General features: G+C 43.1%; 2 protein-coding genes and 1 pseudogene across 8 annotated transcripts; 1 reads left to right on the top strand and 2 right to left on the bottom strand.

Annotated features, from left to right (window-relative positions):
* Window positions 1-305,222: 305,222 nt before the first annotated feature.
* On the bottom strand, window positions 305,223-1,069,156 carry LOC126457087 (uncharacterized). 7 transcript variants are annotated; one of them, XM_050093111.1, is made up of 13 exons: window positions 1,069,092-1,069,156; window positions 1,055,496-1,055,577; window positions 700,465-700,647; window positions 406,086-406,224; window positions 401,456-401,661; window positions 380,248-380,363; window positions 357,676-357,997; window positions 350,686-350,883; window positions 348,809-349,114; window positions 328,920-329,293; window positions 325,402-325,563; window positions 311,101-311,262; window positions 305,223-305,988 (listed from the first exon to the last, which is right to left on the bottom strand). In XM_050093111.1, the coding sequence occupies exons 4-13, from the start codon at window positions 406,222-406,224 to the stop codon at window positions 305,919-305,921; spliced, it is 2,055 nt and encodes a 684-aa protein (XP_049949068.1). In that variant the 5' UTR covers window positions 700,465-700,647; window positions 1,055,496-1,055,577; window positions 1,069,092-1,069,156; the 3' UTR covers window positions 305,223-305,918. The 7 variants fall into 7 exon arrangements, with proteins under 7 accessions (XP_049949068.1, XP_049949067.1, XP_049949063.1 ...); XM_050093110.1 differs by lacking the exons at window positions 1,055,496-1,055,577; window positions 1,069,092-1,069,156 and adding an exon at window positions 797,181-797,259; XM_050093106.1 differs by lacking the exons at window positions 700,465-700,647; window positions 1,055,496-1,055,577; window positions 1,069,092-1,069,156 and adding exons at window positions 589,697-589,769; window positions 666,389-666,623 and having other exon boundaries at window positions 401,451-401,661.
* On the bottom strand, window positions 536,599-536,717 carry LOC126459633 (5S ribosomal RNA; annotated as a pseudogene).
* Window positions 779,646-862,474, top strand: LOC126455928 (uncharacterized). The gene is made up of 11 exons (XM_050091685.1): window positions 779,646-779,796; window positions 781,982-782,136; window positions 801,265-801,392; window positions 807,560-807,724; window positions 814,034-814,292; window positions 831,390-831,547; window positions 851,448-851,484; window positions 852,735-852,792; window positions 852,867-853,177; window positions 853,265-853,342; window positions 854,808-862,474. The coding sequence occupies exons 1-11, from the start codon at window positions 779,646-779,648 to the stop codon at window positions 854,895-854,897; spliced, it is 1,590 nt and encodes a 529-aa protein (XP_049947642.1). The 3' UTR covers window positions 854,898-862,474.
* Window positions 1,069,157-1,096,128: the final 26,972 nt, after the last annotated feature.

Raw genomic sequence — 1,096,128 nt, 5'->3', positions numbered from 1 at the left:
GACATCTTGTCACAGTTCACACAGCTCCCCCTGCCGACGGTTCGAGTCCTCCCTCAGGCATGGGTGTGTGTGTTGTCCTTAGCATAAATTAGTTGAAGTTAGATTAATTAGTGTGTAAGCCTAGGGACTGATGACCTCAGCAGTTTGGTCCCATAGTCCTTATCACAAATTTCCAAATTTCAATTCATCTGTCTCAAGGTACCCATGATCACACAAACAGCCAAAAGGGGCTTGAAATGTTGTGTGATGTGGTTGTTGTCTGTGAGGATACTTTTTTTGGTATATCTGTGCTGCCTCTCGATTGTTTCCATCAGCTTGCCCTACAGAAACACCATCTTGGCTTGGTCCCAACATGAATATTGGATCATTCAGCTACTTGCAGGATGCTGCATCAATCAGAATGCCTGCAACACACAAGGAACATATGACAATTTGTCAGAGGAACTTTCATTCGTGAGCATGATCTACTGTGGCAATGATGCATTGCTGGACACATGTTTGTAGGGCCTCTTTTCCTCCATTTCTAGTCAGGTATCCAACCCTGCAATTTGTCGATTTTATTAATGTTCACCATATATATACGTCGACATTCTGAAATGTTGTTTCACTCCAGTTTAAGAAACAAAATTAATAAAGAAATCAGTTATAAAGTTTGCTTCAGCCCACTGATGTACATTATATCTGTTGTGATGTCATGACCACCTTGTACTTCATAGATATATTTCTGATGACGATGAATATTTTCATGTGGTTATATAATGTAGAACATGAAGTGTGACTATGTTTACTTTGCTGTTTCCTATACGAGATCCTTGTGTTTAAGACTTAGATTGATTCTCACGGTCTTTCAAATAGTTTTATTAAGTATATCGTGTGAAACGGAATGCAATAGGCAGAAGTGTAGTAAGAACTGTGGAGCAAAAGAGGTATCAGTAGATGTCGGGTCGAACAGTGTGGCAGACAGTCGCAGATAGTGTGTGAGCTAGGCAGTATGAAAGCAAGTAATGTGTGTAGTAATGGTGTGCATTTGATGGGATATTAATTCCGGACTTTTGTGTGTCAGACATGGTTTGAAATTTGACTTTGTGATGGACATTCTAAACGGTCGTTGTATTACGGGAACACTGTTGGTTTTTGCAGAACGATGCTTGTGGCAGTGACAATGCACTCGTGAACAGACAGTATTGTCGTCGGTTTAGAATTGAACTGCATTACATAATCTGTGAATTTAATATTGCTCGTTTTTCTTGTTACTAAGAAATAGCTTACTCACCATTGGTTCAAGTTGATGTATTAGAGGGAACTTTAAATCTAACATCAGTCAAAGTAAGTGATCTTTGTTTACATGTCACTTAACGTCATACTTCCATTCATTCACGTTGAGATGTAAATTTCTCTGCATTTAACTTTTACTGGTAAGCAAAATTACAGCATATTGTGTGCTTTTTTGTGAAATTAAGTTCAGAGTGTTTTACGTACTGTTTTCACTATCAAAGGATTTTATTATCAGAATTTTAATCAGGTTGAGCAACTTCTCATATAGAGGTATGCTTTTGAAGTTTCCAGAAGTAAAATGGGTTCTTGGGGTTTATACAATGTTAATTTACTTGATGCAGTTTCTCTTTGAACATTTTCAGATTACAAATTCACAGTCATAGTAAATCTCCAGGTGATATGATAGGAGAAACAGAGAGAGTATGAGAGAATATTGTGAAAGATGGATTAATAGACTGAAACATATGGGCAGCACTAGGAGTGACCGGGGTACTATAGAGGTGCTAATGGCGAAGTTGCCTCTCAATCAGAGGTGTGGACTAATATGGTATAACAACAATATATAACATTTTCTGAATAGATTGAGGGATGTGGATAGATGGCAAACTAATTGTTCATTTAATGAACACAGAGATTCTGAGAGGTATCAGGAGAACTGAGAGCAAAGTAACAGAATGAATCAAGTAAATGTGAGAGGCAGAGGAGGAAGAGGTCCATCAGATATTAGAGGTAATGACATAAGTCGTGGTAGATGGGGAAGTTCTCATGTGCAAAATGGTACCCCGCAACACTAAGGGCCCATGTTTGGGTGGGTCGATTGTCTGGGTCCACTGATGTTGCAAGTTGTCATGAAGAGGAAAGATGTTTAGTGTTGTTGTTGTTGTTGTTGTGGTCTTAAGTCCTGAGACTCGTTTGATGTAGCTCTCCATGCTATTCTATCATGTGCAAGCTTCTTCATCTCCCAGTACCTACTGCAACCTACATCCTTCTGAATCTGTTTAGTGTATTCCTCTCTTGGTCTCCCCCTACGATTTTTTCCTTCCACGCTGCCCTCCAATACTAAACTGGTGATCCCTTGATGCCTCAGAACATGTCCTACCAACCGATCCCTTCTTCTGGTCAAGTTGTGCCACAAACTTCTCTTCAAATGGTTCAAATGGCTCTGAGCACTATGGGACTCAACATCTCAGGTCATCAGTCCCCTAGAACTTAGAACTACTTAAACCTAACTAACCTAAGGACATCACACACACCCATGCCCGAGGCAGGATTCGAAACTTCTCTTCTCCCCAATTCTATTCAATATCTCCTCATTAGTTATGTGATCTACCTGTCTAATCTTCAGCATTATTCTGTAGCACCACATATCGAAAGTTTCTATTCTCTTCTTGTATAAACTATTTATTGTCCACGTTTTACTTCCATACATGGCTGCACTCCCTACAAATACTTTCAGAAACGACTTCCTGACACTTAAATCTATACTCGATGTTAACAAATTTCTCTTCTTCAGAAACGATTTCCTTGTCATTGCCAGTCTATATTTTATATCCTCTCTACTTGGACCATCATCAGTTATTTTGCTCCCCAAATAGCAAAACTCCTTTACTACTTTAAGCATCTCATTTCCTAATCTAATTCCCGCAGCATCACCTAATTTAATTCGACTACATTCCATTATCCTCGTTTTGCTTCTGTTGATGTTCATATTATATCCTCCTTTCAAGACACTGTCGATTCCATTCAGCTGCTCTTCCAGGTCCTTTGCTGTCTCTGACAGAATTACAATGTCATTGGCGAACCTCAAAGTTTTTATTTCTTTTCCATGGATTTTAATACCTACTCCGAATTTTTCTTTTGTTTCCTTTACTGTTTACTCAAAATACAGATTGAATAACATTGGGGACAGGCTACAACCCTGTCTCACCCCCTTCCCAACCACTGCTTCCCTTTCATGTCCCTCGACTCTTATAACTGCCATCTGGTTTCTGTACAAATTGTAAATAGCCTTTTACTCCCTGTATTTTACCCCTGCCACCTTCAGAGTTTGAAAGAGAGTATTCCAGTCAACATTGTCAAAAGCTTTCTCTAAGTCTACAAATGCTAGAAACGTAGGTTTGCCTTTCCTTAATCTAGCTTTAAGGTAAGTCGTAGGGTCAGTATTGCCTCACGTGTTCCGATATTTCTACGGAATCCAAACTGATCTTCCCCAAGGTTGGCTTCTACCAGTTTTTCCATTCATCTGTAAATAATTCGTGTTAGTATTTTGCAGCCGTGGCTTATTAAACTGATAATTCGGTAATTTTCACATCTGTCAACACCTGCTTTCTTTGTGATTGGAATTATTATATTCTTCTGGAAGTCTGAGGGTATTCCGCCTGTCTCATACATCTTGCTCACTAGATGGTAGAGTTTTGTTAGGCCTGGCTCTCCCAAGGCTGTCAGTAGTTCTAATGGAATGTTGTGTACTCCTGGGGCCTTGTTTCGACTTAGGTCTTTCAGTGCCCTGTCAAATTCTTCACGCAGTATCATATCTTCTATTTCATCTTCATCTACATTTTGAGTAATATGAATAATGCTAACCATGGTGATAAGAGGTGTGAAAGTCAGAACTCATTGATTGGAAGAAAGTGCCCTAAGCTAATGGTAGAAATGATGTAGAATCAGATGGTTCATGCATTGACATGTTTTCTCTTAAGTATGAAGGAATTAAACAATGTGAAGGGGTACAGGGAGATGGAGATAAGGAAGGTAACATAATGCAAATTGAAAATGTTGAAAGTGAGGGAGAAGAAAGGGAGAAGAGTAGTTGTAGTGAAGAGAAAGAAGAAGGAGTACAAGGAGATGCATTTCTCTTATGTGGTAGTTTGCAGGGAGATGATATAGAAGGAGAAGGGCTGATTTCTAAAATTATTGAGGCAGAAACTTCTGTAAATTCTATGAACCATGGGATAGGCACAGAGGAAGAGGAGAGAGTAAATGTATTTATCATCAGTAAGAAGAGGAAGTGACATCTTGTAACGAGAAGAAGAGGAGTTTATGTTCGATTTGGAAGGAATCAGGAGAGGGTGTAAAATGTGTAATTATTTAGTAGAGATTGGGAACATGGCAATATTGAAAGAGATTTATTGCATGAGGAAGAGGATGTTGATGACATTGAAGCTCAGCAATCTTTTGTATAATTAAAAGCCTATGGTAGGGAAGAGAAAGCTCTGTTGGATACAGGGAGTGAAATTAGTGCAGTAGTTGAAGAATTCTTTAATTGTACAAAAGATGGTAATGCGGTAATGGATGTGTTAGGCTTAAAAATAATGGGTGCCACAGTTGAACTGAGTAAAGTTATTAAGCATCAGATTTATTTTAAAATTGGAACTAGGAGATATAGATTTGGTACACAACTTTTTTGTGGTGCCTGGTCTGAGTGTGGATATTATCTGGGGTATGAATTGGTTCATAGAGTGGAAAGCAGAAATTAAATGTGGAGATGGCTTTATTAGTTTTGATAATCGAGGGTCAGAAATGAGGATGAATTTTGAGGGTATGGTGATAGATAATAATAATTTAGTAGGACAATTGAAGATAAGAGTGAGGCCAATAGGAATGGACATTGGGAATTTAGAACTGAACCTAGACAGTGGTGGTAATAAAGATGAAAGAGTAACAATAGAAGAGTTGAAGGTCCAAATGGACTAGGTAGAAGGGTTAAGTGAGCAACAGAATTATGAGCTAAGAGAAGCTCTATGGGTGAATAGAGATGTGTTTTCAGATAAATCAGGTAAAGTTAAGAACTTTGAACGCAAATTAGATCTGAAACCACATGAACCCTTGGCAAGAATACCTTTCCCTATACCATTCACTTTGAGAGAAGCAGTACATAAGGAAATTGAGAGGATGATAAGAGTGTGGTGTTATAGAGAGAAGTAAAAGTGAATACAATAATCCAATAATAGCTATTGGCAAGAAAGATGGTAATGTGAGAGCGCTCATATAGGGACTGATTACCTTAGCAGTTAAGTCTCATAAGATTTCACACAGTTTTGAGAGTGGTCATAGATGCTAGGGTGTTGAATACCATACTGAGTAGAGAGACTGATCACCCTGAGAATATGGATGGAATATTGCAGGACTATTACAATATGAATTATATAAACAGTCTTGATCTGACAGCTGGATACTGACAAGTCCCACTTGCAAAGGAATATGGAAAATATACTGCTTTGTTGGTAAATGGAAAATGTTACCAATAGACTATGGTTGAATTGGGTTTAAATATTAGTCTGTCACGGTTCATTGGGGCCCTTGTCCAAGTATTGGGACAGGAGTTGAGTTCTAAAATAACAGTGTGACCCATTGGTTGCCACTGTTGGGAAGAGCATTGTAGATTGTTGGGTGAGGTGTTTCAAGCTTTGAGGAAAGGGGACATGACCATTAGGTTTAAAGTGTGAGTTTGTAAGAAAAGAAATAACATTCTTGGGTAGAATCTTGTCTACTGCTGGTACTGAGGTTGACCCTGAAAGGATAAAAGTCATTAAATAGTGTCCATCTCCAAAGTCTCGGGAGCAGTTGAAGTCTTTCTTAGATTTGTGTAATTTTTGTAGAAATTTTGTGCCTGGACAAGCGTTCAACAACCCATGTTTAACCAAATTGTTAAGTCCTAAAGTACCTTTTGTTTAGATGGATGAATGTGATGAAGCATTTAACTATCTTAAAGAGGCCTTGAAAGAGGATCTGGACCTTAGTCGACCTTTCAATCTGGGAACTGATTCTAATGGTTATGGTACTGGAGTTGAATTATTTCAAAATTTTGAGGATGATGAAAAGGAAGATCATAGGACAATTGCTTTTGCAAGTAGATTATTAAGGAGGTATGAAAGAAATTACAGTGTGACTGCAAAAGAAGCTCTGGCCATAATTTGAGAATTCAAAACATTCAGAGAGTGCCTATGGTGCAATAAAACTGTTATTTACACTGATCACAGAGATCTTATGTTTTTTAAGAAATTTATGTTGATGCACACACGACTGACGAGGTGGACAGTGTTAATGCAACAATTTGAATTTGAAATAAAATGAGTTTAGGGCACATAAAACAAAGTAGCAGACGCTTTGTCAAGGTTACCTTTGGGAGAAGATGGAGAAGCAAGTCAGGAAGTAGGTGAGGAACATGTTAAATTGTTCTATATAAAGGGAGTTCCTGGAGAAAAGAAAATAGAAGGCACCTGTAAGTACATGAGGAGATATCAGAATCATGATGAAATGTGGAGAATGATGAACAGGGCCTTAGGTAAGGCAGGTACTAATAATAAATGGGTGAAACATTACAAGGCGCATGGTTGGGTTTTATTTAGGCGAACTAATGAAAATCTAGGGAAGATGGCCGCCGAGTAAGTGATGCCAGAAACTATTTCCAGAAAGTTAAGTGATTTAGACAGGAATATAATTTAGTTTAACGCCGATAACAAATTAAATACGTGCATTAGTGTATCGTTTAGTCTTGCCGTTGAAGGTTTGACTTTTCTTTGCGTATTTTTTCGGAAAACACGAAAAGATCGTAACTTCGCGAAGTCGCGCTTAGGCTTAAATGTTGTAAACGTGTTTGTTTCTTGTTTCACGGTAATTTAACTAGTTTCTCGGTAACAAATAAGTAAACTACCGTAAATAGCGTATAACTTCATTGTTTTAAAACAGATTTCAGAAAAACAGCGGAATTTTAAATCAGAAACTTGCTTATATACATTTGTGAATAGGCTTAATTCTAGTAACGTCTTTTTTTGATTTTCGGTAATTTAATTGATTTATTCTAGCTAAAGTATTATTTTTGCCATGAATGAGAAGTGCCTGACTTGCCGTAGAATTGTTAGTTCCAGGGTTTGGTGTGATGGATGCAGTAGTTTTTTTCATTGGGGGGGACTGCAGTGGCGTGGGTGTCAGAGAAGTGGATCAGGCTCATCAGTGGTTATGTAGGATTTGCAGCAGAGATAGGAAGATAGTGGAACAGGAGGGGAAAATTGCTGCCCTTCAGGCTGAGCTAGATCAGGCTCGGGAAGATCTGGACAGGTTAAGGAGGGAGAAGGGCAAAGAGAGGTGGGAAGTGGCAACAGGTAACAGGAGGAACAGGCCTAGAACTAAGTCTGACAGTTTTGTGGTGAATGTCAAAAATAAGTTTGACCTGTTGCTTCAGCTAGAAACTGATGAGCCTCAAGCAGAGGTAGGTGTAGACAGGACACAACAAACTTTCAATAGGAAATTGAAAAAGAATGTAGGAAAGTCATCGAAAAGGAAGAAAGTTTTGTTGTTAGGCAGGTCTCATGCCAGAGGTGTAGGCCAACTTCTGCAGGAGGAATTAGGAACAGAATACCAGGTCACAAATTTTTTCAAACCAAGTGCTAGTCTGGATCAGGTGACAGAGGATTTAGGTTCACTCTGTAAAGGATTTACCAGGGAAGACACCGTGGTTATTGTGGGAGGGCCAGGGAACAGCATCGACAGAGATCCTGGGTACAGTATAGAGTGTGACCTGGTAAAGATTGCGTCGGCATCGAGACACACCAATGTTGAATTTGTATCTGTCCTGAGACGCCATGGCCGGCCTCATTTGAACTCTTCTGTTGGGAGAGTTAATTTAGGGTTGGAATGGCTGCTTGGGTCGGGTGTGGGGGCTCATATTGGTGTGGTTCCTGTTGATTCCCTCAGTAGGTGGGACTATACCAGGCACAGCCTACATCTCAACAGGAAAGGGAAGGAGAAACTGGCTGGGGTAATAGCAGGAAATTTAAGGTGGGGAGGCACTGCCATGAATGGTAAAATACCAGTGGTTACAGGTGTTGGAGCAGCACCTTTTTTAGGATAGGTAAGACAGAAAGATGTCAAGTTCTACGAGAGGTCAGGATTGAAACAAATCTTAAGTTTAGAAAAGAAATTAAACAGCACAATTCTAGCACATTGGATCACCAATCACAGCTGTCAATTATAAATTTTCTCCAATCACAAGAAATTTTATCTCCACCAAGTTGTATCTCAGTCCTAGGTAATTGCATTGATGAATTAAAGTCACCCAACCCAGTTGACATAATCTGCCTCTCTGAACACCATGTGACCACTGGTATAGGAACTAGGCCTAAGCACAATGAGAAACTCAGACAGGAGAGCACTGCAAATGTTAGAATAAGGAAAGGTTCTCTTAAAAGTATAATTAAAAATAATGTAAGTATATTTCATCAAAATATTGGGAGTTTAAAGAATAAAATAGATGAGCTTCTGGTTTGTTTAGAAGATTTAGAAGTTGAGGATGAAATAGATATACTATGCCTGTCTGAGTATCACATTGTTACTGATATGGATAAGGCAAATGTAAGTGGATATAAGCTCTCTGCACATGTAATGAGAGAAAATATGGAGAAAGGAGGAGTTGCCATATATGTCAAAAGTTATCATTGTGCAAAAAGTATAGAAACAAAAATGTTTTGTGTAGAGAAACATATAGAAGCATGTGCCTGTGAGCTTAAATTAAATAAAGGCACATTTATAATTGTAACTGTATATAGGTCCCCATCAGGAAATTTTCATCTATTTCTGAAAAATTTGGACTCCTTGTTGTGCTATCTGTCAGACAGGGGGAAGCAAATTATTATTTGTGGGGACTTTAATGTAGATTCTCTGAAAGAGTGTAATAGGAAAAATGAGCTTGAAGTATTACTCAGTTCTTTCAATTTGACACCCGTTATTGATTTTCCTACTCGGGTGGTAAAGGATAGTAGCTCACTGATAGATAACTTCTTTATAGACCAAGATAAGTTTAACCAGATAAATGCTCAGCCTGTTGAGAATGGTCTTTCTGATCATGGTGCACAGCTAGTTACAATATATGACATAGCTCCATTCAGCAATACTAAACAGTCCTCCAAAGTAGTACGTTCAGTCAACGATTTAACAATTGCAAATTTCAGGGAAAGCCTACAGCAGTTAGACTGGGATGAGGTGTACCGTGAACCTGATGCCAATTTAAAATATAATTTATTTCATGACATTTTTGTAAAGAAAAGTTATTAAAAAATCCAGAAGTATGTGTATCATGTCTGAAATCAGCAACTCTGATAATAAAATTAAAACAATTTGGAGTATTATTAAAAGAGAAACAAGCCAACCAAGAGCACAGGAAGACAGTATTACCATCAAATTGAACGAAAACTTTACAAACAAAAAGTCAGAAGTTGAAAATATTTTTAATAATCATTTTCTAAATGTTGTGGATATAGTAGGATCCAGGTGTTCATTAGAAGATGCTAGGCTGTTAATGGAAGAGGCCATACCTATGCAGTTTGATACAATTGAAATCTCACCCACTTCTCCCTCTGAAATTAGGAAAATAATAAACTTGGTTAAAAGCAAAAACTCTCATGGAATTGATGGCATTTCCAGCAAAATACTAAAAGCTTGTTCTCAACAGATAAGTCAGATTCTCAGCTACCTGTGTAATAGCTCTCTGGAACAGGGCATTTTCCCTGACAGACTGAAATATGCTATTGTTATACCTTTGCATAAAAAGGGGGATAGATCTGATGTCAACAATTACCGTCCAATCTCCCTTCTAACAGCTTTATCCAAAATTTTTGAGAAAGTAATGTGTTGAAGAGTAGCTTCACATATCTGTAAAAATGAAGTAATAACAAAATGTCAGTTTGGTTTCCAGAAAGGTTTTTCAACAGAAAATGCCATATATGCCTTCACCAATCAAATTTTGAATGATCTGAATAACCGAACACCACCCATTGGGATATTTTGTGATCTCTCAAAGGCTTTTGATTGTGTAAATCATGAAATTCTGCTAGACAAGCTCAAATATTGTGGCATGAGTGGGACAGTGCACAAATGGTTCAATTCGTACCTAACTGGACGAGTGCAGAAAGTTGAAATAAGCAGTTGCAAAGATCAGCACATTCCTCAAACTGGGGAGCTATCAAGAATGGGGTTCCACAAGGGTCAGTCTTGGGCCCTTTGTTGTTCTTAATACATATTAATGACTTGCCATTCTATATTCATGAAGAGGCAAAGTTAGTTCTCTTTGCTGATGAAACAAGTGGTTCCCTGTAAATGGACTCTCACTGAATTTTGATAAGACACAGTACATACAGTTCCGTACAGTGAATGGTATGACGCCATTAATAAATATAGACCTTAATCAGAAGCATATAGCTAAGGTTGAATATTCCAAATTTTTAGGTGTGTCCATTGATGAGAGAGTAAATTGGAAGAAACACATTGATGATCTGCTGAAACGTTTGAGTTCAGCTACTTATGCAATAAGGGTCATTGCAAATTTTGGTGATAAACATCTTAGTAAATTAGCTTACTACGCCTATTTTCACTCATTGTTTTCATATGGTATCATGTTTTGAGGTAATTCATCACTGAGGAATAAAGTATTTATTGCACAAAAGCATGTAATCAGAATAATAGCTGGAGTCCACCCAAGATCCTCCTGCAGACATTTATTTAAGGATCTAGGGATATTCACAGTAGCTTCTCAGTATATATACTCTCTTATGAAATTTGTTACTAACAACCAAACCCAATTCAAAAGTAACAGCAGTGTGCATAACTACAATACTAAGAGAAAGGATGATCTTCACTATTCAAGATTAAATCTAACTTTGGCACAGAAAGGGGTGAATTATACTGCCACTAAAGTCTTTGGTCACTTAACAAATAGTATCAAAAGTCTGGCAGATAACCAACAAGTATTTAAGAAGAAATTAAAAGAATTTCTGAATGACAACTCCTTCTACTCCATAGAGGAATTTTTAGATATAAATTAAGAAAAAAATATAAAAAAATTAAAAAATTAAAAAAAACGCAAAAAAATAAAAAAGTTGTTATATTAACTTAAGTATGTTGTTAAATTAACTTAATTATGTCATTATTGGAAAATTTGACTCGTTCCACATCATTACGAAATATCGTATTCATGATCCATGGAACTAGTATTAACCTAATCTAATCTAATTTAATCTAATCAGAGGACTGGAAGGTGTGTTGGCCCAGTGAGTATATAGATAATATGGTTGACTATATTCATTTGAGTTTTGGAACCACAGGAGCAACAAAGTTATACAAAATTGAAAGAGTATGTAATTTTTGACAACAGGGTGAGGAGAGTAAACAATCATATTATGATGTGTGACAAATGTCAAAGAGCAAAGGTTACTAATCAGACGTGCAAACATCCCATGCAAAATGTCAAACCAGATGACTAAATGAAATTGTCTGCAGGGGATTTTTATGGTCCTTTCTGAAACAAAAGGAGGTTTTGCTTATATCTTTGTAGTGTTTGAAGTATTCTCTAAATTTATAAAACTCTATCCTTTGTGCAAAGCAAATGGCAAAGTGCTCTTGACTAAACCAGAAAAGGACTATTTCCTAAAGTTTGGTAAACCGAAGGCCATACTTTCAGACAACGGGTCACAGTTTATGAGTAAGAAGTGGAAGGATGGAATGACAGTAATATATATGTCAACTTACAGTCCTACAGGAAATCCTGCATCATGTTGTATGAGGGAAATTGGGAGACTGTGCCGTACAAATTGTAGCAGGAACCATAGTTTGTGGGGAGATATTGTGGAAAATATTGAAGATGTAATGAATACTGTAAGTCATGATGTAACGGGATTTACTCCTTATGAGATTATGAAGGGAAAGAGATCTTTGGATTCTGTTGAGGAGAAATTATCTTTTCCCCACAGGGAGGAATTAAGTTCAGATGAGGAAAGAAAAGAATGAAAGAATTGGTAGAAAAGAAGTTGGAGGAAAGGAGGAAGGGACATGATGATAAAATAATGTTGATATTAAAGTAGGAGATCTAGTCTTAGTGAAGACATATGAAAAATCGAAAGATATAAATAATGAGCTTTCAAAATGTATATAAAGGTCCATTTGAGGTAGCAGGTATACCATACCCAAATGCATTCTGTTTAGTTTACCCAAATTCAAAGAAGAAAATTGGTCTTAAGGATATAGTAGATTTGAAGTCATATTATACTAGAGTGTCAAAAAAAAATGAATGTGACTAATGTGGGAATTGTTGTTGAGAGTAATATTTGGGATCCAGGAGGAAAGAGTTGAGGTAGAGCATATTATTTTGCTTTGAAAGACAAGAAGGTAAATTTGATCAATGGGTAGTTGAAGGTAGAACTCAGTATCAAGGTGAACAACTTGATAACAATATTGATAACTTAATGGGAAAAATGGTTAAAGAGGAGTTCCTGCATGTGGGATTTTGTAATATTGTGATTTGGAATAATGAAAAAATAAGCTGACAGATAGGGTGAGAGGTTTGGAAATATGCTGAGATATTTAATTAGTAATTTGATAATTGAGTCTGAGTTGTTAACAGCATATGATGAGACCAATAACTTCCAAGAGATACAACATATTATAAGAAAACACATACAATGACAATTTGTAAAGGAATTTAATGACTGAGAATATTCAAGTATACATTTAAAAAATGCTATAAATGGGACTTACTGATATAGGTCCATTAGTGTGAAGCAGTAGTAAAGACACTCAAAGGTGTAATGAAAAGTGTTGTGTAATATATAATGTAGGTAAAGAACTGATTGTATATGTCTTCGGTTTTAGGATGTAAATTTATGGCAATTGATTCTTTTGCTTGACTATTTGTAGCAATGTGTATATTTCATGTTAGTCTTTTTGGGGTCATAAACCCAGTGACGTGTTTAATCGTTCAACCTTTGATATTCTCAGATAAGAATTTTTTAACATACTCTTTCATTATTAGTGGATATATTTCATACTTTCTCATGAGATATTGGACTATTGAGGCTATATGTTGTGAATTGTAATTTTAAAATTTAAATTGACGTAATCAAAGACCATAACTAGTTTTAGATAGATGGGACTTGCATGTGACAAGCATATTTTATTATGAGAGGTTCTTGGGAAAATCTCATGTGATGTGATGACTAATTATGAGATATATATTTTTTCCTTTCTTTTAATACCTTGTATTTCATAGATATATTTCTGATGACGTAGAATATTCTTCATGTGGTTATATAATGTAGAACATGAAGTGTGACTATGTTTACTTTGATGTTTTCTATAAGAGTTCCTTGTGTTTAAGACTTTGATTTTTTTTCTGATCGACTGTCAAATAGTTTTATTAAATATATTGTGTGAAACGGAATGCAATAGGCAGAAGTGTAGTAAGAACTGTGGAGGAAGAGAGGTATCAATAGTTGTCGGGTCGAACAGTGTGGCAGACAGTCGCAGATGGCGCGTTAGAGTGGCAATATGAAAGCAAGTATTGTGTGTAGCAATGGCTTGCATTTGATGGGATATTAATACCGGACTTTTGTGTGTCAGACATAGTTTGAATTTTGACTTTCTGATGGACATTTTAAACAGGAACACTGTTGGTTTTGGGCAGAATGATGCTTGTGGCAGTGACAATGCAGGCAGTGACAATGCACAATATTAATTTACTTGATGCAGTTTCCCTTTAAACATTTTCTGATTACAAATTCACTTTCATAGTACATCTCCAGAAACCGTTTTCTTCACACTGTGCTTCAGCCATTAATAAATATTATCTCAGCTAGTTGCTTGATTCTGATACTATATTTTGACTTCAAGTACAATGGCTGGTAGGTCATAAGCTCAATATCAATGTGTTTACTGGGCTAAGCGAATTGAAGTCATTTTGATGTTCCAGCTAGCATGAATACTGTTTTATTTGAAAGTGACATCACCTAATGTCTCATTCCTTTGAAATTCAGTCTGAATCATCCTTTAGGAGTTCTTCCTATTCCATTTGCTACGTAATGTGGGAAGAATGACTGCTTAAAATGTGTGTCTCTGGGCAGTGAAGTGATGAGCACCCTTTTTGTACCATTTGCGGTCACTGTTACTTAAGGGGTGCACCTTGCTGATTTGGGTGCCAAGTATTTAATACCACAGAATACCAAAAATAAGTAACTACAGTAACTAGTTCAGGAATTCAACAGGTGCAAGTGAATGAACGAGTGTGACATAAATTGAAAAATTAAAAATTAAAAATGCCCTCCACTCCATCTGGTGAATTCATTTGCTTTCTAACAACTTATGGGGAGTTAGCTGTCAGCTGATTGAATGTCCACATCAAATAACTTCAGCAGCAGAAATTTGTGTATTATTTGGTACACATGCAGCATGAATGGTATTCAGCAAACAGGGAAGATCTGTCTCATGAGTCATTTTCTCTTTTGGTAAATGTTATTGCATGTCTTATATAGCATATATATATTGTAACAGGTAGATAACATATTTAAAGATAAAAAATTAGTGACAAGAATTATATTTAAAGATAACTCGGCCCTTAAAATCAGCATTTGTCTCTATATGATCTTCTGTTCATTCACTGAAATTTTTACTATCTTCTTCAAACCAAATGTAAATGGTCCTAAATGAACTGATTATGGAAGAAGATACATTATAAGATCAGTTTAAAAATCCTCCATCCCTGTGACTAGTTACTGAAACTGCTGTGTTCATACAGTGCGGGTAGTTGTAATAGCTCTCAGTGAATAAACACGACTTATGAGATTTCATCTGCGAATGTTTCCACTCTACTAGGTTACAAATAATTATGCATATTAGCAGTTTCTATTCTTAAAAATAAACAGTGAAGGAGGCATCTGTAAGAACTTTGAAGAAGTTTGATACATGCTTATTTCCTTCTAATTTGGTTCTATGCCCTCAGATCATTCTAATAGTTTCTATTATTTATTAGTGACATCCAAAGAAATATTTAACTTCCAGAGAAGCTTCAGCAGGAGAATGTAAACGTAGGCTTCTGCATCAATAAAATTCTTCTGGGTTTGAGGGCGCATTGTCAACTATAAAATTCCACATTTCGGTGTCTGTTGCAAGACACCTTCCTGAGGGTGCACTGCTAGCTGCTGAGTGAGTACTTGTTTAGTTGCTTATATACTATGGAGGAGTGCTGTCATTCGATATGAGGTTCAAATGGCTCTGAGCACTATGGGACTTAACATCTATGGTCATCAGTCCCCTAGAACTTACAACTACTTAAACCTAACTAACCTAAGGACAGCACACAACACCCAGCCATCACGAGGCAGAGAAAATCCCTGACCCCGCCGGGAATCGAACCCGGGAACCCGGGCGTGGGAAACGAGAGCGCTACCGCACGACCACGAGATGCGGACTTGGATATGAGGGTGAGGAGGAAGGGTATCAGGTGTTCTTTTATTGGTCTTTGCATTGAGTGTTGTCAATGGCGGAAATAGGTGCTTTCCATTGGAGTTTCCTTTATTGCTTGCCATTGGTGGAAATCGGAGGATGGAAAACTGAGCGGCGACTGCAGCGTAGCATTGTTCCCTAACTGCCTAGTATGCACTAGGGCGGTCAGCGCTCTGTATACCCTCCGCCGTTGTGGCCTACTGCGCGCCTGTGGCTTTGTGAGAGCTGTCCTTCCGCAAAGTTGTCTCTGCTGGCAGCCAAGACGCTGGAAGTTCGTACCCGTCTTCTCTGTTCATGTTGTTGGGTCGCTTGGCTATTTCTATAGCCTCTCTAATCTTCCTCATTCAGCCAACGGTCTTGTCAAAGTGGGCGGAGGAGCGGATAGAGGTTCAGGGCACTCTCTTGTCCTAGGGGTGGGAAATTGCCCCTAAAGGCGGAAGAATCAGCAATGATCAACGACATGAGGATGCAGAAGGCAATGGAAACCACTGCATTAAAGACACGTAACGTGTATCCACAGGACATGTGGCCTGTAATTGAAGAAGTGTCATGATGATCTCTCCATTGGCAAAAGATTCCGGAATAGTCCTCCATTCGGATCTCTGGGAGGGGAATGCCAAGGGGGAGGTTACCATGAGAAAAAGATTGAATTATCAACGAAAGGATAACGTTCTACGAGTCGGGGCGTGGAATGTCAGAAGCTTGAACGTGGTAGGGAAACTAGAAAATCTGAAAAGGGAAATGCAAAGGCTCAATCTAGATATAGTAGGGGTCAGTGAAGTGAAGTGGAAGGAAGACAAGGATTTCTGGTCAGATGAGTATCGGGTAATATCAACAGCAGCAGAAAATGGTATAACAGGTGTAGGATTCATTATGAATAGGAAGATAGGGCAGAGGGTGTGTTACTGTGAACAGTTCAGTGACCGGGTTGTTCTAATCAGAATCGACAGCAGACCAACACCGACAACGATAGTTCAGGCATACATGCCGACGTCGCGAGCTGAAGATGAACAGATAGAGAAAGTGTATGAGGATATTGAAAGGGTAATGCAGTATGTAAAGGGGACGAAAATCTAATAGTCATGGGCGACTGGAATGCAGTTGTAGGGGAAGGAGTAGAAGAAAGGGTTACAGGAGAATATGGGCTTGGGACAAGGAATGAAAGAGGAGAAAGACTAATTGAGTTCTGTAACAAGTTTCAGCTAGTAATAGCGAATACCCTGTTCAAGAACCACAAGAGGAGGAGGTATACTTGGAAAAGGCCGGGAGATACGGGAAGATTTCAATTAGATTACATCATGGTCAGACAGAGATTCCGAAATCAGATACTGGATTGTAAGGTGTACCCAGGAGCAGATATAGACTCAAATCACAATATAGTAGTGATGAAGAGTAGGCTGAAGTTCAAGACATAAGTCAGGAAGAATCAATACGCAAAGAAGTGGGATACGGAAGTACTAAGGAATGACGAGATACGTTTGAAGTTCTCTAACGCTATAGATACAGCAATAAGGAATAGCGCATTAGGCAGTACAGTTGAAGAGGAATGGACATCTCTAAAAAGGGCCATCACAGAAGTTGGGAAGGGAAACATAGGTACAAAGAAGGTAGCTGCGAAGAAACCATGGGTAACAGAAGAAATACTTCAGTTGATTGATGAAAGGAGGAAGTACAAACATGTTCCGGGAAAATCAGGGTACAGAAATAAGTGTCGCTGAGGAATGAAATAAATAGGAATTGCAGGGAAGCTAAGACGAAATGGCTGCAGGAAAAATGTGAAGACATCGAAAAAGGACAGACTCAGCATACAGGAAAGTCAAAACAACCTTTGGTGACATTAAAAGCAACGGTGGTAACATTAAGAATGCAACGAGAATTCCACTGTTAAATGCAGAGGAGAGAGCAGATAGGTGGAAAGTATACATTGAAAGCCTCTATGAGGGTGAAGATTTGTCTGATGTGATAGAAGAAGAAACAGGAGTCGATTTAGAAGAGATAGGGGATCCAGTATTAGAATCGGAATTTAAAAGAGCTTTGGAGGACTTACGGTCAAATAAGGCAGAAGGGATAGATAACATTCCATCAGAATTTCTAAAATCATTGGGGGAAGTGGCAACAAAACGACTATTCACGTTGGTGTGTAGAATATATGAGTCTGGCGACATACCATCTGACTTTCGGAAAAGCATCATCCACACAATTCCGAAGACGGCAAGAGCTGACAAGTGCGAGAATTATCGCACAATCAGCTTAACAGCTCATGCATCGAAGCTGCTTACAAGAATACAGAAGAATGGAAAAGAAAATTGAGAATGCGCTAGGTGAAGATCAGTTTGGCTTTAGGAAATGTAAAGGGACGAGATAGGCAATTCTGACAATACGGCTAATAATGGAAGCAAGGCTAAAGAAAAATCAAGACACTTTCATAGGATTTGTCGACCTGGAAAAAGCGTTCGACAATATAAAATGGTGCAAGCTGTTCGAGATTCTGAAAAAAGTAGGGGTAAGCTATAGGGAGAGACGGGTCATATACAATATGTACAACAACCAAGAGGGAATAATAAGAGTGAACGATCAAGAACGAAGTGCTCGTATTAAGAAGGGTGCAAGACAAGGCTGTAGCCTTTCGCCCCTACTCTTCAATCTGTACATCGAGGAAGCAATGATGGAAATAAATGAAAGGTTCAGGAGTGGAATTAAAATACAAGGTGAAAGGATATCAGTGATACGATTCGCTGATGACATTGCTATCCTGAGTGAAAGTGAAGAAGAGGATTGATGGTCACGAAGTCAATGAAGTTAAGGAATTCTGCTACCTAGGCAGTAAAATAACCAATGACGGACAGAGCAAGGAGGACATCAAAAGCAGACTCGCTATGGCAAAAAAAGCATTTCTGGCCAAGAGAAGTCTACTAATACCAAATACCGGCCTTAATTTGAGAAAGAAATTTCTGAGGATGTACGTCTGGAGTACAGCATTATATGGTAGTGAAACATGGACTGTGGGAAAACTGGAACAGAAGAGAATCGAAGCATTTGAGATGTGGTGCTATAGACGAATGTTGAAAATTAGGTGGACTGATAAGGTAAGGAATGAGGAGGTTCTACGCAGAATCGGAGAGGAAAGGAATATGTGGAAAACACAGATAAGGAGAAGGGACAGGATGATAGGACATCTGCTAAGACATGAGGGAATGACTTCCATGGTACTAGAGGGAGCTGTAGAGGGCAAAAACTGTAGAGGAAGACAGAGATTGGAATACGTCAAGCAAATAATTGAGGAGGTAGGTTGCAAGTGCTACTCTGAGATGAAGGGGTTAGCACAGGAAAGGAATTCGTGGCGGGCCGCATCAAACCAGTCAGTAGACTGCTGAGAAAAAAAAAAAAAAAAAAAAAAAATCTTCCTCCTCCGACTAAACGGCCGTTCTCCAGGATGCGGGCTTCTCGAAGTTCGATCTTCATCCTATACTGTTCCTAGTGTTCTGCCACCGTTTATTTGTTGTATTGTTTGAGACAGATGTACCTCTCGTGTTCAGATAACCTTGTGCTTATTTTAAACCCAATCTCACCTACATACACCAGTCCACATTCGCACCCGAATTCCTAAACTCTGGCGGCATGAAACTCGTCAATTGTATCTTCCATCGAGCCCAGAACGTCTTTTATTTTGTTGTTGCTAAGAAAGATCGGCTTAATACTTGCCCAACGGAGAATTCTGCCCAGACTTACAGTAACCCCTCGTACATACGGTAGCAGGACGGTGTTCTGTGTTTCGTTCTGCATTTCCCTATTGCCCTCTTCCTTTGGTGCCACAGTTTTATGTATCATCCTCATGTCATACCCATTGACTCCAAAAATGGACCTGAGGTTCTGTAGTTCTTTAAGATTGTGTTCATCGCTGATCCTGTAGGCTCTCTTAGTTAAAGTTTGAAGGGCCGATTTCTTTTGCGTAGGATGACGGCGGAGGGATGCATGCAGGTACCTGTCCGTGTTGATGGGCTTTCTATAACTCTGTGTCATAGCTTCCCCTCAGGCTACAGTAAACTTCCACGTCGAGAAAAGGCAATACGCCATTCAAATTACAACGGATAACAACGAATGAAGGACCGATTCTGGACGCGCGATGAACAATGGTGAACCTCTCCAGCCACACCTTGAGCGATGCAGGTACACAAATTCTGGCTAAAGGGATGAACTATGCAATCGCACTATGGTATCAGTGGAGACTTCGGTTCATCATCTACCACAACCAGAGGCAGAGAAGATCTGGCAAGGAATGGTACAAGTGTTGGCTCACGCAAAGCCCAGGAAACAGAACATCTATGTGTCAGTAGATTGTTCTCCCTGAGGTAATTCGTAATGTTCGAACACAATATATATTCTAAAATTCTGCTGCATGTTGTCGTTAATGATATGGGCCTGTTATTTAGTGGATTACTCCTACTGCTTTTCTCGAATGTTCATGTGACTTGTGCAACTTTCCAGTGTTTGGGTACAGATCTTAACCCTGGAATCACTATCTGTAGCTGTATCAGTTTTTTCAATCTGAATGACTATATCCGATTACTTCTCATTCAGTTGTAACTTTAGACAACTTTAGAGGATAGATTACAATTCGTTCCACATGTAGCGCATGGGGACACATAAATCTGCACCCATCGCATTCCCTTTGACCAGCACATTGAGTCTAACTTGTCTGTTTGGAATAACTTTTCCTGTATTTTGCGATCGGTGGGTTCATTCAAACCATTTTTCTGATCACAATCGGTATTACCATGCCCAGGGCAATAATGTCTGTTCAGTTTGTTTTCCCATTCTCCATTTTTCAAGCTTCATGAGTTCTGTTCATCAGTATTAGAATTATTTTGCACAGACTACATCTGTTTCCATACATTGTTGGTGCCTGTCACTCTCACGAAGTTTTGCACGAGTGTCGTGCATTTTGTTTATTCATACACTCAATATTGTTGTCATTTGATTCAACAAGAATTTTTATCGACACTACACCTATCTTCCTCTAGTATTTATTGTGGATAAAAGTTCGTCCCTGTCATGATCAGGAACGGTGACATTTTTCCCTAATGCTTATCGGGATTTTTCTCTTCAATATTTTTAACAGATTAGCATGTGCCCTCTCCTGATCCCAATACCATATTTTATTTAAATATGTTTTGAAGTAAGCACACAGAATATCTTGCTTACTTTTGTATGTGGCAGGACTAGACAATTCTCTACATAACCTACTCTGGTGACTTTTGACCAGTACTTGGTCAAAAATACTTTTCCAAACTAATTGCAAGCTGAGTACTTCTTGAATGCATTGGTGGCTTACATTGTGGAATTTCCCTGCATGTACCCTGTTACTAACTTAATTTCTTGTATGTCACTCCAGTTATTAGGAATGACTCCACGAAGAAATTTTATGTTCACAACAGACTGAATTTCACGTAATCTCAGTGAAAATGTTGTGAACTACCGGTGTTGTAGCACTTTTTCCTCCATGATATACACAGGAAAACATGGTATCACTCACACAGAATGTGGTAGATGAGTTGTCCCAAGTTTGCTTATTTATTTCTACTAAGGTTGCCACCAATGCTCAACATGATGGCTCAGGTTACATGTTAATTCCTTTATCTCTTGGCGCACTGATTTCATTTCTTTACTAGGATACCCAAGATGGTCATCATGATCAATATCAAAGATACTTCACTGTTTCCTCACAACTTCTGAAATACACCATTCTCTCAGATATCTCTGGAACGCTATACCAACTTTGCTGTGATTTGTTTATTCTGATCATGACAACATTTGAAAAAATGTTTGTTCATTTCTTTGTGTTAACACATGGTTCAGTTGGGCATTTCATTTCACATAATGGAAACTTGCAAAGCAAGTTTCCCACCAGTGTGCTTCTCTGCCTCATCCATAATGTTATCAGTTTGGCCAGATAGTTTTTCAGTGGTTTCATTAATTAAAATCTGCTCATTAACGAAGTGGCTTTACTCAACTGTGAGAACATAAATCACTACAAACTTAACCTTGTCATAATTTTTTCTGTTATTTGGTTTTCTTCACTCATGAGGGGTTTGCTCTTTAGCAATTGCTGTAACAAAACCTACAACTGATCCTAATTTCTCTAATGTACTTGACGTCTTCTTCTGTGTAATTTGCACAATTGTGCTTTCACACGTGATTTCAGGTTTGATAGTTAATGATTCCTTGTCTTCTGGCTTGGATGCAGTTAGACTACAGAAATTCATGGTATATCAGTATATGTTTCAGATTTAAAAAAATCCTTTTACTCACTATTATTTATTTATCTTGAATGCAATTAAGCTTGACACATATGATAACTGAATACAACATTAGCTGATCAAATTACAGAAACAACACTGTAGTGTTACGTCAAACAGTGGAACATACACTAAGGTAACAATAGTTCTGGGATACCTACTAATATCGTGTCTGACCTCCTTTTATGGATGATTTTTTCCCGAAAATCTGATGGTATACGCCAGTTTCATACCTTCTGCACACCAACGTGAATAGTCGTTTTGTTGCTACTTCCCCCATTGATCTTAGAAATTCTGATTGAATATTGTGTATTCCTTCTGCCTTATTTGATCTTAAGTCTTTCAAAGCTTTCCGAAATTCTAGTTCTAATTGGCAATAGCAAAGAAATAATTTATACAGAAGTGAAATTTGTTTGTGTCGAATATAAATTAAAGTGTTATAAATCACTTCTGAAAATATTTGTCTGGAGTGTAGTCTTGCACTGGTCAGGTAGATCGAATAACTAATGAAGAAGTCCTTCATGGAATTGGGAAGAAAGGAAATCAGTGGTAGAATTTGACAACAAGAAGGGATCGATTGGTATGACACGCCCTGAAGCATCAAGGACATGTTAGTTTGATAATGGAGGTAAAAAATGATTGTAAAAATTGTAGAGGGTTTTCAAGAGTCAACTACGCTAAACAGGTTCAAATTGATGTAGGTCGCAGCAGTTATGCAGAACTAAAGAGGCTTGCACACGCTAATGTGAAGAGATGTTTCAAATAATACTGCAGACTGAATACGAGAAGGAGATTTCTTGAATTTAAAGGCAGCAAAAACATTAAATTGTTTTGCAGAAGTTGAAGAAGTTTCCTGATAATTTTTTTTATGCAAGTCATCAATGACAGTCTTCTCAAACAAAAAATAAAAATAAAAACATATTACTGTTTCAAATTTATAAACTGTTTCAAACGAAGCTCAAGCTTTTTGTATACAGATAACTTGATAAATATAAAATTTCGATATTTTGTCTCCTAAAACCGCATCAGTATCATTCAGACAATATATCGGAAAGTTATTGAATTAGTAAGTGAAAATATGTTGGCATCTCAATTAGCGCGCGCGCGTGGATGTGTGTGTGTGTGTGTGTGCACGCGCGCGTGTGCGTGTGTGTGAGCGAATGCATTGAAGGGTTAGTTTCTTTTTGAAATCCCTCAGTAATCATAAAATTCATTTTTCTACCTAACGAGAATAATTTATATCATACACTTCCAATGTGATCTTTTGTAAACATGACCTTCTACGAGTTATTATGAAGTCGAGAACACTTACTGATTACAAGCGGAAAAAGGAAATCAGACTGAACAGGCTGTGTGACATTTTGCATTATTGGTCGGATATTAGAACCACAATGGAGGGGACAGAGAAGGTACAAAAGATAACGATTTACAAGCTTCATCAGTATTGATTTCCATTAGTAGCGGTATTTGTTAGGTTTCCAGCGGATGAAAAATACATGCCTTTGAATGTTAATATAATTGGTAACTTGAAACTGTTATTTCCTATCACAATCAGTCATTGTCGTTGATATACAGATTTGAAACAGCATACTGCTGAGTAGAACATTATATTTTAGACCTATTAACGGTAGTGTAAACAGATCCCAGAGATAATTTTTAAGAAAGAACTCTCTTTAGGCTATTACGTAATTATTATGGAAGGCAGTTGTGTACTCAATTTTTAGAAGATGCACACTTGATTATATGAGCATTGATCTCAATAAGATGCCTGTGTTCATTAGAGATTAAATTAGGTAAAATAACTCCATCCAGTCAATGTCACACCAAAACTTCCGCTGTCTATAGTGAATTCATTGTAGCCTAGATGCAAGGGAATTTATAACAACTTTCGCAAAAAGAATGGTGTCACATAACATTACAGTGCTGTTCTTGGTAGCATTCACGATGAACAACAGGTGTATTTCCAAGACATTTACTGCTGAAACAGTTGCTGGTGTAGCAGCTTCACTTAAACAAGAATTGCACTTTTCCTGTGTCTACATAACGCACTGTGACTGCAAAGCAGGTAATAACCACACTAATATTTCTGATAGTGTTCTACCTGTACATACGTTCTCAGTCGAAACACTGTAGGTCATAGCATACACATACTAAACACATCCTGCACATGCTTGCTGCTGGTGATACTAGACTCTTGCTTAAAGTGTCCCATGACCTTGCATGGTCACATGCTCAGGTTGCATGCCTTTAAGGCAGAAGCCCAAATGTTGTAAGGTAATCATAATTATACTTATTTTAACAAGTATATAGTTTTCAGAATCACAGAGTAATTTATCTTAAGAGTCAATCCCATACTAGCTCATGCCCCACTTATGCTACAACTGGAAAGTACTGCATCTCCTAAGAAGCACCTTTTGGACTAATTACTAGCTTTAATTCTGTTTCCGATTAAGTACTCGCTGAGCTAGGACACAAACTTTAACAGTCTTTTTCTTCTGTTCGATCCAGAACAAGACAGGCTAATCAGTTTTTTTTTCAAGTTGGCTATGAAATGTTCCTTTCTGGAATCAGAAGTTCAACATAAAAATGTATGATTTGGTGAACAATCACAACTGAGGACCATATTGATAAGATTAGGAGTGTGTGTGTGTGTGTGTGTGTGTGTGTGTGTGTGTGTGTTGGGGTTTACGGGCGCTCAACGTCGAGGTCATCAGCGTCCTGACACGCATTAAAAGAAACGAATGAGGACAAATTTAGTAAAATGGAAGCATACACGCAAAGAAAGGGGGAAAAGCTGAAAAATGCTGTATAAGAAAATGATACGTAAGGAAAACGAGGAAGGAGCATCAAGGATACCACAGGAAATTGTACTGACTGGCCACTTACGTAAAATGTGGGCGAGCCAGTCATCCTGTGAACAAATTAAGACTCTCTCCCTAAAATCTTGGTAAAAACATTGGACAAGTCACAGAACTTTCAAACTTTAAACACAATCGTTTGAGTATTTCGTAAAAGAGATGGCATATCTGCCGGCAAGTCAGCTGCAGCCCGCTGGTCATAAAATAAAACGCAGTCCAATAAAGCGTGGCGCACAGTGACCTGGACGCCACAAGCACCACACATTGAAGGGTCCTCTCGCCGGAGCAGGAAGCCACACGTCAGAGGACTGTGGCCTATCCGAAGACGAGTGAGGAGAACCTCGTCCCGTCTATGGGGCTAGAAAGAAGTACACTACACTCGCAGTGTGGGCTTAACTAAATGGAGCTTACTGTCAGTCATTTCCAACCACTCATTCTCCCACTGACGCATGACTCGTGAGCTCAACAGCGAGGTGAGTGCCTGCAGGAGGATGGCACACTGAAAGACGTGCGGATAGAGATAAGCCTCCTTGGCTGCGATATCTGTCCTTTCGTTCCTAGCAATGCCGACGTGACCTGGAACTCAGCAGAAAGCCACCTTCTTCCCCAGTCACTGTAGTTGGAGGAGGGCATCCTAAATGTTCTGGACTATTTTCTCTGCTGGATACAAATGTTGCAATGAGTGAAGGGCACTTAGTGAATCGGGACAGACAAGAAATTTAGGATGGGAAGAGCATCTCATCTTCTCCAGTGCCCGAAAGATCGCAGACAGTTCTGCATCAAAGACAGTAAATGCTTGAGGCAGTCGGACCTTGAGGACACGATCTGAAAAACAACAGAGCAACCAACAGAATCCTCCTGGTTCCACCCATCCGTAAAAACAGCTACATAGTCTTGGTGCTCGGATAAAATGGCAGAAAATGTTGCATTAGAAACGGTGGCAGGAGTGCAATCTCTCTTGTAATGCACCAAATCTGAAATTACTCTGGGCCTCTCCAGTAACCAAGATGGCAGGTGGGTAAAACCCTCGATTTGGGGCTGTACGGGCTCCACATCAACGAACTCCAGCGCACGTTGCACACGGATCCCTAACGGAATCGTGGCTCGTGGACGGTTGGAAAAAAGGCGCTCTAGAGGCGGACGAGCAACAATATGATGAGCGGGTGAGGTTGGAGCTGCAAGAAACTTACAAGCCTGGCTCACCAACAGGAGCTGCCGCCAGATGGTATGTGGTGGTTCTCCTGCCTCAGCACAGAGGCTGGGTATGGGACTAGTCTGATAAGCGCCTGTGGCCAGTTGAATCCCCGCATGATGGACGGCGTCAAGGATCCGCAAATAATAGGGCCTCGCTGACCCATACACTGTGCACCTGTAGTCCAGCCGCGAACGCACAAAAGCCCGATAAAACTGGAGAAGATGCGCCCTGTCCGCTCCCTAAGAGGATGTTCAGCGCCTTCATGGTTCTGGCTTTCAAGTCTCGCAGGTGTGGCAACCATGACAATCTGGAGTTAAAAATGAGGCCCAGAAACCGCATTGTGTCTCTAAAATGTACGACAGTGTCCCCTATATGCAAGGCAGGCAAATTAAAAGGACGATGAGAACGATTACAATGAACACACACACACTAATCAGCAGAAAACTGAAAACCCGTCTTTGCAGCTCACTCCTCTAACCGCCACACTGTAAGTTGCAACTGATGGATCATGGTTGCAACAGTGGAAGAGGAACAGAAAACAGTGAAGTCGTCCACAAATAAGGAGCACTGTACTGTACTCCTTACCGTAGATGTTATACTGTTGATGGCTAGGGCAAAGAGGGTAACACGTAAAACACTGCCCTGGGGGACACCATTGTCCTGCTCAAATCGACCAGACAGTGTGTGACCAACTCGGGTCCGAAAAAACCGCTGAGACAGGAAAGACCGAATGAAAATGGGGAAGTGGCCACGAGAGCCCCATTGATGCAGTTGTGCGAGAATACTGTGTCTCCAAGTAGTATCGTACGCCTTACTGATATCAAAGAATATGCCGATACAGTGATGCTGACGGAGGAAAGCCCGCTGAATAGCCGCTTCTAGGAGGGTCAGGGTGTCGACTGTGGACCGAAACTTTCGGAATCCACACTGAGAGCGGTTAAGGAGTTGCCTGGTCTCTAAAAGCCAGACCAGACGACGGTTAACCATCCATTCCCAGGTCTTTCCTACACAGCTCGTCAAGGCGATACTCCGATAACTACTGGGACATGTGTGGTCCTTTCCTGATTTGAGGAGAGGGATTAGAATTGCCTCCCTCCACGAGTTGGGGAAGACACCTATCTGCCATATTAGATTAAAACATTTGGGGAGGATTTCCTTTGACGACGCTGGCAGATATCGAAGCATGCAGTACCGGCTGTGGTCGTGTCCGGGTGCTGTGTCAGAAATCTCAGTCAGTGCCGATTCGAGCTCCCACATCGAGAAAGGGGAGTTGTAGGTCTCAGAAGTGTTCGACCTAAAGTCCAAATTTTCCCTCTCGACAGTCGCACTGTAGTGACGAAACCCTGGATCCTGACTTACATTGGCAGTAGTTTGTGCAAAATGCTTGGCCAGCGTCTGAGCAATGTTTCTAGGTGTTGTTTGGAGGCACTTCTGGTTCAACACTGCAGCTATCGGGAAACGTCTGTGTTTACCAGAAATCCTCCAGATGGCTTCCCATACTTTTGAGGAACAAGTGGAACGACTGATGGAGTTCAGGAACTCATGCCATGACCGGTTTTTGCTCTCTTTAATGACACGACGAACCTTGACTCTCGCGATTCGAAAGGTTGAGAGATTGTCCACTGTCTGGCGGGGTTTAAGCTGTCGAAGAGCCGCACAACTGTCCCAGATGGCTAAATGGCACTCTTCTGTCCACTAAGGGGCAGGTTGCCTGTGAAGACGGCCGATAGATGTTGGTATGGATAGATCACCAGCGTGATGGATCACATGCGTGATGTGATCCACCCATTCCTAGATGCTGTCACAGTGTTCAAACACAGCCAACTGGCCGAACAGCGTCCAGTTAGCCCTGCCAATCATCCACGTTGGTGGCTTCTGTTCCAGCAGCACACCATCGATTAGCTAAAGGCGGATCGAGAAGTGGTCGCTGGAATGAAGGTCGTCAATTACCTCCCAGTGAGTAGAGTTGGCGAGGGCTGGTGGGCAGAGAGATAGGTCAATGGCTGCGAATGATTCAATAGCACCACAGAAATGAGTCGGAGTACCAGCGTTTAGGAGGCACAGCTTTCGATATGTCAGGAGGCTCTCCAAAACTCGACCCTGATGGCAAGTAGACGTTGAACCCCACAAGACATGGTGGGCATTGAAGTCTCCCACGAGGAGAAATGGTGGGGGGAGTTGCATGATAAGATGTGTGAGAGCCTCAGAGTCTACTGCATCCAGTGGAGGTAAATAAAGAGAATAACCTGTAAGCCGCTGACATGCAGAAATTTCAACCGCAACTTCTTGCACGTCGGTATCCAGAGGAAGAGAGGAGGAGTGGTGCACATTATTGACAAACACAGCAATTCCTCCTTTGGCTCTTTCCCCAGTCAGGTCATCCTTGCGATATAGGGTATAGCCCCATAGTGCAGGGGCATTAGATGCTTTGAAATGTGTTTTCTGCAAACACAAGCACAGAGGGCGTTGCTGTGCTAGCAGTTTCGGTTTCTCCATGTGCGTACTGAATCCATTCATGTTCCACTGTATAATGGGAGCCATCTATCAGGGGGGTAGTACTTTCATCCTGACTTTCTGACGGGGAGGGAAGCCCACAATGGGTGGAGGCTCATGTTTGGAGCGAGATGGTTGCCGCAGTCCGACATCAAGCTCCATAGAAGAAAAATCTACTGAGAGACTGAGATGTGAGAGAGGTCCGATGTCGACATCTTCTGGCTGTTTTCTGCCCGATTCCACCGGTGTTGGACGTTTTGTCTTGGAATTTTTCCCTGGGTGGACTTTGCAGCCACAACTGCGGTTGAGGGTGTGGCAGCATTTGACAGCGTACCAGATGGAACCTTTGGAGAGGCAGGCAGCTCCACAATGTCAGCAACTACAGCTTTTTCTGAAGTTCTCGGGGGAGGGTTAGGCTTAGACACGACTGCAGCAGCACAAGTGCAGGGACACACGGAGGTGTAGTGCTGACAGCAGCAACCTCCGTTTGTGTAGCGACATCAGTTTTGAGGACCGGCTGTTTCAGAACGGAAGAAAAGAAGGCAGCAAACGTGGGTGGCTGCATGGGCTTCACCATACAGGATGCGCTTTGTGGTTTTAACTCCTGGATCTTCCGCTCCGCAAGGAAAACTTTGCAGTCCTTCCTCCACACAGGGCGATCCCCAGAGCAGTTGACACACTTGGGAGGAGAGGAGTAACAAAGTCCCTCATGGGCGGCTTTACCTCAAGTGGCTTCCCCTCGACAGCCAGAGTAGTGTGCCCAAAGTGCTGGCTTTTAAAACACCGCACTGGATTTGTGTAATAAGGCCGTACACCGAGACGTAGGAAACCTGCCTTCACATTCTCCAGTAGTTTGGTGCCGTTAAAAATAAGGATAAACGAGTCTGACTTCACGAGAGCGCCATCCACCCGTTTCATGACGTGTTGCACGTCGACAATACCTTTCCTGGTACCATTCAGCTTTCAGTTCTTCTTGGGGAATGGCAACGAGATCCCTGCAAGTAACACCTTTGCTGTAGTTCAAGGTGTTGTGAAATTCAGTATCTATGGAAAACTCCCCAAGGCATTGTGCTTTCTGAAGGTTTTTCACTTGTTGGAAGCTAGATGTTTCAACTAACAAGGTCCCATTTTGCAAGATCTTAACAGAATACAAGGTGCCAGCAATGCCTTCTAAGCCTTTCTGGATATAAAATGGTGAAACTTTGTCAAAACTCCCCTCTTTTCTTTTTACTATAAGAAACACATTCTGTGAAGCAGCATGCATTCCGAACTACTGACTGAATCAGGACTGGCTACACGAGCCCTCTTGTTGGATTGGGTGTTAGTACCTACCAGCGGCCCACCCTTTCCGCTAAGAGGAGGCAAAGAAGATTTCGAAGGATCCAACTCGGTCCCAAGAGCAGCTAGGGAACTAGAAGTCCACCTACACAGAGCCCCACGTGCCTAGGTAAGCCTAGGTGCGGCAGGTTCACCAGAGGTTGCCCGCTAACGACTGTTCCACCTGAACAGCCATGCATCACATCAGCACGCATCACATCTTGAGATTGAGGGTTGTTTTTTTTTTTTTTAATATATAGAGGTTCATTCCATCCTCCCCATTCCCTGCGACACACAATGAAATGTTCCTTTCTGGAATCAGAAGTTCAGTATAACAATAAATGATTTGGTGAACAATCTCAACTGAGGACCACATTGATAAGATTAGGAAATCTGTTTCAGTTGTGAATGATATTTTATTAGCATTACGAGTTTCTCAGAGTATTGCTCCATCTTCAGATGTTACTGATCAGACACACCAATGATTCTGCAGTAGTCCCTGGAAGTAATTGTGCTAATAAAATATTATTTAGAACCTAAGCGAACTTCTGAGTCATGTCAAGTTCAGTACAACATTTGATACACAAGGAAACTGTGAAATTTACAACTGTAAGAGCAGCTGCAGCGAAAGTTTACAGATCCTTAATCTTAAAAACAAAGAAGGAATGTGGGGTAGCGGAATATACCAGAATCGTCTCCTATTTGCTTATGGAATTTCATTATTTTCCTCTAGTGCGGATGAACTTCTGCAATCAAAGGAATAATGTAACAGAAAAGTTTAAAGGCATGGCAAAAAAAATTACGTTGTTGTTGTGGTCATCAGCCCAAACACTGTTTGATGTAGTCATCCATGCTACTCTATCCTGTGCAAACCTCTTCATCTTCGAATAATTACTGCAACCTACATCCTTACTGTAATCATCTATTGGCCTTCCTCTGTAATGTTCCCCCCCCCCCCCCTCCACTTTCCTCCAATACTAAACTGGTGATCCCTTGATGTCTCAGAGTACGTTCCACCTACCGATACCTTATTTTCGTTAAGTTGTACTACAAATTTCGTGTTTCCCCGATTCTGTACAGTACCTCCTCATTAGTTACGTGATCTACCTATCTAATCTTCAGGATTATTCTGTAGCACTACATTTCGAAAACTCCTATTCTCTTCTTGTCTAAACTGTTTATCGTCCATGTTTCACTTTCATACATGGCTACACTCCAGACAAACACCTTCAGAAAAGACTTTCTAACACTTAAATCTATACTCTATGTTAATAAATTTCTCTTCTTCAGAAACACTTTCTTTGCCATTGCCAGTCTTAGGCCATCATTAGTTATTTTACTGTCCAAATGGCAAAACTGGTCTACTATTTTAAATGTCTCGCTGCCTAATCTTATTCCCCAGCATCATCTGATTTAGTTCGACAACATTCTGTTAACCTTGTTGTGCTTTTATTGGTGTTAACCTTATATCCTCCTTCTTCTCCCTGAACTTTAATTCCTTCTCCAAATTTTCCTTTGGTTTCCTTTACTGCTTGCTCAATATACAGATTGAAGAACGTCGGGGCTAGGCTACAACCCTGTCTCATTCCGTTCTCAACCAGTGCTCCTCTTTCAAGTCCCTCGACTCTTACAACTGCCTTCTGGATTCTGTATAAGTTGCAAATAGACTTTCGATCCTTGTATTTTATCCCTGCTACCTTCAGAATTTCAAAGAGAGCGTTGTAGTCAACATTGTCAAAAGTTTTATCTAAGTCTACAAATGTTATAAACGGAGGTTTGCCTTTCCTTAACCTATCTTCAACGATATATTGTTGGGTCGATACTGCTCACTTGTCCTATATTTCTCAAAAATGGCTTCTACCAGTTTTTCCACTCTTCAGTACAGAATTCGTGCTAAAATTTTGTAACAATGGCTTATTGAACTGATAGTTCGGTAATATTCACACCTGTCAGCACCTGCCGTATTCGGAATTGGAATTATTACATTCTTCTTGAAGTCTGAGGGTATTTCGCTTGTCTTATACATCTTACACACCAATAGAAGAATTTTGTCAAGGCTGACTCTCCGAAGGCTATCCAGGGGCCTTGTTTCGACTTAGATCTTTCAGTATTCTGTCAGATTCTTCTCACAGTATCATATCTCCCATCTCATCTTCATCTATGTTCTCTTCCATTTGTATAATATTGCCTTCAAGTTCTTCTGACTTGTCAGAGTCCACATCTGTCCCTGGAAATGTTTTACAGTTTAAAATCTGCTTCTCAAATCTCTGTCTTACTGTTAGACATTGAAGAGCCAATATATCGTGTAGCCCCCCCCCCCCCCCCCCCCCCGACCCACCCGGCCCCCCCCTCACCCCGCGAAGGCGCAGAATTGCCACAACACGACATAGCAATGGACTCGACTAATGTCTGAAGTAGTGCTGGAGGGAACTGACACCATGAATCCTGCACGGCTGTCCATAAATCCGTAAGAATACGAGAAGGAGGAGATCTCTTCTGAACAGCATGTTGCAAGGCATCCCAGATATGCTCAATTATGTTCATGTCTGGGGAGTTTGGCGGCCAGCGGAAGTGTTTAAACTGATGTTCCTGGAGCCACTCTGTAGCCATTCTGGATGTGTGGAGTGTCGCATTGCCCTGCTGGAATTGCCCAAGTCCTTCGGAATGCACAATGGACATGGATGGATGTAGGTGCTCAGACAGGATGCTTACGTACGTGTCACCTGTCAGAGTCGTATCTAGACGCATCAGGGGTCCCATATCATTCCAACTGCACACACCCCACACCATTACAGATCCTCCACCAGCTTGAACAGTCCCCTGCTGACATGCAGGCTCCATGGATTCATGAGATTGTCTCCATACCTTTACCCGTCCATCTGATAGATACAATTTGAAACGAGGGCTCGTGCGACCAGGCAACATGTTTCCACTCAACAACAGTCCAATGTCGATGTTGTCGAGCCCAGGCGAGGCGTAAAGCTTTGTGTCGTGCAGCCAGCAAGGATACACGAGAGGGCCTTTTGCTCCGAAAGCCCATATCGATGATGTTTCGTTGAACGGTTCGCACACTGACACTTCTTGATGGCACAGCATTGAAATCTGCAGCATTTTACGGAAGGGTTGTACTTCTGTCACGTTGAACGATTTGCTTCAGTCGTCGTTGGTCCCGTTCTTGCGGGATCTTTTTCCGGCCGCAGCGATATCGGAGATTTGATGTTTTACCGGATTCCTGATATTCATGGTACACTCATGAAATGGTCGTACGGGAAAATCCCCACTTCATCGCTACCTCGAAGGTGCTGTGTCCCATCGCTCGTGCGACGACTATAACACTACGTTCAAACTCACTTAAACTTGATAACTTGCCACTGTAGCAGCAGTAACCGATCTAACAACTGCACCAGACACTTGTCTTATATAGGCGTTGCCGACTGCAGCGCTGTATTCTTCCTGTTTACGTATCTCTGTATATGAATACGCATGCCTATAGCCGTTTCGATGGCACTTCAGTGTATAATCAGTCTGAAACCTTCCGTTGTCTCCAAGTCTCATCCACAGATACAGCCTTCTATCATGTTTCTGCAACCAAGTGTTAGCGATGATTAAATCGTACTCTGTTGCAAAATTCTACCAGGCGGCTTCCTCTTTCATTCTTTTCCCTCAGTCCATAGTATTCCTATTTTCTTATTTATTATTTAATTCACTGGTGCATTACCCCTATGTAACTTTGTCTCTATAAACCTATATTCAACTGAGCAGAATTCCTGTTTCTCCTGCCACCGAACTTCACTGGTTCCCGATATATCTTACCTCAATCTATGCATTTCCGTTTCTATATTTTCTAAACTACCTGTCCGATTAAGGGCTCTAACATTCCATGCTCCGATTCGTAGAACGACAGTTTTGTTTCTTCTGTTCTCCTGATGACGACACCCTCAGTAGTCTCTGGCAGAGACCTGAATGAAGGACCATTTTACATGCAGAGTATTTTACCCAAGAGAACGCTATCATCATTCAACCACGCAGTAAACCGGCATGGCCAGGGAAGAAATTATGACTATAGCTTCCCCTTGCTTTCAGACATTCTCAGTACCAATACAGCAGGGCCATAATGGTTGATGTTACAAGGTCAGGTCAGTCAATCATCCAGACTGTTGCCCCTGCTGTGGTGTCACCGCCAGACACCACACTTGCTAGGTGGTAGCCTTTAAATCGGCCACGGTCCGTTAGTATACGTGGACCCGCGTGTCGCCACTGTCAGTGATAGCAGACCGAGCGCCACCACACGGCAGGTCTAAAGAGACGTATTAGCACTCGCCCCAGTTGTACAGCCGACGTTCTTAGCAATGGTACACTGACAACTACGCTCTCATCTGCCGAGACGATAGTTAGCATAGCCTTCAGCTACAATTGCTACGACCTAGCAAGGCGCCATAATCCTTTGCTATATGTATTGTGGTTATAACATGTATCATCAAGAGCGATGTTCTACAATTGTGGATTAAAGTTAAGTATTCCAGAAGCTACGTACTTTTCTTTATAGCATTCATTACGTATCCTGTTTCAGACCTCACGCCAGCCTGCGTGAGTTTAAGCGCGTGCCTTTCGGCTTCCTCTCATTGTGTCTAGGCTGTCTTGTCTAGACACAACACCTGCAACTACTGAAAAGGCTGCTGCCCCTCTTCGGGAACCACACGTTTGTCTGGCCTCCCAACAGATACCCCTCCGTTGTGGTTGCACCTGCAACCGCTGAGGCATGCAAGCCACTCCACCGATGGCAAGGTCCATGGTTCATGGGGTGAGGTGGTAGGGGAGTTGGGGGTGGTGGGATATTCCAGATATATCCGAAATGAGTAAATATGACAAGAATGGTTTCCTCCAAGCTATGGAGGACAATGTGGCGAATTTCCTGAAGTATTTTATCGTTTATAGTTGTTGAATTACTTTGTTTTCTTCTAACAGAACTGTGCACGTTTCCTATGGAATTTGCAAGAAGCTTGTAAGTGGGCTTCAACGACATAAGATGTATCGGACTTGATCAAATAGCATCGAGATAACCGCACCGCGAACCACTTTCCCCGCCATCAGGAGAACAGGTTCCACAAACATCTGCCCTATTATACGGAATGTGTGCAAGCATGTAGCTCAGGTGTAGCTCGTGTGTCATTTTTCACGACCATCATAGCAAGCGTTCAAAATGTTCTCTTTCAGCATTAATACGCTATGAAGTGATTTTGGTGAAAACATTTTGCACACTGAAATTCAAGTTGAGTTAATGGCAGGACAGGCCCGTGTTATAAAGCATTTAATGCTTTTGGAATCGTCGACGTTTTCTAGTAGACATCTTGTTTTAATTTTCACCAAAGATAAAAGTATAGAAGTGGTAGGTTTGGTGAGCATGCCGATTATTTTGCGTTTCCTGAACGACAGTTGCAGTGCTCTCCAAAAGTTCTCTTAAGAGTGTTTGTTATTCCATGTGCAAAAGGGGAGGGACATCCGTCGCTTTCGTACCACACTGATTGCTTTATGTGCTTTGGGATGTCTTCCAATAACTGCAGCACCAGCATATCTTACGAATTCGAGATACATGAGTGTATCTAGATTCCCATCAATAAAACAGGGACCATTGATGAGTGTCTTGAAAAACACGCACCACACGTTGATATATTAAGATCGTTTTTTTTGTCCACTTCTTTGAGCCAGTGTAAATTTTCAGTTCGCGATTTGGTGATATTGCTAAGATAACGCATGGTTTGTAAACGATGCTTTTTCATTAAGCAAAACTTTGATTAGATACGCCGCTTCAACTTGCACTTTTCGTTGATAACATTCAGAGAACTTTAACCGATTTTGTAAGTCATTGCCATGAAGCTGTAGATGCAGCGAAATGTGAAGACTGTTAAATTCGATGGAATGTGCTGTTTGCAGAACATTCGTTTTTTTTACCCTTCTCGTACTTCATAGATACCTCTTAGTGACATTCGCATTGTGTTTTACTGATGCTAAGATGTTAGTTTCATTTCTTTCAGCAGTTACTATTCTTTTTCCTTGGTTTACTTTATTTTCCACGCATCCAGTTTCTAGAACTTTTTTAAAATGTTTACAAAGACAGATCGAGAGTGCCTGGCACGATCTGAATACTCTCCAGCAAATAACCGCACCGATGCTCTAGTAGTTTGACGACTTTCGTCATACACGATATTCACTTTATCGACTGTCGTATACACTTTGACGGTCTCATTAGCTTTACGAGCAAGTTATCTGATTGCTGCAGCAGCACAACATAGACTGATGCGCACAGGTAAACATCAGAACCACACCTCAGTGACGTGTTTGCCTACATTTAGTACATTAGGGCAGAAATTTGTGGAATCTCTGCTCCTGACGGTGGGGCAGCGGTTTGAGGCGCTGTTATGTTGATACTGTTTGATCATGTCCCATACATGTTATGTCATTCAAGTTCTCTCAGAAGAATCTTTCAAATGTCACAGGAAAAATTTTTTAGTTCTATTAGAAAAACACAAAATTAGCGTCATGATTAAGCGACAATAAATCATAAAAATTACTTGTGATTGTCAGAAAATTCGCCATATTGCCCGCTATAATTTGGCGAAAACCACACCTTGATATATTCTTCTCGTTCTGGATATATTTATGGTGGCCTGTCTTAGCTGTCTCACCCTGTATAGGACAGATTAGGCGACATTTTGAAGTCTGATACAAATAACACTTTGTTCACAATAATTCAACAACATTTGGAGCGAATGTGGAAGGTAGTAAATACGACGTTAGCGCAATAAGTGAACAAAGGGAGATGCTTCACAGCTCCGAAAAGTTTACATTTAAATGTGCTGGAGAACTGTAAATTTACGCCCATGAAATGAAAAACCCAGAAAAACTGCTTCATGAGCAAAGTGATTTCACGCATAGGAATTTTTACGAAATCTACAGAGAAATTTTATAGATTTATTGGCGATGGCATAGGACGCTCTGCCAAGCAACAGCAGCAGGGGGGAGGGGGGGAGGAGGAGGAGGAGGAGGGGAGGAAATACAATATTTCCTACAAACGGTTTTAAATTTCTTTTCAATTTTTTTTAAATACATTATTCATGTTGACATGCTGAGGAACATTTTCTGTATGTCAGTCAACTTTCCGCTAATATAGCGCATTTTCAGCGCTACAAGCTTTGCACCAGTTAGGTTTCTTGGAAACTATAACGTAAAATCTTAGCAGGCTAGAGTGTTTTTAATTATGACAGTGAACTTCCAGTTCCGTAACTGACAGGTTACTTTGTAACTGTAGCGAGTGATACGTTTCTGAATAGTCATCTGAATCTTTGTAAACATAATTTTGAATCAACTGCCACTTAATTTTGTGTAACAATTTTGAAGATGGGCAGTTTGCCCGAAACCGATTGTTTGCAAATAAATGAAAGCGGTCTGAAGACTGAAATTGTACTTTTTGTAATAACGTATTTCTTTTTCAAATCAAAACTCACTTTATGGACTCAGTACTAGAAGTAAGAATAATCTTCACTAAGATTTGAAGTCATTTATGCTTTTATTCAGAAACTTGTCCATTACTCACAATCTCGGCAGCAGCCATAAAACTTTTAACTACTAATAAAGTTCAGTGTAAGAGGAGCACAAAAGGATTTATTGTTAGCCAAATATTTCCACAGTATAACCGACTGATGCGTGTATATTACTAATAATATCAAATAATGCGAGTATTTCGTAATATCTGACACATTTACATCTTCAGTGCAGTAATAATATCATTGTAAGGAAGCATTGTAATATAGTTTTCTTTTTAAAGATACGTGGCTGTAATAGCCTAAAAATTAAATACAAACCAGTGCATTTCTCATTTAGATGTTATGTGAGAAGTTTATTACTGCCATTCAAATGAAAATATGTTTAAATTTTGTAAAATTATTCCGCTTTCATGAGGACCATTTGATTTAGGTACTATGTCTCCATTATTTTGTAAACAAGGATTTTTTTCTTGTTTTATGACATTTTCTAGGCCTTTGAGGATCTCATCACTATAGATCAATCTAACATGAAGTACATCCAATCACACGTAATTTAGTGAGAAATATATGCAAATGTTTATCCTAAATTTACAAAAATTTTGATAAAAATATGAACATAAAATTAATACAATGACAGTAACCAAATCAATCATGAAAGTATCGTATAGTATCAAAACTGAAAGAAATAGAGTAGTAAATTTTTGAACCGCCAATGAACAGTTCATTTCATGCTACCCTTTTAGTAGTGCTGTTAAAATAGAATAGTTGATGAAGTTTGTTATTTAAGCACCTTAATAATGCAAGACAACAGATCCAACACGGAGACTAGGAAAAAATTGCAACAACAAAACGAGCATTCAAGGAGAGAAGTAAACTATCAGTGAACAAGTTCAGAAAAGTAAAAGCAGTTTGTCGATGCATTCACCAGGAGATTGCTCCTGTATATTTGTAAAATCTGAACACTATTGAAGACAGGCAGAAAGTGCTTATACAAGATGGATATGCGCTTTTTGACAAGGCTGTCGAAATTAGCCCCTCCCCCCCCCCCCCCCTCAGAGCAGACTACATTCTCTCATCATGGCAAAACTATTCCACTTGGTGTACAAGATGTATGATACACCCGAAATATCGTCATACTTCAAAAAGAAAGTAATAATTCCAAATATAAAGAAAGCAGGTGGTGAGAGACGTGGATATCACAGAATTATTGGCCTGCTAAGTCCTGCTGCATCAGATCAGTTTTCTGGTCTGAAGAGAAAAGACAACAACAACAACGAAGATCAGGTGGATGGAAAGAAAATCCAATGAACATCCTTTGAAAGAGATTGAGAAGCAGAAAAATCGCATCCCTTCACAAAAGAAAATGTTCTGGACGTTTACAAAGCCGAATGAAAGAAAAAAATGGCTCTGAGCACTATGCGACTTAACTTCTGAGGTCATCAGTCGCCTAGAACTTAGAAGTAATTAAACCTAACTAACCTAAGGACACCACACACATCCATGCCCGAGGCAGGATTCGAACCTGCGACCGTAGCGGTCGCTCGGTTCCAGACTGTAGCGCCTAGAACCGCACGGCCACTCCGGCCGGCTGGAAAGAAAAAATTTGGGTAAGAAAACCATGGAATGTTCGAGAATCAAGACGATAAATTTGAGGTAGCAACTGTCTTTTATAAAAGAATGAAGGCAGTAACTTGTTCGAAATGTACTACACTGTATCTGCGTGTCTCCTTGATAACTTTTTTTGAAGTTTTTTATCCACTTTTTGAAATACGGTCCAACTTAGGGCAATTTCTTGTCAAGCAAATGCCAATCGAGCTATTAGTGCAGCAGGCAGCGCTCCAGGAGGGAATTTTTGGGAGTGAATTTCCATTTCCAGCATATGCTTTACATGTAAGAGAAGATTCCCAAAACCGTATTCGGAAACGGGGTATTGCAGCTATTTTTATTTTGTTTCTGGGCGATGCGTTCGTGACAAATACGAGGGTAGGTCAATAAGCATCTGAACTTCCGTTTCAATCACCTTTAGACGTTCAGAACAGCTTAGTGTGTTCTCCATCCTCAAGATAGCACCCTTTTCTTGTATCGCTGTATGGTTCAAATGGTTCAAATGGATCTGCGCACTTTGGGAGTTAACATCTGAGGTCATCAGTCCCCTTGAACTTAGAATTACTTAAACCTAACTAACCTAAGGACATCACACACATCCACGCCCGAGGCAGGATTCTAACCTGTGACCGTAGCGGTCACACGGTTCCAGACTGTAGCGCCTAGAACCGCTTGGCCACACCGGCCGGCGTATCGCTGTATGTTTCAGCTTTGTCACACCAGTTCGCTTTGCTCTCTCTCGAAGTATGCGGCTAAATGACTGCGCCGGTCACCGTCTGCGCAGTTGAAGAAGAACGTTCTGGTCCGGTGTACCAAGAGCTGCTATCCACAGAAGACTTTCAGCGCAATACAGGGGCAATCTTTTACCACAGCAGCGTGTTTACCAGTGAACTAAACAATTCAAAAGTGGCTGAAGAACGAGGAGAAGACAAGATGTCCAATTATATCCACTAATGATGTAAGTAAGTCTGTGTCCTTACTCTGAATTAAAGAAGACTGACTGTCGATGAAGTGACAATCCAGATGCACAATAATCATGGTTCTGCATATGACGGGGAAAAGCGCAAGTGGAATCCTACGAGAATCTGTCACGAGCTACTGGACTATCATGCTAATGCCGCTGAAATGTTTCCAAACGAATCATCACTGGAGATGATTCATTACATTGAACCAGAGCGCAAATACCGGAACACGGAATGGAAAACACCGGATCTCTAACTGAAAAGAACTTCAAGACTCAACCCTCTGCAGAAAAAGTCACATTCGCAGATTTATGGATCACACAAGGACCAGTTTTTAAAAAGGGGTCAACAGTAACAGTCAGCTTAATTGACTGGGAAGCTTGGGCGGAGATGGAACAAGTACTTTGAAAATCAGGCTTACTGGCTGACTGTGTTTAAAAATAGCGTCACTGCAAATTCTGTACTGTTGTTAGAAAAATGTTGTGCAAATACTTTTTGAGTATATGACTACCCAGCACGAGCGCGAGGGAACGCGCATGCACGCGCGCGCTTGGGTGTGTGTGTGTGTGTGTGTGTGTGTGTGTTAAGTGTGTATAACGGAGTAGTGTCGATGTTGCTCTGAATGCATTACAGTACACATAACTGTCGTCTCTTTTTTTTCCATCTAAATTACCGACTGCGGATATTAGAAATTAATGTAGCTGCAGTTCTGGAAAACGTCTGTGGGCAACAGAGAAGGAAATGAGAGATGTCAGATTAGGAATATTCAAACCGTGCAAGATAAAAAGTGAATATTGATTATTTGATTCTCGTCTAGAAAATAGGGCCAAATATACCAATAAGTATGGTTTACAAAACGCTATGGTGTCGTGAATGTCTTGAAGCTAAATTCGAATGTTGTTTAAATACAAAAATTAAATTTTCTCGGTTTTGAAGCCATTACAATTCGAATAAAATTCTTGAGCTTTCGATGGCTATTTCCGCCATCATCTTCAGGAATAAAACTGCTGACTGGAGGGGCGAGCACTACCTCTCACTTGCCGGCAGGAGTGGGCGGAACCGCGCGACCCCTACTGTCGCAGGTTCGAATCCTGCCTTGGGCATGAGTGTGCGTGACGTCTTTAGGTTAGTTAGATTTAAGCAGTTCTATGTTCTAGGGGACTGATGACCTCAGAAGTTAAGTCCCATAGTGCTCAGAGCCATTTGAACCATTTGAACTACCCACTTACATACCTACGATTATGGCCGCTGGCATCAAACAGAGGGGGCCGAAACGGCGCGTGCGCGGTAGGTGAGTTGAGCAGCTCATAGCAGCTCCGGCCCGCCGTGGGACCGAGTGACGTCAGGTTGCGCGAGGGGCTGGCGCCACGTTTGAAACTGGAAACTGCCACGTCCGCCTCCCTACAAGCATTAAGCATCCGTCGTTACTTCCATTCGCCATCCAGAGCCCGCCCCCCAAGCCCTACTCAGTGTGTAACCCTGGTCTCATGTTGAAATTGTTGCTGTTCATTCTAATCTCAGACGCCTCTTTTATAATGGAGTCCCAGTATGTTGACGCATTAGCCAAGACTCTCGTGTTCTCAAACTGTATTCTGTGCCTCAACTCACCTTCCGCGCACTGGTCATTTCGGCCCTCTCTGACTGGTGCCAACGGCCGTAATCGTAGGTACACTACTGGCCATTAAAATTGCTACACCACGAAGATGACGTGCTACAGAACGCGAAATTTAACCGACTGGAAGAAGATGCTGTGATATGCAAATGATTAGCTTTTCAGAACATTCACACAAGGTTGGCGCCGGTGGTGACACCTACAAAGTGCTGACATGAGGAAAGTTTCCAACCGATTTCTCATACACAAACAGCAGTTTACCGGCGTTGCCTGGCGAAACGTTGTTGTGATACCTCGTCTAAGGAAGGGAAACGCATACCATCACGTTTCCGACTTTGATGAAGGTAGGATTGTAGCCCATCGCGATTGCGGTTTATCGTGACATTGCTGCTCGCGTTGGTCGAGATCCAATGACTGTTAGCAGAATATGGAATCGGTGGGTTCTGGGGGGTAATACGGAACGCCGTGCTGGATCCCAACGGCCTCGTATCACAAGCAGTCGAGATGACAGGCATCTTATCCAAATGGCTGGAGCGGATCGTGCAGCCACGACTCGATTCCTGAGTCAACAGATGGGGACGTTTGTAAGACAACAACCATCTACACGAACAGTTCGACGACATTTGCAGCAGCATGGACTATCAGCTCAGAGACCATGACTGCGGTTGCCCTTGACGCTGTATCGGAGACAGGAGCGCCTGCGATGGTGTACTCAACGACGAACCTGGGTGCACAAATGGCAAAACGTCACTTTTTCGGATAGATCCAGGTTCTTATTACAGAATCATGATGACCGCATCCGTGTTTGGCGACATCGCGGTGATCGCACATTGGAAGCGTGTATTCGTCATCGCCATACTGGCGTATCACTCGGCGTGATGGTATGGGGTGCCATTGGTTACACGTCTCGGTCACCTCTTGTTCGCATTGACGGCACTTTGAACAGTGGTCGCTACATTTCAGATGTGTTACGACCCGTGGCTCTACCCTTCATTCAATCCCTGCGAAACCCTACATTTCAGCAGGATAATGCACGACCGCATGTTGCAGATCCTGTACGGACCTTTCTGGATACAGCAAATGTTCGACTGCTGCCCTGTCCAGCACATTCTCCACATCTCTCACCAATCGAAAACGTCTGGTCAATGGTGTCCGAGCAACTGGCTCGTCACAATACGCCACTCACTACTCTTGATGAACTGTGGTATCGTGTTGAAGCTGCATGGGCAGCTGTACCTGTACATGCCATCCAAGTTCTGTTTGACTCAATGCCCAGGCGTATCAAGGCCGTTATTACAGCCAGAGGTGGTTGTTCTGGGTACTGATTTCTCAGGATCTATGCACCCAAATTGCGTGAAAATGTAATTACATGTCAGTTCTAGTATAATATATTTGTCCAATGAATACCCGTTTATCATCTGTATTTCTTCTTGGTGTAGCAATTTTAATGGCCTGTAGTGTATGTAAGCGGGAGATGGTGCCATCTCCGGCTCTCCCGGCAGTTTTTACTCTTTGTCGTGCGTGCTCCGTCTCGTACAGTGGTTTTACAGTGGCCAACCTTTAACTTATGTACGTGACTTCAGTGCAATGCATTGCCAACTGTGTTTTCTTATCTTTAGGTGGACTTTATTAACTGTCCCACAATGGACATCTCCGTGTATATGTATATTTTAACCCCTACTGTCTCCCCTTATTATGTTCTTATGTCCCCCTTTTTATCGCCTGTTACATGTATCATTTTAATCTTTTTATTAAATGTATCATTCGGCTGAAGAGCAGTGAACTGTGCCGCTGCCAGCCCTCCACTGCCTATATGGGGCTGGGGAATGAAATGACAATGAAGGAAAAAATAATCCATGCCCGGCAGGCACTAGTTTTTCTCCTGACGACGATGGCGGAGTCAGCCATCGAAAGCTCAAGAATTTTATTCGAATGGACGTGGCTTGACCCCGAGAAGATTTTATTTAGTAATGCCGCCGCGACAGACTCCGAAGGCATAATACAAATATATGTTTCGAGACCAAGGACTTAAACAACTTTTCATGTTTTATGAAAGAAAAACGATCCTAATTGTTATTACAGTGGTCCACAAACGCAAGCACCAATGTATATTCAGTTACATTAGAGCAGCTGTTTATGCTGTTGATATCTTTCTTGTTAGTCTAATACAAGCTGCTTTTATTTTAAGACAAAAATTTAGCCTGAAATATTAGGTTTCTTTTTTCTCTAAAGGGACGATGTAGCAATAATCGCTTGCTTATAACTATATAAGTTCTTCTGATGATTCCGCCTACAAATTCATAAAGGCACCCTTTAGACTATATACAAGTTATACCTGACCGTTGTTATGACATCACTTACAACATAGGTATCATCCATGAAATGTTATTTCCTAGTATACTATATCTGCAGCGTCAATTTTTGTAGCCGCGTGGTCTGAGGCGTCTTGTCACGGTCTGGGTGGCTCCCCCCGTCGGAGGTTCGAGTCCTCCCTCGGGCATGGGTGTGTGTGTTGACCTTAGCGTAAGTTAGTTTAAGTTAGATTAAGTAGTGCGTAAGCTTAGGGACCGATGACCTCTGCAGTTTGATCCCATAAGACCTTACCACAAATTTCCAAATTTCCAATTCAATTTATGTAAATTGAACTATGTAATTTATACATAGTTTTGACAAACAGTCTTCAACAACTTCAGCTCGTTTACAGTGCTGAATAATTATCTTACAACCCTATAATCATTATTCTTATGTAACTGTATATTAGAAGCTTGTCACTTATACTTCCTATATTGTAATCGAAAAAGGAGAGTATGAGTGAACTTCATAGTTGCCTAAATATGTAGTTAGTGCTGATTTTTCTCCCAACAGTAGTTTTAGTGTACAGAAGGAGGAGAACGAAGTGAGCTTCCTTCGTGTATTTATTTAATTAGCTACGTTGTAATTTTACTTTCAGATGAGCTGGTGTAACGTATCCGCTTCAAAGAAGTTGGGTATTTGTTATCGCCCAAGAAAGCTCTAAGTATAAGAGACCGTGATCCATTCAAAAATACGGAAAAATTTCTGCTTTTTAGTTCTGTCTTCCCGGACAGATAACGCTCTTGAATGTTAGAATAAGCGTTATCGAAAAAATTTAGGAGTTTCATATGACAAGTGATTTGGATTATTTTATTGCCTCTGTCTCACTATCTTCACGGGACATATTATTTATTTGCTACGCAGTATGTGTTACGGTAGTGCTATACAAAATAGATAATAGATGTGTTATATTTTGTAATTCCAGAATGGCTTCGTAGTTCAAGAACTCTTGTGGCCCTGCATAAGGAGTTGGGATGCCACCAAGGGGTGGGGTTTCTTTCTGCGTCGTTTCATGACCCTCCTGTTTACAAGTGCCACGGGTTACCTCTTTTAATTATTCAGGACGCGGAGCTGTTGTCTCAGGCATCGACTCTGAAGGTAAGCCAGAGAAGCATTTCTTCGCTTCTAGTAACTCAACGATTTCCGTAAAATGTACCTATTAGACAAAAATGCCTGAAAAAGCAACACTAGAATCATAAACTCCAAAGCCTGTTACTGGCATCAATTATTTTAGATATAATACCTATGAAAGTTTCCTTCCCACTCCCAAGCAATGGAAGTGGAATCGACCTCTTTAACAATGATGATCACAAATAAGAATGCTCCGCCAATCTATCGAGCCAGGTGTTCCGTGAGTTTTATGTGCCCTGTTACTTGACTTGAAACCTTCATACTGGAACATTCGCTATTGAATCTGGCTGTTGGTCGCAGCCAATATGTACCGAGTAATCCTAATTTATACTCACAGAAAAATGAAGTTAGTCGATTTGAAGCTTTTTTTTCGGCTGTGATCACACAGCTGAGCAGTAGGTCAGGATGACCCTATGAACCTGAGACTCGGCACTAATCGACTACTGCGAACACGTGACTGCGAAGACATGCCTGCGACAATTTAGAGGGTTCAGATTTCGCCGGACACTGCAGACATGATAAGATTAGCTTCTCGTCCTTCATATGAGTCTCAAAAAGCAAACCATATCTTTCTGTGTGAGTTTTGCACATTGGAGTTAGTGATGCTGGACGGATTCATACAATCATGCACCTCATTTTCACCGCATGTAGTCGTTGTGCATGAGTGAGTTGTGTGTGTGCTACCAACAGTTGTGCATGTGATCAATAGCGGTCCTACAAACGGAACAATGAACGAAACGAGGTGGTATATTAGTTAAAACACTAGGTCCACGCAGGCGAAGACTGGGGTTGAGCCTTTCAACACTGTAGATTGAGGGTTTCAACAGTTTCCTGATATGCTTAAGGCAAATGTTGATAAGTCTGATTCGAGAGTAAACGACCAATTCCTGTACCCTCCTCGTCCAAACCAAGAACATGCATAGATTTCAATGCCCTTGTTGCCACTGATGTTAACATCCGAAATTCCTTTCTCTCAACAATACTTTACATATGATTTATGTGACAGTGAACCTGAAATCCTTGTAGTCACAAGTATGACATGGTTATTAGTCCCATTGTAATTTCAACTTTCTAAATGGTGTACTGGCTAGCCAACACAAGTATGAAGAATCCTGCTCCATTAAGCAAAGAGTTACATAAGGGATAATTGACTGCATTTGCAAAATTCCATGAGTGTACTCAAAAGCAGTTATTAAGTACATCTTAAAAAATAATCTGTTTATTAGTGCGTACAATGAGTTGGTGGCGTTAATGTTAAATACTAATTATTTCATATTCAGTTGTATAAAGTATAGGAACTGTTCATTTTTTTGGCAACAGACACCAGAAAACCTGGCAACAAATATCACATTTTCTTATGCATTTGGAAAATAAATTGCAGTTCAGTAACAGTGACTTACACTTTTATGATATGTGGGTGACATAGTAACCTTTATATGGAGACAATACGTAGTTATCCCAAGTAGACAACCCAACATATACTAATTAATTATCTTGGTCTCACTATCACCAAACAAAGTAATGAACACAACTTAGAAAATGAGCTGCTCACCAACTACACCACAAATAGATGTTATTGTATCATCTGTCTCCTATCACACCCATACAAAAAAAATACTATCCTTCTGAATTCTGTGATATAGGAGTATGGGCCACAATCCCCGTGGGTTCATGTTATTAGTATTTAATGACGTAATTACTATTACCTTTTATGTACTCATACTATTGATCCTTGCCGATTCTCATGCTTTTTACGGACAGTTTTCCTCCCAAAGGGCAAGAGTGTATCCTCAACCACTACCTACTTCTCCGCTCTTTCTGGCTAGGTTGCTGGAAAAATGAGGTTGACTCCTTACACTGGAAGTCTTCGGCCTCCATTCCTGACTTTTTTTATTCAGAATCTCAGCGGCTGCTGAAATAGAATCTGGATCCAAGGACGTTTCGATTAGTAGCCAAATATGCTACACCTTGGATCTACTGCTTGCGAGCTGTGGGCTGGAACTAATTGCCAGGAACAGAGAGCATGTGTGAGTTTGATTATTTGAGCTGGTTGCTGGCTCGATATACACACCGAGCAAGGATACCAGTCATAGCTGGACTCGTGTGATGACATTACAACAAACTGAGCTGACAGTGGATATTAATATCCAGGACATCAAACATCATTCCACCAACAGCTTGTCAATGGTGCGAGTACTCATTGTATTAAACCTTCGCAAAATTTTCAAATCTCTTCAAATCTTCGATAGAGACGCACTCTGGCTCTCCTTCCACACCCGTCTGGCTTTAACATCTCACTCTGTATACCCTATCAACAAGTTACACGTTGTCTCTTCCTAAAGCAGATTCGAAATACATGCGTAAACAGTAAAATCAAAACTTAGCGACCCATATCCTACACTAATCTCCAATTGAGGTACCCACCTTACCTGCATGTCTTTGTCTTGTCTACCCTCTCCCATCTGAACTCCAACCATTTGCTTTTTTTCTATTCGTGAAATCCGTCAAGGAACAAACCCTTCTTACTACGCACAATTATGAATGTCCCCTCATAGCTGTATCCCTACAAATCTTTTGGTTACTCCCGCTTCCCCTCTCATCCTCTATCATTCTCCTCTGTAATCCTTATGTTCCTCCTATGGCTCCTTCACGACCCCATCCTGCACGGCCCCATCCTCTTTTCATCTCCGAGAAGAGGGTTGTCTGTATACACTAACACAACCATAATTTCGTAACAACATCAAGATAATCAGCCCTGCATGTTTGTAGCTATTGAACGAATGACCTGCTTATTAAGTCTTCTAAAATTCATTATACTGTCTTACTGTAAACCATAACATGCGCCCCCTGAATAGTTTAAGTACAAATATGTAACCTTGTCTGTATTTTCAAAATTTACGTATTACAAAATCGCAAAGATTTTTTACTGAAGAGTGGTTATTGTCCTATGAGAGCCCGCTCCCAAAGTGAGAAATCGAAAAATATAGTAAAGGAAAAACGTATCTTGTTCTCGACTGAACTTTATTATACGTCAGTCAATGTTCCAAACCTGCTAATCAGTCACGGGCTGCACTAGGTTTATGGTTTTTGGAGGTGAGATTGTTCAGTCTCATAAGGCACTGCACTAATCACCTAACTGTCCATTGCCAAAAAAACTACTGCATCGTACGTGCTTATGAACCAGTTTACTGTATTCAACCCTTGGTTTCCCTTTTCAACCTCCCCCCTCCACTTCAACCCATTACCATATTGACGATTCACTGAAGGCTCAGCATGTGTCCTATTAACCGAGCCCTTCATTTAGTCAAACTGTACCATAAATTTATCTTCTCCACAGTTAGATTCAGTACCTCCTTATTTGTTGATCTAACCACTCATCTAATTTTCAGAATTCTGTAACATCATGTTTTAAAAGTTACTAGTCTCATCTGGTCTCAACTGCTTATCATCCACGCTTCACTTCTGTTCAAGACTACACTCCAGATAAATGCCTTCAGAAAAAAATTCCAAACACTTAAATTTATATTATATATAACAAATTTCTCTTCTTCAGAGACGCTTTTCCTGCCATTGTCATTCTATGTTTTATAGCTTCTCTACTTCATCTATCATCAGTTATTTTATCACGCAAATGAAAAAATTACCTAATACTTTTTGCGTCTCATTTCCTAATCCAGTTTCCTCAACATCGCCAGATTTAATTCGGTTACATTCTGTTGCCCTTGTTTTGTTTTTGTTGGTGTTCGTGTTATGTCGTCTTTTCAAGGCACTATCCATTCCGTTAAACTGTTCTTCCAAGTCCTTTGTTGTCTCTGACAGAATTACAAATATCCCAAAGTTTTTATTTCTTCTATCTGAACTTTAATTCCTTCTCCGAATTTCTATTTGGTTTCCTTTACTGCTTGTTCAATCAACATACTGAATACCATCGGAGATAGGTTACAAACCCTCCCGGTTCGTTCCGTTCTCGGTTACTGCTTCCCCTTCATTTCTTTCGACGCTTATAACTGCAGTCGGCATTTTGCAAAAGTTTTAAGTAATCTTTTGGCCCCGTATTTCAACACTGCTATCTTTAGAATTTCAAAGAGTGTATTCCAGTGACCACTGTGAAATGCTTTCTCTAAATCTACTAATGCTATAAACGTAGATTTGCCTTTCCTTAACATATCTTATAAGATGAGTAGTATTGTGAGTACTGCCTAGCGTGTTTCTACATTTCGTCGGCATCTACGCACACATCTTAATCTACATACATACTCCTCAAGGAACCGTACAGTGCATCACAGAGGGTCCTTACACAACGTTACTAGACTTTTCTCTTTTATTCCACTAACAAATAGAGTGAGAAACAACGACTTTAATTATGCCTCTGTACGAGCCATAACTTCTCTTATCTTCGTGATCCTTATGAGTAAAGTGCGTTGGTGGCAGTAGAATTCTTCCGCAGTCAACTTCAAATGCTCATTCTTTTAATTTCCCCAATAGTGTTTAGCGAAAAGAACGTCATCTTTCCTCCAGGGATTCTCATTAGAGTTCACAAAGCATCTCTGTAACAACCGCGTGTTGTTCGAACCTACCAACAACAAATCTGGCAGCCCACTTCTGAACTGCTTCGGTGTCTTCCTTTAATCCGTCCTGGTGCGAATTCCAAACACTCGAGCAGTACTCACGAATGGATTGCCGTAGTATTACACACTTGGCGTCCTTTACAGAAGAAAGGCAGTTTCCGAAAATTATACCAATAAATTCAATATTGGTTAAAAACAGTCTTGGTTGCAATTTCAGTTTTTTTTATTTTTCAACTACGCATTTCGCCTTATTTAGGCATCTTCAGGTTGATCTTAATTTGGTATTTCTTAGAACGATCCTAAAAAATACCAAATTAAGATCAACCTGAAGATACCTAAATAAGGCGAAACGAGTAGTTGAAAAATAAAAAAAATAAAATTGCAACCAAGACTGTTTTTAACTAATACTGTTAAGGACTAGTTTGCTGTATGCCATTTATGGATTGAAAGAATTTCTACACTAGTGGCCATTGAAATTGCTACACGAAGAAGAAATGCAGATGATGAATGGGTATTCATTGGACAAATATATTATACTAGAACTGACAGGTGATTACATTATCACGCAATTTGGGTGCATACATCCTGAGAAATCAGTACCCAGAACAACCACCTCTGGCCGTAATAACGGCCTTGATATCCCTGGGCGCTTGAGTCAAACAGAGCTTGGATGGTGTGTAAAGGTACAGCTGCCCAAGCAGCTTCAACACGATACCACAGTTTATCAAGAGTAGTTACTGTTGTATTGTGACGAGCCAGTTGTTCGGCCACCATTGACCAGACGTTTTCAGTTGGTGAGAGATCTGGAGAATGTGCTGGCCAGGGCAGCAGTCGAACATTTTCTGTATCCAGAAAGATCCGTACAGGACCTGCAACATACGTTCGTGCATTATCCTGTTGAAACGTAGGGTTTCTCAGGGATCGAATGAAGGGTAGAGCCACCGGTCCTAAGACATCTGAAATGTAAAGTCCACTGTTCAAAATGCTTCTATGCGAACAAGAGGTGACCGAGGCGTGTAACCAATGGCACCCCATACCTTCACGATTGGTGATACGCCAGTATGCCGATGACGAATATACGATTCCAATGTGCGTTCACCGCGATGTCGCCAAGCACGGATGCGACCATCATCATACTGTAAACAGAACCTGGATTCATCTGAAAAAATGACGTTTTGCCATTGGTGCACCCAGGTTCGTCGTTGAGTACACCATCGCAGGCGCTGCTGTCTGTGATGCAGCGGCAAGGGTAACAGCAGCCATGGTGTCCGAGCTGATAGTCCATGCTGCTGCAAACGTCGTCGAACTGTTCGTGCAGATGGTTGTTGTCTTGCAAGCGTCCCCATCTGTTGACTCAGGGATCGAGACGTGGCTGCACGATCCGTTACAGCCATGAGGATAAGATGCCTGTCATCTCGACTGCTGGCGATACGAGGCCGTTGGGATCCAGCACGGCGTTCCGTATTACCCTCCTGAGCCCACCGATTCCATATTCTGTTAACAGTCATTGGATCTCGACCAACGCGAGCAGCGATGTCGCGATACGATGAACCGCAATCGCGATAGGCTACAATCCGACTTTCATCAAAGTCGGAAACGTGATGGTACGCATTTCTCCTCCTTACACGAGGCATCACAACGACGTTTCACCAGGCAACGCCGGTCAACTGCTGTTTGTGTATGAGAAATCGGTTGGAAACTTTCCTCATGTCAGCACGTCGTAGGTGTCGCCACCGGCGCCAACCTTGTGTGAATGTTCGGAAAAGCTAATCATTTGCATATCACAGCATCTTCTTCCTGTTGGTTAAATTTCGCGTCTGTAGCACGTCATCTTTGTGGTGTAGCAATTTTAATGGCCAGTAGTGTAATAAATTCAAGTCCACCATTCGCCTTCCCCACTACTGTCTTCACGTTCTCCTTCCACTTCATGTCGCTTTGAAACGTTACGCCTAGATATTTAATCGACGTGGTTGTACCATCACTGCATTACTATTTGTATCAAGCACTACACTACTATTGCTCTTTTCGAATATTATAGGATTGTTTTTCTTACTCACCTGCATCAGCTTACATTTTTCTACATTTAGAGCAAGCTGCCACTCGTCACACCTACTAGAAATTTTTTAAAATCATCTTGCATCCTCCTACAGTCGCTCAACTTCGAACAGATTGCTGTTCACCCTGCCTATTCTCCAACACAACTCATTTTCTCCGAGATCGGCTTTAACCGTTGCCTTCATTCTTCTGTAAATAAATCGAATCAGAATTTTGTGATCATGATTTACTAAACTGACAGACTGGCAATTCCATACCTGTCATCCCCTGCCTTCTTTGGAATTGAAATTATTACATTCTTCTTGAAATCTGAGGGTATTTCGCCTGCTCCATGTATCTTGCACACTGGGTGGGATAGTTTAGTCATGGCTATTTCTCCCAATGATATTAGAAATTTTTAGAAAGTGTCGTTTAGTAGAGGGGCCTTATTTGGATTAGATCTTCTGTTCTCTTCCAAGTTCTTCTCGCAGTATCATGTCTCCCATCTCATTTTCGTCTACTTCCTTTTCTGTAATGTTGCCATCAAGTTAATATCCGTTGTATATCTCTTCAAATGGTTCAAATGGCTCTGAGCACTATGGGACTTAACATCGGAGGTCATCAGTCCCCTAGAACTTAGAACTACTTAAACCTAACTAACCTAAGGACGTCACACACATCCATGCCCGAGGCAGGATTCGAACCTGCGACCGTAGCGGTCGCACGGTTCCAGACTGAAGCGCCTAGAACCGCTCGGCCACTGCGGCCGGCTGTATATCTCTCCTACATCTACATCATACTCCGCAAGCCACCTAATGGTGTGTGGCGGAGGGTATTTTTGGTATCATTATCTGATCCTTCCCCCGTTCCACTCGCGTATAGTGCGTGGGAAGAATGATTGTCCGTAAGCCTCTATATTGGCTCTAATTTCTCGAATTTTCTGCTCGTGGTCAATTCACGAGATGCATGTGGGGGGAAGTAATAGGTTGTCTGACTCCTCCTGAAAATCATACAATGAAGGCTTTCACGACCGGATGTTTCAGCTGCTGAGAATTCTTCCGGGTTGTATGGCCGTGGTCCATGGAACTCTTCTATCCCTGACGTTTCTTCGAAGGCTGCGTTGGACATCTTCGGAGGTGCTCCTGGTTGTGATGAGTCTTGCTGACTGATGAGTCGGACGTCGAAGAGCGGCCTAAATACCGTGGAAAGTGGGCGTGGTCTGGATTTCACGTGATAGCAGAGATAAACCTTGTCAAAGATAAAATATAACTATCGATCATAGTACGTCAAAGGATAAAAACTTCTCATCGATTCTGTAGCGCCACTGTCCATAGATCGATGAGTTTCATGGCTTCTTCTTTTCTGTTAAAATTATGCCCATGTTTATATATTTCGATGGCTTCTCTATACAGCTGTGGATAATAGTTCGTCATAGTACATAAAACTTCAGTTTCTGGAAATTTCACTACGTGATCACTTGACTGCAGAGTATGTTCCGCCACGGCTGATTTGTCTGGTTTCCCTAGTCGGCAAAGACTTTTATGGTCCTTGAATCGTGTATTCACACTCCTCTATGTAGTTCCAATGTAGACCTTACCACTCGTACACGGAAACTTGTATACACCACTTGCAGACAGAGATGGACGTTTATCCTTAACGGAACGAAGTGCTTGGCCTCCTGAAAAGTGCTCTCCCGAAATTTCAATAGTAAATCTCTCTGTGATGCACAACGCCTCTCTTGTAACGTCTGCCAGTGGAGTTTGTTTAGCATCTCCGCAACGTTCTCTCGCCAGTTAAACGACCCCGTTACGAAACGCGCCGCTCTCGTTGGATCTTCTATATCTCCTTTATCAGTTCTGCCTTATAGGGATCTCAGATAGATGGACAATACTGAAGAATCGGACGAACAAGCTCCTTATGAGACACTTCTTTCGTGGATGAGTTGCATTTCCCTAAGATTCTCCCGATGAGTCTGACTCTGGTGTCTGCTTTTCCCACTATCTATTTTATATGGTCATTCCACATCAGGTCGCTCTGGATAGTTACGCCTAGATATTTTATGGCAGACGCTGTCTCCAGCTGTTTGTCATCAATAGTGTAGCTGTACAGTAGTGGATTTCTTTTCCTATGTACGCGTTATATGTTACATTTATTTACATTCAGAGTCAACTGCCAGAGTCTGCACCATTCACCGATTCTCTGCAGGTCATTCTACAAATTCTTCTTCTGGCGTTGCTACTTTGGTATAAACAACTGCATCGTCTGTGAATAGCCTTAAAGAGCATCCGACGCCTTCTACTAGATCATTTATACCGGGTCGTAAAAAAGTCAGGGATTTTATTAGAGCCAAAAAAATACAAAAGTTAAAAAAACGTCCGACAGATGGCGCTTCATCTGATCAGAATAGCAATAATTAGCAAAACAAAGTAAGACGAAGCAAACATGATGTTGTTTGCAGGAAGTGCTCAATATGTCCACCTTCATTCCTCAACAATAGCTGTAGTCGAGGAATAATGTTGTGAACAGCACTGTAAAGCATGTCCGGAGTTATGGTGAGGCATTGGCGTCGGATGTTGTCTTTCAGCATCCCTAGAGATGTCGGTTGATCACGATACACTTGCGACTTCTGCTCAGGTAACCCCAAAGCCAATAACCGCACGGTCTGAGGTCTGGGGACCTGGGAGGCCAAGCATGACGAAAGTGGCAGCTAAGCACACGATCATCACCAAACGACGCGCGCAAGAGATCTTTCACGCGTCTAGCAATACTTTTTTTTCTTTTTTTTTTTCTTTTTTGGTTCTAATAAAACCCCATGTCATTCCAAGCACGTGTGTCAATTTTTACCTCTCTCTCTACATAATTCCGTGGTTTATTAAGTTTTCAAATTTATACTGACTTTTTGATCACCCGGTATATATAGTAAACAGCAACGGTCCTATCACACTTCCATGTGGTACAACGGATATTACCTTTACATCTGTTGATTTAATTCCGTTAAGAGCGACGTGTTGAGGTCTATCTGCAAGAAAGTCTTGACTCCGGTTGCAAGTCTGCTCCGATGAACCGCAAGCTCATAGTTTTTTCATTAAACGGCAATACGGGACGGTATCAAACGCCTTACTGAAATCAAGGAACACGACATCAACCTGAGCGCCGTTGTCCACTGCGCTGTGGATCTCATGGGGGAACAGAGCGAGCTGAGTTTCGCAGGATCTCTGTTTGCGGAAACCATGTTGATTTTTATAGAGGAGCTGTTCATTTTCCAAGAACGTCATAATTCTTTAGCAAAAAACATATTCTATAATTCTACAACAGATTGACGTACCGGTATAGGTCTATAATTGTGTGGATCTGTCTTACGGCCTTTCTTAAAAACGGGAATGGCTTGAACTTTTTTCCAGTCGTTAGGTAGCTTTCGTTGCTCAAGCGATCAACGATAAATTACTGCTAGAAGAGGAGTAAGTTCTTTCGCATAATCTTTATAGAGTCTAGAGGTTGAAAATACCGCTTCAGTTGTAAATTTCTTTTATTTGAGCCATTCATTTATTTGAGCCATGGGCTCACAGGTAGCACACCGCGCCTAGTACACGTCCACAGCGGCGCTCGGGGGCCACAGCACAGTTGCGACACCTGAGGATGGGCTAATGAGAGCCCGAAACCTGACGTCATAATAAAAGAGATTTACAACTGAAGCGGTATTTTCAACCTCTAGTATAACGCTCAGTAGCGGATGTTCTTCCAACAGAATTGTTTGTTTAATGAATCTTATAGGTATCTCATCTCCTCCTGAAGCCTTTCCACTAATAAGCGATTGTAGCTGCTTTTCAGTTCCGCGATCGCTTCTCTGAATATCTGCCATTTCGACGTTCGCACGACGATTGAAAGGAGGGACAGTGTTACGATCTTCAGGAGTGAAATAACTTCGGAAAACCGAATTCAGTGTTTCGGCCAGCTCTGTGCTATCTTCCGTTGCGGTGCCTGTGTGGTCGCTGAGAGAATGAATAGATGATTTTGACCCACGTACTGCTTTTACATACGACCAAAATCTCCTCGTGTTTTTACTCAGATCGATTGACAACGTCTTACTTTCAAAATCATTGACTGCTTCTCTCATTGCTCTCCTTACGCTCATTTTCGCTTCGTTCAGCTTTTGTTTGTCATCTAGGTTTTTACTTCTCTTGAATCTGAGATGAAGTGCTCTTTCTTTACGTAGCGCTTTTGTAACACGGCTATTAAACCTTGGTGCACATTTCTTATCCCTTAAAACTTTACTCGGAACATACTTGTCTGGGGCACATCGAACGATGCCTTTGAATTTTTTTCCATTTGTTCTCCACATCTTCGTCCTCATCCCCGAATATTTGATGCTGACTGCTGAGATATTCTTAAATTTGTAGCCTGTCGTCCTTGTTGAGTAAGGAACCGTGAAGTGACAAAAGTCATGAGATAGCACGGCATAGTGCAGCAGCTCGAGGTTGCATGGACTCAACAAGTCGTTGGAAGTCCCCTACCTGTATAGCCGTCCATAATTGCGAAAGTGTTGCCGGTGCAGTATTTTGTGCACGAAATGACCTCCTGATTGTGCCTCATAAATGTTCAATGGGACTGAGGTAGAGCGATCTGATTGGTCAAAGCATTCGCTCGAACTGTCCAGAATGTTCTTCAAACCTACCGCGAACAACTGTGGCGCCCTGACAGGGCGCATTGTCATTCATAAAAATTCCATTTTTGTCTGGGAACGTGAAGTCCATGAATGGCTGCAAAAGGTCGCCAAGTAGCCGAACACAACCATTTGCAGTCAATGATCGGTTCAGTTCAGAGGATCCAGTCCATTTCATGTAAACACAGTCACTCTATTGCGGAGCCACCACCAGCTTTCACAACGCCTTGCTGACAATTTGGGTCCATGGCCTCGTGGGGTCTGCACTACGCTCGAACCCTACCATCAGCTCTTAGCAGCTGAAATCGGGACTCATCTGGTCAGGCCAGTGTTTTACAGTCGCTTAGGGTACAACTGATATGGTTAGGACACCAGGAGAGGCGCTGCAGACGATGTCGTGTTGTTAGCAAAGGCACTCACGTCGGTTGTCTGCTGCCATAGCCCACTTGTAACACCGAAAATGCAGGATGCATGGCACCTGCTACCGATACATATTTTTTTTTTACTTGTATGTAAATATTTGTAATTTAAATGCTTTCTTTTAATGAGCAAGGACTTTTCTTCACTGTATGTGTACATTTAGATAGAAGTCTGTTGACATTTTATTGTATTTATCTGTGTTTTACTGTGAAACTTACAAGCTCTGGGAAAAAGCCAAAGGAATTGTTATTTGCATCGACTAGCAAGGATAATAGCAGTGCTTGTGCGTTGTAAAATCTTTGGGTAGGGGTTGTTGCGCAGAGCGCGCGGAGAGAGAGGAAGACGGGTTCCAGCGCTTGTAGTGTGCAGAAGTGTGGTGTTAACGCTAGAGTACCATTATGGCGGCATCATGCATGCGCGCCGGCCAGATGACTAGTAGCAGGAGGAAGGACAGTGGACGGGCGGAAGAGGCTGTATTAATTACGATTGCCCATTCCTGTAATTAGCCGTGGCTCCACAAGATGCTACCGCCTTCAACAACAGCAGCAGTTCCAGCAACACAGATTCGTCGCCGGCTCCGAGTTTTGTCGCACGCACAGCACTGAAGTAAGACTGTTCATTGGTAGAAAGTATTATCGGCTAACACAGCAGCACAACTGAATGTGATTTGATTAATGAACTTTATTTAAATAATAATAAGTTAAATTCAGGGCGATTGTGTCCTCATTGCCCCCAGACGTTTTTACCAAGCAGGGTGCTTGTTCCCTTATTTCCTTATACGCTAACCGAAGTTTGAGAGTCTATCACTGGAAAAAATCCAAATCTAAAGAAAATGCACAAATTAAGAGTGCGGAAGTTTTATGTATTTTACATATAGCTTGGAGCACATGGCTGTTTGGTTTGGTACGTATTCTAGTATTTACGAAGTTCAAGTCAGTAAAAAAGGCTCAGTTGTTCAGACAATAATATGAGAACCAAATTTGAAAATTAAGTAGCTGCAAAGTAAAAAGTGCTTGCCTTTCTCTAAATTTCTTTGATGACATTATGTCGAGGTCTCTGAAAGTCACTGTTCACGTAACGAAGTTCAATACTAACATACAGTTTAAGTGGATATTTTCAAATCATTACTCGACTGCCTTTTTCAAAATTTAATGACAAACTTAACGTAAAAGTGACTTCTCAGTTTTCTTTATCATTAAATACTCACTTAAAATTGGTGTCAAAAAACGTGACAACCTTCAGTTGTCACGTCAGTGTTTTATAATAAATGTTTTTCTTCCCCGTCATCTTGTACAGGATTTTGGATGGTAATCGCCCTAGTAGGCTGGCGACCGTAATTATTTCCTTTTCGTTCATTAGTGTATCTTTTGGATTCATGATCAGTGGTAACCATTTTCTGTTCAGTGTTGTTCGTGACTGAATGCACAAAATAACTTTCATTTTTCCAAATTGTAGCCCTGTTCGGTTTAATTACTTTTTCATTTTTGGTAGACTTTTCTATCAGAAAGATCGGTTGTACACTTTCCTCCTACTTATCGGTATTACTTCTTCGGGAAAGATAGCCTTATCCAATGAGAAAAATTCCATTAGGTACACACGCGATCCACGGTCATATTTTATATCGCAAGCAGGATAGGTCGACTAGTAAGGGGGGGATTACAGACTAACACCAAATGTCGACGCACAGTCCTGACTGATACGTTCATCGTACGTCCCACAGTGACTTCCATGCTGTATTGCTTGTCTGTTAGCATTGATAACCCTACGCAAACGTCACTGAACTCGATTGTTAAGTGAAGGCCACCGGCTACCGTGTTGCCCGTGGTGAGAGGTAATGCCTGAAATTTGATATTCTCGGCACACCCCTTACGCTATGAATCTCGGAATATAAAATTCCGTAAAGATTTCCGAAATGGAATGTCCCATACGTCTAACTCCAACTACCATTTAACGTTCAAAGTATTTTAATTCCCGACGTGCGGGGATAGTAACGGTGGAAACCTTTTCACATGATCGCCTTAGTGCAAATGACAGATTCGCCAATGCACTGCCCGCTTATACCATGTGTACGCTATACTACCGCCATCTGTATATGTAAATATCGCTATCCCTTTACTTTTGTCACTTCATTGTACCCTACTGGTCATTAAAATTTCTACACCACGAAGATGACGTGCTAGAGGCGCGAAATTTTACCGACAGGAAGAAGATGCTATGATATGCAAATGATTAGCTTTCCAGAGCATTCACACAAGGCTGGCGCTGGTGGCGACACCTACAAAATGCTGACATGAGGAAAGTTTCCAACCGATATCTCACACACAAACAGCTGTTGACTGGCGTTGCCTGGTGAAACGTTGTTGTGATGCCTCGTGTATGGAGGAGAAATGCATACCATCACGTTTCCCACTTTGATAAAGGTCGGATGGCTGTAACGGATCGTGCAGCCACGTCTCGATCCCTGAGTCAACAGATGGGGACGTTTGCAAGACAACAACCATCTGCACGAACAGTTCGACGACGTTTGTAGCATCATGGACTGACAGCTCGGAGACCATGGGCGCGGTTACCCTTGACGCGGCATCACAGACAGGAGCGTCTGCGATGGTGTGCTCGACGACGAACCTGGGTGCACGAATGGCAAAACGTAATTTTTTCGGATGAATCCAGGTTCTGTTTACAGCGTCATGATGATCGCATCCGTGTTTGGTGACATCGCGGTGAACGCACATTGAAAGCGTGTATTCGTCATCGCTATAGTGGCATATTACCAGGCGTGATGGTATGGGGTGCGATTGGTCACACGTCTCCGTCGCCTCTTGTTCCCATTGACGGCACTTTGACGGTGGACGTTACATTTCAGATGTGTTACGACCCGTGGCTCTACCCTTCATTCGATCCCTGCGAAACCCTACATTCCAGAAGGATGATGCACGACCGCATGTCGCAGGTACTGTACGGGCCTTTCTGGATACAGAAAAGTTGTTCGACTGCTGCCCCGGCCAGCACATTATCCAGATCTCTCACCAATTGGAAACGTCTGGTCAATGGTGGCTGAGCAACTGGCTCGTCACAATACGCTAGTCACTACTCTTGATGAACTGTGGTATCGTGTTGAAGCTGCATGGGCAGCTGTACCTGTACACGCCATCCAAGCTATGTTTGACTCAATGCCCAGACGTATCAAGTCCGATATTAGGGCCTGAGGTGGTTGTTCTGGGTACTGATTTCTATGCACCCAAATTGCGTGAAAATGTAATCACTTGTCAGTTCTAATATAATATATTTGTACAATGAATACCCGTTTATCATCTGCATTTCTTCTTGGTGTAGCAATTTTAAAGGCCAGTAGTGTATATTCCTTCCACTTTCCAACTTTTCCTCTTTGTTTATTTCAGGTTCTGAGCTCTTGATATTCATACTATACTTTTTCTCGGTACTTACGAGTTATTAGAGGCTGTTTGTTTGTTCTTATAAACAGGTGCTTCTAGACACACGGCAGTCAGAGTTCGTGTGGCTGCTGTTCCTCAGACGCAGCGAGGCGGGAGCCGTCCTCCAGAACGTCCACATCGAGTTCGACACCAATTTCTTTGTCGCTGTGCCGTCAGCAGGGGGAGCCGTGGACGTTCTGGAAGTCTACCGCGTGGCCAAAGGATATCCACTGGTCGTGCAGAAGTTTTTCACGTGGCAGTCTATCGCTGGCCTCCACTGCAGCACGCAAGGCGTCAGACAACGGCGTAATGATCTCATGGGATATGAGATAAAGACGGGAGTGGCTCTGGTTAGTGTCATTTCTTGCAGCAAATGAAAACAATCGAGGAATAGTGAAATGCACAAGAGTAAACGTGCGCAGTTTAGTAGTTAAAGGAAACAAGGGACTTAATTTCCAGAATCGATCCTCACTGTGCAGCGGAATGTACGCCGATTTAAAACTTCTTGGGAGATTGAAACATATAACAGAGACTTTAGTAGTCAAAAATACAGGATGATTTTTTCCACTCTATGGATTGATCGATGAGAGGATACGGAACGTAAAAGATTTAATGAACTTATGCGTTGTACACAATGGATCCGTATTCGAATCGAGAGCTCGCCGACATGGTGTTTACTTATGGAAAGGCAAATTACAACGGGCGACGGGCAGCAAGGTTGTGTCAGGAGACCTGTCGCCGTCGATAACAACCACAGCATTCAATGTTTGCAACAGAGTTTCGCCGTTTGTCTGAGACAGGGCTGTTTCAGGAAACAGGCAGTCATGAAGGACGTACCAGAAATGTTCGGACACCTCACTTGGAGGAAAATGTGATTAACACAGCAGAAGGCGACCGCCGTGTCAGTACCGGGCAGTTGGCCCGCCACTACAGAGTAAGCCAGACGACCGTGTGGAACATTCTGCATGACAATTTTTACTACCCTTACCACTTACAGCGTGTGCAGGGCTGACACGCGACAGACTTTTCACATCGGGAGCAGTTTTGTCACTGATTTCTTCACCAGACAACCACGATTCTGGGATTTGTGTCATCCATCCTATTGACAGATGAGACCACCTTCACGCGGAGTGGTGACTTCCATAAGTCACCTGTGGAACAGTACCCAGAACCCCCGGTGGTATGGAGATAGCGAATCATCAGCATCGGTGCAGTAGGAATGTTTGGGCCGGGTTAATTGGCGACGGTATTTTGGGAACAGTCCTCCTTCCATTTCGCCCAGCAGGCCGAACTATCGTAGTTTCTTGCGGGTGACTTTGCCTCCCCTGCTGAAAGACGCGCCATTGATGATTCGGAAGGTTATGTGTCTGCTACATGATGGTGCTCCAGCCTACTTCGCCGTTAACATCCGGACGCATCACAATCGTGTCTTCCCTGGCCAATGGATCGGACGAGGGGGTCCAGTTGCATGGCCTGCTCGTTCACCGGGCCTCAACCCGTGCGTTTTCTGGTTATGGCGCCATCTCAAAAGTATCTGTACGCAGCGGCCATTCCAGATGTGTAGACAATGGAGCAGCATACTCAAGCTGCCTTTGACACTGTTCGGATGCAGCATGGCCGACGTGAACATGTGCGACAGAACATGCTACGGCGCCTACACGCATGCGTTGAGGCACGTGGAAACCATTTTCAACACATATTGTAACTGTGGCTGCGTGGTACAGCGCGTATTAGACTGTAATCTCTACAACAACGTATGACTAAATAAATGGTCTCTAGCATGGAAATCATGTATTTCCGGACATGAGTTCATTAGATCTTTTTCGTTCCGTAACCTCTCATCGATCAGTCTCTAGTGTTTGTGTGTTGTTGAACATGATGGGAAAAATCACGCTGTATAGTCTTCACTATTTACAAAAGTATGCCAACACTAGGGTAACTTTTAGATTCTGCGACTGTAGAAATCACGTGGTTTTGAGACAAAGAACTCATCGAGCCATGCTCGGAGCGCATTTTCATCCGGAAAGGAAGTTCCTTGAAGGTTCTGCGATAGAAAGCGGAAAAGTCGAAAATATGAGGGCGCAAGAACAGGTGAATAAGGTGGGTGTGGAAACACACTGTTCGAATCTGCCAGGAAATTTTAAAACAGTTAACTGTTGGTTATCTTACAACTGAGAAAGATGCCATTATACTTTTATATGTCTTACACAAGGTTGATTACGTTTATGACTGTAATGACAACTGCCTGTGTTTTTGAAGTATTCTGAAACTGCTATTAATGCAAGAGGCTTTACAAATTATGCGATGATATCCCACTTTTTTATATTATCTTTTTTCTCCATTTTAATAGGGCTCTTGCTTGCTTTCAGACAGAAGAAATTACTTTATTACTGTTGTTGTATAAGTATATTGCTTAATGGGTTACTTATTTATTTACTTCATAAGAAAATGTAAATTAGATCTTGAAAAGAAGACCATCAATCACTGGTTTACCGAAAATGATCTCACAATTAATTAAAGAGACATAAGGTATTTTTACGTACGTCATTTTGTTCAAAACAAGTGATAAATTTGGTATATGGACAAGAGTTGATAAAAAGGCAGACTAATGATGAAATATTCTCCGGTGATCGGCCGATTGGTGGCGTTGTCTTGTCGCAACGTTTCGATGACTTTCGTACCCACCATCTTCAACGCGAAGTGTCGGCATACTGTCGCTGTCACTCCATTGGCGAGCTTTGCTTGCTCGCCATGTTGGGCAGTGCAAACATAAAAGAGCTGTTCCTGTGGGGAAGAAAATAAAAGAACCTTACCTATACGAATTTTCCTTGGGTGATGTGGTGATGATTATTCTTCGCAGAAGGTCAGGCCAACATGTTGTTGGCCTGTGGTGTGGTTGGTGGCCCGGGTCACGGAGGAGCCGGTTACAGGATAGTCCTGCCTTCTCGTAGAAGGATCTCGCAATGATCCTGAATCTGTCCTTCAGGAGCGGAATGGCTGTCATAGTGCAGCAGGCGAGTGGAAATTTCCTCGGAAGATGTAGAGCGGTCTTCCGAGCTCGATTCTGGATCCTTTGCAGCGTTGCGATGAGCGAATCTGCGGTATTTCCCCACACCACAGCTGCATATTCTAACACTGGTCGGACCAGTATTAGGTACAGCGTGATGCCGTGTTGCGGCGGCAGTGTCGACTGCGTGTTCAGCAGCCGGTAAAGAGCGCGAAGGCGCTCTATGGCTTTGCTTCTGACGTCTCGGATATGAGGCGCCCAGGAGAGTCTTTGGTCTTGGGTAACACCTAGATACTTCGCCGTCTTGCTCCATGGGATCAGTGCTCCCAGGATTTCGACGGACGGGAGATCTGGCTTCAGCATTCTTCGGGTGGCGGTCACTGCTTGGCTCTTTGCTGCGTTGAATTTCATCCGCCATTTCGTTGACCACGTACCCAGGGCGACTTACCCGAGTTGGAGACGAAGCTGCGGGCTTGCAGCTCTGTGTCATCGGGCGTAGAGAGCCAATTTGAAGCTCGCCATCCGGGGTATTTCGGCAGTGTACAGTGAGTTCAGCAAGGGGCCGAACACCGACCCCTGTGGCACCCCATCACGTATCGGTCAGTCTGTAGACGTACCATAGTCTGCTCTGAAGTGGAGCATTCACGCCACTAGGTAGGACCTGTGGAGGACTGTGTGATGTTGATATCCTGAGTACAAGGAGTTTGTACACGATGCTGTCCTGCCAGACGCAATCTAACGCTTTGGGCATGTCGAAGAACACAAGCCCAAGGTACTTTCTTGTTTCCAGCGCTCTCATCACAGGCTCTCCCAGTCTCAGAAGCTGGTGAGAGGTAGAATGACCGCTACGAAAACCAAACTGCTCGCCTGGAATAACAGCATCTTGGGTAACATGTTAAGCATTTTCACGTACAGCTTCTTGAAATCTTTCAAGAGGGAATGGAGCAAGCTGATGGGTCGGTAGCTGGTGATCTGGGGTGAGTCTTTTCCGGTGTTCGGTATGGCCACAACTTTATCGTACTTCCATGCTGCCAGGTAGCTGCCTGTGCGGAGTATCTCGTTGAACACGTCAGCTAAATGCTGGTGTGCTCCTGGTGGGAGATTCTTCAGCAGTTGGTTGTTTATTCTGTCGCTGTCTCCTGCTTTTCTGGTGTTCAGGGAACGAAGTTGCAACGCAACTTATTCCTCTGCAATCGGCTCGATTACGTCTTCTTCATTCCTAGCTGCTAGGAAGATCGGGAGTTGCTCGCTCGACCCGTTGGCTGTATGCGTCGTCCACGACGTCGACCACTGGTGTGAAGTTTGTGGCGAATGTGTCAGCCAACATGCTGGCTTTTGCATCTGGCTCACTGAAGTATTCGTTGCCGACTTGTAGTGATGGTACGGGCTGTCGGCGCCGCAGGAGGTTCTTCACGATTCTCCAAGCGCTGGCGTCGTCTTGGTTGAATGTGGACATTAAGTCTGCCCACCCTCTGTTCTTATGTTTCTCGACTGCTGCCTTTATCTCCCGCCACATGTCGTCGACGCAACGTTTGGTGTGGCGTTGGCGGCTGAATTGCCATTCACGGAACAGTCGATTCTTCCCGGTGATAGCTGCCAGGATGTGTGGCGGTAATTACCGCGAGTCAGTGCAGAGGCTTACCGACAATCAATCTTCCCAAGCACTATTCGCGAGTGGAACAGGGTTGGAGGGATCAGCTAGTGGTACAGAAAGTACCTTCTGCGACACACCATTAGGTGGATTGCGGAGCATGATATAGATGTAGATATAGATGAAGTCTCGTTGGTCGATGCGGTCGTCTAGGGTTGGCTGAGTTTGCTGCTCACAGTATCCTTCGGTTGAGGAAAGCTAGAGCAGACTCAGCCCGAGTTACTTCGGGGTTAGCCGCGCCTTCAAATGGCTCTGAGCGCTATGGGACTTAACTTCTAAGGTCATCAGTCCCCTAGAACTTAGAACTACTTAAAACTAAGCAACCTAAGGACATCACACACATCCATGCCCGAGGCAGGATTCGAACCTGCGACCATATCGGTCGCGCAGTTCCAGACTGTAGCGCCTAGAACCACTCGGCCAGCCCGGCCGGCAGACACTTTAGTATTTCCGCTTGGAAACGGTCACAATACAAGTTTCTGTAACTTGGGCACTGATCTGGAAGGGAGGCGCCCATCACGCCCATCTCATAGATGACAGGAAGATCGTCGGATGATAGGATGTTCCGCATCTCGGCGTACGTGAATTGTCCGATGTCCTTCAGTAGTGCAAAGTCGATCACATCCTCGGGCGGGGAAGTGTGTGGGGTCAAACGGCCACAGGCAGACTGCACCGTTTCGATGAACAACGCGGGAGAGCCGACGTCCACTGGCGTTGGTGAGGCGAGTGTTCCACACAGATTTTTTCTCATTGAAATCTCCCACAATGAAAAGTCGTCCCTCAAGCGACAGCAGAGAACTGAAATCTGCCTCGTGTGTCGGTCTATCGGGGTGCCGATGTTCCGACATGAAGAGAATCTTCCTGGCAGTGGTATTGACAGCCACACCTGTGGCCTCCAACATGGCGAGCTCCAGCAGATAGACTCGATGATGACGTAGCGAGCTCTTGACGTAAATGGCAGTGCTACCCTTGTGGGTGGCAGGGGTAAAATACAGGGAGCGAAAGGCTATTTACAATTTGTACAGAAACCAGATGGCAGTTATAAGAGTCGAGGGGCATGAAAGGGAGGCAGTGGTTGGGAAGGGAGTGAGACAAGGTTATAGCCTCTCCCCGATGTTATTCAATCTGTATATTGAGCAAGCAGTAAAGGAAACAAAAGAAAAATTCGGAGTAGGTATTAAAATCCATGGAGAAGAAATAAAAACTTTGAGGTTCGCCGATGACATTGTAATTCTATCAGAGACAGCAAAGGACTTGGAAGAGCAGTTGAACGGAATGGACAGTGTCTTGAAAGGAGGATATAAGATGAACATCACTACTACTACTACTACTACTACGTGATCAGGCCCAGTGTACCGCACGCATCTACAAGTTTCCTCCTCCACTGTATTCTGTCCATTGCTGTTATCCGCCATTCGTCCACATCTATTGAGATTTGTTTGAAATCTTCATGGAGTCCATCCCTCCAACGCTTCTTGGGTCTCCTTGGCGGTCTCTTTCCTGTAGGTGTGAAATCCAGAAGCTTCCGAGGCAATCTGTGATCCTCCATCCGGGCCACATGGCTGGCCCACTGCATTCGTTTGGCTTTGACAGCTCCTGCTATGTTGGGCTGCTGCTATAGTTCCTCAAGCTCTTGGTTGTATCTGATCCTCCATTCCCCTGTATCTGCATCCAGAACTGGACCGAAGCTCTTCCGAAGCACTTTTCTCTCAAAGACAAGGAGCTTATGGAAGTCCTGTTTCCGGATACTCCATGTCTCACAGCCATATAGAACAACAGGCTGTATCAGGGTTTTGTACAGTCGAATCTTGAACTGTCTGGAGAGAGATTTGGACCGAAGCAGTTGTGCTAGGCTGTGGTAAGATCGGTTTCCTGCTTGTATTCTGGCATTGATCTCTGCTTCACATGTCGAGTTCTCAGTGAAAAGTGCCCCTAGGTATTTGAATTCTTGCACTCTCTTGTAGGAATGGTCCCCAACCTGCAGTGATTGTAGATGATCAGCAGTCTGACAATGACCACGCGTCATAACGAGGTACTCTGTCTTAGCTTCGTTTATGTTTAGCCCAAATTTGCTGGCAGCCTCCTTTAGTGCTTTGGTCATTTGCTCCAACTCCTCTTCCGACCTAGAGAGTAAACAGATGTCGTCTGCATAGGCTAAGTATGCCAGTCTCTTTCCTTCGATTTCAATCCCTTCGTTCTCTTGGAAGGTCTCGCGTATGATCTTCTCGAGGGCAAAGTTGAACAGGATAGGGGACAACCCATCTCCTTGCCTGAGTCCTGTCACAATTTCAAATTCCTCAGATACGCGATTTCCCATCTTCACCTTTGCATGTGCAACGAATAAAATATGCAAATCTTTACCATATTCACCCAGTTTCTCAGTGAGCTGCCGGAGACTGAAGATGTGATCTACTGTTGACCGTCCTGACCGGAAACCTCCCTGGTACTCCCCAATCACCGATTCTGCCTCTGGCTGAATTCTATGTATGAGGTAATTGGACAGGATCTTATAGCAGACGTTAAGCAGGGCGATTCCTCGATAGTTGTCACATTTCAGTTTGTCGCCCTTCTTATGTGTTGGACAAATCAGAGCTGTTTTCCATTCTCGTGGTAGTTCTTCTTTGGTCCATATTGCCTGTATCAGTCGGTGTATTTTTTCTGCAAGTTTCTCTCCTCCTGCCAGAGTCATTTCAGTCTGTATTCCATCTTGACCTGGACTCTTATTCTGTTTAAGGTGTCTGATTCTGGTTTTTATCTCATGGGGGATAGTCTGCATCGGCTGTAATTGGGTACTGGAAATCAAACTGCAGTTCAGGTTCATCACAATTTAGCAGCTGTCGAAAGTACTCTTTCCATCTCTCAGCTATGTCCCTATCGTTCGTCAGGATCTTATCACGGGAATCTTTGACAAATTTCTTGGCCTGGTGATCTTTGCAGAGGTACTTCACCCTCAGAAACATTTCCCTCGTCTTTTGTCCTCTGAAGTCTGTTTCTGCTTCAGTGATGATATTCCTTATGTATTTCCTCTTTGCTCTTCTCAGAATTGCTTGTGTAGTCTTTCGGACCTCCTCAAATTGTGCTTTGGCCTGTGTCAGATTTGTCCCCTTCAGCCATTTGTTCCTGGCTTCCTTTCTCCTTTCCAGGGCATCTGCACATTCCTTTCCAAACCGGATCTTCTTGCCCACTGGGTTTCCCATGAGTGTTTCCTTTGCTGTATCCCTAACTGAGCTCTGGATGTTTCCCCACATAAGTTCGAGGTCCTGATTCGCGTCCACTTCGCTGAGTGCTTCAAAGCGGTTACTAAGTTGCAACTGGTATCTGGTCTTCGTTGCCTCATCTATTAGTTTCTCCACATGGTACCTTTCCACTCTTTTTAACTTAGGCCCCGTTCTTCCTTTACACTGTATGTTTAAATGGCCTCTGACCAGGAAATGATCACTCCCACCTTCGGCACCCCGCGCTGTCTTAACGTCTAACACCCATCTCTTGGCTCTGAGATCAACGGCAACATAGTCTATTTGATTTACAGTTCTCCCATCTGGTGATAGCCAGGTTCCTTTATGTATGTTTTTCCGCTGGACGTTTGTGCTGGAGATGAACAACCCTAATGATGTAGCGAAGCTGATGAACCTAACTCCATTGTCATTGCTTAGGTTGTGTAGACTGTGCCTACCTGTTGTGTCTTGGAATATTTGTTCTTTCCCACCCATGGCATTCATATCACCAAGGATGATCCTCAGGTGTCCATTTGGTATAGCGTCCATCACTGCCTCTAGCTGTGCATAGAACTCGTCTTTCACTTCACATTCGCTCTCCTCCGTGGGAGCATGACAGTTCACAAAAGCCGCCTTAATATGCTTTACTTCCAGTGTTAGAACAGATATTCTTGGGTTGACTGAAACGAACTCTGAAACATTAGTGGCCAACGTCTTACTGACGCAGAAACCAGTGCCTAACAGATGACCTCGTTCATAGGCTCTATACAGAATTGTACAGTTTTCAACATCAATGCTCCCAGCATCGTCCCACCGGATTTCTTGCCGTGCAACTAGGTCTAGTTCGTACCTCTGAATTTCCTTGACCACACTGATTGCAGCTCCTGTCTTGTACAGACTCCTTACATTCCACGTTCCAAATCGTATACCGTTTCTTTGCCATTGACGTCGTCTATTTTTGTCAGTAATGTTCCGAGGCTTACTTGTAGTCTTGAAAGCATGTTTAATTTTTTACGGAAAGAGGGTGCTGGCCTCCCGTCCAACCTGCGGTGTTACCCTCACAGCTCACGGGACTGCTGGCTTTTCTTAAGGGGTGGGCTCCCCTCAGGAGTTGGGTTATAGAAAGGAATAAGAAAATTGGGAAGACGCCCTCGGGCCTCGAAACCTAATACCGTTGGGGTCGAAAAAGCAAGAGTTGGCCAAGGGAGGCCGACAGGGAAGGAGAGAGAAGGAGTCTGACACAAGTAAGTGGAAGCAATGTCAGACTCAGCTCGGGTCCCCGCGGTCGCCACCTGCGTACTTCTAGCTGAAGCCCCTGGGGCAACAACATCAACAAAAGCAAAACGAGGATAATGGAATGTGGTCGAATTAAGTCGGGTGATGCTGAGGGAATTAGATTAGGAAATGAGACACTTAAAGTAGTAAAGGAGTTTTGCTATTTGGGGAGCAAAATAACTGATGATGGTCGAAGTAGAGAAGATATAAAATGTAGACTGGCAATGGCAAGGAAAGCGTTTCTGAAGAAGAGAAATTTGTTAACATCGAGTATAGATTTAGGTGTCAGGAAGTCGTTTTTGAAAGTATTTGTATGGAGTGTAGCCATGTATGGAAGTGAAACATGGACGATAAATAGTTTGAACAAGAAGAGAATAGAAGCTTTCGAAATGTGGTGCTGCAGATGAATGCTGAAGGTTAGATGGGTAGATCACATAACTAATGATGAAGTATTGAATAGGATTGGGGAGAAGAGGAGTATGTGGCACAACTTGACAAAAAGAAGGGACCAGTTAGTAGGACATGTTCTGAGGCATCAAGGGATCACAAATTTAGCATTGGAGGGCAGCGTGGAGGGTAAAAATCGTAGAGGCAGACCAAGAGATGAATACACTAAGCAGAGTCAGAAGGATGTGGGTTGCAGTAAGTACTGAGAGATGAAGAAGCTTGCACAGGATAGGGTAGCATGGAGAGCTGCATCAAACCAGTCTCAGGACTGAAGACCACAACAACAACAACCCTTGTGGGTGGCTCTGTCGTCTTGGTGGTAGTAGTAGTAGCTCGCTGCTCGCACGTTCACCCCAGGTTTGAGAAATTATTTCCTCCACCAGATGGATGTCAACATACTCTTCCCGTAGGAACTGGTGAAATCCGCCTTGCTGGGGACGCAGTCGATTCGCATTGAACGTGCATGTGGCCAAACCATAGATGTGGGCATTATCCATGGTGTCCCTGGATTTTGACGGCTTTGGTCTGGAGGGCCGCAGTTTCTACATCGACGAGTGATGGAATTTGGCGTATAAGCTGGCTCAGTGCTAGGAGGAGCTTACCGAGTTCGCTAGCGTGCGTTCCGGCGGCTGTGACGTTATTCGTCGCTGTCTGCTGCGTGTGCTCTGCTCGATGCGAGGTGGCGCGATGCTCCGTCTGACGTCCGCATCCCTCTAATGCGGCCTGTCGGGCAGCTGGCGGCGCAGACGTGTTGTTCGCGGCTGGTGCTTTCCTCCTCGAGGCGTCTGCAAAGCTGCGTCCTGGCCGGACACGTCTGGCGGCTGACTTGCGCCGGAAGGCATTGCAGCCCCTGTAGCTTGCAGCATTTCACTCGCCACAGTTGCAGCAAGTCGGCCGGTCTTCCTTCTTCTTGCAGCGCTCCCTGGTCTGGTGCGGTCCGGCACACTTCGTGCAGCGGGCTGACTTGTGGAAATAACGTGCCACGTGCTCCATGCCTTGGCAGGAGTAGCACTGGGCTCCCATACCTTTTGCATGAAGGGGCTCAACCTTCGCCGAAAAGTCCGCAACTCTTCCCACCTCGAAAATTTTTGGAGTTTCGATGTTGTCTGCCAGCACAACCAGGAACAGGGGCATGCTTCTGTGTGTCCTATGCGACTTCATCAGGCCTGCAGAGCGGACTGGGAAGCCCTCAGCAGCGAGCTTCTGCTTCAGGAACTCCGGTTCTGTCTTCATTGGAATGTGGCGGAAGACCACCTTCAGCTGCTTCTGCCTCTCGCCATTTTGTGTGGAACAATGCCATCTCTCTTCTTCCACAAGCTCCATGAGCTTGTGATAGTCAACAATATACTCCGATTGGACTTTGTACAGGTCAGAGCCTCCACTGCGAACACTGCAGGGTTTGGCGATGGAGCGTATCTTCTCATGAAAGTGCGTGTAGCCTCCTGACTATTGGACGGTGATCGCTGGTGGCCGAGACGGTTTCTTCAGCTGGGGCAACGTCGTCCTGTCCTCTTCAGCTGCCTCTGGCATGTCACCGTACTGTTTCATAGTCTCCACACCAATCGGTCCCATTTTCTAGAGTCCAACAGCTCTGGCAGTGTTCTTCCGGTCGGAAGTGATGAAGCCATCTTCATCGGGTTGATGCGGGCGTGCTCCATCTCTTCTCTTCGTCCTCTTCTTTTGCTGCTTCGACCTTCTGGGCTGGGTAGCGGAGGGTTCCTCTACAGCTGCAGCACTGCACTTCCGCGAGACTTGGAGCACCTCCATGTCCTTACCGGGAATGGGCGGGTTCATCCCACCTGTGGCTGCTCCTGTGGCATCGGTGGCGATCGCGGCCGGTCGGCTGTCCCACACGAATTGATCATGGCTGCGGCCCGTGTCGCTCCTGCTGCCGCATCGGTTGCGGTGGCGGCCGGTGGGGCTGGTTCGTTGCCTGTCACCCCACAGGCAGCAGTCGGAGGCTGAGTGGAGGCGGTGGTCAGTGTGCAGGTGTCACTGCGTGCTGTGTACTTGGAATTCACCATGATGAGATCCTCATCCCCTGTGAAGCAGTACAGGTGACCTCCCGTTCTGAGATGGTGCATAGCAACTTCACAACGTTCGGATTTGGCAGCCGTGGCCGCCTCAGTCACTCAGTTCCTCTGAGCAGACTTCGCCAAATTGACGGGATTCGAAGGCTAGGAGCAGGGACGGGGCACTGGCAGGAAAATTTCCATTAAGCGCCGATCTCCTGCACGCCTAGTGTCGCAAACAAGACGTTCACACTCTGGCATCTCAGGTATGGGTTTGGGTCGTTCCTTGCACATGACACTTTCCTTTCTGTGAAAGCAAAACACTTCTACTCTCTTTGTGGAAGGAAATGTGTTTAGGGATGCTCTCTCTCTGTCTCATCTTGTACTTTCCCCTCTTTGGAGAAGTGTGTGGTACAGTGTGTAGTCTTTTGGCTTTTACTCCGCCTGTTTACTTGTGTGTGCGACTTTTTTCTAGGATTTTGGGATGTCTGTGTATTGTGATGAATGTTCTGTGTGTGTGTGTTACTTGCCTAAGGCTGGCGAGATAATTGATTTTTAGGGGTGAAGGAATGGAATTAAGATTTGGGGACTGGGATTTTTCTTTCGACTTAATCGTCGATGATCGTCATCGGGCGTTTATGCTTGTAGAGGGACATGTCATACCGATCTAGAGAGTGGATGAGATCGTTTCCAGATCTGGAAGAGTTCTCATAGAAAGCCATTGCCAGATCATGGAAACGCTCTCTAAGGAAGGGGATTTCAGCACTGGCATGCAGATCTCCTAATGGAAATCCAAAAGGTAGATGGAGAAGCCTCCTGAAGGCGCAGTTCTGCAGCCTTTGGAGTTTGTTCAGATACTGTTTGGCCGCATATCCCCAAGCAGGCCAGGCATATTCCATAATTGGCCTTATAAATGCCCGGTACACATTTACCCCTATGGAGCAGGGAAGGGAGCTGGTTGAGTTCAGGATCGGGTAGAGAATGGACATTCTGGCTCAGACCTTCCTGTAGACCTCATCTATGTGGGGCTTCCACGTAAGACGACAGTCTAAGGTCACGCCACGGTACTTAGCGGTTCTGCGCCAGGGGAGTTGGGTTCCATATAGGTGGAGGGGTAGGTGGGGGCGTTGAGAGGTCCATGACTCCTGAGACTCCGGGTCATCAGTGTAGCCTGTGTATTCACAGAATTCCTGGTGACATGCTAGCAACAGGCCCAAGTTTCCATTTCATCCAAACCCTTTGCATCCTATGGGTAACCAGGTCCTTGGTTGCATTACATGTGTAGAAAGCTGTGTTATCTACATATTGTGCAGTGTGCAGTGAGCACCAGGGGGCTGTGAGGGTGTCCACAGTGTACAAACTACACAATACAGGTCCTAGAACCGATCCCTGTGGCACCTGAGCATGGAAACACATTTTGGTGGTGGGGGTGGCAGTATTTACTTTAACAGAGAAAGTTCTATTTACGAAATAGCTTCATATAAACTTGACTATGCTCCTGTCGAACCCTTGTGTGCGTAGCTTGTATAGTAACCCATTATGAATTATTGAGTCGAAGGCTTTGGCTACATTTAGTAGCACTACCCCACAGTAACCTCTGTGGCTGAAGCCCTCTGTGGCTGCTTCAACCAGTCTCATGATCTGTTGTAGGGCAGAGTGGTTCTGCTGGAATCCGAATTGTAAGTCCGGCAGAAGTTTCTCTCTGGTAATACGTTCCTGTATAGGTATTAGCAAGAGGCGCTCATAGATCTTGCTGAGAGTTGGCAAGAGGCTAATTGGCCTGTAATGCTGTATGAATAGAGGGTCTTTCCCTGGCTTGTGTATCGCGACCACTTTCACGTGTTTCCAGCAGGATGGGAACTCACGGGAATGAGTAATCTCATTGAAGACGTTCGCAAGATGTGTGATGGCCGAGAGTGGGAGGTTTTTAAGTAACAGGTTGGTGATACTGTCACGTCGTGGCGCTTTTTCTTGTCAGTAGGAACCTAATTACTTTTGCCATGTCTTCAGGGGCGAAAAGTGCGAGTTCGTCTTCTGGGTCTTCCTCAGGATTGTGGAAGACATCCAGTTGTCGATGAATTACATCTTCATGCTCATCATCTTGGGGTTCTGCCACCTGGAACTGATTCTCAAAAGCATCAGCGAGGGCGTTGGCCATGGACTGTCCGGCTGGTCCCAGCGGAGCTTTGAGTCCTCCCTCAGCCATGGGTGTGTGTGTTTGTCCTTAGGATAATTTAGATTAAGTAGTGTTTAAGCTTAGGGACTGATGACCTGAGCAGTTAAGTCCCATAAGATTTCACACACATTTGAGGGCGTTGGCCTTGTCAGCATGTATGCTGACCATCCCCCACTCGCCGTGCAGGGGCGGCATCCTAGCACGTCTTTTGGTGAATTGTCTGGTAACTTACCAGAGTGTGTGATCGTCTATTTTAAGATCTGAGAGGCGGTTTTCCAATTACTGGTTTCTGCGCTCATTGAGCGCTGCCTTCAGCTCTCTCTGTAGACTACTGAGCAGCCTCCTGGCGGCCTGATGTATGGTGTTCTTCGACTCCTTTGCTACTCATTTTTGTATTGAATTTGAGCTAAAAAGCTTTCCAGGAGTTGTATCTGCAGGGGTGATCCATCCCTTTGTGGGTGGTGCTCTTCCGCTGCCTGTAAAATGGTACCTGTTAGATCTTGTAGCTCTTTCTCTACAGTTTCGGCAGTCGGTGATGGTGTGCGAGCGATATCTGAGGTGACAGTTTCCCGATATCGTTCCCAATCTGTGCGTTTGTAGGACGCCTGGTACTGTGGGAACGCTACGCACTCTCCCACGTCGATCTCGAAGATGAAAGGATTGTGGTCAGAAGACATTCAGTTGACTGTCCTCACAGACACAAACCCTGTGATTCACCTAATGAGAGCTATGTCTTGTACGTCAGGTTTACCTCCTTTTTTAGGAAAGTGTGTGGGCTCAACTGGACTCCGTGTTTCAAAGTGTTGGAAGAGTGCTAGTTGCTGAAATTTGGTGCCAGCTTTGGAGGTTACTCTAGAGTTCCAATATGGATGCTTGGCATTGAAGTTGGTCCACTTACTAATTTGCCTTCAATTTGCCCTAGAGCTGCTATTTCTCCTTTGTCGATGTCGTCATTTGGGGGGTCCGATTTCATTGGTAGCTAGTATGTGTACCTGATCGTGGGGGATCCCTCTTTTGATGTATATGGCCACTCCTGTGCCTTGGGCTGGCCTATCTACACGGTAACTATGGTAGTTGGGAACTGCCACTTTGAATCCAGGCTTCAGGTGGGTTCCTCTATCATATATTTGTGTATTGAGAACTCCTTCATGAATTCTCTGAATTCAACCTCTTGATTAACAATGCCATCAGTGTTAAAGGCGCACATAGTCAGGCAGTGGATATTTGGTGGTCTATCCATGATGGGGTTTTGCTACTACTGGCGAAGTCGCAGAGGGAGTGACTGCCGGATTGCTGCTTGAAGGGCAGCAAGGATCTGCGTGTCTTGCCTCTGGGCCTCCTTGGATTCCTTCATCATCTCCATGACGAGGTTCATGGTCTGGACCATCATGCCTATCAGCTGATCTGGGGGGGGGGGGGAGATTGGGGAGTTGTTGGGAAGAGGTTTGCGCTCTCTGTTGCAGTATGTGTTATGAGTTCCTTAGTGCTTTCTCTGTTGGGGACCTGGTCGTTGTTTTGTTATAGTATTGCTCTTGTATTTGTGATTGATGTTATGGTGACAGGACTACCCTTTCATGGCTTCTTGGAAGAGAAACCACTTCAGCGTATGTTGCTCTTGGAGTGGCAGGTCTCGGTTTTACCCAAGTTTTGTCTGTGTGTGTTGACGTGTTTGGTTTCTTTGTGTGTCTAGAGGCGACGGTGGTGTTTTGTTTTTGTGTGTGGGGGGCGACCTTTGCGCCCTTTTCTTGCTGTGTGTGTCTCTTGTGGACCTCACAACCTTGGCAACCCATTGTGTGGTTTTTGCCACACAGCACGCACCTTATTTGTGGGTCTGTGGGTAGCAAGGGACAGGATCTCGTGTCATGGGCCTTGGCTCACTTCTTGCGTCTTACAGCCATGGTGCAGTGTTCAGCATTGTGATTTAGACCCTGGCACCTGACACATATCACTGGCGCAGTGGCTTGGTGGTGACAGAACTACTTTGATGTCTCTTTGTTCTGTAGGATGTTCGGGAGAGTGACCTGGAATAATGGCCACTTGCTGTCTGCTTTGCTTATCTGCTTGATGGTCTTAACGACGAGTCCCTGGAGAGTCAGGTCTGTTTTAATAGCCTGTGGGGACAGTCGTCTTGGGAGGTCCCTGATGACTATGATTTTGTTACTTGTCTTTGTTGTGGGGAACATGTAATAGGGTATGTTTTTGTTGGTGAAAAGTGTCTTGATTGTGTTGAAATCTTCCAGTGTGTGCAGTGTTATTTTTGTTTTGTCCTCGCCAGAAGATTTTGCCTTGAAATTCTCTTTCTTGATTGCCTCCTTTATCAAGTAGGTAAGTTCCTCGTAATTTCGATTAAATTCTGCGGTAATCGGAGGGAGATGACGTGTTCGTGTTTTTGTGTTAGTGTTGTTGTTTTGTTTGGGTTATCAGCCACCGCCTGAAACCTGTTCAGGATGGGTCCTACTCCCTGGGCCGGCGGAAGCTTCGGCTGGTAAAAGGTTTCCCTCGCCAACACGAATTGATTCCGAATTCTGCTCGGTTACGCAGTTTCCTTCCAGGGCGACGGTTTCCTGGTTCTCTCCCAGAGTGACAACAGGTACTGTCGGTGGCACAGGCTCCTGAGAGGGTGAGGGAGTGGTTGGGGTAGGGGTGGTGGACCTCTTCTTGCTCTTCGAATGTGTGTCCTTGCACTCCTTACTTACATGCCGCTGTTTAGAGGAATTGGATTTGTGTGTGTATGTGCGTGTGTGTGTGTGGGGGGGGGGGGGATTTTAGGTATTTGGACCGAGATAAGGGTTGGGTCGAGGCGATGGGTTTGGGAAGGATTTCGGTTGGCAGACGGGACGTCTGCTTGCCTTTATTTAGGGATTTTATGTAATCTGGGAGTTGATTTAAGGCGCTGGCAAGCAGGAGCGGACTTCGGAGACGGAAAGGAGGGGTAGGATCACAAGTACTGACAATGTATGACGATGTTTGCGTTTTCTGTATTACAGCATTTTGTGTATTTGATGAAATGTCCAGAGTGGAAATGGGGGCTGCTGGCAGAGGACTGCCAGTTATAACCGTGGTTGGCACCGTTGGGTTTCCCGTTTGCATTGCTGCGGTGGTGGACGCGGAGGTCTGGACGGCGGCCGCGGGAGCCTTTTCGTTGGTTCTGCGAGCGGCTTCCAGCTCCCGGCCCACAATTTCCCTAATCTTGGGGAGGGCAGAGTCTGGCTCTGCGGCAGCTGGGAAGCTCGAAACGGCCGGATGCGCGGACCGCGGCAACAACAAGATGCGCCTTTCGCCAACAGCGGTACACCGCCACGACCCAATGCCACCGCTAGTGTTCGACATTCCGGAACGGCGAGATAGAACGAAAATTCTGCTCTCCGGCGTCTCCAAAGCTTCCTCGCTCACAGAGGGCCAAACTGTATTTTTACGAAAACGCAGTCGGTCGCTCTTGCATCCTTGGTACGCCTAAGTTTGAAAGCTTTGCGCACCCTCGAGACGTAACCTGCAAGAGAGTCCCTATGGCTCGACGCAGTACCGTACGTACTCCGGCAGCTCCGCAAGCGATCCGCACAGTACGACTGTCACCGAGCGACTGAGGGGTGCTCACACTCTCATCTGACACTTTCCTCTCTTTGGGGATGTGTGTTGGGGAGTTTGTAGCCTTTTGGCTTTCACTCCACGTGTTTACTTGTGTGTGTGATTGTTTTCTATGATTTTTGGATGTCTGTGTAACGTGACGAATTTTCTGTGTGAGTCTGGTACTTGCCTGAGGTTGGCGAGCAGATTGATTTTAGGGGGGAGGAAACAGGATTAGAAATTGGAGATAGGGGTTCTCCTCCCACAAACATCATAAAACTCTGCATTTCTGTGCAGTCGATGATTGAAGGCTCACGAACCTAAAACCCGCAAAAACACCGGTCATTGAAGAAAACAATACCACGTAACGGACAATTATAACCGTCAGACGCACAAGAAACATAAATGAGATGTTATTTGGCAACAAGCCAAACATTTGTTCGAAACAGGGTATGTTAAGAAGGGCTTGATATTTCTGTATATGGAAGATGCTGCGACTAAAAAACAGCAGAATGCACGAGACATAGCAAAGGACTGGATAATGCGATGACTGTGGCATTTGATAGTCTGCTAAAATGATGTAAAATGTTCACAAGTTTCCCTCGTCTCGTGTGCATACGGTTCTCTTCACGTGCGTTCTAATCATCTCATTGAATCTCCACATTTGCTCTTGGATGATTAAGAGAGAACGTAAACTTCTGTTTTGGGAAATAAGACTCTGTAAATTGCCACTTTCGCAAAAAATTAATGTACCTTCAAAAATAAAGAAATAAGTAAATTCTGTAAAGTCCCCGATATAGAAGCACATATTTGTACTTCACTATTGGACTACATAACATTTGTTATTGTTACAATCCACGATGGGTATCAGGAAATTTTTCTTGGAAACATTGACACTTATTGCGTTGTCTATCGGTAGGTAACAAATCGGTTCAAGAACTGAAAGCAAAACACTATATTTAAGAGCTGGCCGTGATGGCCGAGCGGTTCTAGGCGCTACAGCCCGGAACCGCGCCTCCGCTACGGTCGCAGGTTCGGATCCTGCCTCGGGCATGGATGTGTGTGATGTCCTTAGATTAGCTAGGTTTAAGTAGTTCTAAGTTCTAGGGGACTGATGACCTCAGAAGTTAAGTCCCATAGTGCTCAGAGCCATTTTTGAACTATATTTAAGAATCAGATGGTTCAAATGGCTCTGAGCACTATGGGACTTAACATCGGGGGTCATCAGTCCACTAGAACTTAGAATTACTTTAACCTAACTAACCTAAGGACATCACACACATCCATGCCCGAGGCAGGATTCGAACCTGCGACCATACCAGTCTCGTGGATCCGGACTGAAGCGCCTAGAACAGCTCCGCCACCGCGGCCGGCTAAGAATCAGACGAAGGGGATATAAAGAGATGAAAATTTATCATATATACACATTTGAAATAAGAAAAACCATCGTGACACTCAAAAGTAAAAGTTTGTGTGGAGATGATGAAAACACCAACGAGATACTAAGAAGTTGTTGTCCTATAATTTGTTAGTATCTCAGTCACATCTGTTTTAAAAGACTATTAGTTCAGGTATTTTACTACACAGATTGAAGCATGTCTTGACAGGATTCTACATACGAAGGGTAGCTGCGCAGAAGTCAGTAATTAGGAGGCAGTCTCACTTTTCACAGCAGCTTTCAAAATTTTTGAGGGGATAATGTATTCGAGGGCTGTGACCCAACTGTACGAGTATGTGAGCGACTGAGTTGTTGCATGCCTTCCTCAGGGATATCGTGCCTAATTCTGTACAATTGGCGCGTTGGGTCGTCAAAATTCCAGTCTGGTTTGAGGGCCCTGTTGGAGGGCCCTGCCCATAAGGCTACAAACGTTCTCAGTTAGGGAGAGATCCGGCGACCTCGGTGGCCAACTTAGGGTTTGGTAAGCACGAAGACGAGCAGTAGAAACTCTCACCGTGAGCGGCAGATAGGTGAAAGAGGGCTACAAAACGGTGCATAGAATATCATCGACACGCCGCTGTGCTGCAAGGGTGTCGCGGATGACAACCAAAGAAACGGCACCCCAGCCCATGACTCCTGGTTTTCGGGCCGTACAGCGGGCGACAGTCAGGTTGGTGTCTCACAGCTGTTTGGGCGTCTCCAGGCACTTCGCTGGTCATCACGGCTCAGTTACTATAAGAACACGCAGGCAGTGATATCCGCTCTCTGCAGTCAGAGCCAAGGCGATTTCTTTCTGTTTACCAACATAAACAAATCGCGGCGGCATTGGGCACTACTAATAGCTGCACTTGTCGCGAGCCTCCTCAACAACAAGAGCTCACTGTCTCTGCTAACGATACTAACAAGGGAGCCTCCCCATCGCACCCCCCTCAGATTTAGTTATAAGTTGGCACAGTGGATAGGCCTTGAAAAACTGAACACAGATCAATCGATAAAACAGGAAGAAGTTGTGTGGAACTATGAAAAAATAAGCAAAATATACAAACTGAGTAGTCCATGCGCAAGATAGGCAACAACAAGGAAAGAACAAGAGCTGGAGTGCCGTGGTCCCGTGGTTAGCGTGAGCAGCTGCGGAACAAGAGGTTCTTGGTTCAAGTCTTCTCTCGGATGAAAAGTTTAACTTTTTATTTTCAGTTTATGTGACAAACGCTTATGTTTTCATCACTTTTTTGGGAGTGATTATCACATCCACAAGAAAACCTAAATCGGGCAAGGTAGAAGAATCTTTTTACCCATTCGCCAAGTGCACAAGTTAGGTGGGTCGACAACATATTCGTGTCATGTGACGCACATGCCGTCACCAGTGTCGAATAGAATATATCAGACGTGTTTTCCTGTGGAGGGATCGGTTGACCTATGACCTTGCGATCAAATGTTTTCGGTTCCCATTGGAGAGGCACGTCCTTTCGTCGACTAATCGCACGGTTTTGCGGTGCGGTCGCAAAACACAGACACTAAACTTATTACAGTGAACAGAGACGTCAATGAATGAACGGACAGATCATAACTTTGCGAAAATAAAGAAAGAAAACTTTTCACCCGAGGGAACACTTGAATCAAGGACCTCTTGATCCGCAGCTGCTCACGCTAACCACGGGACCACGGCGCTCCTGAGCTTACAGCATCCTTGATGTTTCCTATCTGGCACATGGACTACTCAGTTTGTATATTTTGCTTATTTTTTCATAGTTCCACACAGCTTCTTCCTGTTTTCTCGATTGATCTGTGCTTAGTTTTTCAAGGCCTATCCACTGTGCCAACTTATAACTAAATCTGAGGGGGGTGCGATGGGAGGTTCCCTTGTAAGGAGTTAATACATCTTACTTAACGTAACGTAAGATGCAGGTCGTGGGTTGGGTAATAATTCGGTTTGTAACTTCCCATCGCATTAAAATACTTCACAGTCATATTTGATGCAATATTTATTGTTGGTTGTCTCTCTAATGTTAATAGTATTGATTCAGATTGTGCGTGAACACGAAAACACACACACACACACACACACACACACAACCAAACAGTCATTGATTCCAGTGAGGGTGACTACTACTGTGTGTTGAACAACACACACACCAGTCAATTCCTCAGTTGGCGTCGAGTGGATGAGATTTTTCAATTACCTTGCATTGCAAGAATTGTAAGGAAGAGACTGAAAGTTCAAATGGTTCAAATGGCTCTGAGCACTATGGGACTCAACATCTCAGGTCATAAGTCCCCTAGAACTTAGAACTACTTAAACCTAACTAACCTAAGGACGCCACACACACCCATGCCCGAGGCAGGATTCGAACCTGGGACCGTAGCAGTCCCGCGGCTCCGGACTGCAGCGCCAGAACCGCACGGCCACCGCGGCCGGCAGACTGAAAGTAAATGGACTTGTATCTAAAGAGCTGCGACAAAGCAAAGCTTGACCGACTATCAAATAATTGTCCACATGGGTTTTGTGGACGAGTATACTTTTAGTAACCAACCCACCCACGATCATTACATAAGATTTCTCGAAGGCGTAGAGCCATTGTTTTCATTAAGTCGTCGACAGTGTAGCGTGATGGTTTACTTCCCACCATACGTTTTCTATATTCGTCCAAAGGTCGCTTGCATTTGTAGGTCCACATGGCAATGACCTTGTTACCTCTGCCCACATATTCTCTATCTGGTTGATGTTCGGTGATCGTGGAACAAACGGCAACAGCTTATCCTCTCTTGGCCCTTAAACCAATCTCGCACTGCTCTGCTATGATGGATGGGGCTCTGTTCCTGTAAATAAACTGTTATATCGTTTTTCATATATTTATAGTTAAATAAAATATTAGTAATAAGCACATTGTATTATTATTTTTCACAGTGTTTAAGAATTCAGGCCCTGTCATAAAAAAGTGATATAGATTCAACCGTCCGATTAAGAATGTGGTTTACCCAGTCTATCAAATGATGAGAGTCGTATTCGGATATCCACATTAAGCCTGACTGGCTGAATCCGATTAGAACGATCTGGTATCGAAATGAAATTACAGAAATCGGATAATTTGAACGTCTGTATTGCAACAATGCTGGGCACATAAATTCCTATGATGGAGTAACAGGTAGCAACTGCCCAAGAAAAACTGAGAAATATGTCCACTAGCAGCAATGTAACGTAATTATAGCCCGTATTTATGTGATGGAAATACTGAGTCGAACAATGCACATCTATTTCAGTGGTGGGAAGATGCACCATATCGGATTTACTGATGACATAATGACAATAATAATAATAATAATAATCCCGTGGGGCCGATAGGGGAAACACTCCCTCATATGGGTGGTACCTAGGAAATCAAATACTTGGGGTGAACCAAATACTAACACAATCCTCAACGACTACTCAATCCGTTGAACTCAAAATCCACGCATGTCTGAGTGAAAACCACCGCTACTCTGGTCACCGTCTGTTAGCTCAATGAGCTCGGCTGAAAATATTTGCTTCCAAAGGCTTCAACACCCTCTGGTCCTGTCCGGTCCTGGAATCACCCAGGCCAAACCAATGAAACACAAGCAAACATGAACTGTGCAAACTGTCGACAGGCGGCAGTTGGTATTTCGGATTCTGGGGAGGCCAGGTTATCACGGCAGAGAATATTGAAGATCTCTTGTAAATTTCCCTAGAAGCAGAAAACATGCATTTGTAAACTACACGCCGCGCGGGATTAGCCGAGCGGTCGAAGTCGCACCAGTCATGAACTGTTCGTCTGGTCCCGGCGGAGGTTCGAGTTCTCCCTCGGGCATGGGTTTGTGTGTGTTTGTCCTTAGGATAATTTAGGTTAAGTAGTATGTAAGCTTAGGGACTGATGATCTTAGCAGTTAAGTCCCATAAGATTTCACACACATAATACCTTTTCTTTATAACAAAAAATCGATACATTGATCCAAATAACGAAAACTAAATAATCTACCATAATAAATCGACCGACAAAAATTCTTATCATTGCTCATCAAGAACCACGACTAACTGACAATGAAAGCTTCTATTATGGAAACCATTGCATCTTCCAGATCAAAATACAACAAAAGGTAGCGAATGGCGTACCAATCTTGGCCATGTCATTTCTCTAACACAGATCTATCATCAGTTTTGTCAAAGAAATCACACCCATCAACAATCGACTTATGACTATGCTCATTCAGAGCCCCAGTAAAAAATAAACACTCATCAATGCACATGGCCCCACCAACATCGAAAATAAGAAAAATACCAAAAATGTCGAAAAATTCTGGAACACACTCGAAAATACTATGAGCAAAATTCACCAAGATGACGTGAAAATACTAAAGGTACACTTCAACTCTCTATTTGTGAGAGAAAAAACCTGTAGAAAAACCATTGGTACAAATTCAACACACCGAAACACTTAGACCAACGGCACACGTCTGAGTGATATTTGCCAACAATTCAACCACATAAGGATGTCTTCCCACTTTAGAAAAATACCATTTCTCATGTAATATGCTTGGCTACTAGGTGGAAGCTGCTGTCGTTCGCCTTTCTATACTCGCTGAAAGCCAGATTTTTTATTCTTTTGTAGTAGAGCTACAAGCAGGCAGATACAAACTCAATAAGGGAATCGTAAGACAGCGCTCGAACAAAATTCGTCTTGGTACTTTCAGTAACCCTTAGGCTGTCAGAGCGAAAACCTTACGGTACTGCCAATTTCATAATGCCACTTTTGTTTTATGACGACATATTTTTTGTTGTTGTGAATACATAATTTTATCTATGAAATTCCACATTTTCATAATACTTGCGAATGATACAGGAAATGAAGTAACTACAGATCTTTTCGAAGTCAAAAGTCGGTAATATTCTACTAATTCGTGTTAAAATAGGCTCTATCGTCTTAGAGACACATAATGCTTTATTAAGATAGATTGCCGTCGTGATGTTTCTGTAGTAAGCTGAATTTAATTTGTATTAGTACAGGGAATATTTTAATTGCATTTTCCATTAGTTTACTAATCGCAACATTAATCATCAAAGAGAAATTAATCAGGAGCCGAATTTTCTTTTACGATATCTACAACAATCTGACTATGCTAAAGTTGTTTGCCAATTCTACGCCTGTAGAAACCCACTGGTTCTAACGATGTCATTAAACCAGTGTAGTTTTAAGAGTATTTTCGTCTAGAAATGAATTGCCTTGAAGGTTGATCGATCAAGAGCGGGAAAGGTAAAATTTTACGAATATATGACGAGAGGGACAAGTGCTTGAGAGAGGACTTCCCTATCAATACAAGTGCCTGAGAGATGACTTTCCTATCAATCTCCTGGATAGTTTTGTTTCTCAAATCAACAGGGTGAGTTATCATGTAGTAGCACAGGTGATGTAGTTTTGTTGCTCGACTTTCTTACACTGCGACCGAAAGGTGTCTCAGTTGTTGACAACAAATTCCAGCTGTGTTGCACACACCCCTTGGGGCAGAATTCGTAGCCCAAAATACACTTTTGGAGCTATCAGATGTAAAATATTATGTTCACACTACACTTTACTCTAGTCTACGTCTTTTGGTGGGACTCAGCCTTTCATTTCTTCTTAGGAAGTTAACGATAAAGGCATCATAACACGTCACCAGTAACAATACTGCATAGGAATGCTCAATGAGCGACCTGATGACGTTCAATAATAGTCACTCCGTTGATTTTTGTTGTTTCGAATTAAAACATGCAGTACTCCTACACCAGACTTCTGAACTTTGCCTGTTGAATGCAAATGTCGCATGATGGTAAAGTGGTAATCTGTCACATATATCAGTAGTCAAGACTTCCTTAATGTGGAAAATCATTCATGCGTGAACGATCTTTGTTGAAACGAGAATATCTTTTTCTGGCGTATTTTTCCCAAAAGCACTCACTCCACGCACAGTTCAAATCTTTCTAGCTGCCTCCTCTACATTCACCTCTCTGTTATACCAAAAGTAAACGTTGTGTTGCACATATTACACCTTTTTCCACTTGCGACTCAATTTTACAATGCTTCACTGTAGTTCATGATATTCAAGTATGCAAAATCCAATGCTCAGCTGCAAGATGATAACTAGAACTTCAAGCTGCAGATGGCCGGACTTAGAGTTGTCAGGGGCGGTCAGTTTTATTGGCCACCTTAAGTGAACGACTCGGACTTAGTCTCTGTGGCGGCCGGCCAGCGGTCAGTTTTTATGCCTAAGACTGTGCATCACATCTACAGATTTTCGTCGCATTCGGATAATTCCTTGATAAGACTTTTTTTTTTGCCTTAGTGTGTAAATGGGACATCCTGTATATTATGTCTCTGCGATCTTTTGTTCAACAGACAAATTCGACACTCTAATGTTTATTGTCAATACGATCTACGTAACTTGGAACTAACCAATTAAGTACTATTTCAAGAAAATATTTAGCTTTCTGCCAAGAAATGTCTTATTTATGACGCTTGTGACACTGCTCATCATTATTGTTGGTTACAAGGTACTGCTTTTCAGCGACAAGTGCTTCTGTAGTCCTTAGATCCGAACTTTCAAACATCGACCGTACACAAACGCAGAGGTTGATGTGTGACAGAATAGACACAGGTCCGAGTTCAGATATAATTTTTGTCCTTAGATCCGAACTTTCAAACATCGACCGTACACAAACGCAGAGGTTGATGTGTGACAGGATAGACACAGGTCCGAGTTCAGATATAATTTTTATTCGTGTTTAGCCGTTGGAGGTGAAGTGCTTGCCTCGTCAGAAACAAGCTTACCCTGTGTGTTTGCTTGGACGGTCGTGCTGCCATTTCAGTGATTTTTACAGAAGATACTTTACGGTTTTAGTTACAAAGCTTCGTTACTGGTGGTTGCCGTTTTCTACTCCTCTTTACATATTTTCAGGCCAACAGGTTTTTTTTTATGTGGAAAGTTTATGTGACATTTCACAAAAGAGAAGTGAGCTACAAAGACAGAAAATGACGCAAAAGCAAAAGAGTGTTCTTAAAAGGAGAAAATAGCAAAGGGCGAAACCAACTTTTTTCTTATATTAAATGTGTTCACCCTTGCGAATGTGGATAACCATTAGCTGTATAATGGAATGGCTACAAAGGAAATTTGCGTCGGACCGAGACTCGACGCCGGATTTCCAGGTTATCGCGAGTGGTCGCCTTATTGTCAGGCTATCCGAGCACGCTCCATGCCAACACCCAAACATTCATATGTCGTCAACCATGTGTCTGCAACATGTACTAGTACATTCATTATGTATATTCACATACAGGGGAGACTTTTTAACCGAAAGTCCCCTTCCCAGTGCCGGCGGATAAATACAATGTTTCAGTGCCTGTGTTGTTCAGAAGTACATGTTCCTTCAGACGTGCTGAGCACTATGGCTCTCAGCACTATGGGACTTAACATCTGTGGTCATCAGTTCCCTAGAACTTAGTACTACTTAAACCTAACTAACCTAGGGACATCACACACATACATGCCAGAGGCAGGATTCGAACCTGCGACTGTAGCAGTCGCGCTGTTCCGGACTGTAGCGCCTAGAACCGCTCGGCCACCGCGGCCGGCCTTCAGACATGCATTCCTATCCTAAGAACATTACATTGTATTTTTGAACAACACAGGCACTACAATATCGTATGTAACTTTCTTCCTCGAGTACAACCTCTGCTAACAACGAGGAATGGACCTGTCGACTTTAAAAAACGCAAAAGAGATTAAATAACGCCAGCTAACACTGATAATGCTTTATAAATAAAGGTCTGGTACAACACTCTCTTAAGCTGCAGCATCTTAAAAACAGAGGAGAAAAACCAAATGACGACTAAAGACTACCCAGTCTTTGGGTTTTCAGATACACACATGAAAGTTTGAAGATTCCGATTACAATGGCGCCGACACCATTTGTGATGAATTTACACACTTTTGTCGCTTTTCCAGGAGGGAAGCAGTGTAGTGTCCGTGACGAGGACGCACTGCGTGGGCTTCGCGTGCGACGTGTGGCACCTGCTGTCCCGCAGACTTAACTTTACGTGAGTACCGTTCTTACAGTACGTTATCACGTATCCACGCCGTGCGACGGTACGAAGAGTGGCAGCTGTTACTGTCATACCGTGACACCTGTGCGAGTTCATAGACACTGCCGCCGCATGACTTGTCGACCCTGCGCATCTTCATCTATATACATATATCGCGAGCCGCTGCACAATGAATGGGGGAGCGTACTTACTACTACAACTGCTCACTCCCTTCCTTGTTCCATTCGCCTCTTTTCTAACCCTAATCTACACAACTGGCCATTAAAATTGCTACACCACGAAGATGACATGCTACAGACGCGAAATTTAACCGACAGGAAGAAGATGCTGTGATATGCAAATGATTTGCTTAACACAAGGTTGGCGCCAGTGGCGACACCTACAACGTGCTGACATGAGCAAAGTCTCCAACCGATTTCTCATACACAAGCGACACTTGACCGGCGTTGCCTGGTGAGACGTTGTTGTGATTCCTCGTGTTAGGAGGAGAAATGCGTACCATCATGTTTCCGACTTCGATAAAGGTCGGATTGTAGCCTATCGCGATAGCGGTTTATCGTTTCGCGACATTCCTGCTCGCGTTGGTCAACATCCAATGACTGTTAGCAGAATATGGGGTTCAGGAGGGTTATACGGAACGCCGTGCTGGATCCCAACGGCCTCGTATCACTAGGAGTCGAGATGACAGGCATCTTATCCGCATGGCTCTAACGGATCGTGCAGCCACGTCTCGATCCCTGAGTCAACAGATGGGGACGTTTGCAAAACAACAACCATCTGCACGAACAGTTCGACGACGTTTGCAGCAGCATGCACTATCAGCACAGACACCAAGGATGCGGTTACCCTTGACGCTGCTGTACAGACAGGAGCGCCTGCGATGGTGCACTGAACGACGAACCTGGGTGCACGAATGGCAAAACGTCATTTTTTCGGATGAACCCAGGTTCTGTTTACAGTATCATGATGGTCGCATCCGTGTTTGGCGACATCGCGGTGAACGCACATTGGAAGTGTGTATTCGTCATCGCCATACTGGCGTATCACCCGGCGTGATGGTATGGGGAGCCATTGGTTACACGTCTCGAACACCTCTTGTTCGCATTGACGGCACTTTGAACAGTGGACGTTACATTTCACATGTGTTACGACCCGTGACTCTACCATTCATTCGATCCCTGCGAAACCCTACATTTCAGCAGGATAATGCACGACAGCATGTTGCAGGTCCTGTACGGGCCTTTCTGGACACAGAATATGTTCGACTGCTGCCCTGGCCAGCACATTCTCCATATCCCTCACCAATTGAAAACATCTGGTCAATGGTGGCCGAGCAACTGGTTCGTCACAATACGCCAGTCACTACTTTTGATGAACTGTGGTATCGTGTTAAAGCTGCATTGGCAGCTGTACCTGTACACGCTATGCAAGCTCGGTATGCCTCAATGCCCAGGCGTATCAAGGCCGTTTTTATGGCCAGAGGTGGTTGTTCTGGGTTCTGATTTCTCAGGATCTATGCACCCAAATTGCGTGAAAATGTAATCACATGTCTGTTCTAGTATAATATATTTGTCCAATGAATACCCGTTTATCATCTGCATTTCTTCTTGGTGTAGCAATTTTAATGGCCAGTAGTGTAGCTTATATCGTTCGAATAATCCTTTCGTGAGATGAATTTGTAGACAGAAGTATCGTTCTGCAGTCTGCCGCAAATGCTGGTTCTCTAAACTTCCTCGCATCTTTCCATCTAAGCTCAAGGAGACTTTCCGTAACACTCTCGTACTGAAAATCAAACGAAACAGTATTGTACTAGAGACCTTTCCAAGTCTCTGTATGATGTCTATACGCTGTGTGAAGTGACGAATGAAAATTTGTACCGACGCTGGGATTCGAAACCAGGTGTCCTGATAACTAGGCAGATGTGCTAACCACTGAACCACCCTGGCACAGTGGCTTTCCACAACTGCACTGACTACCTTAGCACGCCTCCCTCCTCAATCCAAATTCCCATTCACGCCTCAGCCCACTTGTTATTTTTCCTAAACTCAAACTGCATTCCAAAAGATCTCCAACTGTACTGGAATAGCATGTGAACATCGAGTGAAATGAGGATTCCACGTGAAACCCAGGCGTAGCTGCTTCAGTCAAATGAATCTATGTGGTTCCAGAGACCTTCTGGATTGTCAAATTGCTACGAACTGTATATGCAGACTGAACCGATGAGTGAAAAGTTGTACCAAGTCTGGGATTCGAACCTGGGTCTCGCTGACACTAGGTAGGTGCACTAGCCACTGCGTCGATCTGGAACAGTGGCTTTGCACAATTATATGGAGTACCCTACAAAGCCTCCCCCTCAGTCCAAATTCCTATTCCCACTTTGTATTCCGCCTACACACAATTATAGAGACTCTCCAACTATACTGGAATAAAATTTTTGGATGTGAGGTCCGCCAGTTATGCAAAACACCGTTTTTCTCAGTACCCAAACATGTTTCGGCACCACTGTGCCATCATCAGTGGGTTTTCGTTTTTATTTATTCTGCAATGTGAACATTTTTGTTAAATGATTATAAAATTATGTGCATTTTTAGTTCAAACAACAAATCGTTTATTTTTGTAAATACCTTTACATTTGGTGTGCATGAATTTTCTGGATCACATTTATGTTAATTATTACAGGTAGCTTGTTATCTGCAACCAAACGATGTTGATGAGAAAGCTTTTTGCTGGGAGTTAATCATCTTCTAGAATGTAATTTAGTTTTTCGCGATGTTTTCACGCCTATTTTCCTATTTACTTACGTTTTCGTGCGGCAAACACTTCCATTCTCCGCACGCACACACACACACACACACACACACACACACACACACACACACACACACACATACACACACAAAGATATAAGGCAAACAAAATTCAAATTGGGCGCCGAACTCTCTGGTGAACAAATGAACACTGACTGGGCTGGGACATATAACAAACCACAATCACACTGTGTTCTGGTGTAGTGAAAAGTGTTTTACTAAGTTATTTGTGGAAAATACTTGTTATAGTTACGTATGCATCACAACATCTCAGCATGATGCGGAGAACGGAAGGAACTTCGTCAGGGTGGCGTAGTGGTGAGCTCATCTGCTTAGTGAGCAGCAAGGGGATCCCAATCCAGGCGTTGGTACAAATTTTCGTTGGTAGCTTCAGTCTGCTTATAAACTCTCGTACTGACTGAACAGTAACCAAACTGTCAGCCTAGATACGTATACAATCACTGTAACTGAGTCAAGTCACATAGTATTGTACCTGAAAATTAAGTGAACATTTGTCCCAACCAACCTCACCTATTTACATTTATCCAGATTTTATCAACCTGTCATTCATTACACCAGATGGAAATTCTGTCCAAGTCATCGTAAATCTTACTCAGCGACAACACTTACCCATACACAACATCTTCACCATCGAAGGGACTCAGACTGAGGTCCACCATATTCGACTGTCTCTGTATATGTAGTTCAAAAGAAGTCCTGTCACTCTTGCTTGGGATCAGACACTAACCAGAAAAAAACACCCCCCACACCGTAACACCAACTCCTCCATACTTCACTGGTGGCACCACACATGTCAGGTAACATTCTCCACGGATTCTCCAAACCCAAATCCTTCAACCGGACTGCCTTAGGGCACGGCGCGATTCATCACTCAAGATCACTCGTTTCCAGTCATCCATTGTCCACTGCCCTTGCTCTTTATACTAACTCAAGCGTCGCTTAGCATTGACTACAGAAATGTCTGGCTTACGAGGAGCTTCTCCATCACTGTAGACCATTGTTTTTAACTCACACAGTGATTGTGCTTGTTTGACTGTTGGTAGCACTTTGCAACTCAAGAGCGATTCCTTCCATTGATTTCATGTGAACACCCCTCGTGATGGGTTACGGCCCTTGTCTGTCAGTACATGAGGACTGCCTGTTCTTGGATTAGCTGCAGATATTCCTCTGCGTTTCCACTGCACAGTCACATCACCAACTGCCAACTTGGACAGCTTTAAAATGGTTGAAATGTCTCTGAGGGATCCTTTGTTCAGGTAACACCGAGTGACGAGTCCATGTCCCACATCACTGACCAAACCATGCCATTGTTATTCCATTGCATTCCATTATTCCATTATTATGATTCCATGATTATGATTTTATTTATTTATTTATTTGAGTGATCAGTCTTCTGAGTGGTTTGATGCGGCCCGCCACGAATTCCTCTCCTGTGCCAGCCTCTTCACCTCAGAGTAGCACTCGCAACCTACATCCTCAGCTGTTTGCTGGATGTATTCCAATCTCTTTCTGCCTCTACAGTTGTTGCCCTCTACACTTCCCTCTAATACCATAGAAGTTATTCCCTGATGTCTTAACAGATGTCCTATCATCATGTCCCTTCTCCTTTTCCATGTTTTCTGCATATTTCTTTCCTCTCCGATTCTGCGCAGAACCTCCTCATTTCTTACCTTATCAGTCCACCTAATTTTCAACATTCGTCTGTAGCTCCACATCTCAAATGCTTTGATTCTCTTCTGTTCCGTTTTTCCCACAGTCCATGTTTCACTACCATACAACGCTGTGCTCCAAACGTACATTCTCAGAAATTTCTTCCTTAAATTAAGGCCTATGTTTGATGCTAGTAGACTTCTCTTGACCAGGGCTGTCGTTTTTCCACTGCTGGTCTGCTTTTGATGTCCTCCTTGTTACGTCCGTCATTGGTTATTTTGCAGCCTAGGTAGCATAATTCCTTAACTTCATCTACTTCGTGACCATCAATCCTGTTGTTCAGTTTCTCGCTGTTCTCATTTCTGCTTCTTCTCATCACTTACGTCTTTCTTCGATTTACCCGCAGTCCATATTGAAAACGCCTGAAGGAGCTTCCGGCGTTATACACTAGATCATTTATGAATACCACAAATACAAATTGGTTAATAATACTCCCTTGGGGTACTCGTGAGATTACCTATATATTTGTCGCATTGTTGAGTTACTTCTGAGACAATCCTGGATCTACCACGAATCTGGTTTACTACTCGGTAAGGTAGTGTTTTCTTCAGTAAACGGAAGTCCGGAGCTGTATAGGATACTTCCAGAAGTCAAGGAACACGGCATCGACCTTGTCGTCTTAGTCTCCGGCGTTCCGCACTTTATGGGAGAACAGATCTGTTTTTCAGAAGACATCTGGTTTCGGAATCCATGTTAGTCTTAGTTGAGGACACTTTCAGTCTCCGAAAACACAATATCGTTGAGCATAGAAAATATTCAATAATTCTACAGCAGATTGATATTAGCGGCGGTGGTTCGAGTCCTCCCGCGGGCATCGGTGTGTGTGTTTGTCCTTAGGATCATTTAGGTTAAGTAGTGTGTAAGGTTAGGGACTGATGACCTTAGCAGTTAAGTCCCATAAGATTTCACTCACATTTTTTTGATATTAGCGGTATAGTTTCATGGTCTTAGCTCGGTATTTTTCGAGATGATAACTACACCTTTAAGACTGCGCCTCGTATTGGCCTTTTAGAGCTTCTATGAATGTAATAGATAACCTATTTTTCTGTTTTTGTCGAAAACTGAAATTTTGAGACCGTGGCTGTGTACAAAGTAAGTGTTGATTCTTGCGAAAAAGAAAACAGCAACCACCACTGTTAAAAATGCTGCTTATTCACACAACTAGCACCGTCATCGGTTTCGAGGTCTTCACACTGTGTCCACGATTAGATGCACATTTGTTCAAGTTTATATTAGCTTTCGGCAGTAGCTAATAACGACTGAACACAACGTAAACACATACTTTAGGTATAACTGTGTACTTTCAGGCTCCTTACATTGAAAATCCCTTATCTCTGTGTTGTAATAATGACTGCTTGTGTTCGCAAAGTGGTTAAGAAAATATAAAACACTTTTTTGATGTGCGGTAATATATATCCATGTAATATAAAACACCACAGACACATTAATAAGTTTTTTCCACACGGATATCCCAAAACAGCGCCAGAGAATTTATCTTCGACAGACGCTACAGTGTATACGTTGTTCTGACATTCACGAAGCATAAACAATTCATAATATAGAAATTACATTCAGTGTGCAGTGATTACAAATAAAATAATTCAAAAAGACAAGTTTGTTGCAAAATGTAACAGAATGATGTTATCTAAATATTGTGGTATACATAGAGAACAAAATAAATTATGAGAAACAAGTATATGTAACTAATGTATGAATGTATGACTAACCAGGCTTTTATATTTTAGTGTAGTGGTTCATGCTGGGTTATTGCCTGCATGTTGTTATTGTCAAAGGGAGTCATGTTTATGTATGTTTGCAGATGGAAAGCAAGTGAACGAAACTTTGTAGAAATGCTTCATTGGCGAGCTCAGCCTGTTAATTGAGGACATGATGTGTGGATTTGCTGTTATGTACATATGTTTCTATCTCTCCTAGTAGATTCATAAGGCTACCTTTCTTAGGGGGTCTTCAGTGCTTTTTACTCCACGTCTGTTGAGAGTTGTGTGCATTGCAAATGTTGATAGCGATACATTGTTCAAACGTATGACGCCTAAATGCCATTTGAGTCGAGTCTCTAAGCTTCTCCCTGTATGTCAGTATGTCATACATCAGGGCCGACCATGATGTGCCAAACTTCACGCGGGCACGGTGTGTGGGCCGCGTGCTGGCCGCCGCTCGACCTGTCTCGTAACTTTACGGATGTACTCGGTACAGAGCGACATTTCAGGTAGTACTGCAGTGTTGCATTTTTCGGTCGACACAACTCTCTCCCGTGTTGTCATGGCTGTTTACCATTCCCTGTATGTTCACGGTATGCATAAAGTTTGTGGGTTCAGTGGATGTTTGCACAAAAAGAGACAGTAGATTAGATTAGATTAGTACTTGTTCCATAGACCATGAATACAACACTTCGTAATGATGTGGAACGTGTCAGGTTAATAAAAGGTGTCTATACAGATATTACATTACACAAAATATTACATGACACTTAATATTTTTTAATTATTTTTTGTGGAGATTGGGGAAATTACCCAGTTACTATATCCAAAAATTCATTTAATGATTAGAAGGAGTTGCCATTCAGAAATTCTTTTAATTTCCTTTTAAATGCTATATGGCTATCTGTCAGACTTTGATGCTATTAGGTAAGTGACCAAAGACTTTTGTGGCAGCATAATTTACCCCCTTCTGAGCCAAAGTTAGATTTAACCTTGAGTAGTGAAGATCACCCTTTCTCCTAGTGTTGTAGCCATGTACACTGCTATTACTTTTGAATTCGTCCGGACTGTTAATAAGAAATTTCATAAGTGAATATATATGTGACGCTACAGTGAAGATCTATAGTTCTTTAAATAAGTGTCTGCAGGATGATCTTGGATGAGCTCCAGCAATTATTCTGTGCAATGAACACTCTTTTACTCAATGATGAGTTACCCGAGAATATTATGCCATACAAAAGCAGAGAATGAAAATAGGCATGGCAAGCTAATTTACTGAGATGCATATCGCCAAAATTTGCAATGACCCTAATAGCATAAGTAGCTGAACTCAAACGTTTCAGCAGATCTTCAGTGTGTTTTTTCCAGTTCAACCCCTCATCAGTGCATACACCTAGAAATTTTGAATATTCTACCTTAGCTACCGATTTCTGATCGAAGTCTATATTTATTAATGGTGTCATTCCATTTACTGTGTGGAACTGTATGTACTGTGTTTTGTCAAAGTTTAATGAGAGCCCATTTGCAGAGCACCACTTAATGATTTTCTGAAAAACATCGTTTACAATTTCACCAGTTAATTCTTGTCTGTTGGGTGTGATAGCTATACTTGTATCATCGGCAAAAAGTATCAGCTTTGCATCTTCGTGAATATAGAATGGCAAGTCATTAATATATATTAAGAACAGCAGAGGACCCAAGACCGAACCTTGCGGCACCCCATTCTTAATTGTTCCCCAATTTGAGAAATCACTAGTTTTTTGCATATTATGTGAACTGCTTATTTCAACTTTCTGTACTCTTCCAGTTAGGTATGATTTAAACCATTTGAGCGCTGTCCCATTCATACCACAGTACCTGAGCATATCTAGAAGTATTCCATGCTGTACACAATCAAAAGCCTTTGAGAGATCACAAAAAATCCCAATGGGTGACTTCCGGTTACTCAGAGCATTTAGTATTTCATTAGTGAAAGTATATACATAGCATTTTCCGTTGAAAAACCTCTCTGGAAACCAAACTGACATTTTGTTAAAACTTTATTTTTAGAAAGGTGTGAAGCTACTCTACAATACATTACTTTTTCAAGAATTTTGGATAAGGCAGTCAGAAGAGAGATCGGGCAGTAGTTGTTGGCATCAGACGTACCCCATTTTTATGCAGTGGTTTAACAATGGCATACTTCAGTATATCTGGGAAAATACCCTGCTTCAGAGAGCTATTACATATGTGACTAAGAATCCCACTTATCTCTTGGGAACAAGCTTTTATTATCCTGCTGGAAATGCCATCAATTCCATGTGGGCTTTTATTCTTGAGAGAGTTTATTATCTTCCTAATTTCAGATGGAGAGGTGGGTGGAATTTCAATTGTATCAAATGGTGTGGGTAAGGCTTCTTCCATTAACTGCCTTACTTCTTCTAATGAACATTTAGATCCCATTTTCTCTACAACATTTAAAAAATGATTATTCAAAATGTTTTCGACTTCTGGCTTGTTGTTTCTCAAGTTTCCATTCGATTTGATGGTAATGCCGTTATCCTGTACTCTTGGTTGCCCTGTCTCCCTTGTAATAATGTTCCAAAGTGTTTTGATTTTGTTATCAGAGGTATTAATCTCAGACATGATGCACATGCTTCTGGACTCTTTAATAACCTTTCTTAATGTTTGGCTGTTTCTGGGCCATTACTCTTTCTTGTTGTTAGATACAGTTCCCTTTTATGGTTACAAGATATTTTTATTCCTTTAGTAAGCCAAGGTTTTTGCATAGTTTCTAGTAATTAGATTTAACTACTTTCTTGGGGAAACAGTTTTCAAATTCTCTTACAAGTGTATCATGAAATAAGTTATATTTTAAATTAGCATTGGGTTCCTTGTACACCTCATCCCAGTCTAACTGCTGAACATTTTCTCTGAAATTTCTAATTGTTGAGTCATTAATTGAATGCATAACTTTGGAGGGTAGTTTTGAATTACTGAATAGAACTATGTCATATACTGTAACTAGCTGAGCACCGTGATCAGAAAGGCCATTCTCAACAGGACAAGAATTTATGATTTTAAACTTATCTTGGTCTATAAAAGTGTTATCTATCAATGTGCTGCTCCCCTTTACTACCTAAGTAGGAAAATTAGTGACAGATATCAAATTGAAAGAACCGAGCAAGACTTACAGGTCATTCTTCCTATTACTCTCTTTCAGTGAATCAACATTGAAGTCCCCACAAATAATAATTTGCTTTCCCCTATCTGACAGATACCACGACATGGCATCCAAGTTTTCCAGAAATAAATGACAGTTTCCTGAAGGGGACCAATATACTATTACAGTTATAAAAGAGCCCTCCTTCATTTTAAGTTGACAGGCACATGTTTCTATGTGTTGTTCTAGACAAAACTTCTTTGTATCTAAGCCTTTTACACAGTGATGACTTTTGACATATATGGAAACTCCTCCTCTCAACATATTCTCTCTACTCTTGTGTGCAGATAGTTAGTAACCACTGATATTTAACTTTTCCATATCAGACACAATGTGATGCTCAGACAGGCATTATCTGTTGCATTATCAGATTCAATGTCATCTAAACAAACCAGGAGCTCATCTATTTTATTCTTCAATCCCAGAATATTTTGCTGAAAAATGGCAGCATTATTTTTTACTTTACTTTTGTGAGGATCTACTTTTTTCTTTAATCCACCAATAGTTTGGTTAAATATGGTAACATTATTATTTACTATCCTGTTGTGAGAATCTTGTGAGTTTTGGACCTCTTTAGCACCTGCTTGCCTGATCTTCTCATTGGACAGTGATATTAGTCTAAAAAACAGGTACATCCATGAGTATTAGTCCCCCTTTATGGATTTTGCTAACAACCCTGCCAGTTTACCCTTCCCTTTCCTACTGAGGTGTAGGCCATGCCTTGTGAAATACCCTCTATCAATAGCCTCGACACGAACCAATCCAATGTCTGACAGAGTGGCCGCCTTACACAACTGATCCAACTCCATATTTACCCTCCTGACAGAGCGGTTCAATTGGGGCTGATCATACCACATGGAAGCAGGCACCAGCCTAACATTGGTATGAGTCGTTGCAGAGGCTATTTTCACCAGGTCACACTCAATACTGTAGCCCTAATCCCTATCAATACTGTTTCCCACTCCACCCACTATCATCACATGATCCTGCTTTGAGAAACCCTTGCACAAGGAACCTATATCCTCTACCACCTGGCTAAGACATGAACTTGGCTTGAAAAAGTTTGTGACCTGGTACCTGTCACCTAATTTTTCCTGCAAAATCTGGCCCACACGTCTTCCATGACTGAGCGAGGTGGCGCAGTGGTAGCACACTGGACTCGCATTCAGGAGGACGACGGTTCAATCCCGCGTCCGGCCATCCTGATTTAGGTTTTCCGTGATTTCCCTAAATCGCTCCAGGCAAATGCTGGGATGGTTCCTCTGAAAGGGCACGGCCGACTTCCTTCCCCATCCTCCCCTAATCCGATGAGACCGATGACCTCGCTGTTTGGTCTCTTCCCCCAAACACTCCAATCCAATCCTCTTCCATGGCTGCTACCTAACAACAGAACTTTCCTGTTACTTTCTACTTTTTTAGAAACAATTGGTTTCCTAGTGACATTCTGTTGTATCTTAACTACATCTACTTCTACTGGAGCCTTTTCCTTACTTAACTGTGGTAGCAAGGCAAACCTATTGGTTGTGTCAATTGGGAAACTGTCGGACACTGTACACTGTCCTCTTTCTGTGGCCCCTGTTCCCAGCTACCACTTCCCACCGCTGTTTACCCTCCTCCACCCTTAACTTCTTCAGTTCCTCCTTCGCTGTGTCCAAATCAGCCTGAAGGGCTCTAATTTTCTCCTCCTGTTCAGCTATAATCCTATCTCTTGAGCAAACCCTGCTAAAGAATGGAAAGTCTCGTTTGCTTCCCCAGTTCCCAAGCTGCTACAATTTCCCCAATGAAATAACCTGTCGCAACAGCTGCACAAAACCCCTGAACTAACTTTCCTACTGCAGCTCACACACTTAATATCCATGGTAGTTTGGAAATTAGTGAAGAGATTTACTAAGTGCTAACGATAATATATTAAATACAGATGCAAAAGACAGTAAATATGTTTTGGAAACTAATATGTAAGTAAACTGTTACCAAATGCACTTAAATTTGTGGTATGCACGATCAAACATTAGGCCAAAACAGCCGAATGTAACCAAAACGAACTTTTCGCAATTACTAGAACACTACGCAAATAAAAGAAAAACTTTTAATGGTGAGCTTGAAGAGTACACTAAAGAACGTATTTAATTAGTTAAAAGTGTTCAACTACAATTAATTACAACCTAAATTACTTATCTTTTACGAGAGCTCTGTCTCTGTATGTGCGGCCTTGTGCAGGGCTACCGTCTAGCGATGCATCGTCACTAGCTTTGTTAAATTGATGGGAATGACAGGGATGAAAATTCTCAATATCTTTTATGCAGTCTTATAAGCAAGGGGTACTGAGAATTTGCTACGAAACGATATTACAGGACCATACAGACAGAATCTAAAGATTTCATTGGCAATAAAACAGCAAAAAATTTAACGATTCATTATTCAGTACATCAAAAAACACTTTGTGCTAAATTTGTAGGCATGCAGCACGTGAAGAAACTGGTGGTATGAATCGTAAAATTTATGAAGTCACATGCATTATTCCACTGTCAGTTGGAACAGTTTCGATGGAAATGAATGAAGAGTATGGAGACTTTATGCATTACTGCAAAGTGCGTTGGGTCGATTTTTCGATTTAAAACTCGCTATTGTTGAATTTATGACTGAAAAAATAGAGGAACGGCAATTAGAACGTCCGGAACGGGCTACAGACCTTGCATTGTAAGTTAACTTTACTGGACACTGCCCACAGTAAGAGAATGCAAAGTGAAGAACAACTTCTTTCTGGTTTGATGGGGATGTATTTAAAACGAAAATCTCATTACAGAAGGTGCACATTCTGCCAAACACAGTCCATTTCCCTAAGCTCACTGACGTTAAAGAAAAAGTGAGGTTTGTAGAATTTATTGCGACCCTGAAATAATTGCAGAGATCGTCTCCTAAACGTTTTTGAGGACACTTACATCTTTCGAACTGTCTGCGAGACCATATGCCGTTTCAGTTGAAAGCGCCCGTCTGTATGTGCAGATGTAACTGACTGACCTGTAAGGTAATTCCAGTTTTAATGGCAAATCCTTTCACGTCAAAAGTGTCCAGGACGTCTACATTGCGTTCCTCTGGTAGAGTTTCCTTATCTCAGTAATGGGTTTGTAAAAGTGCTACAATATTTCGATCGACATATTTGTGTGGAGACCTTTCCTCGATTGTGGCAACTTGAGCGTGAAGATCTGGGAAATGGTCTGCATCCGTCCGTAGGCCGACAGTTTGTACCAGATGAAAACTGTATTATGTCTTCAGAGCGTCAAAAATAATTAAACAATACTGAAAATTTGTTTTGTTTGTGGCCTATGTTGTTGAGAAATGTGAAATTTAAAACCGAGCCGTATAGCCCACGCAGGATTCTCAGTGACCAATTTTAGTCCAGGGCGCTGAGCGAGTTCATTCATTTGTCCGGAAGGGGAGGTCAGGGTGTCTGAAACCGTTCGGCTGGTCGACGATGACAGAATCGATACGCGCGCCCTGCAGCCGTCCTCAAACGAAGTTACAGAAAGTATACAGTAAAAAAATTCATTTTTGCTTTAGTTTTAGCTTTATACATCAGGTTTTTGATGGCGTGCCCATCATTTCTTTAATGGTCATAGTTACTGTGACTTTTACGTGGAAGTAAGACACTGCGCGAAATTCGAAAAAGTTTGTGTTGAAAAATATAGGTCATTATGACTTTGCGTTTAGTGCATACTATATAATATGTTGCAGCGTGTGAAATTTAGCGAACATATTGTGTTTTTCTTTAGACATGGTTGGATGTCTCTATTTGTCACCAATCTCGACAAAATTTACCTGTTGTAGTACACTCATTGGCGATTGCACCGCGCCAGCGATAAAGCCGAAGTGAAATATCCACAACATTTCTCATATTTCATAAGCGGTTTGAGATATCGAAATGAGATTTTGGCAAATAATAGCACGCAAAGAGCGGAGTATTTTCCGACACAGTTATAATGCAAAATTTCATTATCTACCGTGTTGTTCCACTAACTATAGACATTTTTGATGAAAGAATGCAATTTGTAAGGGCCGTTGATAGCTGATGAAACGAGAAATGCTAGCCGGCCGCGGTGGTCTCGCGGTTAAGGCGCTCAGTCCGGAACCGCGGGACTGCTACGGTCGCAGGTTCGAATCCTGCCTCGGGCATGGATGTGTGTGATGTCCTTAGGTTAGTTAGGTTTAAGTAGTTCTAAGTTCTAGGGGACTGATGACCACAGAAATTAAGTCCCATAGTGCTCAGAGCCATTTGAACCATTTTTTGAGAAATGCTATGTGTTTTGGAACAAGATAAGTGAAGACATTACACGTTTATTTTGTACCTAGAATGTGCTTTTTCATAAACTACTGACCTCACTTTTCCTCAGTTCCTAACTTAATAAACTTAATAAATTAATTTTCAGAATTTTTTTTTGCAACTGTGTCTGCACAACATGTTAGTGAGGTGCGACTGTGTAAACGCCGCTGTGTTTTCCGAAGAAGCAACTTTTAACAAGGCAACCAGAGAAATGTGTAGGTTTTACTCAAAATTCGCCACTCATGGTGCTTTTCTGTAGGTTATAAATGTTTAACAAACCAGGCGAAAATAAATCGCTGCATTTTCGGCGAAATTCTTTTTAGATGCTAACCAAAATAGGAGTGACAGTAGATCTTCTTGAATGGCCACCACACAAGTGTGCACAAGGAGGGCTCCCACTTCATATTTTGCAGTAAATGTGAGTGTAGGCTTCAGTTTAGAATGGTACTTCCCCTCCAGCGCTTGGCATTTCCCCTACAGCGCCTGCCTGTAACCCCCACGATTACCACTTTCCCACAAATGCCCTGCCGTCTGCGCATCTAACAGTCACGGCATTCTGTGTGCACTATATGCAGCGCGACTGCACTGCCATTTCAATGCGGTACATTCACAGTTTCCCCCTTTTCGCCCTCCTTGTGCACAGACAGCATGATGTGGTGCGAGAAATGTGCAGCGGAGACTGAGTGCTGTCGCACTCGTACCTGAACATGGCCAGTGAGCCAAAATCTTGGTGCCCGCATCTCGTGGTCGTGCGGTAGCGTTCTCGCTTCCCACGCCCGGGTTCCCGGGTTCGATTCCCGGCGGGGTCAGGGATTTTCTCTGCCTCGTGATGGCTGGGTGTTGTGTGCTGTCCTTAGGTTAGTTAGGTTTAAGTAGTTCTAAGTTCTAGGGGACTTATGACCACAGCAGTTGAGTCCTATAGTGCTCAGAGCCATTTGAACCATTTTGAACCAAAATCTTGGTCACCCTACATTGTAGGATGGGCAGCTTTGGCAACTGAGTTTGTATATGCCTGATCTTTTGTATGGGGAGTTATTATTTCTTAAGTAGTGAATGGCTAGCTGCTGAAGTTAGTTGCTTGTGTTCCACAATGGAGCCTGAAGATGAATCTGTTGGCTCGAAACCGGTAATGACGCTATTTGTGTGACTGGAGAGGGTTATTAAGAATGGCTGGTTGCTGTTTCCTTCTTTGCAAGAATCAACCTGTACCTTCTTTTTCGTTATTCATCACAGCTGTTTCATATTAACATTATCATTTTATACATTTTTGATACACAAGGTGGTCAGAAACGGTGTGAAAAGCTTGTAGGGGTCTTGTAGGATAGGTTGCGCTGAGAAATAATTGTTAAGAAAAAAACGGATATGTTGCGCTGTTTCTGAGTTAATTAGCATTGAAGTTAGCCAATTAGGTCTTCCTGTGCGTTAAAAACCGGTAATGCACAGATATGTGTTGGACCATGAGTTATCACTTGTTCAAATGCTCATTGCTAGTGAAAACTGCCTTTTTTGAAAGCGATAAATTTAAGCCATGTGAGCAAAAGCTGCATTTTTTCGGTCTGAGGAAACTAAACGAAGAACTTGTTTAGCGAAACTGCCTCTGACAGGGTGCTTGAATTTGTACTAACTTCAATGCTAAATAACTCGGAAATCAGGGCAACGTATCAAATTTTTTGTTTAACAGTTATTTATTTCTCAGCAGAGCCTCCCCTGTAACACTCTTACAAGCGTTTCAGTCTGTTTCTGACTGCCCTGTATAAATAAAGTCTCGTACATGTACTAGCTGATAAAATGAGGATGGCTGACAGCCGCACAAAGGTAGCTGACCTTGCTGAAGGCAGTTTCTGCCGACAGGTACCGCTACGAAGAGAACACCGAGTTCGGCATTCGCAGCGGCAACGGCAGCTGGAACGGCCTGGTTGACCGCCTGATGGGTGGCCACGTGGAAGCCGCCATCCCCTTCTTCCTGCTCACATCGGCGCGACACGCCGTCATCGACTACAGCACGCCGCTCGTCACCACCAGGTCTGACCATTTCATTTCCTAGTTGTGACCTTTGACCTTTTATGCGGCCATGGACGCTATTCTTTGGTTGCTCAATGTTTTCGACATTTTCCTCTCCTCGCCGATTCTGCAGAGAAGCTCTCACTTCTCGTTTTATCTGTCCACCTACTTTCACCATCTGTCTATAGCAGCATAACAAATTCTCAGTCGTTTTTACAACTTATGTTCAAATTACCATGAAATTTCGAATTCACATTGAACGGCTACCTTCCTCATACTTACGTTAACCTGGGAGTTCGTAAAGGACTAAGTGCATTGAGGTAATTCTCATGAAACATCGGATGATTGAATAGAAATTGGTGATGTCTCCCCACCTGTTCTAAGTTGAAAATGAATGAAAGGCCTAACACACCCCACGTTAAGTAGCACTGCAAAGTATATCACAGATAGAAATCTAATTCTCCCTGACCTGAACTGCAGCACAAATGTGGGAAGCCAGCAACCATCTCTCCATAAGACACAATGAAGTAAGATGCATGTGCCTTTTCACTATTATTACGAGGCAAAGCAGGACATCCATTCATCATGGCAGCAGGAAAAGAGCGGAATGCCTTTGTGAGTGGCCACGACGTCTCCCTAAACGAATTCTAGTGCCTCGTGTTCCTACTGGCCGGCACCTGTCAAACCTCGAACTCCTTGTCAAGACTACGCTTATTGTTTCCACCCAGCAAAGTGTCGTCCCAGCCGACGGATAGGTGACAACAGATTCGTGAGCCAGACAAGTGAATATCGCCAGGCACACGAATATCCAGGAGGAAAGGTGTTGCACTCCAAAGCAGGCGCCTTTCATTGTTCTCCTTGTCACCTAAGACGGAATGTTTTCCGCAGATACCATAGCGGGAGACATTCCTGCAATTATTTGAACTCATCAATTTATCTTTTAAACATACATAATTAAATTTGTTCCAACGGTGTACCTGTACACAAGTATGTGACTCACACAAAGGAGCCGGCCGCTGTGATCGAGCTGTTCTATGCGCTTCAGTCCGGAACCTCGCTGCTTCTGCGGTCGGAGGTTCGAATCCTGCCTCGGGCATGGATGAGTGTGATGTCTTTAGGTTGGTTAGGTTTAAGTAGTTAGGGGACTGATGATCTCAGATGTTAAGTCCCATAGTGCTTAGAGCCATTTGAACCATTTTGAACTCACATAAGGGAGACTTGTATGACCACACACAGAACAACAATTAGTCAAATAGAAAATGCAAACATGAGAAGAATAAGTAACGGTGAAAATAAATAAGTATGTGGAATTGGCGAAGGAGACCAAGGTGTCTCACTAGTCCGCAATAACATAAACGCATATAACAATCAGGGAAACTTAAACAGGTGTGAGTCTATGTAGCAAGCGAAGGAGACTAAATTCTCACACTAGTCCATAATAATATACACAGTTAGAACAATTAGTGGAAATTAAAATTCATTAGTCTATGAGACAGGCAAAGGAGACTAAGTTCATACTGGTGTGCAAAACTTAACGAGCAAGGCAGCTTTTGTATGATGTGTTACTGCAAGTAACGCTGCTCGATGAAACTCGTACCATACATAGAAAGAACTTCTAGTTAAATGAAAGAAACACACAATGAAACAAACAGAAATGCCACTTTTATTAAAGACTGTAATAACACTGAAGTTAATGCGATTTATGGTGGTACCCTGGACAAAAGGCATTTGACTGTGTTGATCTCACAATATTGCTCCGGAAGTTGGACCATTACAGAATAAGGGGAGTAGCTCACAATTGGTTCACCTCTTACTTTAGCAACAGGCAGCAAAAGGTCATTATTCACAATGTTGATAACGGCTGTGATTTGGGATCTGAGGGGGGTACTGTCTAGTGGGGGGGGGGGGGGGATGCCCCAGGGATCAGTGTTGGGGCTGCTCCTGTTCCTTATTTATATAAATGATATGCCCTCTAGTATTATGGGTAACTCTAAAATATTTCTGTTTGATGATGATACTAGCTTGGTAGTAAAGGATGTTGTGTGCAACATTGACTCGGTTTCAAGTAGTGCAGTACATGACCTCAGTTCATGGCTTGCAGAAAATAAACTAACGTTAAATCGCAGTAAGAGTCAGTTTTTACAGTTTCTAACACACAATTCAACAAATCCTGACGTTTTAATCTCACAGAACGGGCATATGATTAGTGAAACTGAGCAGTTCAAATTCCTAGGTGTTCAGATAGATAGTAAGCTGTCGTGGAAAGCCCACGTTCAGGATCTTGTTCAAAGACTTAATACTGCCATTTTCACTATTCGAACGGTATCGAAAGTGAGTGATGCTTCGACACGTAAATTAGTCTACTTTGCTTATTTTCATTCACTTATGTCGTATGGTATTATGTTTTGGGGTAACTCTTCCCATTCTAGAAGGATATTTTTGGCTCAGAAACGGGCGGTTCGGGCAATAAGTGGTGTGAGTTCACGAACCTCTTGTCGACCTCTGTTCACGAATCTGGGTATTTTGACATTGGCCTCTCAGTATGTATATTCCTTATTGTCGTTTCTTGTTACCAATATTAGTTTATTTCCAACAATAAGCAGCTTCCCACTCTGTTAATACTCGGCAGAAATCAAACCTCCATTTGGATCGGACTTCCTTAACTCTTGTGCAAAAAGGTGTGCAGTATACTGCTGCATCCATTTTCAATAAGCTGCCACTCGAATTCAAAAATCTTAGCAGTAATCCACGCGCTTTCAAATTGAAGCTGAAGAGTTTCCTCATGGGTCACTCCTTCTATTCTGTCGAGGAGTTCCTTGAAAAATTAAGCTGATTCTCATTGTATTGCTGATAGCGTTTGCTTAAACTTATGGACTGATTTTCTTTCAGGTTCATGAACATTTATTTTTATCTGTTATTACTTTTATGCTGTAAGTTCATGTACTGGCACGTTCCATGACCTTGGAGATTTGCTCCTCAATTTGGTCCTACGGAACTTGACGTGTAAATAAATAAATAAATAAAAACAAAAAACTGGAAATGGTTCTTAATAGGATGCGGGTCAACGTGGATGGCAATGCATGCTCTACACCATGCTCGCACGCTGGCCACAAGATAGGTAAGGAGTTCTTGTGGTAGGGCGTTCCATTGCTCCAGCATCACGGTTCACAACTCGTGGATAGTCGTTGGTACATATGGACGTGCTGCAATAAGTGTTCCTAACACATCGAACACGTGCCCGCGGGGTTTCAGTCGGGGAAATGGGCAGGCCAAGCCATTCGTCAAATATCCTCTCGTTCCAAGAGGTCCTCTAGCTGCTCTGTTCGATGTGGTCACGGATTGTGGTCCACAAAAACGAATAAACGTCCTCAAGGAGTGCAGTGTCACACTAACTCTGACCGCTGAGTATACCGTGTTCAAAGATGACTACATTCATGCAAAACTACGTCTCCCCACATCCTAACACCTGGCCTACCACAAAGGATCATGCGCGACAATGTTTCTGTGTGAATTAGGCCTAAGTGTTCCCAACTGTCGCATATGAGAATAGATCCTGAATCAGTAGCCAGACTGAATGTGCTCTCACACACCAAGAGTTAGCGAACTCACAGTGGCAGTGGTTCATAATGCTCCCTGTACGTGTGAAACAATACTGTGAGCAACACACTCGTCACACTTCATTCTTCCAGTTTTACAATGATTCTTCCTCATGTCAAGTCATTGAAATGGTGTCTTCAGACCAATTTGTAATGGAGAACACCAGCACAGGGCACTGTAACTATTCGCTGATTGAACACATTGTCTTTTCCCATTGCATCAACTGCCTAGCTGCCTCGTGTTGCTCGGGTAGCCCCATTTGGCACTATGCTCATGCTGGCCTCATGTCATGTGATGTCCTTATTTCTGAGCATGACTGGGAGATATCTGACAACCTTCTCCTGCACTTTCATTCATTTCCACCAAGTTATTAATATGTTATGTTACTTTATCTGTCGCGTAGCTATGTTTTTCAGAACAGTGTATTTCAAACTGATGACATTCCTTGAAATTTAGCTAGTTAGGTAGGCAAACAGTGCTGAAGTCAAGCTACACTATTTGTTTACAGAGAGAGAGTGAAAGACTAGGGTTTTAACACATTCATGAAATCATATATAGTGCATAAACAAACAAACAAACAAACACACACACACACACACACACACACACACACACACACACACAAACTCACACTCAAATTAATTAGATTAAGCATTATGAAAATGTGCCTCTTCCAACACAACGTAAAATAATAACCCTGTGACTCCATGAAAATTTATGATTAACGGTGACAATGGTCCATTTAAAGAATAAAAACTATGTATGGGATTATTAAGATCAACACACAAAGAAATAGTATGTTGCATGCAAAAGTTTTAACTGTGAGGCAAGTCAAAGCACGCTGCTGAAAACATCAACTGGTCAAGTGACGTAGTGTTTACGAGGCAGTATGCTCGTTCATCATTTCAACTAATGATAAAAACCCAAATACCTAAAGTAACAAAAATCACTGCTCATAATCAGACTGATACAACGCACTTCTCCTCTATCGAAACACGCAAGGCCAGAGCAGCACATCACTGCCTCACGTTTCGTTTTTATCACAGTGTGTACATTTTTTAACATTTAACATCGAATGTGAGATACATTTGCGTTACATTCCATTTAAACTGGGCGCAGCGTCCTAGTAGTTTTTACATTTGCTCATATTCACATGGACGATCTTCCCTGCAGGTTGTCATAGTAAAGTCCCTATCCCATTCTACACTACTGGCCATTAAAACTGCTGCGTTGCGAAGATGACATGCTACAGACGCGAAATTTAACCGACAGGAAGAAGGTGCAGTGATATGCAAATGATTAGCTTTTCAGAGCATTCACATAAGGTTGGCCTCGGTGGTGTCATCTACAACGTGCAGACATGAGGAAAGTTTCCAACCGATTTCTCATACACAAACAGCAGTTGACCGGCGTTGCCTGGTGAAACGTTGTTGTGATGCCTCGTGTAAAGAGGAGAAATACGTACCATCACGTGTCCCACTTTGACAAAGTCGGATTGTAGCCTATCGCGTTTGCGGTTTACCGTATCGCGACATTACTGCTCACGTTGGTCGATATCCAATGACTGTTAGCAGAATATGGAATCTGTGCTGGATCCCAGCGGCCTCGTATCACTAGCAGTCGAGATGACAGGCATCTTATCCGCATGGCTGTAACGGATCGTGCAGCCACGTCTCGTTCCCTGAGTCAACAGATGGGGACGTTTGCAAGACAACAACCATCTGCACGAACAGTTCGACGACGTTTGCAGCAGCATGGACTACCAGGTCGGAGACCATGGCTGCGGTTACCCTTGACGCTGCATCGCAGACATGAGCGCCTGCAATGGTGTACTCAACGACGAACCTGGGTGCACAAATGGCAAAACGTCATTTTTTCGGATGAATCCAGGTCCTGTTCACAGCATCATGATGGTCGCATACGTGTTTGGCGACATCGTATGAACGCACATTGGAAGCGTGTATTCGTCATCGCCATACTGGCGTGTCACCCGGCGTGATGGTATGGGGTGCCATTGGTTACACGTCTCTGTCACCTCTTGTTCGCATTGACAGCACTTTGAACAGTGGACGTTACATTTCAGATGTGTTACGACCCGTGGCTCCACCCTTCATTCGATCCCTGCGAAACCCCACATTTCTGCAGGATAATGCACGGCCGCATGTTGCAGGTCCTGTACAGACCTTTCTGGATACAGAAAATGTTCGACTGCTGCCCTGACCAGCACATTCTCCAGATCTCTCACCAATTGAAAACGTCTGGTCAATGGTGGCCGAGCAACTAGCTCGTCACAATACGCCAGTCACTACTCTTGATGAACTGTCTTATCATGTTGAAGCTGCATGGGCAGCTGTACCTGTACACGCCATGGAAGCTCGGTTTGCCTCAATGCCCAGGCGTATCAAGGCCGTTTTTATGGCCAGAGGTGGTTGTTCTGGGTACTGATTTCTCAGGATCTATGCACCCAAATTGCGTGAAAATGTAATCACATGTCAGTTCTAGTATAATATATTTGTTCAATGAATACCCGTTTATCATCTGCACTTCTTCTTGGTGTAGCAATTTTAGTGGCCAGAGTGCATTTTGTTAACAAGACAGGTTGTTGTAATGAAGGTTCCTTCTCCTTGTTTATAGAATATTGCTATCCTGGTATATCTTGATTACTTGACGAAGCGCGATATTTTTAAATACCTTATGTCAATACTAGCTACACAGTTTGTACATATATTCATATGTACATGTCTACGTAAAACTTCAAAAACGTGATCCATTATTTAAACAGAGTAGAATATATAATACGGCTTACGAATTAATTGTAGTTAAGCAATTAATCACAGATACTTTGTGATCTAGTATAGATGTTGCCTCTAATGCCACCTTGTATAATATCCCAAATGTTATGAGCCAGTTTGGCCAATGATATTAACGAAGAATGTTTACAACTAAATAGATACTATGAATCCATTAAGATATGTAACTCAGCTCATTACATTGTGTTACACTTTGTATAGCGCGTCATTGCACAGAGAGGTGTATCCCATCTTTTCTCATGTTGTATTCTATATTCCCATCTTTTCTCATGTTGTATTCTATATTCCCATCTTTTCTCATGATGTGATGCTGACAATGAAATGCATCATACAAAGTAAGAAATAAATAGAAAAATTGGTGACCGAAACAACAGTAATTTTTTAGCGTCTTTGTTCCTAAATATAGTACCTATAAGACATTTTTTCACGAAATTTCCTCCTTCTATGACATTCATTCCATACAGGTGGCAAAGTTTTCCTCAGGTCTTTGAAATGACTATGGAAGTGATTACAATCGTGGGTAATTTGTTCAAATGGACCAATATTTGCAGCACATTAGGCAAATTCCCATGCAGTTAATCTGCAGTTATTATTTTTCTTCTAGAAAACTGCACCGTGTTCTTCATAGAAGACGATGCAAAATGTATATTCATGTTTTAAGGCCTCATATATATTCCTAAATCCAATATGGTAACAGCTCTTGTGGCATATGGTTGGTACTGTGAGGACCCAACTGATGTATGCAATAGACCATGTGACGTGCTGGATCACAAACATGTATCACGGGAATTATATGTATTGAACAGAATGGAATTATAGCATTAACAGGTGAACCATACAAGCTGTCTGTGGCAGGTATACTTTGTATCAACACGAGACTAGCAGGCGCGAGTTCTGCTCCTGGCATACAGCATTTAATTGGTGATATTTCTCAATGTGTGAATTCTTTTATGTGTAGTGACTTTGAAAATGGTGTATTGCCGAAGCGAGTAAGCAAAAAAGAAATAAAATAAATATTTTGTTGAAGACGAGCGCAGAATATGACTGCCACGTCTCATAATACTTTTATATGTATGTATAGCCTCTAATCTTACCAGCGCACTCCATTTTCTTGTAAATAGAAGTTATCTGTAGAACAGATGTGTAGACGTGACCTGGGCGGGCCGTATTTGTATGGCATACTGCATTGGTGGAACTCATTATGTAATTAGTTGTGGCACATTCAATTAGCCACTAAGCGTTGTGATGAACTCGGTAGTTGGAGGCGACCAGCCCCTTTTTGGAGACCCCAATCGTACAGTGGATCTGAATGTTCCATCCAATGTAAAATGTAGCTGCTATGTGATGTATGCTGTGTTAGAAAGATTCTTTGCACTCTTGGAACAGCTCATGTTCCCACCGACTCGTTCACACTAAACCATAGTCTCTTGCATCTTTGTCGCCATTTTGAGAACGACTGGAACAGTACACCAGGTGACGAGTATAAGAACTGGACTGACAGTCGTGAGTCATTATGAAAACATGATTATACATGTCATCTGTTGCTGCACATCACTGCTGATAATGTTGCTTACTAGAACAGAGAATAAATAAATTTTACTAGTTAGCCATTCTTATTGAATAGTCCTGCATGGTAGGGTTATACAGTTGCTATGTGGTTTACAGTCTGGATTTATACATCCGGGACCTGGATGAGCGGGAGTTCATGTGGAGCCACTTCCTGAGGCCCTTCGACACCCGCCTCTGGCTGTGCACTGCCAGTTTGGTAGTCATCACCTGGGCAGTCCTAAGGGTGCAGAGGAACTTCAGAGAAGCGGCCAGTTATGTGGCAGCAGATGGACAGACATACAGCGATTTCCTGCACGTCGCTGGATTATTTTTCATGCAAGGTAAAGGCAGCACTCTCTCTGGAAAATATGATATTTTCTTCATGTATGGGACAAATACATGACTGACGCAAATCACAGAAATAAGTGGTTTGAGTCGACAGTCGACAGCTTCATATATGTGTAATAGAAAATAAAACTCAATTTTATTATTTTTAAAATATGTGAAGGCGTCACATTGTTCATGTTGTTGTTATCTTTGTCGTTGCAGTTCTCAGCTTGAAGATTGCTTTGATGCAGCTCTTCATGCTACTCTAACCTGTGCAAACTTCTTTACCTCCAAATAAGCATTCCAACGTACATCCACTTGACTTGTATTCATGCTTTGGTCTGTCCCTACAACTTTTAGTTCTCCCCTGTCCTCCAACCCTCCGCCACCTTTCACAAATACACACTCCTCTGCATCACCAAACAGAAGATTCTTTGATGCCTCACGATATGTCCTATCAAGTCAAGTTGTGTCACAAATTTTATTGTTACATAATTCGAGCCTGTACTTCCTCATTATTTATAGGTGATTCCAAGAGAAACTGAGCCTGAGATTTATTAAAATTTTATTTTATATAAATTTACATCATACGCTTCTGATTACACAAAAGTTAAATTTTACTGTCCTGAAAAATTATCAAAATTGTAAAATTTTTTGAGGAAATATAATTGAACAAATTTGGCACTCCTGTAGGTGAGGACACAAGACAAAAATTATTGTTTGAATTGTTATGTTTCAAAAGCAGAAACTTACCTTTCATACATACTCCAGTTTTTAAAGAAGTGTAAGATATTAACCCTTTCGTGGTTGATGGGTCATATATGTCCAACTAACTTTGAGCGCCAGTTCGAGTGTCGGGATATATGTTACCCAGCTCCGCACGGTGCTGCCATCTAGGGACGACTGTACTGAACCTAAGAAAAAATCGGGACTGCACTGCAATGGCAATAGAGAAGCGGTGCCTACTTTTGTCGACTGGCGTGTATATATGGCCGCTGCAACGCCACTTATTTGTGTCATTCTTCAGTTTTCATCATTTCTCACTTTCCAGCGATGTCTGAAGTAAGTAATTCATCTTATTATTAACTTAATAATCATTTTTTAGTACAAATACAGTGTGGAATGTACTTCTCAGCGACTGTACTATCTTATAATCGAAATAAAATTAGTGGGACACATGTGTCCCAGCAGACATTATTTGTAAAGATTAGCAAGACAATTGATTAATGGGAATTCATCCAGGAAAAAGAGGGGATCAATGCCCACTTTCTTCCCAGCAAAGAGAGGAGTCTCTAGTGTGCCAGATGACGTCCGCCTCGTGAACGTAGGCAAACATGTACCGAAAGACAGGGGCACTAGGAAGCGATGCAGATTCTGCAGCACAAACTCTAAAGAGAAGAGAACAAAAGTTGTTTGCACTGCTTGTGGTGTACCACTCTGTGCCACACCATGTTTTTCCTAGTTTCATGGCATGTAAAGTTTTGTAAGTATTGATCATGTATCATGAAAACTGAAATGTAATGAATATTTTTCACACTGGCTCTACACAAATAAGAAGTTTACATGCATGTATAATTTGTAGTTATTTTATTCTCTGCAAAATCCTGTTTATGGCTAAAAAAATAAAATTACAAAATCAGTCAGTCAGCAGAAAAGGTATCTTGCGTTGGTTCATGGGACATGTGTGTCCCACTTTCTGTTGTGAAAAATTGGAGAACTTAAAAAATATTTTGGTGGTGAAAATATAATAATGGGACTGAAAAGAAACTGTTATTACCTTAATATTTTAAAAATCTGTAAAAAATGAATTTTATCCATGAAAGGGTTACGTATGAAGCTAATTTACAAAAGCAGCTATGTATTAGTGTCCCTCCGATGACAAAAAACATGAAAAAGTTTACTCTGTTGCTCAGCAATTATAGTAATTTTGTTGATTATAGGTTAAGAGAAAGAGAACCCAACAAACCACCTAGTGACCTATAAAGTAGTGATTAATATGTTAATAACCACGTACAAATACTGAAAGTACATGTGTCCAATCCGCGACTTTTTTATTGTTACTAAAATCCAAGCCGTTTAGCACTACTTGTCGATTTTAAGTTATGCTGTTTGGAGTAACCAATGCCTTAATGGTTGACTCTCATACTGAATTATTATTTATTCACAAAATGGGAAAAATAATGTCAACAGAGCATATGAAAAAGCTTTCAGAAAACTTACAGAAAGATTCCAGCAAATACAACACTCATAAATAAAAGAGACGAAAAAAGTGGGAAAGCATGAAGATAAAGGCTTCTACGAGAGAAAACTTTTTACTGGACATCACGAGAAGGAAGCTGCAAGAAAAGGCAAATGCAGGCTTGAAATAAAATCTGTACTGACTGAAGATGAGTTGGAGACCTGTGCTTCCCATTAGATCATACAGATGCCTTCAATCTCTCTGAAAAGCTGTTTTTGGGTTAAGAAGGTGCTTCCTTCCAGTGCCTCAAAAAAAGCAGTCATAAAAAAAGCTCGTATGGAAAAGACTTCCTAAAAAGGTAGTAGTAATAGCAGTAGTAGTAGCTTTATTCATCTGTAGATCTCTTTTTACAAGGATATAGGACATGTCAAAGTATTTACAAGTTTAGACCAATTTAAAATAATATAAGGGGGTAAGTTTGTGTTGTTGCCCCGGATGATGATTACACGAATATTTTGTCAGGATTTGTAAGTAGTGGGTTCTTGAGGTACGGCAATACGCAAACACAAGAAGCAAGTTTAAAGAATTCTGTTAACAAAGGCGGATTATAAAACACGCACACTACGCGCACCCATCATCACTGTGTCTGACATCCTAACACCGGCTAATTACGGTCGTATCGAAAGGCTCCATGGTGAGCTAAGAAAAGAGACATATTCGTGCCCGAAGCCGCGTTAGGTAATACTGCGTGCTGCGGATGGTGGCCAGTCGCGTACTCCCCGTCGCAGTGCGGCTGGACGCACATCTCCTGACGAAGCAAATTGTCAGCATTCCAGACAGGTCGGCTGGCGAGCGCGTGTTAACGTACCGCACAGCTGCGTGCAACCTTACATCACTCTCCCCAGAGAAAAAGAGGAACCATAGGTGGCTCAAAACGACCTCCTGGGCTTTATGAATCTATTTTGCCATTTGTGGCGTCAGAAGGCATTGTAACATGTATTTCATTTGCAGACACAGTAACGTTCAGTACAGAGAAGCGTGCCTTCAAGATGACAATTTCGTACATGACAAATGCTGTTGACAAAAGACAAATTAATAAAAGCAACAAAAGCACAATACTGACAATCAAGTATGCATTAAAATTATTGGAGGAATCGAAGGACTTAATTCTATTTGCTGCTTCAATTAAATTTAGCTCATTATTGGAAGAGATTACATTTTCATGGATGTCCTTAATTAAATTATTGTCTTCAGAAAAACTTGATAAGGAATGCTTTCCATGTGTTAATATGTATGATTCATTGTAATAAACAGATAACATTCTAGTTAATGGCAGATGTCCAGTTGCATGAAATGTAGTTGGCAACACACTAGGCACATCAAATAGTTCACATGATAAATCAAAATGTGTGGCATTCCAGATTAATCCACTATTGTTCAATTTTTGTGTAAAGGGTAGCTCAGGTGTATCATAGTTTTTACACGTAAATGTGACATCAAGGGTGCAGTTAAATGAGAACATTATACTTTCAGAATATCGTTTAAGAAATGGATGATAATGATGCGTTAAAATTCTAGGGCAATCATCTCTTGGTGGATGATTCATAGACAATTCTTTCTCACAGCTTACACTCTACTGCCTAAGAATACTGCCGATTCAGGGCAAATTAACTTATGACTGCCTTTACACATATGCAAATCATTTTCATTTAGGGACACAAAATACACTCCTGGAAATTGAAATAAGAACACCGTGAATTCATTGTCCCAGGAAGGGGAAACTTTATTGACACATTCCTAGGGTCAGATACATCACATGATCACACTGACAGAACCACAGCACATAGACACAGGCAACAGAGCATGCACAATGTCGGCACTAGTACAGTGTATATCCACCTTTCGCAGCAATGCAGCCTGCTATTCTCCCACGGAGACGATCGTAGAGATGCTGGATGTAGTCCTGTGGAACGGCTTGCCATGCCATTTCCACCTGGCGCCTCAGTTGGACCAGCGTTCGTGCTGGACGTGCAGACCGCGTGAGACGACGCTTCATCCAGTCCCAAACATGCTCAATGGGGGACAGATCCGGAGATCTTGCTGGCCAGGGTAGTTGACTTACACCTTCTAGAGCACGTTGGGTGGCACGGGATACATGCGGACGTGCATTGTCCTGTTGGAACAGCAAGTTCCCTTGCCGGTCTAGGAATGGTAGAACGATGGGTTCGATGACGGTTTGGATGTACCGTGTACTATTCAGTGTCCCCTCGACGATCACCAGTGGTGTACGGCCAGTGTAGGAGATCGCTCCCCACACCATGATGCCGGGTGTTGGCCCTGTGTGCCTCGGTCGTATGCAGTCCTGATTGTGGCGCTCACCTGCACGGCGCCAAACATGCATACGACCATCATTGGCACCAAGGCAGAAGCGACTCTCATCGCTGAAGACGACACGTCTCCATTCGTCCCTCCATTCACGCCTGTCGCGACACCACTGGAGGCGGGCTGCACGATGTTGGGGCGTGAGCGGAAGACGGCCTAACGGTGTGCGGGACCGTAGCCCAGCTTCATGGAGACGGTTGCGAATGGTCCTCGCCGATACCCCAGGAGCAACAGTGTCCCTAATTTGCTGGGAAGTGGCGGTGCGGTCCCCCACGGCACTGCGTAGGATCCTACGGTCTTGGCGTGCATCCGTGCGTCGCTGCGGTCCGGTCCCAGGTCGACGGGCACGTGCACCTTCCGCCGACCACTGGCGACAACATCGATGTACTGTGGAGACCTCACGCCCCACGTGTTGAGCAATTCGGCGGTACGTCCACCCGGCCTCCCGCATGCCCACTATACGCCCTCGCTCAAAGTCCGTCAACTGCACATATGGTTCACGTCCACGCTGTCGCGGCATGCTACCAGTGTTAAAGACTGCGATGGAGCTCCGTATGCCACGGCAAACTGGCTGACACTGACGGCGGCGGTGCACAAATGCTGCGCAGCTAGCGCCATTCGACGGCCAACACCGCGGTTCCTGGTGTGTCCGCTGTGCCGTGCGTGTGATCATTGCTTGTACAGCCCTCTCGCAGTGTCCGGAGCAAGTATGGTGGGTCTGACACACCGGTGTCAATGTGTTCTTTTTTCCATTTCCAGGAGTGTATCTTCGATCCTTGCTGATCAGTAGATAATCATTCCGTACATACTTTACATGAATACCTGCCTGTCTCCATTTCACCGGGTATGTATAAATCCTATACATTTCAAAATTATGCTTTGATCTAGCAGTGGGAATAGAAACAATAACAGTTAATTCATCTTCAGTCACTAAGGAGTGTGTGATGGTTAACTTATAGTGAGCATATAAATTGTAAGAGTTAACTGGGTAAATCATAGTATATGTTGCATCTAGCTTTCGTTCAATTGATAGTAGGATCTGTAATAATTGTTTTGGATGTAGTACCACACTACTCAAGCAATCATTTGAACTACTTTCTATGGCTGTTATTACGTTAAGGGCATCAATTCTAGCATTTGATAAACTGTCAGTAATCCTTAACAAAAGAGTTTTTAGATCTAAGTGTGCATTCACAGCATGTAATTCTTTGGAATAGTTCTTGGATATTTCCGTTCGTTTCATTATGAAGTCGTGGAAATGTAAGATAAATTGCTTTACAATCTGTTCAATGAAAACTGTGTGGTTAGTAATGGTTCTTTGCAAATTATTTAATACGAGGTGCATTCAAGTTCTAAGGCCTCCGATTTTTTTTCTCCGGACTGGAAAGAGATAGAAACATGCGCATTGTTTTAAAATGAGGCCGCGTTCATTGTCAATACATCCCAGAGATAGCAGCACCGTACGGCAGATGGAATTTTACCGCCAGCGGCGAGAATTAGAACTGTTTTAAATACTTAAAATGGCGACGTTTTCCTTACTTGAACAGCGTGCAATCATTCGTTTTCTGAATTTGCGTGGTGTGAAACCAATTGAAATTCATCGACAGTTTAAGGAGACATGTGGTGATGGGTGCGACAGTTTAATGAAGGCAGAACATCGTGTGACAACAAACCGAAACAACCCCGGGCTCGCACAAGCCGGTCTGACGACATGATCGAGAAAGTGGAGAGAATTGTTTTGGGGGATCGCCGAATGACTGTTGAACAGATCGCCTCCAGAGTTGGCATTTCTGTGGGTTCTGTGCACACAATCCTGCATGACGACCTGAAAATGCGAAAAGTGTCGTCCAGGTGGGTGCCACAAATGCTGACGGACAACCACATGGCTGCCCGTGTGGCATGTTGCCAAGCAATGTTGGCGCGCAACGACAGCATGAATGGGACTTTCTTTTCGTCGGTTGTGACAATGGATGAGACGTGGATGCCATTTTTCAATCCAGAAACAAAGCGCCAGTCAGCTCAATGGAAGCACACAGATTCACCGCCACCAAAAACATTTCGGGTAACCGCCAGTGCTGAAAAAATGATGGTGTCCATGTTCTGGGACAGCGAGGGCGTAATCCTTACCCATTGCGTTCCAAAGGGCACTACCGTAACAGGTGCATCCTACGAAAATGTTTTGAAGAACAAATTCCTTCCTGCATTGCAACAAAAACGTCCGGGAAGGGCTACGCGTGTGCTGTTTCACGAAGACAACGCACCCACACATCGAGCTAACGTTACGCAACAGTTTCTTCGTGATAACAACTTTGAAGTGATTCCTCATGCTCCCTACTCACCTGACCTGGCTCCTGGTGACTTTTGGCTTTTTCCAACAATGAAAGACACTCTCCATGGCCGCACATTCACCAGCCGTGCTGCTATTGCCTCAGTGATTTTCCAGTGGTCAAAACAGACTCCTAAAGAAGCCTTCGCCGCTGCCATGGAATAATGGCGTCAGCGTTGTGAAAAACGTGTACGTCTGCAGAGCGATTACGTCGAGAAGTAACGCCAGTTTCATCGATTTCGGGTGAGTAGTTAATTAGAAAAAATTCGGAGGCCTTAGAACTTGAATGCACCTCGTACAATAATCTCATTAGAGAGGTTCGTTGAATCTGTACTGGACTGTTGTTCAAGAGCTAATATTTTGTATTTAACTTCCAGTAGATCTCGAATAGTTAAAGTACCAAATACAGTATGAAGGATACTCCCTCCAAAATCAAACCAGGCACTTTTATGCCTAATTAAAGTTTTGTGTGGCAAAAGCTTTAAAAAACAGTAAATGTCTTGCTCATAATTAGCAAATGTAGACTCTACCTGCGTTTTGGCTGTGATCCAGTTATTATACCCAGATGTACCCATTTCCAAAATAGTATCATTACCCCTAACAGAACGAATTAGGTCAATTTGCTTCTTTACAGAATTGAACTGTTACTGGGTTTCACTCAGATTGTACTCGAGGACAAGTTTGATATTACTTGTTGAAACTACCATGTCTGATCATGGTTCAAACAAAACAACTGTACTCCGTGGTACTATTACTACAGCATTAGTAGAATACGGTATCATAGCAAGCATTAGAATAAAAATGAACATGGTTAATTAGTTCTGAATACTAGAGGTAACAATGAACATAAAATAAATGAGTTTCGTGTGGTAACCTGTGAAATAAAAGGTTTAGTTTCACTTGTGCACTCGTGCAATAGCTTCAGTACTAAATTTTCACAACACATTCACCTAAACACATGGCTGAAATAAACACACACATTGCACTCTCACACAATATACGCGTTTACGCAGATTGTAGGGGTGTCTCAAACAGGATCGCTCGGAACGTGGCGATACCTCCCCCTCGGAGCCTGGACTGCGACCTCGCGATTCTCACTTCCTGGGTTTGAGAACAGCAGGTCTGCCTCTCAGTCGGTCCTCTTCGTCTTGCGATACTACAGGAAATCTACCCGAACGAAAGGGCAGTTGGAGCTTAAGAGTGACTGGCGACAACACCTCCATGATTGGATATGGTCCTTTCCAAAACTTCTTAAACGTTTTGACTTGACTCTTCTTTAACACCGCGTTGCTCAGATACACAATATCTCCAACTCGATACTGTGGCACTGTTGCTTGGCGGGCGTGTTGTCTTGCTTGGATCGATGAGTCCGCTGTTTCACTCCCCTCCATGCTTCCTTTGACTTGCGTCCTAGATCCCTTACGTGTTCATTCCTGATTCCGGCAGTCGATCGTGCAAAGTCCAAGGCTGAATGCATTCTTCTTGCGTAGACGATCTCATATGGACTTAGCACAGTTGAGCTGTGCATTTTGGCATTGTAACAACTTACCAAGTACAGTAAACGGACATCCCAAGTGTCGTGTTTGCTGCTCACATAATGGCTATCCATTTTAATGATTGTTCTGTGGACTCTCTCTCCACTCTTCCATTTCCTTCAGGGTGTGCTTAACTGAGTTATTTGCATGAGTTTACAAGTCTGTTTAAGTAATTCACTCATGAAATTCGTTCCTTGATCACTAATTATACTTAATGGTGATCCAAACTTAAGAATCCATTCTTCTACGAAAACTTTAGCTATAGACTCAGCGCTCTGATCAGGTATTGATATCATGAGAAGGTATCTAGAGAAATGATCTAACATTGTCAATGTGTATTTGTTTCCACCTTTAATCTTAGGCAACGGTCCTACGACATCTACTCCTACTCGTTCAAATGGTTCACTTGTTTCTGGCAGTTCTTGCAATGGTGCCCTACTTTTTTCTAAATTATTCCGTCTGTTACAGGAATCCCAACGTGAAACAAACTCCAAAACGTCAACTTTGCGACTTGGCCACCAAACCATTTGAGCTATTTTAATGTTTGTTGCTTTTTTACTGAAGTGTCCTGATAATAAAGAATCATGTTTCTCTCTCATTATTTGCTCTTTCATGCTTTCTGGAATAACTAGGCGGTTTCCTTTACTAGTGATTTTGTACAATAATCCATCTATTTCGACAGAACGTTGATCATTTTTCCATAGTTTACATTGTGGATCTTCTTCCTGAGCTGCCTTTAACTCTTCTTCTCGACTCATTGTAACACAAACATAGACTTTTCGACTCACTGCATCAGCATTCACATGTTGTTTACCAGGTCGGTGAATAACCTTAAATTGGTACTCGCTCAGTCTTAATGCCCATCTTGTTGATCTGGAACTTGAATCCTTTAAGCTCAATAACCATTTAAGTGCGGCATGATCTGTAATAACTGTAAATTCTCTTCCTGTTAAGAAACATCTGTTATGTGTTACACCAAAAACCAAAGCACAAAGCTCCTTCTCAGTAGTGGTATAATTACATTCTGCTTTGTTTAATTCTCTTGAAGCAAATGAGATTGGATGTTCATGACCATCAACGTCTTGAGACAAGATTGCACCTATGGCAAAATTGGATGCATCTGTTGAAAGAATAAAAGGTTTACCGATATCTGGATAGGTTAACACTGGGGCTGTGGTTAGAGCAGTTTTAAGTTCTTCCATTGCCGTTTTGCATTCTGTTGACCAATTAAATGTGGCTCCTTTCTTCAGTAGCTGTGTCATTGGACGTGCTATATTCGCATAACTGGCTATAGAAATTTGACAATCCCAAGAATGATTGTAGTTCTTTCAAATTCTGTGGATCAGGAAAGTTCTTTACGTCTTCAATTTTGGATCAGGTCTAACACCTTCACTGGTTATAACATGGCCAAGATAGTTAACTTTACTTTGTGCAAAATAACATTTATCTATTGATAAAGACAGATTTGCACTTATACGATCAAAAACAGCTTGTAGTCCCTCAGTATGCTGCTTCATGTTTTCACCAAAAATTATTATAAGGTAAACAAGTGCTTGTGTTGGGGTGAGCCCTCGTAAAACTGAATCCATCAGGCGTTGAAATGTAGCTGGAGCATTACGAAGTCCAAACAGTATACGAAGATACTTGAATACTCCTGTTGCTGTTACAAATGAAGTATTTGCTTGATCATCTGGATGCACTGTTAACTGGTGATAACCACTTGTTAAATAACACACGGAAAAAATTCGACTTCTGCCCAAGTAATCCAAGGTTTCCACTAAATTTGGTAAAGGGTAAATGTGGGGTGTGGTCACAGCATTCAAAGATCGGTAATCAACAAAAAAACGGAACTGTGGTTCTCCAGAAATTGATTTCTTCTTTAAATGGTTCAAATGGCTCTGAGCATTATGCGACTTAACTTCTGAGGTCATCAGTCACCTAGAACTCAGAATTAATTAAACCTAACTAACCTAAGGACATCACACACATCCATGCCCGAGGCAGGATTGTAACCTGCGACCATAGCGGTCGCTCGGTTCCAGACTGTAGCGCCTAGAACAGCACGGCCACTCCGGCCGGCTTTTACAATTACAACAGGCGAACACCACGGTGGGTCTGGAGGATCTCTTGGTTTTATAATTCCGGCTTCTAATTGTTCTTTATCCATGTCTTCTAGCAACTTTCTTTGACTAAATTGTATTCGATAAGGTTTCTGTGTGATTGGGGATGCATTCCCTGTATGAATACGATGCTGAACTAAATAAGGGACAGGTAAATTTGCAGGTTCTCGGAATAAGTCTGCATACTCCAACAAAACAGGAGCTAGAATCTTCTGTTCATCAGCTGTCAAACGTCGTATCTTCTTCCAAATCTTGCGCTTCAGTTCAGTATTAACTTCGTCTCCTCGTTGTAATTTTGCGGTACTGTTACAAAAATCTGTATTTATAATTGCAGCATTTGTTACCTGATCTGGAATCTGTATTACGTCACTGTTACTTACACTCGATACATCAGCAACTTACGTTCCTCGTGGCTAAACAACATCCTCATTGCTCATATTGGTTATTGTAACCGGGACTTTTGCGACATTCTGTCTCACCACTGTAGCGACACCTACACTTCTAGCAACATAACAATGCATTGTATCCAATAACTCACTTTTCTCGGGTCACTCAGTTAATAACGAAGTTCCTTCCTTGCATCGGGGTGACTTAACTTCAACGTAGATTGTCTTTCCTGCTCCCTTGGGAATTTGCTGAGGCTGATCACTTTGAACATCGACTCGGACAGTTTGAACTGATGCATCGTTTGGGCGGTCCATTCCCATGACACCAGTATTGCTGCTCCTTTGAGTACGATCTGAAGAACGATCTCCTATGTTGTAGTTGCTACGGCCTAGTCTGATCTTTCTTTCTGCGAGAAATATCTCTGCCTCGTTAGCGGTCAAGAAATGAAATCCATAACGCGTCATAACGCGTTTCGTTATTTGAAACTACTTGCACCCTTGCTGTGTATTTATCTTTATTTTGATCTTCATCTTGGCCTTGGCCAAGAATTAATTCTACTCCAACTTCTCCATAGTTACGTAGCTTTCCTCCGTTTAACCCTCGCACTTTTAATATCGGCGGTTTCAATTTATTCCGTTTATCTATGGAACACCACGTTAATGTGGTGTGTGTTTTGTGTCAATAAGTAGTTTGATGTTTCTCCCACGATATACAGCACCTATCACGAAGTCATTTTCGGTCTGATTTTCGCTGGAACTAACAGGAATCACTGTCCCTGACAAGGGGCGGACGGAGTGGTGGCCCGTAAGTTCCTGTACTCGTTTAAAGATCTGACAGATTGTCTGTTGTTCGCATTACCTTCCTTCTTGTTGCCACAATCTCTCGAAACATGACCCTGCATCCCGCAATGCTAGCAGATTCGATTCTCTTTGCAATCCTTACGCTTGTGACCCAGATTATTGCATCTGTAGCATTGTACTGTTGTGTTGGAAAGTCTGCGTTCTTGTTTCTGCATCTCATTCGGTCGTCTTAGCGCTTCAACGAAAACAACAGCTGATTCTACTGCCTCCTGAAACGTTTTACATTGCGCCAATCTGACAGCTTTGCTTACTTCCTCTCCGTGCAATCCATGAGTGAGTGTGTCCAAGGCTCTCTGGTCGGCTTCGAACAACTGAATGCGATTTTCATTTTTATCTTCTATTAACTTGTACCTTTGAGCGTTGATGTTTCGAATTCTGTTGGGAAACTGCTCTACAGATTCATCTCGTCGCATTCGCATACTGTGAAGCTGCTCTCTGTAAAATGTGATCGCGTTTTTACGTTTAAATCTCTGAATAACAATCGTTATAAACTCATTGTAATCTTCTGTTTTCACGCAAGGAGGCTCCACGGTAATGAAATCTTGTGCTGCTCCCTGAATTCTTAATTTAGCAACCACTAGCTTATCAGAATCTGTCCATGATCCTAACAGGGCGACACCTTCAGGTTTACGAAAAAACACTTTCACATCATCTTCGGATTTCCCACTAAACACTGGTACTGATGGCAATAATGAAAAATTCTTTATTGTAGTTTTACCTGCACTGCATGAACTATGATTTGCCAAGTCTCTCGGAATGTTACACTCGCTTCTTTCTGCTTTTAACTGCCGAATATCTTCTTGCAGTTCATAAATAACAGTTTGTAGATCGACAACGTTACTCTCACTTGATTGCGACATTTCGTCTAATTTAAAGCCAATGAGTCATTAACATGCAAATAAAAATCCATCACTGCCTTTTGTTTTCTAGCCAAACTGGAATAGACCAACCTGAATTCCAGCGTTGGATGTTCACGCTGCTGCTGCTCGAAGTTCACGTTGTACAGTGCCTCTTCAGGACTGTAGATTTTCCATAATAATCTCCATTCTGAGACCACTTCTATACGGGGGTAGATTGTGTTGTTGCTCCGGATGATGATTACACGAATATTTTGTCAGGATTTGTAAGCAGTGGGTCCTTGAGGTAGGGCAATACGCGAACACGACAAGTAAGTTTAAGCAGTTTTATTGACAAATGCGGATTATAAAACACACACGCTACGCGCACCCACCATCACAGTGTCTGACATCCTAACACCGGCTAATTACGGTCGTATCGAAAGGCTCCATGGTGAGCTAAGAAAAGAGACATATTCGCTCCCGAGGCCCCGCTAGGTAATACTGCCCGCTGCGGACGGCGGCCAGTCGCCTACTCCCCGTTGGAGTGCAGCTGGACGCACTTCTACTGACCAAGCAAATTGTCAGCATTCCAGACATGTCGGCTGGTGGGCGAGTGTTAACGTACCGCACAGCTGCGTGAAACCCATAGGCACTTACAATAAGTTAATTCGTATACACAAACATTTACAGACTTCTAGACCATCATTAGATTTATTCCTGGTACACAATACGTTTTTTGCAAATAATTTATTACATAACATAGTGCTACATCGTTCACTCATATCTCACTATCAGTCACTGCACACACTATACTCACGTTGTTTCATAACGTTTCACTCACTACACAAACAACCACACAAATAGGCCGGTGATCTTTGGGATATTTTCTGTACTGCAACTCCCCAATTCTATCCTGAAAAACTGACTCAGCATCCATCTATAATGAGTGAGATGTTGAGCTCAGAAAGAGGAAGAGGTGTCACTACTGTGCTATGCATGACGTGGGGGTAAGTTTTTCATAAAAAGGAAAAAAGAAGGAAAAATACATGGTGTGGAGGTATTACGTGGAGTGTTGAATATTTTATAATCATTATTATTATTTATTTGTACAACATTTTTTACTAAACCCCTACTCTGTTTTATCTAAGTAATTCTTCATGTATTGCATAACAGGTACTTTTTAGCTGCTTTTTTAAATAAGTGTACTTTTGCAGTTTCTTTAATCTCATTTGGTAATTTATTGTATAGTTTTATTCCTTGGTAGATAATGTTATTTTGAGTTTTATGTTAATTTTTTCTTGGTGAATGTGGGTTGAGTCTAGCTCTTGTTCCATGGTCATGGACAGAGTTGTTTGTGAAGTAATTACCAATGTTATTTTTTATGTTTACAACTGACTGGAAAATGTATTCACACAGAGCAATTGAAATCCCCAGTGTTTTGAACAGATCTTTACAATGAGCTTGGCTACTATTTTTGGTTATTATTCTCATGGCTCTTTTCTGGAGTTTGAAAATTTTGTTAATATTTTGTGAACTTGTTCCCCAAAAACGAATGCCATAGCTAGGAATTGAGTATACATATGAATAGTATGTACCTAAAAGACACTGCATGTTATACACTGATGTCAGGATTCTAAGGGCATAACATGCTGATGACATTCTGTTTGCAAGTATGTTTGTGTGTTCACATAACTTCAATTGAGAATTAATATTCATTCCTAGAAATTTTGCATTTGTTACACAGTCTATAGAGGTGCCATCTACATTTAATTTAACATTGTCGTTTTCGCTCTTCAAACTGAAATTCATGGCGTTAGTTTTCCTTACATTCAATGTCTCTTTATTGCTTATTGACCAGTCGTGAACTTCCTTGAGAGTTTCATTTGCTTTCTCTGCAAGGAGTTCTCTTGTTTTCTCAGTGACTATAATATTGCTGTCATCAGCAAAGAGAATTTTTTCACCATGAGTAACATTACTGGGAAAGTCATTGATGTATCAGGAATAGTATTGGTCCTAAATATGCTACCTTGCTGAGCCCATACACTAATGTATTTTGGTTCTGATAATTGTTTTACTAAATGTTTAGATCTATTTGAAGTATGTAATATCTCTACTCTTTGTACCCTATCTGCTAGGTATGATCGAAACCAGTCACTAACTACCCCTCTTATTCCTAATGCTTCTAATTTATTTATTAGAATCTTGTGGTCGACTGTATCAAAGGCCTTAGAAAGATCCAAAAATATGCCTGTGACACGCTCATCTTTGTCAACAGCATCAAGTACAACTTTCGTGAATTCTACTGTGGCTGTGTCCATGTTTTTGCCACTTCAGAAACCAAACCGTGATTTGCTTAAAAGATTGTATTTATTCAGGTAATTCATTAATCTGTCTCTCATAATTGCTTCTATTATTTTTCAGAATGGTGACAGAAGGGAAATGGGCCAGTGATTTTCTATGTCTTCTGCATTACCTTTCTTAAGGAAAGGTACAACGCTTGCCTGTTTTAACTGCTCTGGAATGTCCCTGATTTGAAGGATTCATTTATTTTATTTGTTAAGGGGCCTTGTATAATCTCTATGCATTGTATTAGTACTCACACTGGTACTTGATCTAAGCCTCCCGACTTTTATTTTTTAGTTTTTGAACGGTTTGATTGACTTCATTCTCTGTGGTTGGAACTAACATCATTGTATTTAGTGCAACATTATCTATACATGTTATATTTGTTTTGGGGAATTCTTGCTGTAACTGCTCAGCAATACTTGAAAAACGCTAGTTTACATAGTTTTCTAAGTGTTGTGGATCATTTATTACCTTATCCCCCTACCTTAGCAGTATGTTATCCTGCATTTGTTTGCCTACCCCTGTTTCCTTTTTTAGAACATTCCAGTCTGCTTTGCTTTTATTCTCTGCATTATATATTGTTTTGTCATTAAATGACTTTTTTTGCAGCAATCAGCACCTTCTTATAGATCTATTTGTATCTATGATACAAATGTAAGCATTCTGGATCTTTGTGACTCTTTCTGATGGAACTTGACAGTGCACAGCAAACTGCGGAAACGGCCTGAAAATTTGTAGATGACATAAACAAACTTATTCCATCGTTGAGTAAGGAATTTGTTTTCAACTCCAACCAATCGGGATTTTAGAGGTACAGAGAGCGTTGTATCACAATCAACTAACATCAACGCCTCAAAGTAATCGTTTACAATTATGTCAACTATTAATGCAGATGATAAATTGGCTGAAAAGTTATTTATTGTGCTGCTAGAAGTTGGAGGTGCTCCATCTCCTATGCCTCTTTCTTGTGTGCAAAATCTTGCGTTGATAGTAGGGAATATCTGAGTCACAGCAAGCAAGACTGGCGAAACGGGCGTAAGAGAACTACAGCTAAAGTATGAGCACTGCTTTTCACCAGTAGTTGATCAAAATAACTTGTTTTCGCTTGATTCCTTGTCTATGTGTAGAAATCATACTCCTTTAGAGCAAAGTATTCCTCCTGGAAAGTGTGTGACATTGCATTTCATACCACCTGGAACCATTAGACAAATTCAGGCTCTGGACTTTCTTTTGTCCCTATAAAACATATTATCGCACTATCTACAGCAACACCTTAAAGGATAGCTAGGTTCACAAGCTCCACGACAGACATTTTCGTCTTTATATATTCTTTAAGTGTGGATACCAAGCTGAACGTGCTGCACGGTTTGTAACTCCCAAGGAGTTCGCCTTTGATCTTGGTGATGTGAAACTCTGTTATCACTGTGGCGCGCCATTTTTCATTCTGTATTCACAATGAATGTTAATGGTTTGTTTTGAATATTTATTGAATGTCGTCGATGTCCATTTTGTGAAGTGTAATACATACATCCGATAGTATAGTTTGATCTCTGCACCTCTCAGACACTCATTTTCGTCGCCCTCCTGATGCATGTGGTGAGTCATTAGCAACTACTAATTTTCCTGCCATAATTGTTAACATAACACTTTCAAATTGGCTTTACTAAAGATTGAAATTGCTACCACGCAGACAAGGGGTTCCTCATGATATCAGTGATGAACAATCATACTTCTAAATTCTGTTGACATATAATCTCAAAGAAATTACAAGGTCCGAACCAGCTATCAAAACGATTGTACCAGGAATGTTAATTCTGTTGGAGTTTCAAACTGAAAGAAAGAAATCAGCCAAATGCAGGTTTGCTGCAGCTACACAGATGGTTCTTGAAGGAAATTCAGAAATACCGATTATGTGTATGAAATCTGTAGGAGACTCAATCAAGATGTTAAAAGCTGACAAGAAAAATGTGTCCTACATCGAGTTACAATAAGTACTTTAAACTCTTCCAAATAGAGACATCACACATGTTAAAAGCACTTTATGTTATGAATTTTCCAGAAATTCATACATTTTTGAAACTGGATGAGTTGTAATCTGGATAGTTTCTTAATGGTGGATTTCTTAAATCAAAGTAATTAGGTACTCAGGACTGATAACGATTTACTACCTGTATCTTACTTATAGGTAAAAGACTTTCCTGGAAGATTATTTAAACAGGAAGTGAGGCTGTAATATGTTAACTACTGATTCATCTTTAAATTAACATCTTAAAATTAATGTTAACTTCTGAAAACAGATTTTACTTCACATGAGTCCCACCTATGACAGTTCCTTGTCCTATACATGATAGTCTTTGATTGTAATTTTATTAGTAAATTTTAATAACGTTATATTTACTTATTTTTCATCACATAGAGAATTACTTATAGAATGTGAATTGCATGTTTTCTGCAGAAAATAAGTGCATAATTCACAAAGTTCTTGTAAAATCTTGGTGGGCATTCAATACTTTGTCAATTTGCTGTCCTACCTGTGACATGGATTTAAATATGATTAATAGCTTACTTTGTAATTTTCTGATATTCAGATTTAATGAGAAGGTAAAACAAATAGTCATATGATCTTAATCAATTTTTAATTTATTTCTATTTATACTTTCTGTTTTATTAGCTTTTGACTGTCGAAAAACGTACTGCAACTGTCCCACCCATATCAATGGAATCCCCGTTTGATCTACCTATCTAATCTTGAGCATCCTTCTGAGGACAAAGCTTCAAATGCTTCTAGTCTCTTCTTGGCCAAACTGCTAATCAGCCACATTTCACTCCCGTACAAGGCTACACACCAGATAAATAACTCTAGAGAAGATGCCCTAACCCTTCAATTTATACTCATTGTTGAAAAAATTTCTGAAACACTGTTCTAGATATTTCCAGTTTGCATTTTATTTCCACTCTACTTCGACCATCATCAGTTATTTTGAAACTTCCTGGCAAATGAAAACTGTTCTGTGATAGTCTTGCAAGTTTCACAGGAGAGGTTCTGTGAAGTTTGGAAGATAGAAGACGAGGTACTAGCAGAAGTAAAGCTGTAAGGACGCACTGCGAGTCGCACTTGTGTAGCTCAGTCGGTACCGCACTTGACGCGATAGGTAAAGGTCGCGAGTTCGAATCTCGATCTGGTGCACAGTTTTGATCTGCCAAAAAGTTTCATAACAGCACGCACTCCACTGCAGAGTGAAAATTTCATTCGTGATCAGTTGTTTTGCTGGTCAAATTGCAGAAATAATCTACTACATTTAATGTCTCATTTTATAATCGTATTGCCTCAGCACCAACATATTTCATTCGACTATAATGCATTATCTTTGTTTTACCTTTGTCAATGGCCATCCCCATAACCTCTTTTCAGGACACCATCCATTTGGTGTAGCTGCTCTGCCAAGTTCTTTGCCAGGTTTGAGAGAATTACAATATCATCAGCGAACATCATATTTTTATATTTCCTCCCTGAACTTTCATTCCATTGTTTTCTTTGAGAGGCACCCACATGCCTTGCTCATACTGTGGCATCAAGCAGTCAGGCCTGCAAGATGAGTGGTCTGCCAAGCGAGTGGATTCATTCTTATTTATCGAGTAACATGAACTCTAGTACTCAAACTTAAGTTACAAGTTATCCTCCTATATGATTAATACGCAACGGAAACATGCATCTGACCTATCAGTAATTTACAGAACTCTGACTGTACACTACGCACTGGCAATACCACATTTTCTTTTTGTCTTTTATTTAACGGCTTTTGTCAACACGTGGCCACCGCACTGAATATGAATGGCGCACACATTATAAACTTGGGACATTATGACAACATACAATTCGAAGGAAAAATCCACCAGTCTTTTTCTTTTCACTATCTTATTTATTCCGATAAATTCTCTAACCTAAACACACAAATTCTACAACCTACAACAATAACACATGAGAAATTCCGCCCAGTGGGCATGGCTTTACAATGGTGAATCTCTATATTATGGTCTCGTAATTATTTTAACGCTACAGTGCACTTTCTGGATAGGATGGTGGATCTTTTATTATACCTCACACTTCGACTCTCTCAATCATCATCACGAAACTTTCCTCCAGACCGAGCGGTACCGAAGGAACAAGCATAACCCACTAATCTTTTGAAACTACCTCGCTACTCTCCCATGCAAACCACACATACCCAAATTACATGACATACACCACACTACAACATGAAATACTACACAGAGAATGGTCACAGCATTATCACTTTCAGCTTTCCCACTTCAATTAATATTTATCCCAGTTCCACACGACACTGCCCCACTTCGTAATTCTACGTTCCTACTGTGAACTCTGGAGATATATGCACGTCTTCCTGTGCAATGCAAGCCAAGTGGCGTTTCTGGATAGCCGGCCGACTCACCTTGATTCTCTCTCAGAGTTTAAATCTAGCGTCACACGGAATAATATCACGCAAAGTAATATTAAGAACATCACACATGCGAGTCCTCAACTGATACCATGGACGAGTACTTCTCTTTATCCTTTGTCTCATACGCAGATTGAGACTCACACAGTACTCACCACGTGGAAGTACTCGTCTCTAATTTCAAGTCCTGCACACGCCATTTCTTAAATATTTCAACTTATGGAACACACGCTATTTCTTAAATATTTCAACATGTTGTACACATGCTAGTAATTCAGCTTAACTTAAGCACACGGAAGTATTTCAACTTATTGCTACACGTGGTTTCATTGTGACCGTTGGTCACTTCTGAAGATTACTACAATCCCTTTAATATTACCTGCCTGACATTTAATTCTCCCCACAAAAGTTCCTGAAATAGAGAAATTATTATTTCAAACTACCCTTAAATATTCCACATGCATACCATGTCTCCACTCTTTCATCATTACGGAGCACAACTAAAACAGGTCTTAACAGCACAAGATCCAGCGGCAGAGTGCTGAAACATGGCCGTTCTCGAGGTCCTCTCCCATCTCTGTCGAGGTGGGGGAAGCACCTTGCTATCGTATTGGTCAGCCACATTTCAGGCGCTCAAAGCTCTGGTAAATTTCATCTCTTTGGTCCCACCAAAGGTGGCCAAAGGATCGTCTCAAAGATGATCATATATTCACATTCACTATCTGCGGTTAGCAGACGACCATACATTCATTCATTTCACAGATCTCACCAAACTGGATGTGGGGATTTACTTTGTGGGAGTGCACATGTGATCAATTAAATAAATAAATTGTCATTCTTCCCCACACTGGTATCCGGCTTCGATGTATTAATTGAAATTGAGTTAGCTTTACAAAGAAAATATGTTGTTCTGACAAAAATAATGAAGTATGTTGTACCTATTTTCAATGTCGGGCGGTACTGTACCCTTTCACCACCGGCTACCCATGCATAAAAAAATGGCACGGTACTATCCTTGCAATGCGAGGGTAGTTCTGAACATTTTTTTAAGAAAGTTGTATTAGAACAAACTTAGCAAGTCATCAAAATAACCAGGAGGAGACCTTAGCCCCTGGTGACCTCAAATTGACGACCAAATGTTGTTACTTTACCAAATTATTGACACAGTTGTTCCATTATTGTACTCTCCACAATCCAGAGTAACGTACACATACTAGCTTGCAACAATCCACATGACAAATAAAACATTACATCACACAAAAAAAATAAAAAATAATATTGAGATAAAAATTTGCTTAGTTACTGGGATCTTCGTTATTTTTATGAGTAATCCAAACTTCACTAATTCTATGACAAATAAAAAAAATAGTAATTGTACTTATGAAATTTCAAATAGCTCACCGTCCACACACAGAACAAGTAATCTGAAATTCATAAATTGCGTTGTAATAATCTTCACACGGCAATTTCTAAATACAAAACAAAATCAACAAAAGAAAAAAAAATTGCGTACACTAGTTACACGTACAAGTCAGGCTCCATATCAATACACGCAATAAATAGTTAGCAATAAGTGCTAGAATCCACCAGTAGCTCTCGTATCTTACTCTACTGCTCATTTCTCTGTTGTCACTCGTTTGGACGACAAGAACTTGCATTTCGACTAGCCTTCGTTACACTTTAATGTGAAATATCACCACTGTGATAAAAAAAATAAGTGGCTTCAGTCAACACACCAACAAGATCATTACTGTCCACGACATCAAAATGCATCAATTAATTCCGATATTTGATGTGCAATGCAAACTCTTGTCCCCTGTGACAACCTTACTGACCAATGCAACAAGAGCCACTACGTTAGTATTACGCCACTGGCTAATAATTAAAGCATCATTGTACCAAATATTCTAATAAACATGCTACGTGAACTTGATAACTCAGAACAAACAAAAAACAAACACTAACTATTCTAAACACAAATGTTAAAGAAATACAATTACACTTGCTGTCCCTTCAGGAATGAAACATAAAAAAAACATTTACACAATTGCAAATACATTATTCCCTATCTTGCGAGTCACACGGAAACATTTCATTCTGTGATTTTCTTGGGGTCAAAAAGTTGCTGATAGTTTTCCTAGAAACACTGTCTCGGTGTCAAAGCTCTCCCATGGTTTCCCGGACTAAAGTCTTTAAGTCACTCAAATCGGCATTTTGAACACGCACTGAACAGTAAACTGTATCTCACATTAAACACGAATGCCATAGTCACTCTCAGCATACCATCCACACGAATCTGGTCGTCCAGAAATGGCCCTACAACTACTATTACCCACGGTTTTGTCCTTTCAGTTCATGGTGTAATTAAAAGTCGTAAGTTCCAACAAACAGCACTTATTCCCGCACCAATTAAAGAAATGTCTCCTACTACAGACGCAAATGTCAATGTTCCACTCTAGTTTCTTGCGTTCATACAATATTTAGTCACCAAACGACAACTGTCCTCTTCAAGAATACCAAGCGTCCCACATGCAATTCACAAAGCACACTTAACAAGTCACTGCCAAAAGTTTATGGATCCCGCCGTCCAGTGGTCAAGACAAAACAAAACAATCGTCCTGTCTGCTAAAGACAAAATCTTTCCACCACTCACAACGTGGAAACGCCAGTCCTTCACTTTCCACCTTATGGAGACGTAACGAGCAGTCGTCTTGTTTCATGGCTCCACAGTCCAGTACTAGTTGACAGTTGCTGGTAACAAATGCCCGCCGGGCTCTGCCGCGCGTCGTCCTTTCTGCCATTGAGCAGAAGAAACCACCCACTGTTGCCTCCGCGGGATACTTTCCCCAGTCGTAAGGGTGGCGGAACTTATGAATGGCCAGTGGTACGTGCGTGTCGCCCCAGGCCGTTGACCCGCTGTAGTGGGCGCGTGGAGTGTACCCCGTCCGGCAGTGGAGTGGGGAGTGCCGCGGCTCTGTCGCCCGTCGCCATGGCTAAGTCAGCTCGGCCCGCTAGCGGTATGGGTGTTACGACACCCAATCAGTCAGACCCTTCCGTGCATCTCGCAACATTACAGACAAAAGGATATATTTAAATACTCATTGATTACATGTATGATCTATTAGATACATTGGTAATAAAAGAATCTTTGTTCTAAAAAACATAAAACTATACACCCTAGTTTTCTACACATACAACATCAACATTTATCCCTTTTCTATATACAGCCCACACTTGTGCTATTGATTGTACCTGTCGTCCCTCATACAAAACATGAAAGTGTAAAAAAAAACAAAAGGAATAATAAACAATCTATACAACTCATAATTACAATATAAAATAGTAGACTACTCTAACATCCTATCACAATGAAAATATTACAAACTGTTGATTCTAAAACTACAATATGCAATGAACCTTTGTGCTTGTGACAGACTGAAATTAATGCCCCTTGAAAGTGTTCTAACAAAAAAATAAGAAATAATCTACACAGCTCTCAATTACCTACCACATGTTATTAAATAGTAAACTACTTTAACATCCTAACACAATAAACATTTTAGAAACTGGTGACTCTAAATCTACAACATACAATGCACCTTTGTGCTTGTGACAGACTGAAATTAGTATCTCTTTTTACATTTTACATTTTATTATATATAACAACATTTCTAGGACACGTATGTGCCATCCACATGTCAGATGCTGACCTGACATCGAGGTTCATCCCAATCTAACAATACACAATAATGTTTTAGTTATGGATCGGTAGCATCCACTTTACAGGAGTGTGCGCATTGATCACACTACTCTACGACTTCTCACTCACCAGACATCACATTTTCCTTCTCATTCAATCCATTAATACACTAACAGAATAGGTCTAGAAGTCAGCTAACCTTAACACCACCACACTCACGACAACATACCATACCTTTGCTCCCTTATACTCATAACACCACCACACTCACGACAACATACCATACCTTTCCTCCCTTATAATCAACCACATAACACATGAAGCTGTTTCGGAGATAGCTTTCCAGTCTCCGAATTCGCCCTTTCACTCTGGCACCTCTCTCCATCGGCTTACCTCTGCATTCACTTCACCGATTATTCCTCCTGCTAAATATCACTTAGAATTGCGACATTTCATCTAAGAACAAAAAATACACAAATTATTCATCCTGCAAAATAACTGTACACATTCTTGGTACCATTTTGATTAGTTATACTGGTACCAGGCTTCAACAACAACAACAACAACAACAACAAATATTATTTTCGCCAAATTGCATATTTTATGGTAAGAATTAGATTTTACATTTATATTACATCCTACGTCAGTATTCCGCAACGTTCACCATTTGGATCTCATACTCCCTTTATGTCCTTTCACATTGTGCAGTTGTCCTCATCTCTTCATTCGTATTTCGGCTCTCCGTCCGTCCATTACTCCATCATTTCCTGGTCTTCCTTCGCCATTGGCATCAATCTCTATTGCAGCATACACAGGCCTTTCTGTAACATACATCTAAGACATCTCCACATTATTCAATTCTACTCACCTTTATTTACCACTGTTTCATCACGTCGAATCTCTCTTTATTAATCACACTGCTTCACGTCGCTTCTCTATCTACCATCTTTATCCACTCATTAATCATCACGTCGTTTCTGCTTGATCCTTATTCATATGACAGAAAACACGTACATACACCACTCTGTCGACTCCTGTTCATGGCTCATTCGACCAGTCTATTCCGTCATACTTCCTGACATCCCGCCTGAAAATTCTTATGTTCGATTTTGACCCTGCACAACGTTACACACCACAAATACAGGGTGTTTCAAAAATGACCGGTATATTTGAAACAGCAATAAAAACTAAACGAGCAGCGATAGAAATACACCGTTTGTTGCAATATGCTTGGGACAACAGTACATTTTCAGGCAGACAAACTTTCGAAATTACAGTAGTTACAATTTTCAACAACAGATGGCGCTGCGGTCTGGGAAACTCTATAGTACGATATTTTCCACATATCCACCATGCGTAGCAATAATATGGCGTAGTCTCTGAATGAAATTACCCGAAACCTTTGACAACGTGTCTGGCGGAATGGCTTCACATGCAGATGAGATGTACTGCTTCAGCTGTTCAATTGTTTCTGGATTCTGGCGGTACACCTGGTCTTTCAAGTGTCCCCACAGAAAGAAGTCACAGGGGTTCATGTCTGGCGAATAGGGAGGCCAATCCACGCCGCCTCCTGTATGTTTCGGATAGCCCAAAGCAATCACACGATCATCGAAATATTCATTCAGGAAATTAAAGACATCGGCCGTGTGATGTGGCCGGGCACCATCTTGCATAAACTACGAGGTGTTCGCAGTGTCGTCTAAGGCAGTTTGTACCGCCACAAATTCACGAAGAATGTCCAGATAGCGTGATGCAGTAATCGTTTCGGATCTGAAAAATGGGCCAATGATTCCTTTGGAAGAAATGGCGGCCCAGACCAGTACTTTTTGAGGATGCAGGGACGATGGGACTGCAACATGGGGCTTTTCGGTTCCCCATATGCGCCAGTTCTGTTTATTGACGAAGCCGTCCAGGTAAAAATAAGCTTCGTCAGTAAACCAAATGCTGCCCACATGCATATCGCCGTCATCAATCCTGTGCACTATATCGTTATCGAATGTCTCTCGTGCAGCAATGGTAGTGGCGCTGAGGGGTTGCCGCGTTTGAATTTTGTATGGATAGAGGTGTAAACTCTGGCGCATGAGACAATACGTGGACGTTGGCGTCATTTGGACCGCAGCTGCAACACGGCGAACGGAAACCCGAGGCCGCTGTTGGATCACCTGCTGCACTAGCTGCGCGTTGCCCTCTGTGGTTGCCGTACGCGGTCGCCCTACCTTTCCAGCACATTCATTCGTCACGTTCCCAGTCCGTTGAAATTTTTCAAACAGATCCTTTATTGTATCGCTTTTCGGTCCTTTGGTTACATTAAACCTCCGTTGAAAACATCGTCTTGTTGCAACAACACTGTGTTCTAGGCGGTGGAATTCCAACACCAGAAAAATCCTCTGTTCTAAGGAATAAACCATGTTGTCTACAGCACACTTGCACGTTGTGAACAGCACACGCTTACAGCAGAAAGACGACGTACAGAATGGCGCACCCACAGACTGCGTTGTCTTCTATATCTTTCACATCACTTGCAGCGCCATCTGTTGTTGAAAATTGTAACTACTGTAATTTCGAAAGTTTGTCCGCCTGAAAATGTACTGTTGTCCCAAGCATATTGCAACAAACGGTGTATTTCTATCGCTGCTCGTTTAGTTTTTATTGCCATTTCAAATATACCGGTCATTTTTGAAACACCCTGTAAATACACTGACCATCTACCATAAATTGCCTACTTTAGATCTATCCTTAACTTTTCCATAATTTGATGTTAGAAATGTGATGAAGCCCACGAGATTGTTTTCCCTTGATCGTCTCAATCAGTACAGCATTTTCATGGACAATCCGCCTCACTCTGAATGGTCCACTATACACCATAAAGAATTTGCTAGTTAGGAATCTGTGCTTCTTTGATAATCGATGAGTTTTAATTAGAACCTTGTCTCCTACTGCCAATTCGATCTTACGGATCTTTCCTTTCTGCTTCTCCTGCCTATCCTTAGCTGCTTTCTTAATACGCTCTATCGCAACCTTGACAATTTCTGTGTGCCTCTGCTTTCCTGATCGCGGAAAATCTACCAGCTCCCTGACTCGATCTGGTGGTGGTTCATTCTTTAGTACCGTAATTGGTGATAAACCAGTTGCTCCATGTGGTAGCTCGTTGAGGATGTCCTGAAAATCTTTGAGAAAAATACTCCAACTTCTGTGTTGCCTATGGCAATAGATCTTACACAATTTTCCCAGTTCTTTTACCACTCTTTCACTGGGGTTACTTGCAGCATGGTATCGGGATATGAACACCGGTTTTATCTTTCTTCTCTTCAGTGTGGTTAGCCATTGTCTGGATCTATATTGCGGTCCATTGTCAGCTATGAACTTTTCTACAGTTCCTACTTCTCGCAAAAAGTTTTTAACGATCGCTGCTGCCACTGTCCTTCCCGTCGCACGTTTCAATGCGGTAAAAGTCACATACTTCGACACCAATTTCACTGCTACTAAAACATATCTATATCCCTGCACTGACTTAGGTAGCGGGCCAAACAAATCTGTTGCTCCGAATTCCCTCAATCTACCTGGCACTATCGGAAAAAGCGGTGCTTTGCAGGAGATAGTTAACGATTTTGCCTTCTGGCACAATTTGCAACTACCAAACACGTTCTTGATCCTCCTCTCCATACTAATGAAATAAACTGATTCCCTTAACTTCTTACAGCATTTCCTTGCCCCGTAATGCCCGTAACTTAGGTGAGTGTACCAGATCAGCTTGTTGACTATTTCATTTGGTATACACAACACCCAGTCCTGTGTGTTCGGATTTCTACGGTAGAAAAGGACCCCGTTCTGAATTGTATAAAAGCGCGCTATATTGGCATCTAAGTTCGCTCTAACTCTGTCTTTCACCATTCTCCATGACGCGTCTTTATCCTGCTCTTTCGCGATATTTGTGAGTACCGCCCCTATGTATTTTTCGAACGGCACGCCCTGCATATACAATATATCATATCTGTTCTCGTTTACCTCCTCATCAAAGCATTGTCCATGACCTACTGGGTTCCTTGACAACGCATCTGCCACTGTATTCTGTGGCCCAGGAATATACATGACCGAAAACTGAAACTCCTGTAAATAGAGTGCCCACCTAGCGAGTCGTCTATGGTTAAGTTTGGCCGACATCAGAAACTGTAGTGACTTGTGGTCAGTATAGATTTTAGTATGCCTCCCATACAAATAGTATCTAAACTTACTAAAACCCCATACTATTGCCAAAGCTTCAAGCTCAGTTACCGTGTAATTTCTCTCAGCTTTGCTAAGCACTCGGCTCGCGAATGCAATAGGTTGTTGTATTACTTCTCCTCCTTGCTCTTGCTCTTGGAACAATGTAACCCCAAGTCCACTACGAGAACTGTCCGTGGCCATACAAAACTCTTTCCCTAGGTCTGGATGCCCGAGAAGAGGTGCCGATAGCAGTGCCTTCTTTAACGCCTCATACTCTTCCTGTGCGACAGGGTCCCAATCCCATACCGTTTTCTTTCCAGTCAGCTGACATAGTCTGGGTGTCGCTGCACCCCCAATCTTAATGAACCTCCTGTAAAAATTGATTAATCCTAAATAACCCCGTAGCTGACGTTTTGTTCTTGGCACCGGAAAATCTCTGATTGCTTCGAGTTTGTCTGGATTTGGTCTTATTCCCTCTGGTGCCACAATGTGACCTAAAAACTCGATTTCTTTTCGTCCAAATTCTGACTTTCCCAAATTCACGGTTACCCCATGCCTCTCCAATGCACCGAGCAATATTCTTAACGTTCTATTGTGGTCTTCCCAGTTTCTTTCGGCTATCAGGACATCATCCACGTACTGTGTTACCTTATCTTTTATTTAATTCGGAATGACAGTATTTAGCGCTCTGATAAATGCCGTGGATGATACATTTAACCCAAAAGGTAGTTTCCGGAATTGATACGATTTCCCGTAGCACAAGAAAGCAGTGTATTTTCTACACCCCCTATCTAACTCTACCTGCCAGAAACTCATTCTCAAATCAACTGAGCTGAGAACTCTGATCCCGTGAAACTTTTGTAGCAATTCGACAAGTGTCAGTGGCCGATCTGTCTCTGGTTCTATTATCTTATTAATCCTTCTTGCGTCCAAAACTAATCTAATTGACCCATCCTTTTTTTCAACACAAACTAAAGGGCTGTTGTACGGACTGGATGCTGGTTCGATAATCCCTTGTTGTAGCATGCTTTCGATCTCAGCTTCCACTCTTTCTTTGTACACAACAGGTATGGGGTACACTTGGGCCATAAACTGTTTATGTGGCTTGACTTTGAATCTATTCACAAAATTTCTTATTGTACCCGCAGCATGTTTAAATACCTTTCTACTCTCGTATAAAATTTTCTGCAATTCCCCGTAGACCGTGGTCCCTCGTAAATGCCAGATTTTCTCCCTGATCTCCTCCTCCAAACATTTATGAATTTCCTTCTTCTCTTGTTCGAACCCCGTATTCTGTGCCTGTCTACCGGACTTTACCGCCAGACATAATGCTAAGTGTGCGTTATCTTTAGCATATAAGCAATCGTCGAATCTTAATGTAATGTCCTCCGAATCTCGTTTCAACTCCATCGAACCATTTCTCATGTTAAAGACTGCTTTATATTGGTTCAAAAAATTAACGCCTAATATCCCTTCAACAGTTAGAGATGACACAATCATGAACACTGTACTAAACCTCTTCGCCTGGCACACAAAGTCTACCTGCGCTTGTAACTTCACCTCAATTCCCTTTCCTGTAACTGCCCCTCTCACTGTTGTCCTTTGCAATGGCAACGTTGCCCATGGTTTTGTAAGGCTACAACACTTAAACACATCTTCCCTCAAAACACTCATTACACTGCCTGTGTCGATGACACAAGGTACGATTATATTATTTATTTCCACGCTAATTATTGGGTGGACCTCACTCCCCACATCTCCTACCTCCTCTAACAGATTCTCCCTTAGTTTTCCGTAATCGATATACCTAATATTTACATCATTAATAGTCTTGGTTTGTACCCGCCTATCATGTAGTCACCTTCGTGTCCCTCCGTCATTGTGACAGTGATTGTCCTGTCGTGAACCCAATGACTGCCTATCCTCTCTTCGCCCATCATTTTCATTTTCCCTTCTTCTTCCATCTCTGTCCCATCTTCTATTTTCCCGGTTTGCTAGTCGATATCCCCATGAATTCTGCCCCCTATTTCCTCGCCATCTTCCATTTCCGTCATTCCTCTGATTCCATGCTCTCCTGTCATTCTGATAGTTTCTGCCGTTCCTATCCTCGACTCTGTCTGACCTATGAGTCGTGTCGCCGTTCTCAATGTTGCTCTCATTACTCAGTTCCTGTAACAAGTGCTGAAATGACGCGGAATCGTCTAAGCCTCTGCCTGCTATCACTATATCTCTGCGCAATCTCACTGGTAACTTCGTTATACAGATCCTAATGAGCTCCCCAGTTTCGTATGGCACATCCAAATATCTATTTCGTCTCAGCATTTCCTGATAGCACGATACTGGATCTCTTATACCACCTTCGTTACAATTTGGCATCATCAATATGCTTTGCTTAACCTGGTCCTGCTTACTTTTCGACCAGAATTCATTTAAAAACTTGTCACAAAATATCTTGTAGTTACTACAGTCTTTAATAACTTCCTGCATTTTCGCTCTAGCCTCGTCCCTCAAATGGTTACACACAAACTTCATTTTGAGGAGCGGTCCCCACGATGAAGGTAATGAATCTTGAAATTGAGACAGCCACAGGCATGGATGTTGGTAGTTATCAGGATCCGGAAAACAAGTGTACGTTTGTACCGACACGAAGTGCCTCCTACATTCTTCTTCCGCATTTATGTTTTCCGACCAGTTGGGTTTGCCACCTGTTTTATTCGACACAACCGTTCTTCTAACTCTCTGAGTTCGTCTTCCTCTTTCTACCTATTTTCGTTTTTTGAATTTATCTCACTCTCCCTCTGCAGTCTACCTGGTGGTGTTTCACCTTCGCTTCTGCACGCTAATTGCAATTGTGCAAGTTCTTCCCTATGTTTCCTATTTGTTTCTAATTGTGCCTCTTTAAACTGTAATAGTGATTGTATCTCCTCCTGGTCGGCATAAACCTCTCGCTGCGTACTATCAGAGCCTGTTTCGCCTCTTATACCGATCTTTTCTACATCTGCGCTAATCGTATTCATTCTGACCACTACCTCCGCAACTTCATCCCTGTGTTTATTTAGCGCCACTTCCTGCCGGGTGACTTGAGCTTCCACGCTGTCTAATGCCCCTTGTTTATCTGCAAGTAAGTCCTCCACTATCTCTTTGATTCGCTCATCCAGCAACACGTCCCTACGTTCTGTAATACCGCTCTCTATTGCACTTACTCGTACCTCCAAATTATTGGCGTTTTCTTTCACGGCATCACATTCTTGCTTCACTGCATCCAGATTCTTCTCCCCCTCATCTAACCGATTATTAACTGCGGACAGTTGCTCATCGATAACTGTGTGTAGCTTCCTCATTGCCTCTTTATTTCCCTTATCCATTGCCTCCAATCTTTCCTTATTTGCTTCCAATCTTTCCTTAGTCTCCCTATCTCTCTCCTTATTATCTCTGTTCATCGCTTCCAATCTTTCCTTAGTCTCCCTATCCATCGCTTCCAATCTTTCCTTATTATCTCTATCCATCGCTTCCAATCTTTCCTTAGTTGCTTCAAATCTTTCCTTATTCTCCCTATCTCTCTCCTTATTCTCCCTATCTCTCTCCTTATTATCCCTATTCATCGCTTCTAATCTTTCCTTATTATCTCTATCCATCCTCAGTAAAAACTTCAGTAGCACACTGTCATTTGCTGCTATCGGTGCGCTCACATTGTTCACCTGAGAAACCGTCGCTTCGCTAAGGGTAGCTGCACTTTCACTGCATACCTGACCTAGTCCCGGCTCGCCCGCGTCGTCGGGAAAAGCCCCCGATTGTGAACAAAGCCCGCCGCATAAAGGATCACCTAGCCGCGGTCCGCTGAACAGTTCAGCCCCTTCTGAGTGCTTGCCGTCCCCGCTCATTAACCCATGGTCAACAGCTACTTCCTGCTGCACTGCTACATCTACGTCCACGTCTCCATGGTGGCTACACTTTTTGACTGCGACCTAGTTACTACGGACATTACACAAAAAAAATTATACCACGATCTTCCAGCCTTGGACCATATAGCAATTAATTACATAAAAAAATAAAAGATCCTCACCAATCCAGAAAGAAATTGCAAACAGAAAAAATTTTACTTCTTAGCGCTATCACCATACATTCCATAAAAAAAAAAATCTTAACAGCAAACCCTAACAGCAAAAAATCCTGGCAAAATATATCCTGGCCAAATTATCCTGGCAACAAAATATCCTGGCAGGGTCGAAATTATGAGAGGCACCCACATGCCTTGCTCATACTGTGGCATCAAGCAGTCAGGCCTGCAAGATGAGTGGTCTGCCAAGCGAGTGGATTCATTCTTATTTATCGAGTAACATGAACTCTAGTACTCACACTTAAGTTACAAGTTATCCTCCTATATGATTAATACGCAACGGAAACACGCATCTGACCTATCAGTAATTTACAGAACTCTGACTGTACACTACGCACTGGCAATATCACATTTTCTTTTTGTCTTTTATTTAACGGCTTTTGTCAACACGTGGCCACCGCACTGAATATGAATGGCGCACACATTGTAAACTCGGGACATTATGACAACATACAATTCGAAGGAAAAATCCACCAGTCTTTTTCTTTTCACTATCTTATTTATTCCGATAAATTCTCTAACCTAAACACACAAATTCTACAACCTACAACAATAACACATGAGAAATTCCGCCAAGTGGGCATGGCTTTACAATGGTGAATCTCTATATTATGGTCTCGTAATTATTTTAACGCTACAGTGCACTTTCTGGATAGGATGGTGGATCTTTTATTATACCTCACACTTCGACTCTCTCAATCATCATCACGAAACTTTCCTCCAGACCGAGCGGTACCGAAGGAACAAGCATAACCCACTAATCTTTTGAAACTACCTCGCTACTCTCCCATGCAAACCACACATACCCAAATTACATGACATACACCACACTACAACATGAAATACTACACAGAGAATGGTCACAACATTATCACTTTCAGCTTTCCCACTTCAATTAATATTTATCCCAGTTCCACACGACACTGCCCCACTTCGTAATTCTACTTTCCTACTGTGAACTCTGGAGATATATGCACGTCTTCCTGTGCAATGCAAGCCAAGTGGCGTTGCTGGATAGCCGGCCGACTCACCTTGATTCTCTCTCAGAGTTTAAATCTAGCGTCACACGGAATAATATCACGCAAAGTAATATTAAGAACATCACACATGCGAGTCCTCAACTGATACCATGGACGAGTACTTCTCTTTATCCTTTGTCTCATACGCAGATTGAGACTCACACAGTACTCACCACGTGGAAGTACTCGTCTCTAATTTCAAGTCCTGCACACGCCATTTCTTAAATATTTCAACTTATGGAACACACGCTATTTCTTAAATATTTCAACGTGTTGTACACACGCTAGTAATTCAGCTTAACTTAAGCGCACGGAAGTATTTCAACTTATTGCTACATGTGGTTTCATTGTGACCGTTGGTCACTTCTGAAGATTACTACAATCCCTTTAATATTACCTGCCTGACATTTAATTCTCCCCACAAAAGTTCCTGAAATAGAGAAATTATTATTTCAAACTACCCTTAAATATTCCACATGCATACCATGTCTCCACTCTTTCATCATTACGGAGCACAACTAAAACAGGTCTTAACAGCACAAGATCCAGCGGCAGAGTGCTGAAACATGGCCGTTCTCGAGGTCCTCTCCCATCTCTGTCGAGGTGGGGGAAGCACCTTGCTGTCGTATTGGTCAGCCACATTTTAGGCGCTCAAAGCTCTGGTAAATTTCATCTCTTTGGTCCCACCAAAGGTGGCCAAAGGATCGTCTCAAAGATGATCATATATTCACATTCACTATCTGCGGTTAGCAGACGACCATACATTCATTCATTTCACAGATCTCACCAAACTGAATGTGGGGATTTACTTTGTGGGAGTGCACATGTGATCAATTAAATAAATAAATTGTCATTCTTCCCCACACTGGTATCCGGATTCGATGTATTAATTGAAATTGAGTTAGCTTTACAAAGAAAATATGTTGTTCTGACAAAAATAATGAAGTATGTTGTACCTATTTTCAATGTCGGGTGGTACTGTACCCTTTCATCTTCACTGTGTGCTTGATGTACAGGTTGAACAACGTGAGGGATAGGCTGTAACCTACACCTACTTCATTCAGTTCTAAGTGACTGTTTCCCTTTCATGTCCTTCGACCCTTATAACTGCTATTTGTTTTCTATACAAGTGGTAAACAAGTTTTCACTCCTTGCATTTTGACCATACTGCCTTCACTATATTATGAATAAGTGAAATATTAAAAATGTCATACCATGACGGAACTAGCAGTATACTTCAGTGTGACCTGGAGGTAAACATACCAGTCGAGAGTTCTCTCCTTTGATAAAAAATAATGTATGGTATTCAGTCACAGTCTTCTTGTAAATGACTCACCAAGGAGTTAGGCATTTTAACCACTCCTTCATAAAACGTGTAGTCGCTAATTAAATTCTTCATAAATAATACAGTGCAACAAATTGTAAATAATTTATATTCAGGAATAGATGAAAAAAGATTAGCTTGGTTTTTATTTTCATTTGTTTTCTCAAAATATTCCAGATCAATTGGAAAAAATTGAAAACAAAGCAAAAATGAACATTTCAAAAATCATTTCATACTCAAAAATACTCTCAAATTCTCAAAAACACTCTTAAAGACTCAACAGTACCCTAATTTGAAACAAAGTACTCTGTCTTTCACTTTTTTATTTTTCTATAGAACCCCTAGAACACTGCAAAAATCATGAACTTTCGAGAAAGTTGAAGAAAACTCCAGAACTTTCTAAAGCACTGCAGAACATTCTAAACCCTTAAAGAACACTACAGGATAATGGAGAACACTCTGAAGTGTGCTGGAATAATCGAGAACAATTTATAACATTCGTTATCTTAAAAGAATATTCTTAAAAGTCAGAAAAAAATTATGGATAAAATTTCAACTTTTTCCAATGTACACAAACGGGAAAGAGGTGGAAGGTGTCCTAATGACCACAATAATGTGACAGTAAGTATTTCAAGCGCCTTTATTTCCATAACAGCAACAGCTACCACTGCTCAGTCACTACAATGCGTAGCAGGGGACTGAGGGACAGAACCAGATAAAAAAACCAACATTAGGCGAGATGTGTGCCTGGAGGTATCATATTTGAAACCCTTGCGCCGTTTCTGATTTAATCAGCATTGAAGTATCAAATCATTGTGCACACAAAATCAAGCAGCTTGAGAGAGACAGTGTTGCCAAATGAGTTCTTCGTTTGGTTTCCTCAAACTGAACAAATGTAGCTTTCGTTTGCCAAGCTTAAGTTCATTACTTCCAAAAAAGACACATTTTAACCGGTAATGTGCATTTCAACAAAGGGTAACTCATAGACCCACAGATGTCTGTGCATTATCACATTTTAGGGTGTGCCAGTGCTTGAACCCGTGCGTGCAGTGACCTGATTGGCTAACCCGACCTACCTGCAATACCCATACAGACTTTTCAGATTATTTTTGACCACCCTGTCAATTCAAAAAAATGAATCAGGAAACATAGGAAGTGTAAAGATAAACTAAATCATCGTATTCTCAATGGAATTGTATATAATTTGTGGAATCTTTGGAACAAACACCTCTTTCCTTAAACATTTCCTGGCAATTTTTTTGCTTCAATTACATTGTTTGATAGCTATTTTAATGTCATTCTTGTTCCATTACATTAAGTTCAGTAAATCAAAATTTCTCAACACTGTGATCAGTGATTCTATTTATAATCTTAAACAACTGGCACTTCCATCAATTTCAAAAATTCGATGGGAAAATAATCATTTGCGTTTGCATTAACAGTTGAATCAATTTCAATGCATATTCCTTTCCCACCAGGAAGCTAGTTTTGATTTTTAAACTTCTTTATATCTTATTACTAAAACACTATTTCAAAAATCCAATTTGAATCTGTGTAATTCTGAACAGTGTTTGAATAATCTTAATCATTTAATTCATCTGAATCATTGACAGTGTTACATAAGTCATTTATGAGTTCACATTGGCCAGATACACAAACGATTGCTATGTGCATTCACCAGTTTACAGGTCTCACTTCTTCATCATTGGAAAGTGGAACCCACTTATTTCTTCTTAATTGTACTTTTTCCATTTGAGGCCAAAGGAATGATTGCTTCCAAAATATACTGATTTTGTCTGCTGAGGTCAGTTTTGGAATAACTAGAAGCATTTGCTGAAATTCTCCAGAAAGTGTAATTAATGCACCAACCATTAATTCTGAATTATCTTATAGATCTTGTAATGTTTCATGTGATGTGTCAAATAGTTTTTTATGTGCCACTGTAGATTTGTTCCAAATGAATACTTTTTACTGTTTTAAAAGTTGATGTCAGTCCGATGCTCCTGATACATTCCATACTGGAAATTATTGTTCTGCATTATTTAGTGGCAGTTTCAAAGTAGAAAGAACAGTTTGTCCTCCTTGTACTAATGCTACTACAATTCCAGATGATGTCAATGCAAGCACAATCTATTTTTTGGCGCATATTTCAGCCAACATTGAATTTATTAAAAATGTGTTTCAGGCACCTTCTGTTGCCTCCAAACAGTTTCCTCCTACACTACCTCTGGTGACATGATCCATTATGTAATCGTAAGGTTACTGTTCACTTTTTATTAACAGTATGGAGGACACATCCTCTAGGCTGAAAAACGACCTGGTACACCACACATGAAAAATAATCTGCTTGAGCATATAAGCATGTCAGACGATCAACCATAAGGATAGATGTGGCTGCATTCTACATACCCTTAGCCTACCTTAAAGTGACTTCTTGCTCTGTATGGTAACCATATGTTTTTTGTCATAGACCTAGAAGCTCCACAGTTTTCTATCAATTCCCTTCATCTTTCATCACAGCAATAACCTTCTTATTTGACAGCTTTATGTCATAACAGTTATCAGCTTCATATCCAGACACGTTAAATGCCTCAGGGTAGCAACTTATCACCTGATATAGATTACAGTTTTTCACCCAGTGAATGAAGCTAACCATATCCATTTAATGTGGCTCTAAGGATTCAAAACCAGTTCTCGTAAATTCACAATGAGAACGATGTGGAGGTTTGGTAGATCCAATACCCCCAATCCAACATAAACTGTTTCGCGAACTACATTACAGCCTTCAGTATCAGCAGAGCCAAAAATTCTTTGTGAAGATGACAGCACATTTGAAATTTCCCTTGGCGATCACCTGTCTCAGTTCACAACGCCCCTCCCAATGAATAATTTAATATCAGTTTGTTTCTTAATATTTTTTATTATTTCACCAAAAATCTAGTTAGTTATTAATATATAAAAGCTCCTTTCAAAAGTAAATGACATGGACGATCTTTTGTTGGTATTTAAGTCTATATACTTCCTATGACAGGGACTCTGATTGCATTGAATAATGCAGGTAACTAATCAGTTCTCAAAACAAACTAAGACATTACTGAATGTGTGATATACATCGTATTATCTCCTGGAAACGTGGACATAATGGCAAATCGCTGTGCATGTGATGCGAACTACTAGAATATGGCAAGTCTAACTCCAAAACGTTTGCTGCGCCAGAATCATCTGCCACATCTGCAACGTCAAATCCTTCGATTTCGGCATGAATCAACCATCTAAACCCTCCAGTAGGTAGACAGGGTTGCATGACGAACCTGTATGAATTGTTAACATCGAAGTATGTACGAGTTTTAGCTTGAATCAATGGATGACTTGTTGTTTAATTCACCCATTTGCAGGTTATTTGCCTTGGCATGTATATTAACATATTGACAAAGTCCCCATCGAATCACACACTTAAGAAACAACAGCATGTCGCTATTGCTTAAAATTTCGACTTGTGTTCGACACCTGTGTGTTTTAGCGCTGTGATAACCGAGGCTCAGTGTAGTAGAGGGCACGAAACATCTGAATTTTTTTGAAAACATCTGCCAAGAGGCATACACTTTGTCTATATGAAGTCTTTCATATTCCCCAAAGTCAGAGATATTTGACTCCTGTCAAATACATTTCATGTACTCATATTATGCACCCATTATTGTATCTCCTTTAAGTTTACTAGAAAATGCAGACATACTGGGTGAAGCTGACAAATTCAGATATTCATATGAAAAGATCCATTTCTTATATGAGGTGAAACTTAGCATCATTTGGATGTTCACCACGAGAAAGATGCATATCATATTGACTCATGGTTCCAGCAAAGTCCTATAGTCATTCCTTGCAAGAATCTTGAATCATTCAGGAAGTGCAGTGTTGTACGCTCAGTGGATTTCTTTGTAAACGAAATATGTTTACTCTAATGTAGGATATGTAATGCATCCTTTGTCAGGCAGCACTGAGTAAGGTTTGCTGTCAGAGAGACAAATTACAGAAGCAATAGCATAACGTATTGGACTTACGTTCCAACATTCGAAAATATTCATCATTTCGTTAAGTATTATATGATCTCCTGTTAGAAAATGAAATTACCATCGCTTACTGATTATTGAGCGTATCAGGCTGTGGGTGCTGATGAATGTACCTTTGTTCGATAAGCATATTGAGTGTGAAAAATATTACTTTAATTTTCACCTTAAAAAGTGGCAGGAAAACTAAACCAGACTTCATATTTAAAGATGCAGGTTCTATTCAGAATACAATGTTCAAACAGCAAGACACAATCTGCGACCAGCCTGATTGCTTCCGAACTATGTGCGTCACCATTTGTGACACACCATCTCTAAAACAGAAAATACATATATATACGCATACCACTGGAAGAAGAAGTAACTGTGAAAGAACTTGATCTTCTCCGAAATGTGGCTGTAAATAATGGTTATCCCAAAAACTTACTGGACACATTATTCAAAAAGTAAAACAAAAAAAAAACGCATACCACTTCCATAGATGAAATAACTTCAACCAGAGACATAAACGAACCATGGAGAAACGAAGTTCTTTAATGGCCATATCTGGGTATTGTTTCCAACAAAATTACTCGATATTTCAAGAGCACAGAAGTACACACTAGCTACAGAAGCAATAATAATCTACAACGATTATTGAGACACATACTACGAAAATCTGAGCCGTTTTCGCAATTTGGACTCTACAAAATTAACTGTGGAGAATGCTCAAAAGTTTACATTGGAGAAACAGGAAGGAAAATTAGTGCACGATTTAAAGAACACATGACAATAAACTACAATAACGCATCCACCTTTGCTGTGCAATTCAAAGACGCCAACGACAAAGTTCCTAACATCTATGAATCACTTCAAATATTACATAAGTTACAGAAAGCAAAAATAATGGATCTAATGGAAAAAACTGGAATTTACATCCGTGTAAAAGACCAGTCAGACAGACAACATTTTAGCAGTTCTACGACGAAGCATTAAAGAACCATGGAAAGTAAAATTATCGTTACACTCGTCAATTTTCGTGACTGTTATATAAAAGACCATGCAACTATAAAGCAGTTTTTACTCGATTCTCATAGTTTTAGTATTGTTCCATTAGAGTACTGTGGTCGATTATATATATATATATATATATATATATATATATATATATATATATATATATATATATCCTAGTACTAAGTACGTTAAAGCATCGACCTTATGTATATAAGCTTTGCGACAACTGCTTGAAAGTAACAAGCTCCTAAAATAACTAAAAAAAATCTAATTTGTTGTCAACTATTGCATGCAGACATTTAAGCAAGGACGTGCATGGCATAATATACTACTAAGGAACCATCCATGAAGTCAGTTATAATGTACCTTGTATATTTACAGATATGATTTCTTCCCTTGTTAAAATCATAAGTGTCACTAACGTGTCCATTGTATAATGTTTCCATTTTAGACAATCGAAAATTGCCGAAGGCCAAAATTGTACAATTGTATGTGAAATAAAGAGAATGCATACTAAAGGTATTACGAAAGCATTCTAATAATTCATCGCACCCGCAGACCCTATAGCAATGGAAATTGTAGGATTGCAATGGTTGTTTGATGAATGCTAAAATTCGTTATTTTTCAGGTGACCAGAGCTATTGGCTTCCGTAATGTCATATTGGCCAGCATAGAAATTAAGTACTGACCCATGAATCCTATTCTATGCAGTACATCTAAGCCGCAGTTTGTGGTTTTATGATATTTGTACATATTCTATACAGATTTGTTTGGAGCTGATGAGCTGGGCTTCTTAAAATAATTTTGGTAACGAATTGTGTGTTTCTAATCTCAAAGTTTTGGTTGATTCTGGATAAATAGATTCGGATTGTTAATGGTCAGTCATTAGTTTTATTGAGAAAGATACAAGTTAGTTTAAATATTCTGCAGTTTTCGTGGCCTATTAAAGACTTGTTGTCGAGTATATGTCTGCTTATTTAGTACTGGGATGTAATTTCATAGACTAAGCCGTTTATGTTTTAGACAACTCTGGAAACAAGTTTGCCTTTACATATTTTTCAGGTAGGGACTGTCTCTTATGCAGTCATGATCAACTTCCCTCAGTTAACAGTATTAATTCGAGCGATTTCCAATCTGATGTCTGACATTCGGGAGAAGATGAAACTCAACAGTTACTAAGTTTATTAAGTGAATTTCTAGGTATTACAGCCCTACACTTGACTATAACTATCAGAGTTAAGTCTCAGTTCCATCTCACCAACCAGTCTCGAATATGTCACTCTCCTCACTGATTATCGCTGCCAAATATGCACGAGTTGTGGCAGATTACTGATAAACTGAGTGTGGACAGTGTCATTAGGCCTTCGACCACTCTGCATGTATCGATAGTGTTTATGTTTCCAAAAGGAAAAAGCGAAGTTATAGGTCTGTCGTAGACTACAGATTGCTTAACCAGAAGCTAGTTTTGAGTTCAGTGCCCCTGCGTGATCTTCGCACTTGGTTACTTGGTTTACCAGAGTGCAGTATTTAATGGTTTTGTATCTGAATCACCCCTACCGTCAGAAACTCCTAGCTGAAGAATCTACGTCTAAGTGCTTTCTGCATGAATTGCAATTTGTTTGCGATGAACAAAGTTCCCTTATGATAGTCGGCTGGTGCAGCAGTCTTTATCATGTCTGCTAGATTGCATCTTGTATGAACTGAAGTTTCGTTTTGTATGTAATTACCTCGATGATGTGGTTGTTTACAGCAACCATACAGCACATTCAGTATCTTAAGCAGTCGTTGTCCTGTTCTAGGAAGGCAGGATCAACAGTGAGACCAGCTAAGCTAAATTTGGCCTGTGCTGAGATTTCTTTCTGTGTCATCTAGTTTCAGCCAATAAAGTTAAAGAGAGGACCAAGTCCAATAATAATTGTTCACCCTCTTCTCTCCAGCTTAAGAAGTGAACTGAATGGTTTATTGGAGTGATTAAAGTTTCAGGAAGTTCATTCTGAACTTTGACCAACTACTAGCCCTCTTAAACCAACCTGATTGTAAGGGAGAGTTTTTCAGTGGTCAGATACCCTGCATTCAGATTTTGATGCACTGAAGCAGGATCTCAGTAGTGGTTCTGTGCTATCCATTCTGGATTTTCAGTATCAGTTGATTCACCAAATGGATGCTAGCAAATCTGGAGTCATTGCCATCCTGTTACAAGAATTTAATGGAGATCGTCGGGTGATCATGTATACATAGAGAGCTCTCTCAGTGCAGAGGTTAAATACTTCATATATAAGTTGGAAGGACTTGCATTTTTATTTAATCTAGAAAACATAAAGTACTATTTGGAGCATTGATATTTCTTATTAGAAACAAACACACAATAAGCTGGGTTCTGGTTGTACCCAATATGGTTGGCAGGATAGCATGCTGGGTAGTTCATATTTCAGCTTTCCAGTTTTCAGTTAAATACGTAAAGGGTTATGACAATCGCTTAGCTGATGTGCTGAGTTGTATGTTTAGTGGAGATCTGAAGTCCACTGAGATCTTGCAGTCAGGTGATAATCTTCAGTGTAGTATAGCTTCACTAGCTGAAATTCCATCACTTTCCTGGAATATGAAGGAGCAGTAGGAGCAGGATCAAGTGCTCGTGAATATTAAGAAGCAGGACTAGCCAGGTATTGTTTGAACAACAAGTCATATATTATTGTACCCACTTCAATGGAAGTTAAAATATTTTTCCCACCAAAGAGCTGACCCCAACTGTATTTAAGTACTTTCTTTCCTCCTTTTGTGGGTGTCATTTGGTACTTTAAAAACCACAATCAAATTTAAAGAGCACCTTACTTCGCCATTACCCTCAATTCAGATTTCAGAAAGTTAGTCAAGGAATATCTGAAATGTCAGTCTTCCTAGCCAAGTCCCAGTTCTCGTCGTGGTTTGTTGCTTTCTAGTCAGGAAGAATTGCCAAGTGTATTTTTGTTGGAGCGATCCTTTAACTCGGTCTGTTTGGCTTTTGCCAGATAAAGTTATGACTATAGGTCTGACAGTTCAGTGTCTTGATAAAATATTTTCTTGCTTTGGCACTCCCAGGACATTAATCAGTAATAATGTGCATACGTTCACTTCTAGAGAATTTATAAATTTTGTTTTGGTTGCATCATAATACATAAACATACAGTCTGACTATTGTATTTTTATGTTTAATTTTTAGGAATGTCTTGTCAATTAGGACGAAGTATTGCGCTAGTGTCACTGCTATACTCCCATTTGGCATTAAAGTTAACCTCTCAGTTTCATTTTAAGATTTTTTCAATAGTCGGCTTATTACTGTAGTGTACACATCCTGTAACCACTAATATCTACATTCAACATGTTGCTCCAAGGTATGTTTTCCATAAAGTACCCTGTGTGTACACCTAATAGTTGCTCTTGTATTTCACTTTCTGATTCTGTTTCTATGTATCTTTACTATTTTTAACAGATGTATGAAGATGGCAAAGTCCAAAATGCAATTATATTGTGAGCAATAAAGTCATCCTATTTTCTAAGCATGACTTTTTGATTAATGACCAGTCCAGCCTTTATACTGTTGTTGATGTTGTTCACACAATTTTTATGTAATATGTAACTATCCTGCATCAGCACAACATAAAACCAAGCTACATAGGTTGGTACATTCACTCTTGGCTGTGATTTGGTTCTAACTAATCCCATGGCTGGCTCTTCAATGAGACAGTTAAAATATTGATTCTGTGATTTACATAAAGATTGTATTTCACATTGTTTTTGTAATTGCCTGTTGTGATCAAGTGTGCTTACAAGTGTTAATCATTACGTCAATTAATTGTTTATTGATATCTCATGTATTATTCTGGATCATTTGTTGATTAAAATGTTTTTCTGTCTGTTCAAATAGTACTTACATTCATACCGTACTTTACTGGATATATTTTGAGGCAGAACCATGCAAGTGAGGTGAAGCTCTATGGAATGTCAGGGATTTAAATCTCAAACTAATACCGGTAAAATTATGTGTTTGTTGCTGATTTTTTGGGTTATTATAAATAACGGAATTCATTTGAGTTTGTCGAATTTCATGTGAAATAAAAGTCATAATAACTGTTAGCATAACTAGTTGAATGAACTGAAACCTATTTCTCTTTTCTGGTATGTACTTTGTTACTGAAATTGTAATCGATATTTTGTAGATGTATTATGAAAATCTTATTATAATCTATTGATCGTTTATGTTTTTTGAGACTGAAATTATGATCTGTACATTGTACTATGAATCTGAAATGTTATAACTTCTCTTTTAATTGATAACAATATTATCACACTTATTCTCACACAGGGGAGAGGTGATCAATAATATCAGAAATAGTTAATAGCACTGAAAAAATATAATTAAAATTATCGATATGTAATCTCTTATCAGAATAACACCTGCAACAATGTAGCGCCTTAGGGAAATCAAAGAGTGTATAATGTGGCTACTTCTGTTTCTAAATTCTAGTATATAAACCATATGTGGGTATTCTTGTCTTGTTCTATGCGCTCTGAATAAGTGTGCATAGCTGCAGCATGCGATATAGCAGGCATTTCTGTGTGATGTGCTATGGAAGGGATCAGGGCACTTCTGTTAAACTGCAAGAAAAGTGACTATAGTTAATTTATATGGGACAGACACACATTGAAACTGATACTGAGGTTTCGGTAGATCTTTGCCATAAGGTCATGGAATAAGAATACTTGTATCTGAGGAATTATGTACGTGGGAGAAAGTAGCGCTCAGTATTGAAATCTATTATATGCAGAATTACCGATAACAGGATCTGTGGACTATATGAAGGGATTTTAAACTGAATACAAGAACAGAATTGGATACTTAGCTTTGAGAAAGTAGAAGCATACAAAGTTTGAATGACTATATTGATGAATAGTAATGGACCATAGTCCTTGTTATTATATCTTTCAGTGATGAACTATAAAAGTCATGGACCAGCTAGTTATGGTTATAAGTAACAACAATCTTCAGATCTGTAAACAAACAAAATACAAAAAAATACCTTAGCAAAATGTCTTTACAAAGTTTTGTAATTTGTAATTTCCTTGAGTCATTTTAAAATTTTAGAAAATTATTTGAGATGGAAAGATTTTTTTGCTAAGATAGTTGTTTTTACGTATTCGTATAGGTGTACAGCCAGGTTCAGTTTCATTGTTGCTGTTAGCACCAAATTTCTTATTCATGTTGCTTTCTATATAAATGCATATCACCTGATGACTATTATTGGGGCATCCAGTTTGCATTCAACCCAAATTTAATATGAGTATGGTATGTTACATTAAAAGCATTAAGTTTTTTCTCGGTGTAACACAGAAAAATCGACTGTGATGCATATTCATTTTTATATTTTTACCCACATGAGTGTTCTTCTCACAAAGCTGTGTCAGCTTTCAAGTCCATATTTGGCAATGCTGTTGGTCTGCTGATGAAGCTGTGTCAGGCTGCTAGCTGACAAGATGGCAGCTCTAGCGTACATTTTGATTAGCTGTTTCATTTTAACTCTAGGTGCAATACTGGTCTGTGGTTGGAAGCGAGCTAAAGTCGTGTGCTTTGGCTTAGAAGCTCTCTGATTGGCGTATTCCCAAGAAAGTGGCAGGGCTTAAGATAGTGCTGAAAAATGAGACTGAATGATATAACAATGAGTTGTTATTGGGAGATATAAATGTGGGTTTGAAGCTCCCTGACTGGCCTATTACCAAGGAAGGGACGTAGCTTAAGAAATAATTGAAAAAAAAAATACACCTAGTGTGATATATAGGAAAGATGGCGGGTCTGGGTTACAAATTGATAGTCTGTTTCTCTTTAAAGGCTAGTAAAATATTGGGCTGTGGATGGCTGTTTTGTTTTAAAGGCTGGTAAAATATGGGCATGGTAGGAGGAGATGGGTGGACCTAAGGCAGAAGGGAGAGAGGGATGGGCCTGACTCCTCTTGGGTATTATTCACGAGGATTTGATCATTAATTTCTATTGCAGTCCCGCTCACAGAATCATATTTAGTTCTTTCCAAGACTCTTGTTCTTGGAATTCAGAGAATTGGGACTGTATTCTAGTACTGATGGATTTCTCATACCACTCAGCAAATGGGGTGCCCCATGATATCCCTCTAATTTGCCCCTACAAACGTATATTAGCTGTAACAACAACACCGTTTTTTGCTACGTAAAAATCGCATCATTGCACCAGTTTTCATTTTACTGCAGTATATCGCAAATGATCTAGAATTCGGTCATATCCGATTCCCAAACACACTTCGGGGATAGTTTTAAATTACAATATCCAGCCTAATACCCTATCTGGTCACACATGATCATGTTGCCACAAATGATTGTGCATGATAATAGGATGGTCTGAGGAAATGGCGTTAGATGACAGATCGTTAGGGACTGACGTAGACACTTGCGATGATAGTCTGTGTGATTTTAATGACAGTTCTGGAATGAATGTTCACAACGACAATTTTGCCACTCATAACAATGGTCCTGATAAGCCTGATAGCAGTGTTCAGATTACGGGACCTCACAATGCCGTTCCAGGCACACAATCTTTCAATGCTTTCTGGAAAACGAAAAAACAGGAAGCAAAATTTGCTTGCAAGCATTGAACAATTTTTTTAGGGATGTACATGAATTAATTTATGTCAAGACTTTCCTGGTGTCTGACATGTCCATTGGTATAGTCATCTGTGACATCAATGCCTTATCTGGTATTACATATACCTGACATTGTCAAGTTATGGGCGGTCTAGATTGATATAGAAACAGGAGTACAACTTCAAACAGCCAAGATGCTGCTTTACAACACTTATTATAATGACTAGTTTCAGCAAACTATGTTGCCATCACTAGATCTTCTGCAGTACAGTTCACAGAATCTTGATCAAATGCATATTATACTGAGTCATATCACATAACGATACTTCATGAACATGAGAACAATAGTATATAAGTAAGTCAAGCATACAATAACTATTACTTAAAACAAGTCTTCCAGTCTTCTGGTAGTCTTCGTTCTGATAATGTATGAACATGAGTTTGTATAATCAGTGCAGTATATACACTGATTTAAATGATATTCATTTTATGCTTGACTTGCTGATGTACTATTGTTCTCATGTTCACAAAATATTGTTCTATGATGTGATGAGGTGTAGTATGCATTTGATTAAGATTCAGTCAAATCTACTGCAGAAAAACCAATGATGACAAAGTAGCTTGTTGAAATTGATCATCACAATAAATGCTGTATAATAGTGATCTTAGCTGTTTGAAATTGTACTTCTGTTCCTGCACCATCCAGTACTTGTAGAAAAAAAAGCAATAACAGACAAATATAATGTGAATGTGTATATAGTGAGAGTAAGATACATAACTTACAAATACATTCATGTGCACTAGCCCCTCCCATCCCATCCCACCCCTCGCCACCAAGTTAATGGGTGTGAATGAATGAGTATGCAGGCTGGTTGTCATGAAGTCCTCATCCAGTGTATATTAACATTGGTCCACATTTGCACACAAGCCCTGTGAGCTCATGAAAGATGACAATGGGTTCACAAATTCATCATCACCCAGTATTTCTAATAACTCAACAGCAGCAGCAGGTAAGTATCATTTAAAAGCCTGGACTATATATACACTCCTGGAAATTGAAATAAGAACACCGTGAATTCATTGTCCCAGGAAGGGGAAACTTTATTGACACATTCCTGGGGTCAGATACATCACATGATCACACTGACAGAACCACAGGCACATAGACACAGGCAACAGAGCATGCACAATGTCGGCACTAGTACAGTGTATATCCACCTTTCGCAGCAATGCAGGCTGCTATTCTCCCATGGAGACGATCGTAGAGATGCTGGATGTAGTCCTGTGGAACGGCTTGCCATGCCATTTCCACCTGGCGCCTCAGTTGGACCAGCGTTCGTGCTGGACGTGCAGACCGCGTGAGACGACGCTTCATCCAGTCCCAAACATGCTCAGTGGGGAACAGATCCGGAGATCTTGCTGGCCAGGGTAGTTGACTTACAACTTCTAGAGCACGTTGGGTGGCACGGGATACATGCGGACGTGCATTGTCCTGTTGGAACAGCAAGTTCCCTTGCCGGTCTAGGAATGGTAGAACGATGGGTTCGATGACGGTTTGGATGTACCGTGCACTATTCAGTGTCCCCTCGACGATCACCAGTGGTGTACGGCCAGTGCAGGAGATCGCTCCCCACACCATGATGCCGGGTGTTGGCCCTGTGTGCCTCGGTCGTATGCAGTCCTGATTGTGGCGCTCACCTGCACGGCGCCAAACACGCATACGACCATCATTGGCACCAAGGCAGAAGTGACTCTCATCGCTGAAGACGACACGTCTCCATTCGTCCCTCCATTCGCGCCTGTCGCGACACCACTGGAGGCGGGCTGCACGATGTTGGGGCGTGAGCGGAAGACGGCCTAACGGTGTGCGGGACCGTAGCCCAGCTTCATGGAGACGGTTGCGAATGGTCCTCGCCGATACCCCAGGAGCAACATTGTCCCTAATTTGCTGGGAAGTGGCGGTGCGGTCCCCTACGGCACTGCGTAGGATCCTACGGTCTTGGCGTGCATCCGTGCGTCGCTGCGGTCCGGTCCCAGATCGACGGGCACGTGCACCTTCCGCCAACCACTGGCGACAACATCGATGTACTGTGGAGACCTCACGCCCCACGTGTTGAGCAATTCGGCGGTACGTCCACCCGGCCTCCCGCATGCCCACTATACGCCCTCGCTCAAAGTCTGTCAACTGCACATACGGTTCACGTCCACGCTGTCGCGGCATGCTACCAGTGTTAAAGACTGCGATGGAGCTCCGTATGCCACGGCAAACTGGCTGACACTGACGGCGGCGGTGCACAAATGCTGCGCAGCTAGCGCCATTCGACGGCCAACACCGCGGTTCCTGGTGTGTCCGCTGTGCCGTGCGTGTGATCATTGCTTGTACAGCCCTCTCGCAGTGTCCGGAGCAAGTATGGTGGGTCTGACACACCGGTGTCAATGTGTTCTTTTTTCCATTTCCAGGAGTGTATATACATACATGGCAATATTTACCCATGCAGTCATCTGCAGTAAGCAGTTCCAGTGGACTGAATGCTATCGATTACTCTTTCAACAATGCACCTGGTAAAGACAATGGGTTGAGTGTCATCAAGCCCTCATTCAGCATCAGTATTTCAGTACTTACAGTATGTGAAATATCAGTGTCACCCTATAACTCAGGTACCTCCTGGCAAATGACGTGTACGCCTGCATATTTCTCTTTAAGCTGTGTTGGCAACTGCTGATGGTTTGATTGCTAAATAACCAAAGTAGGTTACTCTTGTATATAACTGACAAGATTGTAGACTTGTAATTACCTTATGTCAAAATAATAGTTATACTTCTAATAATAGTTTACTTTTACAACACAGTGGTGGAAAAACGCAACATCAAAAATTAATTAATGTAGAGTAATGATATTTTGGGAATACATTTGTGTAGGTAACATATTTAAGTGATTAACATTGCAAGATCACAGGTTAACGTAAATGTGAGATATGCCATTCCAAATGTGAAATGTTGGTAGATGTGGTGTAACCACAGAATGTTCGATGCAAGCTTGGAAATGTGAATGCATTGTGTTGCACAGGTGTCTGGAATTGTTGTCTGATGATGTTCCGTATGTGCTCGACTAGAGACAGAGCTGGTGGTCAAGTAGGCCAAGTCGAAATGTCGACACTCTGCAGAACGTGTTGAGTTACAACAGCAGTGTATCAGCGAGCATTATCCTGCTCGAAAACAGCCACTGGAATGCTGTTCATGAATTGCAGAACAACAGATCGAATCATCAGAATGATATACAAATTTGCATTCAGGGTGCATGGAATAACCATGAGAGTGCTCCTGCTGTCTTATGAAATCCCATCCCAGATCACAACAGCTGGTGTAGGTCCAGAGTGTCTAGCATGCAGACAGGTTGGTTGCTGGTCCTCAACTGGCCTCCTTCTAACCAACACAAAGCCATCACTGGCACTGAGGTTGAACCACCTTTCATCAGAAAAGACAACAGACCTAATCCTCCAGTGAGTTTTCGCTTGTCACCTCTTAAGTCGCAAATGACGGTGGTTTGGGGTCAGTGGAATGTACTCTACAGGGCGTCCAGCTCGGAGCTGCCCTTGAAGTAACCGATTTGTAACAGTTCGTTGTGTCACTGTGGTGTCAGCTGGTGCTCAGATTACTGCTGCAGATGTAAAATGCACCAGAGCCATACACCAAACACAGTGTTCTTCCCTCTCGGTAGTGTCACATGATACGGTCTTCTTGCGTCCGAACATTCCCGTGATCACCTCTGCCAAACCTTGCTGCAGTATTGCAGAAGGAACATCCACCTTTTCGTAGCTCTATTACACGACTTCGTTCAAACTCAGTGAGGTGCTGATAACAGTGTCTTCGTTGCCCTAAAAGCATTCTTGACAACATCAATTCCCAATGTCCATTCTCAAGGATAACTGACACTCACGATCATTACAGCATGTATTTAAAGCAAACTTGATTTCCATCCTCATAGTCACGCTACTATCGCTAGTGTTATACGACTGCCGCAAATTCTGAATAGACATCATCTTTCAGATGTACAAACACCCCTACCAACTTCTGGTTTAACTCCTTCTTGCTATTGTGATATTTTTGTCTGTCAGTGTATTTCCAGCCCTGTCAGTCAGTTGAAATGTTTTGAGATGTAACGAAAGAGGAGCCAACTTTGGCGAAGTTTAATGTCCATTGGGTGCAATGGAGAAGGTAGTTGGCAACACTGCAGCGTTCTCACTCTCTGCTGGTGTCTGCAGGGAGTCGCACTCGTTGTGATGTCCCCTTTTCTGACAGTGTGAGGGCATTGCTGTTATCGATGGCGCCGTTTATGCTGCACACGTCCTACAACGGCGTCCTCACGCGCTGTTGGTGCACGCAGGTAGCGGCACCGGACATGACGTCACCTCTCGGGGCTGCGTGCGGGTTTCGCTGCTTTCGGCGTCATTGGCTGCGCTACTGCTGTACACTGCCTACTGCGGCACCGTCACAGCGACTCTGGCGTCTGGGCGGCCTCATCTGCCCTTCACTGATCTTTCTGGCCTGCTTCACGATGGCTCCTACCTAATGATTCACGTAGCTGGTTCTGGAGAGCTCTCATTCTTCTCCGTAAGTAATAGCAAATTATATATCTTACTTTTGCGCGTAATTTAAAGGTTTATATCTTTATTACTTTGTAAAATGTACGACCAATTTGAGCTCGTTTTTGAGACAACTTTTGGACGACAGCCTTGCAAGAACGATTACGGCTCGAAACATTTGAGTCACAACCGTTCAACAGCAAACAGGAAGAATTAAGAAAATGTTTTGTAAAATACAGGGTGTTTCAAAAAGAACGACCTGATTTTAAAATTCCATATTTATTGATAAACACATACTACAAACATGGGATGAACTGCAATATATTCACAAAATTTTAACGTTTTAGCTATTATTACAAACGCTCTATGTGTCCACTGGCAGTAGCATGAACAACATCTTTTTACATTTTTACCACAGTTAATGTTCAGTGATGAAGCAACATTTCATGTTAGCAGTAACGTACAACTATGGGGACTCCAGAACCCTCATGACAATTACTGAGCATGAAAGAGACTCACCTAAAGTGAACCTTTTTGTACTATCTCTCGAAAAAAAGTGCACAGTCCCTTATGTTTTGAGGAAACCACAGTGACTGGAATGAGCTATCTTCAAATGCTGCAGAACTGGCTTTTCCCACAACTTCAGGAGGACTCTGATGACTTCATTTTGCAACAGGAAGGAGCTTCACCATGCTGGCACAACAATGTACGTCAGTTTCTTATTGACACACAGCCTCAGCACGGTAGTGCACATGTGCCCCGAGACGCTGCGATACACTCCTTGCCTCTAACAGCACCAGGTATGACCCCATGCGATTTTTTCTTGTGAGGATATGTGAAGGAAAGTGAGTTGATATGGCAAATCTACTTGTAGCTCAAGATTGCTAACACACAATAGTATGGTTGGTTGATTCATGGAAGGGGATCTCAAGAAGTGGAAAGAACAGGAGGGGAGTGCGTGAAAATAGGGAGAGCAGGGGTGCCACAGAAATTCTGTGTACAGTGGGGCACAAGCACAACCACCAACCTGTCCTGACACCTACACCATACCATTATCATGATACGATAGCACCAGGGGAAGAAGACGCAAGAAACAGCACAACAGACCAGAAAAAATGTAAGGAATATGTATGGAGAACATGGCGAGGATGGAGGCAAGGTCAAAGCCTACATAATAACGCCTAGGCTAACTGAACGGCTTAAATTCCAGGGGAAAATTCAAGGGCTTATGTCTGAGAGTACAAACCACTTTCGTGAAGACCAAGGCGAGAGGCAACCATGCAAGGGGAGGGGTTGTTTTGGAAAATGACCAAACTGCGAGTTCATCGGTCTCATCGACTTTGGAAAGGACGGGGAAGAAAGTCGGCCATGCCCTTTTCAAAGGAACCATCCTGGCATTTGCCTGGAGCGATTTAGGGAAATCACGGAAAACCTAAATCAGGATGATCGGACTGAATTCCAGCATTACCGATGGAGGGTGCCACGAACTTGTTTTTTCAGCCAGGTGTCCCGATACTTTTGATCACATAGTATATATCCACGAATTTTAGCTATTGCTGAAGGTTTTTATTGTTTTTTCAGTCTTAACCACATTCGCCACGTACAATAGTTTAATATGTACGCTGAGGATCTGGCAGTCGTGATCCCAAATCAACATATCGTCTAATTACTTTTCTAGTCACTCCATTCTCGCTTGGTAGAACAGTACTCTGCACTATACTCCTTCATATTTTCAATCTCCACCTTCTCAGACAAAGTTGGATTGAAACTCTTTCTACAGCTTGTTAACGGGCCTATCGCCAAAATTAATTCTAGCTAATTATCAGAGTTAGCCGCGTGATACATTTACATTCATCTTTAAGTGTCACTGTAAGCATCATATATCGGGTGATTGAAAAAGAGAGAACAAATTTCAGTTGTTTATTACAAGTAAACTATAAGAGATAAATACACACTGCGCGTATCACTGGACAGAGGAAGTTTCGAAGCTTTGACACAGTTGAACTGTTGTTTGTTTATAGCAACATGGCAAATACACCACAAGGGAAATCATTTAGTGTGTTGGAATCCGAGTGAAGTCAGTCCTTTGTTCAAGTGCAACGTGAATTCCGCCGTTGATTCAGCAAGAAGCCGCCCCTGCAGATGCTGATTTATGACTGGTATACAAAATTCTTAGAAGTTGATTGTATATGCAAAGGAAAGAGCATGGGTTGGCCACGAACGTCTGACGAAAATCTTTAGCGTATCCGAGATGCGTTTACACGGAGCCCTCGGCAGTCTACAAGACGGACAGACCAGGAACTTCAACATCCACAAACCTAGTGTAAGGATCTAGGGGTCACAAAATCCTGGCGTCGTCGTCGAAAATGAAAGAGACTCACCGAAACTGTACGTATTTTATGTTGTTTCTGTTCGAAAAGTTTTTAAAACTTTCTTTTTTTGTGTAGGAAACTGTGACCGGAATGTCATACCTGGACATACTGCAAAACTGGTTGTTTCGTCAACATCACGAAGATTGTAATGGTTCTATTTTTATGCATGACGGCGCCCCGTCTTACTTTACGCTTGAGGTGCGACGTTATCTTAATAACACCAGCCCACAACATTGGGTTGAGAGAGATGAACCACAAGATCTTCTTCATTGCTTTTAGGTTCCAAAGTCAGACTGTACTATTTTTTCTGTGGTGGTACATAAAAGACAGTATATGTCCCACCTATGGCAGCTATTCTTCAAAAGCTGAGAAATCGAATTGTTGAAGCTAAAGATTCAATAAGTAGGGACCTGTTGATCCGCGTATGGGATGAAATGGACTACTGTTTCGATGTTTCTTTAGCAATGCATTGTGCTTATGTTGAGTGTATATACACGGTGATTCACGAAGACATGCAAATATTACAATACGTTATTTTACAAGTAAAACTAAAGAAAAAAGTTCATATAAACATAGGTCCGCAAATGTTTGGTTACGGAGTTGCGGCTAATGAAAGATTTTTGCCTAAAATTTAGCAATTTCGCTAATATGAAGTCATCGCAAAACTGTACGAGGTTAAAGTAAAGCACAGTTTCCATTCATTTTGTTGTTATTGATCTGGCGAAACTTATAAAACATGTCCAAGACGTTGCGTCATCATCATCTTGGACAATTTCCAGGTCTCTGGCCGGGTCTGTATGGAAAATAGGCCTCTCCATCGTCTTCTATCTGGCCACCATCTCTCCATCTTCATCTTGATCCAGCCTCATCCTTTCTTCTGGACGCATTCCTCTACTCCTTTCAGCCATCTGTCTCTCGGTCTTCCTCTTAGTCTCTTTCCTTCCAGTTTCATCTCGTGTATCCTCCTGGGTATCCTCTTCTCCTCCATTCTCCTAACGTGTCCATACCATCTCAGCCTTGATTTCTCTATCTCCTCCTGTAACGGTTCCGCCTTCATTAACTCTCTGATCCCCTCATTTCTTGACCTGTCTATCTTTGTCACTCCAATACTGTTTCTCAAGAATTTCATCTCACTAGCTTGTACTTTGCTTTTCTCTCTTTCTTTCATACCCCAGGTTTCTGATGCATATGTCAGGATCGGGACATAGTATGACAACCTTTTATCTGATGTGGGGTACATCCTTGCTCCATATCAGGCTTCTGACACTCTTCCGAAATGCTTCTGCTTTTCTCCCCCGCTCATTTATTTCTCTGTCGTTTTTTCCATCTTCCTGTATCAGGCATCTTAGGTACTTGAAACTCTCCACTCTCCTCAGGCGTTCCCCACCAATTGCTATTCTCGTTGCTACTCGCTCCATCTTTCTTGTTGTGATAATCATCTCACTCTTACTTTCTACTAAAATTCATCCCATATTCTTGTACTCTTCGTTCCCATACGTCCAACTGCTCTTGTACTTCCTCCTCCTTATTCCCCTAAATCATCAGATCATCTGCAAACACCACAGCATTCATCTTCCTTTCACCAATTATTTGTGCTACTGTTCTCATTATATCATCCATCACTACAATGAAGAGTAATGGTGAAAGTGCACTTCCCTGCATCAAGCCATTCCTCTGCTCACTCTAAGCTGATGTCTCTCCTCCCACTTCCACACATCTCCCTTATCCTCCAAATAATCTGTTTTGCTACTCCTCTGTTCTCCGGGGCTATCCACACTTTGCTTCTACATACACTATCATACGCTTTCCTAAGGTCCCGGAAGGTCATTAGTAGATCTATTTCATATTCATAGTGCTGTTCCTGCAGTTGTCTTACAGCAAAAATTAGATCCACCATGGACCTTCCTGTTCTGAAGCCATGTTTCTCTTCTCTCATTCTTCCTTCTAGTTTAGCCAGAATTCGTGCTTCCAAAATTTTCTTAGAAATCTTTGCACAATGAATCATCAATGTTACCCCCCAACAGTTCCCCAGACGTCTATCTGCAGTAATTTCCCAGAACATCCAGAGAACCGAGCTAGGTTAATAATTGGCTCCTTTACCGACCGCCCGACTTAGCAGCATTAGTGGCAAAACAACTGAGAGAAAATCTGGAATACATTTCACACACATTTTCTCAGCATGTTATAGTCTTAGGTGGAGATTTCAATTTACCAGATATAGACTGGGACACTCTGATGTTTAGGACGGGTGGTAGGGACAGAGCATTGAGTGACACTTTACTGAGTGCACTATCCGAAAATTACCTCGAGCAATTAAACAGAGAACCGACTCGTGGAGATAACATCTTGGACCTACTGATAACAAACAGACCCGAACTTTTCGACTCTATAAGCGCAGAACAGGGAATCAGTGATCACAAGGCCGTTGCAGCATCCCTGAATATGGAAGTAAATAGGAATATAAAAAAAGGGAGGAAGTTTTATCTGTTTAGCAAGAAGTAATAGAAGGCAGATTTCAGACTACCTAACAGGTCAAAACGAAAATTTCTGTTCCGACACTGACAATGTTGAGTGTTTATGGAAAAAGTTCAGGGCAATCGTAAAATGCGTTTTAGACAGGTACGTGCCGAGTAAAACTGTGAGGGACGGGAAAAACCCACCGTGGTTCAACAACAAAGTTAGGAGACTACTTCGAAAGCAAAGAGAGCTTCACTGCAAGTTTAAACGCAGCCAAAAGCTCTCAGACAAACAGAAGCTAAACGATGTCAAAGTTAGCGTAAGGAGGGCTATGCGTGAAGCGTTCAGTGAATTCGAAAGTAAAATTCTATGTACTGACTTGACAGAAAATCCAAGGAAGTTCTGGTCTTACGTTAAATCAGTAAGTGGCTCGAAACAGCATATCCAGACACTCCGGGATGATGATGGCATTGAAACAGAGGATGACACGCGTAAAGCTGAAATACTAAACACCTTTTTCCAAAGCTGTTTCACAGAGGAAGACCACACTGCAGTTCCTTCTCTAAATCCTCGCACAAACGAAAAAATGGCTGACATCGAAATAAGTGTCCAAGGAATAGAAAAGTAACTGGAATCACTCAACAGAGGAAAGTCCGCTGGACCTGACGGGATACCAATTCGATTCTACACAGAGTACGCGAAAGAACTTGACCCCCGTCTAACAGCCGTGTACCGCAAGTCTCTAGAGGAACGGAAGGTTCCAAATGATTGGAAAGAGCACAGGTAGTCCCAGTCTTCGAGAAGGGTCGTGGAGCAGATGCGCAAAACTATAGACCTATATCTCTGACGTCGATCTGTTGTAGAATTTTAGAACATGTTTTTTGCTCGAGTATCATGTCGTTTCTGGAAACCCAGAATCTAATCTGTAGGAATCAACATGGATTCCTAAAACAGCGATTGTGTGAGACCCAACTCGCTTTATTTGTTCATGAGACCCAGAAAATATTAGATACAGGCTCCCAGGTAGATGCTAGTTTCCTTGACTTGCGGAAGGCGTTGAATACAGTTCCGCACTGTCGCCAGATAAACAAAGTAAGAGCCTACGGAATATGAGACCAGCTGTGTGGCTGGATTGAAGAGTTTTTAGCAAACAGAACACAGCATGTTGTTCTCAATGGAGAGACGTCTACAGACGATAAAGTAACTCCTGGCGTGACACAGGGGAGTGTTATGGGACCATTGCTTTTCACATTATATATAAATGACCTAGTAGATAGTGTCGGAAGTTCCATGCGGCTTTTCGCGGATGATGCTGTAGTATACAGAGAAGTTGCAGCATTAGAAAATTGTAGCGAAATGCAGGAAGATCTGCAGCGGATAGGCACTTGGTGCTGGGAGTGGCAACTGACCCTTAACATAGACAAGTGTAACGTATTGCGAATACATAGAAAGAAGGATCCTTTATTGTATGATTATATGATAGCGGAACAAACAATGGTAGCAGTTACTTCTGTAAAATATCTGGGAGTATGCGTGCGTAACGATTTGAAATGGAATGATCATATAAAACTAATTGTTAGTAAGGAGGGTACCAGGTTGAGATTCATTGTGAGAGTCCTTAGAAAATGTAGTCCATCAACAAAGGAGGTGGCTTACAAAACACTCGTTCGACCTATACTTGATTATTGCTCATCAGTGTGGGATCCGTACCAGGTCGGGTTGACGGAGGAGATAGAGAAGATCCAAAGAAGAGCGGCGCGTTTCGTCACAGGGTTATTTGGTAAGCGTGATAGGCTTACGGAGATGTTTAGCAAACTGAAGTGGCAGACTCTGCAAGGGAGGCGCTCTGCATCGCGGTGTAGCTTGCTGTCCAGGTTTCGAGAGGGTGCGTTTCTGGATGAGGTATCGAAAGGAAAGGGAGGTAGTGACAGTGGCACGTAAAGTGCCCTCCGCCACACACCGTCGGGTGGCTTGCGGAGTATAAATATAGATGTAGATGTAGAAGTTGCACAAAGTTTTCAACAGACGTTGCAGAGAATTTAATTTTGGAAAAATGATAGTAATAACGTTTACTGAAACCGGAGAAATTTCTGCTTTTATTAATATCATAGTAAACGTGAATTCACGTTAAAGCGGGAAAAGCTAAGTGTTCAAAAATGTCTCCATCGAGTTCAATGTCCTTAGCTGCACGTGTATGAACAGATTTTGTTGCTTGTTTCAGTTTCACAGAGTTGTTCTTAATTTCGTCTATTGCATTCATAATGCGAGCTTGTAATGCCTAACGTTTATTGACTTTGCCCTTATAAACTAAGTCTTTCATCCATCCCCATACGCAAAAATCCATTAGTGTTAAATCGGGCGATCTGGGTGGCCACAAACGTGTAGCACCGTGACCAGTCCATCTCTGGGGAAAATTTTCATTTAAATGTGTAGTAACGGCGTTGGTGAAATGTGGAGCCGCGATGCAGTGATGAATCTGGGAACGGGGGGGGGGGGGGGGGGGGGGGGGGTGGAATCCCCCCCCCCTCGGAATTGGAAATCCCCCGCCCCCTCCGAGAAATTCATATCTATAGTTGTGATGAAACACAAAAATTATCACCTGGTCTGTTAATTTATACCGTTGTGACAAAATTTAAAGTACGCCAGCTGCTGTTGTTAACGAAGTTTCGAGTCAACTATGGATTTTACAAGCAAAATGAATGCGTAACACAATAGGTGGCGGCTGGATCCCTATAGTTTGGTTTCGTTACTTATCGGTTCGGTTTGGAACACTTAGCGTCGATTGTTCAGTTTTTATTATTATTATTGCCAACACCAACAAATCAGCAGTTGCTGTATGAAAAGTGTTGGCAACGCCGATTGTGGAGTAAGTCAGCCTTTCCTCTCTCATGTCTTCCCTCACCGCACCTCCAATCGGCCTAACGTGTAAGCTAATCCCTTAGCTACGCAGCCCACCCTCGCTGCGAACTTTATTCTTATCCGCCACTCGTATCTATACTTTATTTGTCTTTAGAATAAACCTGATGTCACAAAACACGTCCCTGGGTATTGCTACGGAATTGGAAGTAGCATCTGACATTATAAAAGATGGTTTGAATATTTTTATTGCATTACTGGGAATATTTCCAAGATTTAATAGCCATATAGGTCTTTCCTAATTGAGGAGTCCAAAGCTCAAACCATATATTTGTGTACACTTGACAATGATTTTCGCAGTGTCAATGGGGATACACAGTTTTTGCCTAAAGAAGCGTACATTTCACCATGAGTGGGACGTTTGGCAACGCTACTCTGCGAGTATAATCTAAGCTTTCATTGTTGTATAGAAACTCAATGCATTGTTGAAACTGTTGTAAGGTTGTAACAGTCAGTCGACAGATTACTAGGGAAGTGTGATGTGATTATGTAGTGTGTTACGTGCAGTCTTCGTCAGTTTATAACATAAAAAGAAGTGTTAGTGTCGAAATTCAATGTCGAAACAACAAACTTTAATTTCTTTCTTTTCTAATAAAAGACAGTGTATTGCAAAGGACAAAGACGAGTGTGAGTCTATTGAAAGAAGTGCTAGTGACTGTGACGATGAATTGCGTAGGTATACCAAGTCTTCAGTTTCCCTTCCACAGTTTTCAAACGATAAATGTGCTACTTCTGGCCCACCCGCAAATTGCAATTCTAAAAAAAAGTACTGAACGCGAGATTAAGTATCAGCAGAAATGGGAGTGTAAGTACATTTGGCTGTACTTTGATCACGAGCGGGCTGGGGCTTTCTGCAAATTGTGTGAAATGCATTTAAAAAACGATATCGAAGCTCTACAGAAAACAGGAGGAGTGTTCATTTCTGTACGTTTCACTAAATTTAGAAAAGCTACCGGAAGCCCAGGAAAACTACAAAAGCACGCCGACTCAGAAAAACATGCAAGAGCTGTTGCACTTGAAAATTGTAGATTACAGGGATTAAACGCTCCAATTCCCATACAGATATATAAACAAAATGAAACTGAAAAAGCTTTAAAACGCCAAGCATTGTCATAGTTAATTCGAAATCTGTATTTCCTTAGTAAGGAAGAAATATTCCACACAACAAAATATGAACCTCTAATTCGTAAGGTAGTACTGAAAAGCGACTTTAATCTTGAAAAGTCGTTAAAATTTCAGAGCGAAAGGTCCACATATCTTAGTAAGTATACTGCGTCAGAATTGTTGACTTGTTTGGGAGAATCTTTAGACTTTCAAGATGAAACACTTCTCCATGACAAATATTTTTCATTAATGGCACACGAATCTACAAATGTTTCCAACCAAAGTGAACTGTCTTTAGTAGTTCGATATGTTGCATTGTCTCCATCGTTTGAAGTGAAGGAAAGGTTTTTATGTCTCGTTGAATTGAAAATCACTTCAGCTGAATCCATATTTACAGCAACTGATACTGAACTAAAGAAAAGAAAACTTTCTTACGACAGATTATTATCTTGTTCTTTCGACGGTGCTGCTAATTTTAGTGGTTCTATCTCGGGAGTCCGCGCTCGGTTGTCAGAGAGGAAGGGCCGTAAGCTGTCATACATTCACTGTAGAAAACATGTTTTGTCAATTGCTGTCACCAACTCTAGGAATAAACACCCCATTATAAAACGCACATTACATGTTATTAAAGACATTTACAAACTTTTTCATGGTTTTTCCAAACGAGAAAATGTTTTGCATGGAATTCAGTGTGCTTTAGAGCAACCTGTTTTAAAAATACCCGAAGCTGTTGACATCCGATGGTTAAGCACCTATCGCACAGTTCATGCTATTTTCCTAACCTACAAGTCCATTATAATTGCATGTGAACGTATACACAAGGACGGTGCGGATTTAACAAGTTTAGCTGGAGGAATCTTGTTAGAAATGATGAATTCCAGTGTCATTGTAGGTCTAACGATTTTAGACGATACGTTAAATTCAGTCTCAAACTTCTGTAAAGTTCTGCAGAGGCAGTCACTTAAAATTTCGCAAATCCCTCTACTTGTTTCTGAAACTCTGGAACATTTAAGACACATCGACTGTCTTAGTGACTGCGATGGACATAGAGCAGAAAATGAAACTCTTATTAAAATTTAAAAAAAACCGCAGGAGGACGCAACAGAATTTAAAGGTGTGTTGTTCATGAACATAGAGGATCAGATTCAAGCTATGAAAAGCGCAAGGAAATTTGTTAAAAATACGATTGATGAAATTGAGCAACGGGTTGATGAGAAGGCAATGAAAGTGATAGAACTAAGTGCATATTTTGAAAGTTTTAAAAAATTTCTAGAGTTTAATGATAATGATTGTAAAGAACTGTGCTTGATTTTGGGACTTATAAACGTCGACGCTGTTATTGCAGACTTGAATTCTTTTAGGTACGTTGTTAGTAATAAATTAGACAATACGTCTTCTGATGTTGCTTCTTTCATTCTGAGAGCCGACATCGGCTACGAAGCACTACGGACATTCGCTGAATGTGTACTGTGCATTCCCATTTCGACTTGCAGTATAAAAAGGTCATTTAGTACAATGAGCAGGGTGATGGCAAAATTAAGGAATAGGATGGATCAGGAAACGCTCCAAGCTTGTGTGAAGATTTCAACTGAAGAGGACGACGAGCCAACAGAAAGTTTTATAGATGACATCATTAAGAGATATGCTGTAAAAAAGCCTCGACATATTAGTTTGATGTAAATGTGAGTTTTTTTGCATGCAATAAAATTATTTTATTATTTAATATAATTAACTTAGGCTTAGCCTAACAGCTTAGTACTTAACCTACATATTATTTATTTATATATTAGCTATTCATGAAAAATTTTAAATATTAATAGCGCTGCTACGTCTTTAGAAGGCTATCACTTAAATTTTAAGCCTGTAACTTTGCCCTCTCCCCCCCCTCCCCCCTCGTCAAGCTATATATCCCCCCAGGGGGAAAGTGGCTGTATTCATCACTGCGACGTCATGCTGAAAATACATTTGCAATCGCGTAGCAAGTGGAACATATTCGAGCAAGCGAGGCATTTCTTCTTGAAGGAATTGTAAGTACGTCTTGCCAGTTAGACGTCCTGGGAAAGTGAATGGTCCAATAAAAAGTGTGTTGATTATACCACACCACACATTTATGCTAAATCACGGCTGGAAATTGCGCTGCACTGTTGCTTGTGGGTTTGCTTCAAACCATACGTGCTCGTTATGTAAATTCTTTATACCGTCTCGAGTAAACTGTGCCTCATAAGTAAATAAAATGCTTTCGTTTAACTGCCGATTAGTATTTAACCAGTTGCACAACTCCAAACGAAGGGGCAGGATCTCCCGGATGTAAATGATGCACTTTTCGTTTATGGTAAAAGCACAGATTTTTGTACTTCAGTGTACGCCGTACCTTAGATTGTGAAATGCCTAGTCGTTGAGAGATACGTCGTGTACCGGTACCCGGGCTACGTTGGACAGCCTCCATAATATCCTCATCATCGTCTTCACCTATCGAGCGCTCGTGCTGATTATGAACGCAAGGTAGAGAAACTGTCTCCTTTAACATTCGAAATACTCCACTAATGGTTCGTGCGTTCGGAATCCTCCGAGTTAAATAACGTACGCGATATTCGTTAACTGTAGCCGTAGCATTACCATCACATTTGCCATAAATAAACAACAAACTGGCATATTCCTCTGTCGTAAATTTGAAAGCCATCCCTATTTCAGAAATAATCTACAAACTACAACAGTTACTATGTGGTTTCACATAAATACACTGTTGTTATTAAGTTCTTTCACTGAACAATACAGAAAACTAACTCGGTTCGAGTTTAGGAAACGAGTGAAACAACTTACTAACGGTTGTCGACAATGACATAAACGTTTCTACTTTCTTAATGGAAAGTAAACAAAGCTACTTGTTTAATAATCTTTGCAATTCTGAATGTTCTGAAAAACTACTGCAGATACACACCTGGGACATGTTTTATTAGATTCACCAGACCAACAACCACAAAATAAATGGAAATTGGTGCTTTACTTTAACCTCGTACAGTTTTGCGATGGTTTCATATTAGCGAATTTGCTAAATTTCAGGCAAAATCTTTTATTAGTCGTAACTCCGTAACTAAACATTTGTGATTCTATGTTTATATGGACTTTTTTATTTAGTTTTACTTGTAGAATAACATATTAAAATATTTATATATCTTCGTGAATAGCCCTGTATAGTGCCTGTGCGAATATAAAACTCTGAACCTTCCTTTTTCCAGTGAAATGCGCAATGTGTTTCTGTCCTTCACAGTTTCTCTGTGACAAGCAACTGAAATCTGTTCTTTTGTTTTTTTTAATCACTCTGTAGGTGCTTCTGGAAGAAAACTAGTAATAGCGTTCCTGCCTTCAAATAAGTTCTGTGCCGCTTTTAGTTATGTCTAACAGACACTACACATGTGCGTATTACGTGGTATTGTGAGCGAACAATCCCTAGCACTACTTGTTGAGGTTGCCAGTTACGTAGAGCAAGGTAAACAAACGATTAAATGAAACTTCCTGGCATATTAAAACTGTGTGCCCGACCGAGACTCGAACTCGGGACCTTTGCCTTTCGCGGGCAAGTGCTCTACCAACTGAGCTACCGAAGCACGACTCACGCCCGGTACTCACAGCTTTACTTCTGCCAGTATCTCGTCTTCTACCTTCCAAACTTTACAGAAGCTCTCCTGCGAACCATGCAGAACTAGCACTCCTGAAAGAAAGGTCCCGAGTTCGAGTCTCGGTCGGGCACACAATTTTAATCTGCCAGGAAGTTTCATATCAGCGCACACTCCGCTGCAGAGTGAAAATCTCATTCTGGATACGATTAAATGTTGTTCCACTTTTTATGTCAACAAAAGACGCTGTTTCTCAATATTGTCAAAGTGTTCGCCTTGGCCTTTATTATTTTTGTTCAAATAGGAATTCATTACTCGGATTTATTCACATGATTTGCCTTTCTCAGAGGAATATGAATGTTGAAACGTTTCACGGAATTAATTTCACTGTCATAAAAGTCTGAGTCACACCTATAGACGTGTTTATACTTTCTAACGATTAAGGCAACAGTTTGCAACAAGGAGAAAGTCCATTTTCGAACCTAGGTCCGGCACGAATTTTCTTTGGTCATGACATATTCATTCATTCTTTATGGTGAACAGCTGTACTCTTATTAGACAGCGATGATCTTTAACAAACTGTTGATGAGAGAATGTACAGAGTGACAATTATTGAAAAATATGAAAAAACGTAAATTAGTTAAGAACTACGGTGTGCACACGCTTTATTCAACACGTAAACGTCACTACAGATATCCGGATTTAGGTTACGACATGTTCGATATGCCATCGTTGGCGATGATTGGTGCAGACGAATAGCGAAATTCTGCGTGTTCCGCTGAAGTGTCGGAACATCATTGCTGTCTATGATCTCCTGAATAGTTGTTTTCAGCTCAGCAGTGATTTGGGGTTATTGCTGTACACCTTCTCTTTAATATATCCCTACAAAAAGGAGTCACATGTGTTCAGATCCTGAGAAAGTGGCGGACAATCGAGGCCCATGCCAGTGGCCTCCGGGTACCCCAGAGCCAGAATGCTGTCCCCAAAGTGCTCCTTCAGGACATTCTGCTTCGACTGAATCGAGCTCCGTCTTTGATGAACCACATCTTGTAGAAATCAGGATCACTTTGGGTAATGGAGATGAAATCATCTTCCAAAACCTTCACGTACCGTTCAGTAGTCAAGTAGTCATCGTGCCATCAAGGAATATCGTACCGATTATTCCGTGTCTAAGACATTGTACACCACAGAGTCACCGGTTGAGGGGGAAGAGATTTCTCGATCGCGAAATGAGTGTTCTCAGCCCCCCAAATGCTCCAATTTTGCTTCTTTACGAAGCCATCCAAATGAAACAACAAGCCGTGTGCACATAGTAATTCTCATCATCCCCCACGGCCAGTCGTGCAGTATGAACGTCCTAACCCAAATAATTCAGAAGTTATAACGATTTTATTTCATATAGATCAGCAACTGTCATTCTGTTATCTCACAGTGATAAACATAAAAGTAGTTTCAGTAAGCGTACAGATTTTCTTACGAAATTCTCCAATCAATTTCAGGATTCCAATGACCCAGTCATCAAGACAATTTACGAAAAACACGTGGAAAGAGGAGTTAGGCCGATAGCAGCAAAGGAATTATTTGAGAGAATGTGTAGCTCACGAAAATATGCTGTGCTGATAACGAAGCTGTTGTACAGAATGCACGAGCGTTTAATGAACTGTTCACTCATCAGCGCACAAAACTACATGAGAGTTCAGGTGGCTTTTGCATTCAGAAAAAGAAGTCCTTACCGCGAAGCCATTAATTACCAGTAAGTACTTACATACATTTTAAGAGCTGTGAAAAATTCGCATCTATTCAAATGTTAATGAACCACAAGCCATGAATCTTTGTAACAAGCGACGTGAAACTAAACGGCAAAGACAACTGTAGTTCACAATGTCAGCGAAACGATTATATACAAAAGCGCAGAACAGATCCTTCCATTTGTTCTTATTTTTCCTCCGTTATTCCGCACGATGCTCCAATTACTAAAATGTAGCTTTCACTTTTATGATACGTTCTGTACAACGAGTACTCAAACACAAGCCACATAACGTGCAGCCGGCCGGTGTGGCCGTGCGGTTAAAGGCGCTTCAGTCTGGAACCGCGTGACCGCTACGGTCGCAGATTCGAATCCTGCTTCGGGCATGGATGTGTGTGCTGTCCTTAGGTTAGTTAGGTTTAAGTTGTTCTAAGTTCTAGGGGACTGATGACCTCACATGTTAAGTCCCATAGTGCTCAGAGCCAGCCATAACGTGCACCCTCAAGGATGTATTGAGTAAGAACGTATTTCTCTTTTGTTCCTTGACTGATTTTGTAAAATTAGGTTAGAAGTATCAACATGTATGTAGGAACGTATAAGCATGTTGGAATATAATTACATTGTCGTTATCTTACAGTAAAGTAACATTGCATCTTTAGCCTGTATACCCACAAACAAACACACTTCACTTCTTTCCTTATTCTTCCTTTGCAACGTTTACTTTTTCAGCTTGCCGTGCAATTGAAAGTTCAACTTTTCTCTCATACCACATTCTTGCTGTGCCAGTCCTATTTCAGCGGATTGGTATACGAACTGTTGCAGTGAAACGACCAGGGAGGAAAACAATAGCAGAAATAGTCTTTGTTTTAATTAAAGTTTAAACATAAATTCACTCTACTTAATAGACAAACAGTTTTACGCTAATAAATGCTGTACATCTAGATGCTAAAGAATTAGAAGGTATAGCTGTTTTTAATCCTCGCTTAAAAGAGGATTTAATTACATTTTTCATTTCTAAAAGCAACCCACAGAATATATTTTTATAGGTTAATACAGGGCACATAATTGATATAAGACTTTCTTATGCATTTACAAGTAGTTCCATAAATTAAGTAAGTCACTGTTTAATTCTAAGAATTCCTTTCGTGATATCATAATACATGGTGGTAGTCGATGGCGTTCGTATGGACAATGTTCTGAAGGTTTTCCAATGTGTCTGCTGAAGTAACATGGGTTCATTTAGTCTTCTGCGAAATTAATTAAAGGCTCTTTTGTGGAAAGACCAGAATATCTATTTATGGGAAGCGAACAGATTTGGAGAAGGCAACTATCTGAAACCAAAATATTGTAATTCCTAGTGTAATAGCCACATTTATTAAATTTAGGTTGCATGAGCCCAGATTACATAGGCGTTTCTCCTTCTTGCTAGACGCATGTCACGAATCAGCTGCTTACTCTTCCGTTATTTACAGAATGTAGATGGCCTTATTCTTACTGCTTTGTGAAATTCGTCTGGAATGTAAATCGTTTGCTTATTGAAGCTTGTAGTACTGTTAATGCAAATTTGATGTTTTCGTCATGCTGCTTTCATGATGTTGTAATTTTAATGGTCATTAGTGTGCCATATCTGAAGTTGTTCTTCATTAGAGGCTTGCAGAATATGAACACAATCGTTTCTAATTACTACACTTTGTAAAAGAAAATTTGTGGATCCCACGATATGCAGAAGTTATCATTATGTTAGAGTTTACATAATTATATTTTTACTCCCTGGTATCTGGACGAGTCGTAACATTATCACGCTCAAAGGATCACAGTTACAGGCAAATAGTCCACTATGCAGATATATTTCTGATTACACTGGCAGCTGTTATGAGTCGTGCTATTTTCTAATGGATGTCAGGAGGTCTAGTTTCAATATATGACAAACAATACTTTTGAGACCTAACATTTACCCATAATTAAACACCATTATGCTGTCATATGACCTCCATCATTTTATGAATCATAGTGATACCAGTATCTGTATCCCCTAAAAACCCTTCACTTATAACATGGATGTACAGAAGAAGCCACCCAGAACGCGATGCTGTATTCTGGATTCAGTTATATAAAGCAGAGCATTCGTTTTAGTTTGGGTATACTTCTTTAAATTTTACACTTTTTTGTGTGCTGCCATTAAAAGAAAGATATCTATCCCATTACAACAGACATTCTGGAATTGAAGCAGTTAGGAACAATGTCCCTCAGGCTTCTACCACGAGTTTATTGTTTTAAACGTTAATAGCCTTCGTGTAGCAATTCCATAAGATGTAAATTTTGTCCTTTTTGCATATAATACAAGTATCAAAACGAAACTTAAAAGAGAGTACTGATGCCTTTACTGTAAGGACAGTTGCAGATATGTTTGAATGTATCAACAGAGGGTACAAAGAAAATAAATTGTGGTTCCATATTATTGCATATTGTTTGGGACTCCACACAGAAGTTTGGAGTGTATAAACAGAATCTATTGAAGCAACGAAATCCGAGATGTAGGTAGCAGCCAGTTTTTGAGAGTAGATAGAGATCTCAAAAAGTACTGTAAAACCACTCATTAGATTCCATGAAACCACTTAGTTCATTGGCACAGGTATAGTTCCAACCATGGACGAGTTAACGGTAAAGAAACTGTTTTTCTGCGTATTTCATGCACTTCATCACATGTTTGAATAGTAATTAGTAATTGGGCGTCATGGAGAAGCTCATCAAGCTCCAGTAGTAGACTCCAAAAGAGAGCTGTGCACCATGGTGAAACTTACAGTTAAAGTTCTGACAGCATATATAGCATAACATGTATGGAATAACCTCTTTAACTTCCCACACTATTCAACAAACAATCCACAGATAGTTTTGTTTTTAGTTAACAGACTTCTGTCAGTGGCCTGACATTTGTGCTAACCTCTTTGTGTCAGAGTAGCACATCAGCCCACATCCTCTATTATTTGTTGGATGTATTCCAATCTTTGTCTTTGCCTACATTTTCCTACCATCTACAAATAGTTTTAGTGTCACGGAAGATATTTCCTGATGTGTCCTATCATCCTATCCCTTATCCTTGTCAGGGTTTTCCATATACTATTTTCTTCACCGATTCTGAGGAGAAAGTTAGAGTACGAGATGAGCAAATTTATGATTGATATGATTTATATATCCTTATAACATAAATATTAATCATTTTGCTAAGGCAGTTGTAAATTTTAATGGCAAGTGAACAATTATTGTAAAATGTATGTGGATTTTCGTACAGAATTATTAAATGGTGCTACAACGAAAATTGAAATCAAAATAAATATTGTACATTTGAATGACTTTGGTCTAAATGGGTTTTAAAATCATTATGTAAATTTAATATATTTAAGATATTATTAACTTGTGATAGTCTTATAATAGTGAATCAATTAATAACAATCCTAAAAAATTTTCACTTCAATTTAGTGATAAATTAAAAATATCAATGAATAGTCAAATTTTGAAAATAGATTTGTCAAATTTTCGGTTCAAATTCTTTCTTGCAGTTACTCCTGTTTCTGCTTTTTAATAGAATTTCTTTTAAATTAGAAAAAGTTTATTTGTTTAAATAAAATTAATACCACAGAAAATACAAATAAATACTCATATGGGTAATGGTATCTGGAGGATTTAAATTACAATTCCCATCAGGAGTTAGTTGTTTTGGTTTACTTGGCTATTACTAGCTATGAGATATCAGATGTTTTAGTAATTTTAGATTGGCACTTTAATATTATTTCTTAACCAACTCCTTGAATTATTTAAATAATAATTTTAGTAAATAAATTGACTGCAGTTCTTTCAGTTACAGTTGCTATAAATCAGTGAATTTCTCTATAAATTTCTCAAAACTGGCCAAAGTATAGCCCACGTCTATTTATTTTAATGTTCCTTGATTCAATCATGCAGGTGTAGCTCCAACTTTGTGTCCTAGAGCAATAACTACTGTAAAATATTTGATGCTCTAGCAAAGATTCAAACTTCTGTACTGTAAGAGGAAGTTGGATGTAAAGATGCAGAACAATTGATTGAGTGTGAGTTGGGATGCAGTTTTGAAACACATTTGTTAAGAAATATCAAGTTTGGACAATCTTAAGAAAAGAGCAATAAAATACCACATTTTGTAAATACAGACTAGAGTCAAACAGTCAGATGCATTAGAATGAATAGATTCCATGCAGGATAAGGTAGCTGATAAACAGTGCCCAGTTTTCGTCCATACCATTGGGCGAGTTCACTCCTTTGTTCGGAAGAGAAGGCCAACAGTGTTTACCACTTTCAGCTGGGCGACAATGACAGAATCCACGACATGCGATCTTTCTCCAATGATTTTACAGGAACTTCTTGGTAAAAATATTTCATTTTTGCTTTACTTCTAGCTTTATGTGTCAGGTTTTTGATAATGTTCCCATCGTTTCATTAATGCTCATAACTGTTGTGATATTTACATGGAAGTAAGACACTGCGCGAAATTCGAAAAAGTTTGTGATGAAAAATAGGGACCCTTTGATTTTGCGTTTGGTACATATTGCACAGTATGTTGCTCCATATGAAATTTGGGTAACATATCGAACTTTTCTTCACAGTTATATTGAGGTCTCTATCTTCCGTCAATCTCGAGAAAATTGATGTGATGTAGGACACTCATTTGCAATCTCACTGTGCAAGTGATAAAGCCAGAGTGAAATATCCATAACAGTTCTCATATTTCATGAATGGTCTGAGACATGGAAATGAGATTTTGGCAAATGATAGCACACAAAAAGGAGAATATTTTTCCATATTGTTATTATGCAAAACTTCATTATATACACTCCTGGAAATGGAAAAAAGAACACATTGACACCGGTGTGTCAGACCCACCATACTTGCTCCGGACACTGCGAGAGGGCTGTACAAGCAATGATCACACGCACGGCACAGCGGACACACCAGGAACCGCGGTTTTGGCCGTCGAATGGCGCTAGCTGCACAGCATTTGTGCACCGCCGCCGTCAGTGTCAGCCAGTTTGCCGTGGCATACGGAGCTCCATCGCAGTCTTTAACACTGGTAGCATGCCGCGACAGCATGGACGTGAACCGTATGTGCAGTTGATGGACTTTGAGCGAGGGCGTATAGTGGGCATGCGGGAGGCCGGGTGGACGTACCGCCGAATTGCTCAACACGTGGGGCGTGAGGTCTCCACAGTACATCGATGTTGTCGCCAGTGGTCGGCGGAAGGTGCACGTGCCCGTCGACCTGGGACCAGACTGCAGCGACGCACGGATGCACGCCAAGACCATAGGATCCTACACATGTCCGTAGGGGACCGCACCGCCACTTCCCAGCAAATTAGGGACACTGTTGCTCCTGGGGTATCGGCGAGGACCATTCGCAACCGTCTCCATGAAGCTGGGCTACGGTCCCGCACACCGTTAGGCCGTCTTCCGCTCACGCCCCAACATCGTGCAGCCCGCCTCCAGTGGTGTCGCGACAGGCTTGAATGGAGGGACGAATGGAGACGTGTCGTCTTCAGCGATGAGAGTCGCTTCTGCCTTGGTGCCAATGATGGTCGTATGCGTGTTTGGCGCCGTGCAGGTGAGCGCCACAATCAGGACTGCATACGACCGAGGCACACAGGGCCAACACCCGGCATCATGGTGTGGGGAGCGATCTCCTACAGTGGCCGTACACCACTGGTGATCGTCGAGGGGACACTGAATAGTGCACGGTACATCCAAACCGTCATCGAACCCATCGTTCTACCATTCCTAGACCGGCAAGGGAACTTGCTGTTCCAACAGGACAATGCACGTCCGCATGTATCCCGTGCCACCCAACGTGCTCTAGAAGGTGTAAGTCAACTACCCTGGCCAGCAAGATCTCCGGATCTGTCCCCCATTGAGCATGTTTGGGACTGGATGAAGCGTCGTCTCACGCGGTCTGCACGTCCAGCACGAACGCTGGTCCAACTGAGGCGCCAGGTGGAAATGGCATGGCAAGCCGTTCCACAGGACTACATCCAGCATCTCTACGATCGTCTCCATGGGAGAATAGCAGCCTGCATTGCTGTGAAAGGTGGATATACACTGTACTAGTGCCGACATTGTGCATGCTCTGTTGCCTGTGTCTATGTGCCTGTGGTTCTGTCAGTGTGATCATGTGATGTATCTGACCCCAGGAATGTGTCAATAAAGTTTCCCCTTCCTGGGACAATGAATTCACGGTGTTCTTATTTCAATTTCCAGGAGTGTACTATGTTATTCCACTAACTACAGACTTCATCGATGAAAGATTGTAATTTTTAAGGGCTATTGATAGCTAGTGATACGAGAAATGCTATAGGTTTTGTAGCAACAAAGGGAAGATATTACACATTTCCTTTGTACCGAGGATGTGCTTTTTCATAAGCTTCTGACTTCACCTTTCCTCCATTCCTTAATTAATAAATTTATTAAACCACTGTTACAGAATTCTCTTGAAATTCATCTGCACAACAGTTAGTGAGGTGACACTGTATAAACTCAGCTGAATTGTGGAAAAATAAGCAAATTTTAATGTGGCAACGATAGAAGTGTGTAAGTTCACTCAAAATTCGCCTCTCATGACGCTTCTCTGAAAATTAGTAATGGTTAGCAAGCCGGGCGAAAATAAATCACTGCATTTTAAGCGGAATTTTTTAAAATGACAGCTGAAACACAATTGACAGACGTTTTTGTGTGGTCACCTTGCAACTGTGGGCGTGGAGGAGCTTCACTATATATTTACAAAAAATATGAGCGTAGGCTTCAGTTTAGAATCGTACTTCCCTCTAGCACTCGGTACTTCCCCTACAGCACTGGCCCGTAGTCCCCACCACTACGAGTCTCCTCACACATGCCCTCCTGACTGCACATCTACCAGCCGTGGTATTCTGTGTGGACTTTTCCTGAGCCATTATGAAACAGAAACTAATAAAAATTGATATAGCATATCCAGACGATTCGTCAACATGTCAATCATAAGGTTTCTCAGTAATGCATAAATAATTGAACAACTAACCACTTATGGAGCAGAAAGTTAATCGTTATCCGATTGTAGCAACAAACTAGCCAATAAAATTACTCCTCAGATCAGGATTGATCTCATAGACATGAGAAATGGATTTAATGAAACCTTTGAAATTATACATGGAAATTACACAACTTCTGACATCTCTGACTTTACCACTGTGATATGTGTCCACCACTCACAAGTCTGAAGAGAGATCGATTGCCCCATCAGATAAATAATATCAATTCAACAAGGGCTAATGCATGCCTCTGAATACAACCATCACACACAGTCCTTGGATTATGCTACCAAACCAGCAGGACTGGTAGCTTGAGCATGTGATTCCAGGGATCAGCACTACAAGCACAGTGCGCAGTCTACAGTCCACCAAGTTCACTGCATTCTCGTAACTGTCCTCCCCTGGCCCAGTTGTCTCACCATGTCCACCTGCAACTGCACCCTCTAGCGCATGCCAGTGCCAGGGACCTCATTGTGCCCTTGGGCGGCACAGACCATGAATTTCATCCTTACAGTGGAAGGAAGACAGAAAAAATAGGTGAAACAAGTGCTGGGATGGCACATACTCCGGCCCTGCCCCCCCCCCCCCCCCCGCCCCAATCTCAGCTGGGGCCGAAAACCTCCTTCATCAGTTCTTAGCAACTGGCTTAATGTGAGTGATCTGAACTGAAACCTCCTTACAAATGTGCCAATCTTCTAACAGCACTGTTACCATGGTAAGAAATCTTCTAATAGACAATGGTCCTCTATACTGGAGCAACAATTTTTTAGAGATTCCTTCCACCCTGTTACTGACTCCTGGAAATTCTGGAATTAGATGACATCGCCAACTTGGTAAGCATTTTCCTGGCTCTGATGGTTGTAACGCATAACTTCTTTCCTATGGGCCTTCTGGTTTATCTCCACTGCACAGCAACCTGTTGGGGATTCTTCCCTTCAGACAAAAGATCCTTGACTGCCCACAAGTTGTGCAACTGGCATCTGAAAACCCAGAAGTAACTTGGTTGTTGTTGACCCCTGAGTCTCATGATGAGCGGTATTATATGCTATGTTCAACAGGGCTGAGAACTGTATGAATTATTTTGATCCTTATAGTGTAGGTGATCAGTGAAGATCTGAGTTTGCAGTTAAGGCACTCCGCATAAGAGGAGTTAGTGTAGTATTGGGTGTTATATCCCCATCCTAAACAAAATTATTTAAATATCTTGGCAGGAAAACAGCTCACATTTTCAGTAACGACGGATTCGGTGATCTGAAGTTCCCAAAATTCCTACTTGAAATCTGTGTGACTGCTCAGGTCGTCGCCCCTCTGGTGGGTAACAACCATACGAATCAGGCACAAACATCAATACAAACCAAAATACACTTGCTCCAATCCCTAGATCTCAGCAGGGAGCCCACGAAATCAATATAAAAGTGTTCAAATATCTTATCAACGTATGTCGAAGCCACATATCCGTCTTTGGTATTCTCAGGAGGTCTGCTCAAAGCACATACCTGACAGTTCCACATCCATTTTCGACCATTAACAAAAACTCCCGTATCTTCTCCCGTGTTTTGTATACCCCAAATGCCTCATTACTGGGGATTTATCAAAATACTTAAATAACAGCGAGACCAGTTAATCACGTGCTACAACCTTCAGTCGACCCACGTCATGCACCTTACAACACAGCACCTGATCTTTCATTAAATAAGGGTCGACACGCTCACCATCCGCAATCCTCTACTTGATAATCTCCAGACGTTCATCCCGATCTTGAAATTCTCTGATTTGTCTGAACAGACTAGGAATATGAGTCAGACTGTAAGTAATTTTACCTGCCTGTTCCTGTTCATGCTCTGGAGGAAGATGCGTTGGATTATCATCCTTCGGTTCACACATGTGGCTTAAACCTTGGTCAACATGTTCTTAGAGCCCTTGATATTACAGGCATCAAATCTAAGTGTGAGAATCTTGGTAACCCACATAGCAGTTCTCCTGGCTTTCGGGGCCTAGCGATTACCCTGCTCTGTGCTTGATTGTCTTTTTTCAGGATAAATTTCTGGTGTTCCAAGCAGTACTAAAATTTCTCCATTCCAACAAAACAGCGAAGGGGTCTAACTCTTATATGGTGTAGTTCCTGTCCAACTCATTTGACCCTCTTGAGCTATATGCAATAGCCATTGGCTCCCCTGCTTTTTCGTGGAACAGAACCCCGCCAAGTCCTTGTCCTTGTAACATTAATTCTCCATTAATGTCCAGTAGAGCTAATACTGGCGCAGACTTTAATGACTGTTTAAGAACTAAAACCGCAGCCCTCTGAGAAGACCACTAAGAAAAATTTGCATCACTTATGGCGCAATTCATTGAGAGGACCCGCTTCCTCAGAAAACCCGTCAATGAGCTTATGGAAGAATTTCGCTATCCTGACAAACAGAGCAGCCTGTTTAAAATTACAAGGACGAGGCACTTGATTTATAGCTTCAACTCCGTCAGGATCGATACGGATTCCCTCTCTGGATGCCACATGTTCTACAAATTTCATCGAAGGAGAGGCAAAATCCACTTCCTCAGCATTTCCTGTGGCGCCTGCCTTCCATAACCGCCCAAAAACTTCCTCCAAATGTACCATGTCCTGAATTAAGTTACAGCATACAATTAAATCGTCTAAATAGTTGTAAACAAACTTGAACTTCACATCAGAAAATACAACAACCATCAATTGTGACAGGACTACAGCCCCTGTCCTCAGCCCAAAAGGAACTCTATTGAATTTAAATAAATTCCAATCGGTAGCAAACGTTGTGACTGGTTTGGACTGTTCGTCTGAAAGTATCTGATTGTAAGCCTGGTTAAGACCTAATGAGGTGAAACCCACAGAAACGTGAGTAAACGCCCAGCAAAGGTATCCATCCCAACACCACCTTTTTATTTAATTTCCAATAATCACTACAAGACAATATTCCTGACTTCATTCAGGCACCAGAAATATTGGTGCTGTGCAGGGTGACTTATGTAGGGATGAATGACACCTTGGTCCAACATTGCCTTTGTTTTTTCTCGTAATATTTTCATAATTGGTGGAGATAACCTATATGGTGTTGCTGTAACGAGCACCTGGTCCACTAACCCAATGAAACAATCATGCATGTGGGTGAACCATAGTTTCTGGGTTGGCACATCCAGAAATTGACAACAAAATGCTTCGATTTTGTTATTAACAAAGGCATTCAAATGGTTTAATTGATAAGTATATGTACCTGACTCCCCTTCAACCATCCTGATTTCCTGGGATTGCCTCTTCCTACCATGGCAACACCCTCACCATGCTGGCAGAACTTGAGCAGAGTTTCCAGTCTCAATTTGAAATAAAAGCTCGTCCTAGCCAAATTCGAAACTAAGCCCCACCTTCCCAATGGATTCAGCTCCAAGTATACAAGGTATGATCAAATTTTTAACAATCTTCATATTAATTTTTCACGGGAAAACTCCCAAGGTCACATCCACCAGCAAACTACCTTTAAGCGTTAACCTTGATTCATCCACTGTCACTAACAGCCCCTTTGCCGATGACAATCCTTCCTGCTTATATTTACCGTGATGTTTGGTGAACCAGTCATAATCAAATGCCGAGACGGTACTTTGTAAATCCAAGAGCTCACAAACTCGCTCGTTATTTACAACACTACAATCCCAAGGGAATCTGTTTATTCGACATATCCAAAATGTCCTGTCTGTGGTGCAACAATTGTCATGACTCATATTGCAACGACTTCCCCATACAATCCTCCTTCATATGACATGGTCTGTTTCAATTCCAACAATTCAGTTTCTAGTTTTCGCCCCTCGCAGGATCTTGTTCCTTATTCTCTACTGATTGTATCCTGACCTGAACGATATTTCCCTCTGCATTTACTTTCTTACTCACAAATTTTTTCCCGTCCGATTTCTCTCTGCAATAGTTAAGGCAATCCCTAGTTAGAATCTGTCTGATCAGGTCCTCTAATTGTAAAAATGTCCTAGGTACCTGGCAGAATACTGGCCTCTGTCTACTTTCAGGGTTCAACCGTTCTTGTAAGTATGTTATGACCTGTTCCCCAGAACCATCGCCAATACACAACTCCTAACACAAGCAACATATCTACTAATGGTTAACATAGGCAACATATTCCACTAATGATGATGACAACACTACTAGTTTTCATACTGCCAATTAACTATTTCCCTAAGAGCCAGGTAGGAATGAGCCCAATTATACCGCACCTGCACTCTTGCCAAGCATTCATACATTGTACAGCTTGCAATTAATCTCAAGGCAATTTCACTTATTTCCATGGCCATTGCCTACTGCTGGGACGCTAATGGAAAGTACAAAAACTTCTCAATTGAATCCACTGACTTAAGCGACATACTAGCACGCTGCTTTAAAATACCTTGCAGTTGATTTTGCAACTTGGTAAACATAGTACTCAGGACTGTTCCCTTCATGTTCCCACTATGACCCCCTAAATTAAGGACAGCATCCTGCACATCTGTACCCCTGTCATTCCCACACCACCATTCCCAGATATTCTCGCTCATACATTCTACCGAAATAATGATCGAATTAGGCTTCTAACTTATAAACCTGACTAGCTGTACAACCCTCCAAGTCCTGGATAATTTTGACAGTCTCTACCGAGGAATCACAAATAGCAGCAGTGGCCAACTTGCCTTACTGGGTGTGGTCACTTTACATACTACCAGCAATTGATTGTGCCGATGTACTTGTTCAGTCAATTCCTATACTGTACCCTTGGGTTCAAGCCCCTGTCGCTCCAATTCATAAATAAGTTCACTTCACCTCAGACAAAAAGGATCCTTAACAATGCCAGGCATTCTGAAAAATACAAGATAATGAGACTGCACAACTTAATCTTAATATCAGACTACCGCTGGCACTCAGTCAATTGAGCTCACTCTGCTACCAGATTTGTAACAGAGAGATGGGCATGGACCAACTGATTGAGCATGAGTTGCAATACAGTTTTGAAATACATTTATTAGGGTATACCAGGTTGAGACAATCTTAAGAAAACAGCAATAAAATACTACCTTTTGTAAATACAGACTAGATTTGAACAGACTGATGCATCAGAATGAATACCCAAGCCATTATAAAACACAAACTAATAACGATTGATGTAGTTGATCCAAATGATCCTTCACAGTATCAATCATACGCTTTCTCAGTAACACACAAACAATTGAAAAAAGCCACATGGATCAGAGAATTAATCACTGACTGACATTAACAAAAAACCAGCCAACAGGCCACAAAATTACTCAGTCCCCATGTCTGGATTAATCACATAAGCATGAGAAATACACTCCTGGAAATGGAAAAAAGAACACATTGACACCGGTGTGTCAGACCCACCATACTTGCTCCGGACACTGCGAGAGAGCTGTACAAGCAATGATCACACGCACGGCACAGCGGATACATCAGGAACCGCGGTGTTGGCCGTCGAATGGCGCTAGCTGCGTAGCATTTGTGCACCGCCGCCGTCAGTGTCAGCCAGTTTGCCGTGGCATACGGAGCTCCATCGCAGTCTTTAACACTGGTAGCATGCCGCGACAGCGTGGACGTGAACCGTATGTGCAGTTGACGGACTTTGAGCGAGGGCGTATAGTGGGCATGCGGGAGGCCGGGTGGACGTACCGCCGAATTGCTCAACACGTGGGGCGTGAGGTCTCCACAGTACATCGATGTTGTCGCCAGTGGTCGGCGGAAGGTGCACGTGCCCGTCGACCTGGGACCGGACCGCAGCGACGCACGGATGCACGCCAAGACCGTAGGATCCAACACAGTGCCGTAGGGGACCGCACCGCCACTTCCCAGCAAATTAGGGACACTGTTGCTCCTGGGGTATCGGCGAGGACCATTCGCAACCGTCTCCATGAAGCTGGGCTACGGTCCCGCACACCGTTAGGCCGTCTTCCGCTCACGCCCCAACATCGTGCAGCCCGGCTCCAGTGGTGTCGCGACAGGCGTGAATGGAGGGACGAATGGAGACGTATCGCCTTCAGGAATGAGAGTCGCTTCTGCCTTGGTGCCAATGATGGTCGTATGCGTGTTTGGCGCCGTGCAGGTGAGCGCCACAATCAGGACTGCATACGACCGAGGCACAGAGGGCCAACACCCGGCATCATGGTATGGGGAGCGATCTCCTACACTGGCCGTACACCACTGGTGATCGTCGAGGGGACACTGAATAGTGCACGGTACATCCAAACCGTCATCGAATCCATCGTTCTACCATTCCTAGACCGGCAAGGGAACTTGCTGTTCCAACAGGACAATGCACTTCCGCATGTATCCTGTGCCACCCAACGTGCTCTAGAAGGTGTAAGTCAACTACCCTGGCCAGCAAGATCTCCGGATCTGTCCCCCATTGAGCATGTTTGGGACTGGATGAAGCGTCGTCTCACGCTGTCTGCACGTCCAGCACGAACGCTGGTCCAACTGAGGCGCCAGGTGAAAATGGCATGGCAAGCCGTTCCACAGGACTACATCCAGCATCTCTACGATCGTCTCCATGGGAGAATAGCAGCCTGCATTGCTGCGAAAGATGGATATACACTGTACTAGTGCCGACATTGTGCATGCTCTGTTGCCTGTGTCTATGTGCCTGTGGTTCTGTCAGTGTGATCATGTGATGTATCTGACCCCAGGAATGTGTCAATAAAGTTTCCCCTTCCTGGGACAATGAATTCACGGTGTTCTTATTTCAATTTCCAGGAGTGTAGATTTAACGAAACCTTCGAAATTTAGCAATTCTCAAAGTGGAAAACTAATAATTAACATCAATGGATTAGAAAGAGTCTATTAGGAAAATCGTCATGCCAAGCACTCAGCAAATCAGTCTTAGCCAAATAATCATACATTGCGACCAACGCTTTCAAATGCATCGCCTGCAAGAATCCCTGACAGAAAATAACATGGGTGCATTAAAATCATTTCTTCTTTATGTATCTAAAAATGATTTAAATGCACCCATTTATTTGCCTGTCATCTTTTACGTGAATACTCCATTAATTAGAGTTTGCAGAACAAGCATTCTGTAAGGTTTAAAAGACAAAATATCTCTTCACTTATTCTCTGTGAGATGACAAGAGGCCAAGTTCCTCTCACTATCGCGTTTCCATAGTAGTCATGTCTCATGGAAATTACACAACTTCCAACTTGCCTTAATTTTCCACTATGACATGCAACCACCAGTCGCAAGTGTAAAAGGTGATCAAGCGCCCCAGCAGATAAATGACAGCAGTTCAGCCAGGGCTAATGCACATCTGCAAGTACAATCATCACACACCATTCTCGGAGTTATTCCATCAAACCACCAGGACTAATAGTTTGGTCACATGATTCCAGCAACCAGAGTATGGGAACCCACACAATCCACAGTTGCCCAAGTTTGCTGTCACCTCACAGTTGTCCACCTCCATGTTGTTTGTTTTGTAATCAATGCATATGCTTTGTTTTTTGAATATATTATCTATTTTATGTGTGAATTTGCTATGGTAGGTCACTGTATGGCATTCTTAGTGGTAGTGCAGGTTGTATGTGTTGGTGTGGCCTCATTAGTTTTTCCATTATTTGTCTTTACTTTTCTGTTTAGTTTGTCTACTATTGTTTTTTGTTCCTTTTTTTAATTTTATTTGTTTTATAATAGCCAGTTTTCTTTGATAAACAGAAGTGATAAGGCGGATGCTGTTCAGTCTGTTTAATATGTATCAGATTCTAAACCTTTTCCCGATTCTGTTGGTGATTTAAGATTTATTTAAGATAGTGTCGGTTATTGTGGATTTTCCGTATATGTCAAATGAGTGTTTGTCATTGTCTTACCTTATGGATATATCTAGTATGTTTAGTGTTTTTTCTTGTTCTTCTCGTGTTGTGGGATTTATTTTGTGTGTAAAGTATTTACATCTTTGTGTAGTTTCTGTATTCTATTTTTAGGCTCATCAATCATATATATTATATCAAAGAAATTCCTGTGCCAGTACATGATATCATAGCTTTTGTTTTTATTATGTCTTCAAATATTAATTTTTCTATATGATTCATAAAAATGTTGGCTAATATTTCTGAAATAGGTGAACCCAGGGGTAAACCATCTTCTTTTATGTAGTATTCTTGATTGCATTCAAAATAGTTTAGTTCCATTATTAACTGAAACTATTTTATTGTCAATGAAGTAAATGGTTGTGTGTTTTTAGGCTTTCTTCAATTAGTTTTGTGGTTTCATTAACAGGGACACAGCTGGACATACTTTCTATGTCAAAGGAGAGCAGTGTTGCTGTGCCAGAGATTTTAATATCTCTTATGTGTTTTACTAACTGAGAGGTGTTTCATATTGTCCAATCATTTTCAAGTTTATAGAACTGAGTGAGCTGTGACTGCATTTGTTTTGCTAGTAGGTATGTGGGAGCTGCTCAGAAGTTTACTATCAGTTGGACAGGATAATTCTGTGTGCCCGACCGATACTCGAACTCGGGACCTTTGCCTTTCGCGAGCAAGTGCTCTACCATCTGAGCTACTGAAGCACGACTCACGCCCGGTACTCACAGCTTCACTTCTGCCAGTATCTCGTCTCCTACCTTCCAAACTTTACAGAAGCTCTCCTGCGAACCTTCTGTAAAGTTTGGAAGGTAGGAGACGAGATACTGGCAGAAGTGAAGCTGTGAGTACCGGGTGTGAGTCGTGCTTCGGTAGCTCAGATGTTAGAGCACTTTGCCACGAAAGGCAAAGGTCCCGAGTTCGAGTCTCGGTCGGGCACACAGTTTTAATCTGCCAGGAAGTTTCATATCAGCGCACACTCCGCTGCAGAGTGAAAATCTCATTCTGGAAACATCCCCCAGGCTGTGGCTAAGCCATGTCTTTCTTTCTTTCAGGAGTGCTAGTTCTGCAAGGTTTGCAGGAGAGCTTCTGTGAAGTTTGGAATGTAGGAGACGAGATACTGGCAGAAGTGAAGCTGTGAGTACCAGGCGTGAGTCGTGCTTCGGTAGCTCAGATGGTAGAGCACTTGCCCGCGAAAAGCAAAGGTCCCGAGTTCGAGTCTCAGTCGGGCACACAGTTTTAATCTGCCTGGAAGTTTCATATCAGCGCAAACTCCGCTGCAGAGTGAAAATCTCATTCAGGATAATTCTCTTTATGGATCTTTGTTTGACACCTCATGTTGGGAGCATTAGGGTTTTTTCATAAATGTCTCTGTTTCGCTGAGTCTGTAAATGTATACTCTATATTTTTGTATTGTTAACATATGTTTGAAAACTGTTAGCTAGGTTTGATAATAGAAAAATTAATATTTTAAAACAGAATAACAAAGCATAGCTACAACATCGTCTACTGGTAAAGGTACACAGATGATATAATATGTATGGTAGATGAACCCAAAACAAACAACTCAATACAAAAGCACATCCCGAAACGAAAATCAGAACAGGCAGATACCAACAGTCTGGTATCTATCAGCTCAGTTGCAGAGATGGTGGATAAATATACATTGGATGACTGGCAGGAAATTCGACAGGTGATATCAAGAACACATCAGAGCATTGAAATATGGTACAAACTATTCAGCATCCACCATCCAGATCATTTGAAACACACACCAATTAATACTGAAAAATATGTAAACATCATAAAAATAAGTAAACACAGATACCTCCTCACTTTCCAAGAAACTTTCTGCATACACAAGGTATTAATACAAAATAAACGGTTGTTCTCTGAGCAAATGAATATTGGACACCAGAACTATGCAAAACAATTGAAAAATCACATAATAAAGAACCTTTCCTCCATTCACTTTCTTCTACCCAACCCCCACCCTCTAACTCCACCTCACTTCTCGCTCCTTACCATTTACGCCAATAACTCACTCTTCATTGCACTACTATGCAGTTATGTCTGCTCATCTTTGCTTTTCCTCACCCACCAATTCACCAAAAATAAACACACCATCACTATTCCTTCATTATTCTTACACAATATACAAATACACAGCAACATAATGAAATAGAATAACTCACATATAATTAATTAAGAAGGAAAGTAGAGATCAAAGACAAACTACTGGCAATGTTATATTGGCAACAATAAAAAACACAATACAGAAGCCAAAGTATAAAAAAAAACAGTAAACAGTGACGTACAAAATTCAAATTGCTCTGAGCACTATGGGACTCAACTTCTGAGGTCATTAGTCCCCTAGAACTTAGAACTAGTTAAACCTAACTAACCTAAGGACATCACAAACATCCATGCCCGAGGCAGGATTCGAACCTGCGACTGTAGCGGTCTTGCGGTTCCAGACCGCAGCGCCTTTAACCGCACGGCCACTTCGGCCGGCAGTGACGTACAAAAAAGTGTGCTGTGTAAAGTGCAAGAAATTCATGGTTCTATAAAACAGCGAAAAATTGGACTACAAGTATCAGTGTCTAATGGAGAAAGACACAAATGACATGCTAGCAGGCAGCACTTCCTGCTATAGGCGAGATACCAAGCAGAAATCATCATGAAGAAAAACCAACCAATTTTTAACAAATTGTTTTTCGATCTTAAAAACACATCCAACTGTAAATATCTTTAGTTGCAGGCCACTGATAATGCTTTCCCTAAATGAAGTAGGACGTGCCTGGTATGAAAAACACGCATTTTCTTGTAGTTGTAATGATGGAACGAATATATCCTCAGGGATTGTTAAGTAATTATGGGCATCGTGGCCTCAGAGATAAAGACCTTAATTTCTATTGGTATATAAATAACTATGTTGCTGATGTAGAGAATGCTGATGTATCTACAGCCACTCCTACCATGAATGTGTGATGTGCTCATGCAATAAATCCTATTGGTGTAATTGATAACATAGCATTTCTAGTGTTCCACATAATTCCAGTTTAATGGCAAACAATATGTGAAGTAATACTAGATCTTCTTAAAGTTAAAAATTGAACTTCTTTGTGAGGAAAGAATCGGAATAAATGTTGGTACAAAATGGTAGCCCTTTCTCTTGCAAGTTGAATGATGTGTTTCAGTTTCAGCTAGCTAATAGTATAGCAACAGAACTTGTTAGATTTGGAAGTTACAAAAATAGAAGGGGCTGTAATAGCAACTGATCATACAAAAATTGACTTTGGTCTATGATTATAGTTTCTAACTGAATATTAGTTTCTGTTGTAACAAACTTTACTGACTCTGCAAATGATGATACACATACTATACCTAATGAAAAAATAGCTAAATCTAAATCACCCTTGACAGTATTACTGGTAGTGGAGGACTAAACTGTACATGATAACAATGGAGGTAAAAGTTAAAAATCTATATTATTTATTCAAGGAGATAACATCTCTGGTGCTCCAGTTGTTAACTTTAACAAATCCAGCAATTATAATAGGTATTACTATAAAGAAGATCAGTACAAATGTAAGAGGTATAATAAATACATTTTAAAAATGAATACCTCCAATTAATGGTCCAAGCCTTTTATGGCAGCTTGAATAAGTATATTTGTTAATGTTCTTACATTTCAGATCCAGAAAAGAAGAATAAAATGCCAGTCTCATTGTAGTTTGTTCAGGGCAATTATTTTAGCAGTAAGATGGCTGGAATAATAAGTGGTAGATTGTAAATCTATTTATGAGAAATTTTCTCTCTACAACAATTAGGGCTTATATTCAATTATGATGACAGACTATAAATCTACAGGTTTAAATTTTAAAACAGCCTAAAAGATTATTTCTTTAATTGTAACTTGGAAGGTTATTAGTTTCCTTAACTTAAGTCTTTAATACAAAAAAATTAAAGTCCATGTTGAGATTAATCCCAGTGTTGAAAATATGGCTGTTATTACTATGATGAAGTTTATTTTTGAGACTTAATTCTTATGGATCATAATTTTTCTGTGCTAGATGTAACAATGGCTGGAAATCTAATTCATTTATGGTAGTTTGATTTAACTCTTGCTAGCAGTACTTTATTCTTATTAATATAGTTATATTATTTTCTATTAGTGACTGAGTAAGAGTTCATTTTCATAAATTTTGAGGAACAGTGGTAGCCCACTAGATGGTAGTAATGATAGGATTTATAGAAAATTAATTTCTATTTGAATATTTCCTGCTGAATAATTAGATTGCAGAAAAGTTAATTTGCTTGAATATTAGAACAACAATTAGTGTTAATGACAAATAAATAATTTAGTACACTTCTCAAATGTTTTTTCAAACAAAAACGATCTGAATATTCATCTTAACTGTCTAATCAATGAACATACTAAAATTTCTCATGACAATGATTGATTTAAACCTGCTAAAGCTCCAATATTAATTCTTAAAAAATTGGGAGTAAGAATAAAGGGTCATAATTGGATACAATATGACAAAACTCTTACAGGTGTAATTTTTTGTCACATTATTAATGATGAATAATTAATTCATCTGATGTTGCTACAACATCTGTAAATCAGAAACAAAGTGGAGCCGATCTAATTTTTAATGGTAATCTAGATCTGATTATTACAAATATCATTAACTCACTTTCCCAATCTATTTGCGATTTTGTTTTAGATGATAAAATTTAAAGCAATATTTGTGATGCTATTGCTTGAACAATGAAGTATTTAAATAATGATTAATTTGTTATTGTGTTTCTGCTAACAGAAGGAAAAATTTGAAAAAGTTGATGTCACATCCTATTGAAATTCTGTAGGAGTTAGATCACTTCCACCAGTAATGTTATTGGAAAGAGAAGTTTTGCAGAGCTTTTATCCATTGAAAATTAGGGAACTGATAAATTTGTGAATGGGCCCCATATCAACTAGCTTAATGAATGTTCCCCTTTGTAATTTTAGATTAAGGTTTATTGAGCACATTTTTTGATCCTAAGGGAGATAGTTTAATTCTGTCTCAAGTAGTAGTAATGGAGATAGTGTTATTTACTTTATTTGCCCTCCCAAGGTAAATAATGAAACAGGAACTCTACTTTTTTGCTTGGTAGGTGAAATAAAAGCTTTGTTCTTTGCTTTCTTAGCACAATTTTATTTGAAATTATTTTCTTGGAATTAAAATATGGTGTTAATATATTTTAAAATTTGAAACATAAATAATTGTACAAATAATTATGTAACAAATATCAATAGATCAGTTTAGTTTGCATTTCTGTCAAAAGCTATAGGAACTTATTTTTGGGGGAGAATAAATTATCATGTAACAAAATATGAAAATTAATGCAATTAAATATTTGATATGTTTTATAATATATATAATTATTAAGTGAAAATAAATATTAGTTATAATAATCATATTTGTTAAAACAATATAACCAACATATACTATAAAATGGATTTATTTGTGTATGTGTGTGTGTACATGTGTAAGTTGCACATCTCCTTGTACACCACTTAACCAGTTTCAGCCTATTGAGCATCAATCGCTGTGGAGATAAGAACCACCGAGCTATCATAGATCAGGACATTTAACATCATAAGCAATTAAATTCTTGAAAAACTGCTGTGTCATGCATGACATCTAAGTTTATTACTTCTGTGCTACTAACTCTATTTGCAATGAACTTAGTAGCCAGTATCCACATATGCAACAAAATTCACTTCCAAAATTCTATCACAGAAAAATACATAGATAAAGAGATGTGAAAGCATAAACACGTAGGTACATGAAAAGCTGTTGAATTGTGCATGGCATTTAAATTTATTAATTCTTTGCCTCTAACTGTATTCATAATACATTTTGCCAACAGTATCTATATATGCTGCTGAATGTACCTACATGAATATATCATTATATGACTTATAATTCAAGAAATATTTCATCATAAACACTAAGATATGTGGAAAAAAGTCGTATCATGCATAAAGCCTTAACACATTTATTTGTTACTAGTAAGACACTCCCATAGTCGAATCAACTTAAGGAAATCCCTGACACCTGGCAGTGCTTTTGACAGGCTTTAAGTGTGAAACACAAACAACTATAGGAAAAAATAAATGTCATCTATAGAGTTATGAAGTGGATTTGCCATAAAGATATTTACAAAACCACATTTCATACAAGTGAAGCAGCTGCACACAGCTTGCAGAAACTGTCTGGTATATTACTCTGCAAACACAGTTCATTTTTTGTTTTTGTTTCTTATCGAAAATTGGCAAGGTGAATACCGAGGCACTGTTGGGTTTGCCAGCTAACTTATTATAAATTTAGATTTATATTATAAATAATAATAATTATTATTTTTATTGTTGTTGTTTTGTTACAATAAGATTGTTCTTGTTGTTTGCAGTGGTTCAGAAAACTATTTTTTCTATTGGGAAAATGACCTTTTGCTAACAGAGATTATGTTATAGACTAACAGTTATTTTCTTTCCTTCTTTGATGAGCACTCACAAATGCATTTCAAAATATGGTTACTACTTTTACCAGCCAATAGTTATCATCAGACTGTCTGTTTATGAAATACAGGAGACCACATAAACTGTTATAAAATCTATAAAATCGGTCAACTAGGAATATACCAACAATACTCTTAAATTTTACATCATCACTTGCAGCATCTGCCTATAGGTATAATTTTATTGTAATGTTCAAACGCATTGTTTCATGGCGATATACAGTGAGAAAACTCTTTTGAGCTACCAGCCATGTCAATTGGTTAAAACCCTGAGTACTCCTTGGCCATTGTCAAGTGGCCAAGAAAAAAATTGATAAAACTTTCTTCACCTGTCACCCCTTGAGGTTTCGGCAAAATACTTCTTAGTCATTGTCAAATAGACATGAATAAAACCGATAAAGGTCCCTAGGGCTTCCTGCTGCAAGTAAGAGGGGTACTCAGCTGAAGACCCATAGATTTCAATCCATCTGGTGTGCTGGAAGCTCAAGAGAATTTTTAAACTTTATTCCAATTTAACATCTGATAGATAGAAATTACTTTTGCATGTGGCAGGTTTTATAATATTTTCTGTTGCCTCCTATTTTCTATCTGTAGATAGTCTGAGGATCATCACTGGTTGGAAAAAATCAGTAACTGCATTCTAATTGGTTTGTGCTTGATGTCACAAGAAAATAAAAGAATGATTTATGTATTCCAGGGAACCTTCTAGTTGATACTCATTTAATAGAAGGGATGTTCAAAAAGAAACGAGCCGAAGTCTGGAATGTACGTCCTGCTGACAGGAGGGTAATATCGTGGCGTGTGTAACGAGGTGTCGTTCTGACGAGAGTATGGAAGTTCGCAGCCCGTCGCTAGGCGGCACGCGTGCATGCCACGTGACTATACAGAGCTAGCAGCAGCGTGCATCAATCGTCCTACGCTGCCAGTCGCATTGCAAACAGTGATATGGAGATGTCAAATGAAGAGCAAATAGGTGTTGTTCGTTTTCTGACAGCAGAAGGAGTAGGAGGAATGGACATTCATCGACGAATGTCACAAGTGTACAGCGAACACTCTATGTCCCTTACAAGGGCCAAGGTGTGGCACAAGTGTTTCAGGGAAGGACGGGCGTCGTTAGCCGATGATGCACAGACTGGAGCACCACACTGCATTACTGATGACGTCGTCCAGCTGCTGGATGCATTCATTACCCAGGACCGCCGAGTGGCAGTGAAAGCCATACCCACTGTGGTCGTATTGAGTGTCGGAAGTGTTCACACCATCATGAAGGAACGGCTGCACATGCGCAAAGTGTTTGCCCAATGGATGCCAGACAGTCTTCAACCACACCTGGAAGCATGTTGAATGGCCCACTGTCTTGCTGATCTGCAGCACTATGCTCGGGAAGAGAATGCGTTCCTGGCATGAGTGGTGGCTGGAGATGAGTCATGGTGTGATCACTTCGAACCAAAACATAATGAGAAAGTGTCCAGTGGAAGCATCCAGGGTCACCACGACCAAAAAAAGCCAAGGTAATCCACACGAGTGCAGGAAAGGTTATGCTGACGCTCTTCTTTGACCAAGATCTCATCCGTGAGATTATTCTGCTTCACGACAATACAAAGCCTCATACGGCCAACACAGTCGTGGCACTCCTGCAGAAATTCAAATGGGAGGTTCTCGGCCACCGTCCATACAGTACAGACCTCTCTCCCTGTAATTACGCCATTTTTGGTCCCCCTAAAAAGGCTCTGAGTGGCAAACGATTCACCCTGGACGACGACGTCCAGCTATTCGTGCGGAACTGGTTAACGTGGCAGTCCTGGGAATTTTGTGAGACAGCCATTCACTGGTTTGTGTCACAGTGGGACAAGTGTCTCAACAGCCAGGGTCAATACTTCTAACATACAGGTATTGGTTTCTGTAATTGTGCCTCTGGCTCATTTCTTTTTGAACGCCCCTTATATGTTGTAAGGTGATGTGATCGATAAAAGCAGTTTATTAAGTTCCAAGTAGCGAAACATAAATTCGACTATCGGTTACTAACATGTGATATCTTCCTGTTACTGGAATAACTATTTGCAGGCTCCTGAAGCTGAAGGCTGAGGGTGTGCTGGATCGAATTTTCTTGAACGAACAGCTTTTCATTGACATGAAGCAAGCACAATGGCCTCTGGAGGCGGTTCTGTTGGAGCACGTGGCTCCGGCATTGGCAGTACTGGCAATTGCTGTAGTGGTGGCCCTGTGCCTGCTGGCGCTGGAGAACGTCTGCTGTAGGTACAAAGGACAGCTGCACAGCCCCCAAAGATTGTAAATATTTTCTGCTCTGTAGCAATTGGGCAGTTAGAAGAGCGACAACGGAATGCCCGTAAGTTTGTTGTAGCAATTAATTTGGATTTGTACTGCAGCTGTTCAGGAAATGTGGTGAAACTACAGCTAGAAGCTCTGTTTTACAGCTATACATTCAACCATGTATCGCTGTGATGCCTGAGTCGCTGAGCGGAATCGTTGTTGCCAGAAAGTTTCAAATAAGCAAAAGGAAGATCTATGCAAAAGAGTTCTCTGCAGGATGGCTCCACACCACTTTATTTATTTTATTTCCTCTGTGATTTTACTTGTGTAGGGCGGTGTAGAAGGATAAATTACCTGAGATACGCTCACTGGCAAAAAATTAGCCATTCCCTAGAAGTACAAAAATGATTCAAATGGCTCTGAGCACTATGGGACTTTAACTGCTGTGGTCATCAGTCCCCTAGAACTTAGAACTACTTAAACCTAATTAACCTAAGGACATCACACACATCCTAAAAGTACACACTACCCACTTCAAGTGGTGAGGTAGTGTATATCTGTTCCAGGCCCTCATGTGATCCTCCTCTACCAACACAAGTTTTAGTAGTGAAGTGTTGAGTATGTTCCAGTACGCTGTATGAAAGCGGCGCAGTAAGATACGTCGACATGGAAGGCGTAACAGAAACACAGAAAGGAAGTGCCTATGACCACACCATCAGTTAAAGTGCCCGATTTATTTGGGTTTCATCGCGGTCTGCCCAAAGTGTCTACAAGCTGGATTCGTTGATGAGATGGAGAAGATCCAATGAAGTGCGGCACATTTCGTCACGGGATCGTTTACTTGGCACGAGTAAGTTATGGAGATGCTTGACAAACTCCAGTGGCAGTCACTACAAGAGAAATATCGCACATCATGGAGTCGGACAACATATTATACTGCTTGACAACTACTAAGCCGGCCGCTTTGACCGAGCGGTTCCAGGCGCCCCAGTCCGGAACCGCGCGGCTGCTACGGTCGCAGGTTCGAATCCTGCCTCTGGAATAGAAGTGTGTGATGTCATTAGGTTACTTACGTGTAAGTAGTTCTAAGTCTAGGCGACTGATGACTTCAGATGTTAAGTCCCATAGTGCTCAGAGCCATTTGAACCATAGCGCTCGAGCCACATGAACTATTTGAACAACTACTAAGAAACAATGACATTGTTGGGCAGGAATAATCACAGGCAACGATGGACACCATAAAACATAGTACATATGGTACAGAGGTGGAATGGTATATTTCAAAGGAAAAATGGTACAGCAGGATAAAAGACAGAAATAACGTTCATGGTTGACACAGATCATATTCCCAATATAAAGGTTAATGTCGTATTCTTAGTTAGGAATGAGCCACCCTTGGGCCCCAATGCACATTTTGCTGCTGTTATTCAGGCTGGTTACGAAACAGCTGAGGAGTCCTCGGGGGATATTGTCGCATTCCTCTCTGGGGTGGTTTTCAGTTCTTGCACAGCCGAGAAGGGGGTGTTGATGGAGAACACGTCTGCCAAGAGCACCTGAGACATGCTCTGTAGGGTTTAGGTCCAGGGAGTACACAGGCCTTTTCGTTCATCCAATATGTTCACTTTCCAGTATGTCCACCGCTAAGTGATCCTGTGTGGGGGGCATTGTTCTTCGTAAATGGGGACTTATCACACACCTAAACAGATAGACACGATCCACAGTAATCTGGCTGCAATACCGCTGTGCTTTAACGGTACTTTGTACAAAGATATGCACCATTATTGTGCATAATGCTTGTTCAAATCATAACGCCTAGTCCATAATAGCGACGCTCATGAACATTCTGTGGTGTGTAACATGTTTACCCCTCCCGTCTCTCCTTCTCTCTCTCTACGCTAACTGCTGGCCAGAAACACTTGTCACAGTGAAGCGGGATAATCGTAAGACACCTCTCGGGGCCACTGCTGCTTATCTCAGCAAACATGCTCCCCACAGCAATAAACTCTTTCTTGACGATGGCGTGGTTGATGTGGGATGCATTTAACAGACTTCCCAAGTTACAGACCAGCCTGATTTAATCGCCGTGAAATGGTTCTGGGGGACACACATGTACTGGTAGTGGCAACAGGGTCTGCAGTGAACTGTTTAGGAATGAGATGTCTCGTCCTTCTCACTACTAGGGCTACGTATCGGTCCTCTTGTGATGTTGCCGTCCGCCTACCACCACATTCGTGCTTTCTAATTGGATTACCACCTACAGCTGTGGCCACAATAGCGACTCTTTCATCGGCTATGAGCCATTCAACTACTCGTCCACGATCGTAAACACTCAAATGATGTCTTGCACACATGTTACCATACCACAAGGATCGTCACACTAAGTTTCATCAAATATTGCGTGAACTGTCGAGTACACCAGTGTGTTTATGCACTGGCTTCACTGCAATTGACACATCCCGCCCTCTACACTTCCCTTTTCTATCTTTGGTCGGCTGTTCTGCAGCAATTGTCAGTTGTTCTGTAGAAACTGTCGGTGGTTCCGTGGCTACAGGTAGTTGTCCCTTAGCATTTTTCATGCAGTGTACTACCTCCCACAAAGGTTTCGCTAAGCAGTCGTAAGTGAACATTTCAGAATGCCTAAAGCTCCGTGGAGAAGCACGGATCTGCCCCTCTGCTCATAGAGAAACGAAATGATTCTGCATCAAGTGGCATAATCGGCACTTTCTCAGACTAAGTTTGAGAGTGCTCACTGGGCGCTTTGCCAGCAATGTCTTAAACAAATAATACATTCTTCAGCAATGTGTGTTGGCTGGACACTCACGAGAGAGTCACGCCCTGTGCCTCTATATTAGCAAACCTCGATTCACGAATGTGGACTCTCGACTAAGCCCATGGCGGCCTTTGTTACAACTTAATTTCCTCCCACTCTACCTAGACATCAGACCACCGGCCAACGCCGAGAAGTTCATACAAAAATGTTCTAAAAGCTTCTAGAACTATTTAAGGCACCGTCCGCCCGAAGGGATTAGCTAATCACAGGGTCTCCTGCAAACAGTGTCAGGATAGCACTATGCGTTCTGCGTGGGAATAATTGTTAACCAGTAACTCCCAGGCGCCCGTTGACGGCAGGAGATGCATTCAAACGGGGTGGAAAAAGGCTTTTCTTACTGGGTGGTTCTGTACTGCTTCCTTTCAACCTTCGCCTGTGCCCCTGACACCGAGAAATGGCACTCGCTGGGCTGCTCCACAGGACAGCCTTGCAGCGGGCTGTAAAAATTCTGCCCTTCAGCAGCTGACCAAAAAACTCCCAGCTCGCCCCCGACCTGCCCGAAGCCAGTCGCTTCCTCAGCCTGTCTCGCTATCCTAGTCACTGCAAAAATTACTTTCGTAAAGCATGCAATGCTGCAGTTGTTAGTGTGAAGCTATCCAGCATCAATCAGTACGTTTCATGAACTGGTGACCCCACCTAAAATTGATCCCAATTGATATAAATATGTTAATCCAGTCGACCAAATTAATAACATTAGCTGATCATGTAACGAGGCAAAATACCACGGCCTACCATGATCACAACGCAAAAATTAGGGAAAGTAGTGCACATACTGAGCTTTATAGATAGTTATTCTCTCTGTATGCCATTTGTGAAAGCAACAGGGAAGATAAGGAGAGGTAGTGGTACGAGAAGTACGCTCTTCCACCACAATATGGTGACTTGTGGAGTCTAAATAAAAGTAAGACGGAAGGCTTGTAACATGCCGTAACAGTGGTCGTAAAAATATCCTAACAGGTATCGGGGTGTTGTAAATGACAGTCGGTTTCAGATCCAACTGGAATTTCTTTTGTTAGTGCATGTCTACACTTCAGCCAATTTCCAGCCGAACTTTGTTAAGGGACCTGCATGCATTGGGTATTTCGATCTGGGTACCTCGCAAGAGGCCTTTGTCCACAGCAGCACCTAAAGCTGTACGTTTTTGATAGGCCGAGCAGTACATAAGCTGAACGGTGGTATGTAGTGTGGTCTGATGATATATGATGTTGCATTTTTTGCGAATAATCCGAGGGTAAAGTGCACCAATGGCGCAATGAAGTGTTTAACCCACAGTGCGAGGCCCATGGTGTGAGATACTTCAGGCTGGCAGTGGCTGTGTGATGGGTTGGTAGTGTTTCTCTTACAATAACTTGAGACCATACACTACAGGTTACCGTGAACATGAGCCAGAATGGTAATTTCAACGTTCTCACTGAACAAACGTTGCCCTGTCTTCTGTACCATCATGGTGAGTATGCTGTATATTCATCATATAACCAACACTCAGGCACCTTAACACACCTCGAATGGCTCGCTATATCACCTAATCTCAGTCCCAAAGAAAATGTCTGGTTCTGTTCGAAACAGAGGGTGAAACGTAGGAATTAACGTACCTGCAGTTTGATAGCTCTAGAATCGCTTTAGAATATAATAATCAACGAGTGGCTTCCGCTGTGTATGTAAATGGCATAAGTCAAAAAAGTGTGGACTCTCTCTCTCGCCAAAATTAAGCCATTACAAAGGTGGCAGGCAATATTGGCGTGATGTCCCCTGGGAGAGGAGGGGGAAGAGGAAGAGGGGAGCTTTGCCCAGTATGCCTATATTGCTCATATTTAAACTCAACGAAAACTTTATAACCGGCCGTTGTGGCCGAGCGGTTCTAGGGGCTTCAGTCTGGAACCGCGCGACCGCTACGGTCGCAGGTTCGAATCCTGCCTCGGGCATGGATGTGTGTGATGTCCTTAGGTTAGTTAGGTTTAAGTAGTTCTAGGGGACTGATGACCTCAGATGTTAAGTCCCATAGTGCTCAGAGCCATTTGAAGCAAAAACTTTATAAGCGACGTTATCATTGAAGAAACACTGTTTTTAAGCGCTACTGCGCAGAAATTTCGGTAGACAAGATTACTACTTGCAGCTAGCAAGTGTATAATTCATCGCACCAGACAACCTCACGGTACAGGTTTCTGCTGATCGTGCTTTTGCAAGCTGACTGGATGAAAAAACTGGTTAAAAATTAGGTGGTTGGAGTTCAGGAAAAAGAGCTGAACATCTGTGTGCGATTAATGTCCAATAAAACGATAAACTTAATCGAAATCAGAAACGGAATACTGACTTTTTTGTAACATTACACACGCCTTTCAAGATTGAGTACATGCTGCAGAAGTCCTGATAGAATGGAAGGCAGCGGGATTAACAGAATAATTTGAACACACTGCCGATTGCATATCTGTTGTTTTACTGCACCAGTATGTTGTTGATAAATAGTTAACAACTCTATTTTCTATGTGAAATTATCCAATTATGTTTCCTATAAACTATTTGCTTATTTTTTAATTGTTTGATATTATAAAATTTCAGTCGCTTAGTTCAGAAGGAAACTGCGAAAGCTACACCTTCCAGTCGCGTAAAGGGATTTTGATTTCACCTTGAAATATCAAGCTGCGACCATGAAAGTTGGTGTTATAGTCTATTCAAAATTACTTTAGTATTGACAGCTGCGACGGAAGTGGTAGGGAGAAGGCCGCGCCGGAGGCACGGCTCGGATTCAGCCAATCCCGTGATGGCTGTAGCCTCAGCCCAGGGGGCACGTGAAATCCTGAGTTGCCAAATCTCAGTCCACAACACTTCCGCTTGTGCCGTGATTTAGTTGCAGTGCTGCGCGCTGTGTTCGTTTCGTTGCAGTTTAGGAGTTACCGTATTGTTTCTGTGACAGTCATTTGTTGTGTCTTATTTAACATGTCAGAAGAAAGTACATCGAAAGTTAGAAGTGGAAAAGTTCGACGTCGTTCTCTTGGACAGGGGATTGCTTTACGAGGACAGTGTAGAGAAATGGTTTGTTCGTTTAAAAGCTTACTTTGAGAGTGAAAAACTTAATGGTGGCCAACTGCTCTCCGTTAGCAAGGTAGTAGACAGAACGGCAGCAGCCCTGAATATCAACAAAAACACTGTCGTCAAAATTGGGAAGGAACTGTTTGCGACAGAAAAAGAAGTTGGAGAACCATCCAAACTTGGTACTCCCAGGAAGAAACGTTCTATGGATAAGCGTCTAGATTCATTTGGATAGGATGCAATTCGTCGACATGTTTACGATTATTATAGCGGAAAGGAACATCCCACACTCTCAAAGTTATTGGTGACACTTAAAGAATCAGGACTTTTTCAGGGCAGGCGAACATCGTTATTCACAGTTTTGCACAAAATAGTATTTCACTACGGACAATTTTGCAGCCGTAAGAAATTGATAGAAAGGGAGGATATTGCTGCATGGCGATGCCGATTTTTAAGACAGACATTTAGCATAAATTTTAATGAAGTGGTTTAGCTAGATGAAACTTGGTTTAATCCTGGTCAGGGGTGGACAGACAACACGATTAAAGGAACAATGCAGATGCCGTCTGGTAAGAAGGGCAGATTGATTCTACTGCATGCAGGCACCTCCCAAGGTTTCGTACCAAATTGTCTCCTTCTCTTTCAATAGAACAAGACAGGAGATTATCGTGAAGATATGAACCACATTACATTCAGAAAGTGGTTCGTAGAAGCTCTAACACCCAATATAAATAAACAGTCAACAATTGTTTTAGACAATGCTCCAAATCATTCAGCTGTTGTTGATAAAGCACCTACCATGCCAAAACGAAAGGAGGAAATGATTAATTGCCTTGAGCGTCGTAACGTAACTGTATCTGATGACCTTAAGAAGGCCGACGTTATGGAAAAAATAAATTTCCATAAACCGCAATTTCCAAAATATGAAATCGACGAACTGGCAACAAAATATAGGCACACGATCGCCAGGCTGCCACCGTACCACTGCCACTTCAACCCTATAGAGTTGATATGGGCCCAAATTAAAGGTTTCGTTGCCAGGAACAACCAAAAATTTACGCTCTCCTCAGTAGAAGCACGCACTAAAGAAGCTATTACTCACGTTACCTCTGAAGACTGGAAGAAAGCCGTCAAACACACACACAACAAACGGCATGGTAGGATGAAGGTGCTTTGGAGACTTCAGTGGAAGAGATGATTATCTCTTTAAATCACAACAGTGACAGCGAGACTTCAAGTGTCTGTAATAGCGACGAGAGTGATGTCAGTGGAGTTTTGCCATTATCCACATAGAGACGCAGCACAGACGGATTCAGCTACACGTTTGGAGTGCGCAGTTCGCACTTGTAAGTACTGACATAACAAAAAAATGGTTCAAATGGCTCTGAGCACTATGGGACTTAACATCTATGGTCATCAATCTCCTAGAACTGAGAACTACCTAAACCTAACTAACCTAAGGACAGCACACAACACCCAGTCATCACGAGGCAGAGAAAATCCCTGACCCCGCCGGGAATCGAGCGCGGGAACCCGGGCGCGGGAAGCGAGAACGCTACCGCACGACCACGAGCTGCGGACTCTGACATAACAAAATTAATTCACACAACGTTTTGAAATTTTAATATGGCGACATTATCAAATATTAATTCCAAAGAAAGTACATTTCTAGAATTCAATTTGTGCATACATATTACAGTATACAAAAAAAAAAAAAAAAAAATTCATTGCCCGTTTTTGTATTGTTTTCGTTTCTCAGAATAGATGTTGCCCAATTTAAGATGCTAAACAAGCATTATTTTATTTTTTGTTATGTTGAAAATAAGGATGAATATCAGAAATATATCAGGTCTTTACAAATACAGAGATATGTTGCCAGTCGCTACTGTACGCGAGCAGACGATTGAGCGTCATATTATTTACAGTCCAGTACCTCGCGTTAGAGATTTTGGACACAGCTAAGGTTTGAAACAGATGAAAATTTGATGTTTTCTTGACATTTCAATCAAATAATGTGTACACGTAACTTCAATAACAAAAAACTTTCTCGTATGTCGAAAATTTGATAACGTCGTCGGAAAGTTGTTTCTTGAAAAAATTCGTTTTATTGTCTACATAAACATTTTAGAAAAATAAAAATGAAACCATCACATAGGGAAACTATGTCACAACGAATTACAGTCGGCTCCACGTTTAAAGATCTAATAGTCAGCGTGTGTGAGCGAGTTGAATGTAACATGAGATTACCGAGTTCCGTGCGGGACTTGGCAACTCTGTTCCACGCTCACGTGTGCTACTTCGGAACTGTTAATCCTGAAGTAATTCTGAATGCACTATAGTCATTCTCCGCGTATTGCCGCTGAATACGACACGTTTCCCTAAGACATATGACACCGCCGTAAGGTTAGCTGTAGAAGTCTGCATTTTGGATGTCCAGGAAATGTTCCACCTCGAAAACCACCTCCTTGTCATTTTGGAAATTCATGACAGACAATGGTTTATTCATACAAGGAAAGGGGAACAACTCACTGGGTGCCATGTTAGGAGCATTCGCGGGTGGGAGTGGGGAGGGGGAAGGAAGAGGTAGAGCCAACATTATATAGCCAAAAGGAATAGCGTATATAACTGTTACCTATGTAGGATGAAGCGTGGCGTTACTGTGGTGGCAAAACATCCCATTGGGCAGCCTCTCACGGCCTTTCGTCTTGACAATCTCCCGTGACTTTCTTAGTTTACCCCTGTGACTGTTGTCCTCTTAGGAGCACAACTGGTTATCACCAAAAAAACATTCAGCATCGTTTTGCCCGATGATGGTTAGGTCTTCTCCTTCCTTAATGTTTTTCTGTGTCTCCAGCCCGCAGCGATACACCAGCCCTCGTCTATGGTGTTTAGGTGACTAAAGACGTCACTTAGATTGGCTTGACACAACTGCAACATTCACACACTGATGTCTCGGCTCACTTCGATTGGCAGCATCATCCTGTTTTGACGCCCCATTGTGGCGTGCTACGGTACTGTGGTGCGGATGTTTCAATGTACAACAAAGAAGGTTAACCACACAAAATAACTATCATATACATGATTCTGCTGCTACCTCCAAGCTGTGGGAATAGCAAAAGGCATATAACCTCACAACACCATAGCATGTCAACAATGAACTGAAGTTTCCCATCTGTTAGTCCAGGGAGGTTGACATATGTGACCAACTACTTCATCTTACTAAAATAAAATTTTCCCTCTTTGCATTAAAATCTGTGGAACTTAACGTTTAAATGAAAAATGCATTCACTCAAATTTGTGAAAAAAGTGGACGTCATAGGATGAAAAAACTTATAAAAGGATCCGAAATCAGTTCAAAAATGCTGCAAAAATAGCGTAAAATACGCACAAACCAAAAATGATGTTGCATTGTGTTAATGTATACCAGGATGGCGAAAGTCAGGTAACATAACTTTCGCCAGTATGGATTGCTCATACTCGTGGCCAAACTTCCTCTTTGAAGCTTAGAAGATTTCCAAGCACAGTTAAGTATTAATCATCTGCGACAAATGTGCTGTACCTATTAGACTATATTCCTTACAAGCCATCCAAAACTCTTCAACTACACAAAGTGCAAAATGTCAAGCAGCTGCTGCTTTATGAATATCAAAAACAATTTCTGTTAATTTTTACATTTTGATGTAAGGTATTTTGAAGAAATAAAGTAGTGTAAAAAAGTGCCAGCACAACTAGTTTGTAAACTTTTTATTTCCATATTTATTATCACATGTAAAAATTAATTAACAAATACTGAACTACAATTTCCTATTAAAAATAACATCTTATTTTTATTTTTATTATGAAAATAAATTCAAAATTAACACAAACCTGCAAAACCAGTTTTTGTTCATTGAAAAATAATTATGTACTTAAAAATGGAGGAAGTTGCAGCCAAAAACCGCAAGCTGGAGTACTTTGCGAAAACACTTGCCATGAAGAAAGAATGTAAACTGGTACTAGAAAACAACAAGCCACTGCACTTGTGCCAGCAAGGCTTATAAATTACTTTAAACACCTGAGGTATCTGAATTTACTGTAAATACCATGGAAAGTGCCAATGTGTTGGAGAAGTCGCAGAAATAATGGATCCAAGAAAGATTGCCACATTAGAGCATATACAAAAAATCTCTTAAACTTCTATCCTCGTCTGGATTTGCTTAAAAATTATAGTTCCAATGTACTTAAACTGGCTGCTTGAGAGCGTATGTGGTGTAGGCCTACATGTGAAAGTCGTATTACCAGCTGTCAGTGGCATTGCAGTTATTGGTGCAGAGTTCTAATGATAGTGCCAATACAGCAGAGCTCTCATTCATTGACTTTCGCTCATTTGGTTGTAAACAGACATGGAACTTGAAATTATTTTGCACCCTGTCGGCACATGCAGTGCGATTATACACTCCTGGAAATGGAAAAAAGAACACATTGACACCGGTGTGTCAGACCCACCATACTTGCTCCGGACACTGCGAGAGGGCTGTACAAGCAATGATCACACGCACGGCACAGCGGACACACCAGGAACCGCGGTGTTGGCCGTCGAATGGCGCTAGCTGCGCAGCATTTGTGCACCGCCGCCGTCAGTGTCAGCCAGTTTGCCGTGGCATACGGAGCTCCATCGCAGTCTTTAACACTGGTAGCATGCCGCGACAGCGTGGACGTGAACCGTATGTGCAGTTGACGGACTTTGAGCGAGGGCGTATAGTGGGCATGCGGAAGGCCGGGTGGACGTACCGCCGAATTGCTCAACACGTGGGGCGTGAGGTCTCCACAGTACATCGATGTTGTCGCCAGTGGTCGGCGGAAGGTGCACGTGCCCGTCGACCTGGGACCGGACCGCAGCGACGCACGGATGCACGCCAAGACCGTAGGATCCTACGCAGTGCCGTAGGGGACCGCACCGCCACTTCCCAGCAAATTAGGGACACTGTTGCTCCTGGGGTATCGGCGAGGACCATTCGCAACCGTCTCCATGAAGCTGGGCTACGGTCCCGCACACCGTTAGGCCGTCTTCCGCTCACGCCCCAACATCGTGCAGCCCGCCTCCAGTGGTGTCGCGACAGGCGTGAATGGAGGGACGAATGGAGACGTGTCGTCTTCAGCGATGAGAGTCGCTTCTGCCTTGGTGCCAATGATGGTCGTATGCGTGTTTGGCGCCGTGCAGGTGAGCGCCACAATCAGGACTGCATACGACCGAGGCACACAGGGCCAACACCCGGCATCATGGTGTGGGGAGCGATCTCCTACACTGGCCGTACACCACTAGTGATCGTCGAGGGGACACTGAATAGTGCACGGTACATCCAAACCGTCATCGAACCCATCGTTCTACCATTCCTAGACCGGCAAGGGAACTTGCTGTTCCAACAGGACAATGCACGTCCGCATGTATCCCGTGCCACCCAACGTGCTCTAGAAGGTGTAAGTCAACTACCCTGGCCAGCAAGATCTCCGGATCTGTCCCCCATTGAGCATGTTTGGGACTGGATGAAGCGTCGTCTCACGCGGTCTGCACGTCCAGCACGAACGCTGGTCCAACTGAGGCGCCAGGTGGAAATGGCATGGCAAGCTGTTCCACAGGACTACATCCAGCATCTCTACGATCGTCTCCATGGGAGAATAGCAGCCTGCATTGCTGCGAAAGGTGGATATACACTGTACTCGTGCCGACATTGTGCATGCTCTGTTGCCTGTGTCTATGTGCCTGTGGTTCTGTCAGTGTGATCATGTGATGTATCTCACCCCAGGAATGTGTCAATAAAGTTTCCCCTTCCTGGGACAATGAATTCACGGTGTTCTTATTTCAATTTCCAGGAGTGTATATTGGGGCAGGGCACGTCTGATCTGCAGAAAATTTCTTGAAAGGTGAGTGAATTTTCTGTCCGTCAACGTATGTGAACGGTCTACGCAGCTGACTGCCACGCAGAGGACTTGGGTTTGGTTCCCATTACTGCTGTTGTGGCCACATGTAGTAAGCGTTGCTTCACGCGGTGGAGAATGGCAAAACAGAGGCAGCTGGCGATTGCGGCATTGCGAAGTAGGCACGGCACAGATAGCCTTGCTGACAGTTGCAGTCCACCAACCGGCTGACGCAAGGACGCACTCAGACCGGGCGCCGAGCGAAGCCTGGAGAGTGCTGAGTAAGGGAAGTGAGGCCAGCACGCCAAGTTACGCTGCAATATACTGCGGGAGTAATAACAAGAAGCTACCACTGAGGGTAAAAAACGTCCTCCTGCCGGATATAAATAGTGGAGCGCAGGCAGCAACGGACAGAAGCCATTAGGAAGCAGTTCGTATCTGAGGACGGACGTGGTCCGTGTCCTAATGTTCAATCTTCGTAGGTGACGATTCCGGAAGTCTGTTCCAGCTCACAGGAGTCATCCGTTCGCTGCCAGGTGTCTACTTCAGCTCTGGGGGTGGGTCCGAGTTTGGTCGGCACCATGGCTGACTAACTACACCGAGAACTTCCAGCAGGACTGGCCGCAGCGCGGTCTTGGGCACAGTCGCCGCCGGGGACTGACGCCCGGACTCCACGGCAACCCGGCCCACGGCGCGTGGTCCGTCCATGGCGGGAGCTCGCGGACATCGCGACCGACGGCTTCCCAGCCGCCGGTGCAGCAGGCGGCGGCAGCTGACCTCACGGCGACGCGGCTCCGTGGGGGTGCCGTACTGGGCTGCCGAGCGGCGACGAGTTCATCTCAACCACAGGCCACCCTGACTTCAGCGGAGCACTGGTGGCGCGCATTGCGCGCATTGTCGGAGAATGTACACAGCAGCAGCCAGGCGGAAGGATGCGCAGGGCTGGGCAGCGACGACGAGGGAGAAATTGTAAAGAAAGTTCAATAAATAATTGTAAAACTCCGCGCCGTCCCAGTCTTTGGCGCAGCCACTGTGTCTACTGCTAACAAGTACTGCAGAAGTCGTAACAAGTAGCAAACGGCCATAACAAGTACTGCAGGAGTAACAAGTGGCCATCTGACGTAACACTGCCTCAAACGGGGTGCATTCAGCCTCATGAGGCCAAGTGAGGAGCTATTTGACCGAGTGGTACCGGCTTCAGGTCGCAAAAACTGACTACGGCTGGGGGAGCGGTGTGCTGACCCCAAGCCATCAATACCGCACCCAATAATATTGACAGAAGAGGGCCCAGTGGTCAGTTGGTACTAATGGAACCGCCGTGGTCTGTGGATGGAGAGTACGCTTTTACTAGTGAGCTCGCTAATGTGACACAAAAAACCCGCGCTGCCGCATCATGGAGATATTTACATTGAATTCTCCCGCAATAAACAGAATTCTGTGTGTCTTTCCCGCCACAATTTGATCACATGAAAATCATTAAGAATATTCATTAAGAATTTTTGCTAGGCTTCCTGTATTCATAATTTCTTTTTTATGACCAGCCCAAATAATATACTATTTGCTGCTATCCTCATCTATATCGCAACTCTGCAATCGATCAAAGACAACAATACTGCTGTTCAACATAGCAAGTAGCATCCAACCAATACACCGCAATCATATAGTTGATGCCAGTCAGCATTTTAAAGATATCCACTCTCTTTCGATATAAGACTACCACCAAGAATTATTTATTTATCACAATCCGCTTTCTTGATGACAACAACGGACCGTTGCGTATAGAGTTACATACATGCCTATTTTCATGATAATCTCTTTATTCTTCTTTACCTGTATTTTTTCTATTCCTATCACTGAATTAAGGAGAGTGTGAAACTCGATGGGGAGCTGTCTTTAACTTCGAACAGCAGCTGGTTATGTTTGGCCCAATGTACTCAGCGAAAATATTGTCATAGTGAGCATAACAAAGTAAGTACACAGTAAGTCAAATTTGTTATTTGTGGGTCGCCTCACCACGGAAAAGTTGTAAGACAGTTAAGTCTCAGTTCGAATCCTGCCTTGGGCATAGATGTGTGTGATGTCCTTAGGTTTAAGTATTTCTAAGTTCTAGGGGACTGATGACCTCAGATGTTATGTCCCATAGTGCTCAGAGCCATTTGAACCATCAAGTCTCAGTTTAACACATTTTTATTTGTTCTTCATAATACTCACAATTCACATAAAATTGACAAAGAGAACAGATCTCTAAAATCTCAATAGAAATTACGTAAAATGACGGTAATGTTATGGAGAGGACCAACTTATATGGAAGACTGTGTGGAGAACGTGGCAACATTTCCTCGTCGGGGCTACTGGGGAATTCAAAGTTAACGAGACAAAAAGACCAAGAAGAAAAACTCCACATGATGGGAACGACTCAACGCTGTTGCCAATGTGAGAAACCAGGAAAACTTCCCACTCTGTACAAATTTGGCTGGGGCAGTGTCCCAACGATTGGTCGACTACTTCAGACCAAGCGATGGTGACCCATTCGATTGAACACGCCGTAATTTTGGAGTGAAGACAAGCCACCTTATCTCGTTGGTAAGGCAACACTTTGGCATCCCGTCCACACAGAAACGGCAAAAATGCCATGCCAGCAGTGGCAGCACAGCAGTCCCTAAGCCCAGCGAACACGGGCGCTGGCTCCAGTCGACAAATGCACGGTGTGGGCCGTGGCCCTACTTCTGCGAAACTGCCCAGCTCTCTAGGGGAGATCGCCCCTCCTGATGAGTCTCACTGACGCCCTGAGCTGACAAACAGGATCCAGGGACCGCACTGGGAGCACACCAGCCTAGCGAGAAAAACGCAGATCTTTCCTCCCAAGCAAACGTACCCACTAGTTCAAATGGCTCTGAGCGCTATGGGACTTAACATCTACGGTCATCAGTCCGCTAGAACTTAGAACTACTTAAACCTAACTAACCTAAGGACATCACACAACACCCAGTCATCACGAGGCAGAGAAAATCCCTGACCCCGCCGGGAATCGAACCCGGGAACCTGCGCGCGGGAAGCGAGAACGCTACCGCACGACCACGAGCTGCGGACAACCCACTAGTCTTAGTTAAATAACCGCGAAATAGTGGTAGAAAAATGAAACAATGTCACATACCAATGTGTAACATTCATGTCAAAAGGGCCTATAATACTGTTTTTTCTTTTCTTTATTTCTTTCTACTATTGTCGCTCTAAAATTCAGATGTCTACCTATACGCTACTCTACATGTAGCTCATCTATGGTATCTCGTTCCACCCTCAGTAGGGTCTTCCTTTACTGTGATACAAAATGAGCAGCAGATTTTCATTATTTCAAATAATCTTGAGTAATTTTAGTTATCTTTATAACTGCTGGCAACGGCCTTGCCGCAGTGGATACACCTGTTCCCGTGAGATCACCGAAGTTAAGCACTGTCAGGCGTGGTCGGCACTTGGATGCGTGACCATTCAGACCGCCATGCGCTGTTGCCATTTTTCAGGGTGCACTCAGCCTCGTGATGCCAATTGATGAGCTACTCGACCGAATAGTAGCGGATTCGGCCAAGAATACCATCATAACGACCGGGAGAGCGGTGTGCTGACCCCATGCCCCTCCTATCCGCATCGTCCTCGGAGGATGACACGGCGGTCGGATGGACTCGATGGGCCACTTGTGGCCTGTAGTCGGAGTGGTTTTTTTATACCTTCTGCTATTAGTACAGTTACAAAAACATATACTACTACTACAGCAACAAAAATATAACATACACAGTTCTAAATAGGCCACCACCTTCATTTTTCTTCAATAACTAATACCACCACTGAAAATTATGTTACCAATACTAATACTGTTACTAATACTTCTACTACGATTACGTATGTAATGTATACTCACTGACTCTCAGGGAACAGTTAAATAGCTTGTGTAGCTCCACTACAACCAAGAGGGAATAGTAAGAGTGGACGATCAAGATCGAAGTGCTCGTATTAACAAGGCTGTAACCTTTCGCCCCTACTCTTCAATCTGTACATCGAGGAAGCAATGATGGAAATAAAAGAAAGGTTCAGGAGTGGAATTAAAATACAAGGTGAAAGGATATCAATGATACGATTCGCTGATGACATTGCTCTCCTGAGTGAAAGTGAAGAAGAATTAAATGAGATGCTGAACGGAGTGAACAGTCTAATGAGTACACAGTATGGTTTGAGAGTAAATCGGAGAAAGACGAAGGTAATGAGAAGTAGTAGAAATGAGAACAGCGAGAAACTTAACATCAGGATTGATGGTCACGAAGTCAATGAAGTTAAGGAATACTGCTACGTAGGCAGTAAAATAACCAATGACGGACGGAGGATGGAGGACATCAAAAGCAGACTCGCTATGGCAAAAAAGGCATTTCTGGCCAAGAGAAGTCTACTAATATCAAATACCGGCCTTAATTTGAGGAAGAAATTTCTGAGGATGTACGTCTGGAGTACAGCATTGTATGGTAGTGAAACATGGACTGTGGGAAAACCGGAACAGAAGAGAATCGAGGCATTTGAGATGTGGTGCTATAGACGAATGTTGAAAATTAGGTGGACTGATAAGGTAAGGAATGAGGAGGTTCTACGGAGAATCGGAGAGGAAAGGAATATGTGGAAAACACTGATAAGGAGTAGGGACAGGATGATAGGACATCTGCTAAGACATGAGGGAATGACTTCAATGGTACTAGAGGGAGCTGTAGAGGGCAAAAACTGTAGAGGAAGACAGAGATTGGAATACGTCAAGCAAATAATTGAGGACGTAGGTTGCAAGTGCTACTTTGAGATGAAGAGGTTTGCACAGGAAAGGAATTCGTGGCGGGCTGCATCAAACCAGTCAGTAGATTGTTGATGACCAAAAAAAAAAAAAAAAAAAAGCTCCACTATCTCCGCTTATTGTGGTCTGAGATGAACACATACACACACGCGCTCGCTCTCTCTCTCACACACACACGCAGTTTAGTACTAAGTAAATGCATGTAGTTTCTCTCTACATCGGCCACCCGTCGTGTACAGCAATGCAGCGTGTTCTGAAATTCCCGCTACAAACTTCTAGGACTTGTAGAGGAGATTGAATGTATAGTATTTTGAATGGGAACCCACGTCCGGAAACGACATTCAACGACGCTACGGAGCGTCAAAGTTATAGGCACTGGGGCCTGTAAATGTATGTGTATACATGGTGGTTCCACGATGATGTTACAAACTTTCAAAGGATGATGGAGAAGGATAAATGTATCAATATGAGATAAGTGTCCCTGTACCGGAAACGAACGAGTTGAAAGTTATAAGCGAAAACCGTTGGGATACCTCTGACAGCGGAACACATGTATCGGTGCTGTTGATGCTAAGAATGTGGGGTAATCAACTTTCAGAGATGGTTGAATGGATCAAAATAAGAAAAAATGCACGGTAAACATGGGCTCTAAAATTCATATCTGAGGAGGTATGAGCCGTTTTTCGTCTTTGCTAGTGTGAAACACATCTCCTCTATTGAACAAGTGCTCATAGTTCTTAAGGTGTGCATTTTGGACACTTTTCTAGTCACTTTTTCTTGTTTTGCTCCATACTACCACCTCTGAATGTTGCCTACCCTACAATCTTAGCAAGAACCGTATCGGTACGTGTACTCCATTGTCAGAGGTATCAGAACGGTTTCGGTAATAACTTTCGACTAGTTCGTTTCCGGTAGTGGAACACTTACCTCATATTGATACATTTATCCTACTCCATCAACCTTAAAAGTTTGTAACATCATCACGGAATGACCTTGTATACACATATATTTACAGGTCCCGGCGCCTATAACTTCGACGCTCTGAAACATCGTTGTATGACATTTCTGGACATGGGTTCCTATTCAAAATACTATGTACTTACACCCCTCTACAAGTCCTAGATATTTCTAACGGGAATTTACGAACGCCGTGTATTTTACTTGAGCAAGGCGACTGAGCAGATGCGCATCACTTACATTTCACTGATTCGTCCAGTTTTCTGAAGTACTCTTGTGGTCTCCTCCCTTCATTCGTCCGTTACTGTATAAACGAACGAAGTGCTATCAGCCTTTGTTCTCGTTCCGTGCAGAAATATATTGGCCTTGCTGTTCTCCACATTGGTGTCTGTTGGCTACAGTTACGACTTACTTTCCTGAGGCAGAAGCAGCTACAAGATTTAAGATGTCATAGTACTCTTTTGTTCAAATTATGTCATTGACAGTTTTGCCTCATAAAGGTGCTTAGCAGTCCTCGTTATATCTTCAACTGGGCGATCTGGTGTGCCGATTTCGCCATGGTCACAACTGGTCTTTGCCCTCTTACCAATTGTACTAAGACGTGTAAGGTATGGCCCGTTTCCCGAGTTGTAGTGGCCCAATCTCCTATTTCGCTGAACATCTATTACCTGAAGCCTTTCGTTTCTATGTGAAAGAAATGGACCCGTTCTCCTTGTTGTATCTAAATAACTCTATTTCTGATGCCATTCTGCAAATGTAGAAATAAAATTGGCCTGTCCGAGTAGTACCCGCTCACTGAAACTTCCGTACGAACTTAATTATGAATATAGACAGTTCATCCATTGCGAAAATCGATACTCTCGACCATTTTCGCCTGTTATCGACGTTGACGCTGGCAGTATATCGGTCACGGGGATTCCAATATTTTCGAGAATGTTTTGGTTTCAATAATGTATTAGTAAATGCGACATTAAGTCATGCCGGCTGACTGGGTCGCAACGGTAAGTCAGACATCGGGCAAGGAATAACCTTATTGCTCATATGACCCATTTCGGAATTTATCCATCATCACATATTCAGAAGCGTTTACTACACGTAGAGATAGCGAATGTTTGTTTCACAGACAACTTGAAACGCCATATCTACGTACAGTAATCGATTCTGGATATGTATGAATGAAACAAACATTCGCCATATATAAGTGCAGTAATCGCTCCTGGATGTGTGATGACGGATAAATTCCAAAACGAGTCATATGGGCAGTAATGTCATTCCTTGCCTGATGTTTGACTTTTACATTTGGGACCCCGTCAGTTTGAATGCAGAATTATTGTTTGTTTTAGTTTCAAGTTTGACGTCGGATAACAAACGAGAAAACAAATATTTTTTCTTTTGATATAACTACACATTTACAGTTTTCGGTTTTCCTTTACTTGTGTTGTGAAACGTTACTTCTTGTCAGATTTTGTGATTGTAGGCTAACCTGAAGTATCCTACAGGTTTTGATGAGTCAGTTTGGAACTGTCAAAATATATGACATAAATGGGCGTTTGTTTTGACTGCACTGACCCAGGATCGTCAGTATTTTCATCCGCCAAGGGCCCATAGACCTCAGTATCATAAATTTCAACTCGATACGCCTACCCGTTTCTGATAAAAAGAGTTTTTAACAGACGGACAGACAGACAACAAAGTGGTCCTGCGAGGGTTCCGTTTTTACCGATTAAGGTATGAAACCCCTAAAAGAACAAACGAACTGCTACGAATTGGAGGAATAAAACAAATCAATGGCAGCATCACACATTAACGACACAAGCAACCCTTTGAAAATCGAAGACAACTTGGAAAAATCGCACAAAAGAGAAAACAGTAAAAGGAGAAGAAATGGAAATATTCATTCATAATATAAAATACGGTTATAATATTCTTAATGACATTACAGAATTAAACAAACTCAAAATTCTTCTATGGCCTTAAAAATGTACGAACGCAATAGAATTAAGATGTGCCTGTGTGAAACAAATGACTACCAGACTGTTAGTACCATGAATATTGCTGAATGAAACGATAACCTAAACTCATCTATATGCTGCATGGACGTTCATTTTTAACATATAATGCTTACATCTACAGAGAAACGTTTGTGTAGCGAAAGTGCGTCAAAGACACTGTTAAAATAATCAATACAATATTGTAAAGTTAAGTAACAGCTCCGCCAGTGCACCAAAGATGCAGATAAACCTCTGGGACGCGAAAATTGTAATTGAACTACCGACATATACAAAAGTATATCACACGATTATCACGCCATAATAACTGATACAAAACTATATGCGTCCTGCACACTCTGTTGTCTCAACCACAACAGCGAGGCACAGCTCCATGGCAGCAGGAGACAACATTGGACATCGATTTCTGGCCACCCACTGACCGCCATCTCCACTCAAATTAGCCGCTCCAGCAACAGAACAAGGGAACAAAACAGTTCTATGTTAATGTATGCTAAGACATTTTGTCTTAAAGCAACAGATGCATAAACGCCTGATTATGGGCAAAACATGCTCGTAACGTGATTCAGTGTGTTAAATTAATCATAAAATAAATAAAAGTGACTTTTAGGAGGAAAATACACTACTGGCCATTAAAATTGCTACACCAAGAAGAAATGCAGATGATACACGGGTATTCATTGGGCAAATATATTATACGAGAACTGACATGTGATTACAGTTTCACGCAATTTCGGTGCATAGATCCTGAGAAATCAGTATCCAGGACAACCACCGCTGGCCGTAATAACGGCCTTCATACGCCTGGGCATTGAGTCAAACAGAGCTTGGATGGCTGCCCATGCAGCTTCAACACGATACCACAGTTCATCAAGAGTAGTGACTGGGGTATTGTGACGAGCCAGTCGCTCGGCCACCATGTGCTGGCCAGGGCAGCAGTCGAACATTTTCTGTATCCAGAAAGGCCCGTACAGGACCTACAACATGCGGTCGTGTATTATCCTGCTGAAATGTAGGGTTTCAAAGGGATCGAATGAAGGATAGAGCCACGGGTCGTAACACATCTGAAATGTAACGTCCACTGTTCAAAGTGCCGTCAATGCGAACAAGAGGTGGCCGAGAGGTGTAACCAATGGCACCCCATACTATCACGACGGGTGACACACCAGTATGGCGATGGCGAATAGACGCTTCCAATGTGCCTTCTCCGCGATGTCGCCAATCACGGATGCGACCATCACGATGCTGTAAACACAACCTGGATTCATCCGAAAAAATGACGTTTTGCCATTCGTGCACCCACGTTCGTCGTTGAGTACATCATCGCGAGCGCTCCTGTCTGGGATGCAGCGTCAAGGGTAACCGCAGCCATGGTCTCCGAACTGATAGTCCATGCTGGTGCAGACGTCGTCGAACTGTTCGTGCAGATGGTTGTTGTCTTGCAAACGTCCCTATCTGTTGACTCAGGGATCGAGACGTGGCTGCACGATCCGTTGCAGCCATGCGGATAAGATGCCTGTCATCTCGGCTGCTAGTGATACGAGGCCGTTGGGATCCAGCACGGCGTCCCGTATCACCTTCCTGAACCCACCGATTCCATATTCTGCTAACAGTCATTGGATCTCGACCAGCGGGAGCAGCAATGTCGCGATACGATAAACCGCAATCGTGATAGGCTACAATTCGACCTTTATCAAAGTCGGAAACGTGATGGTACGTATTTCTCCTCCTTACACGAGGCATCACAACAACGTTTGACCTGGCAACGCCGGTCAACTGCTATTTGTGTATGAGAAAGCGGTTGGAAACTTTTCTCATGTCAGCGCGTCGTAGGTGTCGCCACCGGCACCAACCTTGTGTGAATGCACTGAAAAGCTAATCATTTGGCATATCACAGCATCTTCTTCCTGTCGGTTAAATTTCGCGTCTGTAGCACGTCATCTTCGTGGTGTAGCAATTTTAATGGCCAGTAGTGTACAAACAATAATATCATATAGTCATGGTTCCTAAACATACCCATCACGGCTACAATTAATTAAATTCTTTATTACTAACTGACTTGTCGCTGATTCCCCAATAGTTATGTGTAATTTTTCATAGAGATTGCAGTCTTTTTTCTTATTTGTAGGTCCAGGGGACATATGCTCATTAGTATTGTTTGGGCGTCTATTGATACGGTGTTGAAGACTCTATAGCATCGTAGCAGAATTCCTCGCGGCACTTTCCTCACTGCAGCTGCAGACCCGACCAGCCGTGCGCCCAGGTAGTGACACAACTGGTCACAACTGCAGTTCTATAGACTGGTGGTAAAATCTAATTACGAAACCTCCCTTGTCTCATATTCATAATTTTATTCATTACACAATTCCACTTCCTTACTACAAATTCTATGTGGACATTAAACGTCCAGTGTTCAGCCAAAAAACTGTCATAATCAAGTTTTCTGCAGAAGTCTGGCTTCTGAATTTATTTATTAGAGACGAAGATGGATGTTTGCACACATATTCTATGGCTTAGTTTGTGTTTATAATGCTCTACCCACATATCATAAACGATTACTACGCAACTGAAGAAGTCTTCTCCTTCCTCTGCAAAACGCTTTAAATGTGATTTCGACATTTCCTAATGTTGCTGGTTGCGTTGATCTATAAGCTAAGGTACCCAACAAGTACAACTATTGCAATAGTTTAGAGATTGATAGGCGATTGCAAATTCTGAACCATAGTTAATACTCAAATCATGTTCAATATTATCAGTTCTGGCACGACAATCATTACGGAACATTCGCTTAATTGTCTCGAAGTTCCTTTCCGGTTTCGAACTGGGTGAACTACCCGAACGTTCTTCATCACAGGCATATACAGGTTCACTTTTGTAGTAATTTATCCACACGTAAATTTTTCGTTTACTAAGACGAGAGCCATTGTATTCTGCAAATAATTTCCGTTGCGTTGGTCCGCCCAAAATACAAAAAAGAGTCATTCCTCTCATTTCTTCCTTGATGTATACGAATAATTCATAAGAAAGTGCTCTGAAATCACTAGGAATGGAACTATTTTCTGAACTATAACAGCTAAAGCACAAGAAAGTTAGTGTGGTTAAGGGGTAGACAAGAGTAGAAACTGTTTTGGCCTAATTTTTAATGGTTTAAAATGTTCCGCAGAGAGCCTGCTTTAGGATTCATTAATATAGTGTGCCATAAATGTTAAAATATTTTAAAACCGCGATTTGAAGCAGGGGGTCTGGCACATCTAAGCGCTCGAATGCAACCGACGCAAGACTGTAATTGTTACCGATGGAATATGGACCCTGTTAGTACGAATTATATCACATAGGGCATTAGTATGAATTAAAATACTATTTTCAAAAATATTTCTTTTCGTAACGTGATTTCTTCATGGTAAACAGTCCGAAAACACGTGAGTGTCTCGCGTCTGGTTAATTCGTCATATCGCTTGTTTCTTATACGAAGCGAAAGGTAAGCGTATCTAAATAAAGATAGAAAAGATTCGCAATCTCAATCGTGGAAAAAGCAATTCGACTGGTAACCGGAAGCCAGTTAATCGATATAATTTCATCAAAATGAGAGACTTTTGACTTAGGCGAAAGAAAGGCCAATTGTACGGTGCTGGCATTGCTGAGTAAAGGTTAGTTCAATTTCGGTATTAAAAAACGTAAGTTGAAACTTTAAACGCTTGTTCTTTCAAAACGACATTTTTCAAGTCGACAGAAGCTGTAACTCATGCAGTTACATCATAACTTTTTCTGACTTGTGAGTCGTAGTTTTTTATACTGTAGTATGTAGGATTTTGGCGATATATTTTAATTTCATTTTTTGGTGCAGGTTCTTATGACAATTTTTTTTGTCGAAAACATTGACTTTTATTTCAGAGTGCCGCCATTTTGTTAAAAATCATTTGTAGTGTCCTTACGCTGCGTAAGCCAGTATCATCAATTTCAAAGCATTTTTGAAATTCTGCAGTAGGGTGAAAATTGTAACGTTCAGAGCTCCCACCAACCGCTCTCGCACTTTGGTGGCCTTTCGTCGATATTGTGCTGTGTCCTTTGGGTACAAGTTTTTTACTTATAAAATACATAAAACATCTTAAGGGTGTACAATGAAGGTCTAAAGTAAGTTTTGTAATTTGTTTGTTATTTTGTTCAAACAAAAAATCATGACTATTGCTTCCAAAATCCAGCTGGTCTGCCCACTTTAGTTAGTATTTTCAACCTATGGAGCTGAAAAAATTGCTTTTACTTATTCAGTTGCCCTCGTAATTCATTTCCCTGCATGATGAAAATGTCTGACAGTTGGAAGATGGTATCTTTGAGAAAACAGTCTAAGTACGTATTGTCGAAAGTGTAGTGAAAAATGAAGCGATGAAAAATATCAAACAGTTCGCGACATATACTATTACAAAGTCGAAACTGTTTGTACACGGCACTTGACAACAAGAAGTATACGAGGGTAACTCAAAAAGTATCTGTGCAACATTTTTATAATTTACATTTTTTACCAAGACATATTTTTTTCAACATAGTCCTTGTGGTTTTCAGTACATTGGACGATCGTCATGCAAGGTTTCCAGTACCCTGAGAAAAAATGTTTTTCGGTTGAACAGCAAACCATGTGTCCACTACCTCCTTCACCTCTTCATCGGAGGTGAATCGACGGCATCTTAAACTATCTTCAAGTAGGCAAAATAAATGGAAACCCGACGGGGCGCGACTAGGGCTGTAAGCAGTATGCACCAACACCTCTAAATGCATATTCTGAAAAATGAGAACGGTATGGGAAGTGATAAGCGAACGCACGTTGTCATGCAAAAAGGAAGGCCGTTTTACAATAGATCTCGGGCTTTGTTTCAAAGTTGCAGGCTTCAGCCAGCTGCAAAGCACATTGGTGCAACACTGACTGTTTATTGTTGACCTCAGTTTCCTAGTAATGAGGAAGAATTTGCTCAAAAACATGTGAGAATCACTTTTTCCGGAGAGGATTGAGTCCTGAGTTCCTTTCTCGCTCGAGACCATAGATTTTTCCGGTCCCTGGCGTTTTCTCTATTGCCCAACGTGACGAGTCCGTGTCTCATCCTCAATGGTGAATCGTTTCAAAAACATTTCACCCACGTTTGTACGTCGTGAATCGTTTCAAAAATATTTTACCCACGTTTGTTTGCCGATACAATAGCTGCTGACAGACTTCCAAACGATTGTTCTTGTGGTTTTTTGGACTGTATTTTGCATATGCTTTACAAAAGTTGAGACTGTTGTGGATAATGTCATATGCATAACAATGACTAATAGGCATTATTCGAAATTACGGCACGGACTTTGCAAGTCTCCTCTACGTTAGTAAGACGTGATAGGATGACTACTTGTCCTAGACTGACCGTACATGCGAGGTTGCTGTTGAAAGTGTGCAAGTCCAGGCTTCGCATGGAGTACACCTACATGAGCTCCTAACTGGAATCTTGTCTAGATAGTTGCTCCCCCGTCGCAGTAGGTAGCGCGGGCCACTGGCTCGTGGCGCTTGTGATGCTGAAAGCTGTGAAATCTACAAGAGAAGTCTGACAATGAACAGACTATTCGCTGTGAAATAAAACTTCAAATCACGTTAGGGATACCATACGTTTATTGCTGGGTGCTAATCCAGGTGCACTCCAGAGTTCACGATACGTAGATGTAGCACCATTTTCCACAATCCAACACATAAATTATGCAGTACAGTAAGATCGTACGATCATTAATACACCCTCAAGACCGATTCTCAACATTATCACATTCGACTGCAATTTACCAAATTGTCTTTTAATATTTAACTGTGCCTTTGAAGTTTGTGACGATCGCGTACAACAAGTGTCCATCAGCATCGGACGCCTCCACTCGACCCACCGTGGCCACGCAACCGACTCTTGGGCTGCTAGCCGCAAAAAAATCCTCTAGACCAATCAGGGTCTGGAATCCTCTTCGCTTCCATATACTGTGGGTCTCCCGTCAGCCAATGAGACACGAACAGTGAGTTCCATGTCACCTGACTGTTACGTGTTCAATGGCAGTAACCCAAGTTGGGTACTACTGCACAAAATAATGGAATCTTATGCATAGAACATTGTATGCTGCATATTTCATATGGAATGTATCTACTACAACTTTTTCAAAGTTGGCATCAGTTATGGTTCTGATTCAGCGTAATTCTCTTTTCTCGTCCTTCATGCTTGTTTAGCAGCTTTTGAATTACTCAAGCCTCTCTGAAATACTTCACCTGATAAAACTTAGGCCCCATATTGTGCTGACAAGCTCTGTTGTAGCTTAAATCGCTAGACTTTCTAGAAAACCTTATCAAAATTTGATTACATTACGACAAATATTCCATTTATTCTGTATACTGTATTTCCTATTAATAAATGAACCATAATTAAAAAGCAGCCTTTCTGAAGTCTTTTGGATAGACCATAGCCAGTGACTACCAGGCCAGGCACAATCTGACTTGAGTAAGTAGGGCGTGAAGTCTGTCATACGTATGCACACGACATCCTCGTGATCTAAAAAAGCGGTTTCTGTGGCTTTGCGTGTCAAACTGGTAAATCATCCGCACGCCGACAATATTCACTAAAATTGTGAATTTCTCCATCAGTAACTTGCGTGGTAATTTTCCTCTCCTACTGTAGTATTCTGTGACAAGACTATTAAAATTTGATTCACTGTGTTTGATTGCCACAATCCCATGACGTCACGCTCTTACCGCTTCTGTCATTAACCATGTTTCACTCTATCCGTCTCCACTAATCCACGCATCAGTAATTATAATATTTACAGAGTTTTCCAAAGCACATCAGCAAATTTTTTATCGCGAATGAAAGGCACCTAACATCTGATGCGGAATTATTTGAACCTTTACTCCGTAGACTGACAAACACATTCTATCAGCTATTTGGAAATAGTCCTTATGATTCACTGAAGTTTCGAAAACTACTAAGCATATAATTTCGTGAAATTTAATACACGTTGACAATCGCTTTTGAACGTGTAATTGTTTATTTTCCAGCACGAAACTTACTGAATTGGGCACATCTTTTCTGTTTTATTTTGCAAGATACGAGTATAAAAATTAGGACATGAACTTCACTGAGATGCGGAAGAATGTAATCAGTAAGTGTATAATTTGGAATTTTTCTTGAAAAAAATCTACACTGGTCGACCTCATGCATCACAGAGCAGTCGTAAGCCGAAATCGAAAAAAGAAAATGGGCGATTGCTTTCGACCACAATAATTTTGACACCTCTGAAAGCAAGTTAACACCTCATTTCACTAAGTGCGCAACGTTACGGTAACACAAAAACAGCTCGACACTCAGCTTCATTAGTAGAACGTTATTGATTGCTGCATTCCTGTTTACTCGTCAGACTTCATGACATAAATTGGTGACTTTCTGCACAGAGAAACCTCAATAACACAAACTGCTTAATTTCACACACATCTAGGTACGAATATAGTCTAGTAGGGGGAAGGGTTGAGAAATATTTATCACTATATCATGTACTTACTACAAAATGTGTCCAACGTAGAGCTTACAACTACGTCCACATCGAATGACGAATTCAGCATCCTATAATAAATGCTGTAGGCAAGAAATATTTTCTTAATAATTTCTTGGATAAGATATTACACTAAGCCACACGTCTATGTCCTTCTGCTGTTACTTGAGTAAACTGATGTACGAGGGTAATCCAAAAAGTAAGGTCTTCTATTTTTTATAAGTACATAGACCTGTTTATTTCTACAATGGGTTACATCAGTTTACAGCTCGAACATTTATCTATTTTTCGACATAATCACTATTTCTGTCGATGCAATTTTGTAGACGCTGTGGCAGTTTTTGTATGCCCATGTCATACCAGCTCGCCGCCATGCTATTCAGAAAGTTATGAACCTCTTCTTTCACCTCGTCGTCGGTCAGGACTGTAAGGCGGTTGTTTCAGTGTTGTCCATCCGAGTTCTGTGATCGCTTCCATGGTTTTTTGACTGACATGTTGCCGTGCATTGTCGTGAAACGGCAAAACATCCTGCTTTTGCCAATGTGGTCGAACACGACTCAGTCGAGTTTGAAGTTTCTTCAGTGTCGTCACATATGCATCAGAATTTATGGTGGTTCCACTTGGCGTGATGTCCACAAGCAAGAGTCCTTCGGAATCGAAAAACACCGTAGCCATAACTTTTCCAGCAGAAGGTGTGGTTTTGAATTTCTTTTTCTTGGGTGAATTTGCATGATGCCACTCCATTGACTGCCTCTTCGTCTCTGGTGAAAAATGATGGAGCCATGTTTCATCACCTGTCACAATTCTTCCAAGAAATTCATCTCCACTATTCTCGTACTGTTCCAAAAGATCGCTGCATACCGTTTTTCATGTTTCTTTGTGAGCCGCTGTCAACATCCTGGGAACCCACCTGGTACAAACCTCTTTTAACGTCAACTCTTTCAGTATTCTGCAAACACTTCCTTCCCCTATCCCAACGTACCGTGACAATTCGTTCACTGTGATGCGTCTGTCAGCAGTCACCAATTCGTTAACTCTCTGCACATTGACTGGAGTGTGTGGAGTACGAGACCTGCCGCTGCGAGGACAATCCTCAATATTTCCGTGCCCGCTTTCATCACGTAACCTGCTTGCCCACCGATTAACTCTACTGCGATCGACAGCAGCATCTCCATACACTTTTTTCAACCTCTTGTGGATGTTTCCCACTGTCTCGTTTTCACAGCACATGAATTCTACGACAGCACGTTGCTTCTGACGAACGTCAAGTGTAGCAGCCCTCTTAAAGACGTGCTGTGACGGCGCCACTCACGGGAACAGGTTGAACTAAGTTTGAAAACAAGCAGGAGGGATGTATCTACACACTGTGAAACATTCACACATGCAGAATGAAAACTGTATTTTTACAAGAATAGTGTGCATTTCTTTTGGAGTGACCGTCGTCGATAAAACGGAAGATTACCTAATATTGTGAAATACTCAAAAATTAACCAAAAACTTGTCTTTGGGGAGCGCGTAAAACCAGGCGAGAATTTTAAAAAAACCAGAGCCAATAAAGGCATTAACTTGCAAATTAGGTAGTCATTTGGTGAGCTATGAAGAAGGGATCACATTTATTCAGAGATAGCCACAAAGAATTGTGGATGGCATTGTTGAGTCATCGTTGCCTAATGTGGGGTCTTGACTACTCATCTCAGATAGTATGTCTAAAGGATGCTGCGTTCTCGGAGTGCTATAGAACAATTCAAGCAAAATAACATTGGTAGTTTTATTCCAATAAAGCAGATTGACAATACTTAACTTTAAAATAACAATGGTGTCGCAAGCTATGAGCGATAGGCAACATAAATCCGGGTCCTTTGTTATATACACTACTGGCCATTAAAATTGCTACACCACGAAGATGACGTGCTACAGACGCGAAATTTTACCGACAGGAAGAAGATGCTGTGATATGCAAATGACTAGCTTTTCAGAGTATTCACACAAGGCTGGCGCCGGTGGCAACATCAACAACGTGTTGACATGAGGAAAGTTTCCAACCGATTTCTCATACACAAACAGCAGTTGACCGGCGTTGCCTGGTGAAACGTTGTTGTGATGCCTCGTGTAAGGAGGAGAAATGCGTACCATCATTTTTCCGACTTTGATAAAGGTCGGATCGTAGGCTATCGCGATTGCGGTTTATCGTATCGCGACATTGCTGCTCGCATTAGTCGAGATCCAATGACTGTTAGCGGAATATGCAATCGGTGGGCTCAGGAGGGTAATGCGGAACGCAGTGCTTGATCCCAACGGCCTCGTATCACTGGCATGACAGGCATCTTATCCTCATGGCTGTAACGGATCGTGCAGCCAAGTCTCGATCCCTGAGTCAACGGATGGGGACGTTTGCAAGACAACAACCACCTGCACGAGCAGTTCGACGACATTTGCAGCAGCATGTACTATCAGCTCGGAGACCATGGCTGCGGTTACCCTTGACGCTGCATCACAGACAGGAGCGCCTGCGATGGTGTACTCAACGACGAACCTGGGTGCACGAATGGCAAAACGTCATTTTTTCGGATGAATCTAGGTTCTGTTTACAGCGTCATGATGGTCGCATCCGTGTTTGGCGACATCGCGGTGAACACACATTGGAAGCGTGTGGTGGTATGGGGTGCCATTGGTTACACGTTTCGGTTACATCTTGTTCGCACTGACGGCACTTTGAACAGTGAACGTTACATTTCAGATGTGTTACGACCCGTGGCTCTACCTTTCATTCGATCCCAGCGAAACCCTACATTTCAGCAGTATAATGCACGACCGCATGTTGCAGGTCCTCTACGAGCCTTTCTGCACACAGCAAATGTTCGACTGCTGCCCTGGCCAGCACATTATCCAGATCTCTCACCAACTGAAAACGTCTGGTCAATGATGACCGAGCAACTGGCTCGTCACAATACGCCAGTCCCTACTCTTGATGAGTATAGTGTTGAAGTTGCATCTGCAGCTGTACCTGTACACGTCATCCAAACTCTGTTTGACTCAATTCCCAGGCGTATCAAGGCCGTTATTGCGGCCTGAGGTGGTTGTTCTGGGCACTGATTTCTCAGGATCTATGCACCCAAATTGCCTGAAAATGTAATCACATGTCAGTTCTAGTATAATATATTCGTCCAATGGTTACCTGTTTATCATCTGCATTTCTTCTTGGTGTAGCAATTTTAATGGCCAGTAGTGTATAATGTTTATCAAGTTTACACACAGTTTGAGGATCACTAATAACTGATATCGTATCACTCTCTGCTATACCGTGTGAGTACTGTCCACTAATGTCCGGGTCGAGGCTGGCAGGAGCGGCGCTTATATTCCCTTCAGCTTGGGGGCGCTCGCGTCCTGGTGCAGTCCTAATCAGCGCACCACTGGCCCATGTCGTTTCACCGCCTTCTCTGATCTTTCGTTCTTAATCTTCGTTCGGCGCTTGTGATTACGCCAGAACATTATCAAGATTCTTAACTCGTGCCTGAACGTGAAATATATTAATCGGCTTTGCACAATTTAACTAAGCGTACATGAGCGGAAACAGAGGAAAAGGAACGGGAAATACGCGACTTCATTCATCCACTCTAGAACCACACGAAAAAAGACTAACTTCAGAGAAAGACCCATCACCATTACATGAATGCACTAACTGCAGAGAGCTTTACACCGACTGAAACAACTAGTTACCATAAATACACGACACAAGAATCAGCGCATACAACATGCAATCAACCGAAGTGACCACATGGTGGGCTAAGTCATACATTTAACCGCTGCAAACAGAATTAAAATAAAATCACGAAATGTATGGAATCATGTGCAAATATGTCTATAAGAGCGAATAGATTATGGATCACCACGAATTGATATCAACCAGCAGGATGGAAGACCCCAAATGTTCAATGAATACATTGTGCCCACTAAACAAAGACAATTACCAGAAGTTCCCACAAAATACTAAAATGCAATAGCTGAATTAGTGCAACCGGGCTTATCAATGAAAATAGAACGGACAACGTATAGAGGTGGAATAACGAGCTGAAGACTCACAGAATAAATACCACGTGGGGCAACAGCATGACGAGGCAGACACTATAACAGGTGAAAGAAAAGTACAACAAATGAAAAGAAATATCGCACACACATGTAATTACTCTCACATTCACACAAGATTAAAATCACCCTACATCAACCTAACCATGTTCCATGGAGCGCACTCGACACAACATTGTTCCAGAAGAAGAAAGCAAACTGCGACCAAGGATAAAATCATAAACTCCAGTAGTACCTGTCATCAGCAATGCATAGCACATCCCGAAGAGTAAATCGGAACACTTCATTTCGGCTGAAGAACTTAAGTATTCGCAACGACTTAATATCTGAACATCATGGTTAAAGCTACGGTCTGTCTCATCAAACTGGTAGCATGAGGATTACTATAAAAAGCTATGAACAACACTCACCAACAGCTAGTGGCAGAGTGTTGGTCCGCTCAGACAACTCAGAAAACCCATGCGCGCAGTGGGAGCAACCAGAGGGGTCGTTTCCGCCACCGACATAACAGACTGATAGTCATGAACAAAAGGAATAGGCCTCTTTGCCCGTACAAGAGATAGGACGTTGGTTAACCTGAGCTCCCAGCAGACGAAACGCAACTCAACTACTAAACACAAAACAAATCCGAAGAGACACATGAAAACACCCATTCACTCACATTCTAGCATACATAAGTTAAGGCAAAGGAAGGATGTGATTGGTATGGATCTGGATTACACATGGGAAATGAATGGATCACGTGACGTATTGACGTACTGATCCAAAGCACAAGCTGCTTCCATTTAACATAAGAAAAATACTCAAGTCTCATCAACTCCACCGTTCAGTCCTTCTGGGAAAGTTAGTAAAAGACAAGCAGTGCAGAGAATGACGTAAACAGAATCAAATGGGACACCTAGTCTTATGAAGCGTCGCTACAGAGGCGTTTCAACTGTAATGGGTAGCAAAACGAGCACCCAACTGACTCTTACGAAAACTTACCAAGTCAAGAGATTTTCACTCTTCTGCTCGTCATTGCCAGACACTGTAAGTGTCGCTTTTAATGTTTTTAGCGAGTGCAGGCAGCCAACGTCCTTACCGCAGTGGTAGCAGCGGTTCCCGTCGGACCACCGAAGTTCACCGCTGTCGGGCTGGGCTAGGACTTGGATGGGTGACCATCCGGTCTACCGAGCGCTGTTGGCAAGCGGGTGCACTCAGCTCTTGTGAGGCATACTGAGGAGCTACTTGACTGAGAAGTAGCGGCTCCGGTCTCATAAAGTGACATAGCCGCATCCAGTGACGCCTTTGGCTTAGGATGACACGGCGGCCGGTCGGTACCGTTGGGCCTTCCAAGGCCTGTTCGGACGGAGTTTAGTTTTAGCGAGCGTAGGCAGGTATTTTAATACGACCATTTGCGCACGGAAACATGCTTCCGTCAAAAGGGAATAGTTGTCCCAGAGATCAAATTTTTAGAGCTTTTTTGATTAATTTTTATAAAAAGTTTTTAAACGTATTTTTCAGCATATTCAGACTTAACTTAATGCTGATTTGCGATATACGAGATAAGTGAAAAAACTAATGAGGCTGACAACAATGAGAGCGATCTGGTAATGCTACTGTGTTCTATTTGAGTAAGGCGTGTTGTTCGTCCTTTCCAGATGCTCATTCCGGGTTTCAGCTCCAAAAACCATCACGTGATTTTTGGGAGCGCGAGCAGTGAAGTTATGTTTTAGTTGCGTGTTGCGAAAATGGATGAGAGAAATTTAGAACAATGTTATGCAATCAAGTCTTGTGTTAAACTTGTAGAATCAGCGAATGTGACCTTTGAAAAGTTGCAACGGGCCTATCGAGAACATTCGTTATCAAGATCACAAAACTTTAGTTGGCACAAATCATTTCTGGCAGGTCGACACCTTCATTTTCAAAAGCCGACGGAAACGTCTGTCATTCTACAGAGTAAAGGTTCAAGTAATTCCGCATGAGATGTTAGGTGCCTTTCATTCGCGATAGAAAAGTTGCTGATGAGCGCTGGAAAATGCTATAAAGATAATTTTGGTTATCAGTGCCCAGATCACGGCCAGACCCAAACTTCCATATATCGTAGTTTCTGCGTCACAACTTGCACTCTTAAACATTATTTAATTCCGGTAAGGGGGAAGGGGGGGCGGGAGGGGGGGGGGACATTTTAATTCCAAGTCGCTGTCTGGTATCAGCTGGTAATTACGATACTACAGTGACTGTGTAGTTAAGACGTACGATGTGTGCTCGCCCGAAGAAACATTACACCGTACGTCTTAACAACACAGGCATTGCAATATTGTAGCATACTATTTTTGATGTCTGACGTCTGCTCTTAACGCAACCACTTTTATTTGGGCGAGTGGCCGGTGGCTATTAAATGTGAATTATTATGTTGTAAGCTGAAATCGCGATCTTATTTAATTCTGCGTTGTTGTAGCACACTGTAATTTCCTACAGTTCAGAACATACTCGCACCTGACGAGCGAAACACGCATTAAAGGAAAGTTTTATGTGACTTGAGGCTGCTCCACGATTTTATTTTAAGTTTTTACAAGTGAAAATTACGTACCTGGTAGATACTTTTGGTAGCGATTCACTTTGTCGGGTTCCTAGCATGATGTGAGTCACAGGTTTTGGTGGAAACTGCTAGGCTCCAGTCTCTAGTAAACGAGAGGCTGGTTTTCAGAACATAGCGGCATGCAGACGTGTACATGACGAACAGTTAGCTTAGTAGAGAAATGATTTATGTTAGTCCGGTTCCAGTCCACATCCAAGCAGTTTGGTAGGGGCACTATGCATAACATGGCACTCTGCCTGTTTTCGCACCTCTCATCTTCTCGGGGAGTAAGTGCTGTCACCTGGCGGGAACTAACTTAACTAACGTCCAGAAGCAGGTCGACAGTCCTGCAACAGCGTTGGTGAAATGCACAGTTTCATGAAGTTTATTTTCTGTTTTCTATGCAGTCAAGAAGTTTTCGAAGAACAGTCTTAACCAAAACAATTTGATCAAAAACTCTTTATAACGTATTTTGAGTAGGTACAGTTGTAACAGTTTATGAGTTGATAGTTTGATCGGTGACGTCGGCCATACAGAAGTGTAGTAGTTCACCGCCTCCATAATCCTAATATCACATTGTGCGATACTATGCAGACAAAAATCATATAAATGGCTCCTAACGCTTTGTCGTTTTATTGGTATCTTTCAACTTGTTCTAATTTATTGTTACAGATGTCTCCGAAGCTGATGAAATACTGGACTGAGGAAAACGCGAAGAGAGCAATCATAACAGTGTGGAATAAGGGGACATGTCTGGGCAGCACGTCAAAATATTTTGAAATTCCCAAGCCAATTCTGATAGACAAATCAATTATGCAGACAACTATTAAAATAAATTAGTAACTACTAAACTGGGTAAGAGACGTGTGATTTACAGTGAGCTGGAGCTGTATCTCTATCTTGTCAAATACTGCTGGAATATGGTGGTCAGGTTTTATGGCTTGATTGTAATGAATGCGAAGAAAATGGCCTATCACTTATCAGAAAAAAATATACTTTCGACGGCCTTTCCACGAAAGGAATACAAGCGGGAAGATGCTCCTATCGCAGCACAAAAAATGCAAATATGTTCGTGTTAATTTTAAAAGACTCTGACTGAAAAGTGGGGCACCAGCTGCCTCATTCTATCTTCCTCAGCACCTATAAAATTTTTCCCAAAAATTTTGGCACGCGAACATGCACGTGCGTTTTTAACGTGCAACTCACCTCAAAAACCTAACTGTAGCTCACTCACACCCACTACTCCATCGCTGTAAGTCGCTCTTGCCCTTCCACTCCCAGTTCCCCTTTCTCACTCACTTATTCAGCCCAACTCATTGTCGTTATCTCTTTTTGTCTCTCTGTCATCGTCTCCTGTGTCACAGCCACAGTCCCTTTCGTTTTGTCCTACTACTATAGTCTCTTCTCATTATCACTGTCTTTCTCTTGCTCTCTCTTACTGCTGCTATCCCATTCCCTCCTTCCAATTGCTGCTGTTTCTTCTCACTATCATCATCTCTCTCTTCCTCGTTGCCACTGTCATATACTCTGTCTCTCATTATCACTGGCTCTCACCCACTTCTACTTTCTCTTTCTCCTTATTCCTCCCCCTGCCGCTGTCTCCGGTCACTCTTTTAGTAACACTGTTCTCTCACTGCCAACTGTCTCCTTTACTCTTTCAACAACACTGTTCTCTCACTATCAACTATGTTCCACTGCCACTGTGTCCCTCCGTTTCTCTCACACTGTCATTGTCTCCTTCGCTCTTTCTATAACACAACTGCTGTCTCCCACCCCCCCGCCCCCCTCAATGAACCATAGACCTTGCCGTTGGTGGGGGGGCTTCAGCGATACAGATAGCCGTACCGTAGGTGCAACCACAACGGAGGGGTATCTGTTGAGAGGCCACACAAACGTGTGGTCCCTGAAGAGGGGCAACAGCCTTTTCAGTAGTTGCAGGGGCAACAGTCTGGATGATTAGCTGATCTGGCCTTGTAACATCAACCAAAACGACCTTGCTGTGCTGGTACTGCGAACGGCTGAAAGGAAGGGGAAACTACGGCCGTATTTTTCCCGAGGGCATGCGGCTTTACTGTATGGATAAATAATGATGACGTCCTCTTGGGTAAAATATTCCGGAGGTAAAATAGTGCCCCATTCGGATCTCCGGGCGGGGACTACTCAAGAGGACGTCGTTATCAGGAGAAATAAAACAGGCGTTCTACGTATCGGAGCATGGAATGTCAGATCCCTTAATCGGGCAGGTAGATTAGAAAATTTAAAAAGGGAAATGGATAGGTTAAAGTTAGATATAGTGGGAATTAGTGAAGTTCGGTGGCAGGAGGAACAAGACTTTTGGTCAGGTGATTACAGGGTTATAAATACAAAATCAAATAAGGGTAATGCAGGAGTAGGTTTAATAATGAATAAAAAAACAGGAGTTCGGGTAAGCTGCTACAAACAACATAGTGAACGCATTATTGTGGCCAAGATAGACACGAAGCCCACGCATACGACAGTAGTACAAGTCTATATGCCAACTAGCTCTGCAGATGACGAAGAAATTGAAGAAATGTATGATGAGATATAAGAAATTACTCAGATACTGAAGGGAGACGAAAATTTAATAGTCATGGGTGACTGGAATTCGATAGTAGGAAAAGGAAGGGAAGGAAACGTAGTAGGTGAATATGGATTGGGAGTAAGAAATGAAAGAGGAAGTCGCCTGGTAGAATTTTGCACAGAGCACAACTTAATCATAGCTAACACTTGGTTCAAGAATCATAAAAGAAGATTGTACACATGGAAGAAGCCTGGAGATACTAACAGGTTTCGGATGGATTATATAATGGTAAGACAGAGATTTAGGAACCAGGTTTTAAATTTTAGGACATTTCCAAGGGCAGATGTGGACTCTGACCACAATCTATTGGTTATGAACTGTAGATTCAAACTGAAGAAACTGCAAAGAGGATTTAAGAGGTTGTACAGAGTTTCAGGGAGAGCATAAGGGAACAATTGATAAGAATGGGGGAAAGAAATACAGTGGAAAAAGAATGGGTAGCTTTGAGGGATGAAGTAGTGAAGGCAGCAGAGGATCAAGTAGGTAAAAAGACGAGGGCTAGTAGAAATCCTTGGGTGACAGAAGAAATACTGAATTTAATTGATGAAAGGAGAATATATAAAAATGCAGTAAATGAAGCACGCAAAAAGGAATACAAACGTCTCAAAAATGAGATCGACAGGAAGTGCAAAATGGCTAAGCAGGGATGGCTAGAGGACAAAAGTAAGGATGTAGAGGCTTATCTCACGAGGGGTAAGATAGATACTTCCTGCAGGAAAATTAAAGAGACCTTTGGAGAAAAGAGAACCACTTGTATGAGCATCAAGAGCTCAGATGGAAACCCAGTTCTAAGCAAAGAAGGGAAAGCAGAAAGGTGGAAGTAGTATATAGAGAGGATATACAAGGGCGATATACTTGAGGGCAATGTTATAGAAAGAGAAGAGGATGTAGATGAAGATGAAATGGGAGATATGATACTGCGTGAAGAGTTTGATAGAGCACTGAAAGACCTAAAGTCGAAACAAGGCCCCAGGAGTAGACAACATTCCATTAGAACTACTGACAGCCTTGGGAAAGCCAGTCCTGACAAAACTCCACCACCTGGTGAGCAAAATGTATGAGACAAGCGAAATACCCTCAGACTTCAAGAAGAATATAATAATTCCAATTCCAAAGAAAACAGGCGTTGACAGATGTGAAAATTACCGAACTATCAGTTTAATAAGTCACGGCTGCAAAATACTAACACGAATTCTTTACAGACGAATGGAAAAACTGGTAGAAGCTGACCTCGGGGAAGATCAGTTTGGATTCCGTAGAAATATGGGAACACGTGAGGCAATGCTGACCCTACGACTTATCTTAGAAGCTAGATTAAGGAAAGGCAAACCTACATTTCTAGCATTTGAAGACTTAGAGAAAACTTTTGACAATGTTGACTGGATCACTCTCTTTCAAATTCTGAAGGTGGCAGGGCTAAAATACAGAGAGCGAAAGGCTATTTACAATTTGTACAGAAACCAGATGGCAGTTATAAGAGTCGAGGGGCATGAAAGGGAAGCAGTGATTGGGAAGGGATTGAGACAGGGTTGTAGCCTGTCCCCGATGTTATTTAATCTGTATATTGAGCAAGCAGTAAAGGAAACAAAAGAAAAATTCGGAGTAGGTATTAAAATCCATGGAGAAGAAATAAAAACCTTAAGGTTCGCAGATGACATTGTAATTCTGTCAGAGGCAGCAAAGGACTTGGAAGAGCAGTTGAACGGAATGGACAGTGCCTTGAAGGAAGGATATAAGATGAACATCAACAAAAGCAAAACGAGGATAATGGAATGTAGTCGAAATAAGTCGGGTGATGCTGAGGGAATTAGATTAGGAAATGAGACACTTAAAGTAGTAAAGGGGTTTTGCTATTTTTGGAGCAAAATAACTGATGATGGTCGAAGTAGAGAGGATATAAAATGTAGACGGCAATTGGAAGGAAAGCGTTTCTGAAGAAGAGAAATTTGTTAACATCGAGTATAGATTTAAGTGTCAGGAAGTCGTTTCTGAAAGTATTTGTATGGAGTGTAGCCATGTATGGAAGTGAAACATGGACGATTAGCAGTTTGGACAAGAAGAGATTAGAAGCTTTCGAAATGTGGTGCTACAGAAGAATGCTGAAGATTAGATGGGTAGATTATATAACTAATCAGGAGGTATTGAATAGGATTGGGGAGAAGAGGAGTTTGTGGCACAACTGGACGAGAAGAAGGGATCGGTTGGTAGGACACGTTCTGAGGCATCAAGGGATCACCAATTTAGTATTGGAGGGCACCGTGGAGGGTAAAAATCGTAGAGGGAGACGAAAAGATGAATACACCAAGCAGATTCAAAAGGATGTAGGTTGCAGTAGGTACTGGGAGATGAAGAAGCTTGCACAGGATAGAGTAGCATGGAGAGCTGCATTAAACCAGTCTCAGGACTGAAGACCACAACAACAACTGCTGTCTATTATCTTCCAGTATTTATAACTGTCACTGCAACTGTATTCTTCTCTCTCAGCATACGAAAGAGCGAATATGTTCATATGCCAAAATTTTTGGGCAAATTTTTAAAGGTGCTGAGGAGGGTAGAATGAGGCAGAAGGTACCCTACTTTTCAGTCAGAGTCTTTTAAAATAGATAGGAAAATATTTGCATTTTTTGTGCTGTGGTAGGACCATTCTTCAACTGGTTTCCTTCTTTTCTTGCAGCAGCAGGTCATATAACTCATATGAAAACAAATATATTTCTCTGTAAAATTTAGATAGTTTACTTGAGTGATATTTGAAAAACAAAACTAATATTACACCTCAGACCAGATTTTATGTGAAAAATAAATTTGCATATAATTCAGTACTACAACATAGTGTTCCCAGATGATAACAGAGACAATTTGCAACATATTTCTCCGTGCTACGTCACTTTATAAACTAAGTTCCCGCCTCACACTGGGCTTTACGTGCGTGCTTCACACGTACGTGTAGGGTAACTATGAACTTCTGTATCTCGGAAATGGAAGAAAATTTTCAAGCTAATTCAAGATCGGAGTCCTAGGAAATCATGGTAAAAATTACAGCCACTTGCTGTGTATAGCCGTCTCGGAATCCGCGGCCGGGTTTTGGTACCCAAAAAAATAAGTTTTTTAGTGTTTCTCGATAAAGGGAGAAGGTTTTTTAAAACGGAGAGGTGGTTGTTCTAGGTAAATGCTTAGACAATATACACTTAAAATTTAAGCAATTTTCTGTCGCTATTTATTATTTAGATTTCAATCATACCGGATTTTACGTGTAGAAATAGGATAACTTTGAACCTCTTTATCTCGGAAACGGATAAAGGTATCAAGAACACTTTCAAGTTTTTTCGAGATCGGGATCTTAGGAATATGCTGCAAGAAAATAAGCCATTTGCTGTGCATAGCCGTCTTGGAATCCTCGGCTGTGTTTTGGTCCGTACCGGAAAATTCCGTTTTTATGCACAGCGTTTTGGATCATATTAGGTATGCATGCTGTTGCAAGCATACCGATTACTGCGAGACGAAATGTCACAACTCTTTTATGAGGAGGGATCATGAAATAATTTTGAGAAAATCCCAACCGACCTCATCCAAAGTATAAAGGAATTTATCTACATCTACATCTACATTTACATCTACATTTATACTCCGCAAGCCACCCAACGGTGTGTGGCGGAGGGCACTTTACGTGCCACTGTCATTACCTCCCTTTCCTGTTCCAGTCGCGTATGGTTCGCGGGAAGAACGACTGTCTGAAAGCCTCCGTGCGCGCTCTAATCTCTCCAATTTTACATTCGTGATCTCCTCGGGAGGTATAAGTAGGGGAAAGCAATATATTCGATACCTCATCCGGAAACGCACCCTCTCGAAACCTGGCGAGCAAGCTACACCACAATGCAGAGCGCCTCTCTTGCAGGGGTCTGCCACTTGAGTTTGTTAAATATCTCTGTAACGCTATCACGGTTACCAAGTAACCCTGTGACGAAACGCGCCGCTCTTCTTTGGATCTTCTCTATCTCCTCCGTCAACCCGATCTGGTACGGATCCCACACTGATGAGCAATACTCAAGTATAAGTCGAACGAGTGATTTGTAAGTCACCTCCTTTGTTGATGGACTACATTTTCTAAGCACTCTCCCAATGAATCTCAACCTAATACCCGCCTTACCAACAATTAATTTTATATGATCATTCCACTTCAAATCGTTCCGCACGCATACTCCCAGATATTTTACAGAAGTAACTGCTACCAGTGTTTATTCCGCTATCATATAATCATACAATAAAGGATCCTTGTTTCTATGTATTCGCAATACATTGCATTTGTCTATGTTAAGGGTCAGTTGCCACTCCCTGCACCAAGTGCCTATCCGCTGCAGATCTTCCTGCATTTCGCTACAATTTTCTAATGCTGCAACTTCTCTGTATACTACAACATCATCCGCGAAAAGCCGCATGGGACTTCCGACACTATCTACTAGGTCATTTATATATATTGTGAAAAGCAATGGTCCCATAACACTCCCCTGTGGCACGCCAGAGGTTACTTTAACGTCTGTAGACGTCTCTCCATTGATAACAACATGCTGTGTTCTGTTTGCTAAAAACTCTTCAATCCAGCCACACAGCTGCTCTGATATTCCGTAGGCTCTTACTTTGTTTATCAGGCGACAGTGCGGAACTGTATCGAACGCCTTCCGGAAGTCAAGAAAAATAGCATCTACCTGGGAGCCTGTATCTAATATTTTCTGGGTCTCATGAACAAATAAAGCGAGTTGGGTCTCACACGATCGCTGTTTCCGGAATCCATGTTGATTCCTACATAGTAGATTCTGGGTTTCTAAAAACGACATGATACTCGAGCAAAAAACATGTTCTAAAATTCTACAACAGATCGACGTCAGAGATTCTCCAACAGAAAGAGGTTCCTACTCAACTGTCTGAAGATGACCACAGTAGTGGTCGAAACCGGTCACCTTGTTAAATAAATCGTGATCAAGACTGTTTTTAATAGTAATTATATATAGGTCTATAGTTTTGCGCATCTGCTCGACGACCCTTCTTGAAGACTGGGACTACCTGTGCTCTTTTCCTATCATTTGGAAACTTCCGTTCCTCTAGAGACATGCGGTACACGGCTGTTAGAAGGGGGGCAAGTTCTTTCACGTACTCTGTGTAGAATCGAATTGGTATCCCGTCAGGTCCAGTGGACTTTCCTCTGTTGAGTGATTCCAGTTGCTTTTCTATTCCTTGGACACTTATTTCGATGTCAGCCATTTTTTCGTTTGTGCGAGGATTTAGAGAAGGAACTGCAGTGCGGTCTTCCTCTGTGAAACAGCTTTGGAAAAAGTGTTTAGTATTTCAGCTTTACGCGTGTCATCCTCTGTTTCAATGCCATCATCATCCCGGAGTGTCTGGATATGCTGTTTCGAGCCACTTACTGATTTAACGTAAGACCAGAACTTCCTAGGATTTTCTGTCAAGTCGGTACATAGAATGTTACTTTCGAACTCACTGAACGCTTCACGCATAGCCCTCCTTACGCTAACTTTGACATCGTTTAGCTTCTGTTTGTCTGAGAGGTTTTGGCTGCGTTTAAACTTAGAGTGAAGCTCTCTTTGCTTTCGCAGTAGTTTCCTAACTTTGTTGTTGTACCACGGTGGGTTTTTCCCGTCCCTCACGGTTTTACCCGGTACGTACCTGTCTAAAACGCATTTTACGATTGCCTTGAACTTTTTCCATAAACACTCAACATTGTCAGTGTCGGAACAGAAATTTTCGTTTTGCTCTGTTAGGTAGTCTGAAATCTGCCTTCTATTACTCTTGCTAAACAGGTAAACCTTCCTCCCTTTTTTTATATTCCTACTAACTTCCATATTCAGGGATGCTGCAACGGCCTTATGATCACTGATTCCCTGTTCTGTACATACAGAGTCGAAAAGTTCGGGTCTGTTTGTTATCAGTAGGTCCAAGATGTTATCTCCATGAGTCGGTTCTCTGTTTAATTGCTCGAGGTAATTTTCGGATAGTGCACTCAGTATAATGTCACTCGATGCTCTGTCCCTACCACCCGTCCTAAACATCTGAGTGTCCCAGTCTATATCTGGTAAATTGAAATCTCCACCTAAGACTATAACATGCTGAGAAAATTTATGTGAAATGTATTCCAAATTGTCTCTCAGTTGTTCTGCCACTAATGCTGCTGAGTCGGGAGGTCGTTAAAAGGAGCCAATTATTAACCTAGCTCGGTTGTTGAGTGTAACCTCCACCCATAATAATTCACAGGAACTCTCCACTTCTACTTCACTACAGGATAGGCTACTACTAACAGCGACGAACACTCCACCTCCGGTTGCATGCAATCTATCCTTTCTAAACACCGTCTGTACCTTTGTAAAAATTTCGGCAGAATTTATCTCTGGCTTCAGCCAGCTTTCTGTACCTATAAGGATTTCAGCTTCGGTGCTTTCTATCAGCGCTTGAAGTTCCGGTACTTTACCAACGCAGCTTCGACAGTTTACAATTACAATACCGATTGCTGCTTGGTCCCCGCATGTCCTGACTTTGTCCCACACCCGTTGAGGCTGTTGCCCTTTCTGTACTTGCCCAAGACCATCTAACCTAAAGAACCGCCCAGCCCACGCCACACAACCCCTGCTACCCGTGTAGCCGCTTGTTGCGTGTAGTGGACTCCTGACCTATCCAGCAGAACCCGAAACCCCACCACCCTATGGCGCAAGTCGAGGAATCTGCAGCCCACACGGTCGCAGAACCGTCTCAGCCTCTGTTTCAGATCCTCCACTCGGCTCTGTACCAAAGGTCTGCAGTCAGTCCTGTCGACGATGCTGCAGATGGTGAGCTCTGCTTTCATCCCGCTAGCGAGACTGGCAGTCTTCACCAAATCAGATAGCCGCCGGCAGCCAGAGAGGATTTCCTCGGATCCATAGCGACACACATCATTGGTGCCGACATGAGCGACCACCTGCAGATGGGTGCACCCTGTACCCTTCATGGCATCCGGAAGGACCCTTTCCACATCTGGAATGACTCCCCCCGGTATGCACACGGAGTGCACATTGGTTTTCTTCCCCTCTCTTGCTGCCATATCCCTAAGGGGCCCCATTACGCGCCTGACGTTGGAGCTCCCAACTACCAGTAAGCCCACCCTCTGCGACCGCCCGGATCTTGCAGACTAAGGGGCAACCTCTGGAACAGGACAAGCAGCCATGTCAGGCCGAAGATCAGTATCAGCTTGAGACAGAGCCTGAAACCGGTTCGTCAGACAAACTGGAGAGGCCTTCCGTTCAGCCCGCCGGAATGTCTTTCGCCCCCTGCCACACCTTGAGACGCCCTCCCACTCTATCACAGGTGAGGGATCAGCCTCAATGCGGGCAGTAACCCGGGCAACCACAGTCGTAGTCCGATCGGGGGATGCGTGGGACGAGCTGGCCGTCCCCGACAAACCCCCATCCGGGACCCCACAGTGATGCCCATTGGCAACAGCCTCAAGCTGTGTGACCGAAGCCAACACTGCCTGAAGCTGGGAGCGAAGGGATGCCAACTCAGCCTGCATCCGAACACAGCAGTTGCAGTCTCTATCCATGCTAAAAACTGTTGTGCAAAGAACGTCTGAACTAATCTACAGAGAGCGCGAACAAATCGACACAAAATTTAAACGGTTATTAAAATACAAGATTGCCTAGTAAATGCAGTAATGCTGCTACTTGCGCACTGCTGACACACTGCTCGGCGGCGGAAGGAGACTACGCGATTTTACACTATTCAGGTACTAAAACGCGATGCTACAACTCTCAAATACTATAATACTCCCGAAATTTATGAATTAGACAATGCAAGTACCAAAAACACGCAAAGAAATTAAGAATTAAACTATGTAACAAATGAGTGAGCTAGGAGTATACGACTTGCTGCTGCAGCTGCTTATCCAACGGCGGCAGGGAGCACACTGACTGTGACCAACCGACACTGGCCGTTCAAAATAAAAACAGAAGATAAACGACTACGCGAATTAACACTATTCAGGTACTAAAACGCGATGCTACAACTCTCAAATACTATAATACGCCCAAAATTTATGAATTAGACAATGCAAGTACCAAAAACACGCAAAGAAATTAAGAATTAAAAGTATGTAACAAATGAGTGAGCTAGGAGTATACGACTTGCTGCTGCAGCTGCTTATCCAACGGCGGCAGGGAGCACACTGACTGTGACCAAACTGTGTTAAACAATTTTGCGATATTTGCGACTCCCATTGGGAAAAGATGAATCATTACCTTAAAAGACTCTACGACTGCGCCAAGACTGAAATTACAATAGTTCAGCAGAAGATAACCAAAGTCATAGTCTTCAAAGATAAACGCCAATTTGACGCTGTTTCTTCCACAGAAAGAAGATCCTTAATAAAGGTCGTTACGTGCAAGTTAATGGCCACTTTATAACACATGTCATGTTAGAAGCACATATAATAATTACAACGTAAGAACAATCGATAGAGAAGAGTGGGTGTAGTCGACAAAAACGAGAGATCGCGTGTGGAAAATTGGAATTATTTAAGACTGTTTCCATCTTTCACCCTTTACGCATCTGCTTCTCCATACTTCCGTGTTTGCGATTGGTCGTTAAGATATAGATAAGAGGACACTTGTGTGAAACTGACTCACTTACATGGCAAACGACAACTCAAAGGAAACGCACAGAGGGAAAAATATTGGTAACAAGTTAAGATCCCAGGAAATCAGCTCATTATGAATTTATATGCACTCGCAAGCGGCACTCCGATAGTGGAGACTGTATCAGAAAGCATGATCAAGAAGCGCAATTAACTCTTCCGTTCCTCTAGGCCTGTGCGTGTCTGTTGTTACTTGCTCATTTGCATCATTAGAAAGATGTCAGAGAGACTACGTGTAAAAACACGATACTCGTGGGAGCAGTTGCGCAGTGCACTGAAGGCTACGTGATAGTACTCCGGCGCCTGTAGCTACATTGCGACCGACGCAGGTTAGTACAGCTGAAGGTGAGAATCTACGTTTCATTTATCTAGTTTATTATACAAAGTGAACTCGACCTCAAACGACAAAATATCGAAGCTTGTTCGGGGTTATTTTCTGGGTATTTTGGTACATAGTAGCCATGGCATCCAGCGGTTCGTTACAGATCAATTGCATTTCATTCGGTTTCTTACTCCATTTATTTTTTGTGTTTTGCATGGAAATATTCTGCATAACAGCTCAAAGGTTCAACATCTACATCTGCATCCATACTCCGCAATCCACCTTAAGGCGCGTGGCGAAGAGTACCCCGTACCACAACTAGTAATTTCCTTTCCTGTTCCACTCGCAAATGCAAGTGGTATCCGGAAAGTAAGTTCCGATCGGCCGCAAAATGGAAACCACTGCGAAAGTCAAAAAGTTATTTGCAACAGTTAGCTACAACTTCCAGCTACTTATCCGCATAGTCGCAGCTCCGGCTTAGACCTTTGTCGCAGCGTTGCACCAACTTTCCAATACCCTCGCCATAGAAGGCTGCCGCCAGTGCTTTCCCCAGTTCCATAAGCTGGTCTGCTGCTTGCTGTCTGTGCCAAAATGTTAACTTCGTAGCCAGCGGTTCATGTGAGCAGAGACGAAACTCAGAGGTAAGAAGTTACGGGCTGTACTCTGGGTGATCCAATACGTCCCATCGAAAACGCTGCAGGAGCATCTTCAGTGCCCCTGCAGAATGCGGCTGAGAATTGTCTTGAAGGAGGAAACGCATAACAGTTATGTTAAGTGGGCTGCATAGCTTCAGGATAAATTTCTCGTACTTGGCGGGAAACACTATTTTCTAGGCATCTTTACGTGTCCACTGCGCGATCAGAACTGAAAAGCGCGCCGTGACCCGATCGAAGGGTGAATTGGAGACACTGCCCAATACATCTGTCGAAAGCTTCATCGGGTTTTTTACAGTGGTTTCTGTTTCGCGACCGATCGGAACCTACATTCCCAACAGCCTTCGAAGAAAGAAGGAAAAATGACCGTCTATATGCCTCTGTATAAGCCCTAATCTCTAGCATCTTATCTTCGCGGTCCTTACGTGCATATGTATGTTGGAGGCAACACAATCGTTTTGTAGTCAGCTTCAAATACCGGTTCTCTAAAATTCCTCAATATTGTTCCTTCAAAAGACCGTCGCCTTCACTCCAGCAATTCCCATTTGAGTTCAAGAAGCATCTCCGTACACTTGTGTGTCGTTCGAACCTACCAGTGTGTCGTTCGAATCTGTCTGTGAATTGCTTCGATGTCTTCCTTTAATCCGACCTGGTACGGAGCCCAGACACTCGAGCAGTGCTCAAGAATAGGTCTCACAAACGTCCTACACTACTGGCCATTAAAATTGCTACACCACGAAGATGACGTGCTACAGACTCGAAATTTAACCGACAGGAAGAAAATGCTGTGATATGCAAATGACTAGCTTTTCAGAACATTCATACAAAGTTGGCGCCGGTGGCGACACCTACAACGTGCTGACATGAGGAAAGTTTCCAACCGATTTCTCATACACAAATAGCAGTTGACCGGCGTTGCCTGGTGAAGCGTTGTTGTGATGCCTCATGAAAGGAGGAGAAATGCGTACCATCACGTTTCCGACTTTGATAAAGTTCGGATTGTAGCGTATCGCGATTGCGGTTTATCGTATCGTGACATTGGTGCTCGCGTTGGTCGAGATCCAATGACTGTTAGCAGAATATGGAATCGGTGGGTTCAGGAAGGTAATATGGAACGCCGTGCTGGATCCCAACGGCCTCGTATCACTAGCAGTCGGGATGACAGGCATCTTATCCGTATGGTTGTAACGGATCGTGCAGCCACGTCTCGATCCCTGAATCAGCAGATGGGGACGGTTGCAAGACAACAACCATCTGCACGAACAGTTCGACAACGTTTGCAGCAGCATGGACTATCAGCTCGGAGACCATGGCTGCGGTTACCCTTGACGCTGCATCACAGACAGGAGCGCCTGCGATGGTGTGCTCAATGACGAACGTGCGTGCACGAATGGCAAAACGTCATTTTTTCGGATGAACCCAGGTTCTGTTTACAGCATCATGAAGGTCGCATCCGTGTTTGGCGACATCGTGGTGAACGCACACTGGAAGCGTGTATTCGTCATCGCCATACTGGCCTATCACCCGGCGTGATGGTATGGGGTGCCATTGGTTACACGTCTTGGTCACCTCTTGTTCGCATTGACGGCACTTTCAACAGTGGACGTTACATTTCAGATGTGTTACGACCCGTGGCTCTACCTTCATTCGATCCCTGCGAAACCCTACATTTGAGTAGGATAATGCACAACCGCATGTTGCAGGTCCAGTACGGGCCTTTCTGGATACAGAAAATGTTCGACTGCTGCCCTGGCCAGCACATTCTGCAGATCTCTCACCAACTGAAAACGTCTGGTCAATGTTGGCGGAGCAACTGGCTCGTCACAATACGCCAGTCACTACTCTTGATGAACAGTGGTATCGTGTTGAATCTGCATGCGCAGCTGTACCTGTACACGCCATCCAAGCTCTGTTGGACTCAATGCCCAGGCGCATCAAGGCCGTTATTACGGCCAGAGGTGGTTGTTCTGGGTACTGATTTCTCAGGATCTAGCCGGCGCGAGTGGCCAAGCGGCTCTAGGCGCTACAGTCGAGAGCCGCGCGACCGCTACGGTTGCAGGTTCGAATCCTGCCTCGGGCCTGGATGTGTGTGATGTCCTTAGGTTAGTTAGGTTTAAATAGTTGTAAGTTCTAGTGAACTGATGATCTCAGAAGTTAAGTCCCATGTGCTCAGAGCCATTTGAACAATTTTTTTTCTCAGGATCTATTCACCCAAATTGCGTGAAAATGTAATCACATGTCAGTTCTAGTATAATATATTTGTCCAATGAATACCCGTTTATCACCTGCATTTCTTCTTGGTGTAGCAATTTAAATGTCCAGTGGTGTATATGCGGTCTGCTTTACAGATAACGAACACTTTCCTAGAATTCTCCCAATAAACCGAAGTCGATCTGGCGCCTTTACTACCACAATCCTCATATGCTACTTCGCTTTGCAACGTTACGCCCAGATATGCAAGCGACGTGACTGTGTGAAGCAGAACACTACTAATGCACTAGTAATGCTGTATCCGTACATTTTTTCCCTATTCATCCGCGACCTTGACGGTATGAGCTGTGTATCTTGTTTCGTAAAAGATTGGCATCGTTTACTCAGGGCACGTACCGCTGACAACACTAATGTTCCCTTTAACTCGTTGCCCTCACGCTACATTCAGTACTGCCAGGTCCTGTCAAGGGCCTGCTTTTCCGGCAGTGTTAATTGTACGTCTGCAATGATACACACTGAGCTGACAAAAATCATGTGACAGAGATGTGCAATATGCACATATACAGACGGTGGTAGTACACTAGGTGTGAAAGGGCAGTACTTTGGCAGAGCTGTCATCTGCTACAGGTGTTTCAAGTGAAAAGGTTTACGACGTGGCTTTGTCCGCTCGACAGGAGGTAGACGCAGGGGAGATTCCATTTTGGAAGTCATTAAGGAAGTCAGTACTCCGAAATCCACAGTGTCAAGATTGTGCCGAGAATACCAAATTTCAGGCACTACCCCTCACTATGGACAACGAAGTGGCGGACGGCCTTCGCTTAAGCGGTAATTCCAATTAGCATGACCTACTGTGGTATTGTTGTATATGCTGGAACCGCTGTTCTCTATTAATGTACTCATGCTGAACTACAGGCAGCTTGTTGAGGGAATGAAGTATTGTGGGATCAGGGATAACATTCAGGAAGGTTGGGTTCTACACTAGAAGAACTTAAAAAGGATTATTGAGTAGATGAAACAAAGGATACTTTAAGCTGAGAGTCATTATCCCTGTTAATATCACTGGCAGCCGAAAAGTCAGTCTGAGGCTGTCATGTTGAGTCCCATTTAACAGTGTCCCACAGTTCCATGATTACGATCATTCTGTGCCATTTGAGCACCCGTGCACATAGCAGGTGATGCTAGCTACACCTTAGTTGCACACTGAGTACATCTTGGTAGGTCCTGTTTTCTGTAAATGTGGATGTGTCACAAGCATGTATCATGGGAATGTGTCCAATTCTGTTCCCCAAACAAACAGTTCCATTTAGCCAGCCTCAACAACAATTTGGATCACCATGGAGCAGCATACCAAATCGTTCCCCCTGGCATTGTCTGTGCTCTTCTGCTGCCATTAATACATGAGTCTTCCTGTCTGGCATAACTAACAAAATTTCCTTTGTTTTGAGATGTGCAAATATACCCAAAGTCCTCCACTTCACTGTAAACAGATGTACTACATTTCATTCATACATGCCATCAATGCTCATTACTCCATCCCCTCCCCCTTTCTCTTCTCTAAGTTGCCCCATCTCTTGACCTAAGTGCATACAGTGAGGTACGTGCAGACTGTTTGGGAGCAGCTTGCTCACTTTGTCATCTCATTAGGTCAATGCTGGTAAACGTGGGGTGGCAAAGTCCCCAGAATGAAAGGGCGAAATATACCCAATGTGAGTGAACTGATACAATTGTGGAACTGTAACTTCACATTTACTTGTAACGGCTAGTAAATATCACCCACTGGCCCAGTCACCCACTCCTGTCTACAAGGTTTCTGTGTAATTCCATACTAAAGTACCTTTTGCCCTATTCTCGGTTTCAAAAATTTAACTATCCATATACTACCATGTGTAGTGAAAGTCCTGTACTCTCGTGCACTTTTGAATTATCTGATGCCACTACATAAGATAATATGGTTACTGACTTAACATCTTCCCTACTGTCCTGTGAACCTGTTCCTTTCTGCCATTTGCTTGCAGATCCAGTGCACTTGTTCTTAATTATCGAATTAGTAATAAATGACAAAGTTTATTTATCAGTTGCGACCAGAAGCTAGTATCTTGGTCTGCAGTTAATGTCTTTAGGGTACCGAATTTTAATAACTGTTTATTAATCATGGTTTTGATTTCTGTGTCAGATTATTGATTTAGAATTGTTTTAATCTGCATGATGCTTGAAAATTGAGCTATTATTTTCGACAGACGATGTTTCACTGTCAGTATCTGTCCAAAAGGACCAAAGATGTCTAACCAGATCATATAAAATGGTTTACTGGCCTCTGATAATCTCTGCAATCGAATACACCGATGCTTTAATTCAACTCAGTGTACCCATGTTGCACAGTTCATTATGTACAGCTCTACACCATTATTATGCGTCCACCACCAACATTTTTCAGTTGCATGTTTCTCTGTTATTCTGTGACCCACATGCCCTGCTAATACATGAACATTTGTCTATTTTAACACTTCATCTCACAAATAACATGGAACCACAACATGACACCCACATTTTGTTTGTTTACATAACATTACATTGTGCAGAATAAAATGTGGTTGCATTGTAAATAGCTCGCAGTTTGCATCAGTGGCTTACATTTTCTGCCATTCCACAGACTCTAGCATATTTGTGTGGCTTGCCAGGTCGATCAGTCTTCTCAACATCAAATCCATGAGTTTTACTGCCCAGTGTGTTAACAGTTAATTTAATCAATAGAACTCATGTTTGCACTGCACTGACTGCTGAAGATTCTCTCCTTTCTGCAATAAATATGTGAGTGTTTGTTATTTCTACAAATTTTGGTAGACACTTCTATTAATAACCCTCCAGGCCAAAGAAAGATTGCAACTCTTTTACCCTTTGATCTGCTGGAAAGTCTTGTATGGTCTTTGTTACCATGGCGTCTATCTGAACTCTTTCACTGTATGAGTGAAAACGGTACTTTTCCTAATGTAAAGTGACCCAGTTCTAAGTGTTAGGTGTGCAGTTCAAAACCACTTGAATGCTTTCCTTAGCCATAATATATTCTCTTCTACGTTCTTCACAGAGATAGTTAGATGATCAAAATACGCTTTATATTGTTAAGTTTTCAATCTTTGCAGTACTCCAATTAAAAGGCTGAACTATGGCCGGTTTTTCAATGCATCAGCATGTGCCAATGCTGATTATGTGTCCATGGGGCCTCATATGCTGTATGTGGACAAATATCTCTTGTTACGTTTAACTGGGGATAACAATTCTGCAAATGTATGGTGGGAAAATATCTGCATTGCCCAAGATTGCACTATCCTCTTCACTCCTGAGACAAATAAAATTCACAGAAGATTTTTCCTTTCACATTTTCCAACAAACTATTACACAAGCATGAAAAAGTGCAAAAGAAATAATTTTTTGATTATTCACTTGGTCATAAATGTAGGTCCACATGTGTGGATTTGAGGTCTCACTTATCGTGAAAACATCTAGTCTTTGCTTTGTATTTTCTCTTCCTTTTACTCAACAGAACCTTCTTTAGCAAAAGATTTATTTTATTCGAAACAGTTAATTGCATATGCTAATGTATGTGGAAAATATGTATTTTAATATTAATATTTTTGAAAAATATGGTTCTTATACAGATATTTCTCGATGCTCTTTACCAATTCCATAACTGCAAGAAAATAAAAATCGTACAATAATTTCTGGCAAGTAATAATTCCCTACTGAAACTGAACACATCTTTACTTTTTATGACAGGCTTCAAAACAATTACCTTTCACACCACATAAATACATTTCACATTTGATGCACATGACTCTTGTCTTGGAATTGCAGCCAGTTCCTTGCATTTTGAGGCATTCTTGGTCTTAACAAATTTTGGTAGGCGGCCAACATTGTCAAACCTAACCTTTGCAACTGGTTGTGACATGTTTTTTCGGATTTTTATTTACATTTTCTGCATCATCTACATCTTCACTGTCAGAGGAATTCACTGTACACAGGAATCCTTTTCTCAAAGCTACTGACACAACAGATTTGTAAATAATCATAGATTTGCCAGCAGGTATTTTATAATCCATCGGTGACAACAGTATGAAGGCTTTCACGACCGGATGACATATCTTCTGGTAAACCTTCCGGGATGTAAGGTCGTGGTCCATGAAACTCTTCAGCTCCGAACGTTTCGTCCAGAGCTGCGCTGGACATCTTCAGAGGGGTGTTTCTCCTCCGGTGAGTCTTGCCGGAGTCGGCAAGACTCACCGGAGGAGAAACACCCCTCTGGACGAAACGTTAGGAGCTGAAGAGTTTCATGGACCACGACCTTACATCCCGGAAGGTTTACCAGAAGACATCGGTGACAACCTTTGTTGTTTGGGTATTTGATTGTTTGAACACTATCTGCGCTTCATTACCCAAAACTGACATCACAAGGTCTATAAAATGATTTAATATTCTTACAGGCCATTTTACTGTGCGAATGTAGCATCTGTAATATGACATAAATCTGTCACTGAGATCAACACCTCCAATATTTTCATTATAGAGCTTCACTGCCATCGGTTGTTGTGGAACATCTAATCTTTTACCCTTCTCTTGACCACCTCTTACATGATGTAGAAGGGCTGCTTCCAATGCATGATGAAAGCAGCAGCAAACTTTTATTGTTTTTTCACTTAATAAGACAAATTTTGTGATCTTCCCTAACCCATTCTTCCCATTCCCCCTGTTGAATTGGTCTGTCATTTTTCAATTTCTTCACAATTGGACCTGCCCAGTTCTTCAAGACTGTTCCTGTCTGATAAACGTTTCTCTCCAATAACATGTCTACAGATTTTATGCTTGTGAAAAATCTGTCAATGTATAAACAATGCTGATTGTCTCTGCTGCACCAAGACTATATTCTTTCTGATCTTCAGTTGACACAGTACCTGCTCGAGTATATAACATGAAGTCCAACATAAGACGATCAGGTGCAACCAGAATGAAGCATATTAAACCTAATGCATTAGGTTTCGATGGTACATAAGTCAGAAAGCCACACTTCCCAGGAAATGGCACCATCTGTTCGTAAATGGAAAGATGGTGAGATCTTGAATGGGTCAGGCACTTCTTCTTCACACAGTCACGAAAAGGTTTTATCTTGCAAAGCTTCTCATGGTGCTCAGTGGCGCTAGCCACAAAATGCATGTACTTCCTCAGTTCATAGAATCTTTCTCTTGTCATACACTTAGCAATAACTGGAACATGAGTATCATGAGGGCAGTAAAGCTCTCTTTGTGCATAATCCAGGACTCCCATTATAACATATATACCAGCTAAATGCAATAGATCTTCTGTATTGGTGTTAACAGATCTAAGCTCTAGTTTCTGAAACGAATGTAAGTTGATTTGTAGGATGTGTTCTTCCCAGAATGACAGTGGAAGGTGTTCTAGGAAGGATTTAAAAATTCATTTCTCTTCATTTTAATCTGGAAGGTGAATTTTACTCCCACAAGGATTCATATGCCGCATTTGTTTCTTCTTCCACTTCATCGATCGTACTGGCAGACAAGGTGGAACGAGAATTTCGTCTGGGGCATCCAAAAACAAATAAAACATGAGTAATGGGACTACATAACTTTTAATTATTGTTGATAATTCCTATAAACAATAAACTCACCATTTCCATCATCTAATTCATCACGAGAATCCCCAATGTCGTCTACACTAGGATCATCTTCGTCATTGCCTTCAAGCTCAAGAGTGCTATCTACAGTAAAAACGAGAATTCGTCATCTTCCCTATCAGATAATTCTCCATTGCTCTCATTAAGAAGAGTTTCTAATTGCTCATGTGTTAAGATTTCACGCATATCTGTAAAGTGTAAAAATGACGGTTATTTCAGTATTACAAGTGAGTATTACATTACGAAGACCAAATTGTAATTATCAGATATGCATTAAGAACTGAATTCCACGTACGAGGACCCTCGTACAATACATAGGTAACAAACAAAATTTGTGCAAAACCGAAGTAATTTTCAACATCTAGAACACTAATCACACTTTAGGAAAAAAACGCAGATTCTCCGTCTAATATTTAAACATAATAATTATTTACATAGCTGTCCGACTTGTAGAAGCAGCCGTTTTTAGCGCACGCCGAAATGTAAACTAACACACGAGTCGTTCCTTGCAAAAGGTGCTGCGCTCTAGTGTTAAAACAAATAACTAAAAGGTCCACGCTCGCGGCCCATTGCTCTATACGTGGAAAAATACTCCTATTTTCGGAGAAAAAAATAATGAACAAAGGTCCACATTTGTGGACCGACAGAACGATGAGGCTATATTCTAGACTGGATAAGAACCTATAACCATAGAGCCTCGTTCCATCTGTACTTTTCTTTAGCACGATTACCACTGGCTCTCCTCAGAGATGGAAGTCTCCTCTGTAATAAGATCTTAGTTAACAAATTCTGGTTGTAGATGGTGTTATGTATGGCTCAATTTACTGTACATGAGCAACTCATTCCCCGTTGGGATTCTATGCTGTGTCACTGGCGTCGGTGGCAAAGACCCACAAGATTTAAACAGATCCTCTTTTTCAAACAAAAAAATCCTACTTTGTCATTTTCTCTGCTCATTTTAATCGCAGTACCTTCCCCCACTGTGCAGCTGAACTGGTGAGTTACTTAAGATTAAGATCCAAATTAGCTCTACCTAAATTTTGTGGCCTGCCTGATCTTAAGATTTGAATTTTCTCTAAGTCTTCTTTTGTAAGATTTCCAAATTGGTGGTCGCCTGGTATACGCATTTCAAAAATTGTTGACATCGACTGATGGTACAAGCATTCTAGTTGACCATCAAATGCTTCAAAAGTGAGGGGTCTAATCCTGCAAGTTCGTAGACAGACCATCCAAGACCTGTACAACACCTTGCGAATGATTTAGGGTACATCTGAACATATTCTGTCAGAATGATTGTACATGCGAATTGTGGTGAAATTTGTGCCATAACTGCTGCAGGCTGACAAGGAGCAACATTATGCAGAGATCTGCAGAGAACGACCACTTGAAGACAGTGAGTGGTGGTAAGAGTCTGCTTTATGGCTATGACCCTGGGACTCAGCAGCAGTATTTTCAGTGTTGTAGCCCTTTCGTCACCTTGGCCAAAATAATAAAAGCTCCATCAAGTTCAAATTAACAGAAAGTCCTTATTGATCTGTATATCCCTCTGTGCCGGATAGCTGCTAATGACTAGGATGTACTAGCAAGACTATACAATACTGTGTACGACCAACAGTATTCTGAAATGTTTCACTAAAAACAAAATAGCATTTGTCTAGAACCTCCCATACTCATAAGACTTAGCTCCATGTGACTTCTTTCTCTTCCTCAAGAGGAAATAAAGTTGGAGGGGAGAAGATACGATACAATGGACGAGATTCAGGCTGCATTGATGAAGGAACTAACAACCCTAACAAAGGAAGACTTCTAGCATGCATTTCAAAACTGGCAGATCATGTGAAAGTACTTCAAGGATAGAGTTATTCAATACCCCCCCCCCCCTCCTCCTCTCATGAACCATAGACCTTGCCATCGGCGGAGTGGCTTGGGTGGATCAGCGACATAGATAGCCATACTGTAGGTGCAACTGCAACTGAGGGGAATCTGTTGGGAGACCAGACAAACATGTGGTTCCCGAAGAGTGGCAGCAGCCTTTTTAGTAGTTGCAACAGTCTGGATGATTGACTGATCTAGCCTTGTAACATCAATCAAAATGACCCTGGTATACTGGTACTGTGAGCAGTTGAAAGCAAGGGGAAACTACAGCTGTAACTTTTTCCGAGGGCAAGCAGCTCTGTTGTATAGTTAAACGATGATGACGTCCTCTTGGGTAGAATATTCTGAAGGTAAAATGGTCCCCAAATCGGGTCTCTAGACAAGGACTACTCAATAGGATGTCGTCATCAGAAGGGGTGAAACTGGCGTTTTACAGATTGGAGCGTGGAATGTTATATCCCTTAATCGGGCAGATATGTTAGAAAATTGTAAAAGGAGAATAGAGAGGTTGAAGTTGGATATGGTGGGAATTAGTGAAGTTTAGTAGCAGAAGGAACAGTACTTTTGGTCAGGTGAATACAGGGTTATAAATACAAAGTTAAATAGGGGTAATGAAGGAGTGGCTTTGATTACGAATAATAACATAGGAATCCAGGTAAGATACTATGATCAGCAAACTGAATGCATTACTGTAGTCAAGACAGACATGAACCACACGCCTACCACAGTAGTACAAGTGTATATGCCAACTGTCTCTGCAGACGATGAAGAGATTGAAGAAATGTATAATGAGATAAAAGAAATTATTCAGATAGTTAAAGGAGACGAAAACTTAATTGTGACAGGGGACTGGAATTCGACAGTAGGAAAAGAACGAGAAGGAAAAATACTAGGTAAATACGGACTCGGTGAAAGGAATGAAAGAGGAAGCCACCTGCTAGAATTTTGCACGGAATATAATTTAGTCATTGCTAACACTAGGTCCGAGAATCACAAAAGAAGGCTGTGTATGTGGAAGAGACCTGGAGACATCAGAAGGTTTCAGGTTGATTGTATAATGGTCAGGCAGAGATTTGGGAACCAGATTTTGTAAAGGGAGGATGTAATGGGCTTAGACACAAAAAATAGCTTTTTCAAAAATTATTGTTTTCTCAAACTACAGAGTTTAATCTATGTGAAATGCATTTAAAGAATTAAAGTACTTAACTCTGTACTGGCAGTCACTCCCATTTATTTCTACATTTGGGAAACAGCCTATTTCAGCGGAATTTTTGCGAGTGTAAAGGTTATTTTCTTTCAGTGTCTCTGACACCTATATCTATATCTTTGGCTGACGTCTACATCTTTAACTGATAAGTTTCACGCATGTGGTTTATTATGTTTTGACAGTACTAACACATACAGTATTAGTATGTGGAAAGTTTAATTACCATTTACGTGGAAGTGAAGAGACATGCATAATGGGTAGTGGAAAAACTGTGTTTAGGAAATGAAGGCTTCATGGAAATGGATTTACCAAGGAAGAAGAGGAAGCAGCTCGAAATGAAGAACATAGCCTCTCGGCTTCAGCATCGAAAATTGAAACAGGAATATTGCGTAGGTGATGTTGATATGCATGACACTGCATTCAGGCTTATTGATTTAGAGCTTCTCTGCCAGGCAATAAAGCTTTCATGTTCATGTGTAAGCTGTAATAATACTGAATGCATGATTGTGTGATGGGGAGGGGGGGGGGGGTAGCTAGTGATGTTAAATTAATTTGGAATTCATGTGGCTATGAATTTTCGTTTCCCTCCTCCATAAACACTAACAATGGGACATATGAAAGCAATTTTAGGATTACATTTGCTCTGAGATGCCTTGAACAGGGTAGGAAAAGAGGTAATTTATTGTGAGGTTTCCTGAACATTTCTCCACCTTGTGCAAGGTTTGAAAAAATATATATATAGAAATTTCTGATGCTGTACGTGATACTGCCAAAGTTTCAGTGAAAAAAGCAGAGGAAGAATTAGTGAAAATAAACCAAAAGCAAATATATGCTGTGGCAGATATTTATGATAGTGAATCTCCCATAAACGTGTGTTTCTGTAGATGAGACTTAGATGAAAAGCTATCACATATCTTCATTTGGTGTCGCATCTGTAATTGGTATTGACTTAGGTAAAATTTTAGATGCAGAAATTATGTCTAAATACTGCCAGCAATGTGCAACAAGATAAATGTTTAACAATAAAGACAGTGAGGAACTGAGGCAAGAAAATCATGTAGCAGCATGCTCTAAAAATTATAGAGGCTCAAGTGGGGGGATTGAGGCCTATGCAGTAATATTTTCTCCAGACGTGAGGACCAATATGGAGTTAGGTATACTAAATACCTTGCTGATGGGGACTCCTCTTGGTTAGAAGTCGTAGCGGGTAAAAAACTGTACAATACTACAATAGATATATTGAAATGTGTTGGACACATCCGAAAGAGGCTTAGTGTAGGCTTCGTCACTTGCCGAAGGAGAAGAAAGGCGAAGCGCTTGAGGGTGGAAAACCACCAGGAAGAAAAAGAATGTTTGCTCTGAAAGAGAGTTATTAGGAAATACACAAACAATTTACAGGCAATGGAGCTTGTTGTGTGGGCAATTTTTTTCCACAAACTATCCAGTGACCAAACACCGATACATAATTTGTATCCAAAAGATGATTGGTGTAAGTGCAACACGGGAAATGAGATTTATTTACATAAACACTCATTACCAGAACCCGTTATGAATGCAATTAAGCCCACGTTCAGGTTTACTGAGGAATGTCTTCATGGAAAGACACAGAATCCAAACGAAACCCTCAGTAATCTGGTTTGGATTAGACGCTCAAAAAGGACATTCTGTGGGTTTGATTTGCTCAAAACAGGTACCTATGACTCAATTTTTTGTTTTAATGATAGAAATAATGGCAGAATTGAAGTGCTGAAGAGAAATGGCATATATCCAGGTGTGTATACAACAAAAGTATTTTACACCATCGAGGAGAGGGGGGTCAAGAAAGCTAACAGATCACTGTCCTACCTACAAATTCAGGCCAGGTAGATTCGAAGGGGAAAGAAGAGAAACCTGGAGTATCAGTACGGAGGATTTTAAAATTAGAGTAAGCTTATCACATGTGGAAGTATGGGAAGAAAATCTTTGAACTCTATTTCCTCAGTTTTACTTTTTTCATTATTAGAAGCCTTTCCTCAAAAAGTATATGCACTAATGCTATGAAATTTTCAGATTTGTCCGAAACATGTTGCTACCTAAGTGGAACTAAAAAATACGAGATTCTGCGACTACATTCTGATTTTTAAGGGATTTTATATAGGGAAAAAACTTAATTTAGGATGTGGAAATTCAAAACTATGTTAGTAACACGATTTGCATTTTCTTATGACACTACAATAACATTTTCAAATTCACTGCATTAGTTACGGCTATTTATAAAAAAGAAGATAAAAAATTAAAAATTCAAATTTCTGGCAAAATATTACTCCACCGTCTTTTATCTTTTTTCCGTTTAAATACTGCTATTTTTCTTTCCACATGTAAAATTTTAGATCTGTCCACAAATAATTATGGCTGTAATGATTTTTTAAGTAAATGTTTACATTCTCGGTTACATTCCCCCCTAATGTAAGATATTTCCGGTGCAGATGTGGACTATGACCACAGTTTATTGGGTATGTAGATTAAAACTGAAGAAATTGAAAAAAAGATAGGAAACTAAAGAGATGGGACCTGGACAATTTTAAAGGAGCCTGAGGTTGCTGAGAGTTTCAGAGGGAGCGTTAGGCAGCTGTTGACTAGAACAGGCGAAAGGAATACAGCAGAAGACGAATGGGCAGCGTTAAGGGATGAAATAGTGAAGGCAGCAGAGCATCAAATAGCTGAAACGACAAGGCGTAGTACAAATCCTTGGACAACTCAAGATATATTGAATTTAATTGATGGAAGGAGAAGATATAAAAGTGCAGGAAATGAAATAGGCGAAAGGGTATACAAACGTTTAAAAAATCAGACTGACAGGAAGTGCAAAATGTCTAAGCAGGACTGAAAATAGGACAAATGTAAGGATTTAGAAGCAAATTTCACCAGGAGAACGACAGATACCGCCTAGACGAAAATTAAAGAGGCCTTTGGCGAAAACAGCTGTATGAACAACAAGAGCCCATACAGAAAACTAGTCCTCAGCAAAGAAGGGAAAGCTGAAAGATAGAAGAAGTATGTAGAGGGTCTATGCAAGGGAGATGAACTTGAAGGCAATATTATAGAAATGGGAGCCGACGTAGATGATGAGGTGGAAGATGTGATACTGTAAGAAGAATCTGACAGAGCTCTGAAAGATCTAAGTCGAAAAAAGGCCCCGAGAGGAGAGGATGTTCTGTCAGGACTACTGATAGCCGTGGGAGAGTCAGCCATGACAAATCTGTTCCTTCTGGCGTGAAAGATGTATGAGACAGGCGAAATACCTTCAGACTTCAAGAACAATGCAATAATTCCAGTTCGGAATAAAGCAGTTGATGACAGGTGTGAAAATTACCGAATCAGTTTAATAAATCATGATTGCGAAATACTAACACAAACGTTTTACAGAACAATGGAAAAACTGGTAGAAATCAACCTTGTGGAAGATCGGTTTGAATTCCAGAGAAATGTAAGAACACGTGAGGCACTACTAACCCTAGGACTTATCTTAGAAGATAGGCTAAGGAAAGGCAAACTTCTGTTAATAGTATTTGTAGACTTAGAGAAAGCTATTGACAATGGTGACTGGAATACTGTCTTTTAAATTATGAAGGTGGCAGCGATAAAATACAGGGAGTGAAAGGCTATTGATAACTTGTACAGAAACAAGATGGCAATCATAAGAGTCGAGGGACATGAAAGGAAAGCAGTGGTTGAGAAAATATTGAGACAGGGTTGTAGCCTATCCCAGATGTTATTCAATTTTTACAGTGAATAAACAGTAAAGGAAACCAAAGAAAAATTTGGAGTGGGAATTCAAGTTCAGACAAAAGAAATAAAAGCTTTGAAGTTTGTCGATGACACTGTAAATCTGTCAGACACAGCAAATGACTTGGAAAAGTAGCTGAACGGAATGGACAGTGTCTTTAAAGGGGGCTATAACATAAACATCAGCAAAGACATAACAAGGATAATGGAATGTAGTCGAATTAAATCAGATGATGCTAAGGGAATTAGATTAGGAAAAGAGACACTAGAAGTAGTAGATGAGTTTCAGTATTTGAGCAGCAAAATAACTGATGATGGCTGAAGTAGAGAGGATATGAAATGTAGACAGCCGTTGCAAGAAAAGCGTTTCTGAAGAAGAGAAATTTGTTAACACCTGACACTGAAGAGTCAAAGAAACTGGTACACCTGCCGAATATCGTGTAAGGTCTCTGCGAGCATGCAGAAGGGCCGCAACACGACATGCCAAGGACTCGGAAGCAGTGCTGGAGGGAACTGACACCATGAATCATGCATGGCTGTCCATAAATCCGTAAGAGTACGAGAGGGTGGAGATCTCTTTTGAACAGCACGCTGCAAGGCACCCCAGATATGATCGATAATGTTCATGGTTGACGAGTCTGGTGGCCAGCGGAAGTATTTAAACTCAGAAGAGTGTTCCTGAAGCCAAACTGTAGCAGTTCTGGACGTGTGGGGTGTCGCACTGTCCTGCTGCAACTGCCTAAGTCCTTCGGAATACACAATGGGCGTGAATGGATGCAGGTGATCAGACAGGATGCTTACGTACATGTCACCTGTCAGAGTCGTATCTAGATGTATCGGGCATATCATTCCAACTGCACATGCCCCACATCGTTACAGAGCCTCCACCAGCTTGAACAGTCCCCAGCTGACATGCAGGGTCCATGGATTCTTGAGGTTGTCTCCCTACCCCTAGACGTCCATCCGCTCGATACAATTTGAAACGATACTCGTCCGACCAGGCAACATTTTTCCAGTCATCAACAGCCCAATGTTGGTGTTGACGGGCCCAGGTGAGGCGTAAAGCTTTGTGTCTTGCAGCCATCAAGGGTACATGAGTGAGTCTTCGGCTCCGAAAGCCCATATCGATGATGTTTCGTTGAATGGTTGTTGATGGTCCAGCATTGAAATCTGCAGAAATTTGTGGAAGGGTTGCACTTCAATCACGTTGAAGCAGGAGAGCTTCTGTAAAGTTTGGAAGGTAGCAGACGAGATACTGCCAGAAGTAAAGAGCTGTGAGGATGGGGCGTGAGTCGTGCTTGGGTAGCTGGGGGGGGGGGGGGGGGGGGGGGGTAGAGCACTTGCCGGAGAAAGGCAAAGGTCCCGAGTTCGAGTATCCGTCCGGCACACAGTTTTAATCTGCCAGGAAGTTTCATATCAGCGCACACTCCGCTGCAGAGTGAAAATCTCATTCTGGAAACATCCCCCAGGCTGTGGCTAAGCCATGTCTCCGCAATATCCTTCCTTTCAGGAGTTCTAGTTCTGCAAGGTTCGCAGGAGAGCTTCTGTAAAGTTTGGAAGGTAGGAGACGAGATACTGGCAGAAGTAAAGCTTTGAGGACGGGACGTGAGTCGTGCTTGGGTAGCTCAGATGGTAGAACATTTACCCACAAAAGGCAAAGGTGCCGAGTTCGAGTCTCGGTCCGCCACATAGTTTCGATCTGCCAGGAAGTGTCATATCAGCGCACACTCTGCTACAGAGTGAAAATCTCATTCTGGAAGTTCGTAAAGACATTCCCATTTGCATTGCAGCAACTGCTCGGCGAATATCGTTTTGATTGCGTTTTGCGTATTTAGTTTTTAATTTTGTACCATTTTCCTAAAAATAAACAAAAATTCGCTTTGTTTCCATAAATAAATAATTCAATACACATAAACGATAAAAAATATGCGGTCGGATTTACCCCACCATTTAGCGGTCGAATTTACCCCACCATGCCATTTTGCATTTAACACCCATAGAAACAATTTGCACAAACATTCCAACAAAAACGATACATACACTGAATAGGTCACTAAATGCACTACAAAATCACTTACCGTTTGTTTTGCGATCGTTTTATTTAATAAGGTAAATCTAGTGATGCAATTTGCACAAAAATTAAATTGAAACAATCGAAAACACACTTGTTGTCTTTTGAGTGTCTAAATGTCAAATGCGGCAAAGCTGTCAAGGTGGCATTTTCGTTATTTCGAATGCTCAGTGTGGTAACACTAATGCGAAATCGCTCCGCTTTGCCGTTTCTGACAAATAGATGGCGGTACAGAGCCCTCAAAGCACGACTCCTACTCGCATTTGTTCACTTTTTATTTTTTTTAAGTTGTGTATCCAACATAATGAATGTCCTGTAAAAGATAAATGACACACGAGATGCGAAGCGAGCTGTTTAACTAAAAGAACAATGCTACGGGTACTAAAAGACTTGGTGAATATTTTTCTAGGAACGAAAATGTAAATCTGAACCGCCCAACCAGTAGTAATAACATTAACAGACAAGGTGAAATTTTAACGCCATTTAATGAAAGTACTCACACATGTGAGAAGTGTTGCGACGATGGTAGTAGAGTTATGAGTTGAAGAACGTTGTTTTTGGCTTTGATGCTGAAGAGGCATTAAAGATGAGAATTCTTGATGGTAGAACGGAGAGAACTGAGCTAGTGGCAATGAATATCGCAAAGATTGCTATAGAAGACAGAACAGATCCTGAATTTAAGTGCAGTTAAATTGTGGCCTTTGTGATAAGCCTGTGTTACAGATGCGAGTAATGAAAACGAAGCAAACACGACCATGTCGCCAAGGTCGCTAACGGGCCCGTGCCAAGTGGCGCCCGCCTCATAGGTAAGTGGGTTCTAATGGTAGAAGTGGATGAAATGTTCATTGCCATTATTCGGCTGGAAAGCGGAGGAGAGGTGGTGGTGTGAAGTTCGTGATCACGCGGCTTTGTGTTCTGGATTAAATTCAAAACCTCTCGATAGTATCTCATGAACTGAGGGCATGCGACACTGTTGATGTTGATTCATTCGTCTTTTGGGGACGTTATGCTCGGGGGCACCCACAGTGCTACTGGAAAGGAGTAGGCTATGTTCCAGCACACATTATACATTCATCCGTTACACCCACCTACACTCCACAAATACACATAAGGCACAACTCTCACTTATCTGCAAGGAAAGGTCCCTTGCGCGGAGGAATAACACGCTTTCCGACTAGGTGGCTGAATCTAGCCCATGGGATTTCTCAGTCAACAATTCCATAGATATTTCATATTTAAAAAATGGTTCAAACTTCTCTGAGAACTAAGGGAGTTAACATCTGAGGTCATCAGTCCCCTTGAACTTAGAAGTACTTAAACCTAACTAACCTAAGGACATCACACACATCCATGCCCGAAGCAGGATTCGAACCTGCGACCGTAGGGGTCGCGCGGTTCCAGACTGAAGGGCCTAGAACCGCTCGGCCTCAGCGGCAGGCTCATATTTTTAAAACGAACCATTTAGTGATGTAGCGAAGTGGGTTACTACAGCTCATTCAAACTCTCATAGCACCTCCGCGGAATTTCTCAGCGTTGGGAGAGATCTCCCCTTTGTTGCAAAGGGATGGTGGTAGCCTGTTTGCCTTCACCTCCTGAGACGTAGCTGTTCATATACTGATTTTCTTATTCAGTGCCCTAATCAGAGACTACTGACTTGTAGAATTCACTGACTCTTCGAACTGTTGGTCGTACTTGTGACTTTACTATGGATATTCTGCTACAGCAGATTATCTCCAACCAGCATCACTAGTAGCAAACCAATTGTGACATACCTGATGTTGCTCGCACATTAAGATAACTGGGCTATGCATGGCTCTGTTTGAAAAGAATTGCACAATAATGTCGTACGTTCAAACCACACACGTCTTCTTTCACGCCCAGCAGCTGACATGCTGCAAATAATAACCTGAAACTGCGATCCTGCAGTCAGATAGCCTATGTATTGACCAGAATTTCGAATTAATTAAATAAACAGAACTATTAAATAAAATATAGATAAATAATTTTTAAAAAATCGTTCTATTCTAATGTGTGTAACTGATGTAGATGACACCAGAGAGCCGGCCGAAGTGGCCGTGCGGTTAAAGGCGCTGCAGTCTGGAACCGCAAGACCGCTACGGTCGCAGGTTCGAATCCTGCCTCGGGCATGGATGTTTGTGATGTCCTTAGGTTAGTTAGGTTTAACTAGTTCTAAGTTCTAGGGGACTAATGACCTCAGCAGTTGAGTCCCATAGTGCTCAGAGCCATTTTGACACCAGAGAATTATGTTCAATAATGTTTATTCAAGAAAGTAATTCTTAAATAAACGAAAAGTGGTCCTATATTAAACAATTATTCTACAGACGGGGAGTTAACCATGTGAAATGCAATGAAACAGCGCTAAGTGAGCTATGTGAATGGTAGCAGGAGCATCACGCTAAATAGTGATCCAAGATGCATGAAGAATAAGTCCATTTCGTGCTCACAGTGCAGGAAATATTGGCCAGACTTCTGCATGACGATTTACAAATTAACGCACGTGAGACCAGTAGAAACTCATACTCTGTCTATTCGCAATTCCGAAATGCAAGAGGCAAAATTAAAGTTCTGTACTGGAGCACATCCAGAGCTCACCTTCAAAAGTGAAAATATTTTAGCAGTCGTTCACCGCCAGAATTAATCGCCCACACGACCGAATAATCCACATTCGGACAGACAGATCTATCCTGCATTAAATCTCAATATAAGGTGTATAGATTAGCTCCCTTGAGTGCGCCAGTCAAAAAGTTCCTCTTCCCCTTGACTCCAGCAGTGTTCGGCCACTGTCTAACTTTCGTTGGCTGACCGCCATATCCATCAAAAATACATTGTTCTCATGTTCTACCCACACAATTTTGACTCAACTTGAACGCTTCCTGTGCTAAACTAATATATCATAGCTGGTTGATAAATAAGTCATCACTATTGCACAAATGCACTCACGTTGAAACACAACAAATTGTTATTGAAACTATTGTTTATGCCTGCTTGACAGAAGCGTTTTTGGCACTCTTTTCGATAGGAACGTCAGCTATAAAAGGGATCGACCATTTCTTAAGTTATCGTGGGTTTTAATACCAATTGTAGTCAACATTTTAAAAAAATTACTGGCAAACATAGTAACGTATTCCTTAGTCAACTGTGCAAGCGAGTCAGGATAAGAGGCATTCTTGCAGCGTTTAGTTTCTGTGTTATTGTGGAGGATATGATGTTCTGGCAAACATTTGCGTGATGAAAATGATATGAAACGTAATAACTAAATAAATAAAATAGTTACAGATACGTAGCTTTCAGGAATGATAGCTATAGTGCAATACTATCCTCTGTAATATCGTTGGTTGAAATGGCATGAAGCGTTTAAAAGTTGTTAATTCTAAGGTACATTGTGAAAACATTTAGTCATTCTAAAATATTAATTTCTATTGTTTATAAGATAATGAAAATATTATTGTTTCATTCGATGTACCTCATTTTCTGATATCACAGATGTATTCATGTTTGCTCTATCATATAACTGTGATTTATTACAGAATTTCTAAGAGTTACAAGAAGCCATATTTCATACTGTCTCGAAGTCCACAGTTTCTGGTGTATCGCCAGCCCTCTGGCTATGAAACTCATGCCATTAAAATTCCCCCTGTTGTGGGTTTTACTCATTTCTGGCCAAGTGCTGCTTGCCTTCGTACCTGGGGTGACCAGCAATGGTCGCACGGCCTGGACCAGTCACGCCACCCACTACGCCCTGGGGTCACTGGCGAGTGAGTGTTCCGTTGCACGACAAATTCAGTGTCATGTTTTATCAATTACAGGCGACAGAATCGCTAGCCTAAAGACTTGAAACGTTATGTACTGGTATAACATGGTAATACAATCATTTGCAAACTCGCTAACTGCGACTTAGCACTTCTGATTGTGAGTGGGTTGCACCTTTGTGTGTGTGTGTGTGTGTGTGTGTGTGTGTGTGTGTGTGTGTGTGTACTTTTTGTTTATTACTATTACTGAACTGAAATAAGAATTAAATCACAAGGTTTTCGAAACTTTTATGCATGTGCAAGACACACCATTTCCTTCTCTTGAATTTACAACAATAAATATGATATTAATATTACAAGTTTTAATGAAGAAAAACGATCGCAAAGTTACGCCAAACAAAGCTTTGTCGCTGTTGCATTCTCAGTGTGGGGTAAAACAGTCTACGCTTGTATACTTTACTTTGTTACTGATAATCGTTTTCCCAAAGGTCTTATTCCAGCAGGTAATCAGTTGTTGACTAATGCCTACTCTTGATTGTCTTTCTTCCTTAACCTGTCTCGAGAATCACCCATAGGTACTTGTGCATTGACAGCCCACATTTAGTTCCTAGATGAGATTTAAGGTGCCAATGTTGCAATGGCAAACAGTCAGTAAATATTTAAATATCAGTTCCCTTGAATTTGGCGAGAAATTGTATCAAGTTTCCAACAAGCCAGGCAAGCGCATTGTGCTTGGCGGCGGGGAAAAATTTCCAGTCTGGTAACAAAACTATGTTGACTGATCCTCATGATGGCTCTCGTGGTAACAGAAAAATTTTTTCTTTGTCATTTCCAAATATTTACCTTTTCCTTCCATAGATATACATACGTTCCATGTTTGTTTCAACACTGCACACTTCACATAAAAGTGGTCAGTTTGATTTTGTATTTCTTAGCTACAGTTGGGTAAGTGTTGGTGATGATATCTAGCCACGTATCTCTTATGTTTGCGAGTAAAAACCTTTCCTAGACATTTCCCCAAACTTGTGACCAATTTACGTCAAAATATTTGATTGCCATAGGATGCTCAGGAGCACGTTGAATTATTGTTGGTAGACTCTTGCTGCAGAATACTTCAATGCGACTCTCTTACGAAGCTTGTGTCTGTGTAGTATATGTAGCCATATCAGTAAATTATGCGTTCTGAATTGATACATTTTAAATCAGCGGTCGTCAATCTGAGGGTCGAAATATTTGGAAGATTACTTACCTGCACCTTCCTTGAGTCTTTTGCTTGTCTGTTTTAGGAATATTGTCACGCAATGCTGATACGGATTTATCAGTCCCAATCTGCCTTTGGTACATTGGATTGCTATATTCGAGAAAGGGCAGTTTGGACAGACCGTATCTCCAGAAATGCCACTCCTCCGTGAAAGTATTTTCGGGTATAGACAGGAAGGGAGATACACGATTGAGCTGGGATAATATGTAAGACTTGATCTAATTAGCCATTTGTATTCAGTCTGGACTTCAAAGACTTTGAGTCCCTAATGACGTTTTGATCGATTGCACTTTCAGCTGCCAGGAGTTCTAACGTGTAACTTACGTGGGATCTGCCGCGATTGTGATGCCCAAATGGTGTTTTTTGTCAACTGCATGCCACCATAGGTGCCGCTAATATTGAGAATTAGGTCTTACGTTAATACAAACTGATTTATTCATGTTGACTTCTGGATCAGCTGGATTTTTTATGTTCCTTAAGCATGTCAGCTGCGCTGCTCTCATTTCGCTTATCATTTAAAATCAGACTGAGGTCATCTGCATATGCATTTACGACAATCTTCACCCTGTTTGTTCAGCATCCGTCAATGCGGTCTGTACTCTTTGGAGACGATGTTCCGTTGCTATTGCGTAGAGAGGAGCAGACAAAGGACAACACTGAGAGAGGGTCCTTTCCGACAATATCTGTTCTGAAAGATTCTAATTAATCTTTAGTTTGGTACGTTCATTTCGTACACATACGTTGACAGTTTCGATGAAGTTTCTATCAAATCCCATTTTATACATGACTCTTTCAAGGTAGTTGTGTTCTACTCTACCGTAAATTTTGGATATAAATAAATGCAATACGGAAAATAGCTTGAGCTTTGCAAGTGAATGGACAAGATCTCGATAGACTGCCATTATGTCAGTCATTCTACATCCTGAGCCTTTGGACTTTTTGTACAGTCAAAACTACAGTCAGCTCGGTTTTTAGTCGATTGTGAATGTCCCTTGTGAATATTCTGTGGTTAGCATTGGTTAAGGCATTCGGATATAAATTACCGCCTGCAGTAATTTTGGTTTTCTTTGGATTTAGCAGCGTTACAGCACCTGTGAATTCAGCTGGTGGCACTACGCTTCACAGGATTTCATTGCAGAATTTTTCTACAGTGAACCGAAGTAAATCCTAGAAATTGCTATAACATTCCCACAGCAAACAGTCGGGACCAGCAGATTTGTGTCTTGAAGCCTTTTAGTGTGAATCATAAATCTCATCGATAGTAAATGAAGATAGGGGATTCACATTATGGTCTGTGCTAATTTGAAGCAAAGATCTAAAGTTGCTTAACCACTCTTCAACAAGTGCAGGTGCCACACTTACTGTAGAACACGAGGAGGCGAAGTGTGCTGCAGTAACTTGTGTGATGCTCTTCTGTGTGTCACGAACAACTCCTTCATCACTTTGAAAACTTTGCACAATGTACGTGGCGCTGTTTCGAGCTCTTGAACCTGGTGGTGTGTGCTTGTTAATTGTTGCCATGTTTTCCTTCATCTCTGGCCCTTATGCAATTACCTGTAGTATGCTTCTTTGTCAAGCCAACAACTTTAGCCTTAATATGTTTTATCTCGACAAAGATTATATGTCTCTGCGTGCCTGTCTCGTTTAATTCGAGAAAGTAATATTCTCGCGTTGTTTTTTGGCAGGCAACCAACTATCCCTTCACACGGATTATTAAGGCATGCTTACCTTTCAGTATCCATCATTCGATCCTAGGTATGTTTCGCTCTGTCCTCAGTGTCAGTCTGTTACATATCGTGTTTATTTTTACTCTAATTCAAAATTGGAAGTAAATTTCAATTAAGTTGCCATAATTCTCTATCCAGGTGGATTTTTTGTGCTGTATGAGCAGTGCTGACATGATTGGCTGAATGATCTGAAAAAGCTCTGGGCCAAAATTCTGCTACTTGTATTTTGTTTGTGAGATGTGATATGTACATGCTATTTAATCAACTCGTATTTGCTGTGATATACGAATAAAACTGTCTGTTTTGGCATTTTAGCCTCTAGGCGTTGGATAACTGAATTCCACTGATTAACCTCTGTAGCTCTAAGCTAAAATTCATATTAAGTGTGTGACTAAGTACGCAGTTAAAATCCCTGGCGGTGATCATTCAGGTCTGCTATTTCTGTGGTGAAAAATACTTGGCCGGCCGGAGTGGCCGAGCGGTTAAAGGCGCTACAGTCTGGAACCGCACGATCGCTACGGTCGCAGGTTCGAATCCTGCCTCGGGCATGGATGTGTGTGATGTCCTTAGGTTAGTTAGGTTTAAGTAGTTCTAAGTTCTAGGGGACTTATGACCACAGCAGTTGAGTCCCATAGTGCTCAGAGCCATTTTTTTGAAAAATACTTGCTTGTAGTTTGCCCCTGGAGGTGCGTAAATATAAATACACTACTGGCCATTAAAATTGATACACCAAGAAGAAATGCAGATGATAAACTGGTACTCATTGGACAAATATATCATACTAGAACTGACATGCGATTACATTTTCACCCAATTTGGGTGCATACATCCTGAGAAATCAGTACCCAGTCAACCACCTCTGACCGTAATAACGGCCTTGATACGCCTGGGCATTGAGTCAAACAGAGCTTGGACGGCGTACACAGGTACAGCTGCCCATGCGCCTTCAACACGATACCACAGTTGATCAAGAGTAGTGACTGGCGTATAGTGATGAGACAGTTGCTCGGCCACCACTGACCACACATTTTCAATTCGTGAGAGATCTGCAGAATGTGCTGGCCAGGGCAGCACTCGAACATTTTCTGTATCCAGAAAGGCCCGTACAGGACCTGCAACATGCGGTTGTGCATTATCCTGCTGAAATGTAGGGTTTTGCAGGGATCGAAGGAAGGGTAGAGCCACGGGTCGTAACACATCTGAAATGTAACGTCCACTGTTGAAAGTGCCGTCAATGCGAACAAGAGGTGACAGAGACGTGTAACCAGTGGCACCCCATACCATCACGCCGGGTGATAGGCCAGTATGGCGATGATGAATACACGCTTCGAATGTACGTTCACCACAATGTCGCTAAACACGAATGCGACCATTATGATGCTGTAAATAGAACCTAGATTCATCCGAAAAAATGACGTATTGCCTTTAGTGCACCCAGGTTCATCGTTGAGTACACCATTGCAGGCGCTCCTGTCTGTGATGCAGCGTCAAGGGTAACCACAGCCATGGTCTCCGAGCTGATAGTCCATGCTGCTGCAAACGTCGTCGAACTGTTCGTGCAGATGGTTATTGTCTTGTAAACGTCCCCATGTGTTGACTCAAGGATCGAGACGTGGCTGCACGATCCGTTAGAGCCATGCGGATAAGATGCCTATCATCTCGACTGCTAGTGATACGAGGCCGTTGGGATCCAGCACAGCGTTCCGTATTACCCTCCTGAACCCAACGATTCCATATTCTGCTAACAGTCATTGGATCTCGACCAACGCGAGCAGCAATGTCGCGATACGATAAACCACAATCGTGACAGGCTACAATCCGACTTTTATCAAAGTCGGAAACGTGATGATACGCATTTCTCCTCCTTACACGAGGCATCACAACAACGTTTCACCAGGCAACGCCAGTCAACTGCTGTTTGTGTATGAGAAAGCGGTTGGAAACTTTCCTCATGTCAGCACGTTGTAGCTGTCGCCACCGGCGCCAACCTTGTGTGAATGCTCTGAAAAGTTAATCATTTGCATATCACAGCGTGTTCTTCCTGTGGTTAAATTTCGCGTTTGTAGCACGTCATCTTTGTGGTGTAGCAATTTTAATGGCCAGTATCATAGTTTGTGTGAGTGAGAAATCGAATTCAAGGCTGTGACCTTGTTCAACAATTGCCAGCTCATGCATTGTAGTCTGGCACAAAAGAAGATAGATGTGTCTGTGCTGAGATTAATTATTGCCTCATATTCTGACACACATACAAGTTTTGGGGTCGAACTGTACCTCTCCTGCTCTGTGGTGGTTGTATGCAAGAGAGCACCCGTCTGGACACTATTAAGCCATCTGTGCAGGTTTGCGTCAAGTTATGTTGTATGTGCTACACCCAATAGTTTATTGCTTTGTAAAACATAGATTGTGATTTTTGAAAAGTCAGGACGACAGATGGAGGGTGATGAGGGTGGTATGGGGGAGGGGGGGTCGAAAAGTCTTTGTCCTAGAGCACCGACATTTGTAAATATAGCGGGATTAGCGGGAGGGGGTGAAAAGTCTCTGGCCTTGAGCACCTACATTTGTAAATATAGCCCCATCAGTGAACACTTGCCTTTGTAGGAAAGCTATGTAGTTGGAAAATGTTATGCATACCATCCTTAACATGTACTGTTTCAGAGTGTGGAATCTGCAACTCGACATGAAGTGCAGAATTGAGGATGGGGCTCACACAGCAAGGTACAGGCACAGTCGCCATACACCGTCAGCGAAGAAGTGCTTCGACGGCAGCCAGGGGTCAGAAGTGGCGCCCCCTGAGGTGTGGAACAGCCTGCAGCCGCTAGTGGCGCTGTCAGCGCTGGTGGGGGTGCCGCCATGCCGGCCCAGGTGGTCGGCCACGTTGGACGCTGTGTCACGCCTCTACAGCCTCGCTGTCCTCTGTTGCCTCGTCTACATGGGTTACAGTGCAGCAGCGCGCGTCATCCAGTCCTTCAGGCCCAGACCCAACTGCTACAGTTATTTCGTGCCCAGACTGCTGGGTTGCGGTGTGGTCACCTCGGCTGCCTGCGCATCCGTGCTAGCGCTCCTGGCAGCACGTTGTGACTGGCTATGCACTTTCTCGGCGGAGCTCCAGCGGGTAGACGACCTCCTGGGCGTCGACAAGTGGAAGGCACACCGCACCACCAAACTCTACCTGTTCATCTCGCTGGGTCTTCTGATGACAGCTTACATCGGAATCGTAACCTGGGACACCATAATTGCTTCCTATTACGATGTACTAACTGAGATCATTGTCTTTGTAATCACCATAACATTTGAACAGTTCTTTATTTTTGCTCTGATCATCAGATACCGGTTCCTCATGCTAAACGAAGCTGTGCTGCACATGTTCTCTTATCAAAAGGAGACCTTAAGCATGACGAATATCGCAGCGACGACGAGTCGACAGTGTCACCTTTCCCCACTCTCTTTACCTAGTAAGCAAAACTCTCTGAAGCAAAGCACTTGGCCAGCGTCTTGCGACCAGCTGTTAACGGTAAAGGTCGCCCACAATAAACTCTCCAAATTAGCCAGTGCTTTGAATGAAGTGTACACTGTTCCTATTACAGCGATGGTCTTGCAAGCACTGACCAGTGGCGTGCAAGTGATTTTCAATGTCCTGTTGCTCCTTTTAGATGAGGAAGAAGACAATAACGTGCTGGTCCTCCCAGACATCTGCTATGTTGTAATGACTACAATAAATGTGGTAGCCCTCGCCTGCTGCTGTCAGTCCACTGTCTCACAAGCGAGAAGAACAGCCAGCATAGCAGAGGACCTCATCGTGGCCAATGCAGCAGGTATGTTACTTCCCTCATTAGCAGTTGTGACTACCGCTTTGTAACGTTATGGCTGGTTTTATTTCAGGTTGTGACAGAAACACCTACTTCCTGTGTAACAGTTACTACACAGCCCTTGGAGTGGGTGCCATGGTAGGAAATATTGTCACTAACCTGTTGCAAACAGCTGTGCAAATAATATGGTAGAAACTAAGAGTAAGGATTATTGTAATTGACAAGATTGATAATGTTTTAACTTAAGTCTGAAGTTAATATAGCTAAGTACCTGGCACTGGCTGCTAGTTGTTTCATCGAAATTTTGTATTAAATATGGAAAGAAATAAAATTGCACCTCCATCACTTGGCATGCTATGGGTGTTCGTGTCCTGCAGAGTTTCTATTTACAAATAGTTTATTACTTATATACCAAATGTGGCTGAATGTTCTCGAAGCATTATGCATTATGTTTTGCAGGTCACCATCTTCCACCTCCATATTCAGACGTAGGAGCTATACGTCATCAGTACTCGATCACCAATCTGCCTAGCCACCCTGAAAGCTATGGATTCGACAATAATATCGTTCTTTCCGATTATTATTGAAGGTCGTCCCATCTTTCACACTCACACACCACCCCCAAAGGAGCCAAAAGTGTCTTACTTCAACAATATTTTTGTTCCAAACGGGAAGTCATAAACATACCACAATTTGTTAAACTTCCTCAATATATTCCAGAGTTGTGCTTACATGTCACACTGTTCCCATCTGTCTACTCCTACCAACAAAATCCCCTAGAAGTGGTAGGTGTATCAAGTCCCACAAAACCTTTTTCTTCCAGATAGTAGTCATATGTAGTCCATCTCTATAGTTGAGTGGTCCCACTAGAGGGACTTGGGTTAGATTCCCAGTACTACCAGCGATTTTTCCTTGATGGGAGAACTGGTATGGGATGAACTCAGGCTCGTGAGGCCAACTAAGGAGTTCCCCTATCGATTAGCACCTGTTCTAAGGTCAAGAAACCCTACAATGACTGGGAGAATTGCGTGCTGGCAAAATGTACTCCATACCAGATCCTGTGATGCCACTGGTTGAGAATGACACGGTGATTGGTCAGTCCTGATTGGCCCATCTGGGTCACAACATAGAACTTCCCATTTACCTTAAGCCACATTTACATTAACGAGCCCAAACATTATGATCACCTGATTAATAGTGTGTTGATCCAAATCTGGAAAGCTGTACAGCAGCAATTCTATATGGCACGTACTGGACAAGTCCTTGGTGGTTTTTCAGAGGTACATGGCACCACATGTCCATGCACAGGCTATGCAGTCACCATTAACTACAGACCAAGTTGTGTGGGGGTGCAGGTCTGTCACCTGAAAGACTCCTCGATGTGTTCAAGCGAGTTTACATCAGATGAACCTGGTTTCCAAGACATGAACACGATTTAACTATCATGAACCTCAAACAACTATATTATGATTTCGGTCTTGTGACAGGGACACTAATCTTGTTGGATCACTCCATCGCTGTTGGGGAAGCCATCAAACGTGAAAGGATGCATGTGGTCTACTGTATTGTTCAAGTACTTTAGAGCTGTCATAGTGCCTTACATTACTATCACATGTGCCATGCAAGCACAGACGAATCTTTGTGTGTTTCGAGCAGCCTTTCATTTGGATGACACCGTATCCAGACACGATCATCGACCTGGTGTAACTGGAAATATGATTCTTCCAAAGGTGACACGTTTGTATTGATCCCTGGCCCAATCTCGATGACCCCATACCCACTGCCGTCGTTTTTTACGATTTCGCTGGGTCAATATGCGAACACATAGGGGTCTGATGCGAAACTCCATGTCCAACAACGTGTTCAGAACAGTGTACTCTCATGCACTAATGCCTGCACCAGCGTTGTACTCTGCCACCACATCCGTCACAGATCGCTGCCTGTCCTGCTTTATTTCCGCTTTCTGCGGTGAGGTGTATATGTCCAACATATTGTCACCTACTCGTAGTATCATCGTATTTCAACCGCTTTCCATAGATGCTGAAGACAGTAGCACGTGGACAATCACCATCTTCGCAGTTTCCGAGTTGCTCGTTCCCAGTCGCCCAGCCGTAACAGTCTGACCTTTGTCAAAGTCGCTTATGTCGGTGGATTTCCCAATTTACCGTATCGTCGCTGGAAGGATACCCTAATCGTCTCTCCTCCACTTATATACTTTCCCGTCCGAGTCATCTGCCTGCAATGCTACCAAGAGGCACGCAGTCTTGCAGTGTGCAGTGGTCATAATGTTTTGCCTCGTCAGTATATGAACCAAAATTCACACACGTAGACACCGCTGCACGATTCATGCATACTGACTCAACAGAAACGTTGTCACAAAATTTTGCCCCATGCATGTCTTCAGCATACAGTAAAATGAACATCAAAGAAAGGAAGTTTTGGAATGCTATAATTACTTGTACGACAAGTAACTTCATAAAATTCTGTGCACCTGTTACTGCATTGGGTAGAGCATTCCATTAGAACACTAGATTTCGAGAGTTTTATTGCATGTCTGGGTGTAAATTTTTTTTATTTTCTAATTTTAGAGTGTGTGACGTGATATATCGCTTCTACATAATTCTACAACATTTATAGTAATTCTTATGTAAAACATGTGCAATTGTTTAATACTATCACAGAAATCAGACAACAGTCGTTTTTGTTATTGTACTTTAAATAATTTATTTTTCCTGTAGACGTTTCGTCTATTATCTTCCACGCACTACAGCTCCCATATTTTCTCGTCCATTGTCAGTATTGGTCCCTTTTCTTCACACTCCTTCCCCCAAAGGACGAAAGGAACCGATTTCACCCCTCTCCTTCTTGGTCCATCCCTGAGTCTTTTATTCTTGGTAGTTCTCCTGTAACCACTCAAATCATATTGTCTAAATGTATTGTTTCGCACTGCTTCATCAACTACATTTGGCACCAGTTTCCATTGTACCCTCTTATCACTGGTTCTTTCGATTACTATCAACTACTGGGTGGTTACAATTAATGTCCAGCTACTCACGGAGGTCCAGTGTGAGCTGTAATTATCATATGGCAGCAAGACTTTTTAAATATGCCAATGCATGAATATGGAACAGATTTACGCCGGAACAAAATTGGTTCCATTTGTGGCTACCAGATGCAAACTTGGCACTGTACACTGTTTGTATGAAGGTATGACAAGCCATAACGTGAGCGAACAGAATGGGTATCGAGAAGATAGACTATGCACTGTTAGTCAAACATTTTTTATACGGATGGAAGCAGTTTTATTTCTACACTGAAGGAGTGTCGCTGACTGAAAGCTCTGAGGAGATGATAATCAAATTCTAAAACACGGGTGTGCTTGGTGTGACACCTAGAAGAGGAAGGAGCTCTATCCCCTCATCAATATGAGGTTACTGTTTCTCGTCCAGCTTTTGGTCCCACAGCGCTGAGAACTCTGGTTCCTGCACTCAGAGCAATACCCATCAGACACAGCGGGGTGGGCATTCTCGTACAGAGCGAAAGGCATGTGGACACCAGCAACAGTGATTCAACACCCTTGGGTGGCACATTACGTCAGTCGACACTCCAAAGTGTCCAACTGCACTACTACCAGAGTATATGCTGAGCTAGAAAGCTCACCATTATTAGTCCCACATCCTCACCAAACACCTCATCTAACACAAAAAATAAAAACGACGCACCACGAAGGAATTATCCAAATGGGATGCAAATCTGTCGATGTGATTTTCATTTACAGACGAATAAATTATTACAGTTTCAAAAATAGTATGTGATTTATACAAGAGAAAGGTTTTCACAAATTGAGCAAGCCAACAATGCGTTGACACGCCTCTGGCACTAATGAAAACAATTATTGGGATTGACATTGATTGATAGAGTTATTGGATGTCCTCCTGAGGGATATAATTCCAAATCCTGTCCAGTTGGTGCGTTATATCGTCCAAATACCGAACTGATTGGAGGGCGCTGCCAGTAATGCTCCAAACGTTCTCAGTTGAGGAGAGATCCAGCAGTCTTGCTGGTCAAGGTGGGGTTTGGTAAGTTTGAAGACAAGCAGTAGAAAATCTCGCCATGTGCGGGCGGGCAGTACCTTACTGAAATATAAGCCCAGGATGGTACGCCATAAAATGAAATAATACTGGACGTAGAGTATGGTCGACGTACGGCTGTGCCGCAAGGCTGCCACGGATGATAACCAAACATGTCTCCCTATGAAAAGAAACGACGTCCCAGACCGTCACTCGTGGCTGTCGGGCGACAGTCCGGTTGGTACCCAACCCCTGTATGGTGGGTCTCGGACATGTATTCGCCTGTCATAAGGGCTCAGCTCGAAGTGGTACTCATCAGTGGAGATAGTTCTGAGATTAAAGGCCGAATGTGGCTAACACCATTGTAAACGGGCTTGTCGGTGTACAGAAGTTAATCGTTTCTCGGCGCAAGGGGCTCGTCCCCCTTTCTGTGAGTGGGCTGTTAATGGCCCTTGTGGTCAGTATCGTAACGACGATAACTATGAACCCGGGGGCTCTGAGTGCGTGTCTGGCGATTCCTCACTCCTGTCGTTTTGTCGCCTCTCTCTAAGACGACCGCTTCCTTCTCGACGTTGTGTTCGGTGATGGTTTATCCGTTCCTGCCAACAATGTCGAATAGTGACATCGCTCCTATTCAAATTACTCCAACCGGCTTATTTCAGCCCAAGTACACGTCCTTTCTCAAATGCTAACATCTGCATGTATTGTTCACGCGCCAGCACTGTCCATCTGAATACACAGAATGAGATCCGGAAAGATTTTATGCCCTGTTATCGGCACGTCTTCTGTTTACAGTTCTTGCCACTACGCGGAGAAATTGTACTGTAGCCTCAAACATTCATCCGACAGTCGTCAAAGTTCACAGTTTTGCCTTTTCCGCCGATACCTCATCGAATATCAGTTTGTGACTAGTTTGCATAACTCCTTCGTGGTGCGTCGTTTTATTTGTCTTACAGTGTAAGTTTCTCAGTCTAGGCCGGCCGCGATGGTCTCGCGGTTCTAGGCGCGCAGTCCGGAACCGCGCGACTGCTACGGTCGCAGGTTCGAATCCTGCCTCGGGCATGGATGTGTGTGATGTCCTTAGGTTAGTTAGGTTTAAGTAATTCTAAGTTCTAGGGGACTGATGACCACAGCTGTTAAGTCCCATAGTGCTTAGAGCCATTTGAACCATTCTCAGTCTAGATCCAGCGACAGTATAATTGCGCTCAGAACTGGAGAGGGAGCTCTCCACGCATCCTCCACCCCCATTTCCGATAACACCCACATTTCCATGTCCCACCACACCGCCAGACATCTCCAGTTCCTCACACCAGCCCGTGAACCTAAGTGCTTGGCGACCAACCATATCAGCGGTTCACCTTCTAAAACATAATGCAGGTCGGATCCGCCCATATGGGCAATTGCAGGAGTGAGGGAGATGTGAAACCAGTCCAGCCACTTTCAAGATCCGCTGAAGGGCACGGAGCTGGACCTAGGCTGCTAGACAGAAATGTTGCACCTACGAGTACAAGCGTTGGCGTAGCCGGCCACGGCGTCTCATATCATGGGATTCACCGGCGACCTGTAGGTCTGCGGAGCAGCTTCAGAAAGCTCAGTACCAGCATAGACTTCTTTTGAGGCGTTTCCGACATTCAGTCGAATTCCAGTCACAATAATATATGCAAAATTTCGTATCGTGCGTATTTTCGGTATCAGAAAAATGAAGAAATCTTTCGGCAAAAGCGGGTGTCTGAAGAAATGAGGTGTCATCAGTTTAGTATGACGCAGGGAGAGAACTGGCTCTGGAGAACGCTTTCTGCACTAGGTAAACACAGTCTTTCGCCAAACCAGCATACCCTCGAGAAACATAACGGGGGCACTACTTTCGTGTCCCTCTGTCCCCTTCCACTCCACCTGACGCATTGTGTGACTAGTTAATGAGGGAAGGGGAAGGAGAGGGTTCAAATGGTTCAAATGGCTCTGAGCACTATGGGACTTAACATCTATGGTCATCAGTCCCCTAGAACTTAGAACTACTTAAACCTAACTAACCTAAGGAGATCACACAACACCCAGGAAGGAGAGGGATCACAATAAAAAGGAGGTGCGATGTAGCGAAGACGCTCATTATAGAGCTATCACCTGAAGATGATGGCGACCTTTGCTGTCGAATTATCCTATAATGTAGAAAATTGCACCCGGTTGGACACCCAAGAGCAATACAAAAAGCTGATCCGCCAGTGAGGTTTAAGATCAGACATTATTATTATTATTATTATTAGTCATAGCAGCAGCAGCGGCAGTAATATTAACAGGAGTAGTAGCAGTAGTAGTGCCTATATTAACGTTATTAGTTGTTGGTGAGTACTGTTACATTGCCTTTATCTCCAGAATCATACATTAAAGGAAAAAAAGGCATCACCCTCAAGGAGGGTGAAAACCACACCACTCCATCTTTCGTTTTATAGTACAGCAACCTCTTGGGATGTTTAAGAAAGAGTAGGCAGTCCCGGTCGCAAAATGGTTTCTTGTTGCGTTTCACTCTCACAGAAGTACCATCAGACATCAGGCGGAAAGCAAGTTTTCTCAGTACAAATTTATGAGTCACGAATCAGCTATGAAGCTACATTGTCAGTTAAATCAAGCAATTGGGAAACCACGACCCAAGTTGTGAAAAGGTCTTAACCAAAGACAAACTCACCTGGTAAAAACGCTCGAGCACCACTGCCAACTGTACAGGAAGTCTCACAACCGCCAAAAATGGCACGTCATCCAACAAAATTTACAGGACAAATTCACCGGATAAAAGTGCTCGAGGACCACTGGCACGAGTATAGAATTTCCCACAATCATCAAAAATCCACGTCATATAATAAAATATACAGGACACGCCCAGCTACGGAAGTAAATAAGAGTATGTTTCAAGGCGAAGAGCGGTCAGTGAAACAAGCATAAGGAACCACGTACATAAGGGCGGAGATAAAAGAACAAACATTTAGGGCTAAGCGAGCTTGGCTCACAGAGGATGTGAGTGATATAAGGAATAAAATCGTACAAGAGTCACACGTTACCTGTGTTTACGTGCCCTGATGCAGGGCACATTTACAACATAGACCAGGTGTATAAAGCCTCCTTATGCCACTCGTTTACGGCTCCTACTACAGGGCTATGAATCAAAGAGACCTACATCCTATTAAGCCCGCCCGGCTAGCCCCGCGATGTTGTTCTCAGCGGTGAGAGCAGGTTTCGTCTGAACGCGAGTGATGTAAGTACATACACACGTGTGTGGCGTAGACCTGGTGAGCTCCCTATTCCACATTGCATTCGCCCACAACATACAGGTTCTACCCCAGGATTCATGTTGTGGGGGCCATCGCTCACAACTCGTGGTCATATTTGGTGTTTCTGTAGGGTACAGTGACAAGTGCCTGCTACCTTGCATAGGCAGTTATCCCCGTGATACTGCCATTTCATCGACAGGAATGTGATTTGGTTAGTCAGAAAGACAATGAACGTCGACGTACGGCTACTGCGTCATATCATGCCCTGGCCAGCAAGATCACCAGATCTTTGGCCAAAAGAACATTTATTTATTTATTTATTTAGCTTATAGCTCATAACATCACAGTAAAAATTACAGAAACAACACGATTAAAAAAAATCACATATGTATAAACAGAGCAATAAATAACAGTTTGTATATAAGGACACCGCCAATTATAAATTTACACTCACAGAAGAGCAATCACAAGCAGACGTCCAGCTTAGATAATAAATAGTCGATTGCCTCTTGGGTCGCCATTAGGAAATCCTGTGGGTCACCCTCGTATGCCCTTAGTGGGCATTCCTGCACGATGTGTTTGACCGTCTGTCTCTCAGTGCCACAGTCGCAAGCGGCCGAAGGAAGTTTACCCCATCTGTGTAAGGAGTCGGCGCATCTCCCACAGTTGGTTCTGATGCAATTAAGAGTTGACCAGACTTTGCGAGGGCAATAAATCCTTTTGGTTTACTAAAGATGCATGGCATACTGTGGCAGTTTACTGCTGTTCTGCTCTCCCATTCCTCTTTCCATCGGTCATTTATTTTAAAGTTGGTTTGGTGCAGAGCCTGTGCGGTCTTTAGTGGAGGATGCCTAGACCGGAGTCGGTTTCCTTGGATGTCGTGAGTATCTTCATGGATTTGTAATTTAGGGTTGGCCATGATTTTTTGAAATTCTCTAACCAGAGCGTGTCCACGGCGCGGGTTAGGAGGGGCTATGTTACTGAGAACGGGCAGCCACACTGTAGGAGTTGGCCTGATTGTGCCTGATGTAATACGCATTGTTGCATTAAGTTGGCTATCTACCATGTGTGTGTGTTTGCTGTTGAGCCACACTGGGGCACAGTATTCTGCCACTGGATACACCAAGCCAAGTGCGGATGTTCTTAAGGTAGATGCTGTGGAGCCCCAAGTGGTGCCACAGAGCTTCTGCAATATGTTGCTGCGTGTTTTAAGTTTCACTGCAGTTTTCGTCAGGTGTTCTTTGAATGTTAGTGTCCTATCTTGGGTAACCCCAAGGTACTTTGGGTGTTTGTTGTGATTTAGTAATTTCCCGTCTAGATAGACCTGTAGTTCTCTGTTGGCCATTTTGTTGTTCAAATGGAAGGCAGATACTTCCGTCTTTGTAGCACTAGGTTGTAGCCTCCATTTTCTAAAGTACTCGCTGAGAATCCCTAAGTCACTCGTAAGGACATCTTCGGCAGTTTCTATATTTCTGTGGGCTGTTGCTAGAGCCCAGTCGTCAGCATAACCAAATTTGCGCGATCTGGTTGCAGGCATGTCAGCGATGTAAAGGCTGAAAAGGAGGGGCGCAAGGACAGAGCCTTGTGGGAGTCCATTATTGAGTTTCATCTGTTTACTTCTCTCATTCCCCATTATTACTTGGAAGGTTTTATTTGACAACGTATCATCAATGAGGTTGGTTATCTTCTTGCGGAGGACGACAAAAGAACATATATGGTCATGACAAAGCGGGAATTTTCTCGTTCTCCAGGGTCTGCCAAGAGCATTGCCGAATTACAAGAAAAGGCGTAAGATGACTGGGACCATCTATCGCAGATTTCTGATTGTTTGCATGCGAGGATATACGCTTGTGTTGCCGCCAGTGGGAGGTGGATTGTGTAATGATGCCACTGTTGGGCACCCTTCACCATGACATATCTGTTTCTTTTTTGGCCATGTATAAATTGTAAGGGCGAATGTTTTGACAGACAGTAGAACGATTTATTATAAATAGAGGAGAGTGGAAGAAATACACGCGTATGGGTAATTACGCGCAGGCTGAATTACGAATTATCAAAGGCGGGTGATTTGCCCAATTCGTGTTGCACCCTGCTGGCAGGCGTAACAACTACAGCACCACTCCAGTTACGTTGTGGGATTAGTCAAGTGATGTTTCTTTCCAATGTGTGTGACGTAATTTTTGTCAGTTGTATTTTGCCAAGGTAATTGACACTGCACATTGCTTTAATCCAATGTTTTGCATATCAACTACTAGCCCTATAAGTAACCTTTCATTTAATTGTAAATTTGTCTACGTATTTGAACTAGGAGGCGAGTTCTGCTTAGTTTAGTCACCAGACTCACTTTGGGGCATTGGCATGTGGCTGTTAAATGCGTGGTATTCCTTCTTGGTAATAAAAGTAGTAGGTTTTGTTTTCAATACCAACAAGTTTTTGTTATTTAAAATGGCTAGAAATTGTCAAAGAAAAACCACGAAAGTAAAACGGACACAAGAGGAACTTCATAAGGCTCTTTATCCCATAAAATCAGAAAGAGAAGTATCAAGGACTTTTAGAATTCACGAAGCTACTTTGCACACGAGAATGAAAGCGAAAAATACCGAAGGTCCAAAACTTGGAATAAACCCCATATTTTCGATCGAACGAAAAATGAAATTAGGTTCAAATTGCTCTAAGTACTGTGGGACTTAACATCGGAGGGCATCAGTCCCCTAGACTTAGAACTACATAAACCTAACTAACCTAAGGACACCACACACATCCATACCCGAGGCAGGATTCGAACCTGCGACCGTAGCAGCAGCGTGACTCCGGACTGAAGCGCCTAGAACCGCTCGGCCATAACGGCCGGCAATGAAACTGGGGATCATTTATTACTACGTCCAAGCTGTTTATATCATTACATGCACCCAGCTGCGAGAGATTACGTTTGAGTACGCAGAGGCTAACAAGGTGGCAAACAATTTTGGTAAGTCATCTACGTTAGCAGGAAATGATTGGCTAGCTCTATTTTTGAAAAGAAACACGAGTATTAGCGTGAGAAAACCTGAAGCAACTTGCTTTAATAGAATAGAGGCATTTAATGAAGAACATTTTAAAAATTTTCAGCATGTCTGAAAAAAATAAATCTAATAAGCGCGAGTACTGATTGTCGATGAAATGAGCATAAGTATCGTACAAAAACCCAAGAGAATTTTGGCTTCTAAAGTTGTTAAACAAATAGAGGAGCAGGGCCTACGTCTTGCGAAAGGGGGAAAACACTACAGTCATGGGTTGTTTCAGCGCTGCTGGGGCGGGCATTCCCCGTATGTTCATCTTCCCCGGGAAAAGAATGGCAAATCTCTTAAGTAAAGTTGGACCAGTTGGAGCAATATGTGGTAGTTCCATCAGTGGCTGGTCAAGTGAGTCGTTATTTGTCGAATGGATCCAGCATTAGAGGATCCAGTGCTGCTAATTTTAGATGATCGCAGCACCCAAATTTCGCTTGATATTTTTGAATTTCGTAAAAAAAAAATCTATTGTCATGGTAATCTTACGTTCACAAGCTTCAAGCGCTTGATGTTACATTGTTTTCTTCTTTGAAATCAGCCTTCAATCGAGAGTGTGAGCCTGTATACGAAGTTTCCAATCGAGAGTGTATGCCTGTATATGAAGTCAAGACTGTATGAAAAAATTATACCTTAAGAGTTAGCTGAATTTTTTAATAAGTCATGTATTAAGGTTGCTACTATGCCAAAAGGACGGTCAGGATTTGAGGCAGTTGGCATTTGTCCTTTCAATCCAGACAAATTTCAGCATATTGACTGAGAAAAGGTCTTGCTAAACAACGCTAAGCGGGCGCGAGGGCTCCGGCCACTCTCCTGCCTAGCTCTCCGAGAGCAGAGGCGATTGAGGTTGAGGGGTGAGCAGAGAGGTGAATGAAGGCTGTAGCTGGATGACAGCAATGCAAAGCATTCCCTTTTTCAGACGCTGGGTAGTTTGCTGGAAATACAGCTTGCGTTAAACTATATTTACGTTCTGCTTTAGGAATACTGTGGCGTCGAAGCAATTGCCCAAAGAATAAAAAGTGAAGAAACCAGATCGTTCAACGCCAAGTGGGAACTGCCTTACTTTTCGCATCGTTCAAAGACCATGCAAAATTCTTAATATGCCATCGTGCTATTATAGGCTGGAGAAACACATATTGGATCGTCGTTACAACACCATCCTGGAAGACAGTATGACGCACTTGTCTTCTGATGAACGACAGTGAATGCTGGCTGAGCTGAACGCAGCCAGCCGTTAGAGAAAAAACTGAGTGAAGGGTAACCAGAGTGGTCACAAAAATCTTTTGCTGTTAACAGCACGTATTGTTTGAATCCTTTAAGTGTCTTAATCCAAGGGTAGAAACATTTGGTGGACAAGATTGATACCATTGTCCAAAAAGTAATCCTATGGAAAAATCAACTTCAATTCATGACATGGAACATTTCTCGTAATTCAAGGAAGTAATTTGTGGATCAGACATGTCTCACTATATTTGAGTATTAGAAACATTTCATGATGATTTCTCAAAGAAATTCCGATGCATTGCTCGACCGAAGACGGACTTCGATTTACTTGTCAGATCATTCTTGCTTTTGACTGCTAATGTATCTCGTTATTGCCAACTCGAAATGATAAACGTACACTGTAGCATCTAGCTTAACGACGTGTTTCTGCTTTCCAGGTAGTTACAAGCCTTTTATGAAATTTCACTCCAAGAGCAATATCCTCGATTGCACAGACAAGTTGCAAGGTTATTTCAGTACTTAGTTCAAGACAAGAGCGCAATTTTTTTTTTTTTTTTTTTTTTTTTTGGCGTTATGAAACTGCCATTGCCCGCCAAGCTTTCAGCTAACACATTTTAATCTTCTAAACTCCATATCTTTGAGTGTATCACAAAGGATAGTTTTAGTTACGTTCCATACTATAAAACCGAAATGTGTATAAACTTACAAGCAACACAACTTAAAGCTGAATGTCCTTATGTAAAGCTTTTTGTAGTTCGTGTACGGGTATGGAAACAACCTCATGTATGCATGGACCCTGCATGTCAGCTGAAGACTGTTCAAGCTGGTGGAGGCTCCGTAACGGTGTGGGGCGTGTGCGCGTTGGAGCGATATGCCTGATACGTCTAGATACGACTCTAACAAGTGACACGCACGTAAGCATCCTGTCTGATCACCTGCATCCATTCGCGTCCATTGTGCATTCCGACGGACTTGGGCAGTTGCAGCAGGACAACGCGACACCCCACACGTCCAGAACTGCTACAGATTGGCTTCAGGAACACTCTTCTGAGTTTAAACACTTTCGCTGGCCACCAAACTTCCCAGACGTGAACATTATTGAGAATATCTGCGGTGCCTTGAAAGTGCTGTTTAGAAAAGATCTCCACCCATTCGTACTCTTACAGATTTATGAGCAGCCCTGTAGGATTCGTGGTATCAACTCCCCCCAGCACTACTTCAGACATTAGTCGAGTCCATGCCACGTCGTGTTGCGGCACTTCTGCGTGCTTGCAGGGGGCCCTACACGGTATTAGGGACGTGTACCAGTTTCTTTGGCTCTTCAGTGTACTTATAATAGTTAATTACGTAATAAACCCATTGTTTTGGAAGAAAAATCAGAACCTAAAAATCTTCTGACAGAAGTAGTCAGACTGTGTTGCAAACACGTCCTCCTAGGTTTCTCGCACGCGTAGCCTTCAGCGTATAGGCGTCTCATTTACACGCCTGCTCGCAATACCACGCTGGTGGGGAAAGTCGTAGTGTTGAGCAGACTCGGCAGCGCTAGAGGAGCGCGTGCACACTCTGGGAGAGCAAATCCTGGCCAGGTCTGAATTAGAACAATGTGAGACCTCCCCAATGCAACAAATGGAAACGAGGTGGTTGCTTTTACAAAGGAAGCGAATATCCTAGAAAGTAGTCAAGAACAGGTTCCTGGGCCATCGGCAGAAATTCCACTTTCGACAGAAGAGGTCTTAATAAAGGCAATTAAAAGTTTAGTGACAAGCATGTTAGTGTATCTGACATATCTCCTACTGTAAAACAAAATAAGTACTTCCTAAAACAAAACAAAGGAAGGCCTAAGGGAAAGTCTGTGATCCTTACAGCAACCCCACAAGAGGAAGAACTACAAATGGAGTTAACAATACAAAAAGAAGAAGAAGCTATGAGAAAGAAAACTGAATAAAATAGAAAACTTAAGGGTGGAGACGACCAGTGTACAATTCAACAACTTAAAAAAAGGCGAAGATGACATAAATTTCGATTTAAAGGACATTTGTGATGACAATGAATTGGATGAAATTGATGCAACGGCATTTTTAGAATACGTCTTTTTAGTTTTTGGAGAACTATGGTACCGATGTGCTTCGTGTAGCATTTAGAGCCATGAAGAATGCACCTGCTGGAATACTCCAAAAGGTTACTAGTGTGATGTTAGCTATACAAGAATACGAACCCTTTTCAAGCCTGTAAAAACTAAACAAGAACTATGAGAAATGTTTACAGACCATCGTAATACTACCCCTGTGTTTCGTGTAGTAGGTGGAGCTATGAAGGATGCAACGGCTGGAACGTTCCAAAAGATGACAAGTGTGATGTTTGCTATACAAGAAGATCAACTTTTCTCATGCCTACAGATACTAAACAAAGAAATTATGAGAAATATGAAGATAACAACTGCTCTCGAAAGAACAGATACCATTGATGACCGTGCAGCTTCTCTAGAATAAATGAAAATTAATTGAAGGCCTCAGCTGCCGACAGGTGTTGTTGATATACCTCGATGGCGACAGCTGAAATTGTCTGCCCTGACCGCGACTCGAACCCGGGATCTCCTGCTTACATGGCAGACGCTCTATCCATCTGAGCCACCGAGAACACAGATGAATAGCGCGACTGCAGGGACTTATCCATTGCACGCTTCGCAACTGTCCACAATCTACATATGTAATGTACCTAATAGATATGAGTGGATGGGCAAATATCTAATAAGTACATTACGTATGTAGATTGTGGTCAGTTGGGAATGTGGGTCTCACAAGAAGCGTGCAAGGCATAAGTCCCTGCAGTCGTGCTATTCGTCTGTGTCCTCGGTGCCTCAGAAGGACGCCGGTACGATAGCTCAGCGTGTTCGCTCAGAGAGCTGGTTGGCCTCTGTAATAAAGAAAAAAAAGTATAGAGCATCTGCCATGTAAGCAGGAGATCTTGGGTTCGAGTCCCGGTTGGGGCACATATTTTCAATGTCCCATCGAGGTATATCAACAACACCTGTCGGCAGCTGAGGGCTTGAATTAATTATCATTTAATTATGAGAAATGTTTACAGACAATCGTTATTTTGTTAATTAATGTACTCTTTAGTATACACAGTTAATAATGCAATAAAATATAAAAATAGCATCAACTGTCCATTATTACACCAAATAATGCTTGTTTAGTCCTAAGAGATGGGGAATACCACACATTTGAACCATTTTTATTTTAATGTTAAAAATTAAGGTAATGTTAACAACTATTTTCAGTTGGTTGGAATGTATCGAGAAATGTCCGCCGGCCACTGTGGCCTAGCGGTTCTAGGCGCTTTAGTCCAGAACCACGCTGCTGCTACGGTCGCAGGTTCGAATCCTACCTCGGACATGGATGTGTGTGATGTCCTTAGGTTAGTTAGGTTTAAGTAGTCCTAAGTCTAGAGGACTGATGACTTCAGATGTTAAGTCCCATAGTGCTTAGAGCCATTTGAACCATTTTGAGAAATGTCCATACTATGGTATGTATTTGTTTTCGTACCTGTTTGATGACGTAATGAACAATTTACATCGATTTTTACTTAGGTGCGTGTTTTCCCCAGACCTCCCAAATGTTTCTCCTTTACTGCATTTGTACAAACGTAAAAGGCCCTCGCAGTTTGACACTGTATGTAAGTGAGTGTTCCCGTGTGCGCCCCACAGCTGGCGGCAGCGAGGCGGCGTCCCAGCAGCTCCGCCAGCTGTCCAGGCAGGTGCGCCACAGCCCCGTGTCGTTCAGCGCGTGCTCGCTCTTCAGCGTCGACGCCACGATGCTGGCGGCCTTCCTCTCCACTGTCGCCACCTACACCATCATCCTGCTACAATTCGCCGTCTCCAACAATAGTTGCATCTGGAAAAATTTTCCACTGGGTACTGTGGGATCTGATACCAATGAGACTACTTCTCCATTACCGTGAAACCCTATGCAGCGCTTTGCTTTTGTAATATTAGAAGAGTATTCAGGGTTTCTCAAACCTTTTGGGTCAAAATGGAACGGGTGGTAGTGGGGTCCACAACAGATTATATTGAAACAGGGAGTCAATGGTCGGAAATGCATGCACATTGTACACCATATAACGACAAAGTAGCTGACAGTAACTGTTCAAAGCGACAACCGCCAGTCTCAGAGCTTGTATTGCAACAGAGCAAGCAGTTCTGCTGCACTCTCGCAGAGATCCCTGATGTCTGTTGAGCACAGGAACAGGCAGTGGACGGTAGAGTACAATCGTGATCACCAAACAGACTTTACACAAATTAGTTCATAGTATGTGTGTCATGTAACGACCACATGCATCGCACTGGAGCGTTAACCTGTGCTGCATGCACACCACTATCCCTGGTGTCAGTTGTCCATTGCAACAGACAGCTTGTGATGTGTCCATGGTGAGGTGTGTTACTGTGTACAGTGCATAATGCATAGTCCAAGAAGGAACTTTACTTATCACGAGACTTTGAAGACAATTACTGTACAGTGCTGCAGGATGGAGTGTCCTTAAAGCAGCACAAATGTATAGAGAACACTTCCCAACAGACGTCATCCTAATTACAAGAAGTTTATCTCTGTGGATAACAATGTATCAGAGATTGGGTCGTTCATGCGAAGGTTCCCATCAATGAAATATGTCGGAACTCCAGATTTTGAGGAGAAGTTGCTTGATTGTGTGGCCAAACACCCATCTCTAAGGACCCATCAACTTGTTCATAAAATACACACTTCGAAAGATACTATGTGGAGAATACTGGTACAACAAATATTACACTCCTGACACAAAGAACGTGTGTAAGCCCTGGGACCAACTGTTTTTGAGGCCTGTGTTCACTTCTGTCAATAGATTATCCCCCAATAGTTCTGTATTGCCGAACTTTGTACAGTTTTTATTACTCACGGATGAGGACTCACTCACTTGTAGAAGGCGTTTTCAACACCCACAACAGCCATGTCTGGAGTATGGACAATCCCCACGCAATGCATATCGGTGGCCACCACCAATGATCCTCTGTCAATGTATGAGAGGGCATTGTCCAATACCATCTAATAGGAATTTATTTGCTGCCTCCCCATTAGTGTGGACCATGTTAGCTGGTGTTCCTGCGAGATGTGCTGCCACAGTTCTTGGAGGCTGTACCTCTCGTTGTTCATGAAGGGATGTGGTTTCAGTGCGACGGAGTACCAGCTCACTTTGATCTTAATGGCCACGAGCACCTGAACAAAACGTATCCTCGTTGTTGGATTGGAATGGGAGGTCCTGTGCCACAGGCAGTGCCATCGCCAGATCACACACTTGTGGACTTTTTCCTCGCGGGTTATCAAGACTTTGGTGTAAGAAAAACCCTTAGAAACGTCCTGTTTACTAGGGCCCAAACTGCCTGTTTCCTGGTACAACAGACACCAGGGATCCATGAGAGAGTGCGGCAGAGCTTCGTGCACCTTGTCATGCATGCATTGAAACTGGCGGTCCCCACTTTGAACAATTAATGTGATCTAAGTTGTTATTATGCGGTGTACACGTCCGTAACACAATAAATACACATTTCCGATCATTGCTTCCCTGTCTCAATATAATCGGTTGTGGACCAGCTGTCATATACTTCAATTTGACTCAGAAAGTTTGAGACACCTCATATATTTCGTGTGTAGCCGTAGCAAGGTGATCCTACGTGCCTGACAGAACAGCCAAAGCTGTGTCCCTCCCTCACCATTAAGACAAACTTTCTGTATTTTTTCAAAGCAAAATTTTAAAATTTTGTAAATAGGTTTAATAATAATTAACCCTTATTGCAAAATATTACTAAAATGAAATATACTGATGAAAAATACTGAACACAACAAATTCAAGGTACTATTATAGTAAGTAAACTACAAATTGTATAAATTATTAAAAAGTTGAAGGAAAAATGAAATTCATGTCTTATTGTTTATGGCAGTTATTGTACATTGGTTTAAGTGTGGCGAATAATAAAAATATGAAACACTGTTGTCCTCCTCTCGATTATTTTATGAGTATTGTTTTAGCAATGTGACGCTAATTAGAAGAAACTTGCGCTCCATCACATCACAGATCATTTATTATAGCAGTATACATACATTGGCATTCATCAAGAGAAAGAAGCAGCCAAACGCTCACTTCTGCAATACGATATCGACCAACCTATCTAGAACAGTGATGGGTGGTCTAACATGGCTTACTAACATCTTCAACGAACCTTCTGATACTGCGTACCAGAAGCCCAGCCTCACATTCTCGACCTGTTAAACCTACCTGCCGTTACCTGTGATGCAGTTGCTCTTACGGTTCGCTCCCATATGTGCACCTAACTGAACTTCATGTGAGTACAACAACACTATCAAAGAGATCAATATGCCATTAAAGAGAGCACGAACTAATGTGTTAAAATCAAATTTATTATTAAGAGCCCATGTCCTCCAAATAATTTGGTGTATACGTTACAGTATTTATGCAAAGCTGGCAATAGCACTCACCAGAACTCAAGGGGCTTGCGAAACTGAAGCTAATAGTGATTGATCAGACAATTCTGCCCTACCGAACTGTCTACTCACACATAACATTTCAATCATTTTGAAGCTCTGTCAAGTGTTACTTAGACACAGATTGCCAGTTTTGGAATATGCCAGCAATACGTCGCACGATTTGTCAAACTCACAAAATACGCTAATCGCATAGTCGTGACCATGCGGCCATCAGCAACAACCTATAGCAACAGTTAGCCAGTACACAACTAAACAATTATCGTCCAGCTTACCGACGTTTGGTTGGGTGATGTGTGGACGACGCGTCATAAGCTTTTCTCAGTTAACCTATCTTCGTTTAAGTCTGCAGACATTGGAGATATCTTCATCTTATACAAACTCCTCCAGATTCCTCTTCGTCCCCTCCTGTTTAGACTGGCTTGTATTGCTACGCTATTTACAGCCCTGTAAGTAGTCTGAAGACGTTCCTTCAATAATCGTTCGTACCATGTCATTCTCATATTTCGAAATACTTTGCACCTTACATCATTGCCGTCATTGAATGTAGCAGCAGCATCATGCACACCAAAGTGAAGTGTGTCTATTCCAACAAACAGGGTCTTGGGGAGTCTTGATCGTAGAACACTATTTGCATTTTCATTGGGGTTCTGAGTTTTTCCATGAACACACTTTTTCAACAGTTCAGGTGCTGCTAAGTGTCTGGAAATAGGTTTTATCGCGTCCATTACCGCATCAGGCAGACTATATTTGAGTGTACACTTCACCAGTTAACAATCCCTTGTTGTACTTACACCAACTGTTCTCTCCTTTGGGACACATGTAATGATGGGAATTTTCATCGGTTGAGAAAGTATGAAAAAAAAGCCTAAATAGCCCTCTTCATTTCATCAACTCTGTGTGTGTTTTGCCTAATAGCCATTCCATAATAGTTCTGTATCTCGCCAATTACACTGTCAGTTAATTTTTCCTTCCCATCAAACCCTTTACCATCACTGAGTTTTTGATTTTTGTACGAAGCTTTCAGTCGCCGAAATCTTGATCCCGTTCGTTGTGTACGTCCCCAATGCACTCAAATTTCTGCACTACAACATCATCATCGTACGGCTACAGTTCTTGAATATGTTTGAAACTCTTAGAATCACCATCAACAAGGTAATTCACATATCACAGTTTATCACACGCAAGAGAACGTTGAAATGCACTAGGAACACCAGATGCTTCCATTCCTCCACTACTGTCACTATAGTTAGCTGTGCAATTATTTTCATGTGTACCTTTATTTTTTGTGTATACTTACAATATTTGGATATTACTGCTACATCTAAAACTTTCCCTGTATACATGCTGTGGCAGGTTATACGCCATTAAGAGATGTGTGTCCCCTTTTATGCCAGGTACCATGGAATGCTCCAGTCAAGTTTATGTTACTACTTTTTTCTATTACTGCATCTTCCACAGCTCTCTTCATAAATTCTACACAGATATCTTCTACTTTAGACCCTATAAATCTACTATAGTTCGTAAACTTGGTTGGGGATTTGGAAGATTCCTCACACCATAGAAAACTGCACCTGCAGTAGCACTCTTACCGACTGTACGCATAGCATAAACAAATCTAATGTTGTTTTCGTAGATTTTGCTACCAATTTCTTCATTTTGAGTTACTGCAACACTATTCGAAACCTGTATGAAGACTTACCACACTTTAGTTCCATTTCACTGGAACTCCTAAGTGATTTTTTATAGAGAGTTCCACTTCACTACAATGAATACATCAACACAGTTTGCAAAACTTCCGTTGAGAACTGAAAAAATATTTCATGCACATCCGATTCACTCATAATACATTCATACTTGTCACTAAGTGAACCAAGCTTCCTCGGCGAAGTACCTTCTTTCTCACTTTCATTGCAATGGGCAGTTGTACCAGCAAGGTTAGATTCAAACATCTGGTTATCGTCTTTATTGTTTACGGTAATAGCACCTACCTATGGCTTTTCAACATTTCTGCTTTTCTTAAAAGTATTCAGAGGATTTCTAGTTACTTTGCGTTTACTCATGATTATCCTTCAATAAAACAGAGACTTCTATGCAAAAATTCACAACGAAAAATATCAGTATTACAAAAGAGTAAATAAACAGGAAACATACGGCAACCGAGCGAGCGATATGTATCGAACTATCACAGGTTAGTAACAACACTTTTTTTGTAACACTTATTTTCTCTCACATCATCACTACAATATGCAGGATGAGCATGTAGATTCATAGGAAAAACATCTGACAGCATTTTAGCAGCGGCACAGTGGAACACGCCCACGCAAAACATATTTCAAAAATATTTTAAACATAGTTGTAGTCTTCAGGACTAAATAAATTATATATTATTTGAAAGGGGAAAGTCTGTAGACTTTTAAAAAGCAAAAAATTAAAAATTGAACATTTCATTATTTTGGGCCTTTTCGGAGCCGTTTAATTCTTACTCTTACAAAATGAGGTTTCTGCTCGAGTATTTGTCTTTCCTCGATCGTCCGTTTCTTGGGTTCGTCCATCTGCTTATTGCCAAGGATGTCTGGCCTCGGGAATTGCGTCTAACTTTTTTTTTGTGCCTTTTATATTCTTACACCGGCTTGACGAAAACTTTCTGTCGACGCATTCTGAAGCGATTCATGATAACGTGGCATCCAGGGGTGTCCGACGGCCCCACTAACGTGACAATGGTCGCCTCATGCCGCCTCGAGCTAGTATGAATTCTGATTCCAGTACTTGATTAAAACTGAAATATCTTGGAGTCACAGCTCTGACCTACACGCGGTTTTCACCAAATGCTCTTCAATAAAATATCGCACCCATGCACTTTTTGTTCCTATCTCTTTCTCCTGTTGCTCAATTTTTATGCTTACGACAACGAGGACAGCAACAGTAAGTGAGGTCGTCAGCGATTGTTCGAGGGTTGTTTTTTACGTAAGGGCCGTTCGCGCGTATAGTCCCGTAGTTCGCGCGGACGCCGCAACAAGCCACCGCGCCACTTGCCGGCATCCTTCCGGTTCACACTGATGCAAGTTGCAGCTCTGTAGCTGACGTGTACGCATCGCTGTGCTACTTTAAAATGTTTACGATTATTGAATCGCCCGCCGCGTGTGAGATACGGTCAGTGATACGTTTTTTGACCACGAGAAGCCTATCGGCTGCAGAAATTCATCGTCAGTTAACAGAAGTTTATGGCTTGAATGCAATGAGTGAAGGTAAAGTGCGTCAATGGGTTAGAGAGTTTAAAAATGGCCGTCAAAACGTCCATGTTGAAGAACGCTCAGACCGGCCCTCTGTAATCACTGATGATTTGGTGGCTGCAGTCGAAACAAAGATTCGTGAGGACAGAAGATTCACAATTTCCACTCTTTCTTTGGAATTTCCACAAGTTTCAAGATCGGTTTTGTACAAAATGTTGTCTGAAAACCTAAACTTTAAAAAACTGTGTTCTCGGTGGGTACCCAGACTCCTCACAGAGGACCACAAAGGTAAGAGATTTGCCACTTCATTGGACTTTTTGATTCGTTATGAGGAAGAAGGGGATGACATATTGAGTCAAATTGTCACTGGAGATGAAACATGTGTATCCCATATCACTCCCGAAAGCAAGCGACAATCGATGGAATGGCGACACACAACCTCACCCGTCAAGGTCAAAGCCAAACAGATGCTGTCAAAGCACAATATTATGGCAACTGTGTTCTGGGACCGGCGCGGTGTTTTGCTAGTGGACTTTATGCCACGAGGAACGAAAATCAACTCAGATGCCTACTGTGCAACTCTAAAGAAGTTCTGCAGAGCAATTCAAAACAAAAGGCGCGGCATGCTGACAAAAGGAGTTTTGCTCCTGCACGATAACGCTAGGCCTCACACCTCTCAAAAGACTCGGGATTTGATTGATTCTTTTGGCTGGGAAGTTTTGGATCATGCGCCATACAGCCCCAACCTTGCTCCTAGCGATTTGCACCTTTTCCAGTACCTGAAACACCATCTTGGCGGGCAGCGCTTCAATGACGACGATGAAGTGAAAGCGGCCGTGAACTCTTGGCTGTCGGAGCAGGCGGCCGAATTCTTTGAAGAGGGCATTAAAAACTCAGTTGTAAGGTATGACAAGTGCTTAAATAAACAAGGCAACTATGTAGAAAAATAGGTAAAAGTGTGTAGAATCAGAAAATAAAAGTTTTTTTACAAAAGTATTTGTATCTTTTTTAAAAAATAAAAACGGCCCTTACTTAAAAAACAACCCTCGTAAATATCATTGCCACGTCTCAAACAGGTTTTACTTACTCCATGTGAATTATTAATATAGCATAAATAATTAATCAAAATGTAAAGAAAAGTAACTGTAATTAGAGATGAGAAAATATCTCTGTCCAAGGTTTGTGTTTTTATTATAATTTTACTTAGCATTCCTTGCTCTGGGCGAAAACTCATTGACTATGACCAATGGCAAGGCTCACATTTGTTAACATGAGGGTTAAGTCTTCCTGAATAGAGTATAGCCACAGCCTAACACATATAATCACGACACTTCTGCTCTTTTTGTCGCACACTGCAACAGCAGTGCTCCCAGGAGGCAGTAACGTACACTTCTGAATACGGAATCGAGTGAGTTCGAATACTATCGCTCGTGGCATACTGCCTGTTGGTTTCTGTCTCGAGTTCTTCGGCCGAGATTTGTTTAAGGTGTGACCCCATGGCCCCGTCATCCCGGCACCGCAATAGAAAGATGAGACATAACATCAATTGCGCTTTCTTCTTCCGTCGTTGGTCAAGGCGGCGGTGTAATCTGAAAATTCTCCTCTCAGTAGAGGCGTATAGCAAATCTGTAGAAAATGGCCAACAGCTACCCTTTGTAAATGTGCTGGTCGCGAGAGATGTTGAAAACCTGGGACACAGCGTGTATCGAAAACCGACACAGACGAGCAGCTACCTGCGCAAACTTTAAAATCAGCAGCCAGGTCAGGAAGATGCATGATTAACATGCTCGTGACGCGAGCAAGACGAATGTGTGAGCCACAGCACTTCAGATGCAAGATGCAGCACAAGGAAAGCGTTCTGAGGAGCAATGGGGATTCCACAGTTAGATAAGAAGTGACATATCGGAAAAAGAAATGTTGGATACAGCCTTTCTGCCACATATTCCCAGAGTGACGGACAGAATCGGCCTATATCGCGCATACAAGGCGTAAAAACTAAAGGTCTATGTTGGAATGACTAGACGATCAATAAACACCAGGATCACGAAACATAAGCCGCATTGCATGTTGAGGCAGGTGGAGAAATCAGCCGTGGTAGAACACGCACTGTGTGAGACAGATCGGATAGTAAAATTCGCCACACGGAAGTTCTTACTGTAGGGAAGAGCTACCACATCCGTTAGTTCAAAGAAGCTACAGAAATACACAACATGAGAATAGCTTCAACAAGAAAGAAGATAGTCTGAAGGTGAATGTATCCTGGACTCCCGTGATGTAGAATGACCATTTCAGATATCGAGGAGAGGGGGGGAGGGGGAAATTGGCCCGGGGGGGGGGGGGGGGGGAGGGGCAGAACCGCAGCAGAAATGACCACGAAAAAGCCCTTGGAGGTTGGGGCACCACGTACGTATAATGATTGGCCCCGAGCTCGGCTCCAGTCCACCACCAGCAATGCAGGGTGAAGCTTTGCCAATGCCAGCCACTCGTGCTGGCGAAACGTCAGAAAAATCATTAAACAAATGTTGGCCAAAGAACCCGAGACAGAATAGAGCAGGTAATCCGTCAATAAATGGCCGTGAGAGACTTAACCATTTTCTAGTATCTTTATTATTGATTTCTAACATAGTATTTTAAATAGCGAGTGTATGTAGTGCCATTAAAATAGACAATAAGTAAAACGTGACGCCACATTTGTCTTTAATTAGGTTCCTAAGGCCACCAGGAGATTTACGATGGTGTATACGGAACAATAATTTATTTACTGCCCTCTTGTAACTACAGATATTTAGAAAAGTGTGTTTTTTCTTTTAAAAACAAAAAAATATCCAGTGAACATTAGAAGACCTGACATTATGCAGCAGGTTGTTGAATGCTATATCTACTCAGCAACATGAAATTTTGTTCGCTACACTTCCAGCCTAGTCACTGAATGTGGAACGTAGGAAACTTACATGGACTGCAGTACGTATGTTATTTAACGTATCAAACAAGCCACCGCAACTGTAGCTGAAGAGGAAACCACACAGTCGTGATAATAAAACGTCGAAAGCAATAAAACTGTTTCCCAACACACGAGAAACCAGTTTAGCAATTGTTGCTACCACTGAGCCACAAACGGCAAGAATCTCTAACACCCTCGCTTTTTGAACAAGACTTCGTACACAACTGTTAAGTCTCAGGGAAAGTGCCTATCTTAATAAGAACGGACAGCAATAGAAATATATTCTTCTCTTATATTAAGTATGTGTTTACGTTCTCGTCCTTTCAGATTTACCTTCATGTTATTTCATGCCCCCCAAGTCCCATATGGACAGAAAGTGGGCTGTCACCGCTACATATTCAGCTCTTCAGCGAAGCTAGTTAAAAACATGCTTACTGAGAATGAGAAACAGACATTAGGACTGTTTTTCTATTTTAAATTAAAAATTAAAGACGGACACTAAAAAACGAAAATATATTCATTTTAAAAACACATCACTGAATGGTGAAATTATTCTGATAAGAAACATGAACAATCCACTTTCACCTAAAATATGAAGGACCTGCTCTGGGTGTGAAGTATTGTGGGAGGAAAATATGGTCCAAGAGGTTGAGGGGTTGCGTAAAGAGATAGGTGTGTGAGAGGTAGGCAAACTGATGATAGATAGGAGATGAGGTGGATATTGGGACAACACAGATGGTGGGAAAGACAGAGGGTGGCGAGTAGTGTGATGAATGGCTAAGGTAGTGGTTGAAACAGGAATGGGATAGGCATGAGTAGAGTTGGAGGTGGAGTGAGGAGCCCTGATGTGGAGCGGGATAGGTGGGGAAATGTTAAAGTTGGTAGAAGCGATAAATATCGGGGCGGATCTCATTTTCTGGGAGAGGGAGTTGGTTGAAGGTGCTTTCAGAGGAGTAAGCTGCAGTTATATCCATAAGTGGTAGCTTGTATCACTGAATCAGGGAGATTCGGCTGTTTTTATATTTATTTCACAATTATTCATGTCTCTTGATAATTCACGAGCGTTGTCATGGAGAATGTGTACGCCCTTGCTCAACATTCCTCTTCTCCGGTTCTGAATTGCCCGTTTGAGTTATTTCAGAGTCTCACAGTACCTGTCAGCATTAATTGTGGTACCAGCGATTCAGCTACGACGACGAAGTGAAAGAAGAGGTTCATAACTTTCTGAACAGCATGGCGGCGAGCTGGTATAGCATGGGCATACAAAAACTGCCACAGCATCTACACAAATGTATCGACAGAAATGATGATTATGTCGAAAAATAGCTTAATGTTCAAGCTGTAAACTGATGTAAACCATTGTAGAAATAAACAGGTCTATGTACTTATAAAAAAATAGGAGACCTTACTTTTGGGATTACCTTCGTGCTGTTACAGGAGGCAGTTGAGTACTAGTGGATAGCCAAGAACAATTAGTGAAAGGACAGCCTGTAATGTTAAAGAAGGAAACGTGTGGTGCGTTCAACAGTTCGCTATGTGGTAAATTCTGCAAATTCATCTCTGCAAGACACAGCATCAAGGCGAAAGCACCATTTCTGCTACATGGGAATGGCAGTGTCACACCATGAGAAATATATGGAAAAACTTTGTAAGCAAGCGCTGAAAAGCATTTCGAGTAAATAAAAAATCCATTGCCGTACCATGTAAAGTGGAACTGGCTGACGAAAAAAAAAGTTGGACATTGCAGCAACTCTGTGTAACTTACTGTTATGTTATGGACCTGGATATAACACAATACTTCTCTCTGATTTTTAGCATAATGTATGATTTCGCTCTGGTTTTTAACATAATGTATGATTACCTTACAACAAATCATGGCTTCTGTGTGCGAGAAAACTTCCAAGTAAATAGCAGTGTCATTGTGAACAGCAATAAGACAGTTGGAACACACAGTTTAACGTAGAAGTGTTCCAATTTTTAATGACGATGTATAACAACTTTCCGTGTCAAATCTAAGGCCCAGGAGTGAACAGAGATATCAGTTACCATTTTACCGATTTTATAAAGTGTTCTGATCTGCATCTTTGAGAAACTTTCATGTCTTCCTTGGCTTAAGAACGTGATATTACCTAAATGGAAGCTATAATTTATAACTACAGAACAGTTGGCGTGTTTGAGCATGTAGAAGATTGTCTTAAGTGTATTCAGTGCAAACAGTATTTTCAATGTGCTCCACTGTACTCTGTGCCAATTGCTTTCGAGTGGTGTAAACTGTTGGACATCTTGCAGAACAAGTTCAGTGATATGTTTAACAGTGTTCTGCAACTTGGCTACTTGCAATACGAATACACAAATTTTCGGCTGATGTTCAAATAAATCTTCCAGACAATAAAGACTGAGAAATGATTACAAACTATGTTCTGCCTGCCTACAGTTTTTTTATAATTATTTACCTGGAAACTATGTACAAAATTATTAACATAGAGTCGAAGTGTTACATTAAAACTGGAGACCTATTTTTCTCAATCTAGCACATTTTTCTCCTCAGTACCGTCAAAGACAGATATTGTTGAATTAGGACAGTTCCCATGAATAATGATATTCCACAGGTATCAAGAAAAAGAAGCACAGATCACGCAATCGCTGACGGCATTCACTTAATGCAGCGGCGCTTGCGTGGAGTTGTCAGTGCTAACAGACAAGAAACACTGCATGAGATAACCACAGAAATCAATGTGAGACGCACGACGAACGCATTCGTTAGGACACTGCGGCGAACTCTGGCGTTAATGGGCTATGGCAGTGGACGACCTATGCGAGTGCCATTGTTAACAGCACGATATCGCCTACAAATTCTGTCCTGGCTTGTGACCTTATCAATTGGACCCTACGCGACTGGGAGACCGTGGCCTGGTCATATGAGTCCCGGTTACAGGTGGTAGGAGCTGATAGTAAAGTTCGACTATGGCGCAAACCATACTAAGCCATTGACCCAAGTTGTCAACAAGGGACTGTGCAAACTGGTGGTGGCTCCATAATGGTGTGGGCTGTGTTTACATGGAATGGACTGTATCCACTGGTCCAACTCAGTCGATCATTCATTGGAAATGGTTATGTTCGGGTACTACTTGGAGACCATTTGCAGCCATTCATGTTGTCAAACATGTCACCAGGCTGCAATTGTTCACGACTGATTTGAAGAACATTCTGAACAATTCGAGGAAATGACTTGGCCACCCAGATCGCTTTACATGAACGGGACATAAGTGACACGTCAGTTCGTGCACAAAACCCTGCACCGGCAACATTTTCGCAGTTATGGACGTCTAGAGAAGACGCATGACTCAATATTTCTGCAGGGGACTCGCAGCGACTTGTTGAGTCCATATCACGTCGAGCTGCTTCACTACGTCGGGGAAAAGGAGGTCCGACACGATATTCGGCGATATACCTTGACTTTTGTCACTTCAGTGTAATTGTTTAGGAAGGTAACATCTATTTAGTGCTTTTCATAACTACACTCGTGTTTTACGTGATACACTACACTACAGATTTCTCCAAAACACTTCATTTTTAGTATAGTTTGTTGTGCTCAAGTAACAATGACAGCTAAATGTTCCACTAATGTTGTGGTGGACTTAGCTCATGGTATTGTTTAATAGTTAATTGTGAAAACGAAAGGAAATCCAGTCTGTAGGCTCCTTAGAAAGCACCATAGTTCTGATCAGTAAGCATTGCTCAGTTTTACAGCCACAAGCCATGTCTGTTCAAACATAAAAGTACATCGGAACTTCCAGCAATAAATCGCACATTTTCAGCAACTAGTGCATACTAATAACTGTACTAACAATACTTTTTACTTTAATCATTCAAATCGGCCTCCTCGCTGTCTCCACCAACCACCAGGCTCTCTGAATCATTTCTTTATTTGGTCATCCGACAGCAAACACAATCTGCCTCCGCAGCCGAGCAGTCAGTGCAACTGACTATCGTATGAGGAATCTGGATTCGATTCCTGATACTATGAGAGATTTATCCTTGATGGGAGAGGTGGTGGTTGGTGCAGTTGACCAATTATTAGCGGTTCCAAGGTCAGGAAACCCTTCGACGACCGGGAGAGCAGAGTGCTGACCACATGCCCCTCCATATCCCGTCCAACGACGCCATTGGCAGAGGATGACACGGCGGTCGGTCGTTTCCAACTGCTCGTTTAGGAACAGAACGGGGAAGTTTACTACAGAAGACACAGCACTGCTTGCTCATGAACGACAACATTGCACGACACTTTACCGTCGAAAACAAACCAGCCTTTTTTAATTCACTGAATGAAGCATAATAGTTACAACAGGAGTGGTGAAATAGTACCTGTAAAACAAAGAAATGACGTACCTCGAGTGGCGAACTCACACCTCACACTTACATTAAATTAAACATGCACAGAATACTCTATGCCAAAGGACAGTAGTCATACCGAATACGCCACCACACATTACTGGCGTTCAGAGGGCTCTGGTATATATGTCGCAACTACGGCTGGACGGGGTGCTCCACAGTAGGGAGGCTGCTGTGCTGTGTACCCTTCGTTTTCATGTGAAGGCATTACACCCTATATCGACATTCCGTTTATAGTGACATCAGTCCATGCTCTATTTTCTGGTATTTTATTGTGTATTGAACTGGGGATCTAGAAACGAGTGAGAGGCTTCGCCCCACCGTAGCCCTCAGTGCTTCACAACCCCACCACAGGCCACAGCAGTCCACCCATCACTCCACCGCCCCACACTGAACCCAGGGTTATTGTGCAGTTCGGCCCCCAGTGACCCCCCACCCCCCCACCCCCCCGGGAGCATTTCATAGCACACGAGTGTAACCCCAACGTTTTTGCGTGGTAGAGTAATTCTGGTGTGCACGTACGTGGAGACAGTTTTGTGTAGCACTCGCTGATAGTGCAACTGAGGTGGAAAAAGGGGAACTGGCCCGCATTCGATGACGCAGATGGCAAACCGCCTTAAAAACCATCTACAGGCTGGCCGGTACACTCGACCTCGACACTAATCCGCCGGGCGGATCGTGCCGGTGTAACCTCCCCACAAAATACACTCCTGGAAATGGAAAAAAGAACACATTGACACCGGTGTATCAGACCCACCATACTTGCTCCGGACACTGCGAGAGGGCTGTACAAGCAATGATCACACGCACGGCACAGCGGACACACCAGGAACCGCGGTGTTGGCCGTCGAATGGCGCTAGCTGCGCAGCATTTGTGCACCGCCGCCGTCAGTGTCAGCCAGTTTGCCGTGGCATACGGAGCTCCATCGCAGTCTTTAACACTGGTAGCATGCCGCGACAGCGTGGACGTGAACCGTATGTGCAGTTGACGGACTTTGAGCGAGGGCGTATAGTGGGTATGCGGGAGGCCGGGTGGACGTACCGCCGAATTGCTCAACACGTGGGGCGTGAGGTCTCCACAGTACATCGATGTTGTCGCCAGTGGTCGGCGGAAGGTGCACGTGCCCGTCGACCCGGGACCGGACCGCAGAGACGCACGGATGCACGCCAAGACCGTAGGATCCTACGCAGTGCCGTAGGGGACCGCACCGCCACTTCCCAGCAAATTAGGGACACTGTTGCTCCTGGGGTATCGGCGAGGACCATTCGCAACCGTCTCCATGAAGCTGGGCTACGGTCCCGCACACCGTTAGGCCGTCTTCCGCTCACGCCCCAACATCGTGCAGCCCGCCTCCAGTGGTGTCGCGACAGGCGTGAATGGAGGGACGAATGGAGACGTGTCGTCTTCAGCGATGAGAGTCGCTTCTGCCTTGGTGCCAATGATGGTCGTATGCGTGTTTGGGGCTGTGCAGGTGAGCGCCACAATCAGGACTGCATACGACCGAGGCACACAGGGCCAACACCCGGCATTATGGTGTGGGGAGCGATCTCCTACACTGGCCGTACACCACTGGTGATCGTCGAGGGGACACTGAATAGTGCACGGTACATCCAAACCGTCATCGAACCCATCGTTCTACCATTCCTAGACCGGCAAGGGAACTTGCTGTTCCAACAGGACAATGCACGTCCGCATGTATCCCGTGCCACCCAACGTGCTCTAGAAGGTGTAAGTCAACTACCCTGGCCAGCAAGATCTCCGGATCTGTCCCCCATTGAGCATGTTTGGGACTGGATGAAGCGTCGTCTCACGCGGTCTGCACGTCCAGCACGAACGCTGGTCCAACTGAGGCGCCAGGTGGAAATGGCATGGCAAGCCGTTCCACAGGACTACATCCAGCATCTCTACGATCGTCTCCATGGGAGAATAGCAGCCTGCATTGCTGCGAAAGGTGGATATACACTGCACTAGTGCCGACATTGTGCATGCTCTGTTGCCTGTGTCTATGTGCCTGTGGTTCTGTCAGTGTGATCATGTGATGTATCTGACCCCAGGAATGTGTCAATAAAGTTTCCCCTTCCTGGGACAATTAATTCACGGTGTTCTTATTTCAATTTCCAGGAGTGTATGATAAATGAAAATGAGCCAAGTGTAACCTCCCCACAGAAAAATGTAAAAAAACCCAAGTGTAACCTGCCCACAGAATTATAATTAAATGGATTTTTTTTAATATTGTGACCTCTGAACAAAATTGGCTCCCATTTATAGTCTGTGTGCAAGAATGCATTCACATTTAATATTCCCACAAAATTCTTTTCTCATTTAATGTCAAGTTCGAAACAGAAATATTCCTAAACACCAAAATGATTAAAAAATTCAGTAACCTGCTAAATTTTATATGGACAGCAGCGCTGCCCTTCGGCCCTGTATTCTGAATAAAAAAGCAAAAAATTCTTACCTCAATAAAAAGTAAAATTATATCTGCTCTTAATTAGATATCTTTCGACACAGCTTCGTGCAATGCTGGCGTATATTTTCTGTTGATTCTTGGAAGGAGTGATCATGCATTGGAAATATTCTTTAAATTCAAATGAATGCGTTTTTTAAAAAAGAGTTACTTTATATTATAAAAATTATTATTGGGGCATTTTTTTTGGAACAAATTAAATTATAATTAACATACACTATTAAATATGCGCAGTGCTGCTTCTTTACCTTCTACAACAATACTCATCCTCCAGAGTCCTGACCAGAGTCGCGAGCAGAGCACACAGCCGACGCATGCCGACTCCGTCCGACTACTACTGACTACTCCAGACTACTACTGTCGACTCGCGCAGACAAGCGCAGACTAGCGACAAGCAACAACTAACGATAAACTACTCTCTGGTCAGAGATTCTGTCATGCCTCGCCCATCGCCGGCGAAGCATACGCCTTACACCGGAGACTGGCACGCCTTCCTTCTCACGAAGCAGCGCGTTAGACAGCGCGGCTAGCCGGGCAGGCTATTTTCTGGTATACTCTGGAGACTTATAACAGCGTCATGTGTCGCACCATTTACTGCCAACGATATCGCTGTGTATCATGAGATTATGTGTCTCTGTGGGAGACCGTGGTCACAGGAAAGGAAATGACTCGCCAGTCAATGGAACCCTAGGCCAGCCGCCTCAGGGACATCTAGGAGACGTGGGACAGACCTGCTGTACGTCTGTGAGCAGGTCACGTTATATAGACATAATGTCAAAACTAAGAGTTAGTCACAGTATGCTAGCCAAAGAGCACCTGCACTAAAGCGCTATGGTAAAGTCTTTGTGCAAAAGTTTCATTTGTCTCAAAACAATAACTAACGCTCATGATGCGATCCTCGTTAATATTATGGGCAGACTGTGCTTTTTTCCTTTTTTTATAATCCGAGTGTGTGATAGAAAGAATGTAACTGATTTGATTCATTCACTTCATATTAAGTAATTAAGGAACTCTCAGTAGAATTAGTCCCCACAGTTTGTATTTCGTGGACATAAAAGCTATTACTGTATTGTAATTATTTTTCTTCTCCTAGCGCAGCTATATCCATTTATTTTTGTTGATAGGAAATGTCAGAGCTATGTTCATGAATTATTGTAGATTAGTGTCTTAAGCTAGATAATGCAATAAACAATCGTCACCTAAACATCTTCCCACTGTGCATATAACAAAGCCCATTACATTAATCTGCTTCCCAAATTCGGGTTAACAAATCATTGAAATCACTTTACTGATACGCATGAGTGTATTTTGCAAGCAATTTGTACAGCAGTGTTTTCACAACATTTTACTGACGTTCGTGAAATAAGAGAAAGAGAAATAAAGGAAACTTCTTGCGGCCGTGCAGCTTTTACTTGTTTAGTCTGTTTATCAGTTTCACCCGTGTAAAGGTAATTACGAGAGCATTAAGGTGCTTTGGATCTTGGACAATGAAGTGGCATGAAGTGTAAAATGTAGTAGTCACAACAACATTAACAGTTCTGTTGAACTCGGCATATTAAGCATACACGTAAAAGTAGTGAATTTGGTAAGCATCTCTCACGTCAAAAGACGCAATGGAGGTACATCAATTATATTTCGTAGTATATTACGGTTAAATTTTTTAGGGATGAGCCACTGCACAAATAAATAAAACGCATATACATTTTTCGTCGTATTATTTTACATTATCGTGTTTTACACGATATTCAGACGAATTGCAGGAATGTTTCTGCTAAGTCTCATAACACACACACACACACACACACACACACACACACACACACACACACACACTGAAATAGTTTAACATCAAGATATATAAACACTGAATAGTCTAACACAATTTTAGAGAAACCAGCTCTCTCTTACTTGTGGTAGGAAAGTCCACCCATATGTTCTAAATAAGAAAAACGTATTTGGTTTGGAATAAACTGTATGGCACTGTGAAAGTAATTGAAAAGTAGCTGCAAGCAACCCTACTGTGTGTCTCATGATGCTCCTGAAAAAGTCTGTTCATAGTATACCTAAAGAGATTCTGTCCATACAGGAGCGCTTTTGTACTTCAGATTTCGAGGTAGAATTACAACGAAACTTTTCAGAAGTTCTATACTGACTTTTACACCGCACTGTAAGAAATGGTCCATTATATGGCCTACACAGCACTCCACAACATAGTTTTAACGAACTGCTGTTGAGTAAGCATTTGTACAGTCTGTAATTAACTGGTGTCGCTAGTAGCTTGCGAATTTGAAATATCAGTCTGGTCACTCCTCATCGTAGCTCCGACTTCAGTTGTGGATAGACGGGGCCATAACTCAGGTGTGCAAAGAGTTGAAAACGTTGTCCTCGGCACACTCACGACGTCCGGCAGTAGCAGTACAGTCTCAGCCGGAAGTTCGTCATGCAGGCGCTCTGCTTGCCGTACCTGTCAACAGAAAAGGACGTTCCAAATACCAGTCCACGTAAAGCATCCAGTTATTTAATCGTTTAAACTATAAAATGTAACAGTACTGTGAAATAGCACTATAATTATGTCCTAATACCACCAACGTTTGTGTAAACTGCAACAGATAAAAATTGAAGAGGGTCGAGTAGAACTAGCGCACTAAGGGTTCTGTGCAAACGTAATTATGTATATAGACAACTCTCGCAGTTGATGGTTGGAGACACAACATTGTTGTTACAGGTAGTCTGCGAAAGCCAGTTCTTGGATGTCGGCCACTGAAGAATCGTGTAGACGATTAGTTAACCCCCTTAGTTTCAGTTATGGCCTAAAGATGGCGTACTGAAGCACCTAAACTGGTAGCCATATAATATCGTAAGAACGAGTTTAAGTGTGCCATTATATTACATAAGTGAAGAGCCGAACGTCCTCAAATCTCCTATCATCCTATAGTGTTGGGTATCTTCACGGTAAATAGTTTTCTGTCTGCACTTACTCAAGAAGCGAAAATATGATTATAAGCAACCTGAATCAAAACATTTTTTTTTTAATTTTATCTGTTGGAGCTGCGATACTTCCCTTACCAGTAATGCGAGATGCACACTGTAAGATCGTAGGCTTAATTAGCTGCCCATATAAAACTATACCGAGACGCTTAGACTGCTACCTGGCAACATATAAATGGCATCGTTCTCTCGATAGTGCGTTTAAAATTAGTTGCGACTTTTGACAGTTCAGTACGGAGCGATAGCAAGGAAGTGTAGTTGCCAATCTGTGCTGAACGTGTCAGCTGTGCAAGCTGGCCGGTCTGCAATATTTCTCAAACGATTTTAAAGAAACTGCACGGTAATAAACTTCAAGTCTCGCACATCTTATAGCTTAATTTGTCAGCTTCATGATAAATTACCTATCATTTCGTTAATGGTCATAGTTATTGTGATATTTCAGTATTAGCTAAACTACTATAAGAAATTCTTGAACTTTGCAGTGAAAAATAGGGCTACTGAGAATTTGCGTTTGGTGCGTGTTAGGTTATATGGTGCTGATCATTAAATTTAGATAACGTATTAAATTATTTTCTAAACGTCGAAGGATATCGCTATCTGTCTACTCTGTCGAGAAAATAGAATGTATGTAAAGGGCTCTGTCACGAACGCAGCCGCCAGTGAAAAAGTATCTCATAAACAGACTGGGATATCGAATCAAGATTTTGGCAAATAATAGCACGCAAAGAGAAGAGCATTTTGCCATATGATTGATAAGCGAAACTTTCACATCTACCACGGTATTCAAGCAAGTACAGGTTTTTTTAAATGAAACAGTGTAATTCTTATGGACCGTCAATAGCCTGTAAAACGAGAATTGCTGTGGGTTTCCATCAATATGAGTTAAGAAGCTGCACATTTATTTTCATAATGAGAATAACTATTGATATGTCTCGCCCCCATTTGCGAGTTTAATAACATGATGTTTTCTGATTCTGCCACAATTGTTGACAGAATTAGAATGTTAGTGAGAAGTATACCTGTAAAATCGGCTTTGTTTAGGCTAAAGGAGCAGATGTTTACACAGCAATAAGATACGTAACGTGTTACTCAAAACTCCACACAGTCCATGAATACATGTCTCTTCAACTACATTCTTGGTATGGCTGACAACTTGAGACCAGTCCTGTGGTGTAACACTTGCAATGATTTCTTTTGTCGGGATTTCAGCATCACTGAATGTAAATTTCTTGTTGTTTTTTGGCACATTGCTTTTCACCTAGTGACTTTCTCAGTCACATTTAAATGAACATTAAAAGGAGAAAGCCTGATTAAACTACGGTCTATAGTTTTAGCCATTTCGAAGATCTGGTAGCGTGGAAGTTTTAGTGTGTACGGTACTACAAGTTCCATTAAGGGGAGGTTTACTATCTTTTGGTTCAAAAAATCGATTTTTTTTAAATTACATTTTTGGATCCATAAAAGTGTTTAGAATCCACTCCTGAAACGGTTTTTTCCGAATACGGAAGGGAAATGATTCTTATTCGCGGTTGAACAAAAAAAATGCACCTACCTGAAATTGGAGTTTTTTACACACCAATTTTTTTCGGGGATTTCGACTTTGTAGCCGCGATAAATTATTCTGTTTGCCCATGACTAAAACTTATAGAGTGATCAAGGAGCTTACGACGTACTACGGCTTGGCAATCCGACGGCATTCCAATTCGGTGGACCGAGCGAGGTGGCGCAGTGGTTAGCACACTGGACTCGCATTCGGGAGGACGACGGTTCAATCCAGCGTCCGGCCATCCTGATTTAGGTTTTCCGTGATTTCCCTAAATCACTCCAGGTAAATGGCGGGATGGTTCCTGTGAAAGGGCACGGCCGACTTCCTTCCCCGTCCTTCCCTAATCCGATGAGACCGATGACCTCGCTGTTTGGTCTCTTCCCCCAAACAACCCAACCCTTCAATTCGGTGGAACAGATAAAGAAGGCAATTTGGGCAATGTATTTCCACAAGTTTTCGACGGATGACCACCCACAACACCAAAATTGTCCGGCTGGGGAAAATAGTTGGTGCAAGTGGCGCATTGCAGAGGCTATCGGACATCTGGACGAATATCAACACTACCAGCTGCTCTCCAAAGAAGTTCAAAAAGTGATTTATGCGATCTACGAGGCCGTTTCGGAGGACGAGTTATTGCACCAGTGTTTTGGAGGAAACAAAATTCATACGAATGTTTGAACGCGTCTGTTTGGAAGTTAGCCCCTAAGCATTTGCAGTCTGGTGCGAAGACTGTAGAGACTGCGACTTTCCTGGCAGTGAGCAGCTTCAACGAAGGGTATTCAGCAATTCTGAAGACCATGACAACGATGGACGTCACACTGGGACTCTATTCGACGCAGTTCGCCAACGATTCGGACGACCACCGGATTCAAGCGGCCGAAAACAACTTGTCACCGGCCGTACGAGCGGCTCTGGATCAGCGCAGAATGGCGCAAATCCTCTCTGAGGAAGAGGAAGGACTAGTTTATGGACTCGGAATAGCAGATTGAACGTAAGTTGCATAATATTGCATTTATATGCAGTCAAAACTTCAAACGCGTTTTTACTTGAAATGACTTTTTTTTAATCACGCGTTATGGTAACTTCAAATTTACTGAACCGATTGGCATGATTCTTTACTTCCGACGGAGCTAATTAAATTGTCTAGGAGCTGAACCACTTTTACTCCGATCCATCAACTACAAATATTTTTACTTGGTCGACGAAGTCAAAAAATCGATGAAGAAAACCCTGTCTTTTTTCAAATGGCCACCATTTTGTTTCCTATGGTCCAAATAACTAAAGCGAGGTACAGCTCCTAAAGAATCTTGTATACTTCGCTAACGTCAATTCAATTATGATTTCAGATGAGCTGGCTGACCTGTGACACACCGCGCGTGAGGTCTACATCGAAATTTTGTTTCGTTCCGCCGTTGCGCTTCGACATTTCCAGTCGAAAAAATTCCAGTTTGTAGAGGAAATATGAATAAAAAGTTTGACCAAATTTGGCATTGTTATCTATTACACATCCAGAGAAAAAAATTCAAGGAACATGCTTTTTTCGGGCCAAAGGTAGTAAACCTCCTCTTAACTTCATCTTACACAAATTAAGTTCTGCTTTATCGACTCGAACATTTCTTTCTACCCAGAGAAAAACAGCCGCTTTCCTTCACTGCAATATGGGATCTTTATCCATCACAACAGAGAAGTAATGCGCACTGTGATTTACTACTCTCTAATTCGGAGGAATATTTTGCAACAGGACATTATCTTCACAGCCGGTGAACGTGTTCTTAGGCGACCACTTTCACTGCGAATCTCGTGCTCACATGTGCTGCACTGTTTTTATTCGTGCAGTGCCAAAACGCAACATACGTTCCCAATGCCTGGTGACTGTAGAACACTTCAACGCCAGAAAATATCACTTCACAATGAGAGCTAATGAACGGAGGTGCCTATAATGCGCGACACGTGGCACTGTTTATCCACGGCGTGGCAACAGTGGCGCTTTACCAACCGAACTGCTGGCGGTGTGGTAGGGAAAGCCGACTCGCCATTGGTGTTATCTAGGCAAGGTCGTCATGTCCACTGCGGCGATCCAAGCGACAAAAGACGCAACTAATTTTAAACGCACTATCAAATTTCTTTGTCAAAGATTTGATCAAGGATGTGATCAAATAATCGTCACATACATTTGATAAAGATCTTTAACGTGGCACTGAAAGGGGGTATTACACTGTCATCATAGTTTTCGTCAAAGTTCAAGATGGCTGACAACAACAACTTGTTATTAACCGCAGCAGTTGCATGTACCACAATTGCACATTGGGCACATGCGGAAGAGAAGTAGGGGAAAAAGAAGGAAACGTACCTGGGTGAAGCCGTGGGTTTTACAACGACATGATAACAGCATTCGACAAAACCTGTTACATGAGCTTCTAGTGAAGGGCGTCAAGTCTTACATCAGTTACTTAAGAATGGATGAGCATACATTTCTTTATGTGCTCAGCGAAGTGATCCTTCATATTACAAAGTACAATACTCACTTAAGACCTGTTATATCTGAAAAGACAGACTCACTCCGATTCCTTGCTGCAGGAGAGAGTTAGGTTAGGTTAGGTTAGGTCAGGTCTCCAATCTTCTTAATCTATTTTTGTATTCAGGGTGCCTCACGTTGTAAAGCGCCTCATCAGCTTCATACATCTTTATTAACTTTGTAGTTGTCAGTACACACCAACTGTATTTACTGGCAATGTTTATAAAAACACTACAGATGACAGAACGCTGCAGCGATGCTAGCACTCCACATGCTAACATGTCACATTGTAGTGAACAGAAGACAAGCGACTTCTTTGATCAAATCTACAACGAGGTCCTAGATTTGATCAAATGTTTGACGACATTTGGCATAGTTCCCTATTATACCATCAAATTTATTTGACAAAGATATTTGAGAAATCTACTGGACAAAGAAATTTGATAGTGTAAAACCGGCCATAGGAGCGGGCAAGCGGTACCGTTAGAAATCGTCAGAGGCGCCAAGTAGGGAGAGAGACGACTCACTGGTTGAGGCGGCTGACGACGCCGGCGAGCGCCATGTCCCCCTCGTGCGGGCGGCGGCGCACCGTCGCCTCGAACACGGCGTCGCCCGGGCTGGTGCGCAGCGTCACCAGCACGTCCACCGGGGCGGCGTGCGCGCCGTCTGCGCCGTCCAGCTGCGACTTCCTGCAACACACGGCGCTTCACAGCGTGCGCTTCAGCGAGCAGTAAAGTCGTCGGCACACGGGACGAGGCAGCTAACGTCGACGTGTACGCAGATGGGATATCCAACGCCACGAGAGACAACGCCGTCAGCACATGCCACGATCAGGTTAAGGTGCTATTGCACTTTCAGCGCTCTCCAGCGGCAGTTATCGGCTTTATTTGTCTCGTAAACAACACCATTTGTTCACAAAAATTGCCGCGCATGGAATTTCTATATTAGCTCTATTAAAACGCACATTTCCCTTCCTGAACATATACTAGTCATGCTGTTCCGTCTGTGAGATACATAAATAAAAACGTATCCCCGTGAACGTATAAAAAGAGAAAAATGAAAGATACATGTCCACTCAGTCTGCCCAATCAGCCCCGAACTTTTTCTGGAGGACGGAAAATTTCTTTTGCGAGGTAATGCTTTTAGTTGATTTTCTAATGATTTTAGATGCAAGATTCAAGCTTTTGACAATGTTGACTGGAATTCTCTTTAAAATTCTCAGGGTGGCAGGTGAAAAATGCAGGGAGCTAAAGGCTTTTTACATTTTGTGCAGTAACCAGACGGTAATTATAAGAGTCGAGAGGGTAAACTGGAAGTAGTGGTTGAGAAAGGAGTGAGACAGGGTTGTAGCCTATCCCCCATTTTATTCAATCTGTATATTGAGCAAGCAGTAAAGAAAACAAAAGAAGATTTGGAGTAGGAATTAAAATCCGAGGAGAAGAAATAAAAGCTTTGAGGCGTGCCACTGACATTGTAATTCTGTCAGAGACAGTAAAAGATCCCGAAGAAATCTGAACGGAATGGACAATGCCTTGAAAGGTGGATATAAGATGAACATCAACAAAACCGAATCGAGAATAATGGAATGTAGTCAAATAAACCATGTGAAGCTGGGGGAATGAGATTAGGAAGTGAGACACTTAAAGTAGTAAATGTGTTTTGCTGTTTGGAGAGAAAAATAACTGATGCTCGTCGAACTAGAGAGGATATAGAATGTAGACTGGCTATGGCAAGGAAAGCCTTACTGAACAAGAGAAATTCGTTAACATCGAGTATAGATTTAAGTGTCAGGAAGTCGTTTCTGAAAGTATTTATATGGAGTGTAGCCATGTATGGAAGTGAAACATGGAGGATAAACAGTGGAGACAAGAAGAGAACCGAAGCTTTTGAAATGCAGTGCTACAGAAGAATGCTGAAGATTAGATAAGTAGATCATGTAACTAATGAGGAGGTATTCTACAGACTTGGGGAGATGTAGAATTTGTGGCACAACTCGACTAGAAGAAGTGATTGATTGGTAGAACACGTTCTGAGCCATCAAGGGATCACTTATTTAGTAATGGAGGTAAGCGTGGAGGGTAAAAATCGTATAGGGAAACCAACAGATGAGTACAGTAAGCAGATTCAGAAGGATGTAGGCTGCAGTAGTTATTCGGAGATGAAGAGGCTTCCACAGCACAAAGTAGCATGGAGAGCTGCAGCAAACCAGTGTCTGGACTGAAGACCACAAAATTGTGCAAGATTCATACAAATATATGCACCCGTTTTCAAAACGTACTTTGTGCACTTCGATTACAACAATAGTCGAGATCGGATAACATTTGGATTAAAATTTTCGGCTCATGTTAAAGCTATCCTCAGATTTTCTGGTCCGCCTATGGCTAGTGCTGGCGGTACGATCGCGGTATCACGTGAAGAGCCAAGGAGCAGCCAGCACCAAGTATGGGCGGCCTAAAAAATCTGAAGATAGCTTTAACATGAGCCGAAAATGGTAATTCAAATGTTATTGCGATCTCGACTGTTGTAATCATAGTTAGCACCAGATTGCTGCACTCCACAGACAACGTTGTCTAAATTTATGATACTTTACACACTTGGCTTCATTTTACGGACTAGAGAAATAATTACGAAATATTCGCTACTGTAATAAATAGTAAAATAACGTTCAATAATTAGCATGCAAAATGACAGTAACAATATTCAGTTATACAGTGGAATGTAGCGAAACAAACACGTCCATGTATTCTGGAGGCCACGAGCTGTTTGTGCACTGTCACACTGACCTGCTGGTATCTTCATAATGATGCCAAACAGTTGGCAGCTGTTGCACTTAATGAAAAGGTTGAACATTCAAACACGTGTAGCTCAGGTTCTCATTAGGTTAAAATATATTTCTGTTGCAGCTAAGACACAGCGAAAGTTAATGTCACAGGGTCTAGAAGGGTTAACAAACTGTACATATGTAACAATTTTTACTGTTTTCGTGGAGAATTTATCCTATATTTTCTACTGTTTGATTTGAGCTCCTTAGCTCATCATGTACGTATACAATTTATGCCATTTCCTTCTGAAGAAGATATCCTTAGCGGTACCGAAACCTGGTCAAGGTTTTATAGCAAACTTACGCAACCGGTTGGCTGTATATTTCATAAATTGAATTTTTTTACGGTTGCTGCTGTCAGCCGTGTTTAAAATTGCAAGCTTATAAAAATTTATCACATCGAACAAACTCTCTCCTGACAGAGAGCGCACTTACACTAACATAACGTCAAATATAAAGGACATTATTTCTCTTTATTTCACAGGATATTTCCCATAACCTTGTAGAAAACGTGAAGGTGGAAAAAAATGATGTTCATCAGGGCGCGAACCCTCTACCAACTCTGCCTCCGTTCAGTAACGTGGCGCATCAACCAACTATACTGTAACTCATCTTCCAAACGACGAAAACCGAATTTCGGACACCGTTTTTGCTGTCGTGTTTACACGTTAAGGTCTGAAGCGGATTTGATAGTTCAGTTAAATGTGGCGTCTGGGAAACAGCTGAGCCAGTTTCTGATTCAGTCAACACAGTCGTTATTTCTCTTCACTTAAATATTACAGGTAGGCAGCTTCACGCTCAGTCTCATATTTCTGCTTCTCCTTCAGTGCACAATAAATACATATTAACCGAATATTTTAAAAAACAAGACGTAACTTGACAACCCAAGTACATTTCAAAATCGGTTGCATTTACTTGGGAGCGAAAATCGATTAGGGACATGGAAAGCCTGCGACTAGAAGCAGATTTCCAGAATAGGTTTTGAAGTGTCCACACGACCACCCAAAAGCGGTATTGGGAAATCGGTTTACGAAAACCAGTTTTGGGAGCCCCAGGTAAACCGACTGCCTGTGACTTTGATTCTGCTGGCCTCGTATTTAATGTTAAAGTCTTCTAAAGGCTTCAATCACGGAAATATTATTAACTGACGTTAATAATAATAATGGCAGGTTCTCCTGAATCTTCACTGGGTCGTTGCCTTAAAACGTATTACACTCAAACATGCGACTTCTAACGCAAATAACGAAACACGAGAACTCTTTAACCATCAATATGACGTTTTCTGTCATTTTATTGTAACAAATCGTAGCAGTAACGTTTGTTCTCGAGACACTCAATGTACTGGTGCTTAGAAACAGTATACATTCATAGGACGTAACATATAATATAAAAACCACGAATATGGGCTTCTTCTGACAAGGTGACGTACGTACTTGTCCTCACCGATTTGATTCATACAAATAGTGTGTGTAGAGCATGGCTAGGACTTCAGCTTACGTAAAGAGGAAGGTGCAACTCTGAACTGTTTTCGAGAAAATCGAGTCTGGAAGTTTCAGGCATCCAGATATATACCACTGTGTGGCAGCTAACAGCTAATGAGTCCGTAGCGAAGTGATTAAGTGTTTGGTTTCAGAAGCACAAAGTCTGTGGATCGAATTTCGCTAATGGTGCTTTTTTAATTTTTTTAAATTCTCACTTAACTCTAACAACAGATTTATTATGACGTTCCAAATTACGGATATTTATTAGCATAATATTTATTCTGAAAAACAGGAAAACAAAACATTTTGTAAGGACTCTGGAAATAAAAAAGAATGCACGACCATTATGAATCAAATCAGTAGTCTTTCTCACTAACGTTACTGTGCCTACATTTGTGACACGTATGGAGCACTGCGCGAATCAGGATGATAATGATCGTAGAAACGTGTAAAACAGTAATTATTGTGGCATACAGCACGCGTAATGAATCCCGAGTTTTTGCACGAGCATGGTTTTTTCGATGTTTCTATTGGGAAACAAACTTGTTTTACGTTTATAAACGGTTCTCGGACCGAACATTGGTGCAAACAACTGATGGTGTACGATTGATTGAATTTTCATGCATTCTTGTCTTGAAGCTATCTCCCTGTCGTTCTCGATGAAGTACGAGCAATTTTGTACTCTCTTTACGATGTTTTTCATCCGCCTGTAAAAATAAACGTCGCAGGGATGACCAAAGGAGTAAATTTTGGAAGAATTACTTTAATACTGCACTTTGGCAGGCCCCCTCTACCTCGAAAAATTTCACCTTCAAAACCAGGTTCGTTTTCCCTCTCCACGAATCGAGCAGAAGGAGAAATTTTCCTTCTCTCATGTACTTAGACGTCAATTAGAAATTCCCTGTACAGTGCTGTTGCGAGTTTGCTGGGCTTTGTATCTGCGTGCGTACTCATCAGCTGGTTTTTGCACCCTTGGTCTAAATGAGCCTGTGGTCTCTTGCAAGCAAACGAAAACCGTTGGTAGTAATTTTCCAGATAAGATGACAGCCTATTGTGCAGTGTACAAATGTGTCGTTCTATGCATATCCTTTCCCCGCACAACAAACTTCTTTGTTCCGCGGTCGGCGAGAGTTCGGTCCTAAGTCGATTGGTATTGGTATCCTAGAACAAACATTCACAAATTAGTATCGTATGGTCTGCATGAACAGTATTGCTATTGATGTAAATGAATCAGGTACTTTTATGTGTAATACTTGTCTGATCGTTGTTAGTAACAAAATTCTTGTCGTATTCTGGTATGAGGGCTCGAGTCTGCATTCGGAAATTTGCTGCAGTAAAGCGCTTTCCCTCTCGGACACAAATCTGGCGGTTTTTCCCCTGGCAAATCCGATGTCTCCGTTTGAAGAGCACGACACACGAGTCATAAGCTCGAAAATTTAAATCAGGGAATTCTCCAGCAGCAGCAAGAGCCCCTTGCTGTAGGTATCTCGTAGTCACCTGCTGATTACATTCTCGAGTTTCTATGAAACGACCATACGTCCACCGATCAGTTGCTTTTAGTTGTTCATGCATCTTCCACCTTGTTTTATATGTTTTGGAGAAGGAGCTGTTCACTGTACGCAAATGCCAATTGAAGTCGTACTTTTGAAACTTCACTGTAAAGCGATTGGCTTCATACTCAGGTTCCCGTTCTTTTGCTGTCGAAGTACCAGACACATCAATACATTTACTCGTAAAATCAGACGTCTCGGAGTATAGACGTGTAACTACCTCGGAGGCTAACATATGAATGAAGTACTCTTCGAGTTTGTAAACGCTGTTCCCTTTCTAACTCCCTGGTGGGTCAAAACCAACTGCAAGATAACCGGAAAAATTGGTTCTTACGGTGAGTGGTATTCACCCGTACCTACACCGGGAAAATGGGCTCATGGTTTGATGAAGCGTACCTGCAGGAATGCGGTTATAATGAGAAACTACTCCCAAACCGTTCAAGAAAAACACGAATTTTCAAGTTGAAGATAATAAGCAAGAGCGAGATTCAATCCACAGTTCTGTATCTTATGGAACTAAGCGCATACTCGGTCGCCTGTGGACTCCTCGGCTGCCGGCAATCTCCAATTAGCGTATATCTCTGCCTAAAACTTTCCAACTCGATTCTCTCCAAAATGGTTGAGAGTTTCGCCCTCCGTTTTACATACACACACCAAGAAAAGTTTTGCATCACCCCGGTTCCCAGTACTCCGAAAGACAGACGTTGACTGTGGATATTGTATCACAGACACAGTCCCTTTGACTGTTCAGATATGTCACTAAACCTCCCAAAGATGTAAACAACCATGCATGAGCAGCGCCAATTAGACGGAAGGGGACCGACAGCCGATCAGTTCCAGCCATTCCACCCGGAAGGAGGTACACGCCTCGTGTTGTCTGTAGTTCTACCATGACAAGACGCTCCATACAGCGGTTCGATAGCGTCCGCATTGTTACTTTGTGCCAGGAAGGGCTCTCAACAAGGGAATTGTCCAGGAGCCTCGGAATGAACCGAAGTGATGTTGTTCGGACACGCAGGAGATACAGAGAGACAGGAATTGTCGATGACATGCCACGCTGCCGCGCGGTCTGAGGCTCCTTGTCACGGTCCGTGTGGCTCCCCCCGAGTCCTCTCTCGGGCATGGGTGTGTGTGTTGTCCATAGCGTAAGTTAGTTTAAGTTAGATTAAGTAGTATGTAGGGTTAGGGACCGATGACCTTAGCAATTTGGTCCCATGAGACCTTACCACAAATTTTTTACCAAACTCGCTCAGGCCGCCCAAGGGCTACTACTGCAATGGATGACCGCTACCTACGGATTATGGCTCGGAGGACCCCTGACAGTAGCGCCACCATGTTGAATAATGCTTTTCGTGCAGCAACAGGACGTCGTGTTACGACTCAAACTGTGCGCAATACGCTGCATGATGCACAATTTCACTCCCGACGTTCATGGCGAGGTCTATCTTGGCAAACACGACACAATGCAGCGCGGTACAGATGGGTCCAAGAACATGTCGAATGGACCGCTCAGGATTGGCATCACGTTCTCTTCACCGATCAGTGTCGCATATGCCTTCAACCACACAATCGTCGGAGAGGTGTTTGGAGGCAACCCGGTCAGTCTCAACGCCTTAAACACACTGTCCAGCGAGTGCAGCAAAATGCTGTTTTGGGGTGGCAGTTTGTGGGGCCGACATACGCCGCTGGTGGTCATGGAAGGCGCCGTAACGGCTGTACGATACGTGAAGGTCATCCTCCGACCGATAGTGGAACCATATCGGCAGCATATTGGCGAGGCATTCGTCTTCATGGACGACAATTCGCTCCCCCATCGTGCACATCTTGTGAGTTATCCTTCAGGATCACGACATCGCTCGATTAGAGTGGCCAGCATGTTCTCCAGACAAGAACCCTATCGGACATGCCTGGGATATATTGAAAAGGACTGTTTATGGACGACTTGGCCCACCAACCACTCCTGAGCCGGCCGAAGTGGCCGTGCGGTTAAAGGCGCTGCAGTCTGGAACCGCAAAACCGCTACGGTCGCAGGTTCGAATCCTGCCTCGGGCATGGATGTTTGTGATGTCCTTAGGGTAGTTAGGTTTAACTAGTTCTAAGTTCTAGGGGACTAATAACCTCAGCAGTTGAGTCCCATAGTGCTCAGAGCCATTTTTGAACCAACCATTCCTGACGGATCTACGCTGAATCGCCGTTGAGGAGTGGGACAATGTGGACAACAGTGCCTTGATGAACTTGTGGATAGTATGCCACGACGAATACAAGCATGCTTCAATGCAAGAGGACGTGTTGCTAGGTATTAGAGGTACCGGTGTGTACAGCAATCTGGACCACCACTTCTGAAGGTCTCGCTGTATGGTGGTACAAAATGCAATGTGTGATTTTCATACATAATAAAAAAAGGCGGACATGATGTTTATGTTGATCTCTATTCCAGTTTTCTGTACAGATTCCGGAACTCTCGGAACCGAGGTGATGCAAAACTTTTTTAATGCGTGTATTTTGAAGTCCTAGCCATGCTCTACATACCTCATCAATATGAATCAAATCGGTGAGTGCAAGTACGTACGGTCCCCTCGTCAGCATATTGCTTTCTGCCTGTGACGTAGGAAACGTTCTTGCTTCCTACTGGTTTAAGTGGTACGTTGCCGAAATATCGTAGAACGTATTTTGTATTTCACGTGACGAAATGCCTCCTCAGCGTGAAACAGCAGGAAGTGAAGTCACGTCAACGTTGGCTAGCTCGTCCAGTGTGCCAGCGGCTTCAGGTCGTCCTCGTATGTGTACGTGGAGCGAGCTGGACAAGTTCTGTGACATCATGACATGGAATTTCATGTCACAAGACACTCCTAAACGTGGAAGGCAGACTCGTACGCGTAAAGCCACCTTCACACAGGACGTGGCATTCAACGTACAGTGCTGATGACGTCTTTACCGTGCTGTTGAATGCGGAGAAGTGACCCGGCTTCTTCATACGGTACTTCTACCACGACATGATCACATGCTACCGTACGGCGCTCTAGTTGCAAGTATCTGCTAGCGTTGTGACCCGTGCAGAAACTCATTGCCGTTCTTAGCACTGGGAGAGTTCACCCCTCTGTTCTGAAGGGGCGGCCGCTGTTTGCTGATGCCTGATATTGTCAGACACAATTTTCCCGTAAATATATTTTTGTGTTTTATATATCGATATGTTATCTGGTATCAATCTTACACCAAGAAAATTAGCACTCAGTATATTAAGAGTATTTAAATTTTCCTTTTCCACTTGCTTGAACAGGCACATTTCCTTAATTAATTTTACAACAACAGAACTGTCACTGGTTGAAGGCACAAATTTCATGGTTTTACAGGTAGGAGTCGATTTTGGGATCACCAAATAACATCAACTTATTTTCTTCCTGTGGCCACCACATTTTATTTAAAATGTCACACTGTTTCAAGAATAAATTATCACTACCAACGAAAAACCTTGCAGTTGTGCTGTCCATTAATCCTTGAAGAAGCTGATACTTGAAATTTGTGATCAATTCAATCACTCTGTCTGAAGGTTCGAATGATCCTTGAATGTTTTAGTAGCTGAATATTCGACTTCAGCAGCTTGTGTAATCTAATGACTTTTCATGGGCAAAGAAGGCAGACTTAGTGCATATCAGTGATTGCAATGAAAATGAACCAAATGCTCAGAATTTTTGTAAGTTGTTCGTCACTTGTTTTTAAGAGACACACACACTCCCTCGTTCTTTAGAGACAGACACTTCTCTCTCTCCTGCCTTGGCCATTCAATATGTCAGCAATAGTAATTCTCGTTAATAATGTGTCAGCATGAAAATTTGTGTTTATTTTAAATAATAATAATCATTATTTTCCCAGTTAACAGAACAGGCGTTGAGTTTTTGTAAATACTTGTAATGTTTTCCGGAAAAACAATTTGCCGACGAACAACTAGCAGCCGTTTTTTACATCTCATGCAGATCTATACTGACGGTAACAAACTTTTTCAGAGCCTGCAGTTATTAATTCTCTACAAAGTCCGATAACTTGGCGCGATCAATTTGACACGCCTGCAATAATTATTATTCACGCGGTAGCGAATTATTCAGGCAGCAGACAACGGTTCGACACATTTCAGTCTCAAAATCACAATAACTACCAATATTTGTCCTTTGCCCCATTTTATTCTTCCTCTCGGACTGAAAGGGAGAGTTATAATGTCCCCTATATCGAAACAATTCAGAGCCTCCAAAACACGTGAGTTTTAAAAAGTAAGAACGGGTCGTATTCTATACATATGAGATACGCTGTTCTAAAACCGCACGCGGTCGCTCGTAATGTCTCTACATTCTTTTCTTCCCACTTTCTGCAACCTTCAGAGAAAGATTTTTCGATTACTTCCTTTTTCCAATCATTCAAAATAGATTCGCTCTTTAAGTGAAATTTGCTCCTATCATGATCACTAATTTTATCATTTAGCTTTTTGCTGTTGTTTGCATTGAATCCTTTAGTAAAAGTTAGCTCAATGTGCGTTTTACTGTCTTTAAGAGCACCGTGATTTTGTATTTCCTGGAACTGTTTGATAAAAGCCAGAGGCGATTTCCTTTCCGTTTTTGAAATCCGGCTTTGTCGACACATCCCCCGATTAGTGTAATACACTTGTTATTTTCAGTAACAGATATCAGTTCCAATGTTGCAGTTTTTTACTAAGAAGCTGTAGTATTAATATTCCTTGAAGTTGAAGCCTGAGATTCGAACTGGAATAAATCACTGTTATTACTTTCCGTAACTTTACGCTTTATCGTCACAAATTGAACCACGCTGACCAGGAATAGAACACTAACTGTTTCAAGAAATTGAAATGCAAGCTACAGTCGTAATGGCTGGCGCAGAACTGCTGGAAATGTGACCCTAAATACCAAGCCATTTAATGAACCTGAGAATTGTTTACTGTTTAGCTTACTTGGTATTAGCAAGATGGATTCTTTTGCTTACATCTCGCTCTCGTACCGCGTACAACCCCCGTCCAACGTATTCTGCGTCTTCTATTTTCAAAGAGCAGTAGTAATACTTACAGTAAAAAGAAAAAAATAGTTCCCTGGCAAGGAAGAAATTCTTCTTTGAGAGGCCGGGGAACTATTTAATGAGAGGGGGAAATCCCCTCATCCTCCTCCTCCCCCCCCCCCCCCCCCCGCCACCCTTTTATTCGAAGACTGATGACAGAGCGCATCTGCATAATAATGTTCGTTATAGTAATTTGCACTTTCGGCGTTGTACAGGCACTGTCTTTCTTTAATTGTATCTGTCAATGCACACAAGACATCCTCTGTCGCTGGCCTAGGTAGCCGAGCGGTTCTAGGCGCTACAGTCTGGAGCCGCGCGGCCGCTACGGTCGCAGGTTCGAATCCTGCCTCGGGCGTGGATGTGTGTTATGTCCTTAGGTTAGTTAGGTTTAAGTAGTTCTAAGTTCTAGGGGACTGATGACCTCAGAAGTTAAGTCCCATAGTGCCATCCTCTGTCCACGCAGCCGTGATGCTCTTTATGTACACCCAGACATCAAAACATTGCCATGTAGCTCGTTGACGTTAAAATTCACGGACCATTTGAGGACTGCTAATAGCGCAGAGAGTAATTGGCCAATGGAAGATAAACTAACTCTGAAACCAAGGATTTCCTCCGATATAGTGATAATAAAGAACCTCTAAGAAAAGGGACCTTGTTTTAGGGCACGTTTCTTATACAACTTTGACGAGTGATTCAGTTGCGTTCTGAAACGAAAACAATTCGCCAAGTGAGTTTAGAGAAATATGTGTAGAATCAATCAAGTGACATTCAGTTTCGAAACTGAGCATTATTCGCTCTTTGAGTGCAGAAGACGATGCAGAAGTTATCTTTAGGCCACATCTACTCGAACGTCAAAATTCAAGACGTCATAATTACTCGTAAAGAGCCATGAAACGTGTTTGTTTGAGATTTCTATTCCTGACGAACTGCAGCTTCTTTTTCATCAGTCTTCCCCTACGATTTTAACCCTCTACAGTTCCCGCTTCAACCATGAATGTTGTTCCCTGTTGTCTTAACATGTGCTATCACTGTCCCTTCTTCTGGTCAGTGTTTTCCATATGTTCGCTTCTCCGCCGATTCTGTTGAGGACTTCCGCGCTCATTATCTTTCTTACTTACTTTCCTGATCGCACAAACCGCAGTTGGCTTTTGGCTTCTTTAGATGTCTCCTCCAGAGCGTCTGGTCCTTCTCATCTTTTTCCCTTGCTCCAAGCGTCTGAAGATTCTCGGCCACCTGGTCTCTGCACCTCAGTCTCCCACAAGATCTTCATCCATCGGCTTATGCTCTCGTACTTCTCTCAATCTAGCATCCTCTTCTCTTCTACAGACATGGCCGCCACATCTCAACCTCCTTGTCTGACTCATAAGACATTTTCCTAAGCTCCCTAATTTTCCTTCTACGCCATTCTCCTCCCTCAGAAACTGGTCCAAATTTCTTTCACAGGATTTTATTTCCAAAGACCTTTATCATTCTCCTGTATACCGTAATTCTCTTTTATCCTAATTTCTACCCGATATAATAATACAGCTCTTATTATAGTCAGTATATCCTTATTTTGCTTCCTCGAAAAAAAAATGGATGACAGTAATTAGTTGAGTGAAGACGCTCTGGATGTATCTTTGATCCTCGCTTCTGTTTCTAATTTCTATGTTGTTTACCACGCTGACCAGGAATAGAACACTAACTGTTTCAAGAAATTGAAATGCAAGCTACAGTCGTAATGGCTGGCGCAGAACTGCTGGAAATGTGACCCTAAATACCAAGCCATTTAATGAACCTGAGAAGAGTGAAGACGCTCTGGATGTATCTTTGATCCTCGCTTCTGTCTACAGACAGTTAAACCCATCTACTTTTTCAAACATGATTGTCAATCTGAAGATTTCCCCTTTATATTAGTCCTGTAATTTCTTTCTGCCCTCATGAATTTAATTCATCGTCAATTACCTCTAGACCCATTTTTAAAAAAAAAAATCCTTTCTTGGCAGGTCATCTATATTTTCAGAGATTAATTCTACATCACCTGTAAAGCCAAGTATATTAATTTTTATTCCTGTGTTAACTGCATTTTTTAACAGGCTACTCATTTTTCACCATCGTACTGTAACAATAGTCACAAACACTGCGATTCTCTTCTTTTCCAGTTTCTTCACAGTCCAGAGTTCTTTGCACCCTCTACTCTGTACTGTGTAGAATGATTATTCCATTAACAGGCCCTCTAACTGTCCCATCCTTTCAGTGAAGGCAGCAATGCCATCAGCAAATCTTATAATTAATGTCCTTTCACTCTTAATTATAACCCAACTATCTTATCCTCTGCTTCCACCATTGGTTATTCGAAGCACAGGTTGAAGAGTAGGGGAGAAAGACTGTGTCCTTGCGTTATGTCACTTTTATTGTGAACACTTCTTTCTTGGTCTTCCACTCTTATTGTTCCCCCTCGTATCTAGTGCGTACTGAATATTATCTGTCTTTCATTACAGCGTGCACCAATTTTTCTGAAAATCTCAAACCTTTAATTCCATGTTTCATTGTCAGACACATTTCCTAGGTCGACAAATTCTATGAAAGTATTTAGATTTATCATACACCTAGCCTCCTTTACGAAGCCTCATTGGTGCCTTCATCTTTCCTGAAGCCGAAGTAATTGTCATCTAGCAGACCCATTCATCTGTAAATAACTTTTGTGATTGACTTGGGCGCATGAGCTGTTGAGCTGATTCTGCTCAGAAATCACTCCTTAGCAGATGTAGCCACTAGAGCACTGGTAAACACCCGTGAGCGATGTTTGTTCCCCATCATCAGTTTGCACTTGATGTGGGAGCACGTTGTCGGCCGTTTCCTCATTTGTCGTCGTGGGAGTGAGTACTCTCTGACTAAAGGAAAACGTGTTAGGGAGTGTATCATGTGGCTAAGGAAACATGAACTCACAGTTTCGTCACGACGTAACACCACTAACTAATGTCAACGACGTTTCTTTCCAGAGTGAGATTCATACGAAGAAATGTCGCTGTGGCAAATCTGTCTTTGCAAAATGCTCGTGGTGTACGGAATTTCTATGTTTCGGATGTTTCTGTGATTGTTATAATCCAAGGGAAAGCACCAAATTTTCCTGAAGAATAAATATAAGAGTAAAATAAGAATAAATTATAAGAATTAAGAATTGATATAAGAACAAAATATAAGAATATGAGAATTTAAAAAGATTGTGATCCCTGAAAATACCATACACATATATAATGAATAGATGACACGCATTGTCCAACCTAGCTATAATTTTACAATTAAGACAACGCCCTTGTATCCTTAACTTGATAAGAAACATTTGTATAGTAACCTTCTACGGACGTGGGTAGATAAAGGAAAGAAATAAAATAAAATAAATAAAAACAATTATCGTGTTTCGGACTTGGGACACAAAACTAGCTGTGACACTAGCCAATGTGCCACTAGTTGGGGCGAGCTTCTCTCAAAGGCATCTAAACTACGTCGAAAACTTTGACAGTCATTTTCTCAGAAATATCGCCGGCCGGGGTGGCCGAGCGGTTCTAGGCGCTACAGTCTGGAACCGCGCGACCGCTACGGTCGCAGGTTCGAATCCTGCCTCGGGCATGGATGTAGGTGATGTCTTTAGGTTAGTTAGGTTTAAGTAGTTCTAAGTTGCAGGGGACTGATGACCTCAGCAGTTAAGTCCCATAGTGCTCAGAGCCATCTGAATCATTTGGTCGAATATCTACTGATAAGCCGACAGGCGTTTTATTTTGGCTCCTGTTCCACGATCAGAATTTCTGGGAAGTCGGGTTATGGCACTTCCGTGTTCTCCTCGTGAGTCACTAGGAGAGTCAACATCGATGATATTCGGTTACTTCCGTCAAGCTTCGCGAAGTGTATTCGCGCTCTGTCGCACACAGGGCTCTTACCTACCTGGCCACCAGCAGCCGTGCGTCGCGGACTTCGGCGAGCGTCAGCCGGGCGCACTCGCGGTGCGAGCCCAGGAGCAAGTTCAGCTGCGTCACCACGAAGGTCGCTGCGCGCACCGCCTCCTCGCTGTCTGTCGATACCGGGCGACTCTCCTGGCACGTGCACCTGCACACAACCACCGTATTTGCTGGCGACGCCTATACTAAAAATTGTGGCGATATGACTGTTTTTGTTTTCACGGCATTCCGCTTGTTTTTAGGGACGTGGAAAATATATCGATAATGTATCCATTTTACTGCCTTCTGAGCTCCGTGCATATGGTTTATATCATTTTAATAAATACAGCAACCAGCTACTTTGTTATGTATTTGCATTTAAGCTAATAGGCGTTTCGGGCTTTCACTCATCTTCAGTTAACATAATACATATTCGAAGTTTATTCAGTACATACTCACAACGTAGACAGCAAATTTAATACTGCAGTCGCCCTGTGCAAAACAATAATTTAGATAAATTACTAAAATTCGTGAGTTGCATGTTTACGATGTACTGCTGTTTACGTGTGTTTACTTTCTACCCTGCTTGTTGTTATGCCGATTTCCGCCCTTATGGATGTGACAGAAAGATTTTTCTTTGCTTCTGTTTTGCACAAAAAACACCAGTATCCGTCATGTTGCCGACTGACTTCTTTGTTTACATCCTAAAATACATCTATGGTCAAAGATTACAGTTTGCTTACAGGTTATGTTATGGTTGAAGTTGTATTTTGCTTACAGTTTCTGTACAACTAAAAATAAATAAAACTGTTTGACATGAATGTGTTGAATACATTAATGGTTGCTAAATAAGTGAGTTAGTGATTGTATATGTTATATGGTGTAATATAACAAATGAAAATAATGTAGTACATTTTGTATAGAGGAATTAATATTACTATTTTTCTTTCCTTTTTCCTCTCATAGTTGGAAAGATATTTATAAACAACAAAGACAGAACAAAAGGTTTACGTGAAGTAGAACCGTTTAATGTACCAGATGGATTCACACTGGTTTATGTTTTCTCATAATCCAGTGTGAGCCCATCTCATGGCCGTGATGTTGTTACGCAAGCTTATTATGAACATTTCTTACAAAAATAACTAAACTAGCTACCAACATAATGTGTCTAATGATCTCAAGAATTTAGTCATATAACCGCACACAAAGCACAACCATGAAAAAAAAATGTAATCTGATGTGAGGCGATCCAGTGCATAAAATAGTTCTGCGTAGTCCTGTCTTTATTGTTCATAAATGTCATTACAACTGTGAGAGAGAAAGAAAAGGAATAAGAAAAGAAAGTAATGTTAATTCTTCTACATAAAATGTACTACATTATTTTTATTTATTAAAAAATACCATATAACCTAAGCACTCACCAATACACTTTTTTAATAACTACGTAGAATTATCAGCACTCTGACATTAAAAAATTTCAGATATTTTAAGACACACAGAAACAGTAAGCATAATATAACTTTGACCATAGCAGGACCTGTAAACAAAATGTAAGTGTTGACCACAGAGGTATTTTCCCGACGTAAATAAAGACGTCAGTCGACAACATGGCGGATTCTGTGCTGTTTTTGTGAAAAACAGAGGTAAAAAAAGTGTTTATCCCACGTCCATCAGTCGTATTGCCCCAATACTACTCAGTGCAAAAAACCGTACATAAATTTTCATGTTTTGTAAAAATAAAACTGAACACAATATCGTTCGATACAATTATTTAGAGAGAGAAAGTTTTATATTTATGAAGAAAATACCTTTGAAAGCAATAGAAATATGATTTTTTAATATACTTTCTCGCCAAATGTCCTTTTAACCCAGGGAACAGGTGATAGTCACTGGGCGCCAAGTCAGGACTATAGGGTGGGTGGGTGATTGTGTTCCACTGAAACTGTTGCAGGAGAGCAACGGTTTGCCGAGCCATGTGTGGGCGAGCGTTGTCATGGAGAATGTGTACATCCTTGCTCGATATTCCTCTTCTCCGGTTCTGAATAGACCGTTTGAGATTTTTCAGAGTCTCACAGTAACTGTGAGCGTTAATTGTGGTCCCAGTGGGCATAAAGTGGACCAAAAATACCCCTTTCCGATCCCAAAAAACGGTTGTCATGATTTTACCGGCAGACTGTCTTTGTTTGAATTTCCGCGGCTTTCGCGAAGAAGAATGCCGCCACTGGCATGATTGTTGCTTGGTCTCAGGTGTAAAGTGGTGTGCCCAGGTTTCGTCACCAGTGACAATTGAGTCCAGAAGGTTGTCCCTGTTCGGCTGCAAGGTGATCCTCAGGCAGCATACGTGGCACCCATCTTGCGCACACCTTCCGGTAGTTCAATGTTTCCGCTAAAATTCTGTGAATAGTGCTTCGAGAAACCTCAGGAACCAACGTGCAGAGTGACCCGCCGAACCGGCCGGTGTGGCCAAGCGGTTCTAGGTGCTACAGTCTGGAACCGCGCGACCGCTACGGTCGCAGGTTCGAATCCTGCCTCGGGCATGGATGTGTGTGATGTCCTTAGGTTAGTTAGGTTTAAGTAGTTCTGAGTTCTAGGGGAGTGATGACCTCACAAGTTAAGTACCATAGTGCTCAGAGCCATTTGAGCCATTTGATCCGTCGATCTTCAGGCATGCTTTGCTCAACCTTCATCACTGTCTGCTCAGAAATTGACGGTCTCCCGCTCCTTTGTTCGTCACAAATTTCGGTCCGACAAGCTGCAAAATCTCTACACCACTTACGAACATTTTTGACTTTCATGCCCAACTCACCATACACTTCCGTCAATTGGCAATGGATTTCAATCGGCGCAGTGCCCTTGGTGTGTTCAAAAACCAAATAACTGCCCGCAGTTCGGACTTGGCGGTAACATCTTACGGGAGCTCCATTCTCAACAGCTGCCAAGCCAAGACTGATCTTCTCAGCGCGGCGTGCGCATGTTTACACACAGCGCGTGAAGCTCTCTTCGTAACAGTGTGACCAACTGCCACACAAACAGAGTTCTGTACTTATAAAAAAATAGGAGACCTAACTTTTGGGTTTATCCTCGTTTAATTCCAGTGTGGTTATGGGGTCATACTGACCCCAGTGGCACTGAAAAAAAAAACACTCCGTCTACAGGCGACAAGTGGCCCATCGTGACCATCCGACCGCCGTGTCGTCCTCAGAGGAGGATGCGGATAGGAGGGGCGTGGGGTGAGCACACTGCTCTCACGGCTGTTATGATGGTATTCTTGACCGAAGCCGCTACTATTCGGTCGAGTAGCTCCTCAATTGGCATCACGAGGCTGAGTGCACCCCGAAAAATGGTAACAGCGCATGGCGGCCTGGATGGTCACCCATCCAAGTGCCGACCACGTCCGACAGCGCTTAACTTCGGTAATCTCACGGGAACCGGTGTATCCCAAGTGGCACTAGGAGGTTTAAATATGTGAGTGGAGCGGAAGTAAACACGGATTGGATGGTTAGCAGCCAGTGAGACGAAGCTCACCAGTGTGGCTCGACGCCGGCGGAGGCGCAGGTCCTGGCGGCGGGTAGCTCCGTGAAGAGACTGAGTCCTCGCGCCGCCTGCGAGGAGTCGGCGGAGACGGCCGCTTCGGCGGCGGCGCGGCTGCGCACGCGCAGGGAGTCTGCGTCGAGCCCGCGCGGCGCGTGAGCCACGTCGAGCAGCGTGCGGTGCAGGTCGAAGGGCGTGCTGAGGCGGCGCGCGTTGCGCCGCAGGTTGGCCGCCGCCGCCGGGTAGCGCTGCTGGAAGCCCGCCGGCAGCAGCACCGACAGCATCGGCAGGCGCTCCTCCAGGCGGCCCTGGTACGTCTCACGGATCGCGCCCCACCGAATGCCGTGGTCACTCATCACCACCACTATCTGCGCGCACGCCCAACACTCGTAAATGCAAAGCAGTGCCGGCAAAACTTATGCAGTGATATCAAAGCTACATCAAAGAAAATCTTCGTCCTTCCCACCACCTCCCACAGCCCAAGGGCCGTAGTTAATATCTACGAAGATTGTTCAATAAGTAATGCAATACATTTCTTTCCCTGTCAGTTTCGGTTGAAAAAAAGTGGGATTTCTTGTGGGACATCCTGGAATATTCCCGCTTCAGCCCCTATAGTTACAAGAAGTTCCCATAGGTGGCGGCGCCATTAACCTTCAAAATGACGTCTGTAATGGAGGTGCGTTCAGAACACAGAATTGTCATTGAGTTTGCTTTGGTGGAAAACCAGAGCACTGAAAATATTCAGAATGTCTATGGAGAGTTGTCAGTGAACAAAAGCGCTGTGAGTCGCCGGGCGAGGCGTCTGTCATCATCGCTACAACGTCATGCAGACCTTGAAACTTCTTTATTTAAATGTGTGTGTCCGTACTTAAATTGACTGAATACCTTATCCTCAGCGTCTTCTTCCCCTCCCTCATCATTACCTGTGCCACCATCTATGTCCGCTCCACTGCTCCTCTTCCTTATGACTTCATCTCGCACATTGACCGCACGTTCCCCACCTATGTGATTGCACTCCTGCCGCCCTTCGGCGGTGGCATCAGTTCCTCTCCACGATCCAGGGTGAACTTGTTCCCCTTCCCCAGCACACCCGACCCTAAAGTGCCACCACCTCAGATGTTATCGGTGCCTCCGCCAAGCTCCTTGGGCGTATCGCCGTCGTCGTCGCCGTCCTTGACCCCACAGGTAGCGATCACCTCCCCGTCCTTCTCACCATAACGTCTGCTCACCGCCCCCCTCCGGCTCCGCACCCTGCACTCCCTCCTAAGACCGTCCATGACTACCACCATGCTAACTGGGATGCCTACCAGGACTCGATCTCCACCCAGGTGGAAAGCCACCCTCTTACCTATCGCCACCTATCGCCATCCTGACGAAATCATCCACGCCTCGTCCTTCCTTCAGAAGGTAATTACTGACGCCGTGGAGGCCCATGTTCCTACTAAAACCATTCACCCCTACTGTCCCACTCTCCCTCCACGGGCTATCCTCCTCCTCCGTGAATCCCGCCACCTCTATCGCTCCTTCCTGCGCACTCGTGACAGAGATACACTCCAACGCCACCGGCAAATACAGCGACACGTACGGAACCTTATTACAGCAACGAAACGCAGAGACTGGCGCCAGACTTGCACATGACTCAACGCCACCCTCCCTATCAACTCCTCCAAGTACTGGTCTGCCGTGCATCGCCTTACTGGTTCCCTTTCCACTCCCCACTACCCCCTTCTCCATAACGATCGCCCCGTTCCTGACAACCTCAGTAAGGCCAACCACTTCGCTTTCCACCTTTCTGAGGTCTTCTCCATCCCAGATGATCCCCACTTTGATTATTCTCTTTTCCCCACCATAATGGAACGTGCCGATACCTCGGTCCCTCCACTTGCTCCTAGTCTGCAGTATTTGGGGCAGTTGCCCCCGTCCGACATAAACACTCCCATCACAGCACAATACATTAAATTTATCCTCCGGTCCAAACGCAACACAGCCCCTGGTCACAACTGTGTCACCTACTGCCACCTTCGAGAAAGCCCCTTTCCTTCCTGACTGTCCTCGCCCATCTCTATAACGTCATCCTCTCTACTGGCTTCTACCCTGACCTGTGGAAGACCTCCCGCATTTCCTTATTCCTCAAACCCAACAAGCCCCCTTCTGCCGCCTCTTCCTATCGTCCCATTTGCCTCACCTCTGTCTTCAGTAAGGTCTTTGAATCCACCCTCTCCCACCGTATCCATCAGCACTTTACTCAACACCACCTCCTCCCCTTTACCCAGTGTGGCTTACGACCCTCCTTCTCCGCTGAAGACCAACTCCTTAACGTCGTTCACCTTCTGTCCCTCCAGCTCAACTCCCATTGCTCTGCCATTTTTGTTTCCCTTGACCTCCAAAATGCCTATGACCATGTATGGCATCCCGGTCTCCTCTTTAAACTCCAAACCTACGCCCTCCCTATCAATTTTGTCCATCTGGTCGCCTCCTTCCACTCGCACCGTCCTTCCTATGTCACCCTCCACAACACCAACTCCCGTATCTTTTATCCCACTGCTGGCGTCCCCCAGGGCTCTGTCCTCTCCCCTCTCCTTTATCTCTTGTATATGGCTGATATGCCCAACCCTCCCCCACCAGTCCACCTTCTCCAGTATGCTGATGACAGCGCCTTCCTGGCTCTCTATCCTACCCTTCAACAGTCCCAACGTACCCTCCAAACCCACTTTAACCAGTTCACCACTTGGTGTAACCAGTGGTTCCTCTGTCTCAACCCCTCCAAAACCCAGGCAATCATCATAGGCCGCACCACCTGCTCCTTTCGTCTCCATGATTTCTGCCTCACCCTTTATGGTTGTCCCATCCAGCTCACCCCCACCCTGAGATACCTTAGCCTCACCCTTGACTGACACCTCACCTGGACCCCGTCATCTCCAGACCATCCAGCAGAAAGCCCATTCCCGCCTCCGCCTTCTGAAACTCCTGTCTGGCCGGACATGGGGATTGCATCCTTCTACCATCCTCCACACCTACAAATCCCTCATCCATCCTACACTCTGTTATGCCAGCATTGCCTGGATCTCCACACCCACCCGCTTTTACAAGGCCCTCCAAATCCTTGAACACCATACGCTCCGCCTTGCCTTCCGTATCCACGTTCCTTCCCCCACACGGCTCCTGTATGAACTGATCCCCTTCCCCCACCTCCTCCTGTGCCTCCAACATCTCCGCATCCTTTACATTGTCTGCAGGCTTGATCCCCCCACCCTCTGGTTTCCTCCTTCCTCTCCACACCCCACCTGCTGCCACGCCTCTATCGCTGTATTGCTCCCTCTCTCCACCTCCACACCCTCCATCTCCTTCATCAGGGCAATTTCCAGCGCCTCCCCCTCCCGGATGATGAACTTCGCCATGTCATATACCCTTCCTTCCAACTATAACCTGGCCTTGTTCCCCCCCCCCCTCCCACCTAGGGCCCACTTTTTCCTCTTCTATCCTTCTCCCAGAGCGGAGTTTCCTCCTTCCCCCCCCCCCTCCCCTGAGACCCTGCACCCCATACTTGCCTCTTTCCTTCCCACATCCCTCCCTACCTGGCCCTCTTCAGCGCACCCCCCGCTCCTCTCCCCCATCTCTTCCCCTCCCACCCTTCTTCCGGTCTCCCTCACATCCTTGCGCCTGGCAGATCTTCCGTTTTGATCATCGTCAGTGTGCCAAATCAGTGTTGTGTTTAGTGCTGTTTCTCCTGTGTGTCAAGAGGTGTGATTTTAATTGTGTGCTGCCTTGAGGTTCGCTGTCAGTGTTTATTATGTGCTACACCATCTGTCGATACTTTTATGCTCCGGTCATACTGTGCCTTGTGTTCTTTTAATTGTCGCAGTGTGTGGTTTTTTGTGTGCTCTACTTTTTTTTACGGATTTTATCTCCATTTTACAGTCGCCCCTTGTTTTGTCTATTGCCATCCATTATGTTCCCCCTTTTTTATATCTATGTCCACCATATTTTCTCCTTTGTATATTTTTGACTGTCTTCTATTGTTTGTTCTGTCTCTCGGCTGAAGGGCAGCGCATAGGTTGCTGCCAGCCCGCCCTGATGGGGAATTGAAATACAATAAAGGAAAATACTTAAATTGCTGAATGACTGAGAAGATGAAACTTCTACGTTATTTGATTCTGAAACAGCTGAGTAGAAGTGAATGTACTGAGCCTACTTTCTCTTTACTTTTTTTAATCAAGTCAACACTGACCCACAATATTCTATCGCAACGCAATCTGACTGCTGAAAAAGGGTAACCTGACTTAAAATAATTAATGCAAAAGAATGGCCCTGACTGAAGAGAAATCCTAACAATGATCTATACATTTCATTAAGCACTTACCTCACAATAGTCTTCATTACGCGAACTACTGCAATACAGCGAGCGTCAATACTGCCAGCTAAATAAAAAACTCTAAGTACTAAAGCCACTAACAACTAATAGGCATGTGGTTAGCAAAGGAAAGATTTTGTTGCTAACCAAATTATGTATTTTTTACCTTAATAATGTGACATCCAATTCAGGCACGAACATAAATCGTCATTGACAACTGGTACAAAGGTATACAGGGTGAGTCACCTAACGTTACCGCTGGATACATTTCGTAAACCACATCAAATACTGACGAACCGATTCCACAGACCGAACGTCAGGAGAGGGGCTATTGTAATTGTTTAATACAAACCATACAAAAATGCAGGGAAGTATGTTTTTGAACACAAACCTACGTTTTTTTAAATGGAACCACGTTAGTTTTGTTAGCACATCTGAAGATATAAACAAATACGTAATCAGTGCCGTTTGTTGCATTGTAAAATGTTAATTTCATCCGGAGATATTGTAACCTAAAGTTGACGCTTGAAACCTCCGACGTTCAGTTGCGTGTTGTAACAAACACGGGCCACGGTCGGCGAGCAGCATCTGCAGGGACATGTTTACGATGACGACCGTGTTTACGAGTGTGGCTGTAGTGCACTGTTGTGGTTTGGTCTAGCTGTCGCAGTGTCCGCATGTAGCGCTTGCTGCTATTGTTATTCTGCATTCGTCTCCGCACGCAGACCAACTGTAGTACACCGTGTTACCAGACGTGTGTGATAGTGTAGTGTTGTAGGAACTGTGACCATGGTGTATTCGAACTCTGAAAAGGCGGAGATGATATTCATCTATGGCGAGTGTCAACGAAATGCAGCTGAAGCCCGCAGGGTGTATGCAGAACGGTACCCGGACAGAGAGCATCCAACGTGCCGCACATTGCAAAACATCTACCGCCAACTGTATGCAACAGGTATGGTCGTAGCACGCAAACGGGTCCGTAACAGGCGCGTCACAGGAGAAGCGGGTGCAGTTGGTGTGTTAGCTGCTGTTGCCATGAAACCACACATGAGTACACGGGACATTGCGAGAGCCGGTGGACTGAGTCAAAGTAGTGTCACGCGCATACTGCATCGTCACCGCTTTCACCCGTTTCATGCGTCGCTACATCAGCAATTACATGGTGATGACTTTAATCATCGAGTGCAATTCTGTCAATGGGCATTAACAGAGAATGCGTTGCAGTTCTACCTGTTTACCGATGAAGCGGGTTTCACAAACCACGGGGCAGTGAATCTACGGAACATGCATTACTGGTCCGTGGACAATCCTCGCTGGCTCAGACAGGTAGAGCGACAGCGACCGTGGACTGTAAATGTATGGTGCGGAATCATTGGCGACCACCTCATGGGTCCTCACTTCATTGCAGGGGCCCAAACAGCTGCAACATACATCGCGTTTCTACAGAATGATCTGCCAACGTTGCTCGAAACTGACCCACTGGAAACGCGTCGACGTATGTGGTATCAGCATGATGGTGCACCTGCACATTCCGCAATTAACACTAGGCTGACCCTTGACAGGATGTTCGACGGGCGTTTCATAGGACGTGGACGACGCATAAATTGGCCAACCCGTTCTCCTCATCTTACACCTCTGGACTTTTTTTTGTGGGGTACGTTAAAGGAGAATGTGTACCGTGATGTGCCTACAACCCCAGAGGATATGAAACAACGTATTGTGGCAGCCTGCGGCGACATTACACCAGATGTACTGCGGCGTGTACGACATTCATTACGCCAGAGATTGCAATTGTGTGCAGCAAATGATGGCCACCACATTGAACATCTATTGGCCTGACATGTCGGGACACACTCTATTCCACTCCGTAATTGAAAACGGAAACCACGTGTGTACGTGTACCTCATCCCTCATGGTAATGTACATGTGCGTCAGTGAAAAAGACCAATAAAAATGTGTTAGCATGTGGGCGTAATGTGCTGTTCCAGTCTCTTCTGTACCTAAGTTCCATCACCGTTCCCTTTGGATCCCTACGTAATTCGGTGCTCTCCGATACACACGATCGAACAGCGGAGGAGTGGTACTCAAGCGTCAACTTTAGGTTACAATATCTCCGGATGTAATTAACAATTTACAATGCAACAAACGGCACTGATTACGTATTTGTTTATATGTTCAGATGTGCTAACAAAACTAACGGGGTTCCATTTAAAAAAAACGTAGGTTTGTGTTAAAAAACATACTTCCGTGCATTTTTTATGGTTTGTATTAACGAATTACACTAGCCCCTCTCCTCACGTTCGGTCTGTGGAATCGATTCGTCAGTATTTGATGTGGTTTACGAAATATACCCAGCGGTAATGTTGGGTGACTCACCCTGTATAATCACGAATAATATTCAGTCTCCAAGTCGAACATGTACAGATCGTTAGCCTACGTCAACATTTCAGACCTCTACCCTCCATCAATGCCAACTTCTCACATCTAACATTCACCACTGCTGGTCGTTCACCTCCAACTGCTCAACAGTACTTCCGCCACTGCTGGCGACTAACTTCCAAGTGCCCAACACTACTGGCGCTTAACTTCCAACAACGAGTCCAACCAGCCACAGAGACTCATACAAAGTAAGCGCAGTCAGATCCAATGTAAAGCGCTACACAGAATCAGCCCACTTACAACATGTCCTATCTCGCGCTTGCCGGCCGGCCGCACACAGCTCTGACTCCTCCCGTGTTGGAAACTGAAGAGCGACTTCAGTGTTTACGTCCAAACGAACTTCTCCTTCTCCATGACAAACCAAGACGTCACACAAATCTGTGCAGTCGAATGGAGTTCACAAAACTTCATTGGACTGTTCTTCCTCATCCAAACTACAGCTCGGATCTCGCACCTGAATACTTCCATCAGTTCGGCCTAATGAAGGACGCACTCCGCGAGAGGCAGTACGTGGATCATGGGGAGTTTGCTTATACGGCAAATTTTGGCTCCGATGTCGACCAGTAGAATAGTACTATGCGAGCATACAGGCCCTCCCAGAAAGGTGGCTTAAAGAAGTCGCACTGAACGGAGATTATGTTGAAAAATAGGGTTTGGTAGCCAAAAGAGTCGGGAATAATATGGTATACTGGAATCCTGAATAAAAGTAACCTGTTTTCAGGAAAACATTTGTTGCATTACTCATTGAACCCACTGGTCTAAATGGCACGTAACAGATGACTTTTGCTATTTGGGCTAAATTTAGGGTCTGTAGATCCCTAAGCTGACTAACCTCTAAAAACAGTTTCTTTTTCGTAATTCTCGAATCAAAAACCTATACTAGACATGGTATTGCGATAACTACCTTGCTTTGGTTGAAAGGTTCTGTTGGCGTTTTCTGCGTGTTTGCGAATTATACTAGGGCTTTCTAAAACTCCAGAAAACACAATGTATTTCTCTTTTCTATTTCCCCAAACATATTGCAACTTCTAAATGCCATTTTCCGTGCATCTACATTTATTGCTGTACAAAAGTATTGTACAAAGTGGATGGTTTTTTACTATTGTAGTCCTAAAAACAGTAACATGTGCGTCTTTTTTCATTTTGATTGCTCGCCTGAAACTCTACGAATTGTGAAGGGACAATTATGCAGGTCATCTTGTATTTATGGCTTTTTACGGTTTGACAGCATGTCGTCTGCAAAGTAGTCAGAAGGCGTTGCTTGAAGAGTTATTAATTTTGAAAATACTTCTTCGAGAGTCAGACTGATGTACGTCCTGTACTTACTTATCTCGTTCTGTTATGCATCTGTTGCTGTGTCTTCCATATCTTTTACCCTTCTCTCCCACCTTATATAAAACTTTTTCATACACGAAACGAAATACGGGACAAAACGGACCTCCACATATGCACGGAAAGACATTATATTATTGTTACCATTCATTTATTCAGCATTTTGCTTCTACCGTATGTGGCGATAATTTTGAAAGTTTTTTGTGTGTTTTTGGATGAGTCTGCTGGGACAGAACTTATTTGATGTGGAACTCATTTGATGTGTATGAGCACGCACGCAAACTTGTGTGTGTGAGAGAGAGAGAGAGTGTGTGTGTGAGAGAGAGAGAGAGAGAGATGGAGAGAGAGAGAGAGAGACAAAATGGGGCGGGAAGGGGTTGATCAGCAGGTGTTTTGTATAATAGGGGATGTTTAATACGGGCTATCATGTTTTCTTTCAGGAAATTTCTTGGTGTAGTTCATTAAGAGTAACAAATAATGTTTTTTTGCATAGTGTTGTGTAATAGTTCAGAACTTTCGTTCCTTCTGTTACTGCTTTTGCATGTGATAGTTCTCCTTTACTGCAAGTTTCCCGCAAAGACTATTGCATTCTCCGAGATTTGTTTCAATAGGCAATTTGAAAATAGTAAAACACACCTGAACTCTGTATAAAATATTACAGCAATAAATCAAGACCCATAGAAAATGGCACATATGTGTCGAAACATGTTTTGGTGGACAAAAATATGAAGGACAGGGTTTAACAAGACGCTGAGTTTAAAAACACAAATTTGAAAAATGCATCATTTAAGGATTACTATCAAATAAAATATAATATTTTACTATTCAGTTTATGGTTTCTTGAACTGATGCGATGAAAAATGAAAATAATTGAATTCATTAAGATGTTAAATAAGTTTTATTAACATCCCTGTGGACACATATATTTTTTAAGGAAATAAAAAAGTTGATATTTCTGTCCATGCAAAAACTAGTATTTTAATTTTAAAGACGGAATTACAACTATAATCAAACGTGTATGTTAGGCAAATGCAATATAGCAAACGATATGAATCAACAAAATAAATTTCGTCAACATTGTATTAAAATTCAACACTTTCTCAAATAATTAAACAACTTTAAAAAGTTAGTTTTAAATAGGTTATTGGCTAATTGGTTTGCGCCTTCACTTCTGAAGCTGTGTATGATATCTATGTAGATAAGTTAGTACTCACAAAATATGACTTTCAATATTAGCACAGAGATTTGAAGTCTCTTTTTCAACAAATTCAATTTCGACGATGACCTTTTTCCACTGGTGTGTCTGATCATAAATGACAGGAACATTTCGATGTGGAGAAAATCGCGTTTGACGTTTCAAGGATTCTGGTTTCGATGTAATTATGTATGGACAAAACCGTCTTTCTGAGAACTCGAACTATTTTCAAAGTACCAAAACACCGTTAACCATTCCTTTATGAGTCTGTGCAGTTTTACCAAATGAAATCCCGTAAGTGTGACCGGGCACCATTGCGAGTTTGACGCGAGAGGAGTGCTGAGTTTGAGAGAATTTATATCTGTGTCAACCGAAAAGCCCATAGGAAATAGTCTTCCACGACTATAAGGGAGTCCGCTTCAAAGTATAAGGGACGATTAAAAATTTTCCGTTTGAGGGCGTTGGTGCAGCGTATATGCAACGTAACGCGTCACCGGTACAGGTATATAATCACCTACATGTAGGAATTTTTGTCTTTCCGACGTGCGTCCGGTAAATGCGGAAACGTAAACTATGGTGACCAAGGCACTGCTATTCTTTCCTTGGCTGCCGATGGACAAACACCGGTAGACATCGATCAGAGAATAAAGAATTTGCTTGAGGCAACAGGTCTGTTGAAAACTCCCTCGTTGAATGATGCGAGAAGAAGCACTGCTGCTTTATAATACCACAAGGTACCGTAACGCAGAAGTTACGCCAATTCGAGGGGTAGTGGAAGAGAATCGAGCACTCGCCTTATAGTCCTGATCTCCCCCCCATGCGATTATCTCGTCATCGGTCACTTGAGAAAAAGCTTTCACATGTCGACGATTTCTGTCGGACTACGAAGTGCAGCAGGCAGTTACGGACTGCTTCACGCAGCATGACACGGTATTTCACCGAACGGGTATCTCGAACCTGCTGCGTCGTGGGATGATTGCCTCAACTCTCACGACTATTTTGCCTGATCTCCGTACTGATTCTGGACTGTACGGCCTTCGAAAGTTTTTCACCACCTCTTATTTTAAAACCAAGCCTTTTTTATGTGACTACTTAAGCTCTCCCGGCATATTAACTAATAATTTCTTGTCGGTCTGCAAATGGGTTATACAATCGTCTTGAACTAATATTACAGCTGTCCATCTAGCCACCCTCTTCAGGTGACAACAGCCGCGCGGGGTAGCCGTGTGGTCTGGGGCACCTTACCACGGTTTGCGCGGCTTCCCCCGTCGGAGTTTCAAAATGGTTCAAATGGCTCTGAGCACTATGGGACTTAACTTCTGAGGTCATCAGTCCCCTAGACTTAGAACTACTTAAATGTAACTAACCTAAGGACATCACACACATCCATGCCTGAGGCAGGATTCGAACCTGCGACCGTAGCGGTTGCGCTGTTCCAGACTGAAGCGCCTAGAACCGCTCGGCCACATCGGCCGGTTCGGAGTTTCAAGTTCTTCCTCGGGCATGGGTGTGTGTGTGTGTGTGTGTGTGTGTGTGTGTGTGTGTGTGTGTGTGTGTGTGTGTGTGTGTGTATGTGTTGTCCTTAGCGAAAGTTAGTTTAAGTTACAGTAGATTAAGCAGTGTGTAAGCCTAGGGACCGATGACCTCAGAGGTTTGGTCCCATAGGAACTTACCACAAATTTACAATTTTTTCAGGTGATAAAAAGGAGCGCATGTGGTGGTTATTTCGGGTCCGTAGAGCGAGGAGCGGTTTGCTATGCGAGAAAATATAGTTAAATCAACACCCTACGCTGCCGACAGAGTACGGGGACGGTTGAAAAAGTGTGCCCCGACCGGGACTCGAACCCGGGATCTCCTGCTTACATTGCAGACACTCTATCCATCTGAGCCACTAAGGGCACAGAGGATAGTGCGACTGCATGGACTTATTCCTTGCACGCTCCCCGTGAGACCAACATTCCCAACTTAATGTACACACACTACATTCGTAGTGCCCCTGCCCATTACACTCGTTACTCGTGGCAGACAATCTTACCGAGTCCTGTAAGAGTTCGGGCAAGAAGAAGGTCAATGGTCGGTCAGCCTTAGCTAATTTCATTTCCTGTGCTCATACGCGCAGTACCTATGCCTCACAGACAGGCGCGTGAACAATTTACGCCGATGTCAGCATTTGAGAGATGACGTGTAGTTGGGCTCAAAGAATACCCTTACAGCAGAACGGTACGTCGACGAAATCCCACGCCCTGTTTTGTTGCTCTCCATGACAAACATTCAGGGCTTAAACTTCAGCAAGATAATGGCCGCCCGCACACGGCGAGAGTTTCTAGAGCTTTTCTTCGTGCTTGCTTAACCATATCTAAGCCAGTACGGTCGCCGGATCTCTCCCCAACTGAGAACGTTTTGGAGCACTATGAGCAGGGCCCTCCAACCAGCTCGAGATGTTGATGATCTAACGCACCAAGTGGACAGAATTTGACGCGATGTCGTACAGGAGGACATCCAATAACTCTGTCAATCACTGCCAAGCCGAATAACGGCTGGCGTAAGGGCCAGAGGCGTACCAACTCATGAGTGACTTGTTCAATTTGTGAAGCTCTTTCTCTCGAAGTTGTACTCATTTGTTTGTCTGTAGATGTTCGTCCCCTTAGCTAGGTGGTAACGTGCTCGCATTCCATGCAGCGGGCCGGGGTTCGATTCCCGGCCGGGTTGGAGATTTTCTCCGGTCGGGGACTGGGTGTTGTGTTGTCCTTATCATCATTTCATCCTCATCACCGGCACGCAAGTCGCCCAATGTGGCGTTGAATGAAATAAGACTTGCACTTGGCGGCCGAACTTCCCCGAATGGGGGACTGCAGGCCAACGATGCCATACGCTCATTTCCACAGTCTGTAGATGTACATCACATGTACCGATTTCCGTCCTATTCGGATAATTACTTTCTGGTCCATTTTTTTTAATTTTTTTATTTCACTGTATCTTGCACACAGACATATGTAGGGCCTATCTAAGATATCCCAATTATACAGTCTTATTACATTATATATTATATATTACATTATATATTATATATTATGTACATATTATATATTACATTATATATTGAAGCGATTTCACAGCTCTACAATAACTTTATTATTTGAGATATTTTCACAATGCTTTGCACACACATACAAAAACTCAAAAAGTTTTTTTAGGCATTCACAAATGTTCGATATGTGCCCCTTTAGTGATTCGGCAGACATCAAGCCGATAATCAAGTTCCTCCCACACTCGGCGCAGCATGTCCCCATCAATGAGTTCGAAAGCATCGTTGATGCGAGCTCGCAGATCTGGCACGTTTCTTGGTAGAGGAGGTTTAAACACTGAATCTTTCACATAACCGCACAGAAAGAAATCGCATGGGGTTAAGTCGGGAGAGGGTGGAGGCCATGATATGAATTGCTGATCATGATCTCCACCACGACCGATCCATCGGTTTTCCAATCTCCTGTTTAAGAAATGCCGAACATCATGATGGAAGTGCGGTGGAGCACCATCCTGTTGAAAGATGAAGTCGGCGCTGTCGGTCTCCAGTTGTGGCATGAGCCAATTTTCCAGCATGTCCAGATACACGTGTCCTGTAACGTTTTTTTTCGCAGAAGAAAAAGGGGCCGTAAACTTTAAACCGTCAGATTGCACAAAACACGTTAACGTTTGGTGAATTGCGAATTTGCTGCACGAATGCGTGAGGATTCCCTACCGCCCAGATTCGCACATTGTGTCTGATCACTTCACCATTAAGAAAAAATGTTGCTTCATCACTGAAAACAAGTTTCGCACTGAACGCATCCTCTTCCATGAGCTGTTGCAACCGCGCCGAAAATTCAAAGCGTTTGACTTTGTCATCGGGTGTCAGGGCTTGTAGCAATTGTAAACGGTAAGGCTTCTGCTTTAGCCTTTTCCTTAAGATTTTCCAAACCGTCGGCTGTGGTACGTTTAGCTCCCTGCTTGCTTTATTCGTCGACTTCCGCGGGCTCGCTACGCGTGGAACTTTCCCGCACGTGTTCAACCGTTTCTTCGCTCACTGCAGGCCGACCCGTTGATTTCAACTTACAGAGGCATCCAGAAGCTTTAAACTGCGCATACCATCGCCGAATGGAGTTAGCAGTTGGTGGATCTTTGTTGAACTTCGTCCTGAAGTGTCGTTGCACTGTTATGACTGACTGATGTGAGTGCATTTCAAGCACGACATACGCTATCTCGGCTCCTATCGCCATTTTGTCTCACTGCGCTCTCGAGCGCTCTGGCGGCAGAAACCTGAAGTGCGGCTTCAGCCGAACAAAACTTTATGAGTTTTTCTACGTATCTGTAGCGTGTCGTGACCATATGTCAATGAATGGAGCTACAGTGAATTTATGAAATCGCTTCAATCATTTGTAATAGACCTGTATTTATTAACAACAATAATAAACTTTTATGTAGAAAAGATCAAGGGAAATCTCTGTTATTGATCATGAGGGATTGTTAAAGTGCAATAAACTTGGAGTTTTGGTAAACAAATAACGGGGATAGGGTCAACCGAAAAAATACGAAAAGGCACGGAATATTTAAACTTTTTTCCATCTGTGAATTAGTTATGTAAATTAATAACAGAAGTGGATCACTGTAATATTAACAGATATGAAATAGAGTAAACACACCTTACGGCATCTCCATTTTTCGTTGATCCATGGTAGTTACCCACAATTCTAACAGAAGCCCCAATTCATGAATTTACAGCATGATAACGCCACAGACTGCGGCAGACATCATCAAAGGAACTGCAAAACGTAGGAGGTACGAGACTGTCTAAATGCTTGCTCACGAGATTAATTCACGTCCGAGCTAACGTCTCCTTGCTTCGTTCAGTTAAACGGACTTTCTCAGTGTATTTGTACAGCACCGGCGAGCGAAGCGGAGCGCGAACGCAGCAGATTCTGCTCAGCGCTTCACCTTCGCCTGTTGCCACGCTATTCCGAGCACGTGCGTGGATGAGACGGTTTCACGGCGAAGGCTACACATGCTGGAAGCTTAGGCAGATGCATTTGCAATGCAGTGCGGACACTCTAAGAGGCAATAATTGCAGCATACTTTTATAAGAAGGGTTTTATCACACATGTTTATATTTAATTTTTTATTTTTCTCTCAAAGCAATAAATTAAATAAATAAATTAGATAGCTGTTTTTCAAAATAAAAATCAGTCGTCTGTTGCAGCTGACAACTGATTTTTATTTTGATAAAAAGAATACGCACTGCAGTTGCTGAACAGCAGCCATGAGCAAAAACGTAAGATACTGATAGTATAGTGAACAGAATTACAAAAACCTGTGCATATAGGCGTGTTTATAAATTCCTACTCATTTAGATTCTTGAAAATGTTAGGTATCTGAACTTACAATTCATCATACAGTCAGGCGCGTGGAGTTAGACATTAAAATCTGCTAAACCCCAACACTGGCAAGATTTTATCAGTTTCAAAGCGCAAAAAAAAGCACGCATACATAATGATTTAGTTGCCCCTACCGCTGTGTTTCATGCAGTCCACATCGTCTTCAAATCCACGAGCAAGATTTTCATATTCTCTTGCTCGCTGTGCGCGAACTATAAGTATTAGCCCTACAGAAAAAATGAACACTAACCTTTTTTAGAAAATTTAATATAGTTGAATCTTGTACTAGGACACGTTTCCGCTAAACGCCATACTTTTCGAATTATTCAATAATACCGTCTAAAGGTGACTTTCAAAGGCGTATTTGTTGGATAATTCGAAAACCGTGTCTTCAGAGGAAACGTACCCCAGTAACTGCATTAAATTTCCTACATTCTTTCTGTAGGACAAATAGTTCGTGCGTAGTGAGCAGAAGAATATGAAAACGTTCTGCGTGATATCTGAAGATGTTGCGGCCGCGTAAAACAAAGTGGTAAGGGCAGCTGAGTCAGAGTATAATGAACCAAACATTGTAATAACTTCAGACAAATAAATCGAAAACAGTCTTCAGTCGTTGCAAGTCTTTGAATCTCTTTGAGTAGTCATACCAAAATGTCTGAATTACTGGAACATAGTTAGTCATGTCTGATCCACAAATGCCTGCCTTGAATTCCTAGAAATATTGTGTGTCAAGAGCTTGAAACTGATTTTTCTATAGGATTAATTTTTGTTTGATAACATCTAACTCGTCCACCATATCTGTTACCAAACGGATCTCCCCTAGCATGAAGATACTTAATGAATTCAAATAATTGATGTCGAACATAAAAAATTTGTCACTAATTAACCCTGTTTTTCCTTAATAGAACCAGCATTCAGTCTTGTTCGTCAGAAGAGAAAGGCGTCAAATCATGTTTGGTTGTGGTATTGTGCATAGTGAGCAAGAGAATACGAAAACGTCCTGCATGATATCTGACGTCGTTGCGGCAGCGTAAAATAGATTGGCAAGGGTAGCTGAATCAACGTGCATAATGAACCAAACATTGTAATAACTTCAGTACCTTCTCTATGCCGTCAAGAATATTGATCTTTGTGTAACATTGTATAAAGAACATATATATTCCTGGGGTGCCGGGTGGTACGCTATAAGTCTATCAGCTTAAGTTATAAGTAATCAGGGACGTCAGCAGTCAAAGGCGAGAATGGTCTGACAAATAAATTGTGGTGTTTTTCCAACTCATAACAGTTTCATGGCATATCAAGGACATTTTATAGCCTTCAGACGATACGAAAAGTAGAACAGTTCCCATTGCGCTTTGATTGATGTGGCTGTTCCACTTTTTCTTTTTTTGGACAGATGCGAAGACGCCATAGTATTTCTAACGCTTAACGTAAATGTAATTTAATACAAGTAGTATTGCTAGCAAACTGCCTGGCGTCTTTCAAGACGACTGTCTAGTTTGAGCGCCGTGTGGCCGTCTGACTGCACCCACGGATCGTTCTTTGGTTAAGCCAGGTATGATCCACATCTACATCTGCATCAACATTCCACATCCATATTCTGCGGACTACTGTGAAATGCATAATACAGAGTACTTCCCACTGCTCCGCCTATTAATGATTATACCCGTTTTATTTTGTACGGAGTAGGGGAAGAGTACTCCTTAAATGTCTCTGCAAACAGTAATTAGTATAGTCTCATCGCAGTCCCTGCGGGAGTAGTATCCAGACGGCTGTAGTGCTTTCTTAGATTCTTCCTATTATACTGGTTCCTAAGCTTTTGTAAGCAAGGATTTTGTGGGATAGCTGTCATCTTCAAGCTTCTACCTGTTGAGTCTTTTCAGCTTTCCAGTGATGCTCTCTCATTATTCAAACAAGTCTGTTAGTCATATGACACATCCTTGGCAAAAATTCTAAGATGTGTCGTACGAGTGTTTTATAAGCAATCTCTTTCGCAGATTGAATGATTTCTCTCAATGCAGCGCAACTTCATCTTCCGGCCCTTATTGATGCACCTCACTTTTTTTTTAGGTAACAACCTGATGCTAGGCTGTTCTGTACAGTATTGCCCACGTTTGTTGTGACTGTAAAACGACATCAAAGAGGAAGGTAGTCTCGACGGACAAAAAGTGAGACGCAATGCATAGGGTCGATTAAGGAGAATTGTTTAAAAAATTACTGCTGAATTTGATGTTTAAGCATTTGCAGAATCTGTTGGGTGCGTGTCTGCGTCACAGCCCCAGTAACGTAGACAACAACGTAGGCGGCGCCTAAACGGCCCACTACAACCACCAACATTACATTCAGGATCTGCGGGTTGCTCGACGCCTGGGCTGCAGGCGCTTCCTCGCCAGAGGAGTAGCTACTCCGCAAGCTGCGCGCGCAACCATCGATGGCGGCACCGTGATCGCGCAACTATTTTCTTCTCCCGAGATCACGTGACTACACATATCTGCGCGAGCAGCATCCATAGTGGCGCTGCGATCACAGTCTCGTGATGACGCGCATATCCGTCGGCCTGCCTTTATAGGCTATGACGAGGCCACCAACAGACAGACTGTTTTCCCAATCCGGTCGAGCGCCGCCTTCTAGCGGTAACCGACTCATCCCGACCCCGGCTTATTGGATTACCAACGCTGTCAGTTTCGCCGGCACCGGCGTGCCTGTGCCACAGCACTACGAAGGGTCCACGCCAGTATCCAGTACCGTATGTCATGTTACTGTTAACCATCTGCAGTTAACCACTGCAGAGATCACTGGGTATCACTTTTTACTTCCTGTGTCGTTGCCATCGTGCAAGGACACAAAAGCTGGACGTCACTCTTATAGATGTAAATGACTAGCTCGAAATGGCAACTCCCCTAGGACATGACTTGTAACCTTTAGTTTACTGTACGAATTCAACAGATATGTGGCTTTGGTGTACAACCACTTTTTCAAAAATATCTTATGGTGCATAGAATATACCACCTTCTCAATTATTTTCCAAAATGACGTCAGCAGTGAAACGGGCTGGTAAAATACGTACAACTCCGTGGCATCACTCGTCGACTTTCCAGCACTGCGGTATCATTTTCTAATGATATTTAATGTTAACATGGGGCAAGTGAAATTCAAGTGTGTTGAAAGTTTATTATTCGAAATAATTATCCTTCAAAGGAACAGGCGAAAAAAAAAATAAGTGAACACAAACAGCAGCAAAACTACCAAACAAAGCACGTACACGCTACATGGTAACGATATCTTGAAATGTGTGAACAATGAAAGGCATATACAAGTCCACATTTAACCACTGCAACGTTCCTGCCTTACTTTGTTCTCTGATACCGCGAGCTGCGGAATTTGAATCCCTGCCAGACGTCATGGACGTCGATGACCCCTAGAGGTCTCTGCACCATCGAGCCATAAGCTGTGTTGGCGCGCGCCTCCTGGCTCATATTTAGAATGAGGGCGCCACAGTGGAACACGTGGTTGCAGTGGCCAATAGCGGCGTCCCCGATAGCGTACTTGAGCGCCTGCCTCTCGCTCAGCCTGTCCACCTCCCAGATGATGCCCTCTCTCCCTCCATTTATCCCTCCTATCAACTCTGATCCTCACCCCCCCCCCCTCCTTTCCTCTGTCCTTTCCCTGGGCTCCCTCTTCCCCCACCCTTCTATCCTGTTTTCTCCCTGCCTACCCTCTCCCTACCTCCCTCCCTCCCCCCGCCGAGTCCTTTTGTGTTCCCCTCCTCTGCCTTTCCACACTACCTGTCGTGTCTGCCCAGCAGCCCCCCCTCTTATGGGTCCTCGTCCTCCATCGGCTCCTTTCCCCCCTCCCCCCCCCCTTCGTTTTTCCTCTCCTTCCCCCCTTTCCCCCTTTTTTATTTTCCCATCATCTGTCCAGGTTCCCCCCACCTGCCATCGGCTGTGGTATGTCATATTTGCCAACTTTTTAGTCCAGTGTTCAAGTGATTGTTCAGTGTTGTTCGTCTTTCCAAAGTGTTGTGAACAGAAATCATGCTGTCTCTGGGTGTGAATTTTATGTCTCTTGTGAACAGAAACCAGACTGTCACCGTGTTTTTTTTTAACTGTCTGTCTATTATTTTACCCGTGTGCTTCATATGTATTTTATTAGCATCATCATCCCTTTGTTTCTATGTTTTAAGTTCCACTTTTTTTCCGCCATATTACCATTTAAGTCTCCGATTTTATCGCCTATTTTTATTGTTTATTATCTTCATCTTTTTAAAACAAATTCTGTAGGCTGAAGAGCAGCATACTAAGCTGCTGCCAACCCGCCCCCTTCGGAGGGGAATCGAAACTCAATAAAGAAAAAACAAAGCTCAGTCTCTCAGCCTGCCAGTCTAATCTTGCGTACGTCTCAGGACATATCGCCTCGCCTTAGACAGCGTATTTACTTTCGTGTTTTGTTTACGAGTGGACGTGGTTGTCTAGTTAGGTTTTCTTGACTCTGTTGTTCGTCCTTGTTGTTGTCGTAAGGTCCTTCGTTGGTCGTGTCCGTCCTCTAAAAGTGGTTCAAATGGCTCTGAGCACTATGGGACTTAACATCTATGGTCATCAGTCCCCTAGAACTTAGAACTACTTAAACCTAACTAACCTAAGGACATCACACAACACCCAGCCATCACGAGGCAGAGAAAATCCCTGACCCCGCCGGGAATCGAACCCGGGAACCCGGGCGTGGGAAGCGAGAACGCTACCGCACGACCACGAGATGCGGGCTGTCCGTCCTCTCCCGTTCTGTTGTTGCTCGCGGGCCGCTCCGCGGATTCCGCCACGTTTTCCGTCACTTCAATCCCGCGACTGTTCCGGTCGCCGTTACAACATGTTCGAAAATATTTCTCCATTTCCTGCTACCCCAAACATGATGACATCTTACATAGCGCAAATGTACTGCACTGGTGTCGATTGATACATGCTCTGGAAAGATTCATTTAAATTAGGAATAAATTATTGCCAGTGGTGACTAGTAGCCAGGTTTACTTGCCAAAATTGGAGGTCGATATATTGTCCGGAATGTCGATGTTCCTATAATTCAGAGAAGTAAGTATTGATACTGAAACATCGATGTATAGACTTCCGACATCGAGGGTCGTAGGACATCGGTAACATAGACTCACAGTGCGGTTGAGTGCCCCGCAGCGTTCGAGGTCCCTGAGCAGGCGCACGTAGAGGCGGTCCCCGGCGGCGGGGTAGCTGAGGATGTCGTGTGACAGCGAGGCCCCCCAGAAGAGCGCCCAGAGGCGGCGCCGGCACGTCAGCAGGGCGCGGCCCAGCCGGCCCACGTACTCCAGCAGCACCTCGGCCGTCAGCCGCGACCCCGTGCACAGCTTGGCGTTCATCGGCTTCTTGTGGCCCACGTCGTCCTCGGACAGCTTCATGTACGGCCGCAGGTAGTAGTCTGTTGGCTGCAGCACGAAGCCCACCTGCCGAGCACACGTTCCCCCACTTACCACACACAACACTCTTGTTCTCAAAATACAAATATTTATTACCGAGCGTCCACTCCCACAGCGAACCTATCCTTGCCCGAATCAGACCTCAGAAAATTAGTTTCCAAAAAATATATAAACCCCCCTTTCCACTGTTACTTCGAGAAATCTAGTTTCATGCCATTGCTACTTTGATTCCTACTGTAATGAACACTGATGCGCCAAAAAATAATGACCACTTACTAAATAGCATGTTGGTACACCTAGGAAACGTAATACAGCAGCGATTCTGCCTTCCATGGATTCCACAAGTCCTTGGTAGGCATTCAAAGATATGGGCAAGACCCTCTAACCATCTCTGGACTTTGACGATCTAATGCACCAATTGGACAGAATTTGGCACGATATCGCCCAAGAGGACACCCAACAATTCTATCAATCAACGTAAAGCCGAATAACTGTTTGCATAAGGGCCAGAGGTGGACCAACCCGTTGTTGACTTCTCTTGAAAAAATCAACCAATCCCTCTTCTAACAATACCACTTGCAAAGTAGGTTAGAAATCAGATTAATTATGTTGCTCACGCAGCATATGTTCGCTTTATAGGGCAACAACGAAGTTATTGACTGTGGATGGTATCGTCAGAATTGACTGTGGATGGTATCGTCAGAATGGAAATAATGAAGTCACTGTAAAAAAGTCATTAATTTTGGCACTTATCTTGAATGGATTCCCACGTAGATTTCGTCGAAGTTGTTATGGCTCATCTTGTTGATTCTAGGGTGATTCCACTTTGACTGCTAGAAGGTCCAGATCTGTATTTTAGCAATATTTGAAGACCTAACAAATGCGTTTTTCAGAAATTTGTTAATGATCAAACAATCCCAGATCAGAACAATGGTATGGTAGAAATAATTTTTGACTTCGTGTTCACGATCCTAATTTTTATTAAACTTCTTGTAAATTCACATATACTTCTTCTTAATTGTCACATCATCGAGAAAACAGTTTTGTATCAATCTTCATATATTTAATTTCCACTTTAACCGAACACAATACTTGAATGTTCTTTTATAAAGCGAAATAACAACTTAACTTCTGCAAAGTGAAACAAAGACTGCTCTGTGCGCATTTGCGCCAAAACGGTTTCAATTAAGTCAAAGATTATGACAGTCTCACAGAAATGAATACGCACAAGAACCATATCACTGTAATATATCGATACATCGGAGTACCTATACATTAATAAAACCAAATGTGAATATTGTCACAAAAACATGTCTGTTACGTCGCAGAAAAGTAGTGCGATATTACTGGTATTGAGAACTGGGTTTGGAGTGCCGTAATGGTCATGTAAATAAAGAACCATTACATTCTGAAATTGTAATCATTTCTTTGCTGTACATGTACATCACATCTACCGATTTCCCTTCTATTCGATAATTTCTTCGTGATGCGTCTTTTTTTGTCTAATCATTGTTACTGAACGTGAACAACCTATTTAGAGAGCTTGCAGATAAAGGGTTTAAAATGTATGACAAGAAACTGAACAGAATGAAATATACCTTGAGGTAGCTGAAGATGCCCATCCAGGGCGCGTCCTCGCCGAAGGCGCTGCGGTAGCCGGCCGCGTGGAAGGTCTTCCAGAGCCAGGGGCAGTCGTCGAAGGCGACCTTGTCGTTCGGCCAGCACGCGTTGCGCAGCTCCGCCTCCGACATGCCCGCCAGCACCGGCACGAGATTCGGGAAAGTGTTGTCGCCCACCTGCCAAACAGACAGACTACTCCAGTAGATCACCTTCGAAGCGTCCACTTCATCCTCCGATGAGGCTCCAATTGAGCCACGATGAATTTCTACTCTGCAGGTTTGTGCTTAACTATACTACTGCTAGCCATCAAAAAATTGGAAATCTGTGGTTAGGTCTTATGGGACCAAACAGCTGAGGCCATCGGTCCCTAAGCCTACACACTGCTTAATCTAACTTTAACTAACTTACGCTATGGACAACACACACACACCCATGCCCGAGGGAGGACTCGAACCTCTGACGGGGGGAGCTGTACGGACCGTGACAAGGCGCCTGAGATCAAAAGTTTAACACCATGAACGGAAGCGAATAACAAAATATCACTGTGTGTTCGCATACAGCTCAGAGGGGAAGAACACAGGCTTCAATCTGTAAGTCATTTGCGGATATATAAGCTGCGAAATTAAGAAGACATAGCTGCTCTGGTTACTTAGTTACATGCTCCATAGATCGCCTGAACGATTCTTCTATCGATATAAGACATTATGGAAATGAATGCTCCAAACCAGCTGCAATAAGGTAAGGCGTTTTTTAATATTATACACGATAGGCCTGTTTCGGCTTATTGCCGTTACCAAGTGACCTGCGAAATAACATTAGTAAGATTATCTGTATATGAATTGTGGCTGTTTTACGTTTACATTTGCGCTGTCACTTACGTCTAGCTGGAAGTGACGACCATATTGCCTCTATTGTAAAGTCTGTCTGTCAGTCTCAGTAAGTAGTTCTTGTAGTAATCTAAACGTAAAAATACGTTTTTGTCAGATATTTTGACAGTTGAGTTTTGACAGTTCTTTACTATGATGCTAAATGTTTACAAACTATATACGGCTTAACAGAGATTATTACGTTAGCTATCGTTGTTCTTATATTCCTTTAAATTTTATCTATGGTCCATGTAACTTTTGTTTACCATATGGCTATGTCTTTTCGTGTTGTATTATGTCAATAAAGTTTTCTAGACAGTATTTATGTTTAAAATCCGGGTGTTCGTTTAGAATTTCCGGTGGATATTTCCTTGTATGAATATAAATTTCCAGTTCTTCGAGATTGTTCATAGTAAGTCCTTTCGGTATTTTGTGTAGTATTACAAAGTCAGTTTCAATTTTCTCCGCTTTGTAGTGTTAAGTTTTCTGTTCTTCTTTTTATTTTTTCTTTCTTTTACAGCCTACCAATTTTCAAATAGGAATTCGTCTATGGAGTAGAAAAAGTTAACCAGAAGAAATGATTTCAGATTAGATTTAAAACTTCCTTTGATATGTGTCAATGTTTTACGTTCTTGGACACACGGTAAAAAGTTTTCTTGGTGTATATTAAACTCCTTTCTGAACCACTGACAACTTTAATAATGGCTACTACTACTAAATACTTCGTCCGAACAGGCCTTGGAAGGGCCAGCAGAACCGACCGACCGCCGCGTCACCCTCAGGCTATAGGAGTCACTGGATTCTGATATGGAGGGGCATGTGGTCAGCACACCACCAGTGTACGTTTTCGTGGCCAGAGCCGCTAGTTCTCAATCAAGCAGCTGCTCTATTGGCCTCACGAGGGCTGAGTGCACCTCGCTTGTCAACAGTGCTCGGCAGACTCGGATGGTGACCCGTCCTGGTGCTAGCCAAGTCCAACAGCGCTTAACTTCGATGATCTGGCAGGAACCGGTGTTACCACTGTGGCAAGGCCGTTGGCTTTTAATAATGAGTAAAACAGGCAGTTTTGTTCTTCTAGTGATCTTGGTATGGAAATCGTTCTTTTTCTCAAGTTGTGATGGATTCTATGACGAATTTCACTAGCGAATACGCAAGGGCTAATCAACAAAGACTGACGCAGGCGTTTATTAATCCATTTCACGTTTAGATGATCTTTTTTAAAGTACGCCCCTCCTAGTTGAATGTACACTTCCAGTACTCGAACACTTTGTGCAGGGCATTCTTTGTAAGGTCCTTCAGAACCGCCACACTTTTCTTGAGCACTGTTTCAAAGTTCTCAAATGGAATGCCCCGAAGCTTTTGCTTTAGCGATGAGAATAAAAAAATCACAGGGTACAAGACTGATGCTATATATGAGGCGGATGAGGTACACAGCTAGTGATCAGTTGGGCTAGAAACTGCACGACATGATTTGTGGCGTGAGAGCGCACATTGTCATGATGAATTCGCCACCCAGTCCGAGAAAGTTCTGGTCGTTTCCTTGCAATATGCTTCCTGAGTTTAGCCGATACTGACGAGCGGTATGCCGCTGTAACAGCAGTAGCAGATGGAACGGCATGCTGGTAAATCATTCTACGACAGTCAAAAAAAGTGATCACCATCTCTTTCCCTGCTGAAGAAACAACTGTCGCCTTCTTTGGTGTTGGAGAACCTGGCAATTTCCACACTGTGCTGGCTTGTTTCCCTACAGCATCATAATGATACTGCCATGCCTCATTATTGGTGATAATCGATTCCACAAATACTTCGCATCCATCAATTAAGAGAGGCAGCTCCTCACGGGTTGTCTCCATTCGTGCGGCCTTTTGTTCGGGAGTCAACACACTTGGCACCCAACGAACACAAGTTAATCGTAAAGCCAGTACCATATGAAATTCTCAATACTTCACTAAGGTCACGTAATGTTATCCACCGATCTTCACGGACTATCTCAGCACCTGTGTTGATGTTGATTTCAGTCATAGCAGAAGCCAAAACATCAGACCCACCTTCCTTAATACAAACACATCGGCCTTCTTAGAATTCCTTGAGCCGCCTAAACAATGTTACACGATGTAGTGCATCTTCGCCGTACGCTTGCTGCAGCTTTTCCTAAGCTACAGTGGCTCCATGGTTTAAATGAACACAGAATTTTGTTGCGCAGCACTGTTCCTCTCTCGTCACATCGATTGTTTGGTATACGAAATACAAAGAGCATGTACAAAACAGAGCAATATACCAATCTACCGATACGAGATTAGCAGCCTATGGATATTATACATAAAAACCCGCTCTTTTCAAATATACATGGTACAGATAGGAAAATGTCACGAATGCTGCAGGAAAAACTGAATTTAAGTCTTTGATGATCAGCCCTCATATGCATTGCGGCGACACAGTTAAAGCGCCTAACTCGTTGAAGAGGTGATGGCTGTAGATGAGCACTACAAGAATAACTTAATTGTTTCAATAGCTCAGTAATACACTTCTTCGAGTCCAAGTTTTAATCATTATTTACACCAGACATTTGAAGCATTCTACCATATTTACTGATTCCTGCTCAACTGTTGTATCAGTTGTTGGTATGACTATTCGTTGTACCAAACTGTATTTAGTGCGTTTTTTACAAAATGTAGGAAGAGTCCATTTTGTGAGACTCACTTTATAAATTCTTGGAAAAAATTATTCACAATCTCTTATGTTGATTTCTCTCCAATAGGATTTATTATAACACTAGTATCGTCTGGAAAAATACCCACTCTACTTGTTGAACTTAATGTGGAAGGTCAGTCACACGTAAGAAAGAAATTGAACCGTGTGAGGACTCCCTCTGTAATTTCTCCCCAGCCACTAAATCTTTCTTCCCTTCCAACTCTGTCGGAATTATTCAACAGTTGTGTGTTTAACGATTAATTCCATAAAACTTAAGTTTTTTTAAGAGAATAACGTGATCTACACAGAAACCTTGGAAAGAACACAAAAAATATTAATTGGCGGTATTTTACCATATAAGGCTTTTAATACTTTACGAGTGAATTTATAAATAGCAATCGCAGTCGAGAAATCCTTTTGGAATCCAAACTGTATTGTACTAAGTGAGCTGTTTTTACTTAAATATGAGGCTACTCTTGAGTGCGTCACTTTTTCGAATATTTAGGAAAGAGACGTCAGTAACGAAATTAGACGATAATTATTGAAGTCTTTGTTGCCACTTTTCTCACAAAGAATTTAACTATTGCATATTTTGGTACATCTGGGAAAAATTCCTTGGGCCAGTGATTCATTACGTATGTCACTAGGGACATTACTTATGAAGTTGGAAGAACTTTTCAAAATTCGATTTTAAATTCCATCAATACTATATGAATTCTTGTCTTTTAGAATTTCTTGTAATTCTATTAATTTTGGTGAAGGATGTTGATGCTACTTCTAGATACTTAAAGCTTTGTGGCATGACATTTTTAATATATCCTCTTCCTGCTTTGAGTAAACCATTTAATCCTCGCAACTTGTGAATTATCAATCACAATAGTGTCATTTAGCTTAATTTCTATGGTATCTTATTCACTGACTGGTTGTCGTGTCTCCCATTTGGCAATAACGAATACAGTTAGAATCATATTATTATCATTGTTAATTTGGCAGGAAATACAAACTTCACGTCATTTTAATGACTCTCCTTGAAATATTACAATACTATTAGTAGAATGCAAGTAAAATCAGATCTTGACTTCTTCTGGCCTTATTTCCCTCTTCCTCTTAGATGAGATTTTAATTTCCTTAGTTACCAATCGTTTACTTGTTTTTTTTTTTTTTTTTTTTTTTTAGTGGTTCCTCTGGATAACTTCAGACTCTGGGTACTTTCAATTTCTAACACAAATTACTATGGAATACATTTGATTTAAGATTATTAACTCTTTCTATATACACTCCTGGAAATTGAAATAAGAACACCGTGAATTCATTGTCCCAGGAAGGGGAAACTTTATTGACACATTCCTGGGGTCAGATACATCACATGATCACACTGACAGAACCACAGACACATAGACACAGGCAACAGAGCATGCACAATGTCGGCACTAGTACAGTGTATATCCACCTTTCGTGGCAATGCAGGCTGCTATTCTCCCATGGAGACGATCGTAGAGATGCTGGATGTAGTCCTGTGGAACGGCTTGCCATGCCATTTCCACCTGGCGCCTCAGTTGGACCAGCGTTCGTGCTGGACGTGCAGACCGCGTGAGACGACGCTTCATCCAGTCCCAAACATGCTCAATGGGGGACAGATCCGGAGATCTTGCTGGCCAGGGTAGTTGACTTACACCTTCTAGAGCACGTTGGGTGGCACGGGATACATGCGGACGTGCATTGTCCTGTTGGAACAGCAAGTTCCCTTGCCGGTCTAGGAATGGTAGAACGATGGGTTCGATGACGGTTTGGATGTACCGTGCACTATTCAGTGTCCCCTCGACGATCACCAGTGGTGTACGGCCAGTGTAGGAGATCGCTCCCCACTCCATGATGCCGGGTGTTGGCCCTGTGTGCCTCGGTCGTATGCAGTCCTGATTGTGGCGCTCACCTGCACGGCGCCAAACACGCATACGACCATCATTGGCATCAAGGCAGAAGCGACTCTCATCGCTGAAGACGACACGTCTCCATTCGTCCCTCCATTCACGCCTGTCGCGACACCACTGGAGGCGGGCTGCACGATGTTGGGGCGTGAGCGGAAGACGGCCTAACGGTGTGCGGGACCGTAGCCCAGCTTCATGGAGACGGTTGCGAATGGTCGTCGCCGATACCCCAGGAGCAACAGTGTCCCTAATTTGCTGGGAAGTGGCGGTGCGGTCCCCTACGGCACTGCGTAGGATCCTACGGTCTTGGCGTGCATCCGTGCGTCGCTGCGGTCCGGTACCAGGTCGACGGGCACGTGCACCTTCCGCCGACCACTGGCGACAACATCGATGTACTGTGGAGACCTCACGCCCCACGTGTTGAGCAATTCGGCGGTACGTCCACCCGGCCTCCCGCATGCCCACTATACGCCCTCGCTCAAAGTCCGTCAACTGCACATACGGTTCACGTCCACGCTGTCGCGGCATGCTACCAGTGTTAAAGACTGCGATGGAGCTCCGTATGCCACGGCAAACTGGCTGACACTGACGGCGGCGGTGCACAAATGCTGCGCAGCTAGCGCCATTCGACGGCCAACACCGCGGTTCCTGGTGTGTCCGCTGTGCCGTGCGTGTGATCATTGCTTGTACAGCCCTCTCGCAGTGTCCGGAGCAAGTATGGTGGGTCTGACACACCGGTGTCAATGTGTTCTTTTTTCCATTTCCAGGAGTGTATATCTGATCCCATACCATCTCGCTTAGCTTTCTCTTAAAACGCTGTAGCCTGTTTTCATTAATAAGCATCATGATCAGATATTCCATTAATAATTAAGTACACATCAACTGCTTCAACCTGAGCACTGTCTATCAAAATGTTATGAATCAGTGTCCTTCCAGCTGGCAGCAATAACACCTCTTATCTCGCGTAAAGCCGAACTGAGCCTGGATGGCAGATACTGTGGGCTAATAGAATGGATTGAGTAAATTACTGTAACTCAGATAGCAGTACATCTCTGAAAGCATTTAACTAGCTTGTGTTTCAATGGAAGAAATAAGAGCATCGCCTTATTTCATTTCTGTTCATCATAAACATGCACCGCGACATCAAGAGGCAAGTATGTGGCACAAAAACATATTGTTCACTTGTATGTAGGTCTAATGTTAGACCGATATGAGAAAGTATAAGATAATGCATTACGAAGAGGTAAAGGCCGTAACGGTTTCCCTAATATGTGCTCGGTACCACAGCTCCTCTATGCAGTGGTTCCTCACGCTACCTGATGCCTTGGTCTGAGATGGTCATATAGACCGAAGCTGCTAACCGGAATCAGTAACAATAATTTATTGCGATCTGGGGTCCTTTTTATTAAAACATTAATTATAATCGCCGCGTTACGTAACGATGTAAGAAACTGTCGTTTTAAGTGGCGCCAAGGCGAGGGCCTACCTTGTTGTAGCCGAGCATCTCGATGGCGCCCAGCCTGCGTAGCTCGGCGAGCGTGCCGTTCATCTGGCGGTGGAAGTTGAGCCTGGAGACGGCGTCGATGCCGACGATGAGCACCGAGGGCCGCTCAGAGAAGGACTCGTCGTCGTCGCCTACGTCGGTGAGGTTGACCACGCGCTCCTCGACGCGGGGCTTGAGCGGCACGAAGGCGTGGTAGTCGCGGAACACGACGCTGCCATTGGTTGGCGAGCGGCACTCCACCTTCACGAACTCCTCCCCGGACACGTCGGTGCCGCTCTCGAACGGCACGCACTCCTCAGCCATCCTGCGCAGTAGCAACAGTTACGCCGCTTCGAGATCCCGTTCATTATTTCCCCATACTACCGTAAGGAGGTACTGATGCAAAACTGTACCGTAGTGATCATGTACCCCTGGCAGAACTGCCGAAGTTTCCCACCCCCCTTTTCCCTTGCTCCCCAGCCCCACCCCGTAAAATCACCTGTATGAAAATTTTGCTACACATTTTTATCAAATTTTATTCCTTTTTAGGTAAGATTGTTAAAGGCGAAGCATTTTTAATAAATTATATTTGTACAGAATATTGCAGACGACAAATGAAATGTATGATTGTAGTAAACAAATTACAAGTTCTATAAACTTCATAAAAAGAATGAGAGTAAAAACAAGATATTTGTGCTGTTTTTTATGGCATATTCGTTTTACTGTGATATATAACAAAGACCAGATTTTATTTGTTTTTCATTAGTAACTAATTAGAAATAAAAGAAAAATGGCAATAATAAAGAGCTGAGAAAATACACTCTTGGAAATTGAAATAAGAACACCGTGAATTCATTGTCCCAGGAAGGGGAAACTTTATTGACACATTCCTGGGGTCAGATACATCACATGATCACACTGACAGAACCACAGGCACATAGACACAGGCAACAGAGCATGCACAATGTCGGCACTAGTACAGTGTATATCCACCTTTCGCAGCAATGCAGGCTGCTATTCTCCCATGGAGACGATCGTAAGGATGCTGGATGTAGTCCTGTGGAACGGCTTGCCATGCCATTTCCACCTGGCGCCTCAGTTGGACCAGCGTTCGTGCTGGACGTGCAGACCGCGTGAGACGACGCTTCATCCAGTCCCAAACATGCTCAATGGGGGACAGATCCGGAGATCTTGCTGGCCAGGGTAGTTGACTTACACCTTCTAGAGCACGTTGGGTGGCACGGGATACATGCGGACGTGCATTGTCCTGTTGGAACGGAAAGTTCCCTTGCCGGTCTAGGAATGGTAGAACGATGGGTTCGATGACGGTTTGGATGTACCGTGCACTATTCAGTGTCCCCTCGACGATCACCAGTGGTGTACGGCCAGTGTAGGAGAGCGCTCCCCACACCATGATGCCGGGTGTTGCCCTGTGTGCCTCGGTCGTATGCAGTCCTGATTGTGGCGCTCACCTGCACGGCGCCAAACACGCATACGACCATCATTGGCACCAAGGCAGAAGCGACTCTCATCGCTGAAGACGACACGTCTCCGTTCGTCCCTCCATTCACGCCTGTCGCGACACCACTGGAGGCGGGCTGCACGATGTTGGGGCGTGAGCGGAAGACGGCCTAACGGTGTGCGGGACCGTAGCCCTGCTTCATGGAGACGGTTGCGAATGGTCCTCGCCGATACCCCAGGAGCAACAGTGTCCCTAATTTGCTGGGAAGTGGCGGTGCGGTCCCCTACGGCACTGCGTAGGATCCTACGGTCTTGGCGTGCATCCGTGCGTCGCTGCGGTCCGGTCGACGGGCACGTGCACCTTCCGCCGACCACTGGCGACAACATCGATGTACTGTGGAGACCTCACGCCCCACGTGTTGAGCAATTCGGCGGTACGTCCACCCGGCCTCCCGCATGCCCACTATACGCCATCGCTCAAAGTCTGTCAACTGCACATACGGCTCACGTCCACGCTGTCGCGGCATGCTACCAGTGTTAAAGACTGCGATGGAGCTCCGTATGCCACGGCAAACTGGCTGACACTGACGGCGGCGGTGCACAAATGCTGCGCAGCTAGCGCCATTCGACGGCCAACACCGCGGTTCCTGGTGTGTCCGCTGTGCCGTGCGTGTGATCATTGCTTGTACAGCCCTCTCGCAGTGTCCGGAGCAAGTATGGTGGGTCTGACACACCGGTGTCAATGTGTTCTTTTTTCCATTTCCAGGAGTGTATGCTTTTCCAAAAGGTTTATAACAGGTTTACTTTACAGTTCCTTGCTTTGAGGGAGGAAAAGTAGTTGATTATACGGGCTGTCCCAGAGACGTTGCGGCGACAAACTTCGAGAGATTGTAGAGGATGTCTTCAGGAACAAATCGAGGACAGGAACCTGTCTCCAGAAACGTCATCCAATGACGGTACAGAGCGTTGAAGTTAGAAGCGGCGCCTGCCACTAGGCCACCCCTTCGACAGCAAACGTGACTTGGTACACTGACGGACCATAGGCGGAACGTCTTGCAATGTTGCTTGTTATTCAGTGATCGCGACTGATTACCACGATCGCCAGTGGAGAAGATGGATTTAGCTCCCGTGCAGAGACGCCTTGCTCCTATGAATGCGCCGGCCGTGGTGGCCGTGCGGTTCTAAGCGCTTCAGTCCGGAACCGCGGGACTGCTACGGTCGCAGGTTCGAATCCTGCCTCGGGCATGGATGTGTGTGATGTCCTTAGGTTAGTTCGGTTTAAGTAGTTCTAAGTTTTAGGGGACTGATGACCTAAGATGTTAAGTCCCATAGTGCTCAGAGCCATTTGAACCATTTGAACCTATGAATACGTGTCGTGTGTAGCTGTTGGATGACCTCGAACTGAGCACCTGGAAGGAATGAGCTGACCTGTCTATACAAGTGCAACAACACAGTGTTGCCAGATTTCTCGCAGTGCTGGCAGTCTCATTACTTATTTCACACGCCTCATATTCAATCGACAAAACGGCTAAATTTTGACTGTCTACTTCCACTCACAGTCGACTCTTAAGACTGAGCAAGGTTAGCAAACTGGACTCGCATTAGGGGGGAAGACGGTTCAAATCACGTGCAATCCAGATTTAGGTTTTCCGTGATCCACACCAATGAAACATTCCGAGCTTGTGCTCCGTCTCTAATGACCTCGATGTTGATGAGACGTTAAATCATAATCTTCCTTCCATTCGTGTCGACCTTAAGTAGTTTTCTTCATCATCTTTAACTTACTTGAAGTGTGTTCAGAAGACGCTGATGTCGCTGGATGATCATAAATATCATAAAAAATACGAGTATTCCCTTCCTTATATAAGCATCTCTTAACCCACGCTTTCGGAAAACCTTCAGAATGATGAAATGGGATGCCGTGTCAGTTATCTTCATCAGCTCTTTCAACTGCAACTTAAAATCAACCATTTTATTTACTGACTCCGCAGCATCAATATCTCTACTGGAAATTTGTCAAGGTAAGACGCAAAGCTTACATTTGCGACGTTTCTCAATGCGAAATTAAAATCGGATGAAATGGAGTGATGCAAGTGAGATCTGCTTTCCACGTCACTTTTTTATTGTATCAAATTGAAGCGCTCAAGTAGGGTCTCGCTCCAACCCTCAGCTACAGTAACCGGCGAAAATCGGAAATCTACCACCATTACCGTATTTACGTTAATACCCGGTCGCCGACCTTTCATATGCTGCTATTACGTAGCGCGGTAGCAGTAAGAACTGCACTGATGGAAACGAGTGAGTTTTGCAGACGGCAGCTGTGCGAAACAAGTGCATTATTGCCATATAAACCAGGTTAGCGATACAAGGCGCGATCAGTAGTACTCGCTTGTTTATGATGTTACTTGACAAAATAGGACTGCACAAATGATACTGAGACAACAACAGCGTGAGTTTAGTCTCGGGATGAGGTAAACATCTCTCCTTGCAGGCAGACGTCAGGAATATTTGGGTAGGAGTACTCACGTACCCTTTCAGGTTAGTTCCTCAATTATCTTTCTTTTTGATCAGTTCCTGCGAGTCTCAGTACCTGCACCCCTGCCAGGGGACAGTCCCGCCATGCTCTCGGTGCGGTACTGAGTTGCGACACAATACCGCTTAGCAGTATTGTCAGAAAGTGAAGCTTCTAACCATCAGAGAACATAGTTCCGATGCAATATCATTCGTTCAACGGCACTAACGTTGTTCTCTCTCTCTCTCCCTCTCTCTCTCTCTCTCTGACTCTCTGTCTGTCTGCATACATAGTGTGTAATAAAGTGATACCGACCCACTATATGACTTCAACCGAGTATAGACTTGGTCGTACTGAGGGGATAGCCAAATACGCCTCCCACAAAGTAACGAAGGGAACGCAAAAATTGATAGAAAAAAATGAAATAGGAAAGTCGATTTACGAATGATCACAAGCAAAACCAACGCGTTTTTCACGACGCGTTTTACTATGTGGAGGGAGTGGGTGTATGAAAGGGGGGGGGGGGTTAATGCACTTTGTGCCCACCCAAAAATAAATAAAAAAGAACCAAATCTTTAATTGTTGTTCACTTAAATTAACAACATGCTTTTGAAATAAGTACTGATGTGCAAGTAGTGAAAATAACCTTTAGCGCACTCTTTGCAACATCAGTGGATTTTCAGTAACGTGTACTACCAACCTTACGTTATGATTGTCCACAAAAAAATTTAAAAATGGAAATTTCGTTAATTGTTGTTGACGTTTACCCACAACACAATTTTTTAAAAGATACTGATGTGTGAGGGTGATCCTGAAGCAGAAAATATTGTATACAACATTCACTGTGCAAATAACATCTACTTCCTATACTTAAATTTTTGGGTTAAGCTTAATTTAAAAATTCAAAACATCTATGGAAACTGGTAGATGAGTTCATTAAAAACAATAAGGTTTTTTTTCAAAATTTTGAAATGCGTATCAACCGACTCAAGTCCAATATTTTCAAAAGGTGGGCATAATGTATCCCCGTCCCGCCCCTTGGTATTGCGAGCGTTAACGAGAAAAGGCTCGTATGTTCTCCATCCCCCCCCCCCCTCCCTCCTCCCGGTGTTCTTCTCCTTACGAAAAGAAGCCTCTCCACCACCTGGAGAACGTAAGCGTGGGCGATTTGTTGTCACCGTGTCATTTCTGCAGTGTCATAAAGCAGCATCATAAAGAAACGAATACACAAACGGACGTTTGTCGCTAATGTGGTTTACATGCCAACAGCGCACTTTGGTTCACACAGCTCGCTCCTGTTCAACAATGCAGTTCTTGCTGCGATCCGCTACGGTACTGTTGGATCTCAAAGTTTGGAGCGAGCGAGATAGCACAGTGATCAGCACACTGGACTCGCATTCGGCGTTCGGAAGGACGAAGGTTCGAATACCCGTCCGTTTATACAGACTTTGGTTTCCAGTGATTACCCTCAAATGCTCCAGGCAAATGCTGGGATGGTTCCTTTGAAAAGGGTGGCGCAGCCGATTTCCTTACCCATCCTTAAAACAATACGAGCTTCTGCTCCCTCTCTAATGACAGCGCTTTCGACTGGACGTTAAACTCTCACCTTCCTTCCCTCCTTCCTTCCTCAAAGGTCGGTCGGTGAGCGGGAGCCGAAGCAAATACACTATAAGACAAAAAAAAGAGAGGCACCACGAAGGAATTATCCAAATGGGACGGAACGCGGTGGATGTGATCTATGGAAATGGAAATGTCGTGTGGCTAGGGCCTCCCGTCGGGTAGACCGTTCACCTGGTGCAGGTCTTTCGATTTGACGCCACTTCGGCGACCTGCGCGTCGATGGGGATGAAATGATGATGATTAGGACAACACAACACCCACTCCCTGAGCGGAGAAAATTTCCGACCCAGCCGGGAATCGAACCCGGGCCCTTAGGATTGACAGTCCGTCACGCTGACCACTCAGCTACCTGGGCGGACGATGTGATCTATACAAACAGACAAACACAACATTACAGTTTCAGAAAATTTTGATGATTTGTTCAAAAGAAAGGAAATAACAAACTCAGCAAGTCAATATCACGCTGCTTCACCTCTGGCCTTTATGTAAGTAGTTATTCGGGTTGGAATTCATTGATAGAGTTGCTGGATGTTCTCCTGAGGGATGTTGTTGTTGTTGTCGTCTTCATTCCTGAGACTGGTTTGATGCAGCTCTCCATGCTACTCTATCCTGTGCAAGCTTCATCTCCCAGTACCTACTTCAACCTACATCCTTCTGAATCTCCTTAGTGTATGCATCTCTTGGTCTTCCTCTACGATTTTTAACCTCCACGCTGCCCTCCAATACTAAATTGGTGATCCCTTGATGCCTCAGAACGTGTCCTACCAACCGATCTCTTCTTCTAGTCAAGTTATGCCACAAACTCCTCTTCTCCCCAATTCTATTGAATATCTCCTCATTAGTTATGTGATCTACCCATCTAATCTTCAGCATTCTTCTATAGCACCACATTTTGAAAGCTTCTATTCTCTTCTTGTCCAAACTATTTATCGTCAACGTTTCACTTCAATACATGGCTACACTCCACACAAATACTTTCAGAAACGACTCCCTGACACTTAAATCTATACTCGATATTAACAAATTTCTCTTCTTCAGAAACGCTTTCCTTGCCATTGCCAGTCAACATTTTATATCCTCTCTACTTCGACCATCATCAGTTATTTTGCTCCCCAAATAGGAAAACTCCAATACTGCTTTAAGTGTCTCATTTACTAATCTAATTCCCTCTGCATCACCCGACTTAATTCGACTACATTCCATTATCCTCGTTTTGCTTTTGTTGGTGTCCATCTTATATCCTCCTTTCAAGACACTGCCCATTCCGTTCATCTACTCTTCCAGGACCTTTGCTGTCTACGACAGAATTACAATGTTATCGGCGAACCTCAGAGTTTTTATTACTCCTCCATGGATTTTAATACCTACTCCGAACTTTTCTTTTGTTTCCTTTACGGCTTGCTCAATATACAGATTGGATAGCATCGGGGAGAGGCTACAACCCTGTCTCACTCCCTTCCCAACCACTGCTTCCCTTTCATACCCCTCGACTCTTATGACTGCCATCTGCTTTCTGTACAAATTGTAAATAGCCTTTCGCTCCCTGTATTTTACCCCTGCCACCTTCAGAATATCCTGAGAGATATAGTGCCAAATTCTGTTCATTTGGCGCCCTGGATAGTCAAAATCCCTGGATGGTTGGAGGACCCTGCCCATTATGCTCCAAACATTTTTAATAGAAGAAAAATCAGGCGACTTTGCTGACCAAGGTAGGGTTTGGCAAGCACGAAGACAAGCAGTAGAAACTCTTACCACGTACGGACGGAAATTATCTTGTTGAAATGTACGCCCAGGATGGCTTGTCATGAGTGTCAACAAAATGGGACGCAGAATATCGTCGACGTACCAGTGTTCTGTAAGAGTGGCGCCTATGACAACCAAAGGGATCCGGTTATGATAAGAAATTGCACCCGAGACCATAACTTCTGTATGTAGGGCCATATGGTGGGGGACAGTCAGGTTGGTTGGTACCCCATCGCCTTCGCTGGTCATTGGGCTCAGTTCGAAGCAGAACTATCCACTGAAGACAGTTCTATCCCAATCAATGAAATTCCGGACTGAAGACGTGTCTGGAGACGCCCCGAACATCGATGGTATGCCGGCCTGACAGTCACCCGCCATACGGCCCGACATCCACGAGTGAAGTTCGGGGTGCCATTTCCTTTCATAGCAGGACCTTTGATTGTCATTCCGGGCACCCTTACAGCACAACGCTACGTCGACGATACTCTACGCCCCGTTTGATAGCCTTTCATGGTAAGCGATCCTGGAGTTACGCTCCAGCAAGATAATGTCCGCCCGCATACGGTGAGAGTTTCTACTGCTTGTCTTTGTATTTTCCAAACCCTACCTGGGACAGCAAGGTCGTCGCGTTTTTTCCCAATTGAGAACGTTTGCAGCATTATGCACAAGACCATCATTCATGTCGCGATTTTGACGAGCTAACGCGCCAGTCGGACAGAATTCGGCAAGATATGCCTCATGAAGACGTCCGGCAACTCTTATCAGTCACTGCCAAGCTGAATAACTGTTTGCATAAAGGGCAGAGGCTGAGCGGCGCGTTGTTGACTTGATCGTTTTATGAAGTTCTTCCTCTTGAATAAATCACCCAGTTTTCCGAAAGTGTAACATTTGTTTGTCTGTACATGCACAACGTACTTCCGTCCCATTCGGTTAATTTCTTCGTGGTGAAAGGCTTCTTTTCTTCTTCTTCTTCTTCTTCTCCTTTCTGAGAGTGCATTTTATTTGACCCAAAGCTTCCGATATTTTGCCGATTTCTGCTGAGCAATGGATTGACACGCGGCATTGGAGGGAGTAAGCACAAAAAGGTGGAGATGATATGTAACTTACTTGGATCTCCTGCAGCACTTTTCTGCTCTCAGGTTTCTGCTGGTAAGATCATGTTTAATGTGATGTTTTAATTGATTTGTACTGTTCAGTAACATAATCCGTATTGACATTAAATGTAGCAAATAATGTTCTTAATAGGAATCACCCAACCAAATAGGTTTAGAGGTATCTTGTAGTAAGACTCAAGCAACGATAAAATACAAAAGGAAAATTTGAGCAGTCAGAATAAATGCATCACGAGCTCTTAAGACAAAGCAAACGTAAACAAATACGAAACGAAAATTTAAAAGGAGAAATTGTAATAAAATGTAATCCACATTTCATTTCACTTGCGCCGGCCGCGGTGGTCTAGCGGTTCAGGCGCTCAGTCCGGAACCGCACGACTACTACGGTCGCAGGTTCGAATCCTGCCTCGGGCATGGATGTGTGTGATGTCATTAGGTTGGTTAGGTTTACGTAGTTCTAAGTTCTAGGGGACTGATGACCATAGATGTTAAGTCGCATAGTGCTCAGAGCCATATGAACCATCAACATGGAAAAACAATAATTAGCGCTCGAGACGTAATCGCTGGATCGCTGTTTCCTCGCTCATTTCGAATACTTGTCATTTAGTTATAAAATGCATCAAGCATATGCTAATGATCACGTATCTCATTGTAATTATTATGGAAACTGCATGTCCCCTTATATTCAATTTCAATCGCACACAAAAATTCAGTTTCAATGAAAACAGAATTTCTTAGTCGCTCGTCTTTCATAAAATATTCTTAATAAAGATTGATTACATTACGAACAAAGCATTACAATCTTTTCCATTCTTATGTATTTTAACGGAAATGCTCATGAGTCATGCACCTTCGTTTAATTATTTGAAGAGGTTAGGATGCAAAGCCAGGCCACCCCCACGTTAGGCGAACATTCTGACACAGAGCCACGTTGTCCGTTGAGAAAAATGACCTGATTCTAGAGTATAAAAGACGCTCGGATAACTTCAAAGTCGATTTTCTTGAGAATTTTTGAGAATTTCATCGAACTACTTTGGAAAATTGATATTTGAGGTCCGATCTTTATGTAACATAAACATAAAAAAACTCAGGTTTCTGTCTGGTAACATTTTCAATAATGCTTCATTATTATTATACCTGTTTAAAAATTATAAAACTTGCTAAATCTCCGTAGAAAAAATGGAAAATAGGAAGTTTTCAGGAGAGTGGGCAGCTCTGGCAAATCACACAGGGTCATGTTGGCAGGGCTCTGCATGTAGACGATGTCTTCACTGACAAACTAAGTGTAGGAACTTATGTCTAGAAGCATCGCCCAAAGACGCAACAGAGCGTCGAAACCGCGAGATCAACGCTTGGCGTGACACAGTCAAATGGTTCAAATGGCTCTGAGCACTATGGGACTTAACATCTATGGTCATCAGTCCCCTAGAACTTAGAACTACTTAAACCTAACTAACCTAAGGACAGCACACAACACCCAGCCATCACGAGGCAGAGAAAATCCCTGACCCCGCCGGGAATCGAACCCGGGAACCCGGGCGTGGGAAGCGAGAACGCTACCGCGTGACACAGTCACTTCGCCGACAGACGTGACGTTGTGTTCTCACAGACTGGAATCGTACATTCACACAATGGGTCTGACAGTATTCAGGGCATTAGACTGTGTCGAGCCCATCCCCGCCTGTCACAACAACACCGTAGAGGGCGCTAGTGCAGCATCACCACTTCAATCGCTGTCTCTGTCCTTGCGACACGCGTAGCACGCTGTGGTTTCCACGCTCTATGGTGTAGCTGGATGACGTTTCCGGGCACGGGTTCGCACCCTCAATTTCTTACCAAGGATGCCCCCTCTTTTATGCCCTTCGAGACCATTATCGTATCACAGTGTAGGAAGAAATCCTACTTTTAGCACCCTTCTGTTAATAAATTAAGCTCTTCCATTCTTATGCTTGTTTATTTTTTCGTTTACCAGCAACCCACCCTCGCTTAGCATCGTTAACACTAGGTATCTACGGTGTGACGACTAGTTTGTAATATATACTGATATAGGCTACACAAATCTTCCTCTTGAATCTGTCTAAAACCGTATCAAAAACTCCACAGTAGTTCTTGAGATCAACCGTAACATTTAGATAGAAAAGCACGTCAGGTGCTTTAATTTTGGTACGTACAGATTTACAGCAACTATACATTCGAATTTAAAATGTAATACTGACTACAGGTAATGAGTTCGTTCACTGTAGTCAAAAAACGGAAATCGCTTCTTAACATACGTTAAATACATAATAAAAAGAAACGGAAAACAATATTTTTTTATGTTTTACAGATATCACACAGTGAAGCAAAAACACTGAAATACAGCAACTATAGGATTTCCTACTATTTGAGGCACACAACAGACCAAGATATTTTCAATACCAAAGATAAACCCAATTACTAGCCAACAGTGGGGTATATAAAAATATTGTCCTTACTGCGATAAGATTTATACTGGTCACTCCACATTTGCTGGGCATGTATTGAGTGAGGACCACAATTTCCAGCCACAGTGCCCAGTCTTCCATCTAGCAAACGAAAGCCAAAATCTTAAATTGTTGGAAATACTGGAATCTCCAGGTTTAATGCGGAATGTCCAGACACAGCCAAAAAATCCCCCTTCTCCAAACTTCGTTTAATACTATCAGTTTTCCAGTGCTTCCTTTACTGACTGTTCTTTTTTAGTTCTTCATTTTCCTGTATTTGTTTCTTTAGTACTCTTGTCAGCTATTAATTTTATTTTGTAGTGACTGTTAATTTAATTTAAAATCTTATATAGGAACTTTATTTCGAGATTCGTTTTAATGGTCTTTTTCTGGTTTGGTCCCTTCATGAGGAGCGATCAAAAAGTTTCCGTTCGAAGATTGCACAGTACAGAATCGGTATCCCAGTCAGACAAAATCACCGTGAGCACTGAGGCAATAATCCCACCGACAAACTACGTTGAAGATACCCATTTGGCGAAACAACGCATCCTGCCGCGCGAGGAATTCCGTATCTGCTGCTGTACATCCTCGTCCGACAGGGAGCGTCTACCTGTCGAAGCCTTTCTAAAGAGACCAAACGCGTGATAACCGCAAGGGGAGAGAACAGAACTACTGGATAGGTGCTCAAGTGTCTCCCACTTGAGCTGGTCTGTGATGAGGCTAGCCTCCCATATAGACCGGCATCTTGTATCGAATCGCGACCAGCTCGGAAGTTGCCGCGCCATTCCACAGTCCATTGTAGTTTCTGCCAAACATGCTACCTCACATACATTCTTCAGTCTCTGATGGATGTCCACAGGTGTTTGTCCTCCGACAGCCAAGAAGCGAGGAACAGCACGTTGGTCCTGTTTGGACGCACTTAGTATCAGCATCGCCATTGTTCACGTTTCCGCATTTATCGCATGCACATCAGAAAGACACGAATGTCACACTAATCCCTTGCCTACCGTCGGTTCTTATATACTTAGATCGGAGTCACAGTACATTGCATATACACTGCAGCGACACCGTCAAATGGAAGCTTTTTGATTGCCGCTTACATTTAAGCATTTAATGTTAAACTTGTAACTTGTCAATTGCATTACTACTTCACTGTCAAAGATGATATTTATTCTATGTTCGTGCCTCACTCTAGGTGAGTAACATCTTTCCCAATTCTATTTACAAATATTGTAACCTCTTTGACAAAGAGAGTTATAGACTGGTGATAGCCGTCTAAGCCGAAATTCAGTTAACTAAATCGACAACAGACGTTCAGCTTCTAAATGAATCGTAGTTCACAGGAATCCGACATAAGGTACTTGAGTTACACAGCAGACAAATTGACCAAACGAAGTGCCGCAGTGGTTAGCACACTGGGACTCGCATTCGGGTGGACGAAGGTTTAAATCCAAACCCGCCCGTTCTGATCTATGTTTTCCGTGATTTCCCTAAATCACTTAGGGCAAATGTCGAGATGGTTACTTTGAAAGGGCGCGGCCTACTTCCTTCCCCATCATTCCCTAATCTGATACGACCGATGACCTCACTGCGTGGACCCTCCTCCAAATCGACCAACCAACAAGAAAAACTGTCGCGCTGAGTAAATAAAGCAAGCTTTGCCGAATTTTAATTCGAAAACTAGTAAACATTTAGGAGATAATTTTATAAAATTTGTCTTCTTTTGGAGTCAATTTTCTAATTTTGCGTCCAATTTGAAATGCAATAGACCAAGTTAGTATACTTTCAACTACTGTTGGCAAAATCCTCTTCTGTGTTTCTTTTGGTATTTGCCCTGTTACACAGAATTCCATTTACATCTTAATTGCTTCTCTTGCCTGTTGGACCCTGCCTTCCATATCTCCTTCACAGCTTCCCGAAGTATGGATTACCGACCCTAAGAATTTAAACTGCTTTAATAGATCCTTGTGGTAGAACTACATTCCTTCCATTTCCTCCCACCAATAGATATTCTGTCTTGATAATATTTTTTCGAAGCCCTCTTCATTATCATATATTTGCAATTCTCCCTACTTTATGATATCAGGGCTTCATCATTGGCAAATACTAATGAGTAGATAGTTCCATGCTAGGAAGGCATTCATACGTTCACACGATTGCTTCCAACGTTCCAGCGTATACCTGTCCAAGTACTTTTGATGTGTGAATTTACACATTAATACAATCATTTTCAGAAAAAAAGGAACAACTTGAAAGACTAGAGATAAAATGTTCATATTCACAACACATGGATAGCAGGGCAAGGGGAGAAAGAGCGCAATTGGTTTTAATGTGGGTTGCCTACATCAGGGGCAAACCCATTGCTCTCTTTTGAATGACAGGTCCTTAACCTCTTGCTTGCCAAGCCTGCCCCTCCCCCTCCTCCTTCCAACCCCTCAGGAAACCTCCAATCCTCCACCTCCCCTTCACTGATACAAGCACACTTTTGGTATCTATTTGATTGACTACTTAATTAAATTGATCAGTTAATTAATCCCTCCACCACTGATAAGAGCGACGTGGCTAACTCGACAAGGCATAGCCTTTAATTTATGATGATGACCTCTGATAACACCCACACCCCCCCCCCACCCCCACCTACTTCCAATAATTGGCGGCTCTATGGTGTAGAGTAAGGCTATCACTGACAGGAAATTCAATTATAAAGCAGAAGGTTTATTTTTAAAAAAATCAGTTTGCAGGGGTTGGATCTCTCTTGCTCATCATTCTCTGCTATTTAGGAAGATGCAAGTCATCTAAAATACATCGAAAAGAAGTAATTATATCGATCGATTTTCATTTCATCCCGATCGCGCAAGGCGTACCGTTATGAAACATCCATCACACGTAGTTAATCTTTCGATCGAGAAGCATGCGCCATCCACTGGCCCACATAGAACGACACCCATGCAGGCTCGTTGGAGCCGGAGTGTACAGGGGCTCCCACGAAGCGACCCGACCTGTCCGTCAACGGCCGTGCCACGCGCCGGTGTCCAAGGGGTGGCCGCTGGGGCCGCATGACTAAGAGACCAGATTCACGCTCATCTCCGAACGAAAGCACCCGAGAAATTCCTGTCGAAACACGTGCTCCCTCTCTATTTCTCCTCGAGTAAAGTGCCACTGCCAGGCCTGTTTGGGCCGTCGGTGCGGTCGGACCGAACCACAAATAAAGCAGTGTTTACCCTGTAAACCCCTGTAGAAAACCGATGCACACGAGAACTCCTTCCAAGACAAATGCCTGAATGAGAATCGATCCAGAAATACTGCTGAAATTAATAAGTAATTAATTTCCTGTCACGTAATCATGATGTAGGGGATACTAAGGCGGATGCCGTAGCTGTCTCATACACGCAAATTGACGATGTCACAAAACTAGTTGCCGGATGACTCAAAATACACTTTTAAAACAAGATCGTAGCAAACAGAGAGAGACAGAGACAGAGAGAGAGAGAGTGATAGCGCTCCAGTTTGCTTTGGAAATGACATAGGAGCTCGCGTGAGATATTTCATTCCGCCATGGACTTTAAACTATCCCAGGCTTCCTGTGCACCTTTCTTGAGGTACACTTCCTGAACTGCTTCAGCAGTTATTAAATCGTGTGTGAAATATTACATCCTGAAGATGTCACAAATGCTGCTTCAGAAGACATGCCATGAGATTAAATCGTTAATATGGCATTTAAACAATTTCCTTCTCACAGTTTAAAACTACTCGAAATAAAAAAAAAAACATCAACACTGCACAGTAGTTTGTGTGCATAAAAAACAGTGTTATGTTTTGACGAGAAATTTCATTAAACAATCCAAACCCATTATTTTGACTACGTAAGTAAAAATTTTGTAACTATTATACAGAAGTGCTATGTTAAAACCGGAGAAACTTATTTTTCTCAATTTAGAGCATTGTTCTCCACAATGCCGTCCAATATAGGTATCGCAGAATTAGGGTTAATTAACACAATGTTATACAACAAGTCCTAAGAAAAGAACCAATTTATCAAATAAACAAGAAATTACACCTTTAAGTACAGTTAATGCGTTACGTGCATGGAAAAGGAAACTGGAAATGGAGGACATCAAAGTAAAGAAAAGAGAACTGGAGTATTTGAAGAAGAAAACCACCATAAAGGAAGAATATAAGACGCAAATGGAAAAGGAAGAAGCTATTGTGGATGTACAGACCACACAGCGTATAGAGGAATCTAGCTACGACTGAGGAATATAAGATCATAGCATTTACTGTAAAGATCAGTGGTAAGTGGCCATATGTTGAATACTGGCCGAAAACGGTGGATTGGAGCACGTTTATTATGTTAAAGGACACGCGAAAAATCTGTTTATCAAACTCCATCCCTCCTCGGATCTGCTTAAAAAGGATGGTTACCTTATATCGAAATGTGGTGGGCTTGAAGTCACACACTTAACAACAACATAACCGTTTTCAGAGCTTATAACCGACAAACTAACAACCGTTAATGGCAATTCGTTTGCAAAAGTTCGAAACCTACAGTTCTATAGCCAAATTCCACAAGAATGTGCAGCAGAAGAACTGGCAGCCTACACCTGGAAAGATGTGGAGTGTTATAACAGCATTATGCACGAAATGAGAGGAAAAATTAAGATCACCGTATACTCTCGTCTAGAATAACTGCCAGAAGGAGCGGAACTAACTGTTAAAGTCACAACAGAGATAGCTTACAGGAAAAAAAATTAGATACATACTGGAATTCAAGAATATACCTTGTCTGTATTTGTCAAATTACTGCCTGGAGAAAGAAACAGATGATTCAGATGTAGATATAAAGTACAAGTTAAAAATTAAATTGGACGTTATTAAAACTAAAACTAACAAAAATAAGAAAAGAGCTGTTTTCTGTATGTAAATGTATAAGCAAAAGTTAATAAAAATTTTGTACTAGAATATTTACCTGTCTTATTCGCTAATCTACCAAAAATTTCCCATATACATTGATTCATGTGCGTGTATTTAGGATAGGGGAAGTGTGTAGTAGGGTAATCTTAAAAAGTGGTTGAAACTAGTTAGTTGAAAGTACAGTAACCCCCTTTTCTTACCTTTATGAATAGTGAACTACCAAATCCAGTTTGTCCTGAGTCGCCTTCGGGACTGCAATGTGTCGCATGTATATTCTGCCGATATTCGAGAAGATTCAATATGATGAGTGTTTGCGCTAGGAGTATTGGTAGCGTTTGAACTCCTACCACTCAGGTCCTCCATGGCCTGCGGGCCTCTCTCTGGCTGACACGTGCTTCCGCGGCAGCAGTCATGAGCCACGTTTACGGTGGCAGTTTCTTCTGCTGGTGCTGTACTGTGGTACCGCGTGTGTGGGCGTCCAGAAGGACAGTACGTGGGCTGTGAGAGAGTTTTCAACAATCTCAGTCATCTAGCCGTGAATGGATCGTGTTTCTCAATATATCGCGGTGATATATGTTGTTGTTAGTATCCTATCACATGGTATACCCTTTCCTCCCCCCTTCTTCGTCCTGCTGTAGCTGAGAGATGCAGTCAGCTTAGGAACTCTATAGAACATTTTTAAAAAAAGAAACACTTAACAGACCTGTAGTGGTTGGGGACTCTAATCGTGACAGTATAAATTGACGCCGAAATTTGAAATTCAACTATCGTTCCAGTCGTGACGCCAAATAATAATACGCACTTAACAGACCTGTTGTGTTCAGGAGCTTTATAACCGTGATGGTGTAAATTCACATCGAGATGTGAAATTCCAACTATCGTTTCAAACATCACCGGCTCCATTCGTGGCGTCAGATACTAATAGGTTTGGATTATTTAATGAAATTTCTTGTCAAAAACAAAGCACTGTTGTTTATGCACACAAACTACTGAGCAGTGACGATCTTTCTCTTCATTTCGAGTAGTTTTAAATGGTTTGAAGCAAATTGTTGAATGACCATCTTAACGATTTAATTAATATTTGCCATGGCACGTCTTCTGAAGCAGCATTTGTGCCATCTTCAAGATGCGATATTCCACACCAGAACTCATGAAGCAGTTAATGAAGTGTACCTCATGAAAGATGCACAGGAAGGCTGGGGCAGTTAAGAGTAGGTGACAATGAAATATCTCGTACTAGTTCTGTTGGGTCTTGCGTACTCGTTTGTATAGGATGCCTAAAGGATGCTACGTTCTCTGAATGCTATACAACAATTCAAGCAAATAGCATTAGTAGTTTTATTTCTATAAAGCATATTAACAGTACTTTGTGATGCAAACAGTAATGATCTTCGCTATAGACAAAGTCCAACTAAGTACGATATGGATCACGATATCGTAGCACTCTCTCCTATGCCTTGCTATGCTCCGCGAATACCTTTCCTAATGTCCATATACTGAGACGATCTGAGCGGCTGAGGCTGACAGGAGCGGCGGTTAAATTCACTTCTTGCAGGGGGCGCTCTTGTCGTGGTGCGGTCCTCATCAGCGCACCATTGGCCAGCGTCGTTTCACTGCCTTCTCTGGTCTTCCATTCTTCATCTTCGTTCCGGTGCTTGTGGTTACACCAGAACAAGTTCCTATGTCAGTTGCAAAGCAAACTACAGCTCTCTCGTTGTCTCTCTCTCTCTCTCTCTCTCTCTCTCTCTCTCTCTCTCTCTCTATATATATATATATATATATATATATATATATATATATATATATATATATACTCCTGGAAATGGAAATGGGCATGCGGGAGGCCGGGTGGACGTACCGCCGAATTGCTCAACACGTGGGGCGTGAGGTCTCCACAGTACATCGATGTTGTCGCCAGTGGTCGGCGGAAGGAGCACGTGCCCGTCGACCTGGGACCGGACCGCAGCGACGCACGGATGCACGCCAAGACCGTAGGATCCTACGCAGTGCCGTAGGTGACCGCACCGCCACTTCCCAGCAAATTAGGGACACTGTTGCTCCTGGGGTATCGGCGACGACCATTCGCAACCGTCTCCATGAAGCTGGGCTACGGTCCCGCACACCGTTAGGCCGTCTTCCGCTCACGCCCCAACATCGTGCAGCCCGCCTCCGGTGGTGTCGCGACAGGCGTGAATGGAGGGACGAATGGAGACGTGTCGTCTTCAGCGATGAGAGTCGCTTCTGCCTTGGTGCCAATGATGGTCGTATGCGTGTTTGGCGCCGTGCAGGTGAGCGCCACAATCAGGACTGCATACGACCGAGGCACACAGGGCCAACACCCGGCATCATGGTGTGGGGAGCGATCTCCTACACTGGCCGTACACCACTGGTGATCGTCGAGGGGACACTGAATAGTGCACGGTACATCCAAACCGTCATCGAACCCATCGTTCTACCATTCCTAGACCGGCAAGGGAACTTGCTGTTCCAACAGGACAATGCACGTCCGCATGTATCCCGTGCCACCCAACGTGCTCTAGAAGGTGTAAGTCAACTACCCTGGCCAGCAAGATCTCCGGATCTGTCCCCCTTGAGCATGTTTGGGACTGGATGAAGCGTCGTCTCACGCGGTCTGCACGTCCAGCACGAACGCTGGTCCAACTGAGGCGCCAGGTGGAAATGGCATGGCAAGCCGTTCCACAGGACTACATCCAGCATCTCTACGATCGTCTCCATGGGAGAATAGCAGCCTGCATTGCTGCGAAAGGTGGATATACACTGTACTAGTGCCGACATTGTGCATGCTCTGTTGCCTGTGTCTATGTGCCTGTGGTTCTGTCAGTGTGATCATGTGATGTATCTGACCCCAGGAATGTGTCAATAAAGTTTCCCCTTCCTGGGACAATGAATTCACGGTGTTCTTATTTCAATTTCCAGGAGTGTATATATATATGCAATGATCATTTTCGAAAAGTGTATTTCGAGTCAGCCTGCTACTAGTTTTGTGATATCACCAATTTGGGTGCGCGAGATAGCTACTACGTCCGCCGTATATCACCTGCATCACGATCATATGACAGGAAATTAATATTTATTAACTTAAGCAGTATTTCTGGATCGTTTCTCAGTCAGGCAACTGCCTTGGAAGGAGTTCTCACATAAATCGATATTGCACAGGGGTTTACAGGATAAATGCTGCTTTATTTGTGGTTCCGTGACCGAAGGCGTATGCAAGCCTTGCAATGGTGCATTACACGAGGAGAAATAGAGAGAGAACACGTATTTCGACAGGAATTTCTTGGGTTCTTTTGTTCTGGGATTAGCCAGACATCCTGTATGTTGTTAAGGGTTCTGAGCAGCCACCTCTCGGAAATTGGCACATGTCACAGCCATTGATGGACAGGTTGTTTCGTGGGGGCCCCCTGTTACTCCAACTCCAAGCAACCTGCATGGGTGGCGTTCTATGTGGGCCAGTGGATGGTGCATGCTTCGCGATCGAAAGATTTTTAACACTGTAATTATGTGTGATAGGTGTTTCATGAAAGTATTCCTTATGCGATCGGGATAAAAAGAAAAGCGATCGATTTAATTATTTCTTTGGGATTGTAATATTAGTAATTTTCGCCTCACAAACATTAATATACGCTAAATAGTAAATGCCTGATGGCCTAAAGTTATCGAACAATTGTAAAGTAAAAGAAATGAACCACCGCATAGCAGCGACAGAGTCTATTATTCTTTATCTTTGCCGTTCTTGCGCGGTGCCTGTAAATCTCTATTTACATGTATCGATTAATGGTATAAAAAAGAATTCTGTTGTTTCAAGACAAATGAGGCTTCTGGCGCCTCACCTTTTAGTTTTTGTACTCTATGAAAGGCGGACGCGGACTTGCTGCGTTCCGCAACTGTATTTTATATTTTATGTGAAAATATTGAGTGAATATACTAATTGTTATTTTTCTTTTTTTTTCTATCAGAAAACATGTAGTTTCTTGTAACTGATTACGAACAGGAAGCATCAAGAGGACATTTTGACTGTTATGTATAAAGTATTTAACCACAATGGTCAACTGTTGTAATTTAATATGGAAAGGTACGTAGCATTAAAAAAAAACGCGTGTTAAAGATAAGTGTGCTTATTTTCGTAAATTAACCTTGATGATTTCCATCTCCTTATTTACCTGAAGGATATTTATTTTGTGTTACTTCATCACCAGAAATTACGATCACGCTGATGGGCCGAACGCAGCATGAGGCAGAAGGAACATTATCGTTTTCCTATTATTTCTGAACCAACCTTTTTGTGTAGTGTTGCATTTCTTTTAAAGTCTATAAATCTTCTGGTCCCTTAGTGTTGATCCGGGTATGACTACATCGCGACTATAAAAATGCACAGAAATGATAATGTTTCTTCCGAACGATTTCAAATATATATCAATATGCTGCTCTTATTCAGGTATTTAATGCTCAACCTATGTTATTATAATAGTGTAATCAATCCCTGATTCTGTTACCAAGTGGCCCACCAAAATATTCACTTTTTCGACATTAAAAAAAAGTAACAATTCTTTTTCTTTTCGTCCCCCAAGAGCAACGCTACAGGATGTAGCTTACAAGACCTGCATCTTTGCCAACAGCAGAGAATGATGAGCAAGAAAGATCGAACCCCTGCAAATTGATTTTTTTATAAATAAACAGGATACTTTCTGCTTTGTAACTGAATTTCCTATTGTGAGATCCTTCCTCTCCACCACAGAGCTACCAATTTCCAGGTAGAGGAGGGGGAGAGGGCAGGGTAGGATTGATGGGGGTGTTACTAGATGGGAGAGGTTAATTAATTGATCAGTTTAATTAAGTAGTCAATCAAATAAATATCAAATGTGTGCTTCTATCAGCGAAGGGGAGAGTTGGAGGTTTCCTGAGGGGTTGGGAGGAGGAGGGGCAGGGGTAGGGGTGGGAGAGCAATACGTTAAGGACCTACCAATCAAAGGGAACGATTATTCCAGGGGGTCATAATCCACTTAGCAGAACAACAGGTCAAGGACCTGTCAATCAAATGAGAACAATAGGTTTGCCCCTGATGTAGGCAACCCACTCTAACAAATTGCACTTATGCTCTTCTTGCCCTACTACTGACATGTACATTAGTACGTTCTGCAGAAAAGATTACTATTTGAACCACGTCGGGCTGTGGCTTCAAGGTCAACTTTGATGTCACAGCGCAACACCACCTACCAGTAATGTTGGTGGCTCTGGTTGCTGCTATAAACCAAAGGTAATAGATTAGCGTGACTTGAGCAAATATGCAGGATGCCCCGCAGATGTATGCACAAACTTTACCATCAAATGAGTGAGTTTGAAAGAGGGCACGTTATATGCATTAGAGAATGTGATGCATCCACCTGGAAATTGCTCATCATGTGGGGTGAAATGTTTCAGCTGTGCATTAGGTGTGTGGAGAATGGTTCACAAAGACCGTAGAGCACCATGAGATGGGTCAGGTCACACCACCCAGACCCCCCCCCCCCCCCACCACCGAGATGATCGACACTCATCTGAGTGGCATTGCAGGACAATCTGCATCCTCCTCGGCTCTGGCGCAACAGTGAATCAGCGTAACATATCGTACACTATCAGGGGTGACAGTCTGTCGCAGTTTATTATTGCATGGGTGACGTGCATGTTGTCACTTCTCCACTTTCCTTTGACGAATGTGCAGGAACATGCTAGATGTCAATGGTGTAAGATACGATGTCACTGGGGACCCAAATGACATCAGATACTGTTTTTGTACGAATATACGTTCTGTTTGTTTGAAATGACGGCCACATTTTGATCCGCCGCAGATAGGAAGGAGCAGAATCACAGTGTCTGCATTCACACACGACATATAGCGCGCCAAGTCAAGGCCTTATGGTAGGGGTTGCTATTGCGTACAACCACAAGGCAGAGTTGGTGCTTATCCAGGACACTGTGAGCAATGTGACCTACGTGAATGGCGTCCAGCGCCCCTTGGACATACCCTTCCTGCACAACGCCCCTGATGCCATTTTTCAGGAAGACAACGCACGACCACGTGTTGCTCCGTAGCTGCACGACCACATGCCTTCTTGCCGTCACAAAATGTCAGATTTTTACCTGGTCTACCAGATCACCAGACTTGTCGCCAATCGAAAATGTGTGGGATAGGTTGAAATGATGGGTGCAGCACTGTGTGTCAATGCCAGCCAACACAGATGAATTTTCGAATCAGGTGAACGCAGTGTTCATGACTATGCCACAGCACGCCATTCACGCTTTATACGCTTTGATGTCATCACGATGGAGCAAGTTATCAGGACCCATGGCGGACCCTGTGCCTGCAAGGCAACAGGACACATGCTGAACTGAAGTGACTGAAATGCTAGTCATATCTGCAGAACATACTAATGTACATATTCTACGAATATTAACATCCTATATCTAGTCGTTCAAGGTGTTCTGTTTTTTCTAGCCTTGAGTGTATTTATTGTGGCTGACACACTGCATTGTAAAAAATTTTAAAGTTTGTTCATTGTAATACAATTGTTATGAACTTTTACCATATACTGAACATGTTGTCACATGATTCTCTTCGAGAAATAACTTGGCTCACGTTCCATTGTTTCCATACATAGGAAATGATTAAGAGGGATAACAAATCAAAACAAATCGAATTATGATAACTGAGTAGTGTCTGCCAGAGAACGTATGACTGTGGGTATAGAGTACTCACGTAATTGCGTCGTCGACGCCGTGTGAATAGTGTTTGGGGTCGCCATCTGGCCGCCAGAATCGACGGTAGCAGCAGCTAAAATCTGAGCTGACGTTGTACAATCGTAGGCGCTCCCTCTGAAAGCAAAAAGCAGCAATCCACAAGTTAAAGTTTCTGTTAGTGTGTTAGCGACAGTGGTGCAATGTTCAATAAATGAATTTTCTTTAATATCTTAACTTCTATTCTTTCACTTTCACATGTCTCTGAAATGGACAACAGATGTGCGTCAGCTTTATGAACCGTAGCTACAACTCTAGTATTTCAGTTCCTTTTCATATATGTTCTACCACAACACATCGACGCATATTTATTACATTCATACTTACAGTACTGGTAAGCATTTCGTTACCGGTGAAGACTATCCTGTGGAGGCAGTATTTAATGTCGTGTACTGCATCGCATACAGTGACGGAACACCACGCCTCTTCCGAAATGCCGCATGTTTAGTTTATTCTCAAGTGGTGCACGATGCAAATGGAATGTGTTTGTGTAGAAATTCTGCACAACATTTGACTGACTTATTTCAGAGAAATCACGAATAATTTGATCGTAATCGTGATTAGGGTGCGACCAGGCATACGGTCCTAACGACAAAGGTGAAACATATAAAACTGAAAACCAGATTCATTACTTTACCCATGATTACTGTTATTAACCACAATGTCCGAGGGGTAAATTGCTTGAAAAACTACAGCATACAGCCACATTGTTGTTATGCATGCCAAGAAGGGTTTCGCTTTCACATCTGCCTTGAAGTGCTACACTAGTGCACTCATCAACATCATATTTATGTCGACTGCATTTTGAATGCTGCACTTATCTTTTATTCTAAATTCTTATTCTATATCCTTTTCTTTTCTTAACCACATAGAAAACAAAATGTTCAATGAAAATTATGCAGCCAAAACAATACAAGGTTATATACTTGTACTGTTATGTGAATGACATCATTTGTTTGGTAGATCAAACAGGCACCTGAATAAAACAACTACATAGTGGTGTAGAAATAGTTGACCCTAGAATAAAATTCATCTCTGAGACAGAAGTAGGTGTGAAAAGCAATTTCCTAGACACTACCATATTCAGCATAAAACATACTTTTGGGGTATTCAGGAAGCCCACAGGCACAAGCACAACCATTCACAAACATTCCAGTCACCCACAGACAAACAAACTTTCAAGTTTTAGGTACATGATACACAAGCTTAACATAACCCCACAGGACAAAATCAGTTACACACAGGAACTAAATGCGATACACCAGATAGCGAGAGAGAATGGGCACAACACACAAATAATAAACAAACTGAGCAATAAAACAGAAGCAGCAAATCGGAAAACAATAAACTAAGAACAAATTACCATCAACAACAAAGAACCAGGAACACCAATACAGGATAAACACTGGGTACCATAAACACCTTACAAGGAACAGTGGCATATACTGACATGCAGCAATAAAACGTCCACAGGTTCTGGAACATTCTGAAGAAACAAGACTACAAATGTCATACCAAACAACACAGTACAGAAAAACCTAAACACCTTCATATACATACGTAGATTAATACTTGTTCCATAGATCATGAAACAACATTCTGTAATGATGTGGGACGTGTCACTTTAACATATGTTTTCTTTACACGAAATAATTCATTTTTTTACAGTTACTACTTCATGTCTAGAAATTCATCTACTGAGTAGAAGAATTTGTCATTCAGAAATTCTTTTAATTTGTTTTTAAATTTTGGTTGGTTATCTGTCAGACTTTTAATGCTATTTGTCAAATGACCAAAGATTTTTGTGGCAGCATAATTCGTTCCTTTCTGTGCTAAAGGCAGATTTAAAACAGAATAGTGAAGATCATCGTTCCTTCTAGTGTTGTAGCTATGTACTTTGCTGTTATTTTTCATAATACAAAGATATTTTTCATAATACAAAATAAACGTAAAGCAAAAGAACGAGATATATGATTTGGAACATAGAATACTCGTAGGGCATATAAAACAAGAGCCTCAATCGGTCTAGTCAAGGGGGTCGAAAGATACAGGATGGATTTAGTTGCTTTAGAGGAAGTTATATGGGAGGATGCTTCCAACCTTGAACTCGACAAGTGTACAGTGTTTAATGGAAGCTGTACTTCTGGACGCAAATTAGGTATGGGCTTTTGTGTGAGTAAGGCAGTAGCTGCTAATATATCTGGGTTTTCATCAGTGGCCCACTGAATACCAGTGTTAAGAATAGACACTAAGAGATATACGATATCGTTTGTGAACTGCCATGTGTCGACAGAAGAAAGCACACCCCAACTGAAAGACGAATCCTGTGCAGAGTTTGGTGAATGTCATTCCGAATAGTAATTATAAAGTCCTAAAGGCCGTTGTGAATGCAAACTTGTGAAGAGAAGGGCTATTCCATTCAACAGCTTGAAGACACAGTTTACATGAACTCAGGAACGACAATGCATCAGCTTCATCACCTTTGCAACATGGAAAGGGATGTTCGTCGGCAGCACAGATTTCCAGTGGAAGGATATACACAAAGGAACTTGGGTGTTACCAGATGGTAAAACAATTAAACTGATTGGTCACATTGTCATTGACAACAACCCAAAAAAACTGGGGGATGGATGTAAAGACAGCACGGGGTGCGGCGCGCGGGACCGACCATATCCTAATAAATAGCTCGCTACAAGTACAACCCAAAACCAGAGTCTGAATCAGCCTTAAAAAGTAGTACACCGCCACATCAATACGCTCAAAGACAATACAAGGAAATATGAATTGTAGCTCAGTAAACGTTTTGAAATTCTACAGGATAAGTATCCACAAAAGAATGCAGAAGAACTATGGAAAGAAGTAAGGAATTCTGTAAATGAGGTCCATATGTAGTCATCAAGAAGCACATCAGGGACAACAAGATTTGGCTGGGGAAAAAAGCTTCAAGGAATCAGCCGAGAGACGAGAAACCAAGGAGAGGTGGCCACGAGGCGCAAATTCTACACAAGGCAGAACAAAGTTAAAATAAGTATGGACAACTACCTAAGCAAACGTAAGGAGAAGAAAGAGAATTACGTCAAAGGAAAGATAGAACCGGATCTTCAAGGTTTCTTGCGAAAAGAGACTCAAAAGCTGTACCATAATGTTAACTTCTTCAAAGAGGGATACCAGAGCAACCAAAAGATCGTGAAAGATAATGAAAGGACTGTAATCAACATTGAGTTCAACAATGATGAAAGATGGAAACAATATTTGGTAGATTTAAATTATCCACCATCTACAATGGATGAAATTAAGAATCGGATAATGAAGCTGCAGAAGAATAAAAGCCCAAGAGAAGATGGATTTTTTCACAAAATTGACAACACAAAGCTGTATTCGGTTCTTTTATTGTACTGGCGGTTTTGGCTACAAACCATCATTTGGTACCGAAAACGGTAATACAAGAAAAGAACCAAACATAACTTTGTGTTATGAGTATTCTGAAACATATTTGCGTTGCTGACAACCGGCGCCTATTTATATGTGGCTGTGCGCCTCTGTTTTGCTAATGCGCTGCTCCGAGTCATGTATTCATAACACCTGGGTTGGGCCAGTGGGCCCCTTCTGCCTGTAACTTGCGCCATGCCAACCTCTGCGTTTACTCTTTTCAACAGGTCTACAGCAGCCCTGAGTCCTCCATTCTACTTCACAATCTCTGGTGGTGTAACTTACTGTCAACAGGCCCACGCCTAGCTGTAACTTGTGTGCTCCATAATACTGCACTGATACTAACCTTTTCCCATCTTAAACGGTGGTGCCACTACATTATTCCCCCCTTTGGAAAGACCCGGTCCCTGGGACGTCCTCTAACTACTCTTTAACTTGTTTGGGTCAGCATGTACTTACGACATATTTACTGCTACTATAAGAAAACTTAGATGTGGTCTAGTCATCTTAAAACACGTGACATGAGACAAAACATAAAAATTCTTTACTGGATGACCACTCCACTTGATCAACCCCTTACCTACCCGTCTTATGCCCTCAATATCGAATCCACTGGGATTTGGACTATCGTCGGTTCCCTCTTGGAACTGGCTCTCCGTCTGATTGGAATGAAAACAACACACAACAAAGTTAAGGCTGCAATGGCACTTGGCACAGAGGTGCTCAAAACGATCGTTACTTGTCGTTGCGCGGCGCGGGATTAGCCGAGCGGTCTCAGGCACTGCAGTCATAGACTGTAAGGCTGGTCCCGGCGGAGGTTCGAGTCCTCCCTCGGGCATGGGTGTGTGTGTTTGTCCTTAGGATAATTTAGGTTAAGTAGTGTGTAAGCTTAGGGGCTGATGACCTTAGCAGTTAAGTCCCATAAGATTTCACACACACACTTGTCGTTGCCTTTGCCTATATTGAGCGACATGCTGCACAAGCTGTTCGGGTGATATGCGCCCCTCTTGCTCTGAAACTAACTGGTATACGGATCTCAACAGACCTGACTCCAAAGTTTGATTTAACAAGGTCAGATTCTGCCTTGGTAAAACTCCAAAGTTGCTGCTGGCCAGTACAGCTGTGGCTGTGTAACATTCAATTGTGGGACTTCTGAAATTGATGCTGGCAGGTGGAAGGTTGGTCTTATTATGTTACACGCAGTTCCATTGATTAAAATTCTGCTCCCCTCGAGCTCTATACGTTTCGCTTCAGCAAATACTCCCTGCTCAAAACAACTTGCTACTACCATTAATATTCCGTAGGTGGAGAAGATCCAATGCATCTCGACTTGTTACAAGCTCAATTTTGGCTCCATGATATCCCTTGGATAGTCTATTTCTTCCCTTCTGGCTAAAAATAACTGCACTGTGCATGTGTCCGGATTGGTTGTTATCACCCTGGCTGGACATACCATTTCCTTCCCTCTATGGCAGCTCCGTAATTCCTCCCTTGTCATCTCGGCACACCAACTGTTAACTGCCATGATCCACAATACCTCATCAGTTTTTTGCTTCTACCAACTTGCTCAATACTCCCCTTTTCAGTGACCTCTTCAAGAAGACTGCTGCCCCTAGCAGGCTCACAACACTCGAAAATACATACAACATATGAAAATACAATGCCTAATTAATCTATGCAAACCCAATGCTACATAACAAGAAAACAAAGAACTACAAATACACCACTATTTTCTGTGTCGCAAAGCATACGGTACATCATGCTGTACTCAGTCTTCCTGGTTTTCTCTGAGATGAACACCTCTCTTTCTTCCTCTTCCCTTTCTGTGACATGCCTGGAATCACATCGGGACAACCCTTAAATGGCCGCAACCACCCAGTGTGTAGTTTTGTTGTTGTAGTTGGCAGCTGAAGCTTAACATTAACGGAGAATGTGGTTTCTACTACTTGGTATGGCCCTTGATACCTCATGACGAACTTCTTCGTTTTCCCTTTTTGCTTATAGGGGCTGGATAACATTACCCATCGCCCTACTCTATACTGTGGTAAACTTTCTTTCCGCTTCACTGCATCTTCCTGCCTTTCCAAAGCCTTTGTATTCGCATTTTGTACCCGTTTCCAAACATCCTGAATCGTTCTCACAAATTGACGTGCAGATTCACTGGTCCTTCCGTTCTGTAGCTTCACTAAATCGAATGGTGACAGCATTTTTCGCCCATACACTACCTCATATGGAGACAAACTGGTATTGGTATGGACTTTTGCATTGTATGCACATACAATATGCTTCAAATACCCGTCCCACAGATGATGATGAGAATCCACACAAAAACTCAACATCTTCCCAATTGTTCTGTGTTCCCGTTCTGTCCTTTCATTCACCTGTGGATGTAAAGCGCTCGTCCTCAACTTTTTTACATTCAACGGTTTTCACAGTTCCTTCATTAAATCCGACATGAAGTTGGTACCTTTGTCAGTAATTATTGTCTCTGGTGCACCAAATTTCAAAATCCAGTTATTTACAAATGCTTGCAGGACCATTGCTGTCTGTTTATTTGGCATAGCCACCATCTCCACATACCTCGAAAAATGGTCCATTACTGTCAGAACGAATCTGTTCCACGATGGTGTTCGACTGTAAGGTCCTAAGACATCAATTCCCAACATAGAAAATGGACATGTCGCTTATGGCAATCGTTGTAGCTGTATCTGTTTCCGACTCAAATCTGCTCTCTGTGCACATGGTATACAATTCTTCACATACTGATCCACATCCACTTTCCTACCTCTCCACCAATACCTCTCCACCACTCTCCTATCCGTAGCTCTACACCTGCCATGTCCAGATAACACGTGATCATGTGCTTCCATTAAAACCTCATCTCTCAGTTTCGCTGGCACTACTACCCTTGGTCCCAACTTCGTTTCCCTGCACAGAAGGCTGTCGTACATGTTAAATTGTGGCTGTGTCCAAAACAATTTACAATCGTTGTCAGCGTCCTGTAATTTTTGCCATACTGCTAGGTCACAACCTATGACTTGTACTTTTGCCACCTTTCTACTCAGTGCATCCACATTACCGTGCTTCTTCCAAGGCTTGTGCACCACCTTGTAGTCGAATTCACTAAGCCTCACAGCGCACCTAGCGAGTCTAGTGGACGGATCCTTCAACCCCAACAACCACTTCAACGCAGCATGATGTCACTACCCAAAATCTTCTCCCACATAAATAACATTTAAAATACGTGATTCCATAGATTACACTAAGAATCTCCCTATCTGTTGTTGAGTAATTCCTCTCTGCTGCACTCAACTGCCTAGATGCATAGGTTACAGGATGTTCTTTCCCATCAATTTCCTGACTAAGAACGCACCCTAATGCTTGATTCGATGCATCACATGCTACTATAAACTCCTTTTCAAAATCTGGAAACACAAGAACCAGACTTGATGTTAACACTTCTTTCCATTTTTCAAACGCTTTCTGACGCTCTTCTGTCCACTCAAATTTCACACCCTTCCATAAAAATAGCGTCAATGGCTGTGCTAAATCGGCAAAACCCTTCACGAACTTCCGATAGAAACTTCAAATTTCGAAGAATGATTGCACTTCCTTAGCTGTTTTTGGCTCCCAAAAATCCCTTACAGGCTGTACCAACCTCGAATCTGTTCACTCTCCGTCCTTACTGATGATATGACCTAAATAATTCACTTCTTCCAACGCAAAGTGACACTTCTCCAGGCTCAACGTCAAACGAGGTGCTCTTAAGCTCATAAAGACTTCCTTTAACCGCTGTCTATGTTGTTCCATACAACTTGAAAACACTATAATGTCATCCAAATAGACAAGACACTGTCAAGGTTTCAAACCCATCAACACACTGTCTAGAAACCTCTGGAGCGTGCTAGAGCGTTTGTCAGACCTAAAGGCACTCTAGAATGAGATTTTCACTCTGCAGCGGAGTGTGCGCTGATATGAAACTTCCTGGCAGATTAAAACTGTGTGCCCGACCGAGACTCGAACTCGGGACCTTTGCCTTTCGCGGGCAAGTGCTCTACCAACTGAGCTACCGAAGCACGACTCACATCCGGTACTCACAGCTTTACTTCTGCCAGTACCTCGTCTCCTACCTTCCAAACTTTACAGAAGCTCTCCTGCGAACCTTGCAGAACTAACACTCCTGAAAGAAAGGATATTGCGGAGACATGGCTTAGCCACAGCCTGGGGGATGTTTCCAGAATGAGATTTTCACTCTGCAGCGGAGTGTGCGCTGATATGAAACTTCCTGGCAGATTAAAACTGTGTGCCCGACCGAGACTCGAACTCGGGACCTTTGCCTTTCGCGGGCAAGTGCTCTACCAACTGAGCTACCGAAGCACGACTCACACCCGGTACTCACAGCTTTACTTCTGCCAGTACCTCGTCTCCTACCTTCCAAACTTTACAGAAGCTCTCCTGCGAACCTTGCAGAACTAACACTCCTGAAAGAAAGGATATTGCGGAGACATGGCTTAGCCACAGCCTGGGGGATGTTTCCAGAATGAGATTTTCACTCTGCAGCGGAGTGTGCGCTGATATGAAACTTCCTGGCAGATTAAAACTGTGTGCCCGACCGAGACTCGAACTCGGGACCTTTGCCTTTCGCGGGCAAGTGCTCTACCAACTGAGCTACCGAAGCACGACTCACACCCGGTACTCACAGCTTTACTTCTGCCAGTACCTCGTCTCCTACCTTCCAAACTTTACAGAAGCTCTCCTGCGAACCTTGCAGAACTAACACTCCTGAAAGAAAGGATATTGCGGAGACATGGCTTAGCCACAGCCTGGGGGATGTTTCCAGAATGAGATTTTCACTCTGCAGCGGAGTGTGCGCTGATATGAAACTTCCTGGCAGATTAAAACTGTGTGCCCGACCGAGACTCGAACTCGGGACCTTTGCCTTTCGCGGGCAAGTGCTCTACCAACTGAGCTACCGAAGCACGACTCACATCCGGTACTCACAGCTTTACTTCTGCCAGTACCTCGTCTCCTACCTTCCAAACTTTACAGAAGCTCTCCTGCGAACCTTGCAGAACTAACACTCCTGAAAGAAAGGATATTGCGGAGACATGGCTTAGCCACAGCCTGGGGGATGTTTCCAGAATGAGATTTTCACTCTGCAGCGGAGTGTGCGCTGATATGAAACTTCCTGGCAGATTAAAACTGTGTGCCCGACCGAGACTCGAACTCGGGACCTTTGCCTTTCGCGGGCAAGTGCTCTACCAACTGAGCTACCGAAGCACGACTCACACCCGGTACTCACAGCTTTACTTCTGCCAGTACCTCGTCTCCTACCTTCCAAACTTTACAGAAGCTCTCCTGCGAACCTTGCAGAACTAACACTCCTGAAAGAAAGGATATTGCGGAGACATGGCTTAGCCACAGCCTGGGGGATGTTTCCAGAATGAGATTTTCACTCTGCAGCGGAGTGTGCGCTGATATGAAACTTCCTGGCAGATTAAAACTGTGTGCCCGACCGAGACTCGAACTCGGGACCTTTGCCTTTCGCGGGCAAGTGCTCTACCAACTGAGCTACCGAAGCACGACTCACACCCGGTACTCACAGCTTTACTTCTGCCAGTACCTCGTCTCCTACCTTCCAAACTTTACAGAAGCTCTCCTGCGAACCTTGCAGAACTAACACTCCTGAAAGAAAGGATATTACGGAGACATGGCTTAGCCACAGCCTGGAGGATGTTTCCAGAATGAGATTTTCACTCTGCAGCGGAGTGTGCGCTGATATGAAACTTCCTGGCAGATTAAAACTGTGTGCACGACCGAGACTCGAACTCGGGACCTTTGCCTTTCGCGGGCAAGTGCTCTACCAACTGAGCTACCGAAGCACGACTCACACCCGGCACTCTGATGTACTGGTCATGTCCTCCTGGAGTAGAGAAGGCAGTTTTTGGACCATCCTCTGGAGCCACCTCTAACTGATGATAACCAGGTGTCAAACCCATCGTAGAAAAGTTCTGGCACTGTCCTAAGTGATCCAAGTCTCCGATATGTTTGGAATGGGATATGTATCCGTTACTGTCTTATTATTGTGGTATCGGTAGTCACATCAGAACCTGTATTTCTTAGTTCCATCCACAAATTTTTTAGGCGCAACGACAATGCCCGCTCCCCAGCAACTATTAGTATGCTCTATAATACCGTCCGCAAGCTGTTGATCAATGAAATCCTCCACAATCGGCTGCAAATACCTCGGTATTCTGTATGGTTTACGGTAAACAGGTGCTTCGTTCCCTGTCGGTATCCCATGTTGAACTAATGGAGTTGCTGGTAACGGCTCTTCCGGGAAAAACAAATTCTTAAATTTCCACAACAATTCTTCCATTTGCCCTTTTTCTTCTCCTTTCAAATGCTTAACTTTGTTACGCAATGCAGTTCTATCGGCAGTTAATGGTTGATCGCTACGCCTACCTCTCGAACACCAGTCATTTGTTATATCCAAATTCGCTACTAAAACTTCGCGTCTACAGCGCTAAAATTATCAGTGTTCACGGGGCTACTCGCCTGTCGTTTCCCTCTTGTATGCGTGCAATACTACATTTCACAAAACAACTTAATGGATCCAAAAATTAATTATCCTCCAACGGTTCAACAACACATACCGTACCCACAGTTATATCTGACTCTATACTTACCCACAGCGACTTCCCGGTGCCACTAGATACGCACTCATGCGAATTAAGCCTTAATGTTAATGTACGCAGTTCAGTTGGTTTGTTCATTGCGTTGAATGCCCCTCGCGACAGCTCTCCATTGACAACAGTTTCCCCTATCTGAAATAACATTTCACCAAGTTCCATAGTTCGTAGTCCAAGGTCAATTTTGGCATGATGTTGATGCAAGAAATCTATTCCCAGGAACATATCGTAGCCTTTGCTTACCCATGGTACTACCTCCATGCATGCATCGAATCGGACTTTCCCTATGCGAAAGTCAACTGTCACTAACCCCAAAGGTGTGACCTCCTTATCCCCCACTCCACGCAACTGATAATGCGGTGGGTATAACTTCCTTTGTCCCATTTAACTCTTAATAGCCACTGACACTTGCGCCCCTGTGTCCAACAAAATCTTAAACTTTTTAGTTCCTATGGATCCTACCACTGAACATTCCACCTCTGCATACGTATTTGTAGCACCGAAATTAAACAGGAGCTCCATTAGGTGGGTCTTGGGCCCCCTCTGCCGTTTAATGATTGTCCACCTCCACTAATTCCACTTCTCCATCCTCCACGCTGCTGATTTCTACCACTTCCTCTATTCCTCAGTAACTGGGTACACTGCCTCTGCACGTGTCCTTTACAACCACACTTGCAACATTTTATACTTGCTGTAAACACTGTTTGCCTGTCACGTACCCTCGTTGCCACGTCTATTTCTTCACATTGGATTGTCAGTTGAATTGCCAAATATAAATCTTTTGGAGTCCTTTCACTCACTTTCCGCGCCATATGCGACAGTAACCCCCACAAAAATACACCAAGTGCCCTTTGCTCGGCCTCCTGCAACAGAACACCATTCACCTCATCGCACTGACCCAACTCGTAAGTATACTCATTAATTTCTCTTATCCCGTCCGCAAATTTCTCTACCGTCTCCCCCTGCCTCTTCGTCATTGTACTCAACCTCCACCTGAAATAATGAGCGCTATTCGGTTTCTTGTACCTCTGTAAAAGCCCCTCCTTCAACTTCTTAAACTGTCGCGCTTTCCTTAAGGCCTCAGAACATGTTACATATGTCTTTGCTTCACCCGTTAATCTAAGCTTGGCTACATGTAACAACTGTTCATCAGACCAACCATTCATCACAGCTGAAGTTTTCAAGTCCTACACAAACGAACGCACATCCTCAGATGCCTTTCCAGAAAACAGAATAATCAAACTCGTGGCTGGATCAATCTCCCGCTGAGGTATCACAGGCAAAAACGACTGATTTGATGCAGTTTCCCGTTCACTTCTAGATGTTAATTCACTTCCCAACTCCATATTGTCCGCTGTGAATTGTGCTACCTTTTCCAAAAAATATCCGTACCGCTTCTGGTTCCAACTTACCTTGCATCCCTGACTCTTCCACTGTGTTGCTTTCGTTCTCAGTTAGTCCCATTTCAGCCTATAAAACCCCACAGAAACAAAACATTTAACTACAAAAATAAACTGATTTCTACATCCCAGGAGGAGATAAAACATCATACTCAACCCAGTACAGAAGTAATTAAATGCCATGAAAGAAAAAATCTTACTGCCCCAAACAAAATAACACTTATTCTGACAAACAAAAGTAATATACCTACGCAAAACATGTCAAGTGGTCTGCCAGGAGCCATACTCGAAACACAAACAAAAAAGAAAGAAAGCGTCCAACACACAAAAAGTAAAATTGGTCAACACTCACCACATTTTGTGAATGTAATGCAGGAGGTGGGCTTGAACCTCGTATTGTGCAGACGACGCCTGCTATTCTGATACCAAATGTAGATGGATATTGGACGAGGATGGAAACTGTCGGGATGCACTGTATTAAAACTCGCCCCAGGTTCCCAAATGATTTATTATTTTAGCTACAGTGCTCCCATTCCTCTCGGCCTACATCACGGGGTCCCACAATGCTGCAGACACCACTTCGCTGTCTGTGAAATGGCTTGGCACGGAATGGCTGCCTCAGTGACCCGTGCAATGCCCTGCTGTGTGTCGGTCTTTTACGGCCGTGGAGTTGTGACGACATCAGGTCGCGCGGGCAGTCGACTCAGCGGTCTCCGTCCCTATTGACTCAGCGTCACCCGTTGCAAGGCGAACTGCGGTGTGGTTCCTCACTGACGTAGCTAATATCGCAGCGACCACAAGCGCCCGCAATCCGGCGTCCAAATCTGCAGCTCTCGCCTCGAGATGCCTCTGGTGTGTGTTGGGAGCCAACAAGACTGCTCACAGTAGCGAGCCGTGGAGTGGTCCACCACTGGCTGGCTGCGGACCCTATGTTGGTCTCAGAGGGTTGAACCAATGACCTGCTGTGGACTGGAAAGCTGGCTCCCCATCTGCTGCTGCGTCTAGCCAGTGGTGTCACATACCCCGCCATCCAGGAGAGCTGTCAAACTTGAATGCTTTGTTAGTGAAACGGCACCTATTTATACGTGGCCGTGTGCTTCTGTTTTGCTAACGTGCCGCTCTGAGTCATGTACTCATAACACCTGCGTTGGATCAGTGGGCCCCTTCTACCTGTAACTTGTGCCATGAAAACTGTTGCATTTACTCTTTTCAGTAGGTCTACGGCCCTGTGGCTTCCATTCTGCTTCGCAACAGCTGGTAACGTAACTTACTGTCAACAGGCCCACACCTGGCTTTAACTCGTACGCTCCAAAATACTGTACCAAAGCGAACCTTTTCCCACCATGACTCATCTCCAGCCACCACTCGCGCCATGAACGCATTCCCTTCCCGAGCATAGCACTGCAGATGAGCAAGACAGTGGGCAATTCCACATGCTTCCTGGTGTGGTTGAAGACTGTGGGGACCCACTGAGCACACACTTTGCACATGTGCAGTCTTTCCTTCATGATGGTCTGAACACTTTCGGCACTCAATTCGACCACGCTGGCTAATGCTTTCAATGTCACTCGGCTGTCCAGGGTAATGAGTGCATCCGCCAGCTGGACGATGTCATCGGTAATGCAGTGTGGTGCTCGAGACCGTGCATCATCGGCTAACGACACCCATCCTTCCCTGAAGCGGTTGTGCCACGCCTTGACCCTTGCAAGGGACATGCAGTGTTCACCGTACACTTATTACATTTGTCGATGAATGTCCGTTCCTTCTACTCTTTCCGCTGTCAGAAAATGAACAACACCTCTTTGCTCTTCTTTTGACGCCTCCATGTCACTGTTTGCAATTCGACTGCCAGTGTTGGACGATTGATGCATGCTGCTGCTAGCACTCTACAGTCACAGGACGTGCATGCGTGCCCTCTAGCAACGGGCTGTGAACTTCCAGGCTCTAGTCAGAAACACACCTAATTACAAACGCCATGATATTACCCTCCTGTCACAGGTTTGCGCATTCCAGACTCCGGTTCGTTTCTTTTTGAACACCTCTTATATTTTATTCCCTGCTGCTTTGACTATTTCATCCCTCAAAGCTACCCATTCGTTTTGTAGTGTATTCCTTTCCACTGTTTAAGTCAAGCGTTACCTAATGCTCCCTCGGGAACTCTCAACACGTCTTGGTTCTCTCGATTTATCCACGTCCCATCTCTTTAATTTCCTACATCTCTTCAACTCCTTCAGTTTTAATCCGTATTTCAAAGCCAATAAATTATGGTCAGAATCCAATTGAGCTCCTGGAAACGTATTACACTTTTAATGAGGTTTCAAAATATTTGTCTTACCATCATATAATCAGTATGAAACCTTCCTGTGTATCCACGTCTTTTCCGCATCACTATTAAACCAAGTGCTACAGATGATTAACTTATCCTCTGTGGGAAATTCTATAAAGCGGCTCTCTTTTTCATTCCTTTCCCACAGTTCCTATTCTCCCACCATTTTTCCTTCTCTTCCTTTTCCTACTATGGAATTCGAGTCACCCATCACAAATTTTCGTCTCCCTTCACTATGTGAATAATTTCTTCAATCGTTTCACACATTCTTTCAGTCTCTTAATCTGTGAAGATATTTGGGACATAAACTTACACTATCATGGTGTTGCACCGGTACACGGTACAAAATACACTCCTGGAAATGGAAAAAAGAACACATTGACACCGGTGTGTCAGACCCACCATACTTGCTCCGGACACTGCGAGAGGGCTGTACAAGCAATGATCACACGCACGGCACAGCGGACACACCAGGAACCGCGGTGTTGGCCGTCGAATGGCGCTAGCTGCGCAGCATTTGTGCACCGCCGCCGTCAGTGTCAGCCAGTTTGCCGTGGCATACGGAGCTCCATCGCAGTCTTTAACACTGGTAGCATGCCGCGACAGCGTGGACGTGAACCGTATGTGCAGTTGACGGACTTTGAGCGATGGCGTATAGTGGGCATGCGGGAGGCCGGGTGGACGTACCGCCGAATTGCTCAACACGTGGGGCGTGAGGTCTCCACAGTACATCGATGTTGTCGCCAGTGGTCGGCGGAAGGTGCACGTGCCCGTCGACCTGGGACCGGACCGCAGCGACGCACGGATGCACGCCAAGACCGTAGGATCCTACGCAGTGCCGTAGGGGACCACACCGCCACTTCCCAGCAAATTAGGGACACTGTTGCTCCTGGGGTATCGGCGAGGACCATTCGCAACCGTCTCCATGAAGCTGGGCTACGGTCCCGCACACCGTTAGGCCGTCTTCCGCTCACGCCCCAACATCGTGCAGCCCGCCTCCAGTGGTGTCGCGACAGGCGTGAATGGAGGGACGAATGGAGACGTGTCGTCTTCAGCGATGAGAGTCGCTTCTGCCTTGGTGCCAATGATGGTCGTATGCGTGTTTGGCGCCGTGCAGGTGAGCGCCACAATCAGGACTGCATACGACCGAGGCACACAGGGCCAACACCCGGCATCATGGTGTGGGGAGCGATCTCCTACACTGGCCGTACACCACTGGTGATCGTCGAGGGGACACTGAATAGTGCACGGTACATCCAAACCGTCATCGAACCCATCGTTCTACCATTCCTAGACCGGCAAGGGAACTTGCTGTTCCAACAGAACAATGCACGTCCGCATGTATCCCGTGCCACCCAACGTGCTCTAGAAGGTGTAAGTCAACTACCCTGGCCAGCAAGATCTCCGGATCTGTCCCCCATTGAGCATGTTTGGGACTGGATGAAGCGTCGTCTCACGCGGTCTGCACGTCCAGCACGAACGCTGGTCCAACTGAGGCGCCAGGTGGAAATGGCATGGCAAGCCGTTCCACAGGACTACATCCAGCATCTCTACGATCGTCTCCATGGGAGAATAGCAGCCTGCATTGCTGCGAAAGGTGGATATACACTGAACTTGTGCCGACATTGTGCATGCTCTGTTGCCTGTGTCTATGTGCCTGTGGTTCTGTCAGTGTGATCATGTGATGTATCTGACCCCAGGAATATGTCAATAAAGTTTCCCCTTCCTGGGACAATGAATTCACGGTGTTCTTATTTCAATTTCCAGGAGTGTATTCAATCGTGCGACGACAAATCAGACACAAAACAAAGTAAAATTAAAACTGTAAAAACTTTGAAGATGCGCGTGCAATTAGCTGTCATAACGGTAATTTACAATGAAATGAAATAATAATGGTACAAACACACTCTATAAGATAACTGTATAGGATCTTTGTGGTAATTAATTGTTCTTTTACTCACGGGCGAAAGAAACTAAAAAGAGCGGCGTTATTACTCACTCTCTGTTCTAGTCTCGAATCTAACGCTCACTACGGCGGCCATTTCGCATTGTAAGTTGTATATTTTAAATAATATATGGTAATTTATGCTGATTGTGCATTTTTCTTTCATTTGCATAGTGACCTTCACGCAGAAATAAAAATATTATTTGTAAGGTTTTCAGCACGTGGAATAAACAACAAGAACGGTCGAACAATCGACCATTTTTGGCAGACATCTTGCGTAGGAATAATTTCATTATAATTTCAAAGCGTTCTGCCATCAACGGACGCTTTAAAAGACTCGTACCATAATTATTAAGGAAAAATAAGTGAATATATTAATTTATGTCGTATTAAGGTAAAAACTAAGAACATTCAGTTAAGTCCAGACATTGGCCGCTTCTCGGCAAGGTGAAAATTATTACGTTTAAAAAAGGGAAATACGTTCTTTCATTACAAGGTTTCTTTTAATTAAATTTAACTACAGTAAAGATATCATGCAGCAATACTTCAATGTGATAACACGAAATACAAGTCCTGAGATTACGTTTACGTTTTTTTTTTTTTTTTTTTTTTTTTTTGTCAGTATGAACACTCCACTAAGACGTCAGTTTTAACAAATTCTAAAAGCGCCTCACGCAATCCTATATTAACAAGGCGGTGAGTCGGGTGCTGTCAAATAATCAGAGTTCAGAGAACTATAATACGAAACTACAGATTCGGGTCTCACATATTATCATGATTCTTTCTTGTGTCCGCTCCGCCAAATAAGTGCTCGAATCACGATCTTGCCGAGCGTAAATATCAGTAAAGTTAGGCAGTAAGACCGTACACTCCTTTTGTCACATTCATTGTGTACACCGTAAGTATACTTGAGACGGTGTCCGGACCTGGGCGATAGCGGTACAGTGGGTATTGGCCTTGTGTCTATCTTGCTTAAGGTAACACGTTCACTACATTGTTCCTGGTAGTTTCTCTGCATTCCAATTTTCTTATTCGTGACTAGACCTATTCCTGCATTGCCCATATCTGATTTTTCTTTTATAACTCTGCAGACGCCTAACTGAAGCCATGTTCTTCCTCTCACCGCATTTCACTAATTACCACTGTATTCAGCTTCAAACGGTGCATTTACGATTTTAAATCTCTGATTAAGGGATCGAAATTTCGATGCACGGGCCCTTAGAACGCAAGTTCAGTGTTTACTGATGAGAATTTCCTCCTGAGCAGTCCCTGCCCGGAGATCTGAATGGGGTACAGTTTTGCCTCTATAATATTTAACCAAGAGGATTCTATCATTAACCTGTAGAGTAGAGCTGTATGCCATCGGAAAAATAATAATTATAGTTTCAACGTGCTTTCAGCCGTTCTCAGTACCAACACAGCAAGGCTATGTTGGTTGATGTTACAAGGCCAAATCATTCGATCATCTAGGCTGTTGCCCTACAACTACTTAAAATGTTGCTGCCTCGCTTAATATTCCATATGTTTGTCCGACCTCTCCAAGGATATCCATTCACTGTTGTGGTGCTTTATCACGGTTACCTGTGTCATTGGGGCACAGAAGCCATCCCACTGCTGCGAGGTGCACGTTTCATAGCGCATGAGTACCCCTCCTATGTGGTTACACACATCGTACGACTATCTGTATTCTTAAGATACGAAGTCCCCCGACTGTGGTAAGGTCCGCCATTCGTGAGATACGAGATACAACCAGATACTGGTTTCGGATGGATTCACTTCAGACGCTGTAATAATCGTCCGTGTAGAGGATAAACCGCTAACGGTAAACATATTAGTTGCGTGTACGATCTTGATTAGCTACAGGTGGGCGTGCAGTGGGTTTGAAACGATGTTTAGTAACAAAGGAACAACTGTGTGTGATAGAGGGGTACAAGCTTTGTTTCCATCGAACTCTAAATAGTGAAATTTAACAATGTTTTGTTGTAAAAAGACTTGCAAAGCCTATCTAAATATTGATGTAACAGGTAAGACTCGTGAAGAGACTATTTCTCACAACCATGACCCTGTCGATGTCCAGTCTACGCTCAGGCAAAACGTAAGTAACTCTTCCAAACATAAGGCGGTTGAGCAGTTGTGCGAACAATCAAGCAAAGTTCTTCATTCTGAGATTTCTACTGATGACTTAATTAGCTTGAATAACAAAGATGTCATTCTGATTAGAAAAGAAAAGCAGTTAACTCGGCTTCATCCTAAATTGCCAAGGGCCCTATCGGAGTTGGGCGCGATTATATCTCAGTACCTAAATAACTTAGTCTACATCTACATGGATGCTCTGTAAATCACACTTGAGCGCCTGGCAGAGCGTTCATCGAACCGCCCTCACAATAGTCTCTATTATCCCACTCTCTAACACTTACATCTATCCGTGCGAGCTCTGATTTCCCCTACTTTTTTTATCATGATCGTTTCTTCCTCTGCAGGTCGGCATCAACAAAGTATTGTCGTATTCAGAGGAGGAAGATCCCCCCGCAACTAGAAACGCCTGTGTTTCAATTATGTCCACCCCAAATCCTGTATCACGTCCGTGACACTCTCTCCCTTATTTCTTATTAACTACTTTAGATGAAAATTTGTTATTTGTTATTACGATTATAGGTCTAACCACTGTATAAAGCCTGTTGTTATTATAGGGCTAACCACTGGAAAAAATCTGTCATTCTTAAACAGTGTGATACTTTATTTATGGACAGTACTTTTATTATCCTCCCCTCCCTTTTTAAACAACTTTTTGTGGTTCATGGTTCTACAGTTATACATACGTACTGTTACTTTTTACTTTATTGACAAGCAAATCTCGTAGTATGTACATGTCGGCCCTTCAAAAACTAAGTAATTATTAATCAGTAAATTTTTCTCCGTGGGCTGTTTGTATTGACTTTGAGGAGGCTACTTATTCTGCTGTCGTCATTATTTGGCCAAATACATCTATGATAGGTCGTCGTTTCCACCTTGACTTGATTCCGCAAAATTCAATCATTCGGTCATGTAAAGAAAGAGGCTAGCCAGGGTAACACTTTACACTTCAGAAAGACTTTTTTCGGGCTTGCTATTGTCTCACCTGGTGAGTTAGGTGATTGTTTCGCAAACGAGGTTATAGCCTTCAACCACACGACAAAGCTGCACGTCAGTTTCCAGATTATCCGTTACAACAGTACATCCAGTAAGAACTTAAATTTGCACCATCACTAGGAACAGAATTCTCCTCTCCTCTGACACCAACGACGAATGCATACTAAAGTATTCGTCTAAAGTTTCATTTACGCTCAAACATATTTCAGATTGGTAGCCATCAGTGAGATACAAGCATCTGCATTCATAAAAATGAATAGAATAAACTTGAAAAACATTAGACAAAATAAGAAAACAGTTGACGAGAAGGAATTTCTACAACAAAAAATGATACAATTTAGACAAGGCGAAATAAGTAGTCTATAGTATATCAAAGCCATAGCATACAAATTTCTGGCGTAGATGAAAACAGAAAATCACGTTGTACAAAAAGACTTAGTAAAAAAATGTACCATAAATGTTACAATATTTCGTACAAACATTTTAACATGCCTACGAAATCGTAGTGGATTTGGTGGCTATGTCTCAGTCTGACTGAGCAGGAAGGAAAATATGCGAGACAGAACTCGGGTATCTCAGTACTCAAGAGGGTACGCAATACGGCTATCTGGTAAATAGCATAGATATGCAAATAAGAATTTTTTGTTTCGTCCGCAACTAGTTCATATCCTGACACACCCTTCCAGTGTGGATGCTCTTACTGTTCACCTATCTGCATCGCTGCGGTACGCAAGGCACGGTAAAGCCCACAGTTTTTAAGGTACGAGGCACCCCTCCAATATGGTAGCATTTGCACTACAGCTGTCTGTATTACCGAGACAAATAAGTCAGTCTACTAGTTAGCCGACAGTTCGCAGGGCATGGGATAGAAACTGAAACGAAACTCCGCGAGAACAGGCCGTGAAGGACCCCTGTACCGACCGGCCGCCGTGTCATCCTCAACCCACAGGTGTCACTGAATGCGAATATGAAGGGGCATGTGGTCAGCACATTGCTCTCCCAGCCGTATGTCAGTTTACAAGACCGGAGCCGCTGCTTCTCAATGAAGTAGCTCCTCAGTTTGCCTCACAAGATCTGAGTGCACGACACTTGCAGACCAAATGGTCACACATCCAAGTGTTAGCCCAGCCCGACAGCGCAAGACCTCGGTGATCAGACGGGAATCGTTGTAACACTTCGTCAAGGCCGTTGGCTGAGGCATGAGATAACCCTCTAATATGGCTGCACTTGTGGTACCACGACCAGTACCGCTGAGGCAAGTTTAAGTCCCACTAACACGGCAAGGGCCACAGTTGGTGGGGTATGAGATACCCCTCCTACGCGGTTGCACTTATTGTGTAACTGTCTATATTAATGGGGCATGCAAGCCACCCTAGCGCGGAAAGGTCCACGGTTCTTAAGACATGAGGTAGTCCTCTGTTGTGGCTGCACTTAAGGTAAGAGACAATCTGTATAGATGTACACAAGCGACCTACCGTGGCAAGGTCCGCGGTTTTTAAGGGACGAGATACCCCTATGACGTGATAGCACTTACAGTACAGCTGTCTGTATCGCTGAGGCTCATTAGTCACTCTACCATGGTGAGGTCGACAGTTCGTGAGGTACGAGACATCAATCTGATGCAGTTGCATTTATGGTTTGACTATCTGTATCGCTGAGGTATGTAAACCACCCTTCCATAGCAAGGCCCACGGTTTGTGGAGTATGAGTAGTCCAGTGTGGTAACACCTTTACACATCTATATGGGAATACCTCCAGTACGACTACCTGTATTGATGAGGTATGCAAGCCACCCTATCAAAATAAGGTCCACAAATAATGGAGAAGAAAAGCCCGTCCGATTTTGTTGTACCTAAGGTATGACTGTCTGTATCGTCCAGGCACGCAGTTCACCCCCCTACCACAGCAAGGTCCACGGTTCACGAGGTATGAGATAGCTATATATTGTGGTTGCATTTAAGGTACGACAGTCTGTATCGTGGAAGCATACAAGCCACCCTATCACGTTGAGGTCGACGGTTCGTGGGGCACGAGATACACTTCCGATGTTGTTGCAGCTGCACCGTGGCTATATGTATCGTAAAGGAACACAAGCAATCCCACCACGGGAAGCTGCGTGGCTCTTGGGGTATAAGAGACGTAAATGTAGGAGCACATGATGAGAGGAGATCCATCTGGGTTGGACTAGGACAGGGGTTGGGATTGGCGTTGGGATAGGATGAGAACAGTAGAGAGGCAGCTTACCGTACCCGGATGTAGAGGCGCGCGTCGTCCGAGGTGACGAGCCGCGGCCGGCCGCAGTCGATGTGCGGCGGGGGCTCCACGAAACGTCGCACCTGCGGGTCCCAGGCCTGCAGCGCCGGGATGCGGCAGCCCGCCGTGTCCACCGCGAAGCTCGCCGCCGACGACTGCGCCGCCAGCCGGCGCTCCTCCTCGCTTTCCACCGCCACCATCCCTGCAACACACACACCAAGCACTGCCTATCGGCCGCTGCTGACAACACGGCACAATACTAAGCGCCATTCTAAAAACATTTTCTCTGCCGCAATTACGTCATAATTTATGTGTGATTTAGTTGATGAGATATGAGCGACATAAATAAACCACTCTAAGACTGCACTACTTTGCCATCGTGACTTGCATCTCTTTATGGAAAACCTCTTTCTCAGTAACGTACTAATCACAGGAAATCACTATGTAATGGAGATGAAAGTAAGCCTTCACTCTCACCCTTCATTTTTATTTTCTTTTATATATATATTTGTGGCGCGTGAAGTTCGGAACTCAAATATCAGTCCCCCGCAGCAGCTCGTTGCAGCTCTCAAAAATTTTCGAGCAAATCGACTTTTAAGTTTTGAAGTTTTCCGAGTATCTTTAGGGCCCTAAAGTATGGTCGATTTTTCGACAGTCGCTGTGGCTCGGTGGTAGAGTCCTCGTCTGTCAAGTGGCCGGTCTGGTTTCGATTTCCGGCAGATGCAAATTGTTAAACAAATATGCTTGTTCTATGAGCATTTCTGTGCAGTGTAAAATGCATAAAGATTGGAAAAAAACCAGTGACGCTCGAGACTCGTAATCGCTGGTTCATATCTCATTCCGGTCATTACATTTTTCGTTTTTTTCGTTCAATTCAATTTATATATAAAATTCATCAAATACACTCTAATTAACAAATACCTAATACTCATTTTTATGAAAAATGCACGTCTTCTTATTTCAAATTACATATCATACACAAGAATCCAATTTTCATTGTAAATATAAATTCTTAATTACCAATCTCTTATAAAAGATTTCTTACGTGACCATTTTTCTGGAAACAGTCACGCAATCTATGCAAATCCAAAATGAAAGATCTATTTGATTGAATATTTAACTGACGTCCGCCTTCTTAACTCATTAGTCACCGCCTCTGTCTGCCATTTAGTGTGGCCAGGTTCGATTTCCAGCTGGGTAGGAGATTTTCTCTGCTTGCGGACTGGATGCTGTGTCATCTTCATCTTCATCATCATCGACACGCGAGTTGATCAATGTGGCGTCAACTGAAAAGACTCCCAAATCGGCGGTACAACTTCTCCGCGTGGGAACTCCCCGTCATCAATGCAATTCGATCATTTCATATCATTTAACTGTCACCATGGAATACAATAAACAGCATTACTAGTGACTGTCAGTAACTCACTAATGCGAACTTACTCGTCTTTTAAGCTTCTTTCGAATTTGTATGCTTTGTAGAAGTGAGAACCGTTGAAAGCATAGCGTTTGGCGTCATTGGCCGGGAGGTCTCTTGCGGGACAGGTCCGGCCGCCTTGGTGCATGTCTTATTACATTCGACGCCACATTGTGTAACCTGTGCGCCGGATGGGGATTAAATAATGATGAAGACAGCACAACACCCAGTCCCTGAGCGGAGAAAATCCCGACCCAGCCGGGAATCGAACCCGAGCCCGTAGGACGGCAATCCGTCACGCTGACTCAGCTATCGGAGCGGACGTTGGAAGCACTGTGAGTGGTGGAAACAGGACGCAGATTACCGCAGACAGTAGAGTCGGCCGCAACCTTTAGAGCTAATTTGCAGATGACCGGCCGAGGGAGATGGTTCAAATGGCTCTGAGCGCTATGGGACCCAACATCTTTGGTCATCAGTCCCCTAGAACTTAGAACTACTTAAACCTAACTAACCTAAGGAGTCACACACATCCATACCCGAGGCAGGATTCGAACTTGCGACGGTAGCAGCAGAGCGGTTCCAGTCTGAAGCGCCTAGAACCGCTCGGCCACTCCGGCCGGCGCCGAGGGAGAAGCGTGCCGTGCCGGGAGTCAAGCTTTCATCTCAACGAACGAAGATACGATCTCTGGTTCCGCACGCTGCTGGCGAAACATTTTACAACCTAGGTGTGGAACGAAGAGGTTCGCTATTTAGCGGAAGGCACTATAGTGCTCAAATATAGAAAGCTGATTCTTTCTGAAAAAAGCAAAGGACGCCAGAGGACATCTCAAAGACAGACTGGGGTCCCACAGTTTAGGTCTTGGAAACGTAAGAAACCGCTGGAAATACTGACTCTGCAAAAACACAAATGTTTACACAATACAAGAACTGCCATCACTGGCCACGGCAAATAAATTACGGGCTAGAGAGAAACAGCTTATGGGTGACGAAGACCACTTCATTGGCCAAAGAGAGAGTGAAGCGACTTTTTTCTGCGGAGGATGGTAAGATGAACATTATTGGTTAACGATCTAGAGGAAGGGATTAGCATTTTTATTGGTTGGCGCCCGGAATATCTGGAGCCCAGCCAATCTGAACTTAGTAAGAGATGCAAAACACAGCAATGCGAGATTTCCTTTTAATTAACATTCCATCAGAAATAACTCAATCTTTGAGAGCCTCCACTGCCAGACTTTTAAACTGAGAGGTGACGACGACTCGGCTGGCCTGCCGCACCGCCTGAGCTAATGCATTGGGGACTTACAAAAATTTCAGGCTGATCCGCATGTACTCTGGCGAGGGCCAGTGTTTTCACCAACGACTGATTCTGCAATTACTTCAGCCTCCACTTGCAACATTATGGTGAGATCGAGCGGCAACCATGAGACGATGTATAGGGACACCAACCACCAAACCATGAAACTACACTACAGGCCATTAAAATTGCTACACCACGAAGATAACGTGCTACAGACGTGAAATTTAACCGACAGGAAGAAGATGCTGTGATATGCAAATTATTAGCTTTTCAGAGCATTCACAGAAGGTTGGCGCCGGTGGGGATACCTACAACATGCTGACATGAAGAAAGTTTCCAACCGATTTCTCATACACAAACAGCAGTTGACCGGCGTTGCCTGGTGAAACGTTGTTGTGATGCGTACCATCACATTTCCGACTTTGATAAAGGTCGGATTGAAGCCTATCGTGATTGCGTTTTATCGTATCGCGACATTGCTGTTCGCGTTGGTAGAGATCCAATGACTATTAGCAGAATATGGAGTCGGTGGGTTCAGGAGGGTAATACAGAACGCCGTGTTGGATCCCAACGGCCTCGTATCACTAGCAGTGGAGATGACAGGAATCTAAACCGCATGCCTGTAACGGATCGTGCAGCCACGTCTCGATTCCTGAGCCAACAGAAGACAACAACCATCTGCACGAACAGTTCGACGACGTTTGCAGCAGCATGGACTATCAGCTCGGAGACCATGGCTGCGGTTACCCTCGACACTGCATCACAGACAGGAGCGCCTGCGATGGTGTACTCAACGACGAACATGGGTGCACGAATGTCAAAACGTCATTTTTTCGGATGAATCGAGGTTCTGTTTACAGCATCATGATGGTCGCATCCGTGTTTGGCGACATTGCGGTGAACGCACATTGGAAGCGTGTATTCGTCGTCGCCATACTGGCGTATCACCCGGCGTGATGGTAGGGGGTGCCATTGGTTACACGTCTCGGTCACCTCTTGTTCGCATTGACGGCACTTTGAACAGTGGACATTACATTTCAGATGTGTTACGACCTGTTCAAATAATTCAAATGGCTCTGAGCACTATGGGACTTAACTGCTGTGGTCATCAGTCCCCTAGAACTTAGAACTACTTAAACCTAACTAACCTAAGGACGTCACACACATCCATATCCGAGACAGGATTCGAACCTGCGACCGTGGCGGTCGCGCGTACGCCCTGTGGCTCTAGCCTTCATTCGATCCCTGCGAAACCCTACATTTCAGCAGGATAATGCACGACCACATGTTGCATGTCCTGTACGGGCCTTTCTGGATACAGAAAATGTTCGACTGCTGCCCTGGCCAGCACATTCTTCAGATCTCTCACCAATTGAAAACGTCTGGTCAATGGTGGCCGAGCAACTGGCTCGTCACAATACGCCAGTCACTACTCTTGATGAACTGTGGTATCGTGTTGAAGCTGCATGGACAGCTGTACCTGTACACGCCATCCGAGCTCTGTTTGACTCAATGCCCAGGCGTATCAAGGCCGTTATTACGGCCAGAGGTGGTTGTTCTGGGTACTGATTTCTCAGGATCTATGCACCCAAATTGCGTGAAAATGTAATCACATGTCAGTTCTAGTGTAATATACTCGTCCAATGAATACCCGTTTATCATCTGCATTTCTTCTTGGTGTAGCAATTTTAATGGCCAGTAGCGTATGTTACCACCAGATCACATAAATACGTTACCACCATACCATATAACCATGTTACTGCTGAACCACAGAACCATGTTACTACTGAACCATGTAACCATGCTACCACTGAACCATGTAACCATGTTAACCAGCAAACAATGTAAGCACCAAACCATCGGATGTTCGTACAGCACTACCATCGTGTGTGGCACTGGTGGCGGTGTGACTGACCTGGCAGGATGTGTCGGTGGTAGGCGGTGGGCGCGACGCTGGCCAGGTAGAGCAGCGCGGCGGTGAACGCGAGCCCCAGCCACAGCCAGCAGCGCGCGCGCTTGCCGCCCGCTTTGCGTTCCGGCGCCGCCTGGCCCATCTGCAACACAAGCGGCGATACTGTCAGTTGGGCCGCATATTTTCCAGTCTGTAGCATGTGGCGTTACTCCCACCTTGCGTGAAAAGCTGGTGTGGTGTGCGTACTGTAAGACCTTCAGCACACACACACCATGAGATTATTTGACCTGTCGCTCTAACGAAGTAGGCGAGTGTCAGCAATATGTCTCGTGGTTTTATCGTGGGGTGTTTATCTTCTGCCGTTAGATCAGACGATAGAAATGCCACTTGCACGCTTAGAGTAGCAGATTGACGGTGACCAACTTTAAACAGAACTTGATTAATTTTCACACACATTTATTAACATAATAACAATCATAAAAATTACTTAATTTGGTTCTCGATGCTATTTACAATTGATAGGTTCCACAACGAAACATTGTCTCGAAATTTGGCAGAAAATCCGAAGAAATTCTGGTCGTATGTAAAGTACACAAGCGGCAAGACGCAGTCAATACCTTCGCTGCGCAGTGCCGATGGTACTGTTACCGACGACTGTGCCGCTAAAGCGGATTTTTTTAACGCAGTTTTCCGAAATTCCTTCACCAGGGAAGACGAATGGAATATTCCAGAATTTGAAACACGAACAGCTGCTAGCGTGAGTTTCTTAGAAGTAGATACCTTATGGGTTGCGAAGCAACTCAAATCACTTGACACGGGCAAGTCTTCAGGTCCAGATTGTATACCGATTAGGTTCCTTTCAGATTACGCTGATACAATAGCTCCCTACTTAGCAATCATATACAACCGCTCGCTCACCGATAGATCTGTACCTACAGACTGCAAAATGGCGCAGGTCGTACCAGTGTTTAAGAAGGGTGGTAGGAGTAATCCATCAAACTACAGACCTATATCATTGACGTCGGTTTGCAGTAGGGTTTTGGAGCATATACTGTATTCAAACATTATGAATCACCTCGAAGGGAACGATCAATTGATACGTAATCAGTATGGCTTCAGAAAACATCGTTCTTGTGCAACGCAGCTAGCTCTTTATTCGCACGAAATAAAGGCCGCTATCGACAGGGGATCTCAAGTTGATTCCGTATTTCTAGATTTCCGGAAAGCTTTTGACACCGTTCCTCACAAGCGACTTCTAATCAAGCTGCGGGTCTACAGGGTATCGTCTCAGTTGTGCGACTGGATTCGTGATTTCCTGTCAGGAAGGTCGCAGTTCGTAGTAATAGACAGCAAATCATCGAGTAAAACTGAAGTGATATCAGGTGTTCCCCAGGGAAGCGTCCTGGGACCTCTGCTGTTCCTGATCTATATAAATGACCTGGGTGACAATCTGAGCAGTTCTCTTAGGTTGTTCGCAGATGATGCTGTAATTTACCGTCTAGTAAGGTCATCCGAAGACCAGTATCAGTTGCAAAGCGATTTAGAAAAGATTGCTGTATGGTGTGGCAGGTGGCAGTTGACGCTAAATAACGAAAAGTGTGAGGTGATCCACATGAGTTCGAAAAGAAATCCGCTGGAATTCGATTACTCGATAAATAGTACAATTCTCAAGGCTGTCAATTCAACTAAGTACCTAGGTGTTAAAATTATGAACAACTTCAGTTGGAAAGACCACATAGATAATATTGTGGGGAAGGCGAGCCAAAGGTTGCGTTTCATTGGCAGGACACTTAGAAGATGCAACAAGTCCACTAGAGAGACAGTTTACACTACACCCGTTCGTCCTCTGTTAGAATATTGCTGCGTGGTGTGGGATCCTTACCAGGTGGGATTGACGGAGGTCACTGAAAGGGTGCAAAAAAGGGCAGTTCGTTTTGTATTATCACGTAATAGGGGAGAGAGTGTGGCAGATATGATACGCGAGTTGGGATGGAAGTCATTAAAGCAAAGACGTTTTTCGTCGCGGCGAGATCTATTTACGAAATTTCAGTCACCAACTTTCTCTTCCGAATGCGAAAATATTTTGTTGAGCCCAACCTACATAGGTAGGAATGACCATCAAAATAAAATAAGAGAAATCAGAGCTCGAACAGAAAGGTTTAGGTGTTAGTTTTTCCCGCGCGCTGTTCGGAGTGGAACGGTAGAGAGATAGTATGATTGTGGTTCGATGAACCCTCTGCCAAGCACTTAAATGTGAATTGCAGAGTAATCATGTAGACGTACATGTAGACAATCTGAAGTTCCTTTGGTATTGGTACGTTAATCTTATTCTCACATATATCTCTGATACTTCACAAAAATGTCTATACATTTATCTTCATGGCTATGTACAGGAATATGGTAATCTTATTAGTCGTAGACTGAAACTTGACTATAGACTGCTACAGAAAAATGTAGAACTCGTACAGACTGGTACAGACTAATGCAGACTGGTACAGACTGGTGCAGACAAATGCAGACTGGCTAATCGGAGGTCTGTACACTCGTTATAATACCTCGCGCGTTCGTGTATCACTGCGCGAGTGTGATCCGCGGGTAGATAAGGTTCTACATAAGCAGCAATCTCATTGGCTGCATTACATATTAATATGCGGATCGGCGGATGCAGAATTTGGTCCGTCTCTATGGCAGCGCCATCTCGTAGTGCCGAGACGGACGATCGCTGCGCCTGCGCTGTTGTGCTTAGCGGGGCGCGCTCTAGTGCGAAAGTTGTGTACGCGCTGACTACGCGTAACTATGTACACAACAGCTGGAAAGCTAATGATTTGCATATCCGAGCTTTTATAGTGGAATTGATGCCAGTTTGCGGCTTGTTGCATGCAGTCTTCATGGTGTTGCAATTCTTGTGGCCAGTAGTGTATTTTGCATGAGGGGTGAGTGCTGCCATACTGCTAACGGAAGATAGGTCGAAAGGTCACTGAGGCCACAACCACATTATCACAATCAGGCTATGTTCAGAAATGCAACAATAGTTCAACTTTGTCTGTAATGAATACGTCAATTTATTATAAAATCGGTAGTACTTAGCGTTTTCTGGTGTGTTTTAAATGTGGTACCCACGCCAGTAATGTACATCCACAGCTATATCTACGTACATAATCCGCAAGCCACCGTACGGTGTGTGCCGGAAGATACCCTGTACCACTACTAGTCATTTACTTTCCTCTTCACTCGGAAATAGATTAAGGGAAAAACGTCTTTCTATATGTCCCAGTATGAGTCCTAATTTCTCGTATCTTACTTCCGTGATCCTTAAGCGAAATTTATGTTGGCAACAGTATAATCGTTCAACAGCCAGCTTCAAATACTGGTTCTCTAAATTTTCTCAATATTGTTCCTCGAAAAGGACGTCACATTCTCTCTAAGGATTCCCATTTAAGTATCCGAAGCATTTCCGTAACACTTGCGTGTTGTTCGAACCTACTGGTAACAAATCTGGCATGTCGCCTTCGAATTGCTTCGATGCGTTCCTTTAATCTGAGCTGTTACAGATCCCAAAAACTCGAGCACTACTCAAGAATAGGTCGCACCAGCGTCCTGTCTGTGGTTTCCTCTGAGATGAACCACACTTTCCTAGAATTCTCCCAATAAACCGAATCGACCACTCGTCTTCCCCACCGCAGTTTCTTACTCATTCGCATTAACTTACATTTTTCCGCATTTAAAGAAAATGTCCAAATGTGTGTGAAATCTTATGGGACTTAACTGCTAAGGTCATCAGTCCCTAATATTACACACTACTTAACGTAAATTATCCTAAGGACAAACACACACACCCATGCCCGAGGGAGGACTCGAACCACCGCCGGGACCAACCGCATAGTTCATGACTGCAGCGCCCTAGACCGCTCGGCTAATTCCGCATTTAGAACTAGGTGCCATTCAACATATCAACTAGAAATTTTGTCTAATTCATCTTACACCCTGCTACTGTCACTTAACTTCTAACTCTTGCTGTAGACCACAGCATCATCAGCAAACAACTGCAGACTGCTGCCCACCCTGTCCACCAGATCATTTATGTTAACAGAAAATAACAGCGGTCCTACCACACTTCACTGGAACACTCCTTGACGATACCCTTTCTCTGATGAACAATCGCCATCGACGACAGCATACTGGGTTCTTTTATTTAAGGTATCATCAGTCCACTTAGTATCAATGTATGCAATGCTTCAACTTCGGTGCGACGAGCTGATATTGTGGTGAACGGCATATACTGACTGCGACAGTCGGACGTTCAGTGCTACGAACGCATCTCTGTGTCTTACCGAACCAAAGATTTGTTTTATAGTCTCTTGGTGACGGAAATTGAGAGATCGGACGTGTGAGAGGAGGAGAGAGAGTGTATTGTTGTGAGACGCCATTACGGTATATAGTAAATGTTCAAAATAGTTTTTTGCACAAAATAAAATCCAATAACTAACATCAAGTATTAAAGCTGTGTATATCTCCATACCAAAATTAGTTAATTATCACCGTACAAAAAGTACGAGACGTAGATCGCTCGGAGATGAAGTTTGGAACGACAGTGCGAACCCGCATTCGTCGAGAGATTACCTCCGAATTAATAAACTTTAACTCGCTAAATTGTTGGACCTATCATCCAGATTCATCAAACAACATAGCACACAGTTGCGCCGGACGATCTGCGTAGCGAGTAAAGGTATTAGAGATTTCGGGTGGAGCAGATAACGACGAGGAATTTCTGCAAGATCGCCGCTGCGGAAAACATCTCTTGCTCTCCTGTGATAATTAAAACGAAATATTTATATTTTCCAAGTTTTTAGGATAATAAAAATAAAAGGAAATAAGGAACTAAACTAATCCAACTAAATCCATTAATTAAAAGCACACATAAAGGATATTTATTTATAATAATAAATAAATAAATAATATTTTAAATTAACTAACCAATAGTAGTATCCTAAATCACTCACATATCTGGGAACCTATTCCGTATGCTCACACCTCCTTTAACAGTCTGTAGTGAGGGAAGGGGCAAGGGGCACCGTGTCAAATGCATTCCACAAATCTAGAGGTATGGAATGTGCTTGTTGCTTTTCATCCATAGTTCGCATGTGAGAAAACGGAAAATGATCTCTAAAACTGTGCTGTTTCATGGGCATAAGTTTCTCTGTCTGAAGAAAATATATTATGTTCCAACTGTGAATATGTTCAAGAATTCTGAAGCAAACCGATATTATTGATATTGGCCTGTAATTTCTCAGGTCTATTTTTCTACACTTCACATACACAGGAGTCACCTGTGCTTTTTTCCAGTCGCTTGGAATTTTGGGCTGACCAAGATATTTCCGATAAATCCACGCTAAATAAGGGGCAGTGAGGTAGCGTACTGTTTGTAAAACCAAACGGGGATTTCATTCGGATCTGGCGACTCATTTGTTTTCAACTCTTGTATAACCAAAATTATAATTTTTTGTGTTAATCTCGCGATCAGGAGCAGAGTACTACACGATTCCGCAAGACCGCCTTGTCATCCTTACCACACGGCCTTATTTGGACGCTGTATAGAGGAGCATGGGGTCAGCGGTCTTGTCTGGCAGTTGTCAGATTTCCAGACCTTGCAGCCGCTCCTTCTAATTCAAGGAGCCCATCAACTGACCTAAGGTGCTTGAATCCTACCACCAAGGGGAAAATCACTGACCACCAGGAAATGAAGTTTGTTTCATGACTGTGAGACACGCTAAACGCTCAGACACTGAGGTGGTGGGGACATAATTTCTTATACAGTGGCCATAAAGACCTGCTATCATTTAAAAAGAATCATAACTTGCAAAGCATTAGAGGGAGCATCGAGTTTTGCTATGAGACGTTTAGCAGCTCTCAAAGGTTTTTTTCCTGTTATGCTAGAATTTCGCTTTTTTCCCCACTCGTCGCTCGTAGAACATCAAGTTGGTTTTAGAGTTCTGTCCAAGGATGAATCAGCGTTGCAGCATCAACTATTCATATTGCTTCACTGTTTCGTGTGCGAAGGATAGAAATGTCATTGACTGGTGTTGTGTACATTCAATCCGTGACGTAATTCTACAAAAAAAAGTTTAATGGCGTGACATCGGGAGAGTGCAGGGGTCACGCCATGGCGCCATCATGACCTATCCCCACCTCTCCGGGAACGTCTGCTGATCAATCGCGGATAAGGGAGATCGGCCGGTCACATTTACAAAAGAAAAATCACCAGACAACCAATGTTTCCATAAGTTGTTATTTTATTTATGCCACCAGTTTCCGCACCTCTTTAATGCCACCTTCAGGCCCCTGTGCACTCAGTGTGTAGATTATCAGATACATCGATGCGTGTATATCCGGAGCCATCAGTACCTAGATTCCGTGAATTTTTTGTGTAGTATATACTTCGAAGACTTAACAACAACTCAAGTCAAGTCTTTGAAGTAGAGACTCCACAAAAAGTCTTGGAATTCAGGTAATGATGGCTCCAGTTATGCATGCATCGATATATCTGATTCTCTATTCATAGAGTGCATAGAGGCCTGAAGGTGGCATTAATGAGGTGCTGAAACTGGTCTTAAAAACATGCGTGACATAATAAAGTACTTTACACAAGAACCTGCAGTTGGAGATATGTTTGTGAAGTAGTCAAGTACATTAACCTTCTCCAAGTAGTTCCAGTCACGACAGCAACAACAGAGCGGTCATTTAGCGCCCTTAGGCGTCTGAAGTCATATCTCCGATCAACAATGGGACAGAAGCGATTGAACAACTTGGATGTTCGTCATGCCCACCGAGATGTTTTGGATGAATTGGATATCAAACCAGTCATCGACGACTTCATATTCAGTAATTCAGTCAGACGTTCGACATTTGCATCGTTCTAAAGACACTCTAGCCCTAATAATGGTATTTAGAGCAATATTAAAAATCTTCATAAAATAGAATATTAAATTATAGAATATAGAATATTAAATACATACATAATGTTAAATTTTCAGTTTCAAAATATTAGTACTAGTTTAGTACTATATTACTATAGTACTATATTACTTTAGTACTGTATTAGTTATTTTTAAATATTATTTTTAGGGTGTAAGACCCAATTAAAAACAGCTATTTACGTACTTTTCGACTGACAGTATTAGGCATACTGTATTAACTGTATTAAAAGCATTAACTTTGAGATATTGGTTTTATTTAATGAACCCTGAGCCTTATTCAAAGAAAGCTTAAATTAGCTATTTCACTTATTAATCAAAATGCTATTACTGTGCGACAGCAATATTTTATGTTTTATTGATTTTATGATAGTTTATGATTTATTTAAATATAATTTCAGTCTCTTCAGAGCTATATATTCACTGTTCTGTAATAGCCTATAAACATGACTATTACTGTAAATTAAATTAGCTTTCTACAAAAATACCGAGCCTGTTTATTTATTTTTCTTTTTTTTTTTTTCAAAGCAAAAAAAAAGTGTCAGGATTGTCGAGTTTCCCGGAGTGTCGAGTTATCGAGAATCCAGTTTTCGGGGTTCTAATGTTCATCATATGACTCTAAAATGCTTTAAAAAACTTTAAAACTCACTATTTTTCATCTCAAATTTAGAAAATTTCCCGGGGCAAGACCCCCAGTATGCCCCCCCCCCCCCCCCACACACACAATATGTTTTATAAGTCGGCGCCCCTTAATGTGGAACGTTTCTTCATCTGATAACAGACACTTGTTCAGACAATCATTGTCAGCATCTATTCAAGAGAGCGTGGATCGTGAATGCGTCACACAAAATTCTTGGACCACTTGCACTTTGAACGCAAAAAGGAGTAACCGCTTACGTGACACTTTACAGACAGTTGATCTTACTTTCTGCAGTTCGCGTGATACAAGACGAACTGACTTCTAGGAGCGGCGTAGAAATGCAGCTTGCACTCCGTCAACACGTGTTGGAGATACTGGGGGACCTCCACTTCGAGGAAAGTTTTTGAACCACCTCATTATGCTTGTTTTATTGTCGGTGGTGCCCTCCCATACGGCCGTAGATAATTGTGCAGTACCGCCGTCATAAATTTCAGTTGTGCATAGCAGATAAGACACTTCACACTCTCCCGGTCTGTCGCCATTTAGATGTACTTCAAGTGCAGTCTGCAACATAGGACAAAGAGAAAAAAACCTTTGAGAGATGTTAAGCGTTTTACAGCAAACCACGACTTTCTGTCCGTAATAGTTTTTAGGTTTTGATTTTTTGAAATGATGGGGAGACTACCTATTTGTGCTGGACGGCGTTTCTATACTCGCAGATGATATGGTACAGCGTGATTCAAAAAGAAAAAAAACAGAATTTTATTGTTTATTACAGACAAACTAGAAAAGATAGAAACATATTGCGCATGTCACTGGATAGATAGACACTATCCCATCCACTCAACACAAATATCATGCGTTGCTCGAGAAACACCGAACTCCCCGTTCATCGAAGCGTCAGCTTTAACAATTAGCTTTCTTAGGTCTTGATGTACAGCTGCCATAGGCTGGACAAAGACTGCCTTCTATGTACCCACACGGAAAAAATAGCAAGGTGTGAGCTTTGGTAACCAGGGAGGTCAAAACAATGAATAAGATCTTGTTGTCCACCTCTTCCAGTCCAGCACTGTGGGGTGTTGTTGTCAAGATAAAGCTGCACCTCAAGGTGAAAGTGTGGCGGCGCCCCGTCATGCATAAAAATGAAATCTTAGCGAAGCTGAGCAAACAACCAATTTCGCAGCAGTCTCTGTTGCTCCATTATGGACAGGGGACATCGTCTGGTTAAGTAATTGACAATGTCAATGAAATTCACCAACAGCGGAGTAACTTAAGATGTTATTTTATTTTATTTTGAAGGTTACCAGTTTCAGCATTTCATTATGCCATCTTCAGGCCCTATCAGCACCTCTCCAAGCGAACAAAAATGTGATATACGGCCATAAATCACTGGATGTCGTTAATTCAGTCGTTTCACTAGTGCTTCATTCAGTTGCCGTCAAGTCTTCGAATGAAACACGAGTGAAACGATTGAATTCACGACATCCAGTGATTTGTGACCGCATTCCACATTTTCGTTCGCTTGGAGAGCTGCATGTGGGGCCTGAAGACGGCATTATGAAATACTGAAACTGGTAGTCTTCAAAATAAAATAAAATAACATCTTAAGTTACTCCGTTGTTGGTGAATTTAATTGACATTGACAACAATTTTACAGTATGTCCAGGTATAAGCTGAGGAAACAACCAATTTTGCAGCATGTCCAGGTATGACATTCCTGTCACAGTTTCCTCCGTAAAGAGGGAAGGTACAATTTCTGTGAGCCTCTTTCATGTTCGATGACGATTTTGTCACTCCCAAATTCTTACATTATGCCAATTTACTTTATCCAATAGATGAAACGTCGATTCATTCGAAAAGATGAGTCCTTCAGAAAAATGTCTTCTGCCATATCCGTCGGGGCGCAGCTGCTGCAGTAACTGCAACTTGTAAGGCTTCACATGCAGGAGTCGTTTCAAAACACGCCACATCATTTTTGGAGATGTGCCCGTCTTGTGGACCTCCGAGGACTCCGTATGAGTGCATCTCGGATACGATCGATTTCTCCAAAAGGCATGCGCGGACGACCATTGCTTTTCCCTTTGCAGGTGCGACCAACTTCCAAAACTATTGTATGCCAGTCGTAAATTTGATGTGAAGAGGTGGCTTCTTGCTGAATCGACTGCGGAATGCACGTTCTTCTCTTATTCAGTAGCGCTACAGCCCTTGGTGAGCCTTGGCTTCTTCAACAATCTTCCTGCACACTTCTCGGTTATTTGCTGCTCTTTTCCATCCCCGGACTCCCATACTGGTGATATCCATTATTACCTCGTCGATCCATCTTCTTCGAGGTCTCCCTTTTCGCCTAGATGATGGATCACACATTTCATCATTTTCTTTGGAATTCTATCCCCTGCCATTATCTTCAAGTGTTCTAGCCATCGTGATTTGACAAATTTCACTATGTCCCTGCCTTGTATTAACTCTTGTAATTAGGCATTGTAGCGTGTTCTCCAGCCTTCTTCCTCCCTTATTGGCCCATAGATTTTGCGTATTGTTTTCCGCTCAATAGTTTTTAGTGCATTTTTATCACGTTCTATCAACGTCCATACATCTGACCCGTATGTGATAACTGGCGGACTAGGGAATTATACATTACCAGTTTAGTTTTTCTTGTAACAAGGCTATTTTTGAAAAGTTGCATATTTGCAAAGTAAGCTCTGCTTCCTGCTTCCTGCTTGTATTCTTTCCCTTACAGCCTTTCCAATACTGTTATCATTTGTTATTAGGGCTCCCAAATAGTTAAAAGAGGACACTCCTTTGAAGCATTTCCCATTGATGTTTACGTTTTTAGGGGTTCTTCTAGCCTCAGATTGTGACATTATCACATAATTTGTTTAGTTTTCATTTACTATGAGGCCAATTTTTAAGGCTTCTGTTTCCATTGCCCGATATGTTAATAGGAGTGTATTGGTATTTCTTCCTACTATAGCAATGTCATCAGCGTATGCACATATCTGGCTAGTTTTCATAAATATGGCGCCTCTTTTGTTGATTTTATTTACTACACTATGCAGGGCTATATTGAATAGGACAGTGGAGAGACTATCACCTAGCTTCACGCCTTTATTAAAGTCAAAGCTTTCACTTGTTCTGCTAAGGACCTTTACTTTTGCACTTGTCTTTGTTATTGTCATTCTGATTAGTCTTATTAGTTTAGCACATATACCAACTTCTTTCAGTACTTTGTACAGTTCTTGCTGATTTATGCTGTCAAAGGCTTGTTTGAAATCGATGAATAGGAAATGCAGATCTATATCATATTCATTGATCAGTTGTTCCTCTGTCTGGTCGAAAGCCACACTGATATTCCCCTAGTATGCCTTCTGCACACTTCAGTATCCTTTCGTGTAATATACTTGTGAAGATCTTATAAGTTGTGCTTAGAAGTGTTATACCTCTATAGTTTTCACATGCTGTTCTGTTCCCTTTCTTATAAATGAGGATTATTATTCCAATTTTCCAATTATCTGGCATAGTTTCTGTTTCCCATATATATCATGTTATTGTGTGGAGTGCGGAATGCACGTTGCACTTGAGCAATGTACCGACTTCGAGCAAATTCCGACGCACAAAAGGATTTCTCTTGTGGTGTGCTCGCCATGTTGCTACAAACAACAGCGCAGTTGTGCCAAAACTTTCAACCTCCCTCTATCCAATGACATACGCAATGTGTTTCTATCTCTTATATTTCGTCTTTAATAAACGGTTGGAATCTGTTCTTTCTTATTGACCCATACGGTATAAATGGAAGCAAATGCTCGTATCCTCTCTCCCAAACATCGACGTGATGGTAATCTAGTGTTGCGAAAATTTATGGACATATTTGAATCACATACGTGTAGTGTTGTAAGAAAATTCTAAAACAGATAGATGGAAAAATTACTGAGGCACCAGGACTCTATTGTTTTAAAAATAAAAAAAAAAAAGGCGTACGGTTACCTATGGGTAATGGTTGCATAAATTCACGGTACTATTCGACATAAAGTTAACAGCATGAGAGCTTAGAAAGAAACAGGAAAACTTGTTAAGCGTGGCCTTAAATTACAGAAGTACTTTATGAGTTTCTGGAAGACTAAGTGACACATTGTATCAATGTGAAACAGGTTCCCCCGTAGCAAAGTGCCGAGTAATCTCACCTCGATGTCGAAGGGACGTTAAATCCTAATCTTTCCTAATCTTCTGAGTGACCTCATCCCAGACGTTTGTAACCAACGGGTCGCAACTGTTTATGGGCCTGTGATAGCACGAGCGGTTGACAGTTAAGTGGTGTATGTCAGCGTCCATTTCGAAACATAATAGGAGGGACACAAGTTAATTTTCTACACGTGTCGTACCCCAGCCATGAATTTGTTGAAGAACATTGTAATGGTTCCGCCTCGGCTGTTGCAAAGATAATACGTTATTTCGCTTCGGACGATTGGCCAGTTTCGATCTATTCTGAAGTGCTACACGTGCTAATCGAGCGAAACAAAGTAAATACGTATTGACCCGGTAACAGCGGTGGTGGAGCCATTACAACCCCTTCCAACCTTCTAAGATTTTAGAAACAATCAACAGAAAACGCTAAGGAATTGTGAAACAACTATAGCTTTAAAATTCATCATCTCTTATTGTTACATCAATTGGAACTCAGAAATTGGTAAGTTACTTTGTTTACAGTGTTTTTTAAAAGAAAAAAGCATAATGAAGAAATGTAAATTTCGTTTGGAGATTTTCGTTGCCAATATTTTAGGATTTTTTAAAATTCTAACCCAACAACAATGGCTCGAATCGCTTCGTTCAACATCTGTTAATAAGCCAACTTCAGAACAGACTATTAATAATTGGTTTGCATAATCTCACCACGGTCGTGCTTCCGTCGTTATGAATTTCGCGATGTCGGCCAAAATCGGTCGTTGTTCCAAAAAACATCAATGCACTGCGAAATATGATTGAAGACGGTCAGTATATAAATTATCATGAGACAGAGGCATCCATATGGATATAGAGTACTGCCTTGATAAAGCTACTTTCGCGATGGAATACATGCATTTTGACCGAAACCGAAAACTAGATTTTTATCGAATGATGTAAGTAAAAGCTAAAAAAAAAAAGAAAATTAACAGAGAAAATGTGAAATCGATGTACAACATAGTAACAGGAGACGGAACTTTTACATTTTTGTATGAACCGTAAACTAAGCACCGATCAACTGTTTGAGCGTTCCATGATGAACTGAAATCAACAGATGTGGTTCTTCGCGAAGCACTTCCAAGTAAATAATCACACGTTCCTTATGTTGCACTAGACAAGTTGCGACCATTGGTTTGAACGTCGAGGAATAGTTAATGCTGAACGGTATAAAATAATTTGTTTGCCACAAGTCATTTTCTAAATCAGGAAACACAACCGAAGACGTTCCAATCATTCTTCATCATGAGAATGCCAACAATGACACAGCATGTGAAGCAGTTGATTATTTGAACAAGAAAAACCTCGAATTAAGACTTCATTTTAGAGCCGTATTGAGTGTTAAAACTATCGTGTTTGTTTCAGAAATATGAAAAGATTCTCAGAGACAGTTGCCAGTCACAAATCATCGTTCATATACTTAAATTACGGTATTTAATACAGCAACACTTTTCGAAGCACAAACCTCATCTTCTGGCTGCAATAGGAATACAAAAACATTTAACAAAAGAACGAATAAATATTAAAGTTGTTCTTTACAGTCTTGGCATGTGCTGTGGTCATCTTGTTCATACGAAGTAGCTGTATTTCTATGAGATGTTCAGATACGTTCACTGCTGTGGCTTCTTGGGTCTTGTAAACTACTGATTATAAACTTGCAAAGGACACTTAAAACGCGTCGTCATAATCAACGCTACTGTCGCAGTAAAGTCTGATGACGTGTTTTGAATGTCCTTTGCAAGTTTATAACTAATGCTTCAGAAGATCCAAGAAGCCACAGCAATGGACGTAACTGAACATACCACAAGGAGACATGTATTTCATATTAATAAAAATGACCACAGGACATACCAAAATTGTAAAGGACAACTTTAATATCTACTTGCTCTTTTGTTAAAAGTTTTTGTACTGTCATTGCAGCCTGAATATCAAGTTTTTGCCTCGAAGCATGTTGCTTCATTAAGTTATTTAAGCAAGTCAGCAACTATTTACCACTGATACCTGTCTCTGAAAAACATTTTCATAATGTCTTGTTGCCGTATTCACCTGTTTGCCACCAATAAACTTCATTTTCATCCCTTATGTGAAACAAAAATTGCGAGCACAACGATTTTCATCACATCGAGAAGCTGTTCAATACTTCTACACACATCAAAAAAAGTTTTGCATCACCTCGGTTCCAAGAATTATGGAACCTGTACAGAAAATTGGAATAGAGATCAACACAAACATCGTTTCCGCCCTTTTTATTGCTCATGGAAACCACACATTGTATGTTCTACCACCATAAACTGAGACCTTCAGAGTTGGTGGCCCAGACTGTTGTATACATCGGTAACTCTGATACCCAATAGCACATCCTCTTGCATTGATGCATACCTGTATTCGTCGTGGCATGCTATCTACAAGTTCATCAAGGCACTGTTGGTCAGGATGTCGCCCTCCTCAACGGCGATACGGCGTAGATCCCTCAGAGTGGTTTGTGGGTCACATCGTCCATAAACAGCCCTTTTCAATCTATCCCAGGTATGTTCGTTTTCGATAGGTTTCAAGTCTGGATTACATGTTGGCCACTCTAGTCGAGCGATGTCGTTATCCTGAAGGAAGTCGTTCACAAGATGTGCACGATGCGAACGCGAATTGTCGTCCATGAAGACGAATGCCTCGCCAATATGCTGACGATATGGTTTCACTATCGGTCGGAGGACGGTATTCACTTATCGTACAGCCGTTACTGTGCCTTCCATGAATACCAGCGTCGTACGTCAGCGCCACGTAATGCTACCCCAAAACAGCAGGGAACCTCCACCTCGCTGCACTGGGCGAACAGTGTGTCTAGTGTCCAGCCTGACCGGGTTGCCTCCAAATACGTCTCCGACGATTGTCTGGTTGAAGGCATATGCGACACTCATCGGTGAAGAGAACATGATGCCAATTCTGAGCACTCCACTCGGCATGCTGTTGGGCCCATCCGTACCGCGCTGCATAGTGTCGTGGTTGCAAAGATAGACCTCGCCATGGACGTCGGGAGTGAAGTTGCGCATCATGCAGCCTTTTGCGCAAATTTTGAGTCCTAACACGATGTCCTGTGGCTTCACGAAAAGCATTATTCAACATGGTCGCGTTGCTGTCAGGATTCCTCCGAGCCATAATCCGTAGGTAGTGGTCATCCACTGCAGTATCATCCCTTGGGCGGCCTGTGCGAGGCATGTCATCCACAGTTCCTGTCTCTCTGTATGTCCTCCATGTCCGAACAACATCGCTTTGGTTCACTCCGAGACGCCTGGACACTTCCCTTGTTGAGAGACCTTTCTGGCTAAAGTAACAATGCAGACGTGATCGAACCGCGGTATTGACATCGAGGCATGGTTGAACTACAGACAACACGAACCGTGTACCTCGTTCCTGGTGGAATTACTGGAACTTTTCGGCTGTCGAACCACCTCCGTCTAATAGGCGCTGCTCATGCATGGTTGTTTACATCTTTGGGCGGGTTTAGTGACATCTCTGAACAGTCAAAGGGACTGTGTCTGTGATACAATATCCACAGTCAACGTCTATCTTCAGGAGTTCTGGGAACCGTGGTGATGCAAAACTTTTTTTGATGTTTTTGACATAGGCATACCGACACCAGATTGAAAAAAATATTTTCGGAATTGGGAACGCATGCAAAGTGTATACATTTTGAAGGTGAGTATTTTGGGAAACAGTAAATTAGCTGAATTTTATTTTCGTTTGACTGTTATTGTTACACTCAAAAATCTACCCGTGTAGTACAGGAACTACGGGCATGATTTTGACTATCACAATTGCCATGACACACAGGTGACTGTCAACACAAACAGCCTCCTACAGCCCGATGCTGATGCTGTTGATGCAGGTGGTGACCAACCATGCCACCTTGTTAGTGACAGCATCAGGAAGTGCTTTTGTCTTGGCCTATGCTGTCTGCACGTGTCATGCTCGAGGTCACTTCCCATTTCTCTCGTCATTAACCCAAGACAGTAAGAGCTAATGAATGGATTACATACAATGCCTCCTCATATCGTGTCGAACCTCCCTTTGCCCACCGTAGTGCAGCAGCTCGACGTCTATGTGACATAGGCTCAAGTCGTTGGAAGCTCTCTACAGAAATATTGAGCCGTTCTACCTCTATAACCGTCCATAATTGCGAAAGTATTGCTGGTGCAGGATTTTGTGTACGAACTGACCTCTCGATTATGTCACATAAATGTTCGATGGGATTCAAGTCGGGCGATCTGGGTACCCAAATCATTCTCTCGAGCTGTCCAGAATGTTCTTCAAACCAACCGCGAAAAGTTGCGGCCAGGTGACATGGCGCTCTGGCATCAGTAAAAATTCCATCGTTGTTTGGGAACATGAAGTACATGATTGGCTGCAAATGGTGTCCATGTAGCCGAATATAACCATTTCCAGGCATTGATCGGCTCAACTGGACCAGAGGACCCAGTCCATTCCTTGTAAACACACCACACCATTATGGAGCCACCACAAACTTCAAAAGACCCTTGTTGACAACTTGGGTCCGTGGCTTCGTGGAGTCTGCGCCATAATCGAACCCTACCATCAGCTCTTACCAACTGAAATCAGGACACATCTGACCAGGCCACGGGTTTACAGACGTCTGGGGTCCAACCGATATGGTCACGAGCCCAGGAGAGGATCTGCAGGCAGTGTCGTGCTGTTGACAAAAGTACACGCGTCGGTCGTCTGCTAGCACAATCCATTAACGCCAGATTTCGCCGCACTGTCCTAACGGGTACGTTCGTCGTACGTCTAACATAACGCAGTGCTGCTTGTGTGTCAGTACTGACAACTCTACGCAAACGCCGCCGCTCTAGTTCGTTAAGTGAAGGCCGTCGGCCACTGCGTTATCCATTGTGACAGGTAATGCCTGAAATTTGGTATCCTTGGCACGTTCTTGACATTGTGGATATCGGAATATTGAATTTCCCTGCGATTTCCGAAATGGAATGTCCCATGCGTCTGGCTCCAACGACCATTCCGCTGTCCAAGTCATAATTCCCCTCGTGCGGCCATAATCACGTCGGAAACCTTTTGACGTAAATTATCTGAGTACAAATGACAGCTATAAAGATGCACTGCCACATTATACCTTGTGTAGGAGATACTACCACCATCTGCATATCTGCTGTATCCCATGACTTCTGCCAAATGGTTCAAATGGGTCTAAGCACTATGGGACTTAACATCTGAGGTCATCAGTCCCCTAGACTTAGAACTACTTGAACATAACTAACCTAAGGACATCACACACATCCATGACCGAGGCAGGATGCGAACCTGCGACCGTAGCAGCAGCGCGGTTCCGGAGTGAAGCGCATAGAACCGATCGGCCACAGCTGCCAGCTGACTCCTGTCACCTCAGTGTACGCGCCTGCATTAAGCTATCCTCCGATTCAATAACTGTTCTTAAAAAAAAGGTCATAATCGCACTTTGTTAATACCTGATGTTGATTTTCGATTATACTAGGTGTTTCACAATTCCTGTTGCAAACTTGGGGTTACGGAGGGTACTTGGTAAAGAAAGTTTTAGTAAGGAACTCACGTCCGGAAGTGTACCGTTTGGATATAAAATAAGTTTGAAGATCGGATCAGTTTCAAATCTACCGCTTCATGGCACGCTACAAAATGGCAGAGCTGCATAACGGCTGTATCGAGAACCTGATTTTGATCGCCTCAGTCAATCACATCAATCCAGAATGACAATTTCACTCTGCAGCCGATTGTGCGCTGATATGAAACTTGCTGGCAGATTAAAACTGTGTGCCGGACCGAGACTCGAACTCGGGACCTTGGCGTTTCGCCGGCAAGTGCTCTACCAACCGAGCCACCCGAGCACGACTCACGCCCCGTCCTCATAGATTCAGGTTTGGAAGGTAGGAGACGAGGTACTGGCAGAAGTGAAGCTGTGAGGACGGGGCGTGAGTCGTGCTCGGGTAGCTCAGTTGGTAGAGCACTTGCCCGCGAAAGGAAAAGGTCCCGAGTTCGAGTCTCGGTCCGGCACACAGTTTTAATCTGCCAGGAAGTTTCAGTCACAGCCATTTTCGTCCGACTGCAACATGACTGCGAGAAACTGGTACGTTATCAACTAAGAGCGCCAACTCTGGTGCTCCAGAGACGCGCTCCGGGGTTTGTGGACCGTGTATGTGTGTAAACGTACGTCGCAGCTTCACGACGGGGGCCGTCATGTTAAGCAGCTCCTGCAGTGCACACAGGTCATAGCTCACTGTCTCCGCTGTATGCGTACAGTGAAGCAGAGATTTGAAAATGATCCGATCTTCAAACTTATTTTACATCCAAGCGGTACGTTTCCAGTCATGGGTTCCTTATGAAAACGTATCTACTAAATCGACACCTAGAAACCTGCAACAGGAATTGTGAAACACTCTGTATATCCATCCTCCGAAAAACGAAGACGAATCCCCAGCTTCTTTCCGAACACCAGACAAAGGCTGAACTGTTCAAAAGGACCGACCACTTTCTGATGATCCACGGACCGTGTGCCTCCAGATTACATCGAGTCAGAAAGGAAGAAACAAATGAATGTATCTGCGTAGTAGATGGCCCTCCAGACAACTCGAAGTGATGACCTAATTCTGGGATTGTCGTTCACTCATTTCACGACATATGTACATGACTACAAACAGATTTCATAAACATCTTTCTATTCAGTGTCATGCACCTAATATGTTATAAATATTATATGTTAATGTTTTCATCAAAAATGCTTTCTTTTGAGCGTAATGCACCGAAAGCTTAGCGCCGATGAGAGATAGGCAGGTGGGAAGGGTCGTTTGGCTGTAGGGCGCAGAAGGCATTTGTCTTAATTTTCGCTTTTCTCCCTCTTCTCTAATGAAAAAATTGAATGTTATAGACATCTCTTGTAGTAAATTTAATGATCTGAGTACATCCAAATCACAAAGCAGTCACAACAGTTCTATTGAAACGTTGATATCTGTGATATCTCTAATAATATGGAAGTTGGCTTTTGAATGCAAGGAAATCAGTTGGGAATTGTATCAGGCCGTAGAACTGCATTCTAATTACCGGCCATGAACGCTACACAGCGATAATCAATCTAATATTAAGTTACGAGGCCAGTTGATAGCCAGCGGACGATGTGAAAAGGGTAGCTCACGTTACACGAGCGAAGAGCCAGTTACGTTCGGTAGTTGTAAGAACAGTTATCAAATGTCGTTTTAACTTGGGCGGCCTGCGGTCGCATTAGATACTTTAATAACTGTCGGGACTCTGAAAATATTCGTGTGATGTGGGACTTCGTCATAATTCAGCAGTTGGGACGTGTTGTAGAGTTGAGCTCAATGAAAAGTTAGTATTGTGGAATGTGATACATTTTGATTTGAATGCCTCATTTCAAGCTTCACTGTGGGATTTATTTTATTATTTAAATAATTTATGTAGGACCACCATTTTTAATTATTTCAGAGAGCTACTGAATGAATAAACCAATTATTTTACATAGTATCTTCTAGCTCGACTGCATCATTTAATTGTGACATCACATGATATTTATTTTATTTAACGCAAACAGTTGCAAAAAAAATGGTTCAAATGGCTCTGAGCACTATGGGACTTAACATCTGTGGTCATCAGTCCCCTAGAACTTAGAACTACTGAAACCTAACTAACCTAAGGACATCACACACATCCATGCCCGAGGCAGGATTCGAACCTGCGACCGTAGCAGTCGCTCGGTTCCGGACTGACCGCCTGAACCGCTAGACCACCGCGGCCGGCCGCAAACAGTTGCACTTCATGTTATTTATTATTCGCACTGATTAGCCAATGCCTGGTAAATTAGGCTGCAAGGTCACTATCAACCGACGTATGTTGCGCAGTCAAGTTACTGCAGGGCGTTAAAGCCGACGTGTGTGGCTCAACCTCTACGACAACAGTGAGCCAAATACTCGTATCTAATCTGAGGCACACATTGCCCAATATCGGTCTTCATCATCTCCTTTCCCTGTACCTCGGAAATGGTTTGTCTCGTCCGGGATAATCAATTCCGATCTTAACTTTTCTCATTCATTACACTATTTTCACCGGTACGTAGCAATGTTCAACAAAGATCCATTGTCAACACCTCTCTGAGTTTGTACGAAGTCGTGTAACAGGGCTACGAGAAGCTGGATGTTCCTTCTGCGATATTGCAGAACGACTTCGCAGGAATGTAGCCACTGTACATTGCTGCCAGCAGTGCTGTTCACGAGAACATACGGTCGTAAGCAAGAAGACCACGTTTCGGACAGCCAGATGGCACCACCAAAAGGGAAAGCCATCGTGTTCGGCATAAGGCTCTGACGCATCGTACTGTAACTGCAGCAGCAATCTGAGCGGCAGCTGGCACCACGGTGACTCAAAAAACTGTTAGGGTGCGTTCCACTGTTCTCAAAGCACCGCCATTTGCGACTTCAGTGGTGTCAAGCGAGAGCTCATTGGAGGGCAGGATGGAGGTCTGCTGTGTTTTCTGGTGAAAGTTCGTTCTGCCTCGGTGCCAGCGATGGCCGTGTGTTGGTTATAAGGAGGCCAGTTCAGAGTCTGCAAGCAACCTGTCTTCGTGCTAGACACTGGACATACACCTGGAGTCTGGGTGAGATTTCGTATAACAGCAGGAGCACTCTTGTAGCTACCCCACGTACACTGACAACAAATCTCTACGTCAGTCTGGTGATTCGGCCTATTGTGCCGCCATTCACGAACAGCATGCCAGAGAGGATAACGATCGCCAATCTACCGCTGTTGTAACCCAACATGCTGTCCAGGGTGTCAACATTTTTCCTCGGCCTGCTAGATCGCCAGATCTGTCTCCACTCGAACACATATGAGGCATCATCGGACGACACCTCCAGCGACATCCACAAACAGTATTAAACGTCCCTGTATTGACCGACCAAGTGCAACTGGCATGGAACTCCATCGCTCAAACTGACATCCGTCATCTCTACAACATAATGCATGGGGGTTTACATGCTTGCGGTCAACATTCTGGCCGTTACACCAGTTATCAATGTATCAGCATTTCACATGTGCAATGACTTATCTCGCGCTTACAGTAATCTGCGAACTTGCAATGGTAATCATGTTACCTAGACAAATGTATTCCTGAAATTTCATTACTCTAAATTAATTATTTTTTGGTGTTGCTACTTTTCTCTGTCGGTGTGTGGACTTAATATAATAGAATATTTAACAACAATGTAATATTCGTTGTTAATCGCGATGATGGCTACTATGCAATGACATTACCGGACTTATGGTTTATTGCAAATCATAAACTTGTTTATCAGTCAGTAAGTGTAAGCATAAGAAGATGGAATGAATGGTTTAATTGTAAATATGTTTATGGCAGTTTTTATACGATGTTTTGCACTCTGTTGATTGACTTGATGCTCTTGCATTTACCTGTGCTAATTTCGTGTTATTAAAGTGTGTAGTACGTCTGCCGTCAGCTGGACGTATACTTTAGGGTCCAGCTACCTGCGGTCCACTGTGGCCGTCCTGTGGCCGCCTGTAATCGCCCTGCCGGTAAAACCCCTCGCTCGCGATAATCTACTCATTGTCCGTAGGCCCTCCCCATACCTGCTTAGCGGAAGCCATTTCCAACCTTCTAGCTATCTGTTGGTATTAAGTCAGATTTAAAACCCTCTAAACTTTCTGGGATTCTCCCAAGACTCGTTAAGCAACAGTCTTCTATTGTAAGCGAGTTCTCGACAACTCAACAGACATTAACTACCTGTTGTTTTCGGTCCCACCAAGGGTTTTTCGCTAGACTCTTTAAGTTAAAAGATACATTTGCGCCAGTATCTCTCCCCTAGGTTCCCAATTTCACAGAAATTCTCCCGACTACCTTGGAGGTTCTACGGAGATATGATTTAGCCATAGCTGTGGGTTGTCAGGAGGCAAGTTGCTCGCGGAAGTGAAGCTGTGAAAGCGAGTCGTGAGTCATAATTGGATAGCTCACAATCAGTCGGTAAGAGCACTGACCGCAAGAGGCAGTGTTCCTGATTTGATTCCCGGACAGGTTGGGTTGTTTATTTAAAACATCCAGCGGCTAAGCAGCTACCGTTCACCGCAGCGGTTGCAGCACTTTTTCTGACTGCTCTGCCTTTAGATTGTCTCGCTGATTATTGGTTTAGCGCTCAACGGTTTAATGCACGTCTCGTTTTTATTTCCCATCAAGAAGAAAAACATTATCTTTCACATTATCAAAAATGGTTCAAATGGGTCTAAGCACTATGGGACTTAACATCTGAGGTCATTAGTCCCGTAGAACTTAGAACCAATTAAACCTAACTAACCTAAGGACATCACCACATCCATGCCCGAGGCAGGATTCGAACCTGCGATCGTAGCGGTCGCGCGGTTCCAGACTGTAGCGCCTAGAACCGCTCGGCCTCTCCGGCCGGCTCACATTATCAGATATCTGATAATTACATATGGATGTCGCTAGACATTGTAAATTTGTACACAAACATTTCTCTAAATGGAGCCATTTCTCTTGTAAGACTGAATTTTATTAAATACAGACGCATGTCTATAGGTGAGATTGACGATTTTTTAAAATTGTTAGAACTAGTTCTGTCATATAATTACTGCTCCTTTAAAGGGGGGTTTCTCAAGCAGCATGATGGATTAGCAATGGGCGTTATCTGTCAGGATCACAAAGCTAATATTTTTATCAATCAATTGGAAGAATTTTTTTTTACACAGCAGCAGGAGTTAAGTGGTTTAATTATGTACTATTATCGATATATTGATGATACGCTGTTATTACTTAATGAGGAGAATGAGGAGTTAAATAGAATTTTTGAGGTGTTCAACACTCTACATCCCAATACACAGTTTCCATATAAAAGTAAAGTAAACAAGAATATTAATTTTTTGGATATTATGTTGATGAATAAAAATGGAAACCACAACAGGAAGCTAACAGATACAGACGCGATTATCCCATGTCATTCCGCTCATCGTGACAGATATAAAACTTCTTTTTCTTACAGTTCAGTCAGTAGACTGACAAAGATTCCATTAGAAGTTGATGAAAGAGAATGGGAAAAACATGTTTTAAAGGATGTATTGTTCAATAATGGGATTCAGCCTGAATTAATTGACCAATTGTATTCAAAGAAGATCAACAAGAGTTCTAATTTACTACACGAGATTTTTTTAGAGCGATGTAGAAAGAGACAAAACATTTTTACCAGTTTGAGGCACATTGGCCCACTGTCTAATGATATGGAACATACTTTACGTAAAGTTAATGTTAATGTAGCATCCAGAAGTCACAACACGTTATCATAGTTGCTAGCACTTCCAGTAGAACAGTTCGATCCGTTACAGAAATCAGGCTATGCAAAGTAACCTGAGCTGATAGTGAATCCATTTACATACGCCAAACTGATAGAAATTTCAGAGAAAGATGTAGAGAACATACTTCCCTGCGTACTATTAAATACTCGACGTTCAAAGAACATTTAAAAACAACGAAACATACTGTCGTATGTACGAGAATCTAAAAATTTTACGCTTCATAAATAAAGGAGGTATAATGGACTTCATAGAAGATCTGCAAAGTTACATCCATTCCCATACAGAACCTAATCGTTTGCTGAGCGAACAAACTGAGTCGAAGAACAAACTATTCTTTGACTGTTTTGGTAATTTATTATGCACATTGACCATAGTTTGTGCCATGAATGTTAGAATTACTTTGACATTGTAAACAGTACATATGGTTATTAAAACTGTACAGACAGTCTATAATCTCGATGTACTAACCTTCATGGTTATCATGTAAACCATTACGAATTTCCACTTACTACTTTCTATCAATTGTTTGACTATAACCCGTTATTTAGTTTCATTCTCTTATCGAAATATTTCAGTTACGATATTCCTTGTACGTGGTTTTGTTTTCGATTTCTGATATCGGCTGTGAGATACTCTTACACTGTCAGTTTTGATGTCGACCGACTTCTTTGAGTATTCGCTAACACAGATCTTTGGATGTTCTATTTTGAATGTTTCTCTAGTCAGTCAACAGATGCTGCTGGAGAGAGGACATCACAGTTACAGGTACTTCTAGCATTCATTTAATGGTTGTTATTTGTGTTGTACCTTCTGGAATTCATCGTTTTTATGTCGTTCTGTAGATAGTCTACGTAAACCAGTTATGTCGGCCACCGATGCATCGTATATGTGGATCTTGACATCCTCTTCAGCATCAACTAAGGTGAGTCCCTTAGTGTTCTCGGTGTTTTTGTGCGCATTTGGCATATGACTGAGGATGGATTTTCTGTATTGACGTAGCTTTCTTGAGAAAGCGTTGCAATTGTTCGGTTCTTTGCTTGTTCAAATATAAGAGTTACATCATTTGTAATTGTAGGTTGTCGGATGTCTATTGCAACCTTGGGCTGAAGGTCCCAGATTATCCTGGTTCGACTAAAACGAATATCTTCGTTCGCAAGACCTTCCAGGACGCGTGGCTCAGTTGCGGAAAAATATTGTGCAGGGGAATGTAGCTGTGAGCCCAGACGGACAAATGGAAATATGTACAGATTAAGATTGTAGCCGCGTGTTGATGCAACAAAACAGACTGCGGATACTAACCGCGACGTTAAGTGAAGCACACTCTTTCCTCCCATCTCCTGGAAAAGTTACGTAGTGACACCGTAGCTGCTGACGACAGCAGGAGCTGAGCTTTAATAAACATTGCGAATTTCAGTTTCTTTGCGCTTAGTATTCACGGATCTCGACTACATATTGTGAACCAAACTTCGCGTACTCTGATGCCGCAGCGCGATTCCTTAAATACTAACAGTATAGGGTGATTCATAAAGAAACAGCCAATTTCAATTGTTTTGTACAAACTGTGAAAGTCAGAGCCGCTTTGTGCTTATCACTGAATAGGGGAAGGTTCAAAGTTTTAAGTTCGCGCTGACACTACACTTAACATGAGTACCATGCATGCGTTGCTAGTAAAACATCGAAACGGTATTCCATTTCAACCCACACACGAATCCACATGTCGCTGTTTATTGAATCGATAGCTTCGGCAATTCGATTTCTCAGCTCTTGAAGAGTAGCTGCCACAGATAGGGCAAAGACTCCGTCTTTCATGAACACTCACAGAAAAAATTCGTAAAGTGTGAGGTCTGATGACATGGGAGGTCAACAGCAATGAACAAGAACTTACTGTCCACCCCTTCCAACCAAGATTATGGGATGGTGTTGTTAAGATAACGTCGCACCTCAATCTGAAAGTGAAGCGCGGGGCCGTCACGCATAAAAATGAAATCATTGGAACCTTTGTGAAGTTGAGGAAACAACAAATTTTGCAGCGTTTCGAGGTATGACAGTCCTGTCACAGTTTCCTCCGCAAAAAATAAATGTTCATAAACTTTATGAGTCTCTTTCACGTTCAACGACGACGCCACGATTTTGAAAAGCCCGAATTCTTATATTGTGGCGATTTAGTCTACCGGACAGATGAAACGTCGATTCGTCCGAGAAGGTGAGTCATTCGGAAAAAAAATGTACTCTACGATATTCTGGAGAACTGAAATCCAAGACTCGTAACATCTGTTATAATTGCCGGAAGCAATTGCTGCAGTAACTGCAACTTGCAGCGGCCTTTTGAGTAGGGAGGCCTTGCATCCAGCTGCAGAGAACTGAAGCGATTCGCTTTATACTAGACCTCATATGTCCTGCCACACGAGAGCTTCGACTTCGGATCACTGAGCCGCAGTGTAGCCTGTGGAGTGAATCGCTCGCTCCTCGCTTTACACGGAACCTTATGGACGCTTTCACACAGGATAGAGGAGCCTCTAGTCGCCCTCAGCGCGCAGTTTCGGTACACATTGTTGACTCAGCCAGATGCTGAGTACCTATATAGGCTTACAAAAACATATTAATGACAATCATCATTAGGAAATGATATACAAAAGAAGTGGAAGAATTTAAGATCATCATATTTGAGGGACATTATAAGATTTACAGAAGTAAAGAGTAGTTCGCAGCAACTGAAGAAACTGAATATTTTTTTTTTCTGACCTATCATTTTTATCAACTGTTATTCAACACAAAATGTAAGTAAACATCTTATACGGTACTCGTGTATTATCTTATTCTGTATGATTGAACGCACTGAAATTACTTTCTTTCTTTTTTCTTTTGATTCTTTCCAGAACATACTATAACGTATGCGAAGAAGATGCCATGATTAGAAACGAAGCTGAAGGGGATACCGATGAATTGGCAGTATTTGTGAGAGAGAACGGGTCCCTTCAAAAACAAGAATTAACAATTTGATGTTCGCATAGATGCTTTTTACCCACCCCAACTGTTTTCCCCAAACGCCTTTGAAATGAATCACCCAACAGCCCCCCCCCCCCCCCCCCTCCAACCCCAGTCGTGGTAAACAGCAGTTACACACAACATTCCTCTCGGTCCATTCCGGAAATAGAAAACCAATGTGATGATACACCAGTTCTGAGTATCTGAAAAAAACTTTTTGCTTCGTTAATACATACAATACTTCAGCTGTCTTACAATTCGGAAAAGCTTCCATGACATTAGAGTTTATTATGCTGACCGACATTTGTATCTATAACAAATAACTTGCCGGCCACTGTGGCCGAGCGGTTCTAGGAGCTTCAGTCTGGAACCGCGCGACCGCTACGGTCGCAACTTCGAATCCTGCCTCGGGCATGGGTGTGTGTGATGTCCTTAGGTTAGTTAGGTTTAAGCGGTTCTAACTCTAGGGGACTGATGATCTCAGATGTTAAGTCCCATAGTGCTAAGGGCCATTTGAATCATTTGAACAAGTAACTTGTTACAATTCTAATAACATGTACTATGTTTCTGCAACAAACAAGTTTGTTTTGCATCCATCTCGGAGTAAGTTCTAAGTTCTAGTTCTAGGGGACTGATGACCACAGCAGTTAAGTCCCGTAGTGCTCAGAGCCATTTGAACCATTTTTTTTGTTACTAAATACAGAATATAGCGTAAAAGACGTAGTCCTGGAGAGATTAGAAACAGTGACATTACGATTAATAGACTTTTACACTAGCTATTCAACTACCTGCAAATTTTTTAAATATATTTTTCGGGTGCGGACATTCTTGTTATTAATCAAAAATACAGAAAACGTAACACAACGCACTGAAGAAGGAAAACACGTGTTTTTATTGCGGACGTAAAAATAAATTCTGAACATGCAATCAAGTTTTCGTAGTTTTATGATTATGTACATAATATACACTAAAATATCAATCAGAAAATTGCGTTACATAATCAGGTTTTTAAATTCTTTTTTCACTTTTCATTTTTATAAACAAAAATGTTTAAAGTACAGCGTGATCGTAGAAAGTGTCCTGTAATGGAGATCAGTCTGTTACCATATCATTTATTCGAAATCCATATTCGAAGGCAGGAAGAGTTTGCATCGACGATGATGTCCTTAGAGTGAAGTGAAAGCTCGGCTTTGGGAAATGCGGGTTCCTGCAAAGGAACCTTTCCGGCATTCATCTTAAGCCATTTAAGGAAACCGCGGAAAAATCAAAACTTGAATCGCTGAACAGGGACTTCGCCTTCCCTCAGAGACAAAGTCCAGGGTCTTGCCATAGCGCCAGCTCGCTCGGAGCACTTATTTACATTCGGTTTAATGCTCATATAAAAATAAGAAACCAGCAAACAGTCACAATCAATAATGTTGTTATCCATCAGGTATTCTCGGAGAATTTGACGGTTCATAAATTTTTGTGCTTGCAGTCGAGTTTCCATTTTCTCCGTAGTCGATGTTTCGACACTTCCCTAGCTGTCATCGTCAGTTGTCGAGTGCAGATTTGTTGCTCAACCAAGCTGCTTGAACGCAGCGCAGATAACGGGCAACAAATTTGCGCTCGACACTTCGAAGGTACAGAATTTTTGCTGAATTCAATTGGGAATTCTTCGAGTAAGAATCCTGTATCCTCGTCGACTATAAATGAGCAAGCGGGTCTGTGATTAATTTTATTCTACTGTTTATGATGTTTAACCCCAGGTTACTAAACCCTCGTAAAATTTACAGTTGCAGCTGGTGCCAATTCGCAGTTCCAGCCAATCTGGTATTTATAGTATAGGGCGTACAACAGGACATTCTGAACTTATTTTGTGGGTGACATACCACTAGAGACATTATAATTGTAACTAATGGTTTAGTAACAATGTAATATTTTTCTCCCGTTAGTGTGCTAGGATTAAATAATATGCATGCGTGTTGTTTCGGTAGGTAGGATACATATTCTGTGTTAATGCAAATATTTATTTTTTTATTGTAATATTTATGTGACGTACTCGTCGGGCAGCGTGCGGCGGTGGCAGTTCGTCAGCAGACTTCCTTAATACCCTACGCCAAGTGTAGCATGGAGCTAGCTAATGAAGCTACCAACACCGATCGGACTTCTGAGGAGCGGCCTAGTACTCTTGGTCGAGAAGATTCACCCGTGAAGATACAAAATATTAATGGATAATATCGACATGGACAAATTTTGTATGATTTGTATTAATGTGAGTGACAGCTCGACAGCAAATCCAAAAAAATTTATAAACCGTTTATAATCAGACGCGTAATCAATGGAAGGGTCGGCATGGGAGGGAGGGGGGGGGGGGGGGGCATGGGGTCATGACGCCACTCCCACCCCTCAAAGAGAAAGATAGCAAACGCAGCCCCCTGCCCCGCACCCAGGAGGCAAGAGGGGTATCAGCTTAGAAATCTTAAGTAGGTACGCCCGTTTTCATTAAGCATTCGGGTTCTCCGGGAAAAAATACGCAACTTCTGTATTTAACACTTTTTCCATTGCGTGAGGGATGGCATTGCAATCAACAAAAATCAAAATAGGTTGAAAACCGTTGAGAAATGATAATATATCAAGAAATGTACATCACAGAAGGATCTCATTGGGTTAGAAAGGCAGTTAACCTAAAATCTTTAATGAGAAACCGTGTTTTATAGCAAGAAACTTTATTTCTGTGGAACATAATACATTACTTTGTTCACATCATCGGTGTAATTTCTTTCGCAGTTTTTAATTCATTGAAAAAAATGAATTCTTGCAATTGATTTCCAGTAAAGCGACATCTGTGAAAGAAATTACACGAATGATGTGGATGTATTACGTTCTGGAGAATCAAGCTCTTTTTGTTATAAAAAAAACTGGTTTCTCCTTGAAGATTTTAGAGTAACCGCCTTTCTAACCTCCGGATATCCTAGTCGGATGTGTACTTCTTGAGACGATATTATTTATTAGAGGTCTTGAAGCTATTTTGACTATTGTCGATTGCAGCGGCTTCTATTACGCTACGAAAAAATGTTAAATACAGGAGTTATGTATTTTCTCCCGGAGAATTCGAATCTTGGAAAAAAAATTGGAGTTCCTACTTAAGTTTTCAAAGTTGACTCCCCTCCGTCTCTCCGTCCCCTGGGGCTGGGTGTTGGGTCGAGTTTCGTGTCATTGGATGTCCCCCTTCGAGACGAACAACTTTTATGACAACCTTTTCTTAATAAGGTCTGTAGCCGGCCGCGGTGGTCTAGCGGTTCCAGGCGCTCAGTCAGGAACCGCGCGACTGCTACGGTCGCAGGTTCGAATCCTGCCTCGGGCATGGATGTGTGTGATGTCCTTAGGTTAGTTAGGTTTAAGTAGTTCTAAGTTCTAGGGGATTTATGACCACAGATGTTGAGTCCCATAGTGCTCAGAGCCATTTTTTTGAATAAGGTCTGTAGTTTACCACCTATTCCCGAAAACAGTTTTAAGCGCCTCATCCTGTATAAGCTATAATTATATGCGTTCAGAACATCTTGAAGATGGTTAGATTCAAAAAGTTAAATATAAAAATTTGTATTTATTCCTGAAGAATCCGAAACTGCAATAAAATGGGTGTTCCTATTTAAGATTTCGAAGTTGACGCCTGACTCTTCCCCCCCCCCTCCCCCCACTCCCTCCGTCCACAGAACAACTATTACAACAACGTTTTTTTAATCCGATTTGTACCATTCCAGATATTTCCAAAAACGGTTTTAAATGCCTCATCCTGTGTATGATAACGAAACTATCTGTGAATTAATTATCACATCTGATGATGACAATAATTTGCCGAAACCGGTTGCGTGAATACCTGTAGTAATTAGGCGATCTTCACGTAATGATCTGTTATACGAAGGTGGAGCTCAGACCGCAAGCATAAAGAGGAGCCGCGTTCAGGAATAGTGAATAGTGACCAAAGGATACGTGAGCTCTTAATAGCTGCGAAGGAGCCAAAGAAGGGGAAGATGCAACTAGCGAAGACTTGCTGCCACAGCCAGCGGCGTTACCTTGCGAAGGCATCGGCAGACGCGGAAGCGGCAGTCGGTGGTGTGTCGCCAGTGGCAGGCTAGCGGCAGCGCGGGCAGCCGGGGCATCGTCGCGGGCGGCGGCACGGTAGCGCAGCCGCGCGGGCACTGTCTACGTCTGCGTCTGTGTGGAGGCCTCGCCGCAGAGGGAGGGCGCCACCGCCGGCGCGGGGACAAGGCTGCGGCTGATGACGCACGGGGGCACTCATCAGGCGAATCTGTCCTATCATTACACGGCTGTGCCTGCACTGATCAAACCACCTTCATCTTCACCACTGCTGCCTTCAAATCTTCCAAAATTAAACACTTTTTGCGACGTCCCCATTACCCCGCTGCGAATCTCTCAAAAGTTTCTTTACCAGCTGACACTCTAATTTTTTTCCACTCTAGGTCTCCAGTTAATCGTTGGAAATACAGGATGTTTCGAAAAGAATATACCCATTTCGAATGCATACTTTTATTAAACATTAATACACACGGCTATGAAATTTGGGAATCATATATACGAATCTCGCAAGTTTAGATTACAGTTATTCAATATGTCCGCCACCAGTGACACGAACAATATCACATCGACATTCGAATCCTCCTAGATTCGGGTAACCGAGTCCATCATGACCGACGTAATGACAGTTTGGATCTGGCCCTTCAACTCTGCTAGTTCTGTTGGTGCATAAACGTTGTCCTTAATGAAACTCCACAGGAAGAAGTCACATGGCGTCAAATCCGGTGAGCGTGGAGGTCAGCTGAGATATGCTAAGTCGTAATATGTTTGACGACCAGTCCAACGGCTCAATAAAATTTCATTCAGATATGCACGCATTTGGCGACTCCAGTGAAAGGCCCCTCGTCTTTTTGAAAAATGAAGTTGTCCTCGTTCAGCTCGGAAAAAAATGGTTTTGTAACCTAGCAAGATACTGCTGACCGTTAACCGTGTTTCCATCAAAGAAGAATGGGCAGTAAACAGATGAGCGGGTTATCACACAAAACACATTGATTCAAATGGCTCTGAGCACTATGGGACTTATCTTCTGAGGTCATCAGTCCCCTAGAACTTAGAACTACTTAAACCTAACTAACCTAAGGACATCACACACATCCATGCCCGAGGCAGGATTCGAACCTGCGACCGTAGCAGTCGCGCGGTTCCGGACTACAGCGCCTAGAACCGCATGGCCACCGCGGCCGTCTTACAATTGGGACCCAGTCAGTTTGAATACACAACTATTGAATGCTATTGACAATGATAACATTTCCGTACAGCGCATAGTGTTCAGTGATGGAGCGACTTTCCACCTTAGTGGAAAGCAAACAAACTCAGTGTTCGAGCCCACATACGCACACTGAACTTGTACGAGATTCCCGAGAAGTCAATGTGTTTTAGCCGGCAGGGATGGCCGAGCGGTTCTAGGCGCTTCAGTCCGGCACCGCGCTGCTGCTGCGGTCGAGATTCGAATCCTGCCTCGGACAGGGATGTGTGTGATGTCCTTAGGTTAGTTAGGTTTAAGTAGTTCTAAGTCTAGGGGACTGATGGCTTCAGTTGTTAAGTTCCATAGTGTTTAGAGCCATTTGAACCATTCGTGTGACATATTCGTCAGAAACATGAAAGCAACCAGGACTCTTCCCTTTATATACACTTCGTGTGTCTACAAACCGTCGATACCACCTGCGAGTGTTCCAGCCATGCAGAGGATTAGTTTGGCACCTCTACCTGAACGTCTTTGCACTGTAATCACGAAATTACACTTCGCACACTTGAGAACACAAAATGATATCCGTTGCGGAGTAGCTATTTTGAAACACGTGATGGTAAGAGCAAACAGAAGACAACCGACATCTAGCGGCAATGAATATTCCTCCAATAATCGAGCCATGGCGCACGGATCGATAGTTTTGACAACATAATACTTCGTCGTAATACGTATGTTCCTTTTGAAACACCTTGCATTACAATATCCAGTTTCTCTCACAGTCTTTACCGTCTACACCTGCTTCTAGTACCATGGAAGATATTCCTTGATGTCTTAACATATGAAGAGTGAAAATGCCATACGCTCCAAGTACATTTTACGCAAAAATTTTTCAGCGCTGTTGTGTTCTCTGTGCTCTGTTGCATGTCCGTAGACTTGTTTCAAGTGTCAACTCATAGAGAAAATGTTTCAAACATTCGTTACTAGTTGGCACACGTCTTCGTACCAAGTAACGCCTCCCTCTAGAGCAGCAAATGTCATGCGTCAAGCTCTCCTCCGTTTAACTAACGTACAGCCTGGTATGAAGAGGTAATACACAAGCTTTTGGTTAGTCGGCACATCTATTTGAGTCGTGAGAGATTTTTGAAATTACACTACTGGCCATTAAAACTGCTAAACCAAGAAGAAATGCAGATGATAAACGGGTATTCATTGGACAACTATATTATACTACAACTGACATATGATTACATTTTCACGCAATTTGGGTGTACCCAGAACAACCACCACTGGCCGTAGTAACGGCCGTGATACGCCTGGGCATTGAGTAAAACAGAGCTTGGATGGCGTGTACAGGTACAGCTGCCCATGCAGCTTCAACACGATATCACAGTTCATCAAGAGTAGTGACTGGCGTGTTGTGACGTGCCAGTTGCTCGGCCGCCATTGACCAGACGTTTTCAGTCGGAGAGAAATCTGGAGAATGTGCTGGCCAGGGCAGCAGTCGAACATTTTCTGTATCCAGAAAGGCCCGTACAGGACCTGCAACATGCGGTCGTGCATTATCCTGCTGAAATGTAGGGTTTCGCAGGGATGGAATGAAGGGTAGAGCCACAGATCGTAACACATCTTAAATGTAACGTCCACTGTTCAAAGAAGTGCCGTCAATGCGAACGAGAGGTGAGCGAGACGTGTAACCAGTGGCACCCCATACCATCACCCCGGGTGATTCGCCAGTATGGCGATGACGAATACACGCGTCCAATGTACGTTCACTGCGATGTCGCCAAACACGAATGCGACCAGCATGATGCTGTAAACAGAACCTGGATTCATACGATAAAAAATGACGTTTTGCCATTCGTGCACCCAGGCGCTCCTGTCTGTGATGCAGCGTCAAGGGTAACCGCAGCCATGATCTCCGAGCTGATAGTCCATGCTGCTGCAAACGTTGTCGGACTGTTCGTGCAGATGGTTGTTGTCTTGCAAACGTTCCCATTTTTGACTCAGGGATCGAGACGTGGCTGCACGATCCGTTACAGCCATGTTGGATAAGATGCCTGTCATCTCGACTGCTAGTGATACGAGGCCGTTGGGCGTTCCGTATTACCCTCCTGAACCCCCCGACTCCATATTCTGCTAACAGTCATTGGATCTCGACCAACGCGAGCAGCAACGTCGCGATACGATAAACCGCAATCGCGATAGGCTACAATCCGACGTTTATCAAAGTCGGAAACGTCATGGTACGCATTTCTCCTCCTTACACGAGGCATCACAACAATGTTTCACCAGGCTACGCCGGTCAACTGCTGTTTGTGTATGAGAAATCGGTTGGAAACTTTCCTCATGTCAGCAAGTTGTAGGTATCGCCACCTGCGCCAACCTTGTGTGAATGCTCTGAAAAGCTACTCATTTGCGTATCACAGCATCTTCTTCCTGTTGGTTAAATTTCGCTTCTGTAGCACGGCATCTTGGTGGTGTAGCAATTTTAATGGCCAGTAGTGTATATAGACACGAAGAAAGGTAAGAAAGGTCTTTGTTCCACGAGATTTAGTTAAGATTGTTGAGTTAGCTAATGCTATGGACCCATTCCACTTAATTTCAATGCATACAACTGACTTCTTTGATTTTAATGATGCTGCTGAAACACTGTTGTCAACGCAGTACGACCAAAGTTGTCACAGTCATTTTACTCAAAAATCTATTAAAAGTGTTACACAACGTCGATGGCTGTTCCCGGATATGTCATCTTCCGGTCAAACAGCTGCTCGAAATATGCCCTGCGCTACAGACGCATGTCGGGAGGACAGAACGTTATTCTGCTATGGGAAATATTCAGCTGCGCTTCCATGAGACCAGTGGTAGTAATTAAAGGCGGCGAGACCGCCGTCGACTACGTGAATTTTACTGAGGATCGTTTAATGCTCACGTATCTTCCCCGACCTCGATGGCACCTTATAGCACAATAACCGTCCGTATCTCAAGGCCTATATCGTGCTCTCGTGGTTTTACGAGCACGACAGTGAACTCACGTTGATGTTTCGGCCATCAAATTCGCCCGATCTGAACCCGGTGGAATACGTCTGGGATACAACATACGTACACACACAGACACACAGACACACACACACACATACACACACACACAAGTACAAGCGCTGTTCGTCTAACACGGGTACCACACGGCAGTCCTGTTTTATATTTATGGTACGTGAAATTCAGTAGTCAAATGTCATTGCTTCAAAACAGATGCAACTCTCGACTTTGAAATATCCCGAGTATCTGTAACTGGCTAAGTCTGGGACGATTTCCAATACAAATATTTAAACAAGGGTGCATGTTCTATTAGCATTTCTGTGAAGCGTAAAATACATAAAGACGAGAAAAAAGTATTGTATGAATTTTTTTTAATTTGAATAATCTTTCCAGAATGAGAGCGCGCTGATATGAAACTTCCTGGCAGATTAAAACAGTGTGCCGGACCGAGACTCGAACTCAGGACCTTTGCCTTTGGCGGGCAAGTGTTCTAGCAACTGAGCTACCCAAGCACGACTCATGCCTCGTCCTCACAGCTTTACTTCTGCCAGTACCTCGTCTCCTACCTTCCAAACTTTACAGAAGCTCTCCTGCGAACCTTGCAGAACTAGCACTCCTGAAAGAAAGGATACTGTGGAGACATGGCTTAGCCACAGCCTGGGGAGAGCTTCTGTAAAGTTTGGAAGGTAGGAGACGAGGTACTGGCAGAAGTAAAGCTGTGAGGACGGGTCGTGAGTCGTGCTCAGTTGGTAGAGCACCTGCCCGCGAAAGGCAAAGGTCCTGAGTTCGAGTCTCGGCCCCGGCACACAGTTTTAATCTGCCAGGAAGTTTCTGAACAATCTTTGTTAACAAAATTTTAGTAAAAGATCGATAGTTAATCATTTGTATTTGCAATGAAAGCAGGAATTTCGTGTGCGATTCGTAATTAGAAATAAGAAGTGCATTTTTCATAAAGAATGACAATTAGCATACACTTGATGAATTTTATATTTAAATGAGTATGTATTCCACCTGAAAGAAAAAAAAAGAAAAAATTAATGACCAAAAAAAGACTCGAACCAGTCCCGAGTCCTACCGATTTTTTTATCTATACCCATTTTACGCTTCACGGAAATTCTCGCAAAACTTGCACCTCTGTTTAAAAATTTGCATCGGCGAGGAACAGAGCCCGGACCGGCCACCCACATGGCAAGCGAGCATTCTACCTCAGAGCCCGTGTTCCATCGACAAATCTGCCTAGATTTAGCCAGTTAAGAGTAGGCGGAAAACTTTAAAGAGTCGATTTTCTCGAGAATTTTTGAGAGTTGCATTGCTGCTTTGATGCACTGATGTTTCATTTGCGAGCTTCGTGTACCATAAATATAAAGAAGTAAAGCAATCTGATTGTCATGTCGTCTCCTTAAAGACATTTTCGATACGTTAGCACGTAAATACCTAAGGTAATTTTCAAGTATTTTCCCTCTTTTTCGTACATCACGAAATCCTTATTTTTTGGCCCCTAATTATTTAATCTATCTTCGTCCGTATTTTTAAATGATTGTGGACATTAAACGTTCGGTCCTATATGGCATGGCATCCCTCAGATAACTTACATATAGATTAGTTTTTGGCTTCCATCCTCCCCAAAAGCTGCCCCACATTTAGCATACTGAAATATATAAAAATATTAATTTTCCGATTGTAAATATAGTTATATGCTCAGAATAAGCGCTTTTTTAAGAAGAATTTGCGGAAACTATTCAAACGTTAACGTATCTACTTTGTATATGACATGTGAAGTGTATTAACAACACACAGTGTCAATGTTCCGCCCTCTGTGCTTCGTTCAGTGACAGCCTCATTCGTTTCCTCAACGCCCCGTGCAATCACTGCAGCTAAACCTAGGAAGCGCACTAGTCGGAAGCTCCGGTTTATTCGCCACTTCAGTGGGTTGTAATACTAATGATTAATGAGAAACACCACAGTTGAGAACCACCACAATTGTTTTGATACACATATATTGTATCACGACTCGTTTAGTTCGTTACTCAATGTTGTTTTAGTATCATAATATGAGATGTCTAGCTGTCTTACATCAAGATAGTACTTAGCAACCTGTTGGCTACGTCTATCAATCAGTTGTGGAGTTCAATATGATCATGATTAATCACTAACTAACTCTACAGGTGTGACTGCCCCCTTCGTTTTCTCTGGCCAGGCTCCAGATGCCCGTCATCGGCTATGACGGAATCGGAGACAACGCTACTCAGCTCTCATAGTTTCTCAAAGCTTGACAGGAACCTTTGATCAAGTGTAGTCCGTGTTCTACCCGCGTGGTTTCCTCATCTCACTCTTCCAACTGCCGTGTATCAGCTAACATAACAGAAGAAACAATAAATTTTTTGTACATTCTCTCTACATTCGTCTACATCATGGTCTTTGTCACTGTTGCCAAAAATCCGCAACTCAATATCTATGTTATTCTCTCTCCGGCGCTATACACCGTACAAGGTGGCTAATCGAGAGCAGTGGAGCTCAGATCTTAGTTGTTTTCCCAGAACTTTTCTCGCCGTGGACAGCATCTATATCTACATCATACTCCGCAAGCCGCCTAATGGTGCGAGGCGGAGGGTACTTTCGTACCACTAACTGAGCCCTCCTACCCTGTTCCACTCGCAAATAGCGCGTGGGAGGAATGATTGTTGGTAAGCCTTCATATTGGCTCTAATTTCTCGAATTTTGTCCTCGTGGTCATTGTACAAGACGTATGTAGGGGGTTCACGACATAGCAACATGTCGGATTCTTCCCGAAAACCGCTCTCTCGAAATTTCAATAGTAAGTCTCTCTCCGATTCACAACGCCTCTCATGTACCGTCTGCCAATTCGGTTTGTTGGGCATCTCGGTAACGCTCTCGTGCCGACTAAGCGATCCCGTGACGAAACGTTCCTCTCTTCGTTGGATCTTCTCTATGTCTTCCATCAGTCTTATCTGGTAGGCCGGTCGGAGTGGCCGAGCGGTTCTAGGCGCTACAGTCTGGAACCGCGCGATCGCTGCGGTCGCAGGTTCGAATCTTGCCTCGGACATGGATGTGTGTGATGTCCTTAGGTTAGTTAGGTTTAATTAGTTCTAAGTTCTAGGGGACTGATGACCACAGCAGTTAAGTCCCATAGTACTCAGACCATTTGAACCATTTATCTGGTACGGGTCCCAGGCAGATGAACAATATTCAAGATTGGGTCGAACAAGCGCCTTATAAGCCACTTCCTTCGTGAATGAGTTACGTTTCCTTAAAATTATTCCTATGAATCTGAGTCTGGCATCTGGTTTTCCCACTATTTGTTTTATACCGTCATTCCACTTACGGTCGCCCCGGATAGTTATTCCTAGATATTTTACGGCAGATAGTGTTTCCAGCGGTTTGTCATCAATAGTGTAATGGATTTCTTTTCCCATGTATGCGCAGTATGTTACATTTATTTACATGCAGACTCAACTGCCAGAGCCTGCAACATTCATCAGTTTTCTGGAGGTTATTCTGCAAATCGTTGCTATCTTCGGGCGTTGCTACTTTGGTATAGACAACTGCATCATCTGCGAACAGCCTTAGAGAGCATCCGAGGCTTTGTACTAGATCATTTATGTATATATTGTAAACAGTAACAGTCCTACCACACTTCCTGTGGGTACACCGGAAATTAGCTTTACATCTGTCGATTTTGTTCCGATTTTGCACCACTCACCATTCGCCCCAACGATTTCTTCTACTTAACGTACACGAGCTCACCGTTGCAAAAACCCATTCAATAATTATAAAAAAGCCACGCTCTTGACCTCTACCTGACTGACTACGACCATTCACCTCAATGAAACACTAATATAAAATTGTTAAGGCTTTCGTGGCCACTTGTTGACACACTGCCTATTGGCTTCTGTCTCGGGTTCTTCGGCCGACGTTCATCTAATGATTTTTCTGACGTTTCGCCAGCACGAGTGGCTGGCATTGTCAAAGCTTCACCCTCCATTGCCGGTGGTGAACTGGAGCCGAGCTCGCGGCCGCATACTATATGTACCTGGCGCGCCAACATCCGAGGGCTTCTCCGCGGTCATTTCCGGTGCGGTTCTCCTCTTGCTACCTGCGATGGTCATTCGCTGCAGTACGGGAAGCCAGAATCCGTTTACCTTAAGGCTTTCCTCTTTCTTGTTGAAACTGTTCGCGTGTTTTTGGATTTCTACAGCTTCTCTGAAGAAGCGCGTGTGATAGTGCTTCTCTACAGCCAGAACTTCCGTGTCGGCGAATTTTATTACGTTGTCGGTCTCATTCAGCGCGTGCTCTGCCACGGCCGATTTCTCCACCTGCCCCAACCTGCAATGTCGCTTATGCTCTTTGATCCTGGTGTTAATTGATCATCCAGTCATTCCGACATAAACTTTACCGTATGTGCATGGTATACGGTATATTCCCGACACTGTTACGAAAGTGCCACTCAGTGACGCTCTGGAGCACATCGGTTCCATGTTCCCGCAAGACATCAAAAAGCTCTTCCATGCATGTCTCACCACGAGCTATTTCACGTGGAATGGCGATTTCTACGAACAGCTGGAAGGCGTCGCCATGGGTAGTCCTCTCAGTCCAGTGGTGGCCAACTTCTTCATGGAACAATTCGAAGCACAGGCACTGGACTCGGCGACTTGCAAACCTAAGGTGTGGTACAGGTACGTCGATGATACTTTCGTGGTGTGAAGCCATGGTGAAGAACAGCTCGATGAATTCCTGAGACACTTGAACAGCCTCCATGCCAAAATAATATTTACCATGTAAGTAGAAAAGGACAAGAAACTGCCATTTCTAGATGTGCTGGTCACAAGGGACGGCGAAAACCTGAGACACAGCGTGTATCGAAAACCGACACACACGGACCGATACCTGCACAAACTGTCAAACCACCACCCGAGCCAGAAAAGAGGCATGATTAGTACGCTCGTAACGAGAGCAGGACGAATATGTGAGCCTCAACACCTCAAACGAGAAATGCAACACCTGGAAACTGTTCTGAGGAGCAATGGGTACTCCACAAATTACATTAGAAGTGTAACAGAGCCAAACACTCGGCGAAGTAAGGAACCAGAAAAAGAAATGTCGGGTACGGCCTTTCTGCCATACATTCCCAGAGTGACGGACAGAATCGCCCGTATATTGCGCAAACACGGCGTAAAGACGATTTTCAAACCGACAAGGAAGATCAAAGAGTGTCTTAGATCGGCGAAGGAGAAAAGAGACCCACTTCCAATGTCGGGAATATACCGTATACCATGCACATGCGGTAAAGTTTATGTCGGAATGACTGGACGATCAATTAACACCAGGATCAAAGAGCATAAGCGACATTGTAGGTTGGGGAAGGTGGAGAAATCGGCCGTGGCAGAGCACGCACTGAATGAGACCGACCACGTAATAAAATTCGCCGACACGGAAGTTCTGGCTGTAGAGAAGCACTATCACACGCGCTTCTTCAGAGAAGCTGTAGAAATCCAAAAACACGCGAACAGTTTCAACAAGAAAGAGGAAAGCCTTAAGGTAAACGGATCCTGGCTTCCCGTACTGCAGCGAACGACCGTCGCAGGTAGCAAAAGGAGAACCGCACCGGAAATGACCGCGGAGAAGCCCTCGGACGTTGGCGCGCCAGGTACATATAGTCTGCGGCCGCGAGCTCGCCTCCAGTTCACCACCGGCAATGGAGGGTGAAGCTTTGACAATGCCAGCCACTCGTGCTGGCGAAACGTCAGAAAAATCATTAGATGAACGTCGGCCGAAGAACCCGAGACAGAAGCCAATAGGCAGTTTGTAAACACTAATATACCTACGACTAACACTCTTTAAATATCTTTGAAGCCCCACCTAGTAATTGTTAGGACAGGAGCGCTAAATACACTAAAACTACTAAGCAACCAAAATTGCTTACTAAATTTCACCAGTCTTATCAGTGGCATCCTTAGCTATGCAAATGTTGCATTCGCGTACCTTCCAAGTCTTACTACTACCTTCAAATTCTTGAAACTATACGCACTACGCATTGCTTTCCGTATGCTGTACTAGCCGATAAATTTCTCGCACTCCTCCGAACACCTGAAACAAGTTGATTTATCCCACATCTCCCATTAGTTTGAATTCCACCAGTCCAATGCATCGCCTTTAGTTGAGAAGCCTGGACTGCTACCGTGCCTATACCAGAAAAGCTATTGTCTCCAATCATTTTGGAATGAAACCATTTTGGTGTTTGGCGGCGTCTTTACGATACACTAAAACAATATAAAACCTACGTCTCGCAGGTCTTTGCAGAGATCCTCTTTAGGACGAGCAGTTTAGAGGACCATCGCAAATACTGTCTAACGTCAGTGTTGTAGTCGTTTTAGTGCAGTGTTCAAGCTGGGATGTTATCCCCTGTGGAGCAAAATGAAATTTTCTGAGGTGTAAAAACTAAACGATTCGATTCTGTTTCAGTCTCAAAACTAATTATTTTCAAAAGATCATTACTGTCATTACAATTTTGAAAAACTAGTATTGATTATATAAGTTATCAATAATTACTTCTCAATTAGTAGCATTAATGCAGCGGAAGTTATAGGTTCCTCGCATAGTCCACCCACTCCACATATATGTTGTAATTTGTCCTGGACATTGCTAACGATAAAAGTGAGACATATACGTAAAAATGCCAAATATCTCAAGAAAATGTCTTCACCATGTTGTAGATAGTACCTGCAGTAGTACAGAAATTGGTTCATTACACGCTTCGAAACAGATAAATGAATTAATTGACAGCAGGACAGAGCAGTAACTACATAAGGCCTACTATAGTGCTGTGCACAGCATTATTATTACCACTATTACAATTAGTGGCTGTGGTCAGACATAAAGCATTAACAGCCTGAAGTCTTCCCATTTCTGTCAGTTCAGAAGTAACAGTGCAGCTATTAATTGATTTACGGACGCTAAGTACAGTGCATATATTTTAACTTCGATGATTTTTAAATCGGGTGATAGTGTTCACGTCCAGTAAGTGCCACGATGGGGAGGGGTAAGGCAGGGGAAGTACGTTTTGTAACAAACGTCTAACCTCGCTGTAGACAGTTAGCTTTCTTATATGAGAAGGAGTTGTGGCACTTGCGATGCACCATGAACTCGTTCCTCATTCAAACACACACACACACACACACACACACACACACACACACACACGGAAACACAAACTAAATATCATACATCTTTCAATATTTTAAAAATAAATGCTCCCAGAGAGGTATTTCATTCTATAGTTTGATTAGGTTCTTAAGTTGACGGATAATGTGAGGGAGGGGGGAAGGGCGATGGTACTAGCTAATTTCTAATTGCTCTCAAGGTTGGTGACCATTGTTTTAGAGTTTGATAAAGACACAGCCTAACACCCAAAAATAGTTTAGTCGCATGTAGTACCATCCATTACGTAGGAAAACAACAGAAAGACGTGAAAATAAATAAATCGCCAAGTTCGAATGGAATTCCAGTTCGGTTTTATAGAGGGTAATCTACGGCACTAACCCCTTACATAGCTTGCATTTATCGCGAAACTCTCGCCCAGCGCAAAATCCCAAGCGACTGGAAAAAAGCGCACGTGATTCCTCTCAAGAAGAAGGGTAAAAGAAGAATCCGCCGGATTACAGATCAATATACTTTACATCGCTTTCCGGCAGAATTTTTGAGCATATTCTAAATTCCACTATAATAAATTACCTTGTCGCAGAAAAGCTTCTGTCCACAAATTAGCACGGATCTAGAAAGCAGCTCGCATGAAACTCAGCTTACCTTTTTCTTACACAATATCCTATGAACCATGAATGAAGGGCAATATACAGATTCCATATACTTTGATTTTCAGAAAACGTTGGCGCTGCACAACACTCCAAACTGTTACCTAAGGATTCTCAGATTTGAGAGCGGCTCGAAGAAATAGAATCTAGTACGTTATCACAGATGGCGAGTGTTCATCAGAGAGAATGTTATCGTCAGTAGTGGCCCCGGAAAGTGTGACAGAGCCGCTAATGTCCCGTAAGTACACAAATGATGTGACACACAGGGTGAGCAGCAAGCTGATACTGCTTGCTGATAACGCTTTAGTGTACGGGAAAGTGTCGTCGTTGAGTAACTGTAAGAGGATGTAAGATAACTTGGGAGAATTTCTCTTTGGTGTGACGAACGGGAGCTTATTTTAAATACAGAAAAATGCAGGTTAATTGAAATGAGTAGGAAGAACGATCCTGTATTGTTCGAATGTGGTATGTCCGCTGTTTCACGCAAATATCTAGGCGTAACGTTGAAAAGCGACGTAAAACGGAACGAGTACATAATGCCTGTTATAGGGAAGGGGTCGACTTTGGTTTATAGGGGCGTCTACTATAAAGACGGATTTTGTAGTTGTAAGAGAAGGCAACATACTTGTAAGATCAGTTGAATGGAATGAATAATGTCTTCTAAAGATGACTCAAATGAAATCAAGAAAAATGGAAACAAGGATAAGCCAATGCAATCGAATCGATTCACTCGATCTTGAGCAAATTAGTTTGGGAAGTAAGACACTAAAAGTAGCATATTAGTTTTACTGTTTGAGAGCTAGTAGAGCCTAACAGACGGTAGCCGAAATAGAGAGGATATCAAATGTCGACTGGCAAGAGCGAGAGCAAAAACGTTTTTGTGGAAAAGATAAATGTGTTAAACCTGAATATAAAGTATCAGAACGTCTTATCTGAATGCATCTGTCTGGAGTGTCGTCTTGTACGAAAGTGAGATGTGTACGATAAATAGTTCGTACAAGAAGAGAACAGAAGCTTTTGAAATGTGCTGTTATAGAGGAATGCTGTAGACTGGATCGGTAGGCTAGTTAACAAAGAGATACAGAATCGAGCTAGAAAGAAAAGAAATTCGTGGCACGACTTGGCTAAGAGAAGAGATCGTTTGACAGGACACATTCTGGCAACCAAGGAATAGCCAATCTTATATTGGAGAGAAGTGTGGGAGATAAAAATGGTAGAGGGAGACTGAGACCTGAAAAAGGAAAACAGTTTCAGGTAGATGTAGGTTGGAGTAGTATTTCAGAAATGAAGAAACCTGTATAGTATACTAGCATGGAGAACCGTATAAAACCGGTCTGCGGATTGAGAGACCCCAACAACAACGATTTTGTTCAAATTGACACTGGCCACGGCAACTTACGTAATTACCACATTCGTCTTACCAGATTCAGATTTCCAGGGTGCACATCTGTACCTACATACTTACTGCTAAAGCCATAATACAGTGCATGATGGAGAATACCTTGTACAGCTGCTACTCATTCCGTTTCCTGATCCATCCGCAAATGGAGCAAGGGGAAAACGACCATATGCTTCCGTACCACCCATGTTCCCTCTTGTCTTGTCTTCGTGGTCCTTACGCGACATGTATGCTGATAGCAGTAGAATCGTTCTATGGTCTGTCGCATATGCCGGGTATTTAAACTTTCTCATTACTGTTTCGCGAAAAGACCGTCTTCTTCCCTCCATGGATTCTCATCTGAGTGCTCGGAGTATTTCCACAATAATTGCATGTTGACCGAATTCGAATCTCTCACCACGCCTCTGAATTGCTTCTACGTATTTCTTCAGTACGACCTCGAGGTAGGGGGAGGGGGGAGGGGCGGAATCTCAAACACTCGAGCAGTACTAAAGAAAGGGCTGCACCAAGTGTTCTGTACGCAGTTTCCTTGTAGATGAGCTACACTTTTCTTGGTGTCGCTTTTCAACGTTACGCCTAAATATTTGTGTGAAACATCAGACATGCCACATTCGAACACTGCTGGACCGTTTCTCCTACTCATTTCCATTAGTCTGCATTTTTCTGCATTTAAAATAAGCTCCCGTTCGTCACACTAAAGAGAAATTCTATCCAAGTCATCATATATCCTCCCACAGTTACTCAAAGAGGACACTTTTCCGCGCACTAAAGCGTTATCAGCAAGCAGTATCAGCTTGTTGCTCGTACTAGATTTTACTACTTCGAGCCGCTCACAAATCAGAGAACCTATTTCTTAGGTTACAGTCCGGAGTGTGGTACTGTGTAAAACGCTTTCAGGAAATCAAGGAATATGGAATCTGTATGATGCCCTTCATCCATGGTTCGTAGGATATTGTGTAAGAAAAAGGTATGTTGAATTTCACGCGAGTTGCTTTCTAAATCCCTGGTGATTTGTGGGCAGAAGCTATTCTGCGACAAGGTAATTTATTATAGCGGAACTTAGAATATGCTCTAGAATTCCGTAGCAAAGCGATGTAAAGTATACTGGTCTGTAATCAGACTGGTCCGCTCTTTTTCCCCTTCCTCTAGAGAGGAATCACTTGCGCTTTTTTCTAGTAGCTTGGGGCTTTGCGCTGAACGAGAGTTTCGCTATAAACGCAAGGAATGTTAAGGGCCAGTGCCGTACACTACTCTTCATAAAACCGAACTGCTCCCTTATGTCAGGGTTGTACAACATACGCATCAAAGGCAGTAATTAACAGCTGTGAGAGAAGTGCTCAGTGTCGGCCGAAGTGGCCGTGCGGTTCTAGGCGCTGCAGTCTGGAGCCGCGAGACCGCTACGGTCGCAGGTTCGAATCCTGCCTCGGGCATTGATGTGTGTCATGTCCTTAGGTTAGTTAGGTTTAACTAGTTCTAAGTTCTAGGGGACTAATGACCTCAGAAGTTGAGTCCCATAGTGCTCAGAGCTATTTGAACCATTTGAGAAGTGCTCAGTAATATGGCGACATCTCCTGATTTCCAAGATTTCCCTATTCATCCTTTCAAGACTGGTGCATGAATTAAAATAACAAATTTTGTCTTCAACGGAAGACAGGACGTTTATATAAGTAGAGAAGGATGCCATCTGCAACATATAATTTGGCTTAAAATACAAGATGGAAACGTGAAATAACTGCTGATAAACTGTTTCAGTCACATTTTTCTAGTTGTTGAGATTTTAAAAACTCCAGTCTTTTTGCATCTTTAATTGCGGATTACGCTTAGGGATGCGTTGCAAGTATCTCTGAAAATGAAAAAAATGTAGTTCCTGTATCTTACTATTTCATTGTTAATCTAGACCAACAATTTTTGAAATGAACTGGAAGTGGCACTTGTGGCTTACATCGAAATGCTTATGAAATAAATTAATTTTTTACGTATTGTGTGTAATTACCTATTTTGGCTGTTCTAGCGGATTCGTACTAAACAGTTCAACACCGTGCGGTCCCTGTATCGCCTTTAAACGGGAAGGACTATAAAATATCCGCGGGGAACTTGTTCTTCGTCCTGTAAACTGTCAGCCTGCTTTATCAGAAGTTTATACATAAAATTATCAAAAATAGTGTGATAAAAATGGCTATACATGTACCAAGAGCTAACAGCAGGACGTGATATTTTACGGTTCGATTCCTTAACTGGCAGTTATTAATCCATTATTAAGTCACAATGGTTAGCGAAAATCTCGGGAAGAAGATAAAAATATGTCGCTCAAGGGGCACACTAACATTAAATACAAAGAAATAGATTATCGTCGCACAAAACGCTATACTTAAAAATACGAGAGGAATTCAGTACGTAACGCAACGCCTCTGGTTTCTGAAAGTAAGTTGGTTTTAATCAGGATTCCAATACACCATATTATTCCCCACTCTTTTGGCTGCAAAACCCTTCTTTTCAACATTGAACATTTTCAACATTGAATCTGAATGTAGACAAGTGTAATGTGCTGCGAATACATAGAAAGATAGTTACCTTATCATTTAGCTACAAAATAGCAAGTCAGCAATTGGAAGCAGTTAATTCCATAAATTATCTGGGAGTACGCATTAGGAGTGATTTAAAATGGAATGATCATATAATGTTGATCGTCGGTAAAGCAGATGCCAGACTGAGATTCATTGGAAGAATCCTATGGAAATGCAATCCGAAAACAAACGAAGTAGGTTACAGTACGCTTGTTCGCCCACTGCTTGAATACCGCTCAGCAGTGTGGGATCCGTACCAGATAGGGTTGATAGAAGAGATAGAGAAGATCCAACGGAGAGCAGCGCGCTTCGTTACAGGATCATTTAGTAATCACGAAAGCGTTACGGAGGTGATAGATAAACTCCAGTGGAAGACTCTGCAGGAGAGACGCTCAGTAGCTCGGTACGGGCTTTTGTTGAAGTTTCGAGAACATACCTTCACCGAAGAGTCAAGCAGTATATTGCTCCCTCCTACGTATATCTCGCGAAGAGACCATGAGGATAAAATCAGAGAGATTAGAGCCCACACAGAAGCATACCGACAATCCTTCTTTCCACGAACAATACGAGGCTGGAATAGAGGGGAGAACCGATAGAGGAACTCAGGGTACCCTCCGCCACTCACCGTCAGGTGGCTTGCGGAGTATTGATGTAGATGTAGAATGAATAAATGTAGCCTTACCCACTAAAGTTCTAGAAAATGCTAAGAAACAGACATACAATGAAATTAATAAAAAGAGTGGTCCATAGATTCAGTACAGTCAAGGAATTAGTCGGATGAACATCAAACTGGAGGGCCATTCTCTAGCTTTCGTCACTGAACACATGTAGGAAGCGAAACTTATCGTGGATGTGTTGGAGTAACACCAGGAGATTAAAATCATATTTTCTTAACATGTAGGCCGTATGTAAACCGGCAAGGAGTTTTACTACAACAGTTAATGAGATCTCATGAACCGTTACTCATTAATATAGTATTTCTCCTTCATCAAAACGATATAGCGAGTTTAAAAATATAATGAAAAAATGCAGCCTTACCCTAGAAAGTGGTGAAAAGTTCATAAAACACTAAGAGATGGTTGTACGGCGTGCAGTCCAACAGGAAAAAAAAATATTTTAAAGAAGGAGGTTTCGCAGTTCCTGCAAAATCTAGCAGCTAGTGGTGTCCACAGCCTTACCTCGTGCCCGCGGAGCCCTGCACCTCGCCGGCCGACTCCGTTTCGTGGCGGCCGTGATACGTTATCACCGTTTGTAGGTGGCAGGTGGAAATACTGCACGAGTACGAGTGGTAGCGTAAATCCCAGCAGGCTGTCAGCGACGAGACGGACCGCCCCGCCCACTGGCTGTGTCGGCGCGGCGCCCGACACGAGGCTTCTGGCTGCAACAGCGCTGCCACTGCTCGCGAGCGATGGCGCGTTATCGCCGCTGCGATAGCCCAACCCTAGCCCCGCATGTGGCTAATGAAATGGCCGGATGCTGGGTCCTCGGCCAGCGAGCTGGGCCACATCTACCAACCGCTCACTTCCAACTACACCAGTCCAGGCACAGAGCAATTTTCAATTTACTCTCTCTTTCTCCGTCTTTTATCCTCTACTCAGGAGATATGGAAGGACTTTGTAGAACACTACCTTATTCTTTTCGTTCAAATATCGGAGCTAGTTGGGAGTGGGGCAGTAGGAGTCAAAGTAACAATAAGAGAGAAATTCAAGTTGATAAGAACCGAAGAATCAGACCAATTTTCAATTATCTCTGAGAAAATGTTGTGGTGTAGCCACAAAAAAAAGTTTCTATAACATTTAAAGTCTATCCATTCTACTAAAAAATTTACGATGGCGCTAAAAAACGAGGGCCAGCTACCGTTCCTCGACGTGTTAGTTAATAGAAGATCGGCAGATCTCTGAGTCACAGTTTACACACAGTGTGTTGTACAGGTGTCAGATGTCAGTTTGTCGGATGGTGTTCTACGTCTGTTGCACTTGGTCGGTCAATACAGGAACGGTCAATCCAGTATGCACACTACTGGTCATTAAAATTGCTACACCAAGAAGAAATGCAGATAATAAACGGGTATTCATTGGGCAAATATGTTATACTAGAACTGACATGTGATTACATTTTCACGCAATTTGGGTGCATAGATCCTGAGAAATCAGTACCCAGAACAACCACCTCTGGAGGTAATAACGGCCTTGATACGCCTGGGCATTGAGTCAAACAGAGTTTGGATGGCGTGCACAGGTACAGCTGTCCATGCAGCTTCAACACGATACCACAGTTCATCAAGAGTAGTGACTGGCGTATTGTGACGAGCCAGTTGCTCGGCCACCATTGACCAGACGTTTTCAATTGGTGAGAGATCTGGAGAATGTGCTGGCCAGGCCAGCAGTCAAACATTTTCTGTATCCAGAAAGGCCCGTACAGGACTTGCAACATGCAATAGTGCATTATCGTGCTGAAATGTAGGGTTTCGCAGGGATCGAATGAAGGGTAGAGTCACGGGTCGTAACACATCTGAAATGTAACGTCCACTGTTCAAAGTGCCGTCAATGCGAACAACAGGTGATCGAGACGTGTAACCAATGGCACCCCATACCATCACGCCGGGTGATACGCCAGTATGGCGATGACGAATACACGCTTCCAATGTGCATTCACCGCGATGTCGCCAAACACGGATGCGACCATCATAATGCTGTAAACAGAACCTGGATTCATCCGAAAAAATGACGTTTTGCCATTCGTGCACCCAGGTTCGTCGTTGAGTACACCATCCCAGGCGCTCCTGTCTGTGATGCAGCATCAAGGGTAACCGCAGCCATGGTCTCAGAGTTGATAGTCCATGCTGCTGCAAACGTCGTCGAACTGTTCGTGCATATGGTTGTTGCCTTGCAAACGTCCGCATCTGTTGACTCAGGGATCGAGACCTGGCTGCACGATGCGTTACAGCCATGCGGATAAGATGCCTGTCATCGCGACTGCTAGTGATACGAGGCCGTTGGGATCCAGCACTGCGTTCCGTATTACCCTCCTGAACCCATCGATTCCATGTTCTGCTAACAGTCATTGGATCTCGACCAAAGCGAGAAGCAATGTCCCGATACGATGAACCGCAATCGCGATAGGCTACAATGCGACCTTTATCAAAGTCGGAAACGTGATGGTACGCATTTCTCCTCCTTACTCGAGGCATCACAACAACGTTTCACCAGGCAACGCTGGTCAACTGCTGTTTGTGTATGAGAAACCATTGGAAACTTTCCTCATGTCAGCACGTTGTGAGTGTGGCCACCGGCGTCAACCTTTTGTGAATGCTCTGAAAAGCTAATCATTGGCATATCACAGCAACTTCTTCCTGTCGGTTAAATTTTGCGTCTCTAGCACGTCATCTTCATGGTGTAGCAATTTTAGTGGCCAGTAGTGTAGATGACACTGGAGTTGTCGTGCAATGATGTACCGTACACGCTCGAATGGAGACAGATCTGGTGATCGAGCAGGTCAAGGAACACGTTGGGCTATAACAGCGGTTTGAGGGCGAGCGTTATCCTGTTGGAAAACACCCCCTAGGATGCTGATATTGAATGGCAGCACAACAAGCCGAAACACCAGACTGACTTACACATCTGCAGTCAGGGTGCATGGGATAACCACGAGAGTGTTCATGCTGTCATATAAAATCGCATCCCAGAACATAACTCCAGGTGTAAGTCCAGTGTGTCTAGCACACAGACAGGTTGGTTGCTGGCCCTCAACGGACGTCCATTTAACCAGCACACAGCAATCACTGGCACCCGGGTAGAACAAGCTTTCATTGGAAAAATAAGTCGGACCTCCACACTTCCCTCCAATGAGCTCTCTCTTGACACGACTAAAGTCGCAAATGGCGATGGTTTGGCGTCCGTGGAATGCACGGTAAAGGGCATCTGGCTCGGAGCTGTCCTTGAAGTAACAGATTTGTTGTAGTTCATTGTGTCACTGTGGTGCCAACTACTGCTCAAATTGTTACTGCAGATGCAGTACGATGCACCAGAGCCATATGCCGAATACGATGGTCTTCCTTCTCGGTAGTGCCAACTGATCATCCGGAACCCGGTCTTCTTGCGGCCAAACATTCTCGTGATAGTGGCTATATTCCTACCAAGTCTTCCTGCAGCATTGCAGAAGGAGCATCCCGCTTCTCGTAGCCCTGGCACACAACCTCGTTCAAATTCAAACAGATGTTGATAATGACGTCTTTGTCACATTATAGGCATTTTGACTAACATTAACTCACGACATCCAATCTCAAAGATAACTAACGCTCATGAACGTTACACCGTGTATTTAAAGCAAACAGACCTCGGAATGCCCAACGATAATGACCGACGGCCGTGTCATTCTCTTCCCATGGGCATCACTCGATTCGGATATGGAGGGGCACGTGGTAACCACACCGCTCTTCCCGCCGTTGTCGACTTTCGCGACCGGAGCCGCTACTTCTCGATCAAGTAGCTCCTCAACTAGCCTCACAAAGGCTGAGTGCGCCCGCTTGGAGACAGCGCTCAGCAGATCGGACGGTCACCCATCCAAGTGTTAGCAAGCCCGACAGCGCTTAACTTCGGTGATCTGGCGGGGACTGGTGTCACCACTGCAGCAAGACCGTAACTTCAGCGGAAAGGCCGGCCGGGTGGACGAGCGGTTCTAGGCGCTTCAGTCTGGAACCGTGCGACCGCTACGGTCGCAGGTTCGAATCCTGCCTCGCACGTGGATGTGTGTGATGTCCTTAGGTTAGTTAGGTTTAAGTAGTTAAGTTGTAGGGGACTGATGACCTCAGAAGTTGAGTACCATAGTGCTCGGAGCCATCGCATCAACGGAAGGCATGACGTTTTACTTTATTACCTCTTTACTACTTAGTCTATTCGCAACGCATTTCGCAGGCAGTACCTGTATATATCACAGAATTTAGCTGCAAAATTGTATCACTGTATGACACATAGTTCAGGAGATATGAGGTCATAAACTTCGAGATGGATGAAAAACTAGGTTCTGCTTAAAATGAAGCGCAAATTATTTTTAAGATTCATTCACATAAAGTGTGCTACAAATGTTAAAATATGGTGAGACCGCAATTTACTGTATGGGTATCTGGCGCATCCAAGAGTTCGAATGCAACTAATGTAAAACTATAATAGCTCCCGAAGGAAAAGGGACGATGTAGATTCGGATAGTATCAGAGAGGCCATTAGTATCAACTAAAATACTATTCTCAACAAGATTTCTCTTCGAAAGATGATTCGTTTATGTTGTGGGTGCCTGAAAAGTATTTATACGATGGCAAGGGTTCGAAAAATAATCCTAGTCGTGCAAGAAACGCATAGTTTGGTAAGCGGAAGCCAGTTGATCGATGTGATTTCGTCAAAATGAGAGGGTTCCGACATCGGCGAAAAAAAGTCAATTCCAATACTAAAAAACACAAGTTGAAACTTTAAACGCTTGTTTTTTCAAAACAACACTTTTCAAGTTGAAAGCTATAACTCATAAAATATACACGCAATTACATTACACCGTTTTATGACTCGTGAGTCGGCGTTTTTTTTTGTATAGTACGTAGGATTTTTGCGATATATTTTAATTTCGACTTCTGATACACGTTTTCATAATGACTATTTTGTCGAAAACATTAACTTTTAGTTCACAGCGCTGTTTTTTAAGATATCCCTACGTAAACGTTAGACAATATCATCAGCTTTAAGGCAGTTTTTTTTATTTTTATTTATTTATTTTTTTTTTTTTTTTTTTTGGGTTTCGTTCTACGTTGAAGATAGTGGCGTTCAGTGCTCCCACCAACCGCCCTCGCACTCTGCGACGGCCTGTCGTCGATGTTTTGTAGTGTCATTTGGTTACAAGATTTTTACTTAAAAATATGTAACACAGACTGAAAGGTGTACAATGAAAATCTGAAGTCATTTTTGTAATTCGTTTGTTATTTCATTGAAAAAATCATGAAAATAGCTTCTAAAATCGAGCGTCACTCTGGTCTACCTCCTTCAAGTTAAATATTTAACACATTAACTCATTTACGAAGTAATCAGACGTTTGAGCAGTTTTGTACACGGGAGTTCGATTATTTAGAGAATCAAGGGGTTAGTGGGCAGTTATAAATAGCGGTGCGAGCCAACAGCAGGTCACAGCGTGGTTGGAGTCAGGCAACGATTGCACACAACAGAGTAACTTGCAGCACCTGAGGAAGAAGACGAATGGGTCGCTCGTCGAAACATTGTGCGTAAAATGGAAGCAACTACCCTACTGAACACACGGATGTACACCATTAACTTAGATTCAAGGCACACGACCATCCTACAGCTGTTCAGCGTAACAGTGGACTGTGATTGCGTCGCTTATTTACCCACGAGTGTGATTGGACCGCTTTCGAAGCATTCTCATCAAAGAAAAAAGTCCGATCGAGTCATAGCTTACCTACTCTTACATCTACAGCAACACTCCGCAAACCAAAGCGTCCAATTATTTTACTACGCAGAGTTAACGAGTCGAATGCAGTTTCCATTATTTCGTTCCTGCATCGATGAAAGATAGGGCCTCCTGCTGCAAAGAAAAATCTGGAGTCATATGTTACATTTCACATCGAAGGTTTTGAGGAGCGCTAGTTAAGTTTTGTTTATATCGTAGTCAGCACGTGTTACATGATGCACGAAGTACATGATTTCTTTGTTCATCATTGCTTGTATTTAGAACTTCTCTATTACGCTTTGCTACTAGTTTTAGCCATCACGATCATCCTTCGGCTACACATGTGTTACAAGGGATATCAGGATCGCAAGGATGGTATAATTGTTATGTGTAATTTCAAATGCAAATTGATCAAAAAATACATTCAGAGACTAACTGATATACGTCATTATACTGTACAGTACATATGACGACAAAGCTATAGCATGTATGTGGCTTCTCTTCGCAAAACAACCTTTATACGGATCGAACTGTTAATGATAGCAATTGGGTAGTGCTGGATAATGTCTGCTGTAAATGTAGTTGAAATGAGCGCATTGTAATCGGTCTACATAAACATCTATACTCTGCAGACTGGCCGAAGGTGTATGGTGGGAGTCATCATTAACGAATGGCGCATGAGAACGACGACTATTGGCAAACTTCCGTATGAGATTCATTTTCTGATTGTCTCGTTCTATTCATTTCATGACGTGTGTGAGAGAACATATGTTGTCTGACTCTTGGCCTGAGTGGCCGAGCGGCTCTATGCGCTTCAGTCTGGAACCGCGCGACCGCTACAGCCGCAGGTTCGAATCCTCGGGCATGGATGTGTGTGATGTCCTTAGGTTAGTTATGTTTAAAAGTAGTTCTCAGTTCTAGGGGACTGATGACCTCAGATGTTAAGTCCCATAGTGCCCGGAGCCATTTGAACCATTTGTCTGACTCTTCTTGGAACGTAAGCTCTCTGAACGAGAGGAATAAACATTTCCGTGATACTCAACATCTCTACCCATGGGTGTTTTTGAGCATCTCCGTAAAACTCTCGCGCTTACTAAACGATCCCGTGATGAAACGCGACCCTCTTCTCTGGATTTCTCTATCTCTTCAATTAATCCGACCTGGTAACGGTTGTAAACTCCTGAGCGATACTCGACAATTTCTCAAGAGAGTGTTTTGCAAGGTACTCCTTCCGTGGCTACGTTAGATTTCCTTCACCATTCATCAAATGAATATTAGGCTGTCCCCTGTATACTGATCTGCCAGAACATCATGACTACCGACCTACTATCGATATAAACCCGTCTAGACGATAGCAGAGTCAACTGGCGAGGAATGACCGCTAGTCAGACGCATGCTTGGTGCATGTAGTATCTGTGAGCGTTCTGTCTGTGCTCATTACAGATGTCGGACGTCCTAGGCTGGGCAGACTGGTGAAACGGGACATTTGGCGAACTGTGGCGGAACTAACATCAGACTTTAATGCTGAGTAGAGTACAAGTGTGTCTGAACACACAGTGCACCGAACACCCGTAACGACTGGCCTCCGCAGCCGGCGACCCATGCATGTGCCAATGTTTACACCACGACATCGGCAACTAGTACTGAAATGGGCACGTGACAACCGGTGCTGGACGTTGGCGCAGTGGCACAGCGTTGCATGGTCTGATGAACCCCAAGACATTCTTCACCATACCGATCGGAGGCCGAGAATCCGTCGTCTTTTAGAGGAACAACTCCTTGACATCCGTACTGCGCGACGGAGACAAGCTGGCGGCGGGCTCCATTATGCTCCGGGGAACATTCACGTGGGCATCCATTAGTCCCGTGGAGCTCGTGCAAGACACCATGACGGCCAAGGAGTATAGTACGCTGGTTGCAGAGCACGTACACGCCTTCATGACGATCATGTTCCTCGACAGCAGTGGCGTTTTTGAACAACATAATGTGCCATGACACAAGACCAGGAGTGTGATGCAGTGGTTCGAGGAACACAATGGCGAGTTCCAATTGATTTTCTGAGCCCTCAACTCGAAAGATCTGAACCCCATCGAAAATATCTGGGATGTGATTGAACGTGCTGTCGGAGTTCATCGCCCCCCTCCCCGGAATTTACGGGATTAGGTGACTTGTGTGTGCAGATTTGGTGCCATATCCCTCCAGCGTCCCACCAAGGTCTCATTGCTTCCATGCCTCGATGCGTCGCCACGGAACTACCGCCTATTAAGTAGGTTATCGTAATGTTGTGGCTGACCAGTGTGCCTCTTGTCGTTGCGGAGGATTACTCTTAGGTGTCTCACGGGTACGGTTTCCAGCGATTTATGGTCATTAGTGTAATCGAATAGTATCGCACACTTTCACGTGGGGTAAACGAGATGTAAACCGATGGTGTAAACAAATTCCGTCCCTGTAAGGGGGAGGAGCGGGGGGAGGGATAGTTACAGAAAAGGCATTCGGCCACCCTCTACCACTAATATAGCCAAATCTACAAATTAACATTGCTACCAAATGGTTCAAATGGCTCTAAGCACTATGGAACTTAACATCTGAGGCCATCAGTCTCCTAGACTTAGAACTACGTAAACGTAACTAACCTAAGGACATCACGCACATCCATGCCCGAGAAAGGATTCGAACCTGCGACCGTAGCAGCAGCGCGGCTCCGGACTGTAAACATTCCTACCCCGTGAAGAAACAACAGTGTAATAGAACAGTAATGGGCCATTTCACTTACTATTTGTGCGTGAAGCCTTACATTTATTTGCGTCGATGGTCAGCAGCAAGTTTCCATTCATCGTAGTTTTCCGGTGCTGCCACTCTCGCACGGATAAGACCAACGTCTGCGAAAGCTTCACGGGACTTCAGATGTTGACCAGTGTGCTCTTTTAAGAGGTGACTAATATTTTTTCCTTTGAGCTTATTAATCATGCAGCACCACTCGTACAAAATGCAGTTGCGTCAATCCCTTCATCACATCGTACCTATCAGGTAAAAACCAAGCCAGGCAATGGAGCGGTTAAGACACTCGCCTCGTATTCAGATGTCGCGGGGTCAGTCAGTTGGATTTCTACCCATCACTATAGGCGAACGTCGGGCTCGTTACTGTGAAACTAACTACAGCAGATCTCTGATCGCAGTTTTGTACGTTTGAACTGGTGTGTGGTATTTTTATTTTTACTTTTTTATTTATTTATTTTTAGCACTTTTCATTCCATCCCCTTAAAGAGGAAGGGCGTCCCTCACTAGAGCTTGCGTTACTGAGGGCGTGCGGTGGACTTACATCCCCTGCTCCCGCGAGCCGTTTCCTCCGTAGTCCGCCCCCATTCCCACACGTGGGCGGTCGAGATGCTAGCGTCGGCAATGTGGTAGCATTGATGTAGGTGCTCTGTTCGCCCTGGTTACTAGATCGTTTTGCTTGCTGAGAGTCTTCTTAATTAAACTCAGTGCTGGTTCCCAAGCCTTGCTAAGATTATAGTCGCAATCTCGGTTGGTGAAATCGTCCTGTTCCGAAATACTGTAGCCTCTCTAACGACGGTGTTCCAGTGTTAGGAAGTCTGTGTCAAGATCCTAGTACGTTCGTATCACTCGCGTATTTCTCTGACAGTGGTCTGCGAACTTATTGGTACACAACATTTCAGTGCGCCTCTGGTGTACTCGGCAATGATCGTCAACGGTGCGCATTGTCTGTCCAATAGATGTCTTTCCACATTGGCAAGGAATATGGTATCGCCGGCCTTCCGTAAATCTGGAGCATCTTTGACGCTTCCGAATAAGACTCGTGTTTTATTGGGCGGGAGAAATACAGTTTTTACCCAGGGTTTTGACGTAAAACCACTGACCTTTTCAGGCATGTCCTCACCTCCACGTATTTTCTGTTTAATGGAGAACACTATGAACAAATACTAACCATTAGTATTTCAAAGAAGGGTTACGGTAGTTGTCTGCGTGGTATCACTGTGACAATCTTGCTTAAAAGGAAAATGACAAATGTTTTTAACTAATCTCTTTTACCTTACATCCAATGATGATATCTATGACTGAAACCTGTAGATGATATGCACCGTAGGTTAAATAAAACAGCCCATGGTTAAAATGCATTTTCTAAGGAAATGAAAACACGTGCATTTTTCATAAAAATAATAATTAGAATATTAATTAGCATATATTTAATAACTTTCACCTGGAATCGAACCGAGACTCTCCACATGAGCACTCTACCACAGAGCCAGGCAGCTTGTCGTAAAAAAATTACATTCTTTTTGCAAATTAAGCATGGTCGGAAAACTTCAAAATCGATTTTCCGGAGAATTTTTGAGAGTTGCATCGAACTGCTTTGGGAGAGATATTTTTGATATCCAAACTTCACGTACCATAGACACAGAAAAATAAAAAAATCGTAATGCTGTGTGGTACAATTGTCAGACAATAAAACTAACGCGACGTTCACCAGTCCCATTCTTAGGCAGTTCAAAAATGTTCAAATGTGTGTGAAATCTTAAGGGACTTAACTGCTAAGGCCATCAGTCCCTAAGCTTACACACTACTTAATCTAAATTATCCTAAGGACAAACACACACACCCATGCCCGAGAGACGACCCGAACCTACGCCTTAGGCAGTTCCTCGTCTCGTCCGTTTGACTTTGGATCGTTCGTGTAGACTGGCGCGGAAATCTGTCGTCATCTTAGGTAGTAGCACATTGTAACCTCAGCCACGTTCGAGTCAGATGTCAACTGCATAATCACGGTAGGTATCCAGGTCCGACGTGTGACGATGAAACAGCTACAGCGATCGCCGAAATTACGCGTGTACTGCACTACTCTGTTCTGCGAGCACACCACGTGCCGATGTCACTTTCGTAAGAGCTGCCGCACATGCACACTTTGCGTTGAATCTCTTCACCGTCTTCGTCACCCATTGTCTCCTCTCGTTCTCTCTGAGCAGTTTCCCATGCTTTCTACCAACTAGCACGCTCTACGGGACGGACCAACTTTTTATTCATATTTTTTATTTTTCTTTACAAATTTGTACCCGCATGGAGGACAAGCGATTACTACGGACAATTGCCACTGTGGATTGGTGTTTTCCCGCTCCGTAAAGGTTATGGTTCAATATACGCAAAAATTAATTGACTTTCTGCTTCTCGATTACTTGCCTGTCCCTAATTCAGCAAACACCCGTCTGAAACGCCTGCTGAAGGTTTCGTTCCCCGACTTTGCCACGGTTAAGGAGATAGAAAGCTATTCCAGGTAACCTATTATTTATCTGGAGACAGCAGTAGGATGTTTCAGTGATGGCAGTAGTTCCCATAGTCACCATCCATAGGACTCCATCATTTCATTCTGCTTTCTCTTTATGGTGATTCCATTGACACAAATACACCTATTCTTCATTTAATACTCGCCTCTTGAGTTTCCGAGACAGAGGCAAACCATGAATAAATTTACGCAATTTTTTCTTCTGTTCTCAGTATAGGTTGTTCTATTACATGTCATGCGTATTTCTCTTTCAATTTTCCCGCTTCACTGACGCAAGATTCAACCCTTTGCCTCTAGAGGGCAAGGTGTAACATGGCGGTGTGTAACGTGACTACGTCGGTGCATGAGAAAAAGCTTATTGTAATCGACTTTCTAACTGCAGGAAACGTATCTACAATTGAAATCCATAGGAGAATGAAAACTCTGTATGGTGGTGATTATATCGACATTAGGACATCAGTAATGTGCGACGTTGGGTTCTTCGCGCTCGTAATGAAGGGAGCCGTGGTGCTTTCCTCAATGTGGGTGACAGAGCTCGTAGTCGCCGACCGCGTGCAGCAACCGACAAGGCTCATCGGAATCAGGTTGATGAACTCATCAGAGAAAATCGTCGCATAACACAGACAGAGCTCTCAGGTACGTGTGGCATATCACGAGAGCGTGTAGAGGCCATCTTTGAAGTGCGGGGCAGAACTGTGTGCACTGTGGGTTCCTCAAATGCTCACTCCTGAGATCAAACAGAGAAGACTGGACATCTCTCAACAATTTTTTTCTCATTTTGTGTCATTTAAGCTACAATTCTTTACAGGTAGCTGGTGGTAGCAAATAAAGGGCCTGTTAATAAGTAATAAAAAAATGATTCGATTGACAAGAAGAAGACGGCGATCTAGACAGCCAAAGAAAACGATATATCTAGTGAGAACAACAGCTTGCAGCGCTCTCATTGTGTAATATTTTCCCGGTACGCCACCAGGTGAACCGACATGTCTAACGGCTACATTAACCATACCTGTAACAGAGGACAAACTATGTATCTAGCCTATTTGCTAATATACCATAATGACATAACTTAGTTACACACATCGTTTGATCGCGCAGTAACTTCCTTCTTGTTGTGGTCATCAATCTAAAGACTAATCTGATGCAGCTTTACACGATACTCTCTCGTCCGTAAGTCTGTTCATCTTTCCGTAACTACTGGGCCCAATGTTCGTTTCATCCCACTTATTATGTTCGGGCCACCCTCTACAGTTTGATTCAGTACCTCTCTTCGATACTTCGCCGATCTACCCATCTAACCGTCAGCATTCTTTTTTAGTACTACACTACAAAAGTTTCTACGACGGGCGGTCAATAATTAATGCCACTTTTTTTCTGAAAGGATATTGGTTTCTTTCAGGAGTCCAATACACCATACCATGCTTAATTCTTTTGGCTACCAAACCCTATTTTCCCCAACATAATCTCCGTTCAGTGCGACGGCCTTACGCCACCTTACTGGGAGGGACTGTATGCCCGCACGTTACCACTCTACTGGTCATCGTCGGAGCCAACGTCTTGCTACATCAATAACCTCCCCATCACTCACGTACTGATTCCTCAGAGTGCATCTTTCATTGCGTCAAACAGATGGAAGTCTGACGGTGTGAGATCCGGGCCGTAGGGTAGATGAGGAAGAACAGTCCAATGTTCTGTGAACTCCTCTCGGGTGCGTAGACCTCTGTGAGGCCTTGCGCAGTCATGGAGAAGGAGAAGTTCGTTTGCATTTTTGGGGCGACGAAAACGCTGAAATCGTTTCTTCAGGTTCAAATGTTCAAATGTGTGTGAGTTCCTAAGGGACCAAACTGCTTAGGTCATCGATCCCTAGACTTACACACTACTTAAACTAACTTACGCTAACAACAACACACACACCCATGCCCGAGGGAGGACTCGAACCTCCGGCGGGAGTGGCCACGCAGACGTGACAGGACACCTCAAACCGTGCGGCCACTCCGCTATTCTCTTCAATTTCCTGTCGGTAGCACAATATACTTCAGAGTTCATCGTTGCACCATGAGAGAAGACGGACGCCTCGCCCAATGACTCACCGTGCTTTTATTCCTCCAGGTCTTCTTAGATATTCTGCAAAGGCCTACGAAAACTTACGATGCTCTGGTTTTCCACCAAAACAAACTCAGTGACAGCTCTCTCCTTGGAACGAATCTCGGTTACAGACGCCATTTTGAAGGCTACGTATAGTGCCGCCACCTATCGGAACTTCATGAAACTATAGGGGCTGAAGCGGGAGTATTCCACGACCTCTCACAGCAATTACAGCATTTTTTTCAACCGAAACTAGTCGGAAAAAAAATGTGTTGCATAACTTATCGACCACGCCTCGTGCTACCTTCATGTCTGTGCTGTTTAACGTCCAAGTTTTACTTTCTGACACATCAGTTTAAATCTGTTGGGAGGAAATGTCTCATTTTTTAAAATATTTTCTTCCTATGCCAGTCTAGGTTTGATTTATTCATTACTTTGGAGTCTTTAGTTATTTTTCTGCACAAATAGCAACCTCATTTACTTATCGTGCCATAATCTGTATTATCTCAGCATCGTCTGATTTAATTCGAAGGAAGACGTAGTGAAGATCTTAATTTAACTTCCGGAGCACATGTTCGGATTAGGGAAGATAGCGGAAGGAAATGGGCAATGCCCTTTCAAAGGAAACATTCTGGCATTCGCCTTATGCGATTTCGGAAAATCACGGGAAGGCTAAATTTGGATTGTCAGACGGGGATTTGAACCGTCGTCCTCGTGAATACGAGTCCAGTGTGCTAAAACTGCATTACATCCATTCCTCAGACTTGACTGTTTTGTAATTGAATGTTTGCAAAAAATTATCAGCACAGAGCTAAGAAACAGACTGCAACAACTCTGGAGGATGATTTCATATTTTTACATTCCCTCAAGGCTTTTGACACCGTCCCTCACAAGCGATTATTCACATGCGACTTCTAATTATGGGCCTACGGAGTACCGACTCACTTGTGGGACTGAATTCGTGATTTCTTATCAGAATGGTCACAGTTCGGGGTAATTGACTGAAAGTCATCAAGTAAAACAGAAGTAATACCTGGCCTTCGCCAAGGAAGTGTTACAGGCCTTCTGCTGTTCCTGATTTGTATAAACGATTTAGCAAACTATTTGAGCAGCTCTCTCAGACTGTTTGCAGATAATGCACTCATTTACAGTGTTGTACAAATGATCAAAGCCAGTTGCAAAGTGATTTAGACAAGAAATGTGTATGGTGAAAAAAAGTGGAAATTGACTCTAAATAATCCAAAGTGTGAAGTCACCCAAATGAGTACTAAAAGCAATCCGCTAAATTTCGGTTACACGCTAAAACACATAAATCCAGAACGTGTGAATTCCACTAAATATCTAGGGACTACAATTAGCCATAACTTAAATTAGAACGATCACATACATAATGCTGTGGGGCAAGCGAACCAGAGACTGCGTTTTACTGGCACAACACTTATGAGAAGCAACACATCTGCTAAAGAGACCGACTACACTACGCTTGTTCGTCCTATCGTCGAAGGACATCGAAAAAGTTCAAAGAAGGGTAACTCGTTTTGTATTATCGTGGTACAGGGGAGACAGTGTCATGGATGTGTTACCTGAATTGGGGTGGCAATCACTGAAACAAAGTGGTATTTCGTTGCGGCAGGATCTTCTATTGAAATTTCAATCACCAACTTTCTCCTCCTTTCGCGAAAATATTTTGTTGGTGCCCGCCTACATAGGGGAAAATGGTCATCATAATAAAATATCGTAATAAATTATATCAGATCTCGCGCAGGAAGATTTAAACGTTTGTTTTTCCCGCTAGCTGTTCGGCAGTGAAACGATTGAGAAATAGCTTTATGGTAGTTCGATGAACCCTCTGCCACGCACTTAATTGTGAATTGCAGGGTAGTCGCGTAGATGTAGATATAGATAAAGGATGTACTCACCCGTTGTTAAAAATCATGATATAACGACTGCTGCCTACAACTGTGTTCGATGTAAGAAGTCATGCTGTAGTATATCATCCGTATTGTTCAGATACACTGAGCAAAATGTTCTAACAAGGTTTTGGATCAGTCTGAAACATACACGACGGAAGGAAATTAGGCAATTGCTCGAGATGGCTCTATTGCAGCTCGACAGGAAGAAATATTTCGGAACGCTGGTGTTCATTAGAAGTTCATATATGTTAGATGTTCGCATATGTTAGATGTAAGAAGTCATGCCGTAGTATATCATCCGTATTGTTCAGATACACTGAGCAAAATGTTCTAACAAGGTGTTGGATCAGTCTGAAACATACACTACGGAAGGAAAAAAGGCAATTGCTCGGGATGGCTCTATTGCAGCTCGACAGGAAGAAATATTTCGGAACGCTGGTGTTCATTAGAAGTTCAAACATAGTTCAGTACGCCCCAAAGAAGCAAATATTCATTACGCTACGGGGGTTAGAGCCAAAACGTGGTTTTACGTTCAGACGGAGTTTTCCTGAGAGTGAAGTGACTGCCAGCAGTCAAAGTTTGTATGGACAAGAGTCTGGTGTCTTTAGCAGCGCAGTAGGTCTCCTTCTAACTCGGTGTATCTTGTAACATCCGCTGTGACTGCAGTGTTTAGAGATGCGTTCGTGCGGTGCGTGCCCATCGGCCCACGCGCGTCAGCACGCCGCGTTGGCGCCAGCAACCTAAGACGTTCAGAAAGCCGTGCCAGCCGACTCGTGTCGGTGTTTTCGTCCCACCCCGTCCGACGAGTAACCGCCAAGGTCATTTAACGGGCCCTCTACAGCACATCTGATACCGCCTGGGAACGCCTGTTTCCTCGTATGGTACCAGGGATGAGTTAGACGCAGACTGTTCCGTGGGTACCTGCCGTGCGGTCTGTCAAGGGGCTCACCGTATGTCTTGAGGAGAACTCGGAAACTAGTACCATGTGTGGACCGACACCTCGGATGGCTACTCCAACAGATACTCAATGTCTCCCACAGGCTTATGGTACTCGTTTCAGCGAGATTCCTCTCACCGCAGTAACGAGTCACTGCCCGAGGTCCCTTAGGCGAAGTCTCTACCGCATATCTGATACATACCGGACATCGCACGGTACCCAGACTCTGTGACTGGGTACTCCCCAATAGTTTTGTGGATATACGCCGTGCGGACTGCCAAGGGACATCGCCGGTACCACTCTGGGTACGGATCCCATTTCACGCCACCAGATGAACCGACATGTCTAACGGCTATCTCAGCGGTTACTGCTTGTTCGTATGGTGTTTACCCACCATACTACTTCTGCCTGCGAGACTTCTCTCACAGTGTGTGACGACTATCCGCCGAGGTCGCCGATATAGACCTCTGCTGCACAGAAAGTTCCTCCCGAGGTTGCCCTTTTCCCTGTAGGGCGTCACAGAACCGGGAATTAGGTAGAAGCAGAACTGCTTTTATGGGTTATCGGCGTCCTTCGACAGAGTTGCTTCATGGCCATCCGCGGCCTTGGTCTGAGTCCTGAGGTTACATTTTATGAATTAAAATTTTATTTTCGTTGCCAATGCGTTCTTCTGGGACAGAGTAACTCTAAAATACAAAATTTTAAAAACTGATGTGATTCACCAAAATATCAGGACATATTCAAAGTGAATATCATCTACGTTAGAAAATACAGTATCTGAAATATATGCAATTCTCAGAAAACTCGAACATCTGATGATTCTACAAACAGTGCCAGTGGACTGTGTGAGTATTGACCGCTGCCGAATGTAGGCCCAGTCCTAGTTCTAAAAAGTATATTGCTGAATTGTTGTGATGAAATAACCAGACAGTTGTTCGACAGTGCGAGATATGCATGTTGAGGCATATTCTAAACACATTCTAGTCCAAAAGTACTAAAAACGAACAGCTGCCTTCATTTCTCGAAGATGTACTGACACAGCGATAAACAGCTTTCATCAGACAGATACTGCCACCTATTGGGAATATGCAGAAACAAAAACAGTGTTAGACAGAAAGCACATAGTGTGAACTATACCCCCCAATAAAGCACAATGATTGTAATTTATTCCCTGAGCTAGAAAAAAAATAAAAATTGAACATAGCATCTATGCTACGTAAGAATTGACGAGGTTATACCTCGGGCGATGGCCCCCGACAGTCTCGGAGCCATAACTGTCCAGTTCTTCCTCCAACCAGCGAATATTACACGAACATCGCTTTTAACGGTTTTATAACTGACCACTAGATGGCGCTACTGAAATATGACATTGCTGTTGTTTTAAGACTCCTCATTTGTTATCGTTAAAGCCATGGAAGCTCGGAAATTGGTCAGTAGTTTCTTTACAGCGAACGCCTAATGTAGACAATCATGTAAAAAATGTAAATTTCATGTGAAGGTTTTCGTTGTTTATTTTTTTTTGCGAGAAGGCCTCGAATCACTTTGTTCAGTTTTTGGTAATCAACCACCTTCAGAAAAGACTATTTACAGCTGGCTTGTAGAATTTCATCGTGGTCCTATTTGCGTCAGCGATATATTTCGTGAACATCGACCAAAATTGGTTGTCGTTACAAAAGAACTCGATATCGTGCACAGCATAATTCAACATACAGAAGTATCCTTAGGCATGTCGAAGACTGCAATGCATTCTAATTTGTATGAAGATTTAGGTGTGAAAAAGACCACTTTCCTATGGAGTCCGCACAATCCCAACGAAGCTCAAAAACATTAGTGGGCGACGAAAGACTAGAATGATTCCACCGAGGAGTGAAAAACCCGTGTACAACATCGTAATAGGAAATGAAACTTCGATACACAGGGTGTAATGCGTATAAGCAAAAATATTTCTATTGGTGATTGAGGACAGAGTACTGAATAACATTACATTAGTATTTACATCATTTTCAGAGTAATAATTATAGCCATTATAAATTGTACATGTTTAGGTTTCATAATACCTCCAAGTACATATAGCAGCAGCATGCCATTAACGCTGGCCGGCAGGTCAGGTACTGAAGTGTGGACGTGTGGACGCAAAACGGTTAGTCTACATTGACAGCTGTAGTCCACTTAGTGGCGCAGTGCGACCATTCACAAAACATCAAATCGTAAATTTTGTGATGAGAAGACTGTTCGACGCAGAGAAAAAACAAATAACACACTAATCTATGCACATATATAGGTACGACATATAAAAATACCTACGCTTATACCCGTTACTATCTGACTGGTGCAAGCCAGAAACTAAGTAGCAGTCCACTGTTTGGTTGTTCCAAAGTCAATCATTCACGAAGCACTTCCAGGTCATGTCACGACATTTGCTTTAGAGGATCGATGAATAGTTCATTCTAAATGCTACACAACATTCCGTTGCCGCAAGTCACCGACGAAATCAGGGAAAACGCTCGAAAACATTGAAACATTCTTTATAATGACACTGCCTGTTGTCGCATAAAACATCAAATACTTATTTATTTGACGGAGAGAAACATCTTATTATTGTCTCATTACCATTATTCACTTGATTTATCAAATGGCTCTGAGCACTATGGGACTTAACTTCTGAGGTCATCAGTCCCTAGAACTTAGAATTACTTAAACCTAACTAACCTAAGGACATCACACACATCCATGACCGAGGCAGGATTCGAACCTGCGACCATAGCGGTCGCGCGGTTCCAGACTGTAGCGCCTAGAACCGCTCGGCCAGCACTTGATTTATCGCCTGAAGACTTTTTCGTCCCTTCGTGTCCAACAAAAAATATGTAAGCAGATCGCTACCTCAATGAGCTGCTGAGTCCTATCAAAACCACATATTCCTGGTGCCGACATCAGTATGTGTACTAATACGAATAACTATAACGTTAAGCTCCTTGTCGCCTGAGCGACGAAAGTTAAACATTGTAAATCTTATTTCAAGGCATGTATATTAACTCTATTTCAATATATTCACACAACTTTTTTTCTGTTCTGTGCGAAAGCGCTACATCGTATTGCTGTGTTGCCGTGGGGTTCTGCGGTGCCGTCGCTGGCGTGAGTTACTCGACAGCCAGAAGTTGACAGTCGCATTATAAATACCGTTTTTGTGGTCTAATGCACGGCTTTCCGGAGTGGGAAGGAGCGCCTGGTCCCCGGCACGAATCCACCCGGCGGACTTGTGTCGAGGTCCGGTGAGCCGGCCAGTCTGTGGACGGTTTTTAGGCGGTTTTCCATCTACCTCGGCGAATGCGGGCTGGTTCCCCTTCTTCCGCCTCAGCTACACTATGCAGGCGATTGCTGCGCAAACAAGTTCTCCACGTACGCATACACCACCATTACTCTACCACGCAAACATAGGGGTTTCACTCGTCTGGTGTGAGACGTTCCCTGGGGGAGTCCACCGGGGGCCGAACCGCACAATAACCCTGGGTTCGGTGTGGGGAGGCGCAGGGGTGGAAGTAGTCGTCGTGGGGTTGTGGACAACTGCGGCTGCGGCTGCGGCTGGGACTGAGCCTCTCCGTCGTTTCTAGGTCCCCGGTTAACATGCAATACAAAGCCAATATTTTATTATCAGATCTACTACTGCATACCACATTCGGATGGTAGTTCTCGTTTACTATAAATCATTGCTGTCACCACTGTCTAAGAAAAATGAAAGTAATTGTGCTTTCTGTTAGAACGAATTACAGCTAGGCTTACAAGGGGAGGCCGCCAATTGCGAAGTTCAGATTCGATTCATACTGCGCATAATAAAAGCTCATGGCCAGAGGTGTAATGTGGCAAAACACCAAGATGCACTTCTCAGCCGTTGTCGAGAAAATCGAGTTAAAAGAAACCGTTGCGGTGAAATACTCTCGACGATTAGTAATTTTCTACAGCGTCGTGGCGCAGCGGTAAGCGCTCTGGTTCGTAATCCGAAGGTCGCCGGATCGAATCTCGCGCTATGCAACCTCTTTTTTTTTAGTATTTGTTTTTTATAATTCAAATATATATATATATATATATATATATATATATATATATATATAATTCCCGGCAATCAGTTGCAACAATTATGCATATAATAAGTTGTTGAAAGTCGTTTGTCGTGGAAAAACTGGCGACTTCGAACATCATTATGTTTTCCGCAAACAAAGTTGTATTTCACAAATGTTATTAATTGTCTTCATAATGTTAACCACGCATAGTTAACGGAAGACGTAGAAACGATATTCCGAAACGAATACGTATAGCGTAAGTCAAACGTTCGAATTAGAATAGAGACCCCACGAACACAAATTTGCTGTGGCGGGTATGAAATATAAACTCCGTTACTCGCTCGTTACACTTGAATGACAGGTGTTGAATGGGCCGAAACGAGCCGCCGCATAACAGCGTAGTTGCCCGCTAACTTCGAAAGAAGGTAGATGCGGTCCCTAGCGCAACTTATAACATTGTCGAAAATCATTGCGGACGGGAGAGCTGTTAAAAAAAAACGGGAAAATGGAGGCGGTACAATTGGAGAGCGATCCGCCTTCACCAACATGCATAAGCAATTCATTAATACTTATATATATATATATATATATATATATATATATATATATATATATATTTGAATTACAAAAAACTAATAATAAAAAAAAATTACATGGCGCGAGATTTGATCCGGCGACCTTCGGATTACGAACCCGAGCGCTTACCGCTGCGCCACGACGCTGTAGATAATTACTAATCGTCGAGAGTATTTCACAGCAACGGTTTCTTTTAACTGTCGATTTTCTCGACAACGGCTGAGAAGTGCATTTTGGTGCTTTGCCACATTACACCTCTGGCCATGAGCTTTTATTATGCGCAGTATGAATCGAATCTGAATTTCCCAATTGGCGGCCTCCCCTTGTTAGTAGTGTGGGCAGCCAGGCTTGGGGATTAATAGTTAGGGTACACTGCTGGCTAGGGCCCTGTCCGGAGACATACAGCCCACGTCTGCACAGGCAAAGGCACAACATAGTCTAGGGCCAGGACTAGAAAATGCAAGTAGGTTTTGCAAGCCACTGAAACATCCCATCTCCACCATCAACGTTCTACACGCCTAATGAAAAACCTGACAAAAAGAACAAGTCTGACAACCACACAGGCCGAATCTCAATAATCACCAAGTGATCCCCAACAATCTTAGCAGCCTTAACAATCTCAGTCCGACCCACAGCCAGATCTCATTGTCAAGTCAAAGATTGTCCTCATGAAACAAAATCTCTTGAGGTACATGACGACGAAGGTTCTCAAAAGTACGCTCCAGGTGTAACTCGAGACGAAACTCCACTGCGTCCAAAGAATCTGGTAAGAATCCAGTAAAGTTTGATCTGAACATTCAACCTAGAATAGTTATCACTGAAAATCTGGACCCTAAGGAAACAGCCAAATCTTATCATACAACACTAAAACAATTCAGCCTTGCACAATTTGTAGTAGACATTAATTTTAGAAGGAACTATGTCAAATTCAAGACCTACCAAACTGACTTAGAAACCAAACTAAAAAAAAGCAATTAGCACCACTTACTGACACGAAGCAACTATCAAGACAATAAACAACAACCTCATTGGAAACTACATGGATCCTTCCTAAGTGTCGTCATCACCAATGAGGAAGTCGAACAGGAAATAAAGATGCAGGGATACCAATTCAAAAAAGCAACGCGCCTACTCGTGACTCACAAAACGAACCATCAAAAAATTCATTTCATCTCTGATCGTAAGGAAACCAATAGACAAGCTTCTCGCACGCCACGTCAGGTTGCACTGCGTACTTCATAAACTTGAACCACCCATCCCAATATCTCCACAACTGACACAATGTAAAAAATGCAACAGTTTCCAGCACAGCTCGTAAAACCGTCGTGATGAACCCAGATGTCAGAAATGTAGCGGACTTCATCTGATTTGCAGCTGCAAACTAAATTCTAAAAAGTAAACACCTAACAGCAGCAGTTGCAGTGGTACTCACCTCGCTGCCCCTCCAAACTGCTCAGAAAGGCCCAAGCAACCCATCTCCGCCAACAGGACAGAGAAGATCAAGTGCACTGGTGAACGGTGAACCACCTTACCCCGCCCAGGCATCCTAACACACTGAAAACCTTGTGCGTGCATTCACCATCGCACTACTGAACATTCTTCCGGAACGTAGATCCCTCATTACTAAAACGATATAAACGGTTTCCCTAATGTTCCTCCGGCGGGATATGGAAATTACGCACGCCTGGGGTAAAAAACACATCTACATCAGCAACTCGCCAGACTCATCTGCCTACGTCTAACCTATTGCTGCACTCTACAAATCTGGTAATCTTTTCTCATTCACGTCCAGGAAATACACTGCAACTACATGCTTTGTCAAGGCGAATGATGTCCGTGCTAAAAAAGAGTTCCTAGAAATATTGGTTCGCGAACAAGACATTACAGTTATTGGAAGTGCCGAAACCAAATGCTTCGGCAAAGACAAGCCTTCTCGATTACATATGCTACAGGATATACAAACCCAAAACAGGCAGAGGAAAATGTAGCCATCTTTCATACAAACCAACTGGCCGCTATAAGACATGATTTTCCGGAAAAACTGAACTCCCACCAAGCAATTGTCATAAAAATAAACCGATCTTTTTCCTAGTCGTTTATGTACCTCCCACTGCTGATCTACCGATCGATCTCTTTGATTACATCTCTACACTTCGCGCAGCAATCATCACAGAATACCTTAATGCCAGACCCACTGTTCTTGGCGACAAAACCAACAACAAAAATGGCGATCTCCTCATTGCAGCTCTAAACGACAATCTGGTCCACCTAGAAAAATAATTCACCTACTTTCATTAATAACACTGGAACCTCCATAGTTGATCACAGATCACATTATTTGCACGCCGCAAATTGCTAGTCACTGCAGTGAAGTGGAAATAGGTGATAGTATTTCCACAGACCACCTCCCCATCATCTTAAAAACTGCTGCCATTACCCCCGTCAAAAATGAAAACCATAATAGGAATACTTCCATCGACTCCACGAAAACCTTAATATACAAGACCTCAAAACAGACTGAAAACCATCATAGAACATAAGGACACGCTTCCTACCCATATTATTAAGGTAATCAAAGAAATAAGAGGCCGGCCGACGTGGCCGTGCGGTTAAAGGAGCTGCAGTCTAGAACCGCGAGACCGCTACGGTCGCAGGTTCGAATCCTGCCTCGGGCATGGATGTTTGTGATGTCCTTAGGTTAGTTAGGTTTAACTAGTTCTAAGTTCTAGGGGACTAATGACCTCAGCAGTTGAGTCCCATACTGCTCAGAGCCAAAGAAATAAGAAAATTATATATCCAAACTAACGACAACCCAATGAAAGGGCAAAAACGGAATGGAACCGTCTTAACAATCAAGTTAGATCAGATATTTGCCAATTCAGAGCAAACAGATGGGAAAGTGAGTCTCAAGGAGTTGACCCACGTAACCTCACTTCCTTTTGGAATAATTTCAAGAGAATCACGAACAAAACCGTCACCGAAGAACCGGCTTTACAAATCGGTAACCACATCACGACGGAAGAAAGGGAGAAAGCTGAAATATTCCGCGATTTATTCGAAAAAAAGTACAGAACTCCAAATTTGACGACAAACACAAGGAAATTATTATTAGGGGACCTTCATTCACTTCTATACAAAAATACCACATCAGCCAATCATCCAATACTGAAAGAAATAACACAATATAAGAAGCCTCTGCCATAATAAGCGGCGAAAATACAGCTCCTGGAAACGACGGCACTGGACGACTTCCTCTCCAACTACTTCTACCACATGGAATTGATCAGACACCAAAACCTTTATTTAATGCAGCCTTAACCCAACAAATTGTATCATCACAATGGAAACATGCGCGTATTAGACCGATTCTGAATCATGGAAAACCCAAAAACAACACTAACTCACACAAACCAACCAGATTACTGTCAATAATTGGTAAAACCTTTGAAGCAATAATTAACAACAGACTGCAGCAGTTTGCAGAGGACAACAGCATTATATCACATGAACAAGCTGGTTTTACAAACAATCACAGTCCCGCTAAGCCATTATTAAGACCAACTTGCAACGTAGCAGAAGTCTGCAACACGACAGATGCGAATGCTGCCCTGTTTCTGGGCATAAAGCGCGCCTTTGATAAGGTATGGAATGCAGGACTTCTTCAAGGAATGCTAAAATACAACTTCCCACCTGAAATAGTTCAATTAACAGCAAACTTCACTGGAAATATAAAAGTACAAAGACAACTTGGGAATCAAAAATCGTCCTACTCCACACCCAAAGCGGGGGTCCCTCATGGTGCCGTCGTCTCCCTACTGTTATATACAATATCTCCAGCTGACATCTGACATCCCAAGACCCAGGTGGTGGAATGAAGACATAGCTCTGTGCGCGGGTGACACCACTTACTGGTGCCTTGCACTCACCTGCAATGCAGTCAATGAAGTTACCAACAGCTACATCAGCAAACTTAAAACCTAGCTCTGTAAATGGAGAATACTACATAATCCAACCAAAAGTCAACTTATTCCATTCAGACATAAAGATCTTACTAACTGCCAATAACAAGACCCTCCCAAAAACTCAACATTCGACTCTGGGGACTAGAAATTACTCTGCAACCAAACGTCAAATATCTCATTTTACTAAGGTTTGAAACTCCCCTTTTCGTTCTTCCGTGTTTGCGATTTAAAAACTGGGTTGTTTTAGAAAGCAGACTTATGCAAACACTTAAAACCAAGAACATGCTAGACAGAATAAAAGAACATATCACCAGATTCGGGCTTAACAGACCACGTAACAATGGACTTACAAAATCACTCTTGCATCACGATCCTAGAAAGTTTAACTTTCCGAAATTCAACTGTGCATTTCCTCCCTACATTACTCTCGAAGCAGTAAAGGATTCAGTCCAACAGAATCCTCTGGAAAACGACGAAATTAATTAAACTGTCAACAGACCAAGAACACATACAAGGATTTGGGATGATGTAGCAACCTGATATAGAAAGAACAACTTACTAGCCGCGCGGAGTGGCCGCGCTGTTTAAGGCGCCGTGTTACGGATTGCGCGGCCCTTCCCGCCGGAGGTTCCAGTCCTCCTTCGGGCATGTGTGTGTGTGTTGTACTTAGCATAAGTTAGTTTAAGTAGTGTGTAAGTCTCGGGACCGATGACCTCAGCAGTTTGGTCCCTCAGGAATTCAGACAGATTTCAACGTTTTTGAACAACTTACTGAGCAAAATTACTTCAGTCAGTTCCTATACAACAAGATAATATTCTCTACAGCGGCTAGATTTTCAAGTTTTTCATCTCCTACAGAACTAGACGGTTATTTTCTACATCAAAAAAATTCAAGATCACAATATAAAATTATCAAGACCACTGAGATATATGACGATATATACGCCGAACAACAGGCAGTCAATTCCAACAGGGATTTTTTCGACTGAGAGGTTTTTTCCTCAACCATAAGGTAAATGTCTCGATTTGGAACGAAGGAAACTTAATGACCAACATCTCACTCTCAACTATCCACCCATATGCAATTAAAAATCCTACAAAATTAAATCAGCACCCAACTGTTCTAAATAAATGATTTCACAATAGCACAAACTATAATTATTGGCTGAAAAGGACTATGCCCACCATCTCCTTCAAAGATGGAATGGAAAAGAAGCTCTTCTCTTTAATAGGTATGCAGTACATTTGATGTTAGGACCTTAAGAACAAAATGAAAGCCATTAGGCATGTTGTCAAGCACGTAAACGGTCACTCTCTCACCATGCTGTGCGCGAGTAAGTGCCAAAGGGAGTGAGTCACGTAGGTACAATGTTATTGTGTCAGACGACCATCTTTCAAGATTTCACAACAAAACAAATGACTGTCACTAGCAGCAAGCAACTAGACTAGACTTGACCATTTGAACTGGAAAGGCATATAAAAGACTAATACCTTAGAACTGGCAGCCCTTTTATTTCGTGAACAGTTCCAGCTACCGAAACAAGGTTATCGGCAAATGAAGTAGGCAAAAATGCAGGAAATTTTGTTACATAGATAACGCTCTCAACTCTTATATCAGCCGAGATATTGAAACAAGGGTAGCTTTTCTCATTTTTAATTAAATGACGTACGTTTCTCAGTGTCATTCTCATGCTCCTGAAAAGACGAATAAAGTAATAATGCGATCGTTACATCGTGAAAGCGTTCCGGGAAATGTGCTGAAGTTGAAATGCAGGACAACCGGTATTAGCTACTGCAGTCTGAACTCGATAATGTGCCGCTGTCATACGTCTCAGGAAGATAGGCCCACGCTGCTTAGATAAAACATGTTTTCCTTTAGTCCTGCTTCATTCGACAGAGATACAGGGTCAGCTACGTTTGTTGAGAATAGAATTACACTAGCGACCCGTCCGGCTTTTCACTGGTAGTACTAATTATCTACAACCGGAAGACTTGTCTTCCAACCTTCCTCGTTAATCAGTTCGAATCTGTTGGTAACCACGATATCTCGCCACTTCGGCGAGTTGAGTGTTGACAACCTACCCCAGTTTTCCAACTGGCGAGAGGAGACCTACAGTTCAGATTTAGAAATTAATGTTATGTTTAAAAGCAGAGTGAAAAATCCGTGATCCACCTGGAATTCGATCCTACGACCTTTCTGTTCCCAGGTATGCGCTTTACCGCTTTTTTTATTTATTTTTTTTTTTTTACTGTCGTATTACACTATCGGCCATAACCCACTATAACCGCCGGCCGGTGTGGCCGTGCGGTTAAAGGCGCTTCAGTCTGGAACCGCGTGACCGCTACGGTCGCAGGTTCGAATCCTGCTTCGGGCATGGATGTGTGTGATGTCCTTAGGTTAGTTAGATTTAAGTAGTTCTAAGTTCTAGGGGACTGATGACCACAGAAGTTAAGTCCCATAGTGCTCAGAGCCATTTGAACCACTATAACCCACTGGAATCAGTAACAAGCGTAAGATACATGGAAGCGACCTAAAGCAATATAACCACATAAAACTTATCGTAGGAATAGCTAATGCCAGGCTGAAATTCTTGGGAGTCTAATAAAGGTAAAGTCCTCGGCGCAAGCCTATGACGCATTTCCCTGACTGCATGCAGCGTGCAGCCTTCCTTTTCACGGCACTAAGAGGGGGAGGGTGGCGGGACCATCACCTCGGTCACCTTTCACCTTTTATCCCAGGGAGAGGTCCCCGATACTACTTCATAGCAGGATGAGTGGACCTGGAGCCGTCGTGGAGGGACTAGAACCAAGAAAACTACCCACCGCTATCCGGAACTGAACCTGGAAAGTCTAAGGCCAGAGGCTAGCGCTCTACTGACTTTTTCTTCGCCTAATTATCTACGTGTCCAAGTTTAATCTTCAAACGTAATGAAACAAAAATCAAAACTAACCCTACTTGGCACCGCCATGCTTACCCTATCATAAAGAAATGAACTATCCCTCTTCAGGCATTGTCCCTAATCATCCCCAAAAATTCTCCCAAGGCCATAGGATCGACACAGAATTTTTACACGATTATAACACTAAATGTGTACAGATGGAAATCCTATAAAACACAGTGTTACAAAAAATGTTATACAAAACAAAAATAACATTTATAGATTGCTTGGAAAACTTCAGCTAAAAGAATCTTTCTTCTACAAATGATCCAACTGGATGTTTCTTGTCCATTGCCGTCGGTGTTTTCTATCTCCAACAATGCCGTGTAAAAACATTTACAGCAGACTCATTCTGCTTTTCTAATGCCTCAGTGAATGCAGCTTGCACGAATCAGCCCATTTCTTTCCTTTCCACTTCTTACAATTCTGTCTTTAACGTGATGTTTCTTGGAACGTCAGACTCCCCAAGTACGTTACACCACTGGCGTAGCCTGGTCAAGTTTTGCTCTGGAGTGTCTGCGCCTGTTTACTTTACTGTTTTTCCCACCAGACACCGCCTCCTCTGTAGCTGATCGGCTCATTACCATGAGATGTCTCTCGGAATGATGATTAAATATGGAGCAGATCATAATACATACATTACACACTTGTCTTACTCAGCGGTAATAAACAATATCCACAAATCTTCTTCGTGAATCAGTCCGTATATTAATGTAAACACTATCAAAATTCCTACAGTCTTTCCTAAGTTTATCCCGCATATACAGACAGAAACCGCTGGGGAGGAGGGCGGGGGGAGGGGCAGGGGGGAGAAGGTTACATTAATTCGTTTTACGTATTGATGATAATACCTAGCGCGTCAGAAGGCACTAAGGAAAACCATTTAAAATGTCCATAAAAGCGTTTAAGTGAAAAGTTTTGTGGCAACAAGTAACATTCAAAAGGCTTGATAAAATGGCGAAGCCTGGCTTTAGCCGATTAACATCGCCTTGCCTTTCAGTTCTGGCATATTTTTGGGATCATCATCATTCAGCAGTTCCAGTTTCCCAGGTACTAGTAATGAGCCTTTTACACTTCGTCCTGTCCAGATACACCTGTTCATGGAGAACATCATCCACTGTCCATCCTCTGATCACTAGATCAGCCTTCATCAAGTCCATCGATCGGGTTAGCGGTCTTCTTTGAGGTCTTTTCCCATCCACCTGTCTTCCCAAATTTATTTTGGCTGTTCTAGTTGACTCCATTCTCATCACATGCCCGTTCCATCGAAGTCTAGCTGCGCCAATTCGATCTAATAGGAGTGTCTTTACTCCGGCTTTTTTCCTCACCTCCTCATTCGTTAACTTGCCCATCTTGGTCTTTTGGATGGTAGATCTAAGGAATTTCATCTCTGCTGCTTGCAGCCGTGATTTTTGCGAAATGTTTCAACTACAAAATTAACTAGTGTTATGTTGAAGTACTTCTCTTTTCAAGAGCTTTGTTAAAAAAGAAATCAATCTCGTTTCATTGAAAAAACATAATTATTTCAATATGTCGGTTGATACAACATAATTACACGGCACGCAGCCTACTATCACTTGCCGAAAACCTCGTTTCGATAAGATGCATCGTTTACAAAATGAAAGGGCTGTAAGTTTTCGGTGCGTCACCTGTTTGGTGAGTCACCTTGTACAGAAGGTGAGGAACCCCGACTGTGTTGATACTGAGAGCAGCAGCCGGTCATTCACAGTATGAATGGAGAGATGTCAAGCACCCCTGCGGCAGTCGTTAGCAGGCAGATAACGGCATGGTGAGGTTCTCGATCCGCGGGTTAACGACACTGTTTACACTTTCCTAGGACGCTGACACCTGCGCAGACCCACAAGAGAATTAATACAAATACAAGAAAATCACCTCTTTGTAACGTGACGAGACTTCTCGATTGGATGAGTCGGTCTAGTTGATAAGAGCAGTGATGGTAATAAGAGGAGAAGAATGAACTGTCATAGTGTTGGGTTCTCTGTAATGTTCTCGTTCCCTTGCGACGCGCAAACGTGTCAACCAAAATCTGGATGCTTAATGTAGTGTCACAATTACCAAATTAGAGGGGTGTGTGCTACTTGAATTATTAGAACAGGGTAAAATTAGGTACTGAAATGTTTAGCTATTTCTTCACAAAGAAATGTTAACTTCGCACAATATACATGAAAACATCTGAAAGAGTTTAGAGACAGTTGCCCCTTTTTAGGTCTATTTCACTTTTCTTCATCATTAAAATTTAGAAATACACTACCTGGTTAAGAGTATACGGATTTCGCACGAGAGGCGGAGCGGCAAGTATAAAAAAGGAGGCATGCATATTGAGTTGTCAGCAGAGAAGCAGTAAAAGCAGAATGGGTCGGTCAGCAGAGATTGATGACTTAGAACGTGATCTAGTCGTTGGATGTCACCTGAGTCACAAATCCATCAGGAATATTTCCAGCTTTATAAAGCTGTTCAAGTCGACTGTCGGTGGTGTGACTGTGAGATTGAAACGCGAGGGAACAACCACAGTTAAAGATCAGACAGACATCATGTCTGATGAACAATGCCGTCGAGCATCGTGGAGGGTGATTGTAAAAAATCACATGAAATCAGCGGAAGGACCCACTCGTGAGTTCCAAATGGCTACCAGCAGTCCACCTAACACAATGACTGTGCGATGGTACTTAAAAAGAATGGGGCTCATTGACTGAGCAAGTCCTCATAAGCCACTCATTTCTGTAGACAATACTAAGCGACGTTCGAGATGACGTAAAGTGAGGCGCCACTAGACAATGGCGAATATTAAGAAATAACTATAAAACGTATATTTAACTGTAATGTACAAAAATAGTTGGCCCATTTAGTTGCGTAGGCCATCATCAGTAAAGATTAATGAATAAAAATTCCTTCTCACTTACATCAGCGCCGGCCGGAGTGGCCGAGCGGTTCTAGGCGCTACAGTCTGGAACCGCGCGACCGCTACGGTCGCAGGTTCGAATCCTGCCTCGGGCATGGATGTATGTGATGTCCTTAGGTTAGTTAGGTTTAAGTAGTTCTAAGTTCTAGGGAACTGATGACCTCAGCAGTTAAGTCCCATAGTGCTCAGAGCCATTTGAACCATTTGATCACTTACATCAGCAAGCGAGCTATCATAGGTGTTAACACTGATTTAAAGTTACTGGACGGATGCAGGAAGGAAATAACAAAGGAGTACGTTAATGCAACTGAAACTCGCCCATAGTATTTACGTGCCTTGCGTTCCAAAGGACGAAACAAAAGCTTTCCACTATTCCAGTTCTGCTTCTCGCAAACGTGCACCACAACATCAGGGGTAAGTATGTGGCACCACAATAAATTGCCCAATTGTACACAGTTCAGATGTTTTATCGAGATGTCCGCCCCCGGTAGCTGAATGGTCAGCGTGACGGATTGTCAGTCCTCTGGGACCGTGTTCGAATCCCGGCTGGGTCAGGGAATTTCCTCCGCTCAGGGACTGGGTGTTGTGCTGTCCTCATCATCATCCTATCATCCTCATCGACTGCAGGTCACAAAAGTGGCGTCAAATTGAAAGACCGGCACCCGGCGAACGATCTGCCCGATGGGGGGCCCTAGCCATACGATTAAATAAATAAAATCGAGATAAAAAGTGATAAAATACTGCGTTAGGAAGAGGCTGGCTTAGGCCTTCGGCTACTGTATGTGTTTCGCAGACAAACTGCATCCTCTGTTTCTTTCAGTATCGAAGACCGAATAAGCATCTGTTTCTAGTTATCTTGCCACTTATATAGTATAATTAATATTCCGCTGAGTCAACAAATACCGATAATCATGCCGATGGGAGGGTGCGAATACGTCGTCTTCCAGGGGAACACCATCTTAACATCTGTACTGCGGGACGGAAACAAGATGTTGGAGGTTCCACTATGCTCTGGGCGGCATTCACGTGGGAACCCTTGGGACCGGTGGAGCTCGTGGAATGCACCATGACGGCTAAGGAGTATCGTACACTTGTTAAAGACCACGTACGCCCCTTCATGACAATCATTTTCCCCGACGGCAGTGGCATTTTTAAACAAGATAATTCGCCATGTTACAAGGCCAAGAGTGTGATGGAGTGTTTCAAGGAACACAATGGCGACTTCCAACTGATGTGCTTTCCACAAAAACTCGCCAGATCGGAATCCGATCTTAACACATCTACGATGTGATTGAAAATGGCGTCAGAGCTCATCGCACCCACCACGGAATTTACGGGAATTAGTTGAATTAGGTGACTCCCTCCAGCAACCTAACAAGGCCTCACTGCATCCATTCCACGACGGTTCACCGCTGTTATCCGTGCCAAAGGTTGACATACCGGCTATTAGGCAGGTGGTCATAATATTCTGACTGATCAGTGTATTTGTTAACAGTGCTGTAATGGTTATAGCTTCTTACAGTCATTACATTAATATTATTATTATCATTACTATGACAGTGAGTGATAAGATGTACTACAGACGAGAAGAATTACGGAACTGCTACTTCCAGACTTGAATTTGAATCTTTTATGCATGGCAAAGCTGCTACTACGTTCACTTGTGCTTCGCTATCATTAGAGGCGCTTCTACGATTATTGCCCACTCACGATCATTCACTGCAGCTTATCATTCACGTGATAATGTAGCCACTCGAATCACGGGGCAAACGTCATATCCGATGTGCTGTAGTTTTCTTATCAGCCACCACCATGGAAACATGTCAACAAAAATGGCTCTGAGCACTATGGGACTTATCATCTATGGTCATCAGTCCCCTAGAACTTATAACTACTTAAACCTAACTAACCTAAGGACATCACACAACACCCACTCATCACGAGGCAGAGAATATCCCTGACCCCGCCGGGGATCGAACCCGGGAACCCGGGCGTGGGAAGCGAGAACGCTACCGCACGACCACGAGCTGCGGTCATGTCAACAAGAGCACTCGAGATAACTCACTGTGTCCCGCAGGAAATCATGCGTACAATTCAGTCACGGTTGTTTGAGAGTATCACTCATTAATGTACAAGACCCTCCTTTTCTGCAAAGTTTTCCCAATAGTTTCTATGAACACAACCCAAATAATATGATATTCATTTACATATCAGCCCTCCGTCAAAAATAACACAGCACTGACCTGCAGACATAGAGTAGTAAAGATGTATGAGACGATATCACTGTCACTGAACCATCATTTCCCATCTCGACTGTAGATAGAGAAAGACACAGACAGATAAAGATAGAGAAGAGACAGAGAGAGGAAGAATGTGCTTCCTAATGCTTTCAACATAATGAACAGAGATCCAAGACACATCGCTACGTTGACGTATGCAGAAAACTACGTTTTACCAAGGGCTCCGTCTCTGAGGTTTCCACACCTTCGAAGTCAATATACTCACTAATACCGAACTTTATTATGCGATTTCAAATATCCTTTTAGGCAGCAGAAAATAAGGGCGTAAAATATATCAGCTAAACCGTCACATTATGTGGTGTGATTTAATTTTTCGTACATTACACATAGAATGCATGACAGAGCATCTGAAATTTATGAGCTTTGTGTTTGTTGTGACGGTATTCATTTACAGGGCTATTACAAATGATTGAAGCGATTTCATAAATTCACTGTAGCTCTATTAATTGACATATGGTCACGACACACTACAGATACGTAGAAAAACTCATAAAGTTTTGTTCGGCTGAAGCCGCACTTTAGGTTTCTGCCGCCAGAGCGCTCGAGAGCGCAGTGAGACAAAATGGCGACAGGAGCCGAGAGAGCGTATGTCGTGCTTAAAATGCACTCACATCAGTCAGTCATAACAGTGCAACGACACTTCAGGACGAAGTTCAACAAAGATCCACCAACTGCTAACTCCATTCGGCGATGGTATGCGCAGTTTAAAGCTTCTGGATGCCTCTGTAAGGGGAAATCAACGGGTCGGCCTGCAGTGAGCGAAGAAACGGTTGAACGCGTGCGGGCAAGTTTCACGCGTAGCCCGCGGAAGTCGACGAATAAAGCAAGCAGGGAGCTAAACGTACCACAGCCGACGGTTTGGAAAATCTTACGGAAAAGGCTAAAGCAGAAGCCTTACCGTTTACAATTGCTACAAGCCCTGACACCCGATGACAAAGTCAAACGCTTTGAATTTTCGGCGCGGTTGCAACAGCTCATGGAAGAGGATGTGTTCAGTGCGAAACTTGTTTTCAGTGATGAAGCAACATTTTTTCTTAATGGTGAAGTGAACAGACACAGCGTGCGAATCTGGGCGGTAGAGAATCCTCACGCATTCGTGCAGCAAATTCGCAATTCACCAAAAGTTAACGTGTTTTGTGCAATCTCACAGTTTAAAGTTTACAGCCCCTTTTTCTTCTGCGAAAAGAACGTTACAGGACACGTGTATCTGGGCATGCTGGAAAATTGGCTCACGCCACAACTGGAGACCGACAGCGCCGACTTCATCTTTCAACAGGATGGTGCTCCAACGCACTTCCATCATGATGTTCGGCATTTCTTAAACAGGAGATTGGAAAACCGATGGATCGGTCGTGGTGGAGATCATGATCAGCAATTCATGTCATGGCCTCCACGCTCTCCCGACTTAACCCCATGCGATTTCTTTCTGTGGGGTTATGTGAAAGATTCAGTGTTTAAACCTCCTCTACCAAGAAACGTGCCAGAACTGCGATCTCGCATCAACGATGCTTTCGAACTCATTGATGGGGACATGCTGCGCCGAGTGTGGGAGGAACTTGATTATCGGCTTGATGTCTGCCGAATCACTAAAGGGGCACATATCGAACATTTGTGAATGCCTAAAAACACTTTTGAGTTTTTGTATGTGTGTGCAAAGCATTGTAAAAATATCTCAAATAATAAAGTTATTGTAGAGCTGTGAAATCGCTTCAATCTTTGTAATAACCCTGTACATGCACACTCTGAACGTACATATCATATTACGCTCATTCTGCACTCCCGTGGATGTGAAGTACCATAGTGCTCAAAGCCATTTGTACTCCTGTTTATTATCGTAGGTGACAGAGAGCCATCTACATCAACGTCAACACTGAGGTGACTTAAGTCATGGGAAAACGATATGCATATAGAAAGATGGCGTTAATAGCTCGTACGCAAGGTATAAAAGGGCAGTACATTGGCGAAGCTGTCATTTGGGACTCAGGTGACGCTTGTGAAAAGGTTTCTGACCTGATTATGGTCGCACGACGGGAATTAACAGATTTTGATCTCAGAATGGTAGTTGGAGCTAGACGAATTGGACATTCCTTATCGGCAATCGATAGGAAATTCAGTGTTTCGAAATCCACAGTTTAAATAATGTGCCAAGAAAACCAAATTGTAGGTATTATCTCTCACCTTGGACAACAATCACCGGGCCACAGTTGCATGCGAATGGTTTGAAGAAAATTCTGAAGAGCTCGAGCGAATGATTTGGCCATCCATCGAACTTTTATGCGACATAATCGAAAGTTCAGTTCGTGCACAAAATCCCGCACCGGTAACTCCTTCGCAACTATGGATGGGTATAGAGGCAGTATAGTTCAATATTTCTGCAGAGGAGTTCAAACGACTTGATGAATTCATGCCAAGTCGAGCTGCTGAAGTACGCCGGGAAAAACTCCGACACGATATTAGGAGGTATACCATGATTTTTATCACCTCAGTGTATAGCTATACTCTGTAAATCACCTTACTGAGTAGGCGGGAGTACTTCGTATACCATTGTCATTTGCCCCTTTTCCTGTTCCAGTCTCGAATGGTGCACGAGAAAAACTAATGTCGGTATGAATCTCTGTAAATTTACCTTCACGGTCTTTTCGTGAGCTGTATATGGGAGGAAGCTATACATTGCATGACTCATCTAGGAAACTATACTCAAGAAATTTTAACTGTAAACCACACTGCGCGCTTTCGCACTAAATAATCGAATCTGTGACGAGGCGTGCCGCTCTTCTCTGGAAATTCTGTTTCCACCATCAGTCCTTTCTGTCTCGAGTCCCAGACTGACGAGCAATGTTCAAGTCTAAACTATGTCATTTGCGGGTGGCTTACACTTCCTGAGGACTCTTCCAGTGAATCTCAGTCTGGCATCCGCTTGTCCTGCAATTTGTTTTATGTGGTCATTCACTTTAAATCACTTTGTGCGCATACTCGCATATATCTAATGCATGCCGCTCCTTCTGGTGCTTGTTGGGTAATCGTGCAATCGAACAATAACGATCGTTTCCTCTTATTTATGCGCAGTTTGTTACAATTGAAGGGTCCACGGGGAAAAGGGTTTAAGTCAAAAAAATGAAATTTTGGGTTATTACAGTTTCAGAAAGATTTCAACAGCTTTTATCAGTTTTTGTTTCATGGAAAGAAGGGGGATAGTCTCAAAGTTACAGCGGTTTAAAAATATACCGTCCACAGGAAAAAGAATGTAAGTCAATGTGAAACTGGGAAAAAAGAGGGTTAGTCAGTTGGCAGTACTGATCGTAGCTGTTGTTTACATTCCATTGTCTATGATTATTAGGTGTTGAGTATGTGCTGCTGGTTATATTAACTTAGTGTTTTGCGTGTTATGTGGCTGGCCGTTGTGCCGAGCGGTTCTAGGCGCTTCAGTCTGGAACCGCACGATCGCTACGGTCGCAGGTTCGAATCCTGCCTTGGGCATGGATGTGTGTGATGTCCTTAGGTTAGTTAGGTTTAAGGCGTTCTAAGTTATAGGGGACTGATGACCTCAGATGTTAAGTCCCATAGTGCTCAGAGCCATTTTTTTGTGTGTTGTGTGAATTGTTTAGTTTGTTTTACATTTTAACTGAACTGTGGAAGTGAACATGGAAAATGGAGATGAGGAAAGTGGCACAACTAGACAAGAAGAAGGGACCCGTTGGTAGGACATGTTCTGAGGCATCAAGGGATCTCCAATTTAGCATTGGAGGGCAGCGTGGAGGGTAAAAATCGTAGAGGGAGACCAAGAGATGAATACACCAAGCAGATTCAGAAGGATGTAGGTTGCAGTAAATACTGGGAGATGAAGAAGCTTGCACAGGATAGAGTAGCATGGAGAGCTGCATAAAACCAGTCTCAGGACTGAAGGCCACAACAACAACAACAACAACAACATCTTTGGCCTTATGACTTTTATGGTTTTTTCGTAACTAATAAATTTTTGCATATTCATTTGTTACATTTTAATGACATCTTAAATAATACTGGTAGTTAGTTCTAATTGTACTGGGTTTAACCAAGTTAACGAATTAGCAAGATTTACTGATATTCCCCCTTTTATAATGACTTACCCCCTTTTTTCCTACAAAAAATTGAAATTATTCGATACAATATTTTCTTTGGGTTGTTACAGTGCGTTTACACGAAAAATTTGTGGAGGTATCTGACTACACTAAACATAAATTTCAAGAGGATTGGCTAAAAACTGCATTTGGTACAGAAGGTTTGATGTTAAAATCTTCTTTCCTGAAAAATTAGGATGAACTGACTTACCCCCTTTTCCCAGTGAACCCTTCAATTGTTTATATTGAGTGCCAATTGAAAATTACTTCAACAAGCGTCGATCTCATTTCGCTATAATTTCTAACGTTGCGACTTCTTTGTGTAAAACAACATCACCCGCGAATTTAATGGCCTTATGGATATTCTGACCTTCTCCACTTTCACTTACATATAAAGTGAATAGTAATGGTCCCTTAATGCTCTGTTGGGTTAGGCCCGAAACTAATTTTACGTTTAAAGACATCTCCGTCAGGAAAGATATATTGTATCCACACTGACGAGAAAAAAATCACAGCACCAAAAAATAATTAATGTATAGTAGTGAAATTTCGGGAATATATTTTGCTAGGTAATATATATAAGTGATTAGAATTGCAAGATCACCCACATAACCCACTGCCAACCTGAAATGCTGGTACATTAATAACTGGTGTAGTCGCCAGAATGTTAAACGCAAGCATGCAAACCAGCGTGCATTGTGTCGTACAGGTGCCGGCTGTTAGTTTGTGAGATGGAGTTCTATTCCTGTTGCATTCTGTAGGTCAATAAGGGGATAACTAGTACTGGCTGTGGATGGCGCTGGAGTTGACATCCCATGATGTACCATATGTGCTCGATTGGAGGCAGATCAGGTGATCGAGAAAGCCAAGAAAACATGTTGATAGACCGTAGAGCATGTTGGGCTACAACAGCGGTATGTGGGCGAGCGTTATCCTGTTAGTAAACACCCCCCCCCCTTACCTCCCCCCCCCCTTCACGCCCTTGGAATGCAGTTCATGAATGGTCAGATTAAGGTACAAATTTGCAGTCAGGGGCCGTGGGTTAACCACGAGAGTGCTCTTGCTGTCATACGAAAACTCATCCCATACCATAGCTTCATGTGTAGGCCCACTGTGTCTAGCACGCAGACTGGTTCATACAGCTCAACTGGCCTTCGTCTAATCAACACACGGCCATAACTGTCACTGCAGCGGAACCAGATTTCATAACAGACCTTTACCCTGCCGTCCAATAAGCTCTTCTTTGACGCCAATGAAGTCACAAATGGTGGAGCTTGGGGTCAATGGAGTGTACACTACTAGCCATTAAAACTGTTACACCACGAAGATGATGTGCTACACACGCGAAATTTAACCGACGGGAAGAAGATGCTGTGATATGCCAATGATTAGCTTTTCAGGGCATTCACACAAGGTTAGCGCCGGTGGCGACACCTACAACGTGCTGACATGAGGAAAGTTTCCAACCGATTTCTCATACACAAACAGCAGTTGACCGGCGTTGCCTGGTCAAACGTTGTTGTGATGCCTCGTGTAAGGGGTAGAAATGCGTACCATCACGTTTGCGACTTTGATAAAGGTCGGATTGTAGCGTATCGCGATTGCGGCTTATCGTTTCGCGACATTGCTGCTCGCGTTGGTCGAGTTCAATGACTGTTACAGAATATGGAATCGGTGGGTTCAGGAGGGTAATACGGAACGCCGTGCTGGATCCCAACGGCCTCGTATCACTAGTAGTCGAGATGACAGCATGGCTGTAGCGGATCGTGGAGCCACGTCTCGATCCCTGAGTCAACGGATGGGGACGTCTGCAAGACAACAACCATCTGCACGAACAGTTCGACGACGTTTGCAGCAGCATGGACTATCAGCTCGGAGACCATGGCTGCGGTTACCCTTGACGCTGCATCACAGACAGGAGCGCCTGCAATGGTGTATTCAACGACGAACCTGGGTGCACGAATAGCAAAACGTCATTTTTTCGGATGAATCCAGGTTCTGTTTACGGCATCATGATGGTCGCATCCGTGTTTAGCGACATCGCGGTGAACGCACATTGGAAGCGTGTATTCGTCATCGCCATACTCGCGTATCACTTGGCGTGATAGTATGGGGTGCCATTGGTTACACGTCTCGCTCACCTGTTGTTCGTATTGACGGCACTTTGAACAGTGGACGTTACATTTCAGATGCGTTACGACCCGTGGCTCTACTCTTGATACGATCCCTGCGAAACCCTACGTATCAGCAGGATAATTCACGACCGCATGTTGCAGGTCCTGTACGGGCCTTTATGGATACAGGAAATGTGTCTCCAGATCTCTCACCAACTGAAAACGTCTGGTCAATGGTGGCTGAGCAACTGGATCGTTACAATACGCCAGTCGCTACTCTTGATGAACTGTGGTATCGTGTTGAGGCTGCATGGGCAGCTGTACCTGTACACGCCATCCAAGATCTGTTTGACTCAATGCCCAGGCGTATCAATTCCGTTATTACAGCCAGAGGTGGTTGTTCTGGGTACTGATTTCTCAGGATCTGTGCACCCAAACTGGGTGAAAATGTAATCACATGTCAGGTCTAGTATAATATATTTGTCCTATGAATACCCGTTTACCATCTGCATTTCTTCTTGCTGTAGCAGTTTTAATGGCCAGTAGTGTATATTACAGGGCGTCAGGTTCGGAGCTGTCCTTGTAGTAACCGATTTATAACAATTCGTTGTGTCACTGTGGTGCCAACTGCTGCTCAGATTGCTGATGCAGATGCAGTACGATGCACCAGAGTCATACGCCGAACACGAGGGTCTTCCCTCTCGGAAATGCCACTTAACCGTCCGGAGGGCACATTGTCGTGACCACAGCTACCAGTAAACATGTACAGTGGCTACATTGCTGCTAAGTCTTTCTGCAGTATCGAAGAAGTAATATCCAGCTTCTCGTAGGCCTCTTACACGATCTCGCTTACACTCAGTAAAGTGATGATAATAGCGTCTTTGTCACGTTAAAGGCATTCTTTGCTTAACTTCGACTCGCTTCGTCCAATCTCAAAGGTAACTAACGCTCACGACCGTTACAACTTGTATTTAAAGCAAATCTGACTTACATCTTCATAGTGGCGCTTATGGAGCTGGTGCGAAATCTGAATATACATCATCTTTGAGATGTAGAAACACGCCTACCAACCTTTGTTCATGTCGCACAACTCCTTCTTCGTGTTGCGATTTTTTCCGTCAGTGCCTTTGTTAGAAACTCTTCAATCTAGTTAGAAAACTGGTCTGATACTACGTACGCTCTTATTTTGCTCTTTGGGCGACAGTTTGGAACTGCGTCGAGTGTCTTCTGGCCATGACGAAAATAATACCTGTGGCACAAAATGAATATCAAGTGCTCTCACTCACAAGGTTACTAACGAATCTCAAGAAATGTGAAGCCCATGCCATAGCTCCTGACAAGCGACTACTTGTGTGGCGATGAGAACGACCGCATTTTGTCAAGAATGGAAAAGGTAATTTTATAAGTAATGTTATACTATAGTAACTTTTTGACTATTCAGAGTATAAATTAGTTTCATTTGTACCCTGGTACGAAGTTGATTGGAAAGGCTGAGAACCATTTCTGTAATCACGCAAGTGAAAATGGAATACGAAAGAATGAACTTCTATAGAGTATTGTTTTCCTCTACGGTGAGGGATCCTCTTGAATACAACGTCCTCGGCGTACAGTTCTGTTGGAATGACTGCTGCCCGAGTGTGTGTATTAAACTTCAGACTTTGTTTACATTCACAGCATGCGCGGTTGCCTCTAAGCTTACGCTTGAGGTTTTTTTTTACGAGCACAAAGCCACGCGTTGCTGTCCTTGCCGGTACTTTTCCGAGTGGTCGAGGCATTCACTGCAGCCAGTCAGTACAACGTATCGCCCGAGGACAAGTGACCTCCATTTACAAGCGGTGCCCAATCAATGGTTCTTTTAACTGAGAGTGAAAAGGAAAAGAGAGTCAAGGGACTCCAGCGAAAAGTAATTTACCCGCCACTGCAACCACAATACCTCAGGCTGTGTAGTTACCGCTATGTTTTTCTATATACATATGATTTATTGGCGTTTGGCATTAACCGATTAGACAGAGAAGTAAGTAACTACAGATTTGCATACAATATCACATATACAGCATAGGCATTAGAAATTACATTAATTACAGGTAAACTTTATAGTACACATTGTACATTCACACACTCATTACAGTCCGTATATCACAACTTTGTCGGTATCTAACAGATACCTTGTGATAATTCATATATCTTGTTAGGGAATTAAGTTATAAGTTGAAGTATAAAACAAACCTTGCTCCTGATTTGTCTGTGTGTCCCCGAGACGAGGTTGAGACAAAAATACATACTGTCTGTCCATCTGTACAACAGTAATTTCGGATCGGGTTAGTTTTAGTACATCTCCTTTCAAATTGTAATTATTGGTGGGCACGAAGATGGCGGTGACCATTAGTGACCTTAGTTTGAAAAATGACGCCATGAGCCCAGAAATACCTGCCAAGAATGCACAGACAATAGTGGCAACAGAAAATAGTGCCTACCCTGACAGAGTGCTGGACCCAGTCACTTCCGTCGGTGTACTGGAACAGATCACGTGTAGCGTCTGTATCCATGACATAGATCGCGATAAGCGCCGTAGTGACAAAAGTCTGGCTATTTGGCTTTAAGCCCTTACAGGAATTGTGAGAAACTTTGAAAATCGAGTATGACGGTTACAATTCATGAGATGTAAATGATCATTAGACACAATGAACGAAGTCTTTTACCAGACGGTTTATATGAGAAATTTTCTTATCTAGGGCAATGCGCAAGTAAATGTAGTTTTTTTTTCAATGGATAGTGCAATAGTAAAGCGAAGTCGATAAACAGCGAAAAGAAAATTTTGTTTGATTCGTGAAACTCCAGCATGATACAGGAGCAAAATTGATCAACAGCTTATTTTCTTTGAAACTGTTACTTGTAATTAAGTGGAAGTTGCGGTGAGAAAAATCGTTTATTTGCGGTTACTAGTTTCGAACATGACGTTCATTATCAAATCATCGTCTTCATTGTAATTACTGACACGTAACACAATCAGAATATTTGCAAATAGCCAAAATCTGCTTGCATGATTGACATATATAAACTCATTTACAGTGTACTATCAGTGTTGACACATGAGTTTATAGATGATACTCATGCTATTTGCAGATGTGCTGGTTGTATTCTGTTTCAACATTTACAATGAAGGCGATGGTATGATAATGGACTTCATGTTCGAAACTAGTCACTGCAAATAAACGATTTTTCTCACCGTAACTTCGACAAAATTACAAATAATAGTTTTATTTTTGTTTGAATTTGCAATAATATAACTGAATAAATTACACACAACAACAACAAAATATTTGCGTCACCCCGGTTTCCAGAACTCCTGAAGATAGACGTTGACTGTGGATATTGTATCACAGACACAGTCCCTTTGACTGCTCAGAGATGTCACTAAACCTGCCCAGAGACGTAAACAAGCATGCAAGAGCAGCGCCTATTAGACGGGGGGGTCCGACAACCGATCAGTTCCAGTCATTCCACCGGGAAGTAAGTACACGGCTCATGTTGACTGTAGTTCAACCATGCCTACACGGTCAATATTGCGGTTCGATCGTGTTCGCATCGTTACTTTGTGCCAGGAAGGTCTCTCAACAAGACAAGTGTCCAGGCGTCTCGGAGTGAACCAAAGCTATGATGTTCGGATGTGGAGAAGATACAGAGAGACAGGAACTGTAGATGACATGTCTCGCTCAGGCCGCCCAAGGGCTACTAATGCAGTGGATGACCGCTTCTACGGATTATGACTCAGAGGAACCCTGACAGCAACGCCACCATGTTGAATAATGCTTTTCGTGTAGCCACATGACGTCGTATTACGACTCAAACTGTGCGCAATAGCCTGCAAGATGCGAGGTCTACCTTTGCAACCACGCCACAATGTAGCGCGGTAGAGATGGGCCCAACAACATGCCGAATGGACCGCTCAGGCTTGGTATCATGTACTCTTCACCGATGAGTGTCGCATATGCCTTCAACCAGACAATTGTCGGAGACGTATTTGGAGGCAACCCGGTCAGGCTGAACGCCTTATACACATTGTCCAGCGAGTGCAGCAAGGTGGAGGTTCCCTGCTGTTTTGGGGTGGCATTATGTAGGGCCGACGTACGCCGCTGGTGATTATGGTAGCCGCCGTAACGGCTGTACGATACGTAAATGCCATCCTCCGACCAATATCGGCAGCATTTGGCGAGGCAATCGTCTTCATGGACGACAGTTGGAGCCTCCATCGTGCACATCTTGTGAATGACTTCCTTCAGAATAACGACATCGCTCGACTAGAGTGGCCAGCATGTTCTTCAGACATGAATCCTCTCGAACATGCCTGGGAGAGATTGAAACGGACCGTTTATGGACGACGTGACCCCACCAACCACTCTGAGGGATCTACGCCGATTCGCCGTTAAGGAGTGGGACAATCTGGACCAACAGTGCTTTGATGAACTTGTGGATAGTATACCACGACGAATACAGGCATGCATCAATGCAAGAGTACATAGTATTGGGTATTAGAGGTACTGGTGTGTACAGCAATCTGGACCATCACCTCTGAAGGTTTCGCTGTGTAGTGGTACAACATGCAATGTGTGGTTTTCATGAGCAATAAAACGGGCGGAAATTATGTTTATGTTGATCTCTATTCCAATTTTCTGCACCGGTTCCCGAACTCTCGGAACCGAATGATGCAAAAGTTTTTTGTTGCGCGTATATTATACACTAACAATGAGCTGCTACATAACGTATTGACCTGTCTGGTCTTCAGTTGCCTGTTTAATAATACATTTTCTCAGGATACCGTAACAATTGGAACTGAATTAGCATGTTAGTAAGGTGAAGTTGTGTAAGCCTTGGTGTGTTTTAGCAAAAGAAATAAACTTTAATACGGGAACAAGAGTTGACCTTTGAACCCGCCGATAAGGCGGCTCTACGTCATCTTGGCAGCGCGCGAGCCGCGGACTAAGCGCACAGCGGACGGGAGCATTCTAGTGCTCCCGTCCGGGATAACGCGCGGCTGGCACTGTGAATCAAGGTCACGCGCTATCGCGCGTCTATAAAAGCGAGCGCAGCCCGCCGAGCGGATCATTCGCGCTGCTGCTGCTGCACAAGCAACTGCATTGAACGCTGCCAAGATGCCTTACAGAAGATACCGTCGTCGTGCAAGACATACAATATATAAAACAATTGAAGACGTCGAAATGACTACATCTGCTGCCGACAAGAAAAAGAATACTATCAAATCTGTCGCTGCACATTCTCTATTGGATGGACCCGCAGTCTTCTGTAGTTGCAGACTGAACTTCAGCATCGACATTAATGATTCCTTTACCCATACTCAAAACTCGCCAGTGACACTTCTTTGAAGAAAAAAATAAAGGTGATAGTAAATCGTCATATCTTTCGCAATTTCTTTCAATCCTTAAAGCCCTTTAGCCTCCCACCATCAAGAGGTTCACAGTAATGCAGGCAGGAACAGTACAACAGTTTAAATACGAACAAATAGTAGCTTTGATAATTAAAAATAATAATTCAATGGTCGTCAGAGACAAATCGTAGAATCAATACTGCTTCGTATGTTCCTACATTTGTCCGGAACCCAAACTGATCTTCCCCAAAGTTGGCTTCCGCCAGCTTTTCCATTCTTGTGTAAACAATTCTAGTCAATATTTTGCAACAATTACCTATTAAACTGATGGTTAGATAATATTCACAGCTGTCAGCAACTATTTTCTTTGAAACTGACGTTACTAAATTCTTTCGGACATCTGATTATATTTCACTTTTCTCATATATCTCGCACATCAACTGGAATAGTAGATGGTTCCTATAAATAAACATAATTTTTTTTAGTTTTTTTATCTGCGGAGCTAGTTGACAGATAAACTTTCACTAATTTGGTGAGCATTGGCTTCGTGTCCATAGTTGCTTATCATCATATCTATTTTCTTATTAATCATTAGGCCTAATCCTGTATTATCCCTGTTTCATTTTGCGGTTGATAGTTCAAATTCTAAAGGTGGCAGGGGTAAAATACAGGGAGCGAAAGGCTATTTACAACTTGTACAGAAACCAGATGGCAGTTATAAGAGTTGAGGGACATGAAAGGGAAGCAGTGGTTGGGAAGGGAGTAAGACAGGGTTGTAGCCTCTCCCCGATGTTATTCAATCTCTATATTGAGCAAGCAGTAATGGAAACAAAAGAAAAATTTGGAGTAGGTATTAAAATCCATGGAGAAGAAATAAAAACTTTGAGGTTCGCCGATGACATTGTAATTCTGTCAGAGACAGCAAAGGACTTGGGAGAGCAGTTGAACGGAATGGATGGTGTCTTGAAGGGAGGATATAAGATGAACATCAACAAAAGCAAAACAAGGATAATGGAATGTAGTCGAGTTAAGTCGGGTGATGCTGAGGGTATTAGATTAGGAAATGAGACACTTAAAGTAGTAAAGGAGTTTTGCTATTTGGGGAGCAAAATAACTGATGATGGATGAAGTAGAGAGGATATAAAATGTAGACTGGCAATGGCAAGGAAAGCGTTTCTGAAGAAGAGAAATTTGTTAACATCGAGTATAGATTTAAGTGTCAGGAAGTTATTTCTGAAAGTATTTGTATGGAGTGTAGCTATGTATGGAAGTGAAACATGGACGGTAAATAGTTTGGACAAGAAGAGAATAGAAGCTTTTGAAATGTGGTGCTACAGAAGAATGCTGAAGATTAGATGGGTAGATCACATAACTAATGAGGAAGTATTGAGTAGGATTGGGGAGAAGAGAAGTTTGTGGCACAACTTGACCAGAAGAAGGGATCGGTTGGTAGGACATGTTCTGAGGCATCAAGGGATCACCAATTTAGTATTTGAGGGCAGCGTGGAGGGTAAAAATCATAGGGGGAGACCAAGAGATGAATACACTAAGCAGATTCAGAAGGATGTAGGTTGCAGTAGGTACTGGGAGATGAAGAAGCTTGCACAGGATAGAGTAGCATGGAGAGCTGCATCAAACCAGTCTCAGGACTGAAGACCACAACAACAACAACAGTCCGTTGCTGACCTGACCAGAAGTCCTGTTCTTCCTGTCATCGCACTTGACTAATTCCCACTATATCTAACTCCAACCTATCCATTTCGCTTTTTAAATTCTCTAACTTGCCTACGCGAGTAAGGATCTAACAATACACGCCCCGACTCATAACAATTACAAATGTAATATCTTGAAACAGTAGTAATTTCACGTCTCAATAACGCGCTCTAGTGGTTGCCTGTAAAAATTAAAATGTTACTGTCGTAAGCTAGCAGTGATGCCACTGACACTATGTCCGTACGTCGGGCCAAAATTTCTTATAAAACTTAAGACACATTAAAAGCTATAGTGTGATTACATCTTCTTATTCTGCTGTAACAGGAGGGTCGTATAAAATGCATAGTTTTACAGCGCTTGATGGTGTACAATCTTGATTACTGGAACGTCGCAACTCTAAAAATCTAGGTTTTGATTTTTCGTATGCATTATAAGGCATTACTCATTTGTTAAAAGACATCTTGTTGTACACCATGAGCTGCTTGTAACAAATTTTACATGGGGCTTAAGGTGTACACCAAAGTGTCTTTTAACAAATACTTACGAGCTGCAGAGTAGCAATCATACAAGGTTTTTGCAAGACTCTTTTGTAAACTGGAAGAGTGCAGAAAGTTGAAATAAGTAGTTCTCGTAACATGCAAAGATCAGCACATTCCTCAAACTGGGGGACTATCAAGAATGGGGTTCCACAAGGGTCAGTCTTGGGTCCTTTGTTGTTCTTATTATATATTAATGACTTGCCATTCTATATTCATGAAGAGGCAAAGTTAGTTCTCTTCGCTGATGATACAAGTATAGTAATCACACCTGAGAAACAAGAATTAACTGATGAAATTGCCAATACTGTCTTTCAGAAAATTACTAAGTGGTTCCTTGTAAACGGACTCTCTCTGAATTTTGATAAGACACAGTACATACAGTTCCGTACAGTGAATGGTATGACGCCATTAATAAATATAGACCTTAATCAGAAGCATATAGCTAAGGTAGAATATTCCAAATTTTTAGGTATGTCCATTGATGAGAGATTAAATTGGAAGAAACACATTGATGATCTGCTGAAACGTTTGAGTTCAGCTACTAATGCAATAAGGGTCATTGCAAATTTTGGTGATAAACATCTTAGTAAATTAGCTTACTACGCCTATTTTCACTCATTGCTTTCATATGGCATAATATTTTGGGGTAATTCATCACTGAGGAATAAAGTATTTATTGCACAAAAGCGTGTAATCAGAATAATAGCTAAAGTCCACCCAAGATCTTCCTGCAGACATTTATTTAAGGATCTAGGGATATTCACAGTAGCTTCTCAGTATATATACTCTCTTATGAAATTTGTTATTAACAACCAAACCCAATTCAAAAGTAATAGCAGTGTGCATAACTACAATACTAGGAGAAAGGACGATCTTCACTATTCAAGATTAAATCTAACTTTGGCACAGAAAGGGGTGAATTATACTGGCACTAAAGTCTTTGGTCACTTACCAAATAGTATCAAAAGTCTGACAGATAACCAACAAGTATTTAAGAAGAAATTAAAAGAATTTCTGAATGACAACTCCTTCTACTCCATAGAGGAATTTTTAGATATAAATTAAGAAAAAAAAACAAAAATATTAAAAAAACAAAAAAATAAAATAAAAAATAAAAATAAAAAATAAATAAAAACAAAAAAACACAAAAAAATTAAGTTGTTATATTAACTTAAGTATGTTGTTAAATTAACCTAATTATGTCATGCATTGGAAAATTCGACTCGTTCCACATCATTACGAAATATCATATTCATGATCCATGGAACTAGTATTAATCTAATCTAATCTAATCTAATCCAGGCAGAGCACAGATTACAGTGTTGTCAAGACATGACGGATTTGCGCCACCACTTCATCAACATACGGTTACAACGAATAATATCTATTTCAATAGGGCAAACAATAATTCCTATCTTGAAATTATGGAAATTTGTGTTAGTTGCCAGTAACTTCTCTTTCAAAATGTTTTTACTTGTAACTGGTTTTTGATAAAACTTCTTCTTAATTTGATTTCACTTACTAGCGTGTAATAGACTACTAATCTAGCACACAGATTGTTAAATACAGTACTGACAGGGTTTTCTCGATAACGCCACTTTCAAATTTGAATAGAATATTTTTTCCTAGGCATATGACCATGTTGAAGCTCGGAAAAGTTTTTCACATTTGTAAAAACCTTACTTTTTCGGAGTAGTTTCTGAAAAAGACTGCACCACATATTAAGTGAATGCTGTCAGCTCAAAGTGTAATAAGAAAATATATTAAACTTCTATTACAGGGTTGGCTAGAGGTGAATATCTGGTTAAGTGTTCCAGTGTAAAACACACTCCCCCGCGTTTAATTCTCTATCCCAATACGAAGAGCTGGCTGTTCCGAGTGTTTGCCAAAATTTCTCGAAAGCCTGTGCAGAACCGTCGGATTGGAACTGTTTTTAATTTAATTCAGGAACGGTACTTTCCACAAAAAAAATTCGAAGCCTGGTATATGTGAATTCGTATTTGTACATGTGTGCACTAAATACACTCGATGACTTGCTCGACGTGTGAAGTGTATCTGACGTTATCGGGAGTTGAACTGAAAACAACATTAATAAACAACATTACACGTAAAGTGAGAGGAAGAGAGAACTGTTGCCAAAACCGTAAAATGTTCCTTCATGGAACTAATGTTATTTACATAAGAACGACATCGTCATGGATAATACATTACGAGTACCTGAAACACAATACCCAGACACTGAAAGCTGTAAAGCACCAATTACTGCGGTCCTATACCAGCTCAACACTGACGTAATTGTGTTATAGCTTTTCAAGTATAATGAACACACTGGCAGTTTGTCTACCAAGAGGTGGTAAATTTTGTGAACTGCTGTGTGCATATGGAATTTAAAAACTTCATGTTGTTTCGGAAATAAGTATTTTAACTTAGCTGTTTCTCTAAGACTGTTAACTTCAAATAATAAAAGACACTTTTTCAACGTACTTACTCGTTTTGCTGGTTCTCTCCGATTCAGCATCTTGTGTAATAATAGTACCTTCACATTGTTGACACACAGTGCACAAGTCAGTACGCCATAAAGCGCGTATTCAAAAAGTACCAAAGAACTTTTGTTGTGAAGGATGTAGTTGTGCCAGAGATCTTCACAACTCCAAGATAATAGTCGTACCATAGTAAGAATATCTATGGAGTGATCATTCAGACTATTGCTGTGCTTGAGCACGACACTAACTGCTCCAGCAGTTTACATCGGGGCTGAACAAATTTCGGGTTGTGCTCAAACCTTCGATCGCCATGTATCCAGCGGCTTGTGCTGCTACTATCTGCACGTCGTGCTTTAGCGTTGTTAACATACACAGAATAGATCTTAATAATAAAAACATCTGTGAAACACGGGCTGTAAAATATTCTAGGATGCAGCTCATACGCAAAATCAGGAGTTAACAAATAAATAAAAGATTGTAATCGCGATTCAGTCCAGTTCTCGAACTTCCGCTCTTCTCGTGATCTATAATCCGTTCATCATAAGAATAAACCTGATGTAAACATTGCACTATGTATTCTTCCGCGTTTTCTGGAACCTCATTGGGTTTCCGTTTCACGTGGGACTGCAGCCAAGCAGTATCGTTTTTAGCTAACGTACTATTTTAATTAAAAACAAGAATGATGAAAATTCCTGACTTAACCACAGGGTAATTTTTCTGCATAAGCTGTGTGTAACGTAAGAGAGTGTTGAAGGATCTCACCGTGTAGTTAAATATTGAAGCCACTGAAGGTATTACTTATAGTCAGTCGTCTGGTAATCTCTTAGCTCCTTCCTTATGCGAATCCGAGAAATACGTTTCAGTTCTGGAAGTGTCACCTGCTACGTTGATGACGAGCCTATCAATAACAAAAGCCACGAAGCCAACCAGGCGCACAGCCTCTTCTCTTCTTATTTTACGAAGAGCCGTTCTATATCCCGGCAGCGTTCGGCAGTGACGTGTGAAAAAGCTGCGTGCTGTAGTTCCAGCTTTTCGGGCGTATAGATTTAAGAGTCAGGAAGTCGTTTCTGAAAGAATTTGTATGGAGTGTGTCCATGTATGGAAGTGAAACGTGGACGATAAATAGTTTAGACAAGAAGAGAATAGAAGCTTTCGAAATGTGGTGCTACGGAAGAATGCTAAAGATTAGATGGGTAGATCACATAACTAAGGAGGAGGTATTGAATAGAATTGGAGAGAACAGAAATTTGTGGTACAACTTGACTAAAAGAAGGGATCGGTTGGTAGGGCATATTCTGAGGCATCAAGGGATCACCAATTTAGTATTGGAGGGCAGCGTGGAGGGTAAAAATCGTAGAGGGAGACCAAGAGATGAATACACTAAACAGATTCAGAATGATGTAGGCTGCAGTAGGTACTGGGAGATGAAGAAGCTTGCACGGGATAGAGTAGCATGGTGAGCTGCATCAAACCAGTCCGTGGACTGAAGATCACAACAACAACTACTTCTCGGGCCAAACCCCGCAGCTCCAGATCTGTTCTGTTTGGTTCATATTGTAATGGTACAGTAGCAAATGTGAAAATGTAGAGTTTGTATGATGTGCTCGATGCTGTGAGAATGATTGTTTTTCATGTTTCTACGATACTTATCTACCTCTGTGGTATAAAACGATGGACATAGTCCAAATAAAGAGGATTTGGTTTTTCATTTTTGCCTTAATAAATTAAATTGTTATGTTTTCTTAATTTAAACAATTTTTACGAACAGTCTTTCACAAAACATCGATAACTAAGAATTTGTATTTGAAATGAAAACAGAAATTTAGCGTCTAATATGTAATTAGAAACAAGACGACGTGCATTATTGATAAAAATGATGATGAGTTTCATAACTACGAGATGAAGTTATTTGAAACTGAAAAGGAAAAAAATGATCCTGGGGAAATTTGAACCAACGCACGAATAACCGCACATCCAATTGCGCTACCGATTGCACTAAATGTCCAGTGGTAGTTTGTTTATCAACTTCAGTACTTACAACAATGGGAAAACTTCAAAGCCAATTATCTCCGTAAATTTATGAGAAACATTAAGAACAGCCTATTTCTCGGCACTTTTTAACCGTGTTCCACGCAGGTGTATCACTACGGAACATAAAATCAGACTCAGCCATTTTCATAGTGCGCGTTAACAGCGCGACAATCAGAGCACAACGCTGCAGAGGCTGTGACTGTACACGGTTTTTGAAATAAAAACTACGTAGTTAAAGCATGATTAAGAAAAACTTTGATGACTTAATACGTTTGAATATCTTTTAAGTTTCATTTAACGTAACTTAGTAATAATATATCTGATACATACGTAGGACCTACTTCCAAGAGCGTAACAACACCAGTGTACATGTGCTACGGCTTCTGACCAATCATCGCGTTTGTGTTTGTTGAAATCGGGTTTATTCTTATGATGAACAGATTATAATGGTGACTGTTGGTACTATATCCACGGTAGGCCCCGCTGTTGTTTATTCTCGCAGTCGCATTTACATTCAGTTCAATATGATTTATTTTGTCTTTTAGGCATTTAATTCTTAATTATCTTTCATATTTCACATGACTGTTACCATTTTGTTTTCATGCTGTTTAAAAGCTGGTGACTTTCCTAATATGATGTATCATGCAGCGTAATTTGCTGTGACAGTGCGAGAGAGAGAGAGACAAAGGTATTGTTTATTACTCTGTGGCGGTTAGCGCTCACATAATTATTCTTAGGATATAGAGCTTTTGTTCTTGTTAAGAGTAAATCTTACAAGAAGAGAGCCATTCTTGTGATGTAAAAACCGACGCCATTGCGAGTTTTTCATTTACATTGTAAAATATATGTGTATATGGAAGGAAATCAGTTAATAGAACAATAAAATATTGTTCATTTCAAGAAGGTACGTGATATTCTACACCCAGCGTATACTTCTATTGTGATTATAATAAAATAAATATAATAAATACCAGCTTGAGAACAGTTCCGACGGGAGCGTTCAGTTCTAGTGAAATAGTTCGATGTTTTCTTCGGAAAAGAAGTCACTTCATGGATCATTCAAATCCACAATAGTACCTGGACATCTCTCAGAACTGAAAGCAATCTGATTGCTATGCAACAGAGCCCCGAAGAATATTTCTCCGTACATCGGTTACCACTTTCAGCTCAACACGATATCTGCAGCATCTGGAGCAGATTTCTACAACAGCGGAAGCGTGTAATCGCTATCAGTTATACATCGCCCTGTGTACGCTGCATGTATTTACCCACAACAGTGAACATACAGTTACTCACACACATATACAGACAATACAAGGTGGTGTGGGAAACATTTCAGTATAAAGGTCCTCTAGAGCTAAACAGTAATTAGCCTAGTAGTAGTAGTAAACAAAAATTTTTTTTTCAAAGGAGCCTTTATCCTAACCTTTAGTGTAATATGTGAAGAGGGTCGAAATTCTCATTAGCAAATCACTGGGTGAATCATGATAATCTCTACTAACCAAACAAAATATTGTACTGGGTTCACAATCACGTACTTTGTTTTGAAGGACAACATTTTCGCCGTTAAATGTCATCCAGAGATACCCTATGAGAACTCTAATTGCAAATTAGTCCAAATACAACATAGTTTGTACGATGATGGAATTTACTGCCAATACCTCCGGTGTTCCACAAAACTGCCAAATTTTAAATCAGGCTATAACTTTTTGCTGTAGCGAATTCGTAGTTTCCAGCGTACCAGTGACTCTCCCATGTACAACGCATCTTCTCTCTTGAACTATGTGACATGAAATTATATGCTGGTGTACAAAACTTAAGGACGAAAGTAATTTTCACATGATGTGTCACTGCCAAGTAACGTAGCTCGATGGAACTTGGACTATGCATACAAAGAACTGCTCCACTGTAGTACAGAAGGTAATTGAAAGAAATATACAAGGAGGTGAACAAAAACGATATTTTTATTCAAAATTAAAATAATTACATTGAAATCACTGCGCTTCATTATGGTTCCTTGGACATTACAGACGGTTGGACAGGGTTCTTAATAGGATGTGTGATCACCACGGAAGGCAAGGCATGTCTGCAGACCGAGCGAATTGACGCTACGTTCACTGGACACGCGTTCGGGAGGACGGCGGTTCAAATCTGGTTTAGGTTTCGCGTGAGTTCTCTACATCGATAAAGGAAAATGTTCAGGATTTTTCCTCTGAAAAGTGTACAGCCGATTTCCTTCCCCATTTTACGTAATCCCCCGTCATGGGCACAAATAATGACACTAGACTGCCTCTTGAGGACTTATGGGGCAAAGTACTGGGAAAGAATATCTTGCATAGCTACAATGAGTCGTATTCGATATGGAGAACTTCTGTCCCTGATTAGATTTGACGATAAAGAAACAAGAACTGATAGTCGAAAGTAGCATAAGTTTTGCCCCCTTCGTGAAGTTTTCGACAAAATTGACGAAATGTTTGTGAAATACTACATACCAAGTGAGGATCTGACGATCGATGAAATGCTCTCCTTATTTCGAGGAAGATGTCCCTTTAAGGTTTTTATGAAAGACAAGCCTGGGAAGTATGGCATATTGATAAGGATGTTATCGGATGCACACTCCCGGTATGTTATAAAAATGGAGGTCTATGCAGGGAAAGATGAACGACCTGCCGAGGGACGAAGTGCAAAGGCAGTTGTTAGACGCCTAGTGAATCCGCTGGCAGGAAGTGGAAGAAATATAACAGCAGATCGTTATTATACATCCATAGACCTAGCCGAGGAGCTTTATAATGATGACAAGTTAACTTTGGTGGGAACATTGAAGAATAACGGAATACACATACCAGAACAGCTAAAGAAGTTCTTATTCACAGATGTGAAAACAGGCAACGCACCAGTTACCTTGGTTTTACCCATCTCTAAACTGAAGTCTACTAAGAATCTCCTACTTCTTTACCACACAACACAATGATAACAAGGTGGATGAGTCGACAGAGAAAAAAGAGGCAAACATCAATCTCCACTACAATGAAACAAAAGGGGGCCTAGACAACATTGATCAAATGACGCGACATCATTCAGTAAAACGGGGGACAAGAAGGTGGCCATTATCTCTCTTTTTCACCCTGATAGATATTGCCTGTCTCAATGCTGGAACAATTTTCATGATAAACAACCCAAACTGGAATAAGAAGAAGCATACTGTAAGAAGCCGTATCTGCTAGAATTAGGTTAATAGCTCGTTAGGCCAGCTGTGGAAGAGAGAGAAAAGAGTATCATGGGTTTACAAAAGCCTATCATCTCTGCAATGGAAAGTGTTCAAGGGAAGACGATGCCCAGCATTACTGCAACTGTTCGATCTGTTGAATTTTATTCAAAAGGAAGATGTCACATCTGTCTGAAGAGTAAAAACTCCAAAAAGGAAAAAGATAAGATGACTAAAGTGTCTATAGTTTGTTGCAGGTGTTCCAAGTATGCGAGTTCCACTCATTCTGCAAAAACAATCACATGCTAAGGTTGTGAAATTGAAAGTGAGTAGGAAGGAAAAACTTAATTGTAATTTCTGACTTTAGTTTTCTGTTTTCTTATTTGTGGTTTGCTATTGTATGATGTATACGAAAGTGTTAGTCTCATGATAAAAATATAATAATATTTCTCATATTCATTTCTTTATTTATTGTGTTTGTATACGTTACAATGTTCCTGATAACTATGGAAAGTATGTTGCAACCTAGTAAAGAAATTCCTAGTTCATGAAATAATCAAATCAAAACAAACAAACAAAATGTTAAAAGTGAAAAGAATGTGAGAGCAATTTTTGGCCCCCTTAGACATCCATGTGACAGATCCGAGCTTAGTGGTGCTAGGGTTAATAGTGATTCTTGTCTACATCATTTATCTCCTCATGCGGTTTCGCAGCAAATCTCTCACAATTCACACACTTTCAACCGCGCGGTTCTCTTTTTACCCATATCGTGATCCTCCTTGGGAAACGTGACCCATGTCTCAGGGTATTTCCTCACCTGTTCAATAAACAATTCCACATCCAAATCTGCTGCGCCTCTGGCTGGCTGGCGATAGCTGTTGCCGATGGATGGGCGCTGATGACCTCGATGTTGAGCGCCCATAAACCCCAACACACACACACTGTTGCCGATGGCGGTGGTTGTTGCTGAGGTTGCGAAAACGTATGTAGTGCCTAATTCTCCCACGGGTGCTGGCTGCTTCGAGGCGTTCGTCCTCTCACCATTAGCCCAGGAAAATCAGCCGTGATGACCAATAAATATGTACAAGCTGAAATAATTTCAATCGACGTTAGGCATCCCAAATAAGAGTTAAATGAGTTTGTGACGATTTTCGACGTGCTAAACTTCTGAAGACCGAAAAACAACGAAGTTTTTGTGCTTTTTCTAGTTTTCTCTTATAACAGACACCAAAATGAACGAGCATAAAATTTCGTGTAGAATGATCTACTTCAAAGTTAATTTCGGTCCAGCGGTTTAGCCGCAGTAGATCTTAAGAAATCGACAATTTTTACCAGCTTGGTGGAAAACTGACTTACGCTCACATTCCAAAACCTGTAGCTCAATAACAGCTACTCCAAGTGAAAAATGTCACGTATTAAAGGTGTATAGCATCAAATTCTGAGTAAAAGTAACTCCTAAAGTTGAGAATTCACTCACTCTTCTGCTAAGACAAAAATAAAAATGTGGGAGTATTCGTAGAGCTAAATGTCTGCTAATATTTTTTTGTGAACTCAAATTGCTTTTGAACGCCAAATCATCCGCATTCTTCCAAATTTTAAAATCTAAAGGCATCTTAGTTAGGTACCTACCTACCTAGGTAGTTAGCTCTATTAATTTAATTATTCAAGTAGGTGATGTATAGTGTTTAGTGTTTATTATTTGGGCTTATCGCAAACACAAAAGGAGTATCAAACAAGAGGTAAAGAAAGCGTGGAAAATATTCAAGGAAACTCTTTAAGGACGTGTAGTTCCTGAAGACGAGAAGACGAGCTGAGTAGTGCCCCTAGGAGAGTCGTGAAGTTTACTGTCAATATGAGTGGTGAATCAATCCCTGTCAGTGCTCGTACAGTTTTCCGTCTATCCGTTTTCGTATGAAGTCATGACAACAGTTCGTGTCATACTTCTCCTTTGAGTTAGCCCCATATCTATTAACTCTTCTTGCTGGTGACGGAAGAATGTGCAAGAGAAGAAAATTAAATCTCTTTAAACCGCTTAAGCTAGTCACTGTTAAAACCACAGTCAACACAGTCTGCGTTCTTGACGGTGGGTTCCTCTTAGACTGAGTTGTGTGGAATACTGATGAAGTGTTTCCCGCCCACCCTTGAAAAGTATGTGAACTACGCAAAAAAAAAAAAAAAACCGCTTTGAGCCCAACTAAACCACTGTGTTTGGTGGGTACCCTTAGAAGGGTGTTGAGGAAAGCATAAAATCAGCAGAATGTAACAGAAGAGCGCGCACTGTGTCATCCGCTCCTGAGTTATTTGATGAGACAATATCACCAACTATGCTAAAATAAAAGTTTCTTACTCAACTAACTTAATAAAAATCGTCTTACATCAAGGTAGACAGAAAGCGTATCAGACCAAGCAGGCCATCGAGAACGCAGACCCCTTGGTTGTTGGTACAGCCATAGAAAAACTGAGACAGTCGTCCGTCTCAATTGTCGAGGATGATACTGATTTGTTTGGTCCTGCTAACTGACCGTATAACTGATGTGAGAAGGAAGAACTCGTATTCCTTATGAAACCTGCAAGAGGCAACCACGATACGTTCATTTACACCCCAACAACTCCAAGGTTTCTGAAGCAGCCAAAAACACGTATTATTTCTTCACGCCTGCTGTGGCTGTGACAATACACCTACATTTTTTCGACAGGGCAAAATCAAATTTACAAATAAATTTTAAAAGAACGCGAATCTCCAACACGTCGCCTCGGACATCACGGATCCCAACGCCACTGAGGCAGTATTGAAGTTCATTGTTGAAAGGTGGCTACACTGAGCCACTGCGCCAGAGATTGCGCCAAAGAGTATTATTAAGCCGCCTCCACAGTGCTTGTTGAGAGCTCGTAGTAGACAGTGCGTGGGCAGAGCTCGTAGTAGGGAGTACTTGTCGAGAGCTCGTAGAAGTCAGTGCCTGTCGAGGTCTCGTGGCAGTCAGTGTTGAGATGTGCGAGTGGGCAAGGCTTGTCGAGAGGTTGTAGTAAGGAGTGTTTGTTCCATGTTTTATCCAGTTATTTGATGGGAGAGATAGCAGATGTTATTCTAATGAAGATATTGTAATGATCAGAGTGCATTTCGTCAATATATATATGAAGGTAAAAACCACTATGTTCTTTTATTATTTGTGTGTCTCAAATAATGCATCATTACAGGTTCAGTCAACAAAGCATCTGGCTTGTGCTCTTGTATTAGAGTGTAATTCTGGTTTTCTTGCGTAATTATAGTTTTTCTAATTTTCTTTTATCACGTCAGTATAATTGGTATTTAAAATTCTTGTCTTGTTGAAGAAGAACCCTGCCAGATGTGCGTTGAGTCATACTACCACATACAGAACAGCTACACTTGTGCTTGTTGGCTTCGTAGATTTTATAGTTGCTGGGGACTTAATTAATTAATTGTGTTAGTGAAAATTTTCATTTCATTCTTTGTTGTTGTTCTAAGCAGTCAGACTGCGTAATAATAATAGTCAGGGCCAACCGATTACGAGACACAGCGTAAACGGACATAACAAAAAAATCTAAAAATATTTTCAATCATATTTAATTAAGCCCCCATGCATTGTGTGTTTGTACATGGGTCGCAGCACCAAACTTTTCAATGAAATTCGTCTGCAGCCGTTCCAGAGAGCTTTATCGGTTTGACGTGTTTGCCTCCCACCGAAGCCGCCGTAGCAGTGCCTCAGGATCTGCTTGCAGGTTGAGATCTGGAGAAACAATCAGCTGAATCCACTGAAATTCGCAGGAGCTGCTCAACACAACTGTCTACACTCGCCAGAAGGCATGAGAAGCAGCTTCTTCCTCCAGAAAAGCGTCTGTTAAGTGCTCCGCTACATACAGCGATTGCAAGAGGCTTTCATGCCGTAACTCTCTGACAGAAAAGGTCTATCTTGATTCGACGCTGATCAACGATGAGATTGACATCGTCAGGGAGCAAATCCCTTTAGATCCTAGGACGAAAGAAGACGAAGAAGTAAACGAAGACGTTTACTCCCCAGGACCATCTTCCCCAAAATGCAGATAAACATCAAAAAATAAACTGTAAGTGAGTCTAAAGACAGAACAACAGCTACTTAATAATGTTTGTAAAAAAAAATCTTGCAGGTATACTATAATAAAGTACTTTTCCGTTAATGAAACCGTTTATTTTATTTTGTTTTTTCTTTTCATTTTTAAACATGTTTATTGTCATCTTGGACTGCCACAGCAATTAATTCGTATTAACACATTGAGCCAACTACCTAGGTAGGTAGCTGCCTAACGAAATTGCCCTTAAATCTGAATTTTTTTCAGATGTGGATGATATGGGTTTCAAAGATAATTTCAGTTCACAAACAGGTCTCAGCAAGAATTTAGCGCAACGAATACTTCCAAGTTCTTATTTGCTTCTTCGTAAAGGAGTGATCGAATTTTAAAATGTAGGAGCACTTTGTACGCAGCATTTGACGCTCTACAACTTTCATACGTAAATTTTTCATTTGGAGAATTTTGTTTTTAGTTACAGGAATTGGAACGTGACCATAGCTGAGTTTCTCACCAAGTTGGTAAAAGTTGCCGATCTTTCACGATCGATTATGGCTAAATGACTGTACCGATTTTAACTTTTAAGTGGATCATTCTACAAGAAATTTTTTACTGTTTCATTCTGGTAGCTTGGTAATTTTCTGTAGGCTGTATCGTTTTTTAGTTACAAGCGAAAAACTGAAAAATTCCAAAAATTTCGTTGTTTTTTGGCCTTCAAAAGTTTAGCACACGTCAACAATAGTCGTAAACTCATTCAACTCTTATTTTGGACGCCTAGCGTCGTTTAAAGTTATTTCCAGCTTGTGCATAGTTATTGGCCAGCTCAAGTCTACTTTGCTTGCACTACACGGCAAGTTCGCAGCTTCACTGCCGTAGCGGCCGTGGTTCCTCTCTTTCGTAACTGCCAAAACGCATGATCAAATGACGCTGCGAGCTGGGCATAATAGATGATAGATCGCTCGTGTGTATCTAGCATTAGACTGCACATGTTAATAGACTTTTACGGGTAAGGTCGAAATACAGCCTTTTTGATCTATTTTCTCTACGTTTTCTATATTCCTCTGTCTTTCTTTGTTGACAAACGACTTTACAGTACAACAGAAATGCGCCCTTTTACCACAGGCCGCACGATGAAATTGCGACAATTCGCCTCGGATGATGTTACGCGATGCGAACATTGGAATGTCTTCCGATGAGAAACCTGCATCGACATGGGCAACAATCTGACCGATATTTTAATGTGCAACCAATTTTCTGCTTAATATAGAAAAAAAACATGTTAAACAGTTCCTCGATCCAAGGCAGCGCTAATCTCTTTTTCTTTTATGACCATTTTACTTGGGTTGTTAGAATTACGATTTCCACGAACTGAGAGCTTTCTAAAAGCTATGTTATCCTAGTTGAAGACTTCTCTAGAACATATCTGTGAAAAGGACTGTAAGACTGGTAGGCAAGACGATTAGAATAAGAACCACTCCGGTTGTTACAGAAGATTTCTTATTGGAATAAACACAGCGACCAGACACAATGATACTGTCTATTCTCCTTTGTTTGAAAACTACCGCCACCGATTTCGAACATCACAATTTAGTCTTACTACAGTAATCGTAACGTAAGCAGCACTAATGCATTAGGCTTATAAAGGTCTATTTCGTCTAACCGAGTGTTGTCTACAACGCAGTATGAGGAGCGATCTATGATCGTGGGACATGTGATCAGCATGTAGTCAATGTTACCGACAGTTATTGTCAGTAGATGAACCCTGGTGACGCCGCTACTTGTCTATAAGAGCAGCTCGTCATATGGCCTCGTAAGGCTGAGTGGGCACCATAACATACCTCCGTACATCAGAAAAATTCGAGTAGGTACCGGGAGTAGAATCCGGGTCCTTCCACAGTGAACGCAGCGATGCTAATGGCCCGGTTACAGAGGCGGTACACGCCTCAAATTGTTGTATCGATGAGATGTGAGCTCAAACTCTTAACCTCGGTTTGCTGCTGCGTTCTAGAACATATTCTGAGTTCAAACACAATAAATTTCTTAGAGGCCGAATACCTTTTGTTCAAGAATTAGCGCTGTTTTAGAAAGCATTGCTCGTGTGAAATTCCTAGAGCCCTTTTCTTACATGATACGAGGTCTGTTAAAAGAATCCGGAACTTTGTCCACAAAACTTTTCTACGCTTACCTTTTACTTAATGTGCTTGGTCTCCGAAATACTCTCCTCCACAATTGATACATCGCTCCCAACGCCGTTTTCACTTTCGGAAGCAGTCTTCGTACGCCTTTTGCTGGATCGCTCTAAGCGCCGTCTGCGAATTTTATCTCGTCTATCGTAGCAAATCTTCGTCCTTTCAGCGTCTCAGCATCATAACCGTAGACCCACGTCTCATCACCAGTTATGATTCTCTTAAGGAACATCTCATTCTCATTTTCGCGATCCAAAAGCTCTTCGCAGATTGCGAGGCTAAGGTCTCTCTGGTCTTGACTCATGAGCCGTGGGACTAATTTGGCGGCAACACGATACATTCCAAGATGCTGTGTCAGGATTTCATGACATGATCCAACTGAAATGTTACAGTCTTCTCCAATCTATGGGACAGACAGTCTTCGACTGACACGCACAGTTTCGTTGGCGTTCCTGATATGGACGTCGTCGGTAGACGTCGAAGGGCGTCCTGAACGAGAGTCATCTTTAACTTCCGGCTGGCCATTTTTAAACCGTGTGGACAATTCGTAACACAGGATACAGCTTAAGCACTCATCGTTGTAGGCTTCTTGCATCATTTGATGTGTCTCTGTAAAGGATTTCCTGAATTTTACTCAAAATTTAATGGAGATGCGTTGCTCCTCTAACTGTACCGTCTCGAAATCCGCAAACTGTGTGACACAACGTTTCAATACAGACATACAACAATGAAACTTCCAGCAGTTGCATATTAAACACAGGGGTGTGCAGGGATGCCAACCGCATTTCACTCCGACGTATCACTGGCGCGAAATTACGAAAGTTCCAGAATTTTTGTACGGACTTCGTATACTCCGAACTATGGATGATGAGCAACAGGCAGATTCCATATTCCTAGATCCGAAAAACATGAGACGCGGTGCGCCACTGCTGATTACTGACGGAGGTACGAGCATACGGAATAGGTTCTCACACATGTGAGTGGCTTCTTAAGTAATAGAACCCAAGTACGTTGTCCTCGACGGCGAGTGTTGATCAGAGACAAGGGTATCGTAAGCAGTGCCTCTGCAAAGTGTGATAGGACCGCTGTTATTTTCTGCGTGTGTGTAATTTGGGGGAGGAGACCAGACAGCGAGATCATCGGTCTCATCGGATTAGGGAAGGACGGGGAAGTAAGTCGGTCGTGCCCATTCAAAGCAAGCATCCCTAGATTTGCCTGGAGCGATTTAGGGAAATCACGGGAAACCGAAATCAGGATACCCAGACGCGGGATTGATCCGTTGTCTTCCCGAATGCGAGTCCAGTGTGCTAGCCGCTGCGCCACCGCACTCGGTGTTATTTTCTGTATACATAAATGATTTGGCGGACAAGGTGGGCAGCAATGTGCAGTTGTGTACTGATCATGCTGTGGTGTACGGGAAGGTGTTGAAAACGAGTGACTGCAGGGAGTTACAAGATGACTTAGACAAAATTTCTATATGGTCTGAAGAATGACAACTAGCTCTAAATGTAGAAAAATGTAAATTAATGAAAATGAGTGGGAGAAAAAACCAGCATTGTTCGGATACATCATTATAGCGTCCTGTTTCACACAGTTATTTCATTTAAATATCTGTTTGTAATGTTGCAAAGCTGTATCAAATGGAACAAGCATGTGAGGACTGTGGCAGGGAAGGCGAAATGTCCACTTCGGTTTACTGGCAGGATTTTAGGAAAGTGTGGTTAATCAGTAAAGGAGACCGCATACAGGACGCTCGTGCGATCTGTTCTCGAGTACTGCTCGAGTGTCTGGGATAAGCATTAAGTAGGATTACGGGAAGACACAGAAGAAATTCAGAGATGTGTTACTGGTAGCGTCGAACAACACGCAAGTGTTTTGGAGACGCTTCGGGAACTGAAATGGGAATCACTGGATGGAAGGCGACGCTCTTTTGGAGGAAGACTTTTAAGAAAATTTAGAGAACAGGCATTTGAAGCTGACTAGAACGATCCTCCTGCCTCCAACATACATTTCGCGTAAGGACCACGAAGATACGATAAACTAGTGCTCATTCGGAGGCATATAGATTGTCGTTTTTCCCTCGCTCTGTCTGCGAGTGGATCAGAAAAGGAAAGGACTAATAGTGGTACAGGGTACCGTCCGCTACGCAGTAGCTTGTGGAGTGTGTGTAGATGTAGGTGTAGAAGTCCAGTATGTGAAAAAAATAGTTGATGGCGAATTAAAGTAAAAGACTGAACTAAAAAATGTAAAACATGAGCGTAATTCGACACTTCTTTGGAAATCCGTGGCTACTTACACAGCTGAGCTTATTACTCTTGCCCTTTTATTGGTTCTAATAAATGACACATTACGCAGGAATAATGGAAACAGAGGCTAAACCAGAAACCTGGGACATTCAGTGTTGTGACAAGGTATTAAAAATCGGAGTAGATACTGTTACTGCGTAATGTGGCGGCCGCAACGAAACGGTAATTTTCGGAAGATAATTTTGTTTAATTTAACTGTAGTTTAAATCATTTCTTTTCACCTTTCTATGTCGTAACTGGATTTAAGTATATGTACTGTTTATGAGTCAATCATGGTCATCTTTCCGATGCATAAAGAAGAAACTGTTATAAAAATTTCAAGCTGGTACAACTGTCGCTCGCGGCAACAGATCTGTTTTATAAAAGAATAACAGTTTCTGTAATGTCAAAATATGTTGTAGTGTAACGCGAATATACGCAGTGACTGGGACATGCCTTTTTATAATGCCCTGTTCGCTGAATGTGCGTGACCTTGCCGCCGCTGACGCAGCTCGCTTGCTGAGTGCCCTGCAGCTTCTGTGAGAAGGATAGGAACGCGATGATGCAGTACAAAAATAACAAGTCCAACAGGGCCAAATTACAGTGACGTATGTCCGTTCTGCTAGTGTAAACAGAAGCTGTAAAATAACTAAATCTGTGGATGCATGCGATAAATGTCAGGCGGTGTCTTACAGACGCAATTAAGATTTGTTTTGACGGAACCAGCTGATGTCGGGTAACTGAGCGCGCAACGGACGTAGTACCGCTGTTCGCCGAGAGATGTCAGGAGGTGTCAGCATCGTATGGCGCATGCTCGTGACTCGCCGTAGTTGTGAGCGCTCGGTCAGTTTGGTTACACAGACAACCGGTAAAGTCCGACATCGGTTCTTCAGTAGCCGCTACGATCGCGGAGTGATGCAGCCGTTTTCCTGCTTCGACAGCTTGGGGTACCGGACTATTCACGCTGCTCCGGGTTTCACATGGCAAGTATCAAAGCACGCGGTTCGCATATGCGACCGGCATTCCTTGCAGCGCGTTGCCAACCGTTGGTTCACGGATGTCGGTGGTTGTTGAGTGTTTCACTTGCTGCACAGAAGTTGCTATAGGTTGGTAATACTAATTGATGCTTCTTTATTTTAAGAATTTCTGTCAAGCAACTCCTGGCAGCAACTCATCCAGCAATCGCGTCGAAGTGTATCACCATTCCGTGACATTTGTAATCAACAGCGAGCAAGGTTAATGACATGTCCATTTACGAAAATGTGTTCATAAACTAACGATTATTTTTCAGCTCAAGGCGCACACTCTTTGCAATTGTTCCTGGCGCGAAAGTACATATTCGTAAATAAAAATCTAATAAGAGTCTTTTGGTATTATAGTAGCTGCCGCCAAACGTGATAGTTCATTTCATGAGATGGGAAAAAAGTGATGGGGGATCTAGGGGAGTACCAGTCATCAAACTGACGATGTTTATTGTAAAGTAGTATTTAAGACTTACAAGGGGAGGCCGCCAATTGTGAAATTCAGATTCGATTCATACTGCGCATAATAAAAGCTCATGGCCAGAGGTGTAATGTGGCAAAGCACCAAGATGCACTTCTCAGCCGTTGTCGAGAAAATCGACAGTTAAAAGAAACCGTTGCGGTGAAATACTCTCTACGATTAATAATTTTCTACAGCGTCGTGGCGCAGCGGTAAGCGCTCGGGTTCGTAATCCGAAGGTCGCCGGATCGAATCTAGCGCCATGCGACTTTTTTTATTATTTGTTTTTTGTAATTCAAATATATATGTAATTCCCAGCAATCAGTTGCAACAATTATGCTTATAATAAGTTGTTGAAAGTCGTTTGTCGTGGAAAAACAAACAAAGTTGTATTTCACAAATGTTATTAATTGTCTTCATAATGTTTACCACGTATAGTTAACGGAAGACGTAGAAACGATATTTCGAAACGAATCCGTATAGTGTAAGTCAAACTTTCGAATTAGAATAGAGACCCCACGAACACAAATTTGCTGTGGCAGGTATGAAATATAAACTCCGTTACTCGCTCGTTACACTTGAAGGACAGATGTTGATTGGGCCGAAACGAGCCGCCGCATAACAGCGTAGTTGCCTGCTAACTTCGAAAGAAGGTAGATGCGGTCCCTAGCGCAACTTATAACATCGTCGAAAATAAGTGCGTACGTGAGAGCTTTGGTACACCCTGTTAAACAAACGGAAAAATGTAGGCGGTACAAATGGAGAGCGATCCGGGCCCTTCGCATGAAAGTGATGTGATAGAAGAAGATTCTATACACAGTGAAGTGGCGAAACAACAATTGAAAGATGCGTTGATGTATTTTGAAAGTCTCCTTCGTAACAGTAATCGCATCGCAGCAGAACCGTCATCATCAATCAACGAAGAAGCCATCGTAATTGGGGAAGAAATGTTCCAGAATACGCTGCAAATGCTCGCCGAAAAAACCCTCGTTCATGATGAGGAACTGATAGACATTAATGAAATCGACGATAATAATGCCTACGAAGACGTTGAACCGTGTCCCATTGCCAACGAATCATCAAACGAATACGAGCCGGACGAGAAGAAAAAAAAAAGGGTACGACTACATTTCTCTGGATTACAAAATTAGAGCTGTCAATCTGGCCAAAGAACATCCAGGCTGGAGTCTCAAAACTCTACAAAAAAAGGGGTGCTCTCGTTTGACAAATATGGGCTATTTATCCAGGTGGGAAGAGCAAATCAAACGTGGCTGTAGCAAATTTGATAAATATTGTACCATCGATTCATGGGTGCATGATCGCTTCGTAGAAGCTCGACAAAACTTCCAGCCAGTTACTACCAGAAACCTGCAGCAGTGGGCCTTGGTCGCTGCAAGTCAGTTCCCAGATTTCAACTTCAAAGCTTCAAAAACATGGGTCACCGAATTTAAAAAGAAGCATGGGATTCGGCAATGGAAAATCACAAAATTTGTTTCCCGGAAAGAGACGGCTATCCAAGACGATATATATATATATATATATATATATATATATATATATATATATATATATATATATATATATATATATACGAGGCCTGTTCAGAAAGTAAGCTCCGATTGATTGCCAAATTGAAACCACAGTGAACATCAGAAATGTTTTACTTGTAACAATTAGCTACACCTTTCAGCTACTTCTCTACGTAGTCGCCGTTCTGACTTAGACTTTTGTCACAGCGTTGTACCAACTTTTCAATAGCCTCATCATAGAAGGCAGCCGCCAGTGCTTTCCGCCAATTCTCCACGCTGGCCTACACCTCGTTGTCTGTGTCAAAATGTTGTCTTCAAAGACAGCGGTTCATGTGACCAGAGATGAAACTCAGGGGGAGACAATTGCAGACTGTATTGTGGGTAATCTCACATTTCCATTTGAAAATGATGCAGGAGCATCTTCATTGCCCCTGCAGAATGCGGCTGAGAATTGTCTTGAAGAAGAAACAGCACGACAGTTATGTAATGTTAGCTGCATAGCTTCAGGCGAAATTTCTCACCAGGCCCTCGTACTTGGCGGCAGACACTATTTTCTAGACATCTTTACGCGCTCACTGCGAGCTCAGAAATGAGAAGAGCGACGTGATGCTAACTGGGGTTATACTAGAGACACTACTCAACACATCTGTGCAAAGCTTTATCGGATTTTCATAGTCGTTTCCATTTAGCGACCGATCGGAGCTTACTTTCTGGACGCCCCTCGTATATTTGAATTACAAAAAACAAATAATAATAAAAAAGTTGCATGGCGCGAGATTCGATTCGGCGACCTTCGGATTACGAACCCGAGCGCTTACAGCTGCGCCACGACGCTGTAGAAAATTATTAATCGTAGAGAGTATTTCACCGCAACAGTTTCTTTTAACTGTCGATTTTCTCGACAACAGCTGAGAAGTGCATCTTGGTGCTTTGCCACATTACACCTCTGGCCATGAGCTTTTTTTCTGCGCAGTATGAATCGAATCTGAATTTCACAATTGGCTGCCTCCCCTTGTTAGTATATTTAAGTTATTATGAAAAGAGAAACTTTTAAGGGACATGTTAGCGGTTTCTGAATCACAGTATCTTCTCGGGAGTTTGAGGAACCTACAGACTACTGTCATCCAAGCTCATCACAAGTAAAGATCGCGTACCTCACGCTTCGCTTGGTTGGCTGTGTAATGGGCGGATGTTGAACAGAAACGTGGTCATTCTTCTCTCTGTGGCTACTGACAACGAAATACTTCAGTCACGCGCGAGAGCAAGATCGTCCGTGAGAGGCTTGAAAAGGGCATTCTCATGCATAGATTTCGCATTTCAGTTCTAGAGCATTTTTTATGGCAGATACATGACAGTAAAAACTGACACATCAGCTGGAATCGCCAGTGGCGACGAAGATTTCTAGCTTTCAGCGCCGATCTGGCTCCTTCTCTCATTTCCCCTTCCCTCCCCCCCCCCCCCCCAATCTCTCTCACTCTCTCTCTCTCTCTGATAGTATGCTGCAGTAGCTTCGAAAATGATGCACTTCTGTTGCTTGTTATGTAACTGATTGTCCTTGTCCTATATCCTTGATATATATCGACTAAAGCATAGCCCGATGTCCTCCTTGGTCTGGGGTATTGTCGCTATTTCGAAAAAGTGAAAGTCAGTTCGGGTCTCACATTGTCCTGATGTGGACTTAAAATGAGCCATTACTCTCTGTGTGTGTGTGTGTGTGTGTGTGTGTGTGTGTGTGTGTGTGTGTGTATGTGTAAAACACATGCTCTGTCAGTTCAGAAAACTTCGAGATTGGATTAATAAAAAAAAACAGAGAGAATTTAAGATGGTGGCTATAATGCATAAGGTTTTATATGTAGTAACTGTTTCTTTGGGATGTTTCTCAAATAGCGCGTCACGTTCACACGCTCTTCGTTCTTGGCAAACCATAAGAGACCCAGTCTGCACTTCGACGTTTTATGGTTGGTTCGTCACCCGTGATGGGTTTCAACAGAAAAGAATTATCGCCGTTTCTCGTTTGATCGAATCCTGGCTACTGTTCACATGTCGTCGTTTTTGTTTGGGACTCAATGTGTGAGGTACAATTTTGCACGCACTTTTCTCTTCTTCAAAACATACTGGAGACTGTCTTGAAAACATGATATAGTGATGTTCAGTTCAGAGCTCCATTGCGATGTGACACAACGTCGACACACGATTTAACACTGCCTGATCACAACTGGCTGATAGAAAGCACATCTACTCTTTACAGCTATTAGTTCAAGTTGATACAGTAGTTGTTGCGCTGACGGCCACGTAATCGCCAGGAATGAAAAGAGTCTAACGATGTACAAAATTCAAAAGTATGTCTCAACACACGGTGCCTTACGTAAATTGCAACTTCGCAGTCCTCGCAGGGGATGCAGGGACTGAACGAATAATCACATTCGCATTCAATGCCAAGTACGTCAATAAAGAAAATTAGAAAAAGTGCACTGACTTTGAAATAATTAGGATTGATCTGTGCTGCCTCCAAAAAGACGGAGACCTTGATGACTACCTTTCCAGTTTATACAAAATGGTGCAAATATTTTGAGCGTTCCTCAGGCTATTCGCCTTTAAAATGTATACACTTGAGTTTGGGTTCAAATCGGTTCTAGAAACATTTTGATGTTGCTGCCTCAAAATAACTTTTTGGGAAGATTCAACAACTGCTTGAGTTGACGACAACATGTAAAATTAATACCTAGGTATTTTTTGTTTGACATAAGGGAATAAATTGAAGTTATTAGATCACCAATAAAGTGAAAATGGCTAACTAGATACTAATCGATGCGTTTCTCCAGCAGACAGCCGACCGGAGTGGCCGAGCGGTTCTACGCGATACAGCCTGGAACCGCACGACCCCTATGGTCGCAGGTTCGAATCCTGCCTCGGGCATGGATGTCTGTGATGTCCTTAAGTTAGTTAGGTTCAAGTAGTTCTAAGTTCTAGGGGACAGATGACCTCAGATGTTAAGTCCCATAGTGCTCAGAGCCATTTGAACCATTTTCTCCAGCAGACAGTTGATTTTTGACAATTGGTATCGTCATAATGAAAAATGGTGGAGCAGTCACAATTGCTTATTCTTATTTCGTTCATAACTTGGAGCAATGAAACCATTGTATACTATTCATCATGAACTGCAATGGTTGTCACATGTACAGTGTGACCAAAAAAACATGTGATCACTTTCTTGGAACTGCTTCGAGAAGGAATCCGTTTTTCGGTTTTCTTCGAACATTCACACAGGTGACACACCTATTTTCCGGCTCGTACGAACATATCCACGTTTCGTTTCTTTTTAAGATTCGCTGTGATGATTTTGCATTTCCTTCGTTGGATTAACTTTTCATTGCCATTATTCACTTGCTTTGTAGCCTGACGGTCCTTTTTGATTCGCTTATGTCAAACAAAAAACTGCATGGACTTCAGTACTTCAGAATGCTGTTGAATTCTCCCAAGATCATCCGTGTAAGGTACCAACACACAATAGAAAAAAATATGTTTACGGAATTGAATCGGACGCATGGAAAAATGTATAACTTTTAAGGACGAATATTTTGAGAAAGGAAGAAAAATGTACAAAAAAAAAGTTTTACGTATGGACGCACCAAGTCTGAAATTTTATCGCTGTTTGTTTAAGCATTCCAACGCATCAATGCCTGTGCGTTCTCGTGAAGCAGGTCACCATGTCTTCTCAGCGGCGTGGGAGGGCTACAAGCTTGTTGATCCATACTCAGCGAATGCCCCCCCCCTTCCCCCGCCCTCCCTCCTACATCAACCTCACACCCATAATTAAGGCGAGGCGCGTGGAAGGTAATTGGTGGGTTAGAAGTGCCGTATACGGGGCTGCACTGCTCCAGGCTGAAGCCTAGATGTACGCTTTATAATTGAATAGGACTGTACCGAATTCAACAGCGTGTGGTGAACGTTCCTCTGGAAGTAAAACCCGACTTCTTAACCACAGAGTATAAATATCTATGGAGTGAGAATCTGAATGCTCAGAACGAGAATTCTGCTCGCAACATCTCCTGCATTCAAGTCATATTATTCTGGGACGGCGCATTTTAGCCCGTAGAGTGCTTACCATATTTTGAATGTTATTACTTCGCTGCTACAGACAGACCACCTTCAGGAATACCAAGAAACTTCGTACAAGCGTTTTACAAACATTTTGACAATCTGATACCAGGAACTGAAGTTGGCTTAAAAATGTGAAGAGCAATGGTATTACGCTTTTTGCCACGGTATCATAGCTCAGATTCCACTTTATTTTTTATTTTTTTCGGTAACAGGACAAGAAGTGACAGCCAACAATTTTTTTTTTTTACGTTTTCTATCCCACTTACACATATTGTAGAATGTCTCATCTAATTATTTACGTTCCAATGACACTGTAGTCGGCGCCGAAGTGTCATGAAAAACCAACGCAGTAGGAAGTATGAAATTGTTATAGTAAATACGGAAAGTGATATACACCATTTGCTTGTCCATTATTACTTTCAAGTTTTCTTTACTTACCCTTCTGCTTTTTATAGACAACTAAAGTACAATATGTGATCAAAAGTATCCGGACACCCCAGAAACATGTTTTTCATATTAGATGCATTGTGCTGCCAGGTACTCCATATCAACGACCTCAGTAGTTATTAGACATCGTGAGAGAGCAGAATGGGGCGCTCCGCGGAACTCACTGACTTTGAACACGGTCGCGTGACTGGGTGTCACTTGTGTCATACGTCTGTACGCAAAATTTCCACACTGCTAAACATCCCTAGGTCCACCGTTTCCGATGCGATAGTGAAGTGGAAAAGGTTAAGGGACACGTACAGCACAAAAGCGTGCAGACCGACCTCGTCTGTTGACTGACAGAGGCCCCCGACAGTTGAAGAGGATCGTAAAAATAGGCAAACACCTATCCAGAACATCACATCAGGATTTCCAAACTGCATCAGGATCCACTGCAAGTACCATGACAGCTAGACTGGAGGTGAAATGAAATGTCGTGTGGCTAGGGCCTCCCTTCGGGTAGACCGTTCGCCTGGTGCAGGTCTTTCAAGTTGACGCCACTACGGCGACCTGCGCGTCGATGGGGATGAAATGAAGATGGTAAGGACAACACAACACCCAGTCCCTGAGTGGAGAAAATCTCCGACCCAGCCGGGAATCGAACCCGGGACCTTAGGATTGACATTCCGTCACGCTGACCACTCAGCTACCGGGGTCGGACTAGACTGGAGGTGAGAAAACTTGGATTTCATGGTCGAGCGGCTGCTCATAAGCCACACATCACGCCAGTAAATGCCAAACGACGCCTTCCTTGGTGTAAGGAGCGTAAACATTGGTTGATTGAACAATGGAAAAACTTTGTGTGGAGTGACGAATCACTGCACACAATGTGGCTATCCGATGGCAGGGTGTGGGTATGGCGAATGCCCGGTGGACGTAATCTGCCAGCGCGTGAAGTGCCAACAGTAAAATTGGAAGAGGGTGACTGTTCAGAAATCGGCCCCAAGCCCCCCAGCCATTTGGTATACGTGCTACGGACTGCCTCAAGGATCTGGATCTCTCAGGCATGAAAATACACACCCAGGGATGGAACGCACTGCCGCCTTGGTGTCTTCGGAGGCACAAAGTGATTTTAAGCTTGTACTCCAGATATGGTTTTTACAACTTTGTTTTCGTCTATTTTAAGTATGTACCAGACTTTTATCGTTATTTATACAGATGGATCCCAGCAGGGGAATGCTCTCGGTTGTTCTGTGGTTTTCCCTGAAAGGGATAATTTGCAAATTATGATGCGGAATCATATGACATTCTAATGGCACTGGAGAGGGTTCACAGACATCACCGTACGAGTTTTCTTATCTGTTCCGACTCTCTTAGTGTACTGCAAGCGCTTCACTAAATGTATCCGGTAGACCCGCTGATTCAGCTCATCCATGACTGCTTACAGCGGCTCCAACGCCGTGGCAAGGAGGTGATCTTTTGCTGGGTACCTGGCCACATTGGAATACAGGGTAACGACATGGCTGATAAAGCTGCCAAGGAAGCATGTTGGGATGGTTCTGTCCATCAATGTCCCATCCCGTTTCACGCCATTATCTTATTTTCTGACAGATGCATCATGCGTCAGTGGGAGACTGAATGGTTGCAGGTGTCGGACAACAAACTGCGGTCGCTCAAACCGACCACAAAAGCTTGGCGGACTTCGTGTCAGCCTCGCCACTGGAAGGAGGTTTTGCTTACCAGACTGCGCATCGGACATAGCCCTTTCACACATGGCTTCCTCCTCCGGGGGGAGGATCCACCTTTCTGTGAAGTTTGTGGCGTGCCGCTTTCAGTTCAGCATATTGTGGCTACGTGTGTCCTGTATACTGATATTAGGACAGCTCTTGGTCTCACTGGAGATCTGCCCACGGTCCTGGTAGATACTGATACCAGTGTTAACAGAGTGGTGAAATTTTGTGAATTATCAGCCCTCATTCCAACTGGTGGGGAAGGGTGGCAGACTTTAGTACGTTATAAACTGCTCTGCATGTGGGGACAGCCTTCGTCCCCACCTATGAGATTTCATGTTGACTTTTCGACAGGGCGCTGATGACCGTGATGTCGAGCGCCGCTTCAACCCAACGCATCATCATCATCATCATCATCATCATCATCATCATCATGGAGGGTGGTGTTACTGAGTGGTCGTAATTTCCATGGAGCGGGCTTGCACCCCTTGTTGTTTTGCGTGGCACTATCACAGTACAGGCCTACATTGATGTTTTAAGCACTTTCTTGCTTCCCAATGTTGAAGAGAAATTCGGGAATGGCGATTGCATCTTTCAACACCTTTTCATAATGCACGGGCTGTGGCGGAGTGGTTGGACGACAATGACATTCCTGTAATGGACTGGCCTGCACAGGGTCCTGACCTGAATCCTATAGAACACCTATAGAATGTTTTGGAACGCCGACTTCGTGCCAGGCCTCACCTACCGACATCGATACCTCTCGTCAGTGCAGCATTCCGAGAAGAATGGGCTGCCATTCCCCAAGAAACCTTCCAGCACCTGACTGAACGTATGTCTGCGAGAGTGGAAGCTGTCATCAAGGCTAAGGGCGGGCCAACACCACACTAAATTCCAGCATTACCGATGGGGGGCGCAACGAAACTGTAGGCAATTTTCTACCAGGTGTTCGGATACATTTGATCAAATAGTGTACCTAACATTTCTTCGCCATCTTATCAGATCTTATCAGAAAAGAATAACCATAGAGTAAGCCCAAAAAAAAAAAAACTAAAAAATACTAGATCAATGTTCGAAAATGGAGTAATGAAAGAAGTAACAGCCAACAGTATCTTTTTGAGGTTCTCTACTGCATTTACTCATATTGTCGAATCTGTTCTAATTGATTACATTACAATTACACTGTCTAGGAAACTGTCTCACGCAGAAGTACTTAGATAAACGCAAGGGTTTGAGAACCTGTATAAATTGAAGGAAATTAATCAGACTAACATGTATAAATTTTATCTGCAATGAACGTAGCACCATGCCGTTTACTGGAACACACTTGTAAATTTATCTAGCACTTGTCTCGTAAACACGTGGTCATAAAACCGCAGAAATTCTCTCTACAATACAAGACTTTATAATTCTGTGTCTCGATGTTTTTCGACATATAAAAGTGCCTCGTATCAATATGACATTTACAATTATAAATCTGTTGTACATACCTATGAAAAGTAGCTGTTTCTGCTTTCACAAACTTCTCTTCACATCCGTGGCATCAACAGTACTGCACTACAGCTGTTACTAAAACTCATAGGTGCAGAAAGGTACATCAAAAAAGTCGAATACGTGTAATATTCAAATTTCGCTATCACAGGAAATTGCAGTGTCGCCCCAGAATCACATGACTAGCCTAGTTTGATGTTGAGAATATGCACAGTGGGCTAAGATCATTCCATAGGTAAACATACTCTATGGACGCAACAACAGATGCTGAGAACACCCAGCAGAATACTGACTTCTTTGTTAATCTTAGATGAACGAGGGGTGCACTGACATCACAGACATAAGAACATCTACAGGTCCAACATGATAGTGGGAGCCAGTAATTTCAGCGAGCCCGGCAAGAAGCTCTCACACGTCCACTATTTGCAATATTCTTGTGAATTTTTAACATGAGGAAAGAGCTAAACACAACCTCCACAATGACAGATCTCGCTCATTAACTGATAGACATCATTGCACTGTAGCAGTGCTGTCCAAATAGCCAAACTATTTGTCATCTATATACCAGTGAGTCTGCAGGCTTTCGGGTTTTCGTAGTCGCTGTAAAATATGAGTCCTCTTCAAACTGCATGATGTCCCAATCTCTGTTCTGAGATTCTCTCCAGGATTCCACTGCTGCATCTAGATGGCTGAATGCTGTTGAGATAAAGCGCCGTGTTGAGATATATGTGTCCTGATAGAATTTTTCTGTCGGTGGAGATATTTTCAATTTAAAGGGGAGTTTTTGAACAGTCCGACGGTGTTACTATGTGCTCACATTGGCCGCCAGTACTGGCTGACATTTTTATGGGGCATTTCGAATAAAAGACATTAAGTAGAGCGAAACTAAACCATCTTGCTGGCTCCTTTATGTGGATGACACGTTTGTTTTATTGCCACACAACAAGAAATAGCGACGTAAATCCGAATATTTTCTAAATAACATTCATCCAAAAACTTCGGCCTCCCGTTCCTAGGTATGTTAGTCTAGAGGATACGTGACAATACTCTCGCACACAGTGTTTACAGGAAGCTTACCAACGCAAATACGTATTTAGATGTCCCTTCGCTCCACCATCCAGCCCAGAAACAAGCAGCTCTGAACATTTCGTCTTCATATGCGTTCAGGATCAATGACAATAAGACCTTGCAATGAAAGTTAGATTTCCTGAGTGAAGCATTGATAGCTCACTGCTATGATGATCATTTCATAACCAACCCGAGTGGCCGAGCGGTTCTAGACGCTACATTCTGGAACCGCGTGACCGCTACGGTCGCAGGTTCGAACCCTGCCTCGGGCATGGATGTGTGTGATGTCCTTAGGTTAGTTGGGTTTAAGTAGTTCTAAGTTCAAGGGGACTGATGACCTCAGACGTTAAGTCCCATGTGCTCAGAGCCATTTCAACCATCATTTCATATAAAGGCCCTTCAAGCGAAGGGGTAACAATAATGCAAACAAGAACAAGGAACCCTCCCTCTTACATTGTAAGATTACCGCTCGTTAGTAGTTTAATCGACCTCATAGGCAGAATTATTCGGAAGAATGGTGCAAGTATTAGACTTTTCCGTCAATTCAAAATAAAGTCCTTCCGACCTACAACGGCCGAAACTGACCGCATCCTCTCTGCGGAAGTCTATAAAATGACGTCCGGCTATAGCAAACGGTGTATAGGGGAACAGGGACAATAAGAACACGGATTGAAAAGCACGAGCTCTACGCATGTTAACGACAAAATGTAAAATCTGCAGTAGCGGAACACCAAGGAGAATGTGACCAGGTTGTAGATTACTAAGAACGTACTAGTGCTGGCCAAAGAATGTAGTGTTTGTAGAAGGAATGACGAATACAGGATTCCGGCATCGTGGATGCCGGCCTTCAAGGAAGTAAACGCCCAACCGCGGTGAGCGATAAATATCAGGAAGCACCTGCGACGGTTCGACGGCAGTTATATTTTGGATAACATTCCCTCTCCCTTTCAACATGTGCTTTTAGTACTTGCCCATGACGAAGGCCCAACAACGACAGCTTGGAGGTTTTTACCCAGTACTTCCACTAACGTGAATTCTTTACAGACGAATGGAAAAACTGGTAGAAGCTGACCTCGGGGAAGATCAGTTTGGATTCCGTAGAAATGTTGGAACACGTGAGGCAATACGGACCCTACGACTTATCTTAGAAGAAAGATTAAGGAAAGGCAAATCTACATTTCTAGCATTTGTAGACTTAGAGAAAGCTTTTGACAATGTTGACTGCAACACTCTCTTTCAAATTCTGAAGGTGGCAGGGGTAAAATACAGGGAGCGAAAGGTTATTTACAATTTGTACAGAAAGCAGTCGAGGGACATGAAAGGGAAGCAGTGGTTGGGAAGGGAATGAGACATGGTTGTGGCCTCTCCCCGTTGCTATTCAATCTGTATATTGAGCAAGCAGTAAAGGAAACGAAAGAAAAGTTCGGAGTAGGTATTAAAATCCATGGAGAAGAAATAAAAACTTTGAGGTTCGCCGATGACATTGTAATTCTGTCAGAGACAGCAAAGGACTTGGAAGAGCAGTTGAACGGAAAGGGCAGTGTCTTGAAAGGAGGGTATAAGATGGACATCAACAAAAGCAAAACGAGGAAAATGGAATGTAGTCGAATTAAGCAGGGTGATGCTGCGGGAATTAGATTAGTAAATGAGACACTTAAAGTAGTAAAGGAATTTTGCTATTTGGGGAGGAAAATAACTGATGATGGTCGAAGTAGAGAGGATATAAAATGTAGACTGGCAATGGAAAGGAAAGCGTTTCTGAAGAAGAGAGATTTGTTAACATCCAGTATTGTTTTAAGTGTCAGGACGTCGTTTCTGGAAGTATTTGTATGGAGTGTAGCCATGTATGGAAGTGAAACATGGACGATAAATAGTTTGGACAAGAAGAGAATAGAAGCTTTCGAAATGTGGTGCTACAGAAGAATGCTGAAGATTAGATGGATAGATCACATAACTAATGAGGAAGTGTTGAATAGGATTGGGGAGAAGAGAAGTTTGTGGCACAACTTGACTAGAAGAAGGGACCGGTTGGTAGGACATGTTCTGAGGCGTCAAGGGATCACCAATTTAGTACTGGAGGGCAGCGTGGAGGGTAAAAATCGTAGAGGGAGACCGAGAGATGAATATACTAAGCAGATTCACAAGGATGTAGGCTGCAGTACGTACTGGGAGATGAAGAAGCTTGCACAGGATAGAGTAGCATGGAGAGCTGCATCAAACCAGTCTCAGGACTGAAGACCACAACAACAACTTCCACTTCCCCGAAAAACGAAGGGGAAACAGTATTTTATGAGTGGAAGCAACATTATTTTTCGACAGTATTCAAGCGACCAGTAGAATCCTGAAGAAGAGGCCAGCATAGGGATCTAAACGTCGAACATCGAAGAAATTTGAAGAGCAACGTGCTGCGGCTTATCAACTCAGAGTATTTTACCAACTACTTATAAAGCATAGGTGAGGAGTTGTATTGTACGTCTGGTACAGATTTGTTGAGTGGAGAGAGGACACTGCTGCACATGATCATGATGCTGACCGTACAGGTAGACCATTGATCGAAAGAACGATGTGTGGAGCGATGGGCGGAGGTTTGCGTGAGATAATTAGAACCGGCACATGATGTTGCACTCAGCAGGCCATGTATCGAGCTGCCGCATACGAGGTGAGCGCAGTTTATCTGTCGTGTTTTGGCGAATGTCGCAGTCGGTGCAGTGGTGCTACTCTGGGTATGTTATTTCCACCTTGAGGTCAGACTGTTGGTTACGACGGACTGCAAAATGAACGCAGTGTCCATGAAAATATTTCAGATAGTGGCATATTCCACACGCTAAGGAAACAGTTTACAGTCGTATATGACCTGTATGGAGCAACAACGTGTGGGTGTAACGTACCGTCACAATCAAATCACTGAAGATGGAGCTCTGTCTCGAATCGGATATGGATGGTACGGAAAATAGTCGTGCCATGCTTAAAGTAACCAATCTCTTTTTTTCCTTTTTTTTCATCAGTCCTGTGATTCTGATTTGATGTGTCAGTCCAATTTATATCGTCTCCTACGGTTCTTTGCCCCTCTAAAACTTTCTCTAGTACCATGGAAATTTTATTCTCTGATGTCTTGACACATGTTCCTTCTTCTTGTCAGTGTTTTTCACATATTCCTTCCCTCCACGATACTACTGAGACACTCCTCATTTTATCTGATTTTTGACATCTTCCTATAACATCATACGTTAAACCATTCGATGTTATTCTTTCACGGTTTTCCGACAGTTCACAATCCACTTCCATACGATTCTGTGCTCGAGACAGAGTCTCAGAAATGTTTCCCTCAAATCAAAATGGCTCAAATGGCTCTGAGCACTATGGGACTTGACATCTGAGGTCATAGTCTCCTAGAACTTAGAACTACTTAAACCTAACTAATCTAAGGACATCACACACATCCATCCCCGAGACAGGATTCGAACCTGCGATCGTAGCGGTCGCGCGGTTCCAGACTGTAGCGCCTAGAACCGCTCTCAAATTAAAGCCAAAGTTTGTTTCTAGTAGACTTCTTTCACCCAGTAATGCGCTCTTTGCGTATACTAATCTGCTTTTTATATTGTCCTTGCTTCGTCCATTACGTGGCACTTTGGTTGCAAGGTAGCAGAATTCCGTCACTTGGACTACTTCGAAGTCCCCAGTTTTTCCGCTACTCCCCAGTACCTGCTTCTTCGGTTTCCTTTCAGTCCATACTCTTGAGTTCAGTAGACTGTACATTCCATTCAGTGGGTTCTGTAATTCATACTCGATTTCACTTAGGATAGCAAATGCCACCAGCGAATGTCGTCATTGATATCCTTCCACCATGAATTTTACTCTCACACCTGAGCCTCTCTTTTTATCTGCGTGATTGTGTCTTCGATGTACACCGAAAATCGAATTTGTTTATATTCTTGTTGAAACATACCGTTTTTTAAAAAAATAACTACCGCAACCAACCGATGCTACAGTTCTTCCCGGAGGTATTCTACAGGGTTTAGGTTGAATAGTTGATAAAGTCTTTAATGTTCAAATGTGTGTGAAATCTTATGGGACTTAACTGCTAAGGTCATCAGTCCCTAAGCTTACACACTACTTAACCTAAATTATCCTCAGGACAAACACACACACACACACACACACACACACACACACACACACACCCATGCCCGAGGGAGGACTCGAACCTCCGCCGAGACCAGCCGCACAGTCTATGACTGCAGCGTCTCAGACCGCTCGGCTAATCCCGCGCGGCTAAAGTTTTTAATGAACAGACTGAACAGTAGGGGAGAAAGACTGCGTCCCCGCATCACACTCCTTTCCTATCCAAGCTCGTCTTTGTTGGTCTTAAATTGTTCTTGTTAGTTCTCATACATATTGCCTGTAGCTTGCTCCATTTTTGTAAAAATTTTGAACGTCTTGCACCGTTGTTAAAATGCTAAGTTCCACATGGAGAAACGTCTACATCTACATCTACATCTATACTCCGCGAGCCACCTTACGGTGTGTGGCGGAGGGTACTTATTGTACCACTATCTGACCCCCCCTTCCCTGTTCCATTCACGAATTGTGCGTGGGAAGAACGACTGCTTGTAAGTCTCCGTATTTGCTCTAATTTCTCGGATCTTTTCGTTGTGATCATTACGCGAGATATATGTGGGCGGTAGTAATATGTTGCCCATCTCTTCCCGGAATGTGCTCTCTCGTAATTTCGATAATAAACCTCTCCGTATTGCGTAACGCCTTTCTTGAAGTGTCCGCCACTGGAGCTTGTTCAGCATCTCCGTAACGCTCTCGCGCTGACTAAATGTCCCCATGACGAATCGCGCTGCTTTTCGCTGGATCATGTCTATCTCTTCTATTAATCCAACCTGGTAAGGATCCCATACTGATGAGCAATACTCAAGAATCGGACGAACAAGCGTTTTGTAAGCTACTTCTTTCGTCGATGAGTCACATTTTCTTAGAATTCTTCCTATGAATCTCAACCTGGCGCCTGCTTTTCCCACTATTTGTTTTATGTGATCATTCCACTTCAGATCGCTCCGGATAGTAACTCCTAAGTATTTTACGGTCGTTACCGCTTCCAATGATTTACCACCTATGGCATAATCGTACTGGAATGGATTTCTGCCCCTATGTATGCGCATTATATTACATTTATCTACGTTTAGGGAAAGCTGCCAGCTGTCGCACCATGCATTAATCCTCTGCAGGTCCTCCTGGAGTACGTACGAGTCTTCTGATGTTGCTACTTTCTTGTAGACAACCGTGTCATCTGCAAATAGCCTCACGGAGCTACCGATGTTGTCAACTAAGTTATTTATGTATATTGTAAACAATAAAGGTCCTATCACGCTTCCCTGCGGTACTCCCGAAATTACCTCTACATCTGCAGATTTTGAACCGTTAAGAATGACATGTTGTGTTCTTTCTTCTAGGAAATCCTGAATCCAATCACAAACCTGGTCCGATATTCCGTAAGCTCGTATTTTTTTCACTAAACGTAAGTGCGGAACCGTATCAAATGCCTTCCTGAAGTCCAGGAATACGGCATCAATCTGCTCGCCAGTGTCTACGGCACTGTGAATTTCTTGGGCAAATAGGGCGATCTGAGTTTCACATGATCTCTGTTTGCGGAATCCATGTTGGTTATGATGAAGGAGATTTGTATTATCTAAGAACGTCATAATACGAGAACACAAAACATGTTCCATTATTCTACAACAGATTGACGTAAGCGAAATAGGCCTATAATTATTCGCATCTGATTTATGACCCTTCTTGAAAATGGGAACGACCTGCGCTTTCTTCCAGTCGCTAGGTACTTTACGTTCTTCCAGCGATCTACGATAAATTGCTGATAGAAAGGGGGCAAGTTCTTTAGCATAATCACTGTAGAATCTTAAGGGTATCTCGTCTGGTCCGGATGCTTTTCCGCTACTAAGTGATAGCAGTTGTTTTTCAATTCCGATATCGTTTATTTCAATATTTTCCATTTTGGCGTCCGTGCGACGGCTGAAGTCAGGGACCGTGTTACGATTTTCCGCAGTGAAACAGTTTCGGAACACTGAATTCAGTATTTCTGCCTTTCTTCGGTCGTCCTCTGTTTCGGTGCCATCGTGGTCAACGAGTGACTGAATAGGGGATTTAGATCCGCTTACCGATTTTACATATGACCAAAACTTTTTAGGGTTCTTGTTTAGATTGTTTGCCAATGTTTTATGTTCGAATTCGTTGAATGCTTCTCTCATTGCTCTCTTTACGCTCTTTTTCGCTTCGTTCAGCTTTTCCTTATCAGCTATGATTCGACTACTCTTAAACCTATGATGAAGCTTTCTTTGTTTCCGTAGTACCTTCCGTACATGATTGTTATACCACGGTGGATCTTTCCCCTCGCTTTGGACCTTAGTCGGTACGAACTTATCTAAGGCGTACTGGACGATGTTTCTGAATTTTTTCCATTTTTGTTCCACATCCTCTTCCTCAGAAATGAACGTTTGATGGTGGCCACTCAGATATTCTGCGATTTGTGCCCTATCACTCTTGTTAAGCAAATATATTTTCCTTCCTTTCTTGGCATTTCTTATTACACTTGTAGTCATTGATGCAACCACTGACTTATGATCACTGATACCCTCTTCTACATTCACGGAGTCGAAAAGTTCCGGTCTATTTGTTGCTATGAGGTCTAAAACGTTAGCTTCACGAGTTGGTTCTCTAACTATCTGCTCGAAGTAATTCTCGGACAAGGCAGTCAGGATAATGTCACAAGAGTCTCTGTCCCTGGCTCCAGTTCTGATTGTGTGACTATCCCATTCTATACCTGGTAGATTGAAGTCTCCCCCTATTACAATAGTATGATCACGAAACTTCACGACGTTCTGCAGGTTCTCTCTGAGGCGCTCAACTACTACGGTTGCTGATGCAGGTGGTCTATAGAAGCATCCGACTATCATATCTGACCCACCTTTGATACTTAACTTAACCCAGATTATTTCACATTCGCATTCGCTAATAACTTCACTGGATATTATTGAATTCTTTACTGCTATAAATACTCCTCCACCATTGGCGTTTATCCTATCCTTGCGGTATATATTCCATTCTGTGTCTAGGATTTCGTTACTGTTCACTTCCGGTTTTAACCAACTTTCCGTTCCTAATACTATATGCGCACTATTTCCTTCAATAAGAGATACTAATTCAGGAACCTTGCCCTGGATACTCCTGCAGTTTACCAATATTACGTTAACTTTTCCTGTTTTTGGTCTCTGAGGACGGACGTTCTTTATCAACGATGATAGTGTCCTCTCTGGTAAGCCGTCAGGTATTTTATCGTTTCGCCCAAGGGGGGGTCCCTCTAACCTAAAAAACCCCCGTGTGCACGCCACACGTACTCTGCTACCCTAGTAGCTGCTTCCGGTGTGTAGTGCACGCCTGACCTGTCTAGGGGGGCCCTACAGTTCTCCACCCAATAACGGAGGTCGATGAATTTGCAACCATTATAGTCGCAGAGTCGTCTGAGCCTCTGGTTTAGACCCTCCACACGGCTCCAAACCAGAGGACCGCGATCGACTCTGGGCACTATGCTGCAGATATTAAGCTCAGCTTGCACTCCGCGTGCGATGCTGGTTGTCTTCACCAAATCAGCCAGCCGCCGGAAGGAACCAAGGATGGCCTCAGAACCCAAGCGGCAGGCGTCATTCGTTCCGACATGTGCTACTATCTGCAGCCGGTCACACCCAGTGCGTTCAATAGCTGCCGGAAGGGCCTCCTCCACATTACGGACGAGACCCCCCGGCAAGCACACCGAGTGCACACTGGCATTCTTCCCCGACCTACCCGCTATTTTCCTGAGGGGCTCCATAACCCGCCTAACGTTGGAGCTCCCTATAACTAATAGGCCCGCCCTCTGTGACTGTCGGGACCTTGCCGGAGAATCGGCCACTGGCCCAACAGGCGAGGCATCCTGTGGTGGCTCGGAAACGATGTCATCACCACTAGGAAGCACCCCGTACCTGTTGGAAAGGGGTAAGGCAGCTGCCACGCGGCCAGATCCCACCTTCGCCTTTCGGCCAGGCACGCGCGAGCCCACCACTGTCCGCCATTCACCCTGGAGTGATGGCTGACCGGTAAGATGCTCACTGCCGGAAGACGCAGCGACATCAGGGGTTCCATGTGATTCCAAGGCCACCGAAGTAGGCATAGGTCTCACCACAGTTGCCCCAACGCCACTACGAGCCGACGCCTGCGCCTCGAGCTCGATGAGCCTAACAGACAAAGCCTCCACCTGCCCCCGAAGAGTGGCCAATTCTCCTTGCGTCCGCTCACAACAACCACAGTCCCTACACATGACTGTTTACCCTACTCTATACGGTGACAAATTCCCAAGATAATCTTCTGATGAGCTACTCTGATAATCAAGAAACACTCACTGAAATACGAGACGCGAAAACTACGCTAGGTTTTCCCAGAAAAACTATTTAAAAGCTAAGCGCAGCAAATAAGTACAAAAACGCTTTATACAAACAGTCTATGGAGAGCCTCTCCGGAAATTCATGATGAAACATATGTTATATCAATGACATTTATTGATCATTTATCATCACTTGCGTGTAGCATTTGCAATGAATATCAAATGAAAGGATTAGATGCTTAATCTAAACTCCGAACAGGCCCGGTAAGGACCAACGGTACCGACCGACCAGCGTGTCATCTTCTGCCGCTAATCGTCACTGGAAGCGGATTTGGAGGGGCATTTGGTCAGCACACCGCTCTCCCAGCCGTTGACAGTTTTCGAGACGGGAACCGCTACTTCTTAGTCACGTAAGTGTTCAGTTGGTCTCACAAGGGCTGAGTGCACCCTGCTTGCCAATGGCGCTCGGCAGATTCGGATGGTGACCCATCCAGGTGCTAGCCAAGCCCAACAGCGCTTAACTTCGGTGATCTGACGGGAACCGGTGTTACCACTGCGGCAGGGCCGTTGGCAGACGCACCATGTGCAGGAATAGAATTTATGTACATTGTAGCTCACAAAATATTATGTTCTGGACGACAGCAAGGGTGATTGCTTCCTGAAATTTATTCTAATACACGTATACGTTACTCACACAATAATTAAAAGTAAAAAATAAATATGCTAACTGAATTAACAATTAACTCAGGGTTGCAGATAAATTGTTCTGCGAGCGGTTTAGTTCTTGTCATCACCAGGCACTTAATGGCCGGTTGGTTGATAAAGGCGGCACACGTGAGCCAGCAAGCAGTGTATCTGGGTGCTGGTTGTGTTGTGTGGCAAAAGAGCAGAAATGCCGGGAGTGTAGCCGCAGGCATAGCTGAACCATCATAAGGGTCAGTCGGCAAATCGGAACCGAAGTACTGAGGAACCTCTGATACAGTGTGTCCAGCGATGGAGTCCTTGATATTAACATTAAATAACTCTGAAAAGTAAGATCGAAAGAGGAGGGCGGCAAAAGATACGTTTATTGCAAAAGCTGTAAGAAATTTATACAGAAGTTTCGAGACAGTTCGAAAAGCTGCTAAGAGATGGCGCTGTACTCTGAGCAGCTCGTACATTATCAGTGAGCATAATTAAACTCGTCCTCTGCAAGCAGAGGTGACTCAAGTGAACAATGAAATTTGCCATCATATCCTGTAGTGCGTCAACGGAAATGGATTCAAATGCCACACAGGTCGCAGATTGAGACTCCTCCAGCGTGGTGTGATGGTTCCGATGGACGGTGTGTAAATAGGCTGTTTAGGTTTTTATATTGGTAACGCCACGTAGTGCTCTGCATGAAAATCGCTGACTGCGCTGTGTGCAGTCTGTGGCTGGTTGCACTCATTGTGGGAAGATTCGCTTGTGTAGTGTTGGGCTGTTGGATGTGAAAAGCGCGTAGCGTTGGGCAGTTGGAGGCGAGCCGCCAGCAGTGGTGGATGTGGGGAGAGAGATGCAAGAGTTTTGAGAGTGGACGATCTGGACGTGTGTCCGTCAGAAAAAGGAAATTTGTAAGAATGGATGTCATGAACTGATATATATTATGACTTTTGAACACTATTAAGGTAAATACATTGTTTGTTCTCTATCAAAATCTTTCATTTGCTAACTATGCCTATCAGTAGGTAGTGCCTTCAGTAGTTTGAATCTTTTATTTAGCTGGCAGTATTGGTGCTCGCTGTATTGCAGTAGTTCGAGTAACGAAGATTTTTTTATGGTAAATGATTCTGAAAGGTAGAGGTTATTGTTAGTCAGGGCCATTCTTTTGTCGGGGTTATTGAAAGTCAGATTGCGTTGCGCTAAAAAGATATTGTCAGTTTAGTGATGATCAGAATAAGTAAAGAGAGAAATGTCTGAGTACGTTCAGTTTTGCTCAGTTGTTTGAAACTCAAATAACGTGGAAGTTTACCAGCACAGTCATGCTTAATTTTCAAAGGGGAAGTTTCAAGTGTCTTTCAATGTGCCCCACAAAAATTAGTCACAAGGAGTGAGATCGGGCGAATATAGAGGCCAATCTATCCCTGCTCTGGTAAATTTGCAATAATCCAATATAATGACTATGTTCGCAAAGTATTCATCAAGAAAGAGAGAAATCTGTTGGGGACGATGTTGTCTGGCCCCATCTTGCATGAACCACTCGGTGCATCGTCGATCCTCCAAAACTGCAACGTAGAGTTCACTAGTGATCGTTTCTCGCATGAGAAAAGGGGCAGTAATACCACTGTTACATAACGCAGCCCAAACAGTAGCTTTTGGAATGTACGTTGGTTTCGTTTCACAAAAATGGGGATTTTTTGGAACTCTGAAATCGCCAGTTTTTTATTCATGAATCCATTCCTGTGGAAGTACTGTAACCAACTCTCCCACTTTTGCCGGGATCTCCTGTATGATAGAAACTTTTTAAATCCTCCCGACTCCCTTACTGTTTCTCTCGTTTATTTCGTCAGTGAGCACTATTATAGACACTAATCCCGCAAATTACTATCGATAGTTCAAATTCCCTTACCGACAGATCTAAAAAAGTCTTAGTATAATAATCGATACTATTGTCGACGTATAGTATTTTTTTCATTCATGCTTCTACATAAATAAGGCGGTTCGGTCAATGGAATGCGGAGAGCAGAGAGAGAATGACTGATCTACTCGTCTGGAGGTGTCCTGAGAGGGGGAATGTTTACTTTTTTCTCGGTCATTAGGTCTACTGGCAACCCACGGATCCGCTCGCATAGTACTTATCAGCAGCTGTGGTATAAATAACAGACGGAAGTAACAAGGACTTCCTAAAGCGGATTACAGAGACGTTTATGTTTAATCGCACTAGTTACATTATTTTCTCAATCGTCTCTCACAACATAACATTTCGCAACGCTTCGAATGGGCCAGCACTGAAATCTCCATTGTCACCCATTCGAAGAAAATATAACGTAGCTATTCATTTGAAATTTATTGCGACTGAATCTCCCTTAAAGTCATTTTAAGATCATGGTCACCTGAATTAAAATCATGACCAACTGTTGGTCACCGTAGGTGGAAGTGAGCTTCGTCTGTGAACCAGATGCAGCCAATGTGAGAATGTGGTTCGCAAAGTCAGCCCTTTATCGCACAGCACGTGTAGGTACAGCCTGATGGCTTTGGATTCCGAATGGAAACATGTGTACACTCTGTCACAGTATTTTCTGCCCACTGGAACGCTTCAAACTAGTCGGTGTTGCAATTCTTCAATAGATTTCCTTGAATTTTTCTGAATAATTTCAGAAACCGTGGCGACATTTTCAGGAATAACTACTGCTTGCCTGGGGCCAACATTTCCGCCTAGATCATCAGCCACGCTGCCTGTCCGTTGGAATTTGGTGAACAACTTGCGAAAGGTTTTCGCGTCGGGTCCTTTTGGAACATTAAATCGTGTATGAAAACTGTGACTTTGTAGTCGTAGGATTGTGTTCCAACTTGTGATATTCCAGTACCAGGAAAACTCGTTGTTAAATGGAATACATGATTTTAACCTCTCCTTCTGTACGCTAACTCCTTACAAGTTAGACAATCCTCCCTTACAATAAACATATAGTTTTTCGCACTCGCCTATCGATTTTAATTTTCAAGGTATTTAATTTTGAAATCAGGGACACCTTCGCTGGACACCTTGTAAGTGGCAGATCTCACCTGAGAACTAGCAGCGAAATACATTTTTTTTTTTTTTTTTTTTTTTTTTTAAATGTCAGCTAGCATCAAAGGGTCTGATATTAAGAGGAACTCTGCCCTACTAGTATGCAAATTTTTTTCTGAGTGGTCTTTATCTCTGCAGAGATGGGATCCATTGTCTCACCAGTGAAATTATTTGGTAGCCCTTTGCTCATGTTATGTAATGCCCTTCTTCGCCATGCTGAAGTAAACATGCACTTGTCAAAGTGGTAATTTTTAAGAGCATTCTTTAGTAATGTTCAGTTTTCCGACATCAGCAAACCTCCGTGTAGTGTAAGTCATAAAGTCTCTAGTATGTCACTTCCTCTGTGCCATTATCTCCGACACACTAAGTGTTTGTCCAGACCTACAGTGGTGGTGATGTGTCTACCTCGAAAATTGTCTAGCAAATAGCTCCTTCTGTCTTGCCTCCAAGTCAATCCCCTTCCCACTCACACAGACGCTACACCACCCCAGTGTTGGCATTTACTGAGTTAGGGAAACCGTGGAAAACCTAAATATGGTTTACGAACCGGTTTTCTCAAATGTGTAGTGAATTCACTACTGTCGCTCGGTTGTATCCATGCTGATATCTACAAATCACATATCACTGATCGTGGTTTGAAGAAAATCAGGTGGTTTTTCTGGCCTGCGCCTGATCAGATATTCAACCTAAACTTTTATAATATACTTGGGAAGAACTACGGCATCAGTTGGGTGCCGTAGCTATTTGTTAAAAAGCGCTGTGCTTCAACAAGAATATAAACACATTCTATTTTTGGTGTATTAAAACTTAGTGAAAAGCCTTCCCCGAACATAAAACGCTATGATAGTAGCAAAAGGAATTCCTGCAAGCTGTTAATTATATGGCTACTGCACAGCTTATAACAAGCAGCTGCACTAATATTTATTAATTGTAACATGTTTTCCATTTCAAATGACACTAAAATATCTCTTCTTTAGAAAGATCTGTAACAAAGTTCATTTGGATAAATGTTATCCTTACTAAGTTACAAGGAAGGGCACTACGAAGAAGCCTCCAGTGACGAAATAAATACGTCTGTTCTTGAGCAATAGGGAGGAGAAATACCCAGGTAAAGGAAAGAAAACGCCAACATAAATCACCTAGGAATGAAATCAAAAGGAAGTGTAGGAAACTTAGAGCGAAATGTCTGCGGGGAAAAATGTGAAGAAATTGAAAAAGAATAGATTGTCGGAAGGACAGATTCAGCATACAGAAAAATTAAAACAACTTTACGACTAATTAAAAGCAAGGGCGTAGACATTAAAAATGCTAAGGAAAAACCGTTGTCAAATGCTGAAGAGAAATAGATGGAAAGAGTGTACTGAGGACTTATATGAGGGGAAGTAACTGACCACTGACGTGATAGAAGAAGAAATGAGCGTCGATTTGGAAGCGTATTAGAGAGAGTATTTGTAAGAGCTTTCGAAGACTTGCAGACTATCTGAAATTGATGCCAGAAGTCGCAACCCAGTTGATATGTAGAATGTATTGGGCTTGAGACATACCATTAGATTTTCCGAAAAATATCATTTACAGTGTCGAAGATACTAAAGGCAAGGGCATAGGCACAATCAGCTTAACAGCTCATGCATCAGAATTGCTGACAATAATAACATAAGGAAGATCGTTCAAAAATGTTCAAATGTGTGTGAAATCTTATGGGACTTAGCAGCTAAGGTCATCAGTCCCTAAACTTACACACTACTTAACCTAAGGGAGGACTCGAACCTCCGCCGGGACCAGCCGCACAGTCCATGATTGCATCGCTTTAGACCGCTCGGCTAATTCCGCGCGGCAAGGAAGATTGAAAAGAAAATTGAGGATCTGTGAGGTAACGATCAATTTGACTTTAGGAAAGATAAAGGTGTCAGAGGCAGTTCTGACTTTACACTTAATAATGGGAGCAAAACTTAAGAAAAGTTAAGGCTACTTAGGATTTGTTGCACTACAAAAAGGACTAGACAACTTAAAATGATGCACAATTTCCATAAAAATAAGCATAAACTATAGGTAATGTAGTGTAATATGCAGTGCGTACAAAAACAAAAAAATTAAGAATAATTAAGAATGGAAAAAAAGAAAAAATGCTAAGACTAAAAATGGTGTGCAGCAAGTATACAGTCTTCCTCCCAACAATTCAACTTTTATATCGAGAAACAACGATGGAAATAGTAGGTTTAGGAGTGGGATCAAAATTGTGGGCGAGAGAATATTAATGAAAAGAGTCGCTAATGTACTTTCCTCATGGAAACTGAGAACGGATTACAGGACCTGTTGAATGGAGTGAAATGTGTAATGGGCAGTGAATGTGGACTGAGAGTAAACCAAAGGAAGAAGAAAGAAGCAATAGAAATGAAATTATCGACATACTTTGCATCAAAATCGGGGACCAGTTAGTGGACGGTTTTGTACATAGGATGATAGGACATGTCTCGGGACGTCCATAGCACCACGTGCAGGCGACAGGAATTACGGAACGATTTCGTTTCTGAAGAGGGTACAACGCCTCCAGCACCATTTCCTTTGGTCAGTAGCGGAACGGTGACCGCCTGGTTTTATCTTTGCCTAACGTTGCTCGAAATCAGCAAGCTTCAGTGACGCTAGCACGAACCACGGCACGCAGTTTCAGTGGAACAAACGGTCCGACACCTGTGCGTGGTACATCGTATTGACAAAACACAGCTCTTTTTTGTTCGTGTAATTAGATTGGATTTTTTCTCGAAGCAATGCAAATATTACAACTATTTATTAAGGTTAGTGGATGTAGATAAATCTTAAATATATCGCTGTTTTATACATACACACATCAAAAAAAGTGTTGCATCACCCCGATTCCCAGAACTCCTGAAGATAGACGTTGACTGTGGATATTGTATCACAGACACAGTCCCTGTTACTGTTCAGAAATGTCACCAGCCCAAAGATGTAAACTACCATGCATGGGCAGCACCTATTACACGGAGGAGGTCCGACAGCTGATCAGTTCGTCATTCCACCAGGAAGGAGGTACACGGCTCGTGTTGTCCGTAGTTCAACCATGTCTAGACGGTCAATACTGCGGTTCGATCGCGTCCGCATTGTTACTTTGTGCCAGGAAGGGCTCTCAACAAGGGAAGTGTCCAGGCGTCTCGGAGTGAACCAAAGCAATGTTGTTTGGAATGGAGGAGATACAGAGAGACAGGAACTGTCGATGACATGCCTCGCACAGGTCGCCCAAGGGCTACTACTGCAGTGGATGACCGCTACCTACGGATTATGGCTCGGAGGAACCTTGACAGCAACGCCAGCATGTTGAATAAGGCTTTTCGTGCAGCCCCAGGACGTCGTGTTAAGACTCAGACTATGCGCAATAGCCTGCATGATGCGGAATTTGACTCCCGACGTCCATGGCGAGGTCCATCTTTACAATCACGACACCATGCAGCGCGGTACCGATGGGCCCAACAACATGCCAAACGGATTGGCATCACGTTCTCTTCACCGATGAGTGTCGCATATGCCTTCAACCATACAATCGTCGGAGACGTGTTTGGAGGCAACCCGGTCAGGCTGAACGCCTTAGACACACTGTCCAGCGAGTGCAGCAAGGTGGAGGTTCCTTACTGTTTTGGACTGGCATTATGTGGGGCCTACGTACGCCGCTGGTAGTCGTGGAAGGCGCTGTAACGGCTGTACGATACGTGAATGCCATCCTCCGACCGATAGTGCAACCATATCCTCAGCATATTGCGACGCATTTGACTTCATTGACGACAATTCGGGCCCTATCGCGCACATCTTGTGAAAGACTTCCTTCAGGATAACGACATCGCTCGACTAGAGTGGCCAGCGTGTTCTCCAGATATTAATCGTATCGAACATGCCTGGTATAGAATGAAAACGGCTGTTTTTGGACGACGTGACGCACCAACCACTCTGAGTGATCTATGCCGAATCGCCGTTGAGGAGTGGGACAATCTGGGCCAACAGTGCCTTGATGAACTTGTGGATAGTATGCCACGACGAATATAGGCACGCATCAGTACAAGAGGACGTGCTGCTGGGTATTAGAGGTTCCGGTGTGTACAGCAATCTGGACCACCACCTTGAAAGTCTCTCTGTATGGTGGCACAAAATACAGTGTGTGGTTTTCATGAGCAATAAAAAGGGCAGAAATGATGTTTATGTTGAGCTCTGTTCCAATTTTCTGTACAGTTTCCGGAACTCATGGAACCGAAGTGATGCAAAACGGTTTTTGATGTGTGTGTACATAAATTTACAAATGTCAGTACTCAATTTGTCAGATTTCTAGCCGCTTCTTGCAGATAAGGTGTTATTAAACTGTTATTTTCGAAGGTGTTAGGACTCATTAGCGTTTTAATATTTATTGACAAGGGAATCCGCATTTTTGCACGATTTTCCCAAAGTTTATTGTGGTGGGTACCATATTCAGAACGTCCCAAACTGATGTGGTTAATATCACCGTCGATTCTGGATGTTCGTTGCAAGCATGAGAGTATGTCGGTCCGATCCTATGAAGAAACACGTATGACCCCTACCTTAATCAAATAACTGATGTCACATGTCTCCTCGGAAGATTCTCCTGGTTGTACCATGATTTTGTGGGACTACCGTGCTGCACTGAAGCGAACGAACACCTCCTTCCCTGTATCAGTATTTGCCACTGTAATTCCACTTGCTGATATGCATCTTTTCTTGGAACGCGGAGAGAGAGTCGGAAAGTGGAAGCTGTATAAATAATGGATTGCCTTCTTTGATGCGGCATTTTGCAAGTCCATATACTTCGCCTTTGTGCGAAATAACGGAGTGCTCATCTAGACACATTAGATGAAAGATTTTATTTTCCGTGTTGGCTTTCATTTCTAATTCCACAACGACATAGACAGAGCTGTTACAAGAGTTCCACTTCCGATGCTCTAATTGCTGCTAAGCACTTGCAGAGTCCATGAGAATTATTTTTTTAATATTTTTTTCTCACAAGCATACTTGCTTCTTTATTGTGCTTACCTCTTCACTATAAACTCCACTTAACTGAGGTAATGTAATCTTTTTCGCTAAGTGCAACGCACGGCTATAATATGCGCAACCACCTTCCTTGTATGTTTTGGGTCTATCAGTATTATTCGCAGAATATCCGGCCATTCGCTTTTCAGTTACCTGATTACACCATTATTAACGCTAAACTATGTATTAACTTAATTGGGACAAAGGATATTCTTTTAGGGAAGTGGGTGGTCGATAGTGAAACGCAACAGCAAAGTACGCAGAATTGTTTACTTTGGTTCCTTTAGCATTCCTCGCAAATACCTATATAAATTAAACTTGTTAAGGCACGGGATTCGCGAAGAGTTCAAATGCATGTCTATTGGCCTTCTTTAGGCTTTCCGTAGTTTCCATACATACAGGATGGTTATAATTAAAGTGCAACTACTCACTAAGATCCAGTGTGGCTATAATTATCGTATGGCAGCGAAACTTGATTGACATGCTCACGTGTTGACGCGGAACGGATTTACGATGAAAAAAAATAGTACCAATTTTGGCCTCCAGGTGAAGATCTCACGCTGTACAGCATCTCGTCAACGTCTTCTGTGCTCATACTGAACGAACTGTGTAAACGGCGGTTAACAGTAAAATCAACTTTATGATTTTCTCTCTTGTTTCACCTTCTCTGTCCACGTCCTGCTTCTAATCCATTACATATGAAAATATTTCTGTGTGTCTCTTTTGCGTTCACAGCGCCAGATTTGCACGTGGTGGTCAGAATTGGAACTAATTTTTTTTCCAGCGTATATCGGTTCCGCATTGACAGGTTAGAACATCAACCAAGTTTCGCTGTCGTATGATAATTACAGCCCACAATAAACCTCAGAGTAACTGCACTTTAGTTATAGCCAGACGGTAGTTTAAAGAGTGTGCCAAATAGTGCCCTTGAAGAGGTCCCATCAATCTTTGTCGAGCTCGAACTTGGGTCAAGCACTAATGACCTAATGACCTCCTCGTCTGTAGGATGTCAAGATCGTCTTTCCTTGTTGGTGAGGATAAATAAACACACAGGGACTAAAATTAATCGCCATCTTCCACTCCCCGAGAAACATGAAGTAAATACTGTGTAACACCGCCTGGTATCGCTTTCCACTCTGCTAGGAAGAGGTTCCACAGGTTTTTTTCAGGTATGCCATATCAGCTGAAACCACGCATGCATGATTAGAATCCCGTATAGTTGCCAAACTGCGGATGTGTTGATTGCTAAGTTTCACCCGCTGTCCCAGACATGGGAATAAGCTCGACAGATTTAGCGGGCCAATTGAAGTGTGATCGACAAAACGGAAACGCATGCATGTAGATTTGTGAACACAGCTGTTGTCGTCTTGGAAAACAGAAGTGCCCACAGCATACTTTTCATGAACTAAATTCCTTGGTCACCAAGAATGGTGAAATGTACATCCATGTTCACCTCCACAGTAACCAGGGTGAGTGCACACAGACCATGGTACGAAAAACATCCCGAAAACATAGCAAAACCAACTCTGGTCTGAACTACACCCTCTACACGCCGTCATTGCGGCGTGGTGCACTGGACACCGAGCATCATTCGAAAAGACAGAAAATCATACAGTTTCGGACCGAACTACATGACTGTAGTCAGCTGCTGTGCATATTCTGAGACACTGAAAACGTGCAGCCTTTTATGCGGCTGCGAGTAATGTGGTGTGTGCAAAGATATTTGGGTCTACAGGGTAATGTTGAGACCAAGGGGCCGGCCGAAGTGGCCGTGCGGTTAAAGGCGCTGCAGTCTGGAACCGCAAGACCGCTACGGTCGCAGGTTCGAATCCTGCCTCGGGCGTGGATGTTTGTGATGTCCTTAGGTTATTTAGGTTTAACTAGTTCTAAGTTCTAGGGGACTAATGTCCTCAGCAGTTGAGTCCCATAGTGATCAGAGCCATTTGAACCATTTTGAGACCAAGGGTCAGTCTTCACAATGGCTTGGGAAAGGTTCTCCAAGAACGAAAATAGCTCGTCAGGAGGTCAAATGTCAAAGCTATGCTCATAGTTTTCTTTGACTCTGAAGGATTAGTTCATAATGAATTCGTGCCACAGGGAAAAAACTGTTAATCGATGGCACTATCGGGACATGTTGCGACGGTTACGAGAAAATGTGAGAAGGAAACGGCCCGAAATGTGGCGAGACGGGTGCGGACTTTTTGTTTTCAGAGTTGAAAAACCCGTTGAAACGAGGAAGATTTGCAACGACAGACGAGATAAAAGAAAATTCACAGACGGCTCCTCGCGCGATCCAGCAAGAGGCGTACCAAGACTGCTTCCGAAAGTGGAAACGGCATTGGGAGCGGTGTATCAATTGTGGAGGAGAGTACTTCGAAGGAGACCGTGCACAATAAGTAAAAGGTAAGCGTAGAAAAATTTTGTGGTTAAAGTTCCGGAATTTTTTTAACAAATCTCGTATCGCGTTCATAATACAACATTTCAGAGACGATGACTACCAGAATGACAATGCAGCGTCTCGCTAAGCGGTATCTTTGAGGCAACAACATTGGACAATAACATTCCTGAAATGGACTGGCATACCGACATGAGCCAAATGCAAGGATTAATTAGAACGTAGACTTCGCTCAACCCTAGCGGGAAACATCACTAACTTCTTTGATTCGGCTCTTGAGGAAGAATGCAAGGGGAGTGACTAATATTTAATCTGGTTAAGCGAGGAAAATTGTACCTACAGACTGTGTGTGTGTGTGTGTGTGTGTGTGTGTGTGTCAGTTAGGTGTACGTGACGTTCATACCCAGCAAGTCAGCACAGGATACTGCAGCTCCCTGACGATAACGGAGCATCAGCGGTGTCTTTGAAACGCAGAGGCAGCCGGCGTGCATGCAGAGGATCGGTGCAGCGGTCCGCCCCCGAGAGCCGTCCCCTATTTTTAGACGCGATGTGCTTCAGCGGCGGGCGTCCGCTTCGCTAGGCTAGAGCGTTCCCCACTGCATCGCGCGTTGATCGTCCCCCGTCTCCACAATAACCGCTCCTGCCGTGCGCGCGACTTTGTTGTATATATATATGTCATCGAGATCGCACGGCTGTGGCCCGAAAGAATTGTTGAGTCTGTTCACATCCACTGGAAAGATCTCCAATCTGATATTTTTTTTCAAAATGCTGGGCCACAGTCATAATATATTACACTTACGCAATCATGATTTCGGCTTCGAAGTGTCATTATCAAGTGTTTTAAGTGTTATAAATTGCCTAAGATGGCATACTGTCGTATTAAAATACACTATTAGATCCATTGTCTAAGAATCGATATTTCTGGCAGAGCCTACTGCTTTGAATCAAGGCGACCGAAACGGCGATCGAATCCGAGCCTAATTATTAGACTGTGCCCGAAGTCACGAACCGTTAAGCTTACCGTCGCATGGCGCAGCGTATGTATGGGCAACAGGCGGGCATGGGCTATACGGCAGCTAGTGGACTTTCCAAGAGGACGTTCCAGAATAGGGGCTGGAGTGCCAATTCTCAGGACTTTCGTTAGCTAGTCGGCAGCTCACACTAGTGTGTCTACGGCTGAAAAAGGTATTACCGCTGCAGACTTGCTGCGTGGTCAAGCGGATAGCTGTCGCATGCTGGGCCTCAAACCTAGCCACTTCCTTTTTGCCCCAGAAGTTTCCTAACCTCGCGCAGCCTCGGCCGTTGGGACGGCGGGATGTTCTGTGGAAGAATTGTACAGTCGTACAGGAAATAAAGAGAATGGCAGCTGAAGCTTCAAGAAATCATTGAAAAAATGAATATTTTGTGGTACAATAAGTTATTGTTTTTCTAACGATCTAAGTCTAAAGGTTGTATATTATGAAATTTTACGTCTTCGTTTTTCTTCCTCGTGTGTGTGCAAGATTGAATTGTTTTGCATTAATTGTGATTATTTTACAAAGATATTTTGTGTTCTTCAAGCCATATTGAAGTTTATTCGAGCCTCAAGAAACCTTTTGTTTATAATAGTGTTTTTGCGTGAATCCCACTCCACTTAAATCCTACGCTACAAGATGATGCTGATAGAATAGATCACGAAATCACACATTAAAATGTAGAGCCGTGTGGAGTGACCGAGCGGTTAGAGGCGCCGTGTCACGGATTGCGTTGTCCCTCCCACCGAAGGTTCGAGCCCTCCCTCGGTCATGTGTGTGTGTGCTGTTCTTAGTTTAAGTTAGTTTAAGTAGTGTGTAAGTCTAGGGACTGATGACCTCAGCAGTTTGCTCCCTTAGGAATTCACACACATTTCAACACTAAATTTGTAGACTTGTTTGGCTATTTAGGCAGCAAAATAACTGATGGTCCAAGTAGAGAGAATATAAAATGCAGACTGGCAATAGCAAGAAAAGCGTTTCTGAACAAGAGAAATTCGACATGTCCTGAGGTATCCAAGAATAGTCAGTTTGGTAATGGGAGGTAGTGTGTGTGTGTGTGTGTGTGTGTGTGTGTGTGTGTGTGTTTGAGAGGGGGTGGGGCGGTGATTTAACATTGTACAGGGAGAGCAAGGCAGGAATACAGTGAACAACAAATGGATGTGGGTTTCATTAGCTATGTAGAGATGAAGCAGGCAGCAGAGGATAGACCAGAGTGGAGACCTGCATCAAATAGGTCTTCGGACTAACGATCACAACAACAACAACAATACAAAAGCTAAACCAGGATAGGCATCCGGGAATAAGAGACGCCCTCCCCCCCTCCCCTGCTTCTGAAGATCGACGGCGATATCATTAGGGACAGAGGACAAGAAATTATAGGGGAGGAAATCGGTAGAGGCCTCTTCAAAGGTATTTGCCTTGAGCGACTTGGAAGAAACACGGAAACCTGGATCAGACTCGACACTGGCAGGTTTGATTCACCTTGCTCTCCAGTGAGTTACCAGTGCACCACCTCCATCGCTCGCTGAATATCTCCCCAGTGGTAAAAATAAGCTCCGTCTCACTAGTTACAAGAATGCGCGTGCATTCGTTCATCTCGCTGTCGCTTGAGGAGGGAATGAACATAAATAAGGCGACATGTGTTTAAACGTATGGAAGAACGTCACGCCGCGGAAAATACCGCGGTTAGTAACCGCATCCGCCCATTGTACTCAAGTTTCACACGGAATTTGCAGTCTCCCCTCCACAACGGCCACAGGCCGGTCACGTGATTCCACCTCCACACGGACAGGAGGCGGGGCGTGACTGCCAGCGCTCCTGGTTTTACTTGAGTGTACTATGTTATTCAAAAGAACAAGTTTCCGAAGCTAATAACACACACATATTTTGGATATGCAATAGATGCATAAGGTAATTCATAATAATGACAACAGAGTTTGTCAGGGCAGCAAATATGTGTGGTTATTGTACAAAGCTTTAAAACCGTTCGGCACTTTGCTGAGGACGACTGTATGGAAAATATTGACAGTTCAATAATTACTGTATCCTATTTGAGCAGCAAATAGACAAAATGTTGGAAACTCATTCTTCAACCGACTATAAAACTCTGGAAAATAATATCCCATGTATTGCCAAACTATGCATTAATTGTTATATCAGCCTAAGACACGGATATATTATGAACAAAATGCTTGAAGTATGCGGAAAAAACTTTAATAAAGAAACGAAACGAACAATGAACTGTTTGCATCTGCTAAATGCTTATGGACAAAGAAACAGCCAACTCGTTACAGCATGTTTAAGTGGAAATTTCACGAACATAAGGCTTTTTAATTGCCGTACACGAAATTGAAGCCGACTCCTTCGGCAATTTTGTCACAGACATTTTATTTTGAGCAATAAAAACATCACAGTAGAAACTCATGTTCGCTACACACGAAAGTTAATAAGAAAAATATTTATTTTGAGTAACAAAACGGAATAAGAGTGCAAACTTTTGTTAAGTCTCTTAATCTTCTAGGCTCCTTTTGGGCTGTAAATTTTTGAACAACTCGTAGTAAAAACCTGAAAAGAATCTGTGCAATCTGGTTGCAGTGCACTTTGCTGGTTTTGCTTACAAACAAAAGCAGGCGAGAGTGTGTTTGTTTTCCGGCGGGAAAGGCAACATAGTACACTCAAGTAAAACCAGGAGCGCTGGCAGTCACTCCCCGCCTCTTGTCCGTGTGGAGGTGGAATCATGTGACCGGCCTTTGTCCGTTGTGGAGGGGAGACTGCAAATTCCGTGTGAAACTTGAGTCTTGCACCTCCTCTTAGTGAGGAGGTATGATACCTCAACATAGCCTCAACGTTGTCAAACGTAAGCTTACTCTGTGTAAGCTGACTGCGCAGAACTAACTACAGGATGAAGAGGACGATCTACACTGACGGAAAAAGAATCATACATCAAAAAATAATTAATTTACAATAATGAATTTTTGGGAGTAAATTTGGCTACGTAACATATAAAGTGATTAATGATCATTAAATGGACACCCTAGCTGCAAGCAGGCGTTGATATACTTCATTGGGGGACATGTGAAAATGTGTGCCCCGACCAGGACTCGAACCCGGGGTCTCCTGCATACATGGCAGACACTCTATCCATCATTTCATTCTAGCAAAGCTGCATGGTCATTAACTGTAACTGTTCTTTCGGGAACAGATACTACCGTCATATATAAAGTGATTAATGCTGCAAGCTCACAGGTTAATGTAATGTAATTTGTAATCGTGGGAGATTAATAACCGATGTAAGCGCCACAATGTTGAATTCAGGCACGCAAACGTGCCTGTATTGTGTTGTACAGGCCAAGGCAACATGTGGACACTTTGTAGAGCACGTTGTGTTACAACAGCGGTATGTGGGCAAGCGTTATCCTGTTGGAAAACACTGTCTGGAATACTGATCACGAATGGCAGCACAGCAGATCGAATCAGCAATTGACGTACAAATTAGCAGTGATGTTGCGTGGGATAAGCATGAGAGTGTTCCTGCTGTCATACGAAATCGCACCCCAGACCATACCTCCAGTGTGTCTAGCATGCAGTGAAGTTGGTTGCAGGACCTCAAGTGCCCTCCTCCTAACCATCACCTAAACATCAACGGACATCACTGGCACCGAGGCATCATCAGGAAATACAACAGACTTCCACCCTGGCCTCCAATAAGCTCTCGCTTGATACAACTGAAGTCACAAATGGCGGTGGTTTGGGGTCAGTGGGATTCACCCCACGGGGCATCTGACTCGGAGCTATCCTTAAAGTAACCGATTTGTAACAGTTTTTTGTGTCACTGTGATGCCAGCTACTGCTCAAATTGCTGCTGCAGATGCAGAACGACGGGACAGAGCCATACGCCGAACACGATGGTCTTCGATCTCAGTAGTGCCACGTGGCCGTCCACTGCCCGGCCGTCTTGCGACTGTACATTGTCGTGACCCCTGCTGCCAGCAATCAAGTACAGTGGCTAAGTTCCTGCCAAGTCTTTCTGCATTAACGAAGAAGGAACATCCAGCATCTCATAGCCATATTGCACGACTTCACTTGAACTCAATGAGGTGTTGAAAGTGGCGTCTTTGTCACCTTAAAGACATTTTAGACGAACGTCGACTCACCAACTCCAATCTCAAAGGTAATTAACGTTCACGACCGTTACAGCATGTATTTAAAGCAAACCTGATTTGCATCCTCATAGGGACGCTACTAGCGTCACTCTTATGCGACTGGGGCTAAGTTTGAAGAGACTTCTTCTTTCAGGTATAGAAACACACTTTCTTCCTTCTTTCTTTCGCTTACGCCATAATACCACAGCGATCGCAGGGTCTACGTGGTTACAACAGATTTGGCAGTGTTAGTATTAGGGATGGCCAGATGCCCTTCCTGCCGCCACGCCATACCCCCAGGACGGAATCAGGGTACCCCAACTGCCTGCGTCTAGTGTAAATCGTGAAATAGTGCGGACGTGTTCCAAATGTCTGTGACGCGTGTAACTGAGGTGGAACGTCGGGACCAGCCCAGGATTCACCTAGTGGGATGTGGAAAACCACCTAAAAACCACATCTAGGCTGGCCGGCACACCGGCCCTCGTCGTTAATCCGCTGGCGCGCCTACCCGAGTCCAGGAAGCAGCTCGTTAGCTCTCTCTGCTACCCTGGTGGGTATAGAAACACACCTACAAACTTTAGTTCATGTCGCACAGCTCCTTCTAGCTGCAACGATTTTTTTCTTCCGTCGGTGGATTATAAGAAGTTGAGTCAACTGTCCTCCCGACTATTCATGGTTTTTCTAAATGAATCCTGGCGGTTGCCTGTATGGATCTCTCTGTACTCATCCCTCTTCAGCTTACTCTGTAATTTCTTACATGTCGACAAGAGGATATACTTTGACCTTCCTGCCTGCTAATTACTCCCACGTATGTGATACGCTAAACAAAATTCAGGGCAAGATAGATCAAATACAGAAGAGTAGAAGGAAATAAACCTGCTTCCCGTCTTCATTCAGCTAGATAGCTTAGTGCCGAACGATACGAGAATGTCATTCTCTTTATCTGCACTTCAGAAATTTTTCATTTTAACCGCAGTGTCACGACCGACATCTAGAAACTTTCTCCGCACGCTTCTCTGCAGTGTAAGACTTAATTCTCTTTACTGTATTGTTAGCGACTTTCGCTTCTGCTCTTTTCTCGTATGGAGCCCTTTTTTTCCAAATATCCCCACCCTGTAAATCTAGTGCTACTGAGTTCTTTTAGTTTTTATTAGCATTATCGTTGCATTTTATCCAAATTTAAATGTTCCATAACGTCTAATTCGTCCAACATATCCTTACAATCCTCTATCAATGATGCTTTCCTGTCGACAAAATCGTCCTTAAAATACAATTTGATGGCACTTCTGACTCCATATGACAAATCTTTTATGCACATCCGGAATAATAGCTGCCTTGTTACGCTACATTGGGGCATACACGGTTTACTTACGTTACTGTTGAGGATTTGTCGCGCACTATAGCTTTGGGTTTGCAACCGCAAAATGTTTCAGATAGCCCAGAAATCGTACTAGGATTATCAGTCGTCGATGTGGTACAGCGTTGAGCGCCTTTCGAAAATCCAGGAAAACGGGAATTACCTGTTCGCCTAAATCTTCAGTTCTTCAGCACATCGATTTTACTTTCCATACTTCACAGAAGCTTTCCTGTATACGTTGTTGGAACTGCGCCGTTGGAAGCAAGCCAGCGGGATTTCCAGAATGACGCGTATCTCCTGTGTATATTTCCTCTAAGAAATGTTAATCCAGCAAGGTACGTAGGTGAATTCCTGTGAAAACTGCGAGGTTTGAGAGAGGCACTGTACACTTTAACTTTGAGGATGGGCCCTGAGTTGTGAGTAGGTAGCCCACCCGTTTATAGCATTACCCGCGTATGTCAAGGGTTCAGGTTCGAATACCTCAAAACAGATCGAGCTTTTCTATAAACCCGTAAACGGGTGGCATGTAGGAATGATAAATATATATTTAAGGAAATCTGTGCACCTCTACCTGCACTGACACTTTTCACAGTATTATGTTGATCATAAACATGGTGTGTGCAGTATGTAACTAACAATCCGAAATTCAGTGTTACACAGTTAGTTGTTTTGGTCTTCAGTCCTACAACTGGTTTGATGCAACTCTCCACGCTATTCTAACCTTTGCAAGCTTTTTTACAGCTTCATAGCGACTTCAACCTACATCCATTTGAAACTGCTTGCTGTATTCATGTCTTCGCCCTCTAAAAATTTTACAGCTCACTTCCTTCTATCATCAAATTAACGTTTCCTTGACGCCTCAACATATACCCTGTCAACTTTTAGTCAGGTTGTGTTATAAATTTTATTTTCTTTCCAGTTTGATTCAGTATTTCTTCATTCATTATCCGAAGCATCCATCTATTCTTTAGCATTACCCTGGGATGCCTCATTTCAAAACCTGCTGTCTCAACTGTTTATCGTCCGCCTTTCAGTACCGTACAAGGATACACTCCACACAAATACGGGGGAGTACTGAAAAGTAATGCCTCAGTATTTTTTATTCTGTTCTCAGTATCGGTTGAGGTTTTACATGTTGTGTTTAATGCACGATCGACTTTCCCGTTTCGCTGCCTCAAGATGCAACCCGTCTGCTGCTAAAGGGTTCCGAATTGTAGCGCGTAACATGGCGTTGTTAACGTAACTATGTCAGTGTGTGAGAAGCAGGTTGCGTAACAGATTTCCGAATTCCAAGAATTCGTCCACAAACGGAGTTCCCTCTCCTTTAGCATGACAGACCACACAAAAACGCTGCGACATCTTTAACTGTCATTGATCATCCTCCATAAACTCCCGTCTTGGCACTATCCGATATTCATCTCTTTCCAAAACTTAAAGAACACCTCCGAGGACTTCAGTTTGTTGCGATGAAGCGGTGCAAGCAGAGGTAAGGTTGTGGCTCAGTCATCAGATTCAAACATTTTAAGGTGGCCATATCAACAAACCAGTCTCTTGTTGGAAGAAATGTGTTCGTCGTCATGTTGACTACGTGAGAAATAAATGTGTACACATGAATAATAAAGATGTAGAAAGTTAATAACGTTTGTTTTATTTAAAAAAGCTTTAAGAATTTTCACATTAAAAATTCGGAGGCCTTACTTTTCAGCATGCCCTCTTTCCTTCACAAGACTTCTATCATTTAATTTATACTCATGTCAACAAACTTGTGTTTTACAATAACTTTTTTTCTCGCTGTTGCCACCCTGCGTTTTATACCCTCTCTATTAAGGTCGGCATCAGTAATGTTGCTGCCAGAGTAACAAAATTTATCTAATGAAGTTTCCTATTATACTTGCCTGATCACTGGCTGATATCACTCGACTACATTCCGTTACCCTTGTTTCCTTTTCTTGTTGTCCAGCTTATAACCTCTCTTCAAGACAATGTGCATTCCGTTCATCTGCTCTTTTAAGTCATTTGTTATCTCTGACGGCATTAAAACATCACTGGCAGGACTTAAAGTTTTTATTTCTTCTCCTTAAACTTAAATTCTTTTTCCCAAAATTCTTCCTGGATTCCTTCACAACATTGTGAATAAGCTATTGTCCTGCTTGTCTTTGTTTACCCCCTTTTGTATGTTAATGAAATTATTGAATACTTTTTTATGTGAACGCATTGTCATTTCTTGATCTTCTGTACAAATAATATGTTGTGCACTGTCGTATTCCTTCGAAAAATTTGTGGTTTTATTACCGGATAAATAAATAGCCACGTTGAGTCCAGTTACTTGGAAATGGTGCTAAATATATTACTATTTCTTTAATAGCTCTAAAAGTGAAATGTACTTTTGATTAATGGTGTATGGCACCTTATTTCTGATGTTGGGGTTCTGGTGAACTTACGCTGTTTACGATATTCTCTTACGACAGCAGTAACAGTTTCCATGGCATCAGTCGTGTAGTTGCCACTGTGTCCAACGAAACAAGGCTGCACACCGCTGACATGGCTGACTAGGAATACAGTTTCAGTGTATTTTATTAGGCGAATTGATGATCGAAACAGCGTTACAGTATTCGTAGTAAGCGTAATTCCAATCAACTACGTTAGTTGGCACTTAGTAACTTTAGACACTAAAGCAAGCAAGGAAAAGGAAAGTTAAGATCGACCTGTGGGAAAGACATTAAAAGGGAAAACCTCTGTGATGGTGGTTTGAAGCATACTAGTGCGTGAGAAAACGGAAGCTGGTACCTGCGAAACAATCTCTAACATTGTTGAGTGTAATTAAGCTGAATACGAATATTGTAATATTGTTTGGATCAGCAATTTGCCTTATGAAGTTCACTGATACTGCATCCCTCATCAGGAATACAGCCTATGCCTAAAGACTGACATATAGGCTCGAACATAACCGTAATAGAGAACACAAAATAATTTATAGTTCGCGTGAGCATCTCCGTGTGAATGAAAAAAAAATTAAACTAAATGACTTACATTCGTTTCAGAATGGAAATATTATTTCATTTCTGTTTGTACTAACTGCTCTTCGAGTAGCAACTGCTTTAAAAGTGAATTTAAAAATAGACATGGAAGTAGAGTTCAGTACGAGTTACACTGAAGAGGCTGTCGACTGTGGGGCACTACAGCGTTCAGTAAACAAAACCCGTGACGTGAAATAACTCTGTATATCTAAAGCTGTTCGGAGGCACAGCACCACAAGAAACCAAAATCTTCACGAAAAATTCTTAGAATCCGCTATTAACAATTGTACCAAGAATACATACAACAATTAGAAACAAGATGCTAATCAATTGATTTCACATCATTTTACGGAACGATTTTTTCCTGCTTTTGTGAATTTGAAGAAATTATTTACGCGCAAATACAACAGTTAGTCTCAATCTAGAGGTAGTGGGAGCCGCTGGGACTGCTCTTCTGAAACTTGGAATTTTTAGGCGAGGCGGCTGTTGTAGAGAGCTGTGCTGGTTTCTGTCTTCCAGTAGCCACCATTAGTCTAATTCCTCTGAGGTATAAAGCATGTACTGGGCCAGGAAACCACATCACGGAAGGTACGTCACGCAAAACGCAATCTGCTTAAAATACCAATTCTGTTCCCCCTTGCGTTCGCTGCTCGTAAGGGGTAGGTAGCGTGACTCATGAAATTGAGAGTGTTGCTATAATAAAGCAGGCGCACAGTCATATTTTACCATGAATTAAGAAAGAAATCAGCCATGACCTTGATAAAGGTAAATGAAATTGACGTTCAATAATTGCACGTTTCGTCCCTCGAGAACAAACACCGCCGACTAGCCGCTATGTCACCCTCGACTTCCTATATGAAATACATACCACACACAACCAAGGGAACACTGGAACTAGCTTACAACTGGTTCACAGCCAACAACTTAATCTTTAATCTTCAAAACCCTATAATATGCAATTCCAAATAACTCAAAATTACTTACAGGTACCAGAAATCGGCATCTATTATCATACACTCGTGTATACTCCATGTATGAAGTTCCACATATACACTAGTTTGCAAAACTTGAGGACGAAAGTAACTTTTTTATAAGGTTTTAGTGCACGTTACACAGATCGATGAAACATGGACCATACATAAAAGAACTGCTACAATGTAGTACAGAAGGCAACTGAAAGAAATACCTAATGAGACTAACAGAAATGACACTTTTATTGAAAGAGAATAATCACCGCGATTCATGTCGGTCCAATGGACATTACAAAAGATGGGACATGGACATAGGATGTCACCAAGGACGGCGGTGCATGCTCTGCCATGTGTTCTCATGCTGGTCATAAGGTTGGTACGGAGCTCTTGTGGTAGGGCGTTCCATCCCTCGAGCCACGTGGTTGACAAATTCTGGATGCACCGTTGGTGCATATGGACGGGATGCAAAACGTCTCTCCACATGTGCTCGATGGGATTTATGTCACGGAAACGGGCAGGCCAGTCCATTCGCCGAGTCTCCCCTCGTTCCATGAGCTGCTTCACCTATGCAGTTAGATGTGGTCACGCATTGTCATCTACAATAATGAAGTCCGAGCCGAATGCACCCATGAAAACGCGCACTTTGGAAAGGAGTACAGTGTGTCACAGTAACAGTGACCGGCGAGTGTACCGTGTTCAAAGATTTGGAGGTCAATACGCCCCTGCAACATTATGCCTATACACGGCGTAACATCTTGCCCACCAAAACAATCATGTTCGACAGTTTTCCTGATAGTATTACGTGTTTCCATCTCTTGTCTTATGGGGATGCTTCCAGCACTGTCGAATATGACCGTTTTGGCGGCCCAGGCATAATGATGTGTGGAGCCATAATGTTGCATGAACCTAATTACCTCCGAATCTTTGAACACAGTTCACTCACCGCTCATGAACTTCCGCACATGATGATGGCAACGTGGTCGCTTGCCGAAGTATTGTGTCCTTTGGTCACTGACATCCGGCCGTTCAAATGTGAACCATTTTGTCAAGTTGTTAACCTGGGCACCACGTAATACTTTTACGAAGACCTACCTTCTTATTTGTGCAACTTTTAGATAATTAGTATTTTTGTCTTCCAGTTAATCAATATTCGAGATTACTAGAAACGGTCCCAGTACTAACATACAGCCGCGCGGTGCGCCTGATGTTATTTCTTTGTTACAGATTTCTCATACGATCATACTTTCGTTAACAGTTTGCATATTTCTTTGTTTTCTTTGCGTTGACGTAAATACTTTACGTTCAGAGTAGTTTCATCGATAGCTCACAAACATTAGTAGGACTTCTATTGGTTCAAATGGCTCTGAGCTCTACGGGACTTAACTGCTGAGGTCATCAGTCCCCTAGAACTTAGAACTACTTAAACCTAACTAACCTAAGGACATCACCGACATCCATGCCCGAGGCAGGATTCGAACCTACGACCGTAGCGGCCGCGCGGCTCCAGACTGTAGCGCCTAGAACCGCTCGGCCACTCCGACCGGCGGACTTTTATTCTTTTACTTTTCATGTTACTTATTTTAATAACTGGTCCGGTTTCTTCACACTGTATGCCATATGTTGACCTCTATTCTCTGGGCTACAGATTTGAAAATCTCTTCTTCCTGCCATTCAGTCCTCTGTAATTGCGTGACAACGCGACTGTTTCGTTGGCCAACGGATCTGTTGATCGACTTTCGATTCTTGTGAATTTCACTGGTAAACATTGATTTACTGGCACACAGCTAACAAATCACGGCCAACGCATGATGTGCTCTATGAATAAACATAAAACATTATTATACTATCTGATCAAAAGTATTCCGAAACCCCTACAGAATAATGAACTGACCATTAGATGTAACGAGAGACGGAACCGTCGGTATTAAAGCAGGTAGGGAGTGTTGGTTTGTCAGTACAGAAGCAGTAACAGCAGAATCGGTCAGAGAACTCAGTGACTTCGAGCGCGGATCAGTCATTGGGCGTCACCTGAGTAACCAATTCATCAGGGACACTTCAGTCCTGAAGCTGCTCACATCGACTGTCGTTGAGATAATTGTGAAGTAAAGATAAGAAGGACCACACATAAACCGAGACCAGACGGATCTCATGTAGTGGCAGACAGGGACGGTTGAGCACTGCGGAGAGCAGTTACAAGAATTCGCTCGAAATCAGCAGTAGAAATCATTTATGTGTTCCAAAGTGCTATCAGCATGCAGCTAGCACAATGCCCGTGCACAGGGAGTTAAAAAGTGTGGGGTACAGTGGTGGAGCAGCTCCTCAAACGGCACACATTTCGGTAGTTAGTGCTAAGCGACACTTCAATTGGTGAAAGAGCGTCACTAGACGGTGGATGGCTGGAAACTAGTGATTTGGAGTGATGAATCGCGCTGTACCTTGTGACAATCGGATTGAAGGGTTTGGGTTTGACGAACGCATGGAGAACGTGACCTGTGTGGGGTCAACAGTACGTTACGAAAGTGGTGGTATTACGGCGAGGAGTGTGTGTTTAATGCTTGGGATGAGGTGTCCTTATTGAGCTTAAGAAAACGCTAAACGCAGAAAAATATGAACACATTGTACAACGTTGTGTGCTGCTTTCAGTAGAGGAACAGTTCAGAGACGATGATTGTTTGCATCAGCATGACAATACACCCTGTCATGAAACAGCATATGTGAGGTAATGTTGTGTGGACAATAACATTCTGGAAATGAACAGACCTGCACAGAGTCCCGACCTGAAACTAATGAAACATCTTGGGGGATGAATTACGTCGTCGATATCGCTCTAGACCCCAGCGTCCCACAGCTCTTGAAGAAGAATAAGCTGCTATTTGTCCACAGACATTCAGCACATCACTGAAAGTGTCCCTAGCAGAGTTCAAGCTGTCATACAGGCGTCACATGCTTTTGATCAAATAGTGTATTGAGTGACATGTAAGAAACAGAGGATGTAGAAGAATTAGTATCGTGGCAAATTGTCGCTGGAACGATGTTTGGAATAAAAAAGCAACGTGTTTGCCTGAAGGAGGACATCTAAATGCCATATTACTCCCCCAAATGCAGCTGTTGATTTTATACTTTTCTGCCAGAGAAGTCGCATTTCAGAGAACCCATACTGTAGGGTTAATGTGTCATGGACAGAGTTTTAAAACTAACACAGGTTGCAGGCTGCTGCAGACTATCATAAGTAAGCATAGAATACGGCAGTTTTCCTAGTATCTTTGGCTAGTTAAGGTCGTACCCGCATTATCTGTACATTACGTGTGTTGCATAGCTACCACGCGTTACCTCATAACGGTCGCTTTCTTTATGTACACGATGATTGTTACTAGATTCGCCTAAAATCCGGAAGCAGTGAACCTCTAGAAACTGAATAAGGATATATAAAGGGCTGGGTAACCTAAAGAACATTTTTGTTCTACATAGCTGTCCTTCTCTCTCATTTAAAAATTAATTGTTATAGCAAAATTGAGATTACCAATTTTTACTTCAGGTTTTATTGGACGATTTTTGATTTCTTACGTGAAAAGATAGCAGTTGTAAAAAATGGAAACAATACAAATTTATCACATAGAGCTAGAAAACGTAATTTCCTCAACAGAAAGGTAAAATAAAGAAACTGCAGAACAAAAATATATCAAACATCGCATCGATTTCGTCGAACTCATATAAAACATATTACTGTTATTCATAAACAACTTTTAGATGCATCAGTAATAATAGGAAACTATTGCCTTTGATCATGATGACGAATGTTATATTGAGTACAAAATAACAATCATATATTTTTTATGTTTGTGCATGTAAACTGTAGTTGCATCAGAAGTAATTGCTTTGGTTACATAAAAGCGCAGAAGTTATACGTTCAATAATTTTTTCTTATAAAATTCAATTTATGTTCTGTAAGGATGCAAAATACACAATGAACAAATGCTGAATGCGTGCTGTTCTATAGTCATGTGCAAAACAAACAAACAAACAAAGACAAAGAGAAGAGGTCGGTTCCCAGTTTCTCTCTCACACATTAATTTGTTTCTTTCCCTATGAATACTAACAATACTGCTGGTAATCCTACCACTTACTAAGTCATTTATGTAGTGTACCAAAACTGACAAACCGTAGTTTTGCTAGAGCGCAACTCAAGTAGTGGATATTAGTTGGAGAATAAAGGTGTCTGAGTAGTTTCATACAGATACCATTCTTTGAATTATGCACAAACTTCCGTAGGCACGGAGATGGTCGAATGGCATGATTGGCAAACAGTAATATCTTCCTACGTATTCGGCTTTTAGTAGAGTTCTGCGACCAAATTGCAAATGAGCGTAGTATATTTTTTCCTTTCACCTGTCCTGTCAAAAATACAGAACGTCGTAATTCAAGCAAAGATCGACTGACCGGTTTTTGGTTCGATATGGAAACAGAATCCCAGCCAGAGCCCTTAGTTACAGAGGGGTCTTTTATTTTTATTTTTTACTCTTTACTCTTTTACGTGTGGCACGGAGGGTCAGTGCGATACTACAGATGCGAATGCCTGGGGTTTGATTCCCGGTCAGTCTGAAACTTTGCACAATCGGTTGCTCGTGACACGTTTCCTGGAACACGATCTCTGGCGTAAAGGGGGCGTGGCACGTTTGCTGCAAGTGGCCTTGAGGCAGTTTACCGGGAGAGGCAGTGAGTGAAGCAGCACTGTCAGTCCACGTCTGCAGGGCAACGGGCTGGGGCTGTTGCCGCCCGTTACTTCCAAGTTTGTCTGGCAGAGCATCTACCGGACACGAGGGACGTGCACTGGGAAGTGGTGGACAAAATGGTTCAAATGGCTCTGAGCACTATGGGACTTAACATCTATGGTCATCATTCCCCTAGAACTTAGAACTACTTAAACCTAACTAACCTAAGGACAGCACACAACACCCAGCCATCACGAGGCAGAGAAAATCCCTGACCCTGCCGGGAATCGAACCCGGGAACCCGGGCGTGGGAAGCGAGAACGCTACCGCACGACCACGAGATGCGGGCAGGGGTGGACATGTTAGTCCTTTGGGCGGCCAGATCTCGAGGCGAGCACTGAGCCGTCGTCATCCACACATCTCGTGATAGCTCCAAGTTTTCCACTGTTTGTCGCCGCACAGTAGCTTTGGATGCTCGGTGAGCTACCCTCAGTTCGTTGCTTCGGTGCCGAGACCACGCGCCATTCGTTAAGACTGACGTTACCTCCCGCTGTGAGCGTGATAATTGTGACTGGTTCGCTTCCTGCGCGTGTTGGTGTCTTGCTGCTTCTATATTGGACGCGGTTCAGCCTCCTGTTCTTATTGTTTCCTGTTCCTGCGCCTGGGCAGGCGATTTAAGGAGCGTGTCGCTCGTATGAAAAAATAACAGCTAACTTGTTAATTGTCATAGACTTGTGATTTGATTGTCTGTTTTAAATTATTGGGCGTTTGTAAATTTTTTATGTTCAATGTGTCATTTCAACCGTTTTTTGTGCCTGGTACTATTCTATCACTTGCACCTTGTCCCGCAGTTACGCAGGGTCGGCCATGGTTAACCGGATTTGGCATGTTAATTGTAAGGGGTGGCCGGATGCCCTTCCTGCCGCCACCCACACCCCCCAGGATGGAATCAGTGTACCCCAGCTGTCTGCATCTAGTGTAAATCGTGAAATAGTGTGAATGTGTTTCAAATGTCTGTGAGTCGTGTAACTGAGGCGGGACCTGGGGACCAGCCCGGTATTCACCTAGTAGGATGTGGAAAACCGCCGAAAAACCACATCCAGGCTGGGCGGCACACCGGCCGTCGTCGCTAATCCGCCGGGCGGATTCGATCTGGGGCCGGCGCGACTCCCCGAGTCCAGCAAGCAGCGCGTTAGCGCTCTCGGCTATCCTGGCGGTTTTTTTTTTTGTGTGCCTGGTACGTTGTGCACTAAATCGCCAATTCGCCTTCTTTAGTTATTTGGAGCACCCGAGAGCTTATGAGCCCTATGGGGGAAAATTTTATGTTTTTTTAATGGTTTATACTTACAACCCTAGCTTGTGTTCACATAAGTGACATTCATGAGCCAACCGTTCGTGTCTTCCTTCCACCTATGTTTACCGACCCGCGCAACGGTTACGTACCTACCGTTTCTGCGTTGTGGTCTGATTAGATTAGATTAGTACTTGTTCCATGGATCATGAATACGACACTTCGTAATGATGTGGAACGTGTCAGATTAATAAAAGGTGTCTATACAAGATATTACATGACACAAAATATTACATGACACTTAATATTTTTAATTTTTTTGTGGGGATTGGATAAATTACCCACTTACTATATCCAAAAATTCATCTAATGAGTAGAAGGAGTAGCCATTCAGAAATTCTTTGAGTTTCCTTTTAAATGCTATATGGCTATCTGATCTGAAGCTGAATCTCGGTAGATCGCTGAACTTTAGTCGGGTTAACTGGGGATGATTGCCTTGGCCACTTACTTAATAATCTTTTAAGGACTTATCACAGCAGTTTTGCCTGCCTTCGTGTAATCTGACGACTTACTTGCTTTACTTGAAAGTTAGTTCTCTGTTCATCAGACTATGATTATTATGTTTGTGCGTAGGGGCGTCTTCCCACAGGTTTGCTTAGAAAAGGAGGGGTGTGGTGAACAGCATATCAGTCCTGTCCTAAGTATTTTCAGGGCCGTTCATCCGGAACACATTGCCCATTGCGCGGAGGATTCATATCAAGCAGCTTTAATTGTGTTTCTTGCCTTTTAATGAACTCCTTTTTTGGTAAACCTGACTATTTTTGTTGTATTTTAGTCAAACACGTTCTGAAGATGTTTATTGCCTACCAGTTCTGAAGGCTGTTTTTCTATCATGCTATACTTGGTACAAAATACTGTTATTTGGGGCATTTTTCAGTTTTGTACTTAAATCTTAAGAACCTCTGAAGACACTGTTTTCGATTATCAGTAATTGTTCTTAGATTGCCTTACTTAACTGCATTCTTTGTTTTAATATGTCAAGATCCTGTTCACATAATTGGTGAAGTTACGTTTCCTGAAGAGTGTTAAAAAAGTTTTGATACGAATGATGATGATCAATCTGTATTCTGCCCGGTCATTCCATTCCCAGGCAACCTTACGCCAGCAGTGCGTAACACGGACCTGCTATTTTTAACACAGTTAAAAACACTTTTGAAGCATGTAGCACAACTAAAACCGGCAAATTATAACTTACTTGGAAGCTCATACTACACAGGACAGTACCATTGAAAGGCTGGGCTCCGACTCCACTTAGACTGCTGTAAACCTTCTATATCTCCAAGAGAAGAGACGCGCGAAGAATACTCATTTCTGATTGGTCAGTTTTCTTTGAGGCCAATAGAAAAACTTATTCTCCCCCACGCTAGTCCGCGCTTTTCATGACTAACCAATCAACAAATAACACACTTTCTAACTGTATTTTTTTCCGAAATAAATATTTTAACATTGTGATATTTTGTTTATACTTTACGTTGTTAACTATTTTCATTTACACTCGAATTATCTTTCCTTTTACCATAAACTTAGTTAACATGTTATGATACAAAATTCCCCGTCGTACAACGTTCATTAGTAGAACAATGATCTACATATTTACTGTAGACCACATTCACGCATAATTCACACTACTAAAAGAATATACAAAACTGTTCAAGCATAAATAAACAAACAAGTCTTCAAAAAATAAACAGAACCATTCAAAATACATACTCTTGACCTGTTTCTTGAATGTCTCTGTTCACTGCTGTCGTCTAGCAGATGAAAATTGCGAGGGTCACTCCAAAAGAAGTGCACACTATTTTTGTAAAAGTACAGTTTTTATTCTGCATGTGTGAAAGTTTTACAGTGTGTAGATATATCCTTCCCGCTTGTTTTCAAACTTAGTTCAACCTGTTCCCATGAGTGGCGCCGTCACAGCATGTCTTCAGATGGCTGCTACACTTGACGTTCGTCAGAAGCAACGTGCTGTCATAGAATTCCTGTGCTGTGAAAACAAGACGGTGGGAAACATCCACAAGAGCTTGAAAAAAGGTGTATGGAGATGCTGCTATCGATCGTAGTACAGCAGGTTGCGTGACGAAAGCGGGCACGGCAATATTGAGGATTGTCCTCGCAGCGTCAGGCCTTGCACTGCACACAGTCCAGACAATGTGCAGAGAGTTAACGAATTGGTGACTGCTGACACACGCATCACAGTGAACTAATTTTGTCACTACGTTGGGATAGGGGAAGGAAGTGTTTGCAGAATACTGAAAGTGTTGGCGTTAAAAGAGGTTTGCGCCAGGTGGGTTCCCAGGAAGTTGACAGTGGCTCACAAAGAAACAAGAAAAACGGTATGCAGCGAACTTTTGGAACAGTACAAGAATGGTGGAGATGAATTTCTCGGAAGAATTGTGACAGGTAATGAAACATGGCTCCATCATTTTTCACCAGAGACGAAGAGACAAGCAATGGGGTGGCATCATGCAAATTCACCCAAGAAAAAAAAATTCAAAACCACACCTTCTGCTGGAAAAGTTATGGCTACGGTGTTTTTCGATTCCGAAGGATTCTTGCTTGTGGACATCATGCCAAGTGGAACTACCATAAATTCTGATACATATGTGACGACACTGAAGAAACTTCAAGCTCGACTGAGTCGTGTTCGACCACATCGGCAAAAGCAGGATGTTTTGCTGCTGCACGAAAATGCACGGCCACATGTCAGTCAAAAAAACATGGAAGCGATCACAAAACTCGGATGGACAACACTGAAACATCCGCCTTACAGTCCTGACCTGGCTCCACGTGACTATCATTTCTTTGGGAAACTGAAAGACTCTCTTCGTGGAACAAGGTTTGTACATGATGACTCCCTTATGCACGCTGCCAAACAGTGGCTCCAACAGGTTGGTCCAGAATTTTACCGTGCGGGTATACAGGCGCTGGTTCCAAGATGGCGTAAGGCAGTTTAGAGGGATGGAAATTATGTGGAGAAATGAAAATATTGTTCCTGAAGGATGTATCTACACACTGTAAAACTCTCAAACATGTAGAATAAAAGATGGATTTTTAAAAAAGGTAGTGTGCATTTCTTTTGGAGTGACCCTCGTAGAACTACGTACTCGACTGAACCCACTTCAGACCGTCTGTCACTGTGCACGCACGAGTCATTCTCCTGATACACAGGCTCTAGACAGCAGCGGTATAAGGCGCCAAGTCTCAGTGTTGTGGAACAGCGACGGTGTGGTGTACTACTAATTGCTTCCCCGAAGTATACCCATCACTGATCACGTTTATTGTCAACAACTGAGACGTCTTGCAGACGCAGTCTAAGAACAACGACCGGGAAGACTGCTTGAAGTGATGCTACTGCACGATAACGCCTGTCCGCATTCTGCTAGATTGACAAACACTGTTCAGGAGTTTCGTTGGGAAGTAATTCCGCACCCATCTTATTGGCCTGATATTGCGTCTCCAGATTTTCAACTTTCCCGCTCTCTATCGAACAACCTTAAAGGGGCCATGTTTGCAAATGAAAATGCGCCCCAAACATGGCTCCATGAGATATTCGTCTCAAAATCATATGATTTGCACAATCGCGGAATCGAAAAGTTTTCCCAGCGTTGGCAGACAGTTGTAAACAGTGAGTACTGATAATATGTTGTAACTCATTCTACATACAAATCACTTGCTCATACAAAGGGTATCATGAATGTTAAACATTACTGCTAAAATAGATATTTGTTGCATTCTTTGGCTTGGGAAATAAACCAACTAACCTCTCAATATTGCCAAACCTCGGTCTAGGCGACACTACTGTGTTTCAAATATCTCTCCCCCCCCCCCCCCCCCAAAAAAAATATCATCTTCCAGAGCCTGACTACAAGACAGTGTCAGCACGTCGGCTGGCCGCTGTGGCCGAGAGGTTCTAGGTGCTTCACTCCGGAACCGCGCTGCTGCTACGGTCACAGGTTCGAATCCTGCCTCGGACATGGGTGTGTGTGATGTCCCTAGGTTAGTTAGGTTTAAGTAGTTCTAAGTCTAGGGGACTGATGGCCTCAGATGTTTAAGTTCAAATGGTTCAAATGGCTCTGAGCACTATCGGACTTAACTTCTGAGGTCATCAGTCCCCTAGAACTTGGAACTACTTAAACCTAACTAACCTAAGGACATCACACACATTCATGCCCGAGGCAGGATTCGAACCTGCGACCGTAGCGGTCGCGCGGTTCCAGACTGAAGCGCCTAGAACCGCTCGGCCACTCCGGCCGGCCAGATGTTAAGTCCCATAGTGCTTATAGCCATTTGAACCATTAGCACATCCTCCATAATAAAAAAAGGAAACAACGTTTTCACTTTGTTAGCAGACCAGCGGTATCATGGTGTTAAATATAGCCAGCATCACCAATAGACCTACGCACTTCTATCAAACAGCAGGATCATTCCATCTATAACAAACTACAGAAGTTTGCAGAAGCCTACATAAGACGTAGTCACATTTCATATCGATGGATCACATTTACTAGAGAAGCATACAAATTTAAGTGGTCTGCTCTGGTTCCACACGTAAACGTCACACACCATCACTTCAGAGCTCAAAGCTTGTGTCCAGTACTGGCTGTTGACCGTAAGAACAGGTAACTACTTTATTACTAAACTTCTAATGATAGACCTAATGTAAGCATAAGGATGTGCCAAAGGAATTATTAACTAAGAACTTGTACAGAATTCTAGAACAAGCACGCAGTACTGCACAAAGTTCTCCAGCCATCCCAGCAAATTACAGCAGGGACAATCACTGTCTTCAGCTATATCAGGTAGCAAATACTCAAACATCAACGTCGACTGCTGCAGCAAGAATACACTCCTGGAAATGGAAAAAAGAACACATTGACACCGGTGTGTCAGACCCACCATACTTGCCCCGGACACTGCGAGAGGGCTGTACAAGCAATGATCACACGCACGGCACAGCGGACACACCAGGAACCGCGGTGTTGGCCGTCGAATGGCGCTAGCTGCGCAGCATTTGTGCACCGCCGCCGTCAGTGTCAGCCAGTTTGCCGTGGCATACGGAGCTCCATCGCAGTCTTTAACACTGGTAGCATGCCGCGACAGCGTGGACGTGAACCGTATGTGCAGTTGACGGACTTTGAGCGAGGGCGTATAGTGGGCATGCGGGAGGCCGGGTGGACGTACCGCCGAATTGCTCAACAGGTGGGGCGTGAGGTCTCCACAGTACACCGATGTTGTCGCCAGTGGTCGGCGGAAGGTACACGTGCCCGTCGACCTGGGTCCGGACCGCAGCGACGCACGGATGCACGCCAAGACCGTAGGATCCAACGCAGTGCCGTAGGGGACCGCACCGCCACTTCCCAGCAAATTAGGGACACTGTTGCTCCTGGGGTATCGGCGAGGACCATTCGCAACCGTCTCCATGAAGCTGGGCTACGGTCCCGCACACCGTTAGGCCGTCTTCCGCTCACGCCCCAACATCGTGCAGCCCGCCTCCAGTGGTGTCGCGACAGGCGTGAATGGAGGGACGAATGGAGACGTGTCGTCTTCAGCGATGAGAGTCGCTTCTGCCTTGGTGCCAATGATGGTCGTATGCGTGTTTGGCGCCGTGCAGGTGAGCGCCACAATCAGGACTGCATACGACCGAGGCACACAGGGCCAACACCCGGCATCATGGTGTGGGGAGCGATCTCCTACACTGGCCGTACACCACTGGTGATCGTCGAGGGGACACTGAATAGTGCACGGTACATCCAAACCGTCATCGAACCCATCGTTCTACCATTCCTAGACCGGCAAGGGAACTTGCTGTTCCAACAGGACAATGCACGTCCGCATGTATCCCGTGCCACCCAACGTGCTCTAGAAGGTGTAAGTCAACTACCCTGGCCAGCAAGATCTCCGGATCTGTCCCCCATTGAGCATGTTTGGGACTGGATGAAACGTCGTCTCACGCGGTCTGCACGTCCAGCACGAACGCTGGTCCAACTGAGGCGCCAGGTGGAAATGGCATGGCAAGCCGTTCCACAGGACTACATCCAGCATCTCTACGATCGTCTCCATGGGAGAATAGCAGCCTGCATTGCTGCGAAAGGTGGATATACACTGTACTAGTGCCGACATTGTGCATGCTCTGTTGCCTGTGTCTATGTGCCTGTGGTTCTGTCAGTGTGATCATGTGATGTATCTGACCCCAGGAATGTGTCAATAAAGTTTCCCCTTCCTGGGACAATGAAATCACGGTGTTCTTATTTCAATTTCCAGGAGTGTATATCTGCCAAAAACATTGGACCATATATCAGTTCGGTGATGCAATGATGCCTACTTCATGTATCTCGTGCTTGTTCGGCAATACTGAACTATGTTCAGCACTACCCGCAAGACTGAATAGAAATGTCATACAAGGTGATTCAGCTGCTCCTACTTACGGGTTTTATGCAACCTGCACCGTCTTCTGATACCACAAGAAAGATTTTCATACTCTCTCGGTCGTTTCACGCAAACTATTACTCCCACAGAAAAAAATGAACAGGGTGTTTTGTATGAAATTTAATGTAGTTAAATTTTGTGCTGAGATATGTTTCGGTAGAGACCATAGTTTCCGAGTAAATCCCAGTACAAAATTTAACTACATTACATTTCCTGCAGAAAGATCCTGTTCATTTTTGCTATAGGTCTTGTAGTTTGGACATAGCGAGTGAGAGAATACGAAAGTCTCGTGTGTGGTATTTGGAGGCGTTGCAGGTTGCATACAACCCATATGTTGGGGCAGATGAATCACTTTGTGTAAAAAAAGTGTTCCGTATTAAGTATGGTAGAATACCCACTTATTCGACCCAACTCATTGTCGTACATATACTGTAAGAAAAAGCAGAAGAAGAAGAAGAAGAAGAAGAAGAAGAAAACACAGCACGAAGGAATTATATGAATGGGATTGAGATTGGTAGGTGTGATGTACATGTACAGACAGACAAACAAATGATTATAATCTCTTGATTTATTCAAGAGGAGGACCTTCACAAATGGCTACTCACTGTCCTGTTCACACCCGCCGTAAGACTTCTTTACCTTCACAAAAAGGTAAAGTTATTTATTTATATGAATACAGGAAATAGTGCTTAGTGACACAAAACAGGCAAAATCTTATGAAAACAATGTACGCCTGCAGTTTAACTCGATTTAATCCGTGTCTGTACTAATGTTATAGACGATGACATTTAATGCATATGAGACAATTAATGAGCTGTTAGGTTGCGTTATAGCAAAATAGTGATAGCTATTTAACTGTTAGGAAAAGGAAGTAAGATCATGGTTGAACGTTCATCAGTCACAGAGAAAAAGCATTAATTCAGTCTGCTGAGTTCTGTAGTATTAGTAGTAGTAGTAGTAGTAGTAGTAGTCGTGGTGGTGATGGTGGTGGTGGTGGTGGTGGTTGTTATTGTTGTTGTTGTTTCATTTATCTGTAGATCTCTTTTACAAAGATACTGTACATTACAATGTAAGGACAACACAAATAAAGTACCTGACATACACAGACGTTTAGACTTACAGGTCTCTATAAATGAGATGGCTGCGAAAGGTAGTGGGCCGCGGCCTTGTAGTAGGAACCATCCCAGCATTTGCCTGAAATAATTTAGGGAAACCACAGAAAACCTAAATCAGGATTTCTGGATGAAGATTGGAGCCTCCATCCTCCCGAATAAAAGCCACTCTGTTAAAAACAGTGCTACCTCGTTCGGTTTATCCCTAGTGTACAATAATGTTTTTAACAAACGAGTTGTTTAATAGTGATAAAGGGCTAATGCTATACAGATCACTCATTTCTCAATCCCAGTAACTGCTCACACTATACAGACATTGTTTCGTAAATTACGCATACCGCACGGACTATTAGCTGATGTCAGGACCAATTTGTGCACCGCAACTTCCCATTTGCTAGCCTGAAAAAATGAGTCTCCATCCGTCTATAACGAGTGGGACGTCGAGTTCAGAAAGGGCATAAGGTATTAGCTTATACACTACATAACTTTATGACTAAGTTTTTTCCAGCAAAGGGAAAACAGAAGAAATATAGTGTGGAAATGTTATGAGTGGTGTTAGATGATTCATCATCGTTATTATTTGTTACTTTTTTTACTAAGTCCCTAGTCCGTGTTATCTACGTAATCCATCGACGTATAGAATGCTTTGTTAACAGGTACTTTTTAACTGCCTTTTTAAGTAAGTTTCTCTCACAACTACGAGTATTTGTGCAGTAATTACCAATGCTTTTTTTGATGTGTACAACTGCTTGGTAAATGTATTCGCATTGTGCAGTTAACATTCCCAGTGTTCTGCCCAGACCTTTACAATGAGCTCGACTACTATTGTTGGTTATTATTCTTATGGCCCTTTCCTGTAGTTTGAAAACTGTGTTTATATTCTGTGCATTTGATCCTCAGAAAATAATTACATAGCTATGAACTGAGTGTACACATGAATAGTATGTAACTAAAAGCTGCTGGCTGTTGCACGCTGATGGCAGGACTCTAGGGCATAACATTTTGATTGCATTCTGTTTGCATGTATCTTCGTGTGTTCACACCACTTCGGCTAAGAATAAATATTCATTCCTAGAAATTTTTCCTTTTTTTACAATATCTATAAGAGTCTCAAATACATTTAATTTAATGGCATCATTTCCTTCCCTCTTCAAGACGAAATTCATAACATTTGTTTTCTTTACGTTCATTGTTAGTTTATTGCTTATTGACCAATATCGTAAACTTCTTTGAGGGTTTCATCTGCTTTCTCTGCAAGGAGCTCCGTTTTTTTCTCAAAACATTGGCAAAGAGAATGTTTTCCCACGACTAGCACTAGTGGGAAAGTCATGATGTATATCGGGAACAGTATTAGTCCTAAAATGATACCCTGAGGAACTCCTATGCTAATGTATTTTGGCGCTGGTAAGTGTTCTCGGAGGAAACATCCCGGCATTCACCTTAAGCAATTACGGAAATCTACATGTGCATGGCCGGACAGGGATTTGAACCGCCGTCCTCCCGAACGCGAGCTCAGAACCTCAATCAGCACACCACCTCGGTCGGCAAACTATCGGTCGATCCAGTGGCACGTATTAAGTCGGCAACAACATAGTGTGTATATATATAATGTGTGTGTGTGGAGAGAGACTTTGTTTATTTTAGGGTGCAACGACAACTAAGGTCACAAGCGCCCTCTATGGTGTTAGCATAGCTTACTGCGCATGTTCTAAACATCAAACAAGGCTAGTCACATGATTTTGGCGCAACGCTACTTGTCTACAATTTGCGGTAATAGCGAAACTTGAATGTTACACGTATTCGCCTTGCTTTATATAAGTTTCTGCGCTTTTAGTAACAGCTGTGGTGCAGTGTTGTCGTAGCTACTGATGTAAATAGATGTATGTGGAACGAAGAACAGTTATTTTTCATAGGTATGTACAACAAATGTATGATTGTAAATGTCTTATTGATATGAGGCACTTTACATGTCAAAAAGTTATCGAGACACGGTATTATTAAGTCTTGCATTTTAGAGATAACTTTTGCGATTTTATGGACATGTGCTTACGAGACAAGTGCTAGATAAATTTGCAAGTGCATTTGAGCAAACTTTCAATCAGCGCATAGATATATTGGTGTTATGTCAATGCATATATATTGGCGTTATGTCAATATGCAGATAAAATTTATACGTGACAGTCTGATTTATTTCCTTCAGTTTATGCAGGTTCTCAAACTCCTGTGTGCTTGCTAGTATTTCTTCATGAGACAGTTTCCTATGAAGTTTCATTGTAATTTAATTAATTAAAAGAGACTATACAATATCAATAAATAAATAAATAATAAGTAAAAAAATTATTGTTGGCTGTCACTTCCTTTTTTTACTCCAAAATTCAAGCACTTATCGTGCGGTTTTTTAAAATATAGTGTATGGTTTTCTTTTCTGATGAGCTGGCGAAAAAATGTTACAGGTATGTGTGTTAAAATAGAAGGGTAAATAAAGAGAAATTGAAAATAATAATGGAGAAGCAGGTGGTGCATATCGCTTACTGTATTTAATGTATAGGTTCCAAATACGTTGATTTTTGCGACACTTCACCACCGTCTAAAATGTCATTGTAACGTCATTCATTGGAAAAGGGATCCGACAGTATGAATAAGGCAAGAGAATACACAAAAAAAAATATTGTTGGCTGTGTCACTTCTTACGTGTTACTGAAAAATCGTAAATAAAGTCGAATATGATCTATGATACTGTGACGAAAAATCGCAGTACCATTGCTCTTCACATTTTTAAACCAACTTCAGTTCCTCGCATCAAACTGTTAAGATGTCTGTAAATTGCGTATACAGAGTTTCACGGTGTTTCCGAAGGTGATCCGCCTGTAGCGACGAAGTCATAACACTCAAAATACGCTAATCGCTATAAGGGCTAAAACATGCCGTCCCAAAATCACGTGACCTGAGCCGCAGATGTTACGGGTAGAATTCTCGTCCTGGGCATCCGAATGCTCACTCCGGAGCTGTTTGTACTTTATGGCCAACAAGTAATCGAAACATTTACTTATGGACGAGAGTGCTTCTTAAAATGGAACAAATGAAATTATGTAATGATGTTTCATTTATACTATATATAATTAGTATTAACAACACCGAAACCTGTAAGTTGCATGCATTTCGTCTGTTTCAGAATATGTTGAAACTGGCGATATATTGTTGTTGTAAGACCACACCATACCGTCAGTATCAACAACATATCCCAAAATGGAGGCGAAAGCGTGCAACGTACGGGTTTCGATTTTCGAATGACCCCGCGGCTAGTAGGTATGAATAGCGGCTGTCCAATCTGCATCTGTTGGTTAATGCAGAAGGGAAATGTGCGCGGAGCGTGCCCTTTGTTTCGCCCCTCGAACTTTAGCAGCGCGAGGCCGGTTCTCTTCTGCTTCGGTTCACGGACTTCGGCACCTGACTGTCCTTTCCTTGTATCGATTGCCGCTGGCCTATATTCGCAATTTAGCAGCAAATGGCGAGGCAGGTATGTGTAGCAGATGGCGATTCGCTAACCTGCGACACTTCACGCTATGGAGTACACTAACCATTGGGACAGATAAGACTATAGGTTAAAACTGATACGGGTATTTAAGTTCTGAATCACCGTTATTTTTCAGTATTTGTTTGATCTCGGTTACAGCAGGTTATTTTTATTTTTTACTAATAACTGCGTAAAAATATCGAAATAACAATTAGCAGTTATAACACCCCAACGACCCCCTTAAAGTCAATTAAGACGGAATATAATATGAAGTAGGGAAGAGTTATCTTGGCAAATACGACATCTTTGCCCATAAGCTAACACCAAGAAGTTTTGATAACAACATTATACATCACTGAGAGTTTTTGTTATGAAAAGAGGAGGAAGAAATCTCAGATTTAATTAATAGACAAATATCCAAGTGATAATTGCAATCAATATCTTGAAAGCAAAGGCGAAGGTGATGTTAGTCAGAGATAACTTTTATGTGGAAGAGAGTTGTAAGCGCTACGAAGAAATTCACTGCGCCTACAATACTCTTTCACAGAAGTCGCTTGCTGGCTCTCGTCCTGTAAAGACGTGCGAGAACAATTCTTGTCTTAGTTATTGATAGTACGGAACGCGACGAGATTGTTTTGCGTTCAGAAGTGTTTCTTGCGTGAAGTTATTCACGAACTTCGAAAACTGATTTTCTAAGCAGAGACAGGAACTGATAGACGCGTTTAACCGTGAATAACGGGTTAATTGAACTTTATTGACGAAACTAGTGAATTTCGGACTTGACTTTCAAATAGTTGGATCTAAAAGAAGAGTGGATAGTATATCAAAGGACTACACTCAATTAGTCTCGAGTAGGACACAATTACACGACTTCATGAAGATAATACAATTACGCTGAAAAGTCAAGTTGTCGTAATTGTCAAGAAACTTAACTTTAATAGAACTGACTTTACCAACCAACTGCGTGTGCGTGTGGTGCGAAAGTTGTAAAGTATTTAGTGGCCAAGGAACAATAAACTGTTCGTTCCAAGTGAAACAGCAAGCGTGGACTACATTGTTAATGATTTAATCAATGATAGTTAACCAACGACTGTTTAGAAAGCACAATTTAATCAGAATATCAAAATACCTACTTCATTAATTGAAAAGAGAACTTTTGAACATATTTTTTTAACATTACGGCGTAGGTTCACTCAGACGTGATCAAAGAGTATCTGTGGATCTCGCTTCATACAGGTTCAGCAGCTCCATAGCAACGAGCCATCAACGTACGAGAAGACTGATAATTACAATGTTTCCTCGCAATTGGTGGTGTGTACGATGCGGATGAGATAAGATTTAACAACTACTGCATATCCGGGCAATGCATCATTCAATCTTAAATCAGAAGAAGCATCCATCGTACGAGTTCGCATTTCTGCCTCCCGTTCACCAACGGCGACCTACGTCATCGCGCATCGTGTCTCAACGCCACGGCGAGAGCTGTGGCAGTAGCAGCTCTACGGCGTCGACGATATCAGCACGCGGGTGGAGAGCAGGGACGCCACGCAGTGCTAAAATTTTTTACTTGAAAACGAATATTTTTATTCGTAAAATTTCTATTGATTTAAAGTACTGCATTGTTATAGAAAATGGGAAAAGTGATCAGTGCTATCTTAATAACAATGTCGATAGACACGAGCAACAACCACATGGCATAAGATTCGGTACATCATTGCTGGGGGAAACTGTATCTGTAACCATATAGCATGGCCTATTAGATGGTTCGCATGTATATGCAGTTTGTAAGACTGGTCCCGTCTGGTATGTATCATGCGGTATGTAAGACTGGCTCCATTTGGTATGTATGGTAGTTTCTCGCTGTTGTCGTCACATATCTCTTGTATTAGAGAATGGTAACGTCCCCAGTAAGGAAGTATTTTACGAAGTGCGGTATCAATGAAGTGCAATACTTCTTTAACCTTTGCTTTCATCCTTTAGCACAGACTATTCGTAGTACCCAAATAGTGGTATGATTCTCGATTACAAAATGATTAGATGTTTGGGCAACATGGTTGTGCAGAAACAGCGATTGCTATAAATTAACTCAGTATTAAGAAAACAGTCTTAATCGCGATTTTTTTATTCATTTAGTGTCGACCGGTTTCAGTCCATCGCAGGGGCCATCTTCAGGCCATCTTCACGTCTACCGAGGTGTGACAGTCTCCTGCGATGGGCTGAAACCGGTCGGCAATAATAAATAAAAAATCGCAATTAAGACTGTTTTCCTAATACTGAGTACAAAATGATTTTTTAGCAGAGTTACAAAAAAATTGGAATCAGTAGGAGAATAGTGGAGATTTTTTTGTAGCATTAAATCATGTATCACTTTCAGAAGAAAGCAGCGAACAGTGGACGGACTACGTTTTCTATTATTTGTATGTTTAAGTTAATATTGTGATTCTGTGTATCTTTAAACTGAGTGAGTCTCATTTTTTCAGCCTCTGTTAGTCCAATTCTTTTACAGAAAATTAAAGAAGTAAAAAATAGAAAATCGTTTATTTCAGGAACCGTTTATTCTGAGTGGTTCAACATTCAGGTTAAGACAGCAGAACAGTGCCCTTCCTACGACCGATTGAATAGAGCTGTTGGCAGTACGCAGATTACCATTCCCCTACAACACTACTGCCATACACAAACGAGGATATCTACGATTCATTTGTGATTCTTCAGTTTCTCCCGGCGTATTTGTTGCTCGAACAGTCCACGGGTGTACTGCCGGTTCATGGTGTCCAACGGGCACAATATTTCGGCGATCAGACATGTCGCCATCGTCAGGTGTGCACCGGCAGTATACCCGTGGACAGTTCGAGCTACGATTTATTTGTTTTCTAATACTTACCTCATCTGTAAGATAGTAATCGAGTAAAATAAATTAGTAGAAGTTTTGGAAATCCTAATACACAGATATATCATGCCGTAGCATTGAAGCGCACGGAACAGTGTTTCCTCCACCCAATTTTTGACTATATCCATCTTTTCGAATAGCGTTGATGTGGCTATGTGCTACTGAAGTACGATATTACTGCACTTGCCCGTTATCGAAGCACGCGGTGACGTTACAGACTAACAAGTATAGTGGGGACTATGAGAAGCGCATCGTACCGTTAAAGCTTTCAGGTCGATTGCGCATATACCATCAATCCTAGTTACGCGCCGACTCAGGTTTCGCCACCAAAGTTCCCTCACTCTCAGGTGAAATAACGGTGTGGTCGACTATTAACTTCATCTAACAATGACAAAATATGTCTCTTTCAGCTTCATATGTTTATCGCTTTATTGGTTACTTGGATATTACTGGTCTTCTTCGTATAACCATTGAAATGTGATCCCTTCGCAGTTTGGCATTTTATTGGGCAAATGCTCGGAATAACGGGCTTAAACTTCAGAACCGACATTGGTCTCATCCTTAAGTGATATTTAGTGATGAGAAGATGTGAATTTTGATGGTTCCCGTACCTAGCAGCAGATGACAACACATATCTCTAAACTTTCACATTTGAGGGTTAGCTCGTTTTTCCGCGCATGTCTTCACTTTTCTGTAACTCCTGTTCTCATTACCTCAGAACATTTTGACGCCTCTAAAATTTTATTTCCTCCACGAATTATATTGTCTTTTTCTGTCTTTCTTGGTGTTTATTCCGCCGATTTCATGGTTTGACAAAGTTATTTTTACTTTAACTAGGTAGCCGGATGCCTGCCCGTCGTCACAGCCGTGAGTTAATCTCAGCTGAGGGGAGGGGAGCTGTTACGCCATCTCTAATCGCGTAAGCTTCATTCTGTACGTTTTCGTATTTTACCTGTATGTGTATCGTTTTTTGTGAGGCAGAAATCGGGGTCCAGCGTTGTTTTAGCCCAAACGATTGTGGAAAAGAACTTAATACAAACGTCATTTCTGAACGGCATAGCAGGTGAACAGTCGTTAATTTGCCGCAAGTCTATCTCAACTCGCTGTCTTACGATCTAGCGCACATCTTGTTAAGCTGTAAAAGGAGATATATCTCCGAAGTATAGTTATTTTCCTCCATTTATACCTTACGTGATAGCTTGGACCAAACTCAGAGCGAATGGCCATGTATATGAGTTTTGCATCTGACTGCTTTTTCCCATGACAAGACAGACCCTCTCTTTTCTGTGTATATGTTAAAATACTTAATATACACGAACTTACTAATTTACATACTTATTTCCTGTTGCTCTTATGCAGAGTTCCGCCAGCGCACTCTATTTCCGACGAGGTTCTTCAACTTTACCAACTTTTTCCTCTCCTCCTTGTCCACCTCCTCCACTATTCTCCTCCATGATGTCCTTGGTCTCCTCTTTTTCTTTTCCCTGTCGGTTCTAACAGAGATTTCGTCTCTCTACAGCATACTGGCTTTTTCGGAGGGTGTATCAGATTCACCTCCACTTCCTTCTCTTGTTTTGGATGGGGTTTAGGATCTCCTCTCATTCGGTTCCAAAGGTCTTCGTTGAATATCATAACACATTTAGCCAAAAGATTTTAAGAAATTTACTAAGACATCTATTGAGGAAGACTTGCAAGCTCTTGGTGACTGTCTAAGTAACCTTCCAAATTTCATATCCGTATAGCAGCACTGCTTTCATGTTTGTTCTGAATACTCGTTTTTGTTATAGAAATCTCCCTTGCCCCCATATTGAACAGGACCAGGTAAAGGCTCCATTTGCTTTTCGGATTCTTGCTCTGAAATCGACAGCTGCCCCTCCGTCTTCAGTAACTACAGCCCCACGATACGTAAACGTGGTAAAAACATCCTGATGGCAAAAACGCATAAATGTTTCTTTGTTTCCAAGTACACTACTGGCCATGAAATTTGCTACACCACGAAGATGACGTGCTGCAGACGCGAAATTAAACCGCCAAGAAGATGATGCTGTGATATGCAAATGATTAGCATTTCAGAGCATTCACACAAGGTTGGCGCCGGTGGCGACACCTACAACGTGCTGACATGACGAAAGTTTCCAACCGATTTCTCATACACAAACAGCAGTTGACCGACGTTGCCTGGTGAAACGTTGTTGTGATACCTCGAGTAAGGAGGAGAAATGCGTACCATCACGTTTCCGACTTTGATAAAGGTCGGATTGTAGCCTATCGTGATTGCGGTTTATCGTACTGCGACATTGCTGCTCGTGTTGCTCGAGATCCAATGACTGTTAGCAGAATATGGAATCGGTGGGTTCAGGAGGGTAATACGGAACGCTGTGCTAGATCCCAACGGCCCCGTATCACTAGCAGTCGAGATGACAGGCATCTTATCCAAATGGCTGTAACGGATCGTGCAGCCACGTCTCGATCCCTGAGTCAACAGATGGGGGCGTTTGCAAGACGACAACCATCAGCACGAACAGTTCGACGGCGTTTGCAGCAGCATGGACTATCAGCTCGGAGACCATGGCTGCGGTTACACTTGACGCTGCATCACAGACAGGAGCGCCTGCGATGGTGTACTCAACGACGAACCTGGGTGCACGAATGGCAAAACGTAATTTTTTCGGATGAATCCAGAGTCTGTTTACAGTTTCATGGTGGGCGCATCCGTGTTTGGCGACATCGCCGTGAACGCACATTGGAAGCGTGTATTCGTCATCGCCATACTGGCGTATCACCCGGCGTGATGGTATGGGGTGCCATTGGTTACACGTCTCGGTCACCTCTTGTTCGCAATGACGGCACCAGTGGACGCTACATTTCAGATGTGTTACGACCCGTGGCTCTACCCTTCATTCGATCCCTCCGAAACCCTACATTTCAGCAGGATAATTCACGACCGCATGTTGCAGGTCCTGTACTGGCCTTTCTGGATACAGAGAATGTTCGACTGCTGCCCTGGCCAGCACATTCTCCAGATCTCTCACCAATTGAAAACGTCTGGTCAATGGTGTCCGAGCAACTGGGTCGTCACAATACGCCAGTCACTACTCTTGATGAACTGTGGTATGGTGTTGAAGCTGGATGGGCAGCTGTACCTGTACACGCCATCCAAGCTCTGTTTGACTCAATGCCCAGGCGTATCAAGGTCGTTATTACGGCCAGAGGTGGTTGTTCAGGGTACTGATTTGTCAGGATCTATGCACCCAAATTTGCGTGGAAATGTAATCACATGTCAGTTCTAGTATAACATATTTGTCCAATGAATACCCGTTTATCATCCGAATTTCTTCTTGGTGTTGCAATTTTAAATTCCAGTAGTGTAATTGGTTTAGACAGACTCTGCCGTCGTCTTCATGTCTTAAAAATTTTTTATTATAAAATGTGTTCAATTTGAGTTGGATCTCACGCCAAGTTGTTATGTAGATGTCCAACTCAAAATGAACACATTATATAACATAAATTTTTGAAGACCTGAAGATAACAGCAAATACTGTGGAAGCCAGTTGTTTGTAAATGAAGAAATATTTGTGTGATCTTCGCTTTAGGAAGTTTTTACCCAAAAAAACAGAAAAAAACAAAAAAAAAACAGATCGTTCTTTCTAATTTCTCAACACGAGAAAATTCAGTCATATGTGAAGTCATTTACCCTTTGAAGGTTGGTTCAAATGGCTCTGAGCACTATGGGACTTAACTTCTGAGGTCATCAGTCCCCTAGAACTTAGAACTACTTAAACCTAACCAACCTAAGGACATCACACACATCCATGCCCGAGGCAAGATTCGAACCTGCGACCGTAGCGGTCGCGCGGTTCCAGACTGTAGCGCCTAGAACCGCTCGGCCACCTCGGCCGGCTCCCTTTGAAGGCCCCCATTGCTCACTCCTAGCTTTTTCGTATCTGTCATATTGACTTTCATAATCTTCTTGGCGGCATTCACTTTCAGATCACCAATCTTGGCTTCGTTTTCAAGATACTGCGATGTCAACATGGTTCTCGTAGAGGGAGCAGATGCCATCGACAAAAGCAAGGTCTTCCATCCGCTCGGGTAGTCCCTATTGAATTCTTCTCCTATTATTCTCCACCACTTTCCACATCACTCAATCCAGCATCAGCAGTGGACGATTTTGCGATCTACTACAGCTCTCAACGGACCAGCCTTCTTGAACGACGTCTTCAAGGATGTCTCGATCGCCTCCACTCTTGGAGCATCGAAACCGGCTTCTGTTTCTCTCCAAGTAAGACCGTTTGTGTTAATTTTTGGCGACGTAAGGAGTTTCTTCCGCCCTCCTTACATCTAGGTCCTGTCAACCTTCCGTTTTCAGACGTCGCTAAATTCTTGGGTCTTATGTTTGACAGAAAACTGTGCTGGTCCTCCCACGTTTCCTATCTTTCGGCTCGCTGTCTGCGATCCCTCAACACCCTCCGTGTCCTGAATGGTACCTCCTGGGGAGCGGACCGAGTGGCTCTTCTCCGCCTCTATCGCGCCTTAGTGCGCTCGAAATTGGATTATGGAAGCATAGTCTACTCCTCTGCTCGGCCGTCTATTCTTCGGCGTCTCGACTCTATCCACCACCGTGGATTACGTTTAGTGTCTGGAGCTTTTTACACTAGCCCTGTGGAAAGCCTTTATGCTGAGACTGCTGAACCTCCGCTGTCCAATCGGCGAGCAGTCCTTCTGAGTCGTTATGCTAGCCATCTGTCTTCCATGCCTGCTAATCCAGTCCATGACATTTTTTTCGACGCCTCCTTTGATGTAGGATATGCAGGCCGCCCCTCCTCCGTACTACCACCGGGAGTCCGCTTCCGTCAACTACTCCATTCTCTTTCCTTCCGCTTTCCTAAAACCTTCTTGACAAGTTGGGGTACAGCACCGCCTTGGCTCCGTTCCCGGATCTGCCTGCTCCGTGACCTTTGTCGATTTCCCAAGGATGGTACCCCTCCACTTGTTTATCGTCGGCCATTTGCTGCTCTATGTGCACAAATGACGGACGCCACATTTATTTACACCGACGGCTCGAAAACATCGTTAGGTGTAGGGAGTGCCTATATTGTTGGCGACACCCCAAATCACTTTCGGCTTCCCGACCAGTGTTCGGTTTATACTGCGGAGCTTTACGCTGTTCTCCAGGCTGTCCACTACATCCGCCGCCATCAGCGGATACAGTACGTTATATGCTCAGATTCTCTCAGCTCTCTCCTCAGTCTCCAAGCTCTTTATCCTGTGCACCCTCTGGTCCACAGGATTCAGGACTGTCTTCGCTTGCTCCACCTGGGGGGCGTCTCGGTGGCGTTCCTCTGGCTCCCGGGACACGTTGGTATCTGTGGAAATGAGGCGGCCGATATTGCAGCCAAGGCTGCAGTCTCTCTTCTTCGGCCAGCTATTCAATCGGTTCCTTTCGCCGATCTACGGAGCGTTTTATGTCGTCGTGTTGTTCATTTATGGCACGCGCATTGGTCAACACTTCCCCATAATCAATTGCGGAACGTGAAAGCTCTTCCTTGTGCTTGGACCTCTTCCTCCCGAACGCGTCGTCGGGAGGAGGTAATTTTAACTAGACTCCGGATAGGACACTGTCTTTTTAGCCATCGACATCTTAAAAGCGGCGATCCTCCCCCACTCTGTCCCCACTGCTCTCAGCTGTGGACGGTAAGACATCTTTTAATTGAGTGCCCCTATTTTAATCCGTTACGCTCCCGTCTACAGCTATCGCCTGATCTATCGTCGATTTTAGCAGATGACACGCGCTCAGCCGACCGCGTTCTCCAGTTTATTAGTGCCAGTGAAATGACGTCAGTCATTTGAAGCTTTTTTTTTTGGGACTACCAACCCCTTTCTGTAGTGGATTTTTAAGCCTTCCTTCTGCTTTTAGTTTCTCCAATTTTATGACTTTGTTCCCATTGCTCCTGGTTTTCAATTTCGGTTTTTTACTGTTTCCTAAGTCACGGGCTGGGCGCTAATGACCATAGCAGTTTTGCGCCCTAAAACCAAAACAAACAAAAAAAATCCAGCATCAGTAAAAACGTATTTGAAGACAAAACACATCCTTGGCAAACTCCAGACAGTGTTCCGCAGCTTTACCCTCGTCGACGATACGGCATGTGTGTGGTTATAGTCAGTATCTCGCATTACTTTCGCTACCTTGTCTGGTATCGTATACTGTTTCAAAGATTTCCACATATGGATTTAGCCTTGAGGCGTGCTCGGATAGCCAAATGGTAAGACGACCGATCGCGATAAGCGGGAAATCTGGGTTCGAGTCCCGGTTCGGCACAAATGTTCGTTGTCATTCCATTCTACAGCTGGTGGTTATCCATAATCGCAAATGTGAATACATTTAATGTATTTCATAATAGCTGGAGTCGCCGCAGTGCGCTTTGATCGTACTTCTGAGCAACACAGACACTGCAGATAATCTTTCTAATAGATTCGAAGGCCTTTTCAAAGTCTACAAAAAGACTAGTGATGAATTCCTTTGATTGTTCGATAATGACTCTAAGCGTTTTAACATTTTTAAATGTTCGGATAATCAGTTGCCGTCTCTTTATCTAAGAATAGATGATGAATGCAGCTAGCCGCTATCTCTGTGTAATGTCTTGTCTGTATAGACGTGTATCTGTTGCCTTTAAGATCCCTTCACCTTCACACATAAGTCTATACAGTAAAGTAAGGCCCTCCCCGTTCTTGGCTGATCCGTGATAAGACAGGCGAAAAATTAGACTAATGGAGGATTATTAGTATTATCTCTATTTTCATTCGCTCTCTCTCTCTTTCTCTCCTTTATCTATGTACAGTTTTTAATATAATTTTTCATTACGTGAAATCAGCCAAATAGAAACTTTGGTGGAGTCCTTCTTCTTGGTAATCAGCGGCTGGCTTACTGGAAGAGATCTTTAAATTTATTATTACTGTTAAACACTGCAGTCAGTCGGGAGAATCAATCGTGTGGACAATTTGTTCCTTTTACGAAAGATTGCGAATTCCAGATGTGTACGAAGCCTTTTTGGACGATTTAACACAGACTCAGTGATTGCAGGCTCTCTTCGACACAGCTGAAACTTCCCCACTAATTACAGGGCCAACGTGATCATCAAATGATTCAGAAAAAACTCATTCGTTCATTCACTCCAGAACAAAAAAGTCACAGACCTTATTTATGGAGGAAATCGTGTGTTAAATCCATCTCCATTACATGTCCAGATCTCCGGTAATTCCACGCCTTATTTTCCTTTTACAGTCTCTTTCTCTTCAAACAAACCGCTAGCGGCACAAATGTTAGCGAGAAGAAAAGCAGAATATGTATCTCTCAGAAACACGTCAATCCCTCAACAGATACTCCAGAAGCTGTCCTAGATACCACTCTAACAACCATGGAGAATGCATATATGCATCTCTGTTATTTCAAAGAATAAACGCACTAGAAAATACTTTGGCGTCGTCGAGCTGTCGCCGCATATATTACGAGAAAATCAGATCAGATAACTTTTCCAAAGTGAATGAATGTGGATGGTTTGATTGAAAATGATTAATTGGTGCGTGGTAGAGGGTATTTTCTGTGGGGACATTACAGCGTGTTTGTTTGATGTGTACAAAGAACCTTACTTCTAAAACCGGCTTCTCATTGATTCTAATAAGGATTATCCGCTACAACACTTTGCTTAGAATTGTAATCAAGGTGATTCCCCTCCAATAGTGGCAGTTGGTGATGTCTCCTTTTTGGTCAATTTGACGCAAAGTCTCTCTCTTCACTCCTGCGGTGCGCTCTCCAAGTCCTAGATCTTTATCAAAATAGGGGGAAGAAGATCAGTGGCTGTGTCAGTCGTCAGAAGTTCTGCTGCAACGTAATCTGGCCGTGGGATCTTTCCATCCTTCGGCTGTGAGACAGAGAATGGCGTCCAGCCTTGCATTTGTGTAAATGATCGTGGAAAACCTCTTGAACTCTCATAGGAGATGAGCGGTCAATAATCCGCCGCGCGTCTGTCTCAATTCCCTGTCTTGCGAGCTAGCGCACTGCGCGTTAAGCTATACAAGGAGGCATATCTGCGATTTATATTTCTCCATTCATATCTTCTGTGGTAGCTGAGACCAAACTCAAAGTGAACGGCCATGTATATCATTTTTGCATCTGAGAGTTCTTTCCCATGAGAAGACCCTTTCTTTTCCGTGGACACTAATATAGTTCCTATACAACTGATTTCAAATAAATATTGACCCTGTTATCACTTTCCTCTTCGTACATAATAAAATATCTTTAACTGTATTATATAAGCACCGAATGCCGGAAGTTCTCCACACTGCGTTTTACGAATACTTCAGTAGTTTCCGTTACCACCAGCGATGTAGAGTACGAAAGCGAATAACCAGGTCTTAGCAGCTTTGTAGTCAAACTGCCTAACACCACGTAGCATTAAACACCAGAGGTAGGGGTTTACTATCCAGAATACAGATATATAACACAGGCTTCCTGTAAGTACATCAGGGTTAGTAATTAAAGCTGTAGGTTGGTTTCGAGCTGAGAAATATTCCGTCCACAGCTCCACAAATGAACACGCATCTAAGTCTTCTCTTAATCACGAAAGTACTTATAAGTCTTCGTTCAATCAACTGTATCCCTTATCTACGCCGGGACCCATTTCTGCCATCTGCATCAGTTCCATGAGATACAGAAATGATTCAATGGGAAATGGACATTTTGCAAAAGTATCCGAAATATACTGAGCTACAGTCAGGCAGGCATTTCCTTTCGTTTTGACTTCCTCAGCTAATCGGAAAAGACATAGAAACAAAGGGAAGTTCTGCCCTTTGACCGGAATGAATCATTAGTTCGTAGGATGCGATGAAGAAATAATTGGTGATTATCCGTTCCACTCAGGCGATTTTGCTGTAAAGAAAGAGTACTGTTGCTTCACAGTACGATTATTCGTTGCAACAGTGCTGCCTGGTGGGGCTCCAAACTACTAGACCATGAGAGCCGTAACCAAATTTTGAATCTCAGTGGCGACAAGATGCCACAACTCAAAAATTAAAGAAAAAAATTTTCTAAGACAATATCCAGGGAAACTACGGGCAGGCTTTATCGCTTTTAAGTACACTTACAAGGGGGCCTCATCAACTTGTCATCACTGATTTCCTCCAAATGTGTAATATATGAAGGGCTTGGCCAGCAATGAAGGTCACTGACTGAAGTGAGAGCTCCAGATGAGCAAGTGTTCAGGGGAAAAATTCCATTTTTAGCACGAGTCTCGTGAGGCATTAGACATTTATGTTTGCGTACATCAGAGGCAGAGTTTGGCTCGAAGGAAAGAGTACAGAGCGGTATCGACTTTTCCTACAGTCATATCTTTACATGTTTCTCCCATCCGTTTCCATTTATACAGTTAGCGCTACCCGTTAAGTTTCACTCCGAAGCAACCCAATCCATCTCATTTATAATATTCTTATATGAGGTGTTGAACACACTGACGAGGACTTACTGATGCATGCTGGCGGGTCTTCCGTGAGTTCACAGACCTGGACAAACCGCAACAGCGCCTTCTGAAGAAATAGAGAAAATATCCAGGAATCCAAATGTCGCAGTACCACTTTATTCACATAACCAGGAATCCAAATGTCTCAGTGCCACTTTATTCACATACTACCGACAAAGCTGAAGGCTCACGCTTCGATCGGAAGCTTTGATTTGTGTACAACACAAAATTTGATAGGGTGCTAGTGCTATGATATTTATCCTTTTTAGCTCCCATTTGAATAGCTTAACGGAGTTTCCTTAATATTTTTCTTCTTTTTCTTTACCTTGAGTGATAGATATTTGCGTTCAGATCAGTTTCAAACGATCTCCTTGCTAGTTAGCTCGAATTGTCACAAAATTCCGAAAGTGCTTCTCGGACTAGTTTCATTTTCGCCACTCCCCGCCCTCAAATTACTCCGAACTTTGTCTGCTGTCTCTTGGAAACAGACCAACACTGTGAATCCCCCAGCATCGTCCGGGAAGTAACTCAAGCAAAATATGTTGAAATAGATTCCTGAGGGTTGATTATGGCTGCGTAAACGGGACAGTGCAGTTAGGCAAATGAGCGACCTCATAATAAAGCTCATAAGTGAGCCCGCATTCTATTAGCGGTAGGAAAAATGCGGGGATCCCGCATTACTGTCTGGTCAAGGTCTTACGGGGGTCGTTTGCAGTGCAAAGCAATGCTAGCGCGTGCACCAGAATGGAACTAAGTGCAACTAAAATAGTTGTTCTTATGTTCTGTGGGAGCGGGGCTCGAACTTCGCTCTGGCCGCCATAACTTCGTTTTTTTTTTTGTGGTTTCTCTGAACCACTTGAGACGAATGCTGGAATGGATACCTGAATACGGCCAAGACCGATTACCTAGCCCATCCTTGTGCAGATTACATGTTCTCGGTGTACTTGTTAATTATGCATAAAAATAAGTGCTTTCTACAAAATCCACTACTGTTTTCATCAGGGACAAACCGACTGTCAAACAAGCAACATAATCATACACACGTTAAAATCCACCTCCGTTTTGTTGTTTGGATTACAAAAAGTGAGTCCCCATCGGTAAATTCTTAAATCTATATTCCCGTGGGTATCCAGAACGGAATTTTTACTCTGCAGCGGTGTGCGCTGATGTGAAACTTGCTGACAGAAGTGCACTTCCCGAACGTTTCGGATGAGGACTTCTGTGAAATTTGTAAGGTAAGAGACGAAATACTGGCGGCAGTAAAGCTGTGAAGACAGATCGTGGGTCGGCTGGGTAGCTCTGGTGGTAGAGCATTTGCCCGCGAAAGGCCCCGAGTTCGAGTTTCGTCCCGGCACACAGTTTTAATCTGCCAGCAAGTTTTCCCGGGTGTGATTAACAAGTGGTCGATGGTTTTCCAGCGTTGCAGGTCTACGAATTTTGTATCTGAGGGGTTTTATCTTTGTAAATGACAAACATAAACTTCGAGTAATATTTCTATTGTTCAGTACGAAGACAGACATCTTGCACCTAGCTTGGTCAGTATTGTCAAAATATCTCTGTAAATGAAAATGTAATCTCCGTTAGTTTAAAATCACAAATCTCCGATTCCTTTTAAATTTTGACACAATATTCGAATCCGAGAGTTTTTGATGCACCCACTGGAGCGCCGTCTGTTGAGTGTAACCATTATACATGCAACACCAAACATTGGTCCTACTGGAAAGCGTGCCTCTTGACATCTACATCTACGTTTTCTCTTTCTTTTTTTACGCTGCCTTCAGTGCTAAATAACTCGAAAACAGCGCACCGTATCGAATTACTTTCTTAACGTGTATCGCACACCTTCCGCTGCAACATCATTACAGGCTTTTCAGAGTGTTTCTACCCATCCCTGTATACTTCCGCGCATGGTTCTACGTTGCTCCGGAACACGCACTGATATTCCCCGTGGTTGGCCTCTGATAGGTCCTCGTCATCTATAAATAATTCGTCACAATATTTTGTAACCATGACTCACTACGGTAATGTCTCTTTAGTATTCCACTGCTGTCAGTTCCTGTCGCGTTCGAAACTGGGAACAATAGCTCATCACTTTCTGATACCGACAGTGTTACACTACCAAATTCTCTTTGACAAAGTTTATTGATCAAATAAAATTTGGTGGTGTAATAAGAAACTTTGTCAAAGTTAGGCCTTGGTCAAATTTTCTTTGATCAAATCTAGTGTCTCCCCTCAGATCTGATCAAAGAAGGCGTTCGCCTCTTGTTTACAACATGGACAAATGTAATCGCTTGGGGCGCTAGCATCGTTGCAGCTGGCTGACATTTGATGTTTATTAAGATGGCTTAGAAACTTACGTGGTGCGTCGCATCTACAACGGAACTGATAGAATTGTACGAGGCAGATGTAGCACGGTATAACTTTCGGCATCTGTAATATAAAAACAGAATAAGAAGAAGCAAGAGCTACAAAAAAAAAATTGAGGAGGACATTCACCGTGAAGTACGGTCAGGATGTACTCCCCCGAAGTTATAAAGTAGAAAATCTACAAGTTTCGTAGAAATAAAAATATTTCTTAATGGTTACAGTATCTACTAAACAGTTATTTGCATTCAGATATTCCTCTTTCAGTGCTTTATAAATACCTTTACACACTTTGGTATTATTTTCGTCAGTGTGTTCAGCAGTATTAACAATGCTATACTGTAAACCAGAGTACCTTTCTCCTGCTGCAAGAAATAGGAGCGTTACGGTAAGTCTGTCTCTTTGTGGATATAGCATTTCTGAGGTGAGTTTTCTGCTTCCTAATGAGGAGCCACTTTCTTGAGCACCGGGGTGGCCGAGCGGTCCTAGGCGCTACAGTCTGGAACCGCGCGACCGCCACGGTCGCAGGTTCGAATCCTGCCTCGGGCATGGATGTGTGTGATGTCCTTATGTTAGTTAGGTTTAAGTAGTTCTAAGTTCTAGGGGACTGATGCCCTCAGAAATTAAGTCCCATAGTGCTCATGGCCATTTTTGAACACACTGAAATGTACTCACATCCATACACAATTAATTTTCATACGACTTCGACTTGCAGCTCCCATAACAGATTTTGGTGGACGCTTTTAGCATCTCGCCGTGAGATCTACCGCTTCATCCAAGTACGTTCCCTTTTCTTTTGTACGGCTCCTCTTCCAAATGCAAATACAATGTAGTTGTGGTACACGCAACTGCAGAGCACAGTAACAAGTCTTCGTTGGCCTATCTGAAGGAACTATGACGTCAAGAAATTCTGATAACAGTGCAATACACCTGTTTGCTCCACGTCAAATACATTGAAGTAACTAAAGTCATGTGATTGCGATACGCTCATATGCAGAGGCAGCAGTACTGCGTACACAAGGTATAAAAGGACAGTGCATTGGGGGAGCTCTCATTTCTACCCAGGTGACTCATGTGAAAAGGTTTCTGATGTGATTATGGCCGCAAAAGAGGAACTCAGAATTTGAATGCGGAGTGGTAGTTGGAGTTAGGAAGTCGTTAGGGAATTCAATATTCCGTGATCCACAGTGACAAGCGTGTACCCAGAATACCAATTTCAGGTATTGCGTCGCCACAGTCAACGCAGTGGCCGACGACCTTCACTTAACGATCGAGGGTAGCGGCGTCAGCACAGAGTTGTCAGTGCTAACAGACAAGCAACACTGCATGAAATAACTCTAGAAACCAATGTGCAACGTACGACGCAGGTAACCGTTAGGACAGTGCGGAGAAATTTGGCGTTAACGGGCTATGGCAGCAGACGACCGACACGAGTGCCTTTGCTAGCACACGACATCGCCTGCAGCGCCTCTCTTGGGTTATGACCACATCGGTTGGACCCTGGACGACTGGAAAACCGTGATCTGGTCAGATGAGTCCCGATTTCAGCTGGTAACAACTGAAAGTAGGGTTCGAGTGTGACGCAGACCCCACGAAACTATGGGCCCAAGTTGTCAACAAGGCACTGTGTAAGTTGGTGGTGGCTGCATAACGGGGTGGGCTGTCCTGGATCTCGTGGTCCAAATGAAAGGATCACTGATTGTAAAAGGTTATTTTCAGCTACTTGGAGACCGTTTTCAGCCATTCATAGACTTCCACATCTACATGGATGCTCTGCAAATCACATTTGAGTGCCTGGCAGAGTGTTCATCGAACCACCTCCGCAATTCTCTATTATTCCAATCTCGTATAGCGCGCGGAAGGAATGAACATCTATATCTTTCCGTACGAGCTCTGATTTCCCTTATTTTATCGTGGTGATCGTTCCTCCCTATGTAGGTCGGCGTCAACAAAATATTTTTGCATTCGGAGGAGAAAGTTGGTGATAGGAATTTCGTGAGAAGGTTCCGTCGCAACGAAAAACGCCAGCCCAAATCCTGTATCATTTCTGTGACACTCTCTCCCATATTTCGCGATAATACAAACCGTGCTGCCTTTCTTTGAAATTTTTCGATGTACTCCGTCAGTCCTATCTAGTAGGGATCCCACACCACGCAGCAGTATTCTAAAAGAGGACGGACAAGCGTAGTGTAGGCAGTCTCCTTAGTAGGTCTGTTACATTTTCTAAGTGTCCTGCCAATTAAACGAAGTCTTTGGTTAGCCTTCCCCACAACATTTTCTATGTGTTCTGTCGAATTTAAGTTGTTCGTAATTGTAATACCTAGGTATGTAGTTGAATTTACGGCTTTTGGATTAGACTAATTTATCGTGTAACCGAAGTTTGAGTTCCTTTTAGCACTCATGTGGGTGACATCACACTTTTAGTTATTTAGGGTCAACTGCCACTTTTCGCACCACTCAGATATCTATTCTAAATCGTTTTGCAGTTTGTTTTGACCTTCTGATGACTTTATTAGTCGATAAACGACAGCGTCATCTGCAAACAACCTAAGACGGCTGCTCACATTGTCTCCAAAATCGTTTATGTAGATAAGGAACACCAAAGGCCTTATAACACTACCTTGGGGAACGCCAGAAATCACTTCTGTTTTACTCGATGACTTTCCATCAATTACTACGAACTGTGACCTCTCTGAAAGGAAATCGCAAATCCAGTCACATAACTGAGACGGTATTCCATAAGCACGTTTCCAAACAACGAAGGAATTTTTATGGATGACAATGCCCCATGTCACCAGACAAATATTGTTAGCGGATGGTTTGAAGAACATTCTGGACAGTTCGAGCGAATGATCTGGCCGCTCACATCTCACGAAATGAATCTCATCGATCATTTATGGGACGTAGTGGAGTCGTCAGTTCGCCCGCAAAATCGTGCATCGGCAACGCATTTGCAATTATGGACGGCTATAGAGGCAGCTTGGGTCAGTATTTCTGCAAGGGACTTCCAAAGACTTGGTCAGTCCATGCCGTGTTGCGTTGCTGCACTACGCCGTGCAAAAGGAGACCAGACACGATATTAGCAATTAAAATTGCTGCATCACGAAGATGACATGCTACAGACGCGAAATTTAACCGACAGGATGAAGATGGTGTTTTATGCAAATGATTAGCTTTTCAGAGTATTCACACAAGGTTGGCGCCGGTGGCGACACCTACAACGTGCTGACATGACGAAAGTTTCCAACCGATTTCTCATACACAAACAGCAGTTGACAGGCGTTGCCTGGTCAAACGTTGTTGTGATGCCTCGTGTAAGGAGGAGAAATGCGTACCATCACGTTTCCGACTTTGATAAAGGTCGGATTGTGGCCTATCGCGATTGCGGTTTATCGTATCACGAGATTGTTGCTCGCGTTGGTCGAGATCCAATGACTGTTAGCAGAATATGGAATCGGTGGGTTCAGGAGGGTGATACGGAACGCCTTGCTGGATCCCAACGGCCCCGTATCACTAGCAGTCGAGATTACAGGCATCTTATCCGCATGGTTGTAACGGATCGTGCAGCCACGTCTCGATCCCTGAGTCAACAGATGGGGACGTTTGCAAGACAACTACCATCTGCACGAACAGTTCGACGACGTTTGCAGCGGCATGGGCTATCAGCTCGGAGACCATGGCTGCAGTTACCCTTGACGCTGTATCACAGACAGGAGCGCCTGCGATGGTGTGCTGAACGACGAACTTGGGTGCACGAGTGGCAAAATGTCTGTTTTTCGGATGAATCCTGGTTCTGTTTACAGCATCATGATGGTTGCATCCGTGTTTGGCGACATCGCGGTGATCGCACATTGGAAGTGTGTATTCGTCATCGCCATACTGGCGAATCACCCGGCGTGATGGTATGGGGTGCCATTGGTTACACGTCTCGGTCACCTCTTGTTAGCATTGACGGCACTTTGAACAGTGGACGTTACATTTGAGATGTGTTACTACCCGTGGCTCTACCCTCCACTCGATCCCTGGGAAACCCTACGTTTCGGCAGGGTAATCGAAGACCGCATGTTGCAGGTCCTGTACGGGCCTTTCTGGATACAGAAAATGTTCGACTGCTGCCCTAGCCAACACATTCTCCAGATCTCTCACGAATTGAAAACGTCTGGTCAATGGGGCCGAGCAAATGGCTCGTCACAATAAGCCAGTCACTACTCTTGATGAACTGTGGTATCGTGTTGAAGTTGCATGGGCAGCTGTATCTGTACATGCCATCCAAGCTCCGTTTGACTCAATGTCCAGTCGTATCAAGGCCTTTATTACGGCCAGAGGTGGTTGTTCTGGATATTGATTTCTCAGGATCTATGCACCCAAACTGCGTGAAAATGTAATGACATGTCAGTTCTAGTATAATATATTTGTCCAATGAATACCCTTTTATCATCTACATTTCTTCTTGGTGTAGCAATTTTAATGGGCAGTAGTGTATCCCATGAGTTTTGGCATCTCAGTCTATCTTCGCAAAGAAAATGTGATGAATATTTGATCACATTCCTTCTTCAAAAGAAATTTTATAGTGTAATACCAGGGTAAGCGTTGGTGGCCACGCTGCGGCGCCACGCTGCAAGGCCAAGCGAGTGCGCCCAGCTGTGACGCAATCGATACCTGTTGGCGCGTAACGCGCCCGCTCTACTGTGCCCTGCCGTGCGTCCCTTGTGGGCGGGCGTCGGCGCCGCCTACGACGCGGCACGACCTGCTCCCCGTTACGCCCACGGCTACGGTCGACGCCCCCAAGCGCTGTCGCATCCACTCTCGTAAAACGCGCGTCGTCGTCAACGCCGAGACACAGATATGTCTGGCGCGTTTCCAGGCAGACGTCGCCTTCCTGCCGCCGGCTTTATTACGATGCGACGCCCTCACACCCGCCACAAATGTCTGGCTCGAGCCCACGCATTGCTGTGCCCTCTAAAAAGGCTGTCGTCGGAATTCTGAGATGTGATACTACCATTGTTTTTGTTATTGTTTAAATAAAAGTTTCTAGTATGTTCGAACCTGCACACATACCACCAGACTCGGAAAAATATCAGTCACACAATTACGAAGGGCAGATATTTGCGAGACCTACCGCACAGCCAGCTTGACGGCTCATGCATCTAAGTTGTTGGCAACAATAATACGAGGGGCGTTCACATTTTTTTTCTGAAAGCAGGTTGATTTTATTCTGGATTCCAATACACCATATTACTCCCCATTCTTTTAGCTACGAAACCCTATTTTCAACTTGTCTCCGTTCAGTGTGACGGCCTTACGCCACATTTCTTGTACCACTCTACTGGTCGACATCAGAGCCAATGTCTTGTTGCATCAATAACCTCCCCACCATCCACGCACTGCTTCCCGCGGAGTGCGTCCTTTATCGGACCGTACAGATGGAAGCCGGAAGGTGCGAGATGGATGAGGAAGAACAGTCATAGTTTTGTGATGATGACAGACGCCTCGCCCAACGACACACCGTGCTTTTGTTCTCTGCCAGGTCTCCATAGACATTCCTCAAGCGCCTATGAATATCTGCGACTCTCTGATTTTCCGCCAAAAGAAACTCAGTGACAGCTCTCTGCTTGGAAGACACTTTCGTTACAGAAGTCATGTTGAAGGCTACTTGTAGAGCCACCATCTGTTGGAACTTCATGAAACTAGAGGCGCTGAAGTGGCAATATTTTGCATTGAAACAGAGGATGATGCGCGTAAAGCTGAAATACTAAACACCTTTTTCCAAATCTGTTTCACAGAGGAAGACCGCACTGCAGTTCCTTCTCTAAATTCTCGCACTAACGAAAAAATGGTTGACATTGAAATAAGTGTCCAAGGAATAGAAAAGCAGAGGATCCAAAGAAGAGCGGCGCGTTTCGTCACAGGGTTATTTGGTAAGCGTGATAGCGTTAAGGAGATGTTTAGCAAACTCAAGTGGCAGACTCTGCAAGAGAGGCGCTCTGCATCGTGGTGTAGCTTGCTGTCCAGGTTTCGAGAGGGTGCGTTTCTGGATGAGGTATCGAATATATTGCTTCCCCCTACTTATACCTCGCGAGGAAATCACGAATGTAAAATTAGAGAGATTCGAGCACTCACGGAGGCTTTCCGGCAGTCGTTCTTCCCGCGAACCATACGCGACTGGAACAGGAAAGGGAGGTAATGACAGTGGCACGCCACACACCGTAGGGTGGCTTGCGGAGTATAAATGTAGATGTAGAATATTCCACGATGTCCCACAGCAAATTCTGCGTTTTTTCAACAGAAATTGGCAGCGGAAATAAATGTGTTGCATTACTTATTGAAGGACTCTCGTATACAGAAGAACAGAAACGAAAATAGGGGTGTCTTGGGTAAAGGCTCCGGAGTGTCAGTTGTCACGCTGCATTTGACAATGGAAGCAAGACATAAGAAAAATCAGACACGTCCATTAGATTTGTCGACTAAGCAAAATGGCGCAAGATGTTCGAAATTCTCAGGAAAGTAGGTTTTCGCCACGGGAAAAGACGGATGAATCCAACATTTATTTATATAAGAAGCAGGAAGGAACAGTAAAACTGAAGATCAGGAGTAGAGTGCTCGGATGGGAAAGGATGTAAGACAGCGACATAGTCTTTCGCCAATACTATTTAGTCGATACATCGAAAGACGTGGATAAAAGAAGTTGGATTAAAATTCTATGTGAAAGATTCGTTGAAAGCACTGGTAACCTCAGTGAAGCCGAGGAAGAATTACAGCTTATACAGAATGATTGAAGAGACTACTGAGCTCAGAATACGGAATGAGAGTAAAATGAAAAAAGACAAAAGGAAATAGGAATAGCAGAAATGAGATAACTGATAAATTTAATATCAAAATGGGGACCCAGGATGTAGACGACGTGAAGGAGTCCTGCTACCTCGTATGACGGACAAAGGAAGCAGAACATAAAAAGCAGACTACCACAGGAAAGAGAGCATTCCTGACCGAAAGAAGTTAACTTGTGTATCAAACATTAGTCTTATTTAAGGAAACAATTTCTGAAAACGTACATTTGGAGCTCCACAATCGTAGTGTGGTGGTGAATCTTGGACTGTGGGAAAACCAGAGGAGAATGGAAGCGTGCGAGATTGCTGTATAAGGAAATTGCTAATTAGATGGACTGATCAGCTAAGAAGTGAGGAGGATCTCCCCAGAATCGACGGGAAGAGGTACACATGGAAAGGACTTATTCAGTACAGGCATTCCCATTTGAAGCCGGTCGGTGTGGCCGAGCGGTTTTAAGCGCTTCAGTCTGGAGCCGCGCGACCGCTACGGTCGCAGGTTCGAATCCTGCCTCGGGCATTGATGTGTGTGATGTCCTTAGGTTAGTTAGGTTTAAGTAGTTCTAAATTCTAGGGGACTGATGACCTCAGATGTTAAGTCCCGTAGTGCTCAGAGCCATTTGAATCATCTGAACCATTCCCTTTTGAGTTCTCGTGTCACTCTCGTATTGATCGATCCTACACCTTTCAACTGTTTTAATCTTTTCTTTCAACTTGACCCTTCGGCGATCCCAAACACTCGAGCAGCATCCAAAGTGGGTCGTACTTCTATTCTATAAGGTGCGCCCAAGTGGAAAAGAGACTTTCGATGTAGCCCATTGGGCGAATATGGTGGCATTCCACTTGCACAAGCGAGTTAACCGCTTCACAGCAATTTCCTCATTTCTGGAAAACTGTTTACGCATTTCGTTGTATGATGGATTCTCCTGATCAACTCCATGAGCAGATTTTATTCTTACTGAAGGGGAGCATGTTTAACTTATTTATCGCAGGGTGAAAGGTGTACGGAGAACAGTGTCTCGCGCGGTGCAATGGTGTCAGAGTTAAGAGGCGGGACGTGTAAACACCAAGAACATGCCAGCCCATGAGCAGGCGGGCGTTGTCGCCACCAGTACCACGTTTTCGGCTGTGGAGGAGCTCGTACTAACGAAACATCGGATCGCCACACATGACTTTGCTATTGCACTGTCGAAAAGCAAGCGAACTGTGCATCACAGTCCACGACTAGCTTCGTTATGGGAAAGTTTGTGCACAGTGGGCGGCCAAGCATCATTCAGAAAATCAGAAGTCAGCGAGAATGGATGTTTGTCTGATGCATCTGTTGAGATATGCGGGACAAGGGACAAACTTCATTGCTGAGATTGTGGCATGTGATGAAATGTGGTGTCACCATTGAGACCCTGCCTCTAGACAGATGAACATGGAGCGTCGGAATCCAGGCCCCCTCAGCTGAAAAAAAAAGGCCAGAAAATTGATGCTCGGTTTCTTTTTCGATTAAGAAGGATCATTGATTCAACAGTTAACGCTGAGCGGTAGTGGAACGAACAGACCATCAAGAACAAGGGCAGAGGTAAGCTCTTGAGTGGGATAGTACTTCTCCAGGACAACACTATGCCATATGAGACCAAGAAGGCCCTCGAGATTCTTCAGAAATTTTGGTTGGACGTCCTGGAATATCCTCATAACAAGCCAGTATCTCCCCAAGTGACACGTATATCTTCGGCCTCTTAAAGTAATATCTAAAACGCCGAGGTTCACCTGTGACAAGGAAAAGCAGGACACTGTGGGAACATGGATCCGTCAGCAACCCTCGAGTTTCTACACTGAAGCCATCCACTCCCTTCCTATGCGCTGCAACCGATGTATCAATTTCAATGGCAGTTATGTATAGCTGTCCTGTACGGGGGTTGGAACTTTAAAAGTGGCAACTATTTATTTACAGCTCGTAGAAAATAGATACGTGTTTCAAAGTTTTTCTGACCTCCAAAGTAGCCACCAGCATTGTGTATAACCCGTTGCCAGCGTTGTGGAAGTCGTAGGATACTCTTAGCAGTGTCAGCTGTGTTCCAAAACTGAACAGCATAGAGACAGAAGTAATGACACTTTCTGCAGGACCTGACCATCATTTTGCAGGACAATGCTGAAGTACGAACAGTGCAAATTGTTACTGATTTGTTTGACTGTTTGGGTCGCCAAGTGCTATACTACCTATTGCACTCCTTTGAGTTAAGCCCTCGTAAGTTCGACTCGATTTATAAACTGAAGGAAATACTTCGTGGCATTCGCTTCAGAACTGCTATAAATTCGTCGAGCAATAGACCGCGCCGCTCGAACTGTCAACACAACTGGCACTGCTAAGAGTATCCTACGACTTCCACATCGCTGGCAACGGGTTATACACAATGCTGATGGCTACTTTGAAGGTCAGTAAAACTGTGAAACTCGTATCTATTTTTTACGAGCTGTAAATAAATAGTTGCCACTATTAAAATTCCAACTCTCGTATAATATTGGTATTAAAATTTCTTTGCATACAACTGTGGTCTCCTTTTCATTTGGGCACACATTTATAGATGAGCTACAGTTTCCTAGAATTCTCCCAATAAACCGAAGTCGCCATTTGGCTTCCGTACAACCGACCTCAGGTGATAGTTTCATTTCATGTCGCTTTGCGAGGTTACGACTAGATATTTAATCGATGTGACTGTCAAGCAGCACTGATACTGTGTTCGAACATGACGGGATTGTTTTTGCCACTCGTCTGTAGTATTTTACATTTTCCACATTCAGAGCAATCTATCATTCACCGCAGTTTTACTCTGCCTGTAACTCTCTCCTACCTTGTGAAGTATGAAAGCTGGTCTTGAATTGCACAAAGCTAGCTCAGATGGGGACAGCATTGCCTACTTCAGGCAAGGTCCGGGATGCGACGCCCGGTTTGCCTCACAGTTTTGATCTGCCAGAAAGTTTCCAAACAGCGCACATTCCGCTTCAGAGTAAAATATTCGTTATAGAAATAACCTGTAAGGCTGTATCTAAGCGGTTTCTCCGTAGCAATCCTTGAGTTTTAGTCCCGAAAGGTACACAAGAAAGCTTCTATGACGTTTGGAAAGTAGAAGAGAGGTACTGTCGGAAATATAAATGTGGGGGAGGGTCGTGAGTCGTGCCTGTATAGCTCAGTTGGTAAGATCAATGCCTGTAAAAGAAAAGGTTCTGTGTTCGTGTCCTCGTCCAGCACAAAGTTTTATTTCACCAGGAAATTCCAACTGCTTCGGCGTTCCACGATGAACCGAAACCAGCACAGATGGTTCGCACGCGAAGCGAAAATGATCCAAGATAGTGGTGGCTTGTTTCTTCTGTCACGCAGGACGTGCAACCATTGCCTGTATTCCCCTGATCTATAGCCAAACGTCCTTTCTTTGACGATTTACATCGTCATAGAAAACCGTTAAGTATATCCAAAACCATGTTTTTGAGGTACCATATTAGAGTAGAAAAAAATGTGTCTGGAACTGATTCGAACGCACGCAAAATGCAAAAAATTTTAAATACAAATGTTTTCTTCTTCTTCTTTCGTATTATCTACTGCTGCCGCCGCTTCTACACCCCAGCCCCCATTCTCTTCTGCCTTGACTTTCCTCAAAGTTCATATTCCTTGCTTGCATTGCGTCCTCCAAATCGTTTTGCCAGTCATGTAGTGGACGACCCCTTTTCTTCCGCTGGGGTAGTTTCCATCTTAGTATCCTATTTGGTATCCTATCTTCGTTCATCCTATATACATAGCCAAACCACAACAGCTGTTTTTGTAGGATGTCGTCACATATATCCTTATCCAATTTCATCCTTTGTCGGATCAATTTCTTTACATTCACATCTTCGTTGTGCCTTCTTATCTTTCTGTTCTATAGAACAGAGTTCATTGCCGTTGTTAGAGCTCGTCCGTTATTAATCCTACTAGTGGTTTCATCACTGATTGTGCCCTGTCTACTAAACAATATCCCAAGATATTTTGCCTTTTCCACATTGCAATAACGTCTCCATCTACCTCCAAATTATTTACTTTCGCCGTTCCAACAGGCAAGTACTCACACCTTTTCATATTCATCTTCAGGCCAGCCTTATTGAATTCCTCTTTAAGCTTTCTTATCATGTAACTCAGATCATCTTCGTCTACTGCTAGTACATTACTTTGAGAAATAAAAAATCGCTTTGAACCAGTAGTAGTTTTTGTAAAAACGTTACAAGCGCCTCTCGTAATGTGCCATGTGGAGTAGGTGATATAACATAATGTTGTTGCAAGTAACTCATAGTTTAAAACGAAATAATCGATCTGATGACGAGTACTCGATCTTCATCAGGTCGATTGCTTCCGAGTTACAGCTTTTTGTTTATTTCATATAAATTTTCGCGTATTAAAATTTGATTCTGGTGAAAAACAACATACAAAAATGGCTCTGAGCACTATGTGACTTAACTTCTGAGGTCATCAGTCGCCTAGAACTTAGAACTAATTAAACCTAACTAACCTAAGGACATCACACACATCCATGCCCGAGGCAGGATTCGTACCTGCGACCGTAGCGGTCACGCGGTTCCAGACTGAAGCGCCCTTAACAGCACGGCCACACCGGCCGGCAAAAACAACACACACTTTCTGCTACAACATAAAATTGCTTCCAGCTCTCTGTCTCTTTTCATAAGAAACATTTAAATCATGTTTTCTCTTATTAGTTCGCATCATGTTACCGTTTTTTGTTTCCCTTTCAGAAATTGTGCCTAACGATACTAACATTTGTTTTAAATAACAACCATCTATTACTCACAGTGGGGCGATGCCTTACACCAGCTAACGCCATGAAGCCTAATATGGAAAGAATAGTCCCATTCTTTAAACTTTCTTAATAAAGAAAAAAAAAGCCGTTTCAAACAGCTGAGGTATGTTGATGGAAGCAGGAGGTCAAATTCCTCGATTGACACCGTTAGTCTCATAAAAAACGATAAATTACTATGACATAGTTAAAACATTAATAACAGTACACCGATTTCTTTCCAAATCCATATACATCAATCATCATGCTATCTTTGGATATAAATGACAGCAAATACCCCACTGAATTTTTATTTTGACAGATTTGTGGTAAAAAATTAGTTTCTGTGTGTTTTTAGCCGTCCCATCCTCTTAATATTTCGACTGAACCAGTGTAGATCGAGTGGTTCTAGGCGCTTCAGTCTGGAACCGCGCGACCACTACGGTCTGGTCGCAGGTTCGAATCCTGCCTCGGACATGGATGTGTGTGCTGTCGTTAGGATAGTTAGATTTAAGTAGTTCTAAGTTCTAGCGTACTGGTGACCTCCGATGTTAAGTCCCATAGTGCTCAGAGCCATTTGAACCATTTTTTTAAACCAGTGTATTACAAAATGTGTGTGCATACGGAATTTGTGAGTGACTACCACTTCTGTTACCAAGCGCTTAATCACGCAGAAAATTGGACTTGGGCTTAAATTAACAAAACGTAAAATGTAAATTGGATTGAGAGATGGAACGATATATGCCTCGGTCGCCGCTGTAACAAGGAAGTCTCAAGTCACTATGTCAAAACAAGCTGCCTCATGCTGAAGGAGGCCAGTATGTTGCAATCAGCTTGGAGGATAAGTTGACACACAATGTGTGCCACAGCAGTTGCTTCGGTGGTGTTGTCACCATTGTGACTTTCAATCATAAGACTGGTACGATGCAGCTCTCCACGCCAGATTACCCTTTACAAGCCTGTTTATTTCTTCATAACTACTGAAGCCTACATCCACTTGAATCTGTTTGCTGTATTCCAGCTTTGGTCACTGTCTAAAACTTTCATTCCCCGCACTTCCCTCATTTGCTAAACTGACGATTCCTTGACACCTTAGTATGTGTCCTACCAACCGATCACTTCTTTTAGTCAGACTTTGCCATAAATTTATTTTCTCCACAGTTCCATTCGGCACCTCCTCATAACTTTTTTGATATGCTCATCTGACCTTCAGCATTGTCCTGGAGCACCACATTTCAAAAGTTCCTGCTCTGAATTATGTATCGTCCACATTTCGCTTCCATACACTCCGGAAAAAGACCTTTAGAAAAGACTTCCTAACATTTAAATGCATATTTCATGTGTCGGACGCGATCTGAGGAACAGCCGTGTGCCACTCGTCTGTTGGTGTGCATATTCTGACGCTTGTAGCGCCATCTATTGGTCAAATTTTCGTTAAATTTTTCCCATGTCCTTTCCGCCACGTCAATAATATGCTTTTCAAACCTGACGTCATAATGTGCTGTGGTTCTCTTTCTATAGGTTTTTGAAACTTGAACTTTAATTTTGGACACCCTGTAGAATACTAAAATATGATGTAGAATAGCTCTAACTTCATTTTCTTTTGCATCCTATTCAACACACAATGGTCCAGGAAATGCCTCGAGTTGATATTCCTTACTCCTCTGAATATATGCAGCATTAAAAAAAAAAGAAAAAAAAAGAAAAAATATTAGCGTCTAACGTAAAGTCGACAACGAGGTCATCTGAGACGAAGCACACGCTCGGATTTGGGAGGATGAGAAACGAAATCGGCCGTGTCCTTTTAGAAGAGTCACGCCAGCATTTGTCTAGAATACTTTAGGGAAATAATGGACAACCTAAATCTGAATGGTCAGGCACGGATCTGAGTCTTCCTCCTTCGTCATGCGGGTGCACTGTATTGAACATAGTGCCTCCTCGCTCTGTCAAGCGGACGATCCGATTCTACTTGTGGCCTTTGACCCGTGACTTCCCGTGTGACGTCGTGAGTTTACGATGCGAAGGATGTAAGTTGGCCTGTTATTATAAAATGTGATCTGTATTTGTCTGTGTAACTGGTGTAAACTATGCTGCTTTTTCCAAATAAGACCGAAGCGCCAAGGAAATTGGTGTAGGCATGCTTATTCAAATACAGAGATACATAAAAAGGCAGAATACGGCGCTGCCGTCGGCAACACCTATATAAGACGACAAGTGTCTGGCGCAGTTGTTAGATCGGTTACAGCTGCTACAATGGCAGATTATCAAGATTTAACTGAATTTGAACGTGGTGTTATAGTCGGCGCACGAGCGATGGGACACAGCATCTACGCGGTAACGTTGAAATGGGGATCTTCCCGTACGAACATTCCATGAGTGTACAGTGAATATCAAAAGTCCGGTAAAGCATCAAATCTTCGACATCGCTGCGGCCGGAAAAAGATCCTACAAGAACGGGACCCACGACGACTGAAGAGAATCGTTCAACGTGACATAAGTGCAACCCTTCCTCAAATTGCTGCACACGAAACATAATCGATATGGGCTTTCGGAGCCGGAGGCCCACTCGTATACCCTTGATGACTGAACGACACAAAGCTTTACGCCTCGCCTGGGCCCGTCAACGTTGGACTGTTGATGTCTGGAAAAAAGCGGATGGAGGTGTAGGGGTATGGAGACAACCTCGTGAAACTATGGACCCTGCATGTCAGCAGGGGACTGTTCAAGCTGGTGGTGGCCCTCTAATGGTGTGGGGGCGTGTGCAGTTGGAGTGATGCGGGACCCCTGATCGTATAGATACGACTCTGACAGGTGACACGTGCTAAGCATCCTGTCCGGTCACCTGCATCCATTCATGTCCATTGTGCATTCCGACGGACTTGGGCAATTGCAACAGGACAATGCGACACCCCATACGTCCAGAATGGCAACAGAGTAGCTCCAGGAACACTCTTCTGAGTTTAAACACTTCCGCTGGCCACCAGACTCCCCTGACAAGAACGTATTTGACCATATATGGGATGCCTTGCAACATGCTGTTCAGAAGAGATCTTCACCCCCTCGTATTCCTACGGATTTTTGGACAGCCCTACAGGGTTAGTAGTGTCAGTTCCCTCCAGCACTATTTCAGACATTAGTCGTGTTGCTGCGCTTCCGCATGCTCACGGGGGGCCCTATACGAAATTAGACACTTGTACCAGTTTCTTTAGCTCTTCAGTGTATATCGTGATTTGCGAGGGTGTGGTTAGGCAGGAACCTAAAAGTGAAGGCCTCGTGTATTTTAAATGGATGGCTTTTGTAGCGAGGGGTGTTGTTAAGTTAAATTTGCGGGACTCAAGATTCTGTGAGGGTAGTGGAAGGGGGAAGGGGGATGGGGCTCTGCTAACGCCGTCATCGTCTATATTTGCAATAGTCGATTTTAATCGTGTGTTTCTTGCATTTTTTATTCGGTTTACTCTAGAGGAATTCTTTTGTATTAATTTTTCGATTATATGGTTCTCTTGGATAGATGGTAAGTTTTACTGTCATATTTTTAGTTTGTCCCTGCCCAAAACCCCCTAGTTGCTTTTATATTTCCGTTAGTTTTATTGCATTAGGTGACTAAAATATTTCGCAAGCTTTTACGTTTGTTTACGACCGCAACTGGCTTGTTGTAGCCGCCATCTTGAAGAGTATAAGCGACTTGTTATTAAATATTATTTGTGATTATCCTGTTAACTGGTGTAAACTATCGTATTTACTCCAGATATGACGTCACGGGTCAAAGTAGACCAGTGGATTCAGACACGCGCTAATCCCGGTTGCTAGGTTAGATCTGTTAACTATCTTGAGTGTTCTTACGGGCATGAACTTACGAAATGGGTATAGTAGTTCGCCTTGAGCTAGCCTTTCTCTTTTGCCTTGTTGCTGTAAAGGTAAATCGTACAAGTCGTTGTTAGCAAACTACAATCACTCCAGAGCTAGGATAGGTTCAATGAAAAGTAAATACTTACGAAAAAGACGGTGTTGGGCATTATAGCTGGTGGCTAACATTGTCTTGCCGTGACGGAGCATGGTCTGGGATTTTGTTGGTCATTCTATTTAAAGCTTACTTTCTACCGTTCGCTACCTTTATATACGGCTGTAAATTGCCAGTGAAGCCATAACCTTCTTTTATATTTACTGCTAAGTTACTGCCGATAGTATCACTGGTGTCGGACGATACACAACAGATTATCACCTGCAGCTTGATCGAGCAATCGATCAAGTCATAAATAATTGATGACTTACTGGCTGCACGAAGGACCTCCATGTGAGGACGTCTGCCTGAAAAAAGTCGCTATAAAGTGGACCGGACATACGATTGCTATGTATCCAGACTTCTCAGTGTGTTATGGCAGTCAGTTAAATAATTTTGATGCATGCTGTGCTTCGATGTGACAGCTAAAGCCTGTGCAGATAGGCAACGGCCTCTTTCACCTCCCGCCAGGGGCTCGCACGCTTGTTACCGCTCCCACTTAACAGCAATGTACTTGAGTAAGGATGACCATCCAAGGACAAGTGCTGAGAGTCATGTGGCACATGGTGGCTAACAGCATTTGCTGAAGTTGAATATAACTCTTACATGCTCGAGAAGAGCGTCGCTAGCACTTAATGGAAAACGGCCTTGGAACTTTGCTGTTTGTGGCTAGAGAATTCACCGCCAGTGTGGGATTACTGAGTCGCAGTCTCGTCACTTGTTGGACTTGCTTGCGAGCACCTTAGTGCGTAGATACTATGTGTGTTTTACTGTTTTAGGTGTCGGTTACCCCCATTTCATTTCAAAAGTTTACTGGTTCCAATGTGGATGGCTTACATTGCCAGAATTGTTTATACGGCAGTTACTCCTGTCTATCGGGCTTGAGCCCTGTTGCTCATTTATAAATATTATTTTTGCTAGACGTCTGATTTATTTGGAACCCATGATTAATGTAATTTCCGTATTACTGCCTGCCGTTTTACTTGAAGCCATGCTTGTTTTATTGTTCAAATTTTATTTATATGTTATTTTATAATGCTACCCTATCACAATGTACATTGCTGAAATCTGAATTCTACTTAATGCCATGTCTGGCTACTTAACGAAAGAACCGCTACCTATTTATAAGACCTCAAACAATATTTCTCTGCTTTACATAGAAGTTACATTTCATATTCTTTTGTAGCAGATCATTGTCCCTTTCGCTCCGCTGTGCTTACAGGCGTTAATTGAGTGTTAACTAAACATTTACTGATGTTTTTTTTTTTTTTTTGAACATATGTTAACTGCAATAGTTTTCTGTCTGTTCTAGTAGTACGCAAAATCACAATGTGCTTCATTGCATTTATTTATGACACAGTAGATCTACGCGATGTCATGATTTCAAATGTCAACTGAAAAAGCTAAAATCTGAAAGACTAAATCTTTATAGTTGATTTTCTTGCATTCATTTGATTTGTTTAATCTCACGTATTGGAAGACATTCTTCGCTTGCTAACGTATTTCAAATTTGCATCTGTGATATTGTTACATAATGATATATTTCATGAACATCCTTCAACTATACAACTAAAACACACAGAAGTAATCTTCTCTAACGTTCAAAGTTGGCCTCTCCTCGGCTGCGTCAGAAGCGATGATCTTCAGCAGTGACTGAAAAGTGAGATTATTTATTGGCCTAACGATTTCGATTTTAACCAAAAAGAAGTTCGTTAGCTTATACAATTTTTAGGTAATACTTTCAAGGTTAAATATATTTAATAGTTACAAAATCGGAAAAGTAATGGTCAACTTACAGATACAACTCGATAGTATTACAACTCGGTCCAGTCTTCTTATTCTCTTCCAATATTGATCACATCGAACTGATCTGGTGAATCAGTTCTTCACATATCCACTGCACGAACGGGCGAGTAGTATCTTAGTACTTAGATCTTAAAGAGCAAGTCTGGGATGCATTGAGGATTTAATGGCAACTTCAGTCGCAACTTAGCCGAGACGGAACTAGCATCGGGTGCGCCGTTAGGAAACGTTTAAAGGCCACTGATGTTGTCAGTCTGTAGGAAGTGTTTCCTGTTTAATATTATAAAAGATTTGTTAGTTAGCAGCCCTCGCACGTTATTCACTGACGCTTTTGACTACAGAAAAGCATCTTTTCTGGATGGCCGTAAAGGAAATGCCGAACTACTTGGATAATAAATAATTCCACTTGGTTTCACGAATTTGTGTAAATACAAAACTGTCCCATAACAAACAGCGTCTGCTGCTCGTTATATCGTTTACACAGTATGACAAAAAAAGTGAAGTACCCAGAAGACATCGTCTGATGCCAATGTAACTTTGTATATGTACACACCATCAGTGGATATGTAAACTCCTAAAGTTGTAATTATCTGGCTCATGCTATGCGTTGCATTAAACCTACGATGCTATTCTGTGTTTAGTCTCCCACGGTTATCGCGATTATCCTCGCGGTTATCCTCTTTTTCCGCGGGTGGCAGCAGCGGTGTGTATCGATATTCGCGCCTTGGGCTATCTTTGGCCTGGCGCTTATAGTTTCCGGCTGGGCTGTGTGCGGGCAGTTGGTCTGTTGGCGTGGAGCATCGAGGAAATCTCCGTGGCGCGTGGTTTGGCTGGGCCCACTGGCGGCCTGTATGCGATGTCGGAGTGTGTGATGCTGCCCCATTGCTACGAGGTTCGTGGCTCACCGATCATGGACATGAAAGTTGAGTTTTGACTTAATCTACCAGCAAATCACGACTGTTCACGTCGTGTCATTTGGAGTTCGTTCCACGAGCAACAACGTGTGTTACAAACGTTGGCAAATTTTAGCCGCCCTCCGGTGGAGTTTAACTGTACTTGGTTATTTAAATTGAAGTGCACCAGCGGAATCTTCTGCCTTGTGGCCGTTAACGTTGTGATTACCTGCCCTGGCCGTTGACGTAAATTCAGGCGGAGTATTTTTCTCATTGTGGTTCGCTGTCCAGCACGGTGTGTAGTTTGACAGCTCAGTTTAATTGGTTGTGATTGCCAGTACCTGCTATGTTGTTCCATTGAACTCCCTGATGTGTGCTGGCTGGGTGGAGCGGAAGTTATCTTGTTGGTGGGTCCGTTGACTCTGTCGGTTGGGTTGTCGTCGGTTTGAGAATGGTTGGACCGACTGTCTCTTACCTAAGCGAATGTTAGTGTCTGAATTCCAGGCCAACCCTCGGAACTTCTGAGCGCCCTTGGGTGTACTGCCTTTTCTTGTTTGTTCTTGTTGTTTGTACTTGTATGGCTTCTAGTCGATTTTAGATTAAGGTTGTTCTGCTCTTAAGCTGTCAGATGGTTTGAGCCTTCAGCCTAATTTAAGAACTGTTTTACGTGAAGCCTTTGGCATTTTTAAAATTAATGTTATTGAGTCTTAAGTGTTGGGCCTTCAGCAGATTTTGAATTTTAAGTTGTTTGCTCTTAAAGTGTGAGATTCTTTGGGCCTTCAGCCTAATTAAGGAACTGTCTTAAGATAAGACTTTGCCTTTTAAATTCTTCATTTCAGTTGAACTTTAAGTTACTGGCTTTCAGCCGTTTTTAAATTAAAGTGGTCTTGCCCTTAAGGCATGAGATGGTACGGCGCATTCAGCCGCTAGTTATGTTGCAAAGCTACAGCTTTTTTAAAATTTTTTGGCTCTTATAATGTTTGATCAAATAAAAGATTGTATGTTTGAGTGTCACTGACAACCGCTTATTTTGGCCCCTTTCCACAACTTAAACTACTTGTCCCGTCCTGCTGGTTTAGCAGGGCGTCTCACGCGTTTAATGTTGTTACGACTGGTATGGTATGTAAGGGATGGGAGCAGCGTCAGAAGTTGGATGATCTTGTGAACGACACGGTGTCGCCACGTACTCGCGTGAGACAGCTGTATCACCACCTGAAGGAGTTTGAAAGGCACCTAATTGTCAGTTTACATTTGGCCAGCTGATCGAACCGAAAATATCCAGATTCGTAGGCTATTCAGACGTGGCAGTGGCCCGATGTTGGACTACGTAGTTGACAAGGTTCCGGTGGACAACGTGTGACCACCATAAGGCTGTACTGTGCACCAAGCAAGTCGTAACCCCTTTACGTCTGCGCGTGGCATCCTAGAACGAGTAATGCAGCATTCTCCGTCGTCTCGCACCATTGGTCAGAGACTTATAGCAGCCGGCTAAGGGATTTACTGTGCCATGCATACAGTGGCATCGTGACCGGGAAGCACCGACTGCTGGTGAATCACGTCACATTGTTTTCAGCAAAGACGAAGTAAATATTCCAGAATTTGAAACCAGAACAGCTGTTAGCATGAGTGATATAAAAGTAGATATCTTAGGTGTTGCGAAACAACTCAAATCACTTAAGAAAGGCGTCTTCCGGTCCAGATGGTATCCCAATCAGGTTCCTCTTAGAGTATGCAGAAACAATAGCGCCTTTCTTAGCAATCATATACAACCGCTCACTTGACGATAGGTCTCTTCCTAAAGACTGGAAAGTAGCACAGGTCACAGAAACATTCAAGAAAGGAAATTGGAATAACCCATTGAATTACAGACCCATATCACTGACCTCAATTTGCAGTAGGATTTTGGAGCATATACTGTACTCGAACATTATGAATCACCTTGAAGAAAATGGCTTATTGATACATAACCAACACGGAGTCAGAAAATATCGTTCTTCTGCTACACAGGTAGCTCTATTCCCATGAAGTAATGAGTGTTGTCGACAAGGGATCTCAGATCGAGTCCATATTCCTAGTTTTCCAGAAGGCTTTTCATACCGTTCCTCACAAGCGGCGACTAATCAAATTGCGTGCATATGGAGTATCGTCTCAGTTGTGTGACTGAATTCGTGATTTCCTCTCAGAGAGGTCACAGTTCGTAGTGACAGACGGTAAATCATCGAGTAGGGCAGAAGTGATAACTGGCGTTCCGCAAGGTAGTGTCACAGGCCCTCTGCTGTTCCTAGCCCGCATCTCGTGGTCGTGCGGTAGCGTTCTCGCTTTCCACGCCCGGGTTCCCGGGTTCGATTCCCGGCGGGGTCAGGGATTTTCTCTGCCTCGTGATGGCTGGGTGTTGTGTGCTGTCCTTAGGTTAGTTAGGTTTAAGTAGTTCTAAGTTCTAGGGGACTTATGACCACAGCAGTTGAGTTCCATAGTGCTCAGAGCCATTTGAACCATTTTGCTGTTCCTAATTTATATAAATAACCTTGATGATAAACTGAGCAGCCCCCTTAGATTGTTTGCAGATGACGCTGTAATTTACCGTCTAGTAAAATCATCAGACGATCAATTCCAATTACAAAATGATCTAGAGAGAATTTCTGTATGGTGCGAAAAGTGGCAGTTGGCACTAAACAAAGAAAAGTGCGAGGTCATCCACATGGGTACTAAAAGAAATCCGATAAATTTTGGGTATACGATAAATCGCACAAATCTAATGGCTGTCAATTCGACTAAATTCCTAGGAATTACAATTACGAGCAACTTAAATTGGAAAGACCACATAGATAATATTGTGGGGAAGGCGAAACAAAGACTGCGCTTTGTTAGCACAGCACTTAGAAGATGAGACAAACCCACTAAAGAGACAGCCTATATTACACTTGTCCGTCCTCTGCTGGAATATTGCTGCGCGGTATGGGATCCTTACCAGGTAGGATTGACGGAGGACATCGAAAAAGTGCAAAGAAGAGCAGCTCGTATCGTGTTATCGCGCAATAGGGGTGAGAGTGTCACTGTTATGATACGTGAGTTGGGGTGCCACTCACTGAAAGGCGGTCTTCTTTGCGGCAAGATATATTTACGAAATTTCAGTCACCAACTTTCTCTTCCGAATGAGAAAATACACTCCTGGAAATGGAAAAAAGAACACATTGACACCGGTGTGTCAGACCCACCATACTTGCTCCGGACACTGCGAGAGGGCTGTACAAGCAATGATCACACGCACGGCACAGCGGACACACCAGGAACCGCGGTGTTGGCCGTCGAATGGCGCTAGCTGCGCAGCATTTGTGCACCGCCGCCGTCAGCGTCAGCCAGTTTGCCGTGGCATACGGAGCTCCATCGCAGTCTTTAACACTGGTAGCATGCCGCGACAGCGTGGACGTGAACCGTATGTGCAGTTGACGGACTTTGAGCGAGGGCGTATAGTGGGCATGCGGGAGGCCGGGTGGACGTGCCGCCGAATTGCTCAACGTGCCGCCGAATTGCTCAACACGTGGGGCGTGAGGTCTCCACAGTACATCGATGTTGTCGCCAGTGGTCGGCGGAAGGTGCACGTGCCCGTCGACCTGGGACCGGACCGCAGCGACGCACGGATGCACGCCAAGACCGTAGGACCCTACGCAGTGCCGTAGGGGACCGCACCGCCACTTCCCAGCAAATTAGGGACACTGTTGCCCCTGGGGTATCGGGGAGGAACATTCGCAACCGTCTCCATGAAGCTGGGCTACGGTCCCGCACACCGTTAGGCCGTCTTCCGCTCACGCCCCAACATCGTGCAGCCCGCCTCCAGTGGTGTCGCGACAGGCGTGAATGGAGGGACGAATGGAGACGTGTCGTCTTCAGCGATGAGAGTCGCTTCTGCCTTGGTGCCAATGATGGTCGTATGCGTGTTTGGCGCCGTGCAGGTGAGCGCCACAATCAGGACTGCATACGACCGAGGCACACAGGGCCAACACCCGGCATCATGGTGTGGGGAGCGATCTCCTACACTGGCCGTACACCACTGGTGATCGTCGAGGGGACACTGAATAGTGCACGGTACATCCAAACCGTCATCGAACCCATCGTTCTACCATTCCTAGACCGGCAAGGGAACTTGCTGTTCCAACAGGACAATGCACGTCCGCATGTATCCCGTGCCACCCAACGTGCTCTAGAAGGTGTAAGTCAACTACCCTGGCCAGCAAGATCTCCGGGTCTGTCCCCCATTGAGCATGTTTGGGACTGGATGAAGCGTCGTCTCACGCGGTCTGCACGTCCAGCACGAACGCTGGTCCAACTGAGGCGCCAGGTGGAAATGGCATGGCAAGCCGTTCCACAGGACTACATCCAGCATCTCTACGATCGTCTCCATGGGAGAACAGCAGCCTGCATTGCTGCGAAAGGTGGATATACACTGTACTAGTGCCGACATTGTGCATGCTCTGTTGCCTGTGTCTATGTGCCTGTGGTTCTGTCAGTGTGATCATGTGATGTATCTGACCCCAGGAATGTGTCAATAAAGTTTCCCCTTCCTGGGACAATGAATTCACGGTGTTCTTATTTCAATTTCCAGGAGTGTATTTTGTAGACACCCACCTACGTAGGGTGAAATGATTATAATAATAAAATAAGAGCAATCAGAGCTCGAACGGAAAGATTTAGGTGTTCCTTTTCCCCAAGCGCCATTCGAGAGTAGAATGGTAGAAAAGTAGTATGAAAATGGTTCGATGAACCCTCTGCCAGACACTTACGTGTGAATTGCAGAGTAACCATGTAGATGAATGAATCGCGGTTCTGCACTATTCCGGATCGTCCGTAAGTATTTGGGTTGGGGGGGGGGGGGGGGGGGTGGAGAAGCACAGCAACGTCACTCCTTGCTTTCATGGTGTGAGAAGACGTCGGGTATCACTCCAGTCACGGCGGTAGGGACTGAGATAACGGCACGGCGATACGTCATGAACATCCTGCGCCTGCATTCTGCCCCTCATGCGAAACGATCGTGGCGCCATTTTTCAGCAGGACAGCGATTGTCCAGACATGGCACGTATCTCTATGAACTGTCTTGTGATGGTGAGGTACTCTTGCGGCCAGTAAGATCCATCGACCTGTCACTTATAGAACAGGTGTGGAACTTGCTCTGACGTCTACTCTATCCCAGAGCCTGTAACCATAACATCAAGCACCAGTTCTAAAATGGTTCAAATGGCTCTGAGCACTATGTGACTCAACTGCTGAGGTCATTAGTCCCCTAGAACTTAGAACTAGTTAAACCTAACTAACCTAAGGACATCACAAACATCCATGCCCGAGGCAGGATTCGAACCTGCGACCGTAGCGGTCTTTCGGTTCCAGACTGCAGCGCCTTTAACCGCACGGCCACTTCGGCCGTCGAGCACCAGTTACAACGGTTTTGGCCAGCTTGCCTCAGTAGAAGATTCCCTTCACAAGCTAGTCAGTGAACGTCATACTGATAAGTGGACTCATATGGAAAAGTTCTATATAAACTTCATTCGATATTGTAATCATTGAAATAACGTCACATATTCTGTATCCGTGAAGTTCCATTTCCCTCCTCCACTTCTGCGTATTTCGCTTCTTTCTTCAGGTTGCGAATTTTTGGATAGTATTACAAAGGTCATGCGAAACTGGAATGTAAGCCTGCCCGTAAAGAGAGCTACATAAAAGGCGCTGCACCAGCGTTTTGAGTCCTTACCACGTGCGCAAGGCAGCGGTTATCAAACGAATTCCGCGGTTCCTGCTAGCATCGTAAATGGTCGACTTAGGTAACTGAAATTTGTCGTAAGATATTCAAGGGTAATGGGATACTATAGAAGGAAGGAGACATTTTTCTCGAGAATGTGTGTGGAAAGTAGGCTATGGACGTAGTGGCGCAGCAGGGAACCGCGATTGGTGATTATTGGGTAGGATACGGACTGCTAGGACGGGTTTAAAGATTAATGTAATGAATACTATGGTGCTCAAAGACGACAAGAAAGTGTGTGAAGTGAACCTGGGCCGCGCCTTCTACCGAGGGCCGCTGCCCAGCTCACACTTAGTGGCTTCAGCGCAGTGTGGTGTCTTCGGGCATCGCGCAAACCGCTGGTGGAACGAATCGACACCGGTGTAGCCACACCGGCGCCCAGCATGTTCATTTCCTCGCCGCTGGCCGCGGGTAGGGAAGAAACTCTTTTACCCAGTGAAATTGTATAGAGGTCAAAAGCTAAAGTACGAGGCGTGTTTTTTAAGTACCGTTTTGAAATATTAAAAAAAAAGACGTGCTAAGATATCTCAATAATTTTATTTTTACATGAAAGCCTTTACCTTAATCCAATTTTCTACATAATTTCCGTCAACACTGAGGCACTTGTCATAACGTTGTACCAGTTTTTGAATACCCTCCGCATAGAAGTCTGCCGCCCGCATCACCACTGCTTTGACTTCGTCATCGTCTTGAAGACGCTGACCGCCCAGGCGTTTCTTCAAGATGAAACATGGGTGGCCTACGTCACACCAGAATCAAAGCAACAGTCCATGGAATGGCGGCATTCAGATTCACCGAGAAAAGTGAAGTTTAAGCAAACAATTTCTGCCCCGAAAATCATGTGCACAGTGTTTTGGGACAGAAAAGGAGTATTGCTTGTGGAATTTCTGCCTCGTATGAGACAGTCAATGCAGCAGCTTACTGTAAGACATTGCACAATTTGCGCCGTTCAATTCAGAACAAAAGACGTGGCAAGTTGAGCAAGAGTATCGTTTTGCTGCAAGACAATGCCCCGTCCGCATGTGGCGAATCAGACCAAAGATCTCATCACATCTTTTCGATGGGAAACTCTAGATCATCCTCCGTACAGCCTCGGTCTTTCGCCCAGTGCTACCATCTGTTCCTGCACTTGAAGAAACACCTGGGCGGTCAGCGTCTTCAAGACGATGCCGAAGTTAAAACAGTGGTGATGCAGTGGTTAACAAGTCAGGCGGCAGACTTCTATGAGGAGGGTATTCAAAAACTGGTACAACGTTATGACAAGTGCCTCAGTATTGACGGAAATTATCTAAAAACGTAGATTAAGGTACAGGCAGGCTTTCATGTAAAAATAAAATCGAGATATCTTAGCACGTGTTTTTTAAATTTCAAAACGGCTCTTACTTAAAAAAACACGCCTCGTAGTTACAAGCAGCTGCAGACACACAGTTACTGCATCACGCCTCATCCTTTACAGTTCTCGGTAGTTCATAGAATAGAACCTTTGTCCCCTGTCCACTGACTAGCTGCTGAAGCGGCGATAACGGTACGAAACGGAGAAATTCATCTGTCTCGACAAATATTTGCCGTGAGACTTCCTGCTGTCAGACCCCGCTAAACTCCGTGCTCCCAAGTGCCGTTCAGACAGCAAATCTGTATCCCCACAATGTTCTCGGTGAGAGTTGCTGCGATAACAGTCGTTCTCCTCGAACAGACATAAAGGATCCATGACGACTAACTACTGTCGGACTTGTTATTTACTCTTTCGGCATTATAAAGGTAATCAGCACATTAAATGCTGATAGCGGTGTACACTTTAAGATAAAAACGAAGGAACGCTCCAGTTCGTAGAAATAGACGGAAAGTCATCGAGTAAAACAGAAGTAATATCCAGCCTTCCCCAAGGAAGTGTTATAGGCCCTCTATTTTTCCTGATCTATATTAACGACATAGGAGACAATCCGAGAAGCCGTCTTAGATTGTTTGCGGATGATGCTGTCATTTACCGTCTTGTAAAGTCATCAGATGATCAAAACGACTTGCAAAATGATTTAGATAAGTTATCTGTACCGCGCGAGAAGTGGCAATTGACCCTGAATAAGGAAAAGTGTAAAGTTATTCACATGAGTACTAAAAGAAATCAGCTAAATTTCGATTACGCGATAAGTCACACAAATTTGAAGGCTGTAAATTCAACTAAATACTTAGGAATTACAAATAACCTAAACTGGAACGCTCACATACATAATATTGTGGGAAGAGCAAACCAAAGACTGCCATTCATTGGCAGAACACTTAGAAGGTGCAACAGGTCTACTAAAGAGACTGGTTACACCAAGCTTGTCCGCCGTATTCTGGAGTATTGCTGTGCGGTGTGTGATCCGCATCAGGTGGAACTGACGGATGACATCGAAAAAGTACAAAGAAGGCAACTCGTTTTGTATTATCGCGAAATAGGGGGGAGAGTCTCACAGACATGATTCGTGAATTGAAGTGGCAATCATTAAATCAAAGGCGTTTTTCGTTGCGACTGGATCTTCTCTTGAAATTTCAATCACCAGTTTTCTCCTCCGATTGCGAAAGCATTCTGTTGGCACCCACCTACATAGGGAGAAATGATCATCACGATAAAATAAGAGGAATCAGGGCTCGCACAGAAAAATTTAAGTGCTAGTTTCTCCCGCGCGCCGTTCGAGAGTGGAACGGTAGAGAGACAGCTTGAAGGTGGTTCATTGAACTCTCTGCTAGGCACTTTATTGAGAGTAGCAGAGTAACCACGTAGATGTAGATGAAGAATTAGATGGAAATCTGTAGATGTGATGCACATGTACAGTCAAACAAATGATTACAATTTCAGAAAAATTGGGTGATTTATTCAAGAATAGGAGGAGTTTCACAAACTGAGCAAGCCAGTCGCTTTCGACCACTTCAGGCCCTTATGCAAGCAGTCACTCTACTTGGCATTGATTGATAGAGTAGTTGGATTTCGTGCCAAATTACATCCACCTGGCGCGTTAGATCCTCAAAATCCCGAGCTGGTTGAAATGAAGGCACAGAATGGTTTGTAATAAAGGGCAACAAAGTGGGACGCAGTATATCGTCGACGTACCACTGTGCTGAAAGGGTGACAAGGATGACAACCAAAGGGGTCCTACTACGATAAGAAATGGTACCCGAGAGCATCAATCCTGGCTGTGAGGCTGTAGCGTGGGCGACAGTCATGTTGGTGTCCCACCACTGTCCAGTACGTCTCCATTCACGTGTTTTGCCTGAAATCTCGTTGTCTGGAGTACAATTTTCTTCAGTGATGATCCCGGTGCGAAGTGAGCCCCGATCACCAACGAAGAAGTGTCTGGAGACGCTGCGGACCACAGTGGTGGAATACCAACCTGACTCTCGCCCGCCATACTGCCCAACAGCCAGGAGCGATGGTCTGGTGTGCCATTTTATTTCACAGCAGGACCTCTTTGGTTTGTCACCCGCGCCACCCTGACAGCACAGAAGCACGTTGACGAAGCTCTGTGCACAGTTTTTGCCCTTCACGACGTACCATCCTGGGCTCACATCTCGGATAATGCCCGCTGACATACGGCGAGAATTTCTGCCGCTTGTCTTTGTGCTTGCGAAATCCTACCTTGGCCAGCAACGTGCCTGGATATATCTCCAATTCAGAACGTTTGGACCATTATGGATAGTACCCTACAACCAGGTCAGGATTTTGACGATCTAACGCGCCAATTGGTCAGAATTTGGCACGATATTCCTCAGTATGACATCCAGCATCTCTTATCAATCAATGCCGCGTCGAATAACTGCTCGCATAAGGTACAGAAGGGACCAACGCGTTACTGACTTGTTCGATTGATGATATCCTTATTCTCGAACAAATCATTTGAGACAAAAGCTTGATGGCAAATTGAAGTTGCTTGAATTGAATGGATGAATGTGTTGGGATCACGGGTATGAGAGATATGAGAGAGACGCCTCCAGCTGCTGAAGCTGTGAGGATAGTAGCCTCAGGGAGAGTATTTCACGTAGTTCTATTCTGCGAACGGTTAGAAATACAAAGTTTGACAATTCAGATTCCGTGGTAGTAACGTAAACACAAGCCTATAAGCCATAAAAACAACTTTCCTTTTTTTTCTTAAAACGACTGAAAGCTAGGAAAAAACAGCCCATTGTTGTGTATACGATTTTTGTTTCGAATTATTTGTAAGGATAAAGAATATATACGGCAGAAACAATTTCTCATGGTTTAAATGCCCTGCTATCTTAGTTAAAGCTAATCGCGGGAAAGAAAACGAAACCGCACATTTTCACAGCAGAGCACAGCGTAGCAAAGCATTTCATTTTCAACGGAAGACCTGTGGCTTATTCTTTAAGAGTACTCTGTATAAATTTGAAGTAAATCGGACAAGAGCTTTTCGGTAACAACATTAGACACCGTCTTGTCCTTATATAGTAGTATATAGACCTTTCCGGAGTGACACTAACGACACTGGTGTGAAAAACTTAAGGACCAAAGTAACTTCAGCATGATGCTCTACGTACCCTCATATGGCGACAAGTGCGAACACGTAGGGCACCCAGGACCATTGTCGAACATGATAGTTTTGGTAGTCCATGTGTTACGGTGTGGGTAGGCATGATGTTGCATCGGCGTACTGACCTCTGAATCTTTGAACACGGTCACCGTTATTGTGACACTGTACTCCTTCACCACGAGCCTCTTTTCAGTGGTGCATTCGGCTCTTGACTCCATTTTTATTGATGACAGCACGCGGCCGGCCGCGGTGGCCGAGCGGTTCTAGACGCTTCAGTCCGGAACCGCGCTGCTGCTACGGTCGCAGGTTCGAATCCTGCCTCGGGCATGGATGTGTGTGATGTCCTTAGGTTAGTTAGGCTTAAGTAGTTCTAAGTTGTAGAGGACTGATGACCTCAAATGTTAAGCCTCATAGTGCTCAGAGCCATTTGAACCATTTCTGTGATTAAACATTCGCTTCATTATTTGTAATGTAGTTTAAGCCCTTGAAATAATTGGTGAAATCTATACATATTCATGATTTAAACTCCCCGGTGCATTTTTTCATCTGTATGTGAAGGAAAATATCATGAACGACTGTAGAATTTTTATAGTGTCACAAGGAAGGTTTGTGTAGCAGTCCGCGCACGACAGTGCACAGCACCGATATCTTCCCCTGAAACATCGCAGTTCCACGCGCAGAAATTTGGGTCATTTGTGAGCTTCTATTGATAACAGAAATAATCCGTCAAGCGTTTTGGATGGACCGTAGCCTACCGACCATTTGTATACTTAGCGGAAGAATGGGTATACTGTGACTACCCTACAGCACAGGATCAAAATTTGAACATAACACACTTCCTGCAGCCGAGGCAAAGTGAGCACTGGGTGTGGTCTAAGGTGGACCTTAGGCAGCTTATAAAAGCACCATTTCTTTCCGAGTGGTTCCTGAAAAAACCGCGAAAATGATTTTTAGGTATGAAAAGTACCAGTTGGGAATGGCAACTTCTATCATTTCCAATAATCATGGTAGATCGTTGAAATTTTTACCATGTGTTCTTAAGGTCATGTCCTCAGGGAAATTGGGAACACTGTTCGATATCATTATCCGCTCCCTAGATCTACAGGCTGATAGTTACCGCACTTATGCAGAAAGACGGATAACAAGTTTTCAGCAGTTCTTGCACCGTGGGCAGGAATTACCTAAATAACAAACCATAGCAAATGGCCCAAATTTCAACTGCACATTCTTTAGACATTCATCTAGGAATACCACTTTCCAGTTTTCGAAAATCTGTATCCGTTATTAATATACAACCGAAAAAGGTGATTTTTGGTAGCAGTTGTAGGAGAGAGAAAATGGCAGCGAAGGAGAATGGGATATAGGTGAATACAATAGCAATGGGAGCCAAAGAGAGAGAAAATAGTGATGGTCAGTAAGAGACAGAGGTAGTAAAAGGAAAAGAGAGAGGGATGGAGGCAGCAGCTGTGAGAACAAAAGAGAAAGGAGATAGTGGATACGATAAAGAAAGATGAGTGGAGATTTTTCACAGACTCGGTGGGTTTGGACCCTTCCAGACCGGCGAACACGTAGGTATAAGAGGAGGGCGTATTTTGGAAATAAATTTTAAGCACTTGGGTGTAGGGGAAATGTAAGTTGGACACACCAGAATTTTTAAGCTGCCGAGGGAAGAAAGACGCAGACAGGTTCCATAAGATTTACGTCAAGCGAATATAGTGAGTTCACTATAGTGCTCCCGAAACCAATGTAGCATGGTTGTGACTCAGAGACAGGGACAGTTACACTGCTGAAAGGCCGGCCGGGGTGGCCGAGGGGTTCTAGGCGCTTCAGTCCGGAACCGCGCGAGTGCTGGTCTCCGATTCGAATCCTGCCTTGGGCATGGAGGTGTGTGATGTCCTTAGGTTAGTTAGGTTTAAGTAGTTCTAAGTTCTAAGGGACTGATAACCTCAGATGTTACGTCTCATAGTTCTCAGAGCCATTTTTGAAGAAAGACAAAAGGAGACACTGAAAGTGAGAGAGGAGAAGGCGGCAATGGCAAAGAGAGAAAGTGGGAGAGAGAGAGACAGACAGTGACAGTGAGAGGAAGACGCTGAGTATGAGGGCTATACTACAAAGACAGACTGGGTAAAATAATTCATGTTCGGTGTGGTAAAAGAGCGAGAATATGTTCGCATGCTAGAATATTTGGTGAGGAATCAGGATTGAAACAACTGATCCCCACGTTTCCATCAATCTTTTAAAAATGAACATATTGGCCTTTTTATGCTCCCACAGGAACATTTTTCCGTTGATGTAGCTTACTACCGCTACTCCGGCCAAATCGTCCGCCCGTGGCCACTTAGTGCTACCCGTGCAATGCAGGGTCGTGTCGGTAGTTAAATGGAAAATAAAGAAAAGGGAAACCACTCGGACCGCTTACCTCATGGTACTAAATTTCTTGATCTAGACTGCTACCGCAGCTACTGGAGCTCCTCAGGGTTAAGAACGTTATATGCTGTTGCGGAATTTTACGTCTATGAACGATGCGAACATTAGTTACGTCAGTACGAGTGAATCCTGAATGCCGGGAATGTAAGTTGTTGTTCCCAAGAATAGGGAACTCTCATAAACAAAAAAAAGTTAGCATTGGTCATAGATGTAGAATTCTACAACAGGTGTTTCCTGAAGAGGATAATTTCCTTAAACCTGAGGTGTCCGAATGGTTAAGATCAGGAATTACTAGTAAGCTATCTGCAGTGATGGTGTAGATGAGCAACAAACGTTGTACCACAGTTTAAGGCTTGTGGGTGTTTTTCCCGCTTCACTTCTCAATAGCGCCCCCTAGCTGTCGGTCGCAAAAATTTAAAACATGACCCTGTACTGAGCGGCCCAACTGGACATGTGGCACCCCGCGGTCACCAATTGGAGGATGAGGCGCAGGGTTGGGGCGCAGCAGTACGCGCCATCAGCTGCGCCTCAGCTGCGCTAACGGAACGAACAAAACCAGAGGAGCGCCTTAACTAACTACGTGAAACAAGCACGACGGTCTGTACCGAAGTATTAAAGTATCCAGCTCAAGTACTATTAAATTTTCTTGAAATATGGGCAAAATGAGGTCTTCGATAAGTACGTCTACAGTGACTGGGCAAAAATACAGAAGCACCGCGAGAAATGCAGGCTTGAACATGAATGCCGATGCTAGCCAAGACTGCAAGTTGAGCTGTTGTATTTCACCACGAATAGCAGCTCTGCAATGTCCTCAATGCGTTGGAGGTGTCAGTTCAAAATGGTTCTAATGGCTCTGATCACTATGGGACTTAACATCTGAGGTCATCAGTCCCCTAGAACTTAGAACTACTTAAACCTAACTAAACTAAGGACATCACACACGTCCATGCCTGAGGCAGGATTCGAACCTGCGACCGTAGCGGTCGTGCGGTTCCAGACTGAAGCGCCTTGAGCCGCTCGGCGACTGCGGCCACTCCGTTGTCAGTCGCTGTCAGAACAGTGTTCTGTGTAGTTCTGAGTGCATTATGCCGGAACTAAGTGAATTGGGATTTGGGCAAATTGTTGGTGCTCGTATGATGGTATATGTAATGTTTAGTGCTCCAAGAGGCACCGTATCGAATATATCTGTCGTACACAGAGAAAGCAGAAAAATATCATCCGATATTTCACAACACAGACGAAATTGTGTGCAGAGTGATCGTGGTGGACGGTCATTGAAGAGGATTATGATGAAAAATAAAGATGACATCTGCAAAAGTCATTGCAGAACTGAATGACGCACTCGCGAACGATGTCAGCACCGTAACGACACGAAGAGAGCTCTATAAGCAGGGAGTTAAAGGACGAGCTGGAATTACAAAACCATTCATCAGTGATTCAGATGCCCGTAACAGTTAGATGTGGTGGCTATGCAACAAAATCTGGACAGTGGAGCTGTGGAAGATAGTCATTAGCTCGAATGAGTTTTGGTTCACACTGTTTCCAACTTCTGACCTACTTTGCGTCGTTATTATATTAGAGGTTCGGTGATGATTTGGACAGCCTTATTGTGATATGCCAAGGGCCCCATGGTTTCTCTCCAAGGTGACGTTACTGCCAAGGGTTATGTGACTGTTGTGGCTGGCGATGTCCACCCCACGGTGCAATGTTTGCTCTATAATGGTATTGCTGTGTTCCAAGATGACACAGCCCCTGTTCACACAGCTCACATCGTTCAGGACTGGTTTTGTGAGCACGAGGGGGAAGTACCGAATCTCCCCTACCCACGGCAGTCACCAGATGCCAATACCATGGAGTCTTTGGAGAGAAGGGTGCTTGAATCGTCGTTACCTGAATTTGCCACTACTTTGCAGGCAGAGTGCTAAAAGATTCCCTTGAAAGCCATGCAGGACCTGTGCGAGTATGTATCCCTTCCGAGACGACTAGAAACTTTTTTGAATCCCTAGACCGTATTTGGCATGTTAGTAAGTTGTGTTTTTAGTATTTCCATATTTTATCCACCTCCTGCACATTTAGGGTCCACTAGGCACCTTGCAGCGCATGGTGGAAGGAACTTTCAGTAGCAGTGCCTTTTGCGCTTTCCCTGTGCCAGTCTCGTACAGAGCGTGGGCAGAAAAAGGTGTCAGTTAACCTCCAAAAAGTGCCAGTTGTTCTGCTTTTCTCATGTCCTGTTTATTTCTCGATACGAGTGAGGGACAATGTACGAGTAACATGTTGGCTAACTCTTCTGAGAAAGTACGCTCATGAAAGCATAACAGCAAACCTCTTCTTGGCGCAAAGCGCCTCTCTTTTATTGTCTGACACTTGCATTTGACAGCATCTCCACAGCGCTCTCGCGATTATTAAACGATACCGTGGCGAAATCAGCCACCCTTCCTTGGCTCTTCTCTATCCCCGCTGCTAATTCTGTTTGCTCGTGGTCGTGCGGTAGCGTTCTCGCTTCCCACGCCCGGGTTCCCGGGTTCGATTCCCGGCGGGGTCAAGGATTTTCTCTGCCTCGTGATGACTGGGTGTTGTGTGATGTCCTTAGGTTAGTTAGGTTTAAGTAGTTCTAAGTTCTAGGGGACTGATGACCATAGATGTTAAGTCCCATAGTGCTCAGAGCCATTTGCAATTCTGTTTCATAAGGGTTCCAGACTGAAGACTAATGCTCAAAAATCGATCGCAAATTCTTTCGTAGATGAATTAAAAATGGCTCTGAGCACTATGGGACTTAACATCTATGGTCATCAGTCCCCTAGAACTTAGAACTACTTAAACCTAACTAACCTAAGGACATCACACAACAACCAGTCATCACGAGGCAGAGATTAATTACATTTGCTCATGATTCTTGCATAAAATCTCAGTCTAAGACCTAGACAGACACACTGCGCAACAGAACTAAAGGATCACTTCTTTGAAACGCCGTAGTTTTCACCCTCTGCGACGCCTAAGTTTGAAATTTTGCTCAAAGGTGCGTACAACCTTACTCTGTAATGGTGCAAAAGCGTGCGCGCTGCGACGTCACCATTGAGTTCGATGACGCTTCAGTCAAGTTATCGACACATGCGGAGAAAGGGCCGCGACTCAGAAGTTCATATGACGTGTAACGTGGGTTAATAACGTCACATTGCCACCAAATTTCGCTACATTCCTGCCCTGCACCAGCGTGGAAGTGTCGCGCGACGGGAATTCGTCACAGCCGTCCTTACCTAAATTTCACCCCATGTTTTGACGCCTACGCACTGGAGGTTAGAGCCGCGACGCACAGAGTTCAAATTACGAAATCGGAACGAAAAGTCGCAGGAGATGGCGTAAAGTACTTCAATGAAACCATCCCCTTTCCTTGGGGCGTTGGTTCCCTCACATATCGCGACCGAAAATGAAATTTCGCAGTACGATGGGCAACAAGAAGGCGCTCTTCACAACCTTTGATACTGCTGACGCCCTTGGACGTTTCAGCCTTCCTCTAAGGCTATTGTGAGACTGTATGCCCATTAAAGGTGATCTGACCTCTTTGGAGCTCAACGCGACCACAATTTTTTCTCTCATATACAGGTTGGAACCACTAGCGACCGTTCAACACCATTCGACGACATCTGAACGTGATCCGAAGCTCAAAGCGTGCTTAAGCTTTTTTCAGCGCCCTTATTTCGCGTCCTCCTTTGGCGAGATAACGCACGGAGGGGGGCAGAGGCGGCAGCGACATTGGCACATTCATGAATAAAACGGCGTTTCGGAAAAGTGATCCTTTAATTCTGTTATGCAGTGCAATTTCAATTCAGTACAAATTGTTTTAGAAGTATAGTATCTATGACAGTACTATAGACCCCACCATCATAATGATAGGTATGTGGAATGTTTTTGAGGCCTGGTCGCTTCTTTTAGGAAGGTTAATTCGAAAAATGAGTTCTGCAGAATTAAGGAACATTTAATTTATATACTTGTTTGCTACTTTTATCTGAACTGTAGCAATTGTCATTACTCTAAATATTTCAAAGACATTTTATTTATTCAGTTTTGGAATATTTATTCCCCGAAACACGCTCTGCCTTATCATTTACAGCGAGATCTCATATTAATGTAATGTAGAAGTGTTAAATGTCTTGACGAATTAAGTCAGTTACTGATTGTAGGTTCTTAAGCTTTGGTTTCATTATGGAGTTTCTGTTAGACCACAGAGGTTTAAGTTTTCAGAAACCTCGGTATTCGGTTGACCAGATTATTGCTGTATCTCATCAAACCTTCCCTGGTACGTTAACCTTGAGAAAAATGGAGAGAGTTTGTTTTGTTAAGTATAAGTATGTACTTCCAAGCGAGAACAGTTTTATTTGCATATATCCACTTTTCTGTTTATCATCGTCATCTCTAGTTCTCTTATTTCGCGAAAACTGTCCATTTGGGCCATTTTCAACAATTTCTTCCTGCATGTTTTCAATATTCTTATATACTCTTCAGGTGAATTAAGCCGTTTCTGATGCTTACAAGGGGAGGCTACCAATTGTGAAATTCAGATTCGATTCATACTGCGCATAATAAAAGCTCATGGCCAGAGGTGTAATGTGGCAAAGCACCAAGATGCACTTCTCTGCCGTTGTCGAGAAAATCGACAGTTAAACGAAACCGTTGCGGTGAAATTCTGTCTACGATTTATAATTTCCTACAGCGTCGTGGCGCAGCGGTAAGCGCTCGGGTTCGTAATTCGAAGGTCGCCGGATCGAATCTCGCGCCATGCAATTTTGTTTATTATTAGTTTTTTGTAATTCAGATATATATATATATATATATATATATATATATATATATATATATATTAATGAATTGCTTATGCATGTTGGTGAAGGCAGATCGCTCTCCAATTGTACCGCCTCCATTTTTCCGTTTTTTTAACAGTTTTAACAGGGTGTACCAAAGCTCTCCCGTCCGCAATGATTTTCGACAATGTTATAAGTTGCGCTAGGGACCGCATCTACCTTCTTTCGAAGTTCGCAGGCAACTACGCTGTTATGCGGCGGCTCGTTTCGGCCCATTCAACATCTGTCCTTCAAGTGTAACGAGCGAGTAACGGAGTTTATATTTCATACCTGCCACAGCAAATTTGTGTCGTGGGGTCTCTATTCTAATTCGAACGTTTGACTTACGCTATACGTATTCGTTTCGGAATATCGTTTCTACGTCTTCCGTTAACTATATGTGGTTAAGATTATGAAGACAATTAATAACATTTGTGAAATACAACTTTGTTTGCGGAAAACATAATGATGTTCGAAGTCGCCAATTTTCCACGACAAACGACTTTCAACAACTTATTATATGCATAATTGTTGCAACTAATTGCCGGGAATTATATATAATGGCAACAGCACATGGCGGCCTGGATGGTCACCATCCAAGTGCCGACCACGCCGGGCGGCGCTTAACTTCGGTGAGCTCACGGGAACCGGTGTAGCCACTGCGACAAGGTTCACCCTTACTTTCCAAAATTCGCAAAAGTTGTCGCTCATACCTCTCGAGAGTAGCACTGGTGGAAGAAAGGATACTGCGGAGAAATGACTTAGCCACAGCCTAGATGACTGTTTACAGAACGAATGTTTCGCTCTGCATTTGGATAGAAAATGACGGGAATCAAGAGATCGAACGCGCAAATTGCCTGAGTAACAGTGGTAGGGAAAATAGCCATCAGCTACTTTCCATTTCGTGTCGCTTTAGATAAACTTAATCCTTATTTTCCTCGAGCTCCAATATCACGCCAACTCGGCTCTTATATAGCCGCTCAATGCGAAGTTTCAGTGTGGCTAAGCATTTCCTGCTGCTGTAGATAAGGCTGCACGCCACTGGGGCTGACCCTTACGGACCTGCCAGAGTAGTTGGTGGCTTATCGCCGTCCTTGGGGCTGCGGCCACGCACAAGCCCCTGGGGTTTCCTTCTCGCAATCGGTGTCACGAGGTCGCGGAGGATAATGGATGAAGCCGGAGGGAGCGGCATGACGCGCGTCGCTTGCTCAGGGCGTGCCCCCAGCTGGGCGCTCGATACGTGGCGCCTCCCTGCCGCGTCCCTTACACGCTTTACTACTTTCTACACATTCGCCCTCAGAGCGTCTGGCTCCGGCTAAAATACGCCCACATTACTGCTCCTTCCAGCCAAAAATACATCAAGAAAAGAACATCTTACACTCCCAGAAAAAAATAGTATATCCTTTTAGAAGTTTCCATTTCACTCAAGATTTGTTGTTGCAATAGTGCATACGGAGTATATGAAATGACATTTACAGATGAATAGCACAAGTGGTTCTGAGGTGCCAGGTATCAACCCGTGTTGAAACACCCATATTACATTACTGGCCATTAAAATTGCTACACCACATAGACGACGTGCTACAGACGCGAAATTTAACCGATAGGAAGAAGATGCTGTGATATGCAAATGATTGGTTTTCAGAGCATTCACACAAGGTTGGCGCCGGTGGCGACACCTACAACGTGCTGACATGAGGAAAGTTTGCAACCGATTTCTCATACACAAACAGCATTTGACCGGCGTTGCCTGGTGAAACTTTGTTGTGATGCCTCGTCTAAGGAGGAGAAATGGGTACCATCACGTTTCCGACTTTGATAAAGATGGGATTGTAGCGTATCGCGATTGCGGTTTTCGGCTGGTCCCGGCGGAGGTCCGAGTCCTCCCTCGGGCATGGGTGTGTGTGTTTGTCCGTAGGATAATTTCGGTTAAGTAGTGTGTACGCTTAGGGACTGATGATCTTAGCAGTTAAGTCCCGTAAGATTTCACACACATCTGAAAATTTGATTGCGATTTATCGTATCGCGACATTGCTGCTCGCGTCGGTCAGGATCCAATGACTGTTAGCAGAATATGGAATCGGTGGGTTCAGGAGGGTCATACGGAACGCCGTGCTGGATCGCAACGGCCTCGTATCACTAGCAGTCGAGATGACAGGCATCTTATCCGCATGGCTGTTACCGATCGTGCAGTTACGTCTCGATCCCTGAGTCAACAGATGGGGACGTTTGCAAGACAGCAACTATCTGCACGAACAGTTCGACGACGTTTGCAGCAGCATGGACTATCAGCTCGGAGATCACGGCTGCGGTTATCCTTGACGCTGCATCACAGACAGGAGCGCCTGCGATGGTGTACTCAACGACGAACCTGGGTGCACGAATGGCAATACGTCGTTTTTTCGGAATCCAGGTTCTGTTTACAGCCTCATGATGGTCGCATCCGTCTTCGGTGACATCGCGGTGAACGCACATTGGAAGCGTGTATTCGTCATCGCCATACTGGCGTATCACCCGGCGTGATAGTGTGGGGTCCCACTGGTTACACGTCTCGGTCACCTAGTGTTCGCATTGACGGCACTTTCAACAGTGAACGTTAAATTTCAGATTTGTTACGACCCGCGGCTCTACCCTTCATTCGATCCCTGCGAATCCCTACATTTCAGCAGGATAATGCACGACCGCATGTTGCAGGTCCAGTATGGGCCTTTCTGGATACAGAAATTGTTCGACTGCTGTCCTGGCCAGCCCATTCTCCAGATCTCTTACCAATTGAAAACGTCTGGTCAATGGTGGCCGAGCAACTGGCTCGTCACAATACGCCAGTCACTACTCTTGATGAACTGTGGTATCGTGTTGAAGCTGCATGGTCAGCTGTACCTGTACACGCCATCCAAGATCTGTTTGATTCAATGCCCAGGCGTATCAAGGCCGTTATTCCGTGAAAATGTAATCAAATGTCAGTTATAGTATAATATATTTGTCCAATGAGTACCCGTTTGTCATCTGCATTTCTTCTTGGTGTAGCAATTTTAATGTCCAGCAGTGTAATACGTGGTGTAGCCTCGACGGGTGGAAATACAATGATTCTAGCATCCAGTCGCTCGTACACGGCTGCTCGACCTGTTCATGCAGTTCTTAAAGAATTGTTGGTTGACTACTCGCGCGAGTCACTTCTCGTCCAATCATATCCCACATGTGCTCCATAGAGATAAATTCGGAGGTTGTGCTGACCAGCGAAGTTGCTGCACGTCTTTTGCAGCTCGTTGAGGTTCACGGGGAGTGTGTGGGCTAACATTATCCTGTTGGAACGACATATTAGCTTCATATTGCACGATTGCCAAAGAATAGGTCTAACAACATTCTGCACGCTCCGAGCGCTAGTTAGCGTTCCCTCCAAAACCATAAAGCCTGTGGCGGGGTCAGTGTGTCTTACGCGGGGACCTTCTGGGAGATGCATCGAGTTATGAGCTGCCACTTCGCCTCCTTATGGTGTGGGTAGGCACCTATCACACCCTAAAATTGTAGGTGCCAATGCGGCCTCGTTTTTTAAATACTGCCAGTTAAAGTTTGTGCAGCTCTTTATATACAAAAAACTGTCTCGTTGCAAGTGAGGAAGAAGCAGAGTGGCAAGTGAGCGAGACTCCCGTCCAGGCGACTCTGGTTCGAGACCCGTCTATGCTACTTTTGTTTTCGTGACGCTAGATCCATCGCATACAGAAGTATTCTATAACGTCAATGCAGTGGCGTTTCCTACGGGCTTGAGAAAATACATATGCGATTGCGACGAAAATGAATGTGCATTCGTACAATGTTCGTGGTGTCGAAAGTACAAATGTTCTGATTGTTTTCATAATAAGTATCAACCGTCTGAATGTACTCGTCAAAATATAGGAAATATCTATTAACTTTCCATTAAATGAAACACATTTTTAATCCCTCATTCGTTGTTTTTTTAATATTCCCTACCTCAACAGAACAAAATTAAAAATACAACGAGAACAAATTGAACAGTACTAAAATATTTCAAGAAATTACATTACGGTTAATATCTTGTTAAAATACAAAAAATGCAAAAGATTGAAACAAAATGTGACATTCAATTTGTAATTTTGATTTATAGAGGCTTGTAATCCTTTTTAACCAATTCATTGCGGAATGTTCAGGATTCATTAAAACTAAGAGGCATTTGAAAAAAAAAAAAAAAGGAAACAAAAGTAGCATAGACGGGTCTCGAACCAGGGTCGCCTGGACGGGAATCTCGCTCGCTTGCCACGAGAGTGGAACTTTTCTTTATACAAAGAGCTGCCCAAACTTTAACAGGCAATATTTAAAAATCGTGGCCGCATTGGCACCTACAACTTTAGGGTGTGATAAGTACCTACCCACACTATAAGCAGGCGAAGTGTGAGCTCATAACTCGATGCACCTCCCAGAAGGTGCCCTCGTTAGACGAATGCGCTGTACAAGACAGTGCTCACCAGGTCTACGTCATACTTGCAAACGACTATCACTTGCAATCAGGCAAAATATCGTTAAAGACCACGGTTCGCCATTCCATCCTACAAGAGATCCACTGATGGCACCAGTCGAGTCATACACGTCGATGCTACAGCGTGAGCGGAAGACGGCATAGAGGTGTGCATGCCCATAGTGCCATTGTTAATTAACGGTTCGCAACAGATCATGTCGACACGTCTGAGCTCACAAGCTCTGTTACCTGTGGAGCGTTAGCTGTATGATACCCATTGCTGCTCTTGCAATACGACGATCGTGGCGGGTGTCTGTACAGCGTGGACATCCAGAACCTCGTCTACGGGTGTATGAAAGTTCACATGACCATTGATACCAGCATTGTTGCACAACTGACGCTACACGTCCAACTTGTGTGGCAATTTCTGTAAAGACCATCCCACCACTCGGAAGGCCACAATTTTACCCCTTTCCAAACCCGCACAGCTGGCTGTAGGAAGCAGAGTGCATCTCTGTGGCATGGTTGCCTCCTTTCTTCACACATTTGCACCACACACAGCCTTCAGGCTGTGAGCATTCCCTATTAAAGGGTAGACACAGGTTGCGCTCTGGTAGTCATGCCACTACGTTATCTGTTGGCCGACGACGGTGAAACCAATATCAGTAAATCTACTGTCCCCATGGTGGCACATGCCGACATCGTACCAAAATCTACGTCGTCTTTCCAGGAGTACTTTTTTTTTCAGCAATGTATTTAGTCGCATTCCGCAGAAAGCAACTATTCTTCTTAACTTTACAGTGTGGGTTTGGAAACACTTATTATTCACTGAAGAAAATCGAAAGTCTTAAACATCGGCGCCTTGACCGAACGCTATAAAACTGATACTCGAGTACAGAGTGGGCACAAAATCTTTCCTTGATTGCAAAAATTTATTTCTAGGGAATAATGCTAGATGCAGTTGTGCAGTTTGTTGCAAGTGGTAACATAATTCATCAAATTTTTATGGATACGTGTTGGAACTTTACGTAGCACCTCAGTTACAGGAATTTCAACCACAGCTAGTGTTTAAACAAGATGGTATACCACCATACTGGGGATCATTTGTTTACCAGGTCTGGAATTAAATTATCCCGCGCAAATGGTCGGTGAGATGGTCCAACATCAACGCCTCCATCTTCACAAACATAAACCCTCTTGACATTTTTCTTGCTCATACCAGAGATAGTGTTTAGTTCGTCAGTTCCTGGCGTGCAAACTCTTACAGCACTAGCAGGCTGTAGAATCGCTGACGCAGGAGGCGCTGGCCAAAATGTTGTGGGTTGGCAGGAGAGCCAACGCCGGGTTACTAGAGGAAGCCGAAAGGCACGCGTTTTAGCTCACGCAGGCTGGCGTGAGGTCTGGAACAGGACAAGGAAATTAGACTTTAGAAAAAACGGACGTAGCTGGTGGAATACTTAACTTTAATCCATAACTGGTGAACGTCGCTCTTGACTGTACATTATTCACAATATCAATAGTAACTGAACATGGCGCCTTGCTAGGTCGTAGCAAATGACGAAGCTGAAGGCTATGCTAACTATCGTCTCGGCAAATGAGAGCGTATTTCGTCAGTGAACCATCGCTAGCAAAGTCGTCTGTCCAACTGGGGAGAGTGCTAGGGAGTCTCTCTAGACTAGACCTGCCGTGTGGCGGCGCTCGGTCTGCAATCACTGATAGTGGCGACACACGGGTCCGACATATACTAACGGACCGCGGCCGATTTAAAGGCTACCACCTAGCAAGCGTGGCGTCTGGCGGTGACACCACACAAAACATTGAGAGAAATTGAGTATCGCGTAGACATTCTACGGGCAACAAACAGAGAACATGTGGAAGTGTATCCATCAGAAACTTTGAGTAACGTACCATTTCCAACAAACAACGCGGCTCCTTAATCTTTTTAATGAGGAGAAAACTTTATGCTAAGCCTGTATTTCCATGACTGTAGGATATGTCGATAAAAATTTCCATCCTTACGTGAGCTTATTTTCATTACAGAAAAAAGCTATTCTTACGGATGATGAATGGTGTGAGCACCTGACGGTTATTGCGTGTGTATAACGTCAATGGATATTTTCAGGTGGAGATCACAACAAAGAATGGCAAAAGGACGTTCACGTGCTGCTTACCGCCAGCTTCCGTAATCAGAGAATCATTGTCGTGAGGGACATGGGAGCGTCATACCGATAAACGGCGCGGACAGCTGACCGTACTGCAGTGACTTCAGTAAGAGTGTCGACGAGATGGACGCAGGACGAGTCGCAAGCAGAGTGAGCACGGGTCAGTTCAAGAGGACTACAGTACGAAAAGACTGAAGGATTTTTCGACTAGCTTTGACAAATGTACAGCTGGAATTCGGCAAGAGATTATAAGCAGAGTGCCACCACGAAACTTTGCGAACAGATGGCTGGAGCTGGATTCAGATCTCGTTTTGTCACACTTCCTATACCGCTCACAATCTACAACAGACAACACTTACATGCTGTAGAGCAGGGGTTCCCAAACTTCTCCTCTGTCGGAGCACTTGGGCATCCTGGTGCTCTGATGGGACACATTGTTTATTTTGAACGTTAATTAACTTTTTTTAAATATGAGAAAAACTTAGTGAGTACTTCAATTTCAAGTCATAACTAATTACAAAGAAACCATAATAAAAAATTTTAAAAAATTAGTATCGTAAAAATTTCGAAATAAAAAACCCCAAATTGTTAATATTTTTGGCGAAGCACTTATTCGCTTTCCGCGGAACGCAATTTGGAAAGCCTGCTGTAGAGCCACAGTCAACTTGTGTGCTAGTTTGCATTAACTGTTCTTCGATTCTCTAAAATCAAATTCTGCGATTAAGAGGCTGCACAAGAGAGGTGTTCGTGGTGTGCAGAAAACAGAAATAAGGCTGCGTAGCTACACACAATAACCAAATGATACATTACGGTATATCACTAATCATTGGTGATATTCCATATGATATATTTATAAAATTTTAAACATCAATATGCTTCGGAGGAGAACAATATCACAGCATCTGCAGCATAAAATTTCTCTTTAATTCCAGATAATGCTAACAAACAGTCGTCAGACCATCGTTTTCGAATCTTAATGACCACCTTCAAATATGCCAGAAAATGAAATCCAACTGTGAATAGTGGGCAATATACATATTTGCAACAACAAGTTATAAAATAATGAAAAAGTTCTAATTTCATATAAACTGATGTGCAAAACGTAAGGACGAAAATAACTATCGAATGATGCGCCACTGCCAAGTAACATAGCCGGACGAAACTTGGACCATATGTAGAAAGCACTGCTACAGTGTAGCACAAAAGGTAAATACAAGAAATACGCAAAGAGCTCAACAGAAGTGAGACTTTTGTTCAAAGACAGTACGAGTAATTGCACTGGGTTTTTAAATGTCATTGTCTTACTTTCAACTGTTAGAATTTTATTTTACGACTGCAATTTCGCATTAACCCATTTTCGACGGTAATATTTTGACATATAGGTACACAGTATAGTACAGAACGTGTAAGTAGGCTGTTTAGGTTTTTATGTTGGTGACGCCACGTAGCGCTCTGTATTAAAATCGCTGAGTGGGCTGTGTGCAGTCTGTGGCTGGTTGGACTCATTGTTGGATTATTCGTTAGTGTAGTGTTGGGCAGTTGGAAGTGTACAGCGCGTGGCGTTGTGCAGTTGAAGGAGTTCAGGGTGAGCCGCCAGCAGTGGTGGATGTGGGGAGTGAGATGCCAGAGTTTGGAGAGGTTACTATGAGCGGACGATCTGGACGTGTGTCCGTCAGAAATAGGAAATTTCTAAAACTGGATGTCACGAATTTATATATATAGACTTTAGAAAACTATTAAGGTAAATACATTGTTTGTTCTCTTTCAAAATCTTTCATTTGCTAATTATGCTATCAGTAGTTAGTGCCTTCAGTAGTTTGAATCTTTTATTTAGCTGTTAGTAATGGCGCTCACTGTATTGCAGTAGTTCGAGTAACGAAGATTTTTGTGGGATAAGTGATTCATAAAGGGTGTAGGTTATTGTTGGTCAGGGCTGTTCTTTTGTAGGGATTATTGAAAGTCAGACAGCGTTGCGCTAAAATATTGTGTGTCAGTTTAGACATGATCAGAATAAGTAAAGATAAAACAGTCTCAGTACGTTTAGTTTTGCTCAACTGTTTGAAAATCAAATAACGTAAGAGTTTTTCCAGCTCTGTCATTCTTAATTTTCTAAGGGGACGTTTCAAAGGTAACTGAAGGACATACGAAATCAGGCAACTTTTATTCAAAGACCATAATTACACCGAAGTCACCGTGATTTATCTCGGTCCGCTGGACACAGCAAAAGGCGGGACTCATTCTTAACAGGATGTGTGATCACCACGGAGGTACTGCTAAATCTGCCTTAGCCTATGTGATACACTCAGGAACACTGTCGAACATGATGATTAATTTGGTGGTCCATGATTTATGGTGTGAGGAGGCACACATGGCATTGGTGCATTAAACACTAAATTTTTGAACACAGTACACTCAGCAGCGAAACTTGTTGTGACAGTGTATTTCTTGCTCATGTGCGTCTTTCCACAGGTGCATTCGGCGCCGATTTCATCTTTTTTTTTGCGACAGCCGTATCAGACAGCACAGGTGGAAGAGTTCTTGGAACGAGGGGATATTCGGCGGGTGGCCTGGCTTCTCGTTCCGACTTAAATCCCATCGAACATGTATGGAATGCAACGGGGAGACGTTCACGCGCACCAGCGACCATCCAGCAGGTGTCAACCGCAGTGGTAGAAGAATAAAAAGCCCTACCCGGAGAACTCTTTAAAAACCTCGTGGCCAGCATGGCAGCACGTTGCAGAGCGTGCATCGCCGACTGTGGTGATCACACACCGTATTAAGAACCACGTCCCGCCGTTTGCAGCGGGTTGTTAAAAAAGAGCGCCGGTTTTGAAACGGTTGGTAAATTTTTGTTTATCGGCTGATGACAGTTTTGATTCGTTTCTATTTCCGGGAACACTGACTGTTGACTCAGTTTGAATTTCTCGCAGTCGGTGTCTGACCATGGAGCAGTTAATATGAGCGTAAAGTGGAGCGCCAGCCCAACAGTGTACTCACAAGCCCCGGCCGATGAGAGCAGAACATTGCGGTGGCTCGCAACAGTGTGGCCGCCAGCCCGATGGAATCAGTCACCGCTCCCAGCAATCGGGCCCAAGGCGCTCAGTACGGAGAATCCTCCGGCTCGATCCCCATTACCACTACCATAAAATTCATTTGACGCACCAGTTGAAAGTGACGCATTAGCAGAAGAGCCGACAGCTTGTTGATTGGGTTCTGAGAGGGTGACATCTTCGCAAACAAAATCCTTCTGAATAAGCAGAACTGCCGTATCGAGGGGTCAAAAAATCCTCGAATGATCCAAGAAAGGGAAACGCATCCACAGCGCTTTTGGTCGGGTGGCGTCATCGGTCTTTTTTCTTATTTAAAAAAAAGAGACGAGGCAAGACAAGCTGTCAATAGAGACCGATGCCGTACGATGATAAGCAGTTTTTGTGGCCTCGTTTGGATCGAAGAGTTGTTGTTTCATCGAGATTGTGCCACTGCCATACTACCCGCGAAGCAATTCAGTTAAACAAGAGGTTCCCGGATCGCCTCATTTCGCGCAACACTGATCATCAGTGGTCACCAAGGTCATGTTACTTCATTTCTTGTGACTCTTCTTCTCTAGGGCCATCTTAAGTTAATGGTGTACGCCAATAAACCCCGAAACATTCACGACTTGAAGGAGGACATTTGACGTGTTGTCAGTGTAAACTTGTCGTGCAGGCGTAGTTAATTTCATGGACAGAGTTCTTTCATGCCAGCGCAATAGAGGTGGTCATATGCTTCACATTTTTCGTATGTGAAATGGGAATGTTAGATGGACATGTTTACGTATTCTGTTTGCGTTTCTTGTAAAAATGAACTTCTTACTTCGGTATATCAAAATCAGCGCTGTTTTTGGACCACCCTAATGTGTCAAGGGGGTCATCATGAGCCACGGTGAATTCAGTGCAATTACATTCTCGTAATGTGAGTACACATCTACTATAATTTTTTTAGACGTTATCACCTTGCTTTCAGCTGTTAGTATTTTGCTTTATGTTTGCAATGTCTTATGGTTGGAAATTACTTAATGCTCAAATTGCAACCATAAAAAACAAATTCTACGTTTTACGGTTTACTTTAACCTATACGTCAAAATCTTACGCTTGAAAATGGCTTAAAGCTGAAATTGCAATCGAAGAATGAAATTCTAACAGTTGAAAGCAAGATAATGGCATTTAAAAAAATTCAGTGTAATTACTCATATTGCCTTTAAATAAAAGTGTCATTTCTGATGGATTGATTATTTGTTTTAGTTACCTTCTGGATTATACTGTAGCAGTTCTTTCTATGTACCACGGGACGTTAAACACAAATCTCCTCTTTCTGTGCATGGTCCGAGTTTCACCGAACTATGTTACTTGGTAGTGTAACACCATCCGAAAGTCACTTTCGTCATTAAGTTTTGCACACCAACGCATATAGAAAAGAGGATGCGATACAACATGCCTGATTAAAACGTAAGAAACCTTAATTATGCCAAAGTGGCATCGTCATACGATATTGACAACTTTAGCTTCGAATCATCGAACACGTATAATAACGAAGTGGAACGCAGGCCACAGAACCGGGAGAATCATACTGTGAACTGTGCTGTTGCTCACAGCACACTCGGGTACAGGTGCGACACAAAAAACATGTTTCTCACGTATGCTTTTCAGTTGTCTCTACTGTACACATATTCGACAGTATGTGTCGGCAGTTGAGCAAAAACATAGTTAGGCAAAAATTATTCCGGAACTAAAATATGTTTTAAGTTGTTACCGTAATAAAACGAAATACATCAAAATTGATAAATAACGTAGATTTTATTCGGACAGGAGCATGGAAACCACGACGTGCCACCAACGCTGACACATCTACACCCACACCCTGAAAACTATCTTACGGTGTGTGGTTGAGAGCATGTACCACCGTCATTGCCCCTTCATCCACTCTCGGTAAGCCTCCGCAACAGTCTAAGAACCTGCGAACAGCATCGATATTTTTTTGGAATAAAATCTGATTTTGCTCGAAGTACACGAAATTTGTCGCTAACCGATGCACGGCCGTGAGGAAACTCTGCAAACCACAAATAAACGGACTTCGTTGATAGTGGCTGGTTACCAAAGTTAAGCGAAGAGATTAGAGGCAAGTATAAAAAACGCGACTCTGGTAACAAGTGTGACGTAATGAATATAATGTTACACATATAGGTGCAGTATTCTCTACTTCCAAAAAGCACTTGCTCTTTTTAACGTAAGCGAAATTTGTGGCAGGAATGAGGATTTCTTCGTGCGTAGGACGAAACATTTTGGTTTGGGTGGAGAGTCATCGCTGTGTGTTCCAGGGACGTGCGTTGGGAACTTTACTGTTCAGGTTGTATATTAATGACTTTTCAGACAGTATTAGTAGTAGTCTAAGACTTTTTCAGATGGTGCAGTCCTGTATAACGAAATACTCTCTGAGAAAAACCGCACAAATATTCAGTTAGATCTTAATAACATTTCGATATTGTGCAAAAGTTGAAAACTTATTTTAAATGTCCAGAAATGTAAAATTATGCACTTCGTCTAAAGAAAAACATTATCATCCTAGGACTTCAATATCAATTACTTAAAGTTAGAATCAATAGTGACATAAAATACCAGGGCGTAACATTTTTGTACGGATACAAAATGGAATGATGATATAGGGTCAGTCGTACGTAAGCATGGATGCAGACTTCGGTTCATTGGTAGGATACTTGAAAAAATAGTCATTCTAGAAAGGAGACTACTTACAGATATCTTGTGTGCTCCAGCTGAGAATATTGCTAAAGTGTGTAGGGTCCTTATCCGTAGGGCTAATGGGGATATTGAAAGTGTACAAACAAGTGTGTCTAGAATAGTCACAGGTTTGTTTGACTCACGGAATTCCATTATGGGTATATTGAAAATCTGGATTGGCTGGCAGACAGACGTAAGCTATGCCATAAAAGCCAACCCACAAAATTTAAAGAAACACTATTAAGAAAAGAATCAAAAGATACTCATCAGCCCCTTTACATACCGCATCGGTAGGGACCCGTATTACAGTAATTAGTGCAAGCGTAGAGACACTTAAACAGTCAGGCTTCTGCGCTCCGTAGAACAGGAAGGAACTCCAACATGCCTTAGCATGCTTAATACCCTCTGCCATATAGTTCTTAGTGGTTATCAGAGTATGAATGTAGATGTAGAACTAGATTTATGACAAGATACGAAATTAACATAGCTTCTAGCATACACCACTAACTCCGTATTGTGACATTCGTATCGATTCCAATGAACCCGTTGTTTCATAAACACGAACGATACATACAATTTTTAGGAAATAGTTTTCGATGTTGAGCCCCAGTCATGCAATATTTTTTAAAAAGAGAGAACAGACATTTGGCCGCCTGTTAGTATAGTCATCTTCGGAGCTATCTAGATTTCGGCTTTTATGCCGTTCTCAAGTACAATGCTAAAAGTTCCTGATCATTATTGTCATAGCTGTTAAGGCAAGCTGGCCGGAGTGGCCGAGCGGTTCTAGGCGCTACATCTGGAACCGCGCGACCGCTACGGTCGTAGGTTCGAAACCTGCCTCGGGCATGGATGTGTGTGATGTCCTTAGGTTAGTTAGGTTTAAGTAGTTCTAAGTTCTAGGGGACTGATGACCTCAGAAGTTAAGTCCCATAGTGCTCAGATCCATTTGAACCATTTTTTTTGTTAAGGCAAACCAGAGCAGGTAAACAATACTAACACATGTCTTTAAGATGAACTGTCAAATATTCAATCATCTAAAGGCTGCTCCACCAACGGACGAACATTTGAAACCGGTAGTAGAGGAGGCAACTGGTTTTCATATCTTTTGGTAATTTTCTCGGGATGTACAGGACATCTGCTACAGCCAATCACACATTTGGTTTACAGAGTTTCCTCCTGGCCGTGCATCTGTCACTGACGAAATTCGTGAATTGCGAGCAAAATCAGTTTTTATCCCAAAAAGAACATCGATTTCGTTCGCAACTTCTTAGAGCTCTTGCGGAGGCTTACCAAAAATGGACGACGGGGCAGTGTCGGAGGTACAAGCCCTCAACCGCACACAGTAAAGTGTCTTGCAGGGTGTGGGTGTAGGTGTATCAGCGTTGGTGGCCTGTCATGGTTTCTGTGTTTCTTTGACAGTTCATCTTAAAGACTTATGTTGGTCTTGTGTAGATCTTTCGGACGGCCTTAACAGATGTGACATAACAGTACAGCAACTTGTAGCATTGTACTTGAGAATGGCAAAAGCCGAAAGGTAGATAGCACGGAAGATTTATGCAGCAGTACAGTCAAATGACGGTTTACTCTTTAAAAAAATCGACTTGGAGCTGTAGTAGCACCAAACAGAAAAGACTGCAAATTGCGGCCTGCGCGGTACGGATGTAGTGTTTATCGTATTGCGTGTTTACGCAAACGCGCTTCAGATATGATACGGACGCTGGCGCCGTATTATTTTGCGATTATTTGTGCCGCCATTAAGAGCTACGCTGTATTTATCATTGGGCAGACACGTGTCCCTAATGATATACTGCCATTTGTCAGAAAGCAACAATTTTGTGAAAAAAGGCAGACCACTGGTTCCAGACTTCACTGCTGGTAGTAAATCATTGACTCCTCGAATATTGCAGTGCGTTGCACTGTGATGAAGCTTTTAATGCGACATTCAGATTGTTCGGTGTTGTCTATACGAAAATATCGTCGATGAATGATTCCTTACGGAGAAAGACTTACACAGCAGTTCTTCACAACGGCTATGATCCAACTGCTTGATTACACATACAGGGTCTCCGTATTTTATAACGAATGGCTGCTCTCCATAAATGTTGATAAATGCGAGACAACACCCATAAAAAGTGAAAAGTCTAAAAATTATTATATTTCAGAGTCGTTGTTCGTAAAAATTCTGGAGTGTTTCAGAAATATTCAAACATCTAAAGACTACAACTGAAATAAGTAGTAGCAGAGGGGAATGGTATCCATACATTTTTTGTGATATTTCTCTGGATGTGCAGGGCGTCTGCCACAACAGTCACACGTGAAGACTGTAGCACGACCTATTCTAGAATACTGCTATAGTGTTGAGAATCCGTATAAAGTCTACGCGGAGAAAGAAGTCATAGGAATCCCCAATTTTAGGGTCGAAACAGATCGCTATACCCGATTCAAAAGAGTGGTCAGTGCTGTTCGCGGAATTTAAACAGCAATTTATGAAATAAAAATGACATTGCTCTTACAAAAAATTAATAATCAGATATGAAGAACAGGTAAACTGTGTAATATTTCTGGGTCCTCCATCGCATATCTAACATTCGGATCGCGAAGATTAGGTTGGAATGGTGGTGTATGGAGCGCAATGGTTATAATGCAATGGGTTATCCCAACACCAAGCCTTTTTCAGCGGCCTGCGAAGTGTGTATGTAACCTTTAATGTTTTAATTCAGTATTAGTGGTGGTCTGTTAGACAGTCACGTCAGTTAAAATATCTAGGTGTAACGTTGCGAAGCAATATGAAACGAAACGAGCAAGGTCGATTGAAGCGAACTTCGGTTTATTGGGAAGTTTCTAAGAAAGTGTAGCTTATCTATAAAGGAGACCGCGCACAGAGATCCATTCTTCATTACTGCTCGAGTGTATAGGATCAGCAACAGTTCGGATAAAAGCGAGACGTCAAAGCAATGCAGAGGCGAGCTGCTAGATTTGTTACGACAGGTTCGATCAACAAGAATATGTTACGGAAAAGCTGCGTAAACACAAACGGGGAATCCCTGGAGAGAAGACAACGTCCTTTCCGTGAAAGTCTACTGAAAAAGTTTAGAGCTTTGGAATATTCAACAGACTACAGAATGATACTTCTACTATCAATGTACATTTAGCGCAAGGAACGCGAAGACAAGATAAATCAGGATTCGTACGGAAGCATATAGAAGTCGTTTTTCTTTCACTCTGTTTTCTAGTGGGAAAGGAAAGGAAGTAGTTAGTAGCCGAACAAGGTAGCCCCCACCCACCCTCCCTACGCACGAGAGATCAGAAATTAGTTCCGTATACGCGCTTTAAATTCGATAACGAGTCCTGTGACGTCATCTTCGAACTCGCTGTCCCTGTATGTGCTCGTATACTCGACTCTTGAACCTCCGCCGATGCCCAATTGTCATCTGACTCTGTTGTCGAATACAAGTAGACTCGACTCGCTCAGAAAGAAGTGTCACAAATTTCGCTTGACGTCCCATGCGATCGTATTTTCAGTTATAAGCGAAAGTGTCATAATGGTAAAATGCTGTCCGGAAGTCAAGAAATACTGAAGCTGCATGTTCAGCATTATATTATCTCCGACATATGTGTTACTAGAGTCGCCGTAACCGTAAATGCCTCGAAACTCTTAGTTTAACTTTGCTAACCAGTCATCAGCAAAGTCTGTTTACATGTGGTTTTCACAGTGCACGGCTAGTGGCGACAACACAAATGAGTCTTTGTGCGAAAGCTGTGGTATGCAGGATACTAAGATTAGCCCACAGTGCTGCAAACTCTAGGAGCAACAGTGGCTACAACCAGCCTGAGTTTCGACTCGAACTGAACTTGGACACTGATACGTGATTCCATGTCGTCTCATTTTTGTCGCAGAGGTCATCAATGTGTCAATCGTAATGACTGGTGAGAGGTGGCTTGCCAATCTCTCGGCCCTGCACGACTAGATATTTCCAGCGGTTGAGAGATCTGCAGAACGTGCCGGTCGGAGCAACCGTAGAACACCCAGCACGGGCAACACCTGGTATCGCGTTGTCTTGTTGAATGATAACATCACAGGTACCTCGAAGATGGGGCACAACCAAATATAACAGTCGCTGTCCAAATTACCGGTTACGCGAAGCAGGGTTGATCGTGTTGTTTACCCAATGGCACACCCACACCAAGGTCTGATGTTGGGTTCATTTTACTGCAACCTGGTACGTTTTTTCTCCTCGGAGCATCACTACACGGATATGTCAATCGTGATTCTGTTGTTGGGCGCACCACCGTCGGCGCGCATGACCGAGCGGGGTAGCTTGGTGGTTAGCACTCTGGACTCGCATTCGCGAGGAAGATTGTTCAAACTCGCCTCCGGTCATCCTGATTTAGGTTTTCCATGACTTACCTAAATCGTTTGAGGCAAATGCCGGGACACTTCCTTCTAAAGGGCACGGCCGCTTTCCTTCTCCATCCTTCCCAAATCCGGGACGTTGAACAATAATCTTCTCCGCCGGCGCGCATGGCTCTGCTTCTGCGTCAAGGAAAGCCGCAAGAGTGGTCGCCGTGCTGACAACCGTAGCTCTCCAGATATCATGGACTGGAAAATCGTGGCCTGGTCAGATGAGTCCCGATTTCAGTTGGTAAGAGCTGATGGTAGGGTTCGAGTGTGGCGGAGACCCCACGCAGCCAATTGAGTTCAAATTGTGAACAACGCACTGCATGCTGTTGGTGGCTCCACAATCGTGCAGATTGTGTTTATTTGTAATGGACTGGGCCCTCTGGACGTTCGGATACTTGAATACCATTTACAGCCATCAAAGGACGTCACCTTCCCAAACAATTACAGAATTCTTGTAGATGACAATGCTCCATGTCACCGAGCCACAATTGTTCGCACTTGGTTTGAAAAAAATTATGGACAATTTTGAACAATTTTAGAGAATGTTTTGGCCACCCAGATCGCCCGACATGAAAAGCCCATCGATCATTTATGGGACATAAACGAGAGGTGAGTTCGTGCACAAAATCCTGCAGTGATAGCACTTTCGCAGTTATGGACTGCTCCGGAGGCAATATTTCTGCCGCGTACTTCCAACAACTTGAGTCCATGCCACGTCGAGATGGTGCACTACGCCGGACAAAAGGAGGCCCGACACGATATTACGAGGTATCCCATAACTTTTATCACCTCAGTGTGATGTACTGCTTTCCTGCGAAGATCAAGTACCTGTACATGTTTGAAGTCATTTTTACAACAATCTACGTACTTTAACATATTAAGTATTCTTGAGAAAGCAAAGGACTTTTGCAGAGAGTCCCACTAAATAGTTACAGAAGTAACTGACAGAGCAATCGGAATCACCTAGCCGCTCCGCCCCCGGTAGCAGGAATCAACGATCAACTTGAACGGATGTCTCGTGACGTCCGCCCAGACGCAACGAACAATACCGAGCAAAATGAAGAAGAAGAAAAAGGTAGCTGTGTGGTGAGCGCGAGAGAAAGTCAATCCTAAGGGACGTGGTTCGATTCTCGGCTGGGTCGGAGATTTTCTGTGCTCAGAGACTGGGTGTCATTTCATCCCCATCGATGCGCAAGTCGCCGAAGTAGCGTCAAATCGAAAGCCTTGCACCCGACGAACGGTCTACCCGACGCCGGAGGCCCTAGTCACACGACGTTTACATTTACCTAGCCGCTGATACAGCATTATAGTGTTCGATGGCGTTCTGTCCTGACAACTGCTTCCGTTTGTTGAGTGTACTGAAACATACACTGGCCGTGATGATCCAGTGTGGAGAGCACTAGACTCTAGCTCTAGAAGTCCCGAGTTCAGTCCACCGGCCGCTATGGCCGAGCGGTTTAGGCACTTCAGTCCAGAACCGCGCGCCTGCTACGGTCGCAGGTTCGAATCCTGCCTCGGGCATGGATGTGTGTGATGTCCTTAGCTTAGTTAGGTTTAAGTAGTTCCAAGTTCTAGGGGACTGATGACCTCAGATGTTAAGTCCTATAGTGCTTGAGCCATCTGAACCATTTGAACCCGAGTGATTTTTCCATGATCCAGTCTCTCTATGTCGGCACCACGTCTATGCAGCCTGCTATCAACTGAATACCGCTGATATTTTTTATCCTGGGATAAAAGGCGGCCGGGGCGCTGGTCCCGCCAACCCTCCCCCTTCTAGTGCCGCAGTGAACAAAGTCAGCACTGTACCGACCAAAAGTCCGGTTACAGGTTGACACCACATACACAACGCAGAGGATATCTTCGATTTAACGAGATTGTACTAGCAAGACTCGACTCTAATAAACATCGTGCCAATGTAACGTTTGTTGCATGCCACCTTTAAATGGTTCAAATGGCTCTAAGCGCTATGGAACTTAACATCTGAGGTCATCAGTCCCCTAGACTAAGAACTATTTAAACCTAACTAACCTATGGACATCACACACATCCATGGCCGAGGTAGGATTCGAATCAGTGACCGTAGCAGCAGCCGCGGTTCCGGACTGAAGCACATAGAACCGCTCGGCCACAGCGGCCGGCCATGCCTCCTTCATAGTATTTGCAATTTTAATGACTAGCAGTGTAAGTGTAATGAGAAAAATGAAGAAGAAGAAGAAGAAGAACGCAAGGAGAGAATGGTTCAAAAGCAGAATGAGAGATAATCGAAACAATTAAGTAGAGCAGCAAGAAAAATTACAGCATTGGCTAAGATGATGTCTCGAGAAAAAGTCAGAGAAGAAATAGAAGAGAATTTTAAGGATGACGAGAAGATGTCGCATCGCATATTAGGTAACAGAAGAAATCAAGAATAAAAAATTCAAAAGTCATCAACAAAGAAAGTAAACCCATGTAGGACGAGGAAGTAGTTTTGAAAGTTCGGAAAGTATACTTCCAAAAACTACATGTAGGACATGGTGAAACAAACACACACGATGAGACAGAGAGAGACGTAAGAAATATCACCAACACAGAGGAAATAGAAAGAGAAGATCTGCAGATGTTGAATGTACAAGCAGTACTAGAAATGAAAAATGCGAAGCTCTTGGCGTTGATGACATCACAGGGGACATAATAAAAGCCGCAGGGCCTGTCAGAATTCAGTGACTGTATGGAATAATGATGATAGACATATGGAAAGATTACTGATGGCTGGATAAAGGAAATTATTGTACGTATCTTTAAGAAGGGTGGCAAGGGTCTTTGTGAGAATTACAGAGGACTAGCACAGCTGTGCCACTGCATGAAGATTGATGGAAATATAAGTTTATGGGAAGTCAGGAATAAGATAGCACTATAATTAAGGGAAGAAGAATAAGGATTTCCACATGGAGGATCAACTATAAATGCCACATTTACAGTCAGACAGATTGTGGAAAAGAAATGAGAATTTGGGAAAGACATCGTAGTTCCTTACATAGATTTAAAAAAGGCTTATGAGAATGTTAGAAGAGAAGTCATATGGTAAGGTCTGAATAGCTTAAATTGTCAATAGGAATGCAACTGAGAATAAAACATGTACAACAAATGCCTGGATCGTGTTATAACAGACGCACAGAGAGTTTCGGCAATGAAGTGTGCTCTCGACAGTGCTTTTTAATATAGTCGTGGACAGCATCTTGAGAAAAGTTGGCCAAGAGTAGATGGCAGTTGATATGAAAATCATAGCAAATGCATGGTAAGAAAATGAGCAGAAATTGCAAGAATTAAATTCTTGGCAGAGAGTAATTGAAGAAGCAGGAATGGAAATAAATTCAACAATAAATGAAGTAAAGGAAATCAGTAGGAAAATGAAAAAATGTAGATTGTAAGTGTTAATGGAAAAAATTGTTAAAGACGTAGATGCTTTCAAGTACCTAGGAAGTAAATTAACTAACTAAGGAAACATGAAGGATGTAATTCTAGAGAAAATAGAAAATAGTTGAAAATTTTATTACTGCGTATCGAAAATAATTAGAAATTACAAAATACCTACCACAGCAAATATCATGATATTCAAGTCATAATATCTTCCAGTTTTGGTCTATGTATCAGTGTGCTGGACGTTGACAAAGAAAGATCTGAACAGAGTATAGGCAACAGAGATGCATTTTCTAAGAGGTATCCTGGGTAAGGCGAGAAGGTACAGGTCATGGAATCAAACAATACGTAACACCCTCCAGATCAAGTCCCTAAAAACTACAGAGTGAAATAGGCTTAAGTGGTTTGGCAACATTAAAAGGACGGTACAAGAAGGACTCCCAATAAGAGTCCTAGAATGAACAGAAATTGGACGAAGATTACGAGCAAGACTGAAAGATCAGGCGAAGGGTGATGTGAACAGGAGAGGACTGATATAGGAGAATATCGGGAATGATAGACTGTGGGAGAAAACGGAAGCTTGGAAGAGGCTCTTCAAAATATCTACACAAGTAGGATAAGAAACGCAGGTCATACCCGATTTCAGGAAAGCTCGCAGGAGAGATGCACATACTTATAGATGGGCCCATACCGTTGACGTCAGTCTGTTGTAGAATTATAGAACGTGTTTTATGGTCAGGAAATATGACGGTAATCTCGTCTATAAAAATCAACGAGGGATCCGCAAACAGAGATCTTGCGAAACTCAACTCTCTCTATTCCTCCAGGAGACCCATAGAGCTATGCTTGATGCCATGTGCACCGACTTCAGAAATGCATTTCATTTGACACCGTTCCGCACTGCCGATTAGTGAAAAAATAGATTACCGAGTATGGGACCAGATTTGCTACTGTATTCTAGACTTTTTTGCAGACAGAACGTAGCCCTTAACGAAACAAAATTGACAGATGTAAAGATAATTTCCCGAGTAACCCAAGGAAGTGTGATAAGGCCGTTACTGTTTACAATGTATGTGGATGATCTGGTAGGAAGCGTCAGAAGCTCCTTAATACTGTCCGCAGATGATGCGGCTGTCTATAACAAAGCAATAATAACAGGAGACACTATCGATTTGCAGAACGACGTGCAGAGGATTGATTAATGACGCCGGCTCTGGCAGTTGACGCTGAATGTAAATAAATGTAATTTATTGCAGGCAGATAGGAAACGAAATCCATTACTGTACAGCGACAATATTGATGACAAATTTCTGAAACAGTATCTGCCGCAAGATCTTAGTAACTATCCAGAGCGACCTTAAATGGAACAACCACATAAAACAAACAGGAGGAAAAGCAGATGCCAAACTGAGATTTACAAGATGCATCATAAGGGAATGTAACTAGTTCACGAAGGAAGTGGCTTACAAGGCACTTGTTCAACCGGTTCTTGAGTACTGTTCGTCAGTCTAGGACAGTGGTCGTCAAACTGCGACTTGAATCAAATATTGGCGCCGCTCGCGGTTCTCGGCCGTATTTTGTAACAAGATGCATGTAAGAATTAAGAGCCAGTTCCAAAAACGTTACCTGAGTTTAATGGAGTCTCAGTAACAAAGGAAAATATTTACTAGAGGGTAATATTTTAAGATGTGGTTAATTTTAATTGATGTTGGTGGACTCGTTAAAGTTCGCTGTTTACCTCAGGGGAAGAGGGCTAAATATCGCTACAATTGCGGTGTTCAAAAAAATGTTCAAATGCGTGTGAAATCTTATGGGACTTAATTGCTAAGGTCATCAGTCCCTAAGCTTACAAACTACTTAACCTAAATTATCTTAAGGACAAACACACACAAAAACACACACACACACACACACACACACACACACACACACACGCCCGAGGGAGGACTCGACCTCCGCCGGGATCAGCCGCACAGTTTGCGGTGTTAGAGGGAGTCAGCTGGGTATTGTTTTATTGTTTGTCTTCCAGTACTGACTAATCACCGACGTGTGTCTCATACCGATCAGCTGCTGTGGTGAAAATTTAGATAAAGAAGTAACACGGATTCGATAATCGGACTGTAAAGGCGATTATCTTCAAAAGTAGTACTCACACTGATGATCCAAAACATTAGGATCATCTGCTTAACAGCTTGTTTGCCCGTCTTTGGAACTAAATGCATCACTGATTCTGCGTATCAAGGATCCGACAGTTTTCTGGTAGCTTTGTGAAGGTGTGTGACATTAGACGTCTACTCATAGGTCACGTAATTCGCTTAAATAACGGGCCGCTGATTTGCGTACGCGGTGATGGCGACCGATAACTACGCACATAGGTTCCATAGGATTTACGTCACGTGAGTATAGTGAGTTCACTATAGTGCTCCTGAGACCCATGTAGCATGGTTCTGGCTCAGAGACAGGGACAGTTATACTGCTAAATGATGACGTCGTCGTCGGGGAAGACATCAAGCATGAAGCTATGCAGGTGGCTCGCAACTGTCAGCGTGTCTTAGATTACAACCACAAGTCCCATGCAAGCGCAGGAGAGTGTCTCCCACAGCATAATACTGCTCCCACCAGTCTGCGGCCGTGGAGCTCTGCACGTTTCGAGCCGCCGTTCACCTCGATGCCGGAGTTTGTGTAGACGACCATCGACCTAGTGAATCGAAAATAGGATTCTCCCGAAGAGGCTACACGTTTCCATTGATCGACGTTCGAATCCTCTTGGTCCCGTGCCCACTGCAATCATAATAGACGATGTCATTGGGTGAATATGTGAACACTTACAAGGGGAGGCCGCCAATTGTGAAATTCAGATTCGATTCATACTGCGCATAATAAAAGCTCATGGCCAGAGGTGTAATGTGGCAAAGCACCAAGATGCACTTCTCAGCCGTTGTCGAGAAAATCGACAGTTAAAAGAAACCGTTGCGGTGAAATACTCTCTACGATTTACTATTTCGTTCAGCGTCGTGGCGCAGCGGTGAGCGCTCGGGTTCGTAATCCGAAGGTCGCCGGATCGAATCTCGCGCCATGCAACTTTTTTTTAGTATTTGTTTTTTGTAATTCAAATATATATATATATATATATATATATATATATATATATATATATATATATATATATATATAAAAGCAGATGTAAAACAAAATATCGTAGCTCGTATGTTTAGATGTAAATTGGTGAGTTTGCTCTCCGACCATATTCAAATTAAGATATTTTAGTGGTGGGCCGCACACACACACACACACACACACACACACACACACACACATATATATATATATATATATATATATATATATATATATAAATTCCCAGCAATCAGTTTCCAACAATTATGCATATAATAAGTTGTTGAAAGTCGTTTGTCGTGGAAAAACTGGCGACTTCGAACATGATAATGTTTTCCGCAAACGAAGTTGTATTTCACAAATGTTATTAATTGTCTTCATAATGTTTACACGTGTACTTAACGGAAGACGTAGAAACGATATTTCGAAACAAATACGTATAGTGTAAGTCAAACGTTCGAATTAGAGGCCCCACGATATATATATATATGAATTACAAAATACAAATACTAAAAAAAAGTTGCATGGCGCGAGATTCGATCCGGCGACCTTCGCATTACGAACCCGAACGCTTACCCCTGCGCCACGACGCTGTCGGAAATTATAAATCGTAGAGTATTTCACCATAACGATGTCTTTTAACTGTCGATTTTCTCGACAACGGTTGAGAAGTGCATCTTGGTGCTTTGCCACATTACACCTCTGGCCATGAGCTTTTATTATGCGCAGTATGAATCGAATCTGAATTTCACAATTGGCGGCCTCCCCTTGTTAGTGGTGGTCGGGTGCGGAGCTCCATGTTCAACAATATACGATGAATTCTGTGCGCCGAAACACTTGTGCGTGCACCAGCATTGTGTTCTTTCGACAGAGATGTCACAGATCACCATCTATCCTACTTTACAGGGCAGACAATTCTCCGAGCCCACGTTCTGTAAAGAATCGTGGACCTTCACCCATTTAGCGCCTAGTAGTAGTTTCACTGTCTTGTCCGCCTCCGTTAACTGAGTGGTCAGCGCGGCGGAATACCACGCTAAGGGGTCCGGGTTCAATTCCCGGCTGGGGCAGGAGATTTTCTCCGCTCAGGGACTGGGTGTTGTGTTGTCCTCATCATTTCATCCCCATCTTCGACACGCAAGTCGCTCAATGTGGCGTCGAATGCAATAAGTACTTGCCCTCGGCGGCTGAACTTCCACGAATGGGGGACTCGCGGCTCACAATACCGTAGCTCATTTTCATTTCCACTGTCCTACCTCTCTCCGCCGGCCGGAGTGGCCGTGCGGTTATAGGCGCTACAGTCTGGAACCGCGTGACCGCTACGGTCGCAGGTTCGAATCCTGCCTCGGGCATGGATGTGTGTGATGTCCTTAGGTTAGTTAGGTTTAAGTAGTTCTAAGTTCTAGGGGACTGATGACCACAGCAGTTAAGTCCCATAGTGCTCAGAGCCATTTGAACCATTTGAACCTCTCTCCGTAGATGTTCACGACAGTAGCATTTGAACATTCGACCAGCTTCGCCGCTTTCGGGATACTCGCTCACAGGCTCTGCGTAATAATAATCTGCCCTTTGTCAAAGTCGTTTATCTCAATGGATTTCCCCATTTGCATCCCTTTTCTTCACTAGGGCGATTCCCCGTCCGTATTTGCTCAGCTTACATGCTTTTGTTGCCGTGTAACCACCCGCAACGCCACCTGGCGCCCTCCAGCGTTTCTGTGGGCAGTGGTCATAATGTTTTGGCGTATCGGTGTATTTCTAGCAAATTAAATTAAACCTGTTGTAATACAACGTAATGTGTAGAAGAAAAGACATTTAAAATATTTAGTAAATATATATGATCGTATCTCACACTGAATTTGAATGTAAGAACAATTACTGTTATTAATCAGTTAGTCATCCGCTCACACAGACAATACAACAAAACTTCGTCAGGGAGTTACAGCGCCACAATTTTGGGGTCGCTGACGGCATTAGCAATCTAAATAGAGAACAGTCGATATGAAGTGTTCCGAATGCTGCTGACTCCTAACTATCAGTACTTGGGCGGGGACTCATAACGTACTAATTTATGTAGGTTATCGGTTAACAATAAGATCGGTACATATGCATCCCGAGATGTCACCACCCAATATCAGCATTGGTTCCTGAGCCAAAAGTTTGAGGACTACTGGCGTAGCATCATTGCTAGGTAGGACAGATAGAAGAGGTAAATAAGATCCAGCGTAGGGCGGCTCGTTTTGTCTACATCTACATGGTTACTCTACAATTTACACTTAAGCGCGTGGCAGAGGGTTCATCGAACTATTTTCATGCTACTTCTCTACCATTCCACTCTCGAATGGCGCGTGGGAAAAAGGAACACCTAAATCTTACCGTTCGAGCTCTGATTTCTCTTATTTTAATATGATGATCAATTCTCCCTACGTAGGTGGGTGTCAGCAAAATATTTTCGCATTCGGAAGAGAAAGTCGGTGATCGAAATTTCGTAAATAGGTCTCGCCGCAAAGAAAACCGCCTTTGTTTCAGTGACTGCCACCCCAACTCGCCTATCATATCAGTGACATTCACACGCGAAACGAGCTGCTCTTCTTTGCTCTTCTTCGTTGTCCTCCGTCAATCCTACCTGGTAAGGATCCCACACCGCGCAGCAATACTCCAGCATAGGACGGACAATGGTAATGTAGTCTCTCTTTAGTGGGTGTGTCGCATCTTCTAAGTGTTCTGCCAGCAAAGCTCAGTCTTTGTTTCGTCTTCCCCACAATATTATCTTGTGGTCTTTCCAATTTGCTCGAAAGTGTAATTCCTAGGTATTTCGACGATTTGACAGCCCTTAGATTTGTGCGATTTATCGTGTAGTTGACGTGAGAGCGTTGCAGAGATCATCAAAAAACTCCAATGACGGACGTTACAAGAGAGGCGTTCTGCGTCAGGGAGAGGCTTACTTTTGAAATTTCGAGAGAGCACTTTCCGGGGAGAGTCGAACAACATATTGATTCGTTCCACACAAATCTCGCGAATTGAGCACGACGAGACAATTTAAGAAATCTGGAGTTAAATCAGAGGCTTACCGACAATCATTCTACCCACGCGCTATTCGCGAGTGGAACAGAGAAGGGAGAATCAGTTAGTGCTACGAGAAGTAGCCTCAGGAACACACCGCTAGTTGGCTTGCGGAGAATGATGTAGATGCAGAAGAAGAAGATCATGATAACGAAAACGATGTGGGAATGCGGAGATACACTACTAGCCATTAAAATTGTTACACCAAGAAAAAAAGGAGATGATAAAAAGGTATTCATTGGACAGATATATCATACTAGAACTGACATGTCACTACATTTTCACACAATTTGGGTGCATAGATCCTGAGAAATAAGTACCCAGAACAACCACCTCCGGCCGTAATAACGGCCTTAATACGCCAGGGCATTGAGTCAAACAGAGCTTGGATGGCGTGTACAGGTACAGCTGCCCATGCAGCTTCAACACGATACCACAGTTCATCAAGAGTAGTGACTGGCGTACTGTGACGAGCCAGTTGCTCGGCCACCATTGACCAGACGTTTTTGATTGGTGAGAGATCTAGAGAATGTGCTGGCCAGGGCAGCAGTCGAATATTTTCTGTATCCAGAAAGGTCCGTACAGGACCTGCAACATGCGGTCGTGCCTTATCCTGCTGCAATGTAGGGGTCGCAGGGACCGAACGAAGGGTAGAGCCACAGGTCGTAATACATCTGAAATGTAACGTCCACTGTTCAAAGTGCCGTCAGTGCGAACAAGAGGTGACCGAGACGTGTAACCGATAGCACCCCATACCATCACGCCGGGTGATAGCCAGTATGGCGATGACGAATACACGCTTCCAACGTGCGTTCACCGCGACGTCGCCAAACACGGATGCGACCATTATGATGCTGTAGAGAGAACCTGGATTCGTCCATAAAAGTGACGTTTTGCCATTCGTGCACCCAGGTTCGTCGTTGAGTACACCATTGCAGGCGCTGCTGTCTGTGATGCAGCGTCAAGTGTAACCGCAGCCATGGTCTCAGAGCTGATTATCCATCCTGCTGCAAACGTCGTCGAACTGTTCGTGCAGATGGTTGTTATCTTGTAAACGTCCCGATCTGTTTGACTCAGAGACCGAGACGTGCCTGCACGATCCGTTACAGCCATGCGGATAAAATGTCTGTTATCTCGAGTGGTAGTGATACGAGGCCGTTGGTATCCAGCATGGCGTTCCGTATTGCCCTCTGAACCCACCAATTCCATATTCTGCTAACAGTCATTGGATCTCGACCAACGCGAGGAGCAATGTCTCGATACGATAAACCGCAATCGCGACAGGCAACAATCCGACCTTTATCAAAGTCGGAAACGTGATGGTACGCATTTCTCCTCCTTACTCGAGGCATCACAACAACGTTTCGCCAGGCAACGCCGGTCAACTGATGTTTGTGTATGAGAAATCGGTTGGAAACTTTCCTCATGTCAGCACGTTGCAGGTGTGGCCACCGGCGCCAACCTCGTGTGAATGCTCTGGAAAGCTAATCATTTGCATATCACAGCATCTTCTTCCTGTCGGTTAAATTTCGCGTCTGTAGCACGTCATCTTCGTGGTGTAGCAATTTTAATGGCCAGTAGTGTAAAATTCGTTCGCACGTCACTTGCGAACCGACACGGACCGTACACGAAGGCCGCGACCTACCTGTCGGTGGGCAGCTGGGTCGGACCACAGGCGCTGGTGGACACCGCGACCGCGGCTGACCGGATGCGCCGCGACGACTGGCAATTGGCCGCCGGGCCCCGCGCCGTCTCCCGCCTGCCGCAGCCTCAGCCTCGAGCTCCCATCTGCGCGCCACGCAATGCGAGACGTCGCCGCATTGTGCCGCCAGCTACCGTCACGTCCCGAACGGAAAATAACAACTGCTGAAGAGCACGGATTCGGGCTTATTTCTACTCCCCAGTGTTAACGGAAGTCCTTCAACTTCTTTTCTTCTTCTTATGTCGTTATGGCCTCTGTACCACCAAAGGTAGGACTTTCGTGAACTGCATTTTCTTCTTTTCCTCCCACAACCACTCCATCCTATTTCTTGTCTCCTGCTCTTCTTCTTCTTCTTCTTCTTCTCCTCCTCCTCCTCCTCCTCCTCCTCCTCCCCCTTCTGAGATGTTCGGTATCCTCGTCTCTTGTCTGCTCCACTGTGACACACTATCCTTTTCTTGTATCCTTCTCTGTCGTCGATTTCTGTCGCGATGGCCGGTGTTTACTTGATTCTCAGTGGGAGACTGAATGGTTGCAGGTGTCAACAACAAACTGCGGTCGCTCAAATCGACCACCAAGGCTTGGAGGACTTCGTGTCAGCCTCGACGCTGGAAGGAGGTTTTGCTTACCAGACTGCGCATCGGGCATAGCCTTTTCACACATGGCTTCCTCCTCCCGCGGGAGGATCCACCATTCTGTGGCGTTCCGCTTTCGGTTCAGCATATTGTGGCTACGTGTGTTCTGTATACTGATATTAGGGCAGGCCTCGGTCTCGCTGGAGATCTGCCCACCATCCTCGCAGATACCGATACCAATGTTAAGAGTGTTGAAATTTTGTGAACTATCAGGCCTCGTCCCTAAACAGGTGGGGAACGGCGGGAGACTGTAGAACGTTATAAGCTTTTCCGCATGTGGGGACAGCCTCTGTCCCCACCCATGAGATTTCATGTTGACTTTTCCTCAGGGCGCTGATGATCATGATGTCGAGCACCCTCTCAACCCAAATCCATCATTATCATTATCTGTACTTGATTCTCCAGTCTTCCTTCCGTTCCACCTTGGTCCCCAATTGCGATAATTCCTTCATGAGTTCAACACTTGGTTCCTGTCCTTCCTCCTGACCTCCCTGTTCTTCCCATACTCTTTTCATCATTATATCTATCCTGGGTGTTTCAAAATGAATATACGGGTTTTAAGGCTTTGTAGCACATATTACGTTCACCTTACTATCATAAATAATACACCAAATGAAAGAGAAACACACAGTTTTTCTTAAAATTATTCAGTGTGAACACCGATCACACATAGAGTGATAGGCGAGTTGTTCCGAAACCTTGACCAATGTGTCAGGAGTAATTGTTGCAATAACACTGTTTCTATAGTCGAATAGATCATCTGATATCGGAGGTATATACACATGATCGTGTCATCTCTTGTGTGAACGTGGAGGTCGTGCATAAAATGCTGTGTCAACCGGCCCCATGCGCCCAATCCACTGGTCGGATACAACGTCGTTTAACCAGTCGCGTACTGAGTTATGCCAGTGAGGCGGCGCACCGTCTTGCTACCAAATAAAAATGTGTTTTTCAGCTTTTTCCCATTGAGGCACGGGCCATAGCTGTAGCACATCAAGATAAGAAACATCAGTTACAGTTGATTCACCGAAAAAGAAAGGCCCATAAACGTTCCGCTGGGTTATTTCTTGGGGCTAAGCGTGAAAGGGTCGCACTCGTTAAACACGTTTTTCGCCGGCCGCGGTGGTCTAGCGATTCAGGCGCTCAGTCCGGAACCGCGCGACTACTACGGTCGCAGGTTCGAATCCTGCCTCGGGCATGGATGTGTGTGATGTCCTTAGGTTAGTTAGGTTTAAGTAGTTCTAAGTTCTAGGGGACTGATGACCACAGATGTTAAGTCCCATAGTGCTCAGAGCCATTTGAACCATTTGAACCAAACACGTTTTTCAGTAACTCTTTGTCATTCCATACTCTTCCCATTGCGCACAGGTATAGAAACAAAACTGTTTGAGTTGCTCTTTCATTTGGTGTATTATTTACAACTGTAAGTTGAACGTAATAAAGGCTACAACGCTTTAAAACCGTTATGTTCCTTTTGAAACACCCTGTATTTATCCTCATCACATGTACCGTAAATCTTACTTTCCACATTCCAGTTCCTCCTAGCATTCTTATGCCTCGGTACACTTCTTCCCTAGTGTTGTAACTGCGACCAGGACGGTCGCGGGGTCGCAATGACGGAAAGCGCGGCGGAACCCGCGGAGAGGCCCGCAAACAACAACAACAACAACAACGGGAGAGGACGGACACGACCAACGAAGGACAGAACGAATACAACAAGATCGAACAACGGAGTCACAAGGAAACAAACACGCACACTAGTACACAGAACAAGGAAGTAAGCCGTCTAGCGCGAAGCGAGGTGTCAACCGACGTACGCCGCTATTGTCCGCTGCAACCACGTGTTCCGCTGTGGCGCCCTCACACTAAAAGCGGGCCAGGAGGCGCGCGCCGCCACAGCTTACGGCGCGATGGTACAGAGACCTCTATGGGTCTTCGACGTCCATGACATCTGGCGGGGATTCAGACCTAGGCCTTCACATCTCTTTTAGGGCCCGGTATTTTCCTCAGTGCTTTTCTCTTTCTACTTACTCTGCACCATTTCATCCAATTTTATCTTCAGTAGCATATACACGGTCCAGTCACATTCATGTGACTACGCTTATGTTCCACGCCGACGTGCAATAACCACTAACAGATGGCAGGTGGCAGCACTAGTAGCGGAGGGTATATAAAGCGTGTCAGAAGGATGCGGAAAACAGTACAGTCGTTGTCGAAATGCGAAAAGAAGAGCCATTGGCTTGACGTCCGGAAGGCCATGATCATTGGATTTCGAACAAAGGGTGGAAGCATTTCCGAAACGGATAGCTTTGTAAACTGTTTGTGTGCCGCCGTAGTTCATGTACTGTACACCGTACGTGGCAAAATAGCGCTATCTATAATCAATGACGGGGCAACTGTGGTACACACGAACCACAGGCGACAGTGATGAAAGACGTCTGCAGAGATGTGTGAGGGCGAATAGACGTGAAATTGTTGAGCAACTTACCGGCCAGATGAACCTAGGGGCTATCAACAGTCTCCTCAACTGCCTTTCAGCGGACGTTCCTCCATATGGGCCTCTGCAGCAGGTGCCTGGTACATGCTCCTTTGCTGAGTTGCGACAAGTGGCTTTTTCAGACGAATTGCGTTTTATACTCCATCGGACGAATGGCCGTTCGATTGTCGGAAAGATCAGGGCCAGAAGAGGGAGCGTTATGGTATGGGGAATGCTTTCGTGGCATTCACTGAGTAATCTAGTCATTCTGGAAGGCACAGTGGATCAACAGAAGTATTCATCTATCCTGTCCACCCCTAGATGCTAAGTATGATAGCATCTACGAGTAGACAATGGAATGTGTCACACAGCTCGCAGTGTTTCTGGATGTGAAACCTGGTAGTCAAGGGAAGGCAGTATTCGGTTATGATTGTGGACGGGTCCGTGATCAGTTACTACTACTGGTTGCCTCTTACAGTTACTACTACTGGTTGCCTCTTACAGTTACACACAATTTATTTTAAACCAATAATTCGAGACTCAACAATAAATAAAAAACACACGTTATTAATAAAGGAATAAGCAATTGCGTAAATAAGTGTTTTCAGTGAGTTACAATTTAGCAAATCACCATTAAATACAGATACAACAGATATTTTAAAAGCAAGCCACTGTGATCGGGGCAGAAGGCCTTACACGCCAAGAGTGGCAACAAATTAAGAATTGTTTAAGAACTCGCTGCAATTTACAACTTATAGGTATTGAAATAGGTACTAAGGTATGTCGCCACAAACACAGCAGAAGGCATCAGACGCCAGGAATGGTAGTAAATAAGGTTTTAAGGCTTACTGCTAAAATACAAATACCAAATTAGAATTTTAAGGCAAATGACCACAATCATGGCTGAAGGCCTTACATGCCAGGTATGGCAATAATATTAAAAAAATTTTGAAATCTGCTGTAAAACACCAAATACAATAGCAAAAGTTAATAAAAGAAACAAGCAACTGATCCAGACGGTGCCGCAGAAATCGTTCTCTGAGAAGGTCCGGCAACAAACACTTTCGCGAGCGATGAGATAGGCAGCCAAGAGTTGCATTCACTTCACAAGATGGTAACTCAGAATAGTGGCAGCCTGACGAATGACTAGTGATAATCTTTCTGAAGCTACCTGACGTCCGATAAACCAAATGCAACGATGGAACAATACGCCAAAGCCGGAACCAGGGGTCTGCACTACGTCCTCAGAATACTGTGTTTAGAGCGCCCGGAACGAGAAAGGAATCACTACCACCAGAGTACAAGAATCACCAACCGGCCTACAATCAAGGAAGCTGTCAAAACTACACGCCTTACCGGACAGCAGCGGCAAGGCGAGGAAACGTACTCTGTTATTACATACACTAACCCCCAGGGCAGGTAACTGCGGCGTTAGCGGCCACCAGCCAAGAAAAATTACCGCTGGTTGAACTTAACAAATTGTAAGCAGTTGAACTCAGTAATAGTAATAAGAAGTCGAGGAAAGCTAATCAGATCCGCCTTCCCCAAGCACTCCGCTCGTTGCTCTTCGCCTCAGCGACACTACGAGCAGCAACACGAACCCAAGTCACTGGAGAATCGCTAGATATTACAATGGTGGAGGTTTCTCTACTTGGATTGAAATGCACTCATCTTAAAGCTTGCTGGTTCCGGTTTACGACGAGGTCGTGCACCCACGTGACCACAGCCCTTCCATCCTGCAGTCCATGTGTGCCGGCAGCAGTCCCGGCGTGTTCTTGCACTGGGCGGACCTGGCTCCTCCTGAGTCCCCAACCGAACTCGCACACTCACACGACCCGGAAAAACAACGACGTCGCCTCAAAGATAGGGCAACAGTTACTACATACTGATAACCGCCCCTGCTGCCACTAGCGAACAGGCAACGCTTGCGAAGTCGAGTGGCGTCAGTCAACACGAGAAGAAGACAAACAACCGCAACCATGCCAACTAAGCGTTACCGTCTGACCTGCAACAGAGGCCAGAAACCTACAAACAGTACCAACGCGAGCCGCAGCACGGCTTAGGACGGTTGACTAGGATGTGTTTACAGTAATTCTTTGTTCACCACATTCTCTGGATTTAAATCCAGTTGCGGATCTGTAGCATTCGCCTTGATAGGGGTGTTTGTACCATGGATTCTCAAACGAGAAACCAAGTGCAGCTAGCCGCAACACTGGAGTCAGCATGGCTACATGTCCTTGTCGGTACTTTTCCAGAACTTCGCTGACTCTCTGTCCGCACGTCCGCGTGCAAGAGGTGGCTGTTCAGGATTTTGTCAGGTGGTTATATTAATATAACTGGACAGTCTATTAGCGCATTCCTCAACGTTTCTCTGTTGTCTGGATCTGTAGAAATCTTCTTTTAATTGTATTCACTGTCTTCTAAAAAGTATCCACACAAACCTGTGTAATGCGAAATTGATCAACAGATGTCACTCGAGGCAGACCCGCCAGTATGAAAGGAGGTGGAGGGTACTGTGTTGTCATCAGAGGAACAGAATGGGTCTGTCAAAAGAGCACTGTAACTTCGGCCAAGGACTAGTCATCGGATGTCACTAGAGTAACAGATCCATCAGTGACATTTCAACCCTTCTAAAACTGCGCATATCCACTGTTGATGTGACTGTGGACTGGAGACGAAAAGGAAAATTCATAGCTGTACTGCGCACAGTAGAGGAACAGTTCGGAAATGAAGAGTCTTTGTATCAGTCTGACAATGCTCCCTGTCAGAAAGCGGCATTAGGGAGGCAATGGTTTATGTATAGGACTTTCCTGAAATGGACTGGCCTGCCCAGAGTCCCGACCTGAACCCAGTGGAACACCTTTGGGATTATTTCGAAAGTCGATTTCGCTCCAGACCCCAGCATCAAACATCACCACCTTCTCCGGTTTTTGCTCTTGAGGAAGACATGAAGACACTTCAGTGATAGGGAAGGGTTCTCAGCAGAGCTCAAACCGTAATAAAGGCGAAGGATGGACGCGCCGCAAATTAATGTCCATTAATAGGTGCCCGGATACTTGGTGGTGGTAAGGTCCTAAGGGACTCAATTGCTGAGGTCATCGATCCCTAAGCTTACACACTACTTAATCTAACTTAAACTAACTACGCTAAGGACAAAACACAAGCACACGCACACGCACGTGCCAGAGAGAGGACTCGAACTTCCGACGGAGGGAGCCGCGCGAACCGTGACAAGGTGCCTGTGACCACGCGGCCACCCCGCGCGGCCCCGCATACTTCTGGTCAGATTGTGCACATCTCGGATAATACAGAAAGCTAGCGTCTTCATCGCTCTAGCATTCACACATTCGCTCCTGTTTCTTTCTGTTACATATTCTCCCAGGTACTTCAATACGTCCACATGGCGTTTTCCAATCCCCAGTGGTATAAAACATCTTTGTATTGTTGTAGGCGATCGTCAGTCCCACCTTTTTGTCTATCTTGCTTTGTTGAGTCTTCTTCGGTCCCACTGTCGCTTTGTGGTCCTCAAGGACTAGGCAGCCCACTTGGACCCTATTGTCCTTTTTGCCTCATATGCGTCTTTTGTATTCCCATTTTCTCATTTATTGCTCTGAATTTTGTGGTCATTTCGTCCAGCGCTATTTTGAATAGAACAGTTGATAATCCGTCTCGCTCTTTGACACCGGTCTTGACCTCAAACTCTTCCGATAGTGCTCCTCTAAATCTCAGCAACGCCTTTCCGTCTGTCAAAATTTCAGTTATTAGTACTCGTGTAGGGCCGTGTAATTCTCTGTTATTTAGGATCCTTCCAAGAGTCTGTCTATCGATGGACTCCTATCCCTTCGTGAAGTCCACGAAGTCATTTTGTTTCTTAAAGTCCCGCATTCTATGATTGTTTCGATATAAATGTACACTAACGGAAAAAAGACACAGAAAATAATTAATATAGAAAATGGAATATCGGGAATACATTTGATCCCTGCGAAACCATACCTTTCAGCAGGATAATGCACGACGGCATCTTGCAGGTCCTGTACGGGCCTTTCTGGATACAGAGAATGCAGAGCAACTGTGCGATCCATTCTCGAGTATTGCTCAAGTATTTGCGATACCTACCGGGTAGGATTAAAGTAAGACATCGAAGCAATTCAGAAGCAGTACTCGAGAGCGAGTCGCACAGCAGTTCTGCAGGAGGTATCCTTCATAATAAGCTAAACTTTCCTAGAATTCTCCCAATAAATCGAAGTCGCCAAACTTTGCAACGTAAAGTCTAGATCTTTAATCGACACTAATACCGCATTCGAACATAGCATTTTCTTATTCATCTCTATTAACTTTCATTTTTAGCTATTCATTACATCAAGTAGAAAATCTATCAAAGTCCTCCTGTATTGCCGGCCGGGGTGGCCGAGCTGTTCTAGGCGCTACGTTCTGGAACCGCGAGACCGCTACGGTCGCAGGTTCGAATCCTGCCTCGGCCATGGATCTGTGTCCTTAGGTTAGTTAGGTTTAAGTACTTCTAAGTTCTAGGGGACTGATGACCTCAGAAGTTAAGTCCCATAGGGCTCAGAGCCATTTGAACCATTTTTCCTCCTGTATTCTCCTACAGTTATTCAAAGAAGACGTCGTCTAGTACACTATAGCGTCATCAGCTAACAGTCGCAGGGTGCCGCTTACCCGAACCGGCAGATCGTTTATGTATATAGAAAACAAGTGAGGTCCTATCACACTTCGGACGATACCTTAGTCTCCGATGAACACTGGACGTCGAGGACAATGTACTGAATTTTCTTACTTAAAAAAGTTAGAGCCAGCCACATATCTGAGAACCAATCTGCATGCTCGTCTCTTCGTTAATAGTTGCAGTGTAGGATAGTGTCAATCGCTTTTCGAAAATACAGGAACTTAGTTGTATGTAACTAAGAGCTCTGTAAGGTGATGATTAGTGAGACAGGCGCAGATGACATGCATAGAGGAAGGCAAGATATGTCGATACTGAAGCCGTTACAGGTGGTTAAATCTTTCTCTTAGACAAATACGTGGGGAGAAAAAAAATGGCTCAAATGGCTCTGAGCACTATGGGACTTAACATCTGAGGTCATCAGTCCCCTAGATCTTAGAACTACTTAAACCTAACCAAACTAAGGACATCACACACATCCATGCCCGAGGCAGGATTCGAACCTGCGACCGTAGCGGTCGCGCGGTTCCAGACTGAAGCGCCTAGAACCGCTCGGCCACACCGGCCGGCATACGTGGCGAGAATCTGACCGTATTGTTATAAGAGAACAGTCCCAGCATTTGTCTGAAATTATAGGAGACACGGAGAACCTAAAACTGGATGACAAGGCGGTTGTTTGAAACCCACTCATCCCATAAACCTACCGAGTCACTGGATAATAACCGTTTCACTGGTTCTCTCTAAAACAGGAATGCCTTATGGGCACTTTACATCAAGTGATATGGCAGATCAAAATTTTCGGCCCAGTGATAGTCTCATTGGGTTCTTGTGGAAAGCTTCATACTGGTACTTAGGAAAAGATCTAAATGTTTTAGGCTATTTTGGTACGATTATCGTCCACAAAATTGTCAAGGGATATGATGATTCGTATCGTATACTGGGTGGTCCATTGATCGTGACCGGGCCAAATATCTCACGAAATAAGCGTCAAACGAAAAAACTACAAAGAACGAAACTTCTCTAGCTTGAAGGGGGAAACCAGATGGCGCTATGGTTGGCCCGCTAGATGGCGCTGCCATAGGTCAAACGGATATCAACTGCGTAATTGAAATAGAAACCCCCATTTTTATTATATATTCCTGTAGTACGTAAAGAAATATGAATGTTTTAGTTGGACCACTTTTTTCGCTGTGTAATAGATGGCGCTGTAGTAGTCACAAACATATGGCTCACAATTTTCGACGAACAGCTGGTAACAGGTAGGTTTTTTTTTAAATTAAAATTCAGAACGTAGGTACGTTTGAACATTTTATTTCGTTTGTTCCAATGTGATACATGTACCTTTGTGAACTTATCATTTCTGAGAACACATGCTGTTACAGCGTGATTACCTGTAAATACCACATTAATGAAATAAATCCTCAAAATGATGTCCGTCAACCTCACTGCATTTGGCAATACGTGTAGCGACATTCCTCTCAAGAGCGAGTAGTTAGACTTCCGTAATGTTCGCACATGCATTGACAATGCGCTGACGCATGTTGTCAGGCGTTGTCGGTGGACCACGATAGCAAATATCCTTCAACTTTCCCCACAGAAAGAACGGGGACGTCAGATCCGGTGAACGTGCGGGCCATGGTATGGTGATTCGACGACCAATCCACCTGTCATGAAATATGCTCTTCAATACCGCTTCAACCGCACGCGAGCTATGTGCCGGACATCCACCATGTTGTAAGTACACCGCCATTCTGTCATACAGTGAAACATCTTGTAGTAACATCGGTAGAACATTACGTAGGAAATCAGCATACATTGTACCATTTAGATTTCCATCGATAAAATGGGGGCCAATTATCCTTCCTCCCATAACGCCGCATCATACATTAACCCGCCAAGGTCGCAGATGTTCCACTTTTCGTAGCAATCGTGGATTTTCCGTTGCCCAATAGTGCATATTATGCTGGATTTCGTTACCGCTGTTGGTGAATGACGCTTCGTCGCTAAATAGAACGCGTGCAAGAAATCTGTCATCGTCCCGTAATTTCTCTAGTGCCCAGTGGCAGAGCTGTTCAAAGTCGTCGCCATGCAATTCCTGGTGCATAGAAGTATGGTTCGGGTGCAATCGATGTTGATGTAGCATTCTCAACACCGACGTTTTTTAAATTCCCGATTCTCGCGCAATTTGTCTGCTACTGATGTGCGGATTAGCCGCGACAGCAGCTAAAACACCTACTTGGGCATCATCATTTGTTGCAGATCGTGGTTCACGTTTGACATGTGGCTAAACACTTCCTGTTTCCTTAAATAGCATAACTATCCGGTGAACGGTCCGGACACCTGGATGATGTCGTCCAGGATACCGAGCAGCATACATAGGACACGCCCGTTGGGCATTTTGATCACAATAGCCATACATCAACACGATATCGATCTTTTCCGCAATTGGTAAACGGTCCATTTTAACACGGGTAATGTATCACGAAGGATATACCGTCCGCACTGGCGGAATGTTACGTGATACCACGTACTTATACGTTTGTGACTATTACAGCGCCATCTATCACAAAGCGAAAACAGTTGTCCAACTAAAACATTCATATTTCTTTACCTACTACATGAATATGTAATAAAAAATGGGGGTTCCTATTTAGAAAAAACGCGGTCCATATCCGTTTGACCTATGGAAGCGCCACCTAGAGGACCAACCATAGCGCCATTTGGTTTCCCCCTTCAAGGTAGACGAGTTTCGTTCTTTGTAGTTTTTTCGTTTGATGCTTATTTCGTGAGATATTTGACCCAGACACTATCAATGGACCACCGTGTATATTCAAACTGAAACAAAACTAATATTAAAACAACTGCAATCCCAACCATTTTTAAAAGTTGACTGATTCGTAGCGAAATGATTATACATCAACTACCTTTCGGCAGTTTCAATAAAAATGAATCATAATTGAAACAAGTGTTACTGAAACGTGCTGCATGCAGTCTAGGACATAAATATTTAAATGTATTATTGCAGTACAGACATTACGAATTGTAGAAAAGTCTTAAAGAAACGTAAATCCAAACGAAATCTGTACCTCATTGTTTATGGTAGCTACTGTACATTGGTCTATATGGGCAGACTGACAGGTACAGTGAAATCGACTGTCCAGTGAGATTTTGTACAAGAGCTACGTCGCCTGGCAAAAGGAAGTGAAGCTCCCAAAAGACGTGATCAGATGTTAATGTAACTTTGTACACGTACACGCCATCAGTGTGTATGTGCATAATTAGAGATTCAGTTCTCCGTGACAGGTAGAACGATGACCAGACCGCATTAGTGATGTTAAAGTTCAGTGTTGGCACCAGATCTAGTAGGGTAAGTCAACATCGTCAGATGATGAGCGACCGCTGTGAAGGACACGCAGATTCCGCTTATCGTGTGAGTCAGCGTTATCAGCTCCTGACGGACTGTAAGATAGGCCTTATTTTGGGCCTCCATTTGGCTAGCTGGTCAATCGCGCAATATCCAAGTTTTTTGGGCATTCGGATGTGATAGTGGCTTGACTTTTTCCCATTTTATTGGCTTTCCAGTCTTGCCCATTCAGCCATCTCAGTAATGGAGAGGATTGTCTTGTCAGTTATGACGATAAGAACGTAACGATATCACAACATCCAGTCCCCACGCGGCGAAAATCCCTAACCCAGCCGGGAATAGAACCTGGGCCTATTCGGTTAGCCATCTGCCGCGCTGACCGCTCAGCTACCGATGCGAACTTGCGGCTTGACGTTGGACTGCATGGGAACATGAATGCGGGCATATTGGCCGTCAAGATTACGGTCGATCACATCTGACCACCCAAAGGGAGGAATGCCATATAGTGGACCAAGTACATAGTAACCTTCACAACAGCGTCTGCTATCACGCAACAAAGTGAGAAGTTACGCTTCATACGATTAAACTGGACGCGTTAGTTGGTATCAACAAGATTTTGGTTCTTTGAAAATGGAGTAATGCCAAAACGCGTAAGAAGGAATGAAATAAAGTAACTGTGGTCAAGTCGATAGTTCTGTTATAAGGAAAGTAAATTTCCGTAATGCTGTATTTTTTAAATTTTAATTTGATGTTTATCTCATGTACATACAACAGAAAAATGTTCAAATGTGTGTGAAATCTTATGGGACTTAACTGCTAAGGTCATCAGTCCCTAAGCTTACACATCACTTAACCTAAATTATCCTAAGGTCAAACACACACACACCCATGCCCGAGGGAGGACTCGAACCTCCGCCGGGATCAGCCGCACAGTCCATGACTGCAGCGCCGCCGGCCGGAGTGGCCGTGCGGTTCTAGGCGCTACAGTCTGGAGCCGAGCGACCGCTACGGTCGCAGGTGCGAATCCTGCCTCGGGCATGAATGTGTGTGATGTCCTTAGGTTAGTTAGGTTTAATTAGTTCCAAGTTCTAGGCGACTGATGACCTCAGAAGTTAAGTCGCATAGTGCTCAGAGCCATTTTGAACTGCAGCGCCTTAGACCGCTCGGCTAATCCTGCGCGGCCATACAACAGATTTTGGAACGATTATGACTCATCTGCAGGTACTGCTTAAATCGATTGTACGTACATTTGATAAACACCAAAATAAAGTAAAAAATACCACTGTAAGGAAATTGACTTTTTAATAAAAATAACCTCTGAAAATCATATGAATATTCGGTACGTAACCGTCACTAAAAAAAAAGTAATTTCAGTGGCAGAGTACTGAGCGGTGGCAAGGTCGACAGTGACGTCAGCGTCGCGGTTTGCTACTGCGCACACGCCGCATGGTCCGTACCCTGTATTCTAGTACCGTAGGCAGCCACCCAGGCCAGTCCTTTAGTTAGCTTTCTCCGGATAACACGCATTTGCCACAAAACATTTATATAGTACTTACCATATGGTACTTTGGCTGTACACTCGTGAATCTCATCTTGTACCGTGTAGCCTACACCGCAACAGCGTCGGGGGATCATATTTCGAGGCAGAATCCCGGGTGCTGCATGCGAACATAAATGCACGGGCGGCGAGGCGAAACGTGAGCGAACGCGCGACTGCGCTCGTACGGGCAGCGTCGGCCGCACATGTCGTCGCGGTGGCGCGGGGTGTACGCGGCGCGGGGCGACGCCCAGCTGCGGGGGCGGCAGGGCGTGGGGGTGGCGGGGGCGGCGCCGGCGGGCAGGCTGTCAGTGCGTGCGCGGCGGCGGAGGCGCGCGGACTCTGCGGGCTGGAGGCCAGGCCGGCCGTGGCGCGGCGCTGCGGCCGAAGCAGAGGCCCGCTATCAGCGAGACCCCGCGACCCCGCAGTATCTGGCTGCCCTCGGACGCGCGCGGAACGAGTGCTGCGCTGCAGGCCGGCGCGACGCCTGGTCACGGCAACAGGTAGGGCGCAGCCCAGCGGCAGCACCTCTCTCTCTCTCTCTCTCTCTCTCTCTCTCTCTCTCTCTCTCTGTCTACGCGCTACTTCGCACCGGACCGTCGGTGAGTACTTTAAGTCACTTTTACACCAGCAACTTAACTGTCACTACTCGCGACAAGTGAGCCTACCGCAGCGCGCTAGCGTTTTATTCCTGTACTGACGAGGCGAACACGGCAAGTGCCATAAACCGATTTCCCAGAAACTGAGTGGAAGAGGGCACAGAACACACTGAGGAGACAGGAGCCGTGGGACAGCGACATGCAAACATAGGGATGGCGACATGATCGCTTACACAAAGTATAACAGGGCAGTGCGCTATCGCAGCTGTCATTTGTACACGGGCGATCCATGAGAAAAGGTTTACGACGTAACTATGGCCGCAAGACGGGTACTGACAGAATCTGAACGCGGAGTGGCAGTTGGAGCTAGACGCGTGGGACATTCAATTTCGGAAATCGTTTGGGAATTCATCCGAGATGCACAGTGTCAAGTGTGGGCCGAGACTACAAAATTTCAGGCACTATCTCACACCACAGACAACAATGGCTGACTACCTTCAATTAACGATTGTGAGCAGCGGCTTTTGCATAGAGTTCTCGATGTTAATAGAAAGGGAACACCGCGTGAAGTAGCACAGAAATCAATGTGACATGTACAACGAACGTATCCATTAGGACAGTCCGGCGAAATTCAGTGTTTATGAGTTATGGCATCAGCCGAACGACGCGAATGCCTTTACTAACAGCACGACGTTGTCTGCAGCGGCTCTCCAGAGCTCGTGACCTTAATGGTGGGACCCTAGAAGACTGAAAAACCGTGGTCTGGCCAGAGAATCTCGATTTCAATTGGTAAGAGTTGATGATAGGTTTTTGGACAACATGGTTGTGGAGAGAAGCAGCCATTAGTATGATTAATCAATAATTCAATTATGTAGACAGGAGTGACACCACCAGCAGTCGACCAATGGTGTAAACGCCCTCTCGGTCGGGTGGTCGAGCAGTTCTAGGCGTTACAGTCTGGAGCCGAGCGACCGCCACGGTCGCATGTTCGAATCATGCTCGGGCATGGATGTGTGTGATGGCCTTAGCTTAGTTAGGTTTAAGTAGTTCTAAGGTCTAGGGGACTGATGACCTTAGAACGTCCCATAGTGCTCAGAGCCATTTGAACCATTTTTTTGTAAACGCCCAGAAGATGACCCCTACGTCGGGTTGAAACCGGTTGCCGTTGTAATAATAATAATAATAATTGCGATTAAGACTGTTTTGAATTATTGATGATAGGTCTTGATTGTGGCACAGACCCCACCAAGTCTTGCACTTCAGTCGTCAACGAGGCACTGTCCATTCTGGTGTTGGCTCCATAATGGTGTGGGCAATGTTTAGGTAGAATGGACTGTAATCCACATGAATCGATGACTGACTGAGAATATTTATGTTCAACAACTTCGAGATCATTTACAAACCATTCATGGACTTCGTTTCCAAACAACGATGGAATTTTGTGGATGCCAGCGTGCCTTGTCACTGGGCCACAATTGGTCGTGATTGATTTGAAGAGCATTCTAGGCAATTGGAGAGACTGATTTGGCCATGCAGATTGCCCGACATGAATCCTATGAGACGTTTATGGACCGACCGGAGTGGCCGAGCGGTTCTAGGCGCTTCAGTCTGGAACCGCGCGACCGCTACCGCCGCAGGTTCGAATCCTGCCTCGGGCATGTCCTTAGGTAAGTTAGGTTTAAGTAGTTCTAAGTTCTGTGGGACTGATGACCTCAGAAGTTCAGTCCCATAGTGCTCAGAGCCATTTGATACTTCTATCAGTACTGTTATCATCCAGGGGAGTGCACCAAATCATCATGAAGAATAAACATTAAACACAAGAATTAAAAATTTATGTAAGAATGAAATATAAGACCATGCGAATTTAAATCGATTGTAACACACATATTATACAATAAATATATGACACTTGTTCTGAAAATAAGTTGTAATTGGACAGTTAACATAACACCATTGTGTCCCCTAACCTCGTAAGAAACACTTGCGTAGTAACCGTCTACGACGTTGGTACATAAAAGCTGAAAATAAAATAGATAAAAATAATAATCGTGCTTCGAACACGGAGCGCAAAAGTGAGAGACTGCGACGCCTGCCACTGTACCACCAATTCGGCTGACATTATCGCTCGCTAAAAGGCATCTAAGTTACGTGAAAACTTTGACCGTCGTCGTCTCAGAAGCGGTCGACAATCGACGGACAAGCCGCGACACGCGTTTGCTTATTTTGACACCTCTTCCACTGAACCCAAGTTTCTAGGAAGTCGGGTTATGGCACTTGACGTGCTCTCCTCGTGAGTCTCGCTTGTCAAGAGTGCTCATTTTCGCTTACACGTCAGTGAATAAATTGAGTGTGTTGTGACAGCTTTCTACTATATAGATTGGCAGCTGAACGGTGATAGCGGGATTACGAGGGACCATTATTTTTACTAAAAGAATACAAATACAGACTTTTAACAACAAAGTTACATATATTCCTATAGGAGACAGATTTGGTCAAAATTAGGACAAAAGTACCGTATAATGATACAGGGGCTCGACAAAAGTACAGAAACACCGCGAGAAATGCATGCTTGACCACAAATGCAGATGGTAGCCAAGCTGCAGGTTGCGCTGTTGTATTCGACCACGAACGGTGTCTGTGCAATGTCCTCAATATGTTATAAGTGTTTGTCGTGGTCATAGCAGTGTTCTCTGCAGTTGTGAGGGTATTTTTTTCGTAGCTAAGTGAATCCGAACGTGGGCAAATTGTTGATGCGTGTATGGTGGGTGCTTCCATAACCAAGCCAGTCGGAGTGTTATGCGTTTCACGAGGCACCGTGTCGAAGATTTATACCGCATACAGCGAAATCGGAAAAACATCATCCGAATAGTCACAGCTTGGACGAAAATGTGTGTTGAATGATCGCGACAGATGTTCATTGCAGAAATTGTCGATGTAAACGAAAATCACCAACAGCCGTGTAACGTAAGATGTTATTTTATTTTGAAGGCTATCAAGTCTCCGAATGAAGCACTGCTGTAACGATTGAATTCACGACATCCAGAAATTCATGGTACTATACTCATATGACATTTTCGTTTTTTTGGAGAGATGCATATGGGGCCTGAAGATGGGATAGTGAAATGCTAGCCTTCAAAATAAAATAAAATAACACAACAGCTGTTGGTGAATTTCATTGACATTGACAATAACTTAATGAACCGATGTCCCCCGTCCATAATGGAGCAATAGAGTTCATTGTAGAGATTTATCCCAAAAAAATAAGAGGATGACAGCCGCAAGAGTCACTGCAGAACTGACTGTCGTACTCGCGGACCCTGTCAACATGGAGTTCCATGAGCTGGGAATTTCAGGGTGAGCTGGAATTCGGAAGCCACTCATCAGTGATATAAATGCACGTAACAGCCAAACGTGCCGAAGCCATAAAATCTGAAATGTGCAATAATGGAAGAAAGTCATTTGCTCGGATGAGTCTTATTCCACACTGTTTCCAACTTCTGCACGATTTTACGTCCCAAGAATGAAACATAACGGGGGTTCGGTGATGATTTGAAAAGCCAATCGCGGTATTCCATAGGCCCCCTGGTTATTCTGCAAGGTCACATTGCTGCCAACGATTATGTGACCATTTTGAATAATGAGCTCCATCCCATGGTGCAATGTTTGTGCCCCAGTGGTGATTCTGCGTTCGAAGTCGACAGGACCCATGTTCAGACAGCTCGCTTCGTTCAGGATTGCTTTTGTGACTACGAGGATGAATTGTCACACCTCCCCTGATCACCGCAGGCGCCAGATATCAATATTATTGAGCTTTTGTTGTTGACTTTGGAGAGAAGTGTAAGTGGTAGTTACCTGAACTTGGCACTATTTTGAAGGAATAGTGCTGCCCTGCAAACCATACAGGATCTGCATCTATCATTGCCGATACGACTGTAGGCTGTTTCGAACGGCAACGGTTTTCCAACACCTTATGAGACATGGTAATGTGTTTTCCGTATTTTTGTACACCCCCTGTATGTCCGGATACCAGTTCCTGTTGACATCCGTCTGTTACACAAAAGTAGACACTATAGGTAGTGCTCATTTGGTTACCACGTATCCTGACTCTTCCTTAGCACATTTCTGCTGCGAATCACCAATTATTAAAAGTACACGTGGCGCCATTCCCTTTGCGTCATACGCTCCTGTAACGTCTGCAGTTGTCAAACGGGTCAAGGGGCATCGCCAGAGATGCAGCGGATTGAGGTCCGGTGAACGGAGAGCCAATGTCCCTGGACCTCTTGCAACAATTCATCGCCCTTTAAACGTCGCTGTGAAGTACTGTCGCTCGATCCGTAGAAAATGTGGTGTACCGTCATGCATAAACTGCAGCCGTAGACTTTCTGCGAGGGTAACGGTCTCCTACAGCGCTGATGATCAATCCACGATGCAGAGATTGGCGATACGCAGCAGCTATTAATCTGCTCGGTAAAGTGCATGGTCCTATGAGTCTCCTGCCGATACATTGATGATGGAACGATCTTGATTCCACTTCATAATTGCTCGAGCATTTCCATCTGCCCGCATGTGAGTATTGTGGTAATTTACATCTCTTGTGAATCCTGGCTCATACGTACATAAAATGCGAGCTGTGAACTGCGGATCTTCAATGGCCCATGTCTCATATTGGTTTCCAGACATATCAGAATGAAAAATGTTACTTTCATAGCACAAAGAAAGGCGCAATACGTCCTAGACAGTGTGTTGTATGTAAAAGAAGGGAACTAACTTTTGGACTAACCTGGAAGCTTCAGTGAGTTTTAAATCAAAACACCTTGATATATTAGCGTTATTATACTTGTTACAAGTAGTGCTTATGTCCTGTAATATAAAGCAACGTGTCAGCCAAAGTAACGTGATACATGATGTCATGTCATGTACAACATGGCACATGTCATCCAACATGCCATTTGTCGTGTCACGCAGTATGACACAATGTGTTATTAAAGTTTAGGATGTTTGCATCCACACTCTGTGATACTTACTATTGTAGACGCATCCCGCTCTCTAGAAGCACATAAATTTGCCTCAATTTGTTTTTACAGCCCTCACCATACATTTTACAGGGGGTGGGTTTATGTGAGAAATGGTCCTCTCGCCCCCCCCCCCCCCCCCAAAAAAAAAAAACAAATCCACCCCAAGAAATTTGATCACCCCGGCAAAACCTTTTTAGCTATTTCATGTATGCTCTTAAACTGAATGGTTTGTATATCGGAATGCATGCGACCTAATACGTTCCAAAATGCCGTGCATAAAAAAAATTCGGTGCCCATACCTCGGGTTCTACCGCTGATAAAAATGTAGGATCAAATGTTTTGGACCGGCCGGGGTGGACGAGCGGTTCTAGACGCTACAGTCTGGAACCGCGCGACCGCTACGGTCGCAGGTTCGAATCCTGCCTCGGGCATGGATGTGTGTGATGTCCCTAGGTTAGTTAGGTTTAAGTACTTCTAAGATCTATGGGACTGATGACCTTAGAAGTTAAGTCCCATAGTGCTCAGAGCCATTTGAACCCAAATGGTTTGGATAGGCCTTGGGGCCCCAGTGACCATTTGTGTACCCAACAGAAGGATCCTGTTAGTGTCAATATCCTAGAGTGCAGGGTCGAAGTATGAATATTGCACACTTCCTCTTGCTTAGACAAATGGAGCAAATCGGTCAATTCTTTTCGAATCTGATGCAGTCTACGGCGGGCTTGATGGGATTTGTGGAAGCACCATTAGTTCATTGGCGGTTCGTCGGAAAACCGTACAAAAGTGATCTTTTAAACATATTTTCGCCGTCATCAGTGGACCAAAATCCAGCCAATCCGACGCCTATGCACAGCAAATGGCTGAAATTTGTATGATACATTCCAAAGATTCCAATCTTGAACAAGCTTCAAAATTCCTTGATATCTTTATCCGTTTACAACATACAGAGGTTCAAAATTAACCTACTTCTGCACTTAAAATTCTGTACGAGGTGAAATCTAAATAAAAAATAACCCCAATAAATTGCTCGAAACTTAACCGTATATTCTTTAGGCATTTATCTAGAAGATCCATCTCCCTGTTTTCAGAAATTTTTATCCGTTATCGAGAAACACCTCCAAAATTTGCATTTGGGGCACCAAAACCTCAGTCGCGGATTCCGAGACGGCCATGCACAGCAAACAGCCGTGCCTATCATGATGTATTCCCAAGATCTCGATTTCGATCTCGAACAACCTTGAAATTTTCTTCATATCTTTATCTGTTTCCGACCTACAGAGATTCAAAGTCACACCAATGTACATGTAAAATACGCACGTAAAATCCGGTGTGAAACGGAAATGTAATTTATAGTGACGTAACGCGGAGAAATATGCTGTAAGGTGACTTCGTTATCATTTAGGAACCCCATTTTGTAATACTGAAGTACCTGAAAAAATTTTTTGCACGTAAAATCGGGTCTGAAATGTAAAATTAGTTTTGGGCTACTTCAATTTCATATACGTAAACTATCTAAATTTTAGTTACCAATACATTTCTTTTCATGTGCGTCAAATGCTATGCTTTAGCAGGGAAAAGAAGGGAACCAGTTGGAATATGTTCCAATCGGATCACAAAAAAATGCGAATATGTTCCTGTATATTTAAAAGACTCTGATTGAAAAGTGGGATACCAGCTGCCTCCTTCTGTCTTCCAAAGCACCTTTAAAATTCTCCCCAAAATTGTTGGCACGCGAACATATTCGCACTTCTTTATGCTGAGAGAGAAGAAGACAGTGGCAGTGGCAAAGAAACAGAAAAGTAATAAATATTGAAGACAGTCGACAGTGGTTTTGCTATAGAAAGAACGAAGGAGACAATGGCAGGGTGAGAGAAAGAGAGGGTCTCAGTGGCAGTAGAACAGAGTTGAAAGTGACAGGAGTGTGCTTGGAGAAGAATGAAGGAGACAGTGCCAGGGAGGGGAGGAATAAAGAGAGAGAGAAATCTGAAGTAAGTGAGAGGATGTGATCATGAGTGACAGAGTATATGACAGTGACAATGAGGAAGCTAGAGGTAGTGATAGAAGAAACAGCAGCAGTAGGATGGAGGGAATGAGATAGCAGTAGCAAGAGAGAGCAAGAGTGACACAGTGAGAGGAGAATGGAGTAGTAGGACAGAATGAAGGGGTCTGTGGCTATGAAACAGAAGACAATGAGATACACGCAAAGAGATAATGATAATGACAATGAGTTGGGCTAAATGAGTGAGTGAGAAAGCGCAATTGGGAGTGGATGGGTATGAGCGAGGGAGTAGTGGGCTTGAGTTACAGTTAGGGGAGCCTGTGGGAGTTGGAACAGAAAAAGTGCAAATATGTTCGCATGCCAAAATTTTCGGGAAAACTTTTAAAGGTACTGAGGAAGGATAGAACGAGGAAGCTGATATCCCACTTTAAAGTCAGTCATCTAAATAAAATGGAACATTTTTTTGTGTTCCGATAGGAGCATTTTTGGGTGGTTGTTTACTATGGTGGCGAATCTTCTGGATTTGGGGCACAGGATCAGGGACTTTAGCCTATAAATTACAAGCTGCAGGTGTGCCAATAACTTGTAGCTAAGAGCGTTCACTGCGCTAGGGAAGTAGTGTTACTCGTAAAAAAGCGCGATGCGTCAAGATGTTTTGATTTAAATGTCTTTGGAGCTGGCAGAAACCTAGTTCCCTTCTTTTACATCACTAACTCTGCCCAGCGCATATTCGCCATTTTTGCGCTATGATAGGAGTGGTTTTCGTTCTTGTTCCAAACTGTTTCTGTGCCGTAATTTTTATATTATACAGCCATAGCTTAGCAACCGGTGTAAATTTTTGTTGACTCGGGCGACGTCTGATCCGGTATAGGTTGTTTTTTGGCACGCAAGTAAAGTATTAACTGTCTCCTACGATTTATGAATTTAGAATTAAAAAATAGTGACGTTTACTAACATTATTACATACAGAAACCGCTACCAGTATATTTTGATTCGGAGAATAAAGCGCAATATAGCACAGTGCGTGATGAAAATTTTGTTTGTCGGAAGGAAGTGACTTTAATGCTCCATGAGCACAGGGTTATTAGAGACGGAGCGTTAGCTCCGTAGGACACAGCAAGGCGGAACGAAATCGACGGGTTTATGATGTCATCACGGCTTTACCAGACGTTACGCAGTGAAAGAAGGGAAAATATGTTTTACAATTCTACAAAAAAGAGATCTTGCGAACCTCAGATCGCTCTGTTCGACTCTGAGATATAAGAGCGCTTTAGAGAACGGCGCCCAGACTGGCTCCATGTTCCTTGTCTTTCGGAAGGCATTTGATACAGTTCCGCTCCGTCGTTTCTTGAACAGCTTACTGAGCATCGATTTATGGCTGGATTCAGGATTTCCTTGCAGACACTCAACCCTGACATAGACATGTATGCAGGTAATTTTGGGAGTACTCCGTGAGAGTATTACCGATCGCGGTATATACTGCATTCAACTGAACTCTGCTGACAAAGTTTTGGATGTTGCTCAGGGATATTTTAATATTATTTTGGTATTAGGGACCCTTGGTCTCCGGTGTCTCTTAGGTTATAGCATTTCGTTTATATCCTATCATCATTTACCTCTATATCCGTTCCGGGTTGAAAATACGAGGGCTGTTCGTTTATTAAGAGCCAATCGGTCGCAAAATGGAGACCCCAGTGAAAAGCCGATGAAGCGCACAATTGTGAGGAGCAAAGTCTCAAGTTAACCGGCGTTCATATCATGTAACTCCCTTCAGTTCTGAGCTCACAGTGAGCAGGTAAAGACGCTTAGAAAATAGTGTCTCCCGCTGAGTACAAGAGCATGGTGAAGGATTTCGCCTGATTTCGTGCAGCCCACATAACGTAGCTGTCATGGATTTCCTTCTTCATGACAATTCTCGGCCGCACACTGCAAGGGCAATGAAGATGCTCCTGGAGCGTTTCCGATTGGCAGTGTTTAATCACCCACCGTCCACTCCCGGTAGCTGAGTGGTCAGCGCTACAGAATGTCAATCCAAAGGGCCCGGGTTCGATTGCCGGCTGGGTCGGAGATTTTCTTCGCTCAGGGACAGGATGTTGTGTTGTCCTAATCACCATCATTTTATCTCCATCGACGCGCAAGTCGCCGAAGTGGCGTCAAATCGTAAGACTTGCACCCGGCGAACGGTCTACCCGACGGGAGGCCCTAGTCACACGACATTTATTATTATCACCCACCATACAGCCCGGACTTGGTCCTTTCTGAGTTTCATCTCTACTCAGATGAACAATTAGCTTTGAAGATATTTTGACACAGGCAACGAGCTGCAGACCAGCGCAGAGAATTGGTGGAAAGTATGGGTTGTGTTTCTACGAGGGTTGACTGAAAAGTAATGCCTCCACCATCGTACCTCTTCAACAGTTGGCAGCAGTGGTATGGGGCAGATACTGGCTTGTTCCGTAGCCTCTTGTCTACAGCTCCAGTTGCCGGGAAGCCTTAGCATTGAACGATTGTGTTGTTACAGTGTAAAGTATGGAACCCTGCGCAGACGGTCGGTCGAAGCGATTTAAGCAACGTGCAGTCATTGAATTCTTGACAGCAGGTGTCACCTCAAAGGAGATTTATCAGAGAATGAAAACAGTTTATGGTGGTAGTGCTGATGTGAGTACTGTGCGGCGTTGGGCGAGTGTGTTTAAAGATGTTGAGGCGGGAACATCTGACCTGCGTGACAAACAGACTTGGACGCCCTGTTACAGCAACCACCGAGTTTCACAAGCAAAATATTGACAGATTGATTCGGAACGATCGTCGTATCACTCAGAGAGATCTTACAAGCACAATCGGAATTTCACGAGAACTTGTGGGTCACATTATTGCTCTGCTTGACTATCCGAAGATCTGTGCACGATGGGTACGCCCGAGGCTAACTCCTGAAATGAAAGTGCACACACTTGAAATTTGCCAGGAACTCTTCTTGCTTTACGAGGATGAAGGTGACGCCTTTCTCAATTCAAAAAAGACGATCTGTGGGGAGACCATTATGCTTCTGATGCAGACATTGAGAGAACTGTGAGACTGTGGTTGCGGAAACAGAGCGTCGACTTCTTCCGTGACAGCTTCAGAAAACTTGTACATCGTAGGCAGAAATGTATCCAATTGGCAGGTGATTATGTGGAAAAGTAAATATTGGTAATTAAAGATCACATTCTAAGGATTATTTCTGCGTTTGATTCATTAACATTTTCCCATCCAAACCCAATTAACGAAGGTGGAGGCATTACTTTTCATTCAACCCTCGTATGATAATGGTATTGAAAAGATGGTACAACGCTACTACAGACAACTAAGTCGGTGCGGCGTTTATGCAGGAAAGTAACTGTAAGGCGAAACTAACTGTTATAAATAAAGCATTTTTGAATTTCACTGTAGTCTCAATTTCGCGACCTATCGGACCTTAACAAACGAATAGCTTTCGTATCGGCACAACACTGCAAATGACAGTAAATTCTGATCTTATGTAATATCAACATGACACTGCACTAGCGCACTTTGCACTCGATGTACAGTTTCATCAACAATGTACTAGTCGTGATGGTCATATTCGAAAGCGAACCCGGCAGTGCCTCGCAGTTGCTAAATATCTATGGGAATTTGATGTACATCATACACTTCTTCCCACTCTCTTTGTCCATATCCTCCACTTCCTGCACTCCCTCTCTCTGTGCAACAGCGCCTCCCTCTCTGTCTGTCCATATCCTCCTCTCTCCTCTTATATGTTCCTCTCCCTTCCTCCCCCCACCCCTCTGTTTTTACGCCTCTCCCCTCCCCCCTCCTCTCTGTTATCTTACTGCTCACTCACACATTGATCCTTGCATGTTGTTATTGCAACCAAAACCTTCATCGGCAAATGAACCCGCTTAAAATGAATGCGTTAAGTTGTTGGGATCATTGGCTTACAGGGGTATGGGTGAGACCTCTGCAGCTGATGGATCTGTGAGGATAGTAGCCTCAGCGACTGTATTTCGCCTAATTTTAATCTGCGCATGGGTAGTATTACAGGGTTTCGGACGATTCATATTGGCCGCGCGGGATTAGCCGAGCGGTCTTAGTGCTGCAGTCATGGACTGTGCGGCTGGTCCCGGCGGAGGTTCGAGTCCTCCCTCGGGCATGGGTGTGTGTGTTTGTCCTTCGGATAATTTAGGTTAAGTAGTGTGTAAGCTTAGGGACTGATGACCTTAGCAGTTAAGTCCGATAAGATTTCGCAAACATTTGAATTTTTTGTATAAATGATAAACAGCCTTGTGCGGCGATTCGCAGATGCTGCTGTTGTCTACACCTTAGGGATGTTGCAATGCAGACTGTAGCGAAATACAGGAAAACCTGGGGAGGATCGATGACTATTCTGAGGACCTTCAGTTGTCTCTGAACGTAAATAAATGTAACAAATTGCCTGTAAGTAGCTAAAGAGATCCGCTACACTATTGGCGATAAATCGCTGGAATCAGTAACTACCGTAGAAATGCCCAGCAATGCCGTCCAGAGCGACATTAAATGTAATGAACTCCTAAAACTAGTTGTAGGAAAAGCAGATGCCGTGCTGATATCCATTGGAGAAGTACAGGGTGAGCCAGCGTTGTCTGATGGTTTTTGAATCTATAGTACATAGTGACATTTTAAGATGAAGCACCTTATTTTATTTCAAAGGATACTCACTGAATGACATCTTATACGTTAATTTTGACAGAAATGAATTATTTGTGAAAGATAATGTCCTGAAGTACTGGCCCTCTCTTTCGCCACACTTGTTGACACTCTGCGCAAAGTTTGCCCTCCCTTTCTCTAATATGTAATGGGATACAGCACGAATCTCTGGCTCAGTGGTATCCTTTAATTGAAGCACAGTACGTGGCTTACTGATGTACACTTTGTTCTTGATGAAGCCCTACAAGAGAGTCACTTGGAGTAAGGTCCGGAGAGTGGGGCGTCCAGTCAACATATCCTCTGTTGGATATCACTTGCCCAGAGACAACTCCCTTACTTCAGCCATACACACGTTGGAAGGGTGAGCTGTCGCACTGTCTTTCTGAAACTAAACATTTCGACAATTTACGCGACGTCGACGAAGTTCTGGAACGAGAAATTCAAGGAACATGGTCAAATAACTCTCCGAATTCACGGTAACGGCTCTCCCATTTTGGCTCTACGACACAAAATTTCCCTAATCCATCCCACACTGCAATCCTTTCATAATGCAGTGGTTGATGGTGCAGTTGCTGAGGGTTGTTTGGAGATCAGTAACAACAGTTTTGTTTATTAACACTGCCAAAAATCCAAATGGCTCCAAGCACTATGGGATTTAACATCTGAGGTCATTAGTCCCCTAGACTTAGAACTACTTAAACCTAACTAACCTAAGGACATTACACACATCTATGCCCGAGGCAGGATTCGAACCTGCGACCCTAGCAGCAGCGCGGTTCCGGACTGAAGCGCCTGGAACCGCTCGTCCACAGCGGTCGGCATTTAACAGTGCTGTTTAGGTAAAAATGAGTCTGATCTGACATTAAAATCACAATTCCAGGTTCTTCTTCGAACATCTCTTTCAATTACTTCAGCAAAACATCTCCGCCTCACGAAATCTTGAGGCTTCGATTCCTGAACAATCGCAGTTTTGTAGGGATGAAAATTTAGACATGGTGAAATGGCGTCGAACGGAGGAATTCGATAACCCAAGAAGACTGCGCGTGTCGTCTTCCAGATCGGTTAGGGTTCTGCTGAAATGCGTGATGCCCAACTTCAGTGTTTTCAGGTGATGTGGCGAGCTTTACAATGCCTCCCGCTTCTTTTCTTCTATGCAGAATCTGTCTCGCGAAAGTTCTTAACCCAAGCAGAATGGTATTGCGGGTCGGAACTGCACCATTATGTGGAACATTGAACTGGAACTTCCTCTGAGTGGCGGTCGCAGACTCTGCAATTTTAAAGAACGTCTGCACTACGAGCGCACGGTGTTGCATCGTCCACCTCTCTATTCTAACTAGACTACTGCTGTAGGAGAAAACAGTGAGCCCAAGAACGCCCCTCCATTACGCTGACTCACCCTCTACTACTAGAGTCAAAAGCGTCAGGTCGCGCAATGAATGCACAATAATTGTGGCTTACTACACTCCTGGAAATTGAAATAAGAACACCGTGAATTCATTGTCCCAGGAAGGGGAAACTTTATTGACACATTCCTGGGGTCAGATACATCACATGATCACACTGACAGAACCACAGGCACATAGACACAGGCAACAGAGCATGCACAATGTCGGCACTAGTACAGTGTATATCCACCTTTCGCAGCAATGCAGGCTGCTATTCTCCCATGGAGACGATCGTAGAGATGCTGGATGTAGTCCTGTGGAACGGCTTGCCATGCCATTTCCACCTGGCGCCTCAGTTGGACCAGCGTTCGTGCTGGACGTGCAGACCGCGTGAGACGACGCTTCATCCAGTCCCAAACATGCTCAATGGGGGACAGATCCGGAGATCTTGCTGGCCAGGGTAGTTGACGTACACCTTCTAGAGCACGTTGGGTGGCACGGGATACATGCGGACGTGCATTGTCCTGTTGGAACAGCAAGTTCCCTTGCCGGTCTAGGAATGGTAGAACGATGGGTTCGATGACGGTTTGGATGTACCGTGCACTATTCAGTGTCCCCTCGACGATCACCAGTGGTGTACGGCCAGTGTAGAAGATCGCTCCCCACACCATGATGCCGGGTGTTGGCCCTGTGTGCCTCGGTCGTATGCAGTCCTGATTGTGGCGCTCACCTGCACAGCGCCAAACACGCATACGACCATCATTGGCACCAAGGCAGAAGCGACTCTCATCGCTGAAGACGACACGTCTCCATTCGTCCCTCCATTCACGCCTGTCGCGACACCACTGGAGGCGGGCTGCACGATGTTGGGGCGTGAGCGGAAGACGGCCTAACGGTGTGCGGGACCGTAGCCCAGCTTCATGGAGACGGTTGCGAATGGTCCTCGCCGATACCCCAGGAGCAACAGTATCCCTAATTTGCTGGGAAGTGGCGGTGCGGTCCCCTACGGCACTGCGTGGGATCCTAAGGTCTTGGCGTGCATCCGTTTGTCGCTGCGGTCCGGTCCCAGGTCGACGGGCACGTGCACCTTCCGCCGACCACTGGCGACAACATCGATGTACTGTGGAGACCTCACGCCCCACGTGTTGAGCAATTCGGCGGTACGTCCACCCGGCCTCCCGCATACCCACTATACGCCCTCGCTCAAAGTCCGTCAACTGCACATACGGTTCACGTCCACGCTGTCGCGGCATGCTACCAGTGTTAAAGACTGCGATGGAGCTCCGTATGCCACGGCAAACTGGCTGACACTGACGGCGGCGGTGCACAAATGCTGCGCAGCTAGCGCCATTCGACGGCCAACACCGCGGTTCCTGGTGTGTCCGCTGTGCCGTGCGTGTGATCATTGCTTGTACAGCCCTCTCGCAGTGTCCGGAGCAAGTATGGTGGGTCTGACACACCGGTGTCAATGTGTTCTTTTTTCCATTTCCAGGAGTGTAAACACTCGTTCGACCGATTCTTGAGTGTTGTTCACAGTCTGGGATTTTTAACAGGCTGGATTTATAGGGAAGATAGATAATATAAAGGGAGTGCATAAAGTCTTTCCCTGATTACAAAAATTTATTTCTAAGGACCTACGCTAAATACTGCTGTGCGGTTTGTTGCAAACGTTAGCTTAACCCACGAAGTTACCATGAGTTAAGCTACCATTTGCAAGACACCTTAGAAATAAATTTTTGTAATCAGGGAAAGACTTTATGTTCACCCTGTATTTTTAAGAGCAGCATGTTTTGTCACTGGATCCCCTAATATGTCGTCCACAAACGCGAGGCAGAAGGACCACGTCGCGAAAATCAGAGCAATTAAAGCTCCGACGCACCGATTGCGAATGCACCAAGGAAGGGGGAAAAGCCCTGCCTCGGCCGCTAAGTTGGGTTCCGAGGTATAAACATACACGAGACCCAGAAGGCAGCAAAAAAGAAAGTTTCTTTCGAAGATGAAGAGAGATGTTGCTGACAGGCTGATCCTTAGCGCAGCCAGAGGTCTGGATATGATTGTAGGGTAATAATTTGGTCGTGACAGTGTTCCTTCGTCTCTTGCTACGGCAAATGTAGTCTGCCCGTTGCTCTCTGATATGCTGCGAGGAACCAGCAGCTGACACACCCCCTGTCCTTCCCTTTATAATGCAGGGCGAGCGCTGACAACATTGCCACACCAAACGCACAAATTACGGACTGGCCCCGAGCCAGACTTTTGCCCTGTTGCGTACTGTCGCATAATGAACAAAATACATACGTACGTGATGTAGCGAATAACGCAGGAAGTTTCTCTGAAGTTGTTAGCAAGTGATGCTGTTACAACAAAATTACAACGAAATGTTGGTGATCGGCGCATGTGGCACGGGTTGGCAGATCCTCAAAACACACACACACACACACACACACACAGCCCCGGGTCTACGATATTTCCGAACCGGATTAAAAACTTGATTGTGGCGCCCCCTCTCCCCCTTGAGCGTTTGAGATAGGACGTCAAAAATTTGTAAAAAATCCCTTCTTCAAAACTATGAGCATTTTGTAGCGCACATCTTTGAACAGCTTGATATATAAAACGTACTTGTTCGAGGAAATGTAAGAAACGTTATTTGGTCTTAAGTGTGCCCAAGTGCAGTGCCATGCCTCTTCATACAGCATTCTTCTGTCGCACGTCACTGTATTTCGCTCTGCGGGGTTCAAACGTGTGTATTTTGTAATGGAAGCCATCAAACCTACTTTCAGGACAGTGGAAATTAAAATGCCCAGTGGTGCCTCTCTTGCTCCCAGTCAGCCGGTTTGATATTCTACCCCCCTTAAGGAAAAAAACTCACAATTAATACTGGTGGGGTTATTTGTGACCGGGAGAATGAGAATTCTTCAGAAAATTTTCACTCTTTATTGCCGATTAGCTAATAACTTTCTCTTTTGCGTGATATAAAATTAAATATAGGAAACATAAAAGCAGTAAAGATGAGACACAATCAAGACAATAAACATTTCTTCAAACCTTAGGTCCCAGCATTTTTTTCTCTTTAATCTTGCTGCAGCTTTACACGGCGCGCTTTCCTTTCTGCACAAGAATCTATGACCACATCCTAGTTTGTCAAACGTTTTGCTAAGTGAAAACTCAAAATATCGACGTCTGATACTGAAAATGTGGTGTGGGTTCTTGATTTGATTACGTCTATTTTGTCACTGTTTGCTAGATGAAAGCGAAATAGGCCTTTCTAATATTGCAGCATTTGTAACACGCGCAGATTAAGCAAGGCTGTTTTGGCACAAATGGCCACTTGTATCTACTTCATTTATACAAATAACACGACAGAATGTAATTAACGAAGCACAAATATCAAATGCCTATTAGGCGTACTGCAAACAAGAAGCGTTATGCTAGGAAACAGTTTCACATTTCACTCATATGCTCCACTTTCTTAAGCATGAGATCGAAAAGAAGTAGTAGTAGTTTTATATAAATTTGGAATTGTCATATTCTTCCATATACGAGGGTTGCCCAGAAAGTAATGTTTCAAATAGCTCTAAGCAGTATGGGACTTAACATCTGAGGTCATCAGTCTCCTAGACTTAGAATTACTTAAACCTAACTAACCTAAGGACATCACACACATCCATGCCCGAGGCAGGATTCGAACCTGCGACCGTAGCAGCAGCGCGTTTCCGGACTGAAGCGCCTAGAACCGCTCGGCCACAGCGGCCGGCCAGAAACTAATGCACCGCATTTTTATTCTCAGCCGAAAACAATGCTACGAATGCGAAACGTTACGTATGTGTTATTTGAAGTCTCCTGAGTGAGCGTGCAAAGTTTCCGTCACTTCCGATAGATAGCGTAGCTGCAGGACAGTTTCAAAGTGGCGTCTGTAGGTGATGTACGTTACAAGCAACGTGCCGTCATTGATTTCTCACTGCAGAGAAAGAAACTGTGGGGAATATTCACAAACGCTTGTTCAAAGTCTATGGAGCACCTGCTGTCTAAAGAAGTTCAGTTAGTCGCTGGGCACGGAGGGTGAGGCCTTCAGAAGGCGGTTCGGTGGAGCTCCAAAATTTGCAGCGGTCGGGGAGACCATCCACGGCAGTCACACCTGACATGTTGCAGCGATCTTCCTATTGTTTGGGCCATTAGAGGATGCCATTCGTGGAAGACATTCTGAGGACGATGAGGAGGTAATTCACACAGTGAAGCACTGGCTCCGCCACCATGACAAGGATTGGTAACGACAGGGCATACACACCTCTGTTTCGTGGTGGAGGAAAGGCCATAGAACGGGATGGAGTTTATGTGGAAAAGTAGGATGTGTAGGTAAAACACAATTCTTTCGTGTGTGTAATTCTCATTATGTTCAACAAAGAATTTTCAAAGAAAAATAATGCGGTGCATTAATTTCTTTGTCAACCCTCGTAATTTAAGTGATGTCTCCGTTTCTTTTGCTTCATCATCTGACAAACAATCTTGTCGTTACTAATTCTGTAGCCATTCCTGCAATTGTCAAAATTTACTGTCCGATTAACTTCACCAACCCTGCTGGAAGCACCAGTTTAGTTATCCCACGTCTACTCTATTGTTAGGCTTTATGTGTTTGTACAGCGCGTTTTCTGCGCTATTCCGAGAACAGAACGTAAGCGGCTGCCAACCGAGGATTGTACAACTGATCCTCAGTAGTGTAGCGATCTGGCAAAAATTTTCTGTCAAAATTTCATTTTCTTGGTTCAAATGATTCTGAGCACTATGGGACTTAACTCCTGAGGTCATCAGTCCCCTAGAACTTAGAACTACTTAAACCTAACTAACCTAAGGACATCACACACATCCATGCCCGAGGCAGGATTCGAACCTGCGACCGTAGCGGTCGCGCGGTACCAGACTGTAGCCCCTAGAACCGCTCGGCCACCCCGGCCGGCTCATATTCTTGGATACACCGAGAAGATAATACGTGTATTTCTTGCCTGTTATTCCTGTTTGTCCTTCATGTCCACTCTGGTAGCCTGAATCTGTGGGTTTCACTAATATTTATAACAACGCTTATCATTTGCACACCCAATGAGCCACATAAACAAACAGCGAATGGCATTCAGCCATTCGGGTCTATTCCGCTCATCACTTACAGCCTCGTCCCCTTTTGTCGGCTGGAAAGTTTTTTATTTCTAGATGTGACGGGGACTCCCCTGGCGGAGACATCACGTACACCGTGCACGCATTCAAAAATCAACTTAACGATTCGATTAGGTATCAACTTAGAATGTGTTCAAAAACGTTCAAAAACCAACAGGGAAGCGTTTCAAAATCATATGAACATTCGATAGACCAACGTCCGCTGAATGATAGGTTCTTTGTGAAACAAGGTGTTTTCTTCAAGAATATGAATTTGGCGCACCGTGAAATTAACGTACGATCACACGATTTCACAATAACCACAAGATGCAGTCACATTAATTAAGTATCTGGGAGTATGTAGGCGGAGCGATTTTTAAATGGCTCGACCACATTAAATTAATCACGAATAAGGTAGATGCAGACTGAGATTCATTTTAAGAAACCTAAGTAAGAGAAGTCCACACACGAGAGTGATGGCTTTCAAAACTCTCTTTCGATTGACTCTTGTGTTCATCAGTGTGGGACACTCACCGAGATAGGAAGATATCGGAAATAGAGAAGATCCAAAGAGAAACAGTGGGCTACGTTACAAGTTTAGCAACCGCGAACGCGTAGCGGAAATGCTCAGCCAACTGTTCTGGTAGACTCTACAAGACAGGCATTGTGCATTGACGTGCGGTTTACTGATAAAATTCTGAGAGCTGACGTTCGTTGGAGAGTCAACATGGACGTTGCTTCCTCCTACGTATATCTCACGAAAAAGCCGTGAAGGTAAATTGGATAGATTCGAACTGAGTCCATGGCTTACCAACTATCAATCTTCCCGTGCACCATTCACGAATGGAACAGGGAAGGGAGGAGCGATACTGGTACCAGAAGTGTTCTTTACTTGCGGAGCACAGATGTAGATGTGAAATATAATTCAGAGTGGTTGAAACGGCGAATCAACGCCGTTCTTCTCAGACACAGCTTTAGTGCGTTAACTTCGGTGGCATTTCATTCGTCTATTGATTGGTGCCTGGCGTAGAGAACGTTTGCTGCAGGATGAAGATAGACGTAAAGGCAGACGTGAAGCACGTGAGAACAGAAATTGCTGTGACGTATCATTGGCGCGGAGGCATAATGAATTGTTTTTTCTTGGATAGATGTACTTAAGCACGCGGTCGGTGCAGCGCCGAGGAAAGCTGTTTCCTGCTGACACGCAGGTCGTCTGTACAATTAGGCCCTGGGAAGAAAGTTTGGGTCGAGATTGCGACACTGCGGTTTAAGGACAAAAGTAAATCCATGGGTTTACCATGTAAAAAAGCTGTTTGCATGTGACATCAGACCACATGTCAAGGTCTCGACAAGTCTCTGTTAATTTTTGCTGAAGAAAATAAAATGTATCTAATTACATTAATTTATCCATTGTTAATGGTTGTTGAATTCCACGGATGTGGATTATATTACTTTAAGAAATCCAGGAACCAGCCAAATTTCGTATATTTGATTTATACCAATACGACTCGGGCTTTCATCAGCTGAGGTAATACAAATTTAAATCTTCATTTAGCACATCGTTAAAAATATGATTGCAGTTTGGTACTGCAGCTGTCCTGTGCAATTTTGATTATGTACTTAGCGAGTAGCTCGTTTACAATGTATAATTCGTTAGGTGCACTTACTTTCTATTCTGGTTGCTGTTGTTCCTATTTTCCGCATTTAGAAGCGTCGCATACACACTTTTCCTTTCTGTGGTGCCCCAAAAACAGCGCAGTATCCGCCATGTTGCCGACAGACCTATTTTCTTACATCGCAAAAATCATATAAACAAAAGACCATGTAGGTATTTCTGTTTTCATATCCAATGTGGGACCATCCAGTGTATACAGCAGCTCTGCATCATGTAAGTCAGTTATTCTGCCTTTATTCATACTAAATGTCACTCCAATACGTCAGATTTATTAACTGTGCGTTAAGTATGTAATATTAAGCCTTTTATATAAAATGTACTGCATTATTTTTGTAATATTTGACATAGTTCAGTCAACACTGCACTTGGTGAATAACCATGCATAGCAATTGCTAAAGCCATTATAAAAAGACTGTAAAATACGCTAAACTGTTTCTATACATTGCATGTAGAGCAATTTCAATTTTGAATCATTCAGAAGTTTCAATTAATACATCAACTGTATACACCGAAACGACTTTACCAGTGCTTTGGGAACTTGTAAGCAAAGTGTAACTTTCACTGTAAACATATTTTTCCGACTTAAACAACGCTCATTAATCCGAGAAATAGAAGCACCACCAAGCAGAATAGCAAATGCATCGAACTAGTAATATACAGGATGATCTTTTCCCACCTTGTACAAACTCCAGGATTGATCGATGAAAGGATACGGGACAAAACAAGTCTAATGAACTCCGGAAATGAATGGTTACCATGCCAGAGATCATTTATTCAATCATACTTTGTTACAGAAACTGTGATCTAAATGCGCTGTACCATGTAACCACACTTACAGTACAATATGCGTGGTTTCCACCTAGAGGTTGGTACTGTTCCCCATACCACGTGCCATAGCGCTCTCTCCTGCCATAGTAATTGGTAATGTGTCCGATTCATTTCTCGTGCTGACTCACCTTTTAGTGGATGTGGTACAGCGTTGTACACAATGGTTCCGTATTCGAATCGAGAACTTGCCAACATGGTGTTCACTTACGGAAAGGAAAATGGCAACGGGCGGCGGTCAACAAGGAGTCCTATCCCCGCCGAAACAAACTACAGCGTTCAATGTTTGCAACAGTGTTTCGCCGTTTGTCTGAGACTTTGTCGTTTCAGGAAGCAGGGAATCATGACGTACCCGAAACGTTCGGACACCGGACCTGGAGGAAAATGTGATTAACACTGTGGAAGGGGACTGCCGTGTCAGTACCAGGCTGTTGGCCCGCCAGTACAGGGTAAGCCAGACGAGTGTGTGGGACAGTCTCTATTACAACTTGATGCTACCGTTATCACAGAGTGCGCAGGGCTTTCTAACAACAGACTTTCCACATCGGGAGCAGTTTTGTCACTGGTTTCTTCACCAGGCAACCAAGATTCTTGGATTTGTGTCATCCAGTCTATTCACAGATGAGGCCACCTTTACGCGAAGTAGTATCTTACACTTTCAGAACAGTCATCTGTGGAATTGTATGCAGAGCCCCCATGGTATGGTGATAGCGAATCATCAGCATCTGTCCAGCCGGAATGTGTGGGCCATGACAATTGGTGAACGTATTTTGGAACCAGTCTTCCTTCCACGTCTCCAAACAGTGCGAAACTATCAGCGATTCTTGCCGGTGACTTTATATCGCCTGGTGGAAGAAGTGCCATTAATGTTTAGAAGGGGTGTGTGGCTGCTACATGATGGTGCTCCAGCGAACTTCGCCGGTAACCTCCGGACGCCTCTCAATCGTGTCTTCCCCGAACGATCGAATGGACGAGGGGGTCCAGTTACATGGCCTTCTCGTTCACCGGATCTCATCCCGTGTGATTTCTGTTTATGGGGCCATCTCAAAAGTATCGTGCATGCAGAGCCCATTCCAGATGTGGAGACACTGGAGCAGAGTATTCACGCTGCATTTGACACTGTCGAGATGCAGCCTGGTCGATGTGAACGTGTGAGACAGAACACGCTACGGCGCGTACACGCATGCGTTGAGGCAATTGGAAATCATTTTCATCACATACTGTAACTGTGGCTGCATGGTACAGCACATATTAGACTGCAGTCTCTGTAACAGTGTATGACTGAATAAATGATCTCTAGCATGGAAACCAAGCATTTCCGAATATAAATTCTTTAGACTTTTTTTGTTCCGAATCCTCTCATGGATCAATCCCTGGAGTTTGTACACGGTGGAAAAATTCTCCCTGCATTGTAAACACACAAATCGCGAAGTGTAATAGATAAACAAAATTGTTATTTTGCACAGGACAACTGCAGCATCCAAATTGCAGTAGATGTTTTTAATGACGAGCTAAAGAAGTTTTAAACATGAATTACACTAGCTGAAGGTGGGCGAAAGCTCGAAACACTTACTACTGCAAATAAAAATGCATAAAACATTGTTTGTTGGTGTGTTTCCTAAAGTGGTACTTACTTATATTTTGAAATATCAAGCACTGCTACCAGCCTTTTTTTCTCATTAGATTTCGATGCTTTTCATGGGGAGAGTTAATCCCCATATAGTAAACGTTTGATTTACTGCCGCGATAAGGAGGTGAGGTGGTGCATAGGTGAGATAATGGACTTGGATTCAGGAGGACGATGGATCAAATCAACGTCCGATCACCCAGATTTAGATTTTCCTTGGTTTTACTAAATCACGTTAGACAAATACAGCGTCAGATATGGCACTGCCAGTTTCCTTTTTTATAGTATCACAGTTCGTATCCACACTTTATCCGTAATGACTTCGTTGCCGACGGTACGTCAGACCCTAACCTTCTGTTCCGTTCCTTTCCTTCAGGGGAAAAGACTCGGAAGGCACAGACGCCGCCAAAGAGAACACGCACGATTTATTTGGCGCTTTCAGCAAAGCATACTGCTCCACAATATGGTACCATGCACCTCGCTAAATGAGGAATGTTCTTTTGTTTAGTAGAAATACTTCCCACAGCCTCGGAGGGTAAGACTGTTTGTAAAGGTTACAATAAGGTAGTGTGTAAATAACTTACGACATTAAAGAACATCAGCTTGCACATGCTGCATAAATATATTTTTTCCCAGAGTTGCTTTTAATTTTAAAGGACACCGCGCATCTTTCAAGCAAAGCGTCTCCAAATCAAGAAGTCACGCTTTTTTTGTGTCTTCCGCCACAATATTCACTGATCAAATCCCCACTGGATACGAGCTTCAGATAAAAGTTGTTCGGCAGAATAGAAGAGAGAAAAGATAGAGGTACTCAGGGTACCCTCCGCCACACACCATCAGGTGGCTTGCGGAGTATGGATGTAGATGTAGAGGCAGTTGTTGGAATGGTTCACAACTTCCGCCTCAGAAAATACGGTACACAGTTAAAATACGATAACACAAACAGCAAAGTCTACACGGTTCGTAGACGTATGACCCAGATGAATTCTCTTCCGTGGCTTAGCTAACTACTGTTGCAACAGCAAGGGTCCAGCCACAAAGTTAAAATAAAACTAAGAATAATTTCTAAACAAAAAGTCAAACGTTTTGTAAAATGATGTGTCCAAAAGTAAGAAATAAAATACGTTGTAGCAAGCACTTGACGCACCTATGTATCATATTTCATAGCACCTACATCGAATGACACTGCATGGTTTATACACTGAGGTGACATAAGTAAGGGAATAGCGATGTTCACTTATACAGATGGCGGTAGTATCGCATACACAAAGCATAGAAGGGCGGTGCATTGTCGGAGCAGTTATTTGTGCTAGGTGATTCATGTGAGAAGGTTTCCGACGTGTCTATGGCCGCACGACGTAAATTAAGACTTTGAACGGTAATGGGAGGTAGACGTATGGGACATTACAATTCGTGAACTGTTAGGGAATTCAATTTTCCGCGATCCACAGTGTCAAGAGTGAACCGAGAACACCAACTTTCAGGCACTACCTGTCGCCATATTGCCAGCAGCCCCTCTCCTGGGCAGGCAACATTTCTTTTATACCCCAGACGATTGGAATACCGTGGCCTGGTCAGATGAGTGCTGATTTCGATTGGTAAGAGCTGATGGTGGGGTTCGAATGTGGCGCAGACCCGACGAAGCCAAGGTCAACGAAGTTCTGTGCAAGTTGTTAGTGGCTCCATAATGGTGTAGGCTGCGTCCTCTGGTCCAACAGAGCTACCAGGAGACCGTTTTCAGCCATTCATGGACTTCATGATCCAAAACAACGACGTATGGAACACGTGCCACAGTCGAGTTCCTGCACTACACGGGGTAAAAGAGGGTCCAACACGATATTAAGAGGTATCTCATGAATTTTGTCACCCACCAGACAAATATCCCCTAGTATTCTTTAAAAATATTAAATTCTAAGCTAAAAGTTGAACTTTAAATTCTCAGTCGGCACCTCGTTTGCCGTATACGATTTCGAGCACCACTCAAAGATGCGTCAAATATTTCCCTAATCTGTTTGATTTCCTACTTTTTGACAAATCATTTCACAAATCATTTAATCGTTTTCTTCCTTTTTCAATTTTTTGTTTCAAAATATTTTAACAAATAAAAATCACAACATTTTATGCACATAAAAGCGAGACTTTCAAGAGATGAACTTGTTGACATTTAATTTACATAGCTGGCAGCAACTTTTGGTAAAATATTTCAATTTTCCCACCAAATTACTAACTAAGTTTTATAATTACATTGATTACTTTTAAGCAAATAAACTTTTTTGTTTGCGATGCTAGACCTCACGCTGGTCTATTTCATGTCGTATTTGTCATTTCCCTCTCGTTGTTTAGCTATGAAATTTCGGTAAAAAATCCATTGTGTATTTTTGAGTATCTCTGGTTTTCTCTCCACTCAAACATTTAACCAATAACATTTGCCTAGCTCATAAATACTGCACATTGAATTGCAGCACCAGTCTTCCATAGCATTACTGACATTCCTAAACTTGGCACACACGCCAGTTGACGCGTTTCACTTGCTTCTAATGAGAGCGGAGGAGGAAATTTAAAAGCGAGACACGTATTACCGACGAGGAACATTACACTCCAGTTATTAGAAACTAGAGACATTTCTGTTATAAGACATTTCGTATTTAAATAACCACTATATCATAGATTGTTCCTGATGTATAAAGTGACATAGGCGAAGCAATTGTAGAACTTCGTTGAAGTACATATATATTGATGAAATGTGAATGTAGTACAAAGTATCAAATAGGCTACTTGATGGAAATCTACTATATGGATTGTTAGAGAACGGGTAACGTGATACGGGCAAACCATTTGCATTTATTCCATTATAGCTGTAACAACATCTGAAATGGCGGCAGAAATCTGGTGGTTTGTTGATAAAATGTTTGCTTGTGTAGCAGCCAAAGACCATTATAGAAAAATTGTCAACCAATCGCACAGCATGAAAAGAAAAAAAAAGTTGTGTAATGCGAGGCAGATACGAAGTATCAACATACATAACTGACAGCGTCATGCGAGGAAAAAATACATAAATGAAAAAATACTGAGAATAGCACAAAAAGTGCCGAGACATGGTTTGGGCTAATCAAAACTAATCAAACTGTCTTGCATAAGGCAGAATTTCTCTCCAACCCTTTATGCAAACACGGAAAAGAAGAGCAGCTTCAGGATCTAAACTGTGATTATATACCATAACTTAAAGACCAGCCTGAGTTTTACAACACTGATATGCAATCTTATTAACATACAAAACTAATTATAATCCGTCTTTATTGCAAAAATGTTTATTCACATGACCGGTTCCTCTAGACCGAAACCGGTCATGTGAATAAACATGTTTGCAATAAAGATCGATTATAATTAACATTGTATAACCAGTGATTGCGGTTTCCCCATCAGACATTGTCTGTTTTTGCAAAATTATTAACATACATCATGCATTTTTTTAAAAGTGCATGGTTGTGTTTTTAACTGTGCAACTTCAGCTCGTTGTAGGGGTACTGGAGGTTATCAGACGGCCGGCCCCACGTGGTCGCCACGTGTGTGTATCTGCGACCGGCGCAGCTCTGCGCCAGTTGTCACTCGCTGACGCCCTCTGTCGGAGTGTGCCAGAGATCACAGCATGATACGGCCAGATCCACCGGACGCAGCTGCTTTCCGGGTTTAGAGTTCGTCACAGTGACTGGCACTAGCTGCCAGAACAAGCTAACTGCTACATTTGCTTCGTTGCGGCGGCAGGCTGCTGTTGTATTTATAGGTTACGGATGAGTAGCGGGCTACATCCCAAATGTCATTCATCGTCTCACCGTGGTACCTGGCGTACGAATTTGTGTGGTGGTTTTAGTGTTGCTGGCGCGAAGGTTGTTATTGTTATTGGTGGTAGTTGCAGCGGTGCAGGTGGTGGTAAAACATTCTGTTTCAAAAATGGTCCAAATGACTCTGAGCACTACGGCACTTAACATCTATGGTCATCAGTCCCCTAGAACTTAGAACTACTTAAACCGAACTAACCTAAGAACATCACACAACGCCCAATCATCACGAGGCAGAGAAAATCCCTGACCCCGCCGGGTATCGAACCCGGGAACCCGCGCGCGGGAAACGAGAACGCTACCGCACGACCACGAGCTGCGGACCATTCTACGTTTGTTGTTGATCATTTCCTTTTTACATGGTAACTCTTCATACCTTGAGGTGACAGATGATGTGCGTGAAATCTTAAGGGACTTAAACTGCTAAGGTCATCCGTCCCTAAGCTTACACACTACTTAACCTAAATGATCCTAAGGACAAACATACACACCCATTCCTGAGGGAGGACTCGAGCCTCCGCCGGGACCAGCCGTACAGTCCATGACTGCAGCGCCTAAGACCGCTCGGCTAATCCCGCGCGGCTTGAGGTGACAGAAGTCATGGGATAGCGATATGCACATATACAGATGGTGGTAGATCGCGTGCACGACGTATAAAAGGGCAGTGCATTGGCGGAGCAGTCATCTGTACACAGGTGATATACTTGAATAGGTTTCCGACGTGATTACGGCCCTACGACGGGAATTAAGACTCTGAACGCGGAATGATAGTTGGAGCTAGACGCATGGGACATTTCATTTCGGAAATCGTTAGGAAATTCAATATTCCGAGATCCACAGTTTCAGTGTGCTGAAAATACCAGATATCAAACATTACCTCTCGCCATGGACAACATAGCAGGCGACTGTCTCCACTCGACCGAGAGCAGCGGCGTTTGCATAGAGCTGTCAGATCTAACAGACAAGGAATACTACGTAAAATAACCACATAAATCATTGTGGGACGTACAGAGATCGAATCCGTTAGGATAGAGCCGTGAAATTTGGCGTTAATGGGCTATGGCAGCAGACGACCGACGCGAATGCCTTTGCCTACAGCACGACATCGCCTGCAGCGCCTCTCCTGGGCTCGTCACCATATTGGTTGGACCCTAGAGGACTAGAAGACCGTGCCCGATATTGGTAAGGCTCGAGTGTGGCAAATACCCACGAACTCACGGACCCAAGTTATCAACAAGGCATTGTGCAAGCTGGTAGTGGCTACATAATGCTGTGCATTATGTTTAGATCGAATTAACTGGATCCTCTGGTTCAACACAACTTATCATTGACTGGAAGTGGTTATGTTCGGATACTTCCAAACCATTTGCAGCCATTCATGGACTTCCTGTACTAAAACAATAATGGACTTTTTTTGGATGACAACGCGCCATGTTAGATGGCCACAATTGTTCGCAATTGGTTTGGAGAACATTCTGGACAATCCTAGCGAATGTTTTGACCACCCGTCGAACATTTATGGAACATAATCGAGAGGTCAGGTGGTCCATTAAATACTGCACCAGCAAAACTTCCGCGTTCATGGACGGCTATTGAGGCAGCATAGCTTAATATTTCTGCAGGGGACTTCCAACGACTCGTTGAGTCCATGACATGACAAGTTGCTGCACGACGCCGGGAAAAAGGATAACAGACACGATATTAGGAGGCATCCCATGACTTTTGTCACCTCAAAAATAAAATGGCTCTAAGCACTATAGGACTTGTGATCTTAGGCTTTCACGGCGAATTAACTGTTTGTACTGTTCTCGGGTCCCCAGTCGGGTGGCGTCGTTTTCAAACCACGATATTACGACAGCGTTCCTTGCCGTCATCTTCAGGTGATACCTGCAGACTGAGCGTCTCCTGACGCTGACGCTTTACAAACGGGCCATGGCCTTGGCCCGAGGTGTAAGAGTTTAGACTTATTACAGTCGTTCCTCCTGTTCCTGGCGATGCGATGGTGATGTGGCCTCACTGTGTGGTGTGTCCTCTCGTTGTCCGGTGTCTATCCTATCCTGTCCTGGCTACTAGCATGCAAGCATACTAATGAACTTCGGTGTTTACGTCTTCTTCGTCTCGCGAGAGACGTTCTGCAGCGCTGTCTGTAGGTCTGCAGACAGCTTCCTCGTCCGGTTCGCCGGCCGCGGTGGTCTAGCGGTTCAGGCGCTCAGTCCGGAACCGCGCGACTACTGCGGTCGCAGGTTCGAATCCTGCCTCGGGCATGGATGTGTGTGATGTCTTTAGGTTAGTTAGGTTTAAGTAGTTCTAAGTTCTAGGGGACTGATGACCACAGATGTTAAGTCCCATAGTGCTCAGAGCCATTCGAACCATTTTCGTGCGGTTCGAACCTCGTTCTTCAGCCGCACGACTGCGTCGTCTAGGATGTATCCCCAGTCGCTCAGCGTGAAGACCGGGTTCGCGTTGATGGTGTTGAGATCTTTCTTTGTGACGAACTCGAGCAGAATTGCCCGATGCCCGCCACGTATCTCAATCGGCCTGTGCGGAAGCGACGGCTTCCGTACCCCTTCCGCCTGGGCGAAGAGGTAAGGGTTCTTTTGGGCGTTGAAGCGCCCATCCCGTACCATGGTGGCAATCTTCTTCAGCACGTTTGGCATGTTCGTGCTGTCCGGGAAGGGTATGATGTCCGTGCAAAGATTGCCATTCTCTTCTTGCTTCCCCTTCTGTGTTGCCTTCCCGCCTGGAGTTGGGGAAGGAGAGGACGGTACCACGTCCATGGGCGTCTCCCCGGTCTCCTGTATTGCTACAGGTTCCGGGGCGACGTCCGTTTGCGCGGACACATCCATCTGCGTGGACAAATCCGTTTGCGTGGACACATCCACCCCAACTTGTCGTACCACCGTAGGGGTGGCAACGGGGGCGGGTGTCTTCTTTTTCATCAGCCGGATTTCTTCCCGCAACTCTTGCAGCTGCCGATGGAGACCGTCGACCTCCTTCTGCATTGCCGCTCTCTCTGCCGCCATCGCGGCTTTGAGGGCGACCACGGCGTCGTCGGTGGCGGCGCTGGGCGGGATTGTGGCCGCCCCGTTTTCCCCCTTGTGCGGGGGTGGCGGGACGGCTGCCTCTTCTTCATGGACCGCTTCCTTGGCGGTTGTTGGTGTCCGCTGCTTCAGATATGCGCAGCTGCGTGCGTTTGCGCCGTGCGCGCCGCCACAGTTAACGCACGTTGGCGCAACGTGCGGTGGCTTGTCGCAGTCGCGTGTATCATGTGCCTTTGCACATTTCAGACACGCGACTGCGTCCCCACACATCCTGGCGACGTGTTCCATCTTCTGGCAGCGGTAGCACTGCCTCTTGTGCTGCGGTAGGCTGCGCTTCTTCTTGTTGCTGCCACGGCCTTCTCCTGCTAGCGTGAGCAGAAGCTTTGCCACAGCAGCAAGTTTGCCTCCCTTTCCGCGTCCGGACATGGCGTTGGGCTAGTGATGTTGGCGTGCGCGAGCGACGGTAACGATGCGAGCGGCAGCGAGTCGAGCAGCGGAGTGCGTGCGTGCTGAGCGTCTCCTCTGAATCTCCTCCCCTTTATACTCTGATCGCTCCCCACCCCTTACCCCGCGTCATGCCACACGCGGCGCTGCGTGGAGTGGTGGTGGGGAGGGACGGGCTGCTGGGTGCTGGATGCGAACTGTGGACCATCAGATGTCCTGTGGCCTTCGTCGGGTGCGGAAGTCGCTTTGGGTCGGCGCTGTGCCTTTAGATGGCTGAGTGCTGGGTCCCAGGCTTTGCTGAGCTTGAACCCGGCGTCTCTGTTGATCAGCCCATCAGCTACACGTATTTCAATCGCCTCCTTCAGAACACAGTCCCAAAAAGACGAGGCCTGCCGTAAGACTTCCGTTTTCGCGTACTCCATAGTATCTCTAGTATCCACGTAATGTTCCGCAACTGCAGATTTTGTAGGCTGCTTCAGTTCAGTGCGCCTTCTGTGTTCCTGGCACCTTTCTTCGATTGTCCGTACAGTTTGCCCGATGTATGCCTTACCGCATTTACACGGAATATGGTAAACACCCGTTTTGCGGAGCCCCAGGTCATCCTTCACTGTACCTAGCAGGGCAAGCGTTTTCGGAGGTGAGCGGAAGACACATTTGATGTTACACCGAGCCAGAATTCTGCCGAACAAACGGATGGTGTAGCCGTGGGGTGTCCCCTGTCACCTGTGGTAGCAAACTTGTTTATGGAGGATTTCGAAGAGAAAGCACTGGAAACTGCAGTACTGAAGCCTATGTGCTTTTACAGATATGTTGATGACACATTTGTGATATGGCCACATGGAAGAGAAAGACTTCAAGTGTTTCTCCAACATCTGAATTCTCTGCATCTTAACATCAAATTCACCATGGAGGTGGAAGAGAATGGTGAACTCCCGTTTCTGGACGTCCTAGTCAAGCGCAATGCGGATGGCACCTTGGGACGCAGTGTATACAGGAAAGAAACCCACACTGATCTGTATCTCCACGCTACCAGCTGCCATCATCCTTCGCAGCGAACACTGGTACACAGGGCCCGCGCAATATCGGATGAGGAAAGCCTACAAGGCGAACTTAACCACCTTAAGGACGTTTTCAAGAAGAACAGATATAACGAGAGTCAAATTCGACGTGCTTTCAAGAAGAATGCACAAGCCCAGCAGAGAGAGAACGAAGAGGACGAGAAGACAATGGCGTACCTGCATTACGTCGGCAAAGTATCCAACAAAATCGGCAGAATTCTGGCTCGGTGTAACATCAAATGTGTCTTCCGCCCACCTCCGAAAACGCTTGCCCTGCTAGGTACAGTGAAGGATGACCTGGGGCTCCGCAAAACGGGTGTTTACCGTATTCCGTGTAAATGCGGTAAGGCATACATCGGGCAAACTGTACGAACAATCGAAGAAAGATGCCAGGAACACAGAAGGCACACTGAACTGAAGCAGCCTACAAAATCTGCAGTTGCGAAACATTACGTGGATACTGGAGATGCTATGGGGTACGCGAAAACGGAAGTCTTACGGCAGCCCTCGTCTTTTTGGGACTGTGTTCTGAAGGAGGCGATTGAAATACGTGTAGCTGATGGGCTGATCAACAGAGACGCCGGGTTCAACCTCAGCAAAGCCTGGGACCCAGCACTCAGCCAACTCAAAGCACAGCGCCGACCCAAAGCGACTTCCGCGACCGATGAAGGCCACAGGACATCTGATGGTCCACAGTTCGCAGCCAGCAGCCCGCCCCTCCCCACCACCACTCCACGGAGCACCGCGTGCGGCATGACGCGGGGGAAGGGGTGGGGAGCGATCAGAGTATAAAGGGGAGTAGATACAGCGGAGACGCTCAGTCTGCAGGTATCACCTGAAGATGACGGCAAGGAACACTGTCGAAATATCGTGGTTTGAAAACGACAGCACCCGGCTGGAGACCCGAGAGCAGTACAAACACTATGGGACTTAACATCTGAGGCCATCAGTCCCCTAGACTTAGAACTACTTAAACCTAACTAACCTAAGGACATCACACACATCCATGCCCGAGGCAGGATTCGAACCTGCGGCCGTAACAGCAGCGCGGTTCCGGACTGAAGCACCTAGAACCACTCGGCCACAGCGGCCGACTTTGTCACCTCCGTGTAGAGCAATTTTGTCAGGGCGATGCTTCTCAAATTACATATTCGATTACTACGTCGCAGTTTCAAAGGACCAATCATGTAAATAATACGTTGTTTATGAAGAATCAAGTTTGCCAAGAATTCTTTTATTACAGTTACTGATTTAGATAGATCTATGCTGTCATCATCGGATCTTTCGAAACCGATAATAGTAATAAAAGTATTACTGGTGATCTTGGTAAACTTGATTCTTCAAGAATAATATAATCTTCAGATCGCCCTAGAAGGACAGATACAATTCAAACTCCTCGAATTCTCCAATAAGTATAATCTGTGAATAAGATAATATGAGCTGAAAGGGGTATCGGAAGACTTACAAAACAAGGTACAGACTGTATAAATTATATAAAATCTCTTCCACAACAGCAAAACATTTAGTAAGGTATTTGCCATAGCCGAGCAGCCACCGAGGTCCTATGAGCTGCTCAAAGGGCACTAGTATCATTTCTGGAAAGATCTCTGCCCAGGTCTGGAAGAGTCATGGTAGCGGCTGCACTTCGTCTCCCCAACGCTTCACAAACGTTGTCCATAGGATTCAGATCCTTAGACTTTGGTGGCCAGTACAGCGGTGGGTGTTGCAAGTGAGAATTCTCGCTCGTGAAGATGACGAGGAAATTAACCCTTCAAAAATCATGCATGCCGTTCCAATAAACTCCCTGTGCGCCTATGGCTTAATACTGTTCCTCCTATCACCGACGAAGACATAAAGTTTTGTACGTCCATCTAACGTGTCTTCTACATGGGCCCCATATCCTCTAAACTGATCTCTTCCTACGAAATTCCTCTGATTGTGCAGGACATCACTTTGCCACCAGATAATAATCATTTTGTGAAATTAAGCTGCATTCTCCTCTGATGAGCATCTTGTTCCATTCAGTCACCGTTCACTCTGTCGCCCCCGGTGGTAGCTGAGTGGTCAGCCAGCACGGTAGGTCAGAGTGTTCGGTCAGAGGGTTAACAGCCCTCTGTACAAAAAAAAAAGTAAACGAACAAATTGAGATTTTTAAAAAAAAACTGGTCAGCGCGATAGAATGTCAATCCAAAGGGCCCGGGTTCGATTGCCGGCTGGGTCGGGGATTTTCTCCGCTCAGGGTCGGGGCGTTGTGTTGTCCTAATCATCATCATTTCATCCCCATCGACGCGCAAGTCGCCGAAGTGGTATCGAATCGAAAGACTTGCACCCTGCGAACGGTCTACCCGACGGGAGGCCCTAGTCACACGACATTTACATTTTTTACCATTAACTCCGACGTACAGACCATTTAGTCCGCGGCCCGTATACCTTGGGAAACTGCAGCCCTCAAAGGAGCTGAGACTACCGCACAGGGACCGATAGGAGAAAATATCGATACTTTCGCTGATAGTTCTATTATCTGTCTCTGTTTATTTCATAGTATTGTAAGAAACATTAGAGTATCGATATCGAAAGGATAGAATGGTATGCAAAAACAATAAGCTTTCTTTACTGATTTGATGAAGACTAATGCAACGTCTATGTAGTATACAGGAAACGCAAGCACACTCCAAACTACATACCGTGTGCCGTCTGCTACGAAGGTGTCATATTCTAACAGTAAATATGAGTAATAACAATCACGTAATCACTGACCTGCTCGTGTGCCGTAAAGCGCTGCGCACTAGCGTGCGAGACAGGGAGGTATTGCAGACCCGGATGGAATCTGTGAAGCGCATTTACGACCGTTGGTCTGGTGCACCGGGCAGCCTGGGTGTGGTCCTAGGTGGTTTTCCCACTCACGTTTAGGCAAAAACTGCGCTCGTCCTCGATCTCCACCTTTGGAAAAACGATACAGACACAATTAAAATACGATAACACACACAACAAAGTTTCAGTGGTTGACAAATAGATGGGCACATTACTACTTTCACTCAGGTTACCTCGAAGACTGTGGCTTCAGAAAGGGCATCCACTTACGCCAGAAACTGGAGAATATTACATGTGTAACAGCTACCTACGGACATGTTTTAAGTATTCAAATGCACGTGGACTAAGTGTATGCGAAGGAAGACGTTAATAATACGACTTTAGTTTCCAAGAGCCTTCAGCCGATGTGAATTATTAAAGGTGAAGGAATCTAAGGTGTAAGTCGCTGAAGAATCATTTGATTTTTCTTATGACTCATGACCAGAAAATGGCTCAAATGGCTCTGAGCACTATGGGACTCAACTGCTGTGGTCATAAGTCCCCTAGAACTTAGAACTACTTAAACCTAACTAACCTAAGGACAGCACACAACACCCAGCCATCACGAGGCAGAGAAAATCCCTGACCCCGCCGGGAATCGAACCCGGGAACCCGGGCGTGGGAAGCGAGAACGCTACCGCACGACCACGAGATGCGGGCATGACCAGAAAAGGACGAGACAACTCAGCATCGTACCTTTGTACCTTACCAAACCTAGTGAGCCCTTAGAAAACGTATTCTCTTGCAGAGGAGGAGGACATAAGGATAGCTTACGCTCCATTACACAAACAGCTAAGAAGTCATTTACTCACTGCTTTGTGAACTTCCTCGTAAGCTGGAACCACACTCGTCCAACAGGCAAATCGGCTTCCTAACATACGCCTAGGGATATTCGGAGTTCAAGTAGACATACGTTTTCTCTACACAAATGGTTTTACGTGTAAAAACTGCACACACGAACAGCATAAAAAGTACATCAACGCCCATAACAGAGTGGTGTCTTTTATTGCCTACGCGAAAGCTCTGTAACAAATACACCGACGGCAAAAAAATCCCAACGCCAAGGAGGAGTTGTGCAACATAAACGAGAGTTGCAAGCTTGTTTCTGCATCTGAAAAATGATGTCTCTTCAAATTTCGCGCCAGTGCATTAGAGTGGCACTAATAGCCCCATTATGAGAATGCAAATCTGGTTTATTTTAAATACATCTACATTCTATCTACATTTATACTCCGCAAGCCACCCAACGGTGTGTGGCGGAGGGCACTTTATGTGCCACTGTCATTACCTCCGCGCGAGCGCTACGGTCGCAGGTTCGAGTCCTGCCTCGGGCATGGATGTGTGTGATGTCCTTAGGTCAGTTAGGTTTACGTAGTTCTAAGTTCTAGGGGACTGATGACCTCAGATGTTAAGTCCCATAGTGCTCAGAGTCATTTGAACCATTTGTCATTACCTCCCTTTCCTGTTCCAGTAGCCTAAGGTTCGCGGGAAGAACGACTGCCGGAAAGCCTCCGTGCGCGCTCGAATCTCTCTAATTTTACATTCTTGATCTCCTCGGGAGGTATAAGTAGGGGGAAGCAATAAATCCGATACCTCATCCAGAAACTCACCCTCTCGAAACCTGTACAGCAAGCTACACCGCGATGCAGAGCGCCTCTCTTGCAGAGTCTGCCACTCGATTTTGCTAAACATCTCCGTAACACTATCACGATTACCAAATAACCCTGTGACGAAACGCACCGCTCTTCTTTGGATCTTCTCTATCTCCTCTGTCATCCCGACCTGGTACGGATCCCACACTAATGAGCAACACTCAAGTATAGGTCGAACGAGTGTTTTGTAAGCCACCTCCTTTGTTGATGGACTACATTTTCTAAGGACTCTCCCAACGAATCTCAACCTGGCACCCGCCTTACCAACAATTAATTTTATATGATCATTGCACTTCAAATCGTTCCGTACGCATACTCCCAGATATTTTACAGAAGTAACTGCTACCAGTGTTTGTTCCGCTATCATATAATCATACAATAAAGGATCCTTCTTTCTATGTATTCGCAATACATTACATTTGTGTATGTTAAGGGTCAGTTGCCACTCCCGGCACCAACTGCCTATCCGCTGCAGATCTTCCTGCATTTCGCTGCAACTTCTATGTATACTACAGCATCATCCACGAAAAGCCGCATGGAACTTTCGACACTATCTGCTAGGTCATTTATAACGCTGTAACAGTCGTGAGAGTTTGTTACCTCTGAGGCTGGATGTGGTGAGTTGATGTCAGTAAAGAATTTCTGTAAGGCGACAAAGACGCCATTATCAACACCTCACTGAATTTGAACGATGCCGTGTAATAGAGCTACCAGAAGCTGGGTGTTCCCTCTGTCATACTGCAGAAAAATTTGACAGGAATGTAGCAAATGTACGTGACTGCTGGCAGCGGTGGTCACGAGAATGTACGGTCGCAAGAAACCTGGCCCCGGGTGGCAACGTCGCACAGCCGAGAGGAAAGACGGTCTTGTTCGGCGTATGGCTCAGGCGCATCGTACTGCATCTATCGCAGCAATGTGAGCAGCAGCTGGCTCCGTACTGCGACAACGAACTGTAGCAAATTGGTTACTTCAAGGCCAGCTCCGAGCCAGACGAGCTACAGAGTGCGTTCCACTGACCCCAAACCACCATCATTTCCGACTTCAGTGGTGTCAAGCGACATTTCACTGGAGGCCAGGATGGAAGTCTGTCGTGTTTTTTGATGAATGCTGGTTCAGCCTTGGTGCCAGTGATGTCCGCCACTGGAGACGCCAGTTGCGGACCTGCACCCAACCTGTCTGCAGACTACGCACACTGGACCTATACCTGGAGTTACAGTCTGAGGTGTGATTTCGTGTGACAGCAGGAACACTCTCGTGGTTATCCCACGCACCCTGTATGCAAATTTGTACGCCAGTCTGATGTTTCGATCTGTTGTGCTGCCATTCTTGAACAGCATTCCACGGCGTGTCTTCCAGCAGGATAAAGCTCGCCCACATACCACTGTTGTAACCCGACACGCTTTACAGTGTGTCTGTATGTTGCCTTGGCCTGTTCCATCACCAGATTTGTCTCGACTAAATCACATATGGGACATCATCGGACGACAACTCCAGCGTCATCCACAAACAACATTAACCGTCCCTGTATTGACTGGCCAAGTGCAGCAATCACGGAACTCCATTCCACTTGCTCACACCCGGCACCTGTAAAACACAATGCATCCACGTCTGCGTATTTGCAGTCTAGAGGTTACACCGGTTATTAATGTTCCAACATTTCACATTTTCAATGGCTTATCATGCACTCACATTAACCTCCGATCTTGCATTGATGGTTCAAATGGCTCTGAGCACTATGCGACTTAACTTCTGAGGTCATCCGTCGCCTAGAACTTAGAACTAATTAAACCTAACTAACCTAAGGACATCACACACATCCATGCCCGAGGCAGGATTCGAACCTGCGACCGGAGCGTCTTGCATTGTTAATCACTCAGTTTTTTTCGTGTAAATACAGTCACCCTTAAAACTCCCGCCTGGACTGAGACTCATAGTTAAAATTTGGCCCACCGCCGTATCGGCCCTTCAGCTAAGATAAGTTTTATCGTTTCAAAAATATCTTATTTCGTTTAGGTTTTACGTGCAAAAAAACACGCTTTTCTGGGAGCTTTTTGAAGCGCGCCACTTCTATACTTTAAACTTGTGCGAATCGGTTCACATTTTGTAAGAAGACAGACAAATATATGTAATTCATGGTCGTCGTGTTTTGAGGAAGCTTTATCCATTGCCACGTTATCAGAAACATGGTTCGAAAGACAAATCCTATATCGGATCATTCGTCGCCTGAGTTTGCCAAGCTATGGCGGACTAATGTCAAAATTATGGTACATAAAAACTTGTAAAGCAGAATGAAAATATACACCGGTTACAAGCTATGGCAGTCCAGTGTCAAAATTATGGTACATAAAAACTCGGGTACCAGACTGAAAAATGTCACTTACACAGTACATAAATTTGGGCATAGCAAGAACAAGCTTTTCGACTTGTCTGGCAGCTTCGTATTTTTTTTGACATATTCGTCCCTTTTTTTACGGGTTAACCTAAATTCCTCAGCACAGTGAGCTGTCGTATCTGGAAGGTTTTGGCCCACCTCCATCTTGGAATTTATAAGCAAAAGTCCCTGATCCTGTGCCCAAAATCCAGAAGATTAGCTAGCCACAGTAAAAAATATAAATGAAACTACAATGAAATGAATACCCCCAGCTGCATACAGGCGTTGATATAGGTCAATGGGGACAGTTGAAGTTAAGTGCCCCGACCGGGACTCGAACCCGGGATCTCCTGCCTATAATGGGCAGGGGCACTATGAATATAGTGTGAGACAATAAGTTGGGAATCTGGGTCTCACGGGAGGCGTGCCAGAGATAAATCCCTGCAGTCGCACTATTCTCTGTGTCCTCGGTGCCTCAGATGGATAGAGCGTCTCCCATGTAGGCAGGAGATCCCGGGTTCGAGTCCCAGTCGAGGCACACATTTTCAACTGTCCCCGTTGACGTATAACAACGCCTGTATGCAGCTACGGGTCTTCATTTCATTGTAATTTCATTCTAACGAGCTGCATGGTCACCGATGGTATCTGTTCTTTCGGAATGTCCGAAAGGACAGATACCACCTTCATATATAAAAAATATATATAATGTCATATGGCTGAAGAGCATACATGTAATAGCTAAAAAAGTTTTTCTGGAGTGATAAAATTTCTAGGGGTGGATGCACTATGTTACATGACATGGGTGCTAATAGTAACAAATAAAAAAGGAGGAATATAAGATGTTTTGATTTAAATGTCTTAGCAGCTGCCAGAAGTCGAGAAGGCTGTTCTCTTCATACACGTCCCTATGTCTGCCCAGGATACATTCGCCTTTTTTGTGCTTTGATAGGAGCATTGTTCATTCTGGTTTGCTCAAGGTGGTTTGTACAAACAGGAAAATTTCTGTTTTTCTGCTTGTTTTCTGATTAAAGGAAAGCTTAACATAGCTGAAAAAACGAATCACTATCTTTCACTGCTGTTATTATTTTATTTCGTACTTAATTGCTACTGGCATCGGTACCACATACGGTAACCAATCTGGTATTTGGAACGTTGCTCGTTTTGCGAACGATTACCTTACAGGCTTCTGCATTTGATAATCGTACTGCTAAGCAGTTAGGACCATTTATGCGCCATTTTGTGTAGTTACTACTCCTGACAGAAGCTGCGGTGGTCTCGCAAAACATTTCCTGTGTCTCAAAACAGTTGCCAAAGTTCTCTCTCGAAACTTAGTGATGAATTTAATGCTGCTAAGACAGCGTCTGAAATTTCTAAAGGAGATTTAAGTTCAAGCGATGCTGAGTGTAGTAGACTAAGAAATGAGAGCGGTGGATGAGTGTCGCAGTTTGCTAAGCCAAATAACCGTCGATGATTGAAGTAATAGGATATAAAATACAGACTTGCAATAACAAGAAAAGATTTTCTAAAAACCAGGAATATTTTGCTATGTAAAGTAAATTTAAATATTAGGAACTCTTCTAAAAGTATTCGTCTGGAATGTTGCCTTGTACTGAAGCGTAACGTGAACGCTAAACACTAGAGACAAGAGGAGGAAGCTTTATAAATGTGGACTACAGAAAAATGCTGAAGATTGGATGGATAGATCTGATGACTAATAAAGACGTATTGAATCTACTAAAAGACGGCGTTATGTTGTCGTGAAGAAACCACGTTAGGTTCGTATTATCTAACATAGTCTAGATCAAAATTCATAAATTCACGACTGTTGCTGGTACACGTCTTTAGAACTGAAGTATGCTGATGGTGGGGAAGTAGCCGGGGCAAAGGGACGGTTCATCTAGCTGTAGGTTGCAATGGTCGTGCATAGACGAAGAGCCCTGCACACGGTAGACTAGCGATAAAATCTTCATCGAGTCAGGTATAGGTAAATGGCTAAACATAACGTAACAAACGATACAATCAGCGAAAGACAAGCTCTCGAACTATTATTTGAGAGTGTTGTCAGCAAGCTGGTTTGGAAACGCACTGACAGAGGCGCCTCCGACCGTAATTGCTGATAATGTTGGCGAATTAGGCAAAGGATGCAATTTGCGAGGTAGAAATTGCACGTTGCGAATCGGTAGTAGAGGCGCAAAGAGCTTTCCGTTGTAAGTTTCACAAGACACAACCAGTTTACAATAGCATCATGAATTGGCACAAGCAATTCGAGAAGGATAGTGCGATGCAAAACGTCTGCGGCCGACGGGACGCGTCAGAACACACTGTGGATCGTCTGAGATGGATGATCTTGCGACATCCCACTAAGTCTCTCTCTCGAGCTAATGCAGAACTGAACATTTCTCGACAAAGTGTGTGGAGCCGGCCGGGGTGGCCGAGCGGTTCTAAGCACTACAGTCTGGAACTGCGCGACCGCTACGGACGCAGGTTCGAATCCTGCCACGGGCATGGATGTGTGTGATGCCCTTAGGTTAGTTAGGTTTAAGTAGTTCTAAGTTCTAGGGGACTGATGACCACAGATGTTAAGTCCCATAGCGCTCAGAGCCATTTTTGAAAGTGTGTGGAAAATTGCTCGTAAGTGTTAAGAGTAAAGCCGTATGAACTGCAGCTTCGTCAAGCCTTAAACCATGACGGCAAATTGCACCATCTGCAGTTCTGCATTGATATGCAGACCTCCCAAGAAACTTAGTCTTGAATGATGAAATCTCTTTTCATCTTTGGACGAAAGACAACCGACATAACACATGCACTTGGGGGACAGAGAATGTATTTGATTTGCAACTGTCGAACAAATCCGAGATTTAGAGAAAGTCAACGTGTTTGAGATACGCTACTGGCCATTAAAATTGCTACACCAAGAAGAAATGCAGATGATAAACGGGTATTCATTGGACAAATATATTATACTAGGACTGACATGTGATTAGATTTTCAAGCAATTTGGGTCCATAGATCCTGAGAAATCAGTACCCAGAACAACCACCTCTGCCCGTAATAACGGCCTTGATACGCCTGGGCATTGAGTCAAACAGAGCTTGGATGGCGTGTACAGGTACAACTGACCATGCAGCTTCAACACAATACCACAGATCATCAAGAGTAGTGACTGGTGTATTGTGACGAGCCAGTTGCTCGGCCACCATTGACCAGACGTTTTCAATTGTTGAGAGATCTGGAGAATGTGCTGGCCAGGGCAGCAGTCGACCATTTTCTCTATCCAGAAAGGCCCGTACAGGCCCTGCAACATGCGGTCATGTATTACCCTGCTGAAGTGTATGGTTTCGCAGGGATCGAATGAAGGGCAGAGCCATGGGTCGTAACACATCTGAAATGTAACATCCACTGTTCACAGTGCCGTCAGTGCGAACAAGAGGTGATCAAGACGTGTAAACAATGGCACCCATACCATCTCGCTGGGTGATACGCCAGTATGGCGATGACGAATACACGCTTCCAATGTGCGTTCACATCGATGTCGCCAAACACGGATGCGACCATCATAATGCTGTAAACAGAACCTGGATTCATCCGAAAAAATGACGCTTTGCCATTCGTGCCCCCAGGTTCGTCGTTGAGTACATCATCGCAGACGCTCTTGTCTGTGATGCAGCGTCAAGGTTAACCGCAGCCATGGTCTCCGAGCTGATAGTCCATGCTGCTGCAAACGTCGTCGAACTGTTCGTGCAGATGGTTGTTGTCTTGCAAACGTCCCCATCTGTTAACTCAGGGATCGAGACGTGGCTGCACGATCCGTTACAGCCATGCGGTTGGCATCCAGCACGGCGTTCCGTATTACCCTCCTGAAACCACCGATTCCATATTCTACTAACAGTCATTGGATCTCCACCAACGCGAGCAGCAATGTCGCCATACGATAAACCGCAGTCGCGATAGGCTACAATCCGACCTTTATCAAAGTGGGAAACGTGATGGTACGCATTTCTCCTCCTTACACGAGGCATCACAACAACGTTTCACCAGGCAACGCCGGTCAACTGCTGTTTGTGTATGAGAAATCGGTTGGAAACTTTCCTCATTGCAGCACGTTATAGGTGTCGCCACCAGCGCCAACCTTGTGTGAATACTCTGAAAAGCTAATCATTTACATATCACAGCTTCTTGTTCCTGTCGGTTAAATTTCGCGTCTGTAGCACGTCATCTTCGTGGTGTAGCAATTTTAGTGGCCAGTTGTGTATCACCCGTCTCTGTCTGCTGTAATTGTGGCTCTCGCCACAACCTGAAACAGCTACTAGAGATTTCATCCTTCAACAAGATGGCGTCAGTCTACATTTTAACAATTGTGTTAGTCGTTATGTGAATGAGACGTTGCCGCGGTGGTGGGCATGTCGTGTTGCGGCTGCTGGCCTGCCGGTTACTCGAGTGGCCATTACGGTCGCTAGTAAATAACTGCGTAATTCTATAACGTATACTATCACAAGAATATTACTGTATAAACTGTAGTTGAATTGACATAATGGCATGCCTTCACAAACTTCTTTAACAAATTTGTTGATGGCTATTGGACATGACCCATGCAGCGAAGCTTTGAAAGACGTTTTTAACATTTAAATGGGCAACAATCTGAATCTGTTAAGAGGAAACAGGGGATGCAAGTACTGCAGCAGACGTCCGGTGATATTTCAAGTAACCAAACAAAGTTTCAGGACTGAAGTCTTCGCACAAGCTGCCAGAATTAGAATCCAGACGGGACTAGCAACATCTCAGTTGAAAACTAAATTCGGTGGAGCTTGTGACAAGAAAGAATTAACGTAAAAAAAATGATATGGAGGCAGAAGGTCTCTATAACGAAGCAAACCCTGTCGAAAAATGTTACTAACTAGTAACTATAGGAAGCGCTACGCTAGGAAGTTCAAATCCTGACAGGACAGTCGCAAGCTAAAATGTTGAGATTTCAGCTCAAATTTAAGTCCCAAAAAGACAGCCGAATATTAAGGTTCCAGTATGACGACAACACAGCCAATTGCTGTGTATCGCAGATGAAAACAAAGTTCGGAAGTCATACAAGTCTACTTGCAGAAACACTAACGCGAAACTTTGTGTCATCGTTACGGCGGCTCCAAAGTGAGTTCCTGCTTGAACAAATGCATAAAAATCCGGCACCTGGGTCAGAGAGCAACTTGGAGCGAACTGCCTGCTTAGGGACTGTGAACCGTCCTAAGTACAACACTCGGCGCCAGGATACAGTTGGTCTTGCTTTCTGGCATGTGGTGAACACTGGAAAGAAGTCTCTGCTGGCGCTTCGATCGCGTTTGGTGGCCGTGTGTATGGTGGTAGCTCTCAAGTGGCACATGCAGGGTGTTCCTTTTTAACTGAAGCCACTGAAATATCTCGAAAACCTCACATCGAATCGAACAAAGTGATGGCACCCCCCCCCCCCCCTCCCCGACCCAGCCCGTACGAGGGAGGGCAGAGGGCAATCTTCAATGGGAACCCCCGTTTTTATAGCAGATTACGATACTACAGCAAAATCTACATATGTTTTGTCTGAAGCGTTTTCTTCGTTTCGCACAGCTCGTGCTGTGATCGGAGGAATAGAAATTTGTACACAATCGTAATTTACGATATGCTACTCAATCGCCCTTGAATATCCAATGGCACATGGGACCCAACTTCCAAGCTGTTAGGGTATGACAGGCCAGTATTTCATAACTTCTGATTGGAAAACCCATTTGCAACGTTGTATTCCTCCGATATATCGAACAGGGGACTACCACTCGACGTGCCACTGTGGCCGTGGCTCGATGCGAACGCTACTCTGCTTTTCCAATTAGAGTAAGTGTTCAGACGTAGTGTCGCCAACTTAATTCACTTAGTGGCCGGCTTTTCAAATCACCGTACACAGGACAAAAGCATATTTGCGGAAATATCAGCACAGGCGTTTCTGATGCGGTCGACCATTTCTTCACGGCCTGTTGGCACTTGTTGGTACACCTTTTCTTTTAATTATCCCCACAGAAAGAAATCCGACAACGTCAAATCCGAGGACCTTGTGGGCTAACTAAGAGGGCCACCTCTCCCAATCCACCAACCAGTGTAAACACCGTCTAATACTTCCCGTGCTTCAATCGCGTAATGTGCTGGGCAATCGTCGTGCTGAAACTATGTAAGTTATCGAACGTCCTGGACAACATCCTGCAACAGTACCGGTAGTTCCTGCTCCAAAAGCGTTCGATATTTGCGTCCTTTCAACGTGTCGTCGATAAAATGCGGACCAATGAGTTTATGACGTCACACCATACGTTAACCAACTAAGGATGTTGATGGTCAGCTTGTCGCAACCAGTGGGGATTGTCTACGCTCCATGTTATGCCGGTCAACGCTACCAAGGTTTGTGGACGTAGACTCATCGGAAAATAATACCTCTGCAAAGAACGTGTGGGCCGTTTCAATTTGTTGATATGCCCATTTTTGGCTTGCCTGGCACCAAAGTACCATAGGGAACTTAAGCGAGTAGACCTGTACTCTCAGTTACACTCCATGTCTTCCAAGCCAAGTGTTTGCATCAGGGAATGCTTCAATGTTTTTTGTGGACTACGAATGCAATTCAATTCACCTGTGGTGTGACTGCTGTGTTAGGAAGCAGTACATGGCTGACAGCTGTAGTATGGAGCAACCATGCTGACTACAGTGGCCTTGCAGCATTGCCTGATGCAAACATCTTGGCTTGGAAGACATGGAGTATAACTGAGAGTATAGATTAATGAAGCTGGTGCCATGAAATTCTTCGTGCTATGACACATGGTATGGGTGATACTATGACGATGCAGTATTGTGACCATTCTGTCTGCGGACATACCAGAATTGCGGTGTAATTCCGTGTGCTTATCAGTGGATTATCGTGCACTGTCCCTAGTATAGCTATTTTATTAGCTTCTGCTGCAACACTTTTGCTTCGTTTCCTTTTGTCGACCTGTACGCTGCCATCAGACATAAAGGCGTACGCAATCTTGTAAAAGAACGAACGAGAGCATTCTTTCTCTGGAAAACGCTCGGCATACAAGGCAACAGCAGCCTCAACATTTATCCTACACTCTCCGTAAATCATGGGCATTTCTGTTTTTCTGCTGTAGTTGCAACATTTAATGCCTATTTGCACGTTTGGGTAGGAGTGCAGGCAATAAACACTGCGCAAGTATTGTAACGTTTAGAGCCTCTGTCTGTTTTACGTCTGCCCGACACATGACCTCAGGTCGCAGTGCACTATCTGTGCCGGCCTCTGTGGCCGAGCGGTTCTAGGCGCTTCAGTCCGGAACCGCGCTGCTGCTACGGTCGCAGGTTCGAATCCTGCCTCGGGCATGGATGTGTGTGATGTCCTTAGGTTAGTTAGGTTTAAGTAGTTCTAAGTACTAGGGGACTGATGACCTTAGATGTTAAGTCCCATAGTGCTCAGAGCCATTTGAACCATTTTTTTCTAGGGGACTGATGACCTCAAATGTTAAGTCCCATTGCGCTCAGAGTCATTTGAACCATCTCTATCTTTATCATCTTTATGAGTTACAGCATCTATGTTTCATGCACGTTAGGACCAACCTGTGTAAGTAATTCAGTTGATTAAGTGATGCCCGCATCTCGTGGTCGTGCGGTAGCGTTCTCGCTTCCCACGCCCGGGTTCCCGGGTTCGATTCCAGGCGGGGTCAGGGATTTTCTCTGCCTCGTGATGGCTGGGTGTTGTGTGATGTCCTTAGGTTAGTTAGGTTTAAGTAGTTCTAAGTTCTAGGGGACTGATGACCATAGATGTTAAGTCCCATAGTGCTCAGAGCCATTTGAACCATTTTTTGATTAAGTGATACAACTGGCTCTTTACTCACATGAAGTGCTGAGTGCTATTGAGAAGGAATTTCAAATTTATCCGTATTTCTAGACTTCCAGAAGACATTATGCGCTGTACCACACGAGCGGATTGTAGTGAAATTGCGTGCTTCTGGAATATTTTCTCGGCTATGTAACTGGATTCGTGATTTCCTGTCATAGAGGTTACAGAGTTCGTAGTAATTGACGTAAAGTCATCGAGTAAAACAGATGTGATTTTTGGCGTTCCCCAAGCTAGTGTTATAAGCCCTTTGCTGTTCCTTATCCAATAAACGATCTAAGAGCCCGTCTTAGGTTGTTTGCAGATGATGCTGTCGTTTATCGGCTAGCAAAGTCATCAGAAAATCAAAACTAATTGCAAAACAATTTAGAAAAGATAACTGTACGGTGCAAAAATTGACAATAATGAGAAGTGTGAGGTCATCCACATGAGTGCTAAAAGGAATTCGTTAAACTTCGGTTACACGATAAATCAGTCTAATCCAAAAGCCGTAAATTCAACTAAATACCTAGGTGTTACGATTACGAACAACTTAAATTGGAAGGAACACACAGAAAATGTTAAGGCAAACCAATGACTGCGTTTTATTGGCAAGGCACTGAGACAATGTAACAGATCTACTAAGGAGGCTGCCTACACTACGCTTGTCCGTTCTCTTTTAGAATACTGCTGTCGAAGTGGGATCCTTACCAGATAGGATTGACGGAGTACATCGAGAAAGTCCGAAGAAGGGCAGCACGTTTTTTATCATCGTGAAATAGGGGAGAGAGAGAGAGTCACTGACATGATACAGGATTTAGGATGGACATCATCCAAACAAAGGCGTATTTCGTTGCGGCGGAATCTTCCCACGAAATTTCTATCACCAATTTTCTCTTCTGAATGCGAAAATATTTTGTAGACGCCGACCCTACACAGGGAGAAAGGATCACCATGATAAAATAAGGGAAATCAGAGTTCGCGCAGAAAGAAATAAGTGTTCGTTTTTAACGCGTGTTGTACGAGATTGGAGTAATAGAGAGTTGTGAAAGTGGTTCGAACCTCTGCCAGGCAGATCTGCAGAATATCCATGTAGATGTAGATCCACTGCATGACACCTTTAGTTGAACTCATTTGATCCTGTGGGGGACTATCTGTTTATCAGTACGGTGACGCTCAGCTGTAACCTCACATAATACCGGGAATCGAAACCGTGTCCGCCGAACGGCAGTTAGCCATCCTGACCATTTAGCTACGAAGGCGGACTTCCCTGTTGTCTTAAATGTGTTTAACTGACAGTTTTCAAACATCTGACTGATTTTACGCTATCTTAGAAGGTATGAGATAGTGTCTACATCTACATCCATACTACACAAGCCACCTGACGGTATGTGGCGGAGGTACTTTGAGTACCTCTATCGGTTCTCCCTTCTATTCCAGTCTCGTATTGTTCGTGGAAAGAAAGATTGTCGGTATGCCTCTGTGTGGGCTCCAATCTCTCTGATTTTATCCTCATGGTCTCTTCGCGAGATATACGTAGGAGGGACCAATATACTGTTTGACTCCTCGGTGAAGGTACGTTCTCGAAACTTCAACAAGAGCCCGTACCGAGCTATTGAGCGTCTCTCTCGAAGAGTCTTCCACTGGAGTTTATCATCTCCGTAACGCTTTCGCGGTTACTAAATGATCCTGTAACGAAGCGCGCTGCTCTCCGTTGGATCTTCTCTATCTCTTCTATCAACTCTATCTGGTACTGATCCCACACTGTTGAGTAGTATTCAAGCAGTGGGCGAACAAGCGTACTGTAACCTACTTCGTTTGTTTTCGGATTGCATTTCCTTAGGATTCTTCCAATGAATCTCAGTCTGGCATCTGCTTTACCGACGATCAACTTTATGTGATCATTCCATTTTAAATCACTCCTAATGCGTACTCCCAGATAATTTATGGAATTAACTGCTTCCAGTTGCTGACCTGCTATATTGTAGCTAAATGATAAGGGATCTTACTTTCTGTGTCTTCGCAGCACATTACACTTGTCTACATTGAGATTCAATTGCCATTCCCTGTACCATGCGTCAATTCGTTGCAGATCCTCCTGCATTTAAGTACAATTTTCCATTGTTACAACCTCTCGATATACTGCAGCATGATCCGCAAAAAGCCTCAGTGAACTTCCGATGTCATCCACAAAGTCATTTATGTATTTTGTGAATAGCAACGATCCTACGACACTCCCCTGCGGCACAGCTAAAATCACTCTTACTTCGTAAGACTTCTCTCCATTGAGGATGACATGTTGCGTTCTGTTATCTAGGAACCCTTCAATCCAATCACACAATTGGTCTGATATTCCACATGTTCTTACTTTGTTCATTAAACGACTGTGGGGAACTGTATCAAACGACTTGCGGAAGTCAAGAAATCTACCTGGGAACCCGTGTCTATGGCCCTCTGAGTCTCGTGGACGAATAGCGTGAGCTGGGTTTCACACGATCGTCTTTGTCGAAACCCATGCTGATTCCTACAGAGTAAATGGTTCAAAAATGGCTCTGAGCACTATGGGACTCAACTGCTGAGGTCATTAGTCCCCTAGAACTTAGAACTAGTTAAACCTAACTAACCTAAGAACATCACAAACATCCATGCCCGAGGCAGGATTCGAACCTGCCACCGTAGCGCTACAGAGTAGATTTCTAGTCATTGTGCAGGTGACCATGGGTGAGATTGGGAGGGAGTGCAATTTTATGACAGTGTCTCTTACTTCTTTTATTACGTTTTAGACTTTTTAACCACATTCGTTTCTATTAGTCTTTGCGCGTCTCCTGGCTGGCAGGGGCATATCATTGAGATGCGAAAGCACAGCTGGACCGCGGCGGAATGCGGGCGCTTCTTGTGACTGAGCCGTTAACAGCGGTTCAGCTTGCGTTCACCATGTACCGCAATGTCTAAATGCCTCTGTGGTGCGTTTACCTTGCCTTCGTTCGTACGCGAGACAATGCAGGAGACGCCACCTGCCGACAATGAGAACAGCGGAACCCGCTAGGCAGAGGATACTCGCGAAAGGGACAATAGTGCGGGGCGCGCGCGGCCCGCTTCCCGTCACCCCGAGGCGGGTCGGCCGCGCGCCGCTGTCAGCCGCACTCACTCGTGCATTATGCGAGCACACGTCCCTCATTTGGAACGGAGCTGGCAGTGCAGCTGCGCCCCGTGTGTCGGCTGCTCGGGGAAAACGACTCCGAGGCTTCTGCTACGAGAGAGCGCTGGCCGATGAATTGAACGCAACACTCTGGCGCAAATGACTACCGCGGAGCTCCCTTCATCTAGTTTTTACGGGTGGTATCACAAAGCTTCAGTTTTTCTTTTTATTTGTATATTTCGTTAGTCTTCTGAATGGTTTCGTGAAGCCTGAGACGATTTTGTCGCCGGTCGCTGCGGTCGAGCGGTTCTAGGCGTTTCAGTCTAGAATCGCGTGACCGCTACGGTCGCAGGTTCGAATCCTGCCTCGGGCATGGATGTGTGTGATGTCCTTAGGTTGGTTAGGTTTAAGTAGTTCTAAGTACTAGCGGACTGGTGACCTCAGATGTTAAGTCCCATAGTGCTCAGAGCCATTTTGAAGGATTTTATCTTTTGTCCCATCCTTTTGATCTCAGTGTAGCACTTGTTGTTGGATGTACTCTACATCCACATCTACATACATAAACCGCAATCCACCATACGGTGCGTGGCAGAGGGTACCTCGTACCACAACTAGCATCTTCTCCCTGTTCCACTCCCAAACAGAACGAGGGAAAAATGACTGCCTATATGCCTCTGTACGAGCCCTAATCTCTCTTGTCTTTGTGGTCTTTCCGCGAAATATAAGTTGGCGGCAGTAAAATTCTACTGCAGTCAGCCTCAAATGCTGGTTCTCTAAATTTCGTAAGTAGCTATTCACGAAAAGAACGCCTCCTTTCCTCTAGAGACTCCCACCCGAGTTCCTGAAGCATTGCCGTCAACACTCGCGTGATGATCAAACCTACTAGTAACAAAAATCTAGCAGCCTGCCTCTGAATTGCTTCTATGTCCTCCCTCAATCCGACCTGATAGGGATCCCAAACGCTCGAGCAGTACTCAAGAATAGGTCGCACCAGCGTTCTATAAGCGGTCTCCTTTACAGATGAACCACATCTTCCCAAAATTCTACCAATGAACCGAAGACGACCGTCCGCCATCCCCACAACTGCCATTACATGCTTGGTTCACTTCATATCGCTCTGCAATGTTACGCTCAAATATTTAATCGACGTGACTGTGTCAAGCGCTACACTACTAATGGAGTATTCGAACATTACGGGATTCTTTTTCTTGTTCATCTGCATTAATTTACATTTATCTATATTTAGAGTTAGCTGCCATTATTTGCACCAATCACAAATTCTGTCCAAGTCATCCTGTATCCTCCTACAGTCACTCAACGACGACACCTTCCCGTACACCACAGCAACATCAGCAAACAGCCGCACATTGCTATCCACCCTATCCAAAAGATCATTTATGTAGATAGAAAACAACAGCGGACCTACCACACTTCCCTGGGGCACTCCAGATGATACCCTCACCTCCGATGAACACTCACCATCGAGGACAACGTACTGGGTTCTATTACTTAAGAAGTGCAGTCTTCCCCTACTGTATTTACCCACTGAAGTTCCCTCGCTGCACACTGTTGACGTAGGTACAACCGTACTGAACAGATTGCCAGGTACGTGAGTGGCTCGAAGACATCTGAAGTAATAGAATACAGTACGTCCACTGGTTCGTGAGTGTTCGTCAGGAATACCCCAGCAAAGTATGATAGTACCGCCTTTGTTCTGTATATATCGAGTGGCTTTAATGAACCCTTTGCCTAGCAAATGGATTTAAAAACACTAATGTATCGTTATTTTAATTTATGTCGTACAAGCCCACCAACCCTATACATTCAGATTTTTGATCCGCTTAGAATACATAGCGTAGAGCAACGGCCGTTAAGAGGGTGAAAAGGTGAAACACCCTCTTAAAAAATAAAAAAAAAAACAAAAAAAGAAGAGTTCAGTATTTCTGAATGAATATCCTCGAAACTCTAACAGATACAGGTGACAATTATTGAACTATATGAAAAAAACGTAAATTAGTTACAAACTACGGGGTGCAGACACTTTATTCAACATGTAAACGTCACTACAGGTATTCGGATTCAGGTTATGACGTGTTCGACACGCCTGCCATCTTTGGCGATATGCGGCCCAGGCGAACAGCGAAATTCTGCATGACACGCTGAAGTGTCGCAACATCGACGCTTTCGATGACCTCCTGAACGGCTGGTTTTCAGCTCAGCAATAATTTCGGGATTATTCCTGTACGCCTTGTCTTTAATATAACCCCACAAAAAGAGGTCGGTGAACCGGAGAATATGGCGGCCAATCGAGGCCCATACCAGTGGCCTCTGGGTACCCCAGATCTAGAGTGCGGTCCCCCAAGTGCTCCTCCGGGACATCAAACACACTCCTACTTCGATGAAGTCGAGCTCCGACTGGCATGAACCACTTCTTGTCGAAATGAGGGTCACTTTGGATAATTGGGATCAAATCATCTTCCAAAACCCTTACGTACTGTTCAGCAGTCACCGTGCCATCAAGGAATATCGCACCGATTATTCTGTGACTGGGCATTGCACACCACACAGTCACCCGTTGAGGGTGTCAAGTGGCTAGCGTTGCTGCCCCTGGTTCACAGGGTCCAGATTTCGATTCCCGGCCGGGTTGGGGATTTTCCCTGCCCGGTGACTGGATGTTTGTGTTGTCCTCATCATTTCATCATCATTCCTGACAGTGGCTAGATTGGACTGTGTAAGAACTGGGGGTTTGTACGGGGTCTGATGACCGTGCAGATGAACGCCCCAAAAACCGTTCACCACCACCCATTGAGGGTGAGGAAACTTCTCGATCGCGAAATGCGGATTCTCTGACCCCCAAATGCTCCGATTTTGCTTATTGATGAAGCCATCCAAATGAAAGTGGGCCGACAACAACAAGACACGTGCGCATGCGCATACTAATTCCCATCATTCCTAACTTCCAACCGTGCAGGTCGAACGTCCTAACGCAAGCCGTTCAGAAGTTACGACTATTTTGTTTCGTATAGTTCAATGATTGTTACCTTGTAGTTCAGTTAAAGTTCTATGGTTTTTAGTGTGCACTACAACGGTGTACCCAAATTTGCCGAAAAAGTCATTTTTTGTAAATCCCCTCCCTCATACATTTGTTGCATTTCGACATTTGACTAACAGCAAAACGTATAGCACCATTCATATCAAATTCAATCATATATGATGAAGTAGTATTCCAAAGACTCATTTGTCAGAGGTAAGCTAGAAATATCTCTATATCGCTGTATGCACACTCAATATTCACTGAAGAGCCAAAGCAACTGGTATACCTGCCTAATATCGTGTAGGGATCCGGCGAGCACACAGAAGCGCCGCAACACGGCGTGGCGAGGACTCGGCTAACTTCTGAAGTGGTGGAGGGAACTGACGCCATGAATCCTGCAGAGCTGTCCATAAATCCGTAACAGTACAAGGCGGTGGAGATCTCTTTTGAACAGCACGTTAGGAGGCAACTCAGATATGCTCAATAATGTTTTGGCTGGGGACTGTGGTGGCCAGCGGAAGTGTTTAACAGTGTTCCTGGGAGCCACTCTGCAGCAATTCTGGACATGTGGAGTGTCGCAGTGTCCTGCTTGAATTGCCCAAGTCTGTCTGAATGCACAATGGACATGAATGAGTGCAGGTGATCATACAGGATGCTTACACACGTGTCACCTGTCAGAGTCGCATCTAGGGGTCCCATATCGCTCCAACAGAACATGCCCCACACCATTGCAAACCCTCCACCAGCTTGAACAGTCCCCTGCTAACATGCAGTGTCCATGGATTCATGAGGTTGTCTCCAAACTCGTACACGTCCTTCCACTCCATAAAATTTGAAACGAGACTTGTCCGACCAGGCAACATGTTTCCAGTCATCAACAGTCCAATGTCGGTGTTGACGGGCCCAGGCGAGCGTATGGCTTTGTGTTGTGCAGACATGATGTTTCGTTGAATGGATCGCACACTTGTTGACGGCCCAGCACTGAAATCGGCAGAAATTTGCGGATGGGTTGCACGTCTGTCACTTTGAACGATTTTCTTCAGTCGTCGTTGATCTCGTTCTTGCAGGATGTTTTTCCGACCCCACCGATGTCGGAGATTTGATGTTTTACCGGACTCCTGATGTTCGCGGTACACTCTTGAAATGGTTGTATGGGAAAATCCCCACTTCCGAGCTACCGCGGAGATGGGGTGTCCCCATCGCTCCTGCACCGACTATAACACCACGTGCAAACTGCCTTAAATCTTGATAACCTGCCATTGTACCAGCAGTAACCGATGTAACAACTGCACTAGCTACTTGTTGTCTTATACAGGCAGTGCCGACCGCAGCGCCGTATTCTGCCTTCTTACATATCTCTGTATTTGAATACGCGTGCCTATACCTGTTTCTATGGCGCTTCACGTATGTCCGGTTCATTGCCAATTGTCATTTTGGATTCTTCAACAAGTCTTCGCCAGATAAATATTTCTAAATGTGTGTTCTACATATATTGTTCTACATATATTTTTTCTTTTAATTTTATGGAATAAAAAAATCTTGTGTTTTTTTGTCTTTCTTTTTTACATTTGGCGTATTTTTTCAAGTTGCAACTTTCTGAGATTAACTTACGTTATATTTGAAATTCATTATATGTTACTGTAACATTTTTGTAAATCTGTACAATAATGAGAAAGAAGCAGAATTTCTCGGATCAAAAAATGCCGAATGAACTTTGATAAAGTGAATTTCTATCTTGTTTCTGACAAATGCATTTTTCGAATACCGCTTCATCATGTACCACTGAATTTGGTGTTAACCAATCTGTACGTTTTGTTATTACTCAAGGGACGTTTCACCCCCTTAACGGCCATATGGGCACCCATAAACAAATTGTATCATTTTTGTTCCTCTACACTAACTCACATTGAAAACCGATCTAAATCGGTGTGTATCCCATGGGTAGATTTACTTCTTAGACAGAAGAAACAATATGAAAAGTGCATTCTCTGCCGTTTCGTTTTCTAAGGAGTTTGGGGTGGTAAAAGGTTAGGACATACAGGATTATTCAGAAGTACGTCCAGTGTTCAGAAGACGACTCTGAAAAACCTACAAGACACACTGAAAACAGACACACATCAGTGGACGCAGCATATCTGAAGTTAGTAACTGACACCACAGGTGCTCAACATAGGCGTCGTTTGTGATGTGGGCCAGCCAGAGTGGCCGTGCGGTTCTAGGCGCTACAGTCTGGAGCCAAGCGACCGCTACGGTCGCAGGTTCGAATCCTGCCTCGGGCATGGATGTGTGCGATGTCCTTAGGTTAGTTAGGTTTAATTAGTTCTAAGTTCTAGGCGACTGATGACCTCAGACGTTAAGTCGCACAGTGCTCAGAGCTATTTGAACTTTTTTTTGTGATATGGAAAGCGTCAGTCCGTGTTCAAGTCGTAGACACGCTGTACCTGGGAAAGGTCGTCGGCTTGGCGAAGCTGATAATTGGGTTGCCTGTCTGCATGTGCGGAGTAATTCGATGTGAAAATACGGAGACGAGAGTTAACAATGAGACTTGCAGACAGCACAACCTACAGGCGCAATCTGTAACTACAAGAGCTGTTCAGAACGTGTGGAACAATAGGTCGCGAAATGGAAACCACAGTGAAAATCAAAACTGTTTTATTTGCAACTGTTAGCTACAACGTCCAGCTACTTATCTCCAAAACCGCTGATCCGACTTAAACGTTTATCGTAGCGTTGTACCAACTTTCCAGTACCCTCGTTACAGAAGGCCGCCGCCAGTACTTTCCGCCAGTTCTCTACGCTCGTTGTCTGTGCGAAAATGTTGTCTTCGTAGCCAGCGGCTCATGTGAACGGAGATGAAACTCAGAGGGAGACAATACGGGCTTTATTGTGGGTAATCAAACATTTAAAATTGAAAACGATGCAGGAGAATCTTCATTCCCCCTCCAGAGAATTGTCTCGAGAAAAACGCACGACAGTTATGTAATGTTAGCTGCATAGCTTCAGGCGAAATTTCTCACCAGGCCCTCGTACTTGGCGGGAGACCCTGTTGTTCCAGGTATCTTTATGTGCTCCCTGTGTGCTCAGAAATAAAAAGGACGACGTAACGCAATGGCCGGGCATACTAGAGACACTGCCCAACATACTTGTGCAAATCTTCATCGGATTTTCGCTGTGATTTCCATTTCGCAACCGATCGTTTCTTACTTTACGAATAACCCTCGTATAGTAATCCTGCTACAAATTATCTTATGGTAGATAAGTGCATTAATGGGGAACCGATGTACCCCCAATATTGGCTGACACTGCAAATGCAAGGAAGACGTATGTAAATATTTCCATATTGACGGATGAGGAATGGGACATCGGAAGAAAAGGTCAGGCAAGTGAGAAAGGCTTAATGTTGATTCTATTATTAAGGAGAGGTTTACTATCTTTTGGTTAGAAAACTCGATTTTTTAAATTGCATTTTTGGATCCATAAAAGTGTTTAGAATCCACCCCTGAAACGGTTTTTCCGAATATGGAACGTAATTGTTGGTTATTCGCGGTGGAACAAAAAGATGCACCTGCCTGAAATCGGCCTTTTTCCCGCACCAGTTTTTTTTTTATTTCAGAGGACGAGTTATTGTACCGGTGCTTGGGAGGAAACACACAAAATTCAAATGAAAATTTGAACACGTGTGTTTGTAAGCTAGGCCCCAAGCATTTGCATTCTGGTGCGAAGACAGTGGATATTGCGACTTTCCTGGCAGTGAGCAGCTTCAACGAATGGCATTCAGCAATTCTGAAGACCATGACAACAATGGACATCACCCTAAGACTCTATTCGACGCAGTTCGCCAAGCATTCGGACGACCACCGGATTCAAGCGGCCGAAACCCGCTTGTCATCGGCCATACGAGCGGCTCTGGAGCAGCGCAGGATGGCCCAGGTAGAGCAGAACGCCCTTTATGAGGAAGAGGAAGGATTAGTTTATGGACCCGGAATATCAAATTGAACGTGCGTTGCATAATATTGCATTTATATGTAGCCAAAACTTCAAACGCATTTTTCTTGAAATGACTTTTTTTTATCGTGCGGTATGGTCGAAAAATCGACGGAAAAAAACTTGTTTTTTTAAATGGCCGCCAATTTGTTTCTTATGGTCCAAATAACTTAAGCGAGGTACAACTCCTAAAGAATCTTATATACTCGAACGTCAACTCAGTTTTGATTTCAGACGAGCCGGCTGACGTATGACATACCGCGCATGGAGGTCTACATCGAAATTTTTATTCGTTCCGACGGCACTTTCGCTTTTGCTCTTCGACATTTCCTGTGTAAAAAATTCCAGTTTGTAGAGGAAATATCAATAAACAATTTGAGCAAATTTGACATTGATATCTATAATACATCCAGGGAAGGAAATTCTCAAAGACCATGCTTTTTTCGGACCAAAGATAGTAAACCTCCCCTCAACCACCGCTTACACAAGGTGTTCAATACGAGCACCAGAGACGTCGATGAGATGCTGTACAGCGCCAGATTTACACCTGGTGGCCAAAGTGAAACTAATTTTTTCTCCAGAGTAAATCGAATCCACGTTAACCCGTTATCATATCTACGAAGTTTCGCTGCCGTACTATAATTGCAGCCCATATCAGACCTCCATGGGTAGCTGCACGTTAATTATGACCACACTGCACAAACAATATGACAGATATGGTGAGGAGCAATCCGTGACGGTTCGCTGATGAAGCTGTGGTATACGGGAGAAGACTGGCTGCAGAATACGGGATGAGCGAGGCATAATTTATATTTGGTGAGATAAATGGCAGCTTGCTCTGAATGTAAGTTAATGCAGATGAGTAGGAAAAAAAACCAGTAATTTTCGAATACAATGTTAGTTATGTGCTACTTCACATCTATTAAATTTGGAAGTGTAACATTGCAAATAGGTATGAAACGGAACGAGCGTGTAAGGACGGCAGTAAGGAAGCTGTATGGTCGGTATCGGTTTACTGGGAGAATTCTAAAAAAATGTGGTTCATCTGTAAAGGAGACTATGAATAAAGTACAAATGTTATGCGTTCTTTAATACTGAAAGTGTTTTGGCACGCACCTGGTTTGATTAAATGAAGACATCGAAATAATTCAGAGGCATGCTGCTAGACTTGTTACCGGTAGCTTCGATCAACTCGCGAGTATTACGAAACGTACACTCTGATCTCAAACAGGAATCATTGGAGAAATGACGACGTTCTTTTCACGAAACGCTGTCGTCAAAATTTAGAGAACCGACATTTGCGGCTGACTGCAGAACAATTCTACTGCCGCCAACTTATATTTCGCCTAAAGGGTACGAAGACAATACAACAGAAGAGAAATCGGGGCTCGTACTAAAGTGTGCAGACTGTCATTTTTCCCTCTCCCCAACTGCTTTAAACCAACCTCTTTATTTCTTATCAGTCCACTTTATATTAAACACCTTTCTGTAGCATCACATCTCTAACGATCCGGCTCTGTTCTTTTCCGGTTTTTCCCAGATTGTATGAGTCACTATCATAGCACGCTGTCATCAAGTTACCTTCAATTACGATGTAATATAATGCTGCGCTTCAAACGTACATTCTCGGAAAATTCTTCCTAAGGCCGGTGTTTGATACTAGCAGACTTCTTTTGCCCAGGAATACCTTTTCACATGGGACATTCCAGTTTTACGAAGGCGTGCTGAAAAGTAATGCCTCCGAATTTTTTGTGTGAAAGCTGTTAAAGGTATTTTAGATAAAGCAGATGTCATTAACGTTCTGCCTCTTTATTTTTCAAGTCTACGTATTTATTTCTCAAACAATAGAAACTAGAGGTTGGAATATCATCTATTCTTTTCCTCTTTATTTCTCAACATCGTCATCCTGACGACGGACACACTTCCCCCAACGAGAGACCAGTTTGTTGATACCGTCTCTGTACAGTGTTGGACTTTGTTGACGGAGCCACAATCTCACATCTGCTTACCACGCTTTATCACTATCAAAATGAAATCCACGAAGGTGTTCTTTAAGCTTTGGAAATAGATGGAAATCGGTCGACGTCAAGACGGGACTGCATGGAGGGTGATCGATGACAGTGAACCAGATGTCATATTGTTGCAGATGTCGCAGCGCTCGTGTGTGGTATGGCACTGTCTTGCAGAAGGATATGGTGCTCCATGCGTGGAATTCAAAACCCGATTACAACAAGCTGTTCCTCACGCACTGAAATACGCTACTGGCCATTAAAATTGCTACACCACGAAGATGCGAAATTTAACCGACAGGCAGAACATGCTGTGATATGCAAATGATTAGCTTTTCAAGCATTCACACAAGGTTGGCGCCAGTGGCGACACCTACAACGTGCTGACATGAGGAAAGTTTCCAACCGATTTCTCATACACAAACAGCAGTTGACCGGCGTTGCCTGGTGAAACATTGTTGTGATGCCTCGTGTAAGGAGGAGAAATGCGTACCATCACGTTTCCGACTTTGACAAAGGTCGGATTGTAGCCTATCGTCCTTGCGGTTTATCGTATCGCGACATTACTGCTCGCGTTGGTCGAGATCCAATGACTGTTAGCATAATATGGAATCGGTGGGTTCAGGAGGGAACGCCGTGCTGGATCCCAACGGCCTCGTATCACTAGCAGTCGAGATGACAGGCATCTTATTCGCATGGCTGTAACGGATCGTGGAGCCACGTGTCGATCCCTGAGTCAACAGATGGGGCAAGACAACAACCATCCGCACGAACAGTTCGACGACGTTTGCAGCACCATGGCTGCGGTTACCCTTGACGCTGCATCACAGACTGGAGCGCTTGCGATGATGTACTCAACGATGAACCTGGGTGCACGAATGGCAGAACGTCATTTTTTCGGATGATTCCAGGTTCTGTTTACAGCATCATGATAGTCGCATCCGTGTTTGGCGACATCGCGGTGAACGCACATGGGAAGCGAGTATTCATCATCGCCATACTGGCGTATCACCCGGCGCGATGGTATGGGGTGCCACTGGTTACACGTCTCGGTCACCTCTTGTTCGCATTGACGGCACTTTGTACAGTGGACGTTACATTTCACATGTGTTACGACCTGTGGCTCTACCCTTCATTCGATCCCTGCGAAACCTTACATTTCAGCAGAATAATGCACACGGCAAGTTGCAGGTCCTGCACGGGCCTTTCTGGATACAGAAAATGTTCGACTGCTGCCCTGGCCAGCACATTCTCCAGATCTCTCACCAATTGAAAACATCTGGTCAATGGTGGCCAAGCAACTGGCTCGTCACAATACGCCAGTCACTACTCTTGATGAACTGTGGTATCGAGTTGAAGCTGCATGGGCAGCTGTACATGTACACGCCATCAAAGCTCTGTTTGACTCAATGAGCAGGCGTATCAAGGCCGTTATTACCTCCAGAGGTGGTTGTTCTGGGTACTGATTTCTCAGGATCTATGCACCCAGATTGCGTGAAAATGTAATCACATGTCAGTTCTAGTATAATATATTTGTCCAATGAATATACCCGTTTATCATCTGCATTTCTTCTTGGTGTAGCAATTTTAATGGCCAGTAGTGTAGTTACGCTACACATCGATATTTTACACGCTATAAATTTGAGCCGTCGAGCGGCAGAAGGCTGCAAATACAATGATGAGAAAAAAATCGCATCAATGTAATTAATGTAAAGTAATGAAATTTCGGAAATACATTTGTCTAGGTAACATTTTGAAGTGATTAACATCGCAAGATCACAGGTTAACTTTTTTTCCTCGCGGTAAATAACAGCCAAACAGTTGTAGAATAAAGATTTATTGAAATACTTGACCACGGTTTCGGTACATCTAAATATACCTTCATCAGAAGCAAACATACACTAAAATCACATCCTTCAGTGGAGATGTATAAAACAATCTTGCGTCGTCAGTAGCCCCTTTGGCACGACTGTTTTATGCATCTCCACTGCAGGATGCGATTTTAGTGTATTTTTGCTTCTGATGAAGGTATATTTAGATATATCGAAACCGTGGTCAAGGATTTCAATAAATCTGTACTCTACAACTGTTTAGCTGTTACGATTTACCGTGAAGATTTTCAACAGTTGCTGGATCAGCCATGTTTAAAATTTTGTCACAGGTTAATGTAAGCGAGAGACAAGTTTTTGCAATTGTGAAATGCTGGTACGTTAATCCCCGTTACAACAGACAGGATGTTGACAGCAAGCATGCAAACGTACATGCATTATGTGGTACAGATGCCGGATGTCAGTTTGTGGGAAGGAGTTCCAAGCGTCTTGCACTTGGCTGGTCAGTACAGGGACGGTTAATCTGTTGTGAATGACACTGCAGTTGCTCGAGCAGTCCACGGATGTACTGCCAGTCCATAGTGTCCAACGGGCACAATATTTCGGCAATCAGACATGTCGCCATCGTCAGGTGCTCTGACGAACTGAGCTCCTGAGGGCGGGCAGCCGTATTAAATCCCCTCCCCTCGAGAGGCGTTCTCTCCGCGGTCCGCGCCCGCGCGCCAGCGGTCGCTGAGACTCTGGCGTTGGCGTCTGTGGTGCCGTAGGTATAATTGCCTTATCCGCCCTTATCCACCCTAGTCGCCCGTTCGTTTCCTTTGCTGAGCGTCTTTTTAATCTGACTCAGTGCTGGTTCCCAAGCCCTGTTGAGGTTGTAGCCGCAATCTCGGTTGACGAGTCCGTCCCTGGTACGAATTTCGATAGCCTCTCTAACGACGCTGTCCCAGTATTTAGATGTCTGTGCTAAGACCCTGGTATGTTGGTAGTTCATTTCGTGGTTTTCGGACAAACAGTGCTCTGCGACCGCCGGTCCCTCACCGACGGCAACGATGCACCCTCTGAATAGTCCGAAAATCACGAAATGGACTACCAACGTACCGAGGCCTTAGCACAGACATATAAATACTGGGACAGCGTCGTTAGAGAGGCTATCGATTTTCTTACCAGGGCGGACTCGTCAACCGAGATTGCGACTACAACCTCAGCAGGGCATGGGAACCAGCACTGAGCCTAATTAAAAAGACGCGACTACGACGGATGAATCAATTACACCGACGCCACCACAGACGCTGACGCCAGCTTGTCAGCAAGGTCCACGGAGAGAACGCCTCGTGAGGGGAGGGTATTTAATACGGCCGCCCGCCCTCAGGAGCTCAGTTCCTCAGCGCACCGACGATGGCGACATGTCTGATCGCCGAAATATTGTGCCCGTTGGACACTATGGACCGGCAGTACACCCGTGGAGTGTTCGAGCAAGAAATACGCCGGGAGAAACTGAAGAATCACGACTCTGGAGTTGTTGTTCGATGATGTCCTATACGTGCTTGACTGGAGACAGATCTGGTGATCAAGCAGGCCAAGGTAACGTGTCGAAACTCTGTAGAGCATGTTGGGCGACAATAGCGGTATGTTTGCGAGCGTTATCCTTTTGGAAAACACCGAACAGCCGTTCATGAATGGCAGCACAGTAGATCGAACCACCAGATTAACGTATAAGTCTATAGTCAGGGCGCATTGGATAACCACGATAGGGCTCCTGCTGTCATCTGGACAATAACTCCAGGTGTAGGTCCAGTATGTCTAGCACGCAGAGATAAGTTGGTTGCAGGCTCTCAACTAATCTGCATATAACGAACACACGGTCATCACTGGCACCGAGGGAGAACCAACTTTCATCAGAAAACACAACAGACCTCCACCCTGCCCTCCAAGGAGCTCCCGCTTGACACCTCTGAAGTCGCAAATGGCAGTGGTTCGGGGTCAGTGGAATGCATCCTACAGGGCGTCTGGCTCGGAGCTGTCCTTGAAGTAACCGACTTAAAACAGTTCGTTGGGTCACCAAGGTGCTGGCTGTTGCTCGAATTGCTGCTGCAGATGCAGTAAGATGCGCCAGAGCCATACCCCGAATACGACGGGCCGGCCGCTGTGACCGAGCGGTTCTAGGCACTTCAGTCTGGAACCGCGCTGCTGCTACGGTCGCAAGTTCGAATCCTGCCTCTGGCGTGGGTGTGTGTGATGTCCTTAGGTTAGTTAGGTTTAAGTAGTTCTAAGACTAGGAGACTGATGACCTCAGATGTTAAGTCCCATAGTGCTTAGAGCCATTTGAACCATTTGAATACGACGGTCTTCCCTGTCGGTACTGTCACGTAGTCGTCCAGAGCCTGGCCTTCAAGATACCCTACATCTTCGTGACCACCACTGCCAGCAATCATGCGCAGTGGTTAACTTCCTGCCAAAGTTTCCTGCAGTATCGCACAAGGAACATCCTGCTTCTTGTAGCCTTATTACACGTACTCGTTAAACTCAGTGAGGTGTTGATAATGGCGTCTTTATCACCCTAAAGATATTCTTGACAGACATAATCTCACCACGTCCACTCTCGAAGGTAACTAACGCTCACGACCGGTACAGCATTTATTTAAAGCAAACCTTATTTGCATCCTTTTATTGGAGCTACTAGCGCAAAATTTGAATAGACTTCGTCTTTCAGCCGTAGAAACACGCCCACCAACTTGGTCTTGCGATACTTTTCCGATCAGTGTTTGGGCATAAAGTATAAAGATGTAGAATGTTAATAACGTTTGTTTTATTTAAATCTCCTTAAGAGCTTTCACATAAAAAATTCAGAGGCATTACTTTTCAGCACGCCCTCTTATATCCTCCTCGCTTCGTCCGTAATGTTTCCTTCCCTTCCTTTTTTTTTTTTTTTTTTTTCAAGGTACAAGAATTCCGTCTACTGTATGTGCCCCAGTTTTTATGTTTACCGGTAATCTGATTTCTGGTACTCTTCCACACTAGCTTATTTTTTCTTTTTACTCGTAATTGCCAAGTCGCAAAAGGTCGAGCTGCGACCATGCAAGGTGGTGTTAGTCTTCTTTATATAGAACATACACTACCGGCCATTAAAATTGGTACACCACGAAGATAACATGCTACAGACGCGAAATTTAACCGACAGGAAGAAGATGCTGTGATACGCAAATGATTACCTTTTCAGAGCATTCACACAACGTTGGCGCCGGTGGCGACACCTAGAACGTGCTGACATGACGAAAGTTTCCAACCGATTTCTCATACACAAACAGCAGTTGACCGACTTTGCATGGTGAAACGTTGTTGTGATGCCTCGTGTAAGGAAGGGAAATGCGTACCATCACGTTTCCGACTTTGATAAAGGTCGGATTGTAGCCTATCGCTATTGCGGTTCATCGTATCGGGACATTGCTGCTCGCGTTGGTCGAGATCCAATGACTGTTAGCAGAATATGGAATCGGTGGGTTAAGGAGGGTAATACGGAACGCAGTGCTGGATCCCAACGGCCTCGTATCACTAGCAGTCGATATGACAGGCATCTTATCCGCATGGCTGTAACGGATCGTGGAGCGACGTCTCGATCCCTGAGTCAACAGATGGGGACGTTTGCAAGACAACAACCATCCGCACGAACATTTCGACGACGTTTGCAGCAGCATGGACTATCATCTCGGAGACCATGGCTGTGGTTACCCTTGACGCTGCATCATAGACAGGAGCGCCTGCGATGGTGTACTCAACGACGAACCTGGGTGCACGAATGTCAAAACGTCATTTTTTCAGATGAATCCAGGTTCTGTTTACAGCATCATGATGGTCGCATCCGTGTTTGGCAACATCGCGGTGAACGGACATAGGAAGCGTGTATTCGTTATGGCCATACTGGCGTATCACCCGGCGTGATGGTATGGGGTGTCATTGGTTACACGTCTCGGTCACCTCTTGTTCGCATTGACGGCACTTTGAACAGTGGACGTTATGTTTCAGATGTGTTACGACCCGTGTCTCTACCCTTCATTCGATCCCTGCGGTACCCTACATTTCAGCAGGATAATGCACGACCGCATGTTGCAGGTCCTGCACGGGCCTTTCTGGATACAGAAAATGTTCGACTGTTGCCCTGGACAGCGCATTCTCCAGATTTCTCACCAATTGAAAACATCTGGTCAATGGTGGCTGAGCAATTGGCTCGTTACAATACGCCAGTCACTACTATTGATGAACTGTGGTATCATGTTGAAGCTGCATGGGCAGCTCTACCTGTACACGCCATCCAAGCTCTATTTGACTCAATCCCCAGGCGTATCAAGGCCGTCATTACGGCCAGAGGTGGTTGTTCTGGCTCCTGATTTCTAAGGATCTATGCACCCAAATGGCGTGAAAATGTAATCACATGTCAGTTCTAGTATAATGTATTTGTCCAATGAATACCCGTTTATCATCTGCATTTCTTCTTGGTGTAGCAATTTTAATGGCCAGTAGTGTACTTCCTCCTCCGGCCTGTACCCTTACGTCGACTGTTGCGGGGCTGCACACACCGGAAGGCTCAGTCCGATGGAACGTGATTCGTCTGAAAAGAGTTGTCGCCACTCAGTGGACGTCCAGTTGAGGTACTGGCGTGCACAGTCTTCGCAGCCAATGAACAACAGTCAGTATATAGGCATGAAATGAAATGGCGCCTGCTGCGGAGGCACATACAGAGAAACGTTTGCGGAACAGTCATTGAGGATACACTCTTGGCAGCCCCTTGATTCATCTGTGGAGTCGATTGCTCCACAATTGCACATCTATTCGCCGGTACATACCTCCGCAGACGTCGTTCACACCTTTCGTCTGTGCTCTTTGTGCCCCAAAGTTATTTCGGCGCCGGTTTTGGATAGCGTCGTTTTTGTTTGCGTAAAGAACTATCGTTCAAAAGAGCAGCAGTTTCTGTGGATATACGGCTCGTTGGGTCCTTATCGATTTTGCGGTACATAGAATCACTTAGTTGACTATATATATCTTCTCGTTGTAGGATTCCCTTGTCAAAAGGATCGTACATTACCCTTAGCAGGAAGTACGACCGTACCAATATCTTCACGGAGGTTGCGAGGAGCTGCTCTTTCTGCTGGAATGATGTTTCTCGGTTGCGGCGCACATTTCACCAAGGCACGACAAGATTCTCGTCGAATTTCGTCTGCAGAATCCTCGGAAATAGGTCTGAAAGCCTCCTCAATATAACTGACGAAATCCATTAAAGGAGGTGAAGAAGGTGTAGGAGCAAAGTTTAAGCCTTTCGCGAGCACTGACATCGTCGCATCATTTCTCCGTGAGATTCACAACGGATCTTCTTGCAGTTAACGTGTTGCGAGACGATTAAACTTAGTACTTCGTCTGTTTGTACTAGCCCTGTGGGCCCAGTCCGCCTTGGCCCAAGTTACACCATCAATCCAATCCCACCTAAGGGAAGAGCATCTTGCCTCAATCTTGAAATGTAAATAAAATAAATCCTTGGAAATCACCTCTAACTCTCGACGTGTAAAACGAATTCGTTCTTTAACCAAGACCATACTTGCCCTGCGCTTAATCTTATTTGCAGAAACACTATTAATAAAGTGAACAACTCTAGCATTTACAATTGAGGAAGGCAGGTATTTATAAAATTCCCTTTGAGTGTGCCACGGCATATATATAGGTCAGACGACACGAACGGTCCAGGGACGCTGTGTACAACACGAAAGACACACCCGTCTGCGGCAGCTCTCAAAATCATCAGTAGCAGAACATTGCTTTTCCATGGGACATTCAATGGAATAAAATAACACCAAAATTTTAGCACCGGTTTCCAGCTTCTGGGACTATGTAATTGAAGAATCCTTGGAAATACGTCTTGCTCACAATTTAATGAATCATGATAACGGCTTTAAGCTGGATAAAAATTGGAATCCAATTATTAAAATTACGCGGTCACAGTGGAACCGACATGCTCAGTCGATACTCAGCGAATACACTGTTCTTCCTTCACCAATGAGAGCATCACACACTACTAAGCTGCCACGCGCATGTCACCTCCTAACGCATGCGCCCTAAACCGCCAGTACGGTTCGCATGCGCGGAATTTGCTATAAATACCATGACTGCATCAGATCTCTTCAGCCTTGGCGTCACCCTCGACCGTCGCCGCTCCTGGACCCCCCACCTCCGGACAATCCAAGCCAAAGCATGCTCCCGACTCCACCTCCTCAAGCTCCTTTCTGGCTGTACTTGGGGTCTGGACGCCTCCATCATCCTCCATCCCTATAATTCCCTCATCCCTCATTCGCCCTATCCTTTGCTATGCACACACTGCCTGGATCTCCACTCCCCCTACCTTTTACAAAACCCTTCAGATCCTAGAACGCCATGCTATACGCCTCGCCTATCGCATCTGTCTCCCCTCCCCCATGCGGATCCTGTACGACCTTATTCCGTTCCCCCACCTCCTCCTATTCCTCGAACGGATACGGATCCTCTACACCTCCCGTAAACTCAATCCTCCTCACCCGCTGGTCTCTCCCATCCTCTCCCGCTGCCGCGCCTGTATTTCCACGTCCCACCTGCTCTCCATCTCTCCACTCTCCATACCCTCTCCCAAGGTGGCTTCCGCCAGCTCCCCCTCCCTTATGATGCCCTCCTCCCCTCCATCTACCCCTCCTGTCAACTCTGATCCTCCCCTCCCACTTCCTGTGTCCTTTCCTTAGGGCACCCTCCCTCCCTTCTCTCTCCTTCCCTCCATCCTCCCTTCCTCCCCCCTCCTCCCCCAGGCTTCCCCAACCCCCTCCAACCCCCATTCCTCCCCCCCCAACTCCCCTGCCATTGGCATCTCTGCTCTCCTCTCTCCCTCCTCCACCACCTTCCTCCCCTCTTGGCAGGTCCCCGGACTCGCACACGCCAAGTGGACATTCGCACGCCGGAGATCATCGCCATCAGTTTAGTGTCTGTGCCGTCGTGATTGTGATTTAGTGTTTTTGGCCGCCACGCTCTTCGTTCACTTGTACCGTCTCGTTCATCAGTGTTTGTCTGCAGTGTCGACAGTGTTTTTGTGTGTTTTCGTCGAGTGTGAACGGCTTCTTGTTTTTCATTTATTGTATCTCCTGTTTTTTAACCTCCGATTTGTTACTTTTCTGTCTCCTTTTTTTCAATTATTGTAATTCTTGTGGCTGAAGAGCGGAGTAGATGTAATCCGCTGCCAGCCCGCCTTTGTGTAAGGTGTACAAATCACAATAAAGGAAAAAAAAACAGGTCTCTTCAGTACTTCATCTAATCAGCTGAGGATGGCCGGACGTCTCTGGGCCGAAATATCGTGGCATAACGTTGATGGAATCCGGCTGCAAACCCGAACATTACTGAAAGAAGAAATACGCCGGGAAAATTTCACAAGTCACAAGAGCGATTCAGCTAACCAGATTACGGCGATGTGTAATACTTGGTGGCTGATACACGCTGAATTAATTATTAATTTTTATTGATACGAAGGTGGCTCGTCAATCAGCTGAAACCAGTAATCGATGAAGGAGTTTTAGCGATCTTGACATAGGATTTTTTTATCCAAAACTTTTAACGTAACAGATCGCCTGTCTCTAGAATTGACGGTGTCAAGTAATGGCGACAGTACTTTAACGAACTTTCAGCATGTTGCACTGCTTGTGGGTCAGCAACTTCTGTTAACCAGTATAACGAAAAAACCAGCCCAGAGTTGCAAATTTTACTTTTTTTTTTATTCGCTAGATGACTTATTTCGGCCTGAAACCCATTTTCAGATCTTCGTAACATAGTCAAAACTGTTCGTTGCACATTTTTGAGACGGTTTTCTCATCTTCGGAAATACCATTTTTGACTATGTTAAGATGATTTGAAGGTGGATCTCGAGCCCGAAACTAGTCATCGGGTGAATAATTGAAAAAAAGTAAAGTTTGCAACTCTGGGCTGGTTTTTCGTTGTACTGACAAAACTTTCACTTGCAGAGTAAGTCGGAAACAACTGACTGCAGTCGCACTGGATGCTTGACAAAGAAAAAATTGCGACTCAACTTTCGGAGAGCATTCGTTCCCAATCCAGCAGGATTTCAGCCTTCATTTTAGCAGCACGGTGATTAGCTACCCATTGAAGAAAGTTCTCGATTCGTTGTAGTTGTTTTTGCCCGTCGCTACACTGCCCTAATAGTGGTTGCATGCTTGTTTTTGCAGGTATCAAGTGAGGCAGTGATCGACGCCCCGCCCCTCCCACCGGCTGCCGACGCAGCCCGCGCCACAGGTGTTCCGCGACGCCAGCGCCGCAGGTGGACGCGGCTATAAGCTGGACGCCTGCTGTGGGCAGTGTTTGTCGCGGGTCGCAGCAGCAGCGGCGTCAGAAGCAACGGCGGCCTATGGAGGGTCGCAGGGCGCGCTCGCGCTGCGTCTTCCTGTGCTGCGTGGCGGCCGCGGCGGCCATGTCACTGCTCTACGTCGCCACACTGGACGCCTGGCAGCGGCCCGACCGTGGTAACGTCCGCCTCTCGCATCGCTCCGTAAAGCCGCATCTACTCAGTCCCACTTAACCGTATGAGTTCCAATAACATTAAAAATTTTCGATATTGCTGTGCCTGTATTGTTTAGAAGAATACTGCGATGTACCTTCGGATATGGATGCACGTCCGAAGGAACAGCCACTGCAGCAACTACAGGCGTTACGAAATACACGAAATGTATTCGCAGTTGCGAATACGAACAATCATCAGCTAAATTGGGAAAGACGACAATGAAAATCTGTGCCGGACTGGGACTCGAAGCAGAACTTCCAGCTTTAAGCGAGCACTCATCTTAACCGCTAACCCAAAGCGGTTAATACCCCTAAACCGTACACCTGTGCACCATCGCCCCAAGCGTGCATATCTGTAACTATCGGCTGCTTCACGTAGACCTATTACACCATACACGTGGGATATACACTATTGGCCATTAAAATTGCTACACCACGAAGATGACGCGCTACAGACGCGAAATTTAACCGACAGGAAGATGATGCTGTGATATGCAAATGATTAGCTTTTCAGAGCAGACACACAAGGTTGGCGCCAATGGCGACACCTGCAACGTGCTGACATTAGGAAAGTTTCCAACCGATTTCTCATACACAAACAGCAGTTGACCCGCGTTGCCTGGTGAAACATTGTTGTGACGCCTCGTGTAAGGAGGAGAAATGCGTACCATCACGATTCCGACTTTCATAAAGGTCGAATTGTAGCCTGTCGCGATTGCGGTTTATCGTATCACGACGTTGCTGCTCGCGTTGGTCGAGATCCAAAGACTGTTAGCAGAATATGGAATCGGTGGGTTCAGGAAGGTAATACGGAACGCAGTGCTGGATCCTAACGGCCTCGTATCACTAGCAGTCGAGATGACAGGCATCTTATCCGCATGGCTGTAACAGATCGTGGAGCCACGTCTCGATCGCTGAGTCAACACATGGGGACGTTTGCAAGACAACAACCATCTGCACGAACAGTTCGACGACGTTTGCAGCAGCATAGACTATACGCTCGGAGACCATGGCTGCGGTTACCCTTGACGTTGCATCACAGAGAGGAGCGCCTGCGATGGTGTACTCAACGACGAACCTGGGTGCACGAACGGCAAAACGTCATTTTTTCGGATGAATCCAGGTTCTGTTTACAGCATCATGATCGTCGCATCCGTGTTTGGGGACATCGCGGTGAACGCACATTGGAAGCGTGTATTCGTCATCGCCATACTGGCGTATCACCCAGCGAGATGGTATGGGGTGCCATTGTTTACACGTCTTGGTCACCTCTTGTTCGCATTGACGGCACTTTGTACAGTGGACGTTACATTTCAGATGTATTATGGCCCGTGGCTCTACCCTTTGTTCGATCGCTTCGAAACCCTACATTTCAGCAGGATAATGCACGACCGCACGTTACAGGTCCTGTACGGGCCTTTCTGGATACAGAAAATGTTGGACTATTGTCCTGGCCAGCACATTCTCCAGATCTCTCACCAATTGAAAACGTCTGGTCAATGGTGGCCGAGCAACTGGCTCGTCATAATACGCCAGTCTCTAATCTAGATGAACTGTCGTATCGTGTTGAAGCTGCATGGGCAGCTGTACCTGTACACGCCATCCAAGCTCAATGCCCATGCGTATCAAGGCCGTTATTAAGGTCGGAGGTGGTTTTTCTGGGCACTGATTTCTCAGGATCTATGCACCCAAACAGCGTGAAAATGTAATCACATGTTAGTCCAATGTCCAATGACTACCCGTTTATCATCTGCATTTCTTCTTGGTGTGGCAATTTTAACGTCCAGTAGTGTACCTGGTCTGGGTACCCGTGGTCTAGGGGTAGCGTCTTTGATTCATAATCAAAACGTCTTCGGTCCCGGGTTCGATCCCCGCCGCTGCCTAAATTCTGATAAATAATCAGCATCGGCGGCCGAAGACTTCCGGCATAAGAAGTCAGCCTGTTTCTGCCAACGGCCTTGTCAAAGAGGGAGGAGGAGCGGATAGAGGTTCAGGGCACTCTCCTGTCTTAGGGGTGGGAAATTGCCCATAAAGGCGGAAGAATCAGCAATGATCAACGACATGAGGATGCAGAAGGCAATGGAAACCACTGCATTAAAGACACGTAAGGTGTATCCACGGGACATGTGGCCTGGAATTGAAGAAGTGTCATGATGCTCTCTCCTTTGGCAAAAGATTCCGGAATAGTCCCCCATTCGGATCTCCGGGAGGGGACTGCCAAGGGGGAGGTTACCATGAGAAAAAGATTGAATAATCAACGAAAGGATAACGTTCTACGAGTCGGGGCGTGGAATGTCAGAAGCTTGAACGTGGTAGGGAAACTAGAAAATCTGAAAAGGGAAATGCAAAGGCTCAATCTAGATATAGTAGGGGTCAGTGAAGTGAAGTAGAAGGAAGGAAGGAATGGACATCTCTAAAACGGGCCATCACAGAAGTTGGGAAGGAAAACATAGATACAAAGAAGGTAGCTGCGAGGAAACCATGGGTAACAGAAGAAATACTTCAGTTGATTGATGAAAGGAGGAAGTACAAACATGTTCCGGGAAAATCAGGAATACAGAAATACAAGTCGCTGAGGAATGAAATAAATAGGAAGTGCAGGGAAGCTAAGACGAAATGGCTGCAGGAAAAATGTGAAGACATCGAAAAAGATATGATTGTCGGAAGGACAGACTCAGCATACAGGAAAGACAAAACAACCATTGGTGACATTAAAAGCAACAGTGGTAACATTAAGAGTGCAACGGGAATTCCACTGTTAAATGCAGAGGAGAGAGCAGATAGGTGGAAAGAATACATTGAAAGCCTGTATGAGCGTGAAGATTTGACTGATGTGATAGAAGAAGAAACAGGAGTCGATTTAGAAGAGATAGGGGATCCAGTATTAGAATCGGAATTTAAAAGAGCTTTGGAGGACTTACGGTCAAATAAGGCAGAAGGGATAGATAACATTCCATCAGAATTTCTAAAATCATTGGGGCAAGTGGCAACAAAACGACTATTCACGTTGGTGTGTAGAATATATGAGTCTGGCGATATACCATCTGACTTTCGGAAAAGCATCATCCACACAATTCCGAAGACGGCAAGAGCTGACAAGTGCGAGAATTATTGCACAATCAGCTTAACAGCTCATGCATCGAAGCTGCTTACAAGAATAATATACAGAAGAATGGAAAAGAAAATTGAGAATGTGCTAGGTGACGATCAGTTTGGCTTTAGGAAAAGTAAAGCGACGAGAGAGGCAATTCTGACGTTACGGCTAATAATGGAAGCAAGGCTAAAGAAAAATCAAGACACTTTCATAGGATTTGTCGACCTGGAAAAAGCGTTCGACAATATAAAATGGTGCAAGCTGTTGGAGATTCTGAAAAAAGTAGGGGTAAGCTATAGGGAGAGACGGGTCATATACAATATGTACAACAACCAAGAGGGAATAATAAGAGTGGACGATCAAGAACGAAGTGCTCGTATTAAGAAGGGTGTAAGACAAGGCTGTAGCCTTTCGCCCCTACTCTTCAATTGTACATCGAGGAAGCAATGGTGGAAATAAAAGAAAGGTTCAGGAGTGGAATTAAAATACAAGGTGAAAGGATATCAATGATACGATTCGCTGATGACATTGCTATCCTGAGTGAAAGTGGAGAAGAATTAAATGATCTTCTGAACGGAATGAACAGTCTAATGAGTACACAGTATGGTTTGAGAGTAAATCGGAGAAAGACGAAGGTAATGAGAAGTAGTAGAAATGAGAACAGCGAGAAACTTAACATCAGGATTGATGGTCACGAAGTCAATGAAGTTAAGGAATTCTGCTACCTAGGCAGTAAAATAACAAATGACGGACGGAGCAAGGAGGACATCAAAAGCAGACTCGCTATGGCAAAAAAGGCATTTCTGGCCAAGAGAAGTCTACTAATATCAAATACCGGCCTTAATTTGAGGAAGAAATTTCTGAGGATGTACGTTTGGAGTACAGCACTGTATGGTAGTGAAACATGGACTGTGGGAAAACCGGAACAGAAGAGGCTCGAAGCATTTGAGATGTGGTGCTATAGACGAATGTTGAAAATTAGGTGGACTGATAAGGTAAGGAATGAGGAGGTTCTACGCAGAATCGGAGAGGAAAGGAATATGTGGAAAACACTGATAAGGAGAAGGGACAGGAAGATAAGACATCTGCTAAGACATGAGGGAATGACTTCCATGGTACTAGAGGGAGCTGTAGAGGAAGACAGAGATTGGAATACGTCAAGCAAATAATTGAGGACGTAGGTTGCAAGTGCTACTCTGAGATGAAGAGGTTAGCACAGGAAAGGAATTCGTGGCGGGCCGCATCAAACCAGTCAGTAGACTGATGACCAAAAAAAAAAAAAAAAAAAAAAAAAAAAAAAAAAAAAAAAAAAAAAAAAAAAAAAAAAGTGTACCTGCCGCACTTGCGCAGTAGACGGTAATAACGCACGAAACGCAAATAGAACTGTCTTATCTGTTGTAAAGTCGTTCTTTCTACCGTGCGAAACACAAGGTGTGTCGTGTGATATGTTGGAACGTCATTCGTTCAAATATTTGTGAACACAAGGTTCCTATTTAATAAGAAATTGTTTTTATCATTATTTATTAAGTGATTGTTATTCTCTTGCGTAGGTTAATACTGTTCTGAATTACAGACTCGACAGTTACTTTGATATTACGACACTTGGTTACACAGGTATAAGTTCACTATGTGATCTAAACTATCCGGACACCTGGCTGAAAATGACTTACAATTTCGTGGCGCTCTCCATCGGTAATGCTGGAATTCAATACGGTGTTGGCCCACCTTTAGCCTTTATGACAACTTCCACTCCCGCAGGCATACGTTTAATCAGGTGCTGGAAGGTTTCTTAAAGGATGGCATCCTATTCTTCACGGAATGCTGCACTGAGGAGAAGTATCGATGTCGGTCACTGCGGCCTGGCACGAAGTCGGCTTTCCAAAACATCGCAAAGGTGTTATGTAGGATTCAGGTCAGGACTCTGCGCAGCCAGTCCATTAAAGGGATGTCATTGTCGTATTACCACCCCGCCACACGCCGTGCATTATGAAAATGTGCTCGATTGTGTTGAAAGATGCAATCGCCATCCCCGAATTGCTCTTCAACAGTGGAAAGCAATAAGGTGCTTAAAACATCAATGTAGGCCTGTGCGGTGATAGTGCGGCACAAAACAACAAGGGGTGCAAGCGCCCCCCCCCCCCCTCCCCTCCATGAAAAACACAACCACATCATAACACCTCCACCGCCGAATTTTACTGTTGGCACCACACACGCTGGCAGATGACGTCCATCGGGCATTCGCCATACCCACACCCTGCCATCAGATCGCCACATTGTGTACCGTGATTTGTCACTCCACACAAAGTTTTTCCACTGTTCAATCCTCCAATGTTTACGCTCCTTACATTAAGCGAGGCGTCGTTTGGCGTTTACCGGCGTGATGTGTGGCTTATGAGCAGCCGCTCGACAATGAAATCCGTTTTCTCACCTCCCGCCTAACTGTCATAGTACTTGTAGTGGATCCTGATGCAGTTTGGAATTCCTGTGTGATGGTCTGGATAGATGTCTGCCTATTACACATTACGACCCTCTGTAACTGTCGGCGGTCTCTGTCGGTCAACAGACGAGGTCGGCCTGTACGCTTTTGCGCTGTACGTGACCCTGCACGTTTCCACTTCACTATCACATTGGAAACAGTGGCCTAGGGATGTTTAGGAGTGTGGAAATCTCGCGTAGAAACGTATGATACAAGTGACACCCAATCACCCGACCACGTTCTAAGACGGTGAGTTCCGCGGAGCGCCCCATTCTGCTCTCTCACGATATCTAATGACTACTGAGGTGGCTGGTATGGAGTACCTGGCAGTTAGTGGCAGCACAATGCACCTAATATGAAAAACGTATGTTTTAGGCAATACGAGTTAATGGAAGTTTCAAGATTTGAGTTTGTGCCTAGGAAATATGCGACATAGCTTTCCAGTAATCAGATGGCTCAAATGGCTCTAAGCAGTATGAGACTTAACATATGAGGTCATCAGTCCCCTAGAACTTAGAACTACTTAAACATAACTAACCTAACGACATCACACACATCCATGCCCGAGGCAGGATTCGAACCTGCGACGGTAGCAGCAGCGCGGTTCTGGACTGAAGCGCCTTGAACCGCTCGTCCACAACGGCCGGCGACGGCAATGTAGAGCTGCTCTATTCTGGCGCACGGATAATGTGTCTGCTAATTTTCGGAGTTTCACCTGTTCTACCGATAGATGTCTGTCACGTTAGACCAGTACCGTTCGCGGCGGATCGTCGTGTAATGCCCGCTTAAGGCGACTGCTAGCGTAAAGCGAGAAATCCTGGTTAGAGTCCTGGTCCGGCACGCATTTTCATTGTCGTCATTCCCTTACACAGCTAATAGTTGTTCGTATTCGCAACTGCGAATATATTTCATATAAGAAAATTAATTTTAAAATATTTTATAATCTTAGTAAGCAACGAATACAAAAAAATTGCCAAAAAATAAACAGTCAATTGTCTTAACGGGGTGATTTCACTGTGGAACGACTGGGACACACCATTTTCATCCATCCAACATTTCAGAAAAGTCCAAATGTGCGTGAAATCTTATGGGAATTAACTGCTGATGTCATCAGTCCCTAAGCTTACACACTACTTAACGTAAATTATCCTAAGGACAAACACACACACACACACACACACACACACACACACACACACACACACCCATGCCCGAGGGAGGACTCGAACCTCGGCCGGGACGAGCCGCACAGTCTATGACTGCAGCGCCCTAGACCGCTCGGCTAATCCAGCGCGGCAAACATTTCATAAGATTGCTTGAAAGCCGGCAGCTGTGGCCGAGCGGTTCTAGGCGCTTCAGTCCGGAAACGCGCTGCTACTACTGTCGCAGGTTCGAATCCTGCCTCGGGCATGGATGTGTGTGATGTCCTTAGGTTAGTTAGGTTTAAGTAGTTCTAAGTCTAGGGGACTGATGACCTCAGATGTTAAGTCTCATACTGCTTAGAGCCATTTGAGCCATCTGATTACTTGAAAGCTATGTCGCATATTTCCTAGGCACAAACTCAAATCTTGAAACTTCCATTAACTCGTATTGCCTAAAACAAATTGTGGTCCTAAAAACAAGCAAAATGGGCCTAAATGTAATAAATTTATATCAAAACTACATGTGGTTTCCTTTCGAAACCACTCATAGAAGCAATAGTACAAATTCAGATTTACCACTACATGTTTCTGTCTTCCAACAACATCCATAGTTTCAGGCGAAACACGTACTGGTACTTAAAAAAATTGATAAAATGGAGTTTCCAGACAAAACCACCGTTGCTCAAAGGATTACATCCATCCTCCCACTGGTGACTTACCGCCACCCTATTGCTGAAAGTTGCACGAAACTGAAGGCAAAGTCTACATCTGACGATGAGACCACACGGCAATAGGTCTTCGTAATTTTTTTTATATTTATAGTACGTGAAATTCGGAACTCGTCGCAACGGCATTCCTCTTCATTCTCCCAAATTCCTTTTCTCTATCCATCCGCCCGCACAGATATCACCTTAAGCCCTACCCCAACTGCTGCATCCCTATGATACGAGTTTATATTTTAAATTATGGAACTGAATCTATGCATTTTTTATTAGTCAGACATTCATTTTGTCAACTGCTATGCCCAATTTTATAAAATGTTTTAGACTTTATATCGCCGGCCGAAGTGGCCGTGCGGTTCTAGGCGCTGCAGTCTGGAACCGCGAGACCGCTACGGTCGCAGGTTCGAATCCTGCCTCGGGCATGGGTGTGTGTGATGTCCTTAGGTTAGTTAGGTTTAAGTAGTTCTAAGTTCTAGGGGAATAATGACCTCAGAAGTTGAGTCCCATAGTGCTCAGAGCCATTTGAAACTTTATATCCACTGACAGCTCTCCCTCCTTCCGTATGGGGCGAGGGGAATGAAATGACATAAAGAAAAAAAATCCGAACTCAAATATCTGTCAGCCGAAGCAGTTGGAGCAACTCTCAAACATCTCGAGAAAACGAACTTCGAGGTTTCCCGAACATCTTTAATCATGTTAAAGATACGCAAAATACTCGACGACCCTCTTTGCTCTACGGTAGAACGCTTACCGCTCACCTGCCACATGAGTGACTGGGATTCGATAACAGTCTGATGCAAATTTTTAACGAGGATCCATGTATCACGAGCGTTTTTCGTGAAGCGTAAAAAGCATAACATGAAAAAATTATATATTTTTTAAGTTAAACCATCTTCTATAAATGATCGGTAATTAGGTATGTAATCTCCCCCCTCCTTCCTTCTTCCATGTATTGTCCACATTAAACAATGTCCAGTCCAAGTAATTAATAACCAGAGTCTTCCATGAAACTTTGAGAGGAGCGAGGATTACAATAAACTTTCATGTTCACTTAGCTTTCACGTTGAGATGGCTCCAGTTCTTCTTGTCTAGGGGTCAGATTCTTGAAGCTGAAAATCTAACATCGGGTTCTCACAGTTGGTTTGAACTCAATAAATAGGAAGACTGTTGTTGCAGATTTTTTACGTGAGTGTATTTTCCTCTGAATTTCCCACATATTAGTGTATCATACAGTATTTTGATTTTTCACATTAACAAAGCGGAATTGTTCGCACTTATTATACAAAAATACGTCCGGTCACATCAGGACAACATTATGACTTTCACATTCTACGGAGATTACAATATTCCAAATGGTTTACTATTTTTCTTAACAAATGAGTTCTTACCAGTTTGCGTTACATTATTAATTTCGATTATTATTTTATAAATGAATCCAGAAATAAACATAGTAAACAGTACAGGATTGCGTAGTTAATAACAGAAATTTTAAGTGTGCAAATAATCCGTAATTTCAAATGTTTTTTAAGAAAAATAATTGTAACTGTACATTCAGAACTAGTACTTATCGATTATAGCATCGAAACTAAAATATTTTGCGAAGTAATTCCTTTTCATAAATTTTAGCTTGAAATATAACATACTGTGTGTAAAATTATATGAAATTTTCAGAAAAACAACTGAGATAATATTAACCTGTCCAAAATTCGAAAAATAATACTGTATCGACAAACGCTGTTGAGGAAAAGTATTGTTAGAGGAGGCTGTCCATTACAAGTACATATAGATATTTCCAATAAAAACTTGAATGTTCTGTGTGATATTAAGACGCGCATTTTTCATTAAGAAAATGACAATTACGTGTTTTGTTATTTACCGTACATTTAAATCACGTTAACTTTTCGAACTGAATGGGAAAAACACGAAAAAAGTAATGACCAAAAGAAGACTGAAATCAGTCATTACCAGTCTCGAGCGCTACCCGTTTTTTCCGTATTTACGTATTTTACGCTTCACTTAGATGCTTATAGAATACGTATCTGTGTTTAAAAATTTGCATCGGCTAGGAATCGATTCCCGGTCGCCCACATTGCAGGCGAACATCCTACAACAGCCACAAGGCCAGTCAAAAAGATGTTCTAGCTTTAGCGAATTAAAGATGCTCGGAAATCTTCAAAATCGATTTTCTAGTGTCTTTTTGAGAGTTACATGCTGATATGAGTTCCTAACTTCACATACTATAAAAATGAAACACATACAAAAATCCTCTTTCCATGTGGTCTCCTACTGAGCGTTAAAGCGCGTACCATGTTACACATATGGTACTGATGGAAACCGAAGTTCTTGCTTGAACGTTAGCCCTCAAGCGGTTGGAGATGTCTGTAGTTGCGCACCTCACAGCTCCCGCAGCAAGCTGGTAAAGGGGATTCGAGAGCAAAGAATATACAATACTACAGCTTGTTGCAAAGAAGCCTTGAGTGTTTTAATTGACAATATGAAATGATGTCGTTTCTTTGTGACATCAGAAATAAATATTCTCACAAAGGAGCAAACGTGTCACAGCATTACCTTGCTGAAACAGTGTAGGACACAGATGACAGTGGATGGAACTAGAGAGAAAATAAAAGCCTCAGTTTAGAGTACTGCCACGACAGACACGTCTTCGAGACCTCAAAAAGACGTGGTACTGTCGCTGAGGATGTGTACGTACCCAAAGTATAGTTTTATGACAGACTCTATTAGCCAGTGGCATGGAATCTTAGGCTACCCATAACTTCCCGGAGAAGTAATTGCTTTTGCCATCACAGTGTTCTTCTTCGGTATTTTCCGTTGCACAAGTAACGAGGATTCGTCCTCTAAAAGAAGTTAGTTTCTCCTCTCTCGGCCTGCTCGTCCATTTTTTTCACTCATAATGACCGCTTTCTTTTTTGTCTGTTAATCACCGCCGTGGCATATCAGGCAGCGACCGCAGGCAAGGCAAGAATTACTGGTTTCCTTTTAGCACCAGCTCTACATCTACAGATATATCTGCATCTACATCTACATACATATTGGGCAAGCGGCTGTATGGTACGTGGCGGAGGGTACTCTGCTACTATTAGTCATTTCCTTTCCTGGTCCACTCGCAAATAGAGCGAGGGAAAAACGAATGTCTATATACCTCAGTACGGGCCCTAATCTCTCTGTCTCCGATCTTATCTTCGTAGACCTTACGCGAAAAGTACATTGGTGGGACTGGAATCATTCTGCAGTCAGCCTCAAATGCCGGTTCTCTAAATTTCCTCAGTATTGCTCCTCGAAAGGAACGTTGCCCTCCCTCCACTGTTTCCCAATTGAGTTCCCGAAGTATCTCCGTAGCACTTGCCTATTGATCGAACCTATCGGTAACATATGTATCAGTCTACTTCTGTACTGCTTAGATGTTCTTCAGTCCGGAACCGCGCTACTGCTACGGTCGCAGTTCGAATCCTGCCTCGGACATGGATGTGTGTGATGTCCTTAGGTTAGTTAGGTTTAAGAAGATCTAAGTTAGGTTTAATATGATCTAAGTTCTAGGGCCTCCCCCCATGAACCATGGACCTTGCCGTTGGTGGGGAGGCTTGCGTGCCTCAGCGATACAGATAGCCGTACCGTAGGTGCAACCACAACGGAGGGGTATCTGTTGAGAGGCCAGACATTCGTGTGGTTCCTGAAGAGGGGCAGCAGCCTTTTGAGTAGTTGCAGGGGCAACAGTCTGGATAATTGACTGAACTGGCCTTGTAACACTAACCAAAATGGCCTTGCTGTTCTGGTACTGCGAACGGCTGAAAACAAGGGGAAACTACAGCCGTAATTTTTCCCGAGGGCATGCAGCTTTACTGTATGATTAAATGATGATGGCGACCTCTTGGGTAAAATATTCCGGAGGTAAAATAGTCCCCCATTCGGATCTCCGGGCGGGGACTACTCAAGAGGAGGTCGTTATCAGGAGAAAGAAAACTGGCGTTCTACGGATCGGAGCTTGGAATGTCAGATCCCTTAATCGGGCAGGTAGGTTAGAAAATTTAAAAAGGGAAATGAATAGGTTAAAGTTAGATATAGTGAAAATTAGTGAAGTTCGGTGGCAGGAGGAATAAGACTTTTGGTCAGGTGAATACAGAGTTATAAATACAAAAGCAAATAGGGGTAATGCAGGTGTAGGTTTAATAATGAATAAAAAAATAGGAGTGCAGGTAAGCTACTACAAACGCATTATTGTGGCCAACATAGACACAAAGCCCACGCCTACTACAGTAGTACAAGTTTATATGCCAACTAGCTCTGCAGATGATGAAGAAATTGATGAAATGTATGATGAGATAAAAGAAATTATTCAGATAGTGGAGGGAGACGAAAATTTAATAGTCATGGGTGACTGGAATTCGTCAGTAGGAAAAAGAAGAGAAGGAAACATAGTAGGTGAATATGGATTGGGGCTACGAAATGAAAGAGGAAGCCGTCTGGTAGAATTTTGCGCAGAGCATAACTTAATCATAGCTAACACTTGGTTCAAGAACCATGAAAGAAGGTTGTATACATGGAAGAACCCTGGAGATACTGACAGGTTTCAGATAGATTATATAATGGTAAGACACAGATTTAGGAACCAGGTTTTAAATTGTAAGACATTTCCAGGGGCAGATGTGGACTCTGACCACAATCTATTGGTTATGAACTGTAGATTAAAACTGAAGAAACTGCAAAAAGGTGGGAATTTAAGGAGATGGGACCTGGATAAACTGAAAGAACCAGAGGTTGTACAGAGTTTCAGGGAGAGCATAAGGAAACAACTGACAGGAATGGGAGAAAGAAATACTGTAGAAGAAGAATGGGTAGCATTGAGGGATGAAATAGTGAAGGCAGCAGAGGATCAAATAGGTAGAAAGACGAGGGCTAGTAGAAACCCTTGGGTAACAAAAGAAATATTGATTTTTAACTGATGAAAGGAGAAAATATAAAAATGCAGTAAATGAAGCAGGCAAAAAGGAATACAAACGTCTCAAAAATGAGATCGACAGGAAGTGCAAAATGGCTAAGCAGGCATGGCTAGAGGACAAATGTAAGGATGTAGAGGCTTATCTCACTAGGGGTAAAATAGATACTGCTTACAGGAAAATTAAAGAGACCTTTGGAGAAAGGAGAACCACTTGCATGAATATCAAGAGCTTTGATGGAAACCCAGTTCTAAACAAAGAAGGGAAAGCAGAAAGGTGGAAGGAGTATATAGAGGGTCTATACAAGGGCGACGTACTTGAGGACAATATTATGGAAATGGAAGAGGATGTAGATGAAGGTGAAATGGGAGATATGATACTGCGTAAATAGTTTGACAGAGCACTGAAAGACCTGAGTCGAAACAAGGCCCCCGGAGTAGACAACATTCCATTAGAATTACTGACAGCCTTGGGAGAGCCAGTCCTGACCAAACTCGACCATCTGGTGAGCAAGATGTATGAGACAGGCGAAATATCCTCAGACTTCAAGAAGAATATAATAATTCCAATCCCAAAGAAAGCAGGTGTTGACAGATGTGAAAAATACCGAACTATCAGTTCGGAGTAGACAACATTCCATTAGAATTACTGACAGCCTTGGGAGAGCCAGTCCTTACCAAACTCGACCATCTGGTGAGCAAGATGTATGAGACAGGCGAAATATCCTCAGACTTCAAGAAGAATATATAATTCCAATCCCAAAGAAAGCAGGTGTTGACAGATGTGAAAAATACCGAACTATCAGTTTAATAGGTCACAGCTGCAAAATACTAACGTGAATTCTTTACAAACGAATGGAAAAACTGTAGAAGCCGACCTCGGGGAAGATCAGTTTGGATTCCGTAGAAATGTTGGAACACGTGAGGCAATACTGACCCTACGACTTATCTTAGAAGCTAGATTAAGAAAAGGCAAACCTACGTTTCTAGCATTTGTAGATTTGGAGGAAGCTTTTGACAATGTTGACTGGAATAATCGCTTTCAAATTCTGAAGGTGGCAGGGGTAAAATATAGGGAGCGAAAGGCTATTTACAATTTGTACAGAAACCAGATGGCAGTTATAAGAGTCGAGGGACATGAAAGGGAAGCAGTGGTTGGGAAGGGAGTGAGACAGGGTTGTAGCCTCTCCCCCATGTTATTCAATCTGTATATTGAGCAAGCAGTAAAGGAAACAAAAGAAAAATTCAGAGTAGGTATTAAAATCCATGGAGAAGAAATAAAAACCTTGAGGTTCGCCGATGACATTGTAATTCTGTCAGAGACAGCAAAGGACTTGGGAGAGCAGTTGAACGGAATGGACAGTGTCTTGAAAGGAGGTATAAGATGAACATCAAAAAAAGCAAAACGAGGATAATGGAATGTAGTCGAATTAAGTCGGGTGATGCTGAGGGAATTAGATTAAGAAATGAGACACTTAAAGTAGTAAAGGAGTTTTGCTATTCGGGGAGCAAAATAACTGACGATGGTCGAAGTAGAGAGGATATAAAATGTAGACTGGCAATGGTAAGGAAAGCGTTTCTGAAGAAGAAAAATTTGTTAACATCGTGTATAGATTTAAATGTCAGGAAGTCGTTTCTGAAAGTATTTGTATGGAGTGTAGCCATGTATGGAAGTGAAACGTGGACGATAAATACTTTAGACAAGAAGAGAATAGAAGCTTTCGAAATGTGGTGCTACAGAAGAATGCTGAAGATTAGATGGGTAGATCACATAACTAATGAGGAGGTATTGAACAGAATTGGGGAGAAGAGGAGCTTGTGGCACAACTTGACTAGAAGGAGGATCGGTTGGTAGGACATGTTCTTAGACATCGAGGGATCACCAATTTAGTATTGGAGGGCAGTGTGGAGGGTAAAAATCGTAGAGGGAGACCTAGAGATGAATACACTAAGCAGATTCAGATGAATGTAGGCTGCAGTAGGTACTTGGAGATGAATAAGATTGCACAGGATAGAGTAGCATGGAGAGCTGCATCAAACCAGTCTCAGGACTGAAAACAACAACAACAACAAGTTCTAGGGGACTGATGACCTCAGATGTTAAGTTCCATAGTGCTCAGAGCCATTTGAACCATTTTTAGATGTCTTTCCTCAGTCAACAGTGGGTCGCTGTAGTGTCCTACATGCGGCCTCCTTTACAGATGAACCACACTTTCCTAAAATACTCTCAGCAAACCGAAATCGACCATACGCCTTCCCTACTGCACAATCCTTACATGCCCATTCCATTTCATATTGCACTGTTGCGTTACGCCTAGATGTTTAATCGACGTGATTGTATCAGGCAGCACCTCACTAATGCTGTATTCCTACTCATCTGCAATAGCTTACATTTTTCTACATCTAGAGCTAGTTGCCATTCATCACTCCAACTAGAAATTTTGTCTAAGTCACGAGTAGTAAAGCAAATTAAATCACTTAATAAAAGCAAGTCTTCTGATCCAGACTGTATACCAATTAGGTTCCTTTCGGAGTATGCTGATGCATTAGCTCCATACTTAACAATCATATACAGCCGTTCGCTCGACGAAAGATCCGTACCCAAAGACTGGAAAGTTGCACAGGTCGCACCAACATTCAAGAAAGGTAGTAGGAGTAATCCACTAAATTACAGGGCCATATCGTTAACGTCGATATGCAGTAGGATTTTGGAACATATACAAACATTATGAATTACCTCAAAGAAAACTGTATATTGTTTGCTGTGAAACACAACTAGCTCTTTATTCACATGAAGTGTTGAGAGCTATTGACAAGGGATTTCAGATCGATTCCATATTTCTGGATTTGTGGGAGGCTTTTGACACTGTACCACACAGACGACTTGTAGTGAAATTGCGTGCTTATGGAATATCGTCTCAGTTATCTGACTGGATTTGTGATTTCCTGTCAGAGAGGCCACAGTTCGTAGTAACTGATGTGAAGTCATGGAGTAAAACAGAAGTGATTTCTGGTGTTCCCCAAGGTAGTGTTATAGGCCCTTTGCTGTTCCTTATCTATTTAAATGATTTGGGAGACAATCTGAGGAGCCGTCTTCCGTTGTTTGCAGATGATGCTGTCGTTTATCGACTACTAAAGTCATCAGAAAATCAAAACAAATTGCAAAACTATTTAGAAAAGATGTCTGAATGGTGCGAAAATTGGCAGTTGACCCTAAATAACGAAAAGTGTGAGGTCATCCACAGGAGTGCTAAAAGGAATTCGTTAATCTTCTGTTACACGATAAATCAGTCTAATCTAAAAGCCGTAAATTCAACTAAATACCTAGGTATCACAATAACGAACAACTTAAATTGGAAGGAACACATAGAAAATATAACAGATTTACTGAGGAGACTGCCCGCACTATGCTTGTCCGTCCTCTTTTTAGAATACTGCTGCACCGTGTGGGATCCTTACCAGATAGGACTCACGAAGTACATCGAAAAAGTTCAAAGAAGGGCAGCACGTTTTGCATTATTGCGAAATATGGGAGAGAGTGTCACGGAAATGATACTAGATTTGGGCTGGACATCATTTAAAAAATGGTTCAAATGGCTCTGAGCACTATGGGACTTAACATCTGTGGTCATCAGTCCCCTAGAACTTGGAACTACTTAAACCTAACTAACCTAAGGACATCACACACAGGCAGGATTCGAACCTGCGACCGTAGCGGTCACGTAGTTACCGACTGAAGCGCCTAGAACAGCACGGCCACACCGGCCGGCATCATCAAAAGAAAGGCGTTTTTCGTTTCGACGGAATCTTCTCACCAAATTCCAATCACCAACTTTCTCCTCAGAATGCGAAAATATTTTGTTGATACCGACCTACGTAGGGAGGAACGATCACCACGATAAATTAAGGGAAATCAGAGCTCGTACGGAAAGATATAGGTGTTCGTTCTTTCCGCGTGCTATACGAAATTGGAGAAATAACGGAGAATTGTGAAGGTGGTTCGATGAACCCTCTACCAGGTACTTAAATGTGATTTGCAGAGTATCCATGTAGATGAAGATGTAGAACGACGACACGTCCCCGTACACCACAGCGTCATCAGCATACAGCCGTAGGCTGCTGCTTATTCTGTCCGCGAGATCATTTACTTGTATACAGAGTAACAGCGCTGCTATCCTACTTCCCTGGGGTACTCCTCGTAATACCCTTGCCTCCGGTGAACATTCGACGTCGAGGGCAACATACTGGGTTCTGTTGCTTAAGAAGTAACCATGCACTACTCCTCGCGTTCGCTTTAGCGCGCGCTTCGTTGCGTGTTTTTAGGAACATGTGCGAGTAAATGGGCGCATAAGTCCCACGGAGCCTCTTGGCACTCATAGACTGCACGGCTCCTATTCACCAACTTGTAATCATATTTTTTTTTTTTAATCTGTACGGGGTATTTCAGAAAGATTCATTCAGTTTTGCAAGACTATTCTCTACACAAATAAAGACACAAACTTGTGGTAAATTTGAATATCGGTGAAGAGCTACAAAGTTTTATTTTCAAAACGGTCATCCGATGTTACAAGAGTATACTTTTGAATGACTGAAAAAACAAGCTTCTTGTGCATGTTACGACTATTGTTGTGTTAAAGGTAAAGAATGAAGGAACCTTTTAAATAGGCAATCATCGGAAAGATAAGTGGCTTTCACTATGGTCACTAGCACTGACATCTACTTCTTCATCCATAGGGACTGTCATTAATAGTCAGTCACTTCACTACACGTAGTAGGAAGTGTTTTATTTTCCTGTATATTTTTAACAGAGAAATGCGCTTTCAGTAAATTAAATACGCGTTCTTTTAATAAATATAAAATGTAACACACAATTTCATAAGCAATATAGAAAACAATATATTATTAAATAATATTTTAGAGTTTAACCCTATAATGTCTGTAATATTCCGTGGCGACCTAATTTTTCTCGAACATAGAAATGATACTGGAACTCGTAACTTCGAGATCGTGCAGTGATTACCACATTGTACTCACATTGAGAGCGACAACGGTTCAAATCCCAGTCCAACCATTCACATTTCAGACTTCCGTGATTTTACCTAAATCCCTTAACGCAAATGCTCAGATAGTCCCTTTGAAAGGGCACGGCCGATTTCCTTCCTCATCCTTGCCTAATCTGAGCTTGCTCCCCGTCTCTAATGTCTGGCCGCTGGACCTCATGGGATACCAGTTCAATTTTACACAGAGTACGCGAAGGAACTTGCCCCCCTTCTTGCAGCGGTGTACCGTTGGTCTCTAGAAGAGCGTAGCGTTCCAAAGTATTGGAAAAAGACACAGGTCATCCCCGTTTTCAAGAAGGGACGTCGAACAGATGTGCAGAACTATAGACTTATATCTCTAACGTCGATCAGTTGTACAATTTTGGAACACTTATTATGTTCGAGCATAATGACATTTCTGGAGACCAGAAATCTACTCTGTAGGAATCAGCATGGGTTTCGAAAAAGACGATCGTATGAAACCCAGTTTACGCTATTCGTCCACGAGACTCAGAGGGCCATAGACACGGGTTCACAGGTAGATGCCGTGTTTCTTCACTTCCGCAAGGCGTTAGATACAGTTCCCCACAGTCGTTTAAAGAACAAAGTGAGAGCATGTGAACTATCAGACAAATTGCGTGATTCGATTGAAGAGTTCCTAGATAACAGAACGCAACATCTCATTCTCAATGGAGAGAAGTCTTCCGAATTAAGAGTGATTTCAGGTGTGTCGCAGGGGAGTGTCGTAGGACCGTTGCTATTCACAATATACATAAATGACCTTGTGGATGACATCGGAAGTTCACTGAGGCTTTTTGCGGATGATGCTGTGGTATATCGAGAGGTTGTAACAATGGAAAATTGTACTGAAATGCAGGAGGATCTGCAACGAATTGACGCATGGTGCAGGGAATGGCAATTGAATCTCAATGTAGACAAGTGTAATGTGCTGCGAATACAAAGAAAGTAAGACCCTTATCATTTAGCTACAATATAGCAGGTCAGCAACTTGAAGCAGTTAATTCCATAAATTATCTGGGAGTAGGCATTAGGAGCGATTTAAAATTGAATGATCATATAAAGTTGATCGTCGGTAAAGCAGATGCCAGACAGAGATTCATTGGAAGAATCCTAAGGAAATGCAATCCGAAAACAAACGAAGTAGGTTACAGTACACTTGTTCGCCCACTGCTTGAATACTGCTCAGCAGTGTGGGATCCGTACCAGATAGGGTTGATAGAAGAGATAGAGAAGATCCAACGGAGAGCAGCGCGCTTCGTTACAGGATCATTTAGTAATCGCGAAAGCGTTACGGAGATGATAAACTCCAGTGGAAGACTCTGCAGGAGAGACGCTCAGTAGCTCGGTACGGGCTTTTGTTGAAGTTTCGAGAACATACCTTCACCGAGGAGTCAAGCAGCATATTGCTCCCTCCTACGTATATCCTATCCCCCGTTCTTACGGAGGGATTGCGAAATTACATGGCAAAATACAGGTTAAGCAAAATTTAATTCGCAATGTTAGACTGCACAAAATAAGACTCTCATATCAGAGTATTTTTTGCGATATAGAAGAAAATTTCCTAAACGGCATGGCAAAACATTATGAACGAACTTAGAACGCGAATTTCTCAAATGTGCGAAACAGACGTGGCGTACACGTTCTCTTGATTCTCCTAGAAATTTCAATCAGGCTATGATTGAAGAGTAAGCAAATGTTTTTTTTTTTTTGGGGGGGGGGGGTAGGGTGGGAGCAATGGGGTGGGGGGGGGGTGGGGGGGAAGTAGGCGTTGATTACTTTTTAAATCACTGTTAGCCGGCTCGCAGAATTAACTTCGTTGTATGTATGGACTCGTGCATCGAAAATAGGGCAGTAGTGTCCGAACAGGGAAATGTAATGATCTGTATAAGAACTTGATCATTCTGCCACACGTAGCGACGGATGTCTTTGGAGTACACACTTTAGGCCACAATGTTCAGCTATTGATGAAAAATAGTTATTGTTTGTGTTCCTGGCGAGTTGATGTGTTTCTGCTGTAAAGTTACGTGTCTGTTGCCGAACATGTCTTCACCTCTTTGCTGTTTATACAACTTGCAACCCCGGCAGAACAGTGTTCTAATCTGCGCCACACTTTGTCGCGGATTTGCTAATGTCACCCATTGTACTGCGCCTCTGGAGAATAATGCACGAGGCCTCATACAGGGTTTTCTTTCACGAAGCTCTGTACACATTATTCACAGACGCGCAGCGCATTTATGAAACTTTCAGTAACGGTAGTCCGTACTGTACTCCGCTTTCGTAGCAACGTTTGCCTCTGTGTTCCGTAAAATAAAATCTAAGCAATCTGTACCAAGTTTCAAGGTTGCAGTTTTATTATGCATAATGAGCATTATATGTTCATCTTCGTGAAAGAAAATGTCAATGCGAAAATTTATTGTTTTAGTGTCTATGATATTTTTACTAAATACGTTTAGAGGGCAGTGTTTTACAGCTCTTAATTGATATAAAAAAGACACCTTAAACGACAGAAACTTGCTGTACTGTATTCGTTTAATAGTTTTTATTAACTGGAACTATTCTCGATCTTAAATCATCACCACGTCAACAGATGCCAGCATAACACGGGAGGAGATGGTTGCGTAAAAAATGAAGTGTTTGATTTTGGTTCAAATGGCTCTGAGCACTATGGGACATAACATCTATGGTCATCAGTCACCTAGAACTTAGAACTACTTAAACCTAACTGATCTAAGGACATCACACAACACCCAGTCATCACGAGGCAGAGAATATCCCTGACCCCGCCGGGAATCGAACCCGGGCGCGGGAAGCGAGAACGCTCCGCGCGACCACGAGCTGCAGACTGTTTGATTTTGATCAGAGTTGGTGACCTTTATATTTTTGAGCGTTTGTAGTAATAATTTTTCTTTGTAAGATTGCTGATGACGTTTGTAAGGAATCAGTTTGCAGTTAAACGGGAACATACCGGAGTCCAGTGGCCGGAACACAGAGTTCGTCGGAGTACAGTACAACCGTATTGTTACAGGGCGATGGTTAGACGTCAGAGATGTGACTCATCTGTTTCGTGGGTCGGCAACCCTTATGAGAAACTCATTAGTACTCCACTGCAGAAAGTTAATGATGTAGTCCGCCAATGAACAGTTCTTTTACAGAGAGTGGTGCAACTGCATTTGCGTAGCGCCATCACTGGTGTCACAAGGGACTGAAGGGAGTAGCGGGGCTGTCGCAGTTTCACGGAACTAACATGGAGTAAACAGTTGTGTTTGATATCTGTAGCAATTTGCAGGGATATGAAATGATACGATCATGAAGTCTGAGTCGTAGGTAAACTCCGCGGCAGGCTTCGGTTCATTAAGTAGAGTACTCAAAAAATGCAGTGTGCAAAGAAGACTGATTACAAAACACTCGTGCAACATACTGTGCAATATGACTCGAGAGGGTTGATCTCATACCAAACGGTATTACAAGGGGATGCTGAATGAATGTACAGGAAATGAGAAAAAAATACACTACTGGCCATTAAAATTGCTACACCACTACGACGACGTGTTACAGACGCGAAATTTAACCGACAGGAAGAAGATGCTGTGATATGCAAATGGTTACCTTTTCAGAGCATTCACGCAACATTGGCGCCGGTGGCGACACCTACAACGTGCTGACACGAGGAAAGCTTCCAACCGATTTCTCATACACAAACAGCAGTTGACCGACGTTTCCTGGTGAAACGTTGTTGTGATGCCTCGTGTAAGAAGGAGAAATGCGTACCATCACGTTTCCGACTTTGATAAAGGTCGGATTGTAGCCTATCACGATTGCGGTTTATCGTCTCGCGACATTGCTGTTCGCGTTGGTCGAGATCCAATGACTGTTAGCAGAATATGGAATCGGTGGGTTCAGGAGGGTAATACGAAACGCCGTGCTGGATCCCAACGGCCTCGCATCACTAGCAGTCGAGATGACAGGCATCTTATCCGCATGCCTGTAACGGATTGTGCAGCCACGTCTCGATCGCTGAGTCAACAGATGAGGACGTTTGCAAGACAACAACCATCTGCACGAACATTTGCAGCAGCATGGACTATCAGCTCGGAGACCATGGCTGCTGTTACCCTTGACGTTGCATCACAGACAGGAACGCCTGCGATGGTGTACTCAACGACGAACCTGGGTGCACGAATGTCAAAACGTCATTTTTTCAGATGAATCCAGGTTCTGTTTACAGCATCATGATGGTCGCATCCGTGTTTGGCGACATCGCGGTGAACGGACATAGGAAGCGTGTATTCGTTATGGCCATACTGGCGTATCACCCGGCGCGATGGAATGGGGTGTCATTGGTTACACGTCTCGGTCACCTCTTGTTCGCATTGACGGCACTTTGAACAGTGGACGTTGCATTTCAGATGTGTTACGACCCGTCGCTCTACCCTTCATTCGATCCCTGCGAAACCCTACATTTCAGCAGGATGATGCACGACCGCATGTTGCAGGTCCTGTACGGGCCTTTCTGGATACAGAAAATGTTCGACTGCTGCCGTGGCGAGCACATTCTCCAGATCTCTCACCAATGGAAAACGTCTGATCAATGGTGGCCGAGCAAGTGGCTCGTCACAATACACCAGTCACTACTCTTGATGAACTGTGGTATCGTGTTGAAGCTGCATGGGCAGCTGTACCTGTACACGCCATCCAAGCCATGTTTGACTCAATACCCAGGCGTATCAAGGCCGTTATTGCGGCGAGAGGTGGTTGTTCTGGGTACTGATTTCTCAGGATCTATGCACCCAAATTGCGTGAAAATGTAATCACGTGTCAGTTCTAGTATAATATATTTGCCCAATGAATACCCGTTTATCATCTGCGTTTCTTCTTGGTGTAGCAATTTTAATGGCCAGTAGTGTACATATCGTGTTAAGCATTCAGAGAACAGTTTAATCGCTAAGGGAAAGGCGGCTGTCGTACTTGTTATGATCTATTACAGCTTTCATTCCCTACACATTACAGTCAGGTGTGAATGCGCAGGAAAGTTTCAGAGGGATTGGAACGACTTCATATAGGCTTATGCAATGCATGTCGCGTACCTAGACCTAGAGCTATGACGGAAGTGTGAAGGTAATGTTCACATACTTCAACTTAAATACTTTGACATACTTCAGTTTCATGATAGCTTCTTAATAATTTTTTTTATATTTTCTCTTTCACATGACACGTTTTTCTGTAGCTTTGCCGCACGCAGAAGAAATGGTAAAAACGGATGAAGAGCAAGCTGGGCTATTTTCCACACTTCTCTTTCCAGCCAAATACCCCACCGGTCTGTAAACGAGGCAGAGCAATTACCAGTTGGGAATTTATTGCGTTCAGAGGCAACGGTAACCCACTTTGAAGTGGCGCTAAGAGAGAGAGATGCGGAGACCACGGGAATTTGGAGTGTCTCAAGCGCCCGGAGAGGGAGACATGTCGTCTGTGAATCGTTCATCAGTAGATTCCACAGTCCTCGTCGAGTGAACAATGCCCGGATATCTCTCACGCGATTTAGGAATACCAGAGAAAACCAAATTTGGATGCCGGGGATTTGAAAGCCGGTGCTTCTGAACTTGAGTCAGATATCTTTTAACGTTGCGCCATGTCGCTCGACCAGCTAAGAGTAAAAGAAATAGACTACTGCAAACCTCTGTCATTTATCCGCTTCCCACCCTTCCCATCTTACTTCTGTGAAGTATGCTGCAATGCATCGACCACCCTAGCCATATACATTGTCTTCTCCATCTTCGAAGGAAGTGTGGCCGCGCCGTTAGAGGCGCCATGTCTCTAAACGTGCGGCCCCTCTCGTCAGAGGTTCGAATCCTCCCTCGGGCTTGGATGTGAGTGTTGTCCTTAGCGTTAAGTTAGTTTAAGTAGTGAGTAAGTCTGGGGACCGATGACCTCAGCAGTTTGGTCCCTAAATGTTGTTTCTTGTGGCCTTCTGTCCGAAGACTGGTTTGATGTAGCTCTCCATGCTTGACTATCGAGTACAAGCCTCTCCATCCCTGTATAACTACCGCATACTACGTCCATTTGAACCTGCTTATTGCATTTAAGCCTTGGTTCCCTCGACAATTTTTACCACCACACCACCTGCTGTTAACAAGCTGACAATTCTTTGATGCCTCGGAATGTGTCTGTCAACGATCCTTTCTTTTAATCAGATTGAGCCATAAATTTCTTTTCCCCACAATTGGATTAATTACCTTCTAATTTGTTAGTCTACTCATATAACCTTCAGCATTGTTCTACATTATCACATGTGAAAAGTTTCTTTTTCTTTCCCGAAATGCCTATCGTTCACTCTCACTTTCATACAAAGCAATACTCCTGAGAAATATCTTCAGAAATACGTCATAACATTCAGATTTGTATTAAATACTAGCCGACAAACCTGACATTTCCCAGACATTCTTTTTGCCAGTTTTCTATTAGAACCGGAAACAAAAAATGAACTGTGTTTCTAGTGAAGTATTGGAAAAAAATTCATTTCCATTTATTTGTGAAAACACCTTTCAAATTATGAAACATTCATACGAAGAAATTGCATAGCGTCTACATGTGATTGTGTGATGACAACGCCTCTTCATAGCTCTATAGACGGGTATCGTTTTCGCGTACAGCCGTTTCCGCTTCACGGTTCAAAGTTGCCAAAGCACTGCCAGGAGTCAGCGATTTCCTTACCTCGACTGTAGGAGTGTCTTAGAAGTAAAGAATTAATTTATTAAATCTTCGTGCATGATGCGGCAGTTTTTCACGCATCTCATTATTTATGACGTTATACCTCATCGTCATAACTGTGGTGGGCAGGTGCTTCTTATCCCCACAGCGACTGTTGTCTCATCCTAAGGCATATAGGTACCGACTTTGGTTCAAATCGCTTCAGTGGTTTGGAGGAAATGTACTCACACACATACACACATTCATTTTTGTAATATGTAAGTATTACCAAATTCCCTTTTTTCAGAAACGTTTTTCTTGCTGTTGGCAGTCTGCATTTTTTACGTCCCTATTTTGGCCTTCATCGGTCACTTTGGTGCGCAAAGAAACAAAACCCAGCTACAACTTTTAGTGTTTCTTTTTCTAATCTAATTCCCGCAGCCTCACCTGATTTCATGTGACTACATTCCTTGACACTTCTTTTACTTTTACTTTTACCGAGCGGGGTGGCGCAGTGGTTAGACACTGGACTCGCATTCGGGAGGACGACGGTTCAATCCCGCGTCCGGCCATCCTGATTGAGGTTTTCCGTGATTTCCCTAAATCGCTCCAGGCAAATGCCGAGATGATTCCTTTCAAAGGGCACGGCCGACTTCCTTCCCCAATCCGATGAGACCGATGACCTCGCTGTCTGGTCTCCTTCCCCAAACAACCCCAACCTCTTTTACTTTTGTGCATGATCATTTTATAATCTCTTTTCAATACACTATCCATTCCATTCAGTTGCTCTTTCGAGTCCTTTGCCGATCTGACAGAATTACAACGTCATCGGCAAACCGCAAAGTGTTTATGTCTTCTCCCCGATCTTTAATCCTCTTTGCAAATTTCTCCATGGTTTACTTCACAGCTTGTTCAATATACAGACTGAATAACATCGAGGATTCAGCTCTGTGTCATTCGCATTTCAACTATGGTTGCCGATTCACGCCTTCCGCATTCTGGTTCTGTGCAAGTTGTAAATAACATTTCGATCTCTGTATATTGTCCCTGCTTCCTTCAAAGAATGTAGTCCAGCCCATATTGCCAAAAGCCTTGTCTACATTTAAAAATGCGATAAATGTAGGTTTGCCTTTCTTAATATATCTTCTAGGATGAGTCGCAGGGATAGTTTTCCAACATTTCTCCGGAACCCAGACAGACATTCCCCAATATCGGGCTCTACTAGTTTTTTCATTCTTCTGTAAATGATTCGTGTCAGTCTTTTACAACCATGACTTATTTAACGGATCGTTTGGCAGTATTTATACCTGTCAGCACGTGTTTTGTTTGGAACTGCGATTATTACACTCTTCCTGAACTGATATACCGCGTGTCTCACATAACACACACATCAGGTAGTTATTTTGTCATGACTGCCTCTCTTAGGGATCTCAGTAATTCGGAGGGAATGTCTTCGACTCCAGAGGTTTCTTGCCATTTAGATCTTTCAATGCTCCGTCAAATTCCTCTCGAACTGTCACATTTCTCGTCTCCCATTCACCTACTACTTCTTTTGTTTCTATGACATTGTCCTGAAACTTTTTCCCTCATACGTATCCTATATAAATTCCTCACACGCTTAGCTTTCCTTTGTTTGCTTAGTACTGACTTGCCATCAGCACCCTTGATATTCTTACAGTTACTCCTGTTTTCGCGAAGGTCTCTCTAATTTTCCTATAGGCAGCCTCTACCATTCCGCTATTTATGAATGTACCTACAGCCCTGCATTTTCCTCTGGCCGTTCCTGCTTAGCCATTATGTACATTCCTTCAATCTCATTTTTTAGACTTCTGTGTACATGTTCGCCTCCTTCATTTGTTGCATTTTTATTTGTCCTTTCCTCAGTTAAATTCAGTGTCTTATGAGTTAGCCAACGATTTCTACTAGGCCTTGTCTTTTTATCTACGCTTTACTGACCTGTATTTTCTATTTCATCCCTCAAAGCTTCTCGTTCGTTTTGTAGTGTACTGATTTCCCCCTTTTCCAACGTTGCCTAATGACCCCTCTGAAACTTTCGGCCTTCTCTGGTTCCTTCAATTTCTCCATGTCCCATATCCTTAGTTTTTTACTTACAAGCATGGTAAAAAAATATGGGAACGCAGCGAGAAATGCGTGCTTGAACATAAATGCAGATGCTAGCAAAGGCTACAGGTTGTGCCGTTGTATCTGACCACAAACGGCAGCTACGCAGTGACCCCTACTCTTCTGAGGTGTTAGTCGTGGTCAGAAGTGTCTGTGTAGTTGGTAGTACGTTACGCCGGAGCTAAGTGATTAAATCGTAGGCAGATGGTTCAAATGGCTCTGTGCACTATGGGACTTAACTTCTGAGCTCATCAGTCCCCTAGAACTTAGAACTGCTTAAAGCTAACTAACCTAAGGACATCACACACATCCGTGCCCGAGGCAGGATTCGAACCTGCGTCCGTAGCAGTCGCGCGTTTCCTGACTCAAGCGCCTAGAACCGTTCGGCCACCGCGGCCGGCGAAGGCAGATTGTTGGTACTCATCTGGTGGGTGCTTCCGTGACCGAGGGAACCAAAGTGTTTGCTGTTTCCTGTAGCACCATATTGAAGATTTATAATGCGGACCAATGTTTGTGTGTTGAGTAATAGTGATGCATGGTCATTGAAGAGGATTCTGACGAAAAATAGGAGAACGATAGTTGTAAAAGTGACTGCGAAACTGCATGTCGCATTAGCGAACTCTGTGTGCATGAAAAGAACGCGAAGTGAACTCCAGAAGTCGGGAAATACAAGGCGAGTTGGAATTTCAAAACCGGTCATCAGTGGTCGAAATGCCAGTAATAGTTAAAAGTGTTGCCAAAGCCGTCAAACCTGGACTGGAGTAATGGAAGGTCGTTTGGTCAGATGAGTCTTATTTCACACTGTTTCCAATTTCTGGCCGAGTTTACGACCTAAGAGTGAAACGTAAATGAGGTTCGATGGCGTTTTGGGCGGGTATGTCGTGATATTGCATGGGCCCCATGGTTGCTCTTCAAGGCCTCATTATCGCCAAGGATTATGTGACCATTTTAGCTGATCAGGTCCTTCCCAATATGCAATGCTTGTTTCCCAGTGGTGATTCCGCTTTCAAAGATGACAGCGCCCCTGTTCACACAGCTCGCATTGTCCAGATGTGGGTTTGTGAACGCGGGAATGAAGTGTCGCATCTTCCGTAGCCATCACAGCCATCAGACCTCAATGTTGTTGAGCCTTTGTGGTCTTTGGAGAGAAGAGAGCGTGATCAATGTGCACATCCGTCACCGTTAACTGAACTTGACACTATTTTTCAGGAAGAACGGTAAAAGATTCTCTTGAGAACGATACAAGGCCAGTATTTAGGTATTCGGAGGAGGCTATTTTGAATGCCCAAGATGCTGTGTTTTTGGTGTTTCCATATTTTTGCTCGGTGACTGTAAATAAACTGAGACGAGTGCTGGGATGGTTTCTTTGAAACGGTCGCGGCCGCCTGCCTTCCGTAGTCTTCTCCTGTGACCTCTTCCTCGCCTGCCCATCATACGCACGCCAGCCCCTGACCGTGGCGCCCGCCCGCAGAGTCCGGCTGGCGGCGCCGCCTGCTGGTGTCCACCCCCGGCTGCGAGCTGCCCGCCATGGAGCTGCGCTCCGCCGCGGTGGCGCCCTATCTGCAGCGGGAGCCGGCGCCGCCCTGCCTGGGCGCCAACCCCGCCGTGCTGTCCAACGCGACGCACCTCTGGACGCGGGACCGCCGACCAGACTGCTGCCTGCAGCTGCTACTGCCGCGGCCGCGCTCCGACTCTGCCTACTCGTGAGTCTTGTAACATTATTGGACTTCAGATACTTTCCAAATGAGATACACTACTGACCATTAAAGTTGCTACACCAAGAAGAAATGCAGATGATAAAACGAAATTATATTATACTAGAACTGACATGTGATTACATTTTCACTCAATTTGGGTGCATAGATCCTGAGAAATCAGTACCCAGAACAATCACCTCTGGCCTTAATAACGATCTCGATACGCCTGGGCATTGAGTCAAACAGAGCTTGGATGGCGTGTACAGGTACAGATGCCCATGCAGCTTCAACACGATACAACAGTTCATCAAGAGTAGTGACTGGCGTATTGTGACGAGCCAGTTGCTCGGCCACCATTGACCAGACGTTTTCAGTTGGTGAGAGATCTGGAGAATGTGCTCGCCACGGCAGCAGTCGAACATTTTCTGTATCCAGAAAGGCCCGTACAGGACCTGCAACATGCGGTCGTGCATTATCCTGCTGAAATGTAGGGTTTCGCAGGGATCGAATGAAGGGTAGAGCCACGGGTCGTAACACAACTGAAATGTAACGTGCCGTCAATGCGAACCAGAGGTGACCGAGACGTGTAACCAATGACACCCCATACCATCACACCAGGTGATACGCCAGTATGGCGATGACGAATACACGCTACCAATGTGCATTCACCGCGATGTCGCCAAACACAGATGCGACCATCATGATGCTGTATACAGAACCTGGATTCATCCGGAAAAATGACGTTTTGCCATTCGTGCATCCAGGTTCGTTGTTGAATACACCATCGCAGGCGCTCATGTCTGTGATGCAGCGTCAAGGGTAAACGCAGCCATGGTCTCCGAGCTGATAGTCCATTCTGCTGCAAACGTCGTCGAATTCTTCGTGCAGATGGTTGTTGTCTTTCAAACGTCCCCATCTGTTGACTGAGGGATCGAAACGTGGCTGCACGATCCGTTACAGCCATGGGAATAAGATGCCTGTCATGTCGACTGCTAGTGATACGAGCCCGTTGGGATCCAGCACGGCGTTCCGTATTACCCTCTGTACCACGTTGTCTTCGTGGTGTAGCAATTCTAATGGCCAGTAGTGTATTTATCATAAAACAGAGGAACAGCCATCGGGTTGCTGTTCGTAAAGATATTAAGCATCAACAGCGCATGTGTAATCAGACAAAACACTTCATAATGTACGCCTACACCAAGGCGCGCGTCCAGCGTTAAAATATTTCAAATAAACACTATGACCCGCTGGACGCAGATATTTAAATCATTGCCACAGCGCTCGATAGCAATAAGCTGCGAAACATTTGAAAGAACAATCCATCATTTGTTAAGAAATGTTCTAGACTCTTCATTACCTTTTTACGTTTGGTCGCCGACTTGTTAAAAAAAATGGTTCAAATGGCTCTGAGCACTATGGGACTTAACGTCTGAGGTCATTAGTCCCCTAGACTTAGAACTACGTAAACCTAACTAACCTAAGGACATCAGACACATCCATGCCCGAGGCAGGAGCCGACTTTTTAAGACGTGTTGTGTAGCACCGCTACAAGTTATATTTTATTTAGTGTCAAAAACCATGTAAATCACGAAGCAAAATGCTTCGCTAAGCCGTGTGACGCTAAAAAGTACTTATGCGCACGCCAGAACATGTAATTTTTAAGAAATCTTGGCCAGACAAAAGCAGCGATTGTTGCACTGCTCCATGTACTAGAGAAACATAAAAATGTAAGTTTTGTTGAACCGTGAATTTACTTTCAAAACCTTTCCTTAAAAATTTACCTTATTTACTAGCGATTCATCAAGAACATTAACACATTTAATCACACTATGTAAGCGTGGAAGTAGTTGCCAGTGAGTAACTGATCAAAACAAATTAAATTTCTTTCAACAAATGGAAATTTTATTCCTAAAAGCCCTTTAAAAAAAAATTAAAATTTTAATGAGAAAGCACCCTCAAAATATCAAGTTACAATTTTATTTAGAGGCAAAAGGAACAATATTGACAGTAAGAGCTTTCGGGCTGAGAACCTTGCCGCTGCCTTTTGCACGACCGTAGTCACGACTGATCACAACAACCTCTGAAACACTACACTGGTGCAAGTCTGCAACACATCAAATTACTTTAAACTAAAATTTTTAACAACTCACACAACCACATAAACTATGCACCCCGTAGGAGGGATGAAGATGGTGCAAAACACACATAAAAAAAATTAACTTGCCACCGAAGGTGCAACTTGATTAAAAAAAAATAAAAAATAATAAACTCTTACGGTGGAAGGGTGGCAACTTTATATACTAAAATGACCATTTAAATAAAAACCCATGAAATACAGTCTTACATAAAATATACAAACACACTCTACATTACACATATACAGCCTCTCAAGATGATAGGCAAGATAAAAACATATTTCAGGAATTCGGCCGTTACACTTCAAGCAATAAATTCGTTAACACCGAATCCGACAAACATGACAGAGGCAGCTATTAACCTACGGCAGACCGACAGACAGACACTCCCTAACTGCCTAACAAATGCGGACGAGAGACAGATGAGTAAGCTGGCGACGAGAGACTGACCAAGAAAACAGGTAGAATTTATCAAGTAAATGAAACAACATATCACGAATCACTTAACTTCTAATACACTGCGATGTCTGGCGAAGACCTGGCGCAGCACCCCCAAAACGCTCTCCCGAACCGTCCGCTGCCAGCCGCTTCAACGGACGCATGAAGGCGCGCCTATCTCCCGTCTCACTGCGTCGCAGCTCGCACCGGCCAGACCGATGTCGTGGGTTGACTCCTGTTGCTCTCGTGTCGGCCGCGAAGCCACTACACCTCGTTATAGGGAGCGGCCCCCTGGATTCACGTGGCGACCTCACATGCGCCGACGCTCAAGGCGGACAAGTCATCTTGTGTCCCAGTGCGCGACCGACCAACCGATCAATCCAACCGGCAATGACCATTGCCTGAACAAACTCGAGCAGACTGGCGGCGTAACACATACTAGCACTCCGGATGACAGACAGACACTGACTGCCCCACACTGACACGGCTGACCAACTGACCAGACTCACCGACTAGCGAGCTCATAGCGCCCCTTAAATGCAAGTGAACAGGATACCTTTCCCCTTCCCCACCAGAGGGAGACACCAAAGCTGCGATTGCCACAGCGGCGCCACCGCCAGAAACGGATGGCGACTGCTTCACACTACGCGCTGCGGCGCGCTCTTCAAAACAGCAATTTTTACCACGGCTCATTTGTATTCATTGTATATTTGTTAATGTCTATTAGTTTAACGCCTTTGTTCTTTGAGAATATATTGATGTTTCACTTTACAGAAAATGTTTGCTTATTCTTTTCTTTAAACTCACCATGATTTTTTAAATGTATGTAAGATTTGTTACACGTTCGCTCTTCTTCGCGGTATCTCGATTGTATTCGGGAGGACATTAATGTGTTCAATTTCCAATATGATAACTTTTTACAAAATTTCACTGTTTTGCATTCATTTCCATTTTTTGATTATTCAAATAGATCCCTTAGGTATTTTCATCGAAGATTCTGAATACGTGAAGGCAATCCGGGTCAAAGGTTTGTCACGAAACCACCTTCGCGTAATCAAACCTTACGTCTCCTGAACACAATCGAGAACCGATGCATCGGCGATCATACATTAATTTTTCTCTCTTTCCAAGTCGTACCAAAAATTGCAAAGCAGAGCTGCTGTGAGTGAGCAATCTAGTGTTATAGGTTGCATTCTTTATCTTGTAGGCAAACATTGCCAGTCATTACCATCATTACTGTTATATTTGATTAAATGTGTGTGCATAGTAAAATCTATAACACTAGAGTCTCCTCTCCTCGCCTTTCGCTGCCTGCTATCAGCCCCAAATCTACGATATTTCCGAATCGTGGCAAAAACTTGATTGTGGGGCCCCTCTCGAGCGCTTGAGAAAGGACGGCAAAAATTAAAAAAAAAAATTGATTTTTCAAAAATATGTTCGTTTCTTTGCGCACATCTTTCTGAAGAGTTTTATGTACAAACCTACATGTTCGAGGAAATGAAAGACATGTTATTCGGTCTCAAGAGTGCCAAAGTGCAGTGCCACTTCTCTTCACACACAATTCTTCTGTCCCACGTCACAACATTTCGCTCTGAGGAAGTCAAACGTGTATATTTGTAATGGAAGCCATCAAGCCTAGTTTCAGAACAGTGGAAATTAAAATTTCCTGTGGTCCTCTCATACTCCCTCTTGGCCCGTTTGACATCCTGCCCCCTTTAAAGTAAAACTCACAATTAGTACTGGGAGGGATCATTTGTAACCGGGAGAATAAGGAATCTTCAGAAAGTTTGCAGTCTTTACCGCCTATTAGCTAATAATTTTCTCTTTTGTGTGACATAAAATTAGATACAGGAAACACAAAACCAGAAAAGACAAGAGACAAGCAAGACAGTACACTTATCTGCAATCATTAGGTCCCAGCATTTCTTTTCTCCCTAATCTTGCTACTGCTTCACATGGCGTACTCTCCTTTTTTTGCGAAAGAATTTATTACCTCATCAAAGTTCATCAAACGTTTCGCTACATGAAAAATCGAAATATTGTTGTCTAATACTGAAAAAGCTATTAATACGAATAGTACCAAAGACTGGTGTGCTTTCTCTATTTCATTACGTCTATTTTGTCACTGTCTGTTAAATAAAACGAAATACGCCTTACTAATATTGCAGCGACTGTAACACACGCTAAATAAGCTAGACTATTTTGACACAATTGGTCATTTTTATATATTTCATTTATATAAATAACGCGACTGAACATAATTCACAAAATACCGATATCAAATGCCTATTAGGCCTACTACAAGCGAAAAGTTTTATGTTAACATATATTTTCACATTCCATTCACACGCTCCAGTTTCTCAAGCATGATATCGAAAAGTGGTAGACGAAATTTTTATATAAATTTGGAATCCTCATATTCTTCCATATAATTTTTCGATGTTCCCTTTTTTCTCCTTTCTCGTTCTGAAAAACCATCTTGTCATCAGTAATTCTGTAACTATTCCTGCCACTGTTAAAACTCATTCTCCGATTAACTTGACTAACCCTGCGAGAATCATAGGTTCACTTATCCCGCATTTATTCTCCGGTTAGGCGTTATCACGTGTTCGTACACTGCGTTTTGCGCGCTATTCCGAGAACAGACCTTAAAGCGGCCGCTAACTGTGGAGTGTGCAACTGACAGTGTAGCGAGCTGGCGAAAATTTTCTTTCAAAATTTCATTTTCTTGGATGTACCGAGAAGATAACGTGTAATCTTTCTTATCTGCTATTTCCACTCTGGTAGTCTGAATGTATGAATTTCGCTAATAATTATAACAACGCTGATCCTTTGCACACGAATCAACGACATAAACAGCGATTGGCATTCACCCGTTCGGTTTTGTTCGGCTCAGTTCTTATAGCCCCGTCCCCTTTTGTCTGTGGGAAAGTTTTTTATTTGTAGATCCGACCGGGATTCCCCTGGCAGAGACATGACGTATACTATGCACGCATTCAAAAAGCAGATTATGATTCATCCAAAAATCAACTTATGATTCATCCAAAAATCAACTTATGATTCGTCCAAAAATCAACTTATGATTCGTCCAAAAATCAACTTATGATTCGTCCAAAAATCAACTTATGATTCGTCCAAAAATCAACTTAGAATGTGATCAAAATGTTCAAAAACCAACTGGGATGCGTTTCAAAGTCAATGAGTAATCGATAGACCAATGTGCACTGGATGGTAAGGCACTTGGTGAAACAAGACTTTTTCTTCCTGAATATGAATTTGGCGGCCCCTGAAATTGCCGTCTGGGACAGATACCTAGTTTCACCCCCCCCCCTCCCCCCCCCCCCCCCCCCATAGATCCAGGCGTGCCTGCTGCCTCAACTCCCAACACCTTCCCTACACCTCCAGTGTGTGCTGGTGTGCGCAGACAGCTGGTTAGACAACATTTTTCCACACAACCGAAATACGCTATCTGATCAGAAGTATCCAGACACAGATTACTGGGCATTAATATGGCAGTGTGACCATTGTTCGCCTGTACGACGGCTTGACTCAGCTTGGGACTCAGTTAGGGGTCTAAATGTCGGCCATTCCTCCTCAAGAGCCGAAACCTGAGAAGATAGTGTACTGGACGCTGGGATCTGGAGCGAAGTCGACGTTCTATCTCATCCCATAGTTGTTCCACTGGGATCATGCCGCAGCTCTGAGCAGGACTGCCCATATCAGGATAAGTCGTGTCCACAAACCATTGCTTCACTCATAGAGGGCACTGTCATGCTGATGCAATCATCGTCTCAGAATTGTTCCTCTACTGTACACAGTACATAATGCTGTAAAATGTACTCATACCCTTCTGACTTGGAGTTTGTTTAAAAGCCGTAAGGGACGACACCCCAAACATGAGAAAAACACCACCTCCTCTGTAATTCACTGCAACACTACACATGACGTGAGGCAACGTTCTTCAGATATGCATCAATCCAAAACCCTTCCATCGGATTGCCACAGTGCTACCCATAACTCCAAATCTCTTCAGTCATCCGCTATCCAGTGGCGTCGCCCTTCACATCACTTCAATTGTCGCTCATCTCTGAGTACAGAAATGTACTTCTCATTAGCAGCTCCTCCACCATTGTACCCCATTCTTTTTAACTCCCTATGCACAATCATTGTATAAGACGTACTTATCTACTTGGTCTTGGTTTAGTTGTGGTTCTTCCTCAGTGTTTCCACTTCACCAGGAGTCAGGCAGCATCAGAAGAACTGAAATGTCCCTGATGGATTTGTTACTCAGGCGACATCCACTGAATAGTCCACGTTCGAAGTCAGTGAGCTCTCCAGTCTTATCTATTCTGCTGTTTCTGCTTCTCTACTGACAAAACAATACCCCCACCCCCCAGGCCCCCACCTCATTTTATACTGACGTGGCCATCTCTCGTAACACCCAGTGGCTGTGCATCACTTAGGTCTGTCCGGATACTTTTGATCAGATAGTTTTATCATTTGGCGTCCTCACCCTTCACCCCATATGCCCCACTACCTCAGACATTACTTTCTTTTCCTTGGACTTCTGCTAACATCTATAAAAATGTTTAAATCGTGATTTCGGGAAAATTATATTCCCACTTCAGATATAGAAACTTACCGAAACAAGGGAGGAAATATGGTGTAAGTGCAGTATGCACGGAACTATGACGGTTCTTCTTTCGGGGCACTCAGAACGGTCGCTAGTTTACGCTTTACGGCACGCTTCCCGCTCGCACCACTGCGTCACGTCCACCTGTTCCACAGTGCAGTCTGGCGTTCGGGGCATGCAACCACTTCGCAGCTGACTGCGTGAGTTTCTCTTTCTATTGATCGATTTCAGTGCTTTCAATTTTTGCTCGGTTTTTCACTCACGTAGTTTGATATCCCCCCACGTTTCGTTTCCCTCTCCTGGTTCCCCCTTTTCTAAACTGACTAACCCGACCGCACTTGCTCGGTTATGTTCGTAAGCTAACTACCATCGGTAGTTACTTTTTTACAATTCCATGCATACACTATATTTCGTCCCGTGTTTAAGAAAATGTATACATCTTAAGATGGAAATATTATTTTCCCGAAATCGGTCGTGTTTATAATAAAACATCACAACTGAAGCTGATAGTTTCAGTCTCAGCATGCAGCTAGGTTGCGGATGTGCTGCTAACAAAATCCTATGCTAGTGATCGTCGAAGTGATTCGTATTTTTTTTCTTTTACGAGTAAAATAAGTTCCTCTGTAATAGAAATGAATTCTTGACTCTTATTCGACAGCTAAATATAAAAGACATCATTACAATTTCGGGTAATTCCTAAGCTCTTTTAACTGTTTTTAGTGAAATAGAAAAGAACTAGTCTCTTCGTATTTTTCTAGTATCAGTAAAAATGTGTATATTGAATTGATGGACAGAACTACTATATAAAATTTCTGTTACTTTTTAGTATCGTAATGGAACTTTTTAATCCAACAACTTACAAACTGTTTGACTCGGCATCGGTAAATGTGCAACAGAAATTTAAAAAAAGCTGATGTTGTTTTACTGTGTCTGTTATATGTATATGTATATGTAATTTAATTTTATGATATGTCTGTATTAGCCATACGCTAAATAAAATAAATAAACTGTGTCTGTTAGGTTTCACATATTCGGGTCTGCTTGAATTTCGCGATTTTTCTTTTTATATGAGTATATTCAGTCATGTTTCTGAGGAAGTTCACGCCCTATGCTCCTATTCTCTTTTAATCTCTCTTCTTAAGGGCACAGTTTTCGCATCCACAGAAGTGCTGGTATAGCCGCAACAATATAGAGCTTCACTAGAGTATCAACGTTCTGCGTATAGTTCCTCAGAATTACTGAAACAGGTAACTTATTATGTATTTCACTATTTGTCCGATATCTAACACTGGACCTCAAATATTTAAAGATATTCACATGCTCTACGACCTACTTGTCAATTTCGATATCAACTCGCATGGGCTGGTGTCCTTAAAACGCTCTTGGTCATCGACAAAAAAAATTATGTGCTAATATGGACATAGTTTTAAAACGTTCTGTTGGCAACGCTCTTGGTCATCGACAAAAAAAATTATGTGCTAATATGGACATAGTTTTAAAACGTTCTGTTAGCAGTAACCAAGTTTTGGTTACATCGCCGATATGCATATTAAAATGAGTGGGTGAAAGGGGACTCTCCTGTTTAGCTCTTTGGCCTCTTTCGCCCATATCATGTCTGTTGCCTGCTATTTTTATTTGTATTTTGTTATCGATATATGAACTCTGTACAGCTCTTTTAAGACGAGATGCCGTCCCTCTGTTTCTTAATATTTCCCACAGTTCATTTCGGTTTATTTCATCAAGCCCCTTTCTCTAGTCAGTGAAGGTGAGAAAAGTCGGGAAACTGAATTCACGGTAAAATTTTCTGGCACATTAAAACTATGTGCCGGACCGGGACTCGACCTCGGGACCCATGCATTTTCGCGGACAAGTGCTCTACCGATTGACACTGGTTCAGGGGAAGTCGAAACGAATACTTTTATATAAAACACTTTTGGCCTATCAAGCCGGGAAACAATCTCATACTAGCCTAGAAAAGCCACCTGAGTTACAGCGCATGCGCGCCGAGTGAGGTTTTCAATATCCTCTTGGCCTCTTATGCCACCGCTTTTCGTTAACAACAGTAAGTTAACCATTCCTGTGAAAGACTTTACAGCAAGGTATGCAAAAACAAATTATCGTTACCAATTCAGTCTAAACTTAGCCCTTGCAAGCATAGTTCTCTTGTAGCAAGAAGGCCAGAGAAACAATGTGATTTAATTGTTAATTTGACACTTTTAAAATTCACAAAACTATGAAGTAAAATGTACACAAAGGTCAATTTTAAATTTCGTAGGTGGAACAACAAAAGGTTTTTGATACCCAAGGGCCATTTTAGCCCATATTTCGTGCGGCACGCATCCACTGTAACTTAGGCTGCTTTCGTATTACAAGTTGAGGTTGTTTTTCCGGCTTGAGAGTCTTACATATAATTGTTCGTGTCGACTTCCTCTACACCTCTGCGGTATGTTGCAGGCAGTTACCGCTTACACGCTACATATTCCCACTACCTACAGTAGGTCACTTGATCCATTACACTTATTGCGTAAGGATTCAGTTTGATTTGTGCTAGAGTCTGTGAGCAAATGCCGCTGAAGTGATAAATACCGCAGCCGTGGACTCGTACTTGTTTCCTTGGCCACTCCTAACTCATCGCTTATTATTTGCAAAAAGTATTGCACCACCGAGGAACGAGCTGGAGTTATTCAGAAGTCAAGAGCCACTCGGTTCGGTAATCCCGGAGCACCCTGTACGTAAATATATATGAGTAGGCGCTGCAAGACTAGGAAGGAGCAACAAATAACACATACGCGCGTGCTCGTAAGTGTTAATCTTAAAAATATTACCTCTCCCTAAACCACAGTTCACATTTGACTGGCACTTTATAGCAGACATTTCAAACCAGTGCAGTTGATATGAGCCATGATTAAAGATTAAGTTGCCAGCAATAATAAAATAAAAATTACTCAGCAATCGGATTGCTCGCCAGTAAAGCTGTTAGAAAAACCATCTCTGCAGACTGGAAGAAAGCCATTAGTCATTCACAGCTTTTTTAGCATTTATTTCAGCAGAGGAACTGATCATGTCATTCAACAAAGACAGTAACAGTGTCGTTTCAAAGTCTGTGTTAGCGACGAGCGAAACGCCAGTACAGGTTTTTCCCCATTTTCAGCACAAAGTAAATGCTCAAGTTGATTCAGAAAAGTGACTATGCGATTCAAGTATGTGCATAGCAAAATTTCGATTATTAATAAGAAGGCCGTTACCAGCATCTGATTCCGAATGAAGTTCATCGGAGGAACTTTAGTCTTTAACACACAAAAGAAATCTGTCACTGTTTGCAATTTAATTTCTGCAGTACCGAGGTAGTATATTTCGTATCGTTATTCTTTTTTCTTCCAATCGTGTAAGACGAATTATCTAGAGTAACATGGACCATTTTTTATTTTGTTACAAATAAATAGAAAATGTGATAAGAACACGAAAAACCGGATAATTATAAATCTAGCAATTAGTTTCTCCTTATGAAAACAAACGGGCTACCGCTTGGCTTCTGACGCGAACGTAGCCATATACTTCGCACTTACATTCTTTCTTGTGAGAGATTTCTGATAGAGTTTCTGTTCTGGGCGGATAAAAATATAGTGAGTGTACTCTTAAGATCTCACTCATGTAATTACTTACCTAAATTTCAAACACAGAATGTTTCTTGAATGTCGAAAATTCGGTAACGTTATCAGGAAATGCATTTTCGTAAACTCTCTGTATATCATCTTGAAAACTGTTGCTGTATATAAAACTAAAATGGAACGTAGTGAACCTCTTTCAGAGGACTCTGATGTCAGTACCTTTGTACACTGAGTAGTTCGTCAATTTGTGTGAGTTTAATGAGATGTAAAGCTTGTTTATACTCGAGCGACCGAAAGCGAACACAAACGAACGAGGATACGCAGATATTTTCCCAGTGCTCGCTACCCTTCGCTTGTACCTGTGAACAAGCGTTTACACTGAAGAGAGCAGAATACGAGGTAACGAGAATAGTGTGCCAGCCTTAGGATTTCTACGTTTTGCTGTTATAGCGCTAATAACCGTCACACATGTTTCACGCGATATTGCTCCGATTCAAAACTTTGGTTTTCAGAGAGGATTATCTTGCACGCGAAACGCGCCGTTTTGACGAAGCAAGCAAAATACGAGGGTTGTCCATAAAGTAAGTTCCGATCGGTCGCGAAATGGAAACCACAGTGAAAACCAGAAACGTTTTATTTGTTAGGTACACCTTCCACCTACTTCTCTAAATAGTCGCCGCTCCATCTTCGAGTTTTGTCGTAGTGTTGTATCAAATTCCCAATATCCTCGTCATAGAAAGCAGCCGCCTGTGCTTTCAGCCAGTTATCTGCAATGGTCTGCAGCTCGTTGTCTGTGGAAAAATTTTGTCTTCATAGCCAGCGGTTCTTGTGAGCAGGGATGAGGCTCAGGGGGAGCCAATTACGGACTGTATTGTGGGTGATGAAGCAGTTCTCATCAGAAACGCTGCAGGAGCGTCTTCATTGCCCCTGCAGTGTGCGGCCGAGAATTGGCATGAAGAAGGAACTGCTCGACAGTTGTGTTATGTGGGCTGCATGACACAGGCGAAATCTCTAACCAGGCCCTCATACTTGGCGGTAGGCGTTAGTCCCTACGCATCTTTACGTGCTCATTGTTCACTCAAAAATGAAAAGAGCGACGAGACACGTTCGACGGGCATACTAGAGACACTACCCGATACATCTGTGCATAGCTTTACCGGATTTTCCCAGTGGTTTCCATTTCGCGACCGATCTGAGCTTACTTTCTGGACAACCCTCGCAGCTTAGGCAAAGAAGAATTTAGCACTCTCGGTTTGTATGTGAGCGTGAAACTTGTGGAGGTAGTGAACTTAACACTGAACTGAAGTGTTACTCCAAAACTTTGTACATATTTTAGGAGTCCCTAGATGAGGCGTCCTACGTGAGTGTAGAATATTCTAGTGGGGGTGCGGAGGTGTGGTCCCGTAGCGCGCCAAGGCGCTAATAAGACATCATACAGTTAACGGTCCGAGTTTTACGGTCACTCTGTCTTCTGCACAGTGTAGCTTGTCAGCGCCCAGCAGGCAACCTGCTGCCACAGGCCTGGCGTTGCCCGAGTTCAGTGCCTCGGGCCTGTGTTAGAGGTTCTGGCGACCGGCGAGTCTCTGCAGCCTGTCGTGACTGTGGACATCTGTCGTAGCCTCGGCGCTCTCGTTAAGTGTAACTTAGCTGAGATTCGGTCCCGGAAATCTGCTTTCTCCTGTTTTCGGTTGTCTGTGATGATATGTAGGCAGGAGATCCAACAGCGACACGGAGGACAGCCCGAGAAGTTGTCCGCCGCCCTGATCCCAAGTTAAAGAACTTGCAGATGGGCACATCGGTTCTTGATTCACAGAAGATCAGCCTGACCCTCATCTTCGGGTAGTCATGGGGAGCGCAGAGTTGAAGTTCCTTCCACAGCAGGACAAATGCATACTTGTAGCGGTAGACTGAAAGCAGGCGGTGGCTGGTAACACACGTATTCCCTGGGTCATCCTGCAAGTAATGGAACTGACCTTCCATCGGCATCAGTGATACAGATAGAGTGGCCAGACTATGAGAGTGAGTAAAGGGGTGGCCATGGTTTTACAGCAATCAATGATGTGGTGCACCCCAGTTGTGGTGACCGAATGTGCTCCTATTTTCCGATCGTACCAATGTTCTTACCTAGCCTAATGTTTATTTTCAGAGCTTCAGGGCGTTTCTTACACAAAGTTTGCACCTTGAAAGGCGTCGTCCCTAGCTGTAGTTACTACTGTAGATCCTGTTGACAGAATAGCGTTATGTCTGCTCTGGTTTGTTGTCAAGGTGCTGAGTCAGGTGTTCCAGGCTATCTGTATCCCATAGCCAGCAATGAGCTCCCTGTCTGTTTGTAGTTCAGCACTTTCGAATTTTGACACTGATTACGCCCTCGTTGCCTACTCGACGGGCGTGCACCACTTAGCGTCGTCCCAGTCGGTTTCAACAAAATTTTATTCCTCCCTTATTATTATGCTGTGCAAAAATACGTTGGCTTATATTTTTCGCTGGCTTCTCATTACATCTGAGGAGGAAATTTAAAAGCAGAACACAATTACCGATTGGAATCATAACTTGAAAAAAGGCTAGTATTTACACTGTGGTTATTAGTAACTTCAGAAATTTACATAATTAACTGTTTCGCTTTTCAGCAGCTATTACATCTAAAATAGTTCCTGATGGCTGCAGTGACATGTAAGGAAGAAAATGCTGGTGGAATATGATCAAAAAAATGAGAAATATACAATCCTTCACACGGACTACTTGATAGAACGTTCTGTTTAGATTATTATATGGTAGATAGCGTGATAGCCCGCATCTCGTGGTCGTGTGGTAGCGTTCTCGCTTCCCACACCCGGGTTCCCGGGTTCGATTCCCGGCGGGGTCAGGGATTTTCTCTGCCTCGTGATGGCTGGGTGTTGTGTGCTGTCCTTAGGTTAGTTAGGTTTAAGTAGTTCTAAGTTCTAGGGGACTTATGACCACAGCAGTTGAGTCCCATAGTGCTCAGAGCCATTTGAACCATTTGATAGCGTGATAGCCGAGAAAAGCTTTTTATTTATTCGATTATTATATCACAGATCTCTAAAAGAAGGCTAATGTACCAGCAAAGTAATTACAAATGCTGTGAAATGAAAACAACGACAATGCTCAAAGCATTTGTATATTCATAAATTTAATCAGGTTAAAAGATACAGATTCACAGTTACCACTATCTCCCTGTGCTTCGCAACTGCTTCATTAGTGTAAACAAGCTCCAGTCGCTCTGTAGAACTTTATTTACTCCATTACAGTTTCAGCCTTTCTATTAAGTCAGTTTCAAGTTTTTGAAACGGCTCACTAGAAAGGCCTCAACCATTGGTGGAGTAAATAAAGTTCTACAGAGCGACTGGAGCTCCTTTACCTTAATTAAATATTCACAACTGTTTAGTTTGGAAGAAATTTACACTGTTCCTTTATAATAAAAGTAAATGCAGAATTATATTCATTCACTCTTTCTCCGTAACATGGAAGTAGCTAATGAAATCATCATCTTTCTCGAGTGCACAATTCGACCTTTGTGTGCTTTGGCAATTTTCCAGTCAGATTTTTTTCCCTCGGCGTTTGTGCTGCTGATCTCTTTGATACCACAAGCATCTATGATATTTATATCACCACCTTTACATTCATTTCTGACTACTTTATCGGGCATGCATCTGATGTCATCAACAATACTTCTTCGTGCTGAAAACAGTGGACGAATGATGTGTGATGCTAGGGCCGAAGTGGTGAGGATGCGAACTTGCCTTAGTGGTTCGCTGAAAGACCCTTAACCAGCGTAAGGCTCGACGGACACGAGTAGTTTATTATCGAGAGTTCGCAGCGTCGGTTCCTCGTGCGTTTCAGCAGTGCATGGGGAAGAGTGGAGCCGCGCAAACTGCGGCGGTAACGTTGCGAACTCGCTTCGTAAAATTGTACTGGCCAACTACCGCTGCATCGCAGCGGTCTCGCCTATCACCGTGGAGCAGCAGTCGTCGATGGGTGGGACAGTGCACACGCGTTCGCATCCCCAGCAACAGCTGCCGCCTGCCTGTCTTGGGTGCAGCCTGTTTGAACCTGAGATCAGACAGCTTAAGGGTCTTCAAATTTAAAACTCTCTCTGGAGCGGCACTAATTGTCAAGGACACAGCACCATTTAATAGCGCTAACAGTCAAGTTCAGCTTAACAACGACAGGTGCTTTAAAATAGTCTCCATTTGTTCCTTAGATGTCCAGAAGCGCGCTCCACGTATCTCTGGGCACGACTTGTACGACAGTTAATGATCCAGTTCTTGTAGGAGAGAATAGTTCCGAAGTGCAGTTTCACGACAAAAATAGATTAGGTTTGGTTATATTGAAAGCCTCATCGCATAGTCTTCGCTTTCGTTGGATGAATGCAGTTTTGCTGTTAACTTATCAATCTGCTGTACACTCATTCAAATGTAACTAATGAATTACTTCTATCTTCTCTTACATCGTCCGCAGCTCGTAGTCTTGCAGTAGCGTTCTCGCTTCCCGCGCAAGGGGTCCCTGGTTCGATTCCCGGCGGGTTCAAGGATTTTTCTTGCCTCGAGATGACTGGGTGGTGCTGTGTCGTCTTCATCATCATCATTCATCGGCGCTACGGTCGGAGGAAGGCAATGGCAAACCACTTTGCCTTTCTAGTACGTCGGTGCGGGTCTCCTGCATCGTCCCCCACGCTCCTCGGAGTATGGGACCTCATCATGATATCTTAAATCTCTAAATAGTGACGCGAATGCTCTTTTCAGTAGCCGTGAACTAACCAGTGGCTCAGTCCAAAACTTGTTGTTGCGTTTCTTTATGTATTCATAAAGTAAATAAGCAAACTCTGCCTACGTTCATACTGGCTGGCTTATAATGTAATACAGCCACGCCTTTATCGCTGCGATGTCGCAGTATGTGCACTGAAAAGATTTCTAACCTCACAGCGAGCACGATAGCAGAACAAACACTGCTAGCAGTTACTTCTGTAAAATATCTGGGAGTATGCGTACGGAACGATTTGAAGTGGAATGATCATATAAAATTAATTGTTGGTAAGGCGGGTACGAGGTTGAGATTCATTGGGAGAGTGCTTAGAAAATGTAGTCCATCAACAAAGGAGGTGGCTTACAAAACACTCGTTCGACCTATACTTGAGTATTGCTCATCAGTGTGGGATCCGTACCAGGTCGGGTTGACGGAGGAGATAGAGAAGATCCAAAGAAGAGCGGCGCGTTTCGTCACCGGGTTATTTGGTAACCGTGATAGCGTTATGGAGATGTTTAATAAACTCAAGTGGCAGACTCTGCAAGAGAGGCGCTCTGCATCGCGGTGTAGCTTGCTCGCCAGGTTTCGAGAGGGTGCGTTTCTGGATGAGGTATCGAATATATTGCTTCCCCCTACTTATATCTCCCGAGGAGATCACGAATGTAAAATTACAGAGATTAGAGCGCGCACGGAGGCTTTCAGACAGTCGTTCTTCCCGCGAACCATACGCGACTGGAACAGGAAAGGGAGGTAATGACAGTGGCACGTAAAGTGCCCTCCGCCACACACCGTTGGGTGGCTTGCGGAGTATCAATGTAGATGTAGATGTAGATGTGTGCATACAGTTGAACATGAGCGAGCACCAAGCGAGCGCTGTTCGCTCGCGCTTCCCTACCGTTTGCGCCTGACAGATTTCTCATTTGCTGATGTTCGTTGGCTTTTGTCCGCCCAAGTGTAGACCATACTTGAGATTGCGCGTGAGTTCTGTGCGGAATGAAGCGGCTGCTCCGCTTCTTCATATGCTCCTGTCGAAATGTCAATCCTGCAGGGTGCAGACGTCGGCTGCTTCCATCGCACGTTGCGTCGTGTGTCCGCAGGGTGACGAACGGGTGCATGCCGCTGCCGGCGTCCGGGCTGCGAGTGTTGGACAGCGAGGGCGGCGGTCCCGAGTTCGTGCGCGTCTCGTGCCCCGGCGAGCGCTGGCAGGACCTGCACGCCTTCGTGCCCCTCACCAGGCCCGCCTACAACTGCTCCGCTGCTGACGGTCAGTACCGCACTGTCGCACTCAAATCTTCCACTACCAGACCTCTTTTTTTTTCGCAGTGGAAGAAATTAATGTATGCTTATTTTAATAATTGCCGTAGTCCGAGTGAGAATGTAGAAAAAAATTCCCCACCATTTCGTTCTCAAACGTGGGGAGGTATGGGACATACGGGGTGACTCGTCAGTACCTCCGGGGGAGGCGACTGCACAAAAACTAAAAGATATACAGTAAACAGATATTCATCAGTGGATAAAGTAACTCTCCAAAGTTTTTATTTGTCATTACAGGTGCCCAGTATCGACACGTGCGTGCAGCTCATTGACATCAGGGAAGGCGTCACAGCAGCCTGCTTTGCAAATCTGTTCGTTGGGTTGCCTGCTCTACAGGAGCGAACTAATTCGATGCGAGAGTAAGGAGCGGATGATTTGTGTACACGTTCTGACACGCATGCACCCTAGTGCTAACTCGCCACTTCTTACGTAATATAACCCAGTACGTTGCCCTCGACGGCGAGTGTTCATCAGAGACAAAGGTGTCATCAGGAGTGCCCCAGGGAAGCGTGATAGAGCCGCTATTATTTTCTGTATACGTAGATTATCCGGCGGACAGGGCGGGCAGCAAACTGCCGTTGTTTGCTGAGGATGCTGTGGTGTGGGGGAAGGTGTCGAAGTTTAGAGACTGTAGGATGATACAACATAACTTAGACTTTATTTCTAGTTGTGTGATGAATAGCAGCAAGCTCTAAATGTAGAACAACGTAAATTAATGTGGATGAGTAGGAAAAATAAACCCGTAATGTTCGGATACAGCATTAGTAGTGTCCTGTTCGACACATCACGTCATTTAAATATGTGGGCGCAACGTTCCAAAGCGATATGAAATGGAACGAGCATGTGAGGCGAACGGTCGACTTCGCTTTATTGGGAGAATTTTGGGAAAGAGTGGTTCATCTGCAGAGGTGTAAGCATACAGGACGCTAGTCCGAGCTGTTCTTGAGTACTGCTCGAGTAGTCGTGATCCGCGGCAACTCAGAGGCGGGCTGCTATTGAGAAAATTTATAGCACCGGTATTTGGAGCTGAGTGCAGAACTATTCTACTGCCGCCAACATACATTTCGCGTAGGGACCACGAAGATAAGATACGAGACGTTAGGGTTCATACGGGGGCATACAGACAATTGTTTTTCTCTCGCTCCATTTGCTTATGGAACAGGAAAGGGAAGGGTTAGTATAGGTACATGGTACCCTCCGCCGCTAGCTGTAGATGTAGGTATATTATCAAATTGAAATTTGGAGACATGGCCTGTCGACGTGTGTGTTTATCTGCATGTCTTTTAATTTTGGCGCAGTCGTCTTACGAAACCCCAGAGGTGTTTACATATAACTTTGTGTGTGTCCCATTGGTATTTCGACTTAGAACTTATATGTCCCAGGGGCAATGACATGAATGATCATCCTGTATTTTTATATATGATATATATTTCCAGAAAGTACTAGGATCAGATTTCTTATTACAAATCTTGACAAGCTCTTTATCATTACCTTCAAATTCACGTGCCGCATGGGACAGTCACGTAGGTGCTCCTACTTTCGATACCACGTGAAACAGTTATTGCAGAAGGCAATTTGACTTAAGGTCCTTGTTTTAGTTGCCTTCCGTCTCCTGCCGCCTCCTGCGCATCTTCTTCTTGTTTCAACATCAGTAGCTAGATGTTCCCCAGCGTTCACCAAAGATTTGTACTCAGCACGTCAGCGTACAGGAGCTCTCTTTCTTTTGACAATTGCGTCTTTCTTTCCCAATGCAATCATTTACTCTTCAAGTAGGATAAAAATCAATTACTGGCGAACAGCGGATTAATAATGAAAATTTAAGACAGCACATCGTACAAGTACAATCCAGGTGCAATTTGTAGTTTTAAGAGTTCTGCAAAAAATTAGCAGTCACCCTTTCGCCAGCGAGACTTTGATACGTAGCAATAAGCAGCAGCAAATTTCCACTGGACCCCCTTAACCGGTTCGGAATTCCAAATAGTGCACAGCCTGCGATCATCTCCAGTACTACCGAAACTGCTGATGATCAACTCGGACCCCAGGCGGAGCAGACGGTGACAAGCCAGACAACATTTCATGAAACAGAATCGCTGCGAGGCTGCGCGTTCTTATGTCTATCCCGGCTCTGCCTGTAGGCTCCTGCGGCGGGGATACGGCGGCGAACGACTCTGTGAACGTGCTGATGCTGGGCCTGGACGCCGTCTCGAGACTCAACTTCCACCGCCAGATGCCTCTGACTGCCGACATGCTGCGGGAACTCGACGCCATCGAGATGCTGGGCTATAACAAGGTAAGCCGAGCCAACTGACCTGCCTACACGATCTTCCAACGGTACTGCGATATGGCAGCGCTAAAACACCACACTGATAGCTTTGACTCTTCTCGCGTCTCTGTATTTCGTCACATCGTTGTAAGCCTCCTCAGAACACGACACCATGCTTTCCGCCATCTTTCTGCATCCGCTTACCTTTCTCCACGAAGATCCTTTACCACCAAATAAAATTCTCACCTCTCCTCGCTCATATGAACACCTGCGAATGACCTACACTATCTGTTAACACGACTCCGACAATCCTGTTGTGTCTCTTCTCCGTTCGAATCCCAGTGTGCTGCCGCGCCTCTACCTATACATCCCACAAACCCTTCACCTGCACACCCTCCACATCCTCTCTCAAAGAAATTCCAGTTGCCTTCCTCTCCCAGACCATGAACTCGGCCTGTCAACTGTAAACCTATCCTTCCCTATCCATCTCCCCCCTCTCCCAGGATTCCCTCCTCCTCCTCCTCCTCTTCCCCTACCACACCTCATCCATTTCCCCTTCCCCGCCGCCCCTAATCTCTTTTACTCTCCAGTCTGTGGCACTCTATACCAGTTGCCCCTCTCAACATGTCCCCCACAGCCACTCCTGTCTTTGTCGCCACATATTCCCAGTCCACCGTCCTCACCACCACCACTCCCTTATCTCCCTCCATACCCACCCATCATTTCCTCTACAATCAACTGTCCCAGGGCAGGTCCTTTTTCCAGCTATAGTGAAAGTGCACAGTGCTCCATTTTTAATGGCCAACGTCTCTTCTGTAGTGTTCAACGACTTTTTCAGTGGTTTTTCAATTGTTTTCGTGTTCAAGTGTTTCTCAAGTATTTTTAATTGTGCCGTCTGTCCACATTTTTATCATTGTTCTTAAAATGATTGTTCAGGTAGCATTTTATTATTTACACTCATGCTCATAAATTAAGGATAATGCCGATACATGGTGAAACAACGCTCTGCTGGGCAGTTTGCGGCGTTAAATCACCTCGGGGTATGACTATGCGGTGCATTTGACCTGCGGTCGTCGCTCGGTGGCGCTGGCAGCAGTTCACATGCGCAGAGGTGTGTTGCTGCATGTCAGAGTACGGTGCAGCGAGTAAGTGTGCAGACGTTTTCAGACGCGCTAATGGTGACTGTGTGTTGAAAATGGCTCAAAGAGCACATATTGATGACGTTATGAGGGGTAGAATACTAGGGCGACTGGAGGCTGGTCAAACACAGCAGGTCGTAGCATGGGCCCTCCATGTGCTACAAAGTGTGATCTCAAGATTACGGCAACGATTCCATCAGACAGGAAACGTGTTCAGGCGCTACACTGCAGGACGTCCACAGTGTACAACACCACAAGAAGTCCGATATCTCACCATCATTGTCCACAGACGGCCACGGAGTACTGCAGGTAGCCTTGCTCGGGGCCTTACCGCAGTCACTGGAACAATTTTCTCAAGACACACACAGTCTACAGACGACTGAACAGACATGGTTTATTCGCCCGGAGACCTGCAAGGTGCATTCCACTGACCCCTGGTCACAGGAGAGCCAGTAAAGCCTGGTGTCAAGAACACAGTACATGGTCATTGGAATAGTGGTCTCAAGTTATGTCCACAGACGAATCCAGGTGTAGTCTGAACAGTGATTCTCGCCGGGTTTTCATCTGGCGTGAACCGGGAACCAGATACCAACCCCTTAATGTCCTTGAAAGGGGCCTGTATGGAGGTCGTCGTTTGATGGTGTGGGGTGGGATTATGACTGGTGCACGTACACCCCTGCATGTCTTTGACAGAGGAACTGTAAGAGAACAGGTGTATCGGGACGTCATTTTGCACCAGCATGTCCGCCTTTTTAGGAGTGCAGTGGGTCCCACCTTCCTCCTGATGGATGATAACGCACGGCCCTACCGAGCTGCCATCGTGGAGGACTACCTTGAAACAGAAGATATCAGCCGAATGGAGAGACCTGCCTGTTCTACAGACCTAAACCCCATCGAACACGTCTGGGGTGCTCTCGGTCGACGTAATGCTGCACGTCTTCACACCCCTAGGACACTTTATCAGCTCCGACAGGCACTGGTGCAAGAATGGGAGGCTATACCCCAGCAGCTGCTAGACCACCTGATCCAGAGTATGTCAACCCGTTGTGGGGCCTGTATACGTGTGCATGGTGATCATATCCAATACTGATGTCGGGGTACATGCGCAGGAAACAGTGGCGTTTTGTAGCGCATGTGTTTCGGGACGGTTTTCTCAACTTATCAAAAATACTGTGGACTTACAGATCTCTGTCGTGTGTGTTCCGTATGTGCCAATGCTATAAGCGCCAGCCACATTCTGCAATTATCCGTAATTTATGAGCATGAGTGTATAGTAACGTTTCAGTCCCTACCCACTTGAGTGCAATGCGCAGAACGTTGATACAACGATGCGAAACTGCCATAAATGTCCTTTTTTGTGTGTTTACACTCGCGCGCCACATTTATACCTTCGCCCTTGGCAAATCATCAGCGACCTATTCAGCAGTTTGTCGTTCTGTCGTACGTTCGTATCCAGCACCAAAGCTCGTCACCCGTGATGATCTTTTCCAGAAAATAATTTTCCGCGTTTTCAATTTCAGTCAAGTCGCGGTAGACGTCCACGCGTCGTCAGTTTTTGTTCGGGAGTCAAGGTGTACGGGACGAACTTTGCAGTCACTTTAGCTTTCTTAAAAACATGCTGCAGAAACTCTTAAAACACTTGATTTAGAGAAGTTTGATGCTTCATTGCGATTTGTGACAACAACGTTGACACATTACTGACGCACGTTCACTACTTCAAGCTGCCTGGTCACAACTGACGGCTCTAAAGCACGGCTGTTGTCTACAGTTGTTAGTTCAAGCTGGCGCTGTAGTTACTGCGTTGATGTCGCTTGTACGCGAAGAGTAAAATCAGTCTCAGAACTTTTTGTACAGACGATATGTGTCGCCAGTATTGTAATCGAAGAGTGGTGGGTCTTCCCGGCAATTTACGTTACGTTTATTTACATCAGCTGCAAGTCCCTGCATCAAACTTTAATCCTCTTCAGGACATTTTGCACTTTGCTACAGCTTTGCATCCTCCCGGTATTCATCATCATCATCCGCAAACAGCTTCACTGATCTTCCGACGTTGTCGACCGGATCTCGTATATACTGATCACAACTGGACCTACAGTACTCTCTAGGGATGCTCATAATATTTACACGACTTATAACGAGATACTGAGTGCCATTTTGTTAGGAAGTCTTCAATCCGTTCACGCGGATGGTCCGATATTTTATTAACTCATATTTAGTTCACTAAGCGACGTTGCGGAACTGTGCTGAATGTTTTCTGGAAGTCAAGGAACATGATATCAATCAATGCTATTAGCATTAAAGACGTTCCTTAAGTCTACAAGAGACTGACGCCAGCGATGAAGTCCTATAATTGCGAACACCTGTCTGACGAACTCTTCTTGAAAACAGCAATTACCGGCGCCTATTGCCGAGGAAAAAACGTCGCTCAAAAGAGAGTGAGATCTTTCTTATAATATGAATAGAATCAGACGCTTATACCATCGCGTCCAGTGGCCTTTGTTGTACTGAGTTATTTAAACTGATTTTCAAACCCACGATCATATATCTCAGTATCTATAATATGTTGGCGATCGTGTGCTTATTGAAAGTAGGACCCACATTACGATCGTCTGCAGTGAAACAATTTCGGAAGACCGAATTCAGTTTTACCAGCATGGATTCTCAAAACGTCGATCATGTGAAATACAGCTTACACTTTTCTCATATGAGAAAAGCTGAAATCCGCGAATCAGGTCACGTATCTGCAGTAGCGGAAGAGTGAAACTGTCAGTCGTTCTAAGTGCCATTTTTTCACAAAACGCGTTTTTAGTGCTGTGTTCTCGGTACTCCGTTCCATATCCCTTTCCTTGTTCCAACTGCAACCCGTGGAGAAAACGTTTGAGACATTTATTAGATGGCGCACGGTCTTTGAGCAACGCAGCGTCCTCTCTATTAGTTGACCCACAGTTTAAGTGGTAAGCAGTGGCATGTACTCTTTGGTGGCACCAGCAAAACATCCTTGTATTGAAACGAGGTAATTTGGGTTCTGAAAATAGAATAAGAAGTTGGAAAATATTTTGAGTGCTAAAGCTATGAACGCAGTCCATGTAATTCCAACGCAAACAACTAACGTACTCGATTTTAAAGATGCTCCTGGAACATTGTTGTTAATGCAGGCTTGTGAGGTATACAAATGCAGTATGATCAAAATGTCTCACACTCAGCCATCTCAGATAGCTACTAAAAGTCTTAATCTGAAACAGAAGAATGGCAAACTGTCAGTGTCTTCAAAAGAGGAAAGACCATGGCTGATGAATACCATGCCATACTTCCTCTGAAGATCAGTCATATTCATCAGTTTCAAACTATAAAGATCTACTTACGATGATGCCATTTCTTCCTCAACAACACTGGAAGCTCTCCAGTGATGGGTTTATTGACTACAGTTCTACTAATCAGACACTATTGCTGCATTATTGTACTTGTATTATCACAAATAAAACGTAGTGCCTCAGTATTAAAGATGCTTGTTGGCCCTTAGAACGAGTTTTTTCTGATATGGCATCTAGATCGTTCTTCATAAATTATTTATTTTCTGATTTGTATTATTATTTTTTGCAGTGATGAAGTGAACAGCATAATTCAGTGGTATTAGAATACCTTCTGAAATTTTTGGATACAAATAAGTTACGTAGAAAAAGAGATACATTGTTTTTTTGTGTTCTTGCAAAAGTCACATTTGGGACTTGCAAATTTCCGCGCTTCATTTCTTGAATTCCAAAAATCGTTTGAGTCAGTACCACGCTTACACTTATTGATCAAAGTACAATCGTGTGGATTATGAAGTGAAATTTGTGACGTTACTTACAATTTCTTTGACGCAGTATGTTACCATGGGTGGATAGTAACTTCTAGTGAGTTCGATTCCCGGTCGGGTCGGAGATTTTCTCCGCTCGGGGACTGTGTGTTGTGTTATCCTTATGTTAGTATCGTCAAAATTGACATTTCACTATTGAAATGGCTGTATGGGCATATCCCGAAAGCCAATAACTTAAAAAGTTTCAGGTGTGCCCCAGGGTAGCATGTTGAGACCATTGCTGTTCGTGCTGTATATTAATGAGCCGGCCAGGGTGGCCGAGCGGTTCTAGGCGCTACAGTCTGGAACCGCGTGACCGCTACGGTCGCAGGTTCGAATCCTGCCTCGGGCATGGATGTGTGTGATGTCCTTAGGTTAGTTAGGTTTAAGTAGTTCTAAGTTCTAGGGGATTGATGACTCAGAAGTTAAGTCACATTTTGCTCAGAGCCATTTGAACCATTTTTTGTATATTAATGACGTTTCAGACAATATTAACACTAACCTCAGACTCTTCCCACACGCAGCAGATATCTATAATGAAGTATTATTTGGAAAAAGCTACACACTCATTCGGAGATTGGAAGATATCAGAATGGTGCAAAGTTTATCAAATTATTTAAATATTGAGAAATATGCAATTGCGTTCGTCATAAAGCGAAAAACGTAGTGTCCTATGACTACAGTATCAACAACTCACAATTGGAATCCGTGCGTAGCATCGAGAGCACATGAAAAATAGAGAACTTGGGAAATCAGCAGTTGCTTAGCATGGTCTTACAAATAAACAGACCAGTATTTGGTAAAACCAAAATCTCGTTCCACTCTTCTACAAAGTGGAAGTCTGTTACTATACAGCCAGTAGATATTAGAATTTGGGATAACAACTTCAACCTGGACAGTGGTTATAACCTTATGCGTGGAAACAAGCTCTCGGCGTTGAGAAAACACACATGTGCTGAGCTGTTTACGTTCCTACTAAGGAGCTGGTGCCACAAGCGCAGACATGGACTCAATATCTAACAACAGGACGAAATTATGACGTATGCTGACCGTTCGCAAGCTGTCTGTGAGCTATAAATAATCACTACAACAACATAGAATCAGTCAGTAGCTCATCATGAAACCAATGGAGGATTTCGTCGAAAGATTGAGATTTTGTCCAGATGCCTCGCTGCAAGTAAACAAGTGCTGTTTCATACACTGTTAAGATTGTTGGCAAACTGTCCGATTTTGATACTTCAGTAAATACATAATCATTTACGCACCTCTTCATACAATTTGCTTCTCATTAGTAAAATAAAAAAAGAGATGAATAAGTTAGTAGTCAGCCCAGTTTTACTTCTTTGTCTTTACAACACAAAAAAATCACTTCGTCTACATTAACGAACATTTTAAAAAGGCACGTAGCAACCCGATAATCCAGTCACAACTCAAATGCGGCAGAGCATTCACATGGAACTGACAGTAAAAGCTGAAATCCGGCAACCAGAACCGCATTCACCAGAATCGATATTGCAGACGAACGATAAGGGGACTTGAGGAATCAGTTAACAAAAAATAAAATAATAAAATGTAAAGTGCGTGATGCTTAATTTAAATTCGTCTCCACAGAGAGTTTTTCGCGAACGATATACATGGATAGACCTATTGCCCAAAATTTTAGTGAACACTCGTGTTTTATATAAACGAGGAGTAGGAGGAGGAGATTAGTGTTTAACGTCCCGTCGACAACGAAGTCATTAGAGACGGAGCGCAAGCTCGGGTGAGGGAAGGATGGGGAAGGAAATCGGCCGTGCCCTTTCAAGGGAACCATCCTGACATTTGCCTGAAGCGATTTAGGGAAATCACGGAAAACCTAAATCAGGATGGCCGCAGACGGGATTGAACCGTCGTCCTCCCGAATGCGAGTCCAGTGTGCTAACCACTGCGCCACCTCGCTCGGTTTTTTATATAAACGATGCGTCCATCCATTCCACTTAGCAAAGTAACATGAGTAGTAGAGAATGCAAGCAAGATGATGGTTTGAATAGGAACCAATGCGTAACCTGGGTCTAGGGTAGCACCTCTGATTAGTAATCAAATCGTGTTGGGTCTCAGGTTCCAAACCAGCTTCTGGTTAAATTTTATATAAAACCAGCAGCAATGACGGCTTAAACTTCCGGCATAAGAAGGCACCCTGTTTCTCCTAACGACCTTGTCAAAGAGGGCGGAGTAGTGGACAAAGGTTCGGGGTTCTCTCTTGCCGTTGGGGTGGAAAACTGCTCCCCAAACGGCGGAAAAAAACAGCAGCGGTAAACGACACGAAGATGCCGAAGTTAACTCAAATCACTGAACCAAAGGCACATAGGGTGTATCCAGAGCGCATGTGGCCTGAATCTGGAAACATATCATGATGATCTCTCCGTTGACAATAGATTCCGAATTCGTTCCCCATTCGGATCTCCGGGAGAGAGCTTCCAAGGGGGAGGTGACCATGAGAAAAAGATTGAATAACCAACGGAGGGATAACATTCTAGAAATCGGAGCTTGGAATGTCAGAAGTTGAAGATTGTTGGAAAGATAGATAATCTGGAAAGAGAAATGCAGGTGATCGATCTGGATATAGTGGGGATCATTGATGTAATGGAAAGAAGACAAGTATTCCTGGTCAGATGAATTTAGGGTAATATCAACAATCCCAGAAAATGGCACAACGGGTGTAGGATCCGTTATGAATAGGGACGTAGGCACAGTGGGGCTACTGCGAACAAAATCGACAGCAGACCAACACCGACAACAGGTATACATGTCGACGTCGCAAACAGAAGATGAAGAGATAAAGTACATCAGGATGCTCAAGGGGGTAATTCAGTACGTAAAGGAAAATGAAGTTCTAATATTTATGGGGGATTGGAATGTGGTTGTAGGGGAATGAGTAGAATAAAGAGTTACTGGAGAATACGGACTAGGCAGTAGGAATGAGAGAGGCGACAGGCTGACTTCTGCAGTAAACCACGGACTGTGATACTGAATACTCTGTTTCATGATCACAAGTGTTCTGGCTTAACCACAAGCGCCGGAGCGAAGATGAAGAACGGAAGACCAGAGAAGGCGGTGAGGAAACGTCAGCCAGTAGCCGGCTCACAAGGACCGCTCCGCTCCAGGAACGCCCTCTGCAAGATATGAATATAAGTGCCGTTCCTGCCAGCCTCCGCCGATCAGATCGGCTTAGTATATGGGCATTAGTGCTTAGTAGTGATCCGTATCAAGTGCTTACTTGGACTTTGACCATAGCGAAGAATCTTACTGTTTGCATTTCACTTGGAACAACGATGTAACTTCAAAGTTAAGTGTTGTTAATCTGCTTTATAGAAATAAAACTACTAATGTTATTTGCTTGGATTGTTGTACAGCATTCCGAGAACGTAGCATCCATTTGGCACCCTATAAGCGACGAGTGGGCAAGATCCAACAACAAGTGTAGGAGATAAACTTGGAAAATACTCAAAGGCACGGGAAGCCTCCAGCTGGTTTACGTCCTGGTCAGGCAGAGGTTCAGAAATCAGATATTCGACTGTGAGACGTGCCCAGGACCAAATACAGACTCGGATCATAATTCGGTAGTAATGAAGAGTAGGCTGCAGTTCAAGAGAACCGTACGGAAGAATCCGTGTGGAAGAAAGTGGGATACTGAAATACTGGGGAATGATCAGATCCATTTCAAGTTCGCTAAGGATGTGGATACTGTGGTGCGGAATACTCATATAACAGTAGGCAGCTGAATAACAGTACACATGTAAAAAAAAAAAAGGAAAAAAAGATAAGAAAAAGAAAGGTAGTCATAGATGTTGGACGGTTAGACATAGGTAGAAGGAAGGTGACTCAGAAGAAACCTCATATAACAAAAGAAACACTTCAATTGATCTGATCGACGATAGGAGGAAGTACAAAAATGTTCATGGAAACATAGGCACACAGCAATATAAATCAATGACGAATGAAGGAAAGAGGAGGCCAAGACGAAATGGCTGCAAGAAAAAATACGAAGAGCAAAAAGGAATAATCCTCGGAAGGACTCACTCATCATAAACAAGTGAAGACAACCTTCGGTGAAATTAAAATCAAGGATGGTAACATTAAGAGTGCAACGGAAATTCCACTGTTAAACGCAAGGAAAGGGCGGATACTTGGAAAGAGTACATTGAAGATCTCTATGAGGAGGAGAACTTGTGTGGTGATAAAAAAAGAAAGTGGAGCAGATAAGGAAGACAGAGGGCATCCAGTATTAAAGTCAAAATTTAAAAGAGCTCTGCAAGACATGAGATCAAATAAGGGAGATGGGATGCATACTATTCCATCGGAATATCTAAAGTCATTGGGGTAAATGGCAACCAAACAACTATCCTGTTGGTGTGTAGACTCTGAGACTGTCGAGATACCTTCAGACTTTCGAAAAAATATAATCCACACAATTCCGAGGACAGCAAGGGCAGATAGGTGCGAAACCTATTGCGCAGATTACTATTTCATACATCCAAGCTGCTGACAAGAATAATGGGCAGAAGAATGACAAAGAAAGTTGAGGATCTGTTACATGACATTCAGTTTGGCTTTAGGAAAGGTAAAGGGGCCAGAGAGGCAGTTCTGATTCTGAAGTTGATAAAAAAGCAAGACTGAAGAAAAATAAAGACACGTTAATAGGATTTGTCGACCTAGAAAACGCGTTCGACAATTAAAGTGGTGCAAGATGTTCGAAATTCTGATAAAAATAGGGGTAAGCTGTAGGGAAAGACGAGTAATAACCAATACGTACAAGAACCAAGAGAGTAAGATAAGACTGGAAAATTAAGAACGAAGTGCGCGGATTAAAAAGAGTATAAGACAGGGATGCGTTCTTTCGCTCTATTGTTGAAGGTAAACATCGAAGAAGTAGTGAAGGAAATAAAAGAAAGGTTCAAAAGGAGAATTAAAGTACAGAGTGAAAGGATATTAATGACAAGATTTGCTGATGATATTTCTATCTTTAGTGAAAGTGAAGAACAATTACAAAATCTGTTGACTGAAATAAACTGTCTAATGAGTATTGAATATGGATTGAGAATAAATCGGAAAACACTAGAGTAACGGGAAACAGAAGAAAGGCGAAAAGTGAGGAACTTAATACGAAAATTGGTGGTGTCAAAGTAGAAGAGGTTAAGGAATTCTGCTACTTTGGAAGCAAAATAACCAGCGACGGGTAAACCAAAGAGGACATAAAAAGCATAGTAGCACGGGCAAAGAGGCCATTCCTGGCCAAGAGAAGACTACTAGTATTAACCGTAGGCCTTAATTTGAGGAAGAATTTCTGAGAACGTATGCTAGTGACTCATCGACAGTGGTAAATCTGGAACAGAAGAGACCCGAAGCGTTTGAGATAGGGTGCTACAGAATAATGTTGAAAATTAGATGGGCGGTTAAACAACAAGGAGGTTCTCCGGAGAATCGGCGAAAAAAAGAGCATATGGAAACCACTCACGAGAAGGAGGGACAGGGCATACTATACGTGTTAAGACATGAGCGAGTAACTTCTATGGTACTAGAAGGAGCCGTAGAGGATAAAAACTGTAGGGGAAGACACAGACTTGAATGCATCTAGCAAATAACTGAAGACGTAAGGTGAAAATGCTTCTCTGAAATGAAGAGGAAATCATAGCGGGCCGCATCAAACTAGTAAGAAGACTGATGGGTCTGGTTCCGTTATACAGGAATAGAGATGTAAAAGAAGTTTTACTCTAGTGACCAATCGCAATATGTTGTAACTCTGACCGTTACCTCATTGGTAATGTATGAACAATGCAAAGTGCTAAGGTACATACGATACGTCCAATACTCATGCGTCAAACTTCACGCTCACAATGTAAGTACCCGAGCTCAAAGTACAAATACCGAATAAAACTAATTTTGAAGCATGGGGACAAGTTTCTTCTGTCACCCATCAAAGTCATTTATCTACAAAAAATTCATTTTTGTACATTCGATGGTTGAAGAGCAAGGAATCTACAGACTACAGCAGCAAAAGACGCTGAAGAACTAACAGAGTATTAGATAGTAATACTTTACATACAGTACATGTTAAATTCCGTACGTATTGTTGATTTCGTACGTTTGCGATCTGACGAACAGCAGGTCACGCGTGATACATGACTGATATCCTATCGCGAAGTTTACTCTTACACTGAGGTGACAAAAGTCGTGGGATACCTCCTAATATAGAGTCTGACCTCCTTTCGCCCAGCGTAGTGCTACAGCTCGACGTGACATGGATTCAGCAAGTCACTAGAAGTCTCTTGCAAAACCTTTTCACATGAGACACCTGAGTACAAATGACAGCTGCCTTTTTTGTACGTTTTATATACGGTACTATCGCTATTTCTATATGTGCATATCGCGATCCCGTGACTTTCATCATCTCTGTGTACTGTCACCTAAGTCTACATATTTACCAACATGCGTGGCAAATATCTGATTATGAAGATGTTTTACCTGTTGCATCATTTGGTAATGTCGTCACTGTTGCTTTTGGTATTTCACTAATGCAGTGCGGATACATTGGAAGTGACGTAGCGTTCCATTGATGACCTTGGCAGGAGTGCCCATTGTTTTACTCTGCTGCGTTTTAACAATACGTCCTTCTTTACTTTTATTTCCTCAGTGACTCGCGCTGCTATAGTTTTTAGATTTGTTAACCTTCAAACATTTATTACACAAAATGCAAAGTTTTTCAGTTAAATGTCTTTGAAGGGTCATAGAAAGGACACATCTCCCTATTTTAAAATCACTATTATTCGCTTGTAGCAGTGCGAACTACAGTACTTGTCATAACAGCAAAGCAACCTCTACGTGAAGCAGAAGATCTCTCTCAAGCACACTCCGATCGCAATGTTCCACGAATGGAGTATTCCACGTCCAGTTCTCTGGAATTAAAACCCTATCATTTCAGCTGTTTAATATCGCTATTTCCAGACTGTTTCCTGAGACACGTAAAATGTTTGTAGCTGTTTTTGTAGTTCATCGTTATCGTCAGTCACAATTAGTAGCTTGGCAGATAAATTTTTCCTTGTCTCTCGTGGATCTGCTGCTGAAGTCCAAGGTCGCCACCGCCGGCGTGTTGTATCTGCAACTGCTGGCCCTCGTGCTTGCGGCGCAAACGATAAGAATGCCGCGTGGCTCACTTTCTCTCTGCCAGATTCAGGCAACTCGCAGAAGCCAACAAGAAATGAGCGAAAGTCGATTCCGACATGCATGAAATATATACATGGGCATCGGGCGAGAAGGACTAACAGCCATCATATTGATCTCGATTAACACGATGACAGAGAAGGCCGAAATATCAGCTGCTACATCCACAACAACGCTCTGCAAACAATTGTGAAATGCATGGCGGAAGGTGCTTTCCATTGCACTAGTTATAAGGGGGTCTTTCCGTTCCATTCAAACGTGGAGCGCTAGAAGAATGCTTACTGAAACGCCTCTGCTCGTATGTGCGCTGTAATCAGACTTAATATGCCCTCGCGACCCCTATTGGGCAATATGTAGGAGCTTTTACTATATACCTACATTCGTTATTTAAAACTTGTTCATGAAATTTTGTACGTAGGCTTTCTCAGGTCACGTTGTGTCTCCTTCAGGCGTCTGCAGTTTAGCTTCATTCGCATCTCCGTAACACTTTCCCATGCTTCGGACAAACCTGTGTCTATTTCTACTAATCTATTTGGGATGTGTTCAATATTCCTTGTGAGTCCTCTTTGGTACGAGTCCCACACCCTTGCGCAATGTGCTATGTTGTGTCGCACGAGTGTCATGTACCCACCCTCCTTTGTAGACTGATTGCTATTTCCTGGTACTCCACCAATGAACCTACAAGTGACTTTATGTGATTGGTCTATTTCGCATCCCTTGAAAGTTACGGATAAACTGACCAATGTAGTTGTTTCCCCACACACAATCTATCTCAAATTGCATGGACGCTGAGATCAAGACCGTCCTTAATCGAACGCAGCATCTCATCATCTTGGGAGGTCTAAAAATAAGTCGTATGCCTCTTCTTCCTAGTACCCTACCAATGTCGGTAAAAGTAACACCCCCCAAAGAAGCAATACTGTAGGTATCCATTGTTCAATGTTTACGCCTTTTCGTTTCTGGGAGAACGGCAAGTTAATAGACAATGTTTTACACAAGAATGTTCTCGCACGAAATGTCGATCTCATATCTCATTACCCTCTATCTTGCGTAGCTGGTCATTTATGAACTGCTGCAGCCGCTCTCGAGTTTAGTGGAAAGACCGTCGTACACAATCAATAGCTTGCGATAAAACATGCGCTAATTCTGTACACAGAACTAGGAATGTGTATTTTTCTCATTGACAAATTTTAATGTCATTCAAAGTCTCCAAACGTTTGGAGTGCAACAATATTCCACTAGTGACCACTCCGCACGTTTTCCTTAACGCTCGTGATCGAAGAGGTCAAATAAAACAGTTTCGCACGCATTAATCGGCGTGGATAATGTTTTTAAACTTCTTTTTCTTGAATACTATTCTCCTCCTCCTCCTCCTCCTCCTCCTCCTCCTCCTCTTGAAGAAGACACTTACAGTAATGAGAAAACTGTATTTCTCTTTGTTATAACTAAAAATATTATGAACCTACTATTAGCCCAACTTCATCGTAATGTCGAAATCGGAACAGCTCCTTGACAGATCACTGACGCTAGGAAAATCGACACTGGCTCTAGCCAGCAGAATCGTTTCTGACATAGCAGCAAATAAAAGATGCAACAAAAAATCATTTTCTGAAAATCGGTTTTTGTTTCCCACGAACTGTGGCCCATGTAAAAGCAGTGCATGTGCTGCGCCATACAACGAAATGAAGCCATAGATTTATTGTGCTTGTTATTGTCTGATCACAAACAGGTGCTTTCGTATGAGTTGGTAGGGGAGACCTGGCCCGATTGTTACAATTTACGACTTTTTTCGATTTTGGAGAAGTATTGCTTATAGTTCTGTCATTAGTGTGTTTCGTTGTATGTGCTCTTGTCTATATTTTCCCATAAATTTGAGGGCTTAGCAGCATTTTGTTTTTAAGAAAAAATAAGTTCTGCCGCACTAACTTTTTTGAAGTTCTCCCACGACTCCAGTTTGGTTACCAGGTTGGTTGTCTCAGACACTAGAATTGTTGTCACGGGTTATTATTGTCGGAGGGAGGAAATTGTTTATTAAAAAAGGTGTCCTAGAAGCAGAAAAACAAGCAATGATAGTGATATAGCACTAATACATATTTAAGACCAATTTAGACACAAAAGTAGAAATATAAGTAAATATTTAAGAAAATTCCCTACATTACCCTAGTCACTTTCGAGCACACTGTCACAATTTTTACATGTTTAACAGTTGTTTATCGCAGGTGTACATAAATCATGAGCTGACTTCCTACATTCTGCACACTAGATCCGTTTTTCCTTAGCTTTACTGTTAGAAAATGTTTCAAAAGATACTAAATACAAGCAGTCGTCATCCTCTTATTTACTGACTGAGATTTTTCGTTCTTTCTTCTGTTCATTTTGTTTCTCTCTCCCTTTTTTGCATTATTGTTTTTAGTTGTGTTTTAATTAGAAATTCGTTTATTTTTACTTTCATTTTCTGCTAGTTCATCAATTCTTTTTAAAAAACAGTGAGTCAGCTAAAACGGCTGTATCTCTTTCTCGGGGGTTGTTTCTGTTCGTATTTTTCCCATCACCAACCTTTGGTAAAGGTTCTACTACAAAATCATAACTGCGTACTACGCTGGGCCTTACGGCAGTTAACAGAATTTGCCAGACAAAGTTCATATGAGTAGGTGTTGATATCTTTTGGTGTGAAACCGTAGTAAACATCGGCAGCTTGAAGAAGATATTTCTTTAGTTCCCTTTTGTCTTCAAAAGAGACGCTTCCCTGTTTGGAAAATAGCTAACGGTGGTGAAAATCTAAACTACATTTCCATCGTCAGTTTAGTCTTTGGGACTTTTCTCACTATGTCTTGCTAAAGTTTGATACCTGATTTGATAATCAACTGCAACTTTATGAATTGATAATCACTGGTTTTTACCTTCCTAACTGCAGCAAGCATGGTGCATGAAGAAACTGCTCCCCGGTTTGCCTTTTTCATGATTTGTCACCATCTTTACCTGAAACAAGCAAAAAAAACTATTAAAACAACGTGCCGTGGTAGGTTGCCACGTGTGACAACCATTCTCGAAGTTTTTGTGACACCCAACCCCGAACATACATTTCAGATAAACTTCTTGGCAGAATAACGCTGTGAAAAGTTTTATAAAATAACAGAAAATACACCGATGGAAAAGAAATTCCAGCACCAAGAAATAATTAATGTAAAGTAAAGTGAAATTTCAGGAATAAAATTCTCTACGTAATATATTCAAGTGATTAACGGTGCAAGATCACAGATTAATGTAAGCACAAGAAAAGCAATTGCAAATGTGAAATACTAGTACATTAATAGCTGATGTAACCACGACAGTGTCGAATGCAATTATGCAAACGCGCATACATTGTCTTGTACAGGTGCTGTATATCAGTTTGTGGAATAGAGTTCCATGCTTATTGCACATGATCGGTCAATACGAGGACGGTACTATTTGTGGATGACGCTGGAGTTGTCGTCCGAAAATGCCCCATAAATGCTCGAGTTGAGACGGATTTGGTGATGGAGTGGGCCAAGGTAACATTTCGACGCTCTGTAGAGCTTGTTGGGTTACAACAACGGTATGTAGGCGAGCATTATCCTGTTGGAAAACACCCCCTGGAACGCAATTCATGATGATGACAGCACAACAGGGAAGAAATAAAAACTTTGAGGTTCGCCGATGACATTTTAATTCTGTCAGAGACAGCAAAGGACCTGGAAGAGCAGCTGAACGGAATGGACAGTGTGTTGAAAGGAGGATGTAAGATGAACATCAACAAAAGCAAAAAGGGGAAAATGGAATGTAGTCGAATTAAATCTGGTGGTGATACGGGAATTAGATTAGGAAATGAGACACTTAAAGTAGTAAATGAGTTTTGCTATTTGTGGAGCAAAGTAACTGATGATGGTCGAAGTAGAGAGGATATAAAATGTAAGACTGGCAATAGCAAGGAAAGCGTTTCTGAAGAAGAGAAATTTGTTAACGTCGAGTATAAGTTGGGTTGTTTCGGGGAAGAGACCAAACTGCAAGGTCAACGGTCTCATCGGATTAGGGAAGGACGGGGAAGGAAATCGGCCGTGCCCTTTCAAGGGAACCATTCTGGCATTTGCCTGTAGCGGTTTAGGGAAATCACGGAATACCTAAATCAGGATGGCCGGACGCGAGATTGAACTGTCGTCCTCCCGAATGAGAGTACAGTGTGCTAACCACTGCGCCACCTCGCTCGGTCGAGTATAAGTGTCAGGAAGTCGTTTCTGAGTATTTGTGTGGAGTGTAGCCACGTATGGAAGTGAAACGTGGACGATAAATAGTTTAGACAAGAAGAGAATAGAAGCTTTCGAAATGCGGAGCTACAGAAGAATGCTGAAGATTAGATGGGTGCATCAATAACTAATGAGGAGGTATTGAATAGGATTCGGGAGAAGAGAAGTTTGTGGCACAACGTGGCCAGAAGAAGGGATCGGTTGGTAGGACATGTTCTGAGGCATCAAGGGATCACCAATTTGGTACCTGAGGGCAGCGTGGAGGGTTAAAATCGCAGAGGGCGACCAAGAGATGTATACACTAAACAGATTCAGAAGGATGTAGGTTGCAGTAGGCACTGGAAGATGAAGAAACTTGCACAGGATATAGTAGCATGGAGACCTGCATCAAACCAGTCTCAGCACTGAAGACCACAACAACAACAGCACAACAGGTCGAATCACCAGACTGAAATACAGATTTGCAGCCAAGATGCTTGGGACAACCACCGAAATCTTCCTACTGTCATACGACTTTACGCTCAGTGCCGTAAGGCCAGGTGCAGGTCCAGTGCGTCTAGCGCGCAGACAGGCAGGTCGCAGCCCTTCAGCTGGTTTCCTAACCAACACACGGCCATCGCTGGCATCGAGGTGGAAGCGACGTTCGTCAGAGTAACACAACAAACCTCTCTAAATCCTCGCACAAACGAAAAAATGGCTGACATCGAAATAAGTGTCCAAGGAATAGAAAAACAAATGGAATCACTCAACAGAGGAAAGTCCACTGGACCTGACGGGATACCAATTCGATTCTACACAGAGTACGCGAAAGAACTTGCCCCCCTTCTAACAGCCGTGTACCGCAAGTCTCTAGAGGAACGGAAGGTTCCAAATGATTAGAAAAGAGCACAGGTAGTCCCAGTCTACAAGAAGGGTCGTCGAGCAGATGCGCAAAACTATAGACCTATATCTCTGACGTCGATCTGTTGTAGAATTTTAGAACATGTTTTTTGCTCGCGTATCATATCGTTTCTGGAAACCCAGAATCTACTCTGTAGGAATCAACATGGATTCCAGAAACAGCGATCGTGTGAGACCCAACTCGCTTTATTTGTTCATGAGACCCAGAAAATATTAGATACAGGCTCCCAGGTAGATGCCATTTTCCTTGACTTCCGGAAGGCGTTCGATACAGTTCCCCGCTGTCGCCTGATAAACAAAGTAAGAACCTACGGAATATCAGAACAGCTGTGTGGCTGGACTGAAGAGCTTTTAGCAAACAGAACACAGAATATTGTTATAAATGGAGAGACGTCTACAGACGTTAAAGTAACCTCTCGCGTGCCACAGGGGAGTATTATGGGACCATTGCTTTTCACAATATATATAAATAACCTAGTAGATAGTGTCGGAAGTTCCATGCGGCTTTTCGCGGATGATGCTGTAGTATACAGAGAAGTTGCAGCATTAGAAAATTGCAGGGAAATGCAGGAAGATCTGCAGCGGATAGGCACTTGGTGCAGGGAGTGGCAACTGACCCCTACCATAGACAAATGTAATGTACTGCGAATACATAGAAAGAAGGATCCTTCATTGTATGATTATATGATAGTGGAACAAACACTGGTAGCAGTTACTTCTGTAAAATATCTGCGAATATGCGTGCGGAACGATTTGAAATGGAATGATCATATAAAATTAATTGTTGGTAAGGCGGGTACCAGGTTGAGATTCATTGGGAGAGTCCTTAGAAAATGTAGTCCATCAACAAACGAGGTGGCTTACAAAACACTCGTTCGACTTATACTTGAGTATTGCTCATCAGTGTGGGACCCGAACCAGATCGGGTTGACGGAGGAGATAGAGAAGATCCAAAGAAGAGCGGCGCGTTTCGTCACAGGGTCATTTGGTAAGCGTGATAGCGTTACGGAGATGTTTAGCAAACTCAAGTGGCAGACTCTGCAAGAGAGGCGCTCTGCATCGCGGTGTAGCTTGCTGTCCAGGTTTCGAGAGGGTGCATTTCTGGATGAGGTATCGAATATATTGCTTCCCTCTGCTTGTACATCCCGAGGAGATCACAAATGTAAAATTAGAGAGATTAGAGCGCTCACGGAGGCTTTCCGGCAGTCGTTCTTCCCGCGAACCATACGCGAATGGAACAGGAAAGGGAGGTAATGACAGAGGCACGTAAAGTGCCCTCCGCCACACACCGTTGGGTGGCTTGCGGAGTATAAATGTAGAGGTAGATGTAGATGAAGAAACCTACACTTTGCCGTCTAATGAGCTCTCGCTCCAGTCGCAAACGGTGGTGGTTTGAGGTCAGTGCAATGCACGCTACAGGGCGTCTGGCTCGGAGCTGTTCTTGAAGTAACCGATTTGTAACCATGCTTTGTGTTACTGTGGTGCCAATTGCTGCTAGAATTTCTGGCGCAGACGCAGTACGATACGGCAGAGCCATACGCCGCACACGACGTTGTCCCCTCACGTACGGCCATTTGGCCGTCCGGAGCCCGGTCTTCTAGCGACCGTACCTTCCCGTGAAGACCGCTACTAGCCAAACTGTACAGTGGCTGCATTCCTGCCAAGACCCAGTTCAGAATGCTGTGGTCGTACTGGAGTTTGTGTTCAGATGGCAAAGGAATCAGCAGCGATTGAGAACTGAGACTCGTGACAGTCAGCTGCGTGTCATCCTGGCCCGACTACCCGTGGCTGGCAGTGTTTGAGCGCCTCGCCTCTGTTGCAGGTTGGCGACAACACGTTCCCCAACATGCTGGCGGCGCTCAGCGGCCACACGGAGCGTGAGCTGCGGGACTCCTGCTGGGACGGCAAGGCGGCCTTCAACCCCTGCCCCTGGGTCTGGTACAACTACAGGTATGTAAATGACCTCAAGGGGGGACGTTGATGAAATTGACCAAAAATAACAATTTTCGATTTATTTTTTATTTGTTAGTACAACTCATGGGCAATAACATAAAAGTTTTCTGGGTATAGTACCGCGTCATAATGTAAAAACTACTGCTGCTGGAGAAAAATCAACGTTTCGGTCACGATTGCAGCGGCCTTCTTCTGGGTCTAATGGTGCGTTCTAGCTACGCAGTGTCCTTTATATTTTGTTGTTAGTGTTCACTGCGCATACCATTACGTCATAACTTTAAAAAGGTTGTTAGTTTCATTGGTCATTTAAGGAAGAAGGAGAGGGAACTTTATTTTAATAGGTTATTGCGGTGGAGGGAGAACGTGACCCTGTTGTCTATTGCCTCCTATGTTACGTACCATGATTGGTGGTCTTGGCAGTCTTGCGGAAAAGAAATAAAATTCAGCGAAGCCTGTGTGTTGGCCAAGCAGCCAATTATGGCGAAACGCAAAATCAGAGAGGCCATCGAAATACTTAAACACCCTAACAACATGAACAGGGAGGATGGACTCAGGCTTGCCCCATCTTGGCTGCCAGCAATCAGAGCCCAACAGACCGCACTGTCAACACGAGGCACGAGCACTACCAGCGAGTAACTGCCGCCGCGCGGCCGACGCCCAGCAGTTGGTAAACAGCAGCAAATTCCTCATTCGACGGTGACCATCAATCATGGTACATAACACAAGAGCCAATACACAACAGGGGTCACGTTCTCCCTCCACCGCAATAACCTATTAAAAATAAAGTTCCCTCTCCTTCTACCTTAAGTGACCAAAGAAACTAACAACCTTTTTAAAGTTATGACGTAATGGTATGCGCAGTGAACACTAACATTTAAATATAAAGGACACTGCATAGCTAGAACGCACCATTAGACCCAGAAGAAGGCCGCCGTAATCGTGGCCGAAACGTTGGTTTTTCTCCAGCAGCAATAGTTTTTACATTATGACGCGGTACTATATCCAGAAAACTTTTATGTCGACATACTCTGGCCACGGAAGCCTACGCAATTATATCATTGGCAATAAGTTCCCAAAGTTTCATTGTTGAAATCGCATCCGAAGTGCCTGAAAATTAATTAAAAATGTGACGCGGCCTCCCTGCCACGCCCACGTTTTGAAGCAGCTCTTCAATACTAGCTCAGTGAACAACGGTTCTGTGTATTACTTTCAACGAAACGTGGGCGGGATACATCTAGAAGGCCATGATACGTACTTTTTCGTTTTATAGATCATCTTTGACTCAGTTTCGTATCTTATAAACGATTCTCTAAATTCACTCATATGGAAACGATGCCCTAAAAACACGTTTGCATCTGCTACAGTTATCAGAATTGCAACTTTTGATGCAGTTATTGTATTTAATGGTGGGAACGTCGGGAGGATGGAAGTATTAGAAAGAATGGGATTCAAGATAGGAAATTTTACTCAAGACATCCTGAGAAAAACAGATTTACAGCGCGTCTCTGCAGCTGAAAAGTCAATAGAAGACCTGGTAAAGCAAAGAAGACAGACAGCAAGAAACCAAAAGAGAAGCCTTGAAGGGAAAGACTACCCAGAGTACAAATGTGGCGCCTTCTGAAGAAGTGACATAAGGAAAAAAGTTAGGTTGAACTTTAAATTGTGTTTCCTGAAAACTTTGTTTTTAATAGTTTGTATACCTTTTCCTCAGTTTCTATGAATGCTAGAATTATTAAATTTTGTACACATATTTCTGTAAACCTAAAAACCGATGTCTCAAGAGCAATTTCGAAATTCTGATTGCAAGCTGGGAATTTTAAAATTGTACTTGTGGAATTATAATTAAAAAATTATGAAAATTCTCCTATTAGACCTATTCCAAAAACCTCATGAGAGAAGCTTACAACATATAAAGAGATGTAACAGACAAATTTTTGAAGAAATCTCTTGAATACTTTCTGAGAAAAAGGAACATCCATTACTTTTTGAAAATAAAACTTCAAATTTCTTTTTAAAAAAATTGAATATATATAATCAAAGGATTTTATATGTAAATGTGTTACTTTCATGTAAAGCGCGGTATAAAATTTCATTGCCATATCTCAAAAACTGTGGATTTGGTGCATTTTTGAAATAATGTGTGTTTTTCATCAACGTCCCGCCTTAACGGACGTTCAACAAGCACAACTGGTACATTCTGCTGACGATACTACTGTTGTAATAAATCATATTAGAAATAAAGCAATGGAAGAGGCCATTAGTGAAGATTTTCAATAAAGTTTTAAGTGTTTCCCTGCAAATGAATTCTCCATTAATTTTGAGAAACACTGTATTCAATTCTGCGCATCAGGCAGCTACACCATCAGTTGATGTAGCGCATGAACAGGAATCAGTAAGTGGGGTAAAATGCTACAAATTTTTGGGTGTAAATATTGATAGAAACTCCAAGTGGAAGAAGTATGTTACTGAGCTGCTCAAATGGTTCAAATGGCTGTAAGCACTATGGGACTTAACATCTGAGGTCATCAGTCCCCTACACTTAGAACTACTTAAACCTAACTAACCTAAGGACATCACACACATCCATGCACGAGGCAGGATTCGAACCTGCGACCCCGGCAACTGCGTGGTTCCGGACTGTAGCGCGTAGAACCACTCGGTCACAGCGGCCGGCACTGAGCTGCTCAAACTGTTAACTTCAGCTACTTTTGCTCCTCCCATAACTGCTAGTCTTGGAAACAAATGAATCAGCCTCCTGACATGTTATGCATATTTCCACTCTATAATGTCTTGGGGCATAATTTTCTGCCGTAAAGCAATTTTTGGGAAGAAAGTATTAATTTTACAAAAGCGAACAATAAAAATAATATGTGGTTCAAAAATGGTTCAAATGGCTCTGAGCACTATGGGACTTAACATCTATGGTCATCAGTCCCCTAGAACTTAGAACTACTTAAACCTAAGGACATCACATACATCCATGCCCGAGGCAGGATTCGAACCTGCGACCGGAGCAGTCGCGCGGCTCCGGACTGAGCGCCTAGAACCGCTAGACCACCGCGGCCGGCTAATATGTGGTGTTAACCTGCGATCATCATAGAGGCGCAACTTGAAGTTAGCCATTTTAACAGCATCTTTACTATATTTATATAAGCTAATGAAATTCGTCATAAATAATCCATCACAATTTGAGAAAAATAGTAATGTCCATACCACAACACTAGAGGGTAAAATGTCTGACAGGTAACAGAGCAAGTTTAAAATCTAACCTAAAATCATTTCCCCTTTGTAACACCTATTCCACGCACGAATATTTATACATTATCTTCTTCTTTCTCGCTGTTTTGGTTACGTTGTTTTAAAACGAAGCAGTGACTGCGTAATTTCTTTATAAGGGAGGCGTTCAATTAAGGCCACTTAAGGTTTGGACATTTAGGGAAATCTATCTACAGAACTAGAAATTCAATTTACTCCTCCGTTAGGGTAAAAAAGGAGAGTTTAATAACTTCACTAATTTAAATGTAAGTAATGAAGCGTTAGTCGCTTAGTGGGCTTTGTTAACACTATGTATCCTAAATAAGGCCGAATGTGTGTTCTTAACAAGGCCCATGCTCTTAAATTACCGAGTGAGGTGGCGCAGTGGTTAGACACTGGACTCGCATTCGGGAGGACGACGGTTCAATCCCGCGTCCGGTCATCCTGATTTAGGTTTTCCGTGATTTCCCTAAATCGCTTCAGGCAAATACCGGGATGGTTCCTTTCAAAGGGCACGGCCGACTTCCTCCCCCGTCCTTCTCTAATCCGATAAGACCGATGACCTCGCTGTCTGGTCTCCTTCCTCAAAACAAACCAAACCATCTTAAATTACTATAGAAGTAGAAAATAAGACACTATCAGATTAAATGTTGTTACATTATTGTAATAGAGAAATATAATTACAAGTAGACATTTACAGAGAGAGAAAATTAAGTAGCCAAAAAAATGAAAAAAGGAAATACGGAAATTCCAGTTAAACTGTTCAAAATCTTAAAAACATATACTCACACTTTCTTCATGAACATGTTGCTTGCACGTTATACATAACCGCATACCTATAACATGGTCCTTTCGAGAAAGCTTCTTTTCTCTTTTACGAACTTAAATTAAAATCGTCAACTCTAGTTTTCGTAATAACCCCCTCCCCCCCTCAAATAAGTGTTCACAGGTTCCAACTCTCACGAGTCAATTAATTAGCGGAGAGGACAGTAATAATCTGATTCACAGTAAAGAAAACTAATGACTCTTTTCTTACAATAAATGTATTAAACAAGGCCCACCCGGGACTTATCAGACCCCCCCCCCCCTACATTCCCCCGTTCAGTTATCAGTACCTTCATACCACTAATAGTTTAATTACACATTTTTAAAGACGAATAAATGAGCTTTCCAGGGCATATATAATACATAATGATTACCTACAAATTACTCCAGATGTATCAGATTGCCACACACTCCGAAGCTAGTCCAACTTAGCACTCAAAAGGAACAACACAAAATGGAACGAAACGAGTTACAGCTGAAATGCGCCACTAGCGCCGTCGAGTGCTCACTAAGTGCTGACACCTTCCAGGTCTCCCTCATACTTTCAGAATTACGAGTAGTGGGCCTTATTTGATACGCCCATGTTACTACTACCGACCCAGGAACGAAAGAGAAATATGCACATCTGGTTGACAATCATTAAACAGGCGTTAAGCCCACAGCAGGGCTTCGTGGGAGGTGGAAAGACACCAGAAATTTGATGCCGGCCTGAATATTTTGGCTCCAGAGAGATATGGTACGGTCAGTTATGCTGCTTCCACGGCGGTGGATTGTAGGCACTGCAGTTACAAGGCTTAGTAAATTTAAGTTACGATACAGAAGCAAGATATACTTGCGTTTGTATTTCATTTCGATAACTGTGCCTAAGCGACTCACGATGAAACCATGAAAAGGCTTCGAAATCGATTACTTAGTGGAAAATTACTATTGAAATATCCAGTTTGCTGCAGAGCAAAGAAGGCCTCGGTAATTAACTTACGACACGTTTCCAGATTGAAATTTCCACGCTGCAGCGGAGTGTGTGCTCATATGAAACTTCCTGGCGGATTAAAATCACGTGTTGGACCTTTTCCTTTCAAAGGCAAGTCCTCTAGCGGCTGAGCTATCCATGCACAATTCACACCACGGCCTCATAGCCTTACTTCTGCCAGTACCTCGTCTCCTGCCTTCCAAACTTCACAGAAACTCTTATGCGAAACTCGCAAGCACTCCTGGAAGAAAATATTGCGGCGACATGGCTTAGCCACAGACTGAAGGATGTATCCCGAATGAAATTCTCACTCTGCAGGGAAGCGTAATCAGATATGAAACTTCCTAGCATAAGTGCAAGTGCCACAACTTTCGCAGGAGAGGTTCTGTGAAGTTTGGAAGATAGCAGACGAGGTACTGGCGGAAGTAAAGCTGTGAAAACGTGTCATAAGTCGTGCTTAGTTAGCTCAGATGATAGAGTACATGCGCATGAAAGGCAAAGGTACCGAGTTCGAGTCTCAGTCTGGCACACAGTTTTAATCTGGCAAGAAGTTTCAAGACTCAAAATGGCTCTAAGGACTATGGGACTTAACATCTGAGGTCATCAGTCGCCTATAACTTAGAACTACTTAAACCTAACTAACGTAAGGACATCACTCACATCCACGCCCGAGGCAGGATTCGAACCTGCGACCGTAGAAGCCGCGCTGGTTTCAAGACTAGCTGTTGCTATATCGATAGAAAGCAATCCTGAAACGACAGAGACGACAATGTTGGCAGCGCTGCCGTGCAGACTACGTGACATGTTCTACATCCCCCTACCTCCAACCTCCCCCCTCCCCTCTCAAACCGGACTTAGACCTGGCGTGCAGAGCTACAAACGTGCCTGCCTCATCTGCTGTTACTGTTACGGTCACCGCTTGCGTTACCGACTGTGGTTGGACTTAGGTTCAGTCCTACAGCTACTTTATTGTGTGATGTAATTGTACAATGAATAGCAATTTGGATAATACCGATGAGTTATAAGCTAGGCCATGTACTACGTGTCCTATAGGTCACTCTCTTGATGCTTTGTTCCCAGTTCATGAATACCTGTGTCTCTTTTTTTCGTGCAGCGCAGCAGGACACCGGACGATGTTCATCGAGGACTCTCCGTACCTGGGCATGTTCCACTTCGAGAAGCCGGGCTTCTCTGAGCCTCCCACGGACTACTACCCTCGACCCTACATGCGCGCCGTCGACAAGGAATTGGGCCACGCCGGCACCGAGACTACGAGCAGGTCAGACACTCTACCAGTGGACCATTTCCATTCCCAGTAGGACTCCCAGTGTGTTGGGGTCGCGGCTGTGTAACTAAAAATCTTTGGTGTCTTCTAGGGCTACAAACGTGTAATTTGGTCCCTCCCCCCTCCCTCCCCCCTCCCTCCCCCCTCTCTCTCCCTCTCACTCTCTCTCCCTCTCACTCTCTCTCCCTCCTCCTCACCCTCTCCCCTCTCTCTCTCTCACTCTCTCCCCATCTCTCCCCCTCCCCCTCTCCCTCCCCCTCTCTCCCCCTCTCCCTCCCCCTCTCTCCCCCTCCTCCTCTCCATCTCTGTGTGTGTGCGTGCGTGCGAGCGTGTGTGTGTGTGTGTGTGGGTGTGTGTGTGTGTAAAACATTAATTGAAGAGAAAAAATGAAGACGATGATGCTCTTTGATTCACGATCCACCATTGCTAAGAATTTTTCGAGTGACTCCATTCCATCTGCAACTGCCAATTTTCTATTTATTTTCTCTACTGTAATACAGTTTTGGTCTTAGGCTACTTTCTAGTTTATAAGAACATTCGATGACTGTATCAACATGGAGACCAGCAATGGTAAATGTCATACTGGCCTCTTACACATGTACATAGATTATGTCAACAGCGTTGACTGAATATGTTACATTTTTAATTAAAATTGCTCTGTCATAGCTTGTACACTGAGTGCGACAGCGAGATTTAGTAATATATGTGATTTTAGCCTCTTGATATGCTGCCATATTAATGGTGCTAGCTGTACATTTATAAGAAATACCTATGTATACAAGGCTGTAGATATGTTTCTTATGCAGTGCTGCTAAGAGGCTAATATGGCAAAATTTTTTCATCGCAGGAACTGATGATGACACTTTCAACAAATGTACACTGATGACCAAAATTAACGCAACAAACCCCTATTTCCTCGTCCCGTGTCTAAGTTACCATACAATCATACCAAAAGTCAACAGATGTCCGTACTATCGTATTCTGCACGGAACATAGCGTTCTGGTCAACAGACTACCGCACGCACCAGCGATGACATCAGGGCACCCATGAAACCTCGAAGTATTTGTAGGACAGTCCCACATCCACAATCGTGTGTACAGTCACAGAAGGTGCAGTATGGCACAGACAAGACGCCGACGAGACACTCTGCGCTGGGGCGCCGTAGGAAGAACGGAAGCAGGACAGTCGTAAACTCGTGTGGCCGATGGCTTACCGTCAATCGTTCTGTTGTTTCTCGGATGTGGCGACAGTTTATACAGACAGAAACGGTATCCCAAAAACCAGGGCAGGGCCGACCACGTGTGACATCGGAAAGATAAGACTGTTACTTGGCTGTAAGAGCACAACGGTACCGCCTAAGTACTGCACGGCAACTGGCATCTGACCTCGCAGCATCCACTTGACGTACTGTATCGTGGCAAAGGCTGTGTTTACTGTCGGAGACTTGCTGTATGTGCACCTCCGATGCGTCTTCGCAGAAGGGAATGTCTGGAGTGGAGTCGTCAGCGTGCCGCCAGGACGGTCGAACAGTGGACCGATATTCTTTTCAGAAATGAGTGCCGACTTGATCTGTCGAGGGAGCCTCGACGGATTCGCATCTAGAGGGAATGTGGACCACGATTTAGGGACCCCAACTTTATGGAAAGAGACCAATATAAAGGAGGGTCCCTAATGGTGTGCGCAGGGATAATGTTGATGATTCGAACCGCTATTCATGAGATTGTACGGGTAAATGGACAAGGTTTAACTGTTGTCCGATACCCTGACGAGATCTTGGGACTCACATGCAGCTGTTGCGGGGTGCTGTGGGTTCGGACTTCGTATTTATGGGCAAAAATGCTCGACTTCATAGAGCACGCGCGGTTGACGTTTTCTTGGAAACGGAAGATACTGCATGCATGGCGTGGTCTGCTCCCACTTTCGATTTGAATCCGATGGAGCACGTCTGTGGTGCACTACGGAGACGGCTTGCATCACGCCAGCATCCACCAACCACTGTTGCAGACTTGCGAGCAGCTCTGCAGGAAGAATTGGCGGTGTTGCTTCAACATGAGATTGACGACATCATACACAGCATGCACCGTCGTTGTCAGGCATGTAATGTTGCAATAGATAGTCACAAGCCATACTGAGCACAGTGTCAGTTGTCGGATTGTGTGCGCAAATCCGTTAAGTTGGAAAAAGACGAACAACATTTTTGTCTACCATTACGCATGTTGCAGTTGCTTACGTTCTGTACTCTTTATATCGTTTATACTGCTATCACCTGCTTACGCTGTTCTATTGCGAAATAAACGCAACCCTGCAAACTTTCCTAATGTTTCAGTACTTAAAAATAGCCTAAGGCCGAAATCGTTTCGTAGTACAGAAACTAAAACAAACACTGACAGTTGTGGTGGGATGGAATCATAAAAAATGGAGACACTGTGCCTTTGCTTCTTCATGTGCCAACTCATTTCATTTTGAACGATTAGCTAAGTATTTTGTTCCTGTACGGAGTGTCTCATCCTACAAAAAACATGTCCACGTAGTCTTCATTCAAACGGCAAGTCTGAATAATTGATGTCTCAAGCCAATGACAATCCACCAACTACATCCTCTCGTCGGCTTTGCAGCACCCAATAACAGGAGGTAGTTGTCGCGGAGAGACAAAAAATGAATGTCACATCCTGGGCAGCCTCTGTTACCATAGACTTACACTTTATTCACGCCACAGATTTTTAGAAACAGCACCATCACCACCACCACTGAAACAAAAGCAAACAGCAAAATTGGTGAAGAAATGGAGGGCACTGGATCATCAATCAGTCATTCTATTAAAAGGCTGATTTCCACCCGAGCGCAACATGTCTCTTTCTTTATGTAATTCTCTGAAATGACTCACTGCTGTCTTAAAGTGAGGAACAATGTGAACTTACAACAATGGCAACGACTAGGTGAAGGGGTGAACATAGCTGTGGAGAATAACGCGGCACTGGTTAATGTGCACAAAACTGAGATATCTGCTCACAAAGGAAGCCCTTCTGAAAGCAAATACCAAAGCTGGAAATTATGCTAAATATCTAATGTATGTTGTGTAAGACATACGTGGAAAATAAATCTGGAGAAGCGTCTCTTTAAAAAACTCTTCTCTCATTTGAAACAGGTTGTAGTAGCCTGCCCACATGAAGGGAAATGGTCTGTCATATTTATTGATCAGATATTCTTAGTGATGTCTGCAACAGATTCACAGGCTTGCTCATGTCTTGAATAATTGTCCAAATTTCCCCAGATTTTTGATTTTACTCGAGCAAGACTTGCATTACTTTAACGTCATTATATCAAATGATGTAATAGCAAAATTTTATGTTTATCTTGACCTGATTAACAAAAGAGTTCATGTAAATAACTAATTTGTAGTATAATGTTTGACTCACAGTCATCGGCCCAGTTTTCAAATGGTTGCAATATTAATAACTCCAGAGAATGATACAGCATTTATTACTTTTAGAGTCAAACTTTTCATTTACATTCCACATCTTCAATGTGCCCTTTACTGGGCACACAACAAAGAGCCAAACAGTCAAATTAGTCTCGAGTTTTGTGAGTCTGTCAGGATGATATTCACTGGAAACCGATGTTGTAATGCGAGATCCGTTCATCTCTCATGCATTGCCTTATTCTCTGCGAAAATCACGTCCAATAGCTGGAACTGAATATCAGCAGCTGAAATAGAGAAGCTAAAACGCCGTCTCCCACTGTGTTATCGCCCAATGGACTTGACATACATTGGGTAATGAAAGAGGGATGAGCAAGCTAATTGTACAAGGCTGACCCCTTCCAGCGACAACATGAAATGCCATCTCACGACTGGTACATATATAAAAATTTACTTACAATGTTTTCTCAAGCTTATATCTTGAAACAAGCAGAACATATACACAGCCCAGTCGCCTTATTATGATCATCGCCTGTGTTCGATGTCAATGTGCAATAATCGCTCACAGATGGCAGATAAAAGCACTAGCAGTGGAGGGCATATAAAGTGTTTTGGGTGGACCCGGAAAACTGTGTAGTCGTTGTCATAATGCAGAAACAGAGCGATTTATCCGACGCCCAAAAGGGAGTGATCATTGGGTTTCGAAAGAAGGGAGGAAGCATTTCCGAAACGACTAAGTCTGTAAACTGTTCGAGCAACGCCAAGGTTAAGGTATGCCATGCATGGCCAAATGGCGCTGTCCAAATCCAGCACCGAGTCAACTGTGGTGCAGTACGGTCCATAGATGACAGGGGAAAACAACAGCCGCAGAGATGTGTGTGAGTGAATAGACGTCCAACTCTTGAGCAACTGACCTCCCGTGTGAACCAAGGGACTACCGACAGTGTCTCTGCAACGACCTTTCAGTGAATGTAGCTGTGTGTATGAGTCTCCACAGTAAGCGCCTGGTTCATGCACCCATACTGACTGCTGTTCATCAACTTTGAAGGCTAGAGTTTGTACGCCGGCACCACAACCGGACATCCGCTGTGTGGAGACAGCTGGCTTATTCAGTTGCATCACGTGTTACGCTCCATCGCACTGATGCCACTGACTTGTACGGCGTGAAATGTCTGGAAGCAAGCACCCTGCAATAATTGTTGGAACAATCCAGGCTAGAGGTCATTCCCTGGGTGAGCTCGTCATTCTCGAAGCCAAGGTTGATCAACACAAGTATGCATCTATCCTTGGGGGCCATGTCCACCTCAAAGCGTATGACTCGGTGCCCCACTGCAGACTCCTAACTAAAGTACGAGCATATGGGATTGGTTCCCAAGTATGTAAGTGGCTCGAAGACTTCTTAAGTAATGGAACCCAGTACGTTGTCCTCGATGGTGAATGTTCATCGGAGTTGAGGGTATCCTCAGGAGTGCCCCAGGGAAGTGTGGTAGCTCCGCTGTTGTTTTCTATCTACATAAATGATCTTTTGGATAGGGTGGACAGCAATGTGCGGCTGTTTGCTGATGACGCTGTGGTGTACGGGAAGGTGTCGTCGTTGAGTGACTGTAGGAGGATACAGGATGACTTGGACAGAATTTGTGATTGGTGTAAATAATGGCAGCTAACTCTAAATATAGATAAATGTAAATTAATGCAGATGAACAAGAAAAAGAATCCCGTAATGTTTGAATACTCCATTAGTAGTGTAGCGCTTGACACAGTCACGTCGATTAAATATTTGGGCGTAACATTGCAGAGCGATATGAAGTGGGACAAGCATGTAATGGCAGTTGTGGGGATGGCGGACGGTCGTCATCGGTTCATTGGTAGAATTTTGGGAAGATGTGGTTCATCTGTAAAGGAGACCGCTTATAGAACGCTGGTGCGATCTATTCTTGAGTACTGCTCGAGCGTTTGGGATCCCTATCAGGTCGGTTTGAGGGAGGACATAGAAGCAATTCAGAGGCGGGCTGCTAGATTTTTGTTACTAGTAGGTTTGATCATCACGCGAGTGTTAACGGCAATGCTTCAGGAACTCGGGTGGGAGTCTCTAGAGGAAAGGAGGCGTTCTTTTCGTGAATAGCTACTTACGAAATTTAGAGAACCAGCATTTTAGGCTGACTGCAGTACAATTTTACTGCCGCCAGCTTACATTTCGCGGAAAAAGCACAAAGATAAGAGAGATTAGGGCTCGTACAGAGGCATATAGGCAGTCATTTTTCCCTCGTTCTGTTTGGGAGTGGAACAGGGAGAGAAGATGCTAGTTGTGGTACGAGGTACCCTCCGCCACGCACCGTATGGTGGATTGCGGAGTATGTATGTAGATGTAGATGTACATGCAGTCTGTTCTTCTTCAGCACGATATCGTCTACCAGCAGGACAATGCAACATTTCACACAGCTCACAGTACACATGCATGCTTACAAGATGACCACGGTGAGTTTGCTGCACTCCCCTGACAACCAAACTCCACGGATTTAAACTCAATGATACCACCTCGACTGGGCTGTTCGCGCCACGGATCCTCAACCGAGAAACCTAGCGCAGCTGGTCATGACACTGGAGTCGGCATGGCTCCACTTCTCTTTTAGTACCTTCCAAACTTAACTGACTGTCTTCCTGCAACTCTCGTACTGGTCAGCACTGCAAAAGGTGGTTATTCAAGCTTTTGACGGGTGATCACATTGTGACTGGACAGTAATTTTTAGGTGAACCTTTTTGCATCCCCTAATTAACTGTGAAATAGAAGGTAAGCAGAGGTCAACGTTAAGAAACAGAAGTGTTCAAAGATGACTAAACAGAAAGACAAAGGCTGTGTGGACGAGACTTCCTGGCCCTGTTGCAGGTGCGCTGGCGAGCGGCTTCAGGTGTCCGTGTTGCTGACGTACGTTCGCAAGTTCGTGGAAGCGATGGGCTCTGCTGGCTGGCGCTACTGGGCACTGGGGTGGAGCACGTCCGTGACGCACGACCGGCTCAACGGTCCGCAGCTGGCGGATAGCGAGCTCAGCAGCTTTCTGCGCTGGCTGAGGGACACGGGTGCACTGCAGTCCACCGTGCTCATGCTGCTCAGCGACCACGGCATTCGCGCCGGCGCTTTCCGGCAGGTAACCCTCCCCTACATACACCTAACTGCACGCAGCTGACAGATCGCTAGTCCAGCAGCCTGCTGCGCTGCCGTAGCGATATGGGCGCACTGTGCTACACTGTGCAAGTGCTGACAAGAAACCACAGACTGTGCAGATACATTTCCTACTGTACATTCTGTTAATGTCCGATAATCATTACTAATGAATAACTGAGGCCGTCAGCTCGTGATGTTTTTATTGTGATCTTAATTCTAGAGAATATTTATTCATTTTACGTTTGGCTTGTTTGATGGAACCTGCCACTACTAAATCTCCTGTACTAACCTTTCTCTTTGAGAGTAGCACTGGCAAACAACGTCCTTAATTAGTTGGTTGGCATATTCCTATCACTGCCCTTCTCTAAAGTTTTTACCAATTCGCTCTAGAACCAATACAAATATTCTGAGATGTCTTACAATATGTCCTATCATCCTGCACCTTCTTCTTGTTGCTGTTTCACCTATTTCTTTCCTTACCACTTCTGTGGAGAATCCTTAATTTTCTTGTATTATCATTCCCTCATAAACAGTGGGTCTGATTTTGTTCCTAGAACAGTACTGAAAGATTTGTTCCCATGCAATAAGCCATGTCCTATCTGAAATATGTAATGTACCACCAAGTCAAGACATTTTTCCCAAGAGACTGAAACATACCATTGTTACACTGCTCTTTAAGAAAGGTGAGATGTCAATAACTACTGACCTGTATCACTGCTGACAACATTATTCAAAATGTTTGAGAAGGTGATGTATTCTAGAATACTATCTCACATGAGCAACAGTGTTGTTCTCAACAAACCACAGTTTGGATTTCAGAAGAGTTGCTCTGCTGAGAATGCCACTAACATATTCACTCACCAAATTTTACAAGCATAAAATAACAGAATAGTGCCAGTTGGTGTTTTCTGTAACCTATCTAATGCATTTGACTGTGTAAATCACAATATTTTTCTAGATAAACTGAAATTTTATGGTATTTTCGATCAAGTCAACCAATGGATTATGTCATATTTAACCAAAATAATATAGAAAAGTTTACTTAGTAAATCAACACGTGTAGTCTAGAGACGTTTTTCTGACTGGGGAGAAATTATGTATTGGGTTACCCAAGTCCCACTCCTTGGCCCACCATTGTCCTCATATATGCTAACGATCTTCAGTCTAATATACAACAAACAGAATTACATCTTTTTCAGATGACACAAATGTTGTAATCAGTCCAAGCATACATACATCAAAAGAAGAAATTGTAACCAAGGTTCTTAAAAGCATCATTGACCCATCTTCTGTGAATGGACTCATCTCAAATTGTGAAAAGACAAAACATACCAATTTCTGCACATCTAGAGGTACTACACCAATTATATAATACATGGTAAGGAAATAATAAATAGGTTGGAAACTCTAGAACTGTTAGGTTTCCATGATGGTGAAAATTTTAACTGGAATAAGCACATTTTTGAACCCCTAGAACAACTAAGTTCAGCCACATTTACAGTTGGAATCATTGCAAATCTTGGGGACAAAAAGTCAGTAAATTCAATTATTTTGCATATTTTCATTCAGTAATGTCATACAGAATAATGTTGTGGGGTAGCTCATTTTAAGAAAGAAAGTCTTCATTGCTCAAAAACGAGCTGTAAGAATGGTCTGTAGTGCTCACTCATGATCATATTTCAGACATCTGTTTAATGAGTTGGGCATTCTGACTACTGCTTCACAGTATATTTATTCCCTCATGGAATTTTTTTGAATAGTCTACTGTAGTTCAAAAGGAACATTGATGGACATAATTACAGTACCAGAAGGAAAAATGACATTCATTAGTCCAAATTAAGGTTCTCTTTATCACAGAAAGGGGTGAATAATGTCACAGCTAAAATGTTTGGTAATTTGCCCAATAATATAAAATGTCTAACAGACACCAATGTAAAATTTGAAAACAAACTGAAATAGTGTCCCCTTGACAATCCTCCTATTCCACAGAAGAATATGTTATTGCAGTGCACAAAAGATTGTGGCTAGAAATTGCTAACTCACACTCATATATTTAATAATAACAATAATAATAATAGTAATAATAATGATAATGATGATAAAAATAATAATGTCCGGGAAAACAATAGGCCTCCGGTATGTTCTGCCAGTCATAAAAGGCGACGAAAAGAACAAACCACTAATAGGGCTAACCCCCCTTTTAGTGTGATTAGTTGGTTCAGGACAGAACTAATGAAGCCTCGGACAAGCGCCGTCATGGTCGCTTGAATCCTATGCCCACCCACAATGGTAACGACACTGCTAGCCAACTGGAAAATGATTTAAATCCAAATAGAGGTGTTTTGCAGGATATGCTTCCTGCAACCACCCTAGAAGGAAAACAAAGACAGAGGATGAGATGGTCAGATGAAGTTAATCGACACCTCATGTTCTGTTATTACCAAGCAACAAACCTAGGAACCAACACAACTGGATACAGATCACAAGTATACACAACATTTATTACCAGATACCCAGAATTAAAATTTTTAACAGAACAACGACTAGCTGATCAGATCCGTGTAATAATAAAAAATAACAGGATACCCCAGTCAGAATTAGATAACATCAAACAACAAGTACAACAAATACTGGAACAAAATAATGTGCAATCAGAAGAAGAAGAAAATACAGTAATGGACTCAAACATCCCAGAGCAAACAAACAAAGAACAACACGCACCAATTAAACAATCAGAGGAAAACGAAATCTTAAGGCAGCCACCAGAACAAGCACAAATAGAACACAAAGTGACACAGATATTAGATATAGAAGAAAAATTTCAGCTAACATATATAGAATACAAAGACACAAATACAGACATTAGACCATTCTTACATAGACCACCAAATAACCCACAAGTCGAAACAACAATAAAAACTACCAACACAATCATTCACAACAAAATAAATGAAAACACAACTATGGAAGAGTTACAACTACTGGTATATATAGGAGCACTCACTACACTAAATGTACACACTAGGCAGAGATCAGAACCAACCAACACACAGAAGAAACCCACAAAACCAGCATGGCAACACAGGCTACAGATCAAAATAGAAAAACTGAGAAAAGACATCGGACAGCTAACACAATTTATAAGAAATGAAATCTCGGAAAAAAAACGAAAAAGGTTAGGTAAAATCTCACAACAAGAAGCGACAGAGCAATTAGACGAAAAGAAGCAGAAATTACAAGCATTCGCCAAACGACTCAGAAGGTACAAAAAAAGTGAAAATAGAAGGAAACAAAACCAAACATTCAACACAAACCAAAAGAAATTTTACCAGACAATAGATAACACACACATTGAAATAAACAATCCACCAAACATAACAGACATGGAACACTTCTGGAGCAACATATGGTCAAACCCGGTACAACATAACAGGCATGCACGGTGGATACAAGCAGAAACAGACACATACAAGATGATACCACAAATGCCTGAAGTGACAATTTTGCAACATGAAGTCACCCAAGCAATTAATTCTACTCACAATTGGAAAGCCCCTGGAAATGATAAAATAGCAAATTTCTGGTTAAAGAAGTTCACCGCAACACATTCACATCTAACTAAATTATTTAACAGTTACATTGCAGACCCATACACATTCCCTGATACACTTACACATGGAATAACTTATCTGAAACCTAAAGATCAAGCAGACACAGCAAACCCAGCTAAATATCGCCCCATAACATGCCTACCAACAATATACAAAATATGAACTTCAGTCATTAAACAGAAACTAGTGACACATACAACACAGAACAAAATTATAAATGAAGAACAAAAAGGCTGTTGCAAAGGAGCACAAGGATGTAAAGAGCAACTGATAATAGATGCAGAGGTGACATATCAAGCTAAAACTAAACAAAGGTCGCTACACTACGCATACATTGATTACCAAAAAGCTTTTGATAGTGTACCCCACTCATGGTTACTACAAATATTGGAAATATATAAAGTAGATCCTAAATTGATACAGTTCCTAAACATAGTAATGAAAAACTGGAAAACTACACTTAATATCCAAACAAATTCAAATAATATCACATCACAGCCAATACAGATTAAGCGTGGAATATACCAAGGAGATTCATTAAGTCCTTTCTGGTTCTGCCTTGCTCTGAACCCACTATCCAACATGCTAAATAATACAAATTATGGTTACAATATTACTGGAACATACCCACACAAAATCACACATTTGCTATACATGGATGATCTAAAACTACTGGCAGCAACAAATCAACAACTCAACCAATTACTAAAGATAACAGAAATATTTAGCAATGATATAAATATGGCTTTTGGAACAGACAAATGTAAGAAAAATAGCATAGTCAAGGGAAAACACACTAAACAAGAAGATTACATATTGGATAACCACAGCGACTGCATAGAAGCGATGGAAAAAACAGATGCCTATAAATATCTAGGATACAGACAAAAAATAGGAATAGATGATAGAAATATTAAGGAAGAGCTAAAAGAAAAATATAGACAAAGGCTAACAAAAATACTGAAAACAGAATTGACAGCAAGAAACAAGACAAAAGCTATAAATACCTATGCTATACCAATATTGACCTACTCATTTGGAGTAGTGAAATGGAGTAACACAGACCTAGAAGCACTCAATACACTTACACGATCACAATGCCACAAATATAGAATACATCACATACATTCAGCAACAGAAAGATTCACATTAAGCAGAAAGGAAGGAGGAAGGGGATTTATCGACATAAAAAACCTACATTATGGACAGGTAGACAATTTAAGAAAATTCTTTCTAGAACGAGCAGAAACTAGCAAAATACACAAAGCAATCACCCACATAAATACATCGGCTACACCACTACAATTTCATAACCACCTCTACAACCCTTTAGATCACATAACATCAACAGATACAAAGAAAGTAAATTGGAAAAAGAAAACACTACATGGCAAGCACCCGTATCATCTAACACAGCCACACATCGATCAAGACGCATCCAACACATGGCTAAAAAGAGGCAATATATACAGTGAGACAGAAGGATTCATGATTGCAATACAGGATCAATCAATAAACACCAGATATTACAGCAAGCATATTATTAAAGATCCCAATACCACAACAGATAAATGCAGACTTTGCAAACAACAAATAGAAACAGTAGATCACATCACAAGCGGATGTACAATACTAGCAAATACAGAATACCCCAGAAGACATGACAACGTCGCAAAAATAATACATCAACAGCTTGCCTTACAACATAAACTTTTAAAACAACACGTTCCTACATACAAGTATACACCACAAAATGTACTGGAGAATGATGAATACAAATTATACTGGAACAGAACCATTATAACAGATAAAACAACGCCACATAACCAACCTGACATCATACTCACCAATAAAAAGAAGAAATTAACATGACTAATTGAAATATCCATACCCAATACAGCAAATATACAGAAGAAAACAGGAGAAAAAATTGAAAAATACATCCAACTGGCTGAGGAAGTCAAGGACATGTGGCATCAGGATAAAGTTGACATTATACCAATTATACTTTCAACTACAGGAGTCATACCACGCAATATCCACCAGTACATCAATGCAATACAGCTACACCCAAACTTATATATACAACTTCAGAAATCCGTAATTATTGATACATGTTCAATTACCCGAAAGTTCCTAAACGCAATGTAGCATATACCGTACAGTTAAAACGAAGTGACGCTTGATCAAGGTCCGCGTCACTTTCATTCCGAACCAGACCTAAGGTCTGAGAAAGGAAAGATAATAATAATGATAATGATAAACAAAAACCGGGAAGCCTTTTATATTTCTGCATGTACCAATACTTGCAAATTAATTTGCAATGCCAATGTAAAATGACCCATTCCACATCACTGACCATGATTCAAGGTACATGGAACTAACTAACAAGCAAATCTGTCTACATCTCTCCTAGCACCACATCTTGAACACTTTGATACTCTTCTATCTTGTTTTTGCAACATCTATGATTCACTTTAGTATTATGCTGTGCTGCAGACGTTCAGTCTCAGAAATTTCTTTCTCAAACTGAGGCCTACATTTAATACTAGTAGAATTTTTTTGGCCAGGAATGCCCACTTCAGTTGTGCTTGCATGCTTTTTATATCCACCTTACCTCATCCATTATGTGTTTTTTCCTGGCTACATAGCAGAGTTCCTTAACTTCATCTACTTCATGATCACAAATTATGATGTTAAGTTTCTCACTAATCTCAATTCTACTACTCATCACTTTTGTTGTTCCTTCATTTACACTCAGCCCAAATTTTGTGCTCATTGGATTGCTGTTCCATTCAACAGATCCTGTAAATCTTCCTAAATTTTACTGAGGATAGCAGTGGCATCAGCAAATCTTAGCTGACATCCTTTCACCCTGAATTTTAATACAATCCAAAAACTTTATTTTATTTCAAACATGTCATCTTTGGTGTAAAGACTGAATAGTAGGGGAAGAAGACTTCATCCCTGCCTTACACCAATTTCAATCTGAGCAGTTCATTCTTGGTCTTTCATTCGTATAGTAACTTGTGGTACTTCCACATATTACATCTTTCCCTGTAGCTTACACTTATTTTTCTGAGAGATTCGAATATTTTGTACTATTTTCAATTTTTTAATGCTTTTTCTAAATGGACAAATACTTTAAGTGTCTTACATTTTCTTAAGCTTGCATCCATTACCAATTGCAGGGTTGGAACCGCTTCCCTGGTGCCTTTACCTTTCCAAAATCTGAACTACTTCTCATCTGATAGATCCTCAGTTTTCTTTCCCATTTATCTGTATAACGTATTCTTCTCAGTAACTTGGAATCATGAACTATATAGCTGATGTGTGACAGTTCTTGCACATTCTGTCTTTGGGATTGTGAGGGTAGTATTTTTCTGAAAATCTGTTGGTATATTTCCAGTCTCATGGGTTATACGTACCAACTTAAACAATTGTTTGGCTGACACTGCCTCCAGTGCTAAACCTGTGCAGTTCTCTCCACATCTGCACAGCTTCTGCTCCAATAAGCCTGTCAGCTCGCTTGCTGACTTCAAGCATTTAACCCCTCTAAAATTCCTCCTCCCACTTTTTTCATTCATCTATTGAACAATTCCTTAATGCCTCACAAGTCCTGTGAACCTATCCCTTCATTCAGTCTAGCTCTCTCTATCCTCACTGATTCAGTACCTCTTCATTAATTATTCCCTCTGCCTTCCTGTGTGTGTTCTTCTGTAGCACCACATTTCAAAAACTTTTACTCTCTCCTTGCCCCTTGCCCTTATTGTTCTTTGTCCACATTCTAGTTCCAAATAAGGTTATGTTCCTAACAAATACTATCTACCATTTGAATTTATTTTGTTCTGTGATATTTCTGTTTTTTTTTCTTTTTTTTTTTTAAGAAAGCTTGCCTTGCTGTTGCAATATGAACCTTTACTTTTGGCGTCATCAATGATTTTGCTGCCAAAATAGCAAAACTCCTCTGCTACTTAAAGTGTCTCATGTCCTGATCCAATCTCCTGATTTAATTCGAAAACACTGCATTGCCTTGTTTTACTTTTGTTGCTTTTCATTGTATAACAATTTGTCAAGGCACTGTGAATTCCATTCGTCTTCACTACCAAGTCCTTTACCCATCTCCAGCAAAACTTTAATATCATTGACACACCTTAATGGTTTTTTTTCTTCTCAGTGATCTTATTTCCTTTTCCAAATTGCCCTTTTATTTCCTTTGCTGCTTGCCTATGTACAGAGGAATAAGATGAGGGATAGGCTACAATGCTGCCTCACTCACTTCTGGATTACAGCCTGCCTTTTTCATCTTTTGAATCTTATAGCTGCAGTCTGGTGTTTGTAAAAGTTTTAGAGAAAGTTACACTCCTTGCATTTTATCATTGATAACTTCAGAATTTTTAAGCATATTGTGAAAAGCTTTCCTAAATCTACAACAGCAATAAATGCAGAGTTGTCTTTTGTCCTTACGTCTTCTAAGATAAGTTGTATGGTCAGTATTGTCTCGCATTTTGCTGAGTTCTCTGGAACTCAACCTGATCTCCTGTAGGTGGGATACCCCAGCCATTCCATTCCTATATAAAGAATTTGTGTAACAGTTTTGTAAGCATAATTTATTAAACTGACAACTTGGTAATGCTCTCACTTTCAGACACTCTTCTTTTATATTTTAAATCTTCAGTCATCTTCAAGTCTGAGGACGTTTGGCCTGACTCACATATTGTATATACTTTGTGAAACAGTTCTGGTATTGTTGGCACTAGCAAGGCTCTTAACAGCTTAATGGAATGGTATCTTTTTCCGGTGCATTGATTCGGTTCGAGTCTTTCAATATTGCATAAAATTTTTCTCCAATTATCACATCATCTACTTAGTCCTCCATTTTCTGAGATAGCATAAAAAAACATTTCATTTAAGAGCATGTATGCGATAGTGGAAACCTCTGTAATAGGTCCCCATACCTCATATATCTATCGTTGCTCCCGATAGTATGTTTTGAAAAGCCATCCCAACCTTTATACCTCACTAGTGTTTACAATGTATCATAATTAAACTGCAAACTAGCACACTGATTGTTAGTTTTAACTTCAGCTCTTCTTACCAATGTCCACAGACTGTTGCAGGAGCGTACTTCTCGGGATATTTTCATTTCATTTTAATTTTCAAAATGTCTGACCGAGGAAAAACTGAGATGATACGTTGAAGACGGTACAATAAGAAGCCTAACAAGATTTTAGAAACATGACGAAACTTGTGAAAGTCTTCACAGTTATATCTAGAACACATTGTTTCATGCAAGAAAAGTGAAGGGCGCGTTACAGCATAACTTACTACTGGAGAAATCTGCTGAGTTTTATATTACGAAGCGAAGAAAACTTAAACTGTTATAATGGAGTACCTTTTTTTCTGGGAGTGTATTTCTATGTCTCTGTGCGCCACATGAAACGATTACCGATTTGTTGAGAAAATATCTCATTTCCATTTTGAGGAAGTGGAGTACGACAAAATCTTTACGTCGCAAGTATTGCCTGAAATCCCACCAGTTCCAGTACTTTGGTCCGGGGTGGGTGACTTCATGCTAGCAAAAATGAGAGAAAAAGGTGCGTTCGGGAGTTTGGCCGTTTCTCCGAAGAATGGCTTAGTCGGAGTCGGGTCAGTGGCTGCAGAGGGAAAAGTTCGGCTGGAACGACCGCCGCCCGCAGAATTTTCAATCTTGCGGTGAAGGGGGACGGCGGAGAGGGGCAGCTAACAACCGACGCCGCGGGGGAAAACCTGTTGAGGCGCCTGAGAGGGGAAGCTCTCAAAGGCTTGCGCAGCGGCAGGAGGCGGCCGTGACGTCACAAGCGGCAGCTGGCGCTCTGTGCGAAATCTGCGCTGATCCCAGGGGAGTGCGACGGCGGCACAGTGAGCGCGATCTGGTCTGTTTCCTCGATTGACAAATTCGTGCATTTATCTGCGTTTACGTCAGTAAATAAGCTTTCGCTTGTATCTCGATGGTAACTTCGATGAAATTTCCTTAATGGGTGGACTCGAATGGGATTGATAATCCAAATAACCGCAAATGATACAGGGCTTAGTGAACACATGGTTGTTGTAGCGAGACTGAGTACCGCAATTCCCAAATCGACCAAAAATAAACGAAAAATTCTTCTATTCAAAAAGAATTCATTTCCACTCCTTCCAAATTAACAAGTAAGTATAGACAGGTGTGGCTTGAATTTAGAGAATAGTATAGACAGAAATTGGGAGATTTATACCAAATAAATTAACAAAAGATGAAGATGATTTCCCATGGTACACAAAACAGGTCAGACCACTGTTGCAGAAAATACGAAAAGACCATGCCAAATTTAAACGAATGCAAAATCCTCAAAATTAGCGATCTTTTATAGAAGCTGGAAATTTAGCACGGACTTCAGTACGAGGTACTCACAATAGTTTCCACAACGAAACTTTATCTCGAAAACCGGCAGATTCAGTCTGGAACCGCGCGACCGCTACGCTCGCAGGTTCGAATCCTGCCTCGGGCATGGATGTGTGTGATGTCCTTAGGTTCGTTAGGTTTAAGTAGTTCTAAGTTCTAAGGGACTGATGACCTAAGATGTTAAGCCCCATAGTGCCCAGAGCCATTTGAACCATCTGAAACCGGCAGAAAATCCAAAGAAATTCTAGGCGTTTGTAAACTATGGCAATGGCAAGAGACAGTCTGTTCTCTGCGCGGTAGCATGAATACACTGTCGATAACAGTGCTGATAAAACGGTGTTACTAAACACAGTCTTCTGAAATTCCTTCATCAGAGCAAACGAAGCAAATATTTGAGAATTTGAATCAAGAACAGCTGCCAACATGAGTAACTTAAAAGTAGGTATCCTCGGAATAGTGAACCAGTTTAAATCGCTTAATAAAAGCGTCTTCCGTCCAGATTGTATACGAGGTTCTTGGCAGAGTTCGCTAGTGCAATAACTCTGTACTTAGCAATCATATACAACCGCTCGTTCCACGAAAGATCCGTACCCAAAGACTGGAAAGTTGCACAGGTCACACTAGTATTCAAGAAAGGCAATAGGAGTAATCCAATAAATTACTGGCCCATATCATTCATTAACTTCGATATGCAGCAGGATTTTGGATCATATTTGTGTTCGAACATTATGATTTACCTCGAAGAGAACAATCTGTTGACACATAGGCAACACGAAATTCTGAGTGCCTTCACAGGTGATTTCAATCTGATTCCGTATTTCTAGATTTCTAGAATGCTGTGGACACCGTACCTCACAAGCGAGTTGTAATCAAAAGATGTGCGTATGGAATTAGTCTCACTAATGGGACTGGATTCGAGATTTCCTGTCAGACAGTTCACAGTTCGTAATAACTGACGAAAAGTCATCGAGTAAAACAGAAGTGATTCCTGACGTTCCCCAAGGTGGTGTTATAGACCCTCTGCTGTTCTTATCTACATAAAAGATTCGTGAGACAATGTGGGCAGCCGCCTTAGATTGTTTGCAGATGATGCTGTCGTTTATCATCTAGTAAAGTCATCATAAGATCGAAACTAACTGCAAAACGATTTAAATAAGATATCTGTATGGTGCAAAAATTGGCAATTGACTCTAAATAATGAAAAATGTGAGGTCATCCACATGAGTGCTAAAAGGAATCCGTTAAACTTCGGTTACATCAATCAAATCTAAAGGCTGTAAATTCAGCTAAATACCTAGGAATTAACATTACGAAAAACTGAAATTGGAAGGAATGCATAGAAAATGCTGTGTGGAAAGCAAACGAAAGACTGCATTTTATTGGCAGAACATTTAGAACATGCAACAGGTCTACTGAAGTGACTGCCTACACTACGCTTACCTGTCTGCTTTTGGTGTATGAGGGATCCTTACCAGATAGGATTAACGGAGTGCATCGAGAAAGTTCAAATAAGAGTAGGACGTTTTACATTATCGAGAAATAGGGTAAAGAGTGTCACGCGCATGAAACAGGGTTTGGGGTGGACATCATTAGAAGAAAGGCGTCTTACGTTGCAGCGGGATCTACTCACGTAATTTCAGTCACCAACTTTATCCTCCGACTGATAAAATATTTTGCTGACGCCGACCTACATAGGGGGAAACAATCATCATAATAAGACATGGGAAATCAGACCTTGCACGGAAAAACGTAGGTGTTCATTTTTTTCCGCGTGGTGTTCGACTTTGAAATGATAGAGAATTAGTGGGAAGGTGGTTCGATGAGCCATGTGCCAGGCACTTAAGTGTGATTTGCAGAGTAGACATGTATGAAGCTGTAGAAATAATAAATTACTTGAAGAGCCCATAATATACTGGGCTGTCATAAGAAGGCAGATGATTGGGCAATGTGCAGAGCACTACGTACCAATTCTAACGTATTTCTATCACGTCCGTCTGTAGCGTATTCTTCAAAGTGCGCGTAGCACACTTCGCATTGATTTCCAGCTAATCAACTTTCAATGTCCACGTCCTACACTCCGTCGTAAAATGGCTGCGGATTGTGGCATACATTTTCTGTCGGTATCCCATAGTGCTCCCATGGGATATGGGTTACAACAACCATGGCGACCAAAGCATAGTGACGTTATTGGCCGGCCGAGGTGGCCGAGCGGTTCTAGGCACTACAGTCTGGAACCGCGCGACGCTACGGTCGCAGGTTCGAATCCTGTCTCGGGCATGGATGTATGTGATGTCCTTAGGTTAGTTAGGTTTAAGTAGTTCTAAGTCCAGGGGACTTATGACCTCAGATGTTAAGTCCCATAGTGCTTAGAGACATTTGAACCATTTTTGAGCAAACGTATTACGATGAATTACATATTGAATGGAAAGCTATAATGAGTGACTTTCATCTGTTACTTTGGCTCATGATCTACAGATATTATTATAGTTGTTTTTATGGTTTGTATACAGGAAAAGGAGGAATAGTAAATACTTTAGTAATAGTATACACAAGTTAAGATGAAATATTCCTTGTAACATGCGTATAATTGGTTTTTGGTTACAAAGCTACAGGTGATTACAGAGATCAGTTTCCGCTTCACGTGTTGCTGCTGTGGGTTAATTTACCTATTCTCATTCTCGTTTTTAAGCTCAAGTAGATGAGATGTGCTTGTGTTCACATAATTGATTTTTACAACTGCGCGCCGGCCGCGGTGGTCTCGCGGTTCTAGGGGCGCAGTCCGGAACCGTGCGACTGCTACGGTCGCAGGTTCGAATCCTGCCTCGGCATGGATGTGTGTGATGTCCTTAGGTTAGTTCGGTTTAAGTAGTTCTAAGTTCTAGGGGACTGATAACCACAGCAGTTGAGTCCCATAGTGCTCAGAGCTATTTTTACAACTGCGATTGCGACTGTGATTTATTCGCCAATTCCGCTGTATCGTTTCTGTGTAGTTCAAGAATGCCACACGTATTTACTAACACTGAGTATATGATAGTGCAGTTTTGAGCTCAGTTTCCGTGCCTGCAGAAAATAATAATAAATTAAGGATGGGTGCACCTTCTTGGAAGTATACAAAATATTGTTTTAACACTCAAACATGTTTTAGCACAGTTTTTTTTCTTTTATTTTACACTGTGTGTGTTCTGTGGCTGCCAACCGAAGTCAGCCACAGGTTTAAATTAGTATACCATGTCGTGATTGCAGTATTTGACTAGTGCTGAGCTGTGATAAGTTTGTTTTTGTGTGCCGAAGGTGTTTTTGTGTTGAATTTCTTGAAAAGAGCTTCCAGCATTATTGGAAGAAGTTGCAGCATAACTGCAAACGTCAGTGACTCATCATTCAATCTAACATTTCCGCGAAGGTGAATCGGCATGAATAGACACGTTTCCTAGCCCCTAAGGTTCTCGAACATTACGCGCCGAAATATTTGTTGTGGGGAGAAAGAAAACGTAAACACGAGAGACGAACTAAACGTTCGGATTATGGATAGTGCTGTCCCATACCAAGAGGAGAGTTACTCGTGGTGTCATCAATAGAATATGAAAGTGCATTGAAGTCGAAGGTGTAATTACGAAAATGGACTTTGAACTTAATCAGTTTCCACTTATTGTGAGTATTTGCCTGCCAATCTAACAGTTGTACATCTGTAAAAAAAATAAAAATTGGAGTCATGTTATATATAGTATATAGTCTATACTAACCCACACTAAAACATTTATGAGCCCTAGAGCAGGGATTGTCTGCAGGGGAGCGACTGTTAAAAAACTAGGTTTTCGAAACAGGCACAAGTTACACTTTGTATTTTTTATACAAAGTGCGACTTGTGGCAGTTATCGAAAACTTGTTTTGCGAGTCGTCCTAAGTCACCCAAAAGACCTCAGGTGTGTCAGTTCCATACAATGTACTGTTTTATTTACAAAGTTCTTGACCAAGATAACTACCCCCTCCGTAGTCTTTTGTATACGTTGTTCTACAGCTGCCGTGAATTTGTTGAGGAACGTCATTTTCCTGTGTAGCCTCTTTTTTTTATTCTTGAGGTTATCACTTTATTTCATGCTTTAGATGTTAGCTAATTTCGCCCCCTTCGGCATTTTCAAGCTACCTCTGTTACTAGCAGCCCAGTAAAGAGCTGTAATCATATACCATCTTATGCTGTACACATCTGTGTGGAGGAAGCAACATCGGATGGCGTCCTTGCATATGTATCTAAGACTTTGACTGCCCCATGTGTTGTTCAAATGGTTCAAATGGCTCTTAGCACTATGGGACTTAACATCTATGGTCATCAGTCCCCTAGAACTTAGAACTACTTAAACCCAACTAATCTAAGGACATCACACAACACTCAGTCATCACGAGGCAGAGAAAATCCTTGACCCCGCCGGGAATCGAACCCGGGAGCCCGGGAGCGGGAAGCGAGAACGCTACCGCACGACCACGAGCTGCGGTCGTGTGTTGTTCCATTTTAAATGTTACGTTAAGGTATTTTTATGTGTTGTAGGCTGGCAAAGTGGGAAAACCCGTTTATGGATTGCATTTTTCTCTTCTTGCATACATAGTTCACGTCTGAGATAGTTAGTTATTGCCCATAACTACTATGATCGTGCGAAACTGTTATTAAGGATGCCAGCAGATGTTGCTTCCTTCATCGATGTGAGGAATATAAGTTGCTATACGTTTACAGTGTTGCACTGTGGTGCAGGTAAGGGTCCTACCACACTGGGACGCCGCGGCTGCTCTGCTGGCACTGCTCTCACCTGCCGGCACAATTCCTCAGCAAAGAGATCATCTGCTCTCTGTATCGAAATGAACGTAGAAAATATACACTACTGGCCATTAAAATTGCTACACCAAGAAGAAATGCAGGTGATACACGGGTATTCATTGGACATATATGTTATACGAGGGCTATCCACAAAGTACATTACGTTTTGGAATTAAAAATAAATAAAGTATTGGAAATTTTTTTATTATATACAGATGAAAGCCACACTTAAATACTACTTTTCTACATAGTTGCCATTTAAATTAAGGCACTTATCGTAGCGATGGACGAGCTTAGAAATTCCTTCGTCGTAAAATTCGGCCGCCTGCGCCTTCAACCACGTAATGACTATCTTTTGGGACAGAAAAGGTGTGTTTTTTGTGGATTTCCTGGAAAGAGGCACTACAATAAACTCTCAAAGGTATTGCCAAACTATGCACAACCTCAGAAGAGCAATACAAAACAAGCACGGGGGAAAGTTGGGCTCAAAGATCTTGCTGATTCACGACAACGCCCGGGCCCACACAGCAAATGCCACTCGTGAAGTTCTCGAATCTTTTAAGTGGGAGTTGTTTTCTCATCCGCCTTACAGTCCCGACCTGGCACCGAGCGACTTCCACTTATTCCCAGCAATGAAGAAGTGGTTGGCTATACAGCGTTTTGATGACGACGCACAGCTTCAAGAAGACGTAACCACGTGGTTGAAGGCGCAGGCGGCCGAATTTTACGACGAAGGAATTTCCAAGCTCGTCCATCGCTACGATAAGTGCCTTAATTTAAATGGCAACTATGTAGAAAAATAGTATTTAAGTGTGGCTTTCATCTGTATATAATAAAATTTTTTCCAATACTTTATTTATTTTTAATTCCAAAAAGTAATGTACTTTGTGGATAGCCCTCGTACCAGAACTGACATGTGATTACATTTTCACGCAGTTTGGCTGCATAGATCCTGAGAAATCAGAACCCAGAACAACCACCTCTAGCCGTAATAACGCCTTGGTACGCCTGGGCATTGACTCAAACAGAGCTTGGATGCCGTGTACAGGTACAGCTGCCCATGCAGCTTCAACACGATACCACAGCTCATCAAGAGAAGTGACTGGCGTATTGTGATGAGCCAGATGCTTGGCCACCATTGACCAGACGTTTTTAGTTGGTGAGAGATCTGGAGAATGTGCTGACCAGGGCAGCAGTCCAACATTTTCTGTATCCAGAAAGACCCGTACAGGGCCTGTAACATGCAGTCGTGCATTATCCTGCTGAAATGTAGGGTTTCGCAGGGATCGAATGAAGGGTAGAGGCACGAGTCGTAACACATCTGAAATGTAACGTCCACTGTGCAAAGTGCCGTCAATGCGAACAAGAGGTGACCGAGATGTGTAACCAGTGGCATCCCATACCATCACGCCAGGTCATACGGCAGTATGGCGATGACGAATACACGCTTCCAATGTGCGTTCACCGCGATGTCGCCAAACACGGATGCGACCATCATGATGCTGTAAACAGGACCTGGATTCATCCGAAAAAATGACGTTTTGCCATTCGTGCACCCAAGTCGTCGTTTAGTACACCATCCCAGGCGCTCCTGTCTGTGATGCAGCGTCAAGGGTAACTGTAGCCATGGTCTCCGAGCTGACAGTCCGTGCTGCTGCAAACGTCGTCGAACTGTTCGTGCAGATGGTTGTTGTCTTGCAAACGTCCCCATCTGTTGACTCAGGGATCGAGACGTGGCTGCACGATCCGTTACAGCCATGCGGATAAGATGCCTGTCATCTCGACTGCTAGTGATTCGAGGCCGTTGGGATCCAGCACGGCGTTCCGTATTACCCTCCTAAACCCACCGATTCCATATTCTGCTAACAGTCATTGGATCTCGACCAATGCGAGCAGCAATGTCGCGATACGATAAACCGCAATCGCGATAGCCTACAATCCGACCTTGATCAAAATCGGAAACGTGATGGTACGCATTTCTCCTCCTTACACGAGGCATCACAACGTTTCACCAGGCAACGCCAGTCGACTGCTATTTGTGTTTGAGAAATCGGTTGGAAACTTTCCTCATGTCAGCACGTTGTAGGTGTCGCCAACCTTGTGTGAATGCTCTGACAAGCTAATCATTTGCATATCACAGCATCTTCTTTCTGTCGGTTAAATTTCGCGTCGGTAGCACGTCATCTTCGTCTTGCTTGGCTCATGTGAGTGTCGGTCCGCCCCTGCCCCACTGTGCTGTTGCAGACGCGGCAGGGCCAGCTGGAGGAGCGGCTGCCGCTGCTGGCCGTGGCGCTGCCCCCCTGGTTCTCGCAGCGCTACCGCGCCGCCGCGCGCAACCTGCGCCGCAACGCGCGCCGCCTCAGCACGCCCTTCGACCTGCACCGCACGCTGCTCGACCTGGTGCGGCCCGACCGCGCGCTCCTCGACCACCAGCTGCTGCGCCGCAGAGAGCGAGGTACCCAGCCACACGGCGCCACCTGCGCTGCTGCGCCCTTAAATACGAGGGCAGTTCAATAAGTAATGCAACACATTTTTTTTCTCGGCCAATTTTGGTTGAAAAAACCGGAAATTTCTTGTGGAATATTTTCAAACATTCCCGCTTCGTCTCGTATAGTTTCATTGACTTCCGACAGGTGGCAGCGCTGTACGGAGCTGTTAAAGTGGCGTCTATAACGGATGTGCATTGCAAACAACGGGCAGTGATCGAGTTTCTTTTGGCGGAAAAGCAGGGCATCTCAGATATTCATAGGCGCTTGCAGAATGTCTACGGTGATCTGGCAGTGGACAAAAGCATGGTGAGTCGTTGGGAAAAGCGTGTGTCATCATCGCCGCAAGGTCAAGCAAGACTGACTGATCTCCCGCGTGCGGGCCGGCCGTGCACAGCTGTGACTCCTGCAATGGCGGAGCGTGCGAACACACTCGTTCGAGATGATCGACGGATCACCATCAAACAACTCAGTGCTCAACTTGACATCTCTGTTGGTAGTGCTGTTACAATTGTTCACCAGTTGGGATATTCAAAGGTTTGTTCCCGCTGGGTCCCTCGTTGTCTAACCAAACACCATAAAGAGCAAAGGAGAACCATCTGTGCGGAATTGCTTGCTCGTCATGTGGCTGAGGGTGACAATTTCTTTTGTCAAAGATTGTTACAGGCGATGAAACATGGGTTCATCACTTCGAACCTGAAACAAAACGGCAATCAATGGAGTGGCGTCACACCCACTCCCCTACCAAGAAAAAGTTTAAAGCCATACCCTCAGCCGGTAAAGTCATGGTTACAGTCTTCTGGGACGCTGAAGGGGTTATTCTGTTCGATGTCCTTCCCCATGGTCAAACGATCAACTCTGAAGTGTATTGTGCTATTCTTCAGAAATTGAAGAAACGACTTCAGCGTGTTCGTAGGCACAAAAATCAGAACGAACTTCTCCTTCTTCACGACAGCGCAAGACCTCACACAAGTCTTCGCAACCGAGAGGAGCTCACAAAACTTCAGTGGACTGTTCTCCTTCATGCACCCTACAGCCCCGATCTCGCACCGTCTGATTTTCATATGTTTGGCCCAATGAAGGACGCAATCCGTGGGAGGCACTACGCGGATGATGAAGAAGTTATTGATGCAGTACGACGATGGCTCCGACATCGGCCAGTGGAATGGTACCGTGCAGGCATACAGGCCCTCATTTCAAGGTGGCGTAAGGCCGTAGCATTGAATGGAGATTACGTTGAAAAATAGTGTTGTGTAGCTAAAAGATTGGGGAATAGCCTGGTGTATTTCAATGCTGAATAAAACAACCCCTGTTTCAGAAAAAAAATGTGTTGCATTACTTATTGAACTGCCCTCGTAGATGCTGTTTCACGAACGACGCAAGTGCTGTGTCCGGCGTGATACGAAAACCGACACCGGACAGGGTAGTAGGCAAGCCCCGAACGCCTCACAGGCCCCCGACCTCCAGTGACCAAGAAGGAAAAAGGGAAGTCAGTGTGGAGTTTAACAGTTGGGTTGGGTTGTTTTGGGAAGGAGACCAGACAGCGAGGTCATCGGTCTCATCGGATTAAGGAAGGAAGTCGGCCGTGCCCTTTCAAAGGAACCATCCCGGCACTTACCTGAAGCCGTTTAGGGAAATCACGGAAAACCTAAATCAGGATGGCGGGACGCGGGATTGAACCGTCGTCCTCCCTAATGCGAGTTTAACAGTCCCGTCGACAGTGACGAAATTAGAAAACACAAGCTACAATTGCGAGACGATGGGAAAGGAGGTCAGCCGTGTCCTTTCCAAAGGAACTATCCCAGCATCTGCGCCTAGCGATTTAGGGAAACCGCAGAAAACTTAACGTGGGTAGGACGTCAAATGGACTGACTTGGAGCACGAGAGGCACCAGATGACATTTTAATTTCCACTGTCTATACTTTTACAAGCAAATTCATAAAAGTTTGTCAGCATGACCAGGAGGGACTCAGGATTCATACTCGTAGCAGCGGAAGTTCAAAAACATAACAAAATAATTTTTTTTACATGTGAAATTTTATCATTTTTTTTCACTTACTATTGGCTGCATTTATTGCTATAGGTACACTTTTCTTCACAAGTAAGACAGACTGTTCGATAAATTTTGCACAGCACACAAACCATACTCACAGGTGTCTGAAACTCTAGGAGCTATTTAATTTATGAAAAAATGAATGAGCTGCTACGTTTTAAACTTCATGTTCAGAAAAAAATCAAATTTAGTAGTTAATTATCTCAATTTTTACCACAGTTTTTAATAGATTTGGAAAATTCTAGAGTTTCATACACCTGTAAGTATGGTTTGTATGCTGTGCAAAATTCATCAAAGAATCTCTCTTACTTGTGAAGAAAAATGTACCTATAGCAACAAATGCAGCCAACACTAAGTGAAAAAATGATGAAATTTCATATCTAAAAAAAATTTATTTTGTTATGTTTTTGCACTTCCACTGCTATGAGTGTGAATCCTGAATCCTTCCTGGTCATTCTGACAAAGTTTTATGAATTTATTTGTAAAAGTATAGACAGTAGAAAAAAATGTCCTGTGGTGCCTCTCCTGCTCCAAGTCGGCCCGTTTGACGTCCTATCCCCCTTAACCTACCGGGTGGTTATAATTATACCTTTCTCTATGTAACATGTTATAAGACAGAAACTAATTACCGTAGGAGTACCAGACTCGGTATCATTAATGTCCAGATTATGGATCCGCAGGTCGTGGTCTCGAGGTAGCGTTCTCGCTTCCCGAGCACGGGGCCCCTCGTTCGATTCCCTTCAAGGTCAGGGATTTTCACCTGCCTCGAGATGACTAGGTGTTTGTGTTGTCCTCATTGTTTAATCATCATTCATGAAAGAGGCGAGTTTGGACTGAGCAAAGGTTGGGAATTTCTACATGCGCTGATATCCGCGCAGTCGAACGCCCCACAAACCAAACATCATCATCATTATTATCATCCAGATTATGGGTGCATGATTTCAATACGTCACAGTGCCACCGTCCAGTTCCAGCTTTGGCCACCAAGTGCCCTGATAAGTCATCATAATTCATACTCTCACACTTCTGATCAGTAGCAGTGCACTTTTTTAGCTATCAACATGAGCTCGGACAAAGGAGCAGGGCGTTACTGGTGAAGTTCTATTATGAAAACAACAGTAATGTTGCAGCTGCACTTCGAGAACATCGCCGACTGAAAGGATTACGGAAGGGTCCTCTTTCTTCACCAGCTGTGCGGAACATGATGAAGAAGCTCGAATCAACTGGAGAACTGGGCGTTGATCCGGGAAGAGCCCCACGACCGGTTGCACCGCAAGTGGTTGATGAAATCGATGTTGCTATGGCAGACAATGCTGCGCGCAATTTCCGATCGTGAGGCAGTGCGCGTGCTGTGTCACGACGGTCGAAGATGCCGTGGTCCACTGTACGGAAGGTGCTTCGAACCATTCTCAAATGGTATCCGTACAACATCCATAACGTACAGCAGCTTGCACAACAGGACGCACAACGACGTGTTGACTTCGATCTCCACTTTCTTGGAAGCACAAAGTCTGCTCCTGTACCATCCTATGGACAGACGAAGCTCATTTGTCTCTGACGGGTGAGGTGAACACACAGAACTGCCAAGTCTGGAGATCTTCAGCCCCAGTCACTGTACTTGAAGTTCCTCTGTGTGGTGAACACGTCATCGTATGGTGCGCCTTCACAGTTACGTTCATCATTGGCCCAATCTTTTTTGAACAAGTTGGCGCCCAAGTACCAAAGACGTGCAGTGTGACTGTCCAGGTATATGCTTCACCAGCATGTGATACCCGACCTACAGAGGAGAGACGCATTGAACTCAACAGTTTCCATGCAAGATGGGGCCTCACCACACATCGCTCGTGAAGTTCACCTACTTCTCCAAAACAAACTTGGAAACGATCAAATTATGAGCCGATTGTTTCCAAATGCTTGGTCGGCACGATCACCTGGTCTCACTCCCTGTCATTTCTGGTTGCGGGGCTACCAGAAGGACAGGGTTTACCAGGGGAACATTCACTTATGTGCTGATCTGAAACGCAGCGTATGAAGAGAGGTAGCCAGCATACCTACGAACATGCTTCGTTCTGCTGTGCAGAATGCAATCCTGCGTTATCAGACACTTTTGGACACTGATGGGCGCCATATTGAGACCCTTTTGTAGCAGTAATTGTATCGGTATTAAAAGTGTTTCAGTTGACTTGATTCTGCATTATTCCTCTTCCCTATGTCCTTGAGATTAATACTACCAAGTTTGGTACTCGTAAGTAAGTTAGTTTCCGTGTTATAACTTGTTAAATAGAAAAAGTTTAATTGTAACCACCCGGTATACGGAGGGACACGGGGTTGAAACCATTTTCCTCTGAATGAAAATCCAATGTGCTGATCACTGCGCCACGTCGTTCGGTTCGAAGACCAAGATAGCAGCCGGCCGGAGTGGCCGAGCGGTTCTAGCCGCTACAGTCTGGAACCGCGCGACCGCTGCGGTCGCAGTTTCGAATCCTGCATCGGGCATGGATGTGTGTGATGTCCTTAGGTTAGTTAGGTTTAGGTAGTTCTAAGTTCTAGGGGACTGATGACCACAGCAGTTAAGTCCCATAGTGCTCAGAGCCACTTGAACCATTTTTTTGAACCAAGATAGCAGTCCTCGGATTAAAACTCATTCAAGACGGAGATGCAGTACTCTTCCCCTGCTGTTACGTATATAAATCGAAGAAACAGCGGCAGAAAAAAGGAACGATTCGAAATGGGATTATAATGCAGGATGAAAGGACATCAATAATATGATTCGCTGATGACATTGTTGTCTACAGAGAAAGGACGTGTTGAATTGAATGAGTAGTCTAGCAGTGCAAACTCTGATCAAACCAGAGAAAGAAGAAACCAACGAGACGTGGTAGCAATGAGATTAACAATAAACTTGTGAAAATAGGACGCCGTGAAATAGACGAAGGAATTCTACACTCCTGGAAATGGAAAAAAGAACACATTGACACCGGTGTGTCAGACCCACCATACTTGCTCCGGACACTGCGAGAGGGCTGTACAAGCAATGATCACACGCACGGCACAGCGGACACACCAGGAACCGCGGTGTTGGCCGTCGAATGGCGCTAACTGCGCAGCATTTGTGCACCGCCGCCGTCAGTGTCAGCCAGTTTGCCGTGGCATACGGAGCTCCATCGCAGTCTTTAACACTGGTAGCATGCCGCGGCAGCGTGGACGTGAACCGTATGTGCAGTTGACGGACTTTGAGCGAGGGCGTATAGTGGGCATGCGGGAGGCCGGGTGGACGTACCGCCGAATTGCTCAACACGTGGGGCGTGAGGTCTCCACAGTACATCGATGTTGTCGCCAGTGGTCGGCGGAAGGTGCACGTGCCCGTCGACCTGGGACCGGACCGCAGCGACGCACGGATGCACGCCAAGACCGTAGGATCCTACGCAGTACCGTAGGGGACCGCACCGCCACTTCCCAGCAAATTAGGGACACTGTTGCTCCTGGGGTATCGGCGAGGACCATTCGCAACCGTCTCCATGAAGCTGGGCTACGGTCCCGCACACCGTTAGGCCGTCTTCCGCTCACGCCCCAACATCGTGCAGCCCGCCTCCAGTGGTGTCGCGACAGGCGTGAATGGAGGGACGAATGGAGGCGTGTCGTCTTCAGCGATGAGAGTCGCTTCTGCCTTGGTGCCAATGATGGTCGTATGCGTGTTTGACGCCGTGCAGGTGAGCGCCACAATCAGGACTGCATACGACCGAGGCACACAGGGCCAACACCCGGCATCATGGTGTGGGCAGCGATCTCCTACACTGGCCGTACACCACTGGTGATCGTCGAGGGGACACTGAATAGTGCACGGTACATCCAAACCGTCATCGAACCCATCGTTCTACCATTCCTAGACCGGCAAGGGAACTTGCTGTTCCAACAGGACAATGCACGTCCGCATGTATCCCGTGCCACCCAACGTGCTCTAGAAGGTGTACGTCAACTACCCTGGCCAGCAAGATCTCCGGATCTGTCCCCCATTGAGCATGTTTGGGACTGGATGAAGCGTCGTCTCACGCGGTCTGTACGTCCAGCACGAACGCTGGTCCAACTGAGGCGCCAGGTGGAAATGGCATGGCAAGCCGTTCCACAGGACTACATCCAGCATCTCTACGATCGTCTCCATGGGAGAATAGCAGCCTGCATTGCTGCGAAAGGTGGATATACACTGTACTAGTGCCGATATTGTGCATGCTCTGTTGCCTGTGTCTATGTGCCTGTGGTTCTGTCAGTGTGATCATGTGATGTATCTGACCCCAGGAATGTGTCAATAAAGTTTCCCCTTCCTGGGACAATGAATTCACGGTGTTCTTATTTCAATTTCCAGGAGTGTATCTTGGAAGCAAAATAACACATGTCGGACAAACCAAGGAAGATATAAAAAGCAGACTAGCACAGCCAGAGAGGACATTCCTGGCCACAACAAATCTGCTAGTATCAAACATCGGTCTTACTGTGAGGAAAAAATTTCTGGGAATGTACGCTTAGGCATGGAATTGTACAGTAGTGCCCGTAGCTGAGTGGTGAGCGTGGATGTCTGCCCATGCGGACAACACGGGATCGTTTCCCGGTACTACCAAGGATTTTTCTTTGATCGGAGGACTGGTATGATGTGCACTCAGCGTCGTGATGCCAGTTGAGGAGCTACTTGACAGAGTAGTAGCGGCTTCACGGTCTGGAAAATTTGCAAAACGGCCAGGAAAGCTGTATGCTGTCCACTCGCCCCTGCACACCACATCCGCATGACGTCACATTGTAGAGGATGACAAGGCGGTTGGAAGACACCCCTTCAGCCTTCACGGCCTAGCGAGGAGGTCGTTTTATCGTATGGTAGTGAATCGTAGACTGCACGCACATGGAAGAACAGGAGAATCAAAGCATCTGACGCCATATAAGAATGATGAAGATTAGGTGCACTCGCAAGTTAAGGAATGAAGAGATTCTCTGCAGAGTCGGCGAGGAAAAGGAAGTATGGAAAACATTGGCTAAAAGAAGGGTCAGGAAGATAGTAAATGCGTTAAGACATCAGTGAAGAGCTTCCATACTACTAGAGGGAGTCGTAGAAGATAAAAACTGCAGGACAAGACAAATATTGGAATATATCCAACAAATAACTGAGGGTATTAGGTGTAAGTGATACTCTGAAATATGAAATGAAGAGGTAGGCGCAGGAGAGGAACTGGTGAAGGGCCGCATCACAGTTACCAAAAGACTGATTACAAAATAAATAAGTACAGATGAGTTGGGGGCTCTCATGGAAAGAAACCCATCAATATTTTCGCTCTATTTGGACATTCACACAGGTGTTGATCAGTATCATATGCTCACAGGGCGGTGCACAATCTCAGACTGAAATTTTACGTACATAGTTCACTGACAACAATGCAGATAATGTTCCTGGATGTCTCGATGTTAGTACCCCAGCCGACTATTGCCTTCTTTGCTTGACGGGTTGACTGATCCTGAAATTTTCTTTCTTTTGTGAAGAAACATGGCTACTTTTATCGGGTACTTTCCCTACTAGATAGTCGTTGGATTTCTGAAAAACCTCACCAGCCTCTGTAAGCCCTCCACGACTTGATTACAGGAATGTGGAATGCAATTACCTCAACACGACTCATTGGACCAGTTTTTTTCCATCTAACGATAACTTTAATGGATAAGGCATGATCAGAAATTGAGAGTACTCAGTCGTTTAAAAATCGAAAAGGCAGTACATTGAGAAATATTTCCAAGTACACGTTTGTACATCAAACACAATTTCTCAACGTACTTGTCTTCGTTCTCAATGCACTTTGTGAGCCAAAGACTGAGGTTTCTGATAATTTCGTCAAAAAAGTCTCCCATCGCCTCTGTGGTCCGTTGTTTGACGGCACTTTCGACCTCATCGTCGGTAGAAAACCTCTTCTGCACGTTAACGTAACTCAATAACTGTTTCATCAGAAGAAAAGAGTATTTCAGGATCAAAGTGTCCATTATGCACAGACATTACTGTGTAATGTTTTCGCTTGAGTTTTTGGGCAACACTGTGAGCAGATGCCACTCTCACATCGATCTGAAGTGCCAAATAGCTCAACGATCTTCCTTGACTTCTCGGCAAGACACTCGTCCAGTTCGCCTAAAGCCACTGTGCCACCGGCCAGTGTTTGAGGAGCGGACCGAAGGACACGCGGCGGTCAGAGCGTTTTCCTCCAGCGTTAGTTTCTACTCAGCGCCAGGCACAGATCTTCCTATGTACATGTAATAATAGTCTGTAGGTGGCGACTGGTAATTATTGGAATCACTGAACATAAATATCTGATATCGCCGTCACATTAAAGAGAGAAATGTTAATCATCAATAAAATGTTTTCAGTTATGTGATCACGTCGCCAAGTTGTTTTTGGGTACTGTTGCAAATATTGGTCTCTTCAGTCTGAAGTACAGTATTTACTAGTGGATCAGTGCCACAGTCATTTCTAATACGATGTGATTTTTATCTTACTCCTGAAGTCAGTTTGTCAAGAAAATCATTGAACTCTGTTTTGACTGCATGGCAGGAGTGACGAGGCAGAGAGTAATACCCTTTAATTCCTAAATGGAAGAACTTTTTCACGGTGATCCATTTAAGGACCAGATGTTGTAGCAGAAGTAGTGAGTTCAGCAGTAAGGGCAATGAAAGATGGGAAAACATCTCAAGTCCTTTGATGGTGAACAAGTAAATTTTTTTATAATTCAGGTATCAAACCTCAAAAATGAATAAAGTTAGAATTCTTAATCTTAAAAACAAAATCGACGAGCTAAAAAAGTAGTGACTACAGGACAGAGAGTTTCATGAGCCACCTCCTGAAAATATTTCTAAGATTTATCGACAAAAGACTCTACAAAGTTTGTCAGGAACTAACGGCATCTACACAGTTTCGCTTCAGAAATGTTTGCAGTACTCAAGAAGCTCTGTTCCGCATTCAAATCTTATTCCAGAGATTTAAAGATGTGATGTCTATGCCTGTTTAGTTGATTATCAAAAGGATTTTCACAGGGTAAAACTTTACAAGATACGTGAGATGCTAAAAAATGGATAGTGAACAAAGATTTTTTGAATAAATATGCTGCTTCGAGAGAAGAAAATAAGAAATCTGCCACATTAAAGATATGCCAAGGAGTGAGGCAAGGTTCTTTCTTGTCGCCACTGATAGCTAATCTTTATTCGGAATATAACTTCAAAGCAGCTCTTGAAAATGTCGGAGAATGAATCGTCTTGAATAGAGAGAAGCTGAACAATATCTGCTACGCCGAGCTTAGTGTTCAACGTCTTGAATCCTGAATCAACGGAGTTAGCGACTGTTATGTCCTAGAAATCGACATAAGTAAAACAAAATTAATGGTCATGAGCAAGGAAGATATACCACACAATCATCTAAACAATAGTAGTATTCTTATTGAACAAGTAAATAAACATACATATCTGAAAAGTAGATTAAAAATCAGCGGGATAGCTCGCAAGAAATTAAAGTTCTTACTGAAAAAGCCAGAGCTACGTTTTGTAAAATGGCTAATGTGTTAAAGAGCCATCACCTCTCAATCGGAACAAAATTAAGATTTTCACGTTGCCATCCCTTTCTGTGCAGCTGAGAACTGGATCATGCCCGAGACGACGCCCAAACAACTGGAGGCATTTGCGATGTGGCTGCACAGGAGTGCAGAGTGCTACGGACAGATAAAATTACTAGCAACGACATTCTCTACAAAATTAAAAAAGAAAAAGAAGTCCTAAACTTAATAAAATGCAGAAAATTACAACAATGTAGTGAGGAACGGATTCAGGTACAAACTGCTGCAGGACGTTCTTGAAGGATAGATATCTGGTAAAAGAGAACTGAACGAAGTGGGCTTCACACATGAGCGAGGAACTTTGGCGAACAAGCAAAATATAACTATGCTGGTCACCAACATCCGAAACGCATAGGTACTACAAGAAGAATAATTCCTATTGGGATGCAAGTGCTACTCTGATATTGAGAAGTTGACACAAGAGTAGAATCCGTGGCTGGCCTCATCGAACCAGCCACAAGAGCGATTAACAAAAAACTTTAAAAACGGTATTGGTTGGTACCGGCGAATGACGGGTAACCCAGTACGACGACGGATGTGGGCCCTCGTGGGATCCATTGCTGGCAATAGGAGAGAGATCTCAGTCTGCCTCAACTGGTGCAGCACTAAGTGTAGTGTCCGGAGACACACAGTACGCGACGTGTTCCCTCAGCACTCAGTAGAAAAATACTACTTCACCGTACTGCACTGCTCTTATTCACCGATACCAGCCGGTAGGAATTAAAATAAGAATTACTATGTAAGAACTGAACAAGGTACTGACCCACCAGTAAATAAACCACAGCGATTTGGGCGATTTAAAAGAGTGACCAAAATATTGATCTATAGAACAACATGTCGACGCAGTCACGTCCCCAGAAAAGTTTTACAGAAAATGACGATGGCTGTGGAAGCTTTAGCTCACACAGAAAAAGTGAAGGCATTACGCCCCCATCATTACGCAGAAATTTGCACACCCAACAGATTATTCACACTGTTTACTGTACATTGAATACTAACATAAGACAATAGATTGCGTCTGTATAGCTTCTCAAAGACCTATAGTTGAATTCTTTTATCTTGGCGGCTCGCACATGCCCGCCCAGACGCGGGAGATTGCTGCGTTGCCAGTTGCACACGACGCACGCGCCAATAGAAGCAGCGCCATAGTATAGCATAGTTCGCAAGCTTAGATTTAGGGGGGAGCGCGCAGTTCATGAAGTAAAGCCTCCACGGCCGCATTAACCCTATCGCTGTTACAAATACGTGCTCCCTGCATTCCGCGCTGTGCGCGATTTTGTCACTGCACTGCTCGCATGTGTAGACACACGGTGTTCCGGCTGCTTTGACACTCTTATCATTCGATTTCACAAAAACTATTTGGCCCAAAAATTTGATTTTTACACATCTTCTTGACTGATACCTTCCCCCCTTAAATGACTTAATTTTGTTTCGATGTTCTAAGCAGTTATCATGCAGCATTAAATATAGTAAACCTTTGCACGAAATTTTGAATAGTTTGCAGAGGTAAAAGTCCATAGAGTATACTTTCCGCATGGTCGATTTTAGTTGCCACAATGTTGAGAATGAAATGTGGACAAGATAACTAAATTTCATATAAAATTTACTGTATAACAATATCTCATTTAATTTAATTACCACATAGGTGTCATATGTAATATTGGGAAATATTCCGTCTTTCGCGACTGTAACAAAAGTTTTATTTACACCGGGCACGTTTGGCTTTATTTTAAAGCACTTCAATCAATCAAAAAGAAGTAGACAAAATACATTAAATAAAACTGTGGACTTACAAAAACATTAGGACTTGAATATACCGTCTATCAGTGAAGTCCTCTGAGCTATGTCAAATATATTTTTGTGTGTGGCACACAGAAACAACATTTATTTGCTAAAACACTGATCAGCCGACACAAACGTTGAATATTGTGTTACCGCAGCACAAAACTACGAAAGGTGACTTGGCAATGGAGGAGACAAAATATTGTCCACTGAAGATGCTTCAAAAGAGAGACCGGCATCTGGTCTAAACAAGTCGCTTTATTACAGTTGCAGAAGAGAAATATATTTCAATACCATTGGTAAAACTGCGACTGTGGAACAAAAACAAGAAAGAGAACATGAGTACCATAGTGTATGTGCCATACCTTTCATTGACTGAAGTGCTATAAAATAAAGCCAAACGTGCCCGGTGTAAATAAAACTTTTATTACAGTCGCGAAAGACGGAATATTTCTTAATATTACTTACGACACCTATGTGGTACTTTAGTACTGAATATCTCATTTAATTAAAGTGAAATGTAAATATAAATGTAATCCACAAAAACAGAACATCTTAGACTGGATGGGAATTTTTTTTGCGGATCAATGCGTCGTTGTAATACGTTTCGATTTAACGGAAAGCAAACAGTGTGAATAATGTGTTCCGTGTGTAAATTTCTTGGGGTGTAAACTTGGCCACGAGTTAGAAACACTGTGAAACAAGAGTCATCTGACCAAATGGCATTCTTCCATTGATTCATAGCCTAGGTTTCACGGCTTCGGCACCACGTATCCCTGTTACGGGCAATTGCACCACTGGTGAGTGGTTTTCTGTTTCCATCTCGCCTTGTAATTCCCTGCTTACAGAGCCCACTCCGTATTGCTTTGGTGCTGACAGTGATTGCCAGTGCGACATTCAGTTCTGGCAGTGACATTTGCAGCTCTTGTCCTCTTACTTTTCGTCGCAGTCCTCTTGAGTAACATCTGCCACGATCGCTCAACACGCACATTCTTCCGCGTTGTGACTTAGGAGATGATATACAATCTGTGGTGTCTATTCTGACATGTCCGACAGAGCAGTCACAATACTGTCGGTTGATGCAGCGGCCGTTAGTATCAAATTTCGAAGCAGAGACCGACGCCAGCTGAGATCGAGCTTCGAAATGATTCAGTAGTTAAAGTTGAAAATTTGTGCTGAACTGATATCCGAACCCGGATCACCCGTTTAACACGAGCAGTTGCCTTAACCGCCTCAGCCATCAAGACATGCTTCCCGGCCCGATCCAAATTCTCAACTTGCGACACGCTAGTACTGTCCACTGCCCATTTACCTACTTGCTCACACGAGTCGAGTATTCCCACAAGAGACTGGGATCCTGTTGCGCATCCTTACTGAAATTATCACACGGACCGATGTACTACAAACATTTGAAGTGTCTATTCTTTCTGACATATTTATCTTTAACGGTAGTTTATTATTCATCACAGGATTATGATTGTAGTTGAGGTGATTTATCAGGTGGTAAAGGTTTGTATAGTTTATTTATTTTATTTTTAATTACATTTAATGATGACATGATTCAGTGCTTAAGATTTATCGTTTAACTTTTATTTTTTAAATATTTATTTTAGTTACATTATATTATTATACTACCTAAGTAGCTTATCATCATAGGGATACTGAAGATGTTAAGGGAATATTTTTATTTTTAAGTGTATTTATAAATATAAATATACTGTCAGAAAAAAATGCAGCACCCTCAAGGACTGTATTCAGTGGTGCCTGCGTATAATACGTCTATACTGTGGACTGTAGTGTTAGTGGCTTATTTGTCACGGTCATAGGCGATCAAATGGTGTGCCAGTCCACCCTCTGTTTTGATTCTGCGAGTTGTAACTGTGCTGAGTTTAGAGATGATCATTTTTGTAACATCCATTCTAGGGTACATTCATCAAAGAGTATGTACTGTTGTTGAGCAGCTTCAGCCATTTGAATGGGGTGACATTGTGGGCCTGCAGGAAGCTGGATGGACATATCGATGGATTGCTGCATATGTTGCTGTGGAACATCCGCACACTCGTAGACCAGATTCTGGACGTCCATGTACTACAGGTGCACCTCAAGATAGTTGTGGCCGACCGGACATCATCCAGGGACCAAATCCGGTGACATGTTGCATTTTCTGCATCATCAGGAACCATTGGTACCGTCTGTTTGCAGCAAGACTAAGACTGTGTGTGCCCTGGCCAGGCTACCACTGGCCCACAACACCATCAAGCATGGCTACTCCAGTATTGTGAAAGAGTCAACTGGGGCATGGAATGGCCCTCAATTGTCGTCAGTTACAAAAATAACTTCTGACTGTGTGTGGATGATGGACGTACATGTCTATGGCATAGACCTAGTGAACTGCCAATGCCGGAGTGCTTTCGCCCATACCACACAGATAATGCTTCAAGGTAATGGCGGCCACCAGCCACAACTCGCATTCACATTTAGTGTTTCTGCAGGAAAAAGTAAACAATGCCTGCTACATTGCACTAGCTGTCACCCCCTGCTACTGGCATTTCTTCGACAGGAAGGTGATGTACTTTTTCAGAACAACTATAGGCACAGTGCATGTCTACATACGGCTTCTGTGACGCAATGTGCTCATCGTGCTGTAAAACAACTGTCCTGGCCAGCAAGAACACCAGATCTCTCGCCAACTGAATACGTATAGGACACGAGGCCACAAGGGCCATTGCCGAACAGAAACAAAAGGCACAAGATAATTTGGGACAGTCTTATCGCAGAATGGCATTCGGCATCTTCATGATTATTTGCATGTCAGAATACAGACCTATACTGATGTGCCTGTTTGGAGAACCTTTACTGTGATGTACGTGTTTCATTTGCTCTGAATTTGTTATCCTACAATGAAGAATTACCTGTCAATGCAGTTGTCAATAAAATTACCGTGTCCTTGAGGGTGTCCTATTTTTATCTGTAGCGTTTATTATTTTTACAAACAAAACGTAACGTCTTATTTAAACTATACAGGGTGTCCCATCTAAAGAGTCGTCAGGCTCTTTATCTCTGGTGTTTCGGCAGGTATTTGTAATTTCGTATTTGCAACGTGCAGCAGGAGTCAGCTCAAACAAACAGTGCTCGTCACGCGTTTCATGCGACTCCCAGTATCAACGGAAAGTGCCGGTTTGTTTCCAGTTACGAATTACTTTTAAAGCAGGGCCTTACGTGCCCATTCGATGCACCGGTCCTATATCAGTCTTGCGCGATGTTCGTTTTATCGATATGAATTACTAGAGACGGAAAAAGGCGAAGAATAACGAGTACTCCAGTAGAAGCCCGGCCCACACTGACTGCTACCGCCGTGCACCAGCTGTGCTCAGTTACTGCTGGAATAATGGTTTTTCTTCCGTTTTACTGTCCCTGGCAATAACCATCGATAAAACGAATATCGCGCCAAACTTATTTGGACCATTCTAAGGAATGGGTACGTAAAATCTTCCTTTAAAACTCATTTCGTTCATAATGGGAAACAAACCGTCGCCTCAGGGCTTCGCTTGAAAGACGTGATGAGCGATATTTGATTGGGCTGACCCCAGGTACATATTGCAAAAACATTTCAAACTTCTCCCGAAACAGAAGAGAAAATGCACTTGACAACTCTCAGGAGAGGCCCGATATAAAGCTTGACTCAAAAAGGGCCTTACAACTTAGGAATGATATAGAAATATATCGCGATAACTTACAGAATCGGTAGATGTGTCATTTTGTACCGAACAATCTCAAGTCTGATTTATGTAGTGCATCAGAACCCCATTTCGCGATCAGGAGTGCCAGCGTACTCCACAATTAAAATGGCGTCTTTACTGGTGTGGACTGTGCTCGCTGTAGGTTGAGTCGACATTTCATATCAGTAACATGGTAAACACCAACAAAAACTGCAGAATATGGGACAAGGAAAATCCAGACGCAACCCTGGAACACGTTCGTGGCAGCCCCAAAGTTAATACACTCCTGGAAATGGAAAAAAGAACACATTGACACCGGTGTGTCAGACCCACCATACTTGCTCCGGACACTGCGAGAGGGCTGTACAAGCAATGATCACACGCACGGCACAGCGGACACACCAGGAACCGCGGTGTTGGCCGTCGAATGGCGCTAACTGCGCAGCATTTGTGCACCGCCGCCGTCAGTGTCAGCCAGTTTGCCGTGGCATACGGAGCTCCATCGCAGTCTTTAACACTGGTAGCATGCCGCGACAGCGTGGACGTGAACCGTATGTGCAGTTGACGGACTTTGAGCGAGGACGTATAGTGAGCATGCGGGAGGCCGGGTGGACGTACCGCCGAATTGTTCAACACGTGGGGCGTGAGGTCTCCACAGTACATCGATGTTGTCGCCAGTGGTCGGCGGAAGGTGCACGTGCCCGTTGACCTGGGACCGGACCGCAGCGACGCACGGATGCACGCCAAGACCGTAGGATCCTACGCAGTGCCGTAGGGGACCGCACCGCCACTTCCCAGCAAATTAGGGACACTGTTGCTCCTGGGGTATCGGCGAGGACCATTCGCAACCGTCTCCATGAAGCTGGGCTACGGTCCCGCACACCGTTAGGCCGTCTTCCGCTCACGCCCCAACATCGTGCAGCCCGCCTCCAGTGGTGTCGCGACAGGCGTGAATGGAGGGACGAATGGAGACGTGTCGTCTTCAGCGATGAGAGTCGCTTCTGCCTTGGTGCCAATGATGGTCGTATGCGTGTTTGGCGCCGTGCAGGTGAGCGCCACAATCAGGACTGCATACGACCGAGGCACACAGGGCCAACACCCGGCATCATGGTGTGGGGAGCGATCTCCTACACTGGCCGTACACCACTGGTGATCGTCGAGGGGACACTGAATAGTGCACGGTACATCCAAACCGTCATCGAACCCATCGTTCTACCATTCCTAGACCGGCAAGGGAACTTGCTGTTCCAACAGGACAATGCACGTCCGCATGTATCCCGTGCCACCCGACGTGCTCTAGAAGGTGTAAGTCAACTACCCTGGCCAGCAAGATCTCCGGATCTGTCCCCCATTGAGCATGTTTGGGACTGGATGAAGCGTCGTCTCACGCGGTCTGCACGTCCAGCACGAACGCTGGTCCAACTGAGGCGCCAGGTGGAAATGGCATGGCAAGCCGTTCCACAGGACTACATCCAGCATCTCTACGATCGTCTCCATGGGAGAATAGCAGCCTGCATTGCTGCGAAAGGTGGATATACACTGTACTAGTGCCGACATTGTGCATGCTCTGTTGCCTGTGTCTATGTGCCTGTGGTTCTGTCAGTGTGATCATGTGATGTATCTGACCCCAGGAATGTGTCAATAAAGTTTCCCCTTCCTGAGACAATGAATTCACGGTGTTCTTATTTCAATTTCCAGGAGTGTATGTTTTGTATTTTTAGCAAACTGAAAGTGTACAGCGCTTTCTTCTTCGTGGAGAAAGCTGTCACTGGTATTGTGTATCTACACTAGTGTCCAAAATTAAATCCGGCCGGCTTCAGTCTGGAACCGCGAGACCGCTACGGTCGCAGGTTAGAATCCTGCCTCGGGCATGGACGTGTGTGATGTCCTTAGGTTAGTTAGGTTTAAGTAGTTCTAAGTTCTAGGGGACTGATGACCTGAGATGTTAAGTCTCATAGTGCTCAGAGCCAGCCAAAATTAAAGCAACAAACGGAAATTTTGCGAGGCTGCGTTTGTTTTGTCACAAAACAGTATAAACGTGTGATAGCAAAGTAGAAACAATGTAAAGGACACAGAACGTAAACAACTGCAACATGCTTAACAGTAGACGAAAATGTTCTTTGTTTCTTCCCAACTTAACAAATTTGCACACACATTCCGACAACTTATCATGTGCTCACTTTGAGGTGTGACCACCTCTGGCAGCAATACAGTTCTGACAACGACGGAGCTTGCTGTGAATAACGCCATCAAACTCATGTTAAACCAATAACGCCCATTCTTCCTGCAGAGCTGCTCTTAAGTCTTAGAGAGTGGTTGATGGATGCTGGCGTGATGCAACCCTTCTACCTGCCGCATGCCAAACATGCTTTTTGGGATTCAAATCGGGAGAGCGAGCAAGCCACGCCATGTGTGCAGTATCTTCCGTTTCCAAGAAAACATCAACCACTCGTGCTCCATATGGTCGAGCACTATCGTCCATCAGTACGAAGTCTGGGCGCACAGCACCTCACAACAACCGCACATGAGGTCCCACGCCCTCGTCACGATACCTGACAGCAGTTAAACCTTTTCTATTCACCCGAACAATTTCGTGAAAAGATGTCCAAGTGGTCAACACCATTCTTGTCCACAGCATTATCGAATTTCCTCTATATCGGTCTCTTTCCACAATGTTCGGGTTTTTTAATCGAGTTCCACATGCCTTTCAAATGCGAATCCGTCGAGAATCACGCTCCAGATCAAATCGGGACTCATCTGTGAAAACATCATTCGCCCACTGTTCGAACGTCCATGTGGCATGTTGACGACTCCACTCTAGACGTTCCTTTCTGTAAACACGCATCAGAGGCACACACACAGCAGGTCTCCCACAATAAAGGCCACTCTGTCGAAGCCTTCCCTACACCATTTGCCTCCATACAACATGTCCAGTGGATGCTGCGAGATCAGATGCCAGTTGCCACGCTGTACTAAGGCGGTACCGTAGTGCCCTTACAGACAAATGATGGTCCCCTGCCGGCCGCTGTGGCCGAGCGGTTCTAGGCGCTTCACTCCGGAACCGGGCTGCTGCTACGGTCGCAGGTTCGAATCCTGCCTTGGGCATGGATGTGTGTGATGTCCTTAGGTTAGTTAGGTTTAAGTAGTTCAAAGTCTAGGGTACTGTTGAGCTCAGACGTTAAGTCGCATAGTGCTCAGAGCTATTTGAACCTTTTTGATGGTCCCCTCTTTTTGATATCATGCGTAGTCGGCCCTGCCCTGGTCTTCGGGTTACAGTTTCGGTCTCTATAAACTGTCGCCACATCCGAGAAACAACAGAACGACACACGGTAAGGCACCGGGCCACATGAGTTTCCAACTGTCCTGCTTCCATTCTTCCTATTGCCCTCGACCGCAGAGTGTCTGATAGGCGTCATCTTCGTGCCACACTGCACCGTCTGTGACTGTGTACAGAGCGATTGTGGATGTGGACTCCCCAGCAAATACGACTCCGTTTGATAGGTGCCCTGACGTCATCGTTGGCGTGGTTTACCGGTGACCGAAATGGCACCTTCCGTGCAAAACACGACGGCACGGTCATCTGTTGACAGTATGATTATATCGTGAATTAGAAACAGGATGGGGGAAATAGCGATTTGTTGCTTTAATATTGGACACCAATGTATACGGATATGCTTGAAAACTTTTTACTTCCACAGATCGATGAAGATGACCGAGATGGGAACGTTTACTACCAGCAAGGATGGAAAAACTGGTAGAAGCTGACCTTGGGGAAGATCAGTTTGGATTCGGGAGAAATGTAGGAACACGCGAGGAAATAGTGATGCTACGATCTCTCATAGAGGATAGGTTAAGGAAAGGCAAACCTACCTTTATAACATTTGTAGACTTCGACAAACTTTTGACAATGTTGACGGGAATTCTCTTTCAACTTCTAAAGGTGGTTGTGGTAAAATACAGGGAACGAAAGACTATTTACAATTTGTACAGAAATCAGATGGCAGTCATAAGGGCCGAGGGGCATGAAAGGGAATCGGTGGTTGGGAAGGGAGTGAGACAAGGTTGTAGCCTATCCCCAATGTTATTCGATATGTACATTGAGCGAGCAGTAAAGGAAACAAAAGAAAAATTTGGAGTAAGAATTAAAATCCATGGAGAAGAAATAAAAACTTTGGGTTTTGCCGATGACATTGTAATTCCTCCAGAGACAGAAAAGGACTTAGAAGAGCAGTTGAACGAAATGGACAGTATCTTGAAAGGAGTATATAAGATGAACATCAACAAAAGCAAAACGAGGATAATGGAATGAGTCGAATTAAATTTAGTAATGAGGGAATTAGATTAGGAAATGAGACACTTAAAGTAGTAGATGTAGTCTTGCTATTCGGGCAACAAAATAACTGATGATTGTCGAAGTAGAGAGGGTATAAAATGTAGACTGGCGATGGCAAGAAAGTGTTTGTGAAGAAGAGAAATTTGTTAACATCGAGCATAGATTTAAGTGTCAGGAAGTCGTTTCTGAAAGTATTTGCATGGAGTGTAGCCATGTATGGAAGTGAAACGTGGACGATAACTACTTTAGACAAGGAGGGAATAGAAGCTTTTGAAATGTGGTGCTACAGCAGAATGCTGAAGATTAGATGGGTAGATCACATAACTAATGAGGAGATACTGAATAGAACTGGGGGGAAGAGAAATTTGTGGTACAACCTCACTGAAAGAAGGGATCAGTTGGGAGGACACATTCTGAGGCACCAAGGGATCACCAATTTAGTACTGGAGGGAAACATGGAGTGGGTAAAAATCGTAGAGGGAGACCAGGAGATGAATACAATAAGCAGATTCAAGCCCGCCCGGTTGGCCGTGCGGTCTAACGCACGGATTTTTGGGCTGGTAGGAGCTCCTGGTCCCCAGCACGAATCCGCCCGGCGGATTTGTGGTGAGGTCCGGTGAACTGGCCAGTCTGTTGATGGTTTTTAGGCGGTTTTCCATCTGCCTCGGCGAACGCGGGCTGGTTCCCCTTATTCGGCCTCAGTTATGTCGGCGATTGCTGCGCAAACAAGTTCTACACGTACGCGTACACCACCATTACTCTACCACGCAAACATAGGGGTACACTCGTCTGGTGTGAGACGTTCCCTGGGGGGGTCCACTGGGGACCGAACCGCACAATAACTCTGGGTTCGGTGTGGGGCGGCGGGGGGGGGGGGGGGGGGGGTGAAGTGGACTGCGGTAGTCGTCGTGGGGTTGTGGACCACTGCGGCCGTGGCGGGGACGGAGCCTCTCCGTCGTTTCTAGGTCCCCAGTTAACATACATTACAATACAAAGCAGATTCAAGGGATGTAGGTTGCAGTAGTTAGTCGGTGGTGAAGAAGCTTACACGGGGTAGAATAGCATTGAGAGCTGCATCAAACCAGTCTTTGGACTGAAGACCACAACTACAAGAAAACTACCAACAAGGCGGTGCCCCACCTCATTTCCTCACGGAAGTTCGCGGTATCCTCGAAAATTGCTTCACAGGTCGGTGGATTGGCCGTGAAGGGCCAACCGCGTGACCACCTCGTCTCCGGACTTGACGCCACTGGATTTCTTTCTCTGGGGTTTCATTGAAGACCGTGTGTAAGTTCCCCCCGTGCCAAACAATTTAGCAGAGGTGCATAATCGAATCTACGCTGCCGTTGCACAATTTACGGCCGATTTACTGCAACGAGTGTGGGGAGAAACTGATTACCGGTAGGATGCTTGCCGCGTCACCACTGTTAGTCGCATCGAACCAAAATGACGCTTGACACTTTTACGTGAAATTTCAGGTTGTTTGCTACAAAATGACGCATCTACCGATTCTGTAATTTATTTCAATAAATTCCCATATCATTTCAAAGTTGTAAAGCCCTTTTTGACTCACCGCGTGTAATCACTGCCACAGGCCCAGTGCGATCTCAAATCGGCTCTGGCTCAGGCAGGCTCAGTGATTACTAGAGAGAGTTTGATCGCCACTGTCGGTCACGCATCGTTAGTTGCAGCGGCGGATTACAGCTAATGACGCTTTGTTCGGCAGAGCCGGGCCGCGGCCGCAGCCTGTTCACGGCGCTGCCGGAGTCGCGCACGTGCGCCGACGCGGGCGTGCACGTGCACTGGTGCGCGTGCAAGCGCGGCACGCGGCCGCTGGCGCCGCAGTCGGGGCTGGCACGCGCCGCCGCGCAGCGCTTCGTGCACCAGCTGAACGCGCGCCTCGCGCCGCTGCGCGCGGCCCGCGGGGGCAGGGCCGGGGGAGAGCGGCTGTGCGCGCAGCTGCGCCTGCGCCGCGTGCTCTCCGCGCTGCGCAGCCCGCACGACGTCACCGTCACCCTGGAGACGGCGCCGGGCGGCGCGCGCTTCGAGGCGACGCTCGCGCTCGACGACGCCGGCGGCGGCGATGACGACGACGGCGGCGCCCTGGGGGCGGCCACGCTGGAGGCCGTCAGCCGCGTCAACATGTACGGCAACCAGAGCGCCTGCATCTCCGACTTCCACCTCAAGCTCTTCTGCTACTGCGTCTCCTAGCGACCTGCCGCCTTGCTTATTGTCATGTTTCTTGAAAGTTCCTCCAAGTTACCTCGTAACTGCTAGCTTTGAGATAAGAATGTAACGTATCCACCGCTGATTACGAAACAATTTAATTGTAGTGTGATCTCTCACTACAGGGGTGATAGTCTCGGTGCAGTGAAGGCTGTCTCTGCATCAATCACAAAGTATCTTCTTCTATGACTGTCCATACGTGCAACTGCTTGCACATTATTTGAGAATGAAGAAAGTGAACATCCAGTAATTCCCGTTAACAGGAAAAAAAGTTGTTTGGTCTTTAATACAGTGCTTCATACGTATTGGGCATGGGTGGTCTTTTTATCGGTGTCCAACAATTGCCTTAAAGATATTTTCATTTGGGTCACATCTGTATTCAAATTTATGAGCTCTTCTGCTCTAGCACTTTATGTCTGTTTCTGTGAATTGTAAAATTTTCTCGTCGAATTGAATGTTTAAACAAACTGTGGGCTTGTAGCCGGTCGTCGTTTAATTCATCGCACGATATTTCGACTGGGCACCTGTCAATCGTCTTGAGATGATCCGTCAGTGACTGACAAAGACTTGCTCCGCTCCGTCATAAATAGCGCGCCGCGGGTATTCCGTGCATGTGTCAAAATTAAAGTTGACAGACGGACCGCACTTCCGATGGCAGCGCCCTCGCTGGTGGAACCGCGGAACTCGGCTGTCCCCTGTGTTACCGTTCTGCGCGGCCGTTTGCGCACTCTGTTGTCTTCGATTAGAACGAATCGTAGAGGTGATGGGGTTCGACGCCTTGTCCAACTGGTAGCCGCTATCACGGTTCATTACATTTTCCGCCAGACCTGTTTCCACGTATTCTTTAATAATGGAGTCCCAGAAAGATGTAACTGTGATGAGAATCACAGGTCTGTCATACTCCATTGAATGTCCAGTGGAAATGCAATGTTCGGCTATAGCGGACTTGCTTGGTTGCAAAAGGCGAACGCGACGCGACGTTGATGCTTAGTGCAACGTTCTTTCACAGTGCGTGCAGTCTGTCCTATACAAGCCACACCACACTGACAAGGTATTTTGTGAATTCCGGACTTCCTCAATAACAAGTCGGCCCTTACCGATCCCAAAAGGTCTGCAATCTTAGTGGATGAAAAATCGCTTTCACCTGAAATTTACAGACGGTTCTTGCTATTTTAAACGAAATGTTACCCACTACCTGATTCTTAATTTTTTAATTTTGTTTATTTTTTATTTTTTATTATTTTTTTTAGCTGCCAGTGCCCTATTAATCTGCTGTGTGAAATATCCATTTTTTCTGAACAGTACCTTTAGATGGGCGCGCATAAGGATGAGTCTGTCAATGCATGCCTCTTCGTCCGGTTTCTTGTGTGACCTGGCAATTTGTGAATTACTGCCCTGAAAGCTAGCGTGCTGTTGTGTTATTTGTGGTGTTACTCACGAGCGTCGGAGGAAAGGAACAGATTCGATGAAATCCAGTAATGGTACACAGCCTAATTCTGTGGAATGGAAGCATGAAATCTGTCGAGCTTAAGCTCAACAACTAGCGCCCAGATCGCCATTACGTGCCCCATGTCCTCACTCCATTAGGCGGCAGAGGGCTAAACTTGAAACGGAACTCAGGGTGTCGGTACAGCGTTGCTGATCAGACACCCGTCGACCCGAAGTGCAGAGTAAACTGTGCTGATGAAACCTCCTTCGTCCACCACGATAGCAAGACTATCTTTGGGCCCAATATTCGATAGCAATCCCAGCTGCGGCAGTTGATTCCTTTCCGTTAAATCTAAAGTTCATCGAGTTGCATCAGTTTGAAGACCATTTTCCATGACGAATTTCACACGGCTGTGAAAATGCCTTCCGTGTCTTAATTCGCCAACCTACTTGCTATATTGAATACAGCAGAAACAGAATGTGAGCTAGTGGGGTCACGCGCGTATTGCTTAGAATTGATCTGTGCAATGCTATTTGCAGCCCAAAACTGTCATAGAGCTGCTGAATAATAGGATGATGTGGTGGCTACCGCCTCTTATTCTTATTCTTTGGAATTGAGAGGATAACCCCAGTTGCTGGGTTGCAACACACGCACCATGTTGGTTTTGGTGACGTTCGTGTGTAATGATTGGAGGGTCGTGGATCCAGTAGCACAAAGTTGTGGTGACACATCACAAGTTGTATATACCATCATACCGTATACGCAAGTCTGAATCAGTGCATGCGTCGTTGAATTTCATATTATGCCATAACGCTGCCTTGCACCCAACCATTTTATGCCATAGAACAGGGTGTTTCAAAAGGCTCTTGCAATTTCACTGTAGTATATCTTCCGCGTGAATGAAAATAGAAGCCGGCCGCTGTGGCCGAGCGGTTCTAGGCGCTTCAGTCCGGAACCGCGCGACTGCTGCGGTAGCAGGTTCGAATCCTGCCTCGGGCTTGGATGTGTGTGATGTCCTTAGGTTAGTTAGGTTTAAGTAGTTCTAAGTTCTAGGGGACTGATGGCCTCAGATGTTAAGTCCCATAGTGCTCAGAGCCATTTGAACCATTTGATTTTTGAAAATAGAACCTCGGGGTGAATTTTAATTTACGCTTAGGTCAATAAAAGTTTAATTTTCGAAATAACCATCCAGCTTTACAACAATCGGGCTCTACAGATTCTTTTTCAACAGTCGCTATCTAAATTATTTATATTTGCCATAGGTGGCAAAAAACGCAACAAAATTTCAGTGTTTATGAAAAAACGTTCTTTTTTCATTATGCAGTACTCGAAAGGTGTAGCTATCACCGGTTTGTATTAATTCTGGTCATCTTCAGTTAACGTCAGTTTTACCAGTGTCGGTCAAAGACGATATTCCTTTGACTGATATTGTATGAGGATGATAAAGCAAGGCGGATGATATGATACTAGAAGTAACCGAAACTAATATTAACTATTACGAGTGTAACAAAACAGTGGTGTGACGAATATTATGCGGAAGTTCAGATTTATATAATTAAAGGATGCAGAGTTTTCATATAAGAACACACTTCGGTTCGATTTCAGAAATGGTGTGCGCTGAGAGTGGTACATGATGACAGATAGTGTGCCAAGGGCAATTCGTCTGTGACGTGTGTTTGCTAACGCCGTAATAGGTATGGTGGTACTTGACTACACGTGACGCGAATACCGCAGTATTTTCCACTGTCGAGCAGTTCACCAGAGATGGAATTTTACTAATAATATTGTAATCTATATTAGATGTACGTAGTCGTGCCGGGCTGTATGATACGCACACATCATCTAATGGAGCACCTTGCATGTAGGTCTACATTTTCTTCGTGCACGCAGGAAGGTTCCTGTTTCACAATAGTTTGTGCTGCGAAACGCGAGCAACTGGATCTCATCCAGTCCCGGAACAAGACCCTGCTGGAAATATGAACGATAAAGAATAAGTAATCGATTATTCGGAGTGAAAGATTCGGTCCATGACACAAAGCTAACACAATGTTGCGCTTATACGCGGGATTTGCGTTGCGCGTAGCTGCGTTGCAAAATGACAGGAAAATGGTTATCTCGAACGAACATACCTGGAGAACGCCTCGAAACGGCCTCTCCTCACGTCGCCCAGATGATGCAGCTGCAGCGACCTTTCGCGGAACTCTGATTGAGAGACAGTTACAGAGAAACTCATCTCATCTCTTATCGCGGGTCGAATTAATGACCCATTGTATTGTAAATGGTCCAGTTACTGAAGCAGTTTTATGGCATCCCTCAAATTGGTTTTCTCTGTAGGTAGCTTAGATGCATTTGTGCTGAGGTACTGTTCTTCTCACTCTGTGGAGATTGCGCTTGTCTTACAAGAGTGCTCTGTGCCGTAAATTCCTGTGTTCTTTGTCATGTGCAGGGACAAACGGACCTCGTATTATAAACCATGCTGTTTTTCCTCTTCGTTCGGAGCCGGCGGTAGGCTGCATGCGATCTAGTTTCACTAACGCTAAGGGGAGTCACGTTGGTACACGTTGCACTTAAATAGCTGATTCGGCTCTTGCCGTCCACCTCTTGTATCACTTATACGACAGTCAGTTTCTAAATGAAGGGCCCCTGCTACAGAATAACAATATCTTGGTAGCTTCATCAGGGCTGTCAATACCGCAACAATACCGCCTGCTACAGTAGCACCAGATTCCTAACGCTGTACCAGATTTTTCTTTTCTTAGTGACTTCAACGCCGTCTATAGTCACTTATAGAGTACGCGGCTCTCACTGGACTGAATTTCTAATCCGACAAGGTTCTAACGCATGGAACTGTGATGTCTCGTTGTTCATTGTAATGTTCGTAAATGATTATTACAGAATTGTAGAGTTCAATATGATAATTGCCAGCCCGCTATTCGTGCAGAGAGTCAATCGTTAGTGACATCTGACAGAGAGAACAAACAAACAAACAAACGAACGTACACATATCGATCTCTCCCAAATATCAACATTTGGTATACATGACAATTAAAACAAAGTTAGTGATATATGATGCATGTCCATATCAAGTAACGTGCAGTGTCAATTACAAAATCTGTGTAATGTCAAAACTGATGTGGATCCACAAATCATAGAATCCCGTCGATGTTTAAAATCTAATCATAACCATGTCCACGTGATCACAATAAGATTCAGCATCTGTCCCATTTCTGCAGTACACATTGCAGCTATCAAACACTAAACAACCACACGCCCTGGTCACAGTGGTCACTTATGCCATGGAATGAAAGCGTATAACTGGTAAACAGGTCACTTATGGTAAACAGGTCACTTATGGTAAACAGGTCACTTATGGTAAACAGGTCACTTATGGTAAACAGGTCACTTATGGTAAACAGGTCACTTATGGTAAACAGGTCACTTATGGTAAACAGGTCACTTATGGTAAACATGTCACTTATGGTAAACAGGTCACTTATGGTAAACAGGTCACTTATTATCTCTAATATCAAGGTACATCACTGACATCCGCTCGCTGTACGTTCTGAACACCGCAATTCGACAATTAGAATATAAGAGCAGAAATACACGAGTATGTACAGGGTGTTCGGAAATTCCCGTTACAAACTTCTAAGACATGTAGGGGGAGTAAGTGCATAATATTCTTCATAGGAACCCATGTCCGGAGAAGTCATCCAACGACACTACATAGCTTCTAAGTTATAGTCGTCGGCGCCTGTAAATGTATCTATATACAGGGTGATTCCGTGGTAATGTTACAAACTTTTCAGAATGATGAAAGAGGATAAATGTATCAATTTGAGGTATGGGGCATTGTAACGAAAATGAAAGAGTCGGAAGTTATATGCGAAAACTGTTCTGATACCTCTGACAGTCGAATACGTGTGCTCTTCTAAGTTATAGTCGTCGGCGCCTGTAAATGTATCTATATACAGGGTGATTCCGTGGTAATGTCACAAACTTTTCAGAATGATGAAAGAGGATAAATGTATCAATTTGAGGTATGGGGCATTGTAACGGAAATGAAAGAGTCGGAAGTTATATGCGAAAACTGTTCTGATACCTCTGACAGTCCAATACGTGTGCTCATACTGTTGTTAAGATTGTCGGGTAGCAACTTTCAGAGGTGCTAGTATGAACAGAAGCAAGAAAAAATTTAATATGAACGTGGGGGCTCTAAAAGGCATACCTTAACAGGTATGAGCAGTTGTTCAACAGAGTAGATGTGTTTCGTTAACAATTGCTCGTAATTGTAATTTAGAGCCGATATTTACTGGATTTTTCTCCTTGTTGCGGTCCATACCACCACCTCTGAAAGTTACCTACCCTACAGTCTTATCAACAACAGTACAGTACATGCATTCCACTGTCTGAGGTACCATAACGGTTTTCGCTTATAACTGGCAATTCGTTCGTTTCTGGTACACGGACCTTACCTCAGAATGATACATTTATGCTTTTCCATCATCCTTGCAAGTTTTTAACATCATCACGGAATCACCCTGCATCACACTTAACATGCGCCACCTCCCATAATTTTGACGCTCTGTAGCGTCGTTGGATGACGTTTCCGGACATGGGTTCCTATTTAAAATATTTTGTACTCACTCGCTTCCACAAGTCCTAGAAGTCTGAAACGGGAATTTCCGAAATGTGTGTAGACTTGTGTAATATGTAAGAAACATCATGTATCTAATGTTACATTTACAATATATTACTAGTATTATGTTGTAGATATACATTTGCTTGTTTGCCACCGTCTATGGGCTCTATGCCCGAATAGTGGACTGGCAATGAATTATTTTACGTGTAGCTCGTGGTGTACACCGAGCGTACTACAATTTTAAATTTAGTAACACGTAGCGCGCCCGCCGCATCTGTTGGCTCTTGCGCGCCCCCCGCACCGCCCCCCGAAACTCGTAACTGAAGACTTGGCCAGCTCCAACACGATCACAATGAGAGCCATTTTTCATAGTAAGCCAACAGTAAGATACTATCAATTCGTTATGTCTCTGCTGCTAAGTTTCTCGGCTCTACTATCTTAAAAGAGGACTCTTTCGCGAATTAGCAACTGCATGTTTCGAGGATTGCCCCACGACAGAATACTATCACAAATCAGCATGCTATTACCTTAATCTTTAGTCAATAACACGCTTAATCGTTTCATCCGATAGTGACAATAAGCTGCCTAGTTAAGAAATATTTGACATTCGAGGGGACTGAAACCGAAAGGGATAGGAGACGTATGATATGAAATCTTGAGGAGATTCGGATTCGATTATATCTGGTACAGCTTCGCTCGTTTCTTGTTCTTGTTACTCTGTGAAGCCACTCCTGTTAAGCAAACGTAGGCAAACGATTGAACGTGTAAGGAGTACAATTTTGCGTTCGTTGTTTAATTTGTTACGAGTTTGCAGTGGTCGACAATGAAAATGTTTTCGCATTATTTTTGCAAGCAAATCGGTTTTGGGTTGTGTGTTTTTCCGTGTTTCGAATTGTATCGTACAAAAAAAAATGACTGAAATGCGTCGCTTTAAAAGACAAAGAAGAAGGAAGGGGTAGGGGTGGGGGAGGGGGAGAGGGAGAGGGAGAGATTGAGAGAGGGGGGAGGAGAGTTTGCCCTTGGCGGCAGTTACCATAGAGACGAGAGACGCCAATGACGGTCACTACCCTCCATTTCGTGCTGATTTTGAAAAAAAGCTCAAACAAGTCTTCGTCAGCACCATCTGAGACCACAAGCCATAGTATCTTTACAAACATTGACGGTCACTCCAAGTTGCTCGGCAGTGAGCCTCGTCACGAAAAGAGAGCCAGTCAGGGTATCGTACACAGTATACACCCTCTGGAAAATACGCTAACGTGCCAGACCAGGTTGTCGTGACGGCCAAGGGGTGGGATGGGGGATACGTAACGTTCTAATAAGCATCTCTCTCTCTGCTTTCCCACACGTTACGTGGATATCCGCAAGCACAGTAACCGCGTGATCGTGCATGACGACGAAGCAGCCACCAGAACTGTACGTATCCCTTCGCTGCTAGTCGTTATCCACCGACCAATCAAGCGCTCGCTACCTGTCACCATGTAAATGCAGCATTTGTGTGGTGCTTTACATGTAACAATCTCTTCTGTCACCTCTTAAATATTTTGGGAGAATCTTGCAGATAAACGACTGATGAGTACTTACATATACATATTTTTTACTCTGAGGAGAATTACTAGAACTAATTAGCTTCAATCGTTTAATAACCGCTATGTTGTTTCGTACATACTTCCACCAACTTTATTGTACAAATTCCATTGGGGTTGTCACAGCTCTAATAGAGACGAAAAAATTTCGTTTCTACAGTTCTAATGAATGACCTGTACTTAATTTTCAAATTATTTTAACTCGACAGCGTTTATATTAAATTTTAGTTAAACTGAACCTTGGCTGTTACCGTTCGACAGAACACCTTTAGTACTGTTTATACTCTTATATATACAATTTCCATTTTGTTATACTTGAAAGACTGAAAATTGGACAGAGCATTTTCAGTAACATCAAGAACGTAGTTTAAGTGTAAACTTGTCGCTTCGAGACTGCTGTTATCCGAGAAGTGTTGCAACAATCAGTTTCTAGTTCCATCAGCAGAATATCGGGCCACCTCTGTTCTGTTATCCTAAGCAAAACAAATATTTTAATGATTGTAAAGAGATGATGCAGCGAATAAACAAATCAGCAGTAGTGCATCTTCTACAAAAACTAGGTCGCCCTTAGTTTCGTAGCACACGCGAGAGTTTATATGTATCCTTTCCTTTCCTTTCGATTCGTGTGGTACCTGTACCGTTAAAATGAGATGTAACTTTTAATTTTACACAAATTTTGTGTACTGCGGCTGTGAATAGTCGGAACAAGTATAAAATCCTAATCTGCGGGTGTATAGTATATTCTAATTTAAATCGTCACACTAGGTTAGCACTTGTTTGACGCAACGCTTGAAAACTGCACGAAATCGAAAATACACATATGTGTAGGACTCTTCAGTGTCCTACTGTTGACCACATCCGCACATAGTGTGTGCCGCAAAGACTGCCAGCCTTTGGTGGATCAAAAAGCTGTGCTTAATGGCGCGTGTGCACTGTAGTAACGGACGTTACGCGTTCTGTACATGTCTATTGTCTATAAAAAGATGTTGTTAAAATGTTTCCCTGTATGTATTTTTATATATTTTCCTACTAATTATTCACGTATTGTGCCTTCAAAAACTACTCCCGTTTCAGCACTTTTGTGTTATTCTTGGAAATGTCTACTTGTAGCTGTCATACAATGTTACAAAACGCTGTAAAAATTGGTTCCCGATAGTGAACAGACATTAGTTACCAAGAATCCTCTACGCTTGAATGAAATGTAATCTGTTAACAAGAGAATATGCACTATTCAGTGTTATCTGTGATAATTTTACTAATTACCTTGTTATTCTAAAGTATAGCTGTTTTGACTTACTTTTGTAATTTTACTTATTTTTCTAATTTTTTTGTGATTTGTGTTGTACTTAATATAGACGTTCATTGTGCGTCTTAAGTGCCTGTTACAAATTTGTATCGTGTAACTATTCTCTTATAAAGACTACGTGCAAAATAATAAAGAGTGATATTCTTTCCGTCTATTTTTACCACTTATTAGCAGAAGTATTGTTTTTTCTTATTCCTTGCCTGTGATACTTTCTTTCTCGTTTTTCGTAAATAATATACTGAACACTTTTTTCTCTATATTTTTATTTATCGGAAGAAATCAAAGATCACGTTTTGAAATTTGTTAGTCGGTGAGTGATTTAATATCGTTATCCATATTCATCGTGGTTCCCAGTAGCAACCAATCTCACTGTCTCACTGATGCAGAATAGCCATTGCCTCGAGTGATGCATAGACCTGTAAAGACGATTATGTGCTGTGTTGTATCAACTCATGAACTGTAGCATTACGACCGAATTCTCCAGGTTTCGAAGTTATCTCGTTATGAACACCCACCACAGTGCGCAAAAAGGCGACAACATTTCGCCAACAACCACTTCGACTGAATACCATGCATTCTGGACGCGAATCTTTCGGGGAAACAGTAAGGAGCTCGTCAACAATGACCGCCAAAAGCTGATACACTGACGGAAAGAAAGGTGCAGTACCAAAACAGTAATTAATGTGTAATTAAATGTCGATATTTGTCTAGGTTACAAGTATGATTGACATTGCAATACCACAGCTTAATGTAAGCGAGATAAGCCATTGCAAATATGAAATTCTGGAACATTAATAACCGGTGTAACGGCTAGAATGTTAATTGCAAGCATGCAGACATGCATGCTTTGTGCTGTACAGGTGCCGTATGTCAGTTTGTGGAATGGAGTACCATGCCTGTTGCATTTGGTCGGTCAATATAGAGGCGGTTAATGCTGTTTGTGGACGACGCTAGAGTTGTCATTCGACTTTGTCCCATATGTGCTCGATTTTATGACAGATTTGGTGATCGAGCAGGCCAAGGCAACATTTCGACACTCTGTAGAACATGTTGAGTTACAACAGCGATATGTGGGCGTGCGTCCTCCTGCAATGCTGTTCATGAATGGCAGCTCACAAAAGATCGAATCACCAGATTGAAATACAAATTTGCGGTCAGGGTGCGTGGGATAACTAAGAGAGTAATCCTACTGTCATACGAAATCGCACCCCAAACCATAACTCCAGGTTTAGGTGCAGTGTGTCTAGCACGCAGATAGGTTGCTTGCAGGCCTTCGACTGGTCTCCTCTTAACCAACACATGGCCATGCCTGCCATTCAGGCAGAACCAGCTTTCATCAGAAAACACAGCAGACCTCCACCCTGCCCTCCAATAAGCTCTCGCTTCATACGACTGACGTCGTAAATGGTGCGTCTGGCTTCGAGTTGTCCTTGAAGTAACAGATTTGTAACAGTTCGTTCTGTCACTATAGTGTATCACTCAAAATGCTATTGCAGATGCAGTACGATGCGCCAGAGCCATACGCCGAGTGAGATGGTCTTCCCTCTGGGTAGTGCCATGTGGCTGTACAGAGTCCGGTCTTCTTCCGACTGTACATTCTTTTGACCACCGCTCACAGCTGTCATCAATAGTTGCTACGCTCCGGCCGTAGAAGGAACATCCAGCTTCTCGTAGCCCTTTTACATGGCCTCGTTCAAACTCAGTGAGGTGTTGACAATGGCGCTTTTGGCGCCCTGAAGGCATTCTTGGCTAACATCAAGTCACCACACCCTATCTCAAAGGTAACTAACGCTCACAACTGTTATAGCGTATTTAAGACAAATCTGATTTGCATCCTCACAGTGGCGTTACGAGCGCCACTCTTAAGCGACTGGCGCGAAATTTGAACACACATCATCTTTCAGTAGCAGAAACATGCCTACCAACTTTCGTTAAGTCGCACAACTCTTTCATGCTGTTGCAACTTTTGCAGTTGAATAGTGTCCAGGTCTGAGATGCAGATTAAAGAGAAAGTAGGACCTTGTGACCTTTCCATCAGAAACTAGAAGTTCTTTTCGTATAATTTTTGTAATAAGTTATTGCACTGACAAGGGGAGTCCACGACGTTTGGAGCGCGGATTTACTGCAAACTACGTACACTCGTTGTACTCCATTAGGACAACAAAATGTGTAAGCAGTAGCGCATACTTCTCAAGCGTTATTGAGGAAATCACAAGATAATTTTGGTTGTCAAATATATACCTGTGAGTGGCCATCCTTACCAGGAAACGCCGGCAGCCGAGTGGTTAGCGTTCAAGCCCCATAATCGCTGGATAGAGTCCCGCTCGTCAGTTTTTTTTATTTAATTTCTAACACAGTCATTTTCTTTACTATTTATACACTCCTGGAAATGGAAAAAAGAACACATTGACACCGGTGTGTCAGACCCACCATACTTGCTCCGGACACTGCGAGAGGGCTGTACAAGCAATGATCACACGCACGACACAGCGGACACACCAGGAACCGCGGTGTTGGCCGTCGAATGGCGCTAGCTGCGCAGCATTTGTGCACCGCCGCCGTCAGTGTCAGCCAGTTTGCCGTGGCATACGGAGCTCCATCGCAGTCTTTAACACTGGTAGCATGCCGCGACAGCGTGGACGTGAACCGTATGTGCAGTTGACGGACTTTGAGCGAGGGCGTATAGTGGGCATGCGGGAGGCCGGGTGGGCGTACCGCCGAATTGCTCAACACGTGGGGCGTGAGGTCTCCACAGTACATCGATGTTGTCGCCAGTGGTCGGCTGAAGGTGCTCGTGCCCGTCGACCTGGTACCGGACCGCAGCGACGCACGGATGCACGCCAAGACCGTAGGATCCTACGCAGTGCCGTAGGGGACCGCACCGCCACTTCCCAGCAAATTAGGGACACTGTTGCTCCTGGGGTATCGGCGAGGACCATTCGCAACCGTCTCCATGAAGCTGGGCTACGGTCCCGCACACCGTTAGGCCGTCTTCCGCTCACGCCCCAACATCGTGCAGCCCGCCTCCAGTGGTGTCGCGACAGGCGTGAATGGAGTGACGAATGGAGACGTGTCGTGTTCAGCGATGAGAGTCGCTTCTGCCTCGGTGCCAATGATGGTCGTATGCGTGTTTGGCGCCGTGCAGGTGAGCGCCACAATCAGGACTGCATACGACCGAGGCACACAGGGTCAACACCCGGCATCATGCTGTGGGGAGCGATCTCCTACACTGGCCGTACACCACTGGTGATCGACGAGGGGACACTGAATAGTGCACGGTACATCCAAACCGTCATCGAACCCATCGTTCTGCCATTCCTAGACCGGCAAGGGAACTTGCTGTTCCAACAGGACAATGCACGTCCGCATGTATCCCGTGCCACCCAACGTGCTCTAGAAGGTGTAAGTCAACTACCCTGGCCAGCAAGATCTCCGGATCTGTCCCCCATTGAGCATGTTTGGGACTGGATGAAGCGTCGTCTCACGCGGTCTGCACGTCCAGCACGAACGCTGGTCCAACTGAGGCGCCAGGTGGAAATGGCATGGCAAGCCGTTCCACAGGACTACAGCCAGCATCTCTACGATCGTCTCCATGGGAGAATAGCAGCCTGCATTGCTGCGAAAGGTGGATATACACTGTACTAATGCCGACATTGTGCATGCTCTGTTGCCTGTGTCTATGTGCCTGTGGTTCTGTCAGTGTGATCATGTGATGTATCTGACCCCAGGAATGTGTCAATAAAGTTTCCCCTTCCTGGGACAATGAATTCACTGTGTTCTTATTTCAATTTCCAGGAGTGTATTACAATTGATGTAATGAGAAAAATACGTGTAATCGGATGAACTTTTATTAAATTTACAATGTTATTTGGCAGTCTACAAATTTTTATTATCACAAATAATATAATTTACTATCGACTAGTGAACGACCAAACGCATAAAGTGATACTGAAAATGTATGCTTGTCCGTGTCTTCAAAATTGTTCGTATTTAATCAAAAGAGAACGAGAAATTGCTTCTCGTGAAGACGCCATTAAAATACACTCGATACTGCATGACCAATGATCAGCGCCGATATTTAAGGAAATGCTGCGTTGTGCATGGTTTGCTTCCAAATTATCGACTGAAAGAGAGGTTTTTTTTAAAATGTTAACGAGGTTTGTTTTTCCACGGAAAACCTCAAAAGACCTTGCGTGTGCGGAAACATAGCATTTATTCAATGCAGCTGGTGCTGTTTAACTTTGTTTTTCGTGTTTTTACGAAAAAAACCATCCCGCAACTTGTAATCGTAATGTCGAAAACGACGATTAATTGTACATCTTTTGAAAGTCGTCTGTGCCGATCAAAACTTGGAGGTAACAAGTCGTTTCGGGCTCCTTCCAGGCATGAGAGATTTCTCAAATCACGGACAAGCATACATTTTCAGTGTCACTTTATGCGTTTGGCCCTTTACTAGTCGGTAGTTATGAATATTACATTATTTGTGATAATAAAAATTTGTAGACTGCCAAATAACATTGTAAATTTAATAAAAGTTCATCCGTTTACACGTATTTTTCCCATTACATCAACTATAATATAAATAGTAAAGATAATTATTGTGTTAGAAATAAATAAGAAAAACTGACGAGCGGGACTCGATCCAGCGACCCGGCGATTACGGGGCTTGAACGCTAACCACTCGCCTGCCGGCGCTTCCTGGTAAAAAAAGGCCACGCACAGGTGTGTATATTTGACGATATTTGACGATCGAAATTATCTTGCGATTTTCTCAATAACGCTTGAGAAGCACGCGCTACTGCTTACACATTTTGTTGTCCTCATGGAGCACTAAGAGTGTACGAAGTTTGCAGTAAATCCGCGTCCCAAACGTCGTGGCCTCCCCTTGTGAGTCAAGTCGCCTTAAGTACGAGCAAGCGTGTCGTTTAAAATCTCGCAGAGGATGATCTCCCGCTGCCAGTGTAGAGGTAGGCCGCAGTCATAACTGGGGGGAATAGATGGATTGCGTGGGAAAGTACTTTGGGAGACGCAAGATCATAAAGTATACAGTGGCTTCAGCCTCCGAACAACTAACGACAGGAATAGCATCACATTTGAAAACGCTCAAAATTCAGAAACTCAAAAACTCGGGGAGTGTGTCTGTAATCATAAAAATACTCCGTCACGATACAGAAATTCACAAGACGAAGGGCTGCGCGTATTGATTTAGGTTTTACTTTGTCCCATCAATCATGGTGCACCATCTGACAATCATTACAGTTGTAAGTATGTACTACTCTGGTTTAACCGCGGATGGCAGCACAATCACCAAGCGAGTAATTCCTTAACAGTAGATCCCATTTTTCCAACTGCTGTCATTACGTGAGCGAACAGCATGATGTACGATCGTGAATGACAGAGCTGGACGACGTGGTTTCTGTGTAAGAAGGATGAGAACGCTGCGGATATTCAAAGGCGATTGGTGGCAGCGTGTGAGCAGCGTGCACCATCACGTAAAGTCGTGGGCAGCTTGGTGGATGACTGAAAATTAGCCGCACGTCAGCCAGTTCTGGAAGAGTGACTGTGGTACGACCAATCAACATTTCAGGAGTGGAAAAGCATGTTCGGGAGAATAGGTGCCTCACATTTACGGAACTGAATGCGGCCACAGGATGCCAGAAGCACTCTGCACTGCCTAGCGCGCGAACACCTTAATCTAGGAAAGGCTCCCGCCAGGTGGCTTCCCAAATCCCTGAATGCAGCACAAACACAATAGCGCAAGGACGTGTGCACTGATCTCCAACGTCACAGCCAGCATCAAGAAGGTTTTATGTCCGAACTCGGGACTGGTGACGAGACTTTGCTCGACTACCATTAGCCAGAGACCAAAGCCCAATCAATGAAATGGAAACATACAGCCATAAGCTCCGTTTGCTCCGTCCCCCCTCCCCTTGTCCCACACCCGTCTTTCCCCGCTGCTGAATAAGTTCCGCGCAGCGCTTTGAGTGGGAGAAAAACATGGCCGCAGCCTTTTGGCACAGAACGGAGTCTGCCTTGTTGATTTGCTGGAACCAGAAACCACCATTACAGCACTACATATGTGAAGACTCTACAGAGGTTGCGCAGTGCATTTCGAAAGGAACAGCGAAAACAATAGGCAAAAGGAATGCTGTTGCAAGTCTTTTATCAGTTGAAGGTATAGTCTGTAAATGAGTCCGCGATCATGTGCTGGTACTTCATTTGTAAAGATCCTTCTTGATCACATAAACTGTACAGTTCAAATTTAGTCCATTCTCATCTTCAGATTTGTTTCAAATAGAACAGTGGTGTAACTATGTTCAATTACCTGAAGCAAAATCCACAAACCTGGTGAAACGTAAGAAAAATAAAAAATATTAGCATGATTAACAGCCATGTATATCAGAGATACATACCATAATAATAATCTGATGTAGGTATCAACATCAGAACCTGTATAACTAGGTACGTAGTACGTGCTGACAATGGCCACGATGCGTTCAGTATTTATACAAACAACTGAGGCCAGTAGAGGGCACTATAGAGCTAGGGCACGTGTGTAACCAGTAACGTAAAATCAATATTTAAAATGTAGTATGCGTAATGAATAATTAAAATTACTTCTTATAGCAAAATGAGCGTGTGACAATAGAACATTAACTGACATGTAACATGTGGAATTAAATCCATACTTAAAATCCACGTAAACGTTTAAAGAGTAATAACAGAAACCTCCTACCCTTGCAAAGTAAATAACACACAATTGTGTGAAAATCAAAATAAAAAGTTTGAAACTCACATAACATCTATAAATCGAAGTCTTTCAGCAAGGCAAAACAATTAAAATTAACCGCAAGTGTAAGATGATTAACAAGATAGTCTTATTAATTAAAATCTCGATAGTCGATATCACATTCGGATCTGGACCTTAGTGGCGTTGCCTCGTGGCGTCTCTCTAAGAAGTTTTTGTTTCCCTGTGGCGGAGCTTGTGGAAGAAGGCCAGAAGTCTCCTCGCCATAGGTAGCCGGTACCCACCAGCGAACGCCAAACAGCTGCGACGCGCGACGCTGTTCAAACTACACTACTGGCCATTAAAATTGCTACACCACGAAGATGACGTGCTACAGACGCGAAATTTAACCAACAGGAAGAAGAGGCTGTGATATGCAAATCATTAGCTTTTCAGAGCATTCACACACGAGGAAAGTTTCCAACGCATTTCTCATACACAAACAGCAGTTGACCGGCGTTGCCTGCCGAAACGTTGTTGTGATGCCTCGTTTAAGGAGGAGAAATGCGTACCGTCACGTTTCCGACACCGATAAAGGTCGGATTGTAGCCTATCGTGATTGTGGTTTATCGTATCGCGACATTCCTGCTCGCGTTGGTCGAGATCCAATGACTGTTAGCAGAATATGGAATTGGTGGTTTCAGAACGGTAATACGAAACGCGTTAATAGTATCACTACCAGTCGAAATGACGGGCATCTTATCCGCATGGCTGTAACGGATCGTGCAGCCACGTCTCGACCCCTGAGTCAACAGATGGGGACGTTTGTAAGACAACAACCATCTGCACGAAAAGTTCGACGGCGTTTGCAGCAGCATGGACTGTCAGCTCGGAGACCATGGCTGCGGTTTCCCTTGACACTGCGTCAAAGACAGGGGCGCCTGCGATGGTGTACTCAACGAAGAACCTGGGTGCACGAATGGCAAAACGTCATTTTTTCGGATGAATCTGTTTACAGCATCATGATGGTCGCATCCGTGTTTCGCGACATCGCGGTGAACGCACATTGGAAGCGTGTATTCGTCATCGCCATACTGACGTATCACCCCGTGTGATGGTATGGGGTGCCATTGGTTACACGTCTCGGTCACCTTTTGTTCGCATTGACAGAAAATGTTCGACTTCTGCCCTGGCCAGCACATTCTCCAGTTCTCTCACCAATTGAAAACGTCTGGTCAATGGTGGCCGACCAACTGGCTCGTCACAATACGCCAGTCACTACTCTTGATGAACTGTGGTATCGAGTTGAAGCTGCATGGGCAGCTGTACATGTACACGCCATCAAAGCTCTGTTTGACTCAATGCGCAGGCGTATCAAGGCCGTTATTACGGCCAGAGGTGGTTGTTCTGGGTACTGATTTCTCAGGATCTATGCACCCAAATTACGTCAAAATGTAATCACGTGTCAGTTCTAGTACAATATATTTGTCCAATGAATACCCGTTTATCATCTGCAGTTGTTCTTGGTGTAGCAATTTTAATGGCCAGTAGTGTAGTAGGATTCTGTATGCCTCAAAATAAGCGTTCAAGCTAAACTCATCTTCGTTCAACCGACATGATATAAAGGCGAAATTCTGCCCATCCCCTCACCCTACGAAGCATAAAAGGGCGTACTTCAGAGCTAAAACAACTACTCATTCGTAACAACGAAGAGGGAGAATTAAATGTCACTAAACAAGTAGCGAGGGCAAACGTGTTTAAGGACCGTGATTTAATGAGCCTTTATAACAAACTTAAGTCAAAAATACATGACTAGAAGGAGAAAATAGATCCAGATGACAAGATGTTTGTTGCTATGTCGCTCAATGGTGCATTTTGCGACAGAACCGCACAAGCAACAGCAACAAATATTTAGAATCTGGTGCTTACAAGATCATCTGCCAAGATTGTTAAAATGTTTTACATCGGTCTGACGAGAGGGAATTCATTTTAGGGAGCATATATATATAACCGAGATAAGAACGCAATCGGTACGTATTTGGATAAAAGAAAAATATGTGGCAGGAAATATAGAGGACAATATGAAACTTTTGCATAAAGCACCAAGAGGAGAATTATTGAATCTACTGGCGAAATAGAATTTTACATACACAGAAAACGGCAACTGGGATTACTGCTGAATGAACAGAATGAGTTTAAGCTGAATGCTTATTCTGATGTGCTCATAAATCTACTGGTTCGTGCAGCGTCGAGTGCCGCACCAACCTGACGCGCGGTGGTGTGTCCCGGCCACCGGCAGCGAGGAGTCTAGGCCTTCTTCCACAGTCTCCGCCACAGGAAAACAAAACCGTCTTAAAGAGAAGCCATGAAGCGGCGCCACTCAGATTCCACACCAAATGCATCGACTATCGAGATTTTAATTAATGATCACTGTCTCGTTTATTACCTTACACTTACGGTTATGTTTAATTGTTTTTGATGCTGAAATGCTTCTACCTACAGATGTCATGTCACTGTTAAACTTTTTATTCTGGTTTTTACGCAATATGTGCTACTTACTTTTCCACGCTAGGCGCTTTCCGTTGTTACTCTTTAAACGTTTTATGTGGAATTTAAGTATGAATTTAATTCCACATGTTGTATGTCAGTTCATGTTTTATTGTCAGAAGGTCGTTTTATCATTGGAACTAATATTAATTAATCAATACGCCTACTGCATTTTAACTATTGAATTTACGATACTGGTTACTCGCTTACCCTGCCTATAGTGTCACTACTAGTCTCACTTATTTGTATAAATACTGGACGCTTCCAGGCCATCACCAGCACTTACTATATACCTAAATACATAAAGGGTAAATCACGTAAAATTGCACCGAAAATATTGGGGAAATTGAAACTGCTATTAATGTGCGGTTTTCACAGAATGGATAGGTAGTAAGGGACTCGTATTGTTAGCCAATCAAAAGATTGTAATAACACTTAGAAAGTGTGTTTTTGTGTAAAAGTACACTTTCTTAAAATGGAACAATGCCTGTTGAAATTAACAAGCTAAAAATAGCGTAAACTGGAATGTCAGTGATGTTTGTTGCAGCATTCTAGTGCGAGTCGTTTACGAGACATTGTATTTTGAGAAGTCCCACACCGACTTTTGTACGTACCTATGGTCGCACACACTAAAGAACAACATATGTGCGTACACTGGTTATGTGGATTCCGACCAGTAACGAGACAATTGACCATCACAGGTTGTGCTCAAAATTACCATCGGCAGCAAAATTACGATCGCTTCCGGTCTGGTATGAAACGACTGCTGCACACGTGCTAGCATTTCAGCGGAGATGTCCGAGCAGGCTGCAGTAAAACATTGTCGTATAGCATCATCGGACGTAGTTGGTTTGTCCTTGTACAGCGTTTTACAGCTTTCCCCACATAAAGAAAGTCTACAGGAGTCAAATGTGGGGAACGAGACAGCTAAGGTACAGATCCTCTGCGTCCAGTCCAATGATGTGGAAATAGTTTATGAAGACATCTTGTAGCATTTTATGCACTATGGGCTGGACAGCCATCTTGTTGGCACGACAGGTTGCTCCTAGTCTGCAGAGGGACGTCTTCTAGCATCCGTGGAAGATGGCTGCTGTACTTGTGCACATTCAGTATTCGTCTATGAAAACAAACCCTATGAGCTGATGGTTCACTATCCCACATCACACTTTACACTCCAAGGACACTAACGTTCCACTTGACAAAGCCAACGGGAATTGTTAACAGATCAATAGTGCATATTCCGGCGGTTTATCCAGCCACGATTGGTAAATGTACCTTCATCGCTAAACAAGATACATGATACATCTGGGGCATTTGTCTTGAAGCCCCCATACACAAGTTAACACGGTTCTCATAATCATTTCCAGAGAGAGACAGACACAGAGAGAGAGAGAGAGAGAGAGAGAGAGAGAGAGAGAGAGAGAGAGAGGTAATAGGGATGGAACGTATGTCTATGGAGAATGCCTAGGACTGTTGCATGACTCATGACACTTCCTCGTGAGATTGCGCAGGAGATATCGTGCGGATCAACTGCAACAGCAGCAAGAATATTAATTCCCCCCTCTTCTGTCGCCACTTGTTTCCTCCTGTTACTTTGTCTAGGTGCTGCACTACCACTTTCACGTAACTGGTTGAAGAGGTTGACAAATTATTGCCGAGATCGTTGACATGCATTGGAATATCTTGCCGTATACACCGCACACGAACAAACTACATTCTTCCTACACTCTCCATACACCACGCGGTGTCGGCTTTTTCTGCACTGCCTAAATCTCATCATACGCCTACGACCTCTTGCTTGGACTGTCACACACTAACTGACCAGCAAGTCAGAGTGTTCTCAAGGAACACACAAGCACGCTGTAAGCAAACATAACAGCATAACCTAGTAACTACGTAGGTTAAATGGCACAGATGAGTGTGTGTGTGTGTGTGTGTGTGGAAACTTTTCAAAACACGATATCTCCTAAAAGACTTGCAATAGAATAGTGCGACAAAGACCACTGACACTCTAATTTACCATACTTTTAGTGGGTTAATGTCAATAGGCATTGTTCCATTTGAAAAGGTGTATGTTTGTGCAGAAAGTACACGTCCTATGTATTATTACAGTCCGTTTCTTGGATAACAATATGAGCCCCTGATTACCAATCCATTACCGAGCCCGAACACTTACGGGACTCGGTAAGATTGTCTGCCGCCAGTAATGAGTGTAATAGGCAGGAGCACTACGAATGTAGTGTGTGGACATTAAGCTGGGAATGTGGGTCTCACGGTGAGTGTGCAAGGGGTAAGTCCCTGCAATCGCTCTATCCTCTGTGCCCTCGGTGGCTCCGATGGGTAGAGCGTCTGCCATGTAGGCAGGAGATCTCGGGTTCGAGTCCCGGTCGGGGCACACATTTTCAACTGCCCCCGTTGATGTCTATCATCGCCTGTAGACAGTTTTTGGTCTTGATTTAATTATCACTTACACAGTTTGTTCAATACTAGTACCCGAGACGTCGACGAGATGCTGCCTCCGTAAAAACAAGTGAGCAGCAGTTCCGGTGGGATCTGAGCAACGCGTTCCTCTATAGAGGCCTACAGATCATGTAGAGACCAAACGTGTCCCTGGTAAATGCATTCTTTTAGATATCCCCAGAGACCAAAGTACCGTGGAATCAGATTTGGTATCTCGCAGGCCATTCGTCTGGAAAACCTCTGGAGATAATACGTTCGCGGAAGGTTGCATTAAGCACATCTTTTACTGGGCGAGCGACCTGGGGGTATTGCCCCATTTTTCATGAAAACAGTGGTTTCCACACTGTCGCGGTCTTCCGAAGCAAGAATTACATGTTTTACAACGGGGCTCGATAACGTGCAGACGTCTCCTAAATTCAAGAAAATCTTGTAGAAACCTGTTCAAGGAACTTTGTATTCCAACCACTCCTTCTCAGTGTATTTATTTCTTAATGAAATTTGTTCTGTTTCCAACCAATAACTCATTCCATAGTATCAATACTAGGAATAAGAACAATCTACATAAAGACGTAAAACACTTAACATGGTCCTAAAAGGGGTCCAATATTCAGGAACACACATTATCAATAAATTGCCAGCAACCATTAATAACTTGGTTTCAGATAAAGCACGGTTCATACAGAGTTTGTAAGACTTTTTGATAGGCAGCTCCTTCTACTGTATGGATGAATATCTTAACAGGGACTGTTAGACCAGCTTAAGTAAAAATGTCCGTTAGATTTCAGTTTTGACAGCACTTGTTCACAACAGTCAAGATTAGGTATTTTGTGTATGATAGATTTATTAAAGGTGCATAACGAAGTTTCATTCTGACAGGGTATTAATTCTGTAAATACTAGCAGCTCCAGTTTACTGTAATGTATTCATCTATTGTGACTATCTCCTGACAAGTGAACAAGGTAGTAAGTATTCTATTCAAATATTTTATGTTTTTTATGTTGTGCGTTCTGGCATGTTCCACAACCACGAGAATAATCTAATTTTTTGGGGGGTCTGTGGAACGAAAAATGAATCTAAGCTAATCTAAAACAGGCCCTCTGGGTGTATCCTCCTCAACGAAGAACGGACCGAGAATAAAGATGCTCTTGAATCCACACCACACAGTCTGATACGCAGACTGTAGTGGCTCTTCTTGCACAACACGCGGTTCAACAGTAGACCAAATTCGGTAGTTCTGTGAATTCACCGTGCCCTTCAGCTGCTGCATCATCTGGATCTTGTACGGATACCAGTGTAAAATAGACAGCAAAACTTTCCGTACTGTTGACTACGGCACGCACAATTCCCGCGACACTGCGCGAGCACTGACAATACCCGGGGCACGTGCTGCGCGGTCAGCATGCTTTAGAATTTCATTATCATCTTCTTTGAACCATGTAATGACATCTGGTCTCTCCTCATATCTTTCAGTCGTCGATACTCTCTCAGTGCAGCACTATAATCGCTGCCGTTCACATATAACAGTTTCACTAATAGAGCAACGCCTCTCTTCTTGAAAGCCATACTGTTCACTCACGTTACGGCTTGTCAAATGACAGCATGGATGTCACACCGTCATAAAAAAGGTGTGTGGCGCTAGATTTGAACATGACGGACAAAGGTGAAACTAATTTGTTTTCCAGATTAAATCAGTTCCGCACTAAAGCAGTTGCATATCTACCGAATTTCGCCGTCATTCGATAATTACAGCCGACACTGGTCTTCCGTGATTATCTGCGCGTTAATTATAGCCACCCGGTATAAGACCTGTTTCAGGTTAGCAGCGAACTGGTTTTACATTCAGTCCTCAATAAACGAAATGAAAATTAAATAATCCTATAACTGCGTGAGCCTTAGAGACTTTCGTCAACATGGCGCCTAGCAGGAGGTTGTGTGTGAGTGGACACTAATACGCGGACGCTACGTGCTGACTGCTCCGGAACAGCAACAAAAGTGACGCTAAATTACCTTGTTGGATCCTACTTAAGGAGACTTTTACCTGAACAACTGTCAAAAAATCGATTTTTTAATTTTAGTCTTAAATAATTCTCTGCAGTTTCCTGAACCACAAAAAGTCTACTTCCAGTAAAATGGACCACAGAAAGTACCAAAATTAGAGGAATTTAAAAGTGACTGCACACACCACGACGTCCCCATGACACACAGTCAGCTCTGTTAAAAATAAAGTTTTGCTCTCGTTTGTTTCGTTGGCTAACCTGCGAAAGCTTTACAGTTGCTTATCCTTTGTTTATACAGCGAGTTTAGTCATTGTTTGCTGTTGTTTCGGCGTGAATATTTTGTTTACAGCGACATAATTGTGTGCGTGAGTTTCTTATTTCACTTTAAAGCAACGGGAAGAACTAAGAAGTTCGGTATTAAACAAAGGAAATTTTATGGAAATACGTTCACCAAACGGATTAACTCTGCCAATACTGAAATACATCGTGATACAACGCTTAATCAGCTTCAACTACTCCAAATGCTTCGAAGCTAAAACTGAAATATTTGGACAGTGGTCTTGACAGTATTAATGCTGGTAATATTGAGACGCCAACTATTGATTCAGGCTGTGTTGCTGTTGAACTCTCTACTCTGTCTGAACTAATGAATATAGCTTTTCAGTGTAAGGAATGTGGCGATAATGGTGTGAAGGTAATTTAGGAGATACGTGCTAGAAGAGGTTTTGCATCAAAATTAAGAATTGTTTGTAATTGTGGCGTAATTAAACAGAGTATATAACATAAATATTAAACTTGCTTATGCTATGAGGTGTACAGCCAAAGGTTACAGAAGTGCACAAATTTGCTGTACTGTTATGGACTTACCTCCCCCTACAAGGTTTCACAGGGACAATAAAATGATTCTACAGACTTTAGAAGAAGTAGCAAACAGTAGTAGGAAAAGTGCTGTTCAGGAAAGTGTAGACATGAATGACAGTAATAAGTGTACGTCTGCAGCCCTGGATGCATCGTGGCAACAAAGAGGCCATGGTTTCCTAAATGGTGTAGTGACAGCTACCTCCTTGGACAATGGTAAAGTCGCTGACGTGGAATGTACATGTATTACCAAGCACTGTCATGGCTGTGCTGGTGGAACTGAAAATCATAAACGTTTGATCAATTTTGGTGCGTATAGTGGACAGATGGAACCTGAAGGTGTTGTGAACATATTTCACAGATCAGTGGAGAAATACTGTGTGATGTATGCATCTTACCTAGGAGATGGAGACTCAAAAGGGTATCAAGAAGTCTGTGAATCCAAACCTTATGCTGCCACAAAAATTGAAAAAATGGTATGTGATGGACGTGCCCAGAAAATGTTAGGTACAAGTTCGAGGAACTTGAAGAGGAATTTGAAGGGAAAGAAATTAGTTGATGGTAAGCACATTATGGACGTGATCAGCTTACAGACGAAGAAATAGACAGGTTGCAGTATTATTATGGACAAAATAAAATTGACTCTGAGGGAATGAAAACGCAGTATGGGCTACCTTCTTTCATCAACCCTCCACAGATGACAACCCATGTCATGCATTCTGACCACCTGTCAGTGATTCATGGTGTGGCTACGAGGGAGCTGTTACTCAAGGTGAGACCTACAACCATAAACATTCTTTGCCATTTGCTATAATGAAAGTTATAAAATCTAAGTGATACAAGATTATTAGAGAAATATTTGCATGGTAGGACTCAAAATCCAAATGAAACTTTCAATAATTGCATATGGGAACGGATACTAAAAACTGTTCTAGTAGGACTAAATACTTGAAAATAGGTGTGCTAGATGCAGTTCTATGTTTCAGTGACGGTGCAGTGTGAAGGCTTAATGTTATGGGACTGATGGGAGTGCCTGGTGGACTAAATATGCACAGAGCTCTAATAGCCACTGACCAAAGGAGACACTTCGAAGCAGAAAAATCAGTGTTGGAAGCAAGAATGAGAAGAAGAAGTATGAAAAAGAGAAGGGAGGAAAAACAACACAGGGAACAAGATGAATATGGACGTGGGATGCATTAGTGCCACGCAAGTTTAATAGAAAAAGCAAGTTTTAACTTTAACTTGAATTTCCCGAAAGTTAAATTACTTCATGTTTTGGTACACTTTGGCTAAAAACTATATAAGATTGTGAGCTGACATTTTATATACTGTCTTGAAACACGATTAACTATAAAGTAGAGTACTCTTATGACATTGAAAATAAAATGCTTTTTTTAAAAAAAACCTGAATTCATTTCCAGAAGTTCTGATAATCAGAATTGCAACCTTTTTGTACCACAATTTATGACAGCACCATCTATTCAGTAGTGCGCCTGAAAGTTAATAATGTGAAGAACTTATAGGAAAAAAATAAACCTTCTTCTTTGTTTGTATTTTGAATAATGTGTACCTATGATGTACATAGATAATTATCATGGTTTATTTCACTTGCAACAAAAAAAATTTAAAAAAGTGTAAGAGCTCAAGTTGTGGTTCATACATAAAGATGTTCTCAAGAGATGTCTTAAAAGATGCTAAGCATTATACGAGCTTAGAAATCTTGTTCTTTGAGTTACACTGTTTAAAACTAAACTCCGTCCGAACAGGCCATGAAGGCCCAACGGCACCGACCGACCGCCGAGTCATCCTCAGCCCACAGGACTCATTGGAAGCGGATATGGAGGGGCATGTGGTCAGCACACCGCTCTCCCGGCCTTCATCAGTTTTCGTGACCGGAGCCGCTACTTCTCAATCAAGTAGTTCCTCAGTTTTCCTCACAAGGGCTGAGTGCAACCCGCTTACCAACAGCGCTGGACAGACCGGATGGTCACCCATCCAAGTGCTAGCCCAGCGCGACAGCGCTTAACTTCGTGACGGAACCGGTGTTACCACTGCGACAAGGCCGTTGGCAGTTCTACTTTTTAGAAAACTGAATTTTTTTTCAAAGTTTCCCCTGGTATTCGCGGACCAGTCCGCTTAAGGACTTGGTCCCAGGAAGAAAACAGCTGACTGTCATGGTAGGTGTTAGTTTCGGTTACCACTCTAAACAGCTGTTCATACTGAAAGCTCTTCCCACTTACAGACGAGCTCTGAGGGAGCTTTCCGGATTTGTTAGCTTGCCATTACCTGGCTGCTCCTTACCGTAAACTATCCCTGTGCTCCTGCATCCTTCAAACGAAGCAGCCTGTCTAACGATCATCATCCTCTTGGTTACCGCCAATAACTACAATTTGAAAAGAATTGCACTAAAATTAGTTCGGCACAAATTTACTCCTGTATAAACGGAAGTAAAGGCGAAATTGGAGCAGGAAAATGTGAAGAAATCGCAAAAGAATTGACCGTCGGGAGGACTGATTCAGCGTATAGAAAAGGAATGGGAGTCTTTACGATAGTTACAAGGGATCCAGTATTACAGCAGGTTGTATGAGAGGTCTGGAAGACTTGAGATCAAATATGGCACACAGGATAGATAACATTGCTTCGCAGTATCTAAAACCGTTGTCGAGGAGGACTGGCAACCATAAGACGGCTGAAGTTGTTTTGGGACTCTATGAGACTGGTGAGATACCATCATACATTCGAAAATATATCATCCACGCAATGCCGAGAGTGTAGCGAGGTTAGATACGTGTGAGAACTATTACACAATCAGCTTATCAGTTCATGCATTCAACCTGCTGACACGAATAACGGAAATGAAAACTGAGGACGTTTTGGGTGACAATGAGTTTTGTTTTCGGAAATGGACCGGAAGTAGAGAGGCAGTTCTGATGCTGCGCTTGATAATAGAAACAAGACTTAAGAAAGATCAGGACGCATTCATCGGATTTGTTGAGTTAGAAAAGTATTCGATAGTGTAAATCGGTGCACGATTTTCAAAGTTCTCAACAATTTGGTATAACCTATAGGGAAAGATAGGTGAATGTACAATATGTACACGAACCAGGACGGAACAATAAGAATAGAAGACTAAGAACGAAGTGCTCGGATTAAAAAGAGTGTAAGGCAAGAATGCAGTCTCTCACCGCTGCTGTTAAATCGGTGCGTCGAAGAGCAATGATGGAGATAAAATAATCGTTTCAGAATAGTTCAAATGGCTCTAAGGACAAGGGGACTTAACATCTGAGGTCATTAGTCCCCTAGAATTAGAACTACTTAAACCTAACTAACCTAAGGACATCACACATATCCATGCCAGAGGCAGGATTCGAACCTGCGACCGTAGCAGCAACGCGGCTCTGGACTGAAGTGCCTAGAACCGCTCGGCCACAGCGGCCGACTAAACGTTTCAGAAGTGGGATTAAAATTCAGGTTGAAAGGATATCAATGATAAGAATTGCTGATGAGAAGTGAAAGAGAAGAAGAAATATAGGATCTGCTGACTGAAATGAACAGTCTAATGAGTAGAGAATATGGTTTGAGGGCAAACGAGGAGGTAATGACGAGCAGAGGAAATGAGATTAGCAATAAAATTAACACCAAAAGTGGTGACGACAAAGTATAGCAAGTGAAGAAGTTCTGCTACCTTGGGAGCAAAATAACATATGACAGCCGAAGTAAGGAGGACATAAGAAGCAGACTAGCTCAGACAATGAGAACATTACTAACCTTAAGAAATCGAGTAGTATCAAACATCAGCTTTAATTTGAGGAATAAGCATCTGAGATTGTACGTCTGGAGTGCAACATCGTGTGGAAGTGAATCATAGACTGTGGGGAAAACGGAGAAGAAGAGACTCAAGCATTTGAGGTAAGTGGACTGATAAGGAATGAGTAGTTCTCCGCAGAACCCGATAGGAAAGGTACATACGGAAAACATTGGCAAGAAGAGACAGGCTGACATAGCCGAGATATGGTACAAAAGGATGTTGGAAACAGAAACAAGAAGGTTCTTCGCACAATCGGTGACGAAAGTATTGACAAAAAGGAGAGACAGTATAATAGGACTTATGTTAAGACATCAAAGAATAACTTACGCCGTAACTGTGAGACCTGCAGAGGCCAAAAAGTGCAGGGGAAGACAGTGCAATATTTTCAAGAAATAATTGATGTCGTTGAGTAAAAGCGCTACTCCGGTATGAAAAAGTTAGCAGAGGAGAGGAATTTGTGGCGCCCCGCACCAAACCAGTCAGAGGAGTAATGACTGACAATAAAACTGTAGGCCGCGCGGGATTAGCCGAGCGGTCTTAGGCGCTGCAGTCATGGACCGTGCGGCTGATCCCAACGGAGGTTCGAGTCCTCCCTCGGGCATGGGTGTGTGTGTTTGTCCTTAAGATAATTTAGGTTAAGTAGTGTGTAAGCTTCGGGACTGATGACCTTAGCAGTTAAGTCCCATAAGATTTCACACACATTTGAACACAATAAAATTGTAACTTAGTTCTTTAGTAAAATAAATGTATTACGAATTTGGTATGCAAGCGTTAGGCGCAGGCAGCAGCTGCCGCTAACCTGTCGGGTGTGGAGCGAGGCAACGGCGGTGCGACTGGGAACACGGAGCCCGGCGCGTGCCGGCGGCGGATTACGTCCCACCAGCGTTACGTTACAACAGCAGCAGCAGATGCGCTGATCCCGTTGCGCACGCTCAGCTGCTGCGACAGCGACAATCCTCTCACTATCGGCTCGTGCTGCGCTAAAAGCTAACCAGCTGGTCTCGCCCGAGCCACTCGCACGTGTCAGTGTATCGATCAACAATCGTTCAGCTCGGAATAGCTCCTAGCAACAGCGAACATCACACTTTTCGAATTTCCTTGTGGCGCTGAAAGCGGAACACTGACAATGACAAGCTCTTCCGTCAGTTCCGTGACAGAAATACAAAATGGTAAGAAGATTTCAGTTTATTAAGTTATTGTTTATACCGAATTGGTCGTAATTAATTCAGTAGACACATATGTGAGTAAGTTTACAACAGAAGCGAAAACATGCTAGTAAACACGAGTCGAGCTAATTGCGAGATTGTGGTTTCGAGTCGCCGCTGACTATAGCCCAATTTAATGTCCTACTTTGAACGAAAGAACACTCTAAGAAAAAGCGATGCACAACGAAAGTATTATCTGCAAGGAACAGAAATCGGTAGGTGCGATGTACATGTACAGACAAACAAATGATTGCAAGTTCAGAAAAAATGGATGACACATTGATGAATTCTTCTCGGGTTACCAGTCGAGTGGTGGCGTCGTCTTGTCACTACGTTTCAATGAGTTTCGTACCCATCATATTCGCCAGAAGATGATGGGTACGAACCTCATTGAAACGTTGCGACAAGAAGACGCCACCACTCGACTGGTAACCCGAGAAGAATTCATCGATGGAATACGCCGAGAAAGACTGAAATCGCATGGATGATACATTTGTGAGAAAGGGGCTCACAACTTGAACAGGTTCGCGTTGGCCTACCTCTGGCATTTATGCAAACAGATATTCGGGTTTGCAACGATTGACAGAGTTGTTGGATGTCTTCCTGACGGATATCGTGCCAAATTCTGTCCAACTGGCGGGTTAGACCGGAATGAGTGGAGGGCCCTGACCACAATGCTCGAAACGTTCTCAATTGAAGAGAGATCCGGAGACCTCGCTGTCCAAAAGACAGGGTTCAGCAAACACGAGGACAAGCATAGGAAACTATCGCCGTGTGTGGGTGGGCGGCATTATCTTGCTGAAATGTAAAACCAGGATGGCTTGCCACGAGGGGCAACAGAACAGGGCGTAAAACATCGTCGATGTACTCTGTGCTGTAAGGGTGCCGCGTATGACAACCAAAGGGGTCGTGCTATGAAATGAAATGTCGACCCAGACCATAACTCCTGGTTGTCGGGGCCAATAGCAGGCGACAGGTTGGTGTCCCACCGCTGTCCAAGGCACCTCTAGACACGTCTTCGTCATAGACTCTCACTGACTGGAGTAGAATGGTCTTCAGTGATGAGTCACGCTTGTAATTGAGTCCCGATGACTAGAGAAGATGTGTCTGGAGACGCCCTGGAAATTGGTGGGATCCAGACTGACTGTCGACCGCCATCCGGCCCGATAACCACGACTGATGGACTGGGATGCCATTTTATTTCATAGCAGGACCTCGATGGTTGTCATCCGCGGCACCGTTACAGCATACCGGTGCGTCGTCGACATTCTACGCCCCATTTTGTTGCTGCTCATGGGAAGGCATCCCGCTCTTACATTTCAGCGAGATAATGCCCACTTGCACACGGCGAGAGTTCCTACTGCTTGTCTCTGTGCTTGCCAAACTTTACCTTGGCCATCAAGGTCGTCGGATCCCTCCCCAGTTGAGAATGTTTGGAATATTATTGGAAGGTCCTCAAACCACATCGGGATCTTGACGAAATTTGGCACGACATCGCTCAAGACGACATGCAACAACTCTATGAATCAATAAAAACTAAACTCTACCAGAACAACACATGGAGGCCTAACAGTGCCGACCGGCCGCCGTGTCATCTTCAGCCCACAGGCGTCACTGGATGCGGATATGGAGGGGCATGTGATCACCACACCGCTCTCCCGGCCGTATGTCGGTTTACGAGAGAGGGGCCTCTACTTCTCAACCACGTAGCTCCTCAGTTATCCTCACAAGGGCTGAGTGCACCCCGCTTGCCAATAGCTCTCGGCAGGCCAGGTGGTCACCCATCCAAGTCCTAGCGCAGGCCGTCAGCGCTTAACATCGGTGGTGTGACGGGAACCGGCACCCTTGCAGCACAACGGTATATCGACGACGTTTTGTTGTTCTTCACGGAAATGCACTGAGGAAAAGCCGTTGACCTCAATCAATCAATGCCAAGCCGAATAAATGTTCTTATAAGGGCCAGAAGTGGACCAAAGCGTTATTGACTTGATCAGTTTGTGAAGCTCTTTCTCTTGGATAAATAATTCACTTTTTCTGCAGCTGTAATCATTTGTTTCTCTGTACATGTACACCACATCGACCGTTTTCCGTTCAATTCGGTAGTTTCCTCGCGTCCACCGTTATTTTATTTATTTATTTGTTTTTTCCTTAGAGTGTGTTTGAAATGTAAACTTTTCGATTAAAGCGCCATCGAGTTGGGCTCCAGTTGGAACCGTGGCCTTTACAAGAAATGCAATATTGCTTCGGCACATTACGTGTCAAAATTTATTGTATGCGCGTACTTGTTAATGGAAATGTTCACGTATCGTTCTCGCATCAGTATGCGAATTACGAATTCTTCCAGACACCCGTGGATCATTTCGTAAATCTTGGCAAGACTGTACAGTTCGCTACTCCGATTATTCAATTGTCATCGGCAGTAGTGTCGTGCATTTACCATTTGAGACGAAACCAGTAAGAGAAGTCCAAAGAATTGAGGTCAGGTAATCTTGGAGGGAAAGGTGCGGGACCTGATCGACCTATTTGTCTCGGACAATATTGATGCGTTGGATTTGTCTTACACCGTAGCAAAATATGCCGGTGGCTTATCATGCTTCTACCACATTCCCCAAGCATAAAAAACCTTGTATTAACGAGGACTTTTCTCACTATTTAGTTCATTCAGTACTGATTCGCACTGTCGCTACAACTCGTCCAAAGTAGGTTTGAAATTTGTGTCGACATATGCGTCAAGATAGACTATAGTACTGTCTACCACCACCAGATGGGTTGCAGCTTCCCACAGGCGGCGCGTTGCAGCAGCACTTGTTCCGACTTGCGAATACCTGCTGGACATCCGTAAGACTACATGGAACCATTAGACAAGCACGGCAACGGTGGACAGTGCGGTTTCTCTAGTGGGAAGAAGTGGCTGCTTCAGGCATCAAGTTATTAGTAGCCATTGTAAGTAGGCTGTTTATGTTTTCTCTATGTAAGTAGGCTGTTTAGGTTTTTTATTGGTAACGCCACCTCTGTATGACAATCACTGGCTGTGCTGTGGGCAGTCTGTGTCTGCTTTGCATTGTTGTAATACTCGCCATTGTAGTGTTAGGCAGCTGGCTGTGAACAGCGCGTAGCGTTGCGCAGTTGGAGGTGAGCCGCCGGCAGTGGTGGATGTGGGGAGAGAGATGGCAGAGTTTTGTAATTTTTCATGAACTGATATATTTATATATGATGATATCAAGGTAAATACATTGTTTGTTCTCTATTAATATCTTTCATTTGCTAACTATCCCTATCAGTAGTTAGTGCCTTCAGTAGTTTGAATCTTTTATTTAGCTGGCAGTAGTGGCGCTCGCTGTATTGCAGTAGCTTGAGCAGCGAAGATTTTTGTGAGGTAAGTGATTTGTGAAAGGTATAGTTTAATGTTAGTCAGGGCCATTCTTTAGTAGGGAATTTTGAAAGTCAGATTGCGTTGCGCTAACAAAATATTGTGTGTCAGGTTAAGCACAGTCTCGTGTATAATTGTTGAAAGGGGGACGTTTCATATGTCGACCCTTAGCCTAGGATACCTCACTGGAATCTTCTGATTTTTTTCTTGTAGTTTGTGTATTTAGTGTAGCTTTTGTTTATTGCTAGCGCGTAATTGTAGAGAGAATCTCCTTTGTAGTTGTAGTTTTCATTGTTGTAGAGTAAAACAGTTGTGGCATGCATGTAGATTTGCACCAAGTATTTCGCAGCTGCAATTAACTAGACATTATTTCCATTGCTACGTTATTTTATTTTGCTCTTCAAATTGTGTTTTTCTGTGTTGTCGTGTGAAATACTGTGACAATAATGGCGTGTGAAAAACGTAATACTAGGCTCCAAAGTAAACTGAGAAATGACAGTGAAGACGAAGGCAGTGTGTTAGCGCCGCAGAGTAATGAATTAACTGATGTTCAAAGTAGTAATTTGGTAATCGTGCATAGGGAAATGGAGCGGGCGGCAAACAATGGCACGGACAGTGAAACAATTAGTGAAGAGGGAAGCATTATCGATCGATCGGTCGGCAACAGCTCGCCTCAGGAATCCGAAATGACAGGACACAATTTCGCAAATACTGTAGATTCAGGTTTTGGGTTATCACCGTTTTCTCAAATAAGTCAAGACGCATTTTCTGCTTGTCAAAATGTGAATGTTGCCGGTGCAAATGCACTGCCGAAAAGCGTAGAGAAACAGATTCCAGACACTAATACATTATTATTGCAATTAATGCAACAAATGGAACAAAATCAGAGACAAACACAGCAAAAGCTTCAAAAGTTAGACACAATGGAACAAAATCAGAGACAAACACAGCAAAAGTTAGACACAGTGGAACAAAATCTTCAAAAGTTAGACACAATGGAACAACACCAGAGACAAACACAGCAACAGTTAGACGCAATGGAACAAAATCTTCACACCACGCTTGAACAAACACGTGAAGATTTAACTACTGAGTTACATAACATTGAATCGAAATGTCAAAAAGTCTGTAATGACGTAAAAACACAAATTTGTGAGCATTTTCAACCTATTTTTTCGCGGCATGAAAATGCATTACAGAATCACGAAGCAGCCATAAAAGAACTGCAAGCCATTGTTCATGAAAATCATGAGACCTTGTGGGCTAAAATTGACTCAGTTGCATCTACCGATTCGGTTACGCAACTTGCAATAACTCAGGAAAACTTAAAGGACACAGTAGATACGATTTCAACACAAATGGACACTCTGAAACTTGGTTCAGAAAAACACACTGAGGAAATGTGTTCACTATCGGAGAAAGTAGCCGAACTTTCGGATCAGGTCACTAACTTATCTACAAAGGTAGATGATGATCTGAATGACACAAGACCTGTAGCCTTCACTGACACTGAAGAGTGCGAACAAATTAGGAAATTCAAACAAAATCAGAATCAGATTAATACGCAACACCAAAGAGAAATCCGGGAAGTACAAGATCAGCTGACACAGTTAATACAAGAATTACGTATTTCAGAGGATACTCGCGCCCCAATACGGGAAGAGGGACTTAGAAATACGGAACAACCACAAAATAATAACACAGGACACTTCGGAAGTTATGAAAGAAATTGGCAAGGTGCACCGAATTTTGAAATGGAACCGCCGAAACGACATAACAATGACCGATATGCGACTCGCCGACATGATGACTTTGACTATAAGCTGTTCATTACTACACGTAAATTCAAAACATTTAAGAATTCTGGGAACGACATTCATCCACAAGCATGGCTCCATCAATTCTCTCATTGTTTTCCTCCCAACTGGTCATTAGAGCACAGATTAGAATTTATGTGTGGCTACTTAGAGAATGAACCAGCTGTAAGAATGCGGTCGGTCATTCACGATTGCCACAGTGAAGGAGAATTTTACCATGCCTTCCTCTCAGCATATTGGTCTCAAGCCACACAAGACCGGGTAAAACATGGTATCATAATGATGAAACATTTCGAACAATCTGAATTCTCCAGTCTTGTGAAATATTTTGAAGACATGTTGCACAAGAATCAGTACCTGTCAAACCCATACAGCCCCTCAGAACTCATCCGCATTTGCTTAATCAAATTACCTGAACATTTACGACATATTATTTTGGCAGGACGTTGCAAAGACGACATTGAAGCTTTTCAGGGACTGTTACAAGAATTGGAAATTGACACTGACAATCGCGGAATGCGGAAAGAGGAACACAACAATTACAGGTCACATCCGTCGCAATTCCGCGATGAAAGAAGTAATAACTGGACACGACAAGGCTATTCTCACAGCACATATCGTGACCAAAACAGACACCACCCGTATGACAAGCGTTGGCAGAGTAGTAATAACTACAGGGAAAGATCACCTCTCCGTGGTAATGACTATCACAGAGACAATCAGAGAAACAGACAATATGGGAACCAAAATAAATATTATCAGGGGAGACAGAATAACTTTAGACGCAACGGTCCAGCGCGCAGTTTCGATTCAGGGAGAAATTCTCCACCACGTGACCGACAAGAAAGAAACTATGGCATCTACCGACATGACGACAGACGATATGATCGTAACGATAGACCTGAACTGCATCAGAACTGGCGGGATTCAAACAGAGCAGGGCCCTCTCGTCACGGTGAATTTGTAGAAGTTAGGTCTCCAAATCCCAATAACGACGCGCGCCAACAAAGAGACAATAGGCAATGACTCACACCGATGGCAGCCACAAAACGTTCTTATGACACTAACGACGCAGCTGCCGTAGCTAGTAATTACGTAAAAATGGAAGACATTAGGGACATCTTACTCCAGGAACACGACATAAAACATAACAATATTGCATATCCTGTGATTCACATTACAGTAAATGACGTAAAATTTACGGCAGTACTTGACTCTGGCTGTCCCATCTCAGTAATTAGTGAAACAGCCTTTAGCAAATGTAACAAATCGAACGATTGCCCTACACTTCCGTTACGTAAGATTAAATTACAAGGTGCAATTTTTGGAAAAAGTGTAGATGTACGCCAGCAAACCAATTTAGAATTCTTTTGTCAAAGCCACAGCTTCTCTATAAACTTTCTTATTGTTCCATTATTGTCGACGGAAATTATATTGGGAGTAGACTTTTTGAATGAATACAAAGCAATCTTAAGCTTTCACGATGCTGAAATAAGTTTAGAGAAAGAAGGTAAGTCAATAGCTTTGAAATTTGAAGACTGGCTCTCAAACCATGACGAGGAAATTAATCGGCTTTACCTTCTGTTAGACAACAGTTCGGACTTTTCTACGGAACTAGACACTAACAATCACTCTGCAAGTACTGACAGGGATGATATCGACGGCGCATTTGGCATTAATAAGTTAATTCAGAATAAAATTCAAACAATTGAGAATTGTGATGACACTGATAGGCAGGACCTTTTTGAGATTTTACAAGCACATTCCACAGTTTTTACTCATAAAACAGGAACAATCAAGGGATTTCAATACCAATTTCGTGTTCGTGAGCATACTAAATTTTGTGTTAGACCATATGTAATTCCAGCACATTATAGGGACCGTGTTAGAACAGAAATACAATCTATGCTTGACGAGGGCATTATTGAGCCTGCAGTAAGCTCATACAACAATCCATTACATGTTGTTGAAAAGAAAAATGGATCGATCAGACTTGTCTTAGATTCGAGACAAATCAATACTATCATTATTCCTGAAACAGACAGGCCGCAGACGATGGAAGAACTTCTTCAAAATTTTAATGGTGTAAAAGTGTTGTCTTCCATTGATCTCAGATCCAGCTTTTATCAGATCGAACTTCATCCAGAATGCAGAAAATACACAGCTTTCCTTTGTTTCGGCGTTTGTTATCAGTTTCGGAAACTTCCCTTTGGTTTGAACATTTCTTCAGCAGCATTCATTCGCGGGCTAAATTCCATATTACCTGAGTTCTTAAAACGTCACATCACCTTATATGTGGACGATATTCTGATAGCAGAAGCCTCATGGGAACAACACAATCGCATCCTCAACAGCGTGTTACATATTTTTGCAGAATCTGGAATTACAGTTAACTTGGAAAAGTCTGAATTCGGTAGGACAAAGGTGAAGTTTTTGGGACATATTATTTCTTCTGAAGGCATTCAGCCGGATCCTGAAAAGTTAGAAGCAATCAGAGCCATTCCAGTTCCATCCACAAAAAGACAAGTCCGCAGTTTTCTAGGTCTCGTAAATTTTTACCGTCGTTTTCTGAATATGCAAATTCTTGTTACACCAAAACTTTGTTCTCTCACTGGAAAAAATACTATTTGGAACTGGGACGAACAAGCACAGTTGGAATTCAATTCTTTGAAAGAATCGCTACTTAACGCGCCAATACTAGCTCATCCAGATCTGTCACAAGATTTCTGCCTTAGCACGGATTCTTCTAAAGTCGGTCTTGGTGCCCATTTATTTCAAGAAGCCATAGAAAATGACACTACCGTTCAGAAAACCATTGCTTTTGCTAGCCGAGTGCTAACAAAATCTGAAAAAAATTATTCCGTTACTGAATTAGAAGCTTTAGCTATCGTTTGGGCATTTAACAAATTCCGTTTCTTTCTTTCTGGTAAGCACGTAAAAGTATACAGTGATCATCGTGCATTACAATTTCTTATGTCTTCAAAATTAAATCATGACAGGTTAAAACGTTGGGCATTGTTTCTGCAAGAATTCCGCTTCACAATAGTCTACATTCCCGGCAAGGAGAACATTGTTGCGGACGCACTGTCACGCGCACCGGCTGGGCTTGAGAAAAGTACCACAGAAGGCAACCTCGAGAAAAATTTCAGTATTCTTTACATTCAGAAAGTCGCCTTTGAAAACTTCATCACCACATCTTTAAAGGACATTGCTCATGAACAAGATAAAGATCCGATTTGGAAAGACATCAAGAGCAAATGGCATGAAAAGACACACACACAGATTCGGCATTATTACCTGGTTAGAAACAACATACTCTTCAAACGCTGCACTGTTGATGACAAGCTATGGGTACTTTGCATTCCAGACGATTTTGTTAATAAGCTCATTTGGTACATTCATTTCAGCTATGCACATTTTGGTCCACGAAAATGTTATCATATTCTTCGAACGACTTGTTATTTTAACAATATGGAAAAAAGAATTCGAAGAGTCTTGTCTATTTGTAAACTTTGTCAAAAGGCGAAACCATCTACTGTCTCACATCGTGCTCCGTTGTTTCCTATTATTCCTTCTAAATTAAAAGAATTTGCTGCTGTTGATCTCTTGGGACCGCTTGTCAGAACATCCAATGGATTTTCGTACGTTCTAGTCGCTGTTGAACTTACTTCAAAATTTGTTTCTTTCACACCGTTACGTAAAGCCACTGGACGGTCTGTATCCAACGCCTTTGTTAAAAATTTCTTACGTGAAGTCGGCCACGTTGCTAAAGTCATTTCAGATAACGGACCGCAATTTAGATCTGCTGTTTGGTCACGCATGCTTCGCAACCATAAAATCAAACCTGTTTTTATTTCATTGTACTCACCACATTGTAACCCCTCCGAACGGATTATGAAAGAAATCAATAAGCTTTGCAGGCTTTATTGTCACAGAAAGCATCAGCATTGGGACAGATATTTACACTTATTTCAAAACGTGCTGAATGAAATGCCTCATGATTCCACTGCTTTACCACCTACTCTTGTATTGAAGAATGAAGAACCACCGAACAGAATCAGAGAGCTTGTACCTTTCCCAAATACACGTAAACTTCGACACAAAGACATAATTGATTTGGCTCTTAAAAATATAAAATCTGCAGCAGACAAAAGGAGAAAACTACACGGTAAAGCAAATGCAAAGAAATTGTATATTGGTCAGAAGGTTCTCATTAAAGCTCATTCATTGTCACATAAGAAGAAACACTTGAGTCACAAATTCTTTCTAGTTTACAATGGACCTTACAGAATCCGACGTATACCACATGATAATTGCGTTGAAGTTGAAACTCTGCGTACTAGGAAGAGTAAAGGTTTACACCACATTTCTCATGTAAAACCATTTATTGACAAATAATCTGCCTTTTAACTTTGTCTTTGCCATAAAACGTTTCACTTCACGTTACTAGTATGCTTTAGAAACTGTTACCATGCAACAATGTTTGAAGTTAAATATCCAATCAAGAACCAAGAGAACTTATTTAAACAGAAATGACGAATGCATTGTTATAGTAAACAGACGTCACAGTGTTATTGTGTGTGTACATTCTTGCTTGTTTGTTGCACGATTACGTAAGGACTATAAGGCTCACATACTTAGAACATTTACCAGTACTGCTAATGAGATTTTAATGCAACATTTTGGTTTATTTGAAAATACATTCTGAATTTAAAGTGCTTTCTGAGAGATACCAGATGACACAGAGGTTAGTTTATGTGACAGCTACACGATTTTTATCACGACGCTACTAATGAGTGACAATTTACAATGTTGCTTTTGCGGTGTATCTGTTTTATATCTGCACAGTTTTCTGAATTCTTCTGGAAAGAAAAACATGTTTTAGTAGTAACTTTTGTGGTATAGCAACAATGAGACAGCCTTTTTCGTGGCACAACATTACGTTACTGTACAGTACTTTCTTCATCACGCCAATAAGCATAATAACTACGATATCTATACGCAAAGCATTTCACTTTTGTTTATCATGAGGTAAGTACATTGGCTTCTGCAGAACTTAGCTTTCGGAGGACGATAACTACGACACTTCCACAGAGATTATGTTACAGCAAGACGCGCATTTAGCGCTACAGGACACGCATTTGAGTGATCAATTTTATACTTAAAACATTTATTTTTAAAGATTTTTGAATTACAAAGAAAGTTTTCCGTGATATATTTCATTTCATTGCTGTAATCTGTAACACCTGAGGGTATAATTACATTAATCCTCAGGGGGGTACACGCTTACTTTGTGTACCATGTGTTTGGCAAGCACAAGGAGCCCTAGCTAATATGGTATTTGCTTATACAACTTTACACATCGGTACCATATTTCTCTAAAACACAGAATTACACAGCTATCTGATCATTTAACTGAGAGATAAACATTTTTTTACTACATCAGTGACACATGTTTACGCAATTACACAGTTGGATAACTTCACACTTATGAAACTGTATTTTGTCTGTACTTTGTAAACTGTTCATATTTTTTCGGAATCACTGTGATACTATGAGAGCTTTGAATGATATATTTGGTATGAGATCATGATTTTTAAAGTACGTTTGAGGCAGCTGACACTTTTGACATGAGCAAAGAATTTTTTTAGGCTTAGAAATTATTGGAGGAAGTTACGACGATTTTGAGATTTGACTGAAGTGTTATGATGTTATTATTACGACGACGATGTGTATTATGTTGTTGAGGAATGTTTATTATGCTACGTATTTCTCACGATGAAATATTGAAGAAGTGTCGACGAATATGTATATGTATAATGAGGTAAGGAATAATGAGTAGTGTTTAGGGACTCTGATTTATGAAAAGGATGTTGGAAACCAAGAAACGTACTTTAAGAGTTATGAAATGTGTGACTGTATCACAATGCTGACGAATATTTTTTTTTTGGACACTTATATTTATAGGATTTTGTTTCTACAGATTTGCAACGCTAATTCTTGACCTGTGAAATATTGTTAAATGAGACTGCAACGGTAGCAGAAACTGCTGTCGTAAATATTTCCGTACGAAAGTTAAGTGACCACCTGCACGTAATTCGTCGCGGGCACCCAGCTGTGTCAGACGCCTGGAGAAAAAGCCATTATTGCGAGCCCTTTTCAGCGGCACAGGTAGAAAAAAAAAGGGGACGTGGGACGTGTCAAACACCTGGAGAACAAGCCATTAGGGTGTGCCTTTCATCGCTAATGCGACACCCTCGTTACTTGAAAACATATGATTACTCGCACTTTGTGCTAATTACTGAAATGCTTATTAATTGATGGGAAATATTCGTACATCTGCACACCTGATTACGACAAGCGTCTTTCTACGAGAGTTGAGAGCTACTAACTTATGAAATGTCACATGACTACTGAATGATATTTTTATACTTTGCTTTTCGTAGTTGCTTATTTCATTTGACATCTGGTTTCCAGCTGTGTTGCAGCATTGCTTTTATAAAATAAAATGCATTTGCTAATGTGAACACTTTCTGTCAACAGATCTATTAAATAATTATTTTATGATCCACATTCTTTAAAAAAGGAGCACTTGGAAAGGAAAGAACAATAAGAAGGGACTAATACCAGTAACTGCATCTATAATTTTCTTTTCAAGTACATGGTAATATTTCTTTTTACAATCAGTTGTTGTGGTGCACCACTTTAATTACTTAGACATTAAGATGTGATTATACATTTCCCTTATCTGCATTGTTGTTTTTACTGTAATATTTTTTCTGCTTGAGCTATGTCATGTTTAGATATAAGTTATTGCATTTGCTGTTGCTGTTTGCCAGGCATAGTGCTACTAAATTTCACATTACATTACTCTGCTAAGCCAATTTTACTACTCATTGATTTTTCATGTTGCTGCACATTGGCTCATATTAGTTGTAATTTTGCATTTTATCTGTAAATTAGATTTACTGCTGCTTGCTTTGCACTCTGCATTTTTTTGGTCATTGCTGTTTGTGTTACATGTTTTGTGCTGCTGCATTGCCTCGTCCTTTAGTTTAGCATCTGAGCTCAGTAGATTTAAGTTAGCTTAAGAGGGGGTAGCCTCTAAGAGAATGAGTTGCGATGAATTGGAAGAAATGCATTGAGAAAACAGGTTTAGGTAGGATTTTCTTGGAAATAAATGATGAGGTAAGATAATGGAAAATAAAAATGAGGTAAGAGATGTGTGAACATATAAACACAGAAAGCATGCTTAGTTAGAATTTTTTTTTGGTGGAAACAAAGGATGAAATAAGAAGAAAGATATATGAAGTTTTGGGTTGGACTGCAGTACCAAATGTTACACTGAAAACGAACCCTGTCCTTTCCTATTGGTGTTATCCCACTATGTGTGTGTGTACCCTTGTGTATTTGTTTTCTTCCTGTCTCTGTGTAATTTCATAGAATTTTTTTCTTCTTTTAATTTTAAGCTACATTCACTATGATGAGGAATACTTTTATCCTCAAATACAATTGGCATTAATAATATGTTATTTACCTTATAAATATGCTTACACATTATTTATTCTGTTTAATGCTCATGTGTGAAGTTGATGTTTCAAAAATTATTGTGATCTTTTATGTATGTACTCATGTCATAATTCCACTGATGTATATGTTAGTTCGATTCTTTTGTAAAGCCTGTACTACAGATGTTATCTGTATTATTATGTTTTTAATGATGTATTTTGTACCTTTGTTATTGTATTTTTCTGTTATCAAATTGTAATAGTTACCAGTTCTTCCAATTAAGTTACATTTCACTGCACACGTTTCTGTTGGTCATAGTATATGGACAATATGTGAGAAGTAGGGACTGATAGTGTTTGCATGTGTGTTAATGATTCAGCAAGGGACTGGATAACAGCATTGCTCGTTCTAAGGACAATTCCAAAAACTTTGTGAGTGCACAAGTGGTGGTTTATAGACTTGCTATATTCTCCGCAAGACTCTTCGATGGTGAATGTGCACCTGCACAATCGCAACAGATGGCTGCTGATGGCTGCTGGTCATCTCTACAAGGACTACAGTGGGTCTGCACCTCTGGTGGCCCACCATTACCATTATCTCTGCAAGGACTACAGTGGGTCTGCATCTATGATGACCCACCAACGCCATTATTTCTACAAGGACTGCAGTGGGTCTGCACCTCTGGTGGCCCACCAATACCACAATCTCTACCAGGACTCCAGTGTGTCTGCTCTGTGATGACCTACCTACCAATATTCTTCCAAACTTCGAATGACTCTGCTGTGGGTTTGCTCTGTTGTGGCCCATTACCTGTCAGCATGTCGAGAGTCAGCACTGTCTTTCCATTGGAAGGACAACACTACTTCTTCAAGACTGCATGGAAATCCACTACTTCCGTGTGCATTTTCTTTTACTGCTCAGACTTTGAGACAAACACTGCTATTCTCCTGTTATGTACGATTAGGACTGTCTTTAGGGACTGTGAGAAAATTTGAGCTTTTGACCAACGTTGTATCAATAAGTGTGTGCATTTTATATCTTTGTTACTGTAATTTTGAAAAATTTTTGTCAAATCTGTATTGGCCAGTGCCCAACACCATTTGTAAAAATTTTTGTGGGGAGCATGGGGGCTATGTAAGTAGGCTGTTTATGTTTTCTCTATGTAAGTAGGCTGTTTAGGTTTTTTATTGGTAACGCCACCTCTGTATGACAATCACTGGCTGTGCTGTGGGCAGTCTGTGTCTGCTTTGCATTGTTGTAATACTCGCCATTGTAGTGTTAGGCAGCTGGCTGTGAACAGCGCGTAGCGTTGCGCAGTTGGAGGTGAGCCGCCGGCAGTGGTGGATGTGGGGAGAGAGATGGCAGAGTTTTGTAATTTTTCATGAACTGATATATTTATATATGATGATATCAAGGTAAATACATTGTTTGTTCTCTATTAATATCTTTCATTTGCTAACTATCCCTATCAGTAGTTAGTGCCTTCAGTAGTTTGAATCTTTTATTTAGCTGGCAGTAGTGGCGCTCGCTGTATTGCAGTAGCTTGAGCAGCGAAGATTTTTGTGAGGTAAGTGATTTGTGAAAGGTATAGTTTAATGTTAGTCAGGGCCATTCTTTAGTAGGGAATTTTGAAAGTCAGATTGCGTTGCGCTAACAAAATATTGTGTGTCAGGTTAAGCACAGTCTCGTGTAGAATTGTTCAAAGGGGACGTTTCACCATAGGTGGAGAAACAGCACCAAGTCGCCGATCCGTGTTTCGTTGGGAACCAGAGTTCAGAGACGACAGGGACTGTGCTGGAAAACGCAAAAGCACTGGGCGTCCAGCAACTTCACAGTGTCCAAACAGTGCCCGGCGTGTCAATGACTTGATAATGGGGTAAAGGCGAAACACGATTGAAGAACCAGAGAAGGCAACATGTCTATCACGGGGAACCCTCGACACCAGCATAGATGATGATGATTTAAAGATGAAAAAGGTGTGCGCGCAATGTGTGCCCCATTCTCTCACCACCACACAAAAACAAAAATCCCTCGAAGTATGCCAACAGTTGATGCAACAGTACAGTGCAGATCCAGCAGAGTTCTTTGAGCGTCTGGTCACCGTCAATGAGTCACGGCCGTTCCACGACACTCCAGAAAAGAAATGCCAGTCTCTGGAGCGGAAGCACACTGACAACCCTCGTCCCAAGAAGTCAAAGCCGTGACTAGTCGAGCAGAAACAAACAGTAATCCTCGACAGTTACTGGTGCTGCAGTTCACTGCACCAACTCTGGCGACGGGTTCAACAGTGCCGCCGCGGAAAATGGGGTAGTGGCGCTCTGCTCCAACACACAATGCACGGCCACACGCCAGCCAGACCATTGACTCAGAGTTACCTTGCTACCACATCCTCCCTATCTTTCTGGTTCCTAGCGACTATGCCGTATTCGACGCCATTACAGAGGTCATGCCGTGTAAGAAGTTCACCACCAATGATGAACTTCATGCAGCTGTCCACCAGCGCCGTCGATATACTTCCAAAGAACGACTTGCCATGCAAATACGGAAGCTGACAGAACGATGGCAAAAGTGCACAGAAAACTTTTTATATAACCTGTATTCGTTTGTTCAATAAATTTTTCCTGCGCACACAAAAAAAAATGTGGTGCGAATCATTTTTAACACCCCAAGTAAAATCGTTGGCGGCTCACAGAAACACATTTGCAGTTATCTCGCAAATGACTCATTGCAGAACGGTGTCTGCTGAAACGTTTTTCATTCTATTATCATATACTTTCACCAGTATCAGTTTTCGTTATTAATTGCGATACACCCTTTAATTTGAAACTATATGTTTTAATATGAGGGATAAAATATAAGTGCCGTATGGCTAGGGCCTCCCGTCGGGTAGACCGTTGGCCTGGTGCAAGTCTTTTGAGTTGACGCCATTCCGGCGACCTGCGTGTCGATGGGGATGAAATGATGATGATAAGGACAACACAACACCCAGTCCCTGAGCGGAGAAAGTCTCCGACCCAGCCGGGAATCGAAGCCGGGCCGTTAGGCATGACATTCCGACGCGCTGACCACTCAGCTACCAGGGGTGGACAGTATGAGGGATGTTCAATAAGTACTGCCACACCTTTTTTTATGAAAGCAGATTGGTTTTATTCAGGATTACACTGCACCATATTACTGCCCACTCTTGTTGCTACAAAACCCTATTTTCCAACATAATCTCCATCCAACGTGACGGCCTTACGCCGACTTACAGGGACGGCCTGTATCCCCGCGTGGTAGACCTACCTCTCTGTTGGTCACGTCGAGACCAGCGTCTTGCTGCATCAATGACCTCGCCATCATTCACGTACTGCTTTCTGCGGAGACCATCGTTCACTGGGCCAAACAGATGAAATCGGAAAGTTGGAGGTCTGAGGAAGAAGAGTCCAGTGAAGTCCTGTGAGCTCCTCGCGGATGCTCAGATTTGTATGAGGCCTTGCGTTGTCATGGAGAACGAGGAGTTCGTTTTCATTTTTGCGACGGCGAACACGCTCAAGGCATTTCCTGAGAGTAGCACAATACACTTCAGAGTTCATCTTTGCACCATCAGGGAGGTCATCAAACGGAATAATACCGTCGCCATAGCTTTACTAGTTGAGGGTGCGGCAAAGAACTTTTTCTTCGGAGGAGAGGTGTTGTGGCGCCACTCCATGGATTGTTTCCGAAGTCATGACCCTATGTTTCATCGCCTGTGACGATGTTCGACAAAAAAGTGTCACGATGAGACTCGTAAGGTGCAAGCAACACCGCACAGACCGTCCGTCGTTACTCTTTACGGTCTTGTGTTACGCAGCGAGGAATACAGCGGGCACTCTCATTTGAGTACCACAACTGGTGGACGACGTATCAGAATTACCATCATAGACGTCCAGTTGTGCGGCGATGTGTTTGATTGTGAACCGTCGGTCACCTGGAAGAAAGTGTCCTGACCTTTCAACAATTCAGGAGTTAGCTGTGTGCAGCCAACCGGCACGCGGGACATCGGACAAGTCTACGCGACCTTGTTTTTATGAGGTCAGACACCTCGCACAACGACTCACAGTGCTTTCGTTCACTGCCAGGTCTCCGCAGACTTTCTGCAAGCACCTACGAATATCTACGATGCTCTGGTGGTCCGCGAAAAGAAAATTACAGCTCTCTGCTTGGAACGCACCTCCGTTACAAACGCCATTTTCAAGGCTATGTCTAGCGCCACCACCTGTCGGAACGTCACGAAACTGTAGGGGCTGAAGAGGGAGTACTCCACGATGTCCCACACAAATACCTCATTTTTTCGAACAAAACTGGCCGAGAAAAAAAATCTGTAGTATTACTTATTGATCGCCATTCGTACTTTGTGTTTGTTATCACGCGTTGTTCAAGTACGTCATGCCCAACTCAGCATGTGGGTTTACAATTGGAATAATACGCGTTACTTGATTAAGTGATACCGTGTGTGTGTAAGCAAGAGTATTTGCTATGTAAAGGAGTTACATACAATGACGAGCCAAAACATGATGATCACCTGTTGAATGTCCGCCCCCGGTAGTTGAATGGTCAGCGCGACAGCATGTCAATCCTAAGGACCCGGCTGGGTCGGAGATCTCCGCTCAGGGACTGGGTGTTGTGTTGTCCTAATCATTTTCATTTCATCCCAATCGACGCGCAAATCGCCGAAGTGGCGCCAAATCGAAAGACTTGCACCTGGTGAACGGTCTACCGACAGGAGGCCCTAGTCACACGACATTTCATTTCACCTGTATAATAGCGAGCTGCTCCACCTTTGGAAATGAGTACAGCAGCGATTCTCCGTGGCATGGATTCGACAAGTTCTTTCTAGTTTTCTTGAAGTATGTGGCGCAAAATGTCTCGGCACAGGTCACGCAGTTCCCTTAAATTAGGGATTGCTGGCTTGTGAGCGCGGAGCTGGCGCCAGGTAGCATCTCATATGCCAGTTTCAGATCACGCTAATTTGGGAGGCAAGACCTCGACATGAGTTTACTTTCGTACTCTTCAAACCACTGTGCAACAATTCGGAACTTGTGTCGCGGGCAGTTATCCTGCTGGAAGACACCGCCGCTGTCGGGAAAGACATCAAGCATGAAGGTATGCAAATAATCCGCAATAGTGTTCGGGTAACCCGCAGATATCATCGTGCATTTACACTATGTGATCAAAAGTATCCAGGCACCTGGCCGAAAATGACTTACAAGTTCGTGGCGCCCTCCATCGGTAATGCTGGAATTCAATATGGCGTTGCCCCACCCTTAGCCTTGATGACAACTTCCACTCTCACAGGCATACGTTCAATCAGGTGCTGGAAGGTTTCTTGGGGAATGGCAGCCCATTCTTCACGGAATGTTGCACTGAGAGGATGTATCGATGTCGGTCGGTGAGGCCTGATACGAAGTCGGCTTTCCAAAACATCCCAAAGATGTTCTATATGAGTCATGTCAGGACTCTGTGCAGGCCAGTCCATTACAGGGATGCTATTGTCGTGTAACGACTCCTCCACAGACTGTGCATTATGAAGAGGTGCTCCATCGTGTTGAAAGATGCAGTGATCATCCCCGAGTAGCTCTTCAACAGTGGGAAGCAAGAAAGTCAATACAGGCCTGTGCTGTGACAGTGCCACGCAAAACAATAAGGGATGCAAGCCCTAACACCACCGCTTCCAAATTACACTATTGGCACTACACACTCTGACAGATGACGATCACCGGGCATTCGCCATACCCACACCCTGCCATCGGATCACTACATTGTGTACCGTGATTAGTCACTCCACACAACGTTTTTCCACTGTTCAATGGTCCAATGTTTACGCTCCTTACACCAAGCGATGGGTCGTTTGGCATTTACCGGCGTGATGAGTGGCTTATGAGCAGACACTCGACCATGAAATCCAAGTTTTCTCACCTCCCGCCTAGCTGTCAAAGTACTTACAGTGGATCCTGATTCAGTTTGAAATTTCTGTGTGATTTTCTGGGTAGATGTCTGCCTATTACACATTACCACCCTCTTCAACCGTCGGCGGTCACTCTCAGTCAACAGACGAGGTCGGCCTGTACGCTTTGTGCTGTACGTGTTCCTTCACATTTCTATGAGGGTCACTCCAAAAGAAAAGCACACTATTTATTTTTAACTCCATCTTTTATTCTACATGTTTGAAAGTTTTACAGTGTGCAGATACATCCTTTAGGAACAATATTTTCATTTCTCCACATGATTTCCATCCTTCTCAACTGCTATACGCCACCTTGGAACCAGCGCCCGTATACCCGCACGGTAAAATTCTGGACCAACCTGTTGGAGCCACTGTTTGGCAGCGTGCACAAGGGAGTCGTCATCTTCAAACTTTGTTCCACGAAGAGAGTCTTTCAGTTTCCCAAAGAAATGATAGTCACATGGAGCCAGGTCAGGACTGTAAGGCAGGTGTTTCAGTGTTGTCCATCCGAGTTTGGTGATCGCTTCAATGGTTTTTTGACTGACCTGTGGCCGTGCATCGTCGTGCAACAGCAAAACATCCTGCTTTTGTCACGTATGCATCAGAATTTACGGTGGTTCCACTTCGCATGGTGTCCACAAGCAAGAGTCCTTCGGAATCGAAAAACACCGTAGCCATTTCCAGCAGAATCTTTTTTTCTTGGGTGAATTTGCATGATGCCACTCCATTGATTGCCTCTTCGTCTCTGGCGAAAAACGATGGAGCCATGTTTCATCACCTGTCACAATTCTTTCAAGCAACTCAACTCCACCATTCCCGTACTGTTCCAAAAGTTCGCTGAATACTGTTTTTCTTGCTTCTTTGTGAGCCACTGTCAACATCCTGGGAACCCACCCGGCACAAACCTTTTTTAACGCCAACACTTTCGGTATTCTGCAAACACTTCCTTCCCCTATCCCAACGTAGCGTGACAATTCGTTCACTGTGATGCGTCTGTCAGCAGTCACCAATTCGTTAACTCTCTGCACAATTTCTGGAGTGCATGCAGTACGAGGCCTGCCGCTGCGAGGAGAATCCTTAATACTGCCGTGCCCGCTTTCATCACGTAACCTGCTTGCCCACCGACTAACTGTTCTGCGATCGACAGCAGCATCTCCATACACCTTTTTCAACATCTTGTGGATGTTTCCCACTGTCTCGTTTTCACAGCATAGGAATTCTATGACAGCACGTTGCTTCTGACGAACGTCAAGTGTAGCAGCCATCTTGAAGACATGCTGTGACGGCGCCACTCACGGGAACGGGTTGAACTAAGTTTGAAAACAAGCGGGAAGGATGTATCTACACACTATCTTTCATACATGCAGAATGAAAACTGTATTTTTACAAAAATAGCGTGCATTTCTTTTAGAGTGACCCTCGTATTTCACTATCGCATCGGAGACAGTGAACCTAGGGATGTTTAGGAGTGTGTAAATCTCGCGTAGAGACGTATGACACAAGTGACACCCACTGGCCTGACCACGTTCGAAGACCGTGAGTTCCGCGGAGAGCCCCATTCTGCTTTGGCTGGCTCTGAGCACTATGGGACTTAACATCTATGGTCATCAGTCCCCTAGAACTTAGAACTACTTAAACCTAACCAACCTAAAGACATCACACAACACACAGTCATCACGAGGCAGAGAAAATCCCTGACCCCGCCGGGAATCGAACCCGGGAACCCGGGCGCGGGAAGCGAGAACGCTACCGCACGACCACGAGCTGCGGACATTCTGCTTTCTCACGATGTCTAATGACTACTGAGGTGTCTCGTATGGAGTACCGGGTAGTTGGTGGCAGCAGAATGCACCTAATATAAAAGCCCGCATCTCGTGGTCGTGCGGTAGCGTTCTCGGTTCCCACGCCCGGGTTCCCGGGTTCGATTCCCGGCGGGGTCAGGGATTTTCTCTGCCTCGTGATGGCTGGGTGTTGTGTGCTGTCCTTAGGTTAGTTAGGTTTAAGTAGTTCTAAGTTCTAGGGGACTTATGACCACAGCAGTTAAGTCCCATAGTGCTCAGAGCCATTTGAACCATTTTTGAACCTAATATAAAAAACGTATGTTTTTGTCGATGTCCGGATACTCTTGATCACACAGTATGTTAATACCATAGGTCCCATGGACGCCCAGGCGAATTTCCGGACAGCGTAACACTGTCCACACTGACCTACGACCGAGGCTGGTGCATGTTTCGATCAGCCGGGATGATGACGTATCTGGACGTTACCATCGACCTGGTGTAGTAAGACACAAGATTCATCCGGCCAGGTGACACGTTTCCGCACAGCCACGTTACAATTTAGATTATACCGTGCCCGCTTGGATCGTTATTGACGGTGTCTTTGGGACAACATCGGAACACATCTACTGCAGAGCCTCAAATGGTTCAAATGGTTCTCAGCACTATGGGACTTAACATCTGAGGTCATCAGTCCCCTAGACTTAAAACTACTTAAACCTAACTAACCTAAGGACATCACATACATCCATGCCCGAGGCAGGATTCGAACCTGCGACCGTAGCAGTCCCGCGGTTCCGAACTGCAGCGCCTAGAACCGCACGGCCACCACGACCGGCTCTTCCTCTGTGAAACAACTTTGGAAAAAGCTGATTAGTGTTTCAGCTTTACGCGTGTCATCCTCTGTTTCAATGCCATTACCATCCCGGAGTGTCTGGATATGCTGTTTCAAGCCACTTACTGATTTAACGTAAGACCAGATACTACATCAATTGCAATATTTTCGTATTCGTTCAGAGATGATCAGTTCCTGTTATTAACCTCCGTTGTTCTTGTTCGATGCGTATAAATATTTCTGTAGGCATTCTATTTTACGCGTCGCTAGCGCTCGTAGTGCCTAGTGGCTGAGGTCACGCTATACACTCTCTGGCAAGCTTTCAGAGTCGCATCGCCGGTATACCACAAGGAGCCTCTCTTTCCCTTGTGGTGGGAAACTGCCCCTAAAAGGCGAAACAATCAGCAGTGGTCAACGGCACTAGGATACAGAATGCAATGGAAACCACTGCATTACAGACACGTAACACAGAGGCCGGATACTGCAGAGCCTCCTGTTCAACAACATGCGCTGAACGGTGTGTTCTGAAATTCTCGTGCCAGCACCAATATTGTACTCTAGCGTCAGATCTGCCACAGATCGCCGCCTATCCTTCTTTAAATAGCGGGTAGACTTCCGACCTCCACGTTGTGGGATGAGGTGTGGACATCCACCATCATGTCACCTGATGGTGGTTTCACTGTCCTTCAATCAGTTTCCACAGATGCTGGCGTCAGTAGCACGCGAAAATCGTATCAACTTCGCTGTTTCCGAGTTCCTTGTTCCCAGGCACCGGGCCTTAGATATCTGCTCTTTATATACATTGAAGCTCCAAAGAAACTGGTATAAGCATACGTATTCAAATACAGAGATATGTAAACAGGCATAATACGGCACTGCAGTCGGCAACGCCTCTATAAGACAGCAAGTGTGTGGTGCAGTTGTTAGATCCGTTACTGCTGCTGCAGTGGCAGGTTATCAAGATCTGAGTTCCAATGTGCTGCTATAGCCGGCGCACGAGCGATGGGACACAGCATCTCCCAGATATTGATGAAGTAGCGATTTTCCCATACGACCATTTCACAAGTGTACCGTAAATATGAGGAATCCGGTAGCACGTCAAATATCCAACATCGTTGCGACCGGAAGAACATCCTGCAAGAACGAGATCAACGACAACTGAAGAGAATCGTTCCTCGTGACACAAGTGGAACCCTTCCGCAAATTGCTGCAGATTTCAATGCCTGGCCATCAACAAGTGTCAGCGTGCCAACCATTCAACGAAATATCATCGATATGGGCTTTCCGAGCCGAAGGCGCACTCGTGTGCCCTTGATGACTGCACGACACAAACCTTTACGCCTCGACTGGGGCCGTCAACACCGACATTCGTTTATTGATGACTGGAAAAATGTTGCCTGGTCGGACGAGTCTCGTTTCAAATTGTATCGAGCGGCTGGACGTTTACGGGTGTGGAGACAACCTCATGAATCCATGGACCCTGCATGTGAGCAGGGGACTATCCAAGCTGGTGGAGGCTCTGTAATAGTATGGGGCGTGTACATTGGAGTGATATGGGACCCCTGACACGTCTAGATACGACTCTGATACGTGACACATACGTAAGCATCCTGTCTGATTGTTACATCCATTCATGTCTATTGTACATTCCGATGGACTCTGGCAATTCCAACAGGACAATGTGACACTCCACATATCGACAATTGTTACAGAGGGCTCCAGGAACCTTCTTCCGAGTTTAAACACTTTCGCTGGCCGCCAAACTCCCCAGGCATGAACATTATTGTGCATATCTGGGGTGCCTTGCAATGTGCAGTTCAGAAGAGATCTCGACTCCCTCGTACTCTTACGGATTTATGGACAGCCCTGCAGGATTCATGGTGTCAGTTCCCTCTAGCAATACTTCAGACGTTAGTGGAGCCCATGCTATGTCGTGTTGCGGCACTTCAGTATGCCCGCGGGGGCTCTACATTATATTAGGCAGGCATACCAGTTTCGTTGTCTCTTCAGTGTAATTCACTTATGTCGGTGGACCGTATCAACTGTAGAATGTCTCCCCATTCGCCTCTGATCCACTTATATACTTTCTTTACCTTGACACGTGTCCTTAACGTCGCCAGGTGGAATTCAACCACGCAGGCGGGCGGTGGTCATAACATATAGGTTCGTCAGTGTATATTGTGAATTGTAATGATCTCACAACAGTGCCTTGGTATATTGCCTATGTTACTTTGTCGTCTCAAGGCTTCTGTTCATTATGAAGGAGCCGCTTCTTTCTGTTTGCTAAGAAATCGTCTACCAAATCGCAAAGTCGTTTGATATTTCGTGTGCTCGTGTTTTCTTACTGGAGATATCCAACTGCGGCACTGTGGAACATCGAACATCTCCGGAACGCGGGATCTACTGTCGTTTGGTCAACCAGAGAGAGTAGGGTTTCAGACGAATGTTGTTTGCAAAATCTGATTTCTACAGACAATTTCGGTCTCCAAAAGAGTCGTAACTCCCGCGTATAAAGCGATTTCCAGAATATTAGATTCCGAACTCCTTAAACGTAGGTGTTCCTAGTATCTCCATATTTAATCTGTCAACTATTTTTTTCAGCGTTTGATACTGATGGATTCCCAATACGATAATGGAAAGTAAGGAGCGCAGAGAAGACTCTATTCAGACTGAGGTTAAATAATATTATAATAATTTTTGTCATTTCATTAATACACTCCTGGAAATGGAAAAAAGAACACATCGACACCGGTGTGTCAGACCCACCATGCTTGCTCCGGACACTGCGAGAGGGCTGTACAAGCAATGATCACACGCACGGCACAGCGAACACACCAGGAACCGCGGTGTTGGCCGTCGAATGGCGCTAGCTGCGCAGCATTTGTGCACAGCCGCCGTCAGTGTCAGCCAGTTTGCCGTGGCATACGGAGCTCCATCGCAGTCTTTAACACTGGTAGCATGCCGCGACAGCGTGGACGTGAACCGTATGTGCAGTTGACGGACTTTGAGCGAGGGCGTATAGTGGGCATGCGGGAGGCCGGGTGGACGTACCGCCGAATTGCTCAGCACGTGGGGCGTGAGGTCTCCACAGTACATCGATGTTGTCGCCAGTGGTCGGCGGAAGGTGCACGTGCCCGTCGACCTGGGACCGGACCGCAGCGACGCACGGATGCACGCCAAGACCGTAGGATCCTACGCAGTGCCGTAGGGGACCGCACCGCCACTTCCCAGCAAATTAGGGACACTGTTGCTCCTGGGGTATCGGCGAGGACCATTCGCAACCGTCTCCATGAAGCTGGGCTACGGTCCCGCACACCGTTAGGCCGTCTTCCGCTCACGCCCCAACATCGTGCAGCCCGCCTCCAGTGGTGTCGCGACAGGCGTGAATGGAGGGACGAATGGAGACGTGTCGTCTTCAGCGATGAGAGTCGCTTCTGCCTTGTTGCCAATGATGGCCGTATGCGTGTTTGGCGCCGTGCAGGTGAGCGCCACAATCAGGACTGCATACGACCGAGGCACACAGGGCCAACACCCGGCATCATGGTGTGGGGAGCGATCTCCTACACTGGCCGTACACCACTGGTGATCGTCGAGGGGCCACTGAATAGTGCACGGTACATCCAAACCGTCATCGAACCCATCGTTCTACCATTCCTAGACCGGCAAGGGAACTTGCTGTTCCAACAGGACAATGCACGTCCGCATGTATCCCGTGCCACCCAACGTGCTCTAGGAGGTGTAAGTCAACTACCCTGGCCAGCAAGATCTCCGGATCTGTCGCCCATTGAGCATGTTTGGGACTGGATGAAGCGTCGTCTCACGCGGTCTGCACGTCCAGCACGACCGCTGGTCCAACTGAGGCGCCAGGTGGAAATGGCATGGCAAGTCGTTCCACAGGACTACATCCAGCATCTCTACGATCGTCTCCATGGGAGAATAGCAGCCTGCATTGCTGCGAAAGGTGGATATACACTGTACTAGTGCCGACATTGTGCATGCTCTGTTGCCTGTGTCTATGTGCCTGTGGTTCTGTCAGTGTGATCATGTGATGTATCTGACCCCAGGAATGTGTCAATAAAGTTTCCCCTTCCTGGGACAATGAATTCACGGTGTTCTTATTTCAATTTCCAGGAGTGTACATAGTCTTGGAACTTATTTACAACCTCATGACAGCGTCGGTAGTGATAAAAAAAAAAGTAAACTCCTCCCGAACAGGCCATGAAGGCACAACGGCACCGACGGGACACCGTGCCACTTTCAGCCCACAGGCGTCACTGGATGCGGATATGGCGTTCAGCACACCGTTCTCCCGGCCCTACGTCAGTTTACTCGGTAGTGATAAACGAGTTGGAATAGTAGTACCCTAGATGAGATGGTGGGAGCTCTCAGGGATGTAATGCTTACATACGGTACCTCATGCGCAAGAGATAAGATAACATCTGCACTGTGGACTGTTAATACCGCCCTTCTACTAGATGAGTGGTCAGCGAAGCTGACTGCTATGATGGGGAACTGGTTTCGATTCCCGATACTGCCAGGGGTTTTTTCTTGATGGGAGGACTGGTACAGGGTTCTCTCAGCCTCGTGAAGTCAACTGAGGAGCTGCTCGACTGATTAGCAGTGATTCCAAAGTCAAGAAACCCAACAACGACCAGGAGAGCAGTGTGCTGAAGATATGTCCCCATCCCCCTCTTCCTCCCTCCCCCCCCCCCCCCCCCCCCCTGCCACACATCGCACCCGCCGATGTTGCTTTTGGCAGGGCGTGACACGGCACTCAGTATTGCCCGACTGGCCCGTTTGTGGCCTAAACGAGCATTTTTTTTTTAAATTTTTTACTTTACTAGGCTATACCTGTGGCTATTCCACGGTCTGAAAAAGGCTATACTGTGATGGGTAATGGTAATATCTTAATTTGCCGCATCACCGTCCGACAGTGCTCTGCTTTACCTTCCGTTACAGAAAAATAGGAAAATCCAGCCTCGCTGGTATCGTCGTGGAAACTGTGTACAACCTGAAAATTTGTGGCGGTGTTCAGGCACTCTACAAAATCAGACATAGACGGACGTCTTTAGTAACGCAGCAGCCCCGGGAAACACAAAATGGGAGGAAGGCACGTTTATCACGAAAATTAGAGGAACAAAATATTTTTTCCCTTTTATAAGAATTTCGTGTTAAATTGTACTCATAAAAAACTTGTATTTTCGATCTTGTCGAATTATATTACGGTACAGTAACTCCATCTTGTCGAATTTTACTAGAATACAATAATTTACTATTGTAGGTGCATACTGTAAAATGATAGTCCGTGTGCCTCGTTATCATACTTATTCGAATAACCCTTTTGGAGGGTACCGTATATTGACTTTGGCTATGAAACTTTGCGTAAACTGACACACGGTCGGGAGAGCGGTGTGCTGAGCACATGCCCCTCCAAATCCGCATCCAGTGCCGCCTATAACCTGAGGATGGCACGGCGGCCGGTCGTTACCGTTGGGCCTCCATGGCCTGTTCGGGCGGATTTTAGTTTTTTATGCTTCTTTGCGTTTAATTTCCTCTGCTCTCAGACTTCCTTTGTCTTTTGAGTGTTGTTCCTTTCCTTCTTGTGTCCACTTCTTTCCATTTGCTGACGTCTTTCTTTCCTGAAGCCCTGTCTTTTACATTGTTTTTCTAGAAAGTGTTCTCTTATCTGTTATGTCTATGTCCGACCTAGTTCCAGTGTTTTTCATGTTATTCTCGACTTCAGTGAAACATGTTGGTTTTTATTTGCAGCTGTTTAAATCTGGGGATCTACCTGGTTAGTCTTTTACTATCCATTTGTTATGTGTGTTCACAGAACTGCAGTCTGTTTCCCTCATATCGTCAGTTACATTAAGCGTTTCCAAATGGAGCTCTCTTTTTGATCTAAATTTCAATTAAAGATTGCTGTAACTTTTAAGTCCCAGTGTTTTCCTTAAAATTGTTCTTTCAATTTTTCCAGTTTTCTAAGGTCCTAAAATCTTGTAACGTTATATTTTTCTGCTCCATACAGTGCTTCGGATCTTATCATCCTTTGATCGAGTCTTAGTTTTGGGTGCCAGGGCAAAGACTTTTTAATATTTATTTTCCATTTTTTGTAATCTGTTTTCTATTGCTATCTCTTCTTTTGTATTGTTCCTTATCCATTCTCCTAAGTATGAAAAATACTTTAATTTAAATATTGTGTTACTGTAAATTTTAATATTTTGAGAGGCTTCACTGTTACGCCATGAACTGCGTTTCTTAAATGATATTTTAGTCCTATTTTGGCGGCAAGTTTCTGTAGTATTGTAATTTGTTCTTGGCACTATGCTATGAGTCAGTAACCAACGCCATGTAGTCTGCAGAAGCTAGGCAGTTGTAGTCATTGTATTTGGATTTATTCCGAACCGAACACCCTTGGTGTTGATGAATTTTCTCCCTTCTCTCTCTACCTTCTCTCCCTTTAATTATTTCTGTTATTCAATTATACAATCCGAATTCTTGTGTAATGATGATTAGTGCATTTCTGTGTGCTGATTCATGGGAACTTTTTAAAATCTATAAAACTAAATACGTATTTCATGTTTCTGATTTTTTAATGTCTTTTACGTCCTTTAATTGTAATATTTGTTGTGCGTAAGGTCTCCCCTTCCTCAGTCATACCTGATGTCCTCACTGATAAGAACGAGATTTTTCTATTATTGTTAGGGTCTGTTTTATTCCCTTTTGGTCAAGTAGATGTATTAAGGCCGAGGTCCATTCTTTTGGTAAGCTGCCTGTTGTCCAGATTTCATTAATGGTTTCTGTTAAACATAGAATAACACTGTCATAAGAATGTTTCCATAATTCAGCAACTATATTATCTTCTCCAGATGTTTTGTAATTTTTAAGTTTTTTTTATGATTTCTGTACTTTCTTATTATTCATGGATTTGAGGCTGGTTGTATTTCGCGGACGTTATCAAATTTACATTCTAATTTTGGTACATTGCAACTGTGTATTTCTTTGAAATAGTGTGCAACTATTCGGCAGTTTTCAGTACTATCATATATAGTCTACTGTATTTTTCGGTCTATAAACTGTAAGTTTGGTGATGCGTACTTCTTGAAATGGTTTTTGAGTTTTCACGATTTCTTCCACAGATTCTGTAGTACAGTCTCGTGCTGTAGAAATTCCGGCGATTTCTCTGCCATTGCACAAATAAATAAATAAACGCAGTGAAACGAAACGAAACGGTTTTGACATAAAATTCAGTGATTTCGACACACACACACTTCATCTACCTCGACGCACCATTCAGTGCAATGACTTGTCAATGTCAGTACCCAGAGACAAGCGGCAACATAACAACAGTAGCAACCGCTTTCTGTTTGATAAAAAAACTAATAAAACTGGATGACGATGCGATTACAAGAAACAGGTATATCTGTTCGCCGACAAGCGATATATTTTCATGTTAAAGGACTTTTTTTCATGTTAAAATAAAAATAAATGTTGAAACGACATAGAATTTTATCGAATTCTTGGTATTATCTCGTGTAAACTGATTTTCCATTTTAATCGTTCTCGTGTTAAACGGTTCTCACTACGTATCTTTCACATGTTGTAACGATGAAATATGTGTTCCTGTCACCTTGCAAATTATTATGTTTCCTTAGTAACACTATGTGTACAGTGCGTCTACGGAATTTTATAGCACGCACTAAACTATATGTTGGACGCATTATATCTAGAAACAATACCGCCTAGTAAAGTTTCCAATGCAAGAAAACTGAGGTGATAATGTGCGTCAACATTCTGGTTGACTGAATGTTAAACCTGAAGGGGGTGATGAATTATGGTATATTGTCAGTAGAAAAATACAACCAGCAGAGAGGTACTCCGTTTCGGTAACTGACGGAATAATCTATGAGTGGAGATGTGTGGTTTTGTAACGTGTTTCGACGCATGTGATTTCCTTGACACGAAAGAGCTTCTATCCACAGATAAGCACTATTGCAGAAGGCATCGCACGTGCGAAACTGAACTTCCCTTTTCTCGCATGATACGCTGCGGATCATGGATGAACGGCAACAGGCAGATTCCGTATTCCTAGATTTCCTAAAGCGTTAGATACGATGCCCCACTGCATATCGCTAACGAAAGCGGGAGCACACGTAATAGGTTCTCAGATATGTAAGTGGCTTGAAGACTTTTTAAGTAATAGAATCAAGTACGTTGTCCACAACAGCAGGTGCTCATCAGAGACAAGGGTGTCGTCAGGAATGTCCTAGGAAGTCTGACAAGACTGCTCTTATTCTCTGTATACTCAACTGAACTGGCGGACGGGGTGAGCAGCAACGTGCGGCTGTTTGCTGGTGACACTGTGATGTACGGGGAGGTGTCGTCGTTGAGCGACTGTAGATAAATACAAATTACTTGGACAAAATTTCCTGCTGTTGTCATGAATGGCAACTTATTCTAAATTAAGGGAAATGTAAGTTAACGCAGATGAGTAGGGGGAAAATCCCGTAATGTTCGAATACAGCGTTATTAGAGTGCGTCACATCGATGAAATATGTATACGTAACTGTGTAGACCGATATGAAAGTAACGAGCACGTAAGGATGTGGGGAGGATGAATGCTACACTTAGGTTTGCTGAGAGAATTTCAGGAAAGTGTAGCTCATCTAAAAAGGAGACCGCATATACAGCACTAGCGCAACCCTTTCTTGAGTATTGTTCCAGTATTTGGGATCTCCGTTGATTGGAAGAAAGCCAGACGAAACAATTCAGAGGCAGGCTGCTAGATTTGTTGCCAGATAAATTCGACGAACACCTAAGTATTACTGAGATCCTTCGTGAACTCAAATGGGAATTCCTGGAGGGAAGACGACGTCTTTTCGAGTCACAAAATGGAGGAAAATTTGAGAAGCGGAATTTTAAGTTGACTACAAAACGATTTTACTGCCGCCAACATACATTTCGTGTAACGATCACGTAGATGAGAAAAAATAGGGATAGTACTGAGGTTTAAGGACAGACCCTTTCCCTCGCCCTTTTCGCGAGCGGAACAGGAAAGTAAATGAACAGTATTGGTACAAGGCGCCCTTGGACAGAGAGTACACGATGGCTTGCGAAGTATGTATGTAGACTACTGGCCATTAAATTTTCTACACCAATAAGAAATGCAGATGATAAACGGGTATTCATTGGACAAATATATTATACTAGAACTGACATGTGATTACATTTTCACGCAATTTGGGTGCATAGATCCTGAGAAATCAGTACCCAGAACAACCACCCATGGCCGTAATAACTGCCTTGATTCGCCTGGGCATTGACTCAAACACAGCTTGGTTGGCGTGTACAGCTGCCCATGCGGCTTCCACACGATACCACAGTTCATCAAGAGTAGTGACTGGCGTATTGTGACGAGCCAGTTGCTCGGCCACCATTGACCAGACGTTTTCAATTGGTGTGAGATCTGGAGAATGTGCTGGCCAGGGCAGCAGTCGAACATTTTCTGTATCCAGAAAGGCCCGTACAGGACCTGCAACATGCCGTCGTGCATTATCCTGCTGAAATGTAGGTTTTTCGCAGGCATCGAATGAAGGGTAGAGCAACGGGTCGCAACACATCTGAAATGTAACATCCACTGTTCAAAGTGCTGTCAATGGGAACAAGAGCTGACCGAGACGAATAACCAATGGCACCCCGTACCATCACGCCGGGTGATATGCCAGTATGGCGATGACGAATACACGCTTCCAGTGTGCGTTGACCGCGATGTCGCCGAACACAGATACGACCATCATGATGTTGTAAACAGAACCTGGATTCATCCGAAAAAATGACGTTTTGCCATTCGTGCACCCAGGTTCGTCATCGCAGACTCTCCCGTCTGTGATACAGCGTCAAGGGTAACCGCAGCCATGGTCTCCGGGCTGATAGTCCATGCTGCTGCAAACGTCGTCGAACTGTTCGTGCAGATGGTTGTTGTCTTGCAAACATCCCCATCTGTTGACTCAGGGATCGAGACGTGGCTGCACGATCCGTTACAGCCATGCGGATAAGATGCCTGTCATCTCGACTGCTAGTGATACGAGGCCATTGGGATCCAGCACGGCGTTCCGTATTACCCTCCTAAACCCACCGATTCCATATTCTGCTAACAGTCATTGGATCTGGACCAACGCGAGCAGCAATGTCGCGATACGATAAACCGCAATCGCGATAGGCTACAATCCGACCTTTATCAGAGTCAGAAACGTGATGGTACGCATCTCTCCTCCTTACACAAGGCATCACAACAACGTTTCACCAGGCAACGCCGGTCAACTGCTGTTTGTGTATGAGAAATCGTTTGGAAACTTTCCTCATGTCGTCACGTTGTAAGTGTCGCCGCAGGCGCCAACCTTGTGTGAATGCTCTGAAAAGCTAATCATTTGCATATCACACCATCTTCATTCTGTCGGTTAAATTTCACGTCTGTAGCACGTCATCTTCGTGGTGTAGCAATTTTAATTGCCAGTAGTGTAGATACAGGTGTAAATTAAAAAGCTCCAGCAGCATGCTCCTATCGCGCTACTTGAACTGTTCTAGTGGACCTGTTACCGTCTTCCCGGCAGCGACACGGCGGTCGTTACCAGGAGCACATTAAGCAGCGTCTGAGCGTAGAGGAGCTGACTCGGCGTTACCTGAGCTGGCTGCAGTGTTTGTGTCAGGTGAGGGCGGCCTTGACATTATCTGTGACTGTGCGGCGGAGATGTGACGCACCGCTGGATGTGGCCGCTCCGGGTACCAAGACACAGCTTATCTGCCAGTGACCCGATGTTTTGCTCGGGAACGACTGGACACGATCAGGTGGAAAATACGTAGCGACCACTGGCGGTAAGTGGAGTGTTGTAAAGTGGTGAATTTCTTGCTTACATTCTCAAGCAACAGTACATTGTCATGAAACTAATAGGTATAGATGGAAAAAGGGTTATAAGAAAACACAGGTAATAAGAATAATAACAAAGGGTCTCTCAAGAAGAATCACCCGATCGCACTATGTATTTTAGCCGGCTGCGGTGGCCGAGGGGCTCTAGGCGCTTCAGTCCGGAACCGCGCGACTGCTACGGTCGCAAGTTCGAATCCTGCCTCGGGCATGGATGTATGTGATGTCCTTAGGCTAGTTAGGTTTAAGTAGTTCTAAGTTCTGGGGAACTGATGACCTCAGATGTTAAGTGCCATAGTGCTCAGAGCCATTTGAGCCATGTATTTTAACATAACGCATCGAAACTACACTGCCGGAAAAAAAGTCGTACACCTGGAAGGACGACGTCGATTTTGATCCCATGACGGCTTATACCACCTGGCGGATAGTATATGTACCGACAATGGTTTCAACGTCGTCCGCCGACAGAGACCGTAGCAGCTATTTGTGCCTACCCTTACAGACAGGGAGCAGTATGTCGTCCTGAACGGAGTTTCTTCAACAGAAACAAGAGTGACTTCAGGTGTGCCCCAGGGCAGCGTAATAGGTCCTCTGCTTTTTACGATTTACATAAACGATCTGGTTGATCGTATTGACAGCGGCTTTAGACTGTTTGCCGATGATGCTGTAGTCAACAAGAAAGTAGTATCACACGAAAGTTGTGAAGAAATCAATGTGGATTTGCAGAAAATAAATGCGTGGTGTAATGAATGGCAGTGATCTATCAATATTAGTAAGTGTAACCTACTGCGTATAACAAGGCGAAAATCCCCATTATTGTATGAGTACAAAATAAATGATCAATCTTTGGAAGCGGTAACATCTGTCAAGTATCTGGGTGTGACTGTTTTAAATGATCTCAAATGGAATGATCAGATTACACAAGTAATGGGTAAGGCGAACTCTAGATTACGGTTTATTGGTAGAATCCTGAAGCGATGCAGTACTTCAACAAAGGAAATAGCTTACAATATGTTAGTTCGTCCAGTCTTAGAGAATTGTTCGTCTGTAAGGGACCCTTACCAGTTGGGTCTGATTCAAGAGATAGAGAAGGTCCAAAGAAGAGCGGCAATATTCGTGACGGGTACATTTAGCCATCGCGAGAGCGTTACAAATCTCATAGAAAGTTTGAAGTGGGACACCCTTGCAGATAGACGACGAGCTAAACGGAAGGGGCTGCCCACTAAATTCCGAAATCCAATCTTCACCGAGGATGTAGAGCATATATTATTACCACCAACTTTCAAATCGTATAATGATCATCATTCAAAGATAAGGGAAATAAGAGCTCGTTCTGAGGCGTTCAGACAGTCGTTTTTCCCTCGCACGGTCCGCGAGTGGAACAGAGGGGGGGAAATATGACTGGCGCGAATTGTGCCCTCCGCCACACACCGCTTGCTGGCTAGCGGAGTATATATGTAGATATATGTAGATGTAGAATAGGGAATGCTACGGCCAGAGCCGACCGGAGTGGCCGAGCGGTTCTAGGCGCTACAGTCTGGAACCGCGCGACCGCTACGGCCGCAGGTTCGAATCCTGCATCGGGTATGGATGTGTGTGATGTCCTTAGGTTAGTTAGGTTTAAGTAGTTCTAAGTTCTAGGGGACTGATGACCTCAGCAGTTAAGTCCCATAGTGCTCAGAGCCATTTGAACCATTTGCTACGGCCAGAAGGGTCAGTGGGGTGCAAACGTGTGAAGCAAGCAAGCAACCGTGCCACGGTCACGCTCTCACGCTTCGTACAGCCAGCCGAGCGAGTTTGAAAGGAGCCGAACTGTCGCCTTCCGAGTGGCGGGATGGTCGTTTCTGAAAACTGCCACACAAGTTGCACTTGCTGCGTCAGTTGTACAATGATGCTGGTGTCAATGGTCACCTGAACATTCCCAAACCCGTAGGCGAGGTTCTGGACGTCCACGTAGCACAGGACGGCCGCGTGGATCGTCGTACTTTAAGGACAGCAGTGCACATCGTACAGTTACCACAGCTCAAATAAGAGGGCTTGTGACCCCTCGTGTCAAAACGAACTGCAGCGAACCGGTTATTAGCAGTGGGGCTATGGGCACGCACACCTCTAGCCCGTCTTCCCCTCACGCTACAGATCGATGTGCGGGACTCGACTGGTGCCGTCAGAGGAACATTTGGAATTGCACCCCGTGGTCTTCAGCGATGAAAGTAGACTCTGCCTTCACGTAGACTTGTTGAGTGCTGTCCCGTAGAGTGCATTTGTCCAAGACACACTTTCCCCACCACAGGCCTTATGGTGTGGGGTGCAATAAGCTACAACTATCGTTCATCTTCGGTGTTTGAGGGGACTCTAAGGAGGGCTCGGTGCGTGGAGAATGTTGTTAGACCAGATCTTCTGCCGTTCTTTCAACAGCAAGGTGATATGTTGTACCTACAGGGCAATGCCTACCTATGAAACTCAGAGTGCTCTGAACGACGTGCAGCAAGTTCCCTGGCCAGCACGAGCTACATCTACATCCATACTCCGCAAGCCACCTGACGGTGTGTGGCGGAGGGTACTTTGAGTACCTCTATCGGTTCTCCCTTCTATTCCAGTCTCGTATTGTTCGTGGAAAAGATTGTCGGTACGCCTCTGTGTGGGCTCTAATCTCTCTGATTTTATCGTCATGGTCTCTTCGCGAGATATACGTAGGAGGGAGCAATATACCGCTTGACTCCTCGGTGAAGGTATGTTCTCGAAACTTCAACAAAAGCCCGTACCGAGCTAATGAGCGTCTATCCTGCAGAGTCTTCCACTAGAGTTTATCTATCGTCTCCCGTAACGCTTTCGCGATTACTAAATGATCCTGTAACGAAGCGCGCTGCTCTCCGTTGGATCTTCTCTATCTCTTCTATCAACCGTATCTGGTTCGGATCCCACGCTGCTGAGCAGTATTCAAGCAGTGGGCCAACAAGCGTACTGTAACCTACTTCCTCTGTTTTCGGATTGCATTTCCTTAGTATTCTTCCAATGAATCTCAGTCTGGCATCTGCTTTACCGACGATCAACTTTATATGATCATTCCATTTTAAATCACTCCTAATGCGTACTCCCAGATAATTTATGGAATTAACTGCTTCCAGTTGCTGACCTGCTATATTGTAGCTAATGATAGGGGATCTATCTTTCTATGTATTCGCAGCACATTACACTTATCTACATTGAGATTCAATTGCCATTCCCTGCACCATGCGTCAATTCGCTGCAGATCCTCCTGCATTTCAGTACAATTTTCCACTGTTACAACCTATCGATGTATCACAGCATCATCCGCAAAAAGCCTCAGTGAACTTCCGATGTCATCCACAAGGTCATTTATGTATATTGTGAATAGCAACGGTCCTACGACACTCCCCTGCGGCACACCTGAAATCACTCTTACTTCGAAAGACTTCCCTCCATTGAGAATGACAAGCTGCGTTCTATTATCTAGGAACTCTTCAATCCAATCACACAATTGGTCTGATAGTCCATCCAATCGAGCACATATGCGATATGATGGGACGAGAAGTGACTCACGCGACTCATCACGAACAACTCTTATAGATTTACGTGAACAGGTCGAGCAGGCGCAGCATAACGTATCCGAGGACAGTATTCGCGAACTGTACTTTCGACTAGATACCAGAGTTAGTTCCTGCACTGCCGTCCGTGGATGCTACATCGCGTACTAACACTGGTGTTGCAAAGTGGGTCGATATCTGATACCTCAGAATCGTTTGTGCTGTTGACCTATAAATGTAATGATTTCATGTACTCCATAAACACTGTTACAACAATAAATCTTGAGTGAATCGAAAAGCTCTAAAAGACAGTACAATTATTTTTTTACGGCGATGTAAATTATTTCCTTGGCGTCAGCGGTAGTATGCCGTTTCATGTGGCATCCGCTAGGGGTCTCTATGGTAAAGCTAGCTCGTTCATTAGCCAATGTGCATCGAATCGAGGTGACGATAACACAACAACAGAAGGCGTGTTGCGTTCTCCGGTTCAACAGACGAAGTTCATTTGCGACTGCAGTGCATGTCTTTCGTCGAAAGAATGACACTGCACCTCCTACAGCTCAGAGCTTTCGACAATGGCGACAGCAGTTTCCGGACGCACGTAACGTAAAGGGAAATCCATGGGTTGGCCTAGTGTTTTGGTTCAAGACGTGCAGCGTATTCAATAGAGTCTGGCACGTAGTCCACAGCGGCAGATGGACAGCTGATTCAGTGTGAGAATAGACACTGGAACAGACACACGCTAGGCGTGGCGATGCGGTCATTATCGGCGCCAAAATAAATGTTTCATAATTTATATTGTAACCGAAGTAGCTTACAGAAAGAAGTCAATATCACAGGGAAAGTCTTTTTATTAATTATAGATATCACTACGATTCAGTGACATCGTTATACCATCGTACATAGAAACATGTGGGGAGCCGGCCAGAGTGGCCGAGCGGTTCTAGGCGCTACATTCTGGAACCGCGCGAACGCTATGGTCGCAGGTTCGAATCCTGCTTCGGGCATGGATGTGTGTGATGTCCTTAGGTTAGTTAGGTTTAAGTAGTTCTAAGTTCTAGGGGACTGATGACCTCAGATGTTAGGTCCCATAGTACTCAGAGCCATTTCAACATGTGGGGACCGCACTCTCAACCGTTCGCTGACGATCGTATACAATGTTCTAATAGTTGCCTCGAAGACTGCACTGATTTTAGAGTCGAATTTCGGTCATTTGTCAGACACCCTCTCGTTCACACTTTCACGTCGATAGCAATACAATGAACACGACAAATGGTTATCGTAAGTTGATCATAATGATTACTATCACGCCTCATTGGAAATGAGTCTCGCCATCGGCAAATGGAATACCAAATGTAAGAATAATATGCGGCAGAACGTACACATTTATTGTTTTACAGCTGCCATTGTCCTTTTACGGGACTGAATCAAAAGGTAATTCCTTCTGTATCATAAAAAGTTAATAATGAACACATATCATAGGTTTGGTGCGTAAGTTCGTTGAGTTTTTCCATAAGTTTAATAAACACAACTGATACACCTCACAGAGACTTTGTATTGTATTGTATGGAGCTGGGGAACTAGAAACGACGGAGAGGCTTCGTCCCCGCTGTAGCCCTCAGTGGTTCACAATCCCAACAGCTACAGCAGTCCACTCAACCCACCGCCGCAGCCCATCCCCCCTCCCCCCCCCCCACCCCACGCCCCCGGGAACGTCTCACACCAGACGAGTGTAACCCCAAATGTTTGCTTGGTAGAGTAATTATGGTGTACGCGTACGTGGAGGCAGTTTTTGCCCAGCAATCGCCAACACAGTATAATTGAGGCGGAATAAGGGGAAACAGCACGCATTCGCCGAGGCAAATGTAAAACCGCCCTAAAACCATCCACAGACTGTCCAGCACACCGGACCTCGACACTGATCCACCGGGCGAATTCGTGCCGGGGACCGGCACGCCTTCCCGCTCGAAAAGCATGTGTTACACCGCACGGCTAACCGGGCGGGCCACAAACACTTTAGTCATGAATAATACAGTCTCCTTCACTTTTTGCAACAGTTTGCCTACGATAGGGTAACTTTTCGATTCTGCGACCGTAGAAATCACATAGTTTTGAGACGAAGAACTCGTGTAGCATAAGAGGTCACCCTCATTCTGCCAACGGCCTTGTCAACGAGGGCGGAAGGGCGGACAGAGGTTCAGGGCACTCTCTTGTCCTATAGGTGGGAAACTGCCCCTAAAGGTGGAAGAAACATCAATGGCATGAGAATGCCGAAGATAATGGAAGCCACTGCATGAAGATATAATGCCTGTCCACAGGACAAGTGGCCTGTAATTGAAAAAGTGTCATGGTGATCTCTCTATTGGCAAAAGATCCCGAAATAGTTCCCCCATTCGGATCTCCGGGAGGGGATTGTCAAGGGGACGGTAATCACGAGAAAAAGACTGGATAATCAACGAAAGGATAACGTTCTACGAGTCGGGGTGCATAATGTCAGAAGCTTGAACGTGGCAGGGAAGCCAGAAAATCTGAAAAGGGAAATGCACAGGCTCAATTTAGATATAGTGGACCTCAGTGAAATGAAATGGAAAGAAGGAAAGGATTTCTGGTCAAATGAGTATAGGGTAACATCAACAGCAGCAGAAAATAGTATAACGGGAATGGGATTCGATATGAATCGGAAGACAGGAGTGTGTTACTGCGAACAGTTCATTGATAGAATTCGGCTCATCAGAATCGATTTAAAAACAACACCGATAGCGATAGGTCAGGTACACGTGCCGACGTCACAAGCTGAAGATGAAGAAATAGAGAAAATATATGAGGGTACCGAACGGGTAATTCAGGACGAAAAGGGAGATGAAAAGCTAATAGTTATGGGGGACTGGAATGCCGTTGTAGGGGAAGGAGTAGAAGAATGGATTACGGTAGAATATGAGCTTGGTACTAGGAAGGAGAGAGAAGAAAGACTGAGTTCTGCAACAAATTTCAACTAGTAATAGCGAATACTCTGTTCAAGAATCACAAGAGCGGGAGGTATACTTGGAAAAGGCCGGCTGATACAGGAACATTTCGGTTAGATTACATCATGGCCAGACAGAAATTCCGAAATCAGATACCGGATTATAAGGCAGACCCAACAGCAGATATAGACTCAGATCACAATGTGGTAGTGATGAGGAGTAGGCTGAAGTTTAAGAGATTAGTCAGTAAGAAACAAAACGCAAAGAAGTGGGATACGAAGTACTAAGGAATGACGAGATACGCTTGAAGTTCTCTAAGGCTACAAATACAGCAATAAAGAATAGCCCAGTAGGCAGTAAAGTTGATGAGGAATGGACATCTCTAAAAAGGCAATCACAGATGTTAGAAGGAGAAACATAGGTACAAAGAAGGTAACTGCGAAGAAACAATGAGTAACAGAAGAAATACTTCAGTTGATCGATGACAGAAGAAAGTATAAAAATTTTCAGGGAAATTAAGGAATACAGAAATACAAATCGCTGAGGAATGAAATAAACAAGAAATGCAGGGAAGCTAAGACGAAATGGCTGCATGAAAAATGTGAAAAAATCCATGAAGAAATCATTGTTGAAGGGCTGACTCAACATATAGAAGAGGCAGAACAACCTACGGTGAAATTAAAAGCAAGGATGGTAAAATTAAGGGTGCAAAGGAAATGCGCTGTTAAATGCAGAGGAGAGAGCAGATAGTGTAAAGAGTACATTGAAGACCTCTATGAGGGGCAAGATTTGCCTGATATGACAGAAGAGGAGACGTGACTATATTTACAAGCGATCGGGGTTCCAGTATTAAAAAATCATAATTTAAGAGAAATCTGGAAGACTTAAAATCGAATTTGATAGAAGGGATAGATAACATTCCATCAGAATGTGGTGTCACTGCCAGACACCACACTTGCTAGGTGGTAGCCTTCAAATCGGCCGCGGTCCGTTAGTATACGTCGGACCCGCGTGTCGCCACTGTCAGTGATTGCAGACCGAGCGCCACCACACGACAGGTCTAAAGAGTCGTCCTAGCACTCGCCCCAGTTGTACAGCCGACGTTCATAGCAATGGTTCACTGACAAATACGCTCTCATTTGCCGAGACGATAGTTAGCATAGCCTTCAGCTACGTCATTTGCTACGACCTAGCAAGGCGCCATTACCAGTTTATATATATGTATCATCAAGAGCGATGTTCTCCAACTATGGATTAAAGTTAAGTATTACAAGATTTTCGTACTTTATTGCAATTCTCAAGACATTGTCCTGTTCCAGACCTCGCGCCAGCCTGCGTGAGCTTAAGCGCGTGCCTTTCGGCTTCCTCTCATAGTGACTTGGCTGTCTTGCCAAGTCACAACACAGAATTTCTAAAATCATTGTGGGGAGTGGCAACAAAACGACTATTCACGTTTGTGTGTAGAATGTACCAGTCTGGTGACATAACATCTGACTTTTGGAGAAATATCATCTGCTCAATTCCGACGACTGTAAGAGTTGACAAGTGTGAGACTTATCGCTCAATTAGCTTAACAGCTCATGCAGCAGTGTTACTTTTAAGTATAGTATACAGAAAATGGAAAAGAAAATTGAGGATGTGTTAGACGACGATCGGTTTGGCTTTAGGAGAAGTAAAGGCCCCGGGAGAGGCAGTTCTGAAAGGAAAAAAAAGGTTCAAATGGCTCTAAGAACTATGGGACTTAACATCTGAGATCATCAGTCCCCCAGATCTTAGAATTACTTAAACATAACTAACCTATGGACATCACACACATCCATGTCCGAGGTAGGATTCGAACCAGCGACCGTAGCGGTCGCGCGGTTCCAGACTGAAGCGCATAGAATGCAGTTCTGACGTTGCGGTTGTTAATGGAAGCAAGATTGAAGAAAAATCAAGACACGTTTATGGGATTTATAGACCTGCAAAAAACGTTCGACAATGTAAAATGGAGCAAGATGTTCGAAATCCTGAGAGAAGTAGTAGTAACCTGTAGGGAGAGACAGGTAATATACAGCATGTACAAGAGCCAAGAGGGAATAGCAAGAGTGGACGTACAAGAACGACGTGCTCTGATTAAAAAAGGTGTAAAACAGGGATGTAGTCCTTCGCCCCCACTGTTCAATACGTTCATCGAAGAAGCAATGATGGAAATAAAAGAAAGGTTCAGAAGTGGAATTAAAATACAAGGTGAAAGGATATCAACGATACGGTTCGCCGATGACATTGCTATCCTGAATGAAAGTGAAGAAGAATTGCATGATCTGCCGAATGTGATGAACAGTCTAATGAGTATAGAATATGGACTGAGAGTAAATCAAAGAACGACGAAAGTAATAAGAACTAGCAGAAATGAGAACGGCGAGAAACTTAACATCAGGACTAACGGTCACGAAATAGATGAAGTTAGGGAATTGTGCTACCTAGGCAGCAAAATAGCCAATGACGGACGGAGGAAGGAGGAGATCAAAAGCAGACTAGCAGTGACAGAAAGTGCATTCCTGGCCAACAAGTGTCTACTAGTATCAAACGTTGGCTTAATTTGAGGAGGATATTTCTGAAAATGTACATTTGGAGCACAGTATTGTATGGTAGTGAAACATGGACTTTCGGGAAAACCGGAACAGAAGAGAATCGAAGCATTTGAAATGTGGTGCTACAGAATGTTGAAAATTAGGTGGACTGATAAGGTACGGAATGAGGAGGTTCTGTGCAGAATCGGAGAAGAAAGGAATATGTGGAAAACACTGACAAGAAGAAGGGCCAGGGTGGTAGGACATCTATTGAGGCATCAGGGAATAACTTCCATGGTACTACAGGGAGCTGTAGAGGGCAAACACTGTAGAAGAGGACAGAGACTAGAACACATCCAGCAAATAATTGAGTACATAGGTTGCAAGTGCTTCTCTGAGATGAAGTTGGCAGAGAAGAAGAATTCGTGGCGGGCCTCATCCGTAAAAAGCAGAATGCGGGCAGGGTTTATCGTGGAGTTGTATCACATTAGCCAGTCTCCCTGGTCAGTTGTTGACGATAAGTGTCAGCAGTGATGGTTATACCTCGGGGAAGCAATTCGTTGTACTGCACCATAACGTCGCTGTTCCACCAGATGCATAACATTATCTCTTGTGGATGCGCGCAGGCGTTTGTACGGGGAGTCGCTTCTTTGTTTGGGCTTAGCCATTCCTTTGTTTCCCTTTTGTTAGCATAAAGAAACCATTTCTCGTCACCAAGAACGGTGCAGGATAGCAATGATCGGTCTTGTTCACGACCCAATTGACGAACAAGCATATATGCACATATGGCCACGAGCTGATTTTCATGATTTTAACTTGGAGCGTGTGGTACGCATATACCTGATTTTTGAAACTTCCGAATTGCATGCAAATGTCGCACTATGGTGGAATGGTCACAGTTTACCACATTTGCCACTTCTCTATTACACTGAGAGGTATCATTGTGGATTAATGCGTTTAAACGGACTTGAACGAAGTCCGAAGGTCTTCCTGAACGTGGTGAGTCATTAATAACAAAACCATCCTCCTTAAAACAAGAAAATCATTTTCCTGCCGTGCTTTGTCCAATGGCATTATCCCCTTACACGACGCAAATGTTTCTGGCTGCCTCCGCTGCTGCCACCCCTCTACTGAACTCAAACAGAAGAAAATGTCGGAAATGTTCAGATTCCTCCACTTGGCACTCCGTTTTCTAGCGTCCACATCTCCACTCATTATCTGGAAACGACAAAATGACAATATCTAAACTCAAATAGTAACAGTGAACTACAAATAAAAAAGCAATCAATAAATAAACCCGTAGCAACCCAAATACCAATATACAAAGCAAAACCCCTACGAACTTATGCACTAACCTAATAGTACACATAATGTCCTCTACACGACACTACCATTCAACACAATAACCATGCTTACGTACGCATTAGCGTCGAAGTTGAATCCAGACATCAGAACCAGTGTGGAAACATTCACGGCATTAATTCTTGATCCATTTACCTCAGAACGATTTTAAAGCTGTTGTTTGTGAGACATGTTGTCGGCCGGCAGCTGTGCAATTTATCTGCGATGTCCGTTTCTGTGTTACGAAACTTCTTCACCCAACGCCGCACATTGCTGAAGTCGATTACAGCGTACCCATACACTTTCTTCATGGATGAGATTAAAACAGTTTTAAAGTCATTGGGCAAGCAGCAAAACCCTGAATTTTTTCAAACTGGTTTTGATGCCTGGTATCAAATGTGGCGCAAATGTTTACAAATGCATGATGACTACGTTGAATGATAGTGTTATGCATTGCATTTTGATCCGCCCTCCTATTATACTTTGAAGAGATTTCCCTTTTTTCAAATTTTCTGACAATATCTCGAAATTTGTCCGTAGACTTACAGGACCGTATAGTATTTAGCTCTCCCGAAGACCAAGATTAATACTCTTCACTACCACACAAGTGGTATATTATTGCTTCTATTAAATAATGTTAAGCTGTTTACAGTAAGAAAGAAAATAAATCCTTTCACCTTACTGTAAATGTTTAAAGCCTCCGAATCAACAAAACGCGTTTTTCACATATAATTTGATATTGGCCCAGCAAGTTCACGTCGCTCTAGTTTGCATTGTATTTTTTCTGATTACGAAAATTTTTTGTAGCAACTTAAGAGGTGTACAATTACACACATATGTAACTACCACAAAACATAACAGAAGGTTTCAGAAAGAAATTTGGTATACGGGTCATTTTGTTTCACCTTTAAAAGCGATCGCCTCCAAAATATTTTCGCATGAATTTACCCACTTTATACACCGTGGAATTCTGATACGCTAGTGGAAACCTTATAAGGGGATTGCTTATCTGTGGGCAACGTTTCGCCGTCATTAGTGTAGGAGGAGGACATAGTACGTGCAGTTCGGCTCATAGGCTGAATGAGCGTCATCGCAGAATAGTGTCACTTTGTGGGCCGAGTATATTTTCAGGACATATGTTTGATTCACGAATAAGCTCAAGATAGTCATTGGCTATTGTTACTCGTAACTAGGGACTGTTGCGATAGCAATGGGTGAGTGCGTGTCTGCGCAGATAATGGCGGCAGGTGCACGCACGCGACTTGAATAATGCAAAAGTGACGCACTGTGGCGCACTTGGCGTGACTCCGCTGCCGAGTCGGGAATATCTCCCCGGTCTCGTGTTCTGCCCAGATGGTACTTGTAGACCCGGACAAATATTCAGGTCTCTATCCACAGCTTTTTAAACAGTTCCTACCTGGAACACAAAAGAACATTTTATTGTTAATTTAGATACACAGTCAATAATGCGGATTGTAACGGGAATATGCCAGATGTTTACCAACAGCAGTTTATCATTTCTTGTCGTGTAGGATTTTACAGCATACTACAACTGTGTATCCTGTGTTACATTTTCGTCTTGTTTACTCGTTTCATTATACTGTGGCTGTAAGACTTCTTGTATGTCAGAATCAGTCCTTTTGTTAAGCCTATGTAACTTTGTACCAGGGTCCGACTGATGTCTGCTCTGAACTGTTACAACAAACTGTAATATAACTTTTCCAGTGCTGAGATGACTGTGTGGGCACATTCCGAAAGCCAGTAGCTTGAAAAATAAATTTCTCTCCAGTTTATGATCCATAGGTGTGATAGGTCGAGCATGCGCCATGAGCCAATTATGAACTTAGGCAGACACGGTACGGCAACCTCAAAAAAAGCGTTTCGCTATTTTTCCGTGCTACTGTCCTCTTAACGGGGCAACTGCAATGCGAAGTATCATGAGTGGGATTACAGTAACGCATAGCCATAGCCACAGATAGTTACAACTCATAAACGAAGAACGATTCTGATCTCCTTTAAAAAAACTGCATCATAAGTATAAGTATGAATGTCTCGTAAGAACGGACGTACAGAAACTTAGTTTGATTTGTATATACGTGTATGCTCCCAATGCTTCTGTACAGAACATGGCGAATGCTGCCTCGTACCAATCTTAACGATTCCCTGGCCTATTCCAATCGCGTATTGAGAGAGAGAAGAAAAGGTTGTTCATGTGTCTCAGAACACTTCCACTTATCATATTTTCATGTACCCTACGCGATACATACCGTAGTGGCGGCAGATTGGTCGCAGTCTCCCTCGAAATTTTTCTATTCATCACTCTCAGTCTGGTCTGATGCAGCCCACAGTAGATTCTTCTCTTGTGCCAATCTCTTTGTCTCGGAACAGCACTTGCACCCTACGTTCTTGGAAGTACTCTCCGTCTTCCTTTACAGTTTTCACTTCCTACAGCTCCACCTGTTACCATGGAAGTTGTCCCTGGTGTCTTACACATGTCCTGTCAATCTTGTACCTCTTATCGCAATCGTGTTAGTTATTTCCATATGAACCTTCTTCGCTGATTCTGCAGAGAACCTTTTAATTCCTTATCTTATCAGATCATATATTTTGCAACACCTTTCTATAGCACCTTAACTTAAAAGCCTCGATTCTCTACTTTTCCGCCTTGCCCACAAAGGATGAAAAAAAAAATGAGACTGAGCGTACGGCATTGTGGAACGGGAGTCTCCCATTTGGGAAAGTTCGGCCGCCGAGGACAAGTACTTACTGCATTCGACGCCACATTGGGCGACTTGCGCATCGGAGATGGGGATGAAATGATGATGAGGACAACACAACACCCAGTCCCTGAGCATTGAAAATCTCCTGCTCCAGCCGGGAGTCGAACCCTTGGCGTGGCATTACGCCGCGTTGACCACTCAGCTAACGGGGGCGGACACCCACAAAGCATGATTCACTATTATACAACGTCGTGCCCCAAATGTACGTTTTCACGAATTTCCCCCTCAAGCGTCCGCCTGTTTATCTAGATGGTAACGTGCTTACCTCCCGTGCAGCGGGCCCGGGTTCAATTCCCGGCCGGATTGGAGATTTTCTCCGCTCGTGGACTGGGTATTGTGTTTTCCTCATCACCATTTCATCCTCATCAGCGGCGCGCAAGTCACCCAATGTGACGCCGACTGATATAAGACTTGCACTTGGTGGTCGAACTTCCCACGACAGGGTCTCCCGGCCAACGATGCCATACGATCATTTCATTTTTCCTCCTCAAGTTAAGGACTGTGTTTGATATTAGCAGACTTCTTTTCCCCAGGAATGCCCTCTTTCCCCGTGCTAGTCTGCTTTTTACGTCCTGTTTGCTTCGTCAGTCATATGCCATTTTGCCTCCAAGGAGGCAGAATACCTGCATTTGGTCTACTTCATGCCCCGCAATCTTGATGTTAAGTTTATTGCTAATGTCATTTCTGCTGCACCTCATCTCATTACTTTAATCATCTTCACTTTACTCATTAGACTGTCTATTCCATTCAACAAGCACTGCACTTTCTCTTCACTTTTAGTGAGAGTAGTAATGGGTTGAGTTGGGTTGTTTGGGGAAGGAGACCAGACAGCGAGGTCATCGGTCTCATTGGATTAGGAAAGGACGGGGAAGGAAGTCGGCCGTGCCCTTTGAAAGGAACCATCCCGGCATTTGCCTCGAGCGATTTAGGGAAATCACGGAAAACCTAAATCAGGATGGCCGGACGCGGGACTGATCCGTCGTCCTCCCGAATGCGAGTCCAGTGTCTAACCACTGCGCCACCTCGCTCGGTGAGGGTAGTAATGTCGTCAGCGAATCTTATCATTGATAATACTTCAACCTGAATTTTTATCTCATTCTTTATGTTTCTTTTACCCGTCATCGCTCCTTTGACAGATTGAACAGTAAGGGTAAAAGGCTGCAGCTCTCTCTTACACCCATTTTAATCCGAGTATTTTATTCTTATCTTCCATTCTCATTATCTTCTTGTTCTTTCTTGGTTTCTGTACATATTATGCATTACCCTTCTTTCCTCACAGCTTGCACCTGTTTTTTCTAAGAATTTCGAACACTGCACGCAATTTTACCTTGTCTGGGTCGACAAATCCCGTGATCGTGTCTCGACTAGCCTCTCTGGTGCCTTTACCTTCTCTAAGGCCAAAGTAACGATCATCTAACAGGTCTTAATTTTTCTCTTCCATTTTTCTGTATATTTTTCTTGTCAGCAGCTTCGATATCCATGAGCTGTTGAGCTGACTGCATGATAGTTTTCGTACTTATCTGGCCTTGCTATCTTCGGGATTCTGTGTATGACATTTTTCCGAGAGTCTGATGGTATTCTACAAACTAATCTGAACAGCCGTTTGGTTGCCGGTGCACCTAATGAGTTTAAAGATTTCGAATGAATGTGATGTCTTCCATCTAATTTGATTTCAAGTCTTCCAAAGCTCTGTTAAACTCTGACTCTAATACTTGAATCCTTACATCTTCCACATCGATTCCCATTTGTTCCTCTATCGCAAATTCCCTCCCACTCTCATGGGCTTCCACCAATCTGCTCTCTCCTCTGAATATAATACTGGAATTCCACTTTTACTCTTAACGTTGACGCCTTTGTTTTGGGCTTCATCGAAGGCTGCTTTCACTTTTCTGTTTACTGAATGTGTCCCTCTGACGGCCATATCTTCTTCGATTTCATCATATTTTTTCTTCAACCATTTTAGCATCTGTACTACCTTTTTGAGCCATTTCTAAGTGACTTATACTGCCATATTTGTATATTTTCCTGAGCATTTTTGTACTTTCTTCTTTCGTCGATCAACTGAAGCGTCTCTTCTGTGACCCAAGGTTTCTTTGTAGTTAACTTCCTTGTACCTATGTTTGTTTGTTCAACATCTGTAGTTGCCATTTTTAGAGGTTGCTGCTGGTAAACCTTTCGGGATATAAGGCCGTGCTCCAAGAAACTCTTCTGTTCCTAACGTCTCGTCCAGAACTGCGCTGGACATCTTCAGAGGTGTTGCTCCTCCGCTGGAAAGACTCCATCGGCAAGGCTCAACGGAGAGGTAACGCCTCTGCAGACGTCCGTCGCAGTTCTGGACGGAACGTTAAGAACAGAAGAGTTTCGTGGACCACGACCTTATATCCCGAAAGGTTTACCAGCAGCAATGTTATCCGGTCGTGAAAATATTCATTCTATCGTCATTATTAGAGATGTCCATTCTTATTCCATTGAACTCCACTGCCATAGACTTTCAAACAGACTTCATCGTCCCTCAGTTCAGTATCCCACTTCTTTGCACATTGTTTCTTCCGGACGATTCTCTTGAATTTCAGCTACTCTTCATTCATTGTGATGTGAATCTATATCTGCTCCTGCGTATGTTTTGCAATTCAATATCGGAGTTCCGAATTTCTGTCTCACCATACTTTAATCCAGCAGGGATCGCTTCGTATCTCCTTGCTGTTTCCGGGATCATGGTTTCTGAAATGTGAATTTGCTATTACTAGCTGAAACCTAGCGCAAAACTCAATTTATTAGTCTTTTTCCCCTCTCAATAGTACTACCGTCGCATATTCTCCTGTAACTATTTTTGTGTTCCCTTCCCTACTACAGCGTTCCAGTCCCCATTAATTATTATATTTTCGTCTCCGTTTACATACCCCATTACCCGCTCAGTGTCCTCATACATTTTCTCTTTATCTTCATCTTCTGCTTGTGATGTAGGCATGTATACCTGCACTATTGTTGTTGGTATTGGATTACTGTCGATTATGATTAGAATAGTGCTATCACTGGGCTGTTCAGAGTAACTCCCTCTCTGCCTTACCTTCCAGTTCATGCAGAATCCTACTCCCGTCACACCACTACGCGATTTTCTGATGCTGTTGATATTACTTTCATTTTTTACTTACACCGAGTATTCCTTGACCGAGCCTTTGTGTTTCCCTTTCCAGATTTTCCAGCTGCCCTACCACAATCAAACTTCTTACTTTCCATGGTCTTGACTCCTCTAATGATACTTTTTGGCTTCATATATGCAAAAAACACACGCCACCCATGTAACACTCTACAATATTGCTAAATACTACACCAGTGTCTCGTGTTTTTTTCCATTCATAATGAATATAATATTCTACAATGAACAAACGGAACAGTCAATCAATGTTCTGTTTGGCTATTTAGTGTTTCTCTCATGGTTACTTCCCTCTTGGCAGTGCCCTCCAGGAGATCCGAATAGCGGACAAATCCGTACTCTTTTGACAGTGGAGAGATCATGAGGACACTTTTTTTCTATTAAAAGCTACATGTCCTGTTTTTTAACAGATAACTGTATTAACAAATGAGAAGAATTATATATTTGATAAATCACAGTGAAATGCGTGTCTTAAATAATTTAATTTACAAAAATAAAACAATAAAAATTATTCTTGAGCAGTACAAACTTAAATGTCTTCTTATAAAGTGTGTATATTATTCTCTTCCCAGTCTTTCTTCAGTCCTCCACTGGATTATCCTATTCTAGTTTTCTCAAATGTTACTTCCAGAATGTTGCCAAATAATTTTCTTGTGCTACCGCTCATTTTCTTTCCCAGTAGACCATTTCCAAATAGGTAACGAAGTTGGTAAATCTATCATCTCCTCTGATGGTGATCGTAGATTGACATAATATCCCAACAACCATATAAAAATGTTATTTTTGAGTTAGGAAAAAACTAGGTTGCAAGCCGAAGTAGGATGTCTGTCATGTAGCTGGTTTCGGAGATCCTTGTTACCAGGGCAAGTCTACTCCTCATCCATCTCCAGTCGCTAATGGGTGACACCCAGTCAAAGCATATCAACCAACCCATGTGAGGGACATTTATCCGTGCCACTAAGCCCAGTTCTGTAGAGCTTCTTTTGTGGCAGCGGTCAGCGGTGTTGTTAACTATCCTGTACCATGTGGATGTAACGTCAGATGTATGTTGTTTTAGGCTTATGTTTGCCCACACAGTTCCCCAGTCAGTGACCAGTTGCGTGGATTCTACATTGTTGGGAGTTTACGATTTTTATCACTCATGTTGGAAATCTTGTCAGGTGGTTCCTCTTTAGGAGTCTTGGCGTCTTTGTAAATGGCTTGGAGGTAGAACTTCATAAAATGTTTTAACCTGTAGTTAATTTTGCTTACGTCGGTCGGTGGATGCGTGCTTGCTGGGTGCACAGTTTGGAAGATGTTAGTGGTGATATTGCCTAGACTTTCGTTTAGCATTGTTATTATTCTCCAGAGGAATAACGTCGTTGATTTTCTGTTAATGTGAACGAGTTCCAGGCCACAATACTTCAATATGGCTAGCGTATCATACAACAGCTTGAATACGCTTCCCTTCCCTATGTATCTGCTAGCCAATCGCGTAATCCTGTTGCCTTGCACTTTTGGAACTGAAAAGAACTGTGCGACATAGTATGCTTTGGAGAATACATTATTGTTTATGATTCTTTTTTTTCAGTTTCATTTATTTTCCACAACTGCCCCTTGCATTTCGTTTGTAACAGATCTCCACTTTTTGGCTGCCGTCTTTGGAGAGCACCTATCTAAGATGACAGACAGCGTTTCGTGATAATCCACACCTCGTGCCCGCGGTATTTCTAGGTTGTCGAATGCCCTAATGCTTAAGATTTTACATTTTCAGTCAGATGTGCCCCCACGCGACGATATATTTATCAGCGTCTCGTTTCATGGATGCTATCTCATCTTCATTCCTTATTTCGACACCGACGTCATCAGCATGTACTCTTTTCACTAACGTTTGATCAGGCACGGGAATATCTGATGAAGTATCGTTAAGAAGTCATAGCAACAGCTCCAGCGAGAGCACGAAAACAAGCATAGAGAACTGACTCCCCTGTGGCACACCCGGTTGTTTGTTAAAATATTTTGTTAGCTGTCCATTAACTTGTACTCTAGCGAGTATACCAGTGATCACACATCGAATGACTTTTATTGCATTTTCTTTCAGGCTTGCTTTCTGTTTTATCCTGCTTATGGACTGATAGCCGACAAGAACCAATGCTTTATGGACATCTACGAAAAAAAGGCGCAATTGGGGTATTGCAATAAGGTCTCTAATATCAGATGCAGCTGACATTTTACTCTTTTCAGGGAAGCAAAACTGATGCTTTTTTACTACTTTTTTAAGCAACGGTGTCCTCCTGCTGTTAATAACTCTGGCGACAGTTTTGTATTCAAAGTTGAGCAGTGTAATAGGCCGTAGATTTTCGAAGTTTTTCAGTCTGCACATCTTTGGTATGAGAACAATTTTGTACGCTTTTATCTTATCAAGCACAATCTTGACACGAATTACGTCATTTAAACCGCATTAAAAGTAGTCCCAATAATATTCCAGAATTTGTGATAAAACTCTTTAGGAATTCCGTTCGGTCTTGGAACTTTGTGGGCCGGTGATTTAACAGTGAATTTAAATACTTCAGCCACTATAAAATCGGTTACTATTTTTTTACTATCGTCTTCTGTGATTTCTCTGTTTAGCAGTTGTGTGGCTTCTGCTATCAGATCCTCACCGGTGTGACTCACGGAGTAAAGCTTTTGGTAACGCCTTGTATTTCATTCAGCATCTCGTTTTTATGAGCGATTATATTCGCATCCTCTGTTTGCAGCTCGTCTGCGGTTGGTGGTGATGTTTGATAAGGTGATACATGGACGCTATTTTGGCTTCTGCTATGGATCTCGCTTTGGATTTGATCTTCTGGGTATCTAACTGTCTACTTTTGATGGTAATGAGTTTCGCCTTAATTATTTTCTTTGTTGCATGTGCTCATTTGTAAGGTTCGAAAAGTAAAATTCCACGATTTTCTTTTCATCATTGGTTTTACGTCTCTTAGCAATTCGCATCTACCAGTCGGCTTTCGACGTGAAATTGTCGAGTGAAAGTAGGCAGCTAGTCCATGTTATTCTGACAGCGTCACGTAAGTCTTTGATATCTAGATGGGAGATTGACGTCCATTGGCCGCCCGGGCATTTTGAGGGCTGTTTGTCTAATTTAACGTCACACATAAAGCACAATGATCTGAAAACAGAGCATGGGTGACATCAGCAGAGAGCACTCAATGAAGAATGTTATCGGCTGTGTGCGTTCTATCATTTCGGCTAGCCGGAGTCGACCGCAGAAAGTATTGATACTTCACAACAAGGGTTGGGATAATTTTAAGGAAAAACACGTGGAAGATGAACCCACATATTTTGTTATTTTTCATTTCATTGAATACACTTCCATGCATAACAATAATTATTATGATTACAAATTAAAAATCTTGTCAAAAATGAATAACAATGTCCACAATAATTTAAATAACTTGAACAGAATCACTTAATTAATAAAAAAAACTTTAACAATTTATACCAGTCGTCGCACGAGCGATGGAACACAGCATCTCCGAGGTAGGGATGAAGTGGGGACTTTTCCGCACGACCATTTCACGATTGTACCGTGAATATCAGGAATCTGGTAAAAAATCGAATCTCCAACATCGATGACTGAAAAGAATCGTTCAACGTGACAGAAGTGCAACCCTTCCGCAAATTGCTACAGACTTCAGTGCTGGGCCATCAACAAGTGTCAGCGTGCAAACCATTCAACGAAACATCATCGACATGGGCTTTCGGAGCTGAAGGCCCACTCATCTCCCTGGATGACTGCACGGCACAGAGCTTTACGCCTCGCCTGGACCCGTCAACACCGACATTGGACTGCTGATGACAGGAACCACGTTGCCTAGTCGGAAGAGTCTCAGTTCAAATTGTATCGAGCGGATGAACGTGTACAGGTATGGAGACAATTTCATGAATCGATGGACGCTGCATGTCAGTAGGGGACTGTTCAAGCTGGCAGAGGCTCTGTAATGGTGTGGGGTGTGTGCAGCAGCAGTCATCCGACCCATGATACGTCTAGATACGACTCTGACAGGTGACATGTATGTAAGCATCCTGTCTGATCACCTGCATCCATTCACGCCCATTGTGTATTCCGAAGGACTTAGGCAGTTGCAGCAGGACAGTGCGACACCCCACTCGTCCAGAATTACTACAGAGTGCTTCCAGGAACACTCATCTGAGTTTAAACAATCCCGCTGGTCACCTGACTCTCCAGACATGAACATTATTGAGCATATCTGGAATGCCTTGCAACGTGCTGTTCAGAAGAGATCTCCACTCTCTCGTAGACTTACGGATTTATGGACAGCCCTGCAGGATTCATGGTGTCAGTTCCCTCCAGCGCAACTTGAGACATAAGTCGAATCCATGCAATTCGTGTTGCGGCACTTCTGCCTTCTCGCCGGAGCCCTACACGATATTAGGCAGATGTGCTAGTTTCTCTGGCTCTTCAGTGTATAAAGCTTAATAAAATCCCTTAAGCAATATAATACACAGTACCCTAAAGTACAAGAAGATCTGGGAATGCATACAATTTAAACGTGATTCCCAGCTGGTACACACCAGCAGAAAGAGATCTGGGAATGCATACAATTTAAACGTGATTCCCAGCTGGTACACACCAGCAGAAACATTAACAATGACCCTTAAACAAGTACACAGTCCCCCAAAATACAAGAAAAGCTAGGAAGGAATAAAATTTAAATGTGACTCCCAACTGCTACACACTAGCAGAAACATTATCAATGACCCTTAAATAAATATGCAGTCCCCCAAAATACAAAACAGGTGGCAAATTACAGCAGATAGCTATCATAGCCAACAGGCAAGCAAGTTTCACAACGAATGGAGTTAGCTAAAGACTATGGATAAAAAAGGAAAAATTCAACAGTCTGTTCTCACAAGTAAAGAGCTTTAGAACTTAACATGCTCCAGAACTAGCAATAAGGGTGCAAGGTTTAAACAAGTAGTTAAAGAACAAGTATAGTAATAAGGAACTTCGGACTTGTAGAGCACGTTTTAAGCGGCGGAAGTGTCGCTGAAGCAGAAAGAAAACACGTCTCTGCTCTAGGCCCAAGAAACAGGAGGGAACAGTAATCTGCCCAAATAAGGCTACAAACGAGAATGTATAGGATGTAGTGATTACACATACTAGTTACAAGCTTAGCACTCCTTAAAATTACTTGAAAATTAACATGGTGACATAAGAGTGCTTGAAAATCCAATTAGTAGGGCACTCTTCGTCTATAAAAGGTGTCTTGCCTTTGTCATAGACTATGTTGCAATTTCAGTTTCATCAATTCAGTTTACAACAGAGAATGCTCGTCACAATCACTCGGAAGCGCGTTAATATGACGGGTCTAATTCCACATTAACACAGTCGTGGCCTTACGGTAACAAGTACCAATAAAAAACAACACTTAACTCCACTCAGGGATGAAGGAGCCGTGCCGGCCGGAGTGGCCGTGCGGTTCTAGGCGCTACAGTATGGAAACGCGAGACCGCTACGGTCGCAGGTTCGAATCCTGCCTCGGGCATGGATGTGTGTGATGTCCTTAGGTTAGTTAGGTTTACGTAGTTCTAAGTTCTAGGGGACTGATGACCTCAGAAGTTGAGTCCCATAGTGCTCAGAGCCATTTGAATCATTTTTGAAGGAGCCGTGACTTCCAGTACTCAATGCAGGGATGTTATTGACTCTAGTCCGTACAGGTGGTCTTCCAGGTACTGTAAAATTTAACCTTGCAAAGTTAGCCCAGGACTTGCTGACCAGGTTGCGGGTGACGTCCGGTGCTATCAATCCTTAATCCTGCCGGCAAAGCTTGCCTCCGACCGATTTAAGCACTCGCAGCTTCTCGAAGGCCGTACTGGACGGCAGGAGTCCCCAAAAACAAACAGCTTGCTAGCGATCTGCCTTCCAGCTAACTGTCAGTACCGTGGTCCGCCAAAAACCAGCACCACTCCCCTCGATCAAAGACCCTAGCCCCCGACATATGATCAGGATCGATATCGCCAGCCCAAGTAGCTAGTGGCGCCAGCGGAGTGCCATGTCCGCCAAAATTAAAGCTGCCACGGCTCAGTATATTTCACAAATATGGGGTATTTTAATTCCCAAGTATCAAAAATTTTTCACATGCGTGTGAGTTCCTAGGGGACTAAACTATTAAGGTCATCGGTCCCTAGACTTACACAGCACTTAAAATAACTTATGCTACGAACAACATACACACCCTTGCCCCAGGGAGGACCCGAACCGCTGGCGGGAGGGGCCGCGCAATCCGTGGCATGGCGCCTCTAACAGCGTGGCCATTCCGCGCGGCTCCTATGCATCCTTGAGCCCTAAATTCTTCACAAGGTCGCGTAATTCCATACAGTAGTTAAAATTCGGCCGCTGCTCTTTCGCGTGAAAGAGAAACTTAAAGAGGAGAGAGGGAGGATGTTACATTGTTAGGAAACCGTTTTTAAGTTGACTACTCCACATTTTATTCAAAAGGATTCATAATTTATAGGTTACGCGTTAGTTGATTACCATTGTTAGATCTCCAATAGTATGTTATATACGAAATTAAGTACAAAATGTTCTGTTTTATACCCTACAGCAATCGTAAGTTTTACGAGGGTTTAGTAATCTAGGGGTCAAGTCGCCTCCTATAATTACACCGGGTGGTTTATATCTGAGAAGACAAATTGCATCTTCTGTAAAGAAGGCAGCTCGTTCCGCATTTTTGCTACTGCCTGTCAATGTTTAGAAAGATGACAATGTAAATTTTACACGTGATTCCTCTCCCGGATTCTTGTTTCTCAGTATCTCTAATTGGGATACCTTCACGCACAAGTGCCGTGCCTGTGTATTCATCGAGTGTGAGGTTCACGATTATGTGAAAGCCAGGTACATTTAAGTTTATTTGTGTCATTTCTTGCAAGGTGATAACGTCGGCAGTGCAGCTATTTTTAAATCAGGCGTGATTCTACTGAGGTTTAGGGTAAGAACTGATCATGCCTGCGACAATACTGAATTACTTTGTTTTATTTTCAGGCGGATTATTTTAAGTCCTCGGGCAATTCGATTTGTGTGTCCTTCGCAGCGTCGGGCTCGTGACCGTCATTAACCTTAGCTTTAGGTGTTTCACTGAAGTTTTTCTTGTAGATTATGTTTACGTTAGTTTGTACTTTTGTACTACTACATGCACTGACGCTACCTAGTTCTGCAGGCGAAGGTGGCCGGTAGGGAGGTCCATACTGAGGGACTGTTACCTTCCTAAGTGTGTGACTTCACGTGCATACGAACAGGGCGGTTTTCCTTGCAGCTGCTCAGTATTTACGTTATGACTGCCGCTTTCCTCGTGTTTGTGTGCACCGGCTGCCCTCCTCGTAATGTTGTCGATGGTGGGCTGGCGCGAGGATGTTTGTGTACCGTCAGTAGATTTTGTGACGTGTTTGTTTTCGTTACTCGCGTCGCCTGGTTAGGTGCACTGGGGCGCCTGGCGGCGGGAAGTACGAGCGTAAAGCAAGGCTGCGTCATCATGTTGTCGTTCCGGTAACTGAATTTCTGTGTCGCGGAGTAAGCGACAACTGTATTATCTATTGCCGTGTCGGACGCAGGCTCTTAGTGTCCTTTGTAGACGACTCTCCCGTTTCGGTAATGCCGTCGTCGGAACTATTAACCTTCGTACGTTCGACATCTCTTAATAGCTGTCATTGAAGCTACTGTTTTAGCTATAGATTGTTCAACGTCAGGTTCACTTGCCAGTGACGAATAATCTTTGATACGTAACATGTCAGATTTTTGCTCGATTCCAGATGGCCTTGGCGGTACATCTTAGATTACGAGATCTGCTACGGTCGGTTTCTTCCGTTGCTGCAGAGAGTTTGCAAAACCAAAATAGTTTATGACAGCTTTGATGAAGCTAATCGCCTGCATTCAATATACAGCACGTAAAAAATTCGCCTGAGTATGAAACCTGCACCCTGTATCCTGCAACGGAATATTGACTTTTATCTGCATTTATACAGATTGCATACAAATGAAAACTTGCAATCTATGTTGACTGGACCAGCGTTAATTTACAATGGTTTGTTACGGCACAGAGTAATAAGGGGTTGAAAATTAGAAAATTTTATTAAAACTCATTCATCTTGCTACGAGTAAAGTGCGGTCACGGCAGAGGCAGAGACAGAAACAGGAAATAAGCGGTATGTCCCAAGTGGGTCAGGCGTCGGCACATTACAACACTGCGCCGAGAGAGGACGAGCTCAGCAGAAAAAAGCACGAGACAGAAAACCAATGGAAACGTGACGTGCATATTTGTCACCTCGTAATAGATGTCCTAAGAAACTGTACCTATTTCATGAGAACCAATATCAGAGAACTTACACACCAATTAAGAGGCTGTTAAACGAATATAGCAGAATAAGAAGGACACATGCAGTCATTACAAACCGAGCATCGTGTCACAGCCTCACGGTAGCTCCCTTTGAATACTCGAGCTCTCCAACTCGTAGCACTCGATTCCAATATTACGATACTGTAGCGAATCTACGTTCTAGATACTCCAGAACAGCCTACGAACCATCCGAAGATGTACCTGAGATGACGGTCTTCGCCTGATGAGCTTCATACTGTTCGTCGCCTACCATTGCTGCTGAAGAAGCTGACTATCTTCAGACAACACCATATCACTGAGTACTGACAGCACCGAACTTCAACGCGGAAACCGGTAGCAGGCCCCCGTGGGGTCCACGTTCCTGTTCAACACTTAGGCGCCTGCGTGTCCTGAAAACTACCTGGCCTGTAGGAAGGAGGTCGACCAACCATATGACTTTCGACAACACCACGTCGCGGATGTGCCATCAGGAGCCAACATAGAATTCGGAGTGGGAGCGAGCACACTCCAACGGCTACGTATGTGTATGTTCCACATCTCCTCCTAAACCAACGGACCGATTTCAACCAAACTTGGCACACACTTTGCTTACTGTCAGGCAACAACGAGTCAAATATCACTGTCATGTCTCATTTTCTCGGTTAATTAACAAATATTTCAAAGAATACGTGTTGTAGACGAAGTGTTAACACCAGAATTTTAACCTTAGGAACACTCCGCGTACTGTAATTTGTAACGTTCGTTCTACAAGAGTCGCATTCTGCCACTATTGCGATGGGCTGACGACGGATTGCTCGAATCTGTGATGTCAATGTCTATCATAAAATTTTTCACGAGGGAAGAACACATCGAAAAAAAGCACTGTCAAAATTTTTGTTGCTAAGGCGCACTGCAAGTATTTTTTTAATGTTATAGTTACTCATTTTTTCCACGCGAAGAACCGCTTATAACAGCGGTTTATACAACACTTCCTACCCAGCACACAAATCAGCGATTAAGCAGACGCAACTGTGACAAGAGGACGTAGCGCCGCTTAGCGCGAAGTCCAAAGTGTACATACGGGAATGTAAAGCACTTAAACCATACCAAAAATATCTCAATTCATTAATTTTTTAAATAATTTGCAGTTCATATCAACAGCTAAACTGTTGCAGAGATGTAATTGTTACACAAGTGACTAGCGACGAAAAGAAACCAAGACAGCGTATGACGCTACATTGCAGACGACGCCCAGCTGTCAGGACTTCAATTTGTTTATATTAAATATTTTATAACAGTTCCTGTAGCACCGTTCTTATCATAATTTTTGAATAATATATATTTTGATAACAATGAAACGCTTCCTTGTTATTTCATATGAGCAAACATCTTTGGACGGAGGCAGCAATATCCACACAGCGCTAAGCGATTATCGAGATGTGATCGCCGTTTCATCGGCCAGTAGGTTGCGCGGTGCCCTGGTCTACGTGGGTTTTGATCGCGCGTTTGATAAAGTCCGCCATTCTTTCCTGGCTATCGTGATAGATCATATGGCCTTCCCAGCCGCCTTTACCCACGTCATCACGCGCATTCTCCATGATGCCCCCTCGAGGTTGATGATTAAAACACACATATCTCCATCTTGTGTCCGACAGGCTGTCCTCTCCCAGTGATCGTGTCTGCAATAGCGACAGAGCCACTTCTGTGTGAACAACATTTTTTTTTAAGATCACTCTGAGAGGACACAATTTCCAATGCCGCGCTTACACAGATGATCTAGTCTTGTTCGCCTGTCTTGAGGAGGAGATCCGGCTGGCGCTAGGCTGTATTCATCGTTATGGGAATGCAGGCATCAACATCAACATGGTCATGTTGTAACCTCCCCCTCACTTATCGACCTTAATGACAGTGAAAAATGAAACCGCGTGTACCTAATGGGAATTTTGGAAAAGCAATCGTCACCGAAGTTAACCTGTCGGTAAAGAGGGAGGAAAGGGCTACATCTAAATGAAAGGAAAAATGCAAGTGAAACAGGTGGAAATTAATTTTGAAATAGGGATAAAGTTAATAAAGAAAGTAAATGTGCGGCCGTTACGTTAACAATCAACTAGCGGCAATTAGATATTTGAGATTTGGGGGAAATTACGGTCGCCAGTCCTACGGACAATTACTATAATAACTGAAAAAGAAAGGTCATTACACATATAATTAGCACTAGAAGCGTGGCAACTGAAGGTTGACACGTGTAGTGTGAAAACTGAAAGTTTGTCAGAAGTAATAAATTTCGCTACACTTAATTTAGCAAAAGAATTAATGAAACCGGAAAATCGAAAGTTAATTTAGTGACTGAAGTTAATAGTGAGCTTTCTTTCTGAAGCACATCGAAATACAGTTAGTCTTGGACTACCTCAACAAGCATTTCTAAAGCTACTTGAACCTACGCAATTTAGAAAGAAGAGATTTAACTTTGAACTTGAATTAAACGATTCTGAACAATTAACAATAGTAAAATTTAGTACGTACCAAGCTGAGCTGCAGTCACAGGTAAGCTAAAATACGGTAACAAAACTCGCACTCTTAATTTGTGCTTGTGTAATCTAACTATTGTAGCGAGCTAATGCTTGAATTGAACTTTGAAATTAAAGCAGTGAAATGGAATTATGCTGGCGTTTGAATTTCAGCGACACTCGGGTTCATTTCGGAAAAGGAACGGACCCTGCTTGTAATGCAATTGGGACAATGAGCAACAAAGGTTCATGCTAAGTTAATGTAATTTTGCGAGGCAAATGGAACAATTAGAAAAGCTGAGGTCTGCCATACAGTTCTGAAACTTTACGTGCTTTTAGTCTTCCTTGTTGGTTGATTGAAGGTTTGAAGCCGTCGATCGAGGAGGTGGCGACAGTCACTCATTGTCGGCCGTCGCTGTTGCAGAAGCTGGATGTTGGCGCGCCTTCTTGTCGACACGGTCACCAGGCGAAACGGGCTCTTGATGTGCGCCAGCTAATGCTTCCCGTCCGCGACACCATGTCAGAAACTATCATCGCGAGTCGAGCGCAATTACATGCTGCCAAACCCCGAAAGCGCGGCAACTCGCGGGAGCGTCACACAACACACCTGCTCCACTCGCTACTCCAGCCAGACCCCAACTGTTCTGCCCGCGCTCCACGCGGCAGAGTTAACACTACCAAAGATCCTACACACTTTGATTCTTCACACGACCTATCGATGTAATCGTTCGATAGCAGTTTTCCCTAGGCAAGACCCAGCGTAAAAATACAAATAATATTTACGAAACAAACCAATTATACATCGACATAAATGCATAAATATATATATACAAATAGTAAAACAATTACAATATGTAAAGACACAGGAATGTCATATATTCAGGTAACAAAACAAGGAAAAAAATAATAGTACAATAGATGGAAATAGGAGGATATGCATTTCCGGCGTTACAATGTCACGTGCCATGGAAATCAACAGAGGGCTCCTGGAGGGGAGTGTGATCTCTTTGCTGACGATGGATACACTTCGGTATTATATTTACGAAAGATGTCCGCCGTACGACGGTGCTTAACTATAACCGTCTTTTACGAGCTCTCCGCACGGGCGTCCGCGGCCATCTCTCCGAGATTTAGATATAGTTCAAACGGTCGCCTTCATTAACCCCCACATGGCGTCCCGGATATCTCATTCGACGCAGATCCTAACGATGACTCCAGTGGTGGCACAGTTGATTCAGGTAGCCTTTGGATATTGCGTTAGTAATGGACTCCTCCCCCCTCGCAGTGGAGGACTGGGACTGGTCAACGTTCGAGCGCGTGCGGCAGCCCTTTTCATCAACACCGTGGTCAAGTATGGACCCACCGCCGACACAGCTTTACTGGTCTCCTCACTGAAAAGAACTGGCGTCTCCGTTCTACCTGCCCGTTACTGAACTCGCCCACGACAAAACATTCTTCCTCGATTATAACTATGTGCACACAAATGTCCCCTTTTTGTGGCGGTGTTCGTAGCGACAAGCAATTCGCTGTAGAAACGGCTTACGAAGTCACCGCCACACTTTTAATAGCGGGCCGACCGGTCCGCTGGAACAGTGAACAGAAAGATGAAAACCCAAACACTCTGATTAAATAAAAGTCGGTACTTATCTTTATTAGCGAAGATACAGAAACACAGTAGTGACTCCGTGTCTACAGAATTCTGTCTAGTTCGAGTCGGAGCGACTAGGCCAGCGTCGGTTAACGGCAAACAACAACTCTGCTGCGATGAACACACAACTGACTAGCAAGTACACAATTCGGTGGCGAGTATACAACTGAGCGGCGAATACAGAACTGTCCTAGCGCTCGCGATTCCAGCGCTTAAGAACCCAGAAGCCAGCGGTGGCGCGCGCAGACTTGCGGCGATTTCCTGTCTCGCTGGCGCTGCTTATGCGGACGGCGTCCGGACTTTGATGCTGCCAACCTTTTGGCAGCGGGCTCGGGTGGCATTACTGGCTAGGATATAACACCCCTGTACCTAGGTATCTACGGCTTGTGATGTGATAGCTAGCTGATGACCAACGAAAAGTTTCCGACAGACATAGACCGTACAATATTTCTCTAGCTGGCTCTCCAGTACACGTGCGCCATTGTGCGATTGACATGGATGAACATCGCCTGGAATGTGAACCTTCTGCGGCTGTGTGGCTTGTAATTCAGAAGATGATCGCCCTCTGTCTCCGAATGCCGCCTCATAAGATCGAGATCGGAACGCTCCTTCGCCCGATTAATACTTATTTTCCTCAATCAGAGACAAGTGCGATTAACTGTATCAAAGGACATTCTGTGCACTACCTTTTCTATGATGGTCTCAAAGATGTGCTTGAGTTTTGGACTTTGTTACAGGAACGACACGATCAATTACAGCAAACATTCAGATATCGTCAGACCTTTGTTAATTACTTAAACAATGTATTCAAGGATCCGCCTCCCCACAGCTGAGTAGTACCGGGTGAGAGAAGTTGATTCCGGTCTACAATGACTGAATCGTCAAATGGCTAAATGAACGATACTCTGTTCCGAGAAGACATACCGAGTCCCCGCTGAGGAGATTTGGGATCACACACCGTTTATTTTCCGAAATTTTCGTGTGGTCGTCGTTCTTATATTGTACTACTGGGAGGATATATCCTCAGTTTGGTTGTGTTCTTTTTTATATTGTTAAGTAATAAATACAACGCTATCCCACAGGTTTTATTTTGTGTTATAATTTTATGATGTGCATACTGTTAGAGCCATGTGAGTCCACTAACTGAAAAAAGTGTGAAGAAAGTGAAAATAAAAAAAGTGGTCAGCACATCTGAGTGTCATGCAGTGAACCCAGGTTCGATTCCTGGTCGGGTCAGATTTTCTCCGCTCGGGTATTGGGTGTTGTGTTGTCCTCATCATCATTTCATCGTCATCGACATGCAAGTCTTCCAGTGTGGCGTGAACTGAAAACACTTCCGACTTCTTGGCGGCCAGACTTCCCCAGGTGGGGACTCTCGGCCATCAGTGCCATGCGACCATTTCAGTTTTTCCCTGTAGTCGTCACAAAAATGTGAAGCGTCTGTTGGATGTCGAAAACAAACGTTTTCCTTGCACCAGGCACACATGATAAAAGAAAAATTAATGCGTTCAGGTAATTCCTAGTAATTACTAGTTTTATTTAGACAGAACTGGCATAGAACAAGAAATGGTCGTGGCTGTCGTTATGCATATTGTGCTGTGTACCAGGCATACTTCATCAAATTCGTAAAATGTTGTGATGCAAACTGATAATGCAGAAATGACTGAAGTTTAACAACACTGTTCCGCTGCTACACCTGAAATGATGAAGTGCTGTCGGAAATTACACTCTCCGACAATTTTCTGTAAAATCCTTAGACTGTTGAAAAATGTTTTTTTATCAAGGGGCTGAATCACACTATTAATTCTGGGTGGATTCCGAATTGTATATATTTCGTCGTCCTCATAAAGACAGAGGTGTCGTTATAGCCGGGCCAAGATTTCAACAAAAGCAATAATTATTTTCTACTAATGGCAATAAGACGTTTCTGAAGTAAAATTGAAAATTATTCTCTCAAATTTTTTCAAATTTTGCTATGTCGATTACAAGACTTTTACAAGTAAACAGGTCTTTTTTTTAATTTTTGGTCCTAATTTGCCTTGATGTTCCTGAAGACAGAGATAAAGCTGTGGAAACAGTAATGGTTCAAATGGCTCTGAGCACTATGGTACTTGACTTCTGAGGTCAACAGTCCCCTAGAACTTAGAACTACTTAAACCTAACTAGCCTAAGGACATCACACACATCCATGCCCTAGGCAGGATTCCAACCTGCGACCGTAGCGGTCGCGCGGTTCCACACTGTAGCGCCTAGAACCCCTCGGCTACACCGGCCGGCGGAAACAGTAATCCACTGTTACTAATCACTGGCATTGCTGTATACAGATGTGTCATAGCACTCATCGACTGCATTTCGCTCGAACTGCTGAAGTGTAATTTGCATGAAACGTGACTGATTGGCTTTACGTGCAGAATTTTAGACGCTACAAAGAAGCTCCGTCTTGCATCATCTTCTCTACAGTAATACCGGTAAGTGACATCTCTTCGACATGTTTACCTCAGGTAAACTTCTTAATTTTGCGACTTCATTCTCCTTGTTAATTTATTTTTATATTTAACCAGGTCGAAGAAAGATGGAAATCAGTAATGTTTATCTCATTTGAAATTCAGAGTGCCCAGTCTCATAGATCTCCCTTGGTAAAAGTGCGCTGAGACCCATAGATCTTTCGAATAGTCTTTCTTTCATTCTTTTGCGAGTTTTATTTTCCCGCATATTTCGTATTTTTTAAAATATTTCATTCATTTATACGAGGGATGGAACTTTAATAGGGCAACTATTTATTTAGAGTTCGTGCAAAATAGATACGTGTTTCAAAGTTTTACTGACCTTGATAAAAGTCACCAGCGTTGTGTATAACCTGTTGCCAGCGATGTGGAAGTCTTAGAATACTCTCAGCAGTGCCAGTTGTGTTGACAGTTAGAGCGGCGCGATCTATTGCCCAACGAACTTCTAGCAGTTCTGAAGCGAATGCTGTGAAGTGTTTCCTTCAGTTTAGCAATCGAGTTGAACTCACGAGGGCTTAAGTCATATGGGAGTGCAGTAGGTGGTATAGCACTTAGCAGCCCCATCAGTGAAACGAATTAGTAACAGCTTGCAGCCGGCCGGTGTGGCCGAGCGGTTCTAGGCGCTTCAGTCCGGAACCGCGCGACTGCTACGGTCGCAGGTTCGAATCCTACCTCGAGCATGGATGTGTGTGATGTCCTTCGGTTAGTTAGGTTTAAGTAGTTCTAAGTTCTAGGGGACTCATGACCACAGATGTTAAGTCCCATAGTGCTCAGAACCATTTCATTTCTAAACTGAAGGACACACTTCACGGCATTCGCTTCAGAACTGCTACAAATTCGTCGGGCAATAGACCGCGCCGCTCGAACTGTCAACACAACTGGCACTGCTAAGAGTATCCTACGACTTCCACGTCGCTGGCAACGGGTTATACACAATGCTGGTGACTACTTTGAAGGTCAGTAAAGCTTTGAAACACGTAACTGTTTTGTACGAGCTGTAAATAAATAGTTGCCACTATTAAAGTTCCAACCCTCGTACAATTGATGTTCACATTTTACAAAAGGAACTTGGCTTTGTGTTTTCTCGCTCCTTCGTTTAACCGAAAAGTTTCCTTTCTCACTGAAAGCTATTACTGCACATCTTTTCTTTGAGCTTGGAAGGTGCTTTGCTTTTGTTCCAAACTTTTATTAGCCCAACATTCGAGTCACAATTACAGAATTGTCTAAGTTATTTCCTGTCTCTCCTAATGTTTTCACAATTTCTAATGAAGTGTCGATATCATAGGAATGAACGTCCAAGAAATTAACTAATAAATAACACATATGTCGATCTGCAGAAGAAGTAGATAATTTCGATTGCATACCATGTTCTTCACATTTTATTTTTGAAAGTTTGAAAACATTAATATGATTCCACATTACTGCGAAACTCTGGAACCTGCAGAAAGACAGATGCTATTAGCAAGCATACACCAAGAAACCACAAAGAAAATTAATTCAGTTTTAGCTTCATCGTTAACAAGTAGCAGTACCACAAAAGCAGTCGCTAATTATTACGAATATTAAATAAATTGTAAATCTGAGCGAATAGTAACTGTGAACAATTATGTCAGAGAAACTATCAATAGAAAGAAAAATTTGCTTTACAATCTACGATCGCCCTGTGCTATATTATCTGTTTACCGACGTGTCGTCAACCGAAGTTCTTGCAGCTCCCAAAGTAGGCTTTCGCGGGATAGTTGGTGTCTGTGTTGAAGCCTCTGCCAGTTCCTGTTTTACAACATATCAGTGATGTTCCGCAGTGGCCACTGACGCTGCCTTTCTTTTTATACGCTCATTATCCTCTGTTAGTTCTATCTGTTATGGATTCTAGGATGGCTCGCAAAGTGTTTGTACACTGCCAGTGTTGTGTACATAGTTCCGCGTAGTCAGCGCGTACACAAATTTCCCAATAGAGCGCGCTCCGCTAAGTACAACAGCGCAGGCGCAGCGCTCGTCCGTCTCCGCACTACGAGATGGCGCTGCCATAAAGACGGACCAAATTCTGCTTCCGCCGATCCGCGTATTAATATGTAACGCGGCCAATGAGATTGCTGCTAACGCAGAACCTTTTCTCCTCGCGGATCACACTCGCGCAGTGACACCTGAACGCGCGAGGTATTATAACGAGTGTACAGACCTCCGATTAGTCAGTCTGCATTTGTCTACAGTCAAGTTTCAGTCTGCGCCTAATAAGATTATCATATTCCTGTACATAGCCATGAAGATAAATGTATAGACACTTTGTCAAGTATCAGAGATATGTGAGAATAAGATTAACGTACCAAGACCAAAGGAACCTCAGATCGTCAATTGGAAACAGCATCCAGAATAAATTTACGTAATGTCTATGCTTCTTATTAGTTTAATAAATGTGTGTGAAAATTAATGAAGTTCTGTTTAAAGTTGGTCACTGTCAATCTGCTACTCTAAGCGTGCAAGTGGCATTTTTATCGTTTGACCTAACGGCAGTAGATAAGCACGCCACGATAAGACCACGAGACATATTGCTGACACTCACCTACTTCGTTAGAGTGACAAGTCAAATAATCTGATGGTGTGTGTACCAAAGGTCTTACAGTACGCACACCACAGCCAGAAAAAAACTAGTGCACCCGGAAAGACGATATCGATTTTGATCCGATAATGGCATTTGCCATTTGGGAGATGGTAGATGTACTGATAATGGTTTCAACGTCATCCACCAACAGATGACTAAATGGATGGATACCAAGTCTGTGCCCACACTTTAATCTGAAACGTCCACAGCCAGAAGGCTCAGTATGGTGCAAACGTGTGAACTAAGCAGGGGATCATTCCACGGAGACGCATTCGTGCTTCCCACAGCCAACTGACGTGGTTGAAAGGGGTCAGACCGTGACTTTCCGAGTGGCAGGATGGTCCTTTGGTAAAATTGCCTCACGAGTCGGACGTCCTGAGTCAGTTGTGCAACGATGCTGGTATCAGTAGTTACGTGAACTTTCTCACACCCACAGACCCTCGGATGTCCACGCAGCACAGATGATCCCAGGATCGTCGTATTGTAAGGGCAGCAGTGATAGATCGCGCAGCACAAGAGGGCATGTGACCCCAGATATACCAACACGAACTGTCGCGGTTATCAGCAATGGCACTGTGGGCAAGCACAGCTCTACCCCGTCTTCAACTCACACCACAGCATCGGCGTGACCGTCTCGACTGGTGCCGTCAGACGATCACTTGGAAGATAGAATGGCGCGCCATTGTCTTCAGCAGATTCTGCCTGCACTTAAATGATTATCGGTTGCACGTACGACATAGACCTGGTGAGCGCTTCTCATAGAGTGCATTCATCGGAGACACACTGCCCCCCCCCCCCCCCGGGCCTTATGGCCTGTGGTGCGATGATCTACAGCTCTTGTACACAGTTGGTGTGTCTGGAAGAGAACCTAACCTGCGCTCAGTACGTGCAGAATGTTGTTAGACCCGTTCTTTTGCCGTTCTTCCAGCAAGAACGTTTAATTCCAACAGGATAATGCTCGCCCATACGTTGGACGTGAAACTCAACGTGCTCTGCAAGAAGTGCGATAACTTCCCCGTCCAGCACGATCTCCGAAATTGCCGGCCGAAGTGGCCGTGCGGTTAAAGGCGCTGCAGTCTGGAACCGCAAGACCGCTACGGTCGCAGGTTCGAATCCTGCCTCGGGCATGGATGTTTGTGATGTCCTTACGTTAGTTAGGTTTAACTAGTTCTAAGTTCTAGGGGTCTAATGACCTAAGCAGTTGAGTCCCATAGTGCTCAGAGCCATTTGATCTCCGAAATTGTCTCCAAGCGAGTTCGTGTGGGATATGATGGGACGAGAAGTGACCCGCGCGACTCGTCAACCAACATCTCTTACACAATTACATGAACAGGTCAAGCAGGCGTCACATAACGTATCCCAGATCTGCATTCCCCGTCTGTACTATCGACTGGACGCCAGAGTCAGCGTCTGCGTTGCCGTGCGTGGAGGCTACGTCACGTACTAATGCGGGTGTTGAAGTATGGCTCGATACCTGGTACCAGAGTTGGGTTGGGTTATTTGGGAAGGATACCAGACAGCGAGGTCATCGGTCTCATCGGATAAGGGAAGGATGGGGAAGGAAGTCGGCCGTGCCCTTTCAAAGGAACCATCCTGGCATTTACCTGGAGTGATTTAGAGAAATCACGGAAAACCTAAATCAGGATGGCCGGACGCGGGATTGAACCGTCGTCCTCCCGAATGCGAGTCCAGTGTCTAACCACTGCGCCACCTCGCTCGGTGGTACCTCAGAATTGCTTGTGCTACTGATATGTAAATGTAGTCATTTCATGTACTCCATATGCACTGTTGAAACAATAATTCTAGAGTGGAATGGAAGCCTCTAAATGGGTGTACTAATTTTTTTCCGGCAGTTAGTTTCCTATGTAAAGTTATTGCAAGTCTGCTACATGATCCACCTACGTTCATTATTAAGTTATTCCTACCTGGTAGTTGTATCTTTCAGTTGTATTTTCATATTTTCGTTAATTACTGCAATTCCTCACTGGCGTTAACCTTTACGAATTCACTGTTTGCCGTCGATTCGTTTTCCATTATGGAGGAGGAGGAGGAGATTAGTGTTTAACGTCCCGTCGACAACGAGGTCATTAGAGACGGAGCGCAAGCTCGGGTGAGGGAAGGATGGGGAAGGAAATCGGCCGTGCCCTTTCAAAGGAACCATCCCGGCATTTGCCTGAAGCGATTTAGGGAAATCACGGAAAACCTAAATCAGGATGGCCGGAGACGGGATTGAACCGTCGTCCTCCCGAATGCGAGTCCAGTGTGTTTTCCATTATGGATCACTGCGTTGCCGTTATGTATCTCACGCGCCCATTGTACTATCTTGATTTAGCAAGAAACAGAACAAGGACAGAATGGACAAATCGCAGGGCTGAGCATCGGTAAACTGTGTGTTTCGTCCAGTCGTTTCTCACAAGAGGACAACAACAAAAATACGAGAGGCAGGGTGAACAGAGTGGGAACAGTAATGATCGCCGAAGAGGATGGGTGGAACCCTTGTGTTTGCGGAGCCAACGCCGAGGGAGGGGCAAGAATATGTCGCTTTGTTGACGTTGTAAAGGGGAGGGGTGTGTTTAATCACAGCGAGGAGCGAAAACTCTGAGCAGTCTGAGAGTGGCGACAGGAGAGAGCACCGAGCGTTAGCGCTCAGAAATGGGCCATTTTTTTATGTTTTTGCCATAGTATGGAAATCTGTTTGCCAACAGACCAAAACGGTGTTATTTAGTTTACGAAGATATGTTAATATATGTTGAGTGTAAATACTTGTTTTCTGTTCCTAATAAATTCGCTACTGAGGCAATGCATGGCAAATTGGCTGTAGCTAGGGCGAATGCACAATCAAATCCGCTAACATACTACATAAGAGACGTTCCTGTGTGTTATGAGACTGCATAAAATAATTTTAATTTGAAACTCTTCCACTGGCCGCTGTCTACTTAAAAAAAACAATATGGTACTTTGAGTCCGCCTTGATGCCACACACTTTTGTTTTATATATGTTTATTCACAAACTAATTTCAGCGACAATATCATCAGCATTAGTGGATTCTTTAATTCTAAACAAGCAAAAAGTACCATACTTGTAAACACTGCAAAACATTATTACTTATATATTTTAAACATAGCTGCACAACAGCAACTGTTTCACGTAATAAAATTCTAAACAGCCGACCAGTTGCAATGGATAAAGAAATTCTTTACCCAGGTTTCGTCAAATATAAATTTGTCTTCTTCAGAAGGTAACAATCTTGCATTAGTAAGGACTAATGTACCATCGCCGGCAAATGTAAAAACGGCGATGGTACACTAGTCCATACTAATGTAAAATTTTTACCTTCTGAAGAAGACAAATTTATATTTGTCGAAACCTAGATAAAGAATTTCTTTATCCATTGCAACTGGTCGGCTGTTTCTAATTTTATTATTACTTATGTATTGTTTGGTTCCAAATATTATGTTCTCTGAATAGTTTCATAATACCTTATTTACTTTACGACACAGTATGGTTTTTACATTTGTTACCGCTGTTTCCGGCATGTTTTCTGTGTTTGATGTTGCCGTTTCTTCGGCCTACAGCATGTCATCTGCAGCTGTGTGAGTGGCTGTCAGCAAACAAATATGAAAAGTGAACTCATGTGTTTATACTATAACGCTGACACACTTTCCATATTTTTTTACTAACAGTCAACCGTACAGTTGGAGATGACATGCTGTATGCCGAAGAAACGCCAACAAAAAGAACAGAATACATGCCGGAAACAGCGGTAACAAATGTAAAAACCATACTGTTTCTTGAAGTTAATAAACTATACGCAGAACACTATATTTAGAACCAAGCAGTACACATGTAACAATATTCTACAATGTTTATAAGTGTGCTACTTTTTGCACGTTTTAGAATTAAAGAATCCACTGATGATGGCGATAATGTAACTGAAACTAGTTTGGGCATAAATAAATAAAAAAACAAAAGTGTTTTGTATGAAGGGGAACCCGCAATCCCACATTGTCGCACTAAATCATGTCGCAATAATGAGGGATTTTTCTAATTTTCTTACATATCTGAAGCTCTACGTCTACATCTACATCGATACTCCGCAAGTCACCTTTTGGGGTATGGCGGATGCTCCTTCTGTGCCACTTTCCTGTTCCAGTCGAGAATGGTCCACTAGGAGAATGACTGTTGGCAAGCCTTCGTGTCATCTCAAAGTCCTCTGATTTTATTTTCATGGTCTTTTCGCGAAATACACGTAGGATGAGGTAATGTATTTTCCGATACTCCCAGGAACGCACACTCTCGAAATTTTAACTGTAAACCACATCGTGAGGCACAATGCCTCTCTTGTAGCGTCTGCCCTCTATCAAATACGTCTGGTACAGGTCCCACATTGAAAAGCAATTATTCAAGTATCAATCGAGCAAGTACGTTACCTCCTTCGTAGGTGAACTTTCGACGGGTTCTTCCATTTACGTTCAGGCTGTCCACTGCCTTTTCTGCATTTAGTTTTATGTGGTCGCTCAACTTTAAAACAGAGCGAGGTGGCGCAGTGGTTAGCACACTGGACTCGCATTCGGGAGGACGACAATTCAATCCCGCGTCCGGTCATCCTGATTTAGGTTTTCCGTGATTTCCCTAAATCGCTCCAGGCAAATGCCGGGATGGTTCCTTTGAAAGCGCACGGCCGACTTCCTTCCCCATCCTTCCCTAATCCGAACAGGCCGATGACCTCGCTGTTTGGTCTCTTCTCCCAAGGAATCCAATCCAACTTTAAATCGTTTCATACACTTATTTCCAAACATCTATGGTTGTTGTCTGCATTCACTTAATAATACCGTATCGAGTTCTTTTGCCAATTTATGCACAATGCGCTACATCTGTTAATGTTGAGGGGCAACTGATACTCCCTGTTGTTAATCCCCCCACCAAGCGTCGATTCTCTGCAGGTCTTCCCACATTTCGCTAAAATTTTCTATCGCTGCGACTTCTACCTATCGTAAAATATTATAAGTATCCTATCATGCGCAGTCGTTTTCCCACTGTCCGTCGATTTTAGTCGATTTTCTATTATATGGTTACTTAATTAGAACACTACTCTTTTGGCGTTCGTGGCGCGATTGAAGAAAAGGAACCGCTGTACGATCTTCCTCCATACTAAAAAAAATGTAGTCATTTCATGAACTCCATATGCACTGTTGAAACAATAAATCTAGAGTGAAATGGAAGCCTCTAAAAGGGTGTACTAATTTTTTTCCAGCAGTTACTTTCCTGTGTAAAGTTATTGTAAGTCTGCTACATGATCCACCTACGTTTTGAGATTCTTTTCATCAACATCTATTTCGCAATGTTTGTACAGATGGGTAAATGTATTAATTTAAGGCTAAGGGACCTTGGCTTGGAAAGGACGGAGTCGAACGTTATAGGCAAGAATCCTTCTGGTACTACTCATAGTGGACCACTTCTGCTACAAGTTCTTTCCTTTCCATATTTTAAGCCGGCCGGAGTGGCCGTGCGGTTCTAGGCGCTGCAGTCTGGAGCCGAGCGACCGCTACGGTCGCAGGTTCGAATCCTGCCTCAGGCATGGATGTGTGTGATGTCCTTAGATTAGTTACGTTTAATTAGTTCTAAGTTCTAGGCGACTGATGACCTCAGAAGTTAAGTCGCATAGTGCTCAGAGCCATTCCATATTTTAGGAGGAGGTAGTATGCATCAAAACAAGAAAAAAATGTCTAGCAAACTGGGTTCTTGAAGTGCATATATTAAGAACTATGAGTACTTGTTCAGTAGAAGACATGTATTTCACTGACGTGAAGATGAACAAGTACTCATAGTTCTTCAGGTATGCACTTTAGAGCCCATGTTTACTTGACATTATTTCCGTGTTTTGGACTCTATTGCAACCAAACAGCTTACATTAGAAGATACGATACGACATTGTAGTGCCTGTGCTGTTCTGACGGGTTATCCAAAATTCCTTCGGATATGCCTGCATGTCCAAAGGAACAGGCACCGCGGCTGCTGCAGGCGTTATGAAATACAGAAAATATATTCGCGTTTGCGAATATGAACAACCATCAGCTGTATAATAGAATTAATAGAATGAAAATTTGTGCCAGACCGGGACTCGAAATCGGGTTTCCCGTTTATCGCGAGTGGTTGTTTTTACCATTAGGCTATCCTAGCACGACTCATTGCCAGATACAAACTTCCAAATGTCGTCAACAATGTGTCTACAACCCGCTTTCGATCATTCATTATGTATATTCCCATGCAAGGGAGACATTTAACTGAATGTCGCTTGCCCGCGGTCCGCGGAAAAATATGATACTGCAGTGCCCGTGTTGTTCAGAAGTAGTATGCAGTGCTCCTGCAGACATGCATGGAATATGGTATTTATCGCAGACACTAGGCAAGCCATTTTCAATTAAAATATCTCCTATGCACGAGAATATACACTACTGGACATTAAAATTGCTACACCACGAAATTGACGTGGTACAGACGCGAAATTTAACCGACAGGAAGAAGATGCTGTGATATGCAAATGATTAGCTTTTCAGAACATTCACACAAGGTTGGCGCCGGTGGTGACACCTACAACGTGCTGACATGAGGAAAGTTTCCAACCGATTTCTCATACACAAACAGCAGTTGACCGGTGTTGCCTGGTGAAACGTTGTTGTGATGCCTCGAGTAAGGAGCAGAAATGCGTACCATCACGTTTCCGACTTTGACAAAGGTCGGATTGTAGCCTATCGCGATTGCGGTTTGTCGTATCGCGACATTGCTACTCGCGTTGGTCGAGATCCAATCACTGTTAGCAGAATATGGAATCGGTGGGTTCAGGAGGGTAATACGGAACGCCGTGCTGGATCCCAACGGCCTCGTATCACTAGCAGTTGAGAAGACAAGAATCTTATCCGCATGCCTGTAACGGATCGTGCAGCCACATCTCGATCCCTGAGTCAACACATGGGGACGATTGCAATACTACAACCATCTGCATGAACAGTTCGACGACGTTTGCACCAGCATGGACTATCAGCTCAGAGACCACGGCTGCGGTTACCCTTGACGCTGCATCACAGACAGGAGAGCCTGCGATGGTGTACTCAACGACGAACCTGGGTGCACGAATGGCAAAACGTCATTTTTTCGGATGAATCCAGGTTCTGTTTACAGCATCATGATGGTCACATCCGTGTTCGGCGACATCGCGGTGAACGCATATTGGAAGCGTGTATTCGTCATCGCCATACTGGGGTATCACCCAGCGTGATGGTATGGGGTGCCATTGGTTACACGTCTCGGTCACCTCTTGTTCGCATTGACGGTACTTTGAACAGTGGACGTTACATTTCAGATGTGTTACGACCCGTGACTCTACCCTTCATTCGATCCCTGCGAAATCCTAAATTTCAACAGGATAATGCACGACCGCATGTTTCAGGTCCTGTACGGGCCTTTCTGGATACAGAAAATGTTCGACTGCTGCCCTGGCCAGCACATTCTCCAGATCTCTCACCAATTGAAAAGGTCTGGTCAATGGTGGCCGAGCAACTGGCTCGTCACAATACGCCAGTCACTACTCTTGATGAACTGTGGTATGGTGTTGAACCTGAATGGGCAGCTGTACCTGTACACGCCATCCAAGCTCTGTTTGATTCAACGTCCAGGCGTATCAAGGCCGTTATTACGGCCATAGGTGGTTGTTCTGGGTACTGATTTCTCAGGATCTATGCACTCAAATTGCGTGAAAATGTAACCACATGTCAGTTCTAGTATAATATATTTGTCCAATGAATACCCGTTTATGATCTGCATTTCTTCTTGTTGTAGCAACTTTAATGGCCAGTAGTGTACATAATGAAAGTCCGAGTGCAAGTTGTAGGCAAATGGTTGACGACATATGGAAGTTTGGCTCTGACCGTGAATCGTGCTCAGATAGCCTAATGGCACGGCGACCGCTCATGATAGCGGGAAACCCGGGTTCGAATCTCGGTCCGGCACAAATTTTCATTGTTGTCATTCCGTTATACAGCCAATGGTAATCCATACTCGCAAATGCGACATTTTCTACATTAGAATAGGTCCACTGTCAGAAAAATCAGAACGATTTTCGCTTGTAACTTTCGATTCGGTCTTTTCCGGGCCAGTGCGCCTTATCTTCAATCAACTGACAGAGTTACACTCCCGCGTCATCCCCGGAAGTTCGAAACGTCATCATGGAATCACGCTGTATATGTAGCTGTGCACTGCCAGGCAGGTCGGTAACAAGCACAGGTGTGAGAGGCAGGGGGCGGCTCGGCTGGTATGGGGCAGGAAGCTCGGGACAACAGGCGTGACGGGGGATCGGCAGCGGCTGCCGTGGCCCCAGATCGATACGCGGCGGGCACGGGAGCGCCGAGCAGCCGCTTGGGTCCTGCTGAGTGCGTAGCCGGCTGCCGGCTCGCCAGGGGACGGCGCGCCGCCTCACCTCGCCTGTCTTTTTTTTTTTTTTTTTTTTTTAAATTACCACTTTTTCCCCTGGTGGGACGGACAGTCGACAAATGGAGAACTTATTACTATTTGGGGCCTTAACGCGCTTAGGATCTTGCTGTTGCAGCACTGGTTTTTCTTTTTCGCAATCTGAGACTAATTTCAAGTCGATTAAATTGACTGCCGTAAATTTTGGGTCTGTTATCTGTAAACTGTAATGCAGATTATAAGTATTCAATTTGACACCATGCAATGCTTTATATTACATATACAGTGATATGGCATGTTAATATCAACTACTGTACAATGAAGAAACTATCGTAATGGAATTGAAGTTCCTTTCCGGTGCTTGAAAAAAATTTAATAATTTATAAAAATTAATAATTGAAACTTCCTGGCAGATTAAAACTGTGTGCCCGACCGAGACTCGAACTCGGGACCTTTGCCTTTCGCGGGCAAGTGCTCTACCAATTTTTTTTTTTTAAATTCTCGTTTTGTTCGTTTTCGTTCGTTATACGTGCTCGGGGCGGACGTCGTAAGACATCCGTTTAAGTTCGTCTTTGATCGGTTAACTCAGTTTTTTTATTACAGAGGGCTGCTCACCCTCTGACCGAACACGCTGAGCTACCGTGCCGGTAACTCACTGAGCTACCCAAGCACGTCCTCACTTCTGCCCGTACCTCGCCTCCAACCTGTGAGGACGGGGCGTGAGTCGTGCTTGGGTAGCTCAGTTGGTGGAGCACTTGCCCGCGAAAGGCAAAGGTCCCGAGTTCGACTCTCGGTCCTGCACACAGTTTTAATCTGCCGGGAAGTTTTATATCAGTTCACACTCCGCTGCAGAGTGAAAATCTCATTCCGGAAATTAATAATTGAAAGCGTCGGCCTTTATGCAAGAAAACAATTTTGTTTTACTGCTCACACACGTGTTTACCAAAGTTGTGGCACCTCGAAAGGGTTTTCCTTTTATGTGCATATAAAAGTTTATGTGCGTTAGGAATTCATACATACAGGGTGCATCAAAATTAATCATCCGATTTGACACGTCTAATTTTCTGAAACCAATAACATATACAATGAACTATGTTTTTTGATGAAATGGACACTCAAAAAGGTTTTTTTCATACCTTTTCATAGGTGTTTAATATTCGCCCTTGAGTTGAGGTATTCAAATTGCTTCCACTCTGCAACGAGTATGTCTTGAGTTACAGTTTCCACAGCTGCTGTTATGGTACGTCTCAGTTCATTCATTGTTGTTGGTAACGGATGCACATAAGCAGAGTCTTTTATAAAGCCTCACAACAAATAATCACGTACAGTTAGTGACCTTAGAGGCCAGTATTGTAAGGCTGAATCGTTTGGTCGAGTGCGACCGATCCATCGTCCAGTAAACCTTTGATTTAAAAATTCCCGCACTTCCAGATGCCAGTGTGGCGTTGCCCTATCCTGTTGGTAAATGACATCGTTCGAATCAGGTCTACAACTGTGAGAAAAAAAAGTACTCAAGCATATCGAGATATGTGCTTCATGTAACAGTGTTCTCCGGCAAAGAGAAATGGACGATACACCTTCTTCCGTGAAACTGCACAAAACGCAATAAATTTTGGAGAGTCCCTCTCATGTTGTACAACTTCATGTGGTAGATCCGTACCCTATATTCTCACATTATGATGATTCACCTTTCCACTTAAATGGAATGTTGCCTCTTCTATAAACCACTAAGAGTGGAAGAAAACTTCCATCTTCCATTTTGCCAAGAACTAAATTACAGAACACCACACGTTGTTAGCCGGCCGAAGTGGCCGTGCGGTTAAAGGCGCTGCAGTCTGGAACCGCAAGACCGCTACGGTCGCAGGTTCGAATCCTGCCTCGGGCATGGATGTTTGTGATGTCCTTAGGTTAGTTAGGTTTAACTAGTTCTAAGTTCTAGGGGACTGATGACCACAGAAGTTAAGACCCATAGTGCTCAGAGCCATTTGAACCAACCACGCGTTGTTGTTCGTCACCTTCACGAAGAGCTTGCAGTAGCTAAATTTTGTATTTCGTGAGTAAACGTCGACGCAACACACGCCAGATGGACATCGGGGGCATTTTGAGCTGTCGAGCTGCACGACGAACAGATTTGTGTGGACTCCTTGTGAAACTATGGTGGAAGTGTTCGATGTTTGTGCCAAAAAATTGGGGACGGCCCGGCGATTTGCCTTTATACAAACAACCTGTTTCTCCTAATTGTTCGTCCCGTCGTCTAATGCTGTGAACTGTAGGAGTATCTACACCATACCTAGTACGAAAGTCGCGCTGAACAGTTATTACTGCGCAAAACGTAGGAGACAACAAGCTTTCTGTTGCCCCCACACCATTTTTACTACAACTGAAGTGGGCGAACACTGCTACTACCTAGCGGGGACTATGTAAAACCCTAGAGTTTTCTCTTCCCGGCAGTACATTGTCCACGCACATATCTCAGATAACATAATAATTATGATTTTTTTAATCGGATGATTCACTTTGATACATCATGTATAATGAAGAAATTATCATAATGGAATTAAAGGTCCTTTCCAGCGTTTGAAAAAAAATTAATGAATTGAAAGCGTCCGCCTTTTTTTGCAAGAATGCAGTTTTGTTCTATTACTCACACATGTTTTACCGCAGTTGTGACAACTTGAATGGGTTTTTCTTTTAGATGCATATAAAATTGTATGTGCGTTAGGAATTAATACATATTAAAAATGTATGCATTTTTGCTATATGAGTGTGTGTGTGTGTGTGTGTGTGTGTGTGTGTGTGTGTGTGTGCTTTCCACATCTCCTCCTAAACCCATGAACCGACTTCAACTAAAATTGTTACACATCTGCCTTGCTGTTTGGCAACAATCGCACTGTGGGTAAGAACCACCTCCCTGTCAAAGTTCAGGATTATGACTTCATAAACAATTAGAGGCGTCAAGAAATGCTGCATCATGCACGACGTTTAAATTTACTACTTCTTTGCTTCTAAAGTACTCACATATGCCGCTGAAAAGATGCCTACAATATTATATCATTGTCTGGCACATAGATCAGGAGATATTACGTCATAAACACTTAGATGCGTGAAAAACTGCTGCATTATGCATGACGCAAGAATTTATTACTTCTTTCCTATTATTTCTTTCGCAACACATTCCTTAGAGTATCCACATACGCCGCTGAATGTACCTACTCAAATATATCATTGTACGAAACATACTTCAAGAGATATGACATCATAACCACTGAGATGTGTGAAAAATGCCGTATATGCATGAAGTTCTAATACATTTATTCTTTACTACTAAGCCGCTCCCACAGTCGAGTCAACTTTAGGAAACCCCTGACACCTAGCAGCGCTTTCGACAGCTTTTAATTTCGAAGCGCAAACGGCTGTAGGTGAGAACGGTAGCCGTCTATAGAAGTATGAAGAGGTGTTGCCATAGAGAAGTTTACTGAATCGCTTTGTAGACAAGGAAGCAGGTGTTTTTATAGACACATGAAGCAACTGTACTTATACATTTGTATAGTACGGATATTTCTCTGTACGACCGTTTCATAATACCAAAGGTGCTTTCACGAATACATGGAAATGAAATTTTTCTGATATTACACTACAAACCCATTTCAGTTTTTACTTCCGTTTCTAACAGAAAATTACCAAAACGAATACCTGGGCGATGTCGGGTTTGTCAGCTAGTATTGTGAGCGGGCTGCTTCTGTGTTGGCAGCGCTGTGTAGCGGTTTGCATTGAATCTCTGTCTGCGCTTTCTTTGTAAGAGACTCTGTGGCTGGTTGGACTCGTTGTTGAAAGTTTATCACCAGTAGTTTTGGGCAGTTGGAAGCTAGTAGCCAGCAGTGATGGAAGTACGACTGGGCAGTTGAAGGTGAACAGACAGTAGTGATGGATGTTAGATGTGAAAAGTTAGCATTGATGGAGGGTAGAGGTCTGAAGTGTTAGCGTAGGCTAACGATCTGTACATGTTCGACTTGGAGATTGAATATTAATCATGATTATATACCTTTGTACTAGATGTCAATGACGATTTATGTTCGTGTCGGAACTGGATGTCACATTATTAAGGTTAAAATACATTATTTGGTTTGCAACGAAATCTATCCCTTGCTAACGACATGCCTATTAGTAATTAGTGGCTTTAGTAGTTAGAATCTTTTACTTAGTATTGACGCTCGCTGTATTGCAGTAGTTCGCGTAATGAGGATTTTTGTGAGGTAAGCGCTTAATGAAACGTATAGGTTATTGTTAGGATATCTTTTTAGTCAGGGCCATTCTTTTGAATTGATTATTTGAAGAAGTCAGGTTATCTTTTTTTTTTTTTTTTTTTTTTTTTTTTTTTTTTTTTTTTTTTTTTTTTAGCAGTCATATTGCGTTGCGCTAGAATATTGTGGATCAGTGTTGAAATGATAAGAGAAAGTAGGCTCAGTACGTTCAGTTTTACTCAGCTGTTCCAGAATTAAATAACGTAGAAGCTTCAACTTCCCATTTCATTCAGCTATAGATGCAGAAAAGAATTTTAATATAGAAGTTTCAGTATGAATTTACTGACATAAGGTATTTTTCTGTTTTTTAGATTACATATCTCAGTTGGATTTTACCTGATCTCCTGATGTGCTGATTTCGTTTGACAGCCACAGGGCATACATATGACACCCCAGGATATGGTGCGAACACTACATTTACATGTTAACACTGTTACGGCAATCTGTGATAGTATTCTCGGAATAAGTCAATATTACAAATCGAACAGCATTTTACTTTAAAGAGACATATTACACAACTTTTGCAAATGAGGGCCTGATGTTATTCAGCAGTCCATTTTAAAATTCCCAACTTTCGCTGTACCACATCTCGTTAAAGTGTTCCGTGATACTGTTGTGACGATGACATGCGATGCTGATATTTGATTCTCCTTTGAAAATAATGCCTCCAGATCCGCTATGTATCTGTTCCAGGTAATGACACGAGTCACCTATTGTCTAAGTTGTCGTAGTGAGCTTGATGTCGTGGGACTACGAACAATTTCAAATACGAGGCACTGACGTTTTGCGAGGTATACGTGTTGGTAATACGTGTTGGTATATACGATGTCTCACTCTCATTCACCCGCGATACAGTTTCAGTTCATTGAGTGACACGACACAATTCAAAGCTTATTCACATCAAAACCAGTGTCCTCGTAACGTTCAAATCTCATATAAAGCAAACCCACTGTTTTATCAGTGACCCATTGATATGCGTCCCTTACGAACACGAAAATTGCCTTACTCCATCCATAAATGAAATCACAGCATTAATCACCGTCTTTCTGCAAGTCCCACTGATACAGTGCACATATCACTTTAAATGTTTTATCTCTGTCCTCTCACATCTGTCACGCCACCACCTTAACAATCCTCGCATGATCACAGGCTCATGTTCGAGCTGTTGTGGACGTATGTAGTAAAATAATTGTGTATTTGTTTACATCAAAGAGTGCAAAGTGTATCATAGTGCCGTATGGGTATTTATATAGGATATAACTACTTTAGCTTGTACAAAAACACTTACATTTCTATTCACCTAGGCATCGAGCACCACCATGCTGTGATTTCTGTGCTTTCATTAGCAGAATCTAGAGTCTACGATATAACCTTTGAAGTCGCACATTTTAAGATGTTTAACCTTACTGCTCTATATAAATTAGTAATGCGTCTTATAAGGGTATTAGACAGTAATATAAGGATGTGTATCTGCTTAGACATCGAGCACCCTACATAACAAGTATAAGTGAGATAGTGCTACTATGATATATGCATGATTTTTACATGGAATACCTTTTACACGTTTGTTGTAGTTCGATTTACATACTGATTAACAAAATATATGTCCCTGCTCCTATACGTTATCATTCTTTAGATGTACGGACATCTTCTGTTGCTAATTCTGGTTTCAGTAGTAACGTTATGTACACTAGGTACTGTTGCTGACCTTGGTTGTCGATAATTCCTATTTCTATAGGTTATTACCCTGGAAATCAAGAAACAAACGTCGCATGTAGTAAAGTCAAATATATGACATAATGCCTTTGAATTAAATGATTATTCGTTGATTGGATAAGTTGCTCTTAGTTGACGTTCTTCTTTATTGCATTTCACCTAGACAACGGGTCACGAGTCAGAGGTGTCTGGTGTTACAGTAATTAATACGGAAATAAGTATTTTTAACCCTTCAGTTATTGGTCTTCTGTGCATGTAATGAATTTGTTCCGCATATATGATAAAAATCAAGTTGGCTGCCCATACTATCGATGTACGGTGTTACCTAATAATCACCCAGACATTGGCTGAGGTGTTTATTAGGAAATAAGTGTAGTGTATAGGCCTGATTTCATGGTCTTCGGCAGATAGTATGAATTTGTTCTGCATACAAGATCGAAATTAAATTGGCTCCTGCTTGTCGATGTATGGTTTTTACCTAATAATTGTCCAGATATAGGTGATGTTTTCAAGTGTACTGGTATATCATCCTTTTTCTTGATAATGATATCACGTAAGACACTCTACTAAATGTAATTTCTTGTCTTTGGTGTGTGAAAATAAAGTTAGAATTTGCCTGCATTAAATCTATGGTGGCACAGGAAAGTGGTCACTTATATATATAATCTGAACTGATGCAGAGTTGGTTTCAACAGTGTAACCGGTTTGAAACTGTTTTTCTGCTATGATTTCACCCACACATCGATTGATGAGGTAGATGTGTCTGAACATTGTGCCACTTTCAAAACGACATATGTGTGCCGTACAGATTAGTGGTCTTCTCGTAGAACATGAATTTAATTTTTGTATATGATGGAAATTTAGATGGCTGTTCTTTGTTATCGATTTATGGTTTGTACTTAAAACCACCTAGATCTCGGGACACATGTTGCAATTAAAAAGTTGTCAAACCACAACATAGGTGTCAACTCCCTCCATTTGGTTGTGAGTAAATACATTAGACGTATTATGTGTTAATATTAATCAGGACATACACAATTGTTCACTAAGCTATCGATGTTGCCCTGGATATAATAAAGTTTCAGCTTCGTGCATGTAACTGATACGTATGCATAAAGAACCTAATCCAAAAGTCTTCTGGCTTTTTACAGTGTAATTCTTTTTAAATTATGCAAAACAAATTTAAAAGTTATATATTAATATATGAAAATATTTTTTAAACATAATCTCAAAATTATTACGTTCTGTGACTTGTCTTATATTTGTTGTAAATAACAGTTGCATTTTATTTGTCATAAAACAGTTATATGGGATAACATATTCAGTCTTGAGTAGCATGTAAGACAAAATTATCGAGCCACATCACCGTAGCACCATCTCGTGGGCTTGTGTAAGGGTTAGAATGTTTACCCTTACTCTCAGTTAGTTTTCAGCTCTTGATGTGTGTGAGCAATCGCAGTCGGCGCATTAGTATAATGTTTGTAAACAGTATATATTATATTTGACACGCCGATTTCTAGTGAATTTCACGACAGTAACATGTATATATGTGGTGTAACATCAGTCATAGCACTGATGAAAAAAGACGAAGTAATGTTATAAAGTGTAAGGTATGTTCTTGTTCCAAATATTGTGGTAAATGAAAATATTTGTGTACAACGTTGTATCATGCTAGTTTACTGTTTGCCCTGTCAGTTCTGATTCTATCCTATTGCAGATCCGAAAATGACAACATAGCCTCGCCGAAACCGGTTACCTAAATCCAGTAAATCGTTTAAGAGCGACTATTGCTGATCGTCCCTACGCTGATACAGTGCAGGACTCTGTATACGTTCAGACATACACAATTTTAATATTTGAATTAATGACATTTATTGCTAAATGTAGTGAATAAAGCAAAATAATAAAAGGTGAAAAATATTTTTGTAGGCTTCCTAGAGTTATACCTTTACTAATGGAAGGGTATCTGCACCCAGACGCTGGCACCGAAGTGCGAACCCCAGAACAGCGTTGAAAATACCTTCATCATATGCAAGTCCGGTTCGAGAACATTTTTCCAAACAAGTGACATATCTTTTGGCGCCCAGCTCCCTCGTATACTTGCACCGGCGCCAGTTTGTGCTACCGAGGTACACCCTCTAAACAAATTTTGGACTTGGGCGCCCTCCTCAGCTTGGCATCGAAAGCAGTCACTTTTGTCGCTTTAGCTTTAAGCCGGCCATGGTGATATGATTTGAAATCTGGGCTGGAGGGGGAATGCTTTTTTCCCTCAATCAGCAATTAATTCAAAAGTACAGTACGGAGGGCAGTGCTTGCATTCCTCTTACAGCTGGGCAGTATCTCCGAAGACCCTGCCCAAAGCAGACCTGTCTATCAAGCTTGTATGGTCCATGTACCTCACAACTTGGGCTAGACGTGCGTGACCGATTTTTCATTCGGCTGACTTTACTCGGCTAATAATGGAAATCATTGTGCATTTAACTTTAGTTAATTGGGTGAGAACTGTTCGTGGACGTGACAGATTTATGGATTGGGCGGGTGCGAAACGTGCATAGTGGTGAAGGTAGAAAGGAAACTATTAGAAACTTTTGGAATGTGGAGTTACCGGAGACGAAGATCAGGTGGACTGATCGTGTAAAGACCGAAGACGTCCTGTAACGACTCAACTAGAAAAGAAGTCTTACAAGTGACTTAACAGAATCTATGGGCGCACCTTACGACGTGAGACGTTGATGAAAACAGTAATTGAAAGGATGGCAGGTGCAGGGTGTGAGTTTATAAGGTATAACACAGATGATGTGAGATGCAATAGTTTTGCTAAAATGGAAGGGATAGTAAGCATGCGATAGGAATGGGGAGCTGCATAAAACCAACCTTAGGCCAATTACTGATCCACAAAAGTCATCTTCTTAGCCGAGATGCCGGCACGGTAGCTCAGCGTGTTCGCTCAGCGGATTAGTTGCCCTCTGTAATAAAAAAAATGAGTGAACGCATCAACGAAGAAACTGAACGAGTGTCATCACACGTCCACCCCGAACATATTCAACGAACAATATAAAATAAAATAAGCTCAAAAAAAAGGTCGCTAACGTAAACCTGTGGCCTTCAGCTCGGAGGTAGACAGGTTCGAATCCCAGTGTTGGCTGAAATTTTTCTTAGCAGTATTTGGCCGTCAACGGGAGGAAAAGTGGTGGCGATAAGTTTCTGATTACCAGCCTTTGCACCATTGTCTTGGATTAAATTCCAAACCTCTCCACAATGTCTCATGAAGTGAGAGATTGTGACCCTGTTCATGATGATCCGTCCCTTGAATTGGGATGTTGAACTCGGCGACCCTCTTGGTCCTATTCGAGAGGAGTAGGCTGTGAGCCGGCACCGGGTTTCACCCTCTCCCTTCTGCCATCATCACCATCATCATACAACATCAAACATAGCACTACACTACACAAGCATCGATTACACACACCTACACTCTCACGTATCCACGTGGAAAAGAGGTGCATTTTGTGCACTGAGGAATAACACATTTTCCAATATGAGGCTGAACCCGTGCGACATTTAAATATAAGTAAGTTATATCTCTTCCCGATTTGCAAGTGTTAGTGAGTGTGCCATCATATTCAAGGCTTTGAATAATTTATTTTCGTTTTGCATTTATAGGTTCAAATGGTTCAAATGGCACTGAGCACTATGCGACTTAACTTCTGAGGTCATCAGTCGCCTAGAACTTAGAACTAATTAAACCTAACTAACCTAAGGACATCTCACACATCCATGCCCGATGCAGGATTCGAACCTGTGACCGTAGCGGTCACGCGGTTCCAGACTGAAGCGCCTAGAACCGCACGGTCACACCGGCCGGCAGCATTTATAGGAGAGAGATATTTATGGAGTTACTTATTAACAGTAAATATTTTCAAACAAGCATTGGGTGTACTGATTAAAGCTGTCAGACTATCACTCGCCCGTCAGAAATAGCAGCCGAGTTGTGGAAACGCTGAAAGAATTAGGATAAAAGTTTGACATCCCGTCGACGGAAAGTTATTAAAGACGGAACACAAGCTCTGATGGGGAACGATGCGAAGGAACGCGTCTTGTAAGGAACAGCCCCGTAATATTCCTCACGTGATTTAGGCAAAAATCCCATGCCTGCGTGTCGGACGGATATTTGAAGCGAGCCCCCCCCCCCCCCCTCCCCAATGTGAATCCAGTATCTTACCACAGCGGTATCCCGCACGGCAGAAAAGCGAGAAAATAAAGCAATGAGAGAAAAAGTCAGCAATTTTGACTCATTGCGCCCAGTTCTTGGCTAACATGACACGAACAAGCATTAACTTCGCAGGACGCCAGAGATGAAGCCGCCAGTTCGTGGCCGCGCCTGACACCAAATGGAAGCCGTTTAACGTCAATTAAAAATGAAAGCGTCCGGGAATGGAGGCTGGCAGCTCGAAACTCAAAGTAATGCAATGATTGTTACGGCGCGATAAATACGGGACAGCTGGCTGCCCGTCTCTGACATTGTGTCGCCCCCAATTGAACTCAAGTGTTCCGCTGACAAGCTCGGTTTCCCAGCACATCGTCAACATTGCTATCGTCCCCTGTCAGCTCAAATTCGCCACACTAACTTAAACTTACTATCGCCGCCACAGGCGAAGTCGCATCAACTTGTGTACACGTCATCTAACGACGGCGCTACATCCTGAATTCTGAACAGTGGCGCACTTAGCACGCTAAGAGTGAGACGCCTGATGTTTGCTGCAAGGACTGCGTTCCTCATATTGCGCGTACGCGTCCGGTCACTTTGCTCTTACAGTGCCACTTGCCGCCCAGACAAAAAGGTAGCAAGAACGATTAGCATTTACCGTCCCGCCCGACCGTCCGAAAGATCCAGTGGACAGTGGGTAACGGCGCACGGGTTGAAACCGTGGGTTCCTTTTAGTCATCAGCCTTCTGACTAGTTTGATGCGGTCTGTAAACGAATTCCTCTCATGTGCCAACCTCTTCATCTCAGAGTAGGGCTTGTACCCTATGTCTTCAGTTGTTTGTTATTTCTATTCCCATTTCTGTCTTCCCTTTCAGTTTTTACCCTCTACGGCTGCGTGTAATACCATGGAAGTTATTACCTGATGTCATAATACATGTCCTATCGTCATGTACCTTGTTCTTCTCACTGTTTTCCATGAGTTCCTTTCTCCGCCGAGTCTACAGAGAACCTCCTCATTTCTTATCTTGTAAGTTGACTGTTGCACCACATCTCAAACGCTTCGATTTTTCTCTTTTCCAGTTTTCCCACAGTTCGTGTTTCACTGCTATACAATTCCGTGCTCTAGACATTCACAGATTTTTCTTTCTCAATTTAAGACCTCTGTTCGACTTCCTTTGGCCTGAAATTCTCTCTTTTCCTGTCCCAGTCTGCTTTTTATGTTCTCCCTGTTTCGTCCATCATGTATTAATTTGCTTCCACAGATAAGATAGAAATTGAAAATTCTCAATGTGTCGCAATTGGAAGATAGAGTGCGCTGTGTTGGGGACTATGCGTGTGGTGACAAATGTTTTGCATGTAGCAAATGGCTTAAAGTCTGGTGTCGTGATTGTTGTTGCATCGAAATGGTTCGATGAGGCTCTGTTGAAAAGATCGAGTATTTATTTACCATTTACAGACCGTTCGATGGGACATCCCATGTTACAGAGCGTTTAATTCACTGCACTGTCCAAATAAGGTATCTGCCTGCTAGGTTTTCTTTGATGGGTATCGTCCTGTTAACAACCTTGGTCCACGTGCTGCGGACTTCTGGTGATAAAAAAAGCGCATCGAGATTTTTTCCACTCGATATCCCGTCGCAACTGCCGGAATTTTGACTCAATGATAATCTTCTGTGGGTTGTCTCTGATAGAGTCATTAGACTCATAAAATTTCTTTACCGACTTCTCTCTGGGACTGAGGGCGCTTCCCGTTCTGTGGCTGTCTTGTGTGTAATATTGACGCGTTTAGCCGAGTGTAGGTGGTATCTTTGTGTGGGCTTTGCCGCGGAATCTGGTCTGTATTTCTCGAACGGTACTGCTGTCGGGCTGTCCTGTGTGTGATAAAAGCAGCCTACTGCGACATAAAGTCGATTAGGCCGAGCCCTCCTTCTTCTGGTTTCAGAGTGTATGCAGTGTACGCAACCTTAAATGGGTCCGTACCACGGGACTCAGGAGACCGCTTGCTTTACAGCTCGTCCCAATTCTTCGGACAGGATTAGGGCCCGCATCTCGTGGTCGTGCGGTAGCGTTCTCGCTTCCCACGCCCGGGTTCCCGGGTTCGATTCCCGGCGGGGTCGGGGATTTTCTCTGCCTCGTGATGGCTGGGTGTTGTGTGCTGTCCTTAGGTTAGTTAGGTTTAAGTAGTTCTAAGTCCTAGGGGACTGATGACCATAGATGTTAAGTCCCATAGTGCTCAGAGCCATTTGAACCATTTGAACAGGATTAGGGTCTGATCCTTGTACCAAGATTTTGACGATAAAAGTATGTATCTACACTGCTCAAAAGAATGACTTTGGCGGCTGCCATACTCCCTTGAGCTATAACTGAGAACTGGGTATGTTACCAAATTACAACTTTATTTTTCACAAATTAAATGCACAACAAAAGATTATTACATCCTCGTTTCTATACATAAAAATACCTGAAATTTCCGAATGGTGTCGAAAACAAAGTGGAAAGACTCAGTCATCCCTTCATCTTGGGTGCTCTTAAGTGGAGTCTGAGAGCTTCCTTAATGTGTATGCCCTCCGTAAGCGTTAATCACTGCGTCTCACCTACGTCGCCTGCTCCGTATAAGTCTACCAAGGTCACCCTGTGGTATTTGTTCCCATTCTTCAATGACAGCTCATGAGAGTTCATGGAGAGCCGGTGGTGGAACAGGATCACCACGAACACGTCTGTCAAGCATGTCCCACAAACGCAGGATGGGATTAGGTTCGGACTCACCGCCGGCCATTTCATTACTTCAATGTTCAGCCTACGGATGGCATCCCTGCTGACGCCCGCGACATGGGTCGAGGCACTGGAAGGAATTCAGGGTCACCATCGTATGCAGCAGTCACCACATGGTGAACAGGTTCTGTTCGATGTACTGCCTGGCGGTAAGGCGACCGTGGACAACGGCAAGACCCGTATAATTCTCCCCACAACATCACAGACCCTTGGAAATCTGTCGATTTCCTGGACAGCATTAGGCAGGTACCGCTCTCAACGGGTCTCCGAACACGAACACGGCCGTCACCTTCCGACAGAGGATATCTGGACTCGTCTGTGAATAACACGTTTCGCCAGTGTCGAAGTTGCCAGTTGACATGGGAATGGCAGAAATGAAGACAAACTGCAAGGTGTTCTGTCAAGCAGGGTACTCGAATTGGATGTCTGGGTCGTGCAGTCCTTTGTCGCAACCTGTTCGTTACTGTCTGATCGGACACAGCGGCTCCAGCAGTCCTTCTGAGATCAACTTCCAGTCCTCTGGCCGTGTCCGTACGATGCCGCAACACAGAGATGGCCAGATATAGGTCTTCACTTGGGGTTGTAATGCGTTGGTGACCTTGTACAACCAGCCTTGTGTACTGACCTGTCTCCATGCAGCGTATCCACGGCTCATGGATGACGCATGAAGAGGTATTGGTGTCTGCAGCAACACGACAGGAAGTCCAGCCTCTTTGGATTAAACAGACCGCCCTAGAAACTCTAACTGCATTAAGATGTCGCATTACGTTTGCTTGGTTGAATACAACGTCTGTACATGACAACTGCCATCCGTGTAACTCACTAGAAAACACTAGGGCATCGATACTCACTTCCTTATGAGGGGTCACCTCACACTGTAATGCATAACACAGCAATAGATAGCGAATGATTTTAACTTTGCCAACACTGAAAGCGAATATCAAAGCCATACAATGAGACCACAGGTACCACCTGCATGGAAATAGTTTTAACATGTCATGCGGGATACAAGTGTACACCTAATTCATTTGAACAGTGTCCGCCCTCGGTAGCTGAGTGGCCAGCGCGACAGAATTTCAATCCTAAGGGCCCGGGGGCGATTCTCGGCTGGGTCGGAGATTTTCTCCGCTCAGGGACTGAGTGTTGTGTTGTCCTAATCATCGTCATTTCATCCCCATCGACGCGCAAGTCGCCGAAGTGGCGTCAACTCGAAAGACTTGCATCCGGAGAATGGTCTACCTGGCGGGGGGCCCTAGTCACACGACATTTACATTTTGAACAGTGTATAACTTCTCTGTCAGTGTCAGGTTTCTTGCTGCCTGTACTTCAGTTAGTGCTGTGCTAGAATGTAGTATTGGCTGCCATTTGTTGCTGTCGTGGGCTGTACGTGAACAAATACACCGCACAGGCTTCAGCAGCGGAAGAGCGACTCGCTACTAACATCACATCCACTTTCTTCCCATAACTTTCGGTCATATATATATATATATATATATATATATATATATATATATATATATATATACCGAAAGTTATGGGGAGAGTGTATATATATATATATATATATATATATATATATATATATATATATATATATATATATATAAACTTGTGTTATCTTCACAATTTGCTTATTAGATTGTAAGGATCGCGTACAGCGTCAGAGGAATCAGGCCAAGGGCGTCTCAAGCTCAGTGTTTCGGTTGCTGGATGGCAATTTGCGCGACGACACCACTCTCGAGGAGCCGGAGCGATAATAAGCATGCACTCGACAAAATCTGACGCATCGAAACTCGAGAGCGCGGGTCGATACCTGGCGCCCTTGGCACGCTTGGGCGCTGCAGCCTCTGGCTAGCTATTGGTTCCGCCAGCAGCGACTGCCTGTGATCATTGGCTCTGTTCGAGGCGCTCTCTAGGCCGTTGCGAACCGGAAAGAAAACACTTCGACACGACCAGCCAACATCAATCTTCTCTTGCGGCAACTGCCAAGGAACGGCGGCTGTTTCACCAGCCTGTACCATCATCGCGATCATTTGTGTATAGCGTTGTTCGTTGTCGACCACGGCTGTTAGATTAGCATATACGAGGGATACTAATGAAGTTTTAATCATCAACTTGAAAAAATGTCACTTAATTATTTTTTCTTTGTTATTATGTGTGTGAAATCTTATGGGACTTAATTGCTAAGGTCATCAGTCCCTAAGCTTACACACTACTTAACCTAAATTATCCTACGGACAAAAACACACACCCATGCCAGAGGGAGGACTCGAACCTCCTGCGAGAACAGCCGCACAGGCCATGACTGCAGCGCCTTAGTCGGCTCGGCTAATCCCGCGCGGCTTTCTTTATTTTTGCAGGTATGTATCTGTAGGCATGTATTGAAATCTCCGCGTCACACTACCTTAACACGTAGCTAGTGGGCGAAAAGAAATTGAGTAGCCCCATTAATTGGAGATGGAATGTATCATTTTGTTTTGGGTCCCCTAGCGGCGTGCTATGGTGCTGAGACGTGGGGATTTCAAAGTGTACCACATGCGCAGACAGCTAATTGCAACCTGAAAAATTAATTTTTCGTGGTGCTAATTAAAATCTTATGAAAACGTGTCGTGTGTAGTGAGGTAAACAGGAACTCCACCCCAATCAGATAAAGAACTGGTAAATACAGGGTGACCCAAAAGTCCGTTGATATTTGAAAATGCACTGATTCACGGAATAATGTAGGTAGAGAGGTAAAACTTGACACACGTACCTCACATAACATGAAACCAAAACCGAGTGCAGAAACTGGCCGACAGATGACGCTGGACTGCAACACGTCAGTGACGCTGCATGAAAATCGTGTATAAAATAAGCTGTAGTGAAAGAGGGAGTCACCTTATCACCAGCCTGGCTGATAAACACCTGCTGGGAAGTAAGCCTTTCATACAGGATGGCACTCCAGCCCATATGCTACTCATGAAAGATCTCTTGCAGACATCTTTTGGTGGGGATTGCGTGCTGAACCGCTACGTCGGTCATGCTAAGCCCCACAGGTCTCCAGTTGGTTGTGGGGTTACCTGAAATCGCAAGTCTACCGCGATCGTTGGCTCTTAAGACAACATCCGACGGCAGTTTCTCACCATACTTGCTGATATGCCGTACAGTGCTGTTCACAACACTGTCTCTTGACTACAGGTATTGTTGATGAACCACGGCCGACACGCTGAGCATTTGTTACAAAGAATACCGTCTGTGCTAAAAATTAATTGATATGCTAATTATTGCTTTTGTACCATATGAAGCTCCAATGAAGGAGAGGTGCTGCAGGCGATGTTAAGGTGTTAGCAAGACACTCGCGTCGGTCGTATGCTGCCATAGTCCATCAACGCCAGATTTCGCCGCGCTGTCCTAACGGATACGTTCGTCGTACGTCTCACATTGATTTCTGCGGTTATTTCAGGCAGTGTTCCTTGTCTGTTACCGCTGACAGCGCCAAGCAAACGCCGCTGCCCTTGGTAGTCAAGTGAAGGCCGTCGGCACTGCGTTGTTCATGGTGAGAGGTGATGCGTAAAATGTGGTATTCTCGGCACACACATGACACCGTGGATTTCGGGATATTGAAATCCCTAACGATTACCGAAATGGAATGTCCCATGCGTCTAGCTCCAACTACCATTCCGCATTCAGAGTCTGTTAATTTCCGTTGTGATATCATAATCAAGTCGGAAAACTTTTAATATTAATCACCTGAGTTTGTCTACCATGAAATTTCATGTCTAAGTTCTTCTTGGAATAAAAGGACCTGAATCCATTAGCGCAATGCTAACCAATAAAATTTAAACACCAGAAAGGCTAGCAAATGACGAGACTTCGCGTATTATGATGTACATTATAGTAGCAAGAACACATGATTGAATTTGTAGATTATTTGGAGGTATAAAGAATACGAAATATGGCACATAGAGCTACCATCTCTGGCAGCAACAGTGGCTTTAATCCATTCGAACTGAGCTTGGACGATAGATATAGGCACGTCATTCAAACTCTGGCACTCACAGTTACTGTGTCTCGCGAGTCGTGATGAGCCAGTCTCTTGGGAACCGGTGACCAAATGTTGTCAACGTCTGAGAGGTTAGGAGAACATGCAGGCCAGGACAACATTCGAACACCTGTTTCGAGGAGTGTGAGGACAGCCTGGGCAACATCCGATCTTGAGTTATCTTGTTGAAAAATAACGTGAAGGATACCTGAAAGATTTCCTTTTTTTTTTTTTAATACTCTAGTCAATAACTGTTGAGTCTGAACTACTGAACTACATACAGAGTGTTAAAGAACAGTGTCACTTATTCATACAAGAGGTAGTATTGGTCAAAACTAGAAGAAAGGTTCCTGTAATGATAAGTCTGAAAACCAATACCTGTGATGTATTTATTGTAACATGTCTTCTCATGGCCATACATGTGTATTGGCCCTGTTTCACATTTTAGCGGCCTCGGCGAGTTTCCGCTAGCAGACGGAAGAGGGATTTTGTTCGGTTAAAAATGATGGACAGCGTTTCCCTAATCCTGCTGTATGGTGTTGGTTACTGCTTGCGTGGCGGGCTTGGCGAGAAAGTATCTTATGACAGCGGGAATGTCCTACCAGAAGACAGTACCTCACAGAAGTGCTCTAAGCAGGTGCAGAGGAATGGTCAATGACGATGTCTAAGTTTTATTTTAGTTTTCTGAGTGGCTAAAAGGCTTACAATTTAAACAATTCCGTGGAGCGGTGGGTAACTCACGAAATCGTGGCAGCCGTTCGGCAGTCCGTGTGACCTCTGCAGCAGAGGTGGTATGCTTGGAGAGTATTCTGGAAGACTGGGGTTCGTGATCAGCGCGCGTGCGTACGTGCAAGACTAAGAGTATTCGTAGTGCGTTCTCGTGAGCGGGCAGTAGCTCCTGATAAGACATTTTCCGGTTGTGCTTTGTGGGTGTTGAGGAGTAACAGTGCTATCTTGAGAATTGCGTCACAAGACTCGAGGGCAAAGGACGTTACTATAATGGTGAAGACTAAAAATGGGAAAAAAATCACCTGCAACGTAGATAAACTCGAATACCTGTGCTTTAGGAGCTACAAACATGTCTTGTCTTGCTGCCTCTGGTTTGTGTGTATATCTGTGTCTTTATTTTGTAAAGAAACAATTTGTTTTTGTGATACTTTCCTTAAAGTAGTTTCCTGTTATTATCATTTGTTTCTTTAGGTTTAGTTTTAGCACTAATTATAAGTTTTCTGAGTAATTCTCATATTTCAGTACCAGCACAGACTGTTATTTCACAATTCTCACAGGGCTCTGATACACGTCGTTAGTTTACCATATTTTTCCATTTTTAATTAGCGATTTATTGTTATATTGCTGTTGTTTGAACCATGAATAATAAACTGTGCTCTTTTCGTTTATCTTGCTTTCAGTACTAAATGGCTCTGAGCACTATGGGACGTAACTGCTGAGGTCATCAGTCCCCTAGAACTTAGAACTACTTAAACCTAACTAACCTAAGGACAACACATACATCCATGCCCGAGGCAGGATTCGAACCTGCGACCGTAGCGGTCGCTCGGCTCCAGACTGTAGCGCCTAGAACCGCTCGGCGCTTTCAGTACTGTTGCACACAGATTATTCTAGTTATGATTAGCGAGTTTCATCTCCTGTCTCCAGTCGGCTGTTCAATGACCGGTACAATAGCGGTTGGCCATGGCTACAGTACCTCCCTTCTCCCTGAAGACACCTGCGGCTTTTTAGTTCCGAGAACGTTGCTCTCCTACCTCCACCGAGCAACCCCTATGCTCTGTTCCCCCATCCTCACTGGTCCAGAGCCACTAATTTCTAGCGTAGGCATTCTTGCGAGCTTCACATCCGAACGCAGCTACACAGTCACACATTTCAAGACACAGACATTCACATAATACTTCTGTTGGATACCTGGCTCAAATCAAGTATTCCCACATATTCGTTAAATCTAGATGGTTATACTTTGTAAGACATGACAGATGTAGCTGGCGAGAGGCTGGAGTAGGGGCGTAGATACGCTCTGATTTATCACCTACTGTGCTATAAACAACAGAAAATAATGAAGCGGAATACATTTTCATAGGGATCAAATCCCTTAACAGAAAGTGCCTGATATGTGTTCTCTACAAACCTCCTAAAGTAGGGAGGTTTTCCGGCTTTGAAATTGCTCTTTCAAGTCTCGGATCGACATACGAGCATATAATTATAGCTGGTGACACTAACATAAATTTTCTATACAATAGTCCATCCAGTGTGGAATTGAAGCTGATGCTTTTTTTTTCAAACGAGTCGCTACTTCAGCTTGCTGGTACCCGTCATACAAACAGTGGTCACACCAGACACATTTGGAACGAAATTCCCAAACAAAGTATTTCGAACTTCTCAAATATCCGCATCTGGCATGTCCGTCCATGACATAAGCAGAAGTGGAACGGAATCGTGCCCATACGTTAACCGAACACAGAGAGAGACCAGCTGTCCTATGGAAAAACCTGCGCCGCCTTGGTATAGGCAATGTAAAAGCTGCAGCTGACCCCATTGTGCCAGCCGCTGAACTGAAACAGTACTTCACATTATCCACGATCACAATTGAAACACGAACGAGATATGGACTCGTCTGAAGCATGTTGCAACACTATAAAAAAAAGCCACCATGTTTATCAGATCAGCATCTACTGGACAACTGCCCACTATAAAAGATGTCTTGAAGCACTCCTAAATCACAAGGGTTTTCCCTGAAGCCTGGAAACAGGGGCTAGTCAAGCCATTACGTAAAAAGAAACGTTGCCACAGCACCCTCTGATTACCGATCTATTTGCGTCCTTTCTGCGCTGTCGAAGGCCTTGTAATGCATAGTCTATGACCAGCTAACAAACAATCTAACCACAAATAACATACTAGACGATACTAGTCAGGCTTCGGTAAACATCACAGCACAACTGCCCTAGTAGAGGTAACAGGCGACCTGAAGCTTGCCACGGCTCCATAGGAGGCAACTATCACGTGCATCTTAGATTTCAGCAAAGCGTTTGACACTGTCGACTATGACATTTTACTTTCCAAACTTAGCAGCCTAAATTCAACGCTAAGTGCAGTGCAGTGCAGGGGTATCGCTCATACCTGACATCTCGCTAGCGATGAATCACGTCCGGCACGATAAAGACACAATGGAACCAGGTAGAATCAGGCGTCCTCCATGGTTCGGTGCTAGGTCCTATACTATTTTCGTTGTCAGTGTTTTCCTTGTTTAGTGAACTTAATGGGCTCATGATTAAATAAATCACTCATTTCACAACTCGTGCCTCGTCATCTCCTTGCTGATACCGTGATAGAGCTGTACTATGCCTTCACAACAGATAAGCTAAACCGGGTCTCTTGCCCGTGTTCATATGTAAACGAAAATTAGTGATTAGCTTAGCAACGGATAGTGCGCTCAGTTATAGTCAGCTCGCTGGAGCTGTCGTTCAGGTGAAGTCTCAGTGCACCCCGGATAGGGCTGCCTCTGATGACGATGCGACCGATCCCGTTCCCTGATTCATTGTTGCTGTGGTAATCATGAGTGATAAAGGTATAAGAGGGAGAGAGCTGGCGATGGCGCCGATTCATATCGATTCCAGCCTCGGTGCCGCGGAGCGCCTGCAGATACACAGGCGCCAGACCCGGCGCGCTTTCCAGTCTTGCGGGTTGCAACCCTCACAGGTGCCCAGGGGCTACTACTAAAGTGCTCCTAGCCGGCTACTAGTCAAGCAGCACATGCAAAATGTATCTTTGTTTCCTATCTTCAGGAGAAATCTGTATTGACCCCTCCCTGGCTTCCCATCATTACCATATTTCATAGCAACTGCGTTTACCATTTGTCAATAATTCGACGTGGGAAAATAGGAAATAATTTATTAGAGAAGCTCGCTGAGAAAACTCTACACAAAAATTCGCGGTTATTGCAACATCAGAAAACATACATGTAACTGAAATGCACTTTTCACTACAGATCGGGTACATCGATTGTAGTAGGAAATACTTCCTAGCCTTAGTTCCCAAAACTTATATGTACTACCCCTTGACATAATTTAAATAATGGTTATATCTTAACTAATTTTTAGAAGTTAATTTTATTGTGAAAAAAGTACTTTTATTATTTTTCATACATTCTTCATTGGAACAGTAATAGAAATATTTTTTCAGTAGGCGATAGTGCATAACTGTATTGAACGCCTGTCGGAAGTCAAGGAACACGGTATCAACCTGGGCACTGATATATACTGCTTTCTGTATCTGTTTGGAGCAGTTTGTTAAATGTAGGTTGTTAAATGTATTCGTATGTAACTCCCTAACAGAAGATTTTCCAATCATTGTTCATATGACCCTTTCGTAATGTTCTGGTGTCAGGAATACTCGTTTATAAAGACGCTCAATGTTTTGAAAGCTACATTTTTACGAGCATTACCGTAACATGTAAGTCAGCACAAGCATTCGATCAGACGAACACTGGAAACCTCCCGAAATCGGCCTGTATTGGCCGGTATAATGTATTGTTAAAAGAATACGACTGAATCAAGGCGGCGCTCGTCTCTCCAGTCTGACACAGTATTGTCCAGCCATATCTACTGGCATCTCCCGTCGATCTCAATAATGTTAATTCTACGGTTTCGTAGCTTCGCAGGCAATCATAGAATCATCACTACAAACGCGAGAAAATGTTTTACGAAATCAAAAGTGTATACGCCAGCTTCTACGATGGGCGAGGGCCCCTCCTCCCTATTCCCTCCTTCCTTCCGTCTTCTCCCGTTCCCTCTTGCAAATGTCTATATTCCCTAGTATAATTCCAGTCACTTTCATCGAATGTAACTTTGCATTGCCCCGTGGTAGGAGAGTAATTAAAATTTAGTGGCACCCTCTGATTTTAAGAAATCTTCTTACTCAGTACCCTATAGCCTATTGTAACCGATAGCTCTACAAATGCCAGGGCCAGGACTTCTGGATACGGTACTCTCCTGCTTTCTTGGAACTGTCTGTCGTTACCGGAAATTGATGGCCCCTTCTTGCTTTAGGTTAGTAGCAAGAGATACTAGCTTGGTGGGACAGGAAGCGAAAGATAGTTTAAGATTTTTTATAAGTTGTACAGAAACCGTATTGCAGAAATAAGAGTCGAAGGTCATGTAAAGAAGTAGTAGTTGTGCCAGATGTTTTCATGCTGTATATTGAACTAGCAGTGAAGGATAAGCTGAACTTAAGGAGGAAGAAGACGGGGAAACTGCGAAAGCGACGAATTTAAATGTCATTGTAGTCGAACTGTATACAGTTCGGTTTTGTATTTCACATTTCTCAGCAATATATATCACAAGCAAAACAAAATTCAATATTATTTAATTATTTTTGGCGCGCTGAAGACAAATACAATTATCTGGTACAAACTGTAAGCATACGGGCAGACGCAGACAATTTCACAGATTTTCACACTCAGATTGCAACATAATAGTGACTTATTTAGCTTCACAATCGAAAAGACCTTCCCGCAAACATATGTTGATCGAAATTGGAAATTTGGAAATTTGTGGTAAGATCTTATGGAAACAAACTGCTGAGGCCATCTGTTGCTAAGCTTACTCACTACTTAATCTAACTTAAACTATCTTACGCTAAGGACGACACACACACCCATGCCCGAGGGAGAACTCGAACCTCCGACGGGGGAAGCCGCGCGGACTGTTACAAGACGCCCAAGACCGCTCGGCTACCCCGCGCGGCTTGTTAATTGAAATCTTTTATCACGTTTGCAACGTTATTACGGAGATATGGAAACTCTTTCTGAGGAAAACAAACCTTAGACCTCCTGGACAGTTTTAACGTAAAAGAATTTGTCTTGTAAACGGGAATTACATTGAATATCCGTCAGTTCCATTTGCGCATGCACAAGGGCGCTTTCAATTTCAACTGCAAACGGTCTCGTAAACAGACGTAACATTGGCAGTGTCCTCAAAACGTATTCAAAATAGCCCTTGTAATTCTTTCAAAGCCACAATGAATTTTTCAAACCTGGCGGTTTCTTTAAGTGAGCTTGGGTAAATGGACAGTGTTTTTTGTAGAAATTATCCCTTCCACAAGGCGATTAGCTTTTTAAATGCATCTCCATCAAATCAGAAACATTTTTTTCTCACTTTGCAGTGTCTTACTGCGGGCAGTATGCGGTGAAGCCCAGTTAAAATTAGAGGTCTGAAATCCATTCCAGGTGACCTAATTTTCGTCCCGGTCTCCTTTTTCCTTAATAAACGCTACAATAGCGGGTTTCAAATCGAAAAATCCTTCCAGGCATGCCACTTAAATTGACCAACGTTGCAAGGTGTCAGGCAAATTCAACACCTTCCACGAAAACCCTGACATGATAAGCAAATCCAGTAGTATGTCACATAGCTCCGAATAAATCGTGACATTAAATTAACCAAAGTAATGCGAGTAACGAGTGAGCAAATGGAATACCACAGACTAACACAAGAATGCCTAAATGCTTGTCATACCTTCCCACCGTGAGACAGACGCAGTTCCGAGGGGAGAAACGAGAACAGTAGCCGAGAGCAGAATCGTGTTAAGCTGGAAGGCCTTACGATAAGGGACGGACACCCACGTCGCCAGCTAACCGCTAGGACCACCCCAGCCGCAAGTTTTAGCGTGAGACGTTTTCGCGTCTCTGTTACGTCAGGACCACCCCCAGCCGATGTTAAAAGCTAGAGCCCTCCAGAAGAACAGTATAGATCTTACGATAACACAAAAAGGGCCACACCCCAGCCGCAAGTTTTAGCGTGAGACTTTTTCGCGTCTCTGTTACGACAGGATCACCCCCCAGCCCATGTTAAAAGGTAGAGCCCTCCAGAAGAACAGTATAGATCTTACGATAACACTAAAAGGACCACACCAGCTGCAAGTTTTAGCGTGAGACTTTTTCGCGTCTCTGTTACGTTGCAAACTTTAAAAACATTGCCCCACCACGAAAAGTATAACGTTTCTCATTGGATAGACAGCATTTTTGTAGGCGGAGCTTAAGGTTAACATTGAGACCCTGATTGGTCAGATGAAAACACAGCCAGATAGTTTTTTTTAAACCAACTTCGGTAAATTGTAGTAAGGAGAAGTTAGGAGAGAGTAGTTGCTTCCGAGGCGGCGAGGTGAGCGGAGCTGTGCTGCCCGCCGCCTCCTGACGAACACCGACAAGGTAATGAACGCACGCGATGCCGCATAACAGCGCATAAAGCTTCACTCAGAACTGCAGAAGTCTCATCTGTTACACCCCCCCCCCCTTTTTGCGTAATACGAGTGTCGATCATCAATTAAAGCTCATGGTGTTCACATTTGCCACTTGAAGTAAAAATCTGAAACGCGATGATTATGTTATATAGTTATTGAGAAGCCACATCAGCCACTATAATTTACGACAAGTTAGATAAGTAATTAAAGATAATTGAGGGTCACTGTAGACCATTTTGATAGTTTTCTCTCTTGTGAAACTTAATTTAAACCTAGATTATAGATGTGATATGGCATAGGTCATTCTTCGATCCATTGTCGAACTTGGAAACCCATTCAGGGAATATTCGTTCACATTTTGTTGAACGCAGTTGGTTTTTACCATCCTATATTAAAACATTTCCTTTTATCAATAGTGCAATTTATAAACAATGTTTTGTGAGCAAAATAAAATTTCCAATGGTAAACTTAACTGCTTTTTCGACGTTATTTTACCAGCTAACTAAAAATAGGAAAGCCTTGAACCCCTTCCACTAAATTTAGTTAGTATTAAGATTCTTTTACAGGGAGTGCAGTGGAGCTGACGCTGAAATCATTAAGTATTTGGTTATATTATCGCTAGTCTCACTGAACTCTTCTGAACTCTACATGTCATGTGTGGTCTGACGTCTCCTTACCAGCAACAGGTCCCAGGTTCAAACTAGTCAATTCCCTAAAAAACACGCTCAGAGCGTCGTTGCGCGAAAGTGGTAGGGAGACACGATGTAGAACAACAGACACCACGCAGAAAGTTAGAACGTACTTGGCAGTAACATATAAAGTTTCCATACTCTTAGTTCAATTCCTTCGAAAACTGTTTCATCTGATCACCAATTTCATCACGTGCTCCAGGGCTGAAAATTTAGCGCAAAGTGCTTCTTGATGTACAGAACAATGAATCCCGTCTGTGGATGCAATTTTTTGCTCTTTCATCGTCAACTCAATCTTTAAATTCTTTCTGCATTGCGTTGTAATGCCGTTTCATAGCATTTCTTACAGCATTCAACTTAAAGTGCCCAGAATTGCTCACTTGAGCTCTTCGCTCGGAAAGTCGCCCTCCCCACTTGACTCCCGTAGTGTTTCGCTATTGACTGCTTTTCCATCGATAATTCAACTTTTTAAGGCATAATAGCTGTAGAGGATTCTTATCCTTCTAGCCTATCATTCCCAGTCTATTTTAAAAGCTTGTGACGATAGATCGCTAGGTTTCGTCTCTTTGTGCATACAGCCACTGGACTTGTGATCTACTTTTATACCACACACAAGTAGCGCTGCATAAACAGCGCTGATACCGCGATTCTGCTGAACAGAAGAAAATCCCGGCGACAGAAAAACGCCATACCGCAATGTTAAATGAAACGTTGCGTTTCCCTTGGCGTCATTTGAAAGTTTCTAATTCATGTGGTTGTCGGCAGGTTGCAACAGTACCGAACTATTTTGTGCTACTGAGTTGCTCTTCTAAACAGCACCCCATACGAGCAAACCAGTTTCGTCCTTATCTGCGGTTATTCACACTTTAGATACTTGAGCTGTGTACGGTTCTGTTTAAAAAGAATAGCTGGATGTAGTCATAGGTTCAAGTTGCGCACATCTGATTTCATGCCCCGCAGCTAATTCACTGCAAATAATAACCTGTAGCTGTGATACAGCACTCAAAAAGTCTATGCATTAGGTAGAATTGCAAATTAATAAAGTAGACAGAAATATAAAATAAAAGTTAAATGAATAATTTAATAACAAGGGCTCTAGTCTAACAAATGATGTGGATGACAGAGAATTAAGTTGAATAATGTTTATTCACGAATGGACGTCTCAAATAAATGTGAAGTAGTCCTGTGATAGTCAAGTATAATACAGGCAGAAACACTATTCTAAACTCCGGTAAAGTTCCATCCAGTGTGTGACGAGAATGACAGCAAAACTAACTAGCCATCAAAGGTATGTGGAAACTAAGTCGATTTTGTAATCACAGTACACTAAATATTCATCTGCTCAAAACAGTTCGGAGTTCAACATGATTTATAAATTAACACGTGTGATAGAAAGAATAGTAACTCATACTCTTTCTGTCCTCAGTTCCACAACAAAAGTGGAATAACTTAAAGACCTAATCTGAAGCACATTCAGTCCTCTGAAAATACACTGTCGGTTCAAAAGTTAAAGTATGGTAGCGGCCGTTCACCGCCCAGAATCAGTCACCAACACGACTGAATCACACACGTTACGATACGGAGGTCTGCCTTCTCACAGCATTCAACATAAAGTGCCCAGAATCGCTCCCTTGAGCTCTTCACTCGAAAAGTCGCACTCCCCACTTGATTCCCGTAGTGTTTCGCTATTGTCTACTTTTCCATTGGCTGAAGGCTGTCCTCGCCAAAAATATATTGTTCTTGCATCCTAAAAACATCCTTTGACTCAACTTGACCACTTCCCAAACTAAACAAATGTATGACAACAAAATTTAAAGGAAAGTATTATAAATATTCGGTCACACTCATATCACTCACAATAATTCCAAATAAATGTTTGTTGATAAATAAATAAGCTAGTATTCGTGTGCCAGTGGGCTCACTTTAAATGGCAACGAATTTTCGTTAATATTGTTTAAATAGTTATTTAGGCCTACTTGTCAGAATACATCTTTTGGCATTTGTTTACAAAAGTAGTGTCAGATAGCACATGTGATTGACCAGTTCTTAAATAACAATGATTTTGTAGTATTAATTGTAATTTATATTTAAATAAATTTACTAGTAAAATAGTAAACTGTTCATTAAATAAATCCACAGGTATGATAAAATGTGAGGTAATTCTGTATACATTTGCTGTTTGAGTGTGGAGCATACAATGTTCTGACGAACATCTGCATAGTGAAAAAACATTTGCGTAACATTACGAGGTGCAGCTAGCTCGCTCGCTCGTTCATTATCCATTGTGCGTCGTAATGGCGACTACGCAGCAACAAAAGGCGTTTCCGATCTCCGTTCAATAGATACATAGCTTTGAGAGATGATAGCTATAATGTAATGCTATCATTTGAGATATCATATGCTGAAATCGCATGAAGCATTTAAAAGTTGTTAATTCAGGGGTTCTTTGTGAAAACGTTTACCGCTGTGAAATATTAACTTCTGTAGTTTTAAAGCTATTGAAATACTGTTGTCATTAAATACGCCTCATTTTTCTGAGATCGCAAATGCCTTCAGTTTGCTTTCATACTTGACTGTAAATTATTGCAGATTCTCAAAGAACTGTAAGAAGTCGTCTTTCATCTCGTCTGACACACCACTATTTTTGGTGCCTCTCCAGCAGAAAGGCCCTGCGAGCAACAGACGCCCAAATTCCTAGCTTTGGGATTCACCCACTTCCAGCCACGCTGCTCGTCTTTGCACCTCACTCGCCTAGCCGAACCTGCCGCGGTGCGCCTGAGCTCTGGTCCTGCTAGCGTCTATCGCTACAACAATTTCACCTTACCTCGAACCAGTTCTAGGCGGACGAATCGCTCGCGTACATACGCGTAACATTACTAGGGGCAGCTAGCTCGCTCTCTCGTTCATTATCCATTGTGCTTCGAGTGATGATGGCGACAACGCAGCATCAAAAGGCGTTTCCGATCTCCGTTTCTGCAGGTGCAGCTCAGTTGCAGCTATGAGTGTGATGTTCGTCGTGAGTGCGTTACTGCACCTCCTGCACATCAGAGCATTCGACGATGGTACCAGCTGTCCTAGAACACTGGTTGTTTACGCACGGAGAAAACGACAGGTCACCCCCGTGTGCTCGTTCAAGAAAGAGACGTTCGACAGTTCTGCAAGAAGTCCACAGAAGTCTACTCCTCATGCAAGCCGAGAGTTAGCAATTCCTCGTGTATTTGTCTGGCGTGTTTTGCAGAGAGGTTTGTGTTTCAAACACTGCAGGATTCAGTTGCTCTAAGCCCATTATTTATTTATTTTTATCGTATGCCAATGCACAGTAGCTGTACATAGAATTTGAAAACAAACAAACATAAAATCGTAGTGATGGTGACAATAACTTGTAGCATTTTGTGAATTCATTTTGAGCGAGAAGATGGAAGATAACAATTTGTTTTCACACTTAGTTTTATTGTGAGGCAACTGTGTTCCATTTAAATGCAAAATCATCATAACATGAGAATATGGGGAGCACAACAGTCAAGTAGGGGACCGCCGATTAACATGGGCCACTTTATGCTTTTCGGTTTTGCTGTTAGACAGTGGACACATGCAAAGCTTGGAGTAAAGTGCAGACATCACTCCGCCACATGCACCTGAGTGATGCAGTTGTTGAGTTTGTGTTACAATTAAATTTTATTTCTTTTTGAGTGTAGAAGCTGGTGAATGGTGTAATTTTCAGAATCAGTTTATACTTTTAAAGGTAAGAAGTAATATTATCACACTAATATAAATATTTAAGTAGGTCTTTACTTTTTTTAGAGGTTTCAAGTGTTTTGGAAGGCGAAACGACCGAAAGGACTGCTGGCGAATGCTTTAATTTTCCTAAAGCAACATTGCAAAAGAGATTAAATTCCGTTGTAGGTAATTAGCAAACATCAATGACTCTCCATTGGGGGTTTTTTCAAAGAAACATTTCGAGAAAATTAAGAATAAATGTTTGTAGCACACTGGAGATTTAGATTGAAGGTTGCCGGCCGCGGTGACCGAGCAGTTCTAGGAACTTCAGTCCGGAACCACGTGACTGCTACGGTCGCAGGTTCGAATCCTGCCTCGGACATGGATGTGTGTGATGTCCTTAGGTTAGTTAAGTTGAAGTAGTTACAAGTCTAGGGGACTGATGACCTCAGATGTTAAGTCCCATAGTGGTCAGACTCATTTGAACCATTTAGATTGAAAGTTAATGCTGCTAGTTAAGAGTTTCGAAAGATGGCTTACGATTTCGCTGAAAATTTAAAATTGCTTCACAGATTTAACAAAGAAAAGAAATGGACATAAATATTTCTATCAAAACTGTATTACGTGACAAATTCGCAAGAAAACGAGAAAGTAAAACTTTAAGTTCGAACAGCCGGCGTAACTCATCTACGCGGAAGTATCAACAGCCGCCAGTCGGAATGTGTAAACATTTTAACACCGCAACTTCGACATTCTTGAGAGAGACTTCGAGCGAGCTCAGCAGAACTGTCTTCGTGACTCTCGTAATGTCGTGTAGGTAGGACGCAACATCGCCTAAAAGGAGTCTAAGCAGTAAAGACACTGTAACAAATTCCTGAAGCAGATGTATCGGAACTGAAGAGCGCCGAGAACTCGAGAAGAGCAGAATCGATTTGGTCATTACGAATGACGTCGTAGAAGGGAGCCTTTCCTCGACGATATCAATACTCCGCCCCTACCAGCTCAGAGCATTCGATAAGTAGAACCAATGGCGTTCATCTCGTTCGCACTCGATTCTTTGGTTATCGTATGGTAACATCTTGTGTGTGACATTGTTATTGTGATGGTCTCACATTTGGCGCCTTATGAGATCAGCGATCCGTAGCCACGGATGATGAAGTCCAGCAGCCAGTACTGAAATCATGACAGTAGGCAGTACTGATGGACGGTCCGGGGATCTACCAACACGGCTCCGGTCCGGGTAGAAGCTGCCCTAAAACTCCAGCGTCGCTCAGGTCTGACGGACTGTAGCCCTTGAGGGGTAACTTCACCATTCAGCACGACATCGCGGCATACGACATCGAGGTCTATCTGATGGGACAACACAGGGAGGGATTGAGTACTCCCCGAAACGGCGTGTGAATCACACGCTCACATCGCGGTTATTACCAGGCCTACCGACGGGGTGTGTCTGCCGGCCGAAGTGGCCGTGCGGTTAAAGGCGCTGCAGTCTGGAACCGCAAGACCGCTACGGTCGCAGGTTCGAATCCTGCCTCGGGCATGGATGTTTGTGATGTCCTTAGGTTAGTTAGGTTTAACTAGTTCTAAGTTCTAGGGGACTAAAGACCTCAGCAGTTGAGTCCCATAGTGCTCAGAGCCATTTTTGGGGTGTGTCTATCCAGCCAGCAGGAGACAAACCGCGGCACCGGGCACCCGTGAAACCGCTGCTGGATTCAGCGGATCTCTCCCCGGATTACGTAGCCAACAGTCGTCGCAGAAGACACAGCATTCTGAGTAATAAATGGAACAGTACTGAATACTGGTTTATTGCGTCTGACGACGTGCTGCTTGACACAGTGGGTCCGCTAAATATCCAGGCCTAACGTTGTAGAGCAATATGAAATGGAATGAGCGCGTATGGATGTCAGTTGGGAAGGCGAATGGTCGACTTCGATTTATTGGAAGAATTTTAGGTAAGTGTAGGTCATCTGTAAAACAGACAACTACAGAACATTAGTGCAACCCATTTTTGAGTACTGCTCAGCTGTATGGTATCCCCACCGTGTCTATTAAAGGAAGAAATCGGTTCATTTCAAAGGCATGCTGCTAGACTGGTTACCAGTAAGTTCCACCAGCAACCTAGTATTACGCAGATGCTTCGTGAAATCAAATGGGAGTCCCTGGAGGGAAAGCAACGTTCTTTTCGAAAAGTACTATTGAGAAAAGTTAGAGAACCGACATTTGAGGCTGGTTGCAGAAAGATTCGCATGCCGCCAACGTACAATTCTCTTAAGGAACACGTAGACAAGATAAGAAAAATAAGGGCTCATACGGGCCACGCAGACGGTCGTTTTCCTCTCGTGTCATGTGCGAGTGGAACAGGAAAGGAAACACCTAGTAGTGGTACAAGATGCTTTTCGCCATGCACTGTATGGTGGTTCGCGGAGTACGCATGTACGAGGGTTATTCCAAAAGTAAGGTCCGATTCGCCGTAACTATTGAAATTTGGCGCCAATGACAAAACACGCATGCGCGCCGACTCCCGGCAAGCCTTGCGCGTCAAACGCCGCCATTCGCTTTGTTACTGTTGCTGAGTGTAGTTCACAGTGTCACTTTACAATGTTTAAGACAATTGATAAGCCCGCCGATTGTGAAGTAAGGGCAGTGATATGGTTTTTGTCTGCAAGAAACAATTCAGCGGCGGAAATCCATCGGCTGATTACTGAAGTGTACGGTCCTAACATAATGAGCGACAGTAAAGTGCGCAAGTGGGTGCGAGCTTTTAATGAAGGACGGGATAATGTGCACGATGAACCACGGTGTGGCCGACCATCAGTGATTTCAGACGATTTGGTCAATGCGGTTGACAAAAAAATTCGTGAAGATCGCCGATTCACTATTACAGACGTAGACATGCATTTTCCGAATGTGAGTAGAACAACTTTGTACAGAATTGTGTCTGAACATTTGAAGTTTCACAAATTGTGTGCCTGTTGGGTTCCCAGGCTGCTTACTGAGCCCCAACGAATGAAAAGAATGGCTTTTGCTCTTGATTTTTTGGAGCGATATCATAAGGAAGGTGACAGTCTTTTAGACAATGTTGTCACAGGGGATGAGACATCGGTTTCTCACATCACTCCAGAGTCTATACGTCAGTCAATGCAATGGCGTCACACGTCATCGCCAGTCAAGGTCAAGGCAAAGCAGACAATCTCAACACGTAAGGTTATGGCGACTGTGTTCTGGGATAGACGTGGAGTATTGTTAGTCGACTTTATGGAGAGAGGAACAACGATTAATAAAGCCGCCTACTGCGCTACCCTGACTAAACTTCGACGTGCAATCCAGAATAAGCGACGTGGTCTTTTGTCGTCTGGAATCTTGTTGTTGCATGACAATGCCAGACCCCACACTGCAAATGAAACGCAAGCTCTGATCAAGAAATTTGGATGGGAACAGATGGACCATCCTCCTTACAGTCCGGACCTGGCGCCAAGTGATTTCCACCTGTTCCGTTACTTAAAGGAGTTTCTCGGCGGCAAGCGCTTCGACACAGATGATGAAGTGAAAGAAGCAGTTAAGGACTGGCTATCGTCACAGGCGGCCGATTTCTATAACATGGGCATTCAAAAGCTTGTTGAACGATGTGACAAATGTTTAAATAAGTATGGAAGTTATGTAGAAAAATAGATAAAGATGTAAGGAATGTAAATAAAACAATTGTTTTGAAAAAACATTTTAGTTTTGATTTTTTTTTTATAACCGGACCTTACTTTTGGAATAACCCTCGTAGATGCAGACATAGAAGAGGCTATGATATGGACACCAATAAGAGTAAAACAGGAGAAATGGACTGGAGTCGAATTAATTCAGGCAAAGCACAGGGAATTTGATTAGAAAAAGATAAACTAAAGGTAGTGGACAAGGTTTGATAATGTATAACTGACGACAGTGCAAATACAGGTGATATCAGGTGCAGACTGGTAGTGGAAAGAGAACTATTTCTGAAAAACAGAAATATATTAACATCTCTATATAGGCAGGATGATTCACTTGTCCCTATCTATAAGTTTTAAGAAACATATAGTGCCTTAAAAAACCATGTGTGAGAATTTCACATTCTCTCGCTCTTTACACTCAAACTATTAATCCTACAGAAAAAATGAACAAGACTTTTTTGTAGGAAATTTAAAGTAGTTAAATTTTGTGCTGGTATACGTTTTCGCTGGAGGCTAGGTTTCCGAATTATTAAAGAAAAAAGCGTCTGAAGGTCACTTTTCTACGTTTTTCTTTAATAATTCGAAAACTACTGCCTCTAGCGAAAACGCATCGCAGTACAAAATTTAACTACATTAAATTTCCTACAAAAAAGTCCTGTTCATTTTTTCTGTAAGACTAATTTTTATGCACAGTGTGTTAGAGAATATGAAAATCTAGTGCGTGTTATTAGCCGGCCGCGGTGGCCATGCGGTTCTAGGCGCTCCAGTCCGGAGCCGCGCTGCTGCTACGGTCGCAGGTTCGAATCCTGCCTCTGGCATGGGTGTGTGTGATGTCCTTAGGTTAGTTAGGTTGAAGTAGTTCTAAGTTCTAGGGGACTGATGACCACAGCAGTTGAGTCCCATAGTGCTCAGAGCCATTTGAACCATTTGCGTGTTATTTGAAGGCATTGCGGGTTGCATAAAACCCATAGACAGAGGCATCTGAATCACCCAGTATATAAAATGAAGTCGCTTACTGCGTATGGAGGTTAATCTCGAGAACAGGTGTAGGAATGTTGATCCGGTTTTGACTAATACGGTAGATACACTAATACATGATGAAGGTTTTTCGATACGATTTATAAATATTTCGTACAAATTCTCTGAATTATTATGAATTAAAGTTAAATGGTGAAAGCAATGCCATTGCCACCTACCGAATAGCCGCCATAACCAGCGAGAGCAGCAGTGTCTCGAGAATGCAGCAAGTGGGATTTAAGACGAAATAAATCTCGCATGAACATCCTGCTATGAGTCTGCATAGGACACAATATTTCGGCAATCGACCACATTGCCTTCATCAGGTGCGCTGGTGAACTGACCGGCGGTGGTCCGGCGCCAGGTATATATAGGACAATCCCCCTCCAGCTCCTGCCTCAGGCGCTTCCTGTAAATCGGTGCGGTCCGCGCCCCGCACGCGGTCCAGGTACAGCGTCCGTTCTTCCGCCGTCTGGGCGCTGCGTCCCTGGTCTTCTCGTTCAGGAGGGTCTGCCGGCACCGCTCTCGTTATTCTTTCCTCCTCCCCTGAAGTCGGTATACTCTGGGAAATATCCTTTTTTCTTCTTAACCCGGATGATCACGGGTTCCCACGCCTTGCTAAGGATGTAACCGCTGTCACGATTTAGTTGTGGCTCCCTTACTCTGATCTCTAAGGCGTCTTTGATGACACAGTCCCAGGATTTGGAAGTCGGTGTCAGGACTTTGGTTTGGTCATAATCCATGCTGTGGAGTTCCGACAGGCAATGCTCAGTGATTGTCGACTTACTGGGCTGTTGCAGTCTAGTGTGCTGTTGATGTTCTCGGCATCGGTCCTCAATGGTACAAATGGTCTGCCCTATGTATACACTACCGCTTTGGCAAGGTATCTGATAAACCCCTGATTTACGTAGACCAAGGTTGTCCTTGACACTACCAAGAAGGCTCTTGGTTTTGCTTGGAGGACGGAAGATGGTTTTCACTTGGTGTTTACGTAAAATGCGTCCAATTTTTCCGGATAAGGCCCCACAAAACGGAATAATAGCCAAGGCCACCTCCTCCTAAGGTTCATCCTCAGTTTCCGCCGGTGCTGCAGATGTGGGATGTAGAGCCTTCCGAATTTGCCCTTCCTTGTAACCGTTCCTCCGAAACATGGTCTTCAGATGGTCTAATTCTTGTTGGAGACTGTCCCTGTCGGAGATGGTGTGAGCTCTGTGTACAAGAGTTTTGAACACGCCATTCTTTTGTGCCGGGTGGTGGCAGCTATCCGCATGTAGGTACAAATCGGTGTGCGTCTTCTTCCTATACACGCTGTGACCCAAAGTGACGTCAGCTCGTCTTCTAATCAAAACATCTAGGAAATGGAGCATCCCATCCGTTTCGATCTCCATGGTGAACTTAATATTCTCGTGTCTGGACTTGAGATGTGTGAGGAAGTCTGCCAGTTTATCTCTTCCATGTGTCCAGATAACGAAGGTATCATCCACATATCTGAAGAAACAGGTGGGCTTTAGATGTACTGATTCAAGAGCATCCTCCTCGAAATGTTCCATGTACATATTTGCGACAACGGGTGAGAGTGGACTTCCCATGGCTACTCCTCCTGTCTGCTCGTAGTATTCACAGTCAAATAAGAAGTCAGTTGATGTCAGAACATGTCTGAAAAGGTTGGTGGTCTGTTCGTCAAATTTCTGGCTGATGAGTTCCAAGGATTCTTGTAACGGAACTTTAGTGAACAGAGATACCACGTCGAAGCTCACCAGTATGTCAGATTCCATAGCGTAAGGTTGTTGATGTGTCCCAGGAAATCCACGGAGTTATGGATATGGTGTATACATCTCCCAACGTAAGGGCTAAGCAGTTGTTTGAGGTGCTTGGTGAGAAGGTACGTTGGGGTACCAATATTGCTGACAGTGGGACGTAACGGAATCGATTCCTTGTGCACCTTCGGCAGTCCGTAAAGTCTAGAAGGAACAGCAGCCCTCGGGCGTAGCTTCTTGTTAATCTCGTCGGGGAAGCCGGAATCCTTGAGAAGCGCCAGAGTCTTCCTCTGGACCCTCTTGGTAGGATCGGTGTCAATCTTGCGGTATGCGCTGTCACCAAGTAGGCCCTGCATTTTCTCAGCATAATCCTGTCGGAATAGGATCATTGATTCGTTGCCTTGTCTGCAGGTAATACTAGTATGTCTGGATCTTCTCTTAGCTCCCGTATGGCGGCTCTCTCCCTGTAGGAGATGTTCGGTTTCATCAGCTTTGTTTTGGTTAGAGCTCTGCAGGTTTCGTGACGAACTTTTTCAGCAGCTTCAGGTGGAAGTCGAGCAGCTGTTTGTTCCACTATGCTAATGATGTCAGCAATGGGTACATCTTCAGGAGTCGGAGCGAAATTCAATCATTTCTCAAGAACCGAAATAGCGTCATCATCCAGTTCCTTGTTAGTGAGATTGATGATGATCTTCCCGCTGCCATTAGAAGGTTGTTTCTCCGATATACATTCAAACATGGATGCCTGTCGTTCGGCTGACTTCCTCTGGGTTGAGTCCGCTGTGGCCCATATGACACCATCAACCCAATCCCACGTCCAGGGGTTGAAGCGGTTGGCCAATTGTAGATGTAACTACACCGCGTGAAGCGAACTCTCTCTCGTACTAAAGCTAGCTGCCACGTTTCTTGATTCTTCTGGCCGCTGCTGAGTCGATGTGATGCTTGACCTTAGCAAAATTCGGCACCACACGTTCTTCTCGGCACTTCATAAGAAAAACAAAAGAACTCAGTAGACGACTTCTCCGATGAGGCAGCTTGTCAATCCTTTTCATGCTGCGATACATCTTCTCCCCGTAGAGGTATGTGATGCGATTCTTCAATTTCTCCAGGCGTATTTTATGACGAAATAAGTGTCAAGGACAACCTTGATCTACGTAAATCAGGGGTTTATCGGATACCTTGCCTATGCTAAAGTGTATACATAGGGCACACTATTCGTACCATCGAGGACCGATGCCCAGAACATCAGCTGCACACTAGACTGCAACAGCCCAGTAAGTCGGCAATCGCTGAGCAATGCCTGTCGGAACTCCACAGCATGGATTATGTCCAAACCAAAGTCCTGACGCAGACTTCCAATTCCTGGGACTGTGTCATCAAAGAAGCCATAGAGATCAGAGTAAGGGAGCCACAACTAAATCGTGACAGCGGTTACATCCTTAGCAAGGCGTGGGAACCCGCGATCATCCGGGTTAAGAAGAAAAAAGGATATTTCCCAGAGTATACCGACTTCAGTGGAGGAGGGAAGAATAACGAGAGCGGTGCCGGCAGACCCTCCTGAACGAGAAGACCTAGGACGCAGCGCCCAGACGGCGGGAGAACGGACGCTGTACCTGGACCGCGCGCGGGGCGCGGACCGCACCGACTCATAGGAAGCGCCTGAGGGAGGAGCGGGAGGGGGATTGTCCTATATATACATGGCGCCGGCCCACCGCCGGTCAGTACATCAGCGCACCTGATCATGGCAACGTGGTCGATTACCGAAAAACTGTGTCCTAAGCACACTCATACCAGGCTGTTCATCCGAGATTTATTTCGTCATAAAATACGCCTGGGAAACTGAAGAATCGCAAGTGGGGTTTAATTTGCATCTGGTATGCTGGCCTAGCGGTAGAGTGTATGGCTGGAAATTGAGTGGTTATGCGGCCAAATTCCGCCTGGGTCACTTTTTTCCACTCTGCCTTTTAACGTAGCATTTACCTTTCAATGTTGTGGAAATTCGCATTTCGAAATACGACAGTTTCTGACTGCTAATTTCTGCTTCCCTCAGCTCAGAAAACATAATTAGCACCCTTAACTGACTGTAAATTCTTCAAACAACGGGCAGTTAGTTACTCAACTTTCAGATATCGTAATAAAAGTGACCAATGGCGAACATATAACCACCTAATCATCAGTCTGTGCCGTGAGACTTACTATTTGAAAAAATCAAGCCTTTTTAACCAATTGTTTCCCTCAATAGGTTGATAACAATTGCTTAGCGAAAATACTTTCGAATCCAAATGAGGTGTTTTATAGTTTACGCTATAAGTAATACGATTTCCGAAAAACTACTTCAGCACCTTATGTTAGTTTACACAAAATGCGTTCTTTCAGCAGCGCAGCCGATGACCCAACATTCAGCTTTCTGCCTCCCTTGAATTAAACCTAGATGTGGACACGATTCTGTTCAAGCCACGGCGAAGAAGCCCGCCACAAAGAGACCACGACAAAGAATTGCGGCAGTTAGTCTCAACAGTGCAAATGGTTCCAATTGCTCTAAGCACTAGGGAAATTAACATCTGAGGTCATCAGCCCCCTAGTCTTAGAACTACTTAAACCTAACTAACCTAAGGACATCACGCACATCCACGCCCGAAGCAGGATTCGAATCTGCGACCGTAGCAGCATCGCGGTTCCGGACTGAAGCGCCTAGAGCCGCTCGTCCACAGCGGCCGGCTCTCAACAATGCAAGAAAAGTACATATTAAGCTTCGCAACAGATGCCTCCAGACAGCTTTTCTGCCATGCACTGGTTACATCGCGTAAGTTGTACGCAAGTGATGAATTCAGTTATGGTACTTAAAGTGGTTCTCTGAAATTTATTCACAGCTATAGCAGTGGCACGCAGAATAAATTTCTCTGAGCACTATGCGACTTAACTTCTGAGGTCATCAGTCCCCTAGAACTTAGAACTACTTGAACCGCACTAACCTAAGGACATCACACACATCCATGCCCGAGGTAGGATTCGAACCTGCGACCGTAGCGGTCTCGCGCTTCCACACTGTAGCGTCTAGAACCGCTCGGCCACACCGGCCTGACAGCACGCAGAATACGCCTACGCCACACAGGTCGGCTCACTCTACATACAGGGTGGTTATTATTACACTTTCGCTACTTGAGAGGGCCCCCAGGAATAACGAATGATCGTGAGAAAATGAAACTCTGCGTAAACATTTGTAAAGATATGCAGCAGAGAAATAAAAAATAAATCACTGAATGAAACACTTTTTAATTCCCATTGTTGTTGTTGTGGTCTTCAGTCCTGAGACTGGTTTGATGCAGCTCTCCATGCTACTCTATCCTGTGCAAGCTTCTTCATCTCCCAGTACCTACTGCACCCTACATCCTTCTGACTCTGTTTAATGTATTCATCTCTTGGTCTCCCTCTACGATTTTTACCCTCCAAGTAGCCCTCCAATACTAAATTTGTGATCCCTTGATGCCTCAGAACATGTCCTACCAACCGGTCCCTTCTTCTTGTCGAGTTGTGCCACAAACTCCTCTTCTCCCCAATTCTATTCAATACCTCCTCATTAGTTACGTGATCTATCCATCTAATCTTCAGCATTCTTCTGTAGCACCACATTTCGAAAGCTTCTATTCTCTTATTGTCTAAACTATTTATCGTCCACGTTTCACTTCCATACATGGCTACACTCCATACAAATACTTTCAGAAACGACTTCCTTACATTTAAATCTATACTTGATGTTAACAAATTTTTCTTCTTCAGAAACGCTTTTCTTGTCATTGCCAGTCTTCATTTTATATCCTCTCTGCTTCGACCATCATCAGTTATTTTGCTACCCAAATAGCAAAACACATTTACTACTTTAAGCGTCTTATTTCCTAATCTACTACCCTCAGCATCGCCCGACTTAATTCGACTACATTTCATTATCATCGTTTTGCTTTTGTTGATGTTCATCTTATACCCTCCTTTCAAGACACTGTCCATTCCGTTCAACTGCTCTTCCAAGTCCCTTACTGTCTCTGACAGAATTACAATGTCATCGGCGAACCTCTCCGTGGATTTCTACGGAATCCAAACTGATCTTCCCAGAGGTAGGCTTCTATCAGTTTTTCCATTCGTCTGTAAAGAATTCGCATTAGTATTTTGCATCTGTGACTTAACAAACTGATAGTTCGGTAATCTTCACATCTGTCAACACCTGCTTTCTTTGGGATTGGAATTACTATATTCTTCTTGAAGTCTGAGGGTATTTCGCCAGTCTCATACATCTTGCTCACCAGATGGTAGAGTTTTGTCAGGACTGGCTCTCCCAAGGCTGTCAGTAGTTCTAATGGAATGTTGTCTACTCCCGGGGCCTTGTTTCGAGTCAGGTCTTTCAGTGCTCTGTCAAACTCTTCACGCAGTATCATATCTCCCATTTCATCTTCATCTTCATCTACATCCTCTTCCATTTCCATAATATTGTTCTCAAGTACATCGCCCTTGTATAGACTCTCTATATACTCCTTCCACCTTTCTGCTTTCCCTTCTTTGCTTAGAACTGGGTTTCCATCAAAGCTCTTGATATTCATGCACGTGGCTCTCCTTTCTCCAAAGGTTTCTTTAATTTTCCTGTAGGCAGTATCTATCTTACCCCTAGAAGATAAGCCTCTACATCCTTACATTTGTCCTCCAGCCATCCCTGCTTAGCCATTTTGCACTTCCTGTCGATATCATTTTCGAGACGTTTGTATTCCTTTTTGCCTGCTTCATTTACTGCATTTTTATATTTTCTCCTTTCATCAATTAAATTCAATATTTCTTCTGTTACCCAAGGGTTTCTACTAGCCCTCGTCTTTTTACCTATTTGATCCTCTGCTGCCTTCACTATTTCATCCCTCAAAGCTACCCATTCTTCTTCTACTATACTTCTTTCCCCCATTCCTGTAAATTGTTCCCTTATGCTCTCCCTGAAACTCTCTACAACCTCTGGTTTATTCAGTTTATCCAGGTCCCATCTCCTTAAATTCCCACCTTTTTGCAGTTTCTTCAGTTTTAATCTGCAGTTCATAACCAATAGTTTGTGGTCTGAGTCCACATCTGCCCCTGGAAATGTCTTACAATTTAAAACCTGGTTCCTAAATCTCTGTCTTACCATTATATAATCTATCTGATACCTTTTAGTATCTCCGGGGTTCTTCCATGTATACAACCTTCTTTCATGATTCTTCAACCATGTGTTAGCTATGATATGATATGCTCTCCACAAAATTCTACCAGGCGGTTTCCTCTTTCATTTCTTAGCCCCAATCCATATTTACCTACTATGTTTCCTTCTCTCCCTTTCCCTGCTCTCGAATTCCAGTCACCCATGACTATTAAATTTTCGTCTCCCTTCACTACCTGAATAATTTCTTTTATCTCATCATACATTTCATCAATTTCTTCTTCATCTGCAGAGCTAGTTGGCATATAAACTTGTACTACTGTAGTAGGCGTTTGTTTCGTGTCTATCTTGGCCACAATAATGCGTTCACTATGCTGTTTGTAGTAGCTTACCCGTATTCCTACTTTTTTATTCATTATTAAACCTACTCCTGCATTACCTCTATTTGATTTTGTATTTATAAACCTGTATTCACCTGACCAAAAGTCTTGTTCCTCCTGCCACCGAACTTCACAAATTCCCACTATATCTAACTTTAACCTATCCATTTCCCTTTTTAAATTTTCTAACCTACCTGCCCGATTCAGTGATCTGACATTCCACGCTCCTATCAGTAGAACGCGTTTTCTTTCTCCTGATAACGACGTCCTCTTGAATAGCCCCGCCCGGAGATCCGAATGGAGGACTACTTTACCTCCGGAATATTTTACCCAAGAGGACGCCATCATCATGCAATCATACAGTAAAGCTGCATGCCCTCGGGAAAAATCACGGCTGTAGTTTCCCCTTGCTTTCAGCCGTTCGCAGTACCACAACAGCAAGGCCGTTTTGGTTAATGTTACAAGGCCAGATCAGTCAATCATCCAGACTGTTGCCCCTGCAACTACTGAAAAGGCTGCTGCCCCTCTTCAGGAACCACACGTTTGTCTGGCCTCCCAACAGATACCCCTCCGTTGTGGTTGCACCTACGGTACAGCTATCTGTATCGTTGAGGCACGCAAGCCTCCCCACCAACGGCAAGGTCCATGGTTCATTCCCATATGAGGAGAAAAATTTGTTAATTGCGTACCATGTTTATGAGGTTACAAACATTGCTCGACGTAATGACCATCTGCACCTACGACAGCTTGAAACCGCACTAGATACCATTTCACAATCGTTCGTAGCAACTCTCTAACGATGGACCATGGAATGTTCAGAGTTCGTGCAGTTCTTGAAGTTCGCCCATTGCGTCCAGTCTTCTCAGCCATAGCAACAGTAGCTTCTTCAACAATTTGCGGCGCAATTGGCCGTCGACCTCTCCCAGGAGTAATTCCCAAATCGCCAGGTAATTCAAACTTCCGGTGCGGAAAGAGGACCTCTCCGTATTCCTTTAATGCGCCGATACTCGGGAAGAGCATCAGCGCTGTTCCTGTTGTTTTGATAAAACAGCTTTACAAGCCCTTCTCACCTTGTCCAGACCTATGTCGCCTGTCTGCAACCGTAATGCACACTGATTCCTGTGTTTCAACGCTTCGTCGCCGTACCAGTACCGGCGTCTAACTGCAAATCGTGACACAAACGCTACTAACAACGCAAATCCTGCGATGCACAGTCTGAACTACGGTAAATAGTTTTCCACCTGCCCTGAGTCAAGTAGCGAAAGTTTAATAATAACCACGCTGTACTCAATGCTACCGGTGCGAAGCCTGAACGTGTTGCCCGTCAGACAGAAAGTATTTGTGTGGAGTTTACTCTCATAAGGAAGCGAAACGTAGTACATACAAGAAGAGAATAAAATGTGGTTGACAGAATACTGGCGCAGATTAGATGGGTACATCGGATAACCCACCAAGATAAATCGAATCGAGAAGAAGATACCTTTCTGTCAAAATCTGACTTAATGAAGAGTGAGAGGACGACAAAAGATACCTTGCAGCACCAAGGAATACTTAATTTGATGATAAAGAAAATTGTGTAGCGAAAAAACTGTAAAGAGTGGCAGTAGCCTGGCTACAGTAAGTTGGTTCAAGGGCATAGATCGTAGCAGTTGTAAAGGAATATGCACAGGATTTACAAGCTTGACCAGCTGAATCAATCCTCTTCTGACTGTTAACAACAACAAGGACTCCTTTAAAGTAGTCTCACTTCAGTTGCTTGGCATATAATAAGTAATAACATATGTAATATCTGACACCTCATAGGTGCCTGGGTAACCATCAGAAAGATTCATAAAACGAATATTGCTACCTCTCTCATTTTTCTGTGAGTGGTCAGGAAGAGACGGTAGGGGAGAGTGTCCTGGAAGATAACGTAACTAGGAACACATAATGTTACCTCATCTGTGTTTCAATCATATGACTGATTTTAGAATCTCATGAAGGACTGTTGCACAGAGACCGCAATAATCAGTTTCCAGAATTTTTTATTGTTTTGTCGCGAGGCATAAGGTTATATTTTGTGCAGAGTTTTTAAGTATTATGGTGCGAGTTCCACATATTTAACTGCTTTATAATATATTAAAACTGTTTTGAAGCTATTGTTAATTCATCAGTTACAGAGAATAACGGTCAGCAAAATTCTGCATATTTTTAAAACTAGTTGCAGAATGTGTGAACTGTTAAGCCGTTCTTCGTCAGTGGTGCACCATCCCGTACCTTCAAATGGAACGTCTTCTTACTATGGAATGCATGATAGTTTTAAATGAACTCACAAGATAACTGTCGAATCAGACATGTTGAAACTTGTTTTGAAATTTTTACGCAAGAAGAATACACGGAATGAAACACAGTGTCAAAATGCCCGTGCAACTAGGCAACTGAAGCGACGTCATGTTTGTCGATTAGTTTTGTGTTAGCCCCAAATGGGAGTTCATCGTCTTTGTAATATTTCATTAGTAAAACACAGCACGCAGCAACTGCGTGCTATGTTCTGGTTTTGAACTTACTGCACGTTATTAAAAATTACGACTTGAGAGTCTTTGTTTGCCAAATGACCGTTGCATCACTGCAGGACGTAATGCAAGAGTACATAGTATCTTTCATCCCGATTCAGTTTTCATCTACACTGCATTACATGTGTGAAATGACTGATCAACCAAAAATTGTGATGACGTCTTGTGACCCGTGTCTCACTCCTTTGTTTCAGTTTATTTTTATTTTTATTTTTATTTTTTTTATTATTATTATTGTTCCGTGGGACCACATTAAAGAGAAGTCTCCATGGTCATGGAACGGTCAATACATGAAATTATAACACGATTGTAGAAACAGATAAAATGAAATATAAGAAACATATTCAGTTGTAGATTGTAGAAACAGATAAAATGAAATATAAGAAACATATTCAGGCGACAAGTCGTTAGTTTAAATAAAGAAAATCAAGAATGTAACACTGGAATTTGCTTAATTTTTTAGCTCTTCCAGGTGCTCCTCGACAGAATAGGAGTAGTGAGCCATGAGGAAACTCTTCAGTTTAGACTCAAAAGTGTTTGGGCTACTGCTAAGATTTTTGAGTTCTTGTGGTAGCTTATTGAAAATGGATGCATCAGAAGAATTACCCCAAAAAATAATACCATATGACATAAGCGTATGAAAATATTCGAAGTAGGCTACTTTTCGTGTTGAAATGTCACTTATTTCAGATACTTTTCTAATGGTAAATAAAGCGGCATTTAGTTTCTGAACAAGATCCTGAACATGGGCTTTCCACAACAGCTTATTATCTATCCGAACGTCTAGGAACTTGAACTGTTCCGTCTCGCTTATAATATTCTGTCTGATTAAAATATCAGTTCTTGTTGAATTGTGAGTTAGAAGCTGTAAAAACTGAGTCTTACTGTGATTTAGCATCAAATTATTTTCCACAAGCCACAAACTTATTTCATGAACTACCTTATTTGATAATGTTTCAATACTACACACAAGATCATTCACTACCAAGCTGGTGTCATCAGCAAACAGAAATATTTTTGAATCACCTGTAATACTAGAAGGTATATCATTTATATAAATAAGAAACAGCAGTGGCCCCAGCACCGACCCTCGGGAAACGCCACATTTAACAGTGCCCCATTGGGACTGAACATCACTACCACTCTCAATATTGCGGAGAATTATCTTCTGCTTTCTGTTCTTAAAGTAAGAGGCGAACCAATTGTAAGCTACTCCCCTTACTCCATAATGGTCCAGTAATATTTTGTGGTCAACACAGTCAAAAGCTTTCCTTAAATCAAAGAAAACACATAACATTCGCATCCTTTTATTTAATCCGTCCAAAACCTCACAGAGAAAAGAGACTATAGCATTTTCAGTGTTTAAGCCATTTCTAAAACCAAACTGTACATTTGACAGCAAATTATGTGAGTTTAAATGCTCCAGTAACCTTGTATATACAACCCTCTCGATAACTTTAGCAAACACCGATGGCATAGAAATAGGTCTATAATTGTCAACATTATCCCTGTCTCCCTTTTTATAAAGTGGCTTCACTACCGAGTACTTTATTAGTGTATTTTTCGTAATATTTGAAAGAAGTGTAGTTGTAGTCGTTAATGCAGTTTCCAAGTTTGCGATTACATTTGAAAATGACGACCTCAATGCGTCGAAACTAATTATGTAACCTTTTAAAAATTTCATTGTTTCGGTAACTGTGGCTTGACGACCGTTGGTGGTATCAAATAAATATTTAAATTTTATTCAGTCACACGTCCCGATGACAGTTATGTCGAAATACAAAATTAATTAATTTTCTTCTTATTTTCTTCGTATATGTCAGCTAATAGTATTTGTCTTTGCGCGGAATCCAGTTAATGTTCTCAGCTTCGCAAAGATGAAATATGAAGAATGTGGTATGTTGTCAAAATCATCTTCTTCTCCTGATGCCCCTGATAAGTGTTATTTATTAGTTAATGTCTTGTACATTTGTTTGAATGACGTCGATACTTCGTTAGAAATTATTGAAACATTAGAGAGAGAGAGAAGAAACAAGAAATAACTGACCATTCTGAGTGCTACGAACGACGGTTGTGATGCTGATTAAAATCCAGAACAAAAACAAGGTATCCGGCCGCAGTGGCAGAGCGGTTCTAGGCGCTTCAGTCTGGAACTGCGCGTCTGCTAAGGTCGCAGGTTCTAATCCTGCCTCGGGCATGGATGTTAATTAGGTTTAAGTAGTTCTAAGTTCTAGGGGACTGATGACCTCAGATGTTAAGTCCCATAGTGCTCAGAGCCATTTGAACCATTTGAACGAAAAACAAAGTACCTCCCTAGCCCGAAAGAAACATGTTTGCTAATAGCTTTCAGTGTTAAAGAAACGGTTGTAAAGTTTTTGATTGACGATGGAGGGAGCAAACACTTAAAGCCAAACAATGCGCAAAACCGGTTCTGTTTTGTAAAATCTGAAAGTGAATTGTATAAATGGAACAACGATTTACACGAAGTACGAAATATACGCCAAAATGAAACTCGAAAAATAGTGAAATAAAAATTATTGGAAATATTTAGAACTCCTCGTGAGAGTCAGTGCATCGTTACCGAGATCTGCGTGATGGGGTCCTCTAAATCGTTACTGATTTACAGGTTTCTTCGTCCTAGTTAAACAGATTCAGGAAATTATACGGAAAAGGAAGTCGCAATATTACGCAGTTTACTTCAAGTGAATGCGTAGGTAGGTGATTAATGGGTAATACTATAGAGAAATTCGTCGCTGATGTAAACACAAAACTCCTTATCCCCTAAAACGCTGTGCACATAGCCACGTTTCGTGCGAGAACTGTGAGCAAACCGCTCTTCATCATTTCGAGGAGGAGAGAGATAAAGTCGCTATGACACATTTGTTTACAACAATGCCAATGACAAGTATCTGTGGATTACTGTTTTCGCAGCTTTTTACCTATTTTGAAAAACCTCACGGCAAATTAAGAACAAAAATTTTAAAAAAGGGCTGTTTAGTTGCACAAATCTTGTAATCAACGTAGCAAAATCTGGAAAAATGGAAGAGAATAATTTCCAGAATTACATCCGAAACGTCTTCTTACCAGATGCAACAAATAATTCATTGGTTTTGTTGGGCTTTTGGTCTGGACATAATATCACATCTGTCTTTAGGAGGTATAAAATGCTTCAGCCTCTCGATGAAGAAATTTTTCGACACCGTAAAGCATTTTTTTATCAGTGGACTGGTATTGTTAACGTTTAGTCACCTATGCATTGTCAATTTGCGTAGCTAAGATTTACGAATTTTATTAAGTATCCCTGCTACGCAGCACAACATCCATAACAAAGGCCACGATCATTTCTTAATCCATCCCAGTTCTGTCTACATATAATTAGTAAGAACTGTGACGCGCTTAAATGCATTAGTTTTTCTTTTCTCAGGTGTGCCTGGTGTAAAGAGTATGTTTGTTTTCGTCATTCAATAGGCACTTTGTATTTTTGTGGCCACTACTGGCAGTAATCAAGGAACTGTTTCCTTGTTAGTAAAACATACCATATTCAAAAATTATCGTAAGAGCTGTGCTTCTGCAGCACAAAATACAAAATACTTCATGTCAACATATTAAATTTTCGATCGATGGAAATCGTCTGTAACATCAAACGGTGCCTTAATTTTCCTTCCACTGTTAGCCACTCGTGTAACAATCACATCTTCAACAATTTAGCTGACGGTATGAACTGTAAGCTATTCAAAAAATTAACAATTTGAGACATTTCTGGTATCGTTTAAGAGCTTAAAATTCGCAGGTGTGTAGTTTGGACTTCGAGCTACGCGTCGCTACGTTTTCTTCTGACGGCTGCATCTGTTTATTAACCGCTTTGCGCGCCGTGCTGGAAGGGCAGTACAAACTGTCATTATAAGCGGTTCTTCGTGTGGCAAAAAGAAGTAGCTTTAAATTTTTTAAATAATTGCATTGCGCCTTAACAGCTAATATTTTGACAGTGTATTCCTTTCGGTGTATTCTTCCTGTACGAAAAATTTCAGGTTAGGTTTCGACATCTCGAATTGGACCATTCATTTGTGGGTTTCTTTAATATCTTAACAGTTTTTCCTGTGCCGAAAATGGAAATTTTCTGTTTTAAAAGTTTTTAGCTTGTAATTAATTTGTAATTGGTGTTCGATAGTACTGCTTCTTAATGTGATTTCACTTACTCATTGCTGATGCGCAGTAGAGTAATAATGTAACACACAGATTATTAAATACCGTACTGACAAGGTTTTATTTTCAACAGATTTCTGGGTAACGGGAAACTCCAGTTCCATTCACATTAACGATAACAGTTAAATCAGTGCAATGGAGAAATAGTCTCTCCCTATTAGATCAACAAACAAATTCCTAAGTAAGAGAAGTAAACACAAATACACAAACACGATAATTTTCATTTAATGCCAACTTTTAACAAGATTTCCACAAGGAGTGTATATTTATTTAAACTCGCTATTGTAGGTAATATAACTACATACGGCGGAAGTTCTTTTTTCGTTTTAAATAGCTGTGTAAGTGGTCTATCTGATTCCCACATGTGAGTATGGTAGCCAGCGTACACGTAATCAAGTGCTGTTTCCTCTCATAGTTGAAGTGTGGTGATGAAATGGACTCGAATCCAGAACCTTTCCTTTCGTAGGCAATGTTCTTACTAAATGAACTATCCAGTCAAGACACATGACACTTCCTCACATATTTACTTCGACCAGTATCTCACCTCCTGTCTTCCCAACTTAAGAGTAGCTATGCTCCACACCATACTGCATATTGCGGAGAAACGGCTTAGCTACTGGCTGAGAAATTGTTACCAGAATGAACCTCCATTCTGCAATTGAGTATGCGCTCGTTTTGAAACTTCAGGAAAAAAGCCATACTGGGCTCTAGCTGAGCTATTTCTTCGCAGTCTCTTCATTCCAGGAGTGTTAGTCCAGCAAGGTCTGCAGGAGAGCTTCTGTGAAGTTCTGAAAGTAGGGCAGATGGGAGAGGGGAGGGCAATGCCGTACGTTAGAACATAGACTTTTGCCACTTGCCAGCACTGTAATGGAAGCCAATAAATTTTATTATTCAGTTTTGATGTGATACAGTTCACTTTATGTGATCTGAATCTTTTTTTGAATCACAGTTATTCCGGAAATGTAAGGGTTTTCCAAATGCCAAAAATTGTTCCAAGGTACAACACAGTCATGTACCTAGGAACGATTATTTTATTCGAATTTGAAAGTGTTGCAACCGAGAAAAGCTTGTCAATACAGTATTTAATAGTCTATGTTTACACTACTACTCTAGACACACCACTATTCAGTAAGTGAAATGAAATTAAGAAGTAGTGTTATCTAAATCCAGTTACGAATTAAAACATTTTGAAGTAGATACTGTTGGCAAATAACACAAATTTCCATTTTAGACACAGGGAAAATTGTAGAGACATTAAAAAAATGTATTTGCAAATGTTACGTGTTACATGGTACAGCATCTTTCGTTTCAAAGTACATGATAGTGTACGACTAACGAAGTATGGCTTCATGGTTAATAAGTTTTGTAACTAGTTTTAGAATTATACAGTATTTTCTCACCATAAGATTCTGTAACTTAATAATTAACAATACACTCAAATACATCGTTAGTACTTAAATATGTAGAATTCGTAATATTCACAAACGCTACACTAAACACAACCCCATGTCCCACAACAATAAAAACAATAGAAAATTCCAGAAGCTGCTTATGGGGGTCTCTAGGGCACAGTTCTTGATGAGACTCTAAAATCGGTTACTGTATTGAAACACTGACCAGGAAACATCAAGTCTTCCAAGGTACACTGTCCTCCAGGTACAACACTCATATAATAATTATTATTATTTGAAAAATTTTGGGTTCAAAGCACGAAACGGAATTGGAAATTGAGATCCAGCAGTTAGTTGTACGAAAACTTGAGAATTTAATAGATACAATGAGATGGAGGATTATATGTTGTGGCCATTTGAAAAGAATAAACAACAAAAGGCTGATAAAAAGCATATTCAACTTCTTTGACAGAAATACAGAAAAACATTTTATGGTTTATAGAAGCTAAGAAAGATCTACAGGGATTGGGAATAAAAGAAAAAGACATAAAAAACAGATATTAATTCACGGAAAAGGTAGAAACAGCCAAGGATTTTCAAGAGAAAACACAAAAAAGAGTGTAGGGAGAGGGGCAGAAGAAAAAAGAGAACAAGAGGGAGCAAGAATGAAGAAGTAATGGAAATCCAACCAGAAGGAAAAGAATACGATGTCATAAATCAGATAATGCCAATGCGTTCTACTAATATACTACAGATACTGAAAGGTAAATACGAAGGTTAGATGTAAATAAACTATGAAAGTCTGGACAGATACTGGACGGCTCTGCTTGAGTCCAGCAACTGACTACTGATGGTGCCGTCATACTATACCTGGAGTTTTCTCTCGATTACGCGCATTACAGGTTATTTATGTTTGAGGTTATTATCTAGTCGTTGCACCAATTACTGACCGTCTGTAGCTCTTGCCGCATTTCGTAAGTTTTCTGGCCACGTGACGTTGTAGGAGTGCAGCATCTGGCTATACTGCGCACTTTGCTCGGTAGATAGGCTTCTTTAGAGCCCGTGTTGTCCTGAAGTTATTGCGTGGCTTGTTTACGGTCTGTGCTCTCCTAAAAAGTTATTGCGTCAGTTACGAGTAATTATTTTTAATGGGACATCGCCGATAGCTTTCGAGAATGCATGTGATTGGCTGTCTTTAACGATCACTATTCAATTATGTAGTTGTGTGGAAGTGCACAACCCGCCGCTTTTGTCAAATATCGAATAAAGTGACGTTTTAAAACGGAGATTAATGACCGCTGCTGTAGAGATAGAAGTTACATGAGCTGTGAAGTTAGTAAATCAATATGTTTCAAAAGACGCCTGTGCTAGCAGTAACGCCTATAATTAGCGGCAAAAGTACAGACAGTAAAATGTTGCCCATTGTTAGTGTGAAACTAGAACCTCTACTATAAATTTGTAAATTACGAGCCAGCGACGTGCCTTGTCCCACCTCGGAAGGATAACTATCATAAAGATTAAAACAGTGTTACTGTATGCTACCTATAGCATTGGCTTGAACCGTTTTCAATTCAGAGAAATCTGCCACTTGTTCGAGGCATGTCATGGTCTAGAGGAGTGCAGTTTTTCAGTGTAAAACTAAATCTGACGTACAACTATTCAGATGTTTAGCAAGATCACTCAGTCAGATGATAAGTGGCGCAAACATTGGCAAATTTAAAACTGCACACCTGACAAAACGAGAAAACGTAGTATCGTATAGTTCGAAAAAATCAGTGACACACATTTGGAATCGGTCAATTCGCACAAATAATCGGGCGTAACTGATTATAGGGATGTAAAATGGAATTATCACAGAGGCTCAGCCGGTGATTTGCGCACTGTGATTTATTTATTTGCTTGTAAATAGGAAGCTTCATTCCATTCGTCTGACACATGTCAACTCTGGCAGCAAGTATTCATAAAATTTACAAGTCTGTGCTTTAGTTGATCAGACGTTTATACAATCAACTCCTTGTTTATATTATTACTAGTGCCCGGAGAGGTTTTGGTGTTTGTTTCTTGGATAACTTTTTGCAATTCCCCCATTGTTATCAGGTCTGCAGTGTCATTGGTACTTGTGTGTATTTCTGGATCTTTTTCACTATCTCCGTACACATTTTCAGTCGTCCTTCTTAGAACATTATATCTAGTTACATCTCGTTCTTGTTTTTTCAAGTGTTTCAACGATTTCGTATGCTTTGTTTCGTCTTCTGCGAATATAATGTTCTATTTCACAAATCGATCACAACTCCCCAGTTTAATTTTTCGAATTTGTTTCTTTATTAGATGTAGTTTTACGTTTATGATCATCTCTGTAATTCATGTTACTAGGTAATGACAAAGTTTTTCGGTATGCCTCCTTTTTTTCTTCTATTAGTTTGCTAATATGGTCGTTCCAAATCGTTAATTCCCTTTTAGAATATTTCTGGACTGACGGAAAAATATCGCAATACCAAAACATAATTAACGTAGAGTAATGAAATTTTGGAAATACATTTGTCTAGGTAACATATTTAAGTGATTAACATTGCAAGATCACAGGCCAATGTATAAGTGCGAGATAAGTCATTGCAAATGTGAAACGCTGGTACGTTAATAACCCGCGTAACCGTCAGAATATTGAATGCAAGCATGCAAGCGTGCATCCTGTTGTGTTTTACAGGTGCCGGAGGTCAGTTTTTGGGTGGATGAAGTTCCATGTCTGTTGCACCAGGTCGATCAACACACGGAGGACTAACGCCCGTTGTGGATCAAGCTGGAATTGTCATCCGATTATGCCGCATAAGGGCGATGCAGTACACGCTGAGCAGAAGCAAACGCTTTTCTGTCATTGTACGCATGACGTCAAAATAGAACTCTTCGCGTCCGTATTTGTATGTCGGTGGCTGTATGATTTCGTGAGTGTTGTTTCTGCTTAGTTGCTCTTGTGTTGTGGGTTATCTGTAAGTGAAGGTATTTTGAGTGTGTGCAAGCAATGTCAGGTTGTGCTGTTATTAGCTGTAATTCTCACAATCGCAATGGTCAATTGTGATGGCATTACAAGACAGTAAGGTGTCTGCAGAGCACCGATTTTAGGTAATTGTTCATGGAAATGTCTATGGTTCAGACAGGTCCTCGCAATGGAGGGGCCTTTGCTATTATTTTCCTTGATTGTCTGTACTTTACAAACCATGTTTGTCTTGGTATGAATCATTGTATACTTGCATAGCTTTTACCTCTTGTTTTTTGACTTTCGTCCTGGTCTTCCTGCCACAAAAGAGTAGATTGTTGTTTAAGTTTCAGGAGGTAATCTACGAGGTGTGACAATAAAGTAATGAGACTGATTTTCTTTGCAAGATGTGGAAACCCTGCAGGCTTGCGTAGACACAATATCTTTGACCTTGGTCTATAAACTGCTTCTAGTCCAGGCGGCACATCGATGCAACTGTTCAGTCGTGAGTTGTGCTGTAATACGTTAACACGTTTTTATGTCTCTCGTCACGGAAATGGAACTGCATAATATTGCGCAACGGTATGCCATTTCTTTTTGTGTTAAATTGGGTGAAAACGCGACGACAAGTTACAGTAAGCTTCAGAAGGCTTTTGGAGTGGAGGCTATCTCAAGAGCTCAAGTTTTTCAATGGCATAAAATGTTTAGTGAAGGCAGAAGGAATGTTGAACATAAAGACTGCAGTGGACGACCATCAACCTCACGGACAGATGTCAACTAGGCCAGAGTGCGTGAACTCATACGATCTGATCGAAGATTATCCATGAAAATGATTGCAGAAGAACTGAACATCAATCGAGAAACGGTTCGTCTAAAAATAACTCAAGATCTTGGTATGAGAAAGATTTGTGCAAAAATGGTCCCCAAAAATCTCACACCACAACAGCGAGAAACACGGAAAAATATGGCAGCCAATCTGTTAGAGCAAACGGAAATCAATCCAGAATTGTTGAGCCATGTTATCACTGGTGATGAAAGTTGTTTTTTTCATTACGATCCAGAGACAAAATGCCAAAGTTTGCAATGGTGCTCAAAGGGATCACCTCGCATGTCAAAGTCAAAAGTGAAATACAAGCTTGTGTGCTTCTTTGATTCCAAGGGAATTGTTCATAAACAGTGGGTGCCTCCTGGACAAACAGTTAACCAATATTACTACAAAGAAATGTTAGAAAGACTTCGTAAAGGAGTTCTTCGCGTCTGTGCCAACATTGCTGATAATTGGATTCTGCATCACGATAATGCGCCATCCCATACTGCTCTGTCAGTACAGCAATTTTTAACCTCAAAAGAAATTTCATTACTACCACAGGCACCTTATTCACCAGATATCACTCCGGGCGACATTTTTCTGTTTCCAAGAGTCAAAATGGCGGTCAAGGGACACCATTTTCGAACAACACAAGATGTCAGAAAATTGTGACGAGGGTCTTGGTGGAAATTGCAGAAGATGAGTTGCAGAAATGTTACCATCAATGGCAGATGCGCTGGAAAAAGTGTGTGCAATCAGAAGGGAATTACTTTGAAGGAGACAACACTAAACTTGACTAAAACGGTAAGCAACACTTTTTTCACATCAGACTTATTACTTTATTGTCGCACCTCGTATGTATGGGTGTTTCATGTCCAGATGTCTTCCGCTGGTAATTGCATCCCTCGCTAATAGATCCGCTTTGTCATTGTGTTTAGTGGCGGAATGAGAATTAATCCAAAGAGGAGGAGGGTTGCTGTTGCATTCCTTCGACCTGTCATGAAGAGTCAGCTGTGTATTCGTGCCTTATGGATGACTGTGATGAGTGTTTGGACAGTGCAGTATTGGGTTTGTGTTGTTATTGAAGAGAAGGTCGAGGGTGAAACGCGATCCAGGCACATAGTCTACTTCTTTCCAATAGCACCAAGAGGGGCGCCGAGGTTAACGTCCCAATCCGTCCTTAATATTATTCAGCTTTATAATCGCTGAAAAGGATACGACAAAGGCATTGCATATCATTTGTTACACTGCTCCGAGTATTACGAACCAGGACCAATAATTCGACGGACTGGTGAAATTAATACAGTGTGCTAAGACAGTACGCCAAGAAATCCAAGAATCGTTAGTACATGACAAAACTTACTGGACTGGCTAACAAAAAAGATATATATATAAGGAAAGTAGTACACAATACGTCGTTCGATATTGGAGCCAGAGCAGAAAATCAGTACGTCGGACAAGACTGACATTGGAGCGGAAAAGGATCAAAAAAATGTTCAAATGTGTGTGAAATCTTACGGGACTTAACTGCTAAGGTCATCAGTCCCTAAGCTTACACGCCACTTAACCTAAATTATCCTAAGGACAAACACACACACCCATGCCAGAGGGAGGCCTCGAACCTCCGCCGGGAAAAGGATCAGTGAGTGTTTCCATCTCAGCAGATAGTTTAACAAAACTGCAGATAATTTTTTCCGGAAGAAATTCGCATACAGCGTGAGTGAGCGTAGTGTACTGCCAATGACGGCAGCATCAAATTGTCACGTGACATATGCATAATGCCGTTTGTTTGCATTTTGAGCAAAGACTGAAAGCTTAATATTAAACTTACTTGCCACGTTTTTACTCGTTAATTTATTGGTAACAGCAAAGGTGAATAATACAGGTACAAATCGAAACATGTCAAAGGAGTTAGTTTTCATAGCTAAGAACATTCAAATGGCTCTGAGCACTATGGGACTCAACTGCTGAGGTCATAAGTCCCCTAGAACTTAGAACTACTTAAACCTAACTAACCTAAGGACAACACACACATCCATGCCCGAGGCAGGATTCGAACCTGCGACCGTAGCGATCGCGCGGATCCAGACTGTAGCGCCAGAACCGCTCGGCCACCAGCGGCCGGCCATAGCTAAGAACCACAAAGGTAGAATTCCAGTTACAGTACCAAACAGAGCCGCTTTATGTGTTGAAATTGTTGAGACACAGTGCAATGAATATTAATATTGTAGGGTCAATTTGTGTAACTGTGTGGCAATAATAACGGGCTTGGGTTGATGACGATCCGCCGAGCGCTGTTGGCAAGCGGGGTGTACTCAGCCCTTGTGAGACCAATTGAGGAGCTACTTCATTGAGCAGTAGCGGCGCCGGTCTCGGAAACTGACAGCGACCTCGAGAGAGCTGAGTGCTGAGCAGATGCCCCTCCATATCTGCATCCAGTGATCCTGAGGATGACACGGCGGTCGGCCGGTGCCGTTGGGCCTTAAGAAACCTGTTCGAACGGAGTGATATTTTTATCCCCGTTGATTTGAAAATAGTTTTTAATGATTTGAACGAGAACACGATGCAGACTACGCGTCTAAGGTAGATCCATAGCACTATAACAATGAATACTACATATCCACGAAATGCACGTAGAGGGAGGAGATGCTATACTAAGGCTCTACCGCTCACGGTAGGGCCTCAGTATAGGTGATTTGCCGTCGCCTTCTTCCGACCTGTGATGAAGTGTCAACTGTGTATCCGTACCATGTGGATGACCGTGTTGAGAGTTTCGACAGTGCAGTGTTAGGTTTGCGTTGTTATTGATGAAGGGGAGGGAGAGGGAGGGTGAAACCCGATGCCGGCACATAGCCTACTTCTCTCGAATACTGTAGTACTAAGAGGGCCGCCGAGCTTAGCACCCGCCATGCGTCCGTAATATTATTCAGCTTTAAGTTACGTTGTGCAAGACGCGACAGTTGGCTGCGACTGCGACGCTGCCCCCTCCTCTTTCCCCACCCTGGCAGACGGCGACACGGCCGCAACACGACAGGAGTCGTCGCCGTTTCCCAAGCTCCGGTCGGCGGCGGCGGATTCAAATACATAAGAAAAATAAGAATTCCGATTTTCTTGCTGTAAAAAATACTGTATGTTAATGGAACAAAGTTACATCGGCTCCCAGAGTTAGTTTTTCGATACAGATTCTCCTTTTACTTTAAAAAATTGAAAAGTATCTCTTCCGGTTTTGCGTGTTTTTTTCGCTGTATATTACTTCTCAATCAATTGTGAGGAAAGTAAAAGGCACAAAAAATTGATGTTTGCGTATCTTACAGTTTCACATCACAGCTTGATAATGAGGTGTCTATTTTTCCGATATTCGTCACAGTTATCCCGATACTTAATTTACAAGTAACCCACTGCATAAAATTTGAATTGTGTACAGTGAAAAATGTGGTTGCTGGCTACTTTACGTGTGGTTCACGTTAGGTCATACATCGTTGCCGATGAAAAGAAGCTAACATATCGAAATTATTTTTTAAGTTGAGATCAGATTGATATCGATCTCCGTTTCCGAGATTTGGGCTCATATATCTCCGGGAGCGTCGCGACTAGCCGCCAGTTCTGTCGACGCGCAACGAGAATCGTGTGGTCATCACACGATAGAGAATGCATTTGTTTTGTTTCGCTGACACATTTGGACCTAATGAAACCATTTTATGTCATATTCCTCTGGTATGAGTTACTAATATTTCTCCATATGCTCTTGACAATTTCATTTAAAATGCCACGAAACGTAGGTTTCTTAAAGCCAAGTGATCAAGCAGAACCCATTTTCTTGGTTTTGCTGAGGCATCTGAACCTGTTCCAAGCTTTCTTTCTCGTTTATTTCTCTGATACGAGTCCCGAATATTCCTCCATCTGTTTTTGCACATTTCACCTAAAATTCCAATGAAAGATAAGTTTATTAACAATAAGCGCACGTAGCTTCATTGCACTGTTTCAAGTTCTTGACAACAAGATAGGGTTACACCTTAAACATCTCTAGAATTTTGATTCTGAACGTCTACAGTATACACTGGCAGAAATGTGGAAGAAATAATGTCCATGCTTGTTCACAAAATTTCCCCAAATCATACTTGTCAGTTTCTCCCATGCAGAAACTTTTGGAACAAGCTAAGGCAACTTTCATAGCCGACTGAATCTTTATTCCCATCGAAATGAACTTCCATATTCTTGTATTCTGACAGCATACATCGTTATGGATGACATCAACATTTAATCTTGCCAAGCTGCACTCAAAAGATGACTCCAGGATTTACAAAAGACGAATTTCAATTGTGAACTGTGTCAGACCAGAAGGGCCTTGTAAAACAGTAGTGCACTTTTGGCACAAGTTTTTTGAGCACCATCTTCTACCAATGAATTGAAGTGAATGTGACAAATTACTTATTGCAGCATACTGTTTGCGCAATCTGTTGAGAAACGCCTTCCTCAAAAACGAACATCTATTGATTACAGAAAGCTGTACAACAATCTGGTGGTGGTTTTTCACAACTAGAAGGTATCATCAAGACACCAATCTACCGTTTGCTTTCAAAGTGAAGGTATTGTAAAATGTAACTTTCTCGTTGTACTTTAGATTGTTCATTTTATAATGTATTTGCCGTTTTCAATTTTTATCGTCACAAAAAAGAGTAACGCGAATATTGACCTTCAAGTTCATTTTCATCATTCTAATTCTACATCTGCATGGATTATACTGATTTTCATAACAGGCCTGAAAAATTTGCATTAATGGGAAAATATTATATATTTCACTCACCTGCCAGTTTCAACTGTGCACCAATTTCTTCCCAAATTCTGTCTCTGAACATAGTGTCTCTATATTTAGGGTTCTTCAAATCGTAAAGGCAAGGCTGTTGCGAGACCAGCTCACAGAGCATCACATCCTGTGAGTGGCTCATTTCAGTTTTCCTTGACTGGCTCGACATCTTTCTCGCAGCCGTACGTCTGTGTCGTGCGACTTCCGTCGCAACACTGCTCACTGGTGCAGTGCTGCGACAGCTGCCGCAACAGTCGCGCGTCGCATCCCAAACTCGAACTGCGCATGCGCCAGCGGACAACTTCTGACGTCACGTAGCGACCCGTCGCAGTCGCTAGTGTGCGTCGCGTCTTGGACAACGTACCTTTATAATCGCTGAAAAGGATACGACAAACGCAGTGCATATCACTTGTTACACTACTCCAACTACTGCGAAGCTGAGCCATGAACAATAGTTCGACGAATTGGTGAAATTAACACACTATGACGGACAGTATGCCGAGAAGGAGCGCGTAACACCTCAACAATCGGTAGCACGTTACAAAACTTACTGGACAGTGTGCAGTAGAGGGCCAACCGAAAATAAAAAAGCCATATGCGAGATGTGATCAAAAAGCAACGGGAATTTTTTTTAATTTTGGGGGCTTTTATAATGCGATTTTCAATCTAATTTTTATCTTGTTGGTACACATGTTCCTGATTTATGTTCGCATTTTCAGCAGTTTTGAATATTTGGTTTATTGTTGACAGTCGAAAAGGTTATACGTGTTTTCGAGTGCTCAGTGAATTTTTACTTCCGAAAATGATGGATCAAAGAATTCGCAAGAAACGTTGCTTGAAAAATGGAATAAAGTGCAGCACCGGATTCGAAGTGTTGATTGTGGCTTTTGGCGAATGTACTATGAGTAAGACAAGTGTTACGAATGGTATAAAAGTTTCAAAGAGGGCTGACAAAACGTTGAAGACCACGACCGCGTTGGAAGCTCTAGCTCATCAGATACTGACGGCAGTGTGATACAACTTGTGGTTCTGGAAAATCGCCGAATCACCATCAGAGAGGTTGCTGATGATGTCGGTATATCCTCTGACTCATGCCAAGCATTTTTTTATGTTTTGGGCGTGAAACGTGTAGCAACAAAGTTTTTCTCGAAATTGTTGAATTTCGAGCAAAAATGACTTAGCGCAGACGTCGCTCGGGAGTTTCGGAATGAAGTCGAAACTACCCAGAACATCTAAAGAAGGTTGTAACAGGTAACAAAACAGGAGTATATAGGTATGACGTCGAAAACACGACCCCATCGTCCAAATGGAAACTGCGTGTAGATCCGAGACCCAAAAAGATTCGACAAGTTCGAGCGGATGTGAAGTTTCTTCTCACTGTTCTCTTTAATTACAATGGGATAGTGTATTAAGAGTGCCTGCCTTGTGGTTGCACTGTCAATAAAGAATACCACCTGGAAATTATGCGCCGTCTGCGTGAAGTAATCCGAAGTAAACGAACAGAATTGTAAAATCAGTCGTGGAAATTGCATCACAACACCGCACCCACTCACATCTCAATGCTTGTTCGTAATTTCTTGGCAAAAAACAAAACAGTTATGTTTCCTCAGCCACCACATTCATCGGACGTGGCCCCCTACAGCTTATTTCTGTTGTTGTTGTGGTCTTCAGTCCTGAGACTGGTTTGATGCAGCTCTCCATGTTACTCTATCCTGTGCAAGCTCCTTCATCTCCCAGTACCTACTGCACCCTACATCCGTCTGACTCTGTTTAGTGTATTCATCTCTTGGTCTCCCTCTACGATTTTTACCCTACAAGTAGACCTTCAATACTAAATTTGTGATCCCTTGATGCCCCAGAACATGTCCTACCAACCGGTCCCTTCTTCTTGTCAAGTTGTGCCACAAACTCCTCTTCTCCCCAATTCTATTCAATACCTCCTCATTAGTTATGTGATCTACCCATCTAATCTTCAGCATTCTTCTGTAGCACCATATTTCGAAAGCTTCTATTCTCTTCTTGTCTAAACTATTTATCGTCCACATTTCACTTCCACACATGGCTACACTCCATATAAATACTTTAAGAAACGACTTCCTGACATTTAAATCTATACTCGATATTAACAAATTTCTCTTCTTCAGAAACGCTTTCCTTGCCATTGCCAGTCTACATTTTATATCCTCTCTACTTCGATCATCATCAGTTATTTTGCTCCCCAAATAGCAAAAATTCCTTTACTACTTTAAGTGTCTCATTTCCTAATCTAATTCCCTCAGCATCACCCGACTTAATTCGACTGCATTCCATTATCCTCGTTTTGCTTTTGTTGATGTTCATCTTATACCCTCCTTTCAAGACACTGTCCATTCCGTTCAACTGCTCTTCCAAGTCCCTTGCTGTCTCTGACAGAATTACAATGTCATCGGCGAACCTCAAAGTTTTTATTTCTTCTCTATGGATTTTAATACCTACTCCGAACTTTTCTTTTGTTTCCTTTATTGCTTGCTCAATATACAGATTGAATAACATCGGGGACAGCCTACAACCCTGCCTCACTCCCTTCCCAACCACTGCTCCCCTTTCATGCCCCTCGACTCTTATAACTGCCATCTGCTTTCTGCACAAATTTTAAATAGCCTTTCGCTCCCTGTATTTTATCCCTGCCACCTTCAGAATTTGAAAGAGAGTATTCCAATCAACATTGTCGAAAGCTTTCTCTAAGTCTACAAATGCTAGAAACGTAGGTTTGCCTTTCCTTAATCTTTCTTCTAAGATAAGTCGTAGGGTCAGTATTTTGTACATCCATATTTCTGTTCCCGAGGCTGAAAAGAACTAAGAAAGGACATCGTTTTGCCGCCATTGGGGAGATGGAAACAGAATTGCTGAAGAAGCTGAGCACCATAACGAGAAGCGAGTTCTGGAACTGCTTTCAAGATTGGAAAAAGAGCTGGCAGAAATGTATTATATCTGAATGGGATTGCTTTGAAGAATTCAAAATTAATGTTGATGAGTGAATAGAGATTCTTTAAGAGAAATAAAAATTCCCGTTCCTTTTTATCACACCTCGTATACCTAAGTGAAGTAGTACGCCGAACATCATTCGACATTGGAGCCAGAGCGGAAAATCAGTACATCGGTCGAGACCGACACTGAAGCGGGAAAGCATTAGTGAATGTTTGCACCTCAGTAGCTAATTACACAAGACTGCGGTCAATTTCTCGACAAGAAATTCGCGTACAGCAGGAGTGAGCATAATGTACTGCACAAGTCGACGGCGCCAAATTGTCACATGACTTATGCATATCGCCGTTTGTTTACATTTTGAAGTAAGACTGTCAGTTTAATATTAGGCTTATTTGCCAAGTTTTTGTACATTCGTTTATTCGTGATAGCTAAGATTAATTATTGTTGCTGTTGCTACAGATACAAGTATGTCAGAGGAGAAAAGTTACTTTTGATACCTAAGAACCACAAAGGTAGGATTCCAGTTACGATACCAAGGAGAGCCGCTTTGTGTGTTGAAAATATTAAGACACTATGTAATAAACATTAACATCGTGGGGCTAATATGCGTAAATGTGTGGCAGTAATATACTCGTGAGACAGGCCCTAATGTAAGAGTGTGCTGCCAATCATTCCACTAAACGCATACACATTCAGAGTAGTTTTCATCCGCAGATGAGGCTTATATGCAACAGCCTGAGTAACTAACTCTAGATAACAAAAATCTCCAAACCATCGTGCTTATTCTAAAGTAGTCACAGTAGGAAACTGTATTACTAATATCTATCCTATGGAGAATAAGTATCTGCGATTAATAAATTAGTTCTCTAAAACTAAACGTGTGGCACCAGACAGGAAGACAATGGATAAATTTCGCCACTAAAAATATTTGATTGTGTAATAAATCGCTAATTTCCTGCATGCCACAATTCAAAATTCGAAGTTAATTAAGAGTAACTTTCACTTTGGCATACTAGGAAAACATTCCGCAATGGCGCTGTAAAACAAGTTAAGAAAAACGAGACTCGGAATACGGTCGAGTGCATTGTAAAACTTATTAAACAGTAGTGACCATCCCTTATTTTGTTACAAGAAAAAATAGCGACCTACGAGCTGTGACACTTGCCGCAGTCAAGCGAAATGTTCTTGCACTTATCTCTTCCAATGCTTTAAGCCAAGTTCATTGCAGATATCGAATGCAAATTATTAAGATGCCAATGAAATTGGTGTACTTTTGAACGGGATCTGTGGTCGCTAGTGATGTAACGAATGCCATTCAAAATCTGCAGATACCTTACGAAAAACCTTACGCAGCACCGTAGTCACGTGTCTTTTGGGGCCAGTGTAGGTTGGTGACAAAAAAAATCCGTTACGCGCATCTGCACGCTCATTTTACAGATATTCCTATTGTCCGGAAATTGGCGCAGTGATGAGGTAGGGCAGCTCAGGTGCCGACGTGTCAGAGAGACGGAGTTACAGTACCTCGTCTGCGGCGCGGGGCGCAGCGCGCCGTGTGCGCCGCCGGCCGACTCCGACGCCGTCGCCGGGCTGTGGGGCGGCGCGGCGCTGCGGCTGCGGCTGCGGCTGCAGCGACGGAGCCGACTGCCCGCTGCGAGCAGACATCGATAGTCGCCGCTGTCGCCGCCGCCGCCAGTGCGCAGTCGCGCGTCGCCATGGCGACGCCTGCCGGAGCTCAGGTGCGAGCAAACACTTGCGCGGGGAGAGCCAGCGCCATTGCCGAACCACTGCCGATTTCTGAGCTGACGTACAAGCAACACGTGGCAGCGACACCGCTCGTTCCAAACGTGTTACGCAACTTGCGATTTAGCTGCGTCCCAGGTTTGCACTTCAGCTGTGCCTTACATGTTTTACTGAAATCTCACCCTCTCTCTCTGTCTCTCTCTCTCTCTCTCTCTACACACACACACACACACACAGCATCTACACTGCTGGGCCGGCCGCGGTGGTCTAGCGGTTCTGGCGCTGCAGTCCGGAACCGCGGGACTGCTACGGTCGCAGGTTCGAATCCTGCCTCGGGCATGGGTGTGTGTGATGTCCTTAGGTTAGTTAGGTTTAAGTAGTTCTAAGTTCTAGGGGACTTATGAGCTAAGATGTTGAGTCCCATAGTGCTCAGAGCCATACACTGCTGGCTATCTAATTACCGAAACAAGCGACGATAGCAAATAACGCCGGCCGGAGTGCCCTAGCGGTTCTAGGCGCCTGCCTGGCGCATGGACGTGTGTCATGTCCTTAGGTTAGTTAGGTTTAGGTAGTTCTAAGTTCTAGGGGACTGATGACCACAGCAGTTAAGGCCCATAGTGCTCAGAACCATTTGACGATAGCAAATAACGAACTTTGGTGTGCATTTTTTCCCATTCCATCGTTAATGGAGTTGGCGTCTACTGAGAGCGTCAGCACATTAACGCTGTATTTTACAGCTTTTTTATTTCTTTTTATCACGTCGGTGCATAACTACGCAGCGTGTTGTTTTGCGTTTTGGTATTCGGGTTGCTATGGGTTTATCTGTCGACTGTCATTTTTTATTTGCCATTCAGTGACGCTATTTGGATTTACATATTCTCATTTTGTCACTTGGGGTTAGTGAATAGGAATTGTGGACGCTAAAAAATAGACTGCCAAGTGGAGATGTCGGATCATTCCCACATATGGTTCTATTTGAGTTCAGTATAGGAGTAACAGCAGCGGAGGGAGCCGGAATAACGCAGTAGAAATACCATTTTGGATTGGGAAAGGTGGAGCAATTTTGGTTCAAATGGCTCTGAGCACTATGGGACTTAACTGCTGTGGTCATCAGTCCCCTAGAGCTTAGAACTACTTAAACCTAACTAACCTAAGGACATCACACACATCCATGCCCGAGGCAGGATTCGAACCTGCGACCGTAATGGTCACGCGGTTCCAGACTGTAGCGCCTAGAACTGCACGGCCAGCAATTTTGGTTTTCAGGTATTTTGTGTTACTACACCTCTTGTGAAAAACCCAAGTTTTATATCTTTTCTCACTTGTGTGTTATCCGACATCTTGAAAAAACCGCTAAGAAATGTCACTGTTTTATGTTTTTCCTCAGTAACTCGCTTCCAGTGCATTTTAGGCAAAAATATGCCATTATCTGTTTTAAAGAGAATCGACTTTTCTGCGAGTTTCATATGTAACATGTTGGAAAATTCGGAACGGCTACTGAGATACGAGACTGCGAAAATCTGTAAAAATGTAAAGAAATCGCAAACTCCGCAAAGTCACCTAATGGTTTTCGGCGTAGGGTGCCTTCTGTACCGCTAACTGAGCCCTCCAACCCTGTTCCAATCGCGAATAGCGCGTGGGAAGAATAATTATCGGAAAGCCTCTGTATTGGCTCTAATTTCTGGAACTTTTTCATCGTCATTACGCGAGCCGTTTGTGGGGAAGTAATGTACTGTCCGGCTCTTTCCGGAAAGTGCTGTCTCGAAATTTCACTAGTGTATCTCCTCGTGATCCATAACCTTTCTTTTGTAATGTCTGCCAGTAGACTTTATCCAGCACCTCCGCAACGCTCTCGCGGCGGCTAAACGATTCTGTGACGAAACGCGCTGCTCGTCGTTAGATCTTCTCTATCTCTTCTATCAGTCCTACCTAGGAGGGATCCTAGGTAGATGAAGAATTCTCAAGAATCTGTCAAGTAAGCGCCTTATAAGCCACTTCTTTCGTGGGTGAGTTATATTTCCGTACGATTATTCCCATGAGTCTGAGAGCGGCATCTGCCTTTTCCACTATTTGTTTTATGTGATCGTTCCACTTAATGCCGCTCTGGACAGTTACTCCTAGATATTTTACCGTAGATACTGTTTCCAGCGGTTTGTCATTAATAGTGTAGCTGTACAGTAGTGGATTTCGTTTCCTATGTACGCGCAATATGTTACAAGTATTTCTTACGTCCAGGGTCAACTGTCAGAGCCTGCAACACTCATAAATTCTCTGGAGGTCATTCTGCAAATCTTACTATTTTCTGGCTTGCTACTTTATTATAGACAACCGCATTATATGCGAACAGCCTTCAAGAGCACAACACGCTTTCTACTAGTTCGTTTGTATACAGGGTGATTCAAAAAGAATACCACAACTTTAGGAATTTAAAACTCTGCAACGACAAAAGGCAGAGCTAAGCACTATCTGTCGGCGAATTAAGGGAGCTATAAAGTTTTTTTTAGTTGTACATTTGTTCGCTTGAGGCGCTGTTGAATAGGCGTCAGCGTCAGTTGATGCTAAGATGGCGACCGCTCAACAGAAAGCTTTTTGTGTTATTGAGTACGGCAGAAGTGAATCGACGACAGTTGTTCAGCGTGCATTTCGAACGAAGTATGGTGTTAAACCTCCTGATAGGTGGTGTATTAAACGTTGGTATAAACAGTTTTCTGTGCCATTTCAGCCAATAAAGTGTTTGGTCCCTTTTTCTTCGAAGGTGCTACTGTAACTGGACTACAGTATCTGGAGATGTTAGAGAATTGGCTGTTCCCTCAGCTCGAACAATAAGCACAACAATTCATATTTCAGCAGGATGGAGCGCCACCACATTGGCACTTATCTGTCCGTAACTACCTGAACGTCAACTACCCGAGGCGATGGATCGGCCGCCAGGCAGCCCGTGATAGAGCACTTCATCACTGGCCTCCAAGAAGCCCTGATCTTACCCCCTGCGATTTTTTCTTATGGGGGTATGTTAAGGATATGGTGTTTCGGCCACGTCTCCCAGCCACCATTGATGATTTGAAACGAGAAATAACAGCAGCTATCCAAACTGTTACGCCTGATATGCTACAGAGAGTGTGGAACGAGTTGGAGTATCGGGTTGATATTGCTCGAGTGTCTGGAGCGGGCCATATTGAACATCTCTGAACTTGTTTTTGAGTGAAAAAAAAACCTTTTTAAATGCTCTTTGTAATGATGTACAACAGAAGGTTATATTATGTTTCTTTCATTAAATACACATTTTTAAAGTTGTGGTATTCTTTTTGAATCACCCTGTATATTGTGAACAGCAACGGCGCTATCACACTTCCCTGTCGTACCCCGGATATTACCTTTAGATCTGTCGATTTTGTTCCGTTAAGAGCGACGTGTTGAGTTCTATCTGCAAGGAAACCTTGAATCCGATCGCAGATCTGCTTCCATACTCGATAGGCTCGTAATTTTTCAGTAAACGGTGGTGTGGAACAGTATCAAATGCCTTCCTGAAGTCAAAGAACACGGCATCAACCAGAGAGCTGTTGTCTACGGCGCTGTGGATCTCATGTAGGAACAGAGCGAGCTGAGTTTCGCAGAATCTCTGTTTGCGCAATTATCTTGATTTTTATAGAGGAGATTTTCATTCTCCGAAAACGTCATAATTTTTGAGCTTTAAACATGTTCCATAATTCTACAACAGATTGACGTCAACGATATAGGTCTATAATTGTGTGCATCTGTCCTACGGCCCTTCTTACAAACAGGAGTGATCTGCGCCTTTCTCCAGTTGTTAGGTACCCTTCGTTTCTCAAGCGATCTGCGGTAAAGTACTGCAAGAAGTGGAGCACGTTCTTTCGCGTAATCCTTGTGGAATCTTATAGGTGTTTCATCTCTTCCTGACACATTTCCACTATTAAGCGATTGTAGTTGTTTTTACATTCCGCGATAGACTAACTCAAGATCTGCCATTTCGACGTTTGTACGACGGTTGAAAGGAGGGACCGTGTTACGAACTTCATCGTTGAAACAATTTCAGAAGACCGAGTTCAGTATTTCGGCCTTCTCTCTGCTCTCTTCCGTTTCGGTGCCTGTACGGTCACTGATGAACAAATAGATGATTTTGACGCACTTACTGATTTTACATGCGATAAAAACCTCTTAGGGTTTTCACTCAGATCGGTTCACAAAGTCTTACTTTCAAAGTCATTGAACGCTTCTCTCATTGCTCTCCTTACGCCTATTTTTGCTTCCAGAATGAAATTTCTACTCTGCAGCAGAGTGTGCGCTGATATGAAACCTCATGGCAGATTAAAACTGTGTGCCGGAGCGAGACTTGAACTCAGGACCTTTGCCTTTCGCGGGCAAGTGCTTCTGTGAGGTTTGGAAGGTAGGAGGCGATGTACTGGCAGAACTGAAGCGGTGAGGACGGGTCGTGAGTCGTGCTTGGGTAGCTCAGATGGTAGAGCACTTGCCCGCGAATGGCAAAGGTTCCGAGTTCGAATCTTGGTCCGGCATACAGTTTTAATATGCTAGGAAGTTTCATATTTTTACTTCGTTCAGCTTTTGTTTGTCAGCTAGGTTTTTACTTTCCTTGAATCTGAGATAAAGTTGTATTTGTTTACGTAGCAGTTTTTCAACATGTGTATCAAACCATGGTGGATTTTGCCCATCCCTTGAAACCTTAGTCGGAACATACTTGTCTAGGGCATATTGAACGATGCCTTTAAATTTTTTCCATTTGTCCTCCACATCTTCGTCCTCATCGCCGAATATTTGATGCTGACTGCTGATATATTCTTAAATTTGTATCCTGTCACCCTTGCTGAGCAAATATATATTCCTACCTTTCTTAACATTCCTTGTAGGACGCGTCGTCATCGATGCTGTCACAGCCTTATGGCCACTGATACCTTCCTCTACGTTAACTGATTCGATAAGTTCAGGTCTGTTTGTTGCCAGGAGGTCTAAGACGTTACTCTCACGAGTTGGTTCTCTAACAGTCTGCTCAGGGTAATTTTCGGACAAGACATCCAGATGAATGTCACACGAATCTCTATCTGTGGCACTAGTTTTGATAGCAGTACACTCCCAAACCATATCTGGCAAGCTAAAGTCACCCCGTATTACAACAGCATATCAGGAAAATTATTAACAATATTCTGCAAGTTCTGTCTGAAGCATTCTACCACTAAAGCTCCAGACCCGGTCAGTCTATAAAAGCATCCGATGACCGATATTTGATATTTAACTTCGCCCAGATTAATTCACAACCGGAATCCGTGATAACCTCGCTAGATTTTATCGAATTCCTTACTTCAATAAACACGCCATCACCATTGGCGAATTACCTATCCTTACGATAAATATTCCAATCTGAACCTAGGATTTCGTTGTCATTAAAGTTCGGTTTCAACCAAATTTCTGTTCCTAATATTATCTGTGCGTTATAACCGTCAGTAAGCGATACTTATTCTGGGACGTTTCCTTGGATGCTCCTGCAGTTTATTTAACCCGTTTCTATCTCTGATCTGCGACGACGAACATTCTCTGAGGATATCGTGGCTAATTTATCAGAAAATCGTCTTTGATCCTAAGCGAGTGTTACTCTAACTTAAAAAAAGCCCCATGTGCACGCCACACATACTCTGCTACCCTAGTAGCCGCTTCCTGCGTGTAGTGCACGCCTGACCGATTAAGGGGAACCCTGCAATTCTGCATACGATAGCGGAGGTCGAGAAATTCTTATCCCGTACCACTGCACAATCGTCTGGTCCTCTGGTTTAGACCTTCGACTCTGCTCCATACCAGAGGACCACGAGCAACCCCAGGTACGATGCTACAAATAGACAGCTTAGCCTGCATCCTGCGTGCGATACTATTTTTCACCAAATCAGCCATCCGCCAAAAGGAGCCGATGATGTCCTCAGAACCCAAGCGGCAGGCGTCATTCGTGCCGACATGTGCCACTATATGCAGCCGGTTACACTCAGTGCGCTCGATAGCCACCGGCAGAGCCTCTTCCACATCACGGACGAGACCCCCCGGCAAACACATAGAGTGCACACTGGCTTCTTTCCCGCTTTGCCTGTCATTTCCGCGAGCGGCTCCATCACCCGCCTAACACTGGAGCTCCCAATGATAAGCATACCCAATCTGTGCACTTGCCTGGACTGGACAGGAAGATCGGCCGCTGGTCCAACAGAAGAGTCATCCCGTGCTGGCTCAGACAGAGTGTGTGTAGCACCTCGTACCTGCTGCTAAGGCGCAAGGAGCCAGCCGCGCTCCCTGCCTCTTTATCGCCTTCCGCCCAGAGACTCGCGAACTCATCATTGTCAGCCACCCACTCTCGAGTGAGAACGGATCGGTCAGATGTTGTGCATCAAAAGATGCAGCGCCACCCGGGTCACCAGCGGATTCCAACGGCACCAGAGATGTCGCAGTTCTCGTCACCAGCGCCCCGATGTTCGCTGCAACTTTGAGCATTAGCCAACGCAGCTTCCAGCTGTTTACGAAGAGCAGCCGATTCTCCTTGTGTCCTCTCACAACAAGCATAGTCCCTAGCCATATCGTAGTGTGTAAAAAATAGAATAAGATCTCGAATGGCGCTACTGAGTTTGAAACGTACGCAAAATGTAACGAGGAAAATAAAGAAACACTAAAAATCGCTGTGCAGCTTTCTCACTATACCCTGAAACTGTAAGCTCTCAAACAGAAATAAATTTCTGTACTGAAGTGGATGTACCTACAGTTACCTGTTACTAGATACTCTGCTTAGGCAAAGGATACTGCACGAGATATGTACGCAAACTATAATGCAATGATCTAAACTATATGCAGGGTACCAGCACGAGATTTTAACTTAGTGGCGAGATGAGGATCTTCTGGCGGCGGGAAAATTACACTAGGAAGCCGCCTTACACAAGGATATGTACCAAGATTTACGCAAAAACAAAGAGAAATTTGCTAACCACTAGTCCACAAAGTAAAACACACAAGTATAGTTCACCTCTTGGCAGAAGCACGTAAAAAAAGTACAGAAACTAAACTAAATTACTGTGTATCAGACAACTGCTGCTGCTGCTGGCGCGTCCGCTCGGCTCGGCGTCTGTCAGTGGTTACACCTTAACAACTTTTTGTTAATGCAGTTTTGTACAGAATGGATAATAACCGATGTTGCACAGCATTTAAGCCGCGCGGAGTCGCCGCGCGGTTTGAGGCGTCATGTCGCGGACTGCGCAGCCCCTCCTGCCGGAGGTTCGAATCCTCTCTTGGGCACCTTTTGCAACCCAACCCCATTTTCAGAGCCATCTTTACTGGGCTATAAACATTAGTTAGTTTAAGTAGTGTGTAAGTCCAAGGACCGATGACCTAAGCAGTTTGGTCCCTTAGGAATTCACACACATTTGAACATTTCAGAGGATTTAATTTCCTTCAAGATTCAGATAAAATATCTGAAATTACTCCCTATACGCGCTGCGAAATGTTGCATTAACAGTTATATACCACTTTCACTATAATTATTAATGCAACATTACGTATATTTTTTATGAATACTGAAGGAAAGCCGACCGGAGTGGCCGTGCGGTTCTAGGCGCTACAGTCTGGAACCGAGCGACCGCTACGGTCGCAGGTTCGAATCCTGCCTCGGGCATGAATGTGTGTGATGTCCTTAGGTTATTTAGGTTTAATTAGTTCTAAGTTCTAGGCGACTGATGACCTCAGAAGTTCAGTTGCATAGTGCTCAGAGCCATTTGAACCATTTTTTGAACTGGAGGAAATTATTCCTCTGCAACACAGGTTATTATACATTCTACATTAAATGCATCAACAAAAAGTTATTAAGGTGTAGCCACTGATAATTCTAACTTTTTGCAATTTCTTGACATTTTTACAGATTTTCACGGACTCGTATCTCAGTAGCTGTTCTTAATTTTCCAACAAGACATATAACAAACTTGCAAGAAATTTAAATCTCTTTGAAACTGATACTAGAATTTTTTGCCTAAAATGCACTGGAAGCGATTTACCGAGACAAAGCTGGAAAAGGGACATTTCTTAGCCTTTTTTTTTTTTTTTTTTTTTTTCCTTCAGGATTGCGACTAACGTACGAGGGAGAGAAGGTCTAAAACTTGGCTGTTTCACGAGAGGAGTAACACTTACAACATACCTGGAAATCAAAATTACTCCACCTTTTGCAACCCAACCCCATTTTCAGAGCCATCTTTACTGGGCTATAAACATTTGCGCCTTGTATGGGGATAATGCCATGCCCTTCACGGCACGAAAATGGTTGTTTCGTTTCAAGGAGAATCTCAGGAAAACTTTCGGTGTTTGATGAAGATCGTTCAAGCGCATTAACCCACAATGGCCCACGTTAATGTGCTCGAGAACTGGCAAATTTGATGAACTGAGAGCATTCTACCATCATGCAACATTTTCATGCAACGGGGAGGTTCAAGAATCGGGTGTATGCTCTAAGCCAAAATAAAATTTTTAAAAAATCTGCGGGTGGCCATGGGAGCATTTCTGTTTTCTTGTCATCAATTGGTTCGTGGACAACACCGATCGCTCCTATCCTGTATCGTTACTAGTGACGAGCTATTTTCACTCTATGGTAACATAAGGAAAGGAATGGTTGATCCCAAACAAAGCTGCAACCCCCATACAAAGACCTGCACACATCCACAAAAGATAATGTCATGCATCTGTTGGAACAGCGACGGTATCGTGTACTATGAATTGCTGCCCCGAGGCGTAGCCATCATTGCCAACATTTATTGTCAGGAACGGAGACGTCTTGCAGACGCGGTCCAAGAACGACCAGGAAGGCTGCGTGAGGAGAAGCTACTTCACCATGACGCTCGCCAGCATCCTGCTAGATTGGCTGAAAACACTGTACAGTAGGTGGGTTGGGAAGTCATTCCGCAACCACTTTATTCACCTGATCTCGTGCCCCCAGATTTTCACCTTTGCCACTCTCAGTCGAATGACATTCAAGGGACTTCCTTTCCAGATGAGCATGCGCTCCGAACATGACTCTTTTTCTTCGCCTCAGAACCACGTGATTTCTACAATCCTGCAATTATAGTTACCCCAGCGTTGGCAGACTGTTGTAAATGGTGAAGGAAAACATATTACTGATGACTAAAGCATGTGTTACGTTTATCTGTCCAGCTTAATAAACTTATGAAAAAAACGCTACGAACTTATGCATCAAGCTTATAAAATGTTACTATGATCTATCTTAATTCTAAACTTATTGACTCGTCTAATGATTAAAGTGCAACTATAATTCGTTGTCTTTTGCGAGTTTTACGGGTTTCTTAGCTTTAACATATTCTTAGCTTTAATTTATTACAGTCACGGGATAGGGATGCATGAAGAAATGATACTATGATATATTTTGGAATTCAACAGGTTAAGAGGTCAGGCTAGGCATTCACATTGTATGTACAGTCATATTAATGTGGCCACCTATTAAAAGTCTGAATATGGGCCCAAGGATAAATGCATACTTGTATTGATCCACTGTGCCTTCCATAATGAGGAGATCACCCAGGGAATGCCACGAAAATATTCTTCAGACCATAACGCTCCCTCTTCCGGCCGGGCCCTTCCGATGATTGTTGGAGGGTGTTTGCTTTCAGATTTTTCACGCTGTACACGCCAGCGGCCATCTGTCTCATCGAGCATAAAATGTGATTCATCTGAAAACACCATCTGTCGCCACTCTGTGGACGTCCAACTGAGGTACTGGCGTGCAAGTTCCGGTCTTTGTCTCCGATGAAGAGCAGTCAGCATGGGAATGGGTGCCTGGACCAGGCGCCTGCCACGGAGGCCCATACGCAGCAACGTTCTCTGAACGGCTATTGAGGAGACACTGTTGGTAGCCCCTTGGTTCACCAGTTTAAAAACTTAGATGTTTCGGAGATTCTTTCCCCTTGGCCCGTAAGCAAATGATGGTACGCTTTGTGACGTCAGATAAATCGCGCCGTTTCCGAATTACGACAACGGGTGTTTTTCCGCGTCCCTCCCCCTTACCCCATCACCACTGCACGCTTGCTGTACCACGACGATGACGTGCTACAGACGCGAAATTTAAGCGACAGGAAGAAGATGCTGTGACATGCACATGATTAGCTTTTCAGAGCATTCACACAAGGTTGGCGCCGGTGGCGACACCTACAACGTGCGGACATGAGGAAAGTTTCCAACAGATTTCTCATACACAAACAGCAGTTGACTGGCATTGCCTGGTGAAACGTTGCTGTGATGCTTCGTGTAAGCAGGATAAATGCGTACCATTACGTTTCCGACTTTGATGTCGGATTGTAGCCTATCGCGATTGCGGTTTATCGTATCGCGAATTTGTTGCTCGCGTTGGTCGAGATCCAATGACTGTTAGCAGAATATGGAATCAGTGGGTTCAGGAAGGCAATACGGAACGCCGTGCTGGATCCCAACAGCCTCGTATCTCTAGCAGTCGAGCTGACAGGCATCTTATCCGCAAGGCTGGGGACGTTTGCAAGACAACAACCATCTCCACGAACAGTTCGACGACGTTTGCAGCAGCATGGACTATCAGCTCGGAGACCATGGCTGCGGTTACCCTTGACGCTGCATCACAGACAGGAGTGCCTGCGATGGTGTACTCAACGACGAACCTGGGTGCACGAATGGCAAAACGTCATTTTTTTTCGGATGAATCCAATTTCTGTTTACAGCATCATGATCTCGCATCCGTGTTTGGCGACATCGCGGTGAACGCACATTGGAAGCGTCTATTCGTCATCGACATACTGGCGTAATCACCCGGCGTGATGGTATGGAGTACCATTGGTTACACGTCTCTGTCACCTCTTGTTCGCATTGACGGCACTTTGAACAGTGGACGTTACATTTCAGATGTGTTACGACCCGTGGCTCTACCCTTCATTCGATCCCCTGCGAAACCTACATTTCAGCAGGATAATGCACGACCGCATGTCGCAGGTCCTGTACGGGCCTTTCTGGATACAGAAAATGTTGGAGTGCTGCCCTGACCAGCACATTCTGCAGATCTCTCACCAATCGAAAACGCCTGGTCAATGGTGGCCGAGCAACTGGCTCGTCACAATACGCCAGTCACCACTCTTGATGAACTGTGGTATCGTGTTCAAGCTGCATGGGCAGCTGTACGTGTACACGCCATCCAAGCTATGTTTGACTCAATGCCCAGGCGTATCAAGGCCGTTATTACGGACTGAGGTGGTTGTTCTGGGTACTGATTTCTCAGGATCTAGGCACCCAAACTGCGTGAAAATGTAATGACATGTCAGTTCTAGTATAATAGATTTTTCCAATGAATACCCGTTTATCATCTACACTTCTTCTTGGTGTAGCAATTTCAATGGCCAGTAGTGTATATCCTCCACTGCTAGTGCTGCCACCTGATGTCTGTGAATGTTTGTCGCACGATAACTTCGAACATAGGCTGTGGTACAGTAATGTGATCGGACTGTGTAAAATGAAGGTACATACACTGAAGCGCCAAAGAATCTGGTATAGACATGCGTATTCAAATACAGAGATTAATAAACGCAGAATACGGCGCTGTGGTCGCCAACGCCTATATAAGACAACAAGTATCTGACGCAGTTGTTAGATCGGTTACTGCTGCTGCAATGGCAGCTTATCAAGATTTAAGTGAATTTGAATGTGGTGTTATAGTCGGCGCACGAGCGATGGGACACAGCATCTCCGAAGTAGCGATGAAGTGGGGGTTTTCCCGTACGACCATTTCACGAGTGTACCATGAATATCAGGAATCAGACATCGCAGCGGCCGGAAAAAGATCCTGCAACAACGGGACCAACGACGACTGAAGATAATCGTTGAACGTGACAGAAGTGCAACCCTTCCGCAAATTGCTACAGATTTCAGTGCTGGGCCATCAACAAGTGTCAGCGGGCAAACGATTCAATGAAACATCATCGATATGGGTTTTCGGAGCCGAAGGCCCACTCGTGTACCCTTGATGACTGCACGACACAAAGCTTTACGCTTCGCCTGTGCCCGTCAACACCGACATTGGACTGTTGATGACTGGAAACATGTTGCCTGGTCGGACGGGTCTCTTTTCAAATTGTATCGATCGGATGGACGGGTATGGAGACAACCTCATATTTTATGGACCCTGCATGTCAGCAGGGGACTGTTCAAGCTGGAGGAGGGTTTGTAATAGTGTGGAGCATGTGCAGCTGGAGTGATATGGGAGCCCTGATACCTCTAGATACGACTCTGGTAGGTGACACGTATGTAAACATCCTGTCAGATCACCTGCATCCATTCATGTCCACTGTGTATTCCGACAGACATGGGCAATTCCAGCAAGACAATACGACACCTCACTCGTCCAGAATTGCTACAAACTGGCTCCAGGAACGCTCTTCTGAGTTTAAACACTTCCGCTGGCTACTCAATTCCCCAGACATTAGCATTATTGAGCATATTTGGAGGGCTTGCATTGTGCTGTTCAGAAGAGATCTCCACCCTCTCATACTCTTAAGGATTTATGGACAGCCCTGCAGGATTCATGGTGTCAGTTCCCTCCAGCACTACTTCAGAAATTAGGCGAGTCCGTACCACGTGGTGTTGCGACACTTCTGCGTGCTCGCGGGGGCACTACATGGTAATAGGCAGATGTACCAGTTTTTGGGCTCTTCAATGTATAAAAATGCTGGAGAACCTTTGGATTTAAAAAATACATGTTTCATAATACTGACGTTCTGTACAGTTCGTTCTGTTCGTTTGGATATTCATGGTTCTGAGTAATGTAACGTAACAAATCTATCAGAATAATAGTAGTTAGGAGACAATGGAGTGAAAGATTCTGTATGTATAAGACTGTGGCCATTCTAAGCTATTTGTGGACGCAGTAATGATGTGTGTTGATTTTGGCATTCTGTTTAATTACCGGTGTTGTTGTTATTGTTGTCGTCGTCGTCGTTGTTTATCAGTTTTCATCTTCGTCGGATTCAGCAAGTTCTAGTAGGTTGATTGGGGATGGTATATTTTGTGGTAGTCCTTGGAACCGAGCCGTGCGGCTTACCTTCCTTAGAAATCGCTGGGTCTGTCTGTCCATTGTTTGTTCACTTCTCAGATGTTCTTGTTGTGGTGGAGGCGCTCTCCTCGTGGCGGCAGCTCGATTTCAGCGACAGAGGCTGCGACAGGGCGCGATCGGCAGTAAGGCAGACAGAGTGAGCGATGCAGCACATTCAGGTGGAGGGGCTCTGGCCAGATGGAAGTGAGAGCGTGAGTTAGGACGCGACCACCATAATGGACAGGAGGCGGTCCCATCGTTTTTCAGAAAGAGAGGGCCACAGATGTTTCATATGGTGGAAGGGGTTCTCTGTCGCCCTTTTCTTTTTTCCACTGCCTAGTGACCTCGTTTGACTTCTGTGGTTCTAGTGCTCTGATCCTGGACACGAATTTTGATCCTAGTTACAAACTCTGACTTATGGTTTAACTGTTTGATTACATGAGTTCCTGAGAGAGTGAGCCTACATAGTGTCACCTTGCTGGCAGTTGTTTTATACTTATTCAGTTATTCTGAAGGCCGATGCACTTTTATATTTTAGATATTTCCTGACAATTTAGGGTAATGGGTGTGTATCATTAACCTCACCCTTGAACTGTCCAAGTTGCTGCCTTCTCCAGACCTCACCTGAGTTGATCGGCTGTTTACTTTAATCTCTGCATCTCTCGCCTACCCCTTCAGTTGTTCAGAGTCTTTGTAACGTCTCTTGTATTTTGGTTCGGTACGGTCGCGTGGGATTGCGGGCCTTGGTTTCTACCTGTTGCCTTTTGAGTCCCTGCTAGCTCAGTGCATCCATAGTGACTGTGGTTTCACAAAGGCACTGTGCTATTCCGCACTGTGCTATTTCGCTTCCGTGTGTGTTCACTGAAACTACTTCTCGACTAATGGTATCAAGCCAGCCTTCAACACATGCCTTAGTTTGTTCTAGTTTTGCCGGCGTGAGGGCCACACCTTACAGAAGACGACGCCAGTCTGACAGGGTGGAAGGATGATTGCACCTGCGACAATCGAGGAATAACGGCTCTGCAAACAGCTCACCGAATCAACAGTTACGTAAAGCAATTATACATAATTGAAAGCTTGTCTTGAAGGTGTATGTTTGGGGTTTCTCTCAAATGGTTTTTTGTTTTTTTTGTTTTTTAGGTGATTGACACCTTTAGAATTTTTCTTTGTTTCTTCAACTGAAAGAAATTGTAGATTTTGTTAAGTATAGTGGAATCATTTAGACCTTAATATTTTAAAGCAATCATACGTAATGCGAAGCCTGCCTTGAAAGGATATGTTGGGGATGTCTAATAAATGGTTTTCTTAAATTGTTAATACCTTTTTAAAAAATATTTTCGTTGCGTTAACTGAGAGATGGTTAATACTTCTGTCAAGAATTGGGCAATTATGAACCTTTTTCAAGCGGTTGAGTTGGCCTATGGGTGATGCTACGTGTTTCTTTTTTTAATCATATTTCTTAAAACACCGGGATTTTCTTATTGGAAAATTTTGGTCTTCTTTAAATACAGTGTGTAAACTACAGAGTGAAAGATGTTTTCCCTGCACCTTGCCTAGGCGTTCCACGTTCCCTTGGCCTTGTTTTTAAAAATATTTTGTTTTATTTAGCGATGTAACTGCTTACTCATAGCGTAGCTTTTGTTGCTGAGTGGAAAATATTTAAGCATCTTTCGCCTTGATTGTTTATTTAGTGATAAAATAGTCAAGGTAAATTATTGTTACTTGTACATTTGTGAGCTTCAGGCCACAGTTCACTATGGAGGCACAGCGTTGCCCGGGGCTCAACTTGTTTAAGAAAGAGCAGATCGCCTATGAGGCTAAGATTTGTCCTCCAAGTTGGCGAAGGGTAGTCACAGCGGAAACTGTTGGTGAGGTAGGTGATACTCTGCCACATAATACCGCTGCCCTGGCCGGTTTAGGGCAGAACATTGATTTTTTTGAGGGAGCTTCTCCCATTCGCAAACAACTTGCTCACCTTCAGGCACAACTATTGCATTGGGAAAATTGGGGTAGTGATCTTGGCCATCTTAAGCCTGATGCAGACCAAGTGCAAGTTATTCAACAATCGCAGGGTCAGGTTGCTAAATTGCAATGGGTTGCAGATCAGCTTGGTTTGCAGGATGTAGCAAGTTCGAGTGGTGACCAAATTTCTGATACCCAATTTGGTTTGTATAATCCTGGACAGGTGCTTCCTTCGACTCAGCGTTTTGCTATGATTAATTTCAGAAAACTGCCACAACCTATGGGAATTTTATTGAGGCAAATTGACAAGTTGTCGACTGAGTCCACGAGTGATGTTGAGGTAGTTTTATGGCTTTCTGTTAAATTTGTCATGTGCACGCGTTGAATTTGCTTTATGATCAAGTTCTTTAGTTATTGTACCCGATAACAAGTGGGACATTGAATCAAACATTTACTGATATTTGGCGCCAGGGAAAGGGATTGAAGGAGTTACGTCAATGGGTGATCAGTTTCATACTGTCACCCTGTTTGAACAATGAGTTGCAGTGGAAACATTAAGCAGTCAAGTAGTCATCACCTGAGTAAATGCACACATCAAAAAATATTTTGCATTACCTCGGTTCCGAGAGTTCTGCAGCCTGTGCAGAAAATTGGAATAGAGATCAACATAAACATCATTCTGTCTACGAATGGGAGGCGCTAGAGGTGCTTTTCGCTTTAGAAACGCTTATTTTGCCATGACCATAGTGGATTCTTGCTTGAAACTGGTAATCAGCTCTCAGTTGGATGTTGGCACACCGACATAAGACGGGTTGTGTAGTTCAATGGGCCATCCAATTTCAGCTTTCCATTTCAGGGTGAATGAAGTATCTCCATGTCACCGACAATCAGGATGCCAATGATCTGAATCGAATGTTTGAGGCTGGGGTTCAGCAGTTGGAGAAGTATTCTGACTTGAGGATTGTGTAAGTGGGATACTATCCGAAGTCCCAGAACTTTTCAGGGACATCATGCAAAGACTGGACAGTGATCCCAGTATTAAGGCCGTTAAGAATAAACTGCTGAATGGGGAACAGAAAGCTGGTTACCTCATGCATAAAGGCCTGATTTCTTGTCATGGGGCAGGATCAGTTGGTTTCTGGATGTATTTGCCCAGTCAGCTCATCCAGTCTTTGTTCTGGTACTTTCACTGGCCAGTGGTTGGAGTGCATCTAGGTGTCCACAAAACTATCCCTAATACTAAGTGCCATGCCATGTGTCTTGACCTTCCTTATACAAGGATGTCCGGCAGATGAAATTTGCAAAAGAGCCAACCCTAACTCTAGCCTCAGTAAAAGTCATCTGCAATCCACTAGGTAAACTTATCCCTTGGATAAATGCTTCATAGACTATACTGGTCTTTTGCCATGCGCTCATGATGGTAACCAGTATGTGCTCATGGTGGGGGACACCTTCTTATGCTTCTTTTGGTTAATCTTAGTCACATGGTTGTAGCTCCTTCTACTATTAGACATCTCTTGGGGATAATTTCCATCTTTGGCCTGCTGAGGTATTTGGTCATTGATAATGCCCTGACTTTAGGAGATTTTGTTTTGAACAGACTCTGTCATTTAACCAAAATTTGAAAGGGTTTCTTATTGTCTTCCATAGTAATTTGCAGAGTAAATGCGACTGCTCCCTGGAGTTGCTTAATTTTGCCTTTAATACAGCCTAATGTGAGACACTGAAGGCTGTTCAAGGTTTTCTTGTGTTGGGCTAACAAGTTAATTCACTTCTGGCCAACTTGTGGTCAGTTGACGATTTGCTCTCCGGGCATATTGATGCTAAGGTTTGGCACCGAAATTGGAGGAAGGTCCATCGAAATATTTAGTGGCCAAATCAGAGGTTGGCTAATCATGATAATCAAGGGTGAAGAGAATTTAGGGACAAGGTAGGTGATGGGGTTTTTGAGTACAACCCTAATGTTAATCAGAAAGGGAGAAGGACTATTCTAGTATTAGTATCCCAGTTTTTGGGTCCCTTTGAGATCATCCCAGACTGCATCTGGTCAACTTGTTTGTGTGCAGTCTTGAATTGGGTAAGCTATCTGGGGTTCATGTCTCCCAGGTTAAGGAACACTAGCCTCCTCCATGAGCACTCAACACATCAAAGAGGGCAGGGGGCTTGTGTGGGTTTGGTGGGTGAAGTTGGGCCGTGCAGCTCAGCTTCCTTCGAATTCCCAGGGTCTGTCTGTTCTTTGTTCACTTCTGAGATGTTCTTGTTCTGGTGGAGGCGCTCGCCTCGCGGCAGCAGCTTGATTTCAGCGACAGTGGCCACGAGAGAGCGCGATCGGCAGTACGGCAGATGGAGTGATCGATGCAGGGCAGCCAAGTGGAGCGGCTCTGGCCAGATGGAAGTGAGAGCGTGAGAGAGGACGCGACCACCATAACGGACAGGAGGCGGCCCCACCGTTTTTCAGAACGAGAGGGCCACAGGTGTTTCATATAGTTGAAAGGGATCATCGTCCGCCATTTTCTTTTTTCCACTGCCTAGTGACCTCGTTTAACTTCTGTTATTTGGTGGGGTGGCTGTAGTGCTCTGATCCTGGACACGAATTTTGATCCTAGTTACAAACTCTGACTTATGGTTTAACTGTTTGCTTACATGAGTTCCTGAGAGAGTTAGCCTAGAAAGTGTCACCTTGCTGGCAGTTGTTTTATACTTATTCAGTTAATCTGAAGGCCGATACACTTTTCTATTCTAGATATTTCCTGACAATTGCAGGGTAAAGGGTGTTTGTCATTAACCTCACCCTTGAACTGTCCAAGTTGCTGTCTTCTCCAGACGTCACCTGAGTTGATCAGCTGTTTACTTTAATCTATGCATCTGTCGGCTACCCCTTCAGTTGCTCTGGGTCTCTGTAACGTCTCTCTTGTATTTTGGTTCGATACGGCCGCGTGGGATTACGGGCCTTGGTTTCTACCTGTTGCTTTTTGAGTCCCTGATAGCTCGGTGCTTCCATAATGACTGTGGTTTCACAAAGGCACTGCTATTTCGCACTGTGCTATTTCACTCCCGTGTGTGTTCATTGAAACTACTTCTCGACTAATGGTATCGAACCAGCCTTTAACACACGCCTTAGTGTGGTCCAGTTTTGCTGGCGTGAGGGCCACACCTTACAGAAGACGACGCCAGTCTGACAGGGTGGAAGGATGATTGCACCTGCGACAACCGAGGGATGACGGCTCTGCAAACGGCTCGCCGAATCAAGAGTTACGTAAATTAATCATATATATTTGAAAGCTTTCGTTGAAGGTATATTTTGGGGGTGTTACTCAAGTGGTTGGTCTTCTCTTAAATCGGTAATACCTTAAGAATTTTCCTGTTTTATTTTAACTGAAAGTAATTGTAGATTTTTTTAAATGTGGTGGAATCATTTTGATTTTAATATTTTATGCAGCCATACATAATTCGACGCTTGCCTTGAAAGCGTATGTTGGGGCTGTCTCTTGAATGGTTGTTTTTATTAAATGGTTAATACCTTTTTTAAAAAAAAATCCTGCTGCTTTTAATTGAGAGAAAAGTGTAAGTTTTGATGGTTAACACATCTCTTAAGAATTGGGTAACTGTGAACCTTTCTGAAGCGCTTGATTTGGCTTGTGGGTTATGCTACGTGTTTTTTATTTAAATTATATTTCTGAAGACCCCGGTAACTTTTTTAATTGAAAAATTTTGGGTCTTGTTTAAACAAAGTGTATAAATTGAAGATGAAAATGCTTCCCCTTAACCTTGACTAGCCGTTCGACGTTCCCTTGGCCTTGTTTCTAAAACTTATTACTTTTTGTTTAGCCACTTCAGGAATTCTTCAGTCATGAGATTTGTGTATATTTCTGCTGGTTTTTTTTTCTTCGTGAGGAGAAGGGGGAGGGGGGTGGCGGGATGATATATTTAAAATGTTATTTGCCGTTTGTCTTTAGCATGTCTTGCTTGTTCAGCAGAATATGTTGTCTATACCCTGTCCTGACTAACGCAGGATTAGTTTGAATTGAGGTGATCACTGCTGCTTCATAGATGACGCTGTTTCTGAAAACAAATTTGAGTGTGCTTCTGAATAGTCGTGTTCAGTTGTAAAGAGTTTATGGTTAATCATGATAGTAGAGCTAGTAGTGCAGATCATACTCCATAATCTGTCAGATGGACGACATGTTTATATGAATGGCTGTAGTGTCGGAACAGACATGGATACGTTCTTGTACACTGAGGTGACGACAGTCATGAGATAGCGATACGCACCTCTACACACGGCGATAGTTTCGCGTACACAAGGTACAAAAGGGCAGTGCGGTGGTGAAGCTGTCATTTTTACTTAGGTTACTCATGTGAAAGTTTCAGAAAGAGCAAAACTCCTTATGTATAAGAATTATTACATCCCTATTGTCACCTATGGTGGAGAAACATGGACAATGACAGAAAGGGACTGGAGCAGACTGCAAGCAGGGGAAATGAAATTTCTCAGAGCAGTTAAGGAAAAACAAGAATGGACAGAGTAAGGAATGTAGAGATTAGAAAGGACCTCAAACAAAAAAGTATGAGAGAAGAAATTGAAAGAAAGAGATTAAGATGGTATGGGCATGTTAAGAGGATGCATGGGCAGAGACTCCCCAAAATTATGGAATAACTAAAGATGAATGGGAAAAGACCTAGAGGGCGCCCAAGAACACGGTGGAAAATGGGAGTGAGAATATCTGTTGAAAGGAGAGGTGTGACCTGGCAGCAAGTGGAGGAAGAAAAGTGGTGGGAGGACCGAGCCAAATGGAGAGGACTCGTCAGCACCCAGACCCGGCAGTAGCTGGAGCGGGATTCGGATATAGATAGACTCATGTGAAAAGGTTTCCGACGCGATTATGACCGCACGACGGAAATTAACAGACTTTGAACATGGAAAGGTAATTGGAGCTAGACGCATGAATCAGTCTATTTCGGACATAGTTAGGGGATTCAGTGTCAAGAGTGTGCCGAGAATGTCGAGTTTCAGGTATTACCTCTCACCACGGACAACGAAGTGGCCCACGGCCTTCACTTAATGACCGGGAGCAGCGGCGTTTGCGTAAAGTTGTCAGCGCTAACAGACAAGCAACACAGTGCGAAATAACCGCAGAAATCAGTGTGGGACTTACGTCGAACGTATCCGTTAGGACAGTACTGCGAAATCTGGCGTTAATGGTCTATGGCAGCAGACGACTGACGCGAGTGCCTTTGCTAACAACACGACATCGCCTGCTTCGCCTCTCCTGGATTCGTGACCAAATCGATTGGACCCTAGGCCAGTGGAAGACCGTGACCTGGTCAGACGAGTCCCGATTTCCTTTGGTAAGAGCTGATGGTAGGGTTCGAGTGCGGCGCAGACCCATGAAGTCATGGACCCAAGTTGTCAACAAGGCACTATGTATGCTAGTGGTGGCTCCATAATGTCGTTTTTTCTCTTTCAACGGAATGAATTGGGTCCTCTGGTCCTACTGACCTGATCACTGGCGAAATGATTATGTTCGGATACTTGGAGACCAGTTGCAGCCGTTCGTGAACTTCATGGTCACAGACATGTCAGTGGGCCACAATTGTTGGCGATTGGTTTGAATGACGTTCTGGAACATTCGAGCGTATTATTTGGCCATCCAAATCGCCCAACATGACTCCCATCGAAAATTTATTGGACGTAATCGAGAAGTCAATTCGTGCACAAAATCGTGCACCGTGGACACTACCGCAGTTATGAACGGCTGTAGAGGCAGAATGACTCAGTAGGTATGCAGGGGACTTCCAACGACTTGTTAAGTCCATTACTTCTCGCGTGGTAAACTTGTGATTTTGAACGTGAACTCTTCGGTATGCGTGAGGCGTTACGACGTTCAGAGTCGTTGCGTATCTCGTGAACTTAAAACTGGTTACGTAATCGTGTTTGGTCATTCACTGAGAAGCACTAAGCATTCAATTTCGTCATTCTATATTTTGCTTGTTGACGTACCCTTAGAATTGAGTCTGTACGAATACTGAAAGTCTTATATCCACGTGTATCTTGAACGCCAATTGCTCCGTTGCCTTTACATAATTAATTTGAAGGCAATCTCGATAATTTAATTGCATTTCTGTTACCCATATCTACTTTCCTAACTCATTACCTAAATATTCAAATATACATTGCGCAACAGAATTAAAGGATCTTTTTCGAAACCCCGTAAATACCACCCTCAGCGACGCTTAAGTTTGGAAGTTTGGCTCGAAGATGCGTACAACCTTTCTCTGTAATGGTGGAAAAGCGTGGAGCCCTGCGGCGTCTCCCTTAGGCTCGACGACGATTCAAACGCTAAGCTGTCGACACTTACGAAAAAAAGGCCACAGCTCAGAAGTTCGTGTGACGTGTCAGGTGGGTGAATAGTGTCACATTGGCACCAAATTTCATCATACTTCTGCCCAGTGGCACCTTGGACGTATCACACGATCGGAAGGTCATCACAGCCCCTCTTACCCATACATCACCCCTTCATTTGATGCATCTGCGATGGAGGACAGAACCGCGACGCCCAGCGTTGAAATCACGCAGCTCTGTTCTGAGTGGCTGAGGAAAACATTAAAAGAACACTGACGCTCAGAATCGACACAAAACGCCTTCAGGGGTGGCATAAATGGCGTCAGTGAAAGCACCCCTTCGCCTGGGACGTTGAATCGCGGTCGAAAACGACAGTTCGCGGCGCGATGAGCAACACCAAGATGTTCTTGACAACCTTTGACACTGTGACACCAGCTGGCATTTTAGTCCTTCTCTAAGGACATTGCGGGGCTGCATCGACATCAAACGTGATCGCGCCCATTTGGAGAGCAGAGCGACTGAAATTTTTGCTCTCGTGCGTAAGTTGGAACCACTTCAAAACCATTCGACGAAATTGGTATGATTCTACGCAGTTAAGGCTTATGGTCTTTTAGCGCTTCCACTTTGTGTCCTTCTGTGTCGTGATCACTGGGGGGGGGGATGTGACATTGACTCATGTGTGAATAAAACGGCAAAGAGTTCCTCTAAGACCCCCAGTTCAGCAAAACCCTCAGTAGCACCTGCCCACCTCTGAGAATTTTAAAAATGTATCTGTACAGATAGAACCCTCGTTGAGAATACCAGGCACCTGTAAGCAGCCTACACTGCTGCTCTTTCGGCGCTACAATGCTGCTCTTGCATCTGATAGTAGGCCATCAGGAACTGGAGGGTGTCGAATGGGTTGCCGATCGCTTCTTCCCGTGATACGCCACACAGACACAAATCAGCAGCGCTGAAAAAGTATAAGCTTCTTTAACTGCCTTGGATCACCTTTAAATTTCGTCGAACGATTTTAAAGGGTCCGTGATGGTTCCAAACTGTACACAAGAGCAAAAATGACCGTGTGTTCCGAACAGGTGCAGTAGCGTTCGATGGGGATGCAGCACACAACGTCCTTAGAGAAGGGCTGAAACACCCGAGGGTGTCAACAGTGTCAAAGGTTGTCAAAAATGTCTTGCTGTTTCAAATCGCATTGCAAACTGTCGTTTTCGACAGCGAAATGTGCGGAATCAACATCCCAGGTCAAGGGGTGGTTTCATTGACGCCGTTTATGACACCCCCTGAAGCTTTTTGTGTTGTCTCTGGGCATCGGAGTGTCTTTTGACCTCCACTGCTGTGGCTTCAAATGTGGGGGCGAAGTGTGGTTAAGAGGAGGTATGACGACTTTCCGATCGTGTGATACGTCCACAATGACACAGGGCAGAATTGCGCTGAAATTTGGTGCCAGTGTGACATCATTAATACCCTTTTACAGACCACAGAGGAAGGTTGTACATATCTTTGAGCCAAATTTGAAACTTAAGCATCGCAGAGGGCGGGAATTACGGGGTTTCCAAAAAAATGATTCTTTAACTTTTTGTATAGCGAATTTCTGGTGTAGCTTTTTATCTGATCGCCATCTTGTGCACACATATTTGAGGAACCCCCTTTTTGTCTACTGATGATTGCAAGCAGTGTAGATGATAAAATAATTAATAAGCTGTTTACGGCTCATGGGACGTTTGTCAATAGAGGCCTTCCCTGTATGCTACCTTTGAGCCTCGTTACCGATCAACTATTGCTACAGTGTCCTGTTAGAGAGGGCAATAGGTCCCGCCTGCCAGACTTAACGGGTGCTGCATCCACAGAACCACCCTCTCAGAGTGTGTTCCTGGAGCGGATTGCACTCTAAATAGCCGCCATGATTCAAGTGGTGCCATTGAAACACAGAGCTTCTGGAGGCAATGACCGAGATTTTGTTTTGTTTCCAGTCAGCTTGAGGCAGCATTGAAAGATAAGCAATTTGGACACTCAGGAGACCCACCCAAACATGTTGTCACCTGAAGGTTTAGGCAAATCACAGACTGATGGCCTCTGCCAGTGCAATGCTACATGCAGCATCCTTTTGTTCACCACACTGCAGACGCAACACAAAAGAAAAATGAACCCAGTGAGGGACATTTGGCAACAAGCATTTCTATTGGGTGACTTCTGTGACCTCAGCTAATTTTTTTTTTTTAATTGTCAAGCATCACTTGATCTTCCTGTGTCGTTGCAGGACTGTTTGCCCTTGGTGCTGATTTTTGTGATGGTTATACATTGAAGTGACAAAAGTCTTGGTAGACCTCTTAATAGTGTGTCGGACCTACTTTTGGCCAGCACAGTACAACATCTTGGTGTGGTATGGACACAAACCCCCTGCAGAAATACTGAGCCATACCACATCTATAGCTGTCCATAATTGCAGAAGTGTTGCTACTGCAGAATTTTGTGCACGACCTCTGGATTATGCCCCACTACTTACCCCCAGTGCCTGACCACTGGTTGCTAACAAAAATTTTAATATTAGTGTGAAACACTCTTCTTGTCAGTGTTCATTTCATTCAGAACACAGAAATTACATTTCTTTCTCTTGACCTTAGTTTTAGTAGCTGATAAATAATTTTTGTCCTTCTCTTGACACAGCTAACATGAATAACATATTTATTCTTGGAGATGATGAACATAACTCATCTGATGGGCATGCAGGCTCTTAATTTATTGTGCATGAGCAAAACTGTCAATTCTCAGTGGTCCTAAACCATGACCAGTACATCCTCCATACACAATCACCCTTCAAATGTTCCATTTCTGTTAGTCTCACCATTGGTGTTCCTCCTTTGTGTGTTTGTGTGTACTATATTATCTGCATTGCCTGTGGAGATTTTCTGGTGCTTATTTCCTCTGTTTATTTTTCTTTAATTTTGTTTTGATTTTGTGGTTAAGTTTTTAAATTATGTGACTGTTTACCCATTGTTTTGTCTATGAACTCTATTGTTTTCTTTCTCATAGTTTTCTCTGCTGAGTGGGATTTTATTCAGTCTGCATGTTATGTGCTGTAAACCTCCTTTTTTGTGGTTTTGTGGGTAGTTTCACATGGCATGTATAATTTTGTGTTGATGTTGGCTTCCTGCAAATGTAAATCTTGTGCTTATCATCATCCCACTTTATTATTATACACAAGAAGTGTATTTGTTTTTATGTTTCTTTTACTATGGCTAACTAGGTATTTTTATGTAGGCTATACTGTTTATCTGCATTAAATTGATTTATTTTCTCTATTGGATCATCTGTCACACAAATTGTATCATCCACAAATCTATGAACAATTTTGTATCCTTTCTTTGTGATTATTGTATCAAAAGATTGCATTTTCTATGTGCTTGATAAACATTTTTGCCAAAGCTTCTGATACTGCGGATACCATTAGAGGCTCATGTTTTTGAAGTAACATTCCTTTTCAAATTGGAAGTTCTGTAATTTTGAGATGTGATTACTTTAAGGGTTTTGATTATATTTGTAATATATCTGCAGGTATGTTTTTGAATGTCATTACATTCTCGTCAGTTAGTTTTATCTATATTTTGATTACCATTTTTATGTTATTTTTTGGACTGATCTCAATGCTTTTATAAATCTTGTCATCATGTTTATAATTATTTATAGTTGTTTCTGCATACCACCAGTTATTTATAACTGGTAGACTATGGCGGGCATGGGTAATCATTCACAGAGATTAGTCTTCTGATGATTTTATAGATTTAACAGCCATGTTTGACCAACATTTTACTACTGGCATGTTACACTTAGTAATGATGATCTAGCGATTTTTGTATTTTATTGCAGTCAAGACTGTTCAAACTTTTATTAAAGTGCACAACATGGATTACAGCACAGTTCATACTCATCCTGTTCCACAGAATTGCCCCCATTACCACACACAAATTTATTTGTTGCTTATTTAGCCTGACCAGAGTAGGGCCTTCAGTCTCGTAAACTGACATACAGATGGGAGAGCGGTGTGCTGACCACGTGCCCCTCCATATCTCCATATCTGCATCCAGTTATGCCTGTGGGATGAGGATGACTTAGCAGCCAATGTGTACTGTTGAGCCTTCATGCCTTTTTCAGGTGGAGTTTAGTTTAGTTTCTTTCATCTGAGCAGGAACAACACATACCAAAGATTCTTTTAAAAATTTACAATAATAATAATAATGATGATGATGATCATGATGATGATAATAATAATGACAACAATAACAATAATAATAATAGCAACAGTAGTAGTGGTAAGGGGTATTTAGAATGATACAGATTAGTTTACAACATTAATAGCCATGTTTAGTATAATCAGGAATAGAAAGGATAAAGTAAGATGAAATGACAGTGACAAAATATAAATAGAGAACTTTGCCTGCAATGGGGAGGGAAAAATTATGGCTGAAGTCAGACTGACAAGAGTGAGTTTCTTTCTAAGCTCAAAAGGAAACACTTTCTTCATATTTCCTTAGTGAATGTAGTGATGCTAACACCTTCTTACAGACTGCAGTTCTGTGTGTAATCAAGTCTAAATGACACTCCAGAATTATCCCTAAATTCTTTGCAGAAGATGAAAATAATGTTTCTGTGTCATTTAGGACCAAGGCTGGAAGAGGTTCTCTGCACTGAGAGATATTCATTATATAAGTAGTGAGCAACTAGTATTGCCTGTGTTTTAGATGGGTTAAGTTTGAAAACTACATTCTTCACCCTTTCTGGTAAGGCAAGTAAATCAGCATTCACATAGTGGATGGCTGTATGGCTGTGCACAGGTTTGTTGGGCATGCACTTAGATATAACTGAAGGTCATCAACATACAGATGATATTTGCAGTTAGAGAGAATAGATGGCACTTCTTTAACATATAATGAGAAAAGTAATGGCCATAATACTGATCCTTGGGAGGCCCCTGCCTGATAGTACAACCTTCCATAGTGATAGTTTTGTTCTAATCATTACATGCTGTTGGCAGGATGCGAGGTATGAGTGGAACCATTATACAGCACTTGAATAAAAATGTTGACTTGGCAGTTTAGCATGTAGAATGCCAAAGTTGAAAGTGTTAGCAGCTTTGCTGAAATCATAAAAAACACAATAATGGAATGTAGTCGAATTAAATCGGGTGATGCTGAGGGAATTAGATTAGGAAATGAGATGCTTAAAGTAGGACTATAAATAATTTAGACAAGAAGAGAATAGAAGCTTTCGAAATGTAGTGCTACAGCAGAATGCTGAAGATTAGATGGGTAGATCACATAACTAATGAGGAGGTATTGAATAGAATTCGGGAGAAGAGAAATTTGTGGCACAACTTGACTAGAAGAAGGGATCAGTTGGTAGGACATATTCTGAGGGATCAAGGGATCACTAATTTAGTATCGGAGGGCAGTGTGGAGGGTAAAAACCAAAGAGGAAGACCAAGAGATGAATACACTAAACAGATTCAGAAAGATGTAGGTTGCAGTAGGTACTGGGAGATGAAGAAGCTTGCACAGGATAGAGTAACATGGAGAGCTGCATCAAACCAGTCTCTGGACTGAAGACCACAACAACAACAATAGTCACCTGTTAGTTTGTTCATAGCTTGTTTCAGTTCATGAGTCACTTTTGTAAGAGCAGTTGTGCTGCAATTTTGCTAGATACCAGACTGGTGCATCTAAATTATTATTTGATATTAAATTATTAGTAACAACAATGTAGGAAAAGACAGATTGCTACTGACTGTAAAGATGACATGTTGAGTTGCGGACAGGCACAATTAAGACACTTCCACATAATCTTTCAGCCACAGCCTCCACTAGAAAAAGAAAGAGAAACATACACCATTCATTCAAAACTTCCTGGCAGATTAAAACTGTGTGCCCGACCGAGACTCGAACTCGGGACCTTTGCCTTTCGCGGGCAAGCGCTCTACCATCTGAGCTACCGAAGCACGACTCACGCCCGGTACTCACAGCTTTACTTCTGCCAGTACCTCGTCTCCTACCTTCCAAACTTTACAGAAGCTCTCCTGCTGTTTACAGAAGCTAGTTCTGCAAGGATCGCAGGAGAGCTTCTGTAAAGTTTGGAAGGTAGGAGACGAGGTACTGGCAGAAGTAAAGCTGTGAGTACCGGGCGTGAGTCGTGCTTCGGTAGCTCAGATGGTAGAGCGCTTGCCCGCGAAAGGCAAAGGTCCCGAGTTCGAGTCTCGGTCGGGCACACAGTTTTAATCTGCCAGGAAGTTTCATATCAGCGCACACTCCGCTGCAGAGTGAAAATCTCATTCTGGAAACATCCCCCAGGCTGTGGCTAAGCCATGTCTCCGCAATATCCTTTCTTTCAGAAGTGCTAGTTCTGCAAGGATCGCAGGAGAGCTTCTGTAAAGTTTGGAAGGTAGGAGACGAGGTACTGGCAGAAGTAAAGCTGTGAGTATCGGGCGTGAGTCGTGCTTCGGTAGCTCAGATGGTAGAGCGCTTGCCCGCGAAAGGCAAAGGTCCCGAGTTCGAGTCTCGGTCGGGCACACAGTTTTAATCTGCCAGGAAGTTTCATATCAGCGCACACTCCGCTGCAGAGTGAAAATCTCATTCTGGAAACATCCCCCAGGCTGTGGCTAAGCCATGTCTCCGCAATATCCTTTCTTTCAGAAGTGCTAGTTCTGCAAGGATCGCAGGAGAGCTTCTGTAAAGTTTGGAAGGTAGGAGACGAGGTACTGGCAGAAGTAAAGCTGTGAGTACCGGGCGTGAGTCGTGCTTCGGTAGCTCAGATGGTAGAGCGCTTGCCCGCGAAAGGCAAAGGTCCCGAGTTCGAGTCTCGGTCGGGCACACAGTTTTAATCTGCCAGGAAGTTTCATATCAGCGCACACTCCGCTGCAGAGTGAAAATCTCATTCTGGAAACATCCCCCAGGCTGTGGCTAAGCCATGTCTCCGCAATATCCTTTCTTTCAGAAGTGCTAGTTCTGCAAGGATCGCAGGAGAGCTTCTGTAAAGTTTGGAAGGTAGGAGACGAGGTATTGGCAGAAGTAAAGCTGTGAGTACCGGGCGTGAGTCGTGCTTCGGTAGCTCAGATGGTAGAGCGCTTGCCCGCGAAAGGCAAAGGTCCCAAGTTCGAGTCTCGGTCGGGCACACAGTTTTAATCTGCCAGGAAGTTTCATATCAGCGCACACTCCGCTGCAGAGTGAAAATCTCATTCTGGAACCATTCATTCACACAAACAAGCACATATAACTGCCAACTCAGGCAACTTGGACCAGAATGCAACTATCACATGGAATGGAAGCAGCAGTCTGGAGGAGGCAGTAAAGGGGAAGGGGAAGGGATAGCAGTGTACAGGTGGTGAAGAAGAGGAGTGCTGCCTGGCAATGTGTGCATGAATTCCAAGAGATCCAGCACAGGAGGTTGTGGGCATGGAGGTGGGGGAAAACGGAGCAAAAATGGAGAGGAGTGGCATAAGATAGGTGCGTGTATTGGCAGAGGGCAGCAAACAAATAGGGTGGGAGACGAGAATGGGGAGGAGGTGATAGGACAGATGGGTTGAAACTGTTGGACGAAGAGTGTGGGGACAGTATGTAACCATAGGTTGAGACCGGGATAATGACGGGAATGGAGAATGTGTTGTAAGCATAATACCCATCTGCAAACTTCAGAAATAATTAATAAGCTATTCATAAACTGTATATTCTAAAGACTTGTAAAATTCTGGTAGAATGCAAATGAGCCTGTAGGTGGAAGGTTGTTCGGCAGATTCCTTCTTGAGTAATGGTTTTATGAGTTTCTGCTTCCAGGCTATTGGTAAGATCAGAGATTGGTTAAAAATGTCCATTGTTTTCTGCAGTAGTGGATAGAAGAGACAAATGATTATCTGAACTGCAATATTATCATGTCCTGTGGCTTCTGAACAGATTTGTGCCATTGGTTTCCCAACCATGTTAGAGGATACTGGCTTCAGGAAAAAATTTTCATTTGTACCAACCTCTGAAGCTTTAAGGGAATTGATGGTTTGTGCCCTTGTGTGTTGGTCAAGTAAAGAGGTTGGTTTGGCAAAATACTCATTTAGATCCTCAACAGAAACTAAAGGTTCAGCTGTAGATTTGGGTTTGCTTATTCCTAGACCTTGTATATTTTTTCCCACAGGACAGCAGGCATGTGAAAGTCCTCATTTAGTGAGAGTAAATATCTGAGTTTTGTATTTCTCACAGATTGGCTAACTCAGTTGCATAGTTGCTTGTAGGTGAGATGGTTATCAGAGGTTGGGTCCCATTTGTAAGTCCTGTGTGCTGCATCTCTGACACTCGCAAGGTGTTTGAGATGGTCTGTAAGTCATGGTGTCAGTTTTCTTCTTACTCATACTGTTTTTACAGGATCATGTTTCTCATACAACTTACTGAGTTTCTCTGTGAAATTAGATACTCCGTTATTTATGTCAAAGTTACTTCCTACTTTTGTCTCTCAAGAAATATCACAGGTGTTAGCCGTAAGCTCAGATATAATCATGCATTTGAAATCTCTAAAAGTTTCCATGTGTGGGTTGTTCTTTGGGCACTGCAAAGTGTAAACCATTAACTAATAACACGGATCCAAGAAGCAGTGAACAGCAAATTGAATGTGCAGTGTTGTGCTACAGAGGCCATTGCTCTCAAGGACAAGAATAACGAATACTTTGGAGAATGAACCACAAAATGCCAGATCAATAAAATAATGCATCAGCAGAACAAGTACAATGATTTTTTAGGACAATAAAACCTTCCACCAGTGCAACACCAGATTCAAGTGTATGTGTTTCATACACTCCTGGAAATGGAAAAAAGAACACATTGACACCGGTGTGTCAGACCCACCATACTTGCTCCGGACACTGCGAGAGGGCTGTACAAGCAATGATCACACGCACGGCACAGCGGACACACCAGGAACCGCGGTGTTGGCCGTCGAATGGCGCTAGCTGCGCAGCATTTGTGCACCGCCGCCGTCAGTGTCAGCCAGTTTGCCATGGCATACGGAGCTCCATCGCAGTCTTTAACACTGGTAGCATGCCGCGACAGCGTGGACGTGAACCGTATGTGCAGTTGACGGACTTTGAGCGAGGGCGTATAGTGGGCATGCGGGAGGCCGGGTGGACGTACCGCCGAATTGCTCAACACGTGGGGCATGAGGTCTCCACAGTGCATCGATGTTGTCGCCAGTGGTCGGCGGAAGGTGCACGTGCCCGTCGACCTGGGACCGGACCCCAGCGACGCACGGATGCACGCCAAGACCGTAGGATCCTACGCAGTGCCGTAGGGGACCGCACCGCCACTTCCCAGCAAATTAGGGACACTGTTGCTCCTGGGGTATCGGCGAGGACCATTCGCAACCGTCTCCATGAAGCTGGGCTACGGTCCCGCACACCGTTAGGCCGTCTTCCGCTCACGCCCCAACATCGTGCAGCCCGCCTCCAGTGGTGTCGCGACAGGCGTGAATGGAGGGACGAATGGAGACGTGTCGTCTTCAGCGATGAGAGTCGCTTCTGCCTTGGTGCCAATGATGGTCGTATGCGTGTTTGGCGCCGTGCAGGTTAGCGCCACAATCAGGACTGCATACGACCGAGGCACACAGGGCCAACACCCGGCATCATGGTGTGGGGAGCGATCTCCTACACTGGCCGTACACCACTGGTGATCGTCGAGGGGACACTGAATAGTGCACGGTACATCCAAACCGTCATCGAACCCATCGTTCTACCATTCCTAGACTGGCAAGGGAACTTGCTGTTCCAACAGGACAATGCACGTCCGCATGTATCCCGTGCCACCCAAGGTGCTCTAGAAGGTGTAAGTCAACTACCCTGGCCAGCAAGATCTCCGGATCTGTCCCCCATTGAGCATGTTTGGGACTGGATGAAGCGTCGTCTCACGCGGTCTGCACGTCCAGCACGAACGCTGGTCCAACTGAGGCGCCAGGTGGAAATGGCATGGCAAGCCGTTCCACAGGACTACATCCAGCATCTCTACGATTGTCTCCATGGGAGAATAGCAGCCTGCATTGCTGCGAAAGGTGGATATACACTGTACTAGTGCCGACATTGTGCATGCTCTGTTGCCTGTGTCTATGTGCCTGTGGTTCTGTCAGTGTGATCATGTGATGTATCTGACCCCAGGAATGTGTCAATAAAGTTTCCCCTTCCTGGGACAATGAAGTCACGGTGTTCTTATTTCAATTTCCAGGAGTGTACATGCCTCAAAGAGACTTCTGTCCACATGAGAATAATTTATGACTTTTGTATTATAATGTACAGGGTTTAAGAAACAAAATAGATGCTTTTGAATCATTTCTCACAGAACTATCTCCACATGTAGTATCAGTTACAGAACACTAGTAACCAGTGAACAACATTCAATATTGCAAATTAGAAGGCTACCAACCTAGCTCCCTTCTACTGCAGAACACATAATAAAGGTGATGGTGTTGCCATGTTTCCATCTATTCAAGAAAATGTGAGTTCATAACCACCATGTAAAAAGTGCTAAGGGGAACAATTTCTGTGTTGACAAAGATTTTGAAATCACAATTCTTAAACTCACATTTTGCACTGTTCCTTTCTATGGTGTATATAGAGCTACCTGTGGAAATTTTGGTGCTTTTCTGAAATCATGTTAACTGAATCCTCCATTGGTTCTTGGAAGAATAACATTATAATATATGAAAATCACTCGTTTGCTTTTGTTCTACAGTAATACTTTTATTGTGTGAACCAGTTTTCGGCTTACAAGGCCATCATCAGGCATTAACTGAGTATTGTCACCACAGAAGTTACAATGTTTGTAAACAACATTGGAAGAGAAGTTATACATCTAGATTGAAGCAGAAACATACAGTAAGTAACATCTTTGACAGTGTGGTGGTAATGCAATTAAAAACTAAAAAAATGAACAGTAAATAAATAAAAACATAGTAGACAAGAAAAAACTTTAACACAAAATAGGAACTGCATGCCTACATAACAGTTTTTATTAATAAACAAAACTAATAAAATAAAATAAAATTAGTACTTGACAAGGGTACTTCAGGAGGTATAAAGCATGGAGAGCGATACACAAACCAATTAAAAGAAGAAACAACATCAATGTGACTAGAGAATACATAAGGAACTTAAGCAATATCAATAAGATAAACAGAAATAAATAAATGCATGAAAATGGAGGAGTTTGAGGGAACATACAGTAAATGCAGTCTTTGAGAGTGTGGTGGTACTGTATTTTAAAAGATAAAAAGGCTGAACAATACACAAATACAAAAGGAGCAAACAGGAAAAACATTAACATTATACTCAAAACTGTGACTATGTAACAGTTTATATTAAATAAATGAACCAAGTAGAATATAAACAATATTTGATGAGACAACTACAAGATGTATTAAACATGGACAGTAATTTAAGTACCAGTTAAAAGAAAGATTTATCAATTGAAACTACAGTCTCTATGGAATACATAGATAACTTCAATAAAATAAAATAATGTAGTGCATACAGGACAATGGGAATATGTAGCAACAGACAGTGTGGAAAAAAAAAAAAAAAACAGAGAAGATTATATGAAGATTAGGAGAGGGGAAGTGTTGAGCTATGTCTGGTCACTTAGGATTAGATCTTGACTGTGATCTGTCTGTTTGTTAATTTTCAGAGCTTCTAGCAGTTTGAGCTTATGGCCTTTGTTTGCTAAGTGAAGGACTTGGCACACTGGCTGGTAGTTGTGACTCTCACTCAATACATGCTCAGCAAATGCAGAGTCAGAATTCTGCAACCTCCAGCTGTGTTCATATTCAGCCAGCCTAGTTGCTATGTCTCTGCCTGACTGACCAATGTAAAGCTTGTCACAGTTAGACCAGGTAATTTTGTATACCCCACTGTTGGCTAATAACCGCATCTTATCTTTGCTATTGAAAAGGCAATGGGCTGTTGTGTTCTTAACATAGCAGAAAAGCCTATACTTGCAGGCTTTCAGTGCTTTGGCTACAATGTGTGATACCTCTCCTAGATATGGTAATGTACACCATTTCTTGCAGACAGTAGATGCGGAAGCAGATGGGGCATAGAGGAGGGGTATAATTTTCCATTTTTGTTTCCCACATGAGAAGTGGTCAATAAGAAGTGGAGTGCTGCCATTGGTTGTGGCAATAAATTTTATTGTATCTAATTCTGTTTTAAACTCATCTCTGGACATGGGAACAGATATGAGACAGTGTATCATTGAGTGGAAAGCTGCATGTTTGTGAGCTATGGGGTGTTTTGAGCAAGAAGGTATTACTGTGTCTGTGGTAGCTTTTCTATACATTTTGAAATAATGCATGTTTGTACTGATGTCAACGGTGAGATCTAAAAAGTTTATGGGTTTGTTGCCAATCTGCATTGTGAACTGAAAATTTTCATGTTGACTCTTTTGGTTTTTCAAAGATTTTTCTGAAATCGCTTGGAGTTTTAAGTAAATTAACGTCAGGTTGTAGACATGTAAGTCTTGTCATATTGGGAGATCTGAACATCAACACTTTACATGATGATCAGGAAAGCAAACCTTTTACAGATGTATCTTGTCTTATGGGCCTAAACACCTTCTTGGACTAGTACCCACCAGAATAATTAACAAACATAGTAGTTCAATTTATCATGTTATTACAAATTATGACCACATCATCTCAACAGGTATCATAAACGGTCATCTCTCAGATCATTTGGCCAAACACTAGTTCTAAAATGTAATATCAAATTCAAACCAAGAAAAATGTATGAGCGCAGGTGAATCCTATATGCAAACAATATTGTTACACTAAGACATGGTTTAAGCCAGGAATCATGGGAGTCAGTTATGACTACCATTGGGGTCAACAATAACTGGAATGTGTTCAGAAATTCTGACTGAGCACATAAATAGAGCCATGCCATTTAAAAACGTGAGTATCCAGAAAAATCAACCTTCAAAATCAAAACCTGTGCCATTAAATTTTAAAACAAAAGATCTGAGAGAAAAAATGGAAGGCATGTATAGCTTACACAGACTGACTAACTCAGAGTTACATAAAAAAACTCTACAATCAGTACAAATGCAAATACTGCAAAGAAGTCAGGTGATTACATTCAGAAAGAAACAGCCAACCAGTATGAGGTTCAGATAATGTTTCAAAGACTTGCTGGTCAATTGTAAATAAAATCAGAAACAATGAAACAGAAACTAAAATTAATAATGTACAATTAACTGTCAATAATGATGATATCTCTGATCCCCTATATTTTTAATAATTACATCACAGATACTGTCAAATGATGTTTCTATGAAACAGGATATACCGCACACACTTGAGCCCAGTAACAAACAGAACTGCAGTACACTACCCGCACTAAGCACATATGACATTCTACAGCTTATTGATAGCCTTAGAAACAAAAAATCAGCAGGATTGGATGAAATTTCTCCATCTCTATTGAAGAAATGCAAGCATGAACTAATGAAACCTCTATTTCATCTAATACATCGTGTTCTCGGACATGGTGTGTTCCATGACAAGTTGAAACTGGCTGTAGTTAAACCAATACACAAAAATGGGGAAATAAAGAATATACAGAATTACAGACCCATTGCCCTAATCTCAACTTTCACAAGATTGATAGAGAAAATAATATTAAAAAAAGAAAACATCCTGGAACATTACAACAATGCTGACATTTTGATTTCCAGCATGGTTTTGCCAAGGCCAAAGTACCAATGTTGGCAGCAGTACAATTTGTCCATCATGTACTTGAAAAAATAAATGAAAAATTGCAAGGAGCAGTAGTATTCCTGAACCCCTCAAGGGCTTTTGACAGGGTACATCATGATGTGCTCTTATCAAAAATTGCTAGAAACATATTTAAATGATGGACAGCAGTGCACAGAGGTTATACACGCTAATGGAGAAGTACTGTAGAGGAGAATATCAAGCATAAGATATATACATTTTTGTGTTCCTCAGGGTTCTATTTTTGGCCCATTCCTATTTGTATGCTATGTAAATGATTACTCTAGTTCTCTTGACAACATGCAATTGATCACTATGTATGCAAACAATACATCTGGTGAGCCCAGGCTGGATGAAGAGACATAATTTTACTGAAAAGGTGAGAGCTCACTTTGAAAGAGGCAACCTAAGAGGAAACATAGAAAAAATTAATATTATTCATTTTAAACCAAGTGGTCCAAACAGACAAAATATTGTAATTGATGAAATTTTACTAAAAACCTTTACAGATTGTAAATTCTAGGGTTTATGCATAGATGATCAACTTTCACAGAAGCAGTAAGCTGATTATGTCTGTAAAAAAATAACACCCAGGCTGTATGTGTTAAGAAGATTACCACCATATCTTAATTTTGAAACCCTAAGGACAGTATATTATGGATTAGTGTACCCTTTCTTGTCTTATAGAAGAGTACTATGAGGTGGGACATGCCAAACTAATATGAAAATGGTTTTCATACAGCAGAAGTGAGCCTTGACGATCATAGCAAGAGCAAAACCAGGGACTTCTTGCAAACCCCTATTCATTAGACATAATATTCTCACAGTTTATGCCATGCACATACTATAAGCTATAATGCTAGTGAAAGAAGACACTAAGATCACAAAAAGAAACAGGGACATTCACAACTATGAAACAAGGCATAGAAAAGACTTCTTTGTGGTTAACAGAAGATTAACTTTAACAGTGAAAGGCCCTTTGTCAAAGGATCAGTTTTTAATAACTGGCGCTACGGCCGCAGCTTCGAATCCTGCCTCGGGCATGGATGTGTGTGATGTCCTTAGGTTAGTTAGGTTTAATTAGTTCTAAGTTCTAGGTGACTGATGACCTCAGCAGTTAAGTCACATAGTGCTCAGAGCCATTTGAACCAGCCATTTAATAACTTGTTACCAAATGAAGTTAAGATATTGACAGGGGATACTTTTAAAAAGCAAGTCATGTAGTGGCTTATCCAAAAATGCCCTTATAATTTGAATTTATCGTGAATTATAATGTAAGAAGAAATAATGTAAACTACAAAATTGTAATTGTAAAAAATTTATACTTAGCTGAAAAGGCACATGCATGTAAAATTACGTGTTATGAGCAATAAACTGAAATTTAAAATTTGGTGTCACCCTAGCCACTCAAGTGGCAACTTTTGGAGATGCCAAAGGTAGGGTCTCCCATGCTCTGTCTAGAAACTCTACACAGTTAATATCAAGAGAACCAACTGAAGCTGAATCCACTGAAACACAAGTCTGTGTCTCCCACCTCAAAGAGAGACATACAGGAAGACAACTGCAAGTGATCTGGGTAGGTAAGCAACTAGAACACTGCTTCAGTCCCATATATCTAGAAGTAACTCTTGACTGAGCACTCACCTACAGAATGCTGGAGGTCAAGTAGTCCCCCATTCGGATCTCCAGGCAGCATGTCACCAACAGGAGAAACAAAACTGGTGTTCTACAGATCAGAGTGTGTAATGTTAGCTCCCTTAATTGTGTAGGCAGGTTAGAAAATTTAAAAAGTGGAATGGATAAGTTGAACTCAAATATAGTGGGAATTAGTGAAGTTTGGTGATAGGTGGAACAGGATTTCTGGTCAGATGAATACAGAGCTATAAATACAAAATCAAATAGAGATAATGCAGGAGTGGGTTCAATAATGAACAGGAATGCAGACAGCTACTCTGAAAAGCATACTGAACACATTATTGCCAATAGAGGCAAAACGCCAACACCCACCACAGTAATACAAGTTTACATGCTAATTAGCTCCACAGATGATGAAGAGATTGAAGAAATGTATGGTGAGATAAACGAAATTATGCCGATATTTAAGTGAGAGAAAAATTAGTGTTGGGTGGACTGGAATTTGATAGGGAGAAAAGAAAGAGAAGGAAAAACTGTAGGTGAATGTGGACTGGGTGAAACTCAGTAAGGCCATGGGTATTAGGAATGTTAGTGTACTGCTATCAAACACTACCTTTCCAGATGCCCTATGGATTCCAAACTAACAACCTCCTTCCTAGCCTCCATGACCAACTATATCCTCACCCACAATTACTTCTCATTTGAAGGCATTACCTACAAACAAATCCAAGGTACGGCTATGGGCACCCGCATGGCACTGTCCTATTCTAACCTATTCATGGGCCATCTAGAGGAATCCTTCCTAAAAACCCAGAATCCTAAACCCCTCTCCTGGTTCAGATTTATTGATGACATCTTTGCTATCTGGATTGAAGGTGAGGACACCTTATTCAAATACCTCCAGAACCTCAACAGCTTCTCCCCCATTTACTTCACCTGCTCCTACTCAACCCAACAAGCCACCTTCCTAGATGTTGACCTCCACCTCAGAGATGGCTACATCAGTACCTCCGTCCATATCAAACCTACTAACCACCAGCAATACCTTCACTTCGACAGCTGTCACCCATTTCATACCAAGAAGTCCCTTCCATACAGCCTAGCCACCCGTGGTCATCGGATCTGCAGTGATGAGCAGTCCCTCTCTAAATATACCAAGGGTCTCACTGAAGCCTTCATTGACCGTAATTATCCTACCATCCTTGTACAAAAACAAATCTCCCGTGCCTTATCTTTCCAGTCTCCCACCACCTCCCAAAGTCCCACAGTCCGGCTGCAGAGGAGCATTCCCCTCGTAACTCAGTACCAAGCGGGACTGGAGCAACTGAATTACATTCTCCATCAGAGTTTCGACTACCTTTCATCATGCCCTGAAATGAGAAATGTCCTACCCACTATCCTTCCCACCCCTCCTACCGTGGTATTCCACTGTCCACTGAACCCACACAATATACTCGTCCATCCTTACACAACCCCTGCTCCCAATCCCTTACCTCATGGCTCATACCCCTGTAATAGACCAAGATGCAAGACCTGTCCCATACATCCTCCTACTACCACCTACTCCAGTCCGGTCACTAACATTACCTATCACATCAAAGGAAGAGCTACCTGTGAAACCAGTCATGTAATCTACAAGCTAAGCTGCAACCACTGTGCTGCATTCTATGTAGGCATGACAACCAACAAGCTGTCTGTTCACATGAATGGCCACCACGAACTGTGGCCAAAAAATAAGTGGACCACCCTGTAGCTGAACACGCTGCCAAACATGATACCCCTCATCTCAGTCTGTGCCATACAGATCCTTCCCACCAACACCAGCTTTTCTGAATTGTGCAGGTGGGAACTTTCCCTGCAATACATCCTACGTTCCCATAACCCTCCTGGCCTCAACCTACGTTAGTCACTGTCCCCACCCATCCAGCCCTCTCCCTGTTCACATTCCAGCACTACACAGCCATCATTTCACTGCCACACCCAGTCTTTTAATTTCTTTTATTTTTATTTCTCTCCTTTCCACTACTTACCCCCTCCACCCTCTGCATCTTCTCTCCTACCCTCCATTTAAACTGCAACACTTCACTGTCTGCCACTCCCACCATACTATCCCTCCCCCTCCCTGCCCCAGCCTCCTCCTTTCCCCCACCCACTCGCCACTCCCATCATGCACTGGTGCTGCTGAACACAGTGTAGTTTCAGCTCTCTGAGACTGCAGATGTGTGTGAAAGTTGCACTTGCGTGAGTGTGTGTGTGTGTGCGTGTGTGTATGTGTGTCTACTGCTGACAAAGGCCTTAATGGCTAAAAGCTATGATTGTGTGAATCTTTTTATTGTGCCTATCGTGACTCAGCATCTCCGCTATATGGTGAGTAGTAACTTTCCTTCTCTCGTATTGTTACATTCCATCCTGGATTTTCCATTGTTTGATATTACTATAAAGAGTCACCTAAGAAATATCTTGCCCAGCAACTGAATGCATTCATGTTGTTTAATCTTTACTAATCTGAGTGGAAGCTGAGAAAACTGCTCCCATATTTTGTATGTTTTCCTGCACTTTTTTATACATACCGTTAAGCATATATTACTAACAGAATTCCTTGTCAGGAGTAAATACACAGTATTACTGTACCCAGAAGACAGAGCTCTCACAAAAGAAAACAAGGAAAATCACAAGAATCTAAAGGTTAAAGATACCAGTAATACCACACTCAATAGTGCTCATAACAAAGTATCTGCATGAATGTTTCTGGAAGTGCTAAAAACATAATTCAAGGTTTTTGTAAAGAAAGAAATGACTACCCTTTTATTATGAGAGCTACCTGGAAACAAACCTTCATTTTCATTTAGGATGGGAAATGGTAGGAGACAGGAGCTAGGGGTGGTGGGTACTTTCCAACACAACAAACATGCACTATTCACCTACAACAACTGTTCAAAATTGCAGCTGAAAATCTTTCCAAACACCTTCAGTGAGAAAGATATTGTTATCTATTTTTGGGGGGGGGGAGGGGGGGGGATGCTGGAAGTATTTTTTATATCAATTTTATGGAATGAGGAAGGTCAATCAATTCTGAAGCATACTGCAAAACATTACAAGAGGCAGGAAGAACCTTTCAAAACAAGTGACTTTGTCTCTCAACTACAGTCTTGCACTTTAACACTATAATGGTCAGTCACATTCTGCCTCAAAAACATGAGAGTTAGAGCATCAGTTCAAAATGTTTCTAAACATTTGCCCTACTGCCCAAACTATGCTCCAGCTGATTTTTGCTATTTGTGCAGATGAAAAAGTGGCTTGTCCCTTCCATGCAGCCGAGCCATCCATGGTCATCACATCTGCAGTGACGAGCAGTCACTCTCTAAATATACCGGGGGTCTCACTGAAGCCTTCACTGACTATAATTATTCTCCCGTCCTTGTACAAAAACAAATCACCCGTGCCTTATCTTTCCAGACTCCCACCACCTACCAAAGTCCCAGAGTCCAGCCACAGAAGCGCATTCCCCTCGTAACTCAGTATTGTCCAGGACTGGAGCAAGTGAATCACATTCTCCGCCAGGGTTTTGACTACCTCTCGTCATGCACTGAAATAAAAAATGTCCTACTCATTTTCCTTCCCACCCCTCCTACTGTGGTATTCCGCCGTCCACTGAAACTACACAATACACTTGTCCATCCTTACACAACCCCTGCTCCAAATCCCTTACCTCATGGCTCATAGCCTGTAATAGACGTAGATGCAAGACCTGTCCCATACATCCTCCTACCACCACCTACTCCATTCCAGTCACTAGCTGTGCGCTAAGTCCGCCGCTGGCGCGCTGCCAAGATGGCGTCAGCCGGCCTTATCGGCACGGGGTCAAAGGTCAACTGCTCAGTGTGATGACGTAACATGCTGTTACATACTCTATGCCGACAGATTCTAGATGTACCCTTGTCCGGTTCTCAGCTACGCTACAGATCACTTTATTTATGAAAATACAGAGTACAATCTCCAACAAACTTTACATATTCACATACTCCTTTACCTTTAATCCAAATAAATACAGACTCATTTACAGATATTTTCCTTCTGTTACGAGTATACAATGTTAGTGCAGACGTTGACATATATGCTGATTTTCCAAAGTCTTTATTCGCCAATTCAGCCATATGATAGGTACGGTAGGCAATAATGTCTCTGTCTACAAAACTTTCAAGTCCAGGTACATTAGGAACTCCAGTACCACCTCGTACAATAGCTACAGTAAGCCAACCATTACCATGACTGAATGTATCATTAAGGTCACATTGCCATGTGAGAAGGAATCATTAATGTCAATGCTGAAGTTCAGTCGGCATCCACAGAAAACACATGGTCCGTCGACGAGTGCGGTAGCAGCAGTGTTCTTGACAGGAATCCTGTTCTTGCCAGCTGCTGTTGCGAATTCGATGTTTTCAATAGTCTTGTAGACAGTATTCCTTGTGCGTCGACGGTACCTCGGCGTCGTGGCAGCTTTCAATGCAGTTGCCTGTGCAGCAGCCGTAGCGCAACTGAGCGCCTGCGCATGCGCAGTGCCTCAGCGCGGGGACTTAGATTATTTTCACAGTGCCAGCAGAGCGTTATCCCGGACGGGAGCACTAGCCGTACTAGGTGCTCCTGTCCGCTGCTGGCGCGCTGCCATGCTGCGGTGATTACGTAACCATCGCGTGAGTGCGAGAGAGAGCGCGCGTGTACAAAGTCCAAACTGATAAGAACTTTAACATGGAACATGCTGTTGCCTCCTTGAGCCCCGGTTCGTGATGTACCCTTGTCCAGTTCTCAGCTACGCTACAGATCACTTTATTTATGAAAATACAGAGTACAATATTCAACAAACTTTACATATTCACATACTCCTTTACCTTTAATCCAAATAAATACTGACTCATTTACAGATATTTTCCTTCTGTTACGAGTATACAATGTTAGTGCAGACGTTGACATATATGCTGATTTTCCAAAGTCTTTATTCGCCAATTCAGCCATATGATAGGTACGGTAGGCAATAATGTCTCTGTCTACAAAACTTTCAAGTCCAGGTACATTAGGAACTCCAGTACCACCTCGTACAATAGCTACAGTCAGCCGGCCTTATCGGCGCGGGGTCAAAGGTCAACGGCTCAGTGTGATGACGTAACATGCTGTTACATACTCTATGCCGACAGATTCTAGATGTACCCTTGTCCGGTTCTCAGCTACGCTACAGATCACTTTATTTATGAAAATACAGAGTACAATCTCCAACAAACTTTACATATTCACATACTCCTTTACCTTTAATGATTCCTTCTCACATGGCAATGGTTGGCTTACTGTTGCCATTGTACGAGGTGGTACTGGAGTTCCTAATGTACCTGGACTGGAAAGTTTTGTAGACAGAGACATTATAGCCTACCGTACCTACTATATTGGTGAACTGGCAAATAAAGACTTTGGAAAATCTGTGTATATGTCCCCATCCCCATTTTCATTGTATACCCGTAATAAGAGAAAAATATCTATAAATGAGTCTGTATTTATTTGGATTAAAGGCAAAGGTGTATGTGAATATGTAAAATTTGTTGGAGACTGTACTTTGTATTTTCATAAATAAACTGATCTGTAGCGTAGCTGAGAACCGGACAAGGGTACATCACGAACCGGGGGCTCAAGGAGGCAACAGCATGTTCCATGTTAAAGTTCTTATCAGTTTGGACTTTGGACCCGTGCGCTCTCTCTCGCACTCACACTATGGTTACGTAATCACCGCAGCGTGGCAGCGCGCCAGCAGCGGACGGGAACACCTAGTACGGCTAGTGCTCCCGCCCGGGATAACGCTCTGCTGGCACTGTGAAAATAATCTAAGTCCCCACGCTGAGGCACTGCGCATGCACAGGCGCTCAGTCGCGCTATGGCTGCTGCACAGGCAACTGCATTGAACGCCGCCACGATGCCGAGGTACCATCGACGCACAAGGAATACTGTCTACAAGACCTATCCCATCACAGACATCACAGACAGGGCTACCTGTGAAACCAGTCATGTGATTTACAAGCTAAGCTGCAATCACTGTGCTGCACTCTATGTAGGCATGACAACCAACAAGCTGTCTATCCACATCAACGGCCACTGACAAACTGTGCTGTTCCACATTATCTGATGGGGACAATCATCACTGTGTATCACATCTCCATTCCACCGACCAAGCTGTAGCAGTAGCGGCTTAACATCAACAGTGACAACAAAAGGGGAGAGGGGACGTCACATCATTCTGGCACCCAATGCGGGGCCCAACGACACCAGCTGCCATCTCATCTAGCAGACGATGCAGAACCTGACAACACTAGCTCACAAATTATCGAGCAGACAATGTAGTATTCAACAACGACATTTATACAGCATTTGTCCATAGAATAGGATTCAATGACATCGGACAACACGTTGTCCAATGCTTCATACTAATTATGGGAGCAGAGACAATGTGTGGAGTTGATGTCTCTACAGCTGCAACGCAAGGGTTAACTCTTCATGACTTCGAGAGATCAACAGGGAGAGCGACGCAGTGCATCGGAGAGCTGTTAAAGACAATGACAGTAGCTGCCACCAGAGATGAGAACAATGCCATGACAATCACAAATAAACAAGAAACCATAAGCACTCAATAGAATAAGTGATCATTCAAGTATCGTCGAGTTGAGTATTTTATCATAGTGGTAATATTGAACATTCATTGTGCTTGCGTTATGTAGAAGTAAAGTAATGGACGAAATATTGTAATAATAGTAGACCATAGCAAACAAGAGTTACCATCCTGTCTAAAAGAAAGATAAGATTACCTAGTGACACTGATAAAATCATTCCAGAAGCAGGGGAGGAATTAAGTGATTTGCCTGAACAAGAGGAAAGTAGTAGAACTATAGTCAATGTAGGAGGAGAAACCTTTACAGAATCAGATAAAGTAATTACTCCTAGTGTTTTGGGTGTTGGAATGAGAAGTAAAGTTGTGGAGTTAGCCGATAATAATAATTCTGATGCTAAGGAGGAAGTAGGTCACAAATGTGTGATGAGTGTCGCACAGACCAGTTCCAGAAGTGTCGATGTATTCAGTGTTATATTAGCAGAATTAAATATATTGGGTGATATGAATGCTAAAATTGATGAACAGCAAGCAATATTAAATAGTAAATTTTCTGATGTAGATAAAAGGTTAACTGAACAACAAGCAAATTTGGAAACTAGATTATCTAACATAGATGCTAAGATAGTGCAGCAGCAAGGTGCTATTGAAGCCAATTTTAGGGAACAACTACAAATCTTTGAAAATAAATTTGCCGAACAGCAGGGTAATGTGGCTAATAAAGTTGAGGATGTGGAATCTAGATTAAGTAAACGGGAAAAGGAGGAAGTAAAAATTATCGACTGTGTAGATAAAACACAGGAAAGTGTCGGTAATTTATCAGAGCAATTTTGAATAGTATCAGAAAGGATTAACTCACTGGCAGAAACTAATAGTAATATTACAGATCGCTTAAGTGAAATAGAGACTAAATCAGCTAAGAAGATAGATAATTACCTATTAGGTCAAAGCAAAAAGTTCAAAGAAGATCTCTCTGAGTGGATAGAGCTTAAGACCAAAGAGATTGACAAAAAGGTGTGATCCACACTTGAGACCGAGCAGAAAGTAGTGGAAGAACAGGCCCAGAAGGGTAACGAGTTAATAAATACTTTTGTTAATGAATTTAAACAAATTAAAAATACAGTAGAGCGTCGATTATCTGAAGTAATTGGGGGAGATGGGTGTTCAGAAAACTGGTTTGTTCAGATAATTGAACTTTACATGTTTAGTTGTGAAAAAGAAGTACTGTACAGAAAATTTATTCATAAAAACAGGCATCTCTTTTAGTATTACAAAGTAACATTGTCGACTTCCCCACCTTGTATTCATTGGATAAAGTAGTTGGAGATTCACCTTCTTCTAACCTTTTAATAATCTCGTACTTGTCCCTCATAGAAAGGACTACGTGTTTACTTTTAAGCATTTTGTATAGTCAAGTTCACTTCTTCACGCAGCAGCACACAAGTGGTCGTAACAGAGAACAGAAGGCGACTGTTTGCACCGTGAGAAGCTCTTCTTGGTGACGCGCAATCCTTCAAACTGCGCGGAGCGGCACACCTCAACTCTAAGCTGGCGCAGCTGTTGCTGTGAACAGCTTTGATACTGCTGCTACTTCCACTGCCAGTGCCAAGCCAACAGAAGTGTGCTGATTGTTGAAACACAGTGACTGGCGGCTTGGCCGGTCAGCAGCGCCTTGTGAAGGCCCCATTAGAAGCAATGTTCCACCAGCGGTGGCCCAGTGCGGCGACTACTGTGGGAAACTTGGTTTGGGAGCAAGGGGGATGATGGACGGTAGGGTGGGCGGGTAACAGGTGCCAACGAGTACACAGTTTGGTTAAGCGGTCGTTCAGCTGACCAACGTTCGGATAATCGACGCTCTACTGTAAAACTCTCAAAAGATTGTTTAGCTTGAAAATCCTAACAAAAATTTGGTAGACTCTAAACCAGAAAATGAATATATATATATAGCCAGTCAAAATCTAACTGCGAGAGGAAACATCTGCAAACACAACTTAGTGCGTATACCAGTGAACCATGGGAAATCAACACACTATAGAGGATGATCCCTATGTGCAACGGAGTTGTATTTCTTCATTAAAGGTTGAACAAAGTATTTTCAAGAGTAGACAATTCCTAGTTTTCTCTAGTGAAAAGAATAACATTAACCCAAAGGTATTTATCAATTCTTTTAAGAGAATATTTTCATGTAGTTGGACCGAGTTTGACAAGATCCAATTCATAGTGTCTAAAATTATAGGAGAACCGCTGAAATAAGCGAAACCTGCAATACATCCTCCAAGTTTGAGAAACTATTCTTAGCAAAATATTGGTCATTAAGTCAACAAGAGCGTTTACGTAAAGAGGTTTATCAGCCTGAATTTTACAATCCAAAGAAAGAGAACTTAAGATAATATTTTGAGCATTATTTTAACAAGACAAGATATTGGACTGAACAAATTTTGAGTCATGAAGTCATTAGAATATTAAAAGGAAGATTACTGTTCAATATAAGAGAGAAACAAAACAACAGCAATAATTATTATTCTAGGAATAATGGAGCTAATTGTCAATGGAGTCAGAATAAGAAGAATAATAATCATTCTCCAGACTTCAACTGAAATAACAACGATCCTCAAAATGGTAGTGGACAGATAGATCACATCCCAAGAATAACCAGAATTGGAATGCGAATTACAGTTATCCTAAAGGTTCATTCGTAGAAAATAATAATCAAATGGCAGGACCAAATAGTTTTCAAAGGGTGAATTTGGTATCAACAAATAGGAAAAGGAAGTTTGGGGGGGGGGGGGGGGGGGCGGCAATCGCCAAACCATAAATGTTGTGACGATGGCCGAAGAAACAACTGTGCTCCCATGGAACCGCCAAATAAGTCCAGTTGGGGGACATGTCAAATGAATAACATAGGTTGGACAAATACCAATACTACAGGCACATCCTTTGAATCTAATAGACCTATACCATTAATGGATGGAAGAAGTGTGGTGATAGACAGTGCATTTCCCCAAAAGGTAAATGAAGTACATTTGGTAGAAGTGCATGAACCACCAAGGAAACTGAATGATGGATGGTGAAACGACAACCAATCATTTTAGGCCTTCCTTGGATGGTTGGTAATGAGGAGGGAGGCAAGCTTCTTGAGTCCGTAAACATCCTTAGGCATAACAATGAATCAGATATAAGAGAAGATCTAATGAATGAACCAAGGGCTGAATTAAATAAGAAAGGGTATACTTTACAAGCTATTGTGGTAGCAAAAATCAATAAAATACAGGTAAATATACTAATTGATATGGGGTCAACACTTAGCATAATGACAATTAATTGCCTAAATGTGGTTAGTCGACAGCAGAACTTACTCACTTTGCCAGTATCAGGATGCACAGTATCAGCGGCATTTAGCGCTAAGGCGCAAAGGATAATTAAGCAGGTACGGGTAGCAGTGGAGCTACAAGGAGTCAAAATAGAATGTACTTTCTTGATACTATCCAGGATGTTTACACCGTGCATATGGGGGATGGATTTTTTGTATGATTGTAGTGCAGCCCTTGATATTAAAGAAGGTGTTTATACTTAGATTGTTAAAGGCAAATCATTGAAGGTAACATTAATGAAGAAAATAGTTATGCCAGGGAAATATTGTTAGCATTTAATTGTTAATTTTTTCCGTCAGATGCTCTACATTGTCTGAATAATGACCATGTTAAGCCAACTGGTGCTGAGGCTGAAATGTCGAGCGTCAATGAGAATGTCCAGGAATCGGAATATTTATCTACACAGCAACAAATAGAATTAAGAGAGGTTTTAAAATCATATTTACCAGTATTCAATAAAAAAACCAGGTGTGATTAAAAACTTCGAGTATAATATCGAAACTAACCCGTATAGCACATTTTGGAAAACAACGTATTCAGTTCTGTGGTCAAAAAGGGAAGCGGTAACTAGAGAAATAAAAATGATGTTGGACTGGGGAATTATTGAGATCTCGATGTCCAAATATTCTAGCCCACTATTAGCAGTAACAAAGCCTAATGGTGGTCTACAATGCTTGATCATGGAAATGTTAGTTGCTTGCGAGCTTGCTTGCTATCAAGTCATGAGAGAGCACCATTTGTTATAGTACTACAAATGGAATGCTACGAGATAGTTTCTATTAAAAAAAAGTACTATTGCGTGATAGAGATGCGTGGACTTTGTTCTCAGTTATTCTGACTTGAGAACTTGAACTGAAGTGATATTCTGATAGCGTATGACAAGTTAATAAACTTTAATTTTTGGAGATATTATTGTTGGACTCAACATTCATCAAAATGAACAGTTACAATGAAGAATGGACATAGTATCAGAGACTACAATACCTGATTAGCATTGAGTAGGAAACATTAATACGAACACACGAAGATAATGCAAATACACCAATAGTAAAAGCTGTCATAATTGTCACGATCACCGAACCGAAAAGAATCATAATTGATCTGATCCATCGTGGTGTGTGTGGCGTGATGATTATAAACTAACTGCTAAGAATGGAAATCTCATGTGTTGGCCTCATCATTAATTGAACAGTGTGATAGTTGATGATCAAAATTAATTAACTGTTAACATTTTAATTGAAAGAGTGACATTGAGCATTGAAAGGAGTGTTTTGCCGAAACAATATTGCGACATATGAAAGCAAGGTAGCATTATAGATTATCTTTGGATTTGAGTCATGCCATAGTGAACAGTTCTGCCTAGCAACAAAACAACAACTACTGATACTGAACCACAAATGAATTTTTCCTCACTTCAGTGGTGTGAAACAATGCCAGTGATGAATAATTCACTCAATACAGCAATAACTAACTAACCGGGCATAGCAAATCATCATAAAACCATAACAGACAATTAAAATCAGCAGTTTGCATAGCTGAGAAGACTGTGCGGACTTGCAAATGGACTTTCATACATTATGTGAGGAACAATTTTCTTTAAGACATTTTCAGGTGCTGTTCCACATTGTCCAATGGAGACAACCATCACTGTGTGTCGTGTCTCCATTCCATCAATCGAGCTGTAGCAGTAGCGGCTCAACATCAACAATGACAACAAAAGGGGAGAGGGGACATCACAACTCCCAAGAACCAGCCACAAAGGAGTGTCCCTTTCTTCAACCAGTACAACCCCAGACAGGAACGGCTGAACCACATCCCTCACAGGTTTCATTACCTATCGTCATACTCTGAAATGAGGGACATCTTACCTGAGATACTTCCCAACCCTCCTAAAGTGGTGTTCCAGCACCCATCCAACCTCCACAACATCCTAGTTCATCCCTATGCCAATCCCAATCTCGCCCATCCCAATCCCAACCTGAACCCCAACCCCTACCCGCAAGGATCATATCCCTGTGGAAGACCCAGGTACAAGACCTGGCCAATCCACCCACCCAGCACTTCCTGTTCCAGTCCTGTCAGAGGTTTATCCTACACCGTCAGTGAGCAGGCACCTGTGAAAGCAGCCATGTCATTTACGAGCTCTGCTACAATCATTGCACAGATTTTTACATTGGTATGGCTACCAACCAACTGTCCACTGCCAAACTGTGGCCAAGAGCAAAATTGACCACCCTATGGCACAACATGCAGCTGAACAAAACACACTTAAGTTCAATGGCTGCTTCAGTACCCAAGCCATCTGTATCCTCCCTCCTCCACCAGCTTCTCTGAACTGTGCAAATGGAAGTTATTCTGACAACACATTCTCCACTACCATACTTAACCAAGCCTCCACCTATGGTGTCATACTGTCCCCACACCTTCCACCAAACAGTTTCCACCTGCTCTGTCCTATCATCTCCTCCCTGTTCTGGTCTCCTACCCCGTTTATTTGCTGTCCTCTGGCAACACACCTGCCCATCTTTCCCATCTCCTCTCCTTTTTCACTAATTTTTTCCACCCCTCCCTGCCCCACAACCTCCTGACACTGCACCTGCTGGCATTCTAGTCCCTGCACACTACAGCAGACAGTGTTCATCTCTCTTCCCACCCATACACAACTATCCCTTGCCCACCCCTTCCAGGCTGCAGCTTGCATCCCACATGATAGTTGCATTTCAACCTGAGATGCTGTAGTTGGAACTCATGTACATGAGGTGTGCTTGCTTGTGTGTATGAATGGTGTGTCTTTCTCTTTTGCTGACGAAGCCTGTAGCTTAAAGCTTTATATAAATGTCTTTTAATTGTGCCCATCTGCACCTTATTTGTATTCTTTACACTAAGTAGCAATCTGTCTTTTCCTACATTGTTGTTCATGGTAATTGTTATATGTTTTAGTGACCAGTTCTGTGTAAGTGTCTGGCAAACTGCTTGGAACATCCACATGTCATCAAATGTAGCTATGATGTATTGTACCTGTAAAAGCATAACTGTCCATCATATAGTATTTTATGACATATTTTAAATATTTCATCTTTTTGTCAATGTTACATTATGTTAAGATACATTACATAGCTTTCTTACTGTTTATCAAATGATCTTCTAATGTTGAGATTATCTTTACACTTCCTAACAGTTACTAACTTTCAAAGGAGCTTGTTGCCACAGTGTTTTCTTACAGTCTGAACCCTGACACATGTACTGACTACTTAATTCAGTGTGGGTGGGAAGAGAATAGTAAGTGACTCCACATTTTAAAGTTTCTGTGCACCTTCATGACCCTCACGCTAACATGACTTTATTCAGTTACAACATTATAGATGAAATGAATTGTTTTATGATTCTTTTTTAAACTTCGTCACACCAGGACCACAGTGGTCTAATTATTTGTCTTATTGAAACACAACTTACATCTGTTACCTCACACTTAAGGAGTTAATACCTGAATGAGCCATTAAATTACTACTTTGCCTTTTCTAAATGAAAGGTACCACTTCCTATCCATCTATATGAAGCTTATCCATGGAATATGTTTGCCAATGTAAACTTTACCTGAAGGTCACAATTGATAGTGCCTTAACACTCTAAGCGCCAAGCCCGTAAAATTTACGGGCCTGGGATCGCGCGAAAATCACCAAGCCCGTAAAATTTACGGGCCGCTACATTTAATTTCATTCAAAACACTGCAACGTTATTTCTACGGGTTTGGCCAGCGCTATACGTTTTTCAGATGTTTATTAACAAAATGCGTCCATAGATGTCACGGCAGCGCTGTAATTCATGTTAAAACTTATCTTTGCGTTCTCAGTCTGTATATCATTCAGTTGTTTGTCATCATGTTTCGGCGCGGTTTATCAGACGCAGAAATTGCGGATTTGATCAATCATAGCGACACTCTGGATAATGTAGAGAGTGATTCAGACGATTCTGAATGCAATGGTGTGTTTGAAGGTACGTATTTCCGAATTTTCCACGTAATTGTGCAGTACGCACATATCTGTTGAACATGTGTAAACGATGTATGTAGTTACACATAATGTGATATTCTTTTTAGAAGACGAGATTGATGACAGTTTGTCTTCAGATGAAGACGAGAATGATGTTGAAGGTGTTGCTTCAAATCCAGCAGCTGTGCCGTATCCGAAAGACAGTGAGTGGACTGCAGTTGACACCTACCGACCTCTGCCTGTCAACACGACACCCAGGCAGATACTAGTGGATATTGATGAGTCGAGTTCTGTACTGGATTGCAGTAAAGTGTTCCTTACTGACAGTGACGTAAATGAACTCAAGAGACAGACAAATTTGTATGCATCACAGACAATACAGAAGAAAAGAAGAGGAAATAATCTGAAGCCCCATTCAGTTTTGAGTTCGTGGAAGCCAGTGACTATAAGTGAGATGAGGCGTTTCTTGGGTATTATTTTCCACATGTGTGTTTCGAAAAAGCCAAAAATTGCGGACCATTGGAGCACTAATCCTGTTCTTAGTTGTAACTTTTGTCCCCATGTCATGAGCCGTTTGCGTTTCACTCAGATACTGTCATGCTTGCATCTTGTTGACAATTCAAATCAGAAAAAACCAGGCGAAGATGGATTTCATCCACTTTACAAAGTTTTGCCATATTATAATAATTTGAAGGAGCGATGTATCCAGGCATATCGTCCCTCAGAAAAAGTGACAATTGATGAAGGAATTTGCCCATTTCGAGGTCGTGTGAGTTTCCGTGTTTACATGCAAAATAAGCCTCATAAGTATGGACTGAAAGTATATGCTGTTGCTGAAGCCAGTAGTGGCTATGTTGTAAATTTTGAAGTTTATGCTGGTAAGCATATTGTTGACAATTCTTCGTCTGCGGTTATTTTGCGATTGTTGTCTGACAGCAGCTTGCTGAACAAAGGCCACACTGTGTATTTAGATCGATTTTATTCCAGTCCAGAGCTATTTCAGCAACTGGCAGAGAAAGGCACTGGAGCTGTTGGTACTGTGAACAAATCCAGGAAAGGATTGCCTAAAGATTTAGTATCTGCTAAGCTGAAAAAGGGCGAAATGTCTTTTCGGCGTAAAGATAATGTATTGGCAATGAAGTGGAAAGATAAGAGAGATGTGTATACATTGTCTACAAGGCATCAAGCAACATTTGGTACGCATACTAAGAGAAATGGGTCTGTAGTATTGAAACCACTTCAGGTACTTGATTACAACCTCAATAAAATTGGAGTGGATATTGGAGACCAACGCCTGCAGTACAATCCGTTCCAGCACAGAACTGTGAAATGGTGGCGAAAATTATATTTCCATTTGCTGCTTATGGGAGTATCAAATGCATTTTGGCTGTACAATGCAGTGCACAGGAAGAAAATTACAATAACAGACTTTATAACAGTGCTTGCAGTTCAGCTTGTTGAAGACGACACACTTGAATTCATTCCAAGAAATGAAGGAACTGTAGGTCGGCTAACAAAGAGACATTTTTTGCAGCACATACCTGCAACTACTAAGAAGTATGCTGCTCGTGTGTGTCACGTGTGCAGTTCCAGGAGCAAGAAACAGAGTGGCAAGGCTTCTCGCAAAGAGACACGATACGAATGTGAACAGTGTGGCGTTGCACTCTGCCTGGAACCTTGCTTTAAAATTTTCCACACTAAAAAACAATATGATTCTGTGTGAAATTTATATGTAATACTGTATACTATCAGAAACATGTAATGTAGTGCCACAATTTTGGTTAAAAATAAATCACAATTGTATTCCCTTATTCGTATGACTTTTTCTAAATTCTTAAAACATCTAAGTGATTTCTATAACTGTACCTTAAAGCTGTGCATTGTAAAGTAGTTTCTTTCACTCAGAATTAAAGTAGAAATGTGCAGCTTCAAGATGGTACCAAATTTGCCACAATCCAAACAGTAGATTTGATGCAGTAATTTTTTTAATATTGGTAAAATTGCCCGGTTTCTAGGGACGGGTGCATAAAATAGGCCTGGTACAGAGAGTGTTAAAATCTTAGTATTTTTCATTCCTGCTCAATGTAAATGTCAAGTGTGTGTGCATGGAAGGGGGGGGGGGGGGGAGGGGGGTGTATTGTTTATGAAGGCCTTAATGGCCAAAAGCTTTAATTGTGAAAGTCTTTTTGTTGTGCCTATCTGCAACTCAGTATCTTTGCTATATGGTGAGTAGCAACTTTCCATCTCATAATATTGTTACATCCCATTCTGGATTTTCCATTCTTTGATTAATTATTATTTATCCTTTTTGCCATATGTAACTAATTCAGTATGAATCAATGATCTAAAACATGTTGATACTAAAATGTCTACTCAAAGGTTTTAGGGATGGAAGTAAAATGTATATAAATTGTCTGAATAACCTAAACTCTACCTAGTTATTATAATTCAATTCACTGACTGCACTCAAAAAATATAGTTTCTTATAACACAAATTCTACATTTGATGATTGACTGGCCTGAACAGATACAGATGCAACTGTGTCACCTACAGGCAAACTTACGCTATGTGCTTCAGCGAGTGAGTAACAGTGATATGATACTTTAAATCATACCCACTGTTTATTCAAGCAATAGGATTTTATAACTGATTTACAGTCTCATTGCATAATGCTGTAATTGAATTAGCACACTTATTAGATGTGTTTAATGGTGGTAAAATGTATTATGTCCTGGAAAGGAAAGCATGATGACGTATGATTGATCCATTGACACTGACTATCATGCTGTGACGCTATACAGGATGTATCAAAAAGAATCATCTGATTTGGCCCATCTATATTTCTAAAACTAATGAACATATACAATGAATTTTGTTTTTTGATGTTTCGTACATCATGGAGTTCCACAAGGGTCAGCCCTTGGTCCTCTTCTTTTTATTATATATATTAATGACCTAGCCCTGTCCTCAAACAGTGCTAGCAATATCACAATGTTTGCAGATGACACAAGTATAGTGATAGCCAGCAAAACCTCCACTGACATAGAGTTAAATGACAATCAAGCACTTGCAAATGCTCTGAACTGGTTCACAGCAAATTCTCTAGCAATAAACCTCGGTAAAACAAATTACATGCAGTTCCAATCCAGTTACATAAGCCCAGAAGAGATTAACATTGCACACACGAGAGCCAACAGTTACAGAGCATTCAGTGCACAAAGTTCCTTGGTGTTCACATAGATAACTGGCTCAACTGGGAATTCCACATACAGCAAACACTTAAAAAGCTTAGCTCAGCAACATTTGCCATCCGAATAATCTCCAAAATTGGAGACATCAACGTATCAAAGTCTGCATATTTTGGCTACTTTCATTCAGTGATGTGCTATGGAATGATTTTTGGGGGGAAACTCACCAGTTTCAAAAAAAATTTTTGTACACCAGAAAAAATTAGTCCGAATTATATGTTGTGTTCCTCCAAGAACTTCATGTCGCAATCTTTTTAAACAGTTAGGTATATTAACCGCTACCTCACAATAACTCCTCTCACTCATGGCATTCACACTTCTCAATTCCTCTGAATATGAAACAAATGAGGCATACCAACATTATAAAACAAGACGGAAAGGTGACATGCTCTGTGAATGGAAAAATCTCTCTCTGGTACAAAATGGGGTAAAGTACACAAGTACAAAAATCTTTAACACACTCCTGAGTAATATAAAGTGTCCAAAAGAAAATAAAATGCTATTAAAAAAAAGCTAAAGGAATTCATACTGGAAAAATGTTTCTACTCTTTAGATGAATTCTTCAGCAGAGATAAATAATTTGAGTAGTAATTCAGATTATTTCCTTTGTCATTGTATCTGTATTATTTTTTATCACTATTATCTTTTGTAATGTATTGTTTATTATCTCTATTATATTATTGTATTGTACCAGTTTTGACTCATTCATCTACCATGTGTAATATACCAGTATGTATTGTATTGTATGATATCTATATTGTATCTGCTTTGACTCGTTCCACATCCATGCGTAATCATGCCATACTGGATCTATGAAATATGTATCTCAAATAAAATAAAAAATAAAAGTAGGTGTTCAATATGTCCCCCTTAAGATGCATGGCATATGTTAATGCAGTATTCAAATTGTTCCCACACTGCAGGAAGCATGTCTTGAGTTACAGCTTCCATAGCTGTTGTTATGCGATGTCTCAGTTCATTCATTGTTGTTGGTAATGGAGGCACATAAACACAGTCTTTTATAAACCCCCCAAGAAATAATCACATATAATCAGGTCTGGTGACCTTGGAGGCTAATAATGTAAGGTTCAATCATTTGGTTCAGTGTGATCAAACCATTGTTCAGTTATCCTTTGATATAAAAACTCCCACAGTTCCAGATGCCAGTGTGGTGGTGCCCCATCCTTTTGGTAAATGAAGTCATTCAAATAAGTCTCCAACTGTGGGAAAGAAAGCTCTCCAGAATGTCAAGGTGTATGCTTGCTGTAACAGTATTCTCAGCAAAGAAAAATGGACTATACACCTTTTCCCATGAAACTGCACAAAACACATTAAATTTTGGAGAGTCCCTCTCAAGTCGTACAACTTCATGTGGTTGTTGTTCCATCCCCCTTATTCTGACATTTCCATTTAAATGAAATGTTGCCTCATCACTAAACACTATGCGTGGAAGAAAACTGTCATCCTCCATCTTGCCAAAAATGAAGTTACAAAACTCCACACATTAGTGTTTGTCACCTTTACAAGAGCTTGCAGTAGCTGAATGTTGTATGGTTTCATGTGTAAATGTTGACACAAAACATGCCAGATGGACATCGGGGGCATGTTGAGCTGTTGAGCTGCACAGGTAATGGATTTCTGCAGACTCCTTGTGAAACTATGGCAGATGCATTCGTCATCTCTGTCAGACATTCAGGGATGGCCTGGCGATTTGCCTTTACACAAACAGCCTGTTTCTCAGAACTGTTCATGACACCATCTAATACTTTGTGCTATATGAGAATCCACATCATACCTAGTACAAAAGCCACCGTGAACAGTTATTACTGACCCGCACTGTATAAAATGTAGAACACAAAACGCTTTCTGTTGTCCCTACACCATTATTACTAGAGCTGAAATGGGTGCACACTGCTGCTACCTAACAGGAACCATGTAAAACTCCAGAGTTTGCTCTTTCCAGCAGTACATTGTTCATGCATATATCTCAAATAACATAAAAGTTATAATTTTTTTCATCAGATGACTCTTTTTGATACACCCTGTATGCTGTAGAATGTCATTGCACCCTATATGAAAATATATTTTAATACATGCCACTGCACCCAATACAACACTGAAAATAATTATAGGGAAATGATAAAGCTATAAAGTTTATTGTAACAGAGGTATGATGGAAATACATTGAACTTCATATAAGAAATAAGGGAAAGGAGAGAGATTAGTTCAGAAAGGCAAAGCTAAACACTATGGAAAAATGTTGTGGATGTCCTTGTGTATAGAAAGTTCAATGGTAGATAAGTAACTGTCTGTGAAGAAATGGATCATATAATAGAACAATGTATAAAAAACCCAGACAGCCTTATAAAGTCTAGGATAATGGTATAAATATTTGTAAAGTATCTAAACTCTAGATAATTGTTGGGATTTTATTTGAAAGGCCATTGGGGAATCAGTTTCAGCTTCCTGCACGACACTCTCTCACTGCTTTTTCTCTGACTGAGCTGCTACCATATGGCAGTCTCATTTTATCATTACACTACTTAGACTAATAATAACAGTGTAGGAAAAAATGATTGCTACTTGCTGTAAAGATGACACATTAAGCTGCAGACAGGCACAATTAAAAGACGCTTACATATTAGCTTTCGCCACAGCCCTCGTCGGATAAAGAAAGAGAAACACACATGCCACTCATTCACACAAGCAAGCACACCTCACGCACATGTGACTACCACCTCTAGCAGCTTGGATCAGAATGCAGCTATCATGTAGAATGGAAGCAGTAGCCTGGAGGGGGTGGGAAAGGGGAAGGTATAGCAATGTATAGATGGGGGGGAGAGAGAAGCACTGTCTTAACACTACTGTTAATCTTTCCATACATAGAAGTTTCAGTCCTATCCAAGGGCCTCACCTTTAGTCCTACACTCCCTCCCACCAATGCCAACCTGATTTCAAAATTGAACCATGCCTCTCCCAGTTCATACAAACCATGATTGACTCTCCCCCCCCCCCCCCCCCCCACACACACACACACACACTCCTCCTCCCCTGTCTCCCACCTAACCATCCACTTGTCACCTTCCAGAAATTCCTTACCTCCAACTTAACCTCACTGTCCTTCCCCAAGTCCCTTCCTCAGAACACCAACCTTTCAGTGGAAGAAGGAATAGCTGTACAACCTCACATCAAATCCTGACCTAATCACCACACCTGCAGATGAGGTTCCACCATTGCTGTTATGAATCACAGTGACTACCTGCTGGAAGGCCTCTGCCAATTATCTGATTCCTCCACCAACAAACTCTGCAGAGTGATCCCATCCCAGAAGTCCAACACAACTTCCAATCCCTGTTTAAAGCCTTAGGCTCTTCCCAGAACCTCTCCCCTGAATCCATTTCCCTCTTCACTCCTATGACACCCAACACACCCACCTTCTACATGCTCCTCAAATCCACGAACCCAGCAATCCTATATGTCCCATTGTGGCTGGTTATTGTGCCCCCACTGAAAGAATATTGGCCCTCACTGACCAGCACCTCCAACCAACTGCCCGTAACCCAGATTTCCACATCAAAGACACCAATCACTTCACTGTCTCTCCAACATCCCCATCTCTTTACTTCCTAGGGCCCTGTTCATCACTGTTGACACCATCTCCCAACACACCATTTGTTTTATTTTATTTTATTTTATTTTACCAACATCCTTCGTGCCCATGGTCTTACTGCTGTTGAGTGGTACTTAAGATAGGTGTTGAGTGGTAAATTTGAGAGCGAATTTCTCTGAAGAGGGGAGGAATGTTGAGTGGTACTTAATATAGGTAAATAAATTAGTGAATTCAATGTAAAGTGAAGTAGAAATTAGAAAATAAATGAAAAACTTAGTTTAGTTTAGACAAGTACACACTGGCAAACAGCGGGCAAAGCAGCAGTGGCAACGGCCGGCACTTGAAGTCAGCACGTTCAGGAGAGAAGCAGAAACTGTCGAGTCAGCCGTCAGGGCATCGCCCGACTGGCTCACGTCAAGAAGATTCTCTGAGAAGCTTTTTAACATGACAGAAGAAGCCATCGCCCTCCCCACATAAGTGGACGCTGTCGATTCAACCATCAGGGCATCGCCCGACCGGCTCACGTGTTTCTCAATTATCGGATGTGATCAAAGGCCCTCGCCCACATTCCAAGAGCCAATGACAGATGTTAAGAAGATTCTTCGAGAAGCTTATCAATGTGACAGAAGAGGCAATGACCGTGAAGTCATTCACCTCCAGAAAACTGAAGTAAATAAATACGCGAGACGCAGTGGGCCCGAGAGGAGTAGTTTTCAGCTCAGTTTTGGAGCTGAAGACCACATGTTGTTAAGAGAGAAAAAGTAATTTATTTAGTGTTTCTCACCCTGACATAATGCTTTAGAATCAAATGCCCTTTGCATTAATGCTTATCCTGACAATTGTCTAGCATCAAAAGAGAAAACCCAGTTACATTTAGTGTCAGAAGTGTTACACTGCTATTGAACACTACCTTTCCCAGCATCCTTCAGGCTCCAAATCCACTACCACTTACTAACTATATCCTAATTCACAGTTACTCTTCCTTTGAATGGAAGGTATATAAACAAATCCATGGTGCAGCCATGGGCACCCACATGCCACCCTCCTACGCCAAAATTTTTATGGGCCATCTAGAGGAGACCCTCCTAGCCTCTCAAAATACTGAATCCCAGTCTGGTTCAGGTTCATTGATGATATCTTCATGACCTGGACCCAGGGCCAAACATCCTATCTTCATTCCTTCCAAACCTCAACACCTTCTCTCCCATGCATTTCACCTGGTCCTCCTCAACCCAGCATACCACATTCCTAGATGTTGACCTCCTCCTCTCTGATGGCTCCACCTGCACCTCTGTCCAAATTAAACCCACCAACCACCAACAGTACCTGCTTTTCAACAGTTGTCATACCTTTCACACCAAAGAAGTCCCTACCTAATAGGCTTCCCACCTGGGGATGGTGTATCTGTGTTGACAAGAGCTCCCTTGCTCAGTATGCTGAGGGTCTCACCAAGATCTTCACAGACAGGCATTATCCCCCAGACCTAGCCCATAAACAGATCTGCTGTGCCATTTCCACTCACACCCCATATCCTCACACTACCCCAAGAACCAGCCACAGAGGAATGTCGCCTTCATCACCCAGTACCAACATGCACTGGAACAACTGAACCTCATCCTTCACCAGGGCTTTGATTACCTATCATCATGCCCTGAAGTGAGGGAGATCCTACCCGAGATACTTCCCATCCCTCCTAAAGTGGTGTTTCTTCATGCACCCAACCTCCACAGCCCCCCTCATTCAGCCCTAGCCACTCCCAACCCCAATGCATTGCCACAGGTATCATATCCCAGTGGAAAATCCAGGTGCAAGACCTGCCCAACCCATCCACCCAGCACTTCCTATTCCAGAACTGTCACAAGTTTATCCTACCCCATCAAGGGCCAGGCCAACTGTGAAAGCAGCCATGTCACATACCAGCTCTGCTGCAATCTTTGCACAGCTTTTTATATTGGTATGACTACCAACCAGCTGGCCACCATGAGGAATGGGCACTGTCAAACTGTGGCCATGAGTAAAGTAGACCACCCTGTGGCACTACATGCAGATGAATACTTGATTTCAATGGCTGCTTCACTACCTGAGCCATCTTGATCCTTCCCTTCACCATCAGCTTTTCTGAACTGCACAGGTAGAAATTATCCTTACAACACATTGTCCACTCCTGTAATCATCCCAGCCTCAATCTATGGTGTCAGCCTGTCTCCACATACTCTTCCAAACAGTTTCCATCCACTGTGATCTATCACCTCCTCCCCATTCTTGTCTCCCACTCTCTTTTGTTTGATGACCTCTGGCAATGAACCCACCCATCTTTCGCCACTCCTCTCCTTTCTCGCTCCATTTTTGCCACCTCATGCCTCTCAACCTCCTGACACTTCACCTGCTGGCAGTTTGGTCCCTGCATGAGGCATGCTTGCTTCTTTGAATGAATGGTGGGAGTTTCTCTTTCTTTTTCTGATGTAAGCTGTGGCCAAAATCTTATGTGTAAGTGTCTTTTAATTGTGCCTGTCTGCAACTTAATGTGTCATCTTTATGGTAAGTAGCAATCTACCTTTTCCCACATTGTTATCTCAACTTGAAGTTTCCATTGTTAGACTAATAATAATTGCATGAAAGTCATAATGTATTTATTTAATACTATCATTGTTCCTTGTCCTATACCTACTTTCTCTATGGGACAAAAACAAAGAATACTGTAGGACAGTTAGAAAATAAAGTTGATACTTTTGTCAAGAGCAGGGGGATTAAATACAGACACAAAATGAAAATTGGTGCCAGCACACTGTTGTTCACTTTTTGCAATGGCTTTCACACAATAATGAAGAATTAGTAGCAAACTTGATTCAGAATTAGAATGTGTCACAAATAAATCAGTCAGAGCTGCTATGTCCAAAAGGGACAGTATTGGTGAATCAATAAAGTCAGACTTAACTGAAAGAAAATCTGCTTTAAGCAAAGGTTTACCAGAATACCATGACCAAGTTACAATGCAGATTACTACTCTGCAACAGGAATTCTGCACAGTTAAAGGAACAGGTCAAGACACCCCACGAACTGCTAATAAAATGTGATAGTTACAATAATCCTGCTGAGTATCGTGCAATGTACAATAAAAAAATGAATTCCAATGATTTATCATCAAGCCGCAAAGAAGGGGTTGCACGTTTACTAGCCTCTATCCAACTTGAAAACAGTTTACTTAAGCACAGACAATTCCAGGTCTTTCATTGTATAAACATACCCAACATTCAGTTGTGTTCATAAAAGCTTCAGAGGTGTGCTACCTCAATCATAGAATGAATAACAAAAGATTCACTTCACAACAGGCTATATTAAGGGTGATGGCATCCTTTAGACAACTTAAATGGCTGAATCTTGTCAAACATATGAACAATTTGAGAGAAAATTTTTACCTAAATATTGGTAAGGATGCATGCAGAAGAGGCTCAGGAAACAGGTATTCAATTCTGAACCATTTCATGCTAAACAGGGTAGCCTCTTCAGATATTTTGAGAAGTACTTCGACAAAACTTCCTAGGTATTGGGAAGAGCCAATTTCTCATAAGTTGTGCTGAGAATTCTAAAGGCAAAGTTGCCTTTAGAGCTCATAAAAAATTAGTAAATGTCAGGATGATAACTTAGAACATATTATGTCCATATAGTAACAGTATTGGCTACAATAGTGCAACCAGCAACAAGTCAGCTGCGCATCCAAAATCACAATTCGGGCTGACCAAATGGCTACTGTGCTACCCAAATGATGTCACCTCCTATGTTACTCTGCAATGACACACAGTGTACTGACCACCGCCTGTCAAATCTGAATAATGACAGAAGAAGATACACTAATCAGTATCATCCTGGCTACCATTGAAATGCGGCAGACAGTTTTACAGAAATAACACTTACGGTTACTGGAATTCATGTACTGCAAACCAGAACCAGGAGAATATGAATACTCATCCATAAAATAATCAGATACACCATGTTTCATCTGATAGTAGGCGGCAAAATCAAAGCTAGTCACTAACCATTGTTGAAGTGACCAATGAGCCACAGCCAGCTACCAATAACCACACTTCATCAAACTAATCCTGGCCTCATTAAGCACTCCAATGACAGGCATTTCATGTGGTGGGGCAATCACACTAACCTGTTAAGATCTAATGACAAAACTGATACAAGAGATGAACTGAATATGGATCAACAAGTGTTATCATCATCCACAAGTATTGTTCAAGCTTAATTAAGGCTATACTTGGGAAAATTTGTACTTCAATTATTCTACGTACAGATGCCTCTATTAATGTTATATCACAGAACTTGATCAACAAGATTAAGGAGATAAAAAAGTGCTGATTTACCCAGTACAGAACTGTTGTGTAACTACAGCTCTGGCTGCAAAACTGCAACTTGTCAAATGGCAGACACAAATGGCTGTTATAACTAGAAATCAAGTTATGCTATGCCAGTTCCTAATTTTGAGCAGTCTCAGTCAAACATTTACTTGGCATGGAGTTTTTCCAAGAAAAGTACGTAAAATTAGATTTTTTAAGGTAAATGCTATTTGTGCACTGAGGACAAAGATACCACAGTTGATTTAATACAAACCCCAGTATAACATGGTAAACGCTATCAGAATTTTAAGATAAAATTTGTGAAACCAAAGAGTGCACCTGAAAATAATTCTTCGAGTCTCTGTGGATAGTGTGAAAACAACAAAGCTTATACCTACGATAAAGTAATGGACTAATCATAACTCCATTCAGAACAACTAAAATTAAGCAATACACTTACGAAAAATTTACGTGTATTTGATGAAAACTAGGTATAAAAATACGTATGTGTACTATGTGGACGTGATGCCACAGACACATTTTGCCAAAAATCGTACTGCAGCACATGGGCAAAATGAGAGGCTGTTGTCCGAGAAATAAAATGAATGCTTCACTGGAATGCCATTGAACCATCTCACTCTCTGTAGTATAGTTCATTACTAGCAATCAATATGCCTTGTGGCCAAAGTCATTTAGTCTTGGGTGCATGTGCCATTAACAGAATAATTGTGCCAGTCTATACAACCTGAAAATTTAGAGGGTCTACTGCAGAAGTTTCACAGTAGATGCTTTCTAATGAGCATTAATCTCAAAGCTCCCTACTGGCAACTTCTACTGTCTAATGAATCTAGGAAATATGTGGCTTTTGTCCATATTGGCAGAAGTTACCATTTTCAGTATTACTCTTTGGGCTCATTGTAAGTTATGGTATGTTTATTCCTGCACCAGACCTGATAGATAAAGTGGCACTATCTGTAGATGACATCTTAATTGCTACAGCTATGTGGGAGGAACATCTTGATTTATTTGATGGAACATTATGTAAATTTTCACAGGCTGAACAACTTACAAAAATTAAAATATGGTAACGAAGAAATTAAATTTCCAAGACGCATTATACCTCCTTCAGGAATAACACCTGATCCTAGTAAAATAAGCTCCTACAGCAAAGCAGCAGCTAAAGGCATTCACTGGCCTCTGTTCTTTTTCTTCTTGTTTTTGTCACTTTGTTCCTAACAAACTGCTCAGTAGCCCAGCATTCTTAAGCTTACTAAAGAAAAATGCAATATGGTGTAGGATGGAGACATGTCAGTCAGATTTTGATGCTATAAAAAATGGTTTGTAAATTCTGAGATTCCGTGTTATCCTGACATGAATTTAGATTTTTTTTATTGCAATGGATACACCTTTTTCTGGACTTGGAGCCTTTCTATTTCGAATACCTGAGAAAGACAATAGAGTTGAAGTTAACATGATCAGTTTTGCAAGTCTAACACTTTCAGAATGTGAGCATGTTTATTTAGCTACTGAGGTGGGAGTCCTAGCCATAGTATGGGTGCTCAAGTAAGTTAACTACTACATTTACAGTAAACACATTAAAGTATTTTATGATCACCATGCACTGAGATTTTTGTTCACCTGTATGTTACTCCATGATAGATCACAAAGTAGACAGTATTCCATCAGGAATATAGTTCTGAAATAATGTAGATGAAAGGTAAAGACAATGTAGTAGCACACACCTTGTTGCATCTGCCGCAAGGTCTAAGTGATCTTATGGACTATCCTGAAAAAAATCATTGATTTCTGGATTCCCTTAATGAAAGAGACCCATTATAAACAATACTATCTAGATGTGTGTGATAAATGGTCACAGTATAAGATGCAGAGCCTAGCTGGAACAAAGTAAAGACATTACTCACGTAAAATTAATCTGAGAAACTCAGACAGTACTGTTATTGTTATTTTCAGAATATGCGAAGATATGTAGCAAAATTGTTGAAAACTTGTCTGATCTGTCAGAAAATTAAACTCAGAAACAAGCATCACTGCACAGAACTACATTCTATGTTATCAGTCCAGTACCCTTTGCAAAATGTGGAGTTAAGCATTTACTTGCCCTTTACTCTTTTTTTTTTTTTTTTTTTTTTCCCAAACAGAAACAATGGAAAATCCAGGGTGGAATGTAACAATATTAAGAAAAGGAAAGTTGCTCTCACCATATAGCAGAGATGCTGAATCGCAGATAGGCACAACAAAAAGATTTTCACACTTAAGGCTTTCAGCCAAAATCTTTTTGTTGTATCTATCTGTGACTCAGCATCTCCGCTATATTGTGAGTAGCAACTTTCCTTCTCATAATACTGTGACATCAAACACATTATTATATAAAAAATACATCTGCAAATTAATCCAATTGAATGTATTTTCCAAGAATTTAATCAATTTATGTGTGCATCCACAAGTACACAACATACATGTTGAATAGAATTTACTCAACATATTGCATACATCATAAATTATTAGCCAATTTAAGCAATCCTTTAAATCCCTTCAGAGCTGTGAACTAACAGTAAAGAAGTTAATGACTGGATAAACCTATTGCCACACCTGCATAAAGAAGAATCTACACTGGAGGAAAAGACAATGGATACACTGACTGCACTCACTAAACATGCCAGCATTAGACAGAACACCTGTGACAAAATGTCAGGATATGTGTATGAATATTTAGTTGGGAAGAATGTATTGTTTAAATCATGCACAAAACCTTCTGCCCTACAGAAAAGAAGCAGTAAATAGGACCATACAAGATTATCAGGATGCCACACCCAAGTAGTTACCTTTTGGCTTTTCCAAAAACAAACAAAATAGAAGGACTTTAGAGTTGCCAAGATTTGAAAAATATCTAAATGGGTAATAGCGATGATTAAATTCCTTGAAGTGAGAAAATGTAAAAGGTATTCCTTGGCTAGTGATTCATGTGAAAATATACTTTAAGGAATTTCATATATGAATCCAAGTGAAAAAAATAAAAAAGAAGAAAAATAAGAAAAGGAGGGGAAAAAAACAATTTTTGTGTAGTCATTGTACTAAGCTATCAAGTACCTGTAAGGAAATACTTGAAATAAACCATTATCTGAACAGTTTTACTGCTATATATCAATACCTTTAAGTACAATGAATGCTGCATAACACCCTGAACTGTTTAGCAAGAAATATCTATGTATATGAGTTCCTATGTAATAGTTCAAGTCTGAATGAAAAAAACAATATACTGCAAGAAGATGTACTGCATGTACAGTGTGCCAATCTGTGCCACTAACAGATGCTTAAGACAGGGAAGTACTTTCGTACAAGTCTAAAATTTTGTCTAGAAAGAGACTCTTAGTTTTCCTCGATGGAGGTTAAATAAGTAGTTTTATCTTCAAGGTATTCACTACCTTTATTATGTGCATAATAGGTTATTTGACCGTGACAGTGAAATGATTGAAGTTTATGTGAGCTCTCAAGCAGAGTGCTGAGAACAAAATGAAAATGCTTCCGATGAAATTATTGGTTTGGATATAGCTGCACTATATTTTAATAATTTGTGTTTACAAAATCAAGATTCATGAGCCTGAATGAGGGAAACTTCTAGTTCATTAATTTTAAGTAGATAAGTAGTTGTAATGAAGTGAAGGACAAATATTTTAATGAAAATTCTGAGCATATAATAAAACACGGTGCTCCTGTCATTGAGCCTATCTTTAGAATTTTCTGTTCAGTTTGTGTGTATTTGGTATGTATGCATGGTCATTATTCTGCTATGAGTAGATGAAACTACATTCAAAGAACAGACAAAACTCTGTTGTCCAAGCCTTGAATAGTGTTGAGACTGTACAGTAAAAAATCCTCAAAATAGAATTGGTCTAATAACTACCCAACCAGTAGTTCACTAATAGAAGGGTACTATCATGCACTGTAAATATTTTTCTAAAGAACAAAAAAGATACAGATAAATGTAAAACTAATATTCTTTATATATACATCATGAAAAGATTTTGCTTTTCATTAAAAAATAATGAGATCTGTGATGGGATGAATTTGAGACATGTCTATGTAACATGAATGACAGAACCCCTAAAGCAAAACCTGCATTAAAACTACTGTGAAATCTGGGGTGTACCTAAGAGCAACTAAACATTTGAAATTGGGATAAGGGGACTTATAGACAGGGTAACTTGTGAGTGAGATCTTGTGTCTGGCATGTGTTGCATAGTGCAAACAAATAATTTTGCCAATGCAAATGCTTTACAAAACTGTGAACTTCACTTACTTGGGTGCAATCTCAAGAGCAAATGATTTTCTGTGGTTTAATTTGTAGACAGAGTATTCCATAAGCAGGTTAATGAGGCACTCCACACAGGCGGAGATGCGAACACAGTAGCCACTTTAGAGTATCATCAGCTGACTGTTAGTCCTTCCCATGTATGCACTCAGTGACAATTCCAATGATGTAAGACAAAGTTGATTGTCAATGCTGAGTGTCATTAAAGATATTCAGACACCATGACGAAGATAGATGTGAAACTAGGTTTAACATGGATGCTTGCTGTGCATGTTTTGGACATTAGTGATGTGTCAGACTGATTACACACATGTTGGGGTGCATAATAATTAAACAACTAATAAGATCATCTACAGTATCAGACAAAAATCTGAAAAATAAATTATATAATGATGCTACTTATCAGCTGCCAATGCTACAGCTCTGAATGCTTATCATATGGTCAATAAAAGAACCTGCATTTACTCTAAACTCTTCTAATGAAGTCTAACACCTTTTAAAGTAATGCTGCAGTACAAAACAAAAGCTGCCATTGAATTACTAACTGATGTGTATTCTCAAGGCCATGCATCACCCTGTTAGCAACAAGCCAAAAATCACTGTTTGCACTGATTTCTGCCTCAGCTTTTGCTGTTAACATAATTCCACTTTCTCTTCTTGCCAATAAACAAGAACAATTAACCTTTAATATTAAATGCAAGAGAAAGGGGAATTATTATCAACATTACTGGGTCACAAGCAATGTTATCTTACTGCACATAATTGTAGTTAGCACTAAAACTTTCATTTTATCTTTGTGTATTTCATTGCATGTTCTCTACCTTATGTTTCTCATTGTGCTGTCAATCATCTACAAGAAATATACATTGCTTTAAGTAAGTGGTTTGGTTAATAGAAAATGTGACCACATTTGTGATTTTTCTAGGACTAAATGACTGGAAGCGATAATAACCTTCTGCAGTGGAAGAGGAGATTATGAAAAGTTAAAGGCTTGTACGATTAAAATATATTTTCTTTGCAGAATCCGTGTAATACTAAATTGTTCAATATTAAGTACTTGTGTAGCACTATTTACTTCTTATCTTTTGTGTTCATTTATGTTCAAAGATTTTGTTGTCAATCTTTAAATTTGTTCTCATTATTGGTTCTCTGTTACATGGATTGCCTGGAAGAGTCTTGCACATTTTGGAGATGTACAGTACTCTTCAGGGAGGGATGGGGGGGGGGGGGGGCGGGAGCACTGATAAATAACAGATCAAAGCACAAGGCATATTGTAAAGTCTGTAACTACAATTCTCTATACATTAAAACCAAGTGATCATCCAGATTACAATTAACAAGGTAATTATAATATCAGAATCAGCAATCGCTACTTTATGATTGATATAATATGTAAATGATTATGAAATACCAACATACCAAACCTATAGAACTCGGTTAATTGGTAGAGACATCTGAAATTATAGCATTCTGTTCTAATTAGCATATAATAAAATCATGTTATTCCACACTACTCAGTTCCATTTGACAGCCAAAATACATGAAACGAAGTTTGGATTAATGACAATATTATGGAAAGAATAGACTGCTACTCCCCGTAAAGTGGAGGTGTTGAGTTGCAGACAGGAACAACAAAAAGACTACTAAACACATGCTTATGTGTTAAGTAGTCTTTTTGTTGTGCCTGTCTGCGACTCAACATCTCCGCTTTATAGGAAGTAGCAATCTATCCTTTTCATAATTTTGACAGCAGACCTTCTTCTGAAACAGACAACACACACACACACACACATTCATGCAAATGCAAACACTGCTCTCACACACATGACCACTGTCTCTGGCTGCTGAGTCTGGACTGCAAGCAACAGCGCATGATGGGAGCAGCAGTGGTGAGTGTAAGGAGGAGGCTGGGGCAGCAAGGGATGAAGGACAATGAATAATGAAGATTGAGACAGGGAGCTTTAAGGGAATGTGGGATATATATCAGGGAGAATTCCCACCAGTGCATTTCAGAAAAGCTGGTATTGTTGAGAAGATCCAGTTGGCACAGGCTGTAAAGAACATTGTGTTTGGCAGCATGCTAAGCAACTGAGTGGTCAGTTGTTCCTTGGCCACAGTTTGTCAGTGGTCAGTCACGTGGACAGTCAGCTTATTGGTTGTCATGCCCACATAGAACAACACACAGTGCTTACAGCTTAGCTTGTAGATCACATCACTGGTTTTGCAGGTAGCCCTGCCTTTGATGGGAGAGGTGATGCTTTTGATTGTACAAGAGTAGGTGGTGGTTGAAGGATGTATGGTACAGGTCTTGCATCTACAGGGACATCCTTGCCTCACACCTCATATCCCTGTAATTGACCTAGATGCAAGACCTGTACCATACATTCTCCAGCCACCACCTACTCCAGTCCAGTCGCAAACATCACCTATTCCATCAAAGGCAAGGCTGTCTGTGAAACCAGTCATGCAATCTACAAGCTAAGCCAGAAGCACTGTGTTTTCTTCTATGTTGGCATGATAACCAACAAGCTGTCTGTCTATATGAATTGCCACTGACAAACTGTGGCCAAGGAACAGCTGGACTACCCAACTGCTGAGCATGCTGCCCAACACAACGTTCTTCATTATTATGATTGCTTCACAGTCTGTGCCAACTGGATCCTTCCCACCAACACCACCTTTTCTGAATTGTGCAGGAAGGAATTCTCCCTGCAATATATCCCATATTCCCTTAAACCTCCTGGACTCAACCTTCGTTGTCATTGCCCTTCACCCACCTACCTCCAACCCCGTTCCCACTCCAGCACTACACGGCCTTCTATTTCACCAATGCCCCCACAATCTTTTTACCTCTCTCCTTTTCATTCCTACCTCCCTCCACCCCCCCCCCCCACCCCTGCACCCCCGCCCATCTGCCCTCCGTCTAACCACCTGACTGCACCTAACTTCTCTACCCTCTCTCCACCTCATCCCTGTACACTCCCACAAACAGCACTTTATCATCCCTCACCCATACCCTGCAGTTCCTCCTCCTCCATGTCCCAACCTCCTCCTCACACCCACCATCCAGGTCACTTCTCTAATTATGCACAGGGTCACAGTCTGGGCTCGGCAGCCAGAGACAATGGTCATGTGTGTGTGAGCTGTATTTGCGTGAATAAGTGTGTGTGTGTGTGTGTGTGTGTGTGTGTGTGTGTGTGTGTGTGTGTGTGTGTGTTTTGACAATTTCAGAAGGAGGTGGTCTTCTGGATGAAAGCTTATGTGCTTGCTAGTCTTTTTGTTGTGCCTGTCTGTGACTGCCTGTCTGTGACTTCCACTATATAGCCAATAGCAATCTATCCTTTTCATATTATTGTCATTATTCCATCCTGGATTTTCCTTTGTTTAATGTTTGGATTAACATATGTACTGCTATTATTAATCTGTATAACTTATGTAGATAGCTAAATTCGCTAATTTTCGAAATAATTATAAGACTTTGCAAATTATGAAATCTAAAATATGCGTAAACAAATTACCGGAAGATACCTTTTGTGTAAAAGAACTAAAGAATAACAGAAGCTCTGATCATATGTATATCAAAAACATAGTAGAAATAGTGTATTTAATTTTGCAGTCGATAAATTAATGAAGTTTTAAAAAACATTGTTCATTCTACTTATTTCATGGAAATCTATGTGGTAACATCAGTTTCTAGCAAAAGTGAGAACATGAAACAAATAAGAGCAATTGTAACATTTCTGTATGTATGTCAAATTAACCTGAGGTGATAACTTTTAATTGCAATCTCTAATAATTGTAATACTAACAATGAAGCAAGTGTTTGAAAATGTACATAACTGTAAGAATTGTGGAGATCAGGGCTGACTGTTAATCTGATGTTAGTGATGGACCAACTATGTCCCTCTGAGTACCATATTTCACAGACTGTAAGACATTGCGGATTATAAGAGGCACCATAACTTTTAAGCAATTTTTTTTTTAAAGAAACAACATTTTTACCATTTTAGATTGCAAAGCCAAACTAAAAAAATTCTTAGATTACTTATGCCACACTTGTTGAAAGATTTAACAATAATGTGTTCTCTCATTCTAGACCATGATTGTTTTATCCACTGACATACTTGTTTGATTCTAGGTCATTTTAAAGCTCCATTTAGCATGAATTCATGTTGAGTTTCATCCATAATCCATTTCTTCCACTTCTCTCTCATACACACTTTAAATGGTTTATTCATCATGATTGAAATTGTGAAGTAAGTCCTCCCAGAATAACAGCAAGCTCTGTATTTTCCTGTCTCAGTCTGTCTTTCACAGAATTTTTCAAGTGACTACCAAACTGGTCCAGCACAAGAAGAGAACTCTTCCTCAATAAAGCACCTTTCCTTCTCTCCCACTCTCCATTAATCCATAATTTCATACCAGTCTTTTACATCCAGCCCCTGTCATGTACATGAACACCACCACCTGGTGGAGTTTCAGAAGGTTTTGGCATTATTCTGCACTTTATAATTATCTTTGGATTACACAAGTTTAGTATTGTCACCACAATATGAAAGAACAACAGTGTAGTGATTTTTTTTATGTCCATTTGTTTTTATATTTAAAGTTTTAGCACCTTTTGAGGGAACAGTTCTTTTAGTCGGCACATCAAATGTCAGAGGAGTTTTGTCCTAATTTGCTATTTGACTTAGTTCCACAATGGTTTTGCTTTAGATGTTGAATAATAAAGCGATGGATAGATCATATTCTCTCTTCATACTCCTGTGGCATTTTCGGAGGTGTATTGGTTTTGGTTCGCATGCTAAGTCCATGACACTTCCAAAACCTGAAGCATCAACCAACTCCACCCCTAAAGTCTGTTAAGATCCACTGTAGCACTAGCTTATCAGTGTGGATTTATATCATTTTTGTATTAATTCCAATGTCAATTGTGATGTTTACCTGCTTCATTTCTTTGTTGATGGTCCTCGGTGCCGATGTACTGCATTGTTATACTGGATGAAAAATGGGAGGGGGGGGGGGGGGGGTGAAATTTCAACACTGACTGTCTTGGGACCAAAAATCAGTCCTTTATATATCCTCACAATAATAGGCACTGAAACTATACATTGTTTGATGTTTTAAGTTACGGAAATTACGATTAAAACATAACTCATTCAATTAACTGAATACATCAACAAATTCCTTCTTTTTAACAGTTTCTTCTATCATAAAGGTTAGGCTGAATTATTGTTTAAATAATGAAATTAACTGATATAGTTATACAAACAATACTTTTCACAAAGCTGGTAATTATTTTGGAATTAATTAAGGGCTGGCTTTGCTAATACGTTTTTAAATAAAACCAAATAAATACTTTAAGAATTCTAGTAGTTCTTCTTCCAAATGTTTATAATTAGTACACAATTTAAATTTGTTTATAAGTCAACAATAGAATTTAAGTCACTAAACAATTACTGACTTCACCCTATAACAAAAGTACTAACTAGGAATGGTCAAAATGAACTGGGAAATTAATTACATACATAAAGCTAAGCACAAAATTAGACCTGGTGCTATATTCTCTAAGCCTGAGGGCCAACTTTTCTCTTTTATGGAAATGCTGATTATACTCATGCATGTTAATGGTAATTATGCAAAAAAATTAAAATAAACTGATTTTAAGGAGGCAGATGGCAAAACAAGAGGAAGTAAAGAGATCGTAGCTAGCTTCATCACACATTTTGAGGTGTCCTTGAATCCATTTCAGTAAGTCATCATGTTGTTTGGTCCATTTTGCATTCAGTCCTCTATTTGCACATTGTCTTCTTCAATTTAGTTCGCCAACTACAAATGGTTTTTCTCTGTTGGTGAAGGGCTGAAATGTTGCTCAGCTGCTCTGTTTCTATGTTTGTCTGCCTATGCTATTACTTTCAATTTAAAGCCACATCATATAAATTAGCACAAATCATTTTCATTTCAAGTTCACTAGCACCACAGATTGCAATGACAGTGTTCTGGGTTGCTGGTGGCCAGGCATGAGGCAAACAGTGTTAGCAAGCTTGTGAATCCCCGCAACTGACGTTTGTCGTATTGGTGCACTGCTGTTGCCAGTTGAATACAATTTGCCAGATAGAGATAAGTTTCCCATGGCATCAAAATATATGGCCATTTTTAAGACTGATGGGAATTTCAAGTCAAACACTGAAAATTTTTTTATTAATTTCAACTATGAGATGCACCTGAATTTTGAAGGAAATTTTTCGAAGAAAAAAAAAAAAGTGTGTTTCATAGTCCATAAAATACAGTAATAAAATTTTATGGGAAGTATGAAGGTGTACCTTTTACTCAATTCACTTAGCACATTGAATTGTTTATACATCCAAATCCTGTTCTTGTAAAGAATTCCAGCACGTCAAGGACGACGAATCAACACATGGAAGAAGTTCAATAGCAACAATACACCAGAAAACTGGGATGAATTTCTCAAAACACAGAAACAGACAAGTAAAATTATCTGTAAAGAAAAACAAAACTATGACAAACAGAAACTAGAAGAGATAGAAGCAGATTTCACAAAGAACAACAAGAGGAATTTCTACAGGATGTTCAGAAAAAACAGGATGAAATACCAAGCACCAAACCTCTGCTTTAGGAGACCAGACAGTACACTAGAGACCATTACCAAGAACAACTGTAACCTCCTAGCAAAATACAAATAACCAAGAGGCTAACTGGTCACAGAGGAATCCACACCAAACCCAGATAGTGAACCACCTCTGACAGAAGTAGTAAGAGAAATCATCAAGAACCTCAAGAACAATACAGCACCATGAGACAATGGAGTGATTGTGGAATTCTGGAAGCTACAAGACCCGGATCTCACAGAACACATACACAACATCATGAAACATATATGGGAAACAGAAGAGATACCGAAAGAATGGTGCACAGCACTGATATACCCTCTACACAAGATAGGGGATAAGTCGGACCCAAACAACTACATGGGCATCTCACTGTTACCTGTCACATGTAAGATACATTTGAAAGCAATGCTAAATATATTAGAAAAGCAAACAGACCACCTGATTGGCAAATACCAGGCTGGGTTTCGTAAACAAAAGTCGTGCGCTGAACAGATATGGAACCTTAATATGATACTGCAACACAAACAGAAAATAATCATCACCTTCATCGACTTCAAGAAAGCATATGACTAAACAGACAGAGAAAACCTCTTTACAATCCTGAAAGAATACAGAGTAGTTAGGAAGACACCAACCATAATTCAGCAAACACTAATAAACACAGCATCTAAAGTGAAGTTCTGTGGAGAGCTCTCAGAACAATTCAAAATCAGAACAGGATTCAGGCAGGGCAACAGTCTCTCATCATTACTGTTCAACATAGTACTGGACAAAATAGTGAAGGAATGGGAAGAGACACAGAAAAAGAGTCCAGTTAGGAAAAGTAAGAGTCATGTGTCTAGCATTCACAGGTGATTTAGCCATCGCAACGGTATGAGAAATAGAAACAATAAGAGCCATAGAGGAACTACACGAAATTGCAGCCAAGATCAGACTACAGATATCTTACGAGAAAACACAGTTCACGAGCACGCAAAAACACCCATCACTACACACAAAATATGGGACAATACACAGAACAGAAAATTTCAAGTACTTAGGAGAAACAATACAGATTACAGGAAGAAATAAGGTATCTAATGAAGAGAGAAGAGCGAAACTACAGAAGGCCTACAAACTGACTTGGAATCACTACAATAAGAAAGCTGTCTCACAAAACGCCAAGCTATGACACTACGAGGCAGTGGTACTACCAGAAGCACTATACGCAGCTGAGACCACAGTAGTATAAGGACAGACACAAATCAAACACACAGAGAAGACAGAACGAAAAATAATCAGGAAAATATTCGGGGCAATGCAAAAAGACGGGGTATGGATAAAGAGGCCAGCTGAAGAATATATGAACATACAGAGAAAATAACAGACCAAAACAGGAAATGAAGACTACAGTTTTACGGACGCCTCGGCAGATTGGCACCACATAGGATGACGACACGTAGGATAAGGAGACAGATCTTGGACTGGGTTAGCACAAGGAAAAACAACAAATGGATGAATGAAGTAAGAAATGACGTGGAACAACTCAACATCACACATGAACCTATACAAAACAAAACACTCTTTAAGAACCTGATCAGGAGAAACAAACTACAAGAGAAATCACACAACAAACAAACACAATGGACCGAACAGAGATGACAAGAACACAGCCAGAGGATGAGAGAACACTGGGCAAACAGGAAAAAAGAGAAGACGAAGAGAACACAGGACCTAAAGTGGACCGAAGAACAGAAGCAGAAAAACAACACACAAATGAGGGAAGTTTGGGCATAACATAAAGAGAAAACAACAGGGAAATGTGCTCTTCAAGAGCATAACACAAATATTATTATTATTATTATTTATTATTATTATTATTGACTATGTAGGAAAGCTAATCCATCGACAATATAGAATTTTTTAAACCTCATTAAGGAACAAAAGTGGCAGGATTTTTATAGTGCTGAAAACATAAATGACAAATATAATGCTTTCCTTAAGACATTTCTCATGCTTTTTGAAAGCTGCTTTCCATTAGAACAGGGTTCTAGCAGTAAAAGGCAGCCTGGGTGGCTGACTAGTGGGAACAAAGTGGGAATTATATCAACATGTTAAAAGAAGTCACAATCAAGCTCCCATAGCCCATTATAAACAGTACTGTAAGGCGCTTAAAAATGTTATTAGGAAGGCAAAGTGTATGTGGTACACAAATAGAATAATTAATTCACAGGATAAAATTAAAACAATATGGTCAGTTGCGAAGGAAATGTCTGGTCAACAGCACAAGGTTGACAATATAAAGTCAGTTCATAGTAAAAATATTTCTGTTACTGATAAGTCAGATATATGTACAGTACTTAACAATCATTTTCTGAACGTTTCTGGTAAATTAAATAAAAACTTAGTTTCTATAGGGAATCATATAACACTCTAGGAAAACAGTTTTCGAGACTGATGTCTGAGGTACTCCTCTGTGATACTGACAAGGGGGAGATTGAGTCAGCAATTAATTCCCTGAAGACTAAGGACTCTCGTGGATATGATGGAGCACCTACCAGAATACTAAAGTACTGTGCTGCATATGTTAGCCCTATACTTAGCCATATTTGTAATTTTTCCTTTAAGAATTGTCAGTTTCCTAAACGATTAAAATACTTAGTACAGTAGAGCGTCGATTATCCAAAGTAATTGGGGGACATGGGTGTTCCGAAAACTGGTTTGTTCGGATAATCGAACTGTACATGTTTATTTGCCAAAAAGAAGTACCGTACAGTAAATTTATTCATAAAAACAGGCGTCTCTTTTAGTATTACAAAGTAACATACAAAGGCAACTTCAGTAGGAACATACAGTATGTGGTACAGTTTATTAAACAAAAATATATACATATTAAATACGCATTTTGCATGAACAATACACACAGTATACAAAATTAACATTTAAAAAAAAATCCTTTATTTTGGTCTGTCTAAGCAAGTATACAAGCTTACGAGCAGCTAAGTTATGTACTTTTTTCATTACAGATATCTGAAACTGGTCACTTTCATCTTGGGCTTCAAACCATCGCAAGGCAGTATCTAAACAAGTGAACGCCTCAGAAGCTGTTGGTACACTTTCATCTTCACTTTCTGGAGCACTGATTGATGAGATGCTGGCGGCGTCATCTTTATCAGTGACGACGTTTACAATCTCACTATCTTGCATGATTTGGTGTCCTGGATCTGCATCATCAATAGTCATCCATTCATGAACGTCTTCTTCATCACATTCCTGGCAATCTATTGCTTGATTTGGGAGTGAGGGGGATGATGGGCACTAGGGTGGGAGAGTAACAGGTGGGAGTGAGTACACAGTTCAGTTAAGCGGTCATTCAGTTGACCGACGTTCGGATAATCGATGCTCTACTATAGTAAAGCTGCTTTATACAAAGGGAGAAAGGAATAATGTAGACAATTTTAGTCCTGTTTCTATGCCATCAGTATTTGCTACATTTGTTGAAAGGGCTTTGTATGTAAGAATAAGCGATCATTTTATATCACATAATTTGCTATCAAATGTACAGTTTGGCATTAGAAGTGGTTTAACAACTGAAAATACTATATCCTCTTTTCTCTGTGAGGTACTGGATGGATTAAACAAAAGGTTTCGAATGCTAGGCACATTTTTTAATTTAACTAAGGCATTTGATTGTGTTGATCACAAAACATTGCTCCAGAAGTTCGACCATTATTAAATATAGGGTGTAGCTCACAATTGGTTGACCTCTTAGTTTAACCACAGACAGCAGAAGGTCATTATTCAGAGTGCTGAGAATGGCTGTGATGTGGGGTCTGAGTGGGCCACAGTTCAATGGGGGGTGCTCCAGGGATCAGTGTTGCGGCCAGTCCTGTTCCTTATTTATATAAATGGTATGCCATATAGTATTGCAGGTAATTCTAAAATATTTCTGTTTGCTGATGGCACTAGCTTGGTAGTAAAGGATATTGTGTGCAACATTGGCTCTGTTTCAAATAGTGCAGTTCATGACATAAGTTCATGGCTTGTAGAAAATTAACACTCAATCACAGTAAGACTCAGTTTTTATAGTTTCTAATGCACAATTCAACAAAACCCAATGTTTTAATTTCACAGAATGGGCATGTGATTAGTGAAACTGAACAGTTCAAATTTCTAGGTGTCAGACAGATAATAAACTGATTTCGAAAGTCCATGTTCAGGATCTTGTTTCAAAGACTTAATGCTGCTATTTTTACTTTTGATTGGTATCTGAAGTAAGTGATCATTTGACATGAAAATTAGTGTATTTTGCATATTTTTGTTCACTTATGTTGTATGGTATTATATTTTTTGGTAACTCTTTCCATTCTCAAGGATGTTTCTGGTTCAGAAATGGGCAGTCCAGGCAATAAGAGGTGCAAGTTCGAGAACCTCTTGTCAACCCTTGTACACTAATCTGGGTATTCTGACATTAGACTCATATATATAAATATATATTCCTT

Source organism: Schistocerca serialis, chromosome 2 (assembly GCF_023864345.2).
Source record: "Schistocerca serialis cubense isolate TAMUIC-IGC-003099 chromosome 2, iqSchSeri2.2, whole genome shotgun sequence".
Lineage (NCBI taxonomy): Eukaryota > Metazoa > Arthropoda > Insecta > Orthoptera > Acrididae > Schistocerca > Schistocerca serialis.
Note: the sequence above shows the minus strand (reverse complement) of the source record. Positions and strands in the feature narration are given on the sequence as shown.

Bases quoted from the DNA above. Each gene is read 5' to 3' on its own strand.
- LOC126457087 (XM_050093106.1), bottom strand. From the start codon at position 666,424: ATGAGATTCACGAGTGTACAGCCAAAGTACCATATG. The intron at 380,364-401,450 runs GTAAGCTGCCTC...TTTTGCTTTCAG, and splicing joins CGCCTCTACATCCGGGTACG to AGGGAGCGCCTACGATTGTA. The intron at 305,989-311,100 runs GTGAGTCGTCTC...TTCTGTTGACAG, and splicing joins GTCGTCAGCCGCCTCAACCA to GTACGGCAAGCAGAGCGCCT.
- LOC126455928 (XM_050091685.1), top strand. From the start codon at position 779,646: ATGCCGCTGCCGGCGTCCGGGCTGCGAGTGTTGGACAGCGAGGGCGGC. The intron at 807,725-814,033 runs GTCAGACACTCT...GCCCTGTTGCAG, and splicing joins GGCACCGAGACTACGAGCAG to GTGCGCTGGCGAGCGGCTTC. The intron at 852,793-852,866 runs GTTTGATCGCCA...TTTGTTCGGCAG, and splicing joins CTCAGTGATTACTAGAGAGA to AGCCGGGCCGCGGCCGCAGC.